The 1,153,433-nt window shown below is 37.0% G+C and overlaps 9 protein-coding genes across 16 annotated transcripts; 4 read left to right on the top strand and 5 right to left on the bottom strand.

Annotated features, from left to right (window-relative positions):
- Positions 1–48,182: 48,182 nt before the first annotated feature.
- Positions 48,183–49,657, bottom strand: LOC131675060 (uncharacterized). The gene is made up of 2 exons (XM_058953885.1): positions 49,574–49,657; positions 48,183–48,722 (listed from the first exon to the last, which is right to left on the bottom strand). The coding sequence occupies exons 1-2, from the start codon at positions 49,655–49,657 to the stop codon at positions 48,183–48,185; spliced, it is 624 nt and encodes a 207-aa protein (XP_058809868.1).
- A 19,079-nt stretch (positions 49,658–68,736) lies between these two features.
- LOC131675059 (piggyBac transposable element-derived protein 3-like) lies at positions 68,737–69,699 on the bottom strand. The gene is made up of 2 exons (XM_058953884.1): positions 68,856–69,699; positions 68,737–68,783 (listed from the first exon to the last, which is right to left on the bottom strand). Exons 1-2 carry the CDS (start codon positions 69,697–69,699, stop codon positions 68,737–68,739), a joined length of 891 nt encoding a protein of 296 aa, XP_058809867.1.
- A 110,618-nt stretch (positions 69,700–180,317) lies between these two features.
- LOC131675033 (latrophilin Cirl-like) lies at positions 180,318–976,244 on the top strand. Of its 8 annotated transcripts, XM_058953848.1 has the most exons (15): positions 180,318–180,488; positions 180,755–180,900; positions 309,932–310,057; positions 346,555–346,741; positions 428,758–428,864; positions 511,802–512,036; positions 549,903–550,159; positions 588,426–589,028; positions 660,751–661,421; positions 661,498–661,663; positions 661,728–661,942; positions 662,134–662,237; positions 732,466–732,634; positions 811,600–811,956; positions 971,510–976,244. In XM_058953848.1, the coding sequence occupies exons 3-15, from the start codon at positions 309,961–309,963 to the stop codon at positions 972,248–972,250; spliced, it is 3,909 nt and encodes a 1,302-aa protein (XP_058809831.1). In that variant the 5' UTR covers positions 180,318–180,488; positions 180,755–180,900; positions 309,932–309,960; the 3' UTR covers positions 972,251–976,244. The 8 variants fall into 8 exon arrangements, with proteins under 8 accessions (XP_058809831.1, XP_058809832.1, XP_058809837.1 ...); XM_058953849.1 differs by having other exon boundaries at positions 180,318–180,900; positions 811,603–811,956; XM_058953854.1 differs by having other exon boundaries at positions 180,318–180,900; positions 811,600–811,774; positions 971,510–971,660.
- On the top strand, positions 192,902–193,912 carry LOC131675057 (piggyBac transposable element-derived protein 3-like). Its single transcript, XM_058953883.1, has one exon. The coding sequence runs from the start codon at positions 192,902–192,904 to the stop codon at positions 193,910–193,912; it is 1,011 nt and encodes a 336-aa protein (XP_058809866.1).
- Positions 247,111–248,029, top strand: LOC131675056 (uncharacterized). The gene is made up of 4 exons (XM_058953882.1): positions 247,111–247,168; positions 247,262–247,398; positions 247,518–247,625; positions 247,709–248,029. Exons 1-4 carry the CDS (start codon positions 247,111–247,113, stop codon positions 248,027–248,029), a joined length of 624 nt encoding a protein of 207 aa, XP_058809865.1.
- A 15,767-nt stretch (positions 976,245–992,011) lies between the features above and the next one.
- Positions 992,012–992,920, bottom strand: LOC131675055 (uncharacterized protein K02A2.6-like). Its single transcript, XM_058953881.1, has one exon. The coding sequence runs from the start codon at positions 992,918–992,920 to the stop codon at positions 992,012–992,014; it is 909 nt and encodes a 302-aa protein (XP_058809864.1).
- Positions 992,921–993,057: 137 nt separating this feature from the next.
- On the bottom strand, positions 993,058–994,263 carry LOC131675054 (uncharacterized protein K02A2.6-like). The gene has a single exon (XM_058953880.1). It carries the CDS (start codon positions 994,261–994,263, stop codon positions 993,058–993,060), a length of 1,206 nt encoding a protein of 401 aa, XP_058809863.1.
- Positions 994,264–1,064,557: 70,294 nt separating this feature from the next.
- On the bottom strand, positions 1,064,558–1,065,168 carry LOC131675053 (prothymosin alpha-B-like). The gene is made up of 2 exons (XM_058953878.1): positions 1,065,157–1,065,168; positions 1,064,558–1,065,049 (listed from the first exon to the last, which is right to left on the bottom strand). Exons 1-2 carry the CDS (start codon positions 1,065,166–1,065,168, stop codon positions 1,064,558–1,064,560), a joined length of 504 nt encoding a protein of 167 aa, XP_058809861.1.
- A 35,506-nt stretch (positions 1,065,169–1,100,674) lies between these two features.
- On the top strand, positions 1,100,675–1,102,068 carry LOC131675036 (uncharacterized). The gene is made up of 5 exons (XM_058953860.1): positions 1,100,675–1,100,794; positions 1,100,915–1,101,016; positions 1,101,487–1,101,576; positions 1,101,695–1,101,793; positions 1,101,914–1,102,068. The coding sequence occupies exons 1-5, from the start codon at positions 1,100,690–1,100,692 to the stop codon at positions 1,101,935–1,101,937; spliced, it is 420 nt and encodes a 139-aa protein (XP_058809843.1). The 5' UTR covers positions 1,100,675–1,100,689; the 3' UTR covers positions 1,101,938–1,102,068.
- Positions 1,102,069–1,153,433: the final 51,365 nt, after the last annotated feature.

The raw sequence follows: 1,153,433 nt of genomic DNA, 5'->3' as shown, positions 1-1,153,433 counted from the left end.
GAAAAAAAAAAAAAAATTAGAAAATTGATAGCATTAGTGTATCTGGTCGCGGCGCGCAAAGGTCGCTCGCGCCAACACGTGTTCGCTTCCGAGAATTTGAGCGTCCAAGTTTGTTTACGCTCGAACGCTGCATTCCTTTGTGGTTCTAGGCGAGGCGATAACTTGCCGACCTAGTACAGTGAAGGAGCATAGTTTTTTTTTCTATTCTATTTAATTTTTTTTTTTTTGGTTGGTTACATATAGCTGTTTGTTTCGTTCATATTTTCTTTTAGCGTGTTAGCTGTATGTTGGCAACTCGGCTGCGCCGTTAGAATCGAAAATAATTTTTTTTAGTATTTATTTCATTTGAATTTTTTTTGTTATAAACTAACGATTCGATCGCATCATGCCGCTTACATGTAAAGATCGTGTAACTATGCGTAGGATTCTCCGCGACGCTCGCCTTAAGGAAGTCAAGCGCCGCATTGACTCAATAGAGCCAGTCGCACTGTTACGGTTAATGCGCCATAGGAAACTCTCTTTACACGGCGAAATCGAAGAGTTAAGGGAACGTTACTTGCGTTTTACGCTTGAGATAGAAAGGCCAGAGTTAGGAGTACCGCTTCAACCGAGCGACTTTAAAGAAGGTCGCGTACCTGACTTTTCGCAGGGCGAGCCCACGTACGCGGCGGTTAGCAGCGACGAAAGCCAGACTAGATCGGTAGAACATGTTAGAGTCGCTTCACCAAGGGCGGCAGAGCCAGGCTTGCCAGGGCAGGCGACATTGTCACCACAAAGTGTTGCCGCTCTGCATCGGCCAGCTCAGCTGCAGGGCGCTAGGGTAACGACTCCTGATGGCGAGGAGGTAATTTTGCTAGCAACTGGCACCGTCAGTAAGGCTCAGCCACAGGGTACTAGAGCGATCACGCCCATTCGCGAGGAGGTTATTTTGCCAGCGACCAGTCCAGTAAGAACCGCTTCTCAAAAGCTAGGCGCGCGCGCGACGGGTGCACCCGAGATAGAGAGACGTCGCGCCGGCACCTTGAGCCAGGTATGGGATGCGATAACAGCTGTTCTGCGATGGATATACCGACGGGAAGTGCAACAAGGCATCACTGATGGTACAAATACCGTCTATAAGGTAGAAAGAGAAGCAATGCAGGGTGGTGCGAATCAGGCTGCGCAACAGGCTCAACAGCCGTTGCAAGCCGATCCGACGGCCGGCCGCGTGGCGCTCAACGTGCCAGCGGCCGCCAGCCCTGCTTACCAGATTCGCTCGAGCGCTCAGCCAGTGAATCAGGTTCTCTTTCCTGAGTGCCCGCCATCTGAGACAGAGTCGTGAATCTCTGAATGGGAAAGAGCTGTGCGAGCGCCTGTTAGAGTAGGCGCGCGTGTGTCTAAGCCAGGAAAAGGAGACTCGGACTCGAAGTCCAGAGCTTCAACGAGAGCGTCAGAGAGTAAGCCGGTCAAGGCGAAAATTTTGCCGGACCATGGCAGCACTGTAGACCTCTCGAGCTCCTCCGAGTCAGAGATCGGAGATCAGAAGAAAGGCTCGTTACGTAAAAGCGATAAGACGGCAAAAGCTGAAAAGAAAGAGAAAAGTTCAAAGCATGTTAAGTATATTAATGGCGTGCCAGCCGATTGTGTTAGTGCGTTGAATGCCTGGTCGCTTCGTTTTTCGGACAATGGTAATACGAGCGCGATTAGCTATTTATCAGGACTAGAGGACTGTCAGCGCTTCTATAGAATTCCGGGTAAAGAAATGCTAAACGCTATCGGTACTACTTTGCGTGGTAAGGCGCGTACTTGGTATGAGCTTAATCGAAAGCAATGGGCGACTCTATCAGAATTCAAAAAGAGTTTTTCAGCCAATTTTTGCCGTCGGCTCAGTAGACAGCAACTATATAGAGAATTGATGCAGAGATCTCAAGGAGAACGCTAGCGTATTTCCGAATATGTAGCAGCCTTTCAGTCGATCTTGAGACGCTTCGATCCGCCGGTTTCTGACAAAAAGCAAGTAGCTATCATTGTGGAAGGGTTACATCAGCAGTATAGGCGGTACCTTGAAACGAAAACGTTTAAAGATCCAAGCCAATTCAAAGAAGCCGACCTAGCGTTAGAAGATCGTATGACAGGTTGGAAAAGGTGGCAACGTCCACCGAGCGCGGACGTTACATTGGTGCCAGAGGCGGCTTACTGTGAACCGAAAAAGCAAGCCGCGAATAAAACAGTCGTGGCAGTAGACGAATTAGCGAGCGAATAAGATGAAGTTCTAACGATAGAACCGGTTAAAGATAGAACCAGCTCGAAGAAAAGGAAAATAAAGGTCAAGGGCAAAGGGCCGAAGAGCGAAGTTGCCGCGGTTAATGTCCAAGGCACGAAGCCGCAGGCGACGAACCGCTCTTCGCAGCAGGCTGCGCAGCCGAATGTTGCACCGCAGCCGAACGTTGCAGCGCAGCCGCCGGCCACCCAGCTGTCAATGTTTTCTGCGCCGAGTTTGATTCCATTAACAGCGTGGACAAACGAACGGCGCTCAAACGGGCAATGCGAGAGGACAACGTCCTTTTGTAGGCGCGTGTTTCGCGTGCGGTTTGCCTGGCCATCAGAGGTCTAAGTGCCCGGCTGCGAAGAATGCACAGCCGATTGTTTGTTATAAGTGCCGACAACCTGGGCACTATGGAAACAATTGCCCACTGAGACCGACGGAGGCCAAGCCGGAGTGTCAGGTTTGTGGAACCGTCGGGTTTGTCTTCCGAAATTGTCCGACTTGTAGGTAAGCAAGACAGGGAAACTCGGGTGCGGGAGCCGCCGACCGCTCAGCGACTCCTGCTTAAAGCAAATTGAACGGGCGGTTTGGATAGACGAGTTGCTAAAAAGCAAGAGTAACTCGGTGTTGCGTCGGAAATAAGGAATTTCGATCGCATTGTTGGTGTAAGGTTAGAAGTAGAATCGGATATAGGTGAAAGAAAGCAAGTCGTTTGCAGGCCGGTAGTATTAGATGTAAGTGAGAAGTTAGAGTCGGATGCAAACGAAAGAAAGCAAGTCGTTTGCAGGCCAGTAGTATTAGGTGTAGACGACAGGTGAGAATCGGGTGCAAACGAAAGAAAGCAAGTCGTTTGTAGGCCGGGTAGTGAAGTCGTTTACGATGTAGCTGACGAGAAGCTGGACAGACCAGATCTCGTAGTTAGTGGAGAGTTTATTTCCTTGGCGTTGGACGGGCCCCTAAAGCCAGAGAACCAAAAATCAAGCGTTTCGCATAGCGGAAAAGCCTCGGTTCAACATGTTAGTGCTGGGGTCGGTCATGAACAGCAGGACGAGGCGACAAGCAGAACATTGCTTAAGTACGATGCGTGGGATGCGGTCGGAACGAACAAAGTTCAGCCTAACGTGAACTCTTCCACATCTAACGACGCGGCGGGCTCAACAAATTCGCGCATAGATAATGCGCACATATTTAACGAACCCGTCAACTCTGTAGCTTTGGGTAAGCGTCCGGTCATCTGTACAGACGCACCGTCCATTTCGGTGAGGGGAGAGACTGAGGATAGCTCAGTAGCTTTGCCAAAAACGGAAGAGTCGGATCAAGCGTTAATAGCCGTGACAGAGAATAGGTTTTTCTTGAAGGTGAAGATAGGCGATGAAGGGTATAACGCGCTGGTAGACTCAGGTGCTCAGGTGTCAGTTGTAGGACCGAGGCTTGCACAAAGATTCGAGGAACGTTTGAGGCCGCCAACTATATTCGTGCAAGGTATTTCAGGTGAAAAGGCGCGAAAATTAGGCGATCTCAGATAGTGTGTTGAGATAGGTGGTAAAATCGCCTGGCTGACCGTGACGGCCGTGTCAACATTAAAACACGACCTGATCTTAGGCGCGGATTTCTGTAAGAACTGGCAAATTAACATTGATTTCGGGAATCGTGCTTGGCGGTCAGGTGATCAGAGCATTTGGTGTCAATTTGCCGACGAAGGTAGCGAGGCAGTTGACGTGTTTGTTGAATGCGCAGGTTTGAATAGGTACGAAGAGACTCAGCGCGAGACGATCATGGCGCTCGTTCGCCGGATCGTCCCCGAGTCTGGAGATTCACCGGCAGTCACTAACGTTATCGAGCATATTATCGATGTCGGTGACGCGCGCCCTATTAAAATGCCAATACGTCGAATGTCGCCGAAAATCTTGGCTTTCCTGCAGGAGGAAACAATGCGCCTGTGGAAAGCAAAGATAATCAGGCCGTCGAACAGTCAATGGTGTAGCGCGCCAGTAATCGTACGTAAGCAAGACGGCGGTTATAGATTTTGTCTAGATTTTAGGCCGATTAATAAAGTGACAAAGATTGACGCTTATCCAATGCCAAGCATGGACTCAATCTTAGACAGGTTGAGCGGCGCGGTTCATCTTTCAAAAATCGATTTAAAATCAGCGTTCTGGCAAATTCCGCTCTCGGAAACAAGTAAGCAATATTCGGCTTTTGTAGTACTGGAACTAGGTTTGTGGGAGTTTGAAAGAATGCCTTTCGGTTTAGTAAATGCGCCAGCAACTTCATAAGGGTAATGGACGCACTTTTCGGGACTGAATACGAACCGCACGTTTTCTGGTATCTTGAAGATTTATTAGTAGTTAGCGCAGACTTTGAAAGTCATGTCTTTTGGTTAGAAAAAGTGTTGAAAAGGTTAGCAAGCGTAGGTCTGGAAATCAATCTCGAGAAGTCGGATTTCTTCTGTATAGAAGTGACGTACTTGGGCTATCGCTTAGTCAGTGAGGGTTTGCGTCCGGACAACAATAAGGTGCAACCGATTGTAGATTATCCGGCTCCGAGTAACGTAGCTCAGTTGCGTCGCTTTCTCGGGATGGTAGGCTAGTACGCTAGGTTTATTGAACACGAAAGTGATATCAAAGTCCCTCTGACTAAATTGATTAGGAAAGATCAACCATGGGAATGGGGCGAGGTTCAGCAAGTTGCATTTGAAAGGTTGAAGCGCGCATTGACTGAGGCGCCTGTTCTTGCGCGCCCGGACTTCGCGCGCCCTTTCTATTTGCATTGTGACGGTTCATCTTTTGCGGTTGGTGCGTATTTAGTTCAAATATTCGACGATGCCGAGCATCCGATATGCTATGGCAGTCAAATGCTTAACACTCATGAGCGTAACTACATAGTTAGTGAGATAGAGTTTTTAGCCGTTCTATTCGCGGTAAAGAAGTTTAGACCGTACATAGAAGGATCACACTTTATTGTAGTTACTGATCATAGCGCGCTGACGAAAATTTTGAATAAAAGAGAACTTACAGGCCGGTTAGAGAGGTGGGTACTTGAGTTTCAGCAGCACGACTGCAAGATAATACATAGGAAAGGGGCATTACACCATGTGCCAGACGCGTTATCTAGAGAATTCAAAGACGAATACGAGATATGCGCGTTTGAGGACACGAGCGATAAATGGTATTTGCAACGGATACAGGACGTGTTGTCTAGGCCGAAAAAGTATAGAACGTGGAGAGTAGAAGGTAGCACGCTCTATAAATTTATGCAAAACCATTTACTCGATCCGATCACTAACAGAGAAGAGTGTTGGCGCATGGTGGTGCCGGTTGAGCATAGAGAACGCGTGTTGCATGACGCTCATTGCGAGCCCTCCTCTGGACATTTAGGCCGGAAAAAGACTTACAATAGAATAGCACGTGAGTACTACTGGCCGGGCGTTTGGTACGACGTTAGAACCTTCATTGCCGAGTGTAATAAGTGTCAGGAGTACAAAACAGTATAACAGGCGCCGCTCGGCTTAATGGGAAAACGTGCAGTAGAACGTCCATGGGCCGTAGTAGCCACGGACGTAGTCGAGCTACCACGTAGCAAGAATAGGTTTCGGTATATAGTCGTGTTTACAGATCTATTCACCAAGTGGATAGAACTGAAACCGCTTAGGTCGGCGGACGGACCTACTCTTGCCGCTGCCTTAGAGGAATTAATTTTATTTAGATGGGAAACGCCAGAGTACTTGATAAGTGATAATGCGAAAGCATAATAGAGCATAATCTTCCAAGGTATGTTGCAGGGGCATGGCATTGAGCACGTGTTGTGCCCCGCATATCATCAGCAGAGCGATCCAATTGAACGCTTCAATAAGACGTTGAAAACTATGATTGCTATGTTTGTTGATAAAGACCACAGAAGCTGGGACCGTTATTTGCACGAGTTTAGGCACGCTTTAAATACCGCGACGCAGTCGTCAACTAAGGTATCGCCGGCGTTCTTGAATTTTGGTAGAGACCCTCGGCCGGTTAAAAGTCTTAGGAGAGAGTTAGAAAAGAAGTCGCCTATTACGAAAATTGATACGCAAGCGTGGACGGACCGGTTAACGAGATTGAATGCGCTTCGAGACCTAGTGGCAAAACATATTGAAGAGGCTCAAGAAAAGCAAAAGCGTCAATATGATAAAGGTAGAAAGCAGGTACTCTTCCAAGTGGGCGATCTAGTCTGGCGAAAAGTCCATACGCTTTCTAACGCTACCGCGGGTAAGAACGCGAAATTAGATCCGAAATATGACGGTCCGTTTAAGATCATTAGCGTAGTCTCACCTGAGATTTACGAGTTGCAGACAGATAGCAAACACCGTAGTGCGAGAGTTCATGTATCGGAATTGAAGCGATATATACCACCTTGTAGAGTTAAAGATTTTGATTAGAAGGTATATTTAATTTAATTTTAGTTGTTTAACGAATGTGCTGTTTCATTTTGTTTATAGATTTTGTTATATTATAGTACAATGAAAGGTACACCGATGGAGTTAGGAGCAGCCGCACCCATCGAGCCTGATCGCTCTGCGTAACCCGTTGCCGCGATCGAGCCGAGCGCCGCGCTTTGCGTCGAACAGTCGATGGCGCTGGAGCAAGTGGAATCGAGCCAGGGTGAGAAACCTGCCGCTTTTCCTTTGCAGGAAGAGCAGACGGCCTCTCAAGCCAAGGCTCAACCACTGCCTCTAAGTGCCTCGACTGTACCGTTTGGCAGTGCCGGTCCGGGCCGCGACATGCCGATTCCTCCTCCGTTACCGACGGGACCGATCCCGGCCGAGATGAGTAACCTGGTGCGCCTTGCCAGGAAAGGCAAGGCTCCACATATGACGCTTCGCTTGGCTGTGCCGGTGTAGACCTGATCGGAGGAGGTGAGGAAGTGCGCTTCTTTCCGGCTTACGACTCTCGCGATACGCGAAGCTGCAAAGAGATCTCGCGTGGTGTCCGCCTCGAGGGATTTGTTCCAGCCGCTGACTGGGGAGGACTTCCGAGGTGACTCGTCGTCGGACCACCGTCTCTCCGCGGCCAATCGCGCCATTAGACCGGCTATCGGGAGAGCCGCTACGACGCGCGCGAACTCGCGAGGATGAATCGGCCGTGCGTTGTTACCACCCTTGCTGGCGTGTTCCGCGGGCACGAAGGGGTACTCGAAGTACTCGACGAGGACGGTAGTCCGGCCGAGAAGAGTGCGCGGGTCGCTGATGCGCACTCTTCTCCTAAGGTGGTCCTAAGGTGGCGCCTCAGAGGCACGTGAACAAGCCTTTGCCGTGGAAGCCTCTCGAGCTTCAGAGGTTCGACCCGGCCTACCAGTTCGTAAGAACTCGTGGCCCGGGTGACTTCACACCGGCGGGCTACTCGGCCGACGAGAGAAGGCGCGAACATGAGGAGCGGGTGAACGCAGGACGGAGGCGAAATCGGGGCCGGCTCAACTTGACCTCGTGTAACATAGAGTCGCCGCTGTACTCGCGGGACCCAGTGCCGCCGCCTTCGGTTCGCTTCATCGCGGACGTTGCGTCGATTGACCCCGACCAACGCGTCGGGGTTTCGGCGGATCGAGCGGCGAGTCACGTTGTGGCTTGAAGGCTTGGTTCCTGCGAGGGCGGCGTCGGCGCTGTGAAGGTGGATGGGCCGTCGGCACCCTCGCCGTCTCCACCTTCGCCACCGCCAGTCCTCCCCGTGCCGACTGTTGAGAGCCCCCCAACATCATCGGAGGCGTGCCCACCAGTAAGGCGCGAGGAAGCACGCGCGGAAAGGTCGGTGCCAGTGAGTATGCCGGCTAGAGCAGGCGCCTCGAATCCGGAGGTCAGGCTTGCGAGGGGAGTCTTTCTCCGCGGGTTGGCATCGGTGCCGTGGGATGATCAACTAGATCTCCCGCCGTACCGGTGCTTCAAATGTCGGACGGCCTCCCACCGCAGGTCTGACTGCAGGAGGCCGCCGCCCAAAAGCAACTTCTATCGGAATTGTGGCCGTTTGGACACGATTGTAGACAGCTGTCCGTGTTGTAGCCAGGCGTACTCACGGGAGCAAGCGCGGCTGCAAGCGATTCGGGACGCCCTGCCCTCGGTCTCGAGTGAGCCACCGGCGAGCGTGGTATCTGTCCCACAAGATAGACTCACGCCGCAACAAACTCCTCGAGAACCGGAGCCCCAAGTTTCGGTTCCGCCGACAGTCGCGACAGCCACCCCGGTAGTGGCCCGAAAGAAGCGCCATCGCTCGGGAAAGGCGTACCACGAAAGACTGGCACGCAAAAGCGCTCGGCAACAGGCGAGCGGCGCTGAATCTCGGTCGCCCAACGGATCGAGTTCGCTCTCGACGGAAGTTGCCCCGATGGAAACATCGGAGGCGACTCCGCCGATAGTAACTGACGTGAGCGGTTAACAGATCAGTGGTGCTGGCTCCTTTACCCCCGTGGCGGAAGAATTGAGAGCCCTCCGCCTCAAGTATTTGGAAAGGAAAGATTAGTCTCCGAATAAAAGATATGGTTTTCTTTAGCTGTGGTTTTGCGCGCGTGGCGTCCTGATGTGCCGTTGATTTGATCGGGTTTAGTAATAATTAAAACATATATTTATACGTTCTTTTATTGAGTTTATCTTTTAGAGTAGTTGTTTAGGTCACGCATTACTCTTGTGTTTAATGTTGTAAATTTAGTTTATATAAATCGGTCATTGATTTGAATCTTCGTTAAAAATCAAGGAACCTAGATTAAGCTAGTTTAAGTACTGTCAGTTTACCAATAAGTTATTTTTGGTTTGTAGCGTTTGATCAAGTCGTGAGCTATTTGCCGCAAAGAGAAAGAAAACTTAAAGAGAGGTAAGGCCTTGTCTCCACGGGAGAGCTTCGGCTTTCGGAGGGGCTGTAACGGTGTAGGCTGGTCATGGCCTGCACCGTGTGTATGCTTCTCTCTCCATCCTAGGCGAAGGCGCACGGCTGGCATCAGACGCACGTTATTTTACGTGTCTGATGCCTGCCTTTATTCTTTCTAGCATTGCGGCTAGAAGAGAGAGAGGGGAGGCAGTAGCGAGCAAGCGAAAGGGGAGAAACATCAAGAGTAAGAGAAAGAGAGAGAGAGAGAGAAGGAAATCATACGTAGTTCGGTGAGGCTTGGCGCGCGGCACTTGTCGCGCAGGAAAGTGCCGCGTGCCGCCGATTAGGAGGAGAGTGGTGAGGGAAGGCGTGAAAAGCCGACTCTCGCACTCGCGACACTAGATCAACGCACGCTTGAGAGATCGGCCGCACTAGAAGTCTTGAGGAGTCGTCATTCTTCCTATCACGAATCCGAGAGGGTGTGAGAGCCGTGACAGCGTTAGAACTGGACTACATCTTGCGCCAGCCAACTCACCTGCAGCCCACCTGCCAAGCAGCCATCGCATTTAGTCAGGTTTAGTTTTCTCTCCTTTCTTTTCTCTCTCTGTTTCCTCGGCATTATTTCGCGGTTTGTGTGCGGCGCCAGGCTTTCACGAGTCGGCGCAATGTTTCTTTATTATATAGTTTTAAATTGAGCCGGTTAATGAGGTGACATGGCGCTAACGTGCCGGTCATCTAGTTTAGTGTAAGTCTTTGTATCATTAGTATTAGGTAACTTTTGTATTGTCGTCGGTACTCAAGGTAGTGCAGCTGTAATAAATGGTTGATTAATGAAACTGTGTGTGTGAAGATCATTGTATCTACACCTTCTCTTTCCTGTTTTGCTAGGAGCGACACACCACCTCCCTTGCCCTCCCCTTAAATAATTTAGTAATAGTAGCGGAATTGTTGGCATTGAAGGCCGACGCTATTACATCCTTCTGTTTTCCCTTCACGCTTTCTCTCTCTGATTCACGCTTTTTTAATTGCTTTGTTAGTCCTAAGTAAACACACTGACTTTAGCATGCAGCGGCAGCATGCTATAGCAGCGCGCTCGGTCTTTCCTATTCGTTCTCGCCAAGGCGCGCACAATTGTTCTGCTGCCCAAAGCTTGTTATCGCCATGCGCTTGGCCTTGGCGCGACACAAGTGAAGCTCTTGCAGAAGAACTCTATATTTATACATACAAACATAAAAAATGATCCATCACATAACATCTCTCCCCCTTTAGAATTGTTGCCGTTCTCGGTAACGTTGGTTAGAGGTCCATGACATAATAAGTTAAGAAGAGAAAAGGAAAAAAAATATAAAATATAACCATGAGTAATGTTCATGGTTCGCTTTATTGGTATACAAAAGAAAAGATTAATAGAAGAAGGGAGAAAAATATTATGACGAAAAGTGAAGGCAAAATTATGGTTCCGGTGATGTCCTTGGTCTTCATAGTACAAACTGACACGTCCCTTGTCCGGCAGTCATGTCGAGTTCTTCTGAGTCTCGCGAATAAGAGGTTCGGTTCTTTAATAGATCGCGGTCCTAAGAGTGATTGGCGGAAAGGTTTTTGAGATAGAGGATGAGCCATTCAATATCACCGTAAGAGGGCCCATTGTAATCGTAAGTACTTAAATTACAGGTCTTCAGATAATGGTCCTAATCAGTGAGGTAAACGCCTCTTCCACAAAACCAATGGATCCGTAGCATCGTCCGGGTTTGAAAATTACAGATGGCTTTATGTAATTCCACTTCTGTATTTGGTTACAAAGAATTTCATTCGGTGAGGTAATCAATGATTACTTTCCCTTGCTTCGAAAAACTCGATGATAATGGTACCGGTTCAGCCGATTGAATAATTCCCGCAGTTTTAGATAATCGGATAACTGTAGTTTCCTGTTGAGGATCGTCATGCGAGGGAGGTCAATAAGTCTTTACAAAAAGAAGGAAAAAAAAGTTTTGCATATGTAATTTTTTTTTATTTTTCAACATAATCTACTTGAAGGACGATACATTTTATTAAACGGCCTTCCAGTTTTTTTAAGTCATTAGAAAAATATGATTTCTGAAAACCCTCAAAATAGGCATTTCTTTCGGCGATGACTTCTTCATTCAACGTGAATCGTTGTTCGGCAAGCCATTTTTTGAGGTTAGGAAATAAGAAAAAGTCCCTGGGAGCTAAATCAGGCGAATGTGGTGGGTGATCAATTAATTCGAACTTTAAATCATTAATTTTTGCATTCGAACCTGAACTCGAGCATTATCTTGAAGAAAGAGGCATTTTTTTGTTCAAGTGAGGACGTTTTTCTCTGATTTTTTCTTTCAGCTAACCTAATAATGACGCATAATATTGTCCAGTGATTGTCTGGTCCTTTTCCGAGTAGTCGATGTAGATGATTCCATACGCATCCCAGAAAACCGTGGCCATAATCTTGCTAGCTGACTTTACTGTCTTTGCCTTCTTTGGAGCTGGTTCTTCTGCGGTAATTCATTGATTGGACTGTTCTTTGATTTCAGGAGTGTAGTGGTGTACCCATATTTCATCTACAGTTACGAGTCGACGCCAAAAGTCTTCCGGAATACGACGTATGCGTGCCAAAAGAGCCTCAGAGGTGACCACGCGGGTTCGTTTGTTTTCAACAGTGAGCAAACGCAGCACCCATCTTGCTGATATTTTTTTCATGCAAAATTGAAATGATTGTACTCTTTGATACCCCTGTAGCCTCAACTAATTTTCGCAATTTTAATCTTCTATCACTCAACACCATATCGTGGATGGATTTTGTTGACCATTTCGGGCGTACTCACTTCTACGAGGCATCCTGGAAGAGGTTCATCTTTTATTGTTGTACGGCCGCGTTTAAATTCATTTACCCAGTTATAAACAGTCTTAAACACAGGGGCAGACTTGCCATGAACGGCGTTCAACTCAACTGTGATTTCTTTTGGTGTAAGGTTTTTCAAATGAAAATGTATTATACCGCTTGAAACTCTGTTTTTTCCATTTTTCAAATAAACCAATAACTTTTTGTTCAACCAACGCTCACAAAAAATGACTTAATGAATCGAGCTGAAATTTTGTACGATATCTAGTTAGTATTATTGCTTGCCAAAAACATCATAATTTAAGCGTGACGAGCGCCATCTCTTGGATTTTGTAAAGACTTATTGACCCCTCCTCATACCTTATACGCAGAGCGGTAGGGCGGCCCTCAATGGGCCTGACGGCTCTGAGGCGTATTCCACTGATTTCTTCCATTCTAGGGTGAAATATGATCCAGTTAGTCGAATGGTCGAGAGAGATATATATATATAGAGAGAGAGAAGTTTATAAACCCAAGGTTAGATAGAGAAGAGAGTGAGGAAATAAAGCAAAGTTTAGTAAGTCTCAGGTCCAAGATAGTTAATTACAAAAGAAAATCTCAGGTAGTAGAGTATTTTAACTACAAGTATAGCTTTTGGGTCGGGTAAACTAAGTAACTAACCAAATGAAAATATCACCCAAAAAAAATATTTCAACATAAATAATTTCTTTTCTATACTATAGATTATAAATTATACGATGGACTCCAGATATCTTCTATCTTCAGAGTTGATTCCCGTTATAACAACATCATTTTCCGTGAGGTCAAACCGTCGAGATTTTGGTAACATTGACCATGGGGCAAGGATGTACCTGTGTTTATTCCCTTACCGGACCGGTTCATTTTGGCAGATCCTGTACTGTTTACCTTCTTTACTTCTGACTTAGAATAGCGTTTCTTGACCTTTTTTCCTCATGTTTCCTTTGATGTTACCACATACAAGTAGTATTGTGGTCTTCGTAGATTGATACGACTATCCACTCATCACATAGCCAGTGGTGTTTAGTTTCATTACTTTGGTCCCATCTTCTTTTTCGTATCACGGCATATCTAGCCATAGATAGGTCACATTCTTTTAATGTCTTTGCCGCATCGGCAGCTGTATACGAGGTGTGTTCAAAAAGTAAGGTGGCTTTGTATTTTTAAGAAAAAATATTTATTTATTTATCAATATTTATGTTGTCCCCTCCAAAGTAATCTCCCTCAAATACAATACACTTATGCCAACGGTTTTTCCAATCCTCAAAGCACTTCTCATAAGCACTTTTCGGTATAGCCTTGAGCTCTTCCAGCGATGCAGTCTTTATCTCTTCAATCGTTGCAAATCTCCGTCCTTTCATAGGTCTCTTTAGTTTTGGGAACAAGAAAAAGTCACATGGGGCCAAATCCGGTGAATATGGTGGCTGAGGCAGGATTGTGGTGTTGTTTTTGGCCAAAAAATCTCTCACAAGCAAAGATGAGTAAGCAGGGGCATTATCGTGATGCAAAAGCCATGAATTATTTTTCCATAATTCTGGGCGTTTTCTTCGTATTGCTTCTCGCAAACGGCGCATAACTTCAAGATAATACTGTTTATTGACCGTACTTCCATATGGTGAGAACTCCTGATGCACCATGCCATGGTAATCGAAGAAAACAGTGAGCAAAACTTTGACATTTGATCGAACTTGGCGTGCTTTTTTCGGTCTTGGCTTATCTGGGCTCTTCCACTGGGTCGATTGGACTTTGGTGTTGATATCATAACCATATACCCATGATTCGTCACCAGTTATGACCCTTTTGATTAAATCTGGATCGTCGTTGATGTCATTCAACAGTTCTTGAGCGATGCTCATGCGACGGTTCTTTTGGTCAAAATTTAGCAATTTCGGAACAAACTTTACTGACACACGTCTCATGCCCAAAACGTTAGAAAAAATTTCATGGCATGAGCCAAGCGATATACTGTAACAGCGTATTTACGGTAAGGCAAAAACTGTACGGTGACTCACGCGATTAGCGCAAGGGCGCCAGGCACTGAGGGGAAGTGAGGGAGCAGTGCCTCTCCTTTAGATATGGCTAGCTCTAATATTGAAGAGCGGGAGCAGGTTCCTGTGAATTTACCTAAAGAGAATGGGATAAGGAACTGGGGATTGCATACAATTAAATGTTTATAATAAAAATTAAAATAAATGATACATATAAGATTTATTATAAATTGAACAAACAAATAATCGTTAATTAAATTAGGCAATTAATATGGAGTTAGAACGAGTACTAGCGTGATAATGAGCTTCGACTTACTCGACTAACTCGACGACTAATTAAATTAAATATTTCAAGATTGCAATTTTGAGACTTTGGCTCTCTTCGGCTTGACCGTACAGTAGTCAAGCCAGGCATAGAGGAAAACAAAATATTCTAATAGCGCGAGGTCACTTACAATCGCTAACGATACAATTGATTCGCCGCTAGTCAAGTTTCCGTTTAAAATAAGATTTGAGTCACACACATGAACGATTGAAGCAATTTAATAAGCTTGAGATGACTGTTACCTTAATTGCTTATAAAGCTCGGATAATCCACTTACTGATACAAGCTCGCTGATTAACACGGAACAAGACCTTTGACGGTAGTTGATCAGTTAGACAAGATAACGGCAAACAATGCAACGTGATCACTTATGATTGAATGAGGCACGCTTTAGCTAATCAAAGACTGACTTTGTGATGCAATTTAGAATGCCGGAGAAAGCGTTATCTCGGCGCAGTAATACAAGCGCGGGTTTAGAACGTCCGGTGTTGACCGCAGCCTAGAACTCTCTGCCGAATTCCTTTTCTTCTCCGTCTTTGCTAGCATTGCCCCTCATCTCGTTGTACTTAGCTTCCGAGAGTGGGCTTGGTAATTGTTTGTGTGTACTTGGTAAGTGTGTTGTAAGTGTGGTGTGACGTCATATGGCCTTGACTCAGGGAAACATGAAATAAATACAAAATATGAAAATATCGTGTGACCTGTACTTTGTCAAATACGTCGCGAGAGCCAATAGTGTTCATTGCGCATGAGAGAGTCAGCAGCGGTCAATTAGCCTACCGCTGTCTGATCTTGTCCCATGTTACAATACCAACATCCTCAGCAATTTCTCTGATAGTGATTCAACGATTTTCCAGAACAATTTTCTTCACTGCTTGAACGTTTTCATCAGTTGTTGACATGCTTGGGCGTCCAGAGCGAGACTCTTCATTGGCATCTTCCCGTCCATCTTGGAAGAGTTTGTACCACTTGTAAACATTTTTTTTACTCAGAACAGTTTCACCGTATGCCACCGTCAACATTTCAAGTGTTTCGAAGCACTTTATTTTATTTTTTACACAAAATTTGATGCAAATCCTTTGATCCATATTTTTCGATAGCAAGAAATTGCCGAGCACGCAAAACACTTATAACCTTTACGTCTCTCACAACCAAACAAAAAATGCTATACACTTGAAACTTGGTACAGATGTTCGGGAAGAGTGTACCAACATAACAAAATAAAAAAATCGATAATCGAAAGTACGTTGCCCGTGAAATTTGAAAAGTCACCTTACTTTTTGAACACACCTCGTAATATTGGGTGTATGCAAAAGCGAGAGCTCCTTTATCGTCTCGTACCACTTTATCATACAGTAAAATTCCAAATAGCATGAAATGTTGAAAAAAAATACTCCCTTATAGTTTTCTTCTATTGTCTAAGGTAGTCAACAGAAGAATCTGGTTTTCTCAGTGGGTCTCGTAGCGTTCACTCTTGATGTCCTCGGTTTTTCGGTACGAGATCGGTCTTGTGTTCAGGTTCCAATTTTTGTTACTCTCCTTGCTTTGATTGAATGTTCAATCCGAGCAAATTTACATAAAATAGTTCTTCTACTGCTACTGGTGAGATTTGGCAACAAGTAAAATTCTTGTATTGGTCCTATATTTTCTAAGGGTGTTAGAAGTTCACTCACAGACTTAAATATCGTATTTTAATACACGTCGGGTCTACGATCAAATGGTCAGATGCTTCACTCATGATGGTATTAAATAATGAAACAAACGATTAATAGATTATTGGTTAATTTCATATGGACCCTCAAGTCCTATTAACAAGTTAGGTTTAATCACGGAGGATTTCGATTTTTGAAGTTCGATCAAGTCAAACTTCAGTTTGAACTTGTTTGGCAGATTGTTTCACCGGACATCTGGGTAGGTCTTTGTTTATTAGAAATTAGACGAAGGATATGGAAAACTGACCTATTTCTAAGATTCGGTGAATTGTTCTGATACGGCTCTGGCGCGTGCATATGCAATAATTCGTGCACTGTTGCATAAATTAGTCCTGAAACGTATGCTGTAATTTTCTTGTGTTGTTTCATCATCTCCATTTTTTCCATAATAGAAAAATTGTTCTTTTAACTAGCCCCAAGTTTCAATTTGTGGGATTCACTTCTCTAAGTATATATCCGTTCCAGACAAATAGGTTAACGTCGGATTGGGAAAAGATTTATTAGGTTGGTCAAGTTTGGTTTGTATAGGTAAATATTTGTAGTATCCTTATTTGCTTCTGTAAGCAAGGTTGCATCTTTAGTATATTCGATGCAACCCGGGGTAATTCTCAGAACTCCTACATCTTGTATTTGAATTATTTGGTCCATTTGGTCCGGGCAAACGATTCATAAGAAAAATATCCATAAACCATCTATCGATATGTAATTCTAATTAGTTACTTGTTATGTTTTTAGTACTATATCGCAATGGTATAATTCGTGACTATATAGTTGCAATAACATTCTCAATTCACAATTTCGATTTAGATTAGTATCCAATACGGACCCTCCCACTGGATATATGAAGTTATAATGTGTTCGCACACAGTTTTCTAATGCATAGTGATTCATTTGTATGTATTGTTTTTAGTCTAAACTTACCTACTTTAGTCTACCTACCAGATATGGATACTTGTGTCTTATGTATGCTGACTTTCCAATTGAGCTCGAGGATTGCGGTACCAGCATAAAGTACAGACGGTACAAATTAAAATAGTTTCTATCGACTAGAGGCAAGTAGATAACAATGTTCGTCCTCCATTCTCGATGTATTATGTCAATGTTTGTAATTCTAGCTATTTCTTTGACTCTGAGGTTTTCTGATGGAATCGAGAAATCAAGGTCCGTTACAGTATGCTTTATATCATTAGCTATTTGATGCAGCATATTGGAGTCTATAAGATCCGGATGTACTTTTTTTAAAGCACGAATGATTTCAACCAGTCTTTCTGAACCTTTGATGTAATGGTCCAATTCGGCCTCTAGCATTCTTCCAAGGGAATGTACTGAAATCATATATTCCAGTCGAGCACTTTCATTTTCCAATTTCTTGAATTTCTGCCGCATTTGAATGCTTAATTTGTAAATTTTGTCGCCGTGAACATCCATCATTTTATAAAGTTTAACTATTCCGGTGGTGATAATGTCAGTCCTATCATTGAAATGTTTAAGGATATCCTTTTGGTGCGCGTATAATTGATTAATATTGGCTTCTATTTTATCGGTTTCGTCAATAGTTACTAACTCAATAAACTATGACTTAAGCTGCCTATACCTCCCAAAAATACCAATCTCTTTGTCCTAATATTTTTAGGTCCTTGAACATTGAGAGGTTGGGAATGTTCCATGTTCTCGAATGTTGCTTTGATATCTGCTCGTATTTGCTCGAGAGCAATTGTTTTCAGGTCAAGATGGTTTTTGCCAATCATATTATTACAAGATAGCCAGTGTAATTTCGTAATAACGAGCGAAGATCAACTATATCAGTGGTCCTTAGCAAGAATAAGTTTGTATTAAAAGATATGTGTATTTTTCAATCTGCTCTCTTTATTTTTATAGGATCCATTCTTTCATAACATAGTCCTGTCTAGCTTTTCTATGATGTAAGCTCGGGGGTTCGTAATAGACGAGGCGAATACGGGGAGAAAGGAAAATAAAGTCAAATACATGTTAAATGTAAGAAAGAATAGTATTTCTTTAGTTAAGTTCTTTTTTTTATTAAATGAAAGAAAGAATAGTACCTGAAAGAGTGGAATAAAGTAAATAGTATAGATAAAAAAGGTGTAAAAATAAATGATATATATATAAATATTTGAATTCATATAATTATGTTTGTAGCTTAAGTTTATCTATATGTTTGCGGATTCTTTTTCCGTTAGGTAGTTCCAATAAAACGTTTTTATGATTCAGGGTTTCAATAATCTTCAAGGGTTTCTTGTAATAACTGTCGGCTTTCCCTAACCTGGGCTCATTCAATACTCAAGCATAATCACCAACTTTTCCTTTAAAGGATCTAGCGTGCTTATGGTATCGGTCCTTAGATTTTTTCTTTTCGCGAATTTGTTTTCGTCCACTGCTATTCTTAGTTTCATCAGACGTAAAATTAAGTCGCGCAGGTATTGGTTACAAGTGCTTAGCTTTTCCTCTCTTGGGATCTTCGTAGGAAAACGAGCAAGTAGTCCATAAACTAATTCAAAGGGAGTGTGAACGATTCAGTTATGTATGTTTGTATTATTGATGAAAACGGCAAAAAGCATTTCATCACCGATTCCAGTCATCGAATCGTTCCGAATACACTCGTAAAAAGTCAACAAAAGGTGCATAGCTTCTTTCGAGAGAGCCATTATTCTGAGGCTTATATCCGGAATGCTTTAAATGGTGAACTTTAAACAAGTGTAATAATGACACCACAATCTCTGAAAGAAAACTTTTTTGGCAGTCCGGCAGTATTGCCCTCGAAGCCCCAAATCGGCATATTAAGTTTTAACTAGCGCATCAGCAAAAGTAATTGCTCTAAATTTTTTTATTGGTACAACAATTAGGTATTTAGTCAAATTACATTACATGGTCAGCAGATGACAATTTCCACTCGGCGTGGTCCATAATTCCCCTACGGTGTCTATTGATACTTTGTCGAACACCTGTCGTGTCCATCATCAGCATTGATTCCTTAGTCTTATGTCGGTTAATTTTCTTCTCAATACAATTCGGGCATCTCTGGACATGATTTAATACATCTTTCCGCTGCCCTGGCCAATAATATCCTGCTCTGATCTTTTGGTATATCTGATTAACACCTTTGTGACCGCCTACCAGGCTGTCATGTAGAGTCTTAATTATTTCCGGCCGCTGTTCTGGCGGTGGGAAAATTTTCTTCCCATTACAATTACTTTTATAGGGCTATTTTCGAAGGTTCAGTATTTCTGTCAATAGTCCAAGTCCTAGATTATCAGTATAATCTCCTCGTCTAGCAATTCGGAAGCTCGTTACATTTTTCTCAAGCAATAACTTCCTCAGATTCATTAGTCCCATTTTCATAGTTTCTAGACTTATAGAGTCATGATACTTATCTTTAATAACAATAGGAAAAATACTATGATTTTCGTATTTAGTCGTTGGAATTTGTCCGATTTTCGGTTTCAAGGTTTTTATGTTTCGAAGATCTATAGCTCCAATTTCGCTTAGTAATTTTGCAATAGGGGTTTGATTGCTGCAATTTCGAGACACGAAATGCACAATATTATCCTGTTTGTATGTCAAGCACTGTTGACTCGTGCTTACATTATTTTGCAGGATATATCTCGTAGGTCCCAATGATAGATAACAATCGGCGGTTTCATTACTCGAGCTTGAATTCTTGTATTGGCTTGTTCGGAAAGTAATTTTGTTTTTTCCCGACAGAGGATTTAATTGTATTTTTTTGCACCCAACTTCACACTTAAGCCGTATAATTTTTATATGTTTTGATAGCTCATATTGCAAGGCTTGTATGTAAAATATTCCAATTAATTCTACGCAGTAGCTTTTAGTTGTTGCTATTTTAAATATGGAGAGCGATAAGCATCATTTTCGACATATCTTACTGTTTTACTACTTAAAGGGTAAAAATGCTGTTTAAGCCAGAAAAAATTGACCGATGTGTATGAAAAAGGTGTCTTAACAGTACGCCAGTGCCAGAACTAGTTCGCTAAATTTCGATTGCGGCAATTGATGTCGAAGATGCACCACGTTCGGGAAGGCCGATTGAATGTCGGAGGCCCCGCTGATGAGGAGTCCTAACGGTGATGCGTCACTAATAAGATTTATTCAGGTTCCCATCCTAAGTACACTTTCTACTTTCTATTTCCCTAAGTTTCATTGCTAATCATAAATTCACTTTTTACTCCTAAATCCCTAAATTTTATTGCTGATCATAAACTCACTTTTAACCCACTTTCTAATCCTGATTTATATTCCAAGGGCCTATAACTCATTTTTAGAAAGCATCACCTCTAATTGTAGAAAGCGTCTGCGTCGCTTTCTCCTCAGAGACGCCCTCAAACGGGTATATAAGGGCTGCGTTCCCTTACACAGTCAGTCGAGTTTCGAACTACAAGCGGGAAGCTTATATTAAAAGTGTCTACCATATTCGCTGTGTAGTGATTTTACCTCACCCCTTTCCCTGATTCCTCCGGTCGCGTCACTAAGAGTCCCACGATACGACATATTTTGGTGCTAAGTGTGGGGTGACGCTAGTAGAAAAAAAAAAACTTGAAGAAAACGAGAGCGTTTTTACCTTTCACAAGGACTTCAAGGCTCTGCAAGGCGACGTGGAAGCTGTGAGCAGCTGGCAACATTTTTGCTGTATTTTCTCTCGCGAGAAGTACGTCGTCGAATAACGGCCCAAGGAAAATAGGGAAAACAAGGGTGAGTGCATTTTGAATTATACAAGTGCCACATACACAAGTTCAAAAAAAAAAAAAAAGGGAGCCAATATGATGAGCTCAGAGTTTAGCACTACCACAACCACTTTCCAAAAGTTTTTAAAAAAATTCACCGACCACGCTACGGCCATGGACGATTCACAACTCAGAGTCATGGATACGACGGCCAAAGAAGAATACCAAAAAAAAATGGCAACAAATTATTCTAATATCGTGAAAGAGGCGCACGAGATAGCCAAAAACTTGGAAAAACTTAACCTCACGGAGGAAAATATCAAAATAGGACCCGAAGGAAAAAAACATCCGGCTTACAGCGAGTTAGTGCCATCAACCTACAGAGTTTTACAGCCCATAGACGTGATTTCATGGATTACCGAATTCGACGGCTCAGGCAATATTCGAGTTTTCATCCGCGAGATGGAAGACGCAATGAACCAGATGAGGGACGGCTTAGACCAAAAATGCGTTTTCCAGATGGCAAAAGCCAGTAAATTGAAGTTGAACGCAAAGGATTTAATAGACTCCCAAGAAATAGACACCTGGAAAGACATGAAAGATCTGCTCATGTCCTACTACGCCCCGTCCGAATCAGAAGTAAGCCATTTGCGAGAGGAACGCAATCGAATCATGCAGTTTGAAGATCGGAGAGGACCCGAAAAGGTATGCAATTACGCACGTCGTTTTCTAGATAAACATCGACTAGTGATGAAAGCTGCCGGCGCGGACAGAGATCCTCAACGAGCAAAGTATGCGCAAGAAGCGCAAGAAGAAGAAGGTGCCACTCGTTTCGTCATTGGTCTAACGGATGAAATTAACGCTCGCGTTATATCAAAATCCCCGAAGACAGTGAAGGAAGCAATAACTCTCGCCAGAAATGCGGAAAGTGAAATCCAGGAAAGGCAGTGGCTAAGGAAACTGTCGCAAAGTCGTCAAGACGGAAGAAATTGGCAGAACGAACCATCACATGGAAGAGAAGATGCCCCACGTCAAAATCACCGACGAGATTTCAGAGACAAAGGTCCATTTAACAGAAGAGAAAACATGGGAAGAGGCGGTTATCCCCGGCATGGTGAAGAAAGAGTCCCCTTCACAAGGATAAGCGAGGAGAAACGACCATTCGAAGAAAGGTCGAATTTTCGGCGAGACCACGGCAGAGGCCGTCCTCCTCCGATAAGAGTACTGAGGGAGGAAGCAGCCGACCATACTACGGAAGACCTATGTGGATATACACCGCAACAGAAGGAAATAGACAGATCGTATACCTTCGACCAACAGGAGCGCGACGAACAGTGCGACTATTAGTGGATTCAGGGGCCGAGGCCTCTATCATCAAACACGAGGCACTTGATCTGAAGACCTGTGAACCTCATAAAGATCGGAGTAGAAAGGTAATCATGGGTCACAGCACGATACATCTACTAGGCACGGCAATATTAAGTCTATTTGGCAAAAACAGTGAGTTTCTCGTCGCACCAAATGACTTCCCGATAGATCTCGATGGCATACTGGGTTACGATGTCATGCGCATCCATGACGCAGTGAACGACATCGGACGAGATTCTATCATACTAAGCGGAAGAGTCATACCAGTCAACGATAAACCCTTGGAAACTGATCCTCTCACAACCAAGATTCATTTTATAAAAACCAGCAAATTTATAGAGTCAACCACAGTTATCGTAGAAGAAAGCGAAAATGTTTCAGTTTTGGCCAAGACACGCAATAATGAAGTGCCATTAGTAATATCCAACCGAACGACGGAAGTTAAACTAACATACAGTAATCAGATAACCATAGAGGAGTGTGACGAAATGCAGTTGAAAGAAGCAAGTAAAAAGATCTCTAAAGTTCATCGCACAATCGTCGGGAAGGATATGATCAAACGTGAGCAGCTGTTGTATGAATTAACACGACTGGAACATGTTCCCTCAGAAGAGCAGGACGAACTTATGAAGGTCATATTCGAATTCAGCGATCGATTCTTCCTACCAGGAGACGCATTACCAGCCATGAAAGGAGTCAAGCACACCATCCAGCTGGATACGACTACTCCTATCTTCACGAAGCAGTATAGATACCCTCCTTTTCAGCAGGAAATCATCAACGAACACATAGAGGACATGCTAGAAAAGGATATTGTAGAAGAGTCAGATAGCCCTTACTCGGCTCCGTTATTAGTGGTTCCGAAGAAAAAGGACGCAGCTGGCAAACAGAAATGGCGAGTCGTCGTGGACTTTCGCAAGATCAACGAACACACTCAACAAGACAACTTCCCTCTACCACACATTGACGAAATCATAGAAAATATGAACGGGGCACAATACTTCAGCGCTTTTGATGTCTACTCAGGATTCTATCACGTTCTAATGGACCCGGAATCAAGAAAGCTTACGGCCTTCTCCACTCCGAATAAACACCTTCAATTTAAGAAGATGCCGATGGGTCTAAAAAACGCGCCTGCAACCTTCCAACGAGCAATGAATTATATATTGCGAGGACTAATTGGCAAAATCTGCTACGTCTTTCTCGACGACATAATTGTTTTTGGATCCACCCTTAAAGAACATAACGAGAGATTAAGAACGTTGTTGCAACGGCTGCGGGACCACGATTTAAAGTTGCAACCGGACAAATGTGAGTACTTACGTCCTGAATTAGAATACCTCGGGCACGTCATCACAAAAGACGGAGTGAAACCAAATCCAAACAAGATCGAAGCCGTGAGGAGTTACAGAACACCAACAAACGCGAAGGAAATAAAGAGTTTTCTCGGACTCGCAGGGTACTACAGGAAGTTCATCAAGAACTTTAGTAAAATTGCTAAACCACTGACGGATTTATTAAAAAAGGACAAGCCATTTGTGTGGGCCGAAGAGCAAGACAAGAGCTTGCAGAGCTTAAAGGAAGCTCTCACAAGTGAACCTGTGCTGATATACCCCGATCATAGCAAGCCATTTATATTATGTACGGACGCCAGTAACAAAGCTGTTGGTGCAGTCCTCTCACAGGTGCAAGGAAAGTCGGAAAAGCCGTGCGCTTACGCATCAAGAACGCTCAACGACGCAGAATCCCGATACAGCACCACGGAGAGGGAGCTTTTGGCGATTGTGTGGGCAGTCAAGCATTTCAGGCACTTTTTGTACGGTAAGCACTTTAAAATTATTACCGACCACAAGCCTCTAAAGTGTCTAATGAGCGTCAAAGATCCATCGTCGCTTCTAATGCGTTGGAGACTGAAATTGGAAGAGTACGATTACGAAATCGAATACAAAAAGGGCTCGATAATAACTCATGCTGACGCACTATCCAGACGAGTACACGCAGTTCAAACGTGTGATAATGAGAGCCAAGATTTCGAAGAATACCTGCACACCTATCGAAACACAGTATTCCGACCAATTCGAGAGGTTACTCATACGAAGCTACCGACTATTATAATAGGAGCCGAGCACGATATCATAATAGGAAGCAACGAAGAACCACAGATAGCTTTCAACAAATTGAAAGGTCACCTGACTAGTACCACCACGCCTACTTGCTATGATTTGTCTTTGCTCGATAACAACATTAAATACATAATCACCCGAATGATAAGGTTCATCCATACAAGATTCAACATAGTACCCGACGTAGTAATAAAAAGTACAGCCACAACAGAAGTGAAATCCGAAGCTGAGAAGTTAGAAATACTTAAATTATACCACGGACCAGAGAACGGGCATTTCGGTATAAATAAGACTTTCGAATTAATCTCCTCAAAATACTTTTGGACGAATTGTAGAAAGGACGTAGAAAATTTCATAAAGAAGTGTAAGGATTGTCAAATAACGAAGCGAGCACAATATAATACGCAAGCGGATGGAGTACTGATACAACCACCAAGATGTTTAGGGGAAAGGATTGCGATCGATCACGTCGGGCCTCTACCAGCTTCAATAAATGGTAACCGATATATACTCAGCATCCAAGACCAGCTTACCAAATTCTTGACGCTAATACCGGTAAAGACAGTCTCTGGCCAGGAAACCGCCAACGCCCTGCTTAACCATTACGTCTATTTATATGGAGCCCCACAGGAAATAATAATGGACAACGCTCAGGGTTTGCAGTCAGAAGTGATGAAAGTCTTTACAAAGCACCTCAAGATAAAGCCTATAGTCATAGCTGCAGGTCATCCCCAGTCAAATGGGTCGTTAGAGAGGGCCCACGCAACAATAAAGGATCAAATCAAGATATTAGTTGAAGACCACGTCGACACCTGGGATCGGCATTTAAAGAAGATTCAGTTTATATTCAATAACCTGCCGAATAGAGGAACTGGATATGCGCCAATGGAGGCCATGTATTTCAGAAAGACGCATTTGGAAACACATCTTCCTACTCTTCAACTAAAGTCCCAAGACGCAGCAAGATACGTGGACGAGTTTCAACGTAATCACCTCGATAAACTCAAGGAAATAAGGGCAAACTTGCTCAAGAGTAAAGCAGAATACGAACAAGAAGTATCAAGAAGAAAAAAGGGGCCTACGCCGCTGTATAATATCGGGGATAAAATCTTAGTGAGAAGTTTAAAAACAACCCCCTTGTCCAATCTATGGGCAGGACCTTACATAATTACACAATTAAATACCGACACACACACATTAACATATAAGGTTAAGAATATCGAACATAAAAGGCACATTAACGACACAAAGCCTTTTGTGGAATAATTTTGTTTCCTCAGATGCTGGTGGTACTCATACTCTTAGGGGTCAGCTTCGCATGGGGCCTTGACAAGCCCTACACGCTTATCTTCGTGGACACACCCATATTGAGAGAGGAGCTATTCAAGGCAAGACTTTACCATGAAGTTTGGACGACCATTCATTTTGTAGATCTTCAAGAAACAGCTAGAGAGGGCGAACAACTTTTACGTTTCACCAGTGATCTCGAGAGGTACTGTGGCCAACATCCCGAATGTAACCATAGGATAAGTGTAGCAGCCCTGAAAAGGAAGATCAATACAAAGGTGTCTAACCTTGGCAACTTAATCGATCTAGGCGGTAAGCAAAAAAGAGGCCTACTTAACGCAGTCGGATCAATTAACAAGTTCCTATTCGGAACAATGTCTGCTGACGATGCGGAAGCAATAAATAAACAAATCGATGATATAAACAAGTACACAACAGATGCAGTCACTCTACTGAAGAATCAGACGGTCATAGTGAAGTCAGTCCTAACGAACTTTGAGACATTCTCCAACTCTCAAAAACGCAACATAGAAACCCTAGAGCAGCTCGTAATCAATGGGAGCTCCCGGATAAACGCTAACGCGTTTAACTCAAATTTGATGGAAAGTATGCTAGCCACAGAGATGCGGATTGATGAGTTCGACCAGTTGATCTCCACATTAAATAATGCCATTTATAACGGTAAAACAGGCACCGTACCACCACAGCTAGTAACTCCAACTAATTTTTTGAATGGATTAAAGACGATAAAAAGCAATTTATTCTTCAGAGAGCTTCCATTCCCGTTGGAATTACAGTATTACACTATGTACATGCTAGTGAGTAAAGTGAAAATCATGCTATCGCATAACAGATTGACTTACATTATTCACACGCCAATACCAATGGGGCCACCTTATAACGTCTATCAATTCACTCCGATTCCTATGAGAGGATGGACGAAGTTCTACATCTACGATAACATCAATATCAGTCCAGTAGCAATCAACGCTGAGGCAAGCGAATATACCATCGTGAATAAAGAATGCTGCATAGACCTGAATGATTTTAGACTATGCGAGCTACAGCATCTGATTCACAGATTCATCGAAGAACATGGATGCTACGCAAATTTAGTACGAAGGAAACAAGACGAAGGTTGCACAAAGAAGTATTTTTCTTTAAGTGACAGTTATATCTACTCACTAACTAACGGATATTCGTGGTATATCTTGCCAGTAAAGCCCGAAATAATTACCATTACATATAATGCTTTTAGTGATATCACAATATCCGTCACACAAGCTTCGATATTGGAGATACATCCTCAATGTAGAGGTACATCACCAGACAGCATTTACTTGCCCAGAAGCCACATGAACGACACAATATCTAAGTCATATAAAATCAACGTGACATTCTCCAATATAGAGTTATCCCTGCTAAATTCAACAGAATTAAAGATGCCAATCTTGCATGGTAGGCACCTAGACTTAACTACCATACATAATACCGCTCAAAAACTAGACGACCTAGTGGAAAATTTGGACATCATAGTACAGGATCACAAACATCGTACTTGGATCAACACTGGATACAATATACTGCAATACGCGGGATACACCTCATTAGGCATTATACTGTTCACAATACTCTATAGACTTAATGTATTTAGCTACATCTTCAACCAAATTGTAAAGTTTTGTAAATGGCTCTGTTCGCCATGCACCAATATTTTTATAAATTGTACCTCGCCGGTAATACAACCAAGCGCTCCGGTCTATCCTAACGCGGTCTACTACTCTCCTCAACAATTAACGCCAACAACTCAGCAAGTTTACGACCCAGAGAGTCGCAAACTTTTCTGATGGGGGGAGGTGTCGGAGGCCCCGCTGATGAGGAGTCCTAACGGTGATGCGTCACTAATAAGATTTATTCAGGTTCCCATCCTAAGTACACTTTCTACTTTCTATTTCCCTAAGTTTCATTGCTAATCATAAATTCACTTTTTACTCCTAAATCCCTAAATTTTATTGCTGATCATAAACTCACTTTTAACCCACTTTCTAATCCTGATTTATATTCCAAGGGCCTATAACTCATTTTTAGAAAGCATCACCTCTAATTGTAGAAAGCGTCTGCGTCGCTTTCTCCTCAGAGACGCCCTCAAACGGGTATATAAGGGCTGCGTTCCCTTACACAGTCAGTCGAGTTTCGAACTACAAGCGGGAAGCTTATATTAAAAGTGTCTACCATATTCGCTGTGTAGTGATTTTACCTCACCCCTTTCCCTGATTCCTCCGGTCGCGTCACTAAGAGTCCCACGATACGACAGAAGCTGATAAAGACGCGATAAAGGCATTAGTTGATGCGAACCGGCGAATAACTACATGTGAGATGAGATTGAGTTTAAATTTATCAAATTGAACAGTTTATGACTAGTTGAAAGACCTGAGATTATCCTCGAAGCTCGATGCATGGGTTTCCCATGTTCTCACAGAGAGAAATCTGTGTCGCCGCATTAACGTCTACGATTCGCTTCTCAAACATCATGAAAATGATCCGTTTTTAAAGCGCATCATCACTGGGGACGAAAAATGGGTTGTATACAATAACGTCAAAGGCAAGAGGTCATGGAGCAAAAAAGATGAACCAGTTCAAACCATTTCCAAAGCCGATATTCACCAAAAAAGGTGATGCTGTTTGTTTGATAAGAATCGTTTGTTTTGAGCTTTTACCGGATAACACAACGATTAATTCGGAAGTTTACTGTCATCAGCTGGACAAACTGAATGATTCACTTCAACAGAAAAGGCCAGAACTAATCAATAAGAAAAGTGTAGTGATTCACCAAGACGACATAAGATCTCTCACAAGATTGGTCACTCGCCAAAAGCTTTCACAGCTTGAATGGGATACAATAGCACCATCGGATTATTATTTGTTCCGGTCACTCCAAAATTTTTTAGATGGTAAAACCTTCACCTGAAATGAAGTGGTCGAAAACCACCTCGATCCGTTTGTTGCCAGCAAAGACCAAAAATTTTATGAGCGTGAAATTATGCTACTACCAGAAAGATGACAAAAGGATTGGACCAAAACGGCCAATATATAATTTAATAAAGTATTCATTTATTATATAAAAACTGTCTTTCATTTCCATAAAAAAAAAATGAAATTACTTTCCGAACAACCCAATAATTTTCTAGTCTTCGATATTGGTTGATCGGTCCAGGTGGTAGCAACATGAAAATTATTTCATCACCCACTGACGTCTTCGAAAAATGTAACTCCAGAGAACTCTCGTCTTTGGGGTCCGATTCTTCGGGTATCTCATCACAACCTTAGAACCTCATCGTAGGTCGAGTACCTTTAACCATAGGGGTGTTTCCAGCCGCCGGTGTCCCTGCTTTAATCGTCGGGGTTACCGATATCTCACGATATCGTGGCTGCTCGAAGGTTTTTCCGGTCTTCATATCTTTCTCAGGAGTTATTTTTTTAATAATGTCCCGGTGACATTCGCTTTCGCGTTTTAAGTAATTTATGTCCGGATCACTGCTGTGCTCTAGGTGGGTTTCTACTGATTTTTAAGATTTTTCCACTAGTTTTGTTATTCTGTTCGCGATTACTACATCAGAGTTATCGGACTTTATTTCATCGTATGGATCAAGGTCCTATAGTGTTTCTTGTAGTTCTTATGGGGAATCATCCCTATCCGAGAAGTGACAGAGTATTTCTATAGTTTGGTTGTCTCTCTCGAGCCCCATGTCATTCCAATAATATGACATGTTGTCCAAGCTCTAATGCCGCCATAGACTAGCTTCAAACTTTTCTGCCGATTTCCAAACTTCATTTAGTGACAAACTGGTTCTCTGTTCCAAAGCTCGTTTCTCATATCGTTTGGCCACACTTTCGTTTCCTTTAAACGCACCATCTTCGGGTTTTCCTGAACTCCCACTAATTTGAGGCCCACTAACTACTAGTTCTGTAGGTTTGGTACCAGTTTCACTCGATATTTATTCACAGTGTCTTACGCAGTTATTCGTAATGCCTTCAGTCCCTCGGGTAGAAGCTTATCCTTGTTCGCTGTCCGTTTGGCTACTTCCGATCTAAATATAGAAGTCCCTGGTCTGGGTTCACTTGGTACTTTAAATGGTTTACCTTTCGTCGCCGCAGGTTTCTTGCTCCTTGTCCTTTCAGCGATAGTGCTATAATCTAATTCCTTCTTCTTGTTCTCCTTGTTCGTTTTAGCCCAAACAGGTCTTCCTTTCGGCCTCGGCTCATTCTAGATCGTGTGAGCCCTCTTACGCCTATATGTCTTCTTGGCCCTCTGCTATGGATTTTTCATCTGCTTTCCTTCTTTAAATTTTGTGTTTTAACATCATTACTTGAATTTTTGGAATATTTTAATTCAGCTCTTTCTCTTTTTGAGCTTTCTTATCTAAATATTAAATTAATAGGGTTCCTGAATAGCATATCTGCGTTGCAGTTTAATTTACAGTTTATACTTAAATGTGTATTGATAACCTGTAAATTTAAACATCTATTTTATGGGCCTTTGTTCTGGATCTTTACGATTATGCATGAAATTCATGGTCAGCAATCAGAATAAACCTTATGCACAAACGATAAGGCCTAAACTAATTTATCACATATAAAACTGCGATACACTCCTTTTCTATTGTAGTATAGTTTCTTTCTGCTTTGTTGAGTAACCTTGAAAAATAATCTACTGGCCTTTTAACACCATCCACCTAGATAGAACTGCTCCTATTGCATAGTTCGAAGCGTCCGTGGTAAAGATAAAGGTTTTCTTCAAATCGGGAAAGGCTAGAATAGGGGCTCACAAAGCTTTCGTTTAAGGGTGTTATCTAGTCGGGTACTTTGAAAAAATCGATTTTTTTACATTTTTCGAATGTATATGTATGTAAGAATATTGTGTTAAATTTTTATAAAGATCGGAGCAGTATAAGTGTATTTTTTTGAAGCTCTGTGAATTACATCGCTGATCACGATTCCACGCGTGTTCAAGAAGCAAATCGCCACAGCTTGAATACTTCCAAAGAATCTAGAACAGCGAGAAAAAAGGCTAGATTGGAAGAAAGTCAAAGTTTCGATCAATCAGAAAGTACTTCATACGGTGCAAGCATTGCAGATTAAATTTTGGTAAGATATTTTTTATATTTTTTGTTTAAAAAAACTTTAAAAACGCGTTTTTCTCAAAACAACGTTTTTTCGGACCTGCAACACGATTTCTCCGGAACCAGTGGACCGATCCTTTTGAAATTTAGACCACATATTCTATACATAATTATCCACAAAGTGGACCACTTACAAGTTATAATTTTGATTTTTACTATTTTTTTTTTCCAAAAAATGCCAAAAAAAGCCGTTTTTTTTAACTTTTCACATTTTATTAAGTAAAATTCACAAAATTAGCCCAAAATTAATAATTATGGTCCATTCTGTAGCTATTATCATATCAAATCTAAAACACTTTGATTTTTTTGTTTCAGATAAGCCGTTGCTGAGAAATCATGTTGCGACTAAGCTGTCTTGAAATTACCGCTCAATATTCAACTACGTATTTCGTACAATAAACTTGAAAAAAATGAATAAAAAAAATTTTTTTTTTGGAATTTAAGATCTAATTTATTATACCTATGTATTTTTATATCCATATCTTTCATAATCTACTCAAAAAAAAATTCCAAAAAATAGCAATTTTTTTACCCCGCCGACTAGGCAACACCCTTAAGCTTTTCAAAAGCCTTCTCTTGTGGCGATCCCCAGTTATATGCCTGGTCCTTCCTTGTTAAATCACTAAGAAGTTTGGCTATCCTCAAATAGCCCTGAATAGAACGTCGGTAGTATCCAGAGAGTCCGAGAAAAAACCTGAAGCTTTTTACTCCTTTGGGCACTGGAAACTTTATTACGGCCTCAACTAATTTACGATTCCTTTCCACTCCTCGAGTACTGACAATATGTTCTAAGAATTTGACTTCTCTACGAAGGAAATTGACTTTGTCCGGTTGCAAGACTAACCCTGCGTTAGAAAGTCGTTCAAATAATTTTCCTATCTTAACTTCAAGTTTATATAAATTTTTAGCGTAAACTATTACATCATTCAAGTACACTAACATTTCTACATTTAATAGTCCCCGCAGCAATGCATTCATCATTCGTTGAAAGGTCGTTGGTGCGTTCATTAAGCCTTCCGGCATTCTTATTTGATAAAAATGTCCATCAAAAGTAGAGAAAGTCGTTTTCTCTCTGTCCTTAACCCTCAAGGGAGTTTTATTAATAGTCAAGCCTTCCAACTGATCTAAATGAGCGTACTCTTCACCAAGTTAATCTGTATGACTTGTCGAGTCCTTGGCGTTAAAGTGTTTCTTACCATACCGACCGGCAGTTCTTTCTCACTATTTCTAGCCTCACTGCTCTCGTTTCCTTCAGCAGCAAGTTGTTCTAGTCTTTGATCTAAGTCCGCTGCAGTATTAGCGTCCGATACTTCGTTCTCACAAGTATTGATACTCTTAGTCTGTATCAGATCGTCTTGTAATCGATCGATAGGTACATAATTTGGTAAAAATGGTAATGGATTCATTACGTCGCTATTCTCCATTAGGTTACTATGTTGATACGAAATTACAGCGTTGGTATCTATTAAGTAATCTCTATCTAACATTCCGTCCTCCTCAATAGGAAAATTACACAGGCCAACAAATCTCAGAACCTGAGACCGGACCTAGTGTACCCGAAGTATTTTGGTGCGCTGAAAACGAATCCGAGCTCAGAATTTAGCCTATACGTCTGAGTTCCGAGATATCCTAACCTAAAAGTGCAAAAAACACCGTTTTTTGCTATTTTTGAGGTTACATAGCATCTTGAATAAATTTTTTTTTCCAAAACGAGTAGAAGCATCACAAAGGAGCACTCTTGTCCTTTGAAATCCATTTTTCAGATTCAAGATGGCTTTTTTTTTCGTCGAGATATCATTGATTGAAGTTAAATATATTTGGAGTTTTGTAACAACGTTAAAACAGCCTATGTAGCATATGTGAGGCTATAAGCCCAATTTATAAGTGATCGTATTCGATCGAAAAAATCTATATATGGGTTTTTGAGGTTGCTGTTAAAGAATATAAGGACAGATTTTGAAAATTCAAAATGGCGGATCCAATATGGCGCACCTAAAATTTTATAAGTGATCTCATTCGACCGAAAAAATGTATACATGTGTTTTTGGGGTCACTGATCACGAATACGAAGTCAGATTTTGAAACTGAGGCAACCCTAAACCCTGTAACCTGCGAGGCTATAACCCCAAACCCTCTAACCCCAATTTCCTTAACCCCCGAACCTTGTAACCTGCGACCCTGTAACCCCAAACCCTCTGACCCCAATTTCCTTAACCCCCGAACCCTGTAACCTGCGAGGCTATAACCCCAAACCCCGTGAACCCAATTTCCTTAACCCCCGAACCTTGTAACCTGCGACCCTATAATAACCCCAAACCCCGTGAACCCAATTTCCTTAACCCCCGAACCTTGTAACCTGCGACCCTATAACCCCAAACCCTCTAACCCCAATTTCCTTAATCCCCGGGCCCTGTAACCTGCGACCCCAAGACGCTACACCCCCACTTACTCAACCTACAAAACCAGTATCTTGCCGCCCTAGAGTCCAAAACCTTTATATCTACCGTGCGATTATGAGGAAACTGGCCATAGGCCATCCCGTGTTACCATTTAGTTTACATGGAAAAGCAGGTAGGTGACCTGAAAAGACCCCCTGCAATTTATACCTGCTTTCCCATATAAACTAAATGGTAACACGGGATGGCCTATGGCCAGTTTCCTCATAATCGCACGGTATATCATACTTTAGTTTTGGTAATGTCACCAACCAATAGTTGACAATTGAAATGTTATTTCCAACATTGTAAAAAATACTGAACTTAATCGATTTTCAATTTTTTTTATCATAACTTTACTAGAGTTGGATCATGAGACTTGATTTTCTTAGAATATTCAAAAATGTGATAAATTTTAAGTTATCATAAATTAGAATTTTCAAAATCTGTCCTTATATTCTTTAACAGCAACCTCAAAAACCCATATATAGATTTTTTCGATCGAATACGATCACTTATAAATTGGGCTTATAGCCTCACATATGCTACATAGGCTGTTTCAACGTTGTTACAAAACTGCGAAAATATTTAACTTCAATCAATGATATCTCGATGAAAAAAAAAGCCATCTTGAATCTAAAAAATGGATTTCAAAGGACAAGAGTGCTCCTTTGTGATGCTTTTCCTCGTTTTGGAAAAAAAAATTTATTCAAGATGCTATGTAACCTCAAAATGAGCAAAAAACGGTATTTTTTGCACTTTTAGGTTAGAATATCTCGGAACTCAGACGTATAGGCTAAATTCTGAGCTCGGATTCGTTTTCAGCGCAACAAAATACTTCGGGTACACTAGGTCCGGTCTCAGGTTCTGGAGTTTGGTCAAATTTTGTCGGCCTGTGATAATCAAGGACAACAACCAAATCGACTCCTAGGCCAAAGGCAAACTCAGAATAAGAACTGAAAACCTCGCTGTAGGAATTACCAGAATAATGGACCACATGCAGGGCACTTATATAACTCTGATACGGATTCATACCATCATTCCACCGGAAAGCATTACGGAACGATAGCATATGACTAGCAGCAGAAGGAAGAATTTAGACCAAACCCAAGATACACGAAACAGGGGGATGCAGGTAATTTAAACTCAGAGAGAAGGGGGTCGCCCAGCTACGAATGGAGCGGCTCCATGTCAGACGTGCTGGCAGAATCAGAACATGACTCAGCCTCAGTAACAGAATACGAGGGCAATTTCAAGCCGACATACAATAAAGCAATACCGATGACAGAGAAACTGAAGTATCACCAGCAAAAGTGATGACGATATTAAAGAACCCGCAAGTTCTGTTGAACCAGTCATCGCAGCTGCCTCGAATTGGAGACCTAGCACGGGAAATAATTAAATCTATGTACCGACAAGAGTAAGGTTTTGAATACCAGAGACCTGTAAAAAATGGACTGTATTCATGGTCGATAATGGATCAGCCTTGAACCTAATCAAATTCAGTGTCTTAAATTGAACCACGAGGTTTGACCCTATGGAAGTCACTATCTTAACTGCCATAAAAGCACATACCGTTCCAACCATAAAAACAGCGATACTGACTATAAATGGAAGGGTTGCAAAATTTCACAAAGTATGGAATAAATTTTGGTTACTCGGGTAAGATTGTTGTCCGTTGTTTCGCTGGACAAACAATTGCTGAATCTCCGCGGGTAATTCATTCCATTCGTTAAACGTATTTGGGTCATTTTTGTAACGTTTGATTCTATCTCGCGTTAGTCAAATAAATAGTTCGGACTCTTTCTATCATAGTTATATTCGCGTTCCGAGAGTAGCAAGAAGTTGACACGCATATATTCCATAAGAAATGAAATTTCAAAATTCACCGAATAGCAAACACAATATTCGCTGTTTCGATGAACCGTTTTGGAATATAATTGAGTATAGTTGCATTTATCGGGGAGAAGTCCGATAGCGCCGCAGCAAACACTCAATTCTATTCCTTAGCAATTAATGATTTTATAGAGAGAAGATATCTAAGGCTACTTTTTCTCATAAGAGAGATAGTCTTATGAGTTGAGCGCTTAGGTATCGTAAGGAAAGGAATTAGCAGGCTAACCACTGAATAATAAAATTAGTCTCAGGAAATTGCTGAGTCTTTATTTCGAATCAATGCTCGCGCTGCTAAGCAAGGTAGGATAGTGAATCCTCTTGCCGCAGCGACGAGCGAATTTATACTTGGAAAATTGGCTCCTTTCTATGCTTGGTAACCCCTACAACGCTATTTTTGAAATTGATATAAACTTTGTACATGTTTTGTCACAAAATGGCTCGATCGAAATTGAAATTTGATGATTTAAAAAATTAAGCGTAAAATAACGAATTTTTTTAACATAAATCGTTTCTCGAGGAAAAATCGTCTTTTAACGTTATAAGTGATATAATTTTGATAATCAAATAACACAAAATTTACAATAAATTTACGGAAAATTTTTACATAAAAAAATCGCTTGTGATTAGTGGAACATTAGTCAAAATAAAAACGATTAATTTAACTATCCAATTTTGAATAATAATTAAAAAACGAATTTGCAAATTTCTTTTTTAGCCATTTAAAAATCAGCAAATTCGTAACAATCATTATGATTAATTTTACAGATATATACAATCGAATAGCTGTCTAACAACGTAATTGTAATTGTTTAAATAAATTATAAATTTTTTATTTATTGATAACTCAGTGAAAAATTAGTTACCAAAGTGTCATATTCTTGCTTCTCTGTTTCAATACGTTACGAACGCAATTGCATATTCGAATTAGCAATATAATTAATTGTTGCAAAATAACTAAATTAAATTAAACTAACAAATACATATTTAATGACTACAATAACATGAAATTCAAGATCAGCGCATCAAAATTGACTAAAAAATGCTTTTGTTCATTAGAAAAAACTTTGCAATTGTCGATTTTACATTGTAAACAATAAATTTCCCACGCTCATGACGTTACGCTCCTTATATGGCCTTGTTTTCGCCGAATTGCCCTAACACATTTACATATGTGTGAGAAGAGCGCCTTCGCTCAATTACCGCTTTTCTTTAGTTTTCTCATGCACGACGGGTTGCTATTTTGCAGTAGGAAAAGGGACAAATCAGACTGGTGACATTTTGTTGATCTTGTACGTAATTTATATTTAGTCCACACAGGGAGATTGTCCATCTGTTAATATTCGGCTCAGCGTGCATCGCCCTTCATTTATTTCTGGTCTCTATTCCTCGAGGGTCTCATATCGCTTAATATCTACTAAATCTCCGATTTTCTTTGGTAAACCATGGATAAAAGTTTTTATAGTGAAATGTTTTATTTTTTATTTCGCGTGAAGCGAATTCGCCTTGTAAAGTGTAGGCCTTTTTATCAGCCGAGAGGTCTCAGACTCGCTTGATTATAGAATATTTAATTATAAGGGGACCAAACGATATCGCGATCAAAATACTTCGGCTTTATTATTCACTATTACATAAAAAATAAACATCGAAAACACTAATCGCAAGAGGGAATTGTCTTAATTATAAATCATAGGCTCAATAAACGGAAAAGCACATATATTAATATCGAAGTTTCTCGTTTATTACACGACAGCAATACACGAGGAAAGTATTTTTATTGATTTAATGATCTAAAAGTAGTCGGTCCGAATTAATTAATAATTGATAATTTCATACGCTTAAACACTAATAAAAGTCAGAGAGAAAGAAACAGAGAGAGATATGAATAATTTCACCGTGTAAAATCTATAACAAGAAATATTATATACGTACTCACTTTTTTAGTTAAAGTTCTGGTAGTATATAATATATGTTCAATGAAATTTATTCCAATAAGTCCAATAAATCCAATAAGTCCAAAAAATAAATCAAATCCAAAAGAGCCAGCAAATTCAGTAAATTCAATTCAAGATTTAAATAAATTCAATTCTGTATTGCATCTACCACGTAATTCTTTCTAACTATTACAATACGATAAATTCGATACTGTGTATATATATATGTATATTGTAACGGTTGTGATTTATCCGAGTGATAAATCGGTATCCGTTAACAAAATAAGTCACCGTCGCTCCCACGTTGCGAAGTTAACCGCCGTTTCGTTGAAGGAAGACTTGCCCCCCGGCTGTGGTGCCGACTGCTTCGTCGAATGCGTTCTCGGCGCACTGCTTACGCGGGGAAGTCGATGGGTTCGGGTGGCTGGGCAGAGGAGACACGTGTGCTTCTGCCCACGTCAGTGAACAAGGCGGCCGATTAATTGCAGACACCCTTTATTCATTTAGCGCTTGATTTACATCCCATGGAGAAAGAGGCCGAGAGCTTTTCCGAGTGACGCACCGCTGCGTCGCGCAATTACAACACGTCAGGTTTTGCCGTAAGAGAGAGAGAGAGAGAGAGAGAGAGAGAGAGAGAAAGAGATATACGGGCCTACTCGCGGACGCTTAATCTAACGTAATCTTTCCGCAGATAATTACACGTCGGTGAGATTACTCACTTCTTCTCGCTGTAATCCTGCGTAAAACTTAGCTGCCAACTCTTCGGCTGTCGAGCTCACGTGCCGGCTTTCGTCGTCCAGGAGATGCTTCCTTCTTTTCGATCCCCTCAACACTCGTTAAATCTTATGTCACTTGGGCGACGGCACTCGCTCCTGGCGTCCTTGATTCGGTGCTCCTGTTGGATCTCACTTCCAATTCCGCTACCTTTTCCTATCTCTTTTTTTTTCTCGTACTCAGTGTCTTTCCTTTGTATTCCTCCTCTCTTTCCGCCGGTTCACACGTGAATGTCTCTCCTACCTACCCCCACCCCTCACCGTCCTCTCTCTCTTCTCTCCGCTCGCGGACGGTTTTCTGCGCAGCTGGCCCGCGCATGGCATGCGCTGGCCCTCTATTCAGCGGATTTTTCCCTGTAACGAGCTGGCTCGTTACAATATTATATATATAAGTGACTATTAAACGACAAAATCAGCGTCGGAGAAATATAATTGCAGCCTGATTATTCGGGCGCTCACTTCTAAATGTCTCTCCTGGTCGTCGCTATTACTCCGCACGCTTTGTTTCCCTCTTTTTTTCCTTCACGCTTTCTCTCTCTGATTCACGCGTTTTTAATTGCTGCTTTAGTCCTAAGTAAACACGCTAACTGCAGCATACTATAGCAGCGCGCTCGGTCTTTCCTACTCGTTTTCGTCGAGGCGCGCACATATGTGCTGCTGACCATAGCATCTTATCGCTATGCGCTTGGCCTTGACGCAACGCAAGTAAACTCTCGTAGATGAACTCTACATTGATACATACAAACATAGAAAATAGTCCCTTACATAACAACAAGACATAGTTTTTTTTAACACTATGCGTTTTCACTCCGTTTGCTTTCTTTATTGTTTGCTGATCTTCATTTTGTTTACTATAAATTTTACTTTTAACACCAAAGACTATTATCCCAAAACCAAGACGCTAGGAGAGGGACTTACACCCAGCCACCCCTAGTATATAAAAAGAGATGTATAGTTGTGGAGAAAAAAATTAAAGAGTAAAAAAGAAAATCAAGCAGTTGAGGAAATACCAGGCAGTGTCAAGGAAAATCAAAGGAGTTGAAGAAAAATCACGCAGTACTATCAGTAAGGAGCAGGAAGTCAAACAGCCAACCGGAACGAGAAGACAAGGGAAAATCAACCGATTTAAAACAAGGATGCACAGGCCGAAAAAGGCGTATTATAAAATAAAAAAAAACAGTAAGCAAACGAAACAATTTTTATTTCCTGTTTTTCAATTTTTCTTTCTTCTAGTTAAGAAATAGCTCGTGCTTCCTTTCCTTTTTTTTTATTATCTGGAGACTACTTTTGATAAGCTGTAGGTATTAATATAATTAGGAAAACCCGGGTACTACTATTGATAGGACCCGTAGTGCTTCTAGCTCAAAGATTACGACTTTCGATTGGAATCTGAGAGCAGAAGTGTAGGCTCTGTGGCACTATCTTTCTCGATTTAGACAATTTCTTTACGAGTGATCCACGCCAGTTTAGGCGAGAAATCGCAGTTCTGGCGACAACGAAACCTGAGATTGCGCTAAGCCTCAGGCGCACCTTAGCTTTATCGTTGCCACGACGTCACACGTTCGTATCGTGCCTAGAGCTTAACATTTGAAAGAGTAGAATATAACTGTTGTCCACGCTAGTCATCAACTGATATAAGTAAATGTAACCACTCAGCTATTCATTTATGTATATTTTTTCACCAAACTACCTGTTGAATCTAGTTTTACAGCAGGATTCAATGCTGACAGGTCTACCTGATTGTCATACCAGTACGAAACTCGGCAAACTTCTTTGATAAAATGAAATTCATTCATTAAATACAAAAGACTTTTCACTGGGTCTGTTTGTCCGGAAATGCCTAAATAGTTTTTTAATTCTTCTGCTCTGACAGTTCTTAGGATTGCTCCTGAAGGTATATCGGGATGTTCTTGATTTTCTGAAAAGCTCATTTGGTCGTGCACCATTTCGTGTCTGTAACGGTCAGCTGTAATGTTCACTAACTTTTCGCCAGATTTTTTCCGACGTGCACTCATGAATGGCCTTTTAGTATTATGGTACAGCTCAGTTGTGTCATATGTAAAAATATTGAAGTCAAACCCGTCTTCATCACTCACAGGTTTTTCCATTCTTATGCCGTACATGTACGTTCTGCAATCTTTTTGCTTACAGTATGCATAAAAATCTATATAATTTTCAACTTTGAAAATATAGGCACACCTTAGCGGCGTATTATCATATATATTACATGCAATCTCTGGTGCCCATTGATATTTAGACAGTACTCCCTTTACTGCCTTGATACACTTCCATTCTTTTTCATTGAGGTGAATTTTAAAGTTGAGTAGAGTGAAATTCTGTGGATTCTGATTTTTCGCTACAGTTGGCCAGCTAACAATGTCATCACATGATTCATTATTGCATTCCAATAAATCTGAGTCGTGATCAGCAGATGCGTCCAGCTCAAGAGCTTTTACACTATGTTGCAAATGTATCATCGTTTGGAGTTTGGCAATTTCATGTTCATGTTCATTTTTTTTTCGAGTCTTCACAATTTATCTTGATAGTATCTCCTACATTTGTGGATGGCATTTTTTCTGTCTTCATGTGTGAGTCAACGAGACTTTTTTTATAAAATATTCCAAAAGATCTGATTTGATATGATTCCTGTTGTTAAAGACGTTCAAATAAATACTTTTTATCTTTAATCCCTTCAGTTTGGCATGAGCTATTTTCCAACTTGGATGTGAAAGTTTTTTAAGCGATCCATCGCGATTGAAAATGTCGGGATTTTTTTTTCAATACTTCTAATTTATTCTTCCAAGTTATTATCTGAATTTTTCTCATTATTTCGTAAAAAAGTTTTGTTGGCGTGCCTAATATTTGTGAAAAAAATACATACATTGTAATTTCATAAACACTGAATAATTTGTATTAACGACATTGAATACCTACATTAGAGTTCGTGGTATCTCTATCGAAATACTTCTTATCTACCGTGTAATATAGCCAACTAATTACTTCATTCAAGATTATGAAACCACAACCACTGTAAATAATATTGTTATTGTAGTGATTCTAGTAAAAAACTTCATTTATATTTAAACAATGAAACTACTTTTCAGCGCAATATTCACTTCTGCAAATTATCAGGCCCTAGACATCACAGGAAGAAATCTATATAGAAATATATGGGTTGGGTTATTCTTGGCTATTTCGATTAACTTGTAACACTTAGGTTACGCATTTTTTTTTAATTTGGCACAATTGTACACATAAAAGTGAGATTTCTCCCAAATTTCGATGACGATACATTAATTATATCAAAAGTTAATAACAATTAAAGAAAAATGATAAAAAGTTTTCAAAAGGCTATATTTTAAAAACTAATAAAGATATCGAAGTCGGATTTTTTTCGAAATACTTACAATGTCTTAAAATTTCGAAATAATTATAACAATAAACAATAAAAATTTTTTTTCAAAAGTTATTAACTTTTTGTTTAAATAATTGCTAATATCTCAAAAAGTATATATTTTTTTAAAATTCTTTCTCCTGCGCGTTCCTGAGCATTTTCGCTATCGAAATCAGTCATAAAATTCAAGGGCCCGACATATCGGAAGGCGTAGCCCTAATCAAAAGAAGATGCCTCGGTGTACGGTTGCAACAGTAACGGGATGTCTTCATGGTCTTACGCCGAGGCGTTTTCTTTTAATTAGGGCTACGCGTTCCGATATGTCGGGCCCTTGAATTTTATTACTGATTTCGATAGCAAAAATTTTCAGGAACACGCAGGAGCAAGAATTTAAAAAAAAAATATACTTTTTGAGATATTGACGCTTTTTGACGCTGTTTACTGTACTAATTAAATACGAAATATTTGATTTGACAAATGTTTTGAAGCCAGAAAGTGATCCAGTATGGAATACTATAATAGAAAAGGAAGGATTCAAAATTCACGTCAAAACATTGTACACAAATGTACATAGAAAAAAAATGAGAAAAAAACACTATTGCAGAGATTACAGGATCATTTTTTCTGAACAAAAAATAGCGAAATTATTGTGATATCAAAATCAAATATAGAAGCTTAATAATCAAGAAAGAATAACGACGTGGTAAATAATTTATTTTCTTTATTATCAAGTGCAGAATTCAACTCAATGATTAGTGAAATATGTGCATGAAAATTCCACATGATCTAGTGCTCGCCTCTCCAAAAAGATACGTGGAAACAAATTAATAGAAAATTGAATAATCCGCTGATTTTTACGATATCACGGAATTATATTCAAAAATTACAAATTTCTGATTATCTCAGTGATGAAATTTTATTATATTCATTTCTGGCCTTTCTTGAAGATGATCATATACCTATTATCTTATACCTTATACCTCGTATACTCTGAAAGTAATTTCAGAGAAAACAGACACAAATTTTATTGAGTATAGCATCAAAGAATGGTTGCGACTACAATTGACTACTCCAAGTTCTGTTTTCGTGCTACTTTATTTATCTGCAATAGAAAGTGCTATAAAAGGCTTCAACAGGTACTCTTTAGAATTTAACATTGATCAAATATCACAAAATTATACAAAAGTGAGCTTTACAGAATTTTGTTTCGTTCGTTTAGATGTTCTACCTATTTTGATATATATATATAGAGACATTAAACAAAGACGATGTTGTTACGATATTTTACAGTAAGTTTATGCTCTACTTAAGTTTAATCAAAGATTGGGAAACTTTCAAGGTACAAGTTCGAAATTTATGTTTTTATGCTGAGTAATCGGCGAAACGATTATTTAATAAATGAGTGGAAAGCTTTGGATGACAATTTTTATAAAAATCTGAAAATTCAAACGCTATATGACAAGTACAACAGTATTAAGAAAAGCCATAACGACAAGTTTATTACCAGTGATTTGATTAACAGTTATAGCTGCGAGTCAATTTATGCATCCTTCAAAGAGATTGAAAAGGAAGCCAAAGAAATCTGCAGCCCTTACACGGGTGACTTGCGAATGAAATCAAATACTTGCTATATCGGCGACGACATGGAAAATGCTTTCACAAATTTTTTAACTTTCTATTCTTTCTAGACAGGCATTCATTCCAAACATAACTCGATTAACAGCTTCACTCAATTGCAATCATCGATAAAGTATGATGAATTTATGAATGATTACTTCACTGTTAATATGGCGAATGATGCAGATGTTAACGTATCAAAAGCAAGAAAAACAGTATCAAGTGGTTTGAGGGATGAAAAAGGTTCTCCTTCAAAACTTACTATTTCAGCTGACAACATTTTTACAATGCAATTGGATGATTTCATCATTTTACAATCTGAACTTCTACAACAGAAGTTACTGAAATCTGCAGAAATAATTAATACTTTGGAGAAAAGAAATGATAACATTTTTACGAAACCACAATCAAAACAAATCGCTGAGAATTTTGAGCAATTACCTATCGAAAATTGGAAGGGAAAAGAAGGTGCGCAAAACCATGAGCCGAACACTTTCAATATTGTTGAAGATCAATTCTCCGAAAATGAAAACATTGCAACAAACACTTTCGAATATCACACATTTTAAAGTAAGAATATAAATTAATCAATAAGAATGACTAATTTGTAATTTAATTATGATTGAAAAATTGATTCTTTTAATTTGTAAATTATGAGAGCTACAAGTTTTGCCTAAGAGTAATACATGACAAACATGATTATTCGTTCGGATTTCCGAGCTTCAATCACGAAAACGGCGCTGTATCAGAAATATTCAATCAAAAGAAAACATGCAAAGAGACCAGAATATAAACTTGATCAAAAATATCACTAAAAATACAACATCCAGCTTATCAATCCCTGCCCATTATAGACTTTTTAAACAAATTGATTCCGAATATTCAAAAGTCACTAAATCTGAAATTTCTAACTAACAGAACAAGAGATTGAAAGACATGGATCTGACGATCGATGAAAACATTATGCCCATCTCAACTTCCACTTCTTCATTTCAAATGAAAAATGCTATCGTACGTGTCGCAACAGCAATCCTAAATTCATATCGCGAAAACCAGAAAAAAAATAAAAAAGAAACCATCCAAATACTACAGACCGTTCCCGGAAATTTGGGAATACTAAAAGAAACGAAGTAAACGGATGTACAAGAGTTTTTTACTTGAAAATGGACAGCGCAAAATATACGTGTACAAAAATAAAACATACGTCTTTGAGAATACAAGTTCGTTCGATAGTATAGTTGAAATTGTAACCAGAGCAGTCAGGTACTACGATTGTTCCAAAACTCGGTGCAAAAAGTTCATTAACGTAAACGGAAACAACTTTTTAGAAATAATTATATTAGTAATCTTGATCTTAGGAGTCATCCCTATAATTATAGGGATGACTCCTAAGATCAAGATTACTAATATAATTATCAAACATCAGGAGTGGAAAAAATTAAGAATAATTTTTAGAAATAACACAGGCCAACAAAATTTGACGAAGGTTCAGAACCAGAGACCAGACATAGTACACCCGAAGGATTTTGGTGCGCTGAATCCAAATCCGAGCTCAGAATTGTGCCAGCACGTCAGGATTTTGAGATATCCTAACCTAAATGTGCAAAAATCACGTATTTTGGCTATATTCGGTACTTTATAACACTGCGAATAAATTTTTTCATGCAAAACTGACAACGGCATCTGAAAGAGCAACTCTTGGTCTACAAAATGCACTACCGATTTTTGTTATTATGTCTTTTGGTAATGGAGATATCATCGTTTGAAATTTAACACCTATGAATTTGTTTATACTGCGACACTACAGAACGAGTGACCAGACATAGTACACCTGAAGTGTTTTAGTGCGCTGAATCCAAATCCGAGCTCAAAATTACGCTAGTACGTCAGGATTTTAACCTAAAAGTGCGAAAATCAAGTTTTTTTGGCTATATACGGTATGTTATAACATTGCGAATAATTTTTTTCGTGCAAAATTGACAACAGCATCTAAAAAGCAATTCTTATCGTACGAAAGCACTAACAATCTTTAGTTTATGTCTTCTTTTATCGTCAATTGAAATGTACTACTTATCAATTGGTTTATACGGCAACGCAATGAATTTCGACTATTATAATTCAAATCTCTGATCTTGGAGCATTGTAACCTGTGGGGCAATAAACCTTGCCCACTTAACCCTAAATTCCTTAACCCCCAAGCCCTGTGACCTTCGATGCAATAATCCCCGTCCCCTTAACCCCTAATATTTTAACCCAAGAAGGTTATAACAAGCGCGACAATAAAACCTGCCAACTTAACCCCGAATTTCTTCACCTCGGAATCCTGTAACCTACGATACAATAGCCCTAGATTCCTTGTGGCGCAAATTCCTGGTCTTAGGTATTAAGGGATTTGCGTAACGGCATCGGGGGTTATAACATCACAGGTTTCAGGGCTACAGGGTTAACGGATTTAAGGTTCAGGGGGCAGTTAAAGGTTAAGGGGTCGGCTGTAGCAGGTTATAGCGAATTTAGGTTAACTTGCCGTGATTTTGAGCTTGCAGGTGATAGCGCACTTGGGTCAACCAGCCGCGTATTATAACGCACTTAGCTTAACCTCTCGCAGGTCATAGAGCGCTTAGGTTAACTTGTGGTTTTAAGCTGAGTGTTGGTTATAGCGCACTTAGGCAATCCTGTCATGGTTTTGAGCTTGCAGGTTATAGCGCACTTAAGTTAATCTGTCGCTGGTTCTAGAGTTATAGGATTTTCAGTGCATTTAGGTCATAACCATCTGCCTTAGCCTGCCCTAAATTTATAGCTGCCATTTTAGAGTACATCTAATAAATTCAGCTAGACTCGCCGTAAATTAGTACAATGGTTTATCTGCCAGTGTAAGTTTTTCCTACTACTGAAGATTGGAAAAAAAATCAAGATTTTTCATACTCCAGTATAAATCAATTGATGAATGGCACATTTCAATTGACGGTATCTCTGTTGGAAAAAGACATAAAAAAATCGGTAATGCATTTTGTCGGCCAAGAGTTGCTCTTTCAGATGCCGTTGTCAGTTTTGCATGAAAAAATTTATTCACAATGTTATAAGGTACCGAATATAGCCAAAAAACGTGATTTTCGCACATTTAGGTTAGAATATTTCAAAATCCTGATGTGCTGGCGCAATTCTGAGCTCGGATTTGGATTCAGCGCACCAAAATCCTTCGGGTGTACTATATCTGGTCTCTGGTTCTGAAACCTTGTTGGCCTGTGTAATTCTAGAATATGCGGATAACAATAACCAACGCAAGTTATATAAAAAAAGATGTGAACTATTGAAACATGGATTCAGATGCAGTCATAATTTTATAAACATTCGAAAAATGGTTCCGATACTTTTTCAAGATTTCATGGTCAATTATTACAGCTTTAGTGAAACGTTAACTCGTAAAAATTGTAAGACAGAAGTTGTTGTTAATTATCATTCAAAGAAAATTGATTCAGAAGACTTTAATTTACATAATCTGAAAATGTTTATTGGGCATTCGAGCTGTAATTCAATTTTCATCGTTTGCTAAAGACGTATCGTTATAGATGTTGAATTACACGAGTATTTAGCCATTGATTAGTCCGCTCAGAAAAAAGAATTTTACATTAATGACGTTCCAAAAATATTAAAACTTGAATATAATTATAATTTGATCGGTTTAGTACAACAGGTAAATCCTCCCAAAAAATTCCAATCGAATCATTATATTGCCTGCGTCAAAACTTTAACAGATCACTGGAAGTTGTACAAGAACTTTGGTAAAAAAAGTAATACAGCGTCAAAAAAACGTATCAATATTAATTACTTATTTATTACTGTACGTAAAATGCAACTAATCGAATTGACACATAGCGTAACTTATCACACAATATAAAAATAGCTTTGGCAATATATTAATGATAACTATAAAGAAAAATAAGATATAGAAGAGGCAGCAAGTTTTTCCATTAAAATATCAATCAACCATATCAAATACAATTAATTATGATAGACTTATGCATAATAAAGTTTTTAAAACGAGTCAATATCGCCTAACGAACATCCTTACAAATCTTTTCAGCATTTCTTCGTTAAAACTCTTTATGTGGGAGAAATAGCAGAACTTCGATTTTCAGCATAATACAACTACAATTTTACCTATAAAAAAATTTTACACAGAGTATACGTTTGATAATGAAGGGAATTGTTATTTAATTGTTCTACAATACGTATCTAACTGAAGCTCATTTGCGCTGGAAAATATTTCGATACTGTTTTTACCTTCCCCAATTAACAAAAAACTCGCCTTGCTGAGTGCATCGAATGCAAGCTGATTTCATGAGCTAAAAATGCCAAGGCAGGTCTAGTTTTCCAGTACTTTCAGATCGGCCGCGTCAATCACCACGAAGACTGCAGATCCACAGTTACCTTGGAACCTCTTCGGTCTTGAAGGATCATTTTTCGAGATCGTCCGAAACTCCAGGGCAGATGTAACACGTTCTAAAAAAAGTAAAAACTTATTAATATATATTTCTTGAATGTGAAGCGGGGATTGAAGAGATTTTTAAAAAGAAGTTCCTGGTTTATCATAATTCCTCCTTCTAGAGATTGATTTGGCGAATGTTTTTTCTATTAATGCACGAATCACTGCGTGCGCCTGAAATAACGATGCAACGTGTTTTCGAATCACGAGCGTCAATTCTAATTTCAGTTACCTGTATCTAGGCCTTGAATATGTGAGTAATCAATTCGTTAGTTCAATCTTTTTGTCGACGACCGCCTCACCGAAGATAATGTTGCCATTCTTTTTCTCGTCTTCCCAACAGCGACAGCTCAGCGATCATTAACGGTCTGCACTTTTACACGTTAATTTGCCCAGTTAATTTTTCCCTGGAAATAGATTAACAATTTTTATTTCTTTCTCTGTTCCTCCAATTGATTGAGCACCTGAAACAATGAATATTCCATTGCTGTCATTCGTCACAGCCCCCCGAAGCAACCGATCCTTTCCATAGGATCGGGGGGCTGTCTCCCGCTCTCGCCGTCCGGGCGCCTCGCCATGGCTGGGCCTTTCCGTTGGCCACGAGTGAGCTGTCTGATAACGATGAAATCAGATAATCAAAACCCACCACCAAAAGAAAAACCCAGAACTAAAACTAAAACCAAAACCAGACGACCTTACAATACGAAAACAACGACCCTGAAAGAGAAACACCGCTTCTTCGAACTGGCCCGACACCTTCCTCGATGGGCAACCCACTGCGAGAAACCGCTCGCGGGCACTGCCTCACACGAGTGGCGCCTATGGCACTCCGAACAATCTCGCGCGTTTCCTAGCCTCACACCCTTAGGTCGAGTTAGTCGTGCCCGAACCCTGCAGCTCACTGTAAACTATCGTTGAGAGCGTTGGATTTCCACTCCCAGTGGATCGGTTTCCAGCCAACCTACGAATCGGCTCGCAATTCGCACAGGTGCGGAATGTACAGTTCGGCGCCTAGCAGTTCTGGCATGACTCTCTCGATTAACCTAGAGGACAACTCGAAGCATAATGTCCCGGTTGACGACAGCGGAAACAAATTGAGTTCCCCTGTGCCCGGCCAGTCTGTCCTCGATCAGAACCAGAGCACTCCGAGATCCTATGGCCCTCTCTATTGCAACCATAACATCGACCCTGAAGAACAGCTCTATCTCGCCCGTTCCTTGGGCTACTCTGACGTTGAGAGACCTGCATATCCCTGCCAGATCTTCCCTGGTCTTTGTCGGCCCTAGGACCAGGTAATTGTATTGGTACGGGCTGCATGAAACTGCTCGCCGCGCACTGATACACTCCCGAGTCGCTACCCGACGAACATGTGGCAGTGTCAGAAACATTCCTCTTCTCTTGCTTCTTCTTTTTCGCCTTCGGTTTCCTCGCCGGAGACACCTCTCCTTGGGCAACCACGGCACTGACTGCCACGTGGCTCTTCTTGCCCTTTCCTCGATAAGCAGCGTCCTCAACCGGCAAGTTGTCCTTAGCAGAAGGAGGATGCCACCTCCTCTCACACTCACGATGCTTCTCCAGCTTCTCTCCGTAATATTCTATATCACGCAGAGTGCATACCGTCTTCTCCCGGATGTACCTCCCGTACTCCTGGTTCAATCCTGCCTTTGCCAAACGGATCAGTTTTCTCTCCTCATTCGCCTTATGACGCTCTCGAACGCAGTCAGGTAATCCCCTATCGATTCATCCTCACCCTGCGTTCGACGAGCTAGTACGTCGTAATATTCCTCCCTAGACAGTGTTCGGCAATAATGATGACGGAAATTGGAAGCGAACTCTCGGAACGTACGCCACCTTCCAAATTTGTTGGACAGCCATACCTCTGCGCGATTGGAAAAAATGGCATACAGGGCTGGAAGCACTTCGCGATCCGGGAGCCTGTACATTTGTATACAGCGCTCCAACCTCTTCAAGAAACGTTCAGCTGACGATCCTGAAGCTCCGGTGATTCTCAGATTCCATATGCGGAACGCAGTTACCGCATCAGCCCGTCTCCCATTCAAGCGCCTTCTCTCGCCTTGAGGAGGCCACCCACTGGAGCTCAATCTCGCTCGATGGTCACGGTGTGACCGACGTTGGCAACGAGCACATGTTCTCTCGTCTTCGCTGGAGGAACTGATGTCGCTCGCCTCGCTCGACTCTGCAGAGCTCACGCGCCTATTGCGCTGCCTCCTGCCTGGTCTTCGCCTGTGACGTGGTCGCCTCTGATTCGTCTCACTAGACGAATTCAGAGAAGACGTCGGCGGACCCAAATTTTTGTCTGGTCTCGCCCGACGCTCCCTATCACTCGTTGCTGAAGCCATTGACCCCCGTCACAGCTTCTGCGAAGGTCTGTCAGGACCTGAGAGCTGGGGTAGCCTGGGCCGACTCACTCCCTGCTGCGATGCGATTTCCGCACGCGCCGACGACACTCGAGAAACAACTGGAGCTGTGGGAACCTGCGCCGCCGGAGCCATACTCCCTGCCACAGTTCGACCACCTGAACCGAACCCGAACGCCTGCAAGACCAGCACTAGCTGATCAAGCATTGCTGGATTCAACTGCGCGATGGCTGGCGGCAAAATATGGCTCGGCAGTCTCGCGCCTCCAGTCCCAACACCAGGATTCGCCACACTACCCCGCGGCACAACCGAGGCAAACACGGACGTCTAGTTTCTCCTCTCGACCTCCGATGCGTTCGACTCGCGTTCAGCATCCTTTTCGACGAAGGTCCGCTGCGCGATGTCGGATGGTTCGGCCGATCCTGAAATCGGAATCGAGTGCTCCATCCCCTTATACCCAGAAGGACGGAACAAGGAGAGTTCGTCACCTTCCAAGAGATTCGAGTGAGTCTCGCGCGTCAACGCCTACTCTAGTACGTTGGGCAAGCTCAGATCCGTCCCCATATCCTCATCGTCAACGTGGATGGGCTCCGGCAACCGACCAGACAAGAAGTCTTCGGGGTACAGGGGAGCACCGATCTCAGGTCGCGATTTCATCACAAACGTGCGGAAAAAGCGATCCTGTAAAAGGACTAGCTTCTCTTCCATACTCAAACCCTCCTGGAGCATCACCTCGGTCAACTGTTGCGGCGACATCCTCAAGATCCGTGCCCGCAAATGCTGAAGCTCCAGCTGCCTCGACAGGTGCCGTATAAAAAGCTCCGGCTTCCTTGGGTTTTGCGGCATCTTGATTCGTCTTCTGGGGGGGGGGGGGGGCTCAACGCGTCAACCAACCCACAAACCTCGGAAAAACAACCTAAAAATCCTAAAAACTACTACCCCGCAGGATAGGCCTTCCTCTAGCTCCAGTAGTACCCGCTTGGCCCTGTACAGTAGTGCCCCAGTCACCACGCACCGCAATGACACGTCCCAGTCGACAACCAGGCTCAGATTGTACTGCGCACGCGCTTGAGCCGCTTGCGCACACCCTAGCGCAGGCTGTTACCTACTCAGCCCCCTGCGCACTCACCGCGTACGCGCCCGTCCAACCGTCGTCGACTGAGATACTGCACACCGCAACGACTGCACCATACAACTATGCGAGCTCAAAATGCCCCTGCACTCAGGCAACCACGATACACTTCGGTTACCTAGTGAAGCTCACCACCACCCTAGGAGAAAAACCTGTCCTCACGACGATGCCGCGCCCACGCATACGAATCGCGATCGTACAATTCCCCGATCATCCGACTCAATCGCATGTCCGAACAACCGTCACTCCTCAATCGAACTACATCCACAAAATCTTATGCGCGTCGTGAAATTCCCCACAAGGGATGCCATGTAACGGGGAATCTCAGTCGTCCTTCCTCGGATGGCTCGCGACTGCCCGTACAAATTATTTACCAGGGATTCGGGAAGCAAGAATCGTTCCCACGGCTAAATAACGCGTCGAGCACACGCGTTAATCGTACGCGGACTATTGCACGGAAACAGGAGTGACTGTGAGGGTAAATAAATAAGGCTGAACTTGAACGAAATAATAGTTTTTAATAATAACGGCAATGAAACAACAATAAACAAAACTTAAACACGGAAAAGAAATTGATTGAACAAAAGGAACTTAAATAAAACCCAAATAATCGGCGAATACAAACTGAAGAAAATTATAAAATGAACTAAGCTACAAAATAATAGAAAGTAAGTAGAACGGTAGAAAATATAAATAAGTAAATTACAAAATAATCGAAATAAACAAAATCAGTAGAAAATACAAAATAAAAGAAACTATAAAATAAAAGAAGATTGCGCCGCGTACAAACAATAACCGCCCGAACACAACAAGCGCGACCTCGCAATCGGCAGAGCTGCCGAACTGCGAGGTGTCTATTCGGCGCCTCGGATAGAGAGAGAGAGAGAGAAAGAGAAACACTGCACCGACCTTGTCTCGAGTCGACTTCGACTCTGCCGGCGTCCTTGCCCCTGTCGAAGGCGGAATACTCTGGAAAAGAAAACAAAAGCAAGCAACTAGGTGGTAGGTCTCCTTCGGCTTCTCGAATGTTCTCTCGGTGAGGCTGGTGTTATTGTTGCTGTTCTTGTTACTCCGGTTGGCATTGTTAGTGATGTTTTTGTTGTTGTCCCCGTCCTCGTTGTTAGTGGTGATATTGTTGTATCCCTGTTATCGTTGAGACACTCGCTGTCGTTGTTATTGTTGTTATCACTGTTATTGTTGTCAACGTGTTGGCGTGTTGGTGAGTTGGTGACCCCTGGAAGTGACTGTATGTGTGTGTGTATGTGTATCCGTATTGGCCCGTATCTCACCTCACGCTCAAGATCGGCAAACAAGTTTCGGTCACCACTTCTAAGATGGCCGCACGCGTGCACACTCCCGCATCACCTCGCCCGTCGTCCACGTGCACCGGTGCCGGTTCCGCTACTTCCACAGACTGCTTTTCGACTAGACAAAACTCCGCACACCGGCCACGTACTTCCAAAGTCACAAATCGTCGGCGAGGGCGCGGGAACTCGTAAATCACAATTCGAGTAGGCGAAAAACCAACTGAAAACTCGTGTGCGCGCGATGGACCGTGCGGCTGCTCAACAGATACTGCCCGTTCCTCACCAAGCCAGCGAGATGCGAGCGCAGATCTGCCGACGCCTCCCTGGCTTTCGCCTATCTTCTGTCTCTCTCTCTCCCTCTTTCGCTGTGCTCTCTCCGACTCGCTGCCGTCGCCGTCGCACCTCAAGAAAGAACAAAAAAAAGAAAGAAACGGAGCGATTAAAGTGTGCTCAACTAGTGCACACTCCCAGCTCGTCAAAACGCACGGGGAATCAGTGAGAGCCCAACGGAGAGCAACGGTCGAGCTGTGATTCTCCGTCACAAAATAATGAATGATAATAAAAGGAAACGAGATGAATCCGGGGTCGGTTAGATTGAATGGCTCGGCTTGTCTCCTACCTGGGACCCCCGTTCACTAGGTGTTGTCGGAGCGTCATGGCTCCAATGCCAGGTCGAGGCACTATACCCGCACGCCTAAACGCGAAACTCGAGAGATCGAGTAAATGTTCTCACGCGAGAACAGTAGACATAGTATTTATTAGCGATAATACGGGTGTTACAATAAACAAGAAAGAAATATACGAGGGTGGTCCGATAAGTACTTCCTCACCGTCCGATGGCGCCACTCTCGCAAAAGAAATATTCTATCACGTAGTACAACCTTCTTGATGGTTACTGTCAAGATTTCACCCGGATCGGAGTTGTAGTTTATTTTTCAGAGCGTGTGAAAGCATGTGTGTCCGTTGATTTTTGAAAAATGGAAAAAGAGCAATATCGGTCGGTGATTCAATTCTTGTTTTTGGAAGGGAAATCGCGCAGCGAAATCAAAAAGCGCTTGGATGCTGTATACGGTGACTCTTCTCCTTCGATGGCGACCGTCAAAAATTGATTTAACGAGTTTCAACGTGGTCGCACGTCGATTTTTCAAGAGCCACGTCCAGCTGCACCGAAAACGGCTACCACGGAGGATAACGTGACAAAAATTCACGATCTCGTATTGGCAGATCGACGATTAAAGGTGCACGAGATAGCTACGATCGTAGGCATCTCAAAAGACCGCGTGGGTCATGTCCTGCATGAAATTTTGGGCATGAGAAAGCTGTCGGCGCGATGGGTGCCGCGTTTGCACACTCCGGACAACAAGCGCAACCGTGAGACAACTTCAGAGCAATGTCTGACGTTGTTTAAGCGCAATCCGAAGGAGTTTCTGCGTCGTTTCGTGACAGTCGACGAAACATGGATCCACTGGTATACACCAGAGACTAAGGAACAGTCGAAACAATGGACTTTACCCGGCGAAAGTGCTCCGAAGAAGGCGGAGAGTGCCCCATCGGCCGGAAAGGTGATGGCCGCCGTTTTCTGGGATTCACAAGGTGTGATCTACATCGACTACCTGGAGAGGGGCAAAACGGTCACAGGGCTATACTATGCCGAAATATTGGGTTGACTCGAAAAAAGTGCTCTTCCACCATGACAACGCACCGGCTCACACCTCCGCCGTCGCCATGGCCAAATTGGTCGAATTAGGCTACGACCTGCTGCCCCATCCATGGTATTCTCCAGATTTAGCCCCGTGCTATATGTATATCCGTTGATGGAGTGTATCTGTATGTTGCTTGAGTGTATTAAACAAAGGAAATAGGATCGCTAGCCGGCACACGTGTGTTCGCGTCGAAACCTTCCAGCCGAATCTCTTGCGCCGAGAAATCGAGCGCCTTCCTCGCAGTCCGCGCGTTCGATAATCGAACCCGTCTCTCTCTCTCTCTCTCTCTCTCTCTCTCTCTCTCTCTCTCTCTCTCTCTCTCACCTACCTTACTTCATCCCGCTGAAACTTAAATGCTACATATTAATATACATTTAATTTACAAAAGTATATTGGGATATGAAAGAGAAATATAACGAGCAACAGTCGTACTCGTTATAGATTTAAGTAATTGTTTATTTAGAATATTTATTTTCACTGTTTCTGTGATTTCTTTTACATCATGTCTAATAATCACTCCATTTAATTTGTTAATTTTACTATTATTATAGTGCATATTGTAATCTTCAATGTTATATAATAGATGGTTATTCCAGATACCAGGTTTCAGTGCATATTATCATCTTTGGTTTTTTTTTGCAAGGTATTAATGAATGTTATTAATTTATTATAATTTTCAGTCAAGCTCCTAATATTTATAAAAATTATAATTTTATTTTCTGTTTTTATATGGTTGTTTTACGCGCAGGTATTATTAGTAATTATTTCGTTACTAATATTATCTGTATTACTGTCCATTTTTATTTGCACTTCCTACGGCTTTTACCGCTCGGACTAATTGTTGAGTAAGAGGCAAATGATATAGAATCAAAATAACCACCGTGTTTGATTTTCTATAGGTGATCAGGTATATGATTTGTTAATGTCTCTTTGCAGTCCTAATTTCTCTACTTCTACAGAAAATCGTTGATTACATTTCTTGGAACAAATTTTTAATCCGTACATTTCTGTATTTTATATACTTTTTCTTTTCTAGTTTTCTCATCCATCCGGAATTTCCATATCGTTTTCTTCTTCTAGCTTTCAATTCAAGAATGCTGTTTCTACTTCTGATTGATAAACCTCTAAATCTAATTTGTTTATTACAGAAAATGCTGATCTAACGATAGATAGTCTTGAAACGGATGCGTAATTTTCTCTGAGTTCATATTCATTTGGATCTTTGAATCCTCTAACAACTAATTTAGGTTTGAACGTAGTGTCACCTTCTATATTAATTTTCCTTTTCAATGCCCATCTACTATCTATGATATTCGCCCTATATCCTTTAAAGGTTATTGTAGGTCTATCTACTATAATCCATTCTCTATTTTCTTTCATCAACTCTAGCTCATCGTTGATTGCCTTACTTCATTCTAGTTTGTTCTCAGTGTTCATTGCATAACTTCTGCAACTTCCAAGCCTTATGTATTGTTTTGCTATTTTTAATTTAATTTCTAGTTTTGTTTCTTGTTTGATTTGTTTACTTCAAGATTATTTTTTCATGTTACTAACTTAGATTTGATTATTTTGAAGTTTTGTTCTAACTTGAAACATTGCTCCTTATATTCATTTTATTACTGGGATTATTGAAACACTATTGTATTTTGCAAATGGTCATTTACAACGTTGTAACTTTCAAAAATATGGCATTTATCCTGACTCAAACCTTTTCGTTTCTATAAGAATAACTTTCAATGAAATCCTATAATTTTTACATATAACTAGATTAGATAGATTTTTTATTAGTTAGTTAGTTAGTTTATTTATTTACAACTTATGTTACATTTGGCTTACATTTCTTAAATTTCTATTTGTGTCTCGTATCTAGTTTGTGTAGTTGATTATGTATGTGTTGTGTGTGTGTGTGTGTGTGTGTGTGTGAGTGCGCGCGTGCGTGTGTGTGTGTGTGTATGTGTTGTGTAAATATGTGCCTTTGTAGGTGTGTCTGCAACTCTTGTGTCCCTGTCTTCTGCGCCTGCCTGTTCCTCTTTTCTTCTCATTTTTCTTCTGATTAATCTTCTCTTCCTCTTTCTCTCTCCAAGATCTGCCTTTTCCGCTCTTCTGTTTTCTTTTCAGCTTTTCCTTTATTACTTTCTTTTGCCTTTTCACCTTTGCCTTTCCTTTGCTTTTGCTCTCCTTCTTGCTAATCATTTCATCTATCTTTCTCCTTATTAAGGCTTTGACACCTTTTTCTTGTTACCTATTGCTCCCTCTGCCTTTCCTTTCCTCAACCTCACTTATTTTTCCTTAGTATCTTATGATTTGCCTTCTAGTTTACCTTTTTCTTTCTCTTCTTCGATTCTTCTTCTTTTCCATTTTGCTCCATCCTCCAATACCTGCTTCCTCTCGCTTGTGTAGTTGCTTTTACTTGTGTCTGTGTGTGTGTGTGTGTGTGTGTGTGTGTGTGTGTGTGTGTGTGTGTGTGCATGTGTATGTTTATGTTTGCGCGTATGTTTGTGTTTTGTGTGTATGTGTGTGTATGTATGTGTGTGTAGATCTGTCTGCGAGTCTTGCTTATCTGTCTTCTGTTTCCGTCTCTCCTTAGGGTCTTGTCGCTTCGTCTTCTTGCTTTTCTTTTTCTTTCTTCTCTTCGTTTCTTCTTCTTTTCCATTTTATCTCCATCATCCACGCTATCTTTTCTTTGCTTCCTATTATTATTTTTTCCCATTCTTCCCCTTCCTTTCTGCTTTTTTCACATTTTTCTACCATGTGCTTCCAATTTTCTTCCTCTTTCATACACATTCTGTATCTCTTATTTTCTTCTTTTTCCCAATACCTGCTTCCTCTCGTTTCATTACCTAACCTAAACCTTTCCCTTATTTGCAGGCCTTTTATTCTTCCCTCTCCTTGAATTTCCTTTAACCTATACCTTTTCATTTCTTCTTTCAGCTCTTCCCACTCGCTTATGTATCTTGATTTTTCTAGCTTTTCTTCTAATTCTTTTTCATCTTTTTTCTTCAGCTCATCTCTTATTACTTCCCAAATCTCTACCCTCATTACATCTCCCTCTTCTGTCTCTCTGTATATTTTACTTTTTTCCAGTCTTTCCTCTCTCTCCTCCTTCTTACCCTTTTTATCTTTTTCATTTCTTTCCCTTTTCTTTAATTCTCTCAATACTTCTTTTCTTGTTGAGCCATCTCTTTCTTCTCTTATTTTTTTTCATACTTCATTGCTCTTTCTAATGCTGTTTCTTTCATTTCTTGTCTTCCTGTTTCCCATCGTATTACGTAACTTGGCGTTTTTTTATCTAATCCTAATACCCACTTTATGTATTTTAGTTGTAGTCTCTCTATTTCCTCAAATCTCTTCCATCCCCAGATTTCTGCTCCATACATAATCACGCTTTTCACCAGAGCATCGAACAGGTTCATCCTTAGCTCCCAGTTTTCTCAAAATAGCTTTTCTCCTAGCCCCCATAACTTTCCGAGTCCCATATTTATTTTCCCTTCTACCTTCTTTATCTGCTTTTTATTTCTGTTATTTCTGCTTATCACATATCCTAAGTAGTTGTACTCTTTCACCATCTCTATCTTCTCATCTTCCCATTCGAATTCTTCTTTCTTCCCCCTTCCTCCTCCTCTCCTGCATTTCATAATCTTTGATTTTCCTACATTTAACTCTAACCCCCTTTCTTCCAGGTATCTTTTTAATTTTTTCAGCATTGCTTTCATTCCACTTTCACTCTTTGCCATCATCACTATATCATCTGCATATCCTAATGTCCATATTTTCTTCCTGCCTATCACTACCCCTCCTTCTTGCACCTATTTGAGCTTGACTTCCAGGTCGGCAAAGGCAAGATTAAATAGCGTGGTGCTGAAAGGGCACCCTTGCCTTACGCCTTTGTAAGTCTCAAACTCCCCAATTATTTCTCCTCCAACTTTTACCTTACTTTCTGTTTTCTTATATATTTCTTCTATTCATTTCCTAATTTTTCTATTTATCCCTTTCTCTTTCATTGTTTCCCATATTTTCTACCTCTTTATTTTATCAAAAGCGGCCTTCATGTCTGCAAAGAATACGAACAGTTTTCCTCCTTTTTCCCTTATTTCCTTTCTTATTATTGTTTTTAATATAAATATCGCGTCCATTGTTCCTCTTTTCTTCCCAAATCCCATCTGCGTATCACTTAGCGTTTCTTTAGCTTCTAGTTCTCTTTCCAGCTTTTTTCTCAGTATTTCCGCATATATTTTATATCCCGTTTCCATCAGCGTTATTCCTCTATAGTTTCCTACTTCTTCTTTCCTCCCTTTCTTATATATTGGTACTATTATTCCCTTCCTCCATTCTTTCGGATATCCTTCTCCGTTCCATATTCCATTTAAGCATTTTGTCATATCTTTTATCAAGCCTTCCGTGCCTTCCACCCACGCTTCATTTGTTATACCATCTTCTCTTGTCGCCTTTTTCTTTTTCATTTTTCTTATTACCTCTTTTACTTCTCTTTCTTTGATTTCTTCACCTTCCTCTCCTTCGCTGTCTTCGGTTTCTTCCCCTTTAATTTCTTCCTGTTCTTTCTCTCCCAATTGTTCCTTGAAGTGCTTTATCCATTCTTCTTTTCCTATATTTTCGTCTAATCCAATTTTTTCTTCCTATTGCCATTTACTTTATCCCAGAATTTTCTTCTCGTCTTATCTGTTCTTATTTCTTCTGCCACTCTTTTCCCTTCATCTTCTTTTGCTTTTCTTATTTCCTCTCTGTATTCTCTCTTTGCATCTAGGTATTTGCCTCTGTCTCCTTCCACTTTTCTTACCTCATTTAACTCTGCCATCACCCTATCCCTTTTTGCCTTACATTCTTTTCTCCAACAGCTTTTTTTTGATCCTTTTTTTTCCTTATCTTCTTTTTTACAACTGCGTTCGTCACTCTATTTTTTATATCTTTCCATTTATCTGTTCCCTCTATTGCGTCTATCCATCTCTGATACTCCCTTATACCTTCTTCACTCCAGTCGTCTATCATTCTTTCTTCCTCTTCTTTTCTTTCTTCCGCTATTTTGTCTCCCAGTTCCACCTCTATTGGTAAGTGGTCCGACTTTACCCTCTCCTTTATTTAAACCTTTTTTATCGCCTCATCACCTTCCTCGTTACCTACTACATAGTCTATCGTTGACATTCCTCTCGCTCCTATATGTTATTTCTCCCTCTTCATCTCCTTCTTTTCTTCCATTCGTTATCACTAAGCCCTATTCTCCTAGCCATTTTATCATTTCTTCTCCCTCTGCGTTTAACACTTTATCCTTGGCCTTAATTTCTTCTAGGTTTTCTTCTGTCTCCCATTCCGTTCCTTCGTTTCCTGTTCTTGCGTTGAAGTCTCCTCCTATAATTATTGTTTTTCCTCTGTTCTCCTCTATCTCTTTACTTAGGTATTCATAGTTTTCCTTCTTCTCATGTTGCATATACACCGATGCTATCATGTATTCCCTACCTCCGATCTTTATTTCTCCTACTATTATCTCACTCGTCCTTTCTTTCTTCCATTCAACCTTACTCATCCCTTTCCTCTCTCTTACCGCCATTATTCCTCACCCTATTTATCTCCCCCTTCTTCCTTCCCTTCTTGAGTCCCTCCACTCAATACTGCACCCTTTCAGGTGTTTCTCCACACCAGTTCTTGCCCCTTGCCTCTTCACCCAGGTTTCCGTTAGCCCTATTATGTCGAATTCCCTAACATATTCCCAGTCGTCTTTCTCCATGCTCCTCACCCCCGCCACGTTCCAGAATAGTATTTTTACTGCCTTTCTCCCCTCTCTCTCCCTTCTCTTCTCTCTCTCTCTTTTATCCCTATTGTTTTCGAAACCCTTCCACCCCCTTTCCTACCATTTTTCCCTCTCTCTCGCTCCACCACCATTCTTCTTCCTCTGATTTCACCCCGTTATGCCACATCTTTACCTCTTTTCCTTTACTTCTTATTTCTTTCGCTTTCCTTCTTAGTTCCTCTCTTATCTTTCTCTGCTTCCACGTCCAGTCCTGATCTATTTATATCTTTTTCTGTGCCAGATTCTTTTTCTTCTTCATAATTCCTTCTTTTTGTTCCCATGACGCGCATCTAATTTGCCACATGTTTTTTCTTCTTTCCCTCCGATCATCTCTCTCCGCTGTTCCTCCTATTCTTCTCAGATTCACTATCTCTCCTTTCATTTTTAATACCTCCCTTAACCAGACCTCTGCCTCTCCCTTCTTTTCCCATCTTAACTCACCCTCTAAGTCTGTTACTATTATATTGTTTATCCTACTTTCTCTATCCATTTTTTCTCTCATATGCTCTAATTCTTCCTTATTACCTACTTCTATTCCTCTTTGCTACTTGTTTCCTCCTTCTATGCTTTCTTTTAGTTTCACGCACTCCTCTTCCAACTTGTTCATCCTCTCTCCCCATTTCTCCTGTAGTTTCTTTTCTCTACGTTCTGCTTTTTCCCTTTCTTCTTTCGTCTCTTTCTTTCTTTCTTCTCTCTTTCTCTCTTGTTCTTTCCTAACTTTTCCTATTTCCTTCTCCCACCTTTCTTCTCTTCTTTTCCCCTCTGCCTCCATTCTTCCCATTTTTCCCCTTATTTCTTGAAACATTTCTGTCCATTCTTTCCTTTCCTCCTCCCATACCTCTCTTAATTCCCTTCTGTCTGTCCGTATCTTTTCCATTATTTCTTCTGCACCACTACTTTTTCCCACTTCTCTTATCGTGTTGTCCAATCCTTCTCCCCGCCCCATTCATCTCGATTCCCTCGCTCTCACTCTTGCATCTCTTTGCCTCTCTCATTTCTCCTCTATTATTCTCCCTCAGCCCGTCCCCGCTCTCTCTCCCCCTCACCACCTTTACTCTTTTCTTCTTTTCCTCCTCTGGGCCTTATCCAACCTTCCACCTTTATCTCTTAAATTTTCTGTTCTCACAAATCTTTCCATCCTATCCCGTACGCCTTAATTCGACTCTCTATAACTACCCGTGATCCCACCTTTATTCCCTGTCTTACCTTTTCTGTCTCTGCCTTTACTTCTTATCGCCCCTCCTCTCTGCCTGCCTTTCCCGCTTTCTGATTTTCTCTCTTAACCTCAACTTTTATATTTTTCTTTATTCCTTTCTCTCTGCTTTTTCTTGCTCTTCTCCAGGCCTCTCTCTCTCTTCTCCACTCCTCCTCCACCTCCACCTTCTTTTCACCTCTATTTCTCTCCTCAAACACTTTTCCTCTTTGACTTTATCACCAAAACTCGCGCTCACATCCAAGACACGTCCACACTCCCCTCGAGTGAAATCTAACCTCCGATTTTTTTTTTTTTATTAATAAACAAATACTTATTTTACGAAAATTCTATTAATATTACTGCGAATGATTAAAAAGCATTGATCTTTATCACAATTTATCAAAAAGTACTAAATGTTATTGAAATAATATTTTATAGCACTATGATCTATAATCAGCAATTCCAGTTCGTTTATTAGTAACTCAAAATAAATTATAATTGTACGGTCAGTTTAGTACCCGTATGCAATAACGTGGTGCAATAATGACTTAATTAAATCACGGTTAGGCATTACTTAAGTGTTAATTTGAGACACGCTCTGTCATAAACTTTTTTGAGTACCAGCGGGTTGGTGATCTAAACTTTAAAAATTTTTGCTCTCTTTTGCTATCAAATTATGAAAAAGAAAAAAAATAATCATTATTATTGCATAAAATAAGCATATACTATTATTATATAACAATCTCAAAAAAATACATTCCACTTTTTCATCATAACAGTAGTATGCAACAAAAGTGAAATAATATTATGTGCAACTCCAGCAAGTGATTCTTCTTCCAATCGGGTGCGCAGTAAGAGTCTGTTTACGATACAAGCTAACAATAGTATTGTAATTACCTGCGCTTAAAAGGTATACTTTGCCCCTGTGAACATAATAGTAATTTTTGATAGCAGATAGCATGTATTTTCAAAGCAGTAACATTAAGTTTATAATTCAACAACTCTGAGTGGTTATCTTTACTGGGTCAAATACTAACTGAAACTATCTTCTTATAATAACATATTGACATTTAATGTTTTCTCCTTAGTACTCATGGAGCCAAAGAATAGAATTGAAAATTCTACTACCAAAAGCATTGATCCTTCTCTCAACAATATGCTATTTGGCTATTGCTATCAAAACAAAGGTTTATGTGTATTGACAAATATATTATAAACAATTTTTAAAATCAGGTTTGTAAAAATTCTATATGTATTGTAGATATATTTGGGTCTGGGAATTTACATGGATTAAACAATCCATGCCAATTTGGTCGCTAGTTCAACAAGTCTGAGAAATTTTGTCGGTAATATCCTCTTATTTCTTTTTGGCAAAGAGGTTCCATTAGTAAGTACAATGTCTAGGCGTGTGAGCAACTGGACGCTGGGAAAATGTGATGGAGAGCAAAGTAAAAAAGAAAAATTAGGTCTGCTAAAAATGAGAAATCAAAGGCTGAGAGTGAATTAGATGAAGAAGGTGAAGAAACAGGTCAAAATAAAGAAAATGAAAAAGTCAAAGAAAAAGAAAGTAAAACCAAAAACCTGAATTCTAAAAAGCTCAATACTTGCAAAGGTAATTTTATTACACATACCCAGGGTACCTCTGCAGAGTTGAAATGAACTTAATCCTTGAAATAAAAAATACTAATAAAAAATATATGAAATTTAATAAAATTTAAGTACCAATTAACACAATAGAATAACTAACAATATAAACAAATTTTAAATATAGAAAATCATTTACTTATACAGAAATTTATTAAAAATTATAGAAAATGATTTAAATATATAGGAATTTATAGAAAACGTTGAATACAATAAAGAAGTCTAATAAACTATTTACATACTATGTTTCAGAATACTATAGCTATTGTTTGGAGTTCTACTATGAAAATAAATTAACTAAAAAACCAATGAAGACATAGGACAGAGCAGAAGAAATAGCTAATTTTAAAGAGTATGAACAAAGAAAATTTTTAATTTAAAGCAACTTAAGAAACCTAAGAAAAGAAAGGTCAAACAATTAACTGGATGACCCATTGGCCTTAGGCGTCACAAGTATTTCAAAAGATCATGATAAATCGCAGAAAACTCCCGGTATAGCTTGAGTGATGATTCTAAATGAAATCATAGAGGAAATCAAAATAAAGACTTCTACGACAAGAGCTTACTAATGTCTTCCAACTATTACGTCTCACGCAAGGAGCGCGGATTGACAATAATTACTCAATCGCGACTATCTCTTTTCAATCAACGCGTAAGCGCTTTACCACGGGTATGAGCCTAAGCAAGAGCAGACTGGCAATAAAACTAAGGCGGCGACTAGAAAAAAGTAACGATTAATATTAATAGATTTATCTGTAGGTTGATTCGTTGTACAACTCGTACTACAGAATCCAGGGATGCTGCATTAAGTAGACGCAAGACCTTTTCTAATTTAGAATAAATGACAAGTGGTATTTTACTTTAAATATTTATTAATCAGCACAAGCGATACAGAGACTTCCGGAGTCTTCTCTTCATGCGCGATGTTGTCGCGCTTGCACGTACGGCATTTCTCTCCGCCTTGCAGAGTATATTGATGCGTGGTCGACCAGCAATCCCAGCTAATCAAAAAGATATTCTTGGAGCCGTAGCTTAAGTACTTCAGGGTACACAGCTTGCAGAAACGCCACACTGGTAAGGGACGAGCGCACTGTATACAATGATCGTAAGTGAAGAGAGGGCAAGTGGATGAATTCTCCATATGTTTTTCCACGGCTAACTTCTTCTCCCTCGTAATCATACCATATAATCCAGCTACTTCTGTCTCTCCGCTCGAGTGCTTCCTTTGTGCGGTTGTGGAACAAACTCTACATGCTGTTGTTAGTCGTTTTCTTGTCTCAACTCCCATCTTTTCATGAAGATCCTTAGGTGTTAATATCGTATTTCTGTTCCATGAGCTAACGACAGTTAGTTTAACGTTTTCATAACAAATTTGACCCAATCTTGACCTTGATTTGCCGAGTTTCTTATTCTGGACGGCCGCCTCATTCTAACTGCTTCGCTGTTCAGCCACATCACAATACCACGCCGATACATCTCCGGCAACATTACACCTTCTTAGGGTTCAGGACTATGACTATATAAATTTAATAGATCACTTGATATTCCTTTTTTAGTGATGATGAATCCGTGCTCTTCTCCAAGGGTCGATACTAAATTTTCTAAGACTTTTCGCTCAAACATATTGAATTGTGACCTGCACTTCTATTGACGAATGAGCTAGTTGACACTACGACGTCTCACTGACAACTAGCTCCTTGTTTATTCTGGCTCACCTTTCATACCAGGAGGTTAATCATTAATCTCGCAATAAAAATTGTACTTTTAGTCCGTTCCTATTACTAGATAACTTTATATGACTAGCTAATTTATTCGAAAACCATGTGTTCAGCTCAGCACTGCCCTCGACAATTATTTTCGTAGGAGCCTTACCGGTTAGTTGCAGCAATTAATTAATTAATAAAGAATCCACAGCAATTGAAGTAAAAATGATAGTTTATATATATATATATATATATATATATATATATATATATATATATATATATATATATATATATATATATATATGTATATGGGTGATTCCAGCAGTTTTTTAAAATTGTCTGCGCAGGGGGGTCAGCCGATCTTCTCGGCGATTTTTTCTATGATAGAGTAAGTCAAAAGAAGCCTTTTGGCTATCTCAGATTTTCGTTAAAATATATATATGTCCATATATATTTTTTCAAAGTCTGAAAATCTGCCTGTTTTTGACTATTTTTGAAAAATCGTAGCTCTGCGAGTTTTAAATATTTTTCAACGTGCGACGTCTCATTTGATTCGTCTACTTTTATACTTTCAAGTAAAAAATTGTTCATTTATAAATAGTGATAGCTATCGGGTGTACTCTGACGATATTCGTACGCTTTTTCGGGTCTATTTGATGCTCATATTCCGAGTACTGTAACTTGGTCAATTTTTACTATTTTTGAACCAACCGCATGTCATTTTTTTTATCTTTTTAAGATCTTTCATTTAAGATCCAGCGCATCTCAAGCGATGCATCAGAACCAGAGATATAGCCGATAAAAGTTGGCCGTTTTTTCAAAAATAGACATTTTCAAAGGAGAAAAAAAAAAACACATTCAATTTTTCTTCTACTTAGAGGCGGTTTTAGTTAGCTCAAATCGAGTAGAACATGCTCTGAAATTTTCACGATATGACCCTTTTTTATTTTCAAATAAAACGATTTCAAAAATTGGCGATTTCGATTTTTTCAAAAAATGGTCATTTTCAAACGGCTATATCTCTAGTTTTAATGCGTCCATTGAGATGCGCCGGGTCTCAAATTACAGGTCTTAAAAAGACAAAAAAATGACATGCGGTTGGTTCAAAAATATTGAAAATTGGCCAAGTTACAGTGCTCGGAATATGAACATCAAATTGACCGTAAAAGCGTACCAATATCGTCAGAGTACAAGTCAATTATTTTTGTTTCTACCTTTGTTGCTAAGGTACTGATTGGTTTTATGTCAACTTTAGCGGTAGTTGCCAACAACTGGTCCACTTTTAAAAGAGTTAGTCGGAACCGCGGAATAATTAGTGTTCCTACGCACTACTCGTGTTGCGAACCGGGAACTAAATTGAAAAAACGACTTACTCGTGGTGATCCTGGAAAAAATGCGCTAGACGCTACTTGTAAAGATCACGATATTGTTTATTCTCAGAATCGAGAGGGCATTGAAGCGAGAAACAAAGCCGACAAAATTCTAGCTAAATAGGCCTGGGATAGAATGCCAGAGAAAGATAGTAGTTTTGGTGAAAAAGTTGCTGCGTTTGCTGTAGCCAACATAATGAAAGTTAAAAGTAAACTTGGTATGGGTGTTAAAATTTTAAAACGAGGAAAGAAATGAGGCAAGGGATTAAAAAATCGTCAACAACAACGACAACGATGAAAGACACATGTAAAAAGTAAAAATCTATCAATTACATTGAAAAAAATTATTAACGCTGCCTCCAGAATTGTTGTACCTAGTAATAAATCACTCTTCCTCATTCATTTGGCTATAAAAGATGCTAGAGAAGCTGTGAATAAGGCTAGAGGAAGAAGAAAAATAAATATGCCTCGTAATCTACCAATTCCTAGTAAAGTGGGTACTGCTCTTCCTCTTTTAATTCTATTATTTGCCGCTTTTAGCGCCACTGGAGCTCTAGCTGGAGGAGCTGCTTCAATAGCAAAAGCCGTTAACAGTGCTAAGGCCGCTCAGAATTAATTGAAAGAAGCTCATAAACACAATAAAACTATAGAAGCTATTGCTATTGGTAAAGAACTTTATTTGAAACCACATCGTAAAGGTTATGGTCTTCATCTGAAATCATATTGAAGTGGAAAAGGTTTAAAAAAAAGTTCGAAGTAACTTTACCTAATCGAGCACTGACAGATCATGATATAAGAAAATATGCTAAAATATTAAAAATTGCAAATTTTCGAGGTGTTTTAACAAACTATGAAAAAGACGACTAGTATAAAAAATACTCATTCAAAGAATGTCTATTATTTAATATGAATCTGTCATGGAGAATACACTGACATTGAGTCTCTCGGGAACATCATCCGTACTCGAAACATATTATATTCCACCGATCAAATTGATAGCAAACAAAAAATACGTTCTTGGTCTAGTTGAGGTATTAACATTCAATTCAATACCAAACATTGACGTTGGTTATAATAAATTTTACATTGAAGGTCAAGAAGCTATCATATTATCTACTGGTAGCTACGAAATAGAAGATATTGAAAGCTTTCTCAAAGAAGCATTAGCACCTAAAGGTATATCGTGTAGCCTGAAACCAAATAATAATACTTTACGTAGTGTCATTAAGTGCACTCAAAAAATACATTTTGAACCAGAAGATTCTATTGGATCAATTTTAGGCTTCACTAAACGCACGTTCGTTGAAAACCAAACACATAGTTCTGACTTACCCGTCACTATACTCAAAGTCAACGCTTTACATGTAGAGTGTAATATTACTACAGACTCTTACATAAACGATCGCAAAGTACATACTATATATGAATTTTTCCCAGCAGTCCCACTTGGATATAAGATTATAGAAGTTTCCTCTCACGTCATTTACCTTCCAGTCGCTGATTAAATCCGAGGCTATATTAAAAGACAAAAATGTTAAACAGCAGCTAGTCAACAGCGAGCTATCAGACCGCTCACACCTCAGAACATTCAATTCCTGAAAAGTTTGAGACTAAAAGTCGTCGAAAATCGTGGAAGAAAATATTGTGCATATTAGTGTGCTGTATAAAACAACAACAACAATATGGAGGGAATTCTAGACATTTATTCAGGTGTCACTTTCGATGAGTCTATAGCTCATTATGAAGTTCATGCGCATCAACCTTATTCATTATCTTAACATTATTCATTCATTCATTATCTTTATTCAGTACTACACCAGTGGAGAACACTTTATTAGTCAACAACGCCCTCTGTCATTTGTTTGAGGAAATACGATATGAAATAAATGCTATTAAAATTGATAAAGTGAAAAATGTAGGCTTAACGAGCTTCATGAAAAATTAGCTTTCACTCAATCCATGTCAGAGCTCTATCGCTGAAAATGCTAGATGGAATGGTGATAACAATGAACTTTTAATATGTAATGGTCTAGATTTTTTTTATGTGACTATCCCTCTAAGTATGTTGATGGGCTTTGCTGAAGATTATCGAAAAATTGTAGTCAATGTCAAGCATGAACTTTTTCTCACAAGATCAAGAGATGACTTGAATGCTATTTTAAGAACTCCAATAGGGAATCCTGCTACTTCAGAAAAATTAAAAATTAATTTAACTAAGGTTGAATGGTTGATGCCATATGTGATGGTTGCAGACAAAGAAAAAATCAAATTACTTAATCAGATTGGACGAGATCGTTCAATTACAATAAGTTATCGTACTTGGGAAATGTATGAGTTTCCAAAATTACCTCGTACATCAAAGCATCTTTGGAATGTTAAGACTTCCAAACAATTGGAAAAGCTTTGCTTTGTTATTTTAGCTTTTCCAACTAAACGTAAAAGTTCAGCGAGTGTTAATTCTAGTAATTTTGATCATTGTAATATCAGTAATGTGAAGCTATTCCTCAATTTATAATGCTATCCGTATGGAAATCTCAATTTGAATATCAATCAAAATCAGTATGCTGTTCTCTACGTTATGTATACTAATTTTCAAAATGTTTAAATAAAACGAGCCGTTACTCAATAAAAAAAATTTCATTAATAAAGTGCCGCTAATATTTATAGACTGCTCTAAACAAAATGAAACATTAAAAAGCGTACCAGTCGATGTTCGCCTAGAATATGAAACTCGGACTGATTTTCCTGAAGATACTGCAGCCTACTGCTTAACCCATTAAGGCCCATGCCAAACCTGAGAAACATAGCGCCAAACTAACTATGCCAATCGTAGCTAAATCGAAAAAAAAATACCTGTGTTTTTTCTTTTGCCATTTTCAATTGTTTATAAAAAATTATTTAAACAAATTATCAAAAAGTTATTATTTTCAAAAAACTGATAGCGGCAATCGATTTTACGGGAAAAAACATGAAAGAAATGTATATAACGTTTTTTTGTCAGACGTCAATTTGTTAGTGTAAAACGGCTATAAACAATTGCAAGTCTGTCAGGTACATGTGTATACGCCAAATCCCAAGCAAAATTTATTGCCGATAGCGCCAAACTAACTATGCCAATCGTAGCTAAATCGAAAAAAAAAAATACCCCTGTTTTTTCTTTTGCCGTTTGCAATTGTTTATAAGAAATTATTTAAACAAATTATCAAAAAGGTATTATTTTTAAAAAACTAATAGCGGCAATCGATTCTACGGGAAAAAACATGAAAGAAATGTATATAACGTTTTTTTGTCAAATGTCAATTTGTTCCAAAAACAAATAACTGTAAAATAGCGATTTTCTATAATACATTCAAATTTCTATGAAGCTTCATCCATGTGATCATTTTTGTGATCATTGCATAAAACTTTAGAACATTGTTCACAGTACAGCTGAGTTCTTTTTTTACACGATGAAACCTCACAATGTAGTTACTTACCTATTTTTATTTTGTGTTCGTTCGATGAACTATCACTATGTCTTTTTTGTCTGACAGGGCGGTCCCTTGAAAACTTATCGAGATAATATTGGCAAACTTCTTGCACAAGGTCTTTCGTTCCCTTTGGTAATTCTGGATGAAGCTTATTATAGATGACGGTAGTATTTGTCAATGCTGCCTGAATAAGTCTCACAAAGAGACACCACATCCATTTCTTACTTTTAATTGTAGGCGTCAATGCATTGCAATGTTGATCATGCAGATCAACTCCACCCATGTATCGATTATACATTGAAAACGCTTGAGGGAAGAGAATTGACTTCTTAGATGACTCGTGCCATCTCTGTACTTCAACTTTTGGCTCATCACCATATTTCGTTGAAAGAACTAATACAGGTTTTGATTCCTTAACAGTGATATAATTCAAATTTGAATTACTATCGTGCAAAGCCATAGTTGTACCCCTTTCTGCTTTTTTTGGCATCTCAACTTTTTCTTTGACTCGGTTTTGTCTAACAGTCCCAGTTGCTGATAATCCTAGTTTATCTAAATGAACCATCAGATCTGGACTTGTGAAAAAATTATCAAAATATATATGATATTTACGAAGATCATCTTTGTCAGTTACTTCTAATAGAGGTGAAAGTAACTTCATGACGACTCTAGATCCCAAACCGACGGCAACTAAAGAATTTCTTTCATCAATTCCAGCTTTTCCCGTATAAATATCAAGTTCATATATATATCCATCTGAGGAGCAAAGTGCCCACACCTTGAACCCGAATCGGATTGGTTTATTTCGTATACATTGTTTTATTCCGAATCTGCCATAATATTTGACCATTATCTCGTCTATTGATAGATTATAGTCAAAAAAGCCAAATTGCATACAATTTTGACGAAAATAATCATACAGTGTTCTTACTTTCCAAACTTTGTCGTTTTTATTCTCATCCTTCTTTTTATAAAATTTAAAATTTCTCTTGATTTCAACAAATCTATTCCTTGTCATGAGATTAGATATGACTGGACACTGTAAAATTAATTTACTTGACCAATAGTCACGAAGATTCTTCCTAGAATTTATTATAGTAATCATTAAGATTACCATAAATTTTTCTAGGTCGATCATACTAAGTTCAAAATTATTTTCCGCTGTAGCTTCAATTATATACTTTTTCATTGAATCTGAAAAATATATTTCAAATAACTCTACAGAGTTCTTAGAAAATAAAGACGAAATCGATTGAATACTGAAGTTATCATCTCTATCCATAATTGTAGAGTGGCTTGGAGCCTCTTCTTACCATTTATAGATATGATTATGTTCTAATAATTTTTGCGTACTAGTGTAAGTATTTTTGACATGTTCATAAGAGCCGGTGGGAATTATTTGAGATGAAATATCTTCATCAAGATTGCAATCAGAATCTCCATCTGAGCTCTCATGATCTTCCGGTATAAAAGTTATATCTACATGTTGACAATCATCGATATCATCCTCCAAAATTTTTTTTTTCGGTTTAAATTATTTTTCAAGGTCGAAAAAAAAAAGATTTTTTTTTTATGTAATTTACGATACTTGTTATGTAGTATTATTGAATGGGTGGAAAAAAATTTTTTTTTGTGGTTTCTCATCTTTTTAGCGTACCGACTGTGAGAAAAAAAAATTGAAAAAAACCGAAAAAAAAAAATTTTTCGAAAAACCAAAAAAATATTATTGCAGTATTCTACGTGAAAAAACAAACATTTTTTCTCCTATAAATTTTTTTCGATTGTTACAATTTGACGGAGATAAAAAATGTTGAAAAAAACTGTCACTTCCAGGAAAAAATGCCCGTGCGCGCGTCATATTTGACGAAAATAAATTTTTGATGAGTGATTCAGATAGCGCTTGGTAATAGCTAAAAAATGATGTACTTCAAATTTTCGTACGATTTTTTTTCCAAAATTGGCTAATTGTCAAAAATAATAAAAAAATTTCAGAATTTTCAATTTTGCATAATTGTTGCAAAATTTAAAAAATCAATCGATGGCAACCGTGAGTCATATCATTTGAAAGCTCTCCGAAAGACCTTTCAAACGCACCCACGCGCGTCTCTGTACGTTAATTTCTACCAGAGTTATAAAACTTTGAAGTTAGACTGATTTTGCCCGTGGGGGGGTAAAAGTGCGTGAGCGGCACTGTACATAGCAATAAATGATACAATATTCGCATGAGATGGAAAGAATAGAGATATATTGATTGACAATAGGTTAGATGACAAGATAGATGAGATCACAGAGCGAGGCGTACTAAATGGGATGTGATGAACTTAAGTGACTAGTTGTGAACCGTCAAGCATAACACAGTACGTTATGCTGAAGAGGCCAGAATAAGCACTAAATAAAATCACCGGCCAAAGAGGGTAATTGGAGCCAGCAAACAAGTTAACAAGCATGGTGGTCAAGCAGATTCAAAACTAAGAACTAACTCGTAAAGCCTGGAGAGATGACGAAGTGACAGTGAAGGTAGATTGTGGATTAGGGTGGAAGTGTGGGTGGGTGTTACAACTAGGAATTAAATGGGGGAAAATTGCAGACCAGGTAGCGACCAGGTGATAGGAGGTACTCTGATGAGGAAGTGAAGGCGGAGACGTTGAAGGGAAGAGGGATAGAAGGAAGTTTCAGGAGCAAGGGAAGATTTGTGAGGTATTCGGCGTCCACCCTGTGGCGAAAAAGGAGCTGTTCGATCACCATAAAATAGTCATAGAGCCAACGCCTGAGCTCTACATAGCGAGAAATGTCAAACTCAGTGATGGCCAGCTGGTTGAGAAGATACATGCCATAGGCCGCCGCCGAGAACATACAAGCCTCAGTTCTTGGAGCGGGATAGGAGAAGGCCATCGGGGGATTGCGGGAGGAATGCTTAAGATTAGGAGGATTTGGGTTTTTGACATATGTCGTAAGGTAGCACGGGTGTTGACAGCATACGGTTTTGTATGTACAAAGGATGAGAGAGATGTTGCGCTGACTCTCAAGAGATAGGCAGCCCAGACGCAATCTATGGAAGGAGACATGGGAGTCAATGCTTGGTGTGGGGATGAAAGGTATAAAGCCTGTGCATCCAATTGGACCTTCTCAAGCCCCTCAATAATCTAGGAAGGGATGCAGTGATGGTAAATCTGAGTATCATCAGCATAAATTAGGTACTTGCAGAAAAAAAGCACTCGTGGGAGGTCATTAATGAAGATGGCAAACAGTAGCGTACCAAGGACGCTTCCCTGCGGGACACCCGTCCGGGCACGCTCCCACCGCGAAATAGTGTCCCCATGGTCAATGACAGCTTGCACCCTGTCGACAAGATAGCTGAAGAACCATCGTAAGACGGAGTCACCAACGTGACAAGCTCTGATCTTATTAATAAGCAAGTCATGTGGAATTCCGTCGAAGGCCTTTGAAAAATCAAAAAGGACAAGGATGGTAATTTACCTCCTATCAATGGCAAACCTCATGTCGTCAAGGACGCCCACTAAAGCAGTCTCAGTAGAGTGTCCCCTACTGAAACCAGCCTGCCTGGGATCCAGAAGGTCATTAGCTTCCAAGTGGTCAGAGAATTGTCGGTGCAATATTCGTTCAAGGATTTTTGAGGGTTCGGACAACTGCGCTATGGGCCTAGTATCAGAAGGAGACTGGGGTGATCTGACCTTAGAAAGAGGACGAATAAGGGTGCGCTTCCACGTGGCTGGGAAAGTAGATGTTTCAATGGACTCGTTATATATTTCAGTAAGGTTGCAGGCTACGGTGTCAAGTCCAAGGAGAAGCATCCCTCCCATAAGTCCATCACAACCCCTGCCCCTAGAACGCAACGCCCTGATCTCGCTCTAAACATCAGATTGTTTAATTTTTGAAAAGACAAAAGGAGGAAAAGTAAAGGTGATATCCAAGGGGGAACTGCAGATATTGTCAAATGTAGTGAGGGTTAGGGCTGGAGATCTGTTGACAACTGTGGCAAAGTGTTTATTGAGTTCGTCAGCTGAGAAAAAGAGCTGTGGTGACGGCAGAAGTCGATTGGTTAGGCCGATGTCATGGAGAGTCCTCCACTTGGATTTGGAGCTATTGGCGTGTTCAATGTTATTACGGATGTGGGTATTTTTCTCAGTATCGAGCTCGTTTGAAATGGTAGTTCTTAGGGAGCGATATTGTTGAAGGGCTAAGGATGAGTTGGAGGCTCGAAAGCGTTTGTAGGCTGCGTCACGGATCCGCATTTGGACACGCAGCTTATCAGTCACCCACGGCTTCTTTTTGGCGGAGATGGTAACCAGACGAGAAGGAGCAAGCTTGTCAAAAGCTCCACAAACCGCCAGGGTGAAAGTTTGCTCAAGTTGATCAACTAAGGGAGTGTCTCGACGAAGAAAATCACCCCGGTAATCCCGGGAGACCGAGAACTTGGTGGTGATGAGAGAGTTCAGGACAGATTTATCAACACGATGGAGAGAGCGGGAGGCAAAGGTTTTAGGTTGTTCTTGGGGCGAGGAAAAAAGTATGGAAAGCTTAATTAGGTCATGATAAGGTACAAATGGGGAGAGAGATTTGGTGAAACTAAGAATGTGAGATGAGGGATTTGTTATGAAAAGATCCAGCGCTGTATGTGTGGCCACTCCACTCTCAGTAATACGATGGTGTGTAGGCTCGGTGGAAACAACCCTAAGTACGTGTGAATCGATCAGATCACGCAATGCCAGGACATGAGGAAGATGTGATGTAAGGTCGGAGTTGAAATCGCCAGTGATAATGACATCATTGAAAAGAGGAAGAAAGGAAGAGATGGTGTTTTCGGCTATCATGAATTCAGGTGAGTTGTTAAACGTGGGATCAGAGGCAGCGAGTAATTTTACTGTCAAACTACTGCGACAATAGAAGCCAACTCCACCACCCTCCTTGCCCTCGCAATCCAGTCGGAAAAAATTATAATCGGCTAGAACGAGGTCGTCATCAGAGATGACATTACAAAGTTTGGTTTCGGAGATGGCAATAATGTCATATGAACTTATATGTGTCTGTGCTTCAAGGAGAGAGAAGTACCACGGTACGTTCAAGCCGTTTATGTTGATGTGCGCAACGGTGAGGGAAGATCGAGATGGGATGGAGGCGGTAACAGAATTATTCACTGGGACCGTTGAATGTCATGAGGTTTGAGCTGAGTTAAGGGTTGGCGACTGTGCAGAGGAGGTAGATAAAGTGAAGTTTGGTGTATTTGCAAGCGGTTGGATATGAAGATCAGAGCGAGGAAGTCGGAGATCGTGATGGGCACCGCCAAGAGGAGCGAAAGGCGCGGCCGAAGGGTGAGGGTGGTCTGGGGCTCCCGCCGAACATGCGACAGGTTGGCGAGATGCCAGCCTCGGCATACCACGCAGATCAGCCTCCGAGACAATGGGAATGAGCTCCGATTGCGGCGTGGCGCGGCAGAAGACCCGCAAGTTTCGCACCACAGTCCACGGATATCCGAGGTCATCACTCACTCTTCTGGCCTTGGATAGCAGCTCAAAGACAGGCTTGGGGTAGATTGGCCGCAGTAGGACTCGTAAACCACCTCCACAGCCAAAGATCGTCTGCGCAGTATGTCCCTTCAGTCTCGACGAAAACTTGATGATTCTGTCCCGAGAGGATGGTGAGTCCAGCAGGAAGGTGAAGGACTTCCTTCGTGCACCTTGGCTCGAGTGAGAGAAGGATTGCGACTGATTTGTGGGCGCAGTAGAGCGAGAGGCAGCAGTGGGATTCCACTCCCTTGTCGCAATAATCGCAGGGAGGTTGTGCTCTCCACCAAAGCCCAGCGCAATGAGGACAGAGGTAGCGGCCTGGAAGAGGGAACCTTGAAATTCAGCTGGTAACCCATGGACCAAGATTTCAGGCTCGTCGACTATTGCAAAGCGGACGTCACGCTCGCGAAACTCATCCTGCGTTTTAGTCGAGAGTCCGCACAGTTTCTCAAAGCGCTCAGAATTGAGTTGCGCTTCCTTCGCATGCCGCTCTGCGTTAAGCTGCGACTCCCTGCGAAACCACTCAGGTGCCTCAGACATTGCCGAATAATTGATGTTCCGACCTGTAGTCGAAGGTAGCTCAGATCTATAAGCTTTGGTGATCGGCAGCAGTGATGGCTGAGTTGGTGAGGCAAGACGTTTCTTGGTGTGTGCAAGAATAGAGGGGGAGTGTCCTGTAGGCGTAGCGAAGATATCCAAGGCGGTATTGGCTAAAGTTGTATCGACGTTCGGCGAGCGGTTGAGGCAGCAGTTAAATTCTGCAGAGTTGTGATTGGCTGGTCTTGAGTTGGGTGAAATGCAAAGGTTATGGTACAGGGATTTACAGGAGTTGCAGAGGAGGAGTTGATCAGGTCGTCGCATATTCAATCCGCACTTCGCATACACGCGACTTGACATAAATAGGCGAGATAAGTTTAGAAAGAATAGAAGTGACTATAATAATTTGAATGTTCGCGCGCAATTTCAAGTAGCGCGGATGCGCACGCAACCAACCAGCTATGATAAACTCGGTAAAGTGACCTCTACCGAGGAAAAGCGAATTATCACAGAGGCTGTGGCGGGAAAATCAAAATGCGCGCGAACATGATGCTCACAGTAATGAGGAACGTGAAATAGAGATTAAGGGGAAAATTTGGCGCGAAAAATTTACAAGATGACGTAACCCGACTTAAATATACGTTACAACTTAAGATTAAAATGAATGATTATGAAAATGACGATAAAGATGAAGATGTGAATTACGCTAGATAAATCGAGGTGAGATGTAGTCTTAAAAATTAAAAACGATCGATTACAGGTTCGCAGTAATAACAAATAATAAAAGAAAAACGGACAATACAGAGTAGTGGCAAAATGTAGGCAGGACAAAATATTCCTCATTTAACCGACGAGAAAATAGTTGTTCTAGCGATGATATTCGTCGTTGGTAGAGCTAGAACGGCCAGGTAGATGATGAGATGTCCTGGTGCAGTTGTGATACAGCAATTGATTTAGTTAGTAGAGTGACGTATGCAGTGTTGATTCAGGTGAAAGAGGTTAGGTGATGCTGGTTGCACAAGTAATGCAAATTCCAGGGCAAAATGCAAATAATTATGCATGAAACAGCGTACACTTGTTAGCCCCGTGGAAAATGCGCTACCTGGAACAGTTTGCTTGAAAGTGTGATGTCAGATGATTAGATAAACTGTATTTGTTGAAGAGCCGTTGAAAAGATGCTGATGCTTACCAGAGAGAGAGAGAGAGAGAGAGAGAGGGAGAGAGACCATCATATAGCTTATCAAACACCCTACCAACTTCTACAGCATCCTACCTTAACAACCTCTGTAAGTGGGTGGGGGGGGGGCACTCTGTCAAAGGGCCCACTGGCAGATGAACAGGTGTCAAATTATCGCGAAAACTCAACAACTTGATCGGGTGGCCTCTTTCTGCCCCAGGACATACACATATCCCTTATGCATTGGCGACGCATCTTCAATGCAAAAGGTATATCGATTACCTTTTAGACACTCAGCGGGAGGTGTCAAGGGTACATCAAATGCGTTTTAGACACTCAGCCTGGGGTCTCACCTTATCGTGAAAACACGGAAAGGTGTAACGGTAGTGTGATACCGCAACACCTTCATCGGGCGGCTTCTTTGTGTCCCAGGACATACACATATCCCTTATGCATTGGCGACGCATCTTCAATGCAAAAGGTATATCGATTACCTTTTAGACACTCAGCGGGAGGTGTCAAGGGTACATCAAATGCGTTTTAGACACTCAGCATGGGGTCTCACCTTATCGTGAAAACACGGAAAGGTGTAACGGTAGTGTGATACCGCAACACCTTCATCGGGCGGCTTCTTTGTGTCCCAGGACATACACATATCCCTTATGCATTGGCGACGCATCTTCAATGCAAAAGGTATATCGATTACCTTTTAGACACTCAGCGGGAGGTGTCAAGGGTACATCAAATGCGTTTTAGACACTCAGCATGGGGTCTCACCTTATCGTGAAAACACGGAAAGGTGTAACGGTAGTGTGATACCGCAACACCTTCATCGGGCGGCTTCTTTGTGTCTCAGAACATATACATATCCCTTATACATTGGCGGCATTCTTTGTCGGCTCCTTTGTATCTCAGAACATACATTGCTTATCTACTTTCATTAACAAATTTTCCGACATCGCGCAACCTCTGAACTATTAAGAAAAGATTAGAAGTTTATATGAGAGAAAGAGCAACAGAAAGCGTTTGAACTGTTAAAACGCAAATTATGTGAGCCACCCGTACTCGTACTTCCGAACTTCGAAAAACCATTTATTTTAATGACAGATGCTAGTGGGTACTATATAAAGTGCATATTGTCTCAAAGGCAGGATGAGAATGACTTTGATAAGCCGATAGCTCATGCATCGCGAGCGTTAAACGAGGCGGAAAGACGTTACAGCACCTTCGAGAAAGAAATGTTAGCAATTGTTTTTGGAATTCTTAAATTTCGACAGTACTTATATGCAAAAAAATTCACTGTCATTACTGATCATAAACCTTTAGTCGGATTAAGATCGTATAAAGATTCCAACTCCCGAGTAACTGGAATAAGACTAAAGGTAGCGGATTTTCAATATCAAATTAAATATAAATCAGGAGCATACAATATAAACATGCATGTCTTCTCTCGTAACCCAATAGCATTACATGTATTAGGTCCGCAACTAATTCAGGAGCTGATCAATATAGTAAAAGGGTTAGAAACAAAACATGATAATGTGCCGGAACTAACGGGAATGACCACGCGATCGCGCATTGGACGAAAGCCTAGCGCTACATACAAAGAAGCTATAAGCACGCTGAGACCTCGTAAACAGAGAACATGACGAGGCCAACGTGCCAGTTACGTAACAACACAACACTAGAGAGAAGACAAGAGATCAGAAACCTCTGTGGACGCAATTGACAATACACCAGGTACGCAACGAACCGAGAACCAAGCGTCGAATATAGAAAGCAAGGTGACAGATGTACCATTAAAAACTAGTTTAGAAACTATCAAAGAAAAGGATGAATGTGAATCAAACGAAACTGAGACCGACGCAATGGATAAAATTATAAGTGATGAGATTGAAAAAAAAATTAAATTACCTCAAAGTAGCATAATTTATTATCGTGAAAAGTTGTTCATGAGAAAAGACAATTATTTATATTTTGTGAATGATAAAGGGGAATCTCTTGATGAAAGAGCACGTCTTTTAAAAGAAGTAAATAAATTACCAAGATTAGAAAATTTAGAAGTAGGTTACCTTAAACTAATTAGTGTGGGGAAAAGATCTCATTTAGTGATGCCGCTAAGGTTTGAACAAAGTGAAAGTACCGATGATATAATTATTATGCTAAATCATTACTCATGAATTTAAGAAAAGTCATTGATGAAAATAAGATAGTCACTTTTAGCCTAACCAAGAGTGAAAGCATAGAGAACGTGTTATTTAGTAAAATTATTAATTGTATACGAGACAAACTTGGAAAACTAGATGTCAAGGCCATAGTGTGCACAGGACAGGTAAAACATCCCTCACCTAACGAGAGAGCGGATATTATACAAGAGGTACATTGTTCCGTAGTTGGAGAACGTGTGGGAGTTAATAAAACATTTAATCGTATTCGTCACAAATCAAACTAGGAACATCTTAAAGAAGATGTACTTGTTAGTTTCGTATAACAGGGTGTCGGTTGTCAAATGTAAAAATTAGTACGTAAAAGAAATAAAATAAAGATGGTGGTCACAAATTCACCGTCAGTACCATTTTTCAAAACGTCAATGCATATAGCGGGTCCGATGCCGAGCAAATTAAATCATCGTTACATTTCAGTGCATGTTTACACGTTTTCCTATAGGTATTCCAATACCAGATCAAACAGCTATAACTGTAGCAGACGTGTTATTAAACGTGTTGTGTGTGTATTCGGAGCACCAAACGGATTGCTTACTGACTGCGGGCAAATTTTTTTGTCAAAATTAACGAAAAGAATTGCAAAAAGGTTTCGTATTAAACAATTTCGCACAAGCGTATTTCATCTAGAATCTAATGGAGTAAAAAAGAGACAGCACTCCTCATTAAACGAGAATTTAAAAGATTTTACAAATAAATTTGAAGACTGGGATGAATTTGTGGAAACGGCAATGTTTAATTATAATACTAGTAGACACGAGGCTACGCATTATACTCCGTATGAGCTCATGTTCGCAAGAGTTGTAAGAGTGCCATCAGCAGCTCCTTTAGAACGGCAAGATTTTTTGCCTATAGATACGCGCGCGCGGACTATATGTCACAATTAATTAATCGTTTGAATGCTTTGCACCAAATTGCTCGTGAAAAATTTACGCTTGCAAAAATTTAGTCTAAATATTATTATGATAGAAAAATCAATCCGAGAGAAATCAAGGTAAACGATTATGTTTGGATTTTAAGTGTCCCCGAACCAAAAAAATTTGACGGTCAATACTCAGGTCCGTATCTGGTATTAGAAGTATGGCCGAACGAAATGTGCGAATTAAGATCGCGAATTGAGGATACAATTTTCGCAAACAACATATTACAAGATATTAGAACATACATATGTGCTCAAGGTAATTGTAACCTATATAATAATGGATCATACTCTAGAATGACCATTTACAATTATAAAAAAGTGCTAAACAGACCAACTAAAGAAATGGAAAACATAATTAGGCGAATCAACAAATTCACTGAATCATATAATATAACAACCAATAAAACTATTCTAGATATAAACAATAATGACTCCTATAAACCCTACAACTACATTAAGGGTTTTAAACCAATAACTTTTTTAAAAGCATTACACTCTGAACCGGAATCATCACCTGATGAGAACATTACAAAATATTATCCTATATAAACGGTATTTGATATAATAGATCAAATGGTTGAAGTTAACAGCATTAAAGCAATAACAAAGTTGAGTCAGCCCCAGGCAAGGCAATAGAACAACCAAATTGCATTAGAATGACTTACAGTGATATCAATTATCTAAACAATAATAAAGCTATTCTTTACTTCTGCAGAGGAGTACAAGGCACCAAAATTTATACCGATTCCGTTTATGGACTAAAATTCCAACCTAAGCATAACGATACAATAGTTGTTCATGACATAGTCTTGTAAGTGTTGTTCTTCTCAACAACATCAAAGCATGTTTCCCCATTATAGGGTCACACGTGCAGTAGGACTTACATGCCCGGCCAGACTTAATCACATAGAGAAAATCTGCTATGCAAGTGATAGAAAAGCAACTTACAGCAATACAACTACAGGCGGAACAATGCTCATTCGATTTTGGTGATAAGTGTATAATATTGTGAAGTACATTAACTGAATTATAATAGTTTGCTTGACTTGATAGTTTTTGATTATCAAATTTCAAGCGAACTTTATAAATATATTTTCTGTTTCATTACTTTATTTTATTTTATTAGTTTTAAGTTTAAGTATATCTAGACCAGCAAACAGGAATACTATTTCCTCTGCTGGATTACACAATTTAGTAATTGTGCAATGTATGTATGTTTATTGCAACTATGTAATTAATGTATATATACTCTGGTAAATAAATAAATAAATAAATAAATAAAAGATTGGCAAAAACCACAACAAAATTGTACATAGCAACCGCTTATGCATATCACACATAAGGCAAACGGAATAATTGTTTTGCAAAATATAATAGATGGTTGCGCCAATGTATGTTCTGACTAAGATCTATTAAGAAATATCTTAAATTTGCTGTTCACAGATGATGAGTCTTCTAAATTGCCTACTGATCTTGGGAGTTGTCACCAAGGCGACGGCCTACATTGCTTATGATTGCGCACAGAAGTTTGCAAATATTACATCTTTTTCTTTAGTAGATATAGCAGACTGTGAATTGCCACCACCAATTATCAACTCAACGCGGGTTGAAGTAACGCTATTGCAACTCTATGAATACACGTCGATTCAAGTGCGTTATTGTAAAATAGAAATAGATAGAGATGCTAAGAGATTCGGTTATAATAATCATAATATGGAAGTCGGATTAGGAAGAATAAACTTTTTACGTGAAACATCGAGGGATGAATGCGAAAGAATGCACGTACACAGATCAATATATATAGGAGATTGCCTCTTTCAATCCTTTAATAGTGAATAGTTCAGTAGTGCATACTACAACTTTTGCAGGATCAGCCGGCAGCACGGGTGGATGTTGTAACGAGGGCTATTATAATGACCCGTATGGCAAATTTCAAGACGTTATTGTGAAAGATTATGTTAAAATTTCATTGCAGGAACATTGGGAAACGGTATCACTAGACAATAATAATTGTCTAGTGATTGCGTTATCAACAGGTACAGTTTGCAAATTTAGTGACGATAAATGCATCGATAACATTCTAAGTTACGCTTTTTGGGACCCAATTCCTATGCAATGTCAGGAGAACAAGGTCACAGAACTTTATATCGGATACGTAGAAAAGGTCATGGAAAAGGGTAGCGAAAGGTAACCACTATACGAGTTAGACATACAAGGAGTGTCCTTCGCGTTTAATGATCTCGGAGCATTACCTAAATGCGGGCTTGTCTTAACTAGAACAGAACATCCAAGAATTTTTATCCTTGACGATGAAAATAAACATACCTTTCCGGCGATAAAATATAAAAATATCAAAAATATTGACCTATTTACATACCTTAATGCGAAGATACTTTTTTTTAAGAAATATGTAAGAAAAAGCTTACAAAAATTATATTAGGACGTGTTATATCAACAGTGTGAGTTAGAAAATAAAGTGATAATGAATGCAGGAAATATCGCGACAGTTAGTCTGGATTTATTATACTATTATTTGATAAACGGACCAGGAATGAGCTTACTGGCAGGCGAGGACATCCATATAATTAAGTGCTTACCTATAGACGTACGCATAAGAAACTCTTCATCGTGCTATCAGGAATTGCTTGTAGAACGCGACGGCAGACCTATGGTTATGACACCGCGCACGCACATATAAAAATTTTTCCGTACAAAGACAGCTTGTTACGAAACAGTACCAGTAATGTTTAAAATAGCCAGTGGGTGGTTTAAACTGTTACCAAGACTGATCTATGTTGGTGTCGAACCAGGTGTTTTAATGCGACAAACGAAATAAAATTGGGGATATACAGGGTGACCCATTTTAATCGCTACACCTGGCTTTTCCGAATTCCAAGACAGATAGGAAAAAATGGTTCAGACAAAAGTTGTAGGGGACGAAGGGGGCCAAACAATGGTCCTAACAAATTTGACCTTGAACTTGACATTCAAGGTTATTTCAAGGTCAAGTGGTTTTTTTGAATGGGAACACCTATTTTTGACCCCGGATTCGGAAAGAGCGGAAAATTTCACGTTCAAAACCATATTGAGACATTTTATTCACGGTCATTTCAAGGTCAAATCAATGTCAAACTCCGAAAAATCCATTTTAAGTCGTTTTTCCACGAGTCACAGGCTTAAGTGGTTCAAACTGATCGTAGATTTAGTTACATCACTTAATTAAAGTAAGTCCCTTCGCCTCACACTGTACGGCGTGCTTGATTTAAGTGAGTCCCTTCGCCCCTACCTTGAAATACTGATTTCCGATTGTCGCACCACGATAATTACTTCAGCTTTCTCCTAAAAGTAACGTCGTGTCAATAATTTTTTTAGGCTGATAGTCAACCGTTTAAGAGCCAGCCATTAATTACTATTAAATTTAAATAGTAAAATGGTATCAAAAATATTAATAATTATAATATTCGCCTGTATGTGGTTGCGACTAAAAAATAAAAACGTTTATCACACTTTATTAATTGTAAATTTTATAAAAAACTAATTTGGTGCTTTTTGTAAAAAACAGAAATGTATCTTTATTTAGTTTTTCGAAAGTTATGAGAAAATTGAAGATATGAGCTGTAAATAATGTGATTGTTTAAAAAGAATAGTCATAACTTTCGAAACAATAAATATGCAACATTTCTTTTTTGTACAAAAAGCATCAAAGCTATTTTTTCTAGAATCAAACTATCAAAAATAAAGTTTAATATTAAAAATGTGCGGAAAATATTAAAATCGGTCAGCAGTTCAGATATTATTACAAGAATCTTTGACTGAACAGAATTTATTTGTAAATGTGCTTTTAATGATTACATTATCAATATTAGTATTTTTTAAGTTTGAACGAAAATAATTCACAATATTTAAAGTAAAAGCAAGTTTTAGTATTATGTGCAATTCAAATTAGAAATAATTTAATGATTATTACTTTATTATAAAACTTACAATTACAAAAGTGTGACAATCGGAACACTTGTGGCAAAAACACTTAGTCAGATAAAGTTACCGTAATCTAGGAACATTTTTCTTTTTTGGTCGCGACCGTATACGGGTGAATATTATAATTATTATTATTTTTTATACCATTTCACTATTCAAATTTAATAATAATTAATAGCTGCCTCTGAAATGGCTGACTACGCGCCCAACGAGATCGTTGACATGACGTTGGCTGTAGGAGAAAGCCGAAATAATTATCGTGCTGCGGCAAGAATTTATGCTGAACGCTATCAAGACAGATGACACCCCGACGCTATGGCTATCAGACGATTAACTCAAAGAGCTCGTGGTGGACACATGGTTCGTCAACGTGGGCGCCATCAATATGATGAAAATGATAATCGGGTTGTGACTATTCTGGCAATAATTCATCTTGACCCACAGATAAGCGCTCGTCGAGTCGAAAGGGAAATCGGTATTCCAAAAAGTACATTTTTAAGAATAATGAAGGTGCTTAGATATCATGCATATCATATTACTCTGGTCCAAGAGCTACAGTTTGCTCATTTTCAACAGCGTATTGTGTTTTGCCAATGGACTTTACAAATGATAGAAAATGATCCAGACTTTTTTAATTTTGTTCTTTTTTCTGATGAGGCAAAATTTCAAAGTGATGGGGAATTAAATAAACATAATTGTCGTTACTGGTCTGATGTTAATCCTCATTAGGTCGGAACTGTAAACCATCAAAGACGTTGGAGTATTATGGTATGGTGTGGGATTATTAATGGATATTTGATTGGCCCTTACTTTTTCGAAGAAAATGTTAATCAACACACGTATTTAACGCTAATAAGAGATGAACTACCTGTATTGATGGAAGATGTTGACTTAGAAACGCGACGGAGAATGTGGCTCCAGCAGGACGGCGCAGCACCACATTTCGCTCGAATTGTCAGGACTTTTTTGAATAATCAGTACGGTAACAGATGGATTGGTCGAGGTGGTCCGGTTGAATGGCCTGCTTGCTCACCCGAGCTTACATCACCAGATTTTTACTTATGGGGGTACTTAAAAAATGCCGTTTTTGCGGAAAGGCCCGCCACAAGATTAGACATGATGGACAGAATTCGTCGAGCTTGCGATGCCATTCCAAGGCAAACTTTGCTAAACACCGTTCGACACTTCCAAAGGCGTTTGACTATGTGCCTGGAAGCAAATGGTCGTAATTTCGAACATTTGCTTCGAGGCTAGATAAACACATAAGTGAGAGGTGAAGGGACTTACTTAAATCAAAAACCCCGAACAGTGAGAGGCACGGGGAGTCACTTAAATCAAGCACCCTGAACAGTGAGAGGCACGGGGACTCACTTAAATGAAGCACCCCGAACAGTGAGAGGCGAAGGGACTCACTTTAATTAAGCACCCTGAACAGTGAAAGGCTAAGGGACTCACTTTAATTCAGCACCCTGAACAGTGAGAGGCGAAGGGACTCACTTTAATTAAGCATCCTGAACAGTGAGAGGCGAAGGGACTCACTTTAATTAAGCACCCTGAACAGTGAGAGGCACGGGGACTCACTCAAGCACCCCAAAGGAAACAGTCCTTACTACGTCCACGTCGTTGTTTCTGGGTAGCGCTAAACGTAAGGTTGACACATTTACAACAGAAGCTTCAATAATCATGAAGTTTCCGTTAAACAAACATCATACATAGGATAGAGATGTGTGGAACTGGGGGATGTCTGGTGTAACAGTTTAGCATGTGAGGCTATGAAGAGAATGGGGTTCGGATGTGCAAGTTCGATTTTTCTTTACTAGGATGTGAAAGTTTTGGGTGTATGGGTTTCCGTTTTAAATCAACGATCAATTTGAACCACTTAAGCCTGTGACTCGTGGAAAAACGACTTAAAATGGATTTTTCGGAGTTTGACATTGATTTGACCTTGAAATGATCGTGAATAAAATGTCTCAATATGGTTTTGAACGTGAAATTTTCCGCTCTTTCCGAATCCGGGGTCAAAAATAGGTGTTCCTATTCAAAAACCCACTTGACCTTGAAATAACCTTGAAGGTCAAGTTCAAGGTCAAATTTGATAGAACCATTGTTTGGCCCCTTTCGTCCCCTACAACTTTTGTCTGAACCATTTTTTCCTATCTCTCTTGGAATTCGAAAAATCCAGGTGTAGCGATTAAAATGGGTCACCCTGTATATAGCACCCATGGATATAACAAACAACGCAATTAATAGTTTGTCAGATCTTGAAAAATTAAAAAGGTATATCATGTTTCCAAACGAACAAGCCGCGATTTTGAATAAAGTAGCAAAGAATGTGTCAGTGAACGAATGTCCCGAACAGAATTATCACTTTATCATATGCTCGACGAAAAAGCGCTGGAAAAATTAGCTAAATCTACATGGTTAAAATTATGGGGAAGATTTATGAGTTTTGGTTCAGTAAGCGCAGGCATTATTTCTGTAATTATGCTATTTCGAATGATAAAGTTTATACTCGATACAATCACTCATGGGTACGCGCTCTACTCGCTTTTTTGATGGTCTATTAAAATAATAGGTGCAGTATGGAATTCATTGACCAGTTCACTTATCCTTCTAGCTCGGACTCCTACGGAAGAACGGAAACGAGATAAGAATCAAACCAATATCGAGCAGAAATCAGTGGCCAACAGAAACTATCCAATCGCCCCTCCAAATTCCTCAACTTCTCCGAGTTCCCCGGACGCACCATCACTGAAAGTGAAAGTTATTGAGTGTACGTTTAAACCCAACACGCAGCATGGAGAAAACTGCTTGGTGGGTACTAGATTCTATCCCGTATTACAAGAGCCTTGCATTCGATCAATTCCACCGCGAAAAAAACGCGCTCGTTCTGATAGGGAAGAGTAAAGATTAACATAAAAATTAGACAATTTTTTTTTGCAATCCTATAACAAGCGTATACATGTTAATAAAAAATTATATTCAGCTTATTGCGTGAACACATTTCATTATGAATAATACAGAAAAAAATCGAATTATTAGAGAATTTATTTTACATACAGACAAAATTAATGAGTACGGCTCAAAGGAATAACGAATCAATTTATAAATTTGGAAAAAAGGCTATAAGCTTATTAAAATCATAGAAGCCTGCAGGTCATTTAGCTCAGTTACAGTTAGACGAAGTAACAGGTACTATGAAAGAAAGATAACAGTTAGCAACAATGTGTTTTGTAGAATACCTGAACAATGACGTAAAGAAATATATGTGTCAATACAAATTTTATAGTTCATTACATCAGGCAGTTATACACGCTGAACAGGTTAGCAATAATCTAAGAGAATTAAAAAATTTGGCAAACATAACATAGTTAACGATTAATCAATTAAGATAAATTTTTAACCCGTTGCTTCTTTTTCTCATGTAATAATAAAAAAAAGAGGGACTTGAAATCATGAATACCCACGAAAAAATACTACAAGTAGCGAAATGTGTCAAAAGTAAACCAAACGATTTTATATTCATAGAAAATGTCTATAAATATATAATGTATGTGTCGTATTATATCAGAATATTTATCGATCCTTTTAATCGTTACATAAAGAAAAGAAATTTACTTATGATTAATTGTAAACAAGATGTGTTAGATCCATTATGTAAAATTTGTTAAAGAGTATTGCTTAGTTATGTTATTCTTAGCACTCTCCATTTTGTTCAGCAAAAAATTTTTTAATCCAATTTTAGAGCCAACCCGTTGTAAAAAAATAATCAAACAATCATCTCAGGTGGTTACACACGTGCGTTTCGTTGGTAAATATCCCACCTCATCAGATCTTTATTAAAAAACAAAACGAGAAAATAGTTACAGATATAAACCAAAACAAATAAAAATCACGCTAACAAAACATTTACCTCAATTCGCAAGTCACAATCAAATCAAATATCACAATAAAGTCAAAAATACATTGGTTTTTTATACTGGTTTATTGAGTAAACAATATAAAGGTTTATTTGATGTTTTAGCTGACTGATCTCACATTTATTTATAATATTTTTTAAAATTTTGTTTTGATGTATAATGATGCTTAATGTACCGGTTTTCTTGGCATAGGAGAGGGGATACATTTGATTGTGTGTCTACCTGTGATTTGTTTTGGTATAAAAGGTAGCAGACACTGTTTGATTTGCATTATTTCATAGTCGTTGTCTGATTTGAATTTTGAGTATTTGAACGAATGTTAAGTTATAAGATGAGTTTAACAATGTATTTTTGACTTTATTGTGATATTTGATTTGATTGTGACTTGCGAAATGAGGTAAATGTTTGTTAGCGTGATTTTTATTTGTTTTGGTTTATATCTGTAACTATTTTCTCGTTTTGTTTTTTAATAAAGATCTGATGAGGTTGGATATTTACCAACGAAACACACGTGTGTAACCACCTGAGATGATTGTTTGATTATTTTTTTACAACGGGTTGGCTCTAAAATTGGATTAAAAAATTTTTTGCAGAGTATTGCTTACTTACGAAAATTGTAATAAGTGTAAAAAATGTTTCGCAGCAATACACGATCTAAGTCAAGCAGGGATTAACGATGGTGTAATTGATTTTAGTGACCCTATATTCTTGTAGCGGTAGTATAAGTTATTGAATAATAATTGTAACTTATATCGTATCACAGTCTTCAGAACAATCAAAAAATCGTTCAAGATGAAAAATGCTGCAATTTGCCTGTGTTTTCTTATCGGATATACGGCAATCAGGGGACGAGAAGAAAACCTTGTTGTACATCTGATCGAAGATAATCAAGGTATTAAGTTTCATTAAATTGATCATATAGCTTTTACTCGCCAAAATTGGAGTTTATTAACAACCATTGACCTGCAGCAGAAATTTACCTGGAACCAAGTGCTTACAAATCAAATGACTAGTCTAATAGCATTATCGTACAAGATAATATTTCCTATGTAGAATTTCAATAATACAGCATGTTAAAGAACAAATGAAAGATATTAAACGCGTGGACGATTCTCTGAACCGTCTTGTCAACACGTTGCATGTTGACAAAATTAAGGGAGGAGGAAAAGCTTTATCTTTTCAAAATAGTTACGTATTAAGTAACAGTAAAAAAGAAACTTGACCTATTAATGAGCATCTGTGTACTTTTAGACAATCATCTCGATGCTGTAAATTCCTTTTATTGCTCAAAATGAACATTTTTTATTATGTGACAGAAATTGAGCAGTGACTAAAACAAAGTCTCGGCACATAGTAAAAGCGTCAAGGTCAAGACTTCAGCGATAAGCTGCAGACCGTTGATTTTTTTCCGTAAAATATATATTCATTCTTTTTTAACATGTTTCTCAATCAAGCATAATATTTTAAATTCAAAATATTTTTGACTGATATCAATATGATTTACACGTATATCTTATTGTGACCATACCATCAACAAGGAAGCAAACAAGGAAGAAAAACAAAACTACTCGTAGGTAACCAATACAAAAGATTACATAAGATTTTTATAAAAATAATTTTAAAAAATAATATAAAAATAATCTTAGAAAAAATATTATAAAGTATACAAGTATACACTATTATAAAGTATGTATACATATATATTCAATTTTATTATGGTAATTAACATTATCACAAAACATTAAAAATTTTTTTAAATATAAATTTGTTGTTATTATACAGTAATAAATTGATTTGATAATTCATTGAATATGTGTTGCTGGTTTTTATGTGCCTTTAGTTGTTGTTTCATTTGTTTTTTAACCTTGTTATGCTTAATTTGACTCTATGCTATTGTTATATTGATGCTTATAATTGATATGTTGTTTAATAAATTATTTCTGAAAAGGTAGGCAACTTTCTCACGAAACTTCAAACAATATGATGGATTAGTTTATTTATTTTTCTTTGGATTGGTCTCTTCCATATTGTTACCAGTTTTTCATAATCTTTTCATTTGTCTGTGTCTCTGTCACTATCTTAGAATTTTTATTTTTACATTAGGATAACATATGAAACCGGTTTCTCAAAATCATATTCAAAAACGTAAATCAAGATAGCACAGAAAATTTCAAAGAAATAGAAATAATAAATAAATCTCTTTCATTTAAATCGATTCATTCTCTTAATTCGCGAAGAAAAGAAAAATAATTGAATATATACATAATTCAAAGTAAAGATTCTAGAAATACATTTTTACTTGCTTATCATCTATGGGGACGTTCATAAATTATGTGGCTTTATTTTAAATGTACTTTATTTTTTATAAGTTTTTGCTGAATATTCTGTTGTTTCCATGTTGTTATATATATATATATATATATATATATATATATATATATATAGTCGTGAGGTGAAATTCGTGGCTGGGCCTAGAGTTTTTAAGACGAAATTCTATCCATCCGGGCCATATTTATTGCAGAAACCCCCCAATTTTACTAGAAATGGGCGTTGTTGATAAGTAGCCCTGTATTCTACGGCAGAATCAATGAAAAGCTGCTGAAGGTGGGATTCGAACCTGGTCTGCCAGATTCGAAGTCTCGCATGGTACACACTGATGTAAGTCACTAAACTTCACTGACTGATGGAGAAAACAAATTTCGAACCAGACAGCACACCTAGAATGAAAATTAACAGCAATTTCTGATAGGCAAACTAATCATTCATGCAGATCATAATACAATATTGTATTATAATAGATTGCGATTTTCTTTCCATAATCATAATAAAAATTATTCGAAAATCGTCCCTCCCTCATGTAATCTTCAAGTAGCTTTTTAGTATACTTATGCCATCTTTGAAGAAACAAGAACAAAAGCTATCAACGGCAGAAGAAGCAAACAAGTCGCATTGTGTTACAATGAGTCGATGGGTCATAGAAGTTATACATAGCCTTGTAGCTCAGAAATATAAATTCTTCTACCAACAATTAGTAATCGTTACCTAGTCGAAGCTAGTCTTTACTGTAAGATCGTTTGTTTTCTGATTAATGAATTTGGTAAACAGCTTATCTCAAAAGCTTCTACAAATGAAGAGGTACAAAAGCTTCTACAAATGAAGAGGTACAAAAGCTTCTACAAATGAAGAGGTACGAAAGCTTCTACAAATGAAGAGGTTAAATCAAATAATTTCCAAAACCCGCATGGAAAATACCTTAGCTACAGAAGCAGAGGCTGGGAGATGGAATTGTCGAACGAGCGAATTCAAAAAATTGAATTCCTCTGATGTCGACGATTTTCTGGAAATGACGCAAAGCGATTTCGTGATTTTATTTACTGGAACTTATCAGCTGCAAAAAGCTATATCTTATTTAGCAAAAATGATTGATGATAAGGATGAGATAATAAGGATGAAATAATTTTGCAGTATCACAAAGATTCAGATAATATTCTGAAACTACGTGTGAGATCTAGGCATATCGAGAAAAAAACGTAAAACTGTTATATTGATTACAAGCCAAATACAATAGGCTCTGCTGAAATCAAACGGTACTTTTGCGAATGTGCTAATGAAATGCGAACCATTGGCTGTTGTTCTCATATGGCTGCTGTAATATACTTTTTGTCACATGCTCGATATCTTTCTAGAATGGTTCGACCTGCAAAGCATCTTACGAAGATATATGACCAAGAGAGTATTAGTCCAGTTATAGAAGATGATAGCAATGAAGATTGAAATGTTGTCCATAATAACGGATTATTAAAACCAAATAGAATGATGTATTTTTATAAAATAGTATTAAATATAAAAAATTACGTTAACTTGTGTTAGATTTAATAAATCGTAAGTGCCTTCCAATTCAAACTAGTTGTATTTTCTATTAACTAATTGCAAAATAAATGAAAAATCCTCGTATTTTAACACATGGTATACCATAATATACTTTTATAGTAGTCCATCCATCATCAGTATGACAACTTCAGTCGACATTTTTTTATCGTAAAGTACAAAAAGCGCCAGGTAAGTTCTGAATATTTAATATTAAATAGCCGAATCAAAAAATTATTTCCAATAACAAAAAGGTTGTTTAAAAAGAGCGGTAGGCTTATACGTATATATACGTAGTGATTATGCGAATACTATATGTACACTCTCAGTAACTGATTCGTTCGCAATGGGAAAGTAACTAGGACCCGTTTGAGCACCCTGGCTTAAGAAGAGGTTAGTGTAGTAAACGATGCGACAAATCTCTTATTAGGCCAGAGGTGCTCAATTGGGACCTAGTTACTTTCCCTAGCGAACGAATCAGTTACTGGGCAGTGTACAAATTCAATATGATTTGCATTAACTGAACAAATATCGTCATCAGAATTTCAAATACGGTTTTCAATAATGAGTAAATTAGTATAAGGGTAAATAATATACTTACTTAATTTAAATGTCTCTAGCCTTCATGGTGTTCAAAAATCTTGACAAATGAATTTTCATGCGGGATTTTACGTGATTCTTTGCTAATAAAAATAGTTCAGAGTAAGATAGCCTTATTTTTCTTTCTAAAAATGTTCATTTTGAGCAATAAAAGGAATTTGCAGGATCGAGATGATTGTCTGAAAGTACCCAGATGCTCATTAATAGGTCAAGTTTCGGAAATTGCGAGTTTTTATATACTTTCTAGAGGTTCACCGCCGGTGAAAACATTCAATATCAACAAAAACTTATTTCCTTGCTTGAATTTGGAAATTTCAACAGGAAAGAACGTTAATATCGTCCAGAGGTACAAAGAGGATAACCTAAAGTCTCGTTTTTGGTCCAAAATACGAAAAAATGTGGTTTTCATTTTTAGTGTGTTCCATCACTTTTAAAAATCTGTAAAAATTGACAGCTATTTTTGAACTATCAATACATGAGATTTTTTTTCTAGCAATGAGTCGGACTCTTTTTTAAAATATAGCATTTTTAAAATTTCAGAACATTGTAAAAATTTGAATTTCGCGCCAAATTTTTTTTGTTCTTCTTTTTCCCAATACCTGCTTCCTCTCGTTTCGTTACCTAACCTAAACCTTTCCCTTATTTGTAGGCCTTTTATTCTTCCCTCTCCTTGAATTTCCTTTAATCTATACTTTTTCATTTCTTCTTTCAGTTCTATCCACTCGTTTATGTATCTTGACTTTTCTAGCTTTTCTTCTAGTTCTTTTTCTTTAGCTCTTCTATTATTTCTTCCCAAAACTCTTCTCTCATATCATCTCCCTCTTCCCTCTCTCTGTATATTTTACTTTTTTTGAGCCTTTCCTCTCTCTCCTCCTTCTTATCCTTTTTATCTTTTTCATTTCTTTCCCTTTTTATTAGTTCTCTCCATGCTTCTTTTTTTATTAAGCCATCTCTTTCTTCTCTTATTTTCTTTTCATACCTCATTGCACTTTCTAATGCTGTTTCTTTCATTTCTTATCTTCCTGTTTCCCATCTTTTAAGTAACTTAACGTATTTCTATCTAATCCCAATACCCACTTTATGTATTTTAGTTGTAATCTCTCTATTTCTTCATATCTCTTCCATCCCCAGATTTCTGCTCCATACATAATCACGCTTTTCACCAGTGCGTCGAACAGGTTCATCCTTAACTCCCAATTTTCTCCTAATAGCTTTTCTGCTAGCCCCATATTCTTCCGAGTCCCATATTTATTTTCCCTTCTACCTTCTTTATCTGCTTTTTATTTTCGTTATTTCTGCTTATCACATATCCCAAGTAGTTGTACTCTTTGACCATCTCTATCTTCTCACCTTTCCATTCGAATACTTCTTCCTTCCCCCTTCCTCCTCCTCTCCTGCATTTGGAATCATCTTTGATTTTCCTGCATTAAGCTCTAATCCCCTTTCTTCCAGGTATCTTTTAAATTTTTTCAGCATCGCTTTCATTCCACTTTCACTCTTTGCCATCATCACTATATCATCTGCATATCCTAATGTCCATATTTTCTTCCTTCCTATCACTACCCCTCCTTCTTGCACCTATTTGAGCTTGACTTCCAGGTCGGCGAAGGCAAGATTAAATAGCGTGGTACTCAAAGGATACCCTTGCTTTACGCCTTTGTAAGTCTCAAACTCCCCAATTATTTCTCCTTCAATTTTTAACCTACTCCCTGTTTTCTTATATATTTCTTTTATTTATTTCCTGATTTTTCCATTTATCCCTATCTCTTTCATGATTTCCCATATTTTCTTCCTCTTTATCTTGTCAAAAGCGGCCTTCATGTCGGCAAAGAATACATACAGTTGTCCTCCTTTTTCCCTTATTTCCTTCCCTATTATTGTTTTTAATATATATATTGCGTCCATTGTTACTCTTTTCTTCCTGAATCCCATCTGCGTATCGCTTAGTATTTCTTTTGCATCTAGTTCTGTTTCCAGCTTTTTCCTAAGTATTTCCGCATATATTTTATATCCCGTGTCCATCAGTCTTTGCTTTCTTCCTTTTCATTCTCTCGCAATAGTTCCTTGAAGTGCTTTAACCATTCTTCTTTTCCTATGTTTTCATCTAACCCAATTCTTTTTTTCCTATTGCAATTCACTTTATCCCAGAATTTTCTTCTCGTCTTATCTTTTCTTATTTTTTCTGCCACTCTATTCCCCTCAGCTTCTTTCGCTTTTCTTATTTCCACTCTGTATTCTCTCTTTGCTTCAAGGTATTTGCTTCTGTCTCCTTCCCCTTTTCTTACCTTATTTAACTCTACCATCACCCTAGCCCTTTTTATCCTACATTCTTCTCTTCATCAGCTTTTTTTATCCTTTTTATTCCTTATCTTCTTTTCTACGACTGCGTTCCTCAAGCTATTTTTTATATTTTTCCATTTTTCTGTTCCCTCTATTGCGTCTATCCATCTCTGATACTCTCTTATACCTTCTTCGCTCCAGTCGTCTATCATTCTTTCTTCCTCTTCTTTTCTTTCTTCTGCTATTTTGTCTCTCAATTCCACTTCTACTGGTAAGTGGTCCGACTTTACCCTTTCTTTTATTTAAATCCTTTTTATTGCCTCATCACCTTCTTTGTCACCTACGACATAATCTGTCGTTGACATTCCTCTCGCTCCTACATATATTATTTCTACCTCTTCATCTCCTTCTTTTCTTCCATTCGTTATCACTAAACCCATTTCTCCTAGCCATTATATCATTTCTTCTCCCTCTGCGTTGAACACTTTATCCTTGGCCATTATTTCTTCTAGGTTTTCTTCGGTCTCCCATTCTCTCCCTTCATTTCCTGTTCTTGCGTTGAAGTCTCCTCCTATAATTATTGTTTTTCCTCTTTTCTCCTCTATCTCTTCGCTTAGGTATTCATAGTCTTCCTTTTTCCCATGTTGCATATACACCTATGCTATCATGTATTTTCTCCCTCCGATCTTTATTTCTCCTGCTATTACCTCACTTGTCCTTTCTTTCTTCCATTCAACCTTACTCATCCCTTTCCTCTCTTACCGCCATTATTCCTCCCCCTATTTCTCTCCCCCTTCTTCCTTCCCTTCTTGAGTCTCTCCACTCTATGTTATACCCTTTCAGTTGCTTCTCCACCCAAGTTTTTGCCCCTTGCCTCTTCGCCCAAGTTTCGGTTAATCCTATTATATCAAATTCCCTAACATATTCTCAGTCGTTTTCCTCCATGCTCCTGATCCACGCCACGTTTCAGAATTGTATCTTTACTACCTCTCTTCCCTATTTTTCCCCTCCCTCCTCTCTGTCTCTTTTTTTCCTATCGTTTTCGAAACCCTACTGCCCTTTTTCCTACCATTTTTCCCTCTTTCTCGCTCCACCACCATTCTTCTTCCTCTGACTTCAACCCGTTATGTCACATCTATACCTCTTTACCTTTACTTTTTATTTCTCTCGCTTTCCTTCTTACTTCCTCTCTTATCTTCCTAATGCTTCCACGTCCATTCCTGATCTATGAAGATCTTTTTCTGTCCCAGCTTCTTTTTCCTCTTCATAATTCCTTCTTTTTGTTTCCATGAAGCGCATCTAATTTGTCACATTTTTTTTCCTCTTTCTCTCTGATCATCCCTCCCCGCTGTCTCTCCTATTCTTCTCAGATTCACTATCTCCCCTTTCATTTCCAATTTCTCCCTTAACCAGTCCTCTGCCTCTCCCTTCTTTTCCCATCTTAACCCTCTCTCTAAGTCTGTCACTATTATATTGTTTATCCTACTTCCTCTACCCATTTTTTCTCTCATATACTCTATTTCTTCCTTATTACGTACTTCTGTTCCTCTTTGTTTCTCGTTTCCTCCTTCTATACTTTCTTTTAGTTTAACGCACTCTTCTTCCAACTAGTTCATCCTCTCTCCCCATTTTTCCTGCAGTTTCTTTTCTCTAAGTTCTGCTTTTTCCCTTTCTTCTTTCATCTCTTTTATTCTTTCTTCTCTCTCTCTCTTTCTTGTTCTCTCCTAACTTTTCCTATTTCTTACTCCCATCTTTTTTCTCTTCTTTTCCCTTTTGTCTCCATTCTTTCCATTTTTTCCATCATTTCTTTAAAGATTTCTGTCCATTCTCTCCTTTTTTCCTCCCATACCTTTCTTAAATCCCTTATATCTGCCCGTATCGTTTCCATTATATCTTCTGCACCACTACTTTTTCCCACTTCTCTTATCGTGTTGTCCAATCCTTCTCCCCCCTCCCCTTCCATCTCGCTCCCCTCGATTTCACTCTTGCATCTCTCTGCCTCTCTCATTTCTCCTCTATTATTCTCCCTCAGCCCCTCTCCGCTCTCCCCCTCACCATCTTTACTCTTTTCTTCTTTTCCTCCTCTGTGCCTTTCTTATCCATCCTTCCGCCTTTATCTCTTAATTTTTCTGTTGTCACAAATCTTTCCATCACTATCCCGTAAGCCTTAATTCGTCTTTTTAATTCTGCTCGTGATCTCACCTTTATTCCCTGTCTCACCTATTCTGTCTCTGCCTTTACTTCTTACCGCCCCTCCTCTTTACCTGCCTTTCCCGCTTCCTAATTTTTTCTCTTAACCTCAACTTTTCTTTTTCTTATTCCTCTCTTTCTGCTTTTTCCTGCTCTTCTCCAGGCCTCTCTCTCTCTCTCTACTCCACTTCTCTTCCGCCTCCACGCTCTTTTCACCTCTATCTCTCTCCTCAAACACTTTTCCTCTCTAACTTTTTCACCAAAACTCGCACTCACAGATAAGACACGTCCACTCCCTTCTACGAGTCGAAACCCACTCTCAAATACCATCTTATATAAATTAAGTTTTATATAAACGCACACGAGTAGTGCATAGAAACACTAATTATTCCGCCGATCCGACTAACTCTTTTAAAAGTGGACTTGTTGTTGGCAAGTACCGCTAAAGTTGACATAAAACCAATCAGTACCTTAGCAACAAAGGTAGAAACAAAAATAATTGACTTATCATATTGGAACTTTATATGTGTCGGCGTTGCAAGTTTATGTTTAATCACAAGATCTCTAATTGTATTGATTATATACCGTTATATCAACAAAAAACAAATGTGCGTATTTCATCAAGGTTGTACCAGTTAATCGAGGCAAGAAGTAGGGAGGTGAACGAGTTATACCGGGAAGATCGTAGCTATTAGGCAGATATATAGTAAATACAAATTTGTATATACATATATAAACTATCATTTTTACTTCAATTGCTTTGGATTCTTTATTAATTAATTAATTGCTGCAACTAACCGGTAAGGCTCCTACGAAAATAATTGTCGAGGGCAGTGCTGAGCTGAACACATGGTTTTCGAATAAATTAGCTAGTCATATAAAGTTATCTAGTAATAGGAACGGACTGAAAGTACAATTTTTATTGCGAGATTAATGATTAACCTCCTGGTATGAAAGGTGAGCCAGAATAAACAAGGAGCTAGTTGTCAGTGAGACGTCGTAGTATCAACTAGCTCATTCGTCAATAGAAGTGCAGGTCACAATTCAATATGTTTGAGCGAAAAGTCTTAGAAAATTTAGTATCGACCCTTGGAGAAGAGCACGGATTCATCATCACTGAAAAAGGAATATCAAGTGATCTATTAAATTTATATAGTCATAGTCCTGAACCCTAAGAAGGTGTAATGTTGCCGGAGATGTATCGGCGTGGTATTGTGATGTGGCTGAACAGCGAAGCAGTTAGAATGAGGCGGCCGTCCAGAATAAGAAACTCGGCAAATCAAGGTCAAGATTTAGGTCAGATTTGTTATGAAAACGTTAAACTAACTGTCGTTAGCTCATGGAACAGAAATACAAAATTATTCGGGGTCTTTTTTGGTTCTGAAAATCGCGGCGGCAAAGGTCTCGTTGTCTTTTCCTCTTTAGACTCTTTCGTTTCTTTTAATTCTTTCGGCTCTTTCTGTTCTTTCGTCTCTTTTTTTTCTTTCGCTTCGACCGGATTTGAAAATATCCCCAATTGCTTGTTCAGATCGGCTATTGTTTTACAGCGTGCCGCGAGCGCCATTGTTTGAATGGTTTGATCGTGAATTCCGTAAGCTATTACGTCAGCAATCTTTTCTTCCGACACGTCAAGTTTGAGCTTGTTGAACTTGCTTAACTTAATGAAACTGTATGATAGCAAATTTTGTCCGGGAGAACTCTTATAATTTACCGCTTCTTCTAATAGTTTTCCGAAACTTTCTTCACCGGGGAATTGACGCACTAGTGCTAAAGAAAATGCCTCCCAAGATAATATGGGCTCTTTCAATCCATCATGCCAAATTTGTGCATTGCCAGCTAATCTCAAAGATGCAAAATACAACTTATCTTTATCGTCCCAATCATACATCTCTCCGCATTTATTAACCCATTCTACCCATTCAGCTGCAGTTGCAATTTCCTTTTCCGGATCAAATTCCGGCAAAATTTTCTCATTTTTAAAATTTGATTTTCTCGAACCTGATTTTATAATACCTGACAAAACGTCCGTTAATTTGGCAAGATCAGACTCACGGCTTGTCGATCTGTTTGATGATACTCTTCGATCTCGGCAAGTTGCAGATCGTCTTCTTTCATCTTTCCGTACATTGCTACGGCTGCGAGAGCGTCGAGAGCGACGTCGACTTCGACTTCGCGAACGTCGTTCTTTGCTTCTGCCTTTGCGCGGCATTCTACTTGCATTGTTGAAATATTTCGTCAGCCAAGCAGATCACCTTCACAAATTTTTTTTACTAATGCACATGAGGTATATCCCACTTCTGATTTGTAAGAAGCACTTTTGAACTCGGAATAAAATAATTATCATTTATTTAAAACGAATCTGCCGCATACAAAGAATTAAAAATATAATGTAATGGTAACGACTATTCAATCGTGCGAGCTATTCTCTGATCACACAGCAACTGACTCACACATGAGACCCCGTAGGCCTCATGCCTCGACACCGTCCGCATGTTTTGTCTACGAGCCTCCTCGACACCGGCTTATCGCTAAGGCCAAGAAAGTCAACTATAAAGTGCTGCCACCATCTCTTAGAATTCCTTCTTCACATAACATTTAGTACTTTTTGATAAATTGTGATAAAGATCAATGCTTTTTAATTATTCGCAGTAATATTAATAGAATTTTCGTAAAATAAGTATTTGTTTATTAATAAAAAATCTATCTGGTCTAGTTATATGTAAAAATTATAGGATTTCATTGAAAGTTATTTTTATAGAAACGAAAAGGTTTGAGTCAGGATAAATGCCACATTTTTCAAAGTTACAACGTTGTAAATGACCATTTGCAAAATACAATAGTGTTTCAATAATCCCAGTTATAAATTGAATATAAGGAGCAATGTTTCAAGTTAGAACAAAACTTCAAAATAATCAAATCTAAGTTAGTAACATGAAAAAATAATCTTAAAGTAAACAAAGCAAACAAGAAACAAAACTAGAAATTAAATTAAAAATAGCAAAACAATACATAAGTTTTGGAAGTTGCAGAAGTTATGCAATGAATACTGAGAACAAACTAGAATGAAGTAAGGCAATCACCGATGAGCTAGAGTCGATGAAAGAAAATAGAGAATGGATTATAGTAGAAAGACCTACAATAACCTTTAAAGGATATAGGGCGAATATCATAGATAGTAGATGGGCATTGAAAAGGAAAATTAATATAGAAGGTGACACTACGTTCAAACCTAAATTAGTTGTTAGAGGATTCAAAGATCCAAATGAATATGAACTCAGAGAAAATTACGCATCCGTTTCAAGACTATCTATCGTTAGATCAGCATTTTCTGTAATAAACAAATTAGATTTAGAGGTTTATCAATCAGAAGTAGAAACAGCATTCTTGAATTGAAAGCTAGAAGAAGAAAACGATATGGAAATTCCGGATGGATGAAAAAACTAGAAAAGAAAAAGTATATAAAATACAGAAATGTACGGATTAAAAATTTGTTCCAAGAAATGTAATCAACGATTTTCTGTAGAAGTAGAGAAATTAGGACTGCAAAGAGACATTAACAAATCATATACCTGATCACCTATAGAAAATCAAACACGGTGGTTATTTTGATTCTATATCATTTGCCTCTTACTCAACAATTAGCCCGAGCGGTAAAAGCCGTAGGAAGTGCAAATAAAAATGGACAGTAATACAGATAATATTAGTAACGAAATAATTACTAATAATACCTGCGCGTAAAACAACCATATAAAAACAGAAAATAAAATTATAATTTTTATAAATATTAGGAGCTTGAATGAAAATTATAATAAATTAATAACATTCATTAATACCTTGCAAAAAAAACCAAAGATGATAATATGCACTGAAATCTGGTATCTGGAATAACCATCTATTATATAACATTGAAGATTACAATATGCACTATAATAATAGTAAAATTAACAAATTAGATGGAGTGATTATTAGACATGATGTAAAAGAAATCACAGAAACAGTGAAAATAAATATTCTAAATAAACAATTACTTAAATCTATAATGAGTACGACTGTTGCTCATTATATTTCTCTTTCATATCCCAATATACTTTTGTAAATTAAATGTATATTAATATGTAGCATTTAAGTTTCAGCGGGATGAAGTAAGGTAGGTGAGAGAGAGAGAGAGAGAGAGAGAGAGACGGGTTCGATTATCGAACGCGCGGACTGCGAGGAAGGCGCAAGAGATTCGGCTGGAAGGTTTCGACGCGAACACACGTGTGCCGGCTAGCGATCCTATTTCCTTTGTTTAATACACTCAAGCAACATACAGATACACTCCATCAACGGATATACATATAGCACGGGGCTAAATCTGGAGAATATCGTGGATGGGGCAGCAGGTCGTACCCTAATTCGACCAATTTGGCCATGGCGACGGCGGAGGTGTGAGCCGGTGCGTTGTCATGGTGGAAGAGCACTTTTTTCTTCGCCAAATGGGGCCGTTTTTTCTACAATTCGACGTCGAATCGGCCCAATAATTCGGCATAGTATAGCCCTGTGACCGTTTTGCCCCTCTCCAAGTAGTCGATGTATATCACACCTTGTGAATCCCAGAAAACGGCGGCCATCACCTTTCCGGCCGATGGGGCAGTCTTCGCCTTCTTCGGAGCACTTTCGCCGGGTAAAGTCAATTGTTTCGACTGTTCCTTAGTCTCTGGTGTATACCAGTGGATCCATGTTTCGTCGACTGTCACGAAACGACGCAGAAACTCCTTCGAATTGCGCTTAAACAACGTCAGACTCTGAAGTTGTCTCACGGTTGCGCTTTTTGTCCAGAGTGTGCAAACGCGGCACCTATCGCGCCGACAACTTTCTCATGCCCAAAATTTCATGCAGAATATGACCCACGCGGTCTTTTGAGATGCCTACGATCGTAACTATCTCGCGCACCTTCAATCGTTAATCTGCCAATACAAGATCGTGAATTTTTGTCACGTTATCCTCCATGGTAGCCGTTCTCGGAGCAGCTGGACGTGGCTCTTCAAAAATCGACGTGCGACCACGTTAAAACTCATTAAACCAATTTTTGACGGTCACCATCGAAGGAGAAGAATCACCGTACACATCATCCAAGCTTTTTTTGATTTCGCTGCGCGATTTCCCTTCCAAAAACAAGAATCGAATCACCGACCGATACTGCTCTTTTTCCATTTTTCAAAAATCAACGGACACACTTGCTTTCACACGCTCTGAAAAATAAACTACAACTCCGATTCGGCTGAAATCTTGACAGTAACCATCGAGAAGGCTATACTACGTGATAGAATATTTCTTTTGCGAGAGTGGCGCCATCGGGCGGTGAGGCTAAGTACTTATCGGAGCACCCTCGTATATTTCTTTCTTGTTTATTGTAACATCTGTATTATCGCTAATAAATACTATGTCTACTGTTCTCGCATGAGAACATTTACTCGATCCCTCGAGTTTCGCGTTTAGGCGTGCGGGTATAGTGCCTCGACCTGGCATTGGAGCCATGACGCTCCGACAACACCTGGTGGACGGGGGTCCCAGGTAGGAGACAAGTCGAGCCATTCAATCTAACCGACCCCGGATTCATCTCGTTTCCTTTTATTATCATTTATTATTTATGTCAACGGGATAAATCCCCGTTACAGTAGATGATGGAAAGATTGAGAAGTAGAGACACTACATTTGAAAATATAACTAGAGATAAAGTGCAAGACACACTAGATCGTAAAAAAATGATTCGAATATATTCAAATTGAACGTTAAAGTCAATAAAAGCTCGATATCTTTTCATGTTAATCGCCTTCATTGCGTGCGCTGCAAAGACTGCTTCAAATTTGTAGAGATTATGAAATTATTTTCACACGATAAAATAACACCGCCGATCACAATAATGAATGACACAAAATTTAGGGAGGAGATTGTTTTAGACCATTTAAATTCTTTAATGTACAAAGAGTGTCATAAAGTCTATCAGCAATCTCTTTAATTTCCAGTAGAAAAACTCACAAATACGCAAATTAGGAGATCTATAAATTAGGCCAAGTTTTCTCAAGCCAATCACATAGATAAATTCATGCTTACGGCAGCATAAAAAATTGACTATATCGGCTAATACCTTTCCTGCTTGTTTTTTTATTGCAAGCTCAGCAGAAAAATTTGATATTCATAATTTTCAATGTGAGATGTCTGAATGCAACTTGCTTGTCACGCCCACTAGTTATCGCGAGCTGTTACAGATTCTCGTGGAATCTTACCGATCAGACTTAGCCTAGCATCTGTCCAGCTCTTTAGCTATTTCATTACATTGTCATGGATCTGTTGACTGCGTGCAAATTGATAAAATTTACACAATGCTCAAATGCATTTCAAAAAATGGTTCAGAAGAGTTGTACTTACTTGAAGCTGCGGAGCCTGAAGAAAGATAAGCGAGTGATTTACTAGGTGTAGAAATGAAAGGATTTTTGGATACAATAGGATCGAAAACTAATGATATTTTAAAAAACGTTTCATCTGTTGTAACTGATGAAACCAGCGTTAACAATGGAGAAATGGCTGGATTTTGGTCGATATTTAAGCAATTAAAAAAAAAATTGAGCTTCGATTTACCTCTGCTAAAGTTATGGTGCTCAGTACACAGATACATTAGTAATTTTTATTTATAATATATTTCTTTGATATCTCACTGTTACGTCTCGTGCATCAACTACGAATAGCTAATGAATGAGACGTTCCAATATGTTGACTAGTGGTCGGATATGTCTCACTTATAATAAATATATGTAGAAATGTATGTCTGATGATTGTACTACCTTGATAATTGTAGCTTTTAATTGTTGATAAAATGTAGCAGGCTCTAACTGCTTGTTGAATTGAATAGGATAGGTTGTTGAATAATACTTGCACGATATTACTTTGTAACAGTCGTGAGTTTATTAAGTAAAATGATCACCAATTGTCGGACCAGTGTGTACGGAGTTGAGTCTTACAGGTACTTATTGACTGACTGACTACTGATCAACTGACTCGTAATGATGTTCATTGCTTTTTATATGTTAATTTTCAGGTCAGTATTGAATTGTGACATTTTGTTTTTTGCTGAATATACATTCTTGTGCTCGGTGGCTTTATTTCGGAGTGCTATTTGTTTTGCGTTTTGTCAGCTTTCTGCTGACGTGTGAATATTTTAGCAGTTTTGAATTTCCTGAATATGCATTTGTTACAAAAGAGGATGTGTCGCAAGGTGTAACAACTTTATTTCGGAGTGTCATTTACCTCGCGTTTCGTCAACTTTCTGCTGACGTGCGAATAGTTTTAGAAGCTTTGAATTTCACGAGTGTGCAGTTGTTACAAAAAGGATGCGTCGTAAGACGTAACACCCCAGGGCCTAAGACATTGCAATCATATTGCAATGTTTTGCATAAACATACTCCTGAAATTCAAAGCTACTAGTTTGCGGTTTATACAGAGATTTTGTGGTATGTACATTTTATTTAGTATATAAGGAGTGCAGTTGCTCGACTTTGTACAGTTCAAGTTTTTCAGTTTACGATGTTCGGGTTCCCAAGGAAACGTTATTTCATGGTCTGTGTAAGTATTAAAGATTTATTGCCATGCTTTTTTTTTTTTTTTTTTTTTTTTTGTTGTTATTTTTATTATATATATATATATTTTTTTTCTTTTTTAGTTTGCGGATTGGCAGCATTCACGTGCTGTGAAGAAAGCCAGACGAGAGGGCTTGCCCCTTCCTGCCGGGCCGAAACCCGGAACCCGGAAGTATGTGAGGATAGATGTAAGTATTTTGCAATGTATATTGGTATTTTTATATATATGGATTAATTTGTTTCCTGTTTGCTTTGTTAGTTTCAGAGATGGCAATTGGTGCGGACTCTACGGCATTGCGACCGAGTGACGCGCACGGCCTTCTTCCTGGGGGAGTATGGGCCAGACGAAGATACTTGGGGTCTTCGTGACTTATTTTTTTATGGTTTGTTAGTTTATTGCAATGGTTTCCGTAGGGTATGCGTAGAAGTGTTTAGTGATTTTTATAATGTGATTGTAGGTCCAAGTGTGGACCACCGGTATGATTGCAATTGTATCTGAGTGTGATTATATTTGCGAATATGCTTGTAATTTTGTAAAAATAAATATATATTTTTTTCTGTTTTTAGATAAAAAGAACAAATCTTTGTTTTTTTTATTTCAATTCCTTTGTCATCTCAGCCTAATATCCTAGAGCGAATATCTCGCTTCCCTCCCCGCTTAAAATGTGGCCATGACGTAAAGCATTTGGGGTACTGAACGACATGACAATTAGATTTTTGTTGAAAATAGGTCATGTTTGTATTTGATTATTGTTGTTTCGAGAGGTAAGTTTTGTTGAGGAATAGGACAATGGGTATCAGGGTAGATTTGTATCTTGACGTCTGTGTCGTTCAGGTTTGTGTGTATTGTGTCTAGTTCAATTTCTGCATTTTGTTTATTAATTTTTGTCATACTGTTGTGTTTTTGTCGTCCTAGTGTCACTAACAGGTGGGTTATTGAGCTAAAGAAGGCCCATAGTAGGTTCATAGACCAGCCATAAACCATGTGCAGCGTATATCCTCTGATGATGGTGTCAATTGTCAATTTTGTTATTTGCAGTATTATTAATATCATGATGATTACTGATGAGATTGATCCGCACATGACTAGCTTGTTGAACATGTGATTCCATGTGCTTTCTGCCAATTTTGCAAGTGTATTTTCTGTAAAAATATTCCCTGTTGTTCCTTCTCCTGATATCTCTTTAGCTATAATATTTAGCAGAGATGCTTTTTCCATGGGGAACATTATTTGTTGTTGTAGTTGATCTAATTCTTGTTGTGAGTATATGCCGCTAGTTGCTAATGACTCTATGGATTCAAATTTCCAATTTATGTTTGTGTTTGGTTTGAGTGTTTGTGGTGATATTGTTTCCGTTGGTTTCGGTGTTAGTTTTATCCATTTGTTATTTACTTTGTAGTATGTAGGTATGATGGAGTTGCAGTTCATTGGAGTACCTCTTCTTTTGAGGATATGCGTTTTTGGAGTAAGAAACCAGGTTTCATTGCCTGAAATTACTGGTAATTCGCTGTAGCATTCGCTAAGGTGCTGTGCCTTCACTACAGTAGGGATGCATTTTATGATATGAACTGCTTCTCCTGCGATCCTGGCAATGTATCCAGGTCTTTTCATGATATTGTATGCGAATTCGTCAGGGGAGAGGGTTGCAAGGGATAGGGAGTTTTGTAATGTTTTCCTCTCTACTTTACACCTATCTATAATGATTTTTCTGTAAAGATCGTTCAGTTGTCTGCCCAAATGCTTTTCGACATATACAAATTTAGAATTTACGTATGTGAATAAATCGATATTAACCTTGCTTTTGCTAGTAACCGTATCTTTATCGAATTTGTACCTGTTGAAGTTATTATTTTCTTCCGCGATAAAGAGTTTTGGGTGTTCTGTTCTAGTGAACTCTCTGTAGCATTTCAATATTTTGTCTTTAGCTGTTAAAGCAAAGGTCGTGTCGCTAGTGTTTACCATGTATATTATGTCGTCATTGTGTGTGTTAAAGTATTTTGTTACTGGACCTTTATATAAAATATCGTAAGTGTTAGTAAAACATTCTTCCTGAGGTAAAATGTCCCAAAATGTATAACCCCCGTCAGAGTCTACGCAAGTTGTGTCTGAAAATTTACATATCGTTCCTGAGCTTAAATGTAATTTATCATTATTCAGACTAATTTTCGCATAGGCTTGTATTAATGTGATTTTAATTGTGCCTTGAACAAGTACCTTACTCCATGATCCGAACCTATCTGCGTAGGCTACGCCGCTGCAGCTTCCTGCATCGCCAGCGAAGTCTATGCCTTTGGTTGTTGTGGCGTTTATTTTTAAATCAGCAATCGTATGAAAATTGTCATACTTAAAAATTCTCGTTTCGTGGATAGTTTGGCATTGTTCATGGCTCAATTCATACAAGTATTCCTGTTCTCCATTTTGTTCAGGTTCGAGGCGTCCGAATAGTCCGCATTGGTATACTGTCCGATGGATTTCAATTTTGCATTGATGTACTGGAATATTTCTAAATTCGGCTGCTTGGATAAGTTCTATATTTGCTATTGTTGAGTTTATTGTTTCGGTTTTAAAGTCGCATTCGTCAGCGTCCAGTAGAGAGAATGTTGTGATGTTTGTGTTTGTGGTGCCGCAGTGATATCCAATGTATGCATAAGTAATTTGAAAAAATGTAATGAATAACGTTATTTTTGAATACATGATTTGTTTGTCCTAATACAGAGAAAGGTTTATCATTTTATATACTTTTGTGTAATATTAATTTATTTGCATGAACTGTATTCAGTTTTCCACCCTTATTTATTGTTACATTATGTTTGTCTGTGATATTTAATATTTCAAAAGGACCCAGGTTTTGATTCTTTTCTAATTTTCCCGGTTTAGGTTCTTTAATGAGCCACACTTGATCTCCTATTTTGAAATTGCAAGGGTTTATGTGGCGATCGTAATATTTTTTTGATCTTTCTTTAGCTATTATGAGGTTTTCCCGCGCTAAGCATGCAATATCCTGCATGTTTTGTATAAGTGTGGATAGATAATTATTAAATGTTGGCAATTGTTCTGAAGTTTTTAATGGTTCACTAGATGGTAATCGTGGTGGATAAGCGAAGACCAGTTCATGCGGAGTAAATCTATGTGCGTTGTGAATGCTTGTATTGTAATGAAATTGGGCTAATTCTAATAAATTATCCCATTCAATTTTTTTACTAGAAAAATTTTTTAGATATTCACAAAGGGGGTGATGTGCTCTTTCTAGGGAGCCGTTTGATTGTGGTGAAAATGCGGTGGTTTCTATTTTTGCAAATTTAAATCTACGAGCAATGGCTTTTAAAATTTTACTTGTAAAGTTTGCTCCTCTGTCGGTGAGGACTACTTTTGGTGAACTGAAAATACATATAAATCTTTTAATTAGGGCATCTGCAATTGTTTCTGCCGTTTGATCACTGAGTGGAACAACTATTATGAATTTTGAGAGGAAGTCTTGGATAGAAAGAATGTATTTATTTTGATTATTAGTAACGTTTAGAGGTCCTACTATGTCCATTGCGATTTTGTCGAATGTTTTCATGGGAGTATCCGTTATTATCATTGGTTGTCTAGTTTTTATTCTTTTTAGTTTGTTTCTTTGACAAATTTCACAATTTTTAATACGGTTCTCTATATCAGTTTTCAGATTTTCCCAATAGTATTTGTTCTTTATTCTATTCCATGTTCTGTTGATTCCCGAATGTCCTCCTAGTGCGCTTGAGTGATATTGGTCGAATATATTGTCTCGGTCTGTGAGTTTTACGTAGTCGATGTAATTTAGGCAAATGATAATTTTAGTTTTAGAGTTTTCGAATGTTGTCGCTAGAATGTTTTCTATTTCAGTCCAGTGTATGTTTTTTAATTGTAGGTCTTTTGAGATGCTGAATGTCTTTATTCTCTTGCGAATTATTAATGTTCTTAATAATTTGAAGAGACTTTTGAGAGTTTCCTTTATTCTCATAGCCGACTGTCTTGTGTCAAGACAGGCTATGAAGATATTTTTTGTTCTTGACTGTTTTATTTCAATTTCTTGGGGCTGTAGATTTTTGTCTGGTTGTATATGTTTGATTTTCATTAGACTTTCTGTTGTGTTATCTAATGATTGATGTTTGTAATCGATAAAATGTATGATGTTGTCTTTTCTTGATTCGATGGGTTTTTTCGTAAATCTTATGTTATGTTGTTTCCGTGTTGTATTTTCGTCATCTATATGTACTCGTGTTTGTGTAATATTTTTATTTCTATTTCTTTTTTCTTTGTCTTGTTTTCTTATTATTTTGATTTGTTCCTCTTGCTTTTCTTGTTCATTTGTTACTATTTCTTTTGATTCTTGTTTTGCTTTTTGTGCTCTGGTAACTGCGTTTATTTTTATATTTTCTATCGGATTTCGTGAGAGTGCATCGGCATTTGTATTTATTTTGCCAGGTTTGTAGATAATGTCATAATCATAATCTGCCAGTTTTAGTCTCCATTTTTGTACTCTTGAATTGTTGTCTGCTGATTTAAAGGATAACAATGGTTTATGATCACTAACGACGGTAAATTTGTTTCCATATATGTAATTCTTAAATGTTTTTATTGCGAATACTATGCCAAGTGCTTCTTTTTCGTATGTATGGTATTTTTTCTCTGCTGATTTTAAGATTCTTGATGCGAATGCTATTGGTTTGTCGTCACCGATCTCTCCTTGAGAGAGTACACAACCCAGCGCGTAGTTTGAAGCGTCTGTTGTAATGATGAATGGTTTTTCCATATCTGGGTATTGAAGAACTGGAGTTGTGCATAGGGCGTTTTTTAATTTTTCAAAAGCTTCTTGTCTTTCTTCGGTCCAAATAAATGGTTGTTCTTTTTGTAGTAAATCTATGATAGGTTTTGCTATTTGTGAAAAGTGTCCAATAAAGCGTCTATAATAGCTTGTTAGGCCTAAAAATTCTCTGATATTTTTGATAGTTTTCGGGATAGGAAATTTCTTTATTGCTTCTATTTTCTTTGGGTCTGTTTTGATACCTTCTTCACTTATAATGTGACCTAAGAATTCTACTTCCTTTTGGAAAAATTTGCATTTACTCGTTTCAATTTTTAATCCTGCTATTCTTAATTTTTCTGCTATGAGTTTGAATCTTTCATTATGTTCTTCAACCGTATTTGCAACGATAATTATATCATCGATGTATAGGTAGCAGAACCCTTTTTCCAATAGGTCTCCGAGTACTTTTGTTAGTGCTCTTTGGAAGACTCTAGGTGAATTTATTAGTCCGAAAGGTAATACTTTGAATTCAAAATGTCCCATGCCAGGGATACTAAATGCCGTTTTATGTATATCTGACTCTTTCATTTTTAGTTGATGAAATCCGGAAACCATATCGATAGTGGTAAAAACTTTGTTTTTTCCTATGCAGTCGAAAATTTCCAATATATTGGGTATAAGATATGGATCTGGAATAGGTTTTGCATTCAATTTTCGATAATCTATCACCATTCTCCATTTTTTCTTTCCGTCTTTTGTTAATCCCTTTTTTGGCACAATCCATACTGGCGCGTTAAATGCACTTGTTGAAGGTCTAATTAAGTTATTTGTAATTAGTTTTTTTGTCTCATCATATGCGATTTGCTTGAGTGTATATGGCAGAGGAAATTGTTTTACATATACTGGTTTATCATCAGTTAAATTAATTTCGTGTTCTTCTATGTTGCATTGGCCAAGTTTATCTCCTTCTAACCAGCATATGTCTTCAAATGACAGTATTAAATTTTTTATGTTTTCTTTTTTTCGTTGAGTCAGGTGTTCTAAATTTATTGTATCTATCAGTTGCTTTCGTCGTATTGTTATTTCATGTTCTTGTGTCTCTTTTTGTGTAATTTCGTTGTGCGTAGTTGTAAATATATGTGCTGGTTTTAAATTATTTTCTTTAGGTGTGAATTTTTCATTGATGTTTTTGAAGTTATTTTCTATATCATTTATAATGTGAAGGTTCGTCATTTTGTCATATTTTCTATCGATCTCTCCTGTAACGTTATCTCTCAATGTGTCGCAAAAATTTGAATAATCATTAATAGTATAGTTCTCCTTGGTTTCATTGGATTCGTCTTCCAGGGCTTTATTAATGTTTCCAATAAATTGTGTTACGCTTGAGTTATAGTTAGGTTGAGATATTTTTGTTTCTGGATTCCCATATATTTGATCATTCGTACTATTTTTTGTTTCTTCTTGTATGTCGCTTATTATATTTAGGATTTGAATTACATCTTTATGTATTGATACTTCTTTGCTGTGTGTAATCGTATTTATTTCAATATCATTTTTGCTTACTATGTATCTTTTATCAAATGCTATGGGTTTCCATGTGTCATGATGTTCATTAATTTCTTTTGAGGTTTGTACTGTAAATGTGTTTGTTTGATTTCTGCTAGTGATTTCTTTTAATGGCACTTTTTGATTATTTATTTCCAAGTAACCTCTATCTAATCTTAATTTGTGTTTGCATAAGGCATTTATTCCTATTATTCCATTGTAAGGAATAGAAAAGATATCTGGTGCTACATGGAAATCAAATGGTTCATCTGCAATATACATTTGTGTTGAACCTATTGTTCTTATTGCGTCTTCTGTGATTCCTGATATAGATATTTGTTCATTTCTGTTTAACTGCTTTTGTGGAATGCTGCTATTTTTGATAATATTTAGTTGTGCTCCACTGTCTACTAGTAGTTGCAGTTTATTATTCGAATTTGGTTCGGCTATTTCTATGTACTTGAGCAGGTTTTTTAGTTTAATAATGTATATTTTGGTACAGTCATTTGTAATTTGTTGTTTAATATCAGTGCTATTTTTAGCTATATCTGTCTGTAGCATGGTACTCTCTATTTCCTTTATATTTTCTTTGAATTTGCTGTATGTATCTATGTGATGTTTTGTTTGTGTTGGGAGAGTGAGTGTTTTGTCCTGGAACGTTTTTATTGTCTGCTCATTCTTTAGGCGTTCCTTCCCAAAGGAGCTCCAGAGTTTTCCGAGTTTGTTCCATGTTTGCGACATTGTTCTGTTGTATGACCGACACCTTTACAGATTCTGCAAAATATTCTTTCTTCTTGTAATCTTTTAATTTTTTCACAGTTATCTATGTTATGTCCAGTTTCGTTGCAACCTTCGCATGTGATTGAAATATTTTGAGTTGGATAATTTTTTAGTGCTTGTAATTTCCTACATTCACTTGCTATGTGACCTATATTTTTGCAATAAGCTCAGAATTTTTTTCTTTGATCATTGTTAAAATTGTTTCTGTATCCGTTGTTGTGGTTTCTATTGTAAGTGTTATAGTTTTGCTGATTTTGCTGAGGGTTTGCAGATTGTTGTGTATTCGCGATTTTTCTGCAGTACTTTGCTGTGTGACCTAATTGATCACATAATTGGCATTTGTAACTTGATTTATTTCTTTGTTCTGTGAAATATATTCGCGCTTCTTCACAATCTTGTTCTTCGTGTCCCTGTTCTTGGCATAGGGTGCATATTCTATAAGGTGATCTATTTTTACCTGTTGTGCAAAATTTGATAGAGTGACCTTTTTTATTGCATTTTTTACTAAAGACCTCAGGGCATTCTTGCGTTGAATGACTTCCTTCGTCACAAATATCGCATTTATTTACTTTTTGTGTGATCTTATTTTTACACTTAATGGCTTCATGTCCTGTTTCTCCACATTTCCAGCATTTTATGTAGTCGGCAATGTAGGGGCATTGACCTACCTCATGTCCTAATTCTTGACAGTATTGGCAATGGATATTTCTTCGTTTATTCAGTGGGCAAGCGCTTATTGAGTGTCCTTTTTGGCTGCAGTATTTGCATATCAAATTGATTTTGTCTAATGAATTTTTACAATTATTAGAAAAGTGATCTGATCCCTTACAATAGACGCATGCTGCAGAATGGCAAAATAGTGCTTCGTGTTGGGGGTCATGGCAAATTTGACATATCATGATTTTTTTTGGTAATTCAGGTCTATAATAATCATTGTATTCTGCATATGTGTTATTAATTGTTATACTATCTGTTGTTTTTCTAATATTTATGTCATTTTCAATTTCTATGGCTTTTTTGGACATTTCTTGTAATGTTGTCTCATTACCCAGTTCGTATTTTATTTCCGTTCGCATTCCTTTTTTGAAACATTTAGCTGCGTCCGCATCTAATTCTTCGTAGAAATTCTTCCTGGCTATTTCATTTGTTTCTTGTATTTTATATATTTCTTTTATTTCTAATACCAATTGACATAATCTATTTGTGTATTGGATAATTGATTCTGTAGTTCCTTGTGTTATTTTGCGTATCCTAGCACGCAGTTCGTGTATGTCTTCTTAAATTGGGTATAGACTTCGTATTGCTGTAATTAATTCGTCTATTGTTTCTACACAGCTGTTTCCTAAAGCTTCTTCTGCCTCTCCCTTCATTCTCACTTTCAATAGTTCTACTACATTATGTTCATCTTGGTCTTCTACTAAATTTTTTACTCGTCGTAATCTTCTGATGTACTTTGCGGGTGGCATATTTTTGCCATCGAAGTCCGGAACATAATTTACCAATTCTTTAAGTGATAATTTGATTGGGTGTGAATTTGCCATGTTTATTGGGTTTGTTGCTGGACTTGTGATACGTTGGTTTTCTTGAATTTGTCTTTGAATTTGCTGTGTGTTTCTTTCACTCTCCTTTTCGTTTATGTATTGTGTTTTGTTTGTTTTTCTAATGTCTTTTTTTGAATTTTCGATGTTCTGTTGTTGGTTAATAGGTTCGTCAGAGTTTTTTGGTAATGAGTATTTTGTGTAGACAGATTCTTCGTTTGTGTTTATGCTGAATAATATATCTTTTGGTGTCCCTAATATTAGGCTTTGTTCACCTAAAAATCCTCCAATGTCTGAATATCTATCGTGTTTTTCTGAGTCAAATATGTCAAACGTCTGGTTTAATAGTGAATATTTGTCTGAATCAGTGTAGTCGGTTTTATTTGTTTGTTTTTCTGTTAAATCAACTAATTGGTCAACTGTTGGTATGATTTTCTTTATTGCTCCTGTGTTTTTCTCTTTTCTTACGATTTCTTCTTGGGTCTTGGTCTTAATAGGCGATCTTTGCAGCTTGTTACTCTTTTTGAAAGCTATCTCATCCAGTCCTTTTTCTAAAAGGTCTTCTAATTTTGGATTCTTGTCGATTTGTGATCGCGTAAGTTTCCTAATTATGGATGATGTGTCCTTCGTTGTGCTGGACTTCTTGCTCATTTATTGCACTTTCGTAATAAACGGGATAAACAAAGGGAATTCGACAAAATCAAAATAGATGAAGTAGGAAAAATATATAAAATAAGGTAAATTATTGTTAGCAAAAAATTATGGTAGAAGTATATGGAAACACAATTTCTTATTGAGATGACAAAAATAAAAGGGGAAAAAGAAAAGAAAAAAGGAAATTCTATCTACGTATGGTATTTGACCTACTGTCTGAAAATTATTTCTCGGTCACTTGTTTCTGCTGTTGTTTTAGTTTCATAATTTTGCAAAATTGCAATTTTGAAATTCGGTTACTATGAAAGAAAGTGACGTGTGCTGCTTACTTCTGTAATACGACGCCTACTCGTATATCCGCGGTTTTCGTACTCTTTCTTTTATGTTTGATGCGTTAATTCATTAATAAGAACTAAGTTTTAATATGTATAAAAATAATTTCCTTTATCTCAATCGAATGTATTTTTCGTACCGGAACCAATTGTTACGTCTCGTGCATCAACTACGAATAGCTAATGAATGAGACGTTCCAATATGTTGACTAGTGGTCGGATATGTCTCACTTATAATAAATATATGTAGAAATGTATGTCTGATGATTGTACTACCTTGATAATTGTAGCTTTTAATTGTTGATAAAATGTAGCAGGCTCTAACTGCTTGTTGGATTGTATGAGTGTAGCAGGCTCTAACTGCTTGTTGAATTGAATAGGATAGGTTGTTGAATAATACTTGCACGATATTACTTTGTAACAGTCGTGAGTTTATTAAGTAAAATGATCACCAATTGTCGGACCAGTGTGTACGGAGTTGAGTCTTACAGGTACTTATTGACTGACTGACTACTGATCAACTGACTCGTAATGATGTTCATTGCTTTTTATATGTTAATTTTCAGGTCAGTATTGAATTGTGACATTTTGTTTTTTGCTGAATATACATTCTTGTGCTCGGTGGCTTTATTTCGGAGTGCTATTTGTTTTGCGTTTTGTCAGCTTTCTGCTGACGTGTGAATATTTTAGCAGTTTTGAATTTCCTGAATATGCATTTGTTACAAAAGAGGATGTGTCGCAAGGTGTAACAACTTTATTTCGGAGTGTCATTTACCTCGCGTTTCGTCAGCTTTCTGCTGACGTGCGAATAGTTTTAGAAGCTTTGAATTTCACGAGTGTGCAGTTGTTACAAAAAGGATGCGTCGTAAGACGTAACACTCACTCTCATAAATATTCGTTCAATTATTTTATTAATTTGATTTTTTGTTCTTAACGAATAAGCAATTAATTTAAATATTTAATATTCGGTTTTTAAATTCTGAGAATCCTTGTACATACACGTGCATAATTTCTTAAAAATTTGGACTACTTTAAATTTGAGTTCAAAACTAATTATTTTTTTTTCGATCTGAACTGGCATCGAAAGACGAAACTAAGTCAATCAAAGAATTAAATTCAATTATGGAATCGTCTGTGGGTATTACAAGTCATTTTCGAATAAGTGGTTTGCGTACATGTGAGTTGAAAAAAATTGCGAAAGAACACAACCTCCATCGAGCGATATTCTCCCGTTATTTTGAAATACGCTTTTCTAAAATTACTGTTCAACTAATTGGATCTATTCTGAAATTATGGCATGCATTAGTTCTCTACTTTCAAAATCGAAAAGACTCAAAGATGCAGAAGGGGTTGGTTTTTACAATTTTCTGTTAGATAAAAATAATCTAGAAATTTTGACATTTTTATCTGACATGTTTAAGTTACTTTCAAGGCTACAAAAAACCTACAGATAAATAATACAACTATCGTAGATATGATGTAATACATATGCCACACTTGCGAAAAATTAAAAACTTTGACAAATGAATCTTTACTCAGCGGATGGGTAGATGCTCTTAATAAGTAAATGAAAAAATTACCAGATGACAGTTATGTTCTGAAGGGGATTTCATTGACTGAACGCAAGTCTCGTGCTAGAGCGCATAACTTATATGTGACAGAAAAAAGAGCTTCAAGTAGCCTAGGCATTGAGTAATTATTTGAAAGAACGGTTTGCATCCAATGAGGAAATAAGTAAGTTATTGAAAAAAATCATAGAGTTTTGATCTGAAAGCCTATTGATCTGAAAGCTGTTCATAAAGCTATCGCTTCAAATTTAGATCTTGCGTCGTTAGACATTGAGTTTTACAAGATAATTAACATTGGCCTGTCTGACAAATTAAAAACTGTACCACTTATTGAAAAAATTAAAAAATTGATACAACTTGATGATTATCCGATTACTATTATAATATTTGCTAGAATTGCAGCTACCAAACCACATAGTGCGGTTGTTGAGCGATTAATCAGTTGTAATAATATTGTCACATCGAAAGATAGAAGTTCGATGAACGTTGGTACTGAAAATGTATACATGTTGTAACGGGGTTGATACCCGTGGGCCTCATGCATCCACGGTCGATGTTCTCGGCGGTCTACCCCTCTTCCTTTTCCCAACGATGTCAGGGGAGATACGTGGATTCTGTCGATACGGTTTAGTTTGGGTGGTTAGTGCATTCCTGCGAGGTCTCCCTCGTAGGCGCTTTGCTGTATTAGTTGGAGGGGCGGTTATCAGGATCTTATCGGAAGGATCGGAAGGGACGTGACGAGGTTGGCTCGAAGTTATTGCGTTATCATTCCGGATTGCGTTATCCGTAGTTATGGTGCGCCCGTTTCCGCGCGTTGTCGCATCGCTCGCAGTAGGCGGGATGTTCGTCGCCTCGGTTCCCTCGGTGGTAGGTGTATCGTCGTCATCACGCCGTCGCGTTTCATCTTCTGTCAAGGTATCCTCCTGTCCATAGTAGGGTTTGAGGTCTTTGGCGTGAACCAATTCTGTGACCTCTTCCTGCTGATTGGCCAGGCGGTACGAGTTGACTCCGAGTACTTTCGTCACAATAAAGGGGCCTATGAATTTTGGGGCTAACTTTGCAGAAATACCCTGCGTCGCGCTGGACAATATGCGATTTTTCTTCCATACCCAGTCCCCTTCTTTAAATCCGATGGTCCTGTGCTTGGCGTTATAATATTTCGCCTATCTCAGGGACTCGTCCGAAGCCATTTCACGAGCTTGTTGAATAACGGATCGGTTATTCTTCATATGTTCGTTCCATTGTCCGATTCAGAGCAAACTTTCTTCTCGGGTTGCAAGCTCGTCCATTTGTCTCCGAAGGGTGTTCGGGGCTTCCGGTTGCCTGCCGGAGTTGAGCATGGCAGGGCTGGTTCCCGTGGAACTGTGGACAGCAGTGTTCAACGCGAACGCGAGTTCAGGTAACACTCGGTCCCATTCTTTGTGATTCCCGCGCAGGTACGAGGTTATCATCGTCTTCAAAGTTCTGTTAACCCTTTCGGTAGGGTTAGACTGTGGGGTATAGGTCGAGGTAAAGGTCTGTTTTATCCCTTGGTCTCTCAGGTACCCGTCTACCAGTTGGTTACGGAATTCGGTGCCGTTATCGGACAGGAAGACCTTAGGCTCACCGAAGCGCAGGATCACTCGTTCCCGGAGTTCCTTCGCGATCGTCTTACCATTAGCACTACGTATAGGTATACACTCGACCCATCGCGTGAATAAGTCGATAAACACTAATACGTATTCGAGCCCTCGAGGGCTTCTTGGAAAGGGTCCGGCGATGTCACCCGCTACCACTTGCCAAGGTGTGGACAACATCCGATCCCTCATGAGCACGCGTGGTAATCGCTGTTCGACCTTACACTGCTGACAAACCTGACACTTTTGGATGTAACCTTTAACGTTCGCGTACATCCCTGGCCAATAGTAGGGTTGGGCGACGCGGGCGAAAGTCTTCTCGCGTCCCAAATATCCCGCGGTCTCAAGGTCGTGGTTCTTGAACAGGACCGCCTTTCGGTCTTCCGGCGGTACAACAAGCTTCCAAGGTTCCTCGTACCCATCTTCGCCTTGATAGTCACAGCTCGGCATTTGGTGATACGTCACCTTGCCAACTATTTTCCAGTCCGGGTAGTCTTCTGGGTTCGCGCCGGAACTGTTCCGCGTACCAGACGTTGTTCCCTGGCTTCGGTTGGTCCATTGCACTAACCTTAGCCTTCGTCGGCTCAAAAGCGCGTGATAACGCGTCGGGCAATACGTTGTCGGTCCCCTTTCGATACTCGATCTCAAAGGTGTGGCCTTGGAGTTGCAAGGCCCATCGGACTAGACGTCCTATCAGGTTCTTCAGATTGTATAGCCATTTCAGACTGTTATGGTCCGTTACCACCTTGAATCGGTACGCCTCTATGTATGGGCGTAACTTCTGTATAGCCCATACGACCACCAAACACTCGATGATTCGGTCTTCGTCCCTTATTCTTTGAATCAGGACGGCGCCGATTCCCGTAGCGCTAGCGTCTGTTTCCAACACGTATTGTCCGTCGGGCTCCCGTAACCCGAGGCACTATGCAGATATCATGAGTGCCTTAAGTTTAGCGAAGGCTTGTTCTTGGTCTGATCCCCACACTTCCATTCCACAAGCCTATTGCGCAATAATGATCCTGCCTATCAGGCGCACTAACTGTTTGTTAGCGCGGCTGTGTTGGTTAGTATCTAAAATATTATAACGAGCGTCTATTTGCGTAGTCACCAATAACCGTAGCTAGCAATATTTAAAAAATACATTTACGTTAAGACAACACTATATCAAATAAAACTATCAATTTGAGTTTCTTTTGTTTGAATGTTGCCGGTGTTAGTTTTCCCCGGGCCATCGGGTACAATATTATTAATTTGTGGCAACTTTCAAAACTTATTGGTGTTTACGCTTTGGCTAAGAGTCGTTCGGTCGCACTCGCACGCGCTTACAACGATTGGTTACAAATTATTGTCGCGGTGGGCCTTCGCAAGCTAACTAACAGAGAGGTGATGTTTACTATGTGGCTTTTAACTCAAAGTGTGCACAACAACACTTTGATTGCCGCCTAAGTCGCTGGTTGACTGAGCGCAAAGTCAATGTTTAGAACCGGCGTTTTAAACAATCATAAACGCTGTAGGTTCTTTTACGTTGGGCGCCATGTAACGGGGTTGATACCCGTTTATTTATTTATGCGCGCGATCGCATCAAAGAGCGCGCGAGATTATCTAAACGTTTAAATTCGTAAACCGGGGAGCAGGAGAGAACGGGCGTCAGTCAACCAACTCTCTACTAGCGAGAAATAATAATATCAGAATTACGGTCAATATCACATGCGAGATCGTTTATTACCTCTTATTTCTACAATGTATTCGGCCCGCGTGTTTATGTTTACAAAGCGCGCGCACGACAATAACATGCAGTGTCGGATCGCTCGCCGCTCTTTGTTCGCCGGGTTAATACATGCACGATTCTTATGGCATATGAGAGATTAGTTATTGGCAATTATATAGCAATCGTGAAATTAAGCTGGCCAGCTTACCTTATTATCGAGCGCACTTCTCGCAATGGAAAAAGGAGACAAGTCAAGTAGCGTCAATCTTTGACAGGAGCAGGCTGTTCTTGGTTTCGCCCTCGATGGCGAAACCTCCACTCACACTCACTCACACACACACTCGCTACCCCAGCGACGATAAAAGTACAGCTCTCGGTTCAGGAGATTTTTCAGCTGGTTCGCTTCAGCACTCGGAAACTCTCGTTCTTCTTTACTACGGCTGGAGATATCGATAGCTAATCCTCGACTGGTTCATTTTCATACGCCCGCGTTCCGTCTCGTCTCGTGCCGAATTCCCTCATTACATTTTCCCCAACCGGTAGGTGCTGCCCTCGCAGGCAGCCGCATGGTTGGGCTGTTAGCGCTAATAAGACGTTTACCGTCATAATGTATATTTATTTTAACATGTCATGTTTATAAATGTGAGATCCTCCAGATACAATCAACCTTTGGTTCGAAAAGGAAAATCGAAGACATAAAAATCACTCGAAAGCCAAAGATCAGCTATAATACGTGTTATGGAATTTATGAAAAATCCGAAAAGCCAGAAGATGCCAAAGATGAAGATGGAAGCAAAGAGCTTCCCATAAAAAAATGATGTTTCTAATGATTTTATTGTTAAAATAAAAATAATTATAAACAAATATTTTTCTGAAATATTTTTTTTTACAATTTTTTCTTTTTTTTTCTTTCCCATTCGTATTTTTTTCTCCCTTCATTTCTTTCCGTTAACTTTCAAGTGATTTAGAACTGCCCTTTGTTTTAGAACTGTCTATTAGAATATGTCCTGGTTAGAGTATGCACCAGTTCAGTCGATTGCAGTGATAAGAATCCAATGACGCTACAAAAAAATTTTATTTTCATGAAGTTGTATCGTATCTATATTGTTTAAATAACTATGATCAAGATTCACAGCCAGTATTCCCGGACATCTTGGTTGACACCACTCTATGTATAAGAAAAAAAAGGCTTGAGCGAGCAAAATCGCCAGTTCACTTGATTGACTTAATGGAATAGCGATCCCCCAATTAGCATCAGATCCAACTAACGATAGCCGTTCGTACCTTGCAGGCAGCCCATTTTATCTACTGATTGCTAAGTATCTACTTTTTTCGGATTAAATTGTATTTACAACTAGATAATTAAGTGCTGAAAGCAATATATGATTATCTCATCACAATTTCTAAGCACTGTAATAAGTCCATACACAAGCTCCCCAGGGTACCATACCTTAAATATTGCATTTATAAATTATACGGTGATGTTGATACGATAGCCGAAATGGTACTATTACACATTCGTATCAGAAAGGATGTTGGTTCAAAACTCGTTAATCTTTGATTTATTTTTATCTGATCATTTTTTAAACATTTTTCTTGATTCTAATTAATGTATGTATTAAAATATATTGTAACGTTTCATTCTGTCTCGCGTTAGTCAAATAAATAGTTCGGACTCTCTGTTATATTTGTAATCGTGTTTCCGAGACTAGCAAGAAGTTGACACGCATGTACTCTATAAGAATTGAAATTTCAATATTCACCGAATAGCAAACAAAATATTCGCCGTTTCGATGAGCCGTATTGAAATATAATTGAGTATTGTTGCAACTATCGGGGAGAAGCCCGACAGCGCCGCAACAAATATTCAATTCTATTTCTAGGCAATGAATGATTTTATAGAGAGGAGATATTCTAAGGCTACTTTTTCTCATAAAAGAGAGAGTATCATGAGTTGAGCGCTGAGATATCTTAAGGAAAGGATAACAGGATAAAAGAATAAGCAGGCTAACCACTGAATAATGAAATTAGTCTCAGGAAATAGCTGAGTCTTTATTTCGATTCAATGCTTGCGCTGCTAAGCAAGGTAGGATAGTGAATCCTCTTGTCGCAGTGACGAGCGAAATTATACTTGCGAAATTGGCTCCTTTCTACGCTTGGTAGCCCTTACAACGCTATTTTTAAAATTAACATAAACTTTGTACAAGTTTTGTCGCAAAATGGCTCGATCGAAATTGAAATTTGATGATTTAAAAAATCAAGTATGAAATAACAATTTTTTTAACATAAATCGTTTCTCGAGGAAAAATCGCCTTTTAATGTTATAAGTAATATAATTTTGATATTCAAATAACACAAAATTTACAATAAATTTACAGAGAATTTTTACATAAAAAAATCGCTTGTGATTAGTGGAGCATTATTCAAAATAAAAACGATTAATTTAACTATCCAATTTTGAATAATAATTAAAAAACGAATTTATCAATTTCTCTTTTAGCCATTTAAAAATCAGCAAATTGGTAACAATCATTATCATTAATTTTATAGATATATACAGTCGAATCGCTATCTAGCAATGCAATCGTAATTGTTTAAATAAGTTATAAATTTTTATTTATTGATAACTCAGTCAAAAATTAGTTATCAAAGTGTCAAATTCTTGCTTCTCTGTTTCCCACCAACAACCGAGCAAGGAGAGCTTGGCTGGTAACAAACCTGCCAATAAAGTACTACGTAAAGTCAAACTTGTTAACATAAACGAGTAGTAGCATTTCTTATATTTGACAAGTGGATCTTTTGTATATAAGATATTGAGACTTTAATGATGGATAATGTCGAATTACAACACCATACTTCGTTCTTCATTCAAACGATTGACAGCAATGGAATATTCGTTGTTTCAGGTGCTCAATCAATTGGAGGAACAGAATAAGAAATAAAAATTGTTTATCTATTTCCAGGGGAAAATTAACTGGGCAAATTAACGTGTAAAAGTGCAGACCGTTAATGATCGCTGAGCTGTTACTGTTGGCAAGACGAGAAAAAGAATGGCAACATTATCTTCGGCGAGGCGGTCGTCGACAAAAAGATTGAACTGACGAATTGATTACTCACATATTCAAGGCCTAGATACAGGTAACTGAAATTAGAATTGACGCTCGTGATTCGAAAACACGTTGCATCGTTATTTCAGGCGCACGCAGCGATTCGTGCATTAATAGAAAAAACATTCGCCAAATCAATCTCTAGAAGGAGGAATCATGATAAATTAGGAACTTCGTTTCAAAAATCTCATCAATCCCCGCTTTACATTCAAGAAATATATATTAATGAGTTTTTACTTTCTTTAGAACGTATTACATCTGCCCTGGAGTTTCGGACGATCTTGAAAAATGATCCTTATAGCTGGTATGGATAAGCTTCTACTACTTCTTCTTCTTACCTCTGCTTCGAATAGAATGAGCTTCCTATTAACGTCTTATCGCTATTTGAGAATATAACTCCACTACTTCGCTTTTCGAGCCGCCGAAATCGCCCCTTCTCTCTTTCTTATTTATTTATTTATTTTTTGATAGGGAATAGTGAGAGCCCCAACCATCGCTCTCACCTGTGAGGTACCTCCATTACTAATATTGTTTATGAGACCTTTACACTAAGTCGAAACTCAGCGGAAAGAACGCATAAGTAATTATTACAAACTTTCCAAAAAAAAAGGATTTGAAGGAATAATTAAATTAGGATTAAAGACGTGATTAAAATTAAAAGTATAAATTTATTTACTATATACATTTATACATTATACTAATTTAATTTTTGAATTCGAAATTCGAGCCTTCTCGATGATGTAGAAATAATTCTTTTTTCTCCGTGGTCTTATACCATTTCTGTAACATCTCTTCATCTTTTTCTAACGCTAAGCTTACTCGCTTCGGTAGAAATATCTTATATTCATCGTCTATTGTTACTACTAGGCTAAATCCGTAACGAGTGTTTAACCATCTTAATTTAGTAACCATGTAGGTACAGTTATTTTCTAATTGCGTCATTGTCTTTCTCGGTAAAAAAGCTGATTTTGCGATTTTATTGATTAAAGATAAATCCATTCTACAATAAAAAAAACAAATCAATCATTAATTAAATATATACTGTTTGATACTACTAGGATATAGTTAGAGAGCTATATAAGAAACTTACTTTTAAGAGAAAATCTAGAACTGGAAAAGGAGAACTAGGAAGAAACTACTGATGTTGCTTCAAGCTGCTGCTGAATAACTGCGATGGACTGAGGTGTGTTCTCCGTTTTGTACTATGCATCCCCTCTTTGAGAACTCGAGCCGCCGTCATTTCCCTCTCTTTTCGCCTTATCCCTATTTGAATAATTTCTCATATGATTCCATTGTCCTACTCTTTCGACTTCAGTCGCCATGTCTACCGTTGTCCCCCACTCTGTCACTATTCTATCCTTAGTCTTTCCCTAACTAACCTTTCTTTCTCCCCACTATTACTACTCTATCCTGAGCGACTTCTATCTGAGGTTGGTGGAAGCTTACAACTTTCTTGAGGATTTTCTTCCATTTCTATGATCTTTCTCATCCTTCGTTGTTCTACACTGCTGATTTTAAGCTTTGACGTTTCAATAGTTTTGTAATGACCCCATAGAAGTGTATCGGGATTTTTATAAAATATACATCGCTTATCATCATATAGACTTAGTGCTACTTTCTGCGCTCTTTCCATTCATACTTGATCTAATACCCTACGTATATTGCATTGCTCACGCATAATAATTTCTAATTCCAATAAACAGTTTCGATAATCTTCATGATCTATTGTTTTTGTGACAGTATGTGTTTTTACGCCTTTTACTTTCTTTATTGGTTGATGATTTTCTATTAGTATACTTTACATTTTACTTCGAAGCCCAATAAATTCTCTCATAATATTACCATTGCATTCATCTTTCATAATACCGAGAACTTTTTTATTAACTAACGGCATATTAAACTGATTATATTTTCTGAGTAGTCTGATGTATCAAATTTATTGATATCTTCTTTCATTATTTCATATATATCAACATCTTGAAATTCATACACGAGGCTATCTGTATCAGTATAAAGTAATTTTGCTTTATGAGCTAGTCTTTCTTTTATGTAGCCATAGTGGAAATCATATACTAACGTTTCTGAGAGGTCGAGCACACAAAGTCCAATATACGAGGGTGGTCCGATAAGTACTTAGCCTATAAAAAAAAGCGAAAATTTTGGAAAAGTGGCGTTTTATTTTTCAACATAGTCTCCGACTCTCTTCGATATACTTGGCCCAGCGATGCTCCAACTTCTTTAACTCGTCTGAAAAATACGTTTCCTCAAGGTCTGAAAAGTAGGCTTCCGTGGCAGCGATTACCTCCTCATTCGACTCAAATTTCTGCCCGGCGAGTGACTTTTGCAAGTTTGGAAACAAAAAGAAGTCGCACGGGGCTAAATCTGGAGAATACGGTGTATGGGGCAGCAGTTCGTAGCCTAATTCGACCAATTTGGCCATGGCGACGGCGGAGGTGTGAGCCGATGCGTTGTCATAGTGGAAGAGCACTTTTTTCTTCGCCAAATGGGGCCGTTTTTTCTGCAATTCGACGTCGAATCGGCCCAATAATTCGGCATAGTACAGCCCTGTGACCGTTTTGCCCCTCTTCAGGTAGTCGATGTAGATCACACCTTGTGAATCCCAGAATACGGTGGCCATCACCTTTCCGGCCGATGCGGCAGTCTTCGCCTTCTTCGGAGCACTTTCGTAGGGTAAAGTCCACTGTTTCGACTGTTCCTTGGTCTCTGGTGTATACCAGTGCATCCATGTTTCGTCGACTGTCACGAAACGACGTAGAAACTCCTTCGGATTGCGCGTAAACAGCGTCAGACATTGCTCTGAAGTTGTCTCACAGTTGCGCTTGTTGTCCGGAGTGAGCAAACGTGGCACCCATCGTGCCGACAGCTTTCTCATGCCCAAAATGTCATGCAGGACATGACCCACGCGGTCTTTTGTGATGCCTACGATCTTAGCTATCTCGTGTACCTTCAATCGTCGATCTGCCAATACGAGATCGTGAATTTTTGTCACGTTATCCTCCGTGGTAGCCGTTTTCGGAGCACCTGGACGTGGCTCTTCAAAAATCGACGTGTGACCACGTTGAAACTCGTTAAACCAATTTTTGACGGTCGCCATCGAAGGAGAAGAATCACCGTACACATCATCCAAGCGCTTTTTGATTTCGCTGCGCCATTTCCCTTCCAAAAACAAGAATCGAATCACCGACCGATACTGCTCTTTTTCCATTTTTCAAAAATCAACGGACACACTTGCTTTCACACGCTCTCAAAAATAAACTACCACTCCGATCCGGCTAAAATCTTGACAGTAACCATCGAGAAGGTTGTACTACGTGATAGAATATTTCTTTTGCGAGAGTGGCGTCAATCGGGCGGTGAGGCTAAGTAATTATCGGACGACCCTGTATTGTTACTAAATATTCATCAAAGATGGAACTACTATCCAAGATGGGTTGGGCGATCCGTGATTCTGCTCAATATCTACCAGCCTATGCATTAATTAATTTAATGTCTTTTCGCTTCCTTTCATCCTCCATAGTCTTTCCGTATACTGCATTAATTATGAGTTTATAGAATAACTTTTCACTCATTTTTATCTCGTTTTATTTTTTCCGTATTCAAATCTACATAAGTTTTAAGCCGCGGCTTTTGATTAAACTGTAGTACTCTGTGTATTTGTTTTAATTTGAGTCCGTATTTAATAGTCTGCTTTAGCGCTCTATAATGAATGACATACCATTCTTTATTATACAGTGTTGTTAAAAGTTTTTTTTGTGTTGATCCGGGTGGTGTGTTATGTTCAGGACAAAGAGGAAGATCCTTATGTTCGTCATGTAGCTCTTTTGGATACTCTAGATCAACTTCTAAAATATATCCAACTTCATATTATCGGAAACATCGAAAAAATTAGGCTCATCAATGTTAGAGACCCACTTAAAATTTTTATACGGTAATGATTGCGTCATCGCCCATCCATATAAATTGTTAACATCAAAGTACATCAAAGTCTTGCTTGGTTCTTTTTCATTGTATTCTGAGCCCATATATCGATTATTAACTTTTGAATATCTATTACAACATTGACTAATACTTCTTCGAATACCTTTTTGGATGAATAAAACCATGTCTATATCAATTAAAAGTTCTAACTCAATATTTGTGCACTTTAACATAGCATCCCATATTAATCCAGTATAATAGTGTGCTGGGTCGAGTTGACATACAAGTTTTACAAAAATTTTCAAAAATATCGGCCAAGAGTAACACGTCAGTTTTTAAGTATAAATCAGGGGATGGAGTTATTTGGCGTGAAATAAATTCTGCATTTGAAAAACGTATCATTACTGCATTAATAGGCAATCAAGAACATACAGATATAAAGTCATTCTTAAAAGCAGCGAATAAACTATTACTATTACAAATATCAAAATATCTTTCAATTCATAATGCTCTGAAAATAAATATAGAAATGTCAGCTCAATTTATCGTAATAAAAAATAATGTAGAAGACATTCAAGTAAAGTATTTCAACGCTGAAAACGCTTCCATTTATAGAACGACAGATCTTAAGTTATGGTTTACAGAAAATATTGAAGATGTTATACTTAAGAATTCAGAAGAATTTCAAGAAAAAGATTCCGGTTGGACATTAAAAACTATCATCGGTATTACTGTTAATATAAATAAATTTAATCCTTTCAAACCTGGCTCATATATTCAACTACCAAAACAAATAGCAGATAAAAAAGCAATTATCAACGTTCAAAATACAGATAATGAATGTTTTAAATGGGCTGTGCTTGCCTGTCTTCATCCAGCTAGATTTCATAGCGAAAGAGTTCAAAATTATATGCCCTTTGCGAATGAATTGAAATTCGATGATATAAACTTTTCTGTTGAGGTAAAGAATATTCCTAAATTTGAAAAATTGAATAGTATTTCAATAAATCTATACATACTAAAAAAATACGGATTCAAATTCGAAGTCTCACCCTATTATATATCTACTTTAAAACAAGATAAGCATGTCAATCTTTTGTTACTACAAAGTGATTATATTGATGAGAAGGAAACAGAAAAATCTAATAGCTCAAATAACAATGATAATTTCAAATTAAAATTCCACTATGTATGGATTAAAAACTTATCTGCTCTTGTTAGAAGTCAAGTAACGAAACATACTTCACAAATTTATCTATGTGAACGCTGTCTCCACTATTTCAATAATAGTGAAAAATTGAATATTAATGAGACATATTGTTCAAAATTGAATAAATATAGAGTTAATCTACCTAATTCTCCTCTTCTCAAATTTAATCATTACGATCGAAAAAAAAATGGTTCCATATATTATATATGCTGATTTAGAATGCTTATTGAAACCAGTAAATAATGGACGATCCTTCCAAGATCATGATGCCTTTAGTGTATGACTTTATATAAAATGTAGTTACGTTGATTCTAAATCAATCTTTAAGATGTATAGAAAAAAATTTTAATGAAGAACAATCAACAGCACAATGGATTATCAAACAATTTCAGATTTTGTTAGATGAAATAGGTAAAATATATAAGAATGCTATAGAAAAGAATCTTTCATGGCGCAATGAAATGGATTTCAAAATGAGCAAAGTGTGTCATATTTGTAGAAAATATTTTCATTAATAGAGATCATTATCATTTGACGGGTCGATTTAGAGATGCCGCACATACATCCTGTAATTTAAATTATAAGAATCCTTATTTTATACCAGTCGTCTTCCGTAACCTTACTGGATATGATTCTCATTTTATAATAAAAGAAATAGCTATTAGCTCTGATCTTGAGGAAAATGTGACTGTTCTAGCTAAAAACAAGGAAAGATATATAGCTTTCACAAAACACGTGGACGGTAGTACTATAAATTTTCGATTTATTGATTCGTTTCGTTTTATGCCATCATCTCTCGAAAAACTGGCTTCATACTTAACAAAACTAAATATCGTAGAGCATGAATTCAAGAAAGATAAATATATAAAAATACAAATAGAATTATTGAAGAGAAAAGGCGTTTTTTCCATATGAGTATATTAACAGTTTTGAAAGATTAAAACAGACCCAATTGAAGATTTTCATAGTTAATTGATAGATAGCAACATCTCTGAAGCTGACTATCAGCATGCACAAAAAGTGTGGAATGCTTTTGACATCATTGATTTAGAAATTTATATTATATTTTATTACGATAAATTGAGCTCACATTTCTATATTTATTTATTATTTATTTCCAGAAATGTACAACGTAATCGTTTTTTACATTACCCGCCACTCATATAATACTTCCCCTTACATATATGTTCGGAAGATAGATACACTTGAATTATTAAAAATATAAATATTATGTTATTATATTACATTATACACATTATTACAAAAATTATAAGGATTACAAAAGAAAAACGAAATATAAGAAGTTGAAAAGGATAAAAATAAAAATACAAGGAAAGAAAAGAAAATACAATGAAGCCAAGGATATCTGCAAATATATGTATATATGTACATTGGATGTTGTAACAGCTGCTGCTTTTCCTCTCCTTTGTCGGTGGTCATCTCGTGCCTTGCTTTCTCCTACTGACTAATTTCTCGAAGCTCCTCGCATACTCGCACGTGCCCCTGTTGATTTTTCCTTCCAGTACCCGTCCTAGTTTTTCCAAGAGCTCGTTTCCCGTACTAGCTCCCCTCCAATCGTCTACTGCCTCGCACCACTCCTTTTTTATGGCCCTCCTCGCTTCTTTGCATAGCCATATATGCTGTAAGTCCTCCTCCTCTTCCCTACAAACTCTGCATTCTCTGTCCTTGATGCCCTTATTTCCTGCCAGACTAATACTACCGCACCTTATCCTCGCCCACTGCTCCTTTAGCTGTCCCGGTGTTCCTCGTTCCTGCCAGTACTTTTCTCTACCCGCCATTCCTTTCCATGTTTTGTAGTGCCTCCAGTACCCTGACCTGTCAATTTTGTTCCAGCATATTTGTATTTCCTGATCCGCTTTTATTTTCATAATTTTTTCTATTTTATTTATAAAATCATTTAGTTTCATCCCTTCCCTGATTTGTTGTATTGTTGTTCCATCGCCTGTCGAATTCATTGCCTGCTGCCATTCTTTTCCCCAGCTAGATGGATTCCTGTTGCCCAACGCTCTTAGTTCCTCCTTTAAGCATATTTTAGGTAGTCTGTTATCTTCCATACTCATTACCTTCGCGATGTAATTGCCTGCTCTCCTTAACGTTTCCAGCTCAATACTGCCTCTCCCTGATTCCATCTTCCAAATATAATCAGGTGTATTACTATTGAGTCCCATTGCCATTTTCACCAGTTTACCTTGCACTCTTTCCAGCTCCTCTTGCCTCGTCCACCCCCATAGTTCCACACCATATAAGCTTCCTGATTTACCCATAGTATCCATGATGTGTAGCCTCCTTTGTAGTGAGCTCAACTTGGCTCTCTTCATTATACTCCATGTCGCGTTGATGGCTTTGCGCGCCTTCTGTTTCATCTTGCTAATGTGAGTGCCAAAACCACCTTTTGTAGCGAACCAGAATCCTAAATATTTATATTCGTTGACTACCTCTAGTATTTCGCCTCCGTATTTCCAGCGCCCCTCATGACCTATACTTCCCCCGTTCCTGCACACCATTACCTTCGTTTTTTTTGTGTTGACTGTCATCCCATTTTTATTGCTATATATTTCCAGGCTTCCCAGCATCTGTTGTAGTCCCTCTGGAGTGTCCGCTACCATCACAATGTCGTCCGCGAACTTCAGTCCATACACTTTGGTTTTCCCTATCACGGTGCCCCCTTCTTTTTTCTTTTCCCATACGTCGTCGATGTCATCGATGTAAATGCTAAAGAGTGTAGGGCTGATCGGGCAGCCTTGGCGTACTCCACTTGTCGTGTAAAAACCTGCTATTAAATTACATTTCCTATCGGTTCCAATTTGTAGGTTTTTAGCAATTACCCCATGGCTCCATTCTTCCAGCAATACCCCCCTTTCAGCGTTTTCCTGATTCCCATAAAGATCCCACCGCTTGCCCTACCTCTCTTGTGAAGTTTGATCGCTTCCTTCGCTTTCCACACAAAATTCTTGTCCAAGCTCCTCAATGCTGCTTCCAGTTTGTCTTTAACCACCCATGTTTCCTGCAGAATGACTATATCGTATCTTGCTATAAAACTTCTCTCTCTTCGTATGTTACCTGCACCAGCTGCATTCCACGTCACTCCTACTATTCCTGCCCCCCTTATTGCTCTTCCCCCTGGCTCTGATACCCACCCCTCCCTCTTTCTCTTGCCTCGCATAAATTCCCCGTCGTTTCCTTCCATTCGTACCATGTCCCATCCACGTTGATTTTTGTGAAGCCCAGTCTCACTTGTTTTACTCTACTTCTTTCTTCCTGCTCTACTTTTTCCAGCCAATCTTAAATTTCTCTTTCCCTCGGCGTTGTGTCGTCATCCAATATTATCGGCATGCCCCTCAATCTGCTCCTGTTTTTTAAAACGTTCACCTTTTCCTGTAAACTACACATAGTCATTGTCATATCTTCACAAACGCTTTCCAGGCAGTATACTTTTAATGGCATCTGCAGCCTATTTTCAATTTCGTTCCTCACCTTCCTTTGGGCCTCCTTACCTCTTACCAGTCCCACCCCCCTTACCAGAATGTTATGTTTCCTAGCTGCCCTTTCTTTCAACTCGTACTAGCACTCTTCCACAGCCATCTTGTCGGGCTTAGTCCTGTAGCTACACGCTTCTTCGTCCTCCCACGCATGATTTTCTGGTGTAGCTGGTGCTTCCTGCTCGTCCTGGGTTACTCCCTGCTCGTCATTTTTCGTCCCGTTGTCCTCTTCTCGCAAGTATCCCAGTGCTCTGCCTCTTGCTTCGTTGTTTTGTTTCTGCCACTTCCTTAGAGCTTCCAACGTTTCCCGCCCCATCGTGCTCTGCAAGTCCACCAAGTTCCTCTTGCACCTTTCTCTCAACTTTCTCTCCTCCCTTAGCTCCTCCTGCAGAGATTTATTTTTGTGATTCAGATTTTTCAGTTGTTCCTGCAGCTCTGTTAATCGTAGGTCATAATTTTTCATTTCCAGCGAGACATTTTTTCTATCCTGTTCTATCATTTTTATTATTAAACTTTCCGTTTTTTCTATTTTACTTACACATTCGCAGTCTGTTCCTCTATCTCTTACATCAATCCTCCTTCTTCCATTTCTATATTTATTTTTAGAGCATTATGAATTGGAAGATATTTTGGTATTTGTAATTGTAAGAATTTATTCGCTGCTTTTAAGAATGACTTTATATCTGTATGTTCTTGATTTGCTATGAATGCAGTAATGATTCGTTTTTCAAATGCAGAGTTTATTTCACTCCAAATAACTCCATCCCCTTCAATTTGGTTTGCAATGATTCGTAATGGGTTAACATTTCCGCCGACCTTTATGGAATTATTTAAATTAATTTCAGTTGAATTGAAATGAGAAGCATCTCTGTCGTATTGCTCTACTTAAGTTAGGCTGTAACATATATTCTTCAAGAGAATTTAAAGCAGTAATTATTATATCTAATAAAATCATCCTTATTAGCGTTTGAGTTGTAATAGGCTTTCCATAAATCGCGTACTGTATTTTCAAAATAAGAAATAGAAACCATTTTAATGAAAAAGCGCGTAGGATAACTACTACTACTACTACTACTACTGCTACTACTACTACTACTTTTACTACTACTACTATTACTACTACTACTACTACTCCTACTGCTACTGCTACTAATATTGCTACTGCTACTGCTACTGCTACTGCTACTGCTACTGCTACTGCTACTGCTACTTCTACTGCTACTGCTACTGCTATTGCTACTGCTACTGCTACTACTACTACTGGTTGTCACTCCTAAGAAAACTAGTAAAGCGGGCTGTCTCAAAAGACTGCGCTCTTTTCCAGTCGAGTACGGCTTTTAAGTACTATGGTGTCGCTGAAAGCAGCGGTTTCGGCGGTGTAGGTTGAAGAGGGGGTAGTCATACGAAAGGTGGGTGGGCTGCGGGGGGCACTCTGTCGAAGGGCCCACTGGCAGACAAACAGGTGTTAAATTATCTCCAAAACTCAACACCTTCTTCGGGCGGCTTCTTTTTGTCCCAGAACATACATATATCCCTTATACATTAGCGGTATCCTTTGTCGGCTCCTTTGTGTTCCAGAACATACATTGCTTATCTACTAATGAATCGTCTGTAGTGGCTACACAGGCCGATAAATTGTTTAATATTCCTTGGGTTTATTGGTGTGGGAAATTGCTGCACGGCTAAAATTGTTATAAGGTAGTAGATCATCTTTTGAGATCACATAACCAAGGTATACTTCTTCCGACTTAAAATACTCGCATTTTTCCGGATTTACTACTAAATTTGCTTTTCTTAGATGCTTCATTAATTCAGTGATACTCTCACAATGTTCCTCATAGGTCTTATTGTGTACAAAATATCATCGAAGAAAGTTACTACTCCTTTCATTTCTGTTGTTAAAAGACGGATTAATGATAGAAAAACCGGTGCGCTTGTTTTCAATTCAAAACCTCGAGCTTGTAAATTTAAAAAGGCCCTGGTTACATTGAAATGCTGTCACCTGCCTGTCCTCTTTTTTAACTAGGCATTTATGATATTGATAAAGGTCAAATATCGAGTATATTGTAGATGCTCCTAGCGCGTCTAACTGATCGTCTATATTTGGTACTGGAAAAATGTAATTCGAAATCAGTGTATTTTCCGCGCGGAAGTCTATTACCAGTTGTTTCTTGATTACGCCTTCAGCATTCTTTTTTTTGTCAACATAAAATATTGGAGACGAATAAGGGCTGAAAGATCTTTCACTTATACCTTGCTCAAGGATATTTAAAACTAGAGTATCAATTTCTTTTCTCAACTCTGGCGGCTATCTGAAAAGTTCCATGCGAATTAGTACTTTCGATGTTAATGGAATTTCGTTGTGGAGTAGATTGGTATATCCTAATTTATACCCTGGTAAATTATATCTGTCATTGAATTTATTAATTATATCTATTATACGTTCCTTTTCATTTGGATTCAAATGATCTAATTGCGATATGCTAATTATTCTTAATGCCCTATCTTCAATATTCTGATTAATACTTATTTTGGCTATCCGCACGTACTCGTTGATATTTAAAGGTATCGGTGCCTTTCCCTTCAATAAAAATTTTATAGCGACCAAAAGTTATAAAACCGCTCCTTTATCATTGGATTTTTGGAGATGACTAATAATTTTATATTTTCTAATTATTTACGCCACTCATTCTAATAATTCTTTAATGTATTCTAGATCTATGATTTCGTCCAATTTTTCGAGTAGAGTGTTTGCAGAATTAATTAGTGATGAAAGGTTGTTCACGAACTATGGCTTATTACTTTCGTATGATTCCGTATTTTTAATTAGCTTGATACATTCATTAACTCTCTCCAATAGCGTAATCTCGTCAGTATTATCGTAACAATTTACACTCTTGCGATCCCTGCTACCAATTTTTCTAATTTTCGACTTATAGTATGACTCTATAACTAAATTACTTTCTGACATTGATAATTCCGTAGAGTGAATTTATCATCCGCATAATTTTATCGAGTATGCCTTCTTTATGGCTTTGCTCAGCCCTACTTATTTTATTGTTCTAAGTAATCAACAAATTAGCTTTCGCGGAACTTGGGTGTGCACTTCCATGTTCATTGTCTACAAATCTCAAATTACATACTGAGTATGAATTTTGGTTTTTTCTATTTTCGTTGTTTTTTTTACAATTTTCAACGTTCGAGTTACTAATTTCAGATGTACAGATTTCAGGTTCACAAATTTTAACATCGCTATCCTTTTCTGACCCAATTTCAAAATTACAAATTTCAGATTGTTAATTTCCAAATTTACAGATTTCGAATTTTCGTAAATTTACTCCAATTTTATTTGAATGCTTGTGTTCGGAATCACTCCCACTAACTCGATTAACATTCTTTTTACGTTAGTAAAATCTTCATTGCTTTCTTCATTAGTGGTAGTTCTTCTCGAAAGTCTATCAAAACTGCTACAAATCCTGACTTAATTTTTGACTACTCTAGCGTAAGTTTTGCAATTTGTTGTTGATTTTGAACAAATATTACTATCTTGCGATGTCATAATTTAATTATCGGTATTTGTATTGTTTGTTGATAAAGAAAAAATTTTATCAGTAATTTTCAAAGTATTGCTTTTATAATCTATTCTAGCGTTAAACTTACGCAAACAAATTCGAATCCTATACCTTCTATTCTAATATTTATTTTTTCTAATGTTGCTACGCTGTTACGTGTAATGCCTCGTAAATCTTAAATGTTCAATTTTTTCAGATATGCTTCCGCGGGTTTCTTAGACTATTTAAGTAAAGATGGTTTAGCACCAGTATCGAGCATGATACAAAGACTAATATTTTGATTTTTATCTCCTAGAATAAAAATTGTTGACTTACTATTCAAGTTCAACAACACCAATCTTTTTGTTACTTCTAATTTCTTTGTATTTTTACTTATGCTCGGCGCTCCGTCTGGCCGCTCGTTTCCCCGGTCGCGCCCGTCACCTGGAAATCACTGGTGTGTTTCCCTGTTGCTGTTTTTTTTGTTCGTTGAAAATTCTTTTGTTACACCTAATTTTCCAATGACCTTTGATACCACAATAATTACAAGCTGTCGAGTCTGTTTGAGTTCCCTGGTCCGCGATTATTAAATAAAAATTTCCCTGGTACTGATTTTTTTATGCGGAATTCTGTCTTGCTTGGGGCGGGGCTACTTGCTCCTTTCTCTATTGGATGAGTTTTTACTATCCATTTGCTTTTGCCATTAATTACTAACAAAACTTTCGATTCTGGATTTCGTACGGCCATTGTTACGGTAAAAACAAGTATCTGCTAAATGATTTGTTAACTTACAAATTTGACATACTTTTGGGTTATCTGTTTTTATTACTTTTACTCTTTTTATGTTTGCTAGTTTTTTTTTGCTTCTACAAGTACTTTTACTGTTTGAGTGAGATCGTTGGGTTCCTGTGTTGCGAAATCGCATTCAATCGCTACCGCTTTTGCTGTTGCTTCTTCAAGATTTTTCGCCTGTCCCATTCGCTCTTTAATCACTCAGTGTAAGCCACGGATGAAAAATTTTTCTTTATCTTTTTCTAGCTGGTTCAAAAATCCTTTATTATACCTTTTTCCACGCACTGCTGCGCTTACTAATTCTCGCGCTACTATTTTAACTCTGTTTGAAAATTTTACGTTTTCCGAAGCTATTTGCTTGAGCATAGCCAGCTCACCCGACAGCTTATTGAAAGATTTGTCTGATCCGAATAGATGATCTAAGTATATTTCAATCTCACTATTTGTCTCAAAATGTTTTCCTCGCATACTTTTTAATGCATCCCCGTACAATCTCATTTTAACTAATCTTGCCAGATTTGCTTCATTTCCGGGTGGAATAACATTTTAGGCTTCCTAACAGCCGTCTAAAAAATCATGTAGCGGAATACAGTATCCGTCGTATTTAGGAATGAAATCTACAATATCTTTCAAACCTATATTTCTCATGGGACTAATTGTAGAATTTTGCACAGTACGCGTTAAATCTTGTGGTGTTGAATGATAAATCGATCTTGTATTGGCAAATGATCTGAATGTCGACTTGGGATTAATTACTCGATTGCTCTTTTCGTTAAGATTTGGTATTGGAAATTTTACGTTTTTCTGATTCGTACCAGGTACTTCGTTTCGTGTTTTATTTACTTCGTCGTCGTTATCATCGTCAATTGTCAAGTTTGCCAGAGATTGGAAAAACTGTCTTGACTCGTCGTCTGTTATTTCCGCGGTTGACAGAACTATTGGTTCAAATTTATTTTCAAATTGTACTACTTTATCAGTGTGATTCACTGCTTCTAAAATTTCTTTCTGGCTTATATTGCGTTTCATTAACTCTTCTACAATAACCCTTTGCGGCATACATTTTTCAGAGAAACCAGTTTTCGTATAAATTGGTATACAAGGGTTTTTGGGATCGCTGATCACGATTCTGAACTCAGATTTTCGAAATTCAAAATAGCGGATTCAAAATGGCGGCAAAAATTTGGTGTATATATTTGATTTTATTGAAAGTTGGTATAAAGGGGTTTTTGGAATCGCTGCTCACGATTCTGAACTCAGAATTCCGAAATTCAAAATGGCGGTCAAAATGACGGATCCAAGATGGCGGCGTAAATTCAATGTATATTTTTTATTTCATTGAAAATTTGTATACAAGGGTTTTTGGAATCGTTGATCACGGTTCTAAACTTAGAATTTTGAAATTTAAAATGGCGGATCCAAGATGGCGGCAAAAATTTGGTGTATATTTTTTATTTTATTGAAAGTTGGTATACAAGGGTTTTTGCAGTCGCTAATTATGAATCTAAACTCAAATTTCCGAAATTCGTAATAACGAATCCAAGACGACAGCAAATATTGATATTTCAGAATTTCTTCTGAAAATGTGCATGTAGAGGTTTTCGGGATGGGTGATCATATTTCTTCGAAAATTTCCTTTCTTTCTGCGGAAAGTTCTGAAATTCCATATTTTTAAAAGTCAACTCCTTCCATCAATAGAGGCTGTAACAAACCGTCATCTGTTCAAATGTTGTAATTTCTGTATGCTGGTACTCCATTAGATCCAATGCCAATTCAGTAAATCAGAGGATAAATCATTACCAAACTTACTTGACTTCAATAATCGTGAAATTATATACGTATACATAAGAGTAAAAATATAGCGAGTGTTAAAAATTCTTTTAGTTATATAGCACATCGAACATTTCAAGTCATCTATTGGAGACCGATGGAAAAACAATTTTAGAGCGATAAAATAGATTCGTACGGATCATTGTAGTATAATACACTAAAATCTGTTGTGAGTTGCAATTTTCGTAAGAGCTTGTACCGATCCTGTAGCATTAAAAATTTTTTTTATCGAGTAGTCGAGTTTTTTTATAATTACAAATATTAACGTATCTCATACAAAATGGAAATCGCTGATATTCCTAGAGACACGGAGTCAGTAGATGGACTTGTTGATTCAGACCAAGAGGAGGATGATATAAATGTAGAAACCGAAGATCAGCTTGAAGAGAATGAAGGTGACAGCGATTCAGATGAAGATCAAGGAGAACGCTCTGGCAATGAAGTATGGAAAAAAAAGGAAAAAATAGAGATGATGATCAATTCACTGCTCATTTCAGACCAAATATCCCCGAAAACGTAAAATCTCCACTAGATATTTTTTTGTGTCTTTTTCCTGACGACATGCTGGATTTACTAGTTCAGCAAACAAATAAATATACACCGGAGAAAACTCAGGAAAAGCAATTGATCAAAAAAGAAGAGTTACTGATTTTTCTAGGAATTAATATTCTGATGGGAATAAAAAAACTGCCTTCTTATCGCGACTATTGGTCGAGTGACCCAAAGTTGAAGGATTCATATATAAACTCGCTAATGCCGGTTGTTCGTTTCGGATTCATATTAGGTAATTTGCATATATCCGACAACAGCACAGAACCTAAAAAAGGTGAGCCTAATTATGATAAATTGTATAAATTGAGACCATTGCTGGATAGACTTCAAGAAACATTCAAAACTTGCTGGAAACCAAGCAAATATCAATCTATCGATGAATCCATGATAAAATGCAAAGGTCGAAGTAGCCTGAAGCAATACTGCCAGCAAAACCAATAAAACGAGGATATAAATGTTGGGTTCATGCGGATGAGTCCAGTTACGTATGTGAATTTCAAGTTTATACTGGCAAAACCGAAAGTTCTGAGAAACAGTTAGGAGCACGAGTTGTCAAAGATTTGACGCGTGAACTTGTTGGTAAAAATCACCATGTGTACTTTGACAATTTCTTCACTGGTGTCGATCTATTAATTTCGCTGACAGAAGACAAAATATTTGCTTGCGAAACTGTACGTTCCAATCGTACTGGGTTACCTAAATCTGTAATGCTTGACAAACAAATGAAACATGGACAATACGATTTTCGAACGTCTGATACTGGTATTACTTGGATAAAATGGATGGATAAGAAAGGTGTTTGTTTCCTGTCAAATTACCATGATCCATCCGAAGTGACAACAGTAAATCGAACACAGAAAGATGGCACACGAGTGCAGGTAGATTGTCCAGTCATGTGCTCTGATTACAACAAATACATGGGATTTGTCGATAACGCTGATCGTTTGTTATCTACATATAAAATAGATCGAAAGTCCAAAAAATGGTGGCACAGATTATTCTGGCATTTCATTGATCTAACTATTACAAATTCATTCATCATATTTTCAAAAATAAACGCTGATAATCCTATAACATTGAAGAAGTTCAGACTACTTTTAGTGGACCGATTGGTTTCTCACAAAATTCCAACTAAAAAAGGAAGAAAGCGACAACCTACACAAACCAATCTTCACAAACCACAAGTTTTTGTTGAAAAAAGACGCTCTCTATCTGCTCATATGCCAACAACCATCGATAATTATAGGAGATGCGCTCACTGCAGTACAAAAACAAAAGATGTGCGAACTAAATGGTCATATAGTATGTAAAACGTACCATTATGTTTACAAGTAGACAGAAATTGCTTTTTGAAATATCATTCATGAAAGATTGAAATGAATTAGAAAGCTAAGATAATTAAAAAATTGAAGGTGAGAAGATAAAAATATAAAAGTGAAAAAAAAACAAAAAAAAAAACAAAAATACAAAAAAAAATCAATCTGATCTTGGATTCACCATTTTGAATTTCGAAATTCTGGATTCAGAATCGAGATTAGCGATCCCAAAAACCCTTGTATACTAATTTTCAATGAAATAAAAAATATACACTGAATTTATGCCGCCATCTTGGATCCACCATTTTAAATTTCAAAATTCTGAGTTCAGAATCGTGATTAGCGATCCCAAAAACTCCTTTGTATAAATTTTTGTAAAATTATAACTGAAAGTTTCTTCAATAATGAATTTTGTTTATAAATAGGACTGTTTTTTCGTCTTTGTTTAACAATATTAACAAATTAATAAAAGTTATGGCACCAATTGACGTAAATATCAATTGTATATCATCCTATAATCGTAAAACAACAAAAAACTTAGGGTAAATTCATCAAAAACTATTCTAAATTTACAAAAAATGCTATGAAAAAAGGTGGGAATACGTATTCCCACTGTGCCGCAAAGGGATAAGCAGTAAAAGTGAATCTTGACATGTATTCCTTATTAACTCTCCATCTATATAATATTCTAACATTTTTATTAATTTATCTAGTTAATGTTGTTTGTTACCTTCTATTTCAAAACCTACATCTTGACGAGCGTGCAGAAATTTTATGCATTCCAATAATGTTGGTTCTCTACCGGTTATGAAATTTGCATCTACTTTTCCTATGCAGTTTTTAAAACTATCAATGCTTCCGCGTTTCATTTACCTCTTGTATCAACCACCGTACCTCTTGTATCATACCGTACATAAATGTCGATTTCCTGTGGTAGTACGGTAAAAGGGCTTCAATAGCTTGAAAAAATTGATCTTATTGTTCTTTTTTTCGTGAAGAATAAAGAAATATAAAATGTATTTATTATAAAAAAAATAATGTATTGTAGACTTTTACGATCGTTGGTTGGAAACCGAGTACCAGAAAAAGCTATCAGAGTATGACTATAATTTCAAAATATTATCAAAACAGTTCGATTCTCATTTGATAAAGTATTTGAGTAATATGAAAAGGCCTACTAAAGTAACTGCCACTAAAAAAGGTATATTCATGACTTTTTTTATAAAATATAATTTGAAAGGAGATTCAGCTTTAGTCCTTTTCTACATAAGAGATATCGGACGTCGGGCGTACATACGAGTATACTAAGATGAAAAGATGGTTAAAACAACCTTCAGAACATAACGATAAATGTATGACTCGTAGTATTGATTGCACCTTAGATCGAAAACTACATACGAGGGTGGTCCGATAAATACTTAGCCTACAAAAGAAAAACGAAAATTTTGGAAAAGTGGCGTTTTATTTTTCAACATAGTCTCCTTTTAGTTCGATACATTTGGCCCAGCGATGCTCCAACTTCTTTGACCCGCCTGAAAAATACGTTTCCTCGAGGTGTGAAAAGTAGGCTTCCGTGGCAGCGATTATCTCCTCATTCGACTCAAATTTCTGCCCGGCGAGTGACTTTTTCAAGTTTGGAAACAAAAAGAAGTCGCACGGGGCTAAATCTGGAGAATACGATGGATGGGGCAGCAGTTCGTAGCCTAATTCAACCAATTTGGCCATGGCGACGGCGGAGGTGTGAGCCGGTGCGTTGTCATAGTGGAAGAGCACTTTTTTCTTCGCCAAATGGGGCCGTTTTTTCTGTAATTCGGCCTAATAATTCGGCATAGTACAGCCCTGTGACCGTTTTGCCCCTCTCCAGGTAGTCGATGTAGATCACACCTTGTGAATCCCAGAAAACGGTGGCCATCACCTTTCCGGCCGATGGGGCAGTCTTCGCCTTCTTCGGAACACTTTCGCCGGGTAAAGTCCATTGTTTCGACTGTTCCTTAATCTCTGGTGTATACCAGTGGATCCATGTTTCGTCGACTGTCACGAAACGACGCAGAAACTCCTTCGAATTGCGCTTAAACAACGTCAGACATTTCTCTGAAGTTGTTTCACGGTTGCGCTTATTGTCCGGAGTGAGCAAACGCGGCACGTGTCGCGCCGACAGCTTTCTCATGCCCAAAATTTCATGTAGGACATGACCCACGCGGTCTTTTGAGATGCTTACGATCTTAGCTATCTCGCGCATCTTCAATCGTCGATCTGCCAATACGAGATCGTGAATTTTTGTCACGTTATCCTCCGTGGTAGCCGTTTTCGGAGCACCTGGACGTGGCTCTTCAAAAATCGACGTGCCACCAGTTGAAACCCGTTAAACCAATTTTTGACGGTCGCCATCGAAGGAGAAGAGTCACCGTACACAGCATCCAAGCGCTTTTTGATTTCGCTGCGCGATTTCCCTTCCAAAAACAAGAATCGAATCACCGACCGATACTGCTCTTTTTCCATTTTTCAAAAATCAACGGACACACTTGCTTTCACACGCTCTCAAAAATAAACTACAACTCCGATCCGGCTGAAATCTTGACAGTAACCATCGAGAAGGTTGCACTACGTGATAGAATATTTCTTTTGCGAGAGTGGCGCCATCGGGCGGTGAGGCTAAGTACTTATCGGACCACCCTTGTAAATGTCAATTAAATGAACAAACAATTTATTTTTTCATGTTCTTTCATCTCGGTATTTATTCGGCGTCCGTTATTCAATGTCCAATGTCGCTTATGTAGAAATAAATTTCACAAATAAGTTTATCGATTTAGGATAAATTGAAGATGACTGCAATGACAAAGATCACACAGGCCGACAACCAAAAAATCCAGAAATTTGTCTGGGTGTACCCGAAGGATTTTGATGTGCTGCATCTAAATCCGGCGTCAGAGTTCGTCCGTCATCTGTGGTTCTCGAGATATCCTAACCTAAAAGTGCTAAAAACACTGTTTTTGGCTATCTTTGAAATTACGTCACACCTTGGATACATATTTTTTCTCCAAACTGGAAATACCACCTTAAAGTGAAACTCTTACTCTTTTTTTATCGAGATATCGTTATTTGAAATTTTGTATTTTAGCGATTTCGAGAGTGACTTCAAACACCAGGAATTCTTACTCAATCTTTTTTGAAGCTGACGAAACTGAACTTGGATGCAAGTTGTGACAGGGCTCACAGCAACATTCGTTGGCCCTGTTAGCGACATAGCATTCACACGCTTGTATCATTGCAAGGCCTGGTGAAAGGGAGCGGGAAGAAAGAACGAGAGAGGGAGCGGGAAGGAAGAACGAGAGCAGGGATAGCGCGACATGCGTGCCGAAAAAAAGAAAAGAAAATGAGAAAGAGCGGGCACGGAGAGCAGATTGGCACGAGCCTTAAGCGAGAACAGAGAGAGAAGTTTGGATTGCCTAACGGTGTGCACCGGCGATCAAGCGAAAAGTCCGGCCAGGATTCGAGAAAGGAGCTTTTCTTCCTTGACTGGGTGATCGATCATCATTCGGCGACGAGCGAGTAGGAAACTCACGCCGGCAATCAGCAGGTCTCTTCAGATCGTCCCGAAGGCCCTATTGCCAGTAGGACTACATTTCCGGCATCAGCAACTCTTCGCCGACAAGCCGCGGACTTCAACGCCGGGCGGATCGTAACATTAATAATTAACTCTTGTGTTCTCTCTCGCACCAGCTCTCGCCCGGTATAACGCAATTTCATTGTATTGTTCACGTAGCTAGTCGAGCGAAATCACTCCTTGCCCTGTATCGCGGCCTTGTATACTGGCAGTAACACTGGACCCTTACAACCCGATATCCTTCACCCACGAGCCCTGTAATTTGCACAGCAACAACCCTGGACCCCTACAACCCAATTTTCTCCATCCACAAGCTCTATAACCTGCATGTCAATAACCTCGGACCCTTACAGCCCAATTTCTGTAACCTGTACGGCAATAACCCTTGACCCTCACAACTCAATTTTTTCGAAATCACTAAAATACAAAACTTCAAACAACGATATCTCGGTGAAAAAAAAGGATCTAGAAAAAGTATTTCAAAGAATAAAAGTTACACTTTAAAGTGCTATTTCTGGTTTTGGAAAAAAAACAATTATTCAAGGTGTGACGTAACCTCCAAATTAACGAAAAACAGTGTTTTTTGCACTGTTAGGTTAGGATATATCGAGAATCAGAGATGATGAACGAATTATGACGCTAAATTTGTATTCAGCGCATAAAAATCTTTCGAGTATACCTGGTCAAGTGTCTGGGTTTTTTCAAATTTGAAATGTTGTCGACTTGTGTAATTCAAATGAAGTTGATGAAAAAAATAAAAAAGACATGGAAGATAAAAGAGATGGAGAAATTAGAAAAGATACAAAAAAAACAAATGATACAAAAGATGAAAGAAAAGTAATCGAAAAGCAAAATAAGTCTGTTTAAATTTCACTTCGTGAATCTATAGATATAAGCAACGAAGATTCGGATAATGACATCGTACATTCTGACGATTTGGAATCAGATAAAGAAAATGATTCTTTAAGGGACTAGAATACTCCCTAAAAATTTTAAGAGAGAGCGAGAGAGCGAAAAAAAGAGCGTGAAATAGAGAGCGAGAAAAAGAGAGAAAGAATGAGAGAGAGCGAAAGAGAAGAAGCATGACAGAGAGAGGGGGGGTTGAATTAAATTTGAATGATAATATTATACTTATTAAATCAAACAGCAAATAAAAATAAATCAAACTAAAAATACAATTTAATCATATGGAAATAAATGACTTTTCCTTTAAAAATCATGTACCCTACATTTGTGTGTGTGTGTGTGTGTGTGTGTGTGTGTGTGTGTGTGTGTGTGCACGCGCGCACTCGTGTGTATCTGAAGAAGTTACAAGTGTGACGAGAACACGCTGCATGCTTGCTCCTGGTCTATGTTTCTCCCTCCTCCGCTCTTTCGACAAGGCGTGGTGGCCAATGTTGGACGCATTTAAGAACGTGCCTAACGTTTGGCCTTTTGTTTCAGCACCAAAAACGGACCAGCGGAGCCGAGAGCGCTTAAGTTGAGGAGCACGGCGAGAGAGTGGGAAACGGAGAGAGAGAGAGAGAGAGAGAGAGAGTGAGCATAGGACCTATGTAGATTTAGGCAGGCGTGCGACGCCTGACCGATAAGCGGCGCATCGCGTGCCGCCTAACTAATAGGTCAAGTAGGGATGTAAGCGAGCGCAAGCGAGCTGCCGCGGGAAGGCCAGCGCGAGAAAATGCGTGCGCGAGTCCAGTCCAGTTTTGAGCAGTGTGAAAGGAAGAGAGCCAAAAAGTGAACTAGAAATCAACACCCTTGATTGGCAGAGCAACAGTAACCAGCTTATCGTCGTTCCCGTTAGACGACTCAGCCTCACTAACACCGATGTCCTGCCGAATAAGAAGGGAGTAGGGCAGCAGCCTTGTCAGCTATCACAGCCTTCCGGGACAGCAGCCTCCACGGCTTCTACTGCTCTCCGGGACAACAATCTCGCTGCGATAGCAGCTCTCCTTGGAAAGCAACCTCGCCAACTACAGCAGCTCTTCCGGGATAGTAACATCACTGACTACAGCTTTCGACCGAGTAGGCAGCAACGTATCAAGGTCAAGGTTCTTTGTTCTTTTTCTGAATCTCTCTTTCTCTCTACACTCTCTCTCTCCGATGATACGACGACCGGTGCGCATTGAGTAAGGTATCCAGGCATTCACGTGCCGGCTATCTAGAGGTTCGCGCTTAGTTTTATTTATCTGTATTAGTATTAGTTGAGACCGGCGAATTGTCAAGGCGCTCACGTGCCGGGTAATTCATCCGGTACAGGTTTTGCGTAAAATTTAATTAAATTTGTATAATAGGATAAGTGTACGATTAATTATTAGTTAGAAAAGACCATGAAATATTTATTTGCGATTATACTAAGTTGCTCTTTCGTTTTATTTCTTAGTTAGTTGGTCAATAATTTTATATTAGATCATGCGCGCGTATATTTTAATGTGAATATTTTTTAGTCATTATAGGCCGTAAGTTTAATCTAAATTTGACACCGGTAATTTATTTCATGACCTTTCCTCTCTTTTCTCCCTCGATTGCCGTGAGCGAGAGTGCCTCACTGACCTCGCAAAAAGAATTGGTGACAGCGAGAGAATTTTGTCACACAAGCTTTATCTGTTTTTTACTTTGGAAAACATGGTTACTGGTTTTCCAGATATACTGCTTCATAACAAAAAAGGAACTCAAGGTTTTTATCTAGATTGTATTCCTATGCCCTTCCTTGCTTCACTTATTTATGTTGACAATATTAAAGCAGATCAAAATCGATTAATAGACTTCTAAGCTTAGACTTAGGACAAAATGGTCAGATTTGCTATTGACGTTGATTAAAATCCCACTCGTTCATTTACTTGTTTCGGGTTTCATATGTTACAATACTAAAATTTGTATGAAGAATGAGTGAATCAAACGAGCTGAACAGCACTTCGAGCTACAGAATGATAAATCAAACGGAACCATTAATACGCATAGAAATCCATTTAAATTAGCAGAAGTAGCATTTTATTCGAAGACATTCTTATATATAGGGTGATTCAAAAGAACTATGGTTCCCGGAAATAGGTTATCGGAAAAAAATTCCGCATCCACTGCCGTTTTTGAAAAATTTTTATCTTCAAAATTTTTGATATAATTTAGAAAATTAATGATTTTGACTAATCAGAGCGTTGCTTTAGTCGAGCGTAGATTTTCCTTGGCCCTGGCAACCGTAGTAGCGGCCAATATAGTGCAGCTTTGCAAGTCAAAATTATTTGGCATGGAAAATAACGTTCAATAAATGTAGTAAACCTATATTTTTTAAATTAAATATCATCTAAGCAATATCACACGCCAAAGGTTAAGAGGAAAAATTTAATTGCGCATAAAGAAGTATGAAAACATACAAATTGTCTTTATCTGTTTTTTTTCAAAAAACGCTTACTCAAAAGCATACACTAATTGATGACTAGGCATAAAACTGTATCGATGATGTATGTTAATTATCACTGGTTCAAACAATGTATTAAAGAAATAACTAATTTTTTTACAATTACCGTGTACATATTTTAATGTACTATGGATACCTATGGAGATTCGTAAGATATGAAATAAATAAATTTATAAGGCAAAATATTTCTTATTCATATTGAGTGGGTTAATCGATATTCTTCAGATAAAATATCCACAATTTTACAAAATTATTTTTTAGCATTTCATTAAATAACACTAGTAATGCCTAATTTACTAAAAGCTCTTAGCTATTTAAAGTAGTTTACTATAACCGTTTTATTAAATTATACTTGTTTTGATATGGAAGAATTCCAGAGACAGTTTTCTGAGGGTTTTTCCATGTAGTTCCAGGAGAACTTTTTTGTGGATATTCTTGAGAACGACTTTCAGGACTTTTTTAAGATTTTTTTTTATGAACTTCATGAGCACTTCTTCGTTTACTTGTGATTGGACCGCCGTTTTTCACAATCGGTTCTCTCTGTCTCTCACTTATCACTGTATCATAATTGCCTGTTAGCACTTATCCTTTTTATAAAATAATTGTGAAGTCGTTGCCCGAGTACACCCATTTATATAGCGTATAGTAACAATCATATCACGTATTTTTTTGAGAAATTTTTATTGTATCTTGCGTTTAGTTTTTCAGATTATCTGTGTTTTTTCAACGAAAATTTCAGAGAACTATTAAATATTATATTGAAGGTTTTTTATTCAATTTCCAAAAAAGTAAAAGTGTCTGTGATTTTTAATTTTATTAATTAATGTTTGCAATGTATAATTTAAAAACAAAAAAAACTTTATTTAGAACAATAATGAAAATAAAGTAGTTATTCATAAATCAAGCAATAAACATTCAATAAATAAATTTAATTATTTTCAAAATTCAAACTTTTTCTTTTTTTTGTAGAATATAATGACCTGTAACGAAAGCTCGTTCGTTAACCAATTTTAAGGTGGGCAAGTGAGGCGTACTCGCTCATAGCAATAGAGGCGGGAAGGGAGGAAAAGGTAAAGAAATGAAAGTGGTTAGGGAATTATACACACAACAAAAATTCGCATTTAAACAAATCTAACTCAAATCAAATAAAAGTTAAAATACACTTAAATTTCGCAAATACCGCACATTAACAAACCGCATAATGATACGAACTCTTATAATCAACTTTTACAAATCTTAGCCTAATGAACACTATGGTCACGTCTTAATACTATAGAACACAACGGTGTTCTTAATACCTATTACAATAGAGGACAAATAACAAGTTAACTAACTTATCACGCTTACAAATCTATACAAAATACAACACGCGTCGCCCGGCAGATGACCGTCTTGACGACAAACCCACTTAGGCTACTTAACTAAAAGAGAAAGTCGCCCTGCGAGGGATCGCCTGGACGATTTCTATTTGAACGATTTCTGACGCCGACCGTAATTAGGACAGATAGCTGGCGTGTGCACGCCTTGCTACCTACCTAACGTTTACAATTACGCGCTATGCTATATCGTTGAAGAGAGAGAGAGAGAGAGAGAGAGAGAGAGAGAAATTAACTTGCGAGACTTGACCTTCGATACTGGAATAGGAGGCCTGGCTGCGCCCAGCGCACGATGTTGCTGACCGTCGCTGGGCAACTTCTGCCGGTTTCTCCGGGTAGCGTCCCGAGCAGAATTTGCTGGAACGAGGCAGTCGTCCTGAATCCTCTCGGTTCCTTTCGGCTCCTTGGCGACGTATGCGTTCGGCTGACCCTTTGTCCTCAACTGCACTTTTCGACTTTTACCGCTGACCGTCTGATCGAATGGGAACCTTCTTGCTGACTGCTCGACTCACTACCGTCTGTGTCGTTCGTTTTCTCTTCCGCGATCGACAGTTTCTTCTTCGTTCTTTTTCTCTCCCCACTTGACCTACTTATTAGGCGACCCGCGACCAATGCGCTAATTGGTTCGCGACGCGCGCCTGCCTAATCTTGCGTAGGGTACGCATGCCCCCAACTCTCTCTCTCTCTTTTTCTAACATCTCTATACGCTGTCGCCAGCGTAACAGCTTCGGGCCGGCTCGGCCTCGCCCAGCAATCTCCGTCGGCTGAAACAAAGACCATGCATTAGGCGCATTCTTAAATGCGCCTAACGCTGGTCACCGTGCCTTGCCGAGAGATAGATAGATAGATAGATAAGAATTTATTCACCGTGATGGCAAAACATAAAATACAATAATATATAAATATATACAGTAATTGTCACAGCTTTAGTTTACATTATGCCGTACCGGCATCACATTTCATCACAGTTCGATTACAATTTTAGTTCCTCAGTCAATAAATAAAATTATGATTGTGGTTATTACATTAAAATAAATAGACTAGGATTTGACTAGTTCACAGTTCGATATTCCAGAGGAAACAATAATTCTTATCACTACAGTCTAGCTTACTTATAACTAGTAATGCAGTCAAAAGTTTAGGCTAGTTTTCGTCATACAGACATAAAACAGCACAAAAAATAAATAAATAAATATAATTCACTACAACACGAAAATAAATAACTGTATAAACATTTATACAGTAATCTAATACAAATAAAAATACTCCAGAGGTACCACCCTACGCCCTCAATGACGCAAAGTATCCGCGCGCCCCCCTCTTAAAGCTGCTAAGCGACGGCGCGTGCCGCAGGTCAGATGGAAGAGTGTTCCAGAGATGGGCACCCATCACCTGGAAAGACCTGCGAGCCGTCTCCGTTCTAACCTTAGCAACTCTAAGCTCAGCCTGCCCCGCCCTACCCGGATACCTTGACTTGTGCCCTATGAAGAGCTCAGCCAGGTAGCCAGGCTCGCGCATGGTCAAGCACCTGTACATTAGCAGGGACATGAAATATTCCCTGCGTACGTCCACGCGAAGCCAACCTAACCGCGACCTATATGGAGAGACCGAGACATCACGCGGGATACCATAGATGTATCTTACGCACGCGTTGCTCAGTCTCTGCAGCCGCTCCCTCTGCTCCGCCGAGGCCCCCAGACACACCACGGTGCAGTAGTCCAGGTGAGGCTGGACCATGGACTCCACCAGTCTGCGCCGGAGCAGCTCCGTAGTACACGGCCTAACAAAACGCAGGCCGTACCGAGCTCTCCAAACCTTCGCCGCGACCCGGTCAATATGCGATCTCCACGACAGCTTGCTATCGAGAACGACCCCGAGACTGGTCACTTCATTACTAAAGGGAATAAATACTCCCTCTTGCACCTCAACACCAGGCAAGACCTCAGCGCATATGTCATTGACATGCTTGTTAGTACCAAACATGATAGCTTTGGTCTTGCCCGCGTTCAGGCGCAGATCCGAATCCCGGGCCCAGTTCGCCACCAATCTCGCAGCCTCCGTCAACATTCGGATGCCCTTTGTCAATTCATTTTTATGTATATGCAGATAAATCTGCAAGTCATCCGCATAGAAAAGGTATGAAACCTCATGTCCACGGAGCACATCTTTCAGATCGCCGACATATAGGCAAAACAAGAGCGGTCCCAGCACCGAGCCCTGTGGAACTCCCAGATTCGTCTCCCGCCACTCCGAGCCCCCACCCCCAGCGGTAACCCTTTGCGAACGACCACCGAGGTAGGACCTCAGCCACTGGAGAGCAGAACCAGAAAAACCAAGAGCACGGAGCTTGCGCAAAAGTCTCGAGGGTGATATGGTGTCGAACGCCTTGCTGAAATCGAATAACAGCAAGAGCGTCATCATCCTTTTGTCAACGCCCATTCGTATGTCATCCGTCAACTTTAATAACGCTGTCTGAGTACTGTGGCCCCGCCTAAAGCCGGCCTGGAGGGGATCAAAAAGATTTTCTCTATTCAGATACTCCGTGATCTGGTCATGGGCAAGCTTCTCGAGAACCTTTGAAAGAAAGCAAAGCAAAGCTATCGGACGAAAGTCCGAGGCCGAGGAAGGGGTGTTGTTCTTCCTCAAGGCAATCAGCTGCGCCCGCTTCCAGGCTCCCGGGAACTCCCCCTTAGCAAATGAGGAATTGAATATTAACCTCAGGTGCTCACCTATGACTGGAAGAGCCTTCACCACCACCCCATGGGGAATCCCGTCCACGCCGCTCGCCTGCGATGTAAAATGGGAGACAGCTAGGATGACGTCATCGATGCCAACAGGTTTGAAGGTAAAACCTCGCTTATCCGCGACATCAACTCCAATCATCCCACTATCTATATCCTCAAGCGGCGAGGCCGAAACCCCAACGAAGTGGTCATTCAGCTCGTCCAAGGTAAACCCATGAAGGCCATCCCCACCCGCCCCTGGCAAGAGGCCGAGGTTCCGCATTTCCTTCCAAATATTTTTACCTTCATCAAGAGCGCTAGACAGATGATTTTGAAGGAAATTAAGGCGCTCCTGTTCCAAACGGACCCCGACCTCCCTGCTAAGCCTAAGAGACTCCTCTAAGACATCCGCCCGCCCAGTACGCTTATAGCGTCTCCGCGAGGCATCACGTCTGTCGACAAGCCTCCTCAGCTCTGGACCAAACCAAGGAGCATACTTTTTCCTAAGGCATATTGTCTTCTTAGGTGCAAATTTATTTATGGCCTCAGTTAAATTATGGTTGAGGGATTCCAGCGCTCCCTCCAAATCCGACTCAGCAGCACCAACAGATGCCCAATCGCAGCGTGTCAAGAAGTCTAAAAGCATATCCGGGCGAATGTCACGAAAGCTGCGATAGGTAAAGCTACCCGCCGAAGGAGAAGGCACACGGACGTCAATCATGACCTCAATAATCGCGTGCTTACCAAATTCGGGGAGCAATTCGTTCTTCTGGTCCGTGATCGTGTCGCATGCGTCGGTCAGCATGACATCAATCCATGTGTGGGAATCACCCACGTGATGAGTCGGGCCATGCCGAACCAAACTCAGCGACAACTCCCCACCCAAACGCGCGATAGAGAGAGCATCATCCGAGCCCGAACTCATATCGGCATTGAGATCACCCATGATGATTTTATGACTGAAATCACCACAGAGATCCCTCAACACCTCAAAAAGATCCGAGCCCTGCTGCAAGGGCACCTTAGGCGGACGATAGATGACGCCTATAAGCACCGGAGGAGAATTGCCCGTCTCAATACTGCAAAACAGGTACTCTGGTATTCCCGGTTTGCCAGGCCCTTGGGTGGCGGATGAAGCCAGCCTTGTAATTTTAAATTCTTCACGTATGAAGAGGGCAACACCGCCCCCATTAATGTTGCGATCGCTTCTTATCACCGAGTACCCCGGAACCCGTATGATGTGATCTTCAACCACAGGTCCCAGCCAGGTCTCAGCAACCCCAAAAACATGATAGATGGCATCCCCAGCCAGGAACAGACGAAGCCTCTCAACACGTGCTCTAAGCGAGTTAATGTTGAGAAACCCAGCCCTGAGGAAACCACCGCGACATGCAACATCTCTGGTGCTCACCGTCCCGAGTCATGCCATTGGCGAGTTGACATCAGTGCCCTCTCTGATCCGCTGCATGCTCTCTCCTCCCGATAGCGTAGCGCCCCTCGAGTCGGTGCTCAACTTCGCTGGCGACTGTGACCCGCCAGTCGACTCCCACGCCGACCTAATCGCCTGCAGATCCGCTGCCGTCTCGAACTCGTACGCCCTCTCTCCTCTCCTTCGTCGGACCAGAAATCTCCCGGAGAGAGAGGGGAAATGGGGAAAAATTCCGACGAGAACAAGCACAACGTTTGCTCTCGTCACACAACTTCAAAACAATAAATATATTAAAAATCTCTAGCATTCAGACCTAAAAGAACAATGATAAAAATATAATATGTTTCATATTAAATAGCTTGATTAGAATTATCGTAATTAATATTTATAGTTCAAAGAACATGTTCGAAATATCCGCCGCCCCATTCTATACAACAATGCAGTCGATGTATAAACTTTCTTTATGTTGTTTCCAACATTTCAGGCATGATCGAATCGAAAGCGGCTACCGCCCTATCTTGAAGATTCTCTAGATTTTCTACCTCCGTACTGTAAATAATATCTTTTACAGCACTCCAGAGGAAGGAATCTAGAGGATTAAGATCTGGTGATCGAAGAGGCCATAAAATTAGATCTTACTCATTAAGCTGCTGCACTTTTGTATTATGATAATGGTGCAGTCGATTGTCTTCAATGATTCTCTAAACCTGTTCAGAATTATAAAAGATAATTTTAGGAGTATCGAAATTAATATTAGTTGCGTGCGCCCGATGTCATTTTTAGCAATTTTGATCTCAGTCGTCGAAAATACAAAAAGCAGTACTGAGGAAAGAGACAATGACTGTGTAAATACGAGGTCTGATCAAAAAGTAAGGTGAATTTTTATTTTTCTCGAAAAATATTTATTTATTCATCAATTTTTATTTTATCTCCTTCAAAGTAATCCCCCTCGGATATAATGCACTTGTGCCAACGCTTTTTCCAATCCTCAAAGCATTTCAAAAAATCATTTTTTGTGATCTTGTTTAGTTCATCCTTCGATGCCGTCTTTATCTCCTCAATCGTGGCAAAACGCCGTCCTTTCATGGGCCTCTTCAGTTTTGGGAACAAGAAGAAGTCCCAGGGGGCCAGATCTGGGGAATACGGTGCCTGCGGCATCGTTACTGTGTTGGTTTTAGCCAAAAATTCGCGCACAAGCAACGATGTGTGAGCAGGGGCGTTATCATGGTGCAAAAGCCAATTTTTATTTTTCCACAAATTCGGACGTTTCTGGCGGATTGCTTCGCGCAAATTGCGCATAACTTGCAGGTAATATTCCTTATTTACTGTTCTACCCTGTGGCAAGAACTCATGATGCACCACGCCCCTGCAGTCAAAGAAAACTGTAAGCAAAACCTTTACATTTGATCGAACTTGGCGTGCTTTTTTTGGTCTTGGTGATCCAGAATGCCTCCACTGGGACGATTGAGTCTTAGTCTCGACGTCATAACCGTATACCCATGTTTCGTCACCTGTTATAACCCTGTTGAGTAAATCTGGATCATCGTTGACGTCATTCAGTAGCTCGTAGGCGATGCTCATGCGACGTTTCTTTTGGTCGAAATTGAGCAATTTCGGAACAAACTTCGCTGACACACGTCTCATGTCTAAAACACTCGTCAAAATTGATTGGCACGAACCAAATGAGATGCCAATATCATCAGCAATTTCTCTAATGGTAATTCGACGATTTCCCAACACTATTTTCTTCACTTCTTCAACATTCTCATCAGTTGTTGATCTGCTGGGGCGTCCAGAACGAGGTTCGTCGTCGGTGTCTTCTCGGCCTTCTTGGAAGAGTTTATACCACTTGTAAACATTTTTTTGGCTTAAAGTAGACTCACCGTATGCCACTTTCAGCATTTCAAGTGTTTTGGAACAGTTGATTCCATTTTTCACACAAAATTTAATGCAAACTCTTTGATCCATGTTTTTAGACAGCAGCAAATCGTGGAGCACGCAAAACACTTCTAACCTTGATGCCTCTCACAAACAAACCAAACATACTACAAAGCTGAAATTTGGAACGTATGTTCTAGACGAGTGTACCGACATAACCAAATAAAAAAGTCTAAGATCGAACGGACGTAGCCCGCTAAATTTCAAAATTCACCTTACTTTTTGATCACACCTCATATATATATATATATATATATATATTGTGACGGTAAACGTCAAGTTAGCGCTAACCATTTAACTCTATTGCTGTCTGTGAGGGCAGCACCTCCCGGGGGGACAAAATACGTAACGAAGGAATTCGGCACGCGAGCAGACGGAACGCACGCGGTAGAATTCGAACCAGTGAAGCATAGACCATCGTAGTGTCCGCCCGCTATCGCTATTATCACCGCCAAATCACGCATCCTCGACGAATATAACGCGACAGAGCAGCAGCAGTCAGTGATCCGGGATCGCAGCCTCCAAGGAGCCATCAAGTACGAGCCAGAGGCCAGAACGAGAGTGAGAGAGAGTGTGTGAGGTTTCGCCATCGAGGGCGAAACCAGTGTGTGCGCGTATTCGCGACTCGCGAACAATAAAACGATAAACCACTGTTCCGTGCTGTGTGACCTGCCGTAGTTTTTCTCTGATCGCCTGCGAGTAAAAGGTAAGCTGGCCAGCTTAATTACGCGATCGGAATTGCATGACTGATAAATGATTCTCGATATTCGATGCGTGCATGTAGCGTCGGCTCTATTAACAAAGAGCAGCGAGCGTACCGGCGAAGTGTGTCGTCGACGAGCGAGCGTGCATGTAAACAAACGCGCGGGCCGACCTTTTGTGAGTTTTGAGGGACAATAAAAGATCCGATCTACATTACTAACAAGTGTTTTCATTGATTCTCTCATTTCGCATAGCTTCCACTCAGTTTAGTATAGGTTATTAACGATTATCGGTTGACTGACGCATACTTTCTCGTGCTCTCCCGGAATAGTAGCGAGCATTGACGATTTACGCACGTCCCTTAACGTAATTGCGCGATGTAAATTTATTAAACGGTCACACCCCGTTACAATATATATATATTAATAATGTGGATGATTCAAATAATATTTTTTATATGACAAAACATTACTGGACACCTTTAAATACCTAACCTACATCCACTGATACCGTAGGAATTTGAGCAGATGTCAGCACCGATGAACAATTTAACCTAAAGCGGTGCAAGAGACTCTTAAAACCCAATTTTCTTAACCCTTGAGCCCGGTAACTTTAAGATAGGTGCCATTCTAACCAGTTCACCTTTCATCCACTAGGTAGCTACCATCTTCGTCTAGTAGAATAACAGAGTTTGCTCGACTTCACTGGAGAGCTCAAGGGATGCCATCGATATAGTTCTGACTTGATACTAGCAGTGCAAATATTATAATACTATCCGTGTTAGAGATCGTGTTTGTGCGGCGAGCAAGTATTCAACGGGTAAGTATTCAAAATATCGAGAACTCCTTGGAAAGATAAAGTCAATTGTTTTTGTTTTATGGTAAATTTCAACTTTCTTTTTGATCACACCTCGTATGTAAAAGTGAGAACAGTCAATGTTCGCTTTCGAGCGTTTCCCCTAAAAAATTTATTATAATAATAAACTATATTAATTTATAGATGAAGTTTCATAGAGTAAGCAACTTTTTTCAATTGAGCAATATGGACTAAATCAAAAGTTATTAACAGTCAAAGTTGGTAAAAAATATTACATTTTCGTTTTTAAGTCAAAACTTGAAGTAAATATTTAGTTAAATTAATTTAGTTTAAATATAAATTTTTTTATAATTTGTTTAAACAATTGCACTTTGAAACAAATTTTTACCACTCTTTTGTAAAAATCAGTAGGAAATTTGGATTAAGCAGGATCAAAATACATAAGAATGATAAGTTTTTAATGTGGATATCGTTATTGCCCATGAAAGGATACTCAAATAACGAACTAGTCACGAGCTCGCGCGAGAATCAGCGAAAAAGTCCGGCGCACCGATCTTGAATTATTAAGTGAGCTTGTCAGCGCCATTTTGATTTATTATAATGCGATCAAATGTGTAATTACGCATGTTTTATCATCACGTAAATTATAACTTTTAGTTAGCAGCAAAACAATTGTGAGGATGAATGGAAATTAGTTAGAACACGTAATAAAAGTATGGAATGTTAAAGGCGTTTTGTTTCAAAGACGCGTTTGCATGTGTTTGTCCGTTTCGAGTTCGAACTGGAAAAACGGAAAAAGATGTAAAATAACGGAAAACGTTGAAACTCGGATTTAGCAAGAGTAAGACCCTTTATGACAAGGGCAAGCAACGTCAATTATTAGAGAGCCTCTGCATAGTGCACACGTACTTTCTTTTCTTTTTTTTTTACTTTTTTGCAAGCTTTCATCTTGTATTTTTCGGTCTTCGGACCTAATAAATTAATTTTTACACATTATCTTTGATTATTACGTCATCACATAGACCAACCTATACCGCCAATCCCACACAATTATACGATAATCTTTTATTATTATCTTTTTATTATTTTTCTTAATACCTTTTCGATGCGTTTGATCCTCGAGTGAATCGGATGTACGAGGGGGGGTCAATAAGTCTTTAAAAAATCCAAGAGATGGCGCTCGTTACGCTTAAATTATGATGTTTTTGGCAAGCAGTACTACTAACTAGATATCATACAAAGTTTCAGCTCGTTTTTATAAGTCGTTTTTTCGTGAGCGTTGATTGAACAAAAAGTTATTGGTTTATTTGAAAAATGGAAAAAAACAGAGTTTCGAAAGGTGATAAAACATTTTCATTTGAAAGGCCTTACACCAAAAGAAATCACAGTTGAGTTCAACGCCGTTCATGGCAAGTCTGCCCCTGTGTTTAAGACTGTTTATAACTGGGTTTAATAATTTAATAATTTAATAATTTAATAATTTAATAATTTAATAATTTAATAATTTAATAATTTAATAATTTAATACTGAATTTAAACGCGGCCGTACAACAACAAAAGATGAACCTCGTTCAGGACGCCCCGTAGAAATGAGTACGCCCGAAATGGTCAACAAAATTCACGATATGGTGTTGTGTGATAGAAGATTAAAATTGCGAGAATTAGTTGAGGCCACAGGGATATCAAAGGGTACAATCATTTCAATTTCGCATGAAAAATTGGGGATGAAAAAATATCAGCAAGATGGGTGCCGCGTTTGGTCACTGTTGAAAACAAACGAACCCGCGTGGCAACCTCTGAGGCTCTCTTGACACGTATACGTCGTAATCCGGAAGACTTTTGACGTCTACTCGTAACTATAGAAAAAACATGGGTACCCCACTACATTTCTGATACCAAAGAACAGTCAAACAATGGATTACCGCAGGAGAACCAGCCCAAAGAAGGCAAAGACAGTAAAGTCAGCTGGCAAGATTATGGCCACGGTTTTCTGGGATGCGTATGGAAACATCTACATCGACTACTTGGAAAAGGGTCAGATGATCACTGGACAATATTATGCGTCATTATTAGGTCAGGTGAAAGAAAAAATCAGAGAAAAACGTCCTCACATGAACAAAAAAAATGCCTCTTTCTTCAAGACAATACTCGAGTTCACACGTGTACGGTTTCGATGGCAAAAATTAAGATTTAAAGTTCAAATTAATTGATCATCCACCATATTTGCCTGACTTGGCTCCCAGTGACTTTTTCTTATTTCCTAACCTCAAAAAATGGCTTGCCAGACAGCAGTTCACGTCGAATGAAGAAGTCATCGCCGGAACAAATGCCTATTTTCAGGGTTTTCAGAAATCATATTTTTCTGATGGCTTAAAAAAACTGGAAGGCCGTTTAATAAAATGTATTGACCTTCAAGGTGATTATGTTGAAAAATAAAAAAAAATTACATACGGAAAACTTTTTTTTCCTTCTTTTTGTAAAGGCTTATTGACCCCCCCCCCCCCCTTGTATTTATGCTACGCTCTACTTGGAAGTCAAAACATTTCAGCCCATCAAGGGAAGAAACATCTTATTTTAGTTAATTCTTGAAGTTATAATAACAGCAGAATAAAGGCCAAACGGCTATACAGGTAGGAAACACAATGTCTACATCTACACAAAATAACACAAAAAATTGGACAACTGTAAAAGGAAAAATACAATGAAGTATTAAATCAACCCAGATGTTAAAATACTTAGCGGTTATATTGTGACTTGGATGAAAGTAGACGTGTCTTGTGTGAGTGCTGAGTATAAGCCGATTCTGGAGAGAAGGAGAGCAGGAAGTGAAGAGAAAAGTGGAGAAAAGGTGCAGGAGGAGTGGAAGGGCGATCGGAGAAGAGAAAAAGAGAACGAGACAAAGGGCGAAGGAAGAAAGGTGAAAAAAAAAAAATAAAAGGAAAAAGGATAGGTTAGGGTAGATAAGACAGAAGGCGGGAAAAGAGGAGCGTAGGAGAGGGGCATAAAGGCGAAGACAGAGGGAATAAGAGAGAGAGTTAAGGCGGGAGCAAGGCGGGGAATTGGAATAGGAAACAGGAACGAGATGTTTACAACGCCAGGAACAGCGAGAGAGAGGGACGGTAAAGGGGATAAGAGGAAGGCAAAGGGGGTGAGAGATAGAGAGAGTGAAGAGGGCATGAGAGGAGGAAACAAGGAAGAAGTGAGGCAGATGAAACGGTACAAAAGTGAAAGCGAGGGGAGTGAAACAGAGGGGGATGAAAGGAATGAAATGGACAGAACATTGATAGGGGTGGGGGAGAGTAAAGGAGAAGAAAATGCATTTGAAAGAATACTAGCAGAAATGAGAGAACTGAGAAGAGAGGGGAAGAAAGAGAAAGAGGAACTGCTAAATGAAATGATGAGACGAATGGAAGAGGCGGAGAAAAAAAGAGAGGCAAAATGGGAGAGAGGTTTGGAAAAACTTAGAGAAGAATTAGAGAAAGATAGAGAGGAAAGGAAAAAAGAGAAAAGAGAAGAAAAAAGAAGACAAGAGAAGTGGGAAGAAAGAATGAAAGGATTGGAAGAAGAGATGAATAAGATGAAAAAATACATGGAAGGAAGAGAGACAAGGGTAGAAGAAAAAGGAGTAGATAATAGGGAAGAAATGGATCACATGAAGGAGAGGATGGATAGAGAAAGTAGGGTTAATAATATAATTGTAACAGATCTGGAGAGAGAACTGAAATGGGAAAAAAAAGGAGATGCAGAGGAATGGTTAAAGGACAGAATGGGAATTAAGGGGGAAATAATAAGCCTAAGGAGTATAGGAGGACCAGAAATAAAACAGAGACAGGAAGGGATAGAGTATAGAAGGAAGAGGATGTGGCAAATAAAGTGTGCCTCATGGGAGCAAAGGAGGGAATAATGAAGAAAAAAAGTAAATTAGGGGAGAAAAATATATATATATAGATCACGACTGGACGTGGAAACAGAGGAAAATAAGAGAGGAGGTAAGAAGAAAAGCAAGAGAATTGAAAAATAAGGGTAAGGAAGTTAAAATATGGCACAACCGGTTAAGAGCAGGGGAGGAAGAGTGGAGGTGGAACGAGAGAGAAGAGAGAATGACAAAGAAAGGAATGGAGGGGTTTCGGAAATAAAGGGGGGAGAGGAGAGAAGAGAGAAGAGGTGAAGGGAAGGAGAACAGTTAAAATGTTATTCTGGAATGTGGCAGGAATAAAGAGCTTGGAAGAAGAGGACTGGAAATATATTAGAAATTTTGATATAGTAGGACTTACGGAGACATGGGTGAAAAGAGAAGAAGCAGAAATAGGAATAGGAAGAAATCTGAATGGGTATAACATTGAATGGAGGGACTCGAGAAGGGAAGGAAAAAGGGGTAGGGAGATAGGGGGTGGACTGATGGCAGTAAGAGAAAGACAAGGGAGAATAAAGGTAAAATGGAAGAAAGAAAGGACAGAAGAAGTCATAGTAGGGGAAATAGAGATAGAGAGAGAGAAATGCACGGTTGCATCAGTCTACATGCAGCACAAGAAAAAAGAAAATTATGAGTACCTAACCGAAGAAATAGAGGAAAATAGAGGAAAAACATTAATAATAGGAGGAGACTTTAACGCTAGAACAGGAGGCGAAGGAAGAGAATGGGACAGCGAAGGACAGATAGGAGAAATAAAAACAAAGGATGGTATGATAAACGCAGAAGGGGAAGAGATGGTAAAATGGCTAGGAGAGACGGGATTAGTGATTATGAATGGGAAAAAAGAAGGAGATGAAGAAGGAGAAATTACATATATAGGAGCGAGAGGGATGTCGACAATTGACTACATAATAGGAAATATAGGAGGGGAAGAGAGAGTGAAGAAAATGCAAATGGGAGAGAGAACCAAATCGGATCACCTACCAGTAGAAGTGGAACTAGAAAACAGGGTTGAAGAAGAAGAAAACAGAGAAGAAGAAAGGTTAAGAGAAGACTGGAGCGAAGAAGGAATAAAAGAGTATCATAGATGGATAGGAGCAGTAGAAGGAACGGAAAAATGGGAAGAGATAAAAATCAGAGTGCAGAACGCTGTAACAAAAAAGAAAATAAGAAGTAAAAAAGGAACAAGAAAAAGCTGGTGGAGAGAAGAATGTAAGGTAAAAAGAGACAAGGTAATGAATGCTCTGAAAGAACTAAGAAGAGGAACTGGGGATAGAAGCAGATACTTGGAAACAAAGAGGGAATACAGAGAGGAAATAAGAAAGGCAAAAGAAGAGGAAGGAAGGAAAGTGGCGGAGGAAATAAGCAAAGATAGAACGAGAAGGAAATTTTGGGAAAATGTGAGCGGAGGAAAGAAAAAAAGAACAAAAATAGACAAAAAAATAAGTAATGAGGAATGGCTAAAACACTTCAAGAAGCAGCTGGGAGAAAAAGAAAAGGACTACAATCAAAAAGAAGAAAGAGAAGAATGGGAAAGAGGTGAAAAAGAGGAGGGAGGGGAAATAAAAGTAGGGGAGGTAGTAGAAGTGATAAAGAGAATGAAAAAGAAAAAAGCAGCAGGAGAAGATGGGATTGCAAATGAAGCGTGGATGGCAGGGACTGAAAGCCTAATAAATGACCTGACAAAATGTCTAAATAGAGTATGGAACGGAGAAGAATACCCGAAGGAATGGAGAAAGGGAATAATAATACCAGTATACAAGAAAGGTAAAAAAGAAGAAGTAAGCAATTACAGGGGTATAACGCTGATGGACACAGGTTACAAGATATATGCAGAAATAGTAAGGAAAAGACTAGACAGAGAGATAGAAGAAAAAGGAATACTAAGCGATACGCAAATGGGATTCAGACTAAAAAGAGGAACAACAGACGCAATATATGTGCTAAAAACGGCAATAGGAAAAGAAATCAGGGAAAAGGGTGGGAAATTGTTTGTCTTCTTCGCTGATATGAAAGCAGCGTTTGACAGGATAAGAAGACAGAAGATATGGGAAATAACGAAGGAAAAAGAAATAGATAAAAGGATCAGAAGAAGTATAGAAGAAATATATAAAGAAACAGGATGCAGAATAAAAATTAGAGGAGAGATAATAGAGGAATTCGACACAGAAAAGGGAGTAAGGCAAGGGTGCCCGCTGAGCACCACGCTATTCAATCTTGCCTTTGCGGAGTTAGAAGAGAAAATGAGTAAAATTCAGGAAGGAGGAGTGGTAATAGGAAGAAAGAAAATCTGGACGATAGGATATGCGGATGATATAGTAATGTTGGCAAAAAATGAAAATGGGATGAAAGAGATGCTGAAAAAACTAAGGAAATTCCTAGAGGAAAGAGGGTTGGAATTAAATGTAGAAAAGTCAAAAATGATGAAATGTAAGAAAGGAGGAGGAAGAGGAAAGGAAGAAAGTTTTGAGTGGATAGGAAAGAAAATTGAAATGGTAAAATAATATAACTATCTGGGATTCACAATAAACAAAAATAATGGGAATAAGAGACATATAAAGAAAACAGAAGGTAAAATAAATATGGGACTAGGAAAAGTATGGGGGTTGGGAGAAAGATTATTTAAAGAAAATTGGAAGCTAAGGATGATGTTATTTGATGCGTTAATGAAAAGCGTGATAATGTATGGAGCAGAAATATGGGGGTGGAAAAGATACGAGGAAATAGAAAGACTACAAATGAAATATATAAAATGGGTACTGGGTTTGGACAGAAACACACCGAGTTATCTGATAAAATGGGAAACAGGAAGAAAAGAAATAAAAGAAAAAACAATAGAGAGAGCGATGAGATATGAAAATAAAATAAAAGAAGAGAGGGATGGAACAATAAAGAAAGAAGCATGGAGAGAAATGAAGAGAAACGAAAGGAAAAGAGAAGAAAGAAATGAAAAAAAAGGAGAGAGAGAAGAAAGACTAGGGGAAAGTAAAAAATACAGAGAGAGAGAAGAAGGAGACGATGAAAGAGAAGAGTTCTGGGAAGAAGTAAGAGAAGAATTGAAGAAAAAAGAAGAAAAAGAAGTGGAAGACAAGATGGAAGAATCAAGATATATAAGAGAGTGGAAGGGGATAAAGGAGGAAATGAAGAGTAGACTAAAAGAAATACCAAATGAAGGGAAAATAAGAGGGCTACAGATAAGAGAGAGGTTTAGGTTAGGGAACGAGACAAGAGGGTGTAGATACTGGGAAAAAGATGAAAATAGGAAATGTAGATTGTGCCAAAAAGAAGAGGAAGACTGGAAACACATAGTAGAAAAATGCGAAATGACAAGAAAAGAAGGAGAAAAGTGGGAAGAAATAATGGTTGGGAGCAAAGAAAAAATAGCATGGATGATGGAACTAAAGTGGAAAAGAAGAAGAAAAGAAGAAGAGAAAGAGAAAGAGAAAGAAAAGTGAAAAGAGAGAAGAAAGAAATTGGTAAGAGAGAACTGTAGTAAGCATGAATGAAAGCAGAGGGAGCGGAGGATATCGCAGAAAAGGTGTAAAAGCCCTAATACGGACAGATGAAAGAAGAGGAAAAGGAAGTGCAAAATACACTAACACAAACAAAACACAATCACACACATATACAACACAAAACACTAGCAAAAGAAACAAGACACGTCACTCAATAAAATTGAAATGTACATTGTAAATAATCAAATTGTAACATTAAGTTGAATAAACTCTATATATATATTAAAATACTTAGCCAAAAACGGTAAGCCCAGTTTTACCAGACTACTAACTGAGTCAATCTACCAATATATACGAGATTCTTAAGGATAAGCATAATGTGTAAACGAAAAGATTAAATCGCCTCCTATCTTTGTCTACAATGTAGACCGCTGGAAAAACTTCTTAACGACATAACCAAAGATGGTTATACGTTGAAAGTCTTAGGGCAAAACAAAATATAATATAATAACAAAATAAAAATATAACCGTCAACAGCTGCAAAATACCTGCCCATCGTAAGCGCATTAAAGGAGAAAAACACCAAATTCTACATATATCAGAGAAAAGAAGATAAAGGATTAAAAGTAATTTTGAGAAGTATGCATTCTTTAGTTGATGTAGAAGATCTAAAAACTGCCATTGAAAAATACGGACATAGGGCGATGAACATCTGGAACATTAGACATCGGGTGATAAAAATTTCACTACTACTATTTGCAGTGGAAATCGAATACGACTACATAAGCCAAGATATTTATAAGGTGAATAAGCTGTATAAAGTTCAAATCACGGAATATTAAAAGAGAGATCCTACAGGATCCTTAATACCAAGAATACGAGCATACAAAAAATTACTGCTTCAAAAGTGCAATCAGTGTGAAATGTGCAAAATAATATGCAAAATAAAACTGTCCTATAAAGGAAAAAATTAAAGAAGTAAGATGTGCAAATTGTCAAGGTAAATATACTGCAAGCTACAAAGGATATCCGATTAGCAAACATCTACAGCAAAAACTGTTTCCTAGGCAAAGAGAAAAAGTTTTATTCGAAACAGTAAACAAGCTCAAATTAACACTAATACCTAATTTAAATTTAAATACAAACAGAACGAGATCAAACATTACTTTTGCTTATGTGATATCGATACAAAACGATCAAAACCCAACAACAGAATTAAAAGAAATAAATACACAGGTCGAACCAAGTAAACACTCCTCTGATAAGAACAACAATAACAGAAATAAACTTGAACATATGATGAAGTAGTTGATGCGAATAATAGACACAATGCTTAATCTTCTAACTATATTAGTAAACAAAATAGCAAAATGAGCAGCTTAAAACATGCTATCTGGAAAGCAAACGGACTTATGCAAAGACACTTGGAATTATAAACATTCTTAATCAATGAAAATATAGATATCATGTTGATACCAGAAACACAATTTACAAGTAAGAACTATCTCAGTATACTAAACTAAACCGTACATAAAACAAATATCCCGCTCAATAAAGCACACGGAGGTACTGCAATTATAATAAAAACAAAAATCAATCACTACGTTCACGCTCACACTAGCCAAATCTACCAAGAAACAATCAGTGAAATTATTAAGGATAAAGACGGCCCAATAACAATATCAGCTGTTTACTGTTCTCGAAATAAAATAATAACGATAAAAAAGTCGTCAGATTTCTTCCATACACTAGGAAATCGCTTTATAACAAAAGTCGATTATAATGCCAAGCATCCATAGTGGGGTTCTTAGATCACCAACTCCAACATACAGAAGCAAAGTACTATATAAAATATTACAAACAACTACATTCCAATATCTACTGGAGAACCAACATACTCGCCAACAGACATAAGCAAGCTTCCGGATGTGATTGACTTTATAATAATAAAAGGAAAATTATTTCGAACTATCATCACGTTTAGACTTAACTTCAGATCACTCATTGGTATTAATTACTTTACTCTCTCAAGTAATTAATACTGTAAATAACCACATTAATGTCGACTGGAAAAATATATTCACAATATAATAAATAAATAAATAAATAAATAAATAAATAAATAAATAAATAAATAAATAAATAAATAAATAAATAAATAAATAAATAAATAAATAAATAAATAAATAAATAAATAAATAAATAAATAAATAAATAAATAAATAAATAAATAAATAAATAAATAAATAAATAAATAAATAAATAAATAAATAAATAAATAAATAAATAAATAAATAAATAAAGTATATTGTAACGGGGTAGCTATCCGTTGATTTAATTATGCGCGCGATCGTATCGAAGATCGCGTGGGATTATTTACTCGTTCAAATTCGAAAATCGCAGAGCAGGAGGGAATGGGTGTCAGTCAATCAACTATTTACCAGTGAGAAATAACTACGTCAGAATTACGATCAATATCACAAGTGAGATCATTTATTGCCTCTTAATTCTACACTATGTTCGGTCCGCGTGTTTATGTTTACAAAGAGCGCGCGCGACAATAACATGCAGAGTCGGATCGCTCGCCGCTCTTTGTTCGCTGAGTCATTACATGCACGTTTCTTATTGAGTACGAGAGATTAGCTATTAGCAATTCTACTACGATCGCGAAATTAAGCTGGCCAGGTTACCTTATTAGCAGTCGCACAGAGAACGAAAGAAAAAGTTCGTGATAACGTCTCGGGGAAATCTGCGTCTGATCGAGCGGTTCACGCTTTTGGTTTCACCCTCGATGGCGAAACCCCGCACTCACGCTCACTTACACACACTCGTTTCGGTTATGCGAAGGCACGGCTTCTGTCGCTTCTTATCAACTCGTCTCTGCACTCCAGAAAAACTCGGGAAAAACTTTCTTTCTTGGTTGATTGCGGCTGGAGGTATCGGTAGCTAATCCTCGACTCTATCAGGCGATATCGATAGCTAATTCCGTCTCGTTGCGTGCCGAATTCCCTCGTCAAATCTTTCCCCAACCGATAGGTGCTGCCCCCGCAGGCAACCGCATGGTTGGGCTGTCAGCGCTAATAAGATGTTTACCGTTACAATATATATATATATAAGGTCACTTCAGCGATATTTTCCTATATATATATATATATAGGAAAATATCGCTGAATTGTATATATATATATTACGTATTGTACATATTGTATATATATATATATATATATATATATATATATATATATATATATATATATATATATATATATATATATATATATATATATATATATATACAATATATATATATATATATACAAAAAAAGCACGCCAAGTTCGATCAAATGTAAAGGTTTTGCTTACAGTTTTCTTTGACTGCAGGGGCGTGGTGCATCATGAGTTCTCACAGGGTAGAACAGTAAATAAGGAATATTACCTGCAAGTTATGCGCAATTTGCGCGAAGCAATCCGCCAGAAACGTCCGAATTTGTGGAAAAATAAAAATTGGCTTTTGCACCATGATAACGCCCCTGCTCACACATCGTTGCTTGTGCGCGAATTTTTGGCTAAAACCAACACAGTAACGATGCCACAGGCACCGTATTCCCCAGATCTGGCCTCCTGTGACTTCTTCTTGTTCCTAAAACTGAAGAGGCCCATGAAAGGACGGTGTTTTGCCACGATTGAGGAGATAAAGACGGCATCGAAGGATGAACTAAACAAGATCACAAAAAATGATTTTTTGAAATGCTTTGAGGATTGGAAAAAGCGTTGGCACAAGTGCATTATATCCGAGGGGGATTACTTTGAAGGAAATAAAATAAAAATTGATTAATAAATAAATATTTTTTGAGAAAAATAAAAATTCACCTTACTTTTTGATCACACCTCGTATATAATATAGTTTTATTGAGGAACGCATAACGTGTAACGTTTCTCTTAATAGCCAATAACATAGAAAGCAGTATCGATACACTCAACTTGCTTTTGAATGAAGCTATTGATAAATAGTTAAAATTAACCGATACAAATAGAATCCTATATAATGTAGAAATTTCTTTATTCATTCAAATTTAATCTGAAAAACAAATAAATTTTTATTTGAATTTTTAGACTTTAATTTAATTTAATTTTAAAAATTTCGTTTGAATGTAAATATCATGTTATCATGGTTTAACTGTGACACGGATAAAAATAACATTCCTTGTGACTAGTAAGAAAGAACTAAGTATTGTTAAAAAACATAGCAAAAGACGATTAAGAACAGAATTACCGGATTACTGCTTTTAGCCTCGAATATTTATTTTCTAGTCACATCTCATTAGAAAAATGTTGGGTGACAATTGTCCATATTTTGCTGTAAAAATTTTACATATCTTGCTTTGTAAAAATATTTAAAAATGAGCATCAGCAATTGTTGGCGTATCCTCTCGAGAACCCGGAATAAAAATAGTAATTATAAATCATTAAATATATAAAGGTTTTGATTTTCGTACTTCCTAGAACGACATTTCTTTTTCCCGACTTTTAATATTTCCACTGTTATATTTATCATTTTAATTATCAAGAAAACTTTTATAATAATACATATGAGACATCGTGACAACGACATATCTCAGATGCACCTGAGGCTTGCCGCAATCTCAGGGTTCCGCTGTCGCTAGAAGTGCGATTTTTGGCCTAAACTAGCTAGAATCATTTATCGAAAATTATTTTAGCTGAGAAGGAATAGTGCCATTGTGCCTATACTTCTGCTCTTGGATTCCAATCAATTATAGTAATCCAAGAATAAGAAGTACCACGGGTCCTATCGATAGTAGTACCCGGTTTTTTCTATAAAAGAATACTTTCGAAAGTATTTTGTCAATCGCGAGCGTATTTTTTGTATTTGCGCCGATCGTTAGATTTCGCGGCAATTTTCAAATTCTCTCTCTCTCTCTCTCTCACCTAATTATAATTTATAATTGTGAATCCTATCGTGTGCGTTAGTCTTTCGGCCCATTAAAGACTGTAGTTTTTTTTATTAATTAAACTTTGTTAATTTTATTCGCCGTTTACGTCATTTCGTTTCCTATTAGCTTAATATATATATAAAGGTTTAAGTCTGAATCCGATTTCGCCTAAGGGGCATTAAGTCAGTCATACTGAAGATAGATCGAGTGTCACAAGTCAAGTGACTTAAGGTGAGTTCAACTCGTCTGAAAAGAAGACACTGAAACCAAATCATCCAACGTAAAGGCGAATACACGTATAACTATACGTGTTTAACGGAGCGGCGGTTAGCTCTGCATCGTGGGAGTTTGTTCGTTAATAAATTTCTCATTTTTTTAGGATAACCACCCCGTTACAGAATATTAAATTTGAAATATAATTATATAAGGAGATATTTATAAATATTAGGACTTAAGGAAAAATAAACTTTACCCTAGTTTTTTATGGTGCGACATGTCCCATAAGCAAAGCATAAATCTCTCTTGAAAAAGGATGTGATTCAGTCCGAGTTTCTCATAGCGCGAAATATTCTATGAGTCGAGCGTAAATCACAATAGGAAAAGAAAGAATTGCTTAGTTAATCACTAGAGAGAAATAACTTAAGTATAAGCCAAGTTTATCAATCTTGAGTGCTTACTTTGCAAGGTTAGGAGAGAATACCAGTCTGTGCAAAGTTCAGCGTATTTATACACAAATTTTCCCGCCTATTTTCGCAGGATAGCCCTTTTCATGCTGTTTACTTCAGTGTGCCAAATCATTTTCCTTTGTTTACCATAGAATAGACAACGCTAATGAAATCCTAAATCATGTAAAAAATACAGAAGTTCATATGGATAATTTAAGTATAATTTACAGTAGGAGTTAAAAGTTATTCACTAATTTTAACATAAAAATAGTTTATCGCTTGTAGAATAATTCTAAAAAAGAACTACTTAAATTAGTTAATAACATTTAAATAATAATCAATTTTCGTATTTTTGTACAATCTTATAATGTAAATATTAAATCAGTTAATTAAGATTAATAAATTATAACAATGTTGTTATTATGTACAGAATGAATGCTTTCGATTCATATATTATGTGTTTAAGTAAATTAATAATTGTTTATTTATTGATAACAGTAATAACTAAGTTGTTATCACTGAAACGAATTCTAACTCATGTTTCTCAGAGAGTCATCTTGAGTTTCCGCTTTATTATAATAATTAACATTATCAAAGTTTCCAACAAATTAAGTTTGCATATTAAAATTTAATACGATTTAGTAGTTAAAAGTAATTAAAAATATTATAATTTTAATCTATACCCTAAAATTTATATAAAAAATATTTTCTTTCATTGAAATTACTCTTAATAACGCATTTTAATTAAACAATAAAAATTATCTATAAGTAGAGTGACGTCACGCTTCCTATATAGTCATGAAATTTGACTCTAGCACTAATACAATCATATAATATTTAAGGTGGCGCCGTTTAATATACTAATTGATTTATGTAGATTCATGAGTTTAGCGGGTTCCAATAATCCAGTGAAAGTAAGAGAAGAACTCGTGGATAGGACCGTTACATAGCCCGTTCTTGAGACTGAAAGATCAATGTTAAAAAAGTCTCATGAATCAAGTTTTCTTTGAGCTTTAATTCTTATTTTCTTTGTTTTGTTTTATTTTTTTCGTGATACACACAGTTTATAATTTTTTGTATTTTGGAGTTCAATGGAGCCCAACCTTTGTGATTTTCATTGGTATAAGTCCTTAAAAATCTTTCCAATTCTCCGTGTATCCGCTCCACGATATTTCTCTGTGGGTGACGGGTACTAGAGTATATTAATTTTATATTAGCTGGAGAAAGTTTTTCTTTCCAAGCTTTTGCAGTGAACTGAGTACCGTGATCATTTATTTGCCAGTGGTTTACCATAGTCAGGAAAATAATGTTCAAAAATCTTTTTTATGGTATTATATGTTGGTGATCTCTTTATAGGATACATAACAACAAATTTACTGAAACAATCTAAATCTGACCTTCAAATATCCTTGAAGGTACGCTCAAGATCACATTAAAGGTCACCAATGGATTTCTCATAAAATGGTGATTCAAGAATGATCTTGACCATTTTGAAAAATTACTTTTTCTGGAAAATTTTTAGGTGTTTTCGGATTTTTTGAACACCTTGTATAGTATAACGAGAGTGATAGATCGTCTCGTTATGTTTCTCTCTCTCTTTCTCTCTCTCTCTCTCTCTCTCTCTCTCTCCCTCTCTCTTATATCTAGGTGCGTGTACACTGGCACAGGTGTGACCTAGCAGGACTGCTGACCCATGTGCCGGGCTTCGGGTACAATGCACGATCACAGCTCCACAATCGGATTGTCGAATTAGTACCGATAGTCCGATTGAGCAGATTGTACTTGGTAGGCCGGTGTTTGAGATTGAACGGGGTGAGCGCACTCCGCTTATTAAATATATGTATTTTTCTTCTATTTTATTTTTTGTTTTGATATAAATAGAAATAAATTTGATAGTTGATAATTCGCGAGTATCATTGCGAGTTAACTCTTTTTCGCAGCGTTACTTCTTTTATTTCGCGCGCGATTAATACACACGCTCGGTGTGTTATTTAGTCATGAGAGCATTCGTGCTTCCTGAGCACATCCCTTTTAAATATTGTGCGGATGGTCAGCAATTTAATTATATTATCGGCTTCGTCAATTCTTACAGTTTTGCAAGTGAGCGGGTGGCGATGTGCACCGGCGACCCGCAGGTTCTTTGTGCCTTTCACGTAATTTCTAGTGACGATCTAGGTAGTTTTTAAGCAATAAGAAAGAAGCCACCGACACATTTCTAAGTATCCGTGTTATTCTTTCTCTCTCTCTCCCTCTCTTTATTGGCTTGCTATAACTTTTCTCTCTCTTTCTTATATGCCTACGCTTTGTACACCTATACTTTTGTATGATTCTATGTTTTTGTGATATGTCCATTATTACTTCAAGACTGTCTAATTCCGACGGACCGTGAAGACCGCTTACTCCTTGCTCTTTCAATTTACGTCCGAATATATCGACGTTCATTTTGATAATACTCAAACGATAGGTGTGGTCTCAATATATATATATATATATATATATATATATATATATCCACTCTCGTGTAATTCTTCGATTATTGAATGAATTTCGTTGATATGATTATTGTTACCAGCTGATAGTTCAACCACTAACAATCGAGGACAATCAACGAGCTCATTCGGATCATCCCAGTATACGTAATATATAAATATTATTTCGTGCAACCTTATAGATAGGCAAAGATGTACCAGTCTTCAGTCCCTCGCCTCTTTTTGTCTTTTTAGTCAAACTGAACAACGGACCAATTATGTTATTGAATTTATTACTATTGAGCGCTCATATACCCTCGTTTAGATTATTTTCTTTTGCTACGAATACTAGATATCCCCAAGATTTCTTTGTAGCTCTTAAAATCATTCGAACTGCTTAAACTTTAATTAGGTTGCTTTGCTACGAGTAACTCCATTAAACCCTGTGTTTTTGGACACTTGAAACCGTCGACGTCTACATTATTTTTGTCAAAAATCACCGTAGATTTACCAAGCGTGTATGATCCATTTCGTTCTTTACATACTCCATAAATCAAGTCCACAAAATTCGAATCACTTTTATCTAATGCATTCGTGTACTTGTCACCAACTAAATGTTCATCCTCGCTCAGCTCGGATAAACTGTTATAAATCTGTGTAGTATTGTGCGTGACAGTAGCATCACTATCTTCGCCACTAGACTGAGCGGTGTCATACTTATCGATGTTATCAAAAGAATAATTGATTTCGTATTTTGATTTTTTTTGTTTAGAAATTTCGGCTTTTAAACTGTAATAAGAGCTTTGGAAAGATTTTCCTTCTCACTTATTAAATTTTTGATTGGATCTACTTTGCTTATTATGGCTTTGAGAGGATCAACTATTGGCTTAAATGTCTTATTCAAGACTTTGTCGGTATAATCTCGGTAATTCTTCAATAAACTATATTGTTGTCTTATTGCGTCTTGCGCTTTTACGAATTGAGAAAGCAGATGTTTTTCCCTATGATAATCAGTCATGTTGACGCTTCAACGATTGTCGAGAGACTGTATACTGCATTACTATCCTGATATATTTATAACAAAACAATGAAAACCCTTTCGATATCTTCCACAGTTTATACCTCTATTTTTGTCGATCATTAAAAACCCATATTTATAATCCAACCAGCATTTTGTACAAAGTTTTTTAAATTAATTATAAGTTATATCAGAATTCACATGATCGTTATATATACTTACGAGGGTGGTGCGATAAGTACTTAGCTTACAAAAGAAAAACGAAAATTTTGGAAAAGTGGCATTTATTTTTCAACATAGTCTCCTTTTAGTTCGATACACTTGGCCCAGCGATGCTCCAACTTCTTTAACCCGTCTGAAAAATACGTTTCCTCGAAGTCTGAAAAGTAGACTTCCGTGACAGCGATTACCTCTTCATTCGACTCAAATTTCTGCCCGGCGAGTGACTTTTTCAAGTTTGCAAACAAAAAGAAGTAGTACGGGGTTAAATCTGGAGAATACGGTAGATGGGGCAGCAGTTCGTAGCCTAATTCGACCAATTTGGTTATGGCAACGGCGGAGGTGTGAGCCGGTGCGTTGTCTTTGTGGAAGAGCACTTTTTTCTTCGCCAAATGGGGCAGTTTTTTCTGCAATTCGACATCGAATCGGCCCAATAATTCGACATAGTACAGTCCTGTGACCGTTTTGCCCCTCTCCAGGTAGTCGATGTAGATCACACCTTGTGAATCCCAGAAAATGGTGGCCATCACCTTTCCGGCCGATGGGGCAGTCTTCGCCTTCTTCGGAGCACTTTCGCCGGGTAAAGTCCACTGTTTCGACTGTTTCTTGGTCTCTGGTGTATACCAGTGGATCCATGTTTCGTCGACTGTCACGAAACGACGCAGAAACTCCTTGGGATTGCGCTTAAACAGCGTCAGACATTGCTCTGAAGTTGTCTCACGGTTGCGCTTGTTGTTCGGAGTGAGCAAACGCGGCACCCATCGTGCCGACAGCTTTCTCATGCCCAAAATTTCATGCAGGACATGACCCACGCGGTCTTTTGAGATGCCAACGATCTTAGCTATCTCGCGCACCTTCAATCGTCGATCTGCCAATACGAGATCGTGAATTTTTGTCACGTTATCCTCCGTGGTAGCCGTTTTCGGAGCACCTGGACGTGGCTCTTCAAAAATCGACGTGCGACCACGTTGAAACTCCTTAAACCAATTATTGACGGTCGGCATCGAAGGAGAAGAGTTACCGTACACATCATCTAAGCGCTTTTTGATTTCGCTGCGCGATTTCCCTTCCAAAAACAAGAATCGAATCACCGACCGATACTGCTCTTTTTCCATTTTTCAAAAATCAACAGACACACTTGCTTTCACACGCTCTCAAAAACAAACTACAACTCCGATCCGGCTGAAATCTTGACAGTAAACATCGAGAATGTTGTACTACGTGATAGAATATTTCTTTTGCGAGAGTGGCGCCATCGGGCGGTGAGGCTAAGTACTTATAGGACCACCCTCGTAGATGAACTAAGCTCTTCTAAAAACAAGTATCGACGCCTTATATAAACTTAACTGTATGTCTGATGATAATAACGAATATAATAACTCTAGAGTTCTGAACAATTCATTCTTCTATGAAGAACTTCAATATGTCTTGAACAACATCAACATTAAATCTGCCCCTGGTTTAGACAAAATTACATACGAAATCTTGGCTGACCTACCCGAATTCTACCAGAAAATGCTACTAAATCTATAATGATCTCTATAATGACATCTATCGGTGCCAATATTTTCTTAAGAATTGGAACAATTATTTAGTTATCTTTGTCCCTAAGGGAAAATCAAACAAAGTTAAACCTATCTCTTTAGCCTCGTGTATGCTAAAAATAATAAAAAAATTAATTAAGGAAAAACTCCAATGGTGGTTGTAAAAAGACGAGATTCTCGCTCCAATACAATTGGGATTTCGAAAGAACAAATCTTTATTTGATATGTTACTTCTTACAACGTAATTCGCAAAGTTTTAAAATTTTTAACTTTATACATACGTTTCCGAAATTCAGTTACTTAAAGAAATCAAAGTTATATATACGTTTGCAGAATAGAATTCGACTCATACAATTTCATAAGTCAAATACTACGAAAATTAAATACTTAGTAATTTATAATATAACAAGCGATCAAAACACTGTTTACAAATATACAAAATAATAAATAACTAATGTAATAAAGAGATTATAAAAGCTCTCAATACACTCTTGTAGGCTGTTGTTATAACATTTTCAAATAATTCAATGTTAGAACTCCGTATTATGCCAGCCCGACAATTAGGTGATAGTTTATAATTTTATCAAATATTTTTGATTCATGTATTATAAACGCTTCTTATCATTTACTTCCAATAACTGATTATGAATAGTTAAAAGTCAAACTAGCATTTATCAATTTATTTCAATATTTCTTATATTGACTTGCGGAAGTACTCCAGTAAGTAAAGCAAGTAAGATAATTAGTATTATAAATCATATAAATACGTATTATCTCTTACAACCTACAAATATATATTCTCTTTAATGAACTCATTTCACTATATACGTATTGGTACATTTTAAATGTTTGGTTCTATGGGTCGCTAACGCCAAAAATGTAACAAATAATCTAAGTATTCTCACGTCTGACATCCAAAAAAATTTCTTCAACAAAGATGTGACTTCCGCCCTATTTCTTGACATGAAGGGCGCATAGAATGATGTTGTTCCAGATATATTGATTGATGATCTGTTCGAAATCAGATTTCTAAAACAAATAATTATGTCTATTAAAAATTTAATATCTGAAAGGAAAGTTAGCTTCTGCACATTTTCAAAAATTACAGAAAGAATTATTAACAAAAGCCTTCCTCAAGGCACCGTACTTAGTTGATTCCTATGTATGTAACAATTACAGATAAAAATATGTGACTCCTGTCTACTCTTGGTCTATCTTTGTAGCTTTCAATCCAGTAGCAATAAAAGATACAATGCTGTCTAATATTTTTTGAATGTCATTGTACAATGCAATTCATTCTGAAGACCAGTAGAATATATAGAATTTATTAACTTCTATCAAACTCTATCAAAATCCAATCTTTTTCATGAATTTGTTCAGGTGCGATAGTTATTAGAATGTTACGCGTAGTGATAACAGTAATCAAGTTATAAGATTAGTTTGCTGCTTATCCGTTATCCGTGAAATATTAATTGTTATTCTTATATCCTCATGAGGTTAATCCAAAAGTTATTATAATAACTATTAGAGATAATAATTTTTTTTCTTCTATAATTACCTAATCATTTGATTTTACTCCGAGATAAAAATAAAAACGTACCATCTACAACAACTGTAATCAATCTTACTCGAAAGCTATTAACGATAGAGAGAGAAAATTAGTCGTGAATAGATTTGTAGAGAAGGAAAATTATCTGAAGTAATATTGTGTATCATGCTTGTCAGATTTCATTTACTCAGTTGACAGTTTGTGAAACATAGGTTTAATTTTATTATCAGATGTGCAGGTTAATAGCATTGGTTGTGCCCGCGACGTAATATTAGATATTACGTTTATCTTTTCAAATTATTGTTAAAGAATTCATAAATCTATTTAATATTTTTTTTAATAGTTTACGAGGTGTATTCAAAAAGTAAGGTGACTTTTCAAATTTCACGGGCCTACTTTCGATTATCGATTTTTTTGTTTTGTTATGTTGGTACACTCTTCCCGAACATCTGTACCAAGTTTCAAGTGTATAGCATTTTTTGTTTGGTTGTGAGAGGCGTAAAGGTTATAAATGTTTTGCGTGCTCGGCGATTTCTTGCTATTGAAAAATATGGATCAAAGGATTTGCATCAAATTTTGTGTAAAAAATAAAATAAAGTGCTCCGAAACACTTGAAATGTTGACGGTGGCATACGGTGAAACTGTTCTGAGTAAAAAAATGTTTACAAGTGGTACAAACTCTTCCAAGATGGCCGAGAAGATGCCAATGACGAGCCTCGCTCTGTATGCCCAAGCACGTCAACAACTGATGAAAACGTTCAAGCAGTGAAGAAAATTGTTCTGAAAAATCGTCGAATCACTATCAGAGAAGTTGCTGAGGATGTTGGTATATCGCTTGGCTCGTACCATGAAATTTTTTCTAACGTTTTGGCCATGAGACGTGTGTCAGCGAAGTTTGTTCCGAAATTGCTAAATTTTGACCAAAAGAACCGTCGCATGAGCATCGCTCAAGAACTGTTGAATGACGTCAACGACGACCCAGATTTACTCAAAAGGGTCATAACTGGTGACGAATCATGGGTATATGGTTATGATATCGAAATCAAAGTCCAATCGTCTCAATGGAAGAGCCCAGATGAGCCAAAACCGAAAAAAGCACGCCAAGTTCGATCAAATATCAAAGTTTTGCTCACTGTTTTCTTCGATTACCATGGCGTGGTGCATCAGGAGTTCTTACCAAATGGACGTACGGTCAATAAACAGTATTATCTTGAAGTTATGCGCCGTTTGCGAGAAGCAATACGAAGAAAACGCCCAGAATTGTGAAAAAACAATTAATGGCTTTTGCATCACGATAATGCCCCTGCTCACTCATCTTTGCTTGTGAGAGATTTTTTGGCCAAAAACAACACCACAATCATACCATATTCACCGGATTTGGACTTTTTCTTGTTCCCAAAACTAAAGAGACCTATAAAGGACGGAGATTTGCAACGATTGAAGAGATAAAGACTGCATCGCTGGAAGAGCTCAAGGCTATACCGAAAAGTGCTTATGAGAAGTGCTTTGAGGATTGGAAAAACCGTTGGCATAAGTGTATTGTATCTGAGGGGGATTACTTTGAAGGGGACAACATAAATATTGATAAATAAATAAATATTTTTTCTTAAAAATACAAAGTCACCTTACTTTTTGAACACACCTCGTATGTTTGATAGGACATCGTACAAACAGTGATTAATAAGTAGATGATTAATTGCAAATTTGAAACAGTCCAGCTGATCGGTCGCGCGTGCGCGGCGACCAAGCGTAACTGAATTCGAAAAAAAACGTGTACGTTGGCCACGAGTCCTCACATCTTCTCATTTCATTTCACTACATTGATTTAAACAAAAATCTATTGGTAAGATAAAAGTGACAGTGTTCTACTAACAGACATTTTCTTCTCAACTAACATCTCAAAAACAATTCTATACTTTCTAAATAAATTATAATTTAAATATCTCTGAGCTAACCTATACGGGGGTCTAACCTATGCAAAGTCAGAGAGATCGCGCTACTAGTGTGTATCAAGGTTATTTTTAGTTAGTGGCATATCTTGGAAGAGCACACACCAAGTTTCGGCCAGATCGGCCAATTACTTTGCGTTTTACATTCGTTTCAATCAAAGAAATCCAGTGGTTGTAAAAAAATGGACGAAAAATAATTTCGCGTATTGATTAAACATTACGTTTTCAAAGGCAAAACGCCTCAGGAGATTAAACAGAAGCTTGATAAACATTATGGTGATTGTGCACCTTCGATTAGAATGGTTTATAAGTGGTTTCAAAATTTTGGGAGTGGCCATATGAGTACAAAAGACGCTGAACGTTCTGGACGCCCTGTTGAGGTTACCACTTCAGAAATCATTGATAAAATCCATGATATGGTGATGGCTGACAGAAGAGTGAAAGTGCGTGAGATTGCTAGTACTGTAGGCACCTCGAGCGAACGGGTACATAATATTTTGCACCAAAATTTGGACATGAAAAAGCTATCCGCTAGATGGCTGCCGCGATTGCTCACGATTGACCAAAAACGAGATCGTGTGAAGTGTTGCAAGAATGGTTTGCAGCTGTTCCAGCAAAATCCGCAAGACTTTAAGCGTCGTTTCATCACTGTAGATGAAACATGGATACATCACTACACTCCTGAGACCAAAGAATAGTCTAAACAATGGGTTACCAAGGGGGAATCTGCTCCGAAAAAGGCGAAGACAATTCCTTCGGCCGGGAAGGTTATGGCGACTGTCTTTTGGGATTCGCAAGGAATAATCTTCATCGACTATCTGGAAAAGGGTAAAACCATTACAGTCGAATATTATTCATCATTATTGGATCGTTTGAAAATCGAGTTGCTAGAGAAACGTCCACGGTTGGCCCACAAAAAAATCCTCTTTCACCACGACAATGCGCCAAATCACGCCTCAGCAGTTGTGGCCGCAAAACTGATGGAGATAGGGTTCCAACTCGTTTCGCATCCCCCCTATTCTCCAGACTTGGCTCCGTCGGACTACTATTTGTTCCCTAATATGAAAAAATGGCTGGCGGGGAAAAGATTTTATTCAAACGAGGAGGTGATTGCAGAAACAAATGCCTATTTTACAGACTTGGACAAATTCTATTATTTGGAAGGGATTAACAAACTAGAGCAGCGTTGTATGAAGTTTATAAGCCTTAAAGGAGACTATGTTGAAAAATAAAAAAGATTTATTAAAAAAAATCAAGCAGTTTTTATTTTTGCACGGACTTTTCAAACGACCTTCGTAATCTGAGTTGCTCAAAGGATTCGTCCTCCGGGACCTGCTCTTACGCAGTTCCAACATGGACGACCCTAATGATATGGATCCCCTTGACATAAATTTACACTCCCCTCCAAATTCATATACTCAACCAATTATTGATAACACCGAAATGTTACTCATCCAACCGTCCTCCCCCTCAATCACAACAGAAGAACAAAAACACAAAAAAAGACCCCACACACCTACCTACCGACTTCCAGATACAACAGCAGACACAAACTCTAACACATAGACAACTCACCCAATAACCCTCCCTCCCAACTCAATTTATCTCATAGAATAGAACTACCGAAAATGTCTGAATACACTAGCGATATTTCTCCCCCATATAAAATCATCCTCCAATTACCACAACATAACGACACTACCATTAAATCTGTCCAATTAGCCAGTCAACTCATCCCCCTTTTTGCCAGACAATGCCTTCGATGAAATTAAATCTTCAGACAAAAATAGATTTATCATTATTACCCACCACAGGAAAATTGCAAACAAACTCCTAAGAAATGATATTGAAATCTTAAAAAAAAATAATTTGGAAGCAATAGTCCCCCACTCCTTCGTTTATAAAAACGACATACTCAAAGGTATCCCCACAAATTTAACCGAAGAAGAGATTTTTCAAAACATAGATATCTCTATACCTTTAGAGGCACTCACCCCATAAAAATACGTAGATTCAATAGAAAAACATTAGATGAAAAAAATCCAAATCAACCCACATACCTTCCTACCGAAACCGTCCAAACCGCCTTCAAAGAACGTATACTTCCACACTTCATCTATTTATTTAGGGTTAAACTTAACATTGAAACATATATTCCTAATATAAGGCTCTGCATGAACTGCTATCGTTATGGCCACACTAAAGCTATCTGCAAATCAAATAATCCTAGATGCCTATATTGCGGAAACAATCATCCCTCTGATACCTGCCAAAATAATCACAAAAAAATAACCCCTTCTGCCTTAACTGTCATCAAAATCATCTTTCCACCGATAAAAAATGTCCCACCAGATCTTTTGAACAAAAAATACTTTCTATCTCCATAAGAAGAAACAAATATATACAAGAAATTAAAACAGAATACAAAGAAATAGAAAAATCTAACTCTCTTTTTTCTAATTACGCTGATTTACATAACTCTCTCACTTACGAAGAAATATCTCAAAAAAATCATTATAACTCCCAATAAACTCTCTCAAATCACCCTCTTCACTCCCCCTCACCTTCATCTTCTCACAATATAAATAAATACACACCCTCATACTCTCAAATAACCTTAAAAAACCCACAAAGCACTCCTATCTCAACCCACATAACGAAACCTTGCATTCCTTACCCCAAAGATCATCTAGAAACACTAATAAATCCTAGTGGTAATTACAATTCAAAACTTAAAATAACAGGTATCACCCATGACTTCTCACAACAAAATGAACCAGACGAACACAACGTTGGTCAATTACATATCATTCAACATGATAACGGATACTTATTTAACAATATACTAATCTCACACGAAGAATGTGCCAACATTCTTACCAATCTCTTGATAGATCCCAAAGTTATGCAATTTACAAATCTAACACAGACATCTCCTCCTAACTATCCCCTACTCCCACCATAAAACTTTCTCAATCTTACCCCCTCAAACACTATAATCACATTTACAAAACAACAAAATCACTCTTAATAACAATAATAATGGATCTCAATCATATAAAAGTCCTACAATGGAACACTCAATCACTATGAATTCCCTCCCCCTCTCAAATCACACATAACGAAACAGTAGATCAACTAGTTAAATCAGCTATCATAAAAGGCGTTAACACATTAATTCTGCTCCCACAGACTAATTTTCTTGAAAATATTCAATACTCTCACAAAGCATCTTTTCAATGCATTATAATAGATCAAAGCTCCTGCAAAGGATCTCACTACTTTCATAATTACTCATCCGCACAATTTAAACCATGGTTCCACAAAACTTACCTTCATAGAAAACATCACCTCAATTAACAGACTCAGAAACAACCTCTATTCTCTAGCAGCTAGTCTATACAGAAAGAACTTTATAAATTCCCCCTCATGTCAATGTGGATCTTGAATACAAGAAATTTACCATATTGTTTAGTCTTGCCCAATGTATTTACCTCAGAGAGAAACACTAATAAAAAAACTAAACAAATATTCACAAAAAACTAAAACTTCCTCAATAACTACAACCATCAATATACTAAAATTCCCTACTCATCCCCCATGTCACTTCTTAACCGAATTTCTCAACAAATGCAAACTCTCAATTTAAAATAAACCCCAAATTACTAAACAAATATCTCCTTCCAATCCTCACTCTTTTCTTTATGCAATCCTACGCTGCTCACAAATCTATCTAACCAATAGAATTAAATTTATCAACCTTAACTATAAACTACTCTTACTACTTGAATTTCAAACTACGAATTCTCCTTGGTCAACGCATATGTTTTGGCATATCGGAGTCTCAGCTAAGAGATCCACCGCCATCTAGTAAACTGAAACTGAAACCAGCGTAACTGAACAAGGAACCGGAAAATTAGATATTCGTTATTTTCAATTTATATTGATAATTTCGGAAAAATAATGAGGATGTAATGAAGATCATTGGAGGTTTAGTTCTTCTATTGTATTACTTTTAAAAAATATTGACTCTTTTCGAAGTTTTCACACTTGCAAAGAAAAGGAAAAACGCCCATTCATTTTTAATTTTTTCTTAAATAATTAGAAAAGTGCAATTAAAACCAGAAGTATATTTAGAGGGTTTTATTAATGATACATCGAATAATATCTTTTTTGTCAGTCCAGCCGTTATTTGCTGGCTGAGGTGGGTGAGGTGGGTGATGGTCTGAAGAAACATAATTCTGTGCCCGGGTTCGACTTCAGCACACCGAATTTCTTCGGTTGCATTACATCCAGTTCCTAGTTCTGAAAAGGCGTTGGCCTGTGTTTTTTTATGTTTATAAAATTAATTAACTGTCTACAAATAAACGACCGTTTGTAATCCGTGTTATTTAGTATTTAACGAACTAATCTATTATTTATTTAGGTTTTGCATTATTAAAAATCAACTAATTCTGTAAACTAACTTTTAAAACCTTTTGTAATGTCATGATCACAAAGCATAAAGTCTAAATAATAGGATAGAGCATCTATGTGACATGTAGCGGGGGGACGCCGTTTTCGTGACTTTTCTTGACACCTAGTTTGGCGATTGACGTCGTCGTGAGAGTATCGCTGTATGCGTATATTTTACATTTGTATTTCGGTAATTTGTAGTGGCGATAATGTTTAATGACTGCAAATGTTGTTTCGATAGATTCCTGTTGGCTAGCATACGTGATACAACCGCACAGAACATATATTAATAAAAATTTAGTTTCCGTAGAATTCAAGTACATCTGTATTATTATTATAATTTATTCATTCGATCGTCACATTAACAGCTGTAATTAAAATGTAGTATTACTTTATGATACATTTTAAATTTGTATTTTATCGATTAATTGTAAACGTTGGACGTTTGAGGGTTGTCTTGATGGATGCTATGTGTAACCTGTTGTAATTTTCAAGAATGTCAGATGCTGAAAAAATTTATATAGTATTTATTCTTTATTGAATTTCGCATATGTTGATTTGGAATATGTTTTTTATATTTTAGATAATGTTTTTTATGAAAATGTGTCATCAGTGATGTGATAACTTTTTTTGACAATCAGACTAATAGTGAAAGTGCTAATGAATTACCAAGAAATGTACATTTTGTATAAAATGTTTTTTCACAACTATTTTCTGAAAATCAAGCTGGTATGAATGATTTCAGATATAATTATATTTAATTAATTCATAACTTATTAATCAAAATGATACTTTCTGAAAATTATTTTAATTTCTAAGTTAAAGTAGCATAATGTTTATGTGTTTTTTCAAAAATTTATTCTGCTTAGTTGAATGTTATTTATAAATTGACATCTTAAATGAAAATCAATAATAGTAATTACGGTATAAGCTAACTTAATTGTATTAACTTTATTAAGTTTTTATAACGATAACATTGATATCATGAGTTATTATTTGAAATTATTTATAAAAATAGATTAATAATGTTCACTAAAATGTTGCGTTTTCAACCATTAATTACATTAAAACAAATACATTTTGTTATGCATATTAATGGTTTTCATAAACAAAGTATCTGACCACAACTATTATCTTAAGATAGGACTATCAAAAACTTTAGAATTGAAGTAGTAAAATTATAAATATTTTAATAATCATTAGTTTGTAAAACTAGATTAATCTAAATGTTTTAGTTGAAAGTATATTGAGTCAGTATTGATTTTAATTTTCAAGATATCATTTTAAATTTCATAAATAAAGCTGTGTACATTTTTTATTTTGCTTTTTTAATATTCTTATTCAACATTTAATGGCAACTTAATATTTTACTATTAAAAATTGAAAAAGATTTTGATTGGACAATATTTAATGGATATTATCCTTTAGAGGACCAGGATTTGAGCTGTTTTATCTCTCATAGGAAATCCCTGAAAAAGGTATCTCATATCATGGATTCATCATCGATAAAGTGTCGAACATGGGGTGAGCAATGGCTTTCGTGTCCTTTAAAGGTTAATAAGTTCTTTCTAACTCTGAAAAATGATGGTATGTTTGGTGTTAAATTGGTTTAGTGGTAATTTCATGTTGTCGTAAAATTGATATTTAATTAATAGTTATAATAATATTTGTAATAAATTACTATTCATTAATTATTTTAAATAATTAAATTGGTTCTATGGCTTCATTGTAGGTGCTTCATTTTGGATAGCAATGTGATTAAAATATTACTTATTATGTTCTACTGGGTGGTAATAAATGAATTGTTAATGGATTGAAGCAATAAAATTTGAAGATATTTCTTATATAATTTTAGTTTTCATCAACATTCAATATTCAATTTTGTTTATTTAAAAAGTATTATAATCTCAAAATTTACAAAATGCTTACTTTAACAAAGCTGTGTTACCGATTTTGAAAATCAAAATTTTTTCCAAAATTAAATCATTCATGACTGTGCTTTGATGGTACTTTCTGAGTGTTTTTGCAACATGATAATCTATTCTTTATAAGTAAGAATTGCTTTATGATATATTAAATTTTATTATGTAATTGTTTCAGATTATTGTTGTATCTCTTGTTACAAGATTAGAAAATTTTATGATCCTTGCATTTCCTTATAAAACACATACTTTTCCCCAAGTTATCATATATAATTATATCAAGTCATTTATTATCAATTTCAAAATAATAGCTGCTTTACTCTCAAAGTATATAATTTTGGGAAAGAAATTCAGATAAAAGTTTTGAATAAAAAAATCTTGCACATCACTTGGTGCATTAGCAATTCATCTAGATCAATTAGCAAAGTTATGGTAGCTATCAGAATTCAAAAACTATGGATTTTCTGGATACTTCAAACATGAATAATTTTGCAGAGATATCATTTTGTCAGAAAAGTTTGGCAATAAAAAAAATTAATTAGTTTATTTGTAAATATTAATATTGTAACAAAATTATCGCTAACGACTTGTCCAATTACTTTTGAATATCTTAAAAATTTTTGAATATCTTACTTACATATTTCAATATTACAGTTTCAAAGTTTAGAATTAAATTCGCAATGCATTATTTTTTAAAAATAATATTTCAACACTCAGTGCTCATATACTTGAACTATGCACGCTTCGGAAAGTAAATATACTGCAAATGTCGTTTCACACATGTTGTATCAAAAGTAGAGTTAGATATATGTGCGAGGAAGAGTTTTCATCCTCATGTAGTCTATTCGTCTTCATTTTGCTTGAGTGGAAATGTCCACAAATGACTTTTTTGCACTAGTATCGACAGATGCTATTTGTTTTAGGTAATGTACCGTTGGTATTGCGACACATTCGAGCTGTCATATATCAAGATTTACGATCCATACAAAAAATGCAGAATTTAATGCTTAAGTTTTAAATCCCATGTTCATTACCTACTGTTGGTACTGCGATATATTCAAGCCGTTATATATAGATTTCGACCAAAATAAAACATGTAGCTTTGTTCGAACGTATTGTTCAACTTCTGAAACCAATTTTCATGCGATATTTTACGCAAATTTATATGCGTCAAAAGTAAGATGATTGTCATTTTTAAAGTGGTATTGATCATTGTTATAATTTTTTCAAACTAACATTAAGACCTTAAAATTAACACATATGTGCTTGAGACCGTAACAGATAATTAAGTTTTTATTTTTGAAAATTCGAAACACACTTTTACCGTGTGAAAATACATGTTATCGATTTTGAGGTTATAACTTTTTCATACAAAGAAATTTACTCATCAAATTTGGATGAAGACTTGTGACGAATTAGTTTTCTTATCACAATCTCTGCTAGATAATCCTGTAAGAAATTTTTTTAATTGATTACAGCAGCAGAAGTGCAAGTGAAGAGCAAGCTGAACGTCTATTAAAAAAAGCAAGAGAGCCGAACAATCACAATGCGCATGCGTAGAACAGGAGGAAACCAAGTAACTTTCGTAATAGCCGGTAGATTGAAAATTTTTAGTTTCATATCTGAAAATTTGATCCCATCAATGGATTACCAATTTTGTCTTGTTTCGACACATTTTCATCGACAAGCCGACGTGTTACATTACTTGACTCTTGGAGTGAGTGGACATTGTGAACTATATGTGAATTCGTTGTTGTTGTGTCGATGCCTCTATCTGACGCAGCATATTCTACTGTTTGTTTGCTGTGGCATTTTTTACCCGCGAGCATGTGATGACATCAATTATGAGTTTGCATTTTTCATCATTATACTTTATTTGCTTTGATAATACAAGGGGTGTTCAAAAAGTAAGGTGACTTCAATTTTCGCGGACTATGTACATTCAAGTTTTGAATTTTTGTTATTGTGTCGGTACACTCGCCATGATCATATATTCATAGTTTTAACTATATAGTACGTGTTGTTTTTCTAGCAGAGGCGTCAGAGGTTGGAAGTGTTTGGTGTGCTTGGCGATTTTCTTCTTTCGAAAAGAATGGAGCAAAGAGTCTGCATTAAATTGTGTGTGAAAAATGTAATCCAGTGCTTTAAAGCTCTTGAAATGTTGACAAATGCATACGGTGAGTCTACTCTGATTAAGAAAAATGTGTATAAGTGGTATAAGCTGTTCCAAGAAGACCGGGAGGATGTCGAAGACGAACCTCACCCTGGAAGTCCCAGAACATCAACAGATAAAAAGGTTGAAGAATTTAAAAAAATTGTGTTAAAAAATCGTCGAATCACCATCAGAGAAGTTGCAGAAGACGTTGATCGGTTGGTTCACGCCATGATATTCTTTCGGAAGTTTTGGACATGAGACGTGTGTCAGGGTAATTAGTTCTAAAATTGCTTAATTTTGATCAAAAGAACTGTCGCATGACCATCGCTCAGGAGATGTTCAGTGAAGTCAATGAAGATCCTGATTTTCTCAAAAGGGTTATAACTGATAATGAAACGTGAGTATATGGTTATAATGTCCAAACCAAAGTCCAATCGTCCCAATGGAAGATCCCAGAAGAGCCAACACCCAAAAAAGCATAATAAGTTCGATAAATGTCAAGGTTTTGCTCACTGTCTTCTTTGATGACCGTGGTTCATCATGAATTCTTATCACAATGTCGCATGGTCAATAAGGAGTACTACCTTGAAGTCATGCGTCGTTTACGAGAGGCCATACGCAAAAAACGTCCGAAATTTTGGAAAAACAATTCGTGGATTTTACATTATGATAATGCATCTGCTCATTCGTCGTTGCTTGTGAGAGATTTTTTGGCCAAGACCAACACCACAGTCATGTCTTAGCCTCCATATTCACCGGATTTCGCTCATAGTGACTTTTTTTCCCTAAAACTTAAGAAACCCATGAAAGGACATCGATTTTCAACGATTAAAGAGATAAAAATTGCATCGCTGAAAGAACTCAAGGCCCTACCTCAAAATGATTATCAAAAGTGCTTTCATGATTGGAAAAAGCTTTGGCACAAGTGTATTATATCTAACGGGGGTTTCTTTGAAGAGGACAATATAAATATTGACCAATAAATAAATATTTTTTGAGAAAACTATAAAGTCATCTTACGCTTTGAACACCCCTCGATCATGTATTGACTTGTGTTTAATCAGGCCTCACACTTACATTTCAATTCTACCCTAACTCTGCAATTATTATTATACTCTTGTTTACGAACGCAGTTTTCTCTGACAGATTCCTTGTCTCAAAATCAAATCGTGATGATATAACTTCGGATAGCTGATCAGTCTTCGGTCGTTGTCGGGGGGGGGGGGGGGGTGACAGCTGTACAAAAGAGAGTGTGAGGTGACATTAGAGGCATCGTTACCAGCTCTAAGAGTCCGTTTTTTGATGCGGTCGAAAGAGGGCTGGTGGTTTTACGGTCACCCGAGAGACAGAGAATGAGCTATCGTCAGAAGTACTGTTACAGAACTCTTTATCCTGAGAATAGTGGCTTTGTGTCAGTGGAGCGAGTTGTACAACTGACTTGAAATGCCCGATGCATTAACTTTTGAAGCTGCAATGTGGTGCCCTTCTCTACTATAGCTCTTGACATGTGTAGGGGTAGAACTTACCCAGTATGAGTTGCCCTTCTGGTGATGGCACGGTCAACTGTGTTAACTAGTATCACACTAGTGCTGTAAAAAATATTAATTCCTGTTGGTACCTGTGTTTGTTAAAGTAAACATCATGATTCGACTGGCGTGTTAACACCGACTCAACATAATTTACCCGCTTTGCAAAAAAAAAAAAAAAAAAAATGGCGAAATAAGCGACAAACGGTCAATGAGGCACTTAATAAGCAAAGAAGTAATCGAGTGAGGATTCGTAATCCAGCAAAATTTTGGATTCCTAAAATCATCATCCTGTCGTACAAACGAATGTGGAATTTGCGCAATTGCTAAAATTGAGAGTGAGCGGTGAATGAATTTTGCTTCCAGCAGCTGGAAGACGTCCTAACAACTCTTATATATTACTTTATGGGTGTGTCGAGAGTATTCTGCAGTGCAGACTCTGCATCTACTAAGCAGAGAACAATATCTAAATAATTGTTAACGTCTGCATCACGTCATATTATACTCATGAATACTGTACTAAGATGATTTGCGAACGATTCAGCTTTTTCCTCGTCCGATCTTGCTCAATTACCACCGGGTTTTCTGATAGGCGGTATAAATGTAGTTGGTCTTTTAAGTTGTTTAGTACCTTTCCATAATGAGTAATTTGTTGCTTTTGTAGCACTCAGTGATCTGAGATAATTCTACGTTTCTGTTTTTTTTTCTTTACATAACATTTTCTTTCGATCTTTGGATGCTTTATTTACTTTAGTTTTGTCTTGACTCGATCTAGTTATCTGATACCTTTTTCTTAATAATCTCTTTTCTTTGATTTTTTGGGTTATTTAAGTGGAAGTGGTTTGCTGTGTTTTAGTTCTGTTTATTATAGTAGAGCATTTGTCAGTAGTTTCAGTTAGAATTACGTTAAGTATGTTGATGCTGCTTTCTACATTATTAACTGTTTTAAGAGGAACGTCGCGCGTTATGCGTTTCTCTATCTAAAGAGCATATTTTTTCCAGTCGACTATACTGGTATTGTTTACTTTATTAAATACTTGGTGGTTTAGAATAATTGGCGCATTCCAGACTATGACGATCAACTTTTTAGGGGAAGGTTTCGTATTTTTTTGAAACTTGGTCTACATGTTGCCTATATGGTTATGTATTTAAGTATGAATTATTAGATCATTATAATAATTATATTAGAAGTTATAAACAATTGAAAATTTTTGACGAACAATTTTCAGTAATGTATATCTCCGCAACCATTTAAGATATCGAAACGAATTTTTTTAAATTACGTATATAAGGGTGTACTTTGAAAATATTAAGCAAATAATTATTAAATATTAATTTTTGCTAAAATTATTAACATTTTTTTAAACATTTGGCCATATCTCAAAAAGTGTTATTTTTATTTTAAAAATTCTTTTTTTATTGAATTCCTTGACATTTTTTCTTTAAGAATACGTTTTAAAATTCATCGAGTGATAATTAGATGCGACACAGTGAGCAATAATATCGGACGCTCACGGGCCCTATGACGCTGCTTGGCCGCGCGTCGGCGCTGTCACGATTCGAGATTATCGTCCTGTACAGTCTTAACCCTCCATAAATCACTTATATTTAAAAGTCGTAAATCCAAACCTAATTTTTTTTCGAGTTTCTAACTATCCTATGTATGTTCGAATTTCTAACTACCTTAATGACTGTAGACTATATAACTATAGTTTTCACCGATTTTCAATGTACGTATTTTATGTTACTTTGAAGCAGAATTCATCAGTTGACTGAGTGTCTTCTTTCGGTTCACTTGCATCTTGTACGTACCGTAGAGGTATATCAGTTGTAATACCAGTGAAAAATTCTAGTGAATTATATAGTCAACATGGTTTTCAAGTACTGTAAGAATTTCTTTCAAAAACATAAAAAACGTTGTGGTAATTTTAAATATCTACCTAAATCTATACGTGAAGTTATTTCTGCTTTTATAAAAGAAAATAAATTTTTATATGAAACATGTAGATTGATATGCAATAAAATTATTCGTGAACGTAAAGGAATGAAAAATGCAGGTAAATTTCCGATGTTAATTGAGGATTATGCAGTTAAACTACGCGAAGAACAGAGCAATAAAAATTTGAATAAAGCACTTTATTCTCAGTATAGTCAAGACGAGCATGCTGTGGAAGTTGATTTCTGTGATTTTAATTTTAACGCGTCATCTAATAATAATTGTGTTATAATAAAACACTAATTAGAAAATTGTGAAATAGAAAATAATGAAGATGAGTCTAGTGAGAACGAATTTTGTGATACTTCAAATGAAAAACAATATGCTAAAAGCCGTTTATCGCGTGAAAATCTTCAGAAAGATATCGAATTCCAATGAAATCAATGTGAACTAAAAAAAGATGTGTTCGAATCCGTTAATTTTTTACTAAATAAACTACAGGTTTATAAACTATAGGTGCAATAAATTTAAATGATATACAAAATCCACAAATTATAAATAATAAAATTAATTTTTTGTCGTCGAAATTAAAAAGCATATTAATAAAAGATTATGAGCAAGGTGAAACTGAAAAGCCGAGTGATTTCGAGACACAATTGATCGAAGATATTAAACAAAAATTTGCCAAAGCTTTGAGTTACGCAGAAAAATTAAGTATTTTAACGCTTCTCCCAGAATCTTGGAGTGCTCGTAAAGTAGAAAAAATCATAGGCTGTTCATTTCACGCTGCTCAAGAATCAAAGAAGTTAAGAGAAAAAGAAGGCATGTTAGTTAAACCTTTACCGCGTAATAGAATGTGTATTTTAACCGATGTTGTTATTCAAAGAATTCAAAAATTTTATCGGGAAATTAATATAAGTAGTCTTCGATCTGTTGCAGAAGATTATAAAACTATTAAAACAGATACTGGTAAAGTTAAAATTCAAAAACGGTTAATGCTTTTTAATTTAAAAGAAACTTATGTGCTTTTTAAAAAGTGGTATAATGGAAATTATAATGAAAATATTCAATTTGGATTTTCGACTTTTTGTCAATACCGACCGGAAGTGTGTATACTAGCTAATGATTCAAAAGGAATTCATAACGTTTGCATTTGTATCTATCATCAAAATATAAAATTACTACTAGATGACCTACATTCTTTAATTATCAAATTAAAATCAAAAGAAATGATTCCAACGGATTATAAAGAAATATTAGACATTATTTTATGTGAAAACCCCATTGAAGCGTGTCGTTGCGATGAGTGTTTTGATTGTCCAGGTTTTAATGAAATCGCAAACCAGTTCTATATCTTTTTTAATCAAAATTTTATTAAAAATATCAAGTGTAAGCAATGGGCTACCATTGATAAAAAGTATCAATTAATTACCGTTACGTTGACAATAGACGAGTATATTGAAATATTAAGAAAAAAATTTAATCACGATTTCAGAATTCACGATTATATTGCTAAAAGTCAAAATGATTTCGTAAGATCTACAATAAATAATTTAAATGATAACCAGTTGTTAGTAATGTTAGATTTTTCAGAAAATTATAGTTGTATTATTCAAAATGAAAGCCAAGCCCATCACTGGGATCATAAACAAGTTACTATTCATCCTTTTTGCATTTACAGAAAAGTTAATAACAAAGTAGTGCCGAAACATTTGGTAATAATTTCTGAAAACTTAAATCATAATGTATAAGCAGTGACATTGTTTGAAGAAAAATTAACTTCTTACTCGAAAGAACAAAATTATAATGTAGATAAAATCATTTATGTATCAGATGGCGCATCAGCTCAATATAAAAATAAATTAACTTTTTGAATTTAGCAAACCATTATAAAAAATTTTTAATGAAAGCTGAATGGCATTTTTTTGCTTCTTGTCACGGTAAAAGTCCATGTGATGGGACTGGAGGAACGGTTAAGAGATTAGCTAGACGGGCTAGTTGCAAGGTAATTTAATTAGATTACCTAAAGAGTTATACGATTGTGCACGGCAAGCTCTGCCCAATTTAAGTTTCGTTTATTGCAGTAATGAGGAACACGATAGTATAACAGATAAATTAAAAATTTACTTTGAGAAAGCTAAATCTATTAAAGGTACTAACTCATCTCATGCTTTTATTCCACTCAACAAAAATGATAAAATACAGATGAAAGTTAAAAATGTTTCACATTCTTCAGAATTTTTAATACAAAATATAACATGATATAATTTCATTTATAACGGGGTTCCTACTCAGCTTCGCTCGAGCGGGACACGCTATATAAAAGTAACCGCGGAAAAGTAGATAAATGGCTCTCCAGAGCAGATCGGCACTCCTGCACCGAACGTCCTGGGTCCAGCAGCTCAGTTGCCTCCTTCTCGAGTCGAAAATTTGGCCCGCGGAGAGTGTCGTAGGCTACGCGTGAAGATGCGCGACGTCCAAGAAGAGAGACTCGCGCGGGTACAGTCGCATACACAATTACGGTTCGAGGAACGGGGAGTCGGCGGACAATAAGCACTCAAATACGATTAATAGTGGATGCGTGTAAATTTTAATTAGCAACAAGGAATACATAATATCAAAACGCGTCGATATAAACAAAGTCAATCGTAACGCAAGGAGACTCGCAATAATTTGACGGTGAAGAGGACGAAACTGCGCACGCGCTGTGCGGTTATGGTCGCGCCAGCACTCGCTCTGTTGTGAGCTGTGCGCAATGACGACAGCGAACCGGCGCGCACCGTTCGAACGAGGAGGCGACAGCGCTTAACCTTGTCGGATCAAGTAGCAGCAAAATCGCCTCGCAGGAGCCGGGTGTTCACGAACGGCAAGCGGCACTTATTCAGTTAAAGTACGACGAAAGTACAAAAGCGACAGCACACTCGCGGAGAGAGAGAACATGCCGGTATCAACGGTGGCCGCGGCGAAACGCGTACAAGAGAAAAAGGCGAGCGTAAACGCGCGGCTTAATTAACGTAATAAAAGGGAGAGAGAGCGGTATAGAGAGAGAAGACAAGCGCTAGACCTGGTACTTACAGTATCGCCGCTTGCACGCTTAATCTAGCCGCTGTCCAAGAGCGTTAAGTAGCGAACTCGCTTCTGTTGTGTATCCGCTCTTGTCGTCGGTGAATTGGCGATGACGCTTCTCCCCTGATAGGAGCGGTGCTGATCGCCCGTAGTAGGCCTCTGCTTCAGCCCCGCTGTAGCGATATTCTCTGCCACCTTCTAATACCAATTCGTCGCGAAGAAAAGCCAGAAAACTTGTGGTGACTCGTACGAGGAGTCTTAGCTAGTCGCGGATTGCAAGCCAACTGTCTCGATTTTCGAAACTCTCTCTCTCTCCTCGCAAGGAAGCGTCTCTCCGCGAGGTCCGCGCCGCGAGTCGATATCGATTATCGTACGCCAGTCGCGTCGCTTACCAGTTCGCTGACGTCCGCAATGCTGTAACTATTCAAACGATATGAAAATTTATAATGTTTAATAAATATATTAGTCACTGGCTTCTTGGGGAGAGAGAGACATAACGAATATGCAAGCGATTCGTTATACATTAAATATAAAACGTTAAACAAAAAAATAAAAATTAACTTATTAAAATATTTTAATTAATTTGGATATTGAAATTACCAAATACACACACACACACACACACACACACACACACACACACACACACACGCGCGCGCGCACACGCACACACACACACGCACACGCACACGCACACACACACATATGGTATATATTTCATTTTTAATGCGGCCGCAATCGTATTGCGTCGTTCTCAAGCCCGTTGGAACGCAGAAAGGAAGTGATTATACATTAAAAATTGCTCACTGTGGCTCACCTAATGATCACTCGATGAATTTTGAAATGGATTCTTAAAGAAAAGATGTCAAGGAATTCAATAAAAAAATAATTTTTATAATAAAAATAACACTTTTTGAGATATGGCCAATTGTTTAAAAAACATGTTAATAACTTCTAGATAAATTAATATTAAATAATTGTTTGCTTAATATTTTCAAAGCACACCCTTTTCAGCGTAATTTAAAAAATAATTCGTTTTGATAACTTAAATGGTTGCGGTGATATAAATTATTGAAAATTTTTCGTCAAAAATTTTTAGTTGTTTATAACTTTTGATATAATTATTATAATGATCTAATAATTCATACTTAACCCATTAAGTCCCAAATGCACAAAATTTTAACGTTGACTTTGACCGCGCATCATTTTAAAATAAACGAGGGACTTTGAACTCAAGGCACATATACTTATGTTTTTGAGGTCGCTCTTTCGATTAGCTGTGTCGAAAATTCCGAAAAATAACGTTTAACCTATTATTTTTCAACAAATATAAAAAAAAATGCACTTTTTGGACTCGGATTTTTTTTTCAAATCTAATTTCAGCAATGTTCCGAATGTCTAGGCAACTTCTAATACAGATAAAAGGTATTCCCGATACTTGCACTTCAAAAATATGCAGCGAAACATTTCGATATATAGTGTTATCCAATTCAATATGGCGTCCGAACGCCAAATTTTTGTTTTAAATTTCACAGATTCTTTTCTCGAAAACTATAGACTTTCATAAAAATTTCCTAAGAATAAAAATGTTTTAGATTTAGTCAAAGAATATACTCAATTTTTTTCAGATTGATCCGGTACGATTTTGGATTTTTCAAAAAGTCAAAAAATCGAAATTTCAAAAAACGTCCTTAAAAAATCTGAAAAAAATTGAGATCATTCTTTGATGAATTCTAAAACATTTTTGTTCTTTCCAAAATTTTATAAAAGTTTATAGTTCTTGAGATAAAATTTGAATAAAAATTCGAAAAGAAATCTTTACATATCAATGACTTCAACATATCGAATGGAGATTAATTTTACGAAGTTTGTCAAGGAATTAGAATATAGTTTATAGGTGTAGGTTGTACATGTATTATTTTCCTACGCAGTAATTGCGTTTCTGTCAAACTGCACAATTACCTTTATGCAAGAACCAAAAAAAAGTCGCTACGTTTCAGAATTTAACAACGCACTGCCACTATTCAAAACAAAGTAAATTCATGTCATAAACTTGAGCGTAATTTTTTGTTCATTTCAATTTGAATAAAATCTCTAATAAGTTTTATATAAAACAGAGAACATAATGTCTAAAAGGAAATCTAATACAGCACCTGCCAATCAACATCGGCCAAATAACTTACAATTCAATTCAGTCGAGTATGATGAGCACGAACATTTCGTGAACGGAAGCATTATTCCATCTATTGACTTTACGGACTGTGAACATTCCGATTCAGATGCATCCAATATTTATGAGGATGATAATAATTCTAAATTTGATTCTTCTGAGATAATGGATAATTGCGATTCTAACTTTACTGTTCAATCTTATAATAATGTGTATGACAGTTATACCAGTTCACAAAAAAAATTAGAAGATAATCACAAGTATGAGTGGATCAAAGGAGAATATAGTCACAATAATACTTTATCAAATGAGCTTTTCCTTAGTAAAAATAATGTGTCTGCTATATTGAAAAGTATTCCGACAGAATTATTTGAATACTACTTTTCACTCGAACTTAAATCTTACATTATCAAATGCTCAAAAATAAATGATTATGATATCACAGTTACCGATCTAGAAATATTTATAGGTATTATTATTTTTACAATGTATAATAAAAGACTGTCTCAGAAGGATTATTGGTCCATAGATCCATGCTTGAGAAGTGAACTGGTGGCGTCTGCAATGAGCCGTAACAAATTTTATGATATCAAATCCAAAATTAAATTCCACGAGCTTCAAGATCAAAATAATAATGATAGAATTTATTGCGTAAGAAAATTTGTAAACATTTTTAGACAAAATTTGATAAGATTTGGAATTTTTGAAACGGCATTGTCGATAGACGAGATGATGGTGAAATTTTTCGGCAGATCGGTTTTGAAGCAATTCATAAGGGGAAAACCAATAAGATTCAGAATAAAATTGTGGGCTCTTTGTAGTGCCAGTGGCTACCTCTTCGATTTTGAAATATATTGTGGGAAATCTTCTAATAAGGATGATAAATTATCTAATTGTGTCCTTGGTAGTCGCGTAGTAATAAACCTGCTTCAAGTTGTCATAAATACAGTATATCTGCGTAACTGAGATCGATTATACATATATTTCGATAATTTATTTACGAGCCCAGATCTTCTTACACCAGATCCTTACACCTCGTGGCATTATCTTTCAGTCACCTAGTTGCGCTCAGTTAACTGGCTGCTTTCAATTGTTACGTCGTTGTTAGTTTATCGTGCTAGCCTTCACGGGTAACGTGTGTGCTGAATGTGAGTGCGAGTTCCTGTCTTACGTCACGTTCTGTGGATGACAGTTGCGTGCGAGCACAGTATCTTGCCTTTTATCTTGTGACTTGTCGAACCCACGATCGCAACAAGGGCTACCGGCACCCGTAGGCCTAGCTGAGGATATGCGTGATATCCTCTGAGGCGTCTCCGACCCTGGGCAGCTCAGACAGCAGCAACTCGGCCCTACGTTAGGGGCAGCATAGTGCGGGCCGTGCCCGTGACCAAGACGTTGGCACTGTGCTGCTCTAGGAGACGACCTTCCTTCTCGCACAAGGTGCAATTAGCGTCGTATGGTAAGCGAGTAGTCTATAACTTGAATGGCCATTCACAGGCAAAGCGAGCCTGCCGAAATGTATTAATTATAATAAGTAGCATAACTCTTTGTACATTCTTCGACTGTATTTGCTCATATTTAGATGGCTTTTCCCTACTTATGACTGGGGTTTTTATGCCGGATAAATACGAGCCTAATTATACTTGATAAATCTATAATAAAAATAAATCCATATCCTTTATTTATTCACTATTCACGCACCATATTCGTATCAATTTTCAAAGAACTTAATATACATGAGACTTATAAATTCTTTCTTATAGGGGATCCGAATTTCTGTGTTAATTATATTTAACTTGGAATTTCTACTAAGAATTGTCCAGTTTGTTCATGGTGCCCCGGGTGAGGATTATGAAATCGCTATTTTCACACTCCTAGATTAAGATATCTCAAAATCCTGACGTGCTGGAGCAATTCTGAGGTCGGATTTGGTTTCAGCGCCAAAAATTCTTTGGGAAAACATATATGGTTTGCTTGTGCAAAAAATTAAGGTATTTTTGTAGGACTGTGTAATTAGGCTTGTCGTTTTTAATTTGAGTTTGAACTTCTGGGTCGGCCTTGTGTCTTTTATTATTTACAGATTTCCAGTTTTCAGTTCGGTTTTTATTAAGAATATACATATCGTCCCCTATTTAAATGGCCATTTCGGACGTTCTTTTGTTTTGTTTTGAGATGCCGTTAATAAATTTTAAAATTAATTATCACTTCACTTGATTTTCTAATACTATAGCTTTTCGGGTAGAGCACAGTTTGAACACGTCTGCTCACCTCAAGGACTAAGCTTTGACCTTGTAAAATTAAAAACTAAAATTTCAGAAATAATTAGGCATTTCGTCCTTATTGTTAGATTTATGAAGGATCTAATAGTACTTTTTAGATGTCTGTATGTTCGATGTTGCATAGCTAATTATGAAATAAGCTTTAATAACACAGGCCGACAAAATTTAACCAAAGTCCTCACCCAGAAACGTGATCTTGTGTGCCCGAAGGATTTTGGTGCGCTGAATCCGAATGTGACTTCAGATTTAACCTCATACGTAAGATTTTCGAGATATTCTAACCTAAAAAGGCGAGAAAAATGTTTTTTTTTTCATATTAGAGGTTATGTGACATCGTGAATAATTTTTTTTTCTCAAAAAACGGGTAATACCACCACAAAGGAGCACTTTTGTCATTTAAAACCTATTTTTCAGATTCAACTTTTTTTTTTTTTTCATCGTGATATCACTGATTAAGGTTAAGTACTTTCGTAGTTGTATAACAACATTAAAACAGCCTATATAGCATACGTAAGGCTATAACCCCAATTTATAAGTGATCGGTATCGATCGAAAAAATGTATACATGGGTTTTAGGGAATGTTGTTCGCGAATACAAAGTCAGATATTGAAAATTCAAAATGGCAGGTTTAATATGGCGGACCAAAAATTTAATATGACCGGATTCAAGAAAACATTTAAGCATGGACTTTTTGAGGTTGCTGACAACGAATATTGAAGTTAGATTTTGATATTAAGGAAATTTGGGTTTAAGGATAAGGAATTCCAGTAAAACAGGTTTAAACGATTAAAACTAAGATTCCTTAACTCCCTAGCATTGTAACGTGTGAGGCTATAACCTCAAATCCTTAATCTTTAATTCCCAGTTTCTTTAACTCCCTAGCCCCGTAACCTGCAAATCTATAAGTCTAATCTCTTAAAGTCAAATTTGCTTAACCCCCTAGCCTTCTAACCTACGAGGTTATAACTCCAAACCATAATCCCCAGTTTCCTTAACCCTCTAGCCCCGTAACCTGTGAGTGTATATTTTCTGTCCTCTACAACCCAAATTGCATAACCCCTGAACCCTGTTACTTGCAAGTGTATATTCCTAGGCCCCTGAATTCCAAATCCATTAACCCTTTCAGTCACTCAGTGAGTACGTGAATTCGATTGTGACTTTAATATGTCACCCGTAAATTTTTCGAGTCGCTGTTCCAATATAGCAGACCAAATATTTGATATTTTATCTGATTTAAAGAAAATATTCTTTACATTTTTATCTATTTAAATAATTGAGGAATCGTTGAAGTCAGATTTTATGAAATAGAAACGCATTGTCAAACATTCTCATCTTTTTTAGTTCAAATGGAATCAAATCAAATATTTTTTGCTTGGTTCATTAAACCTGCCATTATGAATTTGCAAAATATGACTTCATAGTCTATATACGTATATGGGTTTTTTGGGTCATGAATTGTGATCCATAACCTCAAAAACTGATATATATATATATATTTTGTTCAAATCCAATGAAATATAACGTTTTTGGCCGCGATATTTGATCCGCCATGTTAAATTTTTACAAAATATGACTTTATATTCGTGATCAGCGAACCTAAAAACCCATGTATATAATTTTTGTTCAAATCCAATCAAATATAAAGGTTTTGGTCTGCCATGTTGGATCCGTCATTTTAAATTTTCTACATCTGACTTTGTATTCACGATCGGCATTCCCTAAAACCCATGTATACATTTTTTCGATCGATACCGAACACTTATAAATTGGGGTTAAATCCTCACGTATGATATATAGGTTGTTTTAATGTCGTAAAAGTGCGATAGTAATTAACCACAATCAGTGATATCTTAATGAAAAAAGCTATCTTTAATCGGAAAAATATATTTTAAAGGGAAAGAATGCTCCTTTGTGGTGGTATCACCCGTTTTTGAAAAAAAAATATTCACGGTGTCACATAACTTTGAATATAGCTATAAACTATGCTTTTCGCACTTTTAGGTTAGAGTATCTCGAAAATTTGACGTATAGCGTTAATTATGAGGTCAGATTCGGATTCAGCGCACCAAAATCCTTGGGTCACACAAGGTCCCGTTTCTGGGTGAGAAATTTGTCGCCCTGTGTCATTTTTTAAATATCACTTTTTACTCTTGCAGACCAAGCAGGGATGTGAAAATGATTTGTTTCGCTATATTGAATTTTTGGTATGAGCTCGTAAGACCAGTATAGTCTTGATTTTATGACATACTATTCTTTTTTTTCTAAAAATTTGCCCGAAAGATTGCGTAAACTAATTACGCAGGTATACAAATAATAGGACTTCTTCTATATCATATATATATATATATATATTCCAAAGGATTCTGATACGGTGAATTCAAATCTGGCCTTAGAATTGTTCCATCACGTCCTAACCTAAAAGTGCAAAAAAACACTTTTTTTGACATGTTTGAGGTTATGTAGCATCGTAAATACATTTTTTCACAGAAAACTACGAGTATCTGAAAGTACAAATTTGGCTCTTTTGAGTGCCGATGAGTTGGCTCCAATATCTTTTTTTTGCCCAAAATATCGCATTTTTAAATATATGTATTTATGAATTTCTCAAAATTCGAAAATTCATTAATCCTTTGAAACACACATTTTTCTATTAGCTTTATTTTTGTATGAAGAATTTTACTCGAGAATTTTTCCGGTCATTGAATGCGAATGTGACGTCGCACTATAGGAATTTTCGCCCAACTTTGAACGAAATCAAATAACTCAAGATCTAAAAGGGTTAGAGAAAATCGGGGAACGGCATTTTGAAGCTTTTGTTAAGTAGATTAAGGGAAAAATAGTCCAATTCGAGAAAAAAAAAATTTTGAGCTCCAAATCGAAGGTCAAAACACGAGTTTTTAGGAAAATAAAGCTTTTTTATTTTTTCTAACATACTTACACCATGAAATTTGAAAAAGCAATGCAACAGAAGTGTAGCTCTTGAAAAAACAAGGCAGATAGCATTTTTTGTTTTTTTTTTTTACTTCAAGGTCAACGAAGTAATATTCGTCAAATCATCCACTTACCTATCGTGAGTGATTTAATTGACTTAACACAGTTTTTAGTTCTAGTACGGGTTACGAAGCTCTTGATGTGTGGCAAAAGTTCAAGAAACCATTAATAATAATTTGAAAGTCATTAATACGTTGAAGTACACACACAATTTGAGATAGCTACATTTTTTTACATGAAATAATTTGTTACAAATTCTCGAAATTCGAACCTTTATTGAACCACTTTTAATTTTTTTTTAATTTGATCAAAAAAATATCTCAAACTCACAAACTCCTATCATTTTCAAATCTTGCATAAACTATAATTTTAGATTTACAAAATACACAAAATTATATGATGCTATCGAAATGAGTATTGAAATAATAGTTGAAAACCTGATTCATAAAATATAGACTGATATTTATAATTGAAAGATTTATAATAGAAAAATAAATTACTGAAAAAATGTATATCTATATAGTTTCTCTTAGAAACTCTTTCACTGTACAACAGTAGGTCAGTAGAATGAAATCGTAATGTATACAATGTTTACATGCTTGACTTTATCATTCACCTCTGTCCTGATGAAACTGATGTAAGACATTTTACATTCATTCAAGTGAGTAACTTGTACGAGAATAGTTTTACAGCACGTATATTCATTACGATTGAACTGCGATTATCAATAATTTCCAGTGTTCAATAGAGTGTAATAATTCCGTAAAATTGTATGGTCTAATTTGACGTTTCATAAACTGATGGTAAGTTTAAATTAGCGTTTCTATGATTTTTATTCGCCAATCTCGTGTAAGAAATCTGCTCGTAATACGGTAAACGAATGGAAAATTCGTGATGAGTATTCTGAATATTGTACGATACGAAACTTACATCACCAGGTATTTCAAGACACGACTTTTTTCAAATAAGTAGTAACTCACCATGGGCCGAAAGAATAAAAATAAACAACCGAAAGGAAGAGGCAGACCAAAAAAAGTCCGACGAGATGTCATTAACAGTGGTCGGAAAAAAATCAATGTGCGTGAGATGCGTGTTTCAAGAACTACTTTAAGAAATCGAGCTAAAGATTTGTTGAATGATCCCAAGTACAATGATGAAGTGATATCGATGGCAGAAAAGATGAATGCAAAAAAGATCATAGAAGATCAGACAGAAGAAGAAGGAGAAAAAGAAGTACTGGCAAGAAAACATACACTTAGTTCGGCTTTGGGTTTTTTTTTAGAAAATGACTACAGTAAAAATCAATACGAAGCATTAATATCTGATACAAAAAGCTTAGGATACGATATTTATCCCAGCTATCAAGCACTACTGCAAGAGAAAAAAAAGTGTCGTCCGCGAGCTTATCAAGTTGAGAGTGACATTGAGGTTTGTGTACGTTTGCAAGAGCTACTCAATATAACTGCTGAGCGATTATGTGAAGCTGTAGCGCTCGGATGGCCTAATAATACATATCGCAACTTACACATGCGTGTATCGATAGGCTTTGACAGCTCTTCGGGTCATAAAAATCCTCAACAAAAATTTGAAAATGGAGAATTAGAAAACAAAAATGCTCAACTGTCACTATTCGTAACGTGCATCGGAGTAATTCAGCTTTTTGACTCGAAAAATGGCGAGCACAGTTGGATAAATCCAACTCCCATGAGTGTGAGATTTTTTAGACCAGTGAGAATTTGTTATCAACAAGAAACTACTGATAGCGTGAAAGTCGAGTATGATCGGTTGATCAAAGAGATACAATTTCTCACTGCTCATAAATTCATTTTAACAAATGAAAAACAAGTTCGTGTCAAGTTTGAAGTGTACCCTACTTTGTTCGATGGAAAGTGTTTGAATATTATTACTAACAATCCATCTGCGTCAAGATGCCCTTGCTGTCAGCTCACAACATCTACATTTAGTAATTTGAAGAATAAATTTACATCAAAAGGAGATACACTAAATTTCGGATTAGGTATTTTACACTGTCAAATAAAAGCATTTGAGCATTTGATGAATCTGAGTTACCGCAAGCCTTTTCAACAGTGGGAAAGAATCGACAAAGACAAAGGTACGTGTATTTTTTATCATAAATAAGTTTTCAATATTTTGGGGCAGCGTTTCAACTGTTTAACATGACTTAAACTTTATAATTGATGGAAAAAGTCACGAGTCATTTAGCACTCTCCAGATTACATACAGATTAATAGTTTTGTAAAGCAGATTGCTAGCAATGAAATACTATTATTTTACAGATAAATACAAGGACAGAGAAAATGTTGTCAAAGAAAACTTGTACAAAAAGTTAACGATTCGAGCGGATCAATTGCTCCAAGGTACTGGAACGACAAATACTGGAAATTTAGCTAGGATATGCTTTGGAAATCCAGCAGCGTTCGCAGAAGCCTTAGAACTCGACGAAAAATTAGTCGAAAATATAGCAACTGTTCTTGCCGCATTCAAAAGTAAAAAAGTACTCGATTTAGATAAAATGAAAAATTTTACTTTCGATACTTACAAATTATACTATTCGCTGTACCCCTGGGCAAAAATGAATCCAACTACGCACAAGTTATTGATTCATGGATGTCAAATAGCAGAAAATTTTCCTCTTCCAATCGCATATTTTGCTGAAGATGGTTTGGAATCATGGCATAAATACTTCAGATCAAACACAACTCATCATTGTCGTCAAAGTTCTCGTGAAAATCGTACCCAAGATTTATACAATAGAGCAATTGAAATGAGTGATCCTGCAATATCTCTGATGGGCATAAAGAAGAGAATAATCAGAAGAAAGGCCATTCTCAGAAAACATGGAATCCCAGCAAATATTCGAAAGTATATTCAAGAGAAGTGAGTATCAAACATTGAATCAGAGATACAATACTTTTATGGAAACAATAAATGAATGAATAAATATGATTTCCAGTCTTCTCAAGTCATCAATTGAAATTGTAGATTCCGACGAATACTCTGACACTGAAGATGAATAGGGTTATAAGTTCATTACAGGCGCGTAGTCTTATGAGCAACGAGTTTCGAGAATTTGTAACAAATTATTTCATGTAAAAAAATGTAGCTATCTCAAATTGTGTGTGTACTTCAACGTATTAATGACTTTCAAATTATTATTAATGGTTTCTTGAACTTTTGCCACACATCAAGAGCTTCGTAACCCGTACTAGAACTAAAAACTGTGTTAAGTCAATTAAATCACTCACGATAGGTAAGTGGATGATTTGACGAATATTACTTCGTTGACCTTGAAGTAAAAAAAAAAAACAAAAAATGCTATCTGCCTTGTTTTTTCAAGAGCTACACTTCTGTTGCATTGCTTTTTCAAATTTCATGGTGTAAGTATGTTAGAAAAAATAAAAAAGCTTTATTTTCCTAAAAACTCGTGTTTTGACCTTCGATTTGGAGCTCAAAATTTTTTTTTTCTCGAATTGGACTATTTTTCCCTTAATCTACTTAACAAAAGCTTCAAAATGCCGTTCCCCGATTTTCTCTAACCCTTTTAGATCTTGAGTTATTTGATTTCGTTCAAAGTTGGGCGAAAATTCCTATAGTGCGTCGTGGCAACGACACAGCTCAGGTGCGCCTGAGGCTTAGCGCAGTCTCAGAGTTTCGATGTCGCCAGAACTGCGATTTCTCGCCTAAACTGGCGTGGATCACTTGTCAAGAAATATGCTTAACCGAGGGGGATAGTGCCACAGAGCCTATACTTCTGCCTTTAGATTCCGATCGAAAGTCGTAGTCCTTGGGCGAGAAGCACCACGGGTCCTATCAATCCTATCAATAGAAGTACCCGGGTTTTCCTAACAAAATTAATACCTGGAGCCTATCAAAAGTAGTCTCCAGATAATAAAAAAAAGAGAAAGGGAGACACGAGCTATTTCTTAACTAGAAGAAAGAAAGATTAAAAAAACAGGAAATAAAAATTGTTTCGTTTGCTTACTGTTTTTTATTGAATAATACGCCTTTTTCGGCCTGCACGTCCTTATTTTAAATTGGTTGATTTCCCTTGTTTTCTCGTTCCGTTTAGCTGTTTAACTTCCTGCTCCTTACTGATAGTACTCCGTGATTTTTCTTCAACTCCCTTGATTTTTCCTTGACACTGCCTGGTATTTCCTCAACTGCTTGATTTTTTTCTTTTACACTTGATTTTTTTTTCCTAATTGGAGTGGGGGCGTGACGAAAATCGGAGGAGCGGACGGAAAGGTACAGGCCTTGGCTCGCAAGATGCCCTCGAGTACCGTTCTCAATCAAAATTTATCCAATAAGCGGGTTTACAATAATTTAAAATTTATTTTTTTGTATAAACTCGATAACTTACAAGTTACTTAGTACCAGGGATAATATCGTAGGGTTTTTCGCAATTACAGTTGATTATAATTTGTGTTGAAAATAAGTATTACAGATAATTATAAGTATATAATTTGTATTGAAAATAAGGGATAAAGTATAATCTTATTATTTCGCACGCTGTATTGTATAGATTTATGGTGGTTTATTAAATTATTCTCTAATCATGCAATTTTATTTATTTTAAGTTTTAATCGGGGAATTCATACAAAAAAATTATGTAATTTAACAAGGCGATTATTTCCTAATTTCTTACGATAAAAATTCGTTTAATAACATAGTGCGCATACATAATTTTTTTTTTTTTTTTTCTCCGTTTTTTTTTATTTTCTAGCTAATCCTAGCTTTCTAATGAGAACTCGATGAGAGGTTTGAGACTTTATATTCATCCGGGATGTATTGCGATAATTAAATAATTGCATTTGAATAATTTTAAATTTTATTTCATTTCAATGGTAAATTTTTGAGTATCTTAAAAGGAGGAAAAATCCGTTGGGAAAAGAAGCATACAGGATGCAGTCGCGGTTTTACGACTCTCTCCTCTCATCGACGTGTTGACGATCGTTAAATAGGTGCTAAGGGGGCTACGCGCTCTCTACGTGCGTGAGGGAACGCTGGCTCGGATGCAGTACGGATTTTATTGCTTTTCGAGGGAAATTCTTATCGCGACATTCATCCCGGTCCCCCTCGCTATTGAGCAACTGTTCTCGTTCTGTGCTTGGCTTAGATGCTACACAAAAAGAATATTCTTATAAAAATTAAAATTAAAAATTGTCCGCCGTCACACGAATCTGCAACCAGAATTCCGTTTCTTCAAAATCCATATTTCTGAAACACAATTCATATTTGAAAAATTGTTCATTCGACGATTTTTAATTCGCCATCTTGGATTATGAAAAAACGAAATTCTGTTGTAGATTCGCATTCAGCGACCCCAAAAATTCTCGAATAAAATTCTTCATGCAAAAAAAAGCGAATAGATAAATGTGTGCTTCAAAGGATTAATGAATTTTCGAATTTTGAGAAATTCATAAATACATATATTTAAAAATGCGATATTTTGGGAAAAAAAAGATATTGGAACCAACTCATCGGCACTCAAAAGAGGAAAATTTGTACTTTCAGATACTCGTAGTTTTCTGTGAAAAAATGTATTTACGATGCTACATAACCTCAAACATGTCAAAAAAAGTGTTTTTTGTAATTTTAGGTTAGTACGTGATGGAACAATTCTGAGGCCAGATTTGAATTCAGCATACCAACATCCTTCGGAAATACTATAGCTCGTTTGTAATACAAGATCTTGTATACCTGCGTTAATTTTCAAAATGTTATAAAAGCAAACTCTTCAGGAAGTAAGAATGATGAGTTCTTTTTTAAGGATTGTGGACACTTACTTAGTTTCATAATTCCTCTATCCTTTAAACTAGTGCGCACGACTATAGAACTGTCGAGGTGGGTCTGAAAATGAAGGCATTTTATTCGTAATTTTGTGACGTTAGAGGCAAGCATGCCTCAAACGCGCGAGTTAACTCTTACAGATACTTGAATACACTGGAGAGCCGTAGAAAGGAATCTATATTTCTCAACTACAGGGTGACCCATTTTAATCGCTACACCTGGATTTTTCGAATTCCAAGACAGATAGGAAAAAATGGTTCAGACAAAAGTTGTAGGGGACGAAAGGGGCCAAACAATGGTTCTATCAAATTTGACCTTGAACTTGACCTTCAAGGTTATTTCAAGGTCAAGTGGTTTTTTTGAATAGGAACACCTATTTTTGACCCCGGATTCGGAAAGAGCGGAAAATTTCACGTTCAAAACCATATTGAGACATTTTATTCACGGTCATTTCAAGGTCAAATCAATGTCAAACTCCGAAAAATCCATTTTAAGTCGTTTTTCCACGAGTCACAGGCTTAAGTGGTTCAAATTGATCGTTGATTTAAAACGGAAACCCATACACCCAAAACTTTCACATCCTAGTAAACAAAAATCGAACTTGCTCATCCGAACCCCATTCTCTTCATAGCCTCACATGCTAAACTGTTACACCAGACATCCCCCAGTCCCACACATCTCTATCCCATGTATGATGTTTGTTTAACGGAAACTTCATGATCATTGAAGCTTCTGTTGTAAATGTGTCAACCTTACGTTTAGCGCTACCCAGAAACAACGACGTGGACGTAGTAAGGACTGTTTCCTTTGGGGTGCTTGAGTGAGTCCCCGTGCCTCTCACTGTTCAGGGTGCTTAATTAAAGTGAGTCCCTTAGCCTCTCACTGTTCAGGGTGCTTGATTTAAGTGAGTCCCCGTGCCTCTCACTGTTCAGGGTGCTTGATTTAAGTGAGTCCCCGTGCCTCTCACTGTTCGGGGTTCTTGATTTAAGTAAGTCCCTTCGCCTCTCACTTATGTGTTTATCTAGCCTCGAAGCAAATGTTCGAAATTACGACCATTTGCTTCCAGGCATATAGTCAAACGCCTTTGGAAGTGTCGAACGGTGTTTAGCAAAGTTTGCCTTGGAATGGCATCGCAAGCTCGACGAATTCTGTCCATCATGTCTAATCTTGTGGTGGGCCTTTCCGCAAAAACGGCATTTTTTAAGTACCCCCATAAGTAAAAATCTGGTGATGTAAACTCGGGTGAGCAAGCAGGCCATTCAACCGGACCACCTCGACCAATCCATCTGTTACCGTACTGATTATTCAAAAAAGTCTTGACAATTCGAGCGAAATGTGGTGCTGCGCCGTCCTGCTGGAGCCACATTCTCCGTCGCGTTTCTAAGTCAACATCTTCCATCAATACAGGTAGTTCATCTCTTATTAGCGTTAAATACGTGTGTTGATTAACATTTTCTTCGAAAAAGTAAGGGCCAATCAAATATCCATTAATAATCCCACACCATACCATAATACTCCAACGTCTTTGATGGCTTACAGTTCTGACCCAATGAGGATTAACATCAGACCAGTAACGACAATTATGTCTATTTAATTCCCCATCACTTTGAAATTTTGCCTCATCAGAAAAAAGAACAAAATTAAAAAAGTCTGGATCATTTTCTATCATTTGTAAAGTCCATTGGCAAAACACAATACGCTGTTGAAAATGAGCAAACTGTAGCTCTTGGACCAGAGTAATATGATATGCATGATATCTAAGCACCTTCATAATTCTTAAAAATGTTTTTGGAATACCGATTTCCCTTTCGACTCGACGAGCGCTTATCTGTGGGTCAAGATGAACTATTGCCAGAATAGTCACAACCCGATTATAATTTTCATCATATTGATGGCGCCCACGTTGACGAACCATGTCCACCACGAGCTCTTTGAGTTAATCGTCTGATCGCCATAGCGTCGGGGTGTCATCTGTCTTGATAGCGTTCAGCATAAATTCTTGCCGCAGCACGATAATTATTTCGGCTTTCTCCTACAGCCAACGTCATGTCAACGATCTCGTTGGGCGCGTAGTCAGCCATTTCAGAGGCAGCTATTAATTATTATTAAATTTGAATAGTGAAATGGTATAAAAAATAATAATAATTATAATATTCACCCGTATACGGTCGCGACCAAAAAAGAAAAATGTTCCTAGATTACGGTAATTTTATCTGACTAAGTGTTTTTGCCACAAGTGTTCCGATTGTCACACTTTTGTAATTGTAAGTTTTATAATAAAGTAATAATCATTAAATTATTTCTAATTTAAATTGTCCATAATACTAAAACTTGCTTTTATTTTAAATATTGTGAATTATTTTCGTTCAAACTTAAAAAATACTAATATTGATAATGTAATCATTAAAAGCACATTTACAAATAAATTCTGTTCAGTCAAAGATTCTTGTAATAATATCTGAACTGCTGACCGATTTTAATATTTTCCGCACATTTTTAATATTAAACTTTATTTTTGATAGTTTGATTCTAGAAAAAATAGCTTTGATGCTTTTTGTACAAAAAAGAAATGTTGCATATTTATTGTTTCGAAAGTTATGACTATTCTTTTTAAACAATCACATTATTTACAGCTCATATCTTCAATTTTCTCATAACTTTCGAAAAACTAAATAAAGATACAACATTTCTGTTTTTTACAAAAAGCATCAAATTAGTTTTTTATAAAATTTACAATTAATAAAGTGTGATAAACGTTTTTCTTTTTTAGTCGCAACCACATACAGGCGAATATTATAATTATTAATATTTTTGATACCATTTTACTATTTAAATTTAATAGTAATTAATGGCTGGCTCTTAAATGGTTGACTATCAGCCTAAAAAGATTATTGACACGACGTTACTTTTAGGAGAAAGCTGAAGTAATTATCGTGGTGCGACAATCGGAAATCAGTATTTCAAGGTAGGGGCGAAGGGACTCACTTAAATCAAGCACGCCGTACAGTGTGAGGCGAAGGAACTTACTTTAATTAAGTGATGTAACTAAATCTACGATCAGTTTGAACCACTTAAGCCTGTGACTCGTGGAAAAACGACTTAAAATGGATTTTTCGGAGTTTGACCTTGATTTGAACTTGAAATGACCGTGAATAAAATGTCTCAATATGGTTTTGAACGTGAAATTTTCCGCTCTTTCCGAATCCGGGGTCAAAAATAGGTGTTCCTATTCAAAAAAACCACTTGACCTTGAAATAACCTTGAAGGTCAAGTTCAAGGTCAAATTTGTTAAGACCATTGTTTGGCCCCCTTCGTCCCCTACAACTTTTGTCTGAACCATTTTTTCCTATGTGTCTTGGAATTCGGAAAATCCAGGTGTAGCGATTAAAATGGGTCACCCTGTATATAGCCTATTCTCTGAGTTCTGTCTTATTGAAGGTTATCGGAAAGAAGTGCACCCGTTGTGAGTTCGTAGGCTTTATTTATGTTAGAAAGTGTTTTATTTCTCTAGCAAGTAAATGGAAGTAAGCATCTCACCTTCTTGCAGTTGATGACGATACTATGTCGTTATAATCTAATCGGCTGAGAGGCGACTACGTGATATACTGTGTAACGGGGGAGGTTATCTAAAAAATGGGAAATTTATTTAAGAACAAACTCCCACGATGCAGAGCAAACCGCCGCTCCGTTAAACACGTATGATTGTACGTGTATTCGCCTTTAGGTCAGATGATTTTGCTTAATTGTCTTCTATTGAACGGAGTTGAACTCACCTTAAGTCACGTGCCTTGTGACACTCGATGAATTTCAAGTGTGAGCGACTTACGTCTAATCCACTTAATCCCCTAGATGTAATCGGATTAAAACCTAATCTTTTTACAATTACTTAAGGGGACCTATCAATGTGACAGCCCAAAAAAAAATCGATTTTTCAAGAATTTTTTTCTCAGCAACTACTGCATACAATCAAATAAACCTTTTTTCCCCTTAAAGGTATCATTCGAAGAAACAAAAAAAAAAATTTTTTTAGTTTGATAAAATGTTTATTTATTTATTTATAAAATAATTAAGCAACATGGAAAAAAAAGTTGTTCGTTGGCGTGCATGATTCTGGCTGTTCTGGTCATCTGAAACAGAAATTTCAAAAAGTTTCTTAAATTGTTATGTAAATTGAAGGTAATGAACCTCTGAATAATTATTTTATAGAAAATTAACAATATGGCGGCGTTTCTCGCAAAAGTGGAAAAAAGGTCTTTTTTTTTGTACGATTAATCGTGTGTAACTTTGGTTAGGTTCAAGCAAACATTTAGTTAGAGGTTCATTCCCTGCATTTTATAATTCTGAACATTTTCCAAACAGATTCAAGTCTATACGATCAACCGTTCTTGAGTTATCGTGCATGCCAGTTACAAAAAAGTGGTTTTGAGAAAAACGTGTGCAGGTAGCGAGCGCGGTACGCTCTCACTTTTGATGCAGTAAAATCGGTCAATAATGTAGAATTCGAACAAACCGACTGTAGAACATCAATTCTGGAGGTAAATACTATCGAAAAATGCACAAAAAAAAATAGATTTTTTCAACCCGACACATTGAAAGGTCCCCTTAAGCTAATATGAAAATTAAATGACGCAATCAACGAATAAATTCAACTGACTTTAATTAATAAAAAATCACTACAGTCTTTGTTGGACCGAAAGACTAACGCACGCGAATAGGATTTTACAATGAATAATGTTCGGAGAGAGAGAGAGAGAGAGGGAAAATTCGAATTTTACCGCGAACTAACGCTCGGCGCGAATACAAAAAAATATATCTCTATTTTGATCGACAAAATATTATATGTATTTTGTCACGCGATAATGAAGGGAGGTGCACCTACCCTGCGGTGCAATTACGGTGATCAGCCGTAATTGTTGATGATTATGAATCAACTGCCGCTGCCCTCCTAATTACCAGTTGCGCTGCCCCGCTCTGCCTCTAATATGCTGCAATCTGCTGCTTCTGTGCTGCTGCTTGCTGCAATGACTTTGTTGCACCCACGCACGTAATACTGTCCTAAAAAAACTTTAATATTCGGCGAAATAAAGTGCAAAACCAAATCGGCGGTAAAGTCGCGTGAACAGCTGAGGCGTAACTAACTATTCAAAAGATCGCGCGCCCCCTCTCTCTCTTAATTGTTCGAACTAACGCACGAGAAGCAGAATCGCGAACGGATCGATTAATTGAATCGACTACTGTTGCAACTGTAACAATATGTTGATATGCATAGTGATATGTATATATTTTATCTGTATAGTGGCAGGTCGTAAATTGCAGTTTGTACTTCGTCGAGGTATTTATTGACATCGATTTTATGTAATTGTAATAACTTAATACTTAAAGCAAAAATATATGTTTTTCTTTATTTCTAATGTACCATCCTCTTACAAAAAAATAACACAGAACTGCAAAATAAGGGTTGAGATTGTTCTTGGCCAACTTAGAAACATTTTTGAAGTAATTCTTTGCACATAATTCAAATCCGAAGTCAGAATTTGATGTCTATTACGTCAGGTTTTTTTTTAAATTCCTAACCTAAATAGACGAAAAAGGTCATTTTCTGCTATATTTGTGGTCCCGTAACATTGCGTAAAGAATTCTTTTCCAAAAATGAGAAGAGCCATTTAAAAGGTGTATATTTATTCTTCAAAACCTATTTTTAAGATTTGTGATATCTTTTTTTTTCATCAAAATATCGTTAATTTAAGTTAAATATTTTCGCATGTACTATATATGTATATCCGGAAAATTAGCTGTTTTAAGACTTCTAAAATGCTTGACTTCTAATAACGATATCTCTATGAAAAAAATGATATCTTATACTTTAAAAATTGATTTTGAAGAGTAAAAGTAGGGCTTTCAGATGGTTCTTCCCATTTTTGGAAAAGAATTTTTTTGCCGATGTTACGGGACCTCAAATATAGGAATGAAGCGCCTTTATCGCCTTTTTAGGTTAGGATATCCAAACATCTGACATGATGGACAAGTTTTGACTTCGAATTCGAATTATACGTAAAAAATTACATCGGAAGTTACCCTCAGTTGGCCAAGAACGAAATCATGCAGATCTGTGTAACGGATGCCATGTTCAAATATTTTATTCGAGATTATCCAAGATAGCACCTTTCACTTTCCATAATTAAGTACATTTTCTTGCAAAAATATTAAATAATAACCTTTCTAATATTTTGAACAAATCAAGTTTTCAAATTAGTAATAGCTTATAATTAAAAGACAAACTGATTGCTATGATAAATTCTGACGATTATATTTTGTTATCGTTAGATGTGATATCATTATTTACAAATGCACCGTATACATTGGTTATTATTAGGTTAGCAAAACGATTTTCAGTTATTAACATGTGATCTAAAATTCTTTTTACTCAGTCAATTAAGTGCACTTCAGATATATACAATTATGTAATTTTATATCCTGAGAGGATACGTGATATACATTTGATCCCATCGAGTTGTCAAGGTCATTTATTCTCTCCACGCTATAGCCCCGACCCTCTCAACCCCAATTTCCTCAACCATATAGTGTCTAATCCTTCCACACTGTAACCCTAACTACCCACACCTCAATTTCCTTTACCCTCGAGAACACAACTCTGCCATTTTGTACTTCGTACCCCCCACATCATGATTTTCTAAACCCTCGGAAGCTCGGAACCTTGCTACTCTGTAACCGCTACATCCCGAATTTCTTAAGCTTCTTACCTGGAACCTTAATACTCTATAACCTCGATCCCGAATATTCCTTAATCCCGATCCCAAATTAAGATAGTTAGATATCCCGTGCTATAGCGATTGTCTCCAATAGTCCTTTTTAGAATAGTTGGGTATCGCATGTAACATCGCTTCTCTCCAACAGTCCTTTTCAGAATATTTGAATATCCGGTTCTGTAGAGATTGTCTCTAATAGTCCTTTTCAGGATATGGTATTGAGTTGTTTCATCCAAAATAAAACTTAATTTATCATCTGTTTTAAAAATGGATAAATGCTCAAAAAGTTTTTGTGTTATGTGTGGTAAATATAATATCAACAAAAACTTAGGTTCTTTCTCTGGAAAAACTCGAGAGATGTACATAGAGTGCTTTAACATCACTGATATTGTTTTACATTAATCATGGATCCCGAAACTCATTCGACGAGTTTGTGATACGTGTTTAAGACGTTGGAAAAGTGTAACGCTAGGAATGATTTTCTCTTCCCCTATGATTTGGGGTGCACCTCAAAATCACAATATTGATTGTTACTTCTGTACAAACATTGAAGTTGAAATAAACTCAAAAACTTGCGAATCATTTGTTTACAAAATAACTTAGTCCGTAGTCCGGTCATTCTGGTACGAAAAAAAAAATAGATCTATATTTTTTGCGAACAGCGAGATTTTTTTTTATTTCGACGCGGAATAACACGTGAATAATGGAAAAAATAGTTTTGATTTCCAAAAGTTTCAGGAACATTATTATATTAACGATTTATTGCAAAAAAAGGCACTTTGTTTGGTTATTCGCTTATATCTTTTTTCCTAATTATCCTATCCATATAAGCTTAACGGAATTCGATTCCTGAGATAATTCTACATAAGGATAAACGTGTTCAAAAATTAAATTTTTTTTATTAATAACAATATCTTAAGTTGTTTCCAAGATTGCAAAAAGAAAAACAAACGCTTATATCTTCTTTAATTTTCAATAAATTTTGTTTAAGTTTTCAGGGCCGATACATCTTTAAAAAATGTATAATAGGAAGCCGGTCCGATTTTTCGAAAGATAATTGTGTACGAGTTAGAGCGCGACAAAGTTTCAACTTTGACGGAGTACCGCGGCCATCCTGACCAGATTTCGAAAAAAAAACCAAATGTAACCTGAGAAGGACGATGAAATCTATCGGTAGAAAAAATTTGATAATTTTTCGATAATTAATTTCCGAGAAAAAGACGAAAGACTAAAATTGCTTAGTTGTAAAATAGAATTTAACAATGAAGCCATAAACATTTTGGAATATAATAAAATTCATTTGATTGGCAATTGAAAGACCTTTCATTTAAAAAAAAGGATCTTTTTACTATAATTAGGAACCGAGATATTATTATTTTGGTTTTTAATCCATAACTTGTCTTGTTTATAACTTTTTTCAAATTTAATTGCTGATTTCGATTTGAGAAGAATTTACCTATACTCTGAATTTTTTTAAGCTATGTAGGATTTTCATTTCTATAAGCAAAGTTAATTGTAACAATTGGAGCGCGCCGCGCGGCCGCGCATACTCGCGGCGGCGGTGGTGGGAGTCAGGGGAATGATCCTCTTCTCACGGCTTCGAGGTTTTCGAGCTACCTTAGTTGCATAATTAATTTACACCACTTCTAAATATGGTAGACTTTTTTTTTTTTAAGTATTTTTTCTCTACATTCTGATTCTTTTGTGCAATAAAAAAATTTTTTTAAATCAACAAAAATTTTTTTTCGAAAAAATTAAAAAAAAAATAGTACATTATTCCACTTGCTAAAACAAATATTTTTTCTCCTATACATTTTTCTGAATTTTTAGACTTGTCGGCAACAAAAAATGTTTAAAAAAACCGTCACTTCCCGGACAAAATGCCCGTGCGGGCATCAGTTTTGACGAAAATAACTTTGAGAAGTGATTCAGATAGAGTTTGATAAAAGCTAAAAAATGCTCTAACTCAAATTTTTGTAAGATTTTTTTTCCAGATTTGGCAAATTTTCAAAATTAGCAAAGAAATTTCCGAATCTTGAATGTTGAATTATCGCTTGCAAAAAATTATAATACAATCGATTGCATGCATGAATCATACCATTTGAAAGCTCTTGGAAAGATCTTTTAAACGCGCCTCCAGGGAGCGACTGTACGTTAATTTTTACCAGAGTCATTGAACTGTAATGTTTTAACTAATTTTGCGGCGGAGGCTCAAAGTGGTGACTGGCAGTGTTAATACAAACGTTACAGGATTTGAAGGTTAAGGAAATTAGGGTTTAAGGGTAGAGATATTTTTTCTCTACATACCACAAATTTTTGCAGATTCCGTAAGCAAAGAAAATGAATGTTGTTTATTAGCCAAGAACTATCGTAAATCTTTATTTTTATGTTTTTTTAAACCACAAGGATTACTACATCTATCATTATGTAATTTTTTTGTAGGTGACATTTTATAACTTAGTCTTGTAATGGAGATATACAATCGTTCCCGTTCGGGTAGCTCGTGACTGTCCGTACAAAAGTATTTAGTTGAAAAGGAGGGGATTCGGGAAGTAAAAGACGTTTCCACGACCGAATAATGCATCGAGCAAACGTATTAAACGCACACGTGAAAGTTAATGCGGGATCAGGAGTGATTTAGGTGATGATACATCAACGAAAAATTTTCTATTAACAATAATTTTAATCATACATCAATAAATAAAATCTAACAATAACAATGCTGTATAACAAAATTACGCGCAACGCGCAACGGATCGGCTACAGATCTGCTCACCCATCCGCTGTTTACTTGTTCGATAATAACCTTGAAAAGAAAATAAAGAAAAAAATAAAAAAAAGAAAAACAACATTCGTCCGCGACAAATTGAATCATTCGGTTCCGTAGCCACCAAGGCTGTCGAGCTACGAATAGCTCAACCGGCACCTCGAACAGAGAGAGAGAAAGAGATAGATATCACGGCACTGACTTGCTCCGTGCTGTCTATTATTGTTTCGCTGTCCTTCTGTAATCTTTTTCCTTATTTTCCTCTGTGTCCTCTCGTTTCTGTTGTTCTCGTTGTTGAGATTAGTGCTGTTATTCTTGATAGTTGTTATTAATGTTGTTAATGTTATTTCTATTGTTGTTGATATGGCTGTTAATGTTGTTAATTGATTTTAAGTGTAGCTATTGTTCCCAGTGTTGGTTATTGAGTGTGGGTGTACGAGGGTGGTCCGATAAGTACTTAGCCTACAAAAGAAAAACGAAAATTTTGGAAAAGTGGCGTTTTATTTTTCAACATAGTCTCCTTTTAGTTCGATACACTTGGCCCAGCGATGCTCCAACTTCTTTAACCCGTCAGAAAAATACGTTTCCTCGAGGTCTGAAAAGTAGGCTTCCATGGCAGCGATTACCTCCTCATTCCACTCAAATTTCTGCCCGGCGAGTGACTTTTTCAAGTTTGGAAACAAAAAGAAGTCGCACGGGGCTAAATCTGGAGAATACGGTGGATGGGGCAGTAATTCGTAGCCTAATTCGACCAATTTGGCCATGTCGACGGCGGAGGTGTGAGCCGGTGCGTTGTCATGGTGCAAGAGCACTTTTTTCTTCGCCAAATGGGGCCATTTTTTCTGCAATTCGACGTCAAATCGGCCCAATAACACAAGCCGACAAGGAAAAAAACCCAGAAACCAGACAGTATGTTCCCAAACGTTTTTGGTGCGCTGAAACCGAATCTGACCTCAGAATTGCTCCATCACCCTAGGTTTTCGAGAAATCCTAACCTAAAAGTTCAAAAAACACGATTTTACACTATATTTCGCGTAGTATTACGTCGTAAGCCAATTTTATTTTAAAAAACGATTAATGCTATCTCAAAGTACTACTCTTACCCTTCAAAACCCTTTTTTCAGATTTAAAAAATCTTTTTTTTCCATCGAGATATCGTAGATTGAATTTGAGTGATTTAGCGATTTCGTTACAGCACGAAATAGTGGCGAATTTCCGAATAAGGAGTTATAGTGTAATTATATGTTTTTTAGGTCACTGAATCCAAATTTAACGTCAAAATAACTCTATAATATCAATTGCCTTAACCCTAGAGCCCCATAACCTGCGACGCTGTAACCCCTGACCGACATACTCCAAAGTCCTTAACTCTCGAGCCCTTTAACCTGCTGCGGTATAACCCCCAACCCTCATACCCCAATTTCCTCGACCCTCGAGTCCTATTACCGCGACGCTATAACCCCCAACCCTCATACCGAAATTCGCTACGCAGAATACCTCAAGCCTCCAAATTATATTCAATCCCCGAGCCCTGCAAGTCTGTAACCTCAGACTCCTTTGCCAGAATTTCCTCAATCAGCACTTCAAGCTGCTATCGTATAACCGTATGTCTCTACATTCAATATCCCTACATTTAAATATACCCTTCAATATCCAAGCCTTGTATTCTACGCAGCTGTCAATTACGCGTTTTAAATCTCATTTATTCAGTTTGTGAGTGTTGCATCTGAATATCTACAACCCTACAGTTTTTCACTTCTTTTTTTTATGAAAGCGCTATCGTTTATCTTGAAATGAACGTTTAAGAGATTTGCGTCTATGATTATCTGTCAATGTATCGTGTCGGTGTAGAGCCCAGCAATAGTCAGCCATCATGCTGTCATTCCATCTATCTTGATAATGTTCCTCTTTGTTTCTGAAATCTTGATGAAATCTTTCACCCATTTCTTCACTGAACGCCACAACATTGTCCGGAAAGTATTCCAAATGTGAAAACAAAAAGTGTATTTTCAGGCTCATCAAACACCCTAATTTTTGAAAATTCTGTAGCATTGTCGACACAATAGTTTTGTATTTAGGATCCCGGTGGTTTCCGAGAAAATTCTCGGTGACACTTTTGAAACTTATCCAAGCATTTCTCTCATTAGTCGTCATTGTCAAGAAGAATGCATCATCTTTCATAAGTGCTCGAATGTCTGGCCCTACAAATATGCCTTCCTTAATTTTTGCTTCAGAGAATTTAGGAAATTTGCCCTGAAGATACTTGTAACATTCGCCTTCCTTATCTAGTGCCTTGACGAATTGCTTCATTCAGTTTTATATGGAGTGGAGGTAACAAGATATGTTTAGTATCTACAAGATTCTCATGGACGACATTGTCTGATCCAAGAACCATTTCGATTCTTTTCGTCCATTTTTTCCGAACACAATGTTCTTCTCGTGCACGACTGTCCCAGAGACACAAAAAACAGGGGTGCTTTGTATTTCCATATTGTAAGCCAACTAATATATTGATGATCTTGAAATCGCCACAAACGAGCCATTTGTATTCATTGTAATTGATTTTCTCATAAGGAATCGAAAGTTATCGTGAGACTCTTTCATCACAGTGGAATGAGCAATGGGAATAGCTGCAAACTCATTCCCATTGTGTATAAGTACTGCCTTGAGACTTTGTACAGATGCATCCATGAAGAGTCGCCAGTTCTCTGGATTATAACCTCCTTGAACTCCATATAAACTGATGAGATGCTTTGTATCGTTGCAGTAAACAAGGTTATCCACGCAAGTAAAATATGGCCGAAATTTAATATCTCTCTTCCTGTAAATAGAAACTTTTGTCTCAGGTAATAAAAGATTTTTTTCTTTTAGTCTTGAAGCTAAGAGTTCTGAAGAATCTTTCGGAAGATTCAAATCATGGATCAGATCATTCAAAGAATTTTGGTCGAAAAGTTTGGGCTTTTCTGAGTCAGAAAAATCTTCTTCATCACTACTGCTGCTTTTGTCTGTTACCGGAACTTCTATTGGTTGAAGTTTTCTTGGCTCAGAATCAGAATTTTGTTTTTTTTCTATTTTTCCATACTGAGCTGCTGTTACACTAAAAACGTTCGGATAAAGGAGAGAAGCTTTGTTATTATGATTAAAACCTAAAGTATCACATTTACAAAAGTAACAGTCATCATGGTGATTTTTAGGTTCACGCCATATTGTTGGTTGGAGAAAAACTTCGGTTTTAGTTTTATTCCAGTTTTTCAAACTTTGGCGACAGCCTTCACAAATATATTTAGGAACCCATGGTTTGTCTAAATTCTTCATAGGTGTCTCGTAACATTCTTCAAACTGATCTTTAATGATATCAGTGATTGATCGACGAAGTCGAGCTACCTCAAATTTACCGCAGATAATACAAAAGGAATCGATTTTTCCTTTGCATGGAATTCTACATGCCGACATCTTCAATAACTTATAAGTTAATTGGAAATCACGAGTAATATTATAAAGTTATTCTAATAACGAAATGGGTAAATATAATTAAATTTCTAGAAGACAAAGTAATAATAAAGATCAGTAAAAGTACTGCACGCAGTGTTTTATGAGAAATAATAGAAAGTATTTAATTCCAGTGACTTCTCCGTTAGCCTGCTGCTCAAACACGATCTCTAACACGGATGAAGAACGAAGCACAAAAATTTGTAGTTTTTGAGCAATGTCATACACGGTTATCCTCAAGTAAGGAAATGTAGGCTCTAAGTGAATCCGATATCTGCTAACGTAGATACTTTCTTCATTGTTAGTAGACCAGAAAAATTTAAGATTAAAAATCCTAGCTGATCGATTTCGCAAGTTATAGACACTTGTATGTAAACGTAAATTGTACTTGTATACGTAAGTTGGATATGAATTTTCCTATCACAGACACAAATTCTTCTACCTTCTTTTACCGCAGAAATGACGTCTATCGTTGTTACATTGACCCAGCGGTATTCCCCGTCCACCAAACCCGAATTTCTTTAACCTCGATAGGGCCGGGGGTTATAGCTTCGCAGGTTAAAGGCTCGAGGGTTAAGGAAATTGGGGTGTGAGGATCGGGGGTTATACCGCAGCAGGTTAAAGGGCTCGAGAGTTAAGGACTTTGGAGTATGTCGGTCAGGGGTTACAGCGTCGCAGGTTATGGGGCTATAGGGTTAAGGGAATTGAGATTATAGAGTCATTCTGACGTTAAATTTGGATTCAGTGACCCAAAAAACATATAATTACACTATAACTCCTTATTCAGAAATTCGCCACTATTTCGTGCTGTCACGAAATCGCTAAATCACTCAAATTCAATCTACGATATCTCGATGGAAAAAAAAGATTTTTTTAATCTGAGAAAAGGGTTTTGAAGGGTAAGAGTAGTACTTTGAGATAGCATTACTCGTTTTTTAAAATAAAATTGACTTACGACATAATACTACGCGAAATATAATGAAAAATCGTGTTTTTTGAACTTTTACGTTAGGATTTCTCGAAAACCTAGGGTGATGGAACAATTCTGAGGTCAAATTCGGTTTCAGCGTACCAAAAACGTTTGGGAACGTACTGTTTGGTTTCTGGGTTTTTCCATTTTTTAAATTTTGTCGGCCTGTGTAATTCGGCATAGTACAGCCCTGTGACTGTTTTGCCCCTATCCAGGTAGTCGATGTAGATCACACCTTGTGAATCCCAGAATACGGTGGCCATCACCTTTCCGGCCGATGGGGCAGTCTTCGCCTTCTTCGGAGCACTTTCGCCGGGGAAAGTCCACTGTTTCGACTGTTCCTTGGTCTCTGGTGTATACCAGTGGATCCATATTTCGTCGACTGTCACGAAACGACGCAGAAACTCCTTCGGATTGCGCTTAAACAGCATCAGACATTGCTCTGAAGTTGTCTCACGGTTGCGCTTGTTGTCCGGAGTGAGCAAACGCGGCACCCATCGCGCCGACAGCTTTCTCATGCCCAAAATTTCATGCAGGAAATGACCCACGCGGTCTTTTGAGATGCCTACGATCTTAGCTATCTCGCGCACCTTTAATCGTAGATCTGTCAATACGAGATCGTGAATTTTTGTCATGTTATCCTCCGTGGTAGCCGTTTTCGGAGCACCTGGATGTCGCTCTTCAAAAATCGACGTGCGACCATGTTGAAACTCGTTAAACCAATTTTTGACGAATCGAATGACCGACCGATACTGCTCTTTCTCCATTTTTCAAAAATCAACAGACACACTTGCTTTCACACGCTCTCGAAAATAAACTTCAATTCCGATTCGGCTGAAATTTTGACAGTAACCGTCGAGAAGGTTGTACTACGTGATAGAATATTTCTTTTGTGAGAGTGGCGCCATCGGGCGGTGCGGCTAAGTACTTATCGGACCACCGTCGTATGTGTTGTGCTGTCTATTGTTGTTGTTAAGCGAGTGATTGTGTATTTATGCTGTGATCGTTGTTTCCCCATTGTCTTTCACCGCACAAAAATGGCCGCACGCGTGCACAAACCGCGTCACCTTGCCGGTTATCACACGTGCACCGGTGCCGGCTTCGCTACACTCGCGGTTCCACTTTTCAACTGATAATTTTTCCTTCCTCTCCCTACTACCGAGTGCACGCGCAGTTCTGCTAGCATCTGTTTCTCTCTCCTCTTCTCTCTTCTATTTTCCATCTCCCTCTCTCTCTCTCTCTCTCTATCTCTCTCTCTCTCTTCTATCTCCCGTCTTTCTCTCGCTGTTCAATTCTTCGGCTCTCCATTCAGTACGCCGTCGCTGCCTCGAAAACAGATAATCATAACGATGAGAGTGTGCTCAACCGGTGCACACTCTCAGCTTGGCGAGGCGCGCGGGCATGGGCGAGAGCTCGACGGAGAGCAACGGCTGAGCCCTGATTCTCCGTTACAGTCACATAAACCATTAAACTCTAAACAAGATAGCTTAAATAATGATTTCATATTTTAAGTTTTATAAGCTTTGAAAGAAACTTGAAGCATACGAGGGGTGTTCAACAAGTAAGGTTACTTTATGGTTTTCTTAAAAAATATCTATTTATTGGTTAATATTTATGTTGTCCCCTTCAACGTAACTTCAAAGTAATCCCCATTAGATACAATACACTTGTGCCAAAGCTTTTTCCAATCATGAAAGCACTTTTGATAATCATTTTGAGGTATAGCCTTGAGTTCTTTCAGCTATGCAATTTTTATCTCCTAAATCGTTGAACATCGATGTCCTTTCATGGGTTCCTTAAGTTTTAGAAAAAGAAAAAAGTCAGTGGGAGCCAAATCCGGTGTAAATGGAGGGTAAGGCATGACTGTGGTGTTGATCTTGGCCAAAAAATCTCTCACAAGCAACGATGAATAAGCAGGTGCATTATCGTGATGCAAAATCCACGAATGGTTTTTCCAAAATTTCGAACGTTTTTTGCTTATTGCCTCTCGTAAACGACGCATGACTTCAAGGTAATACTCCTTATTGACCATACGACTTTGTGATAAGAATTCATGATGAACTACGCCACGGTAATCAAAGAAGACAGTGAGCAAAACCTTGGAATTTGATCGAACTCAACGTGCTTTTTTGGGTGTTGGCTCTTCTGGGATCTTCCATTGGGACGATCGGACTTTAGTTTGACCATATAATCATATACCCACGATTCATCACCAGTTATAACCCTTTTGAGAAAATCAGGATCTTCATTGAATTCACTGAACATCTCCTGAGCGATGGTCATGCGACGGTTCTTTTGATCAAACTTAAGCAATTTTGGAACGAATTACCCTGACACACGTCTCATGTCCAAAACTTCCGAAAGAATATCATGGCGTGAGCTAACCGATATGTCGACGTCTTCTGCAACTTCTCTGATGGTGATTAGACGATTTTTTAACACAATTTCTTTAAATTCTTCAACCTTTTCATCTGTTGTTGATGTGCTGGGACTTCAGGGCGAGGTTCATCTTCGACATTCTCTCGGCCTTCTTAGTACAGTTTATACCATTTATACACATTTTTCTTATTTAGAGTAGATACACCGTATGCAATTATCAACATTTCAAGAGCTTTAGAGTACTGGATTCCATTTTTCACACAAAATTTAATACAAACTCTTTGCTCCATTCTTTTCGATAGGAGAAAATCACCGAGTACACCAAACGCTTCTTCCCTTTGACGTCTGAGTTTTATATAAGTCAGCATAAGTTAAAACTTGAATATGGTTGAGAATACACCATCTGTTTAACATGAAGGGAAGTACTCCCTGATATTTTATATATTTGAGGGGTATTCTTACGTATTCAACGTAATTGCTGCATATAAATTTCTGAAGTTGAGTTATTGTTTACGAATTCTGGTTTATGTTTAAAAGGTTCAAAATAGTAGAGCTAATATGGCAAATACAATATGACAGATAAAAATATTGAAAATCAATCACGTGTTCAGAGATTAATTGTTTCCTTTATATATTTAAGACTCAATTTTTAAAAATGAAACACGACATTGGATCCGTCATTTTCGATTCAGAAAATCAACCATTGGATCATGATCAATAATCACAAAAGCCTCAATATACCGAATTTGATGAGAATTGGAACCCGTATCTTTGAATGGAGATTCCAATTCTGCATAAAATTCTACGTTCAGATGATATTTGGCAAATGAATGAAGAATCTCTGGTACCCTTATTTTCGCACTTTCTAGCATATTTTGGGCTGAAAAATTATTCTTAATAAAACGATTTACTTTAAAAAAAAGGTTATTTTCTTCTTACTTTTTTTTAAATCGTGTTTTGAAAAGGTTCCAAATTCGATTGAACTAGATCATTTTTAATCAGTAGAATAAATGTATGAACTTTAAGGACGTGTATGTTTGAGGGGGTTTTTACTTACATCTTTCCCAAAAGGCGCCGGGACTGCAAATATTTCATGAATACCTACACTCATGATTTTTTTTCTCGAAAAATATCAACAAACCGAGAAAATAAGTAAGGCTGAAAAGTTCTTAGAATTACTCAAAATTTGTGCCGGATTTTTTTCCATACGTTTTAAGCACCTTTTTGAATTTGCAAAATGCAGAGTTTATGCAAAATCAAAAAAATTTAATAGAAAAAATTCCCTTGTATACCATGGCTTATTGTAAAATTTTCAGTTTGAGTTTTTAAGAAAAAAATTTCCTATTATTTAAACAATAGTTGCACTTGGATCAGGTACGTTTATGCTCACGAAATTTTTCCTAAAAGCAAATCCCCACGGTTATCTAGTTCAGTAGAAATCAAGAAACAGCACAAAATATGCTAAAAAGTGTGAAAATAAGTGTACCAGAGATTCATCATTCATTTACGAAATATCATCTGAACATAGAATTTTATGCAGAATTTGAATCTCTAGTCAAAGATACGGGTTCCAATTAAAAATGCAACATTGACCTTGAAGTTACCTGGAGGGGGGGGGGGGGGGTTATTGTGATAAAAAATAAGGGTTTGACCTAAGTATTGACCTAAAAAAAACCTCTTTTGGTAGGGCAATTGGGGGTGGGCGGCCCCGGGACTCTACACATATTACATGATCTGAACATAGAATTTCACAAGGAATCCGAATCCATGGTCAAAAATAGGGGTTCCAGAACAACATTAACTTTGCAATGACCTTGATAAGTCGCTTTCAAGGTCAAATCCAAGTTCATCAACACATGGCTCCCTAGATCCTCAACAACTTTCATATGAATAATTTTTTAGCTTTCCGGGCTTGTTTCCGAGATATTGAGCTGTGAAAGTTAAAATGGGACACCCGTGTATATACATATATGTATATATATAATGGAGTTTTCGCTCATGGGCAAAAAATTTTAATCTCGTGGGCTACTTGTCATATAAATAATTTAAAGAGAATGATCACACGATGCGAGCCACGTTGGGGATGATAGTGGAGTCGATCCGATAGCTTCACTAGCCTAAGCAGAAAAAGGTCAAATCACCGCTCTTACGGATAATGTCGTGTATTAAGTAACAGCTGTACTCTCTGCCCTCACTCTTCTGCCCTGCATTTCGAGGCACAAACAATCGCAACATATGCATTCTTATGGCTTGAAGTATGCTCTTTCCGATAATACCATTTAAATTATCGGAAAATTTCATTTTCTATCAAAAAATGTTGTTTAAAATAAAAATATCACAAATTTTGAAGATAATTTTTTATTTCAAATCGAGATTTCAAAGAGTTACCGGTTTGAAATCGACTTGGAACTAACCTAGAACGTGGACGCGATATCTGAGTCTTAAGAATGTAGAATCGTAAAGTCAGTTTGACTCGTTCGGAATTTCAAAATGGCGCTCAACATGCCAAATTATTGTTAAAACATTCATGAATGTTTTTCTCGAAAACCAAGAAATTTACAAAAAAATTTGTCATAAGAAAAAGTGTTTAGAATTGGTCAAAGAATATTTGATAAATTTTAAAAATTTTTTGAATCGTTTGGAAAAAAAATCAGCTGTACTTCTCGGCGAATTCTAAACTTTTTTTGTTCTTGGTAATCATTTCGTAAAGTGCTTTGTCCCGACGAAAAAATTCTAAAATGTCATAATCGAGCTTAAATAATGATTACTATAATTGTTTTAAGTTTTTTCTGGTTTGTTTAAACGCCTTTAGCCGTTTGGAATGAATTTTGTCCCATTCTCACTATATGGAAGTAGCGTTCACAAAGAATTTCTTGTTTTTTTATTTTTTTTTAATGTTTTATGATTTTCTTAATTTTTTTTTTCAATTTTGTAAACTTATAATTTAGTTGTTGTAATTTTTAAGAATAGACATTTTCACAGCATACTTAATAATGATATTTCTCACAATCAATATAATATTTTGAAGTTTTTATTTTAGATTTTTCATTTGTATATCATTTGTGTGTATCCGTTTGTATTACGTGACCCTGTTTTGAGCCCTTCAAATACTCTCGGCAAATACTCAAAGCGAAAATCTTATGTAGCTACTTGCGGTTTTCCATTACAGGAATTCACTATATTGTGTAAAATAACAGCATTTATGATAGATGCCCGGATCAAGCGCATAAATACTACCCATGTCCATTTTTTGATTTTATAGGAAATGCAAGATGATTACAATATTGATCATGTGTATCAATGTCTCCTATATACGAGGGTGGTCCGATAAGTACTTAGCCTCACCGCCCGATGGCGCCACTCTCGCAAAAAAAATATTCTATCACGTAGTACAACCTTCTCGATGGTTACTGTCAAGATTTTAGCCGGATCGGAGTTGTAGTTTATTTTTGAGAGCGTGTGAAAGCAAGTGTGTCCGTTGATTTTTGAAAAATGGAAAAAGAGCAGTATCGGTCGGTGATTCGATTCTTGTTTTTGGAAGGGAAATCGCGCAGCGAAATCAAAAAGCGCTTGGATGCTATATACGTTGACTCTTCTCCTTCGATGGCGACCGTCAAAAATTGGTTTAACGAGGTTCAACGTGGTTGCACGTCGATTTTTTAAGAGCCACTTCCAGGTGCTCCGAAAACGGCTTCCACGGAGGATAACATGACAAAAATTCACGATCTCGTATTGGCAGATCTACGATTGAAGGTGCGCGAGATAGCTAAGATCGTAAGCATCTCAAAAGACCGCGTGGGTCATTTCCTGCATGAAATTTTGGGCATGAGAAAGCTGTCGGCGCGATGGGTGCCACGTTTGCTCACTCCGGACAACAAGCGCAACCGTGAGACAACTTCAGAGCAATGTCTGACGCTGTTTAAGCGCAATCCGAAGGAGTTTCTGCGTCGTTTCGTGACAGTCGACGAAACATGGATCCACTGGTATACACCAGAGACCAAGGAACAGTCGAAACAGTGGACTTTCCCCGGCGAAAGTGCTCCGAAGAAGGCGAAGACTGTCCCATCGGCCGGAAAGGTGATGGCCACCGTATTCTGGGATTCACAAGGTGTGATCTACATCGACTACCTGGAGAGGGGCAAAACGGTCACAGGGCTGTACTATGCCGAATTATTGGGCCGATTCGACGTCGAATTGCAGAAAAAATGGCCCCATTTAGCGAAGAAAAAAGTGCTCTTCCACCATGACAACGCACCGGCTCTCACCTCCGCCGTTGCCATGGCAAAATTGGTCGAATTAGGCTACAAACTGCTGCCCCATCCACCGTATTCTCCAGATTTTGCCCCGTGCGACTTCTTTTTGTTTCCAAACTTGAAAAAGTCAAAATCCAAATTTGAGTCGAATGAGGAGGTAATCGCTGCCACGGAAGCCTACTTTTCAGACCTCGAGGAAACGTATTTTTCAGACGGGTTAAAGAAGTTGGAGCATCGCTGGGCCAAGTGTATCGAACTAAAAAGAGACTATGTTGAAAAATAAAACGCCACTTTTCCAAAATTTTCGTTTTTCTTTTGTAGGCTAAGTACTTATCGGAGCACCCTCGTTTTTGTTATAAGTAGTGAAAGCGTTTGGAAAAGATATATCTTTTATTTGTTTTTTTTTATCGTAACGTTGTACTGTAGATAACGATGTTACTCCTGCTGCAGAAAATAAAATGGAAACTAGCATCGAGTCCTTCAGTGTAATAAATTTTATTGGGCTGTTTTTATCATTTTTAAACCATAAATGTTCCTCTTGGAGCTTTATTATTGATCTCATGTGGTTTTCGAATTCGGTCTTTTTTAACAGAACTCGTAGCCCGTAATCCTATTCTTTTCAAATGAACTAATAAGTCCGGAGAAGTAAAATCGTCATCGAAATAAACATGATATTGTGCAAGTTTCTTTACTGAAACATTGTAAAGCAGTTTTTAGAGCCTCGATAAAATAACCCGAATTACTACAGAAACGTTAGGCAAAAGTGGATTTTCCGAGTTTTTTCCACAATATACATCGCAGAAGTACATGAAACCGTTAGCACCACATAAAGACCACATTTTAAGTCCGAATCTAGTTGGCTTATCTTTTATAAATTGCTTCAGTACAGATTTGCCATAAAATTTTAGCATTATTTCGTCCACGGACAATGCAGTTGAAAAATATCCAAACTGCATAATACTCTCATTGAAGATGTCAGACATTTTTCGTACTCGCCAGATTCTATCATTGCTACTTTGATTGCTGTCAAATTCGTTTCTAGATATTACTGATGAAATTAGTTTACACTCTAGAAGCGGATCGGTTGACCAGTAATCACGTTGAGAATGTCTTTAATTGAATATTAACATTATTATGACCCCTATAAATATTTTGAGTTGATCGCGCGAAAGGTTGAAACCGCGTGAATTTGTAGCTGAGATAATATGACTTTTCAATTCTGATGAAAAAAATAGTTCAAAGAGCTCTATGTTAGAATAAGATAATATTTTACTCTTTTCACTTCCACTGAGTAACAAGTCATTTATCAAATCATTTTCATATTTATATTAACAATCAACATAGGAATATTTATAATTATCTTCTAATGTTTTTTTGTGATTTGTTATTGGTTTCAAAAATGTTACTGTATGATCTAGCTTGAAAGTGTTCGGGTTCAGAATCTTCTTCATCATTGTCAACTTCATTCTCAAAATTATCAAAATTTAAGTCAATAGAATCTGAGTCACTAGAATCATCAGTATTTGGGATATAAACCATTTCGATTTCATTATCTTTTTCACAACTTTCGATGGAACCTTTCTTTTTTATTTTTCCTACCGGATAAATTATCACCACTTTTTCTTTTCAGCATCTTTTAGATGTTTAAATAAAAGTAGAAAAACTATTGTTTCTGTTGACTGAGGAAACAACTCGAATTAATCAGAACTATGTATAAGATTGAGGTACGTATGAGGAATACGAGGTATCGGAATATTAAAAGACTACATTGAAAATTGATTTAAAAATCAATTAGAATGTATTTTTAGAGTACTGTGAAGCGTACGAATGATTTTTTGAATGTATTAGATATTACAGCTATCGCAGATAGTAACTTATAAATGAGAATACGAAATATTTAAATTTCGTATTTTAGAATTTTTTCGTCAGAAACAGAGCACTTTACGAAAAAAATGCTTAGAATTGGCCGAGGAGTACACATGAATTTTTTCAGAGCGATTCAAGGGATTTTTAATATATATCAAAAATTGACAATTTGCAAAATTAAGAAAGTTGCTTGTAATTTCTCGAAAAAATTCAGGCGTATTATTTAACCAATTCTAAACACTTTTTCTTTTGAAGAATTTTTTTGTAAAATATCATGTCCACGCTCTAGGTCGGTTCCAAGTCGATTCCAAACCGGTAAGTCTTTGAAAATTCAATTTGAAATAAAAAATTATCTTCAAAATTCGTGATATTTTTGTTTTAATAACATTTTTTGATAGAAAATGAAATTTTACGATAATTTAAATAGTACCATCAGAAACAGCACACTTCAAGCTATAAGAACGCAAGTGTTGTGATTTTTTTGCCTCGAAATGCAATATCTGTATGGGAGAAATGAGAGTTGTACAAAACGTGTCCGGCTGGGCGTTAATAGGTTAAACTTAATGCCCGACCTTGTGCGCGCGCATAATACAAAATCCTCTAGTTATGCACAAATTCAATCAGATTATGCTCGTAAAATAGCGTGCACGGCTATCTAAACATATCGATTGGCTCATGCCATTCGATTTTAACCAATGATTTGGGCATGAGTTGGGTCGCCGCGAAATTACTGCCAAAACTGCTCAATTTCGACCAAGAACAGTATCGCGTTAACATTGCTCAGAAGATGTTGAACTCGGTCCGTGACGACCCAAATATGCTCCAGAGGATCATAACTGGTGATGAATCATGGGTTTATGGTTATGATGTGGAAACCAAAGCTCAATCATCCCAATGGAAGCTGCCGCATAAGCCAAGACCGAAAAAAGCGCGCCAAGTTCGATCGAACGTGAAGGTTTTGCTCTTAGTTTTCTTCGATTACAGGGGCGTGGTGGATCATGAGTTCTTTCCACAGGGTAGTACGGTCAATAAGGAATATTATCTGCAAATTATGCGCAATTTGCGCAAAGCAATCCGCCAGAAACGTCCAGATTTGTGGAAGAACAAAAACTGGCTTTTGCACCATGATAACGCCCCTGCTCACGCATCGTTGCTTCTGCGCGAATATTTAGCCAAAAACAACACAGTAATGGTGTCGCAGCCACCATATTCCTCAGACCTGGCCTTCTGTGAATTTTTCCTGTTCCCAAAACTGAAGAGGCTCATGAAAGGGCGACGCTACGCCACGATTGAGGAGATAAATATGGCATCGAAGGAGGAGCTGAACAAATCACAAAAAGTGATTTGTTTAAGTGCTTCGAGGATTGGAAAAAACGTTGGCACAAGTGGATTATATCCGAGGGGGATTACTTTGAAGGAGATAAAATAGATATTCATGAATAAATAAATAATTTTTGAAAACATACAGAATTCGAAAATCTTTTTGAACAGACCTCATATTTTAAAGTTTTAAATGCGTCATGATTTTATTACATTAGTGCTGCTATATTTTTTCCAGAATAATTGCCAATTAATTTTCTATGAGACTATTGTCGAAAATTATAATTTAAACTTATTTGGAGTTTTTCAGAATAAAGGTGACCGTATTCCAACATTTTTTAAAATATAATTTAAAATAATACGTAAATCATACAAAAATTACTGATGAGCTACTTTAAACGGTATTTTCAATCGAGAAAACAGCCGAAAGTCGCAGGGAGCTATATCGGGAATACTGCTTCACAAGATTTGATGCTTGCGCTGAAGCATTGTCGTGATGAAGGAGCCAGTTACGGTCGTTTTCTCCTGATTCCATTACATAATCTTTTCAAAACTTTAACGTAGTACTCTTTGTTGATTGTCTGGCCTGTAGGCGTATATTCGTGGTGCACAACGCCTTTATAATCGAAAAAAACAGAGCAGAAAAACGATCACTGTCAACAGATGTGCGGTTACTTTTGAACCTCCTATACCATTCTTTTATTTGTGTTTTGCCCATTCACTCATTTTTAAAGGTTTTTTACAATATTTCTATATTTCCGTACAACTTTTACCGAGATTAAAGTAAAATTTTATGTAAATTCATTGTTCGATTCGCTCTATCATTTTTAGCAATAAACGAATTCCGAGGAACGCAAAAAAGTCGTAAACAAATACACGTTGCGTGGGAACTAAGGCTTTTCATCGGTATCTCGAGCTACTAACGACAAGATTAGGAATTGCTAGTGATGTTCGTATCCTCCAGAGGTTGCCTAAGTCTCTCCGCGCGAAGATATGAACGTACATTAGATACTTTTAGGACAGACCTTGTATTGATCATAGATAATGTTTTATTTATATTTGTTTTCTATCAAAAAATTAATTTTGTTAGAGAACACATTATAAATAAAACATTTTTATATCATTCACCTTGATCAAGCCATTCTACACACTCATCAAATTTTTGTAGTTCCTCCTCCACCACCACCTTTATTGTCACCTTTGCAACTAAGCGATGATAATCTCGATATTTACTATGTCATGCTGAACAGAAAATATCATCGTTTTCATGCATACCGAAAAATAAGAATACTGATCTTTTTGCATAGGATGAAATATCTCAAAATATAGGTACATCACAACAACATGTTGATAAGAGTAAGACAGGTACATCAAAAACTAATATCCTCAAGTACAAGACGGACGCGGTAGAAACTAAAACTCACCAATACAAAACATACAAATCAAAAACTGATACTCATAAATACAATAGTAATACATAAAGTTATAAAATATATACCACAAACAAAAATGTTTACAGGCACAAGTTGTATAGATTTAAAACAAATACAAAGAAAAACGAAACGGATAAATCAAGACGTGTTCATTTAGCAGACGTATAAAAGACTGATGGAACATCAAAGACAGCAGAGACAAATAAGTACGCTGACATTAAAACATTTAATTCATAAATAAGTGCACAAACACAAAAAAATATGAAAATTGATGACATACAAAAAAAAAGCAAACAGTCGACACACAAATCTCAACCTAGAACGTAATAACGAAACATCTTCCGATTCCGATCAGTTGTTCAATTGTGCATATTTGTATTAACATCTAACAATTGAATGAGTCTTATGAGAGCTTTCGACTTCAAGAACAAGTTTCGAATCTTATAATTTTCAAATTTATATGTGATCAATAGATTATCGAGCGGTGGAAAAAATAGTGTCTTACCTTTGTGAACTTTGAAGAAAATTTTAAGACAGGCACTACGTAACATGTCACAAAAATAATCACTTAGTATAATTTGAAAAATAGAATATATTTACTTAAGATTAGACAATTGCAAAGTTCCCGGTAAGGGTTTAAACGACATAAAAAGTCGTGTACAGTGGATAGAGTTAGCGCTTTTGAAAACCGCTTGAGAACTAGTATTATAGCCAATATTCAAGACATTGTTATCGATTCTTTCTTGAAAGATTCCTGCTCTCTATTCATCAGATGAAAAATATTTTGAATGCATATGAAAAATATTTTGAAAAAAAATAAGGCATGTAAAAAAATGCTGTGTTTCATGTACATTTTGGAAGTGTTCGAGTAATAGAGGTGTTCAGGCCGTTTGCTCTGATCGCGAAGACCTTTTTCTCTTTTTTTTCCTTTTTCACCATGAATTTCTAATTTGGCCGTTTTCTTGCTAAACCAATTTGTCCAAGGCAATGAGTGTGTGACGTCACTGTTTGGCAAACATTAAGTATAAATGTTTTGCCATCTATCCTATTCTTGCAACATAGTTCGATGATAAGACAAGTTTGTTAGCTTATAACACAATTGTTGATGACTGTTTTCTATTTGTTGAAGAAGTCTCAGCTAACATTGAATTACGTACTGATATCACGCACTCTCCCTCTGATTCAAATAACTTGCGTTTGGAGGCGACACTTTACGGATCATTTTTGCCTCCTTCCTTTGGACTAACGGAAGCATTAAAGATCTTATATCTCAAATTTCTGTATAAAAGTGAATGCATCGCCCATTCTTGTCTTAATCTACTCGTATTCTAACAGTTCATCGCACCAGTAGCTGAGCTCTCTAGATCACTTAGTCAAGTCAACCCACTCAAGACTCCCTTACACAGTGACTACACACCAAGACGCAGGCACCAAGAGGACAGTAGGAGATAATACTCAGTGCATTTTCTAGGAAGCAGCAATCAACAACCATTGTGAAAAGTTTTACCTCCTACACCGCATCTTGATCCCTTGAGTACTTGACTCAGAGAAAGATTGTGTATAGAAAGTGTGCAAAAAAAATACTCTGACATAAAAACAATTTACTACTCGAAATATTGAATTGTACTTTTGAAGTTCTCTGAAAGAATGGTTCAATGATAATATAAAATCTTCATTGTTGCGGGACTTAGAAGAATTTGAAACTAATGAGGCTGGATAGTCTTTGTAGTCTATTATTAATATTCAATTTAATATTAATAAATTTAATCCAATACGTAGTGGAAGTTTCAACATATCTTTACCGGAATTAAAAAAAAAAAAAAATCATACATGTATTAATGTTTAGAACGATAATAACAAATGCTTTTTATCGGCAATCTTGTCAGCATTGTATCTAACTTCAAACACTAATCATCCACAGAGAATAAACCATTCTAAGTGTTACGATGATAAATTAATTTTGGATAACATTTCATATCCAGTATCGATCAATCAAATACTTAAATTTGAGAAATTAAACAGCACGATTTCAATCAATGTGTTTGGTTTAAAGGGTAAAAAGGTAGTATCGCTTTATCATACAAGTAATACGGGGAGGGGGGGGGGGGGCTCAATAATTCTTTACAAAAAGAAGGAAAAAAAGTTTTGCGTATGAAATTTTTTTTTTATTTTTCAACATAATCTCCTTGAAGGTCGATACATTTTATTAAACGGTCTTCCAATTTTTTTAAGCCATCAGAAAAATATGATTTCTGAAAACCCTCAAAATAGGCATTTGTTTCGGCGATGACTTCTTCATTCGACGTGAATCGTTGTCCGGCAAGCCATTTTTTGAGGTTAGGAAATAAGAAAAAGTCACTGGGAGCCAAGTCAGGCGAGTATGGTGGATGGTCAATTAATTCGAACTTTAAATTGTTAATATTTGCCATCGAAACTGCACACATGTGAACTCGAGTATTGTCTTGAAGAAAGAGGCATTTTTTTTGTTCAAGTGAGGACGTTTTTCTCTGATTTTTTCTTTCAGCTAATCTAATAATGATGTATAATATTGTCCAGTGATCGTCTGACCCTTTTCCAAGTAATCGATGTAGATGATTCCATACGCATCCCAGAAAACCGTGGCCATAATCTTGCCAGCTGACTTTACTGTCTTTACCAACTTTGGGGCTGGTTCTACTGCGGTAATCCATTGTTTGGACTGTTCTTTGGTTTCAGGAGTGTAGTGGTGTACTCATGTTTTGTCTACAGTTTAGAGTCGACGCCAAAAGTCTTCCGGATTACGACGTATGCGTGCCGAAAGAGCCTCAGATGTGACCACGCAGATTCTTTTTTTTTCAACAGTGAGCAAACGCGGCACTTATCTTGCCGATATTTTTTTCATCCAAAATTGAAATGATTATACCCTTTGATACCCCTGTGGCCTCAACCAATTCTCGCAATTTTAATTTTCTATCACTCAACACCATGTCGTGGATTTTGTTGACCATTTCCGGCGTACTCACTTCTACGAGGCGTCCTGAACGAGGTTCATCTTTTGTTGTTGTACGGCCGCGTTTAAATACTTAGTTATAAATAGTCTTAAACACAGGGGCAGACTTACCATGAACGGCGTTCAACTCAACTGTGATTTCTTTTTGTGTAAGGTTTTTCAAATGAAAATGTTTTATCACCGCTCGAAACTCTGTTTTTTCCATTTTTCAAATAAACCAATAACTTTTTGTTCAACCAACGCTCACAAAAAAAGACTTAATGAATCGAGCTGAAACTTGGTACGATATCTAGTTAGTAGTATTGCTTGCCAAAAATATCATAATTTAAGCGTGACGAGCACCATCTCTTGGATTTTGTAAAGACTTATTGGCCCCTCCTCGTAAGAGATAAAATCATTTAAACTTATTATTAATTGATCATATCGTAGTTCTTTTCCGAATCAGCATACTGATGAAGGATATTCAAATAACTATCATTATAATTATATAAAAGATCTTGCAAAATTGGTGAGAAACAGTTTGTCGCGACACAAAAATAAAAAGTATTTTTGTGATCGATGCTTACACTATTTCACTACATTTGAGCAATTTCTTACACATAAAGTTGAATGTAGTCAGTTGAATAAGTGCAGTGTAAAAATGCCGAAAGAAAGTAAAGATATAATTGAATTTAAAAATCATGGATTCACATTGAAATCACCATGTGTCATTGACGTTGATTGAGTGCTTATTAAAAAAAATGCTTACCGAGGAGACACAAATAAAAATACTGTTATATTTCAGATACATGACATTTTTAGTATAGGCTCCTGTTTAAAATGTAGTTAAGATGAAAGTTTATCAAGATATATCTTTTATCGAAGACTAGACCCATCGCAATGGTTTGTTGAAGAATTGAAAAACAACTCTTTTTGTTAAAAATATGTATGATAATCCAAAGTCAATGGATGAACTTACACCAGACAAAAGAACAGTTTTCCATGTAACAAATATATGTTATATTTGCCATGATACAGGGTGTCCCATTTTAAAGGAATCACCCCGAAATTTTCTACAAAAAAATTGTTCGGACAAAAGTTGTTTGGGACAATGAGGGACACCTTTCCCAGAAATCAGATTTGACCTTGAGATTTATCTTCAAGGTCATTTGAAGGTCAGTCATTTCTTGAATAGGAACCTATAATTTTGGTTCCGGATTCGGAAAGAGCGAGAAATTCTACGTTTAGATAAGGTATTATGTGTGGGGTGCGGTTAACCCCTCCTCCCGCGTAAGGTCATGTAGGGTTCAAATTTATTATTTTTTTCATCTGTGCAGAGAGATGATCGGGTAAGGGTAAGATTAACTGTAATAACCCAATAACTTGCTGGTAATATCTTGCCCCTCGAACCTAATAACTGAACGGTAATACCTTGCTGCAGCACGATATCGGCCTTGACCGTCAGAATTACCCAGGGAGGCTTCGGTACCCAAACCACTTGAGAATCCGAATTATTGAACGAAGAGAGAGACGTCGACCACGAATACGCAGAATTCGTCGTCGCATTATGAGATAGAACAACGATGATCCACGAATTCTCGTTGTTTTGGCAATGGTTGATTTGGATCATCATATCTCTTTGCGTGAAATTCAGAGACGTACTGGAATCCCAAGAACAACAGCCGGTAGAATTTTGCGGCTTCATAGATTTCATCCGTATCTCCGCCGCAGACGCCGACTTCAGTAATTGAGCACAAGCAAGGATTCGTGAAGATCCTGAATTTTTTACATACGTAATGTTTTCGGACGAAGCTACATTTCATAGTAATGGGCAACTCAATCGCCATCATTATTGGTCTATCCAGAACCCTCATTGGGTTTGTCATGTTGATAATCAGCATAGATGGAACCTCGCAGTTTCGTGCGGTATAATAAATGGTTATCTGATAGGACCTTATTTCTTCGATGGGAATGTCAACGGCGCAGCATATCTTATGTTCCTGCAGAATGAATTACCAGAATTATTGAAAGATGTGGACTTGGAAACAAGACGACGATTATGGCTTATTAATAGTTCGTCACTTCTTGAACCAACGATACCGAAGACGATGGATAGGCATTGGTAGTGACATTACTGAGTGGTGTCCAAGATCACTAGATCTAACAAGTCCAGATTTCTTTTTATGGGGCTATTTGAAAAGTGTTGTTCATGCACAGCAACCAACAACACGGCAAGATGTGATGCAACGCATCATACAAGCTTGTAGAGCTATTCTGCGTCACGTTTTATTGTCCATAGTTGAAAACTTCGAACGTAGAATTCAACACTGCATAAATTTGAACGGCGGTATTTTCGAACATTTTATGAAATAAATGTTTGTGTTACAACCTTAACCATAACTCTATCTGTAGTCATCGTCTTGTCTTCATTGGCTGGACCTTCCTACCTTGCCTTAATTGGCTGAGTAATCAATATCTCGCCTCTATTGACTAGGCATTCTCACCTTGCCTTCATTGGCTGGGTAATTAATACCTTGCCTTCATTGGCTGGGTAGCCAACGTCTTGTCTTGATCGACTTAGGATCTCACGTTGCCTAGATAGACTGGACACTCCCTCTTTGCATACATTGGTTAGATTGGTTCACGTTACTAAATGTGGCATGAACACACGTAATGATTAAATCAAAAACGACCTTGATAATCAAACTCTTATTTATCTTGGGTATTGGGGTATTATTATCATTATTATTAATATTATTAATAATATTATTATTATTATTATTATTATTTTTTTTTTTTACAAGGAGTTGCGGAATCCTTTTTGCGGATTCCTCTTAGTCTTTCTGACTAAGGGGTTATGTGGGACTCCCCGAAAAAAAAATAGGCCTACCCACTAAACCGCCATCTCCTTGATGTCCTTCCCCCCAGCCAGGGACTATATTGATATTACTTCTGACTAGAGGTTCTGTCTGTGTTCGTCCGTTCGTGTCGTTCCTCCGTATCTCGTTACTTTGCGTCACTTCGTCTGCTCAGTCATCTGTCAGGCAGCCGTCCGCGTTCTTACGTCTCAGTATAACAGCCATCACCAAAACAGCCTACGCAGAGACTATTCGGTAGGAGCAAGCGATTCGCAGTGCGCCCTGTCTCTGTACCTTCATCATCGTCTTACAGTATTTTTTTGTCTTCAGGGAGTCTGCCCATATTTCCGCGCCGTATAGAAGGATCCAGTGAGCTGTCGCCATTAACAGTCGTCGTTTACCCGATCTCAGTCCCGTCGTATTTGCCATCAGGCGACTCAAGGATGCTATCCTCTCTGCCGCTTTCCGGGTTGTTTTCTGTATATGAGGCCAGAAGGTCATCTTCGTATATCGAGGGTTACCCCAAGGTACTTAACTTCCCTCTTGGTCTCTATTTCGCATGTCCCCACCCTCATGTGCAGTATTGTCTGTATGCGTCTTCTCGTGAGAAACATCAGTTCCGTTTTTTCCGTTGCGAGTTGTAGTCCGTGGTTTGCATCCATCGTCCGACTCGTCTCATGGTCTGGTTCAACGCCAGCTACGACAGCTCGGGGGACCTCTCGGTAATCTCCGCCGCCATGTCATCAGCGTAGGCGACGAGGATCACTCTAAGCGGCATCCTAAGCCGAAGCAAGCTATCGTATAAGCCATTCCAGAAGTCAGGTCCCAGTATCGACCCCTGTGCCACCCCAGCGGTGACCTGTCTCGTTATTTATCCCTCGATCGTCTCGTACGTTATCCGTCTGTTTGTTAGGTAATCCTCCACAACTCGAAGCAGGTATGGCTGGATCCCGAAGTTGCTTTTCAGCGTTTCCAAGATATCCTTCCAACTAGCCGAATTGAAAGCATTCCTAATGTCGAGCGTTGCCAGCAACACTATAGGTCGCGCTGCGTGGCAGTGTCTGTCTAGTTCCAGGAAAGAGTCGACCACCTTTTTGATCGCTCCAATCGTCGATCGACCCCTCCTGAAACCGAACTGCAAATCTGATAAACCTCCTCCGGTCTGTATCGCATCCATTAGTCTCGGTCTCAGCAGTTGTTCAAAGAGTTTACCAGTCGTGTCAAGTAAACTCAACGGTCGGTAAGACGAAGGCGTGCCAGGATCGCTCCTACTTTTGGGATAAGAACGAGCCTTGCCACCTTCCACCGGTCGCTGAACATTCCTGTCGTCAAACAGGTGTTGTACAGGTCGAGAAGTATCTCCGGCCGTAGACGAGCCACAAGCCGGAGGATCTCGGATGGTACTCCGTCCGGTCCCGATGCCTTACCCGTCTTCATCGCATTCGTTGCTCTGATGAGCTCCTCAGCGGCAAAGGTGGGGGCATTTGTGCGTCCACGTCATCCATCACGGTTGTCCTAATCGGGTGCGTCGGAAACAATCCGTCAACAATCTGTCCTGCTGTTTCGGCATCTTTAAGTTCCGATGAGAGTCGGGCCCCTAGTTTCCCGGTCACAATCTTGTAGCCAGTTCCTCGGGGATCCTCGTTCATCTCCTCGCAGAGCTTCCTCTAGCATCGCGTCTTGCTGTCCCGTATTGCTTTCGTCAGCGTCTTCCATGCTGTTTTGTATATGGCTTGGAGGTTTTCCCTTTCGGATCCGCCCCCTGCCCTTGTCACTCTTCGCCGATTTGTCATTCTGCGTAGCTTGGCTATCTCGTTCGTCCACCAGTATTGTGGTTGTCTTTGTTGTATCTGTCGACGTTTCGGTATAGTGCTTCTGCACAAGGTGTCTATTAATTTGACCGTCTCGTCTGTCAGTCTTTCCGCCCTTTGCCGGCCCATCAGTTCCGCGGGAATTCTCTCCCCTGGAGCCGGTGCTACCATTAGCTCTTCCGAAAATTTTCGTCCATCGAGTTTCCGTAGATTCCACCGCGGGGGTTGATGGGTTCTCGTTCGTCTCGTTCCCTTCCGTCCCACCACTTCAATGGCGATGTACTGGTGATCGCTGGCTGTGTAGTCTTCGATCATCCGCCATCCCCTCAGCCGTGGCAGAATTCTGTCCGATGTCATCGTGACGTCGGGGATAGAGTCACCGACACCTGGCCGTCTATTCGTCGGCATATGTCCCGTATTTACCACTGTTAGATCGAGCCTTGCGGCCATTTCCAGCAGTAGTCGTCCGCGTCGATTCGTTTCGTTCATTCCCCACTCGGTCGCCCTCGCGTTAAAATCCCCCGCAACGATGACATCCCCGGGCAGGTCCCCGATCCCGTCTTCTAGGAGTGCCACCTTTCTTTCGAACTCCACCGCGGTGTAGTTGGGTGTCAGGTAGACGCTGAGATAAGTAACAGCGCCAACTGTGACCCAGATGTAGTCGTCCCCGACACCTCTATTGGAGACTGTAGATTGGGTGCCACTCCGTACCCAGATAGCAGTGGTCTCTGTCTCGTTTGTAATGTATGTCTGGGTCGTCCATCTCCTGTATGGTTCACTCAGAATCAGGATGTCCGCGTCATATTCGTCGGCTATCTAAGGTTAGGAGCATGTCTGCAGTCCTACTTCGATTCAGGTTTCTCTGAATTATTCTGTCTGTCCTCTGGCCCGTCCCCTGCACTCCTCCAGCGCGGCCCGGAACACGGCGCACCTGCCGCCTCCGGAGCACAGTGGGCAGACCGGCTTGTTTTGGCATTCCGTCGCGTAGTGTCCGGATCTGCCACACTTGCGGCAGCATTTCGTCCTGTCCTTACCTGTGCATTCAGCTTTCACATGGCCGAAGCCCATGCATCTGTAACATTTTATCACCGTCAGTCGTTTCTGAACGCGGCAATGCACCCAGCCAATTCCGATCCGACCACGCTGAAGCAATGCATCGGTTTCCCGCGATTCTAATTCATAGACCGCCATATACTGCTCAGCGCGGTTTGGACCGAAAATGTGGACTCGAAAGTCCGTGTCTCGTTCCGTCTCTCGTCTGAGCGCGTCCGTCACGTCTTTCGGAGTCGCAACGTAGTCCAGATCCATGATCTCCAATTGGACCTTGGAGGTCATGGCCCTGACACTGCCCGCTTCCCCGATCGTATTTTGGATCTGTCGTCCAAACATCTCACGTCCGTCCGGCTTGTCTGCGTCTACCTGTAGCTTCAGAAGACATAAGCCGTTCTTCGTCTTCCTCAGGATTGTCACCTGCACGTAGCTCTCCTTCGGGTCGATCGTCGTCCGTATTTTCCATACTATAGTATGGTGTTCGGAGTATACTACTATCGTATAAGTCCATACTATAGTATGGAGTATCAGAGTACGTCGTGTCCGTGCCCAGCCTGATCAGGACAGCCAGACCTCTTTTCCGGTGGGCCGGTCCGCCTCTGTCAGACCGATTCTTTACGTCCGTTTTTTTTTTGTTTTGTCTGATCGTTTTCGTGTTACCGTCTGCCAGTCCGTGGTCGGTTCCGTCGTCGGTGGCCTCTTTTGTGAGGTCTCCGGTGTGGTTCCGACCGGCGAACGTTTTCGTTTCGTCCGTGGCGTTTCTTCGTTATTCACCGCTGTCCTGTCTGTATTGTTGTTGTCTTGGGAACGACTTTCTGAAAGTGTGTCCGATCGCTTGTGCAGCGCGATGTCCACAGTCTCGAGAATTGTCTTAATTCCCGTCTTCACTGTCATGTTCATGTTCTTTTGTATGTTTGCTGCCTTGGCCATTTTCGTCGCCGTCTCTTGTATGAGCCGCAGCAGTTCCGTCACGTCTCGTGTATCGTTTGTTATTGTCGATGTTGTTCGTCCTGTCGTTGGTTCTTTGCTGTCAGTGGCAGAGACGTAGCTTAACCTGCTGCCGCCGCTTGACACATTGTCCATCCTCTGTCGTCTTGGTAAGTTCAGTAGCTTCGTGTCGTTTTTTCGTGTCGTTCTCCCCATTCCCGTGCACAAAGTGCGACCCTCAAAATCCGTGCCGCTGCCCGTGGCCACCGGGGCTTTCACCCGATTGGAACCCGGGGTGGATTCCTCCTGAGAAGGAGTTACCACTTGAGGTACATCAGTGTTTTCTTTGTGCATTTTTCATAGTTTTGTGTCCCGTTATGCTAAAGGTCCCTCGTGGTCGCAACTCCACGAACTGCGCTGGAACGACGCGCAGTCCCTGAGGTCCCCTCCCCTGTGTGTTTACCCTATGTGTTCAGTGTTCCTCCCTGTGGTGTGTGCGTGTATGTAAGTCCCCATAGGCGAAGCCGGGCTTCGTTCGCGGGGAGAGCCCGTTTAGAGAGATCCCCTTCACTCGCTTTCCGGCGGCTCCGTTTATAGGAGTCCCCGACTATTTTCGGTAAGACCCGTTTATACGGTCGCCGAGCATTCACTTCCCCGGTTTGCCAGAAGGCGTGTGTGTGTGAGTGTTTGCGTAGTGTGTGTGTGGGTATGTGTATAAGTGATTAATGGTTGGACACATCGGCAGAATACCATTATCTTTTGCGTCATTTGTGAGCCATATCTTCCTCTTGGCCCTGTCCGTATAGCGTTGCTGCTCAGAGCATTGACGCGACGGATAACGTTTCCACCGGGCACGTCGTGGAAGTTGGAAGCTAGCATTTGCCCAGTTAGGTGTTACCACTCACTGGACCAGCCCGGCATTATTATTATTATTTTTATATTAACCTCATCTTTTCCCCGGCGGGACAGGAGGGGGGGGGGTGACCGCACTCCACACATAATACCTTACCTGAACGTATGAATTTCCCGCTCTTTACAAATCCATGATAAAAAATGGGGGTTCTTAACAAAAAAATCACTAGATTCTTTGGTTATTGCGGTTATTGGGATTGGTTTATTGGGTTATTTGAGTTTTTGAGTTATTAAAATTAATCTTACCCTTACCCGATCATCCCTGTGCATAGATGAAGAAAATAATAAATTTGACCCCTACATGACCTTACGCGGGGGGGGGGGGGGTTAACCGCACCCCACACATAATACCTTATCTAACCATAGAATTTCTGGTTCTTTCCGAATCCGGGATCAAAATTATAGGTTCCTATTCAAGAAATGATCTTGACCTTCAAATGACCTTGAAAATAAATCTCTAGGTCAAATCTGATTTCTGGGAAAGGTGTCCCTCATTGTCCCAAACAACTTTTGTCCGAACAATTTTTTTGTAGAACGCTAACCGTAGAAAATTTCGGGGTGGTACCTTTAAAATGGGTCACTTTGTATAAATAATTCAACGAAAGTTCACAATTTTAGAAATTGATATCGATTATCCACTATTGATTCGTGAAAAACAAAATGGTCTTCTATTTTATCCAGAGCATATAAACCACCCCACTTCAAGCAAGAGAAAATATATGCTACACTAATTAACCCATTAACGTCCAAAATGTCAAAATTTCTTGCACGTTTTCAAAGTAATTTTTTCCTATGTAATTGGCATTGAAAAAATTCTTGAACTACATATTCTGATGTAAAATTGCATGCTCTTTCAGAATCCGTTGCCAGAATCATGATAAAACTCACAGGAAAAGAGATATGCTCGATTGAAACATAAAAAACACCTAAATTTTCGAAAAAAAAAATTTTTAGGATTTTTTTTCGAAGTGTTACGGTGAAGATATCACCTTGTGACCATGATCAAAGGTGATCATGGGATTTGAAGTTTAACAGGGAATTTTTTTGTTTACCTTGAACCATCGCTTCTTTACAAAATGGCGGAAAAAACGAATTTTTTTTTTTTCAATCTTCATCAACTTTTTTCTCAAAAGCTATGGTCTTTAGAAAAAAATTCATAAAAACAAAAATGCCTTAGAATCGCTCGAGGAACATTCTCAAATTTTTTCAGAATTTTTTGAGACAATTTTTGATTTTTCGGGAAACTTGGGAAATGGAATTTTCAAAAATGTCTCCAAAAATTCTGAAAAAATTTTAGGATGTTCCTCGAGTGATTCTAAGACATTTTTGTTCTTATGAATTTTTTTCTAAAGTCCATAGATTTCGAGAAAAAATTGATAAAGTTGAAAAAATAAAAATCCGTTTCGGCCGCTATGTTCACTTTATCAATTTTTTTCTCGAAATCTATGGACTTTAGAAAAAAATTCATAAGAACAAAAATGTCTTAGAATCACTCGAGAAACATCCTAAAATTTTTTCAGAATTTTTGGAGACATTTTTGAAAATTCCATTTCCCAAGTTTCCCGGAAAATCAAAAATTGTCTCAAAAAATTCTGAAAAAATTTGAAAATGTTCCTCGAGCGATTCTAAGGCATTTTTGTTTTTATGAATTTTTTTCTAAAGACCATAGATTTTGAGAAAAAAGTTGATGAAGATTGAAAAAAAAAAAATTCGTTTTTTCCGCCATTTTGTAAAGAAGCGATGGTTCAAGGTAAACGAAAAAATTTCCTGTTAAACTTCAAATCCCATGATCACCTTTGATCACGGTCGCAAGGTGATATCTTCACCGTAACACTTCGAAAAAAAATCCTAAAAATTTTTTTTTTCGAAAATTTAGGTGTTTTTTATGTTTCAATCGAGCATATCTCTTTTCCTGTGAGTTTTCTCATGATTCTGGCAACGGATTCTGAAAGAGCATGCAATTTTACATCAGAATATGTGGTTCAAGAATTTTTTCAACGCCAATTACATAGGAAAAAATTACTTTGAAAACGTGCAAGAAATTTTGACATTTTGGACGTTAATGGGTTAAGAGAAGGAATTATGCAATATATTATTGAGCTCTTAAACAAGCTCTCACTCATGGGCTCAAGTTCAAAAAATTCATAAAGTATTGAAGTTTGAACAATCTGCTTGCTTAAAACTTTACATCGATTTGAATAGCACAATGAGAGCAAAAGCTCAAAATAATTTTGAAAAAAATCTGTTCAAGCTTATAAATAATTCTGTATATGGAAAGACTACAGAAAATGTTCGCTAACATGTTGATATCGAAATTTTCACAATGATGGCTGTATCAAATTTCCAAAGTCCTCTTATATTTGATAAAAATCCTGTAGCCATTTAATTAAGCAATACAATTGTGTATTTCGATAAGTCCATTAATATAGGTCTTACAGTGTTAGACGTTTCCAAACGGTTGATGTATAATTTTCATTATGATTATATGAAAAAAAATATTAATCCAAGCATTATTGTATCAAAAAGTCAAAATAAACAATAACTGTATAAAGCTATAAACCGTGGAGAAACGGTTTGTATCGTCTTTGATGAGACTACAGCTCTGTGACGTCTAGTAGCAAATCGCAGACCTGTGCTTAGATCTCCACTAGAGTTTAGAAAACAGAAATATCACAGAATTGTGCTTAGATCTTTCGTGTTTTTCGAAGTTCTGAGGACGACTGGGGAGGTCGTTTCTCAGGTTTCTTTTTCTACAAGTAAAACGCAGTTAAATGCAAAACTTGTAATCAACGGTTGTATAAGAAGAATAAAATAACGATTTTCAAGCAGCGAACGTCCCAAACCTATGCCTAGACGTTGTTGTTTTTCACTTCATAAAGCTCAGACCTGTGCTGATCAAGATGAAATCAATAGATAAAATTCGTGAATGTCAAATTGAAAGAGATAGCGTTTAGAGGAGACCTAGAAATCATTTAAAACAGTGACTAATTTTTTATTATTTTTCCTTCCTAATGATTCGATTTTTTTAAAAGTTGTTATAAGCTTTGCGCGCTTATTATCTATTTTTAATTTTTATTCTTTTTTTTCGATCCTTTGAATTGGCTTGGTTCTCTTTCTGCTGCTCGGGTTCTTACATTCTTGGTGGCTGAGGGCTGTTGGATGCTTGATAGTAGGACTCCAGAATGAGCTCCCTAGTTCTTCTTTCAGGGGCGTGCACGACTTTTTAGACCTTGAGAGGTGGCATATTGAATAGATTATCAACAGGAAAGTCTGATGTATCGAAATAATCTATGTTAGCTTTCATATGTTAGTTAAAAATATTGACACTTTAAAGCATAAATAAAACTGTCTGAATCAGTGTAGAGTAGCTGACATTTTTTCAATATAGTCCAAGCATTCTGGAGAAACCACAAACAATAACTGTATAAAGATATAAGCTGTGGATGAAAAGCTTGTATTGTTGTACTTGATTGTATAAACAATCTCCATTTTATGAGCGTTATTATTCAAGATATACTATAGTTTAGAGAAAAAAATTAAATGTCGATAAAAAATTCCTAAAGTAGTAACGAATAGTATTTTGCCTTAACATTTATTTAGTACACTGTTTAGCAATAGATTTCTTACGCAGTTTTGTGAAATTGACTGGATATTATTTTAATCTATAAAAACATATCAAAAATAAGCAGTGCGTACGTTGAAAGCGTTAAAAAGTTTTAAAAAAGCACTATGTTCTGCATTCGTGATATAATACGTACTCTAGATAATCAGAGACAAGAAACGGCAAGGTTTATAAAAATGGATGTGTGATAGGAATGAAATAATTTACTCCAAAGCCCAAATACCCGGATGTTATTGCTAATCTAGATCTAAATGAAACAGGACAGAAAATCCTCAGCAGATAATATGATAGAAAATAAACAAATAGTATAATAAATAAACAATATAATATAATCAATTGCATAATAAATAAATAGGACAAAGCAGAAAATAAAGGGAAAAAAGAAAATAAAGAAAGTAAGTTAAATTCGAGATTTCAAGTTACTTTAACAATTAATAATTTTTTAAGAAGCAACAAAATTAGATAAACTGATAGAACTTAAAAAATCTACAAATGAATATAATGAAAGAAGGATGTCAGGAAATTATCATTCAAAATCCAATAATTAACTAAGTGGATGTAACATTTCTGTTTACAAAAAAATCGAGAAAATGAGTAAAATAAAAAAAGACATTTTAAAAAATAAAAGAAAAATTAAGGTCCTGCAATGGCTCGGTCGGTAAAGCGACAAACTCGCAGCTGGTAGGCCCGGGGTCGATTCCTAGTCCCTGCTGATTGATACAAGCACCACTGAAAAAAGTTTCATGTGTTTTGTTCTCAAACACATTGCAAGCCTCCGTCACTGATTAACACTAACGGAGCATAAACAGAGCGACGTTGAATAAAATAAAAGAAAAAAAAAACAAAAATTGATGCCAAACATTGATGCTAATTACACAGTTCAACAAAATTTTTGAACCTGAGTAAGAAATATCGTTTCTCGTAGATTTTTTGGCACTGAATCCAAATCTGGCCACAAAATTACTCAAGTACGTTAGGTTTTTGAGATATCCTAAACTAAAACTCCAAAAATCAACGTTATAGCCTATATTTAAGGTTATTTAGCATCACCATATTCTTGGTTCACAAAAAACTATAAACGGCATTTTAAAATAAAAGTCTTGCCCTTTCAAATACCGTTGAGTTTGCTCAAATAGCTCATTCTTTCTTTGAGATACTTAATTTTCAAATGTTCCATTTCCATGAATTCTCTTTCTTTTAAAATCTATAGGATTCTTAATATTTCGTTGTTGAACTTTGATAATTATGTTGTCTTTTTAGTTTCAACTCATTTTTCAAGTGTCTTTTAAAACTATACGATTGTTGCGGATGAAAACTAGTAGATGCAAAAACGGTCTAAAAGTATTTTTATTTGTAACTTTCCACGTTTTTGGTACAGTTTTTTTTAATAAGTTCATGAGGATAAGAAAATAATGTAAGCCAAGTTTATGTAACCGAAGCCACCCTTAAGTATCTCATAGGGGGTGAAAAGGTGGTGACAGCGCAATAAAATGGTCTCAAAGTATCTTAATTTTGCACCTTCCACATATTTCGGTACAGTTTTTTTAAATAAGTTCAGTTTATTAGGGTGAAGAAATAATATAAGGTAAGTTACGGCATCCTGAGCCATCCCTAATTAGCGTTTTCACTCCCTTTTTACCCCTATGAGATATTTAGGAAAATTAAAATCTCGTTGACGTGGGCGCGGAAAAATTTTTAATCAGCAATGAAAAATAAATCGGCGGAAAATGGCACGCGTAACGGTCCATGCTGAAGCTCAGCATATACCAGCTGAAAAATTGGTACGAGGGTACGTGCGTAACTTCTTTCTTCTCTCTCTTTATCTTCCTCTCTCTCCGTGTCTTTCTTCTTTCTTCTATCTCTCTCTCTCTCGCTCGTTCTCTCTCTCTCTCTCTCGTCGCTCTTGTCCCACTACTGTCTGCGCGCTCCTTCACCACTTATCCTAGCGTCGTACCGCAACAATAAAAGTCACGCATGAATGTGTGCTCTCAACGCACACGTGGCACGGCGCGCGGACCTTTACGAGAACTCGATGGCAGATCAACAGCCATGCCGCAATTCTCCGTCACAAGTTATAATAAATACAGTTGCATGCAAAATTATCCGGCCAGCGATAATTTTATAATTAACTGAGGTTGAAATAGTATAAAATGATAACTTTCATATACTATTATAAAGTATATTTATTGTGCTGCATTACTACATAGTTAGATAATTAAATATAACAATCAATAATTATTTATGACAAAAAAAATTTTTTTTATACTTCATAAATACGAGGGTCGTTTGAAAAGTCCGTGCAGAAATAAAAACTGCTTGAATTTTTTTAATAAATTTTTTTATTGTTCATCATAGTCTCCTTTTAGGCTTATACACTTCGTTCAACGCTGCTCTAGTTTGTTAATCTCTTCCAAATAATAGGATTTGTCCAAGTCTGTAAAATAGGCATTCGTTTCTGCAATCACCTCCTCGTTTGAATAAAATCTTTTCCCTGCCAGCCATTTTTTCATATTAGGGAACAAATAGTAGTCCGACGGAGCCAAGTCTGGAGAATAGGGGGGATGCGAAACGAGTTGGAACCCTATCTCCATCAGTTTTGCGGCCACAACTGCTGAGGCGTGAGTTGGCGCATTGTCGTGGTGGAAGAGGACTTTTTTGTGGGCCAATCGTGGACCTTTCTCTAGCAACTGGGTTTTCAAACGATTCAATAACGAAGAATAATATTCGCCTGGAATGGTTTTACCCTTTTCCAGATAGTCGATGAAGATTATTCCTTGCGAATCCCAAAAGACATTCGCCATAACCTTCCCGGCCGATGGAATTGTCTTCGCCTTTTTCGGAGCAGATTCCCCCTTGGTAACCCATTGTTTAGAATATTCTTTGGTTTCAGGAGTGTAGTGATATATCTATGTTTCATATCCAGTGATGGAACGACGCTTAAAGTCTTGCGGATTTTGCTGGAACAGCTGCAAACCATTCTTGCAACACTTCACACGATCTCGTTTTTGGTCAATCGTGAGCAATCGCGGCAGCCATCTAGCGGATAGCTTTTTCATGTCCAAATTTTGGTGCAAAATATTATGTACCCGTTCGCTCGAGATGTCTACAGTACTAGCAGTCTCACGCACCTTCACTCTTCTGTTAACCATCACCATATCATGGATTTTATCAATGATTTCTGAAGTGGTAACCTCAACAGGGCGTCCAGAACGTTCAGCGTCTTTTGTGTTTATATGGCCACTCCGAAAATTTGGAAACCACTTATAAACCATTCTAATCGAAGGTGCACAATTACCATAATATTTATCAAGCTTCTGTTTAATCTCCTGAGGCGTTTTGCCTTTGAAAAAGTAATGTTTAACCAATACACGAAATTCTTTTTCGTCCATTTTTTTACAACCACTCGATTTCTTTGATTGAAACGAATGTAAAACGCAAAGTAATTGGCCGATTTGGCTGAAACTTGGTGTGTGCTCTTCGAAGATATGCCACTAACTGAAAATAACCTTGATACGCACTAGTAGCGCCATCTCTCTGACTTTGCACGGACTGTTCAAACGACCCTCGTAGTCGGCCAAAATTTATAATAGTATTTACTAATCGGGAAATAATGTGTTTCACTCTGTGTGATATATAAACATTGAGTACACTATTTATTCTGTATTATCCAATCAGTTATCATTCGCCAAGATGCCGAAACGGACGTCATTTGACAAACGTGAATTGGTTTTGAAACTACACAATGAAGGTAAAACTTCACGTGAAATATCGGCAACTTGAGCTATAGGAAAATCAATAGTTAATGATATACTCAAAAAACTTGAGACTACTGGTGTTGTAGAAGCTAAACGCAATCCTGGGCGATCTACGAAAACGATTCAGTGTATTGATAAAATGATTAAAAAAAAGGCTGCCTCAGATGTGAAGAAAAATACTGCTATTATTGCACGTGAATTACATGAAGAAAATGTAGCTGACGTTAGTCAAATTACCGCTTCTCAAAAACTAAACGAAGTAGAATTTTTTGGACGTATTGGTGTTAAATTAATCATTGATCAGTAAAAAAAATAAAAAGAACAGACTTGAATTTGCTACAGAACATCAGAGCTGGACTGTTGAAGACTAGAAAAAAGTGCTGTTTTCGGATGGAACTAAAATCAATTTATTTGGAAACGATAGGAGAAGATATGTTCGATAACCTAAAGGTACCAAAAATGATCCACGATATCAAACACCAACTATGAAACACGGTAATGGAAATATCATGCTATGGGGAGTTTTCTCTTAGAAAGGCGTTGATCCAATTTTCAAAATTGACGGCATTATGGACTCTACCAAGTATAGAGACATTATATTAGAAGTAATGCTGCCTTATGCACGTAAAAATATGCCAAGACCATGGATCTTTCAGCAGGATAATTATCCAAAACATCGATCGCAGCTCGTTCAACAAGTTTTTATTCAGAAAAAAATCCAAGTTTTAGAGTGGTCAAGTCAATATCCGGATTTACATCCTGTAGAACACTTATGGCAAGAATTAAAATTAAAAAGAAGGACTGAAACTTGTGCAAATAAAGCTGATTTCTGGGAAAAAGTTCAAGAAGAGTAGCAAAATATCTCTCAAGAACAAATTAAAAAATTGATTGAATCGATGCCTCACCGATGTGCTGCCGTAATAGCTGTTCGTTAGCACATTTGCTGACCTCTTCAGGCTGTATTAACATAAAAACAACAAATTATTAACAATAAAGTTACAAATGTAGTTTTAATAGCATGTAATTATATGTACATGTGTGTATCTGATTTTTCTCGTAGTCAAATTATTATAGGCTAAAACGAATAGCTCGTAGCCAGTCACGTTACAATACGCTAACAAGGGAACCCCCCCCCCCCCAACCTGACCTCACCGATTTAAATGATTTTGGAATATGTTGTAGTACTTGAAAAAAAATTAAATACTTGTTTTTTTTATCGGCCTGTTAAGTGACAACTTTTAAATTCAATTTTTTATATGTATTAGTATTATGTATAATTACGCCGCGCGTATTAGTCTTTGTTTTGTTCGTGCGCAAAAATGGCAAAATTCGAGCCGAACAGGAGACATTTGCGGGAAGTGTTGCTTTTTGCATTTCATTCGGGAAAAAACGCAGCTGAGGCGCGTCGAATGATTGTAGAAACTTATGGTAACAGCTGTATTAGTGAAAGAACGTGTCGGGAATGGTTCCAAAAGTTTAGAAATGGCGAGTATGACGTAGATGACAAGGATCGTCCCGGACCCGTAAAAAAGTTCGAGGATGCGAAATTGGAGGCTTTGCTGGATGAAGATTCTTGCAGAACACAACAGGAACTTGCGGATTTATTGGGCGTAACTCAGCAAGCCGTTTCCCATCGCTTGAAATGCTTAGGAATGATCCAGAAAGTGGGATGTTGGATGCCGTACGAGCTGAAGCCGAGGTACATCGAACGGCGTCTTGTCACGTGCGAACAACTCCTCCAACGGCAAAAAAGGAAAGGTTTTTTGCATCGCATTGTGACCGGCGATGAAAAGTGGATACACTATGAGAATCCAAAGCGGAGAAAATCGTGGCGTCTTCCCGGCCATGCATCAACTTCGACAGCGAAACCAAACATTCATGGCTTGAAGCTGATGCTGTGTATTTGGTGGGACCAGCTTGGCGTAATTTACTATGAACTCCTGCAACCACGCGAAACCATCACAGGAGCCCTCTATCGGACGCAATTGATTCGTTTGAGTCGAGCGTTAAAGGAAAAACGCCCAAAGTCCGCGGAAAGGCACGACAAGGTCATATTTCTGCATGACAACGCTCGGCCACATGTTTCCAAGGTCGTGAAAACATACCTGGAAACTTTGAAATGGGACATCCTACCGCACCCGCCGTACTCTCCTGACATCGCCACTTCTGATTTCTACTTGTTCCGATTGATGACGCATGACCTGGCCGAACAGAACTTTCGTTCTTACGAAGAAACCAAAAATTGGATCGATTCGTGGATCGCATCAAAAGACGAACAGTTTTTTCGAAGAGGAATTCAGAACCTGCCAGAAAGATGGGAAAAAGTTGTGACTAAGGATGGAAATTATTTTGAAGAATGAGATTGTAACGAGTTTTTTACAATAAAACCTCAAATTATTAGAAAAAACGGCGATTTTCTATTTGTACTCCCAATATAATAATACGTTTATTGTTCCTAATACTTTCGTCACGCGTATACTTTAATCACTGATGAAAAGAATATATATATACTGGTTTTAGGAAATAATAATAATAGAAACTGGTTGACAAGAAACTGAGATAAAAACTGTGAAAAAAAAGCGAATAAAAATTGTACGTAATTCTGAAGAGGATTTGAACTGTAACACGACTGGACGTGATTAACTCTGGCTCGAGACTGATTCGTTAGGCGTGGGCGATACAGTAATGCGGCGCGAGAGTGTTACTACGCCGTCATTGCATTACTACGCGACCGCCGAACCGCCCACGCGCGCTGAATGCGTATGACTAATACGCGCGGCGCAATTATACATAATACTAATACATATAAAAAATTGAATTTAAAAGTTGTCACTTAACATCCTCCCCCCCTTAAAATAATTACCGTCCTCGGGAATTATATGTCCAGTGTGAATGAATAAACATGAATGATTAAGGATGGTAAGAACGGGTAATATATATGTATTATTAAAATGGTTACTATACACACATTTTTTTTTTTTTTGGAAAAACACAAGGATTGAAAATTAAAGTTAAAAGTTGGTAGTGTTTATGGGCATTGCTGCCAGCTTGTCCAAGATGTTTTCCAGCATGGTGATAAATACAAGGTTTTGGCCCACAGATTCTTCGGACTGCTCTGGTTCCATCCAGTCCTTATATTAACATTGACGTAGATGGAGGTAGAAGCTTCGTTTTTCGAAGGATTTGTTGCATAGCCAATGTTTCATCCAGTCTTTACCTATTTACATGTTACATAGGTTTTTATGGACTTCGATATCCTTCTTCATGACAATGCTTTTGCATTGTGCATGCAAAATGTGCTGGTTCTTGTTATGCAGGAACAGGGGGACAATCCTTTCTAGCTCGTTCAACTTGGCTCCATATACCCTATGGTATAGTCGTATAGCCTCAGCAGCAGAACCCTTGGTCACAAATCGCACATTGCAGGTCAAATGGAAATGCGAACCATATGTCGTGATAGGCGTAAAATACATATAGTCCAGAGTTCCACAGATTGCCAAGTCCTTAAATACCTGTTCCCGCGAACAGTACATCGTGATTCGGAGGAATACTCGATGCCCGAATTCCTGTTCCCTGATCACAACTCTGGGAGAATTGGGATTTAAGGACTGGATGCTATCATTCAGGTAGTTGTTTAAGGCCGAATGGTAGTCTGCATGGGCGCAGTAGCGAATACGGAGGGATTTGTTTCCATCCAGTCGAGACCCAAATTGATGAAGTTGTTCGATAGGACCATAGATTAGGAGGTTTTGGACTACATCAGATTCCACGGTAGTCAAAGGGAAAGTAACCACCAAGGTGTTTTCTTCTTGGTGGTAGGGTGCTACTGTGACCCCTCTTGTTAAGGCGTTCATCCTGTTGGGTGCTGACATGACTATGTCCTGTAAAATTATGTCCATGTAGAAAAAAATAATAGTAGGATATAGATATACAAGAGAGAGACATTAATGAGGATTTTAAAGAGAGTATATGAATGAATGGAGTTATGCGTGATAAAGACAGTCCGTGAAGTCCAATTATATAATTATTGTCCTTCTACCCGTTTTATATACTAAAATTTAAGGTAAAATAATACAGGTTTTGATAAATAAAAATGTTCGTAACATCACGAAACTATATAAAATTGTATATATAAAATAGTTCATGAAAGAGAGGAGTTCAAAAAAAAAATATTTTCTTATGACGCAGCTGTATCTTCTAAGTATTTCTCATCTTCTGAGTTGACCTCAGTCTCGATTTCTCCATCAGTCATTTCCAAATCTTGTTCGATGACCGTTCTTTCTGGACAGTCAGATTCTGAATTTGGTTTCTTCCTGTATATTTCAGCAACGTCCATTCCATGTCCTGTTCGTGATTCGGTCGATGTATCAGAGGAGCCGGCGGCACCGGTGTTTGTTATTTGTACCAATATATTTGACATGTATGCCTTTCTGACAGTCGTTCGAGTTAGTTCGATGTACGTCGTTTTTTGCTAACTTTACGTTGTTTGTTGTTAGATGCAGAATTATTTTTGTTTAACCACAATGTCCTCTGGTATTGCCACTTGCAAGTATAGAAATATTCATCTTCTAGCTTTGCATCGACATAATCGTCACATATCCAGCATAATACGGTTCGCTTCGCCTCTAGTTCACGGTCTTTAGCATATTGTGTACCATACTCAGGGTTACTGAATTGTAAAGCTCTAGTTGCATCTTTCTCATCACAGTATTGTATATACCCCAATGAAAGTCATCCACTATTGTCTCTTACTACTCTATGATATAATAGTCGTCCAAATTCGACAAAATGTTCGAAAAATTCGACCTCCCTATTTTGTTCCGGGACTGCCCAAGGTAGTCTACAAAATAATCTTTTCTTATTAATGGGTGTCTTTGGTTTTATTATCACACTCTTGTATATTCGAGATCTCAAATCGGCTGAATATACGGCTTCTTTTCGGGAAGTTCCGGTAATACCTTGCGCCAGCTTTCTAGCCTTTTCAGCCTGTTTGGTGTCTTGGTATCGGCACAGAGCCAATTTTGTATCCGGTCCTGATGTACTTTCTATGGAATGGAATTCTATAATCGTCCCTACAGATTCCAATTTTACGAGTAAGTCACTAAGTTTTATGTCGGCCGAGTACAAGAATCTAATGCCTCTTGGATCTTCAATATTCGAAGCAAGCTGATTATTCATTATGTCCAAGAAGAATGTTAGGGCTGAAAAAGAAAATACGAATCCGTCCATCATGTTTCCATACATGAGATAAAGTCCGGTACTAACGGTCCCAGTTGTGTTAGTCAGTAGTTTAGATTGTTACAGGGCTTTGTTTCGGAAGCCCCGATTTTGTCTCTCGATTGGGTAAGGAGATGGGAAGTTCGGGGTCGGGTAACATATTAGTAAGGTCGTGTCGAGTGACGCTAGTTGTTTCTGGTGTATTGGTGAAGGTAATTATAGTAGCAGGGTTCTATTTTATGTCCAATTCATTATTTTTCTTAGTATTGTTAGTACACGTTACCCATTTCTTTGTTTTGCAACATTTATAAGCTAGCAAGAGTGTAGCAGCTAAGAATATAATTCCATTCACTCCCAACCCTCCGTAAATTAGATTCGAATGATAAGACGTTACACGTTTATGTTCGCCCACTAGTAGATAAGCAATGTATGTTCTGGGACACAAAGGAGCCGACAAAGGATGCCGCCAATGTATAAGGATACGTGTATGTTCTGGGACACAAAGGAGCCGCCCGATGAAGGTGTGAAGGTAGTGACACCTTTTAATTAATGGTCAGACCCCATGGTGAGTGCCTAAAAGGGATTTGATGTACCTTTGACACCTTCCGCGTGCCAGTGGGCCCCATGCTGAGTGTTAAGGGGCATTTGATGTTGGTTTGACACCTCGCGCGCGCCGCCAATGTATAAGGATACGTGTATGTTCTGGGACAGAAAGGAGCCGCCCGATGAAGGTGTGAAGGTAGTGACACCTTTTAATCGCGATAAGGTGAGACCCCATGCCGAGTGTTGCATTTGATGTTCGTTCGACACCTCCGGCGTGCCAGTGGGCCCTTCGAGGGGGCCAGTCTCCCCCCCCCCCTCCTTCGATAGTAGGACGCTTCACCCACCCACCCACCAACCCACCCACAGAGGTTGTTAAGGTAGGATGCTGTAGAAGTCGGTAGGGTGTTTGGTAAACTATATGCTTATGCTGGCTGAGTGAAGGACCCTCGGAGAGGGGGTAGCGTCTCTAGCTTGCTAGACGCGTACGCCGTATAGTGAGGATGCTGTTTTCACTCTCTCTCTCTCTCTCTCTCTCTCTCTCTCTCTATCCCTTTCTCTCGCTCTCCTTCGATAGTAGGACGCTTCACCCACCCGCCCACCCACCCACAGAGGTTGTTAAGGTAGGATGCTGTAGAAGTCGGTAGGGTGTTTGGTAAACTATATGCTTATGCTGGCTGAGTGAAGGACCCTCGGAGAGGGGGGTAGCGTCTCTAGCTTGCTAGGCGCGTACGCCGTATAGTGAGGATGCTGTTTTCACTCTCTCTCTCTCTCTCTCTCTCTCTTTCTATCCCTCTCTCTCACTCTCCTTCGATAGTAGGGCGCTTCACCCACCCACCCACAGAGGTTGTTAAGGTAGGATGCTGTAGAAGTCGGTAATAGTGCGGATGCTGTTTTCTTTCTCTCTCTCTCTCTCTCTCGCTCTCCTTCGATAGTAGGGTGCTTATACTAGCTGAGTGTGGACCCTTGGAGAGGGGGTAGCGTCTCTAGCTTGCTAGGCGCGTACGCCGTATAGTGAGGATGCTGTTCTCTCTCTCTCTCTCTCTCTCTCTCTCTCTTTCTATCCCTCTCTCTCACTCTCCTTCGATAGTAGGGCGCTTATGCTGGCTGAGTGTGGGCCCTCGGAGAGGGGGTAGCATCTCTAGCTTGCTAGACGCGTACGTCGTATAGTGTGGATGCCGTTCTCTCTCTCTCTCTCGCTCTCCTTCGATAGTAGGGTGCTTAGTAAGCTTATGCTAGCTGAGTGTGGGCCTTCGGAGAGGGGGTAGCGTCTCTAGATTGCTAGACGCAGCCACCACCCACCCACCCACCTCCTACCTTTTGTCTGACTACTCCCTCTTCAACCTACAGCGCCGAAACCGCTGCTTTCAGCGCCACCATAGTGCTTAAAAGCCGTGCTCGATGGGAAAAGAGCGCAGTCTTTCGAGACAGCCCGCTTCACTAGCTTTCTTAGCAGTGACAAGCAGCAGTAGTAGTAGTAGTAGTAGTAGTAGTAGTAGTACTAGTAGTAGTAGTAGTATTACTAGTTGACCTACGTGCATTTTCATTACAATGGCTTCTATTGTTTATTTTGAAAATACAGTACGCGATTTATGGAAAGCCTATTACAACTCAGACGCTAATAAGGATGATTTTATTAGATGGAAAAATATAATAATTACCGCTTTGCATTCTCTTGAAGAATATATGTTACGGCCTAACTTAAGTAGAGCAATACGACAGAGATGTCAAACATGCGCTACTCATTTAAATTCAATCGAAATTAATTTAAATAATTCCATAAAAGTCGGAGGAAATGTTAATTCATTACGAGTCATTCCAAACCAAATTGAAGGGGATGGAGTTATTTGGCGTGAAATAAATTCAGCATTTGAAAAACGTATCATTACTGCATTCATAGCCAATCAAGAACATAGAGATATAAAGTCATTCTTAAAAGCAGCAAATAAATTATTACAACTACAAATACCAAAATATCTTTCAATTCATAATGCTCTAAAAATAAATATAGAAATGTCAGCTCAATTTACCGTAATAAAAGATAATGTAGAGGACATTCAAATAAAGTATTTCAACACCGAAAATGTTTCTATTTATAAAACGACAGATCTTAAATTATGGTTTACAGAAAATATTGAAGATGTTATACTTAAAAATTTAGAAGAATTTCAAGAAAAAGATTCCGGTTGGACATTAAAAACTATCATCGGTATTACTGTTAATATAAATAAATTTAATCCTTTCAAACCTGGCTCATATATTCAACTACCAAAACAAATAGCAGATAAAAAAGCAATTATCAACGTTCAAAATACAGATAATGAATGTTTTAAATGGGCTGTGCTTGCCTGTCTTCATCCAGCTAGATTTCATAGCGAAAGAGTTCAAAATTATATGCCCTTTGCGAATGAATTGAAATTCGATGATATAAACTTTCCTGTTGAGGTAAAGAATATTCCTAAATTTGAAAAATTAAATAGTATTTCAATAAATCTATACATACTAAAAAAATACGGTTTGAAATTCGAAGTCTCACCATATTATATATCAACTTTAAAACAAGATAAGCATGTAAATCTTTTGTTACTACAAAGCGATTATATTGATGAGAATGAAACAGAAAAATCTAATAGATCAAATAACAGTGATAATTTCAAATTAAAATTCCACTATGTATGGATTAAAACAGTCTGCAGCCGAAAAGGCTGCGAGGGCTGCGAACGAAACGACAGCCGTAAAAGCAGCCAAGAAAAGATGTCTAAACGCTGTTCCGTTAGCAGCGTTTACATCTCTTCCGCCAAAGAAGAAATTTCTGAAGGTAAGATTATTTATTATAGATAAATACATTTTTTTATTTAATAACTAAATTTTTTTTAAAATAAATATTATTTTTTAGATGAATGTTGCTACTGATGCTGTGGATCGAAATGAACCATCGAGATGTCCCATGAGTAGCATTGAAAATGCCCTTCCACCGGCAGTCATCGCTACCAGCAGTAGCAGCAGCAGCAGCAGCAGCAACAGTATAATTTTACCTACCACGAGCAAGCAGAAAGTGGTACCTAAGGTAAAATGTATCAAAATAATCGAGGACCCTAGTGTATTTTCCTGTTTTAGCAGGAAACCAACACGACCTACCAAACCATGTGGTAGGAAAAATAATTGAAAATTAAAAAATTTTTTGTAATCTAATTAAATTTAATGTAATAAAATTAAATAAATTGATTTAAATTTAAAAAAAATATCTCTCTCTCTTTCTCTCTCTCTCTCTCCCTTCCTCTCTCACTCTCCTTCAACGGTAAACATGCTGACTAGATGCATGTCCTAGGAGAGGGGGTAGCATCTCTAGCTGCTTGCTAGCAGCGTACCCCGTATAGCCCTTGGAGAGGGGGTAGCGTCTCTAGCTGCTTGCTAGGAGCGTGCTCCGTATAGCCCTTGAAGAGGGGGATAGCGTCTCTAGCTTGCTAGACGCATACGCTGTATAGTGTAGATGCTGCTCTCTCTCTCTCTCTCTCTCTCTCTCTCTCTCTCTCTCTCTCTCTCTCGCTCTCCTTTAATAGTAGGGTATTTGGGCCCTTGGAGAGAGGGTAGCATATAGCTTGGTAAGCTATATGCTGCTCTCTTTCTCTTTCTCTAAGCAAGCGCTATAGTATTTTCATTAGATTTCGGGAACCTTTCAACCTCGATTATTATTTTATTCGAATATTAATTAATAAAACTTATAGAATTTTCGTTTAATTATTAATTTATTGTTCATTCAACTATACATTGAATATAATACAGTCTGTCTATAATCTTTATTTTCAGTAGTTGACATCGCTATATTGAAATATTGAATTGAATTTTTATAGGTAATATTGTCCACTTCATCAATACCTTCCATTTCAGATTGCTTCAGTCTAGCTTTTATCCATGAAAACAATCTTTGTGCATTTGTAACGGCACATACAAAGTTAGCTGGTTTATTATAATGATATGTACATATTGTTTCTAATGGGTAAGGTAATGCACTCATTGGAGGACATCTCATCTCGCTTTCAAGTTCTAAAATTTTTCTAAAAAAGGAAAAAATTTTTAATTAATAATGATTTTAATTTCTAACAAAAAAATAAATAAATAAAAATACTTACTTTTCAGGTAAAATTTTTTGTAACCATTGTTTCTTTGTTAATCCTTTTACATAAATATTTCTAGAATTATTTAAATGATTGTTTAGTACACGTGCTAAATTTTTATATGGAATAAGACCGGATCTCCATAATAAACCATGATGACACGTTTCTAAGAAATGATTCACTTTTCGATATTTGATAGGAAGTTGAAACCAATGATATGGTGGTTCGAAGAAAAACACAGTTGGAACAGTATCTATATCTAATGGTAGATATGCTAGTTCTTTACAAACAAAAGTCTCGTTAAAACTTTGAAAACCTTGAAAATCTATTACGAAATCCATTTGAAAAGATGCTGAAGTTAATGTGAACTCTACTAGTTCCCAAAACCGTTATGAGAGTAGAGGCACGTGTTTGTTCTATATAAAGCCTATACCTCACTATTCGAAAGTAGAGGACGCCATAGTCAGCATACCTCACCAATCGAAAGTATAGGGCGTCATAGACACTATATAGTATGGTTATAGGTAGTTTTTATTAAATTCCAACAATATATATAATTTATTTTCTTTTTTATTGAAAAGCATCGTATACATTGATTACATAATGTCTTGTTAATTTCAAACTAATTTTTTAACATCACCACTAATCGGGTTATATTGTACAATACGATCGTGTAATATTAAGCAGTAGGCTGCAGTATCTTCAGGAAAATCAGTCCGAGTTTCAAATTCTAGGCGAACATCGACTGGCGCGCTTTTTAATGTTTCATTTTGTTTGGAGCAGTCTATAACTATTAGCGGTACTTTATTAATGAAATCTTTTTTATTGAGTAACGGCTCGTTTTCTTTACCATAATAAGAGTTTTGAAAATTAGTATACATATCGTAGAGAACAGCATACTGATTTTGATTGATATTCAAATTGAGATTTCCATACGGATAGCATTCCATACGGATAGATGAATTGAGGAATAGCTTCACATTACTAATATTACAATGATCAAAATTACTAGAATTAACACTCGCCGAACTTTTACGTTTAGTTTGAAAAGCTAAAATAACAAAGCGAGGCTTTTCCAATGGATTGGAAGTCTTAACACTCCAAACATGCTTTGATGTACGTGGTAATTTTGGATACTCATACATTTCCCAAGTACGATAACTCATTGTAATTGCCCGATCTCGTCCGATCTGATTGAGTAATTTGATTTTTTCTTTGTCTGCAACCATCACATATGGCATCAGCCATTCAACCTTAGTTAAAGTAATTTTTGTTTTTTCTGAAGCAGCAGGATTCCCAATTGGAGCAGACAAAATAGCATTCAAATCATCTCTTGATCTTGTGAGAATAAGTTCATGCTTGACATTGACTACAATTTTCCGATAATCTTCAGCAAAGCCCATCAACATACTGAGAGGTATAGTCACATCAAAAAAACCTTGAGCGTTACATATTAAAACTTCATTGTTATCACCATTCCATCCGGTATTTTCAGCGATAGAGCTCTGACATGGATTGAGTGAAAGCCAATTTTTCATGAGAGTTGTTAAGCCTACATTTTTCACTTTATCAATTTCAATAGCATTTATTTCATATCGTATTTCCTCGAACAAATGACAGAGGGCGTTGTTGACTAATAAAGTGTTCTCCACTGGCGTAGTACCGTCCGGCTTGGTTAACCTACCACAAATATGAATCATACTGCGCGATGGAAGCAGAGATAAATCTTGATGTTGAATTGCTATATGAATTTCATCGCTATTATTGAAATATGATAATGAATAAGGCTGATGCGCATGAACTCCATAATGAGCTATAGACTCATCGAAAGTGACAGCTGAATGAATGTCTAGAATTCCCTCCATATTGTTGTTGTTGTTGTTGTTTTATACAACACACTAATATGCACAATATTTTCTTCCACGATTTTCGACGACTTCTAGTCTCAAGCTTTTCAGGAATTGAATGTTCTGAGGTGTGAGCGGTCTGATAGCTCGCTGTTGACTGATTGCTGTTCGACATTTTTGTCTTTTAATATAGCCTCGGCCGCTCTTTATATTGTAAATGATACCCATTACTAAGATATGGTCTTTATATGCACTCGCACTGTGATGACTTCTCCTCGAAAGTTAACTAGGTTTCCGTCTTGATCAACTATACGAATTTGAAAATGATCAATGCTCCTCACAGCGACTGGAAGGTAAATGACGTGAGAGGGAACTTCTATAATCTTATATCCAGGTGGGACTGCTGGGAAAAATTCATGTATAGTATGTACTTTGCGATCGTTTATGTAAGAGCCTGTAGTAATATTACACTCTACACGTAAAGCATTGACTTTGAGTATAGTGACGGGTAAGTCAGAACTATGTGTTTCGTTTTCAACGAGCGTGCGTTTAGTGAAGCCTAAAATTGATCCAATAGAATCTTCTGGTTCAAAATGTATTTTTTGACTGCACCGAATGACACTACGTAAAGTATTATTATTTGGTTTTAGGCTAAACGATATACCTTTAGGTGCTAATTCGTCTATGAGAAAGTTTTCAATATCTTCTATTTCGTAGCTACCAGTCGGTAAAGTAATAGCTTCTTGACCTTCAATGTAAAATTTATTACAACCAACGTCAATGTTTGGTATTGAATTAAATGTCAATAGCTCAACTAGACCAAGAACGTATTTTTTGTTTGCTATCAATTCGATCGGTGGAAAATAATATGATTCGAGTACGGATGATGTTCCCGAGAGACTCAATGTTAGTGTATTCTCCATGACAGATTCAAATCAAATGACAGTCATTCTTTGCATGAGTATTTTATATACTAGTCGTCTTTTCTATAGTTTGTTTAAAAGAAATTTGAGACAAAGATGGCTGCAATTATATGTATTAAAATCTTGATATCTAATATAATTATACATGATTCTATTAACTTTGAGATAAAGCAATAGATCTATAGGCGGCTGTAGATTACCAAAACTATCAAAATACATAACCTCATCGCCTTTCTTTTTATATGCTACCCAATGAGTACCTGGCCCCCGTTTATTATCCAAATTTACAATAGCTGTCTCTTGATATCGAGGCCCATCGGTCGGTAGAGCATCACGCATAAAAACACCTCGAAAATTTGCAATTTTTAATATTTTAGCATATTTTCTTATATCATGATCTGTCAGTGCTCGATTAGGTAAAGTTATTTCGAGCTTTTTTTTTTAAACCTTTTCCACTTGAATATGGTTTCAGATGAAGACCATAACCTTTACGATGTGGTTTCAAATAAAGTCCTTTACCAATAGCAATAGCTTCCATAGTTTTATTGTGTCTATGAGCCTCTTTCAATTCATTTTGAGCGGTCTTAGCACTGTTAACGGCTTTTGCTATTGAAGCAGCTCCTCCAGCTAAAGCTCCAGTGGCGCTCAAAGCGGCAAATAATGGAATTAAAAAAGGAAGAGCTCCACCCACTTTACTAGGAATTGGTAGAATACGAGGAACATTTATTTTTCTTCTTCCTCCAGCCTTCTTCACAGCTTCTTTAGCGCCTTTTATAGCCGAACGAATGACAAAGAGTGATTTATTACTAAGAACAACACTTCTCGAGGCAGCGTTAATAATTTTTTTCAATGCAATTGATAGATTTTTCCTTTTTACATGTGTCTTTCGTCGCTGTCGTCGTTGTTGGCGATTTTTTAATCCCTTACCTCGTTTCTTTCCTCGTTTTAAATTTTAACACCCATACCAAGTTTACTTTTAACTTTCATTATGTTGGCTACAGCAAATGCAGCAACTTTCTCACCAAAACTACTATCTTTCGCTTGCACTCTATCCCAGGCTTGTTTAGCTAGAATTTTGTCGGCTTCGTTTCTCGCCTCAATGTTCTCTCGATTTTGAGAATAAGTAATATCGTGATCTTTACAAGCAGCGTCTAGCGGATTTTTTCCAGGATCACCACGAGCAAGTCGTTTTTTCAATTTAGTTCCCGGTCCGCAATACTGATAACCAGGCAAATGAGCTTCGAATGGTAAGTTATTAATGATCTTATTCACTAAGCCAGCACCACCAGTCTTTCTTTTGTAACAAATGATCATACCTCATCAGAAGACAAAGTCTTAATGAAACTAAAAATATATAAACAGTCTTTTTATAGTTAGTAGTCTCATTCGTCCTTCGATCGGTGATTAGAAAACAATATGGACTTCAAAGAGCAACCACTTAAGTTGCAAGTCATAAATTTTGATAATGTGGTTGAGACGGAAAAAAGAGAAAAAAGACATGGTGAACTACTGCCTGACAGTATACGAGCAGTTTTCTGTGGTCCTAGTAACTGTGGGAAAACTAACTGTTTGCTAACACTAATCACACATCCTAATGGACTTAGATTTAAAAACATTTATGTTTATTCAAAGTCTCTCAATCAACCAAAGTATAAGTTTTTAAAAGATTTATTGGAACCGATTGATGGTATACAGTATTATGCCTTCAGCGAGCATGAGGCAGTTGTTTCACCGGATAAAGCTAATCCAAATTCCATCATGATTTTTGACGATATAGCCACTGAAAAGCAGGACAACGTGAGAGCATTCTTCTGTATGGGAAGACATAAAAAGGTAGATAGTTCCTATCTCTGTCAATCATACGCTCGCATACCGAAGAATCTCATTCGAGATAATGTGAATTTACTAGTTTTGTTTCGACAAGATGACGTGAATATTAAACATATTTATAACGATCATGTTAACTCAGATATGACTTTTGAGAAGTTTAAAGTAATTTGTTCAAAATGTTGGAGAGACGATAATCATGGATTTATAGTTATTGATAGAGATAGACCAATCAATCATGGACGGTATAGAAAAGGATTCGATTCTTTTGCTATAAATATAACGGAGTGAACGAATGAAGATTATTTAACTTTAGAAACTGCAAGCGTCAACATGGCTAATTTTGAAAAAGAAAAGAAGATGCTCGAGCAATTATCTGAGGCTCGTGATGCCATCAGACGTAAGTATCAACTAATAAAACGTGACAAAGCTGATTTAGAAAATACATTGAATGAAACTTTTAAACCTATGGTTGATCCATTGAAGAAACTTGTGAAGGTAGCTATTGATAAAACTAACGATAATACTGAACAGGAAACGAACAAGGAGAAGAAAATTACGTTCGATAAAGTTTTCAAGTCAAAAACAACAGCTGACACTCCCTATAAATCTCGATATTTCAATAGTACTGTTAATGACTTAAATTCAACATTACATCCGCTTGATTCTACATTTGAATCCGCTATGTCTATTACTGATGATGGTGATGAAGATGAATTTAGTAAGACTAGTGAATCAACACTTGATAGAACCGCAATAAATTTAGACAATGTTAGTTCAAAACAACAAAAACAGCTATTGGATGACTCGATTGTAGGAAACTATATTCGACTATTGCATGAACCGCAACAGAAAAGCAATTTAGACAAGACATTTGGCGTTCGCTTGCATGAAAATACATATGTCATAGGCAATTCTCTAATTTCTTTCCAAAACGATAATGTGACTGTGAATGATAAAGCATTCAGCAAGACATCTGGATTAATGGAACTTCTCTTTCGTAAAGAACCTAATTCTAAATTAATCAGTTCATCAGATATTGAAAATTATATAAAAATTCTTGAAATCACTAACGCTCATCGTAAGAGATATGAAACAAATGGAGAATATCGCAATAAGCATGTAAATAAATTCAAAAAGTATATTGGTCCAAATTTATCTTTAAGTGGTAGTGCTAAGAAGCGAAAATTGACTATTGATGGAAGAGGTCTTTTTCCTAACTATAAAATAGCAAGAAAAGGAACATTATTTGATTATGTATATTGGGATGATCCAAACGAGCTCGTTGATCGATTGAGATTGCTTATCGCCGAACAAACCGCTGGTAATCCTAGTCATATTAATGAAATTCATTCAATCATTGAAGAATTACGTGAAGCTGGCTATATATATATTAAGACAATTCTAAATATTCCTCAGTAATAAAATGAGTGTTGATGTGTTTGGACGTACATTGAAAAAAAAGGAGGGTAATCAAGGTCCTCCTGGTATAGGGTATAATATCACTAAAGACGGACAATACGACGCGAATGACAAAAGAATTTGTTATATAGCCGATCCTCAGGAGAGTAACGATGCTGTAAACTTACGAACGTTGCAAAAAACTATTATACCTAACGTTACTACGCTTACGAGTATGATAAATGATCTCTCAAAATCATTGAATACAATAAGATTAGAATTAGTAAAGCATCAAGTAATTATTGCTAAGTTAGAAAAAGATAATATTAGTAATCATAAAGAGAAACAGAAAGAGAAAGTGATAGAAAAAACTATTGGACCGTTAGACATTTTTACAAAAATTGGACCGTTTGAAATTTAAAAAAAAAAACTTTAAAATGAAACATCAAAGAGTGGTGGATGAGTTACACAAACCAGCACGTCGAAACTATCCTCGTCGAAAAGTCGATATACGCGGAATAGATGAGACGTGGCAAGCTGATCTTGTTGAGATGCAAAACTATTCTAGAGAGAATAAAGGTTTTCGCTATCTGTTAACTATTATAGATACGTTCTCTAAATATGCTTGGGGAGTTCCAGTAAAACAGAAAACTGCTACAGATGTCACTAACGCAATGGAGTCTGTATTAAAAAAGGGACGCATTCCTAAAAATCTCCAAGTGGATAGAGGCAAAGAGTTCTACAATACAAATTTTCAAAGTTTAATGAAAAAATATAAAATAAACCTTTATTCTACTTATAGCAATCTTAAAGCATCAATTTGTGAACGTTTCAATCGAACACTAAAAAATATTATGTGGAAAAAATTCAGTTTAATAGGAAATTATAAGTGGATTGACTTTCTCCCCAGTTTAATAGAATCTTATAATAATCAAAAACACCGTACAATAAATATGAAGCCTAAAGACGTGACTAAAGAAAATGAAATGCAGGTCTTGACACGATTCTCTTACGATCAACGTCTTTTCAAAAAACCGAAATTCCAGGTAGGAGATAAAGTGCGAGTAAGCAAGTCTAAACACGTTTTTGAAAAAGGATATACGCCTAATTGGTCTACAGAAATTTTTACTATTCATCGTATTTCGAGAACTAAACCTGTAACATATCACCTACTAGATTATCAAGAAAATCCCATTGTTGGAGGTTTTTATGAGCAAGAACTACAGAAAGCTATGTATCCTGATATTTATCTTGTAGAAAAAATTCTCAGAAGACGGGGTAATGAAGTCTATGTAAAATGGCTTGGCTTTGATAATACTCACAATTCTTGGATAAATAAGGAGACTATACAACAATGAATTACAAATATAAATTTATATGTATCTAGCTTGTATTTAAATAAATAATTGTTTTCATTTATAAATATTACATTGTTTTTTTTTTTATTTTAAGGATAAGAGCCCCAACCTTCGCTCTTACCTGTGAGGTACTTCCATTTTTTATATTCGACACTAGTGAGTCCATTAAGACAAGTCGAAACCTGCTTTAATAGAAACACTAATGACTCATTTACCTCTCCAGAAAATAAATTTATATAATACAATCTTTATTAAGAACTAATAAGATATACAAATACATTTACTTAATATTAAATTGAAATCGATCACATCCATAATATTGAATAAATAATGCATATTTTTGTACTCTATCAGAAAGATAAATAAAAAGATCCAAATGATGAATTATCGCTCTTGACATTCGGTCCGGTAGAACAATTTCGAACTCACAATCGAGTTCAAGAATAATTCGAGATTCATCTTGTCTCATGAATGTTATTAGATAATTCTCATCTTCATGCAATTCATAATGACTTTTTTCAGGAAGTATATCGAAAAGCTTCATTCCAATGTTATTCAACATTTCAAAATTCATCTTGCTGTAGGTAAAGAAATCTAGAATGTTACGTATTCTTCTTCTAATACTACTTCTACTACTACTTCTACTACTACTGCTCTCACTGCTGTTTGTACTGTTACTGCTGCTGCTGCTACTGCTGCTGCTGCTACTACTGCTGCTACTACTGCTACTACTGCTACTACTGCTACTACTCGATTCTTGAGGCAGAATGAAGCTCTTCGAGGCTCACAGCTCTTTTAAAACCTTTCCCCACTACTTTGGTTTTCGAGCCGCCACAACCGCCTCCCTCTACTTTAAATTAGATTTCCATTTTATTTAACACATATATAGTGTGATGATTTTCTAATATAGGACCAAGCATTCTATTCATCATCAATATACGTTTCTTGAGTAATACTCGTGATATAACTTTATTCAATTCAGCAATACGTCTTTGGAAACGTTCGTGATCTCGTGCTATTTGCTCCCAAATACCTTTTCTAGAGTCTTTTTCTTCGTATGGAAGATGATGTATTTTAACATTCTTCGCAAACCATACATGCTTAGAAGAGGAGTGAGATCTCCTGTTGTCTCTTATAGCTGGCATGGCTAAGCTTCTACTATTACTACTACTTCTTCTTCTTACCAATGCTTCGAACAGAATGGTATTCCTATTAACATCTTATCGATATTTTAGAATATAACCCCACTACTTCGCTTTTCGAGCCGCCGAAACCCCCCCCCCCTCTCTTTCTTATTTTTTATTAGGGAATGGTGAGAGCCCCAACCATCGCTCTCACCTGTGAGGTGCTTCCACTACTAACATTGCTTATGAGACCTTTACACTAAGTCGAAACTCAGCAGAAAGAACGCATAAGGAATTACTTCAACCTCTCCAAAAAAAGGATTTGAAGGAATAATTAAATTTGGATTAAAGAGATAATTAAAATTTTAAATATAAATTTATTTACTATTTATACATTTACATATTATGCTAGATTAATTTTTAAATTCAAAATTCGAGCCTTCTCGATGGTAAATAAACAACTCCTTTCTTTCCACGGTCTCGAATAATTTTTTCAGCATAGCTTCATCTTTTTCTAATGCTAAGCTTACTCGCTTAGGTAAAAATACTTCAAATTCATCGTCTACTGTTATCTCTACGCTAAATCCATAACGAGTATTAAGCCATCTTAATCTCGTTATCATGTAGGTGCAGTTATTCTCTAATTGCGTCATTGTTTTTCTTGGTAAAAATGCTGATTTGGCTATTCTATTAATTGATGAAAAGTCCATTCTACAATAATAAAAAATCAATCAATAATTAATACTACTAGGATATATAGTTAGAGAGCTACTAGTATACAAGAAACTTACTTTTAAGAGAAAATTTAGAAGTCTAATAGGAGAACTAGGAAGAGAGACTACTGCTGTTGCTTCAACCTACTGCTGAATAACTGCGCCGGACTGAGGTGTGTTCTCCGTTTTGTACCATGCGTCCCCTCTCGGAGAACTCGAGCCGCCGTAATTTCCCTCTCTTTTCGCCTTATCCCCACTTGAGTAACTTCTCATATGATTCCATTGCCCATACTCCTCAGACTTTAGTCGCCATGTTTGCCGTTGTCCCCCACTCTACCGTTGTCCCCACTCTCTCACTATTCTATCCTTAGTCTTTTCCTAACTGAGCCTTCTTCCTCCCCACTATTACTACTCTGTTCTGAGCGACTTCTGTCGGAGGTTGGAAGAAGCTTACAACTTTCTTTCATACTACTCTGTTCTGAGAGACTTCTGTCGGAGGTTAGAGGAAGCTTACAACTTTCTTGAGGATTTTCTTCCATTTCTATGATCTTTCTTTTCCTGCGTTCTTCCGCACTCTTGATTTTAAGCTTTGACGTTTCAATAGTTTTGTAATGACCCCATGGAAGTGTATCAGGATTTTTATCGAATATACATCGTTTATCATCATATGGACTTAGTGCTACTTTCTGCACTCTTTCTGTTCTTACTTGATGTAATACACTTCGTATATTACATTGCTCACGCCTAATAATTTCTAAATCCAATAAACAGTTTCGAAAATCTTCATGATCTATTGTTTTTATGACAGTATGTGTTTTTACGCCTTTTGCTTTCTTTATTGCTTGATGGTTTTCTATTAGTATACTATACATTTTACTTCGAAGTCCAATGAATTCTCTCATAATATTACCATTGCATTCATCTTTCATAATACCGAGAACCTTTTTATTAACTAACGGCATATTAAACTGATTATTTTCTGAGTAATCTGATGTATCAAATTTATTGATATCTTCTTTCATTATTTCATATATATCAACATCTTTAAATTCATATACGAGGCTATCTGTATCAGTATAAAGTAATTTTGCTTTATGAGCTAGTCTTTCTTTTATGTAGCCATAGTGGAAGTCATATACTAATGTTTTTGAGAGATCTAGCACACAAAGTCCAATATATATTGGTTTTTTAATACTAATAGACGTCCATGATAACTGTATTGCTACTAAATTTTCATCAAAGATTGAACTACTATGAAAGTTGGGTTGCGCGATCCGTGCTTCTGCTCCATATCTACCACTCCATTTACTAATTAATTTAACGTCTTTTCGTTTCCTTTCATCCTCCATAGTCTTTCCGTATACTGCATTAATCATGAGTTTATAGAATAACTTTTCAAATTCATTTCTAGCTTGTTTTCTTTTTTCTGTATTCAAATCTACATAAGTTTTAAGCCAAGGCTTTTGATTAAACTGAAGTGCTCTGTGTATTTGTTTTATTTTGAGTCCGTATTTAATAGCCTGCTTTAGCGCTCTATAATGAATGACATATCGTTCTTTATCATACAGTGTTGTTAAAAGTTTTTTTTGTCTTGACCCAGGTGGTGTGTTGTGTTCAGGACAAAGTGGAAGGTCCTTGTGTTCGTCGTGTAGTTCTTTTGGATACTCTAGATCAACTTCTAAAATATATCCAACCTCATTGTTATCGGAAACATTGAAAAAATGAGGCTCATCGATGTTAGAGACCCACTTAAAATTTTTATATGGTAATGATTGCGTCATTGCCCATCCATATAAATTGTTAACGTCAAAGTACATCAAAGTCTTGCTAGGTTCTTTTTCATTATATTCTGAGCCCATATATCGATTATTAGCTTTTGAGTATCTATTACAGCATTGACTAATACCTCCTCGAATGCCTTTTTGGATGAATAAAACCATGTCTATATCGGTTAAAAGTTCTAGCTCAATTTTTGTACACTTTAACATAGCATCCCATGTTAATTCAGGAGTAGTATAATAGTGTGCCGGGTCGAGTTGATACGCGTCCATACACGTTTTACGAAAATTTTCAAAAATATCGGCCAAGAGTAATACGTCAGTTTTTAAATATAAATCAGAATACTGTCCTAAATCAATGATGTCAAATGCATTCCACACTTTTTGAGCATGCTCATAGTCAGCTTCAGAGATGTTGCTATCTATCAATTGACTATGAAAATCTTCGATAGGTGGTAATTGAGTCTGTTTTAATCTTTCAAAACTGTTAACATACTCATATGGAAAAACGCCTTTTCTCTTCAATAATTCTATTTGTGTTTTTGTATATTTATCTATCTTGAATTCATGCTCTACGATATTTAGTTTGGTTAAGTATGAAGACAGTTTTTCGAGAGATGATGGCATAAAACGAAACGAATCAATAAATCGAAAATTTATAGTACTACCGTCCACATGTTTTGTGAAAGCTATATATCTTTCCTTGTTTTCAGCTAAAACAGTCACATTTCCCTCAAGATCAGAGCTAGTAGCTATTTCTTTTATTATAAAATGAGAATCATATCCAGTAAGGTTATGGAAGACAACTGGTATAAAATAAGGATTCTTATAATTTAAATTACAGGATGCGTGAGCAGCACCTCTAAATCGACCCGTCAAATGACAATGATCTCTGACTCTTGTTTCATCAGGTTGAAAATATTTTCTACAAATATGACACATTTTGCTCATCTTGAAATCCATTTGATTACGCCATGAAAGATTCATTTCTATTGCATTCTTATATATTTGATTCATTTCATGTAACAAAATCTGAAATTGTTTGATAATCCATTGTGCGGGTGATTGTTCTTCATTCAGTTTTTTTCTATACATCTTAAAGACTGATTTGGAATCATCATAACTACATTTTATATAAAGCCCCACACTAAAGGCTTCATGGTCTTGGAAGGATCGTCCGTTATTTACTGGTTTCAATAAGCACTCTAAATCAGCATAGATAATAAACGGAACCATTTCTTTTCGATCATAATGATTAAATTTCAGAAGAGGAAAATTAGGTAGATTAACTCTATATTTATTTAATTTTGAACAATCAGTCTCATGAATATTCAATTTTTCTTTATTATTAAAATAGTGGAGACAGCGTTCACAGAGATAAATTTGTGCAGTATGTTTCGTTACTTGACTTCTAACAAGAGCAGATAAGTTTTTAATCCATACATAGTGGAATTTTAATTTGAAATTATCACTGTTATTTGATCTATTAGATTTTTCTGTTTCATTCTCATCAATATAATCGCTTTGTAGTAACAAAAGATTTACATGCTTATCTTGTTTTAAAGTTGATATATAATATGGTGAGACTTCGAATTTCAAACCGTATTTTTTTAGTATGTATAGATTTATTGAAATACTATTTAATTTTTCAAATTTAGGAATATTCTTTACCTCAACAGGAAAGTTTATATCATCGAATTTCAATTCATTCGCAAAGGGCATATAATTTTGAACTCTTTCGCTATGAAATCTAGCTGGATGAAGACAGGCAAGCACAGCCCATTTAAAACATTCATTATCTGTATTTTGAACGTTGATAATTGCTTTTTTATCTGCTATTTGTTTTGGTAGTTGAATATATGAGCCAGGTTTGAAAGGATTAAATTTATTTATATTAACAGTAATACCGATGATAGTTTTTAATGTCCAACCGGAATCTTTTTCTTGAAATTCTTCTAAATTTTTAAGTATAACATCTTCAATATTTTCTGTAAACCATAATTTAAGATCTGTCGTTTTATAAATAGAAACATTTTCGGTGTTGAAATACTTTATTTGAATGTCCTCTACATTATCTTTTATTACGGTAAATTGAGCTGACATTTCTATATTTATTTTTAGAGCATTATGAATTGAAAGATATTTTGGTATTTGTAGTTGTAATAATTTATTTGCTGCTTTTAAGAATGACTTTATATCTCTGTGTTCTTGATTAGCTATGAATGCAGTAATGATACGTTTTACAAATGCTGAATTTATTTCACGCCAAATAACTCCATCCCCTTCAATTTGGTTTGGAATGACTCGTAATGAATTAACATTTCCTCCGACTTTTATGGAATTATTTAAATTAATTTCGATTGAATTTAAATGAGTAGCGCATGTTTGACATCTCTGTCGTATTGCTCTACTTAAGTTAGGCCGTAACATATATTCTTCAAGAGAATGCAAAGCGGTAATTATTATATTTTTCCATCTAATAAAATCATCCTTATTAGCGTCTGAGTTGTAATAGGCGTTCCATAAATCGCGTACTGTATTTTCAAAATAAGCAATAGAAGCCATTGTAATGAAAATGCACGTAGGTCAACTAGTAATACTACTACTACTACTAGTACTACTACTACTACTACTAGTACTACTACTACTACTACTACTACTACTACTACTACTGCTAAGAAAGCTAGTGAAGCGGGCTGTCTCGAAAGACTGCGCTCTTTTCCCATCGAGCACGGCTTTTAAGCACTATGGTGGCGCTGAAAGCAGCGGTTTCGGCGCTGTAGGTTGAAGAGGGAGTAGTCAGACAAAAGGTAGGAGGTGGGTGGGTGGGTGGTGGCTGCGCCTAGCAAGCTAGAGACGCTACCCCCTCTCCGAGGGCCCACACTCAGCTAGCATAAGCTTACTAAGCACCCTACTATCGAAGGAGAGCGAGAAAGAGAGAGAGAGAACGGCATCCACACTATACGACTACGCGTCTAGCAAGCTAGAGACGCTACCCCCTCTCCGAGGGCCCACACTCAGCCAGCATAAGCGCCCTACTATCGAAGGAGAGTGAGAGAGAGGGATAGAGAGAGAGAGAGAGAGAGAGAGAGAGAGAGAGAGAGAGAGAGAGAGAGAGAGAGAGAGAGAGAGAGAGAGAGAGAGAACAGCATCCTCACTATACGGCGTACGCGCCTAGCAAGCTAGAGACGCTACCCCCTCTCCAAGGGTCCACACTCAGCTAGTATAAGCACCCTACTATCGAAGGAAAGCGAGAGAGAGAGAGAGAGAGAAAGAAAACAGCATCCGCACTATTACCGACTTCTACAGCATCCTACCTTAACAACCTCTGTGGGTGGGTGGGTGAAGCGCCCTACTATCGAAGGAGAGTGAGAGAGAGGGATAGAAAGAGAGAGAGAGAGAGAGAGAGAGAGAGTGAAAACAGCATCCTCACTATACGGCGTACGCGCCTAGCAAGCTAGAGACGCTACCCCCTCTCCGAGGGTCCTTCACTCAGCCAGCATAAGCATATAGTTTACCAAACACCCTACCGACTTCTACAGCATCCTACCTTAACAACCTCTGTGGGTGGGTGGGCGGGTGGGTGAAGCGTCCTACTATCGAAGGAGAGCGAGAGAGAGGGATAGAGAGAGAGAGAGAGAGAGAGAGAGAGAGAGAGTGAAAACAGCATCCTCACTATACGGCGTACGCGTCTAGCAAGCTAGAGACGCTACCCCCTCTCCGAGGGTCCTTCACTCAGCCAGCATAAGCATATAGTTTACCAAACACCCTACGGACTTCTACAGCATCCTACCTTAACAACCTCTGTGGGTGGGTTGGTGGGTGGGTGGGTGAAGCATCCTACTATAGAAGGAGGGGGGGGGAGACTGGCCCCCTCGAAGGGCCCACTGGCACGCCGGAGGTGTCGAACGAACATCAAATGCAACACTCGGCATGGGGTCTCACCTTATCGCGATTAAAAGGTGTCACTACCTTCACACCTTCATCGGGCGGTTCCTTTCTGTCCCAGAACATACACGTATCCTTATACATTGGCGGTGCGCGCGAGGTGTCAAACCAACATCAAATGCCCCTTAACACTCAGCATGGGGCCCACTGGCACGCGGAAGGTGTCAAAGGTACATCAAATCCCTTTTAGGCACTCACCATGGGGTCTGACCATTAATTAAAAGGTGTCACTACCTTCACACCTTCATCGGGCGGCTCCTTTGTGTCCCAGAACATACACGTATCCTTATACATTGGCGGCATCCTTTGTCGGCTCATTTGTGTCCCAGAACATACATTGCTTATCTACTCCCACTACTTCCATTTTGTCCATTATTTCGGTTAATGTTCTTTCTTTATTTTTCCAGGCAACCAATTGAGGTGCCCATTTTATTATTTCTTGTCGTTTAGATGATGTTGTTTGGAGGTTATTAGGGTATTCGTTTAGTATAGGATATAGGAAAGTTACATTGAGGGTAAGGTCCGGTTTGTAGATATATTGCTCTGTAGCATTTCTATCCATTTCGGTCATTAACGTTGCATCAGTTGTGTGTCCTATACACCCTGGTGCTAATTTAATAATACCAATGCCCTCCAGACGAACAGGTTCATCTTTATGACCCGGACAACTGATACGTAAATTTTCGGGTTTTACCGCTGAAAACAACCAAGATCCGTCAGATTCGATGTAATTCCACTGCGTTATTTGTTGTGTCCTAATTACCAAGTCGTAATTATAGATTTCTTTTTGCGACGGTTGTAATAGCATTCGGACTTCACAATCCTGGTTGAGGTTAATGTCCAGTAGCGGCGCCTTGGTCGGGCAAATGGATGCATAATGTGTACTTATACATTCTTTTAGAGTGGCATAATCCAAATGCATATATTGTTTTAGATCATTGTTCAGGGCCAGATATGGGTATCTGTATCTTATGTAGGCTGAATTTCTAGTAGATGCGTATGGTTGAGGGATTAATATGGAATGCAACCTGTAAAGGTTATATGAATTTCTGTCCACTAAGGGCAGATGCAAAACTATGAATGTCCGTCCTGATTTGTGAATTGCATCTACCTTAGAAATTTTTACAATCTCTTCTATTCTTAAATATTCTGAAGGTATCGGAAAATCCAAGATGATATGCGTGTTTGATATCAGAGGTTATTTGGTGTAGTACGTCGGTGGTAAGCAGGTCAGGATGTATCCTACCCTCTCTGACATTATGCAACATGTCCAATAGTCTCCTGGATTCATCAATACAATGATCTAAACGCGTCTCTAGTGCTCTTCCGTAAGAATACAAGAGCATAATGTAGTCCCATTGTTTCTCGTCGTCCTCCATTTTATTTAGTACATCCGCAACTTGCGATTCTAGGTGTGTTATAATTTCGCTATGTTTGTCCATCATAGTATATAATTTGTCCATGCCAGTTAATATTACATGAGTTTTCTTTTCTACTAGATTTGTCATAGTTTTCTGGTCTGCAAATAGCCGATCTATATTTTTATTTATCTCATTAGTTTCGTCCTCTGTCACTAGTCCAAATAAGCTATGGCTAAGCGCACCAATGCCTTCAAAAGGCGTTAGACGTTTAGTTCTTATACTACGTGGGCTCCTTATTTTGGGTGGAGTAATACTGTCCATTGTTTTAGAGGCATAAATGACGTCCTTGTGCAAACTATTTAAAGTTTTCATTTTTAGGTCCAATCCCTGTTCTCCCAAGGTATTGGCACAGGTCGCCATGTGTAGATGAATAACACATTTGTCATAAAATGAGTGGAAATCTACCGATTGTCGCGACTGTGTTATTAAATAAGCGATATCGAGAGCTATATAAACTTTCCAATCAGCTCTTTTCATTTTAACCTGACTCAATTGTTCATAATACAGTCCAGGATTATTGTCTAATTTTTCTATTGTATATGTTTCTTGTCCTTTTGTCCGTCAAAAGGTAGAAATAGCAACGACAGTAGATAGAATTGAATACACATATTGGTTAATGTGAAAGAAAAGAAAAAATAGTAGGATAGTCCTGAAAATAGATGTAATCACATGTAAAGAACAAAAACGAAAATACAGAAAAAATACAGATTCGTCGTAGAAGGAGAAAAGTAAAAAAAAATAAATAAATAAATAGGAGCAAAAAGAAGAGAAGAAAAGAGTTTCAACATGTATAATAGTGCAACTAATAGTGATTAATAAATACATAATAAAAATTAAAACAAAATATATATATACTATAGTTTTACCTTAAGCTTGTCTACATGCTTTCTAATTCTTTTACCATTTGGCAACTCCAAAATAACATTTTTGTGTCCTAGTATTTTAATAATTTCAAGGGGGTTCTTATAGTAACTATCTGCCTTGCCTACGCGGGGCTCATTTAAGATCCAGGCCTAATCGCCTTTCTTACCCTTAAACATGTTTACTTTACTGTCGTATCGTTTTTTAGATCGTACTTTCGCAGTTATTTGGTTCGTACCGGCAGCTAATTTTAGTTCCGATAATCTATTAACGAGGTCTATTAAATACTGATTATAAGTACGCAGTTTTTCTTCCCGTGGTATCATCATTGGGAATCGGGCTACTCGTCCGTATACAAGTTCATGAGGCGTATAGCCCGTTGCAGCATGAACGCTGGTGTTATAAGTAAAAACCGCAAATGGAACCAACCTGTCCTAATCATCGAAGTTTTCTGAATAAGTCCTCATAAAGTCCATAAAAGGGGCATGGCTACGTTCCAATGACCCGTTCGTTTAAGGCCTATATGCGGACGTAGTGAGGTGATTTACCTTAAAGAGGTGTAACAAAGATTCAACTATGTCCGACAAGAAGCTCGTGCCTCGATCTGAAAGAATAGCCCTGGGGGCTCCGAATTGACAAATCAGATGTCTAGCGAGTGCGTCGGCTATAGTAGTCGCCTTTAAATCCTTTATGGGTACAATGATTACATATTTCGTTAGGTGGCATTGCATTGTTAATAAATGACAATTACCACGAGGTGTGGTCCTCAGCTTGCCTACCGTGTCTATTGAGACTTTGTCAAAAGCTTCTATAGGAGTGTCGGTGACAATCATCGGTTCATGGGTTTTATGTCTGTCTATTTTCTTTTCTAGACATTTCGGGCATTTCCTAACATAGTCCAATACATCATTTCTCATGCCCTGCAGTAATATCGGGCCCTTATCTTCTGATAAGTTTGGTTTACTCCCTTATGACCTCCTATTAAGCTATCATGCAACGTTTTAACGATATTTGTTCTCTCTTCTTTGGGAGGCAAAGTCGTTTTCCCGTAACATACGGTAACTGTTATCGGACTACCTTCAAAGGCTCCGATTAATAGTTCCATTAACAGATCTGGTCCCAAATCATCTGTGTAATCACCTTTCCTAGACATGCGGAAGCTGTTAACCTTATCACGAATTAAGAGCTTCTTTAAATTAGCCAATCCGACCTTTATAGTTTCTACGCTCGTTGAGTTATAATATTTGTCCTTTACCACTATGGAATATATCTTATGTTTTTTATAATTTGTCGTTAAAATTTGTCCAATCTTAGGTTTTTTATTTTTCATATTACGTAGGTCAATAGCACCTATCTCGCTTAATAATCTGGCTGTTGTCGTAGTATTATCACAATCCCGTGAAATCAAATGTACTATATTGTCTCTCTGGTAAGTCAAGCATTCTTGAGAGTTTCTCACATTATTTTGTAAAGTGAAATACCCAGGACTAATTGCTAATTATATGTCCTAAGAATTTGACTTCTCTACGCAAGAATTCTACCTTGTCCGGTTGTAGGACCAATCCTGCATTAGACAATCTTTCGAATAGTTTTCTGACCTTTCCCTCGTGGTCGTTCAGGTCCTTTGCATAAACTATTATATCATCAAGGTAAACTAACATTTCAACGTTTAACAGTCCTCTTAGTAAATGGTCCATCATTCGTTGAAACGTAGCCGGGACGTTCACCAAACCCTCGGGCATGCGTATATACTGAAAGTGTCCACGTAAAGTGGAAAATGCAGTTTTAGCTCTGTCCTCGGCCTTCAAAGGAATTTGTTGAAAGCCATTTGCAAGATCGAAAGTTGAGAAATAGGTACAGCCCCCTAGTTGGTCTAAGATATCTGCGATGTTAGGGAGAGGGTAAGCGTCTCCAATAGTTCTACTGTTCAATTCACGGAAGTCTATCACAATTCGCCAACGCAGTTTGCCATCGCTTCCGGCTTTCTTCGGTACAATCCATAAGGGCGAATTATAAGGAGAATTTGACTCCTCTATAATTCCGTCCTTAAGTCGTTTCGTAATTTGTTCTTCTATAAACTACTTATGTGCCGGTGGATGTCGATATTGTTTAGTGTTAATGGGCATATTGTTTTCTAGGTAAATTTCATGTTCAATAATACTAGTACATGGTAGCGGCTCACCTGGCAGTAAAAATACATTTGGGTATTGTTTTATCAAACGCTTAATACTTCTGTATTCGTTTGGTGCCAAATGTCCTGTTCTCAATAATTTAAGTAGCCACTTATATTTTTGTTTGAGCTGTATTTCAACATTCTGTGGACTAGTGCATTCGCTTTCACTTTCCGAAGACGAACTAGCCTCGGGGTTATATGCTCGAACGGCAGTATGACCCTCGGGTCCACTTCTATTGTTACGTCTTTATCAAAATGAGTATTAACAGCCATAATTTTACAAGTTCCATTTTAATTTGTTACTACTCCTTGTCCCATGTATACTCGATCATCTCCTACGTTAATTCGGGGGAGATAACCTTCCACTAGATTCGTCCGCATCAAGTTTATTTGAATAACTTGGCGCGACCTTGCAGGTATCTTATATTTTACCTTGCTATTGTTGATGTTTGCATCATTTACATTAATTTTAGAAGAATCGGTCACCCCTTCATAAGGAAGTATTTTACCTTCTTTCAGCATTTCTTGGTACTTGATGGGGTACATAGCGATAAGATCGTTGCGTAGATTGTTTATTGGAACATTCTCGGGCAGGAACGGCATTGGATTCATCACATCGCTGTTTAACATTAAGGCATCGCTGTGATAAGATATCACAGCCCTTGTAGTTTTCAGAAATGCTCTTCCCAACATTCCATCTTCTTGAATTAGAAAATTGTCCCAAACAATATGAAATTTAGTACTCCGTCCATTTATGCTTAACATAACAGTCCCCAACGTCGGTACTGTATGGGCTGTAATGCCACTAAGCGAAGTAGCTTCCGGATTAAAAGTCGTTGTCCACCTTAGAGTCTTAAACTTAATTATATTTACTGAAGCGCCTTTGTCTACCATAAATACTGTCCATTTTTGATTAGTTTCAGTTATACAAAACCTTACTCTCGTCGGCTCATGGACCTCACAATCTCCATCGCCAGATCCCCGATTCGCGGCAATGCAGACGCCTGGTCCTGCATACTAGGAGCCAGGGGTTTCTGTAACACTGTCATTACAGGTGCCGGTGGCATTCCCTCTTTCTGACTCGGCTGGTCTGCCAGTCGTGCCAGAACTGCCTTGGATTCCTCGATCATTGCTTGTGTTGGTTTTGTGAGGCTCGTCACCTTGATGTCGGGACGAGCCGTTTGCGAGTTTAAAGGCTTAGCATTTGTCGGTTGGTTATATGGCGGATTAGGTCTTAATTCTCACTGATATTGTCCAATTTGTTTCAACTGGCCGCTTTGTCCTTGAGGCGATCCAAGTCTTGGTTGATCATAACTAATCATGCCATATCGTCTTCCTGTAGGATACAGATACGTGTCTGTATCCGGATTGTATAATCTTCCGTTATTTTGTTCATAAGAGCGGCCTTGCGAGCCTTGAAATCTCGGAATCCAATTCCCAGTCCTAGGCTGATATTGTCTCTGTCCTTGAAATCTATTATTCTGAGAATTATTTCCAGAGTAACCTCCATTATTGGAGTACTGATTATTATTATTTTGGTAGTTATTACCGTTCTCTGAATTTTGTTGAAATTGCTTCTGTTGGTACTAGCTCTTTTGAATATAGAGTTGCTGGAATTCAGCAGGCAATTCTTCGAATTCAATGGGCAACTGTTCTTCTGATTCCAATCCCTGCTCTTGCATGTAAGCAACGTCCAAATTTTTGTTGAAACCAGTCCATTTGTTAGCTTCAAACTTAGGTTTCATGTTATTTCGAGCCTCAATTCTCAAGGCTTCTTTATAAGCTTCGCTCAAACAAGTAGGGCATTTGACATCCACTAAGTCCCATATTTCTTTAGGTAAACCGTTTACGAATATTTTTACTACAGCTGACTTCAATGGTGTCAACATAATCTCGTTAAATTGTGCTCCCAATTCGTCTTTTAATGCGTGTTCTGCACAATTTAACAATATATTTATCCGGTCATGGAAATCTCCGACAGTGTCGCCCTGTTTCATTCTTAACGCGTGTAATCTTGCATCATAATAAGCAAAATCTTTACACGGTGCAAATCTTTCCTTTAAAGCTTTCGTTAATTCTTCTGCAGTATTAACGGTTTTGCCATACAAACAGTCCCTAGCCGGCCCCCTTAATTTTGCTATGACGGCCTTTACATAATTCGGTCTTTGGACGACAGGTACTGTGGCAGATCCGTTATTTATATCTTGAATAAAATCTTTTAATGGAAGATTCTTTCCATCAAACTCTGGGATTCCTAACAAGGAATTTTGTAAAGCAAAACTCGTTGATGCCGATTGCAGCATAATGAGAGTTGCTTGTTGCTGTTCGTGCGCCTGCTGTTGCGCTGCTGCTACTGCTGCAGGGTCCATTTTGTTTTGTTCTCAAATAATGTGAATGCGTACTATCAGTCTTACCCCTGATTTCTACACTAATCGTATAATATTATCCTTCTATTTTAACGTATTCAAAACGTTATCATAGGGATCGCTTACAGGTTTAAGGTAGATATATATAGTTAAATATATATATGGATATATATTAGATTTAAGATATATATACTTAATTAACTAAAACTTATGTTCTGAATGTACGTTCCTATAAATCATTAACGTAACGTAATTTATTACGCGTTATTATATATTACTATTTATTTCGGGAACGGTATCATGGGTATAAATTATACACCTATTTGGTAAATATATATTTTTTTTATATTAAAAGTTACTAATTAATTAATTAAGAGCGTTAAAACAGCAATAAACCACGCTCTGCTACCATCTGTGACGTGGGTTTCGGGTAGGCACACACGTCGTTAGTGTCTTTTTAGCAAACGAGCGACACTACAACTCGATGTGGTGTATTGCTGCATGTACGAGGCCCCGCTCACTTAACGCTCGCAAGTTAATTATTAAATATATTTTACGTATAGGTATATTTATGGGACATAAATATTAAAAAAAATCAAATAACTAGAATATATATAAATAGAGGTCCTTCTACTACTATTGCAAATATAGGCACGATTATTTATATATGTATCATAAAATAATTATATAGGTCGAAACTCTCATTAGTCTCGACTCTATTGGTTAAAGACAAAGGTATTAGCTGTAGTAATAGGGCTGCAATTTAAACTATTGAAAAATTATTCGTAACAATAAATATACTACTAAATTTATATATATTTCCGAATTACAGGTAATAATTTATTCGTTAAGGAATTTTCTCTTGAAGCCGATTTATCGTTGATTTAATTATAATTATGTAAAGTTGGAGTTAAAGCTTACTCAAGAGTTTTAGCAACTTGGAACCGAGCTCGTCAAAATATTGCAGACGTACTATTTATCCTGTACACATGCATATCATGTTATCTGGGGACGTGCTTAATTTTTAAACACTTCGTCAGCGTAGGCTATAATACTATGTAATTGAGAAGATCACATTACGCTGGTCCGACCGGTATTTATGATAATAAATGAAAAGAGTCGCGAGAGCAAAATACCAAAGCCAAGATTTAAGAATTTAACGAACGCATACACATCTACACATATATATATATTGTAACGGGGGCGGATAGCTGCAAAAATGAGAAATTTATTTAAGAACAAACTCCCACGATGCAGAGCAAACCGCCGCTCCGTTAACACGTATGTTAATACGTGTATTCACCTTAACGTCAGCTGACTTATCTTAGTTGTCTTCGATCAAGCAGAGTTGAACTCACCTTAAGTCACGTGCCTTGTGATACTCGATGAGTTTTAAGTGTAATCGACTTTGCTCCTAATACATTTAATCCCCTAGCTATAATCAGATTAAAACCTAAGCCTTTTTCAATTGTTTAAACTATCAGGAAAAATTATGTGACGAAATCGGCGAATAAATTTAATAGATTTTATTAATAAAAATCACTACAGTCTTTATCGGGCCGAAAGACTGACGCACGCGAATAGGATTTACAATTAAATAACTTTCGGTGAGAAAGAGAGAGAGAGAAGATACGAATATTGGCGCGATCTAACACTCGGCGCGAATACAAAAAATCAACGCTAACACCGTTGGACAAAATATCAAATATATTATGTCACGCGATAATTAAGGGAGGTGCACCTACCCTGCGGTGCAATTACGGTGATCAGCCGTAATTGTTGATGTTAGAAAAAACGATCAACTGCCTCTGGTCCTGATTTATCAGCTGCGCTGCCTCGTACCGCCTTTCTGCTGCAAAACTGCTGCTTTCGTAACGCCGCAATCTGTTTATCACCTTGATGCACTCGCGCGCGTAATTAATCTCTATAAAATGATTATTCGGCGAGAAAAACTGTGAAAACAAAATTCGGCGATATCCACTCCAATCAACAGCTGAGACGTAACTGCTCATTTAACCCATTAAGGCCCATGCCAAACCTGGGAAAGATAGCGCCAAACTAACTATGCCAATCGTAGCTAAATCGAAAAAAAAAATACCCGTGTTTTTTCTTTTGCCATTTTCAATTGTTTATAAAAAATTATTTAAACAAATTATCAAAAAGTTATTATTTTTCAAAAACTGATAGCGGCAATCGATTCTACGGGAAAAAACATGAAAGAAATGTATGTAACGTTTTTTTGTCAAATGTCAATTTGTTCCAAAAACAAATAACTGTAAAATAGCGATTTTCTATAATACATTCAAATTTCTATGAAGCTTCATCCATGTGGTCATTTTTGTGATCATTGCATACAACTTTAGAACATTGTTCACAGTACAGCTGAGTTCTTTTTTTACACGATGAAACCTCACAATGTAGGTACTTACCTATTTTTATTTTGTGTTCGTTCGATGAACTATCACTATGTCTTTTTTGTCTGACAGGGCGGTCCCTTGAAAACTTATCGAGATAATATTGGCAAACTTCTTGCACAAGGTCTTTCGTTCCCTTTGGTAATTCTGGATGAAGCTTATTATAGATGACGGTAGAATTTGTCAATGCTGCCTGAATAAGTCTCACAAAGAGACACCACATCCATTTCTTACTTTTAATTGTAGGCGTCAATGTATTGCAATGTTGATCATGCAGATCAACTCCACCCATGTATCGATTATACATTGAAAACGCTTGAGGGAAGAGAATTGACTTCTTAGATGACTCGTGCCATCTCTGTACTTCAACTTTTGGCTCATCACCATATTTCGTTGAAAGAACTGATACAGGTTTTGAGTCCATAACAGTGATATAATTCAAATTTGAATTACTATCGTGCAAAGCCCTTTCTGCTTTTTTTGGCATCTCAACTTTTTCTTTGACTCGGTTTTGTCTAACAGTCCCAGTTGCTGATAATCCTAGTTTATCTAAATGAACCATCAGATCTGGACTTGTGAAAAAATTATCAAAATATATATGATATTTACGAAGATCATCTTTGTCAGTTACTTCTAATAGAGGTGAAAGTAAATTCATGACGACTCTAGATCCCAAACCGACGGCAACTAAAGGATTTCTTTCATCAATTCCAGCTTTTCCCGTATAAATATCAAGTTCATATATATATCCATCTGAGGAGCAAAGTGCCCACACCTTGAACCCGAATCGGATTGGTTTATTTCGTATACATTGTTTTATTCCGAATCTGCCATAATATTTGACTATTATCTCGTCTATTGATAGATTATAGTCAAAAAAGCCAAATTGCATACAATTTTGACGAAAATAATCATACAGTGTTCTTACTTTCCAAACTTTGTCGTTTTTATTCTCATCCTTCTTTTTATAAAATTTAATATTTCTCTTGATTTCAACAAATCTATTCCTTGTCATGAGATTAGATATGACTGGACACTGTAAAATTAATTTACTTGACCAATAGTCACGAAGATTCTTCCTAGAATTTATTATAGTAATCATTAAGATTACCATAAATTTTTCTAGGTCGATCATACTAAGTTCAAAATTATTTTCCGCTGTAGCTTCAATTATATACTTTTTCATTGAATCTGAAAAATATATTTCAAATAACTCTATAGAGTTCTTATAAAATAAAGACGAAATCGATTGAATACTGAAGTTATCATCAGTATCCATAATTGTAGAGTGGCTTGGAGCCTCTTCTTGCCATTTATAGATATGATTATGTTCTAATAATTTTTGCGTACTAGTGTAAGTATTTTTGACATGTTCATAAGAGCCGGTGGGAATTATTTGAGATGAAATATCTTCATCAAGATTGCAATCAGAATCTCCATCTGAGCTCTCATGATCTTCCGGTATAAAAGTTATATCTACATGTCGACAATCATCGATATCATCCTCCTCAACTAATTCTGCTAAATCTTTTACTCTACGCCTTGGCATCTTCACTTATCAATTATAAACAAAAAATTATATTGGGACTACAAAAATCAGATCACTACCCAACACAACAACTTATACTAGAAATATTTGTAATGAAAACTGAATCTGTAAGATTACATGAAACCGTTAGCCCGCCACTCAAACGTGATCTCTAACACGGTTTCAATAGAAAAACATTTTGCAAACTCAGTAACCCAAAAATTAGCCTATGTTAGTCAAATTTATAAATGTACTAGAAATGTCCAAATATACTAAAAACTTTTGTAATGAAAACTGAATCCATAATATTACATAAAACCGTTAGCCCGCCACTCAAACGTGATCTCTAACACGGTTTCAATAGAAAAAAAATTTTGCAAACTCTTTGCAACTTCGTAACCCAACAATTACTATGTTAGTCAAATTTCCAAATGTACAATTTGTGAAAATTCAAAGCTTTCTGTCCTATTTTCTTAAACAAATTGACGTCTGACAAAAAACGTATATACATTTCTTTCATGTTTTTTCCCGTAGAATCGATTGCCGCTATCAGTTTTTTGAAAATAATAACTTTTTGATAATTTGTTTAAATAATTTTTTATAAACAATTGCAAACGGCAAAAGAAAAAACAGGGGTATTTTTTTTTCGATTTAGCTACGATTGGCATAGTTAGTTTGGCGCTATCGGCAATAGATTTTGCTTGGGATTGGGCGTATACACAGGTACCTGACAGACTTTCAATTGTTTATAGCCATTTTACACTAACAAATTGACGTCTGACAAAAAAACGTTATATACATTTCTTTCATGTTTTTTCCCGTAGAATCGATTCCCGCTATCAGTTTTTTGAAAATAATAACTTTTTGATAATTTGTTTAAATAATTTTTTATAAACAATTGAAAATGGCAAAAGAAAAAACACAGGTATTTTTTTTTACGATTTAGCTACGATTGGCATAGTTAGTTTGGCGCTATCTTTCTCAGGTTTGGCCTGGGCCTTAATGGGTTAAAAGATCGCGCGCCCCCTCTCTCTCTCAATACTTAGAACTAACGCGCGAAAATCAGAATCGCGAACGGTTCGATTAATTAAATCGACTACCGTTGCAGCCCCCTCCAAGTACTGACTACCCGGGCAGGACGAATACCCGCGATTCGCTGCCATCAGGAACCTGAAAGTAATAAAGAAGGAAAGGAAACAAAATAACAACTCCCTTCTTTATTTCGGCTAATTTATTTGCCCTCCAGGGCCTACATCATCGTTTGGCTACACCTGACGCGCGATGTTTCGGGTAGCGCCAGTGTGTAGCCTTCTTCGGGCACCGCTGGGAGTTGGTCACCCGAGGCTCCCCACAGATGTAGCAGCCCCTCAGCTGCGACCGAGATTGAGCAGCCTCCCGATCCTGTGATGGCTGCTCAGCAGCTAGAGGGGACTGCTGGGCACTGACTCCCTGTGAGGCGGTGATGGTCACGCCTCCCACCGTGGCGGTCGCACGTCCATCCTGCGACCTGACCACGATGGTGGTATCAAGAGCCATGCGCCCGTCCACATGGACCGTGAGCGTCGGTCCAGCGTCAGTAGCTCCCGGGGCTCTCTTCTCTTGAGCCGGCGCCGGGAGCGCTGCGGAGGACTCTTGTCCGTTATCCACCCGCAGCAGGGCCTCTCCATAGGCCCTCTGACGCTGAGCCATCCCTGCCCACTCCCTGAGCAGTTCTTCTGCGCCCTGGCGGCTCAAAAAGCGTCTCAGGTGCTCCTGCACCTGAGACTGGAGTTCTTGAGCGAACCGCCAGGCACTCTCCACCTCGTTGATCCCCAGACGCACGTGTCTGAAGTCGAGGAGGAGAGTAGGCTGCTCAGGGATCCGGGGATGATTGCAGACCCAGTGCGAGGCCCCACAGGTTTCCCTGGGTCCTGGGCATTGGCTCGCACTGTCCGACGTAAGGGTTACGCCGGACTTGAGGGTCTGCACCCCCTGGTCCACTGTAGACTTGGGATGTTCGACACTGTCCTGGTCCTCGGTCTGTGTCGAAGCGTCCCGAGAAGCCTTCTTCGGGGCGACCCACGACGAATCCCGGAGAACCTCTGCCACCGAGGCATTGCGCCGATCCCTTCGGGTGGTCCCTTCCAACTGGACCCTGGTGAAGCTCCGCAGATCTTCAATTAGCTGCGTCGCATCAGGGCCCAGTTGCAGATCTAACAACATCTGCGTGACCACCTCGAAGGTCTCCTCTTCGACGACGATTCTCCGGTCCATCTGAAACATCCAAAAAACAACAAATTTCGGATGAATCTCCCTGCGCGAAGAAAAAAAATCCTAATAATAGCCGCATCCCACCGAGTTATACGCTCCCTCGCGATTCTTTGTGGGAACGTCCTGGCCCTTATCGGTTACCGCTCGGTTTTATCGGCCCAACCGTCCTTTGTACGACGGGCACAGTCTTTCGAGGCCTACCTCTCCCTCTATTCTCTTTCACGGGAGAGTCGTAGCCCCTCGCTGGACCGGTGACCGTCTCTGGAGCCTTTCGAGGTCGACCTCGACCTCTCTTAGTTGGGGCAGATACCGGTAAATCCGACGTCTCGGTGGGAACTTTATCTACGGCCGTGGGGTCTGCTAACTGGACCCGCTCGCTATCCGATAAATCCCCTCCCGGATTTTCGCGCGCATTCTCGGAATCGTTCGCATCCTCCGACGGCAGTTCTTCTGGCGGCTCGCGAGGTTCGATGACCTCCTCGCTTTCCCCATCCTCACCCGGACCGTAATATGGTTTAAGGTCCTTGGCATGGAAGAGCTCAGACAGGATCTCCAGCTGATTGCTTAGCCTGTACGTGTTGGAACCACAAACCTCTTCAATCACGTACGGGCCGGCATATTTCGGTGCTAATTTAGCTGAAATACCTCGAGCAGCTGAAAATAGAATCCTGTTCCTCTTCCAAACCCAATCTCCGACCTTAAACTCGGGTGGTCGTCTCTTCCGGTCATAATAAGCCGCCTGACGCGCAGCTTCCTCCTTTGACTTGGAGTTAGCTCTCTCCCACAAATTAGGAAGCTTCTCCATATGTTCGGCCCAATCTTCTACAGCCTGACCCTCCGAACATTCAAGGGCCTGCTGATCTTGGGTTCTTCTGAACGTCAAAGGAGGTACCGGCTGACGCCCAAACATGAGCATCGCAGGACTATATCCGGTGGCGCTATGAGTTGCCGAGTTCAACGCGAAGTTGAACTCTGACAGGTGTTCGTCCCAGCTCTTATGATCACGGCTTACGTAAGACGTGATCATGGTCATGAGTGTCCTGTTTACTCGCTCTGTGGGATTCGCTTGGGGATGATACACGGGAGTCAAAGCGCGTTGGATGCCGTTCATCTGCAGGTATGAATCGACCTCTTGATTCTTAAATTCGGTTCCATTATCCGACAAGAATACCTCTGGCGCACCAAACCTAGTGACGATCCTCTCGTGTAATTCCCTTGCGATTGTCTTCCCATTGGCCTTGCGTATCGCAACACACTCTACCCAGCGAGTAAACAAGTCTACAAAGACTAAGATATACTCAAAACCTCGAGAGCTTTTGGGAAATGGACCAGTGATATCACCGGCCACCACCTGCGTGATAGCGTCGTGATACTTGTCCACGACCCACCAGCCCGCAATGTGCTCTTTGTTCCACCTTGCATTGCTGACATACCGGGCAACTCTTTACGTACTCCCTGAACTGATCATACATTTTAGGCCAGTAGTACAAGCATCATGGACTTCCTGGAGCACCTGGTACCTTTTCTCCCTAGGCACCGCAAGCTTCCACGCTTCATCGTTTTCGATGGACCCTTCACCATCCTCATCAGGCTGATAATGATACAGTCTCCCTCCTACCACCTTCCAAGTGGGGTGAGAGTGTGGGTCCTGGCATACTTCCTGGTATTGTTGCAAATACCAGGCGTCAGTGGTCTCCGGCCGACTATTTATAGCACTCACTTCAATCCCCTCCTCCTCATAGGCCCTAGATAAAGCGTCTGGCACCACATTGAGATCCCCTCTTCGATATTCGATATCGAAGACATTGCCTTGCAACGCTAGCGCCCATCGCGCTAATCTTCCCGTGGGATTTCTCATATTGTGGAGCCATTTCAGGCAACTATGATCAGTGATGACCTTGAAGTGATGCCCTTCAATATACGGCCGGAACTTTCCAATGGATAACCACTGCCAAGCACTCTTTCTCGGAGACCGTATAATTTCTCTCAGCACTGTTGAGTGATCGGCTGGCGTATTCTATTACACGCTCCTCTCCATCGACATCCTGTGCGAGAACTGCCCCGATCCCACTGTCACTAGTATCAGTTTGCAGTACAAACTGACCGTTCGGATCGGGTGATTGCAGTATTGGGGCGGAAGTCATCGCCTCCTGCAATCTCGTGAAAGCTTGCTCTTGCTCCTCCTCCCAAGAGAAACGTACATTCTTCTTTGTCAGGCGGTTTATAGGTTCAGCGATCATGGCAAAGTCGGGTATAAAACGTCTATACCACGAGGTCATTCCCATGAACCGCTTCACCTGTTTGACAGTCCGGGGTGTTCGATATTCTAATATCGGGCGTATTTTCTCGGGATCTGGTCTTACTCCGTCCTGGTTGACAAGAACTCCCAAGTACCTGACTTCCGTCTTACAGAAGTGACTTTTATCTTTGTTGATGGTTAGGCTCGCACCTAGAATTCTTTTTAATACCCTTTCTAGGTGCCGCTTATGCTCCTCAAACGACGACGAAACCACAATTACGTCGTCAAGGTAAGCAAAAGCGGATGGATCCATATCCGGGCCTATCACCTTGTCCATCAACCTCTGGAAGGTCGCTCCTGCGTATGACAGTCCGAAGGGCATTCTCTTAAATTGAAAGTGCCCTAATCCAGGAACTGTGAACGCTGATATTGGACGCGATTCTTCCTTTAAGGGAATTTGATGGTACGCACTGCTCAAGTCCAAAGTAGATATGAACTTTGCATCCCTTATTCGCCTTAGGATGTCGTTCATATATGGTAAAGGATAGGCATCAGGTTTGGTAATTGCATTTACCTTTTGATAATTCACACAAAACCTATATTTTCCATCTGCCTTTTTTACCATTACTACTGGACTTGACCATCCGCTGGTCGCTGGTTCGATAACATCCTTTTCCAGCATATCTTTGACCAGCGTGTGCATTTCCTCTCGCACTCTATCTGAGACTGGGTAGTACTTCTGTTTGATGGGTCGAGCATTTCCAACATCTATTTCATGCTCAACCCCCACGGCACAACCTAAAGCCTGACCCCCGTCAGGAATCAATCTTCTGACGAGGTCTTCAATTTCTTCAAGCTGTGACTCCGTGGCTTCCCATAGTCCTACCGGTGCGAGAAATGCCGTACCATCAATTCCAGCCACTTTCATTGGTACTTTCACTTGGGCGTCCTTAAGCCATAATTCATCCTCATCGGGATCCAAAATTGCGCGGAACTCTCTTATAAAGTTCGCGCCTACATAGCAGTCATCTGTGAGCAGCGGCGTAATGGCGACTCTGATTGTCTTCATGATTCCCCCTACTTTAAAAGGGAACATCACGTGACCAATTATAGGGCACGGGCGTCCATCAGCAAGCCTTGCATCGCCCGCCCTGGTCACATTCAACCCGAGTCCCATCTCCGATGCCAATCTCAGCCCTAATTGACCCATGACCGTGGATGAGGCGCCGGTATCATAGAGTGCTCTAATTTTAAAGTCACCTATGTCTACCCGCAACCACCACCTGGTCTCATCCTCTGGGTCATATCGACGAGTCCAATCTTCGCCTCCTTTCATCGTGCTTTTTAGCGGCTTTTTTCCTTCCGCTGCCGCGACGTCGATGGGCTGGCTTCTACTCGTGGATCCCTTCGGCAGAGGAGCTTTTTGTGTGGAGAGGCTCTCTCCGGAGTTTTACTCCTCCTCCACAACCTGTATGTGGCCATCTGTTCCTTTCAGGATAACCACTCCCCTATTCTGCCGAGGGCTGACTTCGGGTTCAATTGCCTTCCGCTCTAATATACTGCTAGGTCCTGGGCTCTCTTGATGCCCTCCCAGGACTTGTTTGGATCCCTGGGTCGCCGACAACTTGCTGTTTCCCATCGGCGACCCGCAGCGAGAGATCGAATTTACTGGAGGCGCAAAGATGACCTCTTCTCTTCGCTCTCCTTGTCGTTTTCCTTGTTGCAATCTGGGCAGAACTTGCGACTAAAACCCAGTTTGCCACAAGCGGAACACTGGAGAGGCTTAGTAAAGTCTATCTTCCGCCTCTGCCCTTCTTGCCGCTCGCCAGGAGACCTGGAAGAAGGAGAATTTTTCCTTCCTCCACGCCATCGGCTCTTACGCTGTTCTGGAGGGCTGCCTTGCTTGTCAGTGGCCAACTTGCGCAATATCCGCTCGATGCCCTCCAGACGTTCTTCCATCTTCATATCAGAAGTGGAAGCTTGCGTAGCCGATACCGATGCTTGTTCGGTAGGCCTCCTGACGGGGTTCTCCACTCCCAGTCCGCGCTGCGGATCTCCCTCCTTCTTCGCACGCGCCTTCCCTTCACTGGCCATTGCAGCGGTTTGGGATTTACTACCAGCCGTTCTTTTGCTCGGCTGGTAGGCGTGCTGAGGGAAGATCGTCGAGTTGGGGTCAGCGAATACACGTGGACGGCGACCATAAGATAAGGTGTTCTGTACCTCGGTCGCCCTCCTGTTGAATTCGCGTATCGACGTCATCTCGCTCCGACGCAGCTGGATTTGGATGGTTGGAAGGAGGTTTGCATGGAGTAGGTTTAATAACCTCTCCAAGGGCATGGGCGGTTCTAGTCTATTGACAAGAGCCACCAGGTTGGACACGTAGTCTCGCACTAGTTCGTCCTCACCCTGGAACTGGTTCTGGGCTTCCTGCAACAGCCTTTGTTGCTGTTGCGTACTTGTGCCAAACCAATCCCGAGCGTCCGCGACGAACTCGTCATAACTGAGCCACTGGTACTTGTTGTTAGCGTACCAGGTCCTCGCGTTACCTTCGAGGATCTCTGATACGGAACAAAGCACTTCGTCGTCAGTTAGTCCTGCACTTACGCGCAGATCCTCCAACCTCGACAGAAACGTATCTACGCTCTGTGCCCTACTGCCCGCAAACCACAATTTCCATCCGCGGACAATTTTCCCAACATCTCAGGTTGTGGAGAGCCCTGAGAATATCTGATGTCCGGTGCCAGATGATCCGCTTCGACTCCTCTGTCGAACGGGTGCGGATCTCCCATAAACTTCCGAATCCTCTTCACCTCCTCTTCGTTGGAGGACTTCCGGTGTGGTGACGTCCCTTCTCCTAGGTATTGGTCTTGGAGGAGCCGGTGTACTCCCCGGAATCCCCGAGTCGTAGTGACAGGTGTATGTGTCCTGAAAGTGCATATTACGTCCGGAGCGCGGTTGAACCGAGTCACGCTGAGAAGAACGGTTAGCACTGGCCATGTCATGCATTGCGTCTTCCAGCTCTCGAATTCGTATGCGCATGTCCTGCGCCTCGCGTTCCGCACACACCTGTAATCCTTGCAGAGTCTGAAGGGTTTCTAGAATTCGACCTACCAAATTTTGGTTATGGTCTATTCCCTCCTTCAGATACTCTATCTCTCGGTAGGCTTCACTCAAGGATTATTCTTCCTGAGGTTCCTTCCGAGTGCAGGATTCCTGCGACCTGGGGTCCGGATTGCTCCGTCTCCTCTCCCCCTTCTCCTGCTCTTGCGTGCTGAGGGCCTTCTGGATGAGTTCATCCTCTTCTTGGCGTCTGGCTTCACCCTCAGAGTCCTCATCCGGGCAGGTGAATGTCCTTGACATATCAGTCAATGATATTCCCTCCCTATTGATGATCCTGAGGGGATGGTCGCTGTTATCATCCGCGTTGGAGTTTTCCAACTCGTCACAGACTGTGTCGAGGCACGCTTGTCGGGATCGCCTCCTGTGCCCCGCTACCTCTTTGCTGTGCGTGGTCTCTTGAAAATCTGTGGCGGTGTACTCACCCAGCAACCATCTCCCAAGCCTAGCCGCCTGTTGGATGACACTTCCATCCTTGCGCAGCTCCAAATCCGCTAAATAGTGTTCGCGCTGTGCGGAGGTCAGCTCTAATGCCCAATTGAAATTTATTTAAGAACAAACTCCCACGATGCAGAGCAAACCGCCGCTCCGTTAACACGTACGAGGTGTGATCAAAAAGTAAGGTGAATTTTGAAATTTAGCGGGCTACGTCCGTTCGATCTTCGACTTTTTTATTTGGTTATGTCGGTACACTCGTCTAGAATATACGTTCCAAATTTCAGCTTTGTAGTATGTTTGGTTTGTTTGTGAGAGGCATCAAGGTTAGAAGTGTTTTGCATGCTCCACGATTTGCTGCTGTCTAAAAACATGGATCAAAGAGTTTGCATTAAATTTTGTGTGAAAAATGGAATCAAATGTTCCAAAACACTTGAAATGCTGAAAGTGGCATACGGTGAGTCTACTTTAAGACAAAAAAATGTTTACAAGTGGTATAAACTCTTCCAAGAAGGCCGAGAAGACACCGACGACTAACCTCGTTCTGGACGCCCCAGCACATCAACAACTGATGAGAATGTTGAAGAAGTGAAGAAAATAGTGTTGGGAAATCGTCGAATTACCATTAGAGAAATTGCTGATGATATTGGCATCTCATTTGGTTCGTGCCAATCAATTTTGACGAGTGTTTTAGACATGAGACGTGTGTCAGTCAAGTTTGTTCCGAAATTGCTCAATTTCGACCAAAAGAAACGTCGCATGAGCATCGCCCAAGAGCTACTGAATGACGTCAACGATGATCCAGATTTACTCAACAGGGTTATAACAGGTGACGAAACATGGGTATACGGTTATGACGTCGAGACTAATACTCAATCGTCCCAGTGGAGGCATTCTGGATCACCAAGACCAAAAAAAGCACGCCAAATTCGATCAAATTTAAAGGTTTTGCTTACAGTTTTCTTTGACTGCAGGGGCGTGGTGCATCATGAGTTCTTGCCACAGGGTAGAACTGTAAATAAGGAATATTACCTGCAAGTTATGCGCAATTTGCGCGAAGCAATCCGCCAGAAACGTCCGAATTTGTGGAAAAATAAAAATTGGCTTTTGCACCATGATAACGCCCCTGCTCACACATCGTTGCTTGTGCGCGAATTTTTGGATAAAACCAACACAGTAACGATGCCACAGGCACCGTATTCCCCAGATCTGGCCCCCTGTGACTTCTTCTTGTTCCCAAAATTGAAGGGGCCCATGAAAGGACGGCGTCTTGCCACGATTGAGGAGATAAAGACGGCATCGAAGGATGAACTAAACAAGATCACAAAAAATGATTTTTTGAAATGCTTTGAGGATTGGAAAAAGCGTTGGCACAAGTGCATTATATCCGAGGGGGATTACTTTGAAGGAGATAAAATAAAAATTGATGAATAAATAAATATTTTTTGAGAAAAATAAAAATTCACCTTACTTTTTGATCACACCTCGTATGTTAATACCTGTATTCACCTTAACGTCAGCTGACTTATCTTAGTTGTCTTCGATCAAGCAGAGTTGAACTCACCTTAAGTCACGTGCCTTGTGATACTCGATGAGTTTTAAGTGTAATCGACTTTGCTCCTAATACATTTAATCCCCTAGCTATATTCGGATTAAAACCTAAGCCTTTTTCAATTGTTTAAACTATCAGGAAAAATTATGTGACGAAATCGGCGAATAAATTTAATAGATTTTATTAATAAAAATCACTACAGTCTTTATCGGGCCGAAAGACTGACGCACGCGAATAGGATTTACAATTAAATAACTTTCGGTGAGAAAGAGAGAGAGAGAAGATACGAATATTGGCGCGATCTAACACTCGGCGCGAATACAAAAAATCAACGCTAACACCGTTGGACAAAATATCAAATATATTATGTCACGCGATAATTAAGGGAGGTGCACCTACCCTGCGGTGCAATTACGGTGATCAGCCGTAATTGTTGATGTTAGAAAAAACGATCAACTGCCTCTGGTCCTGATTTATCAGCTGCGCTGCCTCGTAGGGCATTTCTGCTGCAAAACTGCTGCTTTCGTAACGCCGCAATCTGTTTATCACCTTGATGCACTCGCGCCCGTAATTAATCTGTATAAAATGATTATTCGGCGAGAAAAACTGTGAAAACAAAATTCGGCGATATCCACTCCAATCAACAGCTGAGACGTAACTGCTCATTTAAAAGATCGCGCGCCCCCTCTCTCTCTCAATACTTAGAACTAACGCGCGAAAATCAGAATCGCGAAGTGTTCGATTAATTAAATCGACTACCGTTGCAATATGTAGTTATACACAAAATGAATACGTGGAAATTTGCCAAATGGTAATTATTCCAAGTAGTCCAGGCGAATAGTAACTGGAGGTGGATGTAAGAGCCAACTCCGAGATTATTGTTGGAATCGCTCAAGAATAATGTCAGAAACATTATCTGATACCCAGCGCCTTTTTTTTGAGGAGCTTTTTGCACCAAAAATCGGAGAAGGTGAAAACACGCAAAAATGGGCTGTTTTTCATCACGTTTCTGCATATTACTCGTGAAATATCAAGTATTCGTTAAAACTTGTAATAAGCAAAGTTGTAGAGCGGGAAATTTCCTACAAAATGGTGTATTTCAAAGTTGAAAAATTCCATTACCGTCCGGCGCAGCGGCCGAATAAAAAAAAAAAAACACGAAAAACCGGCCTATTTTTCGCAATCGAAAATTGAATTGACAATTTCGACGAACCTATAACATATTACACTTTCTGAAAACGCCTTTTTTCAACGATCAAATCCGTGAAAGAACGACATCGCTATCTTTTTTAGTTCTCGACTTATCGTATTAGTTAAGTAAATTTTCTTTCAAAAAGACGATATTTTTAACGCAAAATAGAGATGACAAGCCGGCCGATGACATTGTCGCCAATTTTTGTCATCATTGTTAGAGCTTTCAACTACTTAATTCCGTAATTTAATGTATGATTTTTAATTATTAACCACCCCGTGCGACGTTTTCTTTGAAAAATTCAATTTTCGCCTTAATTGCAAAATGAATAGCGCCACAGTAGTTGACTCCAATGGAAAGCTTGAAAATTCCTTGGAAAGTGCTTGGAAAAAGGAAACTTTTGGCGCTTTAAACGTTCGATTCCGATCATTGTATCCAAAGTTATGGACTCTCAAAGTCAAGCACGTGTACGCGGTTACACAACAACAATTTCGCGATGAAAAAAATTCACTCGTTTTCCTGTGGGCTTGCACTTGCCACGAACATGAAGATTCAATACTCGACCCTGCTACATTTCTTTCAAATAAATCACAAAGGGGAAGCGACGCACGCAAAATTCGCTCGCCGACTGCCGAGGCGCGGTGGTGGGGGAACCTCGGCGCTCAGCCAGAAAAATGAGTCGGCGAGCTAAAAATCGTTGCGCGCTCTTACTTATTACGCTCTTACTTACTAATTGAACTTATCTCCGTTGGTTTTCATCCGATTTTGACGTTTTTTTTTTAAATTTAGTATAGCGAATCGAGAGGAATCTAAATAACCCATTAATTTGTCCCTACGATACATTACTCACCGGCGGTGAGTGGGACTAGAATTTGTAACATTTTTGGTGCGATATAATAACATTGTTTATAAAAATAACGTACCGACACATGAACTTACTTTCAATATCTGAGTTGGTCAATTATTTTTGCTATTAGTTCATACACTTTTACGGTCCTTCGGTATTTAAATCAAGACAATTATTATCAGACCGTTGAAAAACATGTACAATCCAAATTTAAAATGTTTATTGGGTTTTATACATGCCATGACTGGGTGCGATACGACCTCAGCCTTCTTTAATTACGGTAAAAATAAGCTTATTAAATTACTTTCTGATAGGCATGAACTATTCCAAAAATCTTTGATATTCAATAATAAAAACTGCAATAAAACCGATCTTGTTAACTCGGGTCTATTAATAATTGCTTCAATGTATAGTAGACAAATTAAAGATGTAAATTTGAATGAGCTACGGTATAAACTCTTCAAGAAAAATTCTAGCAATAAATCGTTTCAATTAGCTCGTCTACCACCCACTGAATCAGCTGCCATCCAGCACATTTACCGCGTTTACTTACAAGTTCAGTATTGGTTGGGTAACGATCTAAATCCTGAAGATTGGGGTTGGGCACTGAAAAATAGTCGTGTAGAGCCTATCTATGGTTCGACAGAATTTGTTCCCAAAAATTTTCTTCGGGACATTAGTTGTAAGTGCAAGAAAGGATGCGGCAAAAGATGTAGTTGCGTTAAACACGGTTTAAGGTGCTCGGAGTACTGTGGGGGGTGTCACGGGCAGACATGTAATAATGTTGAAACAGTCGCAGACATTGTAGATTTAATAGATAATGATAACGACAACTTTGACGAGACAAACGAGACAAACGAGATAGACTACGATGACTGTAACGTTGTTTCCAGCTTGCAAGATGATAATGACGAAGCTATTCCCGATAATTCTGGTGACGAAAGTAGTGGCGAGGATGACGGTCATGATAGCGATGATAGCGATGATGATAGTTTTAATGGAATGTGAGAGAGTGTGAGTGAAAATGATTCCGATAGCGGACTGCTGCAACAAAAGCGAGCGAAAATGATGGATGAATGATTATTTTTATAAAGCGTTTTGAATGAGTGATACTTATTTTTAATAGTTCATTTGTATTTTTTATGTTAATAAAAGACTCTAAATGAAATGTTTTAATAATTCATGTTCCTCATAACACTATAAACTATTTTTTTTATGATTTCAGTATTTCATGTCATGATTTAAATACCGAAGGACAGTAAGAGTGTATAAACTAATAGCAAAAATAATTGACCGATTCAGATATTACATCTTTAATTTGTCTACTATGCATTGAAGCAATTATTAATAGATCCGAGTTAACAAGATCGGTTTTATTGCAGTTTTTATTATTGAATATCAAAGATTTTTGGAATAGTTCATGCCTATCAGAAAGTAATTTAATAAGCTTATTTTTACCGTAATTAAAGAAGGCTGAGGTCGTATCGCACCCAGTCATGGCATGTATAAAACCCAATAAAAATTATAATAAAATTCGTTTTAACGAATACTTGATATTTCACGAGTAATATGCAGAAACGTGATGAAAAACAGCCCATTTTTGCGTGTTTTCACCTTCTCCGATTTTTGGTGCAAAAAGCTCCGTAAAAAAAAAGGTGCTGGGTATCAGATAATGTTTTTGACATTATTCTTGAGCGATTCCCACAATAATCTCGGAGTTGGCTCTTACATCCATGTTCTCGAAGTTTCTCTGCTAACCCTACTGGACTAAAGTATTATTATTATTATAGAGAAATAGGTAAGAAGAAGACAAGTTTATAATAATGAACCTTGAGTTACTTACTTGTTAAATGTTTATTATTATTATTAGTAGACTTGTCCTTGAATTTATATAGTTGTATGTATATGTGTATGTTGTTAGAATATTTGTCCAAGAAATATAATCTTTTATTTTTACTGGTCCTTATAATGACTATTGTCCTTGCAATAAGTAATCGTACTAGAATGGTATTAGCTGTACGCTATATACGTATATATATATATTGCAACGGTAGTCGATTCAATTAATCGAACCGTTCGCGATTCTGAATTTCGCGCGTTAGTTCTAAGTTTTGAGAGAGAGAGGGGGCGCGCGATCTTTCAAATTAGCAGTTACGCCTCAGCTGTTGTTACGAGAGGATATCGCCGGATTTTTATTTACAAAGTTTTTCTCGCCTAGTGATAGTTTTACTAAGAGTAATTACACGCGCGAGTGCAACAAAGTGATCGGCAGATTACAGCATCACGGTAGCAGCATATTTGCAGCTGATAGGCGGTACGAGACAGCGCAGCCGATATAACAGTTCCGGAGGCAGTTGATACATTTTATTGGCATCAACAATTACGGCTGATCACCGTAATTGCACCGCAGGGTAGGAGCACCTCCCTTTATTATCGCGTGTCAAAATATATTTATTATTTTGCTCAGCCGCGTTAGCGTTGATAATTTTGTATTCGCGCCGAGCGTTAGATCGCGCCAATTTTCGTATCTTCTCTCTCTCTCTCTTTATCATCGAAAGTGAATTAATTGTAAATCCTATTCGCGTGCGTCAGTCTTTCGGCCCGACAAAGACTGTATAGATTTTTTTATGAATAAACTTTGTTAAACTTATTCGCCGATTTCGTCATACGATTTTTCTAATAGTTTAAGAAATTGAGATAGGCTTAGGTGTTAATCCTATTACGTCTAGGGGATTAAGCGGAGAAGGAGTAAAGTCGCTCACACTTCAAACTCATCGTGTGTCACAAAGCACGTGACTTAAGGTGAGTTCAACTCTGCTTGATCGAAGACAACCAAGTTAAGTCAGCTGACGTTAAGGCGAATACACGTACTAACATACGTGTTAACGGAGCGGCGGTTTGCTCTGCATCGTGGGAGTTTGCTCTTATATAAATTTCCCATTTTTGCAGATTAATCCCCCCGTTACAATATATAATACGTTTATTGTTCCTATTACTTTCGTTACACGTATACATTAATCACTGATGAAAAGAATATAAATATACTGGTTTTAGACAATAATAATAATAGAAACTGGTTGACAAGAAACTGAGATAAACACTGTAAAAAAAAAGCGAATAAAAATTGTACGTAATTCTGAAGAGGATTTGAACTGTAACACGACTGGACGTGATTAACTCTGGCTCGAGACTGATTCGTTAGGCGTGGGCGATACAGTAATACGGCGCGAGAGTGTTACTACGCCGTCATTGCATTACTACGCGGCCGCCGAACCGCCCACGCGCGCTGAATGCGTATGACTAATACGCGCGGCGCAATTATACATAATACTAATACATATAAAAAATTGAATTTAAAAGTTGTCACTTAACACGGCCCATAAGGGCTTTTAAGGGGTGAAGTCCACCCTGAAAATCATCCCCTAAAATCAGTTTTTTTAATATTTCTCAGCATCAAATGAATATTTTTCAGTAAACTAAACGTTAAAAAATTCCTTATATAAAGGCGCTTTTAAGGACATAACATTTATAGCGAATGGTTGCAACCCGCTTTTTAATAGGGGTAAATACACTATTTTTTGTACTGTTTTACGACATGTAATGTAGTAAATCAGCTCGAGTGATTTAAAAATCGCACTGATAATGAGAAAATACCAAAATTAAATTGCCGTGTTTCCGGATTTAAAAAAAAATATATTTAAGGGGTGTTTCACCTCCTAGAAACCACCCCCGTCAAACTATCAGCAGGTTAATCCACCTAACCCTGAGATAAACAAGTTTAGTCGTTTGTTATTTCTTGAAATAATTCAATCCTATGCATGAGCGAGTTACCTCAACTAACCAACCTGCCTCTAACTCATTAAACCCCCATAAACCACCCTTACCCAACCAAATGTAGGCTAATAGACCTAACTTTTGGAGAATTGAGTTTATCAGTTGCTTTTTCTTAAAATAATTGATTTCTACACCGTACGTGAGGTATCCCATTTTTTTTATAAAATATATCTGTAGCTCAAATATAATTTATGACAAATAAAAATATGTTTAATACATTTTATTTTAATAGTACTAAAATGGCGAGAAATATCTCTTAAAAATAATCACGAAAATAACACGAGGTCTAATTATCATTTATAGATCTATACATTGTAACAGGCTACCATTTAACCTCTAATCCCTAGCGAATATAATTATTCCTATGATCAAACGACGCCGTGTTATCTATGTGTTGTAAGCACACTAACTTACCTTGTCCCGGTGTGCGCCTGCGCCGAGTTCCCTTACCGATCTAAGTTGGGTTCTCGATCTCTCCGCTAGGGGCGCTGGCGCGCTCGCTTAGCAGCGCTCCGTCGGCTACTGCTGACAACTCGGTTGGCGAGCAGCTTCGTAGGTTGCTTACGTGATTCGTGCTGAACGACTGGCGCGTTAGAATCGAACGTAAACAATAACACCGCTTTCGGACAAAGGGAAGACAAAACAATGAGATAGTTGCGTGTTAATCTCTGATCACTTTATTTACTTAAAACGTATATAAGAGAGGGATTTGCCGAGAGACTTTCGCACGCTATTTCGAATGACGATTTAATCGGGAAGAGAGAGGGTGAATCTCGCGATCGTCGCGGACTATTCGCTCGCACGCTTATAATAAATTCGCCGCGCACGCTGCGCGGGATCGCCCGCTAATTACAATAAATAGTGCTGTGCACCTACCGCGGAATCGAAGGGGATACGGTGGCCAACCGTATCCTTCTAAACTTGTTGGATGACGAACCGCCTCTGCGTCTGCTCCTACGCTGGGGCTCACTCGCTGCTGCTGATGTTGCCGAGGTTGCTCTAGCAGCTGCTGAAGCCGCGCACGTTTAACAGTGCGCGTACTCGACACTCCTCTCGCTCCACTCTCACTAATTATGTGCTGCACTCCCTGGATCTCACTCAGAAAATGATAAAACACGTTGGGATCTCGAATTCAATCGCTATGATGCATCCGGACTGAAGGTCACAGTCATACTGGCTAGCTAACCCTCCCCTCCCGGTCATTTCCCCTAACGCGCCCTCTCTCTTTCTCTCTCTCAAACCGATCGCGGCTGTTACGCTCATCCGCTGAGTAACCCACGCGAGTCTAAACGATTTTCGGCAATCGTTGCAACATATATATTTATATTCGTATGTAGATACATAAATATATTTGCGTAAGAGCCATCGTACGCGATACTACATACTCGTATATTTTGATTTTTCATAATAATTTTTATCTTTTTCTTTCTTTTATTTATTGGTAAATTAAAATGTATCATTCACCGAATTCCTTACAGAAATGATAATCATCGAAATAATGTTTGAAACGTAATGATTTTTTACACCAACCACACCATATTATAGCAACATTTTTACATGCTTCTACTTCGCAATATATATTGCAAGAATCTCCAAAAACTAAAATCAACAGGGTTATCTGTTTTAGCTGGTTTTTCAGCAGTGTAGCCGCTTTTATACCAAGCGTATTTGAAAATATTTGTTTACCTTGGTGAAGAAAGCTGGTTATGGATTAGAGACTGCATTTTTATGATGTTATTTCTTAAATGTAGATTCATTTCATAGTCCATCAAAATTACTTGATCTGATAAACGTCGAACGAAGTTTTTCCAATTACGAAATCCATAAACATCGAGTGGTTGGATGTTCCCTGTCGTTCCTGTGGGAATTTTTTTTATATTAACAATTTTGTTTGTCGGTATCGTTTCCCTTATAGCTTTATCGCAATGTCCACTCCAAGAGTCGAGTAAAAGTACAAATTGAGGTCCAACATTTGGGTAAAAAACTTCTTTCAACCAAATTTAAAAATGATCTAATATAAAAAAATGTCAAAATTTTTTTATGTCATTGCATTATAATTAACAAAAATATACTAACTTGTCGTTAATTTTCCAGATTTAGATGCTTCCACATGCACATTTTCTGGTCTAAATAATGAAGATTCCACTATGGGACCGAAATGACCACTTTTTTCTTTTAATACTATAAAAAGTGGTGATAAAAGTTTCCCGGATGCTGATATAGTTGGCTGAATTGTATAACTGTGCGTTGTCGATGAAACCGACTGTACTAGACATTGCAACTGCTTTTCTCAACTGCTAATGTTCTTCCCGAGTGCATTTCTAATTGGAAACCACTCTGATCTGAATTATAAAAGTTTGCAATGCCGATTTCTGATATACATGATTTAACATCAGCTACAAAAGCATCAGCATTAGTTTGTAGTTCTTCTTTACTTTCTAATGTTTTTTTGGTGATAAATTTATTTATTTTTCTAGATACTATTCTATGAGCTTTTTTAAAATTTAGTAACCAATTTTGAGAAGCCTTAAATCTTTTATCTTCATGGCCAACAATTTTTTGAGCTTGCAAAGCCCATTTCCGTATATCTCGATCATGCGCTATCGTACCAGCTGCAGTAGCGGCTTTTAAATTATCAAACGTGTATTGGCAAATTTGCGCAATTTTTTCTCGGTAAGTTCCATTTTTATTAATTGTTTTCGACCAACGTTTAAGTTGACTTATAGATGAAACTTTTTTGAATCTATGTTTTACAGTATCCAGTTTTAAGTTTTTGTTTTTTCCGCTCCTCCAAAATTCTACCCCTCTTTGTTTATAATCAAATATGATTTCTTCATCATCATTTGTGCACTGATTTGTTGGTGCAAAATCTGGATCTGGAAAGTGATGTTGATCTTCATCTTCGATTATTTTAGCATCAGTATCTTTATAATCTTCATGAAAATCTAACGTCTCTTCAACAATCATATCAATATCATTAAACTCATAGACGGCATCTATGAATATTTCTTTCAACTTTTCTGACAATTTCATTTCTTTGAAATTAATCTCGCTATCTGGTATTTGTAAACTTTGAAAATATACTAATAACAAATTGACTACGTTCAAAGGATTGATCTTCATGTTTTAATCTAAAACAAAATCAAGATATAAATACTCTTTTTTGCAGTTGAATAATTTTACGAAAGACAAAAGTAAACCTAGTCTATAGATAGAATTCGATCATACGTTTTTAACAGTTATATTTCACATGTTTACAAATCAAAATATTTGAATAAAATTATATATGATAAGTCATATAAATACTTACGTAGTAGATAAAAATTTTTCTTCTTGTTATGTACTATATTTTCGTGTTCGGGAAATTTGTATGTAAATTTAGAAATAAGTTTATTTATGAACCCAGCACTATAAAAAAACTTTAACTTTTTAAATACTTGACTTTTCTTCAACTACTATGAATAATGAAATATGTATCGAATGTCTTATTATCGTAAGGGGCGTAGATTTGATATAACTTATCTTCTTCGAGCCATTGATAAGACAAAATTGTAAATAAGATAAAGTGTACAGCAAAGTAAAGTACTAACGAAAAGTTAACTAAACCACAAGTAAAAATTGAAAAAAGTAAACAGTTTATAAGTATAGGAATTGAGACTATAATAATTATTTATAACTATTAATATAATCAATTACTTGTTATAATTTCTTTTCTCATTGACAAATTGTAAATAACTAAAAAATAAATAATAACTATATTAAACTTTCACTTTTGAAATTAATAATTTTTAACTGTTATTACTTGTTATTTTTCTTTATTACGAATTAACTTTACGATTAAAAAATAATAACTATTATTATTACTCTTTTATACACAGCTATATAATACAATGCAAATATTAAAAAAAAACTGATACTATAACTGTTATTATTACTTTCGAAATAACAGAATAGTTAATAATTATTTATAATTTATTTTAGTCTCAAATCTTATATTTATAAGCCGTTATTAATTATTTTTATCTTTTTTGTATTTATAATGAAAAGAAAATAATTATTATTACATAAAATTTGTAATACATGGGACATATTGTTATGCAACATGAATGTTATTCAAGAAATACATTTATTTTTCGCTATTTATATAAGGTTAGCCCGCATGTGGTTCGGTAAGGGTGGTTTATAAGGGTGGGGGTTAGGTAGGTTAGGGATAGGTGGATAAGAGGTATGTTATACAGCTGGGATAACTCGCTTATGGTGTAAAATTCAATTATTTCAAGAAATAACAAACGACTAAAGTTGCTTTTCACAGAATTAGGTGGGTTAGCCTGCATGTGGTTTGGTAAGGGTGGTTTATGGGGGTTTGGTGAGTTAGAGGCAGGTTGGTTAGTTGAGGTAACTCGCTCATACATAGGATTAAATTATTTCAAGAAATAACAAACGACTAAACTTGTTTATCCCAGGGTTAGGTGAATTAACCTGCTGATAGTTTGACGGGGGTGGTTCCTAGGGGGTGAATCACCCCTTAAATATATTTTTTTTAAATCCGGAAACACGTCAATTTGATTTTAGTATTTTCTCATTATCAGTGCGATTTTTAAATCACTCGAGCTGATTTACTACTATATAACATGTCGTAAAACAGTACAAAAAATAGTGTATTTACCTCTATTAAAAAGGGGGTTGCAACCATTCGTTATAAATGTTATATCCTTAAAAGCGCCTTTATATAAGAAATTTTTTAACGTTGAGTTTACTGAAAAATATTCATTTGATGCTGAGAAATATTAAAAAACCTGATTTTAGGGTACGATTTTCAGGGTGGATTTCACCCCCTAAAAGCCCTTATGGGCCGATAAAAAAACACGTATCTAATTTTTTTTCAAGTACTACAACATATCCCAAAATCATTCAAATCGGTAATGTCGGATTGGGTTGGTTCCCTTGTAAGAAATCATATATTTTAACATATATATATATTCTTCATCTATTGTCCCTTCCTCATCGATCTTAATAAAGGCTTATAGGTGCGACTAAGATATTGTATATCCTCTTTTCTATTTACAGTGTTTTCATGTAAAGCGATGTATAACATTTCGGATATTCTGCGTTTCTTATAATTCTTTCCATAAACCCATATCTTAGCTTTGTCCCAGTCAAATTCGAGAGAGAAAGTTCTTCTATGTGTAGCTACTACTGTATCTGAGTCAATGTTTTTTTTGTGTTCTTTTAATCTACTTTTTAAGGATCGCTTACTTTCACCTATGTAGACCGCTGAACATTGTTTGTAGAGAAAACTGTAGACAATACTAGTGATGTCTAATAAATCAGATTTGTCTTTTCCTAAACGAATGAACTCTTGTAATGGTTTTTGTAATAAAGGGATTGGAGTAATGTCATGTTTTTTTAACACAACAGAACATTTTTTTAAGGTATTGTAATTGTTTGGAATAGCGACTATAGGTAGTTTTTGATTTATTAATTTTTTAGAATTATTCTTCCCTTTTTTATATTTACTAATCCGTTTATAAATAAAAATGACTTATGATAAACAAAATATCCGCAGTAAAATAACGAGAATATTGGAAACAGCTAATCAAAACGTAAAACATATATCTATTGAACAAAAAGAAATCCACAAAAAATTTTCTGAAAATGTATCCAGACATTATGCTGACAAACGCAAAGGTAATATGACAGTAGTTATGTCGAAAAAATAATATTTAGAAAAAATGAATACTTTATTATTATATGATAATTTCTTTTATATCAAATTTAAATCAAACCTGAAAAAATTACAAGGAGACTTAAAAATGTATTTAAAAGATTGGAATGATAATGGTTTTCTGAATAAATATTTGCATAATAATGATTTGACTCAAACCGACACTTCTATAGCAAAATGCTCTCGATTACCAAAAATACATAAAGAAAACGTGCCACTACAACTAATAATTTCATCAATTAATAGCCTTACTCACAAATTAGCAAAATTCTTATATAGTGCTCTTAAAACAGTTATAAATAAACCTAACTCTCACATTTTAAACAGTGGACAGTTAAAACAGAAATTGAAAGATATTTTTATTCCAAACGATCACGTTTAAATATCATTAGATGTAAGTTCCTTATTCACGAACATATCTTGTGAGTGAGTCTTGGAGGGATTGGACAAACGTTATGAACAAATTAAAAATTGTGAGATTCCAATGGAAGAGATTCGGAGAGGTATAAAATTTTTATTTAATAACACATATTTTCTGTTCAATAAAATTTATTATAAACACATATTTGGATACCCGATAGGCTCCCCTATTTCTCCTTTATTAGCTGATATTGTAATCGAAGACTTAGAGAAAAACTGCCTGAACGTGTTGTGAATAAATATCAAATTAATCTTATTTTCTACTATAAATATGTTGATGATACTTTGATGTGCGTTCCGAAAGATAAAATTGATTTAGTTATCGAGACGCTCAATTCTTATCATAATAGATTAAAATTTACGTTTGAAATTAAAATGAATAATTTTATTCCATTTCTCAACTTAAAATTGATCAGAAATAATAATAAATTGGAATTTGACTGGTTTAGAAAAACAACACAAACAGACAGAATTTTGAATTTTACTCAAAACATACAATTCATCAAAACGTTCATATAGTATCAAATTTCGTTGACCGGGTGTTTTTACTTGCTGATAATAAATTTCGTTCATGCAATTTAAAAATAGTTATCCATCTGAATGTTTAAAAAAACACATACCCAAACGGATTAGCAAATATAAAAAAGGGAAGAATAACACAGCTCCACAAAAAAAATGAAAGTCGAGTGTCAGAAACCAAACCTACCCTACCCTATGTTTTTCGGGTCGCTGAACACGAATCCGAAGTCCGTTTCACCCCATCAGGTCCTGATTCCCCATAAACTCAAAGTTTAACTCCAAAAACCACTAAAATCGTGATCTATGTAATTCTCAAGCATATTTACCCACAGAACAATATAATTAATCAATACACAAACCATAAGCCCTCAAACTCTGAGACCCTGTGTCGCCGTAACCTCAAAACCCGGGACCCCCGTAACGCCATAACCCCTTAACCCCCATGAACTCGTTTTACAGGCATTCCGGAAAAAAAATTCCGGAAACCAAAACCTACTTACCCTATGTTTTTGGGGCCGCTGAATACGAATCCGAGGACCGTTTCACCCCATCACATCAGGACCTTCCATAACCTCGAAAATCAACCCCAAAACCCTATAACTCGTGACTATGTAATTATCAAGAATATTCATCCACGTGACACACGAATGAATCACAAACCATACGCCCTGAACTCCTTAGACCCCGTAAAACCGTTACCTATAAACCCAGTATACCCCCGTTATGCCATAACCCCGTGACGCCCATAAACTCGTTTTACAGGCATTTCCCGACAATATGAATATTAAGTTTCAGTGACTCGGTTACTGTATAACCTTATAGCTCGCTTTGTAACAAAGAATTGAGTCTCAAACACTGCGAGGTTGAAATATGCGCGCTACTCTTTGAAGCGTAGTAATATTTATCAGCTCAAAATCTGAAAACTCCCCAACTTTATCATTTTCCAGAGCCGCAAACCCAAAAATCGAAGAACGATCTGAAACGTTCAAGCCTAATCAGCAACAGAGATCTTCAACGCGAGGTTGCAACAGATATTTGCGTCTCCAACGCTAAACTAATGTCCTGTATCTTATTATGTGAGGAACTTTATTAGTTTATGATAAGCGAGAAATATATTCTTTTCTCATGTGTTTAATGTGTCTCGATATAATACCCACATTCAGCCGAGCCCAGGAACGACGACGTGGACATAGCAGGATTCCGTTCCCTTTGGGGTGCTTTATTTTTGTGAGTTCCCCTCGCCTCTCACAGTCGGGGTACTTTATTTTCGTGAGTTCCCCTTGCCTCTCACAAATAGAAATATGAATATAAATTAATAAAAACAAATGTAAGTAGAATAAAAGTAAAGTTTTTCATTCTGTTTTGCATCTTTTATGATATCTCACTTGCTTACTCTCGAAGGATCGACGAAGTGAACGTCGCTTATGAGTTTGGCTATCCACTTGAACATCTCGTTTCAAATTCCAAAAGTAATCTGCCATCATATTTACTCCCCGAACTCCTTGGTATCTTTTTTCCATATCTTTGATATCCTGGTGGAATCTTTCTCCTTGCTCTTCACTAAAGTCGCCCAATTTATCTGGAAAGAAATTAATATGAGAATCTAAAAAATGTAATTTAACGCTCATGTTGCAGTCTAGACTTTCAAAATTGTGAATAAGATCACTCACCAGTTCCTTATAATTTGGACTTTTCATATTTCCGAAGAAATTTGTTGAGACGTTGTAAAAACTTGTCCATGCAGCTTTCTCTGTATTCGTCATATGATTTATGAACAATGAATCGTTGAAAAGTTTCCGGATTTGTGGACCATCAAATACACCTGCCTCCAATTTTGCATCACTTAGTTTGTTCATTTTTTGTGCAATATACTTGAAACAGTCTCCTGATTTATCAAGAGCTCTTACAAACTGTTTCATAAGCCCGAGTTTTAAATGTAAAGGTGGTATTATGATTTTCGATGGATGTACAAGCGGTTGATTCGTAACATTCACGGATCCTGGTTTTAACGACAATCGTTCGGGCCAATGTTTCACCTTGTAGTGACTATTACGAGCTCTACTATCAAAAAGGCAAAGGAAACAAGGGAATTTTACATTACCACTTTGCATCCCCAAAATAATCCCAATGATTTTTAAGTCACCACAAATCTGCCACTCATGCTCCGAATATTTAATTTTGTTCAAAAGATTCTGAGCATTTTCGTAATTTTCTTTGAGAACTGTGGAATGAGCGATTGGTATTGGAGCAAAGACATTTGTATTATGGAGGAGGACTGCCTTCAAACTACGGAGTGATGAGTCGATAAAAAGGCGCCAATCTTTTGGCCTGTAAAAATCAGCTTTTAAACTGTTTATAAGACCAGCGACATCGTTACAATATACTAAATGTTCAAATTCGTCATGAGTAAAAAACTGTCTTAGTTCGCTTTCGCGATTTCTGTATATCGTTATTTTAGTACCTTGTTCTAAAAGATTCTTTTCTTTTAACCTAGAAGCTAAAAGTTCATGTGCCTCTTTTGATAAACCCAATTCTCGGCCCAAATCATTTAGCTCATCTTGACTGAATTGTTGTGGAACTTTAGTCGTTTTACAGACGTCATCGCTCAAACTAGATTCTTCGTTCGATTCTTCATCTTCTTCAGTGCCACTGGTACTCACGTTATTTTCATCTTGTTCTACCATCGCTTCTTTACTAACGTTGTTTGATTCCATGGGGCGACAGTATGGGGTTTCCAGGAAGGTAGCAGGCGAAACATTTGATGGGTACCTATACTTTATTTTAGAATTATTTTTCGAATTAAATCCCTTGGTTTCCGTTAAACAGAAAAAACAATCATCTCTTGATTCTGGTTTGCCCCATACGACTGGTGATTTGAATTTTGAATTTGATTTGGCCTTAGTTCTGTGGCACGTAAGTAACATTTTGTGACAATAAGCGCATACAATGTGAGGGACCCAGTCTTCATTTTGATTCGACATATTACGATCGAAGCAATAGAGGTATGAACTCTGAATAGCATCTGTTATGGTTTTCCGACAGCTTGGTACGACGAAAAGACCGCACACATAACAGAAATTGTTTACTTTGTTGGGATTGTCGTGAACATGTATCGATACTTTCGTCTTCGTCGATGCTGGTGCACCGACCTTTTTGGAATTGCGGTTGCTTGATGACGACGCCTGCGGGCCCGCTTTCGCACCCTGACCAGCCGCTGATACTGGGGTTTCCAATCCCTGCATCGTAACTTTACTACGTGTGTTTGCCATGACGGCTCAGACGCCGTTATCCAGGGTCTCTGCCGGATGGCGAAACAACTCCGTTGCCCACCGTCAACCACGTGGAGGTGCCCTGGATTGCAAACACGCGTAGAAAATTACTAGATTTGTCTCACTATCAATTCGTTTACGCCAGCTTCCCGACATTCGATTTCAGATTCCGACATTTGGATCAATTGGTCGTGGGCTTCATTTTTGAGTTTATGGGAAATCCTGATCTGATGGGGTAAAACGAGCACAAGATTCGTGTTTAGCGACCCGAAAACTATGGGGTAAGTAGGTTTTGGTTTCCGGAATTTTTTTTCCGGAATGCCTGTAAAACGAGTTCATGGGGGTTAAGGGGTTATGGCGTTACGGGGGTCCTGGGTTTTGAAGTTACGGCGACACAGGATCTTATGCTTTGAGGGCTTATGGTATGTGTATTGATTGATTATATTGTTATGTGGGTAAATATGCTTGAGAATTACATAGATCACGATTTAAGTGGTTTTTAGGGTTGAACTTTGAGGTTATGGGAAATCAGGACCTGATGGGGTGAAACGGACTTCGGATTCGTATTCAGCGACCCGAAAAACATAGGGTAGGGTGGGTTTGGTTTCTGACACTCGACTTTCATTTTTTTTTGTGGAGCTGTGTAATTCTAAAAAATTAATAAATCAAAAACTACCTACAGTCGCTATTCCAAATAATTGCAACATCTTTAAAAAATGTTCTTCTGTGTTAAAAAAACATGACATTATTCCAATCCCTTATTTACAAAAACCATTACAAGAGTTCATTCGTTTAGAAAAAGACAATTCTGATTTATTAGACAGCACCGATATTGTCTACAGTTTTAACTGTAAACAATTTTCAGCGGTTTACATAGGTGAAAGTAAGTGATCCTTAAAAAGTAGATTAAAAGAACACAAAAAAAACATTAACTCAGATACAGTAGTAGCTACACATAGAAGAATTTTCTCTCTCGAATTTGACTGGGACAAAGCTAAGATATTGGATTATGAAAAGAATTATAAGAATCGCAAAATATCCGTAATGTTACGCATCGCTTTACATAAAAACACTTTAAATAGAAAAGAAGATATACAATATCTTAGTCATATCTATAAGCCTTTATTAAGGTCGATGAGGAAGGGATGATAGATTAAGAATATATATATATATATATATCTGTTGAAATACTTGATTTCTTACTGTATTGTAACATGACTGGCTACGATCTATTCGTTTTAGCGTATAATATGTAATTTGGCTACGAGAGAAATCAGGTACACTTACGAACATATAATTACATGCCATTAAAATTACATTTGTAACTTTATTGTTAATAATTTGTTGTTTTTCTGTTAATAAAGCCTGAAGAGGTCAGCAAATGTGCTGACGAAACGTTGCTGAATATAATTAAAAAGAAGAGAATTTCCAGTTCTTACTATTTCCCTTTTTTCCATTATTACAAATTTTATCATTTAAGTAAAATTTCTTGCTCGTTTTGAGTTTAAAGCTCTTATATAAAAGCAAAATTAACCTTGAAAATCACATTCCACTGTAAGTTGGAGGTTATTATTAGTTGGCTGTTTCTGAAATATACAACTTTTATCTGAAAAATTTGTTTAATACTTAAAAAAATTTTGAATTATTTTACTATTTGAGTTAAAATGTGAAACTGCATATAATTAGTTATAATATACTGCATCCGTGACTAATGTAACATATGTTAAATATATGAAATGCATAGTTTAATTTTGTAGTGTAATAAATTGCGAACATTCATTTCAATTAATAAAATTATTCCAGATACGCAGCTGAATGCTTTGGATTTAACGATGGAATCTCGAAGAAGCAGATGGAAATATGTTATTCGAGAACTGATTTTAGTAACATTCTACGTCAATGCCGTATCCGTTTTTGCTCGAAATATCGGTAAGTATATAAACCTAATTAATTTCTAGTTACTTATTGTGATGAAATAGACCTATATATCTATATTTTATTAAATATGCAATTTTGATTTTGTCTTATTTGATTATTTTACGTACTTCCTCATTATTCACTCCAACCAATCTCTAAGCATCAATTAAAATTCTAATTTTTCGGCCTTCCGTAATATACATTATAGTAAGTGGTGGCTTATTTTTGAATACTTCTTCAGTATATCGGGAAAACGTTAGAAAATTAAAATCATACTGTACTCAGTAGTAGCGAAACCAACTTTCTCTAGTTTTTTATGTACGGTTATCGTTTGATATTTCATACAGTCAATAATATAATAATAATAATATATTTAATGACATGGAATTCATCAATTTTGTTTTAAGTTAATATATTTTTTAACTATACATAGACCATCACGTGTGTACAGGTTTGGATCAAAACGTTGATAAGGGGATGAGTTATCAACTGTTCAAACAATATGCGATGGTTTTTTATTATTTCGATTTGTCGGAGACTAATAAAGATAGGCATGATTTTTTTAAAGACCCGGAATGACCTTTTCTTTCTGACGAAAACGTCGGTTTTAACCGACCGGCTCTCTCTCTCTCTCTCTCTCTCTCTCATTCCGGGCGCTTTGTGGCATCTATATGTTGGAGCGTTTATCCGCACAATACTGCGAAAACCAGCGGATTATCTCATGGTCATTTTGTCTTAGTCATTTTTCATTTGTAAACTATTTACGTTGTTTAGTGCGTAGAGACTCGTACGAATAATGTCACGCGGCGTGTGAGCTTATCCACACGCTCCCTCTTGACTTTGTACAATAGTTGTAAGGTACTTTATAAAATAAAAATGACTGTGATGAGTAACCTATATCTATTCATTTAACAATTTTTTTTTTGAATCCAACAATCTTTACGTGACTTTAGACGACAATGCCCAATATTGCAAACACGCCTTCCAGTACTTTAATAAATAAAATTTGTAACGATTGTTGCCCGGGCAAATGATTTTCTATGTATTTCAACCATAGAAAAGCAATTATGAAAAAAAATAAGAAGCAAATAAGAAACCGTTATAAAAATTAAATGCCTGGTATTAGAGAAAATACAGCACCGAAATAAGCGAATCGCGCGCTAGACGCTTGGTTGCTCGTACGGTACATGTCGAACATTGTACGCGTTAAACGTCTTTAATAAATGAATAATTTCATATTCTATCACTCTCTTACAATTATCATTTCTTAATATAATATAGAACGGATGATCTATGTTAAGGGTCTAATCGGGTGATGTGGAAAAAAAGTGCCCCCAACGATTACGAAAATCTGTTTCGACCACTTTGTTAGGTATGTATGGAAGTCTTTATTCCTAGATTTCAGACCCCTAAGCCCGCATGAGACAAAATGTAATGCCATTTGGTATTGTTCGGTTTTTTATCGATATCTCGGTCAATTTTTGAGTAAGGAACATTTTTTTGTATAGATTTTAAGCTGTACAAAATGATTAGATTGAAAAAATCTTTGGTGCCAAATTTAAATTTTTATAGCGGTATAAAATCTTCAAAAAATTTTTTCTCGAAAACAAAAACCGACCCATCTCTGGGAAAAATATATCTTATATATTTTTACTTCAAAATATTGCTGAATTTGTTCAGTTTTTTAAGAGTGGCGGAACATACTCAACAAAAAAAATAACAACCATTTGAAAACGTAGCTTTTATTTTCTATCGCTTTTTAGATATATTATTTAGTAAAAATAATTGCACCATCCTATTCTACAGGAAAAATACATCGAAAACATGTATCACATTTTTCGTTAATGACATTGTATCATGAGATATCAAGGATACAACTTGCTATCTTATGCACTAGCACGAAAGGACAAAAGGTGTAACTTCAATCATGTATTTATAATGACTCATAATAATCATAATTACTGTACATGTAATTACTACATATGTCCTCAATGTATTTTTTTACATAGAATACGACAGTATAGGCAGCTTTATTTGTGAACGCTTATCTGGAAACCGTTAAAAACAAAAAACAACTTGAAAACATAGATTTTAGATAATTTTTAGGCGATTCTGCATTTTTAACGCGTGACAAGCAATTTTCACGATAAAACTTGTAACGGAGATAAGCGGCCGTTCCCGTCTGGTTAGCTTGCGACCAACCGCACAAATTATTTATTTGGGGATTCGGGAAGCAAAACACGTTTCCACGACTGAATAATGCGTCGAGCAAAACCATGTTAAATGCACGGACCAGAAGTCGGGATGAGGAGTGATACAGCGGCGAATAAACACAATATCGGATTAACACACTAATCCTTTAATTGTCAACAATCGACTACAAGATGACGATCTCACGCCGGTGTACTACGAGCGGCACAATAACAAACGCGAGCGCGAAGGTGAATCGGGGCTGATCTGCCTACCGATTCCCTTTTTAAAACTAAATATTACAATGAATGCTCGATAAATAATTTCCGCCGTTATTTCGTCAACGGGATAACCGGCAGATCTGCCACGCTACCCACCCATCAGCTGGTGCCCAAACATGCAAGAGAGACCTCGACCCTCAGCCTCTCTGACGGCTAGAACTCTTCGCAGTTTGACATCACTGGTGTGCTCCTGGCTAACCGCCTCGCTGGTGTTTTTGTCGTCGCTGTTTGTCCTCTCCCTAATTCTCTCGTTCGCTCTACCAAGATTGCTGCCTCAACTTGTTAGGTTCATCGTTGTTGTTGTTGCTGCTTCTGCTGCAGTTGTCGTTATTTCCACTGTCCTTTGGTTGCTCGGTTTCTGCAGCAGCGAACTGGCGCCGGCGGAACATCACCTTGCTCCAGTAATCCATATCACTGGGGCGGTGTCCCGCAGCCGTATACGCGTCGTATTCCGCGTATACGGCTCGTTGGAGGGTATTGAGAGTGGTCCAGCCTTCTTCGACCTCCCTCAAACCCTCCACTGTCTCCTCCCAGGTTCGTTCGCCAGGCGAGGATGCTTGGCTAGTGAACCTGTGGTGCCAGGTCGCATCGGTGGAGACTTCCTCTATCTGATTGTGAGCGCCCGTGGAGGTCGGTGGGACCGTCATGGGAATTGCTCCCGCTTTTGCTCTGCCGGCGGGAGCAATTCCCGTGAGCGATGCCGCCTCCTTGCGCACTACGCCCTGCACCGTTGATGGGCGCTGGGGCTCTTCGTCCGTGATTTCTTCGATTACTACGGATGATAAGCTCTCGTGAGCTCGCATCCGTGTTCGCTCCTCTTCTTCCTTTTTCTCGCCGAGGAGATGCAGGGCGGCGTGCACGACTCCCTCGACGGCGGGACCTAGGTCCAGTTTGATGAGGGCGGTTACCGCTTCCTCCAACTACTCGTACGAAAACTTCATCCTGTAACAGTTCTACATGTCAATATCGGTAACCCCTTTCCTCACGTATCGAAGGTGGGCGCCTGTTCGGCTGCCCAGGCAGGACCTTCGTCGCTGGGATTGAAGGTGGGGTCCTTTGCGTCGGTCTCCCAGGCCCTTCGTTCGCAGGGCCTCATGCATCAATGGTCGGTGTTCTCGGTGGTCTGCCCCTCTTCCTTTTCCCGACGACGGGAGGGGAGATACGTGGATTTTGTCGGTATGAGGGGGTTCGGGTGGTTAGCGCGTTCTTGCGAGGTCTTCTTCGTGGGCGCTTTACCGCATTAGTTGAAGGGGTGATTATTAGGATCTTATCAGGGGGATTGGAAGGGGTGTGACGAGGGTGGCTCGAAGTTGTCGCGTTATAATTCCGGGGTGTTTTATCCGTAGTAATGGCGCGCCCGTTTCCGCGTGTTGTCGCATCGTTCGCAGTAGGCGGGATGTTCGTCACCTCGGTTCCCTTGGTGCTATGGGTATTGTCGTTATCTCGCTGGCGGGTTTCATCTTCCGGCACGGTATCCTCCTGTCCATAGTAGGGTTTGAGATCTTTGGCGTGGACCAATTCCGCGACCTCTTCCTGCTAGTTGGCAAGGCGGTACGAGTTGACTCCGAGTACTTTCGTGACAATAAAGGGACCTACGAATTTTGGCGCTAGCTTTGCGGAAATACCCTGCGTCGCACTGGAGAATACGCGATTTTTCTTCTATACCTAGTCCCCTTCTTTAAAATCGGGGGTTCTGTGTTTGGCGTTATAATATTTCGCCTGCCTCAGGGACTCGTCCGAAGCGATTTCACAAGCTTGTTAAATAACGAATCGGTTATTCTTCATATGCTCGCTCCATTATCCCATTCGGAGCAAACCTTCTTCTCGGGCCGCAAGCTCGTCCATTTGCCTGCGAAGGGTGTTCGGTGCTTCCGGTTGCCTACCGTAGTTGAGCATGGCAGGGCTGGTTCCCGTGGAACTGTGGACAGCAGTGTTCAACGCGAACGTGAGTTCAGGTAACACTCGGTCCCATTCTTTGTGATTCCCGCGCAGGTACGAGGTTATCATCGTCTTCAGAGTTCTGTTAACTCTTTCGGTAGGGTTAGTCTGTGGGGTATAGGTCGGCGTAAAGGTCCGTTTTATCCCTTGGTCTCTCAGGTACCCGTCTACCAGCTGATTACGGAATTCGGTGCCATTATCGGACAGGAAGACCTTAGGCGCACCGAAGCGCAGGATCACTCGTTCCCGGAGTTCCTTCGCGATCGTCTTACCATTGGCACTACGTATAAGTATGCACTCGACCCATCGCGTGAATAAGTCGATGAACACTAATACGTATTCGTGCCCTCGAGGGCTTCTTGGATAGGGTCCGGCGATGTCGCCCGCTACCACTTGTCAAGGTGTGGACAACATCTGATCTGTGAACAATCCCTCATGAGTCCGCGCGGCAATCGCTGTTCGACCTTACACTCCTGACAAACCTGACACTTTTGGACGTAACCTTTAATGTCCAAGTACATCCCTGGCCAATAGTAGGATTGGGCGATGCGGGCGAAGGTCTTCTCACGTCCCAAATGTCCCGCGGTCTCAAGGTCGTGGTTCTCGAACAGGACCGCCTTTCGGTCTTCCGGCGGTACGACAAGCTACCAAGTGTTCTCGTACCCATCTTCGCCTTGGTAGTCACAGCTCGGCTTTTGGTGATACACCACTTTGCCAACTATTTTCCAGTCCGGGTAGTCTTCTAGGTTGTCCTCGACGCGCCGGAACTGTTCCGCGTGACAGGCTTTGTCCCCTGTCTTCGGCTGGTCCATTGCACTAACTTCAGCCTTCGTGAGCTCAAAAGCGCGTGATAACGCATCGGGCAATACGTTGTCGGCCCCTTTTCGATACTCGGTCTCGAAGGCACGGTCTTGGAGTTGCAAGGCCCATCGGGCTGGACGTCCTATTAGGTTCTTCAGGTTGTATAGCCATTTCAGACTGTTATGGTCCGTTACCACCTTGAATCGGTACGCCTCTATGTATGGGCGTAACTTCTGTATAGCCCATACGACCACCAAACACTCGCGCTCCGTGGCAGAGTAATTTTGCTCCGCCGGGTTAAGGACTCTGCTAGCGTACTCAATGATCCGTTCTCCGTCTCCTACTCTTTGAATTAGGACGGCACAGTTTTCCGTAGCGCTAGCATCTGTTTCCAACACGTACTGCCCGTCGGGTTCCGGTAACCCAAGGCATGGTGCGGATATCATGAGTGCCTTAAGTTTAGCGAAGGCTTGTTCTTGGTCTGATCCCCACACGTATTCGCATTTATTCCCCGTTAATTTCGTTAACGGTTGAGCGTGTGTAGCGAAGTCACTCAAGAATCGTCGGTACCATGGAGCAACCCCAAGGAAGGTACGCAGCTGTCGCACGTTTCCTGGTCGCGGGTACTCCACGATAGAGCTCACCTTTTCAGAGTCTGGTCTGATACCCTCGCGGTTAATCAACAAACCTAGATATTTAGCCTCAGTCTTGCAGAAGACGCTCTTCTCTCGATTAATCGAGAGTCCGGCTCGACATAATCTATCCGATACGATCTTAAGATGTTGCAGGTGATCTTCGAATTTGGACGATACTACGATGATATCATCTAAATAGGCGAAGGCGAAATCGCCAAGCTCAGGTCCGATCACGCTATCTATTAACCGTTGGAAGGTGGCGCCGACGTACGAGAGACCGAATGGCATTCGTACGAACTGGAAATACCCCAATCCGGGCACGGTAAAGGCAGTGATAGGTCGAGATTCGGGTTTGAGTGGTATTTGGTGATACGCACGCACAGGTCGAGTGTAGAGATATAGCGTGCGTTTCGTAAGCGCCTCAATATATCTTGCATAAACGGTAGGGGATACGCGTTTGGCTCGGTGACCTTGTTGACCTTCCTGAAGTCTATACAGAATTGATACGAGCCATCCTTCTTGCGTATCATAACCACTGGGCTCGACCAGCCGCTGTCCGCTGTCTCGATCACCCCTTGGTCTAACATCTCCCTTACCAATCTATGCATCTCTTGCTCGACCTTGTGTGACACTGGATAGTAGCGCTGCTTGATCGGTTTCGTATCACCGACCCGAATTTCGTGTTCAATGCCTCGCACATCCCAGTCCCACGGGGGCCTCCGATAAGGCCTCACCGATGGTCCTCTGCAATATCGCCTGTTGAAAGGCTGTTACCTCGGCTAGTCCGATCGTAGCTAATCTCGGACCAGCCTTTAAACTAGCTACCTCTAGCTTCATCTTGGTTTGTGATTTCTTGATCAGTAACGTATCATCGTCAGGGTCAAGTACTGCTCTAAACAATTTAACGAAATTCACTCCTAAGATACATTCATCGACTAGGGTTGGGAATATAGCTACCCTCGTCGGCATCGTCACGTCCCCTACGGTGAACGGCAACACGGAGTGACCAACAATTGTCAACTTACGGCCATCTGGTAGTCCTGCCGTACCCGCGTGGGTGGTATCCAACCTGATGCCTATCACAGACTATTTGCAGAGCATTACTACCCATTGCTGTGGTGAAAGCTCCCGGATCATAGAGAGCCCGTATCTGGAAGTCTCCTATTTTCACCGGTAGCCACCAGCGCTTTTCCTGTTCCGGGGAATATAGCGAAACAGATTCGGCGGCTCCACAACCTTGCTCTTTGCACACCATACCGCTAGCCACTGTGCTCTCGCGTGGTAAAGTGACGCCACTTATCGTTGGAACCACCTCGGTTCGGACTATCGGAGTTTCCATGGGGTTACCCTTTGACGGTTTATCTGCCGTTACCCGCGCCCCCTAGGGCGTGTGCGATCCATTCGTCACCACCTCGGCCGATCTAGGGTCTTGGGCTTTACTAACTTCAATACCCCTTTTCTCCTCGTCCACGTTACCTCCGCGTTCACCATTGATGCCACCAGGGGAATTCCCGCTCTCACCGCTCAACACGCTCGCTACTATCAGTACTGACTGTGTTTGCGAAGTCCGCGAGATCTCGTTTACGGGGTTTGTCTTAGGGGATGAAGGAGTGGGGTCAACCCCATCTAACCACTCCTTTCCTCGTTCCCCTTGTTACATTGGGGACAGTACTTTTTGCTGTACCCCAGCAACCCGCACTCGATGCACTTGAGTGGCTTGGAGAAGTCTCTCTCCCGTCTTCGAGGAGCTTCCGGCTTCTTAGTGCGGTCCTCCGAGGTCAGGTTTTTTCCGGCGAAGTTGTGCTTCATCCCTACCGATATCTCTTTGAGAGATAATAGCACTTGGCTCAGTAAGTCAGCGGGTGGAGCCTTCTTCTCGCCATCAACTGCCTCTAGGCTCGGACTAGGTGTCGCCCCCGAGGTCGTCGGTGTCTAGATGACTTGGTGCGTCACCTTCTCGAGCACTTTTTCCATACGGTCAAACCTGTCGCTGACCTCCGGCTTATCGCTGGACATCGATGCCACTTTGCCCTTGCTTCCATCGGTGCGAGGGTGGTACGCTAACTCCGGGTACAAGGTTTATTGTTGATCAGGTACCACCCGTTCTGCCTTTCTTTGGTGCAAGCTGTTCTGTGCCGCCGTGGCCAGCGCATTCAGAGTTCGTATGGAGCTCACTTCGGATCTCTGCATCTGGCCCTGAATATCCGGGAGAAGGTTGGCGTGCAGCAGGTCCAATTGGCAATCAGGCGTCATTTGGGGGTTTAGCCGTTTCACTCACACACACACACGCGCGCGCGCGCACACACACATTAGGCCCATCATGTTGGCGACGTAAACATTAACGGGTTCATAAGGGCCCTGATATCGGCTCTGAACTTCCCTCATAAGACGCAAAAATTTAGACTTTACTGGCCGACAATAGGCTCAACAAAGGGCATTTAATGTTGTGTTTATCGAAAGATTCTTTGCTCGCCATTGCGCAATATAATGATCCTGCTTATCAGGCGCACTAACTGTTTGTTTGCACTGCTGTATTAGTTAGTATCTAAAATATTATAACGAGCGTAGTCACCAATAAGCGCAGCTGGCAATATTTGAAAAATACATTTACGTTAAGACAACACGATATCAAAGAAAACTATTGATTTGAGTTTCTTTTGTTTGAATGTTGCCGGTGTTAGTTTTCCCCGGGCCAACGAGTACGATATTGTTGATCTGCGGCAACTTTGAAAACCTATTGGTGTTTACGCTATTGCTAAGAGTCGTTCGGTCGCACTCGCACGCGCTTACAACGACTGTTTACAAATTATCGTCGCGGCGGGCCTTCGCAAGCTAACTAATAGAGAGGCGATGTTTATTATGTGGCTTTTAACTCAAAGTGTGCACAACAACACTTTGATTGCCAGCTAAATTTCTGGTTGACTGAGCGCAAGGTCAATGTTTAGAACCGACGTTCTAAACAATCATAAACGCTGTAGGTTCTTTTACGTTGGGCGCCATGTAACGGGGTTGATATCCGTCTATTTACTTATGCGCGCGTTCGCCTCGAAGAGCGCGCGGGATTGTCTAAACGTTTAAACTCGTCAACCGGAGAGCAGGAGGGAAAGTGCGTTAGTCAGCGAACCTTCTACCAGCGAGAAATAATAACTCCAAAATTACAGTCAATATCACATGCGAGATCGTTTATTTTCTCTTATCTCTACAATACGTTCAGCCCGCGTGTTTATGTTTACAAGGTGCTCGCGCGTCAATAACATGCAGTGTCGGATCGCTCGCCGCTCTTTGTTCACCGAGTTAATACATGCACGCTTCTTACTGAGTACGGGGAATTAGTTATTAGCAATCATACAGCAATCGCGATATTAAGCTGGCCAGCTTACCTTATTAACGGTCGCACAGGCAACAAGCGAGATAGAAAACACCCGCGCAGCGCACGCTAGTCTCTGGGAAACGTTTATCTGCTGGCGAGGTGTCTGGCGCTTTTTGGTTTCGCCCTCGAGAGCGAAACTCTCCACTTGTACACGTTCTCACACACTCGCTCTCGCCACGCCAAGGCACAGTTCCTCTCCCTCAACTCATCAGCTCGTCTCGGCACCCGTCAAAACTCGGAAAAACTGTCTTTTGGTTGCTCACTGCAGCTAGGCACTCTGATTCTAATCCTCGACTGGTTCATTTGTATTCGCGCGCGTTCCACCCATCTCGTGCCGAATTCCCTCGTTACATTTTTTCCCAACCGGCAGGTGCTGCCCTCGCAGGCAGCCGCGTGGTTGGGCTGCTAGCGCTAATGGGACTTTTACCGTCACACTAGATAGAAAGTATCATATTCGCAATTGATAGGAAAACATCTATAGATTATCGTACGATAGCCAGAAATATGTTGATAAGATTTTGGTTAAGAATGTAAATAGTGCTTTTATTTAGTCAGCTTGTAAAAAAGTTGATATATCTGGAAAAGGCCATCTTTTTTTTTGGCTCATATTTTTTTAACACATTCTTGGTTCTAATACCTTCAAATGTATACAAGTCCGGTTTCCGGTTTCTGCTTTTTTATGAAGATAAAAAAAATTGTTATTAAACACAGAGATTAGAAATAAAACCAGAAAAAGAAAGAGTATTAAAAAATCCTCGACATCTGTTAATATACGTCGATTTTACTGAATATTTGTCAGTTTATCTTGAAAAATTCCGTTCAAGATAACCACTGGGTTAACAAGCAGGTTTCAATTCTTAATGTACTTTGTTATGTAGGAGATATGGTGAAAAATTTTGTCGTTTTCAGTAATGATATGAAACATGATTATCATTATGTTTTATTGGAAATGCAAAAAATAATTGAAATGGTTAAGAGTATACTCAACAAAAGACGACATTGTACTTGAAACAACAACCATATTATCTGATGATGCTGCAGATCATTTTAAAAATCGTTTCCAGTTGTATGAGTTTAAAAAGGCAAGAGTGATTAAAAAATGGATTTTTTCTGAAACTGGTCATGGAAAAGGTACCGTCAATTGTTTAGGCTGCTTAGTAAAGCATTATGCTTCGGTCCATAATTTGCCTTGTTCTGAGATTCACTCAATTAAAAATGCCGAGGGCTTCGTTCATCATGTTTAGAAATATATTTCATCGATACAATTAATACTTATAAACTCAGAAGAGATCGAAAATTTTTGTAACAATAAAATAGAGGAGAGGAATGTTGCCATGAAGTTTGATGGTATACAGCAATGTCATATGTGGAAGTCTGAGCTATTTGAAGGGGAAATCAAATGTTATATCGCTAGAACTACCGTACATGAATGAATAGAAATAAAGAAAATGGAAAAGAATAATAGAAGTGACTAAAAGGAAAAGTAAAATGTAGGAAAATTCGTCAAAAAAGAGTCGATATAATAACATACGCCACATTAAGGCAAAAGTTGTTTTCAAACAAAGTTAAAAAAACTAATAACAAAAAAAACCTAATGTGGCGTATGTTATATATATATATATATATATATATATATATATATTGGGTTGGCAACTAAGTAATTACGGATTTTTTTTAGAAAATCAAAGACAATTTTTTCATGGTCGTAAATAACTTTATTCTGTAATGTATTGCCCATTTTGATCAATGACCTTTTGCCATCTTTCAGGCAGCATCATAATCCCACGTTCATAAAACTTCCGGTTTTTATTAGCAAATAACTGAATCAAGTATGATTTGACATCTTCATTATTGAATTTTTTACCATTCAAGGAGTTTTGTAAAGATCGAAACAAAAAGTAATCATATGTACAAAAAGTAATCATGATGGAATACAACACTTTTTCGATTTGTCAATTCGGGCCGCTTTTCTTCAAATGCATTCTTTAATTTCGTTAGTTGTTCAATGTAGACATCAGAATTGATCGTTAGGTTGGGTGGTTAGAGTTCAAAGTAGACAATTCCTTTGTAATCCCACCAATCCGATAACAAAACCTTCTTTTGATGAATATCAGCTTTTGATGTTATTTGAGTTGGTTCACTTGGCCGGCTCCACGTTCTTTCCATCTTGATATTGTTGTAAACAACCCAACCCATTTTTCATAACCACTTATTAGTCGTTTTAAAAATGGATCACTTTCATTACGTTTCTTTAGCAAATCGCAGCTGTTAATTCGTCGCGTTAAATGCGTTTTTTTTAGTTGGTGAGGAAGCCATTTCTTGAGTTTTTGGACATAGCCAAATTGTTTTAAGTGATTTTCAATGCATGTATGTGATACATGAAGCTTCTCTGCAATCTCACGTGTTGTACTGTGATGATTTGATTAAGGCGCCATCAACTTCAACTGGACAACCAGAGCGTTTTTCATCTTTGAGTGAAAAATCACTAGAACGAAATTTGGCAAACCAATTTTGACACTGCCGTTCTAAGGCTTCGTCACCATAAGCAGCACATAACTTTTTATGAGCTTGCGATACGTTTTTCCCTTTGCGGAAATAAAAAAGTAAAATATGTCGAAAATGTTCCTTTTGATTTTCCATTTTTGAACGAAGGCCAAACGAAAACTACGCAACCGATCAAAAAACTTTTTTCACTGATTAACAGCTGAATTACCAACTATCAAATAACAAAATGTGTTTTACATTTTTACTACGTCTGCAAACCTAAAAATTCAACTGAAGCCATCTATGAGTGAAATCTCCAATTACTTAGTTGCCAACCCAATATACAGGGTGTCAATTAAGTCCCGGGACGCCTGAATATTTTCTGAAGTACTTCAGTTCTGAAAAAGGTCAAGGTCATTCCTTTAGTAACTTTCAACGCGGAATCCGATGGTGACCTTGGATTTGACCTTGAGATTGACCTTCAAGGTTATTTCAAGGTCAACTTTGTTTTTTTAAATGGGAACCCCTATTTTTGACAACGGCAATCGAAAGAGCGGAAAATTTTACGTCCAAAACGGTATTTTTAAATTTTTTTTCATGGGCTTGAGAAGGTCGATTTAAGATCAAATGCTTGCAAAACTGCCTAAAAGCATTTTTTTAATTTTTAAGATATCGAAAAATGACCTCTACAAAATTTGTTCAGAACAGAGTGGGCCACCGAATGCACCAAAAACCTTTGACCTTTAACCTCATTTTGAAGGTCATTTCAAGGTCGAAGTGTTTTTTGTAATGGAAACCCCTATTTTTGACCCCGGATTCGCATATAGCGCGAAATCAGAAAGAAACATTCAAAACGCAGTGAGTGGAAAAAACTTATTCGGCAAAAAAACTGTACCTATGTCTCTGCTTGCTCCTCATTTAAAACAACTTGACTTTCGGTTTGGATAACCCGTTACTTTATTATTCAAACAATCAAAGGTCAAAGATAAGGTCACTGTAACATGCTCTCAGTAGAATTTAATAAATTTAGCCCGAAACATTTTGTAAATGTTTCGCGAATAATATTGGATCTAAATTTCACATGACCTTAGCGATGAACGTCGTGGATCAATCGAAACTCAACATAATACCTTATCCAAACGTCGGATTTCGCGCTATGTGCGAATCCGGGGTCAAAAAGAGGGGTTTCCATTACAAAAAACACTTCGACCTTGAAATGACCTTCAAAATGAGGTTAAAGGTCAAAGGTTTTTGGTGCATTGGGTGGCCCACTCTATTCTGAACAAATTTTGTAGAGGTCATTTTTCGATATCTTAAAAATTAAAAAAACGCTTTTAGGCAGTTTTTCAAGCATTTGACCTTAAATCGACCTTCTCTAGGCCATGAAAAAAAATTTAAAAATACCGTTTTGGACGTAAAATTTCCCGCTCTTTCCGAATCCGGGGTCAAAAATGGGGGTTCCTATTTAAAAAAACAAAGTTGACCTTGAAATGACCTTGAACATGACCTCCAAGGTCAAATCCAAGGTCATAGAAACATGGCCCCCTCAAAGTTGAGTAACTTTTGTCTGAAACTTTTTTCGATAAAACACACTCCAATCTAGATATCTGAGTGGATCACTTAAAATGGGCCACCCTGTATATTTCTTCATTGAACTTTTCCTGAACAAACACCGATTATACATTTACAGGTTCAATTACAAATTTCTGTAACGTTTGATCTTATCCTAGATTATATATCTAAAGTTCGGACTCTAAGATATATTTAGAATCGCGTTTCTGAGAACAAGCAAGAAGTTGACACGTAAACGTACTTTGAAATAGCAATTGTTTCGATCTACGTAGTGCGTTACTTCGACGGGCCATTTGAAATACGAATAAATATTGTTGCATCTATTGAGGAAAGGCCCGATCGCACTGGAACAAATACTTAGGCCAATTTCTAGACGTTATTAATTTTATTAGGGGAATATCTCTTCCTGAGGCTATTGCCTAAGTTTACTTTTTCTTTATAATAGAGAGGGTCTTATGAGTTGAGCACTGAGATTAGCATATAGGAAAGGAAATAGTAGGGCTAACCACTGAGTAATGAAATTAGACCTCAGGAAATAGTCGAGTCATTATTCCAAACAATACTCGCGTTACTAAGCAAGGTAGGATTGTCCGTCTTTCTTGCCTCAGCGATGAGTGAATTTATACTCGCGAAAGAGGCTCCTTTTTACGCTTGCTAGCCCCCACAATGCTATTTTTTATATTTGTACAAATTTTGAACAGGTTTGATTGCGAAATGACGCCCTCGAAATCAAAAGTTTATAACTTAAAAAATTAAATCGTAGATGACGAATTTTTTAGTATAAGTCGTTTTTCAATAAAAAATCGCCTCTTAAAGTTATAAGCGATTAATGTTAGATAAGTGAATAACACAAAATTTACAATAAATTTATAGGGAATTTTCACATAAAAAATCGCTCGTGAAAGAGAACATTATCTAAAATTAAAGTTACCAATTTAACAAACGGTTTTTGAATAATAATTAAATAATGAATTCGCAAATTATTTCTTTTGACATTATAAAATTAACAAACGGATGACAATCGTTATCAGTAATTTTACGTGTATGTACAGTTGAATCGCTATTTCGCAACGTGAATTTAATTGTTTAAATAAATTATAAATTTTTTATTTATTGATAATACTATTAAAGATCAGTTATCAAAATGTCAAATTGTTGCTTCTCATTCTTAAGGTACTAGGATCGCCGTTATATACGAGGTCTGTCCGGAAAATATCGGGCCTACCTTTATATTTTCGTGCTAGCATTATTCTTTATCATCTGGTGGGTGGCATCCTACAAAGTAATCCCCACTTGATTGAATAACGCGGTTCCATCGATGTTTCCACTTTTGAAACAGTCCTGGAACTCACTTTTAGGGATAGCCTTAAGTACACTCGTCGCATTGTTTTCAACCGTTGTTTTGTCATCGAATCGGTGTCCTTTGAGTGGTTTAATTAGTTTTGGAAACAGCCAAAAGTCACAAGGGACTATGTCAGGACTGTATGGAGGTTGTCGAAGCAATGCAATATTGTGTTTGCTCAAAAACTGCTGCACAAGATTGGACGAATGCGCTGGCGCATTATCGTGTTGGAGAAGCCAGTCACCACTTTCCCAAAAGTGCGGTCGTATTCTTCTTACTGCATCACGCAAACGTTTTAAAATTTGAACGTAGTATTCTTTATTGATTGTCTGACTTGTTGATGCATATTCGTGATATACAACACCTTCACAATCGAAAAAAACAATCCACATTGACTTAACATTGCTCCGACTTTGACGAGCTTTTTTTGGTCTTGGCGATTCAGAATGCTTCCACTGTGAAGATTGTTGTTTTATTTCATGATCATAACCATAAACCCATAATTCATCACCTGTAATAACTGTTCTAAGCACATTATCATCATTATTGACCATTTCCAGATTGTCCAGAGCGATTTATAAGCGAATGTTCTTCTGCTTTGCTGTGAGCAATTTTGGTATGAATTTCCCACACACGTTTCATTCCTAAATTTTCGGTTAAAATTTCTGAAATGATAGTTTTTGGTATCGCAAGGTCTTCTTCTAGTTCTCACACAGTCGTACGACGATCTTGTTCGATTGCAAGTCGCACCCGCTCAATATTATCTGCGGTTTTTGTCGTCGAAGGTCGGCCGGAACAAGAATCACTATCAACAGAAGTGCGACCATCCTTGAACCATTTATACCACTCTTTTATTCGTGTTTTGCTCATACACTCGGTTCCGAAAGCCTTTTGCATCATTTCAATAGTTTCCGAACTCGTTTTTCCGAGTTGAAAGCAAAATTTGATGCAAATTCGTTGATCATGTTTTTTCAGTCATTTTTGACAATATGAAATCCGACAAACGCGAAAAAGGCACTGTAAACAAAGACACGCTGCGCATGAACCATACGTCCGGCAGGTGTCAGTAAGTAACTAATAAAATCGTGAGGCTTTACTGTTGATGTTTCTGTCCGGTAGAGGTCGCTCGAACACTATGGCGCGAAGATATAAACATAGGCCCGATACTTTCCGAACCGACCTCGTATATCCAAACTCGTTCATATTTATTTATTGCAAAATTACTAACGATGTTTAATTGCAAATTAAATTAAGTTAACAAACACGTAGTAAATAATTTATAATACCTTGAGATTCGAGATTAGCCCATTGAAATTGACTGAAAGTTTGCTTTAGTTCGTTAAAAAAATTTTCAAATTATTGATTTTGCATCATAAACAATAAATTTCCCACGCGCGTGACGTCACGCTTCTAAAATGGTCTTGATTTTCGACGAACTGCCCTAACACATTTATGCGTACATGTGAATTAGCGCCTTAGTTCTGATACCGCTTTTCTTCAGTTTTCTTATGTATGACGGGTTGCTATTTCGCAATGAGAAACGAAAGAAAAAATCAAATCAGACTGGACCATTACATTTCATTAAATGTGAAAATATTTGTATTTTATGTTTTATTTCTATAAAAAAGCAAAAACTGGAAACCGGACTCGTATACATTTGAAGGTATTGGAACGAGGAATGTTAAAAAAAGATGTCTTTCGAGATATTTAAACTTGTTTACAATATGCACTTTTTCAAAAATGTGCATAATCTTCCAAGAAACGCACTTATACACATTTTTAATTACATATAGGGTTTACATTGTATTATAACATGAAAAAGGTTTTATCTGATTGTGACTAATAATAAACGAATAGCAGAGATTCATAATTAGTTTTTCAAAATTCAGTTTTCATTTCCCATTTTACAAGAACATTTTCAACATGCATAATTAGTGCAGCTATGCATTTGATGAAGAAAAGAAAATATACGTGTCTCTTTATTTTTATGTAATGTCATAAAAAAATGGTATGGAGTGGTTCCCATGGGTGCCCAATTGGCTCCGCGTGATTTGAGATGCAATCAGTCAACAATTAAATTTGCAGATGAGAAAATACGAGATTTCCAGATAAGAAATTTATTATATATCTTAAATTAGATTTGCAGATAAGAAAAATCATATGATTAACTCCACAGGAGAAAACAAACTTCTAGTATACAAATCTATAAATAAACTAGTTTGGAAATATGTCATACAACTGGCACATTCCAGACTATGACGATCAACTTTTCAGGGGTATGTTTCGGATTTTCTTGAAACTTGGTCTACATGTTGCCTATATGGTAGTGTATTTAAGTATGGATTACTAAATCATTAAAATAATTATATCAAATGTTATAAACGATTGAAAATTTGTGACCAAATATTTTCAATAATTTATATCTCCGTAACCATTTAAGTTATCAAAACGAATTATTTTTTAAATTACGATGAAAAGGGTGTACTTTGAAAATATTAAGAAAATAATTATTTAATATTAAACAATTGGCCATATTCTAAAAAGTGTTATTTTTATTTTAATTCTTTTTTTATTGAATTCCTTGACTTTTTTTTCTTTAAAAATACATTTTAAAATTCATCGAGCGATCATTAGATGCGACACAGTGAGCGGTAATAGTGGACGCTCGTAGGCCCTACGACGCCGATAAGTCGGTAAGTTTCGTGGCAGCGTCGACCCAGCGCCGACGCGGGGCCGAGCGAGCGTCGTAGGGCCTGTGAGCGTCTACTATTTTTCTTTTTTTTACAAGGAGTTGCGGAATCCTTTTTGCGGATTCCCCTTAGTCTTGCCGACTAACGGGTTATGTGGGACTCCCAAAAAAAAATAAAAACAGGCCTACCCACTAAACCGGCACCTCCTTGATATCCTTCCCCCAGCCAGGGACTATGTTAACATTACTTCTGACTGGAGGTTCTGTCTGTGTTCGTCCATTCGTGTCATTCTTCCGTATCTCATTATGTCACGTCACTCCGTCTGCTCAGTCATCTATCAGGCAGTCGTCCGCGTTCTTATGTCTCAGTATAGTTTCCGTACAGGTAGCGACTAACTGCCACCATTCGGTATCATGCTGCATCAGAGCCACGATGTTATCGGGGGTGATGGTACCGACCGTTTCATCCAGTTCCTATCTGAGTCTTGTCCAGCGGTCACACGTGAAAAACGTGTTTTCCGCATCGTCTCGTTCGTGTCCACAGTACTTACAGTCGGGTGTTCGTAGTCTGTTCATATTGTAAAGGTACCATCAGAAGTACCCGTGGCCCGTCAAGAGCTGGGTGACGTAGAAATTTACATCAACAAATTTCCTTCCGAGCCACAGCCTCAAATCCCGTATCCATCGTCTCGTCCAATTACCACCTCGTTCTTCTATCCATCGGCCTTGCCACATGTCAATTGTCCTGTCACGCTCGACGATTGCCGCGTTCTTTCGTCCTATGTCCGCGCTGCTCCCGTAGATCCTTTTGCGTTCAAAGGCCAGGAGATCCACGGGTATTACGCCAGCCAAAACAGCCTGCGTAGAAACTGTTCGGTAGGAACAAGCGATTCGCAGTGCGCCCTGTCTCTGTACCGTCATCATCGTCTTACAGTATTTCTTTGTCTTCAGGGAGTCTGTCCATATTTCCGCGCCGTATAGAAGGATTGAGTGAGCTGTCGCCATTAACAGTCGTCGTTTCCCCGATCTTGGTCCCGTCGTATTTGCCATAAGGCGACTCAAGGATGCTATACTCTCTGCCGCTTTCCGGGTTGTTTTCTGTATATCAGGCCAGAAGGTCATCTTCGTATCGAGGGTTACTCCAAGGTACTTGACTTCCTTCTTGGTCTCCATCTCGCATTTCCCCACTCTCATCTGCAGTATCGTCTGTATGCGTCTTCTCGTGAGAAATATCAGTTCCGTTTTTTCTGTTGCGAGTTGTAGTCCGTGGTTTGTTATCCATCGTCCAACTCATCTCATGGTTTGGTTCAACGTCAGCTGCGCCGTCTCAGGAGACCTCTCCCTAATCACCGCTGCCACGTCATCAGCGTAAGCGACGAGGGTCACTCCGAGCGGTATTCCAAGCCGAAGCAAGCTATCGTATAAGCCATTCCAGAAGTCAGGTCCCAGTATCGACCCCTGTGCCACCCCAGCGGTGACCTGTCTCGTTACTTGTCCTTCGAACGTCTCGTACGTTATCCGTCTGTTTGTTAGGTAATCCTCCACAACTCGAAGCAGATATGGCTGGAACCCGAACTTGCTTTTCAGCGCCTCCAAGATATTCTCTCACCTGGCCGAGTTGAAAGCATTTCTAATGTCGAGCGTCACCAGCAACACCATAGGTTGCGCCACGTAGCAGTGTCTGTCTAGTTCCAGGAAAGAGCAGACTACCTTTTGGATCGCTCCAATTGTCGGTCGACCTTTCCTGAAACAGAACTGCAAGTCTGAGAAACCTCCTCCGGTCTGTATCGCGTCCATCATACTTCGTCTCAATAGTTGTTCAAAGAGTTTACCAGTCGTGTCACGTAAACTCAACGGTCGGTAGGCTGATGGCGTCCCAGGATCGCTCCTACCTTTTGGGATAAGAACGATTCTTGCCACCTTCAACCGGTCGCTGAAAGTTCCTGTATGTTGTCAAGCACGTGTTGTACATGTCGAGGAGTATCTCCGGCCGTAGACAAGCCACGAGTAAGTGGATCTCGTCGGTACCTAGTCTGGTCCCGGTGCCTTCATCGTATTCGTTGCTCTGGTGAGCTCCTCAACAGCAAAGGCGACGGCACCAGTGCGTCCACGTCGTCCGTCACGATCGTTCTAATCGGATGCGTCGGAAACAATTAGTCAACAATCCATCCTGCTGCTTCGGCATCTTTAAGTTCCGGTGGGATTCGGGGCCCTAGTTTGCTTGTCACGATCTTGTACCTGGTTCCCCAGGGATCCTCGTTTACCTCCTCCTAGAGCTTCCTCTAGCATCGCGTCTTGTCTGTCAGTTTTTCCGCTCTTTGCCGGCCTGTCAGTTCGGGGGGAATTCTTTCCCTTGGAGCCGGTGGTGCCATTAGTTCTTCCGACAATTTTCGTCCGTCGAGTTTACGTAAATTCCACCGCGGGGGTTGATGGATTCTCATTCGTCTCGTTCCCGTCTGTCCCACCACTTCAAAGACGATGTACTGGTGATCGCTGGCTGTGTAGTCTTCGATCACCCGCCACCCCTTCAGCCATGGCAGGATTCTATCCGACGTCACATTTGTGAGCCATATCTTCCTCTTGGCTGTGTCCATTATAGCGTTGCTGCGAAGAACATTGACGCGACGGACAACGTTTCCACTGGGAACGGTTATGGACGTTGGCAGCTAGCATTTGCCCAGTGAGGTGTAATCACTCACTGGACTAGCCTGGTATTATTATTATTATTTATATTATTATTATTGTGTAGCAGATGGAACTCGAAAGTTCATAGGCTTATCAACACAAGTTTCCTATTCCTCTGTATTTTTCGCGAGTTCTAACCACAAGTTCTTTTCACTCTAACACATCTTTTGAGAAGAATTCAACTCTGTATCGGGACAAACGGCCGTCAGTTTGAACACATACTCAATTATTATTTTAAAAACAAAGTGAGAGGCAAGGGGACTCACGTTAATGAAGCGCCCCAAAGGAAACAAATCTTACTGCGTCCACTTCGTTGTCTTTTGATAACGCTAAAAGTAAGGACAACTTTTGTGAGGTCTACATGTTCAAACACTTGGGTTGATATTCATCAGAAAAGACTAGCAAATAGCAACAGCAGGACTTTTTAGCATTTGGTCTTGAAATGACCATCCAAAGGTCATAGGGAAAAGGAACACTAGATCAACAACTTACAGATTTAAAAAAACATAAAATACCTTTTATAAATAATTAATATAACATATTATTTAACGCTCTGATACAGATCATAACTGAAGTACATACATGTAATATTACAATGTTATTATAAATAATTGTTGAAATTAATGTAATACCATTTATTCATTGCTTAATAGATAGATAAATATTATTGGATTTTTTCCAAATATGACGTTTTTCGTGAAACAATGACATGAATTAAGTTACTTTAAACGAGAAATAAAAGGACTACAGTTTGATTTATATCATTTACTGGACTTTTCATGATATTCATTAATGTCAAAGTTGTTTTTATTTGCTATTGATGCGGGCAGATTTTCTTTTATATTTGTTCAGCGGCTTTTTTGCAGATTTCCATGGTATAATTATTAAAAACTGAGGTGACTGCTCAGATGTCGATAAGGGCTTGAATGAATTAAACGCTAATTGTTATTAGTAAATAATGCAGTCGTCTTCTACTTTTCGGAACGGTCCTGGGTATTGCTGTTCTTTAAAATGTTACCGGAGAAGTTGCCACGCGAATGGTATTTGCAGTTTGATGCAAGTGTTTTACGGTAATTTTCTCCTCATACCTGTCTATCAGTTACATTACGAGGGGAAGTCAATAAGTCTTTACAAAAAGAAGGAAAAAAAAGTTTTGCGTATGTAATTTTTTTTATTTTTCAACATAATCTCTTTGAAGGTCGATAGCTTTTATTAAACGGCCTTCCAGTTGTTTTAAGCCATCAGAAAAATATGATTTCTGAAAACCCTCAAAATAGGCATTTGTTTCAGCGATAACTTCTTCATTCGACTTAAATCGTTGTCCGGCAAGCCATTTTTTGAGGTTAGGAAATAAGAAAAATTCACTGAGAGCCAAATCAGACGAATATGGTGGATGATCAATTAATTCGAACTTTAAATCTTTAATTTTTGCCATCGAAACAGCACACGTGTGAACTCGATCATTGTCTTGAAGAAAGAGGCATTTTTTTGTTAAAGTGAGGACGTTATTCTCTGATTTTTTCTTTCAGCACACCTAATAATGACGCATAATATTGTCTAGTGATCGTCTGGCCCTTTACCAAGTAGTCGATGTAGATGATTCCATACGCATCCCAGAAAACCGTGGCCATAATCTTGCCAGCTGACTTTACTGTCTTTACCAACTTTGGGGCTGGTTCTCCTGCGGTAATCCATTGTTTGGACTGTTCTTTGGTTTCAGGAGTGTAGTGGTGTACTCAAGTTTTGTCTATAGTTAAGAGTCGACGCCAAAAGTCTTCCGGATTACGACGTATGCGTGCCGAAAGAGCCTCAGATGTGACCACGCAGGTTCTTTTTTTTTTCAACAGTGAGCAAACGCGGCACTCATCTTGCCGATATTTTTTTCATCCAAAATTGAAATGATTATACCCTTTGATACCCCTGTAGCCTCAACCAATTCTCGCAATTTTAATTTTCTATCACTCAACACCATGTCGTGGATTTTGTTGACCATTTCGGGCGTACTCACTTCTACGAGGCGTCCTGACCGAAGTTCATCTTTTGTTGTTGTACGGCCTCTTTTAAATTCATTTACTTAGTTATAAATAGTCTTAAACACAGGGGCAAACTTACCATGAACGGCGTTCAACTCAACTGTGATTTCTTTTGGTGTAAGGCCTTTCAAATGAAAATGTTTTATCACCGCTCGAAACTCTGTTTTTTCCATTTTTCAAATAAACCAATAACTTGTTGTTCAACCAACGCTCACAAAAAAATTTAACGACTTAATGAATTGAGCTGAAACCTTGTACGATATATAGTTAGTAGTATTGCTTGCCAATAACATCATAATTTAAGCGTGACGAGCGCCATCTCTTGGATTTTGTAAAGACTTATTCACCCCTCCTCGTATATTAGGTATCTTTATACGTTAGTATTAGTTTTTCAAAGTTGTGTCAGGCATTGAAATGCCTTCCACATTACTTTGGGAAAACTTCAGAAAGAGAATTTTACATACAGCGTTACTGAACATACAGTTTAAGATGAAATTTGAACTACCATGAGTCATGGTAATAAACATATAAAAGTTTCTTTTCAGAAAATGTTCACGCGCCTAGGACTTGAACTCACAACCTCTAGACTTAAGCTCTTACTCACTGAAACATCGTGACTCTTTTTTATTGTACTGACATTGTAAGTAACCGATTTCGATGAAACTCTGATATATGGTAGAGGACTGAAAAATAGTTGACACATATTTTTTTATGTGCTAATACGTGGTTTAAAGAGATGAAAACTACCCCTAAAGTTCACCCCCGAAAATCGTTTTTTGATATATCTCTTCTTCTAAGTGAGATATTCTCTTGGAACCAACTGGATATTCATTGTTACTCAATAAAAGTGTCACGTAGCGTACCAAAGCTCCAGAGGGTTGCAACCCTTACTTTTTATAAGGATGGAAATGATTTCTTTCCCACATTTTTGTCTGCTAAAATTGTGAATTTAATTCACTCCTCTTCTAACTTTTTTTATTTAGAAGAGCATTAAGAATCAAAGTTGACGTGTTTTTTATTTTTTTCTAATTTAAGGTTAAACTACCCTTAAATTAATTTTTTTAGTTTCATTGAAACTAAGCGCTTTGAGTTAACTGTATAAATGAAATTGATGTAATTAACATTGAATCTGTTCAATATATTATGTACGACTAACAAAAAGCCAGAAGTATTCATTCGTGAGGCGAACCGATCTTTCAGTATATCTCCTTTTCTATAAAACATTTTTTTTCTTAAACCAACTGAAAATTCTTTGTTACCATATCACAATGTTATAAGTTATGCCACGGATCCAGGGGGTTGCATCTCTTATTTTTCACAATGGTGAAAGTATTATTTTTTAATTTTATTCTTGCAAACTAAATGAAACTTCTCTTATTCGGAAGGACATTGAAAACTACAAGTAATGTATTTCGAATTTTCCTTTTAAATTATATATAAGAGGGTAAGCCCTTCTTCAGTTAAATAACTATTTCCTTTTAACAAATAGCTATGATAACCGCTCTGAATAAAATTTCAATCTAAAGAAGGCCTAAAATAATGAGATATGTATATCGTTATATGTCAATAGCACATTCATAGCGGTAAAAACTACCATCAAAGGGTCTAGCCAGGTAAGATAGTGAAATCTGCCTTTGAACGGTGAGGGAAACGGAATGTACCCTTTCATTCCTCATGTATAGAAACCCCTTTTCCCAAATTTTCAGACCCCTAGACCCCAGGGGGGCCGGCTGAGTCGTGACTATACGCTTTTCAGTTTTTTAACGATGTCTCGGTCAATTTTGAAGCTAGAAAAAAAACCAAATTGTATGATTTTTTGAGCCCCACAAACCTATGTGACTCAAAAAATTTTTAGCGGGAAATGAAAATTTTCACAGCCTTTTGAAAACTTTCAAAATTCGTATTAAAAAAACAAAGACCGACTCACCGCTGAAAAAAATATATCTTACGTATTTTTTGCACAAAAATGCCTGTGATTTTTTTCAGATTTTTAAAAGTAGTGGAACGACCTTGAAAAAAATAAAAATCTCTAAAAAACACCTTTTTTCGACTCTAGCTCCTTATATATCAATTCTATGCTGAAATCGACTACGCCATCGTATTCTACGCAAAAAAATACATCGGAAACGTATATATATATATTTTTTCTAGGATTTTTGCATCCCTTCAAAAATTCGCCAAGTAAAGTTGATCGGACCGGCTCGCAATGTTTGAAATTATTGTTAGCTTAGAATGTAATTTAAAAAAAAAGTAATATATACTTATACTGTTCCTTTTTACATGGAATACGATGGAGCAAGTTGTTCTATCATTGAACTTACCCAGAAAACATTGGAAGTAAAAAAATTATGTATTTGGCCGCTGACGCTTTGTAGAGAGATTTTACTATGAATCCGTTTGCGTCATCATATTTTTTTTACTATATTTGAAGTGCATGTTTGTGTGTACTCAATAAATAATAAGAGGATGAATAAAGTAGGAACGAATAAATTATTATTCAATAATATAATATTTAAAAAAAATAAAATTAGCTATATAATTATATATAATCTGTGACCACGCTTCGAATGTTAATCATCATCGCTATCTTCTTCGATAGAAGTAACCACATGATCTTGTTCATAAATCCTTGTGAGATGTTCAGCAGGTTTAACAATGCAGGATTGAAATCTATCATACGCTAAATAATAAATAACGGCAGCCACGTGAGAGCAGCAACCGATTGTTCTCATTCCATTAGCACACTCACAGCAAAAACGGACTATACCGGAACAGCCAATAGTATTGGGTTTGTACTGGATGTAGCAGTTATACGTCTTACTTTCGATGTGTCTCGATCTAACTCGTACTTTCAGAAGATCAGCAGATTCTTTGAAATAACTAACATTTATCTCATTATTCTCGCCCAGCATTTCAGCTAAGTAGGATATGGCTTGTTTGAGTTGATACGTTCCACTGTATAGTTTTACTTAATCCTGCTCCGTCATTTCAGGAAAATCTTGTAAGTCAGCAAACGTCTGTTACGTCTCGTGCATCAACTACGAATAGCTAATGAATGAGACGTTCCAATATGTTGACTAGTGGTCGGATATGTCTCACTTATAATAAATATATGTAGAAATGTATGTCTGATGATTGTACTACCTTGATAATTGTAGCTTTTAATTGTGGATAAAATGTAGCAGGCTCTAACTGCTTGTTGGATTGTATGAGTGTAGCAGGCTCTAACTGCTTGTTGAATTGAATAGGATAGGTTGTTGAATAATACTTGCACGATATTACTTTGTAACAGTCGTGAGTTTATTAAGTAAAATGATCACCAATTGTCGGACCAGTGTGTACGGAGTTGAGTCTTACAGGTACTTATTGACTGACTGACTACTGATCAACTGACTCGTAATGATGTTCATTGCTTTTTATATGTTAATTTTCAGGTCAGTATTGAATTGTGACATTTTGTTTTTTGCTGAATATACATTCTTGTGTTCGGTGGCTTTATTTCGGAGTGCTATTTGTTTTGCGTTTTGTCAGCTTTCTGCTGACGTGTGAATATTTTAGCAGTTTTGAATTTCCTGAATATGCATTTGTTACAAAAGAGGATGTGTCGCAAGGTGTAACAACTTTATTTCGGAGTGTCATTTACCTCGCGTTTCGTCAGCTTTCTGCTGACGTGCGAATAGTTTTAGAAGCTTTGAATTTCACGAGTGTGCAGTTGTTACAAAAAGGATGCGTCGTAAGACGTAACACGTCAACTTTTGGAATAAGCTTTTCCTTCGATTATACTTTCCTGAAATCACTTCTGTGGCTAGGCTATTTTCATTGGAATTTCTGTTAAGTATATAATTCAGTACTTCGTCATCTGTAGCAGCTCTTGAGATAAGTCGTTTACCAAATTGATTTATTAAAAAGCAAACTATTCTGCAATAGAGACCAGCTTCGGGTAAGTAACGGTAAAAAACACCTTTTTTCGACTCTAGCTCCTTATATATCAATTCTATGCTGAAATCGACTACGCCATCGTATTCTACACTAAAAAATACATCGGAAACATATATATATATTTTTTTTCTAGGATTTTTGCATCCCTTCAATATTTCGCCACATACCTTCGATCACTTTTGCTTGTACATGTGGATTGGCATAAAAATCATTTTCAAAAGAGTAATTCATGTTTCCAATGTATTTATTTTTACGTAGACTAGAATGACGCAATTTCTTCATAATAAAATCTATCCAATTTTAAAATTTTGAGCCTTTAAAGACTTGAACATATCGTTTTATGTACATGTCATATAATATGTCGGAATTCGTGTCACCTTATTAATGTCAGAATCGTTCCGTGAACACCCTAAACATCAAACAAACCCGACAAACCGATTCATAGTAAAATCTCTCTACAAAACGTCAGCGGCCAAATACATAATTTTTTTACTTCCAATGTTTTCTGGGTAAGTTCAATGATAGAACAACTTGCTCCATCGTATTCCATGTAAAAAGGAACAGTATAAGTATATATTACTTTTTTTTTAAATTACATTCTAAGCTAACAATAATTTCAAACATTGCGAGCTGGTCCGATCAACTTTACTTGGCGAATTATTGAAGGGATGCAAAAATCCTAGAAAAAAAATATATATATACGTTTCCGATGTATTTTTTTGCGTAGAATACGATGGCGTAGTCGATTTCAGCATAGAATTGATATATAAGGAGCTAGAGTCGAAAAAAGGTGTTTTTTAGAGATTTTTATTTTTTTCAAAGTCGTTCCACTACTTTTAAAAATCTGAAAAAAAATCACAGGCATTTTTGTGCAAAAAATACGTAAGATATATTTTTTTCAGCGGTGAGTCAGTCTTTGTTTTTTTAATACGAATTTTGAATGTTTTCAAAAGGCTGTGAAAATTTGAATTTCCCGCTAAAAATTTTTTGAGTCACATAGGTTTGTGGGGCTCAAAAAATCCTACAATTTGGTTTTTTTTCTAGCTTCAAAATTGACCGAGACATCGTTAAAAAACTGAAAAGCGTATAGTCACGACTCAGCCGGCCCCCCTGGGGTCTAGGGTTCTGAAAATTTGGGAAAAGGGGTTTCTATACATGAGGAATGAAAGGGTACATTCCGTTTCCCTCACCGTTCAAAGGCAGATTTCACTATCTTACCTGGCTAGACCCTTTCTCTTCTAAAATCAGATTTTTATAAAATTACTCCATTTCTATAGAATATTTTATAAACATTTAAATACCCAATACTTATACGATGATGGTTTTCTAAAAAATTTTTTCCATCAAAACGAAGCTTTCTCGAATTAGAATAATACATAAAAATTAGTTATTCGTATCATTAAACATATTCAAAGATAATAGAAATATGTTTTTGATCACTTAAATAGCTATTAATTTCTTTAAATTAAATATTAAAAAAGAAAGGTCTCATTTTGTAGCCAACAATATTCTACAAGCTTTAAATATTGTAATTGTAAAAAGCAGTTAAGTTAATAATAATTACGTTTACAATTATTTACGGAAACAATTAATTACTCCAACATTATTATGATGATAAGTTGCATTACATTAATATTATTATTAACATAAGTTTCATATTCGGAAGAAACGAGTTTTCTGGTGTGAGTCACTGGAATGTTTTCAACTTGTTTATCTGCTCAAAATGAGTAGGTTTCATCATCATGTCCCTGCCACGTATATTTTTATTCGGTGCCAGTCAATCGATTATTTCCTTGTGAGTCGGTGCTATTCTGCGAAAGAAATTCTTGCGAAACGTTCGAAAAAAAATATACATATTTATATTATTTCAAATATCAAAAGAATTTCAAGAGTAGTAACGCATGTAAGATTTAGGTCATGTATTTCAGTCATGTGAAAAAAATTATATTGATGCGAGAATGCTACATATTGATTTTGAATTGGAATATGTGTAGAAATAAATGAACTGAATCAGGCATTCTACACATTCGATTTTCAACAATCTTTTTCTCAAAAAATTTTTGTTTTTCTCTGTTTGTGTGAATAAATCTTTTTTCTTAATTTATATACGAGGTGTGATCAAAAAGTAAGGTGAATTTTGAAATTTAGCGGGCTACGTCCGTTCGATCTTCGACTTTTTTATTTGGTTATGTCGGTACACTCGTCTAGAATATACGTTCCAAATTTCAGCTTTGTAGTATGTTTGGTTTGTTTGTGAGAGGCATCAAGGTTAGAAGTGTTTTGCATGCTCCACGATTTGCTGCTGTCTAAAAACATGGATCAAAGAGTTGGCATTAAATTTTGTGTGAAAAATGGAATCAAATGTTCCAAACACTTGAAATGCTGAAAGTGGCATACGGTGAGTCTACTTTAAGCCAAAAAAATGTTTACAAGTGGTATTAACTCTTCCAAGAAGGCCGAGAAGACACCGACGACTAACCTCGTTCTGGACGCCCCAGCACATCAACAACTGATGAGAATGTTGAAGAAGTGAAGAAAATAGTGTTGGGAAATCGTCGAATTACCATTAGAGAAATTGCTGATGATATTGGCATCTCATTTGGTTCGTGCCAATCAATTTTGATGAGTGTTTTAGACATGAGACGTGTGTCAGTGAAGTTTGTTCCGAAATTGCTCAATTTCGACCAAAAGAAACGTCGCATGAGCATCGCCCAAGAGCTACTGAATGACGTCAACGATGATCCAGATTTACTCAACATGGTTATAACAGGTGACGAAACATGGGTATACGGTTATGACGTCGAGACTAAGACTCAATCGTCCCAGTGGAGGCATTCTGGATCACCAAGACCAAAAAAAGCACGCCAAGTTCGATCAAATTTAAAGGTTTTGCTTACAGTTTTCTTTGACTGCAGGGGCGTGGTGCATCATGAGTTCTTGCCACAGGGTAGAACAGTAAATAAGGAATATTACCTGCAAGTTATGCGCAATTCGCGCGAAGCAATCCGCCAGAAACGTCCGAATTTGTGGAAAAATAAAAATTGGCTTTTGCACCATGATAACGCCCCTGCTCACACATCGTTGCTTGTGCGCTGGTTGTTGCTCTGGCCCCCTGTGACTTCTTGTTCCCAAAACTGAAGAGGCCCATGAAAGGACGGCGTTTTGCCACGATTGAGGAGATAAAGACGGCATCGAAGGATGAACTAAACAAGATCACAAAAAATGATTTTTTGAAATGCTTTGAGGATTGGAAAAAGCATTGGCACAAGTGCATTATATCCGAGGGGGATTACTTTGAAGGAGATAAAATAAAAATTGATGAATAAATAAATATTTTTTGAGAAAAATAAAAATTCACCTTACTTTTTGATCACACCTCGTATAATGTAAGTTTATTTTTGATATTGTCTCTTCAAGTTATTTTCTAGTTAAATTCTTTATGGAGTACATGCGTAATTATAATATTCTTCATCGACTAATTATGAGCCTAGATAAGATAAGTTGAAGATTTTTTTTGTATTTATAATTTTTTTTACCAGCATTTCATGTTTATTTTAGCATTAAAAATGAAAATCAATTCTCTAAACGTGATAAATATGCTACTCGCTTATTTTCAACAACTACCTATTGAAGTAAGTAATTACAATATTAAGGAAGTGGAAATTAAAGATCTTTTCCACTCAATATTATTAAATTGTAGAAACTACTTTAGATTTCCAAGAAGAATTTAAGGAACCCAATACCTAATCGTATTATTGTCGAGGATATTTATCTACATACACTTCCTGTTGATCCTAAATTTCCGACAGACGATTGCAAGAGCCAAAGTGAGCCATTGAGTTTCGAATATAAGAAAAAAGCTGTGGAGTTTTAGAGAAGCGGGAAAAGGAAAGCGAAATTTGTCTCTTAAAACAATACAAAATCAGTTTCGTAAAGTCACATCTGAAACACAGTTAAATCGCTGGGCTCACCAAATTAACAAAGGTGGTACGTACTGGGAAAAAATTCGAAGGAATTGCGATTATACCTTGGAAAACTTTAACGTGGCTCTTCAATCTGGATTTATATTTCATGATAATGAATTGAGAAGGTGGCTTTACAAGCACAAAAATTGATTAGAAACGAGGACGTGCGATTTAGAGATGGAATGAAAAATGTTTTGCTACTTGAAATAATATAAATATGTATATATTTTTTTCGAACGTTTCGTAAGAATTTCTTTCGCAGAATAGCCCCGACTCACAAGAAAATAATCGATTGACTGACACCGAATAAAAATATACGTGGCAGGGACATGATGATGAAACCTACTCATTTTGAGCAGATAAACAAGTTGAAAACATTCCAGTGACTCACACCAGAAAACTCGTTTCTTCCGAATATGAAACTTATGTTAATAATAATATTAATGTAATGCAACTTATCATCATAATAATGTTGGAGTAATTAATTGTTTCCGTAAATAATTGTAAACGTAATTATTATTAACTTAACTGCTTTTTACACTTATAATATTTAAAGAATGTAGAATATTGTTGGCTACAAAATGAGATCTTTCTTTTTTAATATTTAATTTATAGAAATTAATAGCTATTTAAGTGATCAAAAACATATTTTTATTACCTTTGAATATGTTCAATGATACGAATAACTAATTTATATGTATTATTTTAATTCGAGAAAGCTTCATTTTGATGGAAGAAATTTTTTAGAAAACCATCATCGTATAAGTATTGTGTATTTAAAGGTTTATAAAATATTTTATAGAAATGGAGTAATCTTATGAAAATCTGATTTTAGAAGTGAAATTTGATGGTAGTTTTTACCGCTATGAATGTGCTATTGACATATAACGATATACATATCTCATTATTTTAGGCCTTCTTTAGATTGAAATTTTATTCAGAGCGGTTATCATAGCTATTTGTTAAAAGGAAACTATATATTTAACTGAAAAAGGGCTTACCCTCTTATATATAATTTAAAAGGAAAATTCGAAATACATTACCTGTAGTTTTCAATGTTCTTCCGAATAAGGGAAGTTTCATTCAGTTTGCAAGAATAAAATTAAAAAATAATACTTTCTCCCTTGTAAAAAATAAGAGATGCAACCCCCTGGATCCGTGGTATAACTTATAACATCGTAACATGGTAAAAAATCATTTTCAGATGGTTTCAAAAAAAAATGTTTTATTGAAAAGGAGATATACTGGAAGATCAGTTCGCCTCACGAATGAATAATTCTGGCTTTTTGTTAGTCGTACATAGTACAGGGTGACCCATTGTAATATAACCATCCCGAAATTTTCTACGGTTCGAATTCTACAAAAAAATTGTTCAGACAAAAGTTGTTTGGGACAATAAGAGACTCCTTACCACGAAATCGGATTTAACCTTGAGATTTATTTTCAAGGTCATCTGAAAGTCAAAGTCAATTTTTGAATAGGAACCTATAATTTTGATCCCGAATTCGGAAAGAGCGAGAAATTCAACGTTTAGATAAGGTATTATGTGTGGGATGCGGTTACTCCCCCCCTCCCGCGTAAGGTCATGTAGGGGTCAAATTTATTATTTTCTTCATCTATGCACAGGGATGATCGGGCAAGGGTAAGATTAATTTTAATAACCCAAAATTCAAATAACCCAATAACTCAATAACCAAGTAATTTTTTTAATAGCAACCCTCATTTTGTATCATGGACTCGGAAAGAGCGGGAAATTCTACGTTTAGATAAGGTATTATGTGTGGGGTGCGGTCAACCCCCCCTCCTATTCCACCGAGGCAAGGGTAAGGTCAATAATAATAATAATAAGAATAATAATAATAATCACCGGCTCCAGGGGAGAGAATTCCCCCAGAACTGACGGGCCGGCAAAGAGCGGAAGACTGACAGACGAGACAGCCAAATTAATAGACAGCTTGTGCAACGGCACAATGCCGAAACGTCGACAGATACAACAAAGACAATATTGGTGGACGAACGAAATAGCCGAGTTACGCAGGATATGCATGACAAATCGGCGACGAATGACAAGGGCAGGGGGCGGACCCGAAAGGGAAAACCTCCAAGCCATATACGAAACAGCACGGAAGACGCTGACGAAAGCAATACGGGACAGCAAGATGCGATGCTGGAGGAAGCTCTGCGAGGAGGTGAACGAGGATCCCTGGGGAACCGGCTACAAGATTGTGACCGGGAAACTAGGGGCCCGAGTCTCACCGGAACTTAAAGATGTCGAAACAGCAGGACGGATTGTTGACGGATTGTTTCCGACACACCCGATTAGGACAAACGTGATGGATGACGTGGACGCACAAATGCCCCCCGCTTTTACCGCTGAGGAGCTCATCAGAGCAACGAATGCGATGAAGACGGGTAAGGCACCGGGACCGGACGGAGTACCATCCGAGATCCTCCGGCTTGTGGCTCGTCTACGGCCGGAGATACTCCTCGACCTGTACAACACGTGTTTGACGACAGGAACGTTCAGCAACCGGTGGAAGGTGGCAAGGCTCGTTCTTATCCCAAAAGGTAGGGGCGATCCTGGCACGCCTTCGGCTTACCGACCGTTGAGTTTACTTCACACGACTGGTAAACTCTTTCAACAACTACTGAGACCGAGACTGATGGATGCGATACAGACCGGAGGAGGTTTATCAGATTTGCAGTTCGGTTTCAGGAGGGGTCGATCGACGATTGGAGCGATCCAAAAGGTGGTCGATTCTTTCCTGGAACTAGACAGACACTCCCACGCTGCGCGACCTATAGTGTTACTGGCGACGCTCGACATTAGGAATGCTTTCAATTCGGCCAGGTGGAAGGATATCTTGGAGGCGCTGAAAAGCAACTTCGGGTTCTAGCCATATTTGCTTCGGGTTGTGGAGGATTACCTAACAAACAGACGGATAACGTAAGAGACGTTCGAAGGACAAGTAATGAGACAGGTCACCACTGGGGTGGCACAGGGGTCGATACTGGGACCTGACTGCTGGAATGGCTTATACGATAGCTTGCTTCGGCTTGGGATGTCGCTCGGAGTGACCCTAGTCGCTTACGCTGATGACGTGGCGGCGGTGGTTACGGAGAGGTCCCCCGATTTGGCGCAGCTGGTGTTGAACCAGACCATGAGACGAGTCGGACGATGGATGACAGACCACGGACTACAACTCGCAACTGAAAAAAAAAACTGGAAAAAACGGAACTGATGTTTCTCACGAGAAGACGCATACAGACGATACTGCACATGAGGGTGTGGACATGCGAGATAGAGATCAAGAGGGAAGTCAAGTACCTTGGGGTAACCCTCGATATACGAAGATGACCTTCTGGCCTCATATACAGAAAACAACCCGGAAAGCGGCAGAGAGGATAGCATCCTCGAGTTGCTTGATGGCAAATACGACGGGACCGGGATCGGGAAAACGACGACTGTTAATGGCGGCAGTCACTCGATCCTTCTATACGGCGCGGAAATATGGGCAGACTCCCTGAAGACAAAAAAATACTGTAAAACGATGATGAAGGTACAGAGACAGGGCGCACTGCGAATCGCTTGCTCCTACCGAACAGTCTCTGCGCAGGCTGTTTTGGTGGTGGCTGGCGTAATACCTGTGGATCTTCTGGCCTTCTACGGGAGCAGCGCGGACATAGGACGAAACAGCGTGGCAATCGCTGAGCGCGACAGGATAATTGACATGTGGCAAGGCCGATGGATAGAAGAACGAGGTGGTAATTGGACGAGACGATTGATACGGGACTTGAGGCTGTGGCTCGGAAGGAAATTTGGTGATGTAAATTTCTACGTCACCCAGCTCTTGACGGGCCACGGGTACTTCTGATGGTACCTTTACAATATGAACAGACTACGAACACCCGACTGTAAGTACTGTGGACACGAACGAGACGACGCGGAACACACGTTTTTCGCGTGTGACCGCTGGACAAGACTCAGACAGGAACTGGAAGAAACAGTCGGCAGCATCACCCCCGATAACATCGTGGCTCTGATGCTGCGTGAACCCGAATGGTGGCACTTAGTCGCTATCTATACGGAAACTATACTGAGACGTAAGAACGCGGACGGCTGCCTGACAGATGACTGAGCAGACGAAGTAACACGACGTAACGAGATACGGAGGAACGACACGAACCGACGAACACAGACAGAACCTCCAGTCAGAAGTAATGTTAACATAGTCCCTCGTTGGGGGAAGGATATCAAGGAGGTGCCGGTTTAGTGGGTAGGCCTATTTTTGTTCGGGGAGTACCACATAACCCCTCAGTCAGAAAGACTAAGGGGAATCCACAAAAAGGATTCCGCAACACCTTGTAAAAAAAAAAATAATAATAATAATAATATTAATATTAATAATAATGATAATACCCCAATACCCAAGATAAATAAGAGTTCGATTATCAAGGTCGTTTTTTATTTAATCATTACGTGTGTTCATGCCACATTTAGTAACGTGAACCAATCTAACCAGTGTATGCAAAGAGGGAGTGTCCAGTCTATCTAGGCAACGTGAGATGCTGAGCAGATCAAGACAAGACGTTGGCTACCCAGCCAATGAAGGCAATGTATTAATTACCCAGCCTAATATTGGAAGGTGGGAATGCCCAGCCAATGAAGGCGAGGTATTGATTACCCAGCCCATTAAAGCAAGGTGTGAATACCCAGCCAATGAAGACAAGACAATGACTACAGATAGAGTTATGGTCAATGTTGTAACAAAAACATTTATCTCAATAAAATGTTCAAAAATACCGCCGTTCAAATTTATGCAGTGTTGAATTCTACTTTCGAACTTTTCAACTGTGGACAACAAAACGTGACGCGGAATAGCTCTATAAGCTTGTATGATACGTTGCATCATATCTTGCCGTATTGTTGGTTGCTGTGCATAAACAATACTTTTCAAATAGCCCCATAAAAATAAATCTGGACTTGTTAGATCTGGTGATCTTGGACACCACTCAGTAATATCACTACCGATGCCTATCCATCGTCTTCGGTATCGTTGGATCAAAAAGTTACGAAATATTAGTGAGCGATGACATGGTGCACCGTCCTGATGAAGCCATAATCGTCGTCTTGTTTCCAAGTCCACATCTTCCAATAATTCTGGTAATTCATTCTGCAGGAAATTAAGATATGCTGCGTCGTTGACATTCCCTTCGAAAAAATAAGGTCCTGTCAGATAACCATTTATTATACCGCACCAAACTACGAGGCTCCATTTATGTTGATTATCAACATGACGTACCCAATGGGCGTTCTGGATAGACCAATTATGATGGCGATTGAGTTGCCCATTACTATGAAATGTAGCTTCGTCCGTAGCTTATGTTGTTAACATTACGTATCTAAACAATTCAGGATCTTCACGAATCCTTGCTTGTGCTCAATTACTGAAGTCGGAGTCTGCGGCGGAGATCACCTGGCATCAAAGCTTGAGTCAAAATTACGTGATACGGATGAAATATATGAAGCCGCAAAATTCTACCGGCTGTTGTTCTTGGGATTCCAGTACGTCTCTGAATTTCACGCAAAGAGATATGATGATCCAAATCAACCATTGCCAAAACAACGAGAATTCGTGGATCATCGTTGTTCTGTCTCATAATGCGACGACGAATTCTGCGTATTCGTGGTCGACGTCTCTCTCTCTTCGTTCAATAATTCGGATTCTCAAGTGGTTTGGGTACCGAAGCCTCCCTGGGTAATTCTGACGGTAATATCTTGGTGCAGCACGATATCGACCTTGACATGCCCCGAGAGATAACAGAATGCCAACAATTTCTTTTCTCAAATAATCCAGCATATTTGGCCGTTTGAGTCGCTAGATACTAAGAAATTTCCACGTGAACTATCCTGAGAAGGACTGTTCACGAGTCACCTCTTTCATAAATAATAACACTAAAATAGTGTTATTTTCCGATTTAGTTGAAACTCTGTAGGCTTGTCCGGAATCACACCAGAAAACTTTGATTCTTAATGCCTTTCTGAATAAAAAAAAGTTAGAAGAGGATTAAATTAAATTCACAATTTTGGTAGACAAAAATATGGGAAAGAAATTATTTCCATCCTTATAAAAAGTAAGGGTTGCAACCCTCTGGAGCTTTGGTACGCTACGTGACACTTTTATTGAGTAACAATGAATATCCAGTTGGTTCCAAGAGAATATCTCACTTAGAAGAAGAGATATATAAAAAAAACGGTCTTTGGGGGTGAACTTTAGGGGCAGTTTTTACCCCTTTATACCACGTATTAGCACATAAAAAAGTACCTGTCAACTATTTTGCAGTCCTCTACCACATATCAAAGTTTCATGGAAATCGGTTACTTACACTTGGTGTACTTTCCTTGTGAGTAGTATTTTTACTCTGCATTTATTAAATAAACAGTCAATTTCGTTTTCGTAGTTTTGAGGTTACGTTTTGAAGCTATGCAAAAATGATCAGGTATTTTTAATTTTTTATTCAATAAAGTGATGATTAGATTGTAGAATTTATTTGAAAGATTTAATGCATTATTATTTGTTTCAGAACGATACGACACAGCTTATGAATGTGAGGGAAAAACATTGAGGATAGAATGTCGAGAAGGCGAGTTGATTCATCTAATCCGAGCAAATTATGGTCGATTTTCGATAACTATATGCAACGAACATGGCAACACAGACTGGAGCGTCAATTGCATGTCACCTAAATCATTCCGCGTTCTGTATAATAAGTAAGTACATAAATTTTTCGCGTTCATTTGTTTTAACGTATCGTATTATATGTAAATAATTTCATGAAACTATAAATATGTATATACAAGTATATATACTGTAACGGTTGGTTAACGGGAATAAATTAATCAACACGTTATAGTTGTTCCGTCTTTCGCTGTGAGGCTAAACGCTACCTTAACCTGTTTCTGGTATGGTTGGTATTACTGTGTACACATTTGACGCTGTTAAAAATGAGTACGAAAGCATGAAACAATGGACAATTTAATTCTGGTTATGGGTTTTTACTGCTAGCGGAGATTAGCGAGACATTATTAGCAGTCAAACGATTAGCATAATACGAAATACAAAAAAAAAGTCAGACCTTGATTGCACCTTTAATAACAAAAAATAACATTTTGACCGAGAGGTTTATATGCACCGAAGATCACAAACAACAAGACACTTATTGACCGCGATAAAGAGAATGGGTGATTGAGAGAGAGCGAGAGAGAGAGAAAGAGAGAGAGAGAGAGAAAGAGAGAGAGAGAGAGACAGGATGAAAACAATATTAAGCACGAACCAATGCTATGATATACACCGGCTTTGAGAAAATAAAAGTAATCTGCAGTAAATTTCCAAGCGCTTGGAAATGGGGATTGCCACTATAAACGATAATGCGATCGTCGGTGACAAACAGCGGAATCACTTGGGACGTCACCTCTTCCTGGGTAGTCTCGATCGCTGCACTCAGAGGCTACTGGTTTCTTTGAAACAGGCAAACGAGCCCTCTTCAATCGCAATTTTCCACTAGCTTCTAACCTTTCTGGAGACGATATGACCTCCCGCTTTGCAATTCCGCCAACAATCTTATCACTATACGCATTTTTAATATAACCATAAAGTAGGTGGGAAAAAAAAGAAATTCGAGGTCAAAGAAGGCCCTTGGAAAGTGTTCCTCCCCTTTCATCATACGGAGGTCGTTCAATAAGTCTGTGACTTCTCGGAAGATGATGGTGTGATTGCAACGTATTTCAGAGAGTCCCATCTAGTATAAGTGTGTATACAAAGTTTCAAATTAGTACGTTAGTTTGAAAATATTTTACAGTCATTTGAATTTAGTTTTTCATTGTGTGTGCAAAATCATAGAGAAAAGCGAGTTTTTCATTAAACATTACTTTCTACGAGGAAAATTAATCGAAGAAATTAAAAGAGAGCTTGGAAAATATTATGGAGACTGTTCCATCGCATGGCATGGTTCAAAAATAGTTTACTGAATTTCGTTATAGCCGAAGAGTACAAATGATGCTGAGCGTCCTAAACTAAAACGGAAACTACTAAAGACATTATCGATAAAGTTCGTGATATTATATCGCCGATCGTCGATTGAAAGTGTATGAGATTAGTAAGCTTCTTAACATTTCAGTAGGATGCACATTGAACATTTTACATGAATATTTGGGCATAAGAAAGTTGTCTGCAAGATGGGTGCCGCGCTTGCTCACAACTGATTACAAGCGAGCTCGTGTGCTTGTTTCTAAGAAATGTTTGAGCATGTTTCAACATAATCCAAAAGAGATTTTGCAATACTACGTTACTATTGATGAAGCATTGATTCATTATTATACACCAGAAATGAAAAATCAGTCGAAATGGTGAACATCGTTACCAGACCAGGTTAACCCGAACCTATTTCGTACCAAGATGACGAAAATTTTATTGAGTTTTCAACGCCGTAACTTTTTAATTAAACGTATCAAAAAAAATCACGACGTCTCATTTCCTATAGTTTCAAGTTTCCTCTTTCAAATGTTATTATTAAAATAAGCCTGAAGTTTTCTTGGAAGTCATAAGACTAGTTGTTCACTAAAAAAAGTGAAAATTTCAAAATTTTCTCAAAAAATGTCAAATTTTGATCACGAAAGAGGGGAGCCCAATTATTGGAAATATCTGAAAGGGTGACATTAGTCTCTAGCCTTCAAAATGCCATTGAAATTTCTCCGAAATTCCGAAAAATTTTGGCGGATTCACAATGGCTCCCTAAAAGTGAAAAAAAATTGTAAAAACGTGGATTTGTTTATAAATACTATATTTTTTATGCAAAAAACAGTGTCTTATCATGGCAGCCATTGTAACAAAAATATGTTTTTGTCGAACTTTAATTGAATTTTTTCGAAAATTCATGATGACGATGTGAATATACTGTTCAAAACCTATAAAAGTCTATAAATACGTATAATTCTTTATAAATGGTACATTTCCATTATGAATGAATAGCATATGAGCATTGATATATACAAGGTGTCAAATAAGTAACGGAACAAGGCTGTAGCTTTTTAGGTACAGATTATTAGACCAAGGTCAAGGTCATTCCTTTAGTAACTTTCAACGCGGAATCCGATGTTGACCTTGGATTTGACCTCGAGATTGACCTTCAAGGTTATTTCAAGGTCAACTTTGTTTTTTTAAATGGGAACCCGTATTTTTGACAACGGCAATCGAAAGAGTGGAGAATTTTACGTCCAAAACGGTATTTTTAAATTTTTTTTCATGGCCTTGAGAAGGTCGATTTAAGGTCAAATGCTTGAAAAACTGCCTAAAAGCGTTTTTTTAATTTTTAAGATATCGAAAAATGACCTCTACAAAATTTGTTCAGAACAGAGTGGGCCACTCAATGCACCAAAAACCTTTGACCTTTAACCTCATTTTGAAGGTCATTTCAAGGTCGAAGTGTTTTTTGTAATGGAAACCCCTCTTTTTGACCTCGGATTAGCACATAGCGCGAAATCCGACGTTTGGATAAGGTATTATGTTGAGTTTCGATTGATCCACGACGTTCATCGCTAAGGTCATGTGAAATTTAGATCCAATATTATTCGCGAAACATTTACAAAATGTTTCGGGCTAAATTTATTAAATTCTACTGAGAGCATGTTACAGTGACCTTATCTTTGACCTTTGATTGTTTGAATAATAAAGTAACGGGTTATCCAAACCGAAAGTCAAGTTGTTTTAAATGAGGAGCAAGCAGAGACATAGGTACAGTTTTTTTACCGGATAAGTTTTTTCCACTCACTGCGTTTTGAATGTTTCTTTCTGATTTCGCGCTATATGCGAATCCGGGGTCGAAAATAGGGGTTTCCATTACAAAAAACACTTCGACCTTGAAATGACCTTCAAAATGAGGTTAAAGGTCAAAGGTTTTTGGTACATTGGGTGGCCCACTCTGTTCTGAACAAATTTTGTAGAGGTCATTTTTCGATATCTTAAAAATTAAAAAAACGCTTTTAGGCAGTTTTTCAAGCATTTGACCTTAAATCGACCTTCTCAAGGCCATGAAAAAAAATTTAAAAATACCGTTTTGGACGTAAAATTTTCCGCTCTTTCGATTGCCGTTGTCAAAAATAGGGGTTCCCATTAAAAAAACAAAGTTGACCTTGAAATAACCTTGAAGGTCAATCTCAAGGTCAAATCCAAGGTCACCATCGGATTCCGCGTTGAAAGTTACTAAAGGAATAACCTTGACCTTGGTCTAATAATCTGTACCTAAAAAGCTACAGCCTTGTTCCGTTACTTATTTGACACCTTGTATATCAATACACACATGTTATATTTCGATAACTACACTTTTTACAATTTTTTTACCCTCACAATCGATAGCTCAATAAATTTTACATAAAAACAAGTCTTTTTCACAGTGTGCAAATTACAATTGTGAAGGTGTACAACGCGAAATAGTAAAATTGTGAACTTTTAGTACGTAGTACAGTTTACGCGGGAGCGTAGGGCATGGAAGAAAATTGTCTGAACTTTTTGCAACTGAAGCTATTTGGATTTGATCATCAATATTGAAATCATGGATAATTGTTTTGCAATAATTAGATTCATTATAAAAATTTTTTTATTTATATCGCCTGTTTTAACATGTCAACTAAATCAATATTCTCACGAATTATAACATTCGTAAAAACATTAAAAAAAAACAATAAAAAAACGAAAGAATAGAAAAGGCTCTTGAAACAGCGATTACCTCCACGTGGTAAGAGTTGGGCAAAAGCAGAGTATTTTTACACTGTGAACAGGACTTTTTTTTATGTAAAATTTATTCAGCTATCGATTGGAAGGGTAAAAAAATTGTAAAAAGTGTAGTTATCGAAATATAATATGTATATATATATATATATATATATAAATGCTTATATGCTATTCATTCATAATGGAAATGTACCATTTACAAAGAATTACACGCATTTATAGATTTTTATAGGTTTTGAACAGTATTTTCACATCGTTATCTTGAATTTTCGAAAAAATTCAATTAAACTGCCACAAAAATATGTTATTTTTACAATTAATAATGGTTGTTGTAATGATAAGATACTGTTTTTTACATGAAAAAATATAGTATTTATTAAGAAATTCACTTTTTTACGAATTTTTTACTTTTAGGGCGCCATTGTGAATTTGGCATATTGAATTTCGGAATAATCCCAATGGCATTTTGAAGAATAGAGAATACCATCCTTTCAGGCTCCCCTACAAGTTAATTTACAACCGGCACGCCGTACATTCACGTACTATGACGAAATGAACAACTTAATAAATAATACTGACTGACTTACGAATCGTGCAGTACTCACTCTAATATATGGAGAGCCGAATTTGTGTTGGATTACTAATATTTTATTGTTACAATAATTCCTGTAAATAATTAGGCATTTTGGCTTCCGATCGTATCAATTAGAATAAGATCCAAGTTTACAAGTTGAATAAATTTATAAGGACTATTCACGGTGAGCACGAGCGAGCTATAGAGCTATTATTCCAGGTTGACTAGTAAAAAAAATTCATCTTAATTAATCTTAAGAACAATTCAAAAAACCACCGATCCAAATTATACATGCGAACCGTGCAAAAGCCATCGGCAAACTCTCGGCTTTTCCTCTCTTATTATTTCCCTCTTAGCCGCGAGTTTTGCCCAGAGAGAACGATACATATTCGAATTATTGCGAGTTTAGCATTTAGCGCTGTCTGTTTCTAATTATCGATTCAGCTATTGGTCGATTCTCGGCAAGAATAGTGTTGTGCGCCATTCTTATCTATTCATTAAGCTATTTCTTTTTAATAGATTTATAGTAGCGAATTTAAGTGGGCGTAGATTGCATAGCATATGCTTACGTATATGCGATCTATTAGGTTTACAATTTTATTCTCGAAAATAATTTTGGTTTGCGGTATCTCTTAATAATAATTTGTATTTCTTCGAATTTCGGTATTTTTTCTGGAAGTTGACAAAGTCCATTTTGACGTTGCTGTTGGCATAAAGGTACTGATATTTCGAGGACTAGTCGGCTGTATTAAATATTAATGATTGTTAGTAATGCTGGTGCTCATCGTTTTACAGCATAAGAAAAAAAATATATTTTAGTTTGTTAATTAAATTCTAATTAATAGCGCTAGTGGAATGCGGAGTTCGGAAAGCTGTCACTGGCTTTCTGAACAGCTCTAAAATTAATAATGAAATTAATTATTAATTTATCAGGAAACAACAGCCTGTTACAGTATATATAATTGTATTGTTATTTCTGAAACAAAATTATGCTTCTCATTAAGATAAAAATGAAATATTCTTTGAGGGTAGATTAAGTATTTAAGTTTGTCCGATAAAAATGCGCCCAATGTATGATGTAGGATAAACACCAACTTATATTATGCTAGAACATTACAACAGAAGTTGTAATGAAATTAGTGGAGATATTGAAGTTGTATATAACAGATCAGAAATCAAATTTAAAAATTTTGATATTGGTCTGAACCGGCGCGAATTCGTACTTGCTTATTATTTAAAGATGTATAAATCATATGCGGATAGGCTCAGTCAAAGAAATACTTAAGTCATTTCGAAACATAATTAAAGATTGTCTAGATAAATGGTGTATATACGCTTGAGCGTGGCCGAGCGAAAATGATAAGAGGGAAAGAGAATATTATCGTGAAAAGAAAGTAACGAAAAGCATCGTAATCTTTGCCGGTAGAGATGGTGACTCATCCGATGACAGTCACTCCTTCACATTCACTCATATCTCCTTCGTATTGACCAATTGGGCTCTGGTACCCTTAGTAGCCCTAACCGTAGCTCCCCATCAGGTACTACAGTCGCCATCTGCTGGACCTCTACCGAACAGTGATCCAGCTCACAGTCTAGGCAATAGAGCCCGAAAAAGAGCGTTTCGCGTACTTTTTTCCGGAAAGCACGAAATTTTTAGTGTGGATAGCTGTCAATAAGTGTAATAACATATCTTCATCCAAAGTCTGAAATCGGTGCAGAACATTGTTAAACAGCCGTTTGAAAAAAAAAATTTGATCTATTTTCATGTTTTCGCGTAATATCTTTTTTACTAGCAGTTGAATCAAAAAATGGTTGAATGGTTTTTTGTTCGTCTCGGTAAGATCTACAAAAGCATGTGTCGCACGTTAATATATGTTAATTAGATAAAAAGTTATTAACACAAAAAGGCCAATTGTTTATTTAATAATTACCGTTCAATATTTGATCATAGAAATTTTCCATGTACCTGAATGTAGTTCTTATTACCTAAAGATTATGAGCTTTGAAGCCGCAAGCACTAATGTTAATTTCAATCTATACAGACGGTTAACAACAAATTAACTGTTTCGTTTTGTCCACAGTCCGAATCGTTAAGAAAAGTGACGCCGATTTTTTTATCGATACTTGTAAGAGTTTATAATCGAAAACTGCAATTTAAACAAAAAAAAATTTAATTTATGACTCAGGGAATTTTTTCTAAAATATTGCTTAGTTGCAAAATGAAATTAACCGCGTATGGATTTCATCGCTATTATTGAAATATAATAATGAATAAGGCTGATGCGCGTGAACTTCATAATGAGCTATAGACGCATCCAAAGCGACACCTGAATAAATGTCTAGAATCCCGTCCATTTTATTGTTGTTGTATAAAGCACACTAATTTGCACAATATTTTCTTCCACAATTTTCGATGATTTTTAGTCTCAAGCTTTTCCGGAACTGAATACTCTGAGGTGTGAGCGGTCTAATAGCTCGCTGTTGACTGGTCGCTGATTGACATTTTTGGCTTTTAATATAGCCTCGACCGGGGGAGTTCCGTTCTGTGGACGGCACGGGTCGCATCGAACACGTGAGACAGCACTTATAAAGGAGCCAAACCGGGATAGAAAAAGACGTGAAAAGTTAAAAACGCATAGAAAGTGTTCAGATAAGTGATAAGTGCGAGTAGGGGTGGAGAAAAGGAAAACAAAAGACTCTAAGTCAAGAAAAGTGAAGAAGTAGCGGAGGCGAGCGAAGGAAGTTAGGAAGGACAATGGAGAAGGAGCGCGAAAAAAGAGGCATGATCGAGAGTGACAATGGAGAGTCCGGAGAAAATGAAGTAATTGAAGAGAATGACGGAAAAAAGAAAAGAGGAAGACCACCGAAGAGGGCTAAGGGGAAAGAGGAGTTGGGAGAGAAAAAGGGGATCAGGAAATTCATAGTGAAAAAGGTCAAGGGCAGGGGGGGGGGGAAGAAACTTCAGACAAAGAAAAAATAGAAGAGTCAGGGGAACGAAGAAGAAGGAGAGGTAGCGGAGATGGCAAGGAGAAGAAGAGGAGAATCTGAAGAGAAAGGAGAGGCATCTAACGGTGACTTATTAGAAGGCGGAGAGGAAGCAGTCGGTAAGGAAGAGGAGACGGATAAAGAAGAAAATTTCGAGGACGGCGAGTTAGTAGTAGTGAGGTGGGGTCGTGAACGGAGGAACCAGAAAACTGAAGGAGGAGAACTGGACAAGAAAGGAGCAGAGATACCTACAGCGAGCGGCGGTAGAATAAGCGAGGAGTGGAGTAAGCTTAAAAGACAAATGGAGATAAAGGTAAGACTATTAGAAAAAAATTATAGAAAAAAACGAAAAGAATAGGCAAGTAGAGATTAGAGCACTGGAGAGAAATTGGGAATTAGGGATGGGGGAAATGCGGGAAGAGTTGATGAGAAATGACGCTAACTTAAAAAAATTGCAGGAGAGGATAAGGGAGCTAGAGAAAAAAAAGTGAACTGAAGAATCGGGCAGCAGGCCATATCAGAAGGCGCAGCACCCCTAAGCAGGGAAGATGCCAGCAGACGAAGGAGCGGAGAGAACGATATGAATAGTATAACCAGAGAGGGAGAGGGAGGCAAGCCTAGAAGAGAGAAGGCCAGAGGATGAGAGGAGTAACGAGGAAAGAAGAAGGAAGCAGCCGGTGTAGAGATTAGAAGAAGGAGAAAGCTTTAAGAAAAAGCCGGATAAGATGAGCGTGGGGGAGTGGGAGTTCGAAAGAAGAGAGAGAGCAATAAGAAATAACAACATACTGATAAGAGGAATAAGAAGGTGGAGGGGCAGAGACGTAGTAGCAGGATGAAGGGGTGAGTTGGAGAGCTTGCTACAAATACCGGTGATAGAGACTGGATAGAGACTAGAGAGAGGATAGAGACTGTGGGGGAAGGAATGGTGGCGACTTTGTGTACGCTGCAATATAAAATAGAAGTGCTGAAATATAAAAATAGACTGAAAGGAAAGGCGGTGTGGATTGAGGACAATATGGCAAAGAGAAAAAAGGAAGTTGGCTTGTACTTGACTTGAAGGAGTGGAGAGAGAAGAAAGAAAAAGAGGCAGGACAGCGATACTAGGGTACCAGAAGATCAACGTAGAAGGAGCATGCCGCAATTGGGAGGAGACGACAGGTGACATGGAGAGAGCGAAGAGGAAGGGAGCCTCGAAAAACGGACGGGGGGGGCACTAGGGAGTATTACAGAAGTGAGCTGGAATCTGGCTGGCATAAAAAACTACTGGAGAGAAAGGAAATACGTTGAAGGACATGACATAGTAATCCGGCAGGAGACATGGATAACCAAAAAGATGGAGGTGAAGACAATTAAGATGATGCGAAAGAAGTTCAACCGGAAGGCGAAGGTAGCTATTAAGAAGAAGAGAGGAAGAGCAAGTGGAGGAGTAATAGTAGGAATCAGGAAGAGATTTGCTGACGGAGTGAAGATGGAAGAATGGCGGTGCGAAATAGTTTTAGAGGGTCTGAAAATAAACAATCAAAGGGAATATGATATAATCACAATATACAACAATGTGAGGATTAGAAAAATGAAGGTGGATCTGAAGAAACGATGGAGAAGTTGAGTGATAGGGAAAAGGACTCTTAGTAATTGGAGATTTCAACGCTAGAGTATGTGAAGACAAGGAGGGAGAGGAACTGGGGAAAAAAGAAGATCAGAAGACAAGAAGAAAAATAAGGACGGGGAAAAAATGTTGGAGATGTGTTAGAAGATAAGAGGAATAATAAAAAATGGAAGAGCGACCAGAGACTGGAAAGGGGAGATAACTTATATAAAAGAAGGATGCAGTTCGACACTAGACTACATAATAGAGAGACAGGACGAGAAGGGCGAGATCATGAGTGTGATGAAGGTTGAGAGCATCGGGTTATCGGATCACCTTCCAATACATTTTGAGATAAAAACAAATAGAGAGGATAATACAGAGGAGAGAAATGAGGAGGAACAAGGGGGGAGAGGATGGAAGATCACCTGGAAACAGGAGAAGCAAGATCACTTTAGAGACAAACTCGAAAAGAACATAGAAAAATTGATAGAGAAAAATATAGATAATAAATGGGAGAGGGTGTGCGAGAAATTGAAGGAGCTAGAAATGATCAAAAAAACCGGTAAAGAAATAACAAGATTTGATGAGGAGAATTATTGGAATGACAAAGAGGTTAAGGAGCAAAGCAAAGTAACATGGAAGAAACTGAATAGCTACCTGATATTGAAAAGGGAAGGATAAAGAAAACAATATAGAGAGAAGAAGCTGAAACTCAGAGAGCTGGAGAAAGACAAGAGAAGAAAAATAGCGAAAGAGAAATGGAAGAAAATAGAAAGAAGCAAGGATGGAGCGGACTTTTGGCGGGCATTAAAGAGCTTCAGACCGAGGAGGGAATGGAAGGAAGGACGAATCTCAGAGGATGAGTGGCTCGAACACTTTAAGCCAAAGGATCAAGAAGAAAACGAGGAGCAGGGGAAGAAAATTAAACGTCAGAGGGAAGAAGTAAATAGTGAGGATATGAGGAGGAATGCGGATGAATGAAAGAAGTGGAGTGAACAGAGTACCATAGACAGGGTTATTATTAGGGGTGAGGTAGACACGGCAATCGATAAACTGAAAAATAGGAAAGCAGCAGGACAAGACGGGCTACCGGGAGAATTTTTTAAAAACTTAACGGATAAATGGAGGAAAGAGCTAACAGAATTCTTAAATGGTATATGGAAAAAGAGGATAATAGACGAAGTATGGAAGAAGGCACGGATATACCCAATACACAAAGCAGGAGATGACGACAGGGCAGAGAACTACAGAGGAGTGTTACTGTTGGATATAGATTACAAATTACTAGCGGGAATCTTGGACAGTAGGCTTAGAACATGGCTGGAGGACGAAGGCAAGTTGGGTGAAAGCCAAGCAGGCTTTAGAGAGGGAAGAGGAACGAGAGATCATATTATATTTACTTTGAGTAGCATTATAGGAAACAAGTTAAAAAAAGAAGGAGAAAAAATCTACCTAGCATTCATAGACTACAAAAGAGCCTTTGACATGGTGGATAGAGAAGTGTTGGCAGACAAATTAAAAAAAAGGGGATAAAAGGCAGAATGCTCAAGATAATAGAGGAGATATATAGGGAAATGACTTGCGAAATAATAACGGGAAAAGGCATTTCGAAGAGTTTTAGTACGAAGAAAGGGTTAAAGCAGGGATGCCCACTAAGCCCGATGCTCTTCAATATATACATAAATGATATCGACGAGACGTAGGAAAAGAGGGGTGACAGGTGGAAGGTGATAGGTTGGAGGAAGATCTACGGGCTGAAGTTTGTGGATGACATAGTCCTAATATCGGATACGACGGTTGGGCTACAGGAGTTGCTGAGAAGTACGGAAAAATACAACAGCAAAATCAAGATGGAGGTAAACTTTAAAAAAACAAAGGTGATGCTAGTCAGGAAGGGGGGCAGGCTCGAGAGGAAAGCGGAGTGGAAATATGGAGGAGAAAAGTTAGAGGTAGTCGGCGAATACAAGTACTTGGGATTCTGGTTTACAGCAAGAGAAGGTTATGGAACGCACATCAGAAAGATGAAGGCGAAAGCGGACAGGGTAATCAGCAGCACGTAGGGACTAATGAAAAGGGCGAAATTAAACACACTGGACAGGAGGCTGCTGATAATGAACGCAATAGAAAAAGCGAGGTGCCTATACGGAGCAAAAATATGTTCTTTTGTAATACCGTCCTCCAAATCACGAAGCTCTATCTTGACGGTTGGTACCAGTGGCCTCACGAGCAATTGATCGCCCACTACTGCGCGGATGGCTCCGCTAGCTTCTTCCAGGCTTGTACCCTTTTGCAATTCAATTAGTAAATTTCCGTCTCTCGTCTTTCGCATGTGACCGACCTTCGATCCGACTTCTGTTGGGCTTGCCTTCAGTTTTATTGTCTTGAGCATTTCTAAGTAAGTATCATTGCCATTCTTGTTGCCCTTGACGAGGACTGCTTTTGCCTTAGGCTTGGGAAGCATTCTTCTCCGCGGTGTTCTTTCTACGATCTCCTCTCTTCGTGCTTTCGGATGATCTGAGTTTCTCTTCCTACCCATCATCTTTTTCGACCGTCTGAACATCTGCCACTCTTCATCCTTCTGCATCTTCGGGGAGTTGGAATGATTTTCCATTTGCTGCAGTCTCTTTTGTGTGCTTGGATCAAATCGCATGAAGCTGAAAAAATAATAAAACAAGATTATAATAATAAATAAATTATATATATACATATGTGTATAATCACTAAAACCAATATTGCGTGCACTTTTTCCTGTTGACCTGCCCCCCCCCCCCCCCACCCAATAGATTGCTAAAAGCGAGTGTGCTTCTCTTATTTTTCCTTTCTAACGAATAGGTAACAAGAATTCGCCTTTCGCAACCATATATTTTGACATTTTGACAAGGTTATTGACAATTAAAGATCGTTCTTGCAATGTTTTAGCATAAATTATCATAGTAATTTCTCTTGCAAACAAAGAATATATCATCAATAGTTTAAATTTTTTAATTTTTTTTTTTTTTTTTTTTTTTATATAATACGGTATTTAGGAAACTAGTTTTGTCAATCACGCTTCGCGTGCTAATTTTTTATTTCTTTTCTTATTTAGTTCAATGTTTGAGACAAATCAAAACTTAAATAAGTAAATTAAATATTTGAAATACATGATCCATAGAAACAATCTTCTGACATCCATTAATTTTAATTAATTAACAAATAAATATTTAAATACACTTTAATCTCAGATTGATTTATATTTTCTAACTCTATAAAAGTGCAGCTTCTCAGGTGCTTATATTTACATTTATATAAGCCATGCACAATATTTTCTTCCCTTTTTTGCATGTATCTGACTATATTTGATTTTTTCACAAATTTCTTTTAATTTCATAATTTATACGTATACCCAGTGTATCAGTACATATATTATTTTAATAAAATTACTCTAAAATTGTTTTGGCTCACACTGCACAGTACTTCTCTGGAGAAACTCAAAAAACGCTACTACTATCAATTAACAATTGTTTAATTTTAATCTGTACAAATACAAATGTTATAGTCAGTTTTGATAATTTTTTCAAAAAATAGATGCATGAAAAAAACGAAATTACTTCATATTGTTGTAGAAAATAATCCATTGATTTCTAGTGTCTTCATTAGGAATGATATTTATTTGACGTCAGGATACTCCTTTGAGTTTCTGACTTTGTTTTACATTATGATTAAGAGACTATATATTCAATTATATATCCATCGGATTACGTGCTTAATATTTTATGTTTCTTTAGTCTGGTGTTTGTGATGGAAGTCTTGAGAAGATTGTTGACGAGTTCGTTAGGATGCTTATGGAGTCTTGCATTATATTTTCCGTAGAATGATTTAATTTCTTCTTTGACTGATGAAACTTGTAGATCGTTTCTGATTATTTCGTTTGTGACGAACCATGGGGCTCGGACTATGTTACGTAACACTTTCGATTGAAATCTTTCCATTATTTCAATATTCGAGATTGAAGCAGCGCCCCATAGCTGAATACCATAAGTCCAGATAGGTTTGAGTACCGTTTTGTATAGCAACAGTTTATTTTCGATCGTCAGCTCTGATTTTCCTCCCATGAGCCAGTACATTTTCCTCCATTTCAGTCCTAGTTGTTTGCGTTTACTAAATATATGTTCTTTCCGTGTAAGTCTTCTGTCTATGTGTATGCCTAGGTACTTTACTTGATTGCTTTGAGGGATGTATTTATCGTTTAATTTTATAGGTGGACAGATATCTTTCCGAAGTGTAAACGTAGTATGTGTTGATTTGCTTTCATTTACTGTTATTCTCCAAGAGTGAAGCCATTTTTGAAGATAGTTGTCTATGTATATTTGTAGTATTTCTGATGCTATTGCCGGCTCTGTGTGTACTGTTAAAATTGCTGTGTCATCTGCATATGTTGCTGTTAGAATGTTATTGGATTTTGGTAGATCCGCGGTATAAAGTAAATAGAGTATTGGGCCAAGAACACTGCCCTGTGGCACGCCTGCTGTTATGAGCTGTCGTTTTGATTTAATATTATTTATTTTGATCTGGAAGGTTCTATTTTGCAGGTATGACTGTAGTATTTCGTAGTGTTGTACAGGAAAACATGATTTCAGTTTATGTAGTAGTCCCTCATGCCAGACTTTATCGAAAGCCTGTGCAACATCAAGGAAAATGCCAGTGCAGTACTTTTTTTCTTCGATTGCCTTTCTCGCAGTAAGTGTTATTCGGTTTACTTGTTCTATAGTAGCATGATTACATCTGAAGCCAAATTGATGATCTGGGATAAGTTTTCTGTTTAATATAATTGGGTTAATTCTGGCTAAAATTAATTTTTCTAAGATTTTGGAGAATATGGGTAGAAGGCTAATCGGTCTGTATGAAGTCACAAGTTCTGGTGCTTTACCAGGTTTGGGAATCAATATAATCTCCGCTATTTTCCATTGTGTGGGAAAATGGCGTAGGCGGAGGCATGCATTAAAAATAATTGTAATAAATCTTACTGCTATAATGGGTAACATTTTAATCATTTTTCCGGTAATATTATCAGATCCGGGGGCTTTTTTGTTTTTAATATTTTTAATTATTTGTAATACTTCCTTTATTTTTATCGATTTGATAGGAGTTCTATCTTGAACTTCCGTAGTTTCAAGTAAGGTATCTTCTTCTTGCTCTGTGATAGTTCTTTTATGAGGGGTGAATACTGTGCTGAAGTGATCCGAGAATGCTTCTGCTTTTTCCTCGTCTGTTTTAGCCCAATTTCCTGCCGGTTTTCTAATTGGTGGTATGAACGTTACTGGTCTTTTGAGACGTTTATTAGCTTTCCATAGCGAGTAGTCTGTTGCTTCTGTCGGGCTCAGATTTTGGAGATAGTTCTGCATTTGTTTATTTTTTTCTTCATATAACATTTTTTTCAGTTCTTTGGCTGCTTTGTTTACTCTTGACTTATCTTGGCTTGGTCTGGTTGCTTGGTACCTTTTTCTTATTGCTCTTTTTTCTCGAATTTTTTGATCGATTTCGCTCGAGTTTCTTATCCTTGTTTTATTTCTGTTACACTTAGTAGAACATTTATCGATAGCTTCGTTAAGAAGTGAGTTAAGCGAATCTATGCTGCTTTCTATGTTTATGACTGTTTTGAGGGGAACATTGCATGATATGTGTTCCTCTATATAACGGGTATATTTCTTCCAGTCAACTTTATTATAATTTTTATCTGTGGTTGTTACTTGTGGTAATAGTGTGATTAATACCGGCGAGTGGTCTGAGGTTAAGTCTAAGCATGACGATGTTTTAAAGTAATTTTTGCTTATTCCTTTTACTATTGCAAAGTCTATTAGATCTGGAAGCTTTTTAACGTCTGCTGGCCAGTATGTTGGTTCTCCCGTGGATATTGGAGTGTAGTTATTTGCTTGCAGTATTTCGTACAGAACTTTTCCTCTGTATGTTGGAGTTGGTGATCGCGATCCCCACCATGGGTATTTAGCATTATAATCGCCTCATGCTATAAAGCGGTTTCCCAGTGAATGAAAGAAATCTGTCCAGTTTTCTTTTGTTATTGTTTTATTTGGGGGACAGTAGATAGCTGTTATAGTTATCGGTCCATATTTATCCTTGATGACTATACTCGTCGCTTGTAGGTAGGTTTCGGTAATCTGTGAATGAAAGTAATGATTTATTTTTGTTTTAATTATAATTGCCGTACCTCCGCGTGCTTTATTAAGTGGGTGGTTTGTTGTATATACTGTGTAGTTTGGGATGCTGAGATAGTTCTTGCTTGTGAAATGTGTTTCTGATACCAGTATGATGTCTATGTTTTCATGTATTAAGAATGCTTTCAACTCCAGATGTCTTTGCATAAGGCCGTTTGCGTTCCAGATAGCGAGTTTTAAGCTGTTCATTGTGCTATTTTATTTACTAATACTGTTAAAAGATTAAGTATAGAGTCCATTCTCTGCATCAGCTGCTCCATCATGCGTTCAAGTTTATTTGTGTTATTGTTGTTATTGTCGCCGGAGTGTTTGCTTCGCTCGGACTGGGCATTTAATTCGTCTGTTTCTACTGTTGCGTTTTGATCGTTTTGTTTTGTATGTTTTCTAGTGGTTTGATATTTTCTACATTGTAGACGAAAATCGGAGGAGATTTGTTATTTAACTTGTTTTCTTCATTGTTCACTATGTTTTCTTCTTCACTTTGATTTTCTTTATTGTTTTGGAGTATTTCGTATTTATTGTTTGTATTGCTTAGCCAGTAGTCGGTTAATTGTGTTTGTTGTCTTTTAAATTTAGTTAGAAATTCTGGACTGCTTCGGCGTCTTTTATTATTTACAGTATTCCATTTTTCAATTTGATGTTCATTTAATGTTGTTAAATTTTCCCCACTTTGAGTGGCCATTTCGGCCGTTGTTTTGTTTTTGTTTTGCTGTTCTGTTATGGTTATTTTGAACTGTAACTGTCACTTTACTTGATTGGCTATTACTATGGATTTTCCGGTAGAGCACAGTGGTTTCACGTCTGCTCACCTCAAGGAACAAACGCTGACTGTCTCAACTAAATGACATTTAAATTTTTACGTCAATCAATCTGCTCACGAATAAATTAGTTTGACTTAATTAATCACTATCACTTTTAAATAAATCTTATTAAATCTTAATTTTTCAAATATCAAAATATCGAGAAATCGAAATTTCGACATTCAAATTTTCGTGCCATTTTTTGCATGAACCAATCACAATACTGGATGATCGGCTATACATCATTTTTTTAAGGTAGGGTGCGAGGAGTTTATGTGAAGAACTACAAGGGTGGTTTGAAAAGTTCGTGCAAAAATAAAAACTGCTTGATTTTTTTTAATAAATCTTTTTTATTTTTCAACATATTCTCCTTTTAGGCTTATACACTTCATCCAACGCTGCTCTAGTTTGTTAATCCCTTCCAAATAATAGGATTTGTCCAAGTCTGTAAAATAGGCATTCGTTTCTGCAATCACCTTCTCGTTTGAATAAAATCTTTTCCCCGCCAGCCATTTTTTCATATTAGGGAACAAATAGTAGTCCAACGGAGCCAAGTCTAGAGAATAGGGAGGATGTGAAACGAGTTGGAACCCTACCTGCATCAGTTTTGCGGCCACAACTGCTGAGGCATGAGCTGGCGCATTGTCGTGGTGGAATAGGACTTTTTTGTGGGCCAATCGCGGACGTTTCTCTAGCAACTCGGTTTTCAAACGATCCAATAACGATGAATAATATTCGTCTCTAATGGTTTTACCCTTTTCCAGATAGTCGATGAAGATTGTTCCTTGCGAATCCCAAAAGACAGTCGCCATAACCTTCCCGGCCGAAGGCATTGTCTTCGCCTTTTTCGGAGCAGATTCCCCCTTGGTAACCCATTGTTTAGACTATTCTTTGGTCTCTGGAGTGTAGTGATGTATCCATGTTTCATGTACAGTGATGAAACGACGCTTAAAGTCTTGCGGATTTTGCTGGAACAGCTGCAAACCATTTTTGCAACACCACATGATCTCGTTTTTGGTCAATCGTGAGCAATCGCGGCACCCATCTAGCGGATAGCTTTTTCATGTCCAAATGTTGGTGCAAAATATTATGTACCCGTTCACTCGAGATGCCTACAGTACTAGCAATCTCACGCACCTTCACTTTTCTGTCAGCCATCACCATATTATGGATTTTATCAATGATTACTGAAGTGGTAACCTCAACAGGGCGTCCAGAACGTTCAGCGTCTTTTGTGCTCATATGACCACTCCGAAAATTTTGAAACCACTTATAAACCATTCTAATCGAAGGTACACAATCACCATAATGTTTATCAAGCTTCTGTTTAATCTCCGGAGGCGTTTTGCCTTTGAAAAAGTAATGTTAAAAGTAATGTTTAATCAATACACGAAATTCTTTTTCGTCCATTTTTTTACAACCACTCGATTTCTTTGATTGAAACGAATGTAAAACGCAAAGTAATTGGCCGATCTCGCTAAAACTTGGTGTGTGCTCTTCCAAGATATGCCACTAACTAAAAATAACCTTGATACGCACTAGTAGCGCCATCTCTCTGATTTTGCACGGACTTTTCGACCGACCCTCGTATTAGTGAGCTAATAGCTTTTTCCTCAATTATCTTGTAAAAAATTCGTTGCGTGAAAGGAAATAATATATACTCATTTAATGATAGACAATGCAGAATCCGAATATGGGGTCAAAATTCAAAAATTTTGCTTTAAAAATAATATGCTCGTTTTTTTGCAACAAAAATAGCAAAAAATCTGTCATTCTAAAATTTTACGATTATTTTTTTCAGACATAAAACACGACGATATATAAAATTGCGTTCAACCATCGGTGCAAAAAATTGTTAAAGTTTAATGGGCAATTTTTTACAAAATGGTAGCTACAGGGCCATAACCACATAAACGTCACCGTAAATCTTTACCATTTTTTTTCTCGAAAACTATTGACTTCAGTAAAAATTTTCAAAAAGTTGAAACGTCTTAGAATTGATGATAGAATACTAAAAAAATTTTCCAAAGTGATTTGAGAAAAATTTTTTATATTTTGATTTTTCCGATTTTTGAAAAAAAAAACTTTTTTTCCAAAAGTTCTGAAAAAATTTTTTAGCATTCTTTAATCGGTTCAAAGACATTTTTATTCTTTACAAATTTTTATCAAAACTTCATGGTTTTCGAGAAAAAATAGATTTTAAGCATTTTAAAATTAACACTAGTAAGAACTGAAATTTTACAAATTGCTTACATGAGATCTATATAGAATGTGTATAAATAATCTTTCCACATAATTTTTATATAATCTTTTCGAATAAATTATTTTTAAACAATTAATAGTATATCGTTGTAAAGTTATTAGCTTTCGTAAAATTTGACTTACAATTTCAGCTCTGCTGTTTTAGAAATAAATTCTCATACTAAGTTTTTATGTGTAGAAATTAAGCTGAATGATTATTATCTATTATTTATTATATTTAAACCTTTAAATGTCACGAAAACGAACTAAACGGGCTATTCCTTTCGATTTTGAAGAAGACTCATCAGAGGACGAAAAGGTTTTGATACCAAATGCAGATAATTCTGGATCTTCAGATGATTCTGATTCTGATACTTACTGTGACGTAAATTTACCGTCGATCACTTATAAAAAAGTTTCAAAAAATTATTAAGCAAATCAAGCTAAGTTTGAAAATGATCACGAATATGTTTGGAAAGATGATGAAAGGAAATTTTCTAATGAAATTTTAGACGAAATTTTATTGTCTAAATCTGTGATGGATGAAATACAAAAAAGTAAGCCAGTAAAATTTTTTGATACTTTTTTTTCAATTGAAATGAAACAATACATTACAAATGCATGTAAGGAAAATGACTTAGAGTTATTAATAGCTGATTTGAATACTTTTATTGAGATCATTATAGTAACTTCGTTCAAGAAAAGAAAGTCTCAAAGGGATTATTGGTCGACTGATCCTTTTTTATCTCGAGATATAATTTCTTCGGCAATATCACGAAATAAGTTTGAACTTATTAAGTCTAAATTGAAGTACTCAAAAACCAAAGATAATGTTCCGAGTGCAAAGGGTGGCGTGTTTGTTTATATCCTGAATTTGGCTTCTGGCGAAGTGCTCTGTCAGTAGATGAAATGATGGCTAAATCCTATGCTAAAACGTTGTTGAAACAGTTCATACGTGGAAAATCTACGCGATTTGGACTTAAGTTTTGGGGTCTTTGCACTTCAGATGGATATTTATATAATTTTGACTTATATTGTGGAAAAAATTCCTCTGTAGGAGATAAATTAGTTTCATGCGCATTAGGTTCTCGTGTCTTATTACATTTATTAAAACCTTTTTTTGAAATGACAGCTCCTGGGAAAATTTCTTAGTATCACATTTATTTTGACAATTATTTTACAAATTTAGATCTTATTATTCACTTGAAGAGACTAATATTGAGGTCTACCGGCAATGTTCGAGAGAATCATGTAAAGGAGAAAAATGCTATTGACAAAAAGGCTCTGCGTGGAACATATGCAGTGAAGCATGAACAAAACAGTGGTATTAATTACATTACGGTAACGGATTCAAAATTAGTGTCTATGTTATCTACAACTGCAGGAGTAACACCATTACAGCCACTGAAAAGATATAGTTCAATTCAAAAAGCAAAAATTGAGACACCAATTCCGCAATAATTTCACCTTTATAACCAGTTCATGGGTGGTGACGATGTACATGATGCGCACTGTAACAATTTATTGCCAAGCATTCGATGAAAAAAATGGATCTGGGTAGTTTTTATAAGACTAATCCAGGCTGCTATTACAAATACTATTGTAATATTTGATGCTGCTGGAAATAATCAACAAAAAGTTGGAACCAAAGAAATTGCAATGTCAATAGCACAAAGCTACATTTGCGACACTAGTCAAAAACAAAAAGAACATTCAACCAGACGAGAAAAACAAACAAAAAATATTCTAATTGTCCAATAAGAACATATATTTTCTACGATGATTGCGAATTGTTTTTTTGGAGTCTCTATATGAAAACATCACGAAAACATCTGAGTAAGTGAGAGGCAAGGAAACTCACTATAAGAAAGCACCCCAAATAGTGAGAGGCAAGGAGACTTACTATAAAAAAGCTCTCCAAAAGATATATATTTTTACTACGTCCACGTCGTTATCTCTAGGTAGTGCTAAAAGTGAATGCTTAAAATCTGTTTTTTTTTCAAAAACCATGAAGTTTTATAAAAATTTGTAAAGAATAAAAATGTCTTAGAATCGATCAAAGAATGCTAGAAAATTTTTTCAGAATTTTTGGAAAAAAAATTTTTTTTTTCAAAAATCGGAAAAATCGAAATTTTTAAAATTTTTCTCAAATCACTTTGGAAAAATTTTTTAGTATTCTTTCATCAATTCTAAGACGTTTTAACTTTTTGAAAATTTTTACTAAAGTCAATAGTTTTCGAGAAAAAAAATGGTAAACATTTACGGTGACGTTTATGTGGTTTTGGCCCTGTAGCTGCCATTTTGTAAACAAAATCGTACTTATAAAAATTGCCCATTAAACTTCAGTAATTTTGTGCACCGATGGTTGAACACAACTTCATATATCGTTGCGTTTTACGTCTGAAAAAAATCGTAATCTTTTGTAATGACAGATTTTTTGCTATTTCTTTGCAAAAAAACGGGCATATTTTATTTAAAGGCAAAATTTTTCAATTTTAACCACATATTCAGATTCTGCAAATAAAAATACATAAGAAGTCATGTATGAGACCCATTTATGACTCGATTACATGCATGAAATTTCGCATCGAAATCATCATGTAAAATTGACGGGTTTGGTCGTTAATGGAACCTATTAACGTCCAGCCGGACACATTTTGTACACCTCTCTTTCAGCTCTACCAGCTATTACATTTCGCGGTGAAAAAAATCGCAATAGGATTCTTATAGTTTGAAGTGTGCTCTTTTTGGTGGTACCATTTAAATGATCAAAGAACTTTATTTTATGCTGAAAAACGTTGTTTAAAACAAAAACATCATTATTATCATAGATTTTTTTTTTTTCAAAGTGAGTTTTCAAATAATTACCGGCTTGAAATCAATTACAAATCGGTTTAGATCGTGGAAGCGATGTATGAATCTAAAGAATATGACGTATCGAAGTCAGGTTGACCAATTATACATTTCAAAATGGCGTTCTAGAGCACATTTTACATTAAAAATACACCTAGTGCGATTTTTTTCGCATCGAAATGCAATAGCTGTGAGCGCTGGAAGAGAGGTGTACAAAATGTGTCTTGCTGAACGTTTATGGGTTAAATTCGTCAGTTCAGTTCATGTATCACTGGTTTCGACTCGACCAATATTTTTCTTAAAAACTCCCGGTTAATTTGAAGGATTAATTTTTAATTGGAAATATTTTAAGTTATACGTGAGTTCAATATTCTTTCATAACATTTTTATGTATATATAGAAAAAGTTGGCTGTTTACCGACTCGCGTATTTTTGTTCAAACGAAAACCATTTACGTAACGTAAAATCAAATGTAACGTTAGATCTTTATCCTACGTTATCTAAATAAATAGTTCGGACTCTGATATATATTGATAATCGCGTTTCCGAGAGTAAGCAAGAAGTTGACATGTAACAGTACTTTGTGTTTTGATATTGTTATGACCATCGAATAGCAAACATAGTGTTATCCACGTAGTTCGCTGCTTCGTTTGGCTGTTTGAAATACAACTGAGTACTGTTGCATCTATCGAGGAAAAGCCCGACAACGCCGCAACGAATATTTAGTTCAATTTCTAGGCAATATTAATTTTGTAAGAGGAGATAATCTAAGACTGCTTTCTTCTCATAAGAGAGAGTGAGTCTTATGAGTTGAACGTTTAGATTATCATATAAGAAAGCAATAGCAGGCTAACCACTGAATAATGAAAATCGGTCTCAGAAAATAGTTGAGTCTTTATTCCAAACAGTGCTCGCGCTGCTAGGCAAGGCAGGATTGTAAGTACTCTTGCCGCAGCAACGAACGAATTTATACTTGCGAAAACGCCTTGAGCTGAAATGAAAAACGCGAAGTTACCCTAAAAAATTATTTTGGAAATCAAAGGCTGTAATATTTTTGGATATCTGTAATAAATTATCATCGGTATTAGCTTTCTTGTCGATCAAATTTCGGTGCATTATCATGTACATTTGTATTTAATTATGATTAGCTATCAGTCGAACCGTTAGATTAATTACGTCGAAATTTGTTGTACTAATTGCATGATGATACTTGCAGTAACTGAGGATATGGAACAGAAAACGATTCAATACCAATCACACGTTTCATTGCTACTCTTTCTTTTGACAATACGCTATGCGAGATCACGTGCCAATTCGTAAAAGCTCGTTTAAAAATATTTCCCCGCAGCAGAATGAGCCATCGTATTATTTCATCAAGTATTAACCTCAGTTACGAAAAAAGAATTTTTCAATACTTCGTGCGCAAAGTGCGTCTTTTCCGCACGCTCGGCAGAAAACGTGCGTTGAAAATCGCACTTTCCATACATCGTATAAAAAATACGGTACGACACATGTTCGGAAAAGAGCTTCTCGTATCGTGTGGCGTTTACGCCCGAGCAAAGTGAGGGTGGACAAGAATCTACTTTCTGGTACTTGTATCGTAATGTACTAATTTGAGTATCATCAAACATGGCAGAACAAAGTTTGGGAAAACAGTGTGTGCACGTGGTGACCGTCTATCTGCGAGAAATCGTCAATTTTCATGATTTTTTTGCATCTGGCGAGGCAAGTATACTTTCACGATATTGCTTATACCTTTACGTACTTGTAAAAGATATTAGAGAAAAAATGAGAGGAACAAGAAAAAGTTGTAAACACTTTGTTATGTAAAAAGTGTAGCAGGTCACAATCTGTGTTTGGAAAAGCATTGATAATCTTTTTTGTTTGAAGGAAGCGGGTATTTTTTATTTTGTTTTCTTCGATTGAGTGTACCTCTAGCTCTGTCAATACAATTATTTAAGTGCCAAAGACGGTGTTAGAATGACGCGAAAGCCGATCGAAGTAAAAAATATACTAGGTCCAATGTTTGAATCGGAAAACTTACATGTTTACGTATTTTTTCGAGGCTTGATGGAGGTCGTTATCATTTTTCGTTAATTTATTGTCTGAAAAAAATTGTTTAAGTACAAAAGAAAGCGACAGAAAAAGGTGCGAATCGATCGATATGACAAAGTCATATTACGCGTCGCATGACGTATTGTCTTGAGTCCTAACGGGGGTCAAAGTAGTTTTATCTTATGGTATACGTCATCTTCTATCCAGAAAAAGTTATAACTGTTATGATAAAACTGATAGGGAAGCTGGAGAACTGATTAAATAAAAAATATCTTACGACATCGAGTATTTTCGTCAAAAACTAGGAAATATAGGATTTTCAGCAACTCGATGAGGACAAAAAAAGTTTTTCTCTACTGTTTACATCTTTCTTTAACTAGAAAAAATTGTTAATGTATAAATAAAAGTGATAGGCAAGCGCGAGATCGAAGTACATGAACCGACTGACGCTGTAAGTTAGCATTTGTTAAATTCTCCTGATTTTCATCTTTTTTTGACGCTTTTGTCAATTGTACAGCATAGATAATATAATTTATTATTTATTAAGTCTAGTTGGCATCAAACAGTCATTGTGAATTAAAAACTTTTAGCTTAACTGAACATTATAAGTGTTATAATAAAAGAATCAGATAAGCGGGAGAGCCGATGAAATAAAAAATATCTTTCGGCATCGGTTATTTTCGCCGGAAATCTTTGGAAAATATAGGGTTTTCCATAATCTGGTGGAGATAGTAAAGGTCACTGTTAACATCTTCATTTAATTTGCAAAAATTGCTAATATATAAAGAAAGGTGACAAGGAAAGCGTGAGGTCGAAGTGTTCAAATCGTGTGACACCATAAATTAGAATTTGACCATTTCTCCGAATTTTCATTGTTTTCTGACGCTTTTTTTTATGATATGGCATAGATAATTTAATATTTATTCAATCTAGTTAATTTCAAGCAGTCATTGTTGCTTAATTAAATATTTTTAAACGTGGACCCTCCAGATCTGTTCCGTCCCTGATTTTTTTGTAACACGGTAAACTTATCGCGACACACTTTATCTTAATTTTCCATACCTTTATGACTTTCTGCATAATGCCGTATATAACATATGTTTTGATCACATACCGTTCTTGTTAGTTATTACCTTCTTTCTTACATTTAGCTTTTACCAACTTTTTCTTAATTAATACCAACCGTGTATATACTTCTCTGTTTAACAGAAAGTTTTATCAATTTTCCAATTTATATCCATTTAGAGTTATTTACCTCGTCTATATTCTCTACGTTATCCCTTGTATTTATACATTCGATAATTAAATGTTTTATTCCATCTATTTTTTCCAGTTTTTAACTTATATTTGAAACTTCAATTTGAAAGGCATCTCCAAATCATTAAAAATAGAATATCACTACAAATTTAAATAATTTTCCTTTCACCTTATCGTGAAAACATAAAAAAATTCCAAATTTTTTTTCCATGTTCAATACTCGCCCCTTCACGAAATTCACTTTATAGCTTTTTCCAAGTACTTTCCATGTCATTACTGTAAACAATTTTTTTACTTAAATTTAGTTGTTTGATACGCATTTGTACTAAAAGAACATATATTTTTAACTCTCCGTATCTCTGAACATTCGAATGGTATCGATTGTTGTTTTATTTCAGGATCATAACCATAAACCCATGATTCATCACCTGTAATAACTTTTCTAAGCGCATTATCATCATTATTGACCATTTCCAGATTGACCAGAGCGATTTCTAAGCGAATGTTCTTCTGCTCTGCTGTGAGCAATTTTGGGATGAATTTCGCACACACGCGTTTCATTCTTAAATTTTCGGTTAAAATTTCTGAAATGATAGTTTTTGGTATCCTAAGGTCTTCTTCTAGTTCTCGCACAGTCATACGACGATCTTGTTCGATTGCAAGTCGCACCCGCTCAATATTATCTGCGGTTTTTGTCGTCGAAGGTCGGCTGGAACAAGAATCACTATCGACAGAAGTGCGACCATCCTTGAACCATTTATACCACTCTTTTATTCGTGTTTTGCTCATACACTCTCTTCCGAAGGCCTTTTGCATCATTTCAATAGTTTCCGAACTCGTTTTTCCGAGTTGAAAGCAAAATTTGATGCAAATTCGTTGATCATGTTTTTTCAGTCATTTTTGACAATATGAAATCCGACAAACGCGAAAAAGACACTGTAAACAAAGACACGCTGCGCATGAATTATACGTCCGGCAGGTGTCAGTAAGTAACCAATAGAATCGTGAGGTTTTACTGTTGATGTTTCTGTCCGGTAGAGGTCGCTCGAACACTATGGCGCGAAGATATAAACATAGGCCCGATACTTTCCGGACCGACCTCGTATATCATTAGATTAGCAATGATAGCCTTAAACGATTATTCAGTAACTTTATCGTAGGGCTAGTTAATTTATTTGCTATACACAATGACAATGCTGTCTTTTATTGAAAGTATTATCGTGCAACACTTTTCAATAATTTAACGTCAATTAATGTAAAACTAGAACACGACAGCGCGCTTCGCGCGCCTATATCATGTATAATGTATGTTTATATAATACGTTATACTATTGAGATGAGCTTAAGACTAAGTACTGAATAAATAGCAGATCGCATTATCGCATCATACAAATTATTTTTCATGAATATAATTCTGTGTACACGTAATTTTTAACTATTAAACTTTGTCTTTGGTTTCCCAGATAAATTTTTAACGAATCCCATGATCTTACTCTAGACATAGCGACATAGAGTTGACCGTGATTAAAAACATTTCTTCGAAGGTCAATTCCAATTTTTTTTAATGTTTGTCCTTGAGCTTTGTTAATAGTTATAGCAAAAACTAATCGAATAGGGAATTGTCGTCTTTTAAAAGTGATTGGATATAGATTTTCACAATACAATGTAATTCTATTAAGGAATATTACGTTATTACACTTATCGCCAGTTAATATTTTACATTTTAATAAATGATTTGAAAAATCAATAATTTGTAATCTTGTTCCATTACACAATCCTTCACTAATACTTATATTTCTGATTATCATTACTATGCAAAATTTTCTCATGCGTAATTTATGGGGTGGAAAGTTCGGTGGATTCAATGAATTAAGATATTCAGGTAGAAGAACATCTTGCATTTCACCGTTGTCACAATTCTCTGTGCTGTCAATACCAGTATATAGGTGTTCGGTTCTTTTGTCTAATAAATCAGTAACTTTCATATTCATTTCATCTACATCTGCATTCCTAGCTGATAGAATAACACAGTGACTCATATCATCAAATTTTTTATCTTCAATTAATTTATCAAAAATATTTTGAACAATACATTCATTTACAGGGAGTATACTTTGTTCTGGGAGTTTTAGATTATCATTATCATCATTTAATGTTCCATCACCAATGTGCAACAAATATTGAGCAAATTCAATTTCATTAGGTAAAACCCTCATATTCGTTTTCAACTGAAATTTAGAAAAAAGTGGCCATAAATGGCTGTTTTTAATAGATAAATCTAATACCTCACTACGTGTTCCATAAATTTTAATCGGAAGAAGTTGTCTAAAATCACCACCTAAAATCATTATTTTTCCACCAAATGGAAGATCATTGTTCATTATATATTTCAATGTTCTGTTGACAATTTCCAAAGCATATCTCGGGGCAATTGGCGCTTCATCCCATATACCCGTGTATGCCATAGTAGTACATTGTAAGTTCTCTGACATTAAAAGATTATAAATTGTGGTATAAACAAACGTTTTTCCAGATCCCCCTTGTCCATCAATATAAAAGCAATTTGAGCCCGCATAATTTTCTGAACGCGTTGCTTCAAGAATATTATCAACAATTTGTTTTTGTTCTGTATTTAATTGCTGATATTGTCGATTGCCAATTTCTAATCGTCGATTTTCCTCATAATTATTATTTATAGTTATGTTAACTGCAACATTTTTATTCATCGATGGAAAGTCAACTAAACTTTTACCTTCCTTAACCCATTAACGTCCAAAATGTCAAAATTTCTTGCACGTTTTCAAAGTGATTTTTTCCTATGTAATTGGCGTTGAAAAAATTCTTGAATCACATATTCTGATGTAAAATTGCATGCTCTTTCAGAATCCGTTGCCAGAATCATGATAAAACTCACAGGAAAAGAGATATGCTCGATTGAAACATAAAAAACACCTAAATTTTCGAAAAAAAAAATTTTTAGGATTTTTTTTCGAAGTGTTACGGTGAAGATATCACCTTGCGACCGTGATCAAAGGTGATCATGGGATTTGAAGTTTAACAGGGAATTTTTTTGTTTACCTTGAACCATCGCTTCTTTACAAAATGGCGGAAAAAACGAATTTTTTTTTTTCAATCTTCATCAACTTTTTTCTCAAAATCTATGGTCTTTAGAAAAAAATTCATAAAAACAAAAATGCCTTAGAATCGCTCGAGGAACATTCTCAAATTTTTTCAGAATTTTTTGAGACATTTTTGAACATCCCATTTCCCAAGTTTCCCGGAAAATCAAAAATTGTCTCAAAAAATTCTGAAAAAATTTGAGAATGTTCCTCAAGTGATTCTGAGACATTTTTGTTTTTATGAATTTTTCTCTAAAGTCCATAGAATTCGAGAAAAAAATTGATAAAGTCGAAAAAATAAAAATTCGTTTCGGCCGATGTTTTCAAAACCTATTGGTAAAAAAACGTTCTGTCTACGAAAACTCGGAAAAAATTTTAATATTGCTCGAATGATTCTAACTTATTTTCATTCTTTTTTCAAAGACTTATAGATTCCGACAAAAATTTCATCCTTTATTTCCATTTCATTTCGGCAGATAAGCGTAATTTTTGGTCTCATGTATTCATGAATATTCGTCTTTTTTTGTTCTCTTCTTTCGTGTTTTTGTACATACGGATGAGTGATAAATAAACGAAATCATTAATTTCATACATTATGTCGCGGAAACGTGTAAGATCTTCTGAATATGAATCAGATTCTTCAGATAGTGATTCAGAACGCAACGTATTGATTCCGGATCCTGACTATTCAGGTTCCGATGATTCTGGTTCCGATTTTGATTCAGATTGCGAACATGAAATACCCAATATCACTTACAATAAAGCTCGTGCAAATTATTCTGAAAAACAAGGTAAACTTGAAAAAGGTCATGAATTCACTTGGATTGAGGGTGAAAAGTTACACCCTGATTCTTGTGAAGATAAAGTATTATTGTCCGAATCGCAAAAAAAGAAAATACGTAGGAGCGAACCTTTTCAATTGTTTGAAACCTTTTTTTCTATTGAAATGAAAAAATATATTATTGATGCGTGTAAAGACAATGGTTATGATCTGAAATTGAAAGATCTTGATACTTTTATTGGAATAGTTATTTTTTCTACATTCAATCCCAGAAAATCACAGAGAGATTACTGGTCATCTGATCCGTATTTATCTAATGAAGTAGTTTCTTCTGCAATGTCTCGCCAACAATTTGAAATCACAAAATCTAAATTGAAGTTTTCAAAAAACAAAGACAAAGATTCAAATGATCGAGGATGGCGCGTTCGTTCTCTACTGAAACTTTTTCAAAATAACATCATGAAATTCGGAATATGGAGAACTGCTCTATCCGTTGATGAGATGATGGCCAAATCCTATTCAAAAACTGTTTTGAAGCAATTTATTCGAGGAAAACCGATAAGATTTGGTTTGAAATTTTGGGGCTTGTGTACTTCGGACGGCTATCTACTGAATTTGGATCTTTATTGCGGCAAGAATTCTCAAATTGGAGATAAGTTATCTAAATGTGCTTTAGGTTCACGAGTAGTATTATATTTATTACAACCATTTTTTCAAATAATAAGTTATAACAAAATTTCTCAATTTCATCTGTACTTTGACAACTTCTTCACGAATATGGATTTGGTATTACATTTGAAGAAATTGCGTTTGAAATGCACTGGTACTATCAGAGATAATCGAGTCAAAGAAAAAAATGTGCTTGATAAGAAAGCTCCAAGAGGGACATATGTGGTGAAGCACGACGTAAACAGTGGCATAAATTTCATTACTATCATGGATTCGAAGCCCGTCTCAATAGCTTCAACTGCAGCAGGTGTCAATCCTCTATCTATTTCAAAAAGATACAGCGCAGAGGCTAAATCTAAAATTGAAATAACTTTTCCGCAAGCTTTTCACCTATATAACAAATTCATGAGAGGTGTTGACCTGCATGACGGACATTGCAATGACATACTCCCAAGTATACGATCAAATAAATGGACATGGGTAGTTTTTATGAGACTTATACAGGCGTCTATTACTAATTCTCTTGTAATTTTCAATGCTGCTAACGATGGAAAGAAAAAAGTTGGAATAAAAGAGTTCACTATTTCGATTGCCAAATACTACTTACAAAAAAGTAGTCGCAAAAGTAAAGCACATGAACGATCTAATAGTGACAAATTGAGGATTTAGTCGAATGGAAACTGTCCAATAAGAACAAAAATTTTCTGCAAAACATGTAATTTAAATATTTGCAATAAATGTTGGCTAAAAAAGCACAGCTAAAAGTATGAATAAGTGAGAGGCAAGGGGACTCACGGAAAACAAGCACCCCGAGACGTGAGAGGCAAAGGGACTCACGAAAAACAAGCACCCCGAGACGTGAGAGGCAAGGGGACTCACGGAAAACAAGCACCCCGAGACGTGAGAGGCAAGGGGACTCACGGGAAAAAAGCACCCCAAAGGAGACAGAATTTTACCACGTCCACGCCGTAGTCTCTGGGTAACGCTAAGAGTAAAAAAATGTTCCTAAAATTTGCACAGAAATCGTTTTTTACCAATAGGTTTTTAGAACATAGCGGCCGAAACGAATTTTTATTTTTTCAACTTTATCAATTTTTTTCTCGAAATCTATGGACTTTAGAAAAAAATTCATAAGAACAAAAATGTCTTAGAATCACTCGAGAAACATCCTAATATTTTTTCAGAATTTTTGGAGACATTTTTGAAAATTCCATTTCCCAAGTTTCCCGGAAAATCAAATATTGTCTCAAAAAATTCTGAAAAAATTTGAGAATGTTCCTCGAGCGATTCTAAGGCATTTTTGTTTTTATGAATTTTTTTCTAAAGACCATAGATTTTGAGAAAAAAGTTGATGAAGATTGAAAAAAAAAAAATTCGTTTTTTCCGTCATTTTGTAAAGAAGCGATGGTTCAAGGTAAACAAAAAAATTCCCTGTTAAACTTCAAATCCCATGATCACCTTTGATCACGGTCGCAAGGTGATATCTTCACCGTAACACTTCGAAAAAAAATCCTAAAAATTTTTTTTTTCGAAAATTTAGGTGTTTTTTATGTTTCAATCGAGCATATCTCTTTTCCTGTGAGTTTTATCATGATTCTGGCAACGGATTCTGAAAGAGCATGCAATTTTACATCAGAATATGTGGTTCAAGAATTTTTTCAATGCCAATTACATAGGAAAAAATCACTTTGAAAACGTGCAAGAAATTTTGACATTTTGGACGTTAATGGGTTAATTAAAAAATTATTTATTTCAGCATAAGCCATTTGATAACTGATATCCAAGTCATTGTTACTTGAAAAATCCTGAGACATTGAATCTTTAAATGTTTCCCATAATTTTTCAGGATAAATTGGTTGACAATGAATCAATATACGAACAAATAAATGTCTCAAGTGCTGAGGCATCATCCAGGTCACTGCTTCTCTCATAGCTTTGTTCCATTCCTCGTCATCTTCAATAATTCCTAATGCTAGGCAAGCGGCCGTGAAAGAAGAATATAATACATTATCTACAGTTCCCAAATCATTGTAATTTGTGGCACCTTTGACATATAATAGTAACAATCTTAAATGAAATAATTCAACATGTGTAGGGCTTACAGAATACATACGACCGATACAATTAAAATGTTTCTTCCTGGGTTTCCATGATGAAACCATTTGTCCATGAACTTTATTTTTTTTGTACGTGAAATGTTTAGGAATTTCATTGTAGTAATATTGTTTTGCCTTATCATTAGTTGCATTTAAAGTGAAATAATCAAGTAACATGCTACTTGAATTGTTTAACTGTGCTAAAAGTGATAATTCATCTTCATCGTGCGTAATTACTACAGCTTGTTCATTAGGTAGATGTATCGGTAATCTTGAAACTATGACTTTTATCTTGCAATGGTCTACTGAAGATTCTATAACACGCTTCCACAGGACCAACATAACGGGTTTCAATGTAATTACGACACTCATCGTGTTCAATTACATTCCCATTTTCTGCTTCGCCAATTACTACTGTAGCTGCATCATGCCCTTTATAAATATATTTGTATAAATATTTAACAGCTTTAATGCTTGAAACAATTTCCACGTTAATGTGACAATCGAACATTTCTAATAATTTAGAACAATATGGAACAACCCATCGATTATCTATTTTATGCCCATTAGGACTTTCATAATCGATACCAGTATCTGTTCTACGATACTGTGGATAACCATTTTCATCCATAGTTGTTTCAGCTTGAAACTGTTTTGGAAAATGTTTTGAGCATTTGCCGTCTTTCATACACCAGTCACCGCATGGACCATGAGTCATAGTTCTCATAACAATATCAAATAAACATGGATTGCTTATTTTAATTGGTAGTTCAGCTGATATGAATTTATCAACTATGTCAGAAGTAGTAATTTTATAACCCACTTCTAAAGTAATTAATAAATGCATATGCGGCAATCCTCTTTTTTGAAATTCAATGACATAAACATATGACGCTACTTTTCCAAAAAAACGTTTTTTCACAACAATGTCAAGTAATTCATCTTTTTTTAAATCAAAAACTCTAGCTACTAAATCTGGTCTGTCAGTAGCTTGTTGTGCCGGTAACAAATTTTCCCTTATTTCTGACCAATTTGGATTGCATGTCATGGTGAGGAAAATGTCAGGCTTTCCTGTTTCATTTACAATAGCCATTGCATCCTGATAACATTGTTGCATATATCGAGGCGAACCATTAAATGATGAAGGTAGAATTATAGTTTTTCCTATATGACCATTGACATCATTTGCATAATTCCTCATGTGATCTTGTAAACCTTGATAAGTATCAGCTCGTAAGTCTTTTTGATGATTTTTACAATATTGGATTCTATCTTTTTCAATTTTTACGTAACTATCTACTACCCATTGTTGAAATAGTCTACGTCCTCTTATAATAGGATTGAAATTATCCTCTCTGATAGCTATTTTGTACCTAGTATAATCTAATCTAGTTATTTTACGGTTTTGATTTATACGAAACATATTTATATGCCAACCTCGTGTACCGTATGGGTAAAATAAAGGATAAACCCATGGTTCTACATTAGGATCTAGAGAACTTATAAATTCTAATGTTTTTGTGTTTTTATTTCTAATTGTTATGTATGATTCTGGAATTTCCCCATCAGCATTTGTTACAAATATTGCAGCAACTTCATTTACTCGTTGAAAATTATACCTACGGCAGTCTTGACCTGGTTTTAGTGAAAATAATAACTGTAATTCAGGTTGTGATGAATTACCATTCATTTGTGCTATTAATTGCTGCATATGAATTTCATCTTTCATCATTTCATATGATTTAGTATAAATGTTATTATTACGAATTATGCTATCAAGTATTGTCATTAAGTCATAATCTGTAGTTGGGTTTTGTTGCATTCGATAATGCATGGCTTCATGTTGATCAATTATGAAAAGTTGTCCGTATGAAGGGTTTTCATTTTCGCTAGGGTACAGAGCTGTATTTATCTGATAATATACTTGACCTTGGATTTTAAAACAGTACGGCGCTGATCGTTGTGATTGAAAATTAATTAAATTGGCATTAAATGATGCAAAAGATAGCGAATTATTATAATGACGTATACGCTCAAAAAATCTTGATGATTTATCATGTTCTCCATTAAATAAACTTTCGATTTCAGGTGGGAAATCTGGTAATGGTTCTAATTTTATTGAGCCATGCCCACAACAATCATTGAAGGATAATCCTTTATTTGAAACTTTTTCTTTTTCAAAATGTTTAGCATTGCAATGTTGACATAATATATTCATAGGCCCTAAGTAATTTTGTTCAATTATAATTCGTTCTAATCCGTTGATTCTCTGCCTGACGTATACGTCTACTGAGTTGGGAAACCTCTGCTTCATTGTCTGTTAGTCTTTGCCTGCCCATATTTGTAAGATAATTAGATAATAATAATTACTGTCGGCGATAAATAGTTATTGATCCGAGCTCAAAAAAATTTAGGTAAATAATATTATCTAATGCGTGTACAAATATACTATGCAACTTTGGTTTTAGTTAAATTATGGTTTTGGTTAATTTTTGGTTTTGGTTGGGCTTAGGCTTAGATTTCGTAGATCAAATTATGAGTACATAAAAAACAGATCATTTTTATTTCATAACTTACAACACAAATAAATAATGTTAATAAAGTTGTGATTACTTATGTTATTTTTTATGAATTTCTTCTTGACAGAAACCTGAAAAAAATTAATGACATTAAAAGTGATATATTACAAATATCATCAAATATTATTACTGTATATTTATATAACTCACCAAGATTTTATTATTTGAATAAACTTTAAAAACTTTGAAGTCAAATGGTATCACGATTGTTTGTACATTGATTATCGTGAATCTTCAAGTAAAACAAACATTCTAAAACAAAAAAATAATTAAAATTATAATAGATTATATTTATATTTATTATATAATACTATAATTATATAATAAGATGATATATTTACCGGGTAATTTGTATGAGTAAAAAGATTTGGAATCAAATAATCTTATTCCAAGGCTCAAACGATAATTAATGAAGAAAGTAAACTATATATCTTCTGTGTAAAATAATCTGAGAAAGTTATTTCAATTCAGGATCCATGTGGCATATAGTATCACTATTTTTTCTTTAAAATAATATTGATAGTGGCTGTATAAAATAAAGGAAAATTATGATACTTAAGTACTTGAAGATTGAACGTGCATATACATGCACAGCACATTAACCTATTCCTTCTTATGAAAGTAGATGAGTTCCTTCTTATGAAAGTAGATGGGTAGTTGAGTGATAGTAGGTTAGGAAGGTTGGATATGTGTTTGTTTAGGCTGCAAGGCGCGCTGTTGTGTCTCGTACTTAATTATTGAGTATAGTGCACTGCACATTTAACGATAATTAGCGCAATGTGTGGCATAATTGTTTAAAATATACATTACGTGTATGTAAATTTTATTATATTATATATGTTATATGTTATAATATAATAAAATAAAAATATAAAATCACTATATTAGTATTTTTGAAATTGTATAAAATTTATAAAACGTTATCAATGTGAGTACTGCTATTTAGTTTAAATATGCAGTGCATTTGAATGTTAGTATTTTAATGATATTTTAATAAGCACAATATTTAATCTTTATAAAAAATTTTACTTTATACTTACTCTACTTTATACACGTGAAACGACAATGTATATATCTGCTTTATGCTATAAAAATTGCAAGTGTCGCGCATAAATAAATTTGTGTCGCCGAGAGTCTACTCCCTTATCAGAAAATTCTATCTCGAAAAAAAATTTAATTATAATAGAAAACCTATTTGAAAAATTATAACATCCAAATACACGCAGGATTAAACATGTTATTTGCAAGGAAATAAATGATGAAAAATGAATTATTGTTTAGCAGCATAAACTATTTGTTAAAGATTTATTTATTTATTAAGAGAGATTAGCAAAAATGAGTTCACAATTCAATATGTAATAACGAAGACAAACTTATACGATTTATTTTATACTTGGAATTTTAAATTATTACAATATCAATTGAGTAAATCTATTCGGCATATTATTCAACTTACTCTGTTTCGCATTAACTCTTTAAAAAATGCAATTATTAGCAAAAAAGAATGCATATCTATTCTATGCTTTTTTTAAATTAAAAATTAAGTAACAAAGATAAAACCTTTGATAAGAAACGTTTTTTTTAACTATAAAATTCTCTCTCAGTTATCTTATCGTAATATAAAAAAAAACTCTTAATAAATATATTTGTCATAATTTACTATTAAATTGCAAGTTAAATATTTAATAATACTTTAAATAATTTACAAAAGCTTATGTTAAGCTTGTTTGCAACATTGTTTATAAAATCTATTATACTATGTCAGTCTAATTCACAGCTTTGAAAGTAATACAGTTTCTTAAAAAAAGTAAGTTTTTTTATACTTAGTACGTGAACAATTTTAAATTATACACCTAGAAATACTGAGATTCAATGGTAACATATTAAATAAATTAAGATGAAATGAAAAATTAACTTAACATTTAAGATATTATGAAACATGCTAATTTAAGGAATATTAATTAAATAGTGATAAATAAAAACTGGATTGGATATTAAAATATAAAATAATTTGAAGTAGTAGATATTAGATAAAGCTAGTCGTGTCCTCTCTTAGGAGTCTTTACACCACGAGCCAAATTGACAGCTGACATGTTTTTAACATTTTCAATGACAGAAATTGAACCCTCATCTCTGCATTTTATTATAATTGGCCCTGAGCCTGCAATAATGAAAAAATAGATAAATAAAATATTGTGTTTTTCATAATACACAAATTAGTCGCATGTATTTAATTATAACATAAATGCATATACCACTTGAATCGACTTCTCCGATGATTTTTACATATGTCCCTTTTTCCAAAGAAATGTTAACATAATTCATCACATGGATTGTCACTTTGTATTGTCCATCAGTCAAACAGCCAATACCATACGGTTCAGATTTGAATTTATTTTCTGATTTTATGAAATTCATCTTTAAGTACCCTTGGATACCTGTACAAAATTACCAATTAATACATATACATGAAATACATTAAATAAATCTAACTTTCAGTGTGTTCTATATTATAATATAAATTTAGTGCCGATATCTTGTAATATGAATCATTCTTTATAGTTGAGCCGATAAGTGATTCCAATTAGTATAATTCAAAATTTAAATAATAGATCGTATCATATATTTATTCTAGATTTAACTTTTTAATTAGAAATTATAACCACACATGAATATACGAATATTGAATACACTTACTTATTAGTCCTTGGATTTTTCCTACTTCTGCAAATGTGATTTCGTTAACATGTACTGGTTGAGCTGATTCATCTGCTAGATGTGGTCCAAGATCATGTATCTCTGTACCATCTCTGATCAGTAATTCAAACGGCACTAAATTATTAACTTCTTTATGGAAGGTTTGAGACACAGCTTTTGTCGATGCTCCTTCAATGTGCACTTTCTGTAACATTCCACAAATATAAAATTGTAGATAAATATATAAAATATGTGTTGTAAACGTAAACATGTAGATAAACATATAACACAAATAAAATAAATAATTACTCTGCCTACTACGACTTGTCCAACATGTTTTTCAATTAATGTTTTGCCCCAAATCAAGCAGGTAATTCTTTTGGTTCCTCCATTGTTTAACATAAATTTAAAAAGGTCGTATTTAACCTTTGCGCCAACAATGGAAGGTGCATGGATCTCATCAATATAAGCGACAATATTTCTGGAAAACAATCACACAATAATTAGAAAATATTGTAAAAAAATCTCACTATTTACGCTTACGTCGTTTCGTCTTTATTTCTTAATTCATTAAAATCTTCATCGGGAGTAAAGGTTAAAACCTCTTCCTCATTAGCTTGCATATCGTCATCCGGCATTATTGAATCAATCTATCTATGAATATAAAGAAATAATAATAAATATATATATCTATAATAAATCAATAATAATAAATATATAATAATCAATCTATAATAAAAATTTAATAAAAAAATCTATAATAATCAAACACGTGGATACATAACCAAACTAAAATTATTTCTAATTTCAATCTAATTTCAAAAGTTAATAATCAAAATACATCACTTAAAATAAAATGCTTGATTTAAACATACCTGTTGAAATATTATGAATTTCACAATTAATGTAGAAGCGCACGATGTTTAGCGATAAAAATTTCGTCAGCACTGAGCACGATCACTGCACGCACTATAGGAGCGCCACAGATTAGCGCCACAGATTTCATGACATACAACCAACATTCAGCCAATCAGATTACGTGACTCTCTCTCTCTCTCAGCCAATCACATCACGAATTTCACTCATCAAGCCATCTCATTTCTTAAGAGGGATCACAGTAGGCCAAAGCTTATAGAAGCGGAATGTAAGAATTGTGTGCAATTAATTATTTCAACAATATTCTTCACTGACGCTTTAAGACCGTCTTGTATATGTCGTAGCATTCGGGAGTACCCGACTGCTGTTGTTGACCGCTTATTTAATTTTACTTTAGTAATCTATTCCGCAAATTCTCTCGGCTAGTGGTACGTAGGAACTATAGCAATATCCACGACTCAATCGTGATAAAATCGTGCTGAAATAAATTCGATGGCTGTTGCATTTTATCTTGCCAAACTTAGCCCAACACTAGGTTTCCGGTATATACCGGTATGTTGCAAACCAAACTTGCTTCGTATATTCAACATCGAACTATGAAATATCATCTATTCATATATTTATGCTTGCTGGAAAACTAGCCATTAACAACACATCAAAGCAATGTAAAATTAGTTATTTACGTGCCTTGGGCAAGCCAAGCGGGAGAACGATATACTAGCTTCGCTCGTATCATATGTTATTATACTATACCACGTTACAAATATACGCTTCATAACATCGTCTCAAACTGAGTTCTTGTTACGTCTCGTAAGGCTGACACAAGCAAGGTCGACATAGGGACGCCGGCAATTCGTGTGTCTTTCTTGCTGACTCTGTGGGAGAACTTTTAATAAAATCTTCTCACAGAGTAGAACAGCAAAAGCAGGTGAAATTAGTTAATGAAGCAAAAATCATGATTGATTCCCGAGCGTGGACTAGACGTAAAATGATTTTGCTTGCGCAAACGTCGCACAGTGGGACTTTTTAAAAAAATTTTGTTCAAAAAAGGATATCTCATGAAGGAATATAGATAGCGAGACAAACTCAACGGGATTCTATAGCTTAACTAATGTAGAATAGGAGAAAACTATCCCGGAATTAATCATTTGACCCTTTCCCCCTTAAAGTCAAGGTCAAATTTATACTTTTTCCGAAAAATTGCAGTTTTTTCTATTTCTTCACTTCAAATAATTCAATTTTTTGACAATGACGTAACGTATTTTTGTAGTATTTAGAACGAGGAATCCGAATCCGTCATTAGAATTTCGGTAAAGTATATTGGGTTATTGGATCCCCAATCAGATTTGCATGATCTTTTTGATCATGGTCATCGACAACAATGTAAATCTGTTTGCTTACAATAATAACATCAAACAATTCATAATTAACTCAAATGACCCTCGATCCATATAAAACAGAATAGTTGTAAGTCAAGTATCAATTTCTTCAAGTGAAACAGAACAGAAGACATGTAAGTGAAATGAAGCAGAGACAAATTGGATGATTATGTGGAAATATACTTCAATAGTCGTAATAGTCAACCACTGGGGCGGAATTCTGAATTGTCTTGTCTTGTGTTGTCTTCTGTTGTCTAATTGCGTCGTCTGAATACTCTGAAATTTGGGAGGATAATTCAAAATTATTTTTCAGATTTTTGATTATTTAAATAAATGAATAATAATAATCAATTCGGAAGTCATAGAATTAATTTATACAAGGCTAAAGTTGCAAAGTAATGAAATTCTGAGTAATTCGGGCCAAATAAAAATTAGTAATGCGGCATTTTTTACTTCCCTCTTTATTGACACATTTTTCCGAAAAAGTTTATAATCTTTTATTTGACCCGTATTACTCAGAATTTAATTACTTTGCAACTTTAGAGTTGTATAAATTAACTCTATGACTTCAGAATTTATTATTATTACTCATTTATTTAAATAATCAAAAATCTCAAAAAGAATTTTGAATTACCCTCCCAAATTTCAGAGTATTCAGACGACACACATTAGACAATACAAGAGAACACAAGACAAGCCAATTCAGAATTCCGCCCCTGTACCTTTCTGCATTTATTATGAAAAGTAAGTGATATTAATTATTTCAATTAAATACGAGGATTCCCAATACAATTTTCGGTATTGGGCATATCATTTAAATAAAATAATTAGGTTTAGTTAAATAATAATTCGATTTCATTAACAAATCAATTAATGTGTGCAACATTGGACTACTAAAAAATTAAAACATTTTAAACCCTCCTTACAAATAATTTCAGTGCTTCGTCAAAAAAATGTTTGAAGTTAAAAGTTATTCATAAGTCTTGTAATAGAAGATATTTAGATACAAAAATATTAATATTTATTTGCCTGAAAGCTCAAAAAAAAGTTATTGGTTCGAAAAGATAAACAAATTAATGAAAAAAATTGAATAATTTTTTAACATTTTTCAAAGATTTGTGTAAGATTATATATTATTATTATTGAGTGGAAATATTTATACAAAGGACCTATCGTAAAATAATAATTTGTGGAATTTTATTGGCACTTTCTACGAATAATCACTGATTTTCGTAAGTAAATAAAATATTTTCTTATACCAATTAAAATTACGAAATAAAAATGACGATGATAAAAAGTGAACATTTCCATCGTTCATTAAGCGCCAATTTCATCAGCTTGTGGAAACCGTTTTGCATATTTTATTAAATTCACAAATGCTAATTCAATTATTTCGACGTCAACGATGAAATACATTTTTGATTATTTTTAGAAACATACACATTTTTTCTTATCCTAGTTGTTTCGTTTCTTATTTCTAATGAGAAGAGGCATCTTATTTATAAAATTAAAAATAGTTAGGGAGACCAAATTCAGTTAAAAAGTAGAAATTGACAGTCTTAATTATTAGCCTCTAGAAATTGCTTTAAGGAAGATATCGATGCGAAACTTTTTGCACCTCAAAGTACTCCGTGAACGCTTTTATTTTCTTTGCCATAAATTTAAAAATCTTATGATTGCACTCTATAAAGTCAGTATTTGCGTACTATCGTAAATATTGAGAAATTCACTTTACCACGCGTTTCTAAAGCTTAGAATTAACAAAAATCACTTTGAAGGGACTCATTTTCTTTCTCAAGATCTCCGTTATGGATTAAGTGGAGCCGGTTTTTAAAAAAGTTATTTTTTCATGCTACAAAACTAGTTTTTTGAATTCAGTTTTTTGAAGATCAGAAAGAAGAAAATTTTAATTTCGGAATAACCGGATTTGCGGCATGAATCTTCATTAAGGCAATTTCTATAGGTCAATAATTGAGATTGTCAATAACCCTTTTTTAACTCCATTTAGCCCCCTTAATTTTTAACAAAACTTTCAATAACAAAATGAAAAATATATAAAAATTTTTTTACTGAATTAATCATAATATTGATCAACTCTATTATTTTGTGCTAATTATTTCATGTCAAGGCATACCATGGCAGCTTCGTACATGAGAACAAGATCAAAAACCAAAGGTGGAAGACCTCGTAAAAAAAGTGCTAAAGCTGTTAACGGTGGCAGGAAACGTATACCTGTAAAAGTAGCTTCTATTTTAACTAAGAAGAGGAGAGCTGCCGAATTTGCTCTAAGTGTTGATTACGACGTGTCTTTGCTAGAATTAGCTTTACAAATAGTAAAAAAAAGACAAGGTATCGATAAAGAAGTTGAACGTCATGGTAAATTTGAAAAGAATGATCGATTTGAAAAACATGACAATGATTCAGCATTAGGATTTTTTATAGAATATGGTTATTCTAAACATGGATACAATGGATTAGTATCAGACTCGCGGTCAAGAGGATGCTCAATATACCCGTCTTATAACAACATTAGCAAGTCTAAAAAAGAATGTAGCGTGAAAACGATATTTTCTACTGACAGTGAAATTTATGTCCCATTACAAGTTATGATTGATAAAACTGCTGTACGTCTATGTGGTGCAGTAGCAAATGATCGGGGTGAAAACTGTCTTCAAAACTTGGAACTAACCATGAATTTAGGTTTTGATAGTTCATCAGGCCATTTAGATCCTCATCAAAGATCTGAAGAATCAAAGACACTCATAGAAGGTATAGTTTTAAATGCTCAACAATCACTTTTCGTGACATCAATTAACACCATTCAACTTGAAAGCTGCTGCGATGAAGAATCGAGGAAGAAGCGTATTTGGATCAATCCGACACCCCAAAGCATTCGGTTCACACGACCTCTAAGACTATCATCTGAAAAAGAAACTAGTGATGTAATTGAAACAGAACACAAGAGATTGACCGACGAAATAAAACATCTTAAAGTACATCGATTCAAAATGGAAAATAATAAGCTAGTACAAGTCAAATATATTGTAACAAAGACCTTATTTGATGGGAAATTCGTGAATACACTTGTTGGCATTACAGCAACATGTAGGTGTCCCATGTGTGCTTTCGAACATCGCATCAGTTTGGCAACTTGAATGATGATTTCGAACCAAATGATTCTTCATTATATTTTGGACTGAGTCTTTTACATGCTGAAGTAAAAACTTTTGAACATTTATTACATGTCATATCGCTTAGAACTGAAGGTTTGGGATATTCGTAAAAATATAGTTGGTAAACAACACTTACAATGAACATCTGTTGACTAATATTTATAAATATCATAGGTCAATTTAGGTATTTATTTTCATATAAATTCAATGAAAGAAAATTGAAAGTTCAGAAAAATATTTACAAGGAAATCGGAGTGAAAGTTGATTTAGTCTTACAAGGACATGGAACAAACAATACTGGTAACACAGCACGGAGATGTTTTAGCAAGCCGACGTTATTTGCAAAATGTTTAGAAATTAATGTTGCACTTGTAGAAAAATTAACAACCATTATACTGGCATTTAAAAGCAAGGACAAATTAGATATAGACGAATTGGAGCGTTTCTGCTTTGAAACATACAAACTATATTATCAGTTATATCCATGGAGTATATTGAATCCGTCTACTCATAAATTGTTGAGACATGGTTGTCAGATCGCGCGAAAATTTCCATTGCCAATTGCATTTTACTCTGAAGATACGAATGAGTCATGACACAAGTTGTACCGGAAAAATATGATAGAACATGCGCGACAAATAAGTAAGAAAGCAAGATTGCTCGACGTATTCAATAGAGCAGTTTATTTGTCAGATCCTAAGATATCTCTATTATTTATTAAAAAACGTATGAAATTGCACAATATACAAGAAACAGCCCCTGAAATTGCTCATTTTTGTCAAATCAGGTAAGAAACATGTCCTATTTTATTGTGTACTATATAATAGTCCAAAAAAATGTATAAAGTTTAATTGTTATCTAGCCCGATTATCGAGGAAGATGATGATGAGGTAGAAACGGTCCCAATGAATCCTCACGTCAAATTAGTTAAGGCTCCTATAAAAATTAATGGAACAGAAAGTTACATATGGTTTTAGAAAACAGCATATCATATATTCGACACGGATATCAAGTACGAATATTTGTAACCAGACCAGTGAGTTGATTTTATTATTATTAATAGTATTTTACGACGTGAGTTTGTTGATCGTATTTTTAAGCGGTATATTTAAACTATAATGAATCTGTATTTATTTGTTATCAAACATCATTTATGTTCCAATTCAAATAGCTGCCTGTAATTCATACGCTAAGAACAAGATTTAAAAAGTGAAAAATTTCGTGAAAATTTAACTTAATTTAAACTTCATTAATTTGATATCATTTTCATAATAATAGTATCAATCGTTATTTTAATGACCAATATTATTTATTAAAATTATAATGACGGATTAGGATTCCTCGTTCAAAATCCTAGGGAAATACATCTTTTTTTACAAGATAAGATGATTTCCGCAGTTCGTAGTTCGGAAAACTACCAAATTAAGGCAAAATCAAGCTTTCCTCGACTTTAAGGGTGTTTTTCTCAATGACTAATATACTTTATCGAAATTCTAATGACGGATTCGGATTTCTCGTTCTAAATACTACAAAAATACGTTACGTCATTGTCAAAAAATTGAATATTTGAAGTGAAGAAATAGAAAAAACTGCAATTTTTCGGAAAAAGTATAAATTTGACCTTGACTTTAAGGGGGAAAGGGTCAAATGATTAATTCCGGGATAGTTTTCTCCTATTCTACATTAGTTAAGCTATAGAATCCCGTTGAGTTTGTCTCGCTATCTATATTCCTTCATGAGATATCCTTTTTTGAACAAAATTTTTTTAAAAAGTCCCACTGTGTAGCGCAGCTGATTAATCGAGGGGCAGCGGCAGTTGATATTTTGCATCAACAATTACGGCTGATCACCGTAATTGCACCGCATGGTAGGTGCACCTTCCGTCATTATATGCGATACAAAATACATTCGGTATTTTGTATAATCGTGTTAGCGTTATTTTTTGTATTCGCGTCGAGCGTTAGTTTGCGGTAGAATTCGAATCTTCTCTCTCTCTCTTTCTCACGAACATAGTTAATTGTAAAATCCTATTCGTGTGCGTTAGTCTTTCGGCCCTACAAAGACTGTAGTGATTTTTATTAATTAAAGTCTGTTAAATTTATTCACCGTTTTCATAATTTAATTTTCCTAGTAGCTTAAGTAATTGAAAAAGGCTTAGGTTTTAATCCAATTACATCTAGGGGATTAAGAAGATTAGGAGTGTTCGCTGTCGTCATAAAGTTTTCTGGGACGATTTTTACGTGCGGGAGTGTAACAGCATTAAAGCGGCAGCAAGCAGCAGTAGTATAGCAGCAGAAAATTGCAGCGGATTAGAGAGCGAGGCAGCGCAGCTGATCAATTGGAGGAGCATCGGCAGTTGTTTTTTTTAATCAACAATTACGGCTGATCACCGTAATTTCACCGTAGGGTAGGTGCAGCTCCCGTTATTGCGTGACAAATATAAAATACGTTCAGAAGTATTTTGTCAACCGCGATATTGAATCTTTTTGTATTCGCGCCGAGCGTTAGTTTCGCGGTAGTTTTCGAATTTTCTCTCTCTCTCTCTCTCTCTCTCTCTCACCAAATATTAATAATTCATTATAAATCCTATTCACGTGCGTTAGTCTTTCGGCCCATAAAAGACTGTAGTTTTTATTGATTAAAGTTAGTTAATTTTTTTCGCGGATTACGTCATTTCATTTCCTATAAGCTTAAGCGATTTATAAAGGCTTAGGTTTTTATCCGATTTCATCTAAAGGATTAAGCGACGGGTTTACTATGTCTGATCTCTGGGTCTGGACTTTTGTTAAATTGTCTTGGCCTGTGTAATCAATTGTTTGATAGCATACTGCGCTTACGGAAGAGTTGGTGAAATGAAAAGGCGCAGTGAAGAAGAAGATTCACAATTAGACGCTGACATAGTTCCTGGTACTTGAAAAATTGTGGTCCGCAATACTTTGCAAACAAGAAAGACAAGTAGAAGTCGAAGAAAGAAAACGAGCAGGTTCTGTTGATTAGTACCGATCATTTTGCGCAAGGGAGTTAAGATTAAAATTTGGTCAGATAAAGTCTAAGCTGTATTGCATTTCCAGAAAGACCCAAGCGAAGCTCTTGAGATTATGATATTATTATATTATTATTAAATACATAAATAATTTCAATGAAATTCACGATTAGTCAAGAACCCATCCTTTTTTTTGTTTCTATTTAAACGAGCAAATAAAAATCTGTAAAATGATTTAAAAAAAGATGGACGCTCAGCGTTATGCATGGATCCAATTGGCTTGAAAATGAATTAAATAAAAAGACTTTTTTCTTTGACGAAAAGTAAAATTTTTTATACATGTTTCGATAAAATACGTTATTTGTACCGACTCGTTTAGCTCTCTCTCGCTTGCTTGCTCGCTTCTCTCTCTCTTTACCGATTTACTACTCTGTACGCTTTCTCTTTGATGCTTTATATAAATTATTCTTATCCTTCTTATTCTCTGCGTTTCTTTGACTTTCCGCCCGACTCTCCTTCCCATTCCTTGGCGAATTCTCTGCGCTCGTCACTACTTTTCGCGTTTTTCAGCCACTATTACCTGCGACGCTCTACGCGGGCCACGAGGCTACTTGATATCGTGGCTGGTTAAAAGGCTTGGCCACACATGTGCCAGTGCACTAGCCTTGTGGCATTACTTATTTATTAAGCCGAGCTGTCAACTAATCCATCCTCTCGATTGTAACGGCGGGTTAGCCAAAACCCCGTTATAGTATGTAATATCAACAATTTACCTATTTTTAAAGCATACTGTACAACGAATTTTGTAACTAAAAGAAATAAAATTTTTCACTTTTATAATATATATTTTCTGATATCTCCTCCTACCATTAATAATCTAATTATCTTTGTTTTTATTAAATGTTTAAATTGTTGTAATAGCAAGAATTCTTCAACAATTTTTATTTCAAAAAAATTATTATATCTAGATTTCTTTAATTGATTAAAAAACATAGAAACATAAACTTATTTTTTAGTACCGCTATTATCGGTGCATTTTAACGTACACGGCCGATCCGGCGGGGGGGGGGCATTTGAAAGCTATTTTCAAGATCTTCTTTTAATAAACAATGTGATCACGGATCTAAATAATTGCATAATATTTTCGTCTATTTCATGCTCAATCAATCAGCAGTGAGAGTCGATCAGTGCGAAAAAAAAGAGTGAGCTGAGACTGCTGGGAGTGGGGAAAGAGTGAGAGCGAAAGAGAGGTCATACAGTCACTGCCATTGATACTATCGGTACTGTATAATATCTAATCGCCATCTACTATTCGCTGGAATTTATTCAATACTTTTATCCATCGATGAGTGTCAAAAATTGTTCGTTCACGAGACTAAAAGCGTGTTCTTAGTGTCAAGTGTGTTTTAGTGACGTAAAAGACGAAAGACATGTACGTACATATAATAAATAATATTATAAATAATACAAGTGAGAGAACAGGCAATAAAGTGGATGCGAGAGTCCTTTAGCTGTTATTCAAGAGCACGAGGATATGTAAATGTTCGAAGAGTCAAATTTTACGTGATCGCGTTCACATTTTTAAAGATTAGGTATGTACATGTTTTTCCATTATCTTATCCAAAATTTAGAGTAATATCTAATTGTAATTATTAGGTTATTGTACATAATATAACCTAAGTGAACACGTGTTAATTGGATTGAATAACTGTAAATCATTTATTATTTAAATTAACATTGTTTTGTTTAATTTGTTTAGTTTTTTTTTAATTATCACGCAATTTTTATTCGTTTGAAAATTATGATACTCTATACTTCAACCGGATAAAAACTGAGTGATAATAATAACATATAATAAAATTTTATTTGGTTGAACTATAGAGTATATGAATATAAGTATAAATAAGATATAAGAGTATAAATAAGGTATAATACCATACCAAATAAAAAGTATTATAATTATCACTCAGTTTTTATTCGGTTGAAGTATACAGTATTTCAAATTCAGAGATATATTGCATGTGCTACGTTATGTTATATAAGATACAATTAATTTATAATATCTTCATTCATTTTGCAGAAAAAAGCGAATGGATACAAGTTTGTTTCTGTACTTGGATCAAAGTGAAAAAAGTCTAGGTATGTATATTTGTGCATAATAACTTGATGGCGTATACACATAATAAAAATACGTATATGCATATGATTTAGGTTCATTTTTAATTTATAATTTTTTTCGTTTATTTTATTCAGAAATGGTTACAACTTAACATTTTCTGTACACAATTTGGGCAGATTTTATACAGATTGTGCATGGATTCTGTTCAGTATCTATTTAAATTTTATAAAGTTATCCATATAAAATCTGCACAGAATCTGTATATTTATTTTCATCTCAATATTCAAAAATATATTTTTTATTGATATCAAGATATCAGATATCAAGAATAAGATCTATTTCAATAGAAAAATGTTATTAGAAATTTGGTTGTATTAATTTATTATTATGCCACATTATAAATATAACTATTTTTTTTTTTCAGGTTTTTATTCATATAAATTTTACCAAACCAAACCACTTAGCAGCTAGGAAATCAGCAGACAACGCCTGCAAAATATAATTGAGACGATAGTGAAGTGTGTATTTTTATTTATGTTTGAATTAAAATCGAATGATTATTTTATATATTATAAAAAAATAAAAAATGTATATACTGTTATGTAATAACATCTGAATCAATTAAGACAAAACCGAAGTAAACCATACAAAACCGAACCAAAGTCAAACCAAAACCAAATTACCCATACCCAAACCAAACCTAAACTATATTGATAAAAAACAAATGCAACTATACCAAACTAAAACTAATGAAAACTTGAAATAAAAAATTTATTTTATTCAAATACAATTTGACTTGTAAATTTGAGTGAAGCCATAAATAATTTTTATATATTTTTACCATCTTCATTCGATGTAGATAAATCAGTCAGAATGGATAATATTTATTATACTAACTTTTTAAATTAAAAAAAAAATTTTATTCAAAAATAAGTTTCAGGTTTTTTTTTATATTTCATACATTTTTCATAATGGGTCGTAGGAAACGAACCGACAATGAAACTGCCGTTTATCAAAATAATAGACGAATCCGAGAAGCAGAAAATCAGCGTCATAGGCGACAGCTTGCTCGCCAACTAATAGTTGACAATAGTAGAACTTTAGAACAAACAGTTCAAAAAGATTATTTAGGGCCAATGAATATTTTGTGTAAACATTGTAATGCTAAACATTTCAAAGATGAAAAAGTTTCTAATCAAGGTTTATCTTTCAATGACTGTTGTGGTCATGGATCTGTGAAATTGGATTCATTACCAGACCTTCCACCTGAACTTTTAAAATTATTTGATGGAACACATGAGAAGTCGCCAATTTTCTTTGAACGTATTCGTAATTATAACAATTCACTGTCCTTTGCTTCATTTAATGCTAATTTGGTTAATTTTCAAACACGTCGACCTGGTCCATTCTGTTTTAAAATTCAAGGTCAAATATATTATCAAATAAATACAGCCCTGTACCCTAGCGAAGACGAAAGTCCCTCATATGGACAACTATTTATAATTGATCAGCATGAAGCTTTAAATTATCGAGTGCAACAGAATCCCATAATAGATTATGAATTAATAATAATTTTGGATAGCATAATTCGTAATGATAACATTTTTGCTAAATCTTATGCAATAATGAAAGACGAAATACATCTACAGGAACTGACAGCACAATTACATAATCAATCACCGCAAAGTGAATTACAGTTGATTTTTTCATTAAAACCTGGGCAAGACAATCGGCGATATAATTTTCAACAAGTAAACGAAGTTGCTGCAATATTTTCAACAACTGCTGATGGAGAAATACCAGAATCTTACGTAACAATTAGAAATAAAAACACAAAAACAGTGCAATGTATTAGTACTATGAATCCAAACGTGGAACCATGGATTTATCCTTTATTTTATCCGTATGGTACGCATGGTTGGCATCAAAATATAATGCGCACATATGAAGATCCAAATAAAAACCGTCGTGTTACACGTTTGGATTACACAAAAAATCGAATAGCTCTTAGAGAAAATGAATTTAATCCTATTATAAGAGGGCGTCGACTCTTTCAATAATGGGTAGTAGATAGCTATGTAAAAATTGAAAAAGACAGAATTGAATATAATAAGAGTCATCAAAAAGAAATACGAGCTGATACTTATAGAGGTTTGCATGATCACATAAGAAATTGTGCTAATGACGTAAATGGTCATGTAGGTAAAACTGTCATTCTTCCTTCATCGTTTATTGGGTCACCTCGACATATGCAACAATGTTACCAAGATGCAATGGCTATTGTTAATGAGACAGGAAAACCTGATATCTTTTTAACAATGACATGTAATCCAAATTGGCTAGAAATATCAGAAAATTCGTTGCCAAGACAACAAGCCGCTGATAGACCAGACTTAGTAGCAAGAGTTTTTGATCTAAAAAAAGATCGCTTGCTTGATATTGTTATAAAGAAAAATTATTTTGGGAAAGTTGCATCTTACGTTTATGTCCTTGAATTTCAAAAAAGAGGATTACCACATATGCATTTATTAATAACACTAGAACAAGGCTACAAAATTACTACTGCTGATGTAGTCGATAAATTTATATCAGCTGAAATACCTGTAAAAATAACAAATCCGCGCCTGTTTGATATTGTTATAAAAAATATGATTCATGGTCCATGCGGTGACTGGTGCATGAAAGATGACAAATGCTCAAAAAAATTTCCAAAACCATTCCAACGAGAAACTACAATGGATGAAAATGGCTATCCGCATTATCACCGAAGCTGTACTGGTGAAGATTACGAATTACCTAATGGACGTAAAATTAATAATAGCTGGGTTGTGCGGAACTATTACTAATTTTAGACTGTCATATAAACGTAGAAATCGTATCAAGTATTAGAGCTGTTAAATATTTATATAAATATATTTATAAAGGGCACGATGCTGCCACAGTTGTAATTGGCCAACCAGATAATACTAACATTATTGAACATGACGAATGTCGTAATTTCATTGAAACACGTTATGTCGGTCCAGTGGAAGCATGTTACCGAATTTTCAGTAAAACATTACAAGATAAAAGTCACGCTGTCATAAGATTACCAATACATCTACCGAACGAACAAACAGTAATATTTACAGAGAACGAAAATCAAGATGCAATGTTAGCAACTTTAAATAATTGAAGTAGTATGTTACTTGATTACTTTACTTTGAACAGAACTGACGAGAAAGCAAGGCAATATTATTATTCAGAAATTCCTAATCATTTTACCTATACTAAAAAAAAAGTTAATGGTCTATCTATTTCTTCTTGGAGAACCAGAAAAAATCGTTTCAATATTATAGGTCGTATGTACTCCATAAGTCCTGCACAAATTGAATTGTTTCATTTAAGATTATTGTTACTGCATGTAAAGAATGCTACTTGCTACAACGATTTAAAAACAGTGGATAATGTATTATATTCTTCGTTCGCGGCAGCCTGTTTAGCATTGGGAATTATTGAAGATGACGATGAATGGAACAAAGCCATGAAAGAAGCAGTGACGTGGATGATGCCTAAACGACTAAGACATTTATTTGTTCGAATACTAATTCACTGTCAACCTATTTATCCTGAAAAATTATGGGAAACGTTCAAAAACTCAATGTCTGAAGACTTTACACGTAATAATGATTTACAAATGAGCTATCAAATGGCTTATTCTGAAATAAATAATCTTCTGATTAGAGAAGGAAAAAGTTTAGCTGATTTTCCAACAATGGATCAAAATATCGTCAATTATATAAATAATGATGATAATAACGGTGAACAAATTCATCGAGTACAAGTCGGCATCCAACAATATCGAAATTAAATGTTGAGCAAAAAAAAGTAGTTGATAAAATTCTACAAGCATCACGTTCAGACAATTATACTGATTCCACTTGCTTTTACATAGATGGACAAGGAGGGTCTGGAAAAACTTTTATTTATACTACCATTTACAATCTTTTAATGTCAGAAAATATCAATTGTTCAACAATGGCATATACGGGAATTGCCGCAACGTTTCTACCTAATGGGAAGACAGTACATAAAACTTTTGGTTTACCAGTTCCTATATTCAATGACTCATCCTCAAGTATTAAAGTGCAATCTAAAGAAGGAGTACATTTGAAGAATACTAAAGTATTTATTTGGGATGAGGCACCAATGGCTCCAAGATATGCTTTAGAAATCATAAGTAGAACATTGCAATATATTATGAAGAATGATCTACCATTTGGTAGGAAAATAATGGTTTTAGGAGGTGATTTTAGGCAACTTCTTCCTATTAAAATTAACGGAACGCGTATTGAAATATTAAACTTATCTCTAAAAAATAGTCACTTATGGTCTTATTTTACAATACATCATTTAAAAACAAATATGAGAGTCTTACCACAAGAAATAGAGTTTGCTAAATATTTGTTGGATGTAGGAAACGGAACATTAAATGACCAGAATGATAATTTACAGCTTCCAGAACACTGCATATTACCTTCGAAACACTGCATTGTTCAAAATGTTTTTGGCAATTTAATCAAAGACAAAAATTTTAGTGAAATTAGTCAATGTGCTATTCTATCTGCCAGAAATGTGGATGTAGATAAAATGAATAATAAAATTACTAATTTATTAGAGATAAATACTGAGCGCATCTACACCGGTATTGATACCACAGAAAATTGTGATAATGGTGAACTAGAAGAGGTTCTGTTACCAGAATATCTTAATTCACTAAATCCACCAAACTTTCCTCCTCATAAACTACGTTTACGACAATTTTGCATAGTAATGTTAGTTAGAAATATAAGTATCAGTGAAGGTTTGTGCAATGGAACACGGTTACAGATTCTTGATTTTTCAAATCATTTATTAAAATGTAAGATATTAACGGGAGACAAGCGCAATAACATAATATATCTTAATCGAATCACTTTATATTGTGAAAATCAATATCCCTTTACTTTTAAAAGACGTCAATTTCCGATTAGATTAGCTTTTGCTATAACTATCAATAAAGCTCAAGGACAAACTTTAGGAAAAGTTGGTATTGATCTTCGACGAGATGTTTTTAATCACGGTCAACTTTATGTTGCTATGTCTAGAGTGAGATCATGGGATTCGTTAAAAATATATTTAGGAAACCAAAGAGACACGTCGATTGTTAAAAATTATGTTTACACAGCACTATATCAATAACAATTTTTTTTGTGACATAGAACACAAAAATTTAGGGTTTTGGCTTTGAAATAAATTTTATTTACGAACACAGGTTCACCTGTTATTTGTTTTATTTTTATGTTCATCACTAAATTCAATTCACTTATAAATTATTTTAATACGGTGTCTTTCGTTTTATTTCTGATATATTAGACGTAGGCGCGCAAAGCGCGCTGTTGTGTTCTAGTAGATATTGCAACGGTAGTCGATTCAATTAATCGAACGGTTCGCGATTCTGATTTTCGCGCGTTAGTTCTAAGTATTGAGAGAGAGAGGGGGCGCGCGATCTTTTGAATTAGCAGTTACGTCTCAGCTGTTACTTGTGTAGTACCGCCAAAATAGTTTAGCACAGTGTTCCAACGATTTGCCAATAAAAAAGTTTACTTGGATTTTGGATACGTGTGCAAGGGTGAGCGAGGAAGCAGCAATAGTAGCAGCATCACGGAAGCAGCAGCATAAGCAACAGCTATTATATAGCAGATTTGCGATCGAGGCAGCACAGCTGATTCGGATCGGAGGAGTATCTTTAATTTGCTTCAACAATTACGGCTGATTACCGTAATTGCACCGCAGGATAGGTGCACCTCCCTCAATTACCGGGTGACAAAATACATTTAGTATTTTGTTCAACCGTGTTAGCGTTGATATTTTTTGTATTCGCGCCGAGCGTTAGATCGCGCCAATTTTCGTATCTTCTCTCTCTCTCTTTCTCACCGAAAGTTATTTAATTGTAAATCCTATTCGCGTGCGTCAGTCTTTCGGCCCGATAAAGATTGTAGAGATTTTTTATTAATAAAATCTATTAAACTTATTCGCCGATTTCGTCATATAATTTTTCCTAGTAGTTTAAACAATTGGAAAAAGCTTAGGTTTTAATCCTATTATAGCTAGGGGATTAAGTGGATTAGGAGTAAAGTCGATTGCACTTAAAACTCATCGAGTATCACTAGGCACGTGACTTAAGGTGAGTTCAACTCTGCTTGATCGAAGACAACTAAGTTAAGGTAGCTGACATTAAGGTGAATACACGTATTAACATACGTGTTAACGGAGCGGCGGTTTGCTCTGCATCGTGGGAGTATGCTCTTAAATAAATTTCTCATTTTTGCAGCTAACCCCCCCGTTACATGGCGCCCAACTGGTATTAAGACCCGTGTCGTGCGAATGGGATTGTGCGTCGAAGGTAATCGACGCACGAGAGAGAGAGACGATTGCGCGAGCGCTTAGGAAGGTTTGAGCGGGTAGTAGAGCGAGATCGTGAGCGGTACGCCCTCTGCTGGGGAAAAAACAAAACCACTTCGAACCTTTTGTTAAAAATTGTTAAGATTATTGTAAAAAGGGCCGAAAGCGATAATTATTGGTAGGTCGAAGTGATTTCAGATAGTACGGGATAATCAGGTGTTAACCTATTTCAGCCATAGTTTGGTGGATAAAGGGGGGTTGGTAGCACCTGATCAACGATAAAGCAGAGAGCGCGACCCAAGCGTGCAGTCCAAATATTAGCCAGGCGGAGCAAGCAAACAGCAGGCTCCGACCTTAGGTAGGATATTTTTATAATATTTATAGAAAGTTTGCGGAGACTGCACGCGCTCATAATCTCCTTTTAAAAGGCCTTATAAAAGGAGGCATTAAAAGTAGTAACACTAAATAGTGTACACCCCGCTCATACCTTGGGTGATAGGAAGCGGTAGTGGTCGATTAGGCCGAAATTTTAAGGGGTCTACCCACTATTCGACTTTTGAAAAATCGATTTTTTTTTACTTTTTTCGAATGTATATGTATGTAAGAATATTGTGTCAAAATTTTATAAAGATCCGAGCAGTGTAACTATATATTTTTGTGACCTGACATCACTACCTCGGCGCGTCTACCTGAGCGCGCTACGCCAGCTGCACGCGCTTGCCCGCCCCTTCTGCCGGCTAAATCTCTTAGACAATAAATGCTGCTGCTACCTGAAGTAAATCGTATATTCTCTTTTTCGACTATGTTTTCGACCTTTTTTCTTTGAATTTAAGTGTTACTATATAGTTTTTGGAGGGAAATAAGCCAGCTCTAGTGCTGTTCTTATATATATTTCGACAGTCAGTTTTGTCTGTGATCTCGTACGACCAGCATCATGCCGAAAGGGAGCAGAACAAACCGAGTTCGTGCAGGTTTGACGGGGAAGAAAAAACAACAATTTCGCGGGAATCAATTCTCCGACGAAACCGGAACTGACCATGCAAGTAAATCAGCTGAAAAACTCAAAAATTCAAAAGATGCCACCTTAGAGATACACGAAGATCCCACGTCTGGTTACGTGTTTATAAGTTTTGCTGCAGTTTTTTGTATGTTACAAGAATATTTAAAGTGTAAAGTGTGTAACGGAGCAGTTAAATCTACGAAATATGCTCAGCATGGACTAGGTTTCCAATTGTGTGTAGCTTGTGAAAAGTGCGGAGAAAAGTATATCAATTCTTGTCCCAAAATTGGAAATGGCTATGAAGTGAATCGTCGCTTAGTATTTATTTTTCGGTTACTTGGAATTGGACTAACAGGTATAAATAAATTTTGTAATCTGATGGAACTAGGCATAGGACTGCGTTCGAAAGCTTATTATAGTATCCTTGATAAGATTCTCACGGCAGTGGACGCTGTTTTCACCCTAGTGACTCGCAAAGCTGTTGCCGATGAACAAAAGATACAAAAAGAAAAAGGACTTCCCGAAGATGTTTTATCTGTTTCTGGTGACGGCTCTTGGGCAAAAAGAGGTTTCACTTCTTTAATTGGCATAATATCTCTCATTCTTAAGTTCACTGGAAAAGTTGTAGACGTCATTATAAAATCAAGTTACTGTAAAGGATGCCAATTGTGGAAAGGAAAAGAGCACACTTTGGAGTACGCTGCCTGGTACGAAAAACACGAGCCTGAGTGTTCATCAAATCACAAGGGATCTTCTGGCAAAATGGAAATGAGAGGTATTGTCGAAATGTTTTTCCGATCAATAGAAAGATTTGCAGTTCGCTATGGTTATTATATTGGAGACGGAGATACCAAAACGTTCAAATGGTTGCTCGAGAGTGAGCCCTACGGTGAAGATTTTGAAGTTAAAAAATTGGAGTGCGTTTTACACGTTGCAAAAAGGGTTTTTAAACGTGCTAATGAGGCAAGAAAGGCTCTCATTCAAAAGAGAAAAGCAGTCAAACAAGCAGAAACCACGAAGGACTCAGAGGACACACCGAAAAAACGTACTCCAAAAAAAGTCGCAGCAAAGAAAAGGCCATCAAAGCCATCCACTCAAAAGAAAGTTCCTGCAGTTAAAACTCAAACTTTGACAGTAAAACTAATGAAGGAATTGTCAACAAATTACGGTTTAGCTGTACGTAGAAATGTAAATTCTGTTGAAGGGATGCGTAAAGAGATTTGGGCTGGCTTTTATCACAAGATTTCAACTGACGCCAAGCCGCAGCACTCGTACTGTTCGATCGAGTGGTGTAAGTACCTTAAAGCAAAAGCAGCTAAAGAGCAGTACACACATCCACCTGCTCTCGCTGACGAAGTCCAAGAAGTGCTGAAGCCCATCTACGAAGATTTGACCAAGACGGAATTACTTGAAAGGTGTTTAGGTGGTAACACGTAGAACAACAACGAAAGTTTCAACACAACTGTATGGACTATGGCACCTAAACACATATTCCATGGAAAACAAGTCGTTGAGATTGCTTGCAAAACAGCAGCATGTATTTTTAACGAAGGGAACAAGTCACTGCTTAAAATTTTGGACGTAATGAACGTCCGTATCGGTCCTATCGCAAAAAGTTACGCGAACAAGAGCGACAAAACGCGCATCTCAACGGCGAACCGCAGGAGTAGTCAATCTTCTAAAGAGTCCAGGTCAGCACGAAAGAAAGCTAGATTAGCAGAGAATGAAGAATTTGAACAAGAAGAAGATGAAATGTACGGTGCTGGTATCGCAGATTAAGTTTAGGTAAGATTTTTAAAGAATTTTTCATTAAAAATACGCGTTTTTCTCAAAACAACGTTTTCAAAGGTGGTACCACCATTTTAAGCAAAACTACTCGACCGATCCTCTTGAAATTTAAAACACGTATTCTACATATAAAAGCCGAGGTTTGCAAGCTATTTTACATTACAATATTATACTTTTAATACATCTTAACCTCAAAAAACAGCGAAAAAATCAGTGTTTTTTTTTATATTTGTGATTTTTTGGCAGCGATTTTGTTATTTGTTGCTAAATATTTGTAAATATAGCTCGCAAACCTAGCTATTGTCATACTGAATCTAAAAAAGTTCGATTTTTCTGTTTCAGACGAGCCGTTCTTCAGAAAATGGTGGTACCGTTCACCTCGCTTATTTTTTAGGACTTACGTTCAGCCATGGTTTTTGTTCACAAAATTTAAATAAAATGGATTAAAAAAAATTTTTTATACAGTTTTAGACATTATTTATCACACCTAACAATATTTATATCAATATGGTTCACAATATGTTTTAAAAAAATTCCCAAAAGTAGGCATTTTTTTTGAGGGCGAGTGGTGGGTAGACCCCTTAAACCTCAACCGCATCCTACACCCGTGCGGAGGCAAGATGGCTCTGTTGTCAGCTCAAATCGACAATTGGGCATTAGAGCTGACCTCCGCACAGCGCGAACACTATTTAGCGGATTTGGAGCTGCGCAAGGATGGAAGTGTCATCCAACAGGCGGCTAGACTTGGGAGATGGTTGCTGGGTGAGTACACCGCCACAGATTTTCAAGAGACCACGCACAGCAAAGAGGTGGCGGGGCGCAGGAGGCGAGCCCGACAAGTGTGGCTCGACACAGTCTGTGACGAGTTGGAAAACTCCAACGCGGATGATAACAGCGACCATCCCCTCAGGATCATCAATAGGGAGGGAATATCATTGACTGATATGTCAAGGACATTCACCTGCCCGGATGAGGATTCTGAGGGTGAAGCCAGCCGCCAAGAAGAGGATGAACTCATCCAGAAGGCCCTCCGCACGCAAAAGCAGGAGGAGGGGGAGAGGAGACAGAGCAATCCGGATCCCAGGTCGCAGGAATCCTGCACTCGGAAGGAACCTCAGGAAGAATTATCCTTGAGTGAAGCCTTCCGGGAAATAGAGTATCTAAAGGAGGGAGTAGACCATAACCAAAAGTTGGTAGGTCGAATCCTAGAAACCCTTCAGACTCTGCAGGGATTACAGGTGAGTGCGGAGCGCTAGGCGCAGGACATGCGCATACGAATTCGAGAGCTGGAAGACGCAATGCATGACATGGCCAGTGCTAACCGTGCTTCTCAGCGTGACTCGGTTCAACCGCGCTCCGGACGTAATGTGGACTTTCAGGACACATTCACCTGTCACTACGACTCGGGGATTCCGGGGAGTACACCGGCTCCTCCAAGACCAACACCTAGGAGAAGGGACGTCACCACACCGGAAGTCCTCCAACGAAGAGGAGGTGAAGAGGATCTGGAAGTTTCTGGGAGATCCGCACCCGTTCGACAGAGGAGTCGAAGCGGATCATCTGGCACCGGACATCAGATATTCTCAGGGTTCTCCACAATCCGAGATGTTGGGAAAATTGTCCGCGGATGGAAATTGTGGTTTGCGGGCAGTAGGGCACAGAGCGTAGATACGTTTCTGTCGAGGTTGGAGGATCTGCGCGTATGTGTAGGACTAACTGACGACGAAGTGCTTTGTTCCGTATCAGAGATCCTCAAAGGTAACGCGAGGACCTGGTACGCTAACAACAAGTACCAGTGGATCAGTTATGACGAGTTCGTCGCGGACGCCCGGGATTGGCTTGGCACAAGTACGCAACAGCAACAAAGGCTGTTGCAGGAAGCCCAGAACCGGTTCCAAGGTGAGGACGAACTAGTGCGAGACTACGTGTCCAACCTGGTGGCTCTTGTCAATAGACTAGAACCGCCTATGCCCTTGGAGAGGTTATTAGACCTACTCCATGCAAACCTCCTTCCAAGCATCCAAATCCAGCTACGTCGGAGCGAGATGACGTCGATACGCGAATTCAACAGGAGGGCGACCGAGGTACAGAACACCTTATCTTATGGTCGCCGTCCACGTGTATTCGCTGACCCCAACTCGACGATCTTCCCTCAGCATGCCTACCAGCCGAGCAAAAGAACGGCTGGTAATAAATCCCAAATCGCTGCAATGGCAAGCGAAGGGAAGGCGCGTGCGAAGAAGGAGGGAGATCCGCAGCGCGGACTGGGCGTGGAGAACCCCGCCAGGAGGCCTACCGAACAAGCATCGGTATCGGCTACACAAGCTTTCACTTCTGATAAGAAGATGGAAGAACGTCTGGAGGGCATCGAGCGGATATTGCGCAAGTTGGCCACTGACAAGCAAGGCAGCCCTCCAGAACAGCGTAAGAGCCGATGGCGTGGAGGAAGGAAAAATTCTCCTTCTTTCAGGTCTCCTGGCGAGCGGCGAGAAGGACAGAGGCGGAAGATAGACTTTACTAAGCCTCTCCAGTGTTCCGCTTGTGGCAAGCTGGGTTTTAGTCGCAAGTTTTGCCCAGATTGCAACAAGGGAAACGGCAAGGAGAGCGAAGAGAAGAGGTCATCTTCGCGCCTCCAGTAAATTCGACCTCTCGCTGCGGGTCGCCGGTGGGAAACAGCAAGTTGTCGGCGACCCAGGGATCCAAACAAGTCCTGGAAGGGCATCAAGAGAGCCCAGGACCTAGCAGTATATTAGAGCGGAAGGCAATTGAACCCGATGTCAGCCCTCGGCAGAATAGTGGAGTGGTTATCCTGAAAGGACCAGATGGCCACATACAGGTTGTGGAGGAGGGGGAAGACTCCAGGGAGAGCCTCTCCACACAAAAAGCTCCTCTGCCGAAGGGATCCACGAGTAGAAGCCACCCTACCGTAGTCGCGGCAGCGGAAGGAAAAAAGCCGCTGAAAGGCACGATGAAAGGAGGCGAAGATGGGACTCGTGGATATGACCCAGAGGATGAGACCAGGTGGTGGTTGCGGGTAGACATAGGTGACTTTAAAATTAGAGCACTCTATGATAACGGCGCCTCATCCACGGTCATGCGTCAATTAGGGCTGAGATTGGCATCGGAGATGGGACTCGGGTTGAATGTGACCAGGGCGGGCGATGCAAGGCTTGCTGATGGACGCCCCTGCCCTATAATTGGTCACGTGATGTTCCCTTTTAAAGTAGGGGGAATCACGAAGACAATCAGAGTCGCCATTACGCCGCTGCTCACAGATGACTGCTATGTAGGCGCGAACTTTATAAGAGAGCTCCGCGCAATTTTTGATCCCGATGAGGATGAATTATGGCTTAAGGACGCCCAAGTGAAAGTACCAATGGAAGTGGCTGGAATTGATGGTACGGCATTTCTCGCACCGGTAGGACTATGGGAAGCCACGGAGTCACAGCTTGAAGAAATTGAAGACCTCGTCAGAAGGTTGATTCCTGACGTGGGTCAGGCTTTAAGTTGTGCCGTGGGGGTTGAGCATGAAATAGATGTTGGAAATGCTCGACCGATCAAACAGAAGTACTACCCAGTCTCAGATAGAGTGCGAGAGGAAATGCACACGCTGGTCAAAGATATGCTGGAAAAGGATGTTATCGAACCAGCGACCAGCGGATGGCCAAGTCCAGTAGTAATGGTAAAGAAGGTAGATGGAAAATATAGGTTTTGCGTGAATTATCAAAAGGTAAATGCAATTACCTATCCTTTACCATATATGAACGACTTCCTAAGACGAATAAGGGATGCAAAGTTCATATCTACTTTGGACTTGAGCAGTGCGTACCATCAAATTCCCTTAAAGGAAGAATCGCGTCCAATATCAGCGTTTACAGTTCCTGGATTAGGGCACTTTCAATTTAAGAGAATGCCCTTCGGACTGTCATACGCAGGAGCGACCTTCCAGAGGTTGATGGACAAGGTGATAGGCCCGGATATGGATCCATCCGCTTTTGCTTACCTCGACGACGTAATTGTGGTTTCGTCGTCCTTTGAGGAGCATAAGCGGCACCTAGAAAGGGTATTAAAAAGAATTCTAGGTGCGGGCCTAACCATCAACAAAGATAAAAGTCACTTCTGTAAGACGGAAGTCAGGTACTTGGGAGTTCTTGTGAACCAGGACGGAGTAAGACCAGATCCCGAGAAAATACGCCCGATATTAGAATATCCAACACCCCGGACTGTCAAACAGGTGAAGCGGTTCATGGGAATGACCTCGTGGTATAGACGTTTTATACCCGACTTTGCCATGATCGCTGAACCTATAAACCGCCTGACAAAGAAGAATGTACGTTTCTCTTGGGAGGAGGAGCAAGAGCGAGATTTCACGAGATTGCAGAAGGCGATGACTTCCGCCCCAATACTGCAATCACCCGATCCGAACGGTCAGTTTGTACTGCAAACTGATGCTAGTGACAGTGGGATCGGGGCAGTTCTCGCACAGGATGTCGATGGAGAGGAGCATGTAATAGAATACGCCAGCCGATCACTCAACAGTGCTGAGAGAAATTATACGGTCTCCGAGAAAGAGTGCTTGGCAGTGGTATGGACCATTGGAAAGTTCCGGCCGTATATTGAAGGGCATCACTTCAAGGTCATCACTGATCATAGTTGCCTGAAATGGCTCCACAATATGAGAAATCCCACGGGAAGATTAGCGCGATGGGCGCTAGCATTGCAAGGCAATGTCTTCGATGTCGAATATCGAAGAGGGGATCTCAATGTGGTGCCAGACGCTTTATCTAGGGCCTATGAGGAGGAGGGGATTGAAGTGAGTGCTATGAATAGTCGGCCGGAGACTACTGACGCCTGGTATTTGCAACAATACCAAGAAGTATGCCAAGACCCACACTCTCACCTCACTTGGAAGGTGGTAGGAGGGAGACTGTATCATTATCTGCCTGATGAGGATGGTGAAGGGTCCATCGACAACGATGAAGGGTGGAAGCTTGCGGTGCCTAGGGAGAAAAGGTACCAGGTGCTCCAGGAAGTCCATGATGCTCCTACTGCAGCACATCAAGGACGAGAGCGTACGTTCTCCAGGGCTAGGCGCTTGTACTACTGGCCTAAAATGTATGATCAGGTCAGGGAGTACGTAAAGAGTTGCCCGGTATGTCAGCAGTGCAAGGTGGAACAAAGAGCACCTTGCGGGCTGATGGGTCGTAGACGAGTATCACCATCCTGGCAGGTGGTGGCCGGTGATATCACTGGTCCATTTCTCAAAAGCTCTCGAGGTTTTGAGTATATCTTAGTCTTTGTAGACTTGTTTACTCGCTGGGTAGAGTGTGTTGCGATACGCAAGGCCAATGGGAAGACAATCGCAAGGGAATTACACGAGAGGATCGTCACTAGGTTTGGTGTGCCAGAGGTATTCTTGTCGGATAATGGAACCGAATTTAAGAATCAGGAGGTCGATTCATACCTGCAGATGAACGGCATCCAGCGCGCTTTAACTCCCGTGTATCATCCTCCCCACAGAACGAGTAAACAGGACACTCAAGACCATGATCACGTCTTACGTAAGCCGTGATCATAAGAGCTGGGATGAACACCTGTCAGAGTTCAACTTCGCGTTGAACTCGGCAACTCGTAGCGCCACCGGATATAGTCCTGAGATGCTCATGTTTGGGCGTCAGCCGGTACCTCCTTTGACGTTCAGAAGAACCCAAGATCAGCAGGCCCTTGAATGTTCGGAGGGTCAGGCTGTAGAAGATTGGGCCGAACATATGGAGAAGCTTCCTAATTTGTGGGAGAGAGCTAACTCCAAGTCAAAGGAGGAAGCTGCGCGTCAGGCGGCTTATTATGACCGGAAGAGACGGCAACCCGAGTTTAAGGTCGGAGATTGGGTTTGGAAGAGGAACAGGATTCTATCTTCAGCTGCTCGAGGTATTTCAGCTAAATTAGCACCGAAATATGCCGGCCCGTACGTGATTGAAGAGGTTTGTGGGTCCAACACGTACAGGCTATGCAATCAGCTGGAGATCCTGTCTGAGCTCTTCCATGCCAAGGACCTTAAACTATATTACGGTCCGGGTGAGGATGGGGAAAGCGAGGAGGTCATCGAACCTCGCGAGCCGCCAGATGAACTGCCGTCGGAGGATGCGAACGATTCCGCGAGTGCGCACGAAAATCCGGGAGGGGATTTATCCGATAGCGAGCGGATCCAATTAGCAGCCCCCACGGCCGTAGATAAAGTTCCCACCGAGACGTCGGATTTACCGGTATCTGCCCCAACTAAGAGAGGTCGAGGTCGACCTCGAAAGGTTCCAGAGACGGTCACCGGTCCTGCGAGGGGCAAAAACTCTCCCGTGAAGGAGAATAGAGGGAGAGGTAGGCCTCGAAAGACCGTGCCCGTCGTACAAAGGACGGTTGGGCCGATAAAACCGAGCGGTAACCGACGAGGGCCAGGACGTTCCCACAAAGAATCGCGAGGGAGCGTATAACTCGGTGGGATGCTGCTATTATTAGGATTTTTTCTTCGCGCAGGGAGATTTATCCGAAATTTGTTGTTTTTGGATGTTTCAGATGGACCGGAGAATCGTCGTCGAAGAGGAGACCTTCGAGGTGGTCACGCAGATGCTGTTAGATCTGCAACTGGGCCCTGCTGCGACGCAGCTAATTGAAGATCTGCGGAGCTTCGCCAGGGTCCAGTTGGAAGGGACCACCCGAAGGGAGAGACGCAATGCCTCGGTGGCAGAGGTTCTCCGGGATTCATCGTGGGTCGCCCCGAAGAAGGCTTCTCGGGACGCGTCGACACAGACCGAAGACCAGAACAGTGTCGAACGTCCCAAGTCTACAGTGGACCAGGGGGTGCAGACCCTCAAGTCCGGCGTAACCCTTACGTCGGACAGTGCGAGCCAATGCCCAGGACCCAGGGAAACCTGTGGGGCCTCGCACTGGGTCTGCAATCATCCCCGGATCCCTGAGCAGCCTACTCTCCTCCTCGACTTCAGACACGTGCGTCTGGGGATCAACGAGGTAGAGAGTGCCTGGCGGTTCACTCAAGAACTCCAGTCTCAGGTGCAGGAGCATCTGAGACGCTTTTTGAGCCGCCAGGGCGCAGAAGAGCTCCTCGGGGAGTGGGCAGAGATGGCTCAGCGTCAGAGGGCCTACGGAGAGGCCCTGCTGCGGGTGGATAACGGACAAGTGTCCTCCGCAGCGTTCCCGCTCCTCCGCGCGCCGGCTCAAGAGAAGAGAGCCCTGGGAGCTACTGACGCTGGACCGACGCTCACGGTCCATGTGGACGCGCGCATGGCTCCTGATACCACCATCGTGATCAGGTCGCAGGATGGACGTGCGACCGCCACGGTGGGAGGCGTGACCATCACCGCCTCACAGGGAGTCAGTGCCCAGCATTCCCCTCTGGCTGCTGAGCAGCCATCATAGGACCGGGAGGCTGCTCAATCTCGGTCGCAGCTGAGGGGCTGCTACATCTGTGGGGAGCCTGGGGTGACCAACTCCCAGCGGTGCCCGAAGAAGGCTACACCCTGGCGCTACCCGAAACATCGCGCGCCAGGTGTAGCCAAACGACGATGTAGGCCCTGGAGGGCAAATAAATTAGCCGAAATAAAGAAGGGAGTTATTATTTTGTTTCCTTTCCTTCTTTATTACTTTCAGGTTCCTGATGGCAGCGAATCGCGGGTATTCGTCCTGCCCGGGTAGTCAGGACTTGGAGGGGGCTGCAACGGTAGTCGATTCAATTAATCGAACCGTTCGCGATTCTGATTTTCGCGCGTTAGTTCTAAGTATTGAGAGAGAGAGGGGGCGCGCGATCTTTTGAATTAGCAGTTACGTCTCAGCTGTTACTTGTGTAGTACCGCCAAAATAGTTTAGCACAGTGTTCCAACGATTTGCCAATAAAAAAGTTTACATGGATTTTGGATACGTGTGCAAGGGTGAGCGAGGAAGCAGCAATAGTAGCAGCATCACGGAAGCAGCAGCATAAGCAACAGCTATTATATAGCAGATTTGCGATCGAGGCAGCACAGCTGATTCGGATCGGAGGAGTATCTTTAATTTGCTTCAACAATTACGGCTGATCACCGTAATTGCACCGCAGGGTAGGTGCACCTCCCTTAATTACCGCGTGACAAAATACATTTAGTATTTTGTTCAACCGTGTTAGCGTTGATATTTTTTGTATTCGCGCCAAGCGTTAGATCGCGCCAATTTTCGTATCTTCTCTCTCTCTCTTTCTCACCGAAAGTTATTTAATTGTAAATCCTATTCGCGTGCGTCAGTCTTTCGGCCCGACAAAGACTGTAGAGATTTTTTATTAATCAAATCTATTAAACTTATTCGCCGATTTCGTCATATAATTTTTCCTAGTAGTTTAAACAATTGGAAAAAGCTTAGGTTTTAATCCTATTATAGCTAGGGGATTAAGTGGATTAGGAGTAAAGTCGATTACACTTAAAACTCATCGAGTATCACTAGGCACGTGACTTAAGGTGAGTTCAACTCTGCTTGATCGAAGACAACTAAGTTAAGGTAGCTGACGTTAAGGTGAATACACGTATTAACATACGTGTTAACGGAGCGGCGGTTTGCTCTGCATCGTGGGAGTTTGCTCTTAAATAAATTTCTCATTTTTGCAGCTAACCCCCCCGTTACAATATATATATTCGATTACCGTTGAACTCGTTGGAAAGCAAAGCTAATGGTCAGTCATATATGTATGAATGAATGTGTTATTTAAGCGAAAATTAGAAAAAATAAAAATATCTAAATAATTATTGCCAGGCGTATTACTAATTCCACTATGGGACAGTGTATTTATTTTTTTTTAATGAAAGATGTAGAATGTACACTGCGAAGGAGAAATGAACAGGTTTAACACTAAACCTACCGACATATTATATATACCTATTTCTACCGATTAGCGGTCAAATGACCGTTTTTGAAATAAACAATTATAGTCTTTTCCAGTTGATTGTAATTAATACCGAATTCATCATAAACAATAAACAAAATAATTATCATATAATAGTTAAAAAACATTTATTTTTCGGGCTTTACTAGCGGTTATTGGACTACTCTGGTAGATTTAATGTTAAAACGTATTTATTAGGAAAGAAAATACATTTTATTCGATCTGATTTTTTGTACATGGAACCATTCAATATTTGAAAGGAAAATTAGCAAATATAGTTATATATATAGATTCGTATAAAAAATTAGTCAATAACGAGCTTATTTTTGTCTGTAAATAATAATTTAATTTGGATTTTTCAATATATTCGATTGAAAATCTTAGCTTCAGATTGATATCATGAAAATGCCTGACATTGTTTTAAGTAAACAAGGAAGATTGCCAAAAAACCTTGATTGTAAATTAATTCATTCGTAATTTAATTTACAAACACTTTTAGTTTATTTTCGAGCTACAAAATTTAAAATAGTTTTTTACCGTTTACAATTCAACGGAGCTAAATTGAGAGTATAAATTAAGTGACTTTGAAAATGAAAAAAATACTCTGTTTCGCGGAAGTTGTAGGATATGTCGGTCCAACGTGTGTATTGCGAAATTTGAAGAATTTTGATGACGGTAATAAAGAAGAGAATGAAGGTCTTGGGTATTACATTGCGTATTTATATCGCCGAAGTAACAGTTGTTGAATGGAGACTAATGATAGCGATAAAAATCAAATCATTCGAAATCGTTCAGGTATATGTAAAATTGTGCCAAGATTGTTGATATACGTGAAAAAATAAAAAGTAGAGGAATAAATTTATTTTTCTTAATATTTTTGTATTAAAAATTATGTCACTGCTATAAACATATACGTATGGTTTGATGATAATCTTCGTTTATTGAACATAATATGGTAGATTACAAGTCTATAACCGTGTCATGCTTCATATACAGGCGTAAGTACTTTTGTGAGTAAGTGTATGTGAACATACGAGGTCTGTCCGGAAAGTATCGGGCCTACGTTTATATCTTCGCGCCATAGTGTTCGAACGATCTCTACCAGACAGAAACGTCAACAGTAAAGCCTCACGAATCTATTGGTTACTTACTGTTACCTACCGGACGTATAGTTCATGTGCAGCGTGTCTTTGCTTACAGTGCCTTTTTCGCGTTCGTCGGATTTTGATATTGTCAAAAATGACTGAAAAACAAGATCAACAAATTTGCATCAAATTTTGCTTTCAACTCGGAAAAACGAGTTCGGAAACTATTGAAATGATGCAAAAGGCCTTCGGCAGCGAGTGTATGAGCAAAACACGAATAAAAGAGTATCGCGAATTTTGTATGTTTTCAAAAATTATTTATTTATTCATTAATATCTATTTTAGCTCCTGTAAAGTAATCCCCCTTGGATATAATGCAGTTGTGCCAACATTTTTTCCAATCCTCGAAAGGCTTAAAAATATCATTTTTTGAAATCTTGTTCAGCTCTTCCTTTGATGCCATCTTTATCTCCTCAATCGTGGCGTAGCGTCATCCTTTCATGGACCTCTTCAGTTTTGGGAATAGGAAAAAGTCACAGGGGACCAGATCTGGGGAATACTGTGGCTGTGGCACCATTATTGTTTTGTTTTTGGACAAATATTTGTGCACAAGCAATGATGCGTAAGTAGGGGCGTTATCATGATGCAAAAGCCAGTTTTTGTTTTTCCACAAATCCGCACGTTTCTGGCAGATTGCTTCGCGCAAATTGCGCATAACTTGCAGGTAATATTCCTTATTGACCGTACTACCCTGTGGCAAGAATTCATGATACACCACGCCCCTGTAATGGAAGAAAACTGTGAGCAAAACCTTCACGTTCGACCGAACTTGGCGCACTTTTTTCGGTCTTGGCTCATGTGGGAGCTTCCATTAGGATGATTGAGCTTTGAACCATAAACCCATGATTCATCACCAGTTATGAGCTTCTGGAGCACATTTGGGTCGTCACGGATCGAGTCCAACATCTCCTGAGCAATGTTAACGCGATGCTGTTTTTGGTCGAAATTGAGCCGTTTTGACACGAATTTCGCGGCGATCCGACTCATGCCCAAATCATTGGTTAAAATCGAATGGTATCAGCCAATCGATATGTTTAGATTCTCAGAAACTTCTCTAACGATGATTCGACGATTGGCTATTTTCTTCAATTTATCAATGTTTATTCATCAGTTGTTGATGTGCTCGGGCGTCCGGCATGTTGTTCGTCGTTCACATCTTCTCGGCCCTCTGAGAACATTTGTACCACCGATAAACGGTGCTTTAGTCCAAGGTAGCTTCACCAGATGCCACAGTCAACATTCGGAATGCGTCCGCGCACTTAGGTTATTTTTCATGCAAATTTTGATACAGATTCTTTGATAGATTTTTTAGAATAGGCAAAAATCGAAGACGAGTTAAAACACATCCAAGCAAAACAGCTTTCAAAAATTAACTAAATATTCAAAATGACCGACCTTATCAGCACAGGTAAGGGACGTGAGTACCAACATAACGCTATAAAAAATAAAAAATCAAATTTACGTAGTCCACGGAAAATCAAAATTTGCGATACTTTTTGAACAGACGTCGTACGAGGGTGGTCCGAGAAGTACTTAGCCTACAAAAGAAAAACAAAAATTTTGGAAAAGTGGCGTTTTATTTTTTAACATAGTTTCCTTTTAGTTCGATACACTTGACCCAGCGATGCTCCAACTTCTTTAACCCGTCAGAAAAATACGTTTCCTCGAGGTCTGAAAAGTAGGCTTCCGTGGCAGCGATTAGCTCCTCATTCGACTCAAATTTCTGCCCGGCGAGTGACTTTTTCAAGTTTGGAAACAAAAAGAAGTCGCACAGGGCTAAATCTGCAGAATACGGTAGATGGGGTAGCAGTTCGTAGCCTAATTCGACCAATTTGGCCATGGCAATGGTGGAGGTGTGAGCCGGTGCGTTGTCATGGTGGAAGAGCACTTTTTTCTTCGCCAATGGGGCCGTTTTTTCTGCAATTCGACGTCGAATCGGCCCAATCATTCGGCATAGTACAGTCCTGTGATCGTTTTGCCCCTCTCCAGGTAGTCGATGTAGATCACACCTTGTGTATCCCAAAAAATGGTGACCATCACCTTTCCGGCTGATGGGGCAGTCTTCGCCTTCTTCGGAGCACTTTCGCCGGGTAAAGTCCATTGTTTCGACTGTTCCTTGGTCTCTGGTGTATACCAGTGGATCCATGTTTCGTCGACTGTCACGAAACGACGCAGAAACTCCTTCGGATTGCGCTTAAACAGCGTCAGATATTGCTCTGAAGTTGTCTCACGGTTGCGCTTGTTGTCCGGAGTGAGCAAACGCGGCAGCCATCGCGCCGACAGCTTTCTCATGCCCAAAATTTCATGCAGGACATGACCCACGAGGTCTTTTTGAGATGCCTACGATCTTAACTATTTCGCGTATCTTCAATCGTCGATCTGCCAATACGAGATCGTGAATTTTTGTCACGTTATCCTCCGTGGTAGCCGTTTTCGGAACACTTGGACGTGGCTCTTCAAAAATCGACGTGCGACCACGCTGAAACTCGTTAAACCAAGTTTTGACGGTCGCCATCGAAGGAGAAGGGTCACCGTACACAGCATCCAAGCGCTTTTTATTTCGCTGCGCGATTTCCCTTCCAAAAACAAGAATCGAACCACCGACCGATACTGCTCTTTTTCCATTTTTCAAAGATCAACAGATACACTTGCTTCACACGTTCTCAAAAATAAACTATAACTCCGATCCGGCTGAAATCTTGACAGTAACCATCGAGAAGGTTGTACTACGTGATAGAATATTTCTTTTGCGAGAGTTGTGCCGTCGAGCGGTGCGGTTAAGTACTTATCGGACCACCCTTGTAGATGGCTCTACGCATTTTATCTTTATATTCATTTCCCTTTAATTGTTTAATCTATGTGTGTGTATGTGTGGTCAACTAGTCGTGCCTATACAAAAATATTGCTTAATCTACATTAAAGCTAGAGTAATGAAAAAAAACCAAAAATTACATTTACTTCTTAATAAACAAGGTTTTATTGGTTTTAAACATTAATTAATTATTGAAAGTTCATAAAAATTATATGGAAATTGTAGTTTATTATTAAAAATGTAATTTTGAACCTTCATTACAAATTTTCTTAATGGTTACTGGAAGATAAAATTTAATTATCAATTATAAGAATTTCGCAATAATAATAACTAACACTAATTATGTAGGAAAGCTAACTATAGCTGTAGAAATAAACGAATTGTAATTTCGATTTATTCGTTTGTTAAAATTTAGTTGTTTAAACGTACGGGACGAAAATAATAACGTTTTATGCTTTTGAATTTATCATTAGTCATTTCTAATAATACAAAATATGAGGAGGGATGTATTTATTCCGATCTTTATCCTTTTCTGTTGGTCATATTACTTGTTTTTTTCTGCTAACCTATTTGGCTTTTTTATCAATTCTCTTTTTATCTTATCAGTCTTTTCGTCCGTCTATGTTATTAACCAGATCCTATTTCTTTTCTAGCCTTTTTTCCTTTCTATCCGTTTCACGTTTTTGACCCTAATTCTGTACCTTTGTGTTATTTTTACCTTACCATACCTCTATCAGATTTACCCTGTTTATTTCGTATTCATTTGAGAGTGTTATCTATTTATTTTTGTTTCTTCCCAATTTTCTAATAGGTGCTCCAGATTTTCTGAACCTTTCTTGTTTAGCAAGCATATTGTATTCTCTAATTCTTCCAGGTAATATCTTTTCACCGTTTTGAGATTTTTTCATTTCGTAGAAATTATTTTGTAGTTTCTGGAGTCATTTAGTAAGTACTCAGGTCTTTTTCCTATTTGTATTTCTTTCAACTTTTTATTGTATTTCACGTTTACTATCGTGATTTCTATTCATTGACCCTGTAATTCTCTTGCACTTTTCTAAAATTTTTTCAGTTCTCTTTTCCTAAATTTTCCATGATTTTTAATTCCGCTATGCTCAGTCTTATATTATTCAAATATTTTTCTTTTGCTTTAATCTACTCGTGTTCTTTCTTTTTTTCTTCCAACATATCTTCGTTAGTCTCTTATCGTCTGTTCTTTTTATTTTGTTCTAAAATTCTAATGCCCTTGTACCCTATCTACCTTTTATTTAGTTATATTCATTTCTATAAAAAATATATTAGGTACATTTGCATGCAAAAGTCCAACCCTAAAATCCATTTCTATTATATCAACAGTAGACTCTTAAGTTTCTTTTCTTCTCCCATTTCAAAATTTTTACTAAATGTTCTATCACGCTTCTTGATAAATAATTTAACAAGAATTCCCTTCTGTTTATATCACTTATGGATACGCTTTCTCCTATGCCCCCTAGCTACAATCGCTTTTTAGTCTTTCCATGTTCCTTGAAATTTTCTTATCTATTAAATGGAAATTCCAAGTATTTAAATGTTTTTACCTCCTCTATTTTTTTTCTCTTTCCATTTCCAAATTTATTAATTTTTTTATTATTTTTGTTGCTGTAAAATCAGTATTTTAGTTTTCTCTATGTTCAGTATTGACTCCACTTCTTTCAAAAATCTTCTTAGTGTATTTATCGTATCTATCATAGCTTCTCTGTTGTGTGCTAGTAATGCTATGTCGTCCGCATAATATAAATTCAAGATTCTTCTACTTCCTAACCTTATTCCTCCTACGTTTCTTTTCATAAATTCTTTCTAATCTCATATACAAACAATGGTTAAGGAAAATCCCTCAAATGAGATTAGTAATATTTCGAAGGAAAATAAAATAGATTATAATAAATTCTTTCTGTAACTCGTTTATGTATAAACAAAATAGTATTAGGCTCAACATGCATCCTTGTATTACTCCTAAAATTGTTCAGAAAAATACATTGTTGTGCATTTCTCTGTCCTCACTCTGACCTTCGTTTCTATGAAAATTTCTTTCACCTTCTCAATGAAATATTCGTTCACTTCTATTTTTTTCAGTATTTTCAATAATTTCTTTCTATTAACCGTATAAAATGCCGCTGTGGCGTCGTGGGAACGACACAGCTCAGGTGCGCCTGAGGCTTAGCGCAGTCTCAGGTTTCGTTGTCGCCAGAACTGCGATTTCTCGCCTAAACTGGCGTGTATCACTCGTCAAGAAATTTTCTTTACCGAGGGGGATAGTGCCACAGAGCCTACACTTCTGCTCTCAGATTCCGATCGAAAGTCGTAATCTTTGGGCGAGAAGCACCACGGGTCCTATCAATAGTAGTACCCGGGTTTTCCTAACAATATTAATTCCTGGAACCTATCAAAAGTAGTCTCAAGATATGAAATAAAAGGAAAGCGAAGTACGAGCTATTTCTTTACTAGAGGAAAGAGAGATAAAAGAAAAGAAAAAAAAATTTTCTTTATTTGCTTACTGTCTTTTTTTACTAAAAAGTATTGGCGAGTTTGATGCTGGTCGATTTCTCCTTGTCCTATTTCTGGTTTTATTCTGTTGCTTGGCTGCTTGGCTCTCTGCTCCTTCACTGGTAGCACATGTAGGATTTTCTTCTCCGTGATCCTTTTTTCACACTCTCTGATTTTTTTTTCTCCACTGTCGCTCGAGGCTCGTACATCTCTTTTTATACACTGGGGGTGGCTGGGTGGTAAGTCCCTCTCCTAGCGTCTTGGTTTTGGGAGGAGTGGAGCAAACGATGATACGTTCATTGGCTAGTTTGTCTCTTCGTTCTTCCCTTTGTAAATTTTTGAGCATCTTAAAAGGAGGAAAAATCCGTTGGGAAAAGTAGCATACAGGATGCAGTCGCGGTTTTACGACTCTCTCTTCTCATCGACATGTTGACTCGGCTCGGATGCAGTCGGATGCAGTCGCGGTTTTATTGCTTTTCGAGGAAAATTCTTATACACTTGATTCGGTCCCCCTCGCTTTTGAGCAGCTGTTCTCGTTCTGCGCTTGTTTTAGATGCTATACAAAAAAATATTCTTACAAAAATTAAAATTTTAAAATGGTCCGCCGTCACACCGCCTTTAAGTCTATAAATAGTGCGTACAGTTTACATTTTTTTCTTTTTCCGTTTTAATAATTGGCCCAATATGAAAATATTATCTAGTGTCGATCGTCCTCTCCTAAAGCCAGTTTAATCCTTCGTTAATAATTTCTCTTCCTCTACCTCCTTTGCTAACCGTTGTTTAATTACCTATGCATATATCTTGTACGCTATTGTAAGTAATATTATTTCCTTATAATTATTTGTTTCATTTTTATCCTTTTTGTTATGTAGTGGTTCTGTAACTTAGATCTTCTAGTCTTCTGGTATGTCTTTACGGTTCCAAAATTTTCCCATTAATTAATTACTTTCTTCGTTATTTTCTCACTATTGTGTAACTGTGCTTCATTCGGTATCTGTCCCAACCTGGTGCTTTTTTCCTCTTTCTTGTTCTCCACGCTCTTTTGATTTCTATCGCAGTAAATTCTTCCTCTTCTTCTACTTCGGTCTTTTTTTATCTTTTCTGTCCTGTTCCTCTAATATTTGAAATTTGTAGTAATTTTACAAAGTGCTCTTTTCATTTTTCATTCACGATGTTGCTGCTCATTCATTTCTTCTGTTTTTTGAATTTTTCAATATATTCCCATATTTTTTCTTCCCTCTTTAAATTCTGCAGTTCTCTTAATTGTTCTTCTTTCTATTCAGTTTCACTTTCTCTGCACTTCTTCTATTTTTTCCTCACCTATAAATACTCCTTCTTATTTATATTCCTCGTTTTGCCATTTCCTGAATGTTGCATTAGTTAGTCTCTTCAATCGTGAATAGTTCTTTTTCCAACAAATTTTGTATACTTATTTCCTTTCTTTTATTACAATTTTCTCTTTCCAAACTTCTAAGATTTTTTTAATATCTCTCCATCTATCCTCTGCTGTATCTTCTATCTTTATTATATATTAAAAGTTCTCTTTTTTTTAAATCTTTTTTTTTCACTTTATTATTCAATCGGATTCGATCAGATCAGGTTTTATATAAATTTTTGTCCCTCTTAGCTTATTTCAACTCCTCATAGTCATTTTTTTGCCTCGTCATTTTTTGGTTTAGCAATAACCATTTTCTCATCTCTATCTTTTTTCCTCACTACTTTTACGCTAACTTTTTGCAAATCCAATCCAAGTTGTACATTCAACAAATTTTCTATCCACTGAGTCAATTCATTGTTTTCTTCCAAAATCTTTATTAGTTCCCTGTAATGTTCCATAAAATTTTTTAATACTCATATATGCTTGCTCTGTTTTATCTTCTTCATTAACTTTTTCTTGCCACACTGGGTCCAGAAGGCTCAGGATCTTTTTGCGTCTCAACTCGAAATATCTAAAAGAAAGAGAAACCGATCTGTAGTAACATTTGCTAATAGTTGAAGAATTTAATTACACTTTAGGCCATTTAGCATGATGCTAGGGCCATTAGTATACTTTTGGTAACTATCGAAAAATGAGTCCGGGTCTTTTGGATCCATGTGTGGTAAGTATGTTAAAAAATTATTTTTTAGATTGAATATTTTTATTGTATAGTGACTTTTTATTGAAAAATAAAGTGTATAACAACGTTTAATTGTTTTTAATAAACACATATACCGTTTTATTAATGATAATTGTTAAATAGAATGATGATATACGATTTCACGCTATGATATGTATGGGTTTAATTATACAATTTCTATGTTTTTCTGTTTACCTGGTTTAAAAAATGTTTCTATCTATTTTTATATAAATAGAATATCAAAAAATTATAACGTCAAGTAATAAAATTGAAACGTAAATCGAAAAATACATGATCAGTATGAATTTTTCTCTTCAGAAATTAACTCCAATCTGAGCACTTGTCATGTAGATTTTGTTCTCGTCTCCTTACTTCGTTTTATAGTACATTGTACATTTGTTTTTATATTGGTCTCTTGGTCCCTCTCTCTCTCTCTCTCTCTCTCTCTCTCTCTCTCTCTCCCTCTCTCTCTCTCACTTTCTCTCTCGATCCCTTTCTTTTTTATAAAACAAAACACAGCTGTTCACACTTGTATTTGTAAGATAAGCTCGTTAGTCTGCGTTTAGCAGTTCACCGGTTTACTCGTGCGTGTACTCGTAGTAGTGTTATAACCACTGTAATTAGTGAAATAAAATACAACGATATGTAAAAGAAACTAAAACTTGTATTAGAATCGTTGAAAATAGCGTGTGTATATAATATCAGCTCATGAACACAACTAACTAACTAACTAATAATAATACAGATTACTTAGCAACCAAACAATCACTTAGTAACCAACAAATTGGAAAATTGGAACGTATCGAATATACTACAGTAGTGTTTTATTCCTATGTCTACGCCGAAGTAACTTATTTTTTGACTTTATTATCAATATTGAATGGATAGCAAGATAAGATAAATATATTATATTGCAAGTAATTTTTCTATTAATAAATATATGAATCTAAAAAATATTGCTATTCTATAATTAGTTGGCGTATAATCTACGGCCAGGTAGCGTAAGTGAAGATTTGTTTGCTGATTTTTAAGAACCTTCTTAACAACAATCTAACGAGGATAAAAAGTATGGGGTTCCGTTTAAAAAAATCTTATTGATCTCCAAATGACCTTGAAGGTCATAGTCAAAGTCATAGTCAAAGTAACGATTATATTGCTAAGGAAAAATCCTATAACTTTCGTCTGAAAGATTTTTTGCTAAAATGCAGTTCTGCCGGGTTATTTCGCCGTTCCAGGACTTTTGGATCACCTTGTATTCTGCTTATATAGCTTCAGGTGTCTACTACAGCGGTCTGTCAGTCAATAGGTCAATCGCTGGATCTGATTTACGGTAAGAAATATCTACTTTCTGGTAATAATTAATAAGATTTTGCAGCGTTAATATTGGTCGTGCGTTTATTTATCTTTATTTCTAAACAACGAATTATGGCACTTTGAATTTGAATTTAATCACATATATTTATTGCCACTTCACAGCTACTTGATATACATCTTATTTAAGTTTTACGACTACTTTAGACAGTTAATTTGCAATGCACCAGTATATGTCTGCTTTTCTTGAGCGTTAGTACTTGACAAAGACTTACTGAATAATTTTAAAGATCAATTTGAGAGTTTTGACAGCGTATACAGCATACAACAGAATATAGTTTGCATCTTTTGTACGCACACTTATTCACTTACAAATTAAAAAGTTCAGAAAATAAATGTAGAGGTTTTCGATAACACAGGCCGATAAAGGACAATGTTAAAAATAGGCGTTTTTTGACTTCTTCTTGGAAACGAAGTTACACATCAAAACAGTGTTGGGATGTGTCAAGAGTACCTAATTATACACTTTTAAAGTTTCAAATGTGCCGGGAAACTGTACAGGCACCCCCTGCATAGGGGTAGCCACCGCTATTTTGAGAAATAATAACACAGCCCCACAAAAAAAAGTCATTTGAGATGAGGATCTGACCATATTTACTATGTTTTTAGGATCGGTGGATCCAAATCCGGAGTCCTTTGAACCCCATCAGGTCAGGATTTTTTATAATCTCAAAAAAAAGGCCGAAAACCTCTATATTTCCACTTATACAAAAGAACAAGCAGGCTAACCCACCTAACCCTGGGAACAACGAGTTTAGTCGGTTGTGTTTTCTCAAAATAATCAAATTCCACACCACAAGCGAACTAAACCACCTACCCACCTACCCCTTAACTCACCTAACCCCTAAAAACCATCCCTACCAAATTAAAAGCAGACTTACCCACCTATCTCTGGGGACGAGTTCAGTCGCTTGTTTTTTGTTAAAACAATCAAATTTCACACCACAAGCAAGCTGAACTGCCTAACCACTTATCCCCTAACTCACTCAACCCCTAACAACCACCCCTATCAAACCACAAGCAGGCTAACCCACCCAACTCTAGAAACAACGAGTTTAGTCGCTGGTTTTTAGGGAAACAATTTTTTGAGTCTTTCTTTTCTAACATCAAATTATAACTATATTAACAAATCCTTTTAAATAAAACTTTATCAAAACTATTCCTTTTTTTCTATTTTACTTTAGTATGTATTCATTTTAATTTTATATCGGATTTAGTTCTTATTATATTAATCAAGAAAACGATAATTTAGGTATATATCGTAAAATAATTTAAATATAGAAGAAAAATATAAATGTCTCCGTAATTTTTAGTTGAATTATAAAATATATTTTAATGTTTTTTTATCTGAAATACATACTGTGTCAATAGTTCTGTTCACTCAATAAAATGTATTGTCGAGGTTGTGGTAAGTCTCTCACAAAAAAAGACGAAGCAGGAATTATCATGAAGTTTCAAAAAATCCTGACGAATACGAATGCAAAAAATGCTACAATGATCACAATCATCAATCCCTGCGTGTAAGAGATATTGGATCGATAGATGAAGAAGAGATAAACGTAGAAAGTAGAAACCAAATAACTGTAGATATTCCAGGGAGTTCCAGTGATCACAGGAGATGTCTTTTTGGATGTGAAGAAGATCAAATATTAAGAAGACTAAGTCGAGAAGAATGTTTAAATATTTTTATGCTTTCAAACATTTACGTTTCTTACGGTAACAGGATCTACATTAATAATGGTTCTGATGATTCCTTACAAATTCCTGATTCATTTACTAGTACAAAGCATAAAATTGTCATGACTGCTGACGAAGTTAAACAATTACTATTTATATTCAAAACTATGGTTATTGAGGAACGTAAAATCAATTCAAAATCAAAAACATTTTTAACTATGGAAGCACGTGACTTGTTTTTTGAAATAGGTGTAAATCATGATGCGTTTAAAACAATCTTGGAATATATCAAAGATATAAAAACCCATGATAACAGTTTATTTTTAGGAATGTATTTGTCAAGACTTCGAAGAGGCTATATCTTTGATGAGTTGCAGTTAAAGTATAATTATAGCAGACAAACTATTAGTAAAAATTGCAATAACATTCGAAACACATTACTGCAATTATTTCGTGAAAAATATTTAAGTTTTGCAGGAAGTAGGAATGAGATATTAACCAATTAAACTGCTGTATCCACAATTCTTCATACAGGTTCTTCAGAAAAGGGGTCAGTTATATTTGATGGTACATATTTGAAAATAGAAAAAAGTTTTGATTTTGAGTTTCAGAGACAAACTTGGTCCGTTCATAAGCATTATAATCTTATATAACCAATGGTGGCTACGTTCCCTAATGGTCGTATTGCTGGTATTTGGGGGCCATATCCTAGTCGCACAAATCATGCTTCTATCGTAAATGATCTTTTAAAACAATATTTGATCACACTTTAAATCAGGGGACGTTTTGATCCTGGATAGGGGATTTCGTAACTCTGTCAGTGAAATTGAAAAAAAAAGTTTCCTTGTCAAGATACCAGCTTTAACTGACCAAAAGCAACTTACTACTCAACAAGCTAACGATTCAAGACTGGGTACAAAGAATCGATACATTACTGGAGTTGTAAATGGTAGAATAAATAGGAATAACAAGTATTTTGCAAAAACAATACGCAATACAACAGTTGAGACAGCATATGACGATTTTATAGTTTCCTGCGCAATATATAAATGAACTTTTACTGCGATTAAAAGTACTGATTTAGATATTAAAATAGCTCAAAGAATACTAGTTATTAGACAAAGATAATAAGCTATCACACTTGGTATCAACTTTGAATTTGAATTCACGTTCATCGTACTTTCAACGATTGGAATTAACCTCTTAGGATACATTTCCACGATTGGATGTAATAGATTTACAATTATATGGATGTGGCACATATCAACTAAAAATGGCTTCGTTTTACTTTGCAGACCACGTCAAAGATAGTGGTGATTTTGAATTCTTAGTCTCAAAAGAGAATCTTAAAATACAATATAATAATTTTGATATCAACACTGAATCCGACAACTCATTCATTATAAAAATACGCATTAATTCGAGGCATGCAGCTGCATCAAATTACTTCGTTTACATCCTGGTCGATAAAACGAAGGACAAGTGTGATTCAATTATTGGTTATACCTGTGGTTGTAAAGTAGGAAAAAGTAGAAAAAAGGCTGCTGTTCCCACGTAATGGTCGTATTACGGTACTTTGGGTATGCCAAGTATTTAGAAAAAATACCAACAGGACCAGATCATTCTCCTATATTTGAATCTTTAAGTGATGATGAATTTATAAACGACAGTGATAACGAATTGGAAGAAACAGAATAAAAAAGTTTTAAATAATGACATTTTCTAAATATTTCTCATTGAGGATTACAGTAAATTAAACATCGTATATAAAAAAAAATTAATTAAAAATAAATAAATAAAAAAAACGGTATGTAGCAGAGGGTCGTCTCCTCGCGGTGCATCTTGGAAACACAATCTGTGGCTAAATAACCCTCCTGAAAAGTATGATTAGTGTATATTTTTGAAAAATCACCTACCGATAAAAAATGTACTCCTTGAAATAATCTTTAATCGGTAATATTATTGAAATTAATTGAGGTTTTTAATTTTATGTAGATTAGAGAGATAGCCCGCACATGATATAAAAATGATTTCATAAAGAATAAGCGATTAATTCTCTGTTCTCATGGTTATGAGAATTAGCCTACTTATGGTTTAGTACGAGTCGTTAATAGGGCTTAGGTGGATTAGAAGAAGGAAACACGTGCATTAGATTGTAGTTTACATACTAATATTTCATTAAAAAAGCGACTGAATTCGTTGTTCCCAGGGTTATGTGGGTAAGTCTCCTTGTGGTTTGGTAGGGATGGTTTTTAGGGGTTAGGTGAGTTAAGGGGTAGGTGATTAGGTGGTTTAGTTCGCTTGTGGTGTAGAATTTGATTATTTTAAGAAAACACAACCGACTAAACTCGTTGTTCCCAGGGTTAGGTGGGTTAGCCTGCTTCTTCTTTTGTCTAAGTGAAAATATAGGGTTTTTTGGCCTTTTTTTTGAGATTATGAAAAATCCTGACCTGATGGGGTTCAAAGGACTCCAGATTTGGATTCACCAACCCTAAAAACATAGTAAATATGGTCAGATCTTTATCTCAAATGACTTTTCTTTTGTGTGGCTGTGTTATTATTTTTCAAAATAGGGGTGTCTACCCCTATGCAGGGGGTGCCTGTACAGTTTGTCCGCACATTTGAAACTTTAAAAGTGTATAATTAGATACCCTTGATACATCCTAACACTGTTTTGGTGTGTAACTTCGTTTCCAAAAAGAAGCCGAAAAACGCCTATTTTTAACATTGTCCTTTCTCACCCCGAAACGGGACTTTGTGTGTCCGAAGGATTTTGATGCGCTGAATCCGAATCTAACCTCAAAATTAACCTTATACGTCGGGTTATTGAGATATTCTAACCTAAACGTGCGAAAAACATGGTTTATTGCTATATTCGAGGGTGTGTGACACCGTGAATAATTTTTTTTTCAAAATTGGGCAATACCACCACAAAGGAGTACTTTTGTTCTTTCTAATCCATTTTTCAGATTCAAGATAGCGTTTTTTTCATAGAGATATCACTGGTTGAGGTTAAGTACTTTCGTAGTTTTATAACAACATTGAAACATCCTATATAGCATATGTGAGGCTATAACCCCAAGTTATAAGTCATAAAATTTGATTGAAAAAATGTATATATATGTCTTCGGGAATGCTGATCACGAATACGTAATCAGATGTTGACAATTCAAAATGGCGAATCCAATATAGCTGACCAAAAATCTTTTGAGACCGGATTCAACTAGAAAAATGTTCACTTAGGTTTTTGGGGTCGTTGATTCGAATATGAAGTCACATTTTGCAAATTTAAAATAGAGGGTTTAATGAACCAGGCCAAAACTATTTGATTTAATCGAAATTGAACAAAAAAAGAAGAAAGTGTTTCACATTGAGTTTCTATTTTATAAAATCTGACTTTAACGAATCCTCAAATATATAAATAAGTAAAAATGTAAAGAATATTCCCTTTAAATCAGATCAAATATCAAATATTTGGTCTGCTATATTGGAACAGCGACTCGAAAATTTTACGGGTGGCATATGAAATCTACTATCAAATTCATATACTCATTAAGTGACTGAAAGGGTTAATGTATTTGGGATTCAGGAGTCTGGAAATATACATTGCAAGTAACAAGGTTCAGAGGACATTTGGGTTCCAGAAGACTAAGAATATACATTCGCAGGTTACGGGGCTAGAGGATTAAGGAAACTGGGGATTTAGAGTTTGGAGTTATAGACTCGCACGTCACAAGGTTAAGGAGTTAAGGAATTTTGATTTGAAGCGTTGTAGTTTCGATGTCTTGGGGGTTAAGGAGAGGAAGGTATAAGAGCTCTGTGACCTGTTCGGCTGTAATTCCTTATCCTTAAACCCAAATTTCCTTAATATTCAAATCTGACTTCATATTCGTGGTCAACAACCCAAAAAAGTCCATACTTAAATGTTTTTGAATGAATTCAATCACTTATAAAATTTTTGGTCCACCATATTAGACCACCATTTTGAATCTTCAGAATCTGACTTCAAATTCGTGATCGGCATTCCCGAAAACCCATATACACATTTTTTTATCGATATCGATCACTTATAAATTGGGGTTATAGTCTCATATATGCTATATAGGCTGTTTTAATGTTGTTATAAAACTGCGAAAGTACTTAACCCCAATCAGTGATATCTCGATCGAAAAAAAGCTATCTTGAAGCTGAAAAATGGATTTTAAAGGGCAAGAGTGCTTCTTTGTGATGGTATTACCCGTGTTTGAAAAAAAATTGTTCACGCTGTCATATAACCTCAAAAATAGCAAAAAACGTTGTGGTTCGCACTTTTAGGTTAGAATATCTCGAAAACCTGACGTATAGGGTTAATTTTTGTCAATCGTGAGCAATCGTGGCACCCACCAGTGGATAGATTTTTCAAGTCCAAATGTTGGTGGAAAATATTATGTACCCATTCACTCGAGACATCTACAGCACTAGCAATCTCACGCACCTTCACTCTTCGGTCAACCACTACTATATTATGGATTTTATTAATGATTTCTGGAGTGGTGACCTCAACAGGGCATCCAGAACTTTCAGCATCTTTTGTGCTCATATGGCTACTCCTAAAATTTTCAAACCACTTATAAATCATTCTAATCGAATGTACACAATCACCATAATATTAATCAAGCTTCTGTTTAATCTTCTGATGCGTTTTGCTTTTAATAAAGTAATGTTTAATCAACATACGAAATTCTTTTTCGTCTATATTTTTGAAACTACTTGATTTCTATGATTCGAACAAATATTAAAGACAAAGTAATAAACCAATCTGGCTAAAATTTGGTGTATACCCTTCCAAGATATACTACTAACTAAAAATAACCTCGATACGTACCAGTAGCGCCACCTCTTTGATTTTGCAAGGACTTTTCAAATGGCCCTCGTATTTTTCTTTTAAAGTTAATTGATTATTGTATTCGAATATTTAACTCTTTTAGAATTTATATTGTTAATATTTTAGGAGTATTTCCTTGATATTTAATCAATTGTCGATTATTATGTTTTAAAAATTGATGCTCTGACGTACAAATAATGAAAAACACTCAGAAAAAGAGTAAAGTTTTTAAACATGTTGAATGTATGAAGTATTGATTAAACTATTAGATAAAAACTTTGTGATGATATTTTTCTAATTGTTTTACTTAATCAAGCGAATATTTCATTATTTCCAGATGCAATCAACAGCAGAACTGCAGTATTATTGCTTCAACTTCGCAATTCGACGATCCTTGTCCTAACACTCTTAAGTATCTTGAAGCACATTACCAATGCATTTCTGGTGAGTTTTTTTTTCATAAACTAGCTGGTAAGGTTCTATTACGCCACTATCTAATTTTCGAAAATATCTATAGGTCAAAGTACTTCTCCATATTATAAATACAGTTATTTAGTAATTTTCGCAGATAATTAATTTTTCTAAAAAAGTCATCTGACTTCAACTTCATTTTTTGCAATTACTCAGACAGTTATGCTTTGATTTGCGCCAGCAAGCATTTGCCAGGAAGCACACTTTTAGTTAAATTAATTTAATCGTACCAGGGATACAGTGCCGATAAAAAGTTTAAAATTCTCAACAAAAATAAACGAAAATTTTTAAAGTTTAATATTTCGAAAATTATATATCTTAGTAGGTTCACCCGCAACTCATTTTAAAGCTCTGTTTAGGTACATAAAAAATGACTTTTCTGCTTTTTCGTACAACATTCTAAGTTATTGCTATGTTGTATTAAAGTTTCGTAAATGTCACTATTTTTTATTGATTTTAAATATTTTGCATCACTACGAAAAATTAATGTATCGCAAGGGGATGATTATCAATTAAAGTATACTCAAAAATTTTTTAGGCTTCCGGTCGAGAGCTCGAACGGGAAAGACGCACGCGCCGTGCGCTAACGTTTCGAACAGCAAAAACTGAGGCAAAACTGAACAAAATTAGTTTAAAAGTGAAGTGGCAAGAAGGGAAAGAGGGTAGCTAACGATTAAACGAAAAAGAAGTGAAGGTCGAGTGTAAGAAAGAAGAGGATGAGTGAATCTAAGAAGAGCGACGAAAGTAAGATTATGGAAGCAACAGATAAGACGCCACAGGGTGATGATGAGCAAGGGTTGATAAAGCGGGGCCGAGGCAGGCCAAAAAAAACAGAAAATGAGAACGGAAAAAGAGTGAAAAGTGACATAAAAGCATTCATGAATAGAGAAGATGTGAGCAAGGAGGAGTAAGGCGGGTTCGCTAAAAGCAACAAAACGCCGCGCTCACCGAGGGGACCAAGCGAAATGGCCGGCGACAACGATGAAACAAAGACCCAGTACAAGATAGCAGAACAAGCTAAGGAGAAGAACTTCGACGGAATAATTGAAGAGGAAGAGCAGGCAGAAGAGGGCACGGAAGGAGGTGATGAAATCCAAGGAGAAAGCGCAAGGGACAACCAGGACGACGAAAACCAAAACGAGCCGGTGGAAACGACGCGCAGGCGCAGGAGGGTCAAGCAGAGGAGGTAGATATGGAAGATTAAGCAGAGGAGGTCGATAAGGAAGAGCAAAAGGAGGCAGAGGGGCAAGCAGCAGAACGAGCAAAATAAGTGGCAAGACTAGCGATAGAGCTGGTCGACAAAAAACTGGCGGATTTGGAAAGCCGATTCGAGGAAAAGTTGAGAGAGCAGAGAGAAGTACTTAAGGAGAAAATCAAGATGGTAACCGAATACAACAGGTATAGGAGGAAGGACATCTCCTCGAGGGAACAGGTGAGCGAGAGCAGAGAGCAGGTGAGCGAGAGCAGAGGGGAAGAAGATAGGGAAGCGACGGCGGCAGCTGACGTCGGGCAACAAGGAAAAGCAGACGACGGACAACAGAAGAACACGAACGAGAGCACCACGGAAGACGAGGAGTATTAAAATTGTACTTTACTGAACATACCATTTCTGTTTCCATGTACTCCACTTCATGGTCATTTCCATGATGCAATCCGACATCTTTAATTGAACTTTGCACATTACCTTCCAATTTTCGATTAGCTATTACTTTATAACATTTTCTTTTACAAGTTGGACACAAAACATCTCCTTTTTCCAGATACGAGCGGAATTCTACATAATATAGTTTGGAGGTGGGTTAAAACAACCTTTACGACTATTTTAATGAAGTTGAAAAATGTTTTTACATACAGAATAATTAAAACTCATAATTAAGCTATTTAAATCGTAACACGAAAACACGCAAATAACTTCAAAATCGCAGTTTTTCAAAATGTAGCTTCTTCCAGATGCAACTGCTACGTGGCACAGGCAGATGGTGATTGCATACTGACTCAGCTTAGAGAAACACAAGTAATCGCAGTTTCAGGTCAAAGTCTTGATCTTGAAGTCTCTCTCTTGTTGATCCCTTCGCTGTGACTCAGGTAGTCGAGCAAAGAAAGTAAAAGTAAGCCTCACATTTAGCATAAATTCTTTTTCGTAAGAAATTCAAAGACTTTTAAAGACTTCTAGAAGCTATTACAAATTGGTGTTTATATTTTCTACCATATATTTTTGCATATACGTCATTCTCACGCCCGATCAAACGCACAGAGCAAATGTTTCATTCAATGTTGTTTCAGATTGTACAAAATAACAGTTCATTCATATTACTTATATTAATTTACTTATATTACTTTATATTACGTTATATTAAGTAGATAAGTCATTAAATTTAATTTAAATTTAATTACTTATTTAATTAATTAATTTATATATTATTTAAATAAATACATATAAACTGTTAGAATATGAAATTATTTATTCTTTAAAGAAGGCAATTGCAGCAAGCAACGTTGGAACCGCACGAGTAACAGACGGCCGAGCGGCTAGCGCGCGGTTAGTTTCATTTTAGTGCTATCTTAATCCTAATAGCGGGCACTCGATTTTCTCAACGGTTTCTTATGTAAAAAATGACAAGGAACACGATGGTGCAAAAATGAAAAAAAAATATCGTTTTTTGAGATATCGTCGATTTTTTGAAAAAATTGTTTATAATAATGGCATAAATAAATGATTTGGTATTTTATTATTTACATTTTAAAAATGAAACTCTTTCCGCGTCTTTTAAAAAAAGAATCATGTCCATATCTTTATTAGTCTTCGAGAAATCGAATTAATAAAAAAAGTCCAATATTTTTTGAACAGTTGATAAGTCGGCCCTTATCAATATTTTGATATAAAACTCTGCACAGATGTTGACCTCTATATAGATAACAAGTCTCCAACTTTGAAAAAAATTGGTGATTTGAAGTTTTAAACTGTTTGAAATAGCCAAGAATTGCCCAGGAGTTGAAGAGAGAAAAACCGGACGCGATGAAAAAAGGAGAGTACGAATTTGAAATGAAGGAGTGAATGAGCAGATAAAACAACGCGTTTATAAGAAGAGTGAGGACATCGGGAATAATACTAAGGGAGGAAATAGAAGCAATAATAATGAGGATTACAAGAAAGCAGTTCAACATAAAAAGGATGAGACCACTGAAAGGAGAAATGCTCTTAACTTTTGAAAACTTCAGAGAAAAAATAGAATTTGTAGATCAGGCAGAGAAATTTGAAAGAATGGGAATAAACGTAGAAGAGGATAGGACGCCCAGAGAGCTGCAAGTTCATAAATGGATAGAAGCGGTGGCAGAAGTGGAAAGAAGAAAAATTAAACAGGTAGGAGTGGGATACTTAACAATAAAAAGCAACGGAAGGATGAGCTTATGGCACGAAAGAAAAGACCGAACTGGTAGGAGCACAACAGAGGAGGTTTTTTCCGAGCAGAGGAGGAGGAGAGGGCCAGCATACGAGTCCACGGCAAGGAAAGATGGAGCAGTAAAACGGCGGAGAAGGGAGCGGGAGCAGGGACAACGTTTTCGGAGGAGGAAATTAGCAACTTGGTGACACAGGGAGAGGGTAACGAGCCGGAAGGGACAACGAACGGAACAACAAGGAGTGAAGCAGCAACAAGTGAAGGGACCAACGAGCAACAAGGGGTAAGTTGTAAGTTCGTATCGTGGAACATTGCGGGTTCTAAAAACATACTAAAGTGCAGGGACTTCCTGAGTAATTTCGACATTGTTCTATTGCAGGAAACGTGGTTAGAAAAAACCAAGGATATAAACAGATTTGAAAAATTGAACAAAAAGTATAGGTGGGTCACGAAATCAGCTAGTAAAGTGAAAACGAGGGGACGAGCAAGAGGGGGTGTCATGGTGGGAATAAAGAAAGAGCTAGGTAAAAACGTGGAAATCAAAGAGTGGGAATGCGGATTAGTAATAAGTAATGTCGGGATAGACAAAGAAAAAATTGATTTAATAACGATTTATAACCACACGAAAATTAAAAAAATGATTAATAAACTTAAGGAAGTGATAGAGATAAGTCTGCTTGAAGAGAAAAAATTCATTGTAGCGAGTGACTTTAATGCAAGGGTGGGAAACGAGCAGATAAGTACGAGTAAAAAGAGAAATTCTGAAGATAAAAAAACGAATAGAGAGGGAATAAAACTATTAGAAAATTTAAAATACTGTAACGCAAAAGTTAAAAATGGATGTACGGAATGTGGCGAGCGATCAAAAATGGACAAAAAAATTATAATTTTCAACGTTGAATTATCACTTGAAAAAAATAGAAAAACTTTGGATTTGATTTTTAAATTAGACAGATTGAAAGCGCTTGGGAAGAACTTTCAAATAACACCCCGCTCGACTCTGTAGGTCAATTTTGACCAGAGATACACAATTTTGAAGTCTGACAAATTTTGCTCTTGGGGGGGGGGGCAAAAGTACGTGACCGACAGTGTATATATATAGATATATATACATATACACATGTGTAGACAACATTTATAACGATATATGAGTACATACCTATTTATATATATCTATATATATCCGATAAAAGCATCACTCCGGTGTTTACGCTGTATAGCGTATGAGTAAAAAAGTTTGACTTTGACAGACTGTAACTCTTAAACTAAGAATCCTTGAAGTTTTGGGTCTATGGAGACTTTTGTTCGACGTGTTAAGGACTATCATCTTACAAAGTTTTCAAAAAATTAGCCGAAAGCCATTTCTCATAAGAATTCTGCGGGGGTCTTTGCATGTAACGTAATCAAGATATAATTCTTTTTTTGATGTTAAAAATATCTTTCTAACGAGCTGTCGAACGTCAAAATCCAATAAATATTTATTGATTTGTTTATAAAAAACCATTAAAATCACCTGTTTTCAAATAATTAATTGCACTCGTCCTCTGCTTTGTATCAACATCTACTATAATAAAAAATAGGCACTTCGATACCATCTAGCTACGTGCCAAATTTCAACTAAAAATGTTATTAACCTTTCGAGCGGTTGCTTTTGTTATTAAAAAGGGTGTCTTTTTTAAATTAATTTCTTGCCCGTATAATGGTTGTACAGCTGCGGGCAAGGGCTTATTCTTTTCTTTAAGTATTGTACTACAACATACTGATAGTGAGAGATTAATTTAATTGCAAAATATTACAAAATGTCTTCAAACACAAGGCTTCGGCAAACGTTATAAACAATTTGAATATCTTTGACTTTGTGTTAGTAATTGTTTAGCAATTATCACTATCGTATAGCTATTATTTATCTGGGATTTTAAAAGAAACAAAATGTCTAATTTCAATAGAAGCCGAAATAATGTTTGTTTTTTCTAATAATTAATATTAATTTCTTTACGAAGCTTGTGAGATAGTTTGTTCACATTTGTTATTTGTTTTCAGATAATTGTTGGAAAAATTATAAAGAACTAGAAAAAAAATATTTTAACCCATTATTTTTTGTGTTTTAAACTTTTTTAGCGATTTGTAAAAGAAATATAGGTTCTTGAATAAAACTGATTACTGATTTATGCTCGGCAAACAAAAGTACACCGGAAACAAATTGTAATTTATTTCATAAGTAATATTAGAAATCGGGTCAATTGTTAGTAATGTTAGAAAACTGGGTCAAACGCGCGCGCGCGCGCGTGCGTGTGTGTGTGATTTTTTTTTTTTTTTTTTTTATTAAAGAGAGTTGGAGAATGCTTTATGCACGTAACGGCCTTCCGGCTCGTCCTATGTGGGAATCCCTAAGCATGGTATACCCACTAAACTCCCATCTCTCTATGTCCTGCCTGTATCCCCCGCGGGAACCGCCGCTAGGCATTACTTCGCGGGGGGGCTTCTGCTATATTAGCCTTGTCTTCTTCATTATCTTTCGGCTGTGTCGTTTTCTTCGATCTTCATCGTCTTCGGCTATGTTAGCCTCGTCTTCTTCTTACGGCATCAATTTACACGTCTTCTTCCAACGGCATCGTCCGGTCGTCTTCTTCTATCGGCATCGTCCGGTCATCCTCTGGACAGACTCCACCTCGACACCTACGTTCCTCTGCATCAGGTGAGGGAGTCTGGGCTCAACCCAATGTCCTTTACTCTCCCGCAAAGGCAGGGGAGCCCTTAGGATAGGCTGGCGCCTTGTTATCCTATGGACATAGGTGACCCCAGATCCTACGTTCCTCTGCATCGGATGGGGTGACCGCACTCTACCAACTACTCTGTGGTAGTTTACGAGCGCTTTTTAGTCCCATAGTCTGGCACCTCGCTCTATCTATGCATGATAGACCTGTCGCGTCTTCTCTCTTCCTCCTTTCTTACTTCGGTCAGCCGGTTTACCACTGACGTGGCAAAGGTCACTACCGTTTCCCATCCCTCTGGCGAGCCGAGCAGGCAAGCTCCAAGCCCTTCGGGACTCATTGGATCATTCCACTCCGTGCGGAAATGCATCCGTTTCAGCGAAGCGGGGACACACAAATAGGACATGTTCTACGTCCTCGTCAGTGCCTGGACAGGCTGGGCATTCGGCACTCGCATAGACACCGATGCGTTGGAGATAACTGCGGAAGCAGCCATGACCGGTGAGCACCTGTGTCAGTTGGAAGGTGAGGTGTCCGTGGCGCCTCCACTTGTCAATGTTCGGGATGATGCGATGAGTCCAGCGACCTTTCACTGCGTTGTCCCATTTTCTCTGCCATTCTCGCATTAAATTTTTCGTCCACCGTTTGCTGTGGATATGTCTATCAGCATTGTTCTCTTCGTTACGACCTCCTTCACGGTATATTTCTGCTCTGTCGCATGCTAGTAGGTCGATAGGCGCTATGCCAGCGATTACCGAGACTGCAATGTCCGATACAGTTCGGTATGCAAGGGCAACTCGTAGCGCTGCTGCTCTGCAGGCTCTTCGACACGTCCCTCCGTAGCTTGCATTATTTCTTAGCGCATCTGCCCATATAGGAGCTCCGTAGAGAATTACCGAGCTTACGACCGACGATAGGAGGGTTCTGCGTGGTTGCTTTGGCCCCCCCGACGTTTGGCATGATACCTGCCAACGCCCTAGCAACGTTAGTGGCTTTGACACCTGTTTTCGAGAGGTGTTCCTTAAACGATAGCCGCGCATCTAGTATAACTCCCAGGTACCTCACCGTGTCAGACGACTGTACTCGCTTATTTTCCACCGTGAATGTGGCATACTTCCGAGCTTTCGTGCGGGAGATGAGCACCGCTTCCGTCTTTTCCGCAGCGAGACTGAGCCCATGCTCTTTTAGCCATCGGGCCACCACCTCGATGGAGGCGTTTCCTATATATTCTATCTCCTCAACGCTCTTTGCCGTGACAACTAGTGCTACATCATCGGCAAAAGCTATTATCTCTGTTCCCCTTGGGAACTGCTGTCTTATTAGACCGTCATATAGGACGTTCCATAGCAAGGGGCCAAGCACCGATCCCTGCGGCACTCCTCCCGTGATGTTGTATGAGTGTGTGCCATCGTCGGTGTTATAGTGCAGGATTCGGTTGCTTAAGTAGCTCGATAGGGCTCTACGCAAATACAGCGGCACCCTCAGTCCTTCCATGGCTGTCATAATGATGTCCCATCTTGCCGAGTTGAACGCATTTCGGATGTCTAATGCGATCACAGCGCACATGCGTCTTGCGCTCCGTCCTCCGCTAATGGCATCTTTGGCCAGGTCCACAACTCGACCAATAGCGCCTAAGGTTGAACGGCCTTTTCTGAAGCCGAACTGGTTTCCAGACAGGTCCCCCGCTTCGGCTATAACTGCCTCCAATCTGGCATGGATTACTCTTTCCAGCAGTTTTCCTATAATGTCCAACATGCACAGTGGTCTGTAGGACGAAGGCTGCTCGGGAGGCTTATTTCCCTTGGATAGCAGGACCAGTCTTTGCAGCTTCCACGAGTTTGGGAAATGTCCTTCTCGCAGGCACGCACTAAATGTATCGCGAATTATTTCCGGGGCATTCAGTGCTGCCGTCTTGATCGCAATTCCCGGTATCCCATCCGGCCCTGGCGCTTTCCGGGGTCGAATTTTTTTCGCGGCTACTATCAGTTCTGCTTGGGTTACTTCTGTAAACTCGGTTTCATCGTCTCTTTCCATTAGGCCTGTTTATTCTGGTCTCTCCCGATGTCTTGGGAACAGATGTCGCACTACTCTGTCGAGGAATAATGGGCAAGATGGTGGTGCGCCACTCCTGGGCTTGATCTTTCGCATGACCGTTTTATACGGCCGGCCCCAGGGGTCCTTATCTACTTCCTCGCAGAAGTCTCGCCAGCACTGTCTCTTAGCTGCTTTGATGGTGACCTTGAGCAGTGATCGCAGCTCCTCATATTTTTCGGTCAGAGCCTGGAAGTTGGGCTTGTTCCGTGCTCTTTGATGGCGCCTTCTGGCTGTGAGACATTTATGTCTCAGGCTTGCGATGTCCTCGTTCCACCAATATACCGGTAGTCGACCTCTTGCGTTATTTTTTGCTGCCATGGATGCATCACATGCAGTTTTCAGAGTACGTGTGAGACCCTGCGCCTTTTCCTCCGTGGTTCCGGACACTGATGTTCCTTCGAGGGAGTAGAGAAATGACTCTCTGTCGAAGGTATTTGGTGCCCATCTCCTCTTGTTTTCCGTTGTCCTGATGGATACCGCTGGTTTGGTCAACTGGAGCCGGTACGTTATGGCTTGATGGTCACTGCCCGTGTACCGATCGTTGACTCTCCAGTTGAGCTCCTCCGTCAATAGTTTGGCATCTATGAAGGTAACATCCACTATGGACGATTTCCCCGCCTTGGAATAGGTCGGGATCGTTCCTCTATTGGCTACCTCGAGCTCCAATACTCCAAACGCCTCTAGAAGTGCATGCCCGCGAGCATTTGTTTTCGCGCTTCCCCAGTTTACGGCCCATGCATTAAAATCGCCTGCGATGACTACCGGTAGGCGTGATGTCATTGCGCTGGTAACAATGTCATCCAAGGATATCTTAAACTCGCTTATCTCTTCGCTAGGTGGGAGATAGCAACTATATATACGCATGCCAGCCACTTCTATCCACGTAAAGTTTGAGGTTGGATCGATCATCCTTGCCGATACGTGTAGGTGTCCGCATACCCAGACAGCCGCCCTACCAGTCGCATCTTTCACCCAATTCGGCTCATCGAGATCACGGTACTTTTCGCTAACTATGACGATGTCGGCCCTTTCCTCCCTTACCAACTGGTGCAGCAGGTCTTGAGCCGCTGCACAGTGGTTGAGGTTGATTTGGAGTACTTTAGTCATTTTTAGCGTGAGGTCCCTCCGTCTTTGCTTCCGTGCAGTCCGCTGCCTTATGCCCCTCCTTTCTGCACCTGAAACACTGCTTGGAGCGGTCTTCATCGCTTTTGCCGTCCTTTGCGATGTGACCATTCTCCAGGCACCGATAGCATCTTTGTGTCGGTGTGAAAGGCTGAACTCTACAATTCACCCATCTTATTTTCAGCTTCCCGTTTTCAAGTAGCTTTCTGGCCGCTGCTACCGGGAGCTGGATATGTGCCGCTTGTGTGCCGTTGTACAGTCCTCTGATTTTTATGCTGCTACTCGCAGCTGCCTCTGGTCCGATAACTGCAGCTACAGCTTCTATCACTTCCTCAGGTGTGGTTGTCTCATACATGTCTTTGATCCTGAGGGTTTCCTTATCGGTCATCAGGTGGACTTCTGCAGAATTCTGTAGGATAGCCAGAACTGTCTCTTCGATATTTGGAGACGCCGTCCCTGGTTTCCCCAGTTCAAGGAGTAACTCTCCTGCTCTGGTGCGCCGTATTTGCGTAACTCGTTCTCCTATCTCCTTCATGTTTGGTGCTGCCTTGACCTTTCTCAGAATGTCGGCATACGACGTCCCGTCCAGTGCCTTGATCTTAATGGCTTCTGGGCGAGGTTTTCTTTGACTGGTCTTTCGGTGTTCTGACTCCGTGATTTTTCCTCTTCTTCTATCGTCATTATGCTGTTCCGTAGTCTTCTTCTTTTTTGTGGCTCTTCTTTTGGCTTCTGTCCACTCTTCTGTTCCGGGTTTCGACGCCCTTATTTCTTGCTCGGTTGTTTCTGCTTCGTCGGCCGATGTCTTCTTCCCTTTCCTCGGCTTTTTGACCACTGGCGACTCTATTGGTGAATTTGGGTCCCGCTTTTTTCGCTTTTTCTCTGGTTTGGGGGACGTTTGCGTCTCTTCATCTTTTGCCGTTTTGTCGGCATTTTCCTTCGTACCACCTGCAGACCGTAGCTTTGCGTACTCATCAATAGTACTGTTTGCCCTTCTGGCCATGGTCTTTAATTCAGCGTGGAGGTTCTTTTTCTCCAGTATGAACTGCACCAGCTGTTTGACCTTCTTTTCTAAGCTCTTGAAGCATTTATCAGCTTCAAGTGCTTGCTCCTCCATATCTTCTCTCTCATTTGGTTTAGTTATATTGCTCATTTTGTTCCCACGAGTACCTAGGGAACTATCGGTCCGCTCCGGCAGAGCCCCGGTTGCCGGAGTAAGGCTAATTACGAGGGAGTTTCGCCAGGTGCTCCCAAGGCTCCGTTTGAGACTCTCTGTTACCCCCGAGAGCCAACAAGGCTACATCGGCACGGGTCGCTTCACACCTTCAGCTTGGGGGTCCGTTACCCTGAACGGGGACCCTTTAACAAGGTGCTATCATCCGGGCCAGATGAGCTTTGGTTTTTTAACGAGGTTGATACTCCTCCCCCTCCTCCTTCCCTGCATCTTGAGTAGCAGGGTCCCGGGCTTGGGACCGGCGGTGGCGGAGTTGCGTGCGTGCGTGCGTGCGTGCGTGTGCGTGCGCGCGCGCGCGCGCGCGTGTGTGTGTGTGTGTGTGTGTGTGTGTGTGTGTGTGTGTGTGTGTGTGTGTGTGTGTGTGTGTGTGTGTGTGTGTGTGTGTGTGTGTGTGTGTGTGTGTGTACTTTTCAAATCTAACCATATAGTTGTAATCAGCGACTCTGAAAATCCCCGAGTAAAAAAATGCAGACTAAAATATGCAGTGAAATAATGTATGACTCAACGGGTTTGTTCTTTGTAGAAAATATGGTTTTAGGGTGACTTCAACTCTCAATTAAGGGTAGGTTTTCCATATTTTCAAAAAAAGGAAATAGTTGCGCTTTTGAATTTTTCACGACGATTAATTTGATACCTCATTATTTATATGCTTACGAACTGTACAAAAACAGGCGTAAGACTGATGTTTTTTGCGGTTACTCTTCTTGAAGAGTTTACATGAATACAGAAGCTTTGATAAAAATATATCCGATAAGAAAGTCAAAAAATTTAGAATTCATCTTTAATGTCTTACGCCATAACTAGCGGCCCCGGAATTTTTTGACCCTATCATTTCAAATGACAAAAAATTACAAATGTGTTAAATTCTATAGTTAGGTTCCAGTGTTTTCGTTTATAAGAAACGAATTCTTACAAACGAAAAAAATTTCACTGATATAACGAATCGTTTGTATATTCGTTATGTCTCTCTCTCCCCAAGAAGCCAGTAACTAATATATTTAATAATCATTATAAATTACCATATTGTTTGAATAGTTACAGCATTACGGACGTCAGCGAACTGGTAAGCGACGCGACTTGCGTACGATAATCGATGTCGACTCACGGCGCGGACCTCGCGGAGAGACGCTTCCTTGCGAGGTGAGAGAGAGAGTTTCGAAAATTGAGATAGTCCGTTTTCGACGATCGACGGGTTAACGTTCCCCGCGCGAGTCGTCAGGAGTATTTTCGACTTCCTTCTGGCGAGCCGGGGCCTACCGCGAACATCCAGCCTTACACGTGCCTACGTACGCTGCATACACCGGAAGAGAGGCGTTATTGCGAATCAGCCGACCAGCGGAGGCGAATACGCAGCAGAGGCGAGCCCGCTATCGTGTGCCCTCGGTTTGCGGGTTAGAATAGGTGTACAAGCGGCTATACTGTAAGTACCAGATCTAGTACCTGGCTTCTCTCTCTATACCGCTCTCTCCCTTTTTGCGTTAACTGAGCCGCGCGTTTACGCTCGCCTTTTCTTTTGTACACGTTGCGCCGCGGCCACGGTTGGTACCGGCAATTCCTCTCTCTCCGCGAACGTGCTGTCGCTTTTATATATTCGTCGTACCTGAGACGAATAAGTGCGGTTTGCCGTTCGCGAACACCCGGCTCCTACGAGGCGATTTCGCTGTTACTTGCTTCGACGAGGTTAAGCGCTGTCGCTTCCACGTTCGAACGGTGCGCGCCGGTTCGCTGTCGCCAGTGTGCACAGCTCACAACAGAGCGAGTGCTTGCGCGACCTTAACCGCGTAGCGCATGCGCAGTTCCGTTCGCTTCACTGTCAAACTATTGCGAGTTTGTTGCGTTGCGATTAACATTGTTTATATCGACGCGTTTCGATACTATGTATTTCTTTGTTGCTGATTAAAATTTATACGTCTCTACTTTTAATTCTATTCGAGTGCTTATTGTCCGCCGACTCCCCGTTCCTTGAATTGCGATTGTGTATGCGACTGTACACGCGCGAATCTCTCTCTTTGGCCGTCGCGCATCTTCACGCGTAGCCTACGACACTCTCCGCGGGCCAAGCTTTCTGACTGAAAAGGAGGCAACTGAGCTGCTGGACCCAGGACACCCGGTGCAGGAGCACCGTGCCGCTCTGGAGAGCAACCTAATTTATTTCCCGCGATTTAGATATTATATAACTGTTCCTGTCCAGGCGAAGCTGAGCAGAAACCCCGTTATACTGATATAATCAATTCAGATATTAATAATTTCATTTGCATAGACAGTTATTAATTTTTCAAAAGATTTAAATTAGCACAACTTTTTTTGTATTTTTTTTTCCAGAGTAAAATTATTCAATATATATTTTTTCAGAGTGGAGAATGTTTTCATTATTGAAAAAAAAATTTTTGAAATATTTAGAACGTTATAAAAATTATATTTTGGCGCCAAACATTTTTAATTTAAATAGTTTTGTGGAGATAAAAAAACTCTACAAAATAAAAAAAGAATTTTTTTTTATTTCAAAAATTGACCGAGATATTAAAAAATCCCAAAACACAAAATAGGGTCTCATACTATCCCACGTTGATATAGGAGTCTGAAAATTTGGCAAAATGAGTTTCTAAACATGTTGGACACAATGGCCTATTTAGTTATAGGGGGGTTCAAAGGGCAGTTTGGCTATCTGACCGGGCTAGAACTTTTAGAGAATTTGCTAATCTACAGCCAGTCCGAAATTTTTTTATAAAGAACAGGTAGTTACGGAGCAAGATATTGTTTACATTAGGGTATTTAAATATCTTTTAGATATTTATATAACGAATAGAAGGTAGAAGCGATATAATATAATAAATTAATATAATGGCTCTTAGGATATTGTTTCTCACATTCTTGCAGGTAACTGTCGAGAGCAGCAACTGAATTTGTGAGAGCCAATTAAGATTTTTTGTTTTGTACTAAGATGTATGTAGGACATTGAGCTTTTCGTAAATTATTTTGGGGTAACTCGAGGGTTCATAGCTCAGAATTTTCAATTAATACTGCAGAGCTCTTCTCGCAACTCTGGATTTTAAGGAAGCACAGCCAGTTTCCAGTCGGACAATGTATCCCAGAGTATAACAAGGCACCTGCAAGAAATGTTTGAGAAAGATTGTTTGAATTTTCTTAATTTCATATGAGTGATAAAGACCTTAAATTCCGGAGCCATATAATGGAGTTAATGAGAACGTTGAGTTGAAAAGTTTGACTGCTGCAGGCCAGGACGTTTTTCCAGAGAATTTGCGATATCATGCCTAGCGCGGATTCGGCTTTGACTAGTAAATTTTTCGAAGGCAGCTCTGAATATACCTAAAGAGGAATAGGTGACTCTCAACTAAGTTTAAGACTTGACGACTTTCAGGGCAACATTGTTGTACTTCATAGGTTTATCTTTGGTTGATTTTCCGCCTCGGTGACATTATAATATAACTGTCTTATGGAAGTTGACGTCGATGCTTTTCAGCTGACACTACTTGACCGGGATATCTAGTTTATTCTAGAGGTCGACAGCGTTTTTTGTAAGTTTCATAAGGTTATCAGCAAAAAACAGTAAATCTATTACTTCGTCGATTCTCGGATAACCTTCTTTCTTTAAATAATCAATTATATTGTAAACTAGGAAAATAAATATGAAAGGACTGAACGAGTCTACTTGTGAACGCCTTAAGTAATGTCGATGTTTTTGTTTTTTTTGTTTCCCTCTAGTCTGATAGACATATGGGCTTTGCTGTATAGATCCTGCAAGAGCTTAATAAATTTGGAGTGAACTTCAAGCGTAAAAGAAGATGTTTCACAGTATTGTGTAAACTACAGAATCGAAGACTATAAAAATCTACAAAAGCAACGTACAGTTTTCCTCTTGGCTTGCTGGGCTTAATTTTGATTTTGGCCTGAGATGTAAAAATATTGTCGCCACACGATCTACTTCCTCTGAAACTTGCTTAGCATTCAGACAGAATATTGTTGTCCTTGCACTACTTGAGAGATGTTTGGCAAGAAATGAAGTGGAAATCTTTGTGATAGAGTTCATTAATGCAATCCCTCTGTAGTTGGCGTGGTCGTTGGGATTGCTTTTCTTGTAAAGCATATTTTTTCGTTTTTAATTCTGGCTTCATCACGCTTGTCGAGATGCTCAATGCTGGCTACTGGGGACTTCATTTCAATTTCCCATGTGATATTTTTGTCGGAGAGTTCCTCGACGACTGCCTGTTGAACAACTTTCTTCACGTTGAATAATTCTTATTTGAGTTCATCGATCTGGTTTCTTAGATATGATACTTTTTAGATTAAGAACTTGAGTAATTTTGTCAAATCTTTTTCAGTGTTCTTCGCCTTCAATGGGTCTTGGCTAAAAAGTTCTTTAATTGTTTTTGTGCTGTAGTCATTTGCACACGTATTTCGAGTAGGATGTGGAGATATGTTGATACAGTTTTATGTTAATCTCTGTTATCGTGATGTCAGACGGCTCGCTGTGTTACTTGACCTTGTGCTCAGTTGCACCCAAACTAACTTATAAGGATCACTCGAACTCGCATACAGAATATGTCGCGAGCACGCTTATATCTAGTAGAATTTATTGATGCACGATCTCTGGTGGGTATAAACTACTATTTTTCGGTTAGCTAACTATACAGGGTGTTTCATTTTAATCCAATCACGCGCATAACTTAGTAAAAACAAACATTATCAAAAAATGACCTCTACAAAAGTTGCAGGGGATAAAGGGTACCATCAACTTTGACCCTTAACCCTTAGTAGCCTGATTTACGAAAGTGATTTTACTTGTTCACTTTGCCGCGCAAGTAATATGTCATAGATAAAATAATGATGATGATGATATTGATTTTTTTTAATTTCGTTGGAAAGAATATTATACAACAGTAAAATACGTACAGCCAACCTATAAAAAAAAACTAATAGTAATGTGAACATTCGGTTTAAAAGATTGGTATCAAAATTGAAACTCTAGGTTATTAAGGGTTAATACGTTTTTCGAGGTCATCTGACGGTCAAAGTGCTTGTTTTAACGGGAACCCCTATTTTTGATACCGGAATCATGTATAGTGGGAAAAATTACATCCAAAATGATATTTCAAGTTTGTATTTGTGACCTGAGAAGGTCAATTAAAGGTCAAATACTCAAAAAACTGTATTTTTGTCATACCTATGTCTCTGTACAATTTATTAATTAAATTATAATTTTTTCAGTTAAAAATAATTTTTCATATTGACTTTGACCCCTGCTTATTGTTACATACAGTTTATATTTAATATAGCACTACTTATTAAATAGTTAAACTAATTAAATTTCTTTTGTTTAACATTGTTTTCTTCATAAATTTAATATTCGCAGAAAAATTATCTCGTCTTTTTTTACTTTGTTATAATCAAAATTTTCACTATGGCTGATTACTCAACGGCTGAAAGAGTTGATATTCAATTGGTTCTTGGTGATTGTAAGCGTAATTACCGACAAGCTGCTGCTCTTTATCGAAATAGATATCCGAACAGGAGACATTCGAGTTATACAACAATTCGTGAAATTTACCGTAGAGCTCAACAATGGCAACAATCACGGGTTAGAGAACGTCGTAATTACAATGAAGAAGATATTCGTGTAATAGTGGTTCTGGCAATGGTTCATTTAAATCGTAACATCAATACCCGTGACATTCAAAGGCAAACTGGTATACCAATGGCTACTGTTTGGAGAATACTAAGAAATCATCATTATCATCCATATCATATCACTTTGACTCAAGCCATCACACCTGCTGATATGAGATTACGTCTACAGTTTTGCCAATGGGCATGACAAATGATTGCCAATGATCCAAACTTTTATCGATACGTAATGTTTTCAGATGAAGCAATCTTTCAAAGCAATGGCCAGCTTAATTGACATAATTGTCATTATTGGGCGAATGTTAATCCGCATTGGCACAGGCAGATAGATAATCAAAATCGATGGAGGCTTAACGAATGGTGTGGAATTGTTAATGGATACCTTATAGGCCCATACTTTTTCGATGGAAATATAAATATGTATAATTTTTTACAGTTTCTGATAGACCATCCAGTACTTCTTGAAGAAGTAGATTTTTACACAAGATTAAAAATGTGGATTCAATTAGATGGAGCTCCTGCATACTACGCTCGAATAATTAGACAATATCTCAATCAATATTATCGTGACAGTTAGATTGGACGCACCGAGCGTGGAGATTTTGGTGTTTGATGGCCATCAAGATCTCTAGATTTAACATCATCTGATTTTTATTTGTAGGGATATTTAAAAGATATTGTTTATGAACACGAACCAACAACAAGAGAAGACATGATGCATAGAATTCGAACCGCTTGTGAAAACATCCCAAGGGCTGTATTACTCAGAACAGTAGAACAATTTCAGCAAATACAATTATGTATTTAAGAAACTGGTGGTATCTTTGAAAACCTACGTTGAATTCTGAAGAAAAGTGAGATGCAAGGGGACTCATTCTAATCAAGCACCCCAAAGGGAACACAATCCTATTACGTCCACGTCGTTGTTTCTGGGTGATGTTAATGGTAGGATGAAAATTTGACCTTCAAATGACTTTGAATGTCGATAACAGGGTCTAGGACATTATCATATTCAAATTGTATATTTTTCTATTTTCGGATCCTTGATAGATAAAATTTTCTGTTACAACAAGCACTATGACTTTCAAATAACCTTGCAAAATGGTTTCAAAGACAGCATGGCATTTTACACGATTACTTTCAAAAGGTATCTCTACAATATTTATTATACCAAAAAATTTAAAAAACTAGTTATTAGGAGGTTTTTTGAACAGTTGACCTTCAATTAACCTTTTCAGGTTATAAATACAAACTTGAATTATCATTTTGGATGTAATTTTTCCCGCTCTATACGATTCCGGGGTCAAAAATAGGGTTTCTAATTAAAAAAGCACTTTGACCTTCAGATGACCTTGAAAATCGAATTAAGGGTTAAAGTTGATGATATCATTTGGTAGCCCACTCAGTCCCCTACAACTTTTGCAGAGATCATTTTTTGATAACGTTTGTTTTTACTAGGTTATGCGCGTGGTCGGATTAAAATGAAACACCCTGTATAAGAAGCCCAAATGATTGACTCTGCGCAGAAATTGATGCGCTGAGCCAGAATCGAATTACTCCTCGTACGCTATCTTGCCAGACTGTTAGAATGTGTGCACTCATCTTTGCATGTACTTGTCGACGTATATGTACGCCGCCTTTCAATAAAAATAACTTAAATTTTGACTCATTAGTAAAGAGGACTTTCTTCCATTGTTTGGATTTCCAATTCTTTTATTTTTAAATCCGAGCTAATCTTTTACGTTTGTTGACTGCCTTCAAGACAGGTTTTTTAGTTATTACACGGCCATTTAATCCAGCAATTTGGAGGTGCCGTTGAATAGTTGAAGATAACATAACTGCAGTAGCATTAGGTAGAATTAATTCATCACGTATTACACAGTCCGACAAGATTTTTGCACAAGCGAACCATACATGGTTCCCCGAAGAATTTTTGGCGCTGAAACCGAATCCGGCTTCATAATTTCTCCAACACGTCAGGATTTTGAGATATCCTAACCTAAAAGTGCGAAAATAGCGATTTTTGCCTATATTGAGGTTATGTAGCACTACGACATTCTCTATACATAAAAAACTATAAACGACATCTTAAAGTAGCAGCCTAGTCCTTTCAAATGCCGTTGAGTTTGCTCAAATAGCTTATTTTTTCTTTGAGATATTGTATTTTAAAGTTTTTAGATTTCATAAATATTGTACCTCTCAGAACATACTCGTACAGCTTTGAAAGTTTCGACGTTGAATTTTATGTCAAACGACTTGAATCAACTACTGTTCTGCAAGAAGATTAAGATATATACCATGGACAGGCTAACCCAACTTCAACCTAAATTACGTCATCCCCATGAACCCTTACAGCCCTTATAAACCACCCCTGCCAACCGTCAAACAGGCTAACCTACCTACGATAAATCTGAGTAGAGCGAGTTTAATCGACTGCTTTTCTATGAGGAACCTAAGATCTCAACCACAGATAGGCTTGTCTGTTTTCTCCTTGACGTACTCTATCTCCAGATACCCTTACAACCCTCATAAACCGCCCTACCAACCCCCAAGTAGGCTAACCTACCTAACGCTGGTTAGAACGAGTTTAATCAATTGCTTTTCTATGAGGAACGTAAAATCTCAACCAGATAGGCTTACCTGTTGTCTTCTTAATGTACTCTATCCTCAGAAAACACTACAACCCTCAGAAACCCCCTCTATCAACCCCCAAGCAAACTAACCCACCTAACCCTTGGTAGAGCGAGTTTAATCAACTGCTTTTCTGTAAAAAAATGAACATCTCATTGACATTGTCTCTGATATACTCCTCCTCAGGTAGGGGTGGTTTATAAGGGTTGTAAGGGTTCGTGGGGATGACGTGATTTAGGTTGAAGTTGGGTTAGCCTGTCCATGGTATATATCTTAATTTTGTTGTAGAACAGTAATTGATTGGGGACGCTTGATACAAAATTCGACGTCGAAACGTTCAAAGCTGTACGAGTATGTTCTGAGAGGTACAATATTCATGAAATGAAAATCTTTGAAATTTAATATCTCAAAGAAAAAATAAACAAACTGAGCAAACTCAACGGCATTTAAAAGGACTAGACTGCTTCTTTAATATGTCGTTTGTAGTTTTTTACGTGTAGATAATGTCGTGGTGCCTCATAACCTCAAATATAGGTAAAAATCGCTATTCTCACACTTTTAGATTAAGATGTCTCAAAATCCTGCCGTGCTGGAGCAATTCTGAGGCCGGATTTGGTTTCAGCGCCAAAAATTCTTTGGGAAAACATATATGGTTTGCTTGTGCAAAAAATTAAGGTATTTTTGTAGGACTGTGTTATCGCACCGTATTCAAACGATTTAATTTACTTTATAGAATAATATGTTTATCTTGCTGTCTAGTTGTTTTATGAGGATGAACACCGCGATTACGACTCTGTAGATCAAATTCTTGCTTAAATCTTTTCACTGTTGCGTAAACTGCACCGTAAATATCATTCAATTCATCACAAATAGCCCGAAATTAAAGTCCATGCTGCCGCAATGCAATAGTAACAGTTTTTTTCCGTTGAAAGTTTATCCTTTTAACAACCTATTATGTCGTTCTATTCGATCATCACGAATGTTCACAGTAAATCTATATTTTTATTTTCGAACATTTTAAAAAAATTCATATAAAATACTTTATGAAAAAATTCTTGTTCTTTTACGATTTCAAATATTTTTTCCTGAATGCTTTCATGAAATATAACATACTTTTGCTCTAATAGTTTTTCTTAGATTTCATAGTTTATTAAATAAAAATTATTTTCCGAAAGAAGAATTTTTTTGAAAAACCTTATAATAAACTCAACCATAGAGTTTTATTTATTTATTTATTATTAACTAGAGAACTATACATATATTACTAAATAGCAATAAATATACAAGTGCTTTACAAAATAATATTGCAACCCAGTAGAAGAAATTGATTTTCTGTTCGCTGGTCTGGAATACAAACTACGAATCTTAATCTAATAGTACAACTACTAAACTTAAAACTAAAAAAGTTATTTTTTAACCTTTAGAGGTCCGGAGAATCAATATATTGACGCTAACCCCGATTGACACTCCCTATGATCAATCAATGATATAAGATACTCTTTATACCAATTTTCTGAGGGCGATATCCCCCTTGAAATCCCGGGCAAAAAAATGACTGCATGCCTGTACAATGGTAATTATCATTACTATGTTGAGCAGGCGACTAAATTAATGCATTTGTTTTATATTCTTCATCAAAATCTTAATAGCATGTTTCTAATAGTTCGTGTAATAATCTATAGCTGCTTTCCAATCACTTACAAATATAATTCTGTATATGGAGTGGATTGGACAAGTAAGTCCAATAGCACATGTTACTGTTGAGTGTGGAAACATTTTCTTTATCTTGTATATCTATTGTACACTTACAAAGAGATGTAAAAACAATATCATCTATGATAATTATATCTTTGTGTTTAGGTAGAAATTTTAGTAAATATACTGAATTGGTAAAAGTTTGTTTACCTTGTAAAATTCTATCAAAATATAGGATTGCTTTGTTGTTACTAAGGTAGTTAATGTCCCCGTATATCATTCTGTGATAGTTTGATTGCAGTACGGGTTTTCCAGGGACAGGATCAGCTTTTGTTGCTTTAGCCTGTATATTATTAACTTCAGCTATATTATCTATTACGTCAAATACTGTGTCAATAGTTTTATATGATAATATACGAGAATATAATATTTTATATAATATTTTATATAATAATCTAATTTTATATAATATCTCATACTCTTGCCTGCTGTCGATTCTGTTTCAGATTGTATTGCTTTTATAAAATTAATATTTTTAAAGCCCATTTGATTTGGTTTTTTGCAGTCGTCTAAGTTTTTTGTAATATTATTTTTTGACTAGATACTGCATATATTATTTGTTTGTACTTTTAGTATATCATTTGTTATTTTAGTAATTATATTCTAATATTGAGTAATTATATATTGATATTCTTCTGTGAGATCTGTTGTGGCAAAGGTTACATTTGCCATTTGCGCAAATGTGAATCCTCATATCTAAGAGTATATTGCTTATATGTATATCCTCATGGGCTTCTAATCTTGGATATACATTTTCAATGAATTGTTTTTAATTATACAGACCCACAAAAAAAATGATCTTGTATGTTCATCGACAAAAGCTACGTACTCCTATGTATTTTTGCGCGCTGTGTCCAAATCTTGCATTTGTTTAACCTCAGCATATCCGGTTCAAGCGCATTTGAAGATAAATTAATTATTAACCAAGTTTAATATGGAGAGGAGGAACAAGGACCTTAGATGGCTCTACTTATGGCTTGTTAATGATGTTATTCTTACGGGGTACAGGTACTTAACAGGCCATTCTGCTTTTACGTAATGATTCTTACAATCCCTGCTATTCCACATGCATACGAAACATGGAAACTTTGTGAAGCCTGATTGCTGACCTAGCATGATGGTAAGACTCTTGAGATCACCACAGATTAGCCAGTTGTATTCCTTGTACTGTATTTTATTTAATACCAACTCAACATTTTTGTAATATTCTTTTAGGGTAACCGAATGGGCCACAGGTATTGGAGAATATTTATTAGTTTTATGTAATAGTACAGCATTCAGGCTTCGCTCAGAAGAAACCAGAAATAATCTCCATTCCTCAGATTTATAAACATCCTTTTTAAATTCGTCAATCAGACCATTAACATTGTTGCAATGTACGAGATAATTCTCCGCAGAAAAATATTTTCTGAAGTAATTTTCTCTACTCCGATAGTAAGAACATTTAGTACGTTTCGTCAGTACATTTTTTTCCTTCAACCTCGAAGCAAGTAACTCTGCTCCCTTCTTTGATAAGCCTAACTCTCTAACTAGGTCATTAAGTTCTTTCTGATCAAATTCTTCTTTTCTCTTTGTTTGTGATCCAGATGGCACATACTCGTCATTACTCTCGTCCGTTTCTTCTCTTTCACTCTCTGTTTCATCATAACTAGAAACCTCTAATTCAGTAAATACAAAAGAAAGGTCACTTTCTACATCTGTATCTCTTTCTTCTATTGGAGCTATGTATCCACAAAATTGTGTACGCGAGTATGTCTAGTATGGGTTCACCTGTAGATTAGTTAAAACCTTTAGTTTTTGTCATACAAAAATAACAATTTTCTACATTTTCTGGCTCACTACAAATCATAGGTTTGACAAATTTTAATGGAGTTTTGTTATTTTTGTACCGGCTAAACATCAGCAAACATCTGTTGCATATCAATTGTGGCAGCCAATCTTGCTCACTATCAGTGACAACAACCGAAACACTCATCATATACTAATTTCAAATTATCTGTAAATTGCAGAAGATCCGACTTTTTCAAAAAGTATTTGTCTCGTACATAGCAAAAGGAATTTACTTTTTGCTTACAACTATAAGAATTAGAGCGTGTTCTTGAACTGTTGTACTCTACAAAGGCCAAGTTTCCAACCACTGTAGAGCTGCAGTCGCATGATGACGTCAATTGCGGATCTGCTTGCTCATCCTGACCAATCGCCGATACTGGGCATCCGAAACCCTTCATCGTACCTCTTCGTGTGCCGACCATGACGTCATCATGCCTTCACCCCGAGTTTTGCCGGAAAACAGAAAGCAAAAAAAAAGCCGTTTTCCGCCGTCATCACGTGAAGGTATCCTGGGTTGCGGCACATGATTATTTCGGGAGTATGATAAACAAAAATATGTAAAGGTCACAGCTAGGTGTAAGATTTTCCATTTTTCCTGAATCTGTAGTTAAAATTAGTGAAAAAAATGTATATTTCAGGTACTAAGCGGTCTTTGTATTTGGATTTAGCATTCGAAAAAATATGTCTGAACTTGACTCGATTTCACTAATTGTCGAGGATTTGACCTTCAAACGACCTCCAATCCGGCCTGATGTAGACAAACGGACACCGGATTTGGATTCGGCGACCATGAAAACATAACGACATAATAGTTTGCCCATGAAAACATTAAATATGTTTATATTTAATGAATATATTAAAAAAAATTGAATATCTATCTGGACGTAAAATTTCCCGCTCTTTCAGAATCTGCAGTCAAAAATTCATTTTTCCTAGAGTAAACAGCTTTAACCTTGAACTAACCTCATGGAGAAAAACAAATACTGGATATGGATTCAGTGCCCCCAAAACTTAACAGACAGATATCTTGTATTGGTTATTATTGATTTGATCTTTAAATGCTCTTGAACCCGACGTGCTCAGGTTAAACGAATGCAAGATTCGGACTCAGCGCGCAAAAATATATAGGAGTGCATAGCTTTTGTCGATGAACATACAAGTTCATTTTTTTGGCGGGCATGTGTTACTTACAATGTAATTTTAAGTTATCTTCCATTTCTGTAGTTAGGAATTTTTTTGTAAGCAATTTTTTAGTTTCGTTTTTCTTTTATTTTTGTTGTCCATTATTTCGAATTCATTTGGAAATTTATTAAAGATTGTAATAGCTGTTATATAACTATTTTTTATATTTATTTGTATAATTATTTTTATTGGTCAATTGAATAATGAATATAGATACGCTTCGTCACGTGTTTGGCTGAGCTACAGTTTTTTCAAAAAATGAACGGACACGTCGGGGGATCGAACCAACGTTCTCTGGATCCACAGGCCGGCGCTCTACCATAGCAGCCAATGCGACATATACCTTATTATACAGTTTTCAGTGTGTATACTAGCTACCTATTTGGTATAGAGCCGGAGCGCGTGGTGGTGGGCTGTGCACGTTCTCTATAGTTATAACCCCGGGGGACTAGGAAGTGTGCGGAGGTGGAAGCACGTGCTCTCTCGTTCTGATTCAGCATAGCTTGATAGCGCGCGGTGGTAGGGAGCATGGTGGCATAAGCTTTCCTGTACAGATTAAAAGTATTCCTAAATTTGAACAATTGAATTGTATTTCTATAAATTTATATATACTTTAAAAACATGAATCGAAATTAGATATCTTATTTTGTTATATAACAAAGGAAAAGTAAGCTAAGCATGTAAATCTTCTGTAAAGTTATTACATGGTTGAAAATGAATCGAAAAATTTCTATAGTCCAACTGACAATAAAGATTGCAAATTGAATGTCCACTATGTATGGATTAAAAATTTATCTGCTCTAATTTAAGGTCAATTAACCAAACGTACTAAAAAAATTTATTTTCTTGAACATTGCTTCCACTATTTCAACGATGAGAGAAAATTGGAAGATTTGAATTATTCGCGTAGATTTGGGGTCGCTGAAAACGTATCTGACCGTGATAAAGCTCATTGACCTCAAATTTTTGAGATATTCCAATCTAAAAGTAAAATAAACACGTTCACTACGCATATTTAAGGTTATGTAGCGTTATCAGATCATTTATTTACAAAAATCTAGTAAGTGTGTCTCAAAGCATATACCTTCCCCTTCAAAATGAATTTTTAATCATTCAGATATCTTTATTTTTCAGTGAGATATGATAATTTAAAGCTAATACATAAATGACAGACTAACAAGTAACACTACCCAACTGCCACTCACCTATCCAAATGGAACTTTGATCATCGATAACACACAAACAATATTAAATCCGCATATTTTATTTTTCGAAATATGTTTTTTAGGAAATGAAACCACCCTTTAACCTTAGAGGATCGGAAAACCGATATATCGGTTCACCCTGTAATATGAACATTGTATATAGTTGATACATGATATTAGACACCAATTTAGCCACTTTTCAAGGACGATTTCAACTCTCAAATCCCGGCCGTCTAAAGGTAATCTATATTAAAATAGCGTAGGAAATCTAGATTCGTACAATTATTTTCAGACAAAGGAGGAGGAAAGAAACAGGGAGAGAGTGAGTGAGTGAGTGGGAAAGAGTGGGAGGGAGTGAGAGAGGGAGAGAGGGAAGATAGAGTGACTGAGTGAATACTTATATACGAGTACGTAAATAGGATGTCAAAAGAGTAAGTAAACACCCCAAAAATTTACCTAGTAAACTATATATAGTAACTCAAGGTCATTAAAAACTTAGATTTCACAAATTTAGAAATTTAACCCTTCAAAACAAGACAAGATATACTTCCTAATTTACTTGAAAAATTTCCAAATCTAATAATTTGATTATGTTATTACTGTGACTGAGTTAATTTCATATTTTGTTTGAGATATTTGTAATTTATTTAATAATAATTTATTTTAGAGAAAAAGAAATTGAGTAAAATTCATAAAACAATATCACTAGAGAAAACAGAGAGAAGAAGTGGGAAACAGAAAAGACTCAAGTTATACTTTGTAAAACAGTGAAATTTCTTGTACTCGGTACGATACGGGACGGAACGCGCGAGAAGGTGAAAGAATCAGTCGAGGATCAGCTATCCGAGCGTAAGCAGCGAAGAGCCAGATCAATTTGGACGCCGATACGAACAATCAAGTGTGTGATAGCAAGTGAATAATTCCCGTGATAGTCGTCGTGTGGAGTGAATCGAGACAGCGCCATCAAAGGCCAACCACGAGGTCGTGGAACCCCTCCACCCTCTAATATAAACATTTCATAGAGAGAAGGCGACCTGAGATACCGGAAGCGGCAACAACCTGTTCCCCCTAATAGTACGACCATACGTTTAAGGTAAGCTGGCCAGCTTCGCGTCGCGATTTTTGTCCAATCACCGCACTTGATAGCTCTTCCCTTGTACCGGCTATTCTGCGAAAATTGGTAGCTTGCATGCAAACGAACGTTGCGAATAAAGAATTGTAAACGAACTAGTGATGCATGATATTGACGCGCGCGCCGCACAGTGGGGATTGAAAACGGTCTTCACTAAATTCAACTTTCAAGGCGAACCATATGTGGAAATTCGATGAATTTTTTTTTAAATAACTATTGAATGATTCTGCAGAGATCTCTCGAACCCAAATATAGATATTGTTTTTTATCGTCTCTAACTGACTATGAAAGTAAATAAAAGCAGAAATTCGTGGCATAATTAATTTTTTTTTACGCTAAAACTAATAGTGATCGATCAAAATGTGGCTTAAAATCTCATCTTCTAACTTCATAGAATACGTGAAAATTTTTTTGACCCAAAATCTAACATGTATTTCTTTTAAAGGTCACTTGAAGGTCAATACTATTTTTTATGTCAAATTTGCGGCTCATTGGATTTCAAACATACTAAATCACTAACTTAGAGTATAATGTATTCTTTTCTCAAAGTAACTGGAAGGTAGGTACTTTTTTCAATATCATTTGAAGGTCAATACTATTTGTTACGATTAAACGACTATTCTTCGAAATGGAAATATACGACATGACTAATTTGGTGTGCAGGAAATGATTTTCTTCAATGCAACAAACCCACAAACCCCAACCCCCAAACTCCAAATCACAGACCACAAATCCACAAACCCTCACAAACCCTAACTCTAGGAATCCCAAATCTAAAAACCCTAACGAATAATCCACAAACTTTGGGGTTAGTAGGTTTAACCCACAAATTGTAGGGCTTGCGGATTTGAGATTTGCGGATTTGAGGTTTATGGGTCAAAGAAAATCATTTCCTGCACACCAAATTAGTCATGTCGTATATTTCCAATTCGAAGAATAGTCGTTTAATCGTAACAAATAGTATTGACCTTCAAATGATATTGAAAAAAGTACCTACCTTCCAGTTACTTTGAGAAAAGAATACATTATACTCTAAGTTAGTGATTTAGCATGTTTGAAATTCAATGAGCCGCAAATTTGACATAAAAAATAGTATTGACCTTCAAGTGACCTTTAAAAGAAATACATGTTAGATTTTGGGTCAAAAAAATTTTCACGTATTCTATGAAGTTAGAAGATGAGATTTTAAGCCACATTTTGATCGATCACTATTAGTTTTAGCGTAAAAAAAAATTAATTATGCCACGAATTTCTGCTTTTATTTACTTTCATAGTCAGTTAGAGACGATAAAAAACAATATCTATATTTGGGTTCGAGAGATCTCTGCAGAATCATTCAATAGTTATTTAAAAAAAAATTCATCGAATTTCCACATATGGTTCGCCTTGAAAGTTGAATTTAGTGAAGACCGTTTTCAATCCCCACTGTGCGCCGTATAAACATAAACACGAAGACCAAGCGTATTGTAGAGTAATAGAAAATGAATTAGTCCATGTTTAATTGAAACGAAAATTTATTGTTATCATTAGTAGTAAGTTGGTTGACTGATTCCCGTTCCCTCCTGCTCTCCGGTTAGCAAACGTGAATATTTCGATTTCGCCGCGTGCATTCATGGGACGATTGCGCGTCGAGCGAAACAAAGAAATAAAACGGACTCTCACCCCGTTACAATATTTATTTGAATACATACAAAATGTAATTAAATTTTTGTCTCATACAAAATTAAATAACGTTATCATTTTATACTCTACATAATTTGTTTTATTTATCAATATTTTAAAATAAATAATAAAACTCAATAAAGTAATAAGTAAAAAATGTAAGAATATTAGAAATTACTTTTTGAACAACTATTTTTATCACTCTTAATTATAATTTATAGCTAAAAGACTACGTATCAGTTGTCAAATTTATATTTAATCAAATACATATCTAATTATTTTACTTTGTTTTTTTTTGATTAATTATTTGAATAGCGTTTAAAATATAATTTGAAATATACTGTAAATGCAATAAAATCTGTTATGTAAAATTTTCTATTTTTATAAATTAACTTATGATTAGAAATAATGACATTTCAGGTATGAATTATCTAGAAATTATAAAAAAAAAGTAAAAAATGAAATTGCAACAATATTAAACTTGTAAGTTTCCAAAATAACGCCTCAAATAATGTTATTTGAAAGTTATAATCATTTATAATAACATATGTCTATCATTTTAATTAATAGTAAATCTTGAATCAAAATGAATAGCTATCAAAGAAAATAACTAGAAGTATTTACAATGATACTGAAAATTATATAACATTATAAAATTATAATGAAAATTTGTTATCTCATTTTGATTTCCTTGTTATAGCCAAATTAATCCAATGTTGAATGTTAGCTATTGAAAGATGTGATTTCGATGGTGATTTTGCTAAAAATTTGGTACATGTTTTGTTTGATGGAATATTCCCAGCACCTATACATTTATCAAATTTTGAGTAAATGTATGATGGAACGTGATTTCTAATTGGTAACTGAGAATTAGATTGTCTAGATTTTTGCTGTGATTTTTAAATCTATATCGTTGGTACTTTTAAGAAATTTTTTTTCTTTAAGCACTAGGAACTTAGCTGTATCCAGGATGTTTAGAAATGCACTCATCAAACTGGTAATTGACTCTTTAGTCCATGACTTTTTAATTTGTTTTGGAACTGTTGTAGAAAATACGTTATTTCTGACATTTTCATCATTTTTGGTCATGTTATTATGAGGCTCAATAACAGAATCAATCTCCATCTCTTCTAAGGATTCAAAATTTTATTCAAATTCAATTCAAAATACTATTCTATGTTATTCTGCTTAGAACAAAGATTGCAATTAACTGAGTTTTGTTTACAATTTTTAGTTTGTTTAAGTGTCTATACTTCATCAACCATTTGGTAATCTCAATATCTTTATCCAACAATGTTTGCCTATAATTTTGGCTATGTATCCTGGTCGTGTGGCCTAAGTAATCGAAAATTTGCTCTACAATTCGCTTACCTACGAGGGTGGTCCGATAAGTACTTAGCCTACAAAAGAAAAACGAAAATTTTGGAAAAGTGGCGTTTTATTTTTCAACATAGTCTTCTTTTAGTTCGATACACTTGGCCCAGCGATGCTCCAACTTCTTTAACCCGTCTGAAAAATACGTTTCCTCGAGGTCTGAAAAGTAGGCTTCCGTGGCAGCGATTACCTCCTCATTCGACTCAAATTTCTGCCCAGCGAGTGACTTGTTCAAGTTTGGAAACAAAAAGAAGTCGCACGCGGCTAAATCTGAAGAATACGATGGATGGGGCAGTAGTTCGTAGCCTAATTCGACCAATTTGGCCATGGCGACGGCGGAGGTGTGAGCCGGTGCGTTGTCATGGTGGAAGAGCACTTTTTTCTTCGCTTAATGGGGCCGTTTTTTCTGCAATTCGACGTCGAATCGACCCAATAATTCGGCATATTACAGCCCTGTGACCGTTTTGCCCCTCTCCAAGTAGTCGATGTAGATCACACCTTGTGAATCCCAGAAAACGGTGGCCATCACCTTTCCGGCCGATGGGACAGTCTTCGCCTTCTTCGAAGCACTTTCGCCAGGTAAAGTCCACTGTTTCGACTGTTCCTTGGTCTCTGGTGTATACCAGTTGATCCATGTTTCGTCGACTGTCACGAAACGACGCAGAAACTCCTTCGAATTACGTTTAAACAGCGTCAGACATTGCTCTGAAATGTCTCACGGTTGCGCTTGTTGTCCGGAGTGAGCAAATGTGGCACCCATCGCGCCGACAGCTTTCTCATGCCCAAAATTTCATGCAGGACATAACCCACGCGGTCTTTTGAGATGCCTACGATCTTAACTATCTCGCGTACCTTCAATCGTCGATCTGCCAATACGAGATCGTGAATTTTTGTCACGTTATCCTCCGTGGTAGCCGTCTTCGGAGCACCTGGACGTGGCTCTTCAAAAATCGACTTGCGACCACGTTGAAACTCGTTAAACCAATTTTTGACGGTCGCCATCGAAGGAGAAGAGTCACCGTACACAGCATCCAAGCGCTTTTTGATTTCGCTGCGCGATTTCCCTTCCAAAAACAAGAACCAAATCACCGACCGATACTGCTCTTTTTCCATTATTCAAAAATCAACGGACACACTTGCTTTCACACGCTCTCAAAAATAAACTACAACTCCGATCCAGCTGAAATCTTGACAGTAACTATCGAGAAGGTTGTACTACGTGATAGAATATTTCTTTTGCGAGAGTGGCGCCATCGGGCGGTGAGGCTAAGTACTTATCGGACCACCCTCGTATATCTTTCTTGATACCTGATGTGGCCATTTGCATGCGAATGCGAGTCCCTCTTAATGCATCAGGCTTATTAGAACCACAATTTTGAGCAAAGTTTTTTAGAATAGTACAAGCCAAAGTAAATGAGGAATTTTTAATTACAATTTCATTAATATTAGCCAACCCATAAGGATTTTTTACGTTTATTTAAGCCAAAGATTTTTTATCAATTAATAGAGCTAAATATGTATGTTTTTTATTATAATTTGGACAGCTTGCTTTCTTTTGCCACGAACTTGCACTCTGCAAGTATCGCCTTCAATACATACTAAATTGAATTCTTCTAATGTTAACTTCTTGTGACACTATTCTTTAAAATTTAACAGATTTCAAATTAACTGAAATGTTGAGACTACTATTTGCTTTACTATAGAAATTATAATCCTGATCTTTATTTTAAGTATAATTTTTTTCAGTTTATACATTAAAATCATCAAATATTCTGATCACAAGGTTTTGGTGACGCATTTTAATGATTTTTTGCTCATGTTTTAAAATTCTTTTCCTTAAAATTACTGAGTTTAGAAGAATTTGAGTTTGAATTAGAACTACTTGATAGGTTACGAGAAATACATTCAGAACCACTTGAAGAACTGGATGGTTGGTATTCTGACCCAGAAGTGTCTTCTTTTGATTCTATTAGACTTCCAGTTCGGAACATCTTGTTTTTATTCACAACAAATAAAAATGAAAACTTAAATATGTTGTAGATTTTATCATATAATAAATGAATAATTCTGGTAATTGCGTTTAATAAAACTCGTCTTTCTGCAAATCGAAAGTACAAAAGTAATATAAAAAGCAATAAATTACATGAGATAAGAAACTCAATTCTAAAAGTTGTGATGTTACTGATCACCTATTATGTTTATTCGTGAACGACTTATCGGCGAAATAAGTCGCTCTAGTTTGAATTTTGTTATTTGTTATCGAATTTTTTGTTACGTTGTTAGATTTTATTTTAGACGATGATATGGGTAGAATAAATAACACGCACTTAAAGGGAAAAAGCCAGACCGGCATAAAAAACCCTTGTTTATTAAAAGAACGAAGGAAGTTACATGGATAGAATTGTGCGAGAAAAAAAGAGACAGCGAAAGAAAGAGAGAGAGACGTTACGTTGAATGCAATGGCCGTCGCCATACACGCATGCACGCGCACAACAACGAAGAATCATACTCACGCTGGATGCACACTTGACATACATACACAGATAGATAAGAGAGTTGACCACGTGAGTGAACGAAGTCTTGGAAATTTCGTATTTTTTTACAAGTAAACTGCATGTGGGTGCACAATGACCGTTTTTTTTGCACGGTTAGGTTGCGAGGAAACTCCGCACGTGAGACGCTGTCGTCGACGACTGCCGGCAGAAACCATGCGCAGCATGAGTGGCGCAACACTGTAAGGTGCTGCCATCACGCTAGGATTAGGGTCCTAGCGCCTAATACACATGCACACACAGACACAGTCGTAGCTGCGCGCGCAATGATTTGGTTCGTTTGATCATCAGTCGATATCAAATAAATAAATATATTGTGTGTGTGTAAGTATGTGTGTGTGTGTGTGTGTGTGTGTGTGTGTGTGTCTGTGTGTGTGTATATACACATTAAATTTGTTGCGACGCAACATATTATTCTTCGGTTTGTCGCGTTCATGAGTAAGAATTCGTTTGAAGTAATAATACATTGAATTTGAAAATTATACAATAAAATATATATATTATTATTTGAAATGTAATTAAGGATAGACTTCACTCTAGTTTCTTATGGTGCGAAGTGTTCCGTAAGCAGAGCTTAAGTGTTTCTTTGAGAGGATGTGAATCAGCCCAAGATTTTCATAGCACGAAAAGTTCTGTAAGTCGAGCGTCAATCACAATAGAAGAGGGAAGGCTTACTTAGCTAATCACTAGACAGAATCAACTTAGGTATAAGCCAAGTTTATTCAGTCTCGAGCGCTCACTTTGCAAGGATAGGAGAGAATATCTCACTCGTGCAAAATGAGCCTATATATACTATATACAAAATTTAGAGTCTCATTTATGTAGGATAGCTCTTTTCATGCTGTTTTTGAAAATGTGCAATTCTCATTTTCTCTTGTTTACAATAAAATAGACAGCGCTAAAGAAAATTTAAATAGTGTAAAAAATACAGAAGGTAATATAGATAATTTAAGCATAATTTTCACTTATCGCAAAAATCGTAGTTAAAAGTTATTAACTAATGAAGTTAGTTAATACAATAGCCCAAAATTTATAATAAAATAATAAGATTTACAATTAATAATAAGAATTTTTTAAATATAATAATAATTTATCGCTTGTAGATATAATTACAAATAAAAACTACTTAAATTGGTTAATAATATCTGCATAATAATTAATTTCGTTTTTTGCAAAAACTTATAACGTAAATATAAAATTGGCTAATCAAAATTAATAAATTCTGACAATTTTATTATTATTTACAAAATCAACGCTTTCGATTCATATACTTTTATTTGTTTGAATAAATTATTTATTTTTCATTTATTGATAACAATAATAATTAATTATGCCCCGTTAGGTCATTGCTGATTTGATTTAAAAAATCTAAAGTATATTCTTATCGGAGCTGTGATAAAAGTTTTGTGTTCTTTTCTCAAGTTATTACGAACGTCTGGTATTTAGAAGCAATGCAAATGTAGAAAACCATTGATCCGCTTAGATTATATTACATAACTTACTTTAGGAAATCTATTCACTATTTTTAACTATTTTTTATTTACAAGTCAGTCGTCAAATATCCTTAAATGCACCGATTAACTATTTTGTAAAACTGATCTTACAAGGGAACCACCTCAACCCGACTCCACCAATTTTTATGATTTTCAGAGAACACTAGGACAATTTGTCAGCCATTGGGATGATTGGCTGGTACAATTTGTTGAGATGAGGCTATTTAATGAGTCCAAATATAATTAAAATATCGATTACCGATTTCAAAATAATCATCACCATAAAATACAGCGATTTCTTCATTTTTTTTTAAATTTGGATTAACCCATTATTTGGCGTATACACAGGTATCTGACAGACTTGCAATTGTTTATAGCCATTTTACACTAACAAATTGACGTCTGACAAAAAAACGTTATATACATTTCTTTCATGTTTTTTCCCGTAGAATCGATTGCCGCTATCAGTTTTTTGAAAATAATAACTTTTTGATAATTTGTTTAAATAATTTTTTATAAACAATTGAAAATGGCAAAAGAAAAAACACGGGTATTTTTTTTTACGATTTAGCTACGATTGGCATAGTTAGTTTGGCGCTATCTTTCCCAGGTTTGGCCTGGGCCTTAATGGGTTAAAGTTTTTATACTGATACTATTACTACTCTTAGGTATATACAGTTAGGTTTGCAGTCGTGATTTACAAATGACCTAGGTTCTAAATATAGTTTATTACATCCTTTCAAATTACTATGCATAACTGAAAATTTATTTTCTAATGCACTTAATATCCTTATATCGTTTATGTCAATGTCAGCTATGTAGCCCGTCAGCTTGGTTATTTCAATACCACTGTTAAACGACCTTGAAGCACAGACTTTTAATTCCTTCTCTAGATTTATAGTATACCTGTTAAAAATTTTAGTTATTATTCATGCTAATAATACATGTATATTTAATTAACATTATAGGAAATAGAAAATATAAAGAAAAGCAAAAATATAAAATAATAAAAAAAAAGATTACTCGTAATCCAAATAGTCTAGCAAGCTTACTGTAACAGAGTATAGAGGTGTTAGAAAGAGAGAGAGAGTTGGAGGCGTGCGTACCCTACGCAAGATTAGGCAGGCGCGCGTCGCGAACCAATTAGCGCATTGGTCGTGCACCGCCTAATAGGTAGGTCAAGTGGGGAGAGAAAAAGAACGAGGAAGAAGCTATAGATCGCGGAAGAAAAATCGAACGACACAAATGGTAGTAAGTCGAGCGGCCAGTCAGAAGGTTTTCCAGCTGATCGAAAGACAGACGGTAGTGAGTCAAGCAGTCAGAGTCAGAGGTTTCCAGTAAGATGGTAGACAGCCAGCGGTAAAAATAAGTTGAAGTGCAGCTGAGGACAAAAGGGCCAGCCGAACGCACACACCGCCAAGGGCCGAAGAGAGAGGACAGAGGACGACTGCCCTGTTCCAGCAAATTCTGCTTGGGACGCTACCCGGAGAAGCCAGCAGGAGTTACCCAGCGTTAGCCAGCAACATCGTGCGTAGGGCGCAGCCAGGTCTCCCGTTCCAGTATCGAAGGTCACGTTTCGCAAATTAATTTCGAACGTTGTTGTTTCCTAATTGTAAACGTTAGGTAGGTAGCAAGGCGTGCACACGCCAGCTACCTGCCCTAATTACGGTCGGCGTCATAAATCGTTCAAATAGAAATCGTCCAGGCGATCCCTCGCCGGGCGACTTCTCTTTTAGTTAAGTAGCCTAAGTCGGTTCGACGTCAAGGCGATCATCTGCCGGGCGACGCGCGCTGTATATAGTTTAGATTTGTACGCGCGATAAGTTAGTTAATTTGTTCTTTGTTCTCTATTGTAATAGGTGTTAAGAACACCATTGTGTTCTGTAGTGTTAAGACGTGTCAGCAACACCGTTTCGTTCATTAGGCTAAGATTTGTGAAAGTTGATTATAAGAGTTAGTATTATAATGCGGTTGTTCATGTACGGTTTTTGAAATTCAAGTGTAATGAGACTTTGATTTGATTTGAATTAGATTTGTTTAAATGCGAATTTATGTTGTGTGTATATTTCCCTAACTACTTTCATTTCTTTGCCTTTCCCCCCTTCCCGCCTCAATTGCTATGAGCGAGTGTGCCTCACTTGCCCACCTTAAAAACTGATAACGAACGAGCTTTCGTTATATATTTAAAATTTTGATATAACTGTTACTTACAATACGTGTTCTTCTTGCTCAGCATATTTAATAAATATCTAAATCTGCTCAACAACTTTAGCAATAATAGTATCTCTGTACAATGACATATTTCTGTCAAATTGGTTAGTACACGTTTTCTCAATACTCCTTTCTTTGAAAATAATCTGTTAAATTAGTTTTCTACTTTACGTAGACAATCTCTTAGAATGCTTGAAAATAAAAGGAACTACATCATTAAAAATTTTTGGCACAGTTAAAAATATGTGAATAATATTACCTAAACAATCATTCAACTTTCTTTTTGCTGGAGAAATAAGATCCTTCAGTCCAGCAATATATTCTACAAAATATAAAATAAAAATAGTGATATTCATCACTTTTTTTATATTATATCAATTATGTTGGTTTTATAAAATGAATTATACAATAATATACTTACTTTGCAAATCAGTTTCTAATGTAGTTTTGTAAATAGAACAGAACTAAGTCAAGGATTGAACATTGTTGATGTGATCTTTGTTTTTATATAATCTTTTTGCAATATTATTGTAGGCGAAATTTTCAATATTTATACAGGGTGAGTCATTTTAATTTCCCCAGTCTAATAACTTTTGAAACAAGCAAATTACGCAAAAATGTTTCAGACCAAAGTTGTAGGGGTTCAAGGGGGACATCTAGGGGTGACTTTGAAATTGACCTTGAGCTTGACCTTGACGGCTTTCTCAAGGTCAAGTCTATTTTTTTATTGGGAACCCCTATTTCTGACCTCGGCATCGGAAAGAGCGGGAAATTTTACATCCAGATAACATCTTTTAACATGGGTCAAAATAAACCCTTAAGGTCATGCTAAGGTCAAAACTATCCTGGAACAAGAATCGAACAATGTAAGTAAAATACGAAAAAATGACTCAGAAAAAAGTTGTAGGAGTTCAAGGGGGACGTCTAGGGGTGACTTTGAAATTGACCTTGAGCTTGACCTTGACGGTTTTCTCAAGGTCATTTCTATTTTTTTAATGGAAACCCCTATTTCTGATCTCAGGATCAGAAAGAGCGGGAAATTTTACGTTCAAGTATCTATTTAGTTTTTTTTCATAAGAATATAAACAATATTTCAGTTTTTACTTAAGAAATTGAAGCCGCTTTCAAACATCAAAAGGTTTAACGAGCATCGAAGACCTTTGTCGTACTTCTATTCTCAATGTGAAGCAAAGGTCAAATTCTTGAAAATTCTCTTATTTTTGTTACATTTCGAGGCGAAGCTTTTATCGCATATGACCGTTGTTAAATAAACTTCCAAAGAATAAGGGACTGGCCATGTACTAACGATGCTGATGTTTAAGATCATAAACTTCCTATCTTTAGCACTACCCAGGAACAACGACGTGGACGTACAGTCCGGTGAAAAATAAAAAAGGATAGGGAACGGAAACAAGAATAGTCCCGTAAAATTTAAAAAAATTAAATTTAAAAAATTTTAAAATTTAAAAAATTTAAATCCTGTAAAATTTCCTGCTCTTTCCGATTCCGAGGTCAGAAATAAGGGTTCCCAATAAAAAAATAGACTTGACCTTGAGAAAGCCGTCAAGGTCAAGCTCAAGGTCAATTTCAAAGTCACCCCTAGACGTCCCCCTTGAACTCCTACAACTTTTTTCTGAGTCATTTTTTCGTATTTTGCTTACATTGTTCGATTCTTGTTCCAGGATAGTTTTCACCTTAGCATGACCTTAAGGGTTTATTTTGACCCATGTTAAAAGATGTTATCTGGATGTAAAATTTCCCGCTCTTTCCGATTCCGAGGTCAGAAATAGGGGTTCCCAATAAAAAAATAGACTTGACCTTGAGAAAGCCGTCAAGGTCAAGCTCAAGGTCAATTTCAAAGTCACCCCTAGATTTCCCCCTTGAACCCCTACAACTTTGGTCTGAAACATTTTTGCGTAATTTGCTTGTTTCAAAAGTTATTAGACTGGGTAAATTAAAATGACTCACTCTGTATATGCTGTATCACCTGCAATTCTGAACAATTGCTCACAGTATATAATTTTTATTAAAGTAGATATTTTACAGTTTCCCAAGTAATTAGAATCTTTGTTTTTGATATGATGATTGAGATAGAACTCAATCATTCTTGAAAATTATTTTCAATATTAGCGATTGAATACTCTATACATAATTTTGAATAGAATTGAGAAAAATGAATAAACATTTTTGTAATTGTTATTTCTTGGTATATCATAATTTTTAAGAATTATATTTGTCGAGAATACTTTTTCTACAACATTATTAATTTTAAAACATCGAAAATAAAACAATGGAATTTTGAACTTCATCAATCCTGTCTGCAAATTGATGCAAAATATACGAAACTAAATATCAATTAATGGCTCTTTATTTGCACAAATTAGTTATGTTATTCAATATTATTAGTTATTCAATTAATATTGCGAGATTTACCATATTTATGCTGTGACGGTAAACGTCCGGTTTTCGCTACCGTCTCGATCGCGTGGCTGCCTGCGAGGGCAGCACCTACCGGCCGGGAGAAGTAGAAAGGGAACTCGGTCCAAAATGGAGCTGAACGCGCACGAAGAGAGAAGGACTAGTGAGAGAGTACCTATAGCATCAGCAACAGCGTAAGTGCATGTGAGCGTGACATCTAAAAATGAAGGAGCGTAGATACAACATTTCCAACAATTCGTTGTTGCTGCTGTCTCCTGAGATTAGCCGAAACACCATTGTAGGCGAAATCCGACGAATTGGTCCGACGGAAGCGGCAGGGCGATTGAGAAGACCTCGTTTCGTATTGAAAAACGGAAACCTGAGCGGCACGTTGAAAGGCTACGACGAATTGCTCAAGGTAAGCTAGCCAGCTTCGCGTCATAATTACGTTTAATAACCACGCGTATCATTATAAATTTTCCCTCGCAAAGCCGTGCACGAACGTTACTAAACGAGCGAGTGAGCATTTCGAACAAGCAACCGCGACTAGAATGGCGGCGCGCAAAGTTGTACTGCACATTGAATAATTGTTTATACGCGGGCCAAATGCGTTGTAAATAAATATCGTAAATAAACTAATCTGTGTGATCGAAACAATAGTTTACTTTCGTCCCTCGTTATTATTTAGTTGGCTGACTGTTACCCGTTCTTCCCCACTCTTCGATTAGTTAAAAATGCTTATTTTGTTCTCATCGCGCGCATTCCAGCACGACTGCGCACTCGGTGAGACATAGGTATTAATACACGGAAATTATACCCCGTTACAATGCATAAAAATAAATAATACACATTATAATTACTAGAAATCTTAACTAAATCAACTAATCTATCTGTTGTACAATGTAGTTTCTTCAAGACCTAAATAGAAAATTAATATTCAGCATAATTGAATTTTCCCATATAATACCAATTAAATATATTACATGGCTTATTCTAAAATAATTTAGAACTAATATCAGTAATACTGGCTTGTACATGAGTTGTGCAATTTGTATGCACATGCTCGATTGAGATGTATTTACGATTGTATTAAGATGTTACATTGAATTCCACCCTGACCACATTCCGAAAAATTAATAGGAACTACCTTAGCACAAGAATATTATATTTATATAATTAACTAAACGGAATTAGCTTCAATATGTATTATACCATATGAAAATAACAATGAAAAATACAAAAATATAATCGATGTATTTTTAATCGAATCTTATTAAAATAATATTTGATTTAATGCAACCCCGTAGTTGGTTAAAAAAAATTAGACAACAAATACTATTGAATGCTATTTTTAATTGAATTTGATATTTAGTAAAGCTTTATTGCTGTTATAAAATTGAACCCTAATTATTTTCAATTGAATTATTAATGAAAATTGAAAAAAAACATATTTTTTATATTGACAAATGAAAAATCTCCTTTAAATGATAAAGATAAAGTGTCATAGTAATGCGCATGCGAAAATTACTCCAGGAATGCGTTGCACAACAGAACTACAGAGATAGCAACTTTACATATGTGGCGACACCGACTTACCACGCGAATACAGTGCCAGAGGGCGCAACCCAGCAGAAAGCTAACAGATGCGTACGAAAGCAGACCCTACTGCCGCGTCAAGATTTTCAGTCACCCGCTTTGGAGCATTCGTCGAATTCTAGCTCTCTCGCGATTGAGCCACGGTAGATAACACGTCCTTCGTTTACGGGTTCTTGTAATTTTTACCTCCTTAAGTTTCTGCCAATAAAACACTGTCATTTATCCAAGATTCTTTCACAAGAAGACACATATTTACACATTACACAGATTCAACAATTACACTACTTTATTTTCCATTCCTAGCAATACGATATCTTTTTTGGTTTCACTTTTGGATGCTTTTACACATATACCTTATCTCACTTATCTTATATATATTATATTAAAGTGCTCGGCGATTTTCTTCTATTAAAAAAAATGTAGCAAAGAGTTTGCATTGAATTTTATGTGAAAAATGGAATCCAGTGCTCTAAGGCTCTTGAAATGTTGACATTTGCATACAGTGAGTATTCTGAGTAAGAAAAATGTGTATAAGTGGTATAAGCTGTTCAAAGAAGGCCGAGAGAATGTCGAAGACGAACCTTTCTCTGGATGTCCCAGCACATCAACAATAGATGAAAACGTTGATGCAGTGAAAGAAATTTTGTTAAAAAATCGTCGAATCACCATCAGAGAAGTTGCAGAAGATGTGGGCATATCGGCTGGCTCATGGCATGATATTTTTTTGGATATTTTGGACATGAGACGTGTTTCAGCGAAATTCGTTCCAAAATTACTTAATTTTGATCAAAAGATCCATTACTCTAGAGATATTGAATGAAGTCAATGAAGATCCTGATTCTCTCTAAAGGGTTAAAACTGATAATGAATCGTGGGTACATGGTTATGATGTCGAAACTAAAGTCCAATCGTCCCAATGGAAGACCCTAGAAGAGCCAACACCCACTAAAGTACGCCAAGTTCGATCAAATGTCAAGGTTTCGCTCAATGTCTTCTTTGATTACCGTGGCATAGTTCATCAGGAATTCTTACCATAAGGTCGTACGGTCAATAAAGAGTATTACCTTGAAGTTATGCATCGTTTGCGAGTGGCAATACTCAAAAAATCTCCGAAACTTTGGAAAAGCAATTCGTGGATTTTGTATCACAATAATGCACCTGCTCATTCATTGTTGCTTGTAAGAGATTTTTTTATCAAAACCAAGACCATAGTCATGCCTCAGTCTCCATATTCATCGAATTTGGCTCCCAGTGACTTTTTCTTTACTTAAAACTTAAGAAATCCGTGAAAAGACATCGATTTTCAACGATGAGGAGATGAAAACTGCATCGCTGAAATCAAGGCTACTCAAAATGATTATCAAAAGTGCTTCGATGATTACAAAAAGCGCTAGCACAAGTGTATTATATCTAACGAGGATTCCTTCGACGGAGATAACATAAATATTGACCGATAAAAAAATATTTTTTAAGAAATCGATAAAGTTACCTTACTTTTCGAACATCCCTAGTACAATCCGATACCCTTTAGGGAATTCCTCTCATCCAATTTATAAAATCTAAGGAATAGTCTTATCATGGCTGTGGCAAGAGCTTTTAAGTTCTTTTTTCTAATTGTCCCAAATGTCTAGTATTTAAAGTCGATATACGAATAGAAAACAGTTGTCCTGCTTTGATTATACTACATACTCTACTATTCCAAACTAATTCGCTTTTATTTCACTATTCCTTGTCTAGGTGTCGTAAAAACAAATTTGTCTACATTGTCGTCGTCATAATAGTTTTATAAACATGATGACATTGTTGAATTCTTTTATACTTTGAGAGGATTACCAACCACAAAATACACTACGATATGTTTGATGCCCGTTAGGACATTGCTGATTTGATTTAAAAAATTTAAAGTATACTCTTATTGGAGCTGTGATAAAAGTTTTGTGTTCTTTTATCAAGTTATTACGAACGTCTGGTATTTAGAAGCAATGCAAATGTAGAAAACCATTGATCCGCTTGGATTATATTACATAACTTACCTTAGGAAATCTATTCACTATTTTTAACTATTTTTTATTTACAAGTCAGTCGTTATGTATCCTTAAATGCACCGATTAACTATTTTGTAAAACTGATCTTTCAAGGGAACCACCTCAACCCAACTCCACCAATTTTTATGATTTTCTGAGAGCACTAGGACAATTTGTCAGCCATTGGGATGATTGACTCGTACAACTTGTTGAGATGAGGCTGGATGTCCAAACCAGAGAAGACTGGGAAAATTCCATCAAGAATTTGGACACTTTTTCCCAGTATGTCGACCTGAAGAACTTTCTCGAACACCGAATAAGGACTCTCCAGACCTTGTACGCAGTCAACACTAATCCTGAAAGTCGAGTAGCACTAGGATCAGTTAGGACCTCGCAATCATACCACTCATATAGTTTGTAACGGAAATTTCGGTGCGGAACGTAGTCGATCTCTCTGCCAAATGTGTCAAAAGCAACATGGAGTTTCAGGCTACCCGAAATTTAAGGCTTTCTCTTTCAAGCAACGGAGAAAGTCCGTGCGGCAGATGAATCTGTACTACAACTGCCTCCATGGAGACCTTGGAGCTAACCAGTGTCCGCCCCCTTTCTGTTGTAGAGTAATAGGCTGCAGAGCATTACACCACACTCTCCTGCACCATGAAGACGTTCCAAAGGTTTGGTCCAGATAGCCTATGCAGCTCAGGAGGTAATCTCAGAACCTTCATCATTGAATACTCTCGATTCACACTCAGATTCTGGAGGAGCGGTACTTCTGGCTACGGCTCGAGTGATTATCAACTTGGAAAACGCCTATATTGAGATCTGAGTACTTCTATATCAGGGCTCCGAGACAACCTTCCTGTCCGAGCGGGTCGTCCAGGCCTTAAGTCTACCTAAGCGGTTCACGCGGTTAACCATTAGTGGTGTAGGTGGCCTTCAACTTTCAGGGGAGGTAGATGCCATGCTGACTTTTCTCACCATGCCCTTCTAGATGCATCTAACAGTCTTAGTACTGGCAAATATCACCACGATTCTTCTTAGCAGGACAGTCACTAGGAGGTCCTTGTCTCACCTGGACGGGCTACCTCCAGCAGACCTAGAATATTATATGAAAGGTCCAATCGACAGCTTTCTAGGTGCTGACATTTATCTCACGGTTCTGCTAAACGGCTTAAGAAAAGGGCTACTTAGTGAATCCATGACGCAAAAGACAGCCATTGGATGGATACTCACTGGACCCATCCTTTTTCTCAACTCTGATCTACGATCTTCTCTGCATGCCGAAACTAGCGGTTTAGACCTGATGATGGAACTCCGGTGGTTCTAGGAGTTGGAAGAGGTTCCTAAGATATCTCAACTATCTAAGGAGGACTAAATTTGTGAAGGTCATTCCATTAGTGCATTTTTTGCGCACTAATGTAAGAGATGACTCGGTATTTACGTCCTCCGGCTCCCATTTTATGGACACCGGAGTTTCCTGTTTCCCACGCCATGGGCAGGGCTAGACTGCTGAGTTCGGGACGTCAATCTCGATGAAACCCGAAGGAATGCGAAACCTATACTGCCTTCATAAAGGGGTATAAGAGTCTGAATTACATGGAGAGAATCGGTGATCAGGATATAAATACCACCCAAGGTTATTATATCCCTCATCATGTCGTGTTCAAGAGTGACGGCAGTAGAAGGATTCATGTTGTTTTTAATGCCTCGTAATCGGCCAACAATAGGGTGTCCCTCAACGAATGTCTTTATTATGGTCCTAAGCTACAGACCGATATAGCATTTACCCTCCCGCGCTGGCGGTATCATCGGTTTGTCTTTTCAGCAGACATCGTCAAGATATTTCGTCAGTTCCGAATTCTTGAGGAAGACGCTGACTGGCTACGCATTGTTTGGAGAGATGCCGCGAATCAGGCCATGCAGCACTTACGGCTAACCACCGTACCTATGGTACTTCTTATGCTCCATACCAAGCCATCAGGGCGTTCCGCCAGTTGCCCTCTGATGAACGAGCCAACTTCCCGCTGGGAGCCGATATTCTGAATCGCAACACCTACGTTGACGACGTTTTTGCTGGAGCTGACTCCTTAGATCTGGCTATGGATGCCAGGGATCAACTGATCGGTATTCTCCGAGCAGCCGGGATCAATCTCAATAAATAGTCATCGAATCATCCTGTGCTGTTGGCAAGCCTAAACCAATGTTTCCACTCAGGATTTGCCACTAGCTGAAGAAGACGTAGTGTCTACGTTGGGACTTCGCTAGCGACCACGTGTAGATGTCTTCAGATTCCGGATCAAAGACGAACATCTTATCCCGCCAACCTCCAAGAGGGAACTTTTGTCGGTGGTCGCACGCTTGTTTGACCCAGTGGAGTGGTTAGGTCCAGTCCTGATCCAAGGCAAAATGCTGATTCAGAAACTTTGGATGCAAAGCTGCGACTGGGACTCATTACTAGATCCCGAATCCTTGGAAGAATGCGCTATATCTTCTGCAGATAACTCCATGAGTTAAAAGACATCGCTATTTTTCGCTTTCTAGAATGCAATTACGACGCACTCTGATTCCTGCACGGCTTTTGCGATGCTTCTGAGCGAGCTTATGGGATCTGCCTCTATTTTGTGACAGAAGATTCTCAAGGTACCTGACGCTCCTTTTTGCTCATAGTAGAGACCAACATTATACGCATATTATCACCCACTGCATGACAATACCTAAAAATAAATAAATGTAATAGGTATTTTTAACAAGCGTGAGTATTACCACATGTATAGAATAAATTTCGCCCATCGGAAATAGAAAACCTACCCTTACAAGCTCTTGAACGTTGAGCTCTCAGGGAAAATTCCAACTTATTCGTGTACGGCTTCAAATCATTCAAAAAACAATAATAGTTAATTTTGTTTCTTTATTTTTGTTTATTTATATAATAATCTTTATGTTGTTTATGTTCATGTAATTTTTGGCAATGGATATCATAACCTGCAACAAAAATCAATGCAAATCATTTTAGTATTTTTATATTTTTACCTTTTATTATATTCAAACAAATTAAAATAAATTACGTACGCTTCCTTAACTTATGTTTTGCAAAATCTGCAGTTGACTTTGCGGTCATGCAACCATTTCTTTAAGGTACCGCACTGTTCAGCGTTCAGTTACAAGTTTCTGAAATTATAAATAAAATAATTTCATATTAATGTTAATTTTATGTATATATTGATCTATGTTATTCACACTTTTCAGTTTCTGAATTAAGTCAGACTTCGATAACACAGCTCCACAAAAAAAATGAAAGTCGAGTGTCAGAAACCAAACCTACCCTACCCTATGTTTTTCGGGTCGCTGAACACGAATCCGAAGTCCGTTTCACCCCATCAGGTCCTGATTCCCCATAATCTCAAAGTTTAACTCCAAAAACCACTAAAATCGTGATCTATGTAATTCTCAAGCATATTTACCCACAGAACAATATAATTAATCAATACACAAACCATAAGCCCTCAAACTCTGAGACCCTGTGTCGCCGTAACCTCAAAACCCGGGACCCCCGTAACGCCATAACCCCTTAACCCCCATGAACTCGTTTTACAGGCATTCCGGAAAAAAATTCCGGAAACCAAAACCTACTTACCCTATGTTTTTGGGGCCGCTGAATACGAATCCGAGGACCGTTTCACCCCATCACATCAGGACCTTCCATAACCTCAAAAATCAACCCCAAAACCCCATAACTCGTGACTATGTAATTATCAAGAATATTCATCCACGTGACACACGAATGAATCACAAACCATACGCCCTGAACTCCTTAGACCCCGTAAAGCCGTTACCTATAAACCCAGTATACCCCCGATATACCATAACCCCGTGACGCCCATAAACTCGTTTTACAGGCATTTCCCGACAATATGAATATTAAGTTTCAGTGACTCGGTTACTGTATAACCTTATAGCTCGCTTTGTAACAGAAATCACACAGAATTGAGTCTCAAACACTGCGAGGTTGAAATATGCGCGCTACTCTTTGAAGTGTAGTAATATTTATCAGCTCAAAATCTGAAAACTCCCCAACTTTATCATTTTCCAGAGCCGCAAACCCAAAAATCGAAGAACGATCTGAAACGTTCAAGCCTAATCAGCAACAGAGATCTTCAACGCGAGGTTGCAACAGATATTTGCGTCTCCAACGCTAAACTAATGTCCTGTATCTTATTATGTGAGGAACTTTATTAGTTTATGATAAGCGAGAAATATATTCTTTTCTCATGTGTTTAATGTGTCTCGATATAATACCCACATTCAGCGGAGCCCAGGAACGACGACGTGGACATAGCAGGATTCCGTTCCCTTTGGGGTGCTTTATTTTTGTGAGTTCCCCTCGCCTCTCACAGTCGGGGTACTTTATTTTCGTGAGTTCCCCTTGCCTCTCACAAATAGAAATATGAATATAAATTAATAAAAACAAATGTAAGTAGAATAAAAGTAAAGTTTTTCATTCTGTTTTGCATCTTTTATGATATCTCACTTGCTTACTCTCGAAGGATCGACGAAGTGAATGTCGCTTATGAGTTTGGCTATCCACTTGAACATCTCGTTTCAAATTCCAAACGTAATCTGCCATCATATTTACTCCCCAATCTCCTTGGTATCTTTTTTCCATATATTTTTGATATCCTGGTGGAATCTTTCTCCTTGCTCTTCACTAAAGTCGCCCAATTTATCTGGAAAGAAATTAATATGAGAATCTAAAAAATGTAATTTAACGCTCATGTTGCAGCCTAGACTTTCAAAATTGTGAATAAGATCACTCACCAGTTCCTTATAATTTGGACTTTTCATATTTCCGAAGAAATTTGTTGAGACGTTGTAAAAACTTGTCCATGCAGCTTTCTCTGTATTCGTCATATGATTTATGAACAATGAATCGTTGAAAAGTTTCCGGATTTGTGGACCATCAAATACACCTGCCTCCAATTTTGCATCACATAGTTTGTTCATTTTCTGTGCAATATACTTGAAACAGTCTCCTGATTTATCAAGAGCTCTTACAAACTGTTTCATAAGCCCGAGTTTTAAATGTAAAGGTGGTATTATGATTTTCGATAGATGTACAAGCGGTTGATTCGTAACATTCACAGATCCTGGTTTTAACGACGATCGTTCGGGCCAATGTTTCACCTTGTAGTGACTATTACGAGCTCTACTATCAAAAAGGCAAAGGAAACAAGGGAATTTTACATTACCACTTTGCATCCCCAAAATAATCCCAATGATTTTTAAGTCACCACAAATCTGCCACTCATGCTCCGAATATTTAATTTTGTTCAAAAGATTCTGAGCATTTTCGTAATTTTCTTTGAGAACTGTGGAATGAGCGATTGGTATTGGAGCAAAGACATTTGTATTATGGAGGAGAACTGCCTTCAAACTACGAAGTGATGAGTCGATAAAAAGGCGCCAATCTTTTGGCCTGTAAAAATCAGCTTTTAAACTGTTTATAAGACCAGCGACATCGTTACAATATACTAAATGTTCAAATTCGTCATGTGTAAAAAACTGTCTTAGTTCGCTTTCGCGATTTCTGTATATCGTTATTTTAGTACCTTGTTCTAAAAGATTCTTTTCTTTTAACCTAGAAGCTAAAAGTTCATGTGCCTCTTTTGATAAACCCAATTCTCGGCCCAAATCATTTAGCTCATCTTGACTGAATTGTTGTGGAACTTTAGTCGTTTTACAGACGTCATCGCTCAAACTAGATTCTTCGTTCGATTCTTCATCTTCTTCAGTGCCACTGGTACTCACGTTATTTTCATCTTGTTCTACCATCGCTTCTTTACTAACGTTGTTTGATTCCATGGGGCGACAGTATGGGGTTTCCAGGAAGGTAGCAGGCGAAACATTTGATGGGTACCTATATTTTATTTTAGATTTATTTTTCGAATTAAATCCCTTGGTTTCCGTTAAACAGAAAAAACAATCATCTCTTGATTCTGGTTTGCCCCATACGACTGGTGATTTGAATTTTGAATTTGATTTGGCCTTAGTTCTGTGGCACGTAAGTAACATTTTGTGACAATAAGTGCATACAATGTGAGGGACCCAGTCTTCATTTTGATTCGACATATTACGATCGAAGCAATAGAGGTATGAACTCTGAATAGCATCTGTTATGGTTTTCCGACAGCTTGGTACGACGAAAAGACCGCACACATAACAGAAATTGTTTACTTTGTTGGGATTGTCGTGAACATGTATCGATACTTTCGTCTTCGTCGATGCTGGTGCACCGACCTTTTTGGAATTGCGGTTGCTTGATGACGACGCCTGCGGGCCCGCTTTCGCACCCTGACCAGCCGCTGATACTGGGGTTTCCAATCCCTGCATCGTAACTTTACTACGTGTGTTTGCCATGACGGCTCAGACGCCGTTATCCAGGGTCTCTGCCGGATGGCGAAACAACTCCGTTGCCCACCGTCAACCACGTGGAGGTGCCCTGGATTGCAAACACGCGTAGAAAATTACTAGATTTGTCTCACTATCAATTCGTTTACGCCAGCTTCCCGACATTCGATTTCAGATTCCGACATTTGGATCAATTGGTCGTGGGCTTCATTTTTGAGATTATGGGAAATCCTGATCTGATGGGGTAAAACGAGCACAAGATTCGTGTTTAGCGACCCGAAAACTATGGGGTAAGTAGGTTTTGGTTTCCGGAATTTTTTTTCCGGAATGCCTGTAAAACGAGTTCATGGGGGTTAAGGGGTTATGGCGTTACGGGGGTCCTGGGTTTTGAAGTTACGACGACACAGGATCTTATGCTTTGAGGGCTTATGGTATGTGTATTGATTGATTATATTGTTATGTGGGTAAATATGCTTGAGAATTACATAGATCACGATTTAAGTGGTTTTTAGGGTTGAACTTTGAGGTTATGGGAAATCAGGACCTGATGGGGTGAAACGGACTTCGGATTCGTATTCAGCGACCCGAAAAACATAGGGTAGGGTAGGTTTGGTTTCTGACACTCGACTTTCATTTTTTTTTTGTGGAGCTGTGTAATCTTTTGTCACACAAATAGAATCATTCAATTTAAATTTCTTTCACTATTTTTTTTCTCTTTCTCTCTGTTATTCTCACTGACTTCCATTTTCATACGCGAATTTGGACTGCAACTGTTGATACCAAACTATTGGAACTATTTCTGCACCAAGCTTTTTCTTTTATTTGAGAATAGGAGTACCGTAGTTATTTTATTATTTGTCATTGGTATCTACTCACTAAAACGAAACCGATTCTGGCAATATTGCGCGCGTTCTCTCTCTCTCTCTCTCGGGTTCCACAGGGCTCGGTGCTGGAACCGCTCTTATTTTGTCTGTATATCGGCGATCTGAAAGATGTGCTCCGTGGACATGAGGTTTCATACCTCTTCTATGCGGATGACTTGCAGATTTATCTGCATATACATAAAAATCAATTGACGAAGGGCATCCGAATGCTGACGGAGGCTGCGAGATTGGTGGCGAACTGGGCCCGGGATTCGGATCTGCGCCTGAACGCGGGCAAGACCAAAGCTATCATATTTGGAACTAACAAACATGTCAATGACATATACGCGGAGGTCTTGCCTGGTGTTGAGGTGCAAGAGGGAGTATTTGTTCCCTTTAGTGATGAAGTGACCAGTCTCGGGGTCGTTCTCGATAGCAAGCTGTCGTGGAGATCGCACATTGACCGGGTCGCGGCGAAAGTTTGGAGAGCTCTGTACGGTTTGCGTTTTGTTAGGCCGTGTACTACGGAGCTGCTCCGGCGCAGACTGGTGGAGTCGATGGTTCAGCCTCACCTGGACTACTGCACCGTGGTGTGCTTGGGGGCCTCGGCAGAGCAGAGGGAGCAGCTACAGAGACTGAGCAACGCGTGCGTAAGATACATCTATGGTATCCCGCGCGATGTCTCGGTCTCTCCATATAGGTCGCGGTTGGGTTGGCTTCGCGTGGACGTGCGCAGGGAATATTTTATGTCCCTGCTAATGTACAGGTGCTTGACCATGCGTGAGCCTGGCTACCTGGCTGAGCTCTTCATAGGGCACAAGTCAAGGTATCCGGGTAGGGCGGGGCAGGCTGAGCTTAGAGTTGCTAAGGCTAGAACATGCGCCGTCCCTTAGCTGCTTTAAGAGGGGGGCGCGCGGATACTTAGCGTCATTGAATGCGTAGGGTGGTACCACTGGAGTATATTTATTTCTATTGTTTACTGTATAATTGTTTATACAGTTATTTATTTACGTGTTTGTAGTGTATTATATTTATTTATTTATTTATTGTGCTGTTTTGTGTCTGTATGACGAAAACTAGTCTAAACTTTTGACTGCATTACTAGTTTTAAGATAAGCAAGCTAGACTGTAGTGATAAGAATTATTGTTTCCTCTGGAATATCGAACTGTGAACTAGTCAAATCCTAGTCTATTTATTTTAACGTAATGACTACAATCATAATCTTATTTATTGACTGAGGAACTACAATTGTAATCGAACTGTGATGAAATGTGATGCCTGTACGGTATAATGTAAATTGACTGAAAGCTGTGACAATTACTGTATTTATGTTATATATTATTGTATTTTATGTTTTGCCATCACGGTGAATAAAATTCTTATCTATCTATCTATCTCTTTCCTTCTGTAGCATGTTACAGTAACCGCGCCGATTACAAAATATGTACTAGCGTACTCAATACAATTATTAATCGTAGGCCATTGTTCGAATTGTTTCGCGGATAATTTTGTGTAAAAAAAACTGGATGGATTCATCGTAATTGAAAATATCACTAATCATATTAGCGAATAGAAGAAAAAGCATGATAATAGAAATAGTAAGAGAAAAGTAATTTTCGGCATCGACACTGGTAGTCCAAGTTCGTGTACAAGAGCGTGAGAAAAAGTGACAGAGAGAATGAGAGAGCAAAAGAGAGAAAATAGATTTTATCTATGATATTTTAGATTAATTCTTACGTGCGTCTTTGTTGCTCTCTTTAATACCCGGCACATTGATGTTGCCATCTTGGTAACACAGCAGATAGCAGTGATTATGTCAATAGGCGCGGAGGATTTATCATATCTTGTCGCCTTTGGATGGAGAACAGGTCGGGCTGTTGTAGGCGACTTGTTTAAGCTGAAGAAATGGAAGATTCTTGCTATTCGGTGTTCATCTGCACAAATGTAGATAACACATTAATAATATAGATTAAAAATAATAAGTAAATTTTTTGCTGCTATAATGATTATTTAGAATGGTAATTGTTGAAATTCAATTACTGAAGAAGTGCTTAAGTATGATTTGTTAGCTGTAGTTAATACTGCGTGTACTCACAGCAAGCAAACGTAGTCAACTGCGTGCTCGAAGAAATATAAGAACAAAGGTTAGGCACACACAAATGAAGTGAGAGTCAAGGTCCCCGTTTTTCTAAAATCATTGACTGCAGCAACACAAGCTTGAACATATTGAGTTAAGCTATGTACGTCTAGCAGAGCAGAAGCTTTAAATAACTTGAATCCAACTTTTACCTGAATACTGTTTAACTTTTAGTTTTTAATATATATACGAATAAGTTTTTACTCTTAAACTTTAATAAAATACTATTAATTTTTTTTGTAGGAAAAGAATTTTTTTAACATTATAATTTAATTTTTTAAGCTATATATATATATATATATATATATATATATATATATATATATATATATATTGCAACGGTAGTCGATTCGATCAATCGATACGTTCGCGATTCGGTAGCACTCGCGATGCTAGAGCGAACGTCTAACAAGGGAACCACGCTCTAACCCCGAACTCCTACACCTGAATTTCATCAACGCTCGAGCTGGTTACCCTGCCACGCTGTAACCCCAATTTCTTTAACCCTCGAGCTGGTTACCCTGCCACGCTCTAACCCCGAACTCCTACAACCGAATTTCATCAACCCTTGAGCTGATTACCCTGCCACACTGTAACCCGTAACTCCTACACCCGAATTTCATCAACCCTCGAGCTGGTTACTCTGCCACGCTTTAACCCCGAACCACTACAACCGAATTTCATCAACCCTTGAGCTGGTTACCCTGCCTTTTCCAATTTTCTAGTCCGAAACCTGGTTTTCTCTTATTCGTAATCCCAATTTCGTCATATTTGTAATATCTCTGAAGAAAAGGACATAGGCGAAATAATTGAAGAAGATAACGTTAAATTTATTTTATTTTTATGTTATATTTACGTTATATTAATTCGTCATTTCATCTGATATTGAGATTTCATTTTTTGAATATAAAAATCAACTCTCGAGCTGGTTACCCTGCCACGCTGTAACCCGTAACTCCTGCATTCTAAATTTCTGAAATTCGGAACCTAGCTCCCTGTCATTCATAATCCCGATTTCGAAATATTTATAGTATCTTCAAATAAAAGGACATATGCACATTTTTTTGTAGAAGATAACGTTTAATTAATTACGTATATTTATATATAGTTAGGAAATAGCAAATGCAACTATGAAATCATGCAAATTTTTGAAGTTAGAAATAGCTACGGGGAATTTCATTAAATCATTATGTTCAACAAATATTACTACTATCCCTGAGAAAATGCGATTATTATGTTATTACGAAAAAATTCATTAGGCAAACTGATTTTACCATACTAATAGGTATATGTACGTTTTCCGCGAGGCGGTTGTAGCTGATATAAAAATACTGACATGAGATAATGTTACTCTTATTTTCCACCTTAAACACACTCGAGTATGCGCGTGGCAAAACAAAATCAAACTGTGGTATGATGTGGAAACCACAATCAACGAATGCGGTTCATATGGTTCAAATAGCAAGATTGGAACTACAACTATTTTTTTCCTTAATAGAAACCACAATCAACGAATGCGGTTCATGTGGTTCAAATAGCAAGATTGGAACTACAATTATTTTTTTCCTTGATAGAAACCACAATCAACGAATGCGGTTCATGTGGTTCAAATAGTAAGATTCGAACTGCAACTGTTTTTTTCCTTGATAGAAATCGCAATCGTTGACGTATGTGATAAGCCAAGATCTAACAGTGAAGGAACCTCGGGCACCTTGATTTGATATCGGTTTGTGTGGTGCCAACTTCAAAACACTTGTTCACTTACAATATATATAAGCATATTCGATCAGCATACTTCAGTAAATTAGTAATAGAACTTTGCTTTACATCTGCGTTTTTGAATATCAATATTGTGTTAGAATGGCAATTGAAATTCACAACGTCATTCAAAACTTACTGAAAACATTCCACATAAGTGTGGTTGTAGAAAGCATACCTATATTAAATGATGCAGAGAAGCAGCTACACGATTATGTTGAAGATATATTGAGAAAAAGCATTGAAACGAATTCAGGTATTGAATGTGATACAAGTGAGAACTTATGTTTCCTGGATGATGATTTTGATATTAATCCAGAAGTAATTGACGATCAATTTGAAGAAATACATGGTGTAGACTATGCCGAGGTACCTACTTGTACGGTAACAATTACGGTACTCGACGATGGATATAAAAGAAAAGCTGTTGAATACCGGGAAAGTGTTAAGAAAAAGAAACTGTCTTTAAGTTCCGTCCAGAGTAAATATAAACAAGTTTCGTCAGAACGTCAGTTGAGAACATGGAAACAGCAAATTTTGACAGGCGGGAGCAAAAGAGAGAATCTGTTCAAAATTTCAGAATATACTTTACAACAACTCTAAGATGCTTTAGATCGGAAGTTAACAGTGCATGATTTAGATCTTGAAAGATGAGCTTTACAAAAAAAGTATGAGTTAGATATGCTTTGGTTTAAAGCTTCACCCAATTAGATATTACTATTCAAAAAAAAGCATAAAATTGTATCGCGTAAAATAACTAAATATGTGACTAAAATATCTGTTGAAAATGGGGCTAGTTCAAAGTAAGATTGTCAAAATTTTATCAACGTCATTAAAACAATTATTATCAACCAAAAGTGCAAGTAACATATATAATTCCGATCAAAATGGATTCAATTTAGAAATGCATCTTGGCAGAACATTGAGCGAAAAAGGTAAGAAGACAGTCGAATCAGTAGTACAATCAGTATCATCGACTACGTATAGTTATACGATTCAACCGACAATATCTATAGAAGGTACATTGCTATCACCCCTTTTTATGGTATTAAAAGAAACAAACTGAGAGTTTGGACCCATTGTTTCAAAAAAACTATTCAATGCACCTAATATATTTTTGCGAGCAAGTGCATCAGGAAAGCTGTCGAGTTAATTACTTCGAACATGGTTGCAACATGTATTTTTTCCTAAGTGTGGAAAAACAGCAGTTTTATTACTACATTCATGGAGTGGACAGTGTGAACGAACTGTAAGAGAAGTGACACCAGCAGATACAAATTTTCGATTGATGACAATTCCTAAGGATACGACAGGCAAAATTCAACCACTGGATGTTTTCGGTTTTCGATCTTGGAAAAACTTTGTAAGAACAATATCTGATGCCATTATTTTATTCGGGTCAGACATCAGTTTACATGAGAAGAATAATATTATAAAATTACAGTCTATCACACATAATCAATTATCTTCACTTAGATTCAAAAGCGTATTTAAATATGCTTGGTACAAAAGTGGGTACTTGGATAAAAAACCTGATTCGTTCGACAATCCTGTTGAATATTGCTTCGCAATTTCAGAACAGTCTATCTGCGAGATTTGTGAGAAAATAGCAATTATAAAATTTGCATTGTGCAAGAAACTAATATGTCTACAGCATTTATTTATAGAGTATCATTATTGTTCACAATATGTATAGTGATAATGAGTGCGGATCGTCTTTTAATATTCAATAAATGTAATCTCAATATAAGATGTAATAACGAATTAATATAACGTAAATATAACATAAAAATAAAATAAATTACACGTTATCTTCTACAATTATTTCGCCTATGTCCTTTTCTTCACAGATATAACAAATATGTCGAAACTGGGATTATGAATTACAGAGAACCGGGTTTCGGACTAGAAAATTGGAAAGGGCAGGGTAACCAGCTCGAGGGTTGATGAAATTCGGGTGTAGGAGTTACGGGTACAGTGTGGCAGGGTACCACTTCGAGGATTGATGAAATTCGGGTGTAGGAATTCGGGGTTAGAGAGTGTCAGGATAACCAGCTCGAAGGTTAAGGAAATTGGGGTTAAGAGTTTGGGGTTAGAGCGTGTCAGGGTAACCAGCTCGAGGGTTAAGGAAATTGGGATTAAGAGTTTGGGGTTATAGCGTGGCAAGGTAATCAGCTCAAGGGTTGATAAAATTGGGGTGTAGGAGTTACGCGTTATAGCGTGGCAGGGTAACTAGCGCGAGGTTTAAGGAAATTGGGTTCGGGGTGGTAGGGGATCTGGCTAACAAATGAATGCTCTGTTCACTCTTCAATAAAGGGGTAGCAGCCCCTGGTAACGGATACTGTATACTTTTGTGTTAGATTTTAAACGGAATTTCATAAACTTGATTTCTTCTGAAAAAATGTTGCAAGAAAATATTTGAAAACATAGCTTTTCTTTCAGGTGACTTCGGGGGTTGGGTTACAAAAACGAAATCCATATATTTAGTTAATATTTTCTAAAAAATTTTTTAGAGTTTGTTTCGTCGAAAACTGTGCATGAAATACGAAAATTTCGCTATAAAATGGTGTTGAGGGGTAACTTTCGGGGTAGCTTTCACCCTCTAAATATTTTATTCGGCAGAATAAAAGTATACATGTGTTTGGCTTTTTTGAGTGTCATAGAATATGAAACAACCAGCATAATTTGCGATTAGCGACTGCTTATATTGTATTAATGACATTCAGGGGTAGTTCACCCTCGAAAGAATAGATAATAGGAAAACCCCGAAACACGTCAATTTTTTTTTATCATTTTCTACTAGAATATCATTTTTTTAATTTTTTTAACATAATTTTTTGATTTTGTAATGTAAAAATACACTTATAAATACAGTTTTTCCTCTATATAACGTAGGGGTTGCAATCCCCGGGGACCAAATTGATGTGTGCCTATTACTTTTTTTATAACTATCTTGTGTTGTTTTGTTTCATAAAATAATATTCATTACAACTAAAGATATTGCTATAGAACTGCTTTTAGTTAGTTTTTCGTGGTAGAATTTTGAATTCTCTCTTTCTCTCTCTCTTCCCATATTATTGAAAATTTGTAAATCCTATTCGCGTGCGCAAGTCTTTTGGTCCAACGAAGACTGTAGTTTTTTAGTCATGAACGATCTTAATTTTATTCGCCGCATTACGTTATTTCGTTCCCTTTTAGTTTAACGGATCCGTCACTGGTTATTTTTTAAATCGATTTCATCTAGGGGATAATTGGAGTACACATTAGGTCACTCATACCTAAGATAGATCGAGTGTCACAAGTCGGGTGACTTGAGGTGAGTTCAACTCTGTTGGAAAAGGAGACATTGGAAGGACAGTAAAAGTAAAGGCGAATACACGTATACTCATACGCGCTTAACGGAGCAGCGGTTAGCTCTGCATCGTGGGAGTTTGTTCTTTAATAAACCCATTTTGTACCATCTAATCCAGCTCGTTACAATATATATATATATATACAGGGTGTCCAAAAAGTTCCGGGACACCCCAGTAACTCCTGAGATATAACTATTTTCGATGAAATTAAGGTCATTCCTGTAGTAACTTTGAACGAGGAATCCAGTGGTGACCTTGGTTTTGACCTTGAGCTTGACCTCTAAGGTCATTTCAAGGTCAACTTTTTTTTCAAATGGGAACCCCTATTTTCGACAACGGTAATCGAAAGAGCGGGAAATTTTACGTCCAAAATGGTATTTTTAAATTTTTTTTCATGGTCTTGAGAAGGTCGATTTAAGGTCAAATGCTTGAAAAACTGCCTAAAAGCGTTTTTTTAATTTTTAAGATATCGAAAAATGACCTCTACAAAATTTGTTCAGAACAGAGTGGGCCACTCAATGCACCAAAAACCTTTGACCTTTAACCTCATTTTGAAGATCATTTCAAGGTAGAAGTGTTTTTTGTAATGGAAACCCCTCTTTTTGACCCCGGATTCGTACATAGCGCGAAATCCGACGTTTGGATAAGGTATTATGTTGAGTTTCGATTGATCCACGACGTTCATCGCTAAGGTCATGTGAAATTTAGATCCAATATTATTCGCGAAACATTTACAAAATGTTTCGGGCTAAATTTATTAAATTCTACTGGGAGCATGTTACAGTGACCTTACCTTTGACCTTCAAGATCATTTTAAGTTTATTTCAAGGTCACCTCTGATTGTTTGAATAATAAAGTAACGGTTTATCCAAACCGAAAGTCCAGTTGTTTTAAATGAGGAGCAAGCAGAGACATAGGTACCGTTTTTTTGCCGGATAAGTTTTTTCCACTCACTGCGTTTTGAATGTTTCTTTCTGATTTCGCGCTATGTGCAAATCCGGGGTCAAAAAGAGGGGTTTCCATTACAAAAAACACTTCGATATTGAAATGATCTTCTAAATGAGGTTAAAGGTCAAAGGTTTTTGGTGCATTGGGTGGCCCACTCTTTTCTGAACAAATTTTGTAGAGGTCATTTTTCGATATCTTAAAAATTAAAAAAACGCTTTTAGGCAGTTTTTCAAGCATTTGACCTTAAATCGACCTTCTCAAGGCCATGAAAAGGCCTCGTTCGATTGCCGTTGTCGAAAATAGGGGTTCCCATTTGAAAAAAAAAGTTGACCTTGAAATTACCTTGAAGGTCAAGCTCAAGGTCAAAACCAAGATCACCACTGGATTCCCCGTTCAAAGTTACTACAGGAATGACCTTAATCTCCTCGGAAATAGTTATATCTCAGGACTTACTGGGGTGTCCCGGAACTTTTTGGACACCCTGTATGTGTATATATATATATATATATATTTAATAACTCATATTATAATACAATGTTTACCGTCAAAGTGAATCGTGAAATTATTAAAAGTGTTGTGATAATAAAGCAAGATATTTTCCTTGATAGCGTGGCTAAAATCATTGCAGATAATGTTTCCGCGATTGACGAATTTAGCTTCAGTTCGATTGCCTAAGGTTTCTTAATATAAAAGGTTAGGTTTAATTAATTCCATCATTGTTTGATCTGGTTCGCTTCGCTCGCGTGCCTTTTTTTCTTTCTCTCACACAAATTTTTGTTCTGCTTCTCTCTCTGTCTGTCTCTCTCTCTCTCTCTGTGAGATTGTTTTGATCTTTTTTTCTTTCTTCTTTTGTCATGATTATTAACAGCTAATACTCATTACTACTTCTCTAACGTAAAAGCTAACTATTCGAAAAATATATGAAAAGAAACGTTATTCTTCTTTTTTATAGTATACTTTTATATGCAAGACTTCTTAATTTGTACGTTTTTTTGGCACTAAAATTATTATCAACAAAAATTCATCCTTCATGTTATAACGTTGTATGATTGAAATTTATGCAGTGTAACGGGTTAAAACCGTTTAATAATTACGTTGCGTGATTATGCTAAGGGGACACGCGTGAATCGTTAATGCTCACTACTAATACGGGAGAGCACGAGAAAGCATACGCCGGTCAACAGATTATCGTCTATAACCTAACTAAATTGAGTGGAAGCTATGTGAGGAGAGAATCAACGAAAACACTTGTTAGTATTATAGATCGGATGCTTTATTATCTTTCTAACTCACAAAGGTCGGCCCGCGCGTTTGTTTACACGCACGCTCGCTCATCGACAACATGCTTTGCCGGTACGCTCGCCGCTCTTCGTTACGAGAGCGATTACATGCACGCATTAAATGTTAAGATCGAATTATTATTTACGTAGTCGCGGTCGCGAAATTAAGCTGGCCAGCTTACCTTTTACTTGCAGGCGATCGAGGAGAAACAACGGGTACTCCGCACAACACGACACAGTTCTGTTATTGTTTTTTTTTTCTTTGGTGTTCGCGAGTCGCGGACGCGCGCACGCACTGGTTTCGCCCTCGATGGCGAAACCTTTCGCACTCTCTCTCTCTCGTTCTCGTCTCTGGCTCACAGCTGGGCAGCTCCTTAGCGGCAGCACTCCTGAATCACGAGTTTCGGCTGTTTTTTAAAGCGTGTGTATGGCGAGGACACGGGAATTAGCGACGATAGCAACGATAGCGGGCGGACTCCAGGATGGTCTCGGCTCCACTGGTTCAAATTCGTTCGCGCGCGTTCCGTCTGCTCGCGTGCCGAATTCCTTTATTACATATTTTTGTCCCCCCGGAAGGTGCTGCCCTCACGGACAACGATAAGGTCACGTAGTTAGCGCTAACTTGACGTTTACCGTCACAGCCCCCTTCCAGTCTGGGCCTATAGGGTCCTCGACGATGATTCAGTTAGCGCTATACTTTCCGAGGAGGAGATGAGGAAGGATAATAAAGGATTATAGTCCGAGTATTGTTAAATTTACGTTTTATTGGACGACAGGGTATTGTATCGGTGGTCCTGCCCACGGGGGCAGGACATCATCACCTGGTTGGCCTTGGTGGTAACTCCTGGCCCTGGTCGTCCAACGGAGGTCGGCCGCGCGCCTCCCACCCCAGTCTCTCCTGGACCAGGTCGGCGTGTTGTCGCACGCGTGGGCAGCGGTCCGTACGGGTCACCCCGGGGTAGTGGCACACGTTGCACCCCTCCCACTGAGCGCGGGAGAGGGTGCCCCGTGGGAGCCCTCGCTCACGGGGGGTCAGAGGCAACCCGTTCCTACGGTTCGGGGCGGACCACAATGGTCTTTCGACCGTGGAATCCGCACCCGAGGGGCCCAGGACCACATTAATGTGGATGGGCCCCGTTGCCTGACCGCTTTGGCTCCCGTCCACATTGACCACCAGGGTTACCCCGCCTTCTTGCGAGCCCTGGTGCGGCGTGATCCCCGACCTGGTTTCCGGGGCCGTTGTTCTGGCCCCGGCGGTTGGAGACTGGGGGAGGTTCGAAGGATCGCCGCTCGCCGGGCCCTCGATGGCCTGGCGGAGGCGTTGTTGCACCTCCCTTAGGGCCGACGCGAACTGGCGACGGCGGGACACCACTCTCTCCCAGTGGTCAAGATCTGCTGGGTGGTGTCCCGCGGCCGTGTACGCATCATATTCCGCGTACACAGCCCGCTGGAGGGCGTTGAGGGTCGTCCATCCTCGCTCGACCTCCCTCAACCCCTCGACAATGTCCTCCCAGGTCCTTTTGCCAGAGGGTGGTGCCTGGCTCGGGAACCTGGGGGGCCAGCTCGCTTCGGGGGCACCCTCTTCCGTTTGGGTGCCCACTGATACCGTGGGGACCCTCATAGGGATGGGCCCCTTTGGTGGTCCGGATGGTGGTGTGGCGTCGCTGCGCGTGATGCCGGGTGTCGTTGCCGGCGTTGTGGGGGTTTCCTCGTCCGGGAGCTCTTCTATGAGCACGGATGACGAGCTCTCGTGAGCTCGCACCCGTGCTCACTCCTCTTCCTCCTTTTTCTGGGCGAGTAGGTGGAGCGCGGCATGGACCACCCCCTCGACGGCGGGACCTAAGTCCAGGCCGATGAGGGCGGCTGCCGCCTGCTCGAATTGATCGAGGGTGATCTGCATCCTGTAAATGTCCGGCGAATTAGTATCCTAAAAACAACTTTGAATATCGAAGGTGGGCGCCTGTTCGGCTGCCCAGGGCCTTCGTCGCCGGAATCGAAGGTGGGATCCTTGGCGTCGGTCTCCCAGGTCCTTCGTTCGCCGTGCATCATGCATCTACGGTTGTCGCTTTCGGTGGTCTGCCCCTCTTCCTCTTCACGATGATGGGAGGAGGGGCTCGTGTCGTTTGTCGATGTTGTGTGGTGTGTGTTGTTAGCGCGGACTTCCGAGGTCTTCCTCGTGGGCGCTTCGTCGGGTTAGTAGGAGGGATATGTAGCGGGACTCGGCTGGGGGGATTACGGCGAGTACGGCGAGGTGAGTTCGGGATTGTCGCGTCGTCATTTCGAAGTGTATTATCTGAAGTGTTGGCGCTCCCGTTTCCGTGTATCGATGTATCGCTCGCATTAGGCGGGACGTTCATCGCCTCGGCTCCCTCGGTGGTAGAGGTCCCGTCGTCATCTCGCGTTCGAGGCCCATTTGCCGGTATGTCGTCGTCTCGTCCATAATAGGGTTTGAGGTCCTTAGCATGTACTAGCTCTGTGACCTCTTCCTGTTGATTGGCGAGGCGATATGAGTTGGCGCCGAGTACCTTTGTGACGATAAAGGGGCCGATGAACTTGGGTGCTAACTTCGCGGAGATGCCCTGTGCCGCGCAGGACAATATGCGGTTCTTTTTCCACACCCAATCACCTTCTTTGAACCTGTGGTCCCTGTGTTTGGCATTGTAGTACTTAGACTGCCTCCGGGACTCATCCGAGGCGCTCTCGTGAACTTGTTGAATGGCGGAACGGCTCTTCTGCATGTGCTCGTTCCATTGTCCGATTCGAAGCAAACTCTCTTCCTGTTCGGCGAGCTCGTCCATCCGTTTCCGGAGAGTGTTCGGGGCTCCCGGTTGTCTGCCGTAATTGAGCATGGCCGGACTAACCCCGGTAGAACTATGGACGGCCGTATTCAGCGCGAACATGAGTTCAGGTAGCGCTCGGTCCCATTCCCTATGATTCCCCTGCAGATACGACGTAATCATCGTCTTCAGGGTGCGGTTAACCCTTTCCGTAGGGTTAGCCTGCGGGGTATTGGTTGGGGTGAAGGTCCGTTTTATCCCCTGGTCTCTCAGGTATCCGTCCACCAACTGATTGCGGAACTCGGTGCCGTTGTCAGACAAGAAGATCTTGGGTGTGCCGAAACGTAGGATTATTCGTTCCCGAAGTTCCTTCACGATCGTCTTGCCGTTAGCACTACGTATGGGTATGCATTCGACCCATCGTGTGAATACGTCGATGAATACCAAGACGTATTCGTGCCCTCGTGGGCTCTTTGGGAAGGGTCCGGCGATGTCGCCCGCAACCACTTGCCAAGGCATAGACCATGTTCGGTCCTGCATGAGCCCGCGCGGTGGCCGTTGCTCGACCTTGCACTGTTGGCAGACCTGGCACTTCTGGACGTATCCCTTCACGTCCGAGTACATTCCCGGCCAGTAATAGGACTGGGCGACACGGGCGAAGGTCTTCTCGCGTCCTAAGTGTCCTGCTGTCTCTAGGTCGTGATTTTCGAACAGCACCGCTTTGCGTTCTTCTGGGGGCACGACGAGTTTCCATTCATCGCCATACTGATCTCCTCCTGGATGGTCATAATTCGGCTTTCGGTGATACATCACCCGGCCGACCACCTTCCAATCCGGGTATTGCTCTGGTTGACCCTCGACGCATCGGAATTGATCCGTGTACCAGGCGCTGTCCCTTGGCTTCGGCTGGTCCATTGCGCCAACCTCTGCCTTCGTGGGCTCGAAAGCGCGTGATAAGGCGTCGGGCAATACGTTGTCTGCCCCCTTTCGGTATTCAATCTCGAAAGTATGGCCTTGAAGTTGTAAGGCCCATCGGGCAAGACGTCCAATTGGATTCTTCAGGTTGTATAGCCATTTCAGGCTATTGTGGTCAGTTACCACCCTGAACGGGTACGCTTCTATGTATGGGCGAAACTTTTGGATGGCCCACACGACCGCCAAGCATTCGCGCTCCGTAGCTGAGTAGTTTTGCTCAGCCGGATTAAGGACTCTGCTAGCGTACTCTATTATTCGGTCGCCGTCTCCTGCCTTTTGTAACAGGACGGCCCCGATTCCGGTAGCGCTAGCATCTGTCTCCAGCACGTACTGCCCATCTGGTTCTGGTAATCCCAGGCATGGTGCGGACATCATGAGTGCCTTAATTTTGGCGAAGGCTTGTTCCTGTTCCTCTCCCCACACATATTCGCTCTTTTTTCCTGTTAACCTCGTTAACGGTTGAGCGCGTGTGGCGAAGTCGGTCAAGAATCTGCGGTACCACGAAGCTACCCCCAGGAAGGTGCGCAGCTGTCGCACGTTCCCTGGCCTTGGGTACTCCATGATAGAGCGCACTTTTTCAGGGTCCGGTCTGATCCCTTCGCGGTTGATCAGCAGGCCGAGGTATTTGGCTTCAGACTTGCAGAAGACGCTTTTCTCTCGATTGATCGAGAGGCCGGCTTCGCACACCCTGTCCAACACGGTTTTTAAGTGTCGTAGGTGATCCTCGAAACTGGACGATACCACTATGATATCGTCCAAATAGGCGAAGGCGAATTCGCCTAGTTCGGGACCGATCACACTATCGATCAACCGCTGGAAGGTGGCACCGGCGTACGAGAGGCCGAACGGCATTCGTACGAACTGGAAATGTCCCAGTCCAGGTACGGTAAAGGCCGTAATCGGCCGAGATTCGATCTTGAGTGGGATCTGGTGATACGCGCTACTGAGGTCGAGCGTAGATATATAGCGCGCATTTCGCAAACGCCTTAGTATATCTTGCATAAACGGCAAGGGATACGCATTCGGCTCTGTGACTTTATTGACCTTTCGGAAGTCAATACAAAATCGGTATGAGCCGTCCTTCTTGCGTATCATGACCACTGGGCTCGACCAGCCACTGTCGGCTGGTTCGATTACCCCTTGGGTCAACATTTCCCTTACCAGTCTATGCATTTTTTGCTCGACCTTGTGCGATACTGGATAGTAACGCTGTTTAATCGGCTTCGTATCACCGACCCGAATCTCGTGCTCGATGCCTGCCGCACATCCCAAGCCCGTTGGGGCTCGGGATAGGGCCTCGTTGATGGTCTTCTGCAGCATGGTCTGTTGCGTAGCCGTAACCTCGGCTAGTCCGATTGTGGCTAATCTCGGACCAGCCTCCAAACTAGCTACTTCCAGCTCCATTTTGGCCTGCGATCCCTTGAACAGCAACGTGTTGTCGTCTGGATCAAGTACCGCTCTGAACAACCTGACGAAGTTCACTCCTAAAATACATTCTTCGACGAGGGTAGGGAGGATGGCTACTCTCGTCGGCATCGTCAATCCTCCCACGGTGAAAGGTAGCATGGCGTGACCGACGATCGTTAACTTACGACCGTCTGGTAATCCTGCCGTTCCCGCGTGGGTGGTATCTAATCTGACGCCTAGCACAGTCGCTATTTGTAGAGCATTACTACCCATGGCTGTGGTGGAAGCTCCCGGATCGTAGAGGGCCCGTATTTGGAAGTCCCCTATCTTCACCGGTAGCCACCAACGCGTCTCCTGTTCCGGGGAATATCGGGAAACAGTTTCGACGGCTCCACAGCTTTCCCCTTTATTTGTTATAGCGCTAACCATTGTGCTCTTGCGTGGTCGAGTGACGTTACTTGTCGTCCGAGCCCCTTTGGTTCGGACGATCGGAGTTTCCATGAGGTTCTTCTTCGACGGTTTATTTGCCTTAGCCCGTGCCCCCGAGGGCGTGTGCGATCCGTACGTCACCGCCTCGGCTGGTCTAGGGTCTTTGGCTTTACCAGCGTCGAAACCTTTCTTCTCCGAGCGCACTCTTTCGCCACGCTTATCCTTGGCGTCAGCAATGGAGTTCTCGTGCTCGACGCCCAACACGCTCGCCCTTAACGACGTAGGCTGTGTTGGCGGGGGCCGCGAGATCTCTTTGACGGGGTTTGGGTTATTGGATGAAGGAGTGGGATCAACCCCACCTAACCACTCCTTTGGTCGTTTCCCTTATTACACTGGAGACAGAACTTCCTATAATAACCCAGTAGGCCGCACTCGGCACATTTGATCGGCCCAGAGAACTCTCTTCCTCGTTTACGGGGAGTCTCCGGCCTTTTACTTCGGTCATCGGAAGTCGAGCTTTTATCGATGCGGTTACTCTTCATTTCCGCCGATATTTCTTTAAGGGATAACAGGATTTGGTTGAATGCGTCGATAGGTGGGGCTTTCCTTTCACCATCGACGGCTTCCAGACTCGGGTTAGGTGCTGCCCCCGGGGGCGTCGGTGTGTAGACGACCTGGTGCGTCACCTTTTCGAGTACCTTCTCCATGCGTTCCAATCTATCGCTGACTTCCGGTTTATCACCGGACATGGAAGCCACTTTCCCTTTACGAGCCTTGCTCGCGTCGGTGCGGGGATGATATGCCATCTCAGGATACAAAGTCGACTGAGGGTCTGGCATCGTCCGCTCCATCCTCCGCTGATGCAAGTTGTGCTGGGCCGTCATGGCCAGGACGTTTAGGGTTCGTACGGAGTCCACTTCTGATCTCCGTATTTGGCTTTGGATTTCCGGTAGGAGGTTGGTATGAAGCAGGTCTAGCTGACTCTCGTGCGTCATCCTGGGGTTTAGCCGACTCATTAGGCCCATCAGGTTCGCGATATACACGTTCGCGGGTTCGTCTGGGCCCTGATATCGGCCTTGTACCTCTTTGATTAGACGCTGCTGCTGTTGCCTGCTGGTTCCAAACCATACTCTGGCGTCTGCCTCGAAATCCGCGAAGGAGAACCATTCATTCCTCATCGCCTCGAACCATACAAGGGCAGGACCGGTGAGCAACTCGGAGACAGCCGTGAGCATCTCGTCTTCCGTGAGTCCAGCGCTGCTCCTCGAGTTTTCTAATCTCGTTAAGAAGGTGTCGATGCTCGCGTTGCCCTCTCCGGAGAACCTGAGCTTCCATCCCCTGACGATGCGGCCGACGTCCCTTGTTGTGGATAACGGGCTCGACGTCTGTTGGGATGACCACATGCTCGGCGGGTGGTTGCTCACTTCAGCATTAACTCCACCGAGTTGATGCTGTCCACCCTCTCCAAAAGGGGGCGTTCGGCGGGGGGTCCTGTCGGGGGCCCCCGTGGGCCTTAGGCCTGGTCCGGCTGGAGTGCTCTGGGGTAGCCTTGCGTCGTAATGGCATGTGGAAGTGTCCTGGAATGCGACACTCCTACGCGTGTTTTCGGGTTGCGGTTCCTCCTTGGAAATGTTTGATTCGTCTTGCCGCGTAATTTTGTTCGCGGCATTCTCCAGTTCCGTAATCCTGGTCGCAAGGTTGTCCATGTGTTCCTGCGCCCTGACGTTGGTCTGGACGATTTCTTGCATAACTTGGGTAAGGTCAGACGCGTTTCTATTTCGCGATTCTTGGACCTCCCATTTCCTCTCATGTTTCCTGCATCGGAAAATGAGGTCTTGAATCATAATTGCGAATGCCGGCGGGAGTTTAAACTGGAATCCTTCGTCAGTTGTTATAGTAATTTCTTTATTGCTATTTGATTTTTCTCCGCTGTCCAGGGCATTCGCGATGTTTATCGCGGTTTTCTGAACCCGCGATATTACGTCCGCACTCTGTAGTAATTGGGCTAGCGGGTGTTCTCCTTCCTGCTCGGATGCTGTGTGTTCCTGGCATAGGGACACGATTAGCTCTGAGCGTAGGGCGGCTCTTTTGGCTGGACTGCTGTTTTGGTGTTCGACTTCCGCAAAATCTGCTGCGGAATATTCGCCGAGTAGCCAGTTATGCAGTCGGGCAGCTCTCGAGAGCTTGCTCCCGCTAGTCTTGAGCTCCAGCTGGTCGAGGTATTCTTCTATCTCCTCTTCCTGGAGCGTCCATACCCAATTCTCTACTTCAGTATGAGTGCGGTCCATGATTTGCTGTTAGGTTACTTGCGGTTGAATTTGTTTGTAAAAATGCAGGTATTATACGCGCGTGCGAGTGTTATATTAAAATTCGTGCGCCGAATTGAAGAATAAAAAAAATTTTATTTGCCAACACTGGGCTTGATCAAGGGCGCTTAATGAGTTAATTGCCGAAAGATTCTTTGCTCGTAAATACGCAATATAATGATCCTACCTATCAGACGTACTAACTGTTTGTTAGCACGGCTGTGTGAGTTAGTATCTAAAATATTGTAATGAGCGTTGTGCGTAAACACCAATAATCGCAGACAATGATATTAAAAAAACTATGCTAACACAATACAATGTCGAACAAAATTATTCAATTGAATTAATCCCGTTTGAAAATTGCCGGTGTTAGTTTTTCCCCGGGCCAACGGGTATAATATTATTTGCGGCAATTTTCAAGATTCGTTGGTGTTTACGTTCTAGAATCTTTCGGTCGCACTCGCACGCGTTCACAGGTTTTGTTTACAAATTTTCGCCGCGGCGGGCCTTCGCAAGCTAGCTAACAGGTATTGTTTACACTTGTGGCTTTCGGTGTCGAGTGCGCACAACAACACTTGACTGCCACCTGAGCTATTGGTTGACCGAGCGCAAGGTTAATATAAAGAACCGGTGTTTTGCACAATCAAAAACACCGTAGGTTCTTTGACGTTGGGCGCCATGTAACGGGTTAAAACCGTTTAATAATTACGTCGCGTGATTATGCTAAGGGGACACGCGTGAATCGTTAATGCTCACTACTAATACGGGAGAGCACGAGAAAGCATACGCCGGTCAACAGATTATCGTCTATAACCTAACTAAATTGAGTGGAAGCTATGTGAGGAGAGAATCAACGAAAACACTTGTTAGTATTATAGATCGGATGCTTTATTATCTTTCTAACTCACAAAGGTCGGCCCGCGCGTTTGTTTACACGCACGCTCGCTCATCGACAACATGCTTTGCCGGTACGCTCGCCGCTCTTCGTTACGAGAGCGATTACATGTACGCATTAAATGTTAAGATCGAATTATTATTTACGTAGTCGCGGTCACGAAATTAAGCTGGCCAGCTTACCTTTTACTTGCAGGCGATCGAGGAGAAACAACGGGTACTCCGCACAACACGACACAGTTCTGTTATTGTTTTTTTTTTCTTTGGTGTTCGCGAGTCGCGGACGCGCGCACGCACTGGTTTCGCCCTCGATGGCGAAACCTTTCGCACTCTCTCTCTCTCGTTCTCGTCTCTGGCTCACAGCTGGGCAGCTCCTTAGCGGCAGCACTCCTGAATCACGAGTTTCGGCTGTTTTTTAAAGCGTGTGTATGGCGAGGATACGGGAATTAGCGACGATAGCAACGATAGCGGGCGGACTCCAGGATGGTCTCGGCTCCACTGGTTCAAATTCGTTCGCGCGCGTTCCGTCTGCTCGCGTGCCGAATTCCTTTATTACATATTTTTGTCCCCCCGGAAGGTGCTGCCCTCACGGACAACGATAAGGTCACGTAGTTAGCGCTAACTTGACGTTTACCGTCACAGCAGCTATAATATTTTTAATATATTAGGTTTTTCAATTATATGTTACTTTGTTAACTATTATACCTATGTTTTTATACACAATCGCATTTTTACCTGAGTTAATTACTCAAGGAATCAAGATACGGTGTAAAAGAAAAATTCGATAGCTGGCCTAGCAAAGAAATGGATTGTAGGTAGGTTAAACTTTTCACTTCAGCTGCTGCTTCCTGGAAAATACACTGGATGTTATCTCGTACTGACCTCTTCGTCCGGCGGTTGCAATCACGACGCTCTCAGGAAGTTCGATTACGATCCGCTTAGCAAAAAAATAGATGATGCACATAGTGCATCATATGGCCAGCCACGAGACTGGCCAAGTCACTTTGTGCAAAAATCTTTTTGTCAAAGCGACGGATTATGATTGTCTTCCTCAACAGAGAATGGAGACTTCTCAAACAAACAATTCGTTATTTTTGGGAGAGAATGTCATAAACTTCTCTTTTCTGTACGGGCATGTACAAATGCAAATGCTGATATACAAAATGCGCCACCGATTGCCCTCGACAAGCAGTTAATGCAAGTCGACCCGAAGTTAATACAATGTGTATTTGAAAGAAGACTTGCAGTCACAAGTGCGAATGTGTCTACCTTCACGTGGTGGGGCTAAATACGCTGTCTTTGTAAAAAGACAGTAGGCAAAACACACAACGCTTGCCCCAAGGGCAACAGGCCGATTGGTCAAACAAAGCAATAACAACACGGACCATGAAAACACGTGGTGAGGTGCGGTCTGTAAACGCCCAAAAATTCAACGCGGAGACCACACTTCTAAAGCTCACCTCGAGCCCAGACAAGCCAAAATCCGGGAGTCACTTCAGGGGAAATCTCTCGGAATTGTAGTACCGCGCGCCCTTTTCAGAGGACGGGATACCGCTCCAGGAGCTAGTTGCAGAGGACCAATGGTCCCGGCAATCCGAATTTCATGCGGGTAGATAAGAAATTACTCCCTGCCGACTAGCAATTCGTAGGTGCCACTACTGTGGGTAAAGAGTCGTGGCCGTGGTCATAGCAGTCACGCAAAGTTTATTGCCTCGAGCTCCTGGAGTAAGGCCCGACACCATTGTGCGAGAGAACATAGTCTACTGGGCTGAGTAAGTCTCGATGATTAGTACGCACTACGGATGCCATAACTCTCAGGAGAATGATTTCCACAGAAGGGTAGCATCCTTTCTGCTAAAGAAATGTTCAAACCCTGATAGCTCAGGGTTTTACAATCCATTCAGTTTTACAATTGAAAGCGAAATTAGTGAAAGTTAGCTTTCTTTGAAAGCGAAAACCATGCATTAAATGCCCATCGAATCCAGTGCTGCTATACCTGAGCACAGGCTAAAACGAAAGAAAAGGTAGAAACCCGATAACCTCACTCAAGCGCTACTTTGGTTGCAATCCGTCGAAACACCTAACCCCTGACTAAGACCAGGATTGATTAATCTCAATCCTAGCATGAAAACAAACACGCCTTACAAAACTACTTACATTCGTAAGTAGTTTTAAGTTATATGTTATAATTCGAATTAGTTTTAAGCAATTAAGAGTAATATAAGCAGTAGTAATAATAGTTACTAATTAAGATTAAGAAAGAAATTTAAAAATTTAGAAATAAGTAGGAATAAACAATCAAATTAAAAATTAAAAAAAAAATCAGAAATCAAATAAAAAATCAAATAAAATGAAATCAATGAACATAAATCAACTAACAATAAGTTAGTAAAAGCTAGGAAAATAACTAGCTAAATCAATGTAATTAATAAAGCCATGGAAAACCATGGAGAAACACAGAAAGGTAACTAAGCTCGTAAGTCAACTCGCACAAACTCACTCACTCATTGCTCGAACGCTTGCACGCTATTCGCTTATTTTGAACGCATACGTTAACACGCTTAAACTGATAGTCGAGCGCCCCAGTCCAGAAACACTACAAGCGATTCCAAGAAGATCAAATATAACTAGACATTGCGTTGTACATTGAAAGCGAAATGGTCAACTATTCTAGGTATAGAAAGGCGAGAAAACGTAAGCAGGAGGCGACCGTTGAGAAATCACAGCATTGCTCCAACATTCCAGTGTTAATTCAGTTTCCTTCGCAACTAACCAATTCAGACAAAATCAAAGACGATTGTCCAGCAGTTAAGAGGTTTAATTTAAACGCACAACAAAACTCCGAACTGGGCCAAAAACTGCTGAGGATCATATAATTGAACCTCAACAAAAGGCAAGTAGCCAACGATGAGCTCGGAGAGATCATGACAAACAGAAATCTTGACATACAGGTAGCACTACTGCAAGAACCATACCACTGGAATAACGAGATTTCAGGCATGGGCAGTATCGCGGCCATTCACGGAGCCGAAAAAGACGAAGTGATTCAAGCCGCGATACTCTAATCCGAACAGGGTCACAGCTACCAAGATTTCTAATTTGTGTGACTCCCACTGTATCTGTGCACAGGTAATCGAAGCCAATTCGGAGTAAATCGGAGTAAATTTATTTCATAAGCCTCTATTACCAGTTCAGCCACAGTAGAAAAACCTATCTTGACAAAAACTAGCTGATACTCTGAAGCAATTAAAAGGCAAAAGAGTCTTAGTTGGAATGGATGCAAACGCCAAGTCAAAGATCTGGTCTAATACACAGGATAAGAATGGAGAAGTCATTGAAGAATTTATAGACCTATACGGGCTAATAGTTGGCGAACAGGAAGGGCCAGCTTCCAACGTGCCGCAGTACGAGGGGGGAGACGGATATCGATGTAACTTTGCATACATCAAATCTGTCAAACCTCTTGACTAGCTGGACGGTGAAAGAATGGACCACCAGTGACCACAGGCCCATAGTGATCGAACTGAATTTTGCCTCACAACCAGCCAGACTTATACGAACAGTAGAACAAACAATAGAACCATAGTTCAACATAAGAAAAGCTGATTGGGAGAAATTTGGGAGACTTTGCAAATTCGAACAAGAGAACCTACCTGAGCTTCCTTTAGAAACCTCCGAAGACATCGAAACGTACGTTTCAAAACTTAAAGAGGTTTAAACAAGGGAAGCAAAGGACTCTAGCCCACCAAAAATGAGAAAAACGCGCTCTTAACCTTGGTGGAATCCGGACTTGCGAAATAAGAAGCGAGCGATACAAAGACAACGCAAAATCGTCGCTCTGAAGGACAAGGAAGGATCCAATAAAAATCAAAGGAAAGCCCTCCAGAGATCACTTGAAAAATTGAGTCAAATGAATTCTGAATATGCTGCAACGGCTATTAAAAGAGCCAAAAGCAAAAGCTGGCGAATTTTCTGCACTATTGAAAGCAAAAAGAATGCTTGGGCGTATCCGTACAAACGAGCATCCAATAAAGTCAAAATCTCAAAAGCGATGTGCACGGTTAACTGTAATGGTTCAATAACAAAAGACTGGAAAGAAACAAGCATGGCTCTACTAGAAGGACTAATGCCTGATGACGACCCAAGCTGCGCAAACGCAGAGATTGGCAGATGTATGCGGGAAGTTCCAGTGACCGGCGACGCAACTCCTTTCCTAATAAGGGAAGTTGAAACGGCCCTTAAAGCGAATAAGGTAGGGAAATCACCAGGCAAAGATAGAATAGAGTCAGAAATCCTTGTTAATGAAAAACCATTGCACCAGAAACTGACGCGACTTTTCAACGCCTGCTTAAAATACGGAGTGTTCCCCAGAAGATGGAAAAGTGGAATGCTAATCACGTTGCTCAAAGGGGTTGAGAAAGCTGAGAACGAGATTAAATCATATAGACCCGTATGTCTACTCCCCATAGCTAGGAAGACATTCGAGAAGCCTATGAGTCAAAGAATGTCCAACATTCTAAATTGCTCGGACTGGTCTTCGGAGGACCAATTTGGCTTTAAAGCAAATAGATCCACAGAGGATGCCATTAGAAGACTATACAAAATAGTAGAAGAGGCAGAATCTCATCCGTCGATCAAGTACGTAGCCGCTATTCCGCTAGACGTCTCAGGAGCATTCGATGCCTTATGGTGGCCAAGCCTGCTCTACTAATTGAAAGAAAGAAATTGCCCGAAGAACATTTACAAGCTCCTCCAGAGTTACTTTAGTAACCGAGAGGAAGGCATATATACTCACTTCGAAGAAACACTAAAAACAGTAACGAAGGGGTGCCCTCAGGGATCAGTCTTTGGACCGGTCGGTTAGAATGTCATCTTTGACAAACCACTTCGGGCAATCAGGGATGCAGGATATGAAGTATCAGCCTATGCAGACGATGTGCTTCCCATCGTCAAGGCGACGACACGCATTGATTTTAAAAGACAAGCCCAAGAAGTCATTGACATAATGACGAATTGGTGCAAGTCCGACAAAATGAAATTGGCAGCGCAACAGTCAGCACTAATATGGCTAAAAGGCCAACTAAGCGAGAATAGGAACCCTAAAGTCAAAATTGGGAAAGACAATATTAGAACGCACAAGACAGTCAGGTACCTAGGAATCACGATTTCAAAGGGCTTCCGATTGGAAGAACACATTAGTAACGTGGTTCAAGATTGCAGCAACACCTACTATATTTCGAGCTAAGTAAAATAGCAAAAGCAAACTGGGGCTTAAAATTCAATTCAATGAAAAAGATTTACAATGGCTTCCTACTATCAAAAGTTACATACGCCGGTGTGGGCTGGTGGCAAAGAATAAACATCAAGCAACAATCTACCTTAGAAAGATTGCAGCGATTAGTTCTTTGCAAAACACTAAAAGCTTACAAATCAACCTCTCACGAAGCGGCGCATGTGCTTGCAGCTACACGACCAATAGCTCTTAAGCTTGACGGGAGAGTTGCGAAGTACTGCGTCAGGAAAGGGAAATTGATAACACTGCGGTGCATCCGAATAGACTCGGAAGAATTTCGATCCGGCATACTAAAAATCTCGAAAGCCACACAACTCATCAACGATGAAATCGAAAGAGTATGGCTAGAGAAATGGCAGTCAACCACAAATGGCAGGAGAACATACTACTATTTCCCAATAATCAAAGACAGATTAAAGAAGAGATGGCTAAATCCCAATCACTATACAGTACAGTTTATGACTGTAGACGGTTCTTTTAAGTCATACCTCCATAAAAGAGGATTATGCGAAGACCAACTGTGTAGTTGTGGAAAAATAGAAAGAGAATGCCATATTGTCTTTGACTGCGAAGAATTAAGGAAACTAAGAAAGCCATTAATAGAGGCTGTTAAAGAGGAAGGCCATACATGTCCTTGCCCTGAAACGGCCCTAGTATCTAGCAGGAAAATCTACAAAGTCTTTGAAGACTTTGCCAGATAAGTCATAAAGCCCAGGGAAGGAGCACCTATAAAGAAGAGACGGCGCAAAAAAGTAGTTATCAACTACAATAGAAGGACGTCGCCTCTTAAAAGGTCCCTAACCAGAGGACAAAACTCGCACAATAACTAAACTAATTTTTGAATTTCGAATAGCTAAATAAAGTTTGAGTTTTGAACGATAATTTTTGTACATTGAACTTTAGTATTAGATTCTGAAGTTCAATAATTCGAACGCTAGTTAGAACACCCAATTTAGCTTAATTTCGGAACTTGATTCGAATGAATGTCACGAATGCTGAAAACTGCCTGGAGTGTCGTCTTGTCGGCTAGGCGAGACCCCGACCCTGACCCAAAGTCAATAAATATTGAACGAAAGAGCAGAGGTCAGTATCAACGTGTCATAAAAGCCTTTCCATAGAAAGCGAAATCCGAAATTGGGGCGAAAATCGGGAAACAACTTTTTGAATGACGGATACTCACCAGCGTGAGAGGGGATGACCGAAACGCAATAGAAAGACGTGCCCTGATACGTCGAAGCGAGGGACCTGTGAGACGTGGGAGCAATGCCTTAATACAGGTACGCAGGGTGGGATATTTTTGAATGAGCCCAGGAGGGGAGGCTTAGGTAGTTGATCGTCTTAGGAATTTCCTCTGACTGTCCTAGCTGGGTCTTTCTTCTGACATCCCAATTTGAGTTGGCCTCTGCGGGGTAGTGGTACCTGGTCAAGCAAATCTCGTAAGATTTGTATGCCGCGCGCTTTCGACGCGGTAGACGTTGGGACAACTAGAGTCCCGTCGCGCCCAAACAGAGGGTCAAGCTTTTAGTTCCGCTCTCTTTGAGCGTCGAACATTTAAAAGATCGGTACTCCTTTCGAGGAGGTCGCCGTCTTAGATTAACAAGGCTCCGACTCCCTGTGAAGGTCAAGCATGTCGTAGCAAACTTGACTTCCGGATCTCCAAAGTATATTCGAAAGGTGTGAAAGTCAGTGGGCTATGCTAACCTTTGGCGTCCAGGAAGAGGGGTGGTAATGTTTGATTACGCTGTGCTTCCCCCGAAACGGAAAAGTGTGAAAGCGCTTACACTAGCTGTCCTCTTCATCCGTGAGTCTTGGAGTATAATCATTGTGTAATGGAGTCTTCATGAAACCTTAACTAGGTTGAATTAACCAGTTGATCTGAAGAGCTCTGCTGCTAGTACGATCAACTGTTAGAATGGAAATGACCCGTAAAATATCGCCCTCAAATGCAAGTTACTTGCAACAGAGAGGGAGTGTGTAATGTCAGTACATAGTTCGATGCTAACTAAGACTTGTTTAATGCTCTGATGAGGAATTTAAATTAGGATTTTAATGCGCTGAACATGAATCCGGCCTCAAAATTGCTCTATTACAAGGGTGGGTCAATAAATCCTTAGAAAATCCAAGAGATGGCGCTCAAAGTATCCCAATGTTACACTAGCAAGCGTCCCTATTAAATAGTGTGCTGCCGATCCAGCCAGTTTCAGCCAGATCCATCGAGTAGTTCCGTTTTTATCGTCGGTCAAAGTGAACTTTTGTTTCTTGTTAACAATGGAAAAAAGTGAGTTTTGAGCGGGGATAAAATATTTCTATTTAAAAGGCCTTACACTGAAAGAAATCAAAACTGAGTTAGATGCAGTTCATGGTATATCTGCCGCTGTGTTTTCAACTTTTAACAATTGGGTAAATAAATTTAAACATGGCCGTACATCGTCTGTATATGAACATAGTTTAAGCACCCTGTAGACGCGAGCACTCCGGAAATGATCAATAAAATCCACGACATAGTGTTGAGTGACCGAAGAATAAAATTGCGCGAAATAGTTGATGCCACAGGGGTTTCAAAAGGTATTCATGTAAAAGTTTTCATTTCAATTTTGCACGAGAAATTGGACGTTCGATCTCAATCGAGAACAGACGCAAGTGGTGGCCGCTGAGGCCCTCTTACCGTTCATCTACCGTAATCCGGACGACTTCCTGCGTCTATTCATAACTATTGACAAAACGTGGATACACCACTACATTCCTAAGACAGAGGAACAGTCAAAACAGTGGATTGTGAAAGGTCAACCTGCTCTAAAGAAGGCGAAGACAGTGAAATCGGCTGGCAAGGTTATGGCCACTATTTTTTGTGATGCACGTGGAATTATATTCATTGACTATTTAGAGAAAGGACAAACAATCACCGGAGAATATTACGTGTTGTTATTAAACCGGTTCAGAAAGAAAATAAAAGAAAAACGTCCTCATTTGAACAAAAAAAAATTGTTTCATCAAGACAATACACGAGTGGACATTTGCTTAGTTTCAATGGCTAAAATTAAGGAATTAAAGTTCGAATTAATAGACCATCCATCGTATTCGTCAGATTTGGCCCCTAATAACTTTCTTTTGATTCTCAGACCTAAAAATGTGGCGTGCTGGACAACGATTTATCTCGAACGAGGAGGCCCTAACACAAACAAACGGCTTTTTGGAGGAACTTCTCAAATTATTTTTTTCTGATGGCTTTTAAAAAACTTGAAGAACGCTTGGAAAAGTGTATCAAGCTAAAAGAAGATTATGTTGAAAAGTAAAAAAAAATCCACCAAAAAGAACTTGTTTTTCTATCTTTTTCTAAGGACTTAATGACCCTCCCCCGTATATCTCACTTTCAAGATATCTCAATTTAAAAGTGTAAAATATACTTATCTGTTACATACCCTTTGATTAACTTCATTTGCGTATCCCCTGAATATACCCTGATTTACCTCACTAGCATACTCCCTGATTAACATCACTTACATAACCTCTGACTACCCCCTGATAACCTCCACTCGAATACTCCTAAGTACCCTCTAATTTACGCACATACGTGCTGATTAACATCTCTTACATACCCCCCAATTAATACCTTCTGCGTATCCCTCGATAGCGCTTCGATAATCCCAGCACAGGCAAATCCAATTTAGCCTGCCATGAGCAACGCTTTCTCTCATTCGCCTTTTTCAGTATAGTTGGAGATTTCAACACTACGATTGTCAATCGAATCATCGCAGTAATGGTTAATTTCAGCGTTTAAACTGGCAATCAAGTATAATCGGAAGTTTCTTTTATTCTCAGTTGACATATCGAGTACGCTATTTTGACAGTACTTTTCAAAATAGTTGATAGACTCAACGTTTCAATTAGCAATCGAGTGCAATATTCTTGACAATCTTTTTCAGAATAGTCTGAAGTTACTTTTATTCTCAGTTGACATTTTGAGTGCACTCTCTCTTAACAGTCCTTTTCAAGATAGTTGAAAGCCTTAGCGTTTTTACTGGCAATCGAGTGTATTATTCTTGGCAGTATTTTTCAGAGTCAAAAGTTTCTTTTCATTCTTAGTTTTACTTTTGATAAATTTTTGTGTGAATATTAACTTTCTTTCATAAGAAATTTTCTGTTACCGCTTATTGTCTTTGAGTTATTCAAATCAATTTCTATGATGTTTTATCCAAGTTGTGGAAATTATTCTGACAAAATCTGTTATATTTACGGATTATATACTATCTCGAAACAAAGTAGTTACATCACAGATTCTATCAAAGATGCATACAAAAATTATTTTGGTTATCCTATCGTGAATCAAGACAAATCATGGATATCAAAGAAAATTTGTAATATTTGCTGTTTAATATTAACCCATTAATACCTAAGCCGAATCTGGTAGAGATAGCCTTAAAATAACTATTGGGTTCATGTTATAGCTCAAAAATAATTTACACGTGTTTTTTCTTTTTGCATTTCCAATTGTTTATAAAAAGTTATTTAAACAAATTGACAAAAGTTTTAGTTTTTTGAAAAACTATTTACGGCAATCGGTTCTACGGGAAAAACCAAGCCGAAAACCTCTGTAGCGTTTTTTTGTCAGATTCGATTTTGTTGGTGTATATTCGTTATAAACAATTTGAAACTGAGAAGTGATGCTGACAAAAACCTCTCTAACATTATTTTTTTCGACCCAACTGTTTTTGTTAATCATTATGGGTAAAAGAACTACTTTCTTCAGAACAGATCGTTAAAAACAATTACGTATGATTTTCTCTGTCAGTTTTGCAAAAATAAATATCACATTTTGAACAACAATATTTAGTCAATATTGAACAATTTTCGTTGTCACACTTTCTACGTTTCCCAACCTTTATCTGATGTTCCTCTGTCGGAGTTTCAACTTTTTTCTGTCGTTTGGGTCGATGAGTATTTTCGAGTTTTTGAATATAATATTCACAAACTTCCTCCACAATATCTTTTGAACCTTTTTTCTCATCTGGATGGAGTTTATTGTAAATAACAGTAGCATTAGCTAATGAAGCTTGAATAACTCTCATGAAGAGACACCACGTCCATTTTTTGCTTCGGATTGTAGGCATAAGTGCATTATAATGCTGGTCGTGTAAGTCTACTCCACCCATGTGCCTATTATACATTGAGAAAGCTTGAGGAAAGAGAATTTTTTGTTTAGTTTTATTATGCCATCTTTTCATTTCAACTTTCGGTTCATCTCCGTATTTAGTTGAGACAACTGATACGGGGTTTGAGTCCATCACCGTTATGTAATTCAATTTTGAATTGGCTTCATGAACTGAGATAGTGGTCTATCAGCTTTCTTTGACATATCGATTTTTGCTTTGACGCGATTTTGACGAACAGTTCCTGTAGCCGATAATCCAATATTTTTTAAGTGAATCATGAGATCTGGAGATGTAAAGAAGTTATCAAAAAACAAATGATATTTTGCCAGATTTTCATTTTTGACCGTCTCCAGGAACCTTTGAAGTAATTTGATAACCACTCTCGATCCCAAACAAACAGAAGCTAAAGGATTTTCAGATTCAGTACCAAACTTGCCCGTATATATATCTAAATCATATATATATCCATCTGAAGAACATAGTGCCCATAGCTTTATCCCAAATCTTATAGGTTTATTCCTTATGCATTGCTTGATGCTGAATCTTCCAAAATATTTGACCATAACTTCGTCAATTGAGAAATTATAATCAAAAAATCCATATCTCATACAATTTTTCCTAAATAATTCAAATAAATATCTGACTTTCCAGACTTTATCTTTTTCATCTTTGTCTTGAAGTTTATAAAACCTAATGTTTTTTTTTATTTTTACAAATTTTTCCCTTGGCATAAGTTCTTTTATTATTGGACACTGCAAAAGTCGTTTGTTGGACCAATAGTCAGACTGCTTTTTCCTAGAATTGACTATAGTAATCATAATGATCACGATGAATCGGTCTAAATCATCATTGGTCAATTCAAAGTGGTTTTCGGAAGTAGCTTCTATAATAAAGTTTTTCATTGATTGAGAAAAAAAGAGTTCAACCAACTCCAAAGAACTTTTTGAGTAAAATGATGAAATAGATGAAAGATCATAGTCATCACCTGGAAGATCGTCATAATTCAAAGCATTATCACGCCATTCATACTTATGATTCGGTTCTAGTAACTTCTGGTCACTAGTATAAGAACTCTTTATATGTTCATTCGATCCTGTAGGAAGCGGCCGAAGTGAAGTATATTCTTCTTCTTCGTTACGTGAACCTTCATCTGAGCTCTCATGCTCTGTTGGAAGAAATGCAATATCAACATGATGGTCACCATTTATATCATCACCGTCAACCATCTCATTCAAATCAGCAATTCTTCGCCTCGTTATGGAATTATAGTTTTATATTGAAGTATATAATAAGAACAAAATCAGTAATTTATTCAATATAATAGAATGGTCTTCTATTTCACTGAGTGACAAGCTATCGTCGAAATAGTATATGACACCGAACTATTTAGTCGATTTACAGTTGAAATGAAGATAGGAATGAAAATTAGAAAGAATTATAAAATTATAAGGAATTTCTACTGATGGTGTGATTATTGCAGTACAACCGTAGAAAATCTTTTTCAAGTTATTTTTAGTTCACATTCGGTTCATAAAATTCAAATGATGGAAACTGCTTTATGATTTCTAATTATAATTGTATGATAAAAGGCTAAAGAGGTTTTCGGCTTGGTTTTTCCCGTAGAACCGATTGCCGTAAATAGTTTTTCAAAAAACTAAAACTTTTCTCAATTAGTTTAAATAACTTTTTATAAACAATTGGAAATGCAAAAAGAAAAAACACGTGTAAATTATTTTTGAGCTATAACATGAACCCAATAGTTATTTCAAGGCTATCTCTACCAGATTCGGCTTGGGATACAACGAGGTCAGCATCACTTCTCAGTTTCAAATTGTTTATAACGAATATACCCCAACAAAATCGAGTTTGACAAAAACGCTACAGAGGTTTTCGGCTTGGTTTTTCCCGTAGAACCGATTGCCGTAAATAGTTTTTCAAAAAACTAAAACTTTTCTCAATTAGTTTAAATAACTTTTTATAAACAATTGGAAATGCAAAAAGAAAAAACACGTGTAAATTATTTTTGAGCTATAACATGAACTCAATAGTTATTTCAAGGCTATCTCGACTAGATTCGGCTTGGGATACAACGAAGTCGAAACCACCAACAAAATCGAGTCTGACAAGAAAATCTTACAGAGATTTTCGCCTTGGTTTTTCCCGTAGAATCGATTGCCGTAAATAATTTTTCAAAAAACTAAAACTTTTGTCAATTTGTTTAAATAACTTTTTATAAACAATTGGAAATGCAAAAAGAAAAAACACGTGTAAATTATTTTTGAGCTATAACATGAACTCAATAGTTATTTCAAGGCTATCTCTACCAGATTCGGCTTGGGTATTGATGGGTTAACACGGTTGAATAAAGATGATTTTAACTCAAAAATTTCTTTTCAGTTCCCCCACTAGCTAATGTAAGCCTTACACTCATGATGACTGCGATTATGATTATGACTGTTATTTTTTTGTTAAATTGGTCTGACAGGTTTTAGTACTATAAGCAAATCTTCTATGTCTTATCCTACAATGTCTCTTCTGTTACCAAACCAGTTTTACAGGAATCTTCTGACTATAACGACTCATTACTCCTCAAGGTATATTACCTATATATAATATATAGCACTATTGTACATTACGATACAAGTGCGGAAAAGTAGATTCTTGTCTCGTGTGGCGTTTACGCCCGAGCGAAGCGGAGCTCATCAATTTACCTGATTAAATTATACATAAATGACATAATTACTGAAGCGAGATTCAATAATGATACTAATGTATTAAATAAATTACAATATAAAATAAATCTATTTACGTCTAGGATGGGTGCCCTTGAATTTGACCTTGAGTATGTCCTTAAATGATATTTCAAGGTCAACTTTATTTTTTAAATAAAAGCCCTATTTTAAATAACGGTAATATAAAGTGCGGGAAATTTTACATTCAAAAATGAATTTAAGTTATGTGTCATAGGATCATTGGATTATGGAGATCCAAACCTCTAGTATTGAGAACGGCAATCGAGACAGCGGGAAATTTTAAGTTTAAAATTGTACTCAGGTTATTGGCTCATGGCAATCCAAGTTTCGAGATTTAAGAACAGCAATTGAGAGCGGGAAATTTTAAGTTCAATATTGTACTGAGGTTTTGAGTCAACTAAAACCTTCGCAATTAGCTGTTGGTTTTCAGATTTGATCCAAGTTCATACTTGCTGGGTACACATGATCTTCAAGGTCATTAGTTTTATATTTAACGTTACCCAGGAACAACGACGTGGACGTAGTAAAATCTTTTCCCTTTCGGGTGTTTAATTTACGCAAGTCCTCTTGCCTCTCATGTTCAGATGCTGGATTTACGTGAATCCCCTCTCTTTCTTCTTTGATGACTAGTATCAATCAGTATTTTATTTAAAATGCTGTTATTTCGAATTATTCTCCATTTACCTCTTGATAATAGGCTAAGCTATGATAAAAAGTAGTAACGGCATTTTGTATCATTTGAGTGGGAATGAGGGCTGATTCATCTACGATTCTTTGTCGTAATTCATCCTAATCTCTGGGTATCGTTAAGAATACTCTATCCTTCAGATAACCTTAATAAAAGTTATTTAGAGGCGTCCAGTCAGGTGACCTGGCCGGCCATTCAATAGTACACCTTCGTCGTATCCACCGATAAAAGAATACGCAGTCGAAGTAAGCGCGAATATCTCTTGTGTAATGAGCTGGTGCACCGTCCTGCTAAAACTATATCTCTTCTAAATTATCTCCAATTATCTTTCTAATTGCAGGAATTATTTAGTGTCGAAGCAAAGCTTCACACTTTTGAGCATTCAAGTTACCATCAATAAAAAATGATCCGATGATTCTGTTGCTAAGGATTCCTGACCAAACATTCCATTTCAGTGAGGATTTGTTACATCTTACGACGTCTTTTAACTTTTATTATAAAGTTCTGAAACTCAAGCTTTTAAAGAAACTCAAATTCTGTACACGTCAGCAAAAAATCATTGCACTCTAAAGAACTCTCGCCACAAACAGATATGCGGCAAGCTAATATCTTAATTTGCAAATTGCGATGTAGCAAGCAAAACCTACTTAAAACTAACAATATAAAAAAATTAACAAAATTCAGGAGCTATAAGAACCTCGCAAGCGCCGTAGCACGCAGTTCGTAAAAGTTGAAGTCAAAAATAGTATCTCAGATTTCCGTATTACACCCATACGTAAATGTGATGTATTTATATACATATTTGGTAACCAATCGGTTCCTCGTAAAAAGATACCTATAGAATGACCTAGACGTTTTCAAGATAATAGTTTACAAGGCAAATTTTTGGGGTGTTTCGTTACTTTTTAGACACCCTGTATATCTAAACAACTCAAAATCTGTTAAGTTATAAGATTTGAAAAAATAAATCGGCTAAAATCAACGTAATTGAATTGTTATTATGTAACGGAGAATCTCGGCTATGCCGATTTCGTCCGTTTGGCTCTCGCAAATGTCCGTGCGCCGCGCCAAGCTGAGAGTGTGCGTGTGGTACACACACTCATGCTTGAATTTTTATTTTTGTTTACGAGGTGCTGTACACGCGCTGAGCTGACGACTGGAGCGATGGAGATGGCGCAGAAGAAAGGAGAGAGAGAGAGAGAGAGAGAGAGAGAGAGAGAGAGAGAGAGAGAGAGAGAGAGAGAGAGCAATTTGGACGTGCTGCAGTACCGAGTAATAGAGAGGCGGCGGAGACAACAGCAATAGCAATCAACGAGCGAGTTACGGATTGAGGCAGTACTGTGGAGCGAGCGAGAGGACGGGCAAGAAGATAGACAGCTACGACAACAAACATCAGAAAAAAGCCATCAGAGAGGCTGAAGGTTGAGGTCGGTAGCTTGTGGATGGTAGCACGGCAGACCTGCTGGCTACCCTGTTGATAGTTTAACGGCGGAAAGTGTTTTGTCGGGCATTATTGTAACAATTTAGTTTTATACAGAGAATCGGCAGGCTGATCAGCCACCGATTCACCTTCGCGTTCGGATTTATTATTGTGCCGCTCGTAGTGTATAAGCGCGAGATCGCCGTCTTGTAACCTATTGTTGACGATTAAAGGATTAGTGTGATACTCCGCTGTTGTATTTATTCGCCGCTGTATCACTCCTCATTCCGATTTCGAATCTGTGCGTTTAATGTGTTTATGCTCGACGCTTTGTTGAGTCGTGCGAACTTCTTTTGCTTCCCGAATCCCCGAATAAATAATTTGTGCGGACGGCCACGAGCAACCCAGACGGGAACGGTCGCTGATTCTCCGTTACATATTTTATAGCGTTTTTGCATTTTTTCTAATTAGAAAGGGTCTCCGTTACAACTTATAAATTAATATCGACCTATAGTGAGCATTTTAAAGCATAGAATTGTTTTATGTATGTAGTGTTTTTTAGGATATTTTTATTTTGCCTACAATAACTTGGGTTTTCAGTTTCAAGCATGAAACTGAATGTTACTAAATACAATTCACAATTAAACGTACGAAGCCTATTTGACGACACTAGTTAATAGTATAAAAGTACTATTTATATGAAAAATTTTCTATCTGTTACAAATTTTGTAGTTCTTATGGTGTAATATAACATCTGATTTAATGAATGCACAATTAAGTTTAATAAACAATTGAAAATGTTCTTTTAGCATCAACAACAACAACTACTACGCGTCCAAGCCCTCCATGGCTGCTCACTTCACAACCAATGTTATGGAGTACAGCATCATCTATAAACGTTGGATCGCGTTCTTCCTTGAAACCAACAGCATCTGAAAATATTAACAGCATCAGTAGCAGCAGTGATATTAGCAGCATTGTTAAAGTTGTCGTTGCCAAATCAACAAACGTTTCCTCAACCACTACTTCGTCTGAAGTCCCAAGGTTAGTTAGACAAATTTATTCCACCAATCTCCTTTCTCCTTCACTCACACCATCATTCACATACATAGAACTGAACGCTTTATTATATTTATATTTTTATTCTATCGGCAGTGCAACTTATAAGCAACCCTTTTGTACCTAATACAAAACGTTAACCCGCCGGCCCAGAGCCGACCTGTAAAATAGAAAGAAATACTATTTGATATAGCTGGAATAGAATTCTTTGAATACGCTAACTATTTCATCTGCACCATTCCATTTTTTTCAATGAAACGAAATTCTTACTTATTATTACGTGAAACATTAATAAGTTAGAAAAACTTACACGTATTAAAAAACGAATGACACAGCCCCACGAAAGAAAGTTGCGTGTGTGAGGCACAAATCCATGATATATACATTTTCGATGTCGCTGAACCAGATTCCGAAGTCCGTTTCATCCGATTAGCTCTGGTTCAAGGTCAGATCAAAGCAAAATTCAGACTTCATTGCAAATGAAGAGAAAAATATATTTACAACTTTTTGTGATCCATACTCTGATAAAACATCTTTCTGATTTTATTTTTTCTGCTATAGCGGACTCGTTTATCCCAAAACGATCTCAGAAGTTGTTTGCTTTTGCATTTCACGTCTCGTTTCTTTACTCCTCTCTTTAAGTTCTAGCAAAAATTTTCCATTATATTGACAATCCATCGTTCTTGATACCGTCTTTCCATCTATTTGATGTCTTGATCGAATATCTCTTCTTGTTCTTCACTGAAAACACTTAAGTTGATTAAAAAGTAGTGTGAGAATCAAGAAAATATGATTTCAAGTTCATATTGCAGCCTAATGCTTCGAAATTTTTAACCATTTCAGCTACTATTTCTTTATAGTTTTCACTTTTTCTATTACCCAGGAAATCTGTTAGAGTTTTTTCAAAACTATACCTGGCAGATTTTCCTTCATCATTTATATGTTCAATAAAACTATCATCTCTGAGCATTTTTCTAATTTGTGGCCCATCAAAATGTCTTCTCTCAATTTTGATTTAGATAGTTTCGGAAATCGTTGTTTTAAGTATTCATAATATTTTCCTTTTTCTCCTTTATTTAGGGCTTTAACAAATTACTTCATTAGGTCTAATTTAATATGTAGTTTTCGTAATAGGAAAGATGCATTCAGGCCATTCTTTATGATGTCAGAAGAGCCTTCATTAGTATATTGTAACGATGTAAATGGACTCACAAATGAGTTAGCGTTATATGTTTACAAAGATGAACAGTGGAGACTTTTTGTGGATTTTTCAACGCAAAGTCTGAAAGCAGTGCTTCATAATAAGAACGACTGTGCACTAATACGAGGGTCGTTTGAAAAGTCCGTGCAAAGTCAGAGAGATGGCGCTACTAGTGCGTATCAAGGGTATTTTCAGTTAGTGACATATCTTGGAAGAGCACACGCCAAGTTTCAGCCAGATCGGCCAATTACTTTGCGTTTTACATTCGTTTCAATCAAAGAAATCGAGTGGTTGTAAAAAAATGGACGAAAAAGAATTTCGTGTATTGATTAAACGTTACTTTTTCAAAGGCAAAATGCCTCAGGAGATTAAACAGAAGCTTGAAGAAAAGGGTAAAACCATTAGAGGCGAATATTATTCATCGTTATTGGATCGTTTGAAAACCGAGTTGCTAGAGAAACGTCCACGATTGTCCCACAAAAAAGTCCTCTTCCACCACGACAATGCGCCAGCTCACGCCTCAGCAGTTGTAACCGCAAAACTGATGGAGAAAGGGTTCCAACTCGTTTCACATCCCCCCTATTCTCCAGACTTGGCTCCGGCGGACTACTATTTGTTCCCTAATATGAAAAAATGGCTGGCGAGGAAAAGATTTTATTCAAACGAGGAGGTGATTGCAGAAACGAATGCCTATTTTACAGACTTGGACAAATCCTATTATTTGGAAGGGATTAACAAACTAGAGCAGTGTTGGATGAAGTGTATAAGCCTAAAAGGAGACTATGTTGAAAAATAAAAAAGATTTATTAAAAAAAATCAAGCAGGTTTTATTTTTGCACGGACTTTTCAAACGACCCTTGTACCAGTAGCACATTCCATGAAGATATTCAGTTAGTTTTAAATAAAATAAAATATGGTGAACATAAATTGTTAGTTTGTGGAGATTTCAAAATATTAACAGTCATTCTAGGGTAGCAAACTGGATTCACCCTGTATCTTTGTTTCTTATGTAAATAGGATCGTTGTGATCGCAAGAATTAAAAAATACTGTTCAGAGATGATAGTTTTATTGAAAATATGAATGATAAAGAGAAAGCTGAATGAAATAGTTTTAAAATAACAGTAACAGATTTCCTAAGTAATAGAAATAGTGAAAAAAATAAAGAAATAGTAGCTCGAATGGTTAGAAATTTCGAAGTATTAGGCTAGAGTAGGAACGTGAAATTACATTTTCTTCATTTCATCAACTAAAAGACAGATTCCATCAAGATATTAAAGAGATGGAAAGACAGTATCAAGGACGATGGAATGTCAAAGTAATGGCAGATTTCTGCTAGAATTTGAAAAGAGAAGCAGAGAAAAGAGTCGTGAAACGCAAAAGGAAACCACTTCTGAGATCGTTTTGTGATGAACGAGTGTAGTATAGCAGAAAAAATCAAATTAGAAAGATGTTTTATTAGAGCACGGGTCACAAAAAGATGTAAATATACTTTTCTACATTTGTATAAATGTAAACAACTATTTGAAGTTAAAAACATGATAGCAGATTGAAAAAATGGTACTAATCATGATTTTAATAAAACCATCCTAATATAGTACCTTTTATAATTGCATTCTTCTCGTTTATTAAATATAATTCTTATTATTCTTTCACTACATCGTAGATAACTTTTCAAATAATATAAATTAAAACGAAATGATACTAAAAAAACATCAAATGATTGATGTTAACGGTAGGTAATAATAATGCTATTAAGTGTCTGATATAAATAAATTCTGTCATGACGCATCTGCAGTTGCTCAGTTAAAAAGTGGAAAGACTCACTGTTTTGAATTTACTATAAAAATCGACTGTTCGTAAGCGACTGTTTCCAATATTCTTATGGAGGTTAGATTTCACTCGAGGGGAGTGTGGACGTGTCTTGGATGTGAGCGCGAGCTTTGGTGAGAAAGTTAAAGAGGAAAAGGATTTGAGGAGAGAAATAGAGGTGAAAAGAGCGTGGTGGCGGAGGAGGAGTGGAGAAGAGAGAGAGGGGCCTGGAGAAGAGCAGCAAAAAGCAGAGAGAGAGGGATAAAGAAAAAAATAAAAGTTGAGGTTAAGAGAGAAAATCAGAAAGCGGGAAAAGCAGGCAGTGAGAAGGGGCGGTAAGAAGTAAAGGCAGAGACAGAAAAGGTAAGACAGGGAATAAAGGTGGGATCACGGGTAGATATAGAGAGGCGAATTAAGGCGTACGGGATAGGATGGAAAGATTTGTGACAACAGAAAAATTAAGAGATAAAAGTGGAAGGTTGGATAAGAAAGGCCCAGAGGAGGAAAAGAAGAAAAGAGTAAAGGTGGTGAGGGGGAGAGAGAGCGGAGAGGGCCTGAGAGAGAATATTAGAGGTGAAATGAGAGAGGCAAAAAGATGCAAGAGTGAGAGCGAGGGGAGCGAGATGGAAGGGGAGGGAGGAGAAGGATTGGACAAGACGATAAGAGAAGTGGGAAAAAGTAGTGGTGCAGAGGATATAATGGAAAAGATACGGGCAGATATAAGGGATTTAAGAGAGGTATGGGAGGAAGAAAGGTGAAAATGGACAGAAATATTTAAAGAAATGATGGAAAAAATGGAAAGAATGGAGGCAGAGAGGAAAAGATGGGAAATATAAATAGGAAAAGTTAGGAGAGAACAAGAGAGAGAGAGAGTTAAAAGAAAGGAAAAAAGAGATGAAAGAAGAAAGGGAAAAAGCAGATCTTAGAGAAAAGAAACTGCAGAAAAAATGGAGAGAGAGGACGAACCAGTCGGAAGAAGAATGCGTGAAACTAAAAGAAAGTATAGAAGGAGGAAACGAAAAGCAAAGAGGAACAGAAGTAGGCAATAAGGAAGAAATAAAGTATACGAGAGAAAAAATGGATAGAGAAAGTAGGATAAACAATATAATAGTGACAGACTTAGAGGGTGGGTTAAGATGGGAAAAGAAGGAAGAGGCAGGGGACTGGTTAAGGAAGGATCTAGAAATGAAAGGACAGATAGTGAATCTGAGAAGTATAGGAGGGACAGCGGGGAGGGACGATAGGAGAGAAAGAGGAAAAAAGATGTGGCAAATTAGATGTGCTTCATGGGAACAAAAAGAAGGAATTATGAAGAGGAAAAAGAAGCTGGGACAGAAAAAGATCTACATATATCAGGACTGGACGTGGAAGCAGAGAAGGATAAGAGAGGAAGTAAGAAGGAAAACGAAAGAAATAAAAAGTAAAGGTAAAGAGGTAAAGATGTGGCATAACGGGATGAAGTTAGAGGAAGAAGAATGGTGGTGGAGCGAGAGAGAGGGAAAAATGATAGGAAAGGGGAAGGAAAGGTTTCGAAAACAATAGAGAAAAAAGAGAGAAAGAGGAGAGAAGGGAGTGAGAGGGGAGAAAGGCAGTAAAAATACTATTCTGGAACGTGGCGGGGGTGAGGAGCATGGAGGAAGACGACTGGGAATATGTTAGGGAATTCGACATAATAGGGCTAATGGAAACCTGGATGAAGAGACAAGGGGCAAGAATTGGTGTGGAGAAACAACTGAAAGGGTACAGCATAGAGTGGAGGGACTCAAGAAGGGAAGGAAGAAGGGGGAGAGAAATAGGGGGAGGAATAATGGCGGTAAGAGAGAGGAAAGGGATGAGTAAGGTTGAATGGAAGAAAGAAAGGACAAGTGAGGTAATAGCAGGAGCAATAAAGATCGGAGGGAGGAAGTACATGATAGCAACGGTGTATATGCAACATGATAAAAAGGAAAATTATGAATACCTAAGCGAAGAGATTGAGGAGAACAGAGGAAAAACAATAATTATAGGAGGAGACTTCAACGCAAGAACAGGAAACGAAGGAAGAGCATGGGAGACAGAAGAAACCCTAGAGGAAATAAAGGCCAAGGATAAAGTGTTCAACGCAGAGGGAGAAGAAATTATAAAATGGCTAGGAGAAATGAGCTTAGAGATAACGAATGGGAGAAAAGGAGGAGATGAAGAGGGAGAAATAACATATATACGAGCGAGAGGAATGTCAACGATAGACTATGTAGTAGGTAACGAGGAAGGTGATGAAGCAATAAAAAGGGTTTAAATAAAAGAGAGGGTAAAGTCGGACCACTTACCTGTAGAAGTGGAATTCGGAGACAAAATAGCAGAAGAAAGAAAAGAGGAAGAAATAATGATAGACGACTGGTGCGAAGAAGATATAAGAGAGTATCAAAGATGGATAGACGCAATAGAGGGAACAGAAAAATGGAAAGAGATAAAAAATAGAGTGAGAAACGCAGTCGTGAAGAAGAAGATAAGGAAAAAAAAAGGATCGAAAAAAAGCTGGTGGAGAGAAGAATGTAGGATAAAAAGGGCTAGGGTGATCGCAGAGTTAAATAAGGTAAGAAAAGGGGAAGGAGACAGAGGTAAATACCTAGAACCAAAGAGAGAATATAGAGAGGAAACGAGAAAAGCGAAAAAAGCTGAGGGGAAAAGAGTGGCAGAAGAAATAAGAAAAGATAAGACGAGAAGAAAATTTTAGGATAAAGTGAATAGCAATAGGAAGAAAAGAATTGGTATAGATGAAAATATAGGAAAAGAAGAATGGTTAAAGCACTTCAAGGGATAACAGGGAGAGAAAGAAAAGGAGAAAAGCAAAGGGAAAGAAACCGAAGACAGCGAAGGAGAGGAAGGTGAAGAGATCAAAGAAAGAGAAGTAAATGTGGTAATAGGAAAAATGAAAAAGAAAAAGGCGACAGGAGAAGATGGTATAGCGTAAGAAGCGTGGATGGAAGACACGGAAGGCTTGTTAAAAGATATGACAAAATGCCTAAACGGAATATGGAACGGAGAAGGATATCCGGAAGAATGGAGGAAGGTAATAATAGTACCAATATATAACAAAGAGAGGAAAGAAGAAGTAGGAAACTACGGAGGAATAACGCTGATGGATACGGGATATAAAATATATGCGGAAATACTGAGGAAGAAGCTGGAAAGAGAACAAGAAGCTAAAGAAACGCTAAGTGATACACAGATGGGATTTAGGAAGAAAAGAGGAACAATGGACGCAATATATATATTAAAAACAATAATAGGGAAGGAAATAAGGAAAAAAGGAGGAAAACTGTTCGTATTCTTTGCAGACATGAAGGCCGCTTTTGATAAAATATAGAGGAAGGAAATATGGGAAACAATGAAAGAGAAAGGGATAAATAGAAAAATTAGGAAAAGAATAGAAGAAAGTAAACATGGAGTAAGGTAAAAGTTGGAGGAGAAATAATTGGGGAGTTTGAGACTTACAAAGGCGTAAGGCAAGGGTGCCCTTTGAGCACCACGCTATTTAATCTTGCCTTCGCCGACCTGGAAGTAATGATCAAGCAGATGCAGGAAGGAGGGGTAGTGATAGGAAGGAAGAAAATATGGACATTAGGATAAGCAGTTGATATAGTGAGGATGGCAAAGAGTGAAAGTGGAATGAAAGCAATGCTGAAAAAATTAAAAAGATACCTGGAAGAAAGGGGATTAGAGTTAAATGTAGGAAAATCAAAGATGATGAAATGCTGGAGAGGAGGAGGAAGGGGGAAGGAAGAAGAATTCGGATGGGAAGGTGAGAAGTTAGAAATGGTGAAAGAGTACAACTACTTGGGATATGTGATAAGCAGAAATAACGGAAATAAAAAGTAGATAAAGAAGGTAGAAGGAAAAATAAATATGGGACTCGGAAAGCTATGGGGGCTAGGAGAAAAGCTATTTAGAGAAAACTGGGAGCTAAGGATGAACCTATTTGATGCTCTGGTGAAAAGCGTGATTATGCATGGAGCAGAAATCTGGGGATGGAAGAGATATGAGGAAATAGAGAGACTACAACTGAAATACATAAAGTGGGTATTAGGATTAGATAGAAACACGCCAAGTTACCTAATACGATGGGAAACAGGAAGACAAGAAATGAAAGAAACAGCATTAGAAAGAGCAATGAAGTATGAAAACAAAATAAGAGAAGAAAGAGATGGCTCAATAAAAAAAGAAGCATGGAGAGAATTAAAGAAAAGGGAAAGAAATGAAAAAGATAAAAAGGGTAAGAAGGAGGAGAGAGAGGAAAGGCTGGAAAAAAGTAAAATATACAGAGAGAGGGAAGAGGGAGATGAAATGAGGGAAGACTTTTGGAAAGCAATAAAAGAGGAGCTAAAGAAAAAAGATGAAAAAGAACTAGATGATAAACTAGAAAAGTGAAGATATATAAACGAGTGGAAAGAACTGAAAGAAGAAATGAAAAGGTAAGGGTTATAGGAAATTCAAGGAGAGGGAAGAATAAAAGGCCTGCAAGTAAGGGAAAGGTTTAGGTTAGGTAATGAATCGAGAGGAAGTAGGTATTGGGAAAAAGAAGAAAATAAGAGATGCAGAATGTGTATGAAAGAGGAAGAAAATTGGAAGCACATGGTAGAAAAATGTGAAAAAAGCAGAAAGGAAGGGGAAGAATGGGAAAAAATAATAATCGGAAGCAAAGGAAAGATAGCGTGGATGATGGAGATAAAATGTAAAAGAAGAAGAAAGAAAAAGAAAAGCAAGAAGACGAAGCTGCAAGACCCTAAGGAGAGACGGAAACAGAAAACAGAGAAGCAAGACTTGCAGACACATCTACACACACACACATACACACACATACACACAAAGCACGAACATACGCGCAAACATAAACATACACATGCACACACACACACACAAGCGAGAGGAAGCAGGTATGGGAGGATGGAGCAAAATGGAAAAGAAGAAGAATCGAAGAAGAGAAAGAAAAAGGTAAACTAGAAGACAAATCATAAGATACTAAGGAAAAATAAGTGAGGTTGAGGAATGGAAAGGCAGAGGGAGCAATAGGAAACAAGAAAAAGGTGTCAAAGCCTTAATAAGGAGAAAGATAGATGAAATAATTAGCAAGAAGGAGAGCAAAAGCAAAGGAAAGGCAAAGGTGAAAAGGCAAAAGAAAGTAATAAAGGAAAAGCTGAAAAGAAAATATGCAAGAAAGAGAAAAAAAACAGAAGAGTGGAAAAGGCAGATCTTGGAGAGAGAGAGAGGAAGAGAAGATTAATCAATAGAAAACATGGGAAGAAAAGTTGAAAGGACAGGCGCAGAAGACAGAGACGCAAGAGTTGCAGACACACCTACATATGTACATATATACACAACACACACACACGTACATACGCACACGCACGCGCACGCACACACACACATACACACATACAACACATACATAATCAACTATACAAACTGGATACGAGACACAAATAGTAATATAAGAAATGTAAACCAAATGTAACATATAAGTTGTAAATAAATAAACTAACTAACTAAACTATATATTCTTATGTATTTTATCACACTGAATCCGAATCCGGAGTCTGTTTGACTCCAGCACATGTCAGGTTGAAGGGCATGCTAAGGTGAAACCCCCCAAAAAGCCGTTTGAGAAAAATAACTAGTTTCTATAGCCTTGGTGGTCCTGAATTTGAATCCAGGGTCTATTTGGCTCTAGTGGGTGTAAATGAAAGTCATTTTAAAATCAAATATGTTTATATTGAAAAAAAAAAATGAATTTCTCACTGCAAATTCTGAAAGAATGGAATACGTTACGTTCAACTGTGTTCAATTATTTTTTTATTTTATAATCCTTAAAGTTATGTGAAAGTCATTTTATGTTGCTATAGAAAGGCGTCACACATGTAAATTGTAAAAATATAAAAATGTGGCTCCATCTCCATAATTTGATTCATAGAATTAAATTACGATTCGCCGAAAAAATGATAAAATGAAAATTTTATGGTTTCGTAAAATTATTTTTCATTATAATTTAAAAATACATAAGATTAAGGTGGTCGTAATTTTTTTTCAAACCTTCTTTCCACTGAATAAAATTACACTCTATACCCATCAAAACTCACGAGCGGGGCGGAAAGATAGAGACCACGTGTGTGTTTCTTTTGGGGCTTAAAGACAAGGTACAGAATCACGATGTTGTGGATCAAGGGGCAAGAGAAGAGGTAGACCACTACCCCACAATAAACCCCACAAAAAACCGGAAAATCACATGCTTAACATTGAGTTGTCGAACAGGTAGGTTTCTCTATTATTATTCTCGTGAACGCCTAATAATATTTTTGTTAAATAAAATTAGTTTACTTGTTCTAATAAATTTCTACCATTGCTTTAAAATTTATTAAACTTATTAATTCTCATCCTGTCTTTAGCATTCAGTTTCTTATTACACATCAAACACATAAACAAGCGATTCTGTTTATGAATTTTGATCGATTTACTTTTTGGCTGCATATTGATGCTTGCTGTTTCAAGAATGAATAGCATAATATGAGAGATTGAATATTAATTATTGCTCGAAAAGTTCACTGCTACTGAATTTCAATAAACGTAATTATAAAATTTTTATCCTTTTAAACGTTTTGATTCGAATGTTATTTTATTATAGGAAGAAATTTTTCGTAACTATTACAGTTATTATATCATGAAAAAAGTCTCTTTTATTTTATAAATCATGCAATACACGTGGTTATGCTGTAACTTATCAGATTGAAATACTCGGCCGGTAAAGCTGAACATCTCTGCTATCTATCGAGAAATTCGGTTCCGTAGAATTGAAAGTTATTTTATATAAATATTTATTTTATTCTATTTCCTGGGTGGTGAAATTTTGGAAACACTCAAAAGTTATTCTATTTCGCCGTAGGTTATGATAATAGCAAGACTGTCTCTAATTTTTTCTTAAATATCCTGGAAGTAATTTCCTATTCTAATGATTGGTGCTCGGTAGATCAGAAAAAAGATACGGAGCAAGTTTTTTAAGCTTCTCGTATCTTTCTTTGCACAATTTTTTATAAGCCTCGTTAATGCAACTTCCATCAGTATATGCATTGCGTTTCTCTTGCTAATTTTCTATCTATCTATAATCTAATAAAGCTCCGATTTTTCCAGTGATAACTAATTCAGTGACTCGTTTTTTATAGGGGCTATTGATTGAAGTTGTGGAGATTCAGATTCTGGTCCAATCATCTCTTATAATACTCCTGGAAAAAAATATGAAATGATATAAAATTAATGAAAGGAAATGACACTATGATCAAATATTTCTGTTCAATCAGAAAAACTAGTAATAATAGACTTTGAATGAAATTCGAATCTTTAGATACTGATTTTAAAGGCTCTTGTCAGTTCATTGTCTTTGAAGTAGCTTTATTATTGTCAATGTTGGCCAAAGCTACCTTTTCCTGAACGCTGGTAATTTCGCACTCTACTTCCATTGCAGATAATTTATTTTTGTCTAAATTGCTACATGTACCAGAAGTTTTATTTTCTGATGGTTCTAGAAAATGATTTATATTGCAAGGTGAGTTAATGTGCTTCTAGCACATAGATAACGAGGCGTCGTTTAGCCAATCGAATAGGTATATTCAAGAGGAATTACAGGTTAAACGGCAGCCTGTTACAATATTCATATTCAATAAATAACTATAATTTAAGCAGCAATAATTAAACTAAATATATATTCTAGTCTCGAATAACTATTTCATATTTAAAAATAACATGGCGTATTTTGAATCTTCGAAAAGCTAAGTAATTATACATTTATATCATAACTATAAGGAGTAATACATCTATAATAATATTTAAGGTTTACTTAAGCTCACCCACCCTTAAAAATTTTTTGTTACGTTCATCTTCCATTAAATTAAATGTATTTGCATAAATAATATCAAATAATCTGTTTATATTCATTCTCTTTGTTCTATTGTGTTATTAAGGTGCGCAAAGAACATTGTATTTTTCTCCATATTTCGTACTCATTTTCCAATTAAATATATATTTTCTTTTTTTTTGTATTGTTAATTTTACTTTCTTTCAAATAATAAGACATTCTTCACTTGTCAAATTAGTAGGTTCACATAAATTCTTTGATACTTTTCGGAGATTGTAACATGAGACAGCCAGTAATTGTCGATGGTAGATTATTTGTTGCTACTATTTAATTTGTGGAATGACTACTATGATCGATCATTTAATGTAAATTATAAGACATGAAACTAAATGTCCAAACAGCACTAACCCTATGTTTACAAGATAAAGAATTAAAAATAGTATTTAAAATTTCATAAAAAACTGTAGCATGAAGACTGAACAATTTACTTTTTTTACTTTCGTCTAATTAGCTAATCCAGAATTTTTTAAATGAATGGTGGAATTGTCTTAGTTTTTATAAAATATATTTTAAATTTAGTTATTTATTTTCTTTAATTCATTGATAATTTTTATCTCCTAATTCAATGGTTATAAATTTCTTTGTATTTTTCAATTATACTGTTATCCCTGTAAAAAAGTATGTATAAATGGCTATTTATAGAAATGAATAATAATTCACAATAATTGCATTCACAGAAATTACAAGCTTCAAATTATAAATACATATTTTGCGTGAAAAAATTTTATTTTTTCGTAGTATTACAACTCCTACATTTTCATTATTTTTAGTAGTAATATTTTTATTATTTTTAGTAGTAGTGCTTTCATTTATCATAACTGAATTTTAGCAACGGACATAAATATGACTCATATAACCAATTCAAATATCAGTGATTTTATTTATGGACACCTATGAATTTGTCAAGAGGTTCAAAATCTTTTTTAGCAAACCGGTCATCTGAATATGCAAAACACAGAAGCTATATTCATGAATTGGAAGTTGTTAAAAAACTTAGGTTTGTGAATGATACGGCAGAACAAGAAATCAAATTAATCGCGAAGTTTAACAATCTTTTAACAAAGGATTATAATCAATTATATTATCTATTAGCAGTAATAAAGGATTACCAAAGCATCTTTCCAAATATCAATAAGGAGACTTTGATGCAACGTGTAACGGGGTATGACCGTTTAATAATTATGTCGCGTGATTACACTAAGGGGACACGCGTGGATCGTTAATGCTCACTGCTTATCCGGGAGAGCACGAGAAAATATACGCCGGTCAACCGATTGTCGTTTATAACCTAAACTAAGTTGAGTGGAAGCTATGTGAGAAGAGAGAATTAATGAAAACGCTTGTTAGTAAGGTCAATTGGATCCTTTATTATCTTTCTAAACTCACAAAAGATCGGCCCGCGCGTTTGTTTACATGCACGCTCGCTCATCGACAACACGCTTTGCCGGTACGCTCGCTGCTCTTTGTTACTAGAGCCTTACATGCACGCCTCGAGAGTTAATATCGTGTTATTATTTTATGCTCGCGATCGCGAAATGAAGCTGGCCAGCTTACCTTATAACTGCGAGCGATCGGAGACAATCACAGCAGATCACACAACACGGAACAGTCGCTTATTGTTTTATTCGCGGGACGCGAAAACGCGCACGCACTGGTTTCGCCCTCGATGGCGAAACCTCATACACTCTCTCTGGATCTGGCCGCTGGCTCGAAGCTGGACAACCCCTTGGCGGCTATAATCCTGGATCACTGGCGGCTAATTAACGAAGCGTATAGGTGACAAGGGCACGTGAATCGGCGGCGGCAATAGCGGAAGCGGGCGGACACAACTACGGTCGATGCTTCACTGGTTCAAATCTTGTCGCGCGCGTTCCGTCTGCTCGCGTGCCGAATTCCTTCGTTACCTATTCTGTCCCCCCGGCAGGTGCTGCCCTCACATGCAGCAATTAAGCTAAATGGTCAGCGCTAATTTGACGTTTACCGTCACAGCCCCCTTCCAGTCTGGACCTATAGGGTCCTCGACGATAATTCCATTAGCGCTGTCTTTTCCGAGGAGGAGAAGGGGAAGGATAATAAAGGATCATAGTCCGAGTAATGTCAAATTTATGTTTTATTGGACGACAGGGCGATGTATCGGTGGTCCTGCCCACGGGGGCAGGACATCATCACCTAGCTGGCCTCGGCGGTATCTCCTGGCCCTGGTCGTCCAATGGAGGTCGGCCGCGCGCCTCCCACCCCAGCCTCTCCTGGACCAGGTCGGCGTGTTGTCGCACGCGTGGGCAGCGGTCCGTGCGGGTCACCCCGGGGTAGTGGCATACGTTGCACCCCTCCCACTGAGCGCGGGAGAGGGTGCCCCGTGGGAGCCCTCGCTCTCGGGGGGTCAGAGGCAACCCGTTCCTACGGTTCGGGGCGGACCACAATGGTCTTTCGACCGTGGAATCCGCACCCGAGGGGCCTAGAACCACATTGATGTGGATGGGCAACGGGTGCCTGACCGCCCTGGCTCCCGTCCACATTAACCACCAGGGTTACCCCGCCTTCTTGCGAGCCCTGGTGCGGCGTAATCTCCGACCTGGTTTCCGGGGCCGTTGTTCTGGCCTCGGCGGTCGGAGACTGGGGGAGGCTGTTGGTGTCGCCACTCGCCGGGCCCTCGATGGCCTGGCGGAGGCGCTGCTGTACGCCCCTGATCGCCGACGCGAACTGGCGACGGCGGGACACCACCTTATCCCAATAGTCCAAGTCTTCCGGGTGGTGTCCCGCGGCTGTGTACGCATCGAACTCTGCGTACACAGTCCGTTGGAGGATGTTGAGGGTCGTCCAGCCGCGCTCGACTTCCCTCAACCCCTCGACGATGTCTCCCCAGGTCCGCCCGCCAGACGGGGGTGTCTGACTGGTGAACCTGGGGCGCCAGGTCGCGTCGGTGGCACCCTACTCCGTCTGGGTGCCGATGGTCGCGGTCGGGACTTTCCGGGGAATTGGTCCTCCCGGGGGTCCGGGCAGCGGCGTGGTGTCGTCTCGTGCGATGCCGTGGGTCCTCGACGGCATCGCGGTCGACTCGTCGGCCGGGAGCTCTTCAATGAGCACGGATGACGAGCTCTCGTGAGCTCGCTCCTCTTCCTCCTTCTTCTGGGCAAGCAGGTGGAGCGCGGCATGAACCACCCCCTCGACGTTGGGACCTAAGTCCAGGCCGATGAGGGCGGCTGCCGCTTGCTCGAACTGATCGAGGGTAATCTGCATCCTGTAAATGTCCGGCGAGTTAGTATTCTAAAAACAACTTTGGATATCGAAGGTGGGCGCCTGTTCGGCTGCCCAGGGCCTTCGTCGCCGGAATTGAAGGTGGGATCCTTGGCGTCGGTCTCCCAGGTCCTTCGTTCGCCGTGTATCATGCATCCATGGTTGTCGCTTTCGGTGGTCTGCCCCTCTTCCTCTTCACGATGATAGGAGGAAGGGCTCGTGTCGTTTGTCGATGTTGTGTGGTGTGTGTTGTTTGCGCGGACTTACGAGGTCTTCCTCGTGGGCGCTTCGTCGGGTTAGTAGGAGGGATATGTAGCGGAACTCGGCTGGGGGGATTACGGCGAGTACGGCGAGGTGAGTCCGGGATTGTCGCGTCGTCATTTCGGAGTGTATTATCCAAAGTGTCGGTGCTCCCGTTTTCGTGTATCGATGTATCGCTCGCGTTAGGCGGGACGTTCATCGCCTCGGCTCCCTCGGTGGTAGAGGTCTCGTCGTCATCTCGCGTTCGAGGCCCATTTGCCGGTATGTCGTCGTCTCGCCCATAATAGGGTTTGAGGTCCTTAGCATGTATTAGCTCTGTGACCTCTTCCTGTTGGTTGGCGAGGCGATATGAGTTGGCGCCGAGTACCTTTGTGACGATAAAGGGGCCGATGAACTTGGGTGCTAACTTCGCGGAAATGCCCTGTGCCGCGCAGGACAGTATGCGGTTCTTTTTCCACACCCAATCACCTTCTTTGAACCTGTGATCCCTGTGTTTGGCATTGTAGTACTTAGACTGCCTCAGGGACTCATCCGAGGCGCTCTCGTGAGCTTGTTGAATGGCGGAACGGCTCTTCTGCATGTGCTCGTTCCATTGTCCGATTCGAAGCAAACTCTCTTCCTGTTCGGCGAGCTCGTCCATCCGTTTCCGGAGAGTATTCGGGGCTCCCGGTTGTCTGCCGTAATTGAGCATGGCCGGACTAACCCCGGTGGAACTGTGGACGGCCGTATTCAGCGCGAACATGAGTTCGGGTAGCGCTCGGTCCCATTCCCTATGATTCCCCTGCAGATACGACGTTATCATCGTCTTCAGGGTGCGGTTAACCCTTTCCGTAGGGTTAGCCTGCGGGGTATAGGTTGGGGTGAAGGTCCGTTTTATCCCCTGATCTCTCAGGTACCCGTCCACCAACTGATTGCGGAACTCGGTGCCGTTGTCAGACAAGAAGATCTTGGGTGTGCCGAAACGTAGGATTATTCGTTCCCGAAGTTCCTTCACGATCGTCTTGCCGTTAGCACTACGTATGGGTATGCATTCAACCCAACGTGTGAATACGTCGATGAATACCAAGACGTATTCGTGCCCTCGTGGGCTCTTTGGGAAGGGTCCGGCGATGTCGCCCGCGACCACTTGCCAAGGCATAGACCATGTTCGGTCCTGCATGAGCCCGCGCGGTGGCCGTTGCTCGACCTTGCACTGTTGGCAGACCTGGCACTTCTGGACGTATCCCTTCACGTCCGAGTACATTCCCGGCCAGTAATAGGACTGGGCGACACGGGCGAAGGTCTTCTCGCGTCCTAAGTGTCCTGCTGTCTCTAGGTCGTGATTTTCGAACAACACCGCTTTGCGTTCTTCTGGGGGCACGACGAGTTTCCATTCGTCGCCATACTGATCTCCTCCTGGATGATCATGATTCGGCTTTCGGTGATACATCACCCGGCCGACAACCTTCCAATTCGAGTATTGCTCTGGTTGGCTTTCGACGCTTCGGAATTGATCCATGTACCAGGCGCTGTCCCTTGGCTTCGGCTGATCCATTGCGCCAACCTCTGCCTTCGTGCGCTCGAAAGCGCGTGATAAGGCGTCGGGCAATACATTGTCTGCCCCCTTTCGGTATTCGATCTCGAAAGTATGGCCTTGAAGTTGGAAGGCCCATCGGGCGAGACGTCCAATTGGATTCTTCAGGTTGTATAGCCATTTCAGGCTATTGTGATCAGTTACCACCCTGAACGGGTACGCTTCTATGTATGGGCGAAACTTTTGGATGGCCCACACGACCGCCAAGCATTCGCGCTCCGTAGCTGAGTAGTTTTGCTCAGCCGGATTAAGGACTCTGCTAGCGTACTCTATGATTCGGTCGCCGTCTCCTGCCTTTTGTAACAGGACGGCCCCGATTCCGGTAGCGCTAGCATCTGTCTCCAGCACGTACTGCCCAGCCTACGGGGTTATACCCCATGGCTAAATAAAAAAAATGGTTTAATCTAATCTAATCTGGTTCTGGTAATCCCAGGCATGGTGCGGACATCATGAGTGCCTTAATTTTGGCGAAGGCTTGTTCCTGTTCCTCTCCCCACACATATTCGCTCTTTTTTCCTGTTAACCTCGTTAACGGTTGAGCGTGCGTGGCGAAGTCGGTCAAGAATCTGCGGTACCACGAAGCTACCCCCAGGAAGGTGCGCAGCTGTCGCACGTTTCCTGGTCTTGGGTACTCCATGATAGAGCGCACCTTTTCAGGGTCTGGCCTGATCCCTTCGCGGTTGATCAGCAGGCCGAGGTATTTGGCTTCAGACTTGCAGAAGACGCTTTTCTCTCGATTGATCGAGAGGCCGGCTTCGCACACCCTGTCCAATACGGTTTTTAAGTGTCGTAGGTGATCCTCGAAACTGGACGATACCACTATGATATCGTCCAAATAGGCGAAGGCGAATTCGCCTAGTTCGGGACCGATCACACTATCGATCAACCGCTGGAAGGTGGCACCGGCGTACGAGAGACCGAACGGCATCCGTACGAACTGGTAATGTCCCAGTCCGGGTACGGTAAAGGCCGTAATCGGTCGAGACTCGATCTTGAGTGGGATCTGGTGATACGCGCTACTGAGGTCGAGCGTAGATATATAACGCGCATTTCGCAAACGCCTCAGTATATCTTGCATAAACGGCAAGGGATACGCATTCGGCTCGGTGACTTTATTGACCTTTCGGAAGTCAATACAAAATCTGTATGAGCCGTCCTTCTTGCGTATCATGACCACTGGGCTCGACCAGCCACTGTCGGCTGGTTCGATTACTCCTTGGGCCAACATTTCCCTTACCAGTTTATGCATTTCCTGCTCGACCTTGTGCGATACCGGATAGTAACGCTGTTTAATTGGCTTCGTATCACCGACCCGAATCTCGTGTTCGATGCCTGCCGCACATCCCAAGCCCGTCGGGGCTCGGGATAGGGCCTCGTTGATGGTCTTCTGCAGCGTGGTCTGTTGTGTAGCCGTAACCTCGGCTAGTCCGATTGTGGCTAATCTCGGACCAGCCTCCAAACTAGCTACTTCTAGCTCCATTTTGGCCTGCGATCCCTTGAACAGCAACGTGTTATCGTCTGGATAAAGTACCGCTCTGAACAACCTGACGAAGTTCACTCCTAAAATACATTCTTCGACGAGGGTAGGGAGGATGGCTACTCTCGTCGGCATCGTCAATCCTCCCACGGTGAAAGGTAGCATGGCGTGACCGACGATCGTTAACTTACGACCGTCTGGTAATCCTGCTGTTCCCGCGTGGGTGGTATCTAATCTGACGCCTAGCACAGTCGCTATTTGTAGAGCATTACTACCCATGGCTGTGGTGGAAGCTCCCGGATCATAGAGGGCCCGTATTTGGAAGTCCCCTATCTTCACCGGTAGCCACCAACGCGTCTCCTGTTCCGGGGAATATCGGGAAACAGTTTCGACGGCTCCACAGCTTTGCCCTTTATTCGTTATAGCGCTAACCATTGTGCTCTTGCGTGGTCGAGTGACGTTACTTGTCGTCTGAGCCCCTTTGGTCCGGACGATCGGAGTTTCCATGAGGTTCTTCTTTGACGGTTTACTTGCCTTAGCCCGTGCCCCCGAGGGCGTGTGCGATCCGTACGTCACCGCCTCGGCTGGTCTAGGGTCTTTGGCTTTACCAGCGTCGAAACCTTTCTTCTCCGGGCGCACTCTTCCGCCACGCTTATCTTTGGCGTCAGCAATGGAGTTCTCGTCCTCGACGCCCAACACGCTCGCTGTTAACGGCGTAGGCCGTGTTGGCGGAGGCCGCGAGATCTCTTTGACGGGGTTTGGGTTATTGGATGAAGGAGTGGGATCAACCCCACCTATCCACTCCTTTGGTCGTTTCCCTTATTACACTGGGGACAGAACTTCCTATAATAACCCAGTAGGCCGCACTCGGCACATTTGATCGGCCCAGAGAACTCTCTTCCTCGTTTACGGGGAGTCTCCGGCCTTTTATTTCGGTCCTCGGAAGTCGAGCTTTTATCGGTGCGGTTACTCTTCATCTCCGCCGATATTTCCTTAAGGGATAACAGGATTTGGTTGAACGCGTCGAAGGGTGGGACTTTCCTTTCACCATCGACGGCTTCCAGACTCGGGCTAGGTGCTGCCCCCGGGGGCGTCGGTGTGTAGACGACCTGGTGCGTCACCTTTTCGAGTACCTTTTCCATGCGTTCCAATCTATCGCTGACTTCCGGTTTGTCACCGGACATGGAAGCCACTTTCCCTTTACGAGCCTTGCTCGCGTCGGTGCGGGGATGATACGCCATCTCAGGATACAAAGTCGACTGAGGGTCTGGCATCGTCCGCTCCATCCTCCGCTGATGCAAGTTGTGCTGGGCCGTCATGGCCAGGACGTTTAGGGTTCGTACGGAGTCCACTTCTGATCTCCGTATTTGGCTTTGGATTTCCGGTAGGAGGTTGGTATGAAGCAGGTCTAGCTGACTCTCGTGCGTCATCCTGGGGTTTAGCCGACTCATTAGGCCCATCAGGTTCGCGATATATACGTTCGCGGGTTCGTCTGGGCCCTGATATCGGCCTTGAACCTCTTTAATTAGACGCTGCTGCTGTTGCCTGCTGGTTCCAAACCATACTCTGGCGTCTGCCTCGAAATCCGCGTAGGAGAACCATTCATTCCTCATCGCCTCGAACCATACAAGGGCAGGACCAGTGAGCAACTCGGAGACAGCCGTAAGCATCTCGTCTTCCGTGAGTCCAGCGCTGCTCCTCGAGTTGTCTAATCTCGTTAAGAAGGTGTCGATGCTCGCGTTGCCTTCTCCGGAGAACCTGAGCTTCCAACCCCTGACGATGCGGCCGACGTCCCTTGTTGTCGATAACGGGCTCGACGTCTGTTGGGATGACCACATGCTCGGCGGGTAGTTGTTCACTTCAGCATTAACTCCACCGAGTTGATGCTGTCCACCCTCTCCAAAAGGGGGCGTTCGGCGGGGGGTCCTGTCGGGGGCCCCCGTGGGCCTCAGGCCGGGTCCGGCTGGAGTGCTCTGGGGTAGCCTTGCGTCGTAATGGCATGTGAAAGTGTCCTGGAATGCGACACTCCTACGCGTGTTTTCGGGTTGCAGTTCCTCATTGGAACCGTTTGACTCGTCTTGCCGCGTAGTTTTGTTCCCGGCATTCTCCAGTTCCGTAATCCTGGTTGCTAGGTTGTCCATGTGTTCCTGCACCCTGACGTTGGTCTGGACGATTTCTTGCATTACTTGGGTTAGGTCAGACGCATTTCTATTTCGCGATTCTTGTACCTCCCATTTCCTCTCATGTTCCCTGCATCGGAAAATGAGGTCTTGAATCATAATTGCGAATGCTGGCGGGAGTTTAAACTGGTATCCTTCGTCAGTTGTTATAGTAATTTCTTTATTACTATTAATTTTTTCTCCGCTGTCCAGGGCATTCGCGATGTTTATCGCGGTTTTTTGAACTCGCGATATTACGTCCGCACTTTGTAGTAGTTGGGCTAGCGGGTGTTCTCCTTCCTGCTCGGATGCTGTGTGTTCCTGGCATAGGGACGCAATTAGCTCCGAGCGTAGGGCGGCTCTTTTGGCTGGACTGCTGTTTTGGTGTTCGACTTCCGCGAAATCTGCTGCGGAATAGTCGCCGAGTAGCCAGTTGTGCAGTCTGGCAGCTCTCGAGAGCTTGCTCCCGCTAGTCTTGAGCTCCAGCTGGTCGAGGTATTCTTCTATCTCCTCCTCCTGGAGCGTCCATACCCAATTCTCTACTTCAGTATGAGTGCGGTTCATGATTTACTGTTAGGTTACTTGCGGTTGACTTTTATGTAAGTTTACAGGTGTGTTACGCGCGTGCGAGTGTTATATTAAAATTCGTGCGCCGAATTGAAAAATAAAAAAAATTTTATTTGTCAGCACTGGGCTTGATCAAGGGCGCTTTACGGATTAATTGCCGAAAGATTCTTTGCTCGTAAATACGCAATATAATGATCCTACCTATCAGACGTACTAACTGTTTGTTAGCACGGCTGTGTGAGTTAGTATCTAAAAATTGTAATGAGCGTTGTGCGTAAACACCAATAACCGCAGACAATAATATTAAAAAAAAAACTTTTATGTTACGACAATGACAAATAAAATTATTCGTTTAAATTAATTTCGTTTGAAAATTGCCGGTGTTAGTTTTCCCCGGGCCAACGGGTATAATATTATTTACGGCAACTTTCAAAATTCGTTGGTGTTTACGCTCGAGAATCTTTCGGTCGCACTCGCACGCGTTCACAGTCAATGTTTACAATTTTTCGCCGCGGCGGGCCTTCGCAAGCTAGCTAACAGGTATTGTTTACACTTGTGGCTTTCGGTGTCGAGTGCGCACAACAACACTTGACTGCCACCTGAGCTGATGGTTGACCGAGCGCAAGGTTAATATTAAGAACCGGTGTTTTGCACAATCAAAAACACCGTAGGTTCTTTAACGTTGGGCGCCATGTAACGGGGTATGACCGTTTAATAATTATGTCGCGTGATCACACTAAGGGGACACGCGTGGATCGTTAATGCTCACTGCTTATCCGGGAGAGCACGAGAAAATATACGCCGGTCAACCGATTGTCGTTTATAACCTAAACTAAGTTGAGTGGAAGCTATGTGAGAAGAGAGAATTAATGAAAACGCTTGTTAGTAAGGTCAATTGGATCCTTTATTATCTTTCTAAACTCACAAAAGATCGGCCCGCGCGTTTGTTTACATGCACGCTCGCTCATCGACAACACGCTTTGCCGGTACGCTCGCTGCTCTTTGTTACTAGAGCCTTACATGCACGCCTCGAGAGTTAATATCGTGTTATTATTTTATGCTCGCGATCGCGAAATGAAGCTGGCCAGCTTACCTTATAACTGCGAGCGATCGGAGACAATCACAGCAGATCACACAACACGGAACAGTCGCTTATTGTTTTATTCGCGGGACGCGAAAACGCGCACGCACTGGTTTCGCCCTCGATGGCGAAACCTCACACACTCTCTCTGGATCTGGCCGCTGGCTCGAAGCTGGACAACCCCTTGGCGGCTATAATCCTGGATCACTGGCGGCTAATTAACGAAGCGTATAGGTGACAAGGGCACGTGAATCGGCGGCGGCAATAGCGGAAGCGGGCGGACACAACTACGGTCGATGCTTCACTGGTTCAAATCTTGTCGCGCGCGTTCCGTCTGCTCGCGTGCCGAATTCCTTCGTTACCTATTCTGTCCCCCCGGCAGGTGCTGCCCTCACATGCAGCAATTAAGCTAAATGGTCAGCGCTAATTTGACGTTTACCGTCACAAACGATATACTTAGATCTTTAATTTGAGATCTTATCTAAACTGTTGAACTGTTGATATTGTTATGTGTGGCTCACCTGTAGAGCAAAAGAACGTTTACGTTGCTACGCAACCTCTCTCTCGTCGGTGTTATGATTTTTTCAGTTAGTTATATTAATAATTCGGTTCTGATAATATCTGTTATTAACCTATTTTTGAGTTTCGAATATAAAACTCGTTATCATTCTTTAATAATAAAGTTGTTATTATCTCTTGTGGGTGTGTGAACTTAACATTTTGGGGACTCGTCCGAAGATTTTTTTGAAGACTACTATATCCGGAAAAACGCCACGAACACCGTCTCGAGTACCATTTCAAATAAAAACAAGATCTCGAACTGCAAAATCCACCATTTTGCAAGACTCAACATTGGAATTTCTTCTCAAAGAACAAAGAAAGCCTACGACAGAACAGCTCGAAAAGTCGATTTTCAAGATGGTCAAAAAGTTTGGTTTTACAATCCTCGTCGCATCAAAGGTAAAACACCAAAACTCCAAAGTAACTGGGAAGGACTATTCAAGATTATAAATAAAATCAACGACGTGGTGTTTTGCATCCAAAAGACTCCAAAACTCAAGACAAAGATAGTTCACATTGACCGACTGGCAATTTATCACGATAGGTAACTTATCTGCTTTGCTTACGGTTATTTTGAGCTGTGGTTTTTTCCGTGAGCCGCAGGGCAAATGCCAGAGCAGGAACAGAGTTGTGGTACCACAGCACATCAACATTCCCACTCTCGTTCGTAACTTATCAAAGACAGGTCCTTTGACCGGATGAGTTGAGGATCAACCCGCTTGACAAGTGGATGATTCCTGATGATTCTATCAAAACTTTCAAGATGGATCAATTCAAGAGACGGACCCTTTGGCCATGAGCGAAGGAAAAGCCCGCTTGAAGAGGATGCCATTTTTGAAAAGTAGAAGATTTTGAGAAGACTGTGCTATTTTTTTAAGAGACGGGCCTTGGTTGAGGAAATCAAGACTCAGCCCGCTTGATATCTTCGGTCTTTTCTTCCCTTTCTTCTTGAGATTGTCGGGACGACAATTTGAAAGACGGGGGGATAATGTTATGTGTGGCTCACCTGTAGAGCAAAAGAACGTTTACATTGCTACGCAACCTCTCTCTCGTCGGTGTTATGATTTTTTCAGTTAGTTGTATTAATAATTCGGTTCTGATAATATCTGTTATTAACCTATTTTTGAGCTTCGAAAATAAAACTCGTTATCATTCTTTAAAAATAAAGTTGTTATTATCTCTTGTGGGTGTGTGAACTTAACAATATCATTAATTAATTATAAAAAAATTATTATAATTTATGAACCAGAGAGAAGTTATTTTTTTTAAACCGATTCACATTCAAAAAATGAACTTTGAACTTTATAGTCTGTTTATTTCATCCCATTTCCCGGTCAACTTTTGGTTTTAAACTAAAAAATATTCAGAAAATATATTACGAAAACATATTTAACAATTTTAATTGATTACTAAATTGATTGGTGATGATATTTATAAGCCAGTTAATTGCCGTTTTTTGCCCATCTTTCGATTTTTTCGAAACGTTTGTCTTTTAATTTTTTTTTTACTTTACTTGAATGAAAACAGATTTCACCTCCTAACGTTTTAGCATCTCAATATACATACGAAAATATATTTTTCAGATTGAAAATCCGAGATTTTGATTGGCTTTAAGAGGAAAAATCGTTTTTATATGTTTTTTCCACTTAAAATGAATGGAAAAATTACTATGCTTTGAGGCACGTGAAAAATCAGCTTGAAAAAATTAGAACTTATACGCGCAGGAGGCAAAGCATACACAACGTAATGACTTATATTGAGTTTCAATCGCCATAAAAGCAATTATAGTTAGTTTATTTATTTATAACTTATATGTTACATTTGGTTTTCGTTTCTTATATTACAATTGTGTCTCGTGTCCAGTTTGTTTAATTGATAATGTATGTGTTTTGTGTGTGTGTGTGTGTGTGTGTGTGTGTGTGTGTGTGTGTGTGTGTGTGTGTGTGTGTGTGTGTGTGTGTTTGCATGTGTGTGTGTGTGTGTGTGTGTGTGTGTTTGCATGTGTGTGTGTGTGTGTGTGTGTTTGCATGTGTGTGTGTGTGTTTGTGTGTATGTTTGCGTATGTAGATGTGTCTGCGAGGCTTGCGTCTCTGTCTTCTGTTTCCTTTTGTCCTTAGCTTGAAATTTCTTCTTATTGTTTTTCTTTTTCTTTCTCCTATTCGTTTCTTTTTTTTTCCATTTTAGCTTCATCATCCACGCTATCTTTTCTTTGCTTCCTGTTATCATTTTTTCCCATTCTTCCCCATCCTTTTTGCTTTTTTCACATTTTTCTACTATGTGCTTCCAATTTTCTTCCACTTTCATACACATTCTGCATCTCTTATTTTCTTCTTTTTCGCAATACCTGCTTCCTCTCGTTTCATTACCTAACCTAAACTTTTCCTTTATTTAACCCTTACCTTTTCATTTCTTCTTTCAGTTCTTTCCACTCGTTTATATATCTTGACTTTTCTAGTTTTTCTTCTAGTTCTTTTTCTTCTTTTTTCTTTAGCTCTTCTCTTATTTCTTCCCAAAACTCTTTTCTCATTTCGTCTCCCTCCTCCCTCTCTCGGTATATTTTAATTTTTTCTAGCCTTTCCTCTTTCTCCTCCTTCTTACCCTTGTTATCCTTTTCATTTCTTTCCCTTATCTTTAATTCTCTCCATGCTTCTTCTTTTCTTGAGCCATCTCTTTTTTCTCTTATTCTATTTTCATACCTCATTACTCTTTCTAATGCTGTTTCTTTTATTTCTTGTCTTCCTGTTTCCCATCGTATTAAGTAACTTGGCGTGTTTCTATCTAATCGCAATACCCACTTTATATATTTTAGTTGTGTTCTCTCTATTTCTTCATATCTCTTCTATCCCCAGATTTCTGCTGCATACATAATCACGCTTTTTGCCAGTGCATCGAACAGGTTCATCCTTAGCTCCCAATTTCCTTTAAATAGTTTTTCTCCTAGCCCCAATATGCTTGCGAGTCCCATATTTATTTTCCCTTCTACCTTCTTTATCTGCTTTGTATTTCCGTTATTTCTGCATATCACATATCCCAAGTAATTGTACTCTTTACCAATCTTTATTTTCTCACCTTCCCATTCGAATTCTTCCTTTCCTCTTCCTCCTCCTCACCTGCATTTCATCATCTTTGATTTTCCTACATTGAGCTCTAATCGCCTTTCTTCCAGGTACCTTTTTAATTTTTTCAGCATTGCTTTCATTCCACTATCACTCTTTGCCATCATCACTATGTCATCTGCATATCCTAATTTCCATATATTCTTCCTTCCTATCACTACCCCTCCTTCTTGCACCTGTTTGATGTTGACTTCCAGGTCGACGAAGGCAAGGTTAAATAGCGTGGTGCTCAAAGAGCACCCTTGCCTTACGCCTTTGTAAATCTCGAACTCCCCAATTATTTCTCCTCCAACTCTTACCTTACTCCCTGTTTTCTTATATATTTCTTATATTCTTTTCCTAATTTTTCTATTTATCCCTTTCTCTTTCATTGTTTCCCATATTTTCTTTCTCTTTATCTTGTCAAAATCGGCCTTTATGTCGGCAAAGAATACAAACAGTTTTCCTCCTTTTTTCCTTATTTCCTTCCCTACTATTGTTTTTAATACATATATTACGTCCATTGTTCCTCTTTTCCTCCTGAATTCCATCTGCGTATCGCTTAGCGTTTCTTTAGCTTCTAGTTCTCTTTCCAGCTTCTTCCTCAGTATTTCCGCATATATTTTATATCCCGTATCCATCAGCGTTATTCCTCCGTAGTTTCCTACTTCTTCTTTCCTCTCTTTCTTATATATTGGTACTATTGTTCCCTTCCTCCATTCTTCCGGATATCCTTCTCCGTTCCATATTCCGTTTAGGCATTTTGTCATATCTTTTAACAAGCCTTCCGTGTCTTCCATCCACGCTTCATACGCTATACCATCTTCTCCTGTCGCCTTTTTCTTTTTCATTTTTCCTATTACCACTTTTACTTCTCTTTCTTTGATCTCTTCACCTTCCTCTCCTTCGCTGTCTTCGGTTTCTTTCCCTTTGCTTTTCTCCTTTTCTTTCTCTCCCTGTTATCCCTTGAAGTGCTTTAACCACTCTTCTTTTCCTATATTTTCATCTATACCAATTCTTTTCTTCCTATTGCTATTCACTTTATCCTAAAATTTTCTTCTCGTCTTATCTTTTCTTATTTCTTCTGCCACTCTTTTCCCCTCAGCTTTTTTCGCTTTTCTCGTTTCCTCTCTATATTCTCTCTTTGGTTCTAGGTATTTACCTCTGTCTCCTTCCCCTTTTCTTACCTTATTTAACTCTGCGATCACCCTAGCCCTTTTTATCCTACATTCTTCTCTCCACCAGCTTTTTTTCGATCCTTTTTTTTTCCTTATCTTCTTCTTCACGACTGCGTTTCTCACTCTATTTTTTATCTCTTTCCATTTTTCTGTTCCCTCTATTGCGTCTATCCATCTTTGATACTCTCTTATATCTTCTTCGCACCAGTCGTCTATCATTATTTCTTCCTCTTTTCTTTCTTCTGCTATTTTGTCTCCGAATTCCACTTCTACAGGTAAGTGGTCCGACTTTACCCTCTCTTTTATTTAAACCCTTTTTATTGCTTCATCACCTTCCTCGTTACCTACTACATAGTCTATCGTTGACATTCCTCTCGCTCGTATATATGTTATTTCTCCCTCTTCATCTCCTCCTTTTCTCCCATTCGTTATCTCTAAGCCCATTTCTCCTAGCCATTTTATAATTTCTCCTCCCTCTGCGTTGAACACTTTATCCTTGGCCTTTATTTCCTCTAGGGTTTCTTCTGTCTCCCATGCTCTTCCTTCGTTTCCTGTTTTTGCGTTGAAGTCTCCTCCTATAATTATTGTTTTTCCTCTATTCTCCTCAATCTCTTCGCTTAGGTATTCATAATTTTCCTTTTTATCATGTTGCATATACACCGTTGCTATCATGTACTTCCTCCCTCCGATCTTTATTGCTCCTGCTATTACCTCACTTGTCCTTTCTTTCTTCCATTCAACCTTACTCATCCCTTTCCTCTCTCTTACCGCCATTATTCCTCCCCCTATTTCTCTCCCCCTTCTTCCTTCCCTTCTTGAGTCCCTCCACTCTATGCTGTACCCTTTCAGTTGTTTCTCCACACCAATTCTTGCCCCTTGTCTCTTAATCCAGGTTTCCATTAGCCCTATTATGTCGAATTCCCTAACATATTCCCAGTCGTCTTCCTCCATGCTCCTCACCCCCGCCACGTTCCAGAATAGTATTTTTACTGCCTTTCTCCCCTCTCACTCCCTTCTCTCCTCTCTCTCTCTTTTTTCTCTATTGTTTTCGAAACCTTTCCACCCCCTTTCCTATCATTTTTCCCTCTCTCTCGCTCCACCACCATTCTTCTTCCTCTAACTTCATCCCTTTATGCCACATCTTTACCTCTTTACCTTTACTTTTTATTTCTTTCGCTTTCCTTCTTACTTCCTCTCTTATCCTTCTCTGCTTCCACGTCCAGTCCTGATATATGTAGATCTTTTTCTGTCCCAGCTTCTTTTTCCTCTTCATAATTCCTTCTTTTTGTTCCCATGAAGCACATCTAATTTGCCACATCTTTTTTCCTCTTTCTCTCCTATCGTCCCTCCCCGCTGTCCCTCCTATACTTCTCAGATTCACTATCTGTCCTTTCATTTCTAGATCCTTCCTTAACCAGTCCCCTGCCTCTTCCTTCTTTTCCCATCTTAACCCACCCTCTAAGTCTGTCACTATTATATTGTTTATCCTACTTTCTCTATCCATTTTTTCTCTCGTATACTTTATTTCTTCCTTATTGCCTACTTCTGTTCCTCTTTGCTTTTCGTTTCCTCCTTCTATACTTTCTTTTAGTTTCACGCATTCTTCTTCCGACTGGTTCGTCCTCTCTCTCCATTTTTTCTGCAGTTTCTTTTCTCTAAGATCTGCTTTTTCCCTTTCTTCTTTCATCTCTTTTTTCCTTTCTTTTAACTCTCTCTCTCTCTTGTTCTCTCCTAACTTTCCCTATTTATATTTCCCATCTTTTCCTCTCTGCCTCCATTCTTTCCATTTTTTCCATCATTTCTTTAAATATTTCTGTCCATTTTCTCCTTTCTTCCTCCCATACCTCTCTTAAATCCCTTATATCTGCCCGTATCTTTTCCATTATATCCTCTGCACCACTACTTTTTCCCACTTCTCTTATCGTCTTGTCCAATCCTTCTCCTCCCTCCCCTTCCATCTCGCTCCCCTCGCTCTCACTCTTGCATCTCTTTGCCTCTCTCATTTCACCTCTAATATTCTCCCTCAGCCCATCTCTGCTCTCTCCCCCTCACCAACTTTACTCTTTTCTTCTTTTCCTCCTCTGTACCTTTCTTATCCATCCTTCCACCTTTATCTCTTAATTTTTCTGTTGTTACAAATCTTTTTATGTTATATCCCGTACGCCTTAATTCGTCTCTCTACTTCTAGTCGTGATCTCACCTTCATTCCCTGTCTTACCTTTTCTGTCTCCGCCTTTATTTCTTACCGCCCCTCCTCTCTGCTTCCCTTTCCCGCTTCTTAATTTTCTCTCTTAATCTCAACTTTCTTTTTTCTTTATTCCTCTCTCTCTACTCCACTTCTCTTCCTCCTCCACGTTCTTTTCACCTCTATCTCTCTCCTCAAACTTTCTCAAACTTCCTCTCAAACTTTCTCACCAAAACTCGCACTCACAGTCAAGACACGTCTACTCTCTTCCACGAATCGAAACCCCCCATCAAAGCAATTATAAAAGAGAACGTATACTATGTCAAACGGGAAAGAAAGAGAGAGAGAGAGCGAGAGAGAGAGAGAAAGACAGCATTCGAGCTAATTCTTATAAGTCGTACTTTCTCACTCGTACTAGCTGTAAGTCAAACAAAACTAGTCATTCAGAATATGCTTCAGCGTCGACACGCGAACAATGATCCTTATGAAGGCAAATTTGGCACTTTATTTCTAATGCTGTACGGTAGCACAATATCACGTTACCACGATTTGGGCAAAGTACCACAGTTCAATGCAGTAGGCGACAACGCAAGGATCCTCGATGTAACGATCCAGGGGAGTATGATCATGAAAAATTTGGTGATACCAACTTGCATAAACGAGATCATCCTCTCGTTAGCTGTAGCTATTTTGTCAAGCACATGCGTTGCCTTTCGAATACCAAAGCCGAATTGCCGGCTTCGCGGTCCGTCAATCAGTGAGCGCGTTGATTTGAACGCGAAGCAAATACGTTTTTCTATCTCTCTCTCTCTCTCTCTCTCTCTCTCTCTATATATATATATATATATATATATATATATATATATATATATATTTCGCTTTTACATATTGAGAGAGAGAGAGAGAGAGAGAGAGAGAGAGAGAGAGAGAGAGAGAGACATAACAAGTTAGCATTCTCACTCGTATAGTATATATAGCCGGGTCTCAATGATAAATATACGATTTACTACTTGTTTGAAAAGGCTTGAAGAATATGACCGTTACTTTCAACTCATGTTAAAAACTGCTTTTGGTACAAAGAAACTTTTACGTATTGATCATTCAGTATTTGATCCTTGAGGAGAGCGGACGTATTTGTCAATAACAGAATAACGGCCAAATGGCCACTCAGGTAGGAGACACAATGTCTTCACCTACACAAAACAACACCGAAAAATGGACAACTGTTAGTTGAAAAAGACAACGAAGTAGCCCAGAAACTTAAGTTCCAAACAAAAATGACAAGCTGAGCCATCAGACTACTGTCTGAGTCAATCTACTAATAGATATGAAATTCTTTAGGATAAACAAATTGCAGATACGAACACGGTAAATAATAATATGAACTTAATAATAATTAAGCCATCTCCAACCTTTGTGTATAATGTAGAAAACATTCGTCCGTTAGAAAAACTGCTAAACGAAATAGCCAAAGATAGCTATATTTTGAAAGTATTGGGACAAAACAAAATAAAAATTCAACCAACGACATTTGAAAAATATCTACCGATAATAAATGGATTAATAGAAACAAACACAGATTTTTACACATATCAGCGAAAAGAAGAAAAAGGATCTCAAGTGATATTGAGAAGTATGCATCCGTCGGTTGACATTGACGATTTGAAATCTGCCATAGATGAACAGAGATATAAAGTACTAGGCATTTGGAATATTTGGTACCGCATCTCAAAAATACCACTACTATTATTCACTGTAGAAATCGAACACGACTACAAAAGCCAGGAAATTTACAAAGTGAACAAACTACTCAACACTGTGATTAAGTTTGAACCGCTGAACGTTAAAAGAGAAATACCGCAATGTCATAACTGCCAAGAGTACGGGCACACAAAAAACTATTGTTTCAAAAGTGCAGAATGTGTGAAATGTGTTAAACAGCATCCAACGGAAAAGTGTACGATAAAGGAAAAAATCAAAGAAGTAAGATATATAAATTGTCAAAGTAATCACACTGCAAGCTACAAAGGATATCTAATATGTAAAAAATTGCAGCAAAGGTTATATCCAAGACTAAGAGATAAAATACTAAATTAAAATAATAGACAAGTTGAGCCAAGTTCAAATTTAAATACCAACGTTAATAGAGTTCAACCAAATATAATATATATACAGGTATTATCAAAACAAAACGCTCAGAGTGAGATAGAAATATCAAAACAAACAGCTGTTCAAGCAGATGTAAGTAATCACACCAACGAAATAAACACAAATAATGAACTCGATAAACTCGCTGATATGTTGGATAAAATGACACTCACAATGGATGCATTAGTAAAACTAGTAACTGTACTTGTTAATAAATTGTCTCAACAATGAAAAATTTGAAAATAGCTATCTGGAATGCAAATTGGTTCATGCAAAGACACCCTGAATTAATAAAAGCATTTTTAATCCACGAAAATATAGACATCATGTTAGTATCAGAAACTCACTTTACAAGTCAAAATTTTTCTCTATTTCAAATGACATAGTACACAAAACAAATCATCCACTCAATAAAGCACATGGAGGCCAAAAACAAAATAAGTCATTACACCCAAACACACACCAGTGAGATTTACCTGCAAGCGACTAGTGTAAGTTGTGACGGAGAATTTCGGCTCGCCGACTTCTCCTTCGTCTCTCTCTCGTCCGTTCGCTACACCCGGGCTGAGAGTGTGTTGGTATACACTCTCATGCCTGGTTTTTCTTTGTTTGAGGTGCGGCGAACGGGCATTGGCGGAGCTGAGGGCGGCCGACGGGATGGCGATCCGTTGCCAGGATCGTCATGCTGGAGAGCGAGCGGGATGGGGAGAGCGCGAGCTGCGCACGGATCCGATGCGTGCGCAGCCGGGGGGAAAATCGGCAGTATCGTTTGGGCTGGCCGATCGCGTGCGCGCGTTACTTTCATTCGTCGCCGATTTTGTTGGTTTTTCCGTTGGTTTTGGAAGCGGTGCGGTGCTTCGTCGTCGTTTTGTTGGTGGATGCGTATCCGGTGTGTGGGCGCGCATCGGTGGTAATTTTTTTTCGTGTTTGGAGTGAGTGGCTGGGTCGCGCCCAGCCAAGCCTTGCCGCCCAGCACCAGTGTGCGCGGGTAACGGCGAAGCCCGTACCGCCGGCGCGCGCGCGTTCGGCGAGCGGCTGGGGAACAGCCGGCGGCAGCGGCAGCAGCGAGTGGCAGCGGCCGGTTGGCAACAGCGGTCGACGGCGGCAGCAATCAGGAGCAGCAGCAGCCGCAACAGCAACAACAGCAACAGCAGCAGCAGCAACAGCAACAGCAACAACATCAGCAGCAGCAGCAAGCCGCAGCCGTTGACCGGGAGCGGCCATCTTCGCCTGAGGTCGCCGTTGGGAAGGTCGGTGCCGGTTTTCTCTCTCTCTCTCTCTTTCTCTCGCTCTCTTGCATGTCCGGGGTGTTCGCGGGTGCAACGGTGCAGGTCGGGCAGTGATGCCGGCCCCCGTTGCCGGGTGTTGAGGTCGCGAGTGCGTTCGCGGGCGCTTAGGCTTAAGCGGATTATCGGGCAGTGATTGCCGATAATCCAATTAAGCGGATTAGCGAGTTCTGCTGATTTGTGAGACGGAGTGTGCGTGCTCCGTCCACTTATTAATTTGTGTTCTTTTTCTTTTTATTTTCCATTTCTTGTGTTTGTAATAATAAATTGGTAATATATATATTTGTGTCAGATATTATTGCGTCAACCCGTTCGTTTTCCCGATTTTCCTTCAATTCGTGCGCGATTGGCACACACGCTCGGTGTGCCATTCAGTCGTGGGAGCATTCGTGCCTCCCGAGCCCTCCTTTGATAAATATTGTGCGGACGGCCGCGAGCAAGTATTCTTCAACGAATAGTCGGCTTAAATAATTCCGTTACAAAGTATAAACGACAATAAAGGCCCTATAACTATAACAACTGTTTATAACCCTCCAAATAAAACAATAACAATTGAAAACTGGACAAATTAATTCCATTCCCTCGTAAATCGATTTATAGCAGGAGGCGATTATAATCCGTGGTGGGGTTCAAGATCACCAACTCCAACATACAGAGGTACAGTACTGCATGAAACACTATAATAAAACAACTACTTTCCAATTTCCACTGGAAAACTAACATACTGGCCGACGGATGTAAACAAGCTTCCGAATTTGATTGACTTTGCAGTAGTAAAAGGGATAAAAAAAATTATTAGCATCATGTTTAGATTTAACCTCAGATCACTCACCAGTATTAATTACTCTAAACTCTCAAGTACTTAATACAGTAAACAATTATACTATTACGATTACTAGTCGATTGGAAGAAATATGCTGTTTTCATCGAGGACCGCATGTGTAACGTTACTCTTAAATCAGAAAACAACATAGAAAAAAGTATTGATACACAAAACTTACTTCTAACTGAAGCTATTAACAAATGTTCTCTTACGACTACAAATAATAAAGGAAAGCAGCAAATAAATTCCAAAATAATAGTCCAAAAAATTAAAGAAAAAAGATTATTAAGGAAAAGGTACCAAATAATTAGATCGAGTGAAGATAAACAAAAAAGTAAACGAAACACCTGAAAAACTGAAGAAATTGTTATACGAAGAAAGAAATATAAAAACACAGAATTATTTCAAAACTCTAAGCCCAACAGAAGCAACGGATTATTCACTATAGAAAGCCACCAAACGTCTCAAAAGGCCAGTTACATTTATCCCACCTATTAAAAAACCTGCAGAAAAATAGGCTAAATCTGACGAAGAAAAAGTAGAAATGTTTTCAGAACATCTCTCTGCAGTATTTACACCCAACCAAAGAATAATCTCCAAACTAGAAGAAGAAATGTTACTGAAAAGCTCATATGTATAAGATAGCACACCAATAACAATTAAGGAATTATTGCAAATAATTAATAATATTAAGAATAGGAAGGCCCCCGGTTTTGACAATATTACAGGAAAAATGATTAAAATGTTACCTACAATAACAATTAGATTTATAACAATTGTTTACAATGCCTGCTTACGTCTCTGTTGTTTTCCCACTCAGTGGAAAATATATGAGATAATACTAATACCTAAACCTGGTAAAGAAGCAGGAAATGTAATATCATATAGTCCCATCAGCCTTCTACCAGTATTATCAAAAATTTTCGAAAAATTAATTTTAGCCATAATTGATCCAATCATAATAAATAAAACGTTGATTCCAAACCATTAATTTGGTTTTAGGTCTAATCACTCCACGGTAGATAGAGTGGTGGTATCTGCTGCGAGGAAAGCCATCGAAGAGAAAAAGTACTGTACTGGTATTTTCCTAGATGTAGCCCACGCATTCGACAGAGTATGGCATGAAGGGCTATTACATAAGCTTAAAAGTTTTTTTTCTGTAAGCCACTACGAAATATTACGGTCATATTTACAAAACAGGGCATTTTAAGTTAGAATAAATAGGAATGAATCAAAACGCTAGTTAATAAATGCAGGAGTGCCGCAGGGCAGTGTTCTCCGTTTAACTCTTTATCTACAGTATACCTCAGACTTACCTAAATCTGAAAACATTCTGACAGCAACATACGCAGATGATACAGCAATTCTAACAACACACTCAGACCCAACAATAGCATCAGAAATAATCCAAAAATACATTAATAATCATCTTCAAAATTAGTTCAACTCATGGAGAATAATAGTAAACAAAAGTAAATCAATACATACAATGTTTACACTTTGAAAAGATACTTGTCCACCTATTAGTTTAAGCGACAAATACATCCCGCAAAGTAACCAAGTAAAATATTTCGGTATTTACTTGGACCGAAGGCTTACATGGAAAGAATACATATTATAAGAACACATAAAAAACATAAACAGTTGGAACTGAAATGGAGAAAAATGTACTGGCTCGTAGGAGGATAATCGGAACTGTCAATCGAAAACAAATTACTGCTATATAAAGCTGTATTCAAACCAGTCTGGACCTTTGGTATTTAACTATGAGGTGCTGCTTCAAGCTCGAATACTGAAATCTTGGAAAGATATCTTGATCTTGGCTTTACCGGCCAAGTATTCTGACTTTATTAGTTACAATATAAGCACGATTATTTCATGATGTATGAAGTAAAGAGACTTATTACGATATATTAACCGTAATAATTACGAAAAATTTTTTTCCATATAAAAAAAGCATTCGAATTCAAAACGTTTAGAAGGATAGAAACTATGTAAGTATGTTTATTCAAATTCAGTAGCAGTTAATTTTTCGAATAGTAATTGATATATTCGATATCTTATTTTATGCTATTCATTCTTGAGACAGCATCAATATGCAACCAAAAGATAAATCGATCAGAATTCATAAACAAAATCACCTGTTTTGTGATTGACGTGTTAAGGGAGTACTAGCGGTACCTAGCAAGTCAAAGCAAGAAACGTCGTGCACTTGATTTGCGAGGTACATGATGTGGCAACACCGCGTCACTCGTATTCGTGTGAATGTGTACAGACAAAGGCACACATCTGTAGCCGGCTCGTGCTGACCGGCAACTGTCGACTTACTCGACAGTGTAAGGCAATTGAACGTTGGATACGACTACAGTGTTGCCACATCTACTACGTCAACTCGGAAATACGCATTTTCGGAACTTTATTTATTTGCTATTAAATTTACATGCTCCCCTCGAATAATCTTACAATCTAGATATATTTGACAAAAATTTTTCTTGCGATCAAAAAATATTTCGTTGACCTTTAACTGTCAGCTAATCTGTGGTGAGTGATTGAGTACGACAAAAAAGTGATTTTACATAAGAATGCATGCTAAATGATAGAAAATGTTTTTCAAAATATCTTAGCTCAGGGACTCCCTAGCACCTCAAAAATTTTACTGAGTCCTTTTTATATGTTTAACTATATACGCTTTAAGTTTCATCTTTTTCGGACTGTCAATTCATTATACGCTAGAACTTCCTTGAAAGAAACCCAATGTTAAAGATAGTATGAGAAGAAATAAGTTTAATAAATTTTAAGGCAAAAGATAAAAATTATTAGAACAGGCACACTTTTTTTATCTAACAAACAAATTATTAGGTGCTCGCGAGAAAAACAATGGGGAAACCTGTTTGTTCTACAGCTCAACGTCAAGTGTCTGTTTTTCCGGTTTTTTCGATCCCTTGATCCGTAACATTATAGTTATAGGCGCTGTCTTTGAAGCCCAGAAGGAACTTACGCACGCAGTCTCTTTCCGCCTCACTCATGAGTTGCTGGGTAACGTCGGATTTGCCCATGAGCGATATCCGAGCTGTGTGACCATTTCAGAGCTAATGATACCTCCCAAAGTATCAGAAAAAATATCTTGTAGATGCCAAAAAGGCTGTAAAGCTGCGTGCAGCTGCCGCAAACATGGCCTCAAATGTTCTCGCTTGTGTGGATTTTGCTACGGGGATAATTGTACGAACGTAGAAGAAATACATGAATAAAATCATATTGATAACGAAGAGTATAATTTAAGTAGTCTTGTAGAAGTAATGTTGAATGAAGAATGCAATAAAAACGAAATAAATGAGTCTGCGCCGAAAAGAACTAGGCACGATTAGAAAATAAGAAATCATGTAAACTATAGCCTACGTGTGCATATAAATTAAAATATTGTTATTAATAATTGAAAATATATTGATTATTATTTATCCTTATCCATATTTACGGATATGAAGTAATAATTAATTGGAATTTATACATACACTGATATGTATGAATTCAATTAAATTAATAATAAACGATTAGCACTAAATATAGTAATTACAACTACACCAATCTCAATATATTTTGAAGCTAGCCCAAATTAAAAAAAAAATGATCGAATTTGATGCAATAGTTCGCGAGATAAGCCTGATTTTTGCGAAGCGCGTCTATTTGAACGCGGACTTTCAGTATTTCCAAGCGCGCGAGGGAGGCCCCCCACCTCCGCCTCCGACCTTTGGCTTTTCTCGTGCTGGAAATGAAACGTCATTTTAATTGTTAAAAAGCCAAAATATGTAAAGCCTTGTATCGTAATGAAAAAATATAACTTAATAACGATCGAATGCCCTTGGACCGATTTGTTAATTTTCATTATTACAACAATGGCGATTTAAACAACAAAAAAATTATCTCGGCTCCTATTGGTCGAAAAACAATTTTTTTTTTCAAAATATGCACCTTGATCTCAGATATGTGAATTTCTAAAAAAGAAATCTCTATAATGCATAGGGAAGCCGCAATTCTAATTGTTTATAAAAGAAAAAAGGCGCACTTTTTTAAAGTCAAAATTTAGGGGTTGCAAATTAATTTTTTGATTCGTTCCCAATCATTTATTAAAATTAACGTTTTGACAAAGAGATTGAGTTGTTTTACAACTCGATAACTTCGGCCAAAAAAATTTTACAGCCCCGAACTTTGGATGTATCTTAATTAACTAATTAGAATATATCAGTAATTAATAAAAATAAATAATCGTGTGACGATTCATTTTTTTTAGAATCACAAGAGCTTTCTTTTAAGAGTCATAAACATTAAAAAAAGTTCTTTTTGCAATAAATATTCGATTTAGTAAAAATGGCCATTTTTAAAGGTTTTTAGGGCTTTTTTCAATAACTAACAAACGAAAAAAATTGCACGACAGCTCAAATTGTAGCTTTTGCTATTGCCTACAACTTTTATACAAAAAATTTTTCAGCTAAAATGCATACCGTGGCTTGCAGATTGAAAAAACCATATTTCGCCAACTTTGAGCGCTCATAAAAAAAATCTGACAATAAATTAGGAGTTGCATTTTATCAAGAATTCCTATTTACATTGTACTGAAGCGATTTTCGTCGAGAAAACCCATCCCGGAATTTTTGTCTGAAACAGGCCTTTTTTGTCTCTGTTGATTGGACTATAAGGGCACACTCAGTCTAAGATTGGAAGAAAAGGGAGGTGTCTGGTCACAACTGAGATCCGAGCAAAGAAAGTCGTCGGGACAAAGAACTTGTCCTCTCGCTCGCGAGTCCACACAACAACAACTCTCTAGTGCGTCGCCGGCTCGACTCTCGATTTCGTTCTAATGAGTCAATCAGTGCGCGCGGTAACTCGCTCAGGCGCGACTATGTTTCTCTCTCTCTCTCTTTCCGCGCCTCGCTGTCGCGCACGGAGGTATCCCTGCGTACTCTGCGTACTATTTTTAAATTAGAAATAATGTGGATCACTTCAGGAAAATGCAACCATTAAGTAAATTATGTTTCCTAAGCCTGAGTGTATATTGCGCAAAAATTACTTCGATTTAGTTAATTATTATTTATTTGTTATAGTTAAATAAAATATTATTATAAATAATAAATTGTGAAACAAAGAATATATTTATTAGTCTGACTATCTAGCATTACAAGTAGATAATATATGTGCTGTTTACGTTTTCAATTTTCTCACTTTATCTTTAATACTATATATCTTTAATATAGATTTTGAATGAAGTGCATTATTTGCAGATCGCCCACTACTCTACTCCAAGGTGACAATAAGTCCATTGATAACGTAGAAGACGACGATGAAGACGAGACTAATCATGACAATGTAGATGAAAGTAGTAATGAAGCTGAGCAAAATACCGAAAATGAAGATGAAAGGGAATTAAAAATAATGAAGTCAAATAAGTCATTAGCTCCGTCTGTGCTGCATCTAACTACGAAAATACCAGAATCACCATTTTTTTTGAGCTCAACTATAGCGCCTTGGAATACTAGAGGTAGTATACCATTAAGTAATTGTATTTCTTTCCATGTCTTTTTCTGTTTCATTACATCTCTCTCTCTCTCTCTGTGGTACGTACAATACCTCTTTCTTCTGCTCCGTCAATACTCTGCCTTACTCATTTTGTTTTCCTTCTTGGAGTGAAAACTCACTTTGCAGGGTATTCGCCAACTGTGGCTCTCATGCCTGGGCAATAAATTGCAATTTTTATTGCCTTTTTCGAGCCGCGGAGGCGATTAAATACCCAGCTACACAACATAACCTACAAACTTAAGCAACAACGCCTTACACACACACGCTTCTGCACACCTACGCTTCTACACACTACGGTTTCATCTGTGCTACTACACACTACGCTCTCATCTGCGTCCACTGCATTAGCTGCATATCGTTACTGCTGCACTCATTGAACACACTCGACTTTGCTCCAACCTGCCGTAGCTGTTCTCGACTGCATTCTACCTACATGTTGGTGAGAGAGAGAGAAAAAACACAAATCTCGTGCATGCCTATCTGCATCCTTATATGCGTTGCATAAATTTGCATTATTATATTCTCTTGCGTTCCCTTGTGTTATCGTGCATTTCATATAATACGTTCTTATAAGTATTGCTGAGTTTCCATATACTGTGTTTATGTTTACATCTAGCCTGTACGTTTGTATACCTGCTCAGCTGGGAAAAGTTGCTGGCTAGAGTCTGCTTGGTACGCAATCACCCGCGAAATTCGAAAATCGTCAAACTCTCTACGTTCGGACAATCAATTGTTGCCTCTGCCAGCATCTCTCGCTCAAGTAGCTTTCCCCTGTCTGTCTACACCGGCCTGGTTCTATGTCAAGTCAATGCGCTAAATGCCTGTTTTCCCTGCGCCGTATCGACAATACTCTTTTATGCACTGAATGTAACGCGCTCCTTCATATCGACTGTGTATCGCCGTCACTGCGTCCCAGGGGATCTGAACCATTCATCTGCAGGAGTCATCAACATACAAGTAGTAGTGACTCGTCGTTGGCGTCTGTCGTCGAGGCTCTTCCCCAGTCTTCACCAGTAGGTCCACCGGCCACTGGTGCGTCCCTCTTGCCTTATCTCTCCAAGAAGCGGCTCGCCTCGCCCACTCTGTCTAGCTTACACGTACCGAAACTCCATTGCCTGGGTCCTCCATTGTTACGCCGCAATTCTACAACTGTAGACAGATCCTCGCCTGCATCGTTGGAAAATTCCTCTACTGCCTCTCACCAGACTATACAGGTTGAGCCTACATCAGAGCCAATCATGTCTGATAAACCACCTACTTGGTTTGTTGGCTTCCTCGAGGAATTCCAAGACCTCAGAAGCGACATCAACTCTATCAGCTCCACTCTCCAGCATTCCGTCAAACAAAACGAGATCAACAATAAACTTGCTGCACACATTGATACCCCAGAGGTTATGGTTCGCGGGCTTCCCTCGCAGTTTAATGGCTCACTGTATGATGCCGCTCGCTACATATTAAGCGCCCTTGGTTTTGGCCACGGCCATGACATGCCTGCTATCGAGGCCACCCGAGAATGGTATCAGCCAAACCGCTACCAAAATGCTCAACAAAATGTCGACGCCCCCGCAGAGTCCTCTCACCCACGCCCCCCTTTTATCACCTTCTCATTCTACCTCTCATCAACCTCCTCTCGCGATCGCGTTATCGCTGCAACAGCTCGTATTCATGAGCTCACCGCCCTATCCATTTTTGGGTGCGGTGGAAGCACCCCTGTCTACGTGCGCCCAGTCTACCCCAAAGTCATCTACGATCTCCTCACAAAAGCTAGAGCTGCCTGCACATCTCTTGGCTATCTCCGTCCTGTAGTCCGCAATCTGCGTATCTTCGTGCGACCGACATTTAATTCTGAGCTTTTGCCGATTCTCTGCGAGGAGGATTTACACCTTCTCCCCCCCAATCAAAATCAAAACCGCTCAGCAAACCTCTCACTCAATGCTATTACCCCTACTCGTGGCTCTCGACCATTCATTCCACGAAAGTCCCAGCGACTGCAGCAACCATAAAGTAATCAGCATCAATACCCGCATCAGTTACCTTCGCTACTACAATACCAACAAGCGCAACAACCACCACAGCAACAGCAGCAGATACCACAGCAACAGCAGCAGCAACCACCTCAACGGCAGCAACAACAGGAACCTCTGCATGGTCAGCAACTACAGCATCCGCCACCACAATTGTCTCAACAGTTTCATCAACAACCCCCGTCCTTGTAGCAACAATACCACCAGCCCCATACGCTCCATGCCCAACCCCAGCATCAGCCACTCCAACAGCCCCAGCTACCGCACCTGCAAGCCACGCACCAACAAAAATGCTTGCAGAAAAACCGTGGCCGGAAAACGGCGCAAAACTCTGGTCCGCATCTGCTCCCCGTTCTGCCTGCTCATCCCTCATCCGCTGTTACAGCATCCTCCAATTTTCACACTGGCCAACCCCCACTTCTAAATCATCCGAGCATCAGTCCCGATGCTGCCCCACGAATGTCTTCACTGGCAATGGATACGGTGGAGCCTTCACTCTCAAGTGGGACGAACTACCGTCAACTTTCCCACATTGCAGAAGATGCATCCCTTCCAACTGAATGCACTATGGGAAATCCACCTACCATTGATTGACCCTCAGGATCAATACAGCCCCCAATTGTTGCCCCCCCTCCCATTTTCTGTGTAGCATACGCAAATGTGAATCGCCTGAACCACGGCGGCCATTTCGCCCTTCTTGAGGACAGAGTATCCCACTCACACTATGACGCTGTTGCCATCACAGAAACGTTCCTAAAGGATACTGTGGCTGACTCTCACCTCTCTCTCTCTGGATTCAACCTATTTCGACATGATCGCTCAGCCATGGAAGGTGGTGGTGTTACTCTCTACATTCGTGACAACTTCTCCGTTCGCATAATTGCCAAATCGCATCCTGATGACTACAATGCGTCGGAATTTTTGGTGGTGGAATTACGAGAACAACATGCAAAACTTCTACTTGCTGTAGTCTATCGTCGCCCGTCTGCGTTGGGTCCACTGAATTTTTTCCAAACTATTGTCCCTCTTCTCCCAAATTATCATGACGTGATAATTTGTGGGGATTTCAACTGCAATCTCTTATCGCACACACTACACTACGTCAACGTGCTCCGAGAACAAATCGAGTGCTACGCCTTAAAAGTCGTCTCCATGCTGCCTACTTGTCATCGATTCCAGGATGGTCATGCTTCTCACACTCTTCTGGACCTCTTCTTAATTAAAAATGACACAGATATCCGCTCCTTTTCAAAAACGCCGGCCCCATTTATTGACTGTCACGACCTTATCGAGCTTTCTATCTACGCCACGGTTCCCCCCTCAGCCACGAAAACCATCCTCATTCGCAAACTGAAAAGTGTTGACACAGTGCAGCTAAATTTACTGGTTGCCGAGGGCGTTGCCGTACAGTATCCATCACCGCAGACTATTCTTACTGATCCAACTCAAATGTCCCTGGATTCACTCGAACGCTTCCTCTCAAACGCCGTGCTGAAAGCCTTTGACACCCTTGCCCCGGTTCGCCAGACAAAACTGTCTGCCAAGGCTAAGCCGTGGGTTTCAGCCGACATTCGCATCCTCATGCGTGCTCGCACGGCGGCTTACAAGCGAGCAAAAATAACTGCGCTTCCAGGTGACATTCGGAGGTACAAAGACCTTCGAAACCGTGTTTCAAATCAGCTTGACATTGCAAAAAATAACCACATCTCGGCCAAACTTGCATCTGCCACAGATCCCAAGACCAAATGGAGAGAGCTTCGCTGTCTCGGCATTGCACAAAAATCCATGCCGTCTCCACTATCATTTTTCTCACCCACAGCGTTAAACTGTCACTTCGCCAAAATCGTTAACCAGCTTCCGCCTATTACTCTTTCCTGCTTCGACAATCTCACATCGATACCACTCTCTCGCTCATTCTCATTTCCCCAATTCAATCTAAACCAGGTGTCAGTCAAGGACGTGGAGGATGTTCTCGCGGATGCCCACTCAAAGTCAAAAGGAGAGGACGGGATCTCGCTGAGAATGCTCTCGATGGTTTCGCAAACTGTCCTTCCGTACTACACCATGCTTTTTAATCACTCAATTACAAACTCACTTTTCCCCACGCTCTGGAAGCGCACGCAAATTGTCCCGCTCTCCAAAGTGAAGTCTCCTACCTCCCTTTCGGACACACGACCTATTGCTAAGCTATGTGAGCCCTCGAAGCTCTTCGAGCGCCTCGTCCATCGTCAATTGTCAGCCTACCTTCAGCAGCATCACCTGCTCGACTCCCGCCAAGCCGGATTTAGAAGGGGACATTCTACCGAGACCGCGCTCCTTGGTCTTCTCGACGATGTTCGGTTTGCTACCGAAAACAGGCTTCTCACCATCCTCGTGCTTTTTGACTTCTCAAAAGCCTTTGACCGCATCTGCCACTTGCGACTGATCACCAAACTGCGCAATATAAACCTCTCCGACAAAGCACTCAAATGGTTTTTCAACTATTTGGCGGATCGCCTTCAGGCGGTGGTAGATGAGGGAGGCGTTGTCTCTGAGTGGCTCCGCGCTTCCACCGGTGTCCCGCAGGGGAGTGTCCTTGGCCCTCTACTCTTTGCAATCTACATCAACGACCTTCCGTTGGTCTTGTTATCTGCCAAGTATATCATCTATGCGGATGACACGCAAATATATGTGCATTGTTCCCCGCGGGACATTGAGCGTGGCATCGTGGAGGCCCAGCGAGATGCACAAGCGGTGGCTGATTGGGCCTTGAGCAATGGCCTTGATCTCAACCTTGCCAAAACGAAGGCTATGATCTTGGGCAGCGAATTGTATGTGACTGCCCTTGACCTCACCACTTTGCCTTGCATCACTGTCAACGGACATAAGATCCCCTTCGTGATGGCGGCAAGGAGCCTTGGGGTCACCCTCTCTCCCACGCTCCAATGGAAGTCACACACTTCAGACGTAGTGAGGAAAGTTTACGGCTCTCTCAGCTCTCTTAAATTCTATCGCCGTTCTTTGTCGCTTGCTCTCCGCAAGACTTTGGTTGAGTCACTGGTACTCCCTCTGCTAAACTTCTCGTCCACCGTCTTCATGGATCTTGACAAGACACGTACTCGTGACCTCCAGGTGGCGCAAAATGCCTGTGTCCGATTCGTCTCTGGTAACATCCCATTCCTACCAAATAATAACCTCACCTCTCATGTTACGCTCCACCGTCTGAAACTACGTTGGCTCACACTCTCATCGACACGTCAACTAGCCCTCGCAAAACTATTTTATAAGGTCGTTTGTAACAATGGTCCGTCGTATCTGACTGGCCACATATCACTACTGAACCAACTTACTATCGCCCGCCGCTCTATTCGCAATATACCCGCGGCCTTCCACTTTCGTGCTCCACGCACTGAGTCCTGGAAGAGATCATTCGCAATTAGAGGTATGGATCTCCTAAACCAACTTGCAATGACCACTTTTTCCTTGGAACGACTCACTGAATTCAAATACTGGTTATTTGATCTTCTTTTCCTCCTTGAAATTGACAGATTTGCTATCCGGGTTGCACAGGAGCAAATGACAGGTACTGCTTCCCTCGCTTACCTACCCCATATCTCACGCCCGTACAACGTCTCTGCGTTCGCTCCTAACCCTTCATATCTACTGGTGGGCGGCAGATATTTGCGTTATCGATTCCTGAATGATGAACCAAATCTCTCCCTCCAATCTAAACTGTAATATGCCCCCCTCCCACTGCGTTAAATTAAGTTTATATATTAAGTTCGTGCGCACCTCTCTGAGGTTCTCTTATTTGTATTCTTAGATTATATAATTAGCTTTAGTCTCTACACGTACATTTGCGCTGCCTTGCACTTCTATGTATCAACTAGATTCGACTGCTGTCTTGCAACAATCCGCTTGCTAAAACATGCCGTTTGTACGCTTACAATACTGCTATTGTCACTTTTACTATTATATATTGTCAACTGTGTATTTCTTCCAACCACACGGGGTCCTACCCCATGGTTTAATAAAGATTAATCAATCAAATCTCTCTCTCTCTCTCTCTCTCTCTCTCTCTCTCTCTATCTCTCTCTCTCTCTCTCCGGTGCATTGCTTTTGGAACACTCTCACCTGACCTGCTCTCATCTCTGAATCATCTCCAATTTAATATCGCTTCTCTATCAACTAGATCGTCTGTATCTCTAATCAACTGAAACACCGTTACACCGTTACACTGCTACATTATTTTTTGCTGCCTAGTGAGAGAGTCTTGTTTTTCGTTTTACGTTTGCGTCTTTTGCGTTTTTACGTTTTCGTTAATATTTGTGAGTCCACTGACCCGGTTATATCTTTATTTACCCCCGTTCTCGCAAACATTAATTGTTGTTTAGTTTTTCTTTTGTTCATAGTTTTGATTTAATTGTTCTCGTTTTATCGTTTTGTACTTTTCTTTCATTGTCCATTTTATAAAACTTCTTAACCTAGCGGGTTTATATTTACAGTTTCCGTAAATTTCTTGCGCGAATATTGCGCCAATTGTATACTTCACACTTTAACCGGTAGGAGTTTCTCTAATGCTCCGCCAAATTTCTGCTTTGAATCTCCTTATTATACCTAATTTACCCCATCCCCACCACCCGTCAACGATAATCCGTTCTCCCCTAGTAGATATCATATGCTTGAGTTTGTCGCAGTCAGCTTCTCTAATATCTCTTTTACTATATGATTTAGTGTAAAGTTTCATTTTCTTCCCCATTTATGTCAAAAAGGAATTACGTCAAATATAACATCCCCCTGCGGCGTCTTGATCGCTCTCTACTCTTTTGTTCCTACAAATCCCTTTACCACTTTAACTGTATTTCCCCAAATTCTCGACCGATCATCACTCAAACCACCGATTTTATCTACTACGCCGATCGCGCCTTCTCAAACAATATCACACTCGCTAACACATCGGCAGTGCTCTTTGCTACGCTCACTAGCCACTCTCCATCCATTCTCTCATTCGCTAAAAAGCGTTTAGCTTCACCTTCCCAGCCATAATTATCATTAGTTCCTAAACAGCCTTGTACGGTATCTGCTCATTTGTTACCTGATTTTTCGGACTGTATTTCACCTACGTTACCTGCAAATTTGCTTTGTTTTATATTCTCTGAAAAATCCTCTCTCTACGCAGCTGCGCATCACCAGACCGGCATGACGGAGGTGCCGGAATGGTTCCAGAAGGAGACGCGGATGAATACCTGGCATCATGAGGAAGTCTGCGACATGTGGACGCAGCTCCGGACTGAGCATTAGGCTAGGGATGCGATTTTCACCATTACTGATGAACGTGAGCTCCTGGTCTATGGTCTCCCGCCTGAGTTCAATGGCACACTATTTCAGACTACCACTGCCGTTTTTGTGGCGCTTAATTTTGGTGGGATACATATTCCGCCAGTAATTGAGACTCGTGAGTGGAGCTCTTCAACTACTGCTCGCCATGACTCAGCAGCAATCGCCCATTAACTGCTGTTAACACTCCATGATCTCTCGACAGCCGTTTTCCCCGCCGATCTTTCATTTTCCTGGTGGATTCTTCTTCAGTCCGTGATAGAATTCTCCGCTTTCCACCGAGACTGAAGGAACACACGGCGCATACGATTTTTCGCTGCGGTGATACAACTAAAGTATATGTGCGCCCTATATGGCCAAAGCCGGTGTTCGATCTTCTCTTAAAGATGAGACGAGTGAGCGCTGACCTTGTATATGCCTGGCCCATGGTAAAAAACTTGAAAATTTTCTGCAGGCCCACTCAGCGCTCCGACCCGATACTCATAACAAGTGAGACTGATCTTCGTTAGTTTGCCCCTTTACAGCGCTTGAATCCTGCTAATGTGAATCGAATTTCCCCCCTACCCAGAATAAGGGACCGGCACCGCCTTTACTCCTCTCTCAGTCTACCTACAGGGCTTCTTGACACAAACCTGTGCAATTACATCGAGTTATTCGATACTCTTCCACCGTCCATCAGCATCGCACACATAAATATAAACGGCCAAAATGTTTCCTCGCATTTCTTTTTGTTTGACTGGAAATCCTTTCTAACCCATACAATTTAATTACGATTTTCGAGATAGAACTAAACGATTTAATTTCCGATGCGCATCTTTTCCTAGCTAATTAGAATTCTTTTTCGACTTGATCGCATCGGCAGAGAGGGTGGTGGAGTGAGATTTTATGCTAGATCTGCTCTCAAAATTAAAATACCTGCACAGTTCGACCCAATCTTTGATAACACTCCTGAATTTATGGTGGTGGATGTAAGAAATAAAAATCATGAAAAGCTATCTCGTATGGAAGTTGTAGAAATAAGCTTTAAATACAATATTTAAAGACGTTAGTAATATAATTTCGCTTTATTTAATAAATAAAATTCATTCCGTGAGTGGAAAAGTAAATTAATACAGTGGAATTGTCGCGCGTCGCGAATCAACTGACTAAAAATCGATACGCTGTTTTACACAACGACTTATTAGCCTACATTAATTTGTCGAGTAATCAAGAAGTTAATATGTCAGTGTTTCAATTTCTGAATTGAAATTCTGCTGAGTTCGATCTATTATTGGTATGATAATTTTGTATTTCGTAAAAGGCGAAATACATTTAGTGCTTAATTTGCTACTTTGAGCTGGCTTGATTGCCGTTGACCTCAAAATGAGTAAAGTTTACGTATGGTGTTAGATAGTTGCATATCGGTATGTTATCGACGTAGAAGAGAGGAAAGAGGATATAGTTAAGTTTATGTTAATTTTGAGATATTCGACAATTATGCTCAATTTTATACAAAGGCTATAGCGGGATACGGATGTTAAAATTGCCCTTGCCTGTATTTTTATTTTGAGTCGGTCGTGCGAACGGACATACTTAAAAACTTCTTTAGCCAAATTTTTAGCCCCCTAGGTGGTAGTAGAACCCTACAATGATAAAAAACGTGTTTTTTTGAAAATTATTTTTTTTGCTTCACTGTTTGCTCGAAAAAATCTGAAAAAATTCATAATGGTGTATACTATTGTACGAAAAGAGCCTGATTTGTTTCAGATTTTTTTGATTAAAAATGAAGTCAGAAAAAATTTTTGAGTTTTTCGACGAATTTTTTAATTATGAACAATATACTTGGCTAACTTTTAAATATTACTTTTCTATGTATCTTTTTCCTTTCTTTTAGATGCCTTCATCAGAATCACCATTTTCCGACCAAAACTTCCTCAAAATTTGAAAAAACCGATTTTCTCGGCATTTTTGACATGTTTTTGGCATATAACCTTAATATTATATAGTTTAAAAAGTAATAGAATACTCAAGAATACTCCAAAATTTTTTTTACAAGCCCAGAATATTTTTAAAACAATCAATTTGATTGCAAAAGCTCCTAAAGGCCTGATTTCACAACTCACATTAATATTTTCTGGAACAGGGGAGGTTATCTGAACAATGGGAAATTTATTTAAGAACAAACTCCCACGATGCAGAGCAAACCGCCGCTCCGTTAAACACGTATGATAGTACGTGTATTCGCCTTCACGTCAGATGATTTATCCTAGTTGTCTTCTAACAACGGAGTTGAACTCACCTTAAGTCACGTGTTTTGTGACACTGGATTTTTAAGTATGAGTGACTTTACTCCTAATCCTCTTAATCCCTTAGATGTAATTGGATTAAAACCTAAGCCTTTTTCAATTACTTAAGCTACCAGGAAAAATTAAATGACGAAAACAGCGAATAAATTTAACAGATTTTAATTAATAAAAATCACTACAGTCTTTGTAGGGCCGAAAGACTAACGCACGCGAATAGGATTTTACAATTAGTTATATTCGGTGAGAAAGAGAGAGAGAGAGTAGATTCGAATTATACCGCGAACTCTAACGCTCGACGCGAATACAAAAAATAACGCTATCACGAATAGACAAAATATCGAATGTATTTTGTATCGCTTATAATGACGGATGGTGCACTACCATGCGGTGCAATTACGGTGATCAGCCGTAATTTTTGTTGCAAAAATATCAACTGCCGCTGCCCCTCGATTATCAGCTGTACTGCCTTGTACTGCCTCTATCAGCTGTAATCTGCTCCTTCTGTACCGTTGCTTGCTGCTGCAATTTCGTCGTTGCACACCCGCACGTATTTGTCCCAGAGAAACTTTATTTTTTGGTGAAACAAAGTGCAAAAGACTATTCGCCGATAAACTCGCGTGAACAGCTGAGGCGTAACTGCCTATTCAAAAGATCGCGGGCCCCCTTTCTCTCTTAACTGTTAGAACTAACGCGCGAGAAGCAGAATCGCGAACGGTTCGATTAATTAAATCGACTACCATTGCATTTCATATTATAACATAATATGAACATAACGTGTGCTATACCAACACAAACGCGCTCACACGCACACACACACATACAGATTGTGAAGACAATATTATATCAATCAAAATTCTTAATTATACCAATAGCCAATTACAATACTTTCAATTAGTCTTCATCACTATTTTCATCTATAACTGGATCAATATCCATAGTACAAAATATATCAGTAAGTATTTTTGCTGTTCTAATTATTTTTGATTTGTATCTAGCATGACTGAGATGATATACGACTGTTGCAATATGAGAACAAGAACGTACTGTTCGTAAGTCATTGGCATAGTCGTACGAATGTTGTAGAATACCGCTATATCCAATCGAATCAGTTTTGTATTCAACGTAACACATGTAGGTTTTATTGTTTATTTGCCTTGACCTTACTAGGACTTTAACAATATTTAGTTTCATCTTTATATACTCTAAATTGATATTTTCACTATCATCCATTAACTTAGCCATATAACAAATGGCTTGACCTAATTGATAGGTATCCGAAAAAATAGTTTGAAATCTCTCTCGGTCAGTTCAGGAAAGTAAGTTATATCTTCGGGTGATACCTTGGTCCTTGTAATGGGCCGTCTTGACCATCTGGCTGTTTCAGCTTCTAATGCCAAAGTATTTTCAATTTTATTGGAATTTAACATTCTTTCAATAATAATGTCTTGCAAGCCATCATCAAAAAAAACATATCAGCACATACTACGTTACATACGAGGGTGGTCCGATAAGTACTTAGCCTCACCGCCCGATGGCGCCACTCTCGCAAAAAAGATATACTATCACGTAGTACAACCTTCTGGATGGTTACTGTCAAGATTTCGGCCGGATCGAAGTTGTAGTTTATTTTTGAGAGCGTGTGAAAGCAAGTGTATCCGTTGATTTTTGAAAAATGGAAAAAAGAGCAGTATCGGTCGGTGATTCGATTCTTGTTTTTGGAAGGGAAATCGCGCGGCGAAGTCAAAAAGTGCTTGGATGCTGTGTACGATAACTCTTCTCCTTCGATGGTGACCGTCAAAAATTGGTTTAACGAGTTTCAACGTGGTCGCACGTCTATTTTTGAAGAGCCACGTCCAGGTGCTCCGAAAATGGCTACCACGGAGGATAACGAGACAAAAATTCACGATTTGGTATGGGCAGATCGACGATTGAAAGTGCGCGAGATTGCTAAGATCGCAGGCATCTCAAAAGACCGCGTGGGTCATGTCCTGCATGAAATTTTGGGCGTGAGAAAGCTGTCGGCGCGATGGGTGCCGCGTTTGCTCACTCCAGACAACAAGCGCAACCGTGAGATAACTTCAGAGCAATGTCTGACACTGTTTAAACGCAATCCAAAGGAGTTTCTGCATCGTTTCGTGACAGTCGACGAAACATGGATCCACTGGTATGCACCAGAGACCAAGGAACAGTCGAAACAGTGGACTTTACCCGGCGAAAGTGCTTCGAAGAAGGCGAAGACTGCCCCATCGGCCGGAAAGGTGATGGCCACCGTTTTTCTGGGATTCACAAGGTGTGATCTACATCGACTACCTGGAGAGGGGCAAAACAGTCACAGGGCTGTACTATGCCGAATTATTGCGCCGATTCGATGTCGAATTGCAGAAAAAACGGCCCTATTTGGCGAAGAAAAAAGTGCTCTTCCACCATGACAACGCACCGGCTCACACCTCCGCCATCGCCATGGCCTAATTGGTCGAATTAGTCTACGAACTGCTGCCCCATCCACCGTATTCTCTAGAATTAGCCCCATGCGACTTTTTTTTGTTTACAAACTTGAAAAAGTCATTCGCCGGGCAGAAATTTGAGTCGAATGAGGAGGTAATCGCTGCCATGGAAGCCTACTTTTCAGACCTCGAGGAAACGTATTTTTTAGACGGGTTAAAGATGTTGGAGCATCGCTGGGCCAAGTGTATCGAACTAAAAGGAGACTATGTTGAAAAATAAAACGCCACTTTTCCAAAATTTTCGTTTTTCTTTTGTAGGCTAAGTACTTATCGGACCACCCTCGTAATTAGTTCAACATAATATAACATATTAAGCTGAATTTGTAATATTTCAAAATAGACTGTATTCTAGTTTTCAAGTATATTATCCTCTTTATTTTGTTACTATACAATGATCATTTGAAAAGTCCGTGCAAAGTCAGAGAGATGGCGCTACTAGTGCGTATCAAGGTTTCAGTTAGTGGCATATCTTGCAAGAGCACACACCAAGTTTCAGCCAGATCGGCCAATTACTTTGCGTTTTACATTCGTTTCAATCAAAGAAATCGAGTGGTTGTAAAAAAATGGACGAAAAATAATTTCGTGTATTGATTAAACATTACTTTTTCAAAGGCAAAACGCCTCAGGAGATCTTCCTGCCCAAAAATGATAAAGATTTTCGAGTGGGAATCTCTTGCAAAAAGTATAAAAGAGAGCTTTTCAAGAAAATTGGGCAGTTGTTTTCCAGTTCGCTCAGATTTTTCTAGTTTCTCTAATTCGTTCAGTTTGTGTAACTTTTTCGAGTTCGTTTATTCAAGTTGCAGTTAATTTTTCGATTTCGTTTATTCAAGTTCCAGTTAATTTTTCGACTTCGTCTGTTCAAGTTCCAGTTAATTTTTCAGTGTGTGTGGGAAAACTATTATAAAAAGTGTGTAAGAAAAATTAAATAAAAAAATTTACACTCTAACTACTTTCCATTAACTTTTCTTTCCTTACTCTTTCCTTTCCTAGTTTCGCGTACGAGTTTTTCTTTCTTATATAGTTACACTCGATTGCCAAGCGTGTGGTCGAGTGCATATTAGATAGGCCCCCCTTTACATTTTTTTATTGCCAAGAGTGTGGTAAAATAACGCGAAGCATTGCTATATTGCCAAGCGTGTGGTATAGTAAAGCTTCGATCTTGCGTCGCCGAAAAAAGAATTTCCCGCGATAGTGGTGACGCACGTCCCGGTTATTTTCCGTAAGGATAGACCAAAAATAAGTGCGTCTGAGAATTGTTTCGTCAACCGACGTTACAGTAATAAACACTTGGACTTAAAATTAAAGATATGATTTGTTTAATAATAGTCGTAGTAATTTTAACGACCACTTTAAATAAAAATTTTTATTTTAGTATTTTTAATGTCACGCTAGTTTACGTAATCTTGAAAAAAAAAGATTTAAAGTTGCAATAAAAAAATTAACCAACAAGGAAAATTCAGAGTCTGCAATTTTTTTTAACATACCAAGTAAACGTTATCAGCTGAGAAAAAAGTTTACGACCCCGAAAATATCCTTTTCTTTTAATTTAAAACATCAAATCTGATGCACATTACAATAACAATGAGTACTTGCGATGCTTAAATATTTATTTTTCATCACAATCTCTTTGAAACGATACCTTTAAACCATTAAACTTCTATTTACATTTAATTATTCGAGTTACCCAACAACGATAATTCCTAGTTCAATTACTCACAGTTCATTTTCAACGTTTGATTTGCTTACATTTGCCAATTGGAAAGTTGTCAGCTGACGAAGGGAAGAGGGAACTGTATAGATGCGCGCTATAGGGTAACATGAAGTATATCTCTAAATCAAGCTTACTCTAGTTTCGTGAATAGGTCGCTAGGCGAAGCGTTGATATAGTATAATCTAGTATTTTCACCTGTAAATATATATATATATATATATATATATATATATGTGTTTGCCCTATTATCACTCATATATACGTGTGTGTGTATGTGTGTGTTCGTGCGCGCGCGCGCGCGCGTGTGTGTGTGTGTGTGTGTGTGTGTGTGTGTGTGTGTGTGTGTGTGTGTGTGTGTGTGTCTTTGTGTGTAAGGAAACTAACGATAACGCTTCAAAGCATCCCCTAGAATTGTTGAAGAGAACTTATTGTTAAATATATTTTGAAAGTGTCACCAATGTCAGAGATTTCATTCTACCCGAGAGTCGTTTCAATGTATATTTGTGTGTCGGCACGTTTGTGTTAGTATAGCAAACGTAATATGTTAATATTATTTTGTAATATGAAAATATTAATATGAGTTGTGAAATCAGGCCTTTCGGAGCTTTTACGATAAAATTGATTGTTTTTAAAAATATTCTGGACTTGTAAAAGAAATTTTTTACAAATTTTTGAGTATTCTTGAGTATTCTATTACTTTTTGCACTATATAATATTGAGGTTATGTGCCAAAAACATGGCAAAAATACCGAAAAAATCGGTTTTTTCAAATTTTGAGCAAGTTTTGGTCGGAAAATGGTGATTCTGATGCATGCATCTAGAAGAACGGAAAAAGATACATTATGAAATAATATTGAGAAGTTAGCCAAGTATATTGTTCATAATTAAAAAATTCGTCGAAAAACTCAAAAATTTTTTCTGACTTCATTTTCAAACAAAAAAAGCTGAAACAAATCAGGCTCTTTTCGTACAATAGTATACACCATTATGAATTTTTTCAGATTTTTTCGAGTAAACGGCGAAGCAAAAAAAATAATGTTCGATAAAACACGTTTTCATCATTGTAACGTCCTTTTACCACCTAGGGAGATACAAATTTGGCTAAAGAAATTTTCAAGTATGTCCTTTCGAACGACTGACTCCAAATAAAAATACAGGTAGGGGCAATTTTAACATCCGTATCCCGCTATAGCCTTTTATCTGAAGACTAATAATAATAACGTTACGCAAATAGCAATATTTTGTATTATAGTGTAGTAGAGTTTCATTTTAGATCTTTATGAATATTAATTTTATAATTATGATTAATGCAAGTCTAATGTGAAGATTGGATTATCTTGTTTATTTATTTTGGAAATTTTGTTTGGAAGCGGTGTTGAAGATATGGCTTTTTATGGTTCTTTGGGTGTGGCTTGGAAGTTCAGGGGTGGTTTTGGTATGGTGATTTCTGGGTGGTCAATTACTATTTGATTCAATTCGTATTCATTGTTTTTTGCTGCGTTTTTGTTCCCTTGCTTGACGAGTAGTTTGTTTAGTGCTACGAGTAGGTATGTGATTGCGTCAAACACTGCTGCTAACAAATATGTTGAGAATCCATATATTAAGTGCAATGTATAGCCTCTAATTATCACGTTAAATAGACTTTTTACGCGTTGAAATATAATAACACTCATTATAATGGCGGAGCTTATAGAGCCGAATTTAGTGAGTTTGTTGATGACTTTATTCCAGGTGTTTTCTGTTAAGACTGTCAGAGTTTTTTCCGTAAATATCAAGTTTGATATCAATCCTCCTTGCATGCTTTCATCGCCTCGCATACCTCTTGCAATTACGTTGAGTGCTGCTTTCTCCATGGGAAAGAGCATATATTGTAGTGTTTGGTTTCAACGTCAGGACTGTATTGGTTACTTTTCTTGGTGTTGGTGTGAGATTGATCCATTGGTTTCCAATTTTGTTGTATTGGGGGATGATTATGTTACAATTTATTTCTGTTCCCGTCTTCAGTAAGATGTCTGTCTTTGGTGTAAGGTAGTATGTTCCGTTTTTTGATTTTACTGGAAGTTGTGCAAAATACCTATCCGTGTAGAGCAGTTGGACTTCAGTAGGCGTACATTGTATGGTACTCGTATGTACGAGGTCTGTCTGGAAAGTATCGGGCCTACGTTTATATCTTCGCGCCATAGTGTTCAAGCGACCTCTGCCGGACAGAAACGTCAACAGTAAAGCCTTACGAATCTATTGGTTACTTACTGACACCTGCCGGACGTATAGTTCATGCGCAGCGTGTCTTTGTTTACAGTGCCTTTTTCGCGTTCGTCGTTTTTTGATATTGTCAAAAATGACTGAAAAATAAGATCAACGAATTTGCATCAAATTTTGCTTTCAACTCGGAAAAACGAGTTCGGAAACTATTGAAATGATGCAAAAGGTCTTCAGAAGCGAAAAACACGAATAAAAGAGTGGTATAAACGGCTCAAGGATGGTCGCACTTCTGTGGATAGTGATTCTCGTTCCGGCCGACCTTCGATGACAAAAACCGCAGATAATATTGAGCGGGTGCGACTTGCAATCGAACTAGATCCTCGTATGACTGTGCGAGAACTAGAAGAAGACCTTGGGATACCAAAAACTATCATTTCAGAAATTTTAACCAAAAATTTAGGAATGAAACGCGTGTGTGCGAAATTCATCCCAAAATTTCTCACAGCAGAACAGAAGAACATTCGCTTAGAAATCGCTCTGGACAATCTGGAAATGGTCAATAATGATGATAATGTGATTAGAAAAGTTATTACAGGTGATGAATCATGGGTTTATGGTTATGATCCTGAAACAAAACAACAATCTTCACAGTGGAAGCATTCTGAATCGCCAAGACCAAAAAAAGCACGTCAAAGTCGGAGCAATGTTAAGTCAATGTTGATTGTTTTTTTCGATTGTGAAGGTGTTGTACATCAGGAATATGCACCAACAAGTCAGACAGTCAATAAAGAATACCACGTTCAAATTTTAAAACATTTGCGTGATGCAGTAAGCAGAAAACGGCCGCACTTTTGGGAAAGTGGTGACTGACTTCTCCATCATAATAATGCGCCAGCGCATTCATCCAATCTTGTGCAGCAGTTTTTGAGCAAACACAATATCGCATTGCTTCGACAACCTCCATACAGTCCCGACATAGCCCCTTGTGACTTTTGGCTGTTTCCAAAACTAAAAAAACCGCTAAAAGGACACCGATTTGATGACAAAACAACGGTTGAAAACAATGCGACGAGTGTACTTAAGGCTATCCCTAAAAGTGAGTTCCAGGACTGTTTTATAAAGTGGAAACATCGATGGAACCGTGTTATTCAAACAAGTGGGGATTACTTTGAAGGATGCCACCCAACAGATGATAAAGAATAACGCTAGCATGAAAATATAAAGGTAGGTCCGATACTTTCCGGACAGACCTCGTATGGCTTCCCCTACCAGTCGAGCTATGTATGCAGGCTAATCGCCATTTTTGCACTCTGCTATTATTATCGGCTGACTTTAATAAGAGTAGAGGTTTGTGATCAGTTACTACAGTACGATAAATATGTTACCAAATAAGTTGGTTCGGAATGTTTTGATTGCGAAAATTATTCCAAGGGCTTCTCTTTCATAAGTCATATAATTTTGTTCTGTTTTATTTAAAACTCTGGATGCATATGCGATGGGTCTGTCGTAACCCAATTATCCTTGAGAGAGTACCGCACCTCAACTGTGGTTTGACGAATTCGTTCTAATGATGTTATGCTTGTCGAATTGTAGGTATTGTAAAATGGCAGCTTTGCATAGTAATTTTTTCAGTTTATTCAATGTTTGTTGTTGTTCTACTTTCCAGAAAAATTTTACATTTTCGTGCAGAAGTATAGTTAGCGGTTTTGTTATTTCAGCAAAATTCGGAACAAAGCGTCTATAATAATTGTAAATTCCGAGGAATTCTCTTAGGTTTTTTGTAATTTTCGTTGTTGGAAAAGCTTCGATGGCTTGTATTTTTTAGTCTGGTTAGATAACGGATTTACTTATAATGTGCTCTAAGAAAGATACTTCTATTTTTAGTTAATAGCTTTTTTGAGGTTTGAGTTTTAAACCAGCTTCTCTCAGGTTTTGAGCTACTTTGTAAAAGCGTTCGTTGACTTCATCTACTGTTTCTTCGAATAAAGAAGAAACATATATTGGTAAATAAATCGCCTAAAACTGTATTAAGTATTCTTTGAAATGTTCTAGGTGAGTTTATTAGGTCAAATAGTAAAACGAGGAATTCAAATCTAAAGGGTGTTTACTAAATGCAGTTATAAAAATGTCTTTCGGATACATTTTTACTTCGTGGAAACCTGATTTTAGGTCAACAACAAGGTAATATTTTGCTTTTCCCAATTGGTCGAACATTTCAGTTATATTTGGAATTAAGTATGGGTTAGGACAGTTTTTTCATTTAATTTTCTGTAGTCGATTATTAAATGCCATCTGGCTTTTCCATCTGCCAAGCTTTTTTTCTTAAACCCATGTTGGTGCGTTAAAATCACTTTTCGATTTTCGGATTAGGTTGTGAGATATTAGATTTTTTTTCATCTATTGCAATATCTTGTAGTTTATGTGGTAATGGAAATTGTTTTCGTAAACGGATTTGGCGTCAGTTAAATTTATTTCATATCGTTCTTCCGTGCACTTAATTTCAGAAGAATCTATTCGTTTCCCTGACTATTACGTCTGAAGCATTGTAAAGCTGTATGATCTGTTCATTTACAAATCTTGCAAAATTTTTCTTAACTGTTTTCCAATGATTTTATAATTAGACATGATTCAATTTTGTGACCTGATTCTTTGGAATAGGAACATACAATACTTTTTTTTGCATTTTTTCCGAGTGCTTTTATTTTTAAGCAATTTTCGATTGTATAGTTTTTCATGTGACAATAATAGCATTTTGTTTCGTTGTTTCTTCTAAAATTATTATATCGTGTAGATCCGTTGTTGTAATTGTTGTTTCCGCTTCTACGTTTATTGTTATTAAAATTAGAGTTTGTATTATCTTTGTTTTCGTTGTTTATATTGTTTTTATTATAAGTATTCAAAATTTTTACTAATTTGCAGTCATTCGTTTCATGATTTTCTTCGTTGCAAATTGCACACGCTGCAAATTTATATCTTCTTACTTCGTCTGAATTTGGGCAAAATTTTAGCGTGTGACCGACTTTGTTGCAACGTTTGTATGTTACATTTGGGCAATTTATCACTGTGTATCCTGTACTGTCGCAAACTGCACAGGGATCTGTTGTCTTAAGTAATTTCGAGCAGGTATATGGGTTGTGTCCACTTTCTTTACACTTCCAACATACGTATTCTATTCTAAGTTGGACAGAATGGCCCATTACTTGACAGTGTTGACAATGATTTCCTTTTATTTTGTTAAATTTGCAACCATTTTTGTTGTGAATTTTCTTCTGGATATTGGTATCCGAAGTATTAATTAATTTGTCTTCTTGTGGTGTTTGCTTCTTAGTTTTCTCTAGATCATCTGAAATTTTTATTTTATTGTTTTGGCTGCCTGTTCTAGGAGGAGAACATGCGAGTTTATTGTTTTTTTAAAAGGATTTGTAGTAGTGCTTGATTTAATTATGCTAGCTTTTAATTCTGGTTTGGTTTTTGCTTTTTTTTTTATTAGAACTAGGCGAAACCTTATTGTTCATTAAAAATTATTCTTGCATAAGTATCACTTTATGCAAAGCAAACACCCTTTTTGTACCGGAACCAATTTGTTATGTCGTGACTCCGTAGCCATGACATGTATTTATTGAAATTAATAAATTTGTTTAAGACAGTATGGTCGAGATACAATATGTATATATATATATAACGATGGTAGGACTTACCTGGGTCATTCGTTCAAAAAAAAAATCGATTCATTATTATCTTATTTCCAACTTTTATTTTTTGTCGTTAAATATCAGTGTAAATTTTTATATTTGTTGTAGATATATATTTTTCTATTTCTCTTAATTTTTTATTTTGTTTTTTTATATTGATTCTCTTAAATTGATTTTATAGTTATTGAGGATATCTCGTATGAAAGTTGGAGAAATAAACTTTCAATACAATATTTAAAGAGACTAGTAATATATTTCGCTTTATTTAATAAAAGTTCATTCCGTGAGTGGCAAAGTAAATTAATACAGTGGAATTCTCGTGCGTCGCGAATCAACTGACTAAAAATCGATACGCTGTTTTACACGTTAACTTATTAGCCTACATTGATTTGTCGAGTAATCAATAAGTCAGTATGTCTGTGTTTCAATTTCTGGGTTGAAATTCTGCTGAGTTCGATCTATTGTTGGTATGACAATTTTGTATTTCGTATAAGGCGAAATACATTTAGTGCTTAACCCTTTAAGGCTCAGGCCAAAACTGGAAGAGATAGCGTCAAACTAACTATGCGATTCATAAGCAAATCGAAAAAAAAAATACCCGTGTTTTTTCTTTTGCCATTTACAATTGTTTATAAAAAGTTATTTAAACAAATTACCAAAAAAGTTATTGTTTTACGAATCTGAATACGGAAATCGATTCTACGGGAAAAAACATGAAAAAAATATATATAACATTTTTTTACTGCACTTCAATTTGTTAATGTAAAACGGCAATAAATATTGCGGCTCCGACAGTCAAAGTTTCTTCGCCAAATCCCAAGCAAAATCTACGCTAGATAGCGAAAAATTAACTATGCCATTCATAGGCAAATCGAAAAAAAAAATACTCGTGTTTTTTTTTTGCCATTTGCAATTATTTATAAAAAGTTATTGGAATAAATTACCAAAAAATTTATTGTTTTACAAATCTGATTGCGGAAATCGATTCTACGGGAAAAAACATGACAAAATTATATGTAACATTTTTTTGTCGGACTTCAATTTGTCATGAAAAACAGCTATCAAGCATTGAATTGATACCGACAGTCACAAGTGATTCAACCTGATGGTTAAGTTCAGTTTAGTTGAAAAAAAATTTTTTTGATTGTAAAAATTTGTAAACTGTGTTAGAGATCACGTTCGAGTGGTGGGCTAACAGTTTTACAGAAAATTTAGAGGTTTTGTTTCTTGATACGAAAATTTGATTTCTATCTGACTTACAGCAAAAATCTATAATTTCTTGTAAATTGCTGTCTATTTTTGAACCAAGCAAAAATGACAAGTGGGATGGTTAAAGATTTAACTGATTTTGTCGAGGATGATGATATTGGGATTCTGATTGCAATGTTGACGAAAATATATCATTTGAATTGATTCCTGTTGGTTCGTATGAACATATAAAAAGCGCATATAGCAGCAGTCAAAAACTATTAGAACCCAATCATGTTTACGATTGGCAAGTATTAGATTTGAATGATACCTCAACTGTGAATAACGATGATCCCTTCAACGTTCAATCCATTTCCTCTTTGTATTCTAAAAACTCTTTGGAATTATTTGAAGTATATTTCTCAAATTCAATGAAAAATTATATCATAGAAGCTACAACTGAAAACAATTTTGAATTAAGTATGAATGATCTAGAAAAATTTATTGTTATCATAATGATTACTATTTTCAATTCGAGAAAGAATCTCCGTGACTATTGGTCAACTAAAAAAATCTTACAATGTCCAGTTATTTCTGAACTTATGACAAGAAATAAATTTATTGAAATCAAGAAGAAAATAAGATTTTATAAATTTCAAGATGAAAATAAAAATGATAAAGTTTGGAAAATTAGAAGTTTATATGATTATTTTCGTGAAAATAGTATGCAGTTCGGTTTTTTTGATTACAACTTATCAATAGCTGAGATAATGGTAAAATTTTTCGGGAAGTTTGACATAAAACAGTGTATTAGAAATAAGCCAATCAGATTTGGAATAAAATTATGGGCCCTCTGTTCCTCAGATGGATATTTATATGAACTGGATATTTATGCAGGTAAAGCAGGACTCGATGAACGGAACCCTCTACTTGCTGTTTGTTTGGGATCGAAAGTCGTTATCAAGTTGCTATCGCCTTTACTACAAGTAACTAATAAAGAAGATCTTACTAAGTATCATGTGTATTTTAATAATTTTTTCACCAATCCAGATCTTATGGTACATTTCGAAAAAATTGGATTATCAGCAACTGGGACGGTCAGACAAAACTGCGTCAAAGAAAAAGTTGAAATGCCAAAAAAAGCTGAGAGGGGAACAACTATCGCTCTTCATGATCAAAATTTCAAACTGAATTATATAACTGTGATAGATTCCAAACCTGTATCAGTGTTATCAACAAAATTTGGGGATAAACCGAAAATTGAAGTGCAGCGATGGCATGAAAAAGCTAAGAGGTCCATTCTTTTTCCTCAAGCGTTTTCTTCCTATAACCAAAACATGGGTGGGGTTGATTTGCATGATCAACATTGCAATGCTTTGATGCCTTCAATTAGGAGTAAAAAATGGACATGGTGTCTGTTCTTACGACTTATTCAGGCTTCATTGACTAATGCTACTGTGATTTATAATAAGCTGCACCCAGACTTGCCTAAAGGTTCAAAAGATATTGTGCAAGAAGTTTGTGAATTTTATCTTGAGAAATTTGCGAATCAACGTCCTAACAAGCGAAAGAGATCAAGCGACACATCATTGCATAAACACGTAATCAAACAAGGTACGAGGTGTGTTCAAAAAATAACGAGAATTTTCGTTTTATGAAAAAAATATTTATTTATTCATCTACATTAATGTTGTCGCCTTTAAAGTAGTCCCCTTCGGATACAATACACTTATGCCAACGCTTTTTCCAATCCTCGAAACACTTTTGAAACTCGATCTTTGTAATAGCTTTTAGCTCTTTCAGCGATTCGCTTTTAATGTCATCTATGCTTGTAAAACGACGGCCTTTTAATGTTCTCTTTATTTTTGGAAATAGAAAAAAGTCACATGGAGCCATATCTGGCGAATATGGAGGCTGAGGCATCGTTACAGTTTCGTTTTTGGCCAAAAATTCACGAACAAGCAATGAAGTGTGAGCAGGCGCATTATCGTGGTGCAAAAGCCATGAATTGTTTTGCCACAAATCCGGACGTTTTTTTCGGATTGCTTCACGCAAACGACGTTGAACTTGTAGGTAGTACTGCTTATTGATTGTTTGACCTTGTGGCAAGAATTCATAATGCACTATGCCATTAAAATCGAAGAACACAGTGAGCATAACCTTCACATTCGACCGCACTTGTCGAGCCTTTTTCGGTCTTGGCGATCCAGAATGCCTCCACTGGGACGATTGAGCCTTAGTTTCGACATCATATCCGTAAACCCATGTTTCGTCACCTGTTATAACACGTTTTAGAAGTTCTGCATCGTTATTGACTTCATTTAGCGACTCCTGAGCAACTTCCATTCGCCGCTGTTTTTGTTTGAAATTCAACAATTTTGGAACAAATTTTGCTGCCACACGTTTCATACCCAAAACATTCGAAAAAATTTGATGGCATGAGCCAATTGATATGCCAACATCATCAGCGACTTATCTGATTGTGATTCGGCGATCGTTCATAACCATTTCTTTCACTTTTTTCACGTTTTCATCGGTTGTTGATGTGCTTGGACGTCCGGGTCGTTCGTCATCTTCAACGTTTTCGTGCCCATCTTGGAAACGCTTATACCACTCATAAATCCTTGTTTTACTCATAGCAGACTCACTATATGCCTTTGTTAACATTTGACAAACTTTACTACACTTTATTTCATTTTTTACCCAAAATTTAATACAAATTCTTTGATCCATTTTTTTTCACAAACGAAAATCGCCGAGCTCGAAAAACACGTCTAACGTTAGCGGCTGCCACTTAAAAAGTAAGCAATGAATATTGCTGAAAATTTTATCGTACTTCAGGGGCATGTGTACCAACATAATAAAAAAAAATTTTATACAAGCGGACTCTCCAAACCCGCGAAATTTAAAAATTCTCGTTACTTTTTGAACACACCTCGTATGTACAAAACATGTGGGGTATTATCGTGTGAGATGAAAACTGAATTTTATTGCCAAAAATGTGCTATACCCTTGTGCAAAAGTAACCGAGAAAATCACGAAAATAAAACTTAAAAAAAATTAAATCGAATTACATGATCAATGTTTGATAGCTGTTTTTCATGACAAATTGAAGTCCGACAAAAAAATGTTACATATATTTTTTTCATGTGAGAGAAGGAAGGCCGGTGGAAGAGTGTGGACATGTCTTGGCTGTGAGTGCGAATTTTGGTGAGAAAGTTGAAGAGGAAAAGTGTTTGAGGTGAGAAATAGAGGTGAAAAGAGCGTGGAGAGAAAAGCGGGAGAGGCAGGTAGAGAGGAGGGACGGTAAGAAGTAAAGGCGGAGACAGAAAAGGTAAGACAGGGAATAAAGGTGGTATTCCGAGTAGAATTAGAGAGTCGAATTAAGGCGTACGGGATAGTGATGGAAAGATTTGTAACAACAGAAAAATTAAGAGATAAAGGTGGAAGGATGGATAAGAATGGCCCAGAGGAGGAAAAGAAGAAAAGAGTAAAGGTGGTGAGGGGGAGAGAGAGCGGAGAGGGGCTGAGGGAGAATAATAGAGGAGAAATGAGAGAGGCAAAGAGATGCAAGAGTGAAAGCGAGGGGAGTGAGATGGAAGGGGATGGGGAGAAGGATTGGACAACACGATAAGAGAAGTGGGAAAAAGTAGTGGTGCAGAAGATATAATGGAAAAGATACGGGCAGATATAAGGGATTTAAGAGAGGTATGGGAGGAAAAAAGGAGAGAATGGACAGAAATATTTAAAGAAATGATGGAAAAAATGGAAAGAATGGAGGCAGAGGGGAAAAGAAGAGAAGAAAGATGGGAGAAAGAAATAGGAAAAGTTAGGAGAGAACAAGAGAGAGAGAGAGAGAGAGAGAGAGAAGAAAGAATGAAAGAGAAGAGAGAAGAAAGGCAAAAAGCAGAAAGTAGAGAAAAGAAACTGCAGGAAAAATAGGGAGCGAGGATGAACTAGTTGGAAGAGGAGTGCGTGAAATTAAAAAAAAGTATAGAAGGAGGAAACAAGAAGTAAAGAGGAACAGAAGTAGGCAATAAGGAAGAATTAGAATACATGAGAGAAAAAATGGATAGAGAAAGTAGGATAAACAATATAATAGTGACAGGCTTAGAGGGTGAGTTAAGATGGGAAAAGAAGGGACAGGCAGAGGACTGATTAAGGGAGGAACTAGAAATGAAAGGAGAGATAGTGAATATGAGAAGAATAGGAGGGATAGCGGGGAGGGATGATCGGAGAGAAAGAGGAAAAAATGTGTGGCAAATTAGATGCGCTTCATGGGAACAAAAAGAAGGAATTATGAAGAAGAAAAATAAGCTGGGACAGAAAACGATATACATAGATCAGGACTGGACGTGGAAGCAGAGAAAGATAAGAGAGAAAGTAAGAAGGAAAGCGAGAGAAATAAAAAGTAAAGATAAAGAGGTAAAGATGTGGCATAACGGGGTGAAATCAGAGGAAGAAGAATGGTGGTGGAGCGAAAGAGAGGGAAAAATGGTAGGAAAAGGCGTGGAAGGGTTTCGAAAGCAATAGAGATAAAGGAGAGAGAGGGGGAAGGGAGAGAGAGGGAAGAAAGGCAGTAAAGATACTATTCTGGAACGTGGCGGGGATGAGGAGCATGGAGGAAGACGACTGGGAATATGTTAGGGAATTCGACATAATAGGGCTAACGGAAATCTGGGTGAAGAGGCAAGGGGCAAGAACTGGTGTGTGGAAACAACTGAAAGAGTACAACATAGAGTGGAGAGACTCAAGAAGGGAAGGAAGAAGGGGGAGAGAAATAGAGGGAGGAATAATGGCGGTAAGAGTGAGGAAAGGGATGGATAAGGTTGAATGGAAGAATGAAAGGACAAATAGGTAATATCGGGAGAAATAAAGATCGGAGGGAGGAAATCCATGATAGCAACGGTGTATATGCAACATAAGAAAAAGGAAAACTATGAATACCTAAGCGAAGAGATAGAGGAGAACAGAGGAAAAACAATAATTATAGGAGGTGATTTCAACGCAAGAACAGGAAATGAAAGGAGAGAATGGGAGACATATGAAAATCTAGAAGAAATAAAGGCCAAGGATAAGAAAGTGTTAAATGCAGTGGGAGAAGAAATGATAAAATGGCTGGGAGAAATGGGCTTAGTGATAACGAATGGGAGAAAAGAAGGAGATGAAGAGGGAGAAATAACATATATAGGAGCGAGAGAAATGTCAACGATAGACTATGTAGTGGGTAACGAGGAATGAGATGAGGCAATAAAAAGGGTTTAAATAAAAGAGAGGGTAAAGTCGGACCACTTACCTGTAGAAGTGGAATTGAGAGACAAAATAGCAGAATAAAGAAAAGAAGAGGAAGAAAGAATGATAGACGACTGGATCGAAGAAGGTATAAGAGAGTACCAGAGATGGATAGACGTAATAGAAGGAACAGAAAAATGGAAAGAGATAGAAAATAGAATGAGGAACGCAGTAAAAAAGAAGATAAGGGAAAAAAAGGATCGAAAAAAAGCTGGTGGCGAGAAAAATGTAGGATAAAAAGGGTTAGGGTGATGGCAGAGTTAAATAAAGTAAGAAAAGGGGAAGGAGACAGAGGCAAATACCTAGAAGCAGAAAGAGAATATAGAGAGGAAATAAGAAAAGCGAAAGAAGCTGAGGAGAAAAGAGTGGCAGAAGAAATAAGAAAAGATAAAACGAGAAGAAAATTCTGGGATAAAGTGAATAGCAATAGGAAGGAAAGAATTGGATTAGATAAAAAAATAGGAAAAGAAGAATGGTTAAAGCACTTCCAGGGACAACTGGGAGAGAAAGAAAAGGAAGAAAGCAAAGGGGAAGAAACCGAAGACAGCGAAGGAGAGGGAGGTGAAGAGATTAAAGTAAGAGAAGTAAAAGAGATAATAAGAAAAATGAAAAAGAAAAAGGCGACAGGAAAAGATGGTATAGGAAATGAAGCGTGGATGGAAGGCACGGAAGGCTTGTTAAAAGATATGATAAAATTCTTAAACGGAATATGGAAAGGAGAAGGATATCCGGAAGAATGGAGGAAGGTATAGTACCAATATATAAGAAAGGGTGAACAGAAGAAGTAAGAAACTACAGAGGAATAACGCTGATGGACACGGGATATAAAATATACGCCGAAATACTGAGGAAAAAGCTGGAAAGAGAACTAGAAGCTAAAGAAACGTTAAGCGATACGCAAATGAGATTTAGGAAGAAAAGAGGAACAATGAACGCAATATATATATTAAAAACAATAATAGGGAAGGAAATAAGGGAAAAAAGAGGAAAACTGTTTGTATTCTTTGCCGACATGAAGGCCGCTTTTGACAAGATAAAGAGAAAGAAAATATGGGAAACAATGAAAGAGAAAGGGATAAATAGAAAAATTAGGAAAAGAATAGAAAAAATATACAAGAAAACAGGGAGTAAGGTAAAAGTTGGAGGAGAAATAATTGGGGAGTTTGAGACTTACAAAGGCGTAAGGCAAGGGTGCCCTTTGAGCCCCACGCTATTTAATCTTGCCTTCGCCGACCTGGAAGTGAAGATCAAGCAGGTGCAGGAAGGAAGGGTAGTGATAGGAAGGAAGAAAATATGGACATTAGGATATGCAGATGATATAGTGATAATGGCAAAGAGCGAAATTGGAATGAAACAATGCTGCAAAAATTAAAAAGATACCTGGAAGAAAGGGGATTAGAGTTAAATGTAGGAAAATCAAAGATGATGAAATGCAGGAGTGGAGGAGGAAGGGGGAAGGAAGAAGAATTCGAATGGGAAGGTGAGAAGATAGAGATGGTTGAAGAGTACAACTACTTGGGATATGTGATAAGCAGAAATAACGGAAATAAAAAGTAGATAAAGAAGGTAGCAGGGAAAATAAATATGGGACTCGGAAGACTATGGGGGCTAGGAGAAAAGCTATTTAGAGAAAATTGGGAGCTAAGGATGAACTCGTTCGATGCACTGGCGAAAAGCGTGATTATGTATGGAGCAGAAGTCTGGGGATGGAAGAGATATGAAGAAATAGAGAGACTACAACTAAAATACATAAAGTGGGTATTAGGATTAGATAGAAACACACCAAGTTACTTAATACTATTGGAAACAGGAAGACAAGAAATAAAAGAAACAGCATTAGAAAGAGCAATAAGGTATGAAAACAAAATAAGAGAAGAAAGAGATGTCTCAATAAAAAAAGAAGCATGGAGACAACTAAAGAAAAGGGAAAGAAATGGAAGAAATAAAAAGGATAAGAAGGAGGAGAGAGAGGAAAGGCTAGAAAAAAGTAAAATATACAGAGAGAGGGAAGAGGGAGATGAAATGAGGAAAGAGTTTTGGGAAGAAATAAGAGATGAGCTAAAGAAAAAAGAAGAAAAAGAACTAGAAGAAAAACTAGAAAAATCAAGATACATAAACGAGTGGAAAGAACTGAAAGAAGAAATGAAAAGGTATAGGTTAAAGGAAATTCAAGGAGAGGGAAGACTAAAAGGCCTACAAATAAGGGAAAGAGGAAGCAGGTATTGGGAAAAAGAAGAAAATATGAGATGCAGAATGTGTATGAAAGAGGAAGAAAATTAGAAAATCATTGTAGAAAAATGTGAAAAAAGCGAAAGGAAGGGGAAGAATGGGAAAAAATAATAATAGGAAGCAAAGAAAAGATAGCGTGGATGATGAAGATAAAATAGAAAAGAAGAAGAAATGAAGAGAAGAAAGAAAAAGAAAAACAAGAAGACGAAACTGCAAGACCCTAAGGAGAGAAGGAAACAGAAGACAGAGAAGCAAGACTCGCAGACACATCTACATACACACACATACACACAAAACACACACACACACACACACACACACACACAAAACACGAGTTCTAGCAACTACACAAGCGAGAGGAAGCAGGTATTGGAGGATGGAACAAAATGGAAAAGAAGAAGAATCGAAGAAGAGAAAGAAAAAGGTAAATTAGAAGACAAATTATAAGATACGAAGGAAAAATAAGTTAGGTTGAGGAAAGGAAAGGCAGAGGGAGCAATAGGAAATAAGAAAAAGGTATCAAAGCCCTAATAAGGAGAAAGATAGATGAAATGATTATCAAGAATGAGAGCAAAAGCAAAGGAAAGGTAAAGGTGAAAAGGCAAAAGAAAGTAACAAAGGAAAAAGTTGAAAAGAAAATATGCAAGAAAGAGAAAAACAGAAGAGCGGAAAAGGTAGATCTTGGAGAGAGAGAGAGAGGAAGAGGAGATTAATCAACAGAACAATAGGAAGAAAAGAGGAACAGACAGGCGCAGAAGACAGAGACACAAGAGTTGCAGACACACCTACAAATATACATACATACACAAAATATACACACACATACATACATACACACACAAAACACATACATCATCAACTACACAAACACAAACTGGACACGAGACACAAATAGTAATGTAAGAAATAAAAAAAAACCAAATGTAACATAAGTTGTAAATGAAATATATATATATATATTTTTTTTCATGTATTTTCCCGTTTAATCGATTCCCGTAATCAGATTTAAAAAAAAATTACTTTTTTGGTAATTTGTTTAAATAAGTTTTTATAAACAATTGCAAATGACAAAAGAAAAAACACGGGTAATTTTTTTTCTATTTGCCTATGAATCGCATAGGTAGTTTGACGCTATCTCTTCCAGTTTTAGCCTGGGCCTTAATAGGTTAATTTGCTACTTTGAGCTCGCTTGGTTGCCGTTGACCTCAAAATAAGTAAAGTTTACTTATCAGGACGTAATACTTTAAAAGTTGTATCCACCAAATACACTCACCATCCTATATCTAAGACCGGCGAAATAACCTACACCTACCTTGATCTTTTCATCACAAATGTCTCCACTTTGATTCTCAAATTTGCGCAGTCTCTCTCTCCATTTGTTCCGTATCATGACCTAAGTTATCTTTCCATTTTTTTCTCATTACCTAAAAATTTCGTGAAATCTTTCACTTCTTGCTCTCTTCACTGCGTTGATTCATTTGCCCTAAATATCTTAATTACCACCAGTTTCTCGAACTATTTTAATCTTCTTCAATGCTCATCCTTACCAGTTGATCAGCTTGAGAGTGTGTTCATTAGTATAATTCTATCAGCTTTCAATGAGCTTGCCCCTTTGCGGGAAATTTGCGTTATAACAAAGAAAAATCACTATGTTTCTACTGAGTTGCGAGTGAAAATGCGTCCCCGTGATGTACTCTTTAGGCGCTACAAAAAAACTGGCTCCCTATGCTTACTACCTCAATATCGCGTTCTCTGCAACTTTATTTCCAATTACATCGACACCGCTAAAAATTCATACATTCATGATATCATCCATTATGTCAACTCAATTAAACTCAAGTGAGAGCCCTCCATGATATTGGTATAGCCTCTAGTCCTCTGCCCTATCTACTGCTTTTTTTCCTCTGATGACCTTAATGACCACTATGCAGCTGTGGCTAATCGTCACTCTGCATTAACCCATCAGGGCTTTGAGAATATCAACGGTACTCGATCTTATGATCCTATCCTTTTGCATCCTCCTTTGCTATTCTCTTTCTCTAATGTTTCGCAGCGTAACGTCAAGTCTGAGATCTTAGCCCTTCGCTCAAAGGGCTATGATGGCCTCACTAACGATATGATCAGGCGTGCCATCAACTCCCTTATACCTCAACTTACATTCATCATTAACCAATACATCGCTAGCTCCATCTTCTCCTCCTATTGAAAGAACATCATTATCCGTCCACTATCCAAAATAAAAACTCCATAGTCGCTGTTTGACACTAGACCAATAGCACAGATCTGTGAGTCTTCCAAGGTCCTTGAGCGTCTGCTTTATAAGTAATTCTTATGCTTTCTAGAGGCTCATAATATTCATGATCCAAGACAGGCTGGTTTTTGGGCGGGACATTCAACTGAGTACCGCTCAGGTCGGCCTCCTGGATAACGTAAGGTATGCTGTTGAGCTGCGTCAGGTCACCATCCTGGTATTGTTCGACTTTACCAAAGCTTTCGGTAGTATCCCCCATGTCTTCTCATTTGCAAGCTGAAGGCCTGCAGCATTGACGACTCTGCTCTTCGGTTGTTCTTCAGTTACTTGTCTGAACGGTTGCAAGCTGTTTTCGATCGGGGTTATGCGGTCACGCGATGGTTTCGTGCCCAGACTAGTGTCTTTTATGACAGTGTTCTTTGGTCCTCTACTGTTCACCATTTTCATTAACGATTTCCCCAGGCTATTGCATTTTTGCCGACATATCATGTATACTAACGACACTTAGATCTATCATCACGGTTTCTTATCTGAAATACGTTGCTAAGGTGCAGCTCAACGCTCAGGCTAATGGTGTCTGGGCTTCACTGAATGGCTTGCAATTGAATGTCGCCAAAACAAAAGTAATTATATTCGGCAGTGAACTCTATACGTCTTCCTTTTTCTTTTTCTCGAATTTCCGTCGACAATATCATCATTTCCTTTTCCCTATCAGTAAAGAGTCTATGACTAACTATCACATCATCATTGCATTGGAAAACTCATATTTTGAACGTTCTAAAAAATGTCTACATCAACTTAAACTCCCTTAAAGATTAATCACTGAACAAGAAGAAAAAATTCTATTAGAAAATTTAAATATTCAAGAAGACATATTCATAAACACAGTAAAATTAAAGGAAGTATTACAAATAATTAACAATATCCATTGCAAAAAAACTCCCGGATATGATAAAATTACAGGCAAAATTATCAAAAAAACTACCGTTAATAACAATAAGATATATAACAATAGTTTTAAATGCAGTTTCCGTCTTTACTATTTTCCCTCTCAATGGAAAATACCAGAGATTATATTAATACCTAAACTCGGTAAAGAAACGACACTTGTAGACCATCATGTAGACCAATCAGTCTATTGTGACTTCATGTAGACCAATCAGTCTATTACCAATACTCGCAAAAGTCTTCGAAAAATTAATCCTAACTAGAATTAGCCCAATTATTGTTAATAAAAAACTTATACTAGATCATCAGTTTGGATTTAAATGCAATCACTCAACGATCGAACAAGTTAACAGAATTGCTAACGTTGCGAGAAAAACCATCGAAGTCAACAGTACAGCACAGGCATATTTCTCGATGTCGCCCAGGCGTTTGACAAAGTCTGGCACTGTATAAATGGGGAAAGGAAATGTTTCTTGAACGTCACTGTAAGTTATAAAAGCATATATCCGTAACAGATCATTCCAAGTTAAAATAAATGATAAGGTATCGCAACGTCAAGCAATAAAAGCATGAGTACCACAGGGAAGTGTTTTAGGCCCAACGCTATACCTGCTATACACGTGGGACCTAGCAAAGTCCCAAAGTATTATAACAGCAACTTATGCTGATGATACAGCAATGCGAACAACACATCATGAAGAAATAATAGAAACAGAAATATTATAGGAATACATAAATCAACATTTACGAGGTGTGATCAAAAAGTAAAGTGAATTTTGAAATTTAGCGGGCTACGTCCGTTCGATCTTCGACTTTTTTATTTGGTTATGTCGGTACACTCGTCTAGAACATACGTTCCAAATTTCAGCTTTGTAGTATGTTTGGTTTGTTTGTGAGAGGCATCAAGGTTAGAAGTGTTTTGCGTGCTCCACGATTTGCTGCTGTCTAAAAACATGGATCAAAGAGTTTGCATTAAATTTTGTGTGAAAAATGGAATCAAATGTTCCAAAACACTTGAAATGCTGAAAGTGGCATACGGTGAGTCTACTTTAAGCCAAAAAAATGTTTACAAGTGGTATAAACTCTTCCAAGAAGGCCGAGAAGACACCGACGACGAACCTCGTTCTGGACGCCCCAGCACATCAACAACTGATGAGAATGTTGAAGAAGTCAAGAAAATAGTGTTGGGAAATCGCCGAATTACCATTAGAGAAATTGCTGATGATATTGGCATCTCATTTGGTTCGTGCCAATCAATTTTGACGAGTGTTTTAGACATGAGACGTGTGTCAGCGAAGTTTGTTCCGAAATTCCTCAATTTCGACCAAAAGAAACGTCGCATGAGCATCGCCCGAGAGCTACTGAATGACGTCAACGATGATCCAGATTTACTCAACAGGGTTATAACAGGTGATGAAACATGGGTATACGGTTATGACGTCGAGACTAGGACTCAATCGTCCCAGTGGAGGCATTCTGGATCACCAAGACCAAAAAAAGCACGCCAAGTTCGATCAAATGTAAAGGTTTTGCTTACAGTTTTCTTTGACTGCAGGGGCGTGGTGCATCATGAGTTCTTGCCACAGGGTAGAACAGTAAATAAGGAATATTACCTGCAAGTTATGCGCAATTTGCGCGAAGCAATCCGCCAGAAACGTCCGAATTTGTGGAAAAATAAAAATTGGCTTTTGCACCATGATAACGCCCCTGCTCACACATCGTTGCTTGTGCGCGAATTTTTGGCTAAAACCAACACAGTAACGATGCCACAGGCACCGTATTCCCCAGATCTGGCCCCCTGTGACTTCTTCTTGTTCCCAAAACTGAAGGGGCCCATGAAAGGACGGCGTTTTGCCACGATTGAGGATATAAAGACGGCATCGAAGGATGAACTAAACAAGATCACAAAAAATGATTTTTTGAAATGCTTTGAGGATTGGAAAAAGCGTTGGCACAAGTGCATTATATCCGAGGGGGATTACTTTGAAGTAGATAAAATAAAAATTGATGAATAAATAAATATTTTTTGAGAAAAATAAAAATTCACCTTACTTTTTCATCACACCTCGTACATTACTGGCTTAACTCGTGGAGAATAGTAGTAAACGAGAGAAAATCAATACACACTACATTTACTCTTTGGAAAGACACCTGTTCACCTATTAAATTAAATGACAAATACATTCCTCAAAGCGAGCAGTTAAAATATTTAGGTATACCCTTGAATCGAATGTTAACATGGAAAAAGGACATATTTACTAAAAGGAAAGAGTTAGAATTAAAATGGAAGAAAATGTACTGGCTCATAGGAAAAAAATCGGAACTGACAATCAAAAACAAACTTTTACTATACACAGCTATACTCTATGATGTTCTTATCACTTATAATTCATTCAATAGTTCGTACTCTCGTGGTCTTGTTGCGTTAATGAGTAAGAATTTGTTTCTTTCAATATTACTCTAATTATTAATATGAAATAAATCATCAAATTATGTATATAAGTATATAAGTAAAATTTCAAGGAAAAGACAGACTTCGTCCTAGTTTTTTATGGTGAGAATTGACCATAAACAGAGCTAAAGTCTTTCTTATAAAGGATATAATTCAGCCCAAGTTTCATATAGCGCGAACTGTTCTATAAGTTGAGCATGAATTACAATAGAAAGTGAGAGGATTTGCTCAGTTCATTATAATAAGAGAAAGAACTTAGGTATTAGCCAAGATTATTCAATTTCATGCGCTCAATGTGCATGGCTAGCAGTGAATGCTAGCCTGTGCAAAAATCAGCGTATCTATACACAGATTTTCCCGCCTATTTTCGCAGGAGCGTTCTTTTCGAATCTTCGAAAATGATTCGCAATTTCTGAGGAATGAATTTTCTAAATTTACAAGTAAATAAACATTAATACAAAAGTTTTAAAACATGTAAACTTTACAAAATAAATTATTGATCGTTTTTGTATGATTTATAATTATCACAAATAGTATCGTCAAAAGTTATTAACTAATAAACTTAATTAATGTAATATCATCGTATTTACAATAAAACAATATTAAAATTCTACATAACTATATAGTTTATCAATTGTAGAAGTAATTTCTAAAAAGATATACTTAAATTAGTTAATAACATTTGAATTATAACAAATTTTCATATTTGTATCGGTTTTTTCTATAATCTTATAATACAATTACTAGATTAATTAACTAAGATTTATAAATTATGAAACTGTCATTATTATGTACGAAATTAAGCTTTCTTTCTATATACAACTTAACGTTTAAATAAATTATTAATTATTTATTTATTAATAACAGTTATAATTAAACTGTTATTAATGAAACCAATTCTTACTCATGCTACTTAGATAATCATCACTAGTTTAGAGTATCCGCATTATTCTGATAATTAATATTTACAATGTAATAAACAAATTAACTTTTCATATTAAAATATAATATAATTAATAATTAAACGCAATTAAAATTATTTGTAACAGGGTGGATTAGCTAGTACAAAAGGGGTTTATTTAAAAAAAACTCCCACCATGCAGAGCTAACCGCCGCTCCGTACGTATGAGTATACGAGGTGTGATGAAAAAGTAAGGTGAATTTTTATTTTACTCAAAAAATATTTATTTATTCATCAATTTTTATTTTATCTCCTTCAAAGTAATCCCCCTCCGATATAATGCACTTGTGCCAACGCTTTTTCCAATCCTCAAAGCATTTCAAAAAATCATTTTTTGTGATCTTGTTTAGTTCATCCTTCGATGCCGTCTTTATCTCCTCAATCGTGGCAAAACGCCGTCCTTTCATGGGCCTCTTCAGTTTTGGGAACAAGAAGAAGTCACAGGGGCCCAGATCTGGGGAATACGGTGCCTGTGGCATCGTTACTGTGTTGGTTTTAGCCAAAAATTCGCGCACAAGCAACGATGTGTGAGCAGGGGCGTTATCATGGTGCAAAAGCCAATTTTTATTTTTCCACAAATTCGGACGTTTCTGGCGGATTGCTTCGCGCAAATTACGCATAACTTGCAGGTAATATTCCTTATTTACTGTTCTACTCTGTGACAAGAACTCATGATGCACCACGCCCCTGCAGTCAAAGAAAACTGTAAGCAAAACCTTTACATTTGATCGAACTTGGCGTGCTTTTTTTGGTCTTGGTGATCCAGAATGCCTCCACTGGGACGATTGAGTCTTAGTCTCGACGTCATAACCGTATACCCATGTTTCATCACCTGTTATAACCCTGTTGAGTAAATCTGGATCATCGTTGACGTCATTCAGTAGCTCTTGGGCGATGCTCACGCGACGTTTCTTTTGGTCGAAATTGAGCAATTTCGGAACAAACTTCTCTGACACACGTCTCATGTCTAAAACACTCGTCAAAATTGATTGGCACGAATCAAATGAGATGCCAATATCATCAGCAATTTCTCTAATGGTAATTCGACGATTTCCCAACACTATTTTCTTGACTTCTTCAACATTCTCATCAGTTGTTGATGTGCTGGGGCGTCCAGAACGAGGTTCGTCGTCGGTGTCTTCTCGGCCTTCTTGGAAGAGTTTATACCACTTGTAAACATTTTTTTGGCTTAAAGTAGACTCACCGTATGCCACTTTCAGCATTTCAAGTGTTTTGGAACATTTGATTCCATTTTTCACACAAAATTTAATGCAAACTCTTTGATCCATGTTTTTAGACAGCAGCAAATCGTGGAGCACGCAAAACACTTCTAACCTTGATGCCTCTCACAAACAAACCAAACATACTACAAAGCTGAAATTTGGAACGTATGTTCTAGACGAGTGTACCGACATAACCAAACAAAAAAGTCGAAGATCGAACGGACGTAGCCCGCTAAATTTCAAAATTCACCTTACTTTTTGATCACACCTCGTACCTGTATTCGCCTTTACGTTTGATATTTTCGTTTAGATGTCTTCTTTCTAACAGAGTTGAACTCACCTTAAGTCACCTGACATGTGACACTCGATCTATCTTAGGTGTGAGTGATCTAATGTTTATTTCAACTAATCCTCTAGATGAAATCGGTTTAAAATTTAAACGGTGATAGATCCGTTAAACTAATAAGAAACGAAATAACGTAATGCGGCGAATAAAATTAATATCGTTTATCTCTAATAAACTACCATTTTTGACGGGCTGAAAGACTAACGCACGCGAATAGTATTTACAATGATTAACAATAATACGGGGAGAGAGTGAGAGAGAGAGAATTTAAAACTGTACCGCGAAAATTAACGCTCGACGCGAATACAAAAATAATAGTCGCAATAGACAAAATATTCACGAGAATATTCTCGTGAATATTTTGTCACGCAGACAAAGGGAGGTGCACCTACCCTGCGGTGCAATTACGGTGATCAGCCGTAATTGTTGAAGCAAATTGAATGATGGTAATCCTCTGGAACAAGCTGCGCTGCCTCACTTGCTTCCAATCTGCTGTTGCTGCACTTAATGTTGCTATTTGCTTGCTGCTGCTGTGATTGTCTCTACGATCACTCACGCACGTATCCAAAAGAATCCCAGGAAAATTTTTATTAGCAAAATGGCGAAACACTGTGCATAAACTATTTGGCGGTACTCTACAAGTAACAGCTGAGGCTTAACTGAAAACTTTGAACTCTCGCGCGCCCTCTCTCTCTCTCTCTTAGACGTTCGCTCTAGTATCGTTAGTGCTATTGAATCGCGAACGTATCGAAAATGTCGTAATTTTTGTTTTGACATTCGCCCCCCTATAGACAAGGGAAACATGTTAGTATAATTTTAATATACACCATTCAAAAGTGCGTGAATAGACCTTTCAAATGAGCCGCTACAAAGTTCTGTAGATTTATTTTTAGTCGAGATATGGAGTTTCAAAGTTAGAGTCGTTTTGTTTTCGGGTGGGCAAAGATTATTGGTCGTGAATGTAGGTAGTTTTACTTATTAATTATTAAAAATAAGAATTTAAACTGACATTGCTATTCAAATAAATAGTCGAGGTTAAATATTTAATTAATATTATCAATAAATATTTGGCACTACGAGCCAAAAATGCAATAAATATATAAAAATGATATAACTTTAAATTTCAAGTTGCATAAGTATAATCAAATTATTTATTAGTTTAATTTAGTGAAATCGTATAAAAATTAAAAATGAATTATTATCGGTATTACAATATCAAACTAAATTATAAAATATATTTAAAGTTTTTGTGAATATTTATTCGAATAATTTGTTTAAAAAGTTAGTAATAAATATACATTGTCATGCAATTTTTGATCGTGATAATCACAAATACAAACTTTTACTCTTGAAGCCTATTTATTTGAAAGGTATCTATGTTTCACAAGCGGTTCGATTTTTTAATACAGGAGATATAAAGTCTTGTAAGTCCTGATCAAAAGCCGATGAAATAAAACTGAAAAACATGTATCTCTTTATTTTTACAAAAAAAAAATTTTCTAAAATTTTATTGATATCGAAATTTTTACGGTCATTCACTTTTTTTGTTTGTAAAATAAATAAGAAAAACAAAGCAATAATGAATCAATATTGTATTGTTACAGGTGGAGAAATATGTCCACGACAAGAGGCTCGTAATCTTATATGGAATGCAACACGTCTTGGTGAGGTGGCTGTGCAGAGCTGTCCAGGCGGCGCTAATGGTCTAGCAAGGTGGCAATGTGTTCAAAAAACAACGGAAGGTATAAAATTAGTAGTTGAGTGGCAACGAGGATCGCCTGATCTAAGCGAATGCCGCAGTGTATGGTTATCTTCGCTTGAAAAGCGAGTGCGTGAAGGCGAGTTAATTCTTGGGGTAAGCAGTGATCTCAGTCAAGTAACTAATAATAGTCGTGAGCTCTATGGAGGTGACATGCTTATCACCACTAAGATTCTACGCAATATGGCTGAACGTATGGCTCAAGATATACGTACGTACGGAGATATGAGACAGCGCGAAGCTAGTGTTGCTGAGCTTCTTCAGGGAGCTGTTACGACAGGGAGCAATCTTCTTGATCAAGCACAAGACTCTTCTTGGAAAGATCTTACTCATCGCGAACAGATGGAAGTCGCCACTTCACTCCTCATAGGTCTTGAAGAAAATGCGTTTCTGTATGCCAACACACTTACTTATGAAAACTTTGTCCTTCATGAGCAACGTAATATTTGTAAGTGTATTTTATTGAATACTTATTTTTCTGTCAGTATTTTCTCAATCGAAATACGTTATTCTTATGTCTGGCAAGAGTAATTGAATAAAATATAAAATTTCATGTTGTAGAAATTGATTTTAACAGAGTGTTTGTGATTGTACATGTAATTTATTTATAAAAGAGATTTAGGTGACAAATGTTCCGACTTTTAAAAGAATTGTGCCTATTTTATTTTTTGAGCAGCAATCCTAATGACGTAAGAATGAATGAAATAAAACCAGTGCATGAGTATAATAATTTGACGTGAATATACATTTCATAAGTATACCTCTTTAATCTTTGGTACAAGAATTTGGTTGACTGGAGTCGAGTACATTCGAAAACCGAAAGTGCAATTAATCACTCGTTAATAGTTTGACAACTTATTTATATTTTTTAATGATTTTATTTATAATTTGTCATTAATTAATAATGAAAGCTTTATTTCATTATTAACTAAACCAAGTTCATTTCCTTACATTATGACAGAATACATTTACAGCGTAAAATTGACATATTTCGATGCTGATATATTAGTATTAACTTCTTTGTATATGATTCAAAGAACTTTAAGAGCTCAATAGTAGATAAACAGCAATACGGCTTGGTTTCATGTCATTGCTACTAAAAGCATTTTACATTTGCAGTGAGTGGAGAGGGGTTGGGGGTGAGTAGGCCGCGCGCACGAAATCTCCTCACCACAAGCCTCGGGTGACTCGTTTCCCCGACTATATTTTAAGGATTTGGGTTGGGTTCGGGCTTGGGTTCTGTGTAATGATAGTCATCGTGATTTCGAGTCAGAATCGGCACAGAGTCGGCTTTGCCCGCGGTTCGACTGCATAGACCGGGTAAAGTGTTTAAATTCGGTTTTCTGCGCCTTTTCGTTTACTGGAGCCACCTCCGATGTCGTCCACTGGTCACTTGTCGTCCTTCCAACTGTTCCTTTTATCGATGATGGAATGCCGAGCAGCTCGGGTAGCGACTCTTTCTCTCGGGTCAAAGGTCCGTTGGATATAGCACATACAGTTACTTAACGTATGGAGTTTTTGATTAAGCCCTCACCACAAATCCGTTAGCGGCTCAAAATAAAAGTCAGTATACAAGAGTGAATTGGTCAGCGAGGCGGAAATAAACGGAAAACCAATTAATTTCATTTTTCTCTTTATTCTGCAAGATCAGATATACACTCCTGTTCGGAAATGGCGGATAGACAGCGCGCTTCGGTTTGCTATTCTGTTCACTGCGGTGACGGATCCACCCGTCTCGGTGAATCTAACACGCGACGAGTTTTGCGCACGATTACTTAATTCCGCGACGGCGAGCGGCACTTTAGCTACTTGAGTTGTGGTGACTTCGTCTTCCATAACTCAGCAATGGGGATCTAATTTCCTACAACTGTGCGTGTCGTGTCCAGCGGCAAAATGGACCAGCGGCAGCTTTTCTCAAAAGAAGATGGTCGCCCTCACCTTCTTCCGAGAAGAAGTCAGTTAATTAATGGATATATAAATTCGGAAAGGGGCAACGCCTTCCGGTCATCTCCTCCTGCCCCGCTATTTACCCTCTCACACTCCCCACCAGATCGGTCAGCATTGACTGACGAGAGAGATATATACCCTTACTTTTATCTCGGTGCGGACGGAAATTACAAGTTCTATTAATTAGTCTATTGGCCATGATATCATCAGCACATCACGTTCAAATTTTCAAATTTCTTCAGCTAACTATGTCGATTAGTTTACTCTCGCTGCCTGTCGCTTTTGGATACGCATAGAGTATTAGCGAGTGAAATAAATTCAATTTATTTCGCATATAAATATAATAAAATATATTAATATAACATATTAATATAATATATTTATTATATTATATTTTTATATAATAAATATATTATAATTTATATAATATATTTATTTCGCAAATAAATTGAATTTTTTCACATACAAACATTGAGCATTCGTAAGTTTTCTTTTCGTAAGCGCCTTCACAATCAAATTCACGTTCGAATTATGGACCACATTTACCGTAACTCCTAGTTCACTTGTCATAGTATATCAAATTACATTTAATTCGCAGTAATTCGCATGCGCGTACAATAAATTCAAAAGTTGTCACTCAGTTACATGTGTGCGCCTTTAGTCGTTTGCTGTCTTCTTCTGGTCACTCTGTCTTTCTCTCTCTAGCTCGTATTCCTTCTCCGTCTCTAGTCTATCTACTTGTTGCGGCTCACCAAAATGGCCGCCGCCGATCGTACACGTGCCACTTCGCTCCCAGCGCTGATACTAGGTTTCGCCTCCTGGAGCGCTCGATCGTTGCTCCAGTCGCGTATTTCTAATGTGTTCGTGTGTTTCTAAGTGGGAACAACGAGTTTTTCCTCACCGAGTGTTAGTGTGGCGCTTAGGATGCCGTTCATCATCATCTACGAGCAACCGAAGACAGTTCATTGTTAACTGGTCATATTGTCCGCTTGAAGAGGTGTTTCTAGCAGCTGAGTGACTTTATAGCATTGAGAGAAAGTGTATTAGAGTGTATGTCCTCTGTTGTCTCGCGTTTTTCGTCACGTTTATTTTCCCTCTTCCGCGAGTTTTTGTTTTTCCGCATTTGCGTGTCGATTCGGGGTTGAAAACTCACCGTTTTTCCATTGGTTGGCACGTGTCAATTATATGGTCGCGAATTATCGCCGTTTTCTATTCCGTGGCGGTTGTCAGGGTGATGCAGTGTGCGTGCAGTCCTTTATTTTTCCTCTCTCATCAGCTGCTTTGATTCGCCGACCATCGGACCGCAACAGCTTTTGTAACGCCATTTCCTCGGGGGTAGGTGGACGTTTTCTCGTATAATAAAGTATTTCAGTTTTATTAGTTGTTGGTTGAATTTATTTCCGCGGTCACGTGGCGGGGAAAAGTGTGGTGGTGCATTCGATAATTAACCCATTAACGCTCACAGGACGGTTTTTCGAGACCTGAGTTTGAACTATTCTCATGTCATGAATTCTCGTGGAAAAAATTCAGGAACCATTGTTTCTTATGTTTTCGAGTGTCCTCTTTCCAATGATGCTGGTTAAAATTGTCGCTGAAAAACTTTTACGGTCCAAAAATCAAAAATAAATAAAAAAAACATGATTTTCTGATTTAATTTTTTTTTAAATCGACTTTTCGTTCCCTAAGCATTTTTTTTTAATGCCTAAAACCCTTATAGATCGCGGCCTCGAGGTTTTAACTACAAGTTACTATGGTTCTCCGGATATGAAAATTTTTCGTATAAACAAAATGGCGGCCGAAGTTAAAATATTTATCTAAAACTTTACAAATTTTTTTCTCGAATACTATAGATTTTCATGAAAATTTTTAAAGAACAAAAATGTCTTAGAATTAGTTATAAAATACTCTCAAATTTTTTCAGAATCATCCGAGAAAATTTTGGGATTTCGGAGAAGTCTCTGAATTGAAAATTTAAAAATTATGTCGGAAAATTTTGAAATAATTTGAGAGCGTTCTTTGTTTGTTTTTAAGACATTTCTATTCTCAGAAAAACTTTCGTAAAGTGCATGGTTTTTGGTAAACAAAATATTTATTTAGCAAACTTTAACATTTTTTTTCTCGAAAAGTATACTCTTTAGGAACATTTTTCTGAGAATAGAAATGTCTTAAAAACAAACAAAGAACGCTCTCAAATTATTTCAAAATTTTCCGACATAATTTTTAAATTTTCAATTCAGAGACTTTTCCGAAATCCCAAAATTTTCTCGGATGATTCTGAAAAAATTTGAGAGTATTTTATAACTAATTCTAAGACATTTTTGTTCTTTAAAAATTTTCATGAAAATCTATAGTATTCGAGAAAAAAATTTGTAAAGTTTTAGATAAATATTTTCACTTCGGCCGCCATTTTGTTTATACAAAAAATTTTCATATCCGGAGAACCATAGTAACTTGTAGTTAAAACCTCGAGGCCGCGATCTATAAGGGTTTTAGGCATTAAAAAAAATGCTTAGGGAAAGAAAAGTCAATTTAAAAAAAAAATTAAATCAGAAAATCATGTTTTTTTTATTTATTTTTGATTTTTGGACCGTAAAAGTTTTTCAGCGACAATTTTAACCAGCATCATTGGAAAGAGGACACTCGAAAACATAAGAAACAATGGTTCCTGAATTTTTTCCACGAGAATTCATGACATGAGAATAGTTCAAACTCAGGTCTCGAAAAACCGTCCTGTGAGCGTTAACGGGTTAATGCACCGCATCACAAGTGCCATTCAGTGTGCCAGTGCAAATACGACATAACAAGTTCAATGTTCGGGGCAACATAAATACTATATTTTATACAATATCCTTGTTTAATTTAAGTAATGGTTATAATTGCATTTTGAATATAACCTATTCTATACATCAAATTATTAGACAGCAATAAAAGCAGAAAAATTTACGAATTCTTGTTCCGATAGAGCTTCAAACCTTCTATTACTTGATTAAGGATAATCCAGAAATCCGAAATAATTCTTCAATTAGTTTCAAGGTTCTACATACGATCAAATATGTATCGAGATCCAAGGTCTAGGACAACCCTAGAGGTCAGATAAAGGTCAAACATGTGTTGTTAGGGAAACATCTGGAAATGTCGCAGGCTTAGTAAAAGACATAAATGACAAATTTTTTTCAAACGAAAACATTTATTTTGAATATCGGCAATCAAAAATTTTACGCTGTGGTAATTTGTAGATTATAAAGGTCAAATCCCTATGGTATCAGTATTGTTGGAAACACAGCTTGTACAGTGATTTTTGGTTATCATTAATCACGAACTTAATTTCCAGATGTTTCTTTCTTTTGGCTTCTTTCTTTCTCTCTCTCTCTCTCTCTCTCTCTCTCTGTCTCTGCTTAGCCGCACTTGCGTATATATATATTTCTTTTCTTGTTTATTGTATCGCCCGTGTTATTGCGAATAAATACCTCGTTTACTGTTCTCGCGGGATCTATTTTTAATTCATTAATCCACCTATCCTGTCTATCCCTCGAGTTTCGCGTTTAGGCGTGCGGGTCTAAGGTCTCGACCTGGCATTGGAGCCATGACGCCCCGACAACACCTGGTAGACTGGAGTCCCAGTTAGGAGACAAGCCGAGCCATCCTGCCTGATCGAACCGTGATTCATCACATTTCTTTTTATTATCATTTATTATTTATGTCAACGGGATAAATCTCCGTTACACACTCTAATTAAACAGTTTCTCAATCTATCCTATTGTAAATACTAATAATAAATTCAGAACAAACTCTTTCATCCAGCACCTCTAGCTATTTATTTTCTACATCAGCTGCTATTATTGAAAAATCCTCACCAGATTCCAGACCTATATTTTAGAATAAGGAATAAATCATTTTACATGTTCACCAAAACTCACTTTTTCTTATAAGGTCACAAATCTAAAGTTTCTGTATTTTGAAAGCTATTTAGTACACCCTTAGCTTTCCCACGTAAAGAAGCAGCGAAACCAGTACTTTACTTTGTGCTACTTCAGTTATTTGATCTTGCTATCAAATAAATTTGCTTTAACTACTCACACAATTAAATTGCGCCATCCATGTGTAAGTTTTTCATTATGAATTGACTAATTCGATAGATATAACAGAATTTACGAGAAGTAATGCTGAGTTTCTATGTGAAACATCAACTAACCTGATCTGCTATGTATTCATGTTACTCGTGTTAACTTTATAGTTTTTGTTGTTGTTTGTCCATTAGTACAAGGAGTGAACTCATCTAATTTAATTGTTACCAAAAGTGATCGAATTGTTCCTCAAGCGAAAATTGTATTTTCGGTAGTCTTTCGATGATACGTAATTGAAATACTTCATCGTTACGTATTTGTCTATCAGTCGCGAAATATATTTCTTTAGCATTTCGATGTTGAAATGTCGCCTCAACGTCTTGTAGACGTCTCCGATCAACAACGATTCGCATCTCATTGAATGCTAATAGCGCTTTGTAAAGAACAGATTGACGTGAAACATCATCGTCGGATTATCGGTCATCCTTCATCTATTAATTGTCGAGCGTGCGCCAACCATCAATTTCGAATTACAAGACCTTGAACGAATTTATATAGTTAGCAGAAAGCTTAGTAAAGTTTTTGAAAGTGGTACACGATTACGTAAACCTGAATGTATTATGTCTTCAAATGCCTAACTAAGTAACGTTTGCACCAGTACTTATAATGAAGACTCGAAAGCTATGCTTAATCAAATGAAACAGTAACTAACAGAAATAAATATAGCTGTACAAAAGACGAAATTTTCGTAGAGATTTTAAGAGACTGCAGTGATAATTACCAACGGCGACGAGATCGTGATAGATATAATCATTAGAACAGTTTCTGTTACAATTACGATTCTAGTTAGAACATATTATATGAAAGCAGAATCAAACAAACAAATAGTCGCGAGATAATAAATTACACAGGCCAACAAATCTCAAAACTAGAGACATAGTGTACCCAAAAGATTTTGATGCGCTGAATTCGAATCCAAGCTCAAAATTTTCCCTATACGTCACGTTTCCCAGATATTCTAACCTAAAAGTGCAAAAAATACCGTTTTTTGGTTTTTTTGAGGTTACATAGCATCTTGAACAAATTTTTTTTTTCAAATATGCGCCAGAGCATCTCAAAGGAGCGATCTTGCCCTTTGAAATCCATTTTTCAGATTCGAGATGGCTTTCTATTTCATCAAGATATCATTAATTGAAGTTAAATATTTTCGCAGTTTCGTAACAACGTTAAAATGCCCATATAGCACATCAGTTTACGTTTGAACCTCAAGGAGGCCAGACGTGTTATTTGCGGTCTGCTCTCTTGAAAGTAAACCTGTAAACCAACTAAGTGAAGTGATAGTTTGCAAATCAAACGTAGAGACTACACAAACCACTGACTTTATAATAAAGGGGCATAACAGCCAAAAAATGGAAATAAAACCAGGGGACGATATTTCTACCCCAACAACGAACTAAACGTAAAAATGGATACGCGGAAATTGTAAAAGGCTACATACCAGCCGAGGAGAACAAACTCCCAATAAAAAACAAGCGAAATTAACAGATTACTGATTAAGCCAATCTGTAAATAAATTTTTTGTACTGCAACAAATTGACAATGAAAATCAAAGTCAGGGAGAGAATCGTGCAAAATCTAAGGAAGATAACATCACACAAAACATAGCACCCCCGATCTTTGTCTATTACGTAGAAAACTTACGTCCACTGGAAAACGTTCTTAACACGGTAGCCAAAGACAGTTGTACTTTTAAAGTGTTAGCTAACAACAAAGTGAAAATATAACCGACGATGTCTGAAAAATACCTGCCGATAGTAAACACATTAAAAGTGAAAAACACTCAATTCTACACCTATCAGCGTAAAGAGAACAAAGGTTTCAGAGTCATCCTGGGAAGTATGCATCCATTAGTCGATATTGATGACATTAAAAAAGCTATTGAAGAATACGGACATAAAGTATTCGCAATATACTACACCGAATTACAAAACTTCCGATGCCATTATTTATTGTTGAAATTAAACACAACCACAATAGCCAAGAAATATATAAAATTAACAGATTATTAAATTCAGTAATTAAATTTGAATCACCAAACGTAAAAAGAGACATCCCTCAATGTCAAAACTACCAAGAATTCGGGCACACAAAAAACTACTGTTATAAAAGAGCGGTATGTGTCAAATGTGCACAAAATCATAAAATAAAGTAGTGTCCAATCAAAGAAAAAATTAAAGAAGTAACATGTGTAAATTGTAAAGGTAACCATACAGCAAGTTACAAAGGATGTCCATTTCGTAAAGAGTTACAACAAAAATTATTTCCCGGATTAATAGTAAAAACGGTTACAAAAAACAATAGCCAAGCTCAGCCTAATTTAAATACAAATGAAAACAGAGTGAAATCAAACATATCATATGCCCAAGTAACGGTAAATCAAAATAAACAGAATATGACACAGGAATCAAAACAAACAAACAATCAGTCATAAACAAATAATCACATTAAAGAAGAATATAAAAATAAACTCGAACACATGATGGAAAAACTAATGCAAAGGATGGATACTATGTTAAATCTGTTAACAACATTAGTGAGTAAATTAGCTTAATGAATTCACTGAAAATAAGTATCTGGAACGCAAACGGATTAATGCAAAGATTTCTAGAATTAAAAGCATTTTTAATCTACGAAGACATTGACATCATGTTAATAACAGAGACACATTTTACCAACAAAAACTACCTACATATTCCAAATTACACTGTACATAACACAAATCACCCACTCAACAAAGCCTATGGAGGAACAGCAATATTAATTAAAACGAAAATAAAAAATTTTGTTCACGCACACTCAGGTAAAGTTTATCTTCAAGCAACTAGTATCATCATAAACGACAGCAACGGCCCCTTAATAGTATCAGCTGTATACTGTCCTCCCAATAAAGCAATAACAAAAGAAGACTGGGCAAACTTCTTCAAAACATTAGGAAATCGCTTTATTGATTGAAGTGAATACAATTCGAAGCACCTGTGGTGGGGATCTAGATCATCAACTCCTACTTATAGAGGCAGAAAACCTTACGATGCTATACAAAAAAAACAGTTTTTCAATATTAACTGGTGAACCAAAATACTGGCCAACTGATATCAACAAGTTACCGGACTTAATTGACTTTGCAATAATATGCATGCTTAGACTTAACATCAGATCACTCTCCAGTATTAATATCACTCTACACTCGCAAGTAAATCAAAATAATAACAACTTCATAATAATTGACTGGAATAAATACACTTTCTTTATTGAAAAACGTCTTACATGCAATGTTCCACTTAAAACAGCTACTGACATAGAAAGCAGAATTACAACTCTGAAATCAATCCTAACTAAAGCTATTTGTAAGTACTCCATTACTGCAAATAGTAAAAAAATACAGCAAATCATACCGAAAAATATTGTTAAAAAAATAAAAGAAAAGAGATTACTCAAAAAAGGTACCAAATAACAAGATCGACTCAAGACAAAAAGAAACTAAACATAGCAAATAAAGATTTAAAGAAAATGTTATACGAAGACAAAAATAACAAAATGCAAAATAGTCTAAAAGTTCTCAGTCCAACAGAAATAACGGATTACTCATTATGGAAAGTAACTAAAGGACTTAAGAGATCAACCTCATTTATACCAGCTATCAGAAAAAACTGTGATAATTAGACCAGATCTGACGAGGAAAAAACAGAAACGTTCACAAAACATCTATATTCAGACTTTAAACCTCATCAAAAATTAATCACTGAACAAGAAGAAAAAATTCTATTAGAAAATTTAAATATTCAAGAAGACATATTAATAAACACAGTGAAATTAAAGGAAGTATTACAAATAATTAACAATATCCATTGCAAAAAAACTCCCGGATATGATAAAATTACAGGCAAAATTATCAAAAAAACTACCGTTAATAACAATAAGATATATAACAATAGTTTTAAATGCAGTTTCCGTCTTTACTATTTTCCCTCTCAATGGAAAATACCAGAGATTATATTAATACCTAAACTCGGTAAAGAAACGACACTTGTAGACCATCATGTAGACCAATCAGTCTATTGTGACTTCATGTAGACCAATCAGTCTATTACCAATACTCGCAAAAGTCTTCGAAAAATTAATCCTAACTAGAATTAGCCCAATTATTGTTAATAAAAAACTTATACTAGATCATCAGTTTGGATTTAAATGCAATCACTCAACGATCGAACAAGTTAACAGAATTGCTAACGTTGCGAGAAAACCATCGAAGTAAAACAGTACAGCACAGGCATATTTCTCGATGTCGCCCAGGCGTTTGACAAAGTCTGGCTCTGTATAAATGGGGAAAGGAAATGTTTCTTGAACGTCACTGTAAGTTATAAAAGCATATATCCGTAACAGATCATTCCAAGTTAAAATAAATGATAAGGTATCGCAACGTCAAGCAATAAAAGCATGAGTGCCACAGGGAAGTGTTTTAGGCCCAACGCTATACCTGCTATACACGTGGGACCTAGCAAAGTCCCCAAGTATTATAACAGCAACTTATGCTGATGATACAGCAATGCGAACAACACATCATGAAGAAATAATAGAAACAGAAATATTATAGGAATACATAAATCAACATTTACATTACTGGCTTAACTCTTGGAGAATAGTAGTAAACGAGCGAAAATCAATACACACTACATTTACTCTTTGGAAAGACACCTGTTCACCTATTAAATTAAATGACAAATACATTCCTCAAAGCGAGCAGTTAAAATATTTAGGTATACCCTTGAATCGAAGGTTAATTAATATAACACGGGTAATTTTTTTTCTATTTGCCTATGAATCGCATAGTTAGTTTGACGCTATCTCTTGGGGATATGTGATAAGCAAAAATAACGGAAATAAAAAGTAGATAAAGAAGGTAGCAGGGAAAATAAATATGGGACTCGGAAGACTATGGGGGCTAGGAGAAAAGCTATTTAGAGAAAATTGGGAGCTAAGGATGAACTCGTTCGATGCACTGGCGAAAAGCGTGATTATGTATGGAGCAGAAGTCTGGGGATGGAAGAGATATGAAGAAATAGAGAGACTACAACTAAAATACATAAAGTGGGTATTAGGATTAGATAGAAACACACCAAGTTACTTAATACTATTGGAAACAGGAAGACAAGAAATAAAAGAAACAGCATTAGAAAGAGCAATAAGGTATGAAAACAAAATAAGAGAAGAAAGAGATGTCTCAATAAAAAAAGAAGCATGGAGACAACTAAAGAAAAGGGAAAGAAATGGAAGAAATAAAAAGGATAAGAAGGAGGAGAGAGAGGAAAGGCTAGAAAAAAGTAAAATATACAGAGAGAGGGAAGAGGGAGATGAAATGAGGAAAGAGTTTTGGGAAGAAATAAGAGATGAGCTAAAGAAAAAAGAAGAAAAAGAACTAGAAGAAAAACTAGAAAAATCAAGATACATAAACGAGTGGAAAGAACTGAAAGAAGAAATGAAAAGGTATAGGTTAAAGGAAATTCAAGGAGAGGGAAGACTAAAAGGCCTACAAATAAGGGAAAGAGGAAGCAGGTATTGGGAAAAAGAAGAAAATATGAGATGCAGAATGTGTATGAAAGAGGAAGAAAATTAGAAAATCATTGTAGAAAAATGTGAAAAAAGCGAAAGGAAGGGGAAGAATGGGAAAAAATAATAATAGGAAGCAAAGAAAAGATAGCGTGGATGATGAAGATAGAATAGAAAAGAAGAAGAAATGAAGAGAAGAAAGAAAAAGAAAAACAAGAAGACGAAACTGCAAGACCCTAAGGAGAGAAGGAAACAGAAGACAGAGAAGCAAGACTCGCAGACACATCTACATACACACACATACACACAAAACACACACACACACACACACACACACACACACAAAACACGAGTTCTAGCAACTACACAAGCGAGAGGAAGCAGGTATTGGAGGATGGAACAAAATGGAAAAGAAGAAGAATCGAAGAAGAGAAAGAAAAAGGTAAATTAGAAGACAAATTATAAGATACGAAGGAAAAATAAGTTAGGTTGAGGAAAGGAAAGGCAGAGGGAGCAATAGGAAATAAGAAAAAGGTATCAAAGCCCTAATAAGGAGAAAGATAGATGAAATGATTATCAAGAATGAGAGCAAAAGCAAAGGAAAGGTAAAGGTGAAAAGGCAAAAGAAAGTAACAAAGGAAAAAGTTGAAAAGAAAATATGCAAGAAAGAGAAAAACAGAAGAGCGGAAAAGGTAGATCTTGGAGAGAGAGAGAGAGGAAGAGGAGATTAATCGACAGAACAATAGGAAGAAAAGAGGAACAGACAGGCGCAGAAGACAGAGACCCAAGAGTTGCAGACACACCTACAAATATACATACATACACAAAATATACACACACATACATACATACACACACAAAACACATACATCATCAACTACACAAACACAAACTGGACACGAGACACAAATAGTAATGTAAGAAATAAAAAAAAACCAAATGTAACATAAGTTGTAAATGAAATATATATATATATATTTTTTTTCATGTATTTTCCCGTTTAATCGATTCCCGTAATCAGATTTAAAAAAAAATTACTTTTTTGGTAATTTGTTTAAATAAGTTTTTATAAACAATTGCAAATGACAAAAGAAAAAACACGGGTAATTTTTTTTCTATTTGCCTATGAATCGCATAGGTAGTTTGACGCTATCTCTTCCAGTTTTAGCCTGGGCCTTAATAGGTTAATTTGCTACTTTGAGCTCGCTTGGTTGCCGTTGACCTCAAAATAAGTAAAGTTTACTTATCAGGACGTAATACTTTAAAAGTTGTATCCACCAAATACACTCACCATCCTATATCTAAGACCGGCGAAATAACCTACACCTACCTTGATCTTTTCATCACAAATGTCTCCACTTTGATTCTCAAATTTGCGCAGTCTCTCTCTCCATTTGTTCCGTATCATGACCTAAGTTATCTTTCCATTTTTTTCTCATTACCTAAAAATTTCGTGAAATCTTTCACTTCTTGCTCTCTTCACTGCGTTGATTCATTTGCCCTAAATATCTTAATTACCACCAGTTTCTCGAACTATTTTAATCTTCTTCAATGCTCATCCTTACCAGTTGATCAGCTTGAGAGTGTGTTCATTAGTATAATTCTATCAGCTTTCAATGAGCTTGCCCCTTTGCGGGAAATTTGCGTTATAACAAAGAAAAATCACTATGTTTCTACTGAGTTGCGAGTGAAAATGCGTCCCCGTGATGTACTCTTTAGGCGCTACAAAAAAACTGGCTCCCTATGCTTACTACCTCAATATCGCGTTCTCTGCAACTTTATTTCCAATTACATCGACACCGCTAAAAATTCATACATTCATGATATCATCCATTATGTCAACTCAATTAAACTCAAGTGAGAGCCCTCCATGATATTGGTATAGCCTCTAGTCCTCTGCCCTATCTACTGTTTTTTTTCCTCTGATGACCTTAATGACCACTATGCAGCTGTGGCTAATCGTCACTCTGCATTAACCCATCAGGGCTTTGAGAATATCAACGGTACTCGATCTTATGATCCTATCCTTTTGCATCCTCCTTTGCTATTCTCTTTCTCTAATGTTTCGCAGCGTAACGTCAAGTCTGAGATCTTAGCCCTTCGCTCAAAGGGCTATGATGGCCTCACTAACGATATGATCAGGCGTGCCATCAACTCCCTTATACCTCAACTTACATTCATCATTAACCAATACATCGCTAGCTCCATCTTCTCCTCCTATTGAAAGAACATCATTATCCGTCCACTATCCAAAATAAAAACTCCATAGTCGCTGTTTGACACTAGACCAATAGCACAGATCTGTGAGTCTTCCAAGGTCCTTGAGCGTCTGCTTTATAAGTAATTCTTATGCTTTCTAGAGGCTCATAATATTCATGATCCAAGACAGGCTGGTTTTTGGGCGGGACATTCAACTGAGTACCGCTCAGGTCGGCCTCCTGGATAACGTAAGGTATGCTGTTGAGCTGCGTCAGGTCACCATCCTGGTATTGTTCGACTTTACCAAAGCTTTCGGTAGTATCCCCCATGTCTTCTCATTTGCAAGCTGAAGGCCTGCAGCATTGACGACTCTGCTCTTCGGTTGTTCTTCAGTTACTTGTCTGAACGGTTGCAAGCTGTTTTCGATCGGGGTGATGCGGTCACGCGATGGTTTCGTGCCCAGACTAGTGTCTTTTATGACAGTGTTCTTTGGTCCTCTACTGTTCACCATTTTCATTAACGATTTCCCCAGGCTATTGCATTTTTGCCGACATATCATGTATACTAACGACACTTAGATCTATCATCACGGTTTCTTATCTGAAATACGTTGCTAAGGTGCAGCTCAACGCTCAGGCTAATGGTGTCTGGGCTTCACTGAATGGCTTGCAATTGAATGTCGCCAAAACAAAAGTAATTATATTCGGCAGTGAACTCTATACGTCTTCCTTTTTCTTTTTCTCGAATTTCCGTCGACAATATCATCATTTCCTTTTCCCTATCAGTAAAGAGTCTATGACTAACTATCACATCATCATTGCATTGGAAAACTCATATTTTGAACGTTCTAAAAAATGTCTACATCAACTTAAACTCTCTTAAAGATTAATCACTGAACAAGAAGAAAAAATTCTATTAGAAAATTTAAATATTCAAGAAGACATATTAATAAACACAGTGAAATTAAAGGAAGTATTACAAATAATTAACAATAGCCATTGCAAAAAAACTCCCGGAGATGATAAAATTACAGGCAAAATTATCAAAAAAACTACCGTTAATAACAATAAGATATATAACAATAGTTTTAAATGCAGTTTCCGTCTTTACTATTTTCCCTCTCAATGGAAAATACCAGAGATTATATTAATACCTAAACTCGGTAAAGAAACGACACTTGTAGACCATCATGTAGACCAATCAGTCTATTGTGACTTCATGTAGACCAATCAGTCTATTACCAATACTCGCAAAAGTCTTCGAAAAATTAATCCTAACTAGAATTAGCCCAATTATTGTTAATAAAAAACTTATACTAGATCATCAGTTTGGATTTAAATGCAATCACTCAACGATCGAACAAGTTAACAGAATTGTTAACGTTGCGAGAAAAACCATCGAAGTCAAACAGTACAGCACAGGCATATTTCTCGATGTCGCCCAGGCGTTTGACAAAGTCTGGCACTGTATAAATGGGGAAAGGAAATGTTGAACGTCACTATAAGTTATAAAAGCATATCTCCGTAACAGATCATTCCAAGTTAAAATAAATGATAAGGTATCGCAACGTCAAGCAATAAAAGCATGAGTGCCACAGGGAAGTGTTTTAGGCCCAACGCTATACCTGCTATACACGTGGGACCTAGCAAAGTCCCCAAGTATTATAACAGCAACTTATGCTGATGATACAGCAATGCGAACAACACATCATGAAGAAATAATAGAAACAGAAATATTATAGGAATACATAAATCAACATTTACATTACTGGCTTAACTCGTGGAGAATAGTAGTAAACGAGAGAAAATCAATACACACTACATTTACTCTTTGGAAAGACACCTGTTCACCTATTAAATTAAATGACAAATACATTCCTCAAAGCGAGCAGTTAAAATATTTAGGTATACCCTTGAATCGAAGGTTAACATGGAAAAAGGACATATTTACAAAAAGAAAAGAGTTAGAATTAAAATGGAAGAAAATGTACTGGCTCATAGGAAAAAAATCAGAACTGACAATCAAAAACAAACTTTTACTATACACAGCTATACTCTATGATGTTCTTATCACTTATAATTCATTCAATAGTTCGTACTCTCGTGGTCTTGTTGCGTTAATGAGTAAGAATTTGTTTCTTTCAATATTACTCTAATTATTAATATGAAATAAATCATCAAATTATGTATATAATTATATAAGTAAAATTTCAAGGAAAAGACAGACTTCGTCCTAGTTTTTTATGGTGAGAATTGACCATAAACAGAGCTAAAGTCTTTCTTATAAAGGATATAATTCAGCCCAAGTTTCTTATAGCGCGAACTGTTCTATAAGTTGAGCATGAATTACAATAGAAAATGAGAGGATTTGCTCAGTTCATTATAATAAGAGAAAGAACTTAGGTATTAGCCAAGTTTATTCAATTTCATGCGCTCAATGTGCATGGCTAGCAGTGAATGCTAGCCTGTGCAAAAATCAACGTATTTATACACAGATTTTCCCCCCTTTTTTCGCAGGAGCGTTCTTTTCGAATCTTCGAAAATGATTCGCAATTCCTGAGGAATGTATTTTCTAAATTTACAAGTAAATAAACATTAATACAAAAGTTTTAAAACATGTAAACTTTACAAAATAAATTATTGATCGTTTTAGTATGATTTATAATTATCACAAATAGTATCGTCAAAAGTTATTAACTAATAAACTTAATTAATGTAATATCATCGTATTTACAATAAAACAATATTAAAATTCTACATAACTATATAGTTTATCAATTGTAGAAGTAATTTCTAAAAAGAAATACTTAAATTAGTTAATAACATTTGAATTATAACAAATTTTCATAGTTGTAACGGTTTTTTCTATAATCTTATAATACAATTACTAGATTAATTAACTAAGATTTATAAATTATGAAACTGTCATTATTATGTACGAAATTAAGCTTTCTTTCTATATACAACTTAACGTTCAAATAAATTATTAATTATTTATTTATTAATAACAGTTATAATTAAACTGTTATTAATGAAACCAATCTTTATTCATGTTTTTAAGATATTCATTATGAATTTGCAGTATTCGTATTTTTCTAATAATTAATATTTACAATGTAATAATTAAATTAACTTTGTGTGCTAAAATCTATATGAAAATTCTTTGTTTCGCGAAAATTACTTTTAATTAACATATTTTATTCAAATAACGAAAACTATTATATCTATATCTATAAGTCTGTGACGTCACGCTCTTTATATGGTCATGAAATTAGACTCTTGTAATAAGACAATCAAATAATAGGTGTGGTGGCTCCGTTTAATGTGCTAATTGATGTAAACCTATAGATGAGTTTAACGGGTCGCAGTGATTCAGTAAAATAATAGACTAGCTCATAGATAGGACCGTTACAACTCAAACTAGTATGGACCTACGGCATTCTATTGTGGGGTGCTTCTTCAAATTCGAACGTTGAAATTCTGGAAAGATTCCAATCAAAAGTACTTCGTAATATTGTACGCGCGCCTAGGTTTGTCCCAAACGAAATCATTCAAAAGGATCTAAAGATTCCAACAGTAAAAGAAAGAAGTTAAAAATTTCTATGTAAAATACAGTACTAGACTTCAAAACCTCACAAACGAACTTATCAGTAAACTTCTCAAAGATTCAATCAAAAACACCAGACTCAAGAAACATAAAATAATGAAAGTTTAAATAGATTATTGTACAAGATCTCTCGATAGTGTTAAGAACTAGTAAGAATACTCACTGGAGTAATTTTCTGTATCCATGTAAATTAATCATACTCGTATAGTTACAAAACTTTACTTATTGTCTCCATGTAGACAAATTGTAAAGTATCTTAGAAGTAAATAAAAAAAATTTATGTAGCACATGTGAGGCTATATTTTAGATCCACCTTATTGGATTCGCCATTTTGAATTTTAACAATCTGACCTTATATTCGTAATTAGCAACCCCGAAAACCCATGTACACATTTTGTCGGTCGAATGCGATCACTTATAAATTGGGCTTATAGTCTCACATATGGAAAGAAAATTTATTCAAGATGCTATGTAACCTCAAAAATAGCAAAACACGGTATTTTTTGCTCGTTTAGGTTAGGATATCTCGGAAACGTAACGTATAGGGAAAATTCTGAGCTCGGATTCGAATTCAGCTAATCAAAATTCTTCGGGTACACTATGTCTGGTCTCTGGTTCTAGACTTTAAGAAAATTTTGTCAGCTTATGTTATCCACAGGCAAATTGTATATGAAACTTATATGAAATTTTATCATCAAAAGTAGTAAAAAATATCAAATTATAAAATTATTAATGAAAATTTATACACATATAAAGTTTATATCATTGAGGCGATAATCCATTATCCGCCTACTAAAGCGTTGACAAAACTTATCAAAAAGTTTTTTAATATAATTATAGGTCTGGTGATTGTCACCATACCATTAAATATATCAAAATAGCGTCATTTGCAAAAAAGCCAAAGCAGATGAACACTGTAATTTCAGATTAAAGGACCAACCAATGTTGGTATGAAAGTGAATAGAAAATACATTTAAGGGCTAATTTTTTTTAGAGACGAGGCGTTGAACGGCACATTGTTCTATTAAATTCATTCTTTATTTTATTAAAATAAATTTTTGAAAAAATTGTTGGAATTTTTTTTCTTTCATTTTGTAATGGGCCTTATTGTCCACCTACTCACATATGGAGTCAGTACAAGGACACGCGCACATAGACGCATAGTAACGAGCATTCATGAAAGAGAGAAATTGTAACATGGTGTTTTCACCGACTAAATGACTACCGTGCTACTTCGCGGGATATTAATAAATAAATAATTATCGTTAAGACCATAACTACCAACACGTTTTCAGTCTCACTTAGAAATTCAATTATGTGATACATAACACGTTTCAACGAATTAGCCATTGGAATAATTATTTTTCTTTTGGTTGGACGCCAGGCACTACTAATTATTAATTATTGATAATTGATACCTTGGGGAGTGCCACCCTGTATCATCATTAATCCGACAAATAGTCGACTAGATTGTGATATCTAAATTTGTGAGCCGTTAAAAGTCGAATCGTAGCAATGTATTAAACTAAGAGAAATGCGAATTATTAGTCGTAATCTGATGAGTGAATGTTTTTGTTTACCCGTAAGATTTCTCCGCGGCTTAGCTCAATCGAGGCTTGGTCGTGGCTTATCTTGATAGCAAGTAGTCGTATCAAAATCGGCTTTATGTTTACTAACTCCGATGGTTCTCTATCGAAGTTGGAGCGAAACCCAAGGTCGGATGGATAGAGGACAAGGCGGAAGGTTTAGAACGTATGATACAATTAGATTTGAAATTAATTGAGCCGATTTATTAAACAAAGAAATTGTGTAAATGTGAAGAGTAAAGAATGTACAACGAAAATAGTGTTATGTGTAAATGTTTGTATGAGTGTGTAGGCTCTCAGCTTAAAACTACTAATAACAGGATAAATGAGATTTCGCAGTATAAATGTAGGCACGGCGAGTTTTCGAACGCGGATGCGCTATTACGTACTCTTCCTTGCACTATTTACTAAACCAGTAATTTCGCTGATATACGGCGCATTTATGCGAACGATGATGAGTAATGAAATGAAATTTGCAAAAGTCTGGGTAACAATAAGTCGTGCGGTACTCACTCTAATTTTATATAAAGCTGGTACAATTGCTCAAAATAATCCCTTATCGCCAGTAATGCATATTCCATTATGTAACGTGACAATTAGTTCCAAAATTTAGGCACGGTGAGCACGAGCAAACTATGGTACACATGCACTTGGACTTTGAAAAAGTCACGGGGAAAAGATCTGCAAAATGATTCAAAGAAACAGAACTATACGTCTGTACTTGACTAAAGCCATCGGCAAACTCCGGCTAATTCTTCCCTTTCCACTTTCTCCTAGTCATGAATATTCATAGTCGCAATACAATTTGATTTCGATGATTTTCGCTCATAACGTTATCTCTCCCTATTGCATCGATCAAGATATTACTCTGTTTCTATCTACTAGACAAGCCGAGTGTGATACGCCGTCCTTTTCTATCTATTAAGCTATCTCGTTCTTTTCGCATAGGCTTAGAAGTAAGTGGGCGTGGCTAGCGTAGAATATGAATATGCATATCAAGCAGCATTTAAATTGAGACGAATATTAAAATGATTTTTATTAAATAATAGCGAGAGGGTTAATTTGTATCTCTCGGTATATAAATTCGAGATAAATATCGAGACGATCTTTACATCTTTTTATTATCGAAATTTTCGAGTATTCTTGCACATATTAACTAAATTAGGAAAGTTATCGCTGCTGTACATAGGCAAAATTATAAAATTTTCTGTGTGTCGGCAACATAAAGAAAATATCCGATACGCTTACGCAAAATTAAAATAATTATTTAATGCATGGTATATATATTTTCGGACGTAGATTTTGGAGTTCTATATCGTGTACGTCCAGCATTTGATGACTCCTTATTTTTCTTGCATCATGAAGGTGTACATAAGTTGGTTTTTTTTTCTTTAGCAGCATTGATTATTTTCCTGTGCTTGAATTCATATATTGACTTTTCGGAGTAGTCGTTGGAAGAATAACAGGTATTAATAATTAGTAAATATGTAACGCTGGTGCTAATCGCATAATAGCATATGAAAAAATAAAATAAATAGTTGTTAGTTGTAAATTATTTTACAATTCGCTGCGCTAGTGCAATTCGGAGTATGGAAAGCTGTCGTTGGCTTTTTGGACCATTCTGCAGTTATTTAAAAGGTTCTTAATCGAACGACCAGTCACACTCCCCCCGAGAAAATTACGGCACCTCCGCAGACCGCATTGCACCATACATCAACGAGTAAAAAAATAAAACAAAATAAATGAAAAAATGTAGTAACAAAAAAATGCTTGTGAATAGTATGAGCGAATAAAAAGCACTATGCGTGGTAGACCCGGTATTACGATGAATCAGAGCGTTTTAATACCGATTTGGAAGTAGGTGTAAGGACAGGGTATGTATCAAAATAGAGGAGAACTATGGTAGGTAGGCACTTTATTCAATAAAATATAAAAATAAAGACTAAGGTTTAAGTGCAACGACTAAAAATATGTTTTTGGTATGTGGCCCGGCGTCTCTCATCTGCTAGGGTGCAGGGATCTTGGGGGCCGCCGCCACCACGAGTGGCTATGTAGTCCCGGCTGCAATCCGGGCAGGTTTGGAGGGTGAAATTAAATCTCCCGCAGCGGCGGCAGAAGCGGGTGCGGAAATTGGGGCAGTCAGGGTACTGATGGAACGAGTCCCAACAGTTCCAGCAGAAACGTGCTGGGGGTCTGCTTCTTGAAAAATGGCCCCTGGATTGCTCCGGCAGGGCTCTCGCCGCCGGCTCGGAAGATGGTGGTTGTCGTGCTGCTGATGGTGGTGAGTGCGGCTGGAGCACCCACCTATCCCCCGCCAGGTTATATACCACTTTGCGGCTCGATGATGAAGGTGGATGAGTCATTGGGGTCGCGGGGATTGGTGGCGACTGCGGCGCTGGTTGCCGTGATGGCACTGGTTGTGTGGACGGCACCGGTGTCGTTACTCGGGGGCTCCATCTATGGCATAGTGTATGGTTTAAGGTCGTTAACGTTTACTTTAACGTGTTTTCTACCCGAGGCATCTGTGACAGTATTTTATGTATCCACCAGTCCGCGTCGAACTTAGGTTCCAATTTTGCGTTAATATTATTTATCGTCGAAGATAGTATGCGCTGTTTGCGCCAAACGCGATCACCTAATTTGTACAAGATCTGTCGCCGTGATTTATTGAAGTAACACATGGATCAATAAGTCCCGAGACTAACCCAGAGATGGCGCTCGTAGTAAACCAGTAACCACGACTTTCTAGAGTACTAACCTTTACTTGAAACGTGTCAAAATTTTAAGTCGATCGGACCAGAAACAGCTGAGTTATCGAGGTTGGAGTAAAGTCGTTTTGTAGTTTGTTTAAAAATGGAAAAAACCGAGTTTCGTGTTCTGATAAAACATTGTTTTTTAATGGGTAAAAACACCGTGCAAGCGAAACAATGGATTGAAAAATGTTACCCGGACTCTTGTCCATCAAAAGCAACGATTTGTCGGTGGTTTGCCGAGTTTAAACGTGGTCGTACCGACACAAATGACGCGGAACGCTCGGGTAGACCTGTGGAAGCCGTTACACCGGAAAATGTGAGTGAAGTGACAAAAATTATAATGAAAGATCGTAAAGTGAAGCTCCGTGAGATTGCTGAGATGACACAGATATCATATGGAAGTGTATTTACTATCCTTCATGAAAAATTGAGCATGAAAAAGATTTTTTCCAAGTGGGTGCCGCGATTGCTTTCGATGGAACAAAAACAGCAACGAGTCGATGATTCAGAAAGCTGTTTATCGCTATTTACTCGCAACAAAAAAGATTTCTTGCGTCGTTACGTGACCATGGACGAAACATGGATACATCACTACACTCCAGAGTCGAAGCGGCAGTCATCTGAGTGGCGCACAGCAGGCGAAAGCCGTCTGAAACGTCCGAAAACGCAGCAGTCAGCTGGCAAAGTCATGGCGTCAGTTTTTTGGGATACGCATGGCGTGATTTTCATTGACTACCGCGAAAAAGGTAAATCGATCAACAGTGATTATTATATTGACTTACTGGTGCGTTTGAAGGAGGAAATCGCAAAAAAAACGACCGCACATGCAGAGAAAAAAATCCTTTTTCACCAAGACAATGCACCCTGCCACAAATCGATGAAAACAATGGCAAAATTGAACGAATTGGACTTTGATCTGCTTCCCCATCCCCCATACTCGCCAGATTTAGCCCCCAGTGACTACTGGCTCTTTGCTGATCTTAAAAAAATGCTGCAGGGAAAAAGATTTGGCTCAAATGAGGAGGTTATCGCTGAAACTGAAGCTTATTTTGAAGCGAAAGACAAATTTTTTTATAAACATGGTATTGAAAAATTGGAAAAGCGTTGGAACCATTGTATCACCCTAATAGGTGATTATGTTGATGAATAAAAAAAAATTTTGTAAAAAAAATGTTGTTTTCATTGTTAGTCTCGAGACTTATTGATCCATGTATTATTTAGCTTGTCGTTCTGCGGCAATGTCTAAATTACGTGCGACAGAGTCGTGTAGGTTATTTAATTTGTTTAGACGCAATATCCAATTTTGGATAGGTTTAAGCACCGTAGTTGCTTCAGGGTTGCATATTATGGAATTGTCCGGCAGGCAAAGATCACGACCAAAATTTAGTAGGCGGGTGAGACGCGGGTAGAACTGTGTACGGCTGTGTTGAGTGCTAGACCAAATTGGGGTAGAAAACGGTCCCAGTCTTTTTGAGTGTCCTTAATGAAAGCCGTTATCATAGTTTTTACTTCTCTATTAGTTCGCTCTACTAAATTGGGTACTGTACGGTGGAGCATCTTTGAAAGTTATTTATATTTACTGCAATTATATTGCAATTTATATTTAATTTCACGAAAATATGCCATTTTTACAGTTGCGGCCACATTAAGAATACTTTATCATTTAATATAAACTAAAATTAATAATATAATAGTAATAATAAATATGAATAATGATATTCATTTATTTTGAATTATTTATATACTATTCTTATTTCATATTGGAAGCCTGTAGAAGTCTTACTTATAACGGGGTAGGATGTTTGGTGGCTTACAGGCTGCATAGGCTTGCGGGCAAGCCTCGTCGTGTATGCACGGATAAGCGCAAACTGTGCGAGCATGGTCGTGCCGTTGCGCAATGGCGCACACTTCACCGGCGCTCGGTGCGCTTACTGAGGATTGCCCTCACGGGCAATCGTAAACGCTTCCTCAACGTCGAATCTTGCTCTACGATCTTATCTTGAGCGTGTGCTCTGCTTCCGGGCGAAGTCCCCGCTAATTGCTGTCGTTATTTTTACTGAGCATCTTCAGCCTCGCTCGGAAGTATAGCTAAATTCCGTTAACTGAAAATGACATGAAAGAGCGAATACATATGGGAGGAACGAACATACGATTATGAGAATGGGTGCTTCTGAAGGGTCAGTCAATGATTAACATGAGGGGAAATCCATAGTACTTTTAACTTTCAGCGAGTCGTCACAAATGATCTAATAATACGAGGGTGGGCCAATAAGTCCTTAGAAAAAGATAGAAAAACAATTTTTTATTTTTCAACATAATTTCCTTTTAGCTCGAGGCGCTTTTTAAGTTTTTTTAAGCCATCAGAAAAAAATAATTTTTGAAGTTCCTCAAAATAGCCATTTATTTGTGTTATGACCTTCTCATTCAAGACGAATCGTTATTCGGCAAGCTACTTTTTTAGGTTTGGGAATAAAAAGTCACTTATGGCCAAATCTAGTGAATACGGTGAATGGTCTACTGATTCGAACTTCAATCCCTTAATTTTAGCGATTGAAACGAAGCAAGTGTACACTCGTGCATTGTCTTGATAGAATTATTTTTTGTTTAAATGAGGACGTTTTTCCTTTATTTTTTCGCTTAACCCTTCACTGTCACTGTCTTCGCCTTCTTTGCAGCTGGTTGACCTTTCGTAATCCATTGTTATGACTGTTCCTTCGTGTGAGGAGTGTAGTGGTGTATCTACATTTCATCTACAATTATCAGAAGTTAGCAGAAAGTCGTCCGGATTACGGTGGATGTGCGCTAAGAGGGCCTCAGCGGTCACCACTCGACTGCGTCTGTTCTCGACTAAAAGCAAAAACGGGACCCATCTTGCCGAAATTTTTCTCATGTACAATTTCTCATGCAAAATCAAAATGACTGTACCTTTTGAAACTCCTGTGGCCTCAACTATTTTGCGCAATTTTGTTCTTCGATCATTCAACATCATGTCGTAGATTTTATTTCCGGAATGCTCACGTCTACAGGACGGCCTGAACGATGTTCATCTGCAGTCGATGTACGGTCACATTAAAATTCATTTACTCAATTGTAAACAGTTACAAACATAGGGGCAGAATCATCATGAATCTAACTCAGCTTTGATTTCTTTCAGTGTAAAGCCTTGTAAATAGAAATGTTATATCACCATTCGAAACTCACTATTTTCCATTGTTAACAAGGAACAAAAGTTGTTAACTTTGATCGACGATAAAAACAGAACTACTCGATGGATCTAGCTGACACTGCGACAGTACTCTACGTAATAGTAATGCTTGCTGGTGCCACGTAAGTTGGGATGCTTTGAGGGCCATCTCTTGGATTTTCTAAAGACTTATTGATCCACCCTTGTAAAAAAACGAAAACCGTCATACAGCCACTATATTTTTTTATGTTACTATGTATGAATGCCAATCTTTTCATGCAGTCAGGTATACCAAATTAGACGTAACAAGCTTATTAAAAAATCTTTAAAATTAATAAAAAAACCGCGAAATTGGCTGCGAGTTTTCGAAAAATGCTTTACTCTTAAGAATTTATTTCAGGCGTCCCTGAAGATTTTGTTCTTTAGGTTAATTTTTAGATATATTTTCATACAGTGTAACCGCTGCTCCGAGGTAGTGCACGTGCTTATATTAATTCAAAAGTTGTTAAAGGGCTGGAAAGATGCTCGAATGGGGCTCTCTGTCTCTTTTTTTTTGTGGCCGCTATGACCGTGGAGAATGGGGGTGAGCTACTCTTAATGGAGAGGGCCATATGGGGGCTGCTCTCAAGAGTTTGGCTCACAGGATGGTCCCCCTTATTGATTACGCGGGAAAATACATTTCTTTACCCCGTGACAGAGACGACGCATTACCGACCTCCTGTCTAAAAATGGAACGAAGAGGGAGCGGTCCAGCAAACGGATTGTGGGCTCTGCAGGGGGATAGCGCTGCGAGAGAAGGTGCACAATGTCCCTAAAAACCGGGGTCGGCACGAGCTTTTAGGAACCTCGAGGGCGCGTTCCTGGGGTCTCACAGACCGGTTCCCTAGGTGGGGGTGGTTTGAGGCTAGGGTGCGTTGGGTTGCGAGTCACAGCAGGGTGTTCCTCAAATCCTTGCAAGCCGTGGACCCACCCTAGGCGACGGATCGATGATTTTGGGAGCCAAGGGGTTGAGGGCCTTGGTAGCCAAAGTGTTGACGACCTTGGGGGTTGAAGAGGCTAAGGGAGAGTTGGAAATAGCTTCAGACTCGTGGAAAGGCCGCCTTTTACCAACAATAATGATGATGCGCTTGGGAGGCTACTTCTTGGCCTGTTTCCTGGCAAGTCTAACCCTAATCTCAGCTTGCCCCGGGACAGCAAACGCTTTAGACTGCGTTCTTGCTTCCGTTCCTTGCTCATTTGGCTCATTCCGATTGGGAATAAGTCTCTCGGCTACGGGGACTTGGAGTTTCGCCATCCGCCGAGAAGGCAAGCACCTAGATGCGCGCTCGAACGTGACCTTGGAGAGAATTGTCACGGAGGAAAAAACTCTCCTGGCTGGCGGGACTCGAGCGAGGCTTTGTCATCCGTCTAGGAGATGGCCTTGGAATTGGCCCTGAAAACGGCCGGTGGAGCGTGGTTCTTACGGGCTAGTGGGACTCGATTCTTGTTAGACTCGTCACCCACCCGGAAAGCGCGTAAGGGGGCGGACCTCTTGGCCGGCGGGACTCGAACGAGGCTCGCCACCCACCAAAGGGATTGCCGTTGAGTTGGCCCTGAGAAGGGCCGGTGGAACAGGGACCTTACGGGTTAGCGGAACTCGTGTCTTATTAGACTCGCCACCTACCCAGAAGGCGCGTTCAGTACGTCTGAGTTGGCCCTGAAAAGGGCTGGTTAGCCCACGGATGAGATTCCTTGGCTGGCGGAACTCCGAATCCCCAGAAGGATTCGCCACCTGATGAGGAAACCCGTGGACTCCGGAGCGCGTTCAATGGTGGCCCTGAGAAGGGCCGGTAGTGTGCTCAGGGAGGGAGATAAGTGCTAGGCTCAGGTTGTATGGACACCTTTATTCTTAGGTGGATTCCTAGCTTGTGACTGTTGGCTCCGAGGAGGGAGCCTCGACTGACGGAGTGAAGAGAAACGCGGCCTTATACGCTTTTCCGTAACATAGCGGCGCACCAATCAGCTACGGCCAGCTTTCCCACCATCTGCGACACTGAGCGTTCACGCTGAGCTCCCGCCGGGGGATCGGGACGCATGCGCAGCGCGCCGCCAAGTTTCGACACGGAGAGGGGAATAAGAGAAAGTTCCGCTAAGAGGGAAGACTATGCACAGGCGTGTGATTCGTCTTATATCAAAGTTATTGATCGACGAAGATGCGATAATAATTTCTTTCATTCCTCAATATTCATTAAAGTTAAGATATTAATTCGTACGCCCATTAATTCCAAAATGAATTAACTACATTTCCTTGAATTTCATGCCAAAAGGAACACTGAACGTAGTCCAATATGTGTGCTGTTAATAATCAGTGTGTAGCGAGCATTAAAAAATGGTGTTTCAAATCGTAAACAGTAGCAGTAATTTGATCTCCGTTCTAGCACATGCGAACTGTCCCACATTCGCATGTTGTATCAGACGTAAAATGAAGTATTTGATCAATGTCATCAAATAAAATAAGCCGCGTATAATATGACGACTACGTTAAAAGATAATCGCACAAGAATTCTTTTCTAGATTCTAATTAAAGAGGTGTCTAATTAAAGTGGTGGTAATACCAATTTAGTAGTAGTAATAACCACAATGGCAGTAACTGTTAGCAACAGCAACAAAACTTCTTTTCGAGATTCCTAAACCAAGTCTATAAAGTATAGTATAGATTTTTATCTACTAATATATTCTCTTAATTAAATTGAAAATGGATGCTCTAACACAATTGCCACATCAAAAGAAAAAATTAGCAATAGCAGAAAAAAGAAAAGAGAATTTTCGAAACTCGCAATCGTAAGAATTATCAACGTAGCGTTGCTTATAAACTTCGTCCCTATAGTGTGAAAGATGGAAGCCATCAGCAAAAAGAGCCTGATAATCCTATAAAATTGAGACCAAACTCACAAATTTCATTTGACCTAACAGTGCGAAGAAAAAAAAATATCAAGCTTAAATCTACAAAACCAAACGCTTAAAACAGATACTAGCCATAACACGCCTGCGTTTTTTTCTGAAAACAATCGTTCTTAGCCAAACTCACAATCTTCTTTTCAAAATGTAGAATCTGTAAAAAATTGGAGCAATGAGAATGACAAAATCGATTTTTTATTTTCCAAAATATGTATTTCGTTTGAAAAAAAAATTCTCAATTGGAACGAAAGTTGCAAAGTGCATTGAGAAGAGAAGCAACTTTAAGGCGTATGAATACAAAATTGACAAGAGATTCAGAAGAAAAAAGTATTACTATTAGAAATCTAAAAAATAAATGTTACCGATGAGACAAGAAGTTGAAAGAAAATAATAAAGATGAAGTGATTTGAAAAAGAAGGAAGACAAAATAAGAAAACAAGAGCCAAAAGTTATACGAAATTATGTATTGCGTTGTTAAGTAGTTAGTGAGCAACTTAAAAAAATGAAAGTGAATTGTGAAATGAAAAAGAAAAATCTCTGTTTACGCAAATTATGTCAGGAAAATCATAAAAAAATATAAATTAATGCAGCAAACATCTGGATTAGTCAGCGTGTACAAGCAGAGAAAATATTTGTCGAATACGCGACTATACTTCGATAGAAGAAATGAAAAACGTAAAAAGAAAATATCATTTTTTGAAAACGCAATAAAAAATTTCCTGGAAAAGGATGAAAATTCTATAGTCTCACCAGAAGCCAGAGATACCATGAAGAAATTTGGATTCATTCAAAGGATAATATATTTGCAAGATATTGTAGATAATTTACACCGAAAATTCTAGTTACAAACGTCGATAAAAATTTCGAGATCGTTGTTTTATAAATTGAAATCAATTTGGCTGTACAAACGTAAAATTACTGGCCGTGACACGTGTTTATGTAAATCATATAAAAATTTCAATATAGTTTTGAGGAAATTGTTTCAACGCAAATATACAAACTGGATCTTTTTTTATAGAAACTTTCAGTCGAAAAAAATTGGATATGTTTCGTTTGGCACACCATCAGAATGTCTTTGTCATGATGCCTCATCAATTTGGGCTTACATGCAACCCATACTTGAACTTATAAAAACAGTTGTTTCTTAACATCAAAGTCCTCCATTTTCAAAGTGATGGTCCATCGATGCAGTACAACAATAAAACCAATTTTTTTCTACAAAATGCGACCTGGAATTTCACAACAGTTGGTCATGGTAAAAGCTGTGCTGATGGTGCTGGAGGCACAATTAAAGGATTGTGCGATAGAGCAGTGACTTATAGTAAGGACGTTAATTTCGCACAAGATATGATTCATGTTGGCACGAATTGAATTAAACTGTCTAAAATACGTATATTCTTAGTTGAAGAAAGCGATGTATTCAAGATTGATAAATTAGTGATTAGTAGTTTAAAGTCGGTACCTAAGTCTAATAAAATTCATCAAGTAATTTCGACTTGCAAAAATAAGGATACTTTATTTTTTAATTATCTCTCATGTTCTTCTTGTATATCAAATCCAGCATGTACTCACTTTTACTGAATCCTAATCGATTTTCGTTTATTAATAACCCAGTTCCGAAACCAATGTAGAATAAATGTAAAAATTCTTCTTCGAAAATAATAATTTAACTAGAAATTAAGTCAAAAAAGCAAAAAATAAAAGACAATAAAACTGTTACCAAACAATTAAAAAATGATTCAAATAAAAAAATTACTAAGAAACTAAAGAATAATTCCAATAGAAATGTAGCAAAGGATACGACCTCAGGAACTCGAAGAAGCATTAGAATTGGAGAAAAATTTAAAGACAACTGATTAAAGATAGCAAAATACAACGGATCGTCATGTGATTCATGAAAAGAAAATATTTATATGTTGTATATTTTATTCTATAACGAGTGCGACTGCTGCTCGTTATGTTTCTCTCTCCCATGTCCTAATATACTTTTGTAAATTAAATGTATATTAATATGTATTACTTAAGTTTCAGCGGGCTGAAGTAAGGTAGGCGAGAGAGAGAGAGAAGGACGGAGAGAGAGAGAGAGAGAAAGAGAGAGAGACGAGTTCGATTATCGAACGCGCGGACCGCGAGGAATGCGCTCGGTTTCTCGGCGCGAAAGATTCATCTGTAAGGTTTCGACGCGAACACACTTGCCCGGCTAGCGATCCGATCCCCTTTGTTTGATACACTCAAGCCTTCGTCGACTAGATTGACGATGAGATCTAAGGGTGAAAAGCTCGGAGAGTCGACGGATAGAGAAAGAGAGCGAACGTGTTTTGTGTATGTGTGACGGCCTTTTGCCACCGGTGCCTGCTTTTTCGGGGCCCTTTTCTTTGTCGATTGAGCGCCTGCTGCGGAGCAACTTCTACGGGGCAGCGATTTGTGAGTACCGCCGCGTACCTTATCTCTCTCTTAAATTGGCTTCTTGCTTTCTCTTTCTCTCTGCTTAGCCGCACTTGTATATATTTTCTTCTTGCTTATTGTAATACCCGTGTTATCACTAATAAATACTACATCTACTGTTATCGTACGATCTGATTTCAAATCGTTAATCCGCCTATCCTGTCGATCCCTCGAGTTTCGCGTTTAGGCATGCGGGTCTAGCGCTTCGACCTGACATTGGAGCCACGACGCCCCGACAACACCTAGTTAACGGGAGTCCCAGGTAGGAGACCAGCCGAGCCATCTAGCCTAACCGAGCTCTGATTCTTCTTATTCCTTCTATTATCATGAATTCTTTAATATTATCTCAATCATTCTTCGATTTCTACTTGTTAATACTTTTTATCATTGTTCATATTTGTATAGAAAATCGTTATAAAATGTATAAAGGAAATTAAAAAAAAAATTTCTTATTATATGATGACGTCATAATTTCTACGCCCCCGCCTTAAAATAATTAAGGACCATAATTTCATCATTTTCAATGTTAACCAAAAACATGTACCAAAGCTCAATTATGTGTTATAAAAAGAAAGTTTCCTTTTTTTTACCAAAATTAAAAGTTTTGTGAATTTGCTCATATTTCGCGCGCGATTATGGCGTCGCCGTTCCGAGCTCGCGTGAGATCAGCCGGAGATCCACCTCAGGTTATGCCTTATATGACGTGCGTAGGACGATAACGGGTTGCATGTGTATATTGCGCAGAGCTGGCCAGCTTACTCGCGATATCTGTGTTTTCGCCGTCGCTCAGGTTTTCTCAATCGGGGAAGAAGGGTACTCTTGTGTTTCCTATAACGGCTGGTATACTTGAAAGTTGCTGCTTTCAATTTTTGATGTCCTTTGGAGGTTGCTCAGAATGCCCTTCTTTTTGGGAAGAGAATACGCGGCACCGTCTGACTTCATTTAACGTCGAAGCTAGAGAGTCCGAAACTAGAGTTGTTCGTGAACAAGGCCGGTTTCTCCACTGCTCATCAATGTATACGCTACGCGTGCTCTAACTTCATAGCTGGTAGATGCTACCCCCGCGGGCAGTCCCACCGACGAGATAAATGCACAAATATAACGTTTATCGTTACATATTACTAAATCTCAATTTATATCCACCACTTATGGGAATTAAAGCGTGAAACGATTATACAACATAAATATTGATGATGCAACGGTAGTCGATTCAATTAATCGATCCGTTCGCGATTCTATTACTCGCGTATTGGTTCGAACGAGAGAGAAAGGGCGCGCGAGAGTTTGAAAGTAGGCAGTTAAGTCTCAGCTGTTTTCGCGAGAATACCGCCAAATTATTTTGCACTGTGTTTCGCCGTGTCAATCGAAGTTTTCTGGGACATTGTATTGTATGACAATAGCATTGTAGCGGCAGCAGGAAACAGCGTTGCAGCAGCAGCAATAAAAGCAGCAGCAGATTGGAAGTGAGGCAGCGCAGCTAATTTATTTCAGGAGCACCGTTGATTCTACAACAATTACGGCTGATCACCGTAATTGCAACGCAGGGTAGATGCACCTCCCTTTATTGTTGCGTGACAAAATACGTTCGAAAGTATTTTGTAAATCGCGATCTTGAATCTTTTTGTATTCGCGCCGAGCGTTAGTTTTCGCGGCAATTTTCGAATTCTCTCTCTCTCTCTCTCTCTCTCTGTCGTATGGATTCAGCGTTGCTTCATGGCACGCAATTTGATATTCATTAACAATATATGTATAATTAAATAAATACCATGATGATGTGTTTCCAGCCATTTATTAACACTTTGATATTCGATAGGAAGTTTGTACCAATGATACGGAGGTTTAAAGAACAGTACTGCAGGGTGGGTATCAGGACATACTGGTAAAAAAGCGAACTCTTTACAAATAAAATATTTTCAGGACCCTGAAAGCCTTGTACATCGAAAATATAGTCCATTATTAGAGCATAATCTAACTATTCTCCGAGATATATCTACTGTATCGTATCTCCAAGCAACAATAACTATTTTTTGGTTTATCGATTTATATAAACCTTTGTCTTTAAAATTATATCATTTACAGTTTTCGAAAATATTTTAGAGTGCGTTACAGTCAGTTCACCCCCCCCCCCTCCTTGATTCCAGTTATCCCTTTCACGTTCTATAGTCCCGATACCGCTGCGTACACCCCCATTACTTAGCCTTAAAATCGCTTCGGTCTAGTAAAAAAGCGGAGTTTGTCGAGACAGCTAGCAAGCTACGCTTGCCTTACCTACTCCATTTGTAAGAATCTGTAGTAGTGAATTAAATCCTTATTGATTAGTTAATCAAATCAGTGTTCATTGATTATTGAGAACTAGCTTAGTTTAGAGCTGTTCGATACCTATTCCATTTGGTCATAATAATCTGTTATAAGACAACTAACTAACTAACTAGATACGGTAAAAACTTGTGAAAAACTTATTATCAATTTAAAGATTCAGACATAGATGATCGTAACAATTATCTTATATAAAATACGCATAAGATGACTTCTATTTCATACTTTGAAGATGCAATGCGAAATATTTGAAAAACTTATTACGATACAAATGCAGATGTAGATTTTATCAGACTTTATTAGATTGAAAATGTAAACAATTGCTTCTGTCAATTTAATTAGAGCATTACGACAAAGATGCAAAACTTGCGCTTCTCATTTAAATTCTATAGAAGTAAAATTAAATAATCAATAAAAAATGGCAGAAATATACGAGAAAGTCTAAATCAAATTCAAGGAGATGCGGTGGTTTGGCGAGAAAATAATTCTGCCTTTAGAACACGTACTATTACTGCAGTCATCATCAATCAAGAAAATACAAACATAAAATCATTTTGAAAAATAGTAAATGAACTTTTGCAAATTCAAATACTAAAATATCTGGCTATGTATAATGCTTTAAAGATAAATACAGAAATGTCAGTCATTTTATTATTAAAAAAGATAATGTAGAGGGTATTCAAATTTCAAGATAGATATTCAGGTTGGTCATTTAAAATAATCATTGGAATTAATACTAATATAAATAAATATAATCCTCTCAAAAGCTAGATCATATATTCCATTACCAAAAAAATAATGATAAAAAAGCATGTGTTAATGTTCAGAATACTGACAATGTACGTATGTTTCAAATAGTCGGTGCTTGCCTGTCTTTATTCATCAATTAAATGAAATAGTGAAAGAGTTAGCCTATGCAAATAATTTGAAATTCAATGACATAAGCTTTGTATAGATTAAACACATTTCTAAATTTGAAAGATTGAATTATATGTCTATAAATTTATATATATTTAAAAAACATAAATCAAAAATCGAAATCTCACCTTGTTATATAACAAAGGCACAGCAAACTAAGCATGTAAATCTTCTTTTACTGCAAAATAATTACATTGATGAAAATGAAACGGAAAATTCTTATAGTCCAACTGACAATGAAGATTACTAATTGAAAGAAAACAAAAAGGTGTTAAATTAATTAACAAATCGGCTGGTTCACATAGCACAGAAGCACGAATTACACAAAGCAACTTTCATAGCAACTCTATCTCTCATGAAAATCTAGTAGGAATACAATTAACATGAATGTCCATATATATATATATATATATATATATATAAGGCTCTGTGTTTGATCTCTAAAAACCATAATGTACGATTACCACTATGGATATATGAAAGAAAGGGCAGTTGATAAAGTTAAATTACTCTATATAGATACAGACACTTTATATACGAAATTCAAGATATCGATATTTATGAAATTATAAGAAAACATTAGTAAATTTGATACATCCGACTATCCAGAAAATAATCGATTTGATACGAGGGTGGGTCAATAAGTCCTTAGAAAAAGATAGAAAAACAATTTTTTTGGTACATTTTATTTACTTTTAGCATAATCTCCTTCTAGTTCGATACACTTTTCCAGGCGTCCTTCAGGTTATCTTCAGCCATAAAAAAATGATTTTGGAAGTTCCTCAAAATAGCCATTTGTTTGTGTTATGACCTCGTTCGAGATAAATCGTTGTTCGGCAAGCCACTTTTGTACGTTTAGGAATAAAAAGTCACTTAGGACCAAATTTGATGAATACGGTGGATGGTCTACTGATTCGAACTTCATATCTTTAATTTTAGCCATTGGAATTAAGCAACTGTGCACTCGTGCATTGTCTTGATAGAATTTTTTTTTGTTCAAATGCGAACGTTTTTTCTTTATTTTCTCGCTTAATAGGTCCAACAACGACGCATAATATTCACCGGTGATTGTTTGTCCATTTTCTAAATAGTCGATTAAGATAATTACACGTGCATCCCAAAAAACAGTGACCATAACCTTGCCGGCCGATTTCTATGTCTTTGCCTTCTTTGGAGCTGGTTAACCTTTCACAATCCACTGTTTTGACGGTTACTTTGTCTGAGAAGTGTAGTAGAGTATCCATGTTTTGTCTACAGTTATGAATCGACGCAGAAAGTCGTCCGGATTACGGTGAATGAGCGCCCAGAGAGCCGCAGCGTAATAATTGCTTAGCAATGCAGTTATTCTTTTTTTGAACAATTGAGCAGCATATAATGTTACACCCCTTCTTCAGATTATTGTCTCCATACTTTTAATAGAAAAGAGAAGAAGAGATCAATATCTTCAAACGAGTTAATCTTCAGTTCATCTGATTGTAAACCCTTGTTTACAATCACAGAAACATGCAAATATATTTTTATCATTTTTTTATTATATGCAATTTTTATTAATCAGCTATGATAAATATTTCATTATCATTAATTTTAGGTACTTACTGTGAACCCGATACACACAATGAGCTTCCACTGGATAAAGAAACAAAACACTTACTAATACAATATTTTTTAAATGATGACTTCAATTGCTCGAGATTGAGTCCGAATAAGTTAAATATAATTAGAGTAATTAAAAACGGTGAAAAAATAGAAAAAATTAAATGTTTCTTAAAAGAATTTTATCTAGTTTTAAAAAAAGAGGATTCGAGAATAGAAAATTAGTAAATCAAAATTCTTCTTTATTTGATCAAAGTATGCATTGATTAATTTAATCAATGATGTGTGCTTCTTTATTTATTGAGCTAATTTTGAATTATTCTTGATTGCTTTGAAAAACGTTATCAACTGAACTGATGTCGATCTTTCAAGTTTACAAGCCAAACTTTTATGTGTGCTCGTAACGTATAGAGACATATTACTTTCGAAAGTGCGAATTCTGCTTTGAGGTTAAGGGTATTACTTTTGAAATACTGGATATGAATGAATTAGAGATGAAAAAAAGTAACTTCCGTTTTTTGTAACAAAGGACATTTGAAAACTAAAACAATTATCCTTTTCTACCTTCAAAGACGAGCTTGCAATGATACTGTTAATGTCACTTAACATTTCAAAGTTAAGGAAGTGTAATGGCTAGAAATAAAAGCTCAAATAAAAAGAATCAAAACAAATTACCAACACCTATTAAGAAATATCGATTATGCAGAAAATAGATCAGTGTTATTAAAAAATCCTGTGCAAAGCAACTAGTGACTAAAGAAGCAAATTTCTATTGTCATTGCAGTATCTTACATAGGAAATGTACCAAAAGAGTTTACAATTCAGCGAAGGTTTTAACACTCCTATTGTCACGCTTTATTAGCAATACAAAACATTTGTGCAAGGATTACTAAGGTACTAAAAAAAACTTAAACGGCGTTTGACTTAATTACTTTTATATCAGACGTCGCCGTAAGTAATTTAATCAATCACTTTGAGTTACATCAATTCGAAAATGTAATTGTTAAAAAAATAGATATTTTCTGCTACCGGTCACGAAAAAGCTACAATTGACGGCGTAAGTAGCTAGGTTAAGGATTACACTACAGCACGTAATTTAACCAATTTAAAAATTGATGTTGAATTTTTATTAGCAACATTAAGAAATGCACAGCATCAATTGTATTGATTTTTATGGAAAAAGAAGAAGCTTAAAATTTTCGCAATAATAAATTGCAAAAAAAGAAATATATGTGTACGAATTCAAGATATTCAATTATACTACATGTATAAGTGTGTGATTTCCGAAGGAGAACTACATCCTTCAAATTTAGAACTGCTGTACATTCTTGGATACAACTGAAAGACAATGACGAAATTTCTAAAAAAAAACGACAAACGAGAAAAACGTCTCAAACAAAAACAAAATCTCCAAAGAAAAATAGGAAACAAATAGCAGCTGAATAGATAAACGTAACAAAAAAAAGGAAGACCACTCAATAATTTTTTTTAATAAATACTACAACAAAACGTTCATTCATCTATTCGTTACAGATATATTAGTATACTCGTAAATACATGTATTATTCACACTTAAATTTTTCAAAAATTAAATTTACTATTTTTTTCCTTGACAAAAACGTAAAAACTGATAATTTCATAAATACCAACTTACAAAGATCAGTTAAAATAATCTTTATAAAAATACATGCTGAAAAAAATTTGACCTCTGATAGAAAAATTAATTTTTTACGGAGATGCACTTCGTTGAAAAATGTATATTTTAACGGAATTGCACTTTTACATATTTTTAGTCGAATAGTTTTAAGGTCTTTAATTATCCGATAATAAGAAACAAGATTCATTCAATTGCCTCTAAAAATGAATGAAAATCACGATATCTGAATAGATCTGTACCCAACCCATGAAGGTGTGCATGAATCAATATAGAATTAGCCGTATACAGGCTGTCCCATTTGAAATAAAGCAGGTAGAAATTTTCGAGGTACAAAATTAATTAATCCTGCAAAAGTTATCAAAAGTTGTTCAGAACAATATAGATAATCTTCCTGTCAAGAAAGTTTGGATTTTGAGATTAATTTTCAAGGTCATTCAAAAGTCAAAGTGATTTGAGATTGGAATCCCTATTTCTGACACCGTATTCGTAAATTTACGTAAAAAATGATACCACGGTCAAATGAAGATCAACATCTGAAAAAAAAAACATTTAAAAACTATTTTTTTCATGCGTTTGGTCACAAATGTCAGAAAAAGCTTGAGACGAATGACCTTAATCAACTTTACATTAAAAGGTTATTTAAATGTCAAAGTTTTGGAATGTCTGAATTTGATCTAGACACTGAAAGATAACGGTGTACAGAAAATTGTCAGTCAAATTTGGAGCTGATAGCACGATCAAAAAGCAGTAACATTTAGTTCGACCTTCAGGTTAATTTCCAAGGTTAAATCAAAGCTGCTTTAGTTTTTTTATGGGGACTTATTTTTTATTACAGCTTTGTATTCCATAAACAATAATCCACTAAGTGTTGCTTATTATTTAAAATAATTAGCTGTAGTGGTAGATTCGCGCTTCAAAAGGCCTGCGACATAGATTATATAGTAAATAAAATCAAATATATTTAATGATAATTTACAACATCTTACTTGAAAGCATAGCTACTCAAGGCATTTTTGCCTGGGATAGTATCTACAGCAATCTAATGAATTATGTCCAAAGAATACAAAATGAACTTATCATAATTTGGCTCAATAAATGTAACAATATATTACTTTTCCGTTCCATAAAAAATACTTTCTCTTGAAGGCAGTTAAAAAAAATTTTAGCAGTTTAACTAGTGACTACCTAAATTCGAAATATATAAGAAAATATTAAATTAGTCATGCCACAAGTTAATAAGAACCTAATACTTTGAACTCAATGATACGTTGCTACCAAAATAATATAAAAAGTTGTGATAGAGAAATGAAGAATTTCAATATTATTGAATAAGTGATAACTTTTCGTATTTTAACTAATGTGAGATGTGTGGAAGCTTGAATTTGTTAATATTTGTGTCTCGTAGGCTGCTCTATTTTCCCTTGTCTCTTTGTTTGCTCGCTTCTAATGGTTATATATGGGACGATCCATGTCAACCGGATCACTGCTGTGTCCAAAATTTGATGTGACCAAAAAAATCGTGCAACGACTCATTTTAAAGCTTAGGATATCTACTTTCTGATGCTGTGTGCGCCTTTGCAAAATCCAACATGGCGGCTCCAATATGGCGGCTACAAGAGATAAACTCGTAAACAAAAAATTTTATTTTTTAAATTTTTAGTAATAAATGTTAAAAAAATTAATATTTCATATTTTTTTATGAAAATCTGGCTCATTTCCTACAAAAAAGTAACAGAGACCATTTTCGCTAAAATGAAAAATAAAAAAGTTATAATTTTTTGAAAATTTTCAAAAATAAAAAACTTTTTTTACTCAGAAGGAAATGACTTTGGAAAGAAAATTTAAGGAACGAAATTGCTTGAAATTCATCAAAACACAAGTGTGAATTTCTTCGAATTCCTTTGAGCGATTTTTTGCTTTTTGGATTTATTTTACTGAACAATTTTATAAAATAAAAAGCTCTTAGAATTAGTCGTAGACTACGTATGAATTTTTGTAAAAGATCTTGGGAAGTTTTTTAATTTTTCAAACAATTCGATAAATCCAAAAAGCAAAAAATCGCTCAAAGGAATTCGAAAAAATTCACACTTGTGTTTTGATGAATTTCAAGCAATTTTGTTCCTTAAATTTTCTTTCCAAAGTCATTTCCTTCTGAGTAAAAAAAGTTTTTAATTTTCAAAATTTTCAAAAAATTATAACTTTTTTATTTTTTATTTTAGCGAAAATGGTCTCTGTTACTTTTTTGTAGGAAATGAGCCAGATTTTCATAAAAAAATATGAATTATTAATTTTTTTAACATTTATTACTAAAAATTTAAAAAATAAAATTTTTTGTTTACGAGTTTGTCTCTTGTAGCCGCCATATTGGAGCCGCTATGTTGGATTTTGCAAAGGCGCACACAGCATCAGAAAGTAGATATCCTAAGCTTTAAAATGAGTCGTTGCACGATTTTTTTGGTCACATCAAATTTTGGACACAGCAGTGATCCGGTTGACATGGATCGTCCCATATATAGATTATTGTTTCTCTTATTAACTTTCTCTTATTAACCGAGTATACGCTATATAGCGACTACATACTTATGTGGTTGCAGGATCTGGAGAGAAGAGCGCGACGGTCGGCGAAGTGTCGCCGTGAGTGCGAGTGAGAGCGAGAGAGAGAGAGAGCGATTTTGACTGATTTTTGACGGCGAGAGAAGTGGGAGTGCGGTGACGCGAGGCTTAGAAATTAAGAAAAAGAAGAACAGGCGCGAGCTCTGGAGTAATTAGGGTCGCCTAGAGAGAACCTTCTGGAGAGTTCCGGCTAGAGAGGAACCACTGCCACTGGTGCCACAGCTACTTCTGCCAGGAAGGAAAGCTATCAAGGAAGCAGAGTCATTTCCAGCAGCAACCATACGCCGTCTACGGGGTAGAGGCCGAGCTGCGGCCCTTCCTGCAGCCACCACCTCCATCGTCGCCAGGGCGCCGTTGCCAGCGGGTCTCCGCTTTCGTCGGCGTCGCCTCTCTACCGACGGACCGTCGGTGCCCGGTGGGTCCAAAGCTAGTTTACTCTCTTTCGCGCCAGCTCTCGCTCGTTCATAGATTCTAGTTTATTACGAGTAGTTTTATTGCGCACACTGAGCGATCTCGCTCGCGTGACACCGCGAACTCTAGTCGCGAAAGGCTGAGCGAGAGAGCTCGCCTTGGCGAAGTGAATCTTGTAGCGTTTATTTGTAAAAGGGCGTCAATAAATGAGATCACCATATGTAATGTTCATTAATCAGAGTGTCCGATCATTTGAATCATCCTCCCTAACCAGAGCGAACGTCGACCTGTGAAAGTCAGCGCCGGCTTTCTTGACCGAGAAAGAACCCAGTAAAATTTAGCAGAGACCAGCCCATGGCGCCCGGTGGCTGGACCCCCCCCCCCCCTCTTGCATGACATCCCTTGTTTAATCTCGGCAGGTTTCGTTGTTTGCATCACTTTGTCCTGGTTAGAAAGAGGTGATCGCGAGAATTCCCTTTGTGACAAGTGTTGAACAGTGCGGTGTCTCGGCCGATCAGCGCTTTTCGGTGAATTCGCGGAGTATGGAGCGAGAGCCGTGGAAATAATTAGGTAAAGGGAAGTTTTAGTTGCATGCGACATTTTGAGTTTTCGTCATTATTGTGTCGTCAACAAACAATGTCGTTTGACTCGAGTTACGCGGAAGCCCGGAGCTAGCGAAACGGGCTGAGGCGAGTATCGCGGTGTTGTGATTAAGCGATTATGCTGTAGATTTGTGAGCGGTTATTGCGCAGATTGCGATTGCTCGAGCCGGGTGTTTTGGCTAGTGGAAATTCGTATGTTTGAACTTTGTGTGTTTGTGAATTTGAAAGTTGCGAGAATCGCAACGATCACTCTCGGCTATTTAGATTGTTGCTAAGCGAAAGCTCAAGGTTAGGCGTGTTTGAAGGCTGAGTAAGGTCTTTGTGTTGCGTACTCGCACCATAGGCATTCTGACTTGCGCATGCTGAGCTGTTCTCGAAAACAAAGAGGACAAACGCGCTTAGGTCTGTTGAAGCTGAAATAGGCCGGGGAAAGCTTGGGTCTGTTTTGGTGCCTGTTTGTTTACCGCGCGGGGTCGCGTGAAATACGATGCCGGTGATGAGATTGCCCAAGCATCGAAAAACTACAGAATCGCAGCCGCGGCCAGCAGCGTTTAGAAGACGAGTTATGAAAATTCCCGTAGTGAAGTCAATATGGGAGCGCATTCAGGCAATGCAAATTCAGGAATTGCTGACATGGATGACGTCGAGTGGATTGATTACGGACGGTATGACCGCAATCGTGCAAGATAGGGCATTTCGCGCATTCTTATTTAGCGTTCGTCATGAATCGACGCCGCTGGTGAGAGCTGATGATTTTTTGTCGGGTGAAATACCGACCACCGTTGATTCGAGAATCACATCATCGGCGCCGGTCGGATCGCTGCTGAAGATTTTCGAGGCGGAGGTAAACGCAGCGGTAAGCGCTCGACGAGCGCGGCCATCTGACACGCGAGTTCGCGCCACGGACGATGCGACGCGATGTGAGAAGGCGCGCGGAAGTGATCAAAGAGCGGGTTTGTGTCGTTCTGTGCCGACGGACTTTGCACCGGCTCTGGGTATTGCGAATACGCAATCAGAGATTGTACGAGCGCGCGCGGAGCGGCGACCGGCGAGTTTTCACTGTCAGGAGCCGTCGATGGGGCAGCGCGCGGTGGGAGCGCGTTGGCCAGTATGGTTAATCTCGGCGGCATCTAAGGCGAAAGATGCCGAGAGCCGGGGCGAACGCGAAGGCATATCGCGGGTAGCAACAGCGCACGGCCTGGGTAGTATGAGTACGCCGATGCGCGAAGGCGCGCAGTCGGAAGTAATTTTAAACCTTTCGAAATGAATTACGACCGAAAGCGCGCGGATGAGGCCGCGGGTACGCGGTTAGGCAAGCGTGATGCCGTTAGAGAGCCTGAAGAAATAGAGGCTGAGGAAACGGACTACGTTTCGGTACTCGATGACGATGAAACGTGGAAGGAAAGCGCGTTAGATGAGAAGCGCGCGAATAAACCGAGGGGCCGATTTATTAAAGGGCGACAGATAGACATGGTTACGGCGGTTAGAAGCTGGTCTTTATCATTCTCGAGGAAAGGTGGACTGACGGCGGAGCAATTTTTGAGGCGATTGCATGAAATGCAATCATTTTACAGATTCAAGGACGCGGAGATGTTGTCGGCGCTAATGTTATCGTTTACTAGTGCGGAAATGTCTTTATGGTGGGAGACGAATCGCCCGATCTGGAATACATTACAGGAGTTTAAAGATGAGCTTCGGCGCCAGTTTTGTCCGCGGAGATCGCGCAAAGACGTTTACAACGCGCTGCGCCGCCGAATTCAGGGCGAAAATGAGCCATTAGGAGAATTGCTCACAGGCTTCCTGTATATTGCAAGTAGGTTAGAACCGAAGCTTTCGGAACGTAGACAGCTGGAGCTGATTAAGAATAATTTATACCCGAAACTACGCAATTATATCAGGGCGAAAAAAGTTCAAACGCTCAAAGACCTTCGCGTTTACGGGGAGAGGTTCGAGCGCAGACGCGACATTGACAATCGCTATCGTCCGCCGCCAGTGCCACAGGAGTCGTTGATGCCAGAGGTTGCTTACCGGGGAGATTCGTCAAAAGGGATCGCGAAGACTGCTAGTCGCGTGAACTTCGCGGTGGGCGAATGCAGTCGGGAGTGAGAATAAAAAAGACCGCCAAGGAAGTAAAAATAAATCGGCAGGCAAGAGTCGCAATTCCAATAGTGAAGGTGTAGGTCAACGAGTGGCCGCGGACTCATCGAGAGAGTTGTCGAGGGATAGGGTAGCCGTGTTATCCCAGCTAGTTCAATCGCAAAAGGGCGTGCCCAGGGGAAACGCGAGCCCTGCTGCGAGGAACGCTGCAGGTTGCGTAACCTTTCACGGCGTATGTCATAAATGCGGGGGAGGGGGGCTGGGGCATCGGAGGGCCGACTGTCCAAGTCCGAAGAACTTGCAGCCGACGCGAGCAGGCTCGGAGCCGTTGGGGGCTGGAGGCGCGAGCGGCAAAGGGGTTTCTAACTAAAGTGTGAGTCGCAATCGAGGAAAGAATCCAGTGCGCTGCTACAAATGCCAACAGCTAGGACATTACGCGAATCGTTTTTCACAGGGAAGTAGAACAGGGTTGAAGTGCCAAGGCTGCGGCAAAGAAAATAAAACATTGGAAACGTGTCCGCAATGCCAGATATGGCTCAGGGCTCTGGAAAACTTAAAAGCGGAATCCAGTTGCCCGACGGATTCCGCGTAGTCGCGCGTAATAGGGCGCCCAACGGAGCGAAAGTTGCGTTCATGAGGCTGTTCTATAGCAAGTTCGCAGAGTTTCAACAGCAGGGTGAGCGAAATGAAGCTAGATTAGGCGCGAATAACGCGAAAACAGAGGCCTCTATGCAACGCGAGTGCGCGAAAAATAGAATCAAGGAGAGTTCGAGGAGAGAGTTCGACTGGATCGAATTCAACGAACGATGGGCAAGAGCACGTGAAGCAGGTCCCGAGCGCGATCGAGGAAAGCGAGCGTTGGAGTCAGGGGAAACGCTGGATACGCGTAAACCGGAGCAAGATCGAGGAGATGGCCAAGGGAGTCCATCGCTCGGTCGAAAGATGAATCGACGAGAACGCACGGGGTGGATCAGCCAGATGAGAACTCGATGGAAACTGCAGAGACCGCGCGGTCTTCGAGAAGTTCAAAAGGGGATGCGGCGCGTGCGCGGCCGGTTCCGGAACAAACTCGGGCTGCGAGATCGCCTCAGCAGGCTGGAAACTCAAAAACTGACGACTTTGACGGTGTAGACGAGACGTCGTCGCGATCCGTCACCTCGTCTAGGGAGTTCATGATGCTGAGCGGAGAGGTAGCAGTTAGGGCGACACCGATCGCATCGGTTTTGGGAGCGTCGGATGGCGCAGGATGCGAGTCGCCGCGAAAAGATTTGGCGGATAGCCTAGTAAGCGAGAAGCGAGCCGAGTCACCGGGGACCGGCGTATGTTTCTCGCGTCTTTGTACCCGTGTTTGCGTGGGCGAACCAAAGGTGGACGCGTTGGAGAATCGCGAGTTGTTGGTAGTTCATATCGCGGGGAAGCCATATAGTGCGCTGTACGATTCAGGAGCGATGGTGACTATAGTGGACCCGCGTGTACGCTATGACTTTGCGGACAGGATTGAGCCGTGCGACTTCGCGCTGATCGGGTTTTCGGGAGTGAGAACCGGAATCGTGGGAAAACTTTGGCTCAGGGTTGAGATCGACGGAGTGTCACGAATAATCGTAGCGCGAATCGTAGATGTGCCAGTGCAATACGACATGATAACCGGGATGCATTTCATACAGGGGTTCGGTATCAGTACAGATCACGCGAAGGGGCGATGGCACATAGAGAGTGGTCCGTGGCACTGGTTCGCGGGGCTGAAGCGCGAAAGAGTGGAGTTCCCGAGCGACCCTGGGCTCGCGCGTGTTCGCGTTAGAGCCGAGGTCGCGGGGCTCTCTGACCTGCGACCATCGCAGCGCGAATTAGTCGAACCCATTGTGCGGCGGGTGGTTCCCGAGAAGTCGTCTGCGCGTACGCATTTAATTGAGCATGAGATTGATGTGCAGGGCGCACGTCCGGTAAAAACTCCCTTAAGGCGATATTCGCCACAGGTGATGGAGTTCATGCGAAATGAGACAAAGAAATGGCTAGATTCGGGGTTAATCCGGAAATCGACAAGCGATTGGAGTATGAAAAACAATATATTGGTGAGAGAAATTATGAGCTGGAGGAGAAAGGAAGCGTTATCTAGATATAAAGAAGAACTAGAGACGCTTTTAATTTTAATTTTAATCCCAATTAAGATTTATCGATCGGAAACCATTAGAGAAGGGACGGTTCTAACATTGTGCACGCTACAAGAAAAGATAGATGTAATTAAAAATAGATAAAAATTGAAGGGGAAGGCCATTAAGATAGAAGACGACCTGACATCAAGGGAAAGAGTTATCCAGGAGCGGATAGGAATAGTTAAGAAGGAGGAAAGGGCAAGAGGAAGAGATGCGGCAGCTGGCCACCAAAAAATAATTGAGGGGACCTGGTATGAATGGAGAGAAAGAAAGGGAATATGGTAAGAGCGGAAAAAAGAGGGTAACAAATGTAAAAGAGGGAACAAAGGTGGGAAGAAAAGAAAGATTACAGGAATTGATTGGAATAGCGCAGGATCAAAATACATATGGAACGAATAGAACAATATCAAGGAATATGACGTCATAATATTACAGGAAACATGGTTGGAAGAGGAAAAAATTTCATGAAAAATACAGGAGAGGTGCACAATTGGGGAGGGAAAGCTGCAGTAAAATCAAAAAGAAGAGGGAGAGCAAGTGGAGGAATTCTAATTAGAATTAAAAAATGGATAGCAGCAGGTGTTAAGATGAAGGAATGGAAATTTGGAATGATTACTGAAGGAATAAGAATCTCTAATGGAAGTAGATGTGACGTAGTAGCAGTGTATAACAACGAAAAAATCAATAAAATGAGAAGAGAACTGGAAAAATTGTTAGATGAAAGAGAAGATAAAGCTAACGGCCTATTGATAATTGGTGATTTTAACGCAAAAGTGAGGGAGGAAGAAGACACCAACGGTAGGAGAAGAAAATCACAGGACAAGATGAGAAACAAAGAAGGAGAGAGAATATTAGAACTTTGTGAGGAGCTGGGGGGATAATAAGAAATGGAAACACAGAAGGCTACTGGGAAGAAGAGAGAACACATATTGGTTCAGGATGTAGCTCTACTCTCGACTATATCATTGAGAGGCAGGATGCAGCAGGAGATATAGTGGAAAAGATGAAAATAGAGGGAAGCCTAGCATCGGATCACTTATCCATTTCATTTGAGATTGACGCAAGAACAGAGGGAAACTCGGAAGCAAGTAAGGAGCTGGATGAAGACGATGAATAATAGAGAGTAATAACGAGAATAATATGGGAAGAAGGACGGAAAACGGAGTACAGAGATGAATTGAAGAAGAGAGAGAAGGATTGAAACATAAAAACAAAAGAAAGAAGATAGAAAAGATAAAAGAGAGTTTACTGGATATAGCAGAAAAATTAGGACTACGAAGAATGATAAAGAGTAAGACGAGAGGAACTGTAGAGAAAAGGGAATGGAAGGACACCGAATACAAGGAAATGAGCAGACGAGTCTGGAAAAAACTTAACAAATATCTACTAACGAAAGAAGATAAGGACAGAGAAGAATATAATGAGAGAAGGAGAATGCTAAGTGAGCTGGAGAACAAGAAGAAAAGGGGGATAGCGAAAGATAAGTGGACAAGGCTCGAAAAAAGTAGGAGAGGAAGAGATTTCTGGGAAGTATTGAAAAGCTTTAGGAAAAGAAAAAGTAAGAAGGGCTCCAAGATCTCTGAGGAGGAATGGTTGAAGCATTTTAAACATGACGAAGAAAAAAGAATGGAACTGAGGAACCAGGAAGGGGAGCTAGAAGCAGACCCGGAAGGGAAAGAAAAATGAAGTGAAGAAAGAAGAGAGGACGAAGAGAAAAGGTCCTGGAGCAACAGAGCGTCATGAATAGAGTGATAATTAGAGTAGAGGTAGAGAAGGCTATAAAGGAAATTAAAAAAGGGAAAGCAGCGGGACAGGACGGAATTTCAGGAGAGTTCTACAAAATATGACGGAAGGTTTGCTGACATAATTAACAGAGACGTTGAGCGAGATATGGTTCAATGGGACGTTACCAGAGGATGGAATAAAGCCTGCATTTTTCCAATTTAAAAAGCTAGTGAGGAAAATAAAGCTGAGAATTACAGAGAGATATCACTGCTGGACGTGGGCTACAAGATTTTTGCAGGAATTTTAAATGACAGACTTAGATCCTGTATGGAAGAGGAAAACATATTAGGAGAGAGTCAAGCAGGATTTAGGATGGAAAGAGGAACGAGGGATCATATTTTCACCTCAAACAGTACGATATAATAGAGAATAAAATCAAGAGAGAAAGAGAGAACATTCAATTGGCATTCATTGACTTCAAGTGAGCCTTTGACTCGGTGGACAGAAAAATTCTGAGGAGGAAACTGGAAGAGGAAGAACTATCAGAAAAAATTTTAAGGATATTAAACGAGATATACAAAGAATCAACATGCGAAGTGATAATGGACAAAAGGATTTCAAAGGAGTTCAGAGCCACGAGAGGGGTTAAGCAAGGTTGCCCCCTAACTATAAGTCCGACACTCTTTAATATCTACTTAAACGACTTAGACAAAATGTAGACTGATAGAAAGGAAGGGGGATCAGTAATTGGAAACCAAAAGGTTTAAAGACTGACGTTCGCCGATGACATAGTAATGATTGTGATACCAAGGAGGGATTACGGGAAATGCTCAATAGCATGCAACGATACAATGAAAGAAATGGAATGGAGCTAAATGTAAACAAGACAAAGGTGATGGTGATAAGACGGGGAGGACGGTTAAAGAGAGATGCAAAATGGAGTTACAAAGGGGAAAGAATGGAAGTAGTAAAGGAATACAAATATATAGGATTTTGGTTTACTACGAAGGATTGATAGGGAACGCATATAAAGAAAATGAAGCAAAAAGCGCAGAAAGTGGTGAATAGCACATGGGGTTTAATAAAGAGAGTAAGACTCAATACACTGGAAAGAAGACTGCTAATACTAAATTCAATGGGGAGAGCGGGATGTCTATATGGATCGGATTTATAGGCTGGTCACCGCAAAAAGAAATGGAAAAAATTGAAGCAAAGGTAGTTAAGATAGCACTAGGTATCAATATGCATACTCCAGATTATATATAGAAGATGGAGGCAGGGGTAGAAGGTTTATATTTGGAAACAATAAAGAGGGCGACAAATTAAATAGGGAAAATCGCTGAAATGGATGACAAAAGTGCTTGAGGGAAGTATAGATCATGGTACGAGCCAATATGCAAGGACTTTCGAGAAGATAATAGAAAAAAACAAGAAATCCGAGAATAAGAAGTAAATGAGAGAGGACAGAGGGTGAAAATGAGAGACTAATAGTTCGCAGGTCAGGTCAGGGAACTAGGGAAATTCGAGGGGAGAAGAAAAGTTAGGAAAGAAGAGGAAGAAGACCTTTTAAATGAAGTATTGTGGACCGAAGAATAATATTATTATTAGCTCGCGGAAATCCATGTACGAAAGTAGGACACGAGGTTGTATTATATGATGTGGTGAAGTAAGCTATTAATATAATGTATACTTATATATTAATATAATGTATACTTATCTAATATATTAATATAATTACTATAATGTATAATGTATACTTATCTGGAATAAAATTATTATTATTATTATTACTTACGATTAAGCTTTTTCTGTTATTATAATCTTCAAGAGTTCTTGTAGGTTGAAATTATCTACACCTTTTTCTTCAAGAACTCTTATCAATTTAACAATCGGTCAAATGAATATTCCAGAATTTATTTTTACGGTAACTGCTTGTGCCAGCGAATTCCAGTTTCTAGAATATCAATACCCCACCAAAGTAAAAAGCTCATGGAGAAATGAATGATCATGTCGTGCCTTGTAGCGCTAATCTTCCTTGGATGGTCTTGACAAAATCTGATGTTTCATTAATCAATTGGTAGAACTCCTTAATCACGCCTCTAATGGTTAAAGCTTTATTTAATCAAAATCACTATATACACCCTCGCAGTAAATCTAGAAAATGCGGTTAAGAAGGCCTCAATTGTTAAGGATGTTTCCTTGTTTAATTGGTGCAGTAGAAATAACCTATATTACCGTCAATGTATTAAAATTTAGCAACATCGTATGTATATAATATAAATCAATAGTATAAGTTTTTATGGTGCATGTTTTATTTGTGCAATGTGTTCTTCTACCGATAAATATTCATTAATTATTTACGCCACATTTACTTATGCAATACAACACAATATCAAATAATTTTTAACTACCGTATCAAAGGATTATGTATGCAGATGCATTTAAAAAATGCTGCCGACTGGCACTTATATGGATGAGTACTCTCGTAACCATCCCTCGATGCGACGTTGTCAAGTTTTTTTTTCGAGCAATCATTTGTTATTATTTTCATTAATATCTTTACAAAAAGCCTTATAACATAAATTGAAGCTTTCAGATATACATGGGGAAAAAATATTTTTGTTAATAAAAAACAAAAAATCTGTGTGTGTCATTTGTAACATTTTTGAATAAATGTTTAAACTGTTACTCAATAAGGCCACATGTTGATGACGTCCATTTGATCTTGTAACGTTTACTCAAAATACGCATGCAAGTTCGGAATACTTTAAAGTATCATAATTTAGTTTCATGAAGATCTATTTATATAAACAAGAAAACGTCATTAAGTTCGATTTTGCTGCAATTTCGATATATTATAGCTAATTCAATAAATGAAAGATACCTATTTTATTTATTTTTTTTTTATCGGTGGAAGAAGCTCTCTAAGAAGTGAAAGCCACCCTATAAAATCATTCCTCAGAGCAGTTTTCTATCAATATTTTTAGTTTTGATTATTATTTTTCAATGCAATAAAATGGAAAAAATGTACTTAAAGAAAAGAAACTAACTTCCATTATATTTCGTTGAAAAATATTAATTGAAACTAAAAGTATTGATAGGAAACTGGGGAATGATTTTCGAGGGTTGCTTTCACTCCTTAGAAAGCTTCTTCCACCGAAAAAAAAAAATAGGTACCTTTTATTTTTCAATTAACTATAACATATCCAAATTGCAGCAAAATCGTAAATAGAGAGTTGAAAACGTTCCCTTGTAAGTAACCCAACCCAACCCCCGCCCTTTAGGGAATAGTATTTTAATCGACCAATTTTGTTGTGGTTCCACTAACCAGCGTGGTCCACTCCATCATAAACTAAAATTCGCAAATTGCTTGATAGGTAAGCCGTGAATGATGCAATCTGCTGCGTTATCTGCAAATTTTATATGTCGCCAAATAGCTTTTGGAAACGTATTTATCTGACTTACTCTATTTTCCACAAATAGTTGGCATCTTGATGGATGTCCTTTAAGCCAATCCAGGACAACCCCAGAGTCACACCAAAAATGGACTTGACTCGTTTTATGCGTAAGTTGTACGATTACGTACTCTATATTTTCATTAGTTTACAAGTCAGTTCCACATAACTTCAACTTTAGGAGAGTTTGTACACTTATTGGTATAAGCTTAGTTTTTTCCATAAAAAATCTTGATAATATCTCAGGTAGCACTGCGTAGATTATCGCTGTATACGTTCTTTCAGAAGCGTTGACAAATCCATGTAGATGCCATTTTGATACTCCGTAGGTTGGAAGTATATGCGTATCGCAGTTCACCATTTCAAGCCAAAAATCTTGTGATATTACTTTAGCGTTGGTGATTACTTGTGCTATCCATCATAAATGGTCGTATGATTTTCCTATTCTTACTAGTATTACACATTTTGTAAGTGGATTTGGTACTTCAACTGGTTTTGAAAATTTCATTGTAAAGTAGTCGTCTTTCGATGATCACTTTATACCACGCGTGGAAACCGTGTACTCCTCCCCTAGCTGAGCTTCCTTAAGATTAGCGTCTTCAACTTCTTGTAGAATTGCTGAATAAGTCGCAGATCACTTGACAAGTGCTATACCTACTTGAGCTGAAAGATCAGTCAGCCGTTTCCGTCAAATAATGACTTTATCGTTGGAGTCTGCTTACCGAAGAGCATCATCTACATACATTTCAGACTACAAGACTATTGCCGGTGCTGGATGTGTTCCTTCGCCATCTTTTGCTATCTGTTGAAACACTCTAACAGCTTGTGACGGAGAATCGTGGCATGACTGTCGTTTCTGCTGTCAGTCTCTCATCGAAGTTCGTGTGCTGCACCAGGCTGCGAGTGCGTGCGTTATGAGCACACACTTATGCAAGCCTTTTTCTTGTTCCGATTTGCGGCGCTGGAGCAGCGATGGAGGAGAGCACGGAGAGAGCGAGAAAGAGAGAGAGAGAGAGAGAGAGAGAGAAGAAAGGAAGAGCTGCGCGTGCATCCTCGCACCGATTTTTCATCAGTTAGTACAAAGCTTTTGTGCAGGCCGTAACGCGCGTGCACAATTTTCTTTATTTTCCGTAATTTTCTCGAGTGTTGAGTTTTCCACGCCCTCGCCGACGTTTCAAGTTAAAGGATACATGCCCGGTCTGCAGAAGTTTGTTCAACAAGTGGAGTTTGGCTACATCGCGCCCAGTGGTGTATTTTGAAATCCGCACCGGTATGCGTGGGTTTTCCAGCGAGGTGTCACGGACGCGCGCGCGTGTGCGGCCGCCGCTAATAATCGTTCGAGTGGAGCTAGACGGAGGATTTTGGAGAGTTTGAAAGCCAGGAGAAGGCGATTGGCGCAGCAGTCAATGGCAGCAGGAGTAACAACAACTACAACAACAACAATAACAGCAACAACAGGAACAATAACACTAGCACCGGCAACATCAGGAACACACACACACACACAACACACAGCAGTTATTTTGTCGGTAAAAGGAGCAATCAGGAGGACAAGGGCAAGTGTACAAGATCGGTGCCGAGTTTTCTCTCTCTCTTTCTTTCGCATATTTCGGGTGCTTTTGTCGAACAGGTAGCGCAGCAGACCTGCCAGCTACCTCGCCGTTCGCGATCGCGCCGAATTTTCTTTGTTACTAGTGTTATTTGTGAGAGTGAAAATAAATCGTAATTAGTATTTTTTAACATGATTGTTAACATGGAATATTTTTAATATCTAGCGATTCAAATAGACCAAATACACCAAACAATTCAACAAACGAAATTGTTAATATTTTGCTGTCTCTTGGAGCATGTTAAGCTCGATATCATGCTGTGACAAAATATTACCGCCATAACTATTCAGAGATCTTTCACTGTTTGAATTACGTGGGAATCTAAATTTTTGAGAGAAAAGAGAAACGTCGACCACAAATATATACAGAAATCATCCTTGCATTATGATACACAACAGCGATGAATCACGAATTCTCGTAGCTGTAGCAATAGTCAATTTGGATCATCATATTTCTTTGCGCGACTTTTAAAGATGTGCTGAAATCCACAAATATACAACCAGTAGAATTTTGCGTCATTACAGATTCCATCCGTATGACGTAACGTTGACTTAAGTTTTAATGCCAGACAATGTCTGCTGCTAATTGAACTTCTACGATTCGACACAAGTAAAAATGCATGAAGATTCTGAATTCCTTTGATATGTAATGTTTGGCAAAATTAAATTCCATTGTAACGGGCAAATCAATCGATATAACAGTCATTATTGGTCAATCCATAACTTTCATATGCAACCTTGCACTTTCATGCGATGATGATCTCAGAGCCTTGTTTTTTCAGTCGAAATATTAATGCTACAGTTTGATTTTTAGTATAATCAATACCAGAATTATTAAGAAAAGTGGATTTGGAAAAAAGACAAAAATTATGGCTACAACAAGATGATGCATTGTATTATGATGGTTCATCGATTTCTGAACCAATGATAAAGATAATGGATTGTAATATTATGGATAAGTAACCCTACCCAACTATCAAATACCGATTGCAATCAAACTCTGCACATCGATAAAACACAAAAAAATATTAAATCTAACCCGTATCTTTTTATTTTTGCTGAATCCATTTTCTAGGGGTAGAAACCAGCTGTACCAAACCAAAAGTAGGTTAACCCATGTCGCCTTAGAAACATCGAGTTCAGTCGTAAATTTTTCTTTAAAATTCCAAATCATAAGCATGTTTACCTACTTACGCCCTATCTCATCTTTTTTCTCGCCACCTAGCGCCTAAAAACCATCCATACCAAACCATATGCTAACCCATTCAACCCTGAGAACAAGTTCAGTTGCTAATTTTAATGGCTAATTTTTTGTAAAAGAGTTAAATTCCACAATACTAACGAGCTAAGCAACCTTACGACCTATCCTCTAACCCAACTAACTCCTAGAAATAACTCCTACCATACTACCGTGTCAATTCTAGTAAACGGTATAGACATTGAGGGAAACTAGACATCATTGAATCTGCTTTATTAGTTTTACGAAATACGAGGTGCATTCAAAAAGTAAGGTAAATATTTTAAATTTGGCAGGCTACGTAGATTCGATCATCGATATATTTTTTTATTATGTTGGTATATATGTCCCTCACGTATGCTCACAGTTTCAGCCAGTATGTATGTTTACTTTTTTTGCGAGACAGAAACGTTAGACGTGTTTTTTGTGCTCGTCGATTTTCTGCTGTCGAAAACAATGGATCAAAGAGTTTGCATAAAATTGTGCGTAAAAAATGGAATTAAGTGCTCCAAAATACTTGAAATATTAACAGTGGCATATGGTGAGTCTACTTTAAGTCGAAAAAATGTTTACAAATTGTATAAGCTCTTTCAAAATGGCCGAGAAGACACCGACGACGAACCTCGTTCTGGACGCCCCAGCACTTCAATAACTAATGAAAGTGTTGAACAAGTGAAACAAATGGTGTTAAAAATCATCGGATCACTATTAGAGAAGTGGCTGAAGACGTCGTCATCTCTGTTGGCTCGTGCCACGCAATTTTTTCCGAAGTTTTGGGAATGAAACGTGTAGCAGCAAAATTTGTTCCGAAACTGCTTAATTTTGAACAAACGAACCGTCGAAGGAGCATCGCTCAAGAGCTGTTAAAAGACGTCAATGATGATCCTGATATGTTAAAAAGAGTCATAACTGGTGATGAATCATGGGTTTATGGTTATGACTTAGAAACAAAAGCTCAATCGTTCCAAAATAACACTCCAGAAGAGCCAAGACCGAAAAAAGCACGTCAAGTTCGATAAAATGTCAACGTTTTGCTCACTGTTTTCTTTGATTATCGTGGTGTAGTACATCAAGAGTTCTTACCACAAGGTCGTACGGCCAATAAAGAGTATTACCTTGAAGTTATGCGCTATTTGCGAGAAGAAATACGAAAAAAACGTCCGGAATTGTGGGAAAACAATTCATAGATTTTGCATCACGATAATGCACCTGCTCACTCATCGTTGCTTGTGTCGAACTTTTTGGCCAAAAACAAAACCACAATCATGCCTCAGGCACCATATTCACCGGTTTCCAAAACTCAAGAAATCCATGAAAGGACGGAGGTTTGGAACGATTGAGGAGATAAAGAAAAAATCGCTGGAAGAAGAAATCTTGAAGAAATCTTTTTTCTTCCTTGAGGAGGAAGAAAAAATCGCTGGAAACTCATGGCTATACCAGAAAGTGCTTACCAGAAGTGCTTTGAGGATTAGAAAAAACGTTGATACAAGTGTATTAGATCTGAGGGGGATTACTTTGAAGCGGACAACATAAATATTGATGAATAAATAAATATTTTTTCATAAAATTAAAAATTCACCTTACTTTTTGAACACACGTCGTAGATTAAACACATATTTGATACGATACATTAAATTATACCTTTCCAGGTATACTAAACTTAAATCTGCTGTCAGAATTCAAATTCTACATATAAATTCATAAATTTAATTTGTTTGAACATTTTGATGAAATGTATTATTGTTAAATTATATTTTTTTTACAATAAAGCTTTAAATCAAATTCTAAGGAAAAAATGTTTCTTTAATTTGTTCTTATTGGTTATAATAATCTTATGAAATATTTTTTTTGAGTAGCAAAAATAGTTACTATTCATATTCTGCCTAAAATCCCTTCTGTTTTTGTGAGAAAGTAACAAATAATATATTTATATAATTATTTAAGGTAATCTGCAGATAGAAAAAGTTAAAGTAACAGAACTGATAAAATTAATTTTTAATAACCTATTTCAATTTTGATTTCATTATTCAATATTCAATTTCTATATTTCATTGAAAATACGTTTGTAGCAGCAAATATTTCATCTAAAATAATATCGAAGTTTACTTATTTTTTAAAGTACTTACATTAATAATACAGATACAGTATCATGTTAAGTCATCATACGTGCATAGTTTAATTGTGATATAAATTTTATTTTAATTTATGTTAACTAGTACTATAACGGGGTTCCTGCTCAGCTTCGCTCGAGCGGGACACGCTATATAAAAGTAACCGCGGAAAAGTAGATGAATGGCTCTCCAGAGCAGATCGGCACTCCTGCACCGAACGTCCTGGGTCCAGCAGCTCAGTTGCCTCCTTCTCGAGTCGAAAATTTGGCCCGCGGAGAGTGTCGTAGGCTACGCGTGAAGATGCGCGACGTCCAAAATGAGAGATTCGCGCGCGTATAGTCGCATACACAATTGCAATCCAAGGAACAGGGAGTCGGCGGGCAATAAGCACTCGGATATAATTAAAAGTGGATGCGTGTAAATTTTAATTAGCACAAAGGAATACATAATATCAAAACGATCGATATAAACAAAGTTAATCGCAACGCAACAAACTCGCAATAGCTTGACAGTGAAGCGAACGGAACTGCGCACGCGCTACGCGGTTAAGGTCGCGCAAGCACTCGCTCTGTTGTGAGCTGTGCACAATGGCGACAGCGAACCGGCGCGCACCGTTCGAACGAGGAAGCGACAGCGCTTAACCTCGTCGAAGCATGTAACAGCGAATTCGCCTCGCAGGAGCCGGACGTTCGCGAACGGCAAACCGCACTTATTCGTTTCGGAGACGACGAATGTATAAAAGCGACAGCACGTTCGCGGGGAGAGAGAAATTGCCGGTACCAACCGTGGCTGCGGCGCAACGTGTACCAAAGAAAAGGCGGGTATAAACGCGTGGTTCAGTTAGCGTGAAAAAGGAGAGAGCGGTATAGAGAGAGAAGCCAGGTACTAGATCTAGTACTTACAGTATAGCCGCTTGCACTCCTATCCTAACCCGCAAATCAAGGGCACGCGACAGCGGGCTCGCTTCTACCGCGCACTCGCTTTGTTTTTGGTTGGCTGCCTCGCAATAACACTTTTTTTTGGCGTATGCAGCGTACGTAGGCGCGTGTAAGGTTGGATGACCGTGGTAGGCTTCGACTCGCGCGAGGAACGTTAGCTCGTCGATCGTCGAAAACGGACTGTCTCAATATTCGAAACTCTCTCTCTCTCCTCGCAAGGAAGCGTCTCCCCGCGAGGTCCGCGCCGCGAGTCGATATCGATTATCGTACGCAAGTTGCGTCGCTTACCAGTTCGCTGACGTCCGTAATGCTGTAACTATTCAAACAATAAGGTAATTTATAATGATTATTAAATATATTAGTTACTGGCTTCTTAGAGAGAGAGAGACATAACGAAGATACAAACGATTCGTTATAGTACATATTATAACATTTTTACATCTTTACATTTTTAAAATTAATTTCAGTTAAAGTTTAATTGAAAAAATAAGTGATTATTTTGAATTAGCTTATGCTAGTGTACAATTTGCATCGTATAGAAAAATGTTACTCTCTATTATTATCAGCTTTATTTTATTTTATTACCTAATAAAAGATTAATGATTAATACTTTTAAGCATCCTTACTACTATTATTAGTTTAGTTTATTTATTTACAACTTATATGTTACATTACTTTACATCTCTTATATTACTATTTGTGTCTCGTATCCAGTTTGTGTAGTTGATTATGTATGTGTGTGTGTGTGTGTGTGTGTGTGTGTGTGTGCGCGCGCGTGCGTGTGTGTGTATATATTATGTAAATATGTGCCTTTGTAGGTGTGTCTGCAACTCTTTTGGCCCCGTCTTCTACGCCTGCCTGTTCCTCTTTTCTTCTCATTTTTCTTCTGATTACTCTTCTCTTCCTCTTTCTCTCTCCAAGATCTGCCTTTTCCTCTCTTCTGTTTTTCTCTTTCTTGCATATTTTCTTTTGCCTTTTCACCTTTGCCTTTCCTTTGCTTTTGCTCTCATTCTTGCTAATCATTTCCTCTATCTTTCTCCTTATTAAGGCATTGACACCTTTTTCTTGTTTCATATTGCTCCCTCTGCCTTTCCTTTCCTCAACCTCACTTATTTTTCCTTAGTATCTTATAATTTGCCTTTTTCTTTCTCTTCTTCGAATCTTCTTCTTTTCCATTTTGCTCCGTCCTCCAATACTGCTTTCTCTCGCTTATGTAGTTGCTGTTACTTGTGTCTTGTGTGTGTGTGTGTGTGTGTGTGTGTGTGTGTGTGTGTGTGTGTGTGTGTGTGTGTGTGTGTGTGTGTGTGTGTGTGTGTGTGTGTGTGTGTGTGTGTGTGTGTGTGTGTGTGTGTGTGTGTGTGTGTGTGTGTGTGTGTGTGTGTGTGTGTGTGTGTGTGTGTGTGTGTGTGTGTGTGTGTGTGTGTGTGTGTGTGTGTGTGTGTGTGTGTGTGCATGAGTATGTTTATGATTGCGCGTATGTTTGTGTTTTGTGTGTGTGTGTGTGTATGTATATGTATGTGTGTGTGTAGATGTGTCTGCGAGTCTTGCTTCTCTGTCTTCTGTTTCCGTCTCTCCTTAGGGTCTTGTAGCTTCGTCTTCTTGCTTTTTTTTTTCTTTCTTCTCTTCATTTCTTCTTCTTTTCCATTTTAACTCCATCATCCACGCTATCTTTTCTTTGCTTCCTATTATTATTTTTTCCCATTCATCCCCTTCCATTCTGCTTTTTTCACATTTTTCTACCATGTGCTTCCAATTTTCTTCCTCTTTCATACACATTCTGCATCTCTTATTTTCTTCTTTTTCCCAATACTTGCTTCCTCTCGTTTCATTACCTAGCCTAAACCTTTCCCTTATTTGCAGGCCTTTTATTCTTCCCTCTCCTTGAATTTCCTTTAACCTATACCTTTTCATTTCTTCTTTCAGCTCTTTCCACTCGTTTATGTATCTTGATTTTTCTAGCTTTTCTTCTAGTTCTTTTTCATCTTTTTTCTTCAGCTCATCTCTTATTTCTTCCCAAAACTCTTCCCTCATTTCATCTCCCTCTTCTCTCTCTCTGTAAATTTTACTTTTTTCCAGCCTTTCCTCTCTCTCCTCCTTCTTACCCTTTTTATCTTTTTCATTTCTTTCCCTTTTCTTTAATTCTCTCCATGCTTCTTTTCTTATTGAGCCATCTATTTCTTCTCTTATTTTGTTTTCATACTTCATTGCTCTTTCTAATGCTGTTTCTTTCATTTCTTGTCTTCCTGTTTCCCATCGTATTAGGTAACTTGGCGTGTTTCTATCTAATCCTAAAACCCACTTTATGTATTTTAGTTGTAGTCTTTCTATTTCCTCATATCTCTTCCATCCCCAGATTTCTTCTCCATACATAATCATGCTTTTCGCCAGAGCATCGAACAGGTTCATCCTTAGCTCCCAGTTTTCTCTAAATAGCTTTTCTCCTAGCCCCCATAACTTTCCGAGTCCCATATTTATTTTCCCTTCTACCTTCTTTATCTGCTTTTTGTTTCCGTTATTTCTGCTTATCACATATCCTAAAGTTGTACTCTTTCACCATCTCTATCTTCTCATCTTCCCATTCGAATTCTTCTTCCTTCCCCCTTCCTCCTCCTCTCCTGCATTTCATCATCTTTGATTTTCCTACATTTAACTCTCATCCCCTTTCTTCCAGGTATGTTTTTAATTTTTGCAGCATTGTTTCATTCCACTTTCGCTCTTTGCTATCATCACTATATCATCTGCGTATCCTAATGTCCATATTTTCTTCCTTCCTATCACTACCCTTCCTTCCTGCACCTGCTTGATCTTCTCTTCCAGGTCGGCGAAGGCAAGATTAAATAGCGTGGTGCTCAAAGGGCACCCTTGCCTTACGCCTTTGTAAGTCTCAAACTTCCCAATTATTTCTCCTCCAACTTTTACCTTACTCCCTGTTTTCTTGTATATTTCTTCTATTCTTTTCCTAATTTTTCTATTTATCCCTTTCTCTTTCATTGTTTCCCATATTTTCTTCCTCTTTATTTTATCAAAAGCGGCCTTCATGTCTGCAAAGAATACGAACAGTTTTCCTCCTTTTTCCCTTATTTCCTTCCCTATTATTGTTTTTAATATAAATATCGCGTCCATTGTTCCTCTTTTCTTCCTAAATCTCATCTGCGTATCACTTAGCGTTTCTTTAGCTTCTAGTTCTCTTTCCAGCTTTTTTCTCAGTATTTCCGCATATATTTTATATCCCGTGTCCATCAGCGTTATTCCTCTATAGTTTCCTACTTCTTCTTTCCTCCCTTTCTTATATATTGGTACTATTATTCCCTTTCTCCATTCTTCCGGATATCCTTCTCCGTTCCATATTCCATTTAAGCATTTTGTCATATCTTTTATCAAGCCTTCCGTGCCTTCCACCCAAGCTTCATTTGCTATACCATCTTCTCCTGTCGCCTTTTTCTTTTTCATTTTTCTTATTACCTCTTTTACTTCTCTTTCTTTGATTTCTTCACCTTCCTCTCCTTCACTGTCTTCGGTTTCTTCCCCTTTACTTTCTTCCTGTTCTTTCTCTCCCAGTTGTTCCTTGAAGTGCTTTATCCATTCTTCATTTCCTATATTTTCATCTAATCCAATTCTTTTCTTCCTATTGCTATTCACTTATTCCAGAATTTTCTTCTCGTCTTATCTGTTCTTATTTCTTCTGCCAATCTTTTCCCTTCCTCTTCTTTTGCTTTTCTTATTTCCTCTCTGTATTCTCTCTTTGCTTCTAAATATTTGCTTCTGTCTCCTTCCCCCTTTCTTACCTTATTTAACTCTGCCATCACCCTATCCCTTTTTGCCTTACATTCTTTTCTCCACCAGCTTTTTTTTGATCCTTTTTTTTTCCTTATCTTCTTTTTTACAACTGCGTACTTCACTCTATTTTTTATATCTTTCCATTTATCTGTTCCCTCTATTGCATCTATCCATCTCTGATACTCCCTTATACCTTCTTCACTCCAGTCGTCTATCATTCTTTCTTCCTCTTCTTTTCTTTCTTCCGCTATTTTGTCTCCCAATTCCACCTCTATTGGTAAGTGGTCCGACTTTACCCTCTCCTTTATTTGAACCTTTTTTATCGCCTCATCACCTTCCTCGTTACCTACTACATAGTCTATCGTTGACATTCCTCTCGCTCCTATATATGTTATTTCTCCCTCTTCATCTCCTTCTTTTCTCCCATTCGTTATCATTAAGCCCATTTCTCCTAGCCATTTTATTATTTCTTCTCCCTCTGCGTTTAACACTTTATCCTTGGCCTTAATTTCTTCTAGTTTTTCTTCTGTCTCCCATTCCCTTCCTTCGGTTCCTGTTCTTGCGTTGAAGTCTCCTCCTATAATTATTGTTTTTCCTCTGTTCTCTTCTATCTCTTCACTTAGGTATTCATAGTTTTCCTTCTTCTCATGTTGCATATACACCGATGCTATCATGTATTCCTTCCCTCCGATCTTTATTTCTACTACTATTACCTCACTTGTCCTTTCTTTCTTCCATTCAACCTTATTCATCCCTTTCCTCTCACTTACCGCCATTATTCCTCCCCCTATTTCTCTCCCCCTTCTTCCTTCTCTTCTTAAATCCCTCCACTCTATACTGTACCCTTTCAGTTGTTTCTCCACACCAGTTCTTGCCCCTTGCCTCTTCACCCAGGTTTCCGTTAGCCCTATTATGTCGAATTCCCTAACATATTCCCAGTCGTCTTCCTCCATGCTCCTCACCCCCGCCACGTTCCAGAATAGTATTTTTACTGCCTTCCTCCCCCCTCTCTCCCTTCTCTTCTCTCTCTCTCCTTTATCTCTATTGCTTTCGAAACCCTTCCACGCCTTTTCCTACCATTTTTCCCTCTCTTTCGCTCCACCACCATTCTTCTTCCTCTGATTTCACCCCGTTATGCCACGTCTTTACCTCTTTACCTTTACTTTTTATTTCTTTCGCTTTCCTTCTTACTTCCTCTCTAATCCTTCTCTGCTTCCACGTCCAGTCCTGATCTATGTATATCTTTTTCTGTGCCAAATTCTTTTTCTTCTTCATAATTCCTTCTTTTTGTTCCCATGACGCGCATCTAATTTGCCACATGTTTTTTCTTCTTTCTCTCCGCTCATCTCTCTCCGTTGTTCCTCCTATTCTTCTCAGATTCACTATCTCTCCTTTCATTTCTAGTACCTCCGTTAATCAGACCTCTGCCTCCCCCTTCTTTTCCCATCTTAACTCACCCTCTAGGTCTGTCACAATTATATTGTTTATCCTACTTTCTCTATCCATTTTTTCTCTCATATGCTCTAATTCTTCCTTATTGCATACTTCTGTTCCTCTTTGCTTCTTGTTTCCTCCTTCTATGCTTTCTTTTAGTTTCACGCACATAGCGCGAAATCCGACGTTTGGATAAGGTATTGTGTTGAGTTTCGCGCTATGTGCAAATCCGGGGTCAAAAAGAGGGGTTTCCATTACAAAAAACACTTCGACCTTGAAATGACCTTCAAAATGAGGTTAAAGGTCAAAGGTTTTTGGTGCATTGGGTGGCCCACTCTGTTCTGAACAAATTTTGTAGAGGTCTTTTTTCGATATCTTAAAAATTAAAAAAAACGCTTTTAGGCAGTTTTTCAAACATTTGACCTTAAATCGACCTTCTCAAGGCCATGAAAAAAAATTTTACAATACCGTTTTGGACGTAAAATTTCCCGCTCTTTCCGAATCCGGGGTCAAAAATGGGGGTTCCTATTTGAAAAAAAAAACAAAAAACAAAGTTGACCTTGAAATAACCTTGAAGGTCAATCTCAAGGTCAAATCCAAGGTCACCATCGGATTCCGCGTTGAAAGTTACTAAAGGAATGACCTTGACCTTTTTCAGAACTGAAGTACTTCAGAAAATATTCAGGCGTCCCGGGACTTAATTGACACCCTGTATATTAATTATCCATCAGAATAATCGAAATTCATCAGCTTATTATAACAGTTTTACATGAGCTCAAGATTTTCCTCTTTTAACTTGAAATTACATTTTGGTGATTTCAGACTTCTTTTTTATAAATTAAGATTGTTAAAATTTGTAGGGTTACAGTAAATACGACTATGAATACGAAAAATATTTTTAAATTACTTAATTTTGCATTTGAAAATTCTATATATAATGTAGAACTTAATGTAACTGATATGAAAACATTGTTCGCATCTTATTTAGTAACTTGCATTAAAGAGTCTGTTAATAACAAAGTATTTACAGAAACCTATGATAGTTTGTATTTAAGTGATACCAGCGTTATTCCTGAAGTTACTTTAAATAAGGAAGACATAAATAATGAATATAATGAGGACTTTATAGAGCTTGATAGATCAAATGAGATTATTGATGTGGAGTACAAAAGAAATGCTGTAAGTTATTGACAAAAGAAGTCTTACATGAGTTCAAAATCATTACAGGAAAGTTTCAAATTTAAATCAGTTATATCAATGAGAAATACAAATAGCTAATTATGGATTGAGAATAAACAAGTTACATTATATTTCAAAATATATTTTAGATCAATTTAGTAATGTAATAGATAAAAGTCTACCGGTTTATGATATTGATCTCAAGAGGTGGGCTTTAAAATCTAGAAAAGAAGTGAGTATGCCTCCTAAGTTATTTACGGCTTCCACCAAATTCATTCATAATTTCAAAACATCACATGAAATAATATCAAGGAAAATAAATAAGTTTGTGATTTAAGTACAATTACCTAACAAGGACCGATTGTTATAAACTACTGTAAACTTTACTGAGCAAATAAAAGAAATGATTTGTCAGTTAAAAGAAAGTAATATTTACAATTCAGATCAATCAGGCTTCAGCCTCCAAACTTTCATGCTGGTTGAACACTTTCATACAAAGATACATTAAAAGTTGAATACTTGGCACAGCCTATAAATTCTTTGACACACAGTTATACAATACAACCAATTTATCTGCTGATGGAACTCCACAACCACTTTTGCTTATAGTCTTACAGGAAAATAGTGGTAAAGTTGTAAAAGCACTGTACAAAGCAGAAAACCTTTGTAGTTTATTCTTCTAACTATGGAAAATTAACATCTGATCTTGCTGTGAAATGATTTAAAGATGTATTCTTGTCAATCACGAGTGAGAAATCTGTTTTATGTCTTGATTCTTGGTCAGAGTAAAAAGAAAAAATATCTGAAAAAACTGACGTAAGCACGAAAAAAATTGAGATAAAAATTATACCTCCTGGAATCACTGGTTTTAAACAGCCATTAGATGTGTATGGGTTTAGACCCTGGAAAAACTTTTTAAGGCACATTTCAGATTTAATCCTACTTTATGATCTAGAAATAGACTTACACTTAAAAAATAATATTGTAAAAATTCAGTCTAATACACAATCAATTTTCATCACCACGGTTTAGACATATTTTCAAATATGCTTAGTAGAAAAGTGGTTATTTAAGTGGAAAACCAGGAAAAGGTCAGGCACCCGTTGAGCTTTATTCAAAATTTGTTAACAGCAAATATAGTATATGCAATGGCATAGCTTTAATAAAATGTGCATGGTGCACTCAAGGTCTATGCATGCAACATTTCTTCGCAATAAATGATGACAATCCCTCTCATTATTGTAAAAAGTATATACAATAATTGTTGTAGAAAATAATTACTTAATTTTTATACTATCGACTAACACATTAATCATTTTCCTGAATACTAATCCAGCACCCCAAGACGTGAAAGGCGAGGGAACTCACGCTACTCTAGCATCCCGAGACGTAAAAGGCGCGGAGACTTACACTAATCTAGCTCCTTGAGACGTAAGAGGCGAAAGAACAAACACGAGATTAAATTTGCTCTTAACTGCGTTAACTACAATGTTAACACTTTCTTCTAGATAAGTGATGAGGTCAGTTAACTAGTTTGGGATGTGGAATTTAATAATTGAAGAAAAATAACCTATTAAACTAGGTGCACCCAGCGTTAAGTGGGTTAACCTGCTCGTGGTTTGGTAGAGGTAGTTTCTAAGGGCTAGCTGGATATGGGGGTAAGGTGGGTTAGGGAAATGTGGGTTAACGCGCGTATGATTTAGAATTTAATTATCTAAAGAAAAATTAGAGACTAAGCTCGTTGTATCCAGGACAAGATGGATTAGTCTACTTATGGTTTGGTAGGGGTGATTTTTAACCCTAGAAAGTGGATACAAAAAAAATAAAAAGACACGGATTCAATACTTTTGTGTTTTATCGATTTGCAGAGTTTGGTTGCAATTGGTATTCGACAGTTGATAGGGTTAATTGTGAGAGGCGTTCTAGATCATCGGATCTGTCAAGTTCAGTCAACTTAAATTGTTCATGCACAACAAGATATAACGCAACGCATTACATAAATGTTCAAAGTTATTCCTCTTGACATTTTGTCATTTTCTCAACACGTTGTTCGCAGTTAAAAACTCTGAACGTAAAATTCAATATTATACGAACTTGAACGAGAATATTTTTGAACATCTTACGAGATAAATATTTTTATTACGTCCTTAACCATAACTTTCTAGATAATCAACGTCTTACTTTGATTGGTTGGACATTCCAATCATACTTTTATTATTTTAATTTGGTTAGCTACCTGATGGTGTTACAGACTTATGTATTAACCCTTAAATGCCACACCTCTAAAAAGTTGCATACTTGCCGTAGGGGGTTCTTTTTACCCCAGTCCAAAAAACTAATCATAACTCTGGAAGTTTTTAATATTTTTGTCTAAAAATTTTTTCATATGTAATTCAGTACTTAATTTATCGTAAGAATTATTCACTGTAACAAAAAAATTTTTTTTTCACACTAAAAAAAAATTAGGAAAAACAAAATTGAGCATTTTTCCGTTTTTTTTTCTATTCCTCGTAACTTTATCAATTTTTAAAATTTTTAATAAAAATTTAGGGTTACATGTACAAAATATATAAGTTTTCAATGAAACTCATGATGACAAGAAATTTTCTAAAAAGTATATTTATTTTGAGAAAAAAAGACATAAATTTTCGTTAATTTGCAAGCATGCAAATTTTTGACGTAGCGATATTTTTTACATTATAAATCTTATAATACACGAATTAAATGATATAAAAATGGAATACAATTAGTACTTAAGGAATTCTGGTTGATAATTTCGTTTTTGAATCATGAAATTATTAATCCGTACCGTCACATTCAACGCACGTGTATACACGATGATCATTGCACATTGCACGATGGCAAGAGGGGCATTGTTCTTTTATTTTCCGATCATTTTTTCGACTACATAGGCCACATCTAGTTTTTTTATCGAAGTAAGGCCTTCTTCATCGACGGTAACTTCATCTGTGAGACTTAAAATCATTTTTATTCCTAAGCGCCAGTCAGTTCGAAGGCTGGGCACTGTGATTCTATCTAGCAAATACGACTTAATTAGATGCATTGACAAATCTTGGAGATAATCAAACGCTGATAGAGTATCGTCTTGTTTTACATTACGCTTGGAACATCTAAATAGTATTCAAGCATTTACAGCTGCCTGGTCTAGCATGCCCATACAAAAACGCATTGGCCAACGGTTTGTTTGCATCGCTGTCATACACGCGTGACAGAGTTGGTCGAAACACTCTGTTCCACCTTTCGTACTATTATAGTGCAAAATTATATTGGGTTTTCCTTCGGAGATTTCGTTCGATTTCGAATAAGGAGACGCGACAAGTACAATTTTGTTTTTTTAGGCGTAAACGAAAGCAGCATGATATTTTTAGAATAACAAAAGCTCGTATGAGGAACTTGTGTGGAAGTTAATTTGAATTGTGCTGGAACTTTTACCTTGTTTTTGCGAACGGTACCCGTTATTTTTAAATTATACGGATTTTCTATGAAGCGATCAATCAGACGGATTGTCGTAAACCAATTGTCACAAGTGACTGTTCGATGAGAGCCATGAATCGGCTCAGTTACTTTTCTAAAAAAATATTCAGGATTCTTTTCACCTTGTAGCATATCGGTAATTTTTTCTTTTCCTAAGTACGGAATCGTAAAAATAAGGTAAGAAGTTTCAGCATCATTCAGTGTGATCAATTTCAGACCGTATTTATCGGGTTTCGATTTTATATACACTACCATCCATAAAGATTTGCCATCCCCTTGCTGAAATCATCAAAACTTTAGAGTTTTATGGCTCAGTTTCTATAAGAGCTAGCAAATCTTGCGGGATCTCATTTGAAAGGTCTTGCCAAAACCTCCAATGTTGTGAAACATAATTGATTTTATTTGTTTTTTGTACAACTAGTGACGTCATAAACAAATTGTTTTTTTTTTTAATTTTTTCACATCAACTTCGACCCCGATTTATTTATATAACAGATTCTACGATGGAAAAACTGTATAAGCTATTCGATAAAGCTTTCAAAAAGCTACAAAATCCATATCCGGAAAATTTTTTTACCTTTATTTTTTATGAGCTATATGGTGTTTTATACAAAAACAAAGATTTTCAAAAAATGGGCTGTATTATTTTTATTTTCAACTCTAAAGAAAAAACTCTCAAAAGAAAAAATGTAGTATTTTGCAAGAGATATCAAATGCGCCACTCAGAATTTAAAAAAAAAAAATTTTTTTTTTCACGTTTTTTAGAATTGAAATTTTTCTAGAAAAAAAACTGAAATTACATATATTTAATAAAATTGGTAAGTAACTAGTATTTATAACTGAATGGGCTTACAAACAATGATACATTTAATGAACCATAATTTATTACTTACTCAGAATAGATTAACATAATTTGGTTACAATTTTTCTACAAAATTTATTTATTATAACGTTTCAATAATAACATAACAATAATAATTTCATTTTTTATAATACTAATAACGCTTGTAATTAATATATTATCACAATCTGAATATAAATTTCAGTTGTAAACAAAAACGAAACAATACTAATTATTTAAACGTTTTTTTCATAGAAATGTCCACCTTTGTTTGCTATAACTACTTTACAAATTCGAGACATTCGTGCTACAAGTTTCTCCAAAGTTTCTGCACTTATTTTTTTCCACTCATTTTCTAAAATATTCCAAAGATCCTTCTGGGAAGTAGGTCCTACCTTCCTTACAGCTCTATCTAGATCATCCCACAACAGTTCGATAGTTAAGGGTTAAGATCAGGAGAGTACGGTAGCCATTCCATCACAACTAATTTTTTTTTTCTTCTCCATTGAGCAAGATAACTTTTACATAACTTTGAAGTATGCTTTGGGTCGTTATCTTGTTGGAACGTAAATTTGCGACCAATTATTCTTGTTCCGGAAGATACAAACATTTTTTTCAAGAATTTTTTTGTAACCTTCTTTTTTCAACTTGCCATCAATTTTAAGAAGGTCACCAACCTTAGAACCACCGAAACAACCCCATACCATTACTGAGCCGCCACCATGTTTAACCGAAGCACACATATTTTTCTCTAAATGTACTACTGTGGGCAAAAAGTAAGGTGAATTTTCAATTTAAACTTCGCGGGCTTAACATTTCGGGCTAGTTCTTTTTTTCTTGAGTTGGTAGGACTGCGAATGACATCTGGGACAAATTTCATGTCAATGTCATCATCAGTAATATATTTACGCTTGTGTTTACCAAACGACCAAGAGTGCATGTTTCGATTTTTACAATGTCTGATTTAATTGAGCAAAGAAGTGCCATCAAATTTTGTTTGCGGAATGAAATTTCGGCTGCGGAAACGTTGAGGATGTTGCGGAAGGCCTTTGGTGATTCTACCATGTCGCAGAAAAATGTTTATAAGTGGTACAAAGACTTCAAAGAGGGTCGAGAACGTGTTGATGACTTGGAGCGCTCCGGACGACCATCGACGTCAACAGATGACCAACACGTCAATAAAGTGAAGGAATTAGTGCTCGAAAATCGTCGGTTGACTGTTAGAGACCTTACTGATATGATCGGAATATCAGAAGGATCTGTGAAAACAATTTTGAAAGACCATTTGGGCCTACGAAAAGTCAAATCTCGTTTGGTACCGAAAACGCTCAATTTCTTGCAAAAAAGTCGCCGCGTTGATGTGTGTGAAACAATGCTTTCTGACTATCAGGACAAGCTCAAATGCATGATTACGGGAGATGAGACTTGGATTTATGCTTACGACCCTGAAAAAACCGACCAATCAAGCGAATATCGTGCTAAAGGCGAGGCCAGACCGAAAAGAGCACGTCAAAGTCGTTCAAAAATCAAGGTCATGATGACAGTTTTCTTCGATTTTCGTGGTGTGGTGCACTATGAATTCCGTCGTTTGCGTGAAGCAATTCGTCTAAAAAGACCAGAATTATGGGCCAACAACTCTTGGTTTTTGCATCACGATAATGCACCATCTCACACTGCACTCGTTCTTCGTGACCATTTCGCCAAAAATTCGACGCATATCGTTCCGCAACCACCGTATTCGCCTGATTTGGCTCTGTGTGACTTCTGGCTATTCCCAAAACTCAAGAGACCACTCCGGGGAACGCGTTTCGAGTCGATTGAGGAGATAAGAGCTGAATCGAAGAAGGCGCTGATGGCTATACCGGAAAGGGACTATTTGGCATGTTTCGAGGATTGGAAAAAACGTTGGCATAAGTGTATTTTATCGGGAGGGGATTACTTCGAAGGGGATGACATTGATGTAGAAGAATAAATAAAGATTTTTCATTTTACAAACAAATTCACCTTACTTTTTGCCCACAGTAGTATTTGTTTATTTTTTCTCCGCGCAAAACATTTGCGTTTACTACCAAAAACCTCGAATTTGTTCTCATCAGACCACGAAACTTTTTTCCAATCATCAATGGTCCAAATTTTATGTTTTCTGGCCCAAGTCAATCGTTTCTTTTTATTAATCGGTTTTAGTAAAGGCTTTTTAATTGCTATTCGACCGTATAGTCCATCTTCATGAAGTTGTCTCTTTATCGTAGTAACACTAAGTTTAACATCATACGCTTTTTGAGTTTCAACAGCAAGTTCGGATGCCGTGAGTCTTGGATTATGTGTACTTGTACTACAAATGTGTTTATCAGTAGCGCTCGTAGTTTTCCTAAGCCTTCCTGAAATTTTTTTGTTTTTGATATTTCCTTGAGTTATGAATTTTTTAATGTTCTAATCAACTGTTCTTCTTGGAATATTCAAAATTTTGGAAATTTCATTATTACTTTTATTCACTTTATGCAAGGCTACTATCTCAGATCGCTCTTCAATGCTTAAGTTTCTTTTTTTCGTCATTTTTAATGAACAAAAAATACATGCATAATTTACTGACTAGATTGAACACATTGATATTTCACTCATTAAAGCTGATAAGAGACTGAATTTCCATACGTATTCTCTGCTATATGTATACATTCATGAAAGTCAAGTAAATCAAACCACGTAAACACTCAGTGATTATCACAGTGATTATCGGTGTGCACAATACTGTAGAAAGTCATTAAAAATGAAAACAATGCAAATTCCTCTGTTACAAACGTCGAATACAATAAATGTATCTTGTTATCATTGTTTATAAGTCTATTCAGTTATAAATACTAGTTACTTACTAGTTTTATTAAATATATGTAATTTCAGTTTTTTTTCTAAAAAAATTTCAATTCTAAAAAACATGAAAAAAAATTTTTTTTTTTTAAATTCTGAGTAGCGCATTTGATATCTCTTGCAAAATACTACATTTTTTCTTTTGAGAGTTTTTTCTTTAGAGTTGAAAATAAAAATAATACAGCCCATTTTTTGAAAATCTTTGTTTTTGTATAAAACACCATATAGCTCATAAAAAATAAAGGTAAAAAAATTTTCCGGATATGGATTTTGTAGCTTTCTGAATGCTCTATCGAATGGCTTATACAGTTTTTCCATCGTAGAATCCGTTATATAAATAAATCGGGGTCGAAGTTGATGTTAAAAAATTAAAAAAAAACAATTTGTTTATGACGTCACAAGTTGTACAAAAAACAAATAAAATCAATTATGTTTTACAACATTTGAGGTTTTGGCAAGACCTTTCAAATGAGACCCCGCAGGATTTTCTAGCTCTTATAGAAACTGAGCCATAAAACTTTAAAGTTTTGATGATTTCAGCAAGGGGATGGCAAATCTTTATATACGAAAAACACATCGCCCACGAAAACCCAACAACTGTTCGTCAACTGTTGTTTTTGAGCTAGCATTATAGCAATTCATACAGTTAGTAATAAAAATAGTCCAAATTTCCCTAATAGCTCCTAATCTGTCATTTTTATCTCGCCTTTCCTTATCATCAAAACGAAAGCACATGCAAAGAAATGTAAATCTCATTCGCGACATTGTACACCAATATACGCTAATACCATACCTTTTTTCCCACATCTTATGAACATCAACGTTTGAGTCTTCTCGCGAATCGGCATAATACAACAAACCTATCAGCGCTTTGATTTCTACAATATCCGTGAGATGATGATAAGACTGTAACAACTGATTGCTGGCCATTATCGAAGCGCATACGTGCTCAATTTGGTTATTTGTATGCAGGGCAATTTTTTCAAAAATTTCACTTACCATCAGCACCTCTCAAAAATCTTCTAATGCAGTCAAATTAGCCGCTGGTCCAATAGGACCCGGGATTCTGCCTTCTTCTGCCGGAGATACACGATCTACAATCAGAAATTTTGAAATCGAAATAATTTTTGGAAAGTGAAAGTTGACGACTCCGAACTACGCCGTGCTCCGAAATACCCCAGATCTCTTTCTTTCCTTTATTCTCTCTCCCTTTCTCTCTCTCTCTCTCTCTCTCTCTCTCGCTCTCTCTCTATGCGTGCCCCCCCTGCTGGCTCATCTTTACCGCTCCTCCATACTCGCCCAAGAGAGACGACGCGCACAGTACATATATACCTGAGCTCCGCTTGTAAATAGATGAATAAAACTGACCTGAAGTCCTTTGTATTCCACTTGTAGCCATTTTTCCCTCTCAAAACCGTCGTTGGTCTGCCCGCACAGCCATTGCTGTTTCTTGATTCTCGATGATTTTGAACGTCTAACAGACGCTGATCCAAACTAGCATTTTCCAAGTCATCTTCATCTACATCCATCATCTCTGCAGCACTTTCCGATGAATTTTCACGAGAAGGCTCATATTCTTCCTCAGAAGAACTTTGCTCTGATACGTGATCACCATCATCTGATGTCATCTCGTCGATGGCTCACGTCTCATCAACAAGGCAATCGGCTAACGCTGGTAATGCCCGACTCCGCAAATTACGCGACATTTAAAATATTGCAAAAACATTGAAAAAACGGCTCAAAAAAATATATAATAGCGTATAGTGTAGTACTTACGCCTCGAATTTGAAAATTACTTCCAAGAAAAACGAAAAAAAAATCACAGTTCACCACGGTCAAATATACGTAAATGACACAGCGGGGAACTTTGAACCCCACCCTCTTTTTCGTTCGCTCTCTTCGGCAGCTGTCAAGAGACTGACCCGCCATAACTGCATGAACAGGTAGTCTAACATCACAACTAACGATAGATGGAGCCAAAACTATAATTTGGGATAGGGCCACGGAAGTACAGATCGCTGAAAAAGGGCTGGGGTAAATTATACCCCGTATGGCATTTAAGGGTTAATAAAATAGTCAGATAAACTAACTTAAGGATCATATTATGTTATGGAGTAGCTTAATTTACCATCATAATTTTGATATGATTCTTGGGCAAAGCACCGAACTGCGCTATGTGATTTCTGATAAGGCAAATTATCTCTGGTATAACATGTGATTTTTATACGAATATCCAATTCGAAAATCGGCTCTTTAAATGTAATATAGTACCTATTAGTAATAGAGAGAGAAAGACACTTTTAAAGAAATATTCTATACAAAATATATGTATTTACTTACTAGGAATACGAAAAATAATAATACATATGGGTCTCTAATAAAAAACTAAAGCAGCTATGATTGGATCTGGAAATCAATCTAAAGATAGAATTCAAGGGCACTGATCTTTGACTCTATTACCTACAACTTTTGTCTAACAGTTTTTTGTACACTGTTAACTTTGACCTTTGAATGACTTTGAAAGTCACTTCACAAGATCGAAACTATCTTGACAAGAAGATGGCCCTTTGTCTGCGCTAGCTACAGAAAATTTCAAGATGGTTTTGTTTAAAATAGGATACCTTGTATTTATAGTCATTTTATTTGAGATTATTTTAACTTTAAAAAATATCTGGTATTGTTAATTTTCATGTTTAATATTTTCCCAGAATTTTATTTAAATTGGCTTCCCGCTGATCTGGTTTAAGTCCCCTATAAAGCTTTATATCTAATAAATATAAATAAATAATATAAATATAGGTTAAATATTCTGTTTATTGTTACAGTGATGGAAGTAAGAGTATTGGAAATTCGTAATCTTAACACTGAATTCGAGGTGTTTCCACAAAAGCCGGCGAAGCAAGAACGTTGGGCACGGTTACGTGATCGTATAGAATTAACACAAACTGCTCTTCTCGCGAATAGCGACAATAAAGATAGACTAGTGCGCTTAGTGTTTATGGCTTTTGAACGTCTTGAAGAGATCTTACAGCCTTCGGACAACTCTCATTTTGAACAAATTTCTATGAATGAGGAACGTGAAAACATAAATCACCATCAACAATATCATAGCAATAGCGTAACACGTATCCTCAACAGCAAGGTAATTTCAGCCTCTTTAGGGAGAGGCAAGCACGTTCAGCTTACAGAACCAGTGCGCCTATATTTTGAACACATTAATCGAGAGAATGTAAGTAACCCACGATGCGTTTATTGGGATTACACAACTAACAATTGGTCCGAAGAAGGCTGCTTTACACGCTACAGTAATAACTCGCATACAGTTTGCGAGTGCAATCATCTTACTAATTTTGCCGTTCTTATGGATGTACATGATATCAGACTTGAACTCGGACACCAACTTGCCCTGCAAATTATTACCTACATTGGCTGTGTAATATCGATAATCTGTCTTATACTCGCTATTCTCACTTTTCAACTTTTCCGTGGCCTTAAGGTACTTTTTTATTTCCGTTATAACGTTGAATGTTGATGTAATATCTTTAATAATTACAAATATCGTCTTTTTCTAGTCGGACCGGACAACTATCCATAAAAATTTATGTATGTGTCTACTCATCGCTGAACTCCTTTTTATCTGTGGAATAGGACAAACTAGCCAAAGAATAATTTGTGGTATTATCGCTGGTCTTTTGCAATTTTTCTTTCTAAGCGCCTTTGCTTGGATGTTCCTCGAGGGTAAATAAATATGTTTCAAATCACAAACTACATTTCTAATTAAACATTTGACGTTGTTTTACAGGTTTTCAGCTGTACGTTATGTTAATTGAGGTATTCGAAGCTGAAAAATCGCGTCTTCGTTGGTATTATCTCGCTGCTTACGGTATACCACTTCTTGTGGTTACTATCTCCAGCCTTGCAGATCCTTTTAGTTATGGCACCGATCGATACTGTTGGCTTCGTGCCGATAACTACTTTATATTTAGCTTTGTTGGGCCAGTCATACTGGTAATATTGGTACGAATATTGTTATCTTACTTTTTCACTTTTACCATACCATGTTGTGTCTCCGTTACTTATTTTTTCTTCTCACTCTCTGTATGCCTAATACTTACTTGCTTATTAGATAAATCATACGTAAGACTAGAAAAAATCAGTAAAGGTTTGATCAGGATATAAAATAATTCTTTAAATATATTATGTTAAAGGCAAATTTAGTGTTCCTGTCAATGGCTATTTACATGATGTGCAGACATGCAAATGCGAGCATTTCGATGAAGAGCAAGGAAAATTCTCGAATTGCTAATGCAAGGTAAAGATTATAATACAATAACGTAAATATATTTACTAACATCGTAATATTTTTAGATGATTATAAAAACATTGATTTTATTTAGTAGCACCGCGTTAATGCTTTCTTTGAATAAAAATTTATTTAGATGAAGCGTCTTATTGATAAGTAAATTACTTCAGGTGAAAACTTTATTCGAGCAAAATAACTGGAGTATAAATCGTTTATTAAACTAAGGTGCATTGCTACAATTAAGAGTGAACAAATTTGTTGATTACTCTTAGCGGGCTGATTTTGACTGATGCAGTAGTCGCATGAACTTTGCTACCTTATCTTAAGGAATATTTAAAAGTAGGAAAAAAGTCAAAAACAAGTATTAGCTAATATCGTGTGAAAATATCGATACAAATGCAGGCGCTCACTAAGATACATGAAACCATAAAGCTCCATGTCTTTAACGTGACCGCGTGCTCGAAAGATCAGAAGATTTTGAGTGGATTGTCAAACTCAGAAAGCCGAGTTAGAAAACTCGTGTTCAGTAGAATGATTGTAGTCACGTTGACACTTCAAAAATAGATATTTCTAACTAATCGATGAGTAAGCTACATGAAGTGTACAATTAAAGTATTTGAGGTAATTCATACAACGCGTAAAAATAAATTACTAGAATGATTACATATAAAATTGTGGAATTGTATGAAAAGAACTCTGCGATTGATATAAAAAAATTTCGGCACTTTTAGAGCTATAGTTTACTCAAGTCCAAAATATTAAAAAATTGCGTTGAGTTATTAGTCAAAATACTAAAATTGAACCAAGTATATCCCAGTATGCATGTTATGCTTAAGCCGAATATATTTATATCACAATATATCTCAGCTTAAAAGTTTATTTTAAACTTCAATCAAAATTTCATAATGAGCATTTTTGAAATTGGATGCGATAAATTATTATTTTTTGAAAAATAATAATACATCAATTTTCAATTTTTAAACAAGCAGTAGATTTATTGTATAAATAACTAACTTTTTATTAAACTTTACAATTTTTTTTAGCGGTTCTAATTACGTATAGATATTTAAACACATATTTTTATATTTTATTAATTACAAAAAAATTTTACATTATTCCTAAAAAGAAAAATTTTATCTTTTCAAAAATCTTATTTTTAAGTCTGGAATTATTGATTCAAGAATTTATTCATCATACATTTCATTGCCAATAACGTACCTTTTTACTAATTATGTAAAACCATTTCATGGTAATTCAATACTACTTAGCCTGGATTCAAGAATCCGGGCAAAGTAGTTTAACAAGCTTTCATAAATTATTTATAGTGTGTGTGGGGTGCATTAATATATCCTAGCTATGAAGATTACGCTGGGCTATAGAATCATTGAGATCCATGAATTATAGGAAAAATAGAAATAGAATTCGGCACTAATGCATGGTTAACGAGCGAACTTCTTGCATAAATACTCTTCTAGACGCCAGGTGATAAATTGCAAATTAGCTACACTGAAGCTCATACTAACTTCTAAACCAGCGTAGTAACGTAGAATATACATGAGAAAGGGAGAGAGATACAGAAAGAGAGAGTCAAGTTGTGTTAGCTTTATTTTACCATGAGGTAGAACCTTATGTGGTGTGTTCGGAATAAAGAAGTTATACAGAAATCATATCTTATATACAACTAATTTATTATATCACTTAATATTTAGGTGTATAAATCTTCTAAAATATAAATGTATATTTAAAAATAATAAAAACTAGAATAAGACTATGTAATAACAATAAACGTGAATTGACTATGAATAATAACAACGGACATAAAATAGAGTGAATGCTAATTTGAAAGATTTCACCTAACGATTGTATAAATTTACATGTAAATCGGTGTACAATTTAGCTATTGGATACGGCGGTAAGAGAAGGGAGTTTATTTAGAGCAATCACGCAAGTGAAATTTTCAAAAATAGTCATAAATCACTATGCTTGTGTTTCAAAGGCAAGGAGAATAACTGAGCCAAAATTTGAATTCATTAAAGCCATCAACATCAAAATCAGTCACTGTGAGAGTATTCATCAGTTTGGCTCCAGTTATAGTAAACTATCGATTCTAACCCTCAGTGTGAGGGGCTGAATATGGTTAGATTTAAAGTTCTGCTGTAAAATATTGACTCTATAGGTTGGAAAATAAGTGCCTAGGTAATGAGACATCGACATAAAAAGAACTATGGAGCATAATATATTGAGGAAAAGTAACCGTTTATTGAAGAAAGCAAGCCAGTTTAAACGGAGTTTGTGATAGTTGTAAATATTTGTAACACAGAATGAGAGGTAATATTTTGAAGAGGAATGATCGGAATATAGCTTACTACAAATATAATATAGGTATCCTGTGCAATTTGCAGATCAGATAATCTGATTTTATCTACTTCTTGATAAGTTATAGAGCAATACTCGAAATGTGGGAAGCCTTTACGTATTTTTTTTTTTCAAAATAAAACATCGGGATATTGTATAAACTTCTAATGAGTGTAATAAAGCATAGATATTTCTAAGGATTGTATAATCATGAAGTTTCCAGTCAACAGTATTTGAAATAGTGACACCGATATTATGAACGATTGTAGAATAGGGGAATAAGTGTAGAATAGAATAGTTTATTATTATTTTTTATCATGAATTTCATAGATAAATCTATGAAATTAATACTATTATCTATTCCGGTCTCAAAGGTAAATTTAAGATGTTTGTAGTACAAATGTACGAAAATATTTATTAAAGAAAATAAGAGACCGGATCCATTTCAGATCGGGCAGGCCTACGGCAATGATATCTCCGATTGACTCGGCTGTTGAGTATGTTATTCTACTTCAAAAATAAGCCGACACGTATTTTTTTTTTTTCGATTAGACCTCTACATCATTTTTTACGAGCATTTTAAAAAAGTGGTTAAAAAATAAATTTTCTAAAAATCAAATATTAAAATTTAAAAAAATGCTCTATATTTTCTAATTTTTTTACTTAATATGTTATTTATAGCTTATTTTACTGTATTTCTTATACTCTTTCGAATGCGCCATGCAGAATAAAAAAATATTGAAAATTGGCGGGAAAAACTCAATTTTTCGAAAAAATTTCAAACTCAATTTTCTCAAAAAAGCCATCGTTTTTTTTTTTCAAATTTTTATGATAGATTAAGCATTACAAGACCTTTAAATTGGTATAGGAGTGATCGCGTACTTTTACGTTTTAGTGATAAAATATCGATTTTTCGTTTTTTTTTTTGCCCAAAACATTAATAATTATTGAATTATTGAATGATGATTATTATTGATATTGATATTGATATTGATGATAATATTATTGATATTGATATTGATGATGATTATTGATGATTGAATTATTGAATTAAATTTGAACCGTTTGATAATGTGTGTGAAGAAACAAAAGAAGAAGAAGGCTTCAGTTTTAGTAAGCAAAAAAATAAAAAAAACTAAAAACAGAAAAATTAAAAAGTCTAGAAAATAAAAAATATAATTTTTATTACTTGAATAAATGAGTTCATTTTGAAACTTTTCATAAAAATAAAGTGTTTTTTTTTTAAATTTTGTTGTAATGATTTTTTTGAACATTCACAATGTATTTCATATCTATATAATACACATAAAACATATATGTAAATAAGTTTTACATGTCAAAACTATAATTATCAATGTTTTGGGGAAAAAAAAAACGAAAAATCGATATTTTATCACTAAAACGTAAAAGTACGCTATCACTCCTATACCAATTTAAAGGTCTTGTAATGCTTAATCTATCATAAAAATTTGAAAAAAAAAACGATGGCTTTTTTGAGAAAATTGAGTTTGAAATTTTTTCGAAAAATTGAGTTTTTCCCGCCAATTTTCAATATTTTTTTATTCTGCATGGCGCATTCGAAAGAGTATAAGAAATAGAGTAAAATAAGCTATAAATAACATATTAAGTAAAAAAATTAGAAAATATAGAGCATTTTTTTAAATTGTAACGGGGGGGAATCCTTGCAAAAATGGGGAATTTATTTATAAGCAAACTCCCACGATGCAGAGTAAACCGCCGCTCCGTTAATCACGTATGTAAGTACGTGTATTCGCTTTAACGTCAGATGATTTCTCTTTGTTGTCTTCTATCAAACGGAGTTGAACTCACCTTAAGTCACATGTATCGTGACACTCGATGAGTTTGAAGTGTGAGCGACTTTACTCCTTCTCCGCTTAATCCCCTAGGCGTAATAGGATTAACACCTAAGCCTATTTCAATTTCTTAAACTATTAGGAAAATCATATGACGAAATCGGCGAATGAGTTAACAAAGTTTATTCATAAAAAATCTATACAGTCTTTGTCGGGCCGAAAGACTGACGCACGCGAATAGGATTTACAATTAAATAATTTTCCGGTGAGAAAGAGAGAGAGAGAAGATTCGAATATTGGCGCGATCTAACGCTCGGCGCGAATACAGAATTATCAACGCTAACGCGGCTGAGCAAAATAATAAATATATTTTGACATGCGATAATAAAGGGAGGTGCACCTACCCTGCGGTGCAATTACGGTGATCAGCCGTAATTGTTGATGTCAGCAAAATATCAACTGCCTCCGGTCCTAGGTTATCAGCTGTGCTGCCTCGTACCACCTATCAGCTGCAAATCTGCTGCTACCAAAACGCTGCAATCTGTAGGTCTCGTTGTTGCACTCACGCGCGTAATTATTATGGACCAGTAATTATTAGTCGGCGAGAAAAAACAGTGCAAATAACTTCGGCGATATCTACTTGTCACAACAGCTGAGACGTAACTGCTAATTTGAAAGATCGCGCGCCCTCTCTCTCTCTCAATACTTAGAACTAACGCGCGAAATTCAGAATCGCGAACGGCGCGATTAATTGAATCGACTACCGTTGCAAAATTTTAATATTTGATTTTTAGAAAATTTATTTTTTTACCACTTTTTTAAAATGCTCGTAAAAAATGATGTAGAGGTCTAATCGAAAAAAAAAAAAAAAAAAATACGTGTCGGCTTATTTTTGAAGTAGAATAACATACTCCACAGCCGAGTCAATCGGAGATATCATTGCCGTAGGCCTGCCCGATCTGAAATGGATCCGGTCAAGAATATATTTTATAGACGTGTCGATAAAGGTAACTTGAAAGTTTGCATGAATATTGATGACTACAATACGAAAATGAATTTATTATTAAATGACAGGATATATACAGAATTATTAAAAGAAATCCACTCAAATCTATACAAGAAAATGTTTATAAAATTTTATCTCTTTCGCATGAAAATAGTTATCTTGCCAGACATTACCATAAAAATAGTCTAACTCAAACCAATACACAATTACCTACAGCTTATTGCTTACCAAAAATTCACAAATCGGATGCTCCTCCAGACCGATCATCTGAACTATAAATAGCCTCCCATTTTCTTTCGAAAATTTTATACTACGAATTAAAAAGATGCATCAAAATGCTTAAGTCACACTTGAACAACAGTTTTTCATTAATAGAAAAAATTAAAGATTCAGTCATTCCTGATGATTATATATTTTTGTCACTCGATGTTACATTATTACATATAAATATACTCTGTGATTTAGTTATCTAAAGTCTAGATAAACGGTTTGACAGCATAAAAAATACTTCGAAAATTCTATTTAATGATATCATAGATACAATTACGTATTTATTTGACAAAACATTTTTTAGTTTTAATGACATGATATATCATCAGATAATGGGTTCTCCAATGGGTTCTACTATTTCACCATTATTTGCTGATTTAGTGTTGGATTATTTGGAATCTGAATGTTTAAAAATTTTAAAGCAGTTGTGACGTCGTGGCAACGACTCAGCTTAGGTGCGCCTGAGGCTTAGCGCAGTCTCAAGATTCGTTGTCGCCAGAACTGCGATTTCTCGCCTAAACTAGCGTGGATCTCTCGTCAAGAAATTGTCTAAATTGAGGGGGGTAGTGCCACAGAGCCTATACTTCCGCTCTCAGATTCCGATCGAAAGTCGTAATCTTTGAGCTAGAAGCACCACGGGTCCTATCAATAGTAGTACCCGGATTTTTCTAATGATATTAATACCTGGAGCCTATCAAAAGTAGTCTCCAGATAATAAAAAAAAGGGAAGCACGAGCTATTACTTCACTAGAGGAAAGAGAGATAAAAGTAAAGAAATAAAGGATTTTTCTTATTCGCTTACTGTCTTTTTTATTAAGAAGTATTTGTTGAGTTTGATGTTGGATAATTTCTCCTTGTCCTATTCCAGGTTTTTTCTGTTACTTGGCTGCTTGGCTCTCTGCTTCTTCACTGATAGCACAATGTTGAATTTTCTTCTCCGTGATCCTTATTTTTATTCTCTGATTTTTTTCTCCACTACTGACGCTCGAAGCTCGTACATCTCTTTTTATACACTGGGGGTGGCTGGGTGGTAAGTCCCTCTCTTAGCGTCTTGGCTTTGGGAGGAGTGGAGTAAGCGATGATGCTTTCATTGGCTCATTTGTCTCTTCTCATTTTCCTCACTGATTTTTCGGGCCCTAATTGGAGCGGGGGCGTGGAGGAAATCGGAGGAGCGGACGCAAAGGTACAGGCCTTGGCTCGCGAGATGGCTCCTCGAGTACCATTCTCAACTAACAATAAGATTTATCCAAGAAGCGGATTTACAAAAACTAAAAAATTATTGTTTTTTGTATAAACGCGATAACTTACAATCACTTAGTGCTAGGAACAATATTGTAGGTTTTTTTCGCAATTACAATTGATTATAATTTATATTGAACATCTTATAATTTCGCAAGCTGTATTGTACAGATTTATGGGTGTTTTATTAAATTTTTCACTAATCATACAATTCTATTTCAGTTTTAATCGGAGTATTAATACAAAAACTTATGTAACTGAACAACGCGATTATTTCCTAATTTCTTACAATAAAAATCGGTTTAACAATATAGTGCGCATATATAATAATTTTTTTCTTGGATTTTTCTCTGTTTTTCTTATTTTCTAACTAATCCTAGCTTCGAAATGAGAACTCGATGAGAGGTTTGAGAAGTCATAATTATCCGGGATGTATTGCGATAGTGAAACAATTGCATTTAGATAATTTTAAATTTTATTTTATTTCAATGGTAAATTTTTGAGTATTTTAAATGGAGGAAAAATCCGTTGGGAAAAGTGGCATACAAGATGTAGTCGCAGTTTTATGACTCTCTCCTCTCATCGACATGTTGACACGTGTTAAACACGTACAAGGGGCTACACGCTCTTTGCATGCATTGGAGAACGCTTGCTCGGATGCAGTCGCGGTTTTATTGTTTTTCGGGGAAAAATTCTTATAACTTGTTTCGGTCCGCCTCGCTTTTGAACGACTGCTCTCGTTTCTCCGCTTGTCTTAGATGCTATACAGAAATATTCTTACAAAAATTAAAATTTTAAAAATGGTCCGCCGTTACACAGTCCTTTAATTGTACTCCATTATTTTACAATCACTGCGTTGATGATACAATTCTATACATAAAAAGGGAACACTTACAAATAGCAATTCAAACATTTAATAGTTACAAAAACATCCTAAATTTACCTTTGAGACCGGAATAGATAATAGCATTAATTTCATAGATTTATCTATGAAATTAATCTAAAAATAACAATAAATTAATAACTAACTAGTGTCAAAAATCTACCTGCTCAAATCGTTTGTTGAATTTCAATTCCAAACATAGCAAAACATAGAAAATTAATATAAGTTCTAAATTACTAGATAGAGTGATATTATTGTCATACAAATGCTTTCTTAGGAATAACTTAATAATTATTAAAAATATTTTACTCAATAATAATTATCCAGAACAATTTACAAGCCCAGAATATCAACGTATGTATTCGTACACATTAATATAACGCAAATACTATGAACAGTAATATACAACAAAACTCCATTTGCCACTGTTAGCATTCCCTATTGTGAACTACATTTTAATTTAATATCTAATATTTGCAAAAAGTATAATATCCGAGCAATTGAGCATTGAAAGCTAGAATCTATGAACATAAGAAATCTGTGATAGATGTAAGAAAAACAATCTTTTACCAATGAAAAGTTCTTCCAATTCTGAAACATATATATGATAACCTAGGACATTAATTTAATTTTGATGATATTTTAGATAGAAAAAAAAATTTACATAAAAGATGTGTATTAGAGATGCTACATATTAACCCATTAAAGCCCACGCTAAGACTGGTTGAGATAGCGACAAACAAACTGTGCTATCTTTTGCATAAGTGAAAAATAAAATATACGTATTTTTTTTTATGTTATTTTCAATTGTTTATAACAAATTATTTAAACAAATTACAAAAAAATTCATAATTATCAAAATCTAAATGCGGGAATCGATTCTGGAGGTGAAATCAAGACGAAAACCTATATAACACTTTTTTGTCAGAATTCAATTTGTTAGTGTAACGTAGGAATAAACAATTGCATGTTGGGGAGAAAAAGTGACCATGTCAAGTCCCAAGCAAAATCTATCTGGAATAGCAAAAAATAAACTGTGCTATCCTTTGCATAAGTGAAAAATAAAATATATATATTTTTTCTTATGTCATTTGCAATTGTTTATAACAAATTATTTAAACAAATTACAAAAAAATTCATAATTTTCAAAATCTGAATGCGGAAATCGATTCGGGGGATAAAATTGAGATGAAAACCTATATAACACTTTTTTGTCAGAGTTCAATTTGATATCTTTATGTAGAAATAAACTATTGACAAATAAGTGTTTTCATTCTCACACATGGTATCTGGAATCATATCAGTATTTTTTACTGATAAATTTTGAGATCTTATACTGTAATTGGATAAGTTTATTTCATTTCGTAAATCCTTCCGTGTTAGAGATCACGTTTGAGTGGCGGGCTAACGGTTGAAAACATTTATACATTGGATCTATTCTTTGAAATAATAATTTCGGAAAACTTTTAGTTTTTATTTTGTTCTAAATTGGTAACGTTACTGATAATGCCGAGACGGAGAATTAGCGATCTACCAAATTTAGTTGAAGATTCTGATAGTGATGAAGGTCAACATATTGATATAGCATTCATTCCTAATGAATATGAAAGTTCAGATGGAGATTCGGACGGTGATCCAAATGAAGATACATTATCAAATGAATTACCATCAGGTTCTTACGAACATGTTAAAAGTACATACACAAGTACTCAGAAATTGTTGGAACCGAATCATAAGTACAGTTGGAAAAATGATGCTTTGAATGATATTTCTCCGCATGTCGAGAGCAACTTCAATATTTCACCTATTTCATCATTGCAATCCAAAAATGCTTTTGAGTTGTTTGAGGTTTTCTTTTCGAAATCAATGAAAAACCATATCATTGAAGCCACTTCTGAAAATCATTTTGATTTATGTATGGATGATCTAGAAAAATTTATTACAATCATAATGATTACTATCTTCAATTCTAGAAAAAGTATTCGTGATTACTGGTCAAAAAAGCGAATACTTCAGTGTCCAGTAATTGCGGAACTTATGTCTAGAAATAATTTCGTTGCCATAAAAAAGAACATACGATTCTATAAACTTCAAGAAACTGATCAAAATGATAAAGTCTGGAAGGTTAGAACTCTGTATGATATGTTTCGTGAGAATTGTATGCAATTTGGTTTCTTTGACTATAATTTATCAATAGATGAGATAATGGTAAAATACTTTGGTAGGTTTGGTATCAAGCAATGTATAAGGAATAAACCCATTAGATTTGGAATAAAAGAATGGGCAGTCTGTTCTTCTGATGGGTATATATATGATCTTGATATTTACACTGGTAAATCAGGAATCGATGAACGAAATCCTTTAGTTGCCGTTGGTTTAGGGTCTAGAGTGGTGATAAAGTTACTTTCGAATTTATTAGAAAAAACACAGAGAGAAGAACTGAAAAAGTATCATATTTATTTTGACAACTTTTTCACAAACCCAGATCTTATGATTCATTTGAAAAAAAATGGTTTATCGGCGACAGGAACTGTTCGGCATAATCGTGTGAAAGTGAAAGTCGAAATGCCAAAAAAAGCTAAAAGAGGATACACTATTTCAATGCATGAAGTGAATTCAAAATTGAATTATATTACAGTTATGGACTCAAAGCCAGTATCGATTCTCTCTTCGAAATATGGAAATGAACCAAAAGTTGAAATGCAGAGATGGCAGGAATCATCGAAAAAATTTATTCTTTTTCCTCATTGTTTCTCTATGTTTAATGAACACATGGGTGGCGTCGATCTACATGATCAACACTGTAATGCTTTGATGCCTACAATTCGAAGTAAGAAATGGACATGGTGCCTTGTATTACGGCTCATCCAAGCATCCTTAGCAAACGCTACAGTGATTTACAATAAGTTACATCCAGACGAAAGAAAAGGTTCCAAAGATATTGTTCAAGAAGTTTGTGAATATTATATTGACAAGTTATCTTCCAAACGTCCCCCCAAACGACAGAAACAGAGTGAAACTTCATCCCAAGAACACGTGATGAAACATGGGAGTCTTAGGAAATGTGGAATTTCAACATGTCGGACAAGAACGGAATGGTATTGTGAGAAATGTTCTATGCCTGTTTGCAAAAGTCATAAAAAAGGACATGGCAATGAACAATAATTCAATCCCACCGATTATATTTACAATAATTCATGCCAATATTGATGGATAAATACAATAATTAGCTTCATTTTATACGATTTTTTGAAACACTCTCAGGAGGCCGAATGTTTCTTCCTTCATTACAATAACTAATTGGCCTCTGACAGAAAAGTGTTATATAGGTTTTCGTCTAAACTTTACCCCCAGAATCGATTTCCGCATTCAGATTTTGAAAATTATAAATTTTTTTATAATTTGTTTAAATAGTTTGTTATAAACAATTGCAAATGACAAAAGAAAAAATATATATATTTTATTTTTCACTTATGCAAAGGATAGCACAGTTTATTTTTTGCTATTCCAGATAGATTTTGCTTGGGACTTGACATGGTCACTTTTTCTCCCCAACATGCAATTGTTTATTCCTACGTTACACTAACAAATTGAATTCTGACAAAAAAGTGTTATATAGGTTTTCGTCTTGATTTCACCTCCAGAATCGATTCCCGCATTTAGATTTTGATAATTATGAATTTTTTTGTAATTTGTTTAAATAATTTGTTATAAACAATTGAAAATAACATAAAAAAAAATACGTATATTTTATTTTTCACTTATGCAAAAGATAGCACAGCTTGTTTGTCGCTATCTCAACCAGTCTTAGCGTGGGCTTTAATGGGTTAATGCGATTGAGGATAAAATTAATGTAAAAATGGATACACAATTTTTAAATAATCATTACAAGTTAAATAGTCTTATTAAAAAACATCTGTAACGTCTCACAGTATAATTATACCGTTTGAGTCTTAGCACTATATCTATGTAAGATTTGTTTTTGATTGTTCACATCATGTCGTCTACCTTCGTGTACGCTCTGCCGTTAATTTACAGATATACTCGTAATATAGTCAGTCATGCAAGGCGCACCGAGTTAATAGTAGTTATTTTAAAATGATCAGTAAAAGGAAATCAACAAGTTTGGTTTTCCCTGATCTTCTAATATGTTGTTTTAATTTTATTAAGATGATTCCATTAATTTTTAAATTTGTTTTATCCACTGTTTGATATGTATACTGTTTTATGTAATGTGAAAAAAAAATTTTTTATGAGTATATAACTTGTATAACTTTTTTTGTGAGTATTGTTGTTTGATTTTTGTTTTGTTGAACTTCCATATTTTGTGATTTGATTTTTTATATTTATACAAAAGTGAGTTAATAAGTACTTAGAAAAAGATAAAAAAACAATTTTTTTGGTATATTTTATTTACTTTTAACATAATCTCCTTTTAGTTCGATACACTTTTCCAGGCGTCCTTCAGGTTATCTTTAGCCATAAAAAAAATGATTTTGGAAGTTCCTCAAAATAGCCATTTGTTTGTGTTATAACCACATAATTCGAGATAAATCGTTGTCCGGAAAGCCACTTTTTTAGGTTTGGGAATAAAAAAAAGCAGCTAGGGGCCAAATCTGGTGTATAAGATGGGTGGTCTACTAATTCGAACTTCAATTCCTGAATTTTAGCCATTCAAACTAAGCAAGTGTGCTCACGTGCATTGTCTTGATGAAACAGAATTTTTTTTGTTCAAGTGAAGACGTTTTTTCTTTATTTTCTCGCTTAATCGGTTCAACAACGAGATATAATACTCTCCGGTGATTTTTTGTCCTTTTTCTAAATAGTCGACGAAAATAATTCCACGTGCATCTCAAAAAGCGGTGGCCATAACCTTGCCGGTCGATTTCACTGTCGTTGCCTTCTTTGGAGCTGGTTGACCTTTCACAATTCCCTGTTTTGACTGTTCCTTCGTCTAAGGAGTGTAGTGGTGTATCCAGGTTTCGTCTTTAGTGATGAATCGACGCACACAATTCCCTGTTTTGACTGTTCCTTCGTCTGACGAGTGTAGTGATGTATCCAGATTTCGTCTTTAGTGATGAATCGACGCAAAAAATCGTCCAGATTATGATAAATACGCGCCAAGAGGACCTCCAGTGCCACCACTTGACTGCGTCTGTTCTCGACTGAGAGCAAACACGGCACTTATTTTGCCGAAATTTTTCTCATGTTCAATTTCTCATGCAAAATTGAAATGACTGTACCTTTTGAAACCTCTGTGTCCTCAACTATTTTGCACAATTTTATTCTTCCGTCACTCAACTCCATGTCGTGGATTTTATTGACCATTTCCGGAGTGCTCACGTCTACAAGACGACCTAAACGACGTTCATCTGCAGTCGTTTAAATTCATTCACCCAACTGTAAACAATTGCATACACAGTTACAGATACACCATGAACTAAGCATCTAACTCAGCTTTGATTTTTTTTAATGTAAGACCTTTTAAATAGAAATGTGTTATCACCGCTCGAAACTTATATTTTTCCACTGTTAACAAGAAACATAAGTTGTTCATTTTGATCAACGATGAAAACGAAACTACTTGATGGATTTGGCTGAAACTTCGGTAGCACTCTATTTAGTTATCAGCAAGTCATGGTGAACGCAATCAAATGCGTTGCTGAGATCAGTATATACCGCATCCATTAGGACATCTACCTGAAATGCATCCGTGACATACTCAGCGAACACAGTCAGGTTAGTAATAGTTGAACGATTAGAGACAAACCCATGCTGAGAAGTATTTATGGAATGCAGAGGAGAAGACCACAATTTCAATGTTACCAAACAATCAAACCTAGAAAGACCATTAAGCTTAGATATCAGACGATAGCTTGCAATATTATTTTTATCACCGCGTTTTTATAAACAGGAATAATATATGCTTGCTTCCAACAATAGGGAAAGATGCCCGTACGAAGGGATAGGTTAAATATAAAAAGTCTTGGTTCCAACAGATTATCTAAGCAGTTCACGTGAATGCAGAAGGGACATCATCCCGGCCCACTAAACAAAGTTTTAATTTGAGACAGCCCCTGTTTATTTTCATCAATGGTAAAAATCAGATGAGAGAGCGAGAAGCTATTGTACGCTACATCGGAGAAGTCGTTAAAGCTAGGAGAGACATATACGGAAGAGAAACGCCTAGCAAATAGATTAGCGATCTCCTGATCATTTCTAGCCATGTAATTAAAACATGTTATCTGGAAAATCGCTACGACCACTTATTCGACCGGCAAATTTCCAAAATATGCCTGGATCAGACAATAAAGACTTCTCCATAGACTTTATATACAGTTTATAATCACGCGAAGTCAACCGCTTACAAGCCGCTTTAAGCAGTCTAAACTCTGTCAGAGACTGACCACATCCTGTTATCTTGAATTTAAGGTGAGCCTTCTTCTTCTCAAAAATAGTGTCTCTCAATTCACTTGACATCCATGACGGAAAAGTAGGAGAAAATGACTTAACCACCGGCGTATTGCAGCTAATTATTTAAAAAATGTTATTATCCAAATTCTTAACAACTGCGTCGATATGTGACCGATCACTGAATACTAATTTCCAATCTAAGTTAGACAACGTATTATACATGACTTGATAGTTTACTTTTTTAAAGTTAAATGAAGTAGGAGAGCTGTATAGTAAAGGAGCGGGCGATAGGGCAGTAGAATACTGATTGTCAACTATATGTGGCTCATGAAATCTGTCGGAGTGTGCTAATGGATCCAGCGATGAACAAGACAAAGCCTTATAGTTGCAAAATGCCAGATCTAATGCCAAATGCCAGACTCCGCTAATCAGCACCTTGAATCAGCATAATTTTCCCTATCAAAGACGTGTAATCAATTTTGTAAAAAAAAAGATCGACTATATAAGATTTAGCGTAAGACGCCAATCATTAACAGATATAAAGAATAGTACAAAAAATAAAAAATAATTTTAAATAAAATAATAGAAAAATGCCAAAATTGAAGATGATATAGTCCACTTTAATAGACTGAAAAAGACTAGCAAAAGTATATCGAAATATATTTGTCATTGACAAATTAAATAGAAAATCGGATATAGTTAAGGTACAAGCAATAATACGTAATAGTGAGTAATTAAGAATATCCAGAAGAAATTATTGAAACATTTAACAGTTTTTTTTCAACAATATAGTGTGCTGAGAAATTTAGGGAGTTTTATCTGCCGACCAAATTTTTGTTTGTATCAAATGGAATATTTGTAAGAAGAGTGGAAAAGTGGCGGTGATCGAATGGGAGATGACTAGAAGCTACAGAGGCATAAAGTCGATTTAACTCGTTTGACATAAATAACGTAAACGCAGAGCTATAAGCCTTGCTAGACAAACCAAGAGAACGAAAACTGCGCCATTTTGCCACAATAGTTGGAGCTTCATTCTCAATAGAGTTGCTTCTTAATATAACTGTTTTTTGCAATCTCAAGAGTATTAAAGACCTGAGATCACAGTGACTTATATAAAGTGAGGTGACTAGATTTAGTTGAAGTAAAAATCTTATAGGCTCGATCGCGACGAGACATGAGAGCACAAGTAGCAGAGGCGATCCAAGGTTTTATTTTTGACGAGAGCACGATAATATGAACAGGAGCAAACTGATCAAAAAAAGAAGTAATTAAAGAAGTTAGGGAGGAGAAATAGGAATTTTAGTATGTTGCAGAATTTAACTGGGACAAGGCATGTAGTGGTTGGCTTGAGACAGGAGACAGGCTATCGAAGCTATGATGAAATGTATCCAAGAGCTTGACCGGATAGATTTTATTCAACTGACGAGTTTGAATGAACTTAATTTTGGGCTAGTACGACCACAGCGAATGGAGATGTCGAAAAAGTCATGACCCGCTATAAATGAACTGGAGTATTTATGAAAGTCAATCACATTATCCAGATCATTTACAATAAATAGGTCAAGGGTAGTATGGGAGGAAATTTCTTTATCTATGCAGTGGTGAGTGGATTCAAGAGAGACTACAGAAAGAGCATGCTTATTAAGGAGGTTGTTTAAGGTAATTGTATTATTTTGATTAGGGAAGAGAAGATCTGTATTGAAATCACCTGTTATCACAAGGTTTTTGTATTGAGAGAAAAATAGGAAGAAAAAGAAGCTGAGGGTTGTCTGTAAACCACAGCGAATAAAATTTTGCTGTTGTAGCTAATTTCGGAAATAATAAACTCAGGAGTGTTATCATAAAGACGGTCAGAAGTAAAAAGAATGTTAAAGCAGCAGTGATCTCGCAAGTAAAAGCCAACTCCACCGCCCCGTTTGCCCACTCGATCACGACGGAAAAACTTAAAGTCATCCAACTGTAAATGACTATCGAAAATATCAGGCGTTAAAAAGGTCTCAGAAACAGCATAATATTATAATAATTAATAGAGGCTTGAGCTTCTAGAAGAGAAAAGTAGGAGTGAGAATCAAATCTATTTACATTAATATGCACTACTCTGAATTTGCCTGTAGTACAATTTACAGCTGGAGTATATGATAGACAGAGTGCATTAGAAGTAGAATATAAAGAATTAGCTGACTTTAGGTTGAGAGATCGCGCGGATAAATGATCAGAATGAAATTTATTCAACTGATCGAGCGATAATACAGGTATGAGTTCGGATTTAAGGTTCGCTCGTAAGCACACTTGCAGATTTTTGACAATAGGTCGCGCAAAATTAAGGAGCCTACTGACCTTGATAGTCTCCACAAAAGCTCATGGATTATCTTCGGTTAGAGAGCTCTTACAAAAACCTCGGTGTTACCGCCACAGTCGAAAATAGTTGAAGCGCACTTATTACGGAGCTAAACAGACCTTTGTAGTATTTTGTCGCGCAAAAGAGGTCCATTGATCTGAAATACAAAGGCCTTTGTAATTGGTTGCTCTGAGCCTTCACCTGAAATCCTATCAGACGTCATAAGCGGGTATCGATAACCTAGGGACAGTCGTGACTTTCGCCAAGCCTAATGAGCGCAACAAACTACGTGCAGCATTCGGAAGACCACGAGAGTACTCGTTCGGCAGATCGTGCACAAGAAGCTCGCAGGTATCTGTCATTATCGCATATTTATCGCGAAGCAGATCATCTGCCGACTTACCAGTCAAATCAGAACGAAGAGACTCAACCAGAACCTATGTACGCTTACCCAGATCACTCATGTGCTGACTCATCTCGACATTTCTCTGAGTATTTGCCTTGTAACGATCAAGAAACGACTCAAGCCGCGCAGGGGGAGCTGACATAGCTAAAGAGGTATTGAATGAAGAATCAACTGAGGAAGAAAGAATATCACTTTGAGCCACTCTCGACTGTTTGTGCGAAGACAATAATGGGAACGAAGTTTGTCTTTTTTCGCTGCCACGCGTAGCTGAACAGGCTGCAAGTAGAGAAGAAATGGAATTTTGAGAATGAGCAGAGCGTTCAAAGCAGGTCGAGCAGGCAAAAATGTTAGGAAGACTGGTGAGTGCACCAGGACTCAGACAACCATGATGATAAAACTGATTGCAAACAGAACACTGGACCGAACGTGCAGTCTTACGTTCAATAACGCACGAGCAAACAGAACAATACTTTGCGACCATTAAAGGCACTCAGCAATAGTTTCAAACAGCAAGACGAGCATAGACACTAGCATTAAATGAATGGACCTTTAAATTTTAAAGCGAAAGTAAACCGTAGAACGTATTTAAAACTAGTAAACAGCAAGTATATGATTTGGTTACGCTGTATATGAATATGGCAGTTTCGGACGCTATAAAAGTAAACAACAACAAATGGAGAGGCAATCCGGAACGTCTGCGGTCGCACGCAAATTTTAATTTGAACAGGTAATCGTTAAAGCAACGGAAAATAGATGAATTTACATATAATGAAAAACAAGTAGTACGCAAAAACTTATCGCAGAATGTTGATGAATGCAGACAAGTCAGTAAGTGCAGTTGGAGAATCAATGGTTCCAGATGTGTGTAGCAAGATAAGAAATCTTTGCAGAGTTGATGTAAGCAAGGCTTAGCAGAAGAAGAGAGGTTAGTGTACTCACATTGAGAGTGAGAGAGAGAGAGAGAGAGAGAGAGAGAGACGACCTGACCTGAATAAGGCTGCTGGTTGATCTGATGCAATTGCTGGCAGGTCGATAACAGATTGGCTCGAAGTCTCCGTGCCCTGGACGATAATCTTTTCTTGCTACTCTATGCCCAGCGTCGTCCTTGTTCCTGGATCTTACTGCTCTGCAATCAGTGACTCTGGAAATTAATGGCTCTCTTCTTTAGCGTGTGTGCTCTCGGCTGTCATGGTCGATACCCTCTAATTGAATGCTAAGCTTGAACTTTCCTCCCTCTTCTCGACGCTGCCACTCTTGTTCTCAATTGGTTCCCACTAGCGATGGCAGCCATAGGTATGAGCCATAGGTATTAGGCATAGGCCTAAAATAAAGCGTTGCGCGCATCGGTAATGGTTTTATTAATTTAATCATGCTCACCTTGGCCACAGTGGAGGAGTAAGTCGCGGGAAAAAGAGTGAGCCAGATAGGGCCGGCCACCTCAACCAGAGTCCCGTTACAGACGTAACATAATCGACAGCAAAAAATACGTCCTTACTCTTTTAGGATTACTGGCAAAATGGACGATTACCCAACTCATCTCCTCGGAAATGTCTATCGTTCCCGTCTTGGTCGAGAACAAAAATCGTTTTTGGCCAGATCTCGTAATTTGGATAACTGGTGCACCCTTTAATTACTCCCCAATTTAGAAGAATTTTATTTCTGTTTGTCTCGTCACTCATTCTTCTAATATATCTGCTAATAAACTAATTTAGAGTCACCTTGGAATTGTTCCGGTATTTATTGGAAAAATTAATGAGCATTCGTCTATTAATCTCCTATTCATCACGAGAAGTGAGATCAACAACCGGATACGAGGTGTGTTCAAAATGTAAGATGAAATTTTATTTCATTATAAACAATATTTATTTATTCATCAATATTTATGTTGTTCCTTTCAAAGTAATCCTTCTCAGATAAGATACAATTGTGTCAACGTTTTTTCTAATCCTCGAAGCACTTCTGGTAAGCACTTTCTGGTATAGCCTTCAGTTATTCCAGCGATTTTTTCTTTATCTCCTCAATCGTTCCAAGCCACCGTCCTTTCATGGGTTTCTTGAGTTTTGGGAACCGGTGAATATGGTGCCTGAGGCATAATTGTGGTTTTGTTTTTGGCCAAAAAGTTCGACACAAGCAACGATGAGTGAGCAGGTGCATTATCGTGATGCAAAATCTATGAATTGTTTTCCCACAATTCCGGACGTTTTTTTCGTATTTCTTCTCGCAAATAGCGCATAACTTCAAGGTAATACTCTTTATTGGCCGTACGACCTTGTGGTAAGAACTCTTGATGTACTACACCACGATAATCAAAGAAAACAGTGAGCAAAACGTTGACATTTTATCGAACTTGACGTGCTTTTTTCGGTCTTGGCACTTCTGGAGTGTTATTTTGGAACGATTGAGCTTTTGTTTCTAAGTCATAACCATAAACCCATGATTCATCACCAGTTATGACTCTTTTTAACATATCAGGATCATCATTGACGTCTTTTAACAGCTCTTGAGCGATGCTCCTTCGACGGTTCGTTTGTTCAAAATTAAGCAGTTTCGGAACAAATTTTGCTGCTACACGTTTCATTCCCAAAACTTCGGAAAAAATTGCATGGCACGAGCCAACAGAGATGACGACGTCTTCAGCCACTTCTCTAATAGTGATCCGATGATTTTTAACACCATTTGTTTCACTTTCATTAGTTATTGAAGTGCTGGGGTGTCCAGAGCGAGGTTCGTCGTTGGTGTCTTCTCGGCCATCTTGAATGAGCTTATACAACTTGTAAACATTTTTTCGACTTAAAGTAGACTCACCGTATGCCACTGTCAACATTTCAAGTGTTTAATTCCATTTTTTACGCAAAATTTTATGCACACTCTTTGATCCATTGTTTTCGACAGCAGAAAATCGACGAGCACAAAAAACACGTCTAACGTTTCTGTCTCGCAAAAAAAGTAAACATACATACTGGCTGAAACTGTGAGCATACGTGAGGGACATATATACCAACATAATAAAAAAATATATCGATGATCGAATCTACGTAGCCTGCCAAATTTAAAATATTTACCTTACTTTTTGAATGCACCTCGTATTTCGTAAAACTAATAAAGCAGATTCAATGATGTCTAGTTTCCCTCAATGTCTATACCGTTTACTAGAATTGACACGGTAGTATGGTAGGAGTTATTTCTAGGAGTTAGTTGGGTTAGGGGATAGGTTGTAAGGTTGCTTAGCTCGTTAGTATTGTGGAATTTAACTCTTTTGCAAAAAATTAGCCATTAAAATTAGCAACTGAACTTGTTCAAAATATTTTTTCCCTGAGTATATTTGCAATAGACATTATTTCTGGCTCCATGTAAAATAGCGATTTCAAAAGTTTTAATGCGATAAGGTCATAGTTACATATACTTTGCTTTGTTCGTATGTTGCAAAATAAAAAAAAATATATTGCGAAATAAAAGATTAAATTGAGATAATTTATAAATAAAAAATTTTAGGTACTCAGTTATTGTTAGAACTTAATTGTATAAACTCATATGCCACTTGCTGAAAAGCGAAAGATAAGCAAGTTTTATAAGTCCTCAAATGAGTACATTGATTCAAGTACGGAATCGATCTGAATACGCTGCGTTTGAACAAAATTTTCTCTGTACGTTACCAGCTAAATCTAATCCTATGCTTTTAGTCGAGTTTATTTTCAAATCTGTTATTGTATGTATGATATCATTTTTTAAATACTTATTTCGTGTATATTTTACCATTTCTTCCGGTCACTCGAAGAAAAAAAATCGCACGCCGCCCGCTAATTAGGATTTTTTTCGTTCATTTTTCGGGTGGCCATTCGATGTGACAGAAGGAGATTAGTATGCGCGGTAAACCGTCGTGACTCTTTTTTTTCTCCTTTTTACTCCGAACGGAAACGAATGGACGAGAGATTCTGCATCGCAGCTCGTTCTTCTTTTTCGCCTCTGCTTCTCCTTTTCTTCCTTTTGCTATCGCGTGCTAATGAACGTTCCAGGTTGCTGTGCTTACCCCTCTACTTACGGTCTAAATAAGTAAAAATAAAATGCTTTGCCCTCGTAAACAGGTGGACGAGTTTTCGCTTCTTGCTCTGTCTCTCTTTCTCTTACTTTTTCTTCTTTCTTCTACTTCGGTAATTAGTGGGCTGCGGTTTCGAAACCACGCTAAATGGAAATGGTCTGACGATCTCTCTTTCATTCTGCTTATGCGCTATTGTACACTAATGACGTAATATATAATTATATATATAATTTTATATATATATGTATATATATAAATTATTTGGCTATTTTTGTTTTATTTACAGTTTGTCATTATAGTACTAGGTGTAAGGGCTCTCGTTTTATAGTTTTTATAATATTTATTCAGAATGACGTTTACAATTCGACAGACTAAATGATTCTCAACTGTTTTTTAACAAATTTTCAAGCACCAGCCATTGCTTGACAACGCATAAATAACAAAAGCATAATGATTAAAATAGAATGTAGGACATATCTTACAGATTCGGCCAATCCTGACATTTGACCGTCCCCGGACAATTGCAATTTTAACATTTATTTAGTACGCCAAAGTCGCATATTGTTAGCTTCCCAAACTCCTTCATACTTTCTTTGAGTAAGTTGGAAACCATCGATGTCTCTTATCATATAACGATTGTTTCTCAAAACTCTAAATATTTCGTAAGGTCCTTTGAAGCGAGGAATCAATTTCGATGAATAACCCGGTGTAGAATCAAAATTTTTTACCATTACATAATCACCCTCTACGTAAGTGTGTGCGTCTTTACGTTTTTTATCAGCAAATTTTTTGTAGGATTCTTGTGCTTTTTTTGTTTGAACCCTAGCCTTTTCTCGCATTTTTATCAAGTCTCTCTCGCTGTCATTTACAAATTGATCCAGATATTCTTTGATATGATCATTGATTTTGCCTCTTTGATTGATTCCAAATAGTAGCATACATGGACTTTCGCCAGTGGTCTTATGAATATTATTATTCAAGGCAAATTCAACGTCTTCAATAACATTTGGCCATTTCTTTCCTACCTCATGGTCCGTAAGTTTTCCTAGCATTGGTTTTACAGTACGATTAACGCGCTCTACTTGCCCGTTCGCTGGTGGAGAACCTGTTGCAACTTTAATATGTTTTATATCATTTTCTCTAACAAAATCTTCGAATTCTCCAGCAGTGAAACAAGTCCCACTATCAGAAATAATACAGCTTGGTTTACAGTAGTGACTGAAATAATTTTTTAAACACACAATTACTTCAGTGGTAGTGGTAGATTTTGTCGGATAGAGTTTCGTAAATTTAGTGAAAGATTCTGTAATTACCAAAATGTATTTCTTCGATGTGACTCGTGAATCCGAAATAGACACATGATCAATATGCAATGTTTGAAATGGCTTATCTCCCTTAGGTATTACATTGACAAAACCTTCCACTTTCCCTGATGCCGGATTGTAAGCGATACATTTGTAGCAGTTCTTAATATCTTCACTAATTTTCTCTTTCATGTTTGGAAACCAATAGTTTTTTTTAATATATCATGCGTTTTTTCAATACCTAAATGACCAAATTCATCGTGATACTTAAACATAATGTTTTTCTCCATTTGACAAGGTACATAAAATAGAAGTGAGTTATTATGCTTTCTATACACAATACCATTCTGCATTTCAAAAATTTTGCTTTCAGATTTTTCTAGCTCACTCCTAATTTTAACAATGTTTGAGTCTCGAGTTTGCTCAATAATCAGGTTCGATTCAAAAGAATTGTCTTCTACTACGCAGACCATATTCATTCGACTTAGACAATCAACATGCGCCATGCGCTTTCCTTCGCGATGTTCTGTAATATAGTCATAGTTTTGAATCTCAAGCATCCATTTTGAAATACTGGGATGTATATCTATCTTTTTCATAGCTAGAGCTAGAGAATTACAGTCAGTAATTATTTTGAATCGTAAACCAGTCAAATAAATACGAAATCTACGTAATGCATAAACAATAGCCAACATCTCTAATTCAAAACTATGCAGACGGCTTTCTCTGTCTGTGGTTCTCTTTGAAAAATAAAATACGGGGTGAAATTTGAGATCTCTACCGTTTTGTAATAATATAGCGCCATAGCCGTATGAGCTTGCATCACAGTGAAGTTCAGTTTCAGCGTGAGGATCATAAATAGCCAAAATTGGAGCTTCAATCAGTCTCTGTTTCAATGTTTCAATTGACTCTAATTCAATTTTAGTAAGTTTGAAACCAACATCTTTTCGCGTGAGATCGTAAAGTGGCTTTGCGATAATTGAAAAATTTTCAATGAACTTTCGAAAATATGAGCATAATCCAATAAATCTTTGTACACTGTGCACATTTTCTGGAATTCCAAAATTCATAACAGATTCAATACCTTTTTTGGTAGGAGCAATGCCTTGATCTGAAATCTCATAACCTAAGTATTCAATAATATCGAATAAAAATTTGCATTTTGAAATTTTAACTTCAAGCTTGTTTGCTACCATAATCTTCAATAATTTTTTAATAACGTCTAAATGGTGTTCAACAGTTGTCGTTGCTACAAGTATATCGTCCATATATACTACTACATCACCAGAATCAAGTAACTCTCGTAGAGCAGTATTTATAAATTTTGAAATATAGATGGACCGACTTTAATCCCAAAAGGCATCCATAAGTATTCAAACTGTCCAAATGGTGTTATAAAAGATGTATATTTTATTGATGATTCTTCGATTTGTATGTGGTGAAAGCCATCTTTTAAATCTAAAATTGAAAAGCACTTTTTGCCTTTCAAAATCATTAATTGATCTTCGATCAAAGGCATAGGATAATGATCCGTTTCGATTATCTTATTTAATGGCCTATAATCAACACACATTCGTTTCTCGTGATTTTTTTTTTCAGTTAGAACGATTCGACAGCAATATTCAGAAGTACTCGGTCTAACAATGCCTCTTTCTAGAAGATCATCAAAAATATTTTTAACAGTGTTCTTATCAGTGTAAGACAACCTAGTTGGTTTAAAAAAAAAATAGTTGTTCAGATTTCAATTTGATTTTCAATTCAGCATGAGTTTCTGGTTTCTCTGGTCTAACAGGTTGAACATAATCATTTTGGAAAATGTCTTTCAATTTATTTTGAACCTCGAAAGGTACTTTTGGACAAATAATTAAATCATCAACTAATTTATTATCAATTCGACAAACATCAATGTTCATTATCTCTAATGTATCGATTCCAAATGCATCATTTTCAGATTCAACTATTGTCAAATTAAAAACTTTGAAAAAATCTCTACCTAATATAGCGTGAGAAGACATAGTATCGTTGCTCACAACAAATAATTTAATTTGCTTTTTAGTGTTATTCATAGTGCAATTTGCAGTTACTTGTCCAATAATCTCAAGCTTTGAATTATTTATGCCGTTGAATTCTAACTCTGTCTGGTTTAAAGCTTGCATCAAAATAGGATTAATAAATTTCTCTTTGACAAATGTAATCGGACTACCACTATCTAATAAAGCATATACTTTCATCACATACAAATCTCCATCACTTTCAAATTCCAATTCAATTGTTCTGATATACTCATCTTTAGTGAGTATACTATCAATAGTTGCAATATCAGATTTTTGAGTTTCAATCTCACTCTTTTTTCTCAAAGGATAGTTTTTATATTGGTGTTCAAGAGAAGAACATTTGAAACAAGATCCTTTTGGTCTTTTTTCTTTTGTACAATCATACGATAGATGCGTCATATCACCACAGTTATAGCACCTTGTTTTTCTCTCAACTTCAATCTTATCATTTTTGCCAGTAGATTTTGAATCAAAAATTTTAGTTTTGTTTTGGATATTTCTCTCACTTTTCAATGTAATTTTATCAAATGCATTTAACAAAGCTTCGACAGTAATAAATTGTTGCATACGAGCTTGATCTTGTAAGTTTTCATTTGGAATTCCATCAATCAAATAATCAATAATCTCGGTATCGTCAATTGGAACTTTGTTTGTTAAAATAAATTTATCATGAACGTATTCACTGAATTTTTCTGTGTTTTGCCAAATTCGACTCTCAAATTCTTTTCTCAAACTAATTTTACTGATTCTCCTAAAGAACATTTTTCTCAAGTCATTCAATAAATTTTCAGTACTCAATTCTAAATTTTCAGATTTTGATTGAAACCACAATTCAGCTTTATCCTTCAACTTCATACTAATCAAAATTCTACTCGCGTTTTCAGATAAATTGTACATCTTAATTATTAATCTAACTTGTTTTTCCCAACACTCAAAATTATCGCTATTACCATTAAAATTACTTAATAAATCGCTAACAGTCTTCACAAGCTTCAAGTCGTCTCGTCTGCCAGATACGTCTGTCGCCAAAACCTCGAATGTAGATGGTCTAGTCATCGCTCCTGGTGTGTTGATGATTGGATAACCTCCAACGTAGCCCGTCGCAGCATTTGCGTGTTGATTGCATTTATCAGCATTCGTCGGACCGCAGCTGTTGTTGAAATCAAAATTGTTGCCGCTGCGGCTGCTCGCAGTTTGAATCGTTGCGCCTCCGTGACCGCTGCTCGTCGCTTGATTGGAAGCTCCACCGCTGCCGCCGTACGTAGCTTGACTCGCAGCATCGCTGTTGTGGTTGCTGGTGGCATCACCGTTGTTCAAAGGAGCTTCGTTGTTGTTCACATGTATTCCGCTGCTAGCCAAAGACAAGTCACCGCTTGTGCCGTTGCTACCGACGATCGTAGTTGTTCCGTTGGGATTGTGTACGATGCCTTCTCGAACGTGCGCTCTCTTCTGAGCTTCCAATTCTTCAAGTTTGTTCTGTAGATCAGCCATTTGTTGTATCAGCAAATCTCGCTCTTCTATAAGTTGTTGAGATTCTCGTCGGGCCTCTTGCAATAAAGGGTTGTTTTCTTCACAATATGTTCGGATCCAGCTGCCATCCGGATTTGCTTCTTGGATGCGCAGAATCAATTCAGCCTTATTTCCACTAGTCAATAGCCCTTGTTTTCGTAAAATTTCTTTCAATTCTGTTACAGTTATGTCTTGCAATTCAGCCATGTCAGATTTCATTTCGTTTTCACTGAATTATTACTTTTACTTCCATTCGACTCAGTTCAATTGCACAAACAGATTCGTATGTAAAATATCTTTAAGAAAATTTTTTGACTTTTGTGGGCTCTATCCCACTTCTGAGAACTGTAAGGGCTCTCGTTTTATAGTTTTTATAATATTTATTCAGAATGACGTTTACAATTCGACAGACTAAATGATTCTCAACTGTTTTTTAACAAATTTTCAAGTGCCAGCCATTGCTTGACAACGCATAAATAACAAAAGCATAATGATTAAAATAGAATGTAGGACATATCTTACATAGGCTTCTATGTCAATTAGAACATGTGACGTATGTATTTTAACACAATTTATTAATTAAGCGCGTATAAGGGAATAATTATACAGGGTGTCCAAAAAGTAACGATACACCTGAGAAATTTTCTAAGCCGGTTATTTTTTTAACCGGGTGAAGGTTGTTCTTGAAGTAACTTTTTACGAGGAATCCGATGGTAACCTTGGATTTGACCTTGAACCTCATTTTCAAGGTTATTTTGAGGTCAACCTCATTTTTTTAAATGGAAACCCCTATTTTTTATGGCGGAATCGGAAAGAGCGGAAAATTTTACGTCCAGATATGTATTGAGGTATGAGGTTGAGGTAACCTCTGGAGGTCAACTGGAGGTCAAAGTATGAATTCTTAAAAATCTCGCAAATTCAGTGGTTAAACAAAACAAAGAAAAGGATAACCCCAGGTAACTTTCAACGGTGCTCTTTAATTTGTCCTTGAACCTCATTTTCAAGGTTATTTTGAGGTCAATCTCATTTTTTTAATGGGTACCCCTATTTTTTATGGCGGAATCGAAAAAAGTGAAGACTCTCACGTATGGATGAGTTGAGGTTTGAGGTTAATGTGACGTCTAGGGGTCAGATGAAGGTCGAACTGTGGCTTTGTAATAGTACCAGGATTTTAGTGGTACAAGGAAGCAAATAAAGGTCATGGAAACCCCCATTTTCGACAGCGGCAATCGAAAGAGCGGAAAATTTCACATCCAAATATCTACTTAGATCATAAGTCAAGGGCGAACTTAAAGTTTAAGGTCAGTCGAAGGTTATCCAAACTTAAAGACACCCTAAAATTTTTTAAAGTTTTTTTCATAATGGAGAAGGGTATTTATTTAGTAATTGCCCATCGGAGATCCGTGACCTTGAATTTAACCTTCAACCTCATTATCAAGGTTTTTTCAAGATCAATTTTTTTTACTTTTAGCGTTACCCAGGAACAACGACGTGGACGTAGTAAAATCTGTCCCTTTGGAGTGCTTTATTTTCGTGAGTTCCCCTCGCCTCTCACGATCGGGGTGCTTGATTTTCGTGAGTTCCCCTCGCCTATCAACAATGATTTTTTACGCTTATTTTCTTAATAACTTGATTAGCCAGTTAAACTTTTTAAGTTTACTATCCCATACCTATTCATTGAAAATCCACTAACAATTTCACTTGGTTCTATCCTTAGGAAATGTACTATGCCTAACTTTATCGTTTTGAGCTTATTCTTCGGGACAATTGCATTTTCAAAAATTAATATTCAAAAAAGCAACATATTTGAAAAGATTTTACCATTCGAAAATCTCCATGAAGCATTAGTGCATTAGTCGGACTGTAGTAGAACTTTTTTGTAAAAGTACTCAAATTATAATTTTCATTTTTTGAAAACATTTATTTGGGTTGCAAACTTTTTGTTTTTAATTCTGATTGATTTTTGAGTAAATTTCGATTCGCTGACTTAAAATGGAACGCCTCACTGAACGAGAAGGAATATCACTTCTTATGATGAGAGGCTGGGGTGGAGTAGAAAGATCTTACAGGGCAGTGAGAAATCTTTTTAATGAGACATTTCGGGTTAATAGAACTCCAATTGCTGTGTCTACTGTTCAGAATACTATTTCAAGGTTTGTAAATTTTGGCCATGTCAGAAATCTACCTAAGTCAGGTAGACCACGCTCAGCAAGAAATGAAGAGAATTTATTAAATTTTCTATTATCATTCACTGAAAATCCACATAATTCCATCCGCAGAGTTGCTCAAGAGCATGACATAAGTACATCGTCCGTACATATCATTTTAAAAACAGCAAAATTCCATCCGTTTAAAGTACACCTGGTTCACAAGTTGAATGAAGACGATTTCGATCGTCGTGTTGAGTTTTGTGAAGATATGATGGCACGCATAATTGAAAATCCAAATCTTCCATCAAACATAGTTTTCTCTGATGAAGCAACTTTTCAACTTGACGGAACATTAAATCGACATAATTGCAGGTACTGGGCTGCGGAAAATCCACACTGGATGCGAGAAGATAAATCGCAATATCCGCAGAAGTTGAATGTTTGGGCTGGAATAGTGAATAATCGAATCATAGGGCCATTCTTTATTGATGGTAACTTAAACGCTCAAAATTATGAAGAGATGCTTCGTAATCAAATAGTTCCAGCAATTAGAGAAATAGTCGGAGACAACTTCGAAAATACATGGTATCAGCAGGATGGTGCTGCAGCTCACTATGGACGAGACGTTCGAATTTACTTAGATGAGGTGTTTGATAATCGGTAGATAGGAAGGAGAGGCACAATTGAATGGCCAGCTAGGTCCCCCGATTTGACGCCTTTAGATTATTTTTATTGGGGTTATCTAAAGGATCTGATGTAAGATAAATCATACGTGAGAGGCCAGGGGAACTCACGAAAATCAAGCACCCCGATTGTGAGAGGCGAGGGGAACTCACGAAAATCAAGCACCCCGATCGTGAGAGGCGAGGGGAACTCACGAAAATAAAGCACCCTAAGGGGACAGATTTTACTACGTCCACGTCGTTGTTCCTGGGTAACGCTAAAAGTAAAAAAATTGATCTTGAAAAAACCTTGAGAATGAGGTTGAAGGTTAAATTCAAGGTTACGGATCTCCGATGGGAAATTACTAAATAAATACCCTTCTCCATTATGAAAAAAACTTTAAAAAATTTTAGGGCGTCTTTAAGTTTGAATGACCTTCGACTGACCTTAAACTTTAAGTTCGCCCTTGACTTATGATCTAAGTAGATATTTGGATGTGAAATTTTCCGCTCTTTCGATTGCCGCTGTCGAAAATGAGGGTTTCCATGACCTTTATTTGCTTCCTTATACCACTAAAATCCCGGTACTATTACAAAGCCACAGTTTGACCTTCATCTGACCCCTAGAGGTCACATTAACCTCAAACCTCAACTCATCCATACGTGAGTATTCACTTTTTTCGATTCCGCCATAAAAAATAGTGGTACCCATTAAAAAAAATGAGGTTGACCTCAAAATAACCTTGAAAATGAGGTTCAAGGACAAATTAAAGAGCACCGTTGAAAGTTACCTGGGGTTATCCTTTTCTTTGTTTTGTTTAACCACTGAATTCGTGAGATTTTTAAGAATTCATACTTTGACCTCCAGTTGACCTCTAGGGGTTACCTCAACCTCATACCTCAATACATATCTGGACGTAAAATTTTCCGCTCTTTCCGTTCCGCCATAAAAAATAGGGGTTTCCATTTAAAAAAATGAGGTTGACCTCAAAATAACCTTAAAAATGACGTTCAAGGTCAAATCCAAGGTTACCATCGGATTCCTCGTAAAAAGTTACTTCAAGAACAACCTTCACCCGGTAAAAAAATTAACCGGCTTAGAAAATTTCTCAGGTGTATCGTTACTTTTTGGACACCCTGTACTTGATTATTCCCACGAGCCTTACACTGGATCCGTGCGCAAACGCCGTGTCACTAATTATTTTTAAGGGGAAGATGCGTATGGCTCATTTGTTTCACTGCAAATGTGACGATGGGCCTCCTCACGAAATTGGCGGGCTGAGTGATAGTTCGAGAGGAAGGGAATGACGAGCACATGTACAAAATGACTCTCAATCATCTTCAATTATATTTATTAACCGTTACTACATGCGAGAGAGAGAGAGAGAGAGAGAGAGAGACGACCTGGTCTGAGGAAGGCCGCTGGCTAAACTGATGTTGCAGCTGCTGACAGGTCAATATCAGGCTGGCCTAAAATCTATGTGGATGGTAATCTTTCCTCAACACTCTATGCCCAGCGTCGGCCCTGTTCCTGGATCCTTCTGCTCTACAATGGGCAATTCTGCAAATCGGTTGCTCCCTACTTTAGCGCGCGCGCGCTTTCGGCTGTCACGGTCGATATATTCTCTGATCAAATGCCGAACTTGAACTCTACTTTCTCTCCCCGCCGCGCGCGTACCGGCTCGAGCAACGTCGGCGGCTTCACTCTTGCGAGTGTATCGCCGCGGGTCGCTCGCGCTCATTTCCTTGTCTTACGTAACGTATCTTCTCCTCTCTCATCTTGCCACTGTCGCTCTTGCTCCCAATGGGCTCCGACTAACGATGCCGGCGGCAGGTATTGGTCCTGAAATAAAACGTTGCGGGCATCGGTAATGGTTCTTGGCTTCTATCACATTCACAATGGTCACAGCGAAAGAGTGAGTGAGTCACAGTATCAAGGATCTATAATTGAATAATACAGAAATACGCATATAATTTGAATTTAATCTTATCTGCTAAATTACGGATTCTTTACTAATGTGTTAAATGTACAAATATATATAAATGTAGACTGATTTACAATCTACGACTGTTTTTTTTCATATTCATGACAAAGAAGTTTGTTTACGTGACCGCAAATAGAGTTTAGCTATAATATATTCCATATTATATTATTATATTAGTTTTCCTTGACAATTCGTACGGGTATATTGAGCTATTACCACGTTATTAAATTAAATTGTTTCCTACAAAAATGTTCAAATGGGAGCTTCACAATAATCATGCATAACGCACGATAAAAATCGTGATAGAATTTGCTTTCTTTATTTTAATAAAAGTTTCATTGCAAAATCAGCTAGAAACAATTATGAAATCTAACTTAAATCATTATTTAAACGACCGTCACTTACCAAAAGTCTTGTATACTTCCTACAGAAGAAATATTTATCGTGATAAAAAAAATAAAAATTTTAATGTTTGACAAATTATTTTGATATAAAATATTCGACAAAATTACCGGACTTTTCAAAATTTGATTTTGAAAGATGTATTAGCAGATTAAATATTAGGCGTAAATATAATTGTTTATTGTGTGAGTTATTAAGATCTTCTATAAATTCAGAGAAGAAAACTTCGAAATTACAGAAAAGCAATACCCGAAAAGAACTAACAAGGAATCCCAACTCGAAATCACCGTTTTTAATAATCTTTTGATATATACAGGGTGGTGAAAAAGTATGGAAACACCTGAAAATCTCAGAGGGTTGGTCATAAAAATAAAATTCTTAAGGTCAGATCCTATATAACTTTCAACGAGGAATCCATTGATGACCTTGAATTTGACCTTAGACCTTACCTTCAAGGTCATTTCAAGGTCAACCTCATTTTTTCAAATGAGAACCCCTATTTTTGATGCCGGAATCAAAATGAGCGGGAAATTTTACGTCCGGATACGTGGTTAGGTATTAGGTTAGAGTAACCTCTGGAGGTCAAATAGAGGTCAATATCGGAAAAAGTATGGAAACCCCTGAAAATCTGAGCGTTGGTCGTAAAAATAAAATTGTTAACGTCAGGTCTTATGTAACTTTCAACGATGAATCCAGTGATGACCTTGAATTTGACCTTGGACCTCACCATCAAGGTCATTTCAAGGTCAAAATTCTTTTGTTAAATGGGAACCCACACTTTTAACATCGGCAATTGAAAAAGAGTCAAATTTTACGTTAAAATATGCCTTGAGGTCCAAGGTCGACGTGACCTCTGGAGGTCAAATAAAGATTAACAGTATATTTATATCGAAACTCCAAAAATGTGTCTATTTTGATTATTAAACAAGAAAACTAATTTCTCAATCCAGAATTCTTCTTTTAGCGCTATCCAGGAACAACGACGTGGACGTAGAAGGATTGTGTTCCCTTTGGGGTGCTGGATTATCGTGAGTTCCCCTTGCCTCTCACTTAGGGCGTTTTTATGAATTATTATAGTAGATGAGTAAATTTATAACAGATGCTCAAATTGTTCTCCATTTGTTTCTTGACAGTAACCAATCCTGATGTAAAATGACTGAACTGCATGTCGAATCATATCTCTTGTAATGAGAGCAGTTTCCTCAATAATTCTACGTCTTAATTCATCAAGATTTTCTGGATTTGTTCTGTAAACGCGATCTTTTAAATAACCCCATAAGAAAAAATCCAATGGTGTTAAGTCTGGAGATCTTGGAGGCCACTCTATGCTACCTAGTCTACCTATCCATCTTTCGAAGAATGTTTCATTCAAGAATCCTCTAACATTAACTGCAAAATATGGTGCTGCACCGTCTTGCTGGAACCATGTGTTTTCGAAATCGTCTCCTTTCACAGCTTGTATTGCTGGAACAATTTGGTTTCGCAATAGCTGTTCATAATTTTGTGCATTTAAATTTCCTTCGATAAAAAAGAGACCTATTATTGTGTCGTCTACAATTCCTGCCCACACATTTAGTTTTTGAGGATATTGAGTGTGAGTTGCGTCCATCCAGTGAGGATTTGTATCAGACCAATATCGAAAGTAATGTCGATTGACATTACCGTTTAACTGAAACATTGCTTCATCTGAAAAGACAATATTTCCTAAAAATTGTGGATTGTCAGTTATAATTTCCATCATCGTCTCACAAAATTCAGTGCGACGATCAGGATCATCTTCATTTAATTCTTGCACAAGTTTAATTTTGAAGGGATGCAATTTGTTTCTGTTCAAAATTTGAAGAACAGATGTGTGATGGATGTCGTGTTGTAAAGCTGCAGATCGAAGAGTCTCATGAGGATTTTCTACAAAAGACTGTAAAACATGTAAAGATTTTTCTTCGTTTGTTGCTGTCGATGGTCTACCAGCAACAGGACAATTTCGAACAGATCCCGTGTCATCAAAACGTCTTATTGTTTTTGAAACAGTTCCTCTTGATATAGGAGTACCATCGTTTCGAAATGTTGCATTAAACAGATTAGTTACCTGTGTATATGACCTATGCATATCACCCCAACCTCTCATCATCAAAAGTGATATCCGTTCTCTTTCGGACAATCGAAACATTTTGGTTTCAAAATGACTTCTTCGTACAAAACTAATTTACAACAAAAATATTTGGTGATTTTGTCAAATTTTATCTCTTGCAACTACAGAGTGTTATTTATGCAGTAATACCAAAAATGTATTCGTCAAGCGAATTGAAATAAAAATTCATTCATTCATAAATTTATTTTCTATCTAAAGAAAACCTTTTTTTAACAATATCATTTATGTAACTACGCGGACATGAAAAAGCCACACATAATATTGAATTTTCGACTTTTAATGAGACAGCTATTTTGTTAAAGATACATTTCGTCAGTTTGGCGGAATAATCGGACAAGTTGAGTTTTTATTTGTAAAAGTGGACACGTCGGATTTTCATTTGAAAATGTGGATACGTTGGCTTTCTTTCTTTCCTTTCTTTCTTGTAGAAGCGGGCGTAACGAAAATAATTTTTTCTTGTCTAATTTAAACTTAGTAATACTTTTTTAATGTAACGGTTTGAATGGTAAATGAATGTTAATGAAAATAGAAACGAATTTTTGCGGGATCCAACTTCGTTTTCGCTATTTGTTTGAAAGGCTACGATTTAGAAATTTTTTGCAAATGAAACGTTTTACCAAATTTATGCAAATGAATCATTTTAGCAAATTTTCGTAAATGAATAGTTTTTGCAAATTTCTGCAAGTGAATCGTTTTTGCAAAATATTACAAACTACATATCTGATTTTCTAAATTGTTTTCTTATTTTAGCCAACTTATTCAGTAATTTTGGAAATCGCCGTGTTTCCGTGTAGCCGTGTATCCCCATTCAGGTTCAGGGTAGCGTGATCGAGATCAGTGATACTAAAACCTATTCAACAAAGCACCCCAAGTGAAAGGCAAGAGGAACTTACTCTAAAAAAGCCCCCCAAAGGGAACACAATCCTTCTACGTCCACGTCGTTGTTCCTGGATAGCGCTAAAAGAAGAATTCTGGATTGAGAAACTAGTTTTCTTGTTTAATAATCAAAATAGACACATTTTTGGAGTTTCGATATAAATATACTGTTAATCTTTATTTGACCTCCAGAGGTCACGTCGACCTTGGACCTCAAGGCATATTTTAACGTAAAATTTGACTCTTTTTCAATTGCCGATGTTAAAAGTGTGGGTTCCCATTTAACAAAAGAAATTTGACCTTGAAATGACCTTGAAGGTGAGGTCCAAGGTCAAATTCAAGGTCATCACTGGATTCATCGTTGAAAGTTACATAAGACCTGACGTTAACAATTTTATTTTTACGACCAACGCTCAGATTTTCAGGGATTTCCATACTTTTTCCGACATTGACCTCTATTTGACCTCCAGAGGTTACTTTAACCTCATACCTAACCACGTATCCGGACGTAAAATTTCCCGCTCATTTTGATTCCGGCATCAAAAATAGGGGTTCTCATTTGTAAAAATGAGGTTGACCTTGAAATGACCTTGAAGGTAAGGTCCAAGGTCAAATTCAAGGTCATCACTGGATTCCTCGTTGAAAGTTATATAGGACCTGACCTTAAGAATTTTATTTTTATGACCAACCCTCTGAGATTTTCAGGTGTTTCCATACTTTTTCACCACCCTGTATATATACATAATTTCATTATTATAGTTATAGTTATAGTTATAAAAATGTTATAGTTCATAAAAAAATAATTAATACTATTTTTTTATCTGTGCACTTCCAAAAAAGTACTTTGCAATATATCTGAGGTTCTAATCGATATTTTATGAAAAACAAATTTCATTTGACTGCTAACATAAATACGAAAGGAATGCATGCAGTTTCGATTATAAGGGAAACAACTCTTTTTTCTAATAAAATTTAACCCTTTTTATAACTATGGTTATATAAAAAAAATTTTTAAAGATAGCCAATAAAAATTTGAAAAAATATCATCGTGTATAGAATGCTAAAATAAATTTGACCTGTTCGAGATTATTTTTCAAACATTCCTCAAAATGGAAAAACCATCCCGAAATCTATTTTACAATATATTTCAATTTCTATGTGATAATTTACTATGAGTTAAATTGCGTACTACTCCTAGTGTAAATATACAACTTACGCATGTAATTCTATCAATGAGGGGGTTCTACCCCTATTTCTTTCAGTAAAATTTCTATCTTTTTGTGTCTATAACCAAGAAAAAAGATTTCAACCCTTAACTGCTATGTGGGGTAGATTTACCCCAGACAATTTTTAACAATAAATAAAATTTATTTATTTTTTTTTCAACAATTTTTTTCAGTGTGTATAACATTAAAAATTGTTAACCTGAATACTTTTTTGGTAGTAAAAGTTTTGAAATATACTAGAAAAAATTTTCATAGCAAAATATCTAAAATTCTCTGATTTATTCGATGTTTTTCTGGCCGGGGTAGATTTACCCCACCGAGCAATTACGTGGCCAAAATGAGGTATACAAGTTCAGGGTTAAATGAGCCGAAAAAATTGAAAAGTATATTACCGTAGATTGAATACAAAAATTAAGTTGAGCTGTTTCTTCCAAACCACTTTCAAAATAGAAAATCCGCCCCTAAAAAGTGTTTTTGGACATACTACCAGTTCTTCTTAATAATTTACTATGAATTACATTGCGCAGTACTTCTAATAAATAAAACTACAACTAAAACATCTAATTTCCAATGTATGAATACAGAGATTAAGTTGGTTTTTTCGAAACTATTGTTCAATCCACTCTCATTTGCAACTTCTCCAGTATTCTACGGCTCTTTGTATACGAGATGTGATCAAAAAGTAAGGTGAATTTTTATTTTTCTCAAAAAATATTTATTTATTCATCAATTTTTATTTTATCTCCTTCAAAGTAATCCTCCTCGGATATAATGCACTTGTGCCAACGCTTTTTCCAATCCTCAAAGCATTTCAAAAAATCATTTTTGTGATCTTGTTTAGTTCATCCTTCGATGCCGTCTTTATCTCCTCAATCGTGGCAAAACGCCGTCCTTTCATGGGCCTCTTCAGTTTTGGGAACAAGAAGAAGTCACAGGGGGCCAGATCTGGGAAATACGGTGCCTGTGGCATCGTTACTGTGTTGGTTTTAGCCAAAAATTCGCGCACAAGCAACGATGTGTGAGCAGGGGCGTTATCATGGTGCAAAAGCCAATTTTTATTTTTCCACAAATTCGGACGTTTCTGGCGGATTGCTTCGCGCAAATTGCGCATAACTTGCAGGTAATATTCCTTATTTACTGTTCTACCCTGTGGTAAGAACTCATGATGCACCACGCCCCTGCAGTCAAAGAAAACTGTAAGCAAAACCTTTACATTTGATCGAACTTGGCGTGCTTTTTTTGGTCTTGGTGATCCAGAATGCCTCCACTGGGACGATTGAGTCTTAGTCTCGACGTCATAACCGTATACCCATGTTTCGTCACCTGTTATAACCCTGTTGAGTAAATCTGGATCATCGTTGACGTCATTCAGTAGCTCTTGGGCGATGCTCATGCGACGTTTCTTTTGGTCGAAATTGAGCAGATCATTCGGAACAAACTTCGCTGACACACGTCTCATGTCTAAAACACTCGTCAAAATTGATTGGCACCAACCAAATGAGATGCCAATATCATCAGCAATTTCTCTAATGGTAATTCGACAATTTCCCAACACTATTTTCTTCACTTCTTCAACATTCTCATCAGTTGTTGATGTGCTGGGGCGTCCAGAACGAGGTTCGTCGTCGGTGTCTTCTCGGCCTTCTTGGAAGAGTTTATATCACTTGTAAACATTTTTTTGGCTTAAAGTAGACTCACCGTATGCCACTTTCAGCATTACAAGTGTTTTGGAACATTTGATTCCATTTTTCACACAAAAATTAATGCAAACTCTTTGATCCATGTTTTTAGACAGCAGCAAATCGTGGAGCACGCAAAACACTTCTAACCTTGATGCCTCTCACAAACAAACCAAACATACCACAAAGCTGAAATTTGGAACGTATGTTCTAGACGAGTGTACCGACATAACCAAATAAAAAAGTCGAAGATCGATCGGACGTAGCCCGCTAAATTTCAAAATTCACCTTACTTTTTGATCACACCTCGTATATTCAAAAGTAATATCTTCATTTTCTCCTGCACAATGGTCTGTAGGTGCTTTGAAAAGGTTAGGAATGTAGTGTTGAATTTCATTCTCTACTATTTTTGCATTATGATCTTCTTTTTTTATACTCTTCTTTAAAATCCAATCTTCAACGGTCATATCAACCTCATCGAAATCATTTAATGAATCTAGTAAAATGCTTTCAATTTTTTCCGTGTATTCAATTTCTTTATAATTTGTCTCGCTTTCGGGTATGTGTAGAGTTATAAATTTAATTCAAATAAATTCAAGAAGTTTAGAGAATTAATTTTCATTTTTTAATCTGAAATGAAAAAATTTAATAAAATACGTTTAATTTAATAATATATAAAATTTTATATATATATATATATATATATATATATATATATATATATATATATATATATATATATATATATATATATATATATATATATATATATAATTTATTTTATGAAAAATATACATCCACGAAATAAATTTTATCAAAAATTTTATGACTGTACAAATATCTTCAAAATATTTACTGTTATTAGTACTTCTTCAGAAATTTCTAACACAGCATTTAAAAGAGCGATCTCAAAAGTAATAGAAAAGGTATTTTAGGAAAAAATATATAGCACAATTTTTCATAAAAATATGAACTTCAAGTGTTAGAGGGTTAACAGCGATAAATAATAATCTTGATATGTAATCAAACAAGTGAAACTACGAAATGATGTTATTATCAATGAAAATCAGTAAGGATAACAATAAGTTTTCAACTCAAGAAAGGATTATTTCATATGAATAATTAGTATTTTATTTTGGAGAAACACTATTAGAACTATAAAATGTATAAAAAGAAATATAATTTAATTGTATATGGTAAATAACAAATAGCTTGATTCCATAAATTACTCTTCTTGAAAAATAACTGATTAGATGAAATATTTCGAATTTGTTACTGCTTTAATCAATTACTTAATCAATAAAATTGGTTGTGATTATTTGTTTTAATTCACTATGAATTGGGAGGCATGGAATAAAATATTCATTTAGTATTAATAAATTGTTTTTAATTAATAAATCGTCACATCAATAAATTTTTAATTTTTTTCAATTAATACAATTAAACATCCGTGGCTGTACTTGTAAACAAATAATAAATAATAATAATAAACAAAATAATCTAAAAAAAATACTCACGTAGCAGGTAAAAGATATTAGTAACGAATTAGTTCTTTATTAATATCTACGTCGAATAAACTGTGTTGTCTGTTCAGTAGTGAGTTAATGAAATACATCCAACAACAAAAACGTTTCATTAGCTACTAATAAAAAGAATGGCTTACTCATTGTCAGGGCAGTATCCTAATAATGTTTCTATAAATTCTTCGTCTAATATTTTTTGGCTCATAATATCGTATTTAACGTCTCGGTCAATTATACCATTAAAAAATTTTTTATTTTGCTTTAAAATGTTTTTTATGTTTAATATGAACTCAGTTTTATGTACTCGTATATCATGTGATTTGTACATTGCAGCGATTGTTAGATTTTTTTGTTTTCTAAAAAGATTTTTGAAGATATTATCTGCAGTTTGTTTATTTTTATGAGGTTCGTTCAATAACTCTGTGACTTCTCGGAAGATGTTGGTCTTATCATAATATATTTTACACTGTAAGAAAGTTCCATGTAGTATAAGTGCGTATAGAAAGTTTCAAGTCAATACGTTGGATTGGAAATTTTTTAGTTATTTGAATTTAGTTTTTCATTGTGTAAATTAAATCGTTGCAAAAATGAGTTTCGTGTGGTTATTAAACATTAATTAGTACGGGGAAAATCAATTAAAAAAACTGAAGAAAAGCTCAGGAAATATTATGGAGACTCTGCTCCATCACATGGCATGGTTTAAAAGAGGGTTGAAGATATTACTGATATACTGAATTTCGTTTTGGCCGTAAGAGCACAAGTAATGTTGAGTGTCTTGACCGTCTTAAAGAGGTAACTACTTAAAACATGATCGATAAATTTAATGAAATTGTACTTACCGATAGTTGATTGAAAGTTTGTGAAATCGATGAGGTTCTCACCATTTTAATAGAATACACATGGAACATTTTACATGAATATTTGGACATGAGAAAATTATCTGCAAGATGGGTGCTACGCTTGCTCAGAGTTGATAATACGCGAGGTTAAGTGGTTGCGTCAGAACAATCTTAGAGCAGGTTTCAACGTAATCCAAAGGAGTTATTGCAACGCTAAGTTACTATTGATGAAACATGGATTCATTATTATACGCCTGAAACAAAAATCAGTGGAAATTGTAAACTAGGCCACGTGAATCTGCGTTGAAAAAAGCGAAAACAGTACGATCAGCCAGATAAGTCATGGCTACAATTTTTTAGGACTCAAGTGTTATAATATTAATCGATTACCTATGAAGTGGAAGAACTATTACAGGAGAATATTATGCCTCAGTATAAGACCGATGTGATGCTATGTTGAATGAAAAGGGGCCCCATCTGTTGGAAAAAAGCTCATTTCCATTACGACAATGCACCAGCTTACATGAGTTCCATTGCAATGGCCAAATTATTTGATTTATGCTACGAAATACTTCTTCATCAAGTTTATTTTCCAAATATGGTCCTTTCCGATTATTTGTTGTTTCCTGACATGAAAATTTGGCTTGTAGATAAAAGATTTTCATCCGACGAAGATGAAATTGCTGCGACAAATGAGTATTTTGAGAAGTTTGATCAAAAATTACTTTTCAGATGGTATAAAAAAGTTTGAGCACTGTCATAATAAATATATAGAGGTAAAAAGGGACTATACCGAAAAATATATTGGAATTATTTAAATATATAGTGTTCTTTTAATTTAAAGTCACGGACTTATTGAACGACCCTCGTATTATATTTGTAATCACTGTTATATCATCACTGATATACATTACTATCAGACTTATTTATTTTACTATTGTTGTAATATATTTTATATCCATCTACTCGTATGTTGAAATATTGGTAGTGCTCTAACAAGGGGACATTCCCAATCGTCCGCCTTCAATTTTGTTGCAATTGAGATATGTTATATTTTATAAAAAAATAAGAGACACATATTTTTTTATCAGCGGAATAAGATGTCTAAGGGGTGAAAACCACCCTCAAAAGTCACCCCTAAAAACAGTTAAACAGCAGTAACTTTGGTTGTAATAAATATTTTTTGATGAAACAAAATGAAAAAAATTTCTTACTTAAAAAACAACAAAACCGCGTAGTTTTAGACTCGAGGGGTTGCATCCCTTACGATGTAAAGGGAAAGAACAACTTTTTGATTTGATTTTTCACGTAAAAAATCACGAAATTACCATAAAAATTAAAAAATAAATTTTCATCTAGAAAATGATAAAATAATATTGACTAGCTTCGGAATTTTTTCGTTATTCAATATTTCGAGGGTAAACCACCCCTAAACCCTACTATTGCTATATGAATAGTTGCCAATCACAAATTTCGCTGATTTTTCATTTGCTATGACTCTTAAAAATTGGAAAAAAAAGTGGAAAAAAAAGAAGTTGTCTGTAAGTTCCGTTCAATGTAAGTATAAATTAGTCACGTCAGAACGTTAGTTGAGAATATGGAAACAGTAAATTTCTGCAGGTGGTACTAGAAGAGATAATTTGTTTAAAATTGCAGAGTAACGTTTTTTTTTGTGTTCATTTAATCTAATTTTTAAGGATCGCTTACTTTCACCTATGTAGACCGCTGAACATTGTTTGCAGTTAAAACTGTAGACAATACCAGTGTTGTCTAATAAATCAGATTTGTCTTTTCCTAAACGAATGAACTCTTGTAATAAAGTAATGTCATGTTTTTTTAACACATAAGAACATTTTTTAAAGATGTTCCAATTATTAGGAATAGCGACTATAGGTAGTTTTTGATTTATTAATTTTTTAGAATTATTCTTCCCTTTTTTATATTTACTAATCCATCTGTGTATGTGTTTTTTGATAAATTCAGATGGATAATTATTTTTTTTCAGGATATTAGTAACTATTTTTAAATTGCGTGAAAGAAATTTTTTATCAGCAAGTAAAAACATCCAGTCAACTAAATTTGAAACTACATTAACTTTTTGATGAATTGCATGTTCTGAGTTAAAATTCAAAATTCTGTCAGTTTGCAAATACAATATCAATACCTAGCTACAATAACATACCTTTTAATTATCATTATCCAATTTTAATGGCATTAAAATTCATTAAAAAAGATTTAAAGCAGATTAATAACAGTTCAAAAATAAATTACCACAAATTAATAAATTTTGCAAAAACAATAAATTGGTCAAATATAATAACCATGAAAGATTCTAACCAAGCTATCACAAAACTAATAAGAAACATTCAATTATTTATTAATGAAGCAAATTATAGTACCAAAAACAGTAATAATAGTAACCAACCGAGAAATGCCTAGATAACTTATGCAGTCGTTCTTATAAAACAAGAGAAAAACTCTATGATATCTGGAAAAAAAATCCCAATAATCTAGTAAAAAAAGAAAATTATAAGGAATATGTTAAAACATTATACCAGGTAATTGATAAAGCAAAAGAAAACGTTGACAGAATAAAAATTAACTGCAATACCAACAACCAACGAAATCAGTGGATAATACTAAATAACATATTAGGAAAAAACACAAAAAAAAAATAATATTATCAATTTCATTACTGATAACAATATTAAAATTACAGTCACACAAATAATAGCCGATAAAATGAATGAATTCTTCTGCAACGTGGAAAAAGACTTAAATAATAAAATCAACACACACAATAACAAAAACATAGAAATGTCAGAGATGAACAACAAGACTATATTTTTGAAGACAACAAATGTATATGAAATACAAGAAATAATCCATAAAATAAAAAATAAAGAAGGTGGTGTTGACGGAATAAACTCAAAAGTAATTAAAACTTTCACAAGTTTCATCTCAGCACCCCTGGTCTACATTATAAATACTAGCATAGAAAAAGAAAATGGCCAGACGCACTTAAAGAAGCGGAGATAATTCCTATTTACAAAACCAAAGACAATCATTTACTAACAAATTACAGGCCTATATCACTTATAATGAACTTAGCTAAAGTTTTTGAAAAATTAATGCACAAAAGAATAATTAGTTTCGTAAATGATTGCAATCTAATTTCTAACAAACAATATGGTTTCCAGAAAAATAAAAGTGCAAAAGATGCACTCTACCACATAACGAATATAATACACAATCAACTCGATTAAGCAACTTGACTTAGCAAAAGCTTTTGATACAATAGATCACACCATATTGCTAAATAAATTATACCACTACAGAATACGAGGAAAAGCTTATAATCTTATCAAAAGTTACCTAACCAACAGAAAACAAATTGTGAAAGTAAATAACCACATTAGTAAACCTGAAATAATATACACGGGAGTACCACAAGGAACGATCCTAGGACCCATGCTTTTCAAACTCTACATAAATGATATTCTTTCCAATATGCCAGAAAATTCTATCCTATATTTTGCAGATGATACAGCAGTCATCGCATCTGGTAGGAGTTGGATAGAAGTTGAAAGAAAGATGAATAATCTACTCCAAAAAGTAGGTAACTGGTTAGCCTTGAATAAACTATCATTAAACATTGACAAAAAAGCCTATCTTCAATTTGGAAATAACTGTAGTAGCACACACAAAAACATAAATATTTTTATACAAGGTAAAACAATTCACAGTGAAGACTACATAAAGTACCTAGGTATAGTTTTTGATAGCAATATGAGATGGAACCTACACTTACAATATTTATACAAAATAACCAAGTATTTAACTTTTATCTTTTACAAATTATCGAGAATAATAAGTACGGAAGTTCTCAGGATGGTCTAGTACGCCCTATTCCACAGCATTGCATTTTACGGAATTATTGTATGGGGAAGAGCTTATTCTGGGAGAATTAAAGGAATACATAACTTACAAAATAGATTAGTTAAAACAGTTAATAAAAATCAATTCATCATTGAGAAACAACCACTTGACATAGGAAAACCTTTCTCATTAGAATCACTACTGTACCATTACGTTGAACTTTCTGTAACATACAACAATAAAAACAAAAAAAAACAAGAAACAACAGTCTATAAGTACTAAGGAGATTGATTTACCTAAAGAACTAAATAAATTAATTAGTCAATAGACTATTTACATACTAGGAAATCAAAACTCAAATTATGGATACAACAGAACACATAAAACTTATTACACCGAGTAAGAAAACTAAGAAAGATAAATACAACTGCAAGAATTTACTCATATCATTGGAAAAATGGCAAAATGGAACTGAGTATCTATCATCAAAAGTCCATGAGGATACAATTTTTCCAAACAACATACTACTAGATATTAGAACGTACACATGTACTTAAAGTAATTGCAACCTATACAATAATAATCCACACTCCAGAATGACCATTTACAATTATAAGAAAATATAATATAATATAATTGTAGCCAACCAAAGAAATAGACAACATAATTAAGCTAACCAACAAATTCACTGAATCACATAATAGAAAAATCAATAAATCTATACTAGATATAAACAATGAAGACTTCTATAAACCCTACATCAAGGGTTTTAAACCAATAACTTTTGTAAAAACATTACACTCAGAACCGGAATCATCACCTGATGAAAACGTTACAAAATATAATCCCATGAAGACAGTTTTTGATACAATAGGTCAAATGGCTGAAGTTAAAAACATTAAAGTAATAACAAACAAAGTTGAGTCAACCCTAGCCAAGGCAATAGAACAACCAAATTGTATTAGAATGACATATGGCGATATCAACTATCTAAGCAATAGTAAAGCTTTTTTTACTTTTACAGAGGAGTACAAGGTACCCAAATTTATTTTACGTACCTAATTTCGTTTACGGACTAAAATTCTAACCTAAGCACAAAGATACAATAGTTGTTGATGACATAGTCTTCACATCAAACTGCAAGTGCTACTCTTTCCAACAACATCAAAGCATTTTTCCCGATTATAGGATCATATGTACAGTAGACTTACATGCCTAGCCATAATTAGTCACAAAGAGAAAATCTGCTATGCAAGTGACAGAAAAGCAACCTTCAGCAATAGAACTACAGCCAGAACAATGTTCATTCGATCTTAGTAATAAGTGTGCAATATTGTGAAATACATAAACTAGAGTTATAATAGCGTGCTTAACTTGATAGTCTTTAATTATTAATGTACAAGCGGACTATACAAAGATATTATTTATTTTATTACTTTTATTTAATCAGTTAAGTTTCATTATGTCCAGACCGGCAAACAGGAATACTACTTCCTCTGCTGGATTACACAATTTGTTAATTGTGTAATGTATGTATTTTTATTATGACTACGTAATTAATGTATATAATCTCTTGTAAATAAAAAAATATATAAATAAATATACAGAAAAAAAACTGAGAATTAAAAAAATTCTCGGTTATCCTAAAAAGGACTGCTAAGATTATTATACTTAACTACCATTCAAAACGTATTCTAGCTATTCTGAAAAGGACTTTTAAGCGAAATCACACTCAAAATATCAATTGTCAATGAAAGAAATTCCTGATTATTCTAATAGAAACTAACGAAATAATCTCGCACGATTGCTAATTGAAACGCTGGAATTCGCATCTATTCTAAATATCCGATTAACAGTTTTAATGCAGAAACCTCCAACTATACTGGACGAGACTAATAAGAGGAAGTGTTGCTGTCATTCAAAATTGAATTAATCTGTCATAAGGTTAGCAGGTTATTGTACTTTCGTGTAAACCTCTGTGAAGGTTCAGGTTACTGTGCTCTTGCATTATCTTTCATCGGGGTTAGCAGGTTATTATGTTCTTGAACTAACCTGTATAGAAAGTAACAGTTATTCTGAACTCGGGTTGATTGATTAGGGAGAATGGTTACTTAGCGATTAAGTTAACTTGTCCATCTGTTAATGCTACCAGATTATAGAATACTTGAAATTGAAATTGAGTAGTTAATCATGGGATGTATGATAGAATATTACAGCATAGTTTTAATTCTTGCCTTTCATCTTAAAGATGATCTTCAAAGTCATTTCAAGGTCAAGTTTTTTTTAAATATGAATCCCTATTTTTGATTCTAGATTCGGATGGAGTGATAAATTTTAAGGTATGATGAGATACAATAAAAAAATTATATCGATGTTTTAAGAGTAGAAGTTAAAAAAAACTTTTTATAAATTCGATATTTGGGTAACTAAAAAAGCCAAAGTAGTTATCAGATTAGATTCAATTTATTAATCATTTAATTAATAGAGTTAGACACATAATTTTCTTCGGTACAATGTTTGATAATGATTTTAATTATTTATTTTCACATTAAAAATAATAATTTATTAATATTATTACAATAACTGTTCAATTGATTATTCATCATTCTACTAGTACATTTCCGATCTGCGACGAAAATTGTTCTGGCATGACTGTTGCACAAACTATCTTTATTCTTTCCATAACATCTAATCTGGTAGTAGATGCACTTTCACAATCAGCATCTTTACAATGTCCACAAAAATAATTATATAATGAATTGAAATCAGAAGAGTGAGTTGGAGCACTATCTTGCTGTAACTACATGCACTTTCCAATATTCAGTGTAACATTCTCTGAATATTCAGATAAATGGAGGACTAATTATTTGCCAATTATCAATTCCGACCCGAATATTATTAACAATATCAATAATTTTATTGATAGTAAAAAAAATTAGTTTGTTAGTATTTATGTGGTATTGTTTTAGTTTATTTTTTTTAGAATGCGTTTTTTAGCAATAACAGAAAAATTATTCCTTTGGCCGAGAGCTTTGGTTGCACGCTATTCCGTAGATAACAATAAGCAGACACACTTATTATTCGTGATGGAGACAGAGAGAGAGAGAGAGAGAAAGATGTAAAACGATACTGACCGCGAGCTACTAACAACAACGCGGTGCAAGTGAAACAAATGAAGCACTCGTAAGACAAATAATTCTTGCCTATCTGATTAATGGCACTCTCGCTGCAGATAATAGTGTTATAATTATAACAAGCGTTAAGTGCGCCTTTTTACAGACGAACTGAAAATAGGTCTAGATATTATCTAAACCACTCTGAATTCTGTCGTACATCGTTTTATTTCCAGCGCGGTACATACGAGGGTCGTTTGAAAAGTCCGTACAAAAATAAAAACTACTTGATTTTTTTTAACAAATCTTTTTTATTTTTCAACATAGTCTCCTTTTAGGCTTATATAGTACACTTCATCCAAGGCTGCTCTAGTTTGTTAATCCTTTTCAAATAATAGGATTTGTCCAAGTCTGTAAAATAGACATTCGTTTCTGCAATCACCTCCTCGTTTGTATAAAATCTTTTCCCCGCCAGCCATTTGTTCATATTAGGGAACAAATAGTAGTCCGACGGAGCCAAGTCTGGAGAATAGGGGGGATGTGAAACGAGTTGGAACCCTATCTCCATCAGTTTTGCGGCCACAACTGCTGGGGCATGTGAGTTGGCGCATTGTCGTGGTGGAAGAGGACTTTTTTGTGGGCCAATCGTGGACGTTTCTCTAGCAACTCGGTTTTCAAATGATCCAATAAAGATGAATAATATTCGCCTGTAATGGTTTTACCCTTTTCCAGATAGTCGATGAAGATAATTCCTTGCGAATCCCAAAAGACAGTCGCCATAACCTTCCCGGCCGAAGGAATTGTCTTCGCCTTTTTCGGAGCAGATTCCCCCTTGGTAACCCATTGTTTAGACTATTCTTTGGTCTCAGGAGTGTAGTGATGTATCCATGTTTCATCTACAGTGATGAAACGACGTTTAAAGTCTTGCGGATTTTGCCGGAACAGCTGCAAACCATTCTTGCAACACTTCACACGATCTCGTTTTTGGTCAATCGTGAGCAATGGCAGCACCCATGTAGCGGATAGCTTTTTCATGTCCAAATGTTGGTGCAAAATATTATGTAACCGTTCGCTCGAGATGCCTACAGTACTAGCAATCTTACGCACCTTCACTCTTCTGTCAGCCATCACCATATCATGGATTTTATCAATGATTTCTGAATTGGTAACCTCAACAGGGCGTCCAGAACGTTCAGCGTCTTTTGTGCTCATATGGCCACTCCGAAAATTTTGAAACCAATTATAAACCATTCTAATCGAAGGTGCACAATCACCATGATATTTATCAAGCTTCTGTTTAATCTCCTGAGGCGTTTTGTCTTTGAAAAAGTAATGTTTAATCAATACACGAAATTCTTTTTTGTCCATTTTTTTACAACCACTCGATTTCTTTGATTGAAACGAATGAAAACGCAAAGTAATTGGCCGATCTGGCTGAAACTTGGTGTGTCCTCTTCCAAGATATGCCACTAACTAAAAATAACCTTGATACGCACTAGTAGCGCCATCTCTCTGACTTTGCACGGACTTTTCAAACGACCCTCGTAAAGGACATAAATATTAAGTTCCCTCTTATCCGTCCGTTCTCGGTGGATATCCACACTGAAATTCGGATTGATACTTGCTGTCATAGAAGCACTGCCCTGTATTAATGATCCCTATGTGGCTGCAGCTGAAGCAACCAATGGTTGCTTGACGTCATCACGTGGCGCGTGATACTTCTTTCCGTTTAGGTACGGGTGGTTGTGGCACGGTTGCGACTGGTATGAACGATGATTTGAGGATGGCATCACATCCTGGATGAAAGGTATCTTTGTCCGCATATTTCCACCATAGCTAAAATATATCTGTGAAACATAAATAAGCCATACCCACTAAGATTTCATATTGGTACGTCTTAAATGTTAGTTTAACGAAAGCCAAGGCCCAAGACCTAACAGCCTCGTCTCATGATATTCCATGTGAAATTGTGCTGGCACTCAATGATACGACAAGTGAGATCAACATATTACAAGCTGAACGTAATACAATGAAGAATTGACATCAACGTTACAACATCGCAGTTTAAAGGAAACAAATTTAACTACAGAATTTCGTGTGCGTAACACTAACGTGGTCGAACGGCAGCGACTTATTAATGATCTAGAAGCCAAACATCTTTATTTTCAACAGAGGTTGTCACACAGCTCCAGCAACATCTAAACCAGATAAGTTTCAACATAATTTTGAATACATCAAACACTTGGACACAGTGACACAAGTTGTTAGGAGCTCTGAAACAAATATGTCTACTCATGTTAGGAATTCAAATACTTCTATGACTCGCATTGATTTCGGAGTAGGATATAATTTAAAACCTGATACATACACTGCCCGTCAATCACTTTTGCCATGCTTACCTCAAAATTAGGCAAACTTGAAAGTTTTGTATCTCTGTCGGAAATCATCGTATCACAAAAAACCGCAGGGCATTTTAAAGGTAATTCCAAAAGCTTCCATTGAAGACGTGCAGATACTTAAAAATCAAAATATGTGTTTTTTACAGTAAAAAAACTGATTAAAAAAATTTCAATTTTTTTAACCTCGACTTAAATCAATGCCAATTTAGAACCAGGCGATGGAGGACAAATCGACCGGAGGGGTTCGGAGGGTAATGTCTTTCTCTTTAAAATTAGCCCCCGCGGGGTTCTATCCGATGTTTTTTAACCGAGTTACGGCGTTTTTTGTAAAAAAAATAACCTTTTTTTTCAATCCTCAATTACTTCGACTTGCGTACGTTTTGGAAAAAAATGCCAAGGAGAAACAAGTTTGATTTTGTACCCAAGAATACGAAAATTAAGTCAAAATAAAGAAATAGGGAAAAAAATTTTTTTCGGTTTTAGCGCATTAAAAAATAAAGGAATTTAATTTTTTTTACGCTTAGTTTTAGTTTTTTTGTGATTTACTACGTTCCTAGACATTTTAAAACGAAGCGTAAAAAAAAAGTTAAATTCCTTTATTTTTTTAATGCGCTAAAAAACCAAAAAAAAATTTTTTCTCTATTTCTTTATTTTGATTTTATTTTCATATTCTTGGGCACAAAATAAAACTTTTTTTTCCTTGGCATTTTTTTCCAAAACGTACGCAAGTCGAAGTAATTGAGGATTGAAAAAAAAGGTTATTTTTTTTACAAAAAACGCCGTAACTCGGTTAAAAAACATCGGATAGAACCCCACGGGGGCTAATTTTAAAGAAAAAGACATTACCCTCCGAACCCCTCCGGTCGATTTGCCCTCCACCGCCTGGTTCTAAATTGGCATTGATTTAAGTCGAGGTTAAAAAAATTGAAATTTTTTTAATCAGTTTTTTTACTGTAAAAAACATATATTTTCATTTTTAAGTCTCTGCACGTCTTAAATGGAAGCTTTTGCAATTACCTTTAAAATGCTCTGCTGTTTTTTGTGATACGATGATTTCCGACCGAGATACAAAACTTTCAAGTTTGCCTAATTTTGAGGTAAGCATGGCAAAAGTGATTGACGGGCAGTGTATAACGCTACAACTCCTCTATCAGCATACTTAAATCAGTTCAATGACAGCGTTAGTTGCATTTTTATGAAATAAGGCAAAAATCGTTTTAACTAGTTTCAAGGATACAGAAGTTTTTAATCTAAAAACATTATTAGAAAAATTAAATGCACAATTCGGCGAACACTCAGCTTAACTAATAGATATTTCTTGTTTCAAATTAAGCAAAAAAAACTAGGGGAGCATTTACCATTGTTAGCTGCTGATGTCGAAAACGTAGCAACATTATCTTATCCTTAGTGATCTGTAGAAATTAGGGAGAAACTTGCTTGCGCTAATTTCATTATCGTCATTTCACCTTTAGATTTATTTTAGTTTTTCTCGTGTAGAATTTCCTTTCATTATGGATACTGATGCCTCGGATCGTAGAATAGAAGCTGTTTTGTAACAATTCCAAAAGAGACTAGTAAGAGAAATAGGTTATTATAGTCATGTCTTGTCGAAAGTTGAGAGAAATTATTGTTTTTTCTTTGACGTTATTATACAGACTGACAAACGGAAAATTTCAGAGAGCAGACCCCATATACCCAAAAGTTTTCGATGCGCTGATTGCGAATCTGGCTAAAACCATCCCATCACCCTAGATTTCCGAGATATTTCAACCTAAAAGTGCGAAAAATATGTAGTTTAGCATTTCTCAAGGTTATGTAACGGAACGGATAAATTTTTTTTTTCAAAAATCCAATATATTACTTAAAAGTAGAATTCTTACATTTCTAAATCTTTTCTCCGATTTCAAAAATAGTCATTTTTCATCAAGTTTTCGTTACTTGAAATGTACCATCTCCGCAAATTTCTTCCATCATAATCTCATTGAACAAATGATTAGGTAATAAACCATACCATGCTAAACGTGTATAGACCATCAATATTTGGTGAAAGCCATCTAATCTCAAAGTGCACAAATTTTACCCATACTAGATTCTTAGTTATTATATCTTATAAGCTGTGGTATCTAACAAGCGATTGAAGTGCGGACTATTCGTATATATAACGACAAAGTAACCACGCATGCCACATTCCAAGAACACTAAGGACTGCTAACATAAAATTCTCAAACAGTTTAATATTAAAAGCTTGTCATGAAGCAATTTCATCCTGAATTCATAATCTCAAAAACGCTGAGGCTTGCGAGCATTAAACTGCAGGCAGGTTGATCCCAATAACGCTTAGGGTTGCGAATTTGGAACCCCAGATAGATTAACCCAACCCCAAATAACGTCGAGGATTGCGACTTTTAAATCCTAGATTTGTGAAAATCTAATCATTACTCGAACTAATCATAAACAATTAATAAAATAACGATCACAATAACCCAAAATACACTGCCGCTCACATAAATTTGGCCAACCCATCAAAAATCTGTCAAACTTTGAAGTTTTGTACCTCTATAAGGAATCAACCGATCTAAAAAATTCAACGTACGTTTTGAAGCTTGTACCAAGCCCTTTAATATATGATGAAAATATTTAAAAAAATAATGTTTAGTTAATTTTTTATAAATAAATGAAAAAAAAAAATTTTTTCGTCCATTTTCAAATTGGCATAACTTTGTTAAAAATAATCGGATTAAAAAAACAAAATGGAGGTTAAAGCTATGGTACTCCTCTTTAAAATGCGCTATGCAGAATTTCGGTTCATTTATTTTTTAGGGAATTTTTTAATTTTATGTAAAAAAATCATATTTTTTTCAACAGCTCATAACTCAAAAACTATGAGTCAAACTAAAAAAATCATAAGAGCAAAAATTATGCGTTTTTACTCAACGAATACGAATTCAACGTAAAATATTAAAATTAAAAAAAAAAATTTTTATTCTTTACCAGGAAAAAAAGATTTTTATTTACAATTATTTATTAAATTTTTAGTGAAATATTATATGAGTTTTACGACTTGTATACGTAGTATTGATTAAAATAAATAATGGATATTTTTTACAATCGGTATACAATCTACTTTGTAATGGTATCGTACCTATGATAATAGTAGTTCATATACAATGAATGCACGCATATATATACCTTGATATACGAGGGTGGTCCGATAAGTACTTAGCCTCACCGACCGATGGCGCCACTCTCGTAAAAGAAATATTCTATCACGTAGTACAACCTTCTCGATGGTTACTGTCAAGATTTCAGCCGGATCGGAGTTGTAGTTTATTTTTGAAAGCGTGTGAAAGCAAGTGTGTCCGTTGATTTTTGAAAAATGGAAAAAGAGCAGTATCGGTCGGTGATTCGATTCTTGTTTTTAGAAGGGAAATCGCGCAGCGAAATCAAAAAGCGCTTGGATGGTCGCACGTCGGTTTTTGAAGAACCACGTCCAGGTGCTCCGAAAACGTCTACCACGGAGGATAACGTGACAAAAATTCACGATCTCGTATTGGCAGATCGACGATTGAAGGTGCGCGAGATAGCTAAGATCGTAGGCATCTCAAAAGACTGCGTGGGTCATGTCCTGCATGAAATTTTGGGCATGAGAAAGCTGTCGGCGCGATGGGAGCCGCGTTTGCTCACTCCGGACAACAAGCGCAACCGTGAGACAACTTCAGAGCAATGTCTGGCGCTGTTTAAGCGCAATCCGAAGGAGTTTCTGCGTCGTTTCGTGACAGTCGACGAAACATGGATTCACTGGTATACACCAGAGACCAAGGAACAGTAGAAACAGTGGACTTTATCCGGCGAAAGTGCTCCGAAGAAGGCGAAGACTGCCCCATCGGCCGGACAGGTGATGGCCACCGTTTTCTGGGATTAACAAGGTGTGATCTACATCGACTACCTGGAGAGGGATAAAACGGTCACAGGGTTGTACTATGCCGAATTATTGGGCCGATTCGACGTCGAATTGTAGAAAAAACGGCCCCATTCGGCGAAGAAAAAAGTGCTCTTCCACCATGACAACGCACCGGCTCACACCTCCGCCGTCGCCATGGCCAAATTAGTCGAATTAGGCTACGAACTGCTGTCCCATCCACCGTATTCTCCAGATTTAGCCCCGTGCGACTTCTTTTTGTTTCCAAACTTGAAAAAGTCACTCGCCGGGCAGAAATTTGAGTCGAATGAGGAGGTAATCGTTTCCACGGCAGCCTACTTTTCAGACCTCGAGGAAACATACTTTTCAGACGGGTTAAAGAAATTAGAGCATCGCTGGGCCAAGTGTATATGCAAAACTTATAGTCTTTACTTTTATATCAAGGTATATATATACGTGCATTCATTGTATACGAACTACTATTATCATAGGTACGATACCATTATAAAGTAGATTGTATACCGATTGTAAAAAATATCCATTTATTTTAATCAATACTACGTATACAAGTCGTATACCTCATTATATAAGATTTTACTAAAAGTTTAATAAATAATTGTAAATAAAAATCCTTTTTTCCTGGTAAAAACAAAAAAATTTTTTTTTTTAAATATGAATATTTTACGTCGAATTTGTATTCGTTGAGTAAAAACGCATAATTTTTGCTCTTATGGTTTTTTTAGCTTGACTCATAGTTTTTGAGTTATGAGCTGTTGAAAAAAATGTGATTCTTTTTACATAAAATTAAAAAATTCCCTAAAAAATAAATGAACCGAAATTCTGCATAGCACATTTTAAAGAGAAGTACTATAGCTTTAACCTCCATTTTGTTTTTTTTTATTCCGATTATTTTTAACAAAGTTATGCCAATTTGAAAATGGACGAAAAAAATTGAAAAATTTTTTTTTTCATTTATTTATAAATAATTAACTAAACATTATTTTTTTAAATATTTTCATCATATATTGAAGGGCTTGGTACAAGCTTCAAAACGTACTTTGAATTTTTTATATCGGTTAATTTCTTATAGAGGTACAAAACTTCAAAGTTTGCCAGATTTTTGATGGGGTGGCCAAATTTATGTGAGCGGCAGTGTATCTTTAACCCAATCTCCATACGATTTCAAGTATTCGGTAAACCTTAAGCATTAACTCCCAAGATCCCATCCAATCCTGCAACAGTTCAAATGGAATTCAATTGTAGATTTTATTCCTGATTTCAACATTTCTAATAAAAAAAATAATAACAGCAGCTCATAAACCTTCTTCTCTCTTAGTATATTATCAGAATATCAGCAGTGTTAAAAACAAAAAGAACAATTTATAAAAAATGTACTCATTAACTCACAACATTATAATGTTATAATTCTTACTGAATCTAGGTTGAATAGTTCAGTAGATAATGCTGCTTTACAAATACCAGGTTCCAAGTGTATTAGAAGTGATCGTAGTATCATTGACAGTGGTAAAGCGAGCGGTGGAGGAATTATCGTTTGGTTTGAATGCCTACTCGTATACTATTCTTTACTTTCCACCTATAATTTAGAGTATATGATTCTCAAGCTGAATGTTGGTTCTGATTTCTTGTTTACTATCTACTATCTGACTACTGGTTCTTAATTATGATCTTCAATATTCTCATCATCCATGGATTTTTTCTGCTCAACATTAGAAGATTTACCACAACTATACCCGACTGATCTTTTATTCATCATCGGTAACTCCAACTTGCTTAATTACTCCTGGACCAATTCGGATGACTCTGTCCACTGGATATCATTCTAATACATAAATTTGTTCTGTAGTTAATCATCTTGAATGCTGCATGAATATTCTACAATGTTTCCAATTTGTATTATCAGTAAATAATGCAGAAAATATACTGGATCTGTCTTTTTGTAATAATTATATTGATATTAATAGTCCATTTGATCCCATAATCATTTTTGATAGATTTTATGAATCTCTTCTCATCAATGTCCTATATCCTGCTAAATCAATTGACTCGTCTAATATTTTTAAGCCACAGGTATCTTTCAACTTCCATAAAGCTAACTATACTTTTATTAACTCATCATTGCAATCTATGAATTGGTGTAAATTCTTTGATCTTCAAATGCCAATTGATGTCTCTGTAGATCGCTTTTGCACTAAAATGTTTAAAATCATTAATTATTATACCCCTATCATTAGTCCTTTTACTCCACACTTTTCTTAATGAATGTCTAAAGAACACAGTTCCTCCATTTTAGTTAAAAAAAAGGCATATAAAATGTTCAAATCTATTAGCAATCCACAGGCTCTTGCTGAATTTAGACAACTTAAAGCTGTTTATAAACGAATGTTATTTTCTAACCACAAGGGTTTCATTCTATAGTAGAAGGATTCAATTCACTCTGATCTTGCATCATTTTAAAAATATCTAAATCGTAATAAGAGTCATTGTTGATATCCAGATAGTATTTTTATAGATAAAACTCCAGCTACTCATGATCTTAATATTACGAGTCTTTTTGCTACACGTTTTTCTTTTATCTTTTCTTAACTTCCTGCATTATGTGATCTTACTGAACCGATGTTTGGCGGATGAAGAGGGATTCACAATCCCTCTCACGCCTGCGATTTTCTTCTGATAATATCAAACGTACCTTATCTCATATGTAACAATCCTCTAGTGCTGGTCCTGACGAAATTTCCTCTCTCTTCATTCGTAATTGCCAAACTAGTTTAATTACATTATTACTCACACTATTCAATTTTTCTTTTCTTCAAGGTTGCTTTCCATTTATTTGAAAGAAAGCTTACAGTATTCCAGTTTTCAAAAAAACGTGATGATAAGCGACATTCTGAATTATCGCCCAATTCTAAGCTAATACCCTCTCTAAACTATTTGATTATTTTGTCTCCGTCAAATTATCACCCGTTCTTTTACAAGTTATTAATCCCTTACAATATGGCTTTATACCGAATCGCTCTAATATTACAAATCTTACTGAATTGCTTGAATTTATAAATAACACATTTGATTCAAAAGCCCAAATCGGTACAATTCATATAGATTTAAGCAATGCTTGTGACTATATTAAACATTCTTTTCTTCTTTTACTAAACTATTCTCTTATAGTATTCATGGTTCTATACTCTGATGGTGCGTACCTTATTTAAATAATCGTAAATATTTTGTTAAATTCAAATAATTTATCTCATATTCATATACTGCATTTTCGGAGGTTCCTTAAGGTTCGCATTATTTTTAGTTTTCATTAATGATTTAGTAACCAAGATGACATTTTTGAAGATTTTTTTATGCTGATGCCAAACTATTCTAAATCGTGCTCTCTTTTGTGAATACTGTGGAGCTCAAATTGAATTTTGATTATTTCTTTCAATAGTGCTTTAACAATAGCCTTTTCCTTAATATCTTCAAGTGTGCTTTTCTTTCTTTTTTTCGATCGAAAAATAGTATTTTATGTACTACTTCAGATGGAAGTATTCTCCTATATAACCAAAAAATAAAAAGAAAATTTTTTAAATTAAAAAAAAAGAAATTAAAGAAGACGATAAACCAGAAAACTGGCGACTATTCATAGATTCCTCATTACAAAGTCTTAAGGTTTTACTTCTTGATACGTAATAGATATAATTCACGGCTATTTCTGTCGGTCACTCGACTGTAATAAAAAAATCTTACAAGGATCTGATATTTGAATGCTCATGAAAGACGATCAATTTGTAGCAACCATAACACCCAATGAAAAAAATGCTTGGACGAGTTTTAGAAGTGTTACAAAATATTTCATAGGCAACAAACGAAATCCCAAGTATAAAACTATTGTGTCAACTATGTTGAAACATTTCCAGAAATTAAGCTACCTGATGAGTTTGAAACTGCACTTCTTGTTTTCTCATTTGGATTACTTCCCTGAGAATGTGGAAGCATGTAGCGATAACATGGGTGTGAAATTCTACTAAGACATAAAATTAAAAGGGATACATTATCAAGGTAGCTAAGCCGAAAAAATTATGGCGGATTATTGATGGTCTTTACACAGATATAATACGTTCACTAAAAATAAGCACAAATCTTTTAAACGATTTCATCATTTGAAGGAAAATGAATACGCAGTCGTAAGAAGAATAAAGAAGGCCAAAACAAGGCTAACAGATTTCGGGACGGATAGATGAAAAATAACCTGATATTGTGAGTTTGCGGTTTGTAGACCAGGATAATTGGATCGCTTTTGGGAATATAGATTCAGGGTTAACTTATCTGGGATTAGTGGATCGCAGCTCTGAGCATTATTGGAGTAACCTGTCTGGGGTTTAAGACTCGTAGCCCTTAATATTATGTAGGTTAACCTATCTAGGGGTTAATGCTCGCAGCCCACAGCGTTATTGGGATTAAGCTTTCAGGGTTAAACTATTTGAGAATTTTGTGTTAGCAGTCCTCAGTGTTCTTGGAATGTGGCATGCGTGGTTACTTTGTTATTATATACACGAATAATTGGCACTTTAATCGCTTGTTAGATATTACAACTTATAAGATATGATAACTGAGAACCTTAGTATGGATGAAATTTGTGTACTTTTAGGTTAGAAAACACAATCAATGGATGGTTTTCACCAAATATTGATGGTCTATATACATTTAGCATTCACAAAAACAGAATCATGATATGGTTTATTACCTAATCGTTTGTTCAATGAGATTATGGTGTAAGAAATTAGTTGAGATGGTACTTTTCAATCAACAAAAACTTGACGAAAAATGAATATTCTTGAAATTGTGAGAAAGGTTTTGAATAGTAACGATTTTATTTTCAGATGAAACATTGGGTTTTCGAAATAGAAATTTATTTGCTATGCCACATAACCTTGAAAATTGCTAAAAAATCGTATTTTTCGTATTTTTAGGTTAGTATATCTTGGAAACTTAGAATGATAGATCAATTATGACGCTAGATTCAGAATCAGCGCATCGAAAATATCGGGACATAGAGTCTGCTTTTTGGGATTTTCCATTTTTTTAATTTTGTGGGTCTGTGTTCTTATTAGCGTTAGTGGACTCAGTTCAGAATTTCCTTTATTATTTATACGGAAGATCTTTATTCATTCGTGAAGATTCATTCTGTATTAATATGGTTCTTTCTTTTGAAAATTTAGATGGATAATTAGCTAAATAGATAGGAAAATTAAATCAATATGATTCTAAATACTACTTCGCAAAGATTTTTCTCAAACTACTGCAGATGGACTCTCTGGACGACCTTGCAGTGATTCTTCTTGTAGATATTTCGTTAATGTTAAATTAAAGTATAGAGTTGATTATGCTTTAAGACGTATTATTATTTTTGAAGAAATGTCTCACTCTGGTGAAATTATGTTATTTGTCGTATTACTGACAGTAAAAAGGCAGGTGTTGAATTATCCTGACACGATATTTAATCTGAACATACATACATGAAAATTTATTATTCAATGAGACTCATTGATTGTTATAAATGATATCTTGTACGGGGAGAGTATTTCATTTAACCTCCAATCTAAAACTATTTAACCCTTTATAGCACATATTTTTCTGTTCAGTGGTTTTACTTGAAAATTCCTGCTCGGGGGTTTTTGGGGTCGCTGATCGCGAATCTGAAGTCATAATTTCGAAATTTTTAATTCAAGATGGCGAATTCAAAATGGCAGTACCAAAATTTCCAAAAAATAGATGTATCTACTTAAAAATCGTTACTAAGGGGTTTTCGGGGTCGCTGATCACGAATATGAAGTCGGACTGTAGAAATTATTGATTCAAAATGACGGATTCAAAATGGCGGCTCGGGAATTTTCGATAAATTAGATGTACAAGCTTAAAAATCACTACCCAAGGGTTTTTGCGGTTGCTGATTACGAATCTGTTAATTTTTTTTATGGTTCATCATTGTAGATCTAATATGACGAATACTACGACATAAACAGTGGTTAAAATATTGGGGACTTTCGAAAATTTACTCTTTTTTTACGTAACCCACAGCTAACGACGAGAACGTAAAAGAATACTAGCTCCATTTTTATTTTGTTTTTTTTTTTTTTTTTTGTTGTTTGTTTTTTTTGTTTTTTTATTCTTTTTTTAGTATTTTAGTAGAAATTTATTAATTTTTTTAGTATTTTATTCAGTTTTTAGAATTATTCAAACTATTTTTTATTTATTTTCTTTTGATTTTGCCCATGAAGTTATGAAAGAGTAAGCATTATTCTTTACCTTAGTGTGGTAATTTTGGAAACAATTTCTATCTCGCAAAAGACACAATGGTACATCGCAAGTCATACAGTTCCACTTTGTTCTCCTTTGATCCTTTCTTGTACTGCAATGAACACATTGTTTTGCGCTTTGAATAGAAATAGGCATATGAGCTGCTTGATTGCGTCTTTTCTCTAAAGAAACTTGTGGTTTCTGGTAACGAAAATCTTCCGAACGGTCAGATTTGCGCTTCCGACCTTTGGCAGTTGGAATTTTGTGTCCTACCATTTGTTCTACTAAATTTAATCGAAATTTTTTCAAATTCAACGTTGGCTTTATATGTTTTTCTCTGTACAAAATATATGCATTACTTATTGTTAGATCGAGAAAATGCCAAAATATTCTAAGCCACCACTTTTTAGATTTACGATCAATTTTATAAACTGAAATAAGTCGATCAGCATAATCTACATAACCCTTGTGCTTATTATAATCTGAAGAAACAACAGGACAATTGACACATTTTAGAGAGCCATCTTTTTGTCTAGATTTACGGTAGTAACTTCAGATGCATTGTGAAAGTTGGATAGAAAATAAACTGGTTTCTTATCCATCCACTTGATCCAGGTAAGACCTATCTTGGTAGTCATAAATTCATATTCTCTTATGTCCATTTTTTTTTTGGATTTTTTATCATTGATATTTGTTGGTAGACCAGAACGATTCTGCCAAACCGTGCCACATGCGTTTATTTTATCTTCTTTCAGTGATGAAAGAAGTTCCACCCCAATAAAAAAATTATCGAAATATACGTGATGATTGCCATCAACAAGTTCTCGTATAAGGTCTTTTACAACTCTTGTTCCCAATTGTTTTTCAGTGTTGTCTGCTTTTCCAGTATAGATTTGAAACTGGCATACGTAATCAGACTCATCTGCGCGAGTCTAGCACTTATATCCGCGCTTTATAGGTTTAGCTGGCATGTATTGTTTCATAGTACTTCTTCCCTTGAATTTTATCATAGACTCATCTACAGATTGGTGCTTACCAGGATTGAAACTTTCTTTGAAGGTTCGAGAAAGCTCGTCTAAAAGTGGTCTTACCTTATACAGTTTATCGTAATTTGGATCACCTTTTTTTGGTTCTTTAGTGTTGTCGTTGACATGCATATGAGACAGAAAAAAACTAAAACGATTAACAGTCATGAGAGATGATATGTAAGAATCACGTAGCTGAGGGTTTTCACTCCAATAATCTCGGTATGATGGCAATTTTTTTATACCCATCAGAATGTTAATGCCTAAAAATATTTTTAATTCTTCTTTTGTGATGGGATCTTGCTTACCCTTTTTTTGAGAAATGTACAGATTAATTTGATGTACAATATGATCCAATAGATCAGAAGAAAATAAACAAGAGAATATGTCTAATGGTGATTTCGCTGTATCTGGAATGTTTGGACCAAAGCTTTTAGAAAACATAAAATCCGATCTTGGCCGACTAACAGACTCCCAAATATCAGATTGATTTGAATCATCAATGTCTTCTGAGTCCATTGATTCTTCTTCGTCATCGTTATTATTTACAGTAGAAACATTTTCATCTAAAAGTGATCTTGAGTTCACAACGTCTTCTTCGCTGTCAGAATCTTGAAGCCCATCAACCGATTCAGAATTACTAGGAATTTCGGTTGTAACAACATTTTTTTTTCTCTCCATATTTATAACTTTTAGTAACTTTGAATACTTTCAATGTGCAAAAAGTAACTTTTATAAAAAAAATATAAGCTCACGAAGTCATGTAAAAATATAAAATTAGTATTAGTTTTGATTAATAGCATTTGCAATGAAAAGTCAGAATTTTTGAAAATATTTCAGGATTGTAAAAAAAAGTTATTATGTTTATTTCCTATTTATAATAAAAAAGAGTTGTGATAAAAACAAAAAATTACCTCGAAATATATCACCTCATCTACGATTTCAACGATTTAGATGTAAATCTAAACTACATATAATTTTTATCTCGATTTTTATAAAGTAATTTCGAATTGGATTCAACAACAAGTAATGATGTATGAGCTGTTTTTAAAATTTTGATACTACCATCTTAAATCCGCGATTTTGAATTAAAAATTTGACAATTTTGATGTTAGATTTATGATTGGCAATCTTAAAAACCTCCAAGTAGAGATTTTCAAGTTGATACATTTATTTTTTTTTAATTTCTGCCGCCATCTTAAATACGCCATTTTGAATTAAAAACTTTGGAATTCCTTACTTTCAAAAAGCAAATCACCAATTAAAAAGATAAAATTACTCATTAAAAACATTATTTCGACAGTTCTCATTATAATACACTTTATTTTATCTCCTCAATATTAAGTTTTACACTCGTAATTACTCAAAACTGTAGACAACTATACAAAAGTTAAATGGAAAATATATTCTTTTTTCATTGAGGAATGCATAACACGTAATGTTTCTCTCAAATCAACTATTAATATAGAAAGTAGTAATCAAATACTCAATTTCCTTCTAACCGAATCAAGAAATGCTCTAATACTATAGATAGTAAAAAAGACACAGTAAATTACTTCCAATAAAATAGCTTGAAAAATTTAAGAAATGAGATTACTCAGAAATAAAAATCATTTGACCAGATCGAGTCAACATAAAACTAAATTAAACAAAGCATCCAAAGATTAAAAAAAATATTCTGTATAAAAATACACAACTGCAAAATTACATTAGAACATTAAATCCAACAGAAACAACGGATTATTCATGATTGAAAGCCACTAAACACTTAAAATACAGTTATCTTAGAACAACATTGATTCCATCTATTAAAAAATCTTGGATCACATCAGACGAGAAAGACTACAACTGTTGTCAATCACATAAGCATAGCTTGCAAACCTCACGAAAGAATAATCGCTGAACAAGAAGAAGAAACTTTATTTGAAAACTTTGGCGACCAAGACATAAATCACACCAGTTAAAATAAAGAAAGTATTTCAAATAAGTTGTAATATTAATTACAAAAAAGCTCCTAATTTTTATAAAATTACATTAATAATGATCAAATAGTTACCTACAATAGCAATGAGATACAGCGCCGGACATATACTTTTACCCACTCACGAGCAAAATTAGTCAAACATTAAAGTTTTTTGATTGAAATTATCGTACAGAAACAGGCGGATGTGCGTTTGAAAGATTTTCTAAGAGCTTTCAAATGGTGTGAGTGACAAATGAGTTGAAACTTATCGTCTAAGTTTTGCAAGCAATAGTTCATGATTGAAAATTCTAAATTTTTGTATACATCTTTAACTTCTCACTGATTTTTTAAAAATAATCGGAGCAAAATTTGAAAAAAATCGTTTTTTAACTCTTTTCTTGCCCTATCTAAATCACTGGTCTAAAAGTTATTTTTCTCAATTTCAACATGTGTATGAGAATTTTTCCCGAAGATTAATACTTTTTTTCAACTTTTCATATAATTTTACAATCAAATAATAGGAAAAATGGGAAAATACTTGAGAGCAAAAATGTTAATTTTTTTAGGTAGAATAAGCTGTAATTTGTTTCAGATTTTTTTTTCCATAAAAAAATTTTCAACCATTTTTTCCATACCTAGTGCACTTAAAAAATAAAAAAAAACTTTATTTTGGAAGTAAGATGTTCTATTTTACTCGTACAATAATAATACATATTAATAATGCTTGGTAATTTTTTCTTCTATCGCATTTTCAATTTCATTAACGCGTATATTATGTTTGCTAACATAAGAATAAGAAAATCAATAAAACAACGATAGAACGGTGAAATAAATTTTCAACTTCGCACGCCCAACAGCGTGAGAATAGATGTACGAGTATGTATGTTTAATACAATATCAATAACAAAATAATTTACACGTGATAATGTCTATTTAACTATAATTTTCACAACAATAATTAAACATTTTTTTCATCGAAATGTCCTCCTTTGTTTTATAACGGGTTTTATAATTTCTTCGCTGTTATAATCGAGAGGATGATTTGGTTGGTTGCTCGGTAAAAAAAAAATTATAATTCGAACGCCACCAGGCAAATGCAATGTCATGTGCATGACCAAGCCTCGTATCTCGCACTTACAATATATTCACCTTATGGCCTGCGTAGAGAGTCGTGGATTGGCATAGCTGAAAATACTACTAGCGAGAAAAAGGCACCGCAACAAAGTAATCTGTCTACTTGTTTATTAGTTAAGTCCGTGCACGGCACTTTCGTACAATAAAGAAAAAGGAAGGCTAAAGTTATCCGCGCAAGCAGAGAAACGTGTTGTCGACCTCAAGCCTACCAGCTAATTGCCGCTCGTAGTGTGTACCTTCTCTCACCTCAGTCTTAGTCACGCGCGTCCTGACCTGTCGAAACGCTCTCAGCGCGACGTATATGTTAGGGCATATCGCTCTCTCTCTCTCCTTTTCTTCTCTGTTGCTCTCTCTCTCTCACCTTTTGGCTGCATCAGCTAATGCTATATGTATTAAGATTTGTAGTATAATATAATTGTATAATATTTATATTAATATATAAGGGGGAGAGAGAAAGACGTAACGAATGAAACTTTAATTCGTTATAGTTTTTAATTACAGCTTTATGTATCCTTGGCATTTCCGCATCTAGTTTGTTCAGTGTTGTTCCTTTAATATTTTCCAACTTAGTTTGCAAGATTTTCCCTAAATTGGTTGAACATCTTAGATGGCACTTTCTCACAGCTTGATCAAGTTCTTCATACAGTAATTCGATCGGATTAAAATTGGGCAATTAGGGTGGCCATTGCATATCTTTCAGCTTTTTTTGTTTTTCTAAATTTAGTAAATAATTTTTACACAATTTTCACGTGTGTTTAGGATCATTACCCTGTGTATTGAGAAGGACGTTCAGGTAGGGAAGAAATCACTTAATCACTTGAATGTCAACAACTTTATTTGCTCTGCAACCGCAACATGAATGAAATATTGATTATCGTATGCCTGCGTACGACGATGCGCTCCATGGCTAGCACACACTGAGACTCAGAAAGGCGCAATGGTGCCGTTGTGCAATTGAATTAACGGAAGTGGGCCCGAGGTTAGAGGGAGGACCAGCCATGCACGGAAAGTGTGCGCGGTGGCTATCCCGAAACCAAACACCCTGTTAGAATTCAAATTGTGGTCCAATCAATCGCAATTCTGTTGTTATTGCATGTCTTTATAAAATTTCTTTGTAAATCTTTTCTTTTCCGGATACCTACAATTTTGGCGAGGTCTCCTACTCTTGATCCAGCAAAACAACTGCCTACCATAATTGAGCTACCACCATGCTTCACGCTAGGAACTAAATATTTATTGTTATATTTCTTATTCGCCCTTCTTCTTACATAAACTCTTCTTTTAATACCAAAAATTTCAATGTTTGACTCATTGGACCACAGAACTTTCTTCTAATCATCAATCATCTAGTTTTTGTGTATATTACAAGCGTTTCTCTTTATTTACTAATCTTAGTAGAGGCTTTTTGGCGGCGACTCAACCAAATAGTTTTTTCCCTCTTAAACATCTTTTCGCAGTACTTACATTTAATAGTTTTCTTTAAGGTGGAATAATTTTATGACGCTTACAAGTAGACAAATTTCGTGATTGACCATCATAACTAGATAATACAAGATTTATTGAACTCACAATGTTCGCGATTTTTGTTGTTAGTATGCTTATAATTACCTGTAAGTTAATATTTGAGAAAGTATACATGATTTTATGACAGTAGAGGCATTACGTTATGTTTCTTATGAAAAAAAAAAATTTGAAAAAATTACAAAGTATTCTGCGTAAAAAAATTAGCATTTTTTCCATTATTTGATTGTACGGGGATCTGAAAAATTGAAAAAAGTATTAATTTTCAGGAAAAATGCTCATACGCATGTTGAAATTGAGAAAGATAAGATTTGTACAAGTTATTTAGATAGGGCTTGGAAAGAACTATAGAATGGTTTGTTTTTAATTTTCCTGCAATTATTTTTCGAGAACCAGCAAGGGGTTCAAAATGAACAAAAAATTTTAGAATTTTCAATCATGAACTATCGCTTAGAAAACTTAGACAACAAATTTCATTCCACTTATCATTTATACCATTTAAAAGCTGATAGGAAAAACTTGGAAGAAGCTCACAAACGTGCCTCCGCCTGTTTCTGTACGATAATTTTAACCAAAAATATGAAACTTTAATTATTAACTAATTTTGCTCATGGCTGGGTAAAAATACACGATCAGCACTGTTTATAAAAATTATTTTGAATGTATGCATGTACCTTTACTATTTCCCTATAGTATTTTGCAATTTTCCTATAGTAACAGAGATTATCTAAATCACATAAAGAACTTGAACTATTATCCTCTTATAGACCAATTATTCCTTTAACAATACTTTCAACAAGTTTTTTTAAAATTAATCCTAGTTTAAATCAACCTAATAAAACTGAAAAAAAAAAACTTATCGCAGATCATCAATTTGTTTTCAGGTGCAACCACTCCACGATTGAATAATAGCTTTTAAAAAACCCTGCTAATTATTAGTTATCGGTCAAGCCCTTTTTTTCAGACAGAATCATTAAATTTTTGAAAAGAATTAAAGAAAAACTTTTTATCCTTAAATGTCAATAAATGATGATAACAACTAAAAAAATGTATTTTTATATCAGTAATTTTGCATTGAAAAATTATTGAATCTTGAGAAAAAGGAGAATGAAAAGTTTTTCAAAAAAATAAAACTTTTAACAAAAAATTTTTTTTTGATACGAGGGCGGGTCAATAAGTCTTTACAAAATCCAAGAGATGGATCGTCACGCTTAAATTATGATGTTTTTGGCAAGCAATACTACTAACTAGATATCGTACAAAGTTTCAGCTCGATTCATTAAGTGGTTTTTTTATGAGCGTTGAACAAAAAGTTATTGGTTTATTTGAAAAATGGAAAAAACAGAGTTTCGAGCGGTGATAAAACATTTTCATTTGAAAGGCCTTAAACCAAAAGAAATCACAGTTGAGTTGAACGCCGTTCATGGCAAGTCTGCCTCTGTGTTTAAGACTGTTTATAACTGGGTAAATGAATATAAACTAGGCCGTACAACAACAAAAGATGAACCTCGTTCAGGACGCTCCGTATAAGTGAGTACGCCCGAAATGGTCAACAAAATCCACGATGTGGTGTTGACTGATAGAAGATTAAAATTGCGAGAATTAGTTAAGGCCACCGCTGAATCAAAGGATACAATCATTTCAATTTTGCATGAAAAATTGGGGATGAAAAAAATATCAGCAAGATGGGTGCCGCGTTTGCTCACTGTTGAAAACAAACGAAACATAGGTACACCACTACACTTCTGAAACCAAAGAACAGTCCAAACAATGGATTACCGCAGGAGAATCAGCCTCAAAGAAGGCAAAGACAATAAATTCAGCTGGCAAGATTATGGCCACAGTTTTCTGGGGTACGTATGGAATCATCTACATCGACTACTTGGAAAAGGACCAGATGATCACTGGACAATATTATGCGTCATTATTAGGCTAGCTGAAAGAAAAAATCAGAGAAAAATGTCCTCACTTGAACAAAAAGAAATGCCTCTTTCTTCAAGACAATGCTCGAGTTCACACGCGCGCAGTTTCGATGGCAAAAATTAACGAATCAAAGTTCGAATTAATTGACCATCCACCATATTCGCCTGATTTGGCTCCCAGTGACTTTTTCTTCTTTCCTAACTTCAAAAAATGGCTTGCCGGACAACGATTCGTGTCGAATGAAGAAGTCATCACCGAAACAGATGCCTATTTTGAGGGTTTTCAGAAATCATATTTTTCTGATGGCTTAAAAAAACTGGAAGGCCGTTTAATAATATGTATCGACCTTCAAGGAGATTATGTTGAAAAATAAAAAAAAGTTACATACGCAAAACTTTATTTTCCTTCTTTTTGTAAAGACTTATTGACCCCCACTCGTAATAATTCCTTTTAAACAGATAATATTAAAAAAAATTATTTATAAAAAAATAAAAACTCCAAACTCATTTATTAAATTACATATGTATATTAATGTTCGATGTCTTAGTAAAATGAGACCCCGCGGCTTGTCACTTCTGCAGTTTTTAACGACTCCAAACCTAATTTCTAAGTTACGTACGTCCGTGTCTTTCTAGTACCTATTGCCGTCTCTACTCTGAATCACTGCATTCAGTCGATACGGCATATTAATATACAATTGAATCGGCGATTGAGGAATGGTCTATCAAATTTATATAAAATGCGATCTAGATCTTCTAAATTTAAAAAAATCATGTATTCCTAGCACAGTCGACGGCCCATAATATTCCAGACGTGTTCGATGAGTTTAAGGTTAGTACTATTTGAATGATGACCTAGTGATGTTGTTCCTCTCAAAAAATCGTCTAAGCACAATCACAGTGTGAGGGCGCCCATTATCTTGAATAAATTAACCAAATTCAAATTTCAAGACCAATCGTGTTACCTTAGTATGAAAATCATGGAGGTTGAACCGTTCTTCCCGGTGACGTCAGACTAGAAGCCTCCTATCATTACTGTGTAAGTAAAAACGATATTTATCGGTAAATAAAATATTATCGTATTGCGTCATACATCTTTGATTATGTCGGTGGGCATAAGATACGTCTTACTTTTAGCATTGGTATACGAACCGGTTCACTAACTCGTAATTCAGATTTTTCAAAGACGGATAATAACTGACCGATGAGAAATACTTCTTTGTCCTTGTCATTATCGTCGGTACAGTTATTGTTGTTGTTGTTGACGGTTTTAGAAAATTTTAGCTGACAACATTGGCATAAACGAACGATTCTCGACGAACACGACAAATAATTGCTCGATCATCTGGAGGAGTTGTTATCCATTGCCGGCCTTGCCTCGACCAACGAGCATACCCACCTGATTCATGGTAACTTTCGTAGGCATGGCACACAATTGAGACGCTGATTCCTAACATGTTACCGGCGTCAAGGTGAGCGTAACCCAACCCCCATCAATAAGAGTTACAAGTTAAGTGACTTCTAGTTCAGATAAATGCCGACGAAGCATGATTCAGAAATATAATAAAAAATCATAGTTTGCAAAACGTTTTTATTCATTTTTTCTATATTTTATAAAAATAAAAAAAAATAGTGAAAAAAACTGTTCATTTAAAAACGAATCGCTTTATAGGAAGTAACAAAATCGTTCACATGAATACTGAGTCGAGTAGGTCGAGTAATGGGTATAGTTCTGGGGTATCAATTTTTTTAATTATTGTAATTTTTTTCAAATAGTGAAGTTAAGACACACCGAGGCCGATAAGTAATAAACATAACGTAATATTTTTTTCAAACAATTTTTGAAGAAAAAGAATTTTTATTTAGCTATTATCATGATTTATTTACATTTAAGGAACAAAAACATGTTCCTTTAATTCTTTTCAAAAGTTTGACAATTCGCTTCGAAAAAACAAGTAGACCAGTTATTTTTATAATTGTCAAGGTTTTTGGGTATATATTTAGCTAAGAAATACCTATAAACATTGATACTTTTCATGATACTTACCAGAAAGTTATTTTTTGTACTTTTTTCAAAATAATAAAGATGATTGAAAAAAATGTTTTTTTTTTTAAACTAATGAATAGGTTTCGTAGGTAATTTATTCTCGTTTAAAGAACTACTTCTTTATTTGATGTACGATTATTGGTTGCTGAGATATTGGCGATTGAAGGAAATAGAACCATTTTTTATTCAAAGTTCGATAACTCAGTGATATGTGGACACAAAGAGAGACGAAAAAAAAACGAAATTTAAACTGAATAAACATGCTAACTAAAATTTAAGTTCGTTTGAACAAAAAAAATTTTCCAAAATCCGTGGACTCAAAAAAAACAACAAAATTTTTCTCTCGCTCTTTTCCTTAAGATTATCTAGAAATCCTAGCAGATGAAAAATTTTGATTCAAAAATCCTACTAAAATTTTGACTCAAAAATCCTAATGTAGCTTTGAAATGTTTTTTTTTCTCGATACGATCATCTTTCACGAAAATGCAGCTCTTCAAAAATCGCCGAAAAATTTAAGAATTTTTTGTTTCCTTATTTTTTTTCAATAGTACAAATTTTTTATCATTTCAATTTATTTAAAAAATGACAAATTATAATTATTTGATCAAGGGTTATCAGCGTTTAAATATTATCATTACACATTAATTCTTTGATACTAGGAGAAAGGGTTCGATTGTGAACACCCATTTGCTTTTGGCTCATAACTTTTGATCAAGTGCATATTTTTTGGACATATCTATGTACCTTAAGGTATCTAGAGACCTTAACTATTCCAGCAATATTCCATCGTTTAAAAAAAAAACAAAATGAATGCCTACAATCGCAATAATTTCAGTATCCACAACCGAATTTGTCAGCCATCTTCAAAAGTGGTGAAATTGTTGTTGTCGACATATTGGTTGCAATCGATATTGCATCTCAAAGTAAGAAGAAATTCCTATTGAATAAATATGTATTACACTTATCTTCATTGATTTACTTCAATTTTTAATACTGTTGAAAAAGTTTAAATAAATTTTAGTAATTTTTTTTTTCAAGTACAGAAAAATAGATGTAGCACGAATCAGACTCGTTTGTTCGTTTCGATATTTAGTATGAAAAAACGTAAATGACATTTGTCAGAAAAACCTCATCTGCTTTCTGTCAACCGAAACGCAAGAGTGCCACAATTAAGCTATATCCTCAAACCAAACCTTTTACCCTATCTATAATAATTAAAATGTTTAGTTCTGATGTAAGCATTATTATATAAACGTTGCATTACATGAGAACGTGCATTATATTGTATAGTGCTATATGAAATTGTTATTTATTAATTGAGATTTGTATTTATTAAGGTATTCTTTCATTAAATATCTTACTCTCTATTCTATATGATGCTACGCTTTGATTGTTGAGCTTTCGATAGTTTCACTGTTTGATTACTATCTTTACGACACAGTTGACCAAGCTAACAATAAATATAGACGAGCAGTAAATTTACGATAGTAAATGTAATAATTTAGTTATTCACTAAAAAAATTGATTAGAAATAACAATTTAATATAAATTCAAGTAGAAAGATTGACACATTGAGACAGTATATTAACTTAAATTAGTTTTTTGGCTATTGTGCATCGCTATACCGAATTATCGTGCTAGGCAACTGCCGAAAATTTGAGGCGTTCAATCAGGCTCCTTGATTTTTTGGTCTATTTAAGTTGCTGAATTCAATTAGTTTTACTAAATTATGAACTAGTAAAAAATGATTACGTTTGAGGATATAATATAAGCATTATTTTAAAATCATCTTGTGAAAACAGTGTTTTATTCTTTCTTACCACCTATCTAATTTTATTGATGGTAATTTAAAAGAATATCCGAATTCAAAGATCAATATATTTTCTAATTTAATAGGGCCTGGTTAAGAGGAGCAATTGTCCTGGTGTTCCTGTTAGGCCTTACCTGGACGTTTGGATTATTGTACTTAAATCAAGAATCTGTTTTCATGGCGTATATCTTCACTGTGCTGAACAGTTTACAAGGGTTGTTCATTTTCGTCTTTCACTGCATGCAAAACGATAAGGTAAGATTATATTACTAAAGTTGATAAAAGATTATACAGAGGTTTGTTTTTAATCTCATAAATTACGATTGAATGCATAGTAAATCGATCTACTGATAATTACTTTAGCCCTATGAACTCTTGGGAAGCATAGAAATCTGCATGTAAATCTAATTTCAAAATTAGGGAACTTTATAAAATCCAACAATTTCAGTTGTTGATCTTAAAGAACTATATGACATTTATTTATTTCTATGCTAACTAAATACCTTATAACGGGACTTTTGTTCGAGGTGTTCCGAACAGAAGCCGAAACAAAAATTAGTTATTATTCGTGGACGAAAATTATATGTAGCGGGCGTTGTCGCTATCATGTAACCCTATGCTCCTGCATAGGCCCATCCAGGGTCCAGCTGCTTCAGGTTGCATCCTTCGTGAAAAGAGAGAAATTGGCATGCAGAGAGTATCGTGAGCTACGCGAAGATCAACCAGTGAATAACCGAGAGAGAACGGAGCGTGAATCAATAATGCGAATGTTAGAGTTAGATTAATAACTCGGCACGAATTTCAGGTAAAGAGCAGTTTTTATCGGCAAGAGGGAAGTTAATACAAAATTTAGAATTATAGAACGTAAACTCGGCGCAAATCGGATGACGCGCCTGCGTCACGTACTACTGTGGGCAAAAAGTAAGGTGAATTTGTTTGTAAAATGAAAAATCGTTATTTATTCTTCTACATCAATGTCATCCCCTTCGAAGTAATCCCCTCCCGATAAAATACACTTATGCCAACGTTTTTTCCAATCCTCGAAACATGCCAAATAGTCCCTTTCCGGTATAGCCATCAGCGCCTTCTTCGATTCAGCTCTTATCTCCTCGGCGACTTTTTTGCAAGAAATTGAGCGTTTTTGGTACCAAACGAGATTTGACTTTTCGTAGGCCCAAATGGTCTTTCAAAATTGTTTTCACAGATCCTTCTGATATTCCGATCATATCAGTAAGGTCTCTAACAGTCAACCGACGATTTTCGAGCACTAATTCCTTCACTTTATTGACGTGTTGGTCATCTGTTGACGTCGATGGTCGTCCGGAGCGCTCCAAGTCATCAACACGTTCTCGACCCTCTTTGAAGTCTTTGTACCACTTATAAACATTTTTCTGCGACATGGTAGAATCACCAAAGGCCTTCCGCAACATCCTCAACGTTTCCGCAGCCGAAATTTCATTCCGCAAACAAAATTTGATGGCACTTCTTTGCTCAATTAAATCAGACATTGTAAAAATCGAAACATGCACTCTTGGTCGTTTGGTAAACACAAGCGTAAATATATTACTGATGATGACATTGACATGAAATTTGTCCCAGATGTCATTCGCAGTCCTACCAACTCAAGAAAAAAAGAACTAGCCCGAAATGTTAAGCCCGCGAAGTTTAAATTGAAAATTCACCTTACTTTTTGCCCACAGTAGTAGGCCAGTGCAACACAAAGACTCGTAGTCATGCATCCAAGAGAAATGAGTATAGCGCATGCGCCACATGAGTGAACCAAATGTAAACTCACGCCACGTTATGAGCCGCCGCCTATAGAAAGCGAACAGTCGTACTCGCGATGGATACACACTTCCGACGCATTAGACTCAGTAGCAAGTGGATCAAACCAAAAGTTATACAAGGTGAGCGTGAGGAGAGAGAGTGTAAAAGAGAGAGAAAGCCAAGTGACGAGCGGTACTTACAGTGCTGATCACTCGCTTAATCCGTTAGGATTCGATAGCGCACTCGCTTCGCGGACCTAGCTTGCGTATCCGCTTCTCCACTGGTAGGCGATCGTCTTAAGTCATACGAGGTGTGTTCAAAAAGTAACGAGAATTTTTAAATTTCGCGGGTTTGGAGAGTCCGCTTGTATAAAATTTTTTTTTATTATGTTGGTACACATGCCCCTGAAGTACGATAAAATTTTCAGCAATATTCATTGCTTACTTTTTAAGTGGCAGCCGCTAACGTTAGACGTGTTTTTCGAGCTCGGCGATTTTCGTTTGTGAAAAAAAATGGATCAAAGAATTTGTATTAAATTTTGCGTAAAAAATGAAATAAAGTGTAGTAAAGTTTGTCAAATGTTAACAAAGGCATATAGTGAGTCTGCTATGAGTAAAGCAAGGATTTATGAGTGGTATAAGCGTTTCCAAGATGGCCACGAAAACGTTGAAGATGACGAACGACCCGGACGCCCAAGCACATCAACAACCGATGAAAACGTGAAAAAAGTGAAAGAAATGGTTATGAACGATCGCCGAATCACAATCAGAGAAGTCGCTGATGATGTTGGCATATCAGTTGGCTCATGCCATCAAATTTTTTCGAATGTTTTGGGTATGAAACGTGTGGCAGCAAAATTCGTTCCAAAATTGTTGAATTTCGAACAAAAACAGCGGCGAATGGAAGTTGCTCAGGAGTCGCTAAATGAAGTCAATAACGATGCAGAACTACTAAACGTGTTATAACAGGTGACGAAACATGGATTTACGGATATGATGTCGAAACTAAGGCTCAATCGTCCCAGTGGAGGCATTCTGGATCGCCAAGACCGAAAAAGGCTCGACAAGTGCGGTCGAATGTGAAGGTTATGCTCACTGTGTTCTTCGATTTTAATGGCATAGTGCATTATGAATTCTTGCCACAAGGTCAAACAATCAATAAGCAGTACTACCTACAAGTTCAACGTCGTTTGCGTGAAGCAATCCGAAAAAAACGCCCGGATTTGTGGCGAAACAATTCATGGCTTTTGCACCACGATAATGCGCCTGCTCACACTTCATTGCTTGTTCGTGAATTTTTGGCCAAAAACGAAACTGTAAGGATGCCTCAGCCTCCATATTCGACAGATATGGCTCCATGTGACTTTTTTCTATTTCCAAAAATAAAGAGAACATTAAAAGGCCGTCGTTTTACAAGCATAGATGACATTAAAAGCGAATCGCTGAAAGAGCTAAAAGCTATTACAAAGATCGAGTTTCAAAAGTGTTTCGAGGATTGGAAAAAGCGTTGGCATAAGTGTATTGTATCCGAAGGGGACTACTTTGAAGGCGACAACATTAATGTAGATGAATAAATAAATATTATTTTCATAAAACGAAAATTCTCGTTATTTTTTGAACACACCTCGTATATATATACGAGGTGTGATCAAAAAGTAAGGTGAATTTTTATTTTTCTCAAAAAATATTTATTTATTCATCAATTTTTATTTTATCTCCTTCAAAGTAATCCCCCTCGGATATAATGCACTTATGCCAACGCTTTTTCCAATCCTCAAAGCATTTCAAAAAATCATTTTTTGTGATCTTGTTTAGTTCATCCTTCGATGCCGTCTTTATCTCCTCAATCGTGGCAAAACGCCGTCCTTTCATGGGCCTCTTCAGTTTTGGGAACAAGAAGAAGTCACAGGGGGCCAGATCTGGGGAATACGGTGCCTGTGGCATCGTTACTGTGTTGGTTTTAGCCAAAAATTCGCGCACAAGCAACGATGTGTGAGCAGGGGCGTTATCATGGTGCAAAAGCCAATTTTTATTTTTCCACAAATTCGGACGTCTCTGGCGGATTGCTTCGCGCAAATTGCGCATAACTTGCAGGTAATATTCCTTATTTAATGTTCTACCCTGTGGCAAAAACTCATGATGCACCACGCCCCTGCAGTCAAAGAAAACTGTAAGCAAAACCTTTACATTTGATCGAACTTGGCGTGCTTTTTTTGGTCTTGGTGATCCAGAATGCCTCCACTGGGACGATTGAGTCTTAGTCTCGACGTCATAACCGTATACCCATGTTTCGTCACCTGTTATAACCCTGTTGAGTAAATCTGGATCATCGTTGACGTCATTCAGTAGCTCTTGGGCGATGCTCATGCGACGTTTCTTTTGGTCGAAATTGAGCAATTTCGGAACAAACTGCGCTGACACACGTCTCATGTCTAAAACACTCGTCAAAATTGATTGGCACAAACCAACTGAGATGCCAATATCATCAGCAATTTCTCTAATGGTAATTCGACGATTTCCCAACACTATTTTCTTCACTTCTTCAACATTCTCATCAGTTGTTGATGTGCTGGGGCGTCCAGAACGAGGTTCGTCGTCGGTGTCTTCTCGGCCTTCTTGGAAGAGTTTATACCACTTGTAAACATTTTTTTGTCTTAAAGTAGACTCACCGTATGCCACTTTCAGCATTTCAAGTGTTTTGGAACATTTGATTCCATTTTTCACACAAAATTTAATGCAAACTCTTTGATCCATGTTTTTAGACAGCAGCAAATCGTGGAGCACGCAAAACACTTCTAACCTTGATGCCTCTCACAAACAAACCAAACATACTACAAAGCTGAAATTTGGAACGTATGTTCTAGACGGGTGTACCGACATAACCAAATAAAAAAGTCGAAGATCGAACGGACGTAGCTCGCTAAATTTCAAAATTCACCTTACTTTTTGATCACACCTCGTATATTGATTTTATATAAATAGCAACATTTTTGTTTAGACTCGTATACTTATTTTATAGTAGTCCAGCAATGATATGATAAACTAAAAGTCTAATACAAAAGCTCTTGAATACCTTTACTTCAGAAAGAGTCTGTAAAATTTCAAGTAAAGTCATTCAGGTAAAGTATTTCATTTATTTATAACACTATGTGCCTACGATCTACAAAAATGCAAGACCTATTTGTAACAGAAGTCATGACGCAGCATGAATAATGTACAACATGCATAATGTATATACTTTTTTACAACAAACGCTCCATGTAATCATCGGAGCTGCTACTATAATTGTGAGAACCCGTCTGTCATATATATAATCGTAATGTTTATATTTAGTGAACTCAAACTATTGACGTTTTCATTGATAATTAATTATAATGCCGCATTCAAATACGTTTGAGAGTCATGCCCGACACACTTTGTATCTAGAGTCACGCTATGCGGAGTTTGACCAACGTTTTAATGCTATTTCTATAATTGTATAGCATAAGAATTGAAACAATGTCCACGTATAGGTCGTATTCGATTCATTATGTTTATATTCCGTATATGTGCAAGCGAATGCCGATTATGAAAATAGATAAAAGATATGCTTATGTACTGATATATATATATATATATATATATATATATATATATATATATATATATATATATATATATATATATATATATATATATATACAGGGTGACCCATTTTAAAGGAACCACCCCGAAATTTTGTACGGTTGGCATTCTACAAAAAAATTGTTCAGACAAGTTGTTTGGAGCACTGAGGGACACCTTTCCCAGAAATCGGATTAGACCTTGAGATTTATTTTCATTTTGAAGGTCAAAGTCACTTTTTGAATAGGAACCTATAATTTTGATCCCGATTTCAGAAAGAGCGAGAAATTCGTTTAGATATATAATTATAGAATACGTTTAGATAATGTATTATGTATGGGGTGCGGTTAACCCCCCCCCGCGTAAGATCATGTAGGGGTCAAATTTATTATTTTCTTTATCTATGCATAGGGATGATCGGACAAGGGTAAGATTAATATTAATAACCCAAAAACTCAAATAACCCAGTTTAACTTTCTTACCAAATCCGAAATAAAAGAATGAAGTGTTTTGAGTTTTATTATTATTAACAAGTTAGACAAACTTGTTAATAATAACGGAAGCTTATTTTCCATTTTTTATCTATTTTTCAAGGCTTTATTCAAGGATTTATTCAAGATTTATTGAAGATTACGTACAATTTTATTTCATTTAATTAACGAAAGCTTATTTTCCATTTTTTAGCTTAGACGCCGTGTAAACTTCTTAATTGTTGACATTCTGTTATCTCTCGGGGCGTATTCGTGGTTGACGTCTCTCTCTCTTTGTTCAATGATTCGGATACTCACGTGGTTTGGGTACCGAAGCCTCTCTAGGTAATTTTGACGGTAAAGGTCGATATCGTGCTGAAGCAATATATTACTGTCGAGTTATTGGGTTGAGGGGGGCAAGATATTACCAGCAAGTTATTGGGTTATTACAGTTAATCTTAACGTAGAATTTCTCGCTCTTCCTGAATCCGGGATCAAAATTATAGGTTCCTATTCAAAAAATACCTTTGACCTTCAAAATGAAAATAAATCTCCAGGTCAAATCCGATTTCTGGGAAAGATGTCCCTCATTGTCCCAAACAACTTCTGTCTCAACAAATTTTTTGTAGAACGCCGACCGTAGAAAATTTCGGGGTGGTTCCTTTAAAATGGGATACCCTGTATATAAATATATATATATACATATTGCAACGGTAGTCGATTCGATTAATCGATCCGTTCGCGATTCGTCTACTCGCAATGTTAGTTCGAACGACTAAAAATTGGAACCAAAGTGAGTATTATTATATGATGTAGCTCATTTACATAGAAAAATTAAGGAATTGTATCCGAATAATCCCATTGGACTATCGAAATTTTCAGAGCTTTGACTCAAAATTTTCAGAATACGTTGAACTGGTTGGAGCTAAAGGCATATATAGTGTATGCGTTTATACTATTCATGAAAATTTCAAAAATATGGTTGAGGCTGCTGATTTCGAAAAGATGACGCTTGGACTTGAATACACAATAAAAATTATAATGATTGCTTTTTAATTATGATGTATAAAGAACCGAGAATTGACTGTTATTGAAGAAATTGTATAGCTTGTCCAGGTATTGAATCTTTTCATGATTACGTGCAAGACATTCTAAAAGAAAGAAATATTACGAAAGTCATTTTCAGCGTATGGCAGTCGACCGATAGGTGTACACTGACAAAGCAATGGTTATAAAAGACTTCATCTCTGAAATGTGCTGTCAATTAAAGAAATTATTATCTGTCTCAACTGAAAGAGAAGTGAAACCAGGAGAAGTATTATCTTGTATTGACTTTTCTAAAAATTTGAACTACGTTGTTTAAAATGATGCCCAAGCATTCCATTTTAATAATGACTAATCCATAGTTTACGTTACTATTTTTTATTATGGAAATGGTGATGTAATTGACCATCAAAGTTTAATAGTTTTATTTGAAAGCACGACCAATGATTCAGCATCAGTATACATATTTCAAGAGAACATGATAAGAAATAAAAAAAGTGTATCCTAATATAAAGAAAATAATTTACTCTAATGATTGTGATAAGCAACATTACAAAAGTAAGTTTCAGATGTGCAACCTCATACATCATCAGGAGGACTTTCGCATAAAAGCAGAACGGCATTTCTATGCAACAGCTCGTGGAAAACGTGCTTACGACGGTGTCGAAGTGATATTAAAAATGCGGCTGTTCGAACTAGTCTTCAAGCAAAACCAACAGAAGCCATATTAAACTCGAAAAATCTGTACGAGTGGGTAGCAGCAATTTTTGAAAGCTTAAAAGTATTACAATAAAGAAATGCATAATAGAACACAAAGAAAATTATCAAAAACATTTTCAAATGCGCCAGCAGTACCGCAAATCCAAAATTCACATGCATTTATTGTTGAATCAGAAAACATTTTAAAAGTATTTAAATATTCGGTAGATCATAAATCTGTGGCAACAGTGATATACAAAAATTAAAAAGAGACAATGGATTTCTTAGAAAATATAATCAAATACTATTTTCTTCATGCACTGAGCATGACAGTCTCAATCCTGTTAAACATAGAGAACTTTTAATTCATCTACAATAAAAAGGAATGAAATGATGACACTTTTTAAAAATTATGATATAAAACTTAATAAAATCTGCTATGTACTTTTCGGAGAACAATGACGCTCCCTCCCATTTGAAGATGAAAATTGAATCTTTTTATTACGAACATACATATAATGACTGTTCAGGCCGCTCGGCCTGATTGCGAGATGTTTTTCCTTCTTTTTTTCTTTTTTTCTAAATTGCTAATTTGGCTATTTTTCCAAACCAAGTTGTCAAAGCCAAGAAATGTGTGACGTCACTGTTTTGCAAACAAGAATTATAAATGTTTGACTCTCTATCCTATCCTTAGAATACAGTTCGATGACGAGTCAAACCCTTCCGATGGTTAACTCACAACACGATTATTAGTGACACTTGTTTTCTGTTTATTAACAAGTCTCAGCTGGTATCATGTTGTGTACTGATGTCACACATTCCACCCCTTGTTGTAAGTTATTTTTGTTTGGGGGGCGACACTTCATGGGCCATTTCTGGCCTATTTGCTTGGGACTAGTGGGAGCATCAGAGAGTGCTCTTATGCTCCAGCACTCGGTATAAAATAGGTTGCATCACCGATACTCGACCAGTCTAACATTTGACCAGCCTGGCAGCGTAATTCTATGGAGTATCCCTCGAAGGCAGCCCAACTTATTCCAGGAATACATACAAGAGGAAATCGAGGTACACGTCCAAGGGGACATCCAGACACAAATACAAATGGACAACACACCACAATCCGCGACACCTAGAAGACAGTGCGAGATAGAAAGAGTATGGAAAGTACAATCAATAAATACTGTAAAAGTTCAACCTACCTACAACTTACTTTTTTACTACAAATAGTATCAAATAGGTATGTCTATAACGAGTGATTGCTTCGCGCACGGTCCTAACGGTTTATCTTTTCACCCGATCATGGGTGCGTACACTGAACCCACAGTAAGTTCATAGTCTTAAGACTTATACTATAACCTAAATCTATTTGATAATTCATTTTTAACATCATCAAATCTTTTCCAATTTTTTCCACAAATTAATAAATCATTTACAAATAATATTAAATAAATTGCATCATTCTTTTCATACTTTTGCACATCGAAATAATCGCTCTCGCTTCTTTGGAATTTCAATTTTTCAATTTTTTTTGAAATTTCAATGATTAAAACAGCTCTTGGATTTTCTCTCAAACCGTACAATACTTTATTTCCATTATAAGCTTTATATATTCTATCTTCATAGTATATTGGTTCTTTTACAAATACTTCTGAATTTACGTAACCATTTAAAAAAGCTGTTTCTGAAAAAAAAAAATTATTTCTTCTGCTATAAATTTTCAATGTGTTTTCAACGAAAATGATTTTATTTTCATTAATTATTATTTCTGAAAAACTTAAAAAATGTTTTTATTTTTTTATTATAATGATGGGTGACAACTCGCGCGAGGCGAGTTTGTCCCGTACGAAGGCCTTTCAACAGCCGAGCGGCCTTTGACTCGGGCGGCAATCAGGCTCTCGGTCACCCCGTCCCGTTCGCGCGTCAATAACAAAGTCTTCGTAGATTTGAATCCGGACTCCCGATACCGCGATCGTGAGATATTCGATCGGACGTATTCGTATATATTTATCCGTAATCGGTTATATATATAATAAGCAATAATGGGGAAGCATATGGATATACTCAAGCGAGTTTAATAGTACTTATAAAATTTATTTTATAAAGCTTAAGTACATAAGCCTATATATATATATATATATATATATATATAAACGCGTGTTCTTCGCCTCGCGTTGTCTATTATCTATAAACAATATGGTACTCATTTATTTTTTAAATAAAGTTATTGACAATCGGTCCTTTATATATTATTTTCTATTTATCGGTCCTCTCTCCTATCTGTTTTTCTTTAAATGGATTGTAAGCTCCGTCAAATGTGCACGTATATTCGTATATGTCCAATTAATACTGTGGATTAATTTATATTTTTTTCTTGGTCCTAGCGGCATGAACAAGTTGGCTGTACGGTTGCTGTGTTTCTTTGCCTTTTACTAACACTCAAACTGAACTCAACTTTTAATTAAGTAAAGGAATAATACCGGATAACTCGGACGAATCAAACTAAATTTAGATTTCAATCGGCGAGATGAACTCTGTAATGCAGAAATATTGCGGCCTAGTTACTCTAGCGCTCAGTCCTGACTGACTAATCTCTAGTCGTTGTTTTCACCGGTTTATTATATATTCTTTGTCCCTCGGATTCCGTCTCTCTCTCGCACATACGCTTTAGACGCTTACGCTTCTCGTATTGGCTCGTATTACCTAGCTAAGCACGCTGACTGCAGCATGCTGTCGCAGCATGCTGCAGCAGCGTGAATCAGCCTCTGCCGCTCATTCCCACCGAGTCGCGCACACGAATACTGCTAGCTATAGTGTTTTATTACTATGTCCGAACGGAATTATCGAGAGCGAAATTTTAATCGTAAAACATAATTATAACATAATGGAACATCACGTAACATCTCTCCCTCCTTAAAATCGTTTCCGTCCTCGGTAACGTTTTGGGTCCAACTAGGGTAGTACAAGAAGAAAATAATAATATACATAATAATGATAAATAATAATAGTAAAGTAATATAAATGGTCCTCTTTATTGATATACAAGCAAAATAGTTAATAGAAGGAGACAAAAGCTCGTTAATTTGGTCCAATCTTTATTTGCGCAACGCAAGTTGGCGGTTATCCTGTCCGGTTATTAGATCTAGCCCCTCTAAGTCTTGTAGACAGGAAATTTGGTCCTGGAGTAACAAAATTTGGTCCTTTGGTTTGGCTGAGGGAGTTTGCAAAAACAAGGTCAGCTTGTTTATACTATCAAAGGGGGACCCGTAGTAATCGTAGGTCTCTAGATTACAGTCTTGCAAATGTTGGTCCCAATCGGAAAGGTACACTGCCCTTCCACAGAACCAATGCGTTCTCAGAACATTCCGGTTTTGGTATTGGCAAATGGTCCTATGTGCTTCTAATTCTGTCTCAGTAACATAGTGTCAGCAGGCACCATGATAAACGTACATGGACCTGTTCCGGAGTTTGGCTGTGAGATGTCGAGGTGGCGAATGTTTCGCCTTATAACGTTTATTTAAGTTGCTTAATGCTGAAGTGACACTCCAACTAAATATGTATTTGATTACTCCCATAGGCCCGCAAGAGCTTTGCCATGTTTTAATATAATCTACTGGTCCAAATTGCATGAAGTCGAGATGGACCCGCTGTTCTGGCCATGGTTTACCCTGTTTATCGCGGTGCGGTATGAGGAAATGTAATTGTCGGTCGGCGTCATCCTCCTTCGCATAGGCTGGTGTAGTCGATCGTGGCGTGAATCCAATTGGGTTCGTTGTTTTCTCATCTTAGTCTTCCGAAGAGTGCTCATTTGAAGTGTAAGGTGACCATTCCCCTACGGTATACGGAAAGAATCTTAATACTGCCGCAAGGTAATCATCCTCAAGAAGAAATTTAATAATGATTTCTCCATAATGTGAGGAGGATGGGTCTGCTATCGTTGTAGCAGAGCGTATGGTCCCCACAGTACTAAATAATTTGATGACCACAGCTTCTTGTTGAGGGTCATCAAATTTGACTCGAATTGCAGTGGAGGAGTCATCTACTGGTGCCACAGCTTGAAGGCGAATTCCGTTAATTTCTTCCATCCTAAGGTAAAAATATGGTCCAGTTAGTTGCGTGGTCGAGAGGAGAGAAAAAGTACAAAGATTTAAGACTAGACATAAACAATAGTAAAGAAATAGGTCAAAGATTAAAGAGTTATGGGTCCATTAAGTAAAATAATAATATAATTGAATGGTTCAATAATTTTTTTTTATCCTATGACTTATAATTTATACAGCTGATTCGAAGTATCTTCTATCTTCAGGTTTTCTCCGTGGGCCTAGAATCGTTTGTTGGTAACGGTTTCGGTTTTTCAATACGGGGACGATTTATCTCGCTTATGTTCCAGTTTTTTATTTTTCTTGCTTCAACTGCATATTTAATTCTAGTAAATTTGCTGAGAATATCTCTCGTACTGTTGTTTGTGAGATTTTGTAGTGAATGAAACTCATCTATGGGTCCGATACTCTCTAATCATGTCAGGAGTTCGCTCAGCGGCTTATGCTTTAAGTACCGTATCTTGATGCAAGTCGGGTCTATTATCATGTGGTCGGACATGTCACTCATGACGATATTGGGTACTGGAACAAATGATCAATAATTTATTGATTAAAAAAAAATTCATACAGACTCTGCTGCTGTCTGGATTTGTAAACCCGAAGAATTTTCAGATTTTATGAACGGATTAGGTATAGTCGCGGAGGGTTTCGGTTTCTTCGAGGGTTGAATATGAAGGGTTTCAATTTGAGCTTGTTTCTTAGATCGTTCTTTAGGCATCCGAGCAGGCGTTTGCTTATTCGTAATCAGTCCGAGGCTATGAAGAATTGATCTGTGTCGAGGATCCGGTGTATGCACGTGAGGTGAGTCGTGTATTATGGTATTATTTAACGCTTTTGTGCGTACGATGCAACATTTATAAATTATACTGATAATTATTATGATTAGGATATTAATACTGAATTCTCCATAAATCAGTCCTGATTGCGTTGTTATGATTTTTTTATGATTTCTTATCCATTTGCGTCTTTTCCATGATGTCGCTTAATGTTTTTTCTTGGCTGGTCCAGGTTTCAGCTTATGGGGTCCATTCTTCCAATTTAATATCTGTTTCAGATAAGTAGGTTAGTGTCGGGTCAAGATTCGTTAGGTTAAGGGTTATCTTTGGTTGATATAGGTAAATATTTGTATTGTCTTTGCCCACTTCCGTAAACAAGGTCGCATCCTTGGTATAACCGATGCACCCCGGGGTAATTCTTAATATTCCTACTCCTTGTATCTCGGTTTTTTGGTCCACTTGGTACGGGGAGACAATCCGGTCTGTATCTTATTGGTTGGCTGAGTACGAGGTGTGTTCAAAAAGTAAGGTGACTTTGTATTTTTAAGAAAAAATATTTATTTATTTATCAATATTCATGTTGTTCCCTTCAAAGTAATCCCCCTCAGATACAATACACTTATGCCAACGGTTTTTCCAACCCTCAAAGCACTTCTCATAAGCACTTTTCAGTATAGCCTCGAGCTCTTCCAGCGATGCAGTCTTTATCTCTTCAATCGTTGTAAATCTCCGTCCTTTCATAGGTCTCTTTAGTTTTGGGAACAAGAAAAAGTCACATGGGGCCAAATCCGGTGAATATGGTGGCTGAGGCATGATTGTGGTGTTGTTTTTGGTCAAAAAATCTCTCACAAGCAAAGATGAGTGAGCAGGGGCATTGTCGTGATGCAAATGCCATGAATTGTTTTTCCACAATTCTAGGCGTTTTCTTCGTATTGCTTCTCGCAAACGGCGCATAACTTCAAGATAATACTGTTTATTGACCTTACGTCCACATGGTAAGAACTCCTGATGCACTACGCTATGGTAATCGAAGAAAACAGTGAGCAAAACTTTGACATTTGATCGAACTTGGCGTGCTTTTTTCGGTCTTGGCTCATCTGGGCTCTTCCATTGGGACGATTGGACTTTGGTTTCAATATCATAACCATATACCCACGATTTGTCGCCAGTTATGACCCTTTTATGTAAATCTGGGTCGTCGTTGACGTCATTCAACAGTTCTTGAGCGATGCTCATGCGACGTTTCTTTTGGTCGAAATTGAGCAATTTCGGAACAAACTTCGCTGACACACGTCTCATGCCCAAAACGTTAGAAAAAATTTCATGGCACGAGCCAAGCGATATACCAACATCCTCAGCAACTTCTCTGATAGTGATTCGACGATTTTCTAGAACAATTTTCTTCACTGCTTGAACGTTTTCATCAGTTGTTGACGTGCTTGGGCATCCAGAGCGTGGCTCGTCATTGGCATCTTCCCGGCCATCTTGGAAGAGTTTGTACCACTTGTAAACATTTTTTTTACTCAGAACAGTTTCACCGTATGCCACCGTCAACATTTCAAGTGTTTCGGAGCACTTTATTTTATTTTTTACACAAAATTTGATGCAAATCCTTTGATCCATATTTTTCGATAGCAAGAAATCGCCGAGCACGCAAAACACTTATAACCTTTACGCCTCTCACAACTAAACAAAAAATGCTATACACTTGAAACTTGGTACAGATGTTCGGGAAGAGTGTACCAACATAACAAAATAAAAAAATCGATAATCGAAAGTACGTCAGTCACCTTACTTTTTGAACACACCTCGTATATCCATGACCCATCCGTTGATATATAATTCCAACTGGTAATTCGTTGCATTCTCAGAACTATGTCATAATGGTATAATTCATGCCTGGATGGTTGTAATAGCAGTCCTAGTTCGCATTTACTATTTAGATGAGCATCTAAAACAGGTCCTCCAACCGGACATATAAAGATATAGTGTGTTCGCACACAACTTTGCAATGAATGGTGGTCCATCTGTATATACTGATTTTGATCCGAACTTAATGCCTAGTACGGGTATTCGTGTCTAATATATGCAGATTTTCCAGTTGAGCTTGGTGATTGCGGTACCAATACTGAGTGCAGACGGTATAGATTATAGTAATTTTTGTCAACTAGGGGTAAATGAAAGACAATATATGTCTTCCTTTCTCGCTGAATCGCGTCAATGCTGGAGATTTTAATAATTTTTTCAATTCGAAGGTGTTCCGTTGGAATTGGGAAATTGAGGTCCGTTACCATGAATTTTATATCATTTGCTATCTCGTGCAACATGTTAGAATCTATAAGGTTCGGATGTATTTTGCCCCTTTTCAACGCATGAATAATTTCAAGAAGTTTTTCCGAGCTTTTGATAAGATGATCTAATTTTGCCTCTAGCATTCTTCCAAGTGAATGTACTGAAAACATGTACTCCAGTCGGGCATTTTCATTTTCTAATTTCCTGAATTTTTGTCGCATTTGGAGGTTTAAATTATAAATTCTGTCCCCGTGGACGTCCATCATTTTATATAGTTTATTCATTCCTGTGGTAATTATATGGGTCCTATCATTAAAGAGTTTAATGATATCTTTTTGGTCTGCATATAATTGATTTATGTTGGCTTCTATTTTATCAGTTTCGTCAATGGTCACTAATCCAAATAAATTATGACTTCCTATGCCTCCAAAAGGTACCAGTCTTTTCGGCCTGATATTTTTAGGTCCTTGGACATCGGGTGGCTGAATATGTTTTCAATAGCTCCTTGAATCTTCATTCGTATTTGTTCAAGAGCGATTGTCTTCAGATCAATGTGATCCTTGCCGATTATATTACCGCAAGTTTTCTCGTTGAGATGTCCAGTACAATTTTGTAGTAGTGACTGTAGGTCAATTATAGCAGTGGTCTTCGCCAGGAACAAATTGAAGTCGGTGGATATGTATACTTTCCAATCTGCCCTCTTTATACTCATTGGATCTATTCTTTCGCAGTAAATTCCTGGGTTGTTGTCTAACTTTTCTATAGAATAAGCTTGGGGGTCAATAATAGACGGGGCGAATACGGAGAGGAAGGAAAGTAAGATTAGATACATATTAAATGAAAGGAAGTATATTAAAAGAAATAGTACCTGAAAGAACAGAACAAAGTAAATAGTATAGACGAAAAATATAGAACAGATAAGATAAGTGAGTAATCGAATTTATAAAGCTACGCCTGAAGTTTAAGTTTATCCATATGCTTCCGTATTGTTTTTCCATTGGGTAATTCTAATAAAGCATTTTTTGATTTAAGATTTCGACGATTTTTAGGGGTTTTTATAATAACTATCGGCTTTTCCTACCCGAGGTTCGTTTAATATCCAGGCATAATCACCGACTTTCTATTTAAAGGGTCTAGCGTGTTTATCATATTGGTTTTTAGATTTTTCCTTTTCACGAATTTGATTATCACCCGCCGCTATCTTTAGTTCTGTCAAACGTAAGACTAGATCGCGTAGGTATTGATTATAGGTCCATAATTTTTCCTCCCTAGGTATCTTCATGGGGAAACGAGCGATTCATCCGTAAACTAGTTCAAAGGGGGTGTAACCAGTTCCATTATGTATACTTGTATTATATGTAAAAACCGCAAAGGGGATTAGCCGATCCCAATCGTCAAAACGCTCCGAATATATCCATAAGAAATCGATTAATGGTGCATGGCTTCTCTCAAGAGACCCATTAGTCTGAGGTCTATATCCGGAAGTTGTTAAATGATGAATTTTGAATAAGTGTAATAGTGATTCTACAATCTCCGAAAGAAAGCTTGTCCCGCGATCCGACAATATTGCTCTAGGGGCACCGAATTGGCATATTAAGTGTCTGGCTAACGCGTCGGCGATAGTGGTTGCTCTAAGGTCCTTTATTGTCACTACAATTAAGTATTTGGTCAGATTGCATTGCATGGTCAGAAGGTGAGAGTTTCCACTAGGAGTGGTTCGTAATTTTCCAACGGTTTCTATCGATACCTTGTCGAATGCCTCCATTGGTGTGTCCGTAATCAGCATCGGTTCCTTAGTCTTGTGACGATCAATTTTCTTCTCAAGACTCTCTCGAAAAAAGACCTCTTGGGAAAAAAAAAAAAAACGAAAAATCGATATTTTATCACTAAAACGTAAAAGTACGCGATCACTCCTATACCAATTTAAAGGTCTTGTAATGCTTAATCTATCATAAAAATTTGAAAAAAAAAAACGATGGCTTTTTTGAGAAAATTGAGTTTGAAATTTTTTCGAAAAATTGAGTTTTTCCCGCCAATTTTCAATATTTTTTTATTCTGCATGGCGCATTCGAAAGAGTAGACCTTTAAATTGGTATAGGAGTGATCGCGTACTTTTACGTTTTAGTGATAAAATATCGATTTTTCGTTTTTTTTTTTTCCCAAAACATTGATAATTATAGTTTTGACGTGTAAAACTTATTTACATATATGTTTTATGTGTATTATATAGATATGAAATACATTGTGAATGTTCAAAAAAATCATTACAACAAAATTAAAAAAAAAAACACTTTATTTTTATGAAAAGTTTCAAAATGAACTCATTTATTTAAGTAATAAAAATTATATTTTTTATTTTCTAGACTTTTTAGTTTTTCTGTTTTTAGTTTTTTTTATTTTTTTGCTTACTAAAACTGAAGCCTTCTTCTTCTTTTGTTTCTTCACACACATTATCAAACGGTTCAAATTTAATTCAATAATTCAATCATCAATAATCATCATCAATATCAATATCAATAATATTATCATCAATATCAATATCAATATCAATAATAATCATCATTCAATAATTCAATAATTATCAATGTTTTGGGAAAAAAAAAAACGAAAAATCGATATTTTATCACTAAAACGTAAAAGTACGCGATCACTCCTATACCAATTTAAAGGTCTTGTAATGCTTAATCTATCATAAAAATTTGAAAAAAAAAACGATGGCTTTTTTGAGAAAATTGAGTTTGAAATTTTTTCGAAAAATTGAGTTTTTCCCGCCAATTTTCAATATTTTTTTATTCTGCATGGCGCATTCGAAAGAGTATAAGAAATAGAGTAAAATAAGCTATAAATAACATAATAAGTAAAAAAATTAGAAAATATAGAGCATTTTTTTAAATTTTAATATTTGATTTTTAGAAAATTTATTTTTTAACCACTTTTTTAAAATGCTCGTAAAAAATGATGAAATCTAATCGAAAAAAAAAAATACGTGTCGGCTTATTTTTGAAGTAGAATAACATACTCCACAGCCGAGTCAATCGGAGAGATCATTGCCGTAGGCCTGCCCGATCTGAAATGGATCCGGTCTAGAGTATTTGGATGACGTGATAGTTTACGCTAAGAATTTACACGAACAGGAAGTTAAAGTAGGGAAATTGTTTGAAAGACTTACCGACGCAGGATTAGTCTTACAACCGGACAAGGTAAATTTCCTACGTCAAGAAGTAAAATTCTTGGGACACATTGTTAGTTCGCAACGAGTTCAGCCGGACCCTAAATTGATTGAAGCCGTAAAGAAATTTCCAACGCCCAATGGGGTGAAAAGTGTCAGATCTTTTCTTGGACTCTCCGGATATTACCGTCGGTTTATCCAGGACTATTCGAAAATAGCCAAGCCTCTCAGTGATTTAACGAAAAAAGACCAAGCATATAACTGGGGACCGCTACAGGAAGAGGCTTTCGAAAAGCTGAAGCGGATGCTTTGTGAGGCTCCTATCCTAGCTTTTCCTGATTTTAAGAAGACCTTTACCTTAACCACAGATGCGTCGGATTACGCAATAGGAACGGTTTTATCACAAGAAGTGGATGGTCATGAAAGGCCTGTAGCATATCTTTCAAGGTTGTTGAATAAAGCGGAAAGAAACTATACAACCACGGAAAAGGAGTGTGTTGCAGTTTTATACGCAATGAATCAGTTTAGACCTTATCTCTTATGCAAAAAATTTAACCTGATTGCTGATCATGAACCTTTAAACTTTATGCATAATCGCAAGGACTCAAAACAAAGGCTAATGAGGTGGATGTTTAAATTCACAGACTACCAATATACATTCAAATATAAACCCGGAAAATTAAATTGCAACGCAGATGCACTCTCAAGGAACCCGATTAACTTGCAAAAGTATTTAGACGAAAAGGTTCACAAAGAAAAGGAGCTGAATGAAAATATCTTGAAGATTCAGGTAATGATGCTAAAGCATAAGACTAAAGGAAAAGAAACAGATGAGAAAGAGAAAATAGAGCCACGGGAATCGATTGGTAAATGAAAGAGGGCTCATACTATCTCGAATGAACCAAGGACGAAAGGAAGGCCTGTTGGGGCCAAGACGAATAAAGAGAAACCAAATTTAGATCACAGTACCATTGCTGAAAGAACTCAAAGCAAGAAGTCTGTGATAACCGCAGGAAAAACTCTCCGATTACCGAATAAACCCAGACCCGGCACATCTAAACTTAAATTGGAGGTTGAAAAAAGGGCCAAATTAGACAAGGATAAACCCTTACCCAAGAGGCTAACGGCGTTACGAAAAACTACATCGAATGCGACAATAGATGATTCCGAATTGAAAACTGGTGAATCGGACAAGGAAACCTCGCCTAAAGTTACAGAGCGGGAAGGAGTAACGTCGACTGATGAATCTGCTATCGAAGTTGCCGTGAAGGAGGTCGATAGCAACGAGTTCGTTAAAGATTCGTTTTTTGAACAATATCTGCCGAGCGGATGACACAAACGAGTACAGTGGGCTGACATAGTGGGCTGAGAAAGGAAACCGAAACGGAAGGGGACAACTCAAGCGATGAAGTTCAGAGTGATAAATCGGAATTTACTGAACGAATAGAGCTAGAAGTTAGTGGACCTTAAACCAGTGGGAACTCTGGAGAAGACGATGAATTATCAGAAAATGAAAGTTCTACTAAAAGATGCGAAGAACGAGCCCCGGCACAGAAGACTAATTTATCGGCAAACGAAGTGTGGGAATCGGCAGAAAAATTCGAAGCCAGTTTGCGAAGACATAAAAGTTTAGATAATGAATCGTACTATTGGGACGACATGGGCCTTGCGCGAGACAACCGAACCATAGAAATGCCTTCTCATTTCTCAGATGGAGACGACCCCCGCCCCCACCCCCCAAAGAACTACAAGAGACACTATGGAGGCTTGACCCATATGATGAAATAAATGATTCTGATGAGGTAATGGCGAATAGGATAACGAAGCTAGTGGAAGATTCGCAAAAATTAATGGAAACTCACCTAGAACACGACAGTGGCTCGGACACAGATCGCCCGGATGAAGATGAAAATCAACGTCTCTCGGATAGGACTAAGGAAGAAAGTCCCGAATGAATTAAAGAAGCTGAAGAAACCTTAAGGCAGCCACTATATCGAGAGATATCAGTAACCCTAACTATTAAGACAGGAATACTGGGAGCCAGAAGTACTCCTATGGTTAAAGGACCTCGACTAGTATATGGTAAAATTCGAAGGGCTTGAGGGTATACCCGAAGCGACAGATCCTAGAAACAAGAGCCCTGTGGAATTACACTTTTCAAAAATATCCGTAGATGATGAATTATTCTTCTTGTTACCGCCGACAGGACCAATTAACCAATATCGAAGACCGGAAGACTATAAGAACCCAAGCTCAAGCAGTGAAACCGGGAGCGAAAATTCTTCAATAGGACCTGCAAAATATATCTTACAAAATAATGTAAGCACGAGCCAACAATGTTTAACCTATCGACGAGATAACATTGTACATTTTATATCACGAGACTGTAATGATCAAACTGCTATCTCGAAACTATTAAGTGAAATTGGGGCTATAGACCTACGCAATATGAAATCTTTGAAACCTAAGGTCGGACAAATACTAACAACTAAATATAAAAACCATAATATTTTCTCTGTAGTTATAAAAGATAGATATAATGACTCCATTACTATAGAGGCTATAAAAGTCGGACTTACAAATTTGAAGAAGATACTAATTAAAAGAAATATAGTAAGTTTTCGGATTGCTAGACGAGGGAACTATACTGATGACCTTGGACCTGGATTACTAACAGAAATATTAATAAGAATTTTTGAGAAGAGTCCTATAAAAGTAATTGTTTGTTATGGGAACATGGTTCTCCCACCGGCAAACCAGCGGACGGAAATAATTAAAACACTACATGACAGCCTAGTGGGTGGCCATAAGGGTATTAACCAGACATACCAAAAAATTCGAGTAAGATATTATTGGCGAGGACTACGAAAGGACATATTAAATTACGTACGGAAATGTCCGAGTTGTCTTGAGAAGAAAATTGATCGTCACAAGACTAAGGAACCGATGCTGATTACGGACACACCAATGGAGGCATTCGACAAGGTATCGATAGAAACCGTTGGAAAATTACGAACCACTCCTAGTGGAAACTCTCACCTTCTGACCATGCAATGCAATCTGACCAAATACTTAATTGTAGTGACAATAAAGGACCTTAGAGCAACCACTATCGCCGACGCGTTAGCCAGACACTTAATATGCCAATTCGGTGCCCCTAGAGCAATATTGTCGGATCGCGGGACAAGCTTTCTTTCGGAGATTGTAGAATCACTATTACACTTATTCAAAATTCATCATTTAACAACTTCCGGATATAGACCTCAGACTAATGGGTCTCTTGAGAGAAGCCATGCACCATTAATCGATTTCTTATGGATATATTCGGAGCGTTTTGACGATTGGGATCGGCTAATCCCCTTTGCGGTTTTTACATATAATACAAGTATACATAATGGAACTGGTTACACCCCCTTTGAACTAGTTTACGGATGAATCGCTCGTTTCCCCATGAAGATACCTAGGGAGGAAAAATTATGGACCTATAATCAATACCTACGCGATCTAGTCTTACGTTTGACAGAACTAAAGATAGCGGCGGGTGATAATCAAATTCGTGAAAAGGAAAAATCTAAAAACCAATATGATAAACACGCTAGACCCTTTAAATAGAAAGTCGGTGATTATGCCTGGATATTAAACGAACCTCGGGTAGGAAAAGCCGATAGTTATTATAAAAACCCCTAAAAATCGTCGAAATCTTAAATCAAAAAATGCTTTATTAGAATTACCCAATGGAAAAACAATACGGAAGCATATGGATAAACTTAAACTTCAGGCGTAGCTTTATAAATTCGATTACTCACTTATCTTATCTGTTCTATATTTTTCGTCTATACTATTTACTTTGTTCTGTTCTTTCAGGTACTATTTCTTTTAATATACTTCCTTTCATTTAATATGTATCTAATCTTACTTTCCTTCCTCTCCGTATTCGCCCCGTCTATTATTGACCCCCAAGCTTATTCTATAGAAAAGTTAGACAACAACCCAGGAATTTACTGCGAAAGAATAGATCCAATGAGTATAAAGAGGGCAGATTGGAAAGTATACATATCCACCGACTTCAATTTGTTCCTGGCGAAGACCACTGCTATAATTGACCTACAGTCACTACTACAAAATTGTACTGGACATCTCAACGAGAAAACTTGCGGTAATATAATCGGCAAGGATCACATTGATCTGAAGACAATCGCTCTTGAACAAATACGAATGAAGATTCAAGGAGCTATTGAAAACATATTCAGCCACCCGATGTCCAAGGACCTAAAAATATCAGGCCGAAAAGACTGGTACCTTTTGGAGGCATAGGAAGTCATAATTTATTTGGATTAGTGACCATTGACGAAACTGATAAAATAGAAGCCAACATAAATCAATTATATGCAGACCAAAAAGATATCATTAAACTCTTTAATGATAGGACCCATATAATTACCACAGGAATGAATAAACTATATAAAATGATGGACGTCCACGGGGACAGAATTTATAATTTAAACCTCCAAATGCGACAAAAATTCAGGAAATTAGAAAATGAAAATGCCCGACTGGAGTACATGTTTTCAGTACATTCACTTGGAAGAATGCTAGAGGCAAAATTAGATCATCTTATCAAAAGCTCGGAAAAACTTCTTGAAATTATTCATGCGTTGAAAAGGGGCAAAATACATCCGAACCTTATAGATTCTAACATGTTGCACGAGATAGCAAATGATATAAAATTCATGGTAACGGACCTCAATTTCCCAATTCCAACGGAACACCTTCGAATTGAAAAAATTATTAAAATCTCCAGCATTGACGCGATTCAGCGAGAAAGGAAGACATATATTGTCTTTCATTTACCCCTAGTTGACAAAAATTACTATAATCTATACCGTCTGCACTCAGTATTGGTACCGCAATCACCAAGCTCAACTGGAAAATCTGCATATATTAGACACGAATACCCGTACTAGGCATTAAGTTCGGATCAAAATCAGTATATACAGATGGACCACCATTCATTGCAAAGTTGTGTGCGAACACACTATATCTTTATATGTCCGGTTGGAGGACCTGTTTTAGATGCTCATCTAAATAGTAAATGCGAACTAGGACTGCTATTACAACCATCCAGGCATGAATTATACCATTATGACATAGTTCTGAGAATGCAACGAATTACCAGTTGGAATTATATATCAACGGATGGGTCATGGATATACGAGGTGTGTTCAAAAAGTAAGGTGACTGACGTACTTTCGATTATCGATTTTTTTATTTTGTTATGTTGGTACACTCTTCCCGAACATCTGTACCAAGTTTCAAGTGTATAACATTTTTTGTTTAGTTGTGAGAGGCGTAAAGGTTATAAGTGTTTTGCGTGCTCGGCGATTTCTTGCTATCGAAAAATATGGATCAAAGGATTTGCATCAAATTTTGTGTAAAAAATAAAATAAAGTGCTCCGAAACACTTGAAATGTTGACGGTGGCATACGGTGAAACTGTTCTGAGTAAAAAAAATGTTTACAAGTGGTACAAACTCTTCCAAGATGGCCGGGAAGATGCCAATGACGAGCCACGCTCTGGATGCCCAAGCACGTCAACAACTGATGAAAACGTTCAAGCAGTGAAGAAAATTGTTCTAGAAAATCGTCGAATCACTATCAGAGAAGTTGCTGAGGATGTTGGTATATCGCTTGGCTCGTGCCATGAAATTTTTTCTAACGTTTTGGGCATGAGACGTGTGTCAGCGAAGTTTGTTCCGAAACTGCTCAATTTCGACCAAAAGAAACGTCGCATGAGCATCGCTCAAAAACTGTTGAAAGTTGTCAGCCAAAAGTTGAAAATGCCGTCTTCTTCTTGTTCTCAACTCTTAAGGGAATTTGTTGAAATCCACTGATTAAGTCAAACGTCGAGAAATACATCGAACCTCCCAACTGATCTAGAATATCAGCAATATTAGGTATAGGGTAAGCATCACCAATAGTCTTTTTATTTAATTCTCTAATGTCGATGACCATCCTCCACCTTAGTGTGCCATCACTCGCCGGGCTTTTAGGGACAATCCAGAGCGGCGAGTTATAAATTGAGTTAGATTCTTCGATTATTCCTTCCCTTAAGCGTTTTTTAATTTGCTCCGATATTAATTCTCGGTGTACAGGAGGATGCCTATACTGTTTGGTATTAACTGGTACTCTGTTCTCTAAGTGTATTTCATGTTCTATCAAGTTAGTACATGGTAAAGGTTCTCCAGGGAGTAAAAACACATTCGGATATTTCTTCAATAAGCGTTTCATACTCTTGAGTTCATGCGAGTTAAGGTGTCCTGTTCTAATCAATTGCAATAATTGATTACGCCGTTTCTCCGGTCGATTCATAGTCCGTGGCCCCTGAAGGCTACCTTTCTGATCTGAATTCGTGTCACTAGAGAATTCCGATTTGTAATATTCAAATGGAATAATTTCCTTTGGGTCCACTTCTGTGGTTACTTCTCTCTCATGGGTATTGATAGCCATAATCTTGCAGGTCTCATGATCATTAATGACTATGCCTTCCCCAAGAAACACTTTTTCGTCGCCCACATTTATTCAAGGTAGATACCCTTCTGCGAGCGTATTCTTCAGCAAATTAATCTGTATAACTTGACGAGTCCTTGTTTGTATCAGATCATCTTGTAGTCGGTCAATGGGAACATCATTCGGTAAGAACGGTATCGGGTTCATTACATCACTATTTACCATTAGGCTGTTATGATAATACGAAATCACTGCATCAGTGTCGATCAAATAATCTCTGTGTAACATTCCATCCTCTTCAATAGGAAAATTGTTCCATACTATGTGGAATTTTACGGATTTTCCATTAATGGTTAATATTGCCGTACCTATGGTTGGAACGGTGTGTGCCGTAATACCGCTCAAGGTAGTGGCCTCCCTCGGATCAAACCTCGTAGTCTAATTTAATGCACTAAACTTAATTAAGTTCACGGCTGATCCATTATCAACCATGAACACGGTCCACTTTTTACAGGTCTCTGGTATGCGAAACCTTACTCTTGTTGGCGCATAGATCTGATTATTTCCTCTGCCAAGTCCCCAATTTGAAGCAACTGCGATGACTGGTTCATTAACGATTGCGGATTCCTTAGTATCGTCATCACTTTTGCCGGAGGTACTTCCGGTTTTTTGGACGTTGATTCTTCCTGGATGTCGGTCAACATCGTCTTCGCCTTCGGTTGTTGATGTTGAATTTTGTCTTGGTTCTGGCGGCATGTCTGACAGGGGCCCGTTCCATTCGATGCTGGGCGAGCCCCATCTGAGTTTAAATTATTTGCATTATTCTGTTACTAGTACTTTGTATTAGGTCTAAGCTCGCCTCTTTGCTGCTGGTCACAGGCTATTGTCCCATAACGTTTTCCAGAGGGATGGTGGTACGAGTCTGTGTCAGGGTTATATAACCGTCCTGCATGCGGTCCATTATCCTGATAAGTTTTGTAACAAGGCTTCCAGATCCTATTTTGGTACGGTCTCTGCCCTTGAAATCGATTCGGTTGCTGTCCCTGGTTATTCTGGTTATTCGTATACGACTCCTGTCCGTTATTTCTTTGTACGAACAACTGTTGAATTTCCGCGGGTAATTCCTCCGACTCGTCCTCTAATTGTTTCTCTTGATCATTTTGTTGGTCTTCTAAGAAGTTAACATAGAGGCTGCGCAATAAATTTGTCCATTTGTTAGGGTTCGACTCACCATGCCTTGCCCTTGACTTATTTCTTGTTTCTATACGTAATATTTCTTTATAAGCATCCTCCAAAGTTTTAAGCTGTTTAATATCCACTAAGTCTCCAATTTCTTTTGGCAATCCATCTATGAAAGTCTTAATATTCGAGTTGTGCATTGGAGTCATCATCGTCTCGGTGTACTCTTCTTCGAGCTCTTCTTTCAGCGCATTCTGTGCACAGTTCAACAGGATGTTTATCCTGTCGTGAAAGTCTCCAACAGTGTCCCCTTGCTTCATACGCAGACTATGGATTTTGGAGTCGTAGTAAGCGAAGTCTTTGCAAGGTGCGAACCGTTCCTTTAAGATTCTGATTGATTCATCAACTGCCTTAATGGATTTTCCATAAATGCAGTCACGTGCGGGTCCTCGTAGTTTAGCAATTATTAACCGGACAAAATTTTGTTCCTGTGAATCTGTTATCAATGTTCTTCCATTGCGAATATCCTGGATGAAGTCTTTAAGCGGCATATTTTTTCCATCAAACTCCGTAATTCCTTGTACTATGTTTTGTAGGGTAAAGCTGGCTGACATACTAGTCAATAACTGTAAGGTAGCCGACTCCATTTCGTTACGGTCCTATGTACGTTGCTTTCTTTTTCATATAAGGTCGCACTAAATTTTCCCCGCAGTAGCTTATGGATTATATGTGACTCAGGGTCTTATTTTTATTTTTTAATATCGTAGAAAAGGAAAAAAAATAAAATAATAAAAAAAAATAAATAAAGGCGACAATACAATAAAATTTTCCGTTGTCAATAAAAAAAATAATAATAACAATTCCTAACAAGGTAATAATTAGTTTATTAAATTATTCAAATAATAATTATTAACAAAATACTAATTATTAATAGTTGTTATATATACCTATAATACAAAGGGTAAAATGGCTAAGAGAAATTTAAGAGCAGGATGGTACGGTATAATGTCAAGTATCAATCCCCTATTAGAACAGAATAATAAAATTAAAAAAAATTCGTCTATTTCACAAAAGGGAAATATTTCGCAAACATGCACATCAAATTTCGAACGATCGTTCGTGAAATAATATCCCAAAGAAATTTTGCTAAGCCGCGTTTAAAATTTCACGTTGCCAATACTAGTCGGTCAACTAAGCACAAAATGTGGGAACGGAAGAAGGACGCACCCGGTCTTAGAAGCGAATACTCTAATGACGCTTACGCGATCAAAAAAAAACGAAACTCCACCGAATTCCTGAGCGCCCGATCATGTGAAAAAAAACAATTTTCCACGTCTCCGGCGTGGCTTTAGCCTGTTCGGGAACGAGTGTCTTATTCACCCGTATCGCGTTTCATACAACGCAGGAAAGAAATTATATTTTTCTAATCGCAATTATAATTAAATATAACGTAAATATTATACAAAATTAAGGTAGAATAATATATGAGATATGAGAGAAAAAAATAATAATAATAATAATGATAATGACGGCGGATTAATCAATATGTATTAATATTAATTAATACGCATCAACATATATTAACACTATGTAATACTATATATTACATATTAATCAACACGTATAGTGTATTAATACCAATTACATTAATACTCGTGCTAATCAATATATTAATCAATATGTATTAATTTTATGAAGTTATTCATTAAATTATTAAAATTTTATCAACGCGAGAAAAAACGAAAAGATAAAGCCTGAGAAACCACGCTCTGCTACCAGTTGATGGGTGACAACTCGCGCTAGGCGAGTTTGTCCCGTACGAAGGCCTTTCAACAGCCGAGCGGCCTTTGACTCGGGCGGCAATCAGGCTCTCGGGCACCCCGTCCCGTTCGCGCGTCAATAACAAAGTCTTCGTAGATTTGAACCCGGACTCCCGATAGTACGATCGTGAGATATTCGATCGGACGTATTCATATATATTTATCCGTAATCAGTTATATATATAATAAGCAATAACGGGGAAGCATATGGATATACTCAAGCGCGTTTAATAGTACTTATAAAATTTATTTTATAAAGCTTAAGTACATGAATAAATGATAGAGCGAAAATTAAAAAAAGATATATATATACAGGGTGTCCCATTTTAATTTACCACCCCCTAAAACAGGTTAATAATTTGCTCTGAGAAAAAAATGTTTCAAATAAAATTTGTTGGGTTCGAAGGGGGGCATCTTTTGGCTATTTTAGCTGCAACCTTGAACATGACCTTCAAGGTCATTTGAAAGTCAAGACCAAATTTTCATATGAAATGTACATATTTTATGGCGGATTCGGATTCTACTAAAAAAGAAAAACACTTTTTGTCTGAATCATTTTTTGATCATCAATAGGTAGGTAGCTCTCCCTTTAACTGAAAAGAGAATTTGTTCTAGAAATAAGATGTTTTAGATGAATGTTACTAGCTTCAAACAAAGACAGAGGTATCCTTTGGATCACTTAAGGCAAGACCTTCACGTCCAACCACTTAAGGCAAGACCCCTTCGTTCAGCTAGTCACGGAAATTTCAATGTCTCAAGTGCTCTATCAATTGCCCATTTTGTTGAATGCACATTTGTATTCTCTGCCGAAAACTTCTTTGGACATCTATTAATGTTTGTGGGGTTAACGCCTGGAATGCTGCAACAATTCTCTCCATCATATTTTGTGCCGTCGTCGGGGCTTCCGCGTAAACTCTCTGCTTCACGGCCCCCCACAGAAAGAAGTCCAATAGGGTCAAATCTGGCGATCGCGCAGGGAATTCACAGATTGGATTACCAATTCCAATCCAACTATTTGGGTATGTCGCGTTCAGAAATCTCCTGACAAGTAGTCGACGATGAGCGGGAGCACCATCTTGCTGGAACCACATGTCTCGCCTTATTTCTAGCGGAATGTTTTCTAGAAGAGGTGGAATTTGGTTCTCGAGAATATCTAAATAAAGCTCGACGTTTAAATTACGGTCATAAAAAATTAGACCAACAACGAATTCCCTAACTATGCCCGCCCAAACATTAATTGACCACCGTCTTTGTGTACGGTGATCTCGCTGCCAATGTTGATTTTCTTCTGCATAATAATGCACGTTATAAAGATTAACTCCTCCCATATTGTCGAACTTTGCGTTTTCCAAAGAAAAATGGATCTATGCGCATTCGTGTTTCCGCCCATTGACAGAATCTAAGTCGCTTGGCAGGATCACCCGGCTCAATGGCATGTGTAAGGTGCAAGTGATATGAATGAAATCTAAAATGACGCAATACACGGGAAACTGTTGATCTGGGTGCTCCATGCATTCGCTAAATTTGTCGCGTCGAAATATGAGGATCCTCGGCAATTACAGCACGAACCCCAAGCGCAATATGCTCTCTTGGGCCCGTCCGTCGCCTCTTCCTTCTTAAGTTACCTCCTTGAGCTCTTATCGTTAGAAGTTTAATATTCCTCCTAGTAGGATGACGAGCGTCCGGATACCTTTCAGCGTACAGCCTCGCTGCAGCCTTGTAATTGTCGTGACATTCTCCCAGAATCTTGATCATGTTGACTATCTCTACTGGCGTGTTGTCAGCCATTATCTGTTGTAGGTAGATTTTTTAGGGAATATTTAATCTTAAATTAATAATTTAATTTTTATTTAATCTGAAATTCAGAAAGTCAATGAAAACCTAATGATGAGAAGCTTTGAGGAGCTGTAAGAATTTACAAGCCTTACCAATAGAACGATAACGAAGCAAAAAATGTCTTTTAGCGAGAAATAAAGCATTTACAAGAAAAATATTCTAATTCTAATATTCTAATTCCTCGGATAAAATGTAATGGTTACCTGTAAATAAACATTTGACCTTCAAAAAATCTTGATGACCTTCAAATGACATTGATGGCTCTTAATCAAGTTTGTGGTGAAGGTCACTACAGTATGTCCCTCATTGAATCTAGTAACATTCATCAAAATCATTCTTAACTGTGGGAAAAATTCTAACCTCAGTTTAAGGTAGAGATAGTGATTTTTTCTACTTTTTTAAAGCCGTTTACAACAAAAATGGGATTTTTTCAAAAAATGATTCATACAAAAAGTGTTTTTCTTTTTTAGTAGAATCCGAATCCGCCATAAAATATGCACATTTCATATGACAATTTGGTCTTGACTTTTAAATGACCTTGAAGGTCATGTTCAAGGTCGCAGCTGAAATAACCAAAAGATGCCCCCCTTCGAACCCAACAAATTTTATTTCAAACATTTTTTTCTTAGAGCAAATTATTAACCTGTTTTAGGGGGTGGTAAATTAAAATGGGACACCCTGTATATATATATATATATATATATATATATATATTTATAGACGCGTGTTCTTCGCCTCGCGTTGTCTATTATCTATAAACAATATGGTACTCACTTATTTTTTAAATAAAGTTATTGACAATCGGTCCTTTATATACAGTTGCGGGCAAAAGTGTCCGGCCAAAGTTGTTTTTATGTTTTAATCATGTACAAAGGGTGCAAAGTGGCAACACAAATACATCATCGTAAAGTACTTTTATTATATACTCAAAACATGTAATTTAACAATTCATTTTAACAATCAACAAAATTTAATATCGATAATAACAATTATGGCTTATTCATAAGTATCCGGCCAACTATGAATGTGGCAATTACAAGTAGAAAAAATATAGTAACATGAAAGAAAACAAACTAGAAATGGTTTTAAATGTAACACAGTCATCAGAACTTCGTAGCCATATCCTTAGAAGCTATCACGGCAGCACATCGGTGAGGCATCGATTCAATAAGTGTCACAATCCTATCATGAGAGATATTGTTCCACTCTTCTTGCACTTTTTGCCATAGAGAGGCTTTATTAGCATAGTTTTGATTTCCTAATCTCATTTTTAGCTCTTGCCATAAGTGGTCAATAGGATTTAAGTCTAGAGACTGACTCGGCCACTGTAAAACTCGAATTTTTTTCTTACTAAAAACTTGCTGAAGGAGGTGTGACCTGTGTTTTGGATCATTATCCTGCTGAAATATCCATCCTCTGGGCATGTTTTGTCGAGCATAAGGTAGCATTTGCTCCAATATAATATCCTTGTACATAACAGAGTCCATATTGCCTTCTATTTTGAAGATTGGACCGACGCCTTTCCATGAAAATGCACCCCATAGCATTATGTTACCTCCACCATGCTTCACAGTCGGTATTTGGTATCTTGAATCATATCTACTACCTACCGGTCGCTGCACATACCTTCTACCATCATTTCCAAATAGATTGATTTTAGTTTCATCCGAAAACAGCACTTTTTTCCAGTCCTCAACAGTTTAGCTTTCATATTTTTTAGCAAATTCTAGTCTGGCCTTCTTGTTTTTCTTACTAATAAGTGGTTTTTTCACACCAACACGTTTCTTCACGTAATTCGCGTGCAATAATGGCAGCATTCTTTTTAACATCTACGACAGCTTTTCTTTTGATCAATTTATCAACACGATTAGTGGTTTTTCTTGGTCTCCTAGAACTCTTTTTATCTTTCAGAGTGTTAGTGCTGTGGAATCTAATAATTATATCATTCACAGTCGATTTTCCTATGCCTAGAATTTTAGATATATCACGAGAAACCTTTCCTTCATTGTGTAATTTAATTACGACTTGTCGAATATCTACAGACGTGCGTTTCGGCATGTTTACCGATTGATACTGATGTCAGAGCATAACTGATAGACAGTTCCAGCGCTTACATACCTTTGTGACTGATAATGTAAACAAAGCCACGCGAATTGTATCTACGTAATAGTTGGCCGGATACTTATGAATAAGCCATATTTTCTATTATCGATATAAAATTTTGTTAAGCATTATAACAAATTGTTGGACAACATGATTTGAATGCATAATAAAAGTACTTTACTAAGATATGTTTGTGTTGCTACTTTGCATCATTTATACATGATCAAAACATAAAAACAACTTTGGCCGGACACTTTTGCCCGCAACTGTATTATTTTCTATTTATCGGTGCTCTCTCCTATCTGTTTTTCTTTAAATGGATTGTAAGCTTCGTCGAATGTGCATGTATATTCGTATATGTCTAATTAATACTGTGGATTAATTTATATTTTTTTCTTGGTCCTAGCGGCATGAACAAGTTGACTGTACGGTTGCTATGTTTCTTTGCCTTTTACTAACACTCAAACTGAACTCAACTTTTAATTAAGTAAAGGAATAATACCGGATAACTCGGACGAATCAAACTAAATTTAGATTTCAATCGGCGAGATGAACTCTGTAATGCGGAAATATTGCGGCCTAGTTGCTCTAGCGCTCAGTCCTGACTGACTAATCTCTCGTCGTTGTTTTCACCGGTTTATTATATATTCTTTGTCCCTCGCATTCATGCTGCTGTCCGCAGCATGCTGCAGCAGCGTGAATCAGCCTCTGCCGCTCATTCCCACCAAGTGGCGCACACGAATACTGCTAGCTATAGTGTTTTATTAGTATGTCCGAACGGAATTCTCGAAAGCGAAATCTTAATCGTAAAATATAATTATAACATAATGGAACGTCACGTAACATATAAAATACATTTAATATTTTTATTTTATATTCTACTGTATTTAGATCAAATTAAGTTAAGATTTCTCCTATTTTTGTAGATTTTAAAATTTTACCATCTCCAAGTGTTACATTTATCGGTTTTCTCAATATAGACGACTCACAAATATTAGGTTCGTTATTTTTTATATGATTAGTGCAATTACTGTCCAATATCTCATTTATTTTATTTGTGTCATAAGTATACATTTTTACTTTGCTTTCGTCATCATATTTACTGGAGTTTAACCTATATTAAAAATGTATCAGATGAAACCTGAACGATGAAGTTTTGATTTTCTGTTAACCTCTACTTCTATCATAGTACCGTCGATATCTTTTTCTATATCTGCAGTCTTGAAACTGTTGCTATTGTTATTATTGTTGATTTCTCACACCTCCTTTTCAATACACTCCTCCGTATCTTTCGTTTCCTATGATCAATGGGTTTTTACAGTCTTTTATAGTGTCCAATTTTTTACGCCAATAGCAGTTTTTATCCTTCATCTATTGTGTAGAATACGAAACGAGTCAAGTTCAGAATTTTAAGTAGCTTCACGCTACTAACAAAACCAAAATTTAAAATTATTTACACGCGTCCGTACGTAGGATGAGATTGGCGATAATACTGCCGGCCAATCTTCCACCGATAACTAATAGATCCAGTGGAGCTGGCAATGCTACGTAGCTACGTTCTGATCAAAATGGAACCCAGACATACTGAGAGATAAAGAGAAAGAGAGAAAACACGGCATCGACCTAGCACTGAGCTGTTGTTGCTGATAATACTGCTCGTCGCCCTTTATTGTCCTCGCTGGCTCGCTGTCTATTTGTCGTTGTCTCTCTTTATCTTCTCAAAATTTTGGATTGCCGATGATGCACAGCTTTACTCGCTGTTGTTCGCCGCTTTGTCCGGAGGAGAATTGCGCGCGCCGTTGACGTACGCTTCGCTAATTTTCCCAGACGCAACGGTGTTAAGGAAAAACGCTGGTTAGATGCGACCTAGTTACCACTCACAATCGCCACAAAAATCAAGAGACGCACATATCCTGCACACCGGGCATAAATCCGTAAAGTAATAAAAATTTCTGGCGTGGGCGCGTATCAAAAAAGAGAAAATCTTTCGAAAAATCGAAAATAACAACGGGTGTGCGAGGCAATCTAACAAGTTCTAGCTTACTGTTACTGTTCGCTAGTCAATTCCTCTAGACGTAACTCTAGACACCCTCGTATTCGCTTTCACCGCGATGTTCATTGCGTGCCAATACTCATGCAGGTGTTTATCCTAGTTTCGATGATTGTGACCCACGATGATAATCATGATCTGCAACGCCTTTATCATACACTCGCAAAAATCGATCTGCTGATGGCAGGGCTCGTGCTCAATCCCATACTTTTTGTGTATGTCCTTGAAATCCGATCCGCAATAGTTTTTGCCATTGTCGTTAAACAAATTCGGGAACCTTCCAATAGAACAAGATAAGTTCTTTAAGGGCATATCCCAGAGTCTGGCCCGTAGCGACAGTCTGTGGCTTAAACTCCAGCGACTTGGTGAACAAGTATTGAAATATCATTAGGTACTTGTACCGATTTTTGTTACAGAGTAGTTTAGCGACATCTGTGGCATTTACAGCCCACGGGTATTTAACCATCCACATGATTTAATGTCAGTCAAGTATGACTACACAAAATGCTGCACGTTATACCACATACCTGGTCAGAAATACTTGCGCTCTATGTGATCGTACGTTTTCTCATGATCTAAATATCTCGTCGACGGTTTACAGTGAGTATCTTGCATGGTACATCTTCAATGGTCACCAGAAATGATCTTTATGAGTTATAGGGTCCAGAAATTCATTGGTGTGATACTTATATAGCATTCTGACCTCCGTCTTTCAGCTCTAGAACTTCAGTGGTCGCGCCTCCACATCCTTCATCCGCTGGACGTACCACTGGTCGGTGATAACCTCGAATGCTGCTGCGGCCTAGTTCACTAACCGATACACCAACTTAAAATCCTATAGCTATAGTTCAATTTTCCAACGGGATAGGAGCTAGGTCGGATCATTCTTATTTTTCAGCTACGTCAGGATCGTATGATCAGTGATGATAATAAAATGCACGCTTTCAATATATGGCTTGAATTTCTGAATACCAAACAGCAGCTTTAAACACTCGAGTTCTGACATAGTGTAATTTATCTTTTGCTCATTTAGCATGTAACTCGCATAAAACACCGGATGATCGTACCCCTTGTCATCCGTTTGCATTAGGCAAGCGCCCAGTGCATAGGACGACGCTTCGTATTGCACATAGAGCGACTGAGAAAAATCTGGATGGACTAATAGAGGAGCTTCCATCAAAGTATGCTTAAACGCATTAAATGCTTGTTGCTGTTTGCATATGCTATACTTCGTTCTTGTGCAGAAACTTCGTAAGAGATACTTTCAGATGTGATTTGATGAACCTAGAATACCATCCACACATACCTAGAAATTGCGGTGTCGCGTGCTGAGCAGCTGGCGCGAGTGTGAAGGTCCCTAAGAACGTGACCTTGGAGCAATCAAACTAACTCTTCTCGACGTTAATTTCCAGCCCTAGTTGGATTATATGCCTTAACGCCTTTTCGAATTACATCAAGTGCTCCTCGAAAGTCTATGACTACAATTACGTCATTGAGATAGTTGAACACGTACGATTCAAAGTCTGTTGAAAACCGCGTATCCTTCAAGCGTATCCATCAATCAGCGCATGACGGTTATGAAAACGTTCACCATAACAAAGATGATCCCACTACACTCCCAGAGCTCGCTGCCCGGTGCACCAAACGCCGTATACTTTCGGCTATCGTTCTGTAAGGGCACCTGTAGACAGACGCTCTTCAAATCGATTCCTAAAATGTAACAAGCTCCTCGCAACCTATTGAGTATCACATCTATCAACGGCATGGGGTAAGCGTCGATGCGAGTGGTCTTGTTCACCGGTCGCAAGTCGCTACACAATCGATTATTCTTATTGTACTTTTTAATGACCATGGTCTGTAAAAAAAATTCATCCACATATATTTAGAAGTGCTCAATGTTCTTATTTTGTTTTATAATAGTTTAAATGCTGTGTAAGTTTTTTAAGAAAAATAAGTACAATTTTTTATTGCTTTTTAATAAAGCTTGATATTTACCTGAATGTAACAATTTCTATGAAATTTTTGCAGTTGCATTCATCATTTTTAATATTAATCGACAGAAAAATTTTCATTTACTCATTTTTTATGAACTCAGCTAAATTAAAAGTATCTGTATCTCCACTCTTGAAATTTTCTTAATTTTTAATGAGCCTTAGCGATATCAGAGGATCAGATAAAAATACTGTTTTATTCAAAATATCTTGCTAACGATTAACTCTACTGTTTTGATAGGCATGGAAAATTATATTCTTCCGCTATAATTTATGTCCCAATGCATTTACACCTTCTGCATAACCCTTTCAGGGGCACATTTTTCTGCTGCACTTATCCTGGACATAAAAGTGTATATAAGGATTTTCGCGGTCACTGATTACGAATCTGAAGTCTGATTTTCAAAATTTAAAATGGCGGATCCAATATGGCGTACATAATTTTCAAACATTAGCTTATATAAATTAAAATTTGTATACTTAGGTTTTTGGGATCAGTGATTACGAATCTGAACTCTTATTTTCAAAATTAAAAATGACGGATGTAATATGGCTGGTGTAGTCCCAGATCACGGGTGTAGTCCCGAATTTTCAAAATAAAGATTATGAATCTAAAGTAGTGAATAAATATTTGGAAAATTCTACCAACAGAATCTAATTGTAGCTTTATTCAATATGAATTTGATATTCAGTACCATGCTGCAGTAATTTTTTATTTATGATATTCAGCAAAGCAATTTTTCTTCGCATTGATTCATAAAGTCGCATTGCATGTTGTGCAGTAGAATTGAGATCGAACTCGATTGTTTTTAGTACTGCAAAACTCACAATTTTTGTAAAGTCCTTCATAAACACCAGGCAAATGTTTCTGTACTGACGTCCTGATACTTCCAGGTGTTTTGATTTTTTTTGAAGTAGAAGTTTTGGGATTATTTGAACATGGTCTTCCTCGCTTCTTTTGGCAATTTAGTCCTATCAACTCATCTACAACTAATAAACGAAACTCTTTCAATTTCAAATCTTTATCAGGATTGAGTAATTTGAAAATTATAAAAGAGTTGACAAGAGTAGCATCTATGAAGTGCCATAGTAAGCGGTGCCACCGTTTTCTACTTTTTCTTGTGATTTCATACAATGATTTCATCTAATTTGATTTGTCAACACATCCCATATGAGCATTATAAATCTTCGCCATTTGAGGGCAAGCTTTTTATCTTTTCTCTACCTCAGAAAAATCAGATGGATCATGAAAATTTGATAAAAAATGAACTGGTTTTTTGTCTACCCATTTCAAATATCTAATGCCCTCATTTGACGTACGGTATTCGATGTCACCCATCTTCATGTCTTTATCTTTTCCTTAATTTTTAGGAAGACCTTTTCTGTCCTTTCGAATTGTCCCACAGGCAGAAATTCCATCTTTCAATAATGTTATCATCTAATTAGTATGTTTGTAACGGTGTAGGTTGGTCATGGCCTACACCGTGCGTTCCTTCTCTCTCTCCGACATCGGCAAGGGCTCATGGCGGGCATCTGGCGCACGTATGTTTCGTGCCTGATGCCAGCCTTTTGTTTCAGCATCGGTTTCTCTTATCATCAAGAAAGGAAGAGAGAGCAGCAGCAGTATTAGTGGGTAAGAGTGCGCAACAACATGCGCTCTCGTCAGTCACAGAAAGTGTGTGTGAGAGAGAGAGAGAGAGAGAGAGAGAGAGAGAGAGAGAGAGAGAGAGAGAGAGAGAGAGAGAGAGAGAGAGAGAGAGCAGCTATAGTGCGGCTAGGCGCACGACACTGGCCATGCTTGGCGGTGCCGCGTGCCGCCGTTTAGACAAGTGAGTGGGGAGGGCATGAGAAGCAGTCTCTCACACACTATTGCATCGCTTCTCGCGAGCATTAAGGAAGTGACCCCGCGAGCGAAAACATACCAGCTGACGCACCAGCAGAGTATCCTCGAAAGTGGCCTTTGTCTACCAGTCACGCTATATCTGAGGAGGTCACCAGCCGGCAGAAAGACGAACAACGTGCCAGCCCAGCGGACTTCGCCAATCAGCAGGTCATACTCTCTCCTCTCGTTTCTCTTCCTTAACCGGTTTTAACCCTTTTTGGCTATTCATGACTTGTGCGCTGTGCCAGGCTCTCGCGGGCCGGCACAGCTGAACTAGTGGTTAAGTTGTCTTTATTTATTGTGTATCGAGTCGGTTGTGAGATGGCAAGGCACTCACGTGCCGGTCATCTCATTTAGTTGGTAAGAAGTTATTGTGTATTAGGTTAAGGTTTGATAGATTGTTCTGTTCGTCATCGCTCAAGGTAGCGATTTTATAATAAACGTATTTGGTTGGTAAAAGGTGAGAATATTTATTGCGATCGCCTTTCCTCTTCTGCCTTGCTGGGAGCGATACACCGCTTCCCTTACCTCCCCCTTAAAGAATTTGGTAATAGCGGGAAAGGATTATCGGCCAAGAACGGCCGACGCTATTACACGTTAGTATATAATAGTTTTGTCATTTCCATCGACAAATTCATCTTCTGATGGGATTTGATCTCCTTCATATTCTTCTTCAGAATCACTCATTTTTTATTCAAAATTATTTGTTTTTTTTTTATTCAACTAATCAATAAGAAAATTTAATACAAAGTTAAAACTAGGATCACACTATTTTGACCGTTAGCCTGCCGTTCAAACATGATCTGTAACACGGCCAAAATTTCTTAATTTATTGAAACTACTTGCCTCTTTTATTTAACTAATAAAATAGGAATATATAACAAAGTGAAAACTATGATCACACTATTTTGACCGTTAGCCTGCCGCTCAAATGTGATCTCTAACACGGCCAAAATTTCTTGACTCATCTAAATTGCTTGCCTCTTTTATTCAACTAATCAAATAGGAATATATGACAAACTGAAAACTATCATCACACTATTATAACCGTTAGCCCGCCACTCAAACGTGATCTCTAACACGGACAAAATTTCACATACATAAAAGCTTGTTTTTTCTTTCTCAGATATTCTTTTTTGGTATACTAAAAATCATCATAAAAAAAATTTCATCCATCCTATTGGGATAATTCGGATGCAATCAAATATCTAGTCGATAAGAACTACATAATAATAAGTACATTTTATGAAAACTTTACTACCATATTTGAACCACCGTTTTGAGTTTTCTACACCCAAGACTCATTTCATCAGCGACCTCAAAAACAAGTGATAACAGCTAAGATAACAGAATTTTGTGAATTTTCCTTACAATCAGACTGTATTCAGCACCTTCAAAAACCCCTACATAGATACCAGCTCAAGTAATTGAATTTTTTTAGATTTTCCTTACAATCAGGCTGCCATATTGTATCCTCCATTTTAAAATTTCAAAATCTGATACTGGATTCGTAATCAGCGACCTCCAAAACCCATGTGCAGGCAATAATAGTTGAAATAATTGAATTTTGTAAACTTTTCTTGCGACGAAGCCGCCGTATTGGATCCACCATTTTAAATTTCCAAAATTTAATACTGGATTCGTAGTCAGCGTCCTTGAAAACCCTCGTATACCAAATATCAGCGAATTTAGTCGTAAAATGAGCTCAAAACCGAATTTCATTAAAAATCTCTCCTTTTTTTGTTTGTTAATTGTTTATAAAGAATTATATATAGTGCAATTCTGAATTTTAACTTAAGACACCTGTTCCCCAAACATCCAGTGTTCAAACAAAAAAGATTAACCCATTAAGTCCCAAACGCACAAAATTTTAACGTTGACTTTGACCGCGCATCATTTTAAAATAAACGAGGGACTTTGAATTCAAGGCATATATACATATGTTTTTGAGGTCGCTCTTTCGATTAGCGGTGTCGAAAATTCCGAAAAATAACGTTTAACCTATTATTTTTCAACAAATATAAAAAAAATGCACTTTTTGGACTCGGATTTTTTTTCAAACCTAATTTCAGCAATGTTCCGAATGTCTAAGCAACATCTAATACAGATAGATTATATTATAGGTGGTCCCGATACTTGCACTTCAAAAATATGCAGCGAAACATTTCGATATATAGTGTTATCCAATTCAAAATGGTGTCCGAACGCCAAATTTTTGTTTTAAATTTCACAGATTCTTTTCTCGAAAACTATAGACTTTCATAAAAATTTCCTAAGAATAAAAATGTTTTAGATTTAGTCAAAGAATATACTCAATTTTTTCAGATTTATCCGGTACGATTTTGGATTTTTCAAAAAGTCAAAAAATCGAAATGTCGAAAAACGTCCTTAAAAAATCTGAAAAAAATTGAGATCATTCTTTAATGAATTCTAAAACATTTTTGTTCTTTCCAAAATTTTATAAAAGTTTATAGTTTTTGAGATAAAGTTCTGTAAAAATTTTTTGTCGTAAACGTCCCTTTGCCTTTATTTATAATAAAGTTTCCCGATTCTTACCGCGAGGAGGTGGACGATTGAGAGAATCATGTTTTCTTTTTTTTTTAATATTTTTTTTGTTTTTTTCAATTTTATTTATTTTGTTTATTTTTCAATTTTATATTTTTTAGAGGAAAAAACGCTAATCATTAGTATGATTCTTTTCAAAGCATGGTTGACAATAATACGAGGAACACGTTTTACAAAATTTTCTTGTTCGTGTCTTGCAGGTTTCAATACTACACTTTCTTGGCAAGAAATTTTTTTCTATTGTATGCTTACTTCGTTTTCTGGATTTGTTCAAATACGTTTTACTCACACTTATAGCAAAATCTTTTGTACTCATTGGAGCTTTCTTACCTTTAGTGCAGATATTATATAATACGTTAGCATTGACGAGAGAAGTTTGTATAATTCTTAAAAAGATTACCCATGTCCATTTCTTAGACCTTATTATAGGTTGTATGTTATTACAGCGTTGATCGTGCAAATCAACGCCGCCCATAAATTCATTATAATTTAGAAATGCTCTGAGAAAATCTAGATCTTTCTTTTGTTTTTCACCTTTTTGGCGACGTTTCACAGCACTTAGTGGTGTTATTCCAGCAGCAGTGGTTAAAACAGAGACAGGTTTAGAGTCCGTTACGGTTATGAAATTCATGCCGCTATGTTTATCATGTTGAACGTCATACTTTCCTCGGTCATCTTTTTTGTTAATTGTATTTTTAACAGCAACTCGGTTTTCTCTAACGGTACCCGTAGCGTGTAATCCATATTTGTTCAAATGAACAAGAAGATCTGGGCTCGTAAATAAATTATCGAAATATATGTGTAATCGATCTCGGTTACGCAGATGTACTGTATTTATGACAACTTGAAGCAGATTTATTACTACGCGACTACCAAGGGCACAATTAGATAATTTATCATCCTTATTAGAAGATTTCCCACAATATATTTCAAAATCGAAAAGGTAGCCACTGGCACTATAAAGAGCCCACAATTTTATTCCGAATCTTATTGGTTTTCCCCTTATGAATTGCTTCAAAACCGATTTGCCGAAAAATTTCACCATCATCTCGTCTATCGATAATGCCGTTTCAAAAATTCCAAATCTCATCAAATTTTGTCTAAAAATGTTTACAAATTTTCTTACGCGATAAATTCTATCATTATCATTTTGATCTTGAAACTCGTGGAATTTAATTTTGGATTTGATATCATAAAATTTGTTACGGCTAATTGCAGACGCCACCAGTTCACTTCTCAAGCATGGATCTAAGGACCAATAATCCTTCTGAGATAGTCTTTTATTATACATTGTAAAAATAATAATACCTATAAATATTTCTAGATCGGTAACTGTGATATCATAATCATTTATTTTTGAGCATTTGATAATGTAAGATTTAAGTTCGAGTGAAAAGTAGTATTCAAATAATTCTGTCGGAGTACTTTTCAATATAGCAGACACATTATTTTTACTAAGGAAAAGCTCATTTGATAAAGTATTATTGTGACTATATTCTCCTTTGATCCACTCATACTTGTGATTATCTTCCAATTTTTTTTGTGAACTGGTATAACTGTCATACACATTATTATAAGATTGAACAGTAAAGTTAGAATCGCAATTATCCATTATCTCAGAAGAATCAAATTTAGAATTATCATCATCCTCATAAATATTGAATGTATCTGAATTGGAATGTTCACAGTCCGTAAAGTCAATAGATGGAATAATGCTTCCGTTCACGAAATGTTCGTGCTCATCATACTCGACTGAATTGAATTGTAAGTTATTTGGCCGATGTTGATTGGCAGGTGCTGTATTAGATTTCCTTTTAGACATTATGTTCTCTGTTTTATATAAAACTTATTAGAGATTTTATTCAAATTGAAATGAACAAAAAATTACGCTCAAGTTTATGACAGGAATTTACTTTGATTTGAATAGTGGCAGTGCGTTGTTAAATTCTGAAACGTAGCGACTTTTTTTTGGTTCTTGCATAAAGGTAATTGTGCAGTTTGACAGAAACGCAATTACTGCGTAGGAAAATAATACATGTACAACCTACACCTATAAACTATATTCTAATTCCTTGACAAACTTCGTAAAATTAATCTCCATTCGATATGTTGAAGTCACTGATATGTAAAGTATTCTTTTCGAATTTTTATTCAAATTTTATCTCAAAAACTATAAACTTTTATAAAATTTTGGAAAGAACAAAAATGTTTTAGAATTCATTAAAGAATGATCTCAATTTTTTTCAGATTTTTTAAGGACGTTTTTCGAAATTTCGATTTTTTGTCTTTTTGAAAAATCCAAAATCGTACCGGATAAATCTGAAAAAATTGAGTATATTCTTTGACTAAATCTAAAACATTTTTATTCTTAGGAAATTTTTATGAAAGTCTATAGTTTTCGAGAAAAGAATCTGTGAAATTTAAAACAAAAATTTGGCGTTCGGACGCCATTTTGAATTGGATAACACTATATATCGAAATGTTTCGATGCATATTTTTGAAGTGCAAGTATCGGGAACACCTTTTATCTGTATTAGAAGTTGCCTAGACATTCGGAACATTGCTGAAATTAGGTTTGAAAAAAAAATCCGAGTCCAAAAAGTGCATTTTTTTATATTTGTTGAAAAATAATAGGTTAAACGTTATTTTTCGGAATTTTCGACACCGCTAATCGAAAGAGCGACCTCAAAAACATATGTATATATGCCTTGAATTCAAAGTCCCTCGTTTATTTTAAAATGATGCGCGGTCAAAGTCAACGTTAAAATTTTGTGCGTTTGGGACTTAATGGGTTAATCTTTTTTGTTTGAACACTGGATGTTTGGGGAACAGGTGTCTTATGTACTAGCATTTGAGAGAATTGTGAAATGGAAAATATACGTATTCCAACAATATTGTTTAAATTTATCCATTTTATTTTTTTTCGTTCTCTCAAAAATCGACAATATTTTTGCGATTCTTTCAACAAATTCCGAATCAATTTCCAGAGTTTCTGCGAAAACGTCATGATTTACAAAATATCTTCTTGCAAATTTGCTTGTGTTCGTAATTCTGTGATTCTGGAGGACTTGAACTGCTACCCCTATGGTACCGTAGATTTAGTTCTGTAGAATAACTTTTCAAGCTTCACATACCTCTGAAATGAATATAGAATACAATATTAATTAATTCATATGACAAGAGATATACCATTTCATCCTCATAAATAATTTTTTCGTAGTTGCGATATGCAATAATGATAAAATTTTATTATTTACTCAAAAAATTACATCGGATAATGATGACATAATACCAAGATATATTTTTTTAAGTAAAGATGAATAGTTTTTAAGCTTCAATTAATAGTAAACTATAATTTAATATGAGACAGAAAAACATAAATGAAAATTAATCAAATTCCTGTATTTAATATTGAACCTATTTCAAAATGTAACTTATCTTTCAAAGATTTCTGATATCCCGAGAATTCATGATACACCGGTATGTAATGATAAGCTAATACTTGAAAATTTTGATCTCGCAATATAACAATTCCAAACTATACTTTATCAATTTATTATCGGGGTCTAAAAAATCTGGGTCTAAATCACCAAATTTTATGATTACATAAATTTGGTGATTTAAATGAACAATTTGGTGAGTTAAATTTAGATTTAAATGACCTTATACATAAGACGTCGGAAAGTAGCATTATATTAAACAATAGTATTTAAGCAGTTTTCATCAAACATTGTCTTGTAAACGTTAAAGCTTGATTTAGTGAATTATTTAGCTATTTAAACCTTTATTGATATTGCTGTAAAATGGCTTTTTTAAGACATATATGTTTTTATTTTGTCGCATGACTGTCTTAAGTACTATTCGTAAAGGGTGAAAAAATCTAACAATTTGTGATGTTGGCTTTATTCACAAACATTTTTTACTTAAGTTATTTTATTAAGTTATTTTTTGCTCTGTTGTAATGTACGCTGTTGCATACTTTCTCAGCGAAATTGTTACATATATACGTATTTTGCAGTAATACAATTACTTCGGTTTCTTCTCTTTTTTTCTGTGGTAACGTTATTGTGAGGTGGTCAGCCATTGTACCGAGAATAGTTCATATACGGTATATATAGAGGACATAACCATTCACAGTATAAAGTATTGCAATACTTAAAGAGATTTTACTTAGTTCATACTATAACTACTTTTGCTACTCAGGCTTACATTTGAAGACTATGAGACCTTCATAATAAGCGCGCGCGCATGTGTACGTGTATGTGTATGTGCGTGAGACTTAGTGATTTATAGTTTGCTTAGAATTTATTGAAAAATGAATATTTCTTTTTTCTCCTACTTTTTCAAGCCTTTATATTTGAAGAACAACTATTTATGTAACATTACATTAATTAAGATGGAATATATCTTACAAAGATGCATGAGAGTTCTAGTAAAATGTGACGGGGAGAGGGAGACGGAAAAATTATTTGGTTTCTTTTTCCGGTCTCAACTGCCACCAGCGGCGCAGTCAGCCAACCGTTGAAGCTTTGATTTTGTAATTGGGCGCCAGCTACCGTCCTCGCGTTAGGAGGATGGGAAGTGCTACAAATCGGCTGGTTCTGGATGCTGAATGTCGGGTCGCTTATTCTCTTCTCGCACTGGCCTTGTTGGCCACCTATAAATGTGACAAAGGAGCGCGAAGACCTAATCTACATGCGAGGAGAAGTGCGGGCTATGGCTGGTCAAAAATGTCGGGGGCAGGGACTCTTTTCAGAAGCGGGTCTTCGGAGTGGCGTCTCAAGGCGGCATATCAGCAATCCGGGAATGGTGAAGAGTGGTAAAGGGGGGGGGGGCTCAATCTCTTACGCACACAAAATGGCGTCTCGGCGTCGACGCGCTAGCCGGTTTGGCGTAACCTGATCGCGTTAGCTACGGGGAAATGCGGAGTTTTGGCAATGTTAAGTCAGAGATAATACGTTATTAACGGAAATTATCATTTATCAAGTAATTACGGTCAGTTCCTCGGTCAGCCCGAGGTCGATTCTTCGGTTGGCAACGGTGTCTACCCACGGCGGTCTACCTAATGTCCAGATTCTACCGAATTTCGCGAGTGGCACACTGCGACGCGATCGCAACTGCCTTCGCGGTGAACGTGGCTTGTGTTGGAAATCGATGGGGAAGCGAAGGGAACTGCAGGAAGATTAGACTAAAAGATGGGCACGGAATGGTCTGGCGGCTCTCCCGTTAATATGCATGTAAATCTGTGATCTCACGAAGGTCAGGCATCATTCCCGTGAATGCGCGGGTAAATTCGGTGATCGCGCGAAGCTCAGGTGGCACTGGTCGGTTGACGGTGCTCTGGTTTACGAACGAGCGCGAAATAAGGAAGGGGAAGAAAAGGGGTACTCACTCTTTATCCACTGATAGACACGATGAGAAGATAAATAAGAAAAAAAAGGGGGGGAACACCGCTTTGTGGTTTCTTTTACTCGATGTCGCTATACTGCTCCGAGTCAACTTGCCCAAGGCTCTATATAATTCTCTCTCACTCCTAATATTTTGGTCCTTTGTCCTCTTTATACACTGCCACTTTTCGTCTCGTCTTTAGTCTTCTCAGAGCTAATGCTCAACTACTACTCTACACTTGCACCTTTGTCTGATTGCTTACCGCTGCTACACTACATTACTCACCGTCAAGATGCTCTGCTGCTACTGCTGCGGCTTTTCGCGGCGTCACATAACTTCTCCTCGATTACTTCCCTTTACGATCGCGGGTTTTTATCTCATTGGTCTAAATTGGTGTCAAGCCGATTATTAGCGCCGTCTATATTAGTCTTTTAGCCCGCGCAATTTTATTACTGGACGAGTTTTGGCGCCTAATTACCTTATTTGTCGGTTATATAGCGTCGGTTTTACCCTATTTGTTAATCTACCCCTATCTTACTTGGCATTGTTCGGTCTAGTCGCGCGCGTTGGTCAGTTTCGCGTCGTTATCACCTATCTTTTACGCGCACAAACTCGTTAGCCCTACCAGTAGCTCCTACATGAGTATCAGTATCGTATATCTCATTGCCGTTGTTCCTGTTGCTCCCGGGGGCGCGTGAGGGTAATCGTGCGTGTGTGTGTGTGTGTCGGACAGTCCTTCAGGTGTGCTAATTGGACGACCAGTGGTGTTAGTATGTATGTGCGGTGCTCTTCTGTGCATTAATCAGCAGGATCAGCTGATCTCGACTGCGACTATTTTCGACTCCTGGCTTTCTGGGGGAATGTTGGTCCGGGTTGCTGTGTGTGATAGTGTATGTCCGGGAGTGTAAGGGTCGTGCACATCCATGTGGGCGGTTCCTGAGAGTTGTTTTTTCGCGAGGTCTCGGAGCTAATCATATGCTCTTATGTGAGCTGACGGCATCAGCTGATCAGGCGTCTGCATTGGGATCTCTCGGAAGAGGATTTAGCGCTAGCCCTGTAGATTGGGCTTTTTACGTGATGATGCATCATCACAAAAATATTGTCTTTGATTTCGACTAATTCTATGCAATATTTTTAATATTATAACTAAAATTCAATACGTAGTACACTATCATTCATATACACACGATTATTTCTTTAGCACTTCACAAAGATAAATTATTATTTCAATTTAAACTACACAGCTGCATATGGATTATATGTTACGTCCTGCAACGTATTTTTGCAAAGTTTTTAAATTTTAACATTACATGTACTATTCTGAAATCCAAACTCCTAAGGAGACCAAATTTATACGTACATAAAAAAAATCGTAAATTAAACGACAGTTGCTACTAACATTTTCATAAAATGAGCTTTACTCACTAGATTCTTATTGGTACGTCTCGATTATTATTACTTTAATTGTTAAGACGTAACAATTGGTTCGGGTACTCAATTATTTCAATAAATTATTAAATAAAATTGATCGAATCAAAACTAAATAAGGTTCGAAGCATAATATAATACGAATATAAGGAAGAAGTGGAAACCGAAGGTGAAAATAACAAAATAAAATGATAGCTTAAAATAACCAGAAAGAATAAGTGTATACCGGAAATTCATAGCTTAAAATAACAAGAAAAAATAAGAGTAAATCAAAAAGTCGTAGTTTTATATAAGAAGAATAACAATAAGTTGCAATAATAGTAGGATTCAATTTAATTACACAAAGTGTCTACAGTAAGCATATTTATAATATAGTCAGAAAAAGAAATATACAACTTATTACTTACAAATTATTGTAACGTACAGGTTTGCAACATTGCCGTCAACAAGACGTAAAATAAAACATTAAAATTAAAGTAGTTTGAAAATAAAGACATCATACATACGTACATGAAATGAGGAAGCATAATTAACAAGGTGATGTTAAAAAAGGTTCGCCGTAATAACATGCATCAAATTTTACTAATTACTTGTATTAAAGCGAGAGAGAGAGAGAGAGAGAGAGAGAGAGAGAGAGAGAGAGAGAGAGAGAGAGTCGCGATAGACAAAATATTTTCTTGAATACGGGAGGTGCACGCAGAATAAGGAGGTGCACCTAACCTGCGGTGCAATTACGGTGATCAGCCGTAATTGTTGAAGCAAATCCATTGTTGGTGCTCCTCAGGTATCAGCTGTACTGCCTCACTCGCTTCCAAACTGCTATTGCTGTACTTAATGCTGCTATCTGCTTGCTGCTGCTGTGATTGCCTCTATGCTCACTCACGCACATATCGAAAATCCCAGAAACTCCTTTAGATCAACAAAAACGGTAAAACACAGTGGAAAAACTATTAGGTGGTACTTTCGTAAGTAACAGCTGAGGCTTAACTGAAAACTTTGAACTCTCGCGCGACCCCTCTCTCTCTCTCAGATGTTCGCTCTAGCATCGTGAATGCTACCGAATCGCGAACGGATCGATTAATTTGTTGCATATTATATATGTATGTATATATATATATATACAGGGTGGACCATTTTAATCGAAGCACCCAGAAATCTTTTTCCAGGTAAGGATGCGTGAAACATGTTTCAGACAAAAGTTGCTAGACTCCGAGTGGGACATAATCGGGTGACCGTGACTCTGACTTTGAGGGTCATTTTCAAGGTCATCCGAAGGTCAACTTTGGTTTTTTAAATAGAAACCCCCATTTTTGACCTCGGATTCAGAAAGAGTGGGAAATTCTACGTTCAGATGACCTATTATACGTGGGGTCTGGGTGACCACCAAGGTCGCCCCTAACATCACGTAAAGTTCAATGTTATTTTTTTCTTAATCTTTCCATCTAACTAACCTAAGATCGGTATGGTTTAGAGAAAAATGATGTAGACAAAAGTTATTGTATTTTGAGAGGGGTATCTTGTGGTGACCTTAACTTCGACCTTGAGGGTCATTTTCAAGGTCATTTGGAGGTCAACTTTCTGTTTCTCGGAATAGCCTACTTTTTTATCACGGATTCGGAAACAACAAAGAATTCGACGTTCTTGAAACATAACACATGTAGTATCTAGGTTCGTTATTCTAACTTGAGTAACATTATTTTGAAACGACATTTTCTGTAATTATTAAGATTTCTTCACAATGCTTTGTGATTCCTGATTAATTATTAATAAAAAAGATAATAAATATGATAATTTTTTCATGATAAATAAGATCAATTTGCGTACTGTACACTTTGGTGTGATTTATTTACCCTATCCAAGACACTCCCAAAACAAGTATTGTAGAAATTACTACTACTGTTACTACTAACAGAAAAGTAGAAACAAATTTAACCTTCAAATGACCTTGAAAATGACCCTCAAGGTCGAAGTTAAGGTCACCACAAGATGCCCCTCTCAAAATGCAATAACTTTTGTCTACATCATTTTTCTCTAAACCATACCGATCTTAGGTTAGTTAGGTGGAAAGATTAAGAAAAAAATAACATTGAACTTTACGTGATGTTGGGGGCGACCTTGGTGGTCACCCAGACCCCACGTATAATAGGTCATCTGAACATAGAATTTCCCGCTCTTTCTGAATCCGAGGTCAAATATGGGGGTTTCTATTTAAAAATCAAAGTTGACCTTCGGATGACCTTGAAAATGACCCTCAAGGTCAGAGTCAAGGTCACCCGATTATGTCCCCCTCAGAGTCCAACAACTTTTGTCTGAAACATGTTTCACGCATCCTTACCTGGAAAAAGATTTCTGGGTGCTTCGATTAAAATGGTCCACCCTGTATATTACAATTATTGAACCATTTCCGTCTCTATAAAAAGTAGAAGAAAGCTATTGTACTTTTTTCATCCGATTAACGTACATCAAATTACATAACACCGGCCGTTGCGGCAAGTGATCTACACACACTACATCGTTTGCAGAAAAACACGGAACAGCATTGTGTAAGTAGGTCATAAAACTGAAAATCTCGACATTTATAGGTTAGTTTAATTCTGTTAGATGATTTATTATTCGCAATAAAGATATGTTCAAATGAGCAACAACGGATAAATAGATAATAAAGTTATTAATTAAATTAAGCTTAAACGCCAACGAGTAAGCCAAAATTCGAAACTTGGAAATCCTCTTAGCGGTACGTTAAATAAAAGTATATTCAAGAAAAGAACACTAAGAACTCCAATAAGATGACAATGGATAAATTCAATGGAAAATATGAAATCAATCAACTGAACAAGAAAATTCAGTAGTTATTACAAAAATTGTCACGGAAAAGACAAGTCATTTTCAATTAAACTTAGCAGGAAAAGCATGTAGTACTCTACCATTTAATTTTCATAAAACATTTTATTGTGAAGCTAGTGAAAAGTATTCCTAAAAAAATGTAGTGTAACGGTCCAGTCTGATTTGTCTCTTTTCCTACTGCAAAATAGCAACCCGTCGTGCACGAGAAAACTAAAGAAAAACGGTAATTGAGCGAAGGCGCTCTTCTCACATACATGTAAATGTGTTAGGGCAATTCGGCGAAAACAAGACCATATAAGGAGCGTGACGTCACGAGCGTGAGAAATTTATTGTTTACAATGCAAAATCGACAATTGCAAAGTTCTTTCTAATGAGCAAAAGCATTTTTTAGTCAATTTTGATGCGCTGATCTTGAATTTCATGTTATTATAGTCATTAAATATGTATTTGTTAGTTTAATTTAATTTACAAGTAAATAGTGTTAGTTATTTTGCAACAAATAAGTATATTGCAAATTCGAATATACAATAACGTTCGTAATGTATTGAAACAGAGAAGCAAGAATTTGACACTTTGATAACTACTTTTTCACTGAGTTATCAATAAATAAAAAATTTATAATTTATTTAACCTATTAATATTGCGTTGCTAGATAGCTATTCGACTGTATATATCTATAAAATTAATGATAATGATTGTTACCAATTTGCTGATTTTTAAATGTTTAAAAGAGAAATTTACAAATTCGTTTTTTAATTCTTATTCAAAATTGAATAGTTAAATTAATCGTTTTTATTTTGAATAATGTTCCACTAATCACAAGCGATTTTCTGATGTAAAAATTTTCCGTAATATTATTGTGTATTTTGTGTTATTTGAATATCAAACTTATGTCACTTATAACTTTAAAAGGCGATTTTTCCTCGAGAAACGATTTATGTTAAAAAATTTGTTATTTCATACTTAATTTTTTAAATCATCAAATTTCAATTTCAATCGAGTCATTTTGCAACAAAACATGTACAAAGTTTATGTTAATTTTAAAAATAACGTTGTAGGGGTATAGCGTTCTACCAAGCGTATAAAGGAGCCAATTTCGCAAGTATAAATTCGCTCGTCGCTGCAACAAGAGGATTCACTATCCTACCTTTCTTAGCAGTTCGAGCATTGAATCGAAATAAAGACTCAGCAATTTCCTGAGACTAATTTCATTATTCAGTGGTTAGCCTGCTAATTCCTTTCCTTACGGTATCTAAGCGCTCAACTCATAAGACTCTCTCTCTCTTATGAGAAAAAGTAGCCTTAGAATATCTCCTCTCTATAAAATCATTAATTGCCTAGAAATAGAATTGATTGTTTGTTGTGACGCTGTCGGGTTTCTCCCCGATAGATGCAACTATACTCAATTATATTTCAAAACGGCTCATCGAAACAGCGAATATTGTGTTTGCTGTTCGGTGAATATTGAAATTTCAGTTCTTATAGAGTATATGCGTGTCAATTTCTTGCTACTCTCGGAAACGCGATTACAAATATAACAGAAAGAGTCTGAACTATTTATTTGACTAACGCGAGATAGAATCTAACTTTACAATATATCACGAATGAAATACAAAAAATCGTTATCCTACCTAACGAGAAGTTAGTGAAAATTTCAATTGTTTTGTCAAATCCCAAACTAGCTAGTTAAGACTTATAATTAAATTATTTTCTTACTCTATTATTATACAATTGCTTATAACATAACTTACCTTTTATTATTTGTCCTTCTCTTAGTTTATTGGAATCTTACTACTTGGTTGTACCGTATGGTAAAGGGATTTGCAATAAATAAGCACTTACAACACTCGATATTCAATATAAAATGAAGTAATTTTAATCACAATTAATGATCTCTATGTAAAATTGAAATTATAAGAAGTATCAATAAATTGAGGCTGCTAAATTACGTTCAGTTAACAACTCAGCTGTCGTGCGTCGTGAATCAACTGCCGAAAAGTCGAGTTATTGTTAAACACGTTGACTTTTTAACTTACATTAATTATTGACTAATAAGAAAATGAAGGTGTCAAGCACCTGAATTTTCGAACTTTATTACAATAAATTTTGTTTTTGCTCAGTTCGGTCGGTTGCTACATCCTGAATTCATTTGTCAATTTTAAATATTATGTCTCGGAACGTAACACCTCCATGCTGAGATTGTTCGATGTTGGTATAACGTTCAATATTAGTAAAAATGTGAATGGTTAGTGATGTTTTCAGTGATTGATCGATTACATTGTTTACTTATGTTAAATAATTATGGTTTACTCTTAAAATAACGTGATTAACAAGGAATGACTAACAAGGAACCCTTTCGAGGTATCCTCCTCTGATTTTTATGTAATTGTAATATTTTCTTAAATAGAAATAAAATTAAGAGTCTTTTATTTACTTTATCGACAGAAAAGAATTTTTAGGGACTGAAAACAACCCTTAAAAATCACCCCTGAAAATAAACCTTTGTTAATATTTCTAAACAAAAATGAATAACGATATAACTCCAACACCAAATTGTTTTGTTATAAAATGGCAGTTTTATGGTAACTATATTTACTTTAAAAGGTTGTAACCCCTAATTTTTTTAAATAAAGATATTGCTTTTTTACAATTTTTCGAGTACCATCTTCTGAAAATCGCTTAAATTAAATTAAAATATACATTTTTGTAAAGAAAACGGAAAACTTTAATCAAGATGTTTGGGAATTCCATCAGAAAATCAATTTATGGGAATTATCCAATCTTATATTTACAAAATTTCAAAGTTAAAAATAATATTCCTTCGTCGAGGAGCTACGTAATTTAAAGATAAATAAGGTTTATATGTTTTTTAAAGTCTGAAAACAACCTTTGTAAATTTTTTCTGGAAATTAATTTTTATGAATATTGTAGAATTTAATTTGAATATTTATAGAATTGTAATATTAATTTTTTTATCCATATGCAGACAGTTTTACGAAGATTATTTGTAAATTAAGGCTTTGTAACTTATACATTATTTAGTATTGGTAGTACAAATTAATTCGGTCCGTTTTTTGTTATTGAAAAATGCATTTATTTGTAAACAAAATGAATGACCAAATTAATTAAAATATTTCCCATCGGTGGTTATTACTTTTTCCCATCTCTCCGGCAATTTTCGAATTCGAATTTCAATCTCGAAAAAAGGATTCATCTTTTAAGGCAATTCAAGTTTAAAACCAAGTTTTGATTTCTACGAGAGAAGAGAATCAGTAACCTGCTAAATCATGCTGCATTCTTCGAAAAAACTAATAATTCGAAGTAGCAATATCAGGAGAATAGTTGTATAAAATACTTAAAAAGTTGTATAAAATCAATATTTTTAGACTCACTCATTTTTATGCCATCACGTCATCGTTAGGTGGTTTAAAAAAATATTTAGTATTATTGGTCCACAATCATTTTTTTTTCCTTGATAACTACAATAAGGGGCGAAAGTAATTTTCCTGCAGCATTTATTGTCGGTTGCATTGTATACTCGTAGCGGTAGGTTGTTCCAGAAATTGATTGAACGACACACTTAACTTTTTTTTGCTTTCTATGTTAGTATTCATCTAGAATGAATTTCTAACTCAAATTTATTTTGAGTAGAGTTATTGATATTATCTTCTCTATACTAATGGATATAATTTTGTATATTATCTACAAATTTGTCTGATTCATCTTTTAACTTTGACTCATCACATAAAGTGTTTTTGTAATAAATTTATTTTTTTTTTGTCGACTATTCTATGTTCTTTCTTAAATTTATATATTCAAAAAACTGAAGTTTTAAATCGTACGTCATGAAAACTCATATTATTTTTGACTTTCAATGCCTATTTGGGAAGATCAGTATCGTGAATAATATTATCCACTTTTATAGAATTCGTAAAAATTTTTACTACAATTTCAGAAACTTCATTTAGTTTTTCCATATACTCGTACGTACCATATAGTTTATTAATCTGATTTGTCCAACGATGTAATTGTCGTTCAGACAACACTTTTCTATAATTCTGTCTAACAGTGTCAATGCGTAAATTTACCGTCTTTACAGATCTTCATATTCAACTGCTTACTTTTTGTATTCATAACTTATTCATAATTTTTCATCATCCACGGTGCATTCAGTAGAATCAATAGGCTGTTTTAATTATATATCATCTTCAACGGCCATCTCTTTAAAATATTAAAATTTTTCATCAGATTCGAGTATATTATCTTTTAGAACTTCTATTACGTTAAAGTTATCCACAGCATTCAAAAAATTTGTTCCATTATTTTCTTTTAGTCTCTCGATCAAATTCGGAATCTGACGCTATAATACTCAAAATCAATTTTGAGTAAAGTTATTGGATCTATTGAAATTTACGCGCATTTTGCCAGTAAACAGTGATACTCATCTTCTATAAGGAGGGGAGACAATCGATGGATTATTACTTGGGGTTTTCTTCATTTTCTTTTCTTAATTGCTCCCCTTGGACCACGGCAAATTTCATGATAACCCACAGCTTCCCATAACAGTCGTATATTCGATAAGGTCAGGCCTATTATTGGTCGTGAAGCAGGGTTAAGTCAGGGTGGCACGTGGTGGAAAGTCGAGAGAGATGTTACGCCGGCGGCGGACCTCAAGCGAAAGATCGAGCGCCGCTCAAGCAATAATCGAGGCCCTCTTTTGTTCTTATCTTGATTCGGTGCACAGATCGCGCAATTAATTCGAAGAACCAGCCGTCAGGCGTATTCAATGCACATACACAGTCGGAAATCTCGGTGTCTCGTGCGCTGATTTGAATAAATACTTTCTAGCGATACAAATTCTAATTCTGTATGGTTAACAGAAGTTCCTTGAATATTCATAACTTGTATTATTGTTAGTAGAAGATTAACTATATTCATTGGATTGATTTTCATTGATGTCCAATATTAGAATACTTACAATTAACATAATTCAAATATAAAGACTTACTGCCAGACACTTCTGATAGATGTTGTTATTCAATATCGAAATATCTCATTTGACTAATCTTATACTGATAAAAGTAGAAGTTATCATAGAAATTAAATAAACAGAAACAGCAACTTATCAAAGTGTACAAATACCAGATGCTTCCTATGGATCTTATTTTTCTTTTTCCAAATATCTCTTTACACTTATCTTATTAGTAAATGTTAACACGGGAATTAAACACATGAAAATAATAACCTTTTAAGTATAAAAATTTCAACACTTTAGAATACAAATAATCGTCATAGAACTGCCATTTTATTGTTTTCATACATTAATATATATATATAAACCTTTTTTTATTTTTAAATTTCATAGCTATTCTACGAACGAATATTTTTTATTAACTTTAAAATTTCATAAATATAGGGGTGGGTAACCGCCATAAATCGATTTTTTATACAATTCTAGAAACACCTCTATTTAAATTTTCCATTTTCTTTACAAAAGTGTATATTTTAATTCAATTTAAGCGATTTCCAAAAGCTGGTACTCGAAAAATTGTAAAAAAGCAATATCTTTACTTAAAAAAATTAGGAATTACAACTCTTTCGAGATTCAAGATATTAGGAAAAGTTTATTTTCAGAGGTAATTTTTAAGTGTTGTTTTCATCCCTTAAAAACTCTTCTCCGCAGATAAAAAAATTACGCGTCTCTTATTTATTTCCTTTAAGTTCCTTATTGTCCGATATAGGAGTATATTCAGCAGAGCAACACTTGATTGTAAATGCTTCAACAAGTATTTACTTTGATTCGGAAGTTGAATCAATAGATATCATACCAAATAAAGACAATTCATTACTTCTCAATACAAATTTTAAGGGAAATTCAGAATATGAAAGTCTATATATCCATGGAGACAATCTACACAATAGCAATAACAAAATACTAGTCAATATGGCGGTAAGAGTATATATCGCCTAGATCATTCAAATTAAACTTAAAAGACGCTGTAAATTACGGCCCTGAATATGACGAGAAAAATATGTCAACTACAGAGTACATGAAAAATTAAAAAAAGGTGAGAAAACTCATTGGTGAAATAGATAAATCAAATCTCACGAATTTTCTAAAAGTATGAATGAAAGGAAAAATTTTTCAAGTACTCGACAATACAAATATACGAGTAAATAATATAGATGATTTAATAGTTGGAATAATATAATTATATTCAATAAAAGATGATATTCATAAATTATATGCAAAGCTTCGGAAAATAATCGAAGGCGAAAGTCAAACACTAGTTCAATATACCAACTTATTTAACGAGTTAGTAACAAATATAAAGGATTTAAAGAAATTGGAACGTACTTCAGTAAAAGATCAAAGAATTTTTTTAATAGCTTAAACAATAACAAAACTATAAGTTAAAAGAAAGGTTTTAGTCCGGACATTAAATATAAATTAGGTTAAAAACACGATAAATTTATATCAATGAGAGCCATTGAAATCGAAAATTATATCAAGGGAAGTAAGGCATCTAGTAAAGTAGTTATTAATAACACTTGTATGACCAATGGAGAAAGATATGAGAAATCTATGATAATATTAATTTGTCAGATGTGTAGAAATTACCAACATGAAGCACTTTTTAATCATGAAACTATTTACATATACTGCAAAGGAAAGATCACTTTTGCAGTAACTGTAGAAATGAAAAAATTAAATTACATAAATCTGTAAATTCTGTAGTCAATCCAGTCACTCAATTTTTGCATTAAATATTGAATCTGCATACGGATCAAATAAAAGGCAAAACATGCATTGTCAATATTGTCAAGATTACGACATGAAGTGGATCAATGCCTGTAAATAAAAGACTACTAAGCGTATTGGAAATGCGAACGAGTAGGTCATAACTCAAACATGTATTCACGAAAACCGGAGGCATAGGCAATTAAATTTGAATTTTGCGATAATCTTGAACATATGAGTCAGAATTATCCGGATGCAATTTACAAAAAATGTCATAATAATTGTAACACAATATAAAACTGCAAAATATAAGAAAACCGTATAACATTTATAATGTGCATAGTTTGTCAAAATTGAGGACATACTATGAGAAAGAAAGGGACTGTGAGTAACTTAATGTATTGGTAACAGATAGCAACAGTATAAATGCCAGTTACGTGAAGAATCAGGACACAGTGAAATTCTGCCCAACAAGAAAAAAAGTACAAACAACACAATCAAACGTGAACAATACCAATTTTAATAAGTTTCAAAGAAAGGTTTGCAATTATTAACATATTCCAGATACGTGGTGGAAAGTTATAGAAAATTACAAATCAAAAAGCAAAAAGCAAAAAAATATTTTACCAATTCTGCAATACTGAAGGTCATCTAATTGATTCATTTACTAAAATATTAGAAAAATAGAAAGAAGTAGATAATTTTTGTAAAATTTGTAAAACTCTAGGACATGAGGCAGACAAATGTTTCAGGGATAAATTGGAAAACTTTAAAACACTTTCTGGAAGGAATACCAAGAAAGATAAAACAATAAAATGTTCCCAAAATAAGTTGACATACAGTCATACGAGTATAAGAATATGAATGAATTAAAGAACTTAAGAGATGTAACAGAAAATAATAATAATACTAGTAGTAAGATAAATAATATTTTAAACGCCCTACGAGGTTACACAGATAAAACAATAAGTATCGATTTTGATGTTACAAATCACCTATGATTTATATTGAGTTTGTACTCTCTTTGTCCTCGCGTTATTGAGTAAGAATTCGTTTGAAATTGACTCAAGTAAATATATAGATATATATCAATGAAAATAAATTCTAAAATTATTCAGAATATCAGTCATCGTGTGATGCTTGAGGTGAGCAGACGTGTTGAAACTGTGCTCTACCCGAAAAGCTATAGTATTAACAAATCAAGTGAAGTGACAGTTAAGTTTAAAATTCATTATCGGTACCTCAAAACAAAAGAAAATAATAGCCGAAATGGCCACTCAAGTAGGAGACGACATGTCTATTTCTAATAAAAACCAAACTAAAAACTGGAAAACGGTAACTATACAAGACATAGCAGCCCCGAATTTCCAACTCAATTTAAGAAATGACAAGCACAATCATCAGATTACTCGCTAAGTAACATAAGCAACAGATACGAAATACTTTAAAAAAATAAAGAAAATCATAGGGAAGAAGAAATCGACAAAGCAAATAAATTTAAAAGCAAATCCCCTTTGATCTTCGTTTACAATGTAACAAAAATCAAACCGTTACAAAATCTACTAAAAACCATAGTTAAAAAAATTACACCTTAAATATGATAGGACAAAACAAAATTAAAATTCAGCCGACATCTTCGGAAAAATATTTGCCAATTGTTACTGCATTGCATTAAAATTAAAAAAAAAACCACGCAATTTTAACTTACTAACGCAAAAAAGAAAAACGTTTCAAAGTTATATTAAGAAACATTTACCCGTCAGTTGATATAGATGATTTAAAAACAGCCATAGAAGAACATGGACATAAAGTAATAAGTATTTATAATATAAGGCATTGCATTACAAAACTATCATTGCAGCTTTTCATTGAAATTGAACATCATTATAAAAGCCAGGATATTCATAAAGTACACTGACAATTAAATACAGTAATCAAATTCGAGCCACCGAACATTAAAAGCGAAATTCTTGAATGTCAAAACTAGCAAGAATACAGGCATACAAAAAACTACTATTACAAAAGTGCTTTATGTGTGAAATGTGCTGAACAACACCAAACTAAACAATGTCCTATTAAACAAAAATTAAAAGACGTAACATTAGTAAATTGCAAAAAAAATCACACCAAAATTATAAAGGATGCCCAATTCGTAAGCAATTACAGCAAAAATTATTTCCTAGATTACGAGAAATACTATACTATACATAAAACAAATCACCCGCTTAATAAAGCATACGGAGGTACTATGATTATAGTTAAAACAAAAATAAACCATTCATTTACACTAGGGAAATCTACTTACAAGCAATCAGTGTAATCATCAAGGATAAAGACGTACCGATGGCAGTATCAACTGTTTACTGTCCTCCAAACAAAACAATTACAAAAGAAAACTGGACATACTTTTTCAATACACTAGGAAATCGCTTTATAGTAGGAGGCGATTATATTGCGAAACATTTGTGGTTGGAATCAACTCCTAGCTTTGATAATATCACAGGAAAAATTATTAAAATGTTATCCACAATTGCAATAAGATACTCAACTATGGTTTTCACTACTCACCTGCGTCTCTGCTATTTTTCTTCCACGTGGAAACAAGTAGAGATTGTTTTAATACCTAAACTTGGTACAGAACCAGAACTCATAACTTCATATAAACCGATTAGCCTTTTATCAGCACTTTTCTAAAATCTGAAAAACTAATCTTAGCTAGTATTAACTAAATAATACTAAATAGAAAACTTATCTCTGATTATAAATTCGGTTTCAGGTGTAACCACGCCATGATTGAGTAAGTAAACAGAATAGTATCTGTTTCGAGGAAAACTATAGTAGATAAACATTACTGCACTGGCATGTGTCTAGATGTCGCCTGGGTTTTTGACAAGGTTTGGCATAAAGTTCAACTGCACAAGTTCAAGAGATTTTTTCCTCAATCCCTCTACAAATTATTACAGTCTTATTTACACAATAGAACCTATCAAGTCAAAAGCAATAGTAACGTATTAAATGTTAGTTAATAAGAGCAGGAGTACCGCAAGGCAGTGTTCTAGGTCAAACACTATATCTGTTATACACCTCGGACCTACCAAAGTCTATTAATATCTTGACAACAAAATATGTAGATGATACAGCAATTTTAAAAGTACGCCTACAGGCAACAATTTAACCAAAACATTACAAAACTATATAAAAAATCACCTTCAAAATTGGTTTAACTCCCGGAAAATAATAGTAAATGGAAGCAAATCAATACATACAATATTCATACTTAAAAAAGATACCTGTCCTCCTAATATATTAAACGATAAATATATTCTGTCAAGTAATCAAAATATCTAGGTATTCACTTAGACCGAAGACTTATATAAAATGAATATACCAATTTCCTAAACATAAATAGTTAGGTCTAAATTGGAGGAAAATGTGGCTCATCGGACCAAAATCGGAGCTGTCAATTGAAAACAAACTGATGCTATACAAATCTGTACTTAAACTAGTCTGGATATACGACATTCAATTTCAATCAAAAGTCCTATGCAATATACTACGGCCCCCTTGGTTCGTTTTGAATGAAATTATCCGAAGTAATTTACAGATTCTTACAGTTAAAGAAGAAATTAAAAAATTCTAAGCAAAATATAACTCCAGACTTCAAAACCACCCAAATAAATTTGTAAAAAAACTTCTCAAGGCATCCATCGCCAACATCAGACTAAAGAAGCATAAATTAATGAATGCGCAAGTAAATTAACAAAATGATTTCAATCATACTCTAAAACAAAGACCATATACATACTTGAGTATATTGCTGTTTAGTATATTGTAACGGTCAGATAGATAGACTCGGGATTTAACAGAAAAGAGGGGATGACAAAGGCGAATATCTTTTCCTCTAGAAAATCTGGAGTCGAGCAACGACATGCAACTTATGTAAATTGCGAGTTTGGCAAGTCACTCTCGTTTGGACCTCCTAACTGAATAGGAACCCTACTTTTTTATTACGGGAATGAAAAGAGCGGGAAATTGTACGTTTAGAATGGTATGTTTGGTATCGGTACCAGAGGTCATTTCAAGGTCATGCAGCCAGTTTTAAACCCCATCAGCACAAGTCCTTTGGTAGGGTCCCAATAACAAAAATGGTAAAAATCAAAGTTGTAGGATATCGAGGGGAAAGTCTGATAGTGACCTTGGATTTGACATAGTCCATTAAGGTCATTTTAAGGTCAAATTTTTTTTTCAAACAGTACTCTTTCTTGACTTTAGATTCTGAAAGCGCGTAAAATATTACGGTTTAAATGAAGTAGTCAATTTAAAATAGAAGAAACGATTTTTATTATTTAACGTATCATTTCCTGCGTTTCGTCATCATTATGAAACTTGATGTCCAGAACCTACGACGAGGACGCAGCATGCTGGATTATCAGGTCTCATTGGAACCCGGCCAATGAAGGTAAGAATTAAAGCCCAGCTGATGAAGGCAAGATATGAAGGCACCGGTCGATGAAGGACTGAAATCATACTCCGGCTGATAACAGCTAGACCATAAGAAAATCATTTAAAAAATGAAGTTAAAGCTTTACCTAATAAAGTTTTCAAAAATCCCTCCATGATTTCTAATACATAGTTAAATTCTTCGCTCAAAGCTTTCAACAGTCGACAAAAGCACATGTCTTGGTATGTCTCTGTAAACATTAATGATTCGTCTTTACGTTTAGTAACACGATTAGTAGTTTCAACTAATTTCATATTTCCCGTTCTTTTCATTCCCGCAATAAAAACGCAGGGTTCCTATTTAAAAACTCTAAGTTGAAATGACTTTGAAAATCGCGTACAAGGTCAAATCCAAAGTCATCATCTGACTTCCCCCTCGATATCCTACAACTTTAGTCTCTACCATTTTTCAATTGGGGCCGTCCTTGACGAGTTATTTACGGTGCACGTTTAAATTGGGTCACCCTGATAATGATTTTCCTTTTTTTATAGTTTGTTATTACATAAATAATATCAATTTTTTCCGTGTTTTCTCTCGAACTTTAAAGCGATGTACATTTACGGAAAGTTATCGGATAAGAAGACTAGATATATCATTCCGTCGAATTCGAAAGTCGAACAATGATCGTACCTACTTATTTCAAGAATCAGAGTGTGGAAGATGTAGAAACACGGCCAGTCGGAATGTCGACTGACTCAGGGGTGTAATGGCATTAATGTTTTGGAGTGTACCTATTTAAAATGAGCATAAACCCAGCAACGACTACCGGCTATGTGAAGAAGAGGTCGATGCTGAATACACCTTTCTCGCGTGTCCCGCACATTATGGTGAGAGTTAAAAGTTCGCAGTAAAAGTAGAATTGTATTTGTTCAGTATATTAATGGATAAATATAGCGTAAGGATCCAGTCTGATCTGTTCTTTTATTTCGCTTTTCACTTCGCAATGGCCACCTACCACACATCCGAAACTGAGGAAAAGTGTTATCAAAACTAAGGCGCCACCTCACATATGCACTTACAATTAGATACTCGTATATTAGGGCACTTGATCAAAATTAGGACGTAACGTCACAGTCGCGCCAAAATTTATTATTTACTATGTAAAATCGACAATTGCAAGCTTTTAAAATGAACAAAAGCACTTTTGTCGACAACTTTAATGCGCTTATCTCGAATTTAAACTTATTAAGAGTATTTATCAGGTAATACTTAGCATAATTTAATTTCCAAGTATATATCACGAACAATTTCGCAATAAATAAATGCAATGCGAATTTGAATATAATACAGCGAAAGTAGCACCTTAAGAAAGAGAAATAGATAACTGATTTTTCAATAGAGTTATCAATAAATAAAAAATTAATGATTTATGTAAATAATTAAAATTATGTTGCGAGATAGCGATCTAATTGTACATACTTCGAAAATTAGTGAAAACAATTGTTATCTGATCGTCGATTTTATAATAGCAAAAAAAATTGTCCGGGTTAGGGTAGAGTGAAATAAATGTCAATCAATTAAATGAAATTCTTAACTTTACTATAAGATTTTTTAAAAATGATTATATAATAAAACAAACATAAAACTCGCACAAACCTTAAATTAGAAAGGTTACTTAAACTAAATAAAAAATAATAACGAAATACAAAGTTGACACTATAACTAATTTACGCCGCGAGAAATCTAAAAAGTCACACTTGAAGTGACCCGGAAAAGAAAAGTTGCGCTTTGCGAAAACGAAGCCACTTGATCGTTCGAGCGTCTGATCAGTTCTGAGGATTTTTTCGCTACCCGTTCGATCACTGAGAAAAATTTTAATCCCGCTTTCCCACCTTCCACTCTAGCTGGTTGACCGGGGCGTGACCTTTTTTCTGCTGTCAGGAAGGCTTTTCCGCTGCGGGCCTAGCTCGTCTTTTAGGCCAAGCAACAGGTATTTTTTCGTGACGTTAATCCTAGTTGCAAGCCGACTGTACCATCATGAGCAGGCCATACCAGACTTCATTAGGTATATGTTTTGGACAACCAAAGCTCATCAGCTTTTTTTTTATTAACATTTTTAACAACAAAATGGCACTTTTTTCGGTTTTTTACTCATAACTGAAAAAGTAATTAGGTTAGCTTAATACTGTCAATAGACAAATTGTAGCTAATAATATAACGAATAAAATGCTTTTTCGAACGAATCAATCGGATAATTAGAAGCTGAGAAAACTTCGGAAAATCCGGAAAATAGAGCACATTTTAAAAAATTCATAAAACCGCCATTTTTTAAGTTGGAGAGCTCAGCTTTGGCAGAAATGTAGTATTTGATGTCTAGTTTATGCATGCGAAAGATTGACGGTATAGGATGATTAGGTACCGAGTTATTGCAATTATAATTTTTTTTATGCCCTTAATTGTAAATCGCTGCTTGCTCCTGAGGTGGTCCAATTTCAATTTTAAAAACGGATTTGGAAAGTACGTAATCCACGCAACAAAATGTATATTTTCATTTTCTATGCAGAAGATGTTAAAGTAGAGAAAAACGCGCTCAAAGACAACTTTGAACCGGCGCGCGCGCGTTTGTGGTCGTGTAGTGGGGGGGAAGCGCAGGAGAGGAGACGCAGCAGTATATAGTAATACAAGCGTTCGGATACAAGGGCGCGGCTGGGGACTCAGTTTTGCGCAGTTATTTCGTTTTATTTTATATATTACAAACGTGCGTTACTTTACTTTTTTTGTTATTTATAATATATATATATATATATATATATATTATATGTGTATATGTGTGTAATAATTTATAATTATTTAACGATAAACAGGAATCATCTACAGTTACATTTATATTTGAAATATTTCGGAGTTTGGAACAGCTGTTCTGTAATCCCGTGGCGTCTCTCTCTCGCTTTCTCTCATTCTTACTACAGGCCCAGCTGCTGTATAGGTATAGCGGTATATAGTATAGTATTTTAAATTGAAGCAAAAAGAAAGCGACGCCAACGGTTGTTTGCTTGGCGCTGCTTGCTCAGTCGTAACCACGTGTTGAAAGCAGTTGGATGTAATACGTGCCGCCAACAAGACTATTACCTATTTTTTTTTGTTCTGATTGTTGAAGTTGCATCAAAATTGTCAACGTGTTTATGAGAGAGCCTTTTGGCCCTTCAAGTTAATGTTTTGTATTAGTGAATCATACTACAATTGAAACGAAGAACTCTGCAACTATAATGGATGAAGAGTCAGCCAGAAACGATAGGTATGCATAGTTTTCGATAGCTCTAGTCAAAAAATACTTTCAGATTGATTTTTTTTTCTTATATTTAGCGGTGACAACGAAATTAACGACGAGGAAAGAAATGAAGGAGTTGATGAAGATTCCGTTTCTGGAAAAGCCAGGTTAATATCATTTTAATTAAAGTATTATTTATCGAATGTATTCAAGACGACCTTTGTGATTTATGTACACGTGATGTGTAATTATAAATATATATTTATGATTTTTTTCTAGCAACGATGATAATGCAGCACACCAGCAAACAATTGAAACGTGTCCGATGTGCGACAAGCCATTGCATCTTTCCGAAGCAGATGTATTAACGGAGGATGACATCAATGCATTAGTAGCAGCAAGTAAGAAGCGAAAAAATGATTTACATTTAAAAATCGAAAACTTGAAACAAATAACAGTCCACAAAACATGTCGAACAGAGTATTTAGAAATATGTATGTTGTGCGATTGGCCGATGGAACCATCAAAGTCTTGTATAGTAAAAGAGCGTGCGATTGCGAAACTAGTTAATGCAAGCATTAAAAGAAAAAATAAAAAATACCTAGGTTTTCAACATTTAGTGACAATGCGCGTACATCAGTCGTGTCAAAGAACGTACAGCCGGGAATGTAACATAAAAATTGCTTTACAAAACATAACGAAAACAAGGTCGGACGATCGGCAAAGACAAGTTCTCGGGCGCAATTTCAATTTTTCTACGCATTGCTTTTTTTGTTCTAATCAATTAAGTCTGGGCCAAAAATGTGTGAGAGTATCCACACAAAGTACTATTGACAATGTTATTGAACAACTAAAAGTTTACCCGAAAACCGAAATTAATAAAGTTATAGCATCGCGTTTGAAGATTTTGGAAAACTGCACTAATGATTATTACGTTGTTAATGATGTTTCTTACCATCGTAAGTGTTTACCTACTTTTTATGCGTTCAATCTGAGTAATATTAGAGGTAAACCAATTAGCGACAGTATGTCTATGGTAGTTTCATTTATGATCAACTTTATAGTTGAAAATAGTGAAGAGTGTCAATTTTCTATGAAAAAACTGTTACAACTTTATACTGAACAAAGTGGGGTTTGCGATTTACCGTGATTTGATAGAATTGAGGATCAGCTAATAGAACATTTCGACGATGAAATTGTTATTTATAAAAGCAGAAACGATCGGTTCATATGTTTTAAGCGCACATTGGGCCAATCCATTCACGAAAGCTGGTATAATAATCGTAGTAAGAACGAAGAGAACGAAAAGAAACGGATCGTTGAAATGGCAGCGCACATTATTCTCCAAGATATTCGAGCAAAGGAATTCGATCTAGATAATTACAATTCGCCATCTGATTTTTTGAAAAACGCTAAAAACGACGTTCCAGAATCGCTACAGCTATTTCTTGATATACTAATTAAAACACATAAACGCAAGCCTAAAAATGGCTCTTGGGATAAGTGGGAGAAAAAAATCGTCACTGCTGCTCACGTCTTAATGTCATCCGTTAGACCGAAATCATTTAGATCTTCAATATTACTTGGGCTTGCAAGCACAATACATACCAAATATTCTACGCGAGGATTGATTGACGGGTTGCATTCCATAGGTCTTTGCGAATCATACTTTGAAACGGTACGGTTGGAGAGTTCAATTATCAATGCTCCAGATCAATATGATATACAAGACGACACGTATATTCAATTCATCTATGACAACGCAGATCACAATACTGCAACAATAGACGGTAAAAATACATTTCATTGTATGGGCGGTATAATGTGTGCGACGCCAGGGTCTTCCGTAACATGCAAGAATTCAATTCCTCGCTTGAAAGGAGTTTTACCGAAAATAAATACAGCAACGTCATCGGGCTTTGTGCCGCTCAGCGATTTCAAAACTAATAAACCTTTCAAGTTAGATAGCGTAACTGTTCGCGATTGGGAAGGAGTTTCTAGTAATGACTTTTCGATGACATTGAAACCGATTGATGTGCTTTATTTTTTCAGAAAATATAGAGCACCGAATAGCACAGCAAATTGGCATGGTTTCATGAATACCTACCATCATTTCAACACCGACTACTGTACAACGAAAGTTATACCTTTGCCATTCATTAAAGCACCGCCGAGTGAACATAAAACTATTTTGACCGCGTTGATCGACGCTAGACATAGAGCCGACGAAAAGAAAATGAAGCATTGCTTCGTAACTTTTGATTTACCCTTGTTCATGAAAGCCAGCGAAATAATAGCTTCGATAGATCCATTTAACGATCCCTTCAATCTGCGCTCCATTATATTACGGTTAGGGGGTTTTCACCTCCTGATGTCATTCATTGGAAGCATAAATGTTATAATGAAAGGTAGTGGCCTTTACGAGGCATTTTGCACGATGTACGCAGAGCTATCCGCTGAGAAAGCTTTGACAGGCCATGCGTTTTCAAGGGCGGTAAGAGGCCACCTCATAGTGCAAGCTGCTCTTGCAAGTATTATTTTGAAAAATATCGACCTGGATGATACTGAAAGAGCTTACTTAGAAACAGGCTTGACAAAAAATGGAGAAACAGATTTCGATGATTATTTAGCTGATCCAATTATGGAAAATGTAAAACAAAAATTCATTGCTACTGTCGATGCGATTGAAAAAAAAGGTCCTACTTGTCAATTGTGGATTCGCTACTTTAAACTTATTTGTTTATTACAACGATTCGTCGATGCTGAACGGTCAGGAAATTTCGAACAACACCTCGAAACAATTTTGTTGATGATTCCTTTCTTTTTCGCTTCTGGCCACCATTTGTACGCTAAAGCTTGTCTTTTGTATGTTCAACAAATGCTACAATTGCCAGAAAACATGGACTTGAACGAATACGATCAGTTTTGTAAACAAGGGTTTTTTACTATAAGGCGTTCTAATCGGTTTTGGTCTGGAATCTGGTCAGACATGACGATTGAGCAGGTGTTAATGCGAGCAATGAAGTGTTCTGGTGGTTTGATGCATGGCCGTGGATTAACTGAAGGAGTTATAGCAAAATGGATTTTGTCTAGAATGGCCGTGTTAGAAATCGGAAACTCGATGGAATTATTTTGCAACGTCGTTTTTTCAACATCTGAGCAGCATGTTGACAACCGTGTGTCACGCATGTCCAGAGATTCGGAAGATTTAGCGAAGGTGCTACAATTTTTCGAAACTTACGATCCTCTCCCTGATTTGGACAAACTCATCGGAATATTTTCCGGCGTTGTTGCAGATTCTTCTGTGAATTGCCATAAAGCTTTCGAGATCGGCACGGCTTTATTCAAAAATACGTCTGAGAAGAAATTCACAGACGTTAAATTCAAAAGGCAAGATAAAATTGTACATTTATCGGCAGTAAATTCAACGATAAAAAATTCATCCAATGAAGAAGTGTATATCCAACCACTAATTATTTTTTAAAAAATTTCATTGAATATTGAAACGAAGGAGGATATAAAGGAGTACGCTAACTTTTACGAGCTTGCACCTATTCCTTTATCTTTATTTGATGAAAATGGCATGAGAAAAACAAAAAAGTCAGAATTTGTTTCCAACTTCGAATTTACGCATCAATTATCTGGCACACTCGGGACTATAACGTACGTAGTTGACGGTGGATTTTTATTGCACAAAGTTGTTTGGCAAAGTAATACGATGATAAGAGATGTAATAGACAAATATATAACTTACGTAAAAAACAATTACGATCTCAATAGTTACGTAATATTCGATGGATACCCAGACGATGATACTCTGTCAACGAAATCAGTTGAACGTTCGCGCAGGACATTAAAAAATATAGGCCGTGAAATCGCCTTCGATGAGAACACGATAATAGCAACTAGTCAAAAACTGTTTCTCAATAACGAAAAGAATAAATCGAGGTTAATTCAATTAATTTGTAATTCATTGAACGTAGCAGGTTATCGAACGAAAGTCGCCGTCGAAGACGCAGACAGATTGATAGTTACAACATCAGTGGACAATGCGCGTATGAATTCGGATAATACAGTAATTATTGTAGGACAAGATACGGACTTATTGGTGATTTTTTCGCAATTGTCTGAGGATATGAACAATATATTTTTTAAGAGAGTAATGAAAGGTAATTCACCCGACGAGTACTATAGCAGCAATAGTTTTAAGTTTCCTTCATTAAAAAAATTTGTAGCGTTACACTGTTTTTGTGGTTGTGATACGACGTCTTGTTTCTACAATCTTGGTAAAAACAAAATTACTGCCACGGAAGCCTACTTTGCAGACCTCGAGGAAACGTATTTTTCAGACGGGTTAAAGAAGTTGGAGCATTGCTGGGCCAAGTGTATCGAACTAAAAGGAGACTATGTTTAAAAATAAAACGCCACTTTTCCAAAATTTTCGTTTTTCTTTTGTAGGCTAAGTACTTATCGGCGGACCACCCTCGTACGATGCTCTGTGCTGCATCTTTGCTGTCTCTTTCAAATTTGTCTTTTATTTTTCATGACCCGTATGTGCTTCATCGACCACGCCAAGGATTATTTTCAATGGGCTCGCACACGTTTTTGGTATATGTTGGGGAAAACCCCAACGTTTTGAATTACGACGCGTGTAAAATAGAAGGCTATCCTCGAATACAGTTACTTGTCCAGAATAGAAATAATTTACGAATTCATTATTTAATTATACTTCAAATTCTGAAACAAAAAATGTGGTGTTATACAAGGACGTTCAAGAATTCAGGGCGAAAATTAGTGAATTAAAATCACGATTCACGACGAAAAGCTACTTAATGGCAACAAATATTCGTACCATGCATGAATATTTGTTGTTTGTGCAAAATAGTGTACATTCATGGTGGATTCTTTGCCCTTTCCAATTGTTTAAAAGAATTTATTTTTCATTTATCACTTATATCTTAACATTTCATAACTAAAGGATTTTTTTTATTTTTATACTTTCATATAATAAGATCACCATAAATCATTATAATACAATCATGAAAGTAATTACATAATCTTTTATTAATTTATTATTTAAAATGGATTTCTCTTGTTCCAAATAACTCTAGCCTACTTTTCACGTATAACAATTTTTCTGATAAATTTCTCTGTTGGTTGTTTCAGTCTAAAATATTTCCAAAATGTCTGAAAATAAACGTTATTCAATTTTTACGTCGACTGAAGTCACTTCAGTTGCGATTCTTACAAAATGAATAACGAAGTTCTCGAAATGAATTAAATGATTACGATAGGAAAACTAGAGAAAACTAGGGAAAAGGCAGTGGTAGGGGAGTTGAAACAATTAGATTCCGAGTAAACTAAATTATTTCATAATTTATCCACAATTTCTGAAACTATATGTAAAATTTGTAATAAAATTGAAAGATTAACAAGCAAAGTAATTGAATAAAAAGTCAATTTCTTTTTCAAAATCCAATTGAGATAGTTCGAATATAATTATAAAACAATTAAAATAATATTGTAACAAAAATCTTAACGATATTATCTATGTTAAAGATAATATTATCGATGAAATGAGAGATAACATTTCCTTACGTAAAGAAATAGAGAAATCCAAAGCATGTATGTGAGGTGGCGCCTTAGTTTTATAGCGTTTTCCTTAGTTTCGAATATGTGGCGGGTTGCCATTGCGCAGTGAAAAGCGAAATAAAAGAACAAATCAGATTGGACCCTTACGCTATATTTATCTATTAATATACTAAACAAATACAATTTTACTGCGAACTTTGTAACGGTGAATTTTTATTTAATTGAAAACGGTGAAAATTATTTATTGCCCGTCAACACTTTCCGCCGATAAACTATCAACGGGTAGCCGGCAGGTCTGCCGTGCTACCATCCATAAGCTGGCGCCTAACCATGCAAGAGAGAGAGAGAGAATCAAGAGAAAAACACGGCACCGACCTCGACCTTCAGCCTCTCCGACAGCTAGAGCGCTCCGCAGTGTTACGTCGCTGGTGTGCCCCTCGCTGACCGTCTCACTGATGTTTGTTGTCGTAGCTGTTTATCTTGCTCGTCCTCTCGCTCGCTCCACAATACTGCCTCAATCCGTTATTTCACCCGAGAATTGCTGTTGTCATTGCTTTCGCCGCTTCTCTGTTGCTCGGTGCTACAGCACGTCAAATTCCTCGCGCGCACCCGCGCACCTAACCGGTTACCCACACGCACCGGTGCCGGGTATCCTTCGGGATACGGCTGGGCGCGACCCTGTCTCACGCTCTATTACTCGTCTGCGCACCAGGCGTGTCTCCGAAAACGAATAAAACGTCGGTGAGGTCGCGGGGCCAACTTGGAAAACCGTGACCTTTCGGTTTTATCCGCGTGCGCGACTTCCTCTGCTCATAGCTTAGCAGAGACTCTCTCGAATTTTCCGCGGCGATCCGCAATTCGAGCACTCTCTCTCTCTTTTTCTCTCTCTCTCTCTTTCTCTCCTTTCTTCTACGCCATCTGCATCGTTCCGGTCGTCAGCTCATCCCGCGTTCAGCACCTCGTAAACAAAAGATCCAAGCATGAGTGTATGTACCAAACGCACACACTCTCAGCTTGGCTCGGCGCACGGACATTTGCGAGAGCCAAACGGACAAATTCGGCCTAGCCAAGATTCGCCGTTACAACTTTTACTGCGAACTTTTTTCTCAGCATACTGTGCGATACACGCGAGAAAGGTATATCCACCATCGACCTCTTCTCCACATAGCCGGTAATCGTTGCTGGGTTTATGCTCATTTTAAATAGGTATACTCCAAAACATTAGTGCCATTACACCCCTGAGTCAGTCGACATTCCGACTCACCGTGTTTCTACATCTTCCACTCTCTGATTCTTGAAATAAGTAGGTACGATCATTGTTCAATTTTCAACGAATTCTATTACTTTTGTCATCTCTGAAATAGAGTCGCCTTAACCTTTACTTGTATGTGCTTCTTCTCTTCTTTGATCAATTTTTTTTGACTCCGTCGGCATACTTGTCCAAGCTATATTTCTTTCGTCTTCAGTCCTAGCAATTTTATGAGGAATACCTATGATAGTACATTAATTGTACTTCTTGATATTGACTGCCATCCATTGATAATCCGAAGATCTATTTTATGCTATACCGCACCTATATGCTTATCCATCAAGTATGCAGGACTGCGATCCACCTAAGTAGATCTTGTACAGAGGGATAGAATCGACCGCTATAATAGTTTGTCATATAATTTTAGAATCTACCATTTAAAAGGGCTTGAAAGGATATTCAAAATGTGTTTTTATTGAGTTCTGTCGATTTATTGTCTGCTGAAATATGAAACTTTAAATTTTTAGTAGTTTTGTTGTTGAGCGGCCAAAAATTATTCGATGAGAGTGTGATTCGATTCATCTTCACTCTTTTTCGTGCTTATTTTCCTTTATAAACATTGATATAAACGTTGATGAATGCTTCCATCTAGACGGTATTTTACTATTATTTTAATTTACGGTTTTTAAATAATAAAAATGTACCGAGTTATGGAAAGTTGGAAAAAAGTGATAATTTCCAGGAAAAATGCTCGTCTGTGAATGAAATTTGATGAACATAATTTTTTACTGAGTGATTTAAATAGGACTTCGAAAGAACATTAAAATGATGTATTTTATACTTTTTTGCTTTTTTTCGATAATTGGGGAGAGATCGAAGTTTAGCATAATTTTTAAAATTTTACAAATGTGAATTTCCGCTTGAAAGATTAAAAAAAGCATTTAATCCACAGTGCATCTTAACAAAATTAATTCTTACGAGGTACTATCAATTTTCAGAATATATTTATATAATGTTTCTAGAGTCTTTAGAAATGATTTCAAAATCGCATACATAGCACATTTAAAAAAAATTGATAATCATTTTTTTAGCCGAATTTCTTGAATTTTCAACTTTTAACAAATAATCCCACAATACAATATATTCTTTTCATATTAAATGTAATTAAACTATTTATCAAATACAAATTTAATCTAATTAAAAAAAACGGTTTACACTCAAGTTAAATAGAAAAAAAACGTACAGTGCCGCTCAGCCACTTTTACCCCCCCCCCACGGGCAAAATCAGTCTAACTTCAAAGTTTTATATCTCTGGTAGAAATTAACGTACAGAGACACGCGTGAGTGCGTTTGAAAGGTCTTTCGGAGAGCTTTCAAATGATATGACTCACGGTTGCCATTGATTGTTTTTTAAAATTTTGCAACAATTATGCAAAATTGAAAATTCTGAAATTTTGTTATTATTTTTGACAATTAGCCAATTTTGGAAAAAAAATCGTACGAAAATTTGAAGTACACCATTTTTTAGCTATTACCAAGCCCTATCTGAATCACTCATCAAAAATTTATTTTCGTCAAATATGACGCGCGCACGGGCATTTTTTCCTGGAAGTGACAGTTTTTTTCAACATTTTTTATCTCCGTCAAATTGTAACAATCGAAAAAAATTTTATAGGAGAAAAAATGTTTGTTTTTTCACGTAGAATACTGCAATAATTTTTTTTTCGGTTTTTCGAAAAATTTTTTTTTTCGGTTTTTTTCAATTTTTTTTTCTCACAGTCGGTACGCTAAAAAGATGAGAAACCACAAAAAAAAATTTTTTTCCATCCATTCAATAATACTACATAACAAGTATCGTAAATTACATAAAAAAAAAATCTTTTTTTTTTCGACCTTGAAAAATAATTTTATCAATAAATAAATGAAATAGCAACAAATGTGAAGTCAGAAATTTTTTGCCTTTTATTCACACATCGCAGTAAAGGTTTTTTAACGGCAACTCGACCAAACAGTCCTTTTTCTCTTAAACGTCTTTGTACGGTGCTTATACTCACGGATTTCTCTAAATGTTCGTTAACATGCGCAGTTATTTGAGGAGCTGTTAACTTTCGATTACGTACCCTTTTTTGGCAAATATAGTTATCTTCTTTAACAGTAGCTTTCCTTCTTCGCTGTGAGCGTCGATTTTGTACAGTACCTGTTTCATGGAATTTTTTGATGTTATATGCCACTGTACGCCTGTCTATGTTCAACTTTTTTGAAATTGCATGGTGACTCATATTGAGTTCGTATAGTGCAATAATGCTATTACGTTCACGCACAGTTAAATTCCTCGATTTTGCCATGGTCACAATACATAGACACTACACAAATAGTTACTCATACTGTAACTGTTCGCTACCGACTGATAAGCTTGTGATCAGAAGTACAGAAATATTTGTAGAAGTATGTTTGATTTGATGAAAGTAGGGATATCACTTTGTTTGTAAATACTGCTAGTATTAATCAGCGTGTTAGATAGTACATATTCTCTATGAAACAAGTAATCATTTCCAACTGAACATCTGAAGTAAATTTATAATACGTAGTTATTGCTTTATGTGAATTAAAAAAAATTTCTGACTTCACATTTGTTGCTATTTCATTTATTTATTGATAAAATTATTTTTCAAGGTCGAAAAAAAAAAAGATTTTTTTTTATGTAATTTACGATACTTGTTATGTAGTATTATTGAATGGATGGAAAAAAATTTTTTTTTGTGGTTTCTCATCTTTTTAGCGTACAGACTGTGAGAAAAAAAAATTGAAAAAAACCGAAAAAAAAAATTTTTCGAAAAACCGAAAAAAAAATTATTGCAGTATTCTACGTGAAAAAACAAACATTTTTTCTCCTATAAAATTTTTTTCGATTGTTACAATTTGACGGAGATAAAAAATGTTGAAAAAAACTGTCACTTCCAGGAAAAAATGCCCGTGCGCGCGTCATATTTGACGAAAATAAATTTTTGATGAGTGATTCAGATAGGGCTTGGTAATAGCTAAAAAATGGTGTACTTCAAATTTTCGTACGATTTTTTTTCCAAAATTGGCTAATTGTCAAAAATAATAAAAAAATTTCAGAATTTTCAATTTTGCATAATTGTTGCAAAATTTAAAAAAACAATCAATGGCAACCGTGAGTCATATCATTTGAAAGCTCTCCAAAAGACCTTTCAAGCGCACCCACGCGCATCTCTGTACGTTAATTTCTACCAGAGATATAAAACTTTGAAGTTAGACTGATTTTGCCCGTGGGGGGGTAAAAGTGGCTGACCGGCACTGTAAATAGAAATCTAAACAAAACTATCCATTTCTCTCTTTCATTGTCTCTCATTGCAAGTGAGTTACTTTATGTTGTGAACTACTAATATCAGTTATCAACAAGCTTTACTATTGTCTACTGTATTTACGGCTCCGCATAAATATAATCATATACTCATGCGGCAAATTGGTCAAAATTTTGCGTAATGTGTTTGAAAAAAAAGTAATATGAAATTAATAGGTATTTCAATGACTAATCTTCTTGAAAAAGCCATGAACTATGATGTAAATGATATTAGGCTTCCAAATATGATAAGCAGTGTATGCAAAAAAATTGTTACAAAAAAATTGTTTACAAAAAAATTTGTAAACAATTGCATTGTTTACAAAAAAAAAAGATATTGGAATGAATAAGATTACATTTTCTGATTACTCTACATTTACTGTACCATTAGACACACTTAATTAAAAAGTGATTGACTGTACATTATGCAAATTTGCCAGTATACATGATTTTACAAGAGGGAATTCAAATAGCAAAAGGGAAAATAAAAATAATGTGATTGATAAATCTAACGTTTGTTCCAAGTAACTTATAACGCTGTCAAAAGGAAAAACGAATTTTTATACACTTTTTATATAGTATTAAAAATATGAGTGCTATCATTGATTTTTAATCACATAAAACAAGAAAATTTACTGTGTGATATAGTGAAAGTTCTTTTTGAAGTTGTTATTTCAGAAAATGATATCAATTTTTCAATTTTTTGCGTATCAAAAATAAGGGTTGCAACCGCCAAAGTCAAACACACCAAAATTTGTTTTACTATTTGAAAAAATTATTATTTACTTGATTTACTAAGAAATATTGATTAGAAGGAAAGTTATCTGAAAAGAACTATTTCTGGGGATGAACTTTGAGGGTGAATTTCACCTCTTAAATATGTTTTTTCCATCGATAAAAAAAATACTAATCTCTTGTTTTTTAATATACAACATTTACTAGGATTATCAAAATTGGTGATTTCGGAGTTAGAATCACTTCAAAATCATTGTTGATATTAAAAATTGAACTAATTAAAGAATATCTTTTGTATAATAATAATCAGAATGTGACGAGGCCCTAGCTGAGATGGCTGGCCCTGTCTGGCTCGGTCTCGTTCCCACGATTCGTTTTTTTGCTGAGACCATAGTGGGTTAGTGGAAGCCAATTGGGAGCGAGAGTGGCAGCTTCAAGAAGGGAAAGAGAAGATACGTCGCGTAAAATGAAAGAACGAACGCGAGTGACTCGCTGTGATCCGGTCGCGAGTGCGAAGCCACCGATGTTGCTGAAGCCGGCACCCGCACGGTGGGGAGAGAGAGGAAAATTTGAACTCGGCATTTGATCAGAGGATATCGACCGTGACGGCCGAAAGCACATGCGCTGAAGAAGAGAGCCATCGATTTCCAAAATCGCTGATTACACAGCAACCAAATCCTGGAACAAGGACGACGATAGGTATAGAGTGGCAAGGAAAGTTTATGATCCAGGGCACGGAGACTTCGAGCCAGCCTGCTATCGACCTGCCAGCAACTGCAGCATCACTTCAGCCAGCAGCCTTCTTCAGTCAAGTCGTCTCTCTCTCTCTTGTGCGTTTTTCCGCAGGAGCGAAGGCAAGCGGCCACAGAGAATAACATGTAAATCCACGTCGTCTCTATTTTTGTACGAGTTAGCGGAATAAATATAATCGAAGGTTATTGAGACTCATTTCTGTGTGCGCCTGTTATTCTCGTCCTCTCGAGCTAACACCCAGCCCGCCAACTTCGTGACGAGGCCCAGCGTCATATTTGCAGTGAAGCGAATGAGCCTCCCGCACCTTTCTTTTAAAAATAGTTAGTAGCACGGCACTTGGGCACTGGCCTAGAATGTGACAAGTGCGAATAATCGACTACGAGTATCTCCTTTACGCGCTTAATAAATTATAGCGTTACAAGAATATCTGTTACAAATACTGACAATAATTTGTGAGTATCCGTAATTTGATTAAAAATCATTTTTTGTCATATACTGATCACCCTAAAACACTTTCCTGCATCATATTCCTGCGTTATATTAATTTACTATTCGATAAAGAAAATAAAACTGAAGAAGGTATAGTACCGATCTCGAAAATTAATTTCGAAACTTAAACCTTTATGGTATACTATAATGCTTTTCTAAACTACACTAATATTTTATACAAATACACATGAGTCTATTAATTACAATCATACGACGAGAAACATCTGCTATATTTTGCCCTATGAGTAGTACCAACGTAATAGCGTGCCTTTCTTTCCCAGTGAGCATCAAAATAGGAAAATTTTATACCCTGGAAAAGTTTATTCCTCGCGCTGAAATACTTTTAAAAAATATCCATAGCAATAATTCGCGTCCGTTTTGAATTAAAAATTTTAATTATATGTTCTTCAAGTATTATATTTTCTTATTGTATAGTAAAAAGTCGATTTATTCACTCATTTATTAAGGGATACTCACTTAACCGATAAAATAATGTAATATAATGATATCAATGAAAATATGCATAAATAAAGGAGATAAGAAAATTGTAAACGGCCCATTCCATATACATTCAACCAGTAAATAAAATCGATGTCTGCAATCTTTCTGAAACTTTGGGATATTAATCTACATTGAATTTCTTTAGATACGTGTTTTTTCTTTTGTGCGAAAACCCGTTTTGAAGCCCTGTTGCTATAACAAAGCTGATAGGGTATAAGCGTTATTTCAAATGCAAAAATAACTACTGTGTTTTAAATGGTCGCCATTTTCACCAAAATCATCGTACACCAACCATTTTTTTTCAAATGTGAGGGATTTAAACAGCTTTCATTTTCTGCATTCAGATTTTGATTAGTAAAAAAATTTTTTTTTTTATTTAAAAAAACCAAAAAAACTACTTTTTTGAAAATCGAATTTCTCAAAAAATACATCTTCAATTTTTATGAATTTTGGATATGTTTTTCAGGACGTCATAAGCTATCTTTCTGCCAAGCGGCAATATGCTATTTTTCCCCGTTCCCGAGATATAGCCTTGCAAAGAAAATGACTATTTTGACATGTTTCAGCCTTATTGTGGGCTACGTGTAAAATCTATATTATTCTTTCAAACAGACGCAATCATCTTGGAATTTACTCAATAAATGTTTAATAGGTATGCTTGAAAGTGTTGTCAACATTAACCGGAATTTGATCAGCTTGATGACTTTATTTTTACGAAGAGTTGCGTTATATCATTTTGAAATACGGGGATAAATCGGCGAACGAGACTCTATCTTGAAAATTAATTTCCTCAAATACATTATCAATTATGATAGGAAACATGATACGGCTTTTGCGTTAGCAGCGATGAAAATGGTAAGGAGTGAATGTATTGACTTAATTGAGGGCGACGAAAAGGACATTACAATAATTTCAGACGGCGCAGCTGCGCATTTTAAAAATTGGTTTCGGTTTCGCGAATTGGGAAGCGATGGCGATACAGGCAAGTGGATTTTTTCTGCGATGGGGCATTGAAGGGGAGCATGTGATAGCATAGGGGGTTTATTAAAACATTATGTTACAACGCATAACTTGTCGTCATCGCCGACCGAATGTATAAAAAATGCTAATGATTTTGTAACATATGTAAGTAAATATACAAGTAAAATAAGAATAATGCTTTTGAAAACTGAAGAACTTCAGAAATTCTAAGCTGATAAGGTCGCGGAGTGGAAAGAAGTTCAATCAATTGTTGGCATTCGCGATAGTCATATTTGGCGAGTAATCCGCAAGTCAGATAATGAAGGCAATACCAATGTTGAACGATCTATGAGAAAAACGAACAAGCATGAGTAGCTTAAAGTTATATGCTGAACAATAATGAGTGCGTCTGGTGGTCTGTTATTATTATTATAATATTATAATATTATTTTTATTATTTTATTAAATATTATTTTATTATAATATTATTTACATTTCCATTATTACCCGTTATTTAAGTAAAGATTCCCAAATGATTGTGAAATAACAGTTTTAAATAAAATAATGTATTTTATGTAACTATTACTTCTCAATTTTATTTCTAATCACATTTCTTATTGACTTACCTACGACCATTAATTTATAGGCGATGAAATTTTAATATACAACAATACAATATGCTTTTACTCAGCGCATAAAACACTGAATGACATAAAAATCAGCAGACCGTTTCTCATGAACGGGGCAAAATGGCATTGTACCGTTCGGTGGACATATAGCTTATAAGGCCCTGAACAACATATCCAAAATTCAAAGAAATCAAGCGTGATGTATTTGAGGAAATCAATTTTCAAAATAGAGCCTTGTTCGCCGATTTATCCCCGTATTTCAAAATGATATAACGCAACTCTTCGTAAAAATAAAGTCATCAAGCTGATCAAATTCCGGTTAATGTTGACAACACTTTCAAGCATACCTATTAAATATTTATTGAGTAAACTCCAAGATGATTGCGTCTGTTTGAAAGAATAATATAGATTTTACACGTAGCCCACAATAAGGCTGAAACTTGTGAAAATAGTCATTTTCTTTGCAAGGCTATATCTCGGGAACGGGGAAAATTGGCATATTGTCGCTTGACAGAAAGATAGCTTATGACGTCCTAAAAAATATATCCAAAAATTAAAAAAATCGAATATGTGTTTTTTGAGAAATTCGATTTTCATAAAAAAGTAGTTTTTTTTGGTTTTTTCAATAAAAAAAAAAAAAAAAATTTTAAATAATCAAAATCTGAATGGAGAAAATGAATGCTGTTTAAATTCCTCACATTTGAAAAAAAAAACGGTTCGCGTACGATGGCTTGGGTGAAAATGGCGACCATTTAAAACACAGTAGTTATTTCTGCATTTGAAATAACGCTTATACCCTATCAGCTTTGTTATAGCACTACAGGGCTTCAAAACGGGTTTTCGCACAAAAGAAAAAACACGTATCTAATGAAGTTCAATGTTGATTAATATCCCAAAGTTTCAAAAAGATCGTAGAATTCATATGGAATGGGCCAAACATAATAGTTTTAACTTAATTCATATTAATAAGTTGTTATTTATGTTTCAAGCAGGTACGGAAGGAATACCGTAAATTTGTTAGGCGGCATGCATGGCTTCCTCGCTGTCTACGCTGTTCAAGGAATCCAACGACAACCAGTGGCAGCAGCGGTGGTGGTGGTTGTGCTGGCGGTACTGGATCTGCCGGCTCTGGTAACTCACTTGGGTCTAATCTTCAAGGCCAAGGTAACAACAAAGAACTCGCTCATTGCAACACTTCATCGAATCCTTCCGGCCCAAGCACTGAGTGTTCTGGCCTGTCAGCTAGCCATTTTCAACAACATCACCACCAGCACCAAGATCAGCAACATCTTTCACAACCACAGTCACATCTGTATCATCAGCATCAACAGCTCGCCCCAGGACATGTGGGTAGCAACAAGCCTTCAACTTCACCCTCATCTCCTTTGGGTGCGAATCTTTCGATAAATCTCGCGCTAGCTCTCAATAGCCATGCTCAAATACATCAGATGCATTTCGTCACTCCCAGTAATCACGACAGGCCACAGCTCAACAGCACCCACCAGCAAGGTATCCAAGCGCAGTTTTTGCACCAAACCCAGCCGCACCTTTGTGCCACGTTCACCTATTTTTAAAGTTTGATGCTACTTGATCTAAATAACGCGATACATTTTCCTATTTACAGTGCCGCTCAGCCACTTTTACCCCCCCACGGGCAAAATCAGTCTAACTTCAAAGTTTTATATCTCTGGTAGAAATTAACGTACAGAGACGCGCGTGGATGCGTTTGAAAGGTCTTTCGGAGAGCTTTCAAATGATATGACTCACGGTTGCCATCGATTGTTTTTTTAAATTTTGCAACAATTATGCAAAATTGAAAATTCTGAAATTTTGTTATTATTTTTGACAATTAGCCAATTTTGGAAAAAAAATCGTACGAAAATTTGAAGTACACCATTTTTTAGCTATTACCAAGCCCTATCTGAATCACTCATCAAAAATTTATTTTCGTCAAATATGACGCGCGCACGGGCATTTTTTCCTGGGAGTGACAGTTTTTTTCAACATTTTTTATCTCCGTCAAATTGTAACAATCGAAAAAAATTTATAGGAGAAAAAATGTTTGTTTTTTCACGTAGAATACTGCAATAATTTTTTTTTCGGTTTTTCGAAAAATTTTTTTTTTCGGTTTAAATTATTTTTCAAGGTCGAAAAAAAAAAAGATTTTTTTTTTTGATGTAATTTACGATACTTGTTATGTAGTATTATTGAATGGGTGGAAAAAAAATTTTTTTTGTGGTTTCTCATCTTTTTAGTGTACCGACTGTGAGAAAAAAAAATTGAAAAAAACCGAAAAAAAAAATTTTTCGAAAAACCGAAAAAAAAATTATTGCAGTATTCTACGTGAAAAAACAAACATTTTTTTTCCTATAAAATTTTTTCGATTGTTACAATTTGACGGAGATAAAAAATGTTGAAAAAAACTGTCACTTCCAGGAAAAAATGCCCGTGCGCGCGTCATATTTGACGAAAATAAATTTTTGATGAGTGATTCAGATAGGGCTTGGTAATAGCTAAAAAATGGTGTACTTCAAATTTTCGTACGATTTTTTTTCCAAAATTGGCTAATTGTCAAAAATAATAACAAAATTTCAGAATTTTCAATTTTGCATAATTGTTGCAAAATTTTAAAAAACAATCCATGGCAACCGTGAGTCATATCATTTGAAAGCTCTCCGAAAGACCTTTCAAACGCACTCACGCGCGTCTCTGTACGTTAATTTCTACCAGAGATATAAAACTTTGAAGTTAGACTGATTTTGCCCGTGGGGGGGGTAAAAGTGGCTGAGCGGCACTGTATGACTATCTTACCCACGTTTGTTCTATTCTGTTACAGCATTTATGAGGCACAATTATTGCCTCTAGTCGTTAGCGCTCCATTGATGCTTGTCAATTTAATATCACTTTGTATTTTTACCTCAAGTATCATGAAATACGTACATATGTTTTTGTTCGTACCCTTAGCGATATGCAGTAACACGTCCTATGTTGGATAAATCTTTACCATAGAATTTCTAATCTGATAACTCTTCGTTAATTATTTCTATATAAAATATACAAAATTAGATTTTTAATTTCCGTTCTGCGAGTTAAACATATTATTTTGATTTTTTATTTTCAATTTCAACCATCAATATCATTCCATTACATGCGCTCCTAAAATTTTCTATAGAACATTAAGTTATATGATATTTTTAACTTTTTTCATAAAAAAATTAAATGTATAGACAATTTCACAGTAAAAATGTATTGATTCAATTTCATTTTTCTTGAATGTTTGAATAATGCTCTCACTAAACGCTTAGAGTGCACGCTTTTCATTTTTTAAGTTTATTACTCTATGAAGTGTTGCTCATCCGAAAATGATTTGGATCTTGACCTCGCATACTCGTAATATCCTGTTTTAAAAATATTGACATTTATTTTTAATTTTGTCAATTTGAAAATTTGGCAAATATTTCGCTAAATAAATGCATGTTTTGCGGTCTTCATCATGCATTGTTCACAGCCAGACTCCAAAATATAATCAGAATGAAAAATTTATTCACACTCATTTTTATTATTTTTATTGCTCAAATTGAAACACACAGTACTGAAATTCAAATTTGAGATACGTATTGCACTTGTGATATTTATCATCTGATATTTATCATACTGGTTTCTATAATTACATAATATCACACTTTCAGAATTTATTTAACACAAATTTTAACTTCAAATTTATTAACATTATTTTTTAATTTAACTTTAGAAATTATAATGAAGTTATAAAAAGTTTCATATGTTTGTTCCATAAAGTACATCGACAAAATATGTTTAATATTCATATTATAGATCTGCTTTACGATTTTTTGCTTATTATATTCGAAGTCCATGAATGTATTAATTTATTTTATAAAAAATATATTATAATTTCAAAAAGTAAAATTAAGAGACATCTGTAAATGAACGTATTTTTAAATCTATTATTAATATTGTGCGATGGTTCAAAATCGACTTAATCGATAGAACTGAGAATATACAAAGATATTTTCCGATTTATTAAAATAATTTGCTTAATAATTAAAATATGAAACTCATATTTTTGCGATAATGTTTTAGTGTTAATACTTCTAATCACCCTATAAGATTATTAACCGAAAAAAATAAAGTGTAATTTTCTGGTAGATTAGAGATTTAAAAACTTGATTTTTTTGAAAATTAAATAAGCGTTATGTAAAAGAAGTTGTAGCACATAAAAATAAATACTCAAAACATTTTTCATATGCATATAACAGTAAGAAAAATAAAGTGCATACACTCATGAATCATGATATATATTTATATAGTCACATAGAAAGTACATCGAAATTCAGTTATTGTAGAGTAAAAATCTAATTAACCCTAATATTATTCGTGAAATAATTTCACCGAGAAGTTTCTCAATACGGTGCGCTCATTTCTTGTGTCAATGTAAAATCAATTTTGAATTTCTAAATATGATTCAAAGAATAATAAACTATAAGTCTAAGTTTAACAACACTTGTTTACATTATTGGCGTTTCAATTCATCATCTTCTAGATTATTTCAATTTTTCAACTATCACTGAATCAAGTTAGTGCTTACACGCTCACGCATATGGACAGTTTCACAAGTCATTAGATCAATATGACTGTCAAATTTTTTTTTATATATCAATGCAACTGCGTTATTGAATTATAGAACTTAAAATCTAATTGGTAGCAACATATTGAAAATCTGCTATTTTTTCAGTTTTCAAAACTATTCTAATATTTTTGAATCATGAAGGAACTTTTGTAAGTACACGTACGCAGGCACACCCACATACACAAGCATGCACACACGCGCGCACGTACGCACGCGCACGCACACACACACACACACACACACACACACATTATAATGGTGAGTCAAATAAATATTTATTTAAAACCGTTAAGAAATGAATCGTCCCTCACTGCAAGGCTAACCGCTGACTCAATCTGTTTGTATACTCGCTGCTGTAGCACATATATTTCACCCTACTAGGAACGTGAACTAAAGAGCGAAATTAAATAAGAGATGATTCGAATATGCTTATAAGTTTTTACTGCAGACGAGAATAAGTGGAATGGTATACATTTAACAGGTATACATTAAGCATGACAGAAATAAAAGATCGACGGAGGGCTGTTATACTTTGCTGCTACCTCTTGTGTATCGCTTGTGATAGCTTTCGCCGCGCAGTCTATGGGACTTCCAGCCTCTCTGAATTCATCTATCTACTACTTCCTCAAGGATATCGGCGCTTTTCTCCTCGGGTTGCATCAACACTACGCTATTTTTATCGCGAGGCGCAGTGTCTCGTTATACCAATTTTTTTTCGTTGCGTGTCGTTCTACTATAAAAGTACTTCTACTTCACGCTTGTTTTTAATGCATATTCCCGAATGTCAGTCTCTCTCGTGTTTGTATTCTTTATTCTCTATCGCGGTTCCTCTTTGAAATAGATGCGCGAATGGAGCTTTATGCAGACAATCCTCAATATGAAGTGCTCCGAGCTGCAGAAAAACACGGAGAGATCCGTGATCCTATTATTATCCCAGTTTTGTTACTTGTTTTTATTTTCATGGAACATGGAGAAGAGCACAGATGTCGAGCCTCCTCTGATCTGTCTGCTCGTAAGTAACACCCGCACTGCAATTCAGGACGATATTTACTATTTGGTGGCCTCGTCTTATCCGGATAACTCCCACGTGGTTGCAGTTGAAACAGCTGAACAGCCTCGGCACTTCCGTTAAGTGCGGAATGATTCCTCAGGCGAAAACAAGAGTGTTTGAGGCAGTGGCACTGTTGGAATAGACACCATATCGGGGGTAGCACCATCACCTGAGTGAAAGCTGATGGTAAATCCACCTGCAGCTGTCACGTTCACTCTGCGGCCGTTACCGAGCCCAGTCCCTGGAGGATTGATGCATTGAAGGAATCGGTTCTTGAGAATCGAAGGGGCTCTAATTAAATTGCATTGGGGTCCTTGGACTCCCGTCGAGAGCCATAATGGTCATGTGTCCTCTTGGCGAGCCCACACGTGTTTACTTTAAGAGTTTACCTGCGAGTTCACTTTCCAATAACCAAGAAACTTGCTGAATCTTCTATAAACAGAGCGCCGTAAGTGACTGACGAAGGTCCACGCTTATTCCACCCCAACGCCCATTTTTCCTTGAGCGTGGACTAGACGGTCCATTTTAGCGAGTTGGTCGGTCAGTCTTCCAGCCCGTATAACCGTGTCATGTTGGTTGTTATCGAATGTCGAGGATTACTCAACGGATTACTCATTAGTTTGTGTCAATAGTCGATGCCGGAAGTCACTCGCTTACCAGTAGACGTATCTAGTGGCATTAGCTGCACTATCCTAAGAAGAGAGGGAAGGATGATCGAAAAACGCTTATGAATCTCTTCCTGGAGCATGGGTTCTACATCCTCTTCATCCACCTCGCTTACGTTATCTATGATAACCGAGAGGAGCATCTCACCAAAAATATTCAACGATGGCTGGCGTGCCCTTTCCTCTTTCGCAAAATGCATAGGCGAGGACCGTCGGTTCAGCGGGCTATATAAAGCCAGGAACATCTTGATGCTCTCCTCTACGGGAACTTTGAACTTGACAAGCATAAACTTGTTGTACACCTGCTCTCTGATAAATTACAATAACTAAAGGATTATTGGTTAATTATATTCTTGCGAGGTTGCGCTAGTCCTCTTTTCGATTGCGCGGTTACCGAATGTTTCCTTTGATTCTTTGAAACAGGCGATCGCCTGACAGTGACAGTCTTTCTGGGTTTACCTTTTGGTGATTTCGAAAGTAGAACTCCCTTCATGATAACAGAATTATTTTTCAAGCAATCTTGACCTATTTTCATTGATTGTTACTTTGGACTCCCAAAATCCGCCGTGGAATTACCCTGATACTCCAGCGATCTATCCCTTCTGATCCAAAGCTTCGAGGTTTCCTTCTTTGCTGTGAGCCAAGTCATGAATGCTTAGCCAGTCGCTCGTTGCTAGAATTTCCCTTGCAGTCTCTGGAGCTCCTTCTTCGGGGGTAGAGATCTCCTGATAAAAGAACTTAAGGTCTTTGGCAGTGATAAAACCCTCTACTTCTTTCAATTAATTGGTTACTTGGAAGGTATTGGGACTGTATTTTTCCGTGACCATATTAAACCTGGAATACGGAGGTGCTAATTTGAAGACAACACCCTGGGCGACTGAAGGCAAAATTCAATTCATAGGCTAGACCTAGTTGCCTTTATTAAAGGGCGAAGCTTGGTGCTTGCCATCGCATATCTCTGTCTGTCTTCCTTGCTGGTCTCTAGTTCGCTCAGCAACGTTGTCATTAAATGATGAGCTTGTTGACCAAGTATTCCATATAAGATTTCCTGCTATTATCAAGATCCTTACTTTACGTTAGCTGATGTTGAGATTTATGGTCAATCCCGGGTGGTATCAGTTGGCCAATAGTCGACTGTAATTTAGTATAGCAAGTTGATTGTATTATGCAATGCTGCATTTAGAGCAAACGTTATTTACTTTAATTTCTCGTTCTAGTGATTTCTCTTGATATGAGAGATTATCGTCGTCTCCAGCATACGATTACCTCTCTCTGTGTGGTTTTTGCTTTCGAGTAGTAAATCGCGGTCGCGTGCTGTATACTTTGTTTGACCAAGTATTCCTCTATCAGCTAATTTATAAATTCTGTGCCGTTATCTAAGAGAAATTTCTCTGGAGCCTTAAATCTAGTGCTTACGTGTTCGTGGAATTTCCTCATGATGGTTTTGGAATTTACTTTCTTGATCGTAATATACTCTAACCATCGCGTAAAAAGATATACGAACATTTAGATGTATGTGTACTCGTGCTTACGAGAGCTACGAGAGAACGGTTTCGTAATGACAGCGGTGGACATTTGCCAGAGAGATATCGTGGTACTCTTCTAGTACTTGCTCTTAGTATTCTATCAGGATTAGAAGTTTCCATGCTTCTTGTTTATCCAAAATTTGTGAGAATCCACCGTCAGAGTCGTACGTATATATGTTACTGTCCTGAATTTTCTTATTTGAGTGTAAATTAGAGTTGTCAAAGACTTTCTTTTTCTGATCGAGAAATCTCTCATTAGAGATCTCGTCAGCCTATGTAATGATACTTATCGCGTGCAGAGATCCCTTGTGATGTTCAACATCTCTGTGGTTCTTTCGGTATGCTGACTGTCGATTATATCAATATTTGCATCCAGGTGGTTTTCCTAGTCATAATTTACTGGCACGACTGTCGGCTTAGTACCTAAACATTGGTCCTCTATTACATCATCAATTCAGGCGTGGTCCATGCCGACAAAGATTTCTTTCGGTAACACAAGTTCGTGCCGAGCACCGCATCGCATGGATCTTCATACCATTGCGTGGTATCCCTTGCAGGATAAGGGCATCGGTTGTGATCCTAACTATTCACTCCACTATGCGTTTCTTACCTCCTTACCAATCTTACAATCGAGATAATGTCGGAGGCTAAAATCTAACCTACCGAGTTACATATACAGAAGGAATTTGGAAGTTAGAGTGACTGATCTCTCGACGTTGTCCTTAAGCTGACTTGGCCTTGACTAGGCTTCTGTTAACCGATTTTCTCCGTTTATCGGTAAACTGCCTCACTTAAGAGTGCTGCTGCTCGCGCAAGATGCGTTAGAAGAGATCCTGCATCTGCTCTATCAGTCGTAAGGCTGCCGGCTGGTCAGCAATCGCCGTGACCTGTCCCGTTACCTGTGTGATCCTTACCTAATCAACCTCCGCGTTTAAGGTTGAAACACAGCTCTTAGCCTTATCTTTAGCTCCGCTGGAAGAAGGTCGACAGATCTTATCCGAGAAAAGAGAAGCCTCAGACTTGAATTTAGCCTCACTCACCTCATTCCACTGCCTTTAATGAAACAATCTTGGCCGTTTCATTGTTCACCCTCTCCTTAGGTCGCTTCTGAGATTGGCATGCCATGCTAACTCTCGTCTTGGAAATTGCATGAACGAACTAGGATGTTTCCAGGCGATCTTGTATCATAATTCAATACAAAGATATCTTAGAAGTTCATCTCATTTGTTCATAGTTTTCTCGCTCAACTGGTGAACATCTTGGTCTTGACTCTGCTGCATCAAGTTCAAGTTGTTCTGCAGTAGTCAACGTGGAGCTCAATTCTTTACACCTTTGTAATCGCTAAATCTATTGAGTGACTCATATTGATTGTATCATTTCTGACAGCGATCGATTGAACTGCTATTCTGCAACTGGAGCCCTTCTCAGATCTCTAACTGTCTCAACGAGCTAGGATATTATTTCCAGAACTTTGTTGGAACTTTGATGCTGTTGCCTTAGATATTCATTTGCTCTGGTCTGTCGTTTTCGCTGTTCCTGCATTCATTTATCGATATTAAACTTTCTTCATACTTTTTTAGTTTCCGTCTTATCTCTTCTTGTAGAGTTGCCGCCACGGAGAGATTTAGCTTTGGAATAATCTCATCCTCCGTTAGCTGCTTGTATAGGGAGTGGTTGGTTCTTAATGCATGGTGGGTGACCTCAAAGGCTTCCAATTCTTTTGTGATGAAGGAAGCTCTTCGTTGTACCCTGCGCAAAGGATTCACTGAATTGTCAGCCGATTGTTGTTATTAAAATCGGACGTGATAGTTCACCTAGCATCTAATTGCACAACCTGGTGACTTGATCGACTCTGCCAAGGTTGACAAGAGACTTGTGCAGGTCGTCGTCCTCTAGGCCCAAGGCTCATGCGCTTACCTGTTAAGCTGTATTATTCAGATCGTCCATTTTGTGTTGGATTGAAGTGTTTTTTCAATTTATTTATACCTTAAAAAGCAATGGCGCAAGACTAACCACTGCCTAGATCTGCTGCTTGTATGCTCGGTATTGTTGGAAATACGTTTCCTCTCACTGAGAAGAAACACGGAAGTGCGAAGGAAGCAACTTGATTGCTACCTTGGCCTCCTCCACGGGAACTTCGAACCAGCAAAGGACAAACATGGTTTATACCGTTTCGCAGGTATGGTACAATAAATGGAAGATTATTGATGTATGATATTCTTGCGATATTATAGGTATTAGAGAGAAAGGCACTCACCTTAACGAATATCCATTCAGTATTATATATACTTTTTCATCAATACATTACTATACACACGCTTTTGACGTCTTCAAATCGCTTAGAATGAATAATTGCTTGACTGGTTGTTGTCGATAACAGTTTTTGGCCACAATACTTGTTGATTCCTAAAATCTAATACTCTCTTAGCTTTTGAACATACTCTTATTGCGATCTGTTATTAGATGCACTGCTCTTTATTGATGACGTCATTTAGGAATATAGAGAAAGTTGCAACATCGGCTAAATCTAGCCTTGTGCTTTTTCGTCGTTCAGTAGAAGTCCTAACAGAGAACTAAATCTTTAACACTATCGTGACGTCATTAGTAGATACAGTTAACTCAGCCATCACCACGGGACATTTCCTGTCCTGGATGAATTTTACCTCCTACCCAAAGCAAGAGCCTTAGAAGGAATAGCCGCTATAAAATTCGATTCATTGACCTTGTTCTAGTTATTTATTCCAGCTGCATTACCGAAAGAGCCTTCGACATTCTGATAACTAGCAAGCTATTGCTTAAGCAACTTCAATGTATTAGCCCTTCAAGCTAGTAATAACTCCTTTGATCGCGTTTCACTCTGGTAACTAGAAAGCCACTAGATCGTCCCCTTCTCCTCAAGTCTCGTCAGGATATACAAGGTGTGATCAAAAAGTAAGGTGACTTTTGAAATTTAACGAGCTACGTCCGTTCGATCTTCGACTTTTTTATTTGGTTATGTCGGTACACTCGTCTAGAACATACGTTCCAAATTTCAGCTTTGTAGTATGTTTGGTTTGTTTGTGAGAGGCATCAAGGTTAGAAGTGTTTTGCGTGCTCCACGATTTGCTGCTGTCTAAAAACATGGATCAAAGAGTTTGCATTAAATTTTGTGTGAAAAATGGAATCAAATGTTCCAAAACACTTGAAATGCTGAAAGTGGCATATGGTGAGTCTACTTTAAGCCAAAAAAATGTTTACAAGTGGTATAAACTCTTCCAAGAAGGCCGAGAAGACACCGACGATGAACCTCGTTCTGGACGCCCCAGCACATCAACAACTGATGAGAATGTTGAAAAAGTGAAGAAAATAGTGTTGGGAAATCGTCGAATTACCATTAGAGAAATTGCTGATGATATTGGCATCTCATTTGGTTCGTGCCAATCAATTTTGACGAGTGTTTTAGACATGTGTCAGCGAAGTTTGTTCTGAAATTGCTCAATTTCGACCAAAAGAAACGTCGCATGAGCATCGCCCAAGAGCTACTGAATGACGTCAACGATGATCCAGATTTACTCAACAGGGTTATAACAGGTGACGAAACATGGGTATACGGTTATGACGTCGAGACTAAGACTCAATCGTCCCAGTGGAGGCATTCTGGATCACCAAGACCAAAAAAAGCACGCCAAGTTCGATCAAATGTAAAGGTTTTGCTTACAGTTTTCTTTGACTGCAGGGGCGTGGTGCATCATGAGTTCTTGCCACAGGGTAGAACAGTAAATAAGGAATATTACCTGCAAGTTATGCGCAATTTGCGCGAAGCAATCCGCCAGAAACGTCCGAATTTGTGGAAAAATAAAAATTGGCTTTTGCACCATGATAACGCCCCTGCTCACACATCGTTGCTTGTGCGCGAATTTTTGGCTAAAACCAACACAGTAACGATGCCACAGGCACCGTATTCCCCAGATCTGGGCCCCTGTGACTTCTTCTTGTTCCCAAAACTGAAGAGGCCCATGAAAGGACGGCGTTTTGCCACGATTGAGGAGATAAAGACGGCATCGAAGGATGAACTAAACGAGATCACAAAAAATGATTTTTTGAAATGCTTTGAGGATTGGAAAAAGCGTTGGCACAAGTGCATTATATCCGAGGGGGATTACTTTGAAGGAGATAAAATAAGAATTGATGAATAAATAAATATTTTTTGAGAAAAATAAAAATTCACCTTACTTTTTGATCACACCTTGTAGACTCCTGGTGTCTGCAATGGTACTACTGACAACACCTCACTCACATTATATTATATATATTAAAGCTAACACGATTCGCTGATTCACCTGTACAGCAGTAATTTAAAAAATTACTAAATTAACACACATATACTCGCCTACATACATACACTCTTGCAACAGAGTAGTTTAACATAAAGTGTCTGCATCAAAATTTATTCCATTTTTTTTGTGTATCAATTTAACTCCATTCATCCATTCAAAACCTAACATTCAAAATTGAAATTTTAGTAATATTTTTAATAATATAAGTTTTTCTATTTTTGAAAAAATATCAATTTATTAAATCCTTTTTTTACCGTAAAAGACATATAGTTATAGATATATATAGACCCACACATAACTACACAATTCCATTATGCTGGTACCAAGCTCGGGACCATATCACCTAAGAAATGGGAAAGGAGAGTGTATTAACTTTATTAAAATAATCAAAAGATGTCTGGTCTGGATGTTTAGCTCATTTTTCACGCATTAAGACCCAGGCCAAAACTGAACCAGTTGGGATCGAACAAATTATGCCATTCATAGGAAAATGAAATAAAATACCCGTATTTTTTTAGTTCTTATTTCTAAGTCTCTATGAAAACATTATTCAAATAAATTATTATAAAAGTTATTATTTTAAAAATATGACTTTACAAATCAATTCTACGTTAAAAAATTATAAAGAAAACCTCTGTATCGCTGTTTTTTCAAAGTTGAATTTATTTAAGTTTTGCTTGGGATTTGACCCTGTACTTTCTATCATGCGATTAATTATAAAGGATTTACACTAAGAAATTAAACCAAACAACCTCAAGCAGTACTGATGAAATGTTGGTCTCAGTAGAGAAGATTTAAATCTCTGAAGTGCAGGATTAACGCTACATATGCAGTAGTGAATCCAGTCAAAAGTGTACAGAAGTCAGTGAAAGAAGATCTGAAGGCTACTATGTTTTACTTCGGGTGACTCATGAGAAAAAGAAAGTAAATAAAAGCAGGTAAGCTACAATTTCAAAGTGAACTAGAGAAGAAGACTCATTGAGCTGAAGAAAAAGAGCTTTCGATTAAGGATAAGAAAAAAAATGTTCACCTAGTTATCTCCTTAAAAGCTTCACTCACTTTTACAAGAATCAAGGAACACAATCTGTACGCAAAAAAAAAGATATCTAAGATACCAACAGGAAATCTTCAAGGCCAAGGACAAAAATAGTTCTAATCAAGGGAATAAAAGCGGTAACCTGATTCACTCGGTGATGCTTAAAATAATTAAGCAAAATACAAGCCTGTTAGAAGTCGGATCGAAAGTTGACTGACGAGACACACGAGAGATAGAAATTTTCTAATCGAATTACAAAGAGGTACAAACTTAAAAGGTTTTCCCTGAGTAAATCATGCACTAGTGGATGATTAATTGCTCGTGAATTCACTGGTATCAACCGTTAAGATAGAGTTTTGAAATCTAGAGGAAAGCACAACATAAAAAGGGCTAGAGGAAGTACTAGTTACAACTTTGAAATGGTCACTTTGAAATAATTGTAGGTACTTTTTTTTCAAAGGGGCCCGAGATTCATGAGTTAGTTTAGCAGCGAAGAAAATACTCAAAATAGGCAAAGTCAGATTTGGTTGGGTGAATATTAAAGCACATAAGAGAAAGTTCATCCTAAGGTGCTTTATATATGCTGAAGTATAGTTATAGGAATATAATTATAGCATAGAAGAAGCTACACTACAGATTCGGAGAATTAGGACATTTGGCCGAAAAATGTGTGAAACCGTACAAATACCTGGTAAAGAAAATCCTACAATCACAAAAAAGAATTGCTGCGTGCACAATCCTACAATGACTCGGAGTGAAACTCAATCATAAAAGCAAAAATGACTAAACTTCCTAATACCAGCATACTGTAGCTACATTTTAATTGGTCCTGAGTTGCAGAAGCTCTTGCAATTCAGACTACGAAGAATAAAGAAGCAAGCATAGTAATCATCTCAAAATAAAATCGAGATCTTCATGATACAATGTGCTTTCGAAACAAAAGTGAGGGTGCGACGATTTCCGCATAGAAGAACTAGTATTACGATGCAAGAGAACTATTAAATGGGACTAAGCTGAATTAATGCACAAATTGAGCAAATAAAAAGGCCTACTTATAACGACAGGTGACTTCAACGCCAAAGCAAGGGCATGGATGGGGGAACCTCAAGATTACAGAAATAACCTATTCAAAGAAATAATGGCGACACCAAACCTGATGACGGTAAACACACGAGGAATATATACTTTCTAGATTCATCTTGGACCTGATATTCGTATCGCCGGCAGTAATGAAAATCGTCACGATGCGGAAAGTGCTTGAAGATGATCTTTTTAATGATCATCGATACGTATAGGTAAAGATCACGTAAAGATATTAGATCACAAAGAAGAAATATTAGACGCGAGGAATGGATCCTTTAAAAATATGAATAACGAAATCTTCTATTAGATAGTTAGCATGATAGTTTAGACGTACATGTTATAGCAGAGGAAGTAGCAGAAATTACCGTAAAGCGCAACAGAAGCATGCGATCATTTAATGCCACACAAACCACAATAAACTGGCTTATTGATGTAACAATAACTTGATTAAACTAAGAAGAGAGTGCAACAGCTGCGCCGGACACATCAGCCGCCAAGAATTTCGAATAAGAACGCGAGCTAGAAGAAAGTTATTGAAATCCTCGGGGCTTGCTTTACAATATTATGATGAGTAAACTGAACAAAGATACAAGAGTCGATTGCGTTACATGGGATACGGAGTTTAAGAAGAATCATGCTAGTTTTGAAATCAAACTAGTTTTTCAAACCAAGCAAACAATTCAGCAGGAGAAAATTCTTTACTTGGTAGGAGCCTAAGACTGCAACAAGTAGACTAAGTACCTAGAAAATCCTAGGACTAAATGGTGCGAAGATTTTGCGAATTGATACAAAAAGCTCTCAGTTGTTATCGATTGTCTTTAATAAATATGTCATCCAAATAATCTTTCTAACTAAAAGAAAGACAAAAACTGTTACTAATATAAAAGGATGAAGCAGGAGTTATGCCCAAGCTCTCATCATGCAGACTTATAGAAATGATAGAAAAAACTGTTGGAAAGATTATGTTTTAACAAGCCGAAAGAGTGACTGAAGGCAAAAGTAACGAAGAAATTTCTTCAAATCAGGCTTCCGCAGTCATGTTCACGTATTATATCTTCAGACAAATACAATAAAATATCTCAGAAGCTTTGTACGAGCTGTTCGATCGATCGATATTGTCTCATAATTGCACTGGATATGAAGAATGTGTTTAATTCTGCAAGCTGGGAACGCATCTGTCAGTCTTTTGAGGAAGAGAACAGTATGCCTTAATATCTATTAGATATTTAACAACTACGTTAAGGACACAGGAAATTAATAATAGTTTTTAGTAATTATTACTAAACTTCTAATAACTAGTACTGAAGGCGGTAAAACTGAAATGTACTTTCTGTATGAGTACTTCAGAGATTGATAGAAAGTCTTTTCTTATGAATTTTGCATACACTGTTAAGACTGAATCTACCGAATGGAGTATCGCTGGTCAAATTTTCTAACAACCTAGTGCCAATAATATTAACTGAAATAGCAAAGGTAGAGGAGTAATGAATCCCTGGTACTCATTGCTGTATGACTGGATAACAAGCTTTTGCAGCTATTGGTATGCAAGTGTGAGGCGTTTTTGGTGACACTACGAAAAAGTTTGATTCTCCTTAGTTTGTAATAACTGGTAAAATAGTAGCTCTATGAAGCGAAAATTTGGGAATATGACTAAATAGAAAATGGTTATTTAAGCACCACGTCAAGGAAGCAGCAACGAAGGCGTAAATAGTTTACATTTCAGTATCACGACTTATCAAAGCTATTAAAGTTATCAAAAATTATAAATTTCGTAAATTTTTATTTGTTCATTAAATTTTTGAAATTCATTATTTGATTCTAACGTCTACTCAAATTATGGAATTCATTATTTACAAATAGATTATTTAATAAATTGTTTAGTTTATAAATAATTGATTAATCATTTGCAAAACAGTAAATCAAAATATTTTCTCATGAATACGAAATTAACAAATATAGAATCAGTTTACTGTTACTCGACAATTTACGTATTAAAGAACTATTAAATTTAACTCGTTACTATTTTATGACATTGAATGATATTCAATTGGTTATACATAATGATATTTATATTAAATGCAATAAATAGTTTTAATCTAAGTACATATTCGTTGAAAGTAGATAATTTTAATTTGCGTTAGAATTAAATAAGTGTAAATGAATAATTTCAAGAATTCAACAAAAAAGTAATATTTCGATTACTTTGGACTAGATAACTTGGATTAAACGAGACTTCCATTGTGCTTAAAGGTTATTGGGTTATTGTTTATTAAGGTTTTAATTTTTATAATTATTTTATGTGCTTGGAAATTATCCTAGCCATCTTCCGAGCTGGTAAATCAGTAGTTAGAAAATATAATTTTTTAGTTTTATTTTTGTGTTTAATGTTTTGAATAATTGTCGAAAAAATAAAGTCACTCAGTGTTTTTCATCATTTTATAGCATATGAAATATAAGAATTAGGTCTTTAAGTCGGGGTATTAGAAGAAATTTTTTCGATTTTGACTTTATAAAAGTGCATTTATTTTGGTGGATTTCGTCATATATAATCAGGTATAGATGTATGTATTTTATATTCTGTTTAATTTTTATTAAAAAATCTTGTGTTACTCTAAATATAGTGCGTAACGGAAATTTTCTGTATTCAAATTAAAGAAAAAACTTATATTCTTCCAAAAGATATACATAATGTAATATAGATCTCATGTATAATTTATTTTTTGTTTCTTTCTCTCATACCCCTTTGCTACCCCTAGTATTTTACCTTTCAACAATGATACTTAAATAAATTAAGCAAAATATATACAATATACAATATGCAATATAGAGAGGTTTTACTGCATACGCAAGATTATTGAAAAGACACATGAATGAAAACTGGGCTAAAATGAAGACTGTAGTATCGTATTATTTACTTGTAAAATGTACATCCAAATTTTGGATCGCTTTGGATCTAACTAATTGATTTTCATGAATTGATTCATGAATAAATAAATAGCTTCATGTCAACACAACAAATAAAAGCTCTTTATCTTAAGCTGGTTTCATTACGATTAAATTTTAAATAAATCTCGTCGTTATTATCCAGTAAAAATCGGGAAATTACGTAAAGGAATCGTATTATGAAAATAATAAATACCTCTATTGAATGCATTATAATACATTTGTGATCGATATCATAAATTAAAAACAGATTATACATGATAATACTTCACTATTATTGATGCAATTATGCTGATGGGAACAATAATTAAAATTTATATTTCCAAAATTGATGTTAACCAAGGTTAGTTCAAAAAAAGACTACAAAATGATTTGTAATCACTCATCAAGATATAATTCAATTAAATCAATAATGAAACTAAAACAGCTTGAAAACATGTTCTTTCAAATAAGCCCAACCCTATTGAAACTAGTTGAATCATTCCAGATGTGCGGGTATTTGAAAAAAATCAAATCAAATAAAGACCCTGTTCTTCTTTTTAAAGTAGGAAACAAAGATGAAGTTGTAATTTTATTCTATTTATCATCTCTTCATTATAAAATGATTTTGATCCTAATTGTAAAAAAGCGTTTCTAAAATTCGGTGTTAACATTCAAACTTATGACCGTAATTTGACGATTTTTTATATGACTAAATTTCAAAGCACTTTTATAATGTTTAATTTATTTTCAAAAATACAGTTATCTTACTGGCAATTTTCAATCTTCTGCAGGCTTGATTTGAAGAATATAAAAATAATGCAAAAATAATTATTTTTTTGGTAAATACGAGGTGTTTCTGAAAAATATCCGGAATGCATTCATATCTTCACGCTAGTATTAATCTTCGATAGTGGATTCCTTCAAAGTATTTCCCTTTTGAGTAAATAACATTTTCCTAATGGGATTTCCACTTCATAAAATAGTCTTGGAAGTCATTTTTCGGAACAGTTATCAGTGTACTCATCGCATTTGTTTGAATCGTCTCAACGTCGTCAAACTGGTGTTCTTTAACCCATTAACGCCTGAACGGACGCTCGACGGACGCTTTTTTGAGCGACAGGTTTTATCTGTTTATAGGTATGAAAAAAATTTGGGAAAAACATTTTCTTATGTTAAATTTCATCAGCTTTCCGATCCTGTCATTTGTTTTTCGATTACACGAAATCCCTAATCGTTATAAACAATTTATTGAAAAAAAACATGAAATTTCGAGTCAAATTTTTTTTTGTGTCGCCTGAAAAACATGGAAATCGTTCGCAACGAACCCCGGAAAGTGAATTTCCAGCGTCCATGATGTTTGAACTAAAAGTTGACATGGTTGTATTTGTTTAAATAATTTTTGGAATATCCAAAATGGCGGCTGGAAGAAAAAATTCTGACTTCAAACTTGACGAATTTTTTTCTCGAAATCTATCGATTAAATCAGAAAATTCTTAAGAACAAAAAAGTCTTAAAATCGCTCAAAGAACACGACTAAATTTTTTCAGAATTTTTTTGGAAATTTTTCGAAATTTTATTTTTTTAAATTTAAAAAAGATACAAAAATTGATTTAAAAATTCTGAAAAAATTTGAGCGTGTTCTTTGAGCAATTTCAACTTTTTTTTTTCTTGCGAATTTTTTGATTTAATCAATAGTTTACGAGTAAAAAATTATTTTTCATAAATTTTGAATTACTTTATTTGGTGTCAACTGTGAAATAGCGAAATCCTTCGAATAAACCCCGGAAAGTAATTTTCTAGATTTCAAGAGTCCTAAAATATGTTATCCGTTAGGTAATATAAAAACATGAATACGTTATGAAATAATTATTGATTCACTGGTTCTAACAGTATAATTGAAATGATTTTCATATGAGTGAAAAAATTTTTATTTCCGATAATAAATGTGTGACACCCGCATTATGTCAGATCCCTACATATTATAAGGTAAATTTTTTCATTTATTTCTAAAATAATTTGCAAAAGAATAACATTGTAAATGCATAGGTCATAAATCTGCAATCATAATTATTGCGATACGTAATTGTTGTAGAACACTTTTGTTTATCTTCTATTCAATTTTTTTTTTCTGAAACGGTAAGTATATTAATTTTTTATCATCATTATCAAGTGCAAAAGTATGTCACCTTCATCAAGATCAAAAAGACCAGAACAAAATTGTGATGACGAAATAGAAGAACTGGAAGATGGAACATCCCGATCTATTTTTCTACCTTCTAATGATTCGGGAAGTTCAGATAGCGAATCGGATTCAGAGCTGGATTTTTTTGTAGATAGTGCTGGGCAAGTTCCAAAACAGAGTTATAGTCAGATTCTCAATGAGTATGGTGATAACCAAAAGAAACTCGAGCCAAATCATGACTATGAATGGATAATAGGTGAAAAACGGTATGATGCGCCTTGTAATAAGTGTCTTCTTTCAGATGCTACGCAAACAAAATTGCAAAAACTGTCTGCTCTTCAATTATTTGAATTATTTTTCTCTCTTGAATTGCAAACTTATATTGTGGATAGTACACGCACTAACGGACTTGACATAACTTTGAATGTGTTACAAGTATTTTTGGGGATAGTCATCATTTCTATCGTCAACGGTCGAAAATCAGAGAGAGATTATTGGAGCACTAATCAACTTCTTCGTTGTGAACCAATTGCATCAGCGATAAGTAGAGATGACTTTATAAAAATAAAACGTTATATAAAACTGAATAAACTTGAAGATGCTAATAATGAAGACAAAGTTTGGAGAGTAAGAAACGTTTTGGAGATTTTTCGAAAAAACAGCTCAGTTTGGTTTTTTTTGCACAGCATTGAGTATTGATGAGATGATGGTGAAATTCCATGGGAGGGCACCTGCTCTACAATTCATGCCCAACAAACCCGAAAGGTTTGGGATAAAAATGTGGGGTATCTGTAGCGTTGAAGGTTTCTTATTTGACTGTGACATATATTGTGGACAGGGCTCCAACATTTTTTCTGCGGATGGCAAAATGAAATTGGGTAAGTGTTCAATAGGTAGTCGTGTAGCAATGCTTATGATTAAAAAACTTCTTACTTCGGTCGGCCTAAAAAAAATAGTTGATTATCATCTTTACTTCGATAATTATTTTAGTAATCCCGATCTCCTGGTTCATCTGAAGAAATTGGGCTTGATGGCGACGGGCACCATAAGAGCGGACAGAATCAAAGAAAAAAATAATTTAGAGAAAAAAGCTGAACGTGGTACTTACATTGTCAAACACGAAAAAAATTCTGGTATGAACTTTATAACTATTATGGACTCTAAGCCCGTTTCCATTATTTCGACAGCTGCAGGTGTTACTCCCTTACAATCAATCAGTCGTTACTCAAAAAAAAATCACAATAAAACTAACATATCGTTTCCAATGGCATTTTCTTTGTATAATCGAAACATGGGTGGAGTTGATCTTCACGATGCACACTGCAGCAATTTGCTTCCAGGTATTAGAGCTAAAAAGTAGACATGGGTAATGCTATGCCGTTTTATACAATCATCGATAACAAACGCAACAATATTATATAATTTATTACATAACACTAAGAAAGGAACTAAAGAGATTTCCTTGGAACTTGCAGCAAACTACCTTGCCAAAGCAAAAATTCATGAAAGTATTGTTGCTGATAGTAAGAGAAACTGTGAAAACATAAAAAATTGCGGTACAAGAACTCAAAAAATGTGTGTTACGTGTAATGTATACTCCTGTTCTAAGTGTTTTCCTATTTTTCATAAGTAAATGTTTAATGTAGTTTTTATAACTAAAAATGTTATTTAAAAAAAAATTTTTTTTAATTAAAAACAACAAACAAACAAAGTACAAAAAAACGAAACAAAAAAACAAAAGAACGAAAAAAAACAAAAAAAACGAAAAAAAAACAAAATGACTCTGATTAACGTTCACCTCCTCGGGGTAGAGTCGGACAACGGCCATACTTTTGCCGGCTAAGAAACGTACAAAAAAAGATTTTGTAAAATAATCTTTTTTTTCTCGAAAACTGTTGATTAAATAAAAAAATTCGCAGGAACAAAAAAGTTTTGAAATCGCTCAAAGAACACGCTCAAATTTTTTCAGAATTTTTAAATCAATTTTTGTTTTTTTTTTAAATTTAAAAAAATAAAATTTCGAAAAATTTCCAAAAAAATTCTGAAAAAATTTAGTCGTGTTCTTTGAGCGATTTTAAGACTTTTTTGTTCCTAAGAATTTTCTGATTTAATCGATAGATTTTGAGAAAAAAATTCGTCAAGTTTGAAGTCAGAATTTTTTCTTCCAGCCGCCATTTTGGATATTCCAAAAATTATTTAAACAAATACAACCATGTCAACTTTTAGTTCAAACATCATGGACGCTGGAAATTCACTTTCCGGGGTTCGTTGCGAACGATTTCCATGTTTTTCAGGCGACACAAAAAAAAATTTGACTCGAAATTTCATGTTTTTTTTCAATAAATTGTTTATAACGATTAGCGATTTCGTTTAATCGAAAAACAAATGACAAGATCGGAAAGCTGATGAAATTTAACATAAGAAAATGTTTTTCCCAAATTTTTTTCATACATATGAACAGATAAAACCTGTCGCTCAAAAAAGCGTCCGTCGAGCGTCCGTTCAGGCGTTAATGGGTTAAGTGGCATTTTTAATTTTTGAAATCGCCAAAAATCACAGGGAGCTGTGTCGAGACTGGCGAAGCTATACAAGTTGGTGCTTTGTCACATATTGCTGCACAAGGTTCGATAAATGCGCTGGTAGATTGTCGTAGCTAAGAAGCCAGTCACTGCTTGACCAAAGTTAAAGTTGTTTTTTTCTTATTGGGACACGTAATCTTTTCAGAACTATATGGCAAAATTCATTATTGATTGTTTGACCTTTAGAAGTATATTCGTGGTGCACAACATCTTCACAATCAAAAAAACAATCAGCATTGACTTAACATTACTCTAATTTTCACGTACTACGTCCGTGATCCAAAATGCTTCCACTATAAAGACTGTTGTTTGGTTTTGGGATCATAACTATAAATCGATGATCCATTACCAGTAATGATCTCTTTGAGTAAATTTGCACCATCAGAAATCATTTGATAGTTGTCCTGTGCGAGCTCAAAGCGATGCTTTTTCAGTTCTGTAAGCATTTTGGAATGAATTTTGCATACACACGAGGTATTCTCAGTTTCTCGGCTAAAATTTCCCTAACAGTGTTTTCAAGTTTGAAGCAAAACTTGATGTAAATTCGCTGTTCAACTTTTTCGGGCATTTTTAGCAACAAACAAATGCGACGAAAAACTCCGTAAAGAAAATTACGCTGTGGACGATTGAAGTCATCTTGACATTAGCTACGACATCCAGCAAGTTCCTGATGTGTTATAGTTGACTATGATACCCAACAGGAGCGCTCTAACGCAAAGAATCATAGGTATTCCGGATACTTTTTGAATACTCCTCATATATTGATTTAACATTTTATAAATGCTTACACAGAAATTATAAAAAATCACGGTATGAATGTTATAATAGCCTAACAGATTAATCATCATACAAATTTATTATCCAACATTATATAGTGTTAACAGTACTCAAGACAAATCTTACGTGAATGTCATTAAAACGATAACTTTAATAATGTGTACTTATACATTATATCACTACAAATTGTAGTATTGACAACTGAAACATAATTATTATTTTTAATTCTATATTTGTCAACTAATATAATCAAATAAATATCTCAAATGTATGTACATTGTGAATCATGCATTTTCATGTAAAAGCTGATATTTTTCAATAAACTATCATATTAAAGAGTATAAATAGTGAAAGCAGAATTACTCAATACACAAAAAGTTAAACTAAAATCGAATGAAATATCATTTATTAATGCATTAAAATGCATTAAAAGCATAACTACATGCATAATGTCACTTACAAAATCAAATATTATACGAATCAAACTTATATGTCTAATTCATTTGCTTACCTCACTACTGCTTTCATTTTGAATAAACAAATATTTAAACTGTAGCAAAAGCATAATTCAACCAAAGTCAAATAACGAGAGTTCACGACAGATAGCAACGAAAGTCTAACTGCCGATACCTACTGTCTCTCGCTTTCTAAGTAGCTATTCATTGCTGATTAATCGAGTGTGCTATTTTTGAAAAATTTATTTCAATAAAAGCTTTTTTTGTATCTCATGTAAATAATATTATTGTTTACTTTTTAACGTTATATACCTCTTTTTTGTATCATCAATAAGAAAAATCATAAAATCATATTTTTAATTTATTCATTTTTCTTTTATTTACACAAAAATATTTATGGCTTTTATAATAACAACTTATTATTGTATTATTAATTGTAAAAATAATATATTATTAATTTTTTAAAGACAACAAATTTCAATTATGAAAAGTAATTAGCTATTATTTTTTAAGATGCTTGTTTAATGCTCTAAAAATATTCTATAATCGATAAAAACGAGAATCCCAAGCTAAAACACCGATGCATGCATAAAGGGTCAGTAAATTGATCATGCTCAATAGCGATATTAATGAATGTGTTTGTAACTAAATTTAAAGTATTTCTACTTTTTAGTAATTATTTCCTAGATTATTATTAAGCTTTTCGCATTTGACTTAGAAAATTTAACTTATGAAGTGAAATACATTAATAGTTTATTTTTCTATGCCTACAATAAAATTGTAGCCATTTGTATTATATTGTTACATAATACAAATATACTATATATATATGAGTATATTTAAATAACCACAATGTTTCAGTAGTTTTGGTCGTAGACTCTCATGTCGAGGGCTTGCAATTAAATCTGAGGACATCCATGGCTTTTTTCACAAAAAATTTATGTTTCTTATACACATGCACACATAGTGACACATATATAAACAGATGCATACACACTCACATAAAGACACGCGCACATGTATATCAAATATTTGATTTTGACAAGCAGACAAAAATTATATATTTTTCAATCTTTACAATGTTGAAAATCTGCCAAGCTACTGGATTTTAAATATAGACCAAATATGAAATAAATAACTAGATAGTAATATTATCCAAATAAAAATAATTACTTTGAGAAGCTCCTGAAAAGACGACATGGGATATTTTATATTGAAAAATGTTGAATATGCGAGGTTTTAAAAATGCTCAAAAAAAGAAATTTCATAACTTCCAAAAAATCCTAGTAGACGTCGTTTTGTTTATAATAGAGAGCTGAGATTTGATACAAAATCTTACTTCCTTATTTAAACCTTTAAATACAAATAGGCATTAAGATTGCAACGACTCCATGCTAATGATTTGTTATCTTTTCAAAATAATTACAAGCTGTGAATTGATATTTTTATCTGTTGTGTTGATATGAAACTAATAGCACATTTATAGGTGAAGATTTTTGAATGCCCCATTTTTTGCGTGTGCCTGTTTCATCATAATGTAACCCCTGGCAGGGTTTGGTTAAGGCTGGTTGCTGGGTACTTTATTTTGTATTTTTTCTTCTCTATCTCAATTATCTAATAAGTTTTCCTTCTTTTATTCTGCTTTAATAATTATGGATAATAGCATCTATTGAGAAGCTGGTACTCTATCGAAAGATTCGTCCAAAAATAACTATTTTACGTTAATCTTTTCTTAACAATAAATAATTGTTTTGCTATAACTTATAAATATTAATTAATAATTTTAATGAAATCACATATATAACACAGACAAACTAAAAAGCCGTCTGTATAAAAACTGATACAGATATATTCTTATGCATTTTCACACTCTGAATCCGAATCTAAGCTCGTTTGACCACAGTATGTCAAATTCAAGAGCATTTGAGGATCCACTTCTAAAACATGTCGTTTCAAAACTGACCTAGACCACACCAATCATAATTGATATATACATAATTTTTGACACTTTTATTCTAGCATAGACCGAATTTTAGCCATGCAATATCTTTATGGAGATGATGATAATTCTAGATGTAAATAAGGTTTTAAGATATTAAAAACTGAAAAACCAAAAATTAACATTTTTTTGTAACTCCCAAAAGTATCCGACCTATCCCGATTTCTCAGCGTTTGATTTAATTTTCGTTATCTGGGGGGGGGGGGGGCATCCCACAAAGTAGTCCCTATTTGATTAAACAAAACGCTCACATTTTTCCAATTTTCAAAGCACTTTTGAAAGTCACACTTCGAAATCGCCTTTAGTGCATTCGTCGCATTAGTTTGATAGTCTTTTTATCGTCGTATCGATGTTCCTAAAGCGGCATATTCAATCGAAGAAACAGCCAAAAGTCGCAGTGAGCTATATCGGGACTGTATGGAGGCTGGTGGAGCTTCGAATATTGTGTTTCAATAAATACGGCTGTACAAGTTTTGATACGTGCGCTGAAACATTTTCGTGATAAAAAGCCAGTCACCGGTTTCCTAAAGTTGCAAGACGAACGCAAAACAGTCATTGTAAACAAATACACGTTACGCGGGAACTAAGGCGTTTCATCGGTATTTTGGGTTATTGACGAGAAAGGTTAGGAGTTGCTAGTGACATTCGTACCCTACAGAGGTCACCTAAGTTTCTTTGCGCAAAGATATGATAAACGTAGATCGGATACTTTTGAGACAGATCTCGTAATTGTCAATTGTAACAAGCCATGGTGCATCTATGATAGAACTTGAAGATTTATTATGGAATCTTTGAATGAAATCAATATTTGATTTTGTGGCTGTACCACATAGTTGAATGCCATATGTCCATACTGGTTTGATTATGCACTTGTATATTAATGATTTATTGCTAATTGTATAACGGAGTTATTCGGCCGATACCAATGAGGCTACCAGCGACCGTCCGCATAAATTATTTAAAGGGAGCATTCAAGAAGCGCAAATGCCCCCATTACTGAATAGTGCGCCAGATGTATGCACTAGTCACGTACGAAGTTAATTCAGAATATAGAAAAAGTCAATTTTCGAAATTACTGCGATACTCGCTTGACATCAAGGCAGTTATTGATTAAACTGGGACATTGATGTACATATATGAAAACTTATAAAACCGCGTGTTTTCTTACTTATGCAGAATCGAAGTAGTCTCACGCTATTGAACAAAAAAAATGTAAATCTATTTACACGCGTGTTATGCGGAGAGATTGGCAGCAATAATGCCAGTCGTTCAACCACAAAACGCCCAACATCTTGCACCGACAAATGATCAACGGAACTGATGCGGCAGAATCGGCAAAACTCCCTGGCCCACTACTTTATAGATAAATGCTCGAAGATGCAAGAGAGAAATAAGAAAGAGAGACAGAGAGCAAAAAATCACGACACCGAATTTAAAATTTTAATCCTGATTCTGGAACAGCAGACAGGCTTTAAAAAATAGTATCTGGGATAGTAGAAATAGAGAAAATTACTAATGTACGATGTGTGATAAAAAAGTAAGGTGACTTTTGAAATTTAACGAGCTACGTCCGTTCGATCTTCGACTTTTTTATTTGGTTATGTCGGTACACTCGTCTAGAACATACGTTCCAAATTTCAGCTTTGTAGTATGTTTGGTTTGTTTGTGAGAGGCATCAAGGTTAGAAGTGTTTTGCGTGCTCCACGATTTGCTGCTGTCTAAAAACATGGATCATAGAGTTTGCATTAAATTTTGTGTGAAAAATGGAATCAAACGTTCCAAAACACTTGAAATGCTGAAAGTGGCATACGGTGAGTCTACTTTAAGCCAAAAAAATGTTTACAAGTGGTATAAACTCTTCCAAGAAGGCCGAGAAGACACCGACGACGAACCTCGTTCTGGACGCCCCAGCACATCAACAACTGATGAGAATGTTGAAGAAGTGAAGAAAATAGTGTTGGGAAATCGTCGAATTACCATTAGAGAAATTGCTGATGATATTGGCATCTCATTTGGTTCGTGCCAATCAATTTTGACGAGTGTTTTAGACATGAGACGTGTGTCAGCGAAGTTTGTTCCGAAATTGCTCAATTTCGACCAAAAGAAACGTCGCATGAGCATCGCCCAAGAGCTACTGAATGACGTCAACGATGATCCAGATTTACTCAACAGGGTTATAACAGGTGACGAAACATGGGTATACGGTTATGACGTCGAGACTAAGACTCAATCGTCCCAGTGGAGGCATTCTGGATCACCAAGACCAAAAAAAGCACGCCAAGTTCGATCAAATGTAAAGGTTTTGCTTACAGTTTTCTTTGACTGCAGGGGCGTGGTGCATCATGAGTTCTTGCCACAGGGTAGAACAGTAAATAAGGAATATTACCTGCAAGTTATGCGCAATTTGCGCGAAGCAATCCGCCAGAAACGTCCGAATTTGTGGAAAAATAAAAATTGGCTTTTGCACCATGATAACGCCCCTGCTCACACATCGTTGCTTGTGCGCGAATTTTTGGCTAAAACCAACACAGTAACGATGCCACAGGCACCGTATTCCCCAGATCTGGGCCCCTGTGACTTCTTCTTGTTCCCAAAACTGAAGAGGCCCATGAAAGGACGGCGTTTTGCCACGATTGAGGAGATAAAGACGGCATCGAAGGATGAACTAAACGAGATCACAAAAAATGATTTTTTGAAATGCTTTGAGGATTGGAAAAAGCGTTGGCACAAGTGCATTATATCCGAGGGGGATTACTTTGAAGGAGATAAAATAAGAATTGATGAATAAATAAATATTTTTTGAGAAAAATAAAAATTCACCTTACTTTTTGATCACACCTCGTATAGAAAGAATCGTAAATAAAACTAATTTCCTTTGAGTGATCAAAAACATCGTCCGCGAACCTAAATACCCTCCATATCAAACTTAATTTTATGAAATAATTCGTTAAAGCTCTGAACAAGAAATATTCATATTTCGAATACGTAAAAGAGGAGTTTCTGGACATAGTTTAACATCTGTTAAACTAAAAGAAGGTGTTTTAGTGGTCTTCAGATCCGTACTTTGTTTATAGATAAAAAATATAACACAAAAACGAACTTTACAAAGACAACCAGACGTTGAAGTTTTTAAAAAGTTGCAAAAAATTTCTTGGAACATTAGAAGAGTGAAGATTACTATACTTTGGTTGAAGATTTATTGAAAAACTCCAGAGAGTAAGGTTGTTTTATGAAATTAAAGTTGTATTTTCTAGATTTCAGAAAATTTCGAAAACTGCAGCGAAGACCAGACTGAATGATTTTATCAAGCTATCAAGGAAATGGAACTTCGGTATCAAGGAAGGTGGGATGTAAATATCACAGCGAATTTTTGTTGAATAAAAGTAAGAGGGAAAACGAGCGAAAAATGCAAAAATGAAAGAGACATCAAATGCATAGATCTTTTGAATATAAAAGTATTAGTTACAAAAAAATGTTAATTCTTGGTTTTTCAATTTTTAATATCTTAAAACCTTATTTACATCTAGAAGTATCATCAACTCCATAAAGATATTGCATTGCTAAAGTTCGGTCTATGCTAGAATAAAAGTGTCAAAAATAATGTACATATCAATTATGGTCTAGGTCAGTTCTCAAACGACTCTTTTTGGAAGTAGACATCATACAAATCACCTTGCAACTGTCATACTGGTGACAATCTGAATTCGGATTCATCAACCCCCGAAACATGTTAATAAAGTAGTGTAGTCCTATGAAGCTACATTGTTGTATTTTTTGCTTTTTCATATGAACTCTCTCTCTCTCTCTCTCTCTCTCTCTCTCTCTCTCTCTCTCTATAATATCAAAAAGTGACCTTGGGGCCATAATAAAATGAAATAACTAATACCTTAACCCGATAGGATTAAATGGACCCGAATTTAAATTTAGCGATTCCTAAAAATCATGGAAATAATAGTAATCTTTCCTCTGACATCTTTTTATAGGAATTTATAATTCAAATATCGTTAAACCTAACATGCTGAGATTAAACGGACCCTGGATTCGGATTCCTCCTGTTTAAAATGAAATACAAAAATTAAAATACATAAAAATTATATTATTTTTTTTATTTTTCATACAGTATCTAATTATTTCTGACAAGGGGATGTTCCCCTACCTTCCGCCTCCAATTTTTCTGCAATTGAAATATGTTATAGTTTATAAAATAAATAAAATAAAAGAGCCGTGTTTATTTTATCACCGGTAAAAGTTATTTAGGGGATGATAACCATCACCGAATGGCAGCCCTAAAAAAAATATTATAGCAATATCTTTAGTTGTAATGAATATTTTTCAATGAAACTGAAAGGAATAATCTTCTCATAAAAACAGAACCTCATAAATTTTGTCCTCAGTATTTGTAAGCTCTACATTGTATAGAGAAAAAAACGATATTTTTAAATGCATTTTTATTAATATTAATAAGACCATTATTAACCTATAAAATCGAAAAATTAAGTTAAAAATATTAAAAAACTGTTTTTGTAGTAGAAAATAATAAAACAAAATTTACGTATTTCTGCATTTTCCTATTATCTCTTATTTTGAAGGTGAACTACGCCTGAACTTTATCATTGCAATATAAGAAATTTTCACTCGTAAATTATGCTGGTACTTTCATGTGCTATGACGCTCTAGCAAGAGAAAGATACATATATTTTTATTTTGCAGAATAAACTATTTAGAGCTACCGCCGAATATCATTTCATAGAGAAATCTTCGTAATTTATGCATAGTTTTTGACCAAATGTTCTAAAAAAATCTTTAAAAAATGTAAGCTCTGTGTACGTGTGTGTGTGTGTGCAGATTTTGTCTACAGGTGTTGCAACCCAACCTAAACTCAACCCCTACGTCGTCTAAGAACAAACTATGTTTTCGAATATGTTATTATCATTTTTTTTAAGGAAAAAAAATTTATAAAATCCCATATAAAATCTAACACAAAAATATACAGTTTTCGTCATTAGGAGTTGCAAGCCCTGTATTTTAGAGTGAATAGAACATTTATTTAATACCTATGTACTACCACCCCAGTGATTTTATAATATTATGCCTTTCATGTAAATTAATGTCTGATCCGAATAAAATAACGGCATCAGATATCTTTTTTACAACATTTGTCCAAAATCGAATACATCTAATGGTTGAATTTTGTCTGAAGTACCCTTAGGAATTGTGATCAATAAAAAATTTTTTAATTTTTATCTGATGATTTCACTTTTCTTACAGTTCGTTCACATTGTCCATTCCATGAGTCTAGTAATAAAATTGCTGTTTTCCCACAGTTAGGAAAAAATACATGTTCTAACCACGTTTGAAATAATTCACTCGACAGCTTTGAAATAATTTACTCGATTCACTTGATTACAAATATATATTAGGTGCTTTGAATAGTTTTTTAATAATGGTGGATCAAAACTCCTCATTTGATTTGTTTAATACCATAAAAAGGGGTGAAAGCAATGTATTGTTACGTTTTCGTATATGCAATAAAAATACGCAAATAACACAAACTAAAACTTTATTGAAACACAAACGTGATGCTTTCACTTTGACGCTCAGGCGTCAACAAACTAAACAACAACAAAAATATTTATTCTGACATTGCCGTGGATACAAACGTACGAATTCGATATTATAAATTGCATTCGTAACAGTATCTTCTGCAGATATTATCGGTTGAATCGTATAACTAAGCATAGTCAATGATATTGATTGTACTACAAATTCGACTGTCTTTATACCTTTTCAATCAATGTTATGACAGTATACGAGGTCTGTCCGGAAAGTATCGGGCCTACCTTTATATTGTCGTCCTAGCGTTATTCTTTATCATCCGGTGGGTGGCATCCTTCAAAATAATCCCCACTTGATTGAATAACACGGTTCCATCGATGTTTCCACTTTTCAAAACAGTCCTGGAACTCACTTTTAGAGATAGCCTTAAGTACACTCGTCGCATTGTTTTCAACCGTTGTTTTATCATCGAATCGTTGTCCTTTGAGTGGTTTTTTTAGTTTTGGAAACAGCCAAAAGTCACAAGGGGCTATGTCGGGACTGTATGAAGGTTGTCGAAGCAATGCGATATTTTGTTTGCTCAAAAACTGCTGCATAAGATTGGATGAATGCGCTGGCACATTATCGTAATGGAGAAGCCAGTCACCACGTTCCCAAAAGTACGGCCGTTTTCTTCTTACTGCATCACGCAAACGTTTTAAAATTTTAACGTAGTATTCTTTATTGATTGTCTGATCTGTTGGTGCATATTCGTGATGTACACCTTCACAATCGAAAAAAACAATCAACATTGACTTAACATTTCTCCGACTTTGACGTGCTTTTTTTGGTTGGCGATTCAGAATGCTTCCACTGTGAAGATTGTTGTTTTATTTCAGGATCATAACCATAAACCCATGATTCATCACCTGTAATAACTTTTCTAATCACATTATCATCATTATTGACCATTTCCAGATTGACCAGAGCGATTTCTAAGCGAATGTTCTTCTGCTCTGCTTTGAGCAATTTTGGGATGAATTTCGCACACACGCGTTTCATTCCTAAATTTTCGGTTAAAATTTCTGAAATGATAGTTTTTGGTATCCCAAGGTCTTCTTCTAGTTCTCGCACTGTCATACGACGATCTTGTTCGATTGCAAGTCGCACCCACTCAATATTATCTGCGGTTTTTGTCGTCGCAGGTCGGCCGGAACGAGAATCGCTATCGACAGAAATGCGACCATCCTTGAACCATTTATACCACTCTTTTATTCGTGTTATCCTCATACACTCGCTTCCGAAGGCCTTTTGCATCATTTCAATAGTTTCCGAACTCGTTTTTCCGAGTTGAAAACAAAATTTGATGCATTGTTTTTCAGCAAAATTCGTTGATCTTGTTTTTCAGTCATTTTTGATAATATCAAAATCCGACGAACACGAAAAAGGCACTGTAAACAAAGACACGCTGCGCATGAACTATACGTCCGGCAGGTGTCAGTAAGTAACCAATAGAGTCGTGAGGTTTTACTGTTGACGTTTCTGTCCGATAGAGGTCGCTCGAACACTATGGCGCGAAGATATAAACGTAGGCCCGATACTTTCCGGACAGACCTCGTACATTTCCAAATTGAATTAACTGTGATCAGAATGATATATATTATTTGTTCTTTTGATTTATAATTCAGTTTTTAGAGGTTAATAAAATTTCAACAATCTAACTATAAATTAGGCTCATTTTCAACTGTCATTTTCATACTGTCTTCACATATTTAATTATTTTACTGGATACAATTTTATGCTTTCTTTTAAATAGTAACATTTACTTCGGTCAAGCCATGAACCAAGGCGTATCTAACTTATACTTTTTTTGTAAAGCCCATCTGTGAAAATCCAAATTATACATTATTAACTTCCGATCTAAAGCATATATAAATTGTTATAGAGTATATTCTGAAACTTTAAACAAATTGTCTCTTCCTATTCCACAAAAATTTACTGTTTCCATGTTCTCAACTAACGTTCTAACGTAAGTAGTTTATATTTACTTTGGACGGAACTGAAGGATAGTTTTTTCTTTTTACCATTTTCCTAGTAATCAACAGCTTTTCTTTTGTATCTATCATCAACTGCTATATTTGTTGCCGTATAAGTAGGTACCTCGACATAATGTACACCATGTATTTCTTCAGATTCATCGTTGATTACTTCTGGATTAATATCGAAATCATCATCCAGAAAAGATAAGTCGTTACTTGTTTCACATTCAACGTCTGAATTCGTTTCAATGATTTTTTTCAATATTTTTTCAACATAATCGTAGCTGCTTCTCAGTATCGTTTAATATAGGTATGGTTTCTACAATTGCACTTATGTAAAATGTTTTCAATAAATTATGTATAACGTGAATTTCAATTGTCATTTGACATAATGTTGATATTCAAAAACAAAACACTATGTCAAGAAAAGTTCTATTAGTAATCTACTAAAGTACACTTATCTAATATGTTTATATATTTTTTAAGTAAATAAAACGTATTTTTCATTTGGCACCACGCAAACCTATATCAAATCAAGGTGTCTAAGCTTTCTCTACAATTAGATATTGGTTTACGACATACATCGACGATTGCGGTTTCGAGGCATATCAAGATTCAACTTCAATCTAGCGGTTTCCTTCTATCGTCTAAAATGGACTATTAAATAGATTTACGCATATACTATCAAAGAAAAATAACACATGTTGCAGTTCGAATTACATGAACTGCATTTGGTGAGTGAGGTTTCTTTGGTCACTCTATAGTTTGATGTTGGTTTGTCACGTAAATCATCGATTGTGATTTACAGTGCCCAGCACGTACTTTTGCCCACCCTGAGGCGAAATTTGCCAAACTTTAAAGTTTTATATCTCAGCGAAAAAGAGTTGTAGAATAAAAAACTTTACGCCATTTTAAAGGTAATAGCAAAAGTTTTAAGTAATGTGAAGATAATATTGTTTGTACTAATTTGAGTATTTTTTTTTAGAAATTACTTCTAAAATTAATAAACTATAAAGTTATGTAAATATTTCATATTGTTCTATTGTAAATATTGTAATATTACATTAATTCACTTTATTAGTTAATAACTTTTGACGATACTATTTGTGATAATTATAAATTACACTAAAACGACCAATAACTAATTTTGTAAAGTTCACATGTGTTAAAACTTTAGTATTAATGTTTATTTACTTGTAAATTTAGAAAATTCATTTCTCAAAATTTGCGAATACTTCTCGAAGATTCGAAAACTTCTCGAAGAGAACTCTCCCCAGGCGGGAAAATATGTGTATAAATACGCTGATTATTGCACAGGATGGCATTGACTCCAAGCCTTGCAAAGGACATGAGATTGGATAAACTTGGCTAATACCTAAGTTCTTTCTCTCATTGTGATTAACTCAGAAAATCCTTTCATTTCCTATAATTCATGCTCAACTTATAGAACATTTCGCGATATAAGAAACTTGGGCTGAATTATATCCTTTATAAGAAAGACTTTAGTTCTGCTTCTGGGACAATTCGCACCATAAGAAACTAGGGCAAAATCTGACTTTCCTTCAAATCTAACTCATATGATTATACATATTCATTTATTATTTTATTTCAAAGTTAATATTTAGAAGCTTTTTGAAAATTTAAACAAATTCTTACTGATTAACGCGATAGACCACAAGAGTACGAATAATAATATAAATAATAGGTGATACGAACATCACATATTTAAGAAAACAAAGTTGACCTTGAAATGGCCTTGAAACTGACCTTCAAGGTCACCACAATATGTGCCTTTCAGAGTTTAGCAACTTTTATTTGAACTATTTTTCACACAAACACGTATTTCAGATTTTAAAAAGGGTGTAAGAGTGGTCTGAAACAGTGTGTATATACATATTACTTTTAAAAAATCAGTTTGTCTAATGAATTTTTGTAGTAATACCATAATAATCGAATTTTATCAGGGATTATAGTAATAATGATTTATTTAAAAACAAAACTCACCATAATTATTTCGAACTTCAAAAAATCGCCTGATTTTGCGTTAAGAAAATTAGGGTCTATTCGGGATTAAGGCGTGGCAGGGTAATCTGCTCGAGGGTTAAGAAAATTGGGGTGTAGGTATTCGAGGTTACAGTGTTGCAGGCTAACCTGCTCGAGATTTAAGCAAATTGGAGTGTAAGGGTTCGGGGTTACAGCGTGATAGGGTAACCTGCTCGAGGGTTCAGGAAATTAAGATATAAGGGTTCGGGGTGATAGATCATCAGGGTATCAAATAAATGTTCTATTCATTCTACAACATAGGTGATATAACTCCTGAGAATGAAAGCTATATACTTTTATCTTAGATTTTATGTGGAATTTTATAAACTATGTTTTTTCTTAAAAAATTGGTAACAGCACATTTGAAAACATAGTTTGACCTTAAATAACGTAGGGAGTCGCAATCCCTCTACACGAAATCTATGAATATATATCTTACATTTTTTTAAAGAATTTTTTGTTGTTGAACACTGTGTATAAATTACAAATATTTCACTGTAAAATGATGTTGAGGATAAACTTCGGGGGTATCTTTCACTTTCTACATAGTTCATTCTTCAAAACAAAAGTATATATCTTCCACTTGCTAAAGCGTCATAGCACATGAAATAACCAGCATAATTTACGACTGACAATTTCCTTTATTGTAATAATAAAGCTTAAGGGTAGTTAACTCTCAAAATAATAGATAATAGAAAAACACAAAATTACGTAAATTTTGTTTTATTGTTTTCTACTATAAAAAAGCAGATTTTTAATATTTTTAAGATAATTTTTTGAGTTTTTAGGTTAAAAATACACTTAAAAATATCGTTTTTTTCTCTGCACAATGTAGAACTTATAAACCCTAGGAACAAAATTTATGAGGCTCTGTTACTTCTTTATGAGCAGTTTATTCCTTTTAGTTTCATTGAAAAATATTCATTACAACTAGATATTGCTATAATTTGTTTTTTGTTTGTTTAACGTCGTATTTATGCTCTATTCGTTCTCTATCAGTGCTAATCAGCGACGAGGCTTGCAATGTGTTTGAGAACAAAGCAAATGAAACTTTTTTCAGTCGTGCTTGTATCAATCACTATGGACTAGGACTCGAACCTGGGTCTACTGGGTGTAAGTCCGTTGCCCTAGCGACCGAGTCATTGTAGGCCCTAATATATTGCTATAATACTGCTTTTAGGGCTGACTTTTGGGGGTGGGTATCATACTCTACATAACTTTTTCCGCCGATAAAAAAAACACGGGTCATTTATTTTTTTATGGACTATAACATCTCAATTGCAGAATAATCGGAGGCGGAGGGTTGGGAATTTTCCCTTGTGAAGCACATTAGTATACGCAAACACGCCCAAACACTTAACTACATAAGTTTCGATCAGCACAACATCTTGACATTCAGACCGCGAGAGAAAAGAGAATATATCTTTATAAAATTAGAAACTATTTGCAAACCTAGAAACTGTGTTATGTGAGGTTTGTTTAATTTAATAAATTTTTTTATGATTTTGGAGGAACTTCACGACAGCAGATCAGAATTGTAGGATTAATTTACGTATAAGATTTATTATAGTCCATACTTAGCATATCAAGTTTTTCAATAGTTTCATACAGAAAATAACTTAAAATAATTATCGTTAAATAGTGAAATTTTTTTTTTTTCAAAAATATTTTGTTTTTTATATAACAGTATCAGTAGTTTTTTTCGTGTAATTATTTAAAACAAAGCTATAATCCAAATATATTGAAAAACGTGGAATATAAATTAGATAGATAAGTATTTCTTGTATAGTGTATGCAAAAATAAAATACTCTGAAGTCGGTAAAATATATAATTGTTTAGAAAATATAATGTCAGATACCCAACATTCTTATTCCAAAATATTATCGAAGAGTTGTTTATAATAGAAACTGTTCGCATTATTTTATTCATAATATGCGTATATTATTTCTTTATTTAATTTTAAAAAAAAAGTCGATTATTGAGAACAAAATTTGTACAAATTTCGTATAAATTTTATATAAAATTTATACAACTCGTATAAGATTTGCACCAAACTTGGACAAATTTTGTAAACATTTTTTTCAGAAAAATTCTGTAAACGAATTTTGTGCGAGTATTGCACAAGATTTATCAAGACTTTTTATATATTCTTGTACAAATTTCGTACATATTCTGTACAAAATTTGGATATTTCTTCATAGTGATGTAGTTTTTATTTTATGTGTGATATGTACAAAATATAGGTCCCGTCAATTAAACATTTTCTTTACATGATCTTGCAAAATATATTGCTCAACCATTAATTATTGAATTTTTTAAGCGAGTTTTTAAAATTAAATTAATTGATCTATAAATACTCCATTTATACCAAAGGTTAAAATAAGTTTAAATAGAAAGTTGCAATCAAACATCGGACTAAGTTTGTCTAAGCATGAATATAAGCAAATGGTGGGAGGTTGAAGTGTCGGAAAGTATAATGTAATAGACGTGCTGTATACGTCGTACATGAAATTGTAACACGTACGTTAGTAATTTAAGCCCGAACAACGTTGCGTCACAAATTATTTAAGGGGCAAGGCTCGGAAGGCGCATTCGCTTCGTCGCGAAAATTTAACGAGGGCTATGTCGTCCGGTAATATCGATAATCGCAATTTAATCAATTACAAGAGAGACAGGTTTAAACAGAATAAACTCATCAATTCAACTATTTTACTCTTTATTGCTACAATAATATACATCCGGCGTTGACGTGTGCGCCGGCCGAGTCCGGGCTAAGTTCGTTCCGTGCGAATTAACGCACAGGAAACAGAACGTCACCTTACAACGTATCTCGCGAATTCCGCGAGGGCGATGCGAGTTCACGCATACAACCGCTCGTCCGCGTCCGGCCTATACGATGCTAGGAGAGAGAGAAATCGAGGTGCGCACCGAGAAACCAAAAAGGGTACCTGACCTTGAGAGGGAGCGCTGCTGCTGAAGTCCACGTCCTCTGAGCAAACGATGTTGTCTTTCAAAGGCGGGATTCTCGATGCAGCCGGTCTTCCTTCTTGCTGATGGTCGCTATATGGCAATTAACCGCACAAACACTCGTTCTGGTCGCGAAGCTTGACTAGCTGGCAATTAATTGCCGGTCAAAACTCTACTGACTGCGATCTCACGCCTTCCGCGATTTCTTACGCGCCCCTCCCTATAGGCACTCAAAAACGGCCGAGCGCCGCCGGCTACGCACACATGTGCGGCTCATGCCGGCGACACTATTTCTCTCTCTCCTCCTCTGCTCCCCGCTCACGCCTATCCCTCCAACGCCAGGCATCTCCGCCGATCAGGAATCAGACCTGCAACAAAGCCACATCGTGCGTCGATACTCGGTTTTACTCAACCAAGACCGATGTGGCAGCGGCTCAGGGGAAGGCACGCGGAAGAGAGAGAGAGGCGAACTGGGCGATCGAATTCAACGACCGATTCGCCCGTCACAAAATTAGATTATATATTTAGATTGTACTTATTCAATCATATAAAAAAACATTAATGAAACTAGATACTTTCGGAGATAAGTAATATTAAAGTTGAATGGTGAGCGCCAAACTCTACAATTACTACATCTGTTTTGAGCTACGGTGATTCAGTGAATAGTATCGGATTCCGATGTGGAAGACCTAGATTCGATTCCTGGTGGGTATCAATATTTATTTAAAAAAAGTGTATGTCAAAATTAACATCAAAACTCTTGTGATACGGATCTCTCTTTAAACTATAACTATAGTAACAAAGAAGGATTTACGCCTATAGATGTGAATAGTGACTGCTATGAAATACAATAATCCTATACATTTCAATGAATGAAGGAAGGGTAAAATGGAGTATGAAAAAAGAGAATGCCTTAATAAGATTGTAAATGTATTCTTAAAGTCTGAAAAGGGTATAGGAAAACTGAGTGACTAGAACTATAACTGCGACATATATTTTTTTCTCGATGATATTTCAATTTCCCACCACTTGGTTACTTTTACGCTCAGCATAATTTTTCTGCGAGCCCAAGTTCAACTAAAATTTTTACTTATTTAAATTTTTTCAAGAGATTTGGTAGAAGATTTTATGTGATTTCCAAAACTCGTTACATATTACTGCAATAGTTTATGATTTATTAGTAAAAAACATGGTTTTGCAATTCTCAATGATTACTTCAAACGATTATCAAAAACTAAAAATTGAAAGTACTCGTAGTAAGCAACACCTAAAATGTTAATATACATAAAGAAAAAAAGAAAAATAATTCACATGTAATAAAAATCCTTACTATCAGTGAAAAACAGTAATATTTGTTTCAACGAAATTTGATTGAACATAATTACATACATATTTTTTTATGTTCTGAACCTAATAGCACTATTGATTTTTAAGTTTGAAGCACAAAATTAGGATGAGAGCTAATATTTAATTATGAATAAATATTTAATTATCTTTTAATTAATAACATAAATAATGAAAACTAAGTAAATATAATATATTTTTCATAGAAAAGCAGCTTCCGATACTTGTCATAACTTACAATTTAAACAAATAAGATGCCGAAGCTAACTATTCTTATTGCAACTATTTACGATTATAAATTTCTATTTTTTATTTTAAATATTTCTTTCGAGGTTATGTTAGGAATGCGTAAATTTTTATATTTACAAGTACTTGTAGTCATGAAAAAAAATTGTATTGTATTGTATCAATTCAAGTATTGACAATTTCATTTTATATGCATATACATACATTTTTTTAAACGCTTGAAAATTGGCACAAATTTTTTGGAGAAAACTTAATTGGCATGAATAAGTAACATATACTTTATTCATGGCTTGGAAGATGTTAAAAATCTTAAAGTTATACATGTTATACACTACTGGAAAAAATTAAAAGAACAAAAGAAGCCTTAATTTTTCGGCGATTTTCGACAATTTTTGACGGACTGTTTTTTCGTGAAAAATGATTATATCAAGATGAAGAAAAAGCATTTTAAAAGTTGAAGTTTCTAGTTTTAGAATATTCCAATTAAGTTTTTTTATCTGCACAATTCTAAGGAAAAGAACAAGAAATCAATTTTCTTCATTCAATAACCAATAATCGTACAGCAAATAAAGAAGCAGTTTTAAAAACTAAAATAAATTAACTACGAAACCTATTCATTGGTTATTGAAAAATTAATTAATAATTAAATAATTATTCAAATTCAAATTAATTTGAAAAATGTACGAAAAAATGGCTTTTCGGGTTATTTTAGAAAGAATTAGAAAAAAATTTATAATTTAGAAAGAAAATTTAGAAAAGTACTAATGGTTGTAGGTTTTTTTTTATTTCAATACATACCCGAAATTCTTATCAATTTTCAAGCTAATCGGTTGAACCGATCGGTAAAGCCGTTTGTTCGGAACGAATCGTTAAACTTTTGAAAAGAATTAAGGGAACATCTTATTGCTTAAATGTTAACGAATGATAATGACTAAACAAAAATTGTTTTTTTGTTAATTTAACGTCGAAAAATTATTAATTTTAAAAAAAAAACGTTATTTTTTCTGTCATATCCCGTCTTTCTCTTCCCCTGATAATAGGGGACTCTCCTCCGACTTCTTAATCTTGTCAATCGAATGTAAAGTATGCTCGAAGCATCACTTACAGTCATGTATGCCACAGAAGTTGAAAGACATTGACGGAGAGTTTAATTTTTTGAATGTATTTCTCTAGAAACTATTTCGGAAGGCGAGAAAGACAAAACAAGTCGAAAAATTAAGAAAAGTGATTAGATGGAACCGAGAGACGGAGAGAGAGGGAAGCGCTACTCCTCTGTCTCGCCTTCGTGATTTTATAGTCATAAGTACACGTCTAGTACTAATATGCATATTTGTCAATTCTGCAAAAGGCAACCTCGACTCGCAGATATACGCGTGCCTTTTCGCGGCTGTGGAAAGCAACAAATCTGCATAGTTAGGCATTCTTGTATGAGAAGCTTTAAAATAAGTTTTCTCATGTAAGCGATCGCTTGGTAATATTTCAGCGTTTGGTGTCTACTCTAGCTTGAGACGTAACATTTAAAAAAAAATAATTTTTTTGTAACAATTTTTTCTTATCATTCATCAACCGCTGGAATTCATTTTTTTCAGTAGTGTAGTATTTATATCTTGCAAATGTTTATCAAATATACAACGTCAAACTATGTTCCCACACTATATATTATATATTATATATTATTAGTTATTTACGTATCTAAGGAGAGCCTCAGCGGATTACGTCGAGGCGCGTTGGTGATAAGTGGGGGTAGAGTGCCGAGGCCACGTAGCAGCCGAGGCATCATCTAAAAAGTTGGTAAAAATTTTCAAAACATGTTATTACGAAGTTATAAAAATTTAAACTTGATTTTTTTATAATTATTAAAAAGGAATGAAAAAACACAAGAAATATTGTCTCATTTTAACTCACTACAAATTTAGTTCCCGTAATGATAATACAGGACAACATCTAAAAAAATCCAAAAACGTGGTAGTATATTTGCGAAGGTTTTCGATGCGCCAAATTCGAATCTGACTTTAGAATTGATTCATCACCTAAGGTTCTCGACATATATATATTTATTCGCCGCTGTATCACTCCTCATCCCGACTTCGAATTTCTGCGTTTAACGTGGTTGTGCTCGACGCGTTATTCAGTCGTGGGAACGTCTTTTGCTTCCCGAATCCCCAAATAAATAATTTGTGCGGACGGTCACGAGCTACCCAGACGGGAACGATCGCTGATTCTCCGTTACATATTTTATAGCGTTTTTGCATTTTTTTCTAATTAGAAAGGGTTTAGCTGACTAATATGGTCAAATCGACACCCAACGATTTTGAGATAGTAACTGTTTGTCATGTACAAAAACCTCTTTTCCTAGATTTTCAGATCCCTAAACTCATATGAGACCTTATACAGACCAATTTTTGTGATTTAGGATTTTTTCATGATAACTCAGTCAATGTTTGAGCTAAAAAAAATAAAAAATCTAATTATAGGATTTTTCAAATCCTATAAGGACGCAAAATTGTTGGTGTGAAATTTGAATTTTTAGAGCGATTTAAAAGCTTCAAAATTCGATTTAAAGAAACTAGGCATACTCAATGATGGAAAAAATGTCTTGTGTATCTTATACCATAAAAGCAGCTGCATCATACTAAAAACCAATAAAACGTGAGCTAAAACTAATTTTAAAAATGCAGCTGTCTTTGCCTAAAACCTGGAAAATATATTTAACACTCCACAGATATATAACAGAAGAAAAAGAAATTGCAATACTAAGTGACACAAAAGCGAGTAATGACGAGGAATACATATTCAATAAAATAAAAGTTAAGGAAATAAATAACAAAATCATAAACAAAACAATTTACTGGCAATGCTGTCAACTATATTTTTATTGTAAAATAAGTTACGATGTTTCGTCTACATAGTGAGTAAACCTTTTCAAGTCACTAAAAATGTACACATATACAATACATATAAATAATGCTATAAAATATTATAATAAGAATATCACTCACTCAAATCAATAATGCAAAAACAACGCAGATAAAAAAATTTTGGTGAAAAACCATGTCAAAGCCAATGTGACATTTGTATTCTATCGTAGCAATATAGCTACTAATACTCATTAAACCAAGAGTCAAACTAACATTGCCTTCCAAAGTCCAACTCACAATGATCAAACACATAGAAATATGAATATATAAAGCTATACACACAATGACAAACCTTCGGAAAGAGAGAGAAAATAGTACTCAATCCAAACAAACAGTATTTTCATACAACAACTCTATAATAGCCCAATATAATTTTTAAATATAGCTTTTAAATTTTGTGTATCTTGAATTTTATTGACATTGTTAAACTTTGCAATAAAAAGCATTTCAAATATAAGACGTTCAAAATAAAAGTTTTCATGATCTAAAATTTTAATATTATTTAAATTAAAATTGAAATTATGACCTGTCTCTCTCATGTGTAAAACAAGTGCTGAACGAATTCTATTATGTTTACAATCTGAAATATGTTCCTTAATTCTTGTGTGCAACCTACGGTTTGATTGTCCCGTGTAACTCACATCACAATTTTCACAGTCAATCTTGTAAACAATACATGATTTGTTAGACTTTGGAATAGAGTCTTTGCCTAAATTATTAAACATATTCAACTTATTACAACATTTAAAAATCACAGTGAGATTGTATTTGTTTGCTATCCTCTTAAACAATTTTTCAGAATTTTTTAGAAAAGGCAAAACAATAAAATCACGTTTTGCAATTACTGAGTTGCTACTATTTAAATTTTGAGAGATATCACTAAAAATCCTACTCATTCCAATACTTACATATTTTTTAATAAATTTTAAAGGATAGTTATTCGCTAGTAATATATTATAAATATAGTTTAAATTTTCGTTATGAAAAGATGAATGAGACAACCTTATGGCTTTGTCTACTAACATATAAACAATAGCTATTTTTTGTGAAACCGGTGTATGAGATAAATAATTTAAATATAAACCAGCATATGTAGGCTTGCGGTACCGATTAAATAATAATGAACCATCATAGCATTATTTATATGTATTGTATATGTGTACATTTTTAGTGACTTGAAAAGGTTTACTCACTATGTAGACGAAACGTCGTAACTTATTTTACAATAAAAATATAGTTGACAGTATTGCCAGTAAATTAATTTGTTTATGTTCTTTATCCTAGCTGCCAGTCGATTCATTTTAATAAATATCAAAATCGTCAATCTAAATAGTAAAAAGTGCCTTGGACATGACAAAATAAATGAAAAGATACTTAAAGAACTTTGTCAAAGAGTCAAAAAGATATATAAAAATTATAATTTACGCGATACTCAAATATTTCTACTTTTCTAAAGCATGGAAAGTGGTTATAAGAATACTCATTCTTAAACCCAGTAAACCACCCGAGTTTGTTTCATCATACAGACCAATAAGCTTGTTGTCGTACTCTCAACAATATGTGAAAGAGCAATGCAAGGAAGATTTAATAAAGTATTGATAGAATAGAAAATAGTGCCCGATTACCAGTTTTGTTTAGAAAGAATCACGATACAGTGGAACAAATAAACAGAATCACCTCCACAGTATGTCTTTGGAAACAATGAATATTGTAATGTAGTATTTCTTGACGAACTTTTAATAAAGTTTGGTACAGGAACTTACTACATAAACTAAATAAAGTCCTACCAGAGAGACTATATCTGATCATAAAATCATACTTAAAATCTAGAAAATTCAAGGTTAATATTAGCAATGAACACACTAAGTTCTAGCCAATAAATGTAGGCATCATCACATACATATACGACAAATTCATTCGAAAACCCCATTCAAATCCCACTACTGCCTCTTGTATCGTGTAAAAATATCTAGGTAAGATACTACTCTGGTTCAAAAAATGAAGAATAACCATAAGTTATACCAAATCAATACAGGTAACTTTTACGTTAAAAAAAGGAACCTGTTCACTACTACAAATCAATAAGAAACCAATACTTCAAGAAGTAAAAAGAAATACCTTAGCATGTACTTACGTGATCAGCGACTTACGTGAAGAGAATACATTTGAACTAATCACAAACAGCTCAATATTCAGTTGAGTAAATGTAACTAGTTAATAGACAGCAAATCCAAACTATCAATCAATATTAAAATCTTAATTTACAAGAGCATAACTAAACCAGTCCGAACATGTGGCATTTAAATATGCTACAAAGTCAAATACAGTGAGCATTGAAAGATTTCAAAACACAGCCTTACGATCGATCTGAAATGTACTATGTTTTGTTACAAAGGTAATAATTAGGAAAGAATTAAATTTATCGATTAAAAATGATGAAATATATACAACGAAGATACATCTAAGAGAGCATCTTAATTGTCTAGTAAAAAGCTTAATGCTCACTACACTTACAATGTCAAGACTCACAAATATAAAATACCATACATCCTCAAATAATGTAAGCTTTACATAGAAGTACATATTTACATAGAAGAATACAGTTTTTTTTTCAAATATATCCCACATGTAAAATAAATCAAAATACATTTTGCCAATGTCTTATAGACAGTGTAATTGAGTAATAAAGCGAAAAAAAGTTCTTCTCTATCTAAATTTTTTAAATATTTGTTTTTAAAAAAACACGTTTTTTTAAAAAATTACTCCAACTATGATGAAAAATGATTTTAAAAAATGGGCCACTTCTCATTTTTAAAACTACTTCGCTGATTTTTCAAATTATCGTTACAAGTACTAAATCTGCAGCAGGTCAAAATGATACATGATTTTTTACGTTTTTTATCTCTTTTTACTATCTATAAAAAAAATTTAGGTATAATTTTTTTTAACTTCAAAATAGCACTTTTTTTAGATTTTTACCTGCTCTTTCAAATGCTGTTAGATTTTTTAAGCTAAGACGTTTTAACTGCTGAGCAATAAAACTTTTTACCTCTCATAATTTTTACGTGAAGTGCCCAATATTACTGTTTGATAAATTAATGAATAAATAACACAGGTTAGCATGGTTTTGTTATAGACTAGATAATTGCCATTTCCGAAGTGATTTCCAGAGATATCATCGATTGAAAAGAACTGAATTACAAGTTTCCCAATGACCGATGTATGAACAGCAAAAATGACAACATACTTGGGTTTGAAACAGCAGAGCCCTACCTATCGTGGGTTTGATGTTATTATCTTTTGGAGTCACAACTTATTTCGGTTTACAATAACAGAGCCCTACCTGTCGTGGGCTTGATGTTATTCTGTTTGAGGTTATGGGATTATAGCTTATTAAGGTTTTATAAACCGAGCGCTACCAGTTATTTAAGACTTTTTGTTAATATAATGCCTTGTTTAACAAAGATTCATCAAAGGAATATACACGTTCTGTCATTTTTTCTGTTCATATATTGGTCATTGCAATACCTGTAATTTAGTTCTTTTCAATCGACGATATCTCCGATTTAAAAACTGATTATCATATATATTAATATAATAGTGATATGGAAAGCTTGAGAGTAGCTCTTTCTAATGGTTATTTTGGATTTAAAAAATAATAAAAAATTAAGATGTTATGGATGCTCAAATATGTCGAATAACCGTGTTTTTCGCATTTTTAGGTTAAGATTACTCAAAAATCTGACGTGATAAAGTAATTCTGAACCTGGATTAGAGTTCTACACTGAAAATTACTTCGGATATGACTAACAGCTTCTCCATAACAATCACAACCTTATATTTTGCAGACCTGTGTAATAACTAAGAATTAATTAATCTTATAAATGATTCTGAATATGTAGAATGACTAACTATACTTCCAATGAAGTCGCTGATATTCTTATAATATTAGGTTAATCTAATAAGAATTACAAGCTTCACAATCAATGCCATCCTAGTCCTCAACAAGTGATAAACATTGTAAGAAAATGTCCACGTGTCATACATCAAACATGATAAACGAAAACTCCGATTATTTGGAATATTTATGTCACTGATAAAGCTACATACAACAGTAATAGCATTCTGAATAAGCATAACAGTCATTATTGATCACTAGAAAATTCACATTGGTATCATGAGGTGCTCAATCAACACCATTGGGGCTTATGTGTATGAGTTAAGATATGTAATATTGAAGCAATTAAACTACATTTTTCTTATTGGACTATTAAAGATCCAATGTATTTAGCAAACCTCCAAAACGTTTCGCCAAGATGCCTTGTAAATGTTCCCATTGCAGTCAGAAAGAATTTATGGCTTCAACAAAATGCTGCCCTTGGGCTTCATTCAGGTCTACGATATATCGAAAAGAATCGCCAAAGTGCACCCATTTATTTTAATGATATGTGAAGTGAAGATTGGCAGCATTAGCTGTAAAAAATACACTTGTGTAGTACTGGCGTTTGCGCAAATGCAATTAATTGAGCACGAGATTTTAAAATTTTCATTCAATTAGGAAAAATATGAAAAAAAGTTTTTACTATTAACTATATTGTATAAGAATTATTATAACTTTAATTGATTAATAAACTATAGTTGTTATAAACAACAAGAAAAATTTATTTTAAAGTAAAACAAAAAGAATTTATAAAAAAAACCTCTTGGTATATTATCAGTAAACAAAATTAAACTCATCTAATTATAGGTAAATTTGCTACATAATATTATATTTTTTGGTTTATTCGATGATTTTGTGACATTATTTTTTGGTGATACATTTCACACTCTTAATTTTTGTATTAAATATTTATACAAGTCAACACTGCAAATCTGTACGCAGGTAAGTCGGTTACAAAATATTTTTTTGTTAATTTTGATTGATTATTTTGCAACTTTATATTTTTATATCGTATAAAAATAATATCACTTCAAATAAAATTAATATAAGTAAAGGAACAACTTTTTAATAACACGTTTTTAAAATAATTTTATTTCTTGCGGCCTCAACCGCCACCAGCGGCACAGTCAGCCAATCGTTGCAGCTAAAATTTGTTGGGCGCCAGCTACCGCCCTCGTGTTAGTAGGACGAGTAGCGCTGCGAATCGGCTGGTTCTAGTTGCTGAATATCGGGTCGCTGATCCATTCTTCTCGCACTGGCCTCGCTGGCCACCTACAAATGTAAGAGGGAGCGCGAAAGCCTATCTAGCATGCGAAGTGAAATGCGGGCGGCGGCTAGTCAAAATATCGGGACAAGGGCTCTTCTCAGAAGCAGGTCTTCAGAGCGGTGTCTTAAGGCGCCATATCAGCAATCCAGGGGCGGTAAAGAGTGGTGAGGGGCTCGATTTTACGCGCACACAAAATGGCGTCACAGCGTCGACGCGCTAGCCGGCTTCGCGTAATCCGATCGCATAAGCTACGGGGGAATGCAGAGTTTCAAGGCACAAGATTAAATCAATGACAACACAAAGTTCACGAAAATTAAGTATTTATTGGGTAAATTATGGTCGGTTTTCCCAGGTCAGCCTAAGATCAGTCACATCATAACTCGCAGAAAGAAAATACCTAAGGTGCCTAATCGTCACGTCCCAACACGGATCGAATTATCCTTTGTTAGGTGCGGCGTTGTTTACCCACGGTGGTCTATCTAATGCTCGAATTTCACCGTTAATTCCGCAAATAGCGCACCGCGATGCAATCACGTTCTATCCTCGCGGCGAGCGCGGCTCGGATCAGAAATTAAAGGAAAAAGAAAGAAATGAAGTAAAATCCAGGCAAACAATGGCCACGGAAAGGTCTCGCGTACTCCCGTTCACTCGTGGGTCATCGATTAACATGGCGGAGCTCGCAATGAGCGGTCAAACGGACACTCTCGTTAACCGGTGGACAAACGGCGGTATCGCAACGGTTGGGCGGCATTGGTCGGTTGGCAGCGGTCTGGATTGCGGATGAGCGCGAAGTTTTTTCATAGAAAAATGGTACTCAGTCTTATCTGTCCCCGCGGTTCCCCTTGCTCTATTTAGCTGCACTGCTCCGAATCAGCTCTCAAAATTAGCTCGCATCTACTAGACTCTGCATCTCTCTCTGCAAACACACGCACTCTCTTATGTTTTGGTGCTTTGTCCTTTATAACTAATCTCGCATTCGGCCGTCTGCACTTCCGTACTATTCTGCTGCTCAGCTACTACTGCCGCGTCTTGCGGGGCATCGTCGCATTTCTTCCGTTACCTTTCCTCTTTTCGTTGCGGGTTTTTATTTTATTGGTCGAAACTATCCTCAAGCAGATCATCAGCGCCATCTATTTAGGTCGATTAACCCGTATAATTTTACTAATGGTCGGGTTCTGGCGCCTAATTTCCTTATTTCTTGGTCTACCCCTATCTTACTCTATGATTGGCCGGTCAAGTCGCGCTTGTTAGTCAGTTCGCGTCGCTATCTTTTATCTCTTTCTCGCGCTCGCTCTCCAGTCCTACCGATTTGTCCTACGAGAGTATCGGTAGCACCTATCTCGCTCACACGCATGTCCTATCCCATTCCCTCTAGCGCTCGGTCACTCTCCTATTGGTCGCCTCACTCGCACTCATACGCTGACTCTCTCTCTGTCCCTTCCCCACTCTCACTCTGGCTTAAGTTTGCTACCGAGCGCGTCGCATGGCATGGCCGTCGCTCAACTCACGCGTTAGCGTCGTGTCCCGTTGCCGTTCCTCGTACCTGCTTCCCGGTACCCGGAGGGTCGGTTAGTGTGTGTGTACGTGTGTGCTTCGGACGGTCCTTAGGGTGTGCTGATTGGGTGACCAGCGGTATTAGTGCGTATATACGATGCTCTCCTTGCGACGTTAGTCAGCAGGATCAGCTGATCTGGGCTCTCAATTTCCTCGTTGCCTGGCTTCCTGAGAGAGCATCGATCCGGGTTGCTGTGTGTGAAAGTGTGTGTGCGGAAGTGTAAGGGTGCGCATCAATTGGCTGGGTCCTGAGAGGTGTTTTCGTGAGGTCTCGAGGCTGTTTATATGCGCTTATGTGAGCTAAGTGGCATCAGCTGATTGTTCGTTCGCGTCCTCTAATCAGAAGAGAATTTCGCACGAGCCCTGTAGATAAGGCTTTTCGCATGATGACGCATCACACATAACTAAAAATGCTGTACATATGATTCATTCTTTTTTATTGTAACGTTAATAAAAAATATATATTTATAGCGGAAGTATTAAATATTTAACACTAACGATATAAATAACTTTATATAATGCGTTTTAATAAATAAAGGTATGAGTCTATGTAAAATTACACTTTTTTTATCGAATAAATAAGTGAACTAACAAGGAAAGGTACCCAACCCGAACTCACCGATTTTGATGATTTTGATACATATTGTAGAACATAAAAAAATAAGAGACACATATTTTTTTTATCGGCTAATTTTCACTTTTAAGGGGTAAAAACCTCCCCTAAAGTTAACCCCCAAAAAGCGTTTTTTTTAATATCTCGGCTTAAAATTAATATTTTTCAGTGAAACAAATTGTAGGTTATTTCTTACAAAAGGAGCAAGTATTTCATGGTGATTTGAAGTGAAAGGGTAGCATCCCCTATTTTTTAGAGGTTGAAAACATATATTTTTTGGCATAATTTTATAATAAAAAAGTTTAAACCGACTACAAAAAATTGGAAAAAATGTTTAAACATCTACAATAACAAAATTTAGTTGATGTCTTTCGATGTTTTAATAAATATTACCCCTAAGGGGGGTAAACCACCCCTAACACAAAATAACTGTAAATATGTAATTCAATATACAATATTTCGTAGAAAGTTTGTATATAGAGATTTTCGAGGTCGCTGATTACAAATCTGATATCAGATTTTGAACATTTAAAATGGCGGAACCAATGAGGTGGACGAAAATGTCGAAAAAAAATTTTAACTTTCATAAAAACTTGTTTACAAGTGTGTGATCTTTGTAGCCTGTACGTGTGAACTAAAGAGCCTTAAACCCTAAACCCCTAAACAACAAATAGGCTAGATGCCTGTACTTTTTAACCAAACCACCTCAAATTCCTAAATTTGTAAACAAGAAAATTCTGTGTGTGAAGCAGTTTTATAATTTCCGTAGAAATTTGTATCAGAATGTTATTGAAATTCATTTATTGTAAATTTAACTTACAATGTATTTTTGTTTATAATATTAGAGTGTAATAATAATAATCTACAGTCTTTTATCTTTTACCATAGTGCATTTTTTGTATTGAGCATAAAATATATTATTTTACGAAGTTTTTACCATAATGGTAGTCCTCATAAAAGTGTTTAAAGCACAATGCTTTTTTGCACCAACCACATCGTACAATTGCAATGTTTGTGCACTCTTCTACTTCACAATGTGTTGCACAAGACTTTCCGAAACTGAAATCTATAGGATTATCAAATTTATCTGATTTTTCATAGACGTAACCGCTTTTATACCAGGAATATTCAAACAAATCTATATATTTTGCTGAAGACAGTGGGTGGTGAACCAATGATTGAAGTTTAATTATATTATTTCTCATATGTAAATTCATATCATGATCTATTAACATTACATTATCAGAAAATGTTCGGACAAAGTTTTTCCAAATACGAAATCCATAGACATCAAGTGGTTGTGTTTTTCCTGTGGTTCTAGTTGGAATTTTTTTTTTATGTTAATAATTTTATTTTGTGGCATCGTTTCTTCTATAACTTTGTCACAATGACCACTCCAAGAATCAAGTAATAATATTAAGTGATGGCCTACATGGGGATCAAAAATTTTTCTAGTTAAAATCCGCTTTGATCTGAATTATACAAATTTTCGAGTCCAATCCTTGGTATACACGATTTAACGTCATCTACAGGGTGACCCATTTTAATCGCTACACCTGGATTTTTCGAATTCCAAGACAGATAGGAAAAAATGGTTCAGACAAAAGTTGTAGGGGACGAAGGGGGCCAAACAACGGTCCTAACAAATTTGACCTTGAACTTGACATTCAAGGTTATTTCAAGGTCAAGTGGTTTTTTTGAATAGGAATACCTATTTTTGACCCCGGATTCGGAAAGAGCGGAAAATTTCACGTTCAAAACCATATTGAGACATTTTTTTCACGGTCATTTCAAGGTCAAATCAAGGTCAAACTCCGAAAAATCCATTTTAAGTCGTTTTTCCACGAGTCACAGGCTTAAGTGGTTCAAACTGATCGTAGATTTAGTTACATCACTTAATTAAAGTAAGTCCCTTCGCCTCACACTGTACGGCGTGCTTGATTTAAGTGAATCCCTTCGCCCCTACCTTGAAATACTGATTTCCGATTGTCGCACCACGATAATTACTTCAGCTTTCTCCTAAAAGTAACGTCGTATCAATAATCTTTTTAGGCTGATAGTCAACCACTTAAGAGCCAGCGATTAATTACTATTAAATTTAAATAGTAAAATGGTATCAAAAATATTAATAATTATAATATTCGCCTGTATGTGGTTGCGACTAAAAAAGAAAAACGTTTGTCACACTTTATTAATTGTAAATTTTATAAAAAACTAATTTGATGCTTTTTGTAAAAAACAGAAATGTTGTATCTTTATTTATTTTTTCGAAAGTTATGAGAAAATTGAAGATATGAGCTGTAAATAATGTGATTGTTTAAAAAGAATAGTCATAACTTTCAAAACAATAAATATGCAACATTTCTTTTTTGTACAAAAAGCATCAAAGCTATTTTTTCTAGAATCAAACTATCAAAAATAAAGTTTAATATTAAAAATGTGCGGAAAATATTAAAATCGGTCAGCAGTTCAGATATTATTACAAGAATCTTTGACTAAACAGAATTTATTTGTAAATGTGCTTTTAATGATTACATTATCATGAATAATTAATCATCATCAATAATTATCATGATTACATCATATGAAATAATTCACAATATTTAAAATAAAAGCAAGCTTTAGTATTATGTGCAATTCAAATTAGAAGTAATTTAATGATTATTACTTTATTATAAAACTTACAATTACAGAAGTGTGACAATCGGAACACTTGTTGTGGTAAATATACTTAGTCAGATAAAGTTACCGTAATCTAGGAACATTTTTCTTTTTTGGTCGCGACCGTATACGGGTGAATATTATAATTATTATTATTTTTTATACCATTTCACTATTCAAATTTAATAATAATTAATAGCTGCCTCTGAAATGGCTGACTACGCGCCCAACGAGATCGTTGACATGACGTTGGCTTTAGGAGAAAGCCGAAATAATTATCGTGCTGCGGCAAGAATTTATGCTGAACGCTATCAAGACAGACGACACCCCGAAGCTATGGCTATCAGACGTTTAACTCAAAGAGCTCGTGGTGGACACATGGTTCGTCAACGTGGGCGCCATCAATATGATGAAAATGATAATCGGATTGTGACTATTCTGGCAATAATTCATCTTGACCCACAGATAAGCGCTCGTCGAGTCGAAAGGGAAATCGGTATTCTAAAAAGTACATTTTTAAGAATTATGAAGGTGCTTAGATATCATGCATATCATATTACTCTAGTCCAAGAGCTACAGTTTGCTCATTTTCAACAGCGTATTGTGTTTTGCCAATGGGCTTTACAAATGATAGAAAATGATCCAGACTTTTTTAATTTTGTTCTTTTTTCTGATGAGACAAAATTTCAAAGTGATGGGGAATTGAATAGACATAATTGTCATTACTGGTCTGATGTTAATCCTCATTGGGTCAGAACTGTAAACCATCAAAGATGTTGGAGTATTATGGTATAGTGTGGGATTATTAATGGATACTTGATTGGCCCTTACTTTTTCGAAGAAAATGTTAATCAATACGTATTTAACGCTAATAAGAGATGAACTACCTGTATTGATGGAAGATGTTGACTTAGAAACGCGACGGAGAATGTGGCTCCAGCAGGACGGCGCAGCACCACATTTCGCTCGAATTGTCAGGACTTTTTTGAATAATCAGTACGGTAACAGATGGATTGGTCGAGGTGGTCCGGTTGAATGACCTGCTTGCTCACCCGAGCTTTCATCACCAGATTTTTACTTATGGGGGTACTTAAAAAATGCCGTTTTTGCGGAAAGGCCCACCACAAGATTAGACATGATGGACAAAATTCGTCGAGCTTGCGATGCCATTCCAAGGAAAACTTTGCTAAACACTGTTCGACACTTCCAAAGGCGTTTGACTATGTGTCTGGAAGCAAATGGTCGTAATTTCGAACATTTGCTTCGAGGCTAGATAAACACATAAGTGAGAGGCGAAGGGACTCACTTAAATCAAGCACCCCGAACAGTGAGAGGCACGGGGACTCACTTAAATCAAGCACCCTGAACAGTGAGAGGCACGGGGACTCACTTAAATCAAGCACCCCAAACAGTGAGAGGCGAAGGGACTCACTTTAATCAAGCACCCTGAACAGTGAGAGGCACGGGGACTCACTTAAATCAAACACCCCGAACAGTGAGAGGCGAAGGGACTCACTTTAATTAAGCACCCTGAACAGTGAGAGGCACGGGGACTCACTCAAGCACCCCAAAGGAAACAGTCCTTACTACGTCCACGTCGTTGTTTCTGGGTAGCGCTAAACGTAAGGTTGACACATTTACAACAGAAGCTTCAATGATCATGAAGTTTCCGTTAAACAAACATCATACATGGGATAGAGATGTGTGGGACTGGGGGATGTCTGGTGTAACCGTTTAGCATGTGAGGCTATGAAGAGAATGGGGTTCGGATGTGCAAGTTCGATTTTTGTTTACTCGGATGTGAAAGTTTTGGGTGTATGGGTTTCCGTTTTAAATCAACGATCAATTTGAACCACTTAAGTCTGTGACTCGTGGAAAAACGACTTAAAATGGATTTTTCGGAGTTTGACATTGATTTGACCTTGAAATGACCGTGAATAAAATGTCTCAATATGGTTTTGAACGTGAAATTTTCCGCTCTTTCCGAATCCGGGGTCAAAAATAGGTATTCCTATTCAAAAAAACCACTTGACCTTGAAATAACCTTGAATATCAAGTTCAAGGTCAAATTTGTTAGGACCATTGTTTGGCCCCCTTCGTCCCCTACAACTTTTGTCTGAACCATTTTTTCCTATCTGTCTTGGAATTCGAAAAATCCAGGTGTAGCGATTAAAATGGGTCACCCTGTATAAATGCTTCAGCTTTAGCCGTAAGTTCTGCATTACTTTCCAGCGTTTTTCTTGTAATGAGCTTATTTATTTTCCTAGAAACTATTCTGTGTGCTTGCTTAAATTTCAGTAACTAATGTTTAGAAGCTTTGTATCTAATATTATCAGAACCAATTTCTTTTTTAGCTTGTAAGGCCCATCGAATTATATCTTCATCATGGATAATTGAACCACTGTCGAGAGCTGCTTTAAAATTATCCAGGGTATACTGACAAATTTGTGCTACTTTTTCTCTATACGTGCCACCTTTATTAATTGAATGAGCCTAACGACGTAGCTGATTAATAGATGATACTTTTTTGAATCTGTTTTGCACCGTTTTGAGACTTAAATTTTCTTCGTTTTGTTACTTCTTCAAAAATCTACAGCTCTTTTTTTGTATTCAAAATCTAGTTCTTCATTATCTGCTGTACATTAATTTGTTGGTGCTATGTCCGGATCAGGAAAATGATGTTGACTTCATCTTCAATTATTTCCGCATTATGGTCTTTATACTCTTTTTGAAAATCCAAAGAGTCATCAGTAATCATTTCTACATCGTTGAAATCATGTGTTGCATCTATTAAAATTTCTTTTATTTTTTGGCCCACTCTGTTTCAAGATACTTCATGACACTATCTGGTATGCTTAACGCTTGAAAGTATGCTAATAATAAGTTAGTTAGTTTATTTATTTACAACTTATATGTTACTTGGTTTACATTTCTTATATTACTATTTGTGTCTCGTATCCAGTTTGTGTAGTTGATTATGTATGTGTCTTGTGAGTGTGTGTGTGTGTGTGTGTGAGTGCGCGCGTGCGTGTGTGTGTGTAGGTGTTGTGTAAATATGTGCCTTTGTAGGTGTGTCTGCAACTCTTGTGTCCCTGTCTTCTGCGCCTGCCTGTTCCTCTTTTCTTCTGATTAATCTTCTCTTCCTCTTTCTCTCTCCAAGATCTGCCTTCTCCGCTCTTCTGTTTTCTTTTCAGCTTTTCCTTTATTATTTTCTTTTGCCTTTTCACCTTTGCCTTTCCTTTGCTTTTGCTCTCCTTCTTGCTAATCATTTCATCTATCTTTCTCCTTATTAAGGATTTGACACCTTTTTCTTGTTTCCTATTGCTCCCTCTGCCTTTCCTTTCCTCAACCTCACTTATTTTTCCTTAGTATCTAATGATTTGCCTTCTAGTTTACCTTTTTCTTTCTCTTCTTCGATTCTTCTTCTTTTCCATTTTGCTCCATCCTCCAATACCTGCTTCCTCTCGCTTGTACAAGTTGCTGTTACTTGTGTCTTGTGTGTGTGTGTGCATGTGTATGTTTATATTTGCGCGTATGTTCGTATTTTGTGTGTATGTATGTGTGTGTAGATGTGTCTGCGAGTCTTGCTTCTCTGTCTTCTCTTTCCGTCTCTCCTTAGGGTCTTGCAGCTTCGTCTTCTTGCTTTTCTTTTTCTTTCTTCTCTTCGTTTCTTCTTCTTTTACAATTTATCTCCATCATCCACGCTATCTTTCCTTTGCTTCCGATTATTATTTTTTCCCATTCTTCCCGTTCCTTACTGCTTTTTTCACATTTTTCTATCATGTGCTTCCAATTTTCTTCCTCTTTCATACACATTCTACATCTCTTATTTTCTTCTTTTTCCCAATACCTGCTTCCTCTCGATTCATTACCTAACCTAAACCTTTCCCTTATTTGCAGACCTTTTATTCTTCCCTCTCCTTGAATTTCCTTTAACCTATACCTTTTCATTTCTTCTTTCAGCTCTTTCCACTCGTTTATGTATCTTGATTTTTCTAGCTTTTCTTCTAGTTCTTTTTCATCTTTCTTCTTCAGCTCATCTCTTATTTCTTCCCAAAACTCTTCCCTCATTTCATCTCCCTCTTCTCTCTCTCTGTATATTTTACTTTTTTCCAGCCTATCCTCTCTCTCCTCCTTCTTACCCTTTTTATCTTTTTCATTTCTTTCCCTTTTCTTTAATTCTCTCCATGCTTCTTTTCTTATTGAGCCATCTCTTTCTTCTCTTATTTTGTTTTCATACTTCATTGCTCTTTCTAATGCTGTTTCTTTCATTTCTTGTCTTCCTGTTTCCCATCGTATTAGGTAACTTGGCGTGTTTCTATCTAATCCTAATACCCACTTTATGTATTTTAGTTGTAGTCTCTCTATTTCTTCATATCTCTTCCATCCCCAGATTTCTACTCCATACATAATCACGCTTTTCGCCAGAGCATCGAACAGATTCATCCTTAGCTCCCAGTTTTCTCTAAATAGCTTTTCTCCTAGCCCCCATAACTTTCCGAGTCCCATATTTATTTTCCCTTCTACCTTCTTTATCTGCTTTTTATTTCCGTTATTTCTGCTTATCACATATCCTAAGTAGTTGTACTCTTTCACCATCTCTATCTTCTCATCTTCCCATTCGAATTCTTCTTCCTTCTCCCTTCCTCCTCCTCTCCTACATTTCATCATCTTTGATATTCCTACATTTAACTCTAATCCCCTTTCTTCCAGGTATCTTTTTAATTTTTTCAGCATTGCTTTCATTCCACTTTCACTCTTTGCCATCATCACTATATCATCTACGTATCCTAATGTCCATATTTTCTTCCTTCCTATCACTACCCCTCCTTCCTACACCTGCTTGATCTTCACTTCCAGGTCGGCGAAGGCAAGATTAAATAGCGTGGTACTCAAAGGGCACCCTTGCCTTACGCCTTTGTAAGTCTCAAACTCCCCAATTATTTCTCCTCCAACTTTTACCTTACTCCCTGTTTTCTTGTATATTTCTTCTATTCTTTTCCTAATTTTTCTATTTATCCCTTTCTCTTTCATTGTTTCCCATATTTTCTTCCTCTTTATCTTGTCAAAAGCGGCCTTCATGTCGGCAAAGAATACATACAGTTGTCCTCCTTTTTCCCTTATTTCCTTCCCTATTATTGTTTTTAATATAAATATCGCGTCCATTGTTCCTCTTTTCTTCCTAAATCCCATCTGCGTATCACTTAGCGTTTCTTTAGCTTCTAGTTCTCTTTCCAGCTTTTTTCTCAGTATTTCCGCATATATTTTATATCCCGTATCCATCAGCGTTATTCCTCTATAGTTTACTGATTCTTCTTTCCTCCCTTTCTTATATATTGGTACTATTATTCCCTTCCTCCACTCTATCGGATATCCTTCTCCGTTCCATATTCCATTTAAACATTTTGTCATATCTTTTATCAAGCCTTCCGTGCCTTCCACCCACGCTTCATTTGCTATGCCATCTTCTCCTGTCGCCTTTTTCTTTTTCATTTTTCTTATTACCTCTTTTACTTCGCTGTCTTCGGTTTCTTCCCCTTTGCTTTCTTCCTTTTCTTTCTCTCCCAATTGTTCCTTGAAGTGCTTTATCCATTCTTCTTTTCCTATATTTTCATCTAATCCAATTCTTTTCTTCCTATTGCCATTCACTTTATCCCAGAATTTTCTTCTCGTTTTATCTGTTCTTATTTCTTCTGCCACTCTTTTCCCTTTATCTTCTTTTGCTTCTCTTATTTCCTCTCTGTATTCTCTCTTTGCTTCTAGGTATTTGCCTCTGTCTCCTTCCCCTTTTCTTACCTTATTTAACTCTGCTATCACCCTATCCCTTTTTGCCTTACATTCTTTTTTCCACCAGCTTTTTTTTTTGATCCTTTTTTTTCCTTATCTTCTTTTTTACAACTGCGTTCTTCACTCTATTTTTTATATCTTTCCATTTATCTGTTCCCTCTATTGCGTCTATCCATCTCTGATACTCCCTTATACCTTCTTCACTCCAGTCGTCTATCATTCTTTCTTCCTCTTCTTTTCTTTCTTCCGCTATTTTGTCTCCCAGTTCCACCTCTATTGGTAAGTGGTCCGACTTTACCCTCTCCTTTATTTAAACCTTTTTTATCGCCTCATCACCTTCCTCGTTACCTACTACATAGTCTATCGTTGACATTCCTCTCGCTCCTATATATGTTATTTCTCCCTCTTCATCTCCTTCTTTTCTCCCATTCGTTATCACTAAGCCCATTTCTCCTAGCCATTTTATCATTTCTTTTCCCTCTGCGTTTAACACTTTATCCTTGGCCTTAATTTCTTCTAGATTTTCTTCTGTCTCCCATTCCCTTCCTTCGTTTCCTGTTCTTGCGTTGAAGTCTCCTCCTATAATTATTGTTTTTCCTCTGTTCCCCTCTATCTCTTCACTTAGGTATTCATAGTTTTCCTTCTTCTCATGTTGCATACACACCGATGCTATCATGTATTCCCTCCCTCCGATCTTTATTTCTCCTATTACCTCACTTGTCCTTTCTTTCTTCCATTCAACCTTATTCATCCCTTTCCTCTCTCTTACCGCCATTATTCCTCCCCCTATTTCTCTCCCCCTTCTTCCTTCTCTTCTTGAGTCCCTCCACTCTATGCTGTACCCTTTCAGTTGTTTCTCCACACCAGTTCTTACCCCTTGCCTCTTCGCCCAGGTTTCCGTTAGCCCTATTATGTCGAATTCCCTAACATATTCCTAGTCGTCTTCCTCCATGCTCCTCACCCCCGCCACGTTCCAGAATGGTATTTTTACTGCCTTTCTCTCCTCTCTCTCCCTTCTCTTCTCTCTCTCTCTCTTTTATCCCTATCGTTTTCGAAACCCTTCCACCCCCTTTCCTACCATTTTTCCCTCTCTCTCGCTCCACCACCATTCTTCTTCCTCTGATTTCACCCCGTTATGCCACATCTTTACCTCTTTACCTTTACTTCTTATTTATTTCGCTTTCCTTCTTACTTCCTCTCTTATCTTTCTCTGCTTCCACGTCCAGTCCTGATCTATGTATATCTTTTTCTGTGCCAGATTCTTTTACTTCTTCATAATTCCTTCTTTTTGTTCCCATGACGCGCATCTAATTTGCCACATGTTTTTTCTTCTTTCTCTCCGATCATCTCTCTCCGCTGTTCCTCCTATTCTTCTCAGATTCACTATCTCTCCTTTCATTTCTAGTACCTACCTTAACCAGACCTCTGCCTCTCCCTTCTTTTCCCATCTTAACTCACCCTCTAAGTCTGTTACTATTATATTGTTTATCCTACTTTCTCTATCCATTTTTTCTCTTATATGCTCTAATTCTTCCTTCTTGCCTACTTCTGTTCCTCTTTGCTTCTTGTTTCCTCCTTCTATGCTTTCTTTTAGTTTCACGCACTCCTCTTCCAACTGGTCCATCCTCTCTCCCCATTTTTCCTGCAGTTTCTTTTTTCTACGTTCTGCTTTTTCCCTTTCTTCTTTCGTCTCTTTCTTTCTTTTTCCTCTCTCTCTCTCTTGTTCTTTCCTAACTTTTCCTATTTCCTTCTCCCACCTTTCTTCTCTTCTTTTCCCCTCTGCCTCCATTCTTTCCATTTTTCCCATTATTTCTTTAAACATTTCTGTCCATTCTTTCCTTTCCTCCTCCCCTTTACCTCTCTTAATACCCTTATGTCTGTCCGTATCTTTTCCATTATTTCTTCTGCACCACTACTTTTTCCCACTTCTCTTATCGTGTTGTCCAATCCTTCTCCCCCCTCCCCATCCATCTCGCTTCCCTCGCTCTCACTCTTGCATCTCTTTGCCTCTCTCATTTCTCCTCTATTATTCTCCCTCAGCCCCTCCCCGCTCTCTCTCCCCCTCACGACCTTTACTCTTTTCTTCTTTTCCTCCTCTGGGCCTTTCTTATCCAACCTCCCACCTTTATCTCTTAATTTTTCTGTTGTCACAAATGTTTCCATCCTATCCCGTACGCCTTAATTCGACTCTCTATAACTACCCGTGATTCCGCCTTTATTCCCTGTCTTACCTTTTCTATCTCTGCCTTTACTTCTTACCGCCCCTCCTCTCTGCCTGCCTTTCCCACTTTCTAATTTTCTCTCTTAACCTCAACTTTTATTTTTTTCTTTATTCCTTTCTCTCTGCTTTTTCCTGCTCTTCTCCAGGCCTCTCTCTCTCTCTCTTCTCCACTCCTCCTCCACCTCCACGCTCTTTTCACCTCTATTACTCTTGTCAAACACTTTTCCTCTTTGACTTTCTCACCAAAACTCGCGCTCACATCCAAGACACGTCCACACTCCCCTCGAGTGAAATCTAACCCTGCTTGAATCAAATCATTAATTTATGCAATGGAGAAGAATTCTCGTTCCACTTTGTGATGTTCTGGAAACTCTATTTTTGGTTCACTTTATAGGCGCCGAAAATGGTAGTTTTTATTCACATGTTATAAAAAAACTCTTTAAGTTTGTTAAAAAACTTTATTACATACATGTACCATGGTTACATACATGTTGAAAATATCTTTTTACCCTGTCTCCGCTGAAAGTATGCTGTTATATGCATGTAAATCGGGCGGAAAATAGCACTTTGCCGCTCAATGGCGGAGGAATGACCCCTTGGGCGGAAAATAAACTTATGGGCGAAAAAATGCAGAAAAGGAAAAAATTTCCGTCGTAGGGCCGACATTCCATCCTAGAGCTCTCTTTTCTGTTCTAGAACGGAAAATAGTGCTATAGTTTCCACTCGCATTTACATGTATGTAATAACACACTTACGGTACAGATTAGACAAAAAATTTGATGTACATAATCGGTGGAAAGAAGACGATCATACTGAGTGATTGCCACCCTCACTTCGCTAGGGTGACAACTTTCACACTCGTCTGTAATCGCCTTCTTTCCGCCCTTAATGCGTAACATACTAATTTACTAGTCGCAAGCGAAAACACGCAATTTTCGTGGATCTTTTGCTTACAGAAAATTGTTGATTCCAAAGTAGATATATTGAAAAACTTTCATGAATTTTGGTATTAAAAAATATTGCAAATTAAGGGAATTATAGCCATGTTAAGGAAACCTGTCTTTTTCAGAGTTGTTTTTCGGTGACCAAGATATCTTGAAAATCGTAAAAGCAATCGTCTTAAAATTTTGCTTCCTATTAGAAGAAGCTTTGTAATAGTAAAATTTTCAGTTTCATAAAAAAACTTCGTTTGAAGTTCAAAAAATGTGTTTTTATAAAATGTCCGTATGGATGTGAATGTGTGTGTGTGTGTGTGTGCGTGTGTACGTATACCATTTTGGAACTGTCCATTGGATATCGATAAAATTTGGTATCCACTTTTGTTTTTCTATCCCGAATGCGTGAAAAGAATCCATTTTGATTTTATCAACACGTTTTTGATTTATAGTGAATTTTCATTTTTTGAAAAACGGTTTTTCCGTTCTTTAGATGAAAAAAATTAAGATATTTAAATCGTACAAATTGTTTTTGAAAGAATACAAAATACTTCTGTTTTCACTAAAAGAAAATTTACTTACAAATAGCTATAACCATAACTTTGTTATTCACAAAAAGGGTTTTTTTTTAAAACGTTATATCTTTTAAACTAAGTCCGACTAGGCCCAAACATTTTCTAAAAATACGTGATTCGACCTCCAAACACCTTCAAACTTACTTCTATGAAGTTTTAACTGAAATTTCACTATTACGAGTATAAAGGCTTTCTGTGGGAGGAAGCGAAATGAAAAATTGAGTCTTCGAAAAACCACGTTATTTCATACAACGGCCGCCATTTTCTTTAAAATAATTTTTCGAAAAACCCTTTTGAACCAACAATTTTCTGTAATAAAATACAGTTTTTAACTTCTTTTTAAAAAATCACTGAAAATCGCGTATTTTTTCGCTTTGAAAACAGACATGGCACCTTCAGCGAACTCATATTAGTTCAAAATTAGGAATCGTGTCTAAAATGAATGATAAGTAACTATTACGATAGTATTCTTACACTCAAAATTGCTAAACAAGAGACTGTACTGGTCTAAACATTTTTATTTCTGAAGGAATTTTGAAGAAAAAAATTATAAATTTTTTTTCGTTACAATAAATTTTCGAAACAAGACGAAACAAAACAGTATCTTTTTCTAGACGAGCCCCTTGAGCGGTATCGAGTTTAATTTGAAGAAGCAAAAATACAAAAGTTTATTTATTCATTTTAGATGAAACGTAATAATTACTGAGAACATGTTCAAAAAGTGAATAAAATACTTATGTATTTTTAAAATAATCACTTTTAAACTAAATATTTTTTACTTTTAAAATTTATAGAAACTTTTATTCACTTTGAAATTGAATAATGTAAATCTATATAAAATCACCAAAGAAAATTTTCTATACCACTGACAAACAAAAAGACGTACTATTCGTACTTTCCGGCATCGAACTAGAATACCCACAAAACTCACTCACTGCCGGAAAAATAACACAGGCAGCTAAGGTAAACACGCGATGAAAACAATCTAAAATAAGAATATACTGATTCGCACATATTATCAACAACTTTTATTAGTGAAAGACATTTATCTGTAGAATTATCATTGAATGTATGATAACATTCATTAAACTAATGAATGTACATACAACTCCCTTTCAATAACAACGTGTTCTTTAATTGCAAATGAAGTCCGAATATTAATAATCTTTTATATATTTTTACCAATAACAAAAATTATCATAGTAATATAATAATAATAATATCAATAATAATAAGAATAAGCATAATTGCAATAGCAATAATAACAGTAATACTGATAATAGCAATGATAATGAAAAATAATAATAATGAGAATAATATTTATTATTAAATTTAGATTTTTCGATAAATTCATTAAATCGTATCAAATAGTATTATTATGGAATTCCAAACTGTAAATATTTTACTATAGATAGAATAATCATTACTTCGAGAATTCATCTAAAAAACTTTTGGCTTACGAAATAATTGTAATAATGAAAAACTCCTAAGTTTGACAACATTAAAATTTATTACAAAACGCAAAAGAGGTTGATAAACTAATTTTATTAATCTACGTTTTTTCATTTGCAACAAAGTGTGAACTTTTTGAATTTATAAAATTATATAATTATGAAATTTATGAAATTACTTGAAATTAAGCTAATTTATAAAAGCAGAGAAATAAATAATCTTTGATTGAAACATAAAACGAGACATTTTTTACGAGTTACATACAAAATGATTGAATAAAATATCAGTAATATGTCTATACTCGTGTCTACGGTAAAATATAGGCCTTCGGCCTGTCTGGAGGTTAGGGGTTTGGAGTCGTTTGGTTAAAAAGCATTTAGCCTATTTGTTGTTTAGGGGTTTAGGGTTTAAGGATCTTTAGTTCACATGTACAGGCTACAAAGATCACACTTTTGTAAACAAGTTTTTATGAAAGTTAAAATTTTTTTTCAACATTTTCCACATTGGTTTCACTATTTTGAATTTTCAAAATCTGATATCAGATTTGTAAAGAGCGATCTCGCGAACCCCTATATACAAACCTACAAAATATTATGGATTGAAGTATACTTATAGTTATTTTGTGTTAGGGGTGGTTTAACCCCCCCTCCCCCCCTTAAGGGTAATATCTATGAAAAAACCAAAAAACTTAATTTATTTATTATAGATGTTTACAAATTTTTCCAATTCTTTTAGATGTTTAAAACTTTTTTATTTAATAAAAATTTTTTTCGATGTTTCCGTCCGCCATATTGGTTCCGCCATTTTAAATTTTCAAAATCTGATAACAGATTTGTAATCAGTGACCTCGAAAACCTCTATATACAATCTTCCTACGAAATATTGAATTACATATTTACAGTTATTTTGTGTTAGGGGTGGTTTACCCCCCTTAGGGGTAATATTTATTAAAACATCGAAAGACGTCAACTAAATTTTGTTATTGTAGATGTTTAAACATTTTTTCCAATTTTTTGTAGTCGGTTTAAACTTTTTTATTATAAAATTATGCTAAAAAATATATGTTTTCAACCTTTAAAAAATAGGGGATGCTACCCTTACACTTGAAATCACCATGAAATACTTGCTCTTTTTGTAAGAAATAACCTACAATTTGTTTCACTGAAAAATATTAATTTTAAGCCGAGATATTAAAAAAAACGCTTTTTGGGGGTTAACTTTAGGGGAGGTTTTTACCCCTTAAAAGTGAAAATTAGCCGATCAAAAACAATACGTGTCTCTCATTTTTTTATGTTCTACAATATGTATCAAAATCATCAAAAACGGTGAGTTCGGGTTGGGTACCTTTCCTTGTAAGTATTAAAAAAGCGAATAAATATAGATGAAAAAAAAATTTCGCTTCTTAATTTTGGCATTTTAAATATTTACTTTTTTTAAAATAATTACTTTTCGTTATCTTTTGAAATTTGCTTACATTTTTCAATTGAATAATTTCTTTTAATAAACTATTTCTAACTTTTTGAAAACAGTTTAAGTGGTAACACCACTCTAGGATTTTCAAAAAATCGATTTTTTTTCTTGCTTAATCTACACTTTAGACCCTTCAAAATTACATCCAATTGGTTTTATGCAAAAATAATATTTGATAAAGGTCCAATTATTCAATTCAGAAGATGTTTATGTGTAGGCGAGTTAGTACAGCTGCAAAGCTACGGCGTGCAAAAGCTTTATTTTCTATCCATATATATTCTTGTACTAAGACAATCGAATAATAGGTGAGGTGGCGCCGTTTAAGATGCTAATTTGTGTAAACAGATTGATGAGTTTACCGGGTTGCAGTGATTCAGTGAAATAATTGACTAGCTCATAGATAGGACCATTAGACATATATATACACTACCGCTCACATAAATTTGGCCACCCCATCAAAAATCTGTCAAACTTTGAAGTTTTGTACCTCTATAAGGAATCAACCGAATAAATAATATAAGTTCATAAAAAGTTGTTTATTATGACAAAAAAAAATCAGCTAGAGGAAGGAATAGTGCAAAAAAAATCAAGAATATCAAACTGACGGCCGCAAAACCGTTACAAGTTGGAGAAGTCAAACCTGGAAAACGTTAGTACATCGGCTAAAAAATTATCAGATGTAAACTTCGATGATTTTGAAATAAATGAAGGTTTCAGTTACCGAATTCTGAATTTTTTAGCAGTGTCTCCGCGATATCGCAAGCTCTTATACGAGGGTCGTCCGATAAGTACTTAGCCTACAAAAAAAACGAAAATTTTGGAAAAGTGGCGTTTTATTCTTCAACATAGTCTTCTTTTAGTTCGATACACTTGGCCCAGCGATGTTCCAACTTCTTTAACCCGTCTGAAAAATACGTTTCGTCGAGGTCTGAAAAGTAGGCTTCCGTGGCAGCGATTACCTCATTCGACTCAAATTTCTGCCCGGCGAGTGACTTTTTCAAATTTGGAAACAAAAAGAAGTCGCACGGGGCTAAATCTGGAGAATACGGTGGATGGGGCAGCAGTTCGTAGCCTAATTCGACCAATTTGGCCATGGCGACGGCGGAGGTGTGAGCCGGTGCGTTGTCATGGTGGAAGAGCACTTTTTTCTTTGCCAAATGGGGCCGCTTTTTCTGCAATTCGACGTCGAATCGGCCCAATAATTCGGCATAGTACAGCCCTGTGACCGTTTTGCCCCTCTCCAGATAGTCGATGTAGATCACACCTTGTGAATCCCAGAAAACGGTGGACATCACCTTTCCGGCCGATGGGGCAGTCTTCGCCTTCTTCGGAACACTTTCACCGGGTAAAGTCCACTGTTTCGACTGTTCCTTAGTCTCTGATGTATACCAGTGGATCCATATTTCGTCGACTCTCACGAAACGACGCAGAAACTCCTTCGGATTGCGCTTAAACAGCGTCAGACATTGCTCTGAAGTTGTCTCACGGTTGCCCTTGTTGTCCGGAGTGAGCAAACGCGGCACTCATCGCGCCGACAGCTTTCTCATGCCCAAAATTTCATACAGGACGTGACCCAAGCGGTCTTTTGAGATGCCTACGATCTTAGCTATCTCGCGCACCTTCAATCGTCGATCTGCCAATACGAGATCGTGAATTTTTGTCACGTTATCCTCCGTGGTAGCCGTTTTCGGAGCACCTGGACGTGGCTCTTCAAAAATCGACGTGCGACCACGTTGAAACTCGTTAAACCAATTTTTGACGGTCGCCATCGAAGGAGAAGAGTCACCGTATACAGCATCCAAGCGCTTTTTGATTTCGCTGCGCGATTTCCCTTCCAAAAACAAGAATTGAATCACCGACCGATACTGCTCTTTTTCCATTTTTCAAAAATCAACGGACACACTTGCTTTCACACGCTCTCAAAAATAAACTACAACTCCGATCCGGCTAAAATTTTGATAGTAACCATCGAAAAGGTTGTACTACGTGATAGAATATTTCTTTTGCGAGAGTGGCGCCATCGAGCGGTGAGGCTAAGTACTTATCGGACCACCCTCGTATATAAAAAATACCGAGTTTTACGAGAGATCCCCAACAGATAATGCCAGAAAGCCGCGAATGTCCTTAAATACAACCAGGAAGGGAATGAAGTCAGACATTCTTAGATATGGCCAAATGCACGTTGCAGACATCGCAGATTAGAGGTATACGACATTTTCAAGGATTTAAATGATCCGAAAACTTCGAAAAACTCGTTTTCCTCGAAACGTGATTTTTCAAACTGGGCCCAATCGTAGTTTCTATGGAATGATTTCTCCTAAAAATGGAAAAAACAGAGTTTCGAGCGGTGATAAAACATTTTCATTTGAAAGGCCTTACACCAAAAGCAATCACAGTTGAGTTGAACGCCTTTGAAAAGTCTGCCCCTGTGTTTAAGACTGTTTATAACTGGGTAAATGAATTTAAACCCGGCCGTATAACAACAAAAGTTGAACGTCGTTCAGGACGCCCCGTAGAAGTGAGTACGCCCGACATGGTCAACAAAATCCACGATATGGTGTTGAGTGATAGAAAATTTCAATTGCGAGAATTAGTTGAAGCCACAGAGATATCAAAGAGTCCAATCATTTAAATTTTTTATGAAAAATTGGGGATAAAAAAAATATCAGCAAGATGGGTGCTGCGTTTGCTCACTGTTGAAAACAAACGAACCCGCGTGGTCACCTCTGAGGCTCTTTTGGCACGCATACGTCGTAATCCGGAAGACTTTTGGCGTCGACTCGTAACTGTAGATGATACATGGATACACCACTACACTCCTGAAACCAAAGAACAGTCCAAACAATGGATCACCGCAGGAGAACCAGCCCCAATGAAGGCAAAGACAGTAAAGTCAGCTGGCAAGATTATGGCCACGGTTTTCTGGGATGCGTATGGAATCATTTACATTGACTACTTGGAAAAGGGCCAGACGATCACTGGACAATATTATGCGTCATTATTAGGTTAGCTGAAAGAAAAAATCAGAGAAAAACGTCCTCACTTGAACATAAAAAAATGCCTCTTTCTTCAAGACAATGCTTTAGTTCACACGTGTGCAGTTTCGATGGGAAAAATTAATGATTTGAAGTTCGAATTAATTGACCATCCATCATATTCTCCTGATTTGGCTTCCGGTGACTTTTTCTTATTTTCTAACTTCAAAAAATAGTTTACCGTACAATAATTTACGTCGAATGAAGAAGTCATCGCCGAAACAAATGCCTATTTTGAGGTTTTTCAGAAATCGTATTTTTCTGATGGCTTAAAAAAACTGGAAGGCCGTTTAATAAAATATATTGACCTTCAAGGAGATTATGTTAGGAAACAAAAAAAAATTACATACGCAAAACTTTTTTTTCCTTCTTTTTGTAAAGAGTTATTGACCCCCCTCGTATATACGAATGTAAGTAAAATTCCAAGGAAATTCAGACTTTTCCCTAGTTTCTTATAGTGCGAATTGTCCCATAAGCAGAGCTAAAGTCTTTCTCATTTTTTTTTTTTTTAATTATTTAACGTAAGAAGTATTCGCAAATTTTGAGAAATGAATTTTCTAAATTTACAAGTAAATAAACATTAATACTAAAGTTTTAACACATGTAAACTTTACAAAATTAGTTATTGGTCGTTTTAGTGTAATTTATAATTATCACAAATAGTATCGTCAAAAGTTATTAACTAATAAAGTGAATTAATGCAATATTACAATATTTACAATAGAACAATATTAAATTTTACATAACTTTATAGTTTATTAATTTTAGAAGTAATTTCTAAAAAGAAATACTCAAATTAGTTAATAACATTTGAATAATAAAAAATGTTCATATTTGTAACGGTTTTTTCTACAATCTTATAATGCAATTACTACATTAATCATTTAAGATTTATAAATTATAAAGCTATCATTGTTATGTACAAAATTAATGCTTTCGTTCTATACACAACTTAAGGTTTAAATAAATTATTGATTATTTATTTATTAATAACAGTAATAATTAAACTGTGATTAATGAAACCAATTCTTACTCATGTTTTTAAGATACTCATTGTGAATTTAGACTATTTACATTTTTCTAATAATTCATATTTATAATGTAATAAACAAATTATCTTTGCATATTAAAGTTCCTTATTATTTAATAATTAAACGCAATTCGTATTACTATATTCTAAATCTATGTACTAAAATCTATATAAGAAATACTTTGTTATATCAAAATTACGTCTAATTAACATATTTTATTCAAATAACAAAATTCATTATATCTATATCTATCACTTTGTGACATCACGCTCCTTATATGGATATGAAATTAGATTCTTGTACTAAGACAATCGAATAATAGGTGAGGTGGCGCCGTTTAAGATGCTAATTTGTGAAAACAGATTTGTAACACGTACGTTAATAATTTAAGCCCAAACAACGTTGCGTCACAAATTATTTAAGGGGAAAGGCTCGGAAGGCGCATTCGCTTCGTCGCGAAAATTTAACGAGGGCTATTTCGTCTGGTAATATAGATAATCGCAATTTAATCAATTACAAGAGAGACAGGTTTGAACAGAATAAACTCATCAATTCAACTATTTTACTCTTTATTGCAACAATAATATACATCCGGCGTTGACGTGTGCGCCGGCCGAGTCCGGGCTAAGTTCGTTCCGTGCGAATTAACGCACAGGAAACAGAACGTCACCTTACAACGTATCTCGCGAATTCCGCGAGGGCGATGCGAGTTCACGCATACAACCGCTCGTCCGCGTCCGGCCTATACGATGCTAGGAGAGAGAGAAATCGAGGTGCGCACCGAGAAACCAAAAAGGGTACCTGACCTTGAGAGGGAGCGCTGCTGCTGAAGTCCACGTCCTCTGAGCAAGCGATGTAGTCCTCGAAAGGCGGGATTCTAGATGCAGCCGGTCTTCCTTCCTGCTGATGGTCGCTATATGGCAATCAACCGCACAAACACTGGTTCTGGTCGCGAAGCTTGACTAGCTGGCAATTAATTGCCGGTCAAAACTTTACTGACTGCGATCTCGCGCCTTCCGCGATTTCTTACGCGCCCCTCCCTATAGGTACTCAAAACGGCCGAGCGCCGCCGGCTACGCACACATGTGCGGCTCATGCCGGTGACACTATTTCTCTCTCTCCTCCTCTGCTCCCCGCTCACGCCTATCCCTCCAACGCCAGGCATCTCCGCCGATCAGGAATCAGACCTGCAACAAAGCCACATCGTGCGTCGATACTCGGTTTTACTCAACCAAGACCGATGTGGCAGCGGCTCAGGGGAAGGCACGCGGAAGAGAGAGAGAGGCGAACAGGGCGATCGAATTCAACGATCGACTCGCCCGTCACAGAATGATGAGTTTACCGGGTTGCAGTGATTCAGTGAAATAATTGACTAGCTCATAGATAGGACCGTTAGACATATACGTACGAGTATATACACTGCCGCTCACATAAATTTGGCCACCCCATCAAAAATCTGTCAAACTTTGAAGTTTTGTACCTCTATAAGGAATCAACCGATCTAAAAAATTCAAAGTACGTTTTGAAGCTTGTACCAAGCCCTTTAATATGTGATGAAAATACTTAAAAAAATAATGTTTAATAAATTTTTTATAAACAAAGAAAAAAAAAATTATTAATTTTTTTCGTCCATTTTCAAATTGGCATAACTTTGTTAAAAATAAACAGATTAAAAAAAAACAAAATGGAGGTTAAAGCTATGGTACTCCATTTTAAAATGCGCTATGCAGAATTTCGGTTCATTTATTTTTTAGGGAATTTTTTAATTTTATGTAAAAAAAATCACATTTTTTTCAACAACTCATACCTCAAAAACTATGACTCAAACTAAAAAAATCATAAGAGCAAAAATTATGCATTTTTACTCAACGAATACGAATTCAACGTAAAATATTCAAATTTTCAAAAAAAATTTTTTTTTTACCAGGAAAAAGAGATTTTTATTTACAATTATTTATTAAACTTTTAGTGAAGTATTATATAATGAGTTATAAGATTTGTATACGTAGTATTGATTGAAATAAATAATGGATATTTTTTACAATCGGTATACAATCTACTTTATAATGGTATCATACCTATGATAATAGTAGTTCGTATACAATGAATGCACACATATATATACCTTGATATACACTGCCGCTCACATAAATTTGGCCACCCATAAAAAAAAAACTATAGTAAACTTGCAACTCTCCTTGAACCATGGTCACGAAAAACTTTTGTAAAAACAAGACACTGTTTCGCATATACATAGCAGTGTATTGCGGCGCAGAAATCCCGCAAAACTTATAGTCTTTACTTTTATATCAAGGTATATATATGCGTGCATTCATTGTATACGAACTACTATTATCATAGGTACGATACCATTATAAAGTAGATTGTATACCGACTGTAAAAAATATCCATTATTTATTTTAATCAATACTACGTATACAAGTCGTATAACTCATTATATAATATTTCACTAAATGTTTAATAAATAATTGTAAATAAAAATCTATTTTTCCTAGTAAAAAAAAAAAATTTTTTTTTAAATTTGAATATTTTACGTTGGATTCGTATTCGTTGAGTAAAAACGCATAATTTTTGCTCTTATGATTTTTTTAGTTTGACTCATAGTTTTTGAGTTCTGAGTTGTTGAAAAAAATGTAATTTTTTTTACATAAAATTAAAAAATTCCCTAAAAAATAAATAACGTATTTTAAAGAGGAGTACCATAGCTTTAACCTCCATTTTGTTTTTTTTTAATCTGATTATTTTTAACAAAGTTATGCCAATTTTCAAAATGGACGAAAAAAATTGATAATTTTTTTTTTCATTTGTTTATAAAAAATTAATTAAACATTATTTTTTTAAATATTTTCATCCTATATTAAAGGGCTTGGTACAAGGTTTAAAACGTACTTTGAATTTTTTAGATCGGTTGATTCCTTATAGAGGTACAAAACTTCAAAGTTTGATGGATTTTTGATGGGGTGGCCAAATTTATGTGAGCGGCAGTGTACATAAATGTATTAGGGCACTTGATTAAAATCATTGTTTATTATCATACAAGGATATTTTTATTATTATATAAGGAACGTGACATCATATCCATACGAAATCCATTGCTTACCATGCAAAATTTGTAATTTCAAGCTTTTTCAATAAACAAAAATATTTTTTGAGTTAAATTTGATACGTTTAAATTTATTATGAGAATGAAGCAAAACTTAGCGAAATTTAATTGATAAGTATTCATCACGATCAATTTTGCAATAAACAAATGTAATATGAATTTAATTACATAGTTAAATTAGCGTCTTAAGAAAGGAAAGCAAGACTTTGAAACATTAATAGCTACGTTTTTAAAAAAATATACACATTCAAAAATGATAAAAAAATAATAAGTGAATAACCTCTCATAGGTGTTTGAAAAGAAGCACTCGAAGCACTATTTGTTTCGGTACTGATTTCAAATGCTACAAAAGATTGTACTGGCGTACTAGTACTAGCACTAGCAGTTTGATTTATCACAGGCAATCCATCTTCTGGGCTCAGTTCCAATCCATTACCATGGCTTGTAGCTATGACTTCTAAAACATATTCATTTAGTGTTTTAATTCCTAAAACTTGCTCTGTGATGTTGCCAGTTTTCTTTTGACTCTTCACTTTTTGAGCATGGTACGTTTTCGCGTTTCACTTCACACTTTGCCAACACTAAAAAAAGAATAATAATTAAAAATAATAATTTAATTTAAATACGTAAAATTATCATAATCATAAAAATATAACAAATTATTACATCAATAATCTGAATAGGGGTGTTAGTTTGCCAATTTGCACAAATAAGGTGAGTCAATTTTTGCAGAAGACTATTTTTGTTAATAGTCCATTGTACCCCATTGAAAAGCTTGCAGCTAACTTGCTGTGACTTCATTAAATAAATTGTTATGTGTTCGGATGTGTTAGAAATTTAGAAAAATAGTAGAATAATACACATTTAATTGATAGCGTTATCAACAATTGTAGGTGACGATTTTCTTTTTAATAGTTTTTTTCTCTCTGTATAATGCAAAAATCATACTTACATTTGTCCGTCCATTTTCTCTCAGTATCTTTGTTTTTTTCGTTATCTCGCGCTTTATACATCAAAATTACAAGTTAACCTACAAGCTTAAATCTTCAAACATTATTACCCACGTATTTTAAACCTCAGATTATTAAATCTTCGAACACAAAACCCCAAAACACTGTAACCCACGAGTATTAAACCTACAATAGATTAACTTCCAAGCTCAAAATCTAAACCATCAAATACTGAACCACTAGGATTCTAGTCTATCTTTTGGTTCAAACTTAACAGATAATGCTAGGCATACAATAGCCTACACATGCTAACTCCTCGTTAGGTTAATTTAAATGCTCAAACTTCCTGTAAGTACTATCGACATATTGATTTTGTTAAAAGAAGAAAACTTCAGATTGCGAAACTATAAATCAGTGTAGATTCACATAAATCCGTCTCAGCATTCTTGTTCAAATCGTCAGAATATCGGAGTTTCTACTAAACAAAATACTCTCATTTTTATATGAAACCTTTAACGTTTTATTGGGTTATTATCTTCTCTTTTTAAACACCAATGTTACTCTGTCATTATTTTTTCATTTCATCGTCATTGGTAATGCTGTTTTTTATGGGAATCTTGATGCAACGATCACTCATTTCTGTGCTGTATACTCTCAAATTTTCCGACACAATAGTCTTATGCTTTGAATCACGACTGTTCCCTAGAAATTTTTCGACGAACTCTTTGAAACGTACTCAAACTTCCTTTTCAACAGATATATTGGTTTGGATAAAATGAGAATCTTTCATAAGCTTTCTTATGTTTGGTTCAATAAAATACCCTTCTTGATTTTTGCATCGTTTAGACGAGGAAAAGACTTTCTTAATAAAAACTTATTGAAACATTCTTTTGCGGTATCCAAAGCTTTAACTAATCGCTCCATTAAACTTAGTTTCTTGTGAAATTCTGGTAATAAAATGCTCTTTCTATCTACAAGGTTATTATAGATTCCTATGTACCTAGCATTATCTGTTAGGTCTAAGCCTAAATGTAGATTAGAAATCGGTCGTAAGTTGGAAACGAGTGAATTATACTGTTTTGGTAGTACTGTTTTAGATTTATTTGAGGGTTTTGAACTTGTAGATTAACCTGTTAACCTATAGTACACGGTGTGCTTAAAGGCTGCAACAGTTTGACTAAAATGGATCCAAAATCGCCTAAAGCAGGAAATACATATGTTGTTTGGACAACAAAAATCAGTTTAATTTAAAATCCTTGTTACTCCCTTTCACAAGCTACGAGCATTCATAGATTTTACTAATCAACTGTGTGCCATGCTACTTGCGTCGACAAGTTTTTTGTATAAGATGTATTTTAAAATTCATCGCTTTTCCGATATACTTCAAAAATAAATTTTTTGTTCATCTTTACATTAGAACTTCGTAGTTACCACTTTTAACCAAGCCCAGGACCAACGGCGAGGACGTAGTGACTGAATGGTCCCATTTTCGTTTTTTTTAGTTTTGTTTTTTATGATTTTTAAAATTTTATATTTATTTTTTTTTATTTTTTGCGTATTTTTTTTTTAAATAAAACATTAATTAAACAATATATAATGACAATAAGTCATTTGTAATCTTATTTAGGAACATTAACTAGCTGAAAGTAAAAATAATTTAAAATTATAAATGTAGCGAAGAAAATTCTATTACTGCTTTTAACAGCTGTGATGAATATGATACGTGATGTATAATTGATACCTTGTATCGTGCCCAGAATTTCAAAAAACCACGATGTATAGATTCTCCACTTTGCTCTGACCAATACCCTAATCCATTATTGTTTTCTATTTATTTTCATCTCTCTTTAACGAAATAAAACAATATGTGGAGGTAGCAGTCTATTGTCCTTTAATTATTAACAAGAGTTTAAAATCTGTTACAAATTTAAATGAAATATTATTTAGTTTTGTTACATCAACTAAAAGCTTAAAATTATCATAAGATTTTTTGATTTGAGGAACAATACATAATAATATCAATTTATCAAAATTTTCTTTTTCAAAATCAAGAAGTGTTAAATAGCATGACCTACAGATATTTAAATGATATTTTTTACTATTAAAATCAAAATCTTTCGACACATACTTTTTTATGAGATTTGCCATTTTATCATTTATCAGAAACTTTTCTGGCTTAACTTTACCAAAAACAAGATTTTTTACCACAAGGACCGCATATCTTTTTTCTGTTCTCATTATGAGAACATTTACCACCGTGACTCATATTAAAAATAAAATATTTGTAATAATAATGATATAAAATTAGAAAGAATTTGTTGAATTATGAATCTCCGCTCAGTTGTAAATTTTAGAAATTTTCAAAATACGATTATGCTTAATCCTTGCATTTATGTATAACTTAAGATCTTTTATTCTTAATATAAGTTGCGTGTTTTTACATAGGCCACCTAGCGTCAGTAAAACTGATTAAGTTACTTAAGCCTATATGTAACAAATACTCAAATTTTTTATCACCATTAATTTAGTTTTTTTATTTAATCATTTATTCAATTTGAGAAAATGGTGAATTTGAGATAGTAGTATCATTCGGAGAACGTTAATTTGGTTTTTTTATTTGAAACTGTTTTTCCGTATCAAATATTGCAGCTTTACACTCAAACTCAGATTAAATATCCGACATGAATTATAATAATACGAGGTGTGTTCAAAAAGTAAGGTGACTTTTCAAATTTCATGGGCAACGTACTTTCGATTATCGATTTTTTTGTTTTGTTATGTTGGTACACTCTTCCCGAACATTATGCACCGTTTGCGAGAAGCAATACGAAGAAAACGCCTAGAATTGTGGAAAAACAATTCATGGCTTTTGCATCACGATAATGCCCCTGCTCACTCATCTTTGCTTGTGAGAGATTTTTTGGCAAAAAACAACACCACAATCATGCCTCAGCCGCCATATTCACCGGATTTGGCCCCATGTGACTTTTTCTTGTTCCTAAAACTAAAGAGACCTATGAAAGGACGGAGATTTGCAACGATTGAAGAGATAAAGACTGCATCGCTGGAAGAGTTCAAGGCTATACCGAAAAGTGCTTATGAGAAGTGCTTTGAGGATTGGAAAAACCGTTGGCATAAGTGTATTGTATCTGAGGGGGATTACTTTGACGGGGACAACATAAATATTGATAAATAAATAAATATTTTTTCTTAAAAATACAAAGTCACCTTACTTTTTGAACACACCTCGTATGCGATTATAAAAGCCTCTTAGTACAGGTTGTTATGTAAAAATCTAAGAATGCTCGTAACTGACAAAAAGGAGTAGCTAGAATTTTAAATTAAACTGATTTTTAATGTCTAAACAACACAGGAACTTTTTGCTTTAGCAGATTTTGGATCCATTTTATCAAACTTTTGCAGCCTTCAAGTACACCGTGAGTAGGTTTGAAACGCTTTGGTTGTAGTGTCATTGGATTTTGAACTTGGAAGTTAAACTGTTTTAGGATTGAAACACTCTGGTTATACTGATTTAATGTGTCGTAAAGAAATTCCATATATTTATTTTTAATGATGTCCCGATTTAAAAAAAATGCGTTTCAATGATGTAACGGTATAAAATAATCTTCATTGAAGCATATAATAGTATTTTTTGCATTTTAGGTTAGAAAATTTCACGTATTATACTTTCTAGCTCATACCTGATGTTGAATTTAGGTCAAGCGATCCAAAAAACTTAAAAATATTTTGGTTGCTTTCTAAAAAAATTTAGGCTTATTTAATAAGTCTATAGAGGAAGAGCTAAAATGCTAAACGTAGGGAACGATGTAGAGCGAAAAACTGAGCACAGATTCAGCTCATAAAAATCGTTTGTGGACGTAAGGACTTGTCTCTGGGTTTAAAATTTGTTGGCCTGTGTTATTTTTATATGGTATAAAAATATAGAGCTATTACATAATTAATTAACCAAAATTAACAAAAAAATATTTTACAACCGACTTACCTGCGAATAGATTTTCAGTTTTAACTTGTATAAGTATTTATTACAAAAATTAAGACTGTGTAGTGAAATACCAAAAGAATGTTACAAAATCATCAATCAAATCAAAAAATAGAATATTTTTTAGCAAATTTACCTATAATTAGATGTAACGGTCCAGTCTGATTTGTCCCTTTTTGCTTCTGCAAAATAGCAACCCGTCATGCACGATAAAACCAAAGAAAAGCGGTAATTGAGCGAAGGCGCTCTTCTCACATATATATGTAAATGTGTTAAGGCAATTCAGCGAAAACAAGACCATATAAGGAGCGTGACGTCACGACCGTGGGAAATTTATTGTCTTCAATGCAAAATCAACAATTGCAAAGTTTTTCAAATGAACAAAAGCATCTTTTTAGTCAATTTTGATGCGCTGATCTTGAATTTCATGTTGTTGTAGTTATCAAGCATGTATTTATTAGTTTAATTTAATTTACAAGTTAATTGTGTTAGTTATTTTGCAACAAATAATTATATTGTTAATTCGAATATGCAATTGCGTTCGTAACGTATTGAAACAGAGAAGCAAGAATTTGACACTTTGGTAACTAATCTTTCACTGAGTTATCAATAAATAAAAAATTTATAATTTACTTAAACAATTAAAATTGCGTTGTTAGATAGCGATTCGATTGTATATATCTGTAAAATTAATTATAATGATAGTCACTAATTTCCTAATTTTTAAATGGGTAAAATTAATTATAATGATAGTCACTAATTTCCTAATTTTTAAATGGCTAAAAAAGAAATTTGCAAATTCGTTTTTTAATTATTATTCAAAATTGGATAGTTATAATAATCGTTTTTAATTTAAATAATGTTCCACTAATCTTAAGCGATTTTTTAATGTAAAAATTTTCCGTAAATTTATTGTAAAATTGGTGTTATTTGATTATCAAATTGTATTACGAGGGTCGTTTGAAAAGTCCGTGCAAAAATAAAAACTGCTTGATTTTTTTTAATAAATCTTTTTTATTTTTCAACATAGTCTCCTTTTAGGCTTATACACTTCATCCAACGCTGCTCTAGTTTTTTCATCCCTTCCAAATAATAGAATTTGTCCAAGTCTGTAAAATAGGCATTCGTTTCTGCAATCACCTCCTCGTTCGAATAAAATCTTTTCCCCGCCAGCCATTTTTTCATATTAGGGAACAAATAGTAGTCCGACGGAGCCAAGTCTGGAGAATAGGGGGGATGTGAAACGAGTTGGAACCCTATCTCCATCAGTTTTGCAGCCATAACTGCTGAGGCGTGAGCTGGCGTGGTGGAAGAGGACTTTTTTGTGGGCCAATCGTGGACGTTTCTCTAGCAACTCGGTTTTCAAACGATCCAATAACGATGAATAATATTCGCCTGTAATGGTTTTACCCTTTTCCAGATAGTCGATAAAGATTATTCCTTGCGAATCCCAAAAAACAGTCGCCATAACCTTCTCGGCCGAAGGAATTGTCTTCGCCTTTTTCGGAGCAGATTCCCCCTTGGTAACCCATTGATTAGACTGTTCTTTGGTCTCAGGAGTGTAGTAATGTATCCATCTTTCATCTACAGTGATGAAACGACACTTAAAGTCTTGCGGATTTTGCTGGAACAGCTGCAAACCATTCTTGCAATACTTCACGCGATCTCGTTTTTGGTCAATCGTGAGCAATCGCGGCACCCATCTAGCGGATAGCTTTTTCATATTCAAATGTTGGTGCAAAATATTATGTAGCCGTTCGTTCGAGATGCCTACAGTACTAGCAATCTCACGCACCATCACTCTTCTGTCAGCCATCACTATATCATGGATTTTATCAATGATTTCTGAATTGGTAACCTCAACAGGCCGTCCAGAACGTTCAGCGTCTTTTATGCTCATATGGCCACTCCGAAAATTTTGAAACCACTTATAAACCATTCTAATCGAAGGTGCACAATCACCATAATGTTTATCAAACTTCTGTTTAATCTCCTGAGGCGTTTTGCCTTTGCAAAAGTAATGTTTAATTAATACATGAAATTTTTTGTCATCCATTTTTTTACAACCACTCGATTTCTTTGATTGAAATGAATGTAAAACGCAAAGTAATTGGCCGATCTGGCTGAAACTTGGTGTGTGCTCTTCCAAGATATGTCACTAACTGAAAATAACCTTGATACGTACTAGTAGTGCCATCTCTCTGACTTTGCACGGACTTTTTAAACGACCCTCGTACTTGTAACTCTAAAGGGCGATTTTTCCTCGAGAAACGATTTATGTTAAAAAATTCGTTATTTCACACTTAATTTTTTAAATCAAAAAATTTAATTTCGATCTAGCCATTTTGCGACAAAACATGTGCAAAGCTTATATCAATTTCAAAAATAGCGTTGTAAGGGCTACCAAGCGTAGAAAGGAGCCGATTTCGCAAGTATAAATTCGCTCGTCGTTGCGGCAAGAGGATTCACTATCCTACCTTGCTTAACAGCGCGAGCATTAATTTGAAATAAAGACTCAGCAATTTCCTGAGACTAATTTCATTATTCAGTGGTTAGCCTGCTAATTCCTTTCCTTACGATACCTAAGCGCTCAACTCATAACACTATCTCTCTTATAAGAAAAAAGTAGCCTTAGATATCTCCTCTCTTCAAATTCATCAACTGCTAAGAAATTAAATTAAGTGTTTGTGGCGGCGCTGTCGGACTTCTCCCCGATAGATGCAATCTTACTCAATCATATTTCAAAACTATCCATCGAAATAGAAAACATTGTGTTTGCTATTCAATGAATTTTGAGATTTCATTTCTTGTAGAATATATGCGTGTCAACTTCTTGCTACTCTCGGAAACGCGATTACAAATATAATAGAAAGAGTCCGAACTATTTATTTGATAACGCGACATAGACTCAAACGTTACATAGATGAGTTTAATTTTGTTTATTGACAATATGTAAAGAGGTTTTTTTATAAAATTCTTTTTGTTTTTTTTAAATCAATTTTTCTTGTTTAAAACATAATATTTTTTAGCAAGTATACTTATAATTAGATAAGTTTAATTTGGTTAAGTGATAATATATAAAAAGTTTTATTTCATAAAAATCGTTTTGTTTTATTTTAAAATAAACGCTGTCTCTTGTTTATAATAACTATAGTTTGTTAATCAATTAAAATTATAATTTTTACACAAGATAGCTGATTGCAAAAACTTTTTTCATACCTTTTCTAATTAAATGAAATTTTTTAAATTTCGCGCTAAATTGATTGCACTTGTGCAAAAGTCAGTGCTACACAAGTGCAATTTTAAAGCTAATGCCACCAGCCTTTACTTCACTTATCATTAAAGAGAATGGATACACTTTAATGATTTTTTTGGATATATCGAAATCATTGAACAGAGCGAAGTGGATTAATCTCGTGACCCATTAAATTATCTGATTTAAATCCACTTAATTTCTTTTTGTAAATACATCTCTGCACCATTTTGCCTTAATGAGCTGGGTCTCTGTAAGATCTTGTCTTAACTAACTAATCTTTACATGATTTTGCCTTAATTAATTGAATCTTTATACAATCTTGCTTTAGTTGTGTAAATATGTGCCCATCATCGTATCGTGCTTAAAGGGATCATATCGATGGTCAGAAGGTTAACCCTTTCAGGGGCACATTTTTCTGCTGCACTTATCCTAGACATGAAAGTGTATATAAGGGTTTATGAAGTCGCTTATTACGAATCTGAAATCTGATTTTCAAAATTTAAAATGGTGGATCCAATATGGCTTGCATAATTTTCAAACATTAGCTTATATAAATTAAAATTTGTATACTTAGATTTTTGGGGTCGTTGATTACGAATCTGAACTCCTATTTTCAAAATTAAAAATGGCGGATGCAATATGGCTGGTGAAACATTTGAAATTAGAAAATAATTTTTTTTATATGAGAGTCTGAGGAGTCGCTAATTCTGATTTCAGCATTCTAGAAAATTTTCTACTAGTTACATATGGTTGTAATTATTTTTTAGTTTTGCAATGTAGAGTAACTGATCACGGGTGTAGTCCCGAATTTTCAAAATAAAGATTATGAATCTAAAGTAATGAATAAATATTTGGAAAATTCTACCAACAGAATCTAATTGTAGCTTTACTCAATATGAATTTGATATTCAGTATCATGCTGCAGTAATTTTTTATTTATGATATTCAGCAAAGCAATTTTTCTTCGCATTGATACATAAAGTCACATTGCATGTTGTGCAGTAGAATTGGGATCGAACACGATTGTTTTTAGTACTACAAAACTCACAATTTTTGTAGAGTCTTTCATAAACACCAGGCAAATGTTTCTGTACTGACGTCCTGATACTTTCAAGTGTTTTGACTTTTTTTGAAGCAGGAGTTTTAGGAATATTTGAACATGGTCTTCCTCGCTTCTTTTGGCAATTTAGTCCTATCAACTCATCTACAACTAATAAACGAAACTTTTCAATTTCAAATCTTTATCAGGATTGAGTAATTTGAAAATCATAAAAGATGTAGCGTCCAGGCGTCGTCGGGGAAGTACTTTAGAGGTAGCCGGAGAGAAGAGAGTGACGTAGCCAGTAATTGATTTACTAGGAAATACCTTTATTGAGTACGGGTATGTATAAAGGAGCAACCGACCGGAGTAACGGTTAGAGCGGAACTAACTGGCAGCGGCAGTCGGCCGCCGTGGCGACGCGGCGCTGGCCATCGAAGCCACGGTGCTCAGCGATAGTCGGCTGTGTAGATCCCTACAAAGAGTTGACAAGAGTGACATCTATGAAGTGCCATAGTAAGCAGTGCCACCATTTTCTACTTTTTCTTGTGATTTCATAGAATGATTTCATGCGATCTGATTTGTCAACACATCGCATATGAGCATTATAATCCTTCGCCATTTGAGGGCAAGCTATAGTCTTCAATGAACCATCTTTTTGTTTTCTGTGTACCTCAGACAAATCCAGCGCCGGATTAGACTTTTTCGAGGCCCGGGACTAAATCTTGCAGGGGCCCCTCTTAAGGGTAGCAAAAATCCAAATTTTCGCAAAATGAAGGAAATAAGGGTTTTTTTGTATCATTGAATTTTTATTATTAAAAACAACTTTTTTACAATAAATATAAACATTTCTATTCTAGTTTCATTATACATTAAAAGTATTTCTTTCTTGATTTTCTGCGCGCAAATTCAGTAATAATATCGTCAAAGTCTAGTCCTCTAAGTAACTCTTTTTCGATACTTAGTATAGACGATGAGGTCAATCTTTCATTCAACATTGTAGATCGGTACATGTTTTTGATACGTTTTAGAACAGAGAATGTTCTCTCAGTCTCGCAGTTTGCGATTGGAATCGTGACTAAAAGTCTATATGCTATATAGACGTTAGGAAAAACATGTATCATATCCAGTTGAATTACCCAATTTAAAACTTTAAGCGGGTTCAACAATGGCTCTTTTTCTTTTTCAATATCTGTTGAGCGGCTAGAAAAAAAACCTTTAGGCTGCTTTTTTATTAAGAGAATAAATTGCTGCATCTCAAGAAACAAATCTTCATTTAAATCTTCTGAATAAAATTCAACAAGCTCATTTACACTTTCTCGCAATTCAGTTTCATCAATGACTAGTAGATGCTGCAAAAATCCAAATAATTTAGTGATATGATTGTAAGCTTCGCTTCGAGTTCGCAATTCAGTCACAAGCTTGTCAATAATAACATAATAAGTGTCAATTCTGAATTTATCCGAACCAGTTAAAGTACAAGTTTGGATTTCTCCGTCAGCTAATCTCTTAGAAACTTTTTTCTTGTCCTTATCGACGTAATCTTGTTTAACTAAAGGACTGAGCTGTTTAGCTTTATCTTCAAACATAGAAAATTTTTCTCGTAAGTCTTCTACAAAGTCTACTAAACATCTTGTTTGCAGAAATTAAGTCTATGTCAACTTTTTGTAAATATTGACTAACATGGACAAAGCATGTCAGGATACAGTCCCAGAAAACGAGCATAAACGCATTTTCTAGTTTAGTCATATGCTTCATCAAAGTCGAAGCTTCATTTCGAACATCCAACTTTTGATCTGTGTCGCCAGTTATCTTTTCAAGAGCCTCATAAATACCTTTAAAATTATCTTTCATCGCTCTATATACCTCTTTCCTGCATGATCATCTCGTTTTGCTTAAATTTTTCACATTAACATCTTTTTCAGTTAATAGTTTCCATCTGTAGGTTGATGCAGTGAAAAATGCATAAATTTGTTGCAATACTCCAAAAAAATTAATTGCTATGATACATTCCTCGACACTACATCCACCCACTAAATTCAAAGTGTGTCCATGACAAGGCGCAAAAACTGCAAATTTATTTTGAGAAATTATAGATGCCTGAAGGCCATTATATTTGCCTGACATATTTCGGGCTTGTCGTAAGTCTGTGCTCGGCAATTTTCAATTTTAATGTGCCGACCTGCCAGTAAATCACACTACATCTGACATTGACCGACCCTTGTGACTTTTGATTTTTGTAAAGCAAAAAAATCGTTCATACACGCGGCCGTTCAGATAATACCGAAATACTACAGATAACTGATCGACATGAGAGATATCTGGTGTTGAATCTAAAACAAGTCCCCAGTATTTTGCCTTGTCTATTTCACCTACAATGTGTTCTCTAACTTTCTCAGCCATGGCCTGTATAATTTCTTCATAAATTGTCTTAGACAAATATGATACACTGCCACGTCCTTTGTTTGCATATAATTTCAAATGTTCATGTAAAAATGGATCGTACTCAGCGAGTAACTCAATAATTCCCAGACAGTTACCATTGTTTGGCGAATCAACTACTTCATTCGAACCTCGAAACGGAAGTCCCCTTTCAGCCAGCAATCGTACGACTGATGCCACTCTCTTCAATACTTTGTACCAATGTTGCACTTCGTCCTCAAATGGCTTGACCATACTTTTATCAATTCGGAGACTTTCTGTACAATAAGCAAGATATGCAACCATACACTTTGCGTGCTCTTTGCTGTTTTCATGAGAATATACGCATTCTTCACCTTTCTTCCAATTCGAAAATCCACCGTTCACGAAAGTATTCTTAAAATCTGATGAAAATAACTTGCAAGTATAACAAAATATGGAACCTAGAGATTCAGAAAACATTACCCACTTCCTTTCACATTTTTCATTATTAGGCATTTTTTTATAAAACAAGCTCTGTGAAAAATATCTGTTTTGGTTGTTGATAATTCTTTTAGATGTTTTGAAACTTGAATTTTTGTTTTGGAAGAACGAATAATTTTTCTCTAAATACTTTTCACGTTCAGAGCTTATTTCACTTAGCTTTGATGGCCATAACGCTGGATCTTGCTGTATACCTTCATGAGTTTCCTTACCAGGTTTTATATTTTCCTCGTCAGCGTCATATTCATTGTAAACATTCGCACTTTGTTCATTTCCATTTGAAGTTTTAGTTATTTGAGATATGCTCTCTTCTTTTTTTTCAAGATGAATTTCAGCAGATGCTGCAAATAATTCTTCATTGTTGGCATTTTCAGAAGCCAAGGCATTTAGATCTTTATTGATGTTAAGCAGCTTTTGGCTTGAAGTGACAATCTTTTCAATAGAATCATTGTTTGAATGAACATAATTTTCATCAGTCGGCTCTAAATCCGCAGCTGAAGCTAATATATCTTGAGATGAACCTACAACAATTATTTTGAAAATTCAACAAAATACTCGCTATGTTTATAAGTAGCTTAATTCTGTATGTATAGTCGCCCAATATAATACAGTCAAAATCGTTTTATCATCTCCTGAGAACTTACATCACGCGCGTACTGCGCGTACTTATACATACGAGGTGTGATCAAAAAGTAAGGTGAATTTTTATTTTTTTCAAAAAATATTTATTTATTCATCAATTTTTATTTTATCTCCTTCAAAGTAATCCCCCTTGGATATAATGCACTTGTGCCAACGCTTTTTCCAATCCTCAAAGCATTTCAAAAAATCATTTTTTGTGATCTTGTTTAGTTCATCCTTCGATGCCATCTTTATCTCCTCAATCGTAGCAAAACGCCGTCCTTTCATGGGCCTCTTCAGTTTTGGGAACAAGAAGAAGTCACAGGGGGCCAGATCTGGGGAATACGGTGCCTGTGGCATCGTTACTGTGTTGGTTTTAGCCAAAAATTCGTGCACAAGCAACGATGTGTGAGCAGGGGCGTTATCATGGTGCAAAAGCCAATTTTTATTTTTCCGAAAATTCGGACGTTTCTGGCGGATTGCTTCGCGCAAATTGCGCATAACTTGCAGGTAATATTCCTTATTTACTGTTCTACCCTGTGGCAAGAACTCATGATGCACCACGCCCCTGCAGTCAAAGAAAACTGTAAGCAAAACCTTTACATTTGATCGAACTTGGCGTGCTTTTTTTGGTCTTGGTGATCCAGAATGCCTCCACTGAGACGATTGAGTCTTAGTCTCGACGTCATAACCGTATACCCATGTTTCGTCACCTGTTATAACCCTGTTGAGTAAATCTGGATCATCGTTGACGTCATTCAGTAGCTCTTGGGCGATGCTCATGCGACGTTTCTTTTGGTCGAAATTTGAGCAATTTCGGAACAAACTTCGCTGACACACGTCTCATGTCTAAAACACTCATCAAAATTGATTGGCACGAACCAAATGAGATGCCAATATCATCAGCAATTTCTCTAATGGTAATTCGACGATTTCCCAACACTATTTTCTTCACTTCTTCAACATTCTCATCAGTTGTTGATGTGCTGGGGCGTCCAGAATGAGGTTCGTCGTCGGTGTCTTCTCGGCCTTCTTGGAAGAGTTTATACCACTTGTAAACATTTTTTTGGCTTAAAGTAGACTCACCGTATGCCACTTTCAGCATTTCAAGTGTTTTGGAACATTTGATTCCATTTTTCACACGAAATTTAATGCAAACTCTTTGATCCATGTTTTTAGACAGCAGCAAATCGTGGAGCACGCAAAACACTTCTAACCTTGATGCCTCTCACAAACAAACCAAACATACTACAAAGCTGAAATTTGGAACGTATGTTCTAGACGAGTGTACCGACATAATCAAATAAAAAAGTCGAAGATCGAACGGACGTAGCCCGCTAAATTTCAAAATTCACCTTACTTTTTGATCACACCTCGTATATAATAACGAAGAAAAAAACAACGTGAGGAGGGACCTGGAAAAAGTGATAGAGGAAAAGAGATAAAAAGGAAACAGTCTGCTACTATTGGAGACTTTAACGCAAGAGTGGAGGAAAGGAGTGCTAGAGAGGCCAACGGTAGGAAAAGAAAATCACAGGACAAGAAAAAAACAAGGAAGGAGAGTGGCTGCCAGTAATTTGCAACGAAATGGGGTGAATAATAAGATATGGAAATACAGAAGGGGATTGGGAAGGGGAGATAATGTACATCGGTACAGGATGCAACTCTACTGTTGCCTATATTATTGAGAGGCAGGATGAAATGGGAGATATAGTGAGAAGGATGAAAGTGGAGAGAAGTTTAACATCTGACCATCTACCCATTACCTTTGAGTTAAAAACAGAAGAGGAGGGAAACATAGATGTAAGACAGGAGCAAAAGGAAGACGATGGAGTACAGAGGAAAATTATGAGGATAGTATCGAAGGAAAAAAAGAGAAATGAGTACAGAAAGGAGCTGAAGAGAGGAGCTGAAGAGAGGAGAGAAGGAATGGAACACGAAAACAGCAGAAGGAAGATGGAAAAGAATAAAAAGGATTCTACTGGAAGTAGGGAAAAAATAGGTCTACAAGAGAGATAAAAAACAAGATAGGAAGAAGAGAAAAAGCAAGAGAATGGAAAGATAAGGAATACAAAGATCTGAGTTGCCGAGTTTGGAAAAAACTGAAAAAATTTCTAATAACCAAAGAAGATAAGGATAAAGAGGAGTACAACGAGGGAAGAACAAGGTTGAGAGAGACAGAGAACAATAAAAAGAAGGAGATAGCGGAACAAAAGTGGACAAGACTAGAAAACAACAAGAGAGGAGCGAACTTCTGGGAAGTATTGAAAAGTTCAGAAAAAAAGGAGCAAAAAGGATTCAGGAATCACAGAGAAAGAGTGGTTGAAGCAGTTTAAGCCTGATGGAGAAGGAAGTATGAACCAGTTAGATAAAGAAAGGGGGCTGGGAAATGTTAAGGAAGGAAAGGAAAAAGTAAGAGAATGAAAGAAGAAGGGAGAAGACGAAGAAATGATATCAGCAGAGTGTCATGAACAGAGTAATAATCAGAGGGGAGGTGAAGAGGGTAATAAAAGGACTAAAAAAGGAAAAGCGTCAGGATAGGATGGAATTCCTGAAGAATTCTTCAAGAATATGACTGGTTGATGGAATTAACTGAGACGATAAATGAGATTTAAGTAAAAGGGGAGTTTACCTGAGGAATGGAAAAAACTCGCATCTTCCTAATTTTCAAATCGGGTGAAGAAAATAAGGCAGAGAACTATAGAAGAGTGTCACTGCCGGACGTAGGGTACAAGTTACTAGTGGGTATTTTGAAAGATAAACTCAGAACATGGATAGAAAAGAAAGTCATAACAGGGGAGAGTCGGGGTTTAGGACAGGGAGAGGAACGACAGATCATATTTTATCGCTAAACTGTATAATAGAGAACAAAATTAAGATAGAAGGAGGGAGCATAAACTTAGCCTTCATCGACTTCAAGAGAGCATTCGATACGGTAGATATAAAAATCATGGCAAGAATACTAGAAGAAGACGGAGTCTCAAGAAGAATGTTAAGGTTAATAAGAAAAATCTATAGAGAGACAACATGTGAAGAGATAATGGATAAGGGAATCTCAGAGGAGTTTAGAACCACGAGAGGGATAAAACAAGGCTGTTCGCTAAACCCGAACCTTCTTAAACTATATTTAAATGACATAGACAAGATGTGGGTTTCAAAAAAAGAAGGGGGCTCAGTCATAGAAAGAAGAAAGAAAAAGAAAAGCAAGAAGACGAAGCTTGCAAGATCCTAAGGAGAGACGGAAACAGAAGACAGAGAAGCAAAACTTGCAGACACATCTACACACACATACATACACACACATACACACAAAATACGAACATACGCGCAAATATAAACATACACATGCACACACACACACAAGACACAAGTAACAGTAACTTGTACAAGCGAGAGGAAGCAGGTATTGGAGGATGGAGCAAAATGGAAAAGAAGAAGAATCGAAGAAGAGAAAGAAAAAGGTAAACTAGAAGACAAAGCATAAGATACTAAGGAAAAATAAGTGAGGTTGAGGAAAGGAAAGGTAGAGGGAGTAATAGGAAACAAGAAAAAGCTGTCAAAGCCTTAATAAGGAGAAAGATAGATGAAATGATTAGCAAGAAGGAGAGCAAAAGCAAAGGAAAGGCAAAGGTGATAAAGCAAAAGAAAGTAATAAAGGAAAAGCTGAAAAGTAAATATGCAAGAAAGAGAAAAAAAAAACAGAAGAGCGGAAAAGGCAGATCTTGGAGAGAGAAAGAGAAAGAGAAGATTAATCAGAAGAAAAATGAGAAGAAAAGAGGAACAGACAGGCGCAGAAGACAGGGACACAAGAGTTGCAGACACACCTACAAATGCACATATTTATATAACACCCACATACACACGCTCGCGCGCACTCACACACACACACAAAACATACATAATCAACTACACAAGCTGGATACGAGACACAAATAGCAATATAAGAAATGTAAACCAAATGTAACATATAAGTTGTAAATAAATAAACTAACTAACTTACTATAAATATCTGGGCTTCTAGCTTGCTACAATATGAGGATACGGAAAAAATATCTGAAAAATGAAACAAAACATGCAGAGGGCTGTGAATAGCACTTGGGACTTAATGAAGAGAGCAAGACTGAACGTATTGGACAGAAGACTGATGATATTAAATGCAATGGGGAGGGCGGGATGCCTATATAGGTCGGAGGTGTGGGGCTGGTCGTTGCAAGAATTAGAAAATAGCACTGGGAATAAACATGAACACACCTGAATATATATGGAAGATGGAGGCAGGAATGGAGGGTCTATTTGAAAACGATAAAGAGGGTGACGAATTATATAGGAGAAATCACGAAAATGGAGGACGAAAGATTACCAAAAATATGCTTAAAAGAGGAAATTACAGGACTATTGAAAACAATCCAATAAGATGGGGGAAGGCGTGGTTAGAATCGGCTACAAAAGCAGGAAAAGGTGAGTTAAAGGTACTCATGGAAAAAGGATTAGAAAAAGGGAAACTATTGGAAACCACTGGAATAATTTTGAAAATAAGAGCAAAACAAGACATTCAAACAAGATGGAGTACGATAGATGAGTCAAAATACTAGAAGCACTACAAGAAATGGAAAACAGCTTTAGAGAGAGAGAAATACTGGAATGAAAGAGTTTGAGAGGGTAATCTGAAAGAGGAATAGGTAAGAATAAGGTGCAGGAGCATATGTAGGAGGGAAACAAAGGTTCCAACAATCAAGAATGTAGAATTTATGGAGAAGAGAATGAAGATCTACAGCACATCTGGATATGTGAAGTAGCGAGGAAGATTATTAAAAAGAAATGGGTAAAGGCGGTGGACGACTGAAGGGGCGATAGTAGGGAAGAGGAACTAATCAAAAAACTAGGAAGAGTACTGAAAGGGAAGATGGAAGAAGGAACATGCCAATATGCCAGGGCATTCGAAAAAATAGTAGAGAGAAACAAGAAAAATATGGCTAAGAAAATAAGGAGGGGGAGAGACAGGGAGGAGAAGTTAGGAGGATAGCAGCGACTATAGATTCGAAAGTCAAGGAGAGAGGGAAGCTGTAATAAGAAAGAAGGAAAGGAAAATTAGACCAACGTAAAGAAACGAGAAAGAAGAAGAAGGAAAAATAATCTAACCTAAAAGAATCGAGAACCAAAGAATGACAATTAATCCTAGACCGCGGAAAAATTATGTACATTGTTAGGATAAATTATGTAAAAGGAAAGTATTATATGAAGGGGGTAAAGTAAGCAACCTACGCATACTTATCAGGAAATAAATTATTATTATTATTATTATAACAAAAAGTTCTCAAAAAAGTACGTGATATGATTGTTATTCTATGCTAATTCTACATTATTCTACGCTAATAAACGTCATTTGTTATACTAGTGAATAAATGGGTGTGCTAGATCAACGAATTCATGATCATTTTATAAAAAGAATGAGGACTGGCAGGAAATTAAGGACAAGTGTCAAGAAAAAGACAGACAGAGCCGGCGACCTAATCAAAAGTAAACGAAAAAGCCCTCATGGAATTCATAAAAAAAAACATCAAAAAAGTTTTTAAAGTCGTTCTTAACGATATCCACAAAAAAGTTTTCCTGGAGGTATATGAAAAAATCCTCAGAAAGTTCCTCATAAAAGTCATCAAAATACACTTCTCGCATAAATTAAAGGAACAAAAAAAAATTTCTTTCTTTTAGAAATTTGTAACAGGTCTGTATTTCAGTGATAAATTGTCGTACAGGAAATAAAAAAATATAGCTTTTGAAGCTTGAAAACTCTAGATTTCGAATTCTTTAGTTACAAAGTTTTCGGAGCACCTGTAGCCATGCAATTCTTCGATAAAGCAAAAAAATTTTTACCTTATTATTTTACTCTACGGGCATGAAAAAATTTTTTCCAGCTAGACCAATGCATAAATCGCATAGCCTGTTTATTCAGCTTCAATTTGCTTTTTGCGGGAGTCAGGTACGACCATTTGTCTTCGAGATATCGAATTTTGAATGCAAAAAGATTCTTTTTCACTCAACTGCCGATATCTCTGAAACTACTGATCGCCCAGCGAACGGACAAAGGGTTTCGTTTTCTGCAGAAGATTTCCTACAAAAATCTGTCATGGTTTATTGGAAAAAAATTTTTTTTCCACCTGTAACGTTAACGTGAAAAAAGAGCAAAAAAGTGCCAATTTCCCTTCTTTTGGTTAATCGACTGTATCTTCGGCAGTATTGGAGGAAAAACTTAGGTTAGAAAAAAATTTTACATTCTAACGTACCCCAAACACTCGCCTAAATTTTTAGATCGATCGGTTCAGCGGTTTTCCTGGACCGATTGATTGCAATTTTGAAAAAATTAAGGGAACAAGATTTTGTTCCTTTGTTACGTCTCGTGCATCAACTACGAATAGCTAATGAATGAGACGTTCCAATATGTTGACTAGTGGTCGGATATGTCTCACTTATAATAAATATATGTGGAAATGTATGTCTGATAATTGTACTACCTTGATAATCGTAGCCTTTAATTGTTGATAAAATGTAGCAGGCTCTAACTGCTTGTTGGATTGTATGAATGTAGCAGGCTCTAACTGCTTGTTGAATTGAATAAATGTAGCAGGCTCTAACTGCTTGTTGAATTGAATAAATGTAGCAGGCTCTAACTGCTTGTTGAATTGAATAGGATAGGTTGTTGAATAATACTTGCACGATATTACTTTGTAACAGTCGCGAGTTTATTAAGTAAAATGATCACCAATTGTCGGACCGGTGTGTACGGAGTTGAGTCTTACAGGTGTTTATTGACTGACTGACGGACTACTGATCAACAGCCGAGAGTGATTTGTTCATTGGTTTTTATATCTTTTATAGCTCTTTTTCAGGTCAGTATTGCGATATTGTGTGACATTTTGTTTTCGCTGATTATAAATTCTTGCGTTTTGGTGACTTAGTTTCGGAGTGTGTTTCGACAGCTTTTTGCTGTCGTGTGAATAGCTTAGCAGTTTTGAATGTGCATATGTTACAAAAAGGATGCGTCGTAAGGCTTAATTTCGGAGAGTCATTTACCTCGCGTTTAATTAGCTTTTTGCTGACGTGCGAATAGTTTAGTAGCTTTGAATTTCGCAAATGTTTATTTTATAAAAAGGATGCGTCGTAAGACGTAACACCTTAAACTAGACTTAATCTTTTTAAAATCAATAATTTCATTTTTTTCGACTTTTTACTCAATTTTGAGTTTTCTGAAAATTGATTAACGAAAAAAAGATCCAAAAAAATTTTTTTTCTAATTTCGAAAATTTTCTTAAAATTTTTTTTTGAAAATTGAAAAAAAATTTGGAAATAAAGTTTTCTCGAGCTTAAAAAAATTCCGTAAAATTTCCTTAAAAAATGTCGAAAAAGTCAACAACAAAAAGTATGGAAAACGACTTACCCTAAAGGCCATCCCTGTAACTTCCCGCTAATTTATTTTTTGGAAAATTAAAATTTCAAAATTTTCAAAATTAAAAGAAAATCAAGAGGCCATTTCTGACTTACCTCGTTGAAGCTATGGACACATTCAAACCTTTTTTTTTCTAAAAAAAATTTTATTGAATAGAATTAAAGTCGATATCCTGAAGGTGCCCATGGTACTCTTGCGCGAAATTCTGAGCGATAAATTTTTTACGTTTTCTACAGATCCATTACGTGACACAAAACAGTTTTTTTCAAAACTTTTCGACTTTTGGTAATACAAACCAACCAACAGTTTTTTTCATTATTTTTAAAGAAATTACTGACAGCAGTACTGACAGCATTCCAATTTCTCCCATAATGCCTCCCAGGTGACATTTATCTGCCCCAGAAGTCGCTCGGCTAGTGGCCTTTGTTCAGGAGGGGTACATATATCGACCGGTTGGTGAAGAACTCGGTGTAAGTGTTTCGGTTGTGTCTCGTGCGTACAACCGATTCCGAGAAACAAATGGATACGAACAACGTACTGGACAAGGACGACATCGAGCAACGAGTCGTCGAGATGATCGAGCAATCATTCGACAGGCTATCTAAGACTCTTTTGCTCCAGTAAACATCATCGCTCGAAACTTCCTAAATCGTTGTGTAAATAAATACATTCTCTTGTTTAATCTCTTTGTTTTGAGATACGGTAGATAAGGCGTTTAGTTGAGCCAGAAGATATGAGCGGAGTGAGAACGACTGGGACAATATAAGAGACCGAGAACGGTTTCATGGTGACTAGAGTCGACGTTCGAGGATGTTTTCCGTTGCGTCATTAGGAAGAATGGAGGTCCGAGGGGTTCTCGCTGAGTCACCGAGGAGAGCAGACGTTTGGAAGGTCTTCGCTGAGTCGCTGAGCGAAGAGGACGTTTGGAGAGTTGCAGCTGTATCATCAAATTGAGCGTGTTGTCGATTATCGACGGGCTACCGTTGATGTCCTAGAGTGCGCGAACGTTGATGATACTGGTCAGTTGCTGATAGCTGGGACGTGGCCAGCCAGCGTCGAGGCCCAGGATCAGTACGAGAGGTATCAAAGAATAACTGTTTTAACGGCGTGCGCAATGGCGGACAACGGTCACTGCAGTGAAAGAGCAATGGCAAGCCCAGCAATGGCAAGCCCATGGCAGCCCGATAACGCGTGCAGAGGGAAGAGCTGTACATAAATGAGGTGATCGCGCATAGAGGAAATCGCACGCAGCATCGGAGTCAGCTGCAGCAGCAGGAGTATCCCCGCCTGCAGTAGAGTTGACGGCAGCAGAGTTTGCGGCGAGCAACGGTTGTCAGGTCGCCAAGGTCGGTGCCCGTGTTTTTTTCTTCCGTCTTATATGTTCGGGCATCACTGATACGGGTGTGTAACTAGGCAATGTTGTCAATCTCCGCGTTAACGGGTATAAGAATCGGTCACGGGTTTGCGCATGCCAACAGTTAGTCCTGTCGTCTTCTGTATTGGCGAGCGTAAGGTTAGTTGAAGGTTGTGTTAGGTTTAAAGACGAGATAGGGTTGGGTTACCGAGAAAATAGCCGTTACAGCTGTTGTTTGTATTAAGCAAATTAGTGCGATAAACTCAGTTTGAAACGAATTATTTTATAAGCGATTGAGTGACGACTGCGGATGTCTTAATTTGTATATATCGTTGTTATGTTTGACTTAAGTAAATTGTGATAAGTGCTATTGTACTTTGCCTGTTATAAATCCGCATTCCACCGTTAGATTTTCGCATGATTTGTATACACACTCGTTATTTTATTTGACCGTCCCGAGCGTTCGCGCCTCCCAAATTTATCCGTTTGAAATAATGTCGGTCGCAATTCTCCGTTACAAGTCCTTGAAATAGATCTTAACCATTTCAGAGGCAGCGTATCATATATGATACACATAAATTTTTTCAGTTTTTTATCAATACCACGACCGTTTTGAGCTCAATCGCTTTCGAATAAATTTTTATACCATCATTAGTACTTAGACTTCGTAATACTTTAAAAAAAATTTTGAAAATTTATTTATTCAATTATTTATAAACAATTAAAGACGGAAAATTTTCAGTTTTTTCGAATAAATTCGGTCTTGGACAGAGTTGTCATGATAATTATATGAAAATTTGTATAAAAAGGCTTTTGAAGGCGCTGATCACGAACCTGGTATCAAAATTTAAAAAATCAAAATGGTGAACCCAATCCAATATGACTAATTTAGGTTAGAATTGCAGTTTTCTGAGTATTTCACTTGAAAGATGGTATAAGGGTATTTATAGGCTTGCTCATTACGAATTTGAATTGGAAAATCAAAAATTCAAAATGGCCAACATGGTGACTAATTTCGATTATAATTGTAATTTTCTATGTAATTTACTTGGAAAAAAGGTGTAACCGTTTTGAGGATCGTTGATTACAGATCCAGTATTAAATTTTTCAAATTCAAAAAAGTACACCCTATATGACGGTTCTATCAGATTTTTCAGGTCACCGATCATACACCTGAGTTCTAAGTTTAGAAATTGGTAATTTTCTAAACGTTTTAAATGTGATTTGTGTTTGAAAAATTGATAAAGAATAATCTATTGAACATCTATAAGCTGCTATTTTGGATTCGCCATCGTGAGATCCGAAATCTTGATTTCAGATTCATAATCAATGACTCGGATATCCTTTGTCTAAGAAAGTATTTGATCTCTGACAGTGTCTGATTGTGAATATTATTACTACTTATTTTTATCCGATCTTGTCCTGCTAATTTTTCATTGGAAGGAAGTATTCAACGAATAAAAAATCTCTGAAAAAATCATTATTCTAAATCACTCAAGAATTTAAAAACTATTCAAGAAAATAGTCAGAAATACTTGGAATTCGAACAGCGTAGAATTTCTCATATCAACGAAGAAATTTTTCACAGGGTAGAGTTTCAATAATCTTAGCAGATCATTGAAATAAGCATTCATCAAATACTTTGAGATTTTGTGGAAGTACCAAACAAATGGTTTCCGTGAATATTTTATATATGTGAAGAAGAGTTCTGAAATCACTATATATATAGCCTTTTCTGAATATTATAAATATTGTCTTTTCTGAATACTAGAAATATTCATAGACTTTTCATTTGTACAAAATACGTCTACTGCTTACTTCATAAAGAAGAACCTTTATTCTCCACCATGTCTGCAATAGATGAGTTAATAGATGTACCTAGTGATGCGGAGTCAGAAAATGCCGAGAATAATGAAGATGAGTATTATCCAGAAGATTGTACTACAGAGTAGACGCTTGATATATCCGACGATATATTATGTCCAGATCTTGAAGCAGTTGACGATACCGATGAAGAGGATGATACTCCACTAAGTTCTCGACTTGAAAAGACAGATGGTATCTGGGAAGCAAAAAAAGATCGTTTTCTGAATCTGATTTTTTTGAACACGTAGGTCCAAAGAATCTCCCTCATTGTGTGAAAACTCCAGAAGACGTATTTTTATGTTTGTTTTTAGAAAACTTGATTGAAATCATAGTGAAATAGTCAAACCATTATTGTACTCAGAAAACATTGAAATTTGATCCCATTACCAATGATGAGATAAAGTAGTTTCTGGGGCTAAATATAATAATGGGGATCAAAAGGTTACCATGGTATAGAGACTATTGGTCTAAGACCTTTCAGATGGATCCATACGTCTCGTCAGTCATGCCTGTGAAGCGATTTTCATTCCTCTTATCTAATTTACACTCGAATGATAATTCTCAGGAAAAACCAAGGGGCGATTTAATTATCGACAAACTATACAAAGTCAGACCATTGCTGGATAATCTTTCTGAAACATTCAAAAATTTCTACGGTCCTGACAGACATCAAGCCATTGATGAAAGTATGATGAGGTTCAAAGGTAGGAAGAGTATAAAGCAATATCTGTCAATGAAATCTATCAAGCGGGGTTATAAGGTTTGAGTAAGAGCTGACAAATTTAGATATGTCTGTGAATTCCAGATTTATACGGGAAAAGTGAACAATCATTCAGAACAGTTTCTTTATATTAGTTTCTTCAGTTTATTAATAGCAAAAGCTTATGCACTACCTAAAATTCACATAGAAGCAATTCCCCTCAGACCGATAATTTCTACTATTAATAGTCCTACAAATTTCTTATCAAGAGTGTTGAATAGTGCACTGAAGAAGTGTGCTTCGAGGCCTCATTCGCATATCAGCAGTAGCTTATAATTAATAGATAAATTGAAATCTCTATTTATTCAAAATTATCACATTTTGGTTTCCCTTGATGTTTCATCCTTGTTTATTAATATTCCAGAAAGTCTGACTGAAAAGTTTAGATGAACGATTTAACCAAATCCATTTTAATTCTAAGATTTCGTTTACTGATATTGTTGATGGTGTGAAGTTTTTGTTTCGAAATACATTTTTTCAATTTAATAATGTCATTTACCAACAAATTTTTGGAACACCTATGAGCTCTTCAATTTCTCCCCTATTTGCTAACATAGTGATGGAAGATTTAGAAACTTATCGTCTTAAAAGGTTGAAAGTGAATTATGATTGCATCCCTGTTTTTTACTTCAGATATGTAGACGATAAATTATATGTATAAAAGAAGAACATCTACAAGTTGTTTTAGACGTTTTTAATGAATATGATACAAATCTTAAGTTCACACATGAAATAGCGGTAAACAATAAAATTGCGTTTTTAGATGTATCAATGTCGATTGTAAATAACAGAATTTTAACTAACTGGTATCAAAAACGAACTAGTTCTGGCAGAGTATTGAATTTTAATTCCAATCATACTATAGAGCAAAAATGTAATATTTTACATAATATGGTTGACAGAGTAATAATGTTGTCTCACAAAGAATTTCACACAATTAATATCATGATAGTTAAAAACATTTTAATTGATAATAATTATCCGCAGGATTTTGTTGATTTAACAATCTCGCAGCGCATTTGAAAATTAAAATTTAAGAGCATGAATTTATACAATTCGTTAGTAAATAAAAACTAGTCTTACATTCACAATTTCATTACCGTATAGTAAATTATTTATCAATTCTTGTAAATTTACTCTAAAATAATATAATATACATGTAGTTCCACTTATGAGCAAAAAAATTGAATAATATTGTAAAACTGGGTAAGGATCATAATGACAAATGGTCTGAGACTTGTATTGTATACAAGTTCCAATGTAATCAGTGCCCGGCTATTTACATAGGACAGACAAAAAGAAAATTGAAGCAGAGAATTAGTAAGCATGAAAATACCTCTATAGAAAAATTGTTACCAATTCCAAAACACCTTGTTAATAATCCAACCCATAGTTTTGATTTTAATAATGTAAAAATTTTAGACAAAGAGATTAACAAGAAAAAAAGACATTTCTGAAATGATATTCATAAATACACATAATAATACTATTAATAGACAAGAAGATACTCAAATGCTTAGTAAACAATACAATAGCATTCAGCGCCGGATTAGCCTAGGGGCTAGCAGGGGCTATAGCCCCGGGCCCCTGGGATTTCAGGGGCCCCTTCAACCAGAAAAAATTTTTTTTTGATATAAATACAGGAACTTCAAAAAATTTTTAGAAAATAAAACTTTTCAGTGAAAGACGATATCGTACTGGGATGTCGTCATAACAATCAACTAATGCATACTTTTTTATCAATTTGTGACTATGTATCGGATATTATATTTTTATTATCTTTCAACTAAAGAATTTTGAGCAGGATAACAGGATGAAAATTAAATATATATTTTATGTAGTATCTCTTTTTAGTGTATTTTTACCATACTTTCGAATGTGCAACTTATTCGTAAAAAATTAAAACATTTAATAAATTAGGTTTCAATTGATGTGAATTTGATTAAAATTTCAACTTAATTACGTATTAAGAAAAATATGTACGCTTCTATTTACAAAAACTTTCATTAATTCTAAGTTGCGAAAACTTTACTTTGTAATATGAATTAACGATTATCAATATTTGAAAGTGTGGTATTCTTTGCACAAAACAAGCTGTCTTGGCTTCATATCATTTAACTGGAAAAATACTTCGAGTTGTTTGTGTAGCTCAAATTACAAAGCGTTCAGTTCGGTGCAGCGCTTGCAGCGCTGTTGACGTTAGCCGGTCAGTGCGCGCTCAAATTTTTTGTATGTTTTCCGAGATTAGCAGAAAAACAAATGAATGTATTCGCGAGTCGCGCTCCTCGCCTGACAAGCAATGTATACTATACAGTATTGGGAGTCTTCTAGTCGCTCAAGCAACAGCACACGCACACGTTGGCAGCAGCTGAACTGTGATGTGTTTTTTGGCATTATCTATCAAAGGCTTTGAGTAGTTAATAAATCATAAAGTAGAGTATCGCAGTGTTCTGTGTTTATTTTTGAAGTGTGATAATGTCTAAAAATCCTGGTCGAATTTACCCGAGCGGACAATTTAAAAGAACTAAAAAGAAAGAAGAGGGTGAAAAAGCGAAAAATCTACCTAGTGTTGTTGATCACTTTAAAAAGCTTCCAGCTCAGAAAAATCTGTCAGGTGCGTGAATGTAACGAAATAATTATATCCTTTATACAAGAAAAGTTCATAAAAACGGCGAATAGTATGAGCGCGATGCTTTGTGCATCTTTTTTAATATCAGCTATAGAGCGACTAAATGTATATACTCGTATTGCTACTACGTCACATCTTTCTTCAGAAACTTTTATCTCTTCTATAATTACCTCGAATTATCATTCTTTCATCTTCACTCTTAATGCCATCCGTTTTCTTACTCAGACCATAACCCCTCCGCTTGCTTTTCCTTTTCTTTTTGATCTTACAGCTGCCTTTCCTTCCCACACTTGCTTTTCTCCTATTTTCTTCAGGAAGCTTTCCATCTTTTCCTCCTCCAGCCATGTTTCCTACAACATTATAATATTGTATTTTTTATGTAACTCCATTCTTTCCATATATTTCTATATCCTGCTATGTTCCAGTCATTTCTTGTGATCTTCATATCATTCCCCCTTTTTCTTCGTCCCGTGCATTGGTTGCCCTCTTCTTTCTGCTCTCAACATACCTCCCTCTCTTTCCCTCCATTCGTACCATGTCCCCTCCACTACTATTTTCTACTATCCTACTACTGTTCTTCTTCCTCTTAATCCTTCTTTCCATTCTGCCGTTCCTATCCAGTCCTATATCACTTTCTCTCTTATCGATAGGTCATCCACAATCCATATTGCCTTCCCTTTTAGTTATAAATTTTTTTTTTAATATTTCCATCTTATCCTGTAATGTACACATTATTAAGATGATCCTATTTCTTATAGTTTCCGTCCTATAAATTTTTATTGGAATTTTTAATAGGGTCTTAAGTTTCTCCTTGTACCTTGTTGTTGCTTCCTTCCCTCTCCAACACATCATTCTCCTCACAAGTATGTTGTTCTTTCTTGCCAGTCTTTCTTTCCTTTCATATTCTTGCTCTACTTCTGTTATCTTGTCGGGTTTGGTTTTATAGCTTTCCGTCTCCTTCGCTTCCCATATTAAGGCCTTAAACCTTCCTTCTGTAAATTTCATTATATTCCTGTTTTCTCTCAGTGTAGTCCTCTTATTCTCTCCTCAAAGTCCCTCTATGTGGTTTTTGGTTCTTTAATTGTTTCTCTTGACTCTTTATTATCGTCTTCTTCTCTCCTTCCCACTGCTTCTCTTTCTTCTGTTGACCCTTCTCTTCTGTAATGATACCTCGATTTCTCTTTCTGCAATTAATTAATTCTCTCCTGTAATTTATTTATTTTAGTATCTTTTTTGTTGATTTTTCCACATATCTCATCTAGTCTAATTTTCCAATTTTTTTCTATTATTCTTACTTTCCCTCTATGCTTTCTTTCACTGTTTTCTATTATCTCCTTTCTTACTTTTCTTTCAATATTTCTCTTACATTTTTTCATTCCTCACTTACCTTCAGCTCTTTTATCTCCTTGTTTTTTTTTCCTTCATTACCTGATTCTCTCCTCCTATACACTTTCTTTGGCCTCTTCTCGTCCCATTTTTTTGCTGATACTTCCCCATCTGTGAAACTCTCTTCTTTATCCAACTCACTAGAGATAATGCACTTTCTTAATTTTTCCCTTCTATATTTCCGCTAGGTGTCTCCTTCATCTTCTCCTTTTCTTTACCGACTTCTTCGTTCGTTTCTATTCTTCTTTCTTCTTCTTTGTTACCCTCCCCCTCTTTGCTTCCTTTCTTTTACCGCCTTTCTTTGTCCTTTCTTTTCCTGTCATCTCTTCCTCACCCACCTTCACCATAAATTTTTTAATTCCATTGTCCTGATCGTTCTCACTGTTTATCTGGCTTCTTTTCGATGGCCTCCCTCTTTTCTACTTAATATCCTGCTCCTCGCTCATTCTTTTTTCTTGTTATTTTTCTTCTACTGTATCCTTCGCCCACACTCTTAAACTAGTTGCCCTGGTTTTTTCCTTTCTCCTTTAACTTCCTTCTGCTTACTTTACTTCTATCGCCTTCACCTTATTTTCTTCCTTTCTTTATTTAGCTCCTTTCCTGCTACTTTTCCTTCGCACTTTCTTTCACTTTCCTCTTCAACTTTAATTTTTAACTTGCTGCGTTACGCTGCTCTGCTACTCGATCCGGTGTCGAACCAGAAGTCACTTTTTATTGTATTTTCCATTTAGTTTTTCAGATTTTCTGTGCTTTTTTCAAGAGAAATTTCAGAGGACTGTTCTAATACCATATTGGAAGTTTTTCATTCAATATCCAAAAAAGTAAAAGTGTTTGTAATTTTTACTTTTGTAAACTTAATTTTCAAGGTTAATTAATTTTTGTAATGTATTATTTAACAACAAAAAGACTTTATTTAAAACAATAATGAAAATTAAATAGTTACTCTGTAACGGCCCGCAAAATAATTAGATTATTTTCACAGCCCGTTAAAGATTTTACTTTCACTGGTCGGTGCGGGGCTCACCGCCGCCCCGATCAGCTAGCCGCTTCCTGGCGTTCCGCCGAATACGGGCGGGCACGCGCTGCCCTGAAAAGGGATCGCGAAAGTACGGCTAATGCACGAGAGCGTGCGTGAGTTCTAATCACGGGCGTGGGAAGGGACAGAGGTGCCTTCCCGGGTACGCCCAACACAACGTCAACACTTAGACAAATTAAACCAAGCTTTATTTATTCACATGGACTTTTCTTCATACAACATCGCATGCCGAGATTTCGCTTCGCGTATCAATCCAGAGAGAGAGAGAGACGCTCGCTCGCGTAACTAAACGCACACCGAGTTATCACTTGTCAAAAGAAAGGAACTCACCGGGAAGTAGCTGCTGCAGACAGACTACCCTTTACTCGTCGCCCGCGTTATCGCCCTCGTTTGAGCGGGCAAGTTCTGCCCCTGGTGATCGCCCACTCCAGACGACAGCCCACAAGTTACGGTGATCTTTGAGGATAGTCCACAATTTGCTCACGCACTCGCACTTTTATCTATCTCCAGGTCACTTTCCTTTTCTTTTCCTTTGTCCACGCGCGCACGTGACGATCCCTCTAGCTCGCCGGTCTCAGTTCAAGTGTCGAAAATTGTCTCCCCACCCCAGTCCGCCGCTGCGGCACGCGCCTGCCCTAGTCTCACTCTCTCTCTCTCTCTTCCTTCTTCGCTCGCTTGCCCGCTCGGCCATGCTCGACCTCGCGCGCGGACAATCTTCCGCGAAAACGGTCCCGGCCGTTATAACTCATAAATCAAGCAATAAACTTTAAACAAATAATTTTAATTATTTACAAACTTCTGACTTTTTCTTTTTTTGTAGAATATAATCAACTTCAAAATAATAAATATATTAAAAATCTCTAGCATTCAGATCTGAAAAACAATGGTAAAATACATTATGTCTCGTATTAAATAGCTTGATTAGAATTAGTTAATATTTATATTTCAAAGAACATGTTTGAAATGTCCACTGCTATACTCTATGTAGCAATGCAGTCGTCGTACAAAATTTCTTTTCGTTACTTTCAACATTTTAGGCGTGATCTAATCAAAAGCGTCTGCCATCCTAGTTTCAAGATCCTCTAAATTTTCTACTTCCATATGGTAAATGTAATCTTTTATAGCATCCGAAAGGAAGAAATCAGAGAATTAAGATCTGGTGATCAACGACGTCATAAAACTGTACCTCCTTGACCGATTCATTTATCTAGAAATGTGCGATCGAGTAGTGCTGTCATAGCGGCAGTTCTGTGTGGAAAAGCACCATCATGTAGATACCAGATATTACTTCGTTCATTTTCCGGCAAATCATTCAATAACCGTAGTAAATCATTTTGTAAAAAATTGTGTTTAGGTCATTCAAATTTTTCGGCATTTCTACTGGACCGATCTAAATATAGAAACGCATTTATATTTAGTATAGAATAAAATGTGAATAATGGAAAGATGATTAAATTTATCAGTGGACTTTGTAAAATTCCACACATTCATTTTTAGAAAATTTGTTTTGATGTCTATTAACAACTACTAAATTTGGATTTTTTTCTGCATAATAGTGGTTATTATGCATATTGAAATTTCCACTCTGCCAAAAGTGAATTCATCAGTAAATAATACCTTGTCCAAAAAATTCTCGTCATTCACAATTTCTTGCAGCATTCTTTGACAAAATTCCACATGCAGATGATAATCTTGCTCATTGATCTGCTGCATTTTTGCATAGTGATAATAGTGCAGTTGATTGTCTTTAATGATTTTCTAAACCTGTTTAGAATTGTAAAAGGTGATATCAGGAGCATCAAAATTAATATTAATTACTTGCGACCGATGTCATTTTTATCAATTGTGATCTCAGTCATCAAAAATACAAAAAAGCTATACCATGGAAAGAGAACGACTGTGCGATTATGTAAGAGTAACAGGGAATATTCGCTTTCGCGCGCTTCCTCTGAAAAATTTATTATTGATAATAGACTACATCGATTTATAGATGAAGTTTCACATAGTAAGCAACTTTTTTCAATTGAGCAATATTGACTAGATCAAAAGTTATTAACAGTCAAAGTTGATAAAAAATATTAAATTTTCGTTCTTCGTTCAAAATTTGGAGTACGTATTTATTATTTTATTCGTCTTAAAAGGAGCCATGATTGCTCATGAAATTAATCTAATTTCAATATAATTTTTTTTGATAATTTGTTTAAACAATTGCACTTTAAAAACAAATTTTTCCACTTGTTTGAAAAAATTAGTAGTAGATTTGATGATTGAGGAGGGTCAAAATACATAAGAATAATGAGTTTTTACTCGGAGTATCATTACCCATGAGAAGATACTCAGCTCACGAACTAACCACAAACTCGTGCGAGTATCAGCGAAAAGTCCGGCGCTCCGATCTCGAATTATTGAGTAAGCTGGTCAGAGCCATTTTGATTTATTGTAATGCAATAAAATGTTTAATTACGCACGTTTAATCATCACGTAAATTACAACTTTTAATTATCAGCAAAACAATTGTCAGAATGAATGGAAATTAGTTAGAGCACGTAATAAAAGTATGGAACGTTAAAGACGTTTTGTTTAAAAAACGCGTCTGCATTTTGTCAGTATGTGTTTGTGCGTTTCGAGTTTGAACTGGAAATCGGAAAAAGTCATAAATTAATGAATAATATAAGAGCGCAAGTTTAGCAAAAGTAAGGCCCTTTATGACAAGGGTAAACAGCGTCTGTTATTAGAGAGCCTCTACGTATTGCACGGGTAAGCTTTTCATTTTGTATTTTTCGATCTTTGGGTCTACTATCTTTCACCTATTATTTTTGATTATTCCATTATCACATATACCAACCTATACCACCAATCCCACATAATTATACGATAATCTTTCTTATTATCTTTTCTATAAAGTGATTGTTTGATTCTCGAGTGAAGCGAACGTGTTTATGCTGCGCTCTATTCGGGAATAAAAAAATTTCAGCGAATCAAAGGAAGAAACATCTTATTTCAATTAATTCTTGAAGTTATAATAATAGCAAAATAAAGACCAAATGGCCACACAGATAGGAGACATGATGTCTACACCTACACGAAATAACACAGAAAAATAGACAACTGTAAAAGGAAACAACAACGAATTAGCCTAGATATTAAAACACCTAACAAAAAACAACAAGCCCAGTTACCAGACTACTGGCTGAATCAATCTACCAATAGATACGAGATTTTTAAGGACAAACCAAATGTGGAAACGAACACAGTAAATAATGATATTAATACTGGAGTGTACTCTTGGATGAACATGCTCTATTGGATATCAATGTTGATTTGTTTTATGGCAAGTTATTTGAGGTGATTGGCTGTCATACCTAAATGAAGAAAACAATATCTACGTATCTAGCCTGGATGTTGCATTATTTGAGAGGTATGATCCGTAGGAAGAAGGCTGCACACGCTTTTTATAGGTCAAGTGGAAATGATGATGCTCTTATCGAGTTTCATAGATTGCGTTCATCATGTAAGAAGTTAAAGTGTGCGGAACTTTATAAACATGTTAGTAACTCTGAGGACTCTTTTGACATTGGCCCTGGTAGTTTTTGGCGTTTTGCGAGGAGGAATATTTTTATGGCGTCAAATTCACCTATGTATCCTCCGAGCTTTAAGGTTGATGATAACTATCTTTCATTAATGAATCTTAGTATGCTTGCTATTGAGAAAGGCCTGAATGGCATTGGTGAATCCTTGAAACCGGGAGCTGATAATTTACCAATATATTTTGTTACACAAATTAAGATTTCACTTATTGTGTTCTTATATTTGTTATTAATTAGTCACATACGAATGTATTTCTTGTTACCTGTGCATTCAAGAAGGCAATTGGTTTACAGTTATTACATTATTATTGATTTTTTCATAAATTGTTGTGGTTGCCATATTTTTGTATTAGAATTTAATTATTAATTTTTACATCTTCCTTTTTGCTTTATACTTATTATATTATATGGATATTGTTTATTTTTATCGTTATTTATTGGTAAAAATTGTTAGTTGATTAATATTATAGTTCATTTTTTAATTATATTTTTAATATTTAATTTAAATATAGAATATCTGTAGATATTCGTATATTAAGGGAGAGCTCTCCTGTAAAAATAAATTTAAAAAAGTGATCAAAACGCAACGGCAGAACTAAATGAAATAAATACAAGGGGTGTTCAAAAAGTAAGATAACTTCATGGTTTTCTCAAAAAGTTTTATTGGTCAATATTTATGTTGTCCTCTTCAAAGAAACCCCCGTTAGATATAATACACTTGTGCCAAAGCTTTTTCCAATCATGAAAGCACTTTTTATAATCATTTTGAGGTAGGGCCTTGAGTTCTTTCAGCGATCGAGTTTTTATTACCTCAATCGTTGAACATCGATGTCCTTTCAGGAGTTTCTTAAGTTTTAGGAAAAGAAAAAAGTCACTGGTAGCCAAATCCGGTGAATATGGAGGCTGAGGCATGATTGTGGTGTTGGTTTCGGCCAAAAAATCTTTCACAAGCAACGATGAATGAGCAGGCGCATTATCGTGATGCAAAATCTACGAATTGTTTTTCCAAAGTTCCAAAGTTACGTTTTCTACGTATTGCCTTTTGCAAACAACGTATAACTTCAAGGTAATACTTCTTATTGACCGTACGACTTTGTGGTAAAAATTTCTTATGAAATACGCCACGGTAATAAGAGAAGACAGTGAGCAAAACCTTGACATTTCATCGAACTTGGCGTACTTTTTTGGGAAGATTGGACTTTAGTTTTGACATCATAAACATATACTCACGATTCATCACCAGTTATAAGCCTTTTGAGATCTTCATGGACTTCATTATACATCTCCTGAGCGATGGTCATGCGACGGTTCTTTTGATCAAAATTAAGCAATTTTAGAACCAATTTCGCTGACACACGTCTCATGCTCAAATCATCTGAAAGACTATCATGGCATAAGCCAGCCGATATGCCAACATCTTCTGCAACTTCTCTGATGGTGATTCGACGATTTTTAACACAATTTCTTTAACTGCTTCAACGTGTCCATCTGTTGTTGATGTGCTGGAATGTCCAGGGCAAAATTTGTCTTCAACATTCTTTCGGCCTTCTTGTAACAGCTCATACCACTTATACATATTTTTCTTACTCAGAGTAGACTCACCGTATGCAATGGTCAACATTTCAAGAGTTTTCAAGCACTTTTTTCACACAAAATTTAATGCAAACTCTTTGCTTCATTCTTTTCGATAGAAGAAAATCGCCGAGCACATCAAACACTTCTAACCTCTGACGCCTCTGCCAGAAAAACAATACGTGCTATATAGTCAAAACTTTAAATATATGATTGTGCGAGTGTACCAACACAACAATAACAAAAATTCAAAACTTGAATGTACGTAGCCTGCGAAAATTGAAAAGTCACTTTATTTTTTGAATACCCCTCGTACACAGGTTGAGCCAAGTAAACGCTCCTGCGACAACAACAACAATAACGCAAATAAACTTGAATATATGATGGAGAAGCTGATACAAAGAGTGGACACTATGCTTTATCTCCAAACCATATTAGTAAACAAAATAGTAAAATGAGCAGTTTAAACTTGTCAACAAGCTTCTCAAGACATCGATTACAAATAGCAGACTAAAGAAACATCAAATATTGAGTACATAAATAAATATATAATTGATAATGTTATAAGCACCTTGTAAAACAAAGACACTCAATCGAGTATTCTGTTAAAAATCATGTATATTCTTGCTAAATTATAACTAAATTTGCTTATTGTTTTAATATGCGAGACAGATTGTAAATAAACATGGATATAATAAAAAAAATCTTCTCGATTTACCGCGTATCTGGGTTTTGTTCGAATTACATAGTCAAAGCGTACGATAATGTACGGACCAAACGACATATGTTAGTAAAGCTCCTAAGTTTTCTAGTACGGTGGAAAAGTTATTTTTAACACGACATATTAAAAAAATATTATACAAATTTTTACTTACTGTGAAATAGCTCAAATCAGTCATACCTACCACCGTTCTGATGCTCCTCGTTGGATCCTATTCGAGACAGTCAAGCACAGCTTCTTCATTTTCAATGTTTCTCGCGACTCGAGAAGCACCGACTACTTCATGATTAGTACCACGGTATGCTACAGGAATTTGATTTCCTTCCTCACGACTACGTTGAACTGCATCTAATTGACATTTGGATTTGAATGCCTTCTCTCAGAGAAATACAATGCGTACGATTCCGCTGCAGCATAGGCATTACGACCAGCTTGATCGTACGCAATCAACATGTCTTTGTACTCAGCACCAATATAAGGCATGATACGACCACCAGCCCGACCACGAACTCGACCACCATCTCACCCTTCACCTCGCCTACAATCACCCATATTGACGTAACGCAATAAAAATTGATTGCAATACGATAAAATGCGAACCACAAACAAAGCTCGTGAAAACAAATGAAAATAGCGCCACCACATATTTGCAAAGAAACGTTGATGACAAAAGCACATAAAATTTTTTAATTTAGAATAGAATTCCGTTTAAACGTTGTACACTGCCCGTCAATCACTTTTGCCATGTTTACCTCAAAATTAGGCAAACTTGAAAGTTTTGTATCTCGATCGGAAATCATCGTATCACAAAAAACAGCAGGGCATTTTAAAGGTAATTGCAAAAGCTTCCATTTAAGACGTGCAGAGACTTAAAAATGAAAATATGTGTTTTTTACAGTAAAAAAACTGATTAAAAAAATTTCAATTTGTTTAACCTCGACTTCAATCAATGCCAATTTAGAACCAGGCGGTGGAGGGCAAATCGACCGGAGAGGTTCGGAGGGTAATGTCTTTCCCTTTAAAATTAGCCCCCGCGGGATTCTATCCGATGTGTTTTAACCGAGTTAAGGCGCTTTTTGTAAAAAAATAACCTTTTTTTTCAATCCTCAATTACTTCGACTTGCGTACGTTTTGGAAAAAAATGCCAAGGAGAAAAAAGTTTCATTTTGTGCCCAAGAATACGAAAATAAAGTCAAAATAAAGAAATAGAGAAAAAAATTTTTTTCGGTTTTTTAGCGCATTAAAAAAATAAAGGAATTTAACTTTTTTTTTACGCATTTTTTTAAAATGTCTAGGGACCTAGTAAATCACAAAAAAACTAAAACTAAGCGTAAAAAAAAAGTTAAATTCCTTTATTTTTTTAATGCGCTAAAAAACCGAAAAAAAATTTTTTCTCTATTTCTTTTTTTAGGAACATTTTCCTTTTATAGGAAGCATTCTTGCTACCAATATTAAGCCATACTTCATCTGTGAAATATTATAATCTATTACAAACCGACTCTTAGTTTTAAGTTTTTTGTTTTTTTTTTTATTTTTTTATTTTTTTCTTAATTTTCTTTAAGTGTTTAGTAGTTTTAAAATACCAGACCAGCGAACAGGTTTATCTTCTGCCGGGTTACAAATTTGTAATTGTAAAATTGTATAATTATTACTACTTGTTGTAATATTTTGTACTATACTCTGGTTAATAATAATAATAATAATAATAATAATAATAATATATATATATTCCATCAATTAATACAACAAATGAAATAGATTCTTAAGTTCTTTGTAATTTATCAATATTATGAATTTTCAAATGTTGCTGGTAGAAATGAGCTCATCAGTTAATAAAAATATTAAAATCCAGATAAAAAATACTAATAATGAAATTGCTCAATAAATATTGAAAGTAATTACAGCACGTTTTACAGTTACAATTTTTAACTTCGATCAATTATTGTAGTCTATAATTTTCCTACATGAATACTTGTTATATATTTCATGAGAAAATAACGCTAAGAATCAGTTGATTTACATTATACATATAGGCTTATTATTTAAATATTATATAATAGATAATTACGTAGTATTATCTTGATCCTGTAACTCATCAAAATCTTCATCTCTTGTATATAAAGGTGGATTGATCATCTGTTCATTAGAAGGATCTTTGTTCATAACATTATTTTCTTCATTGGGCACAACGTTGCCATTTGAATCTTCTCTATTTTCATCAATAGCTAATTGATTTAATTTAGACGCCATTATAGGTGATTTCTGTAAAACAACATTTAATTATTATATAATAATATTAGTATTGATAACTATTATTTTTTGAAGCAGATAAGAGTAGTTAACATACAATTCAATAAAAAAAAGGAATAAAAAAGACGATACATTTGCCAGATAATAATATATTGACAGTTAAATGTATTCAAGGAGTCAAATACTTGCTCGTGAATTAACCTCCCTAACCTCATTAATTATCAAGGAACCAAACATGTGCTTGTAAATTAACCTCACTAACCTTATAATTATTGAAATATAATTGATTACATAAATGAAGATAAAAAAAAATACTCGAAACTTTATACAACAAAAAAAGTAATAAGAAAGACAATACTGCTAGTTAAAAGTATTCAAGGAGCCGAACACGTGCTCGTTTAATTGATTTTTTTCTCTAATAATTAATGAATTTATTTATAAGAAAATGAAAAAGATTTTAAATATATTTGTAAATGTACTTACCATTTACTATGTTGTAATTTTTCATTAACCAATAACAATTAACGATGCCACCGGATTGCACTATGGTAATCACTGCAGTCGAAATGTCAAGGTTTTGTCACTACCACAAGCGGTGGGCCGAGTGACGAAATGCAACACGCACACACTACACAGACACGCATTTAACACTATGTCTCAGCCAATCACATCGCGTCTCTCAGCCAATCATATCACGAATAAACTGGCTTCACTCAACAGGCCATGACTTTTTATAGGAGGGATAATACGAAAAAAATGAATTTAAAAGAAAAAGTTTGTTTTTTTAAGTAGAATACTATGGAATTTTTTCAAATTTTTTTCGGAAAAAAAATTTTTCAACTTTTTTGACCCTACAGTGGCTTTTTCTAAAAAAGTTCAATAAATTTTCTAAGACATAAAAACTTCTATTTTTTCTCATAAGCAAAAAATCTATAATTAAAAATAGGAATTTTTATTGAAAAGAGCTTTCAAATGACACCTTGCTTGACTCTGTATGTCAATTTTGATCAAAGATACATGATTTTGAAGTATGACTAGTTTTGCTCTTGGAGGGGCAAAAGTACGTTACTGGCAGTGTATAGTATGAAAAAGTTTATTACATCCATAAAATGCTAAAAAATTCGATACCATCATTTGAGGCTTTTTCTGTGAAGTTCGTAGACTGATTTCAACTGATCAAGTTTATTTACATATCCTATATGATTGTTATAATCTTTCACCATTTCAAGGCAAATAAATTTTGAAACAGATCTATCCTTCGACCAATGGTCCATATTTGTTATAATTGAAGAATCGTGAAAATCAGATAAAAATTGGATTAGTTTTTTATCCATCCATTTTACCTATCGTACACTTTCATTAGATGTACAGAATTCACTGTCACCTGCTTTCATAACTTTATCAATTATCTGAATATTTGGTAGACCTTTTTTTTTTACGGTTGCACATGCAAAAATATTTTCATTGAATAAAGAATAAATTAAATTTGTGCTTGAAAAATAATTATCAAAGTAAACGTGATAATTCTTACCTACCAAGATATTTTTCAGATTTGTTTCTAACCTTTTCAGTATATGTTTGAAATAAGCATACGTAGCCGTTTTCACCAGCTCTAACCCAGAGTTTGTAGTCCTTTTTTATCCCCTTTTTATAGATTTCATTGACATATACTGTTTCATGCTACTGAAAGAGATTATTAGATGTTTTTATATTTTGTAGAAGATTTTTGGGACCAATTGTCCAGTAAACGATAATTCAGCAATTTATTTATTTTCACGACTCGAAAGCTCTTCATTTGAATTTTTATTTTCGTGCATTTATTTATTTATTTTTTGTTGTTGAAAGGGTTCAAATTGACAACACGTTGAGTAGATGATACTTACTGCACCTTTTAATTAGACATCTTCATCATTGCTAATTTCTTCACCATCATCCGATTCATTATCGGATGGCAGAAATATGACATCATCGAATTCATCTACTGATTTATCTATTTTTTTGTAGAACAGTCGTTCGAACAATTGATAATTAGTTTCAAACAATTTATTTAGATTATTTTGAAATAAGTGATTATACAATATACCAGGTCTGTTCAAAAAGTATCGCGAATTTTGAATTTTCGAGGGCTACGTAAATTTGATTTTTGATTTTTTTGTAGCGTTATGTTGGTACTCATGTCTCTTACTCCGACAAGGTCGACCATTTTGAATGTTTAGTTAATTTTTGACAACTGTTTTGCTTGGGTGTGTTTTGGCTCGTCTTCGATTTGTGCCTATTTTAAAAAATGGATGAAAGAATCTGTATCAAATTTTGTTTGAAAAACAAAATAAAGTGCACAGACGCATTCCGAATGTTGACTGTGTCATATGGTGGAGCTACCTTGGACTAAAGCAACGTTTATCGGTGGTACAAAATATTCTCAGAGGGCCGAGAAGATGTGAAAGACGAACAACGTGCCAGACGCTCGAGCACGTCAACAACAGACGAAAACATTGATAAAGTGAAGAAAATAGTATTGAAAAATCATCGAATCACCGTTAGAGAAGTTTCTGAGGATCTACGAGGGTCGTTTAAAAAGTACGTGCAAAAATAAAAATTGCTTGATTTTTTTTAATAAATCTTTTTTATTTTTCAACATAGTCTCCTTTTAGGCTTATACACTTCATCCAACGCTGCTCTAGTTTGTTCATCCCTTCCAAATAATAGGATTTATCCAAGTCTGTAAAATAGGCATTCGTTTCTGCAATCACCTCCTCGTTCGAATAACATCTTTTCCCCGTCAGACATTTTTTCATATTAGGGAACAAATAGTAGTCCGACCGAGCCAAGTCTGGAGAATAGGGAGGTTGTGAAACGAGTTAGAACCCTGTCTTCATCAGTTTTGCGGCCATAACTGCTGAGGCGTGAGCTGGCGCATTGTCGTGGTGGAAGAGGACTTTTTTGTGGGCCAATCGTGGACGTTTCTCTAGCAACTCGGTTTTCAAATTATCCAATAACGATGTATAATATTCGCCTGTAATGGTTTTACCCTTTTCCAGATAGTCGATAAAGATTATTCCTTGCGAATCCCAAAAGACAGTCGCTATAACCTTTCCGGCCGAAGGAATTGTCTTCGCCTTTTTCGGAGCAGATTCCCCCTTGGTAACCTATTGTTTAGACTGTTCTTTGGTCTCAGGAGTGTAGTGATGTATCCATGTTTCATCTACAGTGATGAAACGACGCTTAAAGTCTTGCGGATTTTGCTGGAACAGCTGCAAACCATTCTTGCAACACTTCACAAGATCTCGTTTTTGGTCAATCGTGAGCAATCGCGGCACCCATCTAGCGGATAGCTTTTTCATGTCAAAATGTTGGTGCAAAATATTATGTAGCCGTTCGCTCGAGATGCCTACAGTACTAGCAATCTCACGCACCATCACTCTTCTGTCAGCCATCACTATATCATGGATTTTATCAATGATTTCTGAAGTGGTAACCTCAACAGGACGTCCAGAACGTTCAGCGTCTTTTATGCTCATATGGCCACTCCGAAAATTTTGAAACCACTTATAAACCATTCTAATCGAAGGTGCACAATCACCATAATGTTTATCAAACTTCTGTTTAATCTCCTGAGGCGTTTTGCCTTTGCAAAAGTAATGTTTACTTAATACATGAAATTTTTTGTCATCCATTTTTTTACAACCACTCGTTTTTTTTTGATTGAAATGAATGTAAAACGCAAAGTAATTGGCCGATCTGGCTGAAACTTAGTGTGTGCTCTTCCAAGATATGCCACTAACTGAAAATAACCTTGATACCCACTAGTAGCGCCCTCTCTCTGACTTTGCACGGACTTTTCAAACGACCCTCGTAAACATATCGATTGGCTTATGCCAATGACTTGGGCATGAGACGGGTCGCCGCAAAATTCGTGTCAAAACTGCTCAATTTCGAACAAAAACAGCATCGCGTTAACATTGCTCAGGAGGTGTTGGACTTTGTCCGTGACGACCCAAATGTGCTTCAGAGGATCATAAATGGTAATGTATCATAGGTTTATGGTTGTGATGTCAAAACTAAAGTCCAATCGTCCCAAAAAAATGCAGAAGATGTTGGCATATCGGCTGGCTTATGCCATGATAGTCTTTCAGATGATTTGAGCATGAGACGTGTGTCAGCGAAATTGGTTCTAAAATTGCTTAATTTTGATCAAAAGAACCGTCGCATGACCATCGCTCAGGAGATGTATAATGAAGTCCATGAAGATCTCAAAAGGCTTATAACTGGTGATGAATCGTGAGTATATGTTTATGATGTCAAAACTAAAGTCCAATCTTCCCAAAAAAGTACGCCAAGTTCGATGAAATGTCAAGGTTTTGCTCACTGTCTTCTCTGATTACCGTGGCGTATTTCATCAGAAATTTTTACCACAAAGTCGTACGGTCAATAAGAAGTATTACCTTGAAGTTATTCGTTGTTTACAAGAGGCAATACGTAGAAAACGTAACTTTGGAACTTTGGAAAAATAATTCGTAGATTTTTCATCACGATAATGCGCCTGCTCATTCATCGTTGCTTGTAAGAGATTTTTTGGCCGAAACCAATACCACAGTCATGCCTCAGCCTCCATATTCACTGATTTGGCTCACAGTGACGAAAGGAGCGATGTCCTTTCATGGGTTTCTTAAGTTTTAGGAAGAGCAAAAAGTCACTTAAGAAACCCATAATGGGATCGATTTTCAACAATTGAGGAGATAAAAACTACATCGCTAAAAGAACTCAAGGCTATACCTCAAAATGATTATCAAAAGCGCTTCGATGATTGAAAAAAGCGCTGGTACAAGTGTATTATATCTGACGGAGATTACTTTGATGGAGACAACATAAATATTTACTAATAAATAAATATTTTTTGAGAAAACCATAAAGTCACCTTACTTTTTTAACACTCCTCGTACAACAGAAGAACCAAAACAAATACAGACATCTTAACCTGTAGTAAATATCAACAGCGACAGTGAATGAATAAACATGATGACTAAACTGATGAACAGAATGATCTGCTTAATTGGCTAATAAATAAAATAAAATTGTGACGGGGCTATAGTGATGTTCGCTGGTCCTGTGTTCGGAACTCTCCTCGCATGAACGCAGCGACCAAGTATACGCTATATAGCGACTACATACTTGTGTCGTTGCAAGATCTGGAGAGAGGAGCGCTACAATCGGCGAAGTGTCGCCGTGAGTGCGAGTGAGAGCGAAAAGAGCGAGAGAGAGAGAGAGTGAGAGAGAGAGAAAGAGAGAGAGAGAGAGAGCGCGCTCGATTTCGACTGATTTTTGACGGCGAGAGAAGTGGGAGCGCGGCGGCGCGAGGCTTAGAAAATTAAGAGAGAAGAAGGGCAGCTAGGCGCGAGCTTTCGAGTAATTAGGGCTGCCTAGAGAGGACCGTCCTGGACAAGGTTTTTGCTGCAGAGGAACCATTGCCACTAGTGCGACAGTTATACCTGCCAGTGAGGAAAGCTATTTTGGAAGCAGAGCCAGTTTCCACAGCAACCATTCGTCGACCGAGGAGCAAAGGCCGTGCTGTCGCCCTTCCTGCGGCAACTTCCATCGTCGCCAGGGCGCCGTTTCCAGCGAATCTTCGCTTTTGCCGGCGTCGCCTCTCTATCGACGGACCGTCGGCACCCCGTGGGTCTAACGCCAATTTACTCTCTCTCGCGCCAGCTCTCGCTCGATTGCAGATTCTAGCGTATTAAGCGTATTTTATCACGCACATTGAGCGATTTCGCTCGCGTAATCCCACGAACTCTGATCGCGGAAAAGCTGAGCGAGCGCGCTCGCCGCGGCGAATTAAATCTTGTAGCGACTCTGTGAGAAAAGGCGTCAATAAATGAGATCCTCCCCACCCAGAGCGAACGTCGGCCCGTGAAAGTCAGCGCCGGCTTTCTTGACCAAGGATGAACCCAGTAAAATTTAGCAGAGACCAGCCCAAGGCGCGCGGTGGCTGACCCCTCTTGCAAAATGTGTACATAAATAAAAATAGCAATTTGGAACGCTAACGGTTTAGCGCAAAGAAGTATAGAAATAAAACCTTTTCTCATAGAAAACAATATTGGCATAATCTTAATATGTGAAAAACATTTTACACATAAAATCTTTCTAAATATACCACAATGCACGTTATATACTATATAACTTGCATCGTGGTATGAAATAATCCACATGACAAAGTACACGGAGAAACAGCTATATTCATAAAATATACAATCGAACATTATGAAACTGAAGTATAAAAAAAATACTATTAACAAGTAACAAGCGTCGCAATCACGGATAATAACAGACAAATCAATTTTCAGCCTTATATTGCCCTCCAAAATATAAAATAACCAAAGAACAATATAGAAAATACATTGATAATTTAGAAAATCGTTTCTTTGTAGAAGGCGACTATATTGCAAATTACCTGTGGTGGAGATCAAGTTCAATAACCTCAAATCCAAAATAAGCAACTCTATATGCAGTAATGAAATCTGAAAACTTAACACGCATATCAACAGGCGAAACTACCTTTTGGTCTTTTGACATAAATAAACTACTAGACCTAAGAGATTTTGCAATCATTAAAGGCTTAAATACGGAACATCTCAAAGCTATATCGTGTCTCGACTTAACATCATTCCCCGACTAACCTCAAACAATATACCACTTTGTAATAAAAAAACAAATTAGAATTTCTTCAGAATAATGTTAAATGAAAAACTTTCATGTAACATATCACAGAAAAAACCAGATATAGATATCGCGATTAAAAATTTAAATAGGAACATTTATAAAGCCATTAGAAATACTTTTCCAGAATTTTCGTAAAATAAAAAGACAATCTCAACAAATTCTAAAACTGTTACTGATAAAATTAAAGAAAGAAAAATTAAAATTACGAAAAATATGGCAGCAGACTAGATTAAAAATTGATAAAACAAAATATATTCGTTCAATTAAATAACTTAAAAAAATACTTTACGATGAAAAAAATGAAAATATAAATAACTACTTAACTAACCTAACTGCAACTCAGGCATCGGATTATTCTCTCTGGAAGTAACTAGAAAAATAAACCTATCACAAACATTTACACTACCTATCTTAGAAAATGATATGACGTGGGCAAAAACTAATCAACCAATTCAATCGACCACAACGTAAAATAACTAAAGAAGACGAATAAAATTTACTAAATAACAAAAAAAGTAACAATTATAATAACCAATCATTTAACAACATAAAAGTAAAAGACATTATAACAAGTTTGATGTCAACTCGTTATGTCTCTCTCTATACGACGATAATGTTAAGAATATCATATATATAAATGTTATATTACTTGAATTATATTTCTCCTTAGCAGCAGTAGACAACGACTGCGGAGAAGGTAAGAGAGAGCGCCGACAGAGAGAGACCGCGTGCGCGTGTAGGCATAGCGACATGTATGACGAACCGCGCGCCGCGCGCCGCGTGACGAAGGGCCGGAATTAGCCGATAGCTCGCGAGCTGTGCAGAGGCATTCGGTTGTGCGTACGCTTGTATTGGTTTTCTTTGTGAATCGCCTCGTGGTAAGAGAGTGACTTTTGACTGTAACAAGTGAGAGGCGGTTGCAATCACGACGCTCTCAGGAAGCTCGATTATAATCCGCTTAGCAAAAACATAGATGATGCACATAGTGCACCATATGGCCAGCCGCGGGGCTGGCCAGGTCACTTTGTGCAAAAATCTTTTGTCAAAGCGGCGGACAGTAATTGTCTTCCTCAACAGAGAACGGAGACTTCTCAAACAAACAATTCGTTGTTTTAGGAGAGGACGTCGTAAACTTCTCTCTTTTGTGTACGGGCATATGCAAATGCTGAAGTACAAAATGCGTCACCGATTGCCCTCGACAAGCAACTAATGCTAGTCGACCCGAAGTGAATGCAATGTGTATTTGAACAAAGACTTACAATCACAAGTGCGGATGTGTGTACCTTCGCGCGGTGGGGCTGAAAACGCTGTCTCTGTAAAGAAACAGTAGGCAAAACACACAACGCTTGCCCCCAGGGCAAAAGGCCAACCGGCCAAACGAAAGAAACAACACGGACCATGACAACACGTGGTGAGGTGCGGCCTGTAAACGCCCAAACATTCAACGCGGAGTCTACCACACCCCAAGAGCTCAACTCGAGCCCAGAAAAGCCAAAATCCGGGAGTCACTTGAGGGGAAATCTCTTAGGATTGTGGTACCGCGCGCCCTCTTAGAGGACGGGAGACCGCTCCGGGAGCTAGTTGCAGAGGACCAATGGTCCAGGCAATCTGAATTTAATTCGGATAGATAAGAATTTAAAGGCAATCGGTAGGTGCTACTACTGTGGGTAAAGAGTCGCGGCCGTGGTCATAGCAGCCACCCAAAGTTCTTTGCCTCGAGCTCCTGGAGTAAGGCCCGACACCATCGTGCGAGAGAATAGTCCATTGGGCCGAGTAACTCTCGATGACTAGAACGCACTATGGATGCCGAAACCCTTAGGAAAAATATTTCCACAGAAGGGCAGCATCCTTCCTGCTAAGGAATTGCTTAAGCCCTAATAGCTAAGACAATTTCACATTTGAAAGCGAAATTAGTGGCTGTCAGCTCCCTTTGAAAGCGAAACCCATGCACTAAATGTCCATCAGATCCAGTGCTGCTAATGGTGAACACAGGCTAAGATGATAGAAAAGGCGGAAACTCGACATGCTCACTCAAATGCTACTTCGGTTGCAATTCGTCAAATACCTAACCCTGACCTGACCAAAACGAGGTTTGATTAATATCAAACCCAGCGTGAATGATAAACACGCTGGTACACTCGTAAGTAGTTTTAAGTTATATTATAATCAAATTAGTTCTTAAGCAGTTAACAATAATTTAAGCAGTAATATAAGCAGTAGTATAAAATAGTATTAAGAAAAGTTACCAATCAAAGATCAATTAAAAATTAAAAATAAGAAAGAATTAAAGATTAAAGATTTAAAATTATAGATCTAAAATTAAATAAAAACAAAATAAGTAAATAATCTAATAACAGATTAAAAAGCTAGAAAAATAACTAGCGTAATCAATCAATTGTAAATATAAGAGCCATGGGAAACCATGGAGAAACCCGATAAGGTAACGAACGAAGCTCAAGTCAACACACACAAATACTCACTGCTCGCACTCGAACGCCACTCACTTAATTTGAACGCGCACGTTAACGCCAGATATAAAAATCGAAAGCCACCCTCCAGAATCGCCAGCAGCGATCCCAAAAGAGGAAATATATAACTAGACATTGCGTTGTACCTTGAAAGCGATATGGTCAACCATTCTAGGTATAATAAAGCGAGGAAACGTAAGCAGGAGGCGAACGTTGAGAAACTAGAGCACTGCTCTAATACTCCGGCGTCAACTCAGTTTCCTTTGCAACCAAACAATCTTGACGAAAGCAAAGACGATTGCCTACCAGTTAAGAGGTTTAACTTGAACGCACAGCAAAACCCTGAACTGGGACCGAAACTGAGGATCATACAATTTAACTTCAACAAAAGGCAAGTAGCCAACGATGAGCTGGGAGAAATCATGACAGACAGAAATCTTGACATACAGGTGGCACTGGTGCAAGAACCATATCACTGGAATAACGCGATTTCAGGTATGGACAGTGTCGCAGCTATTCACGGAGCCGAAAAAGGCGAAACGATTCAAGCTGCGATACTCTACAATCCGCACAAGGTCACTGCTACCATGATTTCTAGCCTGTGTGACTCCCACTGTGTTTGCGCACAAGTGGTCAGAGCCTTTGGCGAATTTATTTCATAAGCATCTACTGCCAGTTCAGCCACAGCAGGAAGACCTATCTTGACAAACTAGCTGAGACTCTGAAGCAATTGAAAGGCAAAAGAGTCTTAGTTGGAATGGATGCAAATGCCAAGTCAAAGATCTGGTCTAACACACAGGACAAGAATGGGACAGTCATGGAAGAATTCATACACCAATACGGGCTAATAGTGGTCAACAGGAGGGGCCAACTTCCAACGTGCCGTAGCACGAGGGGTGAGACGGATATCGATGTAACTTTACATACGTCAAATCTGCCAAATCTCTTGGCTAGCTGGGCGGTGAAAGAATGGACCACCAGTGACCACAGGCCTATAGTGATCGAACTGGATTTTGTCTCACAACCAGCCAGACTCATACGATCCGAAGAAACATTAGAACCAAGGTTCAATATGAGAAAAGCTGATTGGGAGAAATTCAGGAGACTTTGTAAATTCGAGAAAGAGGACCTATCCAACCTCCCTTTAGAAACCTCTGAAGACATTGAAACATATGTTTCTAAATTTGAAGAGGTTCTAATAAGGGCAGCAAAGGACTCTATTCCATTAAAAATGAGAAGAACGCGCTCTCAACCCTGGTGGAATCCTGACTTGCGAAGTAAGAAGCGAGCGATACAAGGACAACGCAAAATCGTAGCTCTGAAAGACAAGGAAGGACCGAATAGAAAACAAAGGAAAGCCCTCCAGAGATTACTTGGAAAATTGAGACAAATGAATTCCGACTATGCAAGGGCTATTAAAAGAGCCAAAAACAACAACTAGCAAGATTTCTGCACCATAGAAAGTGAAATGGATGCTTGGGCGTATCCATACAAACGAGCATCCAAAAAAGTCAGAATCTCAAAAGCGATGTGCATGGTTAACCGTAATGGTACAGTCACAAAAGACTGGAAAGAAACAAGCATAGCTCTACTAGAAGGACTAATGCCTGATGACGACCCAAGCTGCGAAAACGATGTACATACAAAGATTCGCAGAGATATGCGGGAGGTTCCAGTAACCGGCGACGCAACGCCTTTCCTAACAAGGGAAGTTGAAATGGCCTTTAAAGCGAACAAGGCAAGGAAATCACCAGGCAAAGATAAAATAGAGTCAGAAATGCTTGTAAACGCTAGACCATTACACCAAGAACGGATGCGACTTTTCAACGCCTGCTTAAAATGCGGAGTGTTCCCCAGAAGATAGAAAAGTGGAATGCTAATCACGTTGCTCAAAGGGGTTGCAAAACCCGAGAACGAGATTAAATCATATAGACCCGTATATCTACTCCCCATAGCTGGGAAGAAACTCGAGAGGCTTGTGATTCAAAGAATATCCAACATTCTAAACAGCTCGGACTGGTCTTCGGAGGATCAATTTGGCTCTAAGGCAAATAGATCCACAGAGGATGCTATCAGAAGACTATATGAAATAGTAGAAGAGGCAGAATCTGATCCGTCGACAAAGTACGTAACCGCTATTCCACTGGACGTCTCAGGAACATTCGATGCGTTATGGTGGCCAAGCCGGCTCTCCTAATTGAAAGAAAGAAACTGCCCGAGGAACATCTACAAGCTCCTCCAGAGTTACTTCAGTGATCGAGAAATGGGCATATATGCTCACTTCGAAGAAACACTGAAAACAGTGACGAAGGGGTGCCCATAGGGTTCAGTATTTGGACCGGTAGGTTGGAACGTCATCTTTGACAAACCACTCCGGGCAATTAAGGACGCAGGATACGAAGTACTAGCCTACGCAGACGATGTACTTCCTATCATTAAGGCATAGACACGCATTGATTTTGAAAGACATGCCCAAGAAATCATTAATATAATGACGGACTGGTGCAAGTCTGACAAAATGAAATTAGCAGTACAAAAGTCAGCACTAATATGGCTAAAAGGCCAACTAAGCTAGAATAGGAACCCTACAGTCAAAATTGGGAAAGACAACATTAGATCGCCCAAAACAGTCAAGTACCTACGAATCACGATCTCGAAGGGCTTCCAATTGGAAGAACATATTCGAAACGTAGTTCAAGACTGTAATAACACCTATTTCGAGATAAGTAAAATAGCAAAAGCGAACTGGGGTCTAAAATTCAACTCCATGAAAAAGATATATAATGGCTTCCTACTATCGAAAATTACATATGCCGCTGCGGGCTGGTGGCAAAGGACCAACATCAAACAGCAATCTGCGTTGGAAAGATTGCAGCGATCAGTTCTTTGCAAGACACTCAAAGCCTACAAATCGATCTCTCATGAAGCGGCGCACGTGCTTGCAGCCTCCCGACCAATAGCCCTCGAGCTTGACGCGAGAGTTGCAAAGTACTGCGTCAGAAAAGGGAAATCGATTATAATGCACGGCATCCGAATAAAATCGGAAGAACTTCGATCGGGCAGACTAAAAATCTCAAAAGCCATACAACTCATCAATGATGAAATCGAAAGGGTATGGCAGGAGAGATGGCAGTCAGCCACAGATGGCAGGAGAACTTACTGCTACTTCCCAGTAATCAAGGACAGACTAAAGAAGAGGTGGCTAAATCCCAATCATTACACAGTACAGTTCATGACTGGACACGGTGCTTTTAAGTCATACCTCCATAAAAGAGGATTATGCGAAGACCAACTGTGTAGTTGTGGAGAAATAGAAAGCGAAAGTCATATTCTCTTTAACTGCGAAGATGTAAGAAAACTAAGGAAGCCATTAATAGAGGCCGTTGAAGAGGAGGGTCATACATGGCCTTGCCCGGAAACAGCCCTAGTATCTAGCAGAAAAATCTACAAAGTCTTTGAAGACTTCGCTAGAAAAGTCATAGAGCCCAGGGAGGGAGCACCTATAACAAAGAGAAATCGCAGAAAAATAGTCACAAACTATGGTAGAAAGACGCCGCCTCTTACAAGGTCCCTAACTAAAGGACAAAAACTCGCACGATAATCTAATTTTTGAACCTAGACAAGCCCATAAAGCTTGAAATTCGAAAGATAATTTTTGAACATCAACTTCAGAACTAAACTCTGAAGCTCGATAATTTGAACGCAAATTACCCCATTTAACCCAACGACGGAGTTTTGAACCGAATGCGTGGCATGACCGGCAAGAATACTGAAAACTGCCTGGGGAGCCGCCTTGTCGGCTAGACGAGACCCCGCCCTGACATAACAGTCAAAACTAAATCGAAAGAGCAAATATCAGTATCAGCCAAGTCATAAAAACCATTCTTTAGAAAGCAAAATCTGATTTTGGGGCAAAAATGGGGTAACAACAACCTTTCGAATGACGGATACCCACCAGCGTGAGCGGGGATGACCGAAACGCAATGGGAAGACGTGCCTTGGTACGTCGAAGCGATGTACCTGTAAGTCGTGGGAGAAATCCCTTAATACAGGTACGCAGGGTAGGATGTTTTTCGAACGCGAGCCCAGGAGGGGAGGTTTAGTTGGTTGATCGTCTTAGGAATCTTCCTCTGGCTGTCCTGGCTGAGTCTCTCTTCTGACATCCCAATTTGGGTTGGCCTCTGCGGGGTAGTGGTACCAGGTCAAGCAAATCTCGTAAGATTTGTATGCTGCGTGCTTCCGACGTAGTAGACGTTGGGGCAACTAGAGTCCCGTCGCGCCCAAACCGAGGGTCAAGCCTTTAGTTCCGCTCTCCTTGAGCGTCGAACCGTGAAAAGATCGGTACTCCTTTCGAGGAGGTCGCCGCCTTAGATCAAAAAGGTTCCGACTCGCTGTGTGCTTCAGGGATGTCGTAGCAAACTTGACTTCCGGATCTCCAATGTATTTGAAAGCGAAAGAGTGAAAGACAGTGGGCTATGCCAACCTATTGGCGTCCAGAGAGGAGGGGTGGTAATGTTTGATTACGCTGCGCCACCCTCAAAGCGGAAAAGTGTGAACAACACACATACACTAACTGTAACAAGTGAGAGAGGCGCAATGGTGCATGCAATACCTCCTCCTAGCGACTGTACTGTTAGGCGAATTCCGCAATTGTGCCGAGGTGTAATCGAAGGGCTTCGATTAATGTAAGTACCGACCGTTCCTTGGATCTCTCTCTCGCTTTGCCTATCCCGCCGCTCTCTCTGAACCGCCCCGTACACTGACTCGTACACGAACTATATATATATATATATATATATATATATATATATGTATGGGTGATTCCAGCAGTTTTGTAAAATTGGCTGCGCAGGGGGGGTCAGCCGATCTTCTCGGCGATTTTTTCTATGATAGAGTATGTCAAAAGAAGACTTTTGGCTATCTCCGATTTTCGTTAAAATATATATATGTCCATATATATTTTTTCAAAGTCTGGAAATCTGCCTGTTTTTGGCTATTTTTGAAAAATCGTAGCTCCGCGAGTTTTCAATATTTTTCAACGTGCGACATCTCATTTGATTCGTCTACTTTTATGCTTTCAAGAAAAAAATTGTTCATTTATAAAAAGTGACAGCCACCAGGTGTACTCTGACAATATTCGTATGCTTTTTAGGGTCAATTTGATGCTCATATTCCGAGTACTGTAACTTGGTCAATTTTTAATATTTTTGAACCAACCGCATGTATTTTTTTTTGTCTTTTTAAGACCTGTAATTTAAGACCCGGCGCATCTCAATGGACGCATTAAAACTAGAGATATAGCCGTTTGAAAATGACCATTTTTTGAAAAAATCGAAATCGCCAATTTTTGAAATCGTTTTATTTGAAAATGAAAAAGGGTCATATCGTGAAAATTTCAGAGCATGTTCTACTCGATTTGAGCTAACTAAAACCGCCTCAAAGTAGAAAAAAAATTGAATGCATTTTTTTTTCGCCTTTGAAAATGTCTATTTTTGAAAAAACGGCCAACTTTTATCGGCTATATGTCTCGTTCTAATGCATCGATTGAGATGCGCTGGATCTTAAATGAAAGGTCTTAAAAAGACAAAAAAAATGACACGCGGTTGGTTCAAAAATATTAAAAATTGACCAAGTTACAGTACTCGGAATATGAGCATCAAATTGACCCTAAAAAGCGTACGAATATCGTCAGAGTACACCCGGTAGCTGTCACTTTTTATAAATGAACAATTTTTTTCTTGAAAGTATAAAAGTAGACGAATCAAATGAGATGTCGCACGTTGAAAAATATTGAAAACTCGCGAAGCTACGATTTTTCAAAAATAGCCAAAAACAGGCAGATTTCCAGACTTTGAAAAAATATATATGGACATATATATATTTTAACGAAAATCTGAGATAGCCAAAAGGCTTCTTTTGACATACTCTATCATAGAAAAAATCGCCGAGAAGATCGGCTGACCCCCCTGCGCAGCCAATTTTTAAAAAACTGCTGGAATCACCCATATATATATGTATGTTTGTATATTTATTAAACTGCATGGCTTTTCTTTTTAACTACCCTTTCCTTCCTATCGCTTCCCTCAACTTTCGCGATTTAAGCTGTGTGACCCACGACACTCTCCGCGGGCCAGTTGGCGATCTGACCTACTGGGCCGGTCTTGCATAGCAGAACGCAGTGCCGCGAAGAGCTGTATTTGTGCCAGCCAATACTCAATCTGGGTTTAATTAATATATTGTAGCGGTCTAAATCCCCGTTACTACATAAATCAGATAATTCATTATTTTAATAGTAAAAAAACCCCGGATATGATAATAGTAATGCAAAATTATTAACTACTCGGAAGAACATCCAAACTATCAACTAAAAATAAAATTCTAGTATATAAATTCATAAATAAACCAGTTTAGACATACGGTATACAAATTTAAGTTCGGGTTACTACTGCAAAGTTAAATATCGATATTATAGAAAGATTTCTAAATAAAACATTCAAACATATCACTAATGCATCATGGCTTGTAATAGATGAATATACATATAAGGAAAGATATTAACATAAAAACAGTAAAAGATTATTATTGACCTAGTAGTACAGTGAGAATTTTGAGATCCTCATAAATTTTGATGATTTTGCCATTGATGTTTATCGCATTTGATTCCGACTAAGATTACCTCCATGTTACAGTGCTCTTCAACCAATATAACTAACAAGGAACCCTTGCGAGGTATCCGCCTCCGATTTTTATGTAACTGTAATATTTTGTAGAACATAAAAAAATAAGAGATATGTATTTTTTTTATCGGCGGAGAAGCGTTATTGAATGCTGATATAATTTCAATTCCAAATTATTTGTTATAAAATGACAGTTTTATTACAATTACATATATCCTAAAGGGTTATAACTCCTAATTTTATTAAGTAAAAATATTGCTTTATTTACAATTTATTTATAATCTGGAAATGGTCAATAATGATGATAATGTGCTTAGAAAAGTTATTACAGGTGATGAATCATGGGTTTATAGTCGGAGCAATGTTAAGTCAATGTTGATTGTTTGTTTCGATTGTGAAGGTGTTGTACATCACCAATATGCACCAACAGGTCAGACAATTAATAAAGAATACTACGTTCAAATTTTAAAACGTTTGCGTGATGCAGTAAGAAGAAAAGGGCCACACTTTTGGGAAAGTGGTGACTGGCTTCTCCATCACGATAATGCGCCAGCGCATTCATCCAATCTTGTGCACCAGTTTTTGAGCAAACACAATATCGCATTGCTTCGACAACCTCCATACAGTCCCGACATAGCCTCTTGTGACTTTTGGCTGTTTCTAAAACTAAAAAAACCACTCAAAGGACACAGATTCGATGACAAAACAACGGTTGAAAACAATGCGACGAGTGTACTTAAGGCTATCCCTAAAAGTGAGTTCCAGGACTGTTTTGAAAAGTGGAAACATCGATGGAACCGTGTTATTCAATCAAGTGGGGATTACTTTGAAGGATGCCACCCACCAGATGATAAAGAATAACGCTAGCACGAAAATATAAAGGTAGGCCCGATACTTTCCGGACAGAACTCGTATGTTTAAAATGAATTTATATCTCAAATCTACGAGGGGGAGGGTCAATAAGTTTTTACCAAATCCAAGAGATGGCGCTCGTCACGCTTAAATTATGATGTTTTTGGCAAGCAATACTACTAACTAGATATCGTACAAAGTTTCAGCTCGATTCATTAAGTCGTTTTTTTGTGAGCGTTGGTTGAACAAAAAGTTATTGGTTTATTTGAAAAATGAAAAAAACAGAGTTTCGAGCGGTGATAAAACATTTTCATTTGAAAGGCCTTACACCAAAAGAAATCACAGTTGAGTTCAACGCCGTCCATGGCAAGTCTGCCCCTGTTTTAAGACTGTTTATAACTGGGTAAATGAATTTAAACGCGGCCGTACAACAACAAAAGATGAACCTCGTTCAGGACGCCCCGTAGAAGTGAGTACGCCCGAAATGGTTAACAAAATCCACGATATGGTGTTGAATGATAGAAGATTAAAATTGCAAGAATTAGTTGAGGCCACAGGGATATCAAAGGGTACAATCATTTAAATTTTGCATGAAAATTTGGGGATGAAAAAAATATCAGCAAGATGGGTGCCGCATTTGCTCACTGTTGAAAACAAACGAACCCGTGTGACCACCTCTGAGGCTCTTTTGGCACGCATACGTCGTAATCCGGAAGACTTTTGGCGTCGACTCGTAACTGTAGACGAAACATGGGTACACCACTACACTCTTGAAACCAAAGAATAGTCCAAACAATAGATTACAGCAGGAGAACCGGCCCCAAAGAAGGCAAAGACAGTAAAGTCACCTGGCAAGATTATGGCCACGGTTTTCTGGGATGCGTATGGAATCATCTACATTGACTACTTGGAAAAGGGCCAGACAATCAGTGGACAATATTATGCGTCATTATTAGGTCAGCTGAAAGAGAAAATCAGAGAAAGACATCCTCACTTGAACAAAAAAAATGCCTCTTTCTTCCAGACAATGCTCGAGTTCACACATGTGCAGTTTCGATGGCAAAAATTAACGATTTAAAGTTCGAATTAATTGACCATCCACCATATTCGCCTGATTTGGCTCTCAGTCACTTTTGCTTATTTCCTAACCTTAAAAAATGGCTTGCTGGACAACGATTCACGTCGAATGAAGAAGTCATTGCCGAAACAAATGCCTATTTTGAGGATTTTCAGAAATCATATTTTTCTGATGGCTTAAAAAAACTGGAAGGCCGTTTAATAAAGTGTATCGACCTTTAAGTAGATTATGTTGAAAAAAAATTACATACGCAAAACTTTGTTTTCCTTCTTTTTGTAAAGACTTATTGCCCCCCCCCTTGTACTTTGATCAGAGTTATAGATATTATCTTCTCCATACTAACACATATAATTTCGTGTTTTATCTACAAATTTGTCTACTTTATCTTTCAACTTTGACTCATCACGTAAAGTTTTTTTTGGAAATAAATTTATTTATTTTTTTGTCCACTAATCCATGCTCTATCGGAGACATTAAAATGAACTTAAAACTTACCTAATAGTTAAACTGACCCCAAATACAAAATCAGCTATTCGAAAAACTTATAGACCCGTTATTTCAAGTTATATTTAATGAATTCTGTGTATTTGACCATGAAATGACCTTGAACATAACCTGATGAGGTTAAACCAATCTCTGATTTGGAATGAGCATTCTCAAAAACATATACGTACCTTAGTCTAGTTTTTGGTACTTAAATTTTTTTTTGTGGGGCTGTGTAATTTTTCACGATAATTAAGTAACATGCAAATTCTGCTTCCAAAAAATAATAGATATCGATAGTTTTTTCTTAGAACTTGAATAAAAGTACTCATTCTTTCCGTATTTTCTCTTTGAATTATCCTTCAAACATAGTATGTGAACCAGCTGTCTTTTTTCAAGTATAGAATTATAGACTGAATAACACCTAGGATACTATTGTTATCATAAGTTATTCTGTGCCATTAGTTTTAATTAATTTCTTAAATTTTTTTTTATTTAATGATTGCAAATTACATTAATTTTTGCATTTTCATTGCCTTATGAATATATTCATTGAAAGCTAACGTACCCGAATTTCTGATGTCTTCTAAAGTTTTTAAAAATCGCAGTATCAATCCTTGTGAGCAAGATTGCGTTTCTCGTTCGAAAGGAACTCTTTTCCGACAGATTTCGGAGGCTATTTATTGGAAAAATCAAATTTACCTACCAACGCTACGATATATCATAATGTTGACTGAAACATTACTGATACGTTCTGATAGCATTATGTTTGTAGACCAAGGTCAGATTGCAACTAGTAGCATGGAAGTAACTATATGTGATAGTGATACTGCCGAAGAAAAGCTATTTTCAGATAATAATGGTAAGTATTCATTCACTCGATTACAATGTTTAGATGAATTTCTTATAATCTTATTAATTACTTAAAATCTCAATTCTTTTCCAGTCAATGTAAATGAGTTTTTATGCACCCGGTTGCAACATTTAGAAGAGCTCTTATAAGGGTTTAAAGGTAAATTTGCAAACTCAGAAAAAGGTGATCACTTGAAGTTCAAGATTCTTATCAAAGCCCTAGAGTCATGGCGTATCGAAAAACGTATAAAAGAATTATAAAAAGTTGAGATCAATTGACGGAGTATTGGCTGAGCCTCCTGCAAAAGGTGGTTGGAATATATCAAATTTTATGATGTTATTGGTATTTACGATGATTTTGGTAAAATAATGCCTAGCAAAAAAAATACTTATTTGATTGAAGTTGACGGCAAGCATTTCAAAATTTGAAAACGTCTTTTACTTATAGATTTTACATTCAGTGTTTGACCGTCGAGGTGAATAGACGTGCCAATACTGTGATCTGCCTGAAAAGCTTAAGTATTTGCCTATCAAGTGAAGTAGCAGTTAAATTTTTAATAGTATTTTATAAAAAGATTATAAAAAGACAATAACGGCCTAAAGGCCTCTCTGATAGAAGAAAATATGTCTACTTCTAATAAAAACGACAAAAACTGAAAAACTGTAAGTGGCGAAAAACCATGAAGTAGTGCAAACAATTAAAATATAAATAATAAATGACAGGAGCAACTAGCGGATTACTGGTAATAATAAAGAAAATTGAAGTGAAGAAGAAAATACGGTGAACAATGAGGTAAATACGTTGACAAATAAATTCCGTCTGATTTTTGTCCACAATGTAGAGAATATTCGTTTGATAGAAAAACTAGCTATTGAACGAAATAGCAAAAAGTAATTTACACTTAAAGTAATGAGACAAAACAAAATTAAAACCCAACCATTAATCTCAGTAAAATACCTACCAATGGTTAGAGTACTAAAGGAAAGAAATACAATTCCATGTATAGTAGTATGAAGAAGATAAAAGTTTCAAAATAGTATTAACTTATTAACGACCATAAACGTCATTTTTTGGATATGTTTTTGATCGCAAAATTCATTTGTAAAACGAAACAATAAAATGATCAAAAATAACGTTTCTTATATTTGTTGGTTGTTGAATATGAATCCGGATTTCAAAAATAGTTGCTTTCAAAATTAAATAGGAAGAAATTTTTACAAAAAAATAGAGAAAAATTCAGAAAGGTTTTTTTATTAATTTTTTCTAGCATAAAAAGCGTCAATATCGAAATTTTTGTTCAATCGTCAGTGTACAAAATTCTTGAACTTTAACATGACATTTTTATAAAGAGGGCGTAACAAAAGTACCAAAACGGTCTTGCATTTTTTCAGGTAAGGTATTTTTGAAAAAGATTAGGGTCAGGTCTTTCGTAACTTTTTGCAAGGAATTCATTGGTGACCTTGGATTTGGCCTTAAACCCCACCTTCAAGGTTATTTCAAGGTCAATTTTGTTTTAAAATTGAAACCCCTTTTTTTCATAGCGGTAATTGAAAGAGCGGAAAATTTTACGGTCAAATATGTATCGAGGTCCAAGGTCAAAGACAACCCTAGAGGTCAAATAAAGGTCAAACATGTGTTGTTAGGGAAACATCTGGAAATGTTGCAGGATTAGTAAAAGACATAAATGACCAATTTTTTTTCAAACGAAAACATCTATTTTTGATATTGGCAATGAAAAATTTTACGCTGTGGTAATTTGTAGATTATAAAGGTTGCATCTCCATGGTACTAGTATCGTTGGAAATACAGCTTGTAACAAATTTGTCATTTATGTCCTTTACTAATCTTGCGACATTTCTAGATGTCTCCCTAACACGTGTTTGACCTTTATTTGACCTCTAGGGTTGTTCTTGACCTTGGACCTCGAAACATATTTGAACATAAAATTTTCCGCTCTTTCAATTATCGCTATAAAAAAGAGGGGTTTCCATTCGAAAAAAAATTGACTTTGAAATAACCCTGAAGTTGAGGTTCAAGGTCAAATCCAAGGTCACCATTGAATTCCTTGCAAAAAGTTACGAAAGACCTGACTCTAACCTTTTTCAAAAATACCTTATCTGAAAAAATACAGTACCATTTCGATACTTTTGTTACGCCCTGTATAAGCTTTTTTTTAAAAATGAATAAAATGCAAAATCCTGAAAAAAATTTTGTTTTTCGTTACCATTGTTTTTCTTAAAAAATATCAAGTTTAGGAAAAAGTTTTAAAGAAGAAAAATATCTTAAAGTTTATGATAGAACTCTTACATTTTTTCAATTTTTTTTGAGAAAATTTTTAACTTTTAATAAAACCACAAAATTGGTATTTCTAAAAGTCATAAAAAAATCTGAAAAAATTATAGAGTATTCTTTGGTCAATTCTAAGACTTTTAGTTCTTATAAATTGTTTCCCAGAGCCTATTGTTTTCGAGTAAAATGTTATAATAACATCGTTTGATAACATTTTACTCGAATTCTTTCCAAACGTTTCAACTTTTTGAATTTCATAATATAAATTAGGATCCATTTTCATTTTCCAAAAGACTGCATTTTCCAAATGCTGAAAATTCTGGTTGTTCAGATTCTGAAAATGATTCAGATAATGATTATGATAATTATCCTGATGAAAAATTATTAAAAGCTACTTTTAAGAGAGTTTCAAAAAGTTATCAAACAGATCAAGCTTGAAAAATATTATAAATTTGAATGGGTGAATGGTCAAAGGATATATTCTGATATTATTAAAGATAAAATATTATTGTCTAGATCTAAAAAGGAAAAAATTAGAAAATTTGAACCAAAAGAACTGTTTGAACATTTTTTTTAATAAAATAAGAAAGTATATCACCGATGCGTATAAGGAAGATGGTTTTAATTTATCATTAGTCGATCTAAATATATTCATTGGAATCACTATAATAACCTCATTTAATAAAAGAAAATCTTAGAGAGATTGTTAGTCAGCTGGCCTTTTTTTATCTTGTGAAAAAATTTCTTTAGCAATATTACGATCTAAAGTTTAAATTGATCAAGTTGAAATTGCTATACTTGAAGGCCAAAGAAAAAGATTCAAATAATAAGACTTAGCAAGTTCGTGCTTTATTGACACTGTTTCAAAAAATATTTCAAAGCTTGGCTTTTGGATATCAGCTTTATCATTTGATGAAATGATGGCTAATTCGTTTGGTACAACGTGGTTGAAAAAGTACATAGGTGGAAAATCTACGCGATTCGACCTTAAATTTTGGGAATAGTGCACTACTGATGGATATTTATTTAATTTAGACTTATACTGTGAAAAAAACTCTGTAACAGGAGATAAGTTATCTAAATGTGCATTAGGCTCTTGCGTAATTTTATATTTATTAAAACTCTTTTTTTGAATTGACGTCTGATGCAAAAATTCCTCTTTATCTTCTTTATTTTGATAATTATTTTACAAATTTAGATCTTGCGTATTTAAAACGTTTAAAATTGAAGTTTACTGGAACTGTTAGAGAGAATTGTGTCAAAGAAAAAAATGTCATCGATAAAAAGTTTCTACGTGGAACATATGTAGTAAAGCATGAGCAAAACTCTGGAATAAATTCAATGACTGTGATGGATTCAATGCTGGTGTTAATTTTATCTACAACTGTAGAATCATTCCATTATCATCAGCAAAAAGATGCTGTTCGATAAAAAAAGAAAAAATCTATTTACCGGTCCCGAAAAGTTTTAACCTTTACATTTAGTTGATGAGTGAAGTTAATGTGTACGATAAGCACTGTAATAACTTATTGCCAAGTATTTGTTCAAAGAAATGGACCTGGATAGTTTTCAATAGATTTATCGAAGCAGCAATTACAATTTTTCTTTAGGTTTTTGCATTTTATCTGTCATTTTGGAAAAAAAACTCATATATAAAAATTTCTTGTTTAAGTTCAATAATATTGTGTACTAATAGTTGAAGAAAGATTTCGATATGACGCGTTTTATGTAAGAAAAAAATGATAAAAAACGTTTTTTCAATTTTTCACTATTTTATTGTAAAAACCCGTCATATTTATTTTTCCAAGCAAAATTTTTTAATTTTGAACCTAGATTTGTATTCAGCATACCCAAAAACATAAGAAACGACATCTTGAATCATTGATGTTTCATTTTACACATGAATTTTGCAATCAAAAATATGTCCAAAAAATGACGTCTTTAGTCTGGAATAGGTTAAAAAACATGCAATCTCCAGAAGATATTAAAGTATTCAAAACTGCCCTTGAAAAATATGGACACATTATATTAAGCGTTCGTAATATGCGGAATCGTTTTTCCATTACCAATACCGTTCGTTACTGTTAAAATAGAGCATACGAGGTGTGTTCAAAAAGTAACGAGAATTTTTTAATTTCGCGGGTTTGGAGAGTCCGCTTGTATAAAATTTTTTTTTATTATATTGGTACACATGCCCCTGAAGTACGACAAAATTTTCAGCAATATTCATTGCTTACTTTTTAAGTGGCAGCCGCTAACGTTAGACGTGTTTTTCGAGCTCGGCGATTTTCGTTTGTGAAAAAAAATGGATCAAAGAATTTGTATTAAATTTTGCGTAAAAAATGAAATAAAGTGTAGTAAAGGTTGTCAAATGTTAACAAAGGCATATAGTGAGTCTGCTATGAGTAAAGCAAGGATTTATGAGTGGTATAAGCGTTTCCAAGATGGCCACGAAAACGTTGAAGATGACGAACGACCCGGACGCCCAAGCACATCAACAACCGATGAAAACGTGAAAAAAGTGAAAGAAATGGTTATGAACGATCGCCGAATCACAATCAGAGAAGTCGCTGATGATGTTGGCATATCAGTTGGCTCAGGCCATCAAATTTTTTCGAATGTTTTGGGTATGAAACGTGTGGCAGCAAAATTCGTTCCAAAATTGTTGAATTTCGAACAAAAACAGCGGCGAATGGAAGTTGCTCAGGAGTCGCTAAATGAAGTCAATAACGATGCAGAACTACTAAAACGTGTTATAACAGGTGACGAAATATGGGTTTACGGATATGGTGTCGAAACTAAGGCTCAATCGTCCCAGTGGAGGCATTCTGGATCGCCAAGACCGAAAAAGGCTCGACAAGTGCGGTCGAATGTGAAGGTTATGCTCACTGTGTTCTTCGATTTTAATGGCATAGTGCATTATGAATTCTTGCCACAAGGTCAAACAATCAATAAGCAGTACTACCTACAAGTTCAACGTCGTCTGCGTGAAGCAATCCGAAAAAAACGCCCGGATTTGTGGCAAAACAATTCATGGCTTTTGCACCACGATAATGCGCCTGCTCACACTTCATTGCTTGTTCGTGAATTTTTGGCCAAAAACGAAACTGTAACGATGCCTCAGCCTCCATATTCGCCAGATATGGCTCCATGTGACTTTTTTCTATTTCCAAAAATAAAGAGAACATTAAAAGGCCGTCGTTTTACAAGCATAGATGACATTAAAAGCGAATCGCTGAAAGAGCTAAAAGCTATTACAAAGATCGAGTTTCAAAAGTGTTTCGAGGATTGGAAAAAGCGTTGGCATAAGTGTATTGTATCCGAAGGGGACTACTTTGAAGGCGACAACATTAATGTAGATGAATAAATAAATATTTTTTTCATAAAACGAAAATTCTCGTTATTTTTTGAACACACCTCGTAATTTCATAATTCAAGAAATCTATAAAGTGAACAAATTTTAGTTTGTTTAAAGAAGTAAGCTGTGAAAATTGCAAAAGAAATCACACAGAAAGCTATAAAAGATACCTATTACGTAAGTAGTTACACCAAAAATTATTCCCTAGACTAAAACATTTCATCAAAATAATATACAAGTTTAACCAAATTTAAATACCAATATTAACAATCAGACCAAACACTACATATGCTTATGTAACAATAAAACAAAATTACCGTAGCGAACAGAATGTAGATACAATGCTAAATTTATTAACCGTATTTGTCAATAAAATGTCATAATGAACAAACTAAAAATTGCTATCGGGATCATAAATGATCTTATACAGAGGCATCTAGAATTAAGAGTATTTTTTACTTACGAAAATATCAACGTTATACTAATTTCAGAAACACACTTTACAAGCAAAAACGTTCTCTATATTCTTAAGTATATGGTACAAAAAACAAATGACTCATTCAACATGAACACGAAGGTAGTGTGATCAAAAACAAAAATTCATCATTAAGTTCACATGTACTCACCAATAAAATTTATTTGTAAGCAACCAGTATAATTATAATCGACAACAAAAACCCAGTAACAGTCTCATCTTTTTACTATCTTCCAAACAAAACAATAACGAAAGAAAATTGGACAATCATTTTCCATTCTTTAAGAGATCGCTTTATAGCGGAAGGCGATTATAATTCAATATGCGAAGCATCCGTGATGGAGATCAACCAAGATCACCAACTATAACCTCTAGAGGTAGAATACTTTATGAAATAATACTTAAAAATAACTACATTCAATATCTGTTACATAACCGATATACTAGCCAACAGATTTAAATAAACTAATCATATTTGATAGATTTTGTGATTGTAAAAGATATAAATATGAAATTTTTGGAAGTTATATTATGTTTGGATTTAACATCAAACTATGTACGAATATTAAACTACATGCCATTATCTACCAAAAAATCAACTTAGTAATCAACAGATATAAATAAGGTGCCAGATTTAATAGACTTGGCAGTCGTTAAAGGTATAATAAATAAAGTCTTTGAATTATCTTCTTGCTTAAACATAAATCGGACCATTCGCCAGTTTTAATTACTTATTGTTAGTACACACCAGTACTCAAAACAGTAAACAGTTACTTGAAAAGATGGAAAAAATTTACTCTATACATTGATGAACGTCTTACATTATTCTTTCTTAATATTTCTTAATATTATTGTTATTAATTAATTATGTAACGAGGGAGATAAATTTGAAAATGGGAAATTTATTTAAGAACAAACTCCCACGATGCAGAGCAAACCGCCCCTCCGTTAAACACGTATGATAATACGTGTATTCGCCTTAACGTCAGATGATTTATCCTAGTTGACTTCTATTGATCGGAGTTGAACTCACCTTAAGTCACGTGTCTTGTTACACTTGATGAGTTTTAAGTGTGAGCGACTTTACTCCTAATCTTCTTAATCCCCTAGATGTAATTGGATTAAAACCTAAGCCTGTTTCAAATACTTAAGCAACCAGGAAAATCAAACGACGAAAACGGCGAATAAATTTAACAGACTTTAATTAATAAAAAATCACAACAGTCTTTGTTGGGCCGAAAGACTGACGCACGAAAATAGGATTTTACAATTTAATTATGTTCGGTGAGAAAGAGAGAGAGAGAGAGTAGATTTTAATTCTACCGTGAACTAACGCACGACGCGAATTCAAAAAAATATATCGCTATCACGAATAGACAAAATACCGAATGTATTTTGTTTCGCTTAATATGACGGAAAGTGCACCTACCATGCGGTGCAATTACGGTGATCAGCCGTAATTGTTGCAAAATTATCAACTGCCGCTGCACTTCGATTAATCAGCTGCACTGCCTCAATTCGCTTTTATATACTGCGAATCTGCTGCTTCTGCACCGCTGCTTGCTGCTGCAATACTATTGTTGCATCCACGCACGTATTTGTTCAGAAAACTAATTATTTTTACGAATCAAAGTGCAAAACACAAATCGGCGGTAAACTCGCGTAAACAGCTGAGGCGTAACTGCTTATTCAAAAGATCGTGCGCCCCCTCTCTCTCTCAATAGTTCGAACTAACGCGCTAGAAGCAGAATCGCGAACGAGTCGATTAATTAAATCAACTACCGTTGCAATTAATTAAATAAATACTACTGCTACGATTATTATTAATATTATTATTAATTATAATATTTAATAATTTCATAATAATAATATTATTTTATTATTTTCGACAATAACAGAAAACAGTATCGAAACCTTTAAGCTATTACTAACCGAAGCTCTAAATAAATGCTCAGTAACTGTAAATATTGAAGAAACACAACTCCAATAATTTACCTCAAATATAGTAGCTGAAAAAATTTAAAAAGAAAGATCACTAAAGACCAGATACCATAAAACCAGATAGAGTCAAGATAATGCCAAATAAAGCACCTAAAGATTTAAAGAAAATACTGTATCAGGAAAAAAAACTTACAAACGGAAAAAAACATAGAGAGCCAACAGAAAAACTGAGACCAACAGAAGCGATGGATTACTCACGATGGAAAGTTATGAAAAGACAAAAGACCAACTACATTCGATCTATCAAAAAATCCTGTGGTGAATGGGCCAGACGAGATGAGGAAAAAATCGACACATTTGCCTTTAAACCACATTGCCCTTAAACCATATCAAAGAATTATCATAAAGAAAGAAAAACGTAACCTAGCAAGGAGATATTTATGTCCACGTTAGTACACTAATTAAAGCAGCTAAAAAAAGGAAATATTGCTGTTAATCAAAAATATTAATATGCTTTAAAAACAAAATAATATTAATAAAAAAAAGGAACTCGATTTTATATCATTACACGAATAATGATAAAAAGTCTCTTCATAACAGTAAAAAGATATTTAACAATTGATTTTAAGGCATATATTCATCTACTCTATTTTCCCACTAAATAGAAAGTGGCAGAAATTATATTAATTCCTAAACCCTGTAAAGAAATTGAACTGGTGATGTTATGGAGACTGATTAGTCTTTTACCAGTACTTTAAAACGTTTATGAAAATATAATTCTTGCCAGAATCAATCCAATAATAATAAACAGAAAACTTATTCAAGATCATCAATTAGTTTCAGGTGCAACCACTCCATGATAGAACAAGTAAACAGAATAATAGCTGCTGTAAGGAAATTTATTAAGGAAAATCAGTATTTTGTCAGCATATTTCGCAATGTCGCATAGGCATTTAAAAATATGGTACGCAGGACTGGTGTATAAAATAAATAGATGTTATCCAAGATGATACTATGAATTTCTTCAATTATTCAATTATTGTAATTATCTCGTACTTACAAAATAAATAAATCAAATATGGCGTCTAAAACTACGTGACATGTAGAGATTTTTGAAAAATCAACCATTTCTTTTCGAATTCGGTATATGGAGACTTTTGTGGTCACTGATCATGAATCCAATGATTAATTTGCTGAATCCAAGATGGCGGATCCAATATGGCGAACAACAATTTTTAAAATTGCGCGTTTTTCACCAATTCCGTTATACAGTGTTTTTTGGTCGCTGAATAACAATACAAGCTCTGAAAATTTCACCTGGAATTCCAATTCTGGAAAAAGGTCATCGACTATCCTGGTCATTATCTATTGTCTTAGAGTTCTAGTGGATCGAAGGTTCCCAACCTCTAAGTCATTAACTTATAATTCAGACCGCAGGGGTACCAGTCCACCTTGGCGCATAATAGTTTCCAACACGATGTTTGCTGTCCTTTATTAAGTTTGTCAACGTCTTCCATGCCTGTTTATAAGCCACCGGTAAGTCTACGCATTATTATTTCCTCTTTTTCACGCGGTGCATCTTTCGTCGACATCGCACATCACTCGTTTATCCAGTCGCGCTGGTCTTATCTACTAATTGTTCTATTTTCCGTCCGTCTATTAAGTCTGATAGGACGGCTTCGGAGGAAACCGGATTCTAGTAATATTTCTAGTAATCATTCTTTGTCTTGACTTTTTATATTTCACTACGATTGTCTCTGATTTGTCACGTCACTTGATTCGGTAGTACAGTCCAGATCCAGTTGAGTTCTCGTGGTTGTGTCTCTGATCTACGCTTCTTCTCTCAGGGCCTCTTACAGTTTATTCCAGAAGTGTTGTCTGTTTCTCACGTTACTATGTACGAGTATTACTATGTCATACTGTAGGAGTGCCAAATGGCAAACACTTTATTTTTCATTTTTCTAGTGTGTTAAACCAATAATACACGTATCGCAAATCATGTTAGAAACCCAGGTTTTATTTAAATTGATCAATTTATTATTAAAATATTCTTTATAATTTGATAGACGATGTTGTGGATTTATGTTGATTATTTGGGACGAAATCACCACAGATATAACAAAACTTCTGCGGGTTATTCATACACTGTCATGAAGACATTTTTTATGAAAATTCAAGTTTTTGACTTGATACAATATCTAAAAAGCTGTTTAATACGAAGTGCTAAGAAAATGTCTTAATTACGTTAATGTTATGTGAAGATTTTTAATTTATTGTATTGATATGAACAGAGCTAGTATTTTCGTTTTTAAACTAACTTAATATAAACTATGAAGGTCTACTCTTCACAAAGATACAAGTATTTGATATAACGAAAAATACAAGGATAAAGATTTCCAATTTTATTAAAAATAAAATTCTGATTGAAGAATAGTAACTTTACTACTTTATGAAGTAAAAATAAATAAGAAGTAAAAATAAGTAAACAAAAATAAATAAGAAAGAAAAATGAAAAATAAATAAATATAATTAAGTAAGAAACAGAAATACTAACTAAATAAATAAACGCTTGAAATGTACTGTAAAACAAAAACAATTGACATTATCTTTGCAAGGAGTTCTTGATATTTTGAATACTTATCCGTTAGCCCGCCGCTCAAACACGATCTCTAACAGGAATAGTAATGTTTGAACTACTAGTATCAAGTCAGAACTATATCGTTCGACTGCATCTCTTAAGCTCTCCACTGAGGTAGAGCAAACTTTGCTATTTCATTATAGTCCGGGAAAGTAAGGAAATAAAATTCAAAAGTTTCCCATAATTGATTTTTCATTTTTAAATGAAAATATATAGACCCAGCATCACTGTCCTAGATTGTCTAATAATTTCCACTGGAGCTTCCGACGCAGCTTGCAAGCACAGTTCAGACCACTTAAAATTCAAGTGATTTATGCTCGTGTCATTTCTGGATGTGTTCTTACAAAAAAATCGTAGAGATGAAAATTGAAGCAAATCTTATGCTCTTGAAGGTGACGCAAATAGTTTTTTCAAAAAAAAATTTTCCGATCTTAAATTTTCCAAAAATTGAAAAAATTTTCGAAAATTATATTTTGGGCTGGTAATTATAATTAACATATTAATATCGAGGTCAAAACATAGATAAACATAGAGAGCAAACTTCTAAAAATTTACATTATTTCAAATTTGGAAAATTCAAAATGGCGGCTGCGCAAATTGGAAACAAATTTTTTTTTTCAATCGCGTCTAAATTTATGAACATTAACGATATTGAGAAACGGTTTGTTGCAATTGGCAGAGTGAAAGTTATATTTTTATAAATAACATAAACAAAATTTTTTAAATTTTCTTTACATAATTTTTTAGAACATTTACCAAAAATAAAAATTTTTCCATCTAGTTTTTACTCATGTTGGCGTTGAAAAATTTGTTTAAAATATGTTTTCACATTATAAATATGTGTTTCTTTGAAAGACGAGTATTTTGAAAAAAAAATTTTTTAGTTGGGACTTTTATAAGCTGAGATAAACAAATTCAAAGTCTGTTAGATTCTGTGATAATATCGATTGAAATTTTCCAATTTTGATCACTTCGCTAGGTTTTCGAATCCCAACTCAACTTAAACACAAATTTTCATTTTTCTACCGTCAATTGGTCCATTCAAAAGAGAATAGTAATCCTAGCTCGCTCGGCCAAACGATGCGGCGGCAGCTGCTTGGCGTTGTGGTGGAGGGTCATCGCTCGTTCGTATTTGAACGAAGCTCAAGCTTTTATTTTGGTTTTCTTTGTAAAAATTTTGCATTTGTGGTTTGCTAATAGTATGGTTATTATCAACCATTACATATTGCTAGAAATAAGGTACAATGATATTTATAATTTATTTTTCTAGTCATTATCATTAGCAAACAAATCCTGATCGATATTATTGCTACTATCAATTGCAAGTTCACAATCGAGTAATTGACTCGTATCAAAATTCGGCTCATCACTCAGAGTTTCATTATCATCCTTGTCATTGTCAAGTACCGTACTTACAATTTCGATGTTACAGCAGTTTTTGCCTTCGCAATTTTTACATAATATCGTGCAATGTATGCCAACTTTTTTACAACCACACCTGGAAGTAGAGCACCCTGTGGTACAAGAACACGAAATAATTTTCAATAATTCGTCGGGTACAAGTACGTCATCAGTCATTTCTGGTGCGAGGCCAGAATTATCAATGAATTTCCAACCCCAGCCGGTAGGCTTCATTTTGTCAATAGTGGTTTTATCCTTATCCCACAACCGGAGTTGATAAAATACTCTAAAAGAATGAAATTTCATTGCAGCTTCCGTTGGTAGCAAAGTTGCTAAATTAAAAGTTTTTTTAGCTGAAGATTTTAAAAAACATGTAAATCGTAGCATGTTTAACGATTCATTGTGATTTGGTTTCGACACATATGCATATTTTATAAATTCTGTGCCAGCTTTTTCAACTTCAGCTTTCGTTGTTGTACTGTTGTAAAATATTTTTAGTTGATCGAGCAGTTGCATGTTGTTCCTAAGAAGATCTACGAAATTGAGTTTACCTTGGTTATAAAAAGCAGACGTGGTATCACAGCTGCTAAAAGCATGTAATAATGACACGTAATTTTGAAGCATTGGGTATTTGAAACTGTCGCATCGATAAAATTTTTTCGCGTCTTTACCTTTGCCTAGTTGTAGAAAGTAAATATTAGTTTTTTCATGAGCCAGCTGACTTAATATAACTATAACGTCTACATCCTCAGCAACGATGCAAGCAAATGGATAGTTATTGGAATAGTTTATAGCCGACCGAACAAGCTCTGCATCGACATCTTCTGCTTGGTTTACCAAAAATCCAGCATTGGCAAGTTTTCTTTTCAATAACTAAATAAAATTGTTCTTATTCGTATCATTGCTTAAAAAGTTCAGGATAACCATCAAAATATATCATGCAAATGTTACCATTTTTAGCATAATTTTTCTCGGTATAATTAACGTACTAATCACCTACTTTACCATACGTCGAATTCCTATTCCAAACCACTCGATGTAACAAAAAACCACCATCTATAATAAATATTGAGTCTTTGAATGTCGGAGGTTTGACTTCTGGCGTAAAACAATCATAAAAATCTGATTTCTTGTTTTTACGCATACCAGTTTCATCAAAAATCGACAGTGGGTATGGGGCCAACTCGTGTTTTAAATACTTTTGCATATCTTCGTCGTTTCTTTTCCACACGCAAATTCTTTGGAATAGTAAAGCAGGATCTATCGCAAGCTCATCTTTCTTCTTGTCAGTGTTGTAGCCTTGCAAAGTCACGACTCGATTTTTCCGTTGTAATTTAATATCTTTCCAATTGTTGCCGTATATTACTTTCATTAATTCGGAGCCTATTTCAATTGCAATGTGGCAATTCACTTGTTCCTTATCTGCGATCAAGCTAGTGCTTATACACATATTTTCTTGTGTCGAAGTAAAAGGACACAACGCCAAGCAGCAGCCGCTTGGCCGGGCGAGCTATAGGATTACTGTTCTCTTTTGAATGGACCCATTGACGGGAAAAAAATTAAAAATTGTGTTTACTTTGAGTTGAGATTCGACAACCTAGCGAAGTGATCAAAATTGGAAAATTTCAATCAATATTATCATAGTATCTAACAGACTTTGAATTTGTTCATCTCAGCTTGTAAAAGTCGCATCTAAAAAATTTTTTTTCCAAAATACTCATCGTTCGAAGACAAACAAATTTATATCGTGAAAAGATATTTTAAACAAATTTTTCAACGCCAACATGAGAAAAAACTAGATGGAAAAATTTTTATTTTCGGTAAATGTTTTAAAAAATTATGTAAAGAAAATTTTAAAAATTTTGTTTATGTTATTTATAACAATATAACTTTCACTCTGCCGATTGCAACAAACCGTTTCTCGATATCGTTAATGTACATAAATTTTGACGCGATTGAAAAAAAAAAATTTGTTTCCAATTTGCGCAGCCGCCATTTTGAATATTCCAAATCTGAAAAAATGTAAATTTTTAGAAGTTTGCCCTCTATGTTTATCTATGTTTTGACCTCGATATTAATATTTTATTTATAATTACCAGCGAAAAATATAATTTTCGAAAATTTTTTTAATTTTTGGAAAATTTAAGATCGGAAAATTTTTTTTTGAAAAAACTATTTGCGTCACCTTCAAGAGCATAAGATTTGCTTCAATTTTCATCTCTACGATTTTTTTGTAAGAACACATCCAGAAATGACACGAGCATAAATCACTTGAATTTTAAGTGGTCTGAACTGTGCTTGCAAGCTGCGTCGGAAGCTCCAGTGGAAATTATTAGACAATCTAGGACAGTAATGCTGGGTCTATATATTTTCATTTAAAAATGAAAAATCAGTTATGGGAAAGTTTTGATAGTTAACAGATTTTTCGACCTTACTTTCCCGGACTATTAGACGAAGATAGTAGCCGTCTAGTGGATGAAAAGTGAACTTGTTAGAATAGCGCCTGCCTCGAAGTTACAGGGCACGTGGGTCAAGGAAATTGGGTTGTAAGAGTCTCTTGCACCGCTTAAGGTTAAAGTGTTAATCGTTGAACCGACGTCTGCTTAAATGCTTACGGTATCAGTAGATATTGGTTAGGTATTTTGTGACGGGCGAATCGATCGTTGAGTTCGATCGCCCTGTTCGCCTCTCTCTCTCTTTCTTCCGCGTGCCTTCCCCTGAGCCACAGCCACATCGGTCTTGGTTGATTAAAACCGAGTATCGACGCACGATGTGGCTTTGTTGCAGGTTTGATTCCTGATTGGCGGAGATGCCTGGCGTTGGGGGGATAGGGCAAGAGCGGAGAGCAGGGGAGGAGAGAGAGAAGTAGTGTCGCCGGCATGAGTCGTACATGTGTGCGTAGCCGGCGGCGCTCGGCCGTTTTTGAGTACCTATAGGGAGGGGTGAGTAAGACGTCGCGGAAGGCGCGAGATTGCAGTCAGTGTGGCTTTGACCTGCAATTAATTTGGAGAGTTGAGCCTCGCGACCGTGAAGTGTGTGCGATAAGCGAAAGTATATCGAGTGAACGGAATAGAAAAGGAGGACAGGACCATCTGCATCCATCCAGTATCCCGCCTTTCGAGGACGACATCGTTGGCCCAGAAGACGCGGACTTCTGCAGCAGCGCTCCCTCCCAAGGTCAGGTACCCTTTTTGTTTCTCGGTGCGCGCCTCGATTTCTCTCTCTCCGAACATCGTATAGGCCGGACGCGGACGAGCGGTTGCATGCGTGAACTCGCATCGCCCTCGCGGAATTCGTGGGACAAGTTGTAAGGTGATATTCTGTCTCCTGTGCGTTAATTCGCACGGAACGAACTTAGCCCGGACTCGGCCGACGCACACGTCAAACGCTGTATGTACGTTATTGTTGTAATAAAGTGTAAAATAGCTTAACTGATGAGTTTATTCTGTTTAACCTGTCTCTCTCGTAATTAGTTAAATTGCGATTATCGATATTACCGGACGACTTAGCCCTCGTTAATTTTCCGCAACGAAGCGAGTGTGCCTTCCGAGCCTTTCCCCTTAAATAATTTGTGACGCAATGTTGTTCGGGCTTAAATTATTAACGTACGTGTTACAATTTAAAGGTGTCTAGTAGTGCTTTGTCCTATAAAATACTATTTCAATCGTTCACTAGCTTTATAGCTGTAGAAAAAACGCGTCATGGAAGTACGTAATAGGGTTTTTTCGAATTTTCAGGCTAGATTATTAGGATTCTGAGGTTATGGTGCTGTTTCGATAATGAGTGTCGATTTGGTGATCCAAATGACAGTACAATAGGTTACATCGATTTTTTAAATGACTTACTCTATTTCAGGCTTTAACAAATTTGCTATAACAGTAAACTTCAAATGACGATATCTTGGACAGAAGAAAAGATATTCTAAACTTAAGAAAAAAATTTTTAAAGGGTAAGAGTGCTCCTTTAAGATAGCGTACTCAGTTTTTCAAAAAAAAAATTATTCAAGATGTTATTATACCTCAAAACCAGCAAAAAACAGCATTTTCTGCACTTTTAGGTAGGATATTTCAAAAATTTCATGTGATAGAGTAATTGTAACGCCGGATTATAGTTCAGCGACCCAAAATCTACCGGAAATAACTAGTCTCATCTAATGAGCAAGTTTCACGTTGGGCTGTGTAATTGTTAAATAGTGCACGATCACAATATACCCAGATGGGAGTTACAAACTTCAAAAGAAATTGTATCTGGAAATACGAGGTTTAATGCTTTTAAAAATTGGTTGTTAAAATATAAAAATGCTCACCAAATAATGTATAGAAAATTGAATTAATTTATTACTAGGAAAACATTAGAAAATAATTTAGAGCTTCAAACGATAACTGATGTTGCTAGTGTGAAATATTGTATACGTCAATTAGAATTAAAAATTTGTGTAATTTAGATCAGAGTGGGTTACAATTAGAAATGCATTCATGAAAAACATTAACAGTGAAAGAAGAGAAAAAGTACAGTCAGTTTCATTGGCAATGCATAGTTATACTGTAGTATATACAACCACTCATATCACCTACTGGATAACTACTCTTACCGCTTTTTCTGGTTTTGAAAGAATTAGCTGATTAATTAAAGCCCTGTTGTAGAACTTATTTAAAGCTGAAAACATTATATAGAAAGCTTATTAGTGTTATAGTGAAAGCATCCAAATCAGAAAAATTAATCACAAGGAAGTAAGTTTTTGTCTATTATGATTCAATAATAAAGAAAATGAGTTAATAAATATTTTTTTTTATTACAGAGTTTTTTAAAGTTTAGTTAAAAAAAGTATTTTATCCACACTTGAATCCTTAATCTGTATTAATACTTAATTCTTAGAGTGGACAATGTAATACGTTTTTTACAGATTTTGCATCTGAAAAAAATTTTGTAAGACATTTTTCAGATCAAGTGACTGATAGATTATGACTTGTACGACGAGGGGAGAGGAGGGGAAAAATTAAGTAGTTGAATTTTTTCGGCCTCGACTCCCGCCAGCGGCGCAGTCAACCGATGATCACAGTTTTTATTTATTAATCGATGTACTCCGATTGTTGGGCGCCAGCTACCGTGTCCTCGCGTTAGGAGGGCGAGTAGCGCTGCGGACCGGCTATGTGGTTCCGTCATCTCCTTCGTCGTACGTTGGCCTCGCGAAGGTCACCTCTAAGATATCAAGGAGAAAGGGGGAGCGCGAAGTTCTAAGTTGAACGTTCGAGAGAGAAACAACGGAAAGGTGATGATGGGTAATGACCACCCTCGGCTGCGGCTTGACGGCTAGTCAATTTGTCCATGGCATGAGGCTCTTGTCTCAGCAGCGGGTAATCGGAGTGGCGTCTCAGGACGCCTCGCTGGTGATTCAAGGGTAGTGAAGGATTCCGGTCGACCACTGGTCACGTGGCTTATGTGATAGCGAATGTCGAATTATTAAATTATCAACGCGTCTACTAATTTTATGTACCCGATCGCGAAAGCTACCGGGGATGGGGTAGTTAAACGGGTGAGATCAATAATAATACTGGTTTAATCAGGACTCAATTTTATTGATTAGATTTATCCCCGGGTCAGCCCAAGGTCAGTTGCTCGCGATGGTCTGTCTAGTCTAACTTAGCAAGGGCGTGAGTGGCGCACCGCGACGCGACTTCGATTTGATATGATGACGACTGAGGGGAGGTTATATAATGCGAGTTGATATGCGGGCATTTCCAGGATTCGTGAGGCAATTATTTAAGGTCGGACTATACTTATTTCAATACGCGAAAATTCACAGGACTCGTTAATGAATTAATGTGCGCTCGGAGGATCGGCCGGTCGCGTGAAGGTCAAACGATACTCACTCAATGTTTGGCAATCCACAAAGAAAATTGCATAACGAAAATCGGAAGCGGATGAAGCGCGCGGGGAAAAGTTGTCGGCCGAGCGAAGGTCAGACGCTATTCATTTAATGTATAGAAGTGCACTCGATCGCACAAGGGAATTTTCGTCAACACAACACACGCGAAGAACTCGTCCGCGCGAAGGTCATACGGTGCTCGTGCTATGTTTGGCGATTTGTAAGGAGAAGTCGCACAAAGGAAATCGATGGTAAACTAACGCGCTCACGGGGAATCCGTTGTCCGCGTGAAGGTCAGAAAAGCTCATTTGATGTTCGGCAAATTCGAGGCGAGGGATTGGAAATATTCCCTTGTTAATAGAATATAAAGTCTGACTAAAGTAATTAGACTGGTAGTGGACTGGCCTAGCGATTCAGATTTGCATTTTGATGCCGGCAAAACTAAGGCTGTAATTTTTGGGATGAAGAAAGATGTAAATGATACATATGCGGAGGGATTGTTTAGTATTGAGGTGCAAAATAGGATTTTTACCCTTTTAGTACAGAGGTCACCAGTCTTGAAGTCGTGCTCGATTTCAAATTAACTTAAAGATCACATGTCGATCTAGTTTTACAAAAGGTCAGGAGAGCTCTATATGATCTGCGTTTTATCATACGCTACACTACGGAGCTACTTCGACGTAGACTGGTGGATTCACTGGTTCAGTCGCATATTGACTATTGTACGATGGTGTAAATTATGTGGGTGCCTCTGCGGAGCCAAAAATTTGTATACAGAGACTGAGTAATGCGTGAGTGAGATACATTTTTGGCAAATCACATGATGAGTCTGTCTCTCCCTATAGCAAAAAGTTAGGTTGGATTCGCACAGATGCACGCAAGGATTATTTTACGTCCCTACTCATGTACAAATGTATACGAATGAAAGAGCCTAGCTACCTGGCTGTGCTCTTTAATGAGTATATCGTAAGTCAAGGTTTTCGAGTAGAACGAAGTTAGGAGTAGCAAGGGCAAGGACAACGATGGCCAGCAGATCTTCCCGGATTGTGGGTGCTCGTCTCTGGAACTCTCTACCTCAGTTTCTAAGACATGTGCCGTTACTAGTGGCGTTCAAGAGGGGAGCGCGTGCACACTTTCTAGAACTGGATACGTAGGCCTACGTATATATATTATATTTCTCTGTTTTTATATTTTATTGCATATACACTGTGATATTTCTGTAATAATTTGATGAAACAAGAGAAAACAATAATGTAATATTATTTTCAATACTCCGTGCGGAAAGTAGGTATTTTCCGCAAGCTAGGCTAAAAATGTGCCTTCAAAAATGAGCTTTCCGCATATCGTATTGAAAAGTACTGTACAACACATGTTCGGAAAATAGTTCCTAGTCGAGTTCTCTCTCTCTCTCTCTCTCTCCGTCTTTGTCTTTCTCCTTCTCCGTGCAGCTCCCTGAAATGGCCGTAGTACCTTGAACATAAGAAGTCGAGTGTGAGTACGCATCAAAACGAGCACATACGACTTGATAGCAATAAACTAGGGCTGCGAGCGAGCATTCGAAGGAGAATCAACCAGTAGAGCCAATTCCTCCATTGCGAACTTCCAATGTTATTTTTATCCATAAATGTTCACAATGCATTATTTATATGTACCACATGCTCGATAAATGTTGAATTAAGTGCTATGCATTTCCTTAGTTTAAATAATATGTAATATGTACCAACAATAAAAGTAATAACTTTAATGAATCGATACATTTTTCATTTTCCTCTTAATTTTATAACATTCCTAATCTAAAAATTTACTAACGCACTATAAATTTATAAGTTTTTTTATATGAATCAACACACAATTTACATTGAGAATAAATTTGCTTCACTTCTCCAGATTTTTTCAATATTTATCAATATAATAATATTGTTATTCTAATAAAATAAGTCCGCTAAGCGGGGAATATCTCTATTGCCTTTTAGGTTTACGTGAACTTTAACGGTGGTTTTTCGTGTATTTATTTCACTGAATAGAAATTTGAAACTCTGTAATTAGCTTTAATAATCAGAAAAAGTTATTAACAATAAAATGTTAAACAATTAAAAATTAAAATTTTATGAAAATAAAAAATATTGTATTTTTCTGAGTACTCTCTGGTTGTGTTAAAAAAAGGTCTCTTAATAGTTTTTTCTACAACGCTTACTTTTCCAAAAAAAAATTATTTACTTTCAAAAATTTGAATTTGTTATAATTTTTGAATGTTAATAACTTCATAAGTGAATTTAGTCTTATTTTATTGACAGCAATTGAAAGATCTAACTATGAGCTCTATGTAATAATGGTTAAATATTGTTAAAAGTTATGTCTTAAAAATACTGTTAATACTATTAAAAAGTTGTTTTAAAAATAGTTAAAAGTACTATGAAAAAACAACGTATTAAAAAAGAAATTTCGAGTGACCCCAGTATAACACTTGTATGGCCTGTGCCGTTGAGTACCCATATTATCTTTTACATAATATAAATTCGGCATAACGTTTTACTTACCTAGTATATACATTTGTGCATAAATTTATAAAATTAAATAAGAATTTTTTTTATATATGTTTATAAAAAATGACGACAAGAACAAAATGCTTTATCTAGAAGCATCTCTATTCATGTACTCGTATGTAATCTAAAGTAATGTGGATTTTCCAGTATCTAATTATATGTATTTTTCTCTATTGTCTGTTTATAAAAATGACAATAAGTAAATTTTATTACAATATATTTAGGATAACATTATACTCGAAAGTACATTTCTTAAGTAATCCGTACCATTATCGTTACATATTTACATTATGTTTATAAATGAAAATATTTTTGTACAAAAGGTGTTTTATATTTTTTGAATTTTGAAACGCTAGGTGCTATATGAAGCCAATTCTTCGTCAAACGATTTAGATGATCAGATATTCCGTTTTTATACCTTCTGCGCGCAGTTTTCATTTCTTCTCTTACAGTTGTCATCGTGATGTCTTTTCTAATCATCTCGTTTATAACGAACGACGATGTGTTCAGGATGGATTTCACGGCTTTATTTTTAAATCTTCCAATATTAATGTTTTATTTTGTTACCGTGCCCCATAATTAGATTCTATAGACTATTTTGGAGATAAATATATTAGTTTATTGATGTGTTTGTGACGGGGCCCTGGTTAAGATAGCCGGCCCTGTCTGGCTCGCTCTCTTTCTCTCTCGCAGCCTCGCTCCTTCGTTGTTGCCCTGGCGAGCATTTGAAACTACGAACCGATACCGATGCTCGCACCGCTTTATTTCAGGACCAATACCTGAGTCGGGCATCGTCATTTGAAGCCAATTGAGAGCGAGAGCGGTTGCGGCAAGAAGAAGAGAGAGAGAATTACGCGTCGCGAATAGAGAGTAAGTGAGCGCGAGTGACCCGCGGCGATCCGCTCGCGAGAGCGAAGCCGCCGGCGTCGCTAGAGCCGACGCGCGAACGATTAGAGGAGAGAGTTCGAGCCGAGATTCTGAGTTAGACGGATCGTTCAACGGCCGAGCGTGCGCACGCGAAAGAGACAAAATCAGACAAAGAAGCAGAGGACGACAAGCAGTTAGCAGCACAGGCAGAGGATTTCCAATGACGATAGTATCGAGGAATCCACATTCGAGCCTGCCACGAGCCTGCCTACAGTCCAGCAGCATTTCCTGCCTGCCAGCAATTCCAGCGACGGTTCCTGCAGCGGCATCAGCGGCGATTCCTGCCAGCAGCCCTCACCAGGTCAGGTAGTCTCTCTCTCCCTATCTCTTTCTCTCTACATCCGCGAGTGCGCGACGCGTCGGCGAAGTAATCACGATCTCCCGTGAACACGGCGAATTCCGTAATTGTAACGAGTCCCTCCTTTGTATTCTCTCAAAATAATTGTAACGTGCCCCCGTGCGATTGCCCGCGCGAGCGCAGGCACGCGGCGTTGAGGACGACGCGTGAACTCGCGTCGTCGCTCTTTATTGTTAAAACTCGTGAATAAATATTGTTAACGGTTATCGTGAGTGATTATTGTGTGCGCCTTATATTCCTTTCCTCTCAAGCCGAAGCCCAAAACGCTAATTTAATGACGAGGCCCATCGTTATCGTTCAGAGGAGCGAAAGAGCCTCCCTTACCTACCCTTTAAAAATAATTTGTTATACGACGCTTGGGCACGGGCCTTTGCATTGCTCGTGGGAATTACCATTTCCCATAACGCGTTAGATAGATTTTTAATCTCCAGTGTCACATGTTGATTATTTTGGAGTTGCTGTGTTAATGGCTTCGTAGCTGTTATCATTTAAGTTTTTTATGGAGTTTCCTATTTTGTTGAGTTTGAGTGATATATAACAGGTTAGCTTATCATTTAGTATTTCTCTATAAGTATTCCAATTAGCTTATTTTAATATACAGCGAATTATTCTTTGTGTTAGTTTTAATTATTTAATTAAAATATTGTTATTGTTAAATTGAGGCTTAAATTGACTGTTAAAGGTATGACGGAGGAGGTATCAAAGAAAATAATTCACTTTGAGCGGGAAGTCGACTACTGTTCAACTTGCATTGGCCTCGCTGGCCATCTATAAGCGTGCAAAGAGTGCGAAACCCCTAATAACTGCATTCGAACTAAAAACGGTCGGCTAGTAAGGTCGTCGGTAGGCGGCTCCGCTGAGGAACAAATAGTCGGAGAAGAAATTACCTCAGGTCTCCGTGATAGTGAACGATCGCGAAGCGATTCCAGCACTCAAGCTCTCTTTCCCTCCCCGCTCTCTCTTGCTCACACTCGTTGCTGATCGCGTCATAACATGGCCGCTGCTTGGCCGCTGCTTGGCTCCTGCACCAACGTTGCGTCTTATCTCCGCTCTTCTTGGTTACCTCTCGATGCTTGCGAGATCGGTCTTCTTCGTCGCTTTGTTTCCTGGGAAAGCATCGATCCAAGTTCCTGTATGTAATAGTATGTGCGCGAGTGTAAGGATGATGCGCCTAGATCGGGTGGATCCTGAGAGGTCTTTGGTGAGGTTTTGAGGTGATACTTAGGTGTGGTATGTTTGTTGACAGCGTCAGCTGATCGGTCATTCTCGTTTTCTTCTCGGGAGAGGATCATTGAGCGTTGCGCGAGTGCGCGTTGCAGGCGCGAAATTTTTTCCGTGATGACGCATCATCGCAAAGTTTTAAAATACAATTCTTTAATAATTAGAATATTTATTAAATCAAGTAATTTATTAATGTCGGTGAGTTAACAGGTGCGTTCGTCGGTTGATATTGACGTCAAATGTTTATTTTAATGCACATAGATTTGCCCCCTTTAGGTTGTGAATTATTGTTGTATTTCCACTATGAATTTTTTATATTGTAGTTGCTTTTTGCTAGGAAGCGATTTATCAGACTGTTGAACTATTTTTTATATTGTTTTCTAGTGCTAAAATGATTTTAATTTCATAATATTTACTGGGATTTCGGATGTATTATTACCATTCCTCCATGAGCTATACTATCAGGATTTGTGTTATATACAGAGTATTCGTATTGTAGAATTTCCGAAAAGTTTTTATGTATAATGCGTGTTTCAGATACATGCATTAAGTAAATGTAATTTTATATAAGAAATGAATATTTTAATTAAAGTTTGTTTTACACTAAACTATTAGCATGCTAGATTGTTAATTTTACTACAATATTTCTAGAAATATTTATTTATATTTATTTACGTTATGCGGCAGTTTTATTAATATTGCCGTTTGCTACCGGTGCATACGCAATGTTTGGTCTAATGGTATTTTCTATACTTGTTATTTATTTGGATTTTAGTGCTGGTAGTTGTTTTTGATGAAGAAGTCTTCTTACATTATATCCTTTATAACTACCCATAGGATTTTCACTGTAACTTGCACATTTGACTGCTTCCTTAATTTTTATTTGATGGAATTGGTCAATTTCATGTGAAATTAGTTTTTGCGCGTTTTACACAAACAAAAGTTTTATGGAAATCGGTCTTTGGTACGATTGTATTCTTGCCAATGCATAATTAAGGAATATCTACTTTACGCGGGGGTTCAAAATTAATACTTTGGTTCATGAATTTTTGGCTTTTATAGATTCTCTAGCAGCTTTCACTTATTTTCGATTATACTAAGATTTCACAGGCCCACAAAAAAAATGATGTCTGTACTTTTGACCAGACCATACCAGACATACTTTTTCTTACGTATTTTTTGACGCTGAATCCGAATCTGCAATAAAAAATAGTCTTTCCCCACATATTTTAAGATTTTTGACGAAAAACCTCGATTTTCAAGGTTTTTTGAGAGTTTTTTGAAATAAAAAATTATAAAGAGTGAAAATAAAATTATTTTGACTACAGAATTGAAATCTATGAGAAAAAATACATCGAAAACTATGTCTTGAATATATTTTTAATTATTTTTCAATTCTTTATACTAAATTGAAACTATTAAAAAACGAGAAAAGCCGAAATTCATGCTAAATTTAATTCGAAATCGATTGAAATTTGATTCTGTCACTTTAAAACAACTATTAAGCATTGCAAATTGTATATTGTAGGTTTTTCAGATTGCTGATTATAAATTTGACGTCAGATTTTTTAAAAACCCATTTCGAGGAGACGTTTACTAGTAAAATATGGAATAAATTTAATGATTTTTTTGAAAATCTTTGTTTTAAATCGATTTTAACGATGTTTCATGATGTGATATATGAAAACAAGATTAACTTGGAATGTTTAATGCAATTCAAGATTTGAATACTCTTCTTTGAGTGTAGTTGAATGTGCTAACAGTATAGGAACATACTTGTTTGTATTGTGAAAAAGTAATGCTTTAAGTCTATGCTGTGATGATTCAATGAATAGTCGCCAATCCCCAGGTTTGTACATGTCTGGCTTTAATTCATCGATGAGTCTTTTACGTCAGTGTAGTAAACTAGATCTACATTCAAATACTTACGAGATTTTTCCTCTCGATTACGGTATGCACTTACTTTAATACCCTTTGTCGCCATATTTCTTCTCTTCAAGTCTGAAGTTAGTAACTCCGAGTGTCCTTTGGTTAAACTTAATGAATAGTTTGGTTATTTTTCAACAGTTCGCTCTCTACCGATAGGGACATACTTAATCATTGTTTAGAGAAAGATTTTCTTCACTTTCATCGGATTCGTGAAAATCCTCCTCATTAGTTGTATTATCACTTGAAATCATACATTAAGTTAATTGAAAAAATGATCAAATATATCTCTTGATTCCTTTTAAGCTTTTCATAAATACATTGTTTACAAACTTTATTACGGTCTATTATTGTTAAACAAAATATTCAATCGACTTTATCTTTTTGATGTTACTATGTTGTAGGAGTTATAAAATTTGCTTAGTACTAAGTAATATGCTACCTTATTTTCATGAGCATAACTGATGCTCAAGTTTGGATGTGAATAGCCTAACTACAATTTTCACTTACATTTGAGATACTTTATCTGAAGCAAGTATTAGTACTCTTTAGTAGTAATTACTAAAACCTGCAGTTGCGAAATATGTTGGTCAAGATGACAACTACCCTGAAAATGAGATGTATAGAATGATTCGTTTGGTCCAACTATTCGCAGTAACGAAACCAGCGAAGGCGCGCTGTCTTGTAGAGAAGTACTACGAGTAGGATGTGAGGATGATGCCGTAGTGTTTCTGGCGACGAGTTGACATTGTCCTCGTCAAAGTCAGAAAGCTCTTATACTTAGACCTGGGGAGGTATGGGAGCTTCACCCCTAAGACGGAGAACTCACTTGCGATCGGGACAAGATTCCTAGCGTGTAAAGTTTACATTCAATTTATGGCACATTTCAACCTTCAATCTTCAATAAACTTTGCTGGCATATATGATGTGTTTTGATAGTGACATTTTACAAGATAAAACCTGGGTTCCTCATATTGTATGTAGCTCATGTTATACAATGATAAATCGAATCAGTTCAAATCAGGACAGCGCCTAATTAAAGTTTATGATACCTTCAGAGTCGAAAGAACTAGAAGATAAAAGCGATAGTTATTTTTGTTTTAACAACAATAGAAGGGATAAGTAAAGTTAAGAAAGAAAGTATAGTTTATCCTAGCGTTCAGAGCGTCGAGTTTTCACAAAAAGTATTTGTAGAAGCATCCGGGAATGAAGAGTCTCGGGATAGTTTTACAATTAGTTTGGGCACTCTAAATGCAGATGATGATTTGACAAATCAAATTAACGAACAAGAAATTGACATCAATGATATCGCAACAAATGAGAAGAATTTTTACGAATCCGATGAAAATGAAGAAAATCTTTCTCTAAACAATTATGAAGAGTATGTTTTTATCCGTAGAGAGCAAACTTTTGAAAAATACAATTAGAAATATCTCAACGATTTAATTAACCAAATTGTACGTTGATTATAATAACCAAAGAACAATCGGATTTTCAAACTTCAGATTTGAAGAGGAGAAATATGGTGACAAAGAGTACTAAAGTGAATGCATACTGCAACCGAGAGGAAAAATCTCGTAAGTATTTGAATGAAGATGCAGATCTAGTTTTTTACACTGACGTAAAAGACTCATCGATGAATTAAAGCCAGACGTGTACAAACCTGGGGATTGGCGACTATTCATTGAATCATCACAGCGCAGACTTAAAGCATTACTTTTTCACAATACAAACAAGTATGCTGCTATACGGTTAGCACATTCAACTACGCTCAAAGAAGAGTATTCAAATCTTGAATTGCATTAAACATTCCAAGTTAATCTTGTTTTCATATATCATATCATAGAAAATCGTTAAAATCGATTTAAAACAAAGATTTTCAAAAAAATCATTAAATTTATTCCATATGTTACTAGTAAACGTCTCCTCAAAGTGGTTTTTAAAAAAATCTGACGTCAAATTTATGATCAGAAACCTCAAAAACCCACAATATACAATTTGCAATGCTTAATAATTGTTTTAAAGTTACAGAATGAAATTTCAATCGATTTCGAATCAAATTTAGCATGAATTTCGGCTTTTCCAGTTCTTTAGTAGTCTCAACTCAGTATGAGGGGTTGAAAATAGTAAAAAATATGCAGGGAAAGGCTATTTTTTATTGTAGATTCAGATTCAGCATTATATAATACGTAAGAAAAGGTATGTCTGGTCAAAAGTACAGAAATTTTTTTTTGTGAGTCTGTATTATTGATGATAGGTATTAAATATGTATAAAATTTAATATTTAAAATTCTATATGAATGTTTAACATAAAAATTTTTATCTACGTTGTGATTATACATTCTAATTTTTTCTTGCGTCGTCAGTATTAACCGATGAATACTTATTTATTAAAATCGTCTTATCATTTTTTTCAATGTGTACAAATCGATATTTTATTTTCTAACTTCTTTATTGTCCCGATAAAATGTTCTTAGTTTCGAGTTGCATTTTGATTTTGTTATTTCGTAGTACTTTCAGGTTTTTTGAATTTTTGGTAACTTGATCAACAGGATTTTACAATGAACTTATATTTACCTCTTACCGATCTCGACGGCGATTTTAATAATTTAGAAGTTACCGTTATTGTGGATGAAGTGTGATGTGTAAATTTAATATGTAATATGATCATGGATTTCTAATTTAAATAACAAATATGTATTTCAATCAAAAATTAATTTGGGTAGATAATTAGACAATTTAATTCAAACAATATCATTAATGAATATTTTTGGATTTATATGGAAATATAAATATATTTATATCCAAACAGCAAGAACATAAAATTTGTTGTAATTTGTTATTTTACAATTAAATTGATACTAATTTTTAATAAAATGTTAGGTAACATTTACGTGATTTCATGAAGTGAAAAGTCAAAAATGTAACAGAAAATTCTTGTTATACAATTGATACAAGTTTAACGTTTTTTAACGTTTATAATTAATCATACAAATTTATTTTAATCATTTTCTCCACGTTGTTAATCAGAAAATATTATGTAGACTTTTTTAAAATAAGAAAGCTTGAAAATTTCGAGAAAACAACTTGGAAAAATGTAGCTTCAGTTGGGTACGAAAATTATAAATAAATTCAGCTCAAACAGTCAATCATAAACTTTTTTGATTAAGTGATTTATACCACACTGTCTCCTCTTTTTACAAAATCTTATAGTCTCAACGCTCTTAAGGTATAAATTCCTTACGAGCTAAAAGTGTATCTAAGATTTTGATTCTTACCCTTATCCAATCGGAAATCCGATGTTCGTATTTCACGTAACTATTAGGCCTATGACCCTTGTAGTGTTGACTATAAATTAATTACATTTTGTACGATCACTTTGAAATTTTATCGAGTATCATCGATTGATCTCTACGAAGAAAATTCACACACTTATTTAGAAAAAATGTTGTATCTCTTATCTGTAAGTAAAAGGAAGAAGATCATTTTGACCGGTTTTCGGCCCCATATATTTTTGACCATTGAAATAAATTTTTTTATTATCATCTATATTAATAACTAATCGATTCCACAACAAACAGAACTTCTCCTCTCTTCCTCCTAGTAATAATCAAGGTCATTTCATTGTCAAATGTAGAAAAAGTTGCGAGAAAGTATTTGGTTATTCGGCTTAAATGGAATATATCTATAAGTTTTTAGGGTCGTCAAGTTCGAATACGAGGTAATCTTGGCTGTGTCAGAATACCTGAAAGTCATATGAAGATCAAGTCAAACCTGTATTGTATAGATTTCTATATTAGCTCATTGGAATATTATTTTAATGCTATTTCAAGATTGAGTAGAGGAAAAGCCAAACAAAAAAGTTGATCTACCTGTTATGTAACTTTTTATGGTCTCTGAGTCCGAATATAAGGTCTGTTTGTTCTTCTAAGGTCATGGTAATAAAAACCATGCGATTCATTGTAATTACGGCTCTTACAGTCACTGATAAAAAATATATATATAAAATCTGATTTAAGATTATTTTAAGGTAGATTTGAGAAAAATTACTTTATTAGATAGATTGGAGCCCAATTAAAGACCTATCTAATTGTACATACGAGCTCTGTCCGGAAAGTATCGGACCTACCTTTATATTTTCGTGCTAGCGTTATTCTTTATCATCTGGTGGGTAGCATCCTTCAAAGTAATCCCCACTTGATTGAATAACACGGTTCCATCGATGTTTCCACTTTTCTAAACAGTCATGGAACTCACTTTTAGGGATAGTCTTAAGTACACTCGTCGCATTGTTTTCAACCGTTGTTTTGTCATCGAATCGGTGTCCTTTGAGTGGTTTTTTTAGTTTTGGAAACAGCCAAAAGTCATAAGGGGCTATGTCGGGACTGTATGGAAGTTGTCGAAGCAATGCGATATTGTGTTTGCTCAAAAACTGCTGCACAAGATTGGATGAATGCGCTGGCGCATTATCGTGATGAAGAAGCTAGTCATCACTTTCCCAAATGTGCGGCCGTTTTCTTCTTACTGCATCACGCAAACGTTTCAAAATTTGAACGTAGTATTCTTTATTGATTGTCTGACCTGTTGGTGCATATTCGTGATGACAACACCTTCACAATCGAAAAAAACAATCAACATCGACTTAACATTGCTCTGACTTTGACGTCCTTTTTTTGGTCTTGGCGATTCAGAATGCTTCCACTGTGAAGATTGTTGTTTTGTTTCAGGATCATAACCATAAACCTATGATTCATCACCTGTAATAACTTTTCTAATCACATTATCATCATTATTGACCATTTCCAGATTGACCAGAGCGATTTCTAAGCGAATGTTCTTCTGCTCTGCTTTGAGCAATTTTGGGATGAATTTCGCACACACGCGTTTCATTCCTAAATTTTCGGTTAAAATTTCTGAAATGATAGTTTTTGGTATCCCAAGGTCTTCTTCTAGTTCTCGCACAGTCACACGACGATCTTGTTTGATTGCAAGTCGCACCCGCTCAATATTATCTGCAATTTTTGTCGTCGAAGGTCAGCCGGAACGAGAATCACTATCGACAGAAGTGCCCCCATCCTTGAACCGTTTATACCACTCTTTCATTCGTGTTTTGCTCATACACTCGCTTCCGAAGGCCTTTTGCATCATTTCAATAGTTTCCAAACTCGTTTTTCCGAGTTGAAAGCAAAATTTGATGCAAATTTGTTGATCTTGTTTTTCAGTCATTTTTGACAATATCAAAATCCGACGAACGCGAAAAAGGCACTGCAAACAAAGACACGCTGCGCATGAACTATACGTCCGGCAGGTGTCAGTAAGTAACCAATAGATTCGCGAGGCTTTAATGTTGACGTTTCTGTCCGGTAGAGGTCGCTCGAACACTATGGCGCGAAGATATAAACGTGGGCCCGATACTTTCCGGACAGACCTCGAAATCTGTTATATAATGAAAAGTGAAATGTTATATTGTTATTCTTGATTAATCTAGATTAAATTAACTATATGAATCTAACCCAACAATCCTATATTTATCCACATTGTTCGATAAAAACCGGGTAAAACCTCATACTAATAGATATTATTGATCACTACATTTTGTAAAATCTTGTTTTCCTTTCGAACCAGCTCATCATATCCCATTCTATGCATATTACTCCATAAAAACTTGTATCACATATTCTAATTCATATTACTTATAATTTATAGTACTCTATAATATCCTTCGTTACCGCATACCAAACCATATAATTTTGAGGTTACAGTCACTGATGTAATATCCGTGCAACATCTTACAAGTGTATAATTTATTTTTCACTTACAAAATGATAATTCCAGAGGATCTTAAAATGACTTCACTTACATCTTCAAAAAGTGATTTTATCAAATTGACTTTCAAATAATCTTACACCTTATTTAATACACATAAGGGTACTTCAGATTTAGAGTCAGCGACACCAGAAACCTATATAATAGGTAGCTTAATTTCACTTTTCATTCTTTACTTTATTTGACCTTTAAATGATCTGATATGCGGACTCAACGACCTTAAAACGTATAGATATATTCCAGTTAAGCCGAACGACTAAATAATTTCTCACGGCTTTTTCTGCATTTGACATTAAATTGATCTTGATTATTACTAGAAGGAAGAGGGTAGAGGTTCCGTTTGTTGTGAAATCAATTAGTTATCAAATATGAATAATAATAAAAAAATTATTTTCTATGGTCAAAAATTTAAGGGGCCGAAAACTAGCCAAAATGACTCACCTTCTTAGTAAATTTTCTAAAAAAAAAGCAAAATACAAGAGTGCATTTTATTATTTTTTGATTTGAATAACTTACTATAATATTATCAATTCGTATCATATGAAATTTAGTATTTTGCGATTCTCATTACGATTAAAAATTCACTAATTCAACTTACCGATCGCTATTTATAGAAAAAATATTTTAATGCGTTCCGAATCTTAGAAACTTAATAATAAATTTATAGGCTCAGTTTATATAAGTATGTTTTCCACTTAAAACGCTGTTCTTTACAATACTAAAAAGGACATAAGACTTTTGATCATTGCCACTTCGATCGAGTTAGAGCTTTCGATTGTTGTTAACTAATTAAAAAATGTTTACTTATGTAGGAGTTGATAACATTTTTAAATTACAAACAATGTATTTTTTAAATTGTAAAATTTTATATATAAATAATATGTATTTCTTTATCTTCGAACAGAGAATAGGATGTTATTTTTTATTTTTACAAAAACTTATTTTTTAGCAGTTCAAAAATGTTTTGTTTATAATTGTTTTTTGATACTAAGACAACTTACCAAATTTCGAATTCATGTACAACCCGAAAAAGTAAATAGCAAACCATTGTTAGAGTTCATGTAAGTTCAAAAGGCGATTAAGATCTCTCATTGGCTACCAAACTAAATAGAAACCCTTAGGAGTAATGGGCAAGTTTTTGTGTAAAACCTTGTATAAGAATTTCCATTGAGAATTCAATTTGAAAATACATATGTTACGGGTGTACTTTAGGCTAAAAATTTTGTTGATTTAGTAGAAAAAAGTATAAATTATTTCTGGAAGAAATTCTACAAATGAAATGCATATACATTTTTTAACTTTACAACGAAAGGCACAGTCCAATTATACGTATGGCGTAAAATGGTATAATTCAACCTTTATGTACCGTATCATAAAATACTTGCTAATAAATAAATATCATTACTTATGATTGTTAAAGAAGAATATCATGACTTTCGTAAAGTTACTTTAACTTTAATAACAAAATAAGCTCAATATTAAAATTTCTTGAAGTTTTTACTAATACTTGATCCTTTATAATATCGACGTAACTAAATTCTACTTATAATTATTTATGCAAAGAAACATATTTATAACCTGATAGGTATTAAATAAATCTATTTTGATGTTTTATTTTTTTTAATTGCAGAGCACATCTTTTAAGTCATATTCACGGGGATTAAATCACGAAGTTTTGGAGAAAGAGGAAGACATTGAGCATATAGCAGGTCAAGCTAGCCATTATAGTATTGGCATAGCTAGCACACTCCAAAGCTATGGATTAAGGTCTCGGGAGCGTCGATTTATTACAGAACTTGAAGCAGGGTCACGCGCCACTACCGGTCGTCGTGCCGCCTCGCCCTACAATCATACTTACACTGAGATCTGTGATAGTCGTCATCAGCAGCAGCAACAACAACACCACATGGTGTTACATCATCTACACGCTCATGGTTATGGCTTTTCAGATCGTCCAGATCATGAGGATCCTGTTTATGAAGAAATTGAGCGTAGTTGTCAGCAGGGATTGCCACCGTCATCCCAACTCGTTACTGATTATGAGCTTGCCGATATGTCGGATGAGGAAACTCGCCGCCAAAGTGACATGTCAAGACAGTCATCTCGAAGTTACGGTGACCACCGACCTCTCATTCCTTACTCCCCTGCTCAAGAACGAGGCCTAGAATCTTCTTGGGTCCTTGAAAAACAACTCCGTCGGCAGATTCAGCACCAGTTCGATTTATCAAGTGAGCAAAGCGTCCAGAAGCAGCATGACCATACACGTACCGTTGCTGTTCTAGATGGACACACCGTTGTCTGTCACTTGCAGCCTCAAACCGAACTTTATACAACTCGCAACCTTGCACCACCATCCTACAGCGAGTGTTAAACGCATCAGCTGATTTTCAACCAATATAACCTTCTGTGATCCCGCACTTGCGATCTTCTCGAACATATCTTCTGTACCATGCTCTATTCTATTTTCATTGTCTTTTTTCTGTATAATCTATTATTTGTCCTTTAGCCAATCAATAGTTTCATCTACTTGTTCTTTCACTTGTATATATGCTCAGTCCAGGAGCTTGCTTTGTTCCTGTGTGAAAAAATACGTCCAAGAATAAGATAATTGTTTTTATTATATCAGATCATGTTATACGTATGTGTATGTGTGTTCGCGCGTATGTGTGTGTCTATATATCGTAGTAAATAAATAAAATGTCATCAAATACCACAATACGCACTAAAAAGTCCAATATTCTTCTATTAGCCTAGTTGAATCAGTCATTTTACTTAAGACGGGGCATAGGGTTAAATATCTAAGCTTATTTCACCGATTAGAAGATTATATTGAGCGTTCATTTGAACTCCTGTTTGTATACTGTATTGTTTATTAGAATATTAAGTAGTAGTTGTATAAATGCAAAGTACACTATTAAAACAATGTATTTTACATTTCTATTTTCATTAAATCAGTTTTAGCAAAATTCTTTGAATATGTTAATAATCGTAGGGGCATTTCTTATTGCTACAAATAAAGAAATTTTAACAATGAATCAAATATAATATATAAGTTCATGAAAAATGAGCGTATATTTGTTCTATAAGCTGTTGTTTTCCATTTGTATTTATGATGATTTCGGTCAGCATTTAAGTTTTGTTTTTAATTGTAAATTGTGAACATTAAAACTTCTTTAATGAAATGTATTTTGTGCGTATACAACTAACTTCATACTTCCAGTAACTTATGAAAATGAAAGTTAAATAAATCGAATGAAATTATTTCATTTATTAAGATTAAGTTGTACATTTATTTCATGTATAAACTTTATCATGATGACTGATTCAACCAAGCCAATATATGAATATCTAACTATGAAGCGTGCAGTACGCTATTAATTTGCATTTTACTTGATGACTAGACATTTAGCAAATTGCCTGAAAGTGCTTGAAAGTCTAAAAAGCACAAGTATTCACAGATAGCTAATTTTAGTAACCCTTCTAACTTGAGCGTTTTTATTTTTGATATAATATATTTTTCTGAAGATCCGTGAAATTCGGTCTTATAGATCTGATATCAGTCTCCTTGTCAGTAAAATTTTAGTAAACATGTTGCAAAGATAATAATTTTTTAATGATTCCGTAAGATTTATGAAGAACATTTTGCAAAGATATTTATTTATTACTGGTTTCGTGAGATTTGTTGTGAAAAATTATTTATACTTGAGCTGTCTCTTTTTCAAAATAATAAATATTACTTTTAATGTTTGTACTTATAAATCAAAATATTTCAATTTTGTGCCCTATAAAAACACTACCTTAACTACACTACTACAAGATCTTGATTGAAAAATATAAATGTGGTGTGTGTAAGTCTGAATGTCTGAATAAACAAAAAATTTTTTCTTGGGTGATTAGATTTCTTGTGATCTCTACTCAGACTTAACGGGAAACTTTTAAGCGAATTTTTCTATTTTTCATAACAACTTTTTTATGAAGTTTAGAAAAGACATTTAAAAAAGTACCCAAAAAATATTTTTTATACATTCAAACGTACAGAATCATGCACTGGATAAACTTATTTAAGTAAATAAGATTTCAGAGACAGTGCCTTTGTGTGACTAAAATTTGAGATTTTTAGAAGTATAAGAATAACAATAAAAATTTATTTAGAATTTTACAAGGAGAAGAATCCGTGCAGACTTAATTCTTTCCATAAAATTTAGTATCATATAAATCATATAAATGGCAAAATCAGGGTACCACAATTATATAAAAAAGGATAGAATAATCAAACAAGTTTCTTTCTCGTCAGATTTATATTAAATTTAAAATAAAATACACAGGCTAGCGGTTCTAGATCACGATCTTTTCTTTACATCTTTAAAAATAGAAAATGTATGTAAATTTAATATAACTTTTAAGGATCATGGTCAGTTTTATTTTATAAAATTACAAATTGTATTTGTCTGTAAGTTTACTTAGTGTAAAATTTGAGATAAAACTTGTGTTGATTCACGTAAATCTTTAATCATATTTTTTGGATTCCAGGCGTATTTAGAGTTGACTTCAAAGTTTATTTGAGGTAATTTCTTTTATCCTTGAACGTATTATGCGTACACACAACAACAGCTTGCTCCCAGACTATCAGTCGATTGTGCTAAAGCCAAAACAATGGTCGTTAAAAAAATATAATACATTTTATTTTCGTACAAAAATAGCACTCTTCCGTTTTAAATGCGAAAGCATTTCAATTCACACCACAAGAAAAAATCCATGTTTTAATTTTCACAATAAAACGCTCATTAATTTTTAGAAATGAATTATTAATGAACCTGATGTACGTTTGAAATACTAATACAGTTATGTATACTATGTGCATAGTTATGAAAAAATAAATGGATTAGATGTAATCAAACGTGAAAACTTAAAGATTAAAACAAAGATTATTGTTACTGTTATTCATAACAATTGATCAAAAGCAATAGCAACAAAACTAGAAGTTTTCAAAGTTAGCAATTTACAACGTATACTGTAGTATAAAAATTATCAATTCATGATTTTCTATATAATAATTCTCCGTAAATCAACTTTGGTTTTTTTCATAAAACTGATTTTAATAATATAGTTTGATTCAGTTTTTAAATAGCATTATTGTTTATAGATAAAAGAGAAATAATAGTTATTTCAAAAAAATCAACGCCAAGTTTTGGAAAATCTTCATTACTTTAACTTTACTATTAAAGGCCATGGCAGTGACCTGCCTTATGAATATAGATGCGTTTATAGAGAACACGATAAACAAATCAGCTTCATTTATGAAAATTTTCAATATTAATTATATATATCTAAAATTTGTAGTACTATCTTTATTGTAAACTTATACTTTTAAGGGTACGTAGTCATTTTTTTTCGCGTACTTGAATCGTGATTTTATTTAGACAAAATTCAAATGAAGCTTTATTTCTATGAAAGTTAAAACATGCTTTTTTTGGTGGATAGTCTAGACATGCTAATTGTTATAAGAGTAGACGTACTAGTTTTCATTATAACTATCGTAAATTTTTGATAAGAGAAAAACCGGTAATAAAAATAAAATTTAGTTGATTTTATTTACTAAATTCCTATGATGACATTGAATGAATTTAAAACCGGAAAATAAGCGCATGCTATTTATTTCTTTTAGAATGTATGATATGAGGATCATTTACTTTAGGAAGACTATATTATTATTATTATTATTATTATTATTATTATTATTATTATTATTATTATTATTTCTATTAATATTATCAATACAGTTATTATTATTATTATTATTATTACTAGGATTATTATGGTTGTCATCTTTGCGAAGAAACAAGAGAATTGGAAAGTATTGCGATTTAAGACAGAACTTTTCTAGAATATCGACGAATCTTTTTAATGATTCTACCATCATGAATTAGTTTGCAGCGTATTTATTGCTTAAGCTAGTAAATATAACCGCACAATTGATTCACAGAATTTATTTGATTGATTTAAATTTCACAATCAATTGAATATTAATCATAACCGTAGTTACATAGATAAGCATTTTCCTGTATAAATATCAATATAATTGGAATTTCAATATATGTTAAAAATCAGGCAGACAATTGAATGGTTATCGCGCATGCAAAAATAATTCAATGTAATTGTAAATTCATTGCATTCCATCCATTTGAAAGTGAGTTTTAATATATTTGACGAGTACAGCAGCTTAAAATAATATTCAAACTGTTAATATAATATACACTCCTCGCAAAAATTAAGGGAACAAAAAAATTTGTCAAATTTTTGGCTGATTGTCAACAGGCGGTATTTCAGTGAGAAATGGTCGTACAGGAAATAAAAAAATAAAGCTATTGAAGCTTGAAGATTCTAGTTTTTAGTTTTTTTGGTTAAAAATTTTTTGGAGCTCCGTATTTCATGCAATCCTTATACAAAGCGCAAAAAGAATTTTATCCAAATTTTTTACATTTTTTTTCTTACTCTACGGGCATGGAAAAATTTGTTCGAGCTACGCCAATACATAGGTCTTTTAACCTGTTTATTCTTCTTCACGCTACTTTTCGCGGAGCTCAATTACGATCATTTATCTCCGAGATATCGAACTTTGAATGCAAAAGGATCCTTTTGCATCCAAAATGCGATATCTCTGGAACTACTGGTCGCACAGCGAGCGGACACCGAATTTCATCATCTGCATAAAATTTCCGATAAAATACAGTCAAACGTTAGTAAAGTGAAAAAATTTTTTCCATCTCTAACATTGAATTGATAAAAGTGAAAAAAGTGGCATTTTCCCCTTTTTTGGTTACTTGACTGTATCTTCAGTAATATGGGCGAAAAAGGTACGGTTAAAGAGAAATTTTACAGTCTAATGTCCCCCAAAGAACCCCCTAAATTTTTGGAGCGATCGATTCAGCGGTTTTCCCGGACCAATTGATCAAAATTTATAAAAAATTAAAGGAACAAGGTTTTTGTTCCTTAACATGAAGCAAACTTTTTAAAAATCAAAAAATTCCATTTTTTTGTCTGTTTACGCAATTTTATGTCTGTTTACGATTAATTTTGAAAAAAATTGAAAAAAAAAACATTTTTTTCAAAAATCAAAAAAACATTTTTGTAAAATAAAAAAAAAAATTGTTTCCACTGACTATAAAATATTGTTCTCTAGCGATTGATGACCGATTTACCGCCGGCATTAGCGTTATCCAAAGCATACCACGTGGGGGTTGCTTGGTCGGATTTATGCTTCTTTTGTGCTTACGCACGTGTGCGAGTGATTTTTGGAAAGAAGAGACCCCGTGGCTCGTCAGCTCCACAGTATTTTACGACTCCAAACTCACTTTCCAAAGTGTGTGTGTGTGTATGTGTGTATGTGTGTGTGTTTAGTATCGAGTATTTCTGCCTCTACTCTGAATCACAGCTTGCAATCGGTGCCGCATATTGGAAATGCAATTGCGGATCATCCGCTGAGGAATCTGACGCCAAACTCTTATCAAAGCAATCTCTAATTCAGCTAAATTTCGGAGGTTTGGGTAACTCTGACGCAATCGGCGGCCCAAACTGTCCCAGACATGCTCAATTGGATTGAGATCAGGACTCATTGCAGGATGCCTTAACAACTGAATGTCGTTTCTCTCGAAGAATCGACGAGTGATGTTCGCCGTATGAGGCCTTGCGTTATCCAGCATAAGAATGAATCTTCTCGCGTTTCTCCATATTGGTAACACATGACGTCTCAGAATCTGGTCAATATAACGCCTGGCATTGAGGTTATCTCGAACAATAACCAAAGGAGCTCGAGATTCTCGTGAAACTCCCGCCCAAATCATTACTGATCCTCCATTGTAAGCGGCTACTGAACGCATCAAGCGTTGTGCATAACGTTCTCCTGTACGACGCCAAACTCGAGGTCTTCTGTCGTTACCATATAGACAAAATCGAGATTCATCTGAGAAAAGAACATTGTTCCAGTTTCTCATCGGCCAGTTCACATGGTTACGAGCATACTGCAAACGAGCTCTTCGATGTGCAGCGGTCAACATCGGCCCACGAGCAGCATTTCGAGCACGCAGTCCAGCTTCGTGAAGGCGATTCCTTACTGTTGTTCGAGAAATGTTTCGAGGCGGTCTTTGTTGTTGTCGTTGTCGTTATTGTTGTTGTTGTTGTCGTTGATGTTGTTGTCGTTGATGTTGGCGGTTGGGGAAGTTTTGGGCGATGATGTTTGCTGGAGCAAAAGGTTCTTGAAGGGCGTGTCGAATGATTGCTCGATCGTCTCGGCGAGTCGTCTCTCGATGTCGGCCTTGTCCAGGGCGTCGCTCGAATCGATTTGTTTCCAGGTATCGGTATTAGGCACGAGACACTACCGAGGGACTAACACCAAGTCGTTCACACACCTGCCGATACCTATACCCCTCCTGAACAAGAATTACTAGCTGAGCAACTTCTGGGGCAGATAAATGCAGCCTCGGAGGCATTATGGAAAAAATTAATGTTTACGAGAATCAAGCAGCCGTCAAAAAGTTCTTTAGAATTTACGAAAAGAAAAGTTTAGTTTTGAAAAAAACTGTTGAGTGGTTTTTTACTAAAAAGTCGAAGAGTTTAGAAAAAAAACTGTTTTTTTTTTTTATCGCGTTTTGGCTTCACAGAAGACTTATCACGCGGAATTTCACAGACCGAGTAATGGATACACCTTAGGGGTATCAACTTTGATTTTTTTCAAATCAATTTTTTTTAAGCGTAATTGAGGCTTGAATGTATCCATGACCTAAATGAATCAAAATGAGTGACTAATCGATTATTAATTTTTTGTTTGAAAAGTTTTTTCAGATTTTTGAAACATTTTTTTTTATTTTTGAAAAAAAATATTTTTATTTTCCATTTTTTTCAAAATTAATCGTAAACAGACATAAAATTGCGTAAACAGACAAAAAAATGGAATTTTTTGATTTTTAAAAAGTTTGCTTCATGTTAAGGAACAAAAACCTTGTTCCTTTAATTTTTTATAAATTTTGATCAATTGGTCCGGGAAAACCGCTGAACCGATCGCTCCAAAAATTTAGGGGGTTCTTTGGGGGACATTAGACTGTAAAATTTCTCTTTAACCGTACCGTTTCCGCCCATATTACTGAAGATACAGTCAAGTAACCAAAAAAGGGGAAAATGTCACTTTTTTTCACTTTTTTCAATTCAATGTTAGAGATGGAAAAAAATTTTTCTCTTTACTAACGTTTGACTGTATTTCATCGGAAATTTTATGCAGATGGTGAAATTCGGTGTCCGCCTGCTGTGCGACCAGTAGTTCGATATCTCGGAGACAAATGATCGTAATTGAGCTCCGCGAAAAGCAGCGTGAAGCTGAATAAACAGGCTGAAAGACCTATGTATTGGCGTAGCTCGAACAAATTTTTCCATGCCCGTAGAGTAAGAAACAAAATGTAAAAAATTTGGATAAAATTTTTTTTGCGCTTTGTATAAGGATTGCATGAAATACGGAGCTCCAAAAAATTTTTAACCAAAAAAACTAAAAACTAGAGTCTTCAAGCTTCAAGAGTTTTATTTTTTTATTTCCTGTACGACCATTCCTCACTGAAATACCGCCTGTTAAAAATCAGCCAAAAATTTGACAAATTTTTTTGTTTCCTTAATTTTTGCGAGGAGTGTAGTAGAACGAATTTTTACTTCGAAAAGAATAAATGTAAATTTACGTTTTCCAAGATTCGACTAATGCCGTATGACGATTTATCATAACGATCATATCATTGCTAAATTTTGATCAAGATTCATACTTTTAGACAAACATGGATGTATACTTATACCTATAAATATTTGTAGATAATGTAAATATAATTTTGTACATGTTGATGCGTCATTCAGCGCTGCTTATGAAACTTATGTAAAAAATACCATTTTGAAATATTGTCATAAACAACATTGTGCTAATTTGCATGAATGTAAAGTAAAATCAAGCTGTTCTAAATATTGATTATAATAGTAATGTAAATAAAATATGTGAAATGTAAATGAAATATATAATCCTTTGTTATTAATGATCCTTTTATGTAGTCATAGAATAGAATATAAACTCATTAATTTCAATTGAGCAATTTTCCAAATTTTACTATTCAATAAAATGTTTTCATATATTCTATTTTTACAAATGTTTTTTTTCAGAAATGATAATTAACTGAATAAAAAATTATATTTTCTCATACATAGGTGATTCTTGGTTATTTCCATAGGCTTAGAAACACCAGGTCACGGATTTTTGTCATTTGTTGCACAATTGTTGTACATATTGAAGTAAATTTTTCCCAAATTTTTATCTCGAAATATTGATTATATAAAAAGTTGTAACGTGGCGTTACAAATACGCAAGCGAAGAAGATAAGTGTTAGGAGCTACGCACATAAGCAATGAGCGGGAAACATAATTTAGGTAATTGTAATAGAGAGGGCGACACGCGTGAAATGATTATCGGTGGAGGGTCAACGCTAGCCGCGAGAAAAAAAGAGAACGCACGAGTTTTCCTCAGCAAAAGAAACAGCGTCACCACGATGGCGCGCGAGTGAGATAAGAAATGATCACTACGCAACGAACGATTTTTGGGAACGCGGTTACATCGAAGTCCTTCCTAGTAGCACAGGAACAGGGAAGTAAAATACAAGTGTGAGATCGAGGCCCTGCTAAACCGTGTACCTATGTAAATGTCGAATCTGTTTATTTGTCTCTCTTTTTATCTCTTTTCAATAATAATAAAAAGTATACTAAGTGATTCGGCGGAATCGTTTAGAACGCGATATATTTGTGCCGAGTAAGTAATTACTATTAGCGACTATTACTGTACACCAGACTTGCTTTTCGAAATAAAAAGAATATTTCGACATATCTGAACTAATTGTCAGTCTTCCATCAAAGTCCTATTTCCTATCCATTCTCATTTCAGCAGGAACCAGCGAGCCACGCCTCTCCGTGGGCACACATGACACAGCGTGTGTGCATCTTATCTGAGCTACCTGCAGACGTGGCTTTCGCGGATAAATAATATAACTTTTATTTAGGTTCTAGAGGATACCTAACGCGAAAGTACCCCACGTTACAATAGCGCCCAACATTGCGCCATAAGTTTGTCCTGGCTATCTATTATAATTACGTTTCTCGTTCGTTGCTTATGTGCTCTGCTCCTGGCACTTATCTTTCTCACACGCGTATTCGTAATGTCTCGTTACAGAGCCCCCGACGAAAATGGAAAACTAGGGTTTTCCTACACATTTGACATGAGCGTCCGCATCATTATCGGCTAGTCATGGTTTTCTGACGCAATCTCTCTCTCTCTGTCACATTTTGACGTGTCGTTAATGTCTGAGTTATATTTGCCGGTACTTAATTTTATAAAAAATTTTTATCATCGTTACCGTTAATACAAAGATTTTTTTTTGCATTGTCATAGACGTAGAGAAAAAAAAATGTGTATGTAATGCTTATGCTAAGTGCGTTAATCTACAATAATTATAACGCTATTTATACATATGTTTATTATTATTATTATTTTACTTAATTATTCCTTAATTCTAATATGTAAAGAAGTACTTATTTTACATAGGTTAGGAGAATATAGGAAAAATAGTAAAATATATAATGATCGCGTTGAGCGGCGATGGTGTTGCGATATTTCGCTTGTTAGATGTGCGACGCACATATTGTTGCTGTATCTCTCTCTCACTGCATGTCTTAGATGTGTGGCGAAGATGATGTAGCGTTGTCTCACTTTTAGTGCAGACCTTGTGATAGGTACAAATTTGCGTGAAGCGAATTCACCCCGTAAAGTGTAGGCCCTTTTGACAGTCGAGCGGCCTCGGATTCAGGTGGTTGCCAAGCTCTACGAGAACCCCGGCCCGCCCGCGCTTTTATTGTAGAATATTTAGTTGCGAGGGGACCACACGATATCGTGATCCAGACTCTTCAACTTTATTATTGACTATTACCTAAAAAATGAACATCGAAATCCCTAGTCGCGAGAGGATATTCGAGTACAGACCAGTGAATGGAGAAAACTCATATGGATATATCTGAATTTGTCGTTTTATTACTCGTTATTAATACACAAAAGTTGGGATTTTATCAATTTAATAATTTAAAGTACATAGTCTACATATCTAATAATCATCAAGTTCCTACGCAAACACGTGGATATAACTTATGCTCATAGCTATACGCAATAGAATAATTAAAAAGAAAAAAAGATGTATATAATTTCACTTAGTAGTGTCTATCACAGAGAAATTATGTGAATACTCACTTCTTTTAGATATAGTTTTGATGGTAAATAGTATATAGGTCCAATATATTTTATTCCGGTACTACGTATGTATTCAACGTAATAGTTTTAATTTATTTCAATCCAATAAATTGAATGAATCCAATAAGTCCAATCAATCCAATAAATGCAGTAAGTTCAATAAATCCAATAAATTTAATAAACTCGATACTTTATTTATATTCAACGTAATTTTTTCTATTTATTACAATCCAATAAATTCAACACTCTGCGTATATACATATATTTGAATTCGTATAATTATGCTTGAAGCTTAAGTTTATCCATATGTTTGCGTATACTTTTTCTGTTAGGTAGTTCCAAAAAAAAGGTTTTTTATTTTATGATTCAGGGTTTCAATAATTTTTAAGGGTTCTTGTAATAACTGTCGGCTATCCCTAACCTAGGTTCATTCAATATCCAAACATAATCACCGACTTTTCCTTACGCGCTTGTCGTATCGGTCCTTGAATTTTTCCTTTTCGCGAATTGGGTTCTATTCTTAGTTCTGTTAGACGTAAAATTAAGTCATGCAGGTATTGGTTATAAGTGCCTAGCTTTTCCTCCCTTAGGATCTTCATAGGGAAACGAGAAATTCGCTCGTAAACTAATTGAAAGGGGTTGTAACCGGTTCCATTATGTATGTTCCATTATATTATAGGTGAAAACAACAAAAGGCGTTAACCGATCCCAGTTATCGAATCGTTCCAAGTACATTCGTAGAAAATCATCTAAAGGTTTCTCTCTCGAGGACCATTAGTCTGAGGCCTATGTCCAAAAGTCGTTAAATGGTTAACTTTAAACAAGTGTAGTAATGACTCCACATACTCCGAAAGAAAATTTGTTCCACTATTTGACAGTATTGCTCTCGGGGTACAGAATTGGGATATTAAATATCTAGCTAACGCATCAGCAATAGTGGCCGTCCTAAAATCTTTTATTGGTACAACAATTAAATATTTGGTCAAATTGCATGATCAGCTGATGACGATTTCCACTAGATGTAGTTCGTAATTTCCCTACGGTGTCTATCGATACTTTGTCAATCTATCGATCGACGTGTTCGTGATCAGCATTGTTTCTTTAGTCTTATCTTGGTCAGTTTTCTTCTCTTTGTTGTGTGTATAATTCCTTAATCATTTTCATTTATTTACCTTTTCCCCCCTTCCCGCCTCGATTGCTATGAACGAGTGCACCTCACTTGCCTACCTTAAAAATTGATAATGAGCGAGCTTTCCTTACAATTCAATATATCTTTCCCCAGCCCCGGCCAACAATACTGTGCTTTGATCTTTTGGTATGTCTGAATAACACACTTGTGACTCCTACTAGACTGTCGTGTAGGATCCTAATTATTTCCGGCCACTGTTCTGGCGGTGGGAAAATGGTCTTCCCATAGCATATAATTACATTTATAGAGCTATTTTTAAAGTTTCTTATCAGGATCTCCGTCAATAGTCCAGGTCCAAGATCACTAGTATAGTCTACTAGTCTAGTAATTCGGAAGCTCGTTACGTTTTTCTCAAGAAATATCTTCCTCAGATTCATAAGTCCAACTTTCATAGTTTCTGCACTAATAGAGTCATGATACTTATATTTAATAACAATGGAGAAAATACTATGATTTTTGTATTTATTTGTTAGAATTTGTCTGATTTTTGGTTTCAAGGTTTTCATGTTTCCCAGATCTATAGCACCAATTTCGCTTAGTAATTTCGAAGTAGAGGTTTGATCGTTGCAATCTGGAGACACAAAATGCACAATATTATCCCGTTTATACGTCAAAAACTATTGACTCGTGTTTACATTATTTTGTAGGATATATCTCGCAGGTCTTAATGAAAGATTACCACTCGTGATGTCACTGCTCGAACTCGAATTCTTGTAATTTTCTGGTCTTCGGTATTGGTTGATTGGTCCAGGTGGTGGCAACATGAAAAATATTTCATCATCCACTGGTTTCTTTGAAATATGTAATTCCACAAGACTCGTTCACGGGGTCTTATTCCTCGGGTATGCCATCAAGACCTTTGAACCTCACCGTAGGTTGAGTTCCTTTAACTATAGGGGTGCTTTCGCCTGCCGGTATCCCTGTTTTAATCGTCGGGGTAATCTCAAGACATCGTGGCTGCTACGGTTTTTTCAGCTTCCCTACTTTTCTCAGGACTTATTTCTTGAGTAGTGTACAAGTGACGTTGGCTCTCGTGTATCAAATGGTCCATGTCCGGATCACTGCTGTGCTCTAGGTGGGTCCCTACTAATTTTTGTGATTCTTCCACTAGTTTCGTTATTCTGTCCTCTGTTACTTCATCGGAGTCATTTACTTCGTCATATAGGTCAAGGTCCCATAGTGTTTCCTGTAGTTCTTGTGGAGGATCATCCCCATCTGAGAAAAGAGAGGGCATTTCTATAGTTTGATTGTCTCGCGCGAGCCCCATGTCAACCCAATAATATGACGTATTGTCCAAGCTCTTATGTCGTCGTAGGCTGGCTTCAGATTTCCAAACTTCATTTGCTTATAAATCGGTTCCATGTTCCAGAACTTGTTCCTCACATCTTTTGTTCTCACTTTTGTTTCCTTCAAACATATTATCTTCAATTTCTCCTGAACTTCCACTAGTTTGAGGTCCACTAACTACTAGTTCTATAGGTTTGGTACCCGTATCACTCGCTACTCGTTCCGTATTAGGATCCTCTGGTACATTGTCAGAGTCTGATTCATCACTTTGAACTCTTGTTCCGCGATGTTACGGGATTTTAAATATACCAAAAACTCACCATTTTGCCCCTTCAGGTTAGAACAAAACCAGACGTGATGAACAAATTCTGACTCCAGATTCGAATTCTACGCAAAAAATTACTTCCGAAATGACTCAGATGGCCAATAAGAATCACAATGTCTTATATTACAGATCTGTGTTGTTGTTTTTTTTATTTTTACATATATCCTGTCGATTCCTGTGTAGTCTTCTTTTGGATCATCGTGCAATTTTTGAATTACATCCTTCGTTCAACTTTTGGGTTATTGGATTGGGTTATTGGATCATAAATAAATTATTTCGGACCTACGAATTCACCCAAAAATTATAATCAACTAAATAATTGTCACTTATTAAGCCCACTGTGGTTCGTGAGTTTCGAAATTAAGGGAGTATGGTGAATACGATGCTAGTTAGTCGAGAGAGCGCTTCGACTAGCTATTGACTCGTGTAGTGGCAATCATAAGTTTGGCAACGTCGCACATACACTCCGCTCAACAGCCATTCGCCGCGACATGTTTACATGCTCTTTCTCTAACCTAAAAGATAGCCTAATTATATATATGTTGAATAAATATGAGTGATAATAATGGAAAATGGTTTTGGAAAGGCAAAAGAGTTACTCAAGCAGTTTATAAGAAACGATGCAAGCAAACAGAGATAGGAAAAGGTATAAGAAAACGACAGAGCGAGAACATGCAAACGGATACAGTGACAGACTTGGCACCAACAACAACAATAAAGTCTAATATCGAAGGACGCATAATAATTCATGTATATACTTTGGTGCAACAACTATTCTGTATTAAATGTGGATCAACTTTGTCTTTAGTTGACTGTGTTAAAGAAAAAAAAAAAAAAAGTTTAGCCTCTATTTTCTACGTAAAATGTCGATCATGTCAAGTAATTACTGCAGTAAATACAGACAAAATACATGAAGTTCTTGGCAAAAAAAGTCATTATGATGTCAATACAAAAACTGCTATAGGTTTGTATAATATAAATTTACATCAAGTGAATATAGTTTGACATCGATCATTCATCAAATTATAAATTTTGATAGGTTGCTTGGATGCTGGAATGGGTTGCACACACGTGAATAAATTATTGTCAGGGATGAATATTCCACAGTATAATTGGCAATCCTATAAAATTCATGAAGAAGAAGCAGGGTTAGCTGCACAGAAGTTAGCTCGTGAAAGTTGTATTCGAGCAGTTGCTGAAGAAAGGCGATTGACACTTGAAAATATGATGAGATTGAAAAAATGCTGTAGGTTTATACACAGAATGTCGATGTTTGCGTAGTACAAATCTACTCTTAATTATGAGATAGTAAAACAGGCTGACAAAAATCATACGAGTAAGGGCGTTACTAAAGCTTTATGGAAAATCGAGCCTAAATTCAAAGAACTAAATGGTGACAGCATAAATTATTTGGATAAATGTTTCAATTATTGCGTTTCTCAAAACATTGGTGACTCTCAACGTATGGCCGTTGTTGTACGAAACATACCAAATCATAGTTTTAACTTGCACGCACTATGTGGTCCCTGGTGCAAATTTAAAGAAAATCCTACTTCCTATCGTCATAGTATGATTGGCGTAGGGTTCAAAGAGGCAAATCTTTATAATGCTTTACTCGAAATTTTGGACGACTTAGCTGATAAGGCACAACAATACTCTGTAGGTGCTTTCACCAACCCAAATGAAAGCATGAATGCTTCAATTGTAAGTAGGGCTTCCAAGTCAAGACTATATTGTAAGACTATGTCTGCACATCAAAGAGTGGCGGTATCGTCGGTAGACAGAAATGAGGGTCAGATATATAAATGTGAATTGAGTGCAAGTGTCAACTGTTCGCCAGGTAGATATACTAGATTATACGCAAACCAACGTGATCACACTAGCCGTAAAAGATATATTCATACACAAACGCCAGAGTTCAAAAGGCGACGACTATTTTTGATAAAAAAGAAAATAGAGCTTAGAAAGAAAACAGCTTTAACTGAGGGATATACCTTTTGAAGTGTCTTGATGTAAACGTACCCATAGCCAGTTTTTCGGAAGACGTTCAACCAATGATAGTTCTATTTGATTTAGAAACTAGTGGCTTTCGCAAAACTGCAGACATTTTACAAATAGCTGCTAAATTCGGTGAATTAGAGTTTTCAACGTATATACGACCAAGTGAGGCTATTGACGAAAAATCAAGTCAGATTCATGGATTGCGTTACATAGATAATCATTTAGAATGTAATGGTAAAATGGTCGAAACAGTTTCACTTACTGAAGGTATAATTGGATTTTATGAGTTTCTTTACCACTTGAATAGAAAGTGCATTTTAACAGCACATAATTGCAAATTCGATTATCCGAGACTTATTCTTGCAATAAATAAAGTCTTCATGATAGATCGTTTGTTCAATCAGTTGTTGAAGGATTTTCTGATTCGTTACCACTTATTTCTAAGCATAATAAGGAGAAGGGCAAGGGTGCAAATAAACTAGTCAATCTGGCTGCTACTTGCAAAATAGAAACTGAAGATGCTCACAATGCAATTGCAGATGTTAGAATGTTGCAAGGTATTTTATTCCACTTTGAAATAAATGATAAAAGTCTGATAGAATCAGTTCTTACGTGGGACATGTTAGATCAAAAAGAAGATGAGAAAAAAAAGAAAAGGCTAACAAAGAAAATGTTTTGCAAAAACTAAAGGCATTCGAAAAATTGAAGAATAACAACTAGTCAATTAGAATGAAAAAAAAGATTATATCTGCTAATATTAGTTATGAAATAATTGAAGCAGCTTACAATAAAAATAAATTCGATGGCCTTTATCAACTACTATCCAAAGGACAAGTTACTAAAAATAAAAAAGTCATTAGAAAGATAAGCGATTATCTAGATTCTGTGATTAATAGTGATAAAAATAATAACAACTATATTAATCAAGTTGTTACATGAATAAAATAACTAGATTCTGTGATTAATAGTAATGAAAATGATAAAAACTATATTAATTAAAAGATATTACACGAGTAAAATAATTTGAATACTGTTGTGTATTTATAATAGTTTGTGATTATAATAAATATAATGTTTATTGAATTTATCGATTTGTTATTTTGTTCATACAAGGTTATAAAATGATTCTTGCAACTTTCAAACGAAAAATTGAGCGAGATGCGCAGTTGAAAAGCTTAAAAAATCCGCGCTTCAACGTAGCACGTGGAAATAATGCGACGTTGCCACATGTTCAATTCTCAGCTGTTATTTCTAAATTTCCGATACAAATTATTCAATAACTTTTTATACAGGTTGTGATTGGTAATTTTGAAGGCAGCTATGGGTTTCTTATTTTTTTCTACGTACCTCAAAATTTTTTCAGAATTTTCTTAATTTTAAATATCTTTATAATCTACAAAAACCTTTCCCCATAAGATCACATGTTATTTTTAATCATTAATATCTCGGGTTTGATGCTTTTAAGGGTCACGAAACTTGAACCATAGCTTAAGTAAGCTATAATACGCGCTTTGTCAAAGTTACAAGTAATTCTTATTTTTAATAGTCTTATCCACCATACTCCCTTAAATTTCAAAAATTAAAAGCGTTTTGTCCTTAGTGTTGGATTATAGTGTTCATTTATTCTTTCACGGGTCGTCCGTGACATCCGATATCTCGTTTCCCGAGTCCGCGCCGCTTTTTCTTTTCCCACCGCATCTTGCTTTTTGCCTGGATTTCTATTACCGTGGATGTGGCCGATTTTCGGGTTGGCTTCGCCGTACTCTTGCAGACTGCATTCGCGGCTAACATACTGTCCGCTGCGGGAGGTAGTCACCGACTCTTTTTTCTTTTGCATTAACTCTCAAACGCGCGTTCTGCCAGCTTCAGCTTTCACAGGAAGAAAAACTTCTTTTAATCGAACGTAGGGTGCAATTCCTCTAAATACCACGGCTTGATTCGAATCTGAGGAAACATGATTGAACCGTCGGATGATGCACTAAAAGGCTGTTAAATAGTTACCGAGACTCTTCTTCTGCCGATCTTACCATTACTAATCCGAGCACTTAATCCCTCTGCTACGAAAAATAATCAAAATAAAACATATAATCTGATGTACATATACATGCACATATATATGTATATATAAAGCCGCTTCAGGTGACTTTTTATAAATTTAAAAAAAGTATATAGATTAGTATAAATTAATATAAATAATTAATCTATAATAAATTGAAGATGTATAGAGCAAATATGACATCTCGATCATCAACAGATACAAACGACTTGGAATCTATAGGCCTTCTAAACCGGCTATACGTTGGAAAAAAACTATAAATCATTATCCAGAAAAAATAACAAATAAATCACTGCAGTTTAAAAATTTTTATCGACGATTCATATCTTGCAAGAAGACCATTTCCGTAATACATAGAATAAGTATTAGAAAAAAATGTTACTCAAGTCGTCGGAACAGTCTAAAACAGCCTTATATAATGAATATAAAATATGCTTTTTGAAACTAAATTGTGATATCAATATCTCGCAGACTAGCGCATTTACAAACATTATTTACAACATAACGCGATATCTAATAATTTTGAATATGGTGGTAGAAAAATTCGTTGCTGAAGTCGTCGAAATCGGATACACCTATATTATATTGTGCAAATATAACGTTTTTAAAACTAATTCGTGATATCAACATCCCGTATAACTGCGAATAGGTGAACATTATTTACAACATAGCGAAATATTTAATAATCTTGGATATGGTGGTAGGAAAATTCGTTTAAAAAGTCGTCGGAACTGGATCCTTATATAATCCATTTTATAATCCTTGCCCCTTTAAGTTCGACGCCATTGTCGTGAGTTGAGAGCGAGCATAGCTAATTCATGACGTAGCTACACTCGACCATGTTTACAAGAGGCATTGCAGTAGGTTTTGGAAAGAGAGGAAGAGACAGAAAATCATGTAAGTGTGAACCCGTATGATGGGTTCCGTGTGGCTAGTTCCGGCGGGAGAGAGGCAGTCAGAGTTCGTGCTTCTAAGCGATCGACCTTGTATCGATTGAGATACTCTCGTTGCATTCGCTGTCTTGCGTTTGTGCATGAAGTCCTTCAGCTGTTTCTGCGTTTGTAGTGGGCCGTAGATATTAAGAGACGAATATGGAGAGGCTTTGTCATACCTTTATTCATCTGCTGTCGCTGCATTAAAAAAGGTTAGTAATTATCTAGTCACAACGTCGTCGCCGGTAATCACCGGTCGCGTGAGCTCGAATTTAGCGATTTTCCGTCTGAATCTGAGTAAACAAAGAAAAAGCTTTCTCTCACAGATTATTTCGTGTCATAAATAATTAGCAGAGGTTTCTGGCAATCTACCGTCGAAATCTTATGCGAAATTACGCGATTAATGTATTTAAATTGTAATAGCGAACCGTGGCTAATGGACAACAGTGTGTGATATTTTTAAGAATATAGAGTTAATACAATTTCAATGTATTCAATGACTATGCCCAACCTTTCCTTTAATTCGAATTTACTCGTATAAGTTTTGCCCACTTAATTTTAGAAGCGATTGCGCCTTTCCAACTCGCGACTTTAAAGAATTAGTGATACAATTATTCGGGCAATTTTTTGGATAGAAAAAGCAGTAACAGTATTACATGGCATCCCTTGTAGTTCGGACAGGCTAACTTATGTGGCATTTTTTGTGACTCGGACGAGCTAGCTTACATAGAAATAAATTTTTTTTTCTCGTGATTTGATTAAGCTAGAAAACGAGTTAATTTTCGAAATAAGTATGAAAGGTAAAGGGCATTCTTTCTCTTTTTTCTTTGTAATGGAAGTACTTATCGGCTGTGAAATTTAAAAATTTAGAATTTGCGTGTTAGTGAAAGGTCATAATTGTTGAGAGAACATAAGCCTAGTTAAGTTAAGCCTTTGATTTGTTTTGAAGTTGTGGGTACTGGCTGGCAAGACGTATACTCGCCGGCGAATTTCAGCTCAAGAATTTTCAAAATTTAAGAGACATCGCGGTGTTGCCGGCGCGTTGTGTGCACACAAGTAAGTGAGCTAAAGTAAGCATGTATGTGTGAGTGATGAGTAGCTATCGCGCGGCAGGATCGCGTTTACAACGCAGTACAAGTTGATTGCTTGAGTTTTCATAAATGTTGTTTGTTAATGAAAGTCTTGCAAATGTTGCCTTGGGTGTATCGAGGGTAAGTAAATTGCACACGTTCAGCTTAATTGATTATAATGAATATTTATTAAGCTTAATAATCACGAATGCTTCATTCCGATATTTACAAGTGCTGTCTATTACACGTGCTCCCTCTCTCTCTCTCTTTCGGCGTGCATAGCTCTGCTCTCTCGCGCAGTCGCTCCGCGCACGCTCTCTCTCTTTGCCTCACACATACTCGCACTCTAGCACTCCGCTTGACACTCACATGCTCTCTCGCTCAGCCTCGCACACACGCCCGCTCTCTCCCATGCTCTACACTAGCTTAATATACTACAACTCTCCCCTCTCTTTAAACATCAGTTTTATTTAAACGAGGAGAGCGTCTGAGACCAACGTCCCTTTTTATAATTTGGTCAGTATGTCGCTTATGTACATGTCCATTCTTATCTCTAACTACAAATGTAGACGGCGAAAGTTGTTTTACAATCTCAGTCTCAATGCGCTTATCAGATGGCTGGCTTTATGCCTATGTTTCTGCGACCTGCTCTCGCCACTATTTGGGCACGTTGATGTTTTTCAACTATTTCGCTTACGTTAGGACGCAGCAAATCAAATCTAGTTCGCAATTCTCTTTTAAACGTTAGATGAGCAGGACTTCTGCCAGTGGTACAGTGCTCGATGCTTCTGTAGTCAAAAAGAAACATGGAAATTGCATTATTTACGCTCTCTCCCCCTCGAACAATTTTTTTAACTTTGTCTTTAAAAGTGCCCACGAAATTTTCAGCAGCACCATTTGTAGGTGGGTGATGAGGGGGACTGAATGAGTGTTTCACTCCATTTTCGTACAAAAAATTTTGAAATTCAGCGCTTTTGAATTGTGGCCCCCCATCTGTGACGCAATGCAATGGGAAACCATGTCTCGCAAATAAACACAAACTCTTTAACTACTTTATGCGCTTTAGTATTTGTGTTGAAATTTATAATTTCTGGCCATTTAGAATATGAATCCATTATTAACAAGTACATTTTACCAAATAATTCTGCGAAATCACAATGAATTCTAGACCAGGCTTTGTCTGGGTAAGGCCATGTAGTTAGTGGAGTCTGAGGAGGCTTCTTTCTTTCTATCATATAGATATCACAATTTTTTACTAAATTTTCTATATCTTTATCTATACCTGGCCACCAAACGTATGATGTAGCAAACATTTTGATTTTGACTATGCCCAAATGAGTCGCATGTAACTCTTTTAATATGATTTCTCTCATACTTTTTGGTATAACTGCTCTTAATCCCCAAAATAAACATCCTTTTTCTACCGTTAATTCCATTCTTTTGTCAAAGATACTTTTCATTTCACTGGACATATTTTTATCTTTTGGCCATTCAGACATAACAAATTTAATCACTGACGAAAATAACCTATCTTTTTTGCTTTCTTTTTCTAGCGTTTTGTAATTGTATGAAATTATTCCATTATCAAAAAAGTTTACATAAGAGAAATTTGAATTTTTTAACTTAATATTAGAGTCTACTGGTAATCTCGAAAGTGCATCACAGTTTGCATTGGCTGCTGATTTAATATGTTCAATTTCATATTTAAACCCTGACAAATAGTAAGCCCATCTTTGCAATCTATTATCTGCAGTCTGCGGTATGCCCTTTCGAGGTCCCAATATCCAAGCTAACGCACTGTTATCAGTTCTTAAAATTATACTTTTTCCAAAAATAAATTGATAAAACCTTTGAAATCCAAAAACAATTGCCATCGCCTCTTTATCTAAAATCTTTCTATTTAGTTCATATTTTGGAATTTTTTTGGACGCATAAGCAATGGGTCTTTCTTCTCGATTTGAATACTTATGAGATAATATTGCTGATAATCCATAGTGTGACGCGTCGCAAGCTAGTACACTTTTTCTTTTGGGTCATAGTTGACCAATACTCTTGGAGAAATGAGCTCCTCTTTGACCCATGTAAACGCTCTATCACATTCTGCGTTCCATACAAATTTGTTTTTGTGTGACAATTCGTACAGTGGTCTTAATCTATGTGATCTATTTTCTAAAAACCTAGCATAAAAATTAATTAATCCTAAAAATGATTCTAATTCTTTTTGATTTCTCGGCTGTGGAGCATCTACCATTGCTTGAACTTTGGATTTTGCTTTATGAAGTCCGTTTTTATTTACGACAAAACCTAAAACTTCTAGTTTATCCTTCATAAAAAAACATTTTGACAAGTTGAGTCTTAGGTTACAGTCTTGTAGTCTCTTACAAACTAAATCCAAGTTGCGTCGATGCTCCTCATCCGTTTTACCAGTGACGTAAATGTTGTCAATATACGCTATTACTCCATCTAAACTACTCAAACATTCATCCATTTTCCTTTGACAATCCGGAGGTGCTGTAGCGACGCCCTCGGTTAACTTATTATATCTAAACATGCCCTTATTTGTAACTATGGTAAGTAATTTGGAGCTTTCCTCATCGACCGGGAATTGCATGTATGCGTGCTTTAAGTCCAATTCATTGAATTTGCTTCCACCCTGTAATTTAAAAAAAATGTCGTCTATTATATGCAACCCATATTTATCACTTAATAAATGCTTATTTATTGTTACTTTAAAATCTCCACAGATGCGAATTTTACCGTTATCTTTGAAAATTGGTACAATTGGTGTTGCCCATTCACTTACTTCCACTGGCACCAAGTATCCCAATTTCATTAATCTTTCTAATTCTTCTTCAATGAGTGGACTTAACGCGTGCGCTACATGCCTATATTTCATTGCAATAGGTTTGACATTTTTTTCTAAAACCAGTTTCGTTTTGCTTCTATTATATTCTCCCGGTGTATTGCTAAATAATTTTGTGTATTTTTTACTTAAGTCTTTTGCTACATTTTCAATATTTAAATTATAAATATTATTTTTACCGTTACGTAACTGCAAAGGCCAGTAGTCGAATGCCGCCAGCCATTGTCTGCCTATCAATGCTGGTCCATCGCCTGCTAATACAAAACATTCTAATAAACATATCTTGTTATTAATTTTGACCTCTAAGTTTAAAAGTTTTCCAACAGGCAACAAAATATTTTTGTCATAGGCCATTAATCTTTTATCTGTTTGTACTAACTTATAACTATTAAAAAATTTTCTATAGTTTTTCTGACAAAACAGTAACAAAGGTGCCTGTATCCATCTCCATACGAATTTTTATATTATTAATTGTTACATCAACAAACATTGGTTTGCCGTCTCTATCCCTATAGCACTTTTGCTCTGCTTTTACATTTACAACATTTTTCAATACCTTGTCGTGCTCTGCATCTCGCAAACAGTAGAAGGTGGATGCGTGGTCGCTGTGCGTGCTTGCATCGTCCTCTTCTGCTTCTTCTTCGCTCGATCCTTGCAGGCATTGCACTATACGATTTTTCGAACTAACATCTTTGGAATTTTTGCATACTGCCTTGAGATGCCCTTTCTTCTTACACCCATGGCAGACACTGTCTTTGAACTTACACACCGGTTTTGTGTGACCCTGCTTTCCGCAGAAATAGCATGTTAGTTCGGAATAATCTTTTTTTGGAGTTAATCCTCTTTTTCGTCTTTCCAATATTTTTTGTTACCATTTCTTATCGCTAAGACTTCATCTGCACTGGTATTTTCTGACTTTAAAGCGTCTAGCGCCTGGTTTGGATTATTTGTAGCCATCTCGCCCGCTACTGCTTCCTTCAGGGCTGAATGGAATGTTAATTTTTCTTGTTTGAACAACTCCACTCTAGTTTCGTGACTTCTCAACCCGCACGCAAACTGGTCTCTGAGAGCGTCATCCAAATTTTTATCAAAATTACAGTGCAAAGCTAAGCCTCTCAATTTAACTGCGAACTTTGCTACCGACTCCGAATCACCTTGACTGGCTTTATGAAACTTGCATCTTTTCATAACCTCTGACGGTTTCGGGTTTAGGTGATTTTGCATAAATTTCAGAAGGTCATCAAAACTCATGTCTTTAGCTTTTTGCGAAGCCACCAATTGTTTAATCAATTGGTATGCATTTGCGTCAAGCCTAACCAACAAGTGCGCGGCTTTTCATCTTTAATATCTCTTGTAATGAAGAGTAATTCTAACTGCTCCGTAAAAGTCTCCCAATTGTCGGTGTTTAACATAAATTCGATTTTTACCCCGTCCGACATATCGTTACCGTGCAAGTTTTCACTTATTAAAATTTGATTCTTACTTGATTCACCTTGGTTTTCCTCTGAATTTTCTTGCTGTTCTTTAATGCTCTTTTTCAGCAGTAATCTTAGCGCCTCAAATCTTGAATCTGGGTAATAGAATATACCTCGTCTGTCCAATTCTTCCAGTAGTTGGTTTTTGTTCAAAGAGTGCGCCCAGCTCAATGTTTTTTTCTGTTCTGACATCAAGAATGTCTGCTTTCCTATGCAAGTACCTTCCTACTTGCACAACTAGTCTAACCTTACTACACCGTGTCGTGTTGCCTTGCCTATTACTTACACTGGTAATTGGCACGCAGAAAAAATTATGACAGCCAAGTACCTTCCTACTTGCTGTTTTCTGCACACGAAGACCCCGAGCGCGCACTTTTTGCCAGCTCGCCACGTGGTGAGCATCTACCCTTTACGTTTATAATCTTAATTTTTCACTTTAATCCTCGTCGCCATTTGGGTGTATCGAGGGTAAGTAAATTGCACACGTTCAGCTTAATTGATTATAATGAATATTTATTAAGCTTAATAATCACGAATGCTTCATTCCGATATTTACAAGTGCTGTCTATCACACGTGCTCCCCCTCTCTCTCTTTCGGCGTGCATAGCTCTGCTCACTCGCGCAGTCGCTCCACGCACGCTCTCTCTCTTTGCCTCACACATACACGCACTCTAGCACTCCGCTTGACACTCACACGCTCTCTCGCTCAGCCTCGCACACACGCCCGCTCTCGCCCATGCTCTACACTAGCTTAATATACTACATTGCCGATTTTCGGAGTTGTATCTAATTGTTTTTTTTTATTATTTAAGTAAGAGTGTGGCGATAATCGCTAACTCGTTACACCTTTTAGATAAATTTTGCTAAAAGTGGGATAATTAGTGTCGTGTGCATGGAATTAGCATCACATCTCTTTCGTATATATGCGTCGCATTCTGAAGGACGCGGCAGTAAAAGCACTCAAGAAACGAATTGACGAGACTGGACCCGCGGAATTAATTAACTTAATGAGTTTGAAAGCTTAGTATGCTTGGTACTTTGGATAAACTTCGTGATCATTAGTTGCGATTCATGGTAGCGCGTGAAAAATCTGATCTGGACCCGCTGTTACATCCGACCAATCTTGCGTCGCGTGAAATTCCCGAGTTTCCGCTGAAGACTTTCATCGATGAACAGCTGGCATAACCTTTCTTTTAACTCGAATCCTACTCGTGTAAGTTTTGCCCACTTAATTTTAGAAGCAATTGTGCCTTCCGAGCTCGCGACTTTAATGAATTAATGATACAATTATTCGCGCAATTTTTCGGATAGAAAAAGCAATAACAGTATTACAATTCTTATAGCATGAGTACATGACATTCTTTTTAAAACTAATTCGTGATATAAATATCCCGTAGTACTGCGAAGTTACGAACATTATTTACAAAATAATGAACTATTTGATAATCTTATATATGACAGTAGGAAAAATCGTTTCTAAGTATAGAATAGCTTTATTATAGCCTAGATAGTTGATGTCACCATAAGTCATTCTAATGCAATTTTGTTGTGCTATTGCCTTGCCTGGGGCTGACTCAACTTTATTTGTTATTGCTTTAATGTTATTAACTTCAGCTATTTGGTCAATTATATCAAACACCTTTTCTATAGGATTATATTTTGTAATGTTTTCATCAGGTGATAATCCCGGTTCTGAGTGTAGTTCTTTTAAAAATGTTATTGGTATAAAACCCTTAATCTAGGGTTTATAGGAGTCGTCATTGTTTGTATCTAGTATAGTTTTATTGATTTTCATATTTGTAATGCGGTACATTACAAGGCTTTGCCTGAGAGTGTTGCATTATTTGCAACACCTCAGAAAAGCCATCTCCGTCTCTTGTCACGCCGTAACCAGCCGGATAATTATAACCTATGCGCGCCCTAATTCGTACAATAATTCTTTTTCATATCCGTCTACCCAAACTCGAGAAAACGATGTAACAAGTTGAAGAACGCGATCCAATGGATGACTGAAAAATGGATCGCAAGGTGAGGAAAAAGAGAGCGCACGCACACATACATACTCCCGACCACGTGTTGCCGGCTGGAAAGAAAAACACCAAAACTTAACTGGGAAGTGCGGCGGAAATGCATGATAGCGGTATATGCATATCCGTTACACTCCCCAACACTGACACAATCACTCTGGAGATGCTGGCACATCTGGGGCGAACAGAAAGTCGTCGATGAAGCGGCAGCCTGCAATCAGCTGTGTCAGGCTACTGCGTACCAGCGGCGACATCCTCAGCGCCACACACACTGATACTGCTGCCGATCACTGACAACACCCGAAGACACACACACACACACACAACACTCAAGCACACACTTGTATCACACAACCAAAGCGGAGCGCTCCAGGAAGCGCTTTGAAGACCGGCAACAAAGCACGAGGTTGACACGCAGGAGCAAAGGCGGCCATCTTGAAGAGTGGTACAGACAGGATGAGAGCGAGCGAGACAGACTAAACAAGAGCGAGCGCGGCAGACTAAGTGAGGGCGAGAGAGATAGACCATATGAAGGGAGCGAACTAAAATGAATACGATACAGATTCAAATGCAAATACAATGATGAGGGCGCTACGAAAATAAGACCGACTTATAATTATTTTATCACTACAAATAATTTAGCGATGCGACTTATACATGGAACATATTAAAATATAAAATTAGAAATACTTGTATGCGGCCGCTATAATCCCTTAAATGTATTAATAAGCGACTAACAATCTGACGAATTAAATTGATAAATTAATTGATGAAATTCGAAACTCTGACGAAACTCACTGATGACGTCACGACAAATAAGCGAATTATAATAAAATTTGATTTCCGTCCGCATCGAACAATAAATAAGAGTAGGGGTAAATCTTTCTCATCAATCAATGCTAGCCGACTAACAAGGAAACCCCCCCAACCCGACCTCACCGATTTCAATAATCTTTTGATATGTTATAGTTCATCAAAAAATAAGACATACGTATTTTTTTTTATCGGCGGAAAAACACTTTGAGGGGGTGAAAACAACCCCCAAAGTTCACCCCCAAAAATAGATTTTCCAATGTATCTCAGCATCTAATTGATATTTTACGACCAAAAAAATTTCATATCACTTCTCATGTGAAAAGCAAACTAGCACATGCAATTCTGACCACAAGGGATGCAACCCTTATTTTTTTTATTTAAAATACTATCTATTTCATGGCTATTTTTATGAAAATAATTAAAATAACCCGAAAAAAATTGGAAAAAATATTACCCTACATAAAATACAAAAATAAAGTTAATCTATTCAAGCTTTTTTTCAAACTACTCCCTTAAAGTTGAAAAACCACCCCTAAAAAATTGTTTTCAATACATTACAGGTGGTGTTGATAAGTTAGTGTAAAATACGTTAAGCATCATTTATACTGTACAAACACAACTATCTCGTGCAGTTTCGACCACAAGGGTTGCAACCCCTAATTTCTGTCATCGAAATTTTTACCTTCTTTGTACCTATTTTTGAAGAAAAGTTCATAATGAGCTTAAAAAAATTAGACAAAATATTACCATGGATAGAATAAGAAAAAAAAATTTACTTCTCATTTTTAAAACCACCCCCAAAAAATTGTTTCCAATACATTATAGGTCCTGTTGATAATTTACTGTAAAATACGTTGCTCATCACTTATAATGCACAAACACATTTATCTCGTGCAGTTTCGACCACGAGGGTTGCAACCCCTAATTTATGTCATTGAAATTTTTACCTTCTCCATTCCTATTTTTGAAAAAAAGTTCATAATGAGCTTAAAAAATTGGAAAAATTATTATCGTGGATAGAATACGAAAAATATGTACCAATTCAAGATTATATCACCCAACAAGACCCAGAACTGGGACAACGTTTTTCCAAAGTATTTTGCTGCGCCGATTCCGAATCTGTCCGGAAAAATGATCCATCACCCAGTAGCAATTTCTAAAACTCCCCTTATATCCCAATGGCAATTTCCCGCACTAACCCGCACTATCAGAATGCTTACCACCCCCCCTAATAACCCCCTAAAAACCTCCAATGAAAATGCCGTTAGCCCCCCACTAATAGCCCGAAGACATAGCTGAGCCCCCTTGCAACCTTATGGCAATGCTTGCAACCCACCGAATAACATAATAGCAACGTTATCAACCCTGCTAACTACTGGGGTTATTAGGGGGTTATTAGGGGGAGAGTCTTATTGGGGGGGGGGGAGTTATTAGGAGGTTAATGGGGGGTTGTAAGCAATGCCATTGGGGGATATGAGGAGGGTTATTAGGGGGAGGTTTATTACCATCGCCATTCGGTGATTAGGAGGGTTGATAGCATTGCCATTGTTTTTGTTGGTTGAGTTTTTCTCCTTTCTTGTGACTAAAATTGTAAACTGCCAAGTAATATATATTTAATTGATTTTTATATGCGTTACTATAATTCATTCAGTTACCAATTAAAAACAATCAAAAAAATTAGGACGGATTTATTGTTCATACTTCTTACAATAATGATATTCTTCATAGAAATGCTCGAAACATAATGATTTTTTGCACCAACCGCAACGTATAATAGCCACATTTTTGCATCCTTCTATGTCACAATGTGTATTGCAGGAATCTCCAAAACTGTAAGCAACAGGATTGTCAAAATTTTCTGGTTTTTTAGTGAGGTAACCACTCTTGAACCAGGAATATTTAAAAAGATTAGTATATCTTGGTGAAGATAATTGATTGTGGACTAACGACTGAAGTTTAATGATGTTGTTTCTTTTATGTAAATCCAAATCATAATTCATCAAAATTACGGTATCTGAAAATTGGCGGACAAAGTTCTTCCATATGCGAAATCCAAAAATATCAAGTGGCTGAATTTTTCCCGTTGTGCCAGTCGGTATTTTTTTAAAATTTATAATTTTATCACGTGGAGTTACAGTTTCTATGGCACTGTCACAATGACCGCTCCAGGAGTCAAGCAACAGCATCGTATTGGAACCTACATTAAGGAAATATACTTTTTGCAGCCATATTTTAAAGAGATCTAAAATCAAAAATCTTATTTGTTAAATCATTTATAATGACATTAATTGTAACTAGATGGGATTATGTATACCTGTAGTCAACTTTCCAGATTTAGATGCTTCTACGTAAACATTTTCGGGTCTAAATAAAGTGGTTTCAACAATGGGTCCAAACTCACCGCTAGATTCCTTCAAAACTAAAAAGAGTGGTGACAGTAATTCTCCTGCGGCTGATATGAGTGGCTGTATAGTATAACTGTGGGTTGTTGAAGAAACTGACTGTACTAAACAGTGTACCTGCTTTTCTCCTTCAACCGCTAGCGTTCTTCCGGAGTGCATTTCCAGTTGGAATCCGCTCTGATCAGAATTAAACACATTATGAATTCCAATTATTCTTATGCCTGCTTTAACATCAGCAATAAAAGTATTTGCTTTAATCGTTAGTTCTGAATTACTTTCTAGTGTTTTCTTGGTTATAAACTTATTTATTTTCCGGGATACTATTCTATGAGCTTTCTTGAATTTACAAAGCCAGTTATCCGAAGCTTTGAATCTTACATCTTCTGATCCTATAATCTTTTGAGCTTGCAATGCCCATCGACGTATGTCACGATCATGAATGATGTAACCAGCGTCTACTGCTGCTTTAAAATTATCAAAAGTGTACTGACAAATTCTTGCAATTTTTTCTCTTTAAGTACCACCTTTGTTGACTGTATGAGCCCAACGTTTCAACTGACTCACAGATGAAACTTTCTTAAATTTTTGACGTACACTTTCAACACTTAAATTTTTTTTTTTGCCACTTCTCCAGTATTCTACGGCTCTTTGCTTATATTCAAAACTGACATCTTCATTGTCTTTGGTACAATGGTCGGTGGGTGCTTCGAAATCGTCAGGAAAATGGTGTTGAACTTCATCTTCTACTATTTTTGCAGCATGATCTTTGTAATCTTCTTGAAAATCTAATGTATCTTCAACGATCATATCTACTTCATTGAAATCATTCACGGAATCTATTAAAATGCTTTTAATTCTTTCCAACAATTGAATCTCTTTATAATTTGTCTCACTTTCAGGTATTTGTAGAGTTTGAAAGTAAGCTAATAATAAATTTAAAACGTTCAGAGCGTTAATTTTCATTTTTTAATCTGAAATAAAAAAAAATATATATATATATCTTATATATCTTCTATTATATTAAACAGAAGGCGCGAAATTCTCCGTGCGTCCGTCCATCCATCCGTCCCCTTTTTTTCCTTATTTTTCCTCTGTATAGGTCTCTCCTGATATCGCTGGGGAATAAGAAATAAACTGAATAACAAATAAACAAATTAGGATAAAAACAAATAAATAAACAAATTGATAAGTAAACAATAATGATAAACAAACTTATAGAAAACATTCATGAAAAAAATTAATTAATAAATTAAAAAGTAAACATATTAATTAATAAACAATAATAATAAACAAATCAATAAGTAAACAATAATTATAAACATCATTAATTAATAAATCCTCATAATCAGTGTAATTTCAATTTTTTTAATAACAAATATTAAAAAGCCGTAAAATTATTTGCATATAAAAAATAATTTTATAGTTATACTTACGTAGCAGGTACTACGAAATACGAATTAACGAAATAGTATCTTATTATTATTTGTACTTATAATCTTATATTCTTATTACTATTTATTATGCTGTTAGTTCAATAGTCGATACAATACGTCCAACAACAAGAAAGTTGTGTTGGCTACTGATGAAGAATTACTTACTCATATTTATCAATCATGAAAATAACAGACAATCGTCAGAGACGCTGATAGTAGGACGTAAATAAAATTCTGATAATACTATCATTCATATACCAAAATTTTTGCGCATCCGAGAAACTATACTTATCTTCTAGGTATACTTATAATATTATATTATTCTTGACTTGTTTTTTTATATAATAAAAGTTATTTATTTTTTGATAGAATTAATAAACGATAGAACGTAAAAAATTTAAAAGAGAGCAACAAAATAGCTATGGAATCATAGCTTATTTGATTTAGAAGAGATTGCAACGATATGTCAGAAACTTTTTTTAGGATGGTTTTTCAACATTGAGGGTGGTTTTGAAAATAAGTTTGAACAGGTAAATTTTTTATTCTTATTCTATCCACGGTAATATTTTTTCCAATTTTTTTAAGCTCATTATGAACTTTTTTTCAAAAATAGGAATGGAGAAGGTAAAAATTTCGATGACATAAATTAGGGGTTGCAACCCTCGTGGTCGAAACTGCACGAGATAAATGTGTTTGTACATTATAAGTGATGAGCAACGTATTTTACAGTAAATTATCAACAGGACCTGTAATGTATTGGAAACAATTTTTTGGGGGTGGTTTTTCAACATTAGGGGTGGTTTTAAAAATGAGAAGTAAATTTTTTTTTCTTATTCTATCCATGGTAATATTTTGTCTAATTTTTTTAAGCTCATTATGAACTTTTCTTAAAAAATAGGTACAAAGAAGGTAAAAATTTCGATGACAGAAATTAGGGGTTGCAACCTTTGTGGTCGAAACTGCACGAGATAGTTGTGTTTGTACAGTATAAATGATGCTTAACGTATTTTACACTAAATTATCAACACCACCTGTAATGTATTGAAAACAATTTTTTAGGGGTGGTTTTTCAACTTTAAGGGGGTAGTTTGAAAAAAAGCTTGACTAGATTAACTTTATTTTTGTATTTTATAATATTTGTAATATTTTTTCCAATTTTTGTCGGGTTATTTTAGTTTTTTTCATAAAAATAGCCACGAAATAGATAGTATTTTAAATAAAAAAAATAAGGGTTGCATCCCTTGTGGTCGGAATTGCATGTGCTAGTTTGCTTTTCACATGAGAAGTGATATGAAATTTGTTTGGGCGTAAAATATCAATTAGATGCTGAGATACATTGGAAAATCTATTTTTGGGGGTGAACTTTGAGGGTTGTTTTCACCCCCTCAAAGTGTTTTTCCGCCGATAAAAAAAAATACGTATGTCTTATTTTTTGATGAACTATAACATATCAAAAGATTATTGAAATCGGTGAGGTCGGGTTGGCGGGGTTTCCTTGTAAGTGGGGGGTGAGAGAGGGTTAATAACGACGAAAGTAGAAGATAAAATGAGGGCACTGTACTTTTCTAATTTATATATTGACGAATGACGAAATATTCGGAGGGCGCTACCGATATCCGATTTAACATATCGGCCAATAATCGGATTTTTCTCTCGGAAAGAGGAGAGGAAAAATGATCTTTGACCGCAGAAAGCCATTTCTCGTCCATTTTACCGTTGATCCCTAGATTGAGAGGAAGCAATTTTTCTCAGATTCGCTGCCACAGTTCCCGCAGAAATCTGTAAGTAAATAAAGTGCCACTCACTACTACTCATTGCGTGATTTTTCTCATGCAAATAATTCCGTCGCGATGCGTGGATCCATCGACGCCGGAAATTTAGTGCTCCGATAAAGTCGCGCTGACCATCCATCATTTTCCGAATTAGCGTGAGTGATAAGATCGAAGAAAAGGAAATTTAGATATTGAAATAGTAAATTACAATAACGAATTCGGGGATCGAGAGTGTTCGACCGTCGCAGATTTAATTCGCCGGAACATATAGATCTGTTCCGCCGCGCATTGAGTCGCGTGAAGTTGCGCTGACCATCCGAGATTCCGACCGTAACTGTACTTTAATTTCAGAATAAAGGAAAGTTAAGTGTGACCGATTTTCTTAATTTTACGTCTCGTTAACCCTTCCTTCCCTGCTTGTTGATATTATTTTCAGCCGCGGACGGTTGATAACGAGAATTCTTTGTTTGCAATTTCTGGTTCCGAAATTAGGTAACTTACGCGCGAAATCGAACGAATCTCTGACCCGAGACGAGGAGTCATATCTTGAGCTGCCGGCACTTCAAGGACGCGAGAGGACGAATATAAATCGCCAATTGTTGGTCACCATCGACCTGATACCTGAAAACCGCTGTGATGACGTCAAGTTGCTCACGCTGCTCAGTCGCACCGTGGGCGAACAGAACCAAGACTTGCGGTATTCAGGCCCTACCCCCCGACGATCGCCCTATTTTAGCAGATGGGAAACACCTAACTACCTATTGATCGACAACGGAAAAGAATACGTTAATAAACACTTAGACAGCATGTTACAGGAATATCGCATCAAACATAACACGCAGATATGATTACGTATCATATCATCCACAGGCCAATCCAGTCGAAAGAAGTAATAGGACAGTAAAAACGATGTTAGCGATGTATGTAGAAAATGACCACCGAAATTGGGATAAACACCTTAATGAGTTCTGACACGCTATAAATACAGCAGTACAATCATCCACACAAGCGTTCCCAGCATTTCTAAATTACGGCAGACAACCGAGATCAGTAAAAAGTTTACGAAGAAAAGTAGAATCAACCGAACTAGAACTGATACTGAAACCAGAAGAGTGGACGGAAAGGCTGAAAAGATTGAAAGACCTACATGAAATGGTTGAAAGGAATCTGGAGAAAACACACGACAAAATGGGTGACCGATTCAATATAGGGAGAAAAGAGACCAAATATAAAATCGGTGACCTAGTATTGGTGAAAACGAATTACACAGGCCGACAGAATTTGACAAAAATATTTTACCAAGAATCCGAGTATAGTTTTCCGAAGGTTTTTTGCGCGCTGAATCCGAATCCGAGGTCAGAATTACTCTGGTGGCTCCGGTTTTCGAGATATCCTAACCTTAAAGTGCAAAAAACACGATTTTTGCCTATATTTGAGGTTATGTAGCAAAGAAAAGAAATTTTTTTTCTAAAAACTGTATACATAAAATTAAAGTATGAGTTTTCTTCTTTCAAATGCCGTTGAGTATGCTCGAATATCTTTTTTTTTCACGAAGTTACACAAATTTGAAAATTTCAAATTTTATGAATTTAAAAAGCACCACATCATTCAGCCCAAGCTATCTAACAAGTAACCATATTAAAGAGCCACTCACCAATTTAAACCAAACTTGGAAATATGACAAAACACTAAAAAATATTGTGAGCATCGTGCTTCTATTTACAAAATGCTCTCTTACGGGTAGAAACCACCCCTGCCAACCCCTAAACAGGCTCACCCACATATCCCTGGGTAGAGCAAGTTTAATTAACTGCTTTTTGATAAAAAAACTCATTTTCTAATCACAGGTATGCGTACTAATATGATCTAGATAGGCCTCATCCCCAAATACCTCCTCAACCCTTTAAAACCAGCCCTCCCAACCCCTAAGCAGGCACACCCACATGACGCTGGGTAGAGCAAGTTAGCCAAGTGCTTTTTATTTCAAATTTGTGTAACTTCGTGAAAAAAAAAGATATCCGAGCATACTCAACGGCATTTGAAAGAAGAAAACTCATACTTTAATTTGATGTATACAGTTTTTTGAAAAAAAATTTCTTTTCTTTGCTACATAACCTCAAATATAGGCAAAAATCGCGTTTTTTGCACTTTAAGGTTAGGATATCTCGAAAACCGGAGCCACCAGAGTAATTCTGACCTCGGATTCGGATTCAGCGCGCAAAAGACCTTCGGAAAACTATACTCGGGTTCTTGGTAAAATTTTTTGTCGGCCTGTGTTATTTATCAAATGTGGCAAATAAATTTTCGACTAAATTAGGTGAAAAATACGAAGGAAGTTTCAAATTACTAGAGAAACTCTCGAAAACAGTATTCACCATTAAGACACTGACAAAGAAAAAGGTCGGTATAGTTCATGTCGCACAGCTGAAGCCATTTAAAAGCGCCGACAAAAACAATTATAACCTTAGATTGGACCAAGAAAACAAACAAGTAACCAAGATCAAGCTAAATAAATAGGAAACTAACACGTATAACCCAGGCAACTAGGGGAAGCACAGATATAAAAAATAAAATAGAATCAATCTGATCAATCTAACCAATCTGATCATACTCTGTGTTGTCCGATTCATGGAGGTTAGAACTCGCATACTAACAAAGTTACGGCGCTGGGATCGATTACGCGCATGTCAGTAACAGACATCCCTGTGTACTGTCCTGTAAGCCTGGACAGGCAAGCCTCTCCCGGCTAAGTGGGGGTGTAGTCGTTGACTAAGCTGCATCTCTCGCCCTACCAGTTCAGATAAGTACATGCACTGCTGTCCTGACCTTGACCAGTGACCCTCGTACTAATTATACTTATTTTCAGATCTGATCAAGTATCATAGCCCCAAGAATCCTTGCCGCGAAGAGGAAGTGTCTGAGCCTGATGGTGAGGATCCCGTTGTCCGCTGTCCCCAAGACCATCACTGGGACCAGGACGCGGGAACCCAGACCGGCTTAGACCCAAGCTACCTCCTAGGAGTCTGAGGCGAGCCTGCGCTTGAAAGCGCTGTCGACCACGCCTGGAGTTCAGGGAAGAGTGAGGGCTCAGACCACCAACGAGTCCCACCCGACAGAAGATCTGTCGACCTGGTACTTCCAGAACATGGTCGAGGAATTCGAGCAGGAAAAGGCTCGTCTCGAGGAGGCCGAGGCAGCAGCACCTCAACCTCCAACATCCACACCACCACCAGCAACAACATCAGCAAAGGAGGCTATGAGCCTAACTCCATCGGGCCAAGAGCGCAAGCGCCTCATCCGCTGGGGTCAAATATTCAGAGCTCGGATCCCAAAGTCTGACTAGTGACCCGAAGAAAGAAAGCGGATGAGGATGGTTCGCGCCATCGAGAAGGCGCCGACAAGGACGATGGACCCGACCGACGGCGCGACCACTGGAGGCCCCTCGGAGTATAGGATACCAAAGTCCTACAATCCAACCACCAGCTCAGGGTGCTCCTAGCTGTCGCTTGATGGGCAAGCAGAGGATGAGTTGGCGGAGTTCTTGGGTGATCAAGGTGGATGGCCAGCGGCAGCAACAAGCGGGGCGGAAACCTCCACCACGAGATCGCTCCGACCAGCAACACCACCGCCGGTGCTGCGACGTCCTAGCCAGACAGGGACCACACCACCTGTTACTCCTACCATTCCATCGGTCACCCCTACACCGCCGCCGGTCACCTCTGCCGACACCGCCCAGCCGTCCGTTGCAAGGAGCCGAGGTCACCCAGGCTGGCTGCCTGTGACCTTGACATCGGCCCCACCGACCAACCGACCATCAACCAACCATCCACCGACCACACAACCACTAAACACCCACAGGATGGATCCCATTGACCATCCGGAGGTCCAGGGCCTGCACTACAGATGACCAGCGGCAAACGCCGCAAATACAATCCGCGGTGCCATTTGCAGCTGGACGACCTTAGCTGCAGGAGATTCCTCGGAAGAGGGGTCCGACGACGTCCTATCCGGACCTCCGACCAGCCTCGCAGCAACAAGACCAGCTGCTGCGTCCAAGATGCCATCCTGGGGCCGACTTCCTCGCCCGACAGGAGCTGGGTTTGGGTAACTGTGGGAGATTCCAACCGACCCGACGATTGATCCCCCCTCCGAGTCTCCTTTAATTGCTGGCAAATCGACCATAATTTCAGGGGCTGTCCTCGTCCCAAAGAAGGACAATTCCGCGGGAATTGTGGTCGAAGGGAAGTCGAGGTTTTCGACTGCCCAAGGTGTGCCGACACATACCAGCGTTAGCACAGTTCCTCGGGCTCGAATAACCCGGTGGAGAGAGCCATCACTCCACCGAGACCTCGACTGAACTCCAGCCTCAGGAATGGATGGGACGAAGTAGACAGACCAGCGTCTAAATGATAAATTTTGTAATGATAGAAAGAAGGGAAATAGTGATAGATAGAAAATCACATAATTTTAATTATATTCAGCAATAATAATTTGACTACGAGAGAAATCAGCCTGAAGAGATCAACAAATGAGCTGACGAAACGTTGCTGAATATAATTAAAATTAAGTGATTTTTCATCTACCACTATTTCCTTTCATTCCATCATTACAAAATTTATCATTTATAAAATCATAAGGGAATCAAGACAGTATATTACGTTTAGACTAACGTCTACTTCATCCGGGTCCGATTGGGACTGGAATCCCGGACTGGAGCCCCGTCATCGACACCAGGCAACCCAGCAGGGCCAGCGCACTCAGGAGACGGAGGATCCTCCCCCGTCCTACCAGGAAGGAACCTGAGGCCGGGCTTAGTACCGCGAGGGGTCGGAGCGGGAGAGACCGACCGCTAGCACCGGGGCTATACCCCGCACCAGACGTCTCGCCTCATCTGCCAGACCATAAGTGGAGGAGTAGGCGAGGGATCTCGTGCGGAAGGTCCAAAACATCAGGGCCTCCGAAGATGAGTCCGACGCCGACCTGCGCCTGAGGGAGCTTCAACAGCTCCAGCGAGCCCTCCAGGAAATGGAAGCCATGGCGAGGCGTGATCGCTTCCGCGAATGTGGGTACCATTAACCAGCCGACGTCGACCATAAAATTTTTTTGTTATTATAAATTTACAATAAATGCTAGGGCCAAGTCCTGACTTAAAAGGACCGACCTGTCCTTTATTTTTGTAACCTGACCTTTTCTGACTGACCTTTACCAACCTAGCCAATGATACGATTTAGAAGGAAGGATGCAGCCAAGCAAACTAAGCAGATGCACGACTCCGACCATAGCAGACCATGGAACCAAGGAGGAAATCCTCCAACAGATAACAATTCCGGACAACACGAGCTGAGAACGCAGCGGTAAAATGAGGGGAAGTTAAGCAATTTTTCCCAGATTCACTGCCACCGTTCCCGATTGTCGAGTTCTTCAGTAGAAATCTGTAAGTAGGCAAAGTGCCACTCCCTACTACTAACTGTGAAGTGCGGTGCGCGATTTTTCTCATGCAAATAATACCGTCGCGATGCGTGGATCCATCGACGCTGGAAATTTAGTGCTCCGATCAAGTCGCGCTGACCATCCGTCATTTTCCGAATTAGCGTGAGTGATAAGATCGAAGAAAAGGAAATTTAGATATTGAAATAGTAAATTACAATAACGAATTCGGGGATCGAGAGTGTTCGACCGTCGCAGATTTAATTCGCCGGGACATATAGATCTGTTCCGCCGCGCATTGAGTCGCGTGAAGTTGCGCTGACCATCCGAGATTCCGACCGTAACTGTACTTTAATTTCAGAATAAAGGAAAGATAAGTGTGACCGATTTTCTTAATTTTACGCCTCGTTAACCCTTCCTTCCCTGCTTGCTGATATTATTTTCAGCCGCGGATGGTTGATAACGAGAATTCTTTGTTTGCATTTTCTGGTTCCGAAATTAGGTAACTTACGCGCGAAATCGAACGAATCTCTGACCCGAGACGAGGAGTCATATCCTGAGCTGCCGGCACTTCAAGGACGCGAGAGGACGAATATAAATCGCCAATTGTTGGTCACTATTGACCTGATACCAGGAAAATCGCTGTGACGACATCAAGTTGCCCACGCTGCGCAGTTGCACCGTGGGCGAACAGAGCAAGCCTTGCGGTATTCAGGCCCTACCCCCGATAATCACCCTATTTTAGCAACGGCGATCTAGCGCCCTTATAATTAGTCGGGGGAAAAGGGCCAATCAGGCCTTGTGACGGAAGTGCTCCGAGTGTACGGCTGAGACCCCCCGAAGTTCTCCGCCACATATTATGTGATTCAATGAATTTGTTGGTTAGCTTAATTATTTTTCCATTTCTTCAGTAGGTCAGTTTAGTATTTTTTTTATAATTGGAAATGGTCATTCTAGAGTGTGATCTATCATTATGTAGGTTACAATTACCTTGAGCATATATGTATGTTCTAATATCTAGTAGTATGTTGATTGGAAACATTGTATCCTCATGGACTTCCGATGTCAGATACTCAATTCCATTTTGCGATTTTTCCAATGATAAGTAATTTCTTGCAGTTATATTTATCTTTCATAGTTTTCTTACTCGGTGTAACAAATTTTATAGATTTTGGTGTATCCATAATTTGAATTTTGTTTTCCTAGTATGTAAATTGTCTATTGATTTGAGTTGTTTAGGTAGCTTGTTGAATATTATTATAACTAACATTATATTTCACATTATATTAGGGCTATTATACAATTTAATAGCCCTAATATAACTGTTTTTTATACTGATTTGTCTGAATCTTTTTGGTACTTGTAGGCTGTTGTTTCTTGTTTTTATTGTTGTATGTTATAGAAAGTTCATCGTAATGGTACAGTAGTGATGAGAAAATTTTCCTTATGTCAAGAGGTTGTTTCTCAATCATGAATTTATTTTTATTAACTATTTTAAGTAATCTATTTTGTAAGTTTTGTAGTCATTTAATTCTGCCAGAATAAGCTCCTCTCCATGCAATAATTCCGTAAAATGTAATGCTGTGGAATAGGGCATAATACGAGGGTGGCCCGATAAGTACTTAGCCTCACCGCCCGATGGCGCCACTCTCGCAAAAGAAATATTCTAACACGTAGTACAATCTTCTCGATGGTTACTGTCAAGATTTTAGCCGGATCGGAGTTGTAGTTTATTTTTGAGAGCGTGTGAAAGCAAGTGTGTCTGTTGATTTTTGAAAAATGGAAAAAGAGCAGTATCGGTCGGTAATTCGATTCTTGCTTTTGGAAGGGAAATCGCGCAGCAAAATCAAAAAGCGCTTAGATGCGGTGTACGATGACTCTTCTCCTTCGACGGCGACCGTCAAAAATTAGTTTAACGAGTTTCAACGTGGTCGCACGTCGATTTTTGAAGTGCTACGTCCAGGTGCTCCGAAAACGGGTACCACGGAGGATAATGTGACAAATATTCACGATCTCGTATTGGCAGATCGACGATTGAAGGTGCGCGAGATAGCTAAGATCGTAGGCATCTCAAAAGACCACGTGGGTCATGTCCTGCATGAAATTTTGGGCATGAGAAAGTTGTCGGCGCGATGGGTGCCGCGTTTGCTCACTCAGAACAACAAACGCAACCGTGAGACAACTTCAGAGCAATGTCTGACACTGCTTAAGCGCAATCCGAAGGAGTTTCTGCGTCGTTTCGTGACAGTCGACGAAACATGGACCCACTGGTATACACCAGAGACCAAGGAACAGTCGAAACAGTGGACTTTACCCGGCGAAAATGCTCCGAAGAAGGTGAAGATTTCCCCATCGGCCGGAAAGGTGATGGCCACCGTTTTCTGGGATTCACAAGGTGTGATCTACATTGACTATCTGAGAGGGGCAAAACGGTCACAGAGCTGTACTATGCCGAATTATTGGGCCGATTCGACGTCGAAATGCAGAAAAACGGCCCCATTTGGCGAAGAAAAAAGTGCTCTTCCACCATGACAACGCACCGGCTCACACCTCCGCCATCGCCATGACCAAATTGATCGAATTAGACTACGAACTGCTGTCCCATCCACCGTATTCTCCAGATTTAACCCCGTGCGACTTCTTTTTGTTTCCAAACTTGAATAAGTCACTCGCCGGGCAGAAATTTGAGTCGAATGAGGAGGTAATCGCTGCCATGGAAGCCTACTTTTCAGACCTCGAGGAAACGTATTTTTCTGACGGGTTAAAGAAGTTGGAGCATCGCTGGGCCAAGTGTATAGAACTAAAAGGAAACTATGTTGAAAAATAAAACGCCACTTTTCCAAAATTTTCGTTTTTCTTTTGTAGGCTAAATACTTATAGGACCACCCTCATAGATCATCCTGAGCACTTTTCTGCTCATTATTCTCGATAATTTGTAAAAGGTAAAGGTTAAATACTTGGTTTTTTTGTATAAATGATGTAAGTGAAGGTCCCATCTCATATTGCTATAGAAAGTTACACCCAAGTACTTTATGTAATCTTGGCTGTGAATTGTTTTACCTTGTATAGAAATATTCAAATTTTTATGTGTGCTATAACAGTTATTTTCAAATTGAAGATAGGCTGTTTTATCAATGTTTAATGATAGTCTATTTAAGGTTAACCAGTCATCTACTTTTTGAATTTGATTATTCATCTTTCATTCAACTTCTATCCAACTCTTACCAAATACGGTGACTGCTGTATCATCTGCAAAAGATAGGATTGAATTTTCTGACATATTCGAAAGAATATCATTTATGTAGAGTACGGAAAGCAGGGGTCATAGGATCGTTCCTTGTGGTACTCCCATGTATACAGTTTAAGGTTTACTAATGTGGTTATTCACTTTCACAAATTGCTGTCTGTTGGTTAGGTAACTTTTGATAAGATTATAAGCTTTTTCTCGTATTCTGTAGTGGTATAATTTATTTAGCAGTATGGTGTGATCTATTGTATCAAAAGCTTTTGCTAAGTCAAGAAAGATGATAATGATAAGGTCACCTTAATCGAGTTGATTGTATATTATATTCGTTATGTGGTAGAGAGCATCTCTTGTGCTTTTATTCTTTTAGAAACGATATTGTTTGTTAGAAATTAGATTGCAATCATTTACAGAACTAGTTACTCTTTTGAGCATTAGTTTTTCAAAAACTTTAGCTAAGTTCGATGTAAGTGATATAGGCCTGTAATTTGTTGATAAATGTTTTTCTTTGGTTTTGTGAATGGGAATTATCTCCGCTTCTTTAAGTGCATCTGGCCATTTTTCTTTGTCCATGCTAAGGTGTATTATGTGGACCAGGGGTGCTGAGATGAAACTTGTTAAAGTTTTAAGTACTTTTGAGCTTATTTCGTCAATACTACATTTTTTGTTTTTTATTTTATGGATTATTTCCTGTATTCCATATATTTTTTTTGTCTTCAAAAATATCGTTTTATTGTTAATCGCCAGCATTTTAATGTTTTTATTGTTGGGTGTATTAATTTTATTACTTAAGTCTTTTTCCACGTTGCAGAAGAATTCGTCATTTTATCGGTTATTTTTTGTGTGTCTTTAATTTTTATATTGTTATCAGTAATGAAATCTATATTATTAGTTTTTTTAAGTGTTTTTCCTTAATTTGTTGCTTAGTATTGACCATAGATTTCGTGGGTTGTTGGTACTGAGGTTAATTTTTATTCTATCAAAGTTTTCTTTTGCTTTATTAATTATGTGGTATAACGTTTTAACATATTTCTTATAATTTTATTTTTTTACTAGATTATTGGAATCTTTTTTCCATATGTTCTAAAGGGTTTCTTTTGTTTTACATGAATAAATGATTGCATTAGTTATCCAGGCACTTCTCGGTTGGTTACTATTATTATTGTTTTTAGTACTGTAACGGTCCAGTCTGATTTGTCTCCTATTTTCCTCTGCAAAACAGCAACTCGTCACACACGAGACTATTAGAGAAAAGCGGTAATTGAGCGTAGGCGTTTTTCACACGTATATGCTAAAGTGTTAGGGCAACTCTGCGAAAACATTACCATATAATAATCTACAAGTTAACATTGTTAGTTATTTTGCAAAAAACAACAATATTATTATTTCGAGCATACGATTACAATCTCGACGTATTGAAACAGAAAAGCAAGAATTTGACACTTTGATAACTAATTATTCACTAAGTTATCAATAAATAAACAATTTATAATTTTTTTAAACAATTAAAATAACACTGTTAGATAGCAAATCGATCACACGTATCTGTAAAATTGATGATTATGATTGTCACTAATTTGCTGATTTTTAAACCGCTAAAAAAGAAATTTGCAAATCTGTTTTTTAAATACTATTTAAAATTAGAGAGCAACATTAATCATCTTTTATTTGAATAACATTCTTCTAACCACAAGCGATTTTTTCATGTAAAAATTTTCCATAATTTTATTGTAAAAACGGCGTAATTTGATTATTAAATTGTATAACTTATAACTTTGAGAGGCGATTTTTCCTCGAGATGCAATTTATGTTAAAAAATTCATCTTTTCTAGCTTAATTTTTTAAATCGCATAATTGCAATTTCGATCAAGCCGTTTTGCGATAAAACGTGTACAAAATTTGCGCCAATGACAAAAATAGCGTTGTAGGGGTTACCAAGCGTAGAAAGGAGCCCATTTCGCATGTATAAATTCGCTCGTCGCTGCGGCAAGAGGACTCATTTTCCTACCTTGCTTAGCAGCGCGAGTACTGTGTAGAAGTAAAGCCTCAGCTATTTCCTGAGACGAATTTCTTTTTCAGTGGTTAGCCTGTTAAATTCCTTTCCTACAGATCTCTAAGCGCTCAACTCATGAGACTATCTCTCTCATGAGAAAAAAGCAGCCTTAGAAATCTTCCCTCCTGATACATACGAGGTGTGTTCAAAAAGTAACGAGAATTTTTAAATTTCGCGGGTTTGGAGAGTCCGCTTGTATAAAATTTTTTTTTATTATGTTGGTACAGATGCCCCTGAAGTACGATAAAATTTTCAGCAATATTCATTGCTTACTTTTTAAGTGGCAGCCGCTAACGTTAGACGTGTTTTTCGAGCTCGGCGATTTTCGTTTGTGAAAAAAAATGGATCAAAGAATTTGTATTAAATTTTGCGTAAAAAATGAAATAAAGTGTAGTAAAGTTTGTCAAATGTTAACAAAGGCATATAGTGAGTCTGCTATGAGTAAAGCAAGGATTTATGAGTGGTATAAGCGTTTCCAAGATGGCCACGAAAACGTTGAAGATGACGAACGACCCGGACGCCCAAGCACATCAACAACCGATGAAGCCGTGAAAAAAGTGAAAGAAATGGTTATGAACGATCGCCGAATCACAATCAGAGAGGTCGCTGATAATGTTGGCATATCAGTTGGCTCATGCCATCAAATTTTTTCGAATGTTTTGGGTATGAAACGTGTGGCAGCAAAATTCGTTCCAAAATTGTTGAATTTCGAACAAAAACAGCGGCGAATGGAAGTTGCTCAGGAGTCGCTAAATGAAGTCAATAACGATGCAGAACTACTAAACGTGTTATAACAGGTGACGAAACATGGGTTTACGGATATGATGTCGAAACTAAGGCTTAATCGTCCCAGTGGAAGCATTCTAGATCGCCAAGACCGAAAAAGGCTCGACAAGTGCGGTCAAATGTGAAGGTTATGCTCACTGTGTTCTTCGATTTTAATGGCATAGTGCATTATGAATTCTTGCCACAAGGGCAAACAATCAATAAGCAGTACTACCTGCAAGTTCAACGTTGTTTGCGTGAAGCAATCCGAAAAAAACGCCCGGATTTGTGGCAAAACAATTCATGGCTTTTGCACCACGATAATGCGCTTGCTCACACTTCATTGCTTGTTCGTGAATTTTTGGCCAAAAACGAAACTGTAAGGATGCCTCAGCCTCCATATTCGCCAGATATGGCTCCATGTGACTTTTTTCTATTTCCAAAAATAAAGAGAACATTAAAAGGCCGTCGTTTTACAAGCATAGATGACATTAAAAGCGAATCGCTGAAAGAGCTAAAAGCTATTACAAAAATCGAGTTTCAAAAGTGTTTCGAGGATTGGAAAAAGCGTTGGCATAAGTGTATTGTATCCGAAGGGGACTACTTTGAAGGCGACAACATTAATGTAGATGAATAAATAAATATTTTTTTCATAAAACGAAAATTCTCGTTATTTTTTGAACACACCTCGTATTTACTTTTGAGAAATTAAATTGAGCAGTGATCGCGGCGCTGTCGGGCCTCTCCCCGATAGATGCGATTGCTCTCAATTGCATTTCGAAGCAGCTCATCGAGTTGGTAAGCCTCGTGGTTTGCCACTCGAAAGATTTTCTTTTGTTATTTAGATTGCGCGCGTGTCAACTTCTTGCTTTTCTCGGAGACGTAATTGCGAATTCAATGTAAAGAGTCCGAACTATTATTTTCATAACGCGAGATAAATTCAAACGTTACAGTACTGTAATTTGCTGTATTTATACATAATTGAATGTTTCTTATTAGTTTCGTGATAGTTTGGTTAGGATCTGTTATATTTATTTTTTCTGACAAATTTATTGTTTTTGCATTTATTAATTAGCGGAAATTTATTTTTGGATTGTTATTAATCTGCTTTATATCTTTTTTAATGGATTTTAATGTCATTAAAATTGGATAATAATAATTAAAAAAGGTATGTTATGTAGGTAAGTATTGTATTTATATTTTCTAGTTTTATGAAAAAATTGTCTATACATAAGCCCTTACTGTTATCATCAATAGGTTATCATCAATAGGAATTCGGTTCCATTATCCGACAAGTATACCTCGGGCGCGCCAAACCTAGTGATAATTCTCTCGTGCAATTCCCTTGCGGTTGTCTTCCCATTGGCTTTGCGCATTGCAACACACTCTACCCAGCGAGTAAACAAGTCTACAAAGACTAAGATGTACTCAAAACCTCGAGAGCTTTTGGGAAATGGACCAGTGATATCACCGGTCACCAGCTGCCAGGGTCGTGACATTTGTCGACGATCCATCAACCCGCAAGGTGCTCTTTGTTCCACCTTGCATTGCTGACACACCGGGCAACTCTTTACGTACTCCCTGACCTGATCATACATCTTAGGCCAGTAGTACAAGCGGCTAGCCCTGGAGAACGTACACTCTCGTCCTTGATATCTTGCTGTAGGAGCATCATGGACCTCCTGGAGCACCTGGTGCCTTTTCTCCCTAGGCACCGCAAGCTTCCACGCTTCATCTTTGTCAATGGACCCTTCACCGTCCTCATCAGGCTGATAATGATACAGCCTCCCTCCCACTACCTTCCAAGTAGGTTGAGAGTGTGGGTCTTGGCATACTTTCTGGTATTGTTGCAAATACCAGGCGTCAGTGGTCTCCGGCCGTCTATTTATTGCACTCACTTCAATCCCCTCCTCCTCATATGCCCTAGACAATGCGTCAGGCACCACATTGAGATCCCCCCTTCGATATTCAATATCGAAGACATTGCCTTGCAATGCTAGCGCCCATCGCGCTAATCTTCCCGTGGGATTTCTCATATTGTGGAGCCATTTCAGGCAACTATGATCAGTGATTACTCTGAAGTGGTGCCCTTCAATGTACGGCCGGAACTTTCCAATAGCCCATACCACTACCAAGTACTCTTTTTCGGAGACCGTATAATTTCTCTCAGCGTTGTTGAGTGATCGGCTGGCGTATTCTATCACACGCTCTTCTCCATCGACATTTTGCGTGAGGACTGCCCCGATCCCACTGTCACTGGCATCAGTTTGCAGTATAAATTGACCGTTAGGATCGGGAGATTGCAGTATTGGGGCGGAAGTCATCGCCTCCTGCAACCTCGTGAAAGCTCGCTCTTGCTCCTCCTCCCAAGAGAAACGTACATTCTTCTTTGTCAGGCGGTTTATAGGTTCAGCGATCATGGCAAAATCGGGTATAAAACGTCTATACCACGAGGTCATTCCCATGAACCGCTTCACCTGTTTGACAATCCGGGGTGTTGGATATTCCAATATCGGTCGTATCTTCTCTGGATCTGGTCTTACTCCGTCCTGGTTTACAAGAACTCCCAAGTACCTGACTTTCGTCTTGCAGAAGTGACTTTTGGCTTTGTTGATGGTTAGGCTCGCACCTAGAATTCTCTTTAATACCATTTCTAGGTGCCGCTTATGCTCCTCAAAGGACGACGAAACCACAATTACGTCGTCAAGGTAAGCAAAAGCGAATGGATCCATATCCGGGCTGATCACCTTGTCCATCAACCTCTGGAATGTCGCTCCTACGTATGACGAACAGTCCGAAGGGCATTCTCTTGAATTGAAAGTACCTTAATCCAGGTACTGTAAACGCTGATATCGGACGCAATTCTTCCTTTAGGGGAATTTGATGGTACGCACTGCTCAAGTCGAGAGTAGATATGAACTTTGCATCCCTTATCCGTCTTAGGATGTCGTTCATATATGGTAAAGGGTAGGCATCAGGTTTGGTAATCGCATTTACCTTTTGGTAATTCACGCGAAACCTATATTTTCCATCAGCCTTCTTTACCATTACTATCGGACTTGACCATCCGCTGGTCGCTGGTTCGATTACATCTTTTTCCAGCATATCTTTGACCAGCGCGTGCTTTTCCTCTCGCACCCTATCAGAGACTGGGTAGTATTTCTGTTTGATGGGTCGAGCATTTCCAACATCTATTTCGTGCTCAACCCCCACGGCACAGCCTAAAGCCTGACCTCCGTCAGGAATCAATCCATTAACGAGGTCTTCTATTTCCTCCACCTGTGTCTCCGCAGCCTCCCACAGTCCTACCGGTGCGAGAAATGCCGTACTATCAATTCCAGCCACTTCCATTGGTACTTTCACCTGGGCGTCCTTAAGCCATAATTCATCCTCGTCGGGATCCAAAACTGCGCGGAACTCTCTTAAAAAGTTCGCGCCTACGTAGCAGTCGTCCGTGAGCAGTGGCGTAATGGCGACTCTGATTTCCTTCGTGATTCCTCCTACTTTAAAGGGGAACATCACGTGACCAATTATAGGGCATGGGCGCCCATTACCGAGCCTTGCATCACCCGCTCTGGTCACATTCAATCCGAGTCCCATCTCCGATGCCAATCTCAGCCCTAATTGACCCATGACCGTGGATGAGGCGCCGGTATCATAGAGTGCTCTAATTTTAAAGTCACCTATGTCTACCCGCAACCACCACCTAGTCTCATCCTCAGGGTCATATCCACGAGTAGCATCTTTGCCTCCCTTCGTCGTGCTTTTCAGCGGCTTTTTCCCTTCCGCTGCTGCGACGACGGTGGGCTTGCTTCTACTCATGGATTCCATCGGCAGAGGAGCTTTTTGTGTGGAGAAGCTCTCCCTGGAGTCTTCCCCCTCCTCCACAATTTATATGTGGCCATCTGGTCCCTCCAGAATGACCACTCCTCTATTCTGCCGAGGGCTGGCATCAGGTTCGATCGCCTTCTGCTCCAACATACCGCTAGGCCCCGGCCTCTCTTGATGCCCTTCCAGGACCTGTTTGGATCCCTGGGTCGCCGACAACTTGCTGTTTCCCATCGGCGACCCGCAGCGAGAGGTCGAATCTACTGGAGGCGCGAAGATGACCTCTTCTCTTCGCTCTCCTTGCCGTTTCCCTTGTTGCAATCTGGGCAGAATTTACGACTAAATCCCAGTTTACCACAAGCGGAACACTGGAGAGGCTTGGTGAACTCGATCTTTCGCCTCTGTCCTTCTCGCCGCTCGCCAGGAGACCTGAGAGAAGGAGAATTTTTCTGTCCCCCACGCCATCGGCTCTTATGCTGTTCTGGAGGGCTGCTTTGCTTCTCATTGGCCAACTTGCGCAACATCCGCTCGATGCCCTCCAGACGCTCTTCCATCTTCTTATCAGAAGTGGAAGCTTGCGTAGCCGATACCGATGCTTGTTCGGTAGGGCTCCTGGCAGAGTTCTCCACGCCCTGTCCGCGCTGCGGATCTCCCTCCTTCTTCGCACGCGCCTTCCCTTCGCTGGCCATTGCAGCTGTTTGGGATTTATTACCAGCCGTTCTTTTGCTCGGTTGGTAGGCGTGCTAAGGGAAGATCGTCGAGTTGGGGTCGGCGAACACATGCGGACGACGACCGTAAGATAAGGTGTTCTGTATCTCGGTCGCCCTCCTGTTGAATTCGCGTATTGACTTCATCTCGCTCCGACGCAGCTGAATTTGGATGTTAGGAAGGAGGTTTACATGGACTAGGTCTAATAACCTCTCCAAGGGCATTGGTGGTTCTAGTCTATTGACAAGAGCCACCAAGTTGGACACGTAGTCTCGCACTAGTTCGTCCTCACCTTGGAACCGGTTCTGGGCTTCCTGCAACAGCCTTTGTTGTTCTTGCGTACTAGTGCCGAACCAATCCCGGGCGTCAGCGACGAACTCTGCATAACTAAGCCACTGGTACTTATTGTTATCGTACCAGGTCCTCGCGTTACCTTCGAGAATCTCTGATACGGAACAAAGCACTTCGTCATCAGTTAGCCCTGCACCCACGCGCAGATCTTCCAACCTTGACAGAAACGTATCTACGCTCTGTGCCCTACTGCCCGCAAACGTCAATTTCCATCCGCGGATAATTTTTCCAACATCTCGGGTTGTGGAGAGCTCTGAGGATAGTTGAGGTGACGTCCCTTCTTCTGGGTAGTGGTCTTAGAGGAGCCGGTGTGCTTCCCGGAATCCTTGAATCGTAGTGACAGGTGAAAGTCCACATTACGTCCGGAGCGTGGTTGAACCGAGTCGCGCTGAGAAGAACGGCTAGCATTGGCCATCTCATGCATTGCGTCTTCCAGCTCTCGTATTCGTCGGCACATGTCCTGTGCCTCGCGCTCCGCACACACCTGTATTCCCTGCAGAGTTTGAAGGGTTTCTAGGATTCGACCAACCAGCTTACGGTTGCGGTCGACTCCCTCCTTCAGGTACTCTATTTCCCGGAAAGCTTCACTCAAGGATAATTCTTCCTGAGGTTCCTTCCGGGTGCAGGATTCCTGCGATCTGAGATCCGGATTGCTCCGTCTCCTCTCCCTATCCTCCTGCTCCTGGGTGCGTAGGGCCTTCTGGATGAGCTCATCCTCTTCTTGGCGGCTGACATTACCCTCAGAGTCCTCATCCGGGCAGGCGAATGTCCTTGACATATCTGTCAAGGATATTCCCCCCCTATTGATGATCCTCAGGGGATGGTCGCTGTTCTCGTCTGCGGGGTGGGTTTTCAACTCGTCACAGACTGTGTCGAGCCACGCTTGTCGGGTGCGCCTCCTGCGTCCCGCCACCTCTTTACAGTACGTGGTCTCTTCGAAATCTGTGTCGGTGTACTCTCCTAGCAACCATCTCCCAAGCCTAGCCGCCTGCTGGATGACACTTCCATCCTTGCGCAGCTCTAAATCCGCCAAATAGCTTTCGCGCTGTGCGGAGGTCAGCTTTAATGCCCAATTGTCGATCTGAGCTGACAACAGAGCCATCTTGCCTCCGCACGGGTGTAGGATGCGGTCGAGGTTTGAAATTATCGACCTAATCTTCCACTACCGCTTCCTATCACCCAAGGTATGAGCGGGGTATACACTATTTAGTGTAACTACCCTTAATGCCTCCTTTTTATAAGGCACAAACTCGCGAGATTATGAGCGCGCGCAGTCTCCGCAAACTATCTATAAATATTATAAAAATATCCTACCTAAGGTCGGAGCCTGCTGTTTGCTTGCTCCGCCTGGCTAATATTTTCTGGACTGCACGCTTTGGTCGCGCTCTCTGCTTTTATCGTCGTTCAGGTGCTTCCAACCCCCCTTTATCCACCAAACTGTGTCTAAAATAGGTTAACACCTGATTACTCCAAACGACCTGAAATCACTTCGACCCACTTATAATTATCGCTTTCAGCCCTTTTTACAATCAACTTGTACAACAATTTTTTAAGTAAAAAGTTCGAAGTGATTTCGTTTTTTCCCCAGCAGAGGGCGTGCCGCTCACGATCTCGCGCTATCACCCGCTCAAACCTTCCTAAGCGCTCGCGCAATCGTCTCTCTCTCTCTCGTGCGTCGATTACCTTTGACGTACAATCCTATTCGCACTAAACGGGTCTTAATACCAGTTGGGCGCCTTGTAACGGGGGAGGTTATCTGAAAAATGAGAAATTTATTTAAGAATAAATTCCCACGATGCAGAGCAAACCGCCGCTCCGTTAAACACGTATGATAGTACGTGTATTCGCCTTAACGTCAGATGATTTATCCTAGTTGTCTTCTATTAAACGGAGTTGAACTCACCTTAAGTCACGTGTCTTGTGACACTCGTTGAGTTTTAAGTGTGAGCGACTTTACTCCTAATCTTCTTAATACCCTAGATGTAATTGAATTAAAAACTAAGCCTTTTTCATTTACTTAAGCTACTAGGAAAATTAAATTACGAAAACGGCGAATAAAATTCACAGACTTTAATTAATAAAAATTACTACAGTCTTTGTAGGGCCGAAAGACTAACGCACACGAATAGGATTTTACAATTAGTTATATTCGGTGAGAGAGAGAGAGAGAGAGAGAGGATTCGAATTATGCCGCGAACTAACGCTCGACGCGAATACAAAAAATAACGCTATCACGAATATACAAAATACCGAATGTATTTTGTATCGCTTGATATGACGGAAGGTGCACCTACCATGCGGTGCAATTACGGTGATCAGCCGTAATTGTTGTTGCAAAAAATATCAACTGCCGCTGCCCCTTGATTATCAGCTGCTCTGCCTTGTACTTCCTCTGTCAGCTGTAATCTGTTGCTTCTGTACCGCTGCTTGCAGCTGCAATATCGTCGTTGCACACCTGCACGTATTTGTCCCAGAGAAACATTTATTTTTGGCGAAACAAAGTGCACAACAATATTCGGCGGTAAACTCACGTGAACAGCTGAGGCGTAACTGCCTATTCAAAAGATCGCGCTCCCCCTCTCTCTCTTAACTGTTAGAACTAACGCGCGAGAAGTAGAATCGCGAACGGTTCGATTAATTAACTCGACTACTGTTGCAATTTATTTGCACTATGTCTAAATCTGGAGTATTTATAACATGGTATTGTGTTAATGATGTCAAGAACTCTGCAAGTCTGATAGCCTATGAAAAATCTATTTTTGTTTTCTTTTATGTTTTTGTATAAGTTGGCTGGTATTTCAAGTATTGCTGTATTAGTTTTTGTTCTTTCATTTGTAGATATATATAAAACTTTACATTTCTCCTCATAATTAGCAAAATTTCTTTGATTTATATCTATTTCAACATCTTTCTGATTAGTTATAAATGATTTACTCATAACTGTAACTTCGACCGTTGGTTTTTTGATTTGTTCTTTTTCTAGTTTGCATGATTTGGAGAGTTTTTTAGTTGAAGTACCTTCTACTTTATTAACATTTTCTTCATTCATACAGTTAATAATTATAGTATCTTTGTTTTTAGAAGATACATTTTTAGTTTGTATTGTTTTGTCTTTGATCAGATAATGAGCTATTGTATTTTCTAAATTCAAATTATCATCATTATTTATTTTTTTGATAGCTAGTCTAGGTACTCTTATATTTTTAGGTTTGTTTTTGCAATAATCTCTGCATATGTTTTTTAAATTGTTACTCGTTTTATTTTGTCTTTCTTTAGTGAGCAATTTTTGTAGTAATAATTCTTCTTTCTTTTCTTTAGTTTCGTTGTTAGGTTCTTTTAATAAGTTATTTTCTAATCTTAATGCATGTATTCATAATTTTTAAATGTAGTTGTTTCCATCATTTGACCATCTAAATCTTGTTTTTCATGTCCTATTTTATTTAGTATTTCTTGTCTGATTTGTTCTCTACTTACAGTTTTTATTTATGCTATGAATTTTGCTGCTTCTTCTGTTAATGTCCCATATGGTAGCTGGGAGGTTAGTACCAGGTCTGTATGTCTTGATATATTATAAAAGAGTTACTTGTAATTTTAATTAAGCTGCCAGCATTTATTTTTGTCACTATTTCTGATGTGTGATAGAAATTTCCACAAACTATGCAAACCACCGCACCCACTTTTACATTAGGATGATATTTGTAGTGCTTAAGGAGTGAGCCGTCGGGTGGCTCCGTTCTGCTCGGCGTCATGACTGTGACTGTATTATCTAATAATCTTGTATATGATGATAGGAAAATTTCGCGTCTGGAGTCTTCGGGACCGGCTACAACATCCTTATATCATTAATATAGGACATGCTTTTTCAAAACTAATTTGTGACATCGACATCTCGTAGAACATCGAATTTACAAACATTATTTAAAAAATTACAAGATATTTATCAACCTCGGATATGGTTGCAAAAAAAATGTGCAGAAACGGAAGTAATTGACTCTATCGTTTTATTGTAATTAATATTATGATAAGTAATTATCTATCTGCTTCAAAAATTTCTCAAGAAATTTATATTTTGGTTGATTGAGCAACTTACAGTAGACATGGATGTTATCAAACCGCCGACCATTTAGATGAGTGATGAGGTTGAGCAGACTATTTTTTTTCCACAATTTTGTGGACTACGGAATATTGCATGTATACTATTTGGCAGTAACTCCCCATGCCGCTTGCCACATTTTTTTTATTTCATCACTCTGTCAAAATTGGTGACTGAAAGTCTGAGCGACTGTTCCTCGAAATCTATATGTATCATTAAATATCTCGATTACTACTAAACCCTGAATACAAATATGTGCGCTTATATACCGCAGACCTCAGTCATACAGCGATTGTCGAACGGTGATGATTATTTCTCTCTTAAACGTCGAGGACGTGACATTATCAACAAATTCTTCAACTTGCTTCCGTTCCAGCTCCATTTGTCAAGAGGTTATCAGTATTACGATCCAGGAATGCGACTAAAGGAATAACTAGCATGTGGTGATCGGGGTGTTAATGGTCTTGACGCAGCGAGCAAAGAACATGATATTGTGTAATCGCAAAATCGAGAAGACATTACAGCAAGAAACGAAGTAGACAGAGTTTCGGCTAATAAAGCTTGGAATAGAGTATTGACAAAAAAAGTAATTTTCGTGAAAATGCAGTAGCATACGCTGTAGCAAACATCATAATGATTAAAAGGACATTCGGTATTGTGATGTTCGTATCATCTTTTATTTATATTATTGTTCGTACTCTGTTGGTCTGCCGCATTAATGAGTAAGAATTTGTTTTAATTTTCGAAATGCTTATGAATATTAACTTTAAAATGAAATTATAAATGTATATCTATGGTTATATGAATTAGATTTTAAGCAAAGATAGACTTTACTCTAGTTTCTTATGGTGCGAAGTGTCCCATAAGCAGAGCTTAAGTCTTTATTATAAAAGGATGTAATTCAACCCAAGTTTCTTATAGCGCGAAGTGTTCTATGAGTCGAACGTAAATTACAATAGAAAAGAAAGGATTTGCTCAGTTAATCACTTGAGAGAAAAACTTAGGTATTAGCCAAGTTTATTCAATCTCATGCGCTCACTTTGCAAGGCTAGGAGTGAATGCTAGCCTGTGTAAAAATCAGCGTATTTATACACAGATTTTCCCGCTTATTTTCACAGGACAGCTCTCTTCGAGTTGTTTATGTAATTGTGCGAAATCATTTTTTCTAATTTACAAGAGAATGAAATTTTAAAACATGTAAAATTTAGAGAAATAGATATAGAACAAGAAGTATCGACAAAAGTTATTAACTAATAAAGTTAATTAATGTGCAATATTTACAATAAAATAATGATAAAATTTTACACAGATTATTAGTTTATCACTAGTAGAAGTAGTTCTTAAAGAGAATTACTTAAATTAGTTAATAACATTTGAATTATAATCAATTTTCGTATTTGTAACGTTTTTTTGTAAAATCTTATAATGCAAATACTAGATTAGTTAATTAAGATCAATAAATTTTAAAGTTGTCGTTGTTATGTACAAAATTAACGCTTTTAATACATATATAATTATATTTTGTAACGGAGAATTAGCGACCGTTCCCGTCTGGGTTACTCGCGGCCGTCCGCACAAATTATTTATTCGGGGATTCGGGAAGCAAAAGACGTTCCCACGACTGAATAACCCGTCGAGCATAAACACGTTAAATGCACAGATTCGAAATCGGGATGAGGAGTGATACAGCGGCAAATAAACACAACTGTGGATTAATACACTAATCCTTTAATCGTCAAAAATAGGTTACAAGCCGGTGATCTCGCGCTTATACACTACGAGCGGTACAATAACAAACGCGAACGCGAAGATGAATCGGTGGCTGGTCAGCTTGCCGATTCCCTTGTTAAAACAAAATATTATAATCAATGCCCGACAAAATACTTTTCGCCATTAAACTATCAACGGGGTAGCCAGCAGGTCTGCCGTGCTACCACCCATAAGCTGGCGCCCAAACATGCAAGACAGAGAGAAACAAGAGAAAAATACGGCACCTCTCTGACGGATAGATCGCTCCGCCGTGTGACGTCACTGGTGTGCTCCTCGCTGACAGTCTCGCTGATGTTTGTTGTCGTAGCTGTTTGTCTTCTTGCTCGTCCTCTCGCTCGCTCCACAATACTGCTGCTTCAATCCATTGTTTCGCTCGAAAATTGCTGTTGTCGTTGTCTTCGTCGCCTCTCCTTGGCTCGGTACTGCAGCACGTCAAAACTGTTCGCGCGCGCACCCGCGCACCTCGCCGGTTACCCACACGCACCGGTACCGGGTATCCTTCGGGACACGACTAGGCGCAACCCAGCCTCACACTCTAATACTCGTCCACGCATCGGGCGTGCCTCCGAAAACAAATAAGATGTCGATGAGGTTGCGGGGCCAACTTCGAAAAACCGTGACCTTCGGTTTGATCCGCGCGCGCGACTTCCTCTGTTCATAGCATAGCAGAGACTCCCGAATTTTCCGCGATCATCCGCGATTCGAGCGCTCTCTCTCTCTCTCTCTTTCTCTACTTTCTTCTGCGCCATCTCCATCATCTCCATCGCTCTAGTCATCAGCTCAGCCCGTGTTCAGCACCTCGTAAACAAAAACCAAGCATGAGTGTATGTACCACACGCACACACTCTTAGCTTGGCGTGGCATACGGATATATGCGAGAGCCAAACGGACGAATTTAGAGTATCCGCATTATTCTAATAATTAATATTTACAATGTAATAAACAAATTAACTTTACACATTAAAATTCAATATAATTTAGTAGTTAAACGCAATTAAAATTATTATAATCTAAATCTATGCCCTAAAATCTATATAAAAAATGCATTGTTTCATCAAAATTACTCTTAATTAACATATTTTAATAAAACAACAAAAACTATTATATCTATATCTATAAGTAGGTGACGTCACTCCTTATATGGTTATGAATTTCGACTCTGGTACTAAGACAATTATATAATATATGAGGTGGCGCCGTTAAATAAGCTAATTTATGTAAACAGATTGACGAGTTTAGCGGGTTGCAGTAATTCAATGAAAATAAGAGAATAGCTCATAGATAGGACCGTCACAGTATGGGTCTCAAGAGGAAACTAGGCTCTACTATGAAAAATAAGAAAGGAGTTGGAAAGAAAAAAAAGTCCGTTTGCAGAAAGAAAAAAATGGAGCTGAATTGAAAAGGAAGAAAAAAAGCAGTATACTAAAAAAAATTGTTAGTCGCATTTTTGACTCTTTGACTTCTACTCTCACCGATTCAAGGCTTGGAAAGTCTTATACATGGGAGCAAATGACTAACTGCCGATTTCATGGAAAAGAATGAAGATGCGAGACAACGAGTCGCATCCTCCGTCTATTTTGTTGTGGGTCTTTGAAAAAGTATCAGTTATATCTTTCTCTCTCAAAAAAATCAAAACGAAATTCTAATTGAATTTTGTCAGGTTGCGCGATGACAAGTGCCATCTAGTATTAGAGAATTGAATGTATAGTGCTGAATGAGAGTTCGTCGAATTGATAGTGTCGCGTCTAACTATGATTACGGAATGTGCGAATTTTATTGCCAAGAAACAGTTTGCACGCGTGTGGGAATTGCGTCATTTTGTGTTTCTCTAGGAACTAGCTAAATCCCGTCAAGAGAAATTGCAAGAAGTTAGGGCTTTCTCTGGCATCTCTAACATGTAGTCATCTTATCCGAACCAATCTTTTTCATAATACAGTCAGGGAAACACTCCACGGTTACGGGAATTTTAAAAAACGAATTAATTTTTCCTCGTAATCCTCCACAACTATATTTTATCGTATAAATAACGAATTACCATTAAATAAATTGGAGATTATACTGTTCTTTATCAAAATTAGTAATGATTTTTTGAGGATTAATAAAACATTTTTCAAATATAGGTTCGAGCTTGTTACTTATAGAATCTTACATTTTCAAAATCTTTTTAAAGATATCAAGGAAATTACGAGACTGAAGAAAAACTTCAGCATCCGTACTGTTCTGTATTATAGATTTCACTTCTTTCAAAAATTTTAAAATATCAGAAAGTTAAAATTTAAACATACGGTGAGTATGAACAATAATAAATTATAAAATAGTCAAACATTATTTATGTATAGTACATTATGTAAGTAGTCTGAGGAAAACCAAGCTACAAACGTGTATTGCATATATTATTATTTAAAACGTACAAATATCAAATTTCAACAACAAAAATAGAACATTGATGCAAATTTTCATTTTTTTATCAATGTCTTTTTATGGATCAACATATCATCTATTTATTCACGAAAATGAAGAGAAATACTTTATAGGGGAAATTCGATTCATCATTGCCTATAGTCGTAAATATACTTTGATTATAGCCCACTTAAACGACTTCAGAAAGAGTATGACGATTTAACAATATACTAGTCGACAGTCTTATTGGACAATAGTCGAAAGAGATCGAATGTTCTTATATTTTTAATATCAAAATATAACCTTTATTTTCGAAGAATAAAACTGAAAATCTTAATACTTGGGATCGTAAATATTGCCGATCATGACAAAGAATCGTGACCACAATGAGTGCAAAGTGATGACGAGGAAAAGAAATTATTTGATTATCAGTTCAGTTTACTGATAATTTTGCTGAACTCTAGTCTATGAATCATTGTTTATGAATCTTTTGTAATATTGACATTTCATATATGTTTATTTCAATATAAGGAACTGAAAATATCCGAAGTATTGGTCATAGTATACCTATGTTTTATGAGAAGTTAGGATATGAGTATAAATGGGTTCGATGAGTTTGTAGATATATAACACAACATACTCGAAAATATAATGAGTGGAAGGCCATTACCAACGATTTCAAAAAGAATTAATTTTATTATCAAACTTAGTATCTGATATCTTTAGTTCCATACTCAGTAATTAGACTAGTAATTATGAATCATTGTGCATATGACTGATTATAGTATATATACGAAGACATAATTGATATGCGACCGGATAAGACAACATCAGAAAGTTCCTTTTCTATTACTGAATCTAAGGCTCAATACCTTTCCTCGGCTAGAAATATACCTTTCCTCGGCTAGAATATCTCGGCTAGAAAAATAACTTCACATATATTTTATGCAAAAGTGCAGTACATATATGATTTATTAATTATCAAGAATTTACAAGAATAACAAATTTGCGTAAAATAAGTATACTATGTTTAACTTAGAAGAGTCTCTACGTTAATTTTTATTGATAAAAACATCACCATTGGTATGAAATATAATTGCAAATATGACAAGCTTATAGCCGTACCAGACGACTTGCCAAACCAATGAATCGATTATCGAATATCACTAAGCTACCTTTTTTTAATTGATAGATAGGCCATAAAGCATTATAGGATTATGAGATTATGGGGTTTTCATCAATTGATCGGTGAACTTAAACACATGCTCGGAAATATAATAAGTGTATGACCATTACCGTCGACTTTAAAAGAAATTTATTCGAATATCAAACCTGGTATCTGACATGTGTTTTGTAATCCAGTATTTAGGTCTGTGATTCTATATTCTTATGCTGATGACCGATCATAGCGTACACACATTAATATAATTAATATGTAACCGAGTCAAAAACGTTTATAGAGTTCGGCGATAATTTTATTATATCTCATTGCAAATCTTATTTCAAACGCCATCCGATTTCTAATTAGTTATTGTATTTCTATAATTCTAGACTAGCGACAGAACACGTCGCTCGCTGACGCTCATTCGGTGACATTTTTCCTGCTACAGTGTTATATCTGCTATTCCAAGTAAATGAATTGCTATCATGTCATAGTACCTCAAATTAATGCACGAGAATCTGTAACTAGTAAACAGCAACGTTGAGAAAAAATTTCAAGACTTCCCTGAAGACGATGTTCAGGTGTCACGGTGACCACCTGGTTGACGGGAAGACGTCTGCGTGGAGGGACCCTAGTATTTAATAACGTTGTGAAAAAATTTGGAAACTTCCCCAGGTTGTCTTTGAGATGATCGCTACGTGATAAAATACAAAAAATCAGTTTTATAAGTCCCATAAGCAATTCTCGAACCAGCTATCCCCTACATAAATCGTCTAATGTGGTCCTATGTTTGTTATACACATCGACTGAATCGTCTATTTATTAAAAGTCGTCTAATCTGGTAAACTCGTCTTACTCGTCTTTCCATCGAAAATCGTCTTATTCGGTTAATTATATAAGTCCGCTTCAGACGACGTCGGCTTAACCGGCAAAAGTCGCTGGAAACAGCTTATTGTGAGTGGAAAAGTCGTCTCACTCGGCTCATCATATACATATACATATATATATACACATATATATTGCAATGGTAGTCGGTTCAATTAATCGATCCGTTCACGATTCTGTTACTCGCGTGTTAGTTCGAACAATTAAGAGAGAGAGGGGGCGCGCGAGCTTTTGAAATAAGCAGTTACGCCTCAGCTGTGTTCGCTACAATACTGCTGAATTTAGATTGCACTGTGTTTCGCTGAATATAAAGTTTTGTTGGGACAATTTTACGTGCGAGAGAGCAACGGTATTACCGCGGCAAAAAGCAGCAACAGTGCAGAAGCAGCATCGTAGTTGATTGGAGGCAGAGTGAGGCAGCGTAGCTGATTGATTGGAGGAGTAGCCGCAGTTGATTTTCTTCATCAACAATTACGGCTGATCACCGTAGTTGCACCGCAGGGTAGGTGCACCTCCCGTTATTATTGCATGACAAAATACCTTCGAAGGTTTTCGTTTTTTTTTTGGTCGCGTAAGCATAATTAGAGTTTTCGCTTCTGAGATTAGGTGCGTACTTCTTCCGTTTCCATATTTTGTGCTTAGTTGACCGAATAGTATTGGCAACGTGATTCTTTTGCTTAAAAAAAATATTTGAAAGTCGAAACGCGGCTTAGCAAAATTCCTTTGGGATATTATTTTATGAACGATCGTTGGAAATTTGATGTGCGCGTTTGCGAAATATTTCCCTCCTGTGAAATAGACGAATTAATTTTTTTTATTTATTATTCTGTTGTAATAGGGGATTGATACTTGGCATTATACCGTACCATCCTGTTATTAAAATTTCTCTTAATTATTTTTACCTTTTTTCATTTTTATTACTAAATGATAGGTATATATTATTAATTAATGATAATAATTAGTATTTTGTTAATAATTATTATTGAAATAAATTGATTGAATTATTAATTAATAAATTAATTCTGAATAATTAATTGATTAATTATTATTCGAATCATTTAATAAATTAATTATTTATCTTGTTAGGAATTATTATTATTATTATTTTTTATTGACAACGGAAAATTTTATTGTATTGTCGCCTTTATTTATTTTTTATCTACTAACAAAAAGAAAGGACCCTGGGCCACATATAATCCGTAAACTACTGCGGGGAAAATTTAGTGCGACTTTACATGAAAAAGAAAGCAAGATACAAGCATACATAGGACTATAAGCGAAATGGAGTCGGCTACCTTACAGTTATTGACTAGTATGTCGGCCAGCTTTACCCTACAAAATATAGTACAAGGAATAACGGAGTTCGATGGGAAAAATGTGCCGCTTAAGGACTTCATCCAGGATATTCGGAAGAGCATTGATATCAGATACACAGGAACAAAATTTTGTCCGGTTAATAATTGCTAAACTACGAGGAGTCGCACATAACTGCCTTTATGAAAGTTGATGATTTAATCAGAATCTTGAAGGAACGGATCGCACCTTGCAAGGACTTCGCATACTACGATTCCAAAATCCATAGTCTGCGTATAAAGCAAGGGAACTCTGGAGAAGACGATAAATTAGCAGAAAACGAAAGTTCCACTAAAAGATGCGAAGAACGAGCCCCGGCACAGAGGACTAGTTTATCGGCAAACGAAGTGTGGAAATCAGCAGAAAAATTCAAAGCCAGTTTGCGAAGACATAAAAGTTTATAATGGGGTTTTAGCTCGAGCTTTTTTCGGGCTAAATCAGCTATATAAATAAATAATTCTCGCGGATTAATATTTTAATAAAGTGAAGTGCGCTATCCAAGGCGACCCTGTACGCCAGCACAAACAGTGCTTGGGTCCAGCTGCATCAGCTTGCCTCCTTCCTTACGTAGAAATTCGGCCCGCGGAGAGTCGTGAGCTACAGGTCACTTGGCGAGAGACAACGTAAAGAGTCTCGCTGCGAAGTAGTTATGCAATAAGGCAGGTGTATCGGAATAAGACACTGTGGATTTTTGTAGAAATAAATCGTGTATTTAGGCACTCGCGAGTACATGCAAGCGCGCGTGTTGACGGAATGTGAGCGGCAGCGAACAAGGCGACAACAAAACGCAACGCGCCGATCTTGTCTGCGACCGAGCAAGATCGGACGACGAATTCGCTTAAAGCGGCTCGAGGCAAGACGCAATGCCGAGAAAAATGACAGAATGCGTAGGTTGGGCGAAAAACTAAAGTAACAAATGCAATTCGCAAGCAGTAGGAGAGAGAGAGCCAAAGGAGAGAGAAAAGAATCGAGTAGGTACTTACAGTTGTTGTTGTCGGTTGTTAGAATGATAGAAATGCGCGTACAATAGATCGCGACCACGCTTACTCCTAGCCTACGCTCGCGCGGGCGTCCTCGGTTCCAAGCTTTATAGCTGACGGAATTCCTGTCAGCATTCACTATGAGTCTTCGCTCTTCATTGGGGATCTTCGGGCTTGTATAATCGTCACTGCGTACTCGCTTACTCCTCCGTAATCTCTCGTAGCGCAGAAAAGATGTTGCTGTCAGACTAAGCTAGCGTCTGTACCGGTCTCTGCTCGCATGCCAACTGACTTATTACACGCTCTCTTTCTCTCTCCCCTTCGTGATCGCGGTCTCTCCGCGACATCCGCGCTAAGGACTATCGATAGTATAGATCGAAGGGCTCGACTCTTACCTTGTTCGCTGACATTTTAACTGCGCTACAAATTACAAATTATTATAATGCATGGTATGGTATAAATATGATTAATAAATAAACTGGCCGCAGGGAGAGAGAGACATAACGAGAATGCGGCTCGTTATAAGTTTAGATATTGAATCGTACTATTTTGATAACATGAGCTTTGCGCGAGACAACCAAACCATAGAAATGCCTTCTCATTTCTCAAATGGAGACGCCCCCCCTCCCCGAGAGCTACAAGAGATACTATGGAGCCTTGACCCATATGATGAAATAAATAATTCTGATGAGGTAATGGCGAATAGAATAACGAAGTTAGTGGAAGATTCGCAAAAATTAATAGAAACTCATCTAGAACACGACAGTGACTCGGACACAGATCGCCCGGATGAAGATGAAAATCAACGTCTCTCAGATATGACTAAAGGACCAAGTCCTGAAAGAATTAAGGAAGCTGAAGAAACTTTAAGGCAGCCACGATATCGAGAGATATCGGTAACCCCAACTATTAAAACAGGAATACCGGGAGCTAGAAGTACTCCTATGGTTAAGGAACTTCGACTTATGGTAAGATTCGAAGGGCTTGAGGGCATACCCGAAGAGTCAGATCTTAGTAACAAGAGCCCTGTAGAATTATACTTTTCGAAAACATCCGTAAATTATGAATTATTCTTCTTGTTACCGCCAACAGCACCAATTAACCAATATCGAAGACCGGAAGATTATAAGAACCCAAGCTCAAGCAGCGAAACCGGCAGCGGAAATTCTTCAATAGGACCTGCAAAATATATCTTACAAAATAATATAAGCACGAGCCAACAATGTTTAACCTATCAACGAGATAACATTGTACATTTTATATCGCGAGACTGTAATGATCAAACTGCTATTTCAAAGTTATTAAGTGAAATTGGGGCTATAGACCTACACAATATGAAATCTTTGAAACCTAAGGTCGGACAAATACTAACGACCAAATATAAAAATCGTAATATTTTCTCTGTAGTCATAAAAGATAAATATAATGACTCCATTACTATAGAGGCTATAAAAGTCGGGGTGGCCCACTCTGTTCTCAACAAATTTTGTAGAGGTCATTTTTCGATATCTTAAAAATTAAAAAAAACGCTTTTAGGCAGTTTTTCAAGCATTTGACCTTAAATCGACCTTCTCAAGGCCATGAAAAAAAATTTAAAAATATCTTTGTGGACGTAAAATTTCCCGCTCTTTTCGAATTCGATGTCAAAAATAGGGGTTCCCATTTAAAAAAAACAATTCAACCTTCAAATGACCTTGAAAACGATGTTCAAGGTCAAAACTAATTATACAGATAGATGGCCCCCTTTGTCGTAAACAACTTTCATCTGAAACATTTTTCACAAAAACACGAATTTTCGATTTTAAAATGGCTGTACGGATGGTCTGGAACACCCGGTATTATTATTCTCTTCCTGTAGTACCCTAATTGGACCCTTCCAAAACGTTACCGCGGACGGCAACGATTCTAAGGGGGGAGGGATGTTATGTGACGTACCATTTACTTTATTTTACGATTAAAATTTCGCTTTCGAGAGTCCCGTTCGTGTTGCGCTAAGGCCAAGGACATAGCGATAAAACACCATAGCCAGCAGTATTCGTGTGCACGGCTCGGTGGGAATGAGCGGGAGAAGCTGGGTCACGCTACTGCAGCATGCTGCAGTCAGCGTGCTAGGCTAAGTAATACGAGGCGATTAGAAACGCGTAAACGACTAAAGTGTATGCACTAGAAAGAGATGGAATGCGAGAGACAAAGGATATATAACAAACTGGTGGAAACGACGAGAGAGATTAGTCAGTCAGGACTGAGCGCCCGAGCAAGAAGGCTGCGATATTTCTGAGTTTACTAAAAATTTAAATTTACTAAAATCATCTGAGTTTATCTCACTAATTAAAATTTGAATTTAGTGAAGTTTGATTTTTCCGAGTTCATCCGGTATTTTTTTTATTAATTAAAAATTGAGTTTAGTTTGGTTTATCACAGCTTGAGTGTTGATAGAAAAGCAAAGAAAGCCCGCAACCGTACAGACAATTTGTTTGCGCCACTACGACCAAGAAAATATATAAATCCCCAGTACTAATTAGATATATATATATATATATATATATATACATTTGACGGACCATTCCATTTGTTTAAAAAGGAAGGAAGACCACGTAAATGAAAATAATAATAATACACCAAGGACCGAACATCAGTAACTTCATTGAAAATAAGTGAGTACCATTTGTTTTAAAATAATAGACAACGCGAGGCAAAGAACATGCGTCTATATATATTGTGACGGTAAACGTCAAATTAGCGCTGATTATTTAGCTTAATTGCTGCCTGTGAGGGCAGCACCTGCCGGGGGGACAAAATACGTAACGAAGGAATTCGGCACGCGAGCAGACGGAACGCGCGCGATTGAAATCAAACTAGTGAAGCATTGACCATTGTCGTGTCCGCCCACTTTCGCTATTACCGCCGCCGATTCACGTGCCCTGACCACCACACGCTGAGACAGTGATATTCAGCTGAGAGCCAGTTATCCAGGACTGTAGCCGCCAAGGAGCCATCCAGCTACCAGCCTAAGGCCAAGCCGAGTGTGTGTGTGTGAGGTTTCGCCATCGAGGGCGAAACCATTCCGTGCGCGCATTCGCGACCCGCGAACTAAACATTAAAAACTGTTCCGTGCTGTGCGATTTGTCGCTGTGTTCTCCGATCACCTGCAAATATAAGGTAAGCTGGCCAGCTTAATTTCGCGATCGCGATTGCGTGATTAATAATCAAGTTCTAATATTCGATGCGTGCATGTAACGGCTCTAACAACAAAGAGCAGCGAGCGTCCCGGCAATATGTGTTGCCGACGAGCGAGCGTCAACGTAAACAAACGCGCGGGCCGACCTTCTGTAGATTATAAGGAATAATAAAAGATCTAGTTCATATTACTAACAAGTGTTTTCTTTTGATTCTCTTATATCTCATAGCTTCCACTCACTTTCCTTCGATAAGAGAACTTACTGGTTGACTGGCGCCTGTCTTTGCATGCTCTCCGATTTACGTACCGAGTATAATTAACTGCGCGCGTCCTTTTAGTGTAATCGCGCGCATAAAAATTAATAAACGGTTTTACCCCGTTACAATATATATACAGGGTGATTCAAAAGGATTATAGTTTCCGAAAATGGGCTGTAGAAAAAAATTTTCTGAATCGATTGCCGTTTTCAAAAATCTTTTATCATCAATATTTTCCGAGAAAATTAATTTCAAAAATTAATAATTTCGACCAATCAGAGCACCGTTTCGGTCGACTACCAAATTTCTCCTCTTCTGCTGTTTTCCCTTCCACTTGGCTGTAGCAACCGAAGCGGTGATTGAGACGACGCGGTAACTAACATTGCAAAATATCATTGGTTGCTTAGCAGCGCATCGAAGAAAGAACCGCCTTGTAAAGGCGTCATTTTCTTAGAATAAACGGTCTAACAATGTCTTATAATTTATTTTTTTTATAACTTTATAACAAACATAAACATTTAAAGTAATTTTACGTAATTTTATAATAATTTCACGTAATAAGCGTACGAAAGTACGCGACTTCGATGTCGATCTTGGCAATATTTTGCCACTTCAATTCGATGGAAAAACTTTTTCATTCAAAAGGTCATGATAAGATGTGTTCACGAATCTTTTTCTGACGCTCGGAAAAGCCTCTGACATTAACCGGAGAAGAGAGGGAGAATGCCGTGCAGCCGCGTCCTCGTGAGTATCCACCTTCGATGGCGTTTTTGGCAATGTTTTGCCACTGCTATTCGAATAAAATCTATTTCATTCGAATGATTATAGAGGAGAGAGACTGTAAAATTTTGCCGGCGCTCGGAAAAGCCTCTGACATTAACCAGAGAGGAGAGAGGGAAAGTTTTATCATTTACTTTTGTTAATAACTTTATAACAATCATATAAATTAACAGTAATTTTTCTAATCAAATCAAAAGTGATTCTTTTAGTTATTACTAGAAATACAAATAAAGAGCATTTAAGTAAATATTTAAACTGAGACTTTTTATTTTTAATTATTGCTTATTGAGTGAGATTAATTGTATCTCGCTCACCATTCGGTATTACTGACGGTGACATTACTATCCGTGAAACTTTGGCCGACACTCCAAAATCCTCTTACATTAGTTACAGAGGAGAGGGGAAATACGTGCGGAAAAGCGTACGAAAGTACGCGACTTCGATATCGATTTTGGAAATTTTTTGCCATTTCTATCGGAATAAAACTTTTTTTCTTTATCATTCGCTGTTGTTTATAAAAAATATTTTGAATCAATTGTTCAACAATTTTTTATTTTTAAAAATTCAAAGGACAAAAAAAAACATAAACTTCATAAATTAAAATCTTGATTTTGACGGAAACTTTTGTATTTAAAATTAAATATCAGAACATGTTTAATGAAAAATTTGATGCGTTTTTATTGTCAAAGTTTTTTTTTTACAAACATGTGGTGGCGCTATCCTTTACAATAAGTTTCATCATAGTGTGCAACCAATTTTGTTTAAGTTGCGTTCGGTGCGAATAAAAGTGGCAATTTCTAAACTACATTCCGGCATTAATTATGGGTGATCGCGGGGGTCGTGGCGGTAGAGGTTGAGGTCGAGCTGGAGATCGTGCGGCTGGCCGAAGAAGGCCTGTCGGTCGTGGTGCACTGTATACGGGAGCCGAGTATACGGAGATGATTATTTTTTACGGCGAAGCCGGGCGCAATGCTAACGAAGTCGCGCGTTTATACGCGGCTGCGTTGAACCGCAGGAACCAGCCTGATTTAAGGCGTCCGGATGCAAATGTCATTTTGGGAGCGGTACATCGTGGTCGAGAGGACGGTAACCTCATTTCCCTTGCTCATCGAGGTGCTGGACAAGGAGTAGTCGGTGCTCCACGTATTGTACGCAACGTGGAAAATGAAGAAAATGTATTAGAGTGTTTAGAAGAGGATCCGACTAGGAGCATTAGAAACGTAGCAGGCATGCTGAATTTAACCTACTCCACGGTAAGTAACATAAATTATGTTCAGGTGAGGTGAGTGAAAATAATCGACTCATGATTCAATTTTTATAACACTCTAGATTTATTTAATTTTACAAATACAAGGAACCGTTTGACGATAAATATTACAAAAAACAAGCAATTTAAAACTACGAGAATATTACAGATATAAAAAGAAAAAGAACGCTTATACAACAAAATACGCAAACTTTGAATTACTCAAAAATCGCGGAATCGAGAAAAGATCCATAAAACGTCTGGAAGGTGTCCGGCCATCCCTCGCTAAATTTACGCGAAGTCGCCTCCAACATCGCTAAAGCCCGTTCGTTGTTTTTGTCTCTCGATTTGGTTTTAACTACTCCGAAATTTTCCATTTCTATATAGTCATGAACTAATTTTTCTAATTCCGCGAGCTTTTGTTGTTCCGTCATCACCTCCTCGGTAGCGATAAAACATTTCGCGAGTATTTTTGAATCTCTATTCGAATTCTGCCTGTTTTCGATGTATCCGTATACAAACCAGCCCAATCGCGTGTGTGAAACAACGAGCCCGCTATCCCCAATCCGCCGCGATTCGTCACACATAATCAATGGCCAATTGTCCTGTCCTATCAAGATGCTCAACTTAGCGTCTTTGTACGGGTATATCGGGATATCGTGTTCCTTTTTAACGTCCTGTACGAACTCTATCGACAACGTTTGCAGAGGCAGATCTAGCTTTGGTACAATTAGCGTACGAGCGATCTTTTCTTGGCCAAACGGCCCGCTGACTAAAAATTTAACTCTCTCGCATCGAACCACATTCATATCATACAAGCCGCGTATGCTTGTCCTAAAGGGCTCCCCCGTCAAACCGACATGATCCGCGAATCCCCTGTCGATTAGCGTAGCCGTTGCTCCACAGTCCAACAATGCGCACGTCGTCGCTTTCCTTTTTGGCCCGTCGATGTTTAGCGGTACGGCGCGTAAAAGGCCCGTGCGAGCCGCTGGTCAATTTCTTCGAAAAGTTTACTTGCGATCTCGGGTGCGTGATTCGTCGCGACGCCTTCTCTTGTCGCGGTCTCTCTTGTCGCCACGGTCTTTCTCATTGTCGTGACCCCTCTTGTCGCGATCTTTCCTTCGATCAGCATTATCACGTCGGCCTCCGCGGTCAGAATTATTCCGGCGGTCGTGGCTACCGAAAGAATGCAAGAGAGTGTGATGGTGTTTACGGCAAGTTTCGCAAGTTTCCTGCGCGTCGCAGTCCCTTCGCGAGTGCCTGTCGCCCAGACACTTGAAGCAGAGTCGCCACTGCTTGACCAAAAACCACCTGCGCCTAGTACTTTCGTTTTTAAACTCGCGGCAGTTTCTCAATTCATGGTTCCCGCGGCGACAATGCAGACATCTGTTCCCCGCAGATGGTCTTTCTTCATCGTCCCCTTGTCCCTCCGCTGCAGCACATATCACGGCAGCTCTCGGCCTCCTCGCTGAACCGTCGCTGCCCCTTGATGACGCGATCTGGATGTCGTATATCCCAGCATGCACTGCCATATCTGACTCCCTGCTCATAAATTTCACGAGCTTTTCCAGAGACGATGCGTCGGACAACAAGTCGCTCGCATTTTCGACGTATCGATAGTATGTCGATTTCAATTCGTCCGGGATCTTACTAGCCACGCTTAATAGCAAATCCATGTTATGCAAATATTCGTTCAGTTTCAGCAACTTCAGCCCATCAACACTGCATTTCAGCTGAGTCGCGAATGAAACCAATTTGCCTTTGCCAGATTTCAGACACGGCAGCGCATACAGGTCACGAACGAGATCCTGAGCTATCATAAACCTATTCCCGAAGTGTTTTTCTAACTCGGTTATGACATCTTTCGGATCCTCGGTTGTTGCCAAAAGTGTCTTCACGAGGTTGTAGGCTCGTCCTTTCAACGCTCTTTCTAAGCGCCTGATGTTACGACGATCGCTAAAATTACTCGCGGACTCGGCATACGTCCTATGAAAATGAATTCATTGCAGAGGCTTTCCGGAAAACTCCGGTAATCGTTTGTCATAATCTAATTGATCGCTCGCCAGAACATTATTCGCTGCGCTCTCCCGGATTACATTGGCTGTACTGATTAAACTACCGGATAACAATGATACCGCTCTTTCGAGTAAATTTACGCCTTGAAAATCGCTAACCTTGATCGTGAAGTTGACGATTCGCCTCGCTGGTGACCATGTGACTCGTTGATGCTGCTGTTGAAAACGCTGTACTAGTGACGTTGACCTCCGGCTCGAGCGAAGGACTCAGCTGCGATCGTTGCCGTTCATCAGATGGAGTCGATTCTGTCGGTGACACTACAGGTGGCTCGGTTGTTCGCTTCCGTTGACGGCGGGTGGGCCTTGGTGCCCTTTGCGCACCACCGCGCCCTGACCTCGTGCGGGTGACTTCCGTTGGTGGAGCTGCTACAGGAGTTATAGGTGCCGCAGGTGCAGCTGCTGGCACAGCTGCGACAACCTCTCGCTGGACCTTGCTTCACAGGTGGCCCCTGCTTGTTGGCCGGCGCGCGTCGTTTTCTCATCACCATCGTAAAGACACAGATGAACTTCACGAACACCAGAAACCGCACAACAAACCACTATAGCAGCAATCTCGACTTCGCACAATTTAAACAATATTCCTCACCCAGGACACCAATTTGTTAGGGGTGAGCGATTGTGCGGGAGAGATTGAATAAATTGAATAAATAATAATAAATATAAATAATAATAATATAATAATATAATAATATAATATAATAATATAATAATATAATAATATAATAATATAATATAATAATATAATAATATAATAATATAATATAATAATATAATAATATAATATAATAATATAATAATAATAATAATAAATAAATAATTGAGTACACTGAGTTTAATATTTCTTTTTTTTTAATAAACTAAGTTACAATTAAGTTAGAACTAAATAGTCGGCATAAAAAACCTCACCGTGTGAGGAAAAAGCCGCTATTTTACAAATTAAAGATCTCGACTAGGATCGAGTTAACGCGCACGAGTCCAAAGAGAGGCACAACTCATCTCGATAGAATCTGGACGTAAAGTGACTCGCATCTCAGTTTCACGTCGCATGTTGCCGAATTTTCTCGCCAGCCTCGCCGTCAATGCTGCCCCGCCGCGTGCACATGTTTACTTTTGGGCCTTGCAGGCGCGCTTTGGCACGCTGGCACGCTTATCGCGTTCCCGCTCTCTCGCCCTCCGACTCTCTCGCTCGCTCTCACTCGCCAGCCTGCCGGTCCTAGGAGCAATCTCAACATTGCCCTATCCGTAAAATTCATCAAGTAAGATGAGGTGACCCACACAACCAAGAGTAAAACTCCAAACGGGGTCTGCAGTCTTCGGGGAGCAAGCTCCGCGAATCTGAAAATTCTGGCTTCACGGCCACATAACGCATCCCGCGCTCGTGCACGTCCATGGGTCGAGTTTGAGCTCCGAGAGCAGTACCGTTGGCTCGATCGCAGGTTCGCAACAAGCCGCCCCGGTGTACATCATTGCGACATTCGTTCTCGTTTGTCCTTTCACACTCAACATCGATGATCGCACTTGTACGTCCACTCCTATCAAGGAAACGATTACAATAAATTGTCGTAAGCCGCTCGATCCTGAGTTCGTTACAGACTTATCCTCTAACCGCAAGCTAAACTAACTATCATAATTAAAGTAACTTATCAATTACTCAGTCGTGGATTCATTTTCCTACTTGTCGCGCCGCGTGATAATACCCAGACCCGAGAGCAGCAGTTAATTTTTTATGGCGCGTCTTCGGATTTTGACCGAAGGTTCGAAGTCGAGCAGTTTACACTATGACTATGACTATGATTCACACTTCTCGTGAACGTGCATGTCTCATCTCATGCGACCCATTTCGTCCATTCTTTGATTTTTAATGCCTTCCTCGACGTTTTTTACAAATGTTATTAATTTCCTAAATTGTTCTTCGGTGGCTTTAAAGCAATTTCTCTTTTGAGGAAACAGGCGACAACGAACACAACCCTTGCGCTTTCTCTTTAAAAAAACAGGTGAAAGCTAATACAATTCTTATACTTTCTCTTTAAAAAAAACAGGCGAAAGTGAACACAATCCTTAGACGCGTGCCTAACCCGCTCGGGCGCGTTAATTTCCCTATTTCCCAATGTGCTACGCTTTCATTTTCAAAGGTCCCTCCTGCACACCACTAGTGTAGAACTCAAAAACTCTTTCTCGTCTGCATAATCCCTTGCTCGATATTTGGAACGTCCGGAACAAATTATGAATGTGAAGTTCGTAACATTAATTTGTATGTAAAACATTATTTTGAAATTAATTTTTAACTATTTTAGTCGACTCGTGTGACCTTAGTAGTGATATAAAACTACATATTAATCAATAATAACCCTTAATAACAGCCCTGAAATAACTAACCCTAAGAGCCTAGTTCGCTCTATGACGATATCGGAGTACACGACTGCGATGGCATTTTTGGCAATGTTTTGCCACTTTTGCTGCAATAAGATCTTTTTCGTTCCAAAGATCATAGTGAAAAGAGGCTGTAAAACTTTTGCTGATGCTCGGAAAAGCCTCTGTCCCTTGCAACATAGAAGGGAAAGCGCGCGGCCGAGAATACGTAGTTACGCGACTTCGATGTTGATTTTGGCAGAGGTGTGACACTTTTATTGGAATGGCACCTTCTTCATTCGGACATAAAGTATTCGTGAAACTTTTGCCGATGCTCAGAAAAGCCTCTGACATTAACCAGAGAGGAGTGGGAGAAAACGTATTCATCTTCAATTTACTCAGTGAATAATGGTACTGGTATGGTTGTTATGCGATGCCGAATATTCCGAATACTTAAGACTATCCACGTTCCGTATGGTAGATTTCAAATCGTCAATGATGACCGACGGATGCAATAGACTTCTCGAAATTACTTTAAATCCTTTCTATTCTTTATGCTGTTATGTTTTTTTTTCTTTTAATCCATTTATTATTGGTAGATATTTTTCAGATGCTGTTGGTTGCATATTTATTTTATTTTTACCCAATATTTTCAAAAGATAGTTTTCTTTGGCTATTCTGTTTAGTAGTTTTTCCAATGTCCAACGAGAAACTTAGTAATAGAACAATTAAGAGAAAGTGGCCGGCTGCTCAAATAATTTTATTGTGTAGAGCCTTTGTGTATTACATTTACAGCATCATCGTTAAATGGTTTCATTTGTAATACATTAGTAATAGCAGTAAATGTAAATCCACAAAACATGTTTTATTTGTCGTTAGATTAACCTAATTTATTGTAACGTTTGAGTGTATCTCGCGTTATTAAAATAATAGTTCGGACTCTTTACATTAAATTCGCAATAACGTCTCCGAGAAAAGCAAGAAGTTGACACGCGCGCAATCTAAATAACAAAAGAAAATCTTTCGAGTGGCAAACCACGAGGCTTGCCAACTCGATGAGCTGCTTCGAAGTGCAATTGATAGCAATCGCATCTATCGGGGAGAGGCCCGACAGCGCCGCAATTACTACTCAATTTGACTTCTCAACAATAGATATGTTTCAGGAGGGAAGATCTCTAAGGCTGCTTTTTTCTCATGGGAGAAATAGTCTCATAAGTTGAGCTCTTAGAGATCAGTAGGAAAGGAGTTCAACAGGCTAACCACTGAAAAGAAATTCGTCTCAGGAAATAGCTGAGGCTTTATTTCTACACAGTGCTCGCGCTGCTAAGCAAGGTAGGAAAGTGAGTCCTTTTGCCGCAGCGACGAGCGAATTTATACATGCGAAATGGGCTCCTTTCTACGCTTGGTAGCCCCTACAACGCTATTTTTGTCTTTGACGCAAATTTTGTACATGTTTTATTGCAAAATGGCTCGATCGAAATTGCAATTATGCGATTTAAAAAATTAAGCTAGAAAAGATGAATTTTTTAATATAAATTTCATCTCGAGGAAAAATCGCCTCTCAAAGTTATAAGTTATACAATTTAATAATCAAATTACGCCGTTTTTACAATAAAATTATGGAAAATTTTTACATGAAAAAATCGCTTGTGGTTAGAAGAATGTTATTTAAATAAAAGATGATTAATGTTGCTCTTTAATTTTGAATAATAATTGAAAAACAGATTGGCAAATTTCTTTTTTAGCGGTTTAAAAATCAGCAAATTAGTAACAATCATAATCATCAATTTTACAGATACGTATGATCGATTCTCTATCTAATCGTGTTATTTTAATTGTTTAAAAAAATTATAAATTGTTTATTTATTGATAACTTAATGGGTAATTAGTTATCAAAGTGTCAAATTCTTGCTTTTCTGTTTCAATACGTCGAGATTGTAATCGTATGCTCGAAATAATAATATCATTGTTTATTGCAAAATAACTAACAATGTTAACCCATTAAAGCCCACGCTAAGACTGGTTGAGATAGCGACAAACAAACTGTGCTATCTTTTGCATAAGTGAAAAATAAAATATACGTATTTTTTTTTTATGTTATTTTCAATTGTTTATAACAAATTATTTAAACAAATTACAAAAAAATTCATAATTATCAAAATCTAAATGCGGGAATCGATTCTGGAGGTGAAATCAAGACGAAAACCTATATAACACTTTTTTGTCAGAATTCAATTTGTTAGTGTAACGTAGGAATAAACAATTGCATGTTGGGGAGAAAAAGTGACCATGTCAAGTCCCAAGCAAAATCTATCTGGAATAGCAAAAAATAAACTGTGCTATCCTTTGCATAAGTGAAAAATAAAATATATATATTTTTTCTTATGTCATTTGCAATTGTTTATAACAAATTATTTAAACAAATTACAAAAAAATTCATAATTTTCAAAATCTGAATGCGGAAATCGATTCGGGGGATAAAATTGAGATGAAAACCTATATAACACTTTTTTGTCAGAGTTCAATTTGATATCTTTATGTAGAAATAAACTATTGACAAATAAGTGTTTTCATTCTCACACATGGTATCTGGAATCATATCAGTATTTTTTACTGATAAATTTTGAGATCTTATACTGTAATTGGATAAGTTTATTTCATTTCGTAAATCCTTCCGTGTTAGAGATCACGTTTGAGTGGCGGGCTAACGGTTGAAAACATTTATACATTGGATCTATTCTTTGAAATAATAATTTCGGAAAACTTTTAGTTTTTATTTTGTTCTAAATTGGTAACGTTACTGATAATGCCGAGACGGAGAATTAGCGATCTACCAAATTTAGTTGAAGATTCTGATAGTGATGAAGGTCAACATATTGATATAGCATTCATTCCTAATGAATATGAAAGTTCAGATGGAGATTCGGACGGTGATCCAAATGAAGATACATTATCAAATGAATTACCATCAGGTTCTTACGAACATGTTAAAAGTACATACACAAGTACTCAGAAATTGTTGGAACCGAATCATAAGTACAGTTGGAAAAATGATGCTTTGAATGATATTTCTCCGCATGTCGAGAGCAACTTCAATATTTCACCTATTTCATCATTGCAATCCAAAAATGCTTTTGAGTTGTTTGAGGTTTTCTTTTCGAAATCAATGAAAAACCATATCATTGAAGCCACTTCTGAAAATCATTTTGATTTATGTATGGATGATCTAGAAAAATTTATTACAATCATAATGATTACTATCTTCAATTCTAGAAAAAGTATTCGTGATTACTGGTCAAAAAAGCGAATACTTCAGTGTCCAGTAATTGCGGAACTTATGTCTAGAAATAATTTCGTTGCCATAAAAAAGAACATACGATTCTATAAACTTCAAGAAACTGATCAAAATGATAAAGTCTGGAAGGTTAGAACTCTGTATGATATGTTTCGTGAGAATTGTATGCAATTTGGTTTCTTTGACTATAATTTATCAATAGATGAGATAATGGTAAAATACTTTGGTAGGTTTGGTATCAAGCAATGTATAAGGAATAAACCCATTAGATTTGGAATAAAAGAATGGGCAGTCTGTTCTTCTGATGGGTATATATATGATCTTGATATTTACACTGGTAAATCAGGAATCGATGAACGAAATCCTTTAGTTGCCGTTGGTTTAGGGTCTAGAGTGGTGATAAAGTTACTTTCGAATTTATTAGAAAAAACACAGAGAGAAGAACTGAAAAAGTATCATATTTATTTTGACAACTTTTTCACAAACCCAGATCTTATGATTCATTTGAAAAAAAATGGTTTATCGGCGACAGAAACTGTTCGGCATAATCGTGTGAAAGTGAAAGTCGAAATGCCAAAAAAAGCTAAAAGAGGATACACTATTTCAATGCATGAAGTGAATTCAAAATTGAATTATATTACAGTTATGGACTCAAAACCAGTATCGATTCTCTCTTCGAAATATGGAAATGAACCAAAAGTTGAAATGCAGAGATGGCAGGAATCATCGAAAAAATCTATTCTTTTTCCTCATTGTTTCTCTATGTTTAATGAACACATGGGTGGCGTCGATCTACATGATCAACACTGTAATGCTTTGATGCCTACAATTCGAAGTAAGAAATGGACATGGTGCCTTGTATTACGGCTCATCCAAGCATCCTTAGCAAACGCTACAGTGATTTACAATAAGTTACATCCAGACGAAAGAAAAGGTTCCAAAGATATTGTTCAAGAAGTTTGTGAATATTATATTGACAAGTTATCTTCCAAACGTCCCCCCAAACGACAGAAACAGAGTGAAACTTCATCCCAAGAACACGTGATGAAACATGGGAGTCTTAGGAAATGTGGAATTTCAACATGTCGGACAAGAACGGAATGGTATTGTGAGAAATGTTCTATGCCTGTTTGCAAAAGTCATAAAGAAGGACATGGCAATGAACAATAATTCAATCCCACCGATTATATTTACAATAATTCATGCCAATATTGATGGATAAATACAATAATTAGCTTCATTTTATACGATTTTTTGAAACACTCTCAGGAGGCCGAATGTTTCTTCCTTCATTACAATAACTAATTGGCCTCTGACAGAAAAGTGTTATATAGGTTTTCGTCTAAACTTTACCCCCAGAATCGATTTCCGCATTCAGATTTTGAAAATTATAAATTTTTTTATAATTTGTTTAAATAGTTTGTTATAAACAATTGCAAATGACATAAGAAAAAATATATATATTTTATTTTTCACTTATGCAAAGGATAGCACAGTTTATTTTTTGCTATTCCAGATAGATTTTGCTTGGGACTTGACATGGTCACTTTTTCTCCCCAACATGCAATTGTTTATTCCTACGTTACACTAACAAATTGAATTCTGACAAAAAAGTGTTATATAGGTTTTCGTCTTGATTTCACCTCCAGAATCGATTCCCGCATTTAGATTTTGATAATTATGAATTTTTTTGTAATTTGTTTAAATAATTTGTTATAAACAATTGAAAATAACATAAAAAAAAATACGTATATTTTATTTTTCACTTATGCAAAAGATAGCACAGTTTGTTTGTCGCTATCTCAACCAGTCTTAGCGTGGGCTTTAATGGGTTAACTTGTAGATTAGATTTGACTAACAAATATCGATTTGAGAGTTATATCAACATGAAATTCAGAATCAGCGCATCAAATTTAACTAAGAAATACTTTTGTTCGTTTAAAAAACTTTATAATTGACGATTTTCGGTTGTAAACAATAAATTTTCCCACGGTCGTGACTTCACGCTCCTTATATGGTAATATTTTCGCAGAGTTGCCCTAACACATTTGCATATACGTGTGAAAAGCGCCTACGCTCAATTACCGATTTTCTCTAATTGTCTCGTGTGTGACGGGTTGCCGTTTTGCAGAGGAAAATAGGAGACAAATCAGACTGGACCGTTACATAGCCTCCCATTAGAATGGCGAATCGAATGAGCCATTCAAATGTGAATAATGGTGTCTGATTTGTTGTTTTTTTTTTTTTTTTTTTTTTTTTTTTCATTTTATTTACAATTTATTTTTACTCTTGGCGCTGGTGGTTGCTTTCTCCCTTAGCCGCTTAATCTCCTCTTTTTTTTCTGCTATCCTTGCCCCTAGCTTGGCGATGCGTTTCCTCACCTTGCGGAGCTGCTGCTTGGAAGCCTTTTTTTCTTCCGCAACAGGCTCGGTGTTGGCAGGTCGGGGAACGCTGGAGGGCAGAAAAGGGATAGGGGCTTCCTTCACCCTTGGTTTTGGTGGCTTCACCATAGGGGAATCCACCTGGGGGAACCTGGCTGGAGTTTGCGTTCTCTTGCACTCCATCCAAGGTACCAGGTTAGAAGAGGGCATAAAGGGACGACCCTGCGGATGAGGGATAAAGTCCCTCAAATCCGAGAGATCGGTCTGGGTGCTCTAATCTTTTATTAAAAAGGCCATAGCCAAAAATTGTTTGGAATTCTTCTCGGCGAAGGCTAGTATATAGGCATGAGTTCGGAGAATCTATTAGCATATATTGAATCGACCTCTGGCGACTAACAGTGATAAGGTTTTAAAACGAGGTGTGAAATTTTCCCCGAATTTTTCCATTCTTGTGACGGAGTAAGTATGTATCCATACCTATGATTGATTGCACTAAGTATGGTCCTTCGTATAGTCTCATAAATTTTTTGAAGCGTTCTTCGGATTTATCTGTCGCATTGTGACTTTTTAGTAACACAATGTCGTTTATTTTGTATGGTTTATGTTCGGAATGCATGTTGTGTTCTAGAGCTCTTTTGCTTAGCTTTTCATGAACCTTTTCGCGAATATCAGTGATTCTGTTAGATACTGTTGAATTATTTGGGGAAAACCAGCGATGCCAAAAGCGGTCTGGCTTCCTTCCTAGGTGGATTTCCATAGGTGTATATTCGGTTGTATCATGGTAAACAGAATTCATTATATCTTGTATTTTTGGGACTAACGAGGCCCAGCCTTTTGGATTTTCATGGGCATATGCTCTTAAAAAGCGCCCCAACTCTCTGTGAATACGCTCTACTGAGTTACTTTGCGGATGGCGTATACTAGAGAATATCAGATTTATGTTCGTAGATACCAGTTTTTCTTTCCAATTCTTTGATGTGAATTGAGTACCATGGTCGCTAATGATTGATTTTGGTTTCCCATATTTTGGCACATAATCTTCAAAGATTTTTTTGATGGTTGTAAGGGTAGTAGCACGTCTCATAGGATACATTACGACGTATTTACTAAAAACATCAATGGTAGTCAAAATGTACTTGACTCCTCCAGTTGAAGTTGGCAGAGGACCATAAAAATCAATCGACAATAGTTCTCCAGGTTCATTCACTAGAATTGGTTGCATTACTGTATCTATTTTCTGATTGTAGTACTTGGTACCTTGGCACAAGTCACAGCGTTTAATTATGCTGCTAACTTTTTTCCGTACTTTTGGGATGTAGAAGTCTTCTTCTATCATTTTGAAGATTTTCCGACATCCTACATGCCTGTACATTTCGTGAAGTTCAGTTATTAAATCATTAATCATGTGTTCTGGGAGTACAAGTTTGGTTTTACCTTTTTCCCTTTTGAACACCAAATTTTCCTGGACCACGAATCGGTTGTTAAAACTTCCTCGTTTCTTGATCCTATTAATGAAAGCGTCCTGTTCTTGAAGATATTGAAGATTGATAAAGTTTTTTATAAGAGCTTGTGATGGTTTTTTCATCAAACTGGCTATACTAATCACGCCTTCTTCATCGTCGCTATCGTTTAGTATATATCTGGATAAAAAGTCTGCTGCTTTATTCTGACTTCCCGGCAAATACTCGCACGTCAAGTTGTAGTCTTGTAGGAATAGGCACCAACGCATCAATCGCGAGTTAGTGAACTTACAAGTAGACAAAAATTTAAGAGCTTCGTGATCAGTACGAACGACAATTTTCTTCGCGCCTCTTAAATATGTATCTAATTTTGAACAAGACCATGCGATAGCTAAAAGCTCCTTCTCGGTGGTAAAATAATTCAGCTCCGCTCCTTTTAATGTTCGCGAAATGAAAGTTATGACTTCTTCTTCGCCTTCCTGATTCAGTTGCGAGAGAGCTGCAGCTTCAGTATGGTAACTGGCATCAGTGGTTAGGATATATGGTTTTTCAGGATCTGGATATATCAGAGTGATATTTTCAATGAATAACTGTTTTGTTTCCTCAAAAGCCACTTGGTGCTCAGGTAGCCATTGGTAACCACTGCTTTTCCGCAACAAATCCATTAGAGGTCTACAGACGGCCGCATAATTCTTAGCGAATTTTGTATAAAAATTGACAAAACCGAGAAAGCTTTGCAAGCTTTTCAGATTTTTAGGAGCTTTGAATTCTTTTAGAAGCTGTAATTTTTCCCTTTGAGTCTTGATGCCCGAGGGTGTAATGACATGACCTAAAAATTCCATCTCGTTTTGCACTAGCTTTGATTTTGAGAATTTTAAAGTATAATTGCCCCTAGGGCAACAAGTGAATAACGCACGGAGATGATACATATGTTCTGCGAACGTTTTTGAGATGCAAAGAATATCGTCTACAAACGGGATTACAAATTGTTTTAAATCGCCAATGGATAGATTCAAAGCCCTTACCAGAGCAGCTATGCTAGTGCACGTTCCAAAAGGTACGACGTTAAATTCGTATGTATTTCCTTCAATTATAAAGGCTGTATACTTCTTACTCTTTTCGTCCAATGGGACTTGCCAAAAACTACTCGTTAAATCAAAGCTCGACATATAGTTAATTCCAAAACATTGCTGAAAAATGTCTTCCATACGTAATGGAGTTTCATAATCTTTTATCAGTTTTTTGTTCAGTTGTCTAGCGTCGAGACAGAATCGAACGGATCCATCTTTCTTCACGCTGATAACAACTGGATTTATAAAGTTGCTTTTTGACCTACGGACGATACCATCTCTCAACATTTCTTTGATTGCAGTTCTCACGTTCTCGCGATGTTTCAAAGGCACCGGATACTGTTTAGAAAAGTAAGGTTTTTCGTCCTGGAGTACTAACTTATGAGTGTAAATTTTCAATAGTCCGGGTTTTTTGCGGAATACGTCTTTGAATTCATATACCAATGCTGCTAATTCGTTTTTCTGACTCTCAGTTAAGCTTGAGCATACGCTAATTTTTTCGTTAATCTCCGTCCACGTTAGATTCGTATCGTCGTCTTTTGCGGCTCCTACGTCTATGTGGTTTTGGGTCAGATTTCCGAATAAGGATGCTTCTTCGCTAAAATTCTGGTCATACTCATGCCAAATCGACAGGCTCTGATATGTCTTTTCATCTAAAGACGTTTCATTATATCTCAAACAACCCACTATATTATTTATTTGAAAAGTTACACTCTCCTGCTCAGTATCCATTTTCATCCTTATACTTCTCATAGTATCATAGCCAATGATGCAATCTTTTACTAAATGTGGAATAATGAGAAAGGTTAGATCTACGTAAAGGTCACCTAATCTAACATTTAAATAACTTTGCTTTTTCAACTTAACCGTTTTTTATCCAGTGGCCACTTTAATTACATGTCCACTAATAGGCAAAGTCGGTTTTAGTTTAAAAATAGATGCATTTTGATTGTAAAATTCGTCGGAGATAGCTGAAATCTCGCTACCCGAATCAATCAATGCGTTAACCGAAATGCCTTCTATAATAATTTTAATTTCAGGGCATTTTCTGATATAATTGTTATCTTCGTTATTTTCGAGCTCATTCTTAATCTCATCCCGGGGATCATCAAATATAGTGTATAGTGATCCTTCCTTCGAATCTTTGCTCGAATCGTAAATTTTTACCGTTGCTACTCGCTGAGATTTTTTTTTCTTATCCGAGTTACGAGGAGCAACGCTTACTCGTTTCCCGAGGATGCAGTGTTTTCAAGTAGTTTTACTGAGTCTTCACTGATCTCCTCAAGGGAAGCTTTGGGCTTGCGCTCTCGCCGTTTACTTTGAGATTTTTGAACAGAGGAATTGATTGAAATGCTATTGACTTGGTGTTCATTAGCATTCTCTTTGGATGAGTTACGATTACTCACATAATCGTCGTTATCAAATGAAGAAAGTATTCTAATAAATTCAGATACTTTGCGTACACTTTTAGCTTGCACTAGTAAGCGTACATCCTTATCAAAATGACGTGAGAGTTTATCGATGAGTTCTTCCTCCTCTAAGCTCTCGTTAATATCATAAGCTAAATTTATTTTGCGAATTGCATAGTTATACCTAGATATTTTACCACTAGGGTAATACTTTCCAAATTCAATTTCCCGCATAATGTTTCTACGGATTTCTGCATTCCAAAATTTTTCTCTAAACAAGCGTTCAAAATCATTAAAATTATTGATTTCCCGTTGTACTAGATCATACCAAGCAGAATTCACACCGGCTATTGATTGGGAAATTAAACAGAGCAACTGAGCCGTATTACAATTACTTGCTTGTAAATATCTTTTAAAGTCATTCAGATTATTATTGGGACGATATTTGTAGCTGTCATCATACTTTGGACACGTCAACGTGGGCTGTTTGAAAGTCTCTACTATCGTCTCGTTGACCATATGTTTACTGTTTTCATTTGCTATTGATTTCTCTACTTCTACTCTAAGCTCTGAAATGTTATCTTTCATTTCGTCAACAATATTATCCTTAGCGCGGATAATATCATTTAAGTTTTCATCGCAACGTTCTTTCAATTGTTCGATAACTGCATTTGAGTCATTCAAATTCGATTTTAATGTAGAGATCAATGTCTCTTGTTCATTTACTTTGCATGTTAGTCTTTCGACTTTATTGCAAAGTTTGTTGATTGTTTCAGACATTGTCGCGAAATCATGAAATAGTTTCGTTTGTTCACAATCTAGTTGTTTTAACTCCCCTACAACCGCTTTTTCCCATTCTCGAGTTTTCTTATCATGATCGTTCAAATCATCATCCAGAAAATCATTATTCAATTCGTTTAGGATCGCTTCTGAAGTGATTTCAGTTGACGTGAAAACAGAGCGTCGTTTATTTCCCGACATTTTGGAAATTAGCTTAAAACGTCGCCTTGATCAAAGAAATATTGAGAGAGTCAAAATATAAGAGATCGTGCCTTAATTACTCAAATTTAATTAACAATAAACCAATGAAAGACTATGCTATATTTTCTAACTACATGAATATATTTGAATAACAGAGTAAGAAGTAAAGCTTGTTTATATCAAACGCTAGTCATTACGCTGCTGGAACGGGCAACGAATCGACCATGAATGTACACATATTGTGTACAAACAACAGGTCCTCGTGTAAGGTGCGAATGTTTGTCGCCGTTACATGACATACCGTTTCGAATCGCGATTCCAATAAACTAATTCTTTCTCGCAATTCCTGCACTTCTTTTCTCAACGCAGCATTTTTGCGTTTCGCTAGCTTTAATTTCGGCTATTCGTCATAATGAAGATTCGAATATGCACGCGACAAATCAAGGATCTTTCGCTCGAAAACTGTTAACAAACTTCTAAAGAGTCCCTGTTCGGGCGCCAAATGTAACGTTTGAGTGTATCTCGCGTTATTAAAATAATAGTTCGGACTCTTTACATTAAATTCGCAATAACGTCTCCGAGAAAAGCAAGAAGTTGACACGCGCGCAATCTAAATAACAAAAGAAAATCTTTCGAGTGGCAAACCACGAGGCTTGCCAACTCGATGAGCTGCTTCGAAGTGCAATTGATAGCAATCGCATCTATCGGGGAGAGGCCCGACAGCGCCGCAATTACTACTCAATTTGACTTCTCAACAATAGATATGTTTCAGGAGGGAAGATCTCTAAGGCTGCTTTTTTCTCATGGGAGAAATAGTCTCATGAGTTGAGCTCTTAGAGATCAGTAGGAAAGGAGTTCAACAGGCTAACCACTGAAAAGAAATTCGTCTCAGGAAATAGCTGAGGCTTTATTTCTACACAGTGCTCGCGCTGCTAAGCAAGGTAGGAAAGTGAGTCCTTTTGCCGCAGCGACGAGCGAATTTATACATGCGAAATGGGCTCCTTTCTACGCTTGGTAGCCCCTACAACGCTATTTTTGTCTTTGACGCAAATTTTGTACATGTTTTATTGCAAAATGGCTCGATCGAAATTGCAATTATGCGATTTAAAAAATTAAGCTAGAAAAGATGAATTTTTTAATATAAATTTCATCTCGAGGAAAAATCGCCTCTCAAAGTTATAAGTTATACAATTTAATAATCAAATTACGCCGTTTTTACAATAAAATTATGGAAAATTTTTACATGAAAAAATCGCTTGTGGTTAGAAGAATGTTATTTAAATAAAAGATGATTAATGTTGCTCTTTAATTTTGAATAATAATTGAAAAACAGATTTGCAAATTTCTTTTTTAGCGGTTTAAAAATCAGCAAATTAGTAACAATCATAATCATCAATTTTACAGATACGTATGATCGATTCTCTATCTAATCGTGTTATTTTAATTGTTTAAAAAAATTATAAATTGTTTATTTATTGATAACTTAATGGGTAATTAGTTATCAAAGTGTCAAATTCTTGCTTTTCTGTTTCAATACGTCGAGATTGTAATCGTATGCTCGAAATAATAATATCATTGTTTATTGCAAAATAACTAACAATGTTAACTTGTAGATTAGATTTGACTAACAAATATCGATTTGAGAGTTATATCAACATGAAATTCAGAATCAGCGCATCAAATTTAACTAAGAAATACTTTTGTTCGTTTAAAAAACTTTATAATTGACGATTTTCGGTTGTAAACAATAAATTTTCCCACGGTCGTGACTTCACGCTCCTTATATGGTAATATTTTCGCAGAGTTGCCCTAACACATTTGCATATACGTGTGAAAAGCGCCTACGCTCAATTACCGATTTTCTCTAATTGTCTCGTGTGTGACGGGTTGCCGTTTTGCAGAGGAAAATAGGAGACAAATCAGACTGGACCGTTACATTATATTCAATAATTTATATCTAATCACTATTCTATATTTTTAACTTAGGTACAATGGATCATTAAGGACAACTTCCTCCATGCGTATCACTTTCGCAAAGTTCAACAACTGAAAGAAGCAGATTACCATGTGCGGGTTGAATTTTGCCAAAGGTTATTACGTAGAATCGAAAACGATGAACATTTTTTAGAAAACATTTTATTTACCGATGAATCGACGTTTGGGAGAGACGGAACGTTCAATATGCATAATAACCATTATTATGCTGTAAAAAATCCCAGATTAGCTATTGTAAATAGACACCAGAATCGATTTTTCTTTGAATTATTGGTGTGGTATCGTGAAAAATGAAGTTGTAAGTACATACAAATATATTTCTACACAAATATATATATTTTTTATTTATTTACAAAATTTATTTACAATCTGTCAACCTTAAATAAAAAGGACAATCAGTAAATTATTTTACAATATAGACAATTTTACATGTTATCAGCAGAGTACTTCAGTAAGTATTCTATCTTGATCTTGTAATGCAAAGGTACTGCTTTTTATCTTGAGTTATATTGTGTCTTCTTTATTTTACGTTTCTTAAGTCTTGTATTGGTAATCAATTCCGAAAGAAGTTTGCTAATACGTTTATTTGAATGGTTTCCTAGTTTTGTGTAGTATTTTGCGAATAAAGTTTGAATTTCTTCTTTCTCTGTTGCGATCTGTACATCATTTGGAATACTTTCGCTTGGAACGAACCACGGCGCGTGTGTTATGTTGTGTAGGACTTTCGATTGGAATCTTTCTAGGATTTTAATGTTCGAGTTTGAAACGGCTCCCCATAGTTGAATGGCGTAGGTCCAGACTGGCTTGGATACTGCTTTATATAGAAGAAGTTTATTTTCAATTGTTAGCTCCGATTTTCCTCCATTTCAATCCTAGTTATTTCCTCTTTGTGAATATATGTTCTTTCCATGTCAACCTTCTATCCAGATGTATACCTAAGGATTTGACATAGTCTTTCTGCGTATGTATATGTCATTCAACGAAATATGTGGACACGTATTTTTACGGAGAGTAAATGTGGTGTGAATTGATTTACTCTCATTTACTATTATTCTCCACGCATTTAGCCAGTTTTGGAGATAGTTATTAACGTAATTTTATAGTGTTTCCCATGCTATTGTTGTTTCTTGATGTGTTAATATTGCTGTATCGTCTGCATATGTTACTGTCAGAATATTTGGAGACATTGGTAGGTTCGATGTGTATAGCAGGTATAGCGTTGGTCCTAAAACACTGCCCTGTTGTACACCTGCTCTTATTACTTGCCATGTTGATACTTTTTTATTGATTTTCTACCTGAAATATTCTGTCTTGCAGGTAAGATTGTAGTAAATCACTGTAACATTTCGAAAAAAATTCCTCTATGTTGAGAAATATGTCTATATAGTACAGTTTGTTTTCTATGGATTTCCTCGCTGTTGATACTATTTTTTTCACTTATTCGATCGTGGAATGATAACTTCTGAATCCGAATTGGTGGTCCGGGATAAGTTTTCTATCTATTACGGTTTGATTTATTCTTGCTGGTATGTTTTTTTCATAGACTTTTCAGAGTACAGGCAGTAGACTAATTGATCTGTATGAGGTCACAAGTTCATTTTCTTTACCAGGTCTAGGTATTAAGATAATCTCTGCTACTTTCCATTGAGAAGATAAATAGCAATGACGGAAGCATGCATTAAATATTATTGTTTTATATCGAATTGCTATCGTGGGAAGCTTTTTAATCATTTTTCTTGTAACGATATCTTAACCGAGGGCTTTTTTATTATTTATGTTATTAATGATTTTGAGTACTTCCTTTAGTTTAACTGGTTTCGATGGAATGTTATCCTGTGCATTATGATCTTGTAGTAAGATTTCTTTTTCTTGTTCAGTGATTATACGTTGATGTGGTTTGAACACTTCGCTTAGATGATTTGCAAAAGTTGCCATTTTTTCCTCGTCAATCTGGCCCAGTTTCCACAGTTTTTACGTATGGGTGGAAGAAATGAGGTTGGTCTATTTAATCTTTTTGTCGCTTTTCATAGTGAGTAATTCGTTGCTTCGATTGGACAAAATGTTTCTTCTGTATTTCTGCATTTTTCTGTATGAACAATACTTTCTTCAGTTCTTTAACTACTCTATTCTAGATTCGTTTTATCCTGGCCCAATCTTGTAATCTAATACCTTTTTCTCAGTAGTCGTTTTTCTTTGATTTTTTGTTCTACTACTACTATAAAGATGACTTGATATTCTGTCTTCATTACAGTAGTGGAGCATTGGTTAATAGCTACAGTAAGGAGTGAGTTTAATGTTTGTATACTGTTTTCTATGACAGTAGTTGATTTGAGAGTTACATTACATTTATACGTTCCTCTAGGAAGCTTGTATATTTTTTCCAGTCTGTTATTGTGAGGTTGTTTACAGTTTTGTGCACAGTAGAGTTTAGAGTGACTATTATCGGTGAATGATCTAATGTAAGGTCAAAGCATGAGGAATCTTACATATGTGTTTTATTCATACCTTCAACTATTGCAAAGTCAATCAAATCTGGTTTCTTGAACATGTCCATTGGCTAATATGTTGGTTCTCCAGTAGATGTTGGAATGTATTTGTTTAATTGTAATATTTCGTATAGTACTTTGTTTATCCTTGATTATTACATTGGTTGCTTGAAGGTAAATTTCGCTGGTGTGTGTATGAACGTAGTGGATTATTTTTGTTTTGATTCTTATTGCAGTTCCTCCGTATGCTTTATTGAGCGGATGATTCGTTTTATATAAGGTGTAGTTTGGTATACTGAGATAGTTCTTGCTTGTAAAGTGTGTTTCTGATATCAACATGATGTTTATATTTTCATAGTTTAAGAATGATTTTAATTCCAAGTACCGTTGCATTAGACCACTTGCGTTACAGATATCGAGTTTTAAACTACTCATTTTGATAGTTTGTTTACTAATACGGTCAAGGGATTGAGCATAGTGTTCATTCTTTGTATCAGCTGCTGCATGATATGTTCAAGTTTATTTGTGTTATTATTGTTGGAGTGTTTACTGGGCTTTTGTGTAGCACTTGTAAATCAGCCTGATAAATAAATATAATAATGAATAATAATAATTAAACTTAAATCTTATTACGTTTGACGTATATACAATTTTTTTTTAAATCAGTGTCTGTATCTCAAGTATATTGAAAATACAATTTTTTTTATTATATTCACATTCAGATTGGTCCAGTACAAATGCCCAATTATTTGGGCGCTGATAATTACGTAGACTTCTTGCAAAATCAGCTTCCGAGATTGTTGCGCTATTTACCTAATGAAGATCGGCAAAACATATGGTATCAGCACGGTATCAAATGGTTTAAAATTAAACAAAACTTAAATAAATGGCCGGCATAAAAAACTTCGTCGTCTGAGAGGAAAAAACCTGCCATTTTACAAGCCAAACTTAATCTAAAAAGGCGCAGAGACAATATTAAAAGATGGCATAATCGCGTACATTTCGTTGCAATTTATTTTTCTTCTCCGAAGAATTTTTCGAGTGTCGGCTCGGCGACACTTTATTGTACGATCATAGATTCGAGAGCGAAGGCTTTATCGGATTTTGTATGCGTATACAAGTTGTATCGTATATCGGCTATGAATCATGGGACAAAGAGAAAAATTTGAAATAGAAACACACCATGAAAATTAAGACACACGTTATCGGCGGCACTAGTTTCGATTTTGACACAAGCATCTTGATTTCGTTGCAAGCAAACCACGGTTAAATTATACTCGGTCGTACGGAACAAGCTTTGAAGATTTACAATTAAAGTTTTTTTATTCAATTTTTTCTTTAATTCCATAATTTTCATGTTTCATTCTTTGTTATATACACGGTGACTCAAAAACATATGTAACTAATAATTCCATTCGATCCGTCTCGAAAAATTAATTTAGAATTGTGTTCTTAGTTTTTCGATTAAATAATTAGGTAATTAGATAATTAGCTTCAAAGATTGGCCAATCAGCGCACAGCTTTAGAAGAACGGGCGCTTGGTAGCGAGCGCGGAGCAGTGAGGGGGGGCCAGCGGCGCGCGCCGCCGCTGATTGCAAGCAGTGCTCAACCCAGTCGTACAACACGGAGCTCCCATGTCTACATACTGATATTCGTATTCATTGATTGAACGCGTATCAATAATAAGAACGGTTCAATACCGATTGACTAATAACAATGATGCACGTGAAAGCTTTTGTGTTTATTTTGCGAAATAGGTTATTTAGTATCCGTGGTCGTCGAATTCAAACTCGCTGTCTTACTTAAGAATTATGTTCATTTAATGCTGAAAATCGCTGTGATCGGCTACTACATCATTGCTTTTTTTTGCGTTTGAGAAAATTGCGATCAATAGGTAGAGGCGTACAGTGTGTTTCCAATTAGCTTAGTTATACGTTTTTTTAAGATTAAGAAATAAAATAATAATAAATAAATACTGACAACCCTCGGCTGAAAATTTCCATGTGAGAAATTCACCCCTGATGTGTCATCACACTTGGAACAAAGTCTCAATTCGTGTGTGCGAGACGATTTACACTAGTCACACACAGAAAATCCATCCTAAAATTTTTCACGCGTGCGAATCGTATCACATCTGAATTTGAGACTATGGGTAAGACTCTAATAGGGCCTATAATAGAAGGAGCTTTAAATCTCCGAGAAAAAAAGCGTTTTGACAAGTAGGCGGCTCGTAAACAAAAATGCTGTCGCTACGATGGTTTGCAGCAACTCGGCGCCTCGAATCAAGTGAAATTTGAATTTCAGTAATGATCATTAGTCATGAAGTTATTTCCAGCACATAATAATTATAAAGAAAATATCGCAATGCTGAAGACTAGATCTACAATACATTGCGCATTTCTGAAACCACGCATCAATTTAATATTAATTTTATTAGCACAAATAAAAATACATAAGTGATATTATTATCAATCTAACGAGCAAGCTACAATTATCAAAATAGTTAGGATTATTGTAGAACCCATTAGAACTTTAAGTCGTAGTCTGGGAAGCGAAACGCTTTTCATAAAGTGCGTAAATGTGTGTACATCAATTTTTCTAAGTTGAATTAAGAATTATAAATAATAAAAAACTGAAAATTGTAAAAGTCGTCGCCACTTTTCGGTGAAAAGAAATTCCAAAAACAAATTTCCATAATTTCTTTTAAAATCAATTTCTCGTTGCCGCTGTTCCGCATGGTAACTTCATCGTTTAGAAAACCGACATACGAAAGAAGATCCGTAATGAGTCAAAGGTGCCAGGCTGCTCGGAGAGAGTAGTGGATGTGGCGAAGGTGCGGAATTTGAGAGGAATAAACAAAACGGGGGATGAGGCTGTGGGGTATGAGGACAGATGAACGTAGTGCGACTTAAGAGAATTGCGGACGCCGACGGGGCGGCCCATTGAGGTTTATTTTGAATTTAAAATGAGCAAAAATCTTATCACCGTCGATTTTGGCTTTGAAAAAATTTTGAAAGCAGCAAGTTGTATCTTGAAGGGCCTAGAATGAAAAAGGATACCGATTTTTGCGATTACAAAGTTCGGTGTGATACTTTTTCTCGAGCTCACAGTCGAAAACTGGGAAATTCAGTTTATCGCTTTCAGCAAGGTCGCGCTGGCAATTGTACGCTCCACAATCGTTTTTCGATCTCGAAAATGTGTTTTCCATTGTATTTTTCATCGCTGAACACGAATCTGAAATTAAATTATTTCGACAACTTAAAAGTTCAACAAAATTTGATACGTGGAAACAGAAAAAGTCACCCTACTGTTTTCGTGTTTCTTGGACGCGAGTTTGAAGTCAATTGTCATCACAGCTGTCATGACAACTGCTAACTGTCAAACTGGCAATTTGACTTTAGATTCAGGGTCAACGACAAAAAATACAATGGAAAAAACTTTTTTTGGGAGAAACATGATGCTTTCAAAATTTTTTTAGAGCCGAAATCGACGGTCATAAGATTTTTGCTCTTCCATGATCATAATAAACCACAGTGCGGCCTCAGAAAAGCTGCGAACGAAGCGAGGCTCAAGTAAAAATTCTGATGACGCCGAGGTTTAGGCGAAGAGGGCAGACGTGCGCTAAGCTGCTCTGAGAAAAAGGTCACATATAGCAGAGGCTCGGGGAGGAAAAGAAGACGAGCACGGCGCGGCCTTCGAAATAGGCAGGAGGAAGCTGGGACTTGATTAAGCAGGGTAGACGAGTGCAGTGATGACTGAAAATACGACAAGCGAAGCAACGGCGCTGGGAAGATAGCAGACGAGCTCAGTGCTGTTCGGGAAAAGTCAAAGGAGCCGAGTGCTGGTCTGATGAGGGCGGACGAGCACAGTGCTGCTCTAAAAAGGAGCGGACGAGCCTAGTGTTGCTACGATAAAGGGGTATGAGTTCAGTGCGGATCTCTAAAAAGGCAGATTAGCGAGGGCAACGTTAAAAAGTGTAGACGAACGAAGGGCTGCGTCTAGAAGGGCAGACGGGCAGAAGGCTACGTCAGAATAGGACGGCCGAGCGGAGGGCTCTGTGATGTAGGGCAGACGAGCAGAGACCTAAGTCACAATATAACGAACGAGTGGAGAGCTGCGTCCAAAAGGGCAGACGATCAGAGGGCTATGTTAAAACAGGACAGATGAGCGGAGAGCTGTGTAAAATGAGGAAGACGGACGGAGGGCTGCGTCATGAAGGGCAGACGAGCAGAGGGTTGCGTCGAATTTAGACGGACGGTGGTAGGGATTCGTCGAAATTAGACGGACGGCGAAAGGGAGACGTCGAAATAAGATGGACGGGCAGAGGGCAGCGTCATGAGAGGCAGACGAGCAGAGGGCTACGTCGAAAAGGACAGACGAACTGGGGGCTGGGTGGAATAGGGCGGACGAGCGGGAGTAAAGGTGAAATAAGACGGACGAGCGGAGGGCTGCATCCAAAAGGGCAGATCAGATCAGAGGGCTATGTTAAAACATGACGGACGAGCGGAGGGCTGTGTAAAATGGGGCAGACGAGCGGAGGGTTGCGTCATGAAGGGCAGATGAGCAGAGGGCTGCGTCGAATTTAGACGGACGGTGGTAGGGATTCGTCGAAATTAGACGGACGGTGAAAGGAAGACGTCGAAATAAGACGGACGGGCAGACGGCAGCGTCTTGAGAGGCAGACGAGCAGAGGGCTACGTCGAAAAGGGCAGACGATCAGAGGGCTATGTTAAAACGGGACAGACGAGCGGAGGGCTGCGTCGAAATTAGACGGACGGTGAAAGGGAGACATCGAAATAAGACGGACGGGCAGAGGGCAGCGTCATGAAAGGCAGACGAGCTGGGGGCTGGGCGGAATAGAACGGACAAGTGGAGGGCTATGTCGGAAAGGGCAAACGAGCTGTGTGCTTGATGAAACAGGGCAGACGAGCGGAGGGCAGAATAAAATGAGACGGACGGGTGGGGGGGCCGAAGAGCTGCGTCTAAAAGGGCTTGCGAGTCGAGGGCTACGTCGAAATTAGACGGACGGGCAGAGGGCTGAATGAAATAGGTCACACGAGCGGAGGGCTGTGTGAAATAGGACGGACGAGCAGACAGCTGCATCCTCAAGGGCAGACGAGCAGAGCGCTATGTCAAAAAGAGCAGACGAGTCAAAGGCTGGGTGAAATAGGGCGAACGCGTAGAGCGCCATGTCTAAAAGGGCAGACAAGCTAAGGGCTGGGTGAAAATGAACGGACGAGCGGGGGGTTGTGTTCAGAAGGGTAGAGGAGCACAGGGCTATGTTCGAGTCCGAGTCCGCAGAAAAGAGTGCAGATGCGTTGTGCTGAATGGAAAAAACGGCAGACGAAGCGGTTGCATAGATTGTAGCCAGTCGAACATGGGGAGTCCTAGCAAAAGATTCAAGCAGTGCGGACTCGAAAAAATTGGCGAAGGAGCCCAGTGCTGCTTTAGTAAGGGGTCAGTTGGAGTGAGGGTACGGAAAAACGCTTAGGCAAACGCAGTGCTGACTGGGAATAACGGCACATAAAAGCGAGGGCGCTAGTTGTAAGCTAGACGAGCAGGGGGTCAGGCTAAGTGGGGCTTGAATAAGAAGATGGTCGAGCCCATTTCTTCTCTGGAAAAGGCCAATCAAGCATAGTGTTAACTTGGATTGACAGTTAACGACAAGCAATAACAGCGGGCGACTTGAGGACAAGATAAGGCGGTTATAGTAGGGTCTTAGGAATGGGTCCGACGGAGCAAGGGCGCGGAAATGATCCCAGACGACCACATTGCTAACTAGAAATTATGTTAAACGGAGCGGGTTCTCGGAAAAAGAGGACGGATGTGTCCAATGCAGGTTTGAAATAGAGTTAGACGAAGTTGGGTTCGGAAAAGAGAGCGGACGAGGCCATTCTGACTTGGAGTAAGAGTTAGTCGAAGCGGAGTCTCAAAAAATAGGGCGGAGCGAGCATAGTTTAAGAAGATGGGAAGGTAGAGCAATGACTCGGAAGAAAAAGCGGTCAACCTCAGGGCGGTTTCATAAGTGTTTCAGACATATAGAGATTTGTGTGAAGGGCAGACGTGCTCAGTGCTGCTTGATAGAAGAGTCAGAGTCAAACATGGACTTTGGTAGAAAGGCAAAGGAGCACAGTGTGACCTGGTTTAGCCGTAGAAGACGTGAAGATAATATTGAAAAGACAAAAGCAACGGGCGGAACAGGTAATGCAACAGACCAAAGGTAAGCTGTGGTATAAGTGTCAATGATCAAGAGTTAGACGTAGTCGATGTTTTGGGAAATATGGGAAAGGAAGAACGAGAGCGGAAAAAAGGTAGAATAACGAGAACGGTCTCACCACCCTACGCTTATTTGACCTTTCGACAGTTGACATTCTGTCACCTAACCCACAATTATTTGTCTTGATTCCAGTTTTAGAAGTTGAACGAGTAAATTATCACTCTTCTTTTTAATTATTTATCTAATTACCTCAATTTTAGAAAAAATTTTTCATAAGTCCACTTATCCATAACTGTTTGTGATGAACTCAGTGGTGTATGAAAATTTAAATAATTGAGGCCCGTATTGAGAACAACCAAAACAGCTAAGGGAGATGATTGAAAAAAACAGATTTATATAACAAATCATCTTTATTTACACAGAGTATAACGTTTTATCGAATTATTCGAATTTCGTCTACTATTAGGCTGAATAGTTTTTAGTAAAACCTTAGTAGAAAAGAAAAAATATAAAAAACATGTAAATTCATATCTCCCAATCCAGATCGTTGCCAACGTCGTCATCATCTTCATCCATACTATCATCAGCCTCACTGTCTTCGTTGCCATCATTTTCACCATCGTTGTTCATATCATCATCATCATCTTCTCCATTTTCATCATTGCCATCAATATCAACATCATCACCATTCTCGTTCTCCTCCTCAACAACATCATCATCACGATTACCACCATCATCACCATCCAAGCATTGTTCGAAATGCTCCCCCTGTTGCTGAATACACAAAATAGCTCTACGTCTTATCTGATGTGTAGCTGCATGTATTTTTTCGGGTTCTAGATGCTGAGCGTGATGTTGGATTCCTTGAATCATTTCATTTGGGTCATTGAGGCCGCCATTGTGATAAACTGCTTCTTTGGATGTCCCCCAGTAAAAGTAGTCCAATGAGTTCAAATCAGGAGATCTTGCTGGCCAGCGTACTGGACCATTATTGCCTATCCAATGGACGCCATATACCTTGAAGAATTAAAATATTTTATAAGCGATTTTAATATACCTGCGTAAAATTAGTTATGAAACCAATAATTTTTCTAGTCGACAGTTGTACATGCAGGTGCATGTACAGACATATACATATTTAGTTTCTAGCGCTGTACTGGGAATGCAATCTCACATGCTCCCCGAAGTATACTCGTACTAATGAAGCCGTGTTGGTTTTAAAACTTCTGTAGACTAAAGTAATCAAAATACTGGCAGCATACGTAGAGATTAAAAAAATCCTACATGAAATTTCAGAGCGTTAAGACTTTCATTAGGAGAAATCGCGTAATACAATTTTTGGTAAGGAAGGGTAAAGCAGGCAGAAAAATGAAAAGAAATGCTTTATTCGACAGAAAGACTTTGGCGTCCGCGTCACGGAAGAGACTAGAACGAATTGAGCGGCAACGCCGCTAGCCGCCAAGAGAGAGCGAGACGTGCAGTCAAGCACATGCGCAGAGCAAAATAGGCGAGACGCCTTTACATATTTCCAACACTCCCTCACGGCGAGTCTATTTAATTAATAATCTTTGCTTCTTTCTCACATTAATGTCTAAAGTCTTCCTTATATTAATTAATATTAATGATGCACTAACACTCGATTCGAGTAATTATTTATTTATTCAAAGATAGAAATGATTTCTCAAAAAAAATAACAATAGGTAAATTGTACGTTATTCGGCCGTCGCGCTTCGCGAATCAGCTCGTAAGAACTTTAACAAATTTTAATGCTATTGAATAGTCGCGCGTCGCGAATCCACTGCCGAAAAGTCGAGTCTCTGTTTTTATATTGACTCTTCAGCCCGTATTAATATGTTGAGTAATCTAAAAATCAAAATGTCGGGCGCCCCAAATTTTCGGACTACTTATCTTTTAATTTCGCTCAGTTTGTATTTCGTAAAAATGCCGTTCGTCGTTTATACATTATTTCGTTTTCAATCGATTGCTGATGAAATCAAAATGAAGAAATATTTACGTCTCAGGACGTAACATCTCCGTGGCTAGATCGTTGTATATCGGTGTGATATCAACGCAAAACAAAATAGAATAAATAAATAAATGTACATTACTTTTGGTTATTCGGCAATCAATTGAATGAGCTTTAATTTTGCCTTAATAGTACTTTTAATGCTAGGCGAACAATAATACTCCGTATCGTGGTATAATAGAGCTTCATTTCAGGATTCGATATGTATATACAGGGTGGCCCATTTTAAGTGATCCACTCAGATATCTAGATTGGAGTGAGTTTTATCGAAAAAAGTTTCAGACAAAAGTTACTCAACTTTGAGGGGGCCATGTTTCTATGACCTTGGATTTGACCTTGGAGGTCATGTTCAAGGTCATTTCAAGGTCAACTTTGTTTTTTTAAATAGGAACCCCCATTTTTGACCCCGGATTCGGAAAGAGCGGGAAATTTTACGTCCAAAACGGTATTTTAAAATTTTTTTTCATGGCCTTGAGAAGGTCGATTTAAGGTCAAATGCTTGAAAAACTGCATAAAAGCGTTTTTTTAATTTTTAAGATATCGAAAAATGACCTCTACAAAATTTGTTCAGAACAGAGTGGGCCACCCAATGCACCAAAAACCTTTGACCTTTAACCTCATTTTGAAGGTCATTTCAAGGTCGAAGTGTTTTTTGTAATGGAAACCCCTCTTTTTGACCGAATTTTGAACCTATTTTTGAACGGATTTCCGACGTTTGGATAAGGTATTGTGTTGAGTTTCGCGCTATGTGCGAATCCGGGGTCAAAAAGAGGGGTTTCCATTACAAAAAACACTTCGACCTTGAAATGACCTTCAAAATGAGGTTAAAGGTCAAAGGTTTTTGGTGCATTGGGTGGCCCACTCTATTCTGAACAAATTTTGTAGAGGTCATTTTTCGATATCTTAAAAATTAAAAAAACGCTTTTAGGCAGTTTTTCAAGCATTTGACCTTAAATCGACCTTCTCTAGGCCATGAAAAAAAATTTAAAAATACCGTTTTGGACGTAAAATTTCCCGCTCTTTCCGAATCCGGGGTCAAAAATGGGGGTTCCTATTTAAAAAAACAAAGTTGACCTTGAAATGACCTTGAACATGACCTCCAAGGTCAAATCCAAGGTCATAGAAACATGGCCCCCTCAAAGTTGAGTAACTTTTGTCTGAAACTTTTTTCGATAAAACTCACTCCAATCTAGATATCTGAGTGGATCACTTAAAATGGGCCACCCTGTATATAACGGATTTGTGTTTTTAACTAATGTGATTCTAATGTGAAAATTGGAATATGTTGCTTCTTTCTGGTGGAAATTTCTTTAGGAGTAGGGACGGGAGGTGTGGTGTTTGAGGTCTGATTCGTGAATGGAGTTATTGCTTGTGGGTTCTCATTTTTTTGTTTGTCTATTACTATTTCATCCAATGCATATTTTTCATCTTTTGATGGAGTTTGGTTTCTTTGTTTAAGCAGTGGTTCGTTCAGTGCCACCAGTAATTGTGTTATTGAACTAAATATGGCTCCTAGCAAATATGCAGAAATTCCATATATAGAGTGTAGAGTGTAGCCTCTGATTATTACATTGATTAAACTTTTACCGCATTGAAATATAATGGCGATCATTATGATGGCAGAACTTATAGAACCAAATTTAGTTAGTTTGGTGATGAACTTGTTTCATGTGCTTCCAGCGATGTTGGTTAGTGTTTGTTCTGTCAGTATTAGGTTTGATACTAATCCTCCCTCTATACTTTCGTCGCCTCGCATACTTCTCGCGATTACGTTGAGGAGTGATGCTTTCTCCATGGGAAAGAGGATGTGATTCTGTAGTTTTTGTAGGTCTTCTTGGGAGTAGATCCCACTGGTCGCCAATGATTCTAGTTCCGTCGGTTTCCATGTTATTTTGGTGATCGGTTTCAAGGTTAAAACTGCGTTGGTTGTTCTTCTCGGTGTTGTTGTAAAATTTATCCATTCGTTTCCTATTTTGTAGTATTGGGGAATGATTGTGTTACAGTTTATTTCTGTTCCTGTTTTCATTAAGATGTGTGTTTTTGGTGTGAGGTAAAATGTTTCGTTTCTTGAAATGACTGGAAGTTGCGAGAAACATTTGTCTGTATGAAGTAGTTGAACTTCTGTAGGCGTACATTGTATAATATGTACGGCTTCCCTTGCCAGGCGAGCTATGTACCCGGGCTTCTCCATGATGTTGTACGCAAATTCATCTGGTGAGAGGGACGCCAGGGATAAGGAGTTATATAGGACTTTCCTTTCCAATTCACATTTTTGTTGCAATATATCTATATAGAGGTTTTTTATTTCGACCCTGAAATGTTTCTCTACATACACAAATTTGCTATTGAAATACGTGAATAGATCATAGCTAAGTATCCCTTGCTTCGTTTGAATATCATTGTCGTACAAAATATTGAATTGGGTTCGTTCATATATAAAAAGTTTTGGATGTTCAGTTGTGATTAAGATTCTGTTGCAAAATCTCATGTTCCCTCTAGTTGACAATGCAAAGGATACTTCGTTCGTACTTATGCTAAAAATCGTTTCATGATCGGGTGAGCTTATTTTAGTGACCGTTCCTCTATACAGTATATCGTATTGATTCTCGAAACAGTCCTCGTGCGGTAGTAATGACCAAAAGGTGTAACCCCCTTCCATATCGATACAATGTTGGTCCGAAAACTTACATACTGTACCCGAATTTAATCTTAATCTATCATTGTTTAATTCGACTGCTGCATAGCTTTCTAACAAGGTTATTTTTATAAGTCCCTGTACGAGAACATCGCTCCACGTACCAAATCGGTTGGCGTAGGCTGCCCCTGAACAAGTTTTTCCCTTAACGTTTCCTGCTAGATCTAAACCTACACTTTTTGTTGAGTTAATCCTTAGGTCGGCTATTGTGTGTGCGTTATCATATTTAAAAATACCCGTATCATGTATAGCTTCACAGTTGTCGTGTGATATTTCGTAAATGTATTCTTGGATTGCATTTTCGGTTGGGCCTAAATGACTAAACATATGAAAAATTGTTCGCCTTATTTCTATTTTACATTGTATGATTTTCATTGATTTGAATTCCGTTTTTTGTAATAGTTCGATAGTGGTTTGTGTGCTATTTACTTGAATTTCTTGAAAGTTGCATTCCCCTGCATCCAAGAGTGAATATGTTGTAATGGTAGGGTTCGTTAAGCCGCAATTGAAGCCAATAAGTCCTTCGCTTGTTGAAAAGGAGGTGATTATGATTAAGATAGTCATTAATTTTTGCGCCATTGTGTTTCCTGGAAATAGAATTAGATTACTATGTTTGTTTTGCTACGCTTAATTTATTGGAATGAATTGTTTTTGGTTTTCCATTGTAATCGATTACAACACTGCCTTTTTCAGTTATTTTTAATACTTCAAAAGGTCCTAAATATTTATTTTTCTCTAATTTCCCTGGTCTTGGTTCTTTCATGAACCATACTTTATCTCCAATTTTAAAATTGACTGGATTTGTAAATCGATCATAATAATTTTTTGATTTTTGTTTTGAGGTTATTAGATTTTCTCTAGTCATGTGTGATATTATATTCATGTTTTTTATTAAATTCTCTAGGTATCCATTAAAAGTTGGTAATTGTTCGGATTTTTTTAATGGTACACTAGATGGTAGTTTAGCTGGAAAAGCAAAAACTAATTCATGTGGTGTGAAATTGTGACTAGTGTGTACGCTGGTGTTGTAGTTGAATTGGGCGAACTCTAGGAGTTCGTCCCAATCACATTTTTTTTATGTAAATTGTTTGATGTATTCGCAAAGCGGATGGTTTGCGACCTCTTTCGACAGATCCATTAGATTGAGGTGAAAATGACGTTGTTTCAATTTTTTCGAAATGAAATCTTTTGGCAATTTGTTTTAACATTTTGCTTCTGAAGTTTTGTGCTCTGTCCGTTAGTACTATTTTTGGAGTTCCGAAAGTTCAAATAAACCTTTTTATAAAAGCTTCGCTTACAGCTTCCGCTGTTTGGTCTTTTAATGCTACTAATGTGATAAATTTTGAAAGTTGGTCTTGAATTGAAAGTATGTACCGATTATTACTTTTTGTAATATCAAATGGCCCCATTATATCCATGGCAACTTTATCAAGTTTTGAAAGATGTATCTGTTATAATCATTGGTTGTCGTGTAGGTTTACGTTTTAATTTGTTTCTTTGACATTCTATACACATGGAAATTCTTTTTTGTATGTCGTTCTTTAGGTTTTCCCAACAGTATTTATCTTTAATTCTATTGTAAGTTCGATTCACTCCCGAATGACCTCCTAATCTCGAAGAATGATATATTTCAAAAATTTTATTTCTCTGGTCTAACTCCCATATATATTCAACATGATTCATACAAACAATAGTTTTGATGTTAGTTCCTATGAAAGTATCATTTATGATTTCTTCTATTTCTGACCATTGTATGTTTCTTATGTCAGGCAGGGTTCGGTTTGTACACATAACAATTTTACACGATTCGATCAAACACAAACTATTTGACTTTATTTATTAAACACGAAAATTATTTATTGAACACGATAAATAAAATATAAATTAAAAAAAAAGTTAAATATTTTCCTACACGTAACTATTCGACACAAAATGAAATTGAAAATGTATTGATTTGAAATATTATACATATAGAAATCATACATAATCAAAGTTTATTTGATTACAAAAGTGTTGAATTTTGAACACGTTTATTTGTACATAATCAATTTAATATTCTACACGAATGAAATTTCGAATATTTTACATAACTCATTTTTCTACACATACTTTTTCAAATACATACATTGTAAAAGATTCTACACGTCACATTTGGTTATTATCATATCAGATGAAAAACATGAACATTGTACACGTTTATGAATATTCACAAAATGTGTCAACTTTTATTAGACATAGCCTGTTATTAATTCTACTTAACGAATGTTTTTAAAAATCTAGATAAATTCATTCTACACAATGAAAAATAAAATTTTATTTCGCAACAGTTATGTTTAAAGTTTCGACATGTACTGATTTGATTACCAGTAATAATATTCTACACGGTTGATTTATACACCAGAATAAATCAGTTTTATTCTACACGAACAGTTTTTTATTTTACACGATGACTTTTTATTCTACACGATCAATTTTTATTCTACATAGTTGATTTTGTGTGAAATGATAGCATACTTATATTATACACAAATGTTTTGTTATTCTACACGGTTAGTCCCACTCTTTCTCTTTATTGCAAAAAATCGAACGAATACTGTATTTCTCCAGGATATTATGTACCTCTTTGTATGTTGTTTTATTCAAGTTTGTTTCCAGTGTCCTTTTAAAATTAAAAATCCCGTTTCATTTATTTCGAATAAACGTCAAGTATCGTTACAACAATTCACATTTTAAATATACTCGTCGGGCGAGTCATATTGCACTGACGTAGCGGGCATGATAAAAATGTTCACGCTTACAATTTGACAGATAGTATTTTTGATAGCTGCAGTGAATAGAGTAATGCAAATAAATATTGTTTTTGACAGCGAAAGCACCGAGGAACAATCCATGCTTTGCGCCTGTCGGAAGCACAAGTCCAAGAGTCAGTTCATCCAAGGACAGGCATCCGCCCACGAACATTACCTACCTTTATAAATTATATATATTATTGCAGTCCCGGGGTTGGTTTTACTTATATAAACAATCAAAATCGTTCATTATAAAACTTAAATTATAAAAAATAAAATGATTCTCAACAAGAATTTGTTATAGTCCTATTGATATTTACAATTTCCAATTTATATCAGAATTTGTACTATTGTTTTCGTCATACATTGATATAACAATAATATCTTGTTATTATAAAAAAAAGTCATATTCTATTTCAATTTGACGTATATACATATTTTAAATTGAATGTATTATATATATTATAAATTTATTTTTTTTACTAATAATTATCTAGCTTCGGAGACAGAAGGTAAGTATATAACTCTCCTTCAATGTTTAATCATAAATATTGGCCATACAATTTATTTGTTTTGATTATTATGTTGTTTAATTTCATTAAAATATGTACCTAGTTAGCAGATGATTTTTCATAGTTGCCATATTTACATAAACTCGTAACTTCCCATTAGAAGTCTCTTGGGATAAAATCGCGGTGTGAATCCAGTTACCCAATATGTTGTCATTTATAATAATTTAACTACTAAATCATGATAGCTTATAATTTATTAGAAATTTAACAGCGTCCAAGTAAGATAGACCTTATACAAATGATTTAACTATAACAATACAATTGTCATTTTTATGATAAGATAATGATGAGCATGCGCGATAGATGGGTCAAGATTGAGCGCTTGACAAACAATGCATATTTTTATTTCAATTAATTTATAAGTTAAAACTTCATAGATAAATTTATAAATATTATTGTCAAAAACTATTTATCAATCAAAGAACAAACGAACTACTTATTTACTTTTTCGAATTATAATTAAATGTTTATATAACGATACGGGGTTCATACACATAGCAACCGTTGTTTGAAAATTCAAATGCGAATAATAGTTTACACAATACAAACAGCAGTTATAAAGTAATAATATTGTAAGTGATAAGCGGATATAAAAAAGTCTAATTGATTAAAGAAATATAGAAAATATAATACAGTTTTAAGAAGAACATAAATAGCAATTTAATATCATAAGGATTCATTAAAATTTATTATACACAATATATTGTAAGTATGCAAATCTTATATCTTTCTATAATAAATATTTTTAATTTTTATTATTATATATATAATATTAAATTCGTCTTGAATTAATTTATATATTCGCGTTTAATAATTACAAATATTCCGCAAAATTTTTTAAAATTAAGTTACTAGATTTACGTACGTAGTTACACTATAGTAAAATTTTAAGTAGCAGAAGACAGGCTTAGCTCCAGTATACTAGACTAGTCTTATTATATCCCCCTTGCTTACCAGTGTTATTGTTTGCATGCTATGATTTTTGAAATAATGAAAGGCTAATAATAAAATAGTCAACAAGCTTGATTATTATATTTCTTGTATATATAATATTTTTAGAGGCATGGTTCATTTTAATTTTAACCATGCCTTTAAAAAATTAAATATACAAGAATTAAAATAATCAAGCTTGTTGATTATTTTATTGTTAATTTATAGTGTGTGTAATTCAAAATAAAATTGTGATTGTGATTGTGATTGTGACTGTGTTTGTGTTTGTGTTTGTGTTTGTGTTTGTGTTTGTGTTTGTGTTTGTGTTTGTGTTTGTGTTTGTGTTTGTGTTTGTGTTTGTGTTTGTGTTTGTGTTTGTGTTTAACGAGCTTGAATATTTTATTTCTTGTATGTTTCATTTTTTCACAGGCATTATTAAAAATAAAATTAACCATGCCTCTGAAAAAGTAAAGTAGCCAAGATTTAAAATATTCAAGCTCGTTCATTATTTTATCTGTTGTATAAGTATTTGTTTCAGAAGCATGGTTATAAAATAAAATATGTACATATCAATAAATATATGCAATGCATATTAATACATTGCAAGACTTGAAAGAACTGTTTCATTCTATTGTATAACCATGCCTCTGAAACAAATAATTACACAAGACTTTAAATAATAAATCTTGTTGATTATTTTATTGTCAGCTTACAGGGACTAAAAGTGATTATAAGTTAACAATAAAATAATCAACAAGATTTATTATTCAAATTCTTGTGTAATTATTTGTTTCAGAGGCATGGATATACAATAAAATGAACCAGTTTTTCTTAAGACTTGCAATGTTTTAATATGCATTGTGAATATTTATTTGAATTGACATTTTTATTTTATAATCATGCCTCTAAAACAAATACTCACACAAAAGTGTAATTACTTTGTCAGATGCATCATGTAACAGGCTGTCGTTTAGTCGATAATCTCCTAAAAGTGCCCGTATTTCAACTGTACGAAGCCTTGTTATCTATGCGCTTGATGCGCATTAACCTACCTTACCTCGGAGTGCGCCTGCGCAGAGTCTCTTCAAAGTTCCGAGTTGGGTTCCCCCAACTCGCCACTTGGCGGCGCTGTCGCTCTTGCTAGTAGCGCTCGTGCGGCCGCTATCGGAACCTAGATTGAGGATTCCCGCCTAACGTCTCACACACTTCGTGCTGCGTTACCGGCGAATTCGAATACAATGTAAACAAAGCTGGGCGCGACCTCCGGACAAAGGATTAAACACAATAACGGAAACTCGTTTAAATGGAAAACCACGAATGATTTATTTAAGAAAATCAATTACACGGAGGGTATGCCGAGAGTCTCACGCACGCACGCGTGAATGACAACACGCTAATCGAGAGAGAGAGAAAGAAAACCGCGATTATCGCGAACTACCTACTCGCTCGCAACAACAAATTCTTCGCGCTCGCTGCGCGGATTCGCACGCCAAATTGTTACAACAATTAGAAAGGGGAAGGTGCACCTACCGCAACGACGGCGTGGATACGGTGGCCAACCGTATCCGAATAACACGCTGTTACTCGCTGTTCCGCTGCTTGCTGCACCACTCGATTACTGTCGCTGCTGTTGTTGTTGTCGCTATTGTCGTTGCCGTTGTTGATGCTGCTGCTGTTGCTGCTATCGCAGTCACTGCTACTGCTATTGCTGCTGCAGCTGCACTCTCACCCACTCACGCAATGTCACCAGGAAAAGTCAACGGCAAATACGAAAAACTTCGAAACGGGTGGAGGTTAGGCGCGCTAGCTGACTGAGTGTCACAGTCGTACTGCCGGTTGCTACCTCCCCTCCCGGTCAATGCCCCTTACGCGCTCTCTCTCTCGCGAACCGAGCGCGGCTACTTACATTTAGCCGCTCGTTAACCTCGCGCGAGTCACACGATTTTCGGCAATCGTTGCAGCCCCCTCCTAGCTTCGAACTACCGGATCGAACTACCCAATTGACTCGCGACCCCAAGGATAGGATTGGAAAAGGAGAGAAACCAACACATCCTATTCTCAGTATATACATTTTATTGGCCCACCCCGGGCCACCAATGCCCCCCCGTCACCGGCCGGAGCCCCCTGGCGCCTTGTGCCTGGGGTAGCGCCAGTGCTCCGCCTTGTTGGGGCACTTTGATGTGGTGGTGATGCCGGGGTGGCCGCAGATGTAGCAGCCTCTTCCCGGTCGCCTGACGAGGCTGGGCTCCGCTCCCTGGCCCTGGCTCCCTGCGGGCTGCTGGGGCGGCGTGGCTGCTGACGCCGGGGCGGCGATAAAAGTAACGCCGCCCACCGTGGCGGATGTGCGTCCCCCTACGGTTCGCACCACCACGGTAGGGTCGGAAACCGACCCGTCCACGCGGACCACGAATTCCTGCCCGGCGCCGGGGGGCCCCGACGCTCTCTTGTGTTGAGCCTTGGTCGGGGGCCTGGCTGGAGCCCTGGCCGCATCCCTGCTCGTCGGGGCCGCCGGTGGCAACACTGCCGGCGGGCCCGCGGCCTCTGGGGACTCCAGCCCCCGGTCAACGCGCTGGAGGGCCTCTCCGTAGGCCCTCTGCCGCCGGACTACAGGAGCCCACTCCCCCAGCATTTCCTGGGCGCCTCGGAAATCGAGGAACTCCCCCAGGTGGGCGTGCACCTGGCGCTGGAGTTCCCCGACAAACTCCCAGGCGTTCTCGAGTTCCTGGAGGCCTAACCTCACGTGCCTCCAGGTATTCTCGAGACCCACCTGCTGGGGGACTCGTGGGTGGGTGCAGACCCAGTGCTGGCTGCCGCAGGCCTCCCTTGGCCCGGGGCACTGGGTTGAGCTCTCCACCGTGGACGCGCTCGACCCTTGGGTCTGCGTACCCTGGTCTCGCATGGACTGAGACCGACGGCCCTCTTCGGATGGACCGTCGGTCTGGGTGGATACTTCCCGGGTTTGGGGCCTAGAGGTTTGGGCCCTCATGCCTTCCCGGAGGAAGTCATCCACCCGCTGACGTGAGCGGCCCTCTCGAGCGGTCGCCTCGACCTGGGCCCGGACAAATCTTCGTAAGTCGCCGATCAGCCGATCGGCGCCCGGGCCCAACCCCAGGTCGAGTAGCAGCTGGGTGGCCGTCTCGAGGGCCTCCTCACTGATGACCAGCTTCCTCTCCATCTGTAAAAGAGAAGAAGTGGGGTCAAGGGATTTCTCAGGTTTAGCCCTTAACCTAACCTACGCAGCGTCACGCCCGACACTATCGCCTACGAGGACGTCCCGGTCCCCGGCGCACTCCTCGCGAACATGGCCCATTTGCGGGGGTAGCTGGCAGTACCACCTTCCGCACGTGCTGAGCGGTTTTACGTGGTCTGCCCCTTCCCCTTACCGCATTGCCATCCAGGTCGTCTCCACCTGGCTCTCGAGGTTCGCCCGCGGGGTTTTTGCGCGGCCTTCCTCGGCCCCGCTTAACCGGCGCCTCGATCGGTACTTCAGGAGCCTCCGCGGGCTTCTCACGCTCGTTCGAGGGGGCTGCATTCGCGACGCGCTCGCATATCGGATCCTCGCTGGATTCCTCGATCTTCGCTGGCGGGTCGCCTACGCCCTCCTCTTCGTCCAACGGTGCTGAGTCCCCGCCTCCTGGCTCCTCGTTGTCCTCATCCGAAAAGGGGCCGAGATAGGGCTTGAGGTCCTTGGCGTGGATTAGCTCGGGCAACTCTTCCTGCTGGTTACCTAGGCGGTAGGTATTCGTGCCACATACCTCCTGAACTACATAGGGACCAGCATACTTCGGCGCCAACTTCGCCGAAACGCCCTGAGCTGCGGAAGACAGGATGCGGTTCCGCCTCCACACCCAGTCCCCAACCCTAAAGTCGGCCTGACGTCTCTTCCGGTTGTAATAGACCGCCTGACGGTCCGCCTCCTCCCTAGACTTAGAGCCAGCGCGTTCCCATAAGTTGGGCAACCGGCGCATGTGCTCACCCCATTCGATCTGTTCTTGGCCCTCGGAAGCTTCCCGAGCCAACTGATCCTGGGCCCTCTTGAAGGTCGAGGGGGGAGTGGGCTGTCTACCGAAGACCAGCATGGCCGGGCTGTATCCTGTCGCGCTGTGAGTTGCCGAGTTCAACGCGAAGTTGAACTCTGGCAGGTGCTCATCCCAGCTCTTATGGTCACGCTCCACGTACGACATGAGCATGACCTTGAGGGTTCTGTTCACTCGCTCGGTTGGGTTCGCCTGCGGGTGGTAAACTGGGGTCAGGGCGCGTCGGATGCCATTTTTCATCAAATAGGCATCGACCTCTTGATTTTTAAATTCGGTCCCGTTGTCCGAAAGAAAAATCTCGGGCGCGCCGAACCTGGTTACCACCCTCTCGTGCAATTCCCGTACGATGGTCCTTCCGTTGGCCTTGCGTACGGGTACACATTCCACCCACCGAGTGAACAGGTCTATGAATACCAAGATATATTCAAACCCTCTCGAGCTCTTTGGGAAAGGGCCAGTAATGTCACTGGCCACTACCTGCCAGGGTCGCGAGACCTCTCGACGACCCATCAGCCCGCAAGGCGGCCTTTGCTCTGCCTTGCATTGCTGACATACCGGGCAACTCCGCACGTACTCTCTGACCTGATCGTACATCTTTGGCCAGAAATACAGGTGCCTAGCCCTGGAGAACGTTCGTTCTCTCCCCTGGTGTCCCGCTGCCGGCGCATCATGTACCTCCTCAAGTACTTGATGCCTCTTCTCGGCAGGAACCACAAGCTTCCAGGCTTCCTCGTTGTCGATGGATCCTTCGCTCTCCTCAGCCGGATGGTAATGGTACAGTCTCCCACCCACTACCTTCCAGGTAGGCTGAGAATGTGGGTCCTGGCATACCTCTCTGTACCTTTGAAGGTACCAGGCATCGGCGGTTTCCGGCTGATGCGTCATGGCACCCACTTCTACCACCCCCTCCTCATAGGCCCCAGATAAAGCGTCTGGCACCACGTTGAGGTCTCCTTTTCGATACTCGATATCGAAAACCTGTCCTTGTAGCGCTAGCGCCCAACGCGCTAGCCTTCCTGTAGGATTCCTCATACTGTGGAGCCACCTAAGGCAACTATGATCGGTGATGACTTTGAAGTGGTGCCCCTCGACATATGGCCGGAACTTTCCGATAGCCCATACTACTGCCAGGCATTCTCTTTCGGAGACTGTATAGTTCCTTTCCGCGCTGTTTAAGGAGCGACTGGCGTACTCTATTACGCGCTCCTGTCCATCGACTTCTTGCGTCAATACCGCGCCTATCCCACTATCGCTCGCGTCAGTTTGTAACACGAACTGCGCGTTGGGATCTGGCGACTGCAAGATCGGTGCCGAGACCATTGCGTCTCGCAACCGTTCGAAAGCCTGCTCCTGTTCCTGCTGCCAAGCAAATGGGACGCTCTTCTTCGTCAGGCGGTTTATCGGTTCAGCGATGGTTGCGAAGTCGGGTATGAAGCGACGATACCACGACATCATCCCCATGAATCGCTTCACCTGTCTGATCGTCCGTGGTACTGGGTACTCCATTATGGGCTTGATCTTCTCTGGATCTGGCCTTACCCCTTCACGGTTCACTAGGACCCCCAGGTACTTGACTTCCGACTTACAGAAGTGGCTCTTGGTCTTATTCACAGTGAGGCCCGCACCCAGGATTCGTTGTAAAACCAATCCCAGGTGTCGCTTATGCTCCTCAAAAGACGGCGAGATAATAATCACGTCGTCGAGGTACGCAAAGGCGAAAGGATCTAAATCCGGGCCAATCACTCTGTCCATCAACCTCTGGAAAGTCGCGCCGGCGTAGGACAATCCAAAGGGCATTCTCTTGAACTGAAAATGCCCCAGGCCGGGGACTGTAAACGCCGTAATTGGGCGCGACTCCTTTTTGAGAGGTATCTGGTGGTACGCGCTACTCAAGTCCAGCGTCGAGATGAACTTAGCATCCCTGATCCTTCGCAGGATGTCGCTCATGAAGGGTAATGGGTAGGCGTCCGGCTTGGTTACTGCGTTTACCTTCTGGTAATTTACGCAGAACCGGTATTTGCCGTCTGCCTTCTTAACCATCACCACTGGACTTGACCACCCGCTGGTTGCTGGTTCAATGACGTCGTTGTCCAGCATGGCCTTGACCAGCGCGTGCATTTCGTCTCGCACCCTGTCGGAGACCGGGTAGTATTTCTGTTTACAGGGTCGAGCGTCTCCGATGTCTATCTCATGCTCGACCCCCACAGCACAGCCTAAACACTCACCTCCGTCTGGAATTAATCCGTCGACGAGGCTAGCCACTTCTTGGCGCTGTGCTTCCGTGGCTTCTACCAGGCCTACGGGTGCGAGGCACGACGTACCAGTGACGCTTGCCACTTCTAACGGTACCGCCACTTTGGCTTTTGCCAAGTACAGCTGGTCCGTGTCAGGGTTCAGGTTGGCGCTGAATTCCCTTACGAAATTCGCGCCGACGTAGCAGTCATCAGACAGCAGTGGCGTTATAGCGACCCTTACATCTTTTGTGATTCCCCCTACCGTGAAGGGGAAAATCACATGACCCAGGATGGGACACGGACGGCCGTCAGCGAGCTTCGCATCTCCCGCTCGAGTGACGTCCAGGCCCAGTCCCATATCAGATGCCAACCTTAGCCCGAGTTGACCCATCACCGTTGATGAGGCCCCGGTGTCGTAGAGTGCCCTTAATTTATAGGCACCTATTCCCACCTGAAGCCACCACCTGGTCTCATCCTCGGGTCTGTACCTGCGGGGAGCTTTCGCCGTCCCTCTCCCCTCTGTGGACGGGGGGCTTCCACGGCTCTTCTTGCCTTGGGCAGCCGCTACTCGCGTCGATGTGCTCTTTCCCGCAGGTGTCTGGGTCGCCGGCGTATCCTCCGGAGCGTCAGGTGGTCTCCTGGATCTTTTGGGTCCGGTGGTCTCCTCTCCGGCCCACTCAAACCCCTGCTCCACCACCTGAATCCGGCCTCCGTATCCTTCGAGGATACAAAATGCCCGGTCACCCAGATCAGGCATCTGTTCGGTCGCTGTCGCTTCTAATGCCGCTGTCCTGCTGGGTCTCGTGGGGTCCGATACCCCTGTCGAGACCTCCCTGAACCCTGAGGTCGTTGACGGGCCTCTGCCACGCTCAAACGACCTGCGACGAGAGGCCACCTTTACTGGGGACGCGGAGGGGACCTCCGTCCTCCGCTTCCCTGCCCGTTTCCCTTGTTGCAATCCGGGCAGTACCTTCTGGTAAAGCCCAGTTTGCCACAAGACGAGCACTTGATGGGTTGGGAGTAATCTATTTTCCTCCGCTGACCCTCTCGTCGCTGGCCAGGAGACCCTGGGGGGGTTTTATTCCTCCCCTTTTCTTGCGGCCGACCCCTCGGCCGCCTGGGAGAGTTAGCCTTCCTCTCCTTAAAGTACCGGTCCATATCGCGCCGCAGGGTCGCAATCTGCGACGACAGATCCTCAATGGGGTCTGTTGCCTGCGTCGCAGCGATTGTGGGCCGGTCCTCGGGTCTCTTGGCCGGGGTTTTAACCGGTGACTCGGGTTGCCGCTGCTCCCTACCCCGAGGCTTGCTGGTCATGGCCGCCGTACGGGGTCCTGCCCGGGGTGGTGGTGCCTTAGCTGGCACCCCCATGTGCTCGGGGTACAACGTGGACGTTGGCTCCAACCTGGTCCTCGGGCGCTCGTCGTCCCGCAAAGCGGTCTCAATTTCGGTCGCCCGGGCATGGAATTCGTCCACGTTGGAGAATGCATTCCTCCGCAGCTGCATCCGGATGGCGGGTAGGAGATTTGCATATAGCAAATCCAACTGCCTCTGCTCTGGTAACGGCGGACGCAGCTGGGCTAACATGAAGAGAAGGTGGCAGGCATATTCTCGTACCAGCTCTCCTTTCTCCTGGTACCGAGCTTGGGCCTCTTGCAGCAACCTTTGTTGCTGAAGCTCGCTCGACCCAAACCAACGTCGAGCGCCTGCCACGAAGTCGGCGTAACTTCTCCATTTAAGCTTGTTAAGCTCGTACCAGGTCCTCGCTACGCCTTCGAGGAGCTCTGATACCGAGCACAAGATTTCGCCATCTGTTAGCCCAGAACCTGCGCGTAGATCTTCTAGCCTCGACAAGAAGGTGTCTACGCACTCTGAGGCCGTGCCAGAGTATCGCAGCTTCCACCCTCTCACAATCCTACCCGCGTCCCGAGTCGCGTAGTACCCTGACGCCGCATTAGCGTCGTACCAGGCGGATCCTTCGGTGGTTGCCTGCCTTTCATCCATGTCGGCGTCTCTTGGTCCTCTTCTCGGTGGCTGCTCCATCCTTGAAGGCACCTGCCTTTGGGGAGCCTCTCGAGGTTCGCCAGGGGTCGGTCGCTGGGGTTCCGGGGTACTACCCGGTACACTTGGGTCGTAGTGGCACGTATACGTGGATTGGAAATCCACGGTTCTCCTGGGCCGCTCTGGTACGACCGTTCGTCGACCGGTGGGGTCCCTGTTTCTCAACTGCTGGACCTCCACCTGCAGAGCGGTGACCTGGTCACTCCACCGTGCGCATACTTGGTCGTGCCTTTCCAGCATCTCAAGTATGCGGTTGATCCCGACACGGTTGCGCTCGATTTCCTCTTTCAATCGTTCAGTTACGCACCGTTCCTCTTCTTCTTCCTGAGGCTGTAACTCCTCATTCTCGAAGCGTCGGGCTCTTCGCCTATCTGGCGATCCGGTGGAGCCCTTGTGCTCACCTTCGACCCCCTCCGTGGGCCCCTTAACCTCGCCGGTCCCCCCTTCCTCTGCGGGCTCTCGCTCCCCCATCTCGCTCTGGCTCTCCTCTTCGAGGTTCTCGTAGACGGCGAGAGTCCGCGTTAGGTTCGCCTCCACCGCCTCATCTCTATATAGCAGCATGAGTGGGTGGGCGACAAGATCCTCGGCGTCGGCTGCTTCCAACTCGCGTCGCTTGGTCTCCAGCCACCTCTCGCGGCTCCGTCGCCTGCGTTGTGTGGCCTCCCTATCCAACGCCGCTCCTTGGAAGTCTAGGTCGATGTACTCGCCTAGCAACCAATATGCTAATCGGACTGCCTGCATCAGCCTAGGACCATCTGTGCGCAACTCCAGTTGCGTCAGGTATCTGTCCAGCTGTGTCGAAGGCAGTTCCGAAGCCCACCGGGTTATCGCGTCGGCGGTATCCTCCATGACGCTTATGCTGGGGCGTAGGTGACGGTTGAGGTTAATTTACCCTAGTCGACCACTACCGCCTCCTATCGCCCAAGGCGCGAGCGGGGTGTTGCGATTATTATCGCCAACCACCCAATTACGCCTTTATTCACAAGGCAACAATACGCGTGGCTTGTGGGTGTGTGCAGGTATCGCGCACTCTAAGGAAGTTCGAACTTCCGCTTCGCAACTACCTGCCTATAGGTGGAGGCTAACTGTTTGTTAGCTCCACCGGGTTAGTTAATCTAACCCTACACACACCCCTATTCCGCGCTCTGCTGGTACTGTCGCTCGGTGACTCACCCCCACTTAATTACCTTAATGTGTAATTAAAACACTTAAAAAAGTAAAAAGTTAACCTATATACCCTTAGTCACCTTTTATTTTCTCGTTAGAGCGACTACGGACGTCTCTTCGACCCTTGGGGTTAGTGTGCTCTCGGCTCACAAAAGCAGGTATTATTGGGTCGGAGAGGCGTCTTTCCCCTACCGCAGAGCACGTACCGAACGAGCCACGCGCTATTTTACCCGCTCGCACCTTATTACGCGCGCGCGCAAACGTCTCTCTCTCGCGCGCGTTGCTCTCTTTATTTGTGCACTTTCCCTCGTGTGTGAGTCCTAAATTAGTTGGGCGCCATGTAACAGGCTGTCGTTTAGTCGATAATCTCCTAAAAGTGCCCGTATTTCAACTGTACGAAGCCTTGTTATCTATGCGCTTGATGCGCATTAACCTACCTTACCTCGGAGTGCGCCTGCGCAGAGTCTCTTCAAAGTTCCGAGTTGGGTTCCCCCAACTCGCCACTTGGCGGCGCTGTCGCTCTTGCTAGTAGCGCTCGTGCGGCCGCTATCGGAACCTAGATTGAGGATTCCCGCCTAACGTCTCACACACTTCGTGCTGCGTTACCGGCGAATTCGAATACAATGTAAACAAAGCTGGGCGCGACCTCCGGACAAAGGATTAAACACAATAACGGAAACTCGTTTAAATGGAAAACCACGAATGATTTATTTAAGAAAATCAATTACACGGAGGGTATGCCGAGAGTCTCACGCACGCACGCGTGAATGACAACACGCTAATCGAGAGAGAGAGAAAGAAAACCGCGATTATCGCGAACTACCTACTCGCTCGCAACAACAAATTCTTCGCGCTCGCTGCGCGGATTCGCACGCCAAATTGTTACAACAATTAGAAAGGGGAAGGTGCACCTACCGCAACGACGGCGTGGATACGGTGGCCAACCGTATCCGAATAACACGCTGTTACTCGCTGTTCCGCTGCTTGCTGCACCACTCGATTACTGTCGCTGCTGTTGTTGTTGTCGCTATTGTCGTTGCCGTTGTTGATGCTGCTGCTGTTGCTGCTATCGCAGTCACTGCTACTGCTATTGCTGCTGCAGCTGCACTCTCACCCACTCACGCAATGTCACCAGGAAAAGTCAACGGCAAATACGAAAAACTTCGAAACGGGTGGAGGTTAGGCGCGCTAGCTGACTGAGTGTCACAGTCGTACTGCCGGTTGCTACCTCCCCTCCCGGTCAATGCCCCTTACGCGCTCTCTCTCTCGCGAACCGAGCGCGGCTACTTACATTTAGCCGCTCGTTAACCTCGCGCGAGTCACACGATTTTCGGCAATCGTTGCAATCATTATAAAATAAAAATGTAAATATCATTAAATATTTGCAATGCATGTAAATACATTGCAAATATTTAATAATACTGTCATTTTTATTTTGTAATGATGCCGCTGAAAAAATAATTACAATTTAAATAATCAAGCTCGTTAATTATTTTATTGTCAGCTTATAGCAACTAAAGTGATTATAAGCTAACAATAAAATAATCAACAAGTTTTATTATTTTACCTCTTGTGAAAGTATTTGTTTCAGAAGCATGGTTATAAAATAAAGTATGTACATATCATTAAATATTTGCAATGCATATTAATACATTGCAAGACTTGAAAGAACTGTTTCATTTTATTGTGTAACCATGCCTCTGAAACAAATAATTACACAAGGCTTTAAATAATAAATCTTGTTGATTATTTTATTGTCAGCTTATAGGGACTAAAACTGATTATAAGTTAACAATAAAATAATCAACAAGATTTATTATTTAAATTCTTGTGTAATTATTTGTTTCAGAGGCATGGACATACAATAAAATGAACCAGTTTTTCTAAAGACTTGCAATGTTTTAATATGCATTGTGAATATTTATTTGAATTGACATTTTTATTTTATAATCATGCCTCTAAAACAAATACTCACACAAAAGTGTAATTACTTTGTCAGATGCATCATTATAAAATAAAAATGTAAATATCATTAAATATTTGCAATGCATGTAAATACATTGCAAATATTTAATAATACTGTCATTTTTATTTTGTAATGATGCCTCTGAAAAAATAATTACAATTTAAATAATCAAGCTCGTTGATTATTTTATTGTCAGCTTATAGCAACTAAAGTGATTATAAGCTAACAATAAAATAATCAACAAGTTTTATTATTTTAACTCTTGTGTAAGTATTTGTTTCAGAAGCATGGTTATAAAATAAAGTATGTACATATCATTAAATATTTGCAATGCATATTAATACATTGCAAGACTTGAAAGAACTGTTTCATTTTATTGTGTAACCATGCCTCTGAAACAAATAATTACACAAGGCTTTAAATAATAAATCTTGTTGATTATTTTATTGTCAGCTTATAGGGACTAAAACTGATTATAAGTTAACAATAAAATAATCAACAAGATTTATTATTTAAATTCTTGTGTAATTATTTGTTTCAGAGGCATGGACATACAATAAAATGAACCAGTTTTTCTTAAGACTTGCAATGTTTTAATATGCATTGTGAATATTTATTTGAATTGACATTTTTATTTTATAATCATGCCTCTATAACAAATACTCACACAAAAGTGTAATTACTTTGTCAGATGCATCATTATAAAATAAAAATGTAAATATCATTAAATATTTGCAATGCATGTAAATACATTGCAAATATTTAATAATACTGTCATTTTTATTTTGTAATGATACCTCTGAAAAAATAATTACAATTTAAATAATCAAGCTCGTTGATTATTTTATTGTCAGCTTATAGCAACTAAAGTGATTATAAGCTAACAATAAAATAATCAACAAGTTTTATTATTTTAACTCTTGTGTAAGTATTTGTTTCAGAAGCATGGTTATAAAATAAAGTATGTACATATCATTAAATATTTGCAATGCATATTAATACATTGCAAGACTTGAAAGAACTGTTTCATTTTATTGTGTAACCATGCCTCTGAAACAAATAATTACACAAGGCTTTAAATAATAAATCTTGTTGATTATTTTATTGTCAGCTTATAGGGACTAAAACTGATTATAAGTTAACAATAAAATAATCAACAAGATTTATTATTTAAATTCTTGTGTAATTATTTGTTTCAGAGGCATGGACATACAATAAAATGAACCAGTTTTTCTTAAGACTTGCAATGTTTTAATATGCATTGTGAATATTTATTTGAATTGACATTTTTATTTTATAATCATGCCTCTAAAACAAATACTCACAAAAAAGTATAATTACTTTGTCAGATGCATCATTATAAAATAAAAATGTAAATATCATTAAATATTTGCAATGCATGTAAATACATTGCAAATATTTAATAAAACTGTCATTTTTATTTTGTAATGATGCCTCTGAAAAAATAATTACAATTTAAATAATCAAGCTCGTTGATTATTTTATTGTCAGCTTATAGCAACTAAAGTGATTATAAGCTAACAATAAAATAATCAACAAGTTTTATTATTTTAACTCTTGTGTAAGTATTTGTTTCAGAAGCATGGTTATAAAATAAAGTATGTACATATCATTAAATATTTGCAATGCATATTAATACATTGCAAGACTTGAAAGAACTGTTTCATTTTATTGTGTAACCATGCCTCTGAAACAAATAATTACACAAGGCTTTAAATAATAAATCTTGTTGATTATTTTATTGTCAGCTTATAGGGACTAAAACTGATTATAAGTTAACAATAAAATAATCAACAAGATTTATTATTTAAATTCTTGTGTAATTATTTGTTTCAGAGGCATGGACATACAATAAAATGAACCAGTTTTTCTTAAGACTTGCAATGTTTTAATATGCATTGTGAATATTTATTTGAATTGACATTTTTATTTTATAATCATGCCTCTTAAACAAATACTCACAAAAAAGTATAATTACTTTGTCAGATGCATCATTATAAAATAAAAATGTAAATATCATTAAATATTTGCAATGCATATAAATACATTGCAAATATTTAATAAAACTGTCATTTTTATTTTGTAATGATGCCTCTGAAAAAATAATTACACAAGACTTTGAATAATAAATCTTGTTGATTATTTTATTGTCAGCTTATAGGGACTAAAACTGATTATAAGTTAACTTTTAAGTTTTAACTTTTAACTTATAAGTTACTTTGGCTACCAGCCTTCCATTTGCACTCCAATCCGTCACCCGGAGAGAGGTAGAGGAGGATGTTCTTGCTGAAGTACGTTCATGGGGCTCCGGCCCTGATGGCCTTTCTCTCAGCATCCTTTCTCTAGCCTCGCATTCTCTTGGGCCGCACTACAGTACTCTTCAATCGTTCGCTTTCTTACGGGGTTTTTCCAGCCTCAACAAACCAGGCAGGCTTTCGTGATGGTCATTCCACTGAATCAGCCCTACTTGGCCTACTCGATGATGTTCGGTTGGCCATTTAGAGACGATATATCACCATCCTGCTTCTCTTCGATTTCTTGACGACCTTTGACACCATTCTTGACGACCTGCTACTGCGGTTCTTCAACTACCTGGCCCATAGGCTACAGGCGCTGGATGACGAGATTGGTGTTGTCTCCGGGTGGTTGAGCTCCTCTACAGGGGTCCCACCGAAAAGCGTTTTAGGTCTTCACCTTTTTGCTATTTTCATCAATGACTTTTTAAGATTACTCCGCTTCGCTAATGATACAATATACGCCGATGATACGCAAATTTATATATATTGCTTTTCGCCCGACATCCTCGACCGCATCTCAAGGGCACAGCACGACGCTGGCGTGGTTATGGAGTGAGCGGCTGTAAATGGTCTCAGATTGAACGTGGTCGAGACTAAGGTCATAATTCATGGCAGTGAGCTCTACGTTTTCAGAATTGACCTAGATATGTTATTTAAAATTATCGTTAATGGGCTGCTGGTTCCCTACTCTCCGACAATAAAGCCTGTATGTAACTCTCTCGCCCACGCTTCAATGAAAGCACCAATACCTTAACGGTGGTCCACAAGGTCCATTGGTCACTGCATTCTGGGATGTTTCACCTCAGATCGTTGTTCGTCACTCTAACGAGAAACTTGTTCCAGTTCCTGATCTTCCCGCACTTCATCTACGCGTCCGGTTCGTAGTTCTCATGGACGTCGACAAAATTCGCATGGCTGAACTTCAGTTCGCTCACAATGCGTGTGTCTATTTTGTGGTGGACTAAATACCCTTTATCCCGACCAGTGACCTATTCACCCAACACCCAAACCTACGTCTTTTTTCAGAGGCTTAAGCTGGGCTGGTTGATGCTGAGTTTACAAGAGCAAATAGCTCTTACGAGGCTGCTTTACAAGGTGGTTTGAAGTTCGGCTCTGAAGTATCTCCCTCGAAACGTCCTCATCCGCCGTTCACTTCGAAATCCATCAATTACCTTCAATGTTCGAGCCTCTCGTACTGAGGCCTTGAAATACTCATTCGGGTATCAACTCATGGAAAAACCAGCTGAGTGTTACTAATTTTAATCCCGACAGTCAGGAACTAGTGGCATGGTTTTTCTTGATTTTTTTTCTTCTCGTGGTGAATCAACTTGATATGAGGATCGGCGCATATTGCCCCTCGTTTATCTGTCTTTCAACTTAGCGGCCTTAACACATACTGCCGCGTACTTGAGCAAACCTAGACGTTACCTGAGTTATAAGTTTACAAGCAGTCCAGAAATGTCTTCTCTAAAATCTGTACATAATAAATTGTAGGTATCGTTAGAGCGTCACTATTTTATTCTCTCTTTGTAAACTCGCGCCTGTAATGCATACTTCCATCTATATCTACCTTAAGTAATTAGTTTTAAGTTTTTATCGGTCATCTATCTATTCATAAATCGCAAGGTTGGTACGGTACACTTATTTTGGCTACCCTTTTAGCAAGACACTCCTAGCTCTACCATGACCTGTAATTAGCCGCATACAGTAAAAAGTTAAGCTATTGCCATTCCTCGCTTTTTTCTTTAGTCAAACGTGAGATCCACTAACTCGTTCCGCAATTTTACAGCATTGTGCTTTTATATATTGTAACGAATGATTCGATCACTCAAAAATGTTGTAACGATTAAATGGGATTTTTCTTAAGTTCAAATAAAATACATCCCCGATTTGAGCGCAAACAAATTATTTAAATTACACAGATAGGAGGTAACATGCTGCAGCCCTTAAGAGCGTATTGGGAAAACATACCCACGCGATCACGAGGAAGAGAACTACTATAGGTGACAGAAATAAGACTGACAAATCCCTTGCACACGAAATACATTAAATATACATTTATTACACACTCTCAAAAATGAAAATAAAAATAATCCGGCGAAACAAACAAAACGGACGGCGCATCATCCAGCAATCCGTGCGACCACGGGTGTTGTTAATGCACAAAGATCGCACTATTGCTGACCGTTGGCATTATAATAGCCCGGACATACGGCTCTGAAATACATGAGTGAGAGACGACATTGCCACACACAAATAACTCATGGTGTCGCGCTGCCCTCCATTACTTTGATGCTGCTGTCGGTGTTGTTGTTATGCAGTTGCTGCTGATACCGCTGTCGCTGCTGGTGTTATATAGTTGCTCTCGTTGCTATCATTGTTTTAGTGGCTACTGACGAAGCTATACTTGCTATAATAGAGGTCAGCTGGAAACTGCCGAAAATTTTACAGCTGACCGCAAAGCCGAAATAGATCGCCTCTTTCTCGCTCTACTTACTCTTTCGAATTCGGTCTAGTCGCTGCCAACACTTTGAATAATAGGTGAGCCAAAAATAAGGGTGTGCTAATGATGCACACACCATCACACCTCGGAGACATCAGTCTAAACCGGAAGAGAGAGTTTAAAACGTAAAATTCGGCCGAAGTCAATTCTTTATTACGTCTTTAGCATTTCCTTTATTTTCGAAATATTTCGCTCAAATCACATATTTATGATTGTTTCTGTATTAAGATTGTGTTTATTATTTTGCTTATGTAGGACTTGCATAGTAATCAACAATTTATTTATTTTTAAGTTATTGGAAAAGTGATTTTAAAAAAAAAATTTTTTTTACAAAAGCGCAATTAACTTCTTCTTTTAATTTATTTTTTGTATTAAAGTAATACATTTTCTATAGCCTAACATATATGTTTCTAACAAGCAATCTGAAATCGCATGTTTCTACTACGATTTCTAAAGATTTCTACTGTTTCAATGTATGTTACTGAAACTAAATTAAGGTGCACAGTTTGTTTGCTTTCTTTCTGTTTTTATTAATAACAATTTAAAAATTGTAGATACGGTATGGAATTCAGAACGTTCAGTGGATTGACAGATGTATATTTAACGGTAGATGAAGAAGTTGAGATCCACAACCAATTGTTTTTTCTGATGAACATTGGTATATTAGAGTACCGAGAAGAAACATATAATCCGAAAGCTCTTAAAAAAAAATGCTTAAAATTTATAACTAGGGAATTAAATAATAATAGATGGATTTCCCGTAAGCTTTTTGGTGAGTCAGATAGTATAGTTGTGTCGTTAAAATTTATCAAGAATATATATAATTGATATATATACATCTTGTATATATATTATTGATAAATATATACATAAGATGTCCCCTTGACTATAACTTGACGTCAAACGTATTCTTGGATGTGATTTTAAAGGTCATTGCCAGATAAACGTTTTTTATTTTAAATAAGAATCTTTATATTTTACGTTCAAAGGTACTATGGTTCACACTAAGATTCTATAATATACAAATTTTTATTTTCATTCCGCATTCGGAATAAACGGGAAACTATATAGATGAGTTTTGCTGTGATTAGTCATTTTTCGTACATCGTTCTACCACGTGTTGGGCTGTTTATTGTTTGGCACTAATTTAAGCTGTCAAGAGATCTCACTTATAACTTACTGCTTATCGTGGCATTGATAGGACCTTTCACAGAAAAAGGTAATCGACAGATATACTTGTTACGTAGAATAAATTTTTATATCTTAAATAAGCATAAAAGTTATGGTCTGTTGGTCAGTAAATAGTCTCCCGGTCATTTGTTCTCATTTTCTCAGACAGTTGCTTTCTTCTTGGAATAGATGTAGATTATCTGAAGCCCCACCAAGGTTGCAATCTATCGGACGCATGTGCGCGATCTCACTGCCTCCCATGTATGGTCCCATGCTGCGTACACAACTATCTATCTTCTTCACTCTCGCGCTCGTCGTATCTTCTCTATTCGAGTTTGCGCTGTGATATCATCTATTACTTCGACGAATCTAATAGAAAGACATGTTTTTTTAGTAAATACGTGTATATAACACATGCTTATAATCTTGCAGCATCGGATGGTTATGGAAAAGAGAGTGAAAATATAGGAAGTACTCTTAAGTGATAACTACTGAAATACTTACAAATTGTTATTGTGTTTTAAAAATAATAGTGTACACATTGAACATTTGATTCATAATTAGGTGGGAGCATTTGTAGTATATAACTTTACCTTGACTGGATGAAGCTCTACTGAAATTTTTCCTTACTAACTGCATCGCTACATTGTTTTGCCTTGACACACGCACGCGTACATAAACGTACCTTCTTTAGAGACTGCAAGATCTTACAGCTGGTTATGTTTACAGTGAAGTCCCTTGACTACTTAGATCAGTGCAAATAAACATATAGTTCAACATACTCAATAAAGAATACGCACTTAAATTGTATATTTCATGTATATTCCATGATCTTAAAGTGTCATTCGTAGATCCTACATATCTTATCTAAACGTAGAATTTTCTGCTCTTTCTGAATCTGGGGTCAAAAATATACGTTCTTATTTTGAAAAACAAAGGTATACCTTGAAATAATCTTTAAAATCACATCCAAGGACGACGCTCAACGTCATTGTCAGTGGAGTCTTTGTGAACTATACAACTTTTATCTGAAATATTTTTCAAATGTCATCATTTAATAGTATACGTTTTATATTTTAGAATGGCAGGTGAAAGTTTTGTACAATTACTTGAAAATGAATTATGAAGAAATGGAAAGAAAATTGAGAAACGGCACTCTTTCAATACCTGAGTTATCACTTTATAACTATCAGATATTGAAAGAGTTTCGAAGGTTACCCATGATTTTGTAATTACATTATATTTTTAATTTTTTTTACTGCAATTATCAATTTTATGTATTATCTTCAATTTTGCATGTAATATGAATATTTATAGTAAACAAATAAAATATATATAATCAGTTAATCAAAGCTTTCCTTAATTTTGTATTAAATTAATAACTTTAATGCAAAATCCTGTCTCGAAAAATTATTTGATTAAGTTATCATAACTGATTTTTGTCAACTTAAAAAATTATTTAAAATCTGCTTTTTTGTGTATTTATTTATTAAATTCAATGCATCATTCCACCTAGAACATGATAGCTTAGTGTATTATAAAACAAGTTTATGTGACAGAGTTTTTCTTCAGATTTAAGCATTTTTATCAGACATACACTATGATTTTGCACTATAGGTATGCACTAGCGTAATTAATAGACCTATTGGTATCTTCTATAAAAAGTCCATGTAGAAATTTTGGCCATAACCTTTGCAAGAGTATGCTCAGCACAATTAAATATTTTAATTGCATTTTTTACTATGAAGCTGTCTTGCTTTTAGGAAATCCTTGTCCCTTACTATAGGTTATTAAGTTGAAAGACATATTATTTAGTGGATTGTAATTGTAAATGTTGTTACCGCTCATGTTATAAAAGAGTTGCGTGCTGAAAATGATGAGTGAGTAATTATTGTTGATATCGTTTTGTTTAACGGGTTATCTTAATTAGATGATGTAGATGAATCATTGATTCATTTCTGAGTATTATTCTTGGCATGTTATGGTCATTTTCAAATCCAATCGCATGAAAATTATAATGTGCGGCATCAAAATGGATGTCTGTAAAGCTCGACGGCAATTCATGAATAAAGATTTCACATGAACCTGTTACAACGGCCAATTTTTCACGTAGTGAGTCTTTTGTAGTTTCAATGTTTAGAATAACACAGTTATTTTTCACCATTTACTGTGTACATTTATGTATATATTCTTTCATTTGCGTATCTTAAATATACTGATCATGAAAAGCTTTAAACTAAGCTGGCGTGTTATCATAGTAACATTATGATTAGTAAACTCGGAAAAAATGTTTCGATCTATTGAAATGATGATTGAAGTAGATGAGTTGAATTATAAATAGATGCACGTAAGTATTCAAATCCTGCAGATAATTGATAAGAAGCTTGTATCTTTTGCTTTGTTGTTGAAATTTAAAGTATTAAAAGGCAGTTATATTAAAAGTGACAATTAAGGTGGCAACGATTGTGAAGATGGAAATTCACAATACTGGCAAGGGTCAGTCAGCCCACTAAGGCTCAAGAAATAGGAGGGTCCATATTTGGACTCAACCAACAGTGATGAATATAATTTGTGAACATAATGAATAGAATTTATTTACTTAGTGTAGTTTTATCCCGGATACAGTAAACGAAGTATAAGCTTTAACTGTGTTGTGACGCTTAAATTAAAGATGACTTAATGAATGGTTTGATAAATAGATAATAATGTAGATTTTTTATTTCTTTCTTTTTTATTTATTTATTTGGATTATACATTAGGCATACAAATCTCGCATAGAAAGGAAAAGCCGTTTTTCCTTTTATATCACAATTTACACAATTGGAAAGCCGCTTATTCTACGCTGTTTGCATGCAATGAAGCAACTCGCCTCTTCTCTTGTCGAAGTCTGAATTATTCCGCGAAATAAATTTAAGATGGATAACAGGCATGTCCATTCCCTGAATTATACATACATCTTAATATTAATTATAACATTTTTCGCTTCTATTATCAATCATCGTATGCTTGTACAAACACATTTTGAGCACTATAACTATAAAGAATGGCTTTGCTATTAGGTCTTATCTATGATTCTTCACTGAATTACGATATAAATTGTGCTGATAACCTTAGCTTTCCAAAAACGCTCTTTACCTATTCTAACGTTAACGTCCACCTATACTATATTTTTCTTCATAACCATCAAATCCTATTTCCTTATTAGAAATCTAAAATAATATATATTTACTATACTGTAGACTGTATATATTTATGTGTATATTTATTCATTAACTTATTATCTTATCCATGAATTCATTTTAATATAGGAATAACGATGCTGAGGCTGGCAGGAAAACAGCCGGACTCTTGGCGGTATTTCCACGCAGGTTATATGTACTATAGAGACACTTCTAATTTGCGAAAGTATAGATGTGCTCGAAGGGATCAGTATCTATGCTCTGCGTATATTTATACACAAAATGAAATTTATGTCGAAAACGAAGTGATACAATTGATTAATGAACACACGCATCCTAGCGATCCTAATTTATACTTAAGAGAAAAATTTGAGATTGACATCAAATTAAGAGCGAGAGAGCACGCCGATATCGATGAACCAAAAAATGTGTATGATTTCGTTCGTGCTCTTGATGAGTAAGTTATTAGAATAATCTATAGGATTTTTTTTGGAAAATTCACTCTCAATACGTATAAAATTAACTGAAAAATCCAATTGTTAGAGCCATTCCTTTTTTTGTTTCCTCTTTTTGTCCACGAGATTATCAATAAAATGAATTAACAATAAACATTTTTATATGAAGACGTTTCATTGGATGATGACCGATCTCTTCCAATCTTTATTAAATATTAAAAAATACAAATATATACAATAACTGTACAAAAAAAGCGTAGTATTATATTTAATCTAATCGATAGAGATTTATTGTTATCTGATAGATCTTTTCACTTTTTTAATATAAAATTAGTGAAAAATATCTAAAGAGATAATGATTATCCGAATAAATTTATTGAGATAAGTATTTCTGATCACATTCGTAGACATAGATTCAATCATAATAAAAATAATAGTACTCATGATGGGCAAAAGCAATAAATACTAAGGTTCTTGCTTTACCTTTTCATAACAAATCTTATCAATGCAAATCAAGTTAGAAAAAATATAGGATACATTTGTAATTTTGTTATATTTTTGTTTATGTATACTGCACATATGGTCCATCTAATTCGGTATTGATAATTCTGTTTTGATTATTAGAGAGAGGATTGGGTATTCTTCTATTTTGTTTTTGATATATGTGATTTTCAGCTTGACTAAGTGACTATTTTTATGGTTTGATTTGATCGCAATTCTATGAAAAGCAATAGAAAACCGAAAAAATGTATATTGGTAGGTAGCAATTATGATTAATTGTTGATATCTGTGTATTTTTTAAATATTTTATAAAGATCAGAAAAGATTGGTAATTATCCAACGAAACGTCATCATATAAACATGTTTGTTGACAGTTCAATTTATTGATAATCATAATCGTATGGACTAAAAGGAGGAAAAAGAAAAAAAGGATGACACTTAGAATCGGATATTCCAGTTAATTTTTATCTATATGAATTAAGTCAAGACCTTTTTTGAAAAGATACAACAAAAAATATGCTGATATCAGTAAGTTGAATTATAATATTGAAACGAAGCTCCTGTCCGAAGGTATTTGAAAAGGAGCTATACCGTAAAATCATAAGAGACCATCGTTCGCGCACCCCCAATTCACATTGTTATTCTAGACCAATTGTAACAATCATAACAAACTTACCTCTTACACCTTTGTTTCGACACTTATTTGTCTAATTCAACTGAACTATTATGCTCTCTGTCTCTTTTTTCCGATACCAAAATTAACAAAAAATCTAAATATTCAAATTATTTGATGAAAATAGATATGCACCATTACAAGCTGATGACCATATTGGATATTATCCAAAATTCAAGCAAATAATTATGCGTGTCTTTAATCAAACACTTCCGGGTACGCCGAACAATTTAGAGCAATTAAATGAAATGTTGATTGAATACCACCGAATAAACAATTTATACAGAGGAATAGCTGTAGCCACAGATACATCAAAATGTTTAATTTTCATCGATGATACGGCCTTGGAGGCGTTGAGGTTGATTTCTCAACTTTTCATAGATGGGACCTTCACAGTATGTATTAATATTATTGGAATAGTATGATAAATAATTATGACAAGAGACTTTTGGACATATGTTATGTATCATTTAGATATTATTTAATAATTCTAGTCGATATTCTTTTCGTTATCTTTCTTAGTACTTACTTTTGTTTGAAAAAACTATTTTTATGTGCCTTCGGTTTCGGTCCACTCATTTTTTATGAAAGAAATGAGTTAACTATAATATTTTTACACCCTTTCGATCCTGTGAAAAAATTAATATGTTCAATAATGATATACTAATACATTTACAGGTAATCCCTAGAAATTTAGGAATAGCGCAAGTGTACATAATAAGTTTTCGAAAGTTAGATACAGTAAGTTATTCAATTTATGTACTTACTTTAATGTTTAACTTTAATTGAATACTTAAAGAACTTTACAAAAATTCTCTCGATGCATAGCTATCCATCGTTACTGTTTGTTTATTTTTCATAGATAGCCTGTTCATCAACTTATATCAAATTGACAGCAACACTTTATTTCTGTCATAATTATCGCCAAGAAATCGAACTACTTTTCAGAATTTTATTGTGATTGTCACTGATGAGGATAAGTGCAAGAATAATAATGTTACGTCACTCACTCAATCTCTGAACTATTTGCTCTTACATAACTGACTGTCTCTTTTTGTTCATTTCGAATGAGCATGCTTTTACTTTGCTATCAAACAAATCGCGACAAATTTTCCCGTCGCGGTCATATCTTTTAATCAGTTTAGTTAAGTATGTTAGTGTAATTTTGGTGGCTTCAAGAATGCAAGGCCGATATTTGTAGACTTCAAATAATATCCGTCGAGTTTTTTTTCAAAAATTGTTTTGAAAACTATGGAAGGTGAAAAAGTAGTTAAAATTCAAATAATATTGTTGATCAGCAAGTTTTTATTTTATTATTATCGTAGCCGTTCCATAGTCTTTGTTATATAGGTGGTTTTTGAAAATATATTAATTTCAAATCACTATTATTTCAGATCACACTCTTCAGTTTATCTATCATTTATTAATTTTGTATATGGTTGAACATATTCATCGGCAGTTCCACTGATACGTTAATATTATCATTTCTGTTATTTTTACTGATATTTTTATAATTCAAAGATACATTCGTATATCCATAATGCTCATTGCAAGCTAGATATATTGACAACCGTATAGTAATTTATTTTCTCTGAAGTGTTTATCTTTTCAGGTTATGAATTTCTACTGATGGATATGTAATCTGCATTATTAATTTGAAATTCTTTTCTTATTTGCATTTATATGAACATCAATTCCCAAACAAATCGTCAAGACCTGAACTATCAATAGATACATATATTCAAGGTTTAACCTTGTTGTTGACAGGATTTTAATCGAATTTATTTTTCTATTATCTCTTGAATTAGTTTTTATAATAGTTACCTATAATCACACTGTTGGACACAGATGCTTGGTACAGAAATAAAGGCACAGGTTAGAGAAAACAAAATATTCATTAGATCGATCCGTCCAGGACCGAAACAAAGCTCTATTAGAGTAATGTCGTGTTGAGCATTCACGTAAGTTTACGTCCATCTTCACAGAAGAGATCGCAAGCACATACGCATGGCATCTCAACACGTACGATTTAGAAAAATAAATATAGATTTTTGTTTCATCGAAATTTTTTAATCTGTAATTTTTCTGTTTGAAGAATTATAATTGAATATATTTATCAGTCGTATCAAATGAGGTTTTTTATTTGATAATTGAAGCTATATGTTGAATATTATCTATTGTCGTTACAATTCATTTTAGAACTAGATAAAACTTTTTTTTTATTATAGTTACTGATATAGTTCTAGAAATAAATCATATTTTTCACGTCAATGGTATATGTTTTTCGTTTATGATGCATTCAGGTTTCTCCTTGTTAAGTGGGTTAAGTTCAATTTCTTTATATATAAGTAAAAACGCTTAACTTTTTATAAAGCTGAGTTTTTTACTTTTTTTCATTTTATGAAACTACCATAACTTTTATAGGATTTTGCATCTATATTTTGTTTATGTTCATCGAGAACAGAAAGAATGTACGATGCAATGTGGGGAAAAATATTTGACATAATTCCAGAATTAAGAGATAATATCCGTTCCGTTATCTGTGATTTCGAACGAAGTCAACTCAATAGTCTTATATCACACTTTCCAAATGTGACTATCACAGGCTGTTCATTCCATTACAAGCAAGTAAGTATACGAAAAAAATGTATAGGAATAGCTGCCAAATTATTCCATAAGCTAATGCACTATCATAAGCTCGTATAGTCTTCGATTTCGGAACACTATTTATATACGGTCGTGGACTGCTTAAAATTGATTTTTCAATCGTGACTCTAAACATACATATGACTTATATATATCTTAAAATAAGACATCGTAGTTAATTTTTGTCATAAAAAGAACTGTAGTTGATCAATGACATTTATTTCACACGTTAAATATCTCGTAGTATTTTTATAACTATTACTTTATCAATATTTTAGAATCTTGCAAAGAAATGGGATAACTTTGATATAAACGTTCAGTACGACTATATCTTGGAAAATGCATATGCTCTGATACACCTACCGTCAGATAAAATAGACGAAGGATACAGGCATATAGTATCTTTAATTGACCAAGCCGTTAATCCAAGATCTATTCAAGGCGAAAAATTACAATCTTTCGGAACGTATTTGCGGTAATGGTATACACTTTGCCTCTTTTTTATCTCTCTAATCGCTGCCTTAAATTCTGTGATTAGTCGAGTAATAATATTACGAAAACCATCTGTGATTTTTAAGTGAATCACTAAAGTACTGTAACATGCAACATTCCAATAGAATCTCAAAATCAGTTGTCAACGCATTAATTTGTAAATTATTTCTAGGACTACCTGGGTACCATTAGCAAATGTAATATCTGTTTACAATCAACCAATAAATACAAATAATATTTCCGAAAATATAAACATGCACGCTCAAAAAATATTCGGAAAACATCCTAATATTTGGAAAATGATCAGTAAGTTTATTGGTAGAACAATAACTGAAATATAATATATCTAATGATTGCTTTTCTAGTCCTGTAACTGGTAATAATGTGTATGCTCGTGCGGGTGAGGTAATCGTCATCACTATTATTAATATGTGCGTCAGTCGATACTGCTTTATTGTGCGACGATCTTCATCCATCAGCAAATTCGATTATGCTCGTTACAGTACAATGATAGTATAAAAAAATGTTCATATAACTTTGATATATTATAAGTAAATTCTTAGCTATAACATGTGTGATATGCCAAATACCTTTCTTTGAAAAAATTTCTTTGGTATCGATTATTTAAGCTACAATTACAATTGCATTACTAAAAGGTCAATAAATTTTATAGCAATTAACTAATTAGATAAATACATTTATAGAAAAACTTAAAGCGTATACAGCAAGTGTTGGAAAGGATATAAGAAATGCGATGAGAGGATTGAATGTCAAACCAAAAAGACCACTGGAATTAATTCAGTCTGATTTTGCTATTCGCCGTGCTGAACAGAATCTTGAATTGGGGAGGTCAGATAAATTTATGTACAAATTATTAATCAATACTGATTCATATTTTATTGACAATTAATAATACATTAACCTTACAAAATGTATATTCGACATCTCCTTGACGTTTTTCCTTTTAACCCTCGTCGGTCACACTTCAGTAGAATCGCATAACGGTCACACTGGGTGAGATTCACCGTCGAAAAAGTAACATTTTGCTTCGCTAATGAGTTTTTTTTATCTAAAAATAATTTGTATGCGTTTTTTAAGGATTATAAAAGATGTTTTATGAGTATCATTAATCAAAATTAATTTTTTATACATTAAAAAATTGTTTTTATTTAACATAACAAAAAAGTCATTTTTCTAATTAAAAAATTTATATCTTTTTACACAATTCATATAAAGCAAAAAAACCAATAGGAATCTACTCCTAAAACATAATAATTTCATTAAAAAATAATATAATATTGATTCTTTTAAAAAGTATAATTATTTTAAAGATTGAATGCACGAAAAATGTAGTTACACTGGGTGAATTTCACCCAACGATTTTTGAGGGTTAACTCTGGACAAATGCCAGACGCACAGAGAAGGGTCCTAAGCCACGCTAACTGTATAAAGGTATAGAGGGTACCTCAGACTAACAGTAGATGGCGCCTTAAGGGTATTTTCAAACACTAAGGTATTTTCTGAGGAGTTAATAATTTTGTTTGGGTGAAATTTACCCACGGTGACCGATGAGGGTTAAATATAGAAGTTTATTATAGATTATAGGTTTTTTTTACAATACTTTTACACACACACACTAAATTATGTATATAATATTGTTATATCGCTTCAAATAGTAATTTAAGATAAAATAAGTAATTAAACTGAACAATATCTTCACGTACGAAATAAACAGTTAAGTCTGTTGTAACAAATATGCTTTTCATGAGGTGTTGGTTATAATTCCTTTTATAGATATGATGTTCAGGAATTTTTATTGACAGTAGCTGCGACTAGAAGACCACACTTTGCTAGAAGTAAGCTAAATTCAAAGTTAGAACTAATAGGGCATATGATAGAAAGTAGTGCTACTTATAACGGTTAATACATACAGACCGTGATTGTAAATGTAAAATCTTTTAATTGAATAAATTATTAGTCATTATGCAGAACCAGGAACGTAATACGATTAATATTATCATTAGCCTGGTAGATATGGATGACGTACCAGATTTAATACGTATCCTTCAGCACAACCCTGGTGCAGGTACAGTACTATTTCCCTTGATAAAATATACATTTCTAACAAAATAATTTGAGCATTCTTATGTGAATCTCATTTTAATTTCACTGTAGGTGGTGAATTTGAAAATGCCTATATACGTCGAAGGAGGCGAAGAAACAATCTCGGGAGAGATCATAATCTGATGCCAGGTCCTGTACCGGAAGTACCACCGAGGGAACGAGTACGACGCGGAAGACGGATCGCAGCACCTCGTCCTAGAAACCGGGCTGCAATCATGAATGAAAATGTAAATATACTAATGTTGGGTGCAGTTGAAGTAATACTATGTATATTATACGATTGGATGAAAATTACTATACGATTGGATGAAAATTACTATACGATTGGATAAAAATATAAATTACAGCAAGCTGATGGAGCAATAGAAAACCCTGAACCAATGGCACATATTCCACGTCGGAGAGGAAGACCACATCTTGTTCGTGCTGTTAATGAAAATCATGATCTGGTAAGTTACTTATTAAATAACATTATTTGATAAATCTGCAAAAGGGTTTGGCCACTGCGCGTCAGGACCATCTTCTGTTGATATATTATAAGGGTTCAGCTCCGATCAAGAAAGATGGCATTGACTTCCACGGAGAAAACAACTCGCTATAGCTAGGAGAGTTATAATAAGGAAAATCGCGGTTCGCAATTACAAAAAGGAGGAATCTATTAAACAACGCCAACAAATGACAAATAAAATACTTATATTACTAGACTTTACATGGCGCGAGAGAGCGTATTTGCCCAACTCAAATAAGGGAAGTGAGTGAATTTGTAAGGTTATCATGATTGAGTGAAGGCTGACTCAAGTCACGCTTGGTCGTGCGAGGAAAATACCACATACACACACACTGTCTGAAATCCATCATAAATATAGTTTTGTTCAAGAATCTTATTATTACGAAATAAATTTAAATATTTTAATTACAGCCAATAGCTGATGTTAACGTTGGACAGGGGCTGAATGAGGCACTCGGACAAGGTCAAATAGACGAACCGGAACTCCTTCCTGTTGAAGATGTAAATGACGATCAAGTAACTAAATTATTAAATTACACGATTCGATAAATTTATGTTAAATATAATTCAAATCGTGAATTGTATTATTACGAAATAAATTTAAATATTTTAATTACAGCCAATAGCTGATGTTAACGTGAGGCAGGGGCTGAATGAGGCACCTGAACACGTAGATGAACCGATACGTCTCCCTATTAACGATTTAAATCATCATCAAGTAAGTGAATTGAATCAGATGTGAGTTAGCCATTTAAGCAACACATATATAAAGGACATAAATAAATATTTACATATAATCTTATTAATATAAATATCACATGTTTTTTATGAAAACAAGCTTTACACATGTTCTACAACATAAAAACCATTGAAACACTACGGATGATGGAGAAATCACAGCCTTTGTCAACATAAAAAGCGCTATATACACGTAATGACTTGTTCAAGTTTGATTACAGTATACACCAACGCCAAAACATACTTTATCTAGCTTATTCAGCGCAACAATTCTCGCTGCCGAATTCTATGAGTTTTTGTATCACATTTTCTCACTTAATTTATAATAATATGCATGTTGATTATATTAGTATATGCCTCTTCAATTCATATGATACACATTAACTTTTATAAAACTATATATCTATATAGGCTTTCGATGATGATATACTAGTGGACAGAAGACCTCAACCTGCACGTATACTAAACGGTATAAATTATTCTTACATATTTTTGTTTATTTTCCATATTTATCTACACACTGACATTTTCACAAAGATAAACCTTGTACTATCGAAACGATAGTAATGTATAGTATCAATGTTTTTTATTATTTAAAATTATGAAAGAATAATATCTCAACAATATGTAAAAAGATGTTGTGAATATTGAAAAAGATTTTATTTTAAATCGTAAAAATGTACGTTACTAATATACACTATAATCATAGCTTTATCACATAATAATTTTTTTCATAATATTTTTTTAATTTCAATGAAATTTATAATTATTACAATACTCTAATACTATATCTCTTTGAAAAAAGCTGCGAATTACATATTTTCATATTCTTGTAATAATTAATATTGAGTGCCAATTTTATTTTTTATATATACAGATGGAGTTGATGCAGAAAGACCAAGGAAGAGGCGTCGTAGAGGAAAGGGCGGAAAGTCAGGTAGTAATATCATTACAACAACATTTATACATGTAAATGTTAAATTAAATGAATTTCTTGAAATGAAAAATTTAATTTAACTATACATGTATAGATCAGCGTTGTAAAAATTATATTACTAGGCATGCATATGTCATATTTAAAATAAGAGTAGAATATAGGCATATCCATAGAATTTTTGACATTTGAAGTTTCAAATAGAAGGTACACCTATGAATACAGAATTTCATTTAGCTTCTTTTTCGTTTCATTCAGCTTCATTAACCACAAAAAGATAAAGTAATTTATTTGTAAGGTTATATCAAGTGTTAACAGTGATCTACTTAGCTTAAAGTACTCGTATATCTATAAGCAGTTTTCATTGAATATAAAATAATAATAATGAAAGTTTTGGTTGATCGCACGGCTGTCAGGAAGTCTTAAGAAGTTTATATTTAAATAAGAGGCGAGATAGAAAACGAGAAAGCACAAGGAAAAAATCAACTCATGGAATAGACGCTTGAAAAATTATAAAGAAAAAACACAAAACTGAACATCGTTATTACGGATATAAAGGAAGATCTGATCTGGAAGAGGAAACAAGATGTAGAAGAGTGGCTGAAAGAAAAACTAAGGATAAGAGGCGAGATAGTATATGCAAGAAGAACAGAAGAAAGAAATGAATAAAAAGAGAGGAAAAATGAAAGAGAGTGTAAGGAAAATAAGAAGATATAAATAATCAAATGCAAGTCGTAAGAGCAAAAAGAGGAAATCATTAAAGAAAAACACAATCTAGCAAGAAGAAAAGCAAGAGAGCTAAAATTAAAAGTGAAAGCAATAAAACAACGGCACAACGATGTCAAGACAGAAGAAGAAGAAACTAATTAAAAAAGACATAGGGGCATATCAAGAAGACTAAAAGAAAAGAAAAAAAGTAGGCTGCGAAGAAGGACAGAAAAAGAAGAATAAGAGTGACAAGATACCCTAAGGCAAGAAGTTGGTTCGGAGAAGAAACGATAAAGGGCAGTGCAGGAAAAACAAGATAGAATAGAAAACAAAGTAAAATTTGAAAAGACCGACCGGTAGGATAATCAGAACAAGGAAGTGAAAGTATATACAACAAGGTGAAAGCAACAAACGAAAAATGGAAATCGAAGAATTATAATGCAAGGTAAAGAGGGAAATAATGGAGAGAGACAGAAGAGAGATAAGAGAAGAAATTGAAGAGTGTCAGTATGACGAGTGAGGAAAGAAGAAAAAAAAAGAAAAGAAAATTAATACAGAATTTTAAGTGCAATTTGAAAACAAAAGGAACATAAAGCAAATATGAGAAAGGGAAAGGAGCTACTACGTGAGAGGAATAGCTATAAGGATGAATGGGTAACGTATGAAGAGAGAAAAATAAGAGGAGAAATGCTGAGAATATAAGGAAGATTGAATGAAATAAGCGTACTAAAGTTAGAAGTACAAGTGGAAAATAAAAAGACAATAATAATGAGAGGGCAAAAGGAGAAAGGAAGATTTAGTAAGCAATGAAAAGAGAGGCGAAGGGCAAAAGAACTGGGAAGAAAGGAAAGAGATAGTACAGAAATGCGCATAAATAAATACACAAGACAACACAGATACGACACTTTCACATACTTACACAAATAAGTACACTCACACTCAAACTCGGAAACGCGAAAGACAACAAGAAACTTGTACACAATGAAGAATTGTAATTACAACTCAAAATAAAATATGTAACTAGAAGAATAAACATATATGTGTATGTGTATTTATTCTACTATACTTTATTCTACATATATATATGTTTATTCTACTATATATTGTAACAGGCTGCCGTTTAGTCTAAAATCACGCAAATATACCTTTAGATGCGACTAAACGACGCCTTGTTATCTATGTGCTTAAAGCACAGTAACCTACCTTACCCCGAAGTACGCCTGCGCAGAGTCTTCAACTTCTCCGAGCTGGGTTCCCCCAACTCGCCACTTGGCGGCGCTGTCGCTCGTACGCGTAGCGCTCGTGCGGCCGCCACCGGAACCTAGGTTATTGACTCGCATCTATCGATACTTGCGCGATTCGTGCTTCGCAACCGGCGAATTCGAATCTCCTGAAAATAAACACTGGCGCGACCTCCGGACAAAGGAATGACAAAATAACGACTGTTTAACTAGAATATAACGATTAAGATGCTCTTTATTTAGCTAATTAAATTACACGGGGAATCAGCCGAGAGTCTGACGCACGCACGCGTGAATGACAAGACACGCTATTTGAGAGAGAGAGAAAAAACCGCGATTGCCGCGAACTACCTGCTCGCACGCAAAACAAATTCTTCGCGCTCGCTGCGCGGATTCGCACGCCAAAATTAACACAATGATTAATTACGGGAATTAAGGTGCACCTACCGCAACGACGGCGTGGATACGGTGGCCAACCGTATCCGAATAACACGTTGTTATTAAACTGCTCCGCTGCTTGCTGTACCACCTCGAATTCTGTTGCTGCTGTTATTGTTGCTGCTACTGATACTGCTGCTATTACTGTTGTTGCCGCTGCTACTGCAGTTGTTGCTGCTGCTACTGCTGCTGCTGCTGCTGCTAGCACTCACCCACGCAAAATGCAATGTCAATAGCAAACAAAACAAAACTCGAACGGCTCGGAAACAGGTTAGGCGCACGAACTGACTGAGTGGCACAGTGATACTAGCGCTCGGAGCCTCCCCTCCCGGTCATTGCCCCTTACGCGCTCTCTCTCTCTCGCGAACCGAACGCGGCTCACCTCGCTTAGCCGCTTGCTAACCTCGCGCGAGTCTACGATTTTCGGTAATCGTTGCAATATATATATATATATATATATATATATATATATATATAAAATAAATTTTCTATGGATATGTCTATTTACAGAACTTTACGGTATGAAATTGTAATGTATATCTTTTAAATTTTATTAACATATAGATTTTGGTATGACTTAATCAAAGCATAATTAGAAAACACAATTGTACACTTAAGTTATTGAATAAGCTCGAGCTAATAATACATTTTAAGATTAAATTAAATTCATTGCCAGATGATAGTTACAAGCTATACAATTACAAGATAATTTACATCCATCTGGATAGAACTACTAACTTGATGGACACTTCGCCTAAGAACTTATTAAAAATACTAATTTTTCTAATTAATTTATCAATTTATCAATAATATATTTCCATACATTTTACTGTTCTTTTCACTACTATTTATTTCTATTTTTATTTGGGTATCCTTGATTACTTTATTGAAAACTTTCTTATGTTTCTTGTATTCTTCTTCGAATCTCTTATTAGTTGCCGTACTACACGATTTTTTATATAATTGTTCTTTGGGTTGGGTTAGGTTTACGAGAAATTATGATGTCATTAGTCATCTATGCTTTGCTCTATCTATTTGTTTTTTTGCTCTGCATAATATCGGTAACTACATTACTGATAACATCTTTGATCGTGTTAAATATCGCAGGATGCTATTTCAGGTTCATACGTTAATGATTCAATATTATGGAACAATATTCCAATTCATTTTACAACCAAGAATTTTACAGTTTATTATAATTAATGTGTTTAAAATTAGTAATCTTATTAATTTTATTTCTGTCAATCTCTACATTGATAGGATAGTGATCAGAGTTAAGCATGTATTCATTTTAATAGGATTAACAGTGTTATTTGTTTTTCAAAATATATTATCATCACGTGATCTTTTATTTATGTTGTGAAAATTTCACCTCGTAATCTTATTAAAAAATTACAAGTATAATGAATTTAATTTTCAGATCTAAGCTATTATATGATTCAGGGTTGACTCCATTTTTATCTACAAGGACGAAATCATGATTATCTTCCATCATTTCTGATCTTAATCACTTTCCCATCTCGTTTCTTACTTTGGAATTCCAGTTTATTTGTCTTTGGTTTATTTGTTTGTGATGATGAATTAATGACAAATTTTGGCTTTTAACATTATTAGCTATTTTTGTCTCAGTGATATTGTAACTCACGTCATTTGAAACTATGCCACTCTAAAACCGAGGAAAGTAGGTACTATAACTTTTACCCTTTAATCCGTTTGATTAATTCTTCTATTTATCCTGTGTTTTGGATAAACGTATTTACTTTATTAGAATCAAAGGAGTTTCTGATCTATGTGATGGGTCAAATGCTAGTGAATATAGAAGCACGTGTGAGCACGACCGTGTTCCTGGCATCGATATTCATGAGGTGACTATTGCCGTCCATCTTGTGATCGTCAAAGTATGCGAGCGCGACCGCGTTCCTACTTAGTCAATCATAATTTCGGTCGACAATTAATCACGTAAATTATAAGACTTTGAACTCGTACATTGAATTGTTATGATAGGAGTTTTTGATCTATGTGATGGGTCAAATGCTAGTGAATATAGAAGCACGTGTGAGCACGACCGTGTTCCTGGCATCGATATTCATGAGGTGACTATTGCCGTCCATCTTGTGATCGTCAAAGTATGCGAGCGCGACCGCGTTCCTACTTAGTCAATCATAATTTCGGTCGACAATTAATCACGTAAATTATAAGACTTTGAACTCGTACATTGAATTGTGTTATGATAGGAGTTTTTGATCTATGTGATGGGTCAAATGCTAGTGAATATAGAAGCACGTGTGAGCACGACCGTGTTCCTGGCATCAATATTCATGAGGTGACTATTGCCGTCCATCTTGTGATCGTCAAAGTATGCGAGCGCGTTCCTACTTAGTCAATAATAATTTCGGTCGGTAATCTTTCACATAACTTAATGATTATTGAATTTGGTGTTTAGAATTGTAGTAAAATAAGAACTGACATTTATAGTTTTCGTATGATTACATCTCATATATAATTAAAACGAATATGAATTATTTCATCGAAAATAATTTCGTTTGCCTCTCTTTGCTCCCAGATAGATATTTTTACTGCCTTGGTTGTAGTAATTATTTCGTTCACTCTACCATGAGTTGCGTCATCCTCACTCTTGTCCTAATTCCGCGTTTCCATTCTTGAAGGCAAATTGAACCAGCATGTAAAAGCGAGGTGGTCAGCGTTATACTACTGTAATACTTAAGCTGGCCATCTGACCTCTTGCAGTTAGGTGCCGTGTGTCCCGTGTCGTGGCACTCGTAGCAGCGATCATTTTTCGTCTTAATCACATATCATTAGCATCGCTTCACTTCTAGCACACTGTGAAGATCCATCTCTCTCTACTTCAGCTTGTCTTATCTATATTACAAGTTGATTATGTCTTATTCAAAATATTTCCGTCACGATTTGTAATCAGTTTGCTTTAAATAAAACACGTCTCTTTTCTCGTCTTCTATTAATTCAGATGCATCAGGTATATTATTATATTTTCTGATTAATTCTTCGAAATTGGTCCACCAACTGAATGACGTATATTATTCATATCATGTCTTGATTTTTTGTTTCACGCCTCCAGGGCAGTAGTGTACATTTCTCATCTCTTTCGTTCTCTTGTATTATTTTATTTATATTAATAATTTTTTACTTTCGACTAACTGATTTATTAAAATATCGCACGCATTGTACATTTCTTTTTCAATTGTTTCCACGTTCTTTTCATGATTTGTTTTTTGTACGGTGCTCGAATAACGGTTTATTAGATAGTTTGTAATCTCTTGGTATACTATTATCAGTATACGAAACATTTACTTTCGTAAGACTCGACTCATTTGATATAGATATATTTTATTGACGGCCATGTCTATTTCTTTATATAAACTACAAATTAGTTTTTTTAAATCTTTCATCTATGTACTTTACAATTTCATCCTTGTGACAACTAGTACTCTTTTGGTTTCTTTTAAGGCCAATCTGAATCTTCTTCTCTAGATATTTTACTTTCCTTGGTATCGTCTTCCACTATTTTAACAAGAAGTCTTTCACCTCGGTCGTTTTATTTTTAACGAGATCACGTTTTTGTGATTCTATTTGATACATTGTATATATTTATTGTTTGTAATATTGTTGGATGGCGAGGCATGAAAAGTTTATCAAAGTATCCGTACTCGGACGGATCTAAGTGCTAAGTTAGCGTGCCGCGCAGGGCACTCGCGCATACAACAATAAGCGCTTACGCCTCTCTCCAAATCCATCAAATACACACGCATGGCATTTCAGCAAATATAGTATCAGTAAATGGATTTATTTATATTTTTTAGGCTTTTCATATGGTTTAGAGAAAACACAATTGAGCATATAACGTAAAGTTCTGTATTTTGCTAATTATTTAAGTACTAAAGTGTAAATATGTCATATGCAATGCCATCTCTTTTAATAATTATAGAATGCGGAGTCTGCTATGTAAAAGGAAAAAGAATACAAAAATGTCGGCCATGCGGGCACAGATTTTGTACGATCTGCCTTCTAAAAATAAGAAGGAGACTATGTCCTATGTGCAAGCAACCGCTTGAAAGTTACCTTCCTGAGCACATGATGGGCAGAGAAGAATATATCTTGAATCCAGTAAATTCAGATGATTCAGACGATTGAAAAACCAGATTATATATTTTTTTATATAAATCCACGTTAATAAAAAACAAAAAAATATATAATGATTTTTCTTTTGTTGATATTTTAATCTTTGTTGTGTGGTTTATAAATATCTAAATTATAATGTTGTGAAATATTTAAATATTTTTGACAGTTTAGCTCACGGTCAATCAGAATCGCACAAACGCATTACTAACAATCAACATTTACGATATACATACACATTTATTTATATATACTACCTTCATTCTATTATATACATTACAAGCATATATACAAATATATAACTGTTGGGACTGGTATGGCTTATGATCTCTTGGAATAAAACGTAAAAGACGTAATGGTTTCTTTCGCTTAATACAACCGTCAGTAAGTATGTCGTGTAGAGAAAATAAAAAAATATTTAAAAACATGGCGACGCTAACAAAAGGTAAATCGTATGACTAAGAAAATGTATTATATTATATACTGTTCTCTCTAGATCTGACGATAAACGTTTATTTACTGTTTATTTGTATTGGTGAAGATCACAGGTAAGTTGTCACTGTCTGGTCTTGTTCGGCGATTTGTCGAATGTTCTCATTTACGTAGGCACTTGTTACTTCCTAGAAAAACAGCAGAAAAAATAATTTATATAGCACATAAACTTTATCACTTTAGTTATACCCTAGTTCTTTTTTGTGATTCTTTTGCATGAAGCTTAATTGTTATCTACAAGTATTACCTGAAAGTACTCCATATGAGTAGTACTTACAATTTCTTTTTCGCAGAGATTTATCGAAATCAAAAAAATATGAATGATTTTTTCGTACGCAATTTTTCTGGGACAAGCGAATCGACAATGAAAGCTTTTAACAATATTTGACTTTCAATAAACAATAAACATTAAACGTTATAATCGGGTGGCCAGATAAATTTATAAAATACACAGGAACTGTCTTAATTAAAAAAACTGTTTATATTATATAAATAGATAAAAAACGTCACGTGCATTTATAACAAACATAATACTTGTTTTTGTTATTTTTCTAACTCCTCCGTTATTTTAGATCAATATATTTGCAGAAATGTTTCTAGAATTTTAAAATTTCTTGCAGTTTGCCAAATGCAGTTTGAATTTGGAAATTTCAGGCAGCTTTGGAACGCTGTTGGTTTGGCAATGCTGATAGTTTCCTGCAGATAATCTGTTTATTAACAGACAAGCAGGAATCAACTCTGTTGATGTTCGCTCTTCTGTAGTTAATGAGAACTCGCATCTACTCGACAATAGCCATCTGACCATCATCTTTACACAAGAGTATACTACTACATTAACCTTAAACCTCTATTTCTCAGTATTCTTTTATTTAACCTATCCTGTGTTGTTCACACCGCGATTTTATCCCCAGAGACTTCTAATGGGAAGTTACGAGTTTATGTAAATATGGCAACTATGAAAAATCATCTGCTAACTAGGTACATATTTTAATGAAATTAAACAACATAATAATCAAAACAAATAAATTGTATGGCCAATATTTATGATTAAACATTGAAGGAGAGTTATATACTTACCTTCTGTCTCCGAAGCTAGATAATTATTAGTAAAAAAAATAAATTTATAATATATATAATACATTCAATTTAAAATATGTATATACGTCAAATTGAAATAGAATATGACTTTTTTTTATAATAACAAGATATTATTGTTATATCAATGTATGACGAAAACAATAGTACAAATTCTGATATAAATTGGAAATTGTAAATATCAATAGGACTATAACAAATTCTTGTTGAGAATCATTTTATTTTTTATAATTTAAGTTTTATAATGAACGATTTTGATTGTTTATATAAGTAAAACCAACCCCGGGACTGCAATAATATATATAATTTATAAAGGTAGGTAATGTTCGTGGGCGGATGCCTGTCCTTGGATGAACTGACTCTTGGACTTGTGCTTCCGACAGGCGCAAAGCATGGATTGTTCCTCGGTGCTTTCGCTGTCAAAAACAATATTTATTTGCATTACTCTATTCACTGCAGCTATCAAAAATACTATCTGTCAAATTGTAAGCGTGAACATTTTTATCATGCCCGCTACGTCAGTGCAATATGACTCGCCCGACGAGTATATTTAAAATGTGAATTGTTGTAACGATACTTGACGTTTATTCGAAATAAATGAAACGGGATTTTTAATCTTAAAAGGACACTGGAAACAAACTTGAATAAAACAACATACAAAGAGGTACATAATATCCTGGAGAAATACAGTATTCGTTCGATTTTTTGCAATAAAGAGAAAGAGTGGGACTAACCGTGTAGAATAACAAAACATTTGTGTATAATATAAGTATGCTATCATTTCACACAAAATCAACTATGTAGAATAAAAATTGATCGTGTAGAATAAAAAGTCATCGTGTAAAATAAAAAACTGTTCGTGTAGAATAAAACTGATTTATTCTGGTGTATAAATCAACCGTGTAGAATATTATTACTGGTAATCAAATCAGTACATGTCGAAACTTTAAACATAACTGTTGCGAAATAAAATTTTATTTTTCATTGTGTAGAATGAATTTATCTAGATTTTTAAAAACATTCGTTAAGTAGAATTAATAACAGGCTATGTCTAATAAAAGTTGACACATTTTGTGAATATTCATAAACGTGTACAATGTTCATGTTTTTCATCTGATATGATAATAACCAAATGTGACGTGTAGAATCTTTTACAATGTATGTATTTGAAAAAGTATGTGTAGAAAAATGAGTTATGTAAAATATTCGAAATTTCATTCGTGTAGAATATTAAATTGATTATGTACAAATAAACGTGTTCAAAATTCAACACTTTTGTAATCAAATAAACTTTGATTATGTATGATTTCTATATGTATAATATTTCAAATCAATACATTTTCAATTTCATTTTGTGTCGAATAGTTACGTGTAGGAAAATATTTAACTTTTTTTTTAATTTATATTTTATTTATCGTGTTCAATAAATAATTTTCGTGTTTAATAAATAAAGTCAAATAGTTTGTGTTTAATCGAATCGTGTAAAATTGTTATGTGTACAAACCGAACCCTGCCTGACATAAGAAACATACAATGGTCAGAAATAGAAGAAATCATAAATGATACTTTCATAGGAACTAACATCAAAACTATTGTTTGTATGAATCATGTTGAATATATATGGGAGTTAGACCAGAGAAATAAAATTTTTGAAATATATCATTCTTCGAGATTAGGAGGTCATTCGGGAGTGAATCGAACTTACAATAGAATTAAAGATAAATACTGTTGGGAAAACCTAAAGAACGACATACAAAAAAGAATTTCCATGTGTATAGAATGTCAAAGAAACAAATTAAAACGTAAACCTACACGACAACCAATGATTATAACAGATACATCTTTCAAAACTTGATAAAGTTGCCATGGATATAATGGGGCCATTTGATATTACAAAAAGTAATAATCGGTACATACTTTCAATTCAAGACCAACTTTCAAAATTTATCACATTAGTAGCATTAAAAGACCAAACAGCGGAAGCTGTAAGCGAAGCTTTTATAAAAAGGTTTATTTGAACTTTCGGAACTCCAAAAATAGTACTAACGGACAGAGCACAAAACTTCAGAAGCAAAATGTTAAAACAAATTGCCAAAAGATTTCATTTCGAAAAAATTGAAACAACGTCATTTTCACCTCAATCTAATGGATCTGTCGAAAGAGGTCGCAAACCATCCGCTTTGCGAATACATCAAACAATTTACATAAAAAAAATGTGATTGGGACGAACTCCTAGAGTTCGCCCAATTCAACTACAACACCAGCGTACACACTAGTCACAATTTCACACCACATGAATTAGTTTTTGCTTTTCCAGCTAAACTACCATCTAGTGTACCATTAAAAAAATCCGAACAATTACCAACTTTTAATGGATACCTAGAGAATTTAATAAAAAACATGAATATAATATCACACATGACTAGAGAAAATCTAATAACCTCAAAACAAAAATCAAAAAATTATTATGATCGATTTACAAATCCAGTCAATTTTAAAATTGGAGATAAAGTATGGTTCATGAAAGAACCAAGACCAGGGAAATTAGAGAAAAATAAATATTTAGGACCTTTTGAAGTATTAAAAATAACTGAAAAAGGCAGTGTTGTAATCGATTACAATGGAAAACCAAAAACAATTCATTCCAATAAATTAAGCGTAGCAAAACAAACATAGTAATCTAATTCTATTTCCAGGAAACACAATGGCGCAAAAATTAATGACTATCTTAATCATAATCACCTCCTTTTCAACAAGCGAAGGACTTATTGGCTTCAATTGCGGCTTAACGAACCCTACCATTACAACATATTCACTCTTGGATGCAGGGGAATGCAACTTTCAAGAAATTCAAGTAAATAGCACACAAACCACTATCGAACTATTACAAAAAACGGAATTCAAATCAATGAAAATCATACAATGTAAAATAGAAATAAGGCGAACAATTTTTCATATGTTTAGTCATTTAGGCCCAACCGAAAATGCAATCCAAGAATACATTTACGAAATATCACACGACAACTGTGAAGCTATACATGATACGGGTATTTTTAAATATGATAACGCACACACAATAGCCGACCTAAGGATTAACTCAACAAAAAGTGTAGGTTTAGATCTAGCAGGAAACGTTAAGGGAAAAACTTGTTCAGGGGCAGCCTACGCCAACCGATTTGGTACGTGGAGCGATGTTCTCGTACAGGGACTTATAAAAATAACCTTGTTAGAAAGCTATGCAGCAGTCGAATTAAACAATGATAGATTAAGATTAAATTCGGGTACAGTATGTAAGTTTTCGGACCAACATTGTATCGATATGGAAGGGGGTTACACCTTTTGGTCATTACTACCGCACGAGGACTGTTTCGAGAATCAATACGATATACTGTATAGAGGAACGGTCACTAAAATAAGCTCACCCGATCATGAAACGATTTTTAGCATAAGTACGAACGACATCCTTTGCATTGTCAACTAGAGGGAACATGAGATTTTGCAACAGAATCTTAATCACAACTGAACATCCAAAACTTTTTATATATGAACGAACCCAATTCAATATTTTGTACGACAATGATATTCAAACGAAGCAAGGGATACTTAGCTATGATCTATTCACGTATTTCAATAGCAAATTTGTGTATGTAGAGAAACATTTCAGGGTCGAAATAAAAAACCTCTATATAGATATATTGCAACAAAAATGTGAATTGGAAAGGAAAGTCCTATATAACTCCTTATCCCTGGCGTCCCTCTCACCAGATGAATTTGCGTACAACATCATGGAGAAGCCCGGGTACATAGCTCGCCTGGCAAGGGAAGCCGTACATATTATACAATGTACGCCTACAGAAGTTCAACTACTTCATACAGACAAATGTTTCTCGCAACTTCCAGTCATTTCAAGAAACGAAACATTTTACCTCACACCAAAAACACACATCTTAATGAAAACAGGAACAGAAATAAACTGTAACACAATCATTCCCCAATACTACAAAATAGGAAACGAATGGATAAATTTGACAACAACACCGAGAAGAACAACCAACGCAGTTTTAACCTTGAAACCGACCACCAAAATAACATGGAAACCGACGGAACTAGAATCATTGGCGACCAGTGGGATCTACTCCCAAGAAGACCTACAAAAACTACAGAATCACATCCTATTTCCCATGGAGAAAGCATCACTCCTCAACGTAATCGCGAGAAGTATGCGAGGCGACGAAAGTATAGAGGGAGGATTAGTATCAAACCTAATACTGACAGAACAAACACTAACCAACATCGCTGGAAGCACATGAAACAAGTTCATCACCAAACTAACTAAATTTGGTTCTATAAGTTCTGCCATCATAATGATCGCCATTATATTTCAATGCGGTAAAAGTTTAATCAATGTAATAATCAGAGGCTACACTCTACACTCTATATATGGAATTTCTGCATATTTGCTAGGAGCCATATTTAGTTCAATAACACAATTACTGGTGGCACTGAACGAACCACTGCTTAAACAAAGAAACCAAACTCCATCAAAAGATGAAAAATATGCATTGGATGAAATAGTAATAGACAAACAAAAAAATGAGAACCCACAAGCAATAACTCCATTCACGAATCAGACCTCAAACACCACACCTCCCGTCCCTACTCCTAAAGAAATTTCCACCAGAAAGAAGCAACATATTCCAATTTTCACATTAGAATCACATTAGTTAAAAACACAAATCCGTTATATATATACATATCGAATCCTGAAATGAAGCTGTACTATACCACGATACGGAGTATTATTGTTCGCCTAGATTAAAAGTATTATTTTTGATAAAAAGGCAAAATTAAAGCGTATTCAATTGATTGCCGAATAACCAAAAGTAATGTACATTTATTTATTTATTCTGTTTTGTTTTGCGTTGATATCACACCGATATACAACGATCTAGCCACGGAGGTGTTACGTCCTGAGACGTAAATATTTCTTCATTTTGATTTCATCAGCAATCGATTGAAAACGAAATAATGTATAAACGACGAACGGCATTTTTACGAAATACAAACTGAGCGAAATTAAAAGATAAGTAGTCCGAAAATTTGGGGCGCCCGACATTTTGATTTTTAGATTACTCAACATATTAATACGGGCTGAAGAGTCAATATAAAAACAGAGACTCGACTTTTCGGCAGTGGATTCGCGACGCGCGACTATTCAATAGCATTAAAATTTGTTAAAGTTCTTACGAGCTGATTCGCGAAGCGCGACAGCCGAATAACGTACAATTTACCTATTGTTATTTTTTTGAGAAATCATTTCTGTCTTTGAATAAATAAATAATTACTTGAATCGAGTGTTCGTGCATCATTACCGACCGACCTCACATATACTTCATCGAGATAGAGCTAAGCAGCCAATTAAACGCGAAATAATAACCCACGTAAGTTCCTGTCACTATAATAATTTCTAATAAATAAATGATCATACATATTCTAAAACTACACGTCACGGCTACGTAGTCGCGACATAACATAGTAATCCTTCTAATATTAATATTTTAAATGAATTAAAGTGAACGAAAAGAAAATAGTTACATCTAATGATCCCTTAGATTTAAATAAAGTCCCTCCAGAATGATACACGTAATCATCTGTCTCGTTATCGTAATAGAAACGACGACCACGAATACTAAATAACCTATTTCGCAAAATAAACACAAAAGCTTTCACGTGCATCATTGTTATTAGTCAATCGGTATTGAACTGTTCTTATTATTGATACGCGTTCAATCAATGAATACGTATATCATTACTTAGACATGGGAGCTCCGTGTTGCTCGACTGGGTTGAGCACCGCTTGCAATCAGCGGCGGCGCAAGCCGCTGGCCCTCCCTTACTGCTCCGCGCTCGCCACCAACCGCCCGTTCTTCTAAAGCTGTGCGCTGATTGGCCGATCTTTGAAGCTAATTATCTAATTACCTAATTATTTAATCGAAAAACTAAGAACACAATTCTGAATTAATTTTTCGAGACGAATCGAATGGAATTATTAGTTACATATGTTTTTAAATCACCGTGTATGTTTTATTAATTTGGTTCAGTGTTTCATTGTTTTACTTGTTTACTTATATTAATGTTCCTTATTTACACATTTACTTTTTTTTGTTATAAAATATAATGTGTTATAAATAATGTGTACAAATAATGCGTTAATTATTTGCATAAAAAATTGCATAAAAAATTGTAACTGTTTAATTTATTATTGTATATTGTATATTGTAATTAATGGAAAATTATTCGTTACTTTTTTTTTTCTTTATTTAACGTCGCTCTATTTATGCTCCATCAGTGCTAATCAGCGACGGAGGCTTGCAATGTGTTTGAGAACAAAGCACATGAAACTTTATTCAGTGGTGCTTGTATCAATCAGCAGGCCTCTATTCGTTACTTAAATCTGATACTATTGTTACCTTCTTATCATCTATGGAAATATGGGTACCTGATGAACCACATCACAATTATTCAAAAAAGAAATAAGTACAGCAAACTCCATTAAAAATAACTCGAAAAAATCATCAAAAAAGTCCATGGGAAAATCTTTGAAAAACTCCCCAGGCAATTCGTCAGAACAATCCCCAAAAAAGTTCTGAAAAGTCCTCAAAAAAGTTGTCAAAAGTCCTCAAAAAATTCCTCAATAAAGTCTTTAAAAAAGTACTCCATAGAGTCCTCGGAAAAGTCCTCAAAAAAAGTCCTCAATAAAGTTCTCGGAAAAGTCCTTAAAATAGTCCTCAAAAAAGTCTTCAAAATAGTCCTTTTTTTTATTATTCGACTTTAATAGAAAAAAAACAACTAATGCAGGTGGATTAGGTTTTCGGCAGGGACTGAGAAAAATAATTTATATTTCCACCGAACGAATAAAGAGATTGACTCAAAAATGTTCTTAAAACTCCAACCGATTATAGTTTGTTAAACAGTCATTAATCAATCGACAATTATATCAATGATGTTATAAAAGCTGAACAATTTTCAATTAAGCGATTTAATATTTTTTACTGTTTGGTCAGTATAGTGAAGTTCAGACTTTCTAGACGACTGAAAAACCCTTCGGAGTTTCTCTTGATGACTAAGAATACCTCTGGAGCCCTTTCGATAACTGAAAAAACCTTCGGAGTATCACTCGACAACTGAGGATACATCCGGAGTATTTTTTGAACCTCCCCAGGGGTTTAAAGACCTATGAAGCCTTTCTCGACAACGAAAGATCTAGCAATAATGAAAATATACATTTAAAACATTGAGCAATAAGTTTTATTTATGATCATCGAAAATGTCTTCGAGGCAATGCTTCTAGCATTTAAAAAAAGTGTCTTTCAAAATATTGCAACTTGCATCTTTCAATATAATTCCGAATACTTATCGATCATCATTTAATTAGGTTTTGCAACTAAAAATAGTAATGAAGAAGTTCAACTTGCTATAGTCTGGTTATGCAGGAGGACGTCTTTGACGAATATGACGAGGTATTTTCAGTCGTCGAAAGGTTCAAGAAATACTGCAGCGATTTTTTCAGTTGTCGAGAGGTATTCTGGAGGTTTTTTCTGTCATTGGGACAGACTCCAGAAGTATTCTCAGTCCTCGAGAAATACTCTAGGGTTTAAAAGAACACTTGCATTAGTTCTTTCTCTTTTAAAGTCGAATTTATAATTAAGATGAAAAGTGTGAGGAGAACGGAGAAAAAGAGAGTAAGTAATTTCTTTTCCTCCAATTAGACAATTTGTTTAGGGCGTGAGGGCCTGAGGAAGGGGCTTCTTGCCCTTGACTATAAAAGTCGAGTTTTTTCATAATGCAGGCAGATCAGTTTTTTTGGGCGTTGAAGGGCCGAGGAAGGGGCTTAAAGTCCTTGCTTATAAAAGAGATCAATTAAGTTTTCGGATTAATAAGCAGTACAATTCAATTCAATTTGATTAGTGTGCAGTTGCAGTTGCAGTTTAGTTCGGTTAGTGAGTCAGTTGTACATTTCATCAAGGGTCTTAGAGCAAGAGCAGCCTAGGCCATATTTCAAACCATTTATAAGTAAGTCAAAGAATAAATACAAATTAAAATTAAATTACTTTTACTTTTCTCTTCTTCACTTTTCTATTAGCTAAAACGCGAGTTATGATCTTTTCAGTCAACCTTTATAGTCACGAAAAGCCTTATAGAAAACTATTCCAATTATATCCTTGTTAGGTCCTTTCTTATTTTCATTCAATTTTGATGATTTCTACAATAAGCGAGATAAATATGAATATAAAAAAATTTAATTATTGAACCAGTAATTGTTTAGGGCAATGACTTGGAGTAAATTTTATACGTAGTAAACAGGCTAATATAGCGAATCGAATAGTCATTTGAGTCATAAGTTGCAAATATTTTTAATAAATTCATAATAAAATACTTTATTTTTGCAATTATAGAAAATTTATCTGAAGACAAAGACCATTTGGTTCATAAAAACTATGTACTGCTGAAAATGAATTCATGAATTTGAGATTAAAAGATGAAATAGACGAAGGTAAATTCAATTTTTTTCGTTTGTATTAGCTTATAATAATTTATTTAAAATTATAAACACATTTATTGATATTGAATAAAATAATGATAGAATGTTTCAAATTTTCTAATTCGAGAACTCATTCGAGGACTTTTTTGAGGACTTTTCTGAGAATTTTAAGAAGACTAATTCGAAGCCTTTCTTACGGACTTTTTCGAGGACTAATTTGAGGACTTTTTTGAGGATATTTTTTTTGGCTTATTTTAGAACTTATTTGAGTATTTTACGAGGACTATTTTTGAGGACTTTTTCGAGGACTTTTTTGAAGACGTTGATGAGGACTTTTTTGAGTATTTTTTGAGGGCTTTATTTACGATTTTATTGACGACTTTATTGTGGAATTTTTTGAGGACTTATTTCAAGATTTATTTGAGGACTAATTCGAGAACTTTTTAGAGAATTTTTTTCAGGAGTTTTCCGCGGACTTTATTGAGAACTTTTCGGTTGATTTTGTTGATGACTTTTTTGAGAATATTACTAGGACTAATTACAGGATTAATAAATTATCCAAACGCTGTAGAGTTTTTCTTATAATAAAACAAGAACATAAATTTACTAATTTAATTATTACATCATTTTAATTCTAACGATATCGCAAGTTATTGCGAAATTTAGTGAGCAGGATCCTGTATCTATTTCTTGAAATTCTCTGGTCCTCTTCGGCTACGTCATTTACAAACTCTAGAAGAATATAACATTTTCAGATTTCTTTTCGGATTTCATTTAATTGAATACAATAAATTATGATAAGTGGTATGAGTGCTTACCAAGAACTCCTTCAAATATCGACGTTGGGATTGGTTCACTATCTCCTTTTCCAGTTGGCGTCATCTTGATCAAATATTCTCGTTTTATCATGGAATTCATCAGTCTGCTGACCATACGGTGGCTATTTTTCATAAACTTTGCCTTAATTTCTTCAATTTCCACCTTCGAAACGTAAACTTTTGCCTCAAAGTACGATTCAAACCTCCATTTTCATCATAATATTCTCATCCTTTCATATTCTTTCTTTCTTTCACGTCTTCAGTTCTATTTTTGTCTCCTTTTTTCACTTTCACTCCTACCCTTCCTTCTCATTTTTTTTCACTATCTTTTTCCTCGTCATTTCCCTTTTTTCTCTTTTCCATAGATTCTCCTTTCTCTATTTCATCTCCATTTCCTTTGCTTTCTCCTCCTTCCATGTCTTCTTTTTGTTCTTCGATTCCTTCTCCGTCTACTTCTACTTTCAACTCTTCTTCCAGTTCTTCTCCTTCCCTCTTCTTGTCTATCTCTTCTTTCTTTCCTTTTCTTTTTCCTTCTTTACACCAAAAATTGAATTATTCAATTATATAAATTAAACTACATGTTTACGAACCTTGGTAACTGGATTGTGTAGTCCCATCTGTAAATATCTCGAGACTCTCCAGATATTTCTTATTATCTATGTAAAAAATATAATGTTAACATTGATTTAATCAAATAATATTAATGTACTGAAGTGGTACTTTCGAAATAACAACTGCATTTTCTTCGGCGCCATTAATACATAAAAATATTTACTCCGCCCCCGAACTAGCACGTTCAGTTATTAGTGTACAAGAAATAATATTCACTTTATAACGGGGAAAGTCACTTTAGAGCATTTTCTATCATTTCACCATTGCTTTGCACGGGAAGGATAGACATTGGTACGATTTATATTTTCCTTTCAACTCATAGGAACATTTTTCAAATAGCTTTTACGACCAATTTTATAATACAAACATTCAAATGGATTTCAAAAATTAATTGCCGAGCACAAGATTTAATAGTAGAGAGGATACACATTTACAAACATTTTACTATAGACAATTGAAACAAGCTAATTTCCTAAGGCCGGTATGGACGTTATAAGAAAAGAATATAACTATAATCAGACAACTCCCTATATCAGTCAGAAGAATTTTAGTTCTTATCGACTGCAATAATTCTAATGATCTAATAAAGTCAATGATAAATTTAGACAATTTATTTACAGAAAGAAGAAGAAACTATGAATTCGGGCAAGATAGACGTGGATATAATAAGCAAGAAAATATTCAAATTAGCCAGTTTATCATTAAAAAAGCATTATAATTCAAATTATATTGGTAGACAAAATTATAACAGACTTTGGACACGTGGTAGGCCACGTGGTTCATACAATCGAAACTTTTATCATGGAAATTTGTCGAATGGAAACGTTTTTAATCAGATCCCCCTAAGCCATAACTATCCGACGCAAACGTACACAAGCTAGCAAGATCCATCAGTTCAATTAACGCACAGCCATTATCTTCACTAATACCCAGCACTCGTTTTCCGCCTCCAATACATAACAATACAAATCCTCACACAGCCAGTAATGCCCAAACACAACAAAATAATTTAAACGCAAAATAGGCGCGTTGAGGTGCGGCCCGTCAGCGCGTCAATTTCACAATGATGTTGTTTCCGAAATACATATGGGAATGAACGATAAGGACCCCTATGATGGAACGCCGAAAAATAAAATACTACCTTCACCGCACTTATTGTGCAAAGTAAATGAAATATCAGTATGGTCGCTTATCGATACGGGGAGTCAAATCAGCGTTATTTCTGAAGAATTTTATAAGGAAATTAGTAAAATAAGAAAATGTTTAGAGCTTCCAGTAACAGGCATACAAGTTTCAGTGGTTTTAGGAAAGAAATAAACTACAATAAAAAAGCAAACACAACTGAAAATCCAATTCATCCATTTATGAATTTATCTTTTTGGTTGTTGCATTCTTAACAATTTAAATCATATTAGGAAATAATATTCACACGTCGATAGGCTTACTCATAAACTGCTGGCATATGCCAATACACATAAAAAATAAAACATTACCAAATTCGTCGACTTTGTTTGAACCGGGCGTGTCAGAGAGACTATGCATAATAAAGGAAAAAGATAAAATACGCATATACAAAATTATTTGCGATAGAGAAATCATCGAAAATGAAAAAAATATCAGAAAAAGAAAGAAGTGAAAAGGATGAAACTTTGCAACTAAATGATATAAATAATGAAGAGCATAATGGTGAATTATCCAAGGAAATAAAGCAATTGAACTTGATGAATATATAAATGAAATAGACAGGATAATGAATACAAATAAAGTTGGAATAAATGCATGCACGCGGAAAAATGAAGAGCGAACCAGCCTTTCTAAACAACTTGATTCAGTCACGAAAAATTTCTCAAATATTGACGAAAGACAAAAACAGATTTTTTTCACCATGTTAAGACAGTTTGAGTATCTGTTTTCCGACAAACCTGGATGCGTAAATAATTACACACAAACTGAGATAAAAAAATCAAAATCCTACATTAAAGCAAAAGTATCCTGTATTGTATGCTCTGCGTGACAAAGTCGAGGCGTGCCTAAACAAAATGATGGAAGCTAAAATTATCGAACCAGCAGTAAGTCCGTACTGAAATCTGCTCCGGATCGTTCGCAAGGACGATGGCACAGTGCGAATCCGTCTTGACACTTGAAATCTGAACAAATACTTAGAAGCTGATCATGAGGCCCAACCTATCGTAGATGACAAAATGCAATTTTTTTACAGATGTAAATTTTTCTTGAAGGTAGATATGACAATGGGCTATAGGCAGATTTTGCTTGACGAACAATCACGCCCCCTTACAGCGTTCGTTTTCAAAGGTAGAATGTACTAATTAATTCGCGTCCTTTTTAGAATTAGTACTGCGGGCAGCGCTTGTTTTCGCTCTTCTTCCTTGGCGCTACTTAAAGAAGTAAAAATAATCGATATCTTTGAAATACATCCGGAGTTATAGAGTTATGTTAATAAAGACCAGAAAGACATTGTTAGCCCCAAGGATATAAATATTTACAAAGAATCAGCCACATACGTTGATGACTGTGCGATCGGAACGCAAACTTTCAAACATCAAATATTAGTCCTGCAAGTGATTTTCTCGAAACTCTAGGTAAGCAGATTTACTATTAATTTAAAAAACTGTCAATTCTTATTAAGCAAAATCCTTTTTCTCAGTTTCGTTTTATGATTTCACGGGATCAAAGCTAACCTGGATCGTATTCAGGTAATAGTAAATTTTTTAATTCCAAGAAACAAACAACCGCTGCAACATATTTTTGGCGTATGCAACTACTACAGACGTTTTGCGATAAGATATAACGACTTTATTACCCCTTTTCGTGATCTATTGAAGGATAATAGTGGCTGGTTTTGTACAAAGGAGCATACCAATGCATTTGACGTTTTCAAGCAAAGCTTTATAACGCCGTTTGTTTGAGTCATGTCATGCCGAATGTGTAGTTGGAAGTCTTTTTTCAGATAGAGGAAAACGGGGATAGATGCATAGTTTCCCTCGCGAGCAGATGTTTGACAGATACAAAAACAAGGTATACGACCACAGAGCTGGAACTTTTAGCAATCATTTACAGTATATCTAAATTTAGTATGTATCTGATCGGACAGAACTTTGAAATCGTGACCGATAACAAATCATTGGAATTTTTGAATTCTACGATTTTTCACAATTCTCATTTGATCAGGTAGTCGCTTTGCCTTCAACACTTTACATACACAATTGTACATTCCCGGGGAAAGGACAACACAATAGTTGATTTTTTTAGTAGAAACCCCGACGTAAAATTACATTACATGAACACACCAAGGAAACAATCGTTATTTCATCGCTACATAATTACAACAAACTAATCATAAAAATCATCGGCAAAATGCAAACAAATGATGTTGCCCGTCAAAAGATTCTAGAGATAATAGAAAGTAAAGGAAATGGAAATAACTGTTTGCAGTTATACAACGAGTACAATGTCATACCACTTATAAAAGAGAATAAAAACAACTGTTGGCGCATAATAGTCCCAAACGAATTAGAAAAAGATTTAATAGAGATAAGGCATTTGCAACTAAAACACCCCGGAGATAGCATGTTATTAAAATAACATGCTATCTGAAACGGTATTACTATTGTCAAGCTATGTCAAAAGACGTACATCGGACGAAAACCGTTTCCCTTATCAACATCTCAAACATCGCATCATCGCCAGAAACGCAGCGAACCCGATTAACTTGGGTAACAGAGGACTCAACATCTCCATGCCATGTAAGCATCAAATCGCCTTTCCGATACGGGGTTTTGATAATGTCTGTAAATTAGCAATGTTTGCGAATTAATCATCTTACGAAATCCGAATATGATGATAAAGACTCGACTCCAAGATTAATATCATTGTCACGCGATTTTAATGAAAACGAGAAATGAAATGTTTTGTTTGCCGAAATAAAATTCAAGTTGGAAAAGAAAAGTGCTCGCTGAATATCTTTTATAATTGACTTTAAATCCCGTCATCGCACACTCTCTGGCATCGACTTACTTTGTGATCATCGAGTCTAATAGTAAATAAAATTTACAGATTGCAAAGACGTAAAATCATCAAAGCGCTGATCGGGTTTGATCTCATACACATCTAAGTTATAAATTATGTAACGGGGAATGCTCGCTCACGAGCTTGCCCAGTTTCTTGCTCCACCGTGCCTGTCCGTCGCCACAAGGTCATGAGCAAGGAGAATTCTTGCTGATGCGTTGTGTTTTCATTTAGGAGATGCGACGTGGCAATGTGGCAACGGGCCAATGGCAACGATAACGGCGACGAGGAGGGTAGAGCCAAGACGTGAGAGAAAAAGAGAAAAGCATATGTGGTGCACGCGCACACAGCGGGGTCCGCGCGTTGTGGGCAACTTTACGCGTGTCCGCGCCGCGAACGGAGATGTTCTTCTCCATCCAGCGGTAGTGGCCAGCAGACGCATCCCGCAGCAACATGCGAACAACACACAAGATTTGTGTACGACGACGACAAAGTATCGTGGGCGATACATCTGAGAGGGCAACTAGACCTGAGTGCCGCAGCTCAGCAACAAAAACTTAACAACAGCTTAGCAACAACAGTATTAACAGCCTCAACTACGGTGAGCCCCTTCGGTCACTCTCTCTCTCTCGCTCGCGCGCGAACACTAGCAGTCGCCGGATCGCGCCATTATTGCGACATGGTGTGCAGTTCTTGCGGTCACGCGCAGTATTTAACGTTTTCGTCACAGGCTTTCCTCGGGGCAGCCGTCGCAGCAATACATTAGAGCGGGCTGCGATTCGGTATTCTCGGGTGAATCGCGACAGCGAAGCAATTGTCGGGTCATCTGCTAGTTTGTAGGGCAGAGTGAATATTTTTATACGGATAATGTCACCAAATAATAATATAATTGTTATTTTTTATACAATGCAGAAGATACCATATTAAACCAAGTAACTTGTACATACTGCGCCGCAAAAAGCATAAAGCTCCAGTTTCAGCATAATTTTATTTAATAAAATAATAACTTTAATTACTCACTACTACTTTCTATTATTTCCACTTCAAACTATTTCTTCCCAAATTTTACTTCGATTTTATTCCTATTCTGTCTCACGTTTTTGCTTTGCACAACACTATACTCTTTCGGGTCACCTTTCCACAGAACCAAAATATACTTATTTTCCGCCATAGCCAAAGAAAATACAATTGTCAACTAACCACTTCGCTATCAGCAATTTGGTTATAAACATTTAACAGTCACTAAGACATCTATTTGTTTGAATATTCCCAACAACAAAAGAAAAAATAATTTTTCAATATGATTGAATATATTTCAATATGATATTTTTCAATATGATTAAATTAAATAGCATAGTATATTAATTATATTTATGTAGCATAAATTTTCAATTTAATGATCATTCGAATGAAAAAAGTTTCATTCCGATAGAAATGGCAAAGCATTGCCTAAATCGACATCGAAGTCGCGTTCTTTTGTACGCTTGTCCGCGCGCCATTCACCCTCTTCTCTGAAGCTAATGTCGAAGGCTTTTCCGAGCGTCGGAAAAAGTGTCTGCAAAAGTTTCACGAATAGTAATGTCACCGTCAGTAATACCGAATGATGAGCGAGAAACAATTAATCTCACTCAATAAAAAGTCCTAGTATTAAATTTTTACTTAAATGCTCATAATTCGTATTTCTAAAAATAACTAAAAGTGTCACTTTTCTATTGATTACAAAAATTACTTTAAATTTATATGTTTATTATAAAGTTATAAAAAAAATAAATTATAAGACATTGTTAGACGGTTTATTCTAAGAAAATAGCGTCTTTACAAGGCAGTTCTTTCTTCGATGCGTTGTTAAGCAACCAATGATATTTTGCAATATTAGTTACCGCGTCGTCTCAATCACCGCTTCGGTTGCTATGGCCAAGTGGAGGGGAAAACAGCAAAATAGGAGATATTTGATCGTCGACCGAAACGGCGCATTGATTGGTTGAAATTATTAATTTTTGAAATTAATTTTCTCTGAAAGTATTGATGCCAAAAATTTTTTGAAAACGGCAATCGATTCAGAAAATTTTTTTCTATAGCCCATTTTCGGGAACTATAATCCTTCTGAATCACCCTGTATATATCTCTTTCTATTTTTGCTTGATTATTTATTTATGTACTTGAACTTTATAAAATAAATTTTATAAATACTATAAAACGCGCTTGAGTGTATCCATATGCTTCCCCGTTATATTAGGGATAATTCTATAATATTGTTTTTTTATATAATCGAGCGTGAATATATATATCAATACGTCAGATTGAATATATCACGATCGCGATATCGGGGGCCCGGATTCAGATTTACGAAGATTTCATTATTGACGCGCGAACGGGCCAGGGTGCCCGACAGCCTGACTGCCGCCCGAGTCAAAGGCCGCTCAGCTGTTGAAAGGCCTACACACGGGACAAATTCGCTTCGCACGAATTGTCACCTATCAATCAAATTTATGATATATATGTGTGTGTGTGTACATATATATATACACACAGATAGTGCAAGCCGATTGCTTTTTCTCACTTAAAACGAAATTGTTCAAAACTTACAAGTTTTACGAGGTCTGTCCGGAAAGTATCGGGCCTACCTTTATATTTTCGTGCTAGCGTTATTCTTTATCATCTGGTGGGTGGCATCCTTCAAAGTAATCCTCACTTGATTGAATAACACGGTTCATTCGATGTTTTCACTTTACAAAACAGTCCTGGAACTCACTTTTAGGGATAGCCTTAAGTACACTCGTCGCATTGTTTTCAACCGTTGTTTGTCATCGAATCGGTGTCCTTTGAGTGGTTTTTTTAGTTTTGGAAACAGCCAAAAGTCACAAGGTGATATGTCGGGACTGTATGGAGGTTTTCGAAGCAATGCGATATTGTGTTTGCTCAAAAACTGCTGCACAAGACTGGATAAATGCGCTGACGCATTATCGTGATGGAGAAGCCAGTCACCACTTTCTCAAAAGTGCGGCCGTTTTCTTCTTACTGCATCACGCAAACGTTTCAAAATTTGAACGTAGTATTCTTTATTGATTGTCTGACCTATTAGTGCATATTCGTGATGTACAACACCTTCACAATCGAAAAAAACAATCAACATTGACTTAACATTGCTCCGACTTTGACGTGCTTTTTTTGGTCTTGGCTATTCAGAATGTTTCCACTGTGAAGATTGTTGTTTTGTTTCAGGATCATAACCATAAACCCATGATTCATCACCTGTAATAACTTTTCTAATCACATTATCATCATTATTGACCATTTCCAGATTGTCCAGAGCGATTTCTAAGCGAATGTTCTTCTGTTCTGCTGTGAGAAATTTTGGGATGAATTTCGCACACACGCGTTTCATTCCTAAATTTTTGGTTAAAATTTCTGAAATGATAGTTTTTGGTATCCCAAGGTCTTCTTCTAGTTCTCGCACAGTCATACGAGGATCTAGTTCGATTGAAAGTCGCACCCGCTCAATATTATCTGCGGTTTTTGTCGTCGAAGGTCGGCCGGAACGAGAATCACTATCGACAGAAGTGCGACCATCTTTGAACCGTTTATACCACTCTTTTATTCGTGTTTTGCTCATCCACTCGCTTCCGAAGGCCTTTTGCATCATTTCAATAGTTTCCGTACTCGTTTTTCCGAGTTGAAAGCAAAGGTTGATGCAAATTCGTTGATCTTGTTTTTCAGTCATTTTTGACAATATCAAAATCCGACGAACGCAAAAAAGGCACTGTAAACAAAGACACGCTGCGCATCAACTATACGTATGGTATATGACAGCGTGTTTTGAACGCACGAAATGCGCTAGGATTGGCTACTTGAATAATTATACTATATATGAAAGATACTATGCTCAATAACTAATATTTAATGTTTGTATAAATTAATTTTTTACATCGAACCTTTATGACATTTAATATACATATAAAGAACATTGTATTTTTTGATAAAGTTTTTATATCTGTATAGTCACCATAATACAACAGTTGTCCAAAGCATAATAATTATTTTTCTAAATAAGTTATTTTTAACATTGGTTGTAAATATATATAAATTTATTTATTTATTGTATTAACTGTATATAATAAGTAATTCTAACATAATAATCGTATCACCATTAATAAACAACATTGAACAAGAGAATAAATTTAACATTACTTTCATCAAAGTGTTTACCTTTACTTTCAATTGCTGATCAGCAAATTCTAGGCATCCTGTTATCAAGCTTAATTAGCGGACTTTCTGTGATTTTATTCTATTCTTCTTGCCATATAGTACATAGATGTATCCGCAACGAAGGGCATACCTTTCGTACAGCACGATTAAGCTCTTCCCATAACAATTCAATAGGATGTTAATCCGGAGATTCGAAAGGCAAAACCATACATTAAAGTTTTTCTTTCTTCAAGAGACTTTAGGTTACTCTTACAAAGATTAGATGTGTATTTTGGGTCAGTAGTATAGCAATGTATGTTTCAGGCCAACCTGCGGGGGGTCCGTAACCCTTTGGTCCCCTGGCCTAACCTTTTCATGTTAATAATAATTACACAGGCCAACAAAATTTGACAAAAGTTCAGAACCAAAGACAAGACATAGTACACCCGAAGGATTTTAGTGCGCTGAATCCAAATCCGAGCTCAGAATTGCGCCAGCACGTCAGGATTTTGAGATATTCTAACCTAAAAGTGCGAAAATCACGTATTTTGGCAATATTCGGTACTTTATAACATTGCGAATAAATTTTTTCATGCAAAACTGACAATGGCATCTGAAAGAACAACTCTTGGCCTACAAAATGCACTACCGATTTTTGTTTTTATGTCTTTTGGTAATGTAGATATCGTCGTTTGAAATTTAACACCTATGAATTTATTTATACTGCGACACACCAGAACGAGTGACCAGACATAGTACACCCGAAGGATTCTGGTGCGCTCAATCCAAATCCGAGCTCAGAATTACGCTAGTACGTCAGGATTTTGAGATATCCTAACCTAAATGTGCGAAAATCAAGTTTTTTTGGCGATATACGGTACCTTATAACATTGCGAATATTTTTTTTCGTGCAAAATTGACAACGGCATCTAAAAAGCAATTCTTATCGTACAAAAGCACTAACAATTTTTAGTTTATGTCTTCTTTTATCATCAATTGAAATGTACTACTTATCAATTGGTTTATACGGCAACGCAAGGAATTTCGACTATTATAACTCAAATCCCTGATCTTGGAGCATTGTAACCTACGGGGCAATAAACCTTGCCCACTTAACCCTAAATCCCTTAACCCCCGAGCCCTGTAACCTTCGATGCAATAATCCCCGTCCCCTTAACCCCAAATATTTTAACCCAAGAAGGTTATAACAAGCGCGGCAATAAAACCTGTCAACTTAACCCAGAATTTCTTCACCTCGGAATCCTGTAACCTGCGATACAATAGCCCTAGCTTCCTTGTGGCGCAAATTACTGGGCTCAGGCATTAAGGGATTTGCATAACGGCATTGAGGGTTATAACATCACAGGTTTCAGGGCTACAGGGTTAACGGATTTAAGGTTAAGGGGGCAGTTAAAGGTTAAGGGGTCGGGGGTTTTTGGGTTAACGGATTTAGGGTTATGGCCACGCATATTATAGCCTTCTAGAATATCTCGGAATACTGACGTGCTGGCGCAATTCTAAGCTGGGATTTGGATTTAGCGCATCGAAATTCTTCGTGTGCGTTATGTATAGTTTTTGGTTCTGAAGTTTGTCGGCCTGTGACACACAGACAAATATTAGAATTAAAAATTTAAATAATTTGTTTAAATAAATTTAAATGTACAAATCTGACATCAAACTCGTGACTAGTAACCCCCAAAACCATGGAAATGTGGTGCAGCTTGCAAAAATATTCTATTATACAGGAATTTGTTTAAAGAAATTGCTTGAATAAAATAAGTTTTGAAAATCTGATATCCAATATGATCAGCGGAATCAAAAACCGTGAAATCTTTCATTCGTTTTTGAAATTCTGTAGATAGATGATGTAGAATATTACGTAACTTGAAATGTATGATTGTATGATGAAGCTGAGATACGTGAAAGCTGAGATAACTGATTTTGTGACATGCTAATCCTTCCGTGTTAGAGATCGCGTTTGAGTGGCGGGCTAACGGTGGAATTTCCTGTAAATGCTATTATCTTATTTTCTTCTATTTTATTTATTATAAGAATATTTATCATAAGAACATTTTTTATCCTCTTTGTTATTTATTATAAGAAAAATGAGTTCCAGAAGCCCTTGTGCAAGAAAAATTGATACATTTTGTTATGTTTGTGGGAAACTTGAAACAACTTCTTATCGACGATCGATTAATGATTCCATCAAAACTCTATATATGAAATGTTATAAGGTTCCGATCGATAATTTGGATAAGACGTGGGTACCATTTTCAATTTGTAATTCTTGCAGACTTGCTATGTTGAAGTGGGATGATAATAGCAGCAATATGACTGTTATTGAACCGACCATCTGGCGTGAGCCCAAGGACCATGAAACTAATTGTTACTTTTGCTTATTTAATACAACGGGTTTCAATAAACATAATTCAAATAAAATCATCTACCCTGCGGTAGCGAATGTAACACCAGCCAAAGTAGGAAAAGTAAGTAAACCCGGAAAAGAAGTTGGTTCGGCAAAAGTTGAACCGATGGATATTGATACAACTGAAGATGTCTCTTTTGAAGATAGTTCTGATGACGAGAGTCCTAAGCTTTTTGACCAAAGTTCGTTAGATGATATTATTCGAGACCTCAATCTTCCAAAGGATAAAGCTGAACTCTGTGTTTCAAGACTTCAAGAAAGGAAGCTATTATTACCTGGAACAAAAGTGTCAATTTACAGAAACCGAGAAGAGGAGTTCATAAAGTACTTTACAATGGAGGATGTGATAGTGAACTGTAATAACATCGAAGAATTGGTTAACTTGTATATCCATGATTTGTACAAGCCAGAAAACTGGCGTCTCTTCATTGATTTTTCCACACAAAGTCTCAAAGCTGTGTTACTACACAACGGAAATAAGTATGCGGCACTTCCTGTAGGTCACACAACTGCACTAAAAGAATCATACAATAGTTTTCAATTTCTACTGGAAAAAATAAATTACAAGACTCACAATTAGCTTGTTTGTGGTGACTTTAAGATGATAAATCTTGTAGTTGGCTTGCAGTCGGGAAATACCAAATTTCCGTGTTTCCTCTGCCTTTGGGACAGCCGTGCAAGAGATAAGCATTGGGTAACAAAAAAATGGCCCACAAGATCAGATTGGAAAATAGGTTCTCATAATGTCGCCTACGTAGGTCTTGTTGATAGAGAGACAGTATTACTGCCACCACTTCACATCAAATTAGGTTTAATGAAACAGTTTGTGAAAGCCTTGAATAAAGAAGGTAAATGTTTCAATCATTTGAAAGCCACATTTCCGAAATTGAGTGATGCAAAAATTAAGGAAGGCATTTTCGTTGGGCCTGATATACGAAAACTCATGAAAGATGATACATTTATCGAAACCATGACTCTCGTTGAAAAGAATGCTTGGTTGAGCTTCAAAGGTGTTACAGAAAAATTTTTAGGCAATAATCGAGACCCGCAGTTTGAAACTATTGTGTCCAACATGTTACAGAATTTCCGAAAAATGGGTTGTCTAATGAGCCTTAAAATACACTTCCTTCATTCTCATTTCGACTATTTCTCAGAAAATCTTGGAGCATATAGTGAGGAGATTGGTGAACGATTTCACCAAGACTTTAAACAAAAGGAACAACACTACCAAGGAAGGTGGGACGAAAAAATGATGGCCGACTACTGCTGGTCATTGAAAAGGGATGATAATAACCCTACTAGTCATAAACGTAAATCTCTTCAACGATCGTTTGAAATGAAGCACCAACGTTTTCACAAAAAGAAAGCATAACATCACAGAATTGGCGGTTATAGGTTTAAGAATATACATTCTAAAGATTGTCAGCTTCTTAGTGTAACCTCTCTAACTACATTGGAGCTTAGGTTGAAATGCTATGGATTACAGTCCACTTAAATTAATTTGTCCTGTGCTTGACCCTCACTGTTCACTGCATTTAGTTTAACCTGTTGTGAGTTTAGCGCTCGCAGATCATAGCGAACGTAAGTTCACCTGTAGTGGTCTCGAGCTCGAAGGTTACTGCGCATATAGGTTATACTGTTGTGGATTCTAGTTTGCAAGTTATATCATACTCAATATACCTGTTGCGGATTATAGCGCGCTTAAATTAACCTGTAGCAGGTTATAGCGAATTTAAGTTAATCTGTCGCTGGTTCTAGAGTTATAGGATTTTCAGTGCATTTAGGTCATAACCATCTGCCTTAGCCTACCCTAAATTTATAGCTGCCATTTTAGAGTGCATCTAATAAATTCAGCTAGATTCGCCGTAAATTAGTACAAAAAAATCAAGATTTTTCATACTCCAGTATAAATCAATTGAAGAATGGCACATTTCAATTGACGGTATCTCTGCTGGAAAAAGACATAAAAAAATCGGTAATGCATTTTGTCGGCCAAGAGTTGCTCTTTCAGATGCCGTTGTCAGTTTTGCATGAAAAAATTTATTCACAATGTTATAAGGTACCGAATATAGCCAAAAAACGTGATTTTCGCACATTTAGGTTAGGACATCTCAAAAACCTGCCGTGCTGGCGCAATTCTGAGCTCGGATTTGGATTCAGCGCAACAAAATCCTTCGGGTGTACTATGTCTGGTCTCTGGTTCTGAAACCTTGTCAAATTTTGTTGGCCTGTGTTATTGTCCTTTTAAACGTAGTAAGTTCTTTTTTTATATTATATAATATTTAATATTTAAATATTTATTTATTTATTTTCAGTTGCTCAGGTGTACAGGCAACACACAGCACGTTGCCTAACTCACTCAGATGATTGCGATTGTTCGTGAAGTAAATTTATTATTATTATTATTAATATTATTATTATTTAATTCTTTAGAGTGGGTTTTGACTCGTGGAAGGGAGTGGATGTGTCTTGACTGTGAGTACGAGTTTTGGTAAGAAAGTTAGACAGGATAAGTGTTTGAGGAGAGAGATAGAGGTAAAAAGAGCGTAGAGGCGGAAGAGAAGTGGAATAGAGAGAGAGAGAGAGAGAGGCTTGGAAAAGAGCAGTATAAAGCAAGGAGAGAGGAATAAAGAAAATCCGATTTGAATTATCCGAAATTTGGAAAATTCGATACTCCCTTTATTGCTGGCCATGATTTTATCACGCTCACCTATCGTTTCATCACGATCAAGCACGTCACCAGATTCATTAGGTCCCGCGGGTTAAATCGAGTGAATGAAGCGGCCTTAAATGAGACCATTAGCAGTTTTCTCTCGTGTTTGGTCGACAAATTTCCAGTACGACCCGCCGACGGATGTTTACTTGCATTCCCTTGACAACTCGGTGCACTCTCTTATTGAAGTTCTCATTAAGACCTTCGACGCGGTAGCCCCTCTCAGGTGCATCAAGTTATCTTCTCGGCGTAAACCCTGGGTAACTCCGAACATTCTCGCTCTCATGAAAAGGCGTGACGCTGCCTATAAACTGGTATTATTTTATGTTTTATTACCTAACATAAACCTTTCCCTTATTTGTAGGCCTTCGATTCTTCCCTCTCCTTGAATTTCCTTTAATCTATACTTTTTAATTTCTTCTTTCACTTCTTTCCACTCCTTTATGTATCTTGACTTTTCTAGCTTTTCTTTTAGTTCTTTTTCTTCTTTTTTCTTTAGCTCTTCTCTTATTTCTTCCCAAAACTCTTCTCTTATTTCTTCTTCCTCTTCACTTTTTCTGTATATTTCACTTTTTTCTAGCCTTTTCTCTCTCTTCTCCTTCTTATCCTTTTTATCTTTTCCTTTTTCTTTTCCTTTTCTTTAGTTCTCTACATGCTTCTTTTTTTATTGAGACATCACTTTCTTCACCTATTTTGTTTTCATACCTCATTGCTCTTTCTAATGCTGTTTCTTTCATTTTATGTCTTCCTATTTCCCATCGTATTAAGTAACTTGGCGTGTTTCTATCTAATCCCAATACCCACTTTATGTATTTTAGTTGTAGTCTCTCTATTTCTTCATATCTCCTCCATCCCCAGATTTCTGCTCCATACATAATCACGCTTTTCGCCAGTGCGTCAAACAGGTTCATCCTTAGATCCCAATTTTCTCTAAATAGCTTTTCTTCTAGTCCCCATAGTCTTCCAAGTCCCATATTTATTTTCCCTTCTACCTTCTTTATCTGCTTTTTATTTCCGTTATTTCTGCTTATCATATATCCCAAGTAGTTGTACTCTTTAACCATCTCTATCTTCTCACCTTCCCATTCGAATTCTTCTTCCTGCCCCCTTCCTCCTCCTCTATTGCATTTCATCATCTTTGATTTTCATACATTTAGCTCGAATCCCATTTCTTCCAGGTATCTTCTTAATTTTTTCAGCATCGCTTTCATTCCACTTTCACTCTTTACCATAATCACTATATCATCTGCGTATCCTAATATCCATATTTTCTTGCTTCCTATCACTACCCCTACTTCTTGCACCTGTTTGATCTTCACTTCCAGCTTGGCGAAGGCAAGATTAAATAGCGTGGTGCTCAAAGGGCACCCTTGCCTTACGCCTTTGTAAGTCTCAAACTTCCCAATTATTTCTCCTCCAACTTTTACCTTACTCCCTGTTTTCTTATACATTTCTTCTATTCTTTTCCTGATTTTCCCATTTATCACTTTCTCTTTCATGATTTCCCATATTTTCTTCCTCTTTATCTTGTTAAAAGCGGTCTTCATGTCGGCAAAGAATACATATAGTTTTCCTCCTTTTTCCCTTATTTCCTTCCGTATTTTTGTTTCTAATATATATATATATATATATATATATATATATATATATTGCGTCCATTGTTCCTCTTTTCTTCCTGAATCCCATCTACGTATCGCTTAGCGTTTCTTTTGCATCTAGTTCTCTTTCCAGCTTTTTCCTCAGTATTTCGTCGTATATTTTATATCCCGTGTCCATCAGCGTTATTCCTCTGTAGTTTCTTACTTCTTCTGTCTATCCTTTCTTATATATTGGTACTATTATTCCCTTCCTCCATTCTTCCGGATATCCTTCTCCGTTCCATATTCCGTTTAAGCATTTTGTCATATCTTTTAACAAGCTTTCCGTGCCTTCCATCCACGCTTCATTTCCTATACCATCTTCTCCTGTCGCCTTTTTCTTTTTCATTTTTCTTATTACCTCTTTTACTTCTCTTACTTTGATTTCTTCACTTTCCTCTCCATCGCTGTCTTTGGTTTCTTCCCCTTTGCTTTCTTCCTTTTCTTTCTCTCCCAGTTCTCCCTTGAAGTGCTTTAACCACTCTTCTTTTCCTATATTTTCATCTATGCTAATTCTTTTCTTCCTATTGCTATTCACTTATTCCTAGAATTTTCTTCTTGTCTTATCTTTTCTTATTTCTTCTGCCACTCTTTTCCCGTCAGCTTTTTTCGCTTTTCTTGTTTCCTCTCTGTATTCTCTCTTTGCTTCTAGGTATTTACCTCTGTCTCCTTCCCATTTTCTTACCTTATTTAACTCTGCCATCACCCTAGCCCTTTTTATCCTACATTCTTCTCTCCACCAGCTTTTTTCGATTCTTTTTTTGCTTATGTTCTTTTTTACGACTGCGTTCCTCACTCAATTTTTTATCTCTTTCCATTTTTCTGTTCCCTCTATTACGTCTATCCATCTCTGATACTCTTCTACCTTCTTCACTCCAGTCGTCTATCATTTTTTCTTCCTCTTCTTTTCTTTCTTCTGATATTTTGTCTCCCAATTCCACTTCTACTGGTAAGTGGTCCGACTTAACCCCCTCTTTTATTTAAACCCTTTTTATTCCCTCATCCCCTTCCTCGTTACTTGCTACATAATCTATCGTTGAATGGAAGAAAATTCTCCACCAATAGGTCAGACAATCAATAAAGAATACTACGTTCAAATTTTAAAACTTTTGCGTGATGCAGTAAAAAGGAAACGGCCGCACTTTTGGGAAAGTGATGACTGGATTCTCGATCACGATAATGCGCCAGCACATTCATCCAATCTTGTGCAGCAGTTTTTGAGCAAACACAATATCGCATTGCTTCAACAACCTCCATACAGTCCCGACATATCCCTTTGTGACTTTTGGCTGTTTCCAAAACTAAAAAAACCACTCAAAGGACACCGATTCGATGACAAAACAACGGTTGAAAACAATGCGACGAGTGTACTTAAGACTATCCCTAAAAGTGAGTTCCATGACTGTTTAGAAAAGTGGAAACATCGATGGAACCGTGTTATTCAATCAAGTGGGGATTACTTTGAAGGATGCTACCCACCAAATGATAAATAATAACGCTAGCACGAAAATATAAAGGTAGGCCCGATACTTTCCAGACAGACCTCATATGTTGAGAGAGTGATATGTGGGATCAGTGGATACGATGTGGAAGTTGTGTGCGTCGACGAGAGATCTCAAAGCTCGAGCATCAGGCAGAGAGATAAACCTTAGGTCGGCGTTAAAATTACTGGTAATGATGACATTTCCGTACAGTGGGAGGTAAGTGGCCAGTTAGTTGAAGAAATGTGCGGAAGAGCATGCAGAATAACGTCTGTGTACTACCGCCATCAAAAGCTTGGTCTTGTCGGACTTTATTTCGCCAAGGATAAATTCAGGTGTGTTATCAAAGAGTGGATTTGAAGTAGCTAGAAAACTAAATTTAAGGTGAGATCTGACATACAAGCCCACCCCACCACCCCGCTTTCCAATTCGGTCAAGCCTGAAAAAATTGAAATCGGGGAGAGAAAGGTATGAGTCAGAGATGTCAGGTGAGAGGAAGGTTTCAGTAATGGCTCTGACGTCAAAATATGTAGAAAGAGCTTTTGCTTCGAGAAGAGTAAAGTGATAGGGGGAATTTAGCCTATGTATATTAATGTGGCTGACAACGAAGAAAGCAGAGGGCGGGATATAGTCATGGATTAACTGGTATCATGGACCAGAAACTGGAGGAAATGAATTTGGGACCGCTTCAGATAGCTGAGCTGGAAAAATAGACACTGTCGGACTAAAACAACCGTCGGCTATGTTAAGTTGCAGAGCAGAGTATTTTGGGATGACGGCTGTGGATCGCTGTTTGGCAACTTGGAGCACGAAGTTGAGGTTGAGCGGCGCGTGTTTTCGAATACCGATCGGGGTGCGAGCCACTGACATGGCACTAGAGCGCGGAGCAGGCGAAACAGGAAGGTGGCCTGGAGGCAAAGGCGTACAGCAATCAAGGTCGCTCTCCGATATTATAGGAATAGGAGTGGAACGCATGTTTTCCCGCATGTGGATAACCATACCCGAGAAGAAAGGGTGCGCGAAACTCAGCTCGCGACTACGCGCAAGCGTCTTCACAAAAAGATTGTGGATCAGCTGGGGTAACAGCTGGCGGATGAAAATGATATTTCCGAGACCATACTTTAAGACATCCCTCGCCGTCCTCCCAGCGAGCTTCTCAAAGCGCTCCAAAATAATATCACGCACCACCGTTGAGTCAATACGCACGACAAATGCGAAAGTAGTAGCATGCGTCTGACCCTGCAGGGCATTCTTGGTCGGGTTAGGACGTGAGCGAGTGGCATCCATTTTCTGGTGGCCGCTATGCGACCCTGAGCGTTTGAGTAGCCAATCGCCTCGAAGAGCATACCGTCAGCATTCTCCAATGAACCTTGAAACTCCTGCGGAAGGCCCAGAATAAGCAGAACCTTGAGACCTATAAACCTTAGCAGAAAAGTAATTTAGACAAGACAGTTGGTGTTCGTTTGCATGAAAATACATAATTCATAGGCAATTTTCCAATTTTCTTCCAAAACGATAACGTGACTGTGAATAATAAAGCATACAGCAAGACGCCTGGTTTAATGGAACTTCTCTTTCGTAAAGAACCTGATTCTATATTAATCAGTTCATCGGATATGAAAGTTATATTGAAAATTATATAAAAATTCTTGAAATCATCAACGCTCATCGTAAGAGATATGAAACAAATGGAGAATATCGCAATAAGCAAGTAAATAAATTCAAAAAGTATAATGGTCCAAATTTATCTTTGAGCGACAATGCTAAGAAGCGAAAATCGACTATTGATGGAAGAGCTCTTTTTCCTAACTATAAAATAGCAAGAAAAGAAAAATTATTTGATTATGTAGATTGAGATGATCCAAACGAGCTCTTTGATCGATTGAGATTGCTTATTGCCGAACAAACCGCCGGTAATTCTAGTCATGTTAATGAAATTCATTCAATCATTGAAGAATTACGTGAAGCTGACTATATAAATTAAGAGAATCCTAAATATTGCTTAGTAATAAAATGAGTGTTGATGTGTTTGGACGTATATTGAATAAAAAGAAGGTTAATCGAGGTTCTCCTGGAGTAGGGTATAAATATAACATCACTAAAGACGAACAATACGATGCGGATGACAAAAGAATTTGTAATATAGCCGATCCTCAGGAGAGGAACGATGCTGTAAGCTTACGAACGTTGCAAAAAACTAGTGAAGCTAACGTTACTACGCTTACGCCTGCGATAAATAATATTAGAAAATCTTTAACAAGAAGATCAGAATTATAAGTTGTAATAGAGTCGGCCTACAATACCGATAAATTCACCACTATTACCAATTATTTATAAAGGGGGAAGGCAAGGGAGGCGGTGTATCGCTCCAAGCAAAGTAGAAAGGAGAGCAGCAGGCAAAATAATTTCACAGACACAATTTCGTTGATAAACCATTTATTACAAACGCACTACCTCGAGTGCCGACGAGAGTACAAACCACTTATTACTAATAACACGCAGACTTACTCTAAACGAGATGACCGGCACGTTAGCGCCATGTCACCTCGTTAACCGGCTCAAACGACAACTTATATTAAACACTGCCGAAAATTACGCCGGCTCGGGGAAGCCTGGCATAGCAACGCGAACCGTGAAAATCGCCGAGGAAAAGGAGAGATATAAAGAGAGAGAGGAATAGATGACCTGACCGATGTCGGCGGACGTCGCTGTCGCTGGCAGTTTAGAAGGTGTCCCACCGGCGGCTTGGCAGGAAGACCCTTGGCTGCTGTGTGGCCGGCGATTTGGCAGAAGAACCTGTCGGGTACTGTCGTGATGATGGCTTCTTGCAGGAAAACCTACTGACTGCTGCGTCGCTGGCAGAGAGAATCCCGCCCGGCCAATCTGTCGAGGACTGCCGACTATTTCTCAAACAAAGGGGGCAGGCTTCACAGCGATGGTCACCAAAAACTACTGCCGATTACTCTCGCGTGAGTGCGCGTCACTGTCGCGAGTGCATGAGAGCCGGCTACTCACGCCTTCTCCCACCACTTGTCTCCTAATCGGCGGCACGCGGCAATGCCGGTCGCGACAAGTGCCGCGCGCCAAGCCTAACCACTAGACTATAGCTTCTCTCTCTCTCTCTCTCTCGCACTCTCAATGTTCGATCGCGACGTCGCGTCCCTGGCCTCGTCCTCCGCTCTCATGCGTTGCTGAAAATAAAAAAGGGCAGGCATCAGGCACGTGATAATAACGTGCGTTTGATGCCAACCGCGTGCCTTCGCCGGAGAGAGAGAGAATACAGACATACATGGTGTAGGCTATGACCAGCCTACACCGTCACAAAGTGTATCGAGAAGCGATTAAACATTTACAAGAAAATAATAATAATAATAAGGACAAAGACTTAAATATTATACCGTTTGACTTTATGCATCAATTTTAATAAATATATTGAAAATAAAACATCAAAGAGTGGTGGATGAGTTACACAAACCAACACGTCAAAACTATCCTCGTCGAAAAGTCGATATACGTGGAATAAATGAGATATGGCAAGCTGATCTTGTAGAGATGCAAGGTTACTCGAGAGCGAACAAAGGCTTTCTATATCTATTAACTGTCATTGATATATTTTCAAAGTACGCTTGGGCAGTTCTTGTGAAACAAAAAACTGGTGCAGATGTTGCTTGTGCATGGAGTCTATATTAAAAAAAGGATGCACTCCTAGAAATCTCCATGTGGACCGTAGCAAAGAGTTCTACAATTCAAATTTTCAAAAACTAATGACAAAGTATAAAATAAATCTATATTCGACCTATAGGAAACTTAAGGCATCTATTTGTGAACGTTTCAATCGCACGCTAAAAGATGTCATGTGGAAAAAATTCAGTCTACAAGGAAATTATAAATGGATCGACATTCTAGCTGATTTATTGAAATCTCATAATAATTGAAAACATCGTACAATAGATATGAAGTCTAAAGACGCGACTAAAGAGAATGAAATGTAGGTGTTGAGACGATTCTTTTACGACCAACGTCTTTTCGTTAACAGCCCTAAATTTCGAGTAGACGATAAAGTACGTGTGAGCAAGCCTAAACACGTTTCCGAAAAAGGATACATTCCTAACTGGTCTATGGAGATTTTTACTATTTAACAAGTTGCGAAGACAAAGCCTGTCCCTTATCATTTAAGAGATTACAAAGGCAATCCAATTGTTGGAGGGTTTTACGATCAAGAACTACAGAAAGCTATGTATCCTGATGTTTATCTCATTGAAAAAGTTCTAAGGTAACGTGGTAATCGAGTATATGGGTAATTCTAGGCTATTTCGATTGACTTGTAACCCTTAGATTACGGATTTTTTTTTAATTTGGCACAATTGTTGTACACATAAAACTGAGATTTTTCCCAAATTTTGGAGATGATACATTAATTATATCAAAAGTTATTAACAATTAAAGAAAAATGATAAAAAATTTTCAAACAGCTATATTTTAAAAACTAATAAAGATATCGAAGTCGGATTTTTTTCAAAATACTTATAATGCCTTAAAATTTCGAAATAATTACAACAATAAACAATAAAAATTTTTTTTCGAAAGTTATTAACTTTTTGTTTAAACAATTGCTAATATCTCAAAAAGTATTTTTTTTTTTGAAAAATTCTTGCTCCTACGTATTCCTGAGGATTTTTGCTATCGAAATCAATCATAAAATTCAAGGGCCCGACATATCGGAAAGCGTAGCCCTAATCAAAAGAAGACGCCTCGGCGTAAGGCTGCGGTAGCGCTCCAGCGGACTCACGGTCGAAAGGTACTTTAGCTTTAATCTAAAAAACTAATAAAGATACCGAATCGGAGTTTTCCCAAATTACTTATAATACCTTGAACTTTCGAAATAATTACAACAATAAACAATAAAAATTTTTTTTCGAAAGTTATTAACTTTTTGTTTAAACAATTGCTAATATCTCAAAAAGTATATTTTTTTTTTGAAAAATTCTTGCTCCTACGTATTCCTGAGGATTTTTGCTATCGAAATCAATCATAAAATTCAAGGGCCCGACATATCGGAAAGCGTAGCCCTAATCAAAAGAAGATGCCTCAGTGAACGTCGCAACGACAGCAGGACGTCTTCGTGGTCTTAAATTTGATTTGGCCCTTGAATTTTATGATTGATTTCGATAGCAAAAATCCTCAGGAATACGTAGGAGCAAGAATTTTTCAAAAAAAAAATATACTTTTTGAGATATTAGCAATTGTTTAAACAAAAAGTTAATAACTTTCGAAAAAAAATTTTTATTGTTTATTGTTGTAATTATTTCGAAAGTTCAAGGTATTATAAGTAATTTGGGAAAACTCCGATTCGGTATCTTTATTAGTTTTTTAGATTAAAGCTAAAGTACCTTTCGACCGTGAGTCCGCTGGAGCGCTACCGCAGCCTTACGCTGAGGCGTCTTCTTTTGATTCAGGCTACACTTTCCGATATGTCGGACCCTTGAATTTTATGATTGATTTCGATAGCAAAAATCCTCAGGAATACGTAGGAGCAAGAATTTTTCAAAAAAAAAATATACTTTTTGAGATATTAGCAATTGTTTAAACAAAAAGTTAATAACTTTCGAAAAAAAATTTTTATTGTTTATTGTTGTAATTATTTCGAAAGTTCAAGGTATTATAAGTAATTTGGGAAAACTCCGATTCGGTATCTTTATTAGTTTTTTAGATTAAAGCTAAAGTACCTTTCGACCGTGAGTCCGCTGGAGCGCTACCGCAGCCTTACGCTGAGGCGTCTTCTTTTGATTCAGGCTACACTTTCCGATATGTCGGGCCCTTGAATTTTATGATTGATTTCGATAGCAAAAATCCTCAGGAATACGTAGGAGCAAGAATTTTTCAAAAAAAAAATATACTTTTTGAGATATTAGCAATTGTTTAAACAAAAAGTTAATAACTTTCGAAAAAAAATTTTTATTGTTTATTGTTGTAATTATTTCGAAATTTTAAGGCATTATAAGTATTTTGAAAAAAATCCGACTTCGATATCTTTATTAGTTTTTAAAATATAGCTGTTTGAAAATTTTTTATCATTTTTCTTTAATTGTTAATAACTTTTGATATAATTAATGTATCGTCTCCAAAATTTGGGAAAAATCTCAGTTTTATGTGTACAACAATTGTGCCAAATTAAAAAAAAATCCGTAACCTAAGGGTTACAAGTCAATCGAAATAGCCTAGAATTACCCATATGTTAAATGGTTGGGATTCGACAACTCGCACAATTCGTGGATAGATAAGACTTTATACATATGAAAGAATAAAGCTGTTTATTTAAAGTAACTTTTATTCATTTAAATATTATAATAATTTTTGTTTTATTTTTTAATGGTAAGAGCCCCAACTTATGCTCTCACCTATGAGGTACTTCCTTTCGAATCGTCACTTATGAGTCACCTTTACAATGAGTCAAAATTCATTGGAAAGGGCTACATTATGGACTTCTTTTACTTCTCCGCAAAAGGAAATAAGAGGATAGTTAAATAAAGGAAAAAAGACTATCCGATCAGATATTTTTTTTTTAATTATAGAGCAGCTATTTACAATAGTGTTACAATTATTATTATTACATTAATTATTATTCGCTGAAGATACAATTATGTTTAAATTCAAAATTTGAACCAACAATATGAAATATAAAGAGCTCCTCCTTATCACTAGTTTGGTGCAGGTTTTTCAACATTTCTTCATTCTTTTCAAGAGCTATATTTACTCTTTTATGCAGGAACACCTCAAATTCATCATCAATTGTAATGATAACGCTAAATTCGTATTTCGTTGTTAGCCATCTAACTTTTGTAACCTGGTATAAAGTTTGCGGTGTAAGTTGGGACATTTCCTTCCGAGGAAGGAAAGTCGTGTTTGAAACCTTATTTATTTATGAAAAATCCATTCTATAAAATAAAAAATCAAAGAATTAAATGATTATTTATTTATTTATTACTAGGGTATTAATGAACTAAATATATTTAAATGTCTTACTTTATTTATTTTATATTTCAATGGTTAGTATTAGATCTACTGGAAGTTAAGGGTAAGACTACTATTTGAGCGAGAGCTGAGCTACTGTATTGAACAAGAGTGAGCTCTCGGTGTTATAATTGGCAACCCCACTCTTAAAGCTCAAGCCACCGTCGCACAGAGCGGTATTGCCGAGCACTGTGTTCGTTTTCAATAGTCTCTTAGTAGGATAAAGATAACGAAACGCTGGATATCTCAAATTAAAGATAAAAGGGCCTAGAATAACGGGGACGAAGTCCCATATGATTATTTTTTACTGAAGAATGCAAAAAGACCAATAAAAAATTTTTGAAAAAAAAAAATTTTTTTTATATTATACATCACAAACAAAGAATGAAAATTTTTTATTTTATTAATTATACTCATTTTTTTACATTTTTATGAAATTTAAAGATAAATTTATTTATAAATCAAAGCTTAATTTATTATAATTGGCTAAAAATACTATTAAAATCAGATTTTGTTAAACTTATTTGTCACAAAATATTTAGTTAACAGTAATTCAAAAATATAAATGTAAAGATCAATGTTTACAGTGGCAGATACTATATATTTTTTAAAAATAACAAAATGTACAAGTTTTTCTTGTAAAAAATAAAATATTTGAAAAATTTAATGTCTTATAGCAGAGATATACATTTAACTTGAACTAAAAACTTTGGTATTTTATTATAAATAGATTTTTAGGAATCCGATACACATTCCTCATTGCTATTAATTTCGGCAAAGTCACTATCTTGTGATGGTTGTCTATAAAGATAAACATTACTAGAATTAAAGTTTTTTATAGAAATTTATTACGTACAATCAATAACTTCAAAAACTTACGTGCTTTCAAAAAATTCCTGTACTTTCTTTGAAACTTGTTGATGTTTATGAAATTTTAATCGATTTTCCAGTTGTATTAGAGATATTTTTGGATCCGAAAGATAAATAGCTCGATTGAAAACATCTAGCAACCGATTTTCCCTACTAGTTTGTCTTGCGTGTGATGTCATATTTTTTCTATAGTATTTGTGCCAGGATTCATTAGCATCTTCTGCATAATATGCAATCGGGATGTCAAATTGACGAGCTATCTCACAACCATGTTTCAATATTTTATGCAGTGTAGGATTCATTCGTGCCCAAGGATACAATTTGTAATGTAGACAATATGTTTCCCAGCAAAATTTTTCGAGCTTGTCTAGTTTAAGATACTTTTTGCTTTTAAAAGCAGATATTATGGTTGAAATGTTTTCTATTAATTGAACGTCGACACCAAGAGCTTCTGAAAAAAGGCTTGAGTTTTGAAAACACTTTCGTGCAACATTCCCAGTGTTTGTGGTTCCATGTCCTTGCAAAACTTGGTCGACTTTAACTCTAATTTTTTCATATACAGTTCCTTGAATAATTTTTTTCTGATTTTCAAAATTATCTGTAAAGAATGAATGCTTTTAGAAACATTTCTATATTTAGTTTACTTTTAGAAAAATAGTAACCATAATTTTATTAGCTTTCTTGAGAACAAAACTGCATATTTATGTAAATAAAAACCGGTGCAAATAAAAAAAATATAGACGCTCAACATACGAGAAATTAATTAAAACTTTAACGTTAAATAAAAAAAACATAACTTATAAATACCTAGTCCACTATAATTTCGATTTTAAAAAATTTGAAACTATTTTAGAATTATAATAATAATACTGATATCGATGGCTGAGAAGAAGAACCGGAAATTTCGGAGCGTTAGAGGTACAACCGGACATTTCGGCGCGCTAAATGTAAATTTACATTTAGCGCGCCGAAATGGCTGGTTCTTCTCTTAGTGCGCCGAAATGTCCGGTTTTACCTCTAGTGTTCCGAAATTTCCGGTTCTTCTTCTCAGCCATCGATATTCAGAAAATATATATTAATTTCAATAAAAGATACGATTTTTAATATTTCCAAAATGTAATTTATTTACCTTTTAATCCTGCTCTTACATCCCATGTTTTTAGAGGAATGCGATAAGCAATGTGAAGAAGATGCTCAAAAGCCTTAATCTCACAATGCAAAAGTCCCAATCCAAACTTCAATGTTGATTCCTTTGCTGTAAATTTTTCATGAAGTCTACCAAATTCATGTGTTGTTCGACCACAGATATAACATCGACAAGTAGCTTTGTTACCAGTAATGATATTTAAGCATTTGCCATCAAATAATGTTGTTGCAATGTTGAATTTCACTTTGACCGACTTTGCATTTGGTAATATGAATTCATGAGGTAAAAGGAGTTGGATACTTTTATCTATGCGACTGTATTCTCGAATAATAGTCTCGTTATCTTCTTTTTCTAGTGAAATTCTCAGTGGACGGCAAAAACGAACACTTTGTGGTGTTGGATTAACCCAACATTTTGTGGAGACTTTACTTCGTAATTGAATAAGAGTTATGCTGCTTACAAGTAATGATTGTTGAGCATCCAAATTAACATTTTCGCTGTTTTCATAACCTTGATGAGGGTTGAGATGCCCTGATGAGCTATCGAAACCAGAAGTTCCGATCATCTGTAAATTAAGCAAATCATGTTCGTCCCAATTACAAGCTACACTTTCGCACAATCTTTCAGCTGTTTTATTTAATAAATTTTGTAAAGGAATAAACACTTCCTTCTCGGAGTTAGTGTAATTTTCTGGTTTACATTCAGCCATTGCTTTTTGTATAGACTTATAACAAGGATAGATCGGACATTTTCTTTTTATGCTATCACTCACTAATAAATTGTACTGATCCATAGTGTAATCAGACTCTAAATAAAATGATAAAGCAGATTCATTAGAGTGTCTATAACTTTTTATATTTTGATCACAGTTTGCATTTGTACCATTGCTCGAACTACTTTCACTTTGTTCTTCATCTTCAACACTATTGTTATTACAATTATCATCTTCAACATTCTTCTTTTCGCCTAATCTTGCAGCTATTTTTATCACTTCATAATTATAATCATTGGATTTTAATAATTCATGTGCTCGTCTATACAACACATATCTAGAAGCATTTTTCAGAGATAACTTTTTTCGACCTGAATTAGCATGTTTTCCTCCTCTCTTTTTAGCACGACCACGCTTTCCATTATTTGTTTTACTTTTTGATCTTTTTCTTGGCATTATTATCTAATTATAAATGAGATAAAAGAAAATCTGAGATTTATTGACTATGAAAGATGAAATATAATAAATAATTAAATAGATCTTAATAGATAAGAGTAGATGTTAGAGTCATTAAAAAGTATAATAACTATTCCACCTTGGTTATTAACTTTTATAAGTTTAATAACTATTCCACCTTTGTTATTAGCTTATTTACTTATAAATAATTAAATTTGTTCGAAAAATATAATATAATTTTATGAAAATATTCAAGAAATTTATACGCAATCAAGTAGATAAAGTTATCATTGTTATAATAAAACAAAATTAATAAATAAAGAGGACAAGCCTGTATCAAAAACAAAATTTAAAGAATGTTTATTTAACTTACCTTGATTTTACAATCAAGGACTATATTTACACTAACTTTGGTTTATGCTAATATACTTCTTTTTTATAAATTATGCTGTATTAAATTATAAATAATGCAGCGTTATCAGAGTAAGTCTTTACATGCTTAACTATTTGTGGAGCTCCACTCTGTTCTGCCTAGCAATATTACTCACTTTCTCACAGCAAGATGCAGTTTAAATGTTATTTTTTTAAAGTTTCGACTGTTCAAAGTGGAGCTGTTATTCGACCTCTAATGGGTATACTGCAGTATTTAAAAGCATCATTAGCTATTTTTAAAATTTTTTTTTTAAAATAACAATATGTAAGTAAACCACAGCTATTTTGAAATTTTTTCTTTAAATAATAATATGTAAGTAAACCATAACAATTAAAGTACACTAAATTTTTTTTTTAAATTTGCGAAGTATAAAAATAATTGTTACATGTTTTAATATACAGAAAAAAGTGTAACTATAAATAGAATTAACATATTTTATATGTTTAGTTTTAAAAATTGATTTATAGTGAATTAAACTAAACTAAAAGATGACATATTATGCATAAGATTGGAAAACACATTGCCAATATATATTAATTAAATGACATATTAGTAAATGTAAAGTAAATGAAAATAGGAGCTGCTTTTATAACTGGATCTGTCTTTGAATTTAATAAAAAAGTTTCAAGGAGAGTATACGCGTTTTTTAAAAAATAAGAGAGTTTTTGAGATCGTTTACTGTACTAAATATAATAAACATTAATTTAAATGCATTTATTTTTGTAAATAACCAGTGTATAAGATAGTAACATAACGTTACTGAAATTGGTATGGATGAAGAAACATAATCTTTATACTTGTTGTTTGCATTACTATTAATTAAATATTTTGTGAGAAATCAGTTTAACAAAATCTGATTTTAATAGTATTTTTGGCCAATTATAATAAATTAAGCTTTGATTTATAAATAAATTTATCTTTAAATTTCATAAGAATGAAAAAAATGAGTATAATTAATAAAATAAAAAATTTTCATTCTTTGTTTGTGATGTATAATATAAAAAAAATTTTTTTTTTTTCAAAAATTTTTTATTGGTCTTTTTGCATTCTTCAGTAAAAAATAATCACATGAGACTTCGTCCCCGTTATTCTAGGCCCTTTTATCTTTAATTTGAGATATCCAGCGTTTCGTTATTTTTATCCTACCAAGAGACTATTGAAAACGAACACAGCGCTTGGCAATACCGCTCTGTGCGTCGCCGCTTTCCTCTCTTTCAGTCTCCCCTCTCTCACGATTCTTCATCTAGAGCCATTCTTTCACTCCGTAGACTGGTATTCATTGTTTTCCCTCTTCATTACTAATTATGATCGAAATCTAGTAACTATTCAAGGAATAGAATTCCCTCGTTAGTGCTGCCCTCTAGAATCATTTTCTTCAATCCTCGATCTTTTCGCATTACTGTTTTCTTTCATCACTTCGTTTTCTTATCTATACCTCTTACTTCGAAGTTGTACAACTTTTTCATTTTAGCAATTTTGTTAGTTTTATAATGCTCCCATGAAAGTGTGTCCGGATTATTATCAAAAATACAGCGTTTGAGGGCTTAGTGCTGTCTGTTCCTCTCTCTCCCTCTTTCTCTCTCTCTCTGTTATTACTTGATGTAATTTAGATCGAATATTACATTGGGTACGTTTAATAATTTCTATTTCATTTAAACACTTTCGATAATCTAAGTAGGTGATTGTATTTTTTACTGTATGTTTTTTCTCTCCTTTTGCCTTTTTCAGGGGCTCCTCATGTATTATTTCAATACTGCATAGTTTACTTCGTAACCCAATGTACTCTGTCATAATAACAGCATTGCACTCATCCTTCATGACACCGAGATTTTTTTTGTTAGCGAGAGGCATACCAAATTGATTATTAGCTGGATAGTCTGATGTGTCAAATTTATCAATGTCCATTTTCATGATCTCATACATATCAACGTCTTGAATTTCATAAATGAGGCTATCAGTATCAGTATAAAGTAATTTGCATTTTTCACGAATTCATCGTTTCATATATCCATAATGAAAGTCATAGACTAATGTTTTTGAAAAATCTAATACACATAGACCGATGTATATAGGTTTTCTAATACTGATAGTTGTCCAGGATAATTGAATAGCTGCTAAATTTTTATGAAAGATGGAACTACTATGGAAATTTGGCTGTGCAATTAGAGCTTCAGCGACATACCTACCACCCCATTGATTAACCAGTTTGACATCTTTTCTTTTCCTTTCGTCTTCTATCGTTTTTCCATATACTGCATTAATCATGAGCTTGTAAAATAATTTTTCAAACTCCTTTTTAGCTTGCTTCCTTTTTTCTATATTTAAATAAATGTATGGTTTCAGCCATAGTTTTTCTTTGAATTCTAGTGCTCTATATATTTTTTTGAGTTTAAGCCCATATTTAAAAGCTTGTAACAAAACGCTCTATAATGAATAACATATCGTTCTTTATCATAAAGCGTTGTCAGAAGTTTATTTTGTTTTGATCCAGGCAGTTTTATGTTCAGGACAAAGAGGAAGGTCTTTATGATCATGGCATAGCTCTTGTGGATACTCTAAATCTACTTCTAAAATATAGCCTACGTCACTATCATCGGCGACATTGAAAAAATTGGAGTTGTCTACATTTGAAACCCATTTAAAGCCCTCATATGGAAGTGATTGAATTATAGCCCAACCATAAAGGTTATTTACGTCATAATACATTAAAATTTTGCTTGGCTCATCTTCATTGAATTCTTCACCCACATATTTATTATTTGCCTTTGAAAATCTATTGCAGCATTGACTAATACCTCCGCGAATACATTTTGAATGAATAATACCATATCTATTTCTGTTAATAGTTTAATCTGTAAATAGTGCTTCGAAGTATTTCTCGTTTAAACGTATATATGTGTAAAATCACTTTGTGTTTTTTTTTTTTTTTTTTTTTTCATTTATTTGTAACACGTACGTTAATGTTTTAAGCCCGAACAACGTTGCGTCACAAATTATTTAAGGGGGAAAGGCTCGGAAGGCACGTTCGCTTCGTCGCGAAAATTTAACGAGGGCTATATCGTCCGGCAATATCGATAATCGCAATTTAATCAATTACAGAGAGACAGGTTTAACAGAATGAACTCATCAATTCTAATATTTTTCTCTTTATTACAACGATTTTATACATTCGGCCTTGACGTGTGCGTCGGCCGAGCCCGGGTTACGTTCGCTCCGTGCGAGTGAACGCACAGGAAACAGAACGTCACCTTACAATTCGTCCCGCGAATTCCGCGAGGGCGATGCGAATTTACGCATCTAACCACTCGTCCGCGTCCGGCCTATATGATGCTCGGAGAGAGAGAAATCGAGGCGCGCACCGATAAACTAAAAAGGGTACCTGACCTTGAGAGGGAGCGCTGTTGCGGAAGTCCACGTCCTCTGGGCGAGCGATGTAGTCTTCGCAAGGCAGGATTCTCAATGTAGCCGATCTTCCCTCTTGCTGATGGTCTCCAAACAGCACTTAACCGCACAAAAACCCGTTATCGTCGCGAAGTTCTAATAGCTGGCATTTAATTGCCGGTCAGAACTATACTGCCCGCGGTCTCGCGGCTTCCGCGCTTTCTTACGCGCCCCTCCCTATAGGTACTCAACGGCCGAGCGCCGCCGGCTACGCACACATGTGCGGCTCATGCCGGCGACACTATTTCTCTCTCTCCTCCTCTGCTCTCCGCCTATGCCTATCCCTCCAGCGCCAGGCATCTCCGCCGATCAGGAATCAGACCTGTAACAAAGCCACATCGTGCGTCGATACTCGGTTTTACTCAACCAAGACCGATGTGGCAGCGGCTCAGGGGAAGGCACGCGGAAGAGAGAGAGAGGCGAACAGGGCGATCGAATCTAATGATCGATTCGCCCGTCACACCCCCTCCCAAGTCCAACGATACCCCCGATCATCGGTGGACGACCACCTCGACCTCCCTAGCACCGCCGCCATCGGCCTCGGAAACTCAGAGGGACAAAAACGGAATAATACCAGGGCAACACTCGCACACGCCAACAATCATACTCAACATTCATTCCAATTAAATAACCTTCACCACTACTCACCCATTTGCCTTAATCGGCACTCCGGGCATCAGGTGTGCTGGCTTGCAACGCGAAGCGTCGCAGCCGCACCATCCTGATGTATTCGGCCGTGGTGGGGTGGCTAGGATTAACCGCCCCAGCCAATCTACCTAACTCCCGGGCCTGTTCGTTCGTCCACGGCTCTTCAGGCGTCGACCCCACCATCTCCGCTCGGGGCTGAAGAGGCTCCCCAGAGGGACCAGGAGCAGGATCAGCCCTCTCTGCGTCGTCGCCGGATCCTGGCGGAGTGCGCCGCAGGGCAACCTCGGCGTCTCGCTGAAGAGAACTTGCAGCCTGGTGTTCCAGCCGCGCGTCCTCTCGCAGCCTTAAAACTGCCTCGTCCGGACCGGCCCGATCAGCTTCGAGAGCTCGTCTCCTCTCCATTCTTTCTCTTCGGAGACGGCCACCACGCCGCTGCTTCTTCTTACGCGGCTCGGTTGCCATCTCTTCCCCGGCCTCCTCGCTACGAGCCCCTCCATTCCTTTCACCCGGTGGTTGAGGTCCGTCCGCCTCCTTGTGCTGTTGCTCCTCAGGCGCCCTGGCTACAGCGTCGGCCCCCGCTCGAGCGCGTAAATACTTCGCGTAAGCGGCCGCACATCGCACGCAATGAGCAACCGTCGCGTCCAGGCGCCCACAATTCCTGCAGCATTCCCGCGGGTTCGGCGGCTCCGGGCATCTCGAGCGGCGATGTTCTCCGGTCCGGCAATTAAAACATATAAACGGCCGCACGTCCAACTCCCGGTCGAACGGCACCGAGTTCAGGCCGGCCAGAAAGGTGCCCGTCAATCGGCCCATCATGACGCCCTCCTCCCCGGCTCCCACTGCTGGCGTCTCGGCGGAAACGGCGTCCTGCAACGGGGGCCGCGAGCCCTCACTTGACGCAATCGGCCCGTCCTCCTCGCCTCGCCGCGGCTCGGGTCGGACAACAGCAGACAAGCGCGGGGTCTCCGGCGGAGGCGGCCTCTCGTCAGGAATCTCCCACTCTAGTTGGCGGTGATGGGGAAAGAAACCCAAAACCGGCCGGGCCCCGTCCGTCTCCCGGATCCACCGCCCAGCCCGGAGCACCAGACGCGGCGGCTCGGCCTCCGACACCCGACCGGCCGAGTCGCGAGGCCCCAGGGCAGGCTTCGCGGAGACTCCCCCATCACGGTCATCAGGGCCACCCGCCATCGGCGTCTCACCGGAACGCGGAGGCGAAACACGCGCCTCCCTGGAGCGACGGGGGCAGTGCAACCCACGGGCTCGTCCGATCTCTAGCCTCCGCGGACGCCTCCCCAATGCTATCGCCTCCGCGGACGCCTCGCCATGGAAACGGTGCGAATTTACGCACTCATTTCCCGGCCCAGCGTCCTCGGTGCGGCGGTGGCTCCTGGACGGCTGCT

Source organism: Phymastichus coffea, unplaced genomic scaffold (assembly GCF_024137745.1).
Source record: "Phymastichus coffea isolate CEN01 unplaced genomic scaffold, Cenicafe_Pcof_1.1 PCOF00015, whole genome shotgun sequence".
Lineage (NCBI taxonomy): Eukaryota > Metazoa > Arthropoda > Insecta > Hymenoptera > Eulophidae > Phymastichus > Phymastichus coffea.
This window is presented reverse-complemented; position numbering and strand designations above follow the sequence as displayed.

Excerpts from the sequence above, each read along its gene's own strand:
- LOC131675033 (XM_058953848.1), top strand. The coding sequence starts at position 309,961 with ATGGAATCTCGAAGAAGCAGATGGAAATATGTTATTCGAGAACTGATT. Across the intron at positions 661,664-661,727 it reads TGCTTGGATGTTCCTCGAGG|GTTTTCAGCTGTACGTTATG; the intron begins GTAAATAAATAT and ends GTTGTTTTACAG. Across the intron at positions 732,635-811,599 it reads ACTGCATGCAAAACGATAAG|CAGGTACGGAAGGAATACCG; the intron begins GTAAGATTATAT and ends TTATGTTTCAAG.
- LOC131675059 (XM_058953884.1), bottom strand. The coding sequence starts at position 69,699 with ATGGTCAAATATTATGGCAGATTCGGAATAAAACAATGTATACGAAAT. Across the intron at positions 68,784-68,855 it reads CGAACACAAAATAAAAATAG|TTTTATGCAATGATCACAAA; the intron begins GTAAGTAACTAC and ends AATGTTCTAAAG.
- LOC131675055 (XM_058953881.1), bottom strand. The coding sequence starts at position 992,920 with ATGGCAATTGTTTTTGGATTTCAAAGGTTTTATCAATTTATTTTTGGA.
- LOC131675054 (XM_058953880.1), bottom strand. The coding sequence starts at position 994,263 with ATGGCCTATGACAAAAATATTTTGTTGCCTGTTGGAAAACTTTTAAAC.
- LOC131675056 (XM_058953882.1), top strand. The coding sequence starts at position 247,111 with ATGCCGAAACGGACGTCATTTGACAAACGTGAATTGGTTTTGAAACTA. Across the intron at positions 247,169-247,261 it reads TTTGAAACTACACAATGAAG|AAGCTAAACGCAATCCTGGG; the intron begins GTAAAACTTCAC and ends CTGGTGTTGTAG. Across the intron at positions 247,626-247,708 it reads ATATGTTCGATAACCTAAAG|AAAGGCGTTGATCCAATTTT; the intron begins GTACCAAAAATG and ends GTTTTCTCTTAG.
- LOC131675060 (XM_058953885.1), bottom strand. The coding sequence starts at position 49,657 with ATGGCTCCGGCGGCGCAGGTTCCCACAGCTCCAGTTGTTTCTCGAGTG. Across the intron at positions 48,723-49,573 it reads AAATCGCATCGCAGCAGGGA|CTGGAGAAGCATCGTGAGTG; the intron begins GTGAGTCGGCCC and ends TACGGAGAGAAG.
- LOC131675036 (XM_058953860.1), top strand. The coding sequence starts at position 1,100,690 with ATGCCAGGTCCTGTACCGGAAGTACCACCGAGGGAACGAGTACGACGC. Across the intron at positions 1,101,017-1,101,486 it reads TTAATGAAAATCATGATCTG|CCAATAGCTGATGTTAACGT; the intron begins GTAAGTTACTTA and ends TTTTAATTACAG. Across the intron at positions 1,101,577-1,101,694 it reads AACTCCTTCCTGTTGAAGAT|CCAATAGCTGATGTTAACGT; the intron begins GTAAATGACGAT and ends TTTTAATTACAG.
- LOC131675057 (XM_058953883.1), top strand. The coding sequence starts at position 192,902 with ATGTCTAAAAGGAAATCTAATACAGCACCTGCCAATCAACATCGGCCA.